The sequence below is a fragment of the Halichoerus grypus genome, chromosome 6 (genome assembly GCF_964656455.1).
Source record: "Halichoerus grypus chromosome 6, mHalGry1.hap1.1, whole genome shotgun sequence".
NCBI classification, from domain to species: Eukaryota; Metazoa; Chordata; class Mammalia; order Carnivora; family Phocidae; genus Halichoerus; species Halichoerus grypus.
Window position 1 is genome coordinate 141,634,902 of NC_135717.1, and position 1,153,433 is coordinate 142,788,334.

General features: G+C 36.4%; 6 protein-coding genes, 1 long non-coding RNA gene and 2 pseudogenes across 28 annotated transcripts in view; 4 read left to right on the forward strand and 5 right to left on the reverse strand.

The window, feature by feature from the left end:
* The first annotated feature begins 21,758 nt into the window (after positions 1-21,758).
* On the forward strand, positions 21,759-22,996 carry MYF6 (myogenic factor 6). The gene is made up of 3 exons (XM_036099027.2): positions 21,759-22,277; positions 22,569-22,659; positions 22,878-22,996. The coding sequence occupies exons 1-3, from the start codon at positions 21,759-21,761 to the stop codon at positions 22,994-22,996; spliced, it is 729 nt and encodes a 242-aa protein (XP_035954920.1).
* Positions 22,997-31,108: 8,112 nt separating this feature from the next.
* On the forward strand, positions 31,109-32,985 carry MYF5 (myogenic factor 5). The gene is made up of 3 exons (XM_036099028.2): positions 31,109-31,609; positions 32,306-32,381; positions 32,795-32,985. The coding sequence occupies exons 1-3, from the start codon at positions 31,109-31,111 to the stop codon at positions 32,983-32,985; spliced, it is 768 nt and encodes a 255-aa protein (XP_035954921.1).
* Positions 32,986-90,171: 57,186 nt separating this feature from the next.
* Positions 90,172-209,623, reverse strand: LIN7A (lin-7 cell polarity scaffold A). The gene is made up of 6 exons (XM_036099029.2): positions 209,470-209,623; positions 166,809-166,927; positions 126,364-126,435; positions 123,807-124,016; positions 96,270-96,467; positions 90,172-90,326 (listed from the first exon to the last, which is right to left on the reverse strand). The coding sequence occupies exons 1-5, from the start codon at positions 209,549-209,551 to the stop codon at positions 96,270-96,272; spliced, it is 681 nt and encodes a 226-aa protein (XP_035954922.1). The 5' UTR covers positions 209,552-209,623; the 3' UTR covers positions 90,172-90,326.
* A 107,191-nt stretch (positions 209,624-316,814) lies between these two features.
* Positions 316,815-463,704, forward strand: ACSS3 (acyl-CoA synthetase short chain family member 3). Of its 5 annotated transcripts, none has more exons than XR_013449288.1 (16): positions 316,815-317,325; positions 352,050-352,194; positions 367,046-367,234; positions 371,466-371,600; positions 375,103-375,243; positions 385,174-385,254; positions 385,335-385,430; positions 402,519-402,670; positions 416,391-416,494; positions 431,837-431,932; positions 434,643-434,706; positions 444,806-444,887; positions 447,059-447,181; positions 455,033-455,132; positions 461,068-461,167; positions 461,257-461,275. XR_013449288.1 is itself a non-coding variant. In XM_036099050.2 (16 exons), exons 1-16 carry the CDS (start codon positions 317,012-317,014, stop codon positions 462,312-462,314), a joined length of 2,067 nt encoding a protein of 688 aa, XP_035954943.1. In that variant the 5' UTR covers positions 316,822-317,011; the 3' UTR covers positions 462,315-463,704. The 5 variants fall into 5 exon arrangements, 4 of the variants coding, with proteins under 4 accessions (XP_077932493.1, XP_077932492.1, XP_077932494.1 ...); XM_036099050.2 differs by lacking the exon at positions 455,033-455,132 and adding an exon at positions 462,246-463,704 and having other exon boundaries at positions 316,822-317,325; positions 461,257-461,432; XM_078076367.1 differs by lacking the exons at positions 375,103-375,243; positions 455,033-455,132 and adding an exon at positions 462,246-463,704 and having other exon boundaries at positions 316,819-317,325; positions 461,257-461,432.
* On the reverse strand, positions 324,169-325,758 carry LOC118540034 (importin subunit alpha-1 pseudogene; annotated as a pseudogene).
* A 1,434-nt stretch (positions 463,705-465,138) lies between the features above and the next one.
* On the reverse strand, positions 465,139-936,201 carry PPFIA2 (PPFI scaffold protein A2). Of its 18 annotated transcripts, XM_078076353.1 has the most exons (34): positions 935,872-936,201; positions 935,057-935,163; positions 930,429-930,679; positions 848,456-848,509; positions 649,414-649,515; positions 641,335-641,499; positions 635,181-635,255; positions 605,604-605,720; positions 580,898-581,119; positions 570,432-570,578; positions 569,301-569,435; positions 563,748-563,834; positions 563,237-563,320; positions 562,858-562,989; positions 561,255-561,317; positions 557,082-557,173; positions 552,266-552,401; positions 550,190-550,410; positions 542,995-543,232; positions 540,757-540,786; positions 537,499-537,629; positions 535,600-535,754; positions 524,713-524,806; positions 499,832-499,913; positions 495,934-496,134; positions 487,736-487,798; positions 486,218-486,247; positions 484,472-484,665; positions 479,729-479,826; positions 474,078-474,253; positions 473,085-473,153; positions 469,830-469,989; positions 468,533-468,624; positions 465,139-466,510 (listed from the first exon to the last, which is right to left on the reverse strand). In XM_078076353.1, the coding sequence occupies exons 3-33, from the start codon at positions 930,675-930,677 to the stop codon at positions 468,566-468,568; spliced, it is 3,861 nt and encodes a 1,286-aa protein (XP_077932479.1). In that variant the 5' UTR covers positions 930,678-930,679; positions 935,057-935,163; positions 935,872-936,201; the 3' UTR covers positions 465,139-466,510; positions 468,533-468,565. The 18 variants fall into 18 exon arrangements, with proteins under 18 accessions (XP_077932479.1, XP_077932480.1, XP_077932481.1 ...); XM_078076354.1 differs by lacking the exon at positions 935,057-935,163; XM_078076355.1 differs by lacking the exon at positions 935,872-936,201 and having other exon boundaries at positions 484,472-484,647; positions 935,057-935,352.
* LOC118540035 (small ribosomal subunit protein eS10 pseudogene) lies at positions 786,412-786,905 on the reverse strand (annotated as a pseudogene).
* Positions 853,616-854,903, forward strand: LOC118540038 (microtubule-associated protein RP/EB family member 1). The gene has a single exon (XM_036099053.2). The coding sequence runs from the start codon at positions 853,661-853,663 to the stop codon at positions 854,465-854,467; it is 807 nt and encodes a 268-aa protein (XP_035954946.1). The 5' UTR covers positions 853,616-853,660; the 3' UTR covers positions 854,468-854,903.
* Positions 936,202-1,117,949: 181,748 nt separating the features above from the next.
* LOC144382152 (uncharacterized) overlaps positions 1,117,950-1,153,433 on the reverse strand; it is a 212,962-nt gene continuing 177,478 nt past the window's right edge. Inside the window, exon 4 of the long non-coding RNA XR_013448587.1 lies at positions 1,117,950-1,118,050. This is a non-coding gene — a long non-coding RNA (uncharacterized LOC144382152). The remainder of the gene's footprint in view (positions 1,118,051-1,153,433) is intronic.

Here is a 1,153,433-nt window from a genome sequence, read left to right on the forward strand (position 1 = left end):
GGTGTTGGGATAATTGGACAGCCACATGCAGAAGAATGAAACTGGACCATTTCCTTACACCACACACAAAAATAGTCTCAAAATGGTTGAAAGACTTAAATGTGAGACAGGAGTCCATCAAAATCCTAAAGGAGAACACAGGCAGCAACCTCTTCGACCTCAGCCGCAGCAACTTCTTCCTAGAAACATTGCCAAAGGCAAGGGAAGCAAGGGCAAAAATGAACTATTGGGACTTCATCAAGATAAAAAGCTTTTGCACAGCAAAAGAAACAGTCAACAAAACCAAAAGACAACTGACAGAATGGGAAAAGATATTTGCAAATGACATATCAGATAAAGGGCTAGTATCCAAAATCTATAAAGAACTTATCAAACTCAACACTCAAAGAACAAATGATCCAATCAAGAAATGGCCAGAGGATAGGAACAGACATTTTTCCAAAGAAGACATCCAAAAGGCCAAGAGACACATGAAAAAGTGCTCAACATCGCTTGGCATCAGGGAAATCCAAATCAAAACCTCAATGAGATACCACCTCACACCAGTCAGAATGGCTAAAATTAACAAGTCAGGAAAGGACAGATGTTGGCGGGGATGCAGAGAAAGGGGAACCCTCCTACACTGTTGGTAGGAATGCAAGCTGGTATAGCCACTCTGGAAAACAATATGGAGTTTCCTCAAAAAATTGAAAATAGAGTTACCATATGACTGAGCAATTGTACTACTGGGTATTTACCCCAAAGATACAAATGTAGGGATCCGAATGGGTACATGCACCTCGATGTTTATAGCGGCAATGTCCACAATAGCCAAATTATGGAAAGAGCCAAGACGTCCATTGACAGATGAATGGATAAAGAAGAAGTGGTATATATATACAAAGGAATATTATGCAGCCATCCAAAGGAATGAAATCTTGGCATTTGCAATGACGTGGATGGCACCGGAGGGTATTATGCTGAGCGAAATAAGTTAGAGAAATACATGTATCATATGATCTCACTGATACGAAGAATTCTTAATCTCAGGAAACAAACTGAGGGTTGCTGGAATGGTGGGGGTGGGAGGGATGGGGTGGCTGGGTGATAGACACTGGGGAGTGTATGTGCTATGGTGAGTGCTGTGAATTGTGTAAGACTGTTGAATCACAGACCTGTACCTCTGAAATGAATAATACATTATATGTTAAAAAAAAAGAAATTAGAAGGAAGGGAAAAATGAAGGGGGGAAAATTGGAGGAGAAGACGAACCATGAGAGACTATGGACTCTGAGAAACAAACTGAGGGTTCTAGAGGGGAGGGGGTGGGGGGATGGGTTAGCCTGGTGATGGGTATTAAAGAGGGCATGTACTGAACGGAGCACTAGGTGTTATACGAAAACAATGAATCATGGAACACTACATCCAAAACTAATGATGTAATGTATGGTGATTAACATAACATAATAATAAAAAAAAAGACACTAGTAAGAAAATGAAAGGTCAAACCACAGGCTGGAAGAATGTCACAAGAGACTTGTATCCGGAATACGTGTATATTTACAGAATAATACACATACACACACCACCGCTGCCCCCCCCACACACACACTCACACAAATGGCCAATACATGAAAAGGTGCTCAATATCATTAGTCATCAAGGAAATGCAAATTAAAATCAGAATGAGATAAATTAAAATGATTGATTAAAATTAAAATGACTGGTCATATCAAGTCATCTTGGCAAAGATTTAGAACAGTTGGAACTGGAAGTAAATGGTAGCCACTTCTGAAAAAAGTTCTGTAATTTCTTACAAAGTTAAACATAAGACCATATTACCATTTTACCCAGCATTTCTACTCCTAGGCATTTATCTAAGAGAAATTAAAATCTATTTCTCAAAAAAGACTTGTATTAATAATGTTCTTTTTTAAGATTTATTTATTTATTTCAGAGACAGACGATGCGAGTGCATAAGTGGGGGGAGGGGTGGAAAGAGAGAATCTTCAAGCAGGCTCCCCACTGAGCGCAGAGCCCTATAGGGGGCTTGATCTCAGAACCCATGAGATCATGACCTGAGCCAAAACCAAGAACTGGCCACTTAACTGACTGAGCCACTCAGGTACCCCTGTACTTCAGCTCAGGTCATAATCTCAGGGTTGTGAGATTGAGCCCCAAGTCGGGCTCTATGCTCAGCATGGAAACTGCTTGAGATTCTCTCTACCCCCTCTCAGTTCACCCTTCCCTCCACTCTCTCTCTCTCAATCTCTAAATTAAATAAATAAATAAAATCTTTAAAAAATTGTATACATGAGTGGATTTTATTTCATGTAAATTATAGTTCAATAAAGTTGATTTAAAAAATAGAAGGATAATGAAAAAATAGTCACAAAATAGTTACAATACACCATTTACAGAATTCTTAAAAATACAACAAATAGTACACATTTTTTATGCATTATTTCACATGAGAATCGTGGTTTCTTCTGACATGGGAGGAACACAGGTGCAGTGATGGATTGACATAGAATCAGGAGGATCCCCAAGGGTTTCAAATGCATTTATAAATCTTGGTTTAAAATTTGAAGCATTTTGGGCTATATGGCCACACAGATTTCACTCATTAAGTAATGAGTGAAAAAGTTTATATCATTTTTTAAAGTTCTCTTTGTGTTTGAAATAATTCCACTTTTACAAACATGAGTAAATTTTAAACTCTAAAAATTTATTAAAATGACATAAAATATTTATGTATTATTTTCACAAATCTATCAAAGTGTTCTGCTCCCCTGCTTGAATGAGCACAATATGGAAATATTTATTTACTTTGGTTATTCACCTACCACATTCCCAAAGCACTAACAGTTGGTGTTTTAAACATTAAAAATAAAACTCGACATGCTCCAAGTGCTTTCCATAGAATTCACTATGTTCTTACTCACTTAGTATTTATAACCAGGTGAATTGCCCTGGAAGATATGATGAATTCACTTGCTGGACTTCATACTGGAACACAGAGTTTCATGAGTCTAAGGACACCACATTCCTAAATTGATGCATGCTAACAGGATTAATGCCTACGCCCTGGACTATTAGAAGTGTTACGTATTTATGTTTTAAAGAATACACTTAAAATTGTGATGTGAATAATCTACATAAAATAGACTATTATAATTTTATTTATTGTAACTTAATAACCACTGTCTTTATTGAATAGTTATTATGTGCCAGGCACTCTTCTAAGGACTTTACAAATATTAATGCATTAATCTCCTGACAATTCTTGGAAGTAGGTGCTACTGTGTTTTACAAATGAGAAAGCAAAAGCAAAAAAGGTTAAATAATCTGCCCAAGGTGACACACTAAGTAAATGTAAGAGTCTAGGCTTGAAACCGGAAGTCTGATTTCAGAGGTGCAGTGTTAGCCAACCATACGCCATTTATTACCTAGAGACCATTGTATATATAATATCTTTGATCTTCCCTAATTAGACACAGAACATACACGTGAATGCTAAGTACTCCTATCTTCAAAAACAGAAGTTTCCTGATACTGTCTAAATTAGGCCACTTTACGCAAATTATTCATGCCACATGGCCAGTGATAGTGCTGGCCTTTGAATTCAGGGACCTAGCCCAGTCTTCTTTCTGTAGTTTGCTGCCTCCTCCAATATATATTTGGTCCAAACCAAATTGCATTGTTTACTTGTTTTTCCAGTTCTCTGCAACTTAATGCCAGATTTATCTCCCTAGCTCTCAGCTTTGATCATTTCACTAATCTGTTCAGTAGCCTTCATTGTCTGTTGAATTATACTCATAAAAAAAAAAATCCTTTCTGGGCACCTGGGTGGTGCAGTGGGTTAAGTGCATGACTCTTGGTTTCCGCTCAGGTCATGATCTCAGGGTCCTGAGATCGAGCCCTGCACTGGGCTCTGTGCTCTGCACAGAGACTGCTTGGGTTTCTCTCTCCTTCTCTCTGCCCCCTCCCCTCCCCACACACAATCTCTTTCTCTAAAAATAAATAAATAAATCTTTAAAAAAATCCTTTCCCACAGTATTACTCTTTTTTTCTAGACGTAAGCCTAATGAGAATACTTGCTGCCTACAAAAGCACACCCTACACATTCCTAAAACTGTGCTTTGGCGCCTACCTTTTCCTCAATAGTTCTTATCCCCTGGCATTCCCCACTTACTAGATTGTCAGCTGCTTGTGAACAAGGACTAAGTGCTCATGATTTTATTCATGTAGCATTTGCCATAACATCTTACATGCGAGAGAAAAACAGATATGTCCAGTTGAAAGTTTGCCATAGCGGAGGTAAAATAATATTGCCTCTGTGACAGCCTATTTTCCTACCAACGCACACATGCTAAAACATCTTTCCAATCAGGGAGCAAACACTGCCGGATCACAGATAAAAGCGGGAGAGCAGGGAAAACGGGCATACAACACGGTCGCTTGTTCAGGATTATCAGTGATCCCAGAATGAAACCAAGATCGTGACAGAATGCCAAAAAAAAACCCTTTTAAAACAACTGAAGTTGATGAAAAAGAATTCTGTACCTTTGAGCAACTTACTTATTCAAACGTAGTTTATCAACAGCCTTTTCCCCCCTTACATTGTAGTCACTTCAACAAACTTGGTTTCCCAGTTCACAGCAGTTTGAAAATAGCAGAGCCAATAGCTTATATTCTTAATATTGTGCACACACACACACGCATACCTTTCTATTAAAAGCACATAGGCCCTCAAAAGATAAAAATTCAGGACCATTTGAAATCCAGATATTTCAATAGCCTCTGAATAGAACAATAATACCTATTGCAACCAAGTCCTCTTTAAGAAAACATACTATTTTTTTTCTCTTTGAATTATATTTACTCTTTAAGGAGTCAGGACTAGGTTTAGCACATTTTTTAAAGACCTTATCAAAAATAATTAGACTAGGGGCACCTGGGTGGCTCAGTTGTTAAGCGTCTGCCTTTGGCTCAGGTCATGATCCCAGGGTCCTGGAATCGAGTCCCACGTCGGGCTCCCTGCTCAGCGGGAAGCCTGCTTCTCCCTCTCCCACTCCCCCTGCTTGTGTTCCCTCTCTCGCTGTGTCTCTGTCAAGTAAAGAAATAAAATCTTTTTTTAAAATAAATAAATAAATAAAATCTTAAAAAAAAATAATTAGACTAAAAAGGCAGGGTGAGGCAATTTCAGAAGAAACTTGGAACAAGATATTCCGCAGAGTGAGGCTGGTGCTGGAGATGCAGGGCCAGGTCTGGCCCCAGCTGAGCTGGTGCACTTGCACGGAGCCAGGCACCAGGTCCGAGGGGACAGTCGTGAGCAACAGGTGGCAAACCAAGCTAGCAGAACACGTGAGGGCGGACTAGTAAGAGGTAGCATGTCATAACAGGCAGGTGGAGCAGGGCTAAAAAGAGTCCAGGAACTGGTGCCATGCAGATCCCAGAAAAGGCAGAGGCAGGAAAGTGGGTCAGCAGGAAGCAGGGTCCTACATGCCAGGTGGATTTAGAGGCGACTCCTTTCCTCAGAAACAAACACAAAGTAGAGAGACCCAGGCAGGTGTCAATGACCCCTTATTTCCTGAAGAAAGATAAATGATGATAGATGATAGATAGATAGAAAATAGGTTGATTGATGATAGATAGATGATAGACAGATGATAGATAGATGATAGATTAGATATATAGATGATAGATGATAGATTAGATAGATGATAGATAGATGATAGAGATATAGACATACACACTTATACACATACTTATCTCTATCTCTATATCTCTCCTTCATAGAGCATGAGCTCTAAATAAATGGTGAATGAATGAATGCTTTAAAGTAACTAGGGTATTAGAATTTAAAGGCAAAAAAAATTATCAAAATGAGTTACAAAAATACCGCTAATATAACCAAAATAACAAAAATAACAGTAGAAGTCAAAATTGCCATTATTTGATACAAAAATATTGTACCAAAAAAAAAACCCTAGAAGATAAAAATAAGTGCCCTGAAAAACTTTATAAGTAATAATAAATTCTCTAATGCAAGTGACCCCAAAATAAATATACCAAAACTACAAATACCCAATTAGTGAATGAGAAGATATAATGAGAAAAATTAGTTCACTGATAATGTCCAAAATATTCTAAAATACCATAAGGTTAAATTTATAGGGCATTTCTGAAGAACACTATAAAATAAGGAAATCTAAAATATGATTAATTTTTTTGGTAACGGAAACCTATTATAAAGAACATGGTTCTTTTCAAATTAGATTATTTCAAATTTGTAAGAACTGTTTAAGTTTATCTGAAATAATAACTGGGAAATAGGTTAAAATTTTCTGAGTAGTAAGAGCGGTGGGAGAATTTTTCTTTCAGTTATTAAGATGTTTTCTTATCTGTAAAGTGTATTACTGATATGAGAAGCAAGTAATACCTCAGTGAAACAAGTTTTTCTAACACAGACCAAGTTATAAGGTTTTAATATGTTGCTAAGGAAAAAAGTCACAGTGCAAAAAGATATGTTATTCAGTAAATGATGAAAGGAAATTGGCTGCTAAGAAAGAAAGTATCATGTTAAATTTACCCACCTCACCATTAGCCAAAATGAATTTTGGAGCGAATAAATCTTAGTATGTGCATGGTCTTATTTCCCTTCAATGACCATAAATAACTTCACTCTTTCAGGATAATCACTCACCCAACTTCTAATGCCCAGTGGATCATACTACTTCAACATAAAACATTTACATTTTTCCCCACAATTAAAAAGAATTCAAACACGTATCTATGTCCCAGAAACAAAATCTGGAGTTTAGACTACTGGACCACTTTGAGTAATCTTAACTTCCCAGTCCAAAAAAATTAAGTAAAGTAGCATATAACAAAATCTGTTCTAATTAGGAAGGACCGAATTTCCCAGATAATTGAAGCTTATCGTGTGGAGCAAGCTACCTGGTTCCCTGTGCCAGAGTCCTCACGTCTGTGTATCAGAAGCAACTCCATTTAACCAGAAAGCTCAGCCTTTCCCCAAACTCTGGAAAGAACCTAGTCCTTATCCAGGGAAATTAACGATATATTCCTTCAATACTTCTGGGTCAGCATCAATCGAACTTTGCTGCAAATGTGCTGCAGGTCTTGTTTCCTGGTCCTAAAAATTAAGATTCTGTCTTATTTACCAGAGATACTAGTTCTAGTTTTTGGTTTTATTTGATTTTCTCAAATGATATTTATTTGATTTTCTCATTACAAAAGTAGAGAATGCTTATTATAGAATATTTTTAACACTAGAAAAATCTTTTAAAAAATGTATATCAATCAAAATTCCAGTACCTAAGTGTAACTTTTTTTTTTTTCCTAAGTGTAGCTATTATTAGCAATTTGGAGTCCTGCTTTCCATTTCATGTTGTTTTTTTCTGGTCATGGTCACAGAGAGAAATGCATTAAGATTTTATAAAAATGTTTAATAAGGTAATTGGGGTATTTATAGCATTGGCTTGAAGTATGACTGTTTTGCTTTAAAGTTCAGGCTTGAATTATATGCAGTTTACAAAAAATATGTAAAATGAATCTATCCACAAATGTGCTAAAGTCAGTCAGTTGAAAGGCAAGGCCTGTTCTACTGAGTTTTCCATTATTATGGGTTTTTTTCTAAATTTATTGGATTATTATTTTTTAAAATACGTGTTTGTAATATTAAACTCAATTTTTAAGAAATGTCCTTTTTTGCATACTGAATTCAATCTAACTATACTAAACAGAACTTATTGTCTAATTTTTAAATGACATTTCATATAATCTAGCAAAGTTGACATTATTATAATATGGAATAGTTTGTACTTCAGCTCTCATGCTTTTCATAATATAACAAAGTAGGTGATTATACACCAAGAAGAATGCCATTGTGTGAACTTTTAAAGGAAAAAAATCACAATTTAAGAGATGTTTATGGAAATTTAACTCCAACAAAGAATTCTTTATAAAAGAAACAATACATGGGGACAGGTGATTCATTCTAGCATTTTTTGCTACATGTTTGCTTTCACTTTAAATGTACAAGGTGAAGATTTGGATGTGATATTAACTCTTAGGGATATTGTGAAAAAATAGTTAATATATCTAAATAATTTTTAATTTTAAATGATAATTTGAAATGTCTCACAGTAGGTATGCAATAAATAAAAGTGTTTGTCATCACTTCCTTATTATCAGAGGGGAATTTGGATTTTTCAGTAATTGAATTATGGTTTTATTTCTTCTTGACATTGTATTCTAGAATCCATGTTTTAAAGTAGGACTTTAGTCAAGAAAAGGAGTTGTGTTATATAAAGTTACCAATGCTATTCATAATTTAAATGCTATTTATTTTTACCTAATGTAAAATCATTTAACTATATGTATTTGGGGGGATAAATACCCAAGATCTAGTCTTATTTGAAGTAAAAAAAAATTATACTGGAGATTTCATTGATCTTCCCCTTTCCCTTAGTAAATTATATTTAGAGATGGATTTTTAATTAGTTACTAGCTTTTATTTGTCTAACAGGGGTATCTATCAATTACTGGGCATCTAATAAGTGTTAGGTCCGGGGCTCTCAACCTTGACTGTGCATTAAAATCACCTGGTGTTTTCCAAACTTCCCAGATGATCTAATGTGCAGCCAATATGAAAAAGCCCTGTGCTAGACACATTGAATTCCAGCAACAACTCTATTATCATTTACAGAAATATTCTACTTTATTTGGGCTGCAGTGGGTCATGGGAATCCAAATTTTAACAAGCTCCCCTAGGGATTCTGATGCAACTGAAACGAAGACCGCTTCTTAAAATAAACCTTGAGTCCTGGTTATTTCAATAAGCACCTTATATAGTCTACTGTCTTCATTTCAAAGGCCTTTTATAACAGGGCTACCCAGTATGTAACATTAAAGACACCTTTTTTTTAAAATGAAGATTTATTGGATTAAAAAATGTTTTACAAAATTAAGTTCTTTTAAGGTAAATTAAAATACAAGTTTATTACTATAAAGCCAAGACTTTATGAAGAAGAAACGTAAAAGATATAAAGAGGGGAGTTAAGGGCTACAGTTTTCCATGCTGAGTTCCATACTGTTGTAACCACCTTCAGGTACCCAGGAAACTGAACCAGCAGGGTTCAGGAGGTGAATAGATAGCAACAAAGATCAGCTTCTGGAGAGTGTCCTGGGGAGTGGCTGGGTGTAAGGTAAACACATATCCTGAGGCTCTCACTCTAATGGGGCCAGTTAGGTGAAATAGTGACTCTTGTTGACATAGATGCCAGGAACATCAAGGGTGGCCAGGTTGTCAGGAGCTGGGTGACTAGGAACAAGAAACCCACCAATACTTTCAAAATGAACAGCCAATAAACAGTCATAGTCTCTTATAAACATAGCATGAATGCCTGAACTCAAATTCTCTAATTTAGTTGTGACAGTCAGATTTAGCAATTAATTAGTTAGACTTAGTATCTGAGGCTTAGCAGTTTCATGTACAAAAAGAGAAGTTTGGCTATAAAGTGTTGTTTTGAGTAAGGGAGCTCCTGGTCCCATAAAGTTTCTGGGAACTTCTACCAAAACAAAGGTCAGAGAACCCTTTCCAAAGAAAGTAAATGTTCATTATATCTTGTATTGATCTAGATACATGTCTTTTTGGGCAAAGCATGAATAAACAAGCAAATCTCTAGTAGAAATAAAACTAGAAATAAATCTCTAATAAGGAAAAATGTCACTTCATCTCAGAAAAGGCCATGGGGGTTTTGATAATTATCATTCTTGTGAATTCACTCAGCAAAGATGACATAGTACCTGTTCTCTACCAGGTCGTTTTCCAAGTACTGATGATTCCACAGTTCCTGCCCTAGAGAGTGGGTCATATGAACAAATAAGCATTATAGGGCAATGTGATAAGTGCTTGGTTCTGAATAATTATAGAAGCAGATATTGTAAACAATATGAGATATGTGGAAAGAGACAGTTGTGAAAAATGGGCATAGTCTGCTGATCCATACTCTACAAATAGTTTCCTTGTGAGTTCCTCACAGTCATCAACTTTGAGGCGGGAACATATGAGACAACCCAAGTGCTTGCAAGCTTCCTGTGACTGTGCTTTTTCACCAAATTTTATGCCCAAGGAAGCATACCATAAAAAATGTGCTTTACCCTAAAGCCTTTTGTGTTTATCCAGTAATGCTAAACATTTAAAATAATTGCAAATATGCCTTGATTTTCAAAACATTGGATTTTTTAGAGAGTTGATTTTGATAAAAGTCTGGTTGTCAGTTCTGAACTCAGAATTCTGATTTCACAACCCTACACTTCCTCTTCTAGGCTTTTCCTTCCATCCCCTCTCCTTACTTCCCTGCCTCTCCCCCTCTCTCCCCTCCACTCTTTCCATTATTTGCCTTTTCTCTAGATAGACTATTAAAAGCCCCAGAGCCCCTAGAAAAGTCTTACTGCCCACTTCTAAAGGTAGAGCTAAATTACTGCACCCTCAGGAAATCTCACACTAATCTTATAAGATCTTATAAGATCGTGCTTCATTTTTTCCTGTGGCTGAGGTTATTGCTAAGATAATGTATTTATAAAACTCTTTAAGTAACACACCACTGCCAAAAATAGTATTATAGTATTAGCATATGTCCAAAAGCTGATTTTAATCATCACTTTAATCTTCAAAAGATAACTTATTCCATTGAGAAGACTGGGATTTTCTTCAAAGTCGGAAAAAAAAATAAGCTTTTTGGTGAATTGAAATGGATAAGATTAAAGAAAAAAAATCTGCTATGGGAGTTTTAGAAAGCTGTATAAAATACCAAACCCTCAAAGAAGTAAAAATAAAGTTGGAAACATAAGAAGTCTAGCTATCTTAGAATCATATATAGAACATGAAAGAATTAATATCTTAAAATTACTTAGTTCTTTAAAAAAATAGCATATGTTCTTAGTGCTATTACATTATATAACATAATACAAAAATCTGAAAGACTAAACCACACCGATTTGAATAAAATGACAAAAGAATATAGAAACAATCAAATACACTTATTACACTTCTATTAGTTTTAAGCATAGCAACCACAAAAAAAAAATCGCTACCTTTTGGCAACTTCAAATACAAACATTTCTGAGAACAGCGCAACAGATTGGTAAAGAGCAAAGCAACCCTTGATTCTTGCATTCTTTCTTCGTGATGTGATGTTTCTCACTAACCTCAAACAAAAACTGACACACAAGTAAAGAGCTTGTGGTTGCATGGAAAAGACACACCATTATGCACGGTCCAACTTCATTTTAATTTTTTTTTAATTTTTAAAATTTTTAAAAGATTTTATTTATTTATTTGACAGAAAGAGCACAAGCAGAGGGAGAGAGAGTGAGAAGCAAGCTCCCTGCTGAGCAAGGAGCCCGATGTGGGACTTGATCACAGGACCCTGGGATCATGACGCGGGCCGAAGGCAGACACTTAACCAACTGAGCCACCCAGGCGCCCCCCAACTTCATTTTACTACAAAACAAATGTTATACTCAACTCCAGCCATGCCTTTTATTATTCATTATTATACCCTTTAATCCTCAAAGAGCTGGAGTTTCCCAACCGTGAGCAAAGATTAGCCAGGTTGACCTTATTTCACAAAGAGATACAACAATCATTCTCTGTTCCCTAGGATCCGTTCGTGTTTCCAGTCACGGCTATGAGGTGACCCCACTCACATAATGGGCGCATCCACACCTCCCAATCGGAGGGGGAAAAAAAAAGATTTTCTGTAAGCAGTTTATAACTCGGGATCTATTGGATCCACTCTGGTCAAGTGTGTGGAAGGAGGAAAGTTAGGAAAGGAAGTATTTGTACAGATTTACTGCCACCAGTTACTGAACCTCAGACGGTAAGTCTTGGTGGAGAGAACAAATTGATTTTTCTCTTTTCATTGTCAGAGGTCAAGCTAAAGTTTCCCTCTGTGAGACTGGGTAATGGAACAAGTAGCAAACTGCACGAATGGACTCGGGGACATACTGGAGGGCGCCGGGGTTATACTGTCCTCTGGATACAGACAGAATGTTCAACAAAAAGCCGTATCAGAAGAGTTGGTAAAACCTTAAGTCGCCGCAACAGCTGAGCGAAGAGAATGGTTCTATTGAAAGGAAATTAATGAACGAGTGTCAAAATGGCCAGTTGGTGTCAATTCCTAGAGGATTTGGAAGTGAGAAGTGGAGTTGAAGAAACCATGTTAATAGAGCCCTTGTTTGTATGAAAAGAACATCGAACTTTACCAAATATCCATCATAGGAGTCATGCTTGTCACAGTTCGCATTAGTCTGCATTGAGTAGAAAAGAATGTATTACGGGCTATGTGGGCGTCTTATTTTTTTGATCTCTGGCAGCATATGATCGTCTGTTTTCTTGGAAACAAATTTAGAAAGAAATTCTACCCTCAGCGATGTAATTCTTGGACCAAAATGTGTCCATTATTTTAGAGAGGAAAAAAAAAGACTCTTTCAAGCCCAAACTGTTATTTCTAAGTGAGTTTTAAAATATTTGGAACTAATATATTTTAAGTTTTAGCTTTTTTCTGGAGCAACCCCACTCAAAACTCAATTTTCTCTGTTCTGTCAATAAATGAATAGTAATAAAAAACATTTTTTCCTGATTACTAAATCTGACTAAAAGCATAATTAATAAATAGAAAATTTGAAGTATGTTCCCTCTCTATTTTAGGAGGACATTATGTTAAGAAGACTTCTTAATAAAGGCTTTCTTTATAAATGGCTTATGTGAAATAATCTCTTAAACCTCAATGTAATTCACATTAATAAACCAAATGTACCAAAACAAACACTATGAAGGCAAATATATAGATCTTTCTAAGTTTAATATAAAATTTTGCACAGAATAAAGGCTTATTAAGGAAGAGGTAGAAAAAGAGAATGAGAATAAAGGGAAATTTAAAAAACATTTAATGTGGGAGTTTATGGGAACTCTGAAGTTTTTGTTTAATATTTCTGTAAATCTAAGTGTTAATTAAAAAAAATTTGAAAGGATATATTTATCCTTTATTTAAAATATATAATAAATATGAAACAGAAGTGGTAAAATAAACTTGGATGTATTGCTAAATAGTTAATCATATCAATGTTTGTAACTTATTTAAGAAGTATGGTAGTAAGTGATAGATTCTCTGCAGCAGGTACCCAAACCACATGTGGATATAGGATTTGGTGTGGGACTGTACATAGATAAAATAGCAACTTCCAAAAAGAAGCAAAGAGCAAGGAATGGACAGAGGCAAATAGAAATGAGATGGTACTATTAAAATTTTAAGTTAGTAAGTTAGGTAAACAATGAAAAGTCATGAAGCAACAGCTGTTCTAGTTGAAAGCACATACATAGTTATTGTGAAAGCAGATATAATAGACATTTGCTACTGTTTCAGAATATTCAATCTTACCATAGAGTATAAGAGGAGAAAGAAGAATAGATGAAATTAAATATAAAAGCAAATGGCTTGGAAAACAAATTAGACATGGATCAAGTAGGGGTAGCCTGTGCTTGTCAACATAGGAAGGGACGGTGGGCCAGTTAAGCATCAATAACCAAATATGCCTGAGACATCAAGTATTCAGGAGGCCTTACATTGAGCATTTCTTCGGGGAATCCAGTTTGGCCCACACGGATTAAAGCCGTGGTTGCTCAGCAGATTATAGGTGAGCCATAGCTTCTGACTAGGTCCAAAGAGGATCCATGTGTTAGTTCCAGGCACCTTCCATTTGTTGCAATCTCTCGCTCTCTCTCAATTATAGTCTCTGTCACTACCGTAAGTGGGCAGACAGAAGGAGAAGAAAGGCACGACATAGCACAGTGTAATTCAGGACTTGAATAGTATGGTCTTTCCACCCTACTTTTACCCCATCCTGAGTGTGCAAAATGACTCCATCTTTTTCCCTGTGCTTCTTACTGTATATTTTTGAATAATGAAAGAGACATTGGGTTTTGAGCATTTTAACTCGAGCATCAGGTATATGACCTCAGCAACAGGCTGCCTGTACATGGCTGTGTACATGGAAAAGACAATTGCATCATTATTTCCCAATGCGACAGAACACAGATCCAAATCTCAGCCATCAGCTATCAACACTGCCTCTTTTGGTCACTCTACTAGAAAATAAGGAAGTTACCCTGCAGGCTGCCAAATAAACACTCAAAGGTCCTCTAAGTTAGTTTGCCTCTAGATTTTTTTTTTTTTTTTTCCCCACTGAGGACTATTCTTCTATTGGTCACTGTAAGGAGGCTCAGAATAAGAACTTCTTTTTGATTATATCAGTCACCAGTTTAAGAACCAGGATTGGTTTATAAGCATGTGATCTTGAGCAAGTAGATGAATTTCTCTTTGTGTTCTCCCTCTTTAAAATGAAGTAATTATATAACATGCTTAGTAAAACATTGAGAAGATATAATGAGATCATTCATTTAAAGCAGTTCAACATGGGGCCTGCCACTTTTTTTTCCCCCAGAGTTGAATAATGGCTATGACTTTACAAAATAAAATGTAAAACTACACTCTACTTTTAGAGTAGGGTCTACACTCTCAAAGTACAACTTCTTGATCATTATATTGTCAAACAGTATAAATCTCATGGCAGTTTATACTTAAATACAAGAAAAGGAAAAATTAATTCACATGGTTTAATAAAACACATATACTTTTACTGTAAAATTCCATAGCAAAGTCTTTTCCAACCACAACATCTAGCCTAGATCATGAAATCAAGGAAGATAAAACTTAACATACTTTTCATGTGACTAGTGACACATCGACCATGTCTTTTTCTGTGCTGTAAAAGCTCCAGATAATATACAATTTAAACACATTCTAACGTTTGGGGTGCTTATATCACTATCCTAAAGACTAAAATGTATTATCAGGAGGCAAAAATGTCTGAGCTTCTCAAAAAGTATGAAATGTGTGTGTATGGCTGATTAAACAACTTTTTTTTTCTAAACCGGTAGAAAAACTTTCTGGAATAAATGTGTTTGTACAGTGGTGACTATTTGTCACAGGAGGTTCTGACATTGGCATTAAAGCACCAACTATTTTGGACAATATGTCATAACCAGCCAGTTGGAGGACAGTAACAAAATACTTGGCTAACCATTCTACACTAGAGACATCTGTTTAGCTTAGCAAAGCTAGTAACACCAGACCCTACTAGAACTTGGATCATCTAAATTGCACAATTCATTTAGTTTTTAAAAGATGTAAACAACACTGAAAAATTACTCCATGTCTCTTAGACATTTTAAACAGTAGTTAGTTGTACGTAGTGTCATGAAAAAGGTCCTGTAATCTTTTAAGTACAAGAGGTAACATATACGTAATATTGTATTAGATTTATATTTTTAAAATAATGTCATACCTTTACATTATGCAATATTACACTATATGAAATTTTTGGATGTATAGAAAACAAAAAAAGCACAGTGTGATTTATGAAGGTGATATGTAGTTGGATGATTTTTTTTCTTTTCTTCAATCAAAAGTTAAATAATATAATACTGATTTGTATTGAGTTTTACTATGTGCCAGACACTGTATATTAAGTGTTTCACTGACATTGTTTTAATCTTTAAAACAACCTTAAATAAGGTGATATTATTTCCACTTTATGGACTAGTTAGTTGAGACATAGAAAAGTTATATAATTTGCCCAAGGTCGAATATTAGCAAGTGGCAGACCTGGGGCCTAGAACTTGAATCTAAAGGCAAACCCCGTATTTCTAATCACTATAAATTTCCTAAAGAAAAAAAGTCTACTTTATATATCCTGCACTCTGTTGCCTCATTTATGGATAGATATTTGTAGGCATCTATTGTCTTTTTCTGGGATGTATGGTGACCAACTCGTTCTGATTTGCATGGGATTTTCCCAGTTTTAGTGCTGAAAGTCAGGGCCCCTGGGTTCCCATCCTAAGCAAACCTACACGAGTCGGTGACCCAGCTGGTGACCCACGAGGAAGCATTATTTAACCTGGAAAGATTCTAATGGTTCCTGAATCTTGCTCCCAAATTCATAAATCTCAGTGAAAAATAATGGCAGGTACAAACTTATGAAGAAAACTTCATTTTTGTAAACACCAAGGAATGAGTGTTTCGCAGGTGGAGGAACATTCATTGTCTTTTTCCCTGGAAATTATGGCCTAGAAAATAAGAAATGAGCAGTAAGCTCTTACAGTATCTTTTGCAGTCAGTGCATGAACTGAACACAAGTTTTGTGGAAGTTGTGTTCTACTCCCAAACGGAAGGGCATCAGGGCCGGCTGAAAGCAGAGAGCACACAATGTATTTGTTAAAAGATCTGAAGAGCAGCCTGTCTGGTCCCTCTTTGGCTTGGCTTACACCCGTGCCTTAGCTGTTTTAAAAAGGCAGCTAGCTCCCTAGGAGGCCTCAAAACCAGATCCTCCCCAGCCCAGATCCCGCCTCCTTTCCCTGCATCGCCTCTCACTGCCGCCCCCTCTGGAGACTGCGCAGGACCTGCCTTTAAAGTCCTCCCTGTTCCTCTGCGTGGTCCGTGCCCCTCCCCCGCCTTCTCTCAAGTGACTCGAATGTTCTGTCAGTCTAAGTGCAAAACTATTTTTACCACAGTGTTGGGGAATCTCTGGGCACAAACTGTCTGCAGATTAGGTAAATTACAGGTGCTGGGGCTTATGTTACTCATTGAGCTGCCACAAGTTTAAAGCATTAATCTGCCTCTTCTGAATTTTCCCTTTTGGTCAGCAGACCTTTCCTTCGCGCTCTATTCTCTTGGCTCTATTTTCTAGGCCTCTCAGGGGCCTTGCTAGTTGACTCTTCTTCCACAGGCAGGCTGGACCAAGTTCCGTTCATCCTGCGTCTCTCCTTTCCCGCCCCCCTTTCTTCTGTCATTTTTTCTCTCTTCTTTCTCTTTTCACGGCTGCTTCTGTCTGGCTCTCAGTCCTACTTTCTCAGCTATAACTGAAACGGCTTTCTTTGAACCCAGCTATGCAACAATATAGCCAAATTCCTTAGATATGACCCACACAAATCACCAGTTTCTGACAAACTGACACCTGTGACCGTTTCTTCCTTGAACTTCCTCCTCCTGTGACCACCATCCCAACCCACAGGTTTACTAAAAATCTTCAGCATGCTCCCTGGAAATACCAACCCCACATTCAGGGGACTTCCATCCCCAAACCATCCTTTCTCAAGCTTCCAGTTCATGATAGACTGGTCATTATACACTAGCTTTGAACCACACTCTTTCCTCCAAGGTTCCTAGTTCCATTACTCATTTGTGTGATTTTTTTTAAATTAGCATCTGTCCCCCAGGAAACTGGAGATTTGTTGAGGGCATAAATACATGAAACACTGTTACTGGAGTCACTAGGTTCAATATTTTCACTTCCACTATACCATTAACATCAATCAATCCTTAAATTCCTCTTAAATATCTGTCTCACCAAATCTAGGTATTTCCATTAATTCACTCCAGCGATTTCAATCAGAGGCCTTATGAACTGAGTAGGGGAAGGGGGAAAAATAACATTTGTTGAGTGCGTATTCCTTATCATGGACTCAACAATTAATTATATTTCATTTTAGGCGAAGGACATGCCTGTGATGGATGTGTTACATATGCCAGTTGATCTCTTATAAAACTGAGGCTCAGAATATATAATTAAGAATGGCTAGAGGGGCGCCTGGGTGGCTCAGTCAGAAGTCACCTGCCTTCGGCTCAGGTTCTGATACCAGGGTCCTGGGATGGAGCCCTGCTCAGTGGGGAGTCTGCTTCTCCCTCACCCTCTGCCGCTACCTGCCCCATCCCCAGCTCGTGCTCTCTCTCTCAAATAAATAAATAAAATCTTAAAAAATAAAAAAAAAAGATTTAAAAAGAATGGCTAGAACTTGGATTCTGTCTCACGCCAAAGTTGTTTTTCTACTGCTTACATCACCTTCCCAAAGGCTCATAGCTGCAAACCACCATTGACTGAGTAGCGATAATCCTTTCCCTCCCACTCCTTTTCACAGAGAAGAACTGGATATAGTCAAGCTTTTGTGGAGATGATGGGAAGAAAATGCATTTGCAAATAACTAAGCATGAAGTAAGAATAACAAGGCGGTAAACTGTTTGAAAACTCTCAATTTTATCTCTAACCTAGTTTCAGATTTTGTTATGAATGAACTCTAGGCCCCTGAAGTGAATAATTGATCCTTAATATTATTATTCTCTCATTGCTAATAATTCGTCCATAATTTTTAAAAATGCATTTGCACTATTTAAAGTTTGGAGGATTTCGGTTTACACAAACCTGTTTGGACCACTTGTCAAGGTCTGTGTGTCCCAAGTTCTGCTGAGAAATAATGCAATTACAGGCATCTCATATTCTGTAAACAGTCTGAGTTCCAAGAGTTCACCAGTTAGTTGTTTGGAATCACTGCGTATTTTCCCATTACCTAATCTAGTAATGGGTGGTTATTTCCCAAGCTGGCATTTCCTTTTCCTCTCCTCCCACCTGCACCCCCAGGCCCCAAAACAACAACAAAAGAAGGGAAAGCATATTTCAACCAAGGTGAACAACAACACTAAATTTTATTGGCCTGAGTTCTAGAGAATGTTGGGAAAGGGGTTTTATAATTTAATAAGGAACAACAATTCTGTAGTAAAGTTTGAATTCACACAAAGAAATGCCACCCCTGTCTGGGAGGTTAATATTGATCAGCACCTCAAAGCTTTTTCTACTTTCTAGAATCTTTTCTTTCTACACTTTTAACTCGCTGTTTCTCCAGTGACAACACTTGAATGAGGGAAAAATAAAAAGGAACGTGCTTATTTTCACATTCTTTAGCAGGCTCATGATGTGTAGACTCTCCAGCATCTATCTGATATCTCTTAAAATCAATAATGAGTCTAAGAATGGTACCACCTTAATGTTACTTCTATTATTCAACCAACAAAATTCCCTAGAAGTGCTATTATTTTTATCTAATTTTTTTTTTTTAAAGATTTTATTTATTTATTTGACAGAGAGAGACACAGCGAGAGAGGGAACACAAGCAGGGGAGTGGGAGAGGGAGAAGCAGGCTTCCCTCCGAGCAGGGAGCCCGATGCGAGGCTCGATCCCAGGACGCTGGGATCATGACCTGAGCCGAAGGCAGACGCTTAACGACTGAGCCACCCAGGCGCCCCTCTTTTTATCTAATTTTTTGCCTACACCTAATTTCATTAGTGAAAGTACTTTTATAGAATATGCAACATTTCTGAAGTGATTACACAATTTTAAAAAATTAATCTTCATCACTACCTTTGAGTGTATGACATCTTTTGTCACTCTATCATAAGGATAAAAAAAGTGAGAATTTGAGATATTAGAGTTGATGAAGTCTTCACAAGCTAAAATGACTGTAACCTAAGCCTTCCACACCCCAAATTGAGGGCTATTTCTCACATTTTTAATCTCTTCGTTTTCACTCACCCTTCTAGATTCAAACTCTGTGAGAAAAGGGATCATTTTTTACTGTTTTATCCTTATCCCCAAGGATAAGGCACTTAGTAGGTACCCCCAAAATCCTGAATAAAAAAATTTCAGTTATTGTTATCTTAATTACCTTAGCAATAATGTGATATACTTTTACTGGTTAAAAATGACTTTTCAAATTGTCTACACATTATAAGATGCATCATGCAGTGTGGTTAAGAGCAAAGGATAATTTTCCATAATGGATGTTAGAGTATACCCTGAGTTGTTGGGGCTTCCAATCTGCTGTTTTAACTGCTGATATTAGCAACCAGCCCTGACAAAAATAGGAGAAAATGTCACAAAAGAGGTAATGGCTTCGTATTATTCTTCCCTGTGTTTCCTACTTTTCCAAAAACATAAAAATGGTTCTCAAACTTGATAGGAAATTATTCAGCTGCACAATACAAAAACATAAAAACAGGCCAAAATGTCAGAACATAACACCCAAAACCTTGTCTCAGTAAGAAAAGGCTATGAAGAATTATCTTCTGGAATGAGTGACTTGACTCAAAAATGTAGCTAGTTCCTACATTGACCATTGGTCCCTTATACTGTCTTCACTGTATTCATCTAAAAAATGAAATCATAGTGAACACAGCCTATAATTATCCCTACTTGGGGGTAGAATAGGAAGACCTTATGTTTCCATCTACTTTTTCAGGCACTGACTATAGAGGCCAAAACCAAGGTTGACTGTCATCACAAAGGCCATTTATAAGTGAGGGGTGTCCTTCCAGAGCTCTGGGAGGGAAAAGGAAAGGAAAGAGAAAGGAAAAAGAAAAGAATGCAAAAATAAAAGAGGGGGGAGAAAAACCCCTCTCCAACAGCGATGCTTTATTTCCTTCATACGAAATGGTCTTAGCCCTATACATAGCCTTATGCTTTAAGTGCTAACTAATGTTCATCAAGCAGCTGTTATAAGGCTATGTGCTTCACATGCATGACACCATTTGAGTCAACCCTCGATAAAATTCTATAAGACAACGGCTTGTACCTTGGAACAATCCAGAGCTAGTACTTGTCTATGTACACATAAATAGAAATTAACTTAGCTAGGACTTGAAGGGAGTTCTTTCGAATCTAGAGACGCTGTCCTTCATCCTTATATTGTACTGCATTCCTGACCACCATGCTGTGTGTGTTGGACCATGGCAGGCGGTGATTAAAATTTGTATTCCTTGCTTATGCCTTGGTTGCCTCCTTTCTCACCTGAATCCTATGAAACAAGTTTTTTTGGAGTCAATGTATATCAAGAATGCGAACAAACAAGACATGAGCACACTGTGCAGAGTAGGAGCCAAAACGGAGGCACCTTGGAGGGTGTGTGCAGAGAATTTTGAAATATCAAGTAGCTACAGTGTGAGTCTTGTTTCCACTAAAACTGTTTTTAAAAAGTGATTCCATGTATTGCAACCCCATGCTCTGCCCCACCCCTTACCTCATTGGTATGACTGCTCCACCATGGAGGGGTACAGAATTCAGATCTTGATTGCCACCTCCCCAAAAAAAAGATAGCCAAGGAAGGAATCTGAGCGCCCTCCAGCCACCCCTCCAGCTCCCAAATCATCTTACAGCCTTAGTAAAAGAGAGGAAAGAGATTTACCTGCTGCTATTGAGGCTGAAGCCTGACAGTCATGTATAACCTTTGAAGGACTGTAATGGTTTTAATCACAGGAATAGCATCTTTTTGACAGGCGGGACAGAGAAAAGAGCTGAACCACTCTGCAAATATTAACCAGGCTATTTTGGAGCAATGGCTATTGCCTCTGAAATCTTTCATCATGGGTCTATACTTAGAATTCAGATGAGCCTGGGGGAGGGGAATGGAGCAGTGTAAATCCCCAGTTGTTTTGACGTTGTCCGGTAAACAGGTTAGCATCTACACTGTCATAAATGGAAGCATTCGGTGCTTTATTTATATTGTAGGATTCTCTCAGAGTTATTTGTTTTAACCTGTTCTGCATACAGATTGTCTCATTGTCCTGGAGGTGACACTTCTCAGTTTTCTTTCAAACTAGCTATTCTGGAGAGCACTGTCTGTGATCACATTGGGAGACTGATGCTCCATGACAGCTAAAAGTTGGATTGAGTTTCAGGAGCTACTATATATAAAGCTGGGGCGACTTATGTCACCGCACTAATTAAATGCCATCTGGGTGGTTCCTCTGGGTTTTTGAGCCCATCACCCAGTTCAGACCAAGTCAGAGTCCAAGGAGGAGAACATGATGATGGACCTTTTTGAAACTGGCTCCTATTTCTTCTACTTGGACGGGGAAAATGTTACTCTGCAGCCATTAGAAGTGGCAGAGGGCTCTCCTTTGTACCCAGGGAGTGATGGTACCTTGTCCCCCTGCCAGGACCAAATGCCCCCGGAAGCTGGCAGCGACAGCAGCGGAGAGGAGCACGTCCTGGCGCCCCCAGGCCTGCAGCCCCCCCACTGCCCCGGCCAATGTCTGATCTGGGCTTGCAAGACCTGCAAGAGAAAATCTGCCCCCACTGACCGGCGGAAAGCTGCCACTCTGCGCGAGCGGAGGCGCCTAAAGAAAATCAACGAGGCCTTCGAGGCACTGAAGCGGCGGACTGTGGCCAACCCCAACCAGAGGCTGCCCAAGGTGGAGATTCTGCGGAGCGCCATCAGCTACATTGAGCGGCTGCAGGACCTGCTCCATCAGCTGGATCAGCAGGAAAAAATGCAGGAGCTAGGGGTGGACCCCTTCAGCTACAGACCCAAGCAAGAGAATGTAAGCCCAGATGCTGCAGGGGCAGGGGAATGCTCCGGCTGATTAGATGCTTTCCTTGGGGCCTTAACCTCCAGCTGCTCCGTCTCCCTTCCCCTTCCCCTTCCTCGCCCGCCCCTCCCGCCCCCTCTCCAGTGAACCCCCAGTGACCCGTGAACTCGGGGTGCCTGCAGTAGGCAGAAAATTCGTCCCCGGCCTGAGGAAGTAGGGGAGACACCTCCACAGAGCCTCCCCACTCCCTGCCCGGAACCGATGTTTCTTTCCTAATCTTCTGCGGCCTTGGTTTTTCTCCAGCTTGAGGGTGCGGATTTCCTGCGCACCTGCAGCTCCCAGTGGCCAAGCGTTTCGGATCATTCCAGGGGGCTCGTGATAACTGCCAAGGAAGGTAAAGTAAAAGAAAGGGCACCGGGCTGTGCTGGAGAATATCCCGGGAAGGGGCCTGGGGTGAAAGGGTAGAAAGGGCTCGGAGCGACGGCGGGGACGAGCGCGCGGGGACAGGGGTCCTCCCGCGCTGCCTAAGCGGCCTGGCGCGGGGCCCGCCCTGCCTCGTTCTTCCTTCCTCGGGGGTGCTATACTTGTGTGTTTTTCTTTTTCTGCGCTCAGGAGGGGCGAGCATCGATTCGTCAGCCTCGAGTAGCCTTCAATGCCTTTCTTCCATCGTGGACAGTATTTCCTCCGAGGAACGCAAACTGCCCTGCGGGGAAGAGGTGGTGGAGAAGTAACTCGCAGCCGGAGTTTGGGATGTTCTCCGCGCCGCGGGAGGACCCCCCTCCCTCCTTCTCCTAATCCTGTAGCTTGGGTCACATTACATTAATATTTAGGAACCCCGGCCCAGGAGTTTATGAAAGGGAAGGAGACCTGTTCACAAGGAAACGTCTCAGAAACTGTTGTGCACGCTCAGATGAAAAAGCCTTTCGGCTTTGGGCTTTTACTTTTGGAACCGCGAGTGGCTTAGCTCTAGCAGCCTGACTTTGTGTTTGTGTGGCTAGTTGTGTAACCTCTTACTTTTATTCCGGTGATCCTTTTGTGCCATGTTCAAAAGAAGTTCATTCCTGTCCGAAGCGAAGTGGGAACGTTGCATCGAAATGTTAGTGGTATTGAATGTATTTTTGTAAATATTCTTAGTACTTTCATTTTTTATGTAAACCCAAGAAATATATTTTAAATGTGGAGTGATGGATTGCATATAAAATGTGCGAGGATCCTGATATTGTAATATCAAAAAAAAATAAGTTTCTTTATGAACCAAATTGGTCCCAATTTGATTCAACTGAAAAAAAATATGTTTGGGAGCAGGTGCACATAAATAAAGAGGAGCCATATTTTAACTTAGACGCCACACAAGCGCATTTGTTTGGGTGTGTTCTTAAAGGCTGACTGAAAGGGAAGAAAATGGGTTATTTTCCTGTGTCTGAATTAAACTGTTCACTTTTCTATCTCATACAGACCTCACACTTGTGGTTAAAAGTGAAGAATATCCAGGAGGAATCTGCCCTCTTCTCCTTTATCACCATCTTTTTTATGTTTCAACTGTCCTATACCTGGAGCTCTGGGTGAGATTTACTTACCCAGAGTTAACAACTGAATTTTCAACCCAGTAGAATCTCATTGTTGCAAGAGATAGCCACACAAAAACTTGGATTTGCCTAAAAAGCTCTTCAGCTAATTTACCCCAAATTACTTTGCCTCTGACTTTCCAGGCCCCGCCCTTCACGAAGAAGCCTTCCTCTGGAGGACCCAGGGGCTGCACTGGCCTCCCAGCCAGGTCGCTAGCCCCTCCCTAGTTTTCTTGAACTAGACTGGTTAGAAGACTGGAATACCATCCAGGCCTCGTGTGGCTGGGGTTTGTTTTGCAAATAGAAAGATAAAAGAAGGGAACAATCTGTTTCTTGAGATGGGGGAAGGCTTCAAGAGAGGGAAGGGTTAAATGGCTGAGGGCAAAAGACAACAACAACGCACATGAAACCTCTTAGCTGGACCAAATAGCAAAGCCCCCAGAGAGGCTTGAAGCCCCAGGAGCTCCTCACGGCCAGGATTTTACAACGTGTGCCAGGTTTGTTTATCCTGTAACTTCAGGAAGAAACGACCACCAAGAATCACAGTGGGAAGTGAAGCGGAGGAGAGGGCCAGCCATTTTTTTTGGAATCGCTGCTTCTCACTTGCATTCTGTAAATGGCACCTTCACTTCCAACACCCCTCCCCACCCTTGACTTCTTCCTTCCTTTTCCCCACAGCTGGTCCTCAGTTTACAAATGTGAAAATCAAACCGAATCCAATATTTCCCAGCCCAACCTTGCTTCCTGACACTCCAGTCTGGACGTTCCTTTTGCACACCACAGAAGTTCCAGATACCACCCCAGACAGCGCCCCCTGCAGGCACGGAGCAGTATCGTGCCCCTTTTCTATCTCTAAGGGCCTCTTTCTGGGGGTGACAGTTACTCTGTCTTCTGAGCACCTGGATAACGCTTGTTTCTCCTAGAATGCTTATAAAGTGCAGAAAGGTTCACAGAGAAAACTGACATTGACATACAATCTCTCCCAGAGGTTTGAGAAAAGCAGGTGGGAGTGTTATGGCTGCAAACTGCTGAGTTGCTGTGGGCGCTGCCTACTTAGATTGAACCCGGGTTGCTCCTGTGTAGCCTTGGGCTATCCCAGCTCCTCCCTTCTTCCCGTTTCCTCATTTATAAAATAATGGTGAGGACGATAACGGTGCTTAACTCGGGGGTGTGAAGATTTCGGTGAGATAAAACACATAAAATCTTTAGCCAAAGCAGAGCACCGAACAAATACTCAATGTGGGCTCTCTTTATTTTTCATTAATAAATCTACATTGACCATCAAATGCTTCTCTTCCACCCAAAGCCACAGTTCCTTCAAATACTGTTTGCTGCCTGCGTTGCAGGCGCTATTTGGGAAAAGTATTGATAACAATGAAATCACTAGCAATATGAATGACTCATTCTTAGCATTTTACATATGCACTCAGAATCCTACAGCTACTTGTGTTGAGGGAAACTTGTTACTTCTTTTGAGAAAAGGTTTCTTTGGTATGAAGAGTTTCTTGCATTTGTAAGCATAGATCCAGGGTTTGGAGCCAGTAAATACCAGCGGCTTCAAGCCTGTTGGCTCAATCACCTGCACCCTGAAAGAGAAGCCTTGGCAAATAAGAAAGAACATTTATGGTCTAGAACAGTTTGGCTCTCTTTAGCAATTATTTTTCAAATGTTCTTTCTCAAGAGTGATTAGCTAGCGAACTCCAAATTAGGGCAGTAACTTAATTAAAGAAAAACTGTAGAGCATTTCAAATTATCCAATCAGAACATGTATATGAATATGAATATGTCTGGGTGGTGTGTATATCCCTTCATCATGCTTATTATGTATCTATGATTTTTTCTTGAGAATCAATATTTTCCCTAAAATGTTTGTCTATACATATACATTCTATATGTATACACATTACATATTATATATATATATAATATATATAATAAAATATAGGTATATATATGTGTGTGTGTGTGTCGCAGATTCATGCCACAACTGAAATCAAATCTCATAATTAACCAGGTGAATTCCCTTACTTTATGATTGCATATATATTTATAATGAGATCTGTGTTATAAACTATTTAGCAGCAGAATGCTTTTTATCAATTCATGGACTTTATTTGCTTGATGGATTTTATTCAGTCTTTGCAAACCAAATCTTCTCTCTCTCTCCTAGCTAGGTAACTTGAGAAATTGTTTGGAATAAGTTTGCCTATAGAGGTCTCTTTGTTAAATAGAGAAAATATCTCCCAAAGACTTCATGTGACCTCCACTGCTATGGTTGACATATTAGACTCTCCAGTGAAATCCTTGGTGTGTTTGCAATTAAAATGTTTTTATTTGATATTAATGATGATAATCTTTACTAAAGCCAAAGCCAAAACAAACAGGGCCATGCAAGCAGAAAATCAAGATATAATAACTTGGTAAAGATAAGCAATTTGGGATTTAAACTGAGCCTCTTTCCAGAGGTAGGCATGAAGTTATCATATTTAAAAAATAAGTTATTTTCCTTTTTTATATTACTATACAAATAATTTATGAAATGTCAAATGCCAGCTTTTTCAAACTAACTTTAATCATCACACCTGAATCATCGAATTCTGACCCTGAACATAATGGAAATTCACTTATGTCTAATGGGCATATATGTATATACGGGGGATGGGAACATGGTGCTGAAATTGTGTTCTCAACTACTGTTGAGACTGCCGGAGAAGTCTTGAGCTGCTAAACTGAACTCTATCCTTACTAAGACGTTTTTGATGCAAAGTTAGAATATAGCCGTTGGTGCTTTTCTCTTAGTAAGCAATGTTTTATATCATTTATTTATCTCAAAATTCTCCTCCCAGAGCACCCTACCTAGAAAAAAATGTTTTAAAAATATTTAAGTTTAAACTTTGAATATCTCATTTCCTAATCTAATGCATTAGTAAATTAGCAATAACATGGTACTTCCTCAAGGAGCCAAGCCATCAAGACATTTCTCCAACAGACCCCTCCAGTCACTCCCTTACTCTCAAAAGCAGGGTTACAAAAGATGACCCTCAGTCCTAGAGGTTTCATTCTGAAACAGAAATTTTTTGCAAGCCGAGTTCAGAGTCAGCTTGGCTTCTCAGTTCAGAATGGCTATGCCATGTGCTGAAACAAAGATAATGCTGCAAGAACTGGCTCCTTTCTCTACTCTCAAGGCTGCTCAAAATCCCTCCATAGGCCTTTGATCTCCCCTGGGAGCCTTCGAACGCAAGCAGAGGCCAATGTCTTCCTCAGCTGTCTTCTGCGCAAATTCTTCCAGCAGCTTTGACAGGTACTAATGTGTTTACTTAGGTGTGCCTGGTTCCCAGAGCTAATAGCAGTTTGAAATTGTTTAGCACATTGTGAAGTCATATATGATAAGCCAAAATCTCTAGAACAGCTCCCTTTGTCCAGGAGTTGATAAGGGTCTCAGAGAGAGGCAGAAGTGATTGAAATGGACTCATCTTTCTATGTATATTTGGTCTCTCCCACTGAGAGAAGCATAGAAAATTTGGAATAATGCAGAATTCCTAGGGTAGGCAAAATTTACTAGAAAAGGAAGCTCTGACCATCATTTCGCTGGTGGGCTCTGTCCATCAACACTAGGATTGTTGCCATAATACTTAAACTAAAATAGATTCTCAAAAAAAAAAAAAAAAAGGTTGGTGATTACTTAAAGGTCTATGCAGCTAAAACCTGCTGAGTCTAAACTGTAAGAAAATCAGACACGCATTTATTTTCCTTCAGAATGTTAAGGGAAAAAAATTTTTAATTATCTATATACTTCACGAGAACCTTGGGTGGCATTCATTTATAACACCATGCATGGCTTAATTGTCTTCCCTTCATCTGCCTACTGTAAGGCTTTCCTAGTAGTTAGTGTTGGAATGTCATTTCTACCAACGTGGTTGCACATCAAATGTGTGGGAGTTTCCTCTCCACGTGAGAAATCCACTTCTCTGAAGAAAGAGTGGAACACTTATTGTATTTTTATTCTTTTCTATGAGGAACAAAAGTCAGTCGAGTCTGATTTTAAGTAAGAGCACCCAAATAATCAGTAGATATCTCTCTCTCTCTTTTTTTTATGATTTTCAACTTTTTTCATACTGCTTTGTTCAATTTCCCCACTCAAAAAAAATTTATTTTTGTCTGTATCGCTCACCCAGTTTCTCCTCTTCTCTTACACAGTTTCCCCTCGGAAAAGAGCAGCAGAAACTCTCCTGAACTGGGGGACCCCAGCCATCTTTGAGGCACTGCTTCCTTTTCTCTTTGTATACTGTCTCCCCTTTTTTGTGTATTTGTTTGGTTTTGTTCCCCTCCCCCCGCCCCGTTTTTCTCTCTCTCTCCCCCTTCTCGCCACTGACAGCGGTTTAAAAGTTTTGTCTCGTTTTTTACTTTGGTGTTTTGCGATCCTATTTTCAGCGCTTGAGTCCCAAGGGTCCTCAACCCCGGACCTTGTTTCCCCCCCCCCCCCCCCCCAGGCAAGTCCCATTAAGCCGCCGGGCGCTTGTGTTTTCGCGGCTTCTTTCGTTCCACTCGACCGCGGCACTCTGGTAAATTTGTTTTGAGATCACCTTACCAAAGCCAGCCCTAACCTCTGAGAACTACCGTTACCGACAGAGCCTCCTGAGTGACAGCATCTTCCAGGCCCGGGGCGCAGGGAAAGGCGTCGGGCACCCGGCTTTGGCGAGTGTCCGCTCCGCAGCGCTAAGCACGCGCACTGAGCCCGAATTGACCCAGAAGAAAAAATTCACCTCTAGGAGCGCAAGCTCTAAGGAACAGGATGCCCAGTTCCAATCCTGTGTGACCTGGGGCGAATTACCTACCCCTTGAGCTTCGGTTACCGTCTTTTAAAAATGGATATAATAAGTAGTTCCCACAGAGTCGTCGAGAGCAGTAAATGAATGAACACAAGGAAGGGGTTGAGAACAGTGCTTGACAAAGAGAAAAGTCTTACTAATTGTTTACTACAAATATCCCGCACTGAGGGATCGGGTACAGAGCTCATGAGGTGCCTGGTGTAAAGAAATCAGCTGAAAGGCGAGTATAACGTATCTTCCCCTTAAACTTTGAGGGGCAAGTTGATTTGTGCCCAAATCATAAATCTGCGCCTCTCGTGTGTACTGCATAGTCGGAGAAAGTGGGGGTATTGGTGCTGACCAGAACCTGTGTGACTTGGCTGAGAATTCCTGGGTGAGATTATCTCCCCACTATTGTATTTCAGAGGTAGCAATGTGTATGCATTCCAAAGTTTCCACCGGTGTGGATGGAGTCTTCCATTACACCTGGGTCCTTTAGGAACTTGACTCTTTTATCTAGTGTAGCCCTTAGTACCCTATTCATTTCAAAGGCATCCACTTGTTAATAGTCCTAAATAAGGTGCAGATGGATTTCCCACTGGCCAGACAATTAAGCAGCCCATTGGTGTGAAAGGGAGCTTGATTTTCAAGGGGGTAGGGGGTGTGGTGGTGTCTTTGTCTTAGGGATGAATGAAGGTGGGAAAGGGGGCAGAGCCCTGCACCTAGTAGCTAACCTTAATGACTGACACTCTACCACCCCTGTTTTTCTGAACCTTCACTTTAGAGAGCGGATCTCATCCAGAAAAAGTTAGAACTTCTCTGATCCCTGCAGACTTGGGATCAGCCAGCCAGGGTTGCTTGAGGAAAATAATTTTAGGAATAAGTAATAGAAGGAAGCACCCCCCCCCCCCCCCCACCGAGCCACACCACTTACTGGGCTGGATGACTGAAGATGGTGATGAGAACACTCCCTCCTGTTTTAATTGGGCCACAAGCCCTGGTCCAAACCTCCGGACTACTTAAGTCTATGTACCTAGACCTTAAATAATGGTTTTTCCTGTACATAAACAGCACCGTCCTCTCCCATCCCCACCCCAAGAGATCTGCAAGTGGGTTAAAGGTGGAGGAGCATTGGCAAAAGCGGATTAATAGATTCATTCTTACACATAAATGGCAGCCTTCCCTTCTCTCCTTCTACCCACCAAAGTTCCAAAGACCCTGCTGCGATTGCTTTTCTGGAAGGCTTTTGTCACCAAAGTGTGTGAAGTTACTCAAGGTTTGAGTTGGAAATTTTACACGAGCCGAGAAGGATTGCTGTGCCGGCAGCTGGGATGCATCTGTAACGGTGTTAGTTTGCCTGAAAGCAGAAAATTAGCGACCCCAAAGCCCAGCTTGGCTGTTTAGTCTGTCGAAATGGCAGGGCGGAGCAGAAAGAGGAGAAAGGAAACTCGCCCCTGGAAAGAAAGGTTGCCGTATAAAACTCAGTTTCTTTGAATACAGATCGCAGAGGTGCAGTCAGTATGGATCTGTGGCTGGCTGGGGGTCTAGCAAAGGCCTGGTACAAAGGAGGAGGCGCTTGGTAAACATGTGCAGAAGGGGAAAGGAAGGGAGGACTGTTCGTGGTCATCTGGCCCTTGAGCCCACCTCCTGTTAGATGAGCAGACATGTAAAGAGAACTCAGAGTGAGCCCTGTCTTGGAAAAAAGGAACCTCCCTGCCCACCCTCCAATAATACAGAGCCTATAAAGTGACAATCTGACCAGAACAAAATAGATTTTTAAATATCTAGATTCACTAAATGATTCAAAGTGTCACTTCAAAGTTTTTAGCAACCATTATTCAATCCACTGACTGAAAAAATTCCTGAGATAATTGAAGTTCATGTAGACGAGAAACAAACACCAAAAAACAAGGTAATTCCTCGTGCCCAAGATTGGGAAGGCAGGTCGGCTTTTGGTGTTAGCTTATAGTAGGGAGTTTTATTTATTAATATTTGTTATGCATGAGCAATTCCAAAAAGTTGGATGGACTTTGTTCCTTTGTCTCTACCACTCTTTAAGTGATCCCTTCGTTTAGGTACTCTAGAGAGTGCAAGTGAACGGGTTGGGGAATGATCCCCCTGCCCCAGCAGAAATGCAGTAAAACCATTAGCGTCCAAAGGGGCTGTAAACAGCAAATTTTCTCTAGAGGGAAGGCGGAGGTTTGCCCAGACAGCCCCTGCGGGGGTTGTGGTGGGATATGCTAATAGTGCCTGGCCACTGGGGCCGGCCTCCCTCCCCCAAGAATATATAAAGAGCCCCAACCCTAGCACACCCGACCCAGGCCGCCAGGCTTTTGCCCTTGTTAATTACCGGAGAAACCGACCAGGGAGCTCCGCCCGGGATTCGCTTGCCCGCAGCGGCGCCAGGCTCCAGTCTCTCCCCTGTATCTCTCGCTGCTGTCCAGGTGCCCCACTTGCTTCACCGCAAAGAATGGAAATGATGGACGGCTGCCAGTTCTCGCCTTCTGAGTACTTCTATGAGGGCTCCTGCATCCCGTCCCCCGAGGGCGAGTTCAGGGATGAGTTTGAGCCCAGAGGGGCTGCCTTCGGGGCGCACAAACCAGAGCTGCAAGGCTCAGACGAGGACGAGCACGTGCGAGCACCTACAGGCCACCACCAGGCTGGCCACTGTCTCATGTGGGCTTGCAAAGCATGCAAGAGGAAGTCTACCACCATGGATCGGCGGAAGGCGGCCACCATGCGCGAGAGGAGACGCCTGAAGAAGGTCAACCAGGCTTTCGAGACGCTCAAGAGGTGCACCACGACCAACCCCAACCAGAGGCTGCCCAAGGTGGAGATCCTCAGGAATGCCATCCGCTACATCGAGAGCCTGCAGGAGCTGCTGAGGGAGCAAGTGGAGAACTACTATAGGCTGCCCGGACAGAGCTGCTCTGAGCCCACCAGCCCCACCTCCACCTGCTCCGACGGCATGGTAAGGGAGAGCGCTGGTCCCCCTGATCTTTTCCCAAACTTCTTACATCTCATTTAAACCGGGTGTGGCAACCAAATATTCAATGGTTATTGGTGGATAGTCGGGGGGGGGGGGGCTAGAAGAGAGGTGCCACGTGTAGAAAGATGCCAGGAAACAGCTGTTGAACAGGATTTTAGTTTGACTTCTTCCCAGGTTCCAGGTGAACATTGTAGGCGAGGGCCGTCCTATGAGGCAGGTGGCTGCAAATGATCAATAACATGTTTTCTCCACATGGCCCCTGTCCTTGCTCTGCTGAGGCCTGGCTGGGAAGAGATGTTGATGCATTCTTTTCAGAGGGTGTTTGTTCCATCGCTGCCAGGTTTTAATGTGTTTTTGCCCTGGGAAAGTATTCTCTCCCTGAATTAGTGTGGCTTCCTTCTGCTCCAATCCATTTTGCATGGTTAACCCAACGCACATTGCTGCTGAATTCCACCCCCGCCCTCTTCCCTGTGCCGCTGCTCTCCTCTTCTTCAAGCACAGAGATTGACCTCAGTGCCCTTACAATTCGGTGAGGGCCAACCCTTCCTAAATCGGGGCGATGAAGGTGATTGAGAGTGGTCAGTATACGGAGCCATTGGTCAAGCACAGCCGCACCATAGGTCGGAGCATCTTTTACCAAGACCTGAAAACAAACCTCCTTTGTGTCTTGTATTATAGCCGGAATGTAACAGTCCTGTCTGGTCCAGAAAGAGCAGCAGCTTTGACAGCATCTACTGCCCAGATGTACCAAATGGTAAGAACTGATGACTTCAGAGGAGTTTAAAAATCAGTTCAACTTCACAGTTCAGCCTGTCAAAGCAGAGTCTGCTTTTCCAGGTTGTATTGGGGAAGGGAATAGAAGGGAGGATTCTTATGGGGAGGTTTTGGTGCAGCAAAATATACACACATCTTTTGTTCAAAATACCCCTAACAGGGACACACATATGCACTGTTGCTCAAAATTTTACTAGGGGGGCTTCTCCACTCCCTACGTTCACCTCCATGAATTGCTAGATGTTTGTTGCAAATTTCTGCATCAGGCTTTCTCTGACCACCTGACCCCTGGGTGTCAAAGTTGCTGACCTGTGGTTTAAGGGGCCACATAAACAAGTCTCTCTATTTGGGATTTTTTTTTTTTTTTTAATGGTTTTCTCCTTGTGTTCTTAGTATATGTCACAGATAAAAGCTCCTTATCCAGCTTGGATTGTTTATCCAGCATAGTGGATCGAATCACCAACGCAGAGCAACCTGGATTGCCTCTCCAGGACCCGGCCTCTCTCTCCCCAGTTGCCAGCACGGATTCACAGCCTGCAACTCCAGGGGCCTCTAATTCCAGGCTCATCTATCATGTGCTATGAACTGAAAATCTAGTCTAGATGAGTTCTACGAGGAGGGCCTATTACACAGGAGGAAGGAAGCCCCAAAAGTTCAAAAGCAAGACAACTTGTATATAAAGATTTCTTTTCAGTTGTAAATTTGTAAATATTATCTTGCCACTTTATACGAAAGTGTATTTAACTAAAAAGTCACCTTTGCAATTATACTTTCTTTTCTCCTTCTCCTCCTCCTGCTCTTCCTCCTCCTTCTTCTTTACCTTCTTATTCACTTTAGATATATAGTTCCAATAATATTCTTTGTGCTAGGGGGCAATTCATTGAAGGTAGCTTGTTGCAATGCTTAACTTATATTTTTTTATAAATATTGCTTATCAAAATATTATGTCTGATGTTAGATCTTTATTTTTTTCTTTAAAACATTAGAACAGCTGGAAATCAGTTACAGGAAACTTAAATATATTTAACTTTTGTTTTTCTATTAACGCTTTGGTGATATTCTGTTCAGTAAACACATAACAATACTGCCTAATGGTATATGTTTTGATCTTTTCTTATAAGGAATGCATCTTTTTAATGTAAGCACAAAATAGTACTTTGTGGATAATTTCAAGATATAAGAAATTTTGGAAATTCCACCATAAATAAAATTGTTTAGATGAAGAAATATTTTGGTTCATGTTTTTTAAAAAGAACACCCTTAACAGAATTAGCGGTCACTGACACGAAATTTTTAACATGGGGCTGAAAATAACAAAATAGTTGGCTTTGTGGATACATTTGAATGCTTACCATCTCACGGACACATTTTAGGTCCTGTTGATGTCACAAATGAAGAGAACGTTTCTATTTTAATCAGCTTTGAAGGGAGCCTGCTAAATACAATTTTTCCCTTCTCTTAGTACTGTGCCCAATAATGTCAAATTATATGTGTGTGGAAGGGAAGGAGAAGTTATTCAGGACAAGACTACATGTTTCAATGAAAAGAAAGTACAAACTTACATCATTTTAATACCTACAGGACATTAGAAACCATGAGTTAGAGAATATTTACTTTACTTGCCTGAAAATATCTTGATACATTAATATGTTAATATTGTCAATAAAATATTTAAAAGTACTGAGCTGATTTTTTTTTGTATTGCTAAAGTGCTGGAATAAGAAAACTTACACAAACTATATATAGTGAAGTGAAACAGATTGCAATTGCCTTCCTTCTTTTCACAGCCTTTTTGATTTTATTAATCATATTGTGTGTGTGTGTGTGTGTGTGTATGATGGACATGCATTTTTTATTGTTCATCACTTTAAATCTCCTTTAGCAAGAATTGAGATAAAACATAGAACAGTTAAGTAGAAAATAGGTTTAGGTGGTCATTGAGATAATTCTCACAAGTTTACCATTGAGACACAAGATAAAAAGGAAATATTCTTGAAGCATCTAAAGTAACGCAGAAAAGATAATTGTTTCATCCTCTAATTTGTACTTTCGCTTAAAATTGCTAAGTGTTGCATTATATACAGTGATCAACTGGACTCTTTGCTAGAACTTGGCAATTATACTGTTCCCAGGAAGGTTTTCCCTTTCTTCCGATATGATTTTTCTTGTGCTTGTCCAGTTACCTGGCTTAAAAGAATGGAAGCTATTCCATAAAGGGAGGGAGAGAAGAAGGGCTGAGTTCACAGAATAACATAACCATATATCCCTGCCAGCGTCATGCCCTGACAGGGATGCTGAGTTTTAGCACACAGGTGAGTCTTCGCCCTTGGTCTGGGAGTGCGACGAGTTGAGGTGAGGAGAATTTAAGAAGGCATGATAGATATGTATGCACAGTTTCAGTAAAAATTTGAGTTATTCACCCTCACTGGACACTGTGCTAAGTATACACTCTTTTTTATACTTCTGTGGAGAGGTTGGAGATTTGTTGCTGTTCTCCAGAGAATTAGAATAAAGGGAACCATCCAAAGATTGGTTTGTTTTTTTAAAGTTCAATTCTAAGTCATATTACCATACTCTGTTCCATTTCATAAAAGCAGGCAGAGAATATTGTGTAATTTTATTCAAGTGAATAAAAATTAACTTTCTTACCAAACTCCAGTTACTTCTATAACTTGTTAATGTATTTGATATTCTCAGTGGAGATTGTAGTGCCTCCAAGGGTTTAGTTCATCTTCTGGTGGTCTGGAGTGAATCTAGGTGGTGATCGATGAGTCATTGAAGATAATACAGTCCACGCCAACTTGCTCAATCATTCTCCTTTCCAATGTACTAACATCGAAGGCTGGTGTCTCCTCAGCAGCCAGCTTGGCACAACATATCACATATACTTTTTTGACAAGGGGCCTTTGAGAATTGGCTCTCCCGTAGTCTAGACCCAGAAAGTCTCTTCTCCGAGGAAGTGGATGGGGAGGAATGAGGAGTGACCCGGGCAAAATATTCAAGCAACGACAGGAGTTGGCCATCTCTAAATCGCCTAGAGGGAACCATTGGGCCATCACCGAGCTTATATCGGACCACTCCATCTCAGCTGGTGGGAAAATGCAACCGACAGGCAAATTTCTAGGAGAAACTAGGACAATTTCCTTTTACTATCTGCAAACCTGTTGGGGAGGAGGCTTTCAGGAAATAAAGAGTCAAAAAGAGACTCCTCTCTCCTCATGCCTGAGAAACACAAGCCTACTGGGTTACACAGGAAAACTCTGGTTAGTGAGGTTATGGAAACTGGGAAGTGCTATTTGGAAGGGAGCTGTTATTACAAATCAAGGGTGTCTTGATTGTCCCTGTTTTTTGTTTTTGTTTTGTTATTCTCATTTGAAAGATGCGAGTTAGTGGCTGTATTATACCCCACAAATTCTTCCTTAAGATGGTATTCCTATGATTACTACACCCATTTTACCCATTCACTGTAACCTGGCTCTGCTTCTATTCTTATCCATGGTCAAGACAACCTTCAAATCAGTCGACTGTTCCTATTCTGGGCAAGATTATACTTACAGCCCAGATGTCACTCCTGATATTTACACCTGTATATTCTTAGCATCTCTTTAATGTCTCAATGGCACCTCCAACTAAATATGTTCTAAATTCAACTCATGATGTTTCACCTCTCTCCTGACCTCTTAACTTGGCTCCCTTTCAGTTTTGTGTCTCTCAGTGAATGGTCTCACCAGTGATAGAAACATGAAGCTTAGGATTGACTCCTGATATGTCAATCTCCCTTAACCTCTTGTCTAATTCATTACAAAATCCTATGAATTTATTCTTCTAAGTATCTATAAAACCTCTACCCTCAATCAAAACTGTGGTTATCTCTATCCAGGAGTATCATAAGATCCTCTTAACCTGTCCCTTCACCCCATATTTTCTCTGTGTCTCCCACTCCTGGAGACAACATCCAAGGTTTTCGTTGGGGACTGTCCCTTTCCTTTTCTCAGACCTTGTGGTTCAGGTGGGATTGACTCTACTATCTGACTCTAGAAGTGAGCAAGTCATTCAGGCCTGACTATGAGTATGTCCTCTTCTTTGGCCATAATGATTGTTTCATGGATGGACCTATGACCAAGTTGTTCATTAAGTGTCATTCCTGGGATATTTGCTGGATTGATAGGGGGGAAACGTTCTCTTTCTGCTAGGGTGATAATATATAATTTTCTCTCTTTTTTTTTTTTTTTTACTCTAGGTTGCCAGCTGTCATTTCATCCCCAAGAGTGGAAATTCTGCCTAAAAACAAAGCCAACATAGTAGAGAGCCAAGTTGTACCTGTGATGCCAAGAGTTATATTCCTGAAAACATCATTAAGTATCTGGATCCCAATATACCTGAATATCTGCTCTTGGCCATGCTTTACAGTTTCTGAGCCAACAAGTTATCTTTTCCCTTCAATCTCAGGGAACTCTGTTAACTGAAAGGATCTTGTATAATAACACTTCTTGATCTTTTCTGCCTATTCCAGCCAGAGCGATCATCTCAGAACGTTCATCCGATCATGTCAATCACCCCATTTCCCCTCCAGCTTATTGCACATAGGTTAACAACAGACCAAACTTAACAGGACCCTCCAGTTCAGTGTGTTTGTTTCCTAGCTACATCTCTAGCATTACCTCTTTGTAGAGGTAAAGTCAAGTCCCTGCTCTCTCCACTCCAGCCACCTTTAACAGCCACTGCATTGCCTCTTGCCAAAGGAGCTTTACACATTCCCTCTGCCTTGCTCTTCCTTCCTTCACTTCACCCAGTTGATTTCTGATCTCCTTTTAGATGTCAGCTCAGGCATAAATTTGAAGTTTTCCTTGAACTCTTTCACAGTGTCATGTCCTCTGATTCTATGATCTCAAAATACTATATACCCAAAGGGTGCCTGGGTGGCTCAGTCAGTTAAGCATCTGCCTTCCACTCAGGTCATGATCCCGGGGTCTTGGGATCAAGCCCTGCGTTGGGCTCCTTGCTCAGTGGGGAGTCTGCTTCTCCCTTTCCTTCTGCCCTCACCCCTGCTCGTGCTCTCTCTCTCTATCTCTCTCTATATATATATCTCAAATAAATAAAACCCTTAAAAAATACCGTATACCTCTCCTCTGTAGCATGTCTCATAATTGCAATCATGTATGAATTTGAGTGATTATTGACATTTGTTTTTTCTGCCATGTGAACAAGGATCTGTTCTTCTTGCTCAACCCTGTGTCCCCTGGACTGTGGTAGCATATTTTGTGTTATAAATATGAATGAATTGATACTGCTGAAGCATTTGTTGTTGTGGAATACACTCTTACGTTTCAAACTCCCTTCTTCATAGATTTCTTTAATAGTATTTTCTATTTTTCTACCGGTTCTCTTACTTTTCTCTTTTTTGTTGATTTCTTATACTGACCTCTCTAATTCTGGCCAATCTGTATACATTTATTTCTTAAGGTTCTGTTGTGTAGCCTCTTTTCTTTTGGTCTACTGTGGACTTTTCTACTTCCATAGCTTCACCTCCTACTTAGCGCCTATGGTAGAGATGTTTCTACCATTGCCTCATCCATACTTTTTCTAAGGGAAGCTTCCCCACATGCAGCATCTGATTGGCATGGATTGGCCTTTTTAGTAACTGTTAATCCGGTAGGGATGGATATCTGACCTGAGAGCAACCAATCCCATAGATTGATCAACATTTATGAAATGCATAGCTTGACTCCAATATATGCATTGAAATAAATATTTAAAAAAAAATCAGGAGTTCAGATTCAGAGAAATAGATCACTATTTAATAATGGGAACTAAACTGAAAGATCATGATGTTGATGGGGCTGGAGAGATTATGATAGGCCATGCACAGGCTGAAATAATTGAAGAATATGAACTAAGTAAACAAAAGAAACCCATCAGTAGTGGGATAGAGTGGATTCAGAGACAGAATAGAACACATCACCCACTACGTGACCACTGTTTATAGTAAATCTGGGGCCCTGGACAAGAGCTGAAGTTGATTTACTAATTTACCACTAATTTACTTATTACCTCTAATTGAGGGAACGTATGTAAGTTACTTAAATTTTCAAAAACTTGTTTTCTTATTTATAACTGTGGATTGTAATAGAATATAAATCACAGAACTTGGGAGGATTGCATGATCTAAGGCATAAAAATGCTTAGCTTAGTGCCTAATACATAACAAATACTCAGGGAATGATAATTAATAAAGGAAACCTCAATGGTTGCGACTTAGGATGCAGGCTCATAAATATCTGATGTAGGGATCTTTGGAACCATCCAGAAAGTCCTCCTGCTTTACTGCCCGTGGGCCCAAGTGATTCCCTTATTACTCTTCATGAATCCCATAAATGAGCTAGCTTGAGTGGACTTGCAACTGAAAGAATCACATTAAAACATCATCCAAATATTAATCTGCAGGTTTTTCTTCAAAAGGCTGTTAATATTTTCAGTGGCCCCTGAAACTTTGTCTCTTGATGGCAATCCCAACATGGGCCAAATTAAATGCATCTCCTCCTAGGTATCCTATTTCATTTTGTGGTATCCTTTGCATAGGTAAGCATGCCAAAAATTTTAAAATCATTTTTGATCCTTCATTTTCCCCCACAAGAGTTAACACACATGAGAGGGAATTGTAAAAATAATTGCAGTAACAGCAATGGAAATGATAGTGTATTTCCTCAATAAGTATAATTTTCCATACTGTAATTTATGAAATCAGTTTTAGTTTTATATTCTTTGCCAACATTTAATGAAATAAGATTCTTTTTTTACTCAAAAAGTTGTTTTAAACTGAACATCTTACAATCAATGGGATTTTAAGGCCAAAGAGATGTTGACGCCAAGTGAAAGTTAAGAAAGGACATTTATTAAACATTTCTTTTATACTAGAAACTGGGTTTTACATGTATTATTAATGTTGATCACTAGTAGACAAAAATAATTACCTCCACTCATGGAGCGACTACTATGTCCCTGGAACTATTTTCAGCATCTGATGTGCATAATATGTAACTAAGCATAAAAGCAGGTCAATGAAATGAGTATTACCGACTCCAGGCTCTAGCTGAGGAAGGGCTTACACGCAGAGAGGAAAGTAATATGATCAATTCATAAGTGGGGTTCTTGTAAACCGTCCAATTACAGCCCGATGCAGCAACTAGAGTTCAGTGAAAACTTGAGGCAAGGCAAGTGTTTTGAGCAAGTAACTAGAGATCTTGAAAATGGTGTTTTAGTATTCTGGTAGTTTGGAATGGGGAGAGGGTAGAGCCAGGAGGACTAATTAGGAGGATTTTATAAATGGCCCCTGCGTGAAGTGACATTGTCCTTTAGCCCCAGCACAAGCAGGGTTCTCAATGAAAGTTGTTGACTGATTGAACTGCTGAGGTTTGTCTGTATGATGCCAGACATCTGGATATAAAGAGTAAAATCCAGTCATCCAGATGTTAATGTTACATGATACGTCGCCATCAAACATTTAAAACTTTTAACTGATTGACTGCCTTTTTTACTCTTCATCCAGATGAATAGCATTGAGTTAACTCAGCTTGAGCCTGTACCAATTGCTATTTCTGATTTTTTTTTTTTTTTTTTTGCTGCGGAATGGTTAATCTGGTTGCCAGGGCTGATGAATCGCTAAAAGATGAATGATTATATGATTAAATAGCAGGCAGGTGAACATAAAATAAGTGAGACCTAGTAAATTATGAAGAAAGTGAAAGCTTCATATTATCAGAGATGTATCTTAAGTACTATTTGTGGTGGTTTCTTTTCTTTTTATTCAAAAAATTTTCTTTGGGTTGTGTGTCTCAAGCTTACAGCATTACAGTCCTCTAAGTAACTATTATTTTTGCACATCAAAGCTAACTCCTTGAAAATATTTCACAGACAATTAAATGTTAACACTTTCCTTCTGTGCACAGTTCAAATGTGATATAAAAGCGAAGCATTGTAATACCATATTCAGTTCACTAAAAGTAAATTTTATCCTCCTAAACAACTATATTGCATATAATAATGTATTCTAAAATCCCAATTTTGATAAAATCATACTACATTAATTAAGTAATGGTGGTAACATAAAATACATATACCTCTGGTTTTTGAAAAATTATCTCCAAACTAAGGAAAATGTAACTTGAAAATAAGAACATTAATTTATCATTGAAGATAATACTTTTAAAAAATTTTTTAAAGATTTTATTTGTTTATTTGAGAGAGAGACAGAGATAGTGAGTGAGGCCGAGCAGGGAGGAGAGGGAGAAGCAGGCTCCCCGCTGAGCAGGGAGCCCAATGCAGGGCTCGATTCCAGGACCCTGGGATCGTGACCTGAGTCGAAGGCAGACGCTTAACCAACTGAGCCACCCAGGCGCCCCGAAGATAATACTTTTTAATCAAATTCATTTTATGTCTAACTGCTCACCTGACTTATTGAGAAATAAAAGTTTGAATAACTGGTTATCTGAGTGTTTTGTGTGCATGATGATAAAGAGATTAGCTACTATAGGATTGGCCTTTCTTTTTTTTTTTTCTCTTTATGCACAGTGTAGATTTAATGAGATAAGCCTAGGGTTCATCACATATGTTTATACACATAAGTTTACTTGCACTTGTATCTTAATGAAAAAGGATGTTAGTTGAAGGATGCACCATACACATTGCAGTTCCAGTGAGTTAAGTGTGTGGCTATTCTCATACACTTTTTTAAAGTTTTTATTTAAATTCCATTAGTTAGCATGCAGTGTAATATTTTAAAAAAACAGACAATGTAATATTAATTTCAGGTGTATAATTTAGTGATTCAACATTCCATACAACACCCAATGCTCAGCATCCTTAATCCCCATCACCAATTTCACCCATCCCCCCACCCACCTCCCCTCTGGTCACCATCAGTTTGTTCTCTATAGTTAAGAGTCTGTTTCTTGGTTTGTCTCTCTCTTTTTTTTTCCCTATGATCATTTGTTTCTTAAATTCCACATATGAGTGAAATCATATGGTGTTTGTCTTTCTCTGACTACTTACTTCACTTAGCATAATACTCTCTAGATCTATCCACGTTGTTGCGAATGGCAAGATTTCATTTTTTATGGCTGAGTAATATTCCACTGTATATATATACATATATATATGTATATGTATATATATACACACACCACATCCTCTTTATCCATTCATCATCCATTTAACCATTCATCATCTATTCATCAATGGACATTTGGGCTCTTTCCATAATTTTTTTTGAAGAAATTACTGATTTTTAAAGTTACTTTTTGAATCACTTGATTGGCTTTACATTCTGTGGATAAGGATAATAGTAACTAGAAAGATGAAGTATCTACACAGGAAAGTGATAAAGAGAACTGAGATGATTTTCTGGGCAACTAAACCAAAACTCCACTGACTCCAGTTGTTAATACATTTTGGAAGGAACCTAAGTTGTTGGCTAAAGAATATTAAAAGCATGTGGGTTTTTTTTTTCCAACTAGGTTATGAGTCCCCTGAATCCAGAACCCCTGTTATCTAGTCTTGCTTCAGGCACATAAAAAGTATAAAATGAAGTTCATTAAATCAATTTCTATATTCTTGTATCAATTTGTATATATGAGTAGAACCTCTATTGGAGGAATTCAAACTTGTTTTCATATCTAATTGTAGATCAGAACATCCATCCTGTCTTAAATGTTATAATCTCTTTCAGAAAGACAGGATATATGATATGAATAGTCTCATACAAATTTAGAATCAATTCAACATGAAGAAATGAGTATCCACTACAAAGACATCTCTTTACAATCACAGGATTAATAACAGAGCTAGAAATAATTGCATCAGGCTGCCAACATTTGAATGGCAGAAAGAAATTTTTTATAAAGTTCCATGAAGAATTTTGAAAGTCTTTTTGGCTTTTACATTGACACATTGCCAGCTCAAAGCATCTAAAAGTCCTTCCAGAATTACATATAAACAAGAATCATTTCACCCACCTCTGGGCTGGAATGTGACAGCTGGCTAAAGTAAGCATAGCAACACCACACAACAATGTCAAACAGGATGAATGGCTTAACCAATCAAAAATAGAGCATCAGAGTAAAACTGCTCAAATTAGATTTCTGGCCAGGCCAACAAGGTTAAATTTCTGTACCGGTATAAAGTCCCTAGGGTCCTTGATGGCCACAAAAGTCATGTTAGTGCAACTAACTGAATTTAAGATGTGATTCAACAGCTCAAGAGTTTCTTAATAATACATGGGGCTTCTTTGGTTTTCTGATCCAACATAGAGAAGGTAGAAAGCGATGGGTATAGTTAAGGGAATGAGCAGCAAAAGAAAGGTGACCTTGGACAAGTCACAAGTTCCCAGCGTAAAGGTTGATCAAGCTACTTTCCCTCTCTCTGCTTTATTTTCCTCAGTCATAACACAGAATTCTTAATACTCGGCTCTGCAAGCTGTTTTTAGGATCAGTTATACACATAACATATATCAAGCTCTGAAATCAATTCCCAATACAGAGAACCCACACTATCCATGGAAAAATTATTTTTACCTATTAGTGGTCGGCAGAATTCATACAAAACGCGGGGGAGGGAATTCTGAGACATATACTCCTAAATACTAAATTATTCTTAACTTAGGGACCTGAAGAGTTGATGGCCCAAGAGAGTCTGGTTTAACTTAAGATGTTTCAGCAATAGCAATAGATTATATACCTTGTATAATATCTTTCATAGCTGGAAGATAGGTGTAGGTGGAACTAGAGAAAACACAAACACACTAATTTTTTGTTTTGTTGTTGTTGTTGTTTCTGCCTAACAATAAATATTCAATCAAAATTCCAAAATGAATTGCTTTAAACTCAGTTTGATAAACTGTAGGATTTTCAAACAAGTATTAATGTTCATAGAGGAGGTTATATAATGCTCTGGTACTAAATAAAGTTACTTAAATTAGTTACCTCAAATCATTATTCCTTTTATTTTGATTCATTTATAAGTTTGTTGTTTTTTTTAAGATTTTATTTATTTATTTGACAGAGAGAGACATAGCGAGAGAGGGAACACAAGCAGGGGGAGTGGGAGAGGGAGAAGCAGGCTTCCCGCAGAGCAGGGAGACCGATGTGGGGCTCGATCCCAGGACCCTGGGATCATGACCTGAGCAGAAGGCAGACACTTAACGACTGAGCCACCCAGGTGCCCCTCATTTATAAGTTTTAATAAAATCTTACTATATCTTCTCCATTTCATCTCCCTTCTGAACTTTGGTCATCGTTCTCTGAATTAATAACTGAAGATATAATTTTAAAATGTTCTCACAATATAAATTAAACTCTGAAATACTAATAAATATATGTGAGAATACAATACAAAAAGGCTATAAAAACTACTTTCTAATAATCCTTAGAGAAAAATATCTGAGTTACACTTTGAAATCATATACTAGCAATTGGCATAAGTGAGTTGCAAGCATATTACAATCAAAGTGCTCTTCACTTTGTCTGGGTATGTATGGTTATTTCAGCATTCATGAGAAGATAATTTTTCATTCTAACTTGAGTGTGGTAGGCAAAATATCTCTTTTAAAATCATTGTATAACAAAAGTCGGGTGGCAAGACTTACAGCTCACTGAAACTTAAATACATAGGATTCTAATTGTTAGTCTAATCCTGTCCGGAGGTTAATTCTTAAAATCGTGGCTATTAAGTTTCATGTGTTATATTTGCTAAGGCACTTGGGAACATTGGCCAAGTGTTGAGTGTCTCTGGTATGTCCATTCTAGCTTTAATTGCTGACCCATATCACTTGCTAGTAAGTTATATGGAAGACTTCTGTTTTTATGGTGGTATTTTAAAAATTACTTTATATATTAGCTCCCAGTAAATGTTCAGGCAAAAGTAATGACATTTTATAGTATGTGGCAAATTCTTTCATGTAGTACTTGTACTATATATTCCTAGATATTAATGTACAATGAATGATAGTGCATCTGGATGAGGGAACTCTGGATATAATTGTCTCATTATTTTATTCTTTTTAGTTTTTTCTAAGTTTTTGTTTTTTAAGATTTTATTTATTTATTTGACAGAGAGAGACACAGGCAGAGAGGGAACACAAGCAGGGGGAGCGGGAGAGGGAGAAGCAGGCTTCCCACTGAGCAGGGAGCCCGATGAGGGACTCGACTCCAGGACCCTGGGATCATGGCCTGAGCTGAAGGCAGACGCCTAATGACTGAGCCACCCAGGAGCCCCAGTTTTTCTAAGTTTTTTAAATAGACACTTGAATAAAGAAAACAAAACAGTGGATAGCAACTTACATACTCTTCTTATATCAACATTACCCAAAACTTAATTTCTCTTTTACATAGTTAATTGATTTTGAAAGTAGCCCTAATGTTTCACGTACTGTTTGGACATGGGTACATCTAATTCCATAAGCTTTAACCATAAGAAGGAAGGGTAGGTTGGGAGGGAAGGAAAATGTATTTGAGGGTGGGCCCTGGTATACTTACCAGACTTAGTAAAAACCCATTATACAGAATTCTGACAAAAGCCTTTGTGAAAGCCAGTTGGAGCGTATCTCCTTACTCCCCTAGTGATTACTTGGACCACCCTCAACAAATTGTTCCTCCCTACATAATATTTCTACTCAGGACATCTTTGAGAAAGATCATGTAAATTTAAAGACACAGAAAAATATTGATTTCAATTAAAGAATTTATCCCAAGTCTATTTCAGAGCTAAGAATAAGTACTAATAATTGTGACTTCAGTATCTCTGCTTCTCACTAACTAGCTTTCCAATGCAAGTATTAGCTTACTGCAGTAAATAGCTTACATTAATCCTCTTTGCATAATTTTAATTTTTATTATTTTGCAATTATAAGATACGTCTATTCTTAAATTCAAGAATCTCATCAATATTTAAATGTGGATTTATTACCCGTGTATCTATAGTTTTTGTTTTTGTTTTTGTTTTTTAGTACACAAAGCCATCTCCCACTGAAAGAGCAGATACTTAGAGTCATTTGGAGAATATTCCAGAAGTCTGAGGTAAATATTAGTCCTTATTGAAGGCTAGAAAAGAGTGACTTGTAAAGCATAATAAAAATCACAAAATAACATAAAGATACACACTTTGTGTGAATTTCTCTAATAGATTTAGAGAAAAAAATTCTTTCTAATAAAAATGATTAGACTGGCCTATAAGCTAATGATAAAGAAGAGAAGCTGAATAAATAAAATATTTTGGTAGAATCTTGCTGAAACGAATATAGGGGATTGTCAAAGAAAAAGTTGTGTGGCTTCCATGGAAAATCTGACCAGAGGAGGAAAAAGACACGGAGGCACCTGAAACACGGTTCTCCATTGTTCCTCTTTGCCTGCAAATCCCTTTCTGGGTTTTTGCTCTTGTTTTTACTATAGTGGCATATACCTTCATACTTCAAATATTCTCCCAGTGAATTATGAACCCCAAATAACTGTGAGTAATGTCCGTAATGCTTGCCTTCTAGAAGACTTAAGCTGGGCTGCATAGTTTATAGCTGATAAACTGGGAGTCAATCTTTCACTGCAATGATGTATTCACTGCACTAAGAACCATTTCCATTGTAAATTCATTCTTGAAATGTTGGACCATAAATGTCGTCAGTATCATTACCCAATCTGTTCCCAGAAGCAGTGACTGTCAGTCCGCTGCAGGTGCTAGCTTCTGAAAGCAAGGTGCTCCAAATCGAACACATTAAACCATGACTCCATTCTCAAGGGCAACTCCTTTCAAAGGCCTCTTTACTTCATGCTGCTTTGGCAAAGAGACTAATGGATGCCATTTCTGATATGCAACTGGCTTCGGGGTTTTTCTTTTGCCCTTTTGGAAGGAGGCACCCTTGAGTGCCTCTTAACACATATATCTCCCAAACGTTCCTTCCTTAGAAGAATGTGCTAGTTCAGTCGGAATCCATCCTTTATTTGTTTGCGTTTAGAATACACAGACTTAAACTATAACCTGTTGTCATGTCTTTATTGGATCATCAGTGCACAGGGAACTTGCTAGAGATTGTGCAGAGAGATACAAGAAGCAGACAACACAGGACCGGGCTTGGGCAGCTTAGATTTTGGTAGGGTGAGAAACAGTCCTGCCACGATGAGTCAGGGAACAAATAATAGGTGAAACTCATTTCAGGTATCAGTTACTTCATCATACATTTTGCAGTGTTAACTGGGGAAAAAAATGTTCTTGGGGAAATCTAAGTGACATGAAGGTTTAAATCCTTGGCATAAATTTTACTGAACAGTACGTCATTTGGAATATTAAATTGAGTCCACAATTGCTACCCAGAGTGGAAAAGACTTTTAAATGTAGTTTTCTTATTTATCTTTAGATGCTCCCTTCTTTTTAAAGTATTCAGATTAATTCAGTGGACTGTGCATCAAATCAAAAGCCCAGGAGACATCGATCTGGTGAAAAAAAAAACCTTAGGTGCTACTGCAGAGAACTGTTATTTCTTTAACGTGTCTTCTGATTTTGTATTCCAGGAAAGTACTGAAGAGGTGTTCTGCTCCTTTAGAAGTTGGTAGGAAAATGTTAAAAGCCATTCACCTGAAAGCAAAAGCCTGAATGAATAAGTCTAAGTTGGTGTTCAATCAATTCAAGTAATGAGTGGCAAACGGGAGCATCCTGATGCCTGACGTGTGTTTATGTGCCTGTAGCCAGAAGGACTTTCGGTGCCCTGTCTTCGCTTAATAACAGGTGTTATGGAAAGACATCCACTGCACTCATTCTTTAACACGCATTATTTTACAGATTATGAAATCAAGGTGAGGAAATTTATAACGTACTTGTCAGATTTTTTTTTCTGAAAGAACACCACTATTCACTACTTGGAGAATATAATTGGAAAGATATTTTATGACCCCTTCCATGATGAACAAATTATGGAGACTATTTTCAAGGGTTTATAATCACATGTGGAGAAAAAAAAACTCAAATATTTTCACCTTTGGGCTTTAACCCGACTGACAATGCTCTTCAAGCACTAACTACTGAGCTCACTGATTAATGATATTGCAGCGATGGAAAGCTCACGAGACTCTTTGATCATTCTATCAATCAAAATATTTACTGAGATGCTTTTAAGAAACTTAAATATAAATATTGAGAGGCAAGTAGATATATACATTGGAAGTTAAAAAAAAGACTGAGATGGAAATAAAATTTTGAACTTTTTAATTAGTTGGATATTCACTGAATCCATGAACATATGGGAAGGCATGTGGAATGAAGAGATGATTTAGAAAGGGTCCCTAAAGACTAACTGTATTTAAGAATCAAGGAGAGGAAGAAGAATGGGTAAAAGAAGCAGGAAACAGCACTCAGAGAAGTCTGAACAAACTAGGAAAGTGTCGTAAGGAAGCCAAGGATGTCAAATATAATACATGAGATTGTTCTTAAATGTTTCTTTTTGTCATAAGTAACAGTATTGGTTGTTCTTGGTTTGATGGGAGAGTGAAGATGGGGTTATTTATCACTAAAGATTGTGTGTTGTGTTCTGCATTGTGTCTAGATACATGATATCCCTTATAAAATGGGGGAAGGGGTGGGGGCACACAGGACTCTAAGAAAAAGAGTTGGACTTCTGGTTTCAACGCTGACATATAAAAATCTTAGAAATCACCTCCACCTCTTCTTCAAGTAGAAAGAAACGGAACAAAATGAAAGCCAACAGTTTTTCTTAGACCCAACAGAGAATTGAAGTTGCAGGGCAAATTTTCTCCCTGAAACCTAGAAAGACAGGTGAACCCAGAGAAACAGAACCAATATCAGCTGACCTGGAGCAGAAGGGCAGGAGTCATAAACTGACAGGAACATTCACATGGTACTTTTGACAAATTGCAGAGGATGAGTATGGACCAACCTGAGAGTGAGATACTCCTGGGAGCCTCAGTCTTAGAGGGGTCCCCATGCTCTCATGGGTTTTACCCCAGGAATGCCACTAGGTTTTCATTATAGAGCCAAGAACAATCACCTCCTGTCTTAGGCAGGGGATGGGGGAAAAGTTAGCATTTGGAAATACCCCCAGTACCTTCTCCATAACAAAGTTCTACCCTTGGTGAAAATAGAAGTGTGTGTGAAGGTCACAGCCCCAAGACATGGGCCAACTAAAAGATGGATGTTTAATATAGGCTATAGAACGCTTACATTCTCCTATTCCTTACCACCACATCAACAGAGCTCTAGTGCACCAAGGGTAGATTATAATGGAAAGAGCTGCAAGGCTCAGACTCTATTTAAGAAAGGATTCTTAGGGAAGCACAAAGACAACAGAAGAGGCAAAAATAAAGACACTTAGGAATTTGAGGCTTCTGTTATCTACAGCTACAGGAAACATTAAACACAGCCCAACTCCTAGCCAGGTGAACATAAAACCTCCCACCAAAAGTCTATTTACCTCAGTTCCTGTTACTTGATATATTATGCCGGGCTCTATAGGACAATTTTAAAAGGTATAACATGCATGCAGCTGAAATGGATATATGTTAACTAAACTTAATGTAGTAATCATTTCACAGTATATGTAAATCAAATCATTATGCTGTACACCTTAAACTATACAGTTCTGTTTGTCAATGATGTCTCAAAAAAACTGCAGAAAGAAAAAAGGAATATCTCTGTGATGTTCAAGTATAGGATGGATTTCTTACATAAGACACATAGCACAAAGCACAGAAAAGACGTTAAATACTTGTGCCAAAACATATAACCCAAAACATCATAAAAGAGGAAATTGGAAACTGGAATGCTCAATAAACATGTAGAAAGTTGCTCAACTTCATTTATGATCAAGGAAATGCAAACTAAAACTACAATTGACTCTCGTTTTATGTATACTGGATTGGCAAAGATTGAAAAGTCTGACAATCCCAGCTGTTGGTAAGGATATGGACTAATGCTGGTAGGAGTGTACATTGGAACAACCATTTGAAAGAATCATTTAGGATCTTATAACACACTTAGGATCTTATAGTCAGAAGAAGTTTCATTTTTAAATTTAAATTTTATATGTACTTTGGTTATAGAGAATTATGATAGTGAGCTCAATGAAAGATGATGAGTCATAAACATAGGGGTTCATGTATCCCTTTGAACTAGTATTTTGCATTTTGGGGGTAAATACCCAGTAGGGTGATTATTGGATTGTAGGGTAGTTCTATTTTTAAGTTTTTGAGGAACCTCCATACTGTTTCCCACAGTGGCTGCACTAGTTTGCATTCCCACCAACAGTACATGAGGGTTCCTTTTTCTCCACTTCCTTACTAAGACTTGTTTTTGTGTTGTTGATTTGAGCCATCTTGATAGTGTGAGGTGATATCTCATTGTAGTTTGATTTGCATTTCCCTGATGATGAGTGATGTCGAGCATTTTTTCATGTGTCAGTTGACCATCTGGATGTCTGTCCATCAGTAAATGAATGGATAAAGATAGTGTGGTATACATACAATGGAATATTATTCAGCCATAGAAAAGAATGAAATCTTGCCATTTGCAATGGCATGGTTAGAGGTAAAGAGTATAATGCTAAGTGAAATAAGTCAGTCAGAGAAAGACAAATACTATATGATTTCGCTCATTTGTGAAATTTAAGAAGCAAATGAGCAAAGGGAAAAAAGAGAGACAAACCAAGAAACAGACTCTTAACTATAGAGAACAAACTGATGGTTAGTTACCAAAGGAGAGGTGGGTGGGGGGATGGGTGAAATTGGTGATGGGGATTGTCATGATGAGCACTGGATGATGTATAGAATTATTGAATCACTATACTGTATACCTGAAACTAATATAACACTGTATGTTAACTCTACTGGGATTAAAATTAAAAAAGACAAGTCATAAAAATATATTGCACTAAGATTACATGAGCAAAATGGGTAGAAATACAAGTTGGAGAGAAAAATGGTTATGTTTTTAAGTAGAATCAAAATATGAAGTGCAGTACAAAATATCAGATATATGTAGTAAGAATAAGTATCATTTCTTTAAAAATGTTATTTCAGTTATATACGTGTGTGGACTGTGTGGGTGTGTATGTGTATAGAGTATCATGATGTAAAAATATTTTTTCATGAAAATAGCAGCAAAAATTACTCTGACTCAGATGATTCTGATGCAGTGATCTACACATTCAGAAATAATACTCTAGGAGCAGTAAGGGTGAAAGAGAAAAGGTTTAAGACTTTGGCTTACCAAACAAACGTTTTAATGTATATGCACTTGCATGAGTGGGTATGTATAAAATTATTTAAGATCTCAAATACATAATAGGGAATCAGACTTGAACTCTTCAGGAAGAGTTGGTAGCAAAGAATACAGTTTTTAGGAGCTTGTAGAGTATAAACCAGAAGAGCCTCGAACTTTAGAAATGAATTCCAAGAAAAGAAGCAAGTACATACAAAAATACCACCGTAATATGGGGTAGATAGATGGGGAGAGAAAAACCTATTAAAGCAATCAGATCCAGCCTGTACACACAGGGGGCGTGGGGCTGAGTTTGGGGGAGAATCTGATGCTATAAACAACTGATGAAAATCTATCCCTTCATGTCTTAGGTTAAGAAGTTGGCATCCCTAGAAGTAGATCCCACGATGGGGATTTATGTGTAAGTCATTTATTAAAGAAGTGTTCCCAGAAAAATCTGGCAAGAGAGTGAATGCATCAGAAGAGAGAAGAGGAAGAATCCAAGAAAGGATGGGATTTCCAACAGAGCTCCAGCATCAGCCTGATCTCTGAGGCATGAATTCTGTTTCAGAATTTGTCCTTCCTGGAGGTACAGCAATTGGGGTTTCGTATCTGAGAAGGAAATCAGTCATTGGCTAAGGGCTTTGCTGGTAATGTCCTAGGAACTGCCTGTTCTCTGAACTTGGCAAAGTGGTTCTAGCCAAGGTCAATATTTTGTGTAGAAACAAAGACGGAACCTGGAGATGGGCACAGACAAGATCCAAGGGATCTGAGGGGACCTAAACAGGGCAAACATAGTGTCTACTCTCTTTAAAATAGTTTTCTCTTAGTAGGAGATAATGCTATAGAAAGAGCCCGTTGGAGTTTATCAGAAGGGTAAAGTGGGCCATAGACAGGAAGATCTCCAGAGGTTCCTAGAACATTTAAAAATAAAATCAATCTCCTTCCCAATAAAATAATTTTTTAAAATATGAGAGCTGGAACTGAAGCTAGAGTGTTTAGGGATATATATTCTAGTTTTCTTCATTTTCTTTACTGGTATAGGAATAAAATAACTTTGATACGCTAATCATATTACATAAATATGATTTAATTAATGTGGCCTTTATAAGCTATAAGAAGGAACTGTTTAGTGTAATTCAAAGGGCAAGGGGAGGACATGGGGAGAATATATTTCTTGAGTTGAGCCTGAGCCCCTGCTAAGATGATCCTGCTGGTTTGCTGACTGAATCTCTAGCTACTAGAAAAGAAGACACCCAGGAAAAGCGTGTAAGTACAAATGTGGGATTTGTTTTCAGGTTTATGAGGTAATATTGACAAATAAAAATTGTATATATTTAAAGTGTATAACTTGATGTTTCAATATATGTGTACTTTGTGAAGTGATCACCATAATCAAGCTAATTAACATATCCATTAATCTATTACTTCCCATAGTTTTCTTTCTCCCCATCTCTTTCTTTCTTTCTTTCCTTCTTTTTCTTTCTTTCCTTTTTTCTTTCTTTTCTTCTTTCTTTCTTTCCCTCTTTCTCTCTTTTCCTTCCTTCCTTCCTCTTCTCCTCCTTCTCCTTCTTCTTATTTTGTGTGAGAATGTATTTCCATTTCTATTTCAAGTATACAAATGTTCTTTAGCTGCTGTTAGCACCAAGTAAGAGAAAGACAAGTCTAGAATTTAAGGGCTTTATAAGAATGAAGATATAAAAATGAAATACCAGTAGTTGTGATTCAATGAAGCTGTGAGTAATAGTGCATATTAGAGTAAATAACAGTTTGAAAGGTTTAAAAGCTCATTTTCTTTGGAATGGCCAAACATAATTTTAAAGTGATCAAATTTGGCCCTTCTAATCATATATCAACTAGAAATGCTTTGGGCTGAAAGTAACAGAAAACCCAACAGATAATGGATAAATAAATAAGATAACAGAGTGGTTAAAGCATAAGTTCTGGATACTGATTTTATAGATTCAAATGTTAGGTAGTAAACTTAAGCAAATTAGTTTTTTTGTGTGTCAGTATCCTCATCTAAAAAATGGGGGGAATAATAATAGTATCTACTTTATATTTAGTTCTGAGAATTAAAGTTAACATATGCAAAGTATCTGAAATATACATGTTCATAAAAGGGTACCCGAAAGGTAGTAGATAATATATAAGTAAATAAATTTTGAGGTTACGTAAGTGAGACATAAAGATGGTTTTATTGTCATGGATTTTTATTAATCCCTAGAATAATTTACCAGAGGCAATAGACATTATGTTTATTCCCTAACAACCTAAGCTTTATTTATAGGAGAGGGATAATTAATTCTGTGCCTATTCATTTTTTATGAAAGTGGAACACTACCTATTTTTCTTTATGTTTTGCACTTTGTTTTAAACAAAATTTAGATTTCTTTCCATATAAACACAGGTAGGTATCCCTTAGGTTCTTAAAAATCAGTATAGTCTTTCATTATCTGACTATGCCATCATTTATTTTACACTTCCCATACTGATGAACATATAGCTTGTTTACAAACAACACGGCAATGAATACTCTTATAGATCTTTGGATATTTATATGAACATATTTGGAAGGCAAAATTAAGCAATGAGCATTTAATGTAGCCTTACTCTGTGTAGGCCATTATGGTAAAGATTAAGAAGGATTCAGGAAGATGAGAAAAATAGTAGAGCATGTTAAAACTAGACATTTACATATATCCTGCATGATTAAGAACACTCTGTAGTTAAATCTTACTAAAATGTGTATTAAAAACTGGAACTGATTATTTTAAATTCCATTTGACTGATTCCATACAAGAAATCTACTGTCAAGTTCAGTCTGTGTTTAAAGGGTTTTTTATCAGCTTTTTAGAGCCAAGCTTTTCCATGAGAAGACGAGCAAGAATCGGTAGATGTACAATGAAAGAAGCTAAAATAATTAGAAAAAAAAATTTTGGAGGAAACAGGGACTATGCAGAGAGAAGAAAACCTCCAAAATCCTGTAAAAATATCCCGAGAGAGATTCAATTAACAAATTTTTGAGCATTTACTATGTGCCAGTCACCAGGAATTCAGTCGTAAGTAGAACAGACCAAAAACTCAGCCCTCGTGGTACTTAGAAATTATTGTATCAAGAAATAAGAAAGAGAGACACCTGGGTGGCTCAGTGGGTTAAGTGTCTGCCTTTGGCTCAGGTCGTGATCCCAGGGTCCCAGGATCGAGCCCCATGTCAGGCTCCCTGCCCAGCAGGGAGTCAGCTTCTCCCTCTCCCTCTGCCCCTCTCCCTGTTCCTTCTCTCTCTCTCAAATAAATAAATAAAAGCTTAAAAAAAAAAGAAACAAGAAAGAATCCTACAGAAAAGGAGTATTTGGAGAATAAAAAAGAGCTCATGGAAATTAAAAATATAACAACAAAATATTCAGGAGAAGGACTGAAGAATAAAGTCAAAAATACCCCTCAGGGGGCGCCTGGGTGGCTCAGTCGTTAAGCATCTCCTTCGGCTCGGCTCATGATACCAGGGTCCTGGGATCGAGCCCCACATCGGGCTCCCTGCTTGGCGGGAAGCCTGCTTCTCCCTCTCCCACTCCCCCTGCTTATGTTCCCTCTCTTGCTGTGTCTCTCTCTGTCAAATAAATAAAATCTTTAAAAAAAAAAATACCCCTCAGAAAGTATAAAAAAGAGAGCAAAGAGCAGACAAAAGACTGCACATCTTATTGGACCATGCCAAGTGATTTAACACCCAAATAATAGAAGTTCTAAAAGAAAGCAGGGAAAGGAATAATTCAAAAAATTCCCCAGAAAGAAAGAAATGGATTTGTCAGAATGAATGAATCCTTTGAATGCTTAGCACACTGAGTGAATATTGACCCAAACCAAATAATGTCAGTATGCAATTTCAGAAGATGAGGACAAAGAGAAGATTCTAAAATTTTCCGGAGAGAAGAACACAGATTTTATACACATGATCAAGATCCGAAAGCAATAAACATCTCAAGAGCAATATGGAAAAATAGAAGAGAGCAGGACAATGACTTCATAATCCTGTGTGAAAATGATTTTCCATCTAGACATTTTTCAATTAAGTGTGAAGAGAGAATAAGGACATTTTTAATAGACATGCATGGTTTCAAAAATTTACCTTCTTTAGAAAGTTACTGGAGGATGCATTTCACTAGTAGGAGGGAGTTTACAAAGAAACAAGTGAGACATAAGACCCATGAATAAACTAATGACAATTTCAAGGAGACAGTTGTTTGGCTGACCAATCAGATTGGAGCAAGATAGTATTCTCTACAGGAAACATTTTCAGAAAATTGAAGAATACCTACTGTTTTTAAGTGAATTTTAAGTGAATTGGGGATTTGTTGTGTGAATTTTTGTACACAACAAACAAAGAAAACCAAACAAACACTAATTCTATAGAAAAGAAAAGTTCTTGCCATTTGCAATGACGTGGATGGAACTGGAGGGTATTGTGCTAAGCGAAATAAGTCAATCAGAGAAACATGTATCATATGATCTCACTGATATGAGGAATTCTTAATCTCAGGAAACAAACTGAGGGTTGCTGGAGTGGGGGTGGTGGGTGGGATGGGGTGGCTGGGTGATAGACATTGGGGAGGGTATGTGCTATGGTGAGCGCCGTGAATTGTGTAAGACTGTTGAATCACAGACCTGTACTTCTGAAACAAATAATACATTATATGTTAAAAAAAAAAAAAAGAAGATAGTAGGAAGGGAAAAATGAAACGGGGGAGATCGGATGGGGAGACGAACCATGAGAGAGGATGGACTCTGAGAAACAAACTGAGGGTTCTAGAGGGGAAGGGAGTGCGGGGAGGGGTTAGCCTGGTGATGGGTATTAAAAAGGGCACGTACTGCATGGAGCACTGGGTGTTATACGCAAACAATGAATCATGGAACACTACATCAAAAACTAATGATGTAATGTATGGTGATTAACATAACATAAAATAAAATTTAAAAAAAAAAGAAAGAAAAGAAAAAGTTGTGGATGAAGGAAAAAACAACCCATATACTACCAGGCCCATCTGTGAGTAGCATTTATAGAACTCTAACACCTAAGATGGAGTAATCTGGAGTATGGATGGTATCATAGACTGGTCGGTGGATGTTCAGATGTTTGAGGTCAGTTCTCAAGTGATTTTGACCATAGAATTTCAAAAGTTTATGAGTTGATCAGATGGACTAAAAAAATATGGTTACAATATTTTGCTGCATCTCAACAAGGGGCTAACCTTGCTGCTTGCTTTGACAAATAAAATGTGGTATAAGTGATATTGTACAGGTTCTTGAAACTAGGACTCAAAAAGCCTTGCAGTTGTCACCTTCACCTCATTGGAACCCGGACACCATCATGCTACGAAGAAGCTCACCCAAGCCTCCTTGAGGAAAAGAGTACATTTTGAGAAAAACCCTGCCATTCCAGCTGCCCCAGGTGAGCACACCCCCAACCAATACACCAACTGAATGCAGAAGCCCCGTGAGAAAGCTCAAGTGAGATCAGGAGAAAAGCCATCCAACCAACCCCCAGAATCATGAAAAACAATAAACAATTGTTGTTTCAAGCTACTAAATTTTCAGCCACATTGCTATGCAGCAGCAGATAATCAGGAGAGTATATAGTATTTATTTGCTATTTCTGCTAAGACCTCTTCCCTTTCTGGCCCAATGTTAATCAACCTTACCATAAATATTTCTAAATGTTGCTTTTCCTAAGACACTAAGTATTTCCATGTTTCAAACTTGTTTTCAAACTTGTTTACTTTCCTCTCTCTTTCTAACATAAACTTAGTACCCATGATGTGATCCTGCTTATTTGTACATAAGATCTTGCCTCTGTCTTCATTTCTGGACATTACTCCATTCCATCGCTTGACTTTGCAATCCTCCAATTGTGACATTTACCTCATGACTCTTAGTCTTGAAGACACTGTTCCCCCTCTCGCTGGAATAATCTCCCCTCCTAATCAGCCTGGCAGACACTTACATAGACATACGGTAATATTGTTATTTCCCTGTAAAGTTTAAAATCTGCAATATGGGATCTCCGGTGACCAGGCCTTACTTGTTTTTACTCAGCAGACTCAAATCTCCTTCACTTCATCTCCCAGCAGAATCTGTGCTTCTGATGCCGTGGTTCCGCACTAATTGGCAAAGCCTCTGCTTTCTCCTGAGCACAAGCACAGTTGCTCTCAAAGCTTTTTGTTGTATTAATTTTGAGGCATGTGAAACCAGTGTGCTTGGGAAGGTTTTCACCTGGGCTCCATATTTGTTCAGCCGCAAAATCACCTTCAGCAAATTCCTGAGCTGACACTGCTGTTGACATATTGAGGCTTGTGTCTCAGGGTGCATGCAGTAAAGACCAGGACCTCTGCCATGTGCTCCCCAAGACATTGTCTTCCTGAAACTTTTGAAAATTCTAGATCAATCTTGTGCAGATGTGTTACAAAGCTGTTGTAGTCTTTCTTCACTACCTTTTGGCATTCCCTTATTCCTTTTAGAAAAGTTCAGTTCAGCTTTAACTGATTTACCTGATTCTTTTTTTTTTAATTTTATTTTATTATGTTCTGTTAATAACCATACATTACATCATTAGGTTTTGATGTAGTGTTCCATGATTCATTGTTTGCATATAACACCCAGTGCTCCATTCAGTACGTGCCCTCTTTAATACCCATCACCAGGCTAACCCATCCCCTCACCCCCCTCCCCTCTAGAACCCTCAGTTTGTTTCTCAGAGCCCATAGCCTTTCATGGTTCGTCTCCCCCTCTGATTCCACCCCTTCATTTTTCCCTTCCTACTATCTTTTTTTTTTTTTTTTTAGCATATAATGTATTATTTGTTTCAGAGGTACAGGTCTGTGATTCAATAGTCCTACACAATTCACAGCACTCACCATAGCACATACCCTCCCCAATGTCTATCACCCAGCCACCCCATCCCTCCCACCCCCCACCACTCCAGCAACCCTCAGATTGTTTCCTGAGATTAAGAATTCCTCATATCAGGGCGCCTGGGTGGCTCAGTCATTAAGCGTCTGCCTTCGGCTCAGGTCGTGATCTCAGGGTCCTGGGATCGAGCCCCACATCGGGCTCCCTGCTCTGCGGGGAGCCTGCTTCTCCCTCTCCCCTCCCCCTGCTTGTGTCTCTCTCTGTCAAATAAATAAATAAAATCTTTAAAAAAAAAAAAAAAGAATTCCTCATATCAGTGAGGTCATATGATACATCTCTTTCTCTGATTGACTTATTTCACTCAGCATAATACCCTCCAGTTCCATCCATGTCATTGCAAATGGCAAGATGTCATTCCTTTTGATGGCTGCATAATATTCCATTGTATATATATACCACATCTTCTTTATCCATTCATCTGTTGATGGATATCTTGGCTCTCTCCATAGTTTGGCTATTGTGGACATTGCTGCTATAAACATCGGGGTGCACATACCCCTTCAGATCCCTACATTTGTATCTTTGGGGTTAATACCCAGTAGTGCAATTGCTGGGTCGTATGGTAGCTTTATTTTCAACTTTTTGAGGAACCTCCATACTCTTTTCCAGAGTGGCTGCACCAGCTTGCATTTCCTGATTCTTACATTGCTTCCTTTCCTAGGTAGGTAGAATTAGCAATATTTGCTGGATTTGAATGTCTGTTCTTTCCTTTCTCTTCTTTGTTTTTTGGCTCAGACTTTATTTTTCTTACATATTCTTCTAGATTTTGCCTTATTGGCATCTGCCATAGAAATAGATAGTTTATGGGGCCACTTAAAAGCTTTCAATATTCAAGCAAATTGTGTCCCTCTTTTTTTAAAAATTTTTTATTGTTATGTTAATCACCATACATTACATCATTAGTTTTTGATGTAGTGTTCCATGATTCATTGTTTGTGCATAACACCCAGTGCTCCATGCAGAATGTGCCCTCTTTAATACCCATCACCAGGCTAACCCATCCCCCCACCCCCTCCCCTCTAGAACCCTCAGTTTGTTTTTCAGAGTCCATCGTCTCTCATGGTTTGTCTCCCCCTCCGATTTGTCCCCCTTCAATCTTCCCCTCCTGCTATCTTCTTCTTTTTTTTCTTAACATATATTGTATTATTTGTTTCAGAGGTACAGATCTGTGATTCAACAGTCTTGCACAATTCACAGCGCTCACCATAGTACATACCCTCCCCAATGTCTATCATCCAGCCACCCCATCCCTCCCACCCCCCCACTCCAGCAACCCTCAGTTTGTTTCCTGAGATTAAGAAATCCTCATATCAGTGAGGTCATATGATACATGTCTTTCTCTGACTTATTTAGCTCAGCATAACACCCTCCAGTTCCATCCATGTCATTGCAAATGGCAAGATCTCATTCCTTTTGATGGCTGCATAATATTCCATTGTATATATATACCACATCTTCTTTATCCATTCATCTGTCGATGGACATCTTGGCTCTTTCCACAGTTTGGCTATTGTGGACATTGCTGCTATAAACATTGGGGTGCACATACCCCTTCAGATCCCTACCTTTGAATCTTTGGGGTAAATACCCAGTAGTGCAACTGCTGGATCATACGGTAGCTCTATTTTCAACTTTTTGAGATGATATGATACTTTATGTGGAAACCCAAAAGACTCCACCCCAAAACTGTTAGAACTCATACAGGAATTCAGTAAAGTGACAGGATATAAAATCAATGCACAGAAATCAGTGGCATTCCTATACACCAACAACAAGACAGAAGAAAGAGAAATTAAGGAGTTGATCCCATTTACAATTGCACCCAAAACCATAAGATACCTAGGAATAAATCTAACCAAAGAGGCAAAGAATCTGTACTCAGAAAACTATAAAATACTCATGAAAGAAATTGAGGAAGACACAAAGAAAAGGAAAAACGTTCCATGCTCATGGATTGGAAGAACAAATATTGTGAAGATGTCAATGCTACCTAGAGCAATCTACACATTCAATGCAATCCCCATCAAAATACCATCCACTTTTTTCAAAGAAATGGAACAAATAATCCTAAAATTTGTATGGAACCAGAAAAGACCCCAAATAGCCAGAGGAATGTTGAAAAAGAAAAGCAAAGCTGGTGGCATCACAATTCCAGACTTCCAGCTCTATTACAAAGCCGTCATCATCAAGACAGTATGGTACTGGCACAAAAACAGACACATAGATCAATGGAACAGAATAGAGAGCCCAGAAATGGACCCTCAACTCTATGGTCAACTAATCTTTGACAAAGCAGGAAAGAATGTCCAATGGAAAAAAGACAGTCTCTTCAACAAATGGTGTTGGGAAAATTGGACAGCCATATGCAGAAGAATGAAACTGGACCATTTCCTTACACCACACACAAAAATAGTCTCAAAATGGTTGAAAGACCTAAATGTGAGACAGGAGTCCATCAAAATCCTAAAGGAGAACACAGGCAGCAACCTCTTCGACCTCAACCGCAGCAACTTCTTCCTAGAAACATCGCCAAAGGCAAGGGAAGCAAGGGCAAAAATGAACTATTGGGACTTCATCAAGATAAAAATCTTTTGCACAGCAAAAGAAACAGTCAACAAAACCAAAAGACAACTGACAGAATGGGAGAAGATATTTGCAAATGACATATCAGATAAAGGGCTAGTATCCAAAATCTATAAAGAACTTATCAAACTCAACACCCAAAGAACAAATGATCCAATCAAGAAATGAGCAGAAGACATGAACAGACATTTTTCCAAAGAAGACACCCAAATGGCCAAGAGACACATGAAAAAGTGCTCAACATCGCTCGGCATCAGGGAAATCCAAATCAAAACCTCAATGAGATACCATCTCACACCAGTCAGAATGGCTAAAATTAACAAGTCAGGAAATGACAGATGTTGGCAGGGATGTGGACAAAGGGGAACCCTCCTACACTGTTGGTGGGAATGCAAGCTGGTGCAACCACTCTGGAAAACAGTATGGAGGTTCCTCAAAAAATTGTGTACCTCTTAATTCCTTCCAAGTCAGATCATCTTGCCCAGGAGATATTCTTCCATCAGGCAAATTCAGATTAGGCATGGACTCGATGATGGTTCTGCCCAGTTTTCAGTAGTATGTCTCATCTTGTCTGTGCCTTTCCTTGGATTCAAAATGTCAAGAGTTCCTGGAGCATATTCCTTCAAGACACAGGCAGTATTTGCAAACCTATTGACGATTACTGTCACCCTGAACATTCACCAGATAATTCTTGAGTTCTATATTGATCTTACTGGGTTTTTTTCCAATATGTACAAATTTTCTATATTAAAACTGTTTGATATAGCTGTCCTAGTCTTCAAGGGGGCTTTCCAAGTGTGCTGACTTTGACTCTGCAGCAGTTTTAATTGAACTCTGTGGTTCAAGGTCAGTAATTTCTCAAGACTTATTCTTTTTTTTTTTTTTAAAGATTTTTTATTTATTCATTTGACAGAGATAGATACAGCGAGAGAGAGAACACAAGCAGGGGGAGTGGGAGAGGGAGAAGCAGGCCTCCTGCAGAGCGAGGAGCCTGATGCGGGGCTCCATCCCAGGACCCTGGGATCATGACCTGAGCCGAAGGCAGATGCTTAACGACTGAGCCACCCAGGCGCCCCTCAAGACTTATTCTTTAGGAGGCAGTCATTTTAACCTGCTCTTTAAGATCTTGCATCTCTTCCTCTATTGGAAGTTATTGGACCCTAGTTATCCCTTGTGAATTACTGAAATGATTCCTCTAGTTTATATATTCTCTCTAAAAGAAATGAGATCTGGAAACATCTCCTTTTCTTTTTTTAAAGACTTTTAAAAAAAAAGATTTATATATTTATTTTAGATGGGGGTGGGGGGAGGGGCAGAGGGAGAGAGAGAATCCTGAAGCAGACTCCCAACTGAGCACAGAGCCCGATTTAGGGCTCGATCTCACGACCCTGAGATCATGACCTGAGCTGAATCAAGAATCAGCCACCTAACCTACTGAGCCACCAGGCACCCCATCCTTTTCTTTTTTTGTATCTGTTTATTATGACCTTGAAGATCTAATGTCATTTTCCCCTTCATATCCCTCTGGAATATCTTCTATGGTCTCAACATTAAAGAATGCTTTCTCTTCCTCAAGTTAATTATTTGCCTTCCTTGCTTTATTTTTATTCTTCTCTTGCTTCTTTCTGAGTATATGTCTGAAGCCTAATTTTTTAAACCAATTCTTGGGCACTGTGATTCCAGGAAACATGCTGTTGCAGGTACAGACCTGTACTTTGCAAAAGGTTCATTGGGTTCTTTCTCTGTCTCCAGCAAAGAAGAAGGGATATCCTCTTTATGGGAAGGAATGACGTAATTTTATTTTTTTCATGAATCATGAAAACTAAAATTGACCACACCAATATGAATAAAATCCTACTTTGGGCCTCTACAATGTGGAGGTCAGAACAGTCGGAACTTGTGTAATGAACAAAACCACAGCCATCATGAGCCCCTGCGGGGACGGTGGTGCAGGGTATGCACGTGCAAACATGTGGACAAGGAATATGAACCAAAGATGTTAGCTCTTACTTTACCAAGAATGAAGTTTAAGACAACACAAAGAAGGATGAGATTTCAGGCAGCTGATACGGCACCGTCTGTTCGGGCCGGGCACTAATAATTTAAAGTCTGAAATTCACTAGCGGAGTCCACTTGGAACTGGGCAGCATGTGCTGTGTGAAGTCCCACCTGACAGCCTGGCTGAAAAACAGCACAAACAGCCAACATTTCTCTCCCTATTAATGTTCAAAGGAACGAATCCACATTCTGTCTCTTTTGCAGTGCCAAGTCAAAATAGAGTTTATAGTCAAGCTACAGCGGCTTGTCTTCCAGAGCCTATGCAGCAGACATCTGCCAAGGCCATTATGGCCCATTTTTGCTGAGATACAGTCAATTGCCTGAGGATAAAGCCACCTTCCACTGTGATGACCTGTCAAGGTCAAAATAACCATGTAGCCTGCACACAAAAAATCCCAAGTCTTACAGCCACTCACCTAAATCATGCCAGTTTAAAGTCAGCTCCACAACCTTAAAAGCATGTCATATAGTACAGTTTTGACTACCATCTGAGTTTAAAAAAAAAAAAACAGTTGGTTCAGTAAATCACCATCCTAATCTTAAGTCCCAGTTATATTACCAGAAGGCTAAGAGCAGAGTACAATATATTTGCTAACGGCAAGAGATTGCAAAGGAAATCCAGAGATGCCGGACCACGCATGCTTGGTTCCTTCCCTCAGCGTCTCTAAAGAGCTAAGGCATTCCTCCCTCACAAGAGGCCTAGAATTTTATTCGAGGGCCATCATACTACGTCATTAGTTCTTAACTGGGAGCCATTTTGTCCCAGTGGCAATGGCTGGAGAAATTTTTGGTCATCAAAATTCCGGGGCGTGTTACCGGCATCTAGTGGACAAAGGCCAGGGATGCTGTTAAAGAGCCTATGATGAATAAGAACGCTCCCACAACAGAGACTTCTTGGGCTCAAGATGATAGTAGTGCAAGGCTGAGAAAAAGTGCTCCATGCAGAAGTACGAAAGTTGGGAAATAATAATTCTTCCTCACACTTAGATTTATTGCCTCACTAAAATTCCACATGAGGGAGGTAGACAGGATACTCCCCAGGACAGCAGAGTGCTGGTAGAAAGGGGGAAGATACCAGAGAATAAAATGATAAATAACCTTTTCAAAATTATGTGCCTCTGTATGTGCTTGTATTTGGAATTGTTAACTGTCTACATGGCAGTATTTTAGGTGACTTCATTGTAATGTTTCCTTTTTATTTATATTTAAATGTTTCTACAATGGATAATTAGTATTTTTGTGGTGCTACATTTTAAGAAGGAAATCACTGCCTTTACTTAAGACATCCGGTCTGAGGCCAAGTCAGGGGAAAAAGAAGATATCCTATGACATGATCCTGAGCTTCCTAGACACACCAGGGAGCCTGTGTCCCCAGTTGCAATATTGCAAAGAAGTATGTTCAGATGCTGACAGTCCTGCTGGGAATAAAGAAGAACTTATTACAATTATTATTACTTATCTTTCAAGTGGCAACAGAACTCTCACTGCTCTGCGGAATATAAAGGAACAGATGACTTGGCAAATTCTTCATCACAAGTTCCCCGACGCCTGCATTCTCCTCTTTTGTGTTGCATAAAGGGGGAGACAGAGTTGCTTGACTCTTAACATATTATTAACTCTAAATCACATCTGAAATGGGAGCCCTGTGAGGAGGATTTAGATAACGATGCATCAAAGTAAAAAAGCACAGTCTAAAAATATTTGGTTTAAAATCTCATTTACAATGTGCCAAGTATTATTTTCCTTGACATGCTCTCTTGCCTGCCTTTGCAAAACCATAATCACAATAATTTCCCAATCATATTCAGTGGGGAAGAAGGTGGGGATTTCGGGACCCAGCTGGCAAATTTATAGAAACTGACGAAAGTCCAGTTCAGAGAACTCTGGAATCATACAATTCTAGAGTGAAAAGGCAGTTGTGATCATCCAAATTAACTTCCTTATTTTCAGAAACATGGAAACTGAGACTGAAAAATGGAGGTATATCATGCTGAAGGTCACATAGTATGTTAATAGAAAAGCTACATGTCTTAACTCTTGTACCAGTCCTGTCTCTACTCTGTGACACTTTCTCATCTATTGTATTATCTTTCCATCAAATATTCATTGAACATCCATTATATGTCTTCATTTACATTCATTCAAAAATGAAGCACAGAACTCTTACAGAGCTAACAGCTGGGGAAGAGGAAGGTCTTGTATATCGGTAATTATAAGAACAGAAGGTAAGTGATACACGCCCTAAAAGAGATACAGGCACCAAAAGAGAAAATAAGACAAATGAAATTCAAACTTCTCTAGAAATGAGACAGGTTACGTAAACAAGTGAAAGACGCTGTGTGTGATTAAAGGGATTAGTGAGGATCGGGGCAAACAGAGAATCCAGAGCGTTTACACTGTCAGCTCTAGCTAATTATCACCAAGAAGGAATGCAGGCTCATTTTTTTCCCCCCAAGAGACACTAAGCATCTCAATTTTTTTGTAAAATGGTCATGTTTTTAAATGATGTCAACGAAATAAAATTGTTTTAAAATCACGAATTTTGTACGTGCATGGTGGGGAAAGGGAGGAATGATCAGGAGAAGAGAGAAAAGGGATAGACCCACCGGAAAGGAGCTGACAGGTTTGGGGACGAGATGGCCATTAGACAGAATGCCAAATATTAGGCAGGTTGGCAGCTGACCTCGTGCAGTAATCTCTCTCCTTAGGATCCTGTCATGTTCCATATTGATTTCTTCGGTTTTGTTTTAGAGTAAGGTAATTCTTGAACAAGCTATTTTGTATGTGTTTTCATTATCTCAATAATAACTGGCACATTTTCTGACTCTAACAGCCTTCATAGGTACCCTGGGTCTTACCATTTGCCTTCTTCTTACAGATTGAGATGTGAAACATCTTTGCCGCTCTGTGCTACCCCCTTGAACCTTAGGTGGGCAGTGAATCTCTTTTGTGACAAGTCCATATTGAAACTGAAGAACAGATGGGAGTTGGTTAGAAATCATAAAGAACAGAGAGAAGCCAGCCGTGAATTACGATTGCCAAGAAATCCTCCAAAGTTATTCTGTATTAAGTAGCATGGAATATACTGGAAAACCCAGAATACTGAAAGGATAATGGAGTTCATTGTTTTTGCCTTTTTGCCAAAGAGTCGTAAAAGCTTTTTGATAGATTTTAAGCACCTGCTTTCCGTCTCCTGAGACAGAGTGCATGATGATTTCCTTTCAAACCTGGACTGGTCAGGATACAGGGTGGGACGTAGTTGGTCCTCAGGTCTTTCTCCCTCCCACAACAGGAGGAGCTGTTCCACTAAAATGTGACGTCTTGTGCAGTAATGGCACAGCAGAGGAGACGGAGATTCTGTCCTTTAGGGGGCTTACAAAATACAACACATGGAGGCATGAATGCTATTTCAGCCACATATTGGTATAACAGGAGAGAGAGATTGTGCTGCTCTTAAATCAGATCAAGGAAAACACAGAGACACTAGACTTTATTCATTATGGGTGATTTTCTCATTTCCATAGTTGTTCTCTTTGTTGATGGAGAAGCCATACAACCACTGGGATAAAATGTTTATTGAGTACTTACTGAGTGCACGGCATTGTCTTCTTGCTGAGATTTGTCAGATGAACAACGTAGCTCTTGACATATGCCATGCTTGACTTGGCCTTGGGAAGGCCATTTCTTCTTTCTGAAATGCAATTTCCTTCTATTCATTCTTCAGATTTCAGCTTAAAGAATCTCCTGTTCAGGAAGCCTTCCTGACCCTGCAATGCTGGATGAAGAACTCTTCCTTGTGCACTATCCTAAAGGCCTGTGCACATCTCTACCGTAGCACTGACTTCCTGTTTCCTCCTCCATACTGTAACAGAAGGCAGAGTTTTATTCAACCTTACAGCCTCAGTGTCTCTCATGGTGCTTAGGATACTGCACACGCTCAGTGAATGTTTATGGCATGAATGAAGAAATGAGTGAGTGGATGAATGAAGAAATGAATCATTGGACGGATGAATGCCTGGATGGATGAAATATGTCAGGAATATAGAGGGAGTGACTTACTTCACCTCAAGAAATCAGCAAGGACTTTACAGAAAGATAGAAATATTTGTTGGGACTTTTTAAAAAAGATTTTATTTATTCATTTGAGAGAGAGAGAGCATGAGCCGGGGGGAGAGGCAGAGGGAGAGGGAGAGGGAGAAACAGACTCCCGGCTGAGCAGGGAGCCCAATGTGGAACTCAAACCCAGGACCCAGAGACCATGACCTGAGCTGAAGGCAGACTCTTAACCATCTGAGCCACCCAGATGCTCCTTGTTGGGACTTTAAACATTATTTAATTCATTTAGTAAAGATTTCTTGAGGGTTTACTTAGTGCCATATGCTTTTTAAGGCAGTAGGAATACAGTACAGTACAAAACTGCCAAGTTTTCTGCTCCCAGAGTTTACAGAGTAAACTGGAAAGAGAGAGAAAGAAAGAAAGAAAGAAAGTGGTAAAGAAAGATAGGAAGAAAGAAAAAGAGAGAAAAAGGAAGGAAGGAAGGAAGAAAGAAGAGAGAGAAAGAACATTTTAGGTGGTGATGAGTGCTATATGAAAATAAAACAGTATTATATGAAAGGGTGTGAATAAGGGCAAAAATGAGTAAAGATTTTCCACAGCTAAGCTCAACCAAAACTCTAATTTTCTTAACTGATTCTGCTCAATTCTCAAGCTTCCTGCTTATGGGAGGTGTCAAAGCTTGTTCTAAAGGATGATTTCTTTAGTTGGGCTGGACCTTCGGTCCTTCGCTGTTTTTTCCTCTTTCCACTCTGAACTTCCTGAAATTTTCTACTACACTCTCAACAATTTCTCAACCCCTTCTTTCTGCTTATTTAAGCCTACAATCAAACTCTAAATCTCTTGGAAAACCATCTGTATCCTTTTTGCCTCCATAGCCAAATGATCCAAGGAAAATGAAAGGAAATCAATTAGAAGGTGGCGTGTTTTGTTTAGGCTTAGAAGGAAAAGAATGGATTGCAGGAGTGGGTGGTTACAGCAGGCACTGAGACAACACTCTTCCTCCCAGATGGGAGAGTCAACACTGGGAAACTGTCTTGTCTTTGGGCTTTCTGCATGGATATGTCATAAGTCTTTGGCAGCATGATGGGGCGCCTGGGTGGCTCAGTCGTTAAGCGTCTGCCTTCGGCTCAGGTCATGATCCCAGGGTCCTGGGATTGAGCCCCGCATCGGGCTCCCTGCTCCACGGGAAGCCTGCTTCTCCCTCTTCCACTCCCCCCCCCCCCCCCCCCGGCTTGTGTTCCCTCTCTCGCTGTGTCTCTCTCTGTCAAATAAATAAATGAAATCTTAAAAAAAAGTCTTTGGCAGCATGAGATGCATGGCAGTCCAAAATTCTCAGCAGAACTATGTAACTAATAATCAAGGAATTTAGATACTGGTCAACCCAGAATATATATTACAATTAAAAAATATCTAGTGGAAGCATTGACGTGTCAACAGAGTTGTCAAAATTCTCTCTTTGATTGAATGTGAGTATATTCAGTGTAGGCATCTCATGACTCATGCCCATAGGCACTGTGGCTATGTTCCATAAAAACCCCCAAATTCAATAGAAGAACTACAGATGCTTAATGAGTCAAATTCCACTCAGGCTTACTGCATAGTAAGCTGTGTTCTTCCAATGGTAATGCATGGATGTTGGGCACTGGGACCTAACAACAGGTCATCTTTGTTATCTGAAACATCACTGAGCATGAATGATAATACCCACTATTCTAGCTTCTGCATCACGAAGGCAAAAAATCCAGTTTGGTGGTAGATTTAAGATGCCTGTATTACATACAGCACTTCTCAATATTCAGCTATCCCCGCTTTTCAAAAGTTTGTGTTACAACCACTTTGCTATATTAGTCTCTGTTTTCACTAATCAAAGGAAATTTGAAAAGAATTTTCACTTCTAGGAAAAAGGAGAAAAGCAAAAACTAGTGTGGTGTGTTTGCTTTGCTGTGTGCCGTTATGGAGGCAGTGGGGGCCCGAGCAGCGAGAGCGGCTCCGCCAGGCTCTTTCTCCCGGACCTGCCCTTCGGCATCGCAGCACCAAGAGGCATCTGTGAACATCTGCGCTTTGTCTTCATTCATTTTGTTCATCCATGAGCAAGATGTGTCCTAAGGTACCAGAGGAGCCTAAGAGAGGTTAATTTTGGGGTCTGGGAATGCTTAAAATTTTTCCTATTTAAATTAGTATTATCGCTTCACTTTACGCCATTTCGCCTTATAAAAGCTTTCGTAAGAGTGCTCGACTTTTGGATAGCCAGGGGAAACCTGTAACTTGCTGCTTCCAACTTGGACTTTTTAAGCGAACAAATACAAATAGGCACCTTAAGAAAGCTGCCCTGTTCCACTAGAGCCCAATGACAAGTGCGTTCTAGTTTGTTATTTATTTATTTATTATTTATTTAGAACAGGAGCGGGAGGGGCAGAGGGAGAGAAAATTTCAAGCAGACTCCGCATGGAGCCCAAATGCCAGGTTTGATCTCACGACCCTGAGATCACGACCTGAGCCCAAACTGAGTGGTTGCTTAACCCACTGCGCCACCCAGGTGCCCCCAAAAGTGCTTTCTATTTATTGACTTATTCAACAAATATTAATGAAAACCTACCCTGTAATGTAACATTATGGTAGTTGCTGGGGGTGCAGTGGAGTTTACTTTTTAATTAGGAAAATATTAATCAAATAATTATATAGATAAAAATAAAAATACAAATGATACAGTGGTTACAAAGGTAAGACATACGGTGCTTTAAGAACAAGTGATAGGGACCTAGACAGAGTCTGGAGAGTCAAGTCTGCCCTGAGGAAGAAGTAAATGATGTGAGATCTAAGGGAGTTAACTGGGTGAATGGAGGGTAGCCGGGAGCGGGACTGGGGAAGAGAGCTCCAAAGAGAGGAAACTGCATACAAAGTCCCTGCACTGACCTGGAGTTCAATCAAAAGGGCCAGTGTGGATGGGAATGATCATTCTGAGATCAAACTGGAGCGGTGGGTTGAGGCCAGACCTCGTAGGGTGCAGTTGGCCACTTTAGATAATTTCATCTTTATTCTTAGAACAATAGGAATCTCTTAAAGAATTTGAAGCAGAAGCATGGTCAGGCATTCGAATAAATTTTTTGTTAAGTATGCCTCATCCTACATTTTAATAAAAATGAATAAAATCTTGTTTTGCTGTGCTTTAAGGGTGGTAAACAACCTTTCCCACTGAGACCATTTCCTTGTTGTGAACAGGTTTACTTCGTTTCGGATCAGCAGGGAGCACCTCACTCAAAGGAGATAAAGACCTGCTGTACCTCAAAGATGTGAATATATTTTGAGAAGTAAAAAAAAAAAAAAAAAAGGTTCTAGAATGCATTTATAAGGAACGACATAACTTACAAAAACATTATATAATCAATGATGTAATGGCTTACGTAACTTTGGGCCTAACCAATCAGAATGAGATTGATACCATTGCAAACCAATAGAATGTGAGGCACTTCCAGAGTTCCAGAGTGCCGATTTCCCCAATTAGCATACAGCCTACTGGGCCGACCGTTGGACACATTGACCCATGTATCCTAGAGAGTGTGCAGAGCTGGCTGCAAACTGTTACATGCAGTTAGGTACCCCCTACCCTTGGCAAAGACATCTGCAAATGAGACCCTGAGATAAACCTGCTGGCAAGGAGCAAAGGCCAAGCTGGTGAGAAAGACATGTGCCCTCCAGCCACACCCCACCTTGCTTACTTGCAGATAAGTTTCAGCTTCTAGAGCTTCAGGTTCTAGGGGAAATAAAAAAGTAAAAGCTTTTTTTTTTTTTTTTAATTTTTTTTTTTTTTTTTTAAGATTTTATTTATTTGTGAGAGAGAGAATGAGAGACAGAGAGCATGAGAGGGAGGAGGGTCAGAGGGAGAAGCAGACTCCCTGCCGAGCAGGGAGCCCGATGTGGGACTCGATCCTGGGACTCCAGGATCATGACCTGAGCCGAAGGCAGTCGCTTAACCAACTGAGCCACCCAGGCGCCCAAAAGTAAAAGCTTTTTAAGCTAAGTGTTTATGTACAATTTATCTTGGTATCGAAAACCACAAATGCCAAACCTGGGTCCTTGTTTTGACCTTAGCTGTATTTCCATAGACTGAAAAAGGCATGCCTTTTGAAAGCCTTTTATTACACCAGATGGAGAACTGCCCCTCTGGACACATTTTAGCTTTTTTGTTTTGTTTTGTTTCCTTCATCTGCCTGATCTACAAATGTTAGTGTGACTGAGGCATCAGCTTTTGGATGTCTTCTCTTATTCTCCTAGTGAACTCATTCCATCTCATGGCTTTAAATACACTGGTCAAATGTTGAAGGCTCTCAAATTTATATCTCTAGCCAAGATTTTTCCCTCTGAACTATAAACTCATAAATCCAGCTGTCTGATCAACCACTCTGCTTAGATGTTTAATAAGCATCTCAAACTGCACATGGGAAAAACTGGATTTTTTTGATCTCCCGCCCTCAGTAATGACAATTCATTATTACAGTTGCTCAAGCCAAAAACCTTTGACTCTTTTTATTTCATAAGCTATTATGATTTATTAAAACATTCTGGCTCTATATTCTAAATATATCAAAAGCCAAATAACCTTTTACCACTTAACTAGTCTCCCCACTTCTGCCTTGCCCCTTTCGGTCTGTTCTCAACACAGTAGTCAGATCTTGATGAAACATATATCTGATCATGTTATTCCTCCATTCAAATATTTCAGTGGTTTCTCATCTAATTTAGTACAAAAGCTGAATTCCTTAAAGTGAGCTACAAAGCTGTAGAAGAAGAGATTCCATATCGCTTCTTTAATCACACCTCTACTATTCCTCCCTGGTTCACTCTGCTCTAGCCCATGGGCCTCTTTGCTGTTTCTTGAACACATTAGTTCACTCTCACCTCAGGACTTGAATTTGCCCTTTTTGTACCTGGAATACTCTTCCTCCAAATACCCATATGGTTCACACTTTCACTTCTTCTAGGTCTTCATTCACATATCACCTTCTCAGAACCCAAAACTGTTTTCTTGACTGCCCCTTATCCTTGCACACTTCTTACACATCCTCCCCTGCTTATCTGTCTCCTGTAGTTATTATCATCCAACATAATCTATGTTTTACTTATTTATCTTATTTATTATCTGTTTCTACCCGCAGAATATCAATTCCCGAAGGGCATGGATTTTTGTCTATTTTATGTGCTCTTATTATCTCCACGGCCTAGAAAATTTCCTGACCCTTAGTTGCATTCAAAATATATGGGTCGAATATAAGAATTCATGTTCATAGCACAGTGAGAAAAATGTAGTGAATGCATCCAGTAAAGACTAGGCAGCAGGGGGAAGTACTTAATTAGATGAGCAAACAGTGTCATAAGTAAATATTTTTTTTAATTGAGGTAAAAATGACCCCACAAATAGTAAAATTTGGCAATTTGATACATTTGAAAAGTACACTATGGTGATTTGATATATGCAGACATTGTGAAATCTTAAAAGCATAGTGATGAATGAATAAAAATAAGATACAGAGTATAATCTTTCACATGGTAACATTTATACAGTTTAAAACCCCATTATGCTGAAATAACATCATATTTCTTGCAAGTATATCTACCTATAGGAATATGCAGAATGAGAGAAGTAAATAATGGTGATGGGGGTAGAGGGAGAAAATAGTAACAGATAAAACAAGAGAGGAACGTTGTATGGACTGGTGATGATACTGTGCCATGAGGTGAAAACTGTGAGTCACTCGGCTTTTGACACCCAGGGCCCCCCAAATAACCACACATGCAAATGGGAATCGCTCCTGACACAGTGTGGAGAATGGCTTGCAGGAGGCAAGAGTCCATGTAGGATGACCAGATATCAATGCAATTGTCCAGTGAGATATGGTGGTAGGTTGAACTAGCATGGCAAGAGATGGAGATAAATGTATGCATTTGAAAGGTACCGGGGAGGTAAAAATCTATAGGATCTGATGCTGAATTGGCTCTTGGGTGAGGGGAAAAATAGGGAGATTTCAAAGACAATTCCTAAGTTTCTGGTTCTGATTTTATCATTCACTGGGAAAGAGAATATTGGCATAGGAATTTCCTCATCATTTTTGGTTCGATCGTATATTTATAATTTTGACCATCTATATGAAACACAATCAGGTAGTAGTGTTCATGAAGCTAATACCACAATATTTTTCATTTGATAGATGCTTGAATTATGCTTTATGGGAGTCATGCTTCATATCTCCTGATTCATTCATTTCTTCAGATAATAAGATGAATTAAATTGAGTCCAGTAGTACTTTAGATTATGGGAATTTACTAGATTAAAAAAATAATCTTTAAAGCTTCAGGATTCAGGGCTTTGTACTTTGCAAAGCATTACTTAAACAAATTGAGGGAATGACAAATGAAGAGCATAGAGTCTGATAACATAAAATAAAAACCCATAGCAATTATTTGCAACTGGCTGAGGTCAATTTAGTTGAAGCATCTTGCAAGAGATAAACACGCGCACAAATTTAAAATGAATTTAAAAGTGAATATCTCCGAGTATTGGAATTAATCATTCTCATTCCTGTCTTTCTATTGTGCTCTGTACCTTTATGATAGCACTTATCACATTCTGTGCTGAATTATAATTACTAGTGGTACATGTCCTGGGTTTTCTACTCTTACTGGGCAAAGACGATGTCTCATCTGGTATTCTACTCAGTGCTCACACATTGCTTAATGCATAATGGCCACTCATTATATGTTTGTTGAATTTAGTTAATCTTTTATTTTATTTTTTAAAGATTTTATTTGCTTATTTTAGAGAGAGAGAAAGAGCATGAGCTGGGGGAGAGGCAGAGAGAGAATCCCAAGCAGACTCCACGCTGAACATGGAGCCCTGATGTGGGGCTCAATTTCACAACCCTGAGATCATGACCTGACCTGAGGTCAGGAGTCGGATGCTTAACCGACTGAGCCACCCAGGTGCTCTGAATTTAGTTATCTTTTAAATCTAAGTTAAATTTAAATTTATCTTTTATATTAATTATTATGTTATTGATTTTAACATTTTTTAATAGTTAAAAGAAGATCCAAACCAGTTTTCCTAAGAAAATGACTTACAAGTGTGAGTTTATATTTGACAAACTCAACTGCTGGACCCAGAAACATGTGAGGGCTATACTTACTACCTTCTGAAGCTCCATTCAAGGAATTTGCCATTTTCCTGCCTTTCTGATTCTTGTTCCCTATTCTTCTTGTTGTTATTGTTTTGACCCAATTACATATGAAGAGGTAGTGATGTGACTATTGTGTCTCAGCATCTACTGCTGATACCTGAAAAGCAAATCTTAGGCAAGAAATGATGATACAAGTCTGGGTTAACAGAAGCTTCAATTTTGTTACTCATATAAAAGAGGAAAACAGGTAAATTTGTATGTGAATTTGTCAGTGATCAGCCCAATAAATCTTCAATTTACCTTAAATCCTCTCTGTGCACTACTTTTCTCCCTCACATCATTCAACAAATATTTATTGAGTGTTTTAAGTAGTTGGGACACATCAATGAATAAAACAGACCAAAATCCCTGCCCTTGTGGAGCTTATGCTCTAGTAGAGGGAAATAGACAAAATAAAATAAGCAGTACCGAAAAATGGACAGAGTGAGAAGAGAGAGGATATATAGATATATATGTTGGGTGGTGGTAAGTACTAAGGAAAAAGAGTAGATAGAACAGGGTAAGATGGGTTCAGAGCATGGGGGGTGTGAACGGGCAATTTGCATTAGGAACTAGAGAGGTTAAGATAGGTCATGCTGTGAAATTAAGACTCGAACAAAGCTTTAAAGAATCTGCAGGAATTAGTCAAGCAGTTGTGTGGAGGAGAGTATGCTGGGACGAGAGAAGAGCTAGCTCAAAGCCTGGTGTTTTTGAGGAACAAGATCGAGGACAGTGTGATCGATAGGAGTGGGCTAATGGAGCCTTGCAGACATTGTAAGAAACTTGGGTTTTACTCTAGGTGAAGAGTCATCACAGGGCTGTGAGCGGAGGAGTTACACAATCTGACTTGTCATTTTAAAGGATCTGGCTACTGTGTTGAAAAGAGACTGGGGGTGGGGAAGTTACTACAACCATTTAGGTGAGAGATGGTGGCCCAAATCAAAATGATGGTAACGTGAGTAGTTTCCACTACAGTGGTCAGCTGCTGGATATATTTTTGAAAGTGGAGTCATCCGAATTTCCTAACATACTGGATGTGGGTTGTGAGAGAAATAGCGGATTTGGGGGTCACTCTGAACAACCGGCAGGGGAGAGCTGCCATAAATTAAGATGGGGGGCCTGAATGTGGGGGTGGGGTGGTCAGGAGTTCCGTTGGGGCTGGGCTGAGCTTGAGATGTCTATTAGTCATCTGAGATCCTCCCTTCATACTTCTTAGTTGAGAAAGAGCTTGGGGACTCTGATAAATACAGTATTTGTTGGTCTAGTCAATACTGTTTCTTTACGAATTGAGGGGTTCATTTGTCAAAAAGACTGGATGACGCATACAGGGTTCTACAGATGGAATTGTTGTCATGAACAGTTGTTCTGGTAAACTGCCATCTAGGCATTAAATCAGAGCCAAGCTCAGAATGCTCTGGCCTATTTAAGGGAAAACCGGCCATGGGTAATGATTTCAGTCACTGGAGAAGGGGCTTATAAAAAAGAACTCCCTTGTAATGAAGACATAGAACTAACACTCATTAAGAGTTTGCAACATGCCAGACACACTGTCCCATGATCTCACTTAAGGCTTAAACAGCTCCATAAGCTAGATTCTACGACTACTCTCTCTGTTTTACAAAAGAGGAAAAGAAATCACACAGAAGTTAAGGAATTTGCTAGTATGGGCAGAGCTGGGATTTAAACCCAGCCTTCTGAGTCTAAACTTTTGTGCCATTACCTTTTTCCCTCAGCTTTAAGTATTCGAGCCCTATAAAACTTCAGTTGGTGCTCAGAAGGGTAATTTGGGAAGCTGGTCACTATGTCTTTTATAGCAATTGAGGTTGTGACAACAGGTGTTGAGCAATCACGTATATAGTGGCACACAGGGAAGATGGTGGGGGTGGGGTGGGGTGGCGGGGTTGGGGGCGGGTACAGAATGAAAAGGAGTTAAGGAACTGGGAAGGGAAGATTAGGACTGCCAGGTTTCAAAGTCAAATTTTAGAACTTAATTCTAAGACTGATTATTTTTTGGAGAAGTCCTGTCTAAAATAAAAACCCCGGGGGGTGGTTTTTAAACATGAAGTGATTAAATTAAAGGCATATGGGAGGTGGATCTCTCAAATTATTCAAGAATAATTTGTGTAAACTTGCCTGTAAACAAGAATTTTTACCATGATTTTATTGATTGCATAGTTGATAGCCTGGAATTTAATTTAAAATGTGCCATTGACTAAACCAAACTCTTGGCACTTACACACTAAGTGAAATTGTGGATTTGCTTGTAGTTTTTCAGCTAGATTTTCTATGACTCAAGAGAACTCCTAGGGAAGTCTGTGTCTGCAGCTTAACTATGGTGATATCACAATGTCCCCTTTTTTAGACATGTGAAGTCACTTCAGGAAGTAAGCGGGGTACATATGTACCCCCTTCCTTTCTTTAGGACTTGCTCACTTTCAGAGAGAGGAGACACTGCTTCCTCAACTCAAACCAGCAAAATGATGGTTGATGAAACCCTTTAAAAGATACTGAGATGAAAAATGGCTGAGATGGTTTGTCTTAGCTACACCTTCTGGCATCCTTTATTTTCAAAACAAGACAACCAGTGTGTTCATCAATGCACTTTATTTCTTTGGCTTTATTTGCATTTCCTTTGCTGTAAGATTTTGACATTTTCACGTCTTAAGTGATTGAAGAGCTGTTCTTTCAAGGCCTTTGTCTGCTCCCTGGTGGTCAGATAGAAAATTGCACTTGCGAGCAGTAGACAGCCATTTGTATATTTCCAGGCCACGTGAAAAAATTGTACTTCAAATTTGCATTGGGAAGTTCATTGTCTCTCATTTTAGCAACAGATGGATGCTGCATTAGGTTACATCACTGTTTTCTTAATTTCACTGAAGGTTTTAAATGACTCTTTTATTATATAATGTCTTTTATTATATAATATCCTAACATGTCTACAAATTTCTATTTGCTTCATTTCAAGTGTACAGAGCTATAGTCTGGGGAGGTCAGTTGTTAGGAAACAAAAAAGGAGAGAAGCAAGATTAAGAGTCATTCCTGGAAGAGAGAGGAAGACTGGTGTTTCATGAGATGCTTCCCAATTGCTGGAGTGGTAAGACCAAGGCTTTCCTCTGGTTCCTTTTCTTTTTCTTTAACACACACACACACACACACACACACACACACACACACGCTGAATGGTGATTCAGTTTCCTCTAAGAATAAAGTATGGGTAATGGCTTTATGTTTAAATTAATTCCAACTTCTTCATTCAATCCCCAGGATGAATTGCTGTCTCTTTCTCTAAGGGGAAAGAGACTTGCTTCCATACTTTGAATTTGCTACTCTTCAAGTCTTTACCATCACCATCACGGAAAAGACAAAACAAAATCCTAACAACCTTAGAACCTCAATTTCATCTAGGGCCCCCTCCCCACTATTTTGTAACTAATGACAATTCTCATTGACTTTACCATGCTTCCCATGATTAGAAATAGCTCTCAAGATATACCTATTTCTTTTAAAAGTAAAAAAAAAAAAAAAAAATCCAGGTACCGCTTGCACAATAAGCCGTGGCCAGAGAAAGGTAAGCCATGACTCTCGAGTTCTTATATAGCAGCTCTGTGTTTTGTGGGAAACGGAGCATGTGTTCGACTTTCTTTGTTCATAATTTCCAGTCAAGGTATGCATGAGAATGACATCTTTATACTGTGGTGTATTTCTGTCCAATATGAAATAGGAAATGCAAATCTCTTAATGCTATGTTGAGTGTGATCCCTCTCTAAAAGTATACTTGAAATGAAAATTGTAAATCCAACAGCTTGCTTTTTTCCTGAACATACGAATTTCTGAAAATTTCTCAACATAGAACTACAACAGGCCTCGTTCCCTTGGCCTATGAAGTTTCTTTGGCAGGCTGGGAAAGCAAACTCTTGTCTGAGAGGTTTGTATGCTTCTCTCTGACCTGAACCAAGCATTCATCTAAATGGAGCAGGAACTAAGGAAGAGTACTAAGGAGATTTCGTTTTAGACCCAGGAAACACTGCATGAACATCATTGTGTTGGGTGCCTTGCACTTGGTATTCTGACCAACCAGCTAGAGACTGGAGATTCCAATGACCCCCATCATGGTTTCCATTAATTTGCTAGAGCAGCTCACAGAACTCAGAGAAACATTTTATTTACTAGATTACTGGTTTATTATAAAAGGATACAACTCAGGAACAGCAAGCAGAGGGCAAGGTGTGGGGAAAGGGCATGGAGTTTCCACACCCTCTTGGAGCACACCACTCTCCCTGAATCATCCTATGTTCACCAACCGGGAAGCTCTCTGAACATTGTCCTTTTAGGATTTTTAAGGAGGCCTCATTACATCAGCGTGGTCGATTACATCGTTGGCCATTGGTGACTGAACTCAATCTTCAGCTCCTCCTCCCTCCTGGGAGGGTACAGGGTTGGTCTGAAAGTTCCAACCTTCTAATCATGTAGTTGGCTCCACCAGCAATCAGCCCACATCCTTAGGAGACCTAGGGAATTTCTAAAGGTCACTTAATTAATATAACAAAAGACTCCTTAGTGCTCTCTTCCCAGGAAGTTCCAAGGGTTTTTACGAGCTTTGTGCCAGGAGCAGACAAAATACTTCTTATTATAAATAACAGTATCCCACAGGACTATTGCTCTGATTGGTTCAATTCTGAAGCAGATCCATTGCTGTGATTGGACTTTATTAAAATGTAAGCACTCATAAAAGGGTAAAATAAGTTTAAACTTAGAATGAGAATTATTATAAGTTCATGAATTTATTGAAAATCTCTGTACCCTATGGTATAAATGATATTGTTTGTTTTTCAATTTTTTTCAGCAATTTTTTTTTCCTTAATTCTCCCTTGCAATCTTTTTTTGGCAGTATCTTGGGCAGATTCCACAACTTTCTGTTTGCTTTTGTCTATTGAAATTAAATCTGGGTTCTATTTAAACCCGCAATCTTTATATTTGATCCAAAGTTCTTCTGCAAAGTATACATAAGCTGTGCTATTTGTAGCGGTGGAAAATTTTTACCTTCTTCCTTCTAGATTCTTTGGTTGTTCTAATAATTAAATTGACACATGACAGATTAACAGGAGAAAAACAAATTTAATTTAGTCCATATGGGAGCCCCAAACATATGAGACTCCAGGGCAAGTCAGGCAATTGAGGCTTATATATGCTATCCAGAGCTAAGGAATAAGATAGGGGCCTTCAAAGGGGAGGAGGGTAATTCACAGGGCAATAAGAAGAGCAGATGTTTAGTTTAGTAATTAGATGTTTGCCCTGCCTTACAGATAGGTCTTTTAGATAAAAACTTATCTCATAATAGCTCTCTTTCTGGGCCAGGCCCCATATCTAAATTCTTTTCGGTAATTAAGGGAAGGGTAAAAGTTTTTCTTGAGTCTGCTGGGTCTTGATTGCCTTGAGCTCAAAATAATCCTCATGCCCAAGTGGCATATTCTGGCAAAACCCCTTCCCTTTCATGTTCAAAGTGTGGTCCATGGACTCTTTCTGGCCCACGAATGGTTTACTACTGATAGTGAATAAGTGAGAATAAGCATTTAGAAGCTTGTATAACAACTTGACATTGATGTAACATCCAAGTTCATTCAAGCCCCTCATCTAAATTCTATACTTCATCACATAGACCTATTGGCACTACTGAGAACCCTCTTCTGGGTATCCTGAGGGCCACAGGGAATTGGAATGAAGCAGAGATTTGTCCCCATCTTCTTCCCAGGCACCACATTCCCTTCAAGCCTTGTGGCACAGGTCCTGAAGGAAGCTCCCTGTCTTTGGGCTCCTTGTTCATGTGTGCCCCACACCCAAGGGACACATCTCAAAGCTCTCCTAAGAACTCTCTCATTGCTCTCAGCTACAGAAGCAATGACACTGTGGGGAACGATGTATTTCCACAGTTCAGCAATTGTTCAGCGAGGGAGTGAGTTTCCAGGGATTTTTTTTTCTTATAGTTACCCTTACATCTTTATGAGAGCTTGTCTTGAAGCTCTCCTCTCTCTCTCACATGACTTGGGCTGGATGGGAGTGGAGGCAGAAATGGAAAATTTCCTCTCTAAAAAATTACATTCTCTACATCTCTCTGTCTCTTTGTCTCTCTCTCTCTCCCTCTCTCAACTGTTGCGATGTTTAGTGATTGGGTAGAGGTTGAAGTACATGGGGCCAATTCTGCTACCTCTTAGCAAGTTTAAAGCTGTCTTCAGATTCTGGTAATGTTTGGTAAATTCTGATTTCATCCTCAAGCCTTAACCATAATTCTGGCCAGTAGAAAAAAAATCATCTCAACATCCTATTACAACTGCTTCAGTAGATTGCATTCTGTTTGGGAGGAAGAGGTTGAAACCGTCTGTGATGGTTAATTTTATGTACCATCTTGAGTGGGACAGAGATGTTCAGATAGCTGATAAAATATTATTTCTGGGAGTGTCTGTCAGGATGTTTCTGGAAGGGATTAGCATATGAATTAGCAGACCAAGTAAAGATCACTGTTACCAATGCAGGTGGGTGGCACCCAGTCCATTAAGGGCCTGAATAGAACAAAAAGGCAGAGGAAGTGTGAATTTGATCTCTTGCTGGAACTGGGGCATCCGTCTTCTTCTGCCCTTGGATGCAGGCGGTGCTGGTTCTCAGGAGGCCTCAAGGCTTTCAGACTCAGACTGGATTACACCATCAGCTTTCCTGGTATTTTAGTTGGCAGATGGGAGATTGTGGGACTTCTTAGCCTCCATAGTAACATGAGTCGATTCCTATAATAAATCTCTATCTATCTACCTATCTATCATCTATCTATCATCTATCTATCTATCTATCATCTATCTATCTATCTATCTATCTATCTATCTATCTATCTATCTATCATCTCCCATTGCTTTTGTTTCTTTGGAGAACCCTAATACATCATCCTATAAGTTGTTATATTCTACATGGGCCGCTGGGAACCCAAGCAGCAATTATGCAGAGTAATCTGAATTCTGAGGACAATAGCCCAGAGTTCAGGGAATTCCTGGCCTTGGACTCAACTATGGTTACATCTAGATTTCTAATAATAAGTCACATCTAGATTTCCATACGCAGGTAGTCTATTTCTCTGAAATGAAAGATGTTGTAAAAATTAAAATGTGTCCATGTATGTTAGGCTCTTAGAACAGTGCCTGGCACACGGTAAGCTCTTAATAAATGTTAGCTGTTAACTGTAGCTTTGTCTACCCAGGATGCTTTCTCAATCTTCTTATTTTTGTGAAAGCATTGTTGCAGACTGAAAAATGGCTCAATTTTCTGTCCCTCTCTATATCCATGCCCTCTGCATTGAACTTCTCCTATCAAGAGGTAGAGGCTCTTTCCCCAATCCTTGAATCTGGGTTGGCCTTGTGACCTGTTTTAATCAATAGAATGTAGTGGAAGTGACATTGTGTCAGTCTGAGCCACGTTCTTTGTGGACTTCAACCTTCTCTTCAGTTCCTTCTTTGGTCAAGAGAACAGGCCCAAAGTAGCCTGCTGGAATGAGGAGTGCTGAGGCACCTCAGTTAGAAGACAGCCGCCCCTGGTCAGCTAAGCTGCCGAGCTGATAGGCAACTGACTGTGGACACAGGCGGAGGTCCAGCCAGCCACACCCCAGAAGAACTGTCTATCTGAGACCAGGCTAGACTGGTGGGCTTCAGAATTAAGAACTAAATGAATGATTCCTGTTTTAAGCCCAAGATTTGGGGTAGTGCTCCTCCTCCAGTCAATGGCCATCTCAATGTGATTCCACACCTGTCAAATTCCACTTAACTTTTAACAGCCATTTCAACTGACATCTCTTCTAAGATGTTTCTAATTTCTTCAGGCAATGTGTTCTCTCACCTGGAATTGAACCCTCATTTTTATATTGTGTCCCCTTTGTAGTTCTTCTCTTAGCAACTCATATTGGTTTCTCTACAGCTAATAAGTGAACACTCAGTAGACACGAGGATGCAACCCAGACCAAGGTACTCATTCCACTTTTTCCCATGTGATTTGACCCAAGAGGGCCAAGCAGGGCCATTCAGAGTCTTCTTTTACAATATAGACCTGAGGAAAAGAGTTTAGTTTCTCTTTTAGATTAAGAGCTATAAGGATATAGATCTGGTGCTACACAAGGAGAGGAACAGATAAGGGAGAGGAACTGAGTGCCGGGGAGAAAAAGGGCCATGAATAACGAGGAGAGAAAAGCATTGCTGAGGATGGGAAAAAGGGGCATGAAGGAAGTGAAAAAAGAGGTAAGAAAACTGTTAACATTGAGACCCTGGATCTGGCCTGCTTTGGGGGTGGTTAATTCACTTTTTTACTCAAGCTCTGTTGGGTTGTATTCTGATTATTTGTAACAAGAAAGAATCCTTATAATCATCTTGTGAATTGAAGGTTAATATGAACCATCGTCCCAGCACTTTATTACCTCTGAGTAGGTTGACAACATAATGTGTTGTCTAAACTGAGGCACTTCTCAGAGTTAAAGGGAGTGCTCTTAGTAGTTATTTTGAGAAAACAGGTATTAACTGAAACCATCCCTGAGTTCCCTAGAAAAACAAACTGGAACTGCAAAGCTGAGGACCAGATGCTGGGAAGTCGTGTCACAAAAAATCCAGGCATGGAGCCTCTCTGGGTTTCCTACCATGGCTGCCAGTCAGCATCCCACTTTTAGAGCCTGTTTAGATATAACACAGTTAATGGACAAGAACCCACAGGAAGTTTATTAGACAGGTAGCAATTAAACTCTTTGAAACTACGTTGTGCTCATGTAGGAGATTTCTTGGAGTTCTTTTTGTAATCATTCTAACTTAAATAATTAAAAAGAGTGCAGGTTTTAGTCTCTGTGTGGGAATTTTCCTGTACGATACTGTATTTTCTATTCTGTGGAGAGAAATAAATGAATATCATGTTTAAATTAGATGTTGAATGTGTTTGGTATACACATGCCATACTCAGATAAAACTGTGTTGGCCAGTCAAAAGAACACAATGTGTGACTAGGGCTGGAGAAATTTTTAAATTTGCATTAACTTTGATTTTCCTGTATGAGCTAAAGCAGAGACAATATATTTAGTCTCCCAGTCCCCCATTGCAGATGTAGTGGTTTGGGGGCTCAGGGAACAGGAGGGCTAATAACGAGTAGCTAGGCCTGTGTTCTAGTGAACAGCAGAAATAGTCGGGACCATTAACACAGGACTGGAGTCCAATCAGAATATGGTGTCCATCTTGTTTGTTCGGTTGCTGACTTGAAACCTAATTTTACCCTTTACCATTTTTTCCCATGTAATATGCAACCAAATAAATACATGGGAATAAACCATCAGTAAAGTCACTGTATGTGTGTGTATGTGTGTAGAGGGGGTGGTGGTGGTGGTGATATCTAAAATATTTACATCAACCTTCATATTCATCCTGAGAGCAAAAATCAGATCAGAAAAACCTAAGAAATAAGTGATAAGAATTAACACTATTATCTTTATCTTTTCTTTTCTTTTTAATAAAAATGTTCAGAAGTTAGCTTTTTTCCCTTTTAAGAGTGTCTGGTGTTGAGTTCTCAATTCAGATGAATTTCATGGGTGAGCTACTGAGATAGGCCCCAAAATAATCCAGAAGACATTCTGTGAAGTTGACAAGTGAAAGGTAATTCCTCTTAAGAAATATTAAGCACCCATTCCATATGAAATTACTAACTACAGGACAAATTAGGATGATAAAGGCACAAATAGTTGTACTGTAAGAGAAGCTAAGAAAAGAGCTGAAAATCGTACAAATACCACAGTGAAGTTTGATGATGGGGTAGATAACATCAGGCTTGGGGAAATAAGAAAAAGCTTCTTGGAAGAGGGACCATTTGAAATGAGCCTTAAAATTTGAGCAATTTTTTTCAGGCATAGATAGAGGAAGGAAAGAGGCCTCTCACAAATAATCAAAAGCTCAGGGGAAGGAAGGTTTGGGACAGTTTCCAGGAATAGGTAGTGGTCAACTTGGACCACGAGATAGAGCAGAATGACTAAAAATGCAAAGCTGTATAGTAGGGAAATACACATCTCAACCTATATCTCTTCCTAATGTTAGCATGGTAGCCTATCTCTACACACACACACACACGCACACACACGCACATGCACACACACACACACACCTCAAGCAAATACTTTGGAATTTGTGGGTCATAATCTGATGGAATCTTGATAGATATCTTTGCTATAGAACACTGCTAGTCTGTCTTTGTATTTAATTTCACCTTGAAAAAGAACTTGTAATTTTTTCAGCATCATGAAACCCATGACTTCTATTTCACAGTCCATGCACCAGATTTCAATATTATCACGTCTCATGTTCTATATTTTGCACTTGTGGATGGGAGGGCACACTACTGTCCTCCTTCCTCAACACCATACTATTGTTTTGGTTCAGACTAAGAATCTGACTTTGTGTGTGTGTTGGGGGGTGGGAGTGGGGTGATAGGGGAGCCGTCAGAGGATTTTGAGCAAAAGAATAGCTTCGGGGGGGGTTATCTAGCATTGACATATAGGGAAAATTGGGGAGGCATGTTAATTGTGAAAACATTTAAAAGCTCATGAAAGTCCTGCTAAAAAATACTAAGGTTCTATGCATGGGTAAGAATAGTAAGAATGGGTAAAGGAAGATAGTTTTAAGAGACTTTGCCAAGGTGAAATCTAAAGAACCTAAGACTAGATATAAATAGAAGTGAGAAAGATGACAATATTTGTACAGAGAATGGTAATATTTATCAGTAGAAATAAAGGGGACAAAAGGGAGGAGAGAGGTAGAGAGATGTAACCGGTTTGATTTTGGATATAAAGTATTTGAATTTCTCCATTGGTGTATTATAGGCAAAGCTAAACTTCCTAAAATGGTAATTATTTTGAAGGGGCTAATTACTTAGTACTGGGGAAGAATAATGACATAACAAAAACTTTCTTAAGAAGACTCCTTGCTGCCACCAACAGGAACCAGCACTTAAGTTGCATCATGTGCCCATTTAACTAGGAGGTGCCGAGAGAGAACACATGTATATCACACGTAGGATTCCTCTTTGTGATTGAATGAGATGGAAACAGGAGTTTGCTATTCCCACAGAAAGTGTCAGTTCTTGTTGGCCTCTGGAAATATGGTCACATCCACTTGATTATGGTTCTAACATTAGACCAATCTCAATTTCTGCCTTTCATATTGGCTTTAGAACCTACCCCTTCAATAATATGACCCCACTGTATGGTTTGGAATGAAAAAGTACAAGGAACTTGGAATCCAAATATTCAGGCACCTTAAGCATCTAAAAATATTTCTATATTCATGTTTTATTATTTTTTAAAGATTTATTTATTTATTTGAGAGAGAGAGAGTGGGGGTGGGGGGAGAGGCAGAAGGACACAGGGGGAGAATCTCAAGCAGACTCCACGCTGGGCACAGAGCCTGATGCCGTGCTCTATCTCAGGACCCTGAGATCATGACCTGAGCGGAAACCAAGAGACAGACGCTTAACCGATTGGGCCACCCAGGCACCCCTATATCCATGTTTTAAATGAACTTAAAAGTCATGTGATAATGAAGACAATACTTCCAGTCTGGTGTCTAATACTTTTACTTCCCAGCAGCATAATACCACTTTGGTCAGGTTGAACCACTGCACAGTTTTGCAGCTATTTCAGAAAAATAAAGAAAACAATTGGAAAGACACAACCACATGCAATGGTGAGAAAATAGTACTATTGCCCGATCTTTCCCTGGAAATGTGAAATATCCTTGGTTCAGCTCCACACTGTGTATTTATTAGAAGCCCTTACAACAAGGGATTTTGTTTCTTGTAGCACCAAATAGACACAGTGGCTAACATATAATTCTGAAGAGTCATTGACATATTTATCACACGTCAAAAATTTTCAGAATCTGGACTTTATCCATGTCCCTGGCTTGAAGTGTTCTTCACGAGAGTAAGCTGTAACGTAAGATTGAGTTCTCAGTCTGCTTCTGCCACTGATGTACTGTTGTTGACCTTAATACTTGACTGCTACCTTTTTGTATACTACTTTACAACTTCAAGGTATTTTTATATACAGTGACTCATTTAATGTAGTGGTGCCCCCCAAACCACAGATAATGGTTGGACACATGAACTCTTGTGTTACGCTGCAGGGGTTCAGATCCCCATTTCATCAGCTAGCTGTGCAACCTGGACAAGTCACATACCTGTGCTTCAGTTTTCTTGTCTATAGAACGAAACCTACTGGAGTTGAAGAGATTCAATGATATAGTCTATGGGAAGTACCAAGCACAGTAGAACCTAGTAAGAGCTAAGTGTTATGAGTAAATTATTACTTACCTACCTTGCTGGGATCTAACTATGGTGTGTGGCTAAATTGAGCAGTATTTTTCAGTGATGCGTTTGGAAAAGCAAGCTCACATAAAATATGAGCAGGGGGTCTGTCAAGATTTCCACGAGTTTGGGATTTTATTTCTTCTGTCGGCTGTGAAGAGGGAGCTGATATACAGTAAACTCTAGCTATAGCCAGAGTTGCGGAGATCCCCACAGTAAGCCCCAGGAGGGCACTATGTCTGTCTTGTTTGCCATGGTTATTTCTAGAACCTACTAGGTACTCATGTTCTCGGTGTACAATAAATATTTGTTAAATGAATAAATACATGGAAAAGGCTTAGTAGCTATGTGATTCATCTTTAGCTCAGGTACAGTCTAGAAATCAAATAGAAAAGAAGTGATCTTTTGAAAGCAGAAGATTTAGAGATGTGTCCCCAATTACTATGAACTCCTTAGAGAGAAGTTATCAGTAAATATTAAAGGCGATATTAATCATGTGCTTGATGTCATGACTTTTCTTCCTTTTTTAAAAATTGGAACAGAATATTTTATAAAACTCATAAATGGAGTTCTATGTTTTAATCACCCTTGCAAAATAACTCAGGGAGCTTTCATAAAGAACTAGCAAGGTTGAGCTTTCTTCGTTGTTAAAAACTCTTAATTCCCAAACACTATCCCTTATCTAAATGGCCTCAAATCCTTGAAGCTTTTCAAGTAATTGATTCCAAATTCATCTATCTGAAAAGTATTTATTTATGAAAAGAATCAATTCTGGTTCTATGAAATTCAGAAATTACAGTGCCAATTACTGTACGCTGGTGAAATTTTTCAGATTATCTGAAGGCAAAATTAATTTGTCTCTCCACCTATATCCAATCATTCATTCATTCATTCAACAAATACCAATTGAGCGGCTGTCGTGTCCCAGGCCCCACATCGGATGTCAGAGATCTGGCAGGTCCACAAAGCCGTCACAGACCTTTTACTCGTGGAGTTTATGATCCAGAGAGGGCGCGCTGGGTAGGAATGCCCCATGTTTGGGGAGATATTGCCCAACGATGGCTTCCCTAAATCTTCAGAGCATTGATTTCTACTTCACAACGCTATCGAAAGCTGGTCTTATTAACAGGCTGTCCGTATAATAAACACAAACTAGCTAAAAGATGAGAAATTCAGGCATTATTCAGACATTCACAAATATCTATAGATGTTTAAGATAATGTAGACAAAATATCCCCACGTCTTGGAGTCCTATAGGCACAGCTGAGTAAAATGAACTGATATCACATCAGTTTGATTTGTCACGGATGAGAACTGCATTTGTAAATTGATGTAATCCATCTCTAGCCAAGTTCTTCAGAGACAGCTTTGAATTCTTAAAAAGCCCCTGACAGCTAGATTTTACATTTAGATTTTAGCATTGTCTTTAAAGATAGTGGTAGTTCACAGAAGGAGAGAATTCCCTATTGATTACATGATTGAGGAAGCACAAAGGTCTGTTACTCTTTCCGAAGTCAATTATAATTTAAGCTCATTATCTCCCTGCGGATGTTCCATTTCAAATGGCAACAGAATCAAAATGGAAATGCCCCAAATGGAGAGGTTCAGGTATTCTTTTACTAAACTATGCTCCATGTACTGGCCTTCAAAATTACAGCAGCAAAGAGTTTAGCAAAAGCTGGCCACCAACCTGGCCAAGGGAAAGAACTCAAATTCACCAGGATCATGGAGGAATAGTCATACCAGATTTCCCCCCTAACTTTGAATATCTAATTTATTTATGATATTCAAGACTGACATTCACGTAAGAGCAACCTGATAAGTCCTTAATACGATTTTGGACACATCGGTGGCTCTACCGTGATCATTACTAATAAAGAACATTAGTACAAGTTGTGGTAATTTTTTTTTTTTCCCTTTCCCTCTGGCTTCAGCGAAACTTAGAGAACCACAAAAGGGCCTCTCTAAGTCTTAGGGACAGAAACTTTGGATTAAAACTTTAGGGGAAGGCTTATATTTCAATAACCAGATTTTACTAAAAAAACAAAACAAAACAAAAACTGGCCATTTGGTCATTTGTATGTAGAACCACTGTGACATGTAATCTGTCTTTAGATGCCTTAGGTGTGATGGATTGCCCCTTCACTTTGACAAAGGACTTGGCATAGATTTATTAGCATTTAACATTATGCAAATGAAGCATAACATACAAAGACATCTAGACAACACAAATGTAAGGTATCTGCTCATTTGATAGCTGCTTCCATAACACCATGACCATATTTATATTGATGTGAAAACATATGATCATTTCATATCAACCATACACTTATGGCTAAATGAAAACACACCTTAAGCTCCAAATTTATACAAGGCATTGAAATGTGTTGAAATGACCATTTTCTCATTACAAGGGTGCAATGATTTCCCTTTATGAGAATCTGTGGCATTGCCTGAATAGCTTTAATATTTCTTTGTTAAATGATAACTAAAATATATGTCTTATTAAATTTTTCTTATAAAAATGAGAACTACCTCTTTCAAACTGAGTAATACTCACACGTAGTCTCCATTCACTCCCTTTAGTCATGCTTATCTCTTTTGTAAACCTATTTTACATAACATTCAGGGTCCTCCCCCTTGCCCTCCCTCCCCCCCCACCCCCCCAGTTTTCTCCAGTAAAAAAATGATATGTTTTCAGGACGGTTGTTGAAATTGGTGTACCTCCTAGTTTCCTCGCTCTTTGTTCTCTGTTGGGTGATGTACTGTGAAGAATAGGCAGAACTTGGTATTGACAATAATACCCCTTGACAGGGCAAAATAAAATGTGCTGGGTAGTTCCGACTGGTTTTATTTTGTTTTCAAGCAATAGCTCTTGAACTGAGCTTCATCAATTTCTAATTTGGGGGACTATCTGAAATGTAAACTTTATTTATGTTGGGGAATCAATTTCTGCATTTGAGAAAAGGGAACATTCAAACATTTGCCTCAGTTTTAATGCTCTATCTAGAATGTTTCAACTGAAACATTTATTCTTTTTTCAGGTACATTTTTGTGCCTAACTTATTTAAGTGCCCAAATGATTATTCCTTCTTATTCATTCCAATGAGTAAAGTCAGACTTATGTGCTTAGATTTATCATAAGTCAAAAGTGATGATCTGTATAGGGGGCTCTTAACAGATCATTTTCCAGCAACTGATACTTTCTGAAAGATGATATCTCCTTGTCTGTTTTCCTATATGAATATGTGTAATGAATTAGGCATCTTTTCTCTCTTGAAGGAACAGCTTCTTTTCATTCACAATATTATATCCTGGTTTACATCTGCCTAATTTTAAAAGGAATAATACTTTTGGTCTTAGATTGCCAAAAATATCCAGTTTATCTTTGGGGAAACTGATCAAAACTTTGTGTAACATATATATTTGTATATATATATGAACACATATCATAATCGAGCTTTGTGAAGCCCTAAGCTTTAAAATATTGAATAAATTTCTGTAACGACATATCGGTGTAGGTAGAAAGAGTTTAGATTTCTCCAGAGTTTGTCAATCAAAAAATATAAAACTTAACCAAAAGCTAGGTCCTTTGCTAGTGTTCTCTTACCAAATTCATAACATTTGGTAAGAAAAGACCTCAGTTTGTAGCAAATACACTCTGATAATATATATTTTGTGGAATAAATATGCATAATATTCTGTTAGAATTAATAATCATAGATACAAGCAATACTCAAATTAAAAAAAAAATACCCTACTAGAGTTCTCTATCCTTGCCTCTAGCAAACCAAAAGTTGAGTGAAAATTGTCCCACTCCATTAATGCATAATTAAATTCATGGAAACAGAAAATAAAAAGCCAATTTCTTCTAGAACCTGAACAGAGTATAAATAGCATAACTTGCCTTTTTCAAGAGGGGAATGAAGGTTGAATTTGCAATTAACTGGAATTCTAATTCAGACAATTCAGCAATATGGATGTGGATGAGGTCAGGGTACCGGGCAATGCGTAGGTTTCTTTTAAGTGGTTAACAACCTTGAACTGATGCAGTTTGAACTATAGCTTAATGAGGGATTTGTTAATCTCTGGAAAAGCTATAGACCAAAAGATTCACTTCATCTTGGCCTGGTGATTTATCTGAAAGTCATGGACTTGATTCTTCTTGTACTATTTCAGTCTGCAGACTGGAAAACCTCTCCCTTTACACACTGAGAATTCCCACTGCAGTGAATGGAAGGTCTGTGTGTGTAAAGAGCACGTGAGCAGTGAGATTCAGGCCCAGAGAAAGAAGATGTTGAGTCGCCTTGGTAAAGAATTTATACACCACGTGTTCACAGCTTCTTGACAGGTATAATTATCAATGTGGTCTTTTCCTTTTACTATGTGCTGGGATTCGGAAGCACGGTTTCGAATTTGTGACTATCAGATCTTTGATCAGGTAGCTTCTCTCTAAGGACCTGAAAGAGGGGGAAAGAGTGAAGGGAAGCCAGTGATTAGTATTCATTTGTCAATGACAATATGCTAAAAATATCAAAAGAGCATGTGCTATGTGAGAACAGCAAGAATTATTTTAGGCCCTATCATTCATGCACAATATTCCACATATGAAAAAAAAATCGTTTGATGTTTGCAAAGGAAGTAATTATCAAATGGGGATGTAAAAGAAACAGTTATTCCCTAAAATGAAATACAGAACACCAGTTGGGAAACATTTCAAGTGTAAAACATTTCTTCTTCCCAGTTCCAGATGACTCTTTGTCTTCATGAAGGCAAAGGATAGTTAACTTTTACAGTGTGATTCTTAGGGTTGGGGTACAGCCGCAGAACCTCTCTCTGATAGGCAGGAAGGCCCAGCCTCCTTGCTCTGAAGCAGATTCTCAGACCCCTTTCTTCTCGCACAAGGTCAGCCTGACACCAAGTAGAACGCAGTACGCAGCTGCCCATGTGGTCAGATCCGGAGCATCAGCCTCCGTGAACACTCCCCCCAAGACCTGTCACTCTTCTCCCATTATGGAATCTTTCCTTTCAGAGAGAACAGTGGTTTCCGATCTTTGTTTTTAAAGCTGCAGATATTTTTATGCCCATGAATGCAAAGCATCATATACAAAACAGATTTTTATAAACTGTGGCAGGCCTTGCAATTGGCCTACTTTGCATCAACACCCTCCAGCTGGCATGCCTTCTGCAGATGTGCTTAAAAACCCCTGGGTGGGGGCTTCAAAGCCACGCACAAGGCCATTGTGCTTCTTTAAGCCTCACTTAAGAACATATTACACGCAAGCACTGCCTGGTACCGACGTTTTCCCTCCTACAATGCGACCACTAATCTACTACTATTGAGTGCTCACTAATCGTCACATATTTTGTTAAAAGTTCTACGTATTTTTTCCTTACTCAATCTCCATAACAGACCATTTCACTGAGTCTTCTATTGAATAACTTCCTATAGGTCCCCAAGTTAGCAAGTGACAGAGATCTAGAGACTGAATTTTTAACGAATTTATTTATTATATAGTACATGTCCCAGGGGAATGGGCCTCAGAACAACAGGTGAATTTTAGTAAATTCCAGAGGGTGGGGAGGGAGGAGGCCTGAGGGATATGCCAGGAGCTGAGAGATCACCGGGCATCCAAAATGTGGGTCGCTGAAATACCCACTGGGAAGAACCATCTGCACCAAGTGTTATTATTTCTCTCATTCCCTTGATTTGTAATTCAACAGATCAGTGATATTTTTTTTTACTTGTTTAAATAAAAGCCTTTTTTCCCATATTAGTGTAAATCTTATTGCTCAAATTGCTTTGCTAACTTTTATTTATTTATTTATTTATTTATTTATTATTATTTTTTTACTTATTTATTTGACAGAGACAGAGACAGCGAGAGCAGGAACACAAGCAGGGGGAGGGGGAGAGGGAGAAGCAGGCTTCCCGCTGAGCGGGGAGCCCGATGTGGGGCTCGATCCCAGGACCCTGGGATCATGCTTTGCTAACTTTTAAATGAGCCATTGTGATAGGCAGAATAATGGACCCTAAATCTATCCGCATCTTAATCCCTAGAATCTGTGAATACGTTAGATCCCACGTTAAAGGGAGATTAAAGTTGTAGATGGAATTAAGGTTGCTAAACAGCTGATGTTAAAACAGAGAGATGATCCCAGATTGTCCAGGTGGGACATATGATTAATATCATTAAACGTGGAAGATGGAGAGAGAAGGAGGAGCCAGGGAAGGGGGGTGTGATGAGGAAGCAGAGGTCAGAGCAATGCAGTGTGAGCACTCAGCCACCCTTGCTGGTTTTGAAAATGGAGAAAGGACCACGAGGCAAGGAATGTGGAGAGCCTCTAGAAGCTAGAAAAGGCAGAGAAATGAATTTTCTCCTTGGAGCCTCTTAAAGCCCAGAGAGACTGTACTGGACTTCAGATTTACAACATAATACATTTATGTTCTTTTGAGCCACCAAATTTGTGGTAATTTTTTTTTAAGGCAGCAGTAAGACATGAATACAGCTGAGGTGATGGAGTACTTTGAAGTATGGGGTAAATGATAAGGGGGAGTTGGATAACTCTAACTCTAACTAGCATGAGAATGAATCCCTGGAAAGCTCATGTGAAGATGTCTGTGAGGAGGGATGGGGGAGGTAAGGGCAGGTGCCATCGAAGAAAGAAGTAGAGTAGTAGCACAGCGGTGGAGAGAAAGAGGCTTTGAAGCCCGTGTTTCTGGGTTTGAGTCATGGCCCTATCACTTATGAGCTGTGAATTGTGGTATAGGTTTTTAAAAAAAATCCTACATGCCTCAGTTTCTCCCTTTAAAATGAGATTAAAAATAGTACCTACTACCCATAGGATTGTTGTGAAGATTAAGTAATTGAACATAGATGAAGCACTTAGAAGAGGTTTTTGGCATACCCTAATTGCTTAATAAATGTTATCCAGCATTAAGGTGATTATTGCTATTATTCCGGTTTTCTGCTTGGTAACTATGGGTTCCTTGGATTCAAGCTTATCAGAGCCGTCCTTTGAGGCTGGTTTCCTCAGTTCTGCAGTGGTTCCCTGGATCGGACCCGAAGGACGGCGGCTGTGGCAGTGGTCGTGGGAGGCCAGAACAGTCGGGAGCGGACAAAGGAAGGGAAACGGGGGCCTGACAGTTGGTGAGGCCACTGCTAAACTCCAGCTACTTTGTAAATCTGTGAAGATCCAGCCTGGTTTCAAATGCAGTGAATTCTCCGCCGTCAATGCAGCAATAGGTCAGAGAAATTTGACAATCTTTTAGTCTTGACTTCCTCAGAATGTTGACAACTCAGGAAGGATTCCTCTTCCTTCCTCCTTTTATTCTTTGAGAATCTGGGTGAAATATGGATGTCTATAAAATCATGATTTAAAAAATAAGATGCCTTAAGCTGAATAAATGTAATGCTCTTTGTCAAGAAAGTGGGGATAGCATAAAAATAGCCATATTCCTAACCTCTGTTTAGGTTTCTATAATTCAGTTGTACAGTGATCATCTCTATTACCTTTTAGAAAATGTAATCTACTCCTGATTATCACACATGGAAGTTAGGGGAAAAGACAATTGAGTTTTATTTCAGGCGAGTTTGAAATTAAAAGTGGGCATAAGAGATAAGTCTCCACACACCAAATTAGCTTCAAATTTCTTCCCCAAAGCAACCATAGTATGAGTTAGGAAGTGTAGCAAATCCCATTTAATCCTTAAAAATTTAATTAATTAAGAGTTGAACAAGAGCTAATGTAGGTCTCTGACTGAATTCACCATAAAATCCATGGATGACCTGACTCAGTACGACGTCGCTCGTACTTGGAATGGCCGCTACAGTGTCATCCCAAAAGGCCACGAGCGTGTGTGTAGCAAGGGCTGTCTTGGCAGGCATAAATATAAATTGCATGTTCATTTAAACAGAACTTTCCCGTACCCTCTACAAGAAAAAAAAAACTGTTTGTAAATGTCTTTTATTGAAAAATGTTAGTCTTTGGCGATGAGACAATAGGAAATTCTGAAGTGATTTAATGAAGACTGATGGAGCAGAGAAATGAAATGGAGTGCATGGCCCAGCAAATACTGATGGCCAAATTGTATCCTTCCAAAGATGACTGAATGGGTAGAATAGTGGAAGCTTTTAGTAAGACCTCAGAAGTCTGCATGGCAACATATTTCTTTCAAAACACTTTAGAATAATTTTACTGTGGGCCAATGTGGCAAATCAATTAGGAAAACGGTACAAGTTCACATTATTGAGGATGGAAGAAAAAAATGAGTTAGTGGAAAGAGTTCCATGTTCTACTAAAGAACTGTGGATTGTTATTAGACCTTTGAAGGGATTCTGACAGTACTGAGTGAGGTAAAGTACCTTTGTATTCAGAATGGATTAGAGAGGAGAAGGATGTGGGCAAAATGACTTGTCCAGATGCATCCTTATCACTCCATCCCAACCCTATCATCCTAGTCCAACCACCATATCGCTTGCCTGGACTACTCTATAACAGCCTTCTAATTAGTCTCTGCTCTCATTTTTACCTTGCAATAATCTATTTTCCTCAGAACAGCACGAGTGATCTTTTTTAATACATAAATCAGATGTCAGTCCCTTGCTTAAAACCTTTGGTGGCTTCCACTGCAATAAAATCTAACTTCCCTCAGTGATTTAAAAAGCTTTCTGTGACCTGGCCCCCATCTATCTCTCTGTCCTTCCTCATTATTTCCTAACTAACCACCCCAGCTTTCTTTCTATTCCTCAAACATCAAATGGCTCATGTCTCTCTTAGAGCTAGGCACTGGCTAGTTCCTCTTCTTCTTATGCTCATTTCTGGCTTCTCCTCAGCATTCAACCCACCTTACACGTCATCTCCTTTGAGACGTCTCCCCTGATCACCTAATAGAAGGTTGTCACCTAGCCAGTGTCTATCAGAGCACTCGATTTTAACTCTGTGAAGTACTGGTCCCAATAGGTTATTTTCATTTACCTGGATATTAACTACCTCCTCCAACCAGGATGTAAGCACCATGAGCGCAAGGACTTCACTTTGCTCAGGCTGTTTCTACCGCCCATTGAACAGTGTCGAGCCCATGGCAGTACCAAATAGATCCTTACTGTTGAATAAATGTAGTTTTTAGAGTGAATGGAAGGTGATTTTAGATGAAGTCACCCAACTATGGGATATATACAATAAAAACTCACAAGCTATGAAAGAAAGATAGACAGCTGAATTCTCAGCAGTGTCTGAGGACAAATCCTGGAGTCTTTATACTTCCCCATGTAGCTTCTCCTTTTTGTGAGTGTCACAAACCATTGAAAGTCTCATGTCATATCCAGTGTTTCTGGTTGTACAAATAGTAGTCTGATAAAACCACTGATACCCATTGTCATTTTCCCAAGAACATCTGAGCCTCCCTTCAAAATCCCATTTGCAGACATCATAGCGGAGAGGTGTGTTATGCTATTAACTGTCTCTTCCAAAGGAGAGCAAGGACAATTTATAGAACTCCAGACTATCTGATGTTGGCTAATGAAATGCCTGCAAGAGCAAAAAGGGAAATATATTCTATGTTACTTGAAAGTGTGGTTATGAGGGCTCCACGAAGCCATTGCAACTTCATATCATTCATCTAAAAAATGGGGTTTTAGGGATACTTACCTGGAAGGGTTTTTCTGAGGATAAGGAATAACATGGGAGAAGAGCCTAGCACATAGGAAGCACTTCAAAGATGGGGATTCTTACTCTTCACGTTTTTTTCCTGGCTTTTCTTAAAAAAACAAATAGCAAGACCTGACTGAGAATTTTTGTCACAGTGGAATTTAGAAAAAAGGCAAGAGCATCACATTTTCAGTGAGCACCCACAGAGAATTTCAGATTTCTCAGAGCGCGCCCACTGGCAGGTCTCCATGTCTTTCTCCATGGAGCAGTTTTCCAGTAATTTGTATCAGTATTCTAAAGGGCTCTTCCCAGGATCAGCACTATACGGTTGTTTAGTTCGTACACTGTGCAAAGGCAGCTGGCCAAGAGGGTGAGTGGGGAGGGGGGGCTGGAATCCAGCCCACACTCTTGTCATGGAGCTCTGTGCCCAGGGATCTGGGTTGCACAGAGGCTGCATTTTCCTAATGTGCCTAAAGGCATCGTATAGTCTGTACCCGGCCCTCCCAAGTACATGATTTTCCAAAATATCTTACATTTGCAGAAAAATATGGCTGAATGGCATTATAAAGTAAGCGACTGTCTTGTTTACATTTTCTGAGGTCATCGGGTTTTTTTATTTGCTTAACTGATTCGGGCGCGGGGACTGTCATAACCTAATGATTGTGTTCCAGCTGCCTCAGAAACCGTATTAAAAACCGAAACAAACTTGTAGGTGTCGGGCGGTCGTGGGTGCGGAAGAAGGCGCTCCTCACCTAGGACATGTGGTTCTGCTGTGTTTGTTGCTGCCGCTGCTGTTGTTGCTGCTGCCGGCGCCGGGCGGTCCGGAGCTTTTCGAAGCGCGCCTCCATTTCTTCCAGGACTTTTGGGGTGTATCGGACCACCAGCTTGACGCTGTCTTTGGCAGCCTTGAGCAGTTCCACAGCTTTCTCATGGTGCTCCCCTTCCACGCTCTGGAAAGACAGTGACAGCTCTTAAAGGGGAGAGCGCGCATGCTCCTCTCCCTGCGGGACCAGTCTGCCGTCAGGATCTAGTTCAAATCCCACTTTGACACTGTATGGTGACTGACGTAACACAATAAAATTAAATTAAATGTAAAAAAATAAAAAAAATAAAAAAATAAAATCCCACTTTGAAATGTTAAGAAGCTACGGCAGATGGGATGCATTGCCATCATCACTATTACTTATTGTGTTTGAGGCTGAAGTGGAGGCAGGTTAGGATGCACTAGGGTACAGAACGGATTGAGTGGGGGTTCAAGTTTGGAGGGTGAGAAGCCATCAAGACCTAAGATATCGCGCTAACGTTTAGCGTGGGATTTCTAAATTTCATCTGCAAGAGTAAATGCACTGGTCAAGGAAATTCTGAAAGAATTAAAAAAAAAAAAAAGTAATAAAGGGGAACTTTCCCTATCAGATATTAACGTTATTAAGGATCTATCATGATTAAAGCAGTGTCTTGTTGTTGTAGTAAGAGAGAGAACACAGAGTCCAGATGCAGATCCATCCTGTGTAAAACTTTGTTATGTGATAAATGTGGAATTTAGACCAAAGGGGGAGAGGACTGTTAAATAATGATGTGGAAACAAATAATAATTAAATGATAGAAAATAATGTAGAGCCCAATCTCCTAGTCTATGCTAAATATAACTGATTAAAAATTTAAATGGAAAAATAAAACCATAAAACAACTAAAATGAAGCAGAGCTGAAATGTTCATCTTGCAATGGAGAAAGAATTCTTAAGTAAAAATGCCAATGGAAAAAAAATCACAAAATCAGATTTATAAATTGTAAGTTTCTATATCTCATATACCATAAAAAGGCCAAATAACAAACAAGAAAAAATATTTTCAATATATGACAATTCGTTCACATTCTTACCATGAAGAACTCTTGAGTCTATGAAGACCTAAGCAAAATGGGCACATGAACTCAGGATGTCTAAGCTCCCTTGCAATGAAAGAAGTACAGATGAACACAAAATATTTCCTTTATAATTATAATTTAAAAATGGTGAATATGTATTTTTAAAAATATGGTGTATTTCCAAGGATGTAGGGAAATGGGACTGTCATATACTGCTAGTAACTTAACACAAACTGGCACAATTTTTCCAGAGGGCATTATTGTTATGCATTGAATAAGCCCCTTATAAAGAATAATTTATTTTCAGAGAAATTTACTAAGGATATAATCATATATGCACACATACCTATAAGGTAGGAATGATGAAGCAGAAAGCAAAAAATAAATCACTTCTTGGCTTTTGAGTTCCAAGTCTTTTAAACATCATGGAACAGATAATAGTTGGGAAACCATGTTTTTACTACAAGTAAATACAAAGAGGTCTCTTTTCCCAAACCTTCTAAAGATTCTCCAGGTTGGGATTAGGGAGAAGCAAAACAGAAGAAAGCTGTAATCAGACATTACAGGGCCCCAAGAAAAGGAGATAATCTTCCCTGTCAGCTGATCCTCAGGGCAAATGACCTAATTCATATTTTATAGGATCAAAGTGCAAAGGTCTTTTTGACTTGCTTCCTGGATGAAGCTCCCAGAAGAAAACATCTGCGTGAGGAGATAGGCTGAGAGAGTGCAAGAACACCTGAGAGTGGACGGAAGTGGCCAGGAAGGCCACCCCAAATTGGTTGAGATCACATTTTACAACCCAAGCAGAAGGGGGACTAAAAATGGATATTACATTGAGTTACAAAAAAATAAAATAAGTAAGTTGCACTTCAAGCACACTTCAGTTATATCTGGAAACTCATAATTGCTACATTATACAGATTTGGAGACAAGAGATTGTGTTCCAATTTTATCACTTGCTTCAGCAAGGTGGATGTGGTCCGAGAAAAAGAAAATGCTTTGAATTTAGCAACAAGGCAGCCATCATGGTGTGTAAGAACGCTATTTCATCACGTGTTGGAGTATCAGGCAGATACTAAGGATTTAAGAAACGACCATGATGAGCCCTGGAGGCAATTTACAGAGCCACCCCTTCACCAAGTCTGGGGTAAATCGAGAGCAAGTGGTTATAAATAGCAGCTGGGCAGAGTGAGTTTTTGCCTGTGGCTCAAGCCTAGGAAAATAGGCTTGTTCATTGATCAATTCATTCTCTTAATTATTCATTCAATCATGGACTTGGTCACTCACTCAACAGATGCTTATTTAGCATTTATTCTATGAATTCTATTCTACCAAGTTCTTTGGAAGAACATTAAAGGATAGGGGAAAACTTTGACAATTCTGTACAATATCATCCCTGTTTTCAGTGTGCTCAAAATTTCTAATTTGCCTCAAGATGAATTGTTAAGATATGAAAATCTCCTTCAAAAGGAAATCTGGGCTACTTGGTTGTTTATGCCTTTCTCTAATTTCTTTTTTAATAATAACATTTATGTGTTTATATATCTCACTAACACCGGTTCACCCGTTTTCTAGGCCAGATGATTAGTCTCCAAACTCCTTTTTGGCTTTTGTTCTGTTTGCTTTCATTTAATAGGGTTGGAAATTCTAGGCCAGACCTTTAGAGGCCCATTATCTCCGTGTAGGCATTATGCCTGCAGTTTAGAGTTGCCACGGGAGGGTTGTGGTACTAATACATGGGGCCATCAAGCTCTCACCATAGGGACAAAGAGCTGCGAGAAATATGGCTGGTGTGCCGTATCCAGCCCCACTGAACCATCAAAGTTACCCTCTCCCACCCCAAACTCTGTTGTCCCCCAGAGTTAGCAATTTATTAAAAAGCAGACTCCATGGTCTTTGAATCTAGAATTTTTGCCCTGATGCTCTTTCTCTGGTTTAGATGATGACTCAGCCTCCTTTGGGCTCACCAGAGTTAACAGGTTTAACTCTACCTTTTGCTTTGCTTTCTTCACTGGGGCACAGAACCTTCTGATGGGATCTGGGCAGAGTGTCATATGTCTGCTTCCAAAAATGCTTTGTTCAAATAATACAAGTTATATAATTGAATGGTACAAGAGAAACTAAGAGGTAACTCAGAGATTTGGGAAATGTAAGTATGTTTGTAGAATGTACTATTTCAAACACTCTTTAACTTTATTTTTCAACTGTTTTCAGAAAAATGTTTCAACTCTTGTCTTAGTGACTGATCTGGATGGCTTCTCCATGGGCTTTGCCTACTTTATGAATACTTTTGAGTGCATATGGTTGCCTCTTTAACATATAGTTTATCTTTTGAGTGCTTTTAGTCTCTCAGTTCAACTTTTTGGAAGAATAGGCTGTTTTTTCTACTTTCTTTCTTTCTTTCTTTCTTTTTTTTTTTTTAAGGTAAGAACGAAAAAGCAGATCACCTTCCCATGGAGGTCTTATTCCATGCATAAAAAGAAGCCAAACTATCTGCTCAGTTAGGGTATACGTGTTGATGTGCAAACACTTGTTAATAGGTATTCCTTGAGCCCTGAAAATGAATCACCTATCCCTACTTTTGGCTTGTTCTACTACTCACTCTTAATGAAAGTATGCCTTATTTCGAGCTAAATATTTAAAACATGTTTTGAAATGTAATAGTTTATTTGTCGACAATTGAACTGTTTCTATCAAAGCTGTACATATAAAAGCCATCCTGATTCAGAAATTGTCCTTTGTGACACCTCGCTCAGTTGGAGCGGTCACTGAAAACCTGCAGCACCAGCTTGTCACAGAGCAGGAAAATGCGGCCCTTCTGTAATTTGGAGAAACTTAGCGAGGCTTCCCATTTTAAAGCAAAATCCCCTCTTGCATTTAAAATTGGAAATTCTATATGATTAGATTTCATTCTCTTGCTTTAAGAATTGTGGTGTACCTACTGCAATTTTAGGAACTCATAAGCAAGGATTCATTTAGTAAGGACATCTGGTAAAAGTTAAGTATTATTAAGAAGGTGAGGGGTGGTAAAGAAGGCATGGGGGAATAGTAGGTACCTAGGAAACATTTAGACTAAAGAGAAGTATGGCCCTGAAATAAAAAAGACCCTAAAGAGAAATATTATCGACCCCACAGTTATGCATACTTTGGCCACGATCATTCACTGAATTGAAGTAAAAGGCACTAGGAAGAATGGACATTTCTATCCTGAAAATATGTATTTCTCCTGCTAAATCTTTTAAAAGTACACATAGAAATCAATATGAGAGAATTTAAATCATTTTTTGTCACTTCCAAATGCATAAATACAAGCTAAAAATAGTAAATTGATATAAAATCATAATCCTGTAATGTTAATATGTAAGAGAAGATATTTCATTCAGGAAGCTGGGAAAAAAATAGCTCAGTAAAAACCAGATGCGTACTGGTTTCATCAGCAATCTCATGCAGTTGTAAGCTCTAGGAAGCTTTAAAGTTAGTTAATTTGATGAAAGTTTAGTAAGTCAGTGGCTGGTAAATGAACCAACTTAACAACATGGCTACCTTCTGATCTTTCAATAGCTCTTCTATTTCCACAGGTTGGGAGATATCAAAATGGTTGCTATTTCATGGTATGCTCAATTTCCTAGTTGATTAAGAATCCTCTCTAATAAAAGAGAACTTTGGATCACACTGCAGACACTAATTTGCTCATGACTTGTGTTTTTTCCCCACTGCAATAGGGAAACTAGTTGTTAAATTTTGACCCTGGCTAGCCCTCAGATGGAAGAGATGCCCGTCCTGGGAAGGAAGCTTGTTATCTGTGCATAATTAGCTGTCAAATAGTCTATGCCCAGGTCTTCATGCAGGTCTTACTCTGTGGGGATTACTTGAACATAATCCTGACAGAGTTTGCTAATAGAAAAGTTGCTTAAACACTTTTTCAGATAACCAAGAATTGGCTATATCTCTCAGTTATTCTAGGCATATCTAGAGCCAAGTTTATGCCCTGGGCTCCTAACATGACATCAGTCATTCCTTTGGATTAAGGGCCCAATGATGTGACCAGGGAGTAAATTATATTAAGGGCATTGCGTCATAATATCTAGGTAACTCAGGAACTCAGAACATTATAGCTGTAAAGACCCTTAGAAACGATCTTAGTTATCTCCTTGTATTTAATCTTTTGTCTCGTTAAAACAGCCATCACCACTTACAGTTACAAAATGATTGTCTTGTGATGAGAACTCTTAAGATCTACTTTGTTAGCAACTTTCAAACACACAATACAGAATTATTAACTACAGTCACCAAGCTGTACATTACCTCCGTGACTTACTTATGTTATAACTGGAAATCTGTACCTTTTGGACAGAGATTGGTTTTTTGGGGTGATGTGAAAGGATAGGAACTAATGACAAGGGTAAGATCGGTCAACTCCTAGCTCTAAAGTGTATGAGTTGGCTAGTGAAGGAGCAGCATGAGGGCTACGTGAAGGGCTCGCTATTAGCGGGTTATGATTCTCACATTTGAAATGATCCAGTATAGTCAAAGACAGACCAACTCCTTTTCCACAAAGGTTACAGTGACTGATCATTTTGTTCTTATGATAGTTTTTCTTTTAGTCCATTAAGGCATTTTATTATTTTAAGAGTGCGTATGTCTATATATATATAAAAATATGCGTGTGTGTGTATACTCTAACATTTATTGAGCACTTACGAAGTGTAAAGCACTGCTAGCTACTTTCTGTGCATTATATCTAATCCTTATAACTCTATAAAAATGGGGATGGAAAGCTTAAGAAATTTATCCTAAGCCCCCAGGTAGTTAAGTGGAACAGATTAAAATGAACTGAGATCTATCTGTTTCCAGAGATTAGACTCTTACTTACCAAATCCATAGCATTAAACAAGATATTAAAGAGAAAGTAAATATCATAGGGGTGGCTATTCCCTGTTTCTGGCTTTTTTTAGACCAGTAGTTCTTAAACATGGATGTCCATAGGAATCAACTGAGGCATTTTTTAAAATATTAGAGGCCTGGCTGTATCTCAAACTTGCCATATACTCAGCGATACGTCCTAGGAATATGTGACTTTATAATACAGCCAGCCAACCAGGCGCTGATACGTAGGTCAGTGTTCGGACACAGTACTCTAGGCTATAATTAACCCAAACAGTAAATAGAGTTTCTCTACTATGTTATCCTGGGAAAGAGAGCTCGGTAGGCTAGAAAATCTTGTAATTTTGCCTTGGTGTAGCTCTAGAATCATCATTTTTGGTCACTGAGAAAACCCTATACATATTAATTGGGTATTTAATTAAGAATGGAATATCTCTGCACAAGCTGCAGGACATATTCAGAAAAAACTTGTGTGACTTTTTGATCCATTCCTTTCCTCAAATATGTTAATTTCCTGTTCTAAATGTATTCTCTTTTGCTGAAGAAAAGTGGCAAGTGTATAAAAAGTATCACATTTATCCCTTGGAAAAAATATGCTAATATTCTCCCATAGTACTCTGTTCCTGCCTAAATGCTAATATCTATTTCAGTGCACTGTAATTTATCAGTTTACAATCATTCTGCTGTCACCAGACTGTCCAAGGGCAAGACGAGTCTTATTTATCTCTGTGCCCAACATCTATGGTGTGTTCAATTAATAGTCAATGAATAAACCATCTTTCTCCCTTCCCCCTGGGCCCTCCCTCCCTCCCCCCTCACTTTATATATATATATATATACAGTTATAACACACTTTTTTCTATTAGGCTAAGGAGCCAGTACTGCTTTGGTTTGAATTTGAGCTTCTTCACTTATCAGCTCTATGAGCTCAGACAAGCTGCTTATTATCTTCAAGCTTCAATTTCTTCCTCTGTAAAAGTGGTGTCATAGAGTATCTACTTCTAAGGATCATTACGGGCATTAAACTTAATGTACACAAAGCACTGGAAAAGTGTGTGATATTTAAAGAGGGTCCAAGAAATGCTAGCTCTTTGTGATAATCTTACTGTAGGGCTTCAGATGCTTAAGGACAATAGCAACAACAAAATCTAATTTTGGAGTAAGTAGACATTTCCTTTATATTATCTAGGGGCAAAGTTTGCTAAATAAATTAACAGTGGATGGAGTTTGTTGGAAGAATGTTTCCAACTATTTAGGTAAATCAACTGCTTCTAATTACTGTCAAGTAATTTAGAAGCATCATTTCCATACATACAATTGATATGTTAATTACAAACGATCATTATTTATTCATGAAAAACTATCCTTCTCAGTCCCTCCACTGTGTCCCACTTTGTTAAGGAGAGGAACAGTGGGTAGGAGATTTGCTTGATAGTAGCATACATAATGTGAGCGAACTTGAGAGGGGAAAATCATCAACTAACCCAACCCTACAAAAGAGTGGAGAGGCTGACAGGAGAAAAGAGTGTCTATAATTACACATATTTTCATCCTGTGAGAGTAGTTATAAATATAAAAATTTCTGAACCATGAAAGCAGAGAGTGCAGAGCATTGCCAGCAGGCCCAGGGGGCAAGAAACCTAGAGGGAGCAAAAGCTTTAGAAGAAAAATCAGCACCAGAAATCACAAATCTAGCATATGGGTGATCTCAGCTCACCTTTCAGATCTGGAGGCTAAAATTGGAAGCAAATGCAGCTACTACACTTCAGTTGTAATGCTTTATAGTAACTGCTCAACTCATGATGTTCTGGCACCAAATGAAGGAAAAAAATTCCTGATGGTTGTTCGGATGAAGATTAAACACACACACAAAAACACACAAGCATGTAATAAATGCACACACACATTCAATAAACATATGTACACACACATACACGTGCACATACACACAGGAAACATACACACACATACACAGACACACACAGCCATCTTCAGGAGTACAAATGTGAGCACTAGTGATCTGGTAACAGAAGCAAGCAGCATGGGAAAATATTCCTGGGAAACGAGATCTTCCAATCAGTCTGTTAATTTTTGAGAAGTAAGTTTCAGCAAGAAGTCGAGGTTACAGCAAACCCTTCCCAGTCACGATGCACCTGATTCGTGCTGCTAAAATGCATGCTGTGTCCGCCCACGCTCTCCCAAGCCTCGACACTGTGACACCAAAGCCCTGAGGTGCAGAGACTCTTGCCGACGTTCAGAAACAGTCAGGTAGAAACTGCCGGTTTTCAACGTTTGCTTCCGGGTGTGGTTTGGCAAACGGGAGGGGTGTGGAGGCGTGATAACCACCATCCCACATACCCCCAAAAAACTGCCTCCCCCATACTCCCCACTATTATACTTCACTGAAACATGCAAATAATATCTCAGCCACTAAAATTTAGTGTGACTCCTTCATCAAATCATCAAACTGACCCTTAGTATAGCCTGTGTGACAGGGCAGAAAGTCCAGGGATTGGAGTCAAGAGGGTCGAGGCATGTGAATAGTAGACAAATCATTGATTAAGAGTGTGATCGTTAGGGGTGCCTGGGTGGCTCAGTCGGTTAAGCGGCTGCCTTCAGCTCAGGCCATGATCCGGGGGGGTCCTGGGATCGAGCCCAGCATGGGGCTCCCTGCTCAGCGGGGGAGCCTGCTTCTCCCTCTCCCTCTGCCTGCCGCTCTGCCTACTTGTGTTCTCTCTCTCTGTCAAATAAATAAATCTTTAAAAAAAAAAAAAAAGAGTGTGATCTTTAGAAAATGCTCTTCCTCTTTGTGCCTCAATTCCTAGATAGAGACAGTCTCTGGTTTTAACACTCATGTCCCAGGAAAAGCCTCAGTCCCGGGCAACCCGAGACGGTTGGTCATCCATTAAGATGCAAGAAGATGTTGCAAAGAGGACACGGTAGCACCTGGTACATGCTCTTTCTTCAGTAAATATTTGTTTGTTTTTAAAAAATCAGCAGCCCTTGGGGAGTTTGAATTTTCAGTGGACACGAGGGGAAGCGATTTTATCAAAGAAGGATGGGTCCACTGAACACCAAAGGGCAGCGTGAAGAACGGGAAGGGAAGAAGAGATCTGACTTAAGAGAAAAGTTTGAAATGGTAGGTTTCCTGGCACCTAGGTCATTATTGCTCAATTTGCAATTCTGCCCAAGACCCTAAATGCAGACCCAGCATGATCTGCTGCTTTTGCAGGATCCCAAGAATGGTGGAAGCTGGCTTAACATGTCAAACTAGTTTAGAAGGAGTACCCAGGTTCAGTTGAGCTCTTTTAAATGTTAATGAAGTAGTGTTGCATACCTCAACACTGGCTGAGATCCCTAAGGACAAATACCAAAGCCCACCCTTCAAACAGTCCCCGCTGAATTTTAGGATCAGTGGCCTGTTAATCATGATGGGGACAAGGCTAGTACTGGAAGGTTCTATGAAAGATTTTGCAAATTAGAAAAAAGGCTTAATCAAAGGAGGTATGGGGGAATCTTATTTAACTAAGCACGGTACACATTATCCTATCTTCTCTCCCTGCAATAACAACTGGGATTCTGTCAACCAGAATAGTGTTTTGTTTTTGTTTTGTTTTTTTCCCCCTTCGGCGTCTTACTCTAGTGATCTCACAGAGACCATTGTTTTCTAAGGGGTGTCTGAGAAAATAATAGGTTCCTGAAATTATTCAATCAAACCCTTCAAAGGATACACTTTATCATTTAACCTGTTTTAGAATCCTAGACGCCCAGGCAATTCATATAAAGCATAAGGGAGAAACATAAAAAAATCTAGGCAGAAGTTGTCTGAGTCCAGAGCTGTCAAATGTGTTTCCTGTGAAGTGTAAAAAGCAGCAGGGACATTTATGTTGTTGCGTACCATGAATAATAAACATTAACAATAGCTATAACATTTAATTTAATTGCAGAGACTCAACATTACAGATGCCTTCTTGCCGGAGAAGTGAACATTTAAAGGATATTTTGGGTTTAGTGTCCAATATCTCTCTGGCTCTGCATATAAATGTCTTTTCCAATTAAAAGCACACCCACAGAATATTCTTGGATTTGTCACCAGTGACTTACACTAAGATTTTTCATGTAGGTCCACAAAATAAAACATTTCAAATGCTTTAACTGGCTCTAACCTCCAACGATTCTTTTCACCCCTCCTCTCTGGTTCTTGCTGTCACTGGCCATGCAGCCAACCAAACTAGACACTTTGGGGACATCTTTCATGCTCTCCTCAACCCACATCCAATTAACCACCATACTGATTGATATTGATTCCCCATTTACCATCTCATCTCTCCTCCCTCTTATTTCTTATGATTTCTTGCCTGGATTTTAAAATATCCTCTATCTTCTCTCTTATCATCAAAACTCTTCTCCAGATTCTTGTCTGAGTCCCTTGATCTTTCCATGCTGTTGCTTAAATCCAGTGAAGAGCAGAATACCCACAGCTCTGGTAGACACTGTCCTAGAGAGCAGAGACTGGGCCACATCAATCGTTTCTCCCCAGTACCCAGCACAGGGCACAGTACTTACCCAACGTCTACTTAACCTATCTGGGGAGAGCTGGCTTCAAAGCTTTGACCCACAGATTACCAGCTGTATGATTTAGGGCAAGTTATTTCATTTCCCTGAGCTTCAGTTCCTACACCTGCAAAATGGTGTAACATTTTCTTCAGAGGTGTCATTTAAGATTTAATGAACTACCGGGCGCCTGGGTGGCTCAGTCGTTAAGCGTCTGCCTTCGGCTCAGGTCATGATCCCAGGGTCCTGGGATCGAGTCCCACATCGGGCTCCCTGCTCGGCAGGAAGCCTGCTTCTCCCTCTCCCACTCCCCCTGCTTGTGTTCCTGCTCTCGCTATTCTGTCTGTCAAATAAATAAATAAAATCTTTAAAAAAAAAAAAAAAGATTTAATGAACTACCTATGTAAAGCACCACGTACTAAACCTGGCCCACGGAATGCACCCATGCACCCAAGAAAGACAGGTTCCTCTACCCGATGAATATTTTCCCATTTTCTAGAAATAAAAATAAAAACTTGTATAACATGCAAAGTACTTCCCTCAAACAGGTGGGCCCAACCTTGTTTCCTTATATTCATTTTCAATATATTGGCAACACGTATTTCGTTTTTACCATGTATTTTCATGTTTCCATAATCTCTCAGTCTTATTCCCCCAGCCTAGAATGTCTTTCCTTCATTCTCCTGTGGTAGTAAATCTCCACCCATCATTCAAAGTCCATTCCAGATAGCACTTCTTTTCTATTAGGTCATTTTCTTGCTCCAAACACCTTACAGTGACCTATAAGGACTTTCCCTCTGCACTCCCAGCTGACCTCTTCAACTTTACCTTCTAAGACTCTCCCCCTCACTCATACCCCAAATCACACTGGAGTTCTTTTTTGTATTGTAGTGCCTCATTCATTTCTGCCAGAATTTTGGTATGACTAGCTCCCTGTCATGAAGGGCTCAAGTAAAAAAAAATGCTCAACTTTACTATTAGCTAGGGAGATACAGATTAAATCCAGAATGGGACAAAAATGATCCAATTATTTTTAAAAATTGATAATGTATTGCCAAAGATTTGGTGAAATTTATGTTCTCATACAATGCAGAAGTATAAACTGGAGGTCAATTTGGCAGTGTCCATTAAAATAAAGTATGCCCATATCTCCCTAACCTTAGCCCCATGTCAATATTCACCCTAGAAAAACAGTCACTGGTATACATGAAGATTTCCATTAAAGCCGTGTTCACAATAACAAACAAAACAGAACAAAAAGCCAAGTGGGTAACGAGCTAAATGTCCATCAAGGGGGAAATGCTTAGATTAACCATGGTACTCACACACCACAGAATACTACACAGCAGATTAAAAATGTAAGTATATACTGACAAGGCAAGATGTTCAAGACATACTTCTTAAAAAAAAAGATTTATTTGAGAGAGAGAGAATGTGAGAGCGAGTGTTGGGGGAGGGCAAGGAGGGGCAGAGGGAGAGGGAGAGAGAAACCCAAGCAGACTCCCTGCTGAGCGTGGAGCCCAATGTGGGGCTTGATCCCACGACTTGGAGATCATGACCTGAGCCAAAACTAAGAGTTGGATGCTCAACCGACTGTACCACCCAGATGCCCCCCAAGACATACTTCTGAGAAAGCAAGTCACAGAATAATAAGTACATATGAAAATATCAATGAATTTTTAAAAATTACTTATAAAAATAATAATACCTAGCATTCATTGAGTGTTTACTATTAGGTATTGTTCTAAGTGCTTTAAATTTATCAAAATAGTTACCCTTCCTAACAACCTGGTGAAGTATGTAATGTTATCATCCCAATTTTGTATGAGGAAACTGAGGCACAGTAAGTTTCCAAGGGCGCACCATTAATGGGTAACGACTCTGCCTCCCCATTTGCCTTGTAATCACCGCTCTGTATTGCCTTATGTGTTTAGGTCTAAAAACAAATAAATAAAGTTGTGTGTAACATTTAAAGTAATTAAATGTTGTGTGCGTGTATACTTGAGTGCAAAGAAAAATGTTTGCATAAATACCCACTCTCATAGCGTTTCTTCACGAGGGCAGGTGGAGGGAGGAAGGAGCTAGAATGGAATGAAGAAAGGGAAATGGTTAAAGGGATTTAAAAAAAAAAAAATTTGACTGCATTCTTTTCACACTGAATTATTTGGAAATTTTATAAGGATGTATTCATATTTTTTTGTATAATTTGTTTAAATACAATAGCCCAGTATCATCATAAGGAAAATGACAGGGAAAGTCATTCTAGAACAAACCAAAGAAGGTGGGACAAAGGGTAATTTTGTTTAAAAAGTGCTTTGAGGCACATCTTTGAAGTAAGTTGAGCAAAAATAAATTACAACTGTAATTGCCTAGGTAAATTAGGTGAAATGAAGGGATTTTAGCTGCATGACCACAGAAATTATAGATATAGAAGTGTGGTCTGTGTGAGCCACCGAGATTCCGTTTGACCAGTCATGACTGAATGTTTTTTCTGCTGGTACCGTTAATTTGCTGAAACCTGTCCAAATTTTCCTTTCTTCCACGTCCTCTCGGTTGTTTATTGGTCTGTGCTAGCATTTTAGTTATATGGCCTGGTAGATCATTCATGCTGAAGTGGGAATGCTATATATCCAGGTTTTCAGGGAGTGATGTTTGAGTGAGAAATGGTGAGGAAGGATTATGAAATACTGCAGATTTAAATTTTTGCTTTTCACCTAATGGCTCCTGAGTTCACTGCAGTGATTTCAAGCTTGATAGATGTGAGATCCCAGACACAGGAACAAATCAGTCCACCCAGGAAGTTTTTTGAAAGATGACATGAGTCGGCTTTATAATCCTACTTTTATATGATGATTATTGATCCTCTGCCCCCTGTCCCCCAAATAACAATGTGGGGCAACAAAGAAAGAAACAAGAGTTATTCCCTACACAGCAGATTCAAAATGAGATCTGTTTCTCCTCTTACTAAGCAGTAAGTTATGTCCACGCCTGGTTGCCCTGCCTCTGATTGTGGCCCTTTTCTAAACCACTTTCCACACTGCAGTCACAGTAAGCATTCTAAAATGCACATTTGATCATGTCACTCTCTTGCTTCAAATCCTTCTGAGTTGCCCTATCGCTTAGATACAGCCCGAAGTCGTCAGGCCAGTGTGCCTCATTACAATCTGGCCCCTGCTTATATTTTCAGGCTCCAAACAAAAGAACTGGCAATTTTGTCTCAGGTCCGGACTCTGTTACTGCTCCCCGTGAGGTGGCTCTTTCGTATTCCTCGCTGCCTCCACCTACCTGCAGCATCTACTTGCCTATGAGTCTCGTCTGCAGGAAGAGCCAGGTCTGGCCCTCCCACGTGCCGGTTATAAATAAATAATTGCCCATCCACGATCTCCCACAGAACCCCACACTTATGCCTATTTCTTCCCCAGACCCATAAATATGAAATCAGATTTATTTATTTATTTTTCTGTCACCAACGACTAAGACAACACCAGACCCAGTAATATTTTGCTGAATGAATGAATGAATGAATGGATGAATACCTAAATTTTACAAATTGGTTAATGTTCATCAACAACTTTGTAAGTTAGCTATGCTGTCACTTCTCTGAAAAGACAACGATTTCCTAGTTAATGGCCACGGCTGTACTTACAAACTAGTAACAAGGATCACAAACATTTTTTTCAGTTCTTACTATGTGTCAGGGACCGTGTTATGCCATTTTATTTTTTAATTTTTTTTTAAAAGATTTTATTTATTTATTTGACAGAGAGAGACACAGTGAGAAAGGGAACACAAGCAGGGGGAGTGGGAGAGGGAGAAGCAGGCTTCCCGCTGAGCAAGGAGCCCGGTGTGGGGCTCGATCCCAGGACCCCGGGATCACGACCTGAGCCAGAGGCAGACGCCTAACGACTGAGCCACCCAGGCGCCCCCGTGTTATGCCATTTTAACACCAAAACATAAAAACGAGGAAGCCACTTGTTATCATCTTCTGTGATGAGGAGAGCAGGGCTGAGAGAAGTTACTAAATTTCTCCTCAAACTCCACACATTCCACTGAATTAGTCTCTGAGAGTTCAGTCGCCCAGTGCATTCAGAGTGCTTGGCAGATGCCTGGGCTGTAAGCTCTCCAAGGAAGCCTTTCCTGTTACTTTTGTTCCTGATTTTGGGACTATGCTTGTGTTTCTGCCTGCTTCATTTCTAAGCCTAGTATCTGGGGATTTTTAAGTTGCCATTTTTAAAAAAGATTTTATTTATTTATTTATGTATTTGAGAGAGAGAGCATGAGAGCACAAGCAGGAGGGAGGGGCAGAGGGAGAAGCAGACACCCCGCCGAGCAGGGAGCCCGATGTGGGACTCAATCCCATGACCCTGGGATCATGACCTGAGCCGAAAGCAGACGTCTAACCGACTGAGCCACCCAGGCGCTCTAAGTTGCCATTAATGCAGTGGCAGATATACTGAGTAGAAGATACATTTTTTAAAAAGTTACATTTTTTTAATCAGCAAAAACTTTTAAAAATTTAAAAAAAGGGGGGGAAGGAGCTGCTGCCACAGACCTCATCTGTAGCCCCTTGTTGCTTCTCCAACATGCCAGGTGCTCTTCCGTCTTAGGGGCCTTGCACTCTTTCCCCGGGATGGAATGTTCTTCCCTACATACTCATGGGGCTGAGCCCCTCATCTCCTTTCATCCTCTCCTCAAATATCACCTCACTGATGCTCCTCTGACCACCCAGCCCCACACCCTCTCCTCCCGGTACCCTGGCACTCCCCAACCTCCTTATACTGTACTGATTTATTTTCTTTTCCCTTAATACTTGCCACCACCTAACATTATAGATGTTTATTTCTTTATTTCATTTATTGTTTATCTGCCCGACTGGAATAGAAACTCCATGAAGGGAAGAATTTCCCAATCTCTCTCTTTTTTTTTTTTCACCAGAGGATCCTGACTGCCTCAAATAGTGCCTTGCACACTATAGATGCTTAAAAAATACTTTTTTGAATGAACGAATGAATATCAAGACTATAACTGGGCGGGGCGCCTGGGTGGCTCAGTTGGTTAAGCGACTGCCTTCAGCTCAGGTCATGATCCTGGAGTCCCTGGATCGAGTCCCGCATCGGGCTCCCTGCTCGGCAGGGAGCCTGCTTCTCCCTCTGACACTCCCCCCTCTCATGTTCTCTCTCTCTCATTCTCTCTGTCTCAAATAAATAAATAAAATCTTTAAAAAAAAAAAAAAGACTATAACTGGGCAATGTTATATAACCTTGTTTGGCTACATATGTGATCTAGATACAGGGAATTTAACTATCTTTTGTCAACAGATAGCCCGATTTTTATCTCTCAAACTAAAATTTTGGTGGAATAACTGAGCAGCTAATGTATTAGAGAAAGCAGACGATGTGGTTAGATCTAGAGAGAGTAACACGACAAAGATAAAGTTTAAAGTTTGACTCAAGTCCCACATTTCTATAAATAATTGAAAGTGCATCAGAGGGAATGTTAATGACTATATTTGATTTGTTTTATTCACAGAATAATCAAATATGCCTAATAAGTTGCACATAATGAACTTCTTGATGATTTTCTTAATAAATTTATTAGAGGTCAAACAGGTTAAAAGTGATTGGGCTTCTTTGTGGAACACTCCAAATATGTGCAAAATATTATTCAATACAACTGGAGGAAATATTTTTAACATCTAGAAATATTAACACCATAAAATGATGTGTGATCTGATAACTAGCATCATACAGCTTTGTATTATCCCTCCTGCCAATTTCATTTAATAAAATAAGACCCATGTGAAATGGTGTGTGCAATGGGTTCCTGTGGGAATTAGCTCTGTCTCAATTGCTATGGCATGGGCAGTGATATTTAAAGTTGCTTCTTACATTGCTTAAGAATGAATAATAACATAATAATCATTTAAATTTTCTAAAAATTTAAACAGATCAGAGACACAAAAATAAAGAGAATTTCAGGATTAGCAACAGTCCCCCCTCCCAGCCTGGTGGTCAGCCTCATTCCAGACCCATTATAAAACTCAGAGAGCTCTCAGGGTCTCAGGTTCCCTGCAGACTTCAGTTCTAGACTTTATGGAGTGGTCAAATATGATACTGTGCCATCTAGATTCAGGCAGAAAAGTGGAGAGTTCTTAGCCTATTTCTGTTCATAACATATTGGCACAATACTTCTACCAATCACCCAAAGCTAAATCTAAGGCCAGTTATGAGTAATGTAGCCATTTCTATTTATGAAAAACTTAACTTGATGTTTCCAGGAGAATTAGATAAAAGTAAGCCCCTTTAGGGTATGATCTGTTTTGTTTAAACTGCTTCTTTCTCAGTGCCAGGCATAACGGCACCTGGTTAATAATTTTTTTTTTTTTTTTTTTTGGCAGTCTGATTGACTCCTTTAAAGTGATTTCTTAAAATACTGCCTGCTTGTAGAGAGAGATTCACTCTCGGTGAGCTGTCAGTCTCTGTCTTCGTCACCCATGGTAATTAAGGTCAATGGCAGGGTTCCTTCTCATGGATCCTATAATTCTGAGACAAGCCTTGGATGCAGTCTCCTTTCCAGAATGGTTGTCATTTGTGAAATTCCCTACATGCTATGATTCGGTAGAAGTCTATGGTTCAATACGACACACTTTGCAACTTCCTTAAACGTGGTTATACCCGATGGCTGAACTTAGAAAGGTGTGGTTCCGGCACCACGACTGCCAAGACTCCTTCCCTCCTTTTCCCGTAGCTGAGGCTCAGCAACTAACCTCTAAGTTTGGGCATCTGACATGAACCTCCCAGTAACCACACAGAGCTTATGATGTGTTATATGACTGCCTTCTGTATCAGCTTCCTCTTTCTCTGTAAATGTAATCAAGAACAAGACAAGATCAAAATCCATTGTGGAAAACTGCCCAAACTTGGCTTAACTTAGGTATACCTATAGAGCCGTGGTATATGAACAACATCCTAACTGTGCTTTAGGCTGGTGCCAGCGGTCTGTAGGCCAATATTTAATAACCTAAAAGAATATTCTTTCTCAAGCCAATTAAGCTTAAACTGAATCATTAAGCACAGCTTTTAGGCAATAGAAATTGGCTTCTCTGCTAATGGTTAAAACAATAACCTGTAATTGGGTTTGGTGAATTCCTCAAAGCCAAAATGATGCCAGATCTTGATGTAGCACAGAATTTGAAGACAAATGCTGTATTCCTTCGAGATAAACCACATAGTTCTCAGCCAACAGAAGAAGGATGATTACTTCCATTTTCTGCATTTGCAAATTAAGACTCTGTAGCAACAGGAAATACAGACAGACCCATCTGGGAGTTTGAAGAAAAAGGCTGTTGGATAATAACATACAGCAATAATGGTGCATGTTTTGTGGAAAGATAAAGTCTTCTTTTTGCCAATGCTATCATATTTATTAATTCTCTCTTTACCCTCATTGCTATTAGGCAAGGTAGATAGGACAGGTGCCCTTAAATCAGTTTTGAAGATGAAAGAACACCAAAAGATCCAATGACTTGCCAATACCAGCCAATGAATAGGATCCATCTGCCTCTGGACTTAGGATGGTCAATGGGGGACTTTTACTGTCTCTTGAAGACAAACAGAGAGCAAAGGAAATGACTTAGTCTGAGATGAGAGTTTAAATATATATGCAGGCAAAATTCTAAGATAGGAAAGGGACTCTTGCCTGTCTTAAAGGAAAGTTATTTACATTTACAGTTAACATAAATAATAGTTAATAAGAATTAATGTTAGTGGGCAGGTACTTTCACACACTTTCTCTTAATCACATCTGCCCTGCGAGAAAGGTATTGTCATTTCTGCATTATGCATGATGAATTAGAGTTTCAAAGAGTAAATGATCAGGCGCCTGGTGGCTCAGTTGGTTAAGCATCTGCCTTCAGCTCAGGTCATGATCCCAGGGTCCTGGGATCGAGTCCCACATCGGGCTCCCTGCTCGGTGGGAAGTCTGCTTCTCCCTCTACCCCTCCCCCCTGCTTGTGCTCTCTCTCTTTCTCTCTCTCGTTCCCAAATAAATAAAATCTTTAAAAAAAAAGAGTAAATGATCATATTATGGTTAGAATATCCTTACGCTCCTCAGAAACTATAAGAACTTGAATTTTAACGTCTTAATTGAGATGTTGAAAATATCAATTGTCAAGAAAGTAACAGTTTTCTAATTTCCATTAAAAGTAACATAGAAAGACAGAAAATGGTTTCTGAAGTTGCTCTCAGGTGCCAGATCTTAGTCAAGTGGTACAAGGGTATAGAAAGAAAATGTAAATAGAGAAAAAACAATACCATACTTAAACAGTGAAAAAGTATTATACATTTCATTTCATAATGAATAGCCATAGAGGGTATCAGAAATCCTTAGACTATCACCAGATTTCAGAATTGATGGACATCAAGATTCCTCTCACACTTAAAATAAAAGGAAATAAAACCTTTTTGGTAGCACCTGTAAGAGTCTGCCCCATCTGGTTCCCAACCAACTCTTGAGCTCATCTTACTTGACTCTCCATGATGCAGTCGCTCTGCTCATATTCAGCCAGTCCCACGTGGCAAGTCACGGACTTCCTTCTCTGGGTGCCCCCCCACAAGCTCTGCCCTTGCCCTCTGTCTCAGCGAGACTATCCCTACCGCTATTAAAAGTAGCTTCTCATACTCTTTTACACAGCACCTTGTTTTCTTCTCCTTTTCTCTTTCTGACACTTGTCACAGTGCTTAATTATAAGGCAGTTTTATATCTGGAAGTATAAATTTGTGTTTTTCATGTGTTTCCCCCCCCCCATACCCCTTGGCTTCCTTCAATCCACACCCAGGTTAAAAAAAAAAAAAAAAGACTCAAAAATAGCTGAAAACCTTTGGCTGTACAGCAGAAAGAAATGGCAGCATTGCTTTTCATCATCCAAAGACGAGATAGAATTGGGGCTGGGAGAAAGGCAAAGAGGAGGCCGCAGGGCTTCATTAACTGTACAGACAAAAAGTAAAAGGAGAAAAGTTCCCAGAGTGGGAGGGGAAGAACAGGAGTAAGGTGGGAAAAGATTCAGCACATGCTGGCCTGACAGTGGAAAACCAATTTTCCCCCAGCCTGTGGACAACTGGTCCTATTCCATAGTCCCGGACAAGTGTAAGCCCTCTGGATTTAGGACATTAGCACACTGTAGAAGGCTGGATAACGGCCCACAGTGGTCTTATTCCCTGGAACCTATAAATGTTGCCTGACGTGGAAAAAGGTTCTTTGCCGATTCTTAATTAAATTAAGAATCCTGAGATGAGGCGATTATCCTGCACAATCTAGGTGGGCCCTGAATGCAACCACAAGTGTCCTTATACGAGGGACGTGGAAGAAGATTTGACACAGAAGACAGAAGGCAGAGACTTGAGTGAGGTAGCCACACGTCAAGGAATGCAGGCAGCCACTAAAGCTGGAAGAAACGAGAAAAGGATTGTGCTCTAGAGAGAGCCTCTGGAGGGAGCACAGCCCTGCTCACACCTTGGTTTTGGGTCATTCAACTGATTTCAGACTTCTGGCCTCTAGAACCATGAGAGAACACTTTTCTACTGTTTAAGCCATCAGGTTCGTGATAATTCGTTGGAACAGCCATAGGAAACTAATCCACATCTGGAGTGAAAATCTCATTATCCTGGCCAGTGCAGAACTGAACTCAATCATCAGGGTGATTTCCTTTAGGTTGCGAGAAGTGATAGATAGATATATCACCGGTTACATATAGATTTATGTGTACATACTTATTATTATTATCAGTATCATTTTCTTACTCTCTGCCAGGCAGAAAGTTCCATGAGAGTTACAACCTTTTTTATTTGGTTCGCCATCTATACCCGGGGCTTAGCTCAGCAGCTGTCACATAATACTTGCTCTACAGATAACTGTTGAATGAATGAAAAAAAGTTGCTAAAATAGCAGCACAAAATGAGGAAAACAAAAACAACACATGGTAAAAATAACTCTGAGAAAGACTGCACCAGCAACTACACTGAACGGTCAAATACCCATTATCAGCAATCTAAATAGAGATTTAGGTCAGTCTGACCCCATGCGTAGGAAGGCTTTCTAGCATCTAGAGATTTGTCCTTCATTACTGACTAACCGTGAGTGTGTCCTGGCACCGATACGTTTTCAGTCAGTTTTACCAGCACAATCTCAGGGGATGCTCGAAGCTCCAGGTTAGCTGCTAATATCTGAGAAGCAATATTCGCAGTGCCCGTTGCTGCAGGCTGAGACCACAGGGCGGGAATACGGCAGCTGTAGCCCGTGAGCTATTGTTACCTTTCTATGGGGGAGGCCAGCCTCACGAGCCACCTCCCAGTGAAGGGGACCGGACCACCACCTGCTCAGCGTCGCCAGGTACCGGATGATACGGCGCCTTGCGTGTGTGTCATTCCCAAGGTGACTGGGATAAAACAACACAGTTGCATTTTTCGTGGCTCCTTCATAGCTGTGAGTGCAGTGTCACAGGAAGTCATCCAGAGAACAAAAACTTCCAGTACTTGACTGAAATTCCAGCTTGCACTCCTATTTAATTATAACCGAAACAATCCTCCACTCAGCTGCCGAGAAAGGTGAAGAATCTGGAAACGAGTCCCAGGCAGAGAGGAGATGTGAGGAGAATAGCTTTCCTCGAGGCCCCGGGGCCGAGAACGGAGCTGGGGACCCTCACGCCAGGCGCGTAGGGAAAATGAAGACTGAGGCTCTGCCTCCCTGCCTGCCCCGTCTGAGGTCTCCGCCTGCTCCCCTCTGACAGGCGAGCGGACACGGGCAGGGGCCGCGCATCAATCCGGGCTGTACCTGGCTGGTCCGGCCACGCGGTGGCCTCTGAAATTTCTGTGTCTGGCACGGAGCGGAGGGAGGGGTGAGGCAGGTATGGAACAGCTCAATACATCCAAACCAAGCTCTTCAGGCCCCTTCCGTATTCGGAGCCACCTGAATTCAAGTAAACGCATCCTTTTCCAAAACATTACTATTTTTAGGAACGGTTCTTAACTTTCGAAAGGTCAAAGTCCCTTGTGAGAATGTGAGAAAAAAAGGACAGACCCTTTTCCCACCAATAATGCACTTACGTAAACCCATAAAGGTTAAGATTCCTTGATCTTTTCTACAGATGGATAAAAATACTACTTTATTAATGGCTGAGAAATCTATTTACCTTTACATTACAATGAATAAGGCCAGACTGCCTGAGTTAGAATGTCCAGCTCTATCATTCAGTAGCTGTATGACCTTGGGGAAGTTCCTTTTTTTTTTTTTTTTTTTAAGATTTTATTTATTTGTTTGACGGAGAGAGACACAGCGAGAGGGAACACGAGCAGGGGGAGTGGGAGAGGGAGAAGCAGGCTTCCCGCAGAGCAGGGAGCCTGATGCGGGGCTTGATCCCAGGACCCTGAGATCATGACCCCAGCCGAGGGCAGTCGCTTAACCGACTGAGCCACCCAGGTGCCCGAGGGGAAGTTCCTTGATTACTTTCTTCCTCAGTTTCCCCATTTTGAAAATGAGAGTACTAATAATAGCACCTACCACAAAAGATCATTATGGGGAAATAACAAATTCATTATGGAAAGTGCTTACAATGGTGTCTGGAGTTCAACAATTCTATATGGAGCCTTGGCTACCTACAGGGACTGTTCCAAGGCTGAAGGTAAGGCAATGAACAAAAATTACTGCTCTCAGTGGGCACACATTCTGATGCGGAGCTTAAATTTTCACAGAAAAATTTAAATTAAATTAAATTAAATTAAATTAAATTTCCTAGAAATCTTATTTCATAGTAATTTTTAAAAAATCACTTTATTTTTGTTTTCTCTTTGTTCAGATAACAGGTAAATGAGATTTCCATACAGATTTCCCTTCTGGGATGCCGTAGCTCCACAGAGCTCAAATCTAAGGAATTCTAATTTTTGTGTCGTCCTCATTCCACACCCGACAGCATTTCTGCATAAGTAATTTAGACTGTGAGTACTCACCCTTAACTTGGCATAGGTATTTATAAAATGGGAAAAAAGCCAAATTCCAGGAAAACAATTTATTCTGTTCCATCCCTAAACTTTTACTCATTCATCTGTTATGCTTAAAAATCAATTAGCACTGTGCGTACACCGTATCAACAGCTTTATTTAGGATTAACTACAGAGCTGGGCAAATTTAACTGCAATCTTCCCACCAATGATGCTCTAAAAACACGCATGCATTTCAGAGGCTAATGAAGAACTCTTCTCGCGGTGCCATATTTTTAAAGTTCTTGGGCTTTTACTTTATCTTTCTGTCTTCTGCCGTCTGCCTCCCACCTGCCCTCTCTCCCATCAGTACCAGTAGGATATCATACTTCAAGTTGATTCTTTTGAACTTTCTCTGTTTAAAAAAGATTATTAGGAAATGATTATAGATTCAGATGAAGTTGAAAAGAAATAGAGAGGGAAGTCCCATGTACCCCTGACTCAGCTTCTCCCAATATTAACATCTTGTAAAAGTATTGTTTAATATTAAAAATAGAAAATTGACGTTGGCACAATCCCATGGAACTTATTCAGATTTCGTTGGGATCGACTTTTTAAATAACTAATAATTACATTTGGTAAGCATCAGTTATGATCACAATAAAGGCTGGAATTCAGTTCATGTGTGTGTATTTCAGTGTGGGTTTCTGTGTATCCATTTCTGTGGGGGCGGGGGGAAGACAAACTCTGGCCCTACCCATTTCATGCTCGACTGTTCCGAGGAACAATTGGGAGAATATCACGTAAATGCCGTTCATAAACTGTAAAGTACTAAATAAACAGAAAGTATTATATTGTAGTAGATTTCTAATCTTTCTGTTCGGGAAAAATCTCTCATTAGTAGTGTACACAGAGAGTAGATGGAGCCTACATCCTAAACAATTCCCTTCCTTCTTTAACATTTCATCGGATACAAGACTGCTCATCTCTGGATGAACTTAATTGTTCTCCACAAGGATGGAACCAGGACTGGAGCACAACGGGGTGTGAGCTGGACAGCACATTCCAGAGCTGGACCGGTCTCCTTCCATGTCTGTACACTGTATTTGTATTAATGCCCTGACACATTAACATGTTTTTGTGGGTTTTTTTCCCAACTTCCCTCATATTCCTCTTGAAATCAACTGAAATTCCCAAGCTTTTTTTTTTTTTTTTTTGCCTCTCAGGTTTTGATGTTTAGCCATTCCTCCCTGATTTTGCACATAGATAGTTGTTTTCTGGGCACAGGAGCAAGACTTCATGTAGATTCTCATTAAATCAGGCCTATTCTACCATTCTACCGAGATTTTTTTTATATGTATCTGGACTCTATCACTACATTTATTTACTGTCTCTGCCGGCTCCACATTGGCTACACCCTTTACAAATGGTCCTTTAGTCCTTTCTTAAAATTGCTGAAGACATACTTGTGCATAGAAGGGTAAAAAGGAGATCATTAAAAAGCTATAAATTCGAACTGTAACATTTTGACCTTCTGTTAATGTTAAATTTTAATTAAGCACTCAGCTCTGTTTTTACTGAGGGTTGACATAAGAAATAGCCCTACACAAAAGGCCTATGTATTTTCTAGAAAACTGTATTAGGTGATTCGATGTCTCATTTGTAAGAATCCCATGGGAAATTTCTCTGGAGCTCAGGTTTAGAAAAAAAAATTTTTTTCCTGCAATGATAGCTGAGCTGGTATGAGTTTCCTTCTGTTTTGTCTTCCAAGACACTAAGAGAGAAACGGAAAATCACTTGCTCAATTGCTGTACCTTTTCTTTATTTCTATTTATTGATTTTTCCTTCTTTCCATCATCCCACTTTATTACCTAACACGCCATGTTAATGGTTCTGTATATACATATTTTTTTTTTTTTCCAGACATTATGACATATCCTTTCTAAAAGGAGGCAGGGAATAGAAACAAACATACATAATCAAGACATCTTTTCAAATATCTTTTCAGATGTTTAAAGATTCCACGGAATAATTTCTTCACTTTTTGAGTAGGACTTTAGGAAATGTTCCCCAAAGTACTTGTACTGAAGTAGTTTAGGCTTGCTTCAGCCCTTCAGATCACTTTTTTCTAAATTTTTTTTCTCAGTTTATAATGACATGTTCTCAAAATCTTCCACAGTAATTTCCCCAAATGGTACTTTAAGGTGTAAAGAGAAATAATTTGATCATTTGCTAATCTTTTCTCTTTTTTAGCTCTTCCATTATAGGGTTATTGTTTTTTCTTTAATTAAGCACTTCTATCTGACTGAAATTTATACTGAAAAGACTTCTGGATTGGGTGTTAGAAGCCCAGGGTTCTTGCCTGGGATTAACTACTCTTTGCACGGCCAGGAGAAACTCATGAAGTTTCTCATCTATAGAATGAAAACTACCTCTTGATGAACATCTGTTCAATATTAGGCACTCTTAAAATGTATATAACTTACTTTTAAAAACTTTAAAATATGTAGTTTATAATATGTAGTTTGATTATATGGATGTGCAATATTTGAAACCCCAATTTTAGGAGCTTAAACCAGGTGGTCAGTAAGAATTATATCAGAAAGGCAGTATTCTAGAGCTTGGCCACCATAAAAGCATTTATTATACTATTTCACTGAACAAATGATGCTTTGCTTATTAGCAAAAATATGTCAGAAATGGATTCAAAATTGGTGAAACTAGTGACTCATTAACTACCATGATAAATGGAACTTAACTGGTAAAATTAAAAGTTTTAAATATACATGGAATATTAAAGACTTTTGGAGCCATTCCCCACCTTTGCATGAACAGGATGCAAAAATCTTAAGGAGGCTCATAGCCCATACCATAGGATTAGTGGCCTAAGTTTGATATTTCCAACTGCCAGTTTAATAGGATTTCTTGTTGTCTGAGACTGAATGTAAGGGTAACAAAATCCTGGCCCTGGAATGTCATTTTATCTGCCTCAAGTGAACCTTTTTCCCCACGTAATGACTGAAACATCTGAATGGACAGAGAACTAGAATTTCTCTCTCCCCCTCTGCTCCTCCCCACTGCGTGTTCTCTCTTTCTCTCTCAAATAAATAAAATCTTAAAAAAAATAAAATAAAACAGGCCTGCATGTGTAGCAGAACTTGCCTTAAGATTTACTTTTAGCAAGGCGAGCATTAACTATCATAGGGCTACTGCTAACCCTCTTCAACCTTCTTCAGTAAACACACTTACTTATCAAAGGTGTGTGTCACCAAATTATCACAGGACAGTTCTTAAAAGACACTTTGCCTCATTTTAATCTTCATCAGAGCCCTTCGTTACCATTCGCCTTATTCCGGCTAGGAAATTCAAATGTAGAGGATGTTAGCTTATAATCATATGAATATTGAGTGATAGAGCCTGATGCATCTGATTCTACTCTCCAATACCCCCTGCAGCCACCCAGATAAAGTCACATGGTCATTGCAAGGAAAAGATGAGAGATTATGAAATGCCTACAGCTGTTTCCTTGCAAATACATGGTTAAACAAAGGCTCTTTAGCTCCCTTGACAGATAGTTAAAAGTCAACCAACCACCCAGTAAATTGATTTCATTGACATTTATTGTTGCTATATGTATAGTCACAATTCCTATTAATGTATTTTTGGTTCTTTTTTGTACTTTTCATTTTTTTCAAAATCTATACTTTAGATCTTCCCAATATATTCAGATAAACTGTAGTAAATTCATACACTGAGGCATAGATTACTTTGTGACATAATTGCATGACCTAGCTCTACTGGAAAGTTGGGCTCTGAAATGATCAGTTGAAACATGCTTTGAAACAGTCATAGTTAACCTAAAGGTCGACAAGAAAGCTCATCTCAAGCATTGTTACATGGAAAGAAGTAAATGAAATGGTAATGTTAGAATTGGAATGCTGAAGTGATATAGAATATTCGTGGATTGATGATTTTGATGGCCATCAGAGATCAGCAGAGTTGAATAAGTAGTCTGGGGTTCTACAAAACTACTAGTCAGGCCAAAAATAAAAAAAAAGGAATAAACAAAATACAAGATACAAATACACAAGAATTTACCCCCTAATTACCAATATCACATTCCAGATGCATTTTATTTTGGATGTTGTGTTCTAAGCAGAGATCAACATGGTCACAAATAACCCAGATCTAGTTGATTAATTAAAATCTTAAGTTCTCAGGGAAAAGATCTTAGGTGAATACATAGGTAAACATTGGTCTATTCTTATTTAAACTTCTGAAATTTATGCTTTTCGATTATTTTTGATGTAAGTAGAAGTTAGGGGGAGAAAATGATTCATTTCAGATAAAGTTATTTCTTTAGCAAGTCCTTATCACATGAGGAGGTAATAGCATCCGAAGAATACAAGGGAATGAAAAAAAAAGTATGTCCATACTTCTACTTTAAAATGTTATATATTTTAATCTACCTTAACTTCATGCCAAAAGGAAAATATATAGGATGAATACATAACATAACCAAACTTTTTTGGGGAAAGAGGCTAATATATTTTTATTATAGCTGTACATTAAGGAATTAGCTGGGCATTATCTTTTTCCATTAAAATCATCCTTCCTCTTTAATTAAAATAAAAAATACAGGGTGAGGAGTTCTATCTTTATTTTTTAAATGTGTGTATTTTTCTATAGTAATTTGAATAAAAAGTGCCTTGGAATTATTATGTTCTTCTAAACATTAAATCCATTAGAGTATCATATGGGGGGAAAATTCTACTAGTTGGGATGATTTTGTGGGATGGTTTTCTAACTAGTTCATACTTATCATCCCCAAACAGATGAAACGAGACACAAAAACTATAAAATGACTGCTTTTTGTAGGTTTATTGTCCATCAATGCTGAGGAAGCTGTTTAGACACAAAATTCTGATTTGTTCTAGGATTTCAGCGTTGACTTTAGTAACAGCAGTGGGGGGGAATGTGCTTAGGGGAGAAAAGCTCTGGTTATTTTATGAACATACCACTCCGTTCACTGATAGCAGCTGGTCTCCCCTTTTGAGGCCTCCGTGTCTTTCAGCCACCCCTCCAGGAATGATGCGAGAGATATAAATGGGGGAATTTTGCTCCTTTCCTCCCATCACGTTAAAACCAAGGCCTTCATCAGTCTTTGGCAGTTCGACTACCCGAGGGTGGGAGTGGCCTTCACTAGCTGCAAAAGCTGCAACTGTTGCCTGAAAGAAAAGATGGTCATTTGGTAATAAAATGAGGGAAATAAGGCCCATCGTATGCTTTGCAGTGGGTAGGATCGGGCAACTCCTCTTATTTTTATAGCATTCTCCTGTGAAAAAAAGAACACAGTGGGGAGGGTGCTAGCTTCATTTAAATGTCATCTATGATTCCGTTCCTTGGCAAAGCCCTGCCTGGCTATTTCCGGCTTTCTAGAATTTATCCATTATGATACAAATTTCCCTTCTTCATAAAACTCTGTCCCAGTTACCTGAGGCAGCTGTAATTCCTCCTTTTCTTGGACTCCGAAATAGCTCTGGTCCACAGACTACATCCTTACGGTACGTATGCTCTAACTATTCCGTGTATGTGTTGACCGTGAGCACCCGAAGGGCAGAGATGATGTAATTCGATTCTTTGTATGACACACAGTCTACCCCGGTGCTTGCACATAAACGTTCATGAATATTTATCCAATGTCCTTAGAAGCACTTATATGTATAAACTCTGGCGGATACGTATATAATCTTGCCATTGCCAGACCACTGGCTTCGCAAATTTAGTTTTTAGGGTTTTTTGTTTTTTTTTTTTTTTTTGACTGAGGATACCTGAAGGAAAATAAAAGCTAAAACAAGTAATAAATTCAAACAGATGATTATTATTTCACATCAATATTTTGCATTATTATGAGAAGTCCTCTTATCTGGTAAGGATGTTTTCCCCTACATTTTACATTAATATTTCAACTCCTATGGCGTCGTGGGCAAAATGAGCAGCCTATGGTTCTATACCTACGTGTACAAAATTTCATTTAATATGGACATCGTTTTAAGATTCATATATTAATTTTTAAAAATAAGTTGAAAACACAACTTACCATTAGTTCCCACCCCTCATGGAAAGAAAAGAACAGCATTGAAGTAGTTTCTATCAAGAAAAGATTCTCTGCCTGCTTCTTATTTTCCACTTCCATTAACCTGCCTTAACCACAGTTGATTAGATGCCTACCATAAAGTGATTTACTCAACACTGTGAAAATATTGATTGCCAACTAGTGTACATTCTTTTCCACACACAACATTATCACATCAATTGAGCATTATGCTACTGTCTGCATTTAGTGAAATTTAGTGAATGATATGGAAATAATGGCTTGTTTTTAGCTACATGCATTTGCTCATGCAAACCTTGTCGTCATGCATAGATTTTAATGGCTGACATGGATGCAATGCAGACAGCCCAGAAACAACCAGAAAATATTGTGCTATTGCAACATTATGCTGCTATCCTGCTGTTCTACATGAATAAGAAATGAGAATGGTAAAACACTACATAATTCACTTTCCCCTTAATTAAACCATGTAGGGATCATTTTTCTGTGTGTGTTCCACTTCAGTACAAGCAAAGCATGATGTAATGATAATAACAACCTCCTTTTGCCTGGGTTAAAAAAAACAAAACAAAACAACTTACAAATCTACAGTGTTCAGTTACAGAATGACAACTAAAAAATCAAGAGAGAAACCAAACGAGGTGATATAACACAAAAGAATTAAATGGAAAATGCTGATTATTTTCAACAGTTCTTGTTTCTTATACATTATTAGAAAGAGAAGAGCTTTTAACAAAGCAAGTCGTTGTGCGTCTATTAGAACACTTCTGTGTTTGTAAAATGAGAACTACATAAGTGATCTTAGTTTAAAGTTTAAAACTATTATTTCCTAATGGTCTATTTTCCAGATAATTTCATGATCCCATCGTTATAAGATTTCTGTTAGTGTAAGATTTCCGTTAGATTTCTCTGCAATCTCTGGATTTGAGTCTTTAAAGAACGAATGTGGTAACTACTACAAAAGGTGACCGGCTTTCCCTTTAGGTCAATGTCACATTCTTTCAGCAAGCTACCCACTGCTCTGCTGAAGACAAGGAAGAATCCTGTGTCAGTGGGTCTCAGGTGAGTTCCCTTCATGTCTGACTCAAGTCAAATCTTTGGACTTGTGCAAATAAATCTTCATGCACTGAACAGGGAACAATTTCTTTTGGATCAGAGGCCTGTGTCAGAAAACCACGTATTATTTCATACAATGAACCAGTAGATTTGCTTGTGCCAAATGGACGTTTAGTGAGTTTAATGAAATCATTCTCCTTTCTTAAGCTACAGAAGCAGCAGAAACGTTCAATTTTCCATTAGGATTTTTACCTGGGAAGTAGTACTGGTTCTAGACTCTGGGCTGCCACTGATGTCTAAATTCTCTTACAGTGTACACACGAGAATACCTGAAACACACACGCGCACAGTCAATTACTAGGTCACTGGGGTCAAGTATATTTTCAAAGTTACTCAAGCCTTACCTTTGCTGTGGCCCTGGCACGGAATTCAGGACAGCCATTAACAGTTATCGTTTCATGCATATATTGATACACCTAGAATGTTCACAAAGAAAAGAAAGGAATGCGTAAGAACATTAGGAATATCAATTCTTTCACTGCAGAAAGGATGAAATATTTTCATTGTAAAACACAGGTTCTCGGTCACAAGGTGAAATAGGTCTGGATAAATTATCCCGGTGATTAGGACCAAAGATCCCTCCTATTTTTTTTTGGTGGGGGATGGTTGTGGCAGAGAAGGCAAACACTTTTATTATTTGGGTATCCATGTTCATCAAATATAAAAACTTGTATATTTGGTTTTATAAAAACTACTTTGTCAGTAAGATTTTTTACCATTTCATAAAGCTCTGTCTCTCAAATATGTGATAAAATTATATATATAATATATTATATATAACTTCCTGAATCTAAGTAACACTTTAATTCTTTTTTTTTAAAGATTTTATTTATTTATTCGACAGAGAGAGAGACAGAACCACCCAGGCGCCCCTAAGTAACACTTTAAAAATAGTTTTCAGGGCGCTGGGGTGACTCAGTCAGTTGAGCATCCGACTCTTGGTTTCTGCTCAGGTCGTGATAGCAGGGAGATAGAGATAGAGCTCAACACAGAGTCGCTTGTCCCTCTCCCTTTGCTCCTCCCCTCTCCCCACCCACTCTCTTTCTCTCAAATAAATAAATAAAATCTTTAAAAAATAGTTTCCTAAATTAATATTCCACAAAACTGGGATAACAATATCTTTTCCTTGCATGTTGTAAGGTATGTTACCATTCATGAGACATTCATAATTCATAAATATAGGAGATAAATGGTATTCAGGGGCAGGGATAAGTAAAGCAAGAGATTCTTAGAACTAGTAACAGAGAGCAACATATCAGCTATGGGTTCATGTTAACATTTAAATGAAATAAAAAGAATAGAAGTAAAATCTGGACTCAGAATGATATTGTACAAAGCACACAGTTTTCGCTGACTAATGGACCAAAGTTTGAGACTTGCAGTCTAACTGGGGAACTACGAGGTCCTGATTGAACCACTTTACCACTTTGACCCTCTTTTTGCCCATCTGAGAAATGGGTGAAGAATATTTATTATGTTTTTTTACTTGAAATAATACTTTCAAGACCCCTGGCACTTAATGAGCTCTCCTTAAATAACAGGTATTATTATTAATTATGATTTTAGACAAAACTATGAAAATTGTTGGAATGTAGTAGAAAAAAATGCTTTCCTTCTAACTGTCAGGGATGGGATTATAAAATCTGTATATCAGTGCAAAATAAATTGCTTCATCATAAATAAACTTAAGTATAGAGAATAACTCTTAAAGGATAGTTTGAAGACGTTATTTATTTATTTATTTATTTTTAAGTATTTTATTTATTTATTTGACAGAGAGAGAGAGAGAGCAAGAGAGGGAACACAAGCAGGGGGAGTGGGAGAGGGAGAAGCAGGCTTCCCGCTGAGCAGGGAGCCCGATATGGGGCTCGATCCCAGGACCTGGGATCATGACCTGACCCGGAGGCAGACGCTTAACGACTGAGTCACCCAGGCGCCCCTGAAGACAATATTTAGAAAAAAACTAACAAGGTTAAATATGTTAGACTTTATGCCCATTTTAAAGCTTTAAATAATAAATTGTAAAAATCAATTGTATGATGTGTAGAGGTAAAAGTCCATTTGGAATTTTGTTGGGGTATTTTTTGAGAGTGACCCATTAGCTATTCAGTAAAAGATGAAGTAGAAAATTAATATTATTTTCCACACTTAAGTAAAAAGTTACTAAAGTGAATTCAGAATGTGATTAATGCATCCATTCAACAATCGCTCTTTGAGTGTCTCAGATGGATCTCTTCCCGACATTTCTTAGCTGGCTCATCATTTCTCAAATACATTTGGTTGAATTTCCATTAATGCTGACTCATCTTTCCCAAGTGGCATGTTTAGAAGGAAAAAGACAAAGTGGCCTGGACTAGGAAGGTAGGGACACCATTCAGAATCTACCATTTAGCTTTATACTTCACTAAATAACTGGGGTATACAATTTTGGTGAGCAATCTGAATGGGAAGGGAATAGTTTTCCAGGAAAGCATTTGCGCACCCCAGGACTGGTTAATGCAAATTCTCCAGGTTACCAGCAGAGCTGCTTAACATGTTGACACGTTATTTCCTTGAAAGTGCATCACTTTGTTTTGTAGAGCTATCTCTTCCACAAATTAATTCCACTTACTTGATCTTACAGCCCATTTAAGAGCAAGATTCTCCTTACTCTGCTTCTCTTGTTAATAATCTCTCTTAAATCTGATCCCTTCATTCTATCTTTTTTTAAAAATATTTTTATTTATTTGCGAGAGAGAGCGAGAGAGAGCGGGCACGAACGGGGTGAGGGGTCAGAGGTGAGGGGCAGAGGGAGAAGCAGGCTCCCCGCTAAGCAGAGAGCTCTAGTGGGGCTCGATCCCCATCTCAGGACTCCAGGATTGTGACCTGAGCCGAAGGTAGAAGCTTAACCCACTGAACCACCCAGGTGCCCCTCCTTCGTTCTATTTTAACTCATTATATCTCTTGCTCAAAACTCTGCATCAGTGTCTTCACTGGGTCTCCCACCACCAAACACTATTGACTTTAGTTATCATTGTCAAGGACCTACCTGACCATGTCACTACTGTGCTTCTGGCTGTCTACAACTGTTAGAGTAAAGGTTGCAAAGTCAAATGCCTACAGGAGTCAAACCAGTGACAATAATGCACAACCCAGGTTTTTCTCTAATTTCATTTCCCTAGTTGTTTTCCTCCACCCTCACTGTTCCCCAAACATATACACCTTCCTAACTGCCTAGACCTTTGCTCTGTTTGGAATGCCCTTTCACCTGCCAGACTCTCATTTATCCCTGTTTAACATGATACTAAAAGACCCAATTATCATTTTCTCTGTTCCTTGTTCTTGGCCTCCTGCAAGCAGAGAAATCTCTCCCTCCCTCCTCGGTTTTGAACCATTTGAATTTGTCTGGGGTCATTCTGGTGATCTTTTCCAGGGAAAGTGCTATCTTTGCTTGCATCCAAGGATGTTTATGAGGACAATCATTAGCCAACAATTAGGATGATGAAATTGATGAAAGCAAATGCTAATTTTGTAAGTTCGTAAAATAAAGTAAATAAAAAGTTAAGAATAATTATCTTTAACATTGCAATTTGAATTGTGAATTAAAAAGTGGAGTATGCAAGAGGCCGCAGTATGTATAGATAACACACAGGTCCTGCAGACATCACGTATGCATTGTATGTTCTGGGTTGGTTACTTGATTTCACTGGGGTTCAATTTTCTCACTTGAAAAATAAGTCTTAGAGTTGTAACTAACTTCTAGGTCTGTTAAGAGGATTAAATAAGTTTACAACAGTTTGCAGCATGTAATAAGTTTATTTTAAAAACAGCTATTATTATTACTATTATTATTAATATTCAATGTTTCCCAACTTATTTGACACTGGGATCTTCTGGGAAGAATCTCCTAGGACTGGTAGTCCATGAACACATTTTACAGAGAATTGATGGAAGACTGTCGTTCTCAGCTGGGGTTGTTTTTGCACCCTAGGAGACATTTATTTGGCAATGTCTGGAGACATTCTGGGTTGTCACAAATGGGGAGGGGAATGGTGCTACTGGCATCTATTATTAGAAGACCGAGAAGCTGCTAAATACCCTACAAAGCTCAGATTAGCTCCCCATAACAAAGAACCATCTGCCAAAACGTCAATAGTCTTGAGATTGAAAAACCCAGAACTAAGAAATCATGCTATATCATTTCTTCTTATACATAATAATTAGTAGGCCATAAAAAGGCACTTGTGTAGCACTGGGTAAAAGATCTTATAAATAAATAAAAGGGTCTTGTTCAACAAATATCTTTTGGAGTAAATAATCATGATTCTGGTGAGCATTTAAAGAGGACTTGCTCTAGGCCAAGTGTAATGCTAAGCATTTGATATCTGTAAGTTCATTCGATGCTCACAGCTTATGATTCAGGGATTCTACACACAAGGAACCGGCCACAGAGACCGTAACATGCCTGTGACCACGCAGGTAACGGCAGATTTGGTGCAGAGATTCAGATGTAATTGCCTCTAAAATCTTTTCTCTTTCAACCACACAAGGCTTTCTTATTAAGACAGCATCAGACTACTATTATTTTGGCAGCATTGGGGAAACAAAAACGTGGAGATATCACCAGTATTTATTTATATTTTGAATAAAGCCGTCTAGGTTTAATATGATGCCTACCATTATACAAATGGTAGCTGCAAATGTATAATACAATTCGGAAACTAACAAATTCATCACTCCAAATGAAAGTGAAATAGCATTTTTAATTGACTTTTATGATTGTAATATACTAAGATTCAAAGAAAAGAAGTCAAATATTATTGTCACTCTTTTCTCCTGTAAAGCACCACAGATTCTTATCAGTTGGTCTTTAAACACTGGCTGACGTGGTCTAGTTAGAGAGTCAAGTCAAAACTGGGAGATATTAGTTCTATTTCCATTAGTTATGTTGCCTTATGAAAGTTACTCAGTTCATCATTTTCTGGGGACCCAATGTATCCCTACTTAGCTTACTTTTTAAAGACAATTGTACAGATATTTGTAAAACTTTGAAGGAAGTTGTTATAGAAAACTAAAATATTTTACCAGATGCCCTGAGAGAATTCTTTTTTTTTTTTTTTTAAAGATTTTATTTATTTGACAGAGAGAGACATAGCGAGAGCAGGAACACAAGCAGGGGGAGTGGGAGAGGGAGAAGCAGGCCTCCCACTGAGCAGGGAGCCCGATGCGGGGCTCGATCCCAGGACCCTGGGATCATGACCTGAGCCGAAGGCAGACGCTTAATGACTGAGCCACCCAGACGCCACTGCCCTGAGAGAATTCTTAAAGGGAAAACAGAAAATGGTTGCATGAGCTTCAACAAGGGACAGTGGGGCTTACAGCTTCCAGGATCAGTTGGGTCTCCAAATTTCTGGACAATTTCAGCTACAGCATTTCTAACCCCATTCCATTTAGGTAAGATGGGTTTAATTCCTACTGAAAGTAAAATAATTTCTAGAAACTCTTGTACAGGTTTTAGCTTACATTTTTATATTAGTAATTTACTAACTTTGAATAAGTCTCACAGATTCAATAGCGTTTTGAGTATCTGGAACTTACTCCAAGCTATTGAAAATTTACAAATATGGATCAATTCAATTAAGGTGATGGGGTTGCTGTCAGTTGATTCAGAAAGTGCGTTTAGTCATTCATTCAGCTAACAATCATTTAAGAGTTACTCTAGTCACTGGGCCAAAATATGAAGGAAAAAAAAATTAATGGCTCCTTCTAAAACTTCAAATGAACGTTAACTTTCACTGTAAATTTAAAATTTTTTAAATAAAAGATTTACTCTTACTTTATATTAACAAGCAAATAGACTACTTTTTCTGGATGGAAATTCCATCACTGAGAGAATAGCAAGTACAAATGAAGTAAAAGCTTCTCTTTTACTCCAATTTATTTACCAAGTTTATAACAGAATTACCACTTAGATATGTTAAGCTGAACAGGTAAAATTCTACTGCGATAGGATTTTTGCTTTTGAGCTTTCATTTATACACAGGTTACGTAGACCATATCAAAATATACACTTTACATTGAATCATTCTTCTTGGTCTTGAGAACTCTGATTGGTACAGAGAGGTAGGTAAGGGCTGACAAATCTATATCATGAGTTTCTCATCCTGGGTCTCTTTTCTTTGTAACTTTAAGTGACCTACTATCTATGCATCTACATAAAACCCTATCTTCAAGAGGCAGTCAAAAAGGATAAAATATGTGGCTTCATAAACCATAACCCATGATTCTTATTAAATTCTTATGATAATAGCTACTATATATCTATTATTATTATTATATTTTTATTATGTGCATTCCTAAGATGCAATTGAAACTATGCCTTTAGAATTTAGCTGCTTGGCTAGCAAATGTGGAAAACACCTTGAATTCGAAATTAGATTTTGATTGTTCTGTCTTCTGCTCTTACAGTTTTACTGTCTTTTGTACTTTGGTGTTATTTTGAAATTGCTGTGTGAGGCAGATACTGGGCAGGCTCACCTTCCCTAGCTCCCATTCTCAACCTCCTCCTCCCTGCATTGCCTCACCATAGGACCCAGTTCTGTCCGGTAAGAATTTAACTGGAAGTAGGTGAGAGGATTCTGGGAAAGTGTTGTTCTCTTGGTATAAGCGCTATCCTTTTTTCCTTCTCTACTTCTTGTCCTGAGTGTGAATATGATCAGCTGTAGTACCAGCCTACCACTGCAAGAGAAAGGCCATGAAAAAGTATAGATACCTGGTCCGATTACATGGAGCTCCTGAAACACTGTAAGCAGCTGCCTTTATCTCTCAACTTGTAATGAAGAAAAATAGTCTTATTTGTTTAAGCCACTGAAGTTGGATTTTCTGCTACTTTCAGCCAAGAGAATTCTTGATTGCTATATTATTCGAGTAAATATTATACAGAGCTGTGCTATCTTTAGAGTCCATTTTCTTTGAGACCCCTCCAATTCCAAGAGTTATATAATTTGTTCATTAAAAATTAATGCAAATTTGTTAATATCAGGGTTTCGAAACTGAGAGAGGAGGGTAGTTTAAAATGTAGTTAAAAAAAGTAGACACCAACTCTTAGGAAAACTTTGCTAAGAAAATGAAAATACAATTTGACTGGGAGAAAATGTTTGCAAAACATGTATCTGATAAATATCAGCTTCATATCCGGAATATATAAAGAACTTTCAAAAGTCAATAGTAAGAAAACAATCCAATTAAAAATTGAATAAACTCTTTGAATAGGCATGGGAAGATCTATGGGTGGCAAATATGAAAAGATACTCATCATCAAAGATACTCAATATCATTAGTCACTATGAAAATTCAAATTAAAACCATCATTAGATACATCTACACTCTTTTAACATGTCTAGATTTTTAAAAAAAATTGACAACACCTAGTATGGGCAAGAATGTTGACCAACTACACTCTTGTACATTGCTGGTGGGAATGCCAAATGGCACAGCCATTTTTGAAAACAGGATAACAGTTTTCTATAAAGTTAAACATACCCTTATCTTAAGATTCCCTTATCTACTTCTAGCTATTTGTCCAAGATAAATAAAAACACATATTCATACAAAAATGGTATGCAAATACTTATAGCAGCTCTATTCATAATCACCACAAACTGGAAACAATTAAAATAGCCTTCAACTGTGAAAGAATAATTAAATGGAAGTACATGTATACAATGGAATACTGCTTGGCAATAAAAAGGAAGAAACTACTCATACATGTGATGACGTGGATGAATCTCAAATGGGTGTTGCTTGAGTGAAAGAAGCCAAACTCCATGATTATTTCATTTATATGACACCCTGGGAAAGGCAAAATAATAGGAATAGAAAATAGATCAAAGTTGCCAGAAGCTAGAGGTGGGGACGAGTTGACTACTAGGCATGAAGAAATTTTGGGGGTGTTGGAACTCCTGTATCTTGATAATGGTGATGATCATGTGATTGTATGTGACAATTAAAACTCTTAGAATTGTACACTGAAAAGAGGAAATATTATTACTCTATGTAAATTATACTTCCATAAACCCAAATTTTAAAAAAGCAGAAAATATTTTGAGATGAAAATATTCTGAAACTTCATCATGATTTTGGAGATTAAAAACAAGGGCTTTGGTATACTAAGACCTACATATATTTAAAATGTTGAATAGAATAAAAAGACGACATTAGTTCCAATGCCTTAAAGTTTATAAATGTGGAAAGCAACATATACTTTAATGGATGGTAACACTTCTTTCAAGTACAGGATGCTCCAGAGATTTTGTAGTACCTCATTCTGAACAGGCTGGCTCCTAAAATGTTAATGGAATTACAATTAGGATTAAATACACTCCTCTATATCAGTGACTAGAAAAAAGAAATAAACCTTTCAGCAACATTGTGAAAAATGAAAATTACATTAGACCAAGGTACCTCAAGAGGGGGAAAATAAAGTGGAAAGACAAATGATCAGACTTATTAGAGCAAATTAGTGAGAAACATAGTCCAAATGGGAAAATGATATGGTCCAAATCCTACCACATTATAGTGTTCCTTAAGACTTGTTAAATGTATAGTTTTTATTTAAAAAGCAAGTAAGAATGTGCATTTTGAAAATAAGAAAAAGCCAATAAAAGTATTAAGACTGATATTTGTATCTGTATTTATAATTTTTAGTGGTTTTCTTGATTTTTCAGATTTGGAAACTCAGATAAGAGTTGAATAAAAGAAAGTTATTTGATATGGTATCTTGATTTCAAAATATTTAAATATTCTAATGATATTAAAAGCAAAGATTGATCCCTTTTCGTATCCTTTTATAATTATAGGCCACCTGGGTAGTTGGACAACATTTACAATATTAAGTCACAATATATCTATCATAATATATAAAAATATGGAAGGTTTTCTGAAAGCAGATTTTAGGCAGGGGAGGTATTTAAAATGAATTTGACTCTAAATTTAATTGCATTTAGTGGAGTGGAGTCCATGCATGCAAAAATCAAGTGCCCTGATGTGAATGTGTATACTATACTTCATACGGCTGAAATAAAATAGAGATAGAGCTTAAGTTACTGAAAATATAATCTGTTTATTTTAGGAGGTTTTATAGAAATAATTCCAGATCAACTGAAAATTGGTTCATCTATTAAGGAAGAGATATTTCAAAAATACCTAATTTTTCCCTTGAGTTTTTCTTCCATTTTGGAAAAATGGCAACCATAAATAAATGTTATATATTTAAAACTATAGCTATCTATGTATCTATCATATATAGTTTCCATATGCTTTTGTAGCTGTGAAACATTTTGTTTAAAACTGCAGTGTTAGAATTCCTATAAACGAAGGAATTTAAGGTATAAAACTTAATGTCTAGAACCTACCAACCACTGTTTGCAAAAAGAAATGAAAATGACACATGCTTGTCATAAGTCATGTCTGCTACAATTAGACCATCAAAGCTCAAATCAATCCTGTGAAAGTCCAAGAAGGATAAAATTTCCAGAGTAATGTCTTTTTCTACAGCTTTCTATAGCCATCAACTTTGATGAAAATATGCCACCCACTGGACAAGAAAAATACTGACAGGTATAAAGAAGCAAAGGACAATCTCTTATTAGGTTGAAATGATTTGCAAAAGAGGGTTCAGTCGTTAAGGCAGACATCTGATGGTATTGCTGGAGTAACCAATATGGCGACTGACATTGCTTCCAGAAATGAGCCTTGAAGTAGAAGCATTCCTCCTTGGTTCAGGGACAACTGTGCCATGCAAAATACTCTTTATGTCCTCAAACCAGGAAGGGGAAGATAAATGGACTGGGCGGTCTGTAGTCACAAAGGACACAAAATACCTTTTTTTAGGCAGTATGCCTCATAACTTCATTACTATTTTTTTCAACTATGCTGATACAGTATATAGTAAATGCCTTTGAAAGAGAGCACTTCCTTTTAGCACTGAAGAAAAAACCTCAGTTAACACTCTCCAATACAACTATCATTTTCCAGAAGCAAATTGGCTTTCCTACAGAGCCTCCTACCTCACTCGTCTCCTGCCAAGATACACTGACAACTAAATCATCAACAGGATGGCATTACCTGTAATTAAAAGCAAAAACAAACAAACAAAAAACACTGAATTGGAAGATTGAAAACAAATACGACGTTGTGGGACTAAAAACTTCTGGCCTCCCCTCCCCCACGTTAGCCTCTGCATACCTGTTTACTCTTTGTCCCAATAGCCACAGGGAAGGAAGACCTCTTGGCTCATGTGATTGGTCAGCAACCAGGAACTGTATTAGGCCATCAGCGGTACTGATTGTGTTTCTAAAAGCTCAGCCGTCCAGGAGACACGCCTTCATCCCTTTCTGTATCCATGCCCCAAGAAATCAGGCAGGAGTGGCTCGCTTGGGGCAGAGGTAGCTGATCTTGTTGTTTTATAGTCTACTTTCTTAGGCCTAACCAGACATCTCAGATTCAGACTGGAGAAAAGGGGGGTTCATTTAGGTGTCTAGGCCCAACCTTCATTATCCAATCTATATTTTACCAGGCAGAGCTACACTAGCGAGGATTTGGTTACTTCCCATGCAATTAACAAAGCAAAGCGGTAATGTGTTTCCTATTCGGTTTTGGTCCTTTCATCTAGCTTCCTTGGTTGGTAACTCCCTGAGAAGGAAGGGTGAAATGCTGAAGAGGATTTGAGCACTCCTGGAACCACACCGGCTATGAAAGCATTTTTTTTTTTTTTTTTTTTAAAGATTTTATTTATTTATTTGACAGGGAGAGACACAGCGAGAGAGGAAACACAAGCAGGGGGAGCGGGAGAGAGAGAAGCAGGCTTCCTGCGGAGCCTGGAGCCTGATGCGGGGCTTGATCCCAGGACGCTGGGATCATGACCTGAGCCGAAGGCAGACGCTTAACGACTGAGCCACCCAGGTGCCCCTGGCTATGAAAGCATCTTAACAGCACTGAAACTTCAGGTCCATCTCTCACAATCCACTTGTGTATGTCCAAGTTCAACTACCTGACTCAGACTTTCTGCTGCAATGTGATACATGCCATCTATTACTTTCTTCAAGGGACACTAAGTAGACCACAGCAGTAGAAAAGCTGGATTGAAAGGGTCCATAATTTGTGACCAATTTCGTGTCTTAGAGGATTTATGTGAAAATAGTATTACTCTACTGAAGGAAAATATAGCCTCAAATTGCAAGTGATCTCCAATGCTTAGAGTTAGATGAAGATGAAGAATATTTTGGACAAAATGATGCCTTTAAATATCTACCCATCTGCCTAGCCAAGTTACAATGGAACTAGGAATTTTTCTGAAATGCTGTTTATAGGTTAATTCTAATGAGAAGAACACGTTATGAAAGTTCTCCAGCACTCTATAGCCTGACTGATGTGGGAGGGATGAGAGGACCCTTAAGGAGGGTATTCTGGGATCACTTAACAAGGAGGATTAAACGCCCCCTCATGCCTGACAGTAAATGGCACATTTGTTTTTTAATTTGTTTTTAGTTTTGTAGGGACTCAGTAGGAAAGCCTCAAAACTATTGCTGTGTTACATAACATAGTCCTCAAATCTCTATGAATTTTGAAATTTCCAGAGGTTATTTAGATCACGTGTTATAAATGAATTAAAATGACTACACTTATACTTAATTTTCCAAAGGGAAGAGAAAATACTTTGTTCAGTTTTATAGATTTGCAATGAATTATTCTGTTATATAAAAGTACAATAATTAGTTGTGAAGCTATAAAACTGAGGAATGGCTATAATTAAAAAAAAACTGTGTCATTAACTATTAATATCTCTACTTATTTTTACGATTGGTTTATATTTCCTAGTGGGTTCTTTATACATATAACTTTCATAAAGTAAGACAAATTAAATGCTTTGTACAAATCATTTAATAACTGCAGGAAAAAAGTGAGATCATAAATAACAGCATTTCCACAGGGTCCACATGGCAGGTGGCCAAGCCACCAGGGAGAAATCTCTTTCCTTATGGTTGTCTAAAAAATAATTCCCTTAAGGCAGCTCTTCCCATCCTGTCCTTGTTACACAGCCAGAGTCCTCTGTGACAGGAAATGCCTGAGCAAAATGTTGGGAAGATGTCATATCCAATTAGTGTAACACCATTCACAGGGACTGGATTATCTCTATTTGCTTATTTGGGGTAAAATTCAAATGAGGTTTGGGGCTTAAAAATTTGTCTCGTTTTACTGATTGGATTAAGATGATGTGAAATTTCACAAAAGATCCCAAAACACTAGAATATTGCTCCTTGGGAGCAATTTTAAAGTTTAAAATTTACCAATGTACTTAAAATTTTGTGAGTATTGTAAAATTCATTTCCACTTCTTAAAATAGGTCTTTATGTGGTAAATGAACTAATCATCTTGGGTCAATTTGGTGTATATGGTCATTGTCACAGGAGTTATATGAACTAATAAGTAAACACTAAAGAAAAATTTAGCTCAGTTATTAAAAACCAACATGATTATTCAGTTGACTGAATTAAAATTATTATAGCTAATAATAAGTTTTCAGAGGTAGCAGTAAAAATACAGGATGCCCAATTAAATTGGAATTTCAGACAATGGGTAGATTTTTAGTTTAAATATGCCCCACACAATATTTGAGACATCATAAATGGACTGGGGTTGAAAAAGAGATTATTACAGTTTGGTTTTTTTTTTTAAGATTTTATTTATTTATTTGACAGAGACAGACACAGTGAGAGCAGGAACACAAGCAGGGGGAGTGGGAGAAGGAGAAGCAGGCTTCCCGCAGAGCAGGGAGCCTGATGCGGGGCTCAATCCCAGGACCCTGGGATCATGACCTGAGCTGAAGGCAGACACTTAACGACTGAGCCACCCAGGTGCCCTGAGATTATTACAGTTTGGCAGGCGAGAAATGTTGGATAAAATTCAGAGCAAAATAGTGAATACCATTAAGGAGTAGACTGAACGGAACTTGGTGTTGGTCAGCTCTGGGTGAGAAAAGATGGGAAGAGGTCCAGTTTGGAGGTGTGGGCAGGGAGGCAGGATAAGGGGTTTGTCTTTGGATGATATTGAGTTGTCTTGTGATCTCCAAGAGATGTTCAGGAGATGGCTAGATATGTAGATCTGAAGATCAGAGGAAGAATATACACTGTAAGATACAATTTGTGAGTTATCTACTTAGTTGTGGCAAATGAAGCCCTTTGTGTATGTTATCCTCTAGGAGAAATTTAGAGTGAGAAGATGGAGTCTTGAGGGGCTGGCTCTAACATTTACTTATGTAATTAATAAGTTGAGCCTTAGTCTTATATTTAACCAATGGAGCCAAGGCATCTTTTTTGAACTTAAATAACTCACATATATGCCTTTTTCCAACAAAATATATCCAGGAGAAAAAGAATACAAAGAAACACATTTTTTAAAAGTGAGTTGACAGCAAATGTAATTCATATACATTACAGAAAATTTGTACAATATAGAAATGTACAAGCAAAAAATTAAAATCACTTATAATTCCATATTAGGATACAACCACTGTTAACATTTTGGGAGATTTATTTCTAGTCTGTTTTATTTGTTCAATTTTAAAAATCAACATCAATTCAGTCACTATATGCTTTTTATAATCTGATGGTTTACTTAAAATGTTGGGAATGTTTTCCTCATGTATTAAATACTCTTTCACATTATTTCATTTTATTTTTTAAAAAAATTTATTTATTTATTTGAGAGAGAGAGACAGAGCGAGCCTGAGCAGGGGGAGGGCAGAGGTAGAGGGAGAAGCAGGCTCCCCACTGATCAGGGAAGCCAGACGTGGGGCCTGATCCCAGGACCCTGAGATCATGACCCGAGCGGAAAGCAGGCACTTAACCCACTGAGCCACCCAGGTGTCCCCTCTTTCACATTATTTTAATGGTGCCATCATATTTAACTTATAATGTGCCATAATGTATTTATGAACAAATGACACAAGAATAAAAGGCACTCTATACCCTATGTATAGATCTTATCATTGTCCATGTTCAAGAGTTTATCAATTACTATTATCACTAGAGTTTATATACTTGATACTTATTCATTCCTACCTCTTCTCTCATATGTTCAGATAGACTCAAGAAAATACAGACCCATTTACCTGTAACTAGAAGTCTGTTAAAAAATGGAAGAAATGGGATAGGGTTGCTAGAAAAGAGAAATGGACTATAATTACTTCCTGATCAATTACAGTATGTTCACTGCCAAATATACATTAGACTTGTCCTGATTTTCTTTAAATCTTAAGCATAAAAATACAGGATATAAAATTAAACTCAGCATTTTACCAATTAGATCATAGCCATTAAACACAAAAGCAGATTGTATACATGATCATTACTCATCAGAATCCTAGTGGCAAAACCATGTTAGATAGTGAGTGGGTCCTGATTGTCATAAAAAAGTGTGAATTAGAAAAAAAAATTCTATTGGTGACAGACATATGATTTTTAAACCATAAAAGTTTGTTGCTAATGCAAAAAAAAAAAAAAAAAATTGGGATCAGATCACGTGACTTACTTTTATAATCTACTAATTACTTTTGTTTTGTTTCCCTTTTTTCTATTTGATTATTTGAAAATTTAATGACATTAAAACTGGGTTACAGACAGTTGAATAAAAAGAGAAGATATTAACAAATTATTTTTAGTAATTCCCCATCTGTGCCTCCTGCCAATTTAGGTGATATAAAGAAACAAAGTTTTCTTATACTTACTACAGGAAGCAATTCTTGCTATAGATAAAATTTCTCATAACAAGTAAGAAAATTACTAAAACAGATATTTCTGAAATTAGGTTATTACCAAAAAAAGACTGTTTAATAACTAAAGCTTCAGAATAGGAGAGGTTACAGACACATGTTGAAAAATGAACAAAAAAGAATCCTGAGTTTTGGTCTGGGTCCATACGAAATTATTGCATAATCACTGATTTTTCCAAATGTTCCATGGCTCCTTCTACTATTTAGAAAACAGTTTTGAAGTGTGTGCTAATTCACCATTTAAAGACTTTGAGATAGGAGTTGTGCAGTCCTTGAAATACATCTTCAAAATAGAGAAGTAGAAGATTTGGTTCTTTTCCAAAAAAGTTATCGGATGGCAGATGTCTTAACTGTCAAAGCTCTGACCAAGTCTTTCAGCTTACACTAACTTTACTGTGAGGCACATTTTGGTGATCTCTGTGAAACTTATAAAATTAGTTTCATCATAATTTCTGAGTCTCCTGGAAAATGATAAATCATGAATCTTTATATTAAAATTATATATTTATATATATTAATTGCATTCCTAGGCCTGATCTCTCCTCTTGAATGATTATATTGAAAATGAGCACTACAACTGATTCTTGTGATTTGCAGTAGTTACGGTCTATAAAGACTCTGCAAATGCTGCATTAGGTAATACTGAGCCATTGTTCCTAGGGAAATATACGGTTAGGTTCCTACGAGCCTCTGGTCACAACATTCCCATCAACCAATCAATTCATTAACTTGTTTTATGTGTGTTTTTGTTTAAAGACACTTTATTCAATAAATATTTTTGATCATTAACATTGAACTCAAGGCCAACAGCACTACAACTTACACCGGAATGAAGTTAATCTAGTAAGAACTTTCTCCCGTAAGGAACATCACAGCCTTCTTGCACGTAGGAACACTGGCCAGAACTTCAGCACTATGCTTGGGGGCCAATCCAAATGGTGAAATCGCCAACAAAAAATACAAAAATGAGATAAGCATGACACCAAATAGACCACGAAAAGAACGCTTGTTTACGGTATAAGAGCTGAAACAAGAAGGTGGAGCGCTGCCTTGCTTATTTTCAGCCAGGAACATGAGGGTGCTCATTGGGTGACTCACATTTTTCACAACTCTGTGCATATTCGAGAATGACCACAAAATAAATTTTAGCAAATAGGTGAATTCATAAATACAGCATCCCCAAATAATGAAGATTGATTATATGAGGATAATTAATTTAAGGAGCTACAAAATGAAGAGTATCAGAACCGGCTTGCCTTTCCTGACACTGTCCCGGCTCACCATTACCAAAACACCAGACTACCCTCTGCATGAACAGGAGTTTTCCATTTCCTCTTCTCTGATGTGCTCTATTAAATTCAACTTTTGTTCAAGGCACCAGGCTTGGTTCTGCTCAGTTAATCTCATAAAGTGCATAAAACAATCACTAAGTTTTAATTTGTCATCAAAGACAACCCCTACTCTTAAACATGTGCAGGTTTGATAAAAAGAGAAAGGGAGGAAATGAAGGGGATTTTAAAACTGCTGGCTTAAGCACTCTAACAGAGTTAGAGTTCTATTTCAAGCTCATTCATTCAAGGGCTAAATAGACACACAGAAATGATTTTGTTCTCCATTTTCTTGTTAGATTCAAAAGGTGATTGAAGTAGAGGAGGTAAACATAATTAAACACACTTTGTTTATGAAGGTAGAGCCTAAAAATGTTCTAAGGCTGATCATACAAAAGGGCAATGTGTCCTCTCAAAGATAAGAGAAAGAGAGAACAAAATCACTTATCCATAGGTGCACACAAACTTAACCAAGTTGCTCCTAATGACAGAATTTATTTGGCTTGAATTACCCAGACTGTTCTGGGCCCTCCCCCTCTATTCCAAAGAGTGTTTTACTTATATGTCCTATGACCATGATGGCTCATTCACCTAAGAAGGAGAGAAAGGAGACTCAAAATAGCTCCCCTGGTGGCAAGTAAGTTTTGAAAATAAGACTATTTTGATGTGGCCCATCAGATATGGCATTTTGACATAGTTCTCTTTACACAGACAAGTAAATTTAAGATGCTGTATTTTTTTAATGACCAAGCAATGGATACAATGGGTATCTCTGGTCTTTACCTCATTCTGTATCCCATCTAGTGGTATGGGTCAGGCTTGCGGTGAGGTTGAGGAATAAGCAGTCGTGACTTCAGGGCACGCATATCTTTTCAAGATCTTGATTTCAATTCTTTTGGATAAATACTCAGAAGTGTGACTGCTAGATTATATGGTAGTTCTATTTTTAACTTTTTGAGGAAACTGCATACTGTTTTCCATAACAACTGCACCATTTTGCACTTCCACCAACCATATGTAAGGGTTCTAATTTCTCCACATCCTAACCAACACGTGTTGCCCTTTGCTTAAGCTAAATGAAATAAGCTAGTCACAGAAAGACAAATATTGCATGATTCCACTTATGTGAGGGATGTAAAATCATCAAATTAATAGAATCAAAGAGTGGCCAGATGGTTGTTAGGGGCTGGGGGAACGGAGAAATGGGAAATTACAAAACAATGGGCATAAAGTTTCAGTTAAGCAAGATAAATTCTAGAGATCTGTTGTACAACATTGTACCTATGGTCAAAATTACTGCAGTGTACACTTGACTATTTGTTAAGAGGATAGATCTCATGTTAAGTGTTCTTACAACAATAAAATAACATTTAAAAAAATGAATAGTGTAAAGACATCTCTTGTGCGTATCAACTGGAAATTCTTTTTTAAAAGCTGACGAAGCCTTGTTTTTTGGAACATATTAAAATGTTCCTTTGAGGAAAGAGCAGCAGCAAACATTCACTTAACCCCAAAATACATCTAGAGTTCAGTTTTGTGAAAATCTCAGCTGCATTTTTGCAAAATTTCACATTTTTGTTCAATGTAAAAAGATTTGTTCAATTTTACATCAACTATACCTATAAGAGGATCTGTTAAAGATTATTTACACAGGTCTTTCATTATTTTCATCTCTATAAATCCCAAGAGCCAAAGTTACATTCCTGAGTTTAAGGACATAAGACTGATAGCAACTGTATTTCTTTCTTTCTTGAAACCAAATCAGCTCACCTGGACCTAACATTCAAGATGACATGGCAAATCAATTTTAAGAGTCAATTTCGCAAGGCTTGAACCCTCCACTCTAATTACACCTGCACTGCTTTAAAATACCGCCACTCCACTTGGAACCTGCATAAGCTTTTGTAAAGTTGGCTCCATATCAGAGCCAGGAAAAAAAAAAAAAAAGTAAAAGAAAAAGAATTACTTTATTGCTGCAACAGAACACAGCAGAAATGATGTGGAGAAAATAATGGACTGTTTACACTGGCCATCTTAGGATGAAGGCATTTGAATTTCCTTGCTTTCAAAAATGATTGTTTTTATTTGCCAGGAAGTAGGCATGTGTTTTCATTAGGGATATTGTTGGAAGATCCCTACAAAGAAAAACATCTGCATCATTATCACTACTGTCAGAAGGATTCTCTGGCAGGCAAAGTAGCAAATGCCACTTGTCTCAAGCAGCAGAGATGCTAACTCATTGCATAGCCCAGACCTGAAAATGAACTAAACTTCATTTAACTTTTGGAAGTGATATGCCAGGTTTAATTATAGAATGCAAGAAGAAAGACACCAACATGCAACATTTTTTATGTGAAAATATTTCAGAAGACATTTTGTCTCTTGAAGAAAAAGTAGGTCAGTTTTATCAACATGGAAGATGATGTGAATCCGAATGCATTATTAACCTGTCCTTAGGCATGACAAAAATCTGTCTTTGTATTTCCATATCCTTCAAATTAAATCCTATAAAAAAAATCTAAGTTTCAAAAGGGGGAAGAGGGGTGCCTGGGTGGCTCAGTCGTTAAGCGTCTGCCTTCGGCTCAGGTCATGATCTCAGGGTCCTGGGATCGAGCCCCGCATTGGGCTCCCTGCTCCTCAGGAAGCCTGCTTCTCCCTCTCCCTCTCCCACTCCCCCTGCTTGTGTTCCCTCTCTCGCTATGTCTCTCTGTCAAATAAATAAATAAAATCTTTAAAAAAAAAAAAGGGGGGGAAGAAAAGCTCAGAAAGTTTAATCAGGTTGAAGTGCTTCACTACTACCTACCCTCAATCAGGTAAATGCTATCAATTCAGATTGATGCAAACAATCTCTCTCTCAGCCACTGATTATTCCTGTCACATTGCCCATTCATTTTTATTAGAGATAATTGTCAGCATAACCCAGCATTAAAGGGAAACAACCTTCTGATCTCATGCCTTTTTTTTTTTAAGATTTTATTTATTTATTTGAGAGCCACACAGAGGGAGAGAGACATGAGCGAGGTGGGCGGGGCAGAGGGAGAGGGACAAGCAGACTCCCTGCTGAGCAGGGAGCCCAAAACAGGGCTCGATCCCAGGACCCTGAGATCATGACCTGAGCTGAAGGTGGATGCTTAACCAACTGAGCCACCCAGGCGCCCTTCATGCCTGTTTCTAAATCTGTAGTGTCCTCTTCATGTTCTTACTGCTTATGTAAATGCATATTCTTGAAAAGTCTTTTATTTAAAGAAAAAGATTGGGTAGTCACTTTTCTTGTCTGTTGAGGAACTTACCTCTCTGTATTGTAAAATTAAAGAAATTCTACACTGGTATGGCCAATGAAATGCAAAGCCCATTTATCTATCAATTTACTAGGCTTGTTTTTTTAAATTGAGTGGCCTATCCTGCTATCTAATGAGACTAGAGACACCTACCTATATAGTACCGATCCAGTTTTTATGATCTTACTTGAAGACAAAGTAGGAAGTCAAGGCCCCAGTCCAACGACTGAACAGTGGAGAAGAATGGGATCCATGATAGCTAAGGGATATCAAGAGCATTTTCACAAAAACTGGAAGTTTTTTATGGAAGCCATCATGTTAGATTATGATGTGGTGTGTGATTATAAACAAGGTTAAAATTTAGGGTACCAAAAATAACCACATTTAGGCTGGGGGTGACACTGAAATTCTCAGCAAGATCCCGAGTCCACCGCACCGTGTTTTAAAAGTGTAGGAAGAGACAGAGGCTGCGGCCCTTTGACTCTTAGATAAGGAAACAACTGATGGATTATCGCTCTGTAGTCTCTACCCTGAAGAAGTAGAAAACAGGAACTTCCCCTCCTCAAGATAAGAGAAAGTATAACCTTCTGGAGAGTAGAAAATATGACTTCCTGGTTGAGTCCTACAATTATTGCCATGATTCCCGGTGAACTGTTAGGTTTGTTGCCTGGGTCTCCCCATGTGGAGTATGAGTGGATCATTTCTTAGATGGTTTCCTAAATTCAATATTATAATAATTATGGACTACACAACAAGATAAGATATCAGAGGGACTTAATCTAGGATTTACCAGGGGTTAAAAAATGATGTGCGTCTATTTGTGTGTGTGTGTGTGTGTGTGTGTGTGTGGTGTTTATGTATGTGCTGTTTATGTGTGTGGTTAGGGAGATTTGTAACAGCTGACAAAGATAATGAATCTTCCGTTCTTGAAATTATATATAACAGAAGCCAGTATTTGTTTGTTATGTGGACATTCTTCAAAGACCAAATTTAATAAAGATGGAAGGATTCTCTCACTTTTAATTATTTTACATAAATTAAACTTCAGGTTATTAAATAGATAGGAAGCTTTATCAAAGGAAATAATCAGTAAGATTACTCTATCAAGAGTAGTGGGTACTTGATTACATTTGAATATGGTTCAATTAAATTGCTAAGTAACTGACATAGAGTTCCTTTTGAAAACTATTAAAGCATTTTTGACTCTTTATTATACTCTCCTTAATATTGTTTCAGTTTTCTTATTCAGTGTAGCTACTCATACAAATAATGTTTTTAGTTTCTTTTTTCCTTTTTTTTTTTTTTTAGTTTGAATTCTGTCATTTCAGTTAGGAAGCACTTGGATGGAAATAACAAAAGATACACTTCAAAATGGCTCAAACCAGATGGTTTCCAAATGTTGCTACATAATGGAATCACCTGGGGATCCTTGAAATATACTGGTATCTGGCTCCCACCCAACACTCTGATCAGACTGCAGTGGGGTGAGAGCTGGGCATTGGGATTTTTAAAAGTTCTCCTGGTGATTCTCCTGTGCAGCAAAGTTTGGGAAATACTGGTTCAAACACTGAGAAAAGCTAGCAACAAGAAAGTTCAAGATAAGGAGAATCTAGAGAATTAGTTCAGGGACTTAACCTTTTCATCAAAGACCCAAAGACTTTACTCCTCTGGAACGCTCTGAATATCAGTTTTGTCTTGGAGCCTTGTTCTCCTTATAGCCCTCAAAAGGCCGTCACAGTTCCAAAAATCACAGCCAGACAGGATAATATCCAGTAGAAAAGAGGTAATTATCTGTTTCTATGTCTTTTCTTAATACCTATAATATATTCCTCAGAAACTTGTCGTTGGACTTCCACTCATGCCACATTAGCTATATCACGGTCACTTTCCCGCCCTGCTAAACCCATCATTCACAAGGGGATGACACCGTGGCACCTGCCTTACTTTAAGCCAGTGAGATTTACCCCCTAACTGAGGGAGTAAACTCACCCTTCCCTGAATTATTCTGGGGGAGGGATGAAGAGGTAGGAGGTGTAGGCACCTAAATAAAATCATCTTTCTGGCAGTTGGAGAGAAGTGAGGGAAGCTATTTGGTAGGAAACATGGAGTGTCTGCACTATTCCTTTCTTCCATATTCTACTCCATCACCTGGATTGGTTTCCTCTTATGTAAGACTTCTATCCATTTTTTCTTACATTTTTCTTTGGTCTATAAAAATGAAAAATCATGAAGATGGCAGGGCTCAGAGGAATATCCACTAGAAACAATCCCATTCTCCAAGCATGTTTCCTTGGTGGTATGGTCTTATTATATAGTAAATTCCCATTCTTTTCAATTTGCATTTTGTTAGTATTTGCAACCCATCCCCTTCAGACCCAGAAATGTATAAAAAACATGGCTGCTGCATGTGTTTTATATTGCCAATTTAACACATTAGTAGAATTTCAATTTTCATTTAAGTATACTTCGGATATACAGTCCACACCAAAATACTTATCCCTAAAGTGTTCCTACACTGACAACAGAGCAAAGGAAAAGCTGGAAGCAGCTAGTCTGGGCCTCCCGTAGTGAAATAATGGATGGTTACCAACTTGACTGCACCTCGGTAGCATTTCTTGCCTTTGGTAATGCTGAAGTTGCCTTCCACGAGAGTGTAATGGTAATTATGGGAGGCCATCTGCTTAGTAGCAAGGTAATCACTCACAGAGTTCTTCCAACACGTCAGTGTTTGCCTACTCAAGGATCCAGAGACATCAGCCCTGCTGGTAAGACAGGAAAGAAACTGGCAGGAATTATGCCTTTCTCCACAGCTGTGTGTTATTTGTCTTTTAGGTCAAACTTGCCAGGAACTAATTAATTCAGAAACCAGGATGTGGCTAGGATCTCACTTAACTGTCTCCTGACAAGAGAGATCAGAAATGCTACCTGCCGAACTGCTCAGCAAACTTATTGCTCAGCTTCAATTAACTAAGTAAGCATATGCAACCTACTGGATAAGATCACTAGAGGCTAGAACTTGCCTCTTGGCTGGTTTCACAAGCTGGTTTCTATCAGTTATAATCACTATCAGTTGGCAGGATTGGCTGGGCCTTGAGGAAATCCTAGAGCAGAGATGGTTCTCCCGTGTCAAAAACCAGACCCACTGCATTGCAACTGTTCTGCATTTGACACTTAAGTAAGGTCGATAAGGATGTGATATCTTATTTAAACAATGACATAATTGCCATCGAGAAGCTGCAAGGTGAAGCACAAGGTGAAGAAGCTAAGGTGAACTGAGTTTTGAATCAGGTGGAGAAAAGGCATTGGCATTTAACAATTTAAAGCAAAGTATCTTAAACTTTATTTTAAATGTCACGTAGTATGAGACAAATGAGCAAAGGCCTATGAAGCTCAACTGAAGGCTTCATGGGAATTCACTACGGTGTTTAAGATGCATGTGGTTTCTGGTCACACATAAAGAAAGCAAGCATTTCAATATGAATTCAAGGATTCCTCAGTGGGGAGAATGCTGGGGACATGTCTGTCCCTTCTACTCAATTCAAACTGCTTGGGTAGATTGTTGAGCTGGCGGGGTGTGGAGTTACTCTTGGCAGATGCACTCCATCACGGCACTGTGTCATGAGCTTGGCAAAGAGTCCAGAGGTTTGGGCTGAGAACCATGTCTGTTGGAACCCTGTATTTTTTAAAATCACATCTCAGGTGTCCTTAGAATAGACATATTCTTATTTTAAAAATTTTTGGAAATCGTTTCACTGAATAACATTTATTTTGGAAGATTCCAAGAAGTAGATGGCCATACAATACTATATGTATTGTTAGAAATGTAGACGACTATATAACCATTAAGAGCATAACTCAACTGAATTATGCCTAAGGTCGGATATATGTATTAGCCCACGGGGCACTGAGTGGGCATGAATTACATAACAGCGTTGCATGTAAACCAATCATGCAAAACTTAAAAGTAGCATTTCTCATGAACTTTGGCATTTACAGACAGGTAACCAGATGATCGAAAGGATGGGAAGCCATACTGTATAAGGAAAGTTAAAGGATATAAGAATGCTTAAATCAGGGAGAGGAAGGTTGCTGGTTGTAAGGCTCTGGGGACTTCTGCTAACTCCTAATAGGTTTGGGATCTCTTTTAGAATCTCAGTGTACAAAGTATTGCCTTTCTATTATAAATGTACAAGATGACAAAGAATATGTTATGGGAAACCCAGTCTTGTACTTAGCACAATTGGTGCCTCTGCGCATGTTAGAAAAAGCTGGCCCTTCTTCAAGACACAGCCATCTGCCAGAACATCGTAGTAATAAATATTCAAATCCAGGATGACCACATAAATGAACGATGTCCCTAAAACATGCAGTGCACAACCTTACTTGGTACCCTTGAGAAGTTCCAGAAGAATAGCTAGAGGAAGTATACGCTCCTCCTCAACAGGAAGAAAGGGCAATCCTGCCAGTCCAGGTGATCAGCCTGATACTACGAAAAAAACTCCCGGACGAGCCCTGGGCACAGAGAGGAGGAGCAGCTGCTGATGCGAGGTAAACAGAAGTGTGTGTGTGGCGGGGGGTGGGGGGGGTGCACAGCAAGAACAGAGGACTGAAGACATGTTCCAAAGATGCATTAAATTACAACTAACATCACAAACACCTACTCGGTGTCTGGTGCCATCATCTACGGCTTACTGGGAGAGACCACAAAGGAAGAGAAAGTCTGTTGTGACTAGGGAAAGTCTGTTGTGAAACAGGAGAAAACTTGCTGAGCCAGGACTCTGGCCAGACTATGTATAGCAGTCATTCCTTTCACCAGGAGCTCCTCTGGGTGCTAGCTACAAACGGAAAAATTCACCGATCTGGGGCCTAATTTACCATTGTACATGAACACTGTAAATGTGTTTGTATTCTTTTCAGCAGCAAAAAGGGATTCTAAGGAATTATTTGTATACCTTAAGAAAGGTCAATGGAAAATTCTGCTATAAATGGAAAAAGCATTCACGTAGAAATGATCTAAGCCCCGAGGCGCTAAAACTAGTAATTGCTACATTTTTAAAAGAACCAAAATCACAGTCAGAATTAAGAAATCTTCAGCTGAAAACAGTGACGGGGGGTGAGGGAGGCATCCATCTCATTCAGCTTCTTTCCCTTTTCCAGACACATTCAAGGATAAAAGCAGTGGGATGAGAGGAGGTAAAGAGAATATATCAGTGGTTACTTGATTTTTAGAGGCTCAGAGAAAGGGAAGGTAGTGGAGAAGAGTGGGAAACAGGAAATGTCCCTGAGAGTGAGCGCACAACACATAATGAATTTATTCCTAAATAACCTGCTACATTAAAATAAAATTATGTATATTGAATTGCAGTGTCTGGAACAATATCTCTAAAAAATTATTTCTATATTAGCAAAGCAAGTCAACAAGCTTAATTACAATGCATCTGCTTTTAAAGCCAACTAAATAGTTTTATATATTCAAATTAGCCATTGAGGAAAACTCTCCTTTTACTGTTTTTTTAGCTGCCAATATGTACATCAATACCAAATACACTGAAATATGTAGTTCAATAAGCATATGTTTTCCTAACAATTATAAATATTGCTTTCCTAAAAGAAAATCCATGTTTGTAAACCTCTGAACACTTGACATTGAATAAACAAAACAGCCTGACAGATGAAGTTGTAAATATTTTGCTTGTAAACTCATGTTTAATTAAGTATCCATTGTAAAACATCTTAAAAAATTAAATGTAAGTATTTGATGGTCCAAAAGTTTCTGGAATCTTACAATAAGTTAACAAATGTAAATCTTTTTATCACTGGGAATTCAATGAAAAAAATATTTTATCTCCTACAGAATGGAAATATTTTATGGAAATGGAAGTATTTTATGAAATATAATTTTATGAAATATGAAATAGGCAATATTTCTTTTTCATCCTAGTAGATCATTATAACTAACTCAACTAAAGATAGAATAAATGTTCTGAGATTTTTTTTTACACTAAGCTATAGCTTAACAGGGTCCAATTTCCAGGGTCCAATCTTCATTACATAGAAATTCAACTTAGGGAAAATTCATTTACATAGTCACATCTTCAAATGTGTGGCTATTTCAATCTGTTTTTATACTTGGCAATGCAGATATTATAAAGCCATAATTATACTAATAAGCAATTTCATTAAAAACAATTTTAATACCATGATGATTAAATCACCATTTTAAGTGGACTCTTTATTACCCAAGTTTATCCTTTCTAAGATGAAAATATGAGTATCGAGTATGATTCAGTGGCTCTATTACTTTCTGTCAGTAAGTCATGGAGATCTTAAAAATTCCTCCCTCGGCTGTAGTAATGTGCCAAAATTAATTAAGGCAAATGAACATTCTAAATGAATCCCTTCCTCTTAACTATTGTTCGAGTAATTGCCTATGCTTGACAAGGTATTTTGCATGAAATATCAACAATGTGATTTGAATCATATAATTACAAACTCTTCAACCATGGTAACTAATAAATTATTGTCCTCTCCTGGGACTATCTTCAGACATTTAAAATATTTATTATTGAGAAGTTCTATTGAAGAATTATGGTGTCTTTATAATTTTCTAAGACCTCAAATTTCTTCCAACCTTATGATTTGGCTATTTTAATTTTTATTGAAATATAATTGACACAGATCTTTGTTATGTGTGGGAAAAAGATTTTTTTTTTTTACCTTGTTGTGGAAAGTCTAATTTACTTAGCTAATGTCTAGCAATACCAATTCTCTTAATGTATAGTGGTGGTGGGCTAGTCTCTATCCTAGAGACAGAAGTAATTACTGTCCCGTCTGTGAGGAAATGGAATGATTTTCAAAGAAACTTTAATAGAACCCAGTTATAATTCACTTTCTGAAATAAGGAGTAAAAAATATCTGGTAGTTATGCAGGTGGTCATAAAACAAATTTGACAGAATATCCTTTCAGTTAGAAACTCCAGGAGTAGGATTCTTTAATTTTGCTACCCTGCCAGTAACCTTGCCCACGCTGACTCCATATGGGCTTATGTTCCACAAGTATTCTTCAGAAAGATGTGTGTGGCACTGTCATCCTTGTTATGACCACATGCCTGTATTGATATCCCCAAGTGGATAGGACCTGAAAATTATTTAGGAAATGATGTCTACAAAATCAGTGAGAGAGAAGTTATCTGTTCTACTGGATGTTCCAGAAAGACTAAGTCCCCTCTTCTTTCTTCACCTTAAATAAAGAGGGACACTATTGCATTTAACATGGAAAATACACATCTGTCCACTGTCATCAAGGTGATGCTTCTGGTTGGCTATTCAGACCTCCATGAATTCCCTGTCACTGGTGTCCCTGGTCACTGGCCCCACCCTTCCAGAAGCAAGACTGAGGAGAAGAGGTTATATCTCTGTTGGCCCCATTGCTGATCATGGGAAACAATGTGGAGAAAATGCAGTTCAAAAGGTTTCCAAGTATCAGGCTTAATAAATATTTGACATCTCTTATATAATCAACAGGTAGACGTGAGGAAAACAAAGTAGTCTGGAAGACAAGATTACCTGTAATAGATTTCTTTTCTCTAACTAGGAGAGCAGGCATTCGCCCTAATACAGCTATCTGTTGGAAATGGCTTTGCTGCCTCTAGGACTAAGTTACTAAGAAAAGGACTAAAGGCATATTTGAATAGGCACACATATTTGTGATAGATTCTGAAACACATTTGCTAAAGTTTGATCTTAAAAATACTAAATTATTCCAGTAGAGGCTGAAATTTTCTGGAAATATCATAACCCTTTCAGTGATATAATGCCAATTACACAATGATTAGTAACTAAAATTTTTCCGTTGCCTCCAGGATATTTAGATTACAAATATATGAGAGGATATAATACTAAACCACAATGCGTCGTCTTGTGTTAAATGAAGCAAAGAAAGAACTAGAAGGCAAAAATTTTAAAGAATGTTGTTGGTAGGGAAACCTGAGTGGCTCAGTCGTTGGGCGTCTGCCTTTGGCTCGGGTCATGGTCACAGGGTCCTGGGATCGAGCCCCACGTCGGGCTCCCTGCTCTGCAGGGAGCCTGCTTCTCCCTCTCCCACTCCCCCTACTTGTGTTCCCTCTCTCACTGTCTCTCTCTCTATCTGTCAAATAAATTAAAAAAAAAAAAAAAAGAGTGTTGTTGGTACACATGGAACACTGATATGAATAAGAATTATGGAAATGGGAACCATGATGCAATTTTCCCATTATTTTGGCTCATTACCGATAAGTAGTGAAATAATGTTTCGTTGTTTCCACATTTCAGAATGTTCTGAAATACTGCCCAAAGCAAGGGGAATTAGAACCAAATTAGCATTCTGGAAACTTTGCTCTGATACTAACTCAGCCACTAACTAGCTTGAAAGACAAAGTCTAACAACTACAGGACTAGGGGCTTTCTAAGGTTCCTTTTTCACGTTATACACATGACTAGATTTTATGTCAAATACAGTAGTTATACATTCACCACATGAAGACCAATGTGTTACATATTTGCACATCCATACCAATGTATACATTTATCCAAATAAATAAAAAACTTTGAAATTTTTATTTTAATTACAGGTCAGTTTTCATAGTTGGAAACAATTTTTAAAATGTAAAAAAAATTTTTTTGGTTATAATCACTGATCATCTTTGAAGGTTGGAAGCCATTTTAATGTAAGTAAGATCTTATTCTGAACTAGAGGTGCTATCAGGTTTTACCTGAGATTTGTATGAGTTCAGAGTCCCATTTGAAAATCAAGACCCATGAAAGTCAAGTATATGTTTGTCCACTAATAAAAAGGTCATCTTAATGAATTTCTTATGCATCCAACAAATATTTGTTAAATGCTCACTACTTGGCAGATACTGTGGTAGGCACTAATTTTGCTGTGATAACTGAAACATTCTCTGCCTTCAGCTGAATAAGATAAATGACTTTACTTAAAACCTTAATTAACCTTGATGAAAGGAATTGAAAGAGACCCACAAATTATGCATATGAAACTATTCTGTATGAAAACATTAAACTGTGTTATTCTCCCCCATTGGACCTCTAGTGCAAAAAAGAGAATTGGAATTATCATAATAATCTTTAGTTTATGGCACATACTCATCATTGTTCATTGATGCATGAATGGTTTGTTTTCATCAATTTCCACACACACACACACACACACAATAAGCAGTCATAAATCTCCTAATAAAACAAAAGCTAGGATTAAAACTATGCTCCTCACCCGATACTCATTACCTTGACTCTCCCAAAAGAAATAAGTAGGACATTAATGAAAGGTTAGGTAAATTAACCAATTAATCAGAAACCCAGAAACAGATACATGTGTATAGTCTGGTGTGTATTAAATATGGCAAATCACAGAGAAATTTATGAGTTATTCAATAAATAGAACAGTGAATAGTTACCCTTATAGATAAAAGACAAAATCAGATCCCTACCTCATACTACATACAAAAAAAAAAAAAAAAAAAATCAACTCTAGATGGATTAAGAACATAAATTTCAAAAATAAAATTTTTACTTTTAGTAGAAAATACAGATGAATATCTTTTAGACTTTGGGGTAGGAAATATTTCTTAAGTAAGATAGCCCCCCAAATCATTGATTATTGAAAAGATAATTAATGTGAATATTTAAAATTAAGAATTTTATTTATGAAAGACATCTTGAAGACAAGTTATAACGTAGGAGCTACATCACCAGCAAAAAATTAATAAGAAGAATATATAAAGGGCGCCTGGGTGGCTCAGTCGGTTAACCATCCGACCCTTGATCTCAGCTCAGGTCTTGATCTCAGGGTTGTGAGTTCAAGCCCTGTGTTGGGCTCCATGCTGGGCAAGAGACTACTTAAAAAAAAAAGAATATATATAAAAAATATTAAAAAAATAAACACAAATCAACAAAAAATACATGAAAAGATTTTTCACAGAAAAAAACATAATGGCCAATAATTATGAGAAGAGGTATTAAACTATGTAGTGATCAATTAAATACAAATGATGACTGCAACGAGATACTATTTTAGTATATTCAGTTAGTGTAAGTTTAAATGTCTCCCATGCCAAGTGGGAGGTAATGTGGATGACACAACTTCTATATTGCTTGTTGGGCTATAAACCAGAGCAACCAAGTTTAAAAATTGTTTGGCATTATTTCTTCAAGTTGAATATTTTTTACACCTTATGATCCAGAAATTCCAGATCTAGATATGAACCCAAAAGAAGTCTTGGTCATGTGACAAGAAATGCACGTATGTTAATAGCAGCACCTGGAAACAATTTAAATGTTCATCAATGAGACAGTGAATTAATAAATGGTAGTATATTTACACAATGGAATATCACACAACAGTCAAAATAAGTGAACTACAGTAACACAATAAAGGATGATTGAATCTTAGGGGTATGCTATTAAGTGAAAAAAGGACATCCCCAAAGATTTCAGCAGCATGATACCTTTTTATGATATTTTAAACAAATACAATTAAAATAAATATATTTGAGGGGTGCCTGGGTGGCTCAGTTGGTTGAGCATCTGCCTTCAGCTCAGGTCATGTTCTCGGGATCTAGGATGGAGCCCCTCCTTGAGCCCCGGATCAGGCTCCCTGCTCAGTGGGGAGTCTGCTTCTGTCTCTCTCCCTGCCTCGTCCCCCACCAGCTCATGCTCACTTGCTCTCTCTCTCTCTCTCTCTCAAATAAATAAATAAATAAAATCTTAAAAAATGAAATAAATATATTTGAGGAAAATACACAAGCACTCAGACTATATAAAAAACCAGGAAACGATGAATACAAGATGTCGTGGTCAGTAGTCAGCCCTAAATCTTGTATGAAAGAAAAAGGGAAGGAATGAGGGAAAGAAGGAAGGGAGGGAGGAAGTTAATGATAACCTTGCATATATTTGAATTATAAGTGATATTAATGTGCAAATCACACCCAAGGGATAATAGCAAGCAGCTTAAAAATGACAATTTGTAATTTAACATTCACTTAAGATGGCTTGTACAAATGGGCTTGTCTACACTACACATATATGGGCAATACTGAAGCAAGGAAAGCTTAAATGACTTGTTCACTGAAAAAAAAAATTGTCACCTATGGTGCCAAAAATAGAAGTTCTGATTTCCAGTCCTATGATCTCAAGAGAAGACAGGATGTTCACTTTATCTGACTGATATAAAATACAACTTCTCTGAGGACTCTATTATTTTGAACTACTATGTAAGTACATACAATTACAAGCTTCTAGAAATATGAACTGTTTATTTTATCATTTGTTACAGCAAATAGAAAGCCTGAGCTGAGTATTTGCCCAATAGTGAATGCTAACAGTCTTCAGAGTCATTATGGGCTGTTTGTGAGGGTCTGTTTAGACGTCTTTAAGATCAATGACCCATTAGTGCAATTACAGTCTCTGATGGTTCCTGCCATACAGACCCCATTCCTGCTACCAGAAAGTGACATGTTGATGTTATAAACACTCCTCACATTGTTACAAATGTGTTTTCCTGAGAAAGCTGCAGAAATATAACTTAGTTTAAAAATTGTTTCCCATGAGTTAGTCATTCTGTTTTTGCAATTTCCTGTGATAAAATTATAATTACATTCTTCGAAAAACTCAATGAGTACATTTATTTTTCTCATTATTTTTATCAGTTTAAAAATTTACATCGTATCTGTCTTCCCTACCCCAATAATACACAGCCTCACATAGTCACATATTCCTACCATCCATACATGCTCAGCCTTATATAGTTCCATGTCATTTATGTGAAGAAAAACATAGGTTACTTGCTATGTAATTACAGATTTATAGAATTGGAAGGATCTTAGAGATGGAGACCAACTAGTCAAGTACCGTATCTCAACTGATACCAGAATCCTTTATTAGGGAGTAGTCTTCATTTTCTGAGAAGTGGAGTAGAAGGATATATCATGGGCCCTTTTGAGAATCTGATAAAGTTATGGTGTTATCCCAAGAAAAATACAGCCATGTGTGTAAGTGCTCGTTCCATTTTTTGCTTTTGACACTGAGTTATTTTATTAAGATGATGTGACTCTTTTTTTTTGTAAAAATTAATGGCTGCTTCCTGGAAAAGAATTAATCAAATTAACCAAATCATATAAAAGAAGAAAATTCTGTGTCTGCTTAAAATATATTTCAGTGAGAAGCCTGTTTGATTTGGAAGAAGTCAAAGTTTGGGGTGATCTTTTACATGGAAATATTTATGTCATTTTTAGTATTCAATCAATTTTGAATCTGTTTTAATACCAGCAAGGGCTCAAAGTTGCAGCCCACATCACTTTCAAAAGCAAACAGAATTAAACTCTCTTATGGCAGAACAGGCTTGCGTCAAGACACCTGAACTTTCTTCAAGACACTTCAAGTTGAATTTAGGTCCTACCAAATCCCGTGTCCTCGAGGCAAATAAAGTTATTTTTAGAAAGGTTGGCATCAACAATGCAGCCTCTGTCAGGAAAGAAAGACGTCTGAAATCTTTTTTCAATTTAAATCATCTAAGCAGAAGTAACCTTTAAAAGAGTTTTGCAGTCTTTCCAGTTGCTATAGTTCTTTCCCATGGTTAAACTGACAAGGCTTTCTCATTTTCAACTCCCTTTCCCGTCACAGATATCCCTCCTTCGGCTCTGGAAAAGGTCACAAGTTTTCAGCTCTAATTTCTCCTTCCAAAATGGCAGACATTTCTAGCAGCAATCACAGTGAATCTGGAATCTGATGACTAGCTTCCTTCTTACAGCCATTTTAGATTTTACTACAAGAAAGTCTAGCCACAAATGAACCTCTCTTGTCAAACTGTTCTAAGATACAAGGAAAAATAAATCAGATACTTAAAAAAATGAATAAATAAAGTGAAATTTCTGACCCAAGTTCAACAAAGTGCATTAACACTTATCCTCTGGAAAGCCAAAATCAAAAACTCTTGACAGTAAAAAGCACACAGTTTGCTCTATTTCTAAATAAAACTTTAAAAAATATAGAGGTTCTAGGATATGGCTTTGAAAATATTGGACCACTTTTCACAGAGGAGGCAAGGCATCTTTTAGGATAATCGTCAGAGTCTTTGACACTAATGCATGCTGATGTTGAAAAGTAGTAAGTCTTCATAAAAAGTGAAACTCCCTATGTATTCCACATGTACACTGAGTATGAAGAATTTTCTTCCATTAGGAGTTTTGCAGAGCAAAGAAACTTTTTACCGTTGGAACTTGGTCTTTAAACTATCCCTGGGGTAACACATACACACACACACACACACACACACACACACACAGAGGGACTTCAATAGGACCATCAGCACTCACAGGATAGATAAAAATCAGAGCTTTACTGAAACAATCATAGTTTTCATCAATTGCATGCCAAGCAGGAACGGCACAGCTGCTATTTTCACCATAACTGGCTTCAAAAGATTAGCAAAATGTCAGAGTTCAGAAGTAGGTTATACCAAATGAACAGAGGCACTCTTTTAGGTTTTTATTGTTCTTGTAGTTCTGAGCAACCCACCAGCTCAAACATTTCTAGAGTACCTGATTTGATCAAGCTTTCCCCAATTATTTATGGTTCCTTTTGCTTGGAGACGTGTCAAGACACGCTGGGACAAATGTAAGTTTTGGTAAAGAAAATAAAAATCCTCTAACGTGTGATGTATTTTCAGGATGCTCAGAAATAAGCTTTATTGACTTCATGCTCTTCTTGGCAGGAAACTTATCACACAAGAAACAATCTAGCTTTTATGTCCTATCACATTTGGCAGTGCAAATAAAATCAAGGGAGATGTAAGAGCCATCAAGCTTTCTTTCTTTTGTCATCTGCCACTTGAGCTAAATTCAATATGAACAGAAAGAGATATGTGCAAACATATGTCAGACACATTTTTGTTAATTCCCATGAATGTAATACTATTCTAGATGCCATTATATAACAGATTGATAATTTTACATAATGAATCCATGCCATTCTATCCATGTTTAGGGTAAAACATTAAAAACATATTTTGCCATAAAACTTTTGCACATAAATGGAAGGGAACAAAAATAAGGCAAATAAATATAAATTCTATAATTTATATATATTTATATGTAAGTATATAAATATACATTATTAACGCATATAAACATATTTGCTTTTACTTCACCTACAACATGAAGTTTATATGTGACATTAAGTTAAAAACTCTTGTGCAAAAATGATCTGAAATATGACCATCTAACCTCTGCTATTGTTATAGGAAGCTTCTTACATTGTAAGTGAGCTCATTGCTGGTTATTGCTAGTTATCTGAAATCTGCTTTTCACCCAGTGGTCCACATTGGTTACTTCCCTTTCATTTTATCTTACCAAATAATAAATGACAAATATATTACCCACTATTTTTTTCTTTTGTGGTAAACTATCACCAAGTCCTTAACTTTTTGTAAAATGACAAGGTTTCCAGATTCCTTACTATACTGGTTTATTCTAAAACCACTCCAGATTGTCAACATCTTTCTTAAAATGTGATCTTCCTATTGAGAAAAAAATTCTTCATTTGTTTGGATGACTGATAACTACAGAACCATTATTCTCTGTATTTATAACTAATATTTCTATTAGAACACAGTAAAATGTTATTGTATTGTCACTAAAACCACTGAATTTTTCACCAGAGTAGCTACCATTTCGTAACTAGTTCCTCTTTTAGCTAGGCACGGTGTTAGTCAAGGTATTTTATCCTTTTTAATCTCATTTGATTTAACCTTCCCAAAAGCCCCATAAAATGATTATTGTCTTATTTTATGTTAAAAAAACAAGGATACACAAAACCAAGAGCATAGAAGTTAAGTAATGAGCACAAGATCATATAATTAAATGGCTAAGCAAGGATTTGAGTCCAGGTTGTCAGAATTCGTTGTCGGTGCTCTTTATGACTCCATGTTCTTGCCATTTTTCCAATACACAATGCTAAGCCATGATTCCACATTAGCCTGCCGCCCTTCATTCCTTCCTTCCCGTCTTTTTCTTCCTTTCTTGTTTGCTTCCTTCCCTCTCCTTCTCTGCTTTCTACCTTCCTTCCCTTCTACTCTCCCTTCCTCCCACTCTCTTTTCTCCTCCTATGTATCCTTACTTCACCTCATCTTGTCGGTATTGATCCATGTATGTGTTTTCTTAAGCTAATTATAAATCTGTATTCTGTCATACCACCCACCATTAGTTTTCTCATAAAGCTGATTACATTTACTGTCCACATTTTCATCCACACAGTAGATTAAGATGTACAGAACAGCACCAAAAACAAACATGTGTGTCATAATGGTATGTCCCATATGGTTGTAGCATTAGGGTACAATGTTCAATTTATTTTGTTTCATGACTAACATTGGGGCAATGAATATGTCTATTAGTCTTATGGGTTTTCTTAAATCTAGCCTATAGAAACTAACACTTCTCTTCCCATCTATTTTCCATGCCCTGACTTACCAAAACACTCTACCTAGTGATAATTTGGGAATCTACTCTTTACAATAGCATCCTCTAATTATGTAATTATTGGATGCCAGACTCTGTGCTATGTGACTTTACATGTATGATCTCTAATTACGTGAATCACTTCAAGACTGATGGCATCATTCCATTATTTAAAATTGACAAATAAAATATTAGAGAGGTCTGAAATGAGTAGCCAAGTTGGGATTTAAACATTGGTTGACTTGACTACAACACTGCTCTAACGACGTTGCTACCCACCGCCCCCCGCCCCCGCCCCATCTGACAGATGCCTCACAGTGACATTTCACACATTCCTGGTGGGAGGCACTATGATGATAATTCCTAATCTATAGATCCTTCCAGGGAAAGACTCTCACTGGAGACTAAGAGCGATTGAATAGCAGACTGTAAGCCAAGTGGCTTACAACTTTAAGTATATAAAACAAAGAAACCCCTTTATAAAGCAACAGTGTAAGACTTAGATGGGGTGGGAGGCGGTGCCAGAGGGTTAACGAGCTCCATCCTCAGGGAGAAAAAAAAATGAGAATAGGAGCAAATGGAAAATAACCTAGAAGCAAAATCTATGAACTAAGTATCTCAATTTTTAAAATTTATGAGCCACCCAATGGGCATGCGTACTTATATTGGTTATCAATTTCATATAGTTTTAAAAAGATTTGCCATAGCTTACTGAAAATAACAACATAGACTTTAGAAATTAATTTTGTTTTACAGCAGTTAAAGGGTTGTTTGGTACTGCTTATAACTTATCCAAGCTAAATTTGGCTTGATGGTTGTGTATTATCAGTCAGGATGGCTTGAATTATGTTGTGGTACCATAACCCCAATATCCTGGAGGCTTAGAGTAACAAAGGTGTATTTCTTGCTCAGGCTACATGTTTGTGAAAGCTTGGCTAAAGCCTGTATTTCTCATTTTCTCCCTCTGCAGCCCAGGCTGATTGATCATTTATCAGGTAGAACATCACTAGTCACATGGCAAAGGGGAAGGAACACAGCATATCACGTACTGATTCAAAGGCTTCACCAAGTAATGAGAGATCAGGCAGTGACCCACATCATTTCCACTCACATTTTCCTCGCCGAGCAGTTGTTATAACCACATCCTGCTTTAAGGGGTTTGGGGAAATCCAACTGTAACACGTGCTAAGAAGTAGAGGAGAACGGGAATGTTTTCCAACAATCCTACTGACTATCACAGAATGATTCCATATGGAGTTGGATTGTTTTCTTAATCTACAGTTCTACTACATGAGAGCATACCAACACACAGCATCTGGTGATTGGCCAGGGAAGACAGTTTTTGGTGACAGTCATTCGGTTCTGCATTTTTGGTTCACACGTGCATATGATAGTCATAAATGTGGGAGCAAGTCCCTGCCACAGACCGCTCTCAGCAGCACATCAAACACCAGATCAATGAGCACATCACCCTGGAAAGCAGGAAGCCTGAATGTTGTAAAACTTGGAAGATGATGATGGTAAATAAATTCATTGTTTTTTTTTTATTATTTTAGTTTCAGAAAGAATTTCTTTGAACTTTGTTGCAGAAATTGGATGTCCTCTTAAAATATGACCACTCATATACTATTGATTTCTTTCTCTGAGGCACAAAGAACAGGAAGTGTCAGGAAAAAGTTCATCTCTTGGCAATCGAGCTATTTGAATTCAATTCAAGTTCACCCTTCAATTCTCATGGGAAATTCTCTTATCAGAAGTCAACGTTTTATAATCCCTATATTTCAACCCATATATTTCCTTATATTTCAATTTATAAACTTAGGTCATGCAACCTAAATAATAGAGTGAGGAACTAAAACTTGAAGAAGCCACTTAAAATTGCAGAAATGGTCCTTACTGGGAATATCAGTACCATAAAATTTTTTTATTTCATCTCTCATTCAAAAAGTTCCGTGAACTTTTCTCTTGTCAGCTGGTACCTCTCACTACGGAAGAGCAGCATCATGTGTCAGTCCATTTATCTGCCATGTACTTCAAAATTATTTGCCCAGAATAGGTACAATTTAATTATTAATCAGGTCCTTTTAAGATCCTTCAGCATAAAACACAACATCAAGGTAAGTATTGCCAACTACTATCTGTATTCTGTGACTAAAGCTGTGTGCAGATTGGCATTCAAGTGAAACTTATTTATTAATAGATCAGTGCCTTTTTTAGTTATATACATAAATGGTCTTGCTTCAGTCCTGAGCTCAACATGATTTTGTCCATCTTTCTTAGAGATTACAGAAGAATAGTTAAGGACAGAAAACATCGAATCTCTTTTAATCATTCATTTTCAGCAAAAAACAAAATAAAATTTCATGAAACCATTCTTCCCATATAAGTGCTGCCCATAGGCTAAGAGCTGATTCAGTGGTTGCATCCAAATGTAAAGCAAAACATGGGATTGCAACAGTAACCACTGTTACACTTGTGTAAGGCAATTTTAAATATTGGCAATTGATTGTCCTTCATTTTTTTTAGCATAATTTAGGCTTTACAGTCTTGTTGACAATGACCTGTGCCTGTTTTTGCTCTGGTAAGCACAACTAAGGATGATGCCCCTGTAGTTCTTTGTCTTTTCTCTACCTGTCATGACAAATTCATAATTTTCACACTGGAAAGTATTAACTATCAAATATTCCTGAAAAATCAAAGAATTTAACCACAGAGATTCTGAGCATAATTTGAATAAGAAACCATAACTTCAAAGATTTCATGCCAGCATAATAGTCAGGACCCAAGAGACCAGGAGGGAAAGGATCCTTGACTCAAAACACTTTAATTTTCGGAGATTTGTTGTTGTACATCGTCATACTTCCCAGCTGCCCTTTTCTTTCCTGGCTTGTGGATTCACCTGTCTGGCAACATGGGTTCATATTTTACATTTGTATTGAAGAACTTTTTACTAGATGGAGATACAATACTCTTCTATGATTCAGAATTGTTGAATACATATTGCTATTTTTACCATTACTTCCCAGTTAATGTAGAGTGACATAATGAGAATAACGAGGAACATTCCAAACTTACATATGAACAATATCATAAAACTAGTGTGGAATGTGAGTCAAGATGAAGTGATGAAAACAAATTTCTGTATAACATGCATTGCCCTTAAGGACAAAACTATTATAAGGACATTGCTATGAACCTAAAATTAATCTTATGAGTCCAGATTTATAAAATGTAAGGCAGACAAATTATATCATCTGTTTCCCTCTGAAATTGCTGGACTGCCCATAGTTCAGTTATAGATTTACATGGATCACTAATGATACACACAGAACACTTTACCACAGACAGGGTTTGGAAGATATATTTATAATGCCAATACAATGTCTTAATATTTATTTTCTCTTTTACTTTTATTCTCTGTTTCCTTAGCAAACTCTTTAAAGAAAAAGGCCTGTGCATTTATTTGAACAGACATTCATACCACATTTACATCTCCAGACCCAACTTCTCCCCCAACCTCCAGACTCAGACTCTACTTGGATGTCTGAAATGCATCATCAACTTACTCTTGTCTACAACAGAGCTCTTGGACAGTCCAAATTTGGTCCATTTGCTAAGATTCCTATCTCATTATGTAATCATTCATCCAAATGTTCAAGCTGAAACCTAAAAGGCAATAGAGACTTGTATCTCTCCGCCATGTACCCAAAGCATGAACAATTCCTGTTGACTTTACTCTCAAAAAGCACACATGGAACCTGAGGACTTCCCACGACTTACACCGTTGACCCTGCAAGCTGCCATCATCTAGTCTCTCACCTGATCTCTCATTACTTGGTTCCTGCATTCTCTTGTTTCTTCTCTTGCCCACACATTTGTATTCTCTCACAGCAGGCAGAAGGAGCTTTTAAAAATCTAATCAGGTCAGGGCAAAACTCTCCGAGGGCTTTCCCCCATGCTTAGACTGAAATCCACTGTCCCAACCATGGCATGCGAGGCCTTACATGATCTGCGCTCTGGCTGCCTCGGGGAAGTCTACCTTGCTTATTTTACTGCAGACAGTCTGGCTTTTAGGATATATTCCTTCCATGGACTAAGATCATTCTTCGTTTTTGCATCTGTGGTCTCTTCTGCCTGGAAAACCATACCCCACTTATAATTGTGACATGTTCCCTTACTTCAGTTAGGTTATTTTCTTACCACCCCAGCTTAATAGAGCTTTACTCCTACTTCCCCTAACCCTGCTTTATTTATTTCCATAGTTTTGTCACCCTCTGACATTGTATTGCATATTTATTTAATCATATTCTCACTGGAATGTAAATTCCATGAAGGTAGAGACTTTGCATTGATCATATGCCATATTCCCAGTGAGTAGAGTTATATATTTGATGTGTCCTATCATTCAGTTAGTTCTGTGGAAAGTAAAAGAGATGATAGAATATCTAAAAATGAAAAATAAGCCATCAAATCTCAGAGGAGTAGCACTCTGTGAAGGAAGAAAAGAGTGTATAGGGGATCTAACCTTGATCTACAGAGTGACTACAGGAATTTAATTGAGAGTGGCCCACGGGGTTTCCACATATCTATTCCTTTCCCACTGGGCAGCTGGTGGCCGAGAACTCATACACTTTGAGAAATTTCCTTTCAGCCTTTGGTTAAATTCATAGTTTTGAACTTAGAGACACAATTATGGTTATATACTTAAGCTGTGTTCATTATAAACAAAAATTAAATATGGAACAACTTCACCTGATAAAGATTTAGCACAAGCCCAGTCTAAGTCAAATCTCAGCAAAATCTAAATTGTAACCACACTGGATAGGCTATAGTTTAAATCTGTAGTGAAAGAGGTTTTGTATGTCTCTATCTTAGTCACCTAGGTCTTTCCCATGCAGTAACTACTCATATATTAGCATTGCTGAAGTAAAAATAAGTGCATTAGCTACAGGTAGAATTGCAAGGAGGAAGGGAAGTTGATAACAAGTATTCCTTGTCAAGTGTATGTCCACCACTAGAGAACAAACTCTCCAGGTAATCACTGGGTTCAACCAGCTTTGGAGAGGATGACAGTAGATAATTCATTATTGGGGACTTCTAGCAGAGCAAATATGCTGGATTTATGGACTCTAGGTTCTCAGTAATGAATTATTACTTAGTACCTGATGGGGAAGAAATGATGGGCTTACTTAATATTATTTTATTCAAAAAACAATATAGCATATACATCCCAAATGAACTCTATTGTAACCAATTAAATTCATTAGTGGACTAGTCAATTCCACCACAAGTCAATACAAAATTCAGTCATTTCTACACACTTGTTTTACATTAGGTTTCTTGCACCCACTAGTGAGGAAAGCATTACAAAGATTTGTTAGAAGCGCATATCAGTCTGTTCAGAGATTTTCCATTATTGCACTAGACAGCAATGTTTGGATAACTATAACATTAGTCTGTAGGAGGTTACTCTTCCAGATTGATCTAAGATTCAGTTGAGTGTTCTTTTAAGAAAAGCTCAACCCTCACGAATTATGACTATTTTGAGTTGAATTTCCATATGACTTCATGCGGCCACTAAATAACTTAGACTACAAGCAAGTAAGAGTTACCTGCTGAGGCAGTGACCTCCACTGGTACCATAAGGTCAATATTCGGTTTTAAAAGAATGTATAAATCCCGACTGGATCTAATTTAAGAATTTAGCAGACTAAATCATACTTTATCATCTGTCCAAGCAGCTAAAAACAGAAAGCTTAGATGTAGCTCCAGTCTTAACTATTCAACTGTTTGTGTGGAAAATTCACGTTTTCTCTTCAGAAGACATATGGCTAAATATAAGGGATTAAAATTTTAGTGTCATACCTCTCGAATAGCAGTACAAAACTCACTCTGAAGCACTTTTTTGAGGGATTGTAGCTTGTGCACTGGTACTTCTCCAGACTCCTGTAGTTTTTCCAATAATTCAATTGCTCTGGCAACATCTGAAAAGAAAAATCAAAATAGAGAGATCTAGAGTCAACCGTATCTCATCAGCAAAGTACTATCATTCCAGTTGAATGGTGCAATGAAAAATAAGTGGTGCAAAGTCGCAACTTAAAATTCATAGCTTATTGATCTAAGCTTTTGGTAAAAAGTCATTTTAATTTGTTCTACACAATTTGTCACGAATATGCCTTCTTTGGTGGCATTTCATGTATGTTATTTCTGCCACACAAATCAGTTTGAATATTCTTTCAGGAAAGAAGAGTAGGAGACGTGTCTTTTATTGATACCTCAATAACCAAATAAGTCCTGTCAATTTTACCTCTGAGATGCTGTGTGCAGTCTGACTTTTCCTTTCCCATACTACATTTATCACATCTGCAGTTATACATTTATTAGTGTCATGATTTGATCAATGTGCATTTCTTCCACTTATTGATAAACTCTTATAGGGTAGGAACTTATCTAAGTTTGGTCACCTTTGCATCCCCAGAGTCTGGTATAATACAGTGAATAAATATTTCATGAATTTATTAATTAACTAATGGGCTCTACCCATTTAACTGCTATTCTATTATTCTAAGCCCTCATCATCATCTCTCCTCTGTTCAAATAGAGTCATTTCTTCTCCTCCAGCCTCTTCATATGGTCCATAAGGTTATCTTCCTAAAGAGTGTGATTGTGTACCTACCTACCAGCTTCTAGGACAGTACCAGGCAAAAGAATTTTCTGTAACAATTAAGTTAAATGTTCCTCCTTTATTTGACAATATTGAAGGTTAATATATCAAGAAATATTGTCTTTTATACCCATAGCTTTAAAATTCCCAGAGTGGTTTTGTACTGCCAAGAAAAAATGATATGACAAAAGGCCATTTTAAAAATACTTAAGGTGATCTCTTCTACCTGTTGTTGTAGTCAATAGCTCAGTGAAGAGTCACATAGGTATTTATGTATAAGATAGAAGGTTTTCAGTTCCTAAGTGATTAGCTCCAGAAAGCATCCCATATTTCTGCCATCAGATTATAAATTCATCCATCCATCCATTCATCCATCCATCCACTAATTTGGGTTCCTATTAGACCAGGCACTAAGTTTAACAAAAAGAATAAGACACACTTCCTTTCTGAACTCACAAATGAGAAGAAGAGAACAGCATTGCTACCTATAATAAAATCATTACCTCCTCAGAATTTAGGTGCGGTTGGCATACCTGTATGTATCTAATCAAAGAAAATAACCAGTAAGTGACTTTAATGGAGACTCTCCCTTGAAGTATTGCCAACTAATTGCCAATTGTGACCCAAAGAAGCAAAAGTCATGAAATCAAAACAACACTGACAGTTTGAAAAGTTTGTCTTTTTTGTACATAAACTGGAAGTTAATGTAGTCAATTGGACAATACCAGCCATATCCACAGTCAATAAGTTACCAAGCTAAGAATTTTATTCATTTCTAACTGTACAGAAGACTCTACCTAGATGCCCATAGGCATATGGAACTCTCAACATGTTAAAAACTGAGCTCATTAATATTTTTTTTCTTGGGGGGCATCTGGTGGCTCAGTTGTTAAGCGTCTGCCTTCGGCTCAGGTCATGGTCCCAGGGTCCTGGGATCGAGCCCCTCATTGGGCTCCCTGCTCAACAGGAAGCTTGCTTCTCCCTCTCCCACTCCCCCTGCTTGTGTTCCTGCTCTCACTATCTCTCTCTCTGTCAAATAAATAAATAAAATCTTAAAAAAATATTTTTTTTCTTGAAACTAGCTCTTCTCTTTCCATATCCCACAGTTCCATTAATAGCACCCCCATCCAGCTGCCCTCCAAGCTAGGCCATGGCACCATCTTTCACATCCACCCCCACATGCAGTTATTCAGCGACGGCTGGAGATTCTATCTCAGATATGCCTTTTGAATGGAGCCCTTTTGCTTGATTACTTCAGAAAAGCCTTTATTATTTTTCGCTCATAGTACTGGAACATCTCCCAACTGTTCTTTAAATTAGCTTTTTCTTGCTCATTCCATCCTCCACCTTGCTTCCGGAGTGACTATCCTGAATGATAAACCTCATTATTATCCTCCCCCACATAACACCTTCTCTGGCCTCCCACTGCTTCCAAAGTGAAGTTCAGACCATGTAGGGTTACACTCGAGGCCCTTAACAACCAACCTCTTCTGACTCATCTCTAAAAACTCTTCCCTGCCCATTCTTATTTTGGACATCCATAATTTTTGTTATTCTAGGATGTGGCACTGAATTCCAACCTGTATGGCTTTGCACACATCATCCCCTGTTCCTGGAACACAATTAAGTCATTCATCCAGTCATTCATCCAGTAATGCCATAGCACCATGCTATGCACAGGACACAGTGGTAAAGGACACAGCTGGTTGTTGTCACTTTCATGACATTTATAGGTTTGAGGGGTCTCAGACACGCAGTAAAGTGGGCATGTCCTATAAAAGAATCACTACAGGTTGGTGCATAGATGTATAACAAAGGCATTTATCACCATTCAGGAGGCCAGGAAGGGCCTCTTCATGGAATTAATAGCTAAGCAGAGTCTTAGGTAGGAGGTGCAGTTGGGGAAAAGGGGAAGAATGTTCCAGGCAAATCAATACAGATTGAAGTCTTGTCAAGAGAGTGTGGGGCAGAGAACTGAAAGGAGTTTGGTATGGCTCAAGTTGAAACCATGGCAAAAGTAGAGAGAAATCACATCATGGAAGGTGTCTTAAATCATGGGGTAAGACTTGGCTTAATAACATCTCCTTAGACATGTCTTTCCTGATTCTCCAAGGCAGATTAAGTTCCCATAGTTCTCTTTTCACTCGTCCACTGTAATGATTACTACTCTCTGCTATGCCTCTGTTTGCATGTATATCTCCCTCCTTTACCCTTGCAAATCTATAAACTTCTTTGGGTGTCAGGAACGATATCTTATTTGCCATTGTATCCATGGGTCAATGCAGAGTACTTGACAAATATGAGAAGTTTAATACACACTTACTGAATAAGTAATAGATTAATTAATGAAACTAACTCAGGAAAGCAGGGGTTAGAGGTTTGTGTCTAGATAGACACATAACTTCTCAAGAGACTAGATCTCCTTGGTCAAGACTGGCGTGGACCTGGTGTGGGAGAAGGAGGGAAGCCTGCATCTGTAGGCTAAAGGCCACTGTGTAAGCATACTGAGGGAAGTTCAGAAAAGCTGAAAATGACCCCAACCTGAATACTCAGGAATTCTCAACCTTGGCTGCACATTACAATTATCTGGGATACATTTGAAAATTATCAATGCCTGAGACTCCCCTGACCCCACCCGCCTCCCAAATTAAACCAGAATATTCAGAATACTGGTTCTGAACCTTGGATGTAGACTGGTATCACTTAGCGAGTTGTAAAAACCATAGATGCTTGGGTCCTGACCCCAGAGATTCTGATGTGATTGGCACAGTGTGGGGCCTGGGCATGGGGCTTCCAAAAACCCTCCAGGTGATGCTAAAGTGCAACCGAGATTGAGAACCACTGGTCTACTTGGCATGGGTATTTTTATAGCCCCTGTGTGATTCTAATGTGCAGCCAGGGTTGAAAAGCTCTGATACAGATTAATGGCTCTAAACCATGAATGTGCTTAACAATCACCTGGGGGAAGTTATTAAAACATATGTTCCTGACCTTTCACCCCCACTCTAGAGAGGTTAATTCAGAAGATGTGAAAATAAGGCCCAGGAATAGGCCTTTTAAACAAACAATTCAAGTGATTCCGAAGTTGTTGGTTCACAGACCCCATTTGTTGAGAAAGTAAATAAAATGATATTTCAGGTTCCTATTGGTCCCAGCATTCCAGGAATCCTCACATTTCCATTATTCTTTAATACCCTGTGTAACACTGAATAGGGTTTTTCCAGGAGTCCCCGAATGACTGGTAAAAGCTCACGAATGAAAGTAATTAGTGTTAAGTACCAACCCATTCTAAAACAGTGTTCCCAATAAAGGCTGTCTTTAGAATCACCTGCGGAGTTTTTAAACCAGCCTGCTACCCAACACTAATTAAATCAAAATCTCCAAGACTGGGATCCAGTCATCAGGATTTTTGTTTGTTTGTTTGTCTAAGCTTTCAGATGATTCCTATGACCATCCAAGGCTAAGAAGTATTATTCAAAAAAAAGCCATCAAGGAAACCAGTCACATCCCATTAAAAGCTGGTCCAGCCCTATTACATTACACCATAGACCTTTTCCAGTCCTTATTAAGAGGTAATTGTGAGAGGAAAGAAAACTCATGGAGAAGTGTTATGTCATTAACTTGGGTCAGAATACTAAGTCTTTGCTTCCCTTCTATCCAATGAGGAGTGTTCCCAATAGAACCAATGGTAGCTGCTGGGGGTGCCTGCAAGAAGGGAGACTCGAATCTTTCCTGGTTGTACAAACAATGGACTTGGTGGCCTGCCTGCCCTCTATGTCTATCTGATCAGAGGGAGAGAACTGGAAAGCAGAGCCCACTGGAGCCTGAGCCATCTTGCTGGAACCCACCCAAGAGAATCGAGCAGGATGAGGTCATGGCATATACAGCAGCTGGTAAAAGTCAAGAGAGGTCTAAGGACCAAAAGTCGGAGAAATCAGGTCCCACCAGCCCAGACCTGGCTAGTGCTGCAAAGAGTTGGTGAGTAATAAACTGGGTATGAGACTGGAGTTTTCAATGGAATTCTGATTCCCTTTAGCTCCGTAAAAGTACCGGAAACCTGCAAAGCCAGGATCTGGAAGGGAGCAAAAGAAGCCTCGGAGTCAGCAAAATACTTGTTCTTAAAACCACTACAATAGTGTGCATACTTTATTTATGTGTCCCCTCAAGGTTTTATTCAGAACCTCCTTGCACTTATTTCATGAAACTATTCTACCAAATTTGGTTACTAATATAGGAGTTTGGGTTTACTAGTTTAGCTCAGCCTATGAGGAATATTAGATAAGGACTGGGAAGGCTGCCAGACAAACAATGAAAACAAGAAGATCTCAGAATATTTTACTGAAACCGACTCCTCCTCTGGCCTGCCAACTCTCAGGTTCATCCCCCTACGTAGCATTTATGCCATTATCTAAGGAAATGCTGGGGTATTACCCTTCCCCCTCGCTCTTTCTCACACCCTGGATTTCGTTAATCCTCACTTCTTTATTTTAATATATATTACTAATATAATTTTTACTGAAATATAACTAACATACAGTGTGATATTGGTTTCAGGCATACAACATCCCGATTCAATAATTCTATACACTATTCAGTGCTCATTGCAATAAGTGTAGTTAACATCTGTCACCAAACAATGTTATTATAATCTTTTCTTCCAGGTATAAAATTTAGTGATTTATCACTTACATACACCCTGTGCTCATCACAAGTGCCCTCCTTGATGTCCATCATCTATTTGACCCATCCCTGCCACCCCTCACCACTTCCCCTCTGGTAACCATCAGTTTGTTAAGAGTCCGTTTCTTGGTTTGCCTCTCTTCCCCCCGCCCCCCGCCATGTTCATTTGTTTTGTTTCTTAAATTCCACATATGAGTGAAATCGTATGGTATTTGTCTTTCTCTGACTGACTTACTTCACTTAGCATAATAGTCTCGAGATCCAATCACACTGTTGTAAATGGCAAGATTTCATTCCTTTTTATGGCTGAGTAATATTCCAGTGTGTGTGTGTGTGTGTGTGTGTGTGTGTGTGTGTGTATACATATATATATCAAATCTTCTTTATCCATTCATCAGCTGATGGACATTTGGGCTCTTTCCATAATGTGGCTATTGTAGATAATGCTGCTATAAATATGGGGGTGCGTGTAGCCCTTCGAATTAGTATGTTTGTATCTTTTGGGTAATTACCCAGTAGTGCAATTGCTGAATTGTAGGGTAGTGCTATTTTTAACTTTTTGAGGAACCTCCACACTGTCTTCCAGAGTGGCTGCACCAGTTTGCATTCCCACCAACAGTTTAAGAGGGTTCCCCTTTCTCTGAATCCTCGCCAACATCTGTTGTTTCCTGTGTTGTTAATTTTAGCCATTCATTAATCCTCACTTCTAAAAGCAACAATAACAATAAACATTTAATGCCTATTAAGTAGGGGGCATTGTATGCTAAGAACTTTACATCTTTAACTCATTTTATCTTTACAACAACCTTTATGTGGTAGTAAATATCCACATATTGCAATGAGAAAATGGAAGCTTCTAGAGAGTTTTAAGTACCTCATTAACAAACAAGAGATCTGAGTGTGGAGTCCAGATCTAAGTGATTCTAAACCCTGTGCCTTTTATTTTTATTCCATTCACAGCTTTTCTTTTAGCAGCTTTTGCCTTCAACATTCAGTACTTTTATAATAGTTTTATGATCTGCAGGCTTTCCTGGTCGGAGGCTGAGCTCTTAATCTTTCCTCCCTCAATAAAGATTAACCCCTATTCCATTTGCCAGTATACCTCTCTCAGGTAGTATTGTCTGATCATCAGAATCACCCGGAGAGCTTTTAAATGGCAGGGAGGAGTGGTTTTCAGTCTTGGCTACCCACTGTTGTCACCTGGGAACAATGGAAAAAAAATAAAACCACATACCTAGATCCTACCTAAATATATTTCTGATTTCATTGTTCTGGGGTATGGCCTTGCCATCAGGATCTTCAGAACTCCCCAGTGATTACAATGTGTGGCCATACTGAGAATCACTGATGTGGAATCTCAACGTACACCCCAGGGATTTTAAATAGCAATGCTAACTTATAGTAGTAATAGCTGTTATATCTAGTATTTAGTATGGCACTGATTTAAACATTTTACTCCTTTAACAGCACTATGAGGTAGGTACTATTATTATCCCCATTCTACAGAAAAGGAAACTGTGACCAATAGAGTTAAAATTACTTCCCCAGGGAAACAGTAAGTTGTAGAGTTAAGATTTGAATTTAAGCAATATGGCTGTAGAATCTGGGTTACATTGAGATGTGACTCAGGAATCCATATTCTTAAAATCATTCCCAGCAGCTCTCCGAAGTTGTTAACAGAGATTAAACTAATCTGATCAACAAATCCTTGCTTGAGGGCTGAAAGCAGTGGTTCTCAAATTTTAGTCAACATGGGCGCCTGGGTGGCTCAGTTGGTTAAGCGACTGCCTTCGGCTCAGGTCATGGTCCTGGAGTCCCGGGATCGAGTCCCGCATCGGGCTCCCTGCTCGGCGGGGGGTCTGCTTCTCCCTCTGCCCCTCCCCCCTCTCATGTGCTCTCTCTCTCTCTCATTCTCTCTGTCTCAAATAAATAAATAAAATCTTAAAAAAAAAAAAATTTTAGTCAACATGAATATTTAACCCTGGACCATTTATTATTAAAAATTGAGATTAAAAAAAAAGATGTTGAGGGTTGAACCTTGAAATCTGCTTTTGTAATAGTCCTCTCAGATGAGGCTGATGCAGGAAGCAGATCACTGATAGATTCTTCAGGTTACTACTAATAGATAGTTTAATATGTGATCCAGAACAAGGTGAGGTCATCATCTATTCAGTGCTTATTTGCTGTTTTTATATCATTTTGTAAAACCCTCACCAATATATAAAAGAATTATTATTGTTCCACTGTGTAGTTAAAGAAAAATAACAAATAACTAAGGCTCAGAAAGGTGAATTATCTGGCTCAAGGCAATACAACTAGTAAATGATAGGGCCAGGATCCAAAACCACATGTGTTTGACTCCAGTGGCCATGCTCTTACTTATTTCTCTATCCTGCCACAGAAAAGGGATTAGAAATAAAACAATAAAGGTATGGCAAAAAAATTTTTTTAATATAGCATCATGGACCATTGTAAGCTGGGGCAAACACTCATAACACTGTCCAAAGTCCCAGGAGGTAACCCCTCAATGTGTTATGGTATAATCAGTGTGTTCGTATTGATAACATATTTTTTAAGATTTTATTTATTTATTTGAGGGAGAGAGAGTAAGGGAGAGGGAGAGAGAATCTGAAGCGGACGCCACACTGAGCACTGAGCCTGACCCGGGGCTCAATCCTACAAATCCGAGAGCATGACCTGAGCCAAAACCAAAAGTTGAGCGCTTAACCGACTGAGCTACCCAGTGCCCCTGATAACATATTTCGATTATTGAAAAAAATGATCAAATCATCAACTACCTGTTGATAGTAAGATAACCTATTTTGGAAAGATTTCCTTTAAGGTAGGTTGGACATTACAACCCAAAACAAGAAAATATTGAAACTTAAGTGGCATGAGCTTCCAGTGATCTGGAATAATCCAATTACTGTTTTCTTTTTCCTTAATGATGAATTTTTATTAACTTGACTGACATTTAGACTACAGAATCTGACCTATGACTCATCTCCATCTGGAACTTGGATGAAGATGGAGCTGGGTCATTTAAAGCATATTGTTCACTAATTCCATAAACATTTATTGGGTACTGTGGCAAACAATATGAATTATCTACTCTAAAGCCATCTAAAACCCTCATGTCCCTTGCCTTCTACTACAAAAGCTGGAAAGCAAACATACTTCTCTTTCCAGACTCTTGTCATCTGGCCAATTGTTTTAAGTGTAAAGTCACTGGGTACGCTTCTAAGAAGGCTTTTTAAATGGACAAACTGCTGGCATATGCCTTCAGCAAGTTGGTCTTTGCACCCTTCCTCTTTCCCCAGCTTGTGATCATGCAAAGAACCTTCACGTGTTAAGGAAGGTGGAGCAGGAAAAAGAAAGGAGCCCAGCCCTTGATGCCATCACTGAGCTGTTGTACTAGCCTCGAATGTGCAACCCCATGATTCCTGCCTACGAGACAAATACAGGCTTTACTGTTTGGTTTTCTGTGGCTTGGCAACCAGATGCAAGCTAACTGATACACAGGCACATAACTTTAAAGACACTCTTCTAAGTTACAGAGCTAAGGTTGATGATACTGAGTCACCTATGGTCCTTTGATTAAGATAGTCTTGGAAAGCCTCTCTGGGAAGGTGACATTTGGAGTGAAACCTGAATGTTCAGAAGGAGCCAGGCTTATGGAAATCCAAAGGAGGGGCATCCAGACAGAGAATAGCAAGGGCAAAGACCCTAAATTGAGGGGTGCAAGCGTACATGTTAGAAGAACAAGCAAAACCAGGGTCAATGCAACATGGTAAGTGAGGTGCAGAGCAATAGCAACAGTGGTGTCCTGGTAAAGAATCACCAACCAGCTCTCCACAACAAAAAGACAAAACAAAACAAGACAAAAGTCCTGATTGGTAACACTTGCTGATTTCTGTTATGTAAATACTCCTACCAAGGCCAGTTTCAAACTAACAGTATGGTATCACTGGGTTGCAAAATTCCTAAAATTGTACTATTCAGCTCCCACCAGGCAGGTAAATGGTCAGTTTAAAAGTCTAATGCTGTACAGCAGAACATATGTACCAACAAAATAAAATAAATGGTCAATAATGCCTTGCACTTCCATTGTTCTGTTTATGAAAGGAGACTCTCTCACTTTACAGGTTATGATGAGACATGATAATCAGTGTGTCCTTCTCATCCGCCAATCATCTCTGCTTTGATCACCAGCAACTCGCCATGTTCCTCAAATGCAGACTAACTGGTAAACCCGAAAAAAGAATTAGCCCAATTTAAATGTGCTCAAATTAAAAACTTCACTATGTTCTTAAAAATATCCTACTTTGTTATTTATCAAAAACAGGATGACTTTTCTTCATGGGATTTGGGATGATATTGGAGTATATAACAAAAAATAATTTGACAATGCTAGAATTTTTAAATCATGAATTTATAAAATGACAAAATCCTGGCCCAGACTCTCCTTAAAGTGTTTGCCAAACCTACCACAACCAAGGGAACAATTTACGCTACAAAATGAAAAGCTGTAGTTGCTAAGAGACTTTCTGAAATTGAAGGTACCTATCTCATTTGAAAGTGATTACTTACCCAATAAACAAATCTTTAGGTATACAAAGCTTAAGATACAGTTTTCTTTGTTAAACAATCCATTATGTGGTCAGAATGAGTAATGTTTCCCAGTTTTTCTAGGAACTATAATCAGCATTTCGTTCTTTTTCTTTTCTTCTTCCTCCACACCCACCCTCCCCCTTTTAAAATTCATCTAATTTTCCCAAGCAGCTAAAACTGAATCTTGATTTGCCTACCATTACCTGACACCTCAGGAAGTCAAAAGTTGCACATTCCTTTTTTGTTTGAGCTTTCTTTTGTCTCTATTATATTTGATGTCTTCCCTTTCCTTCTGTATTTTCACCTCACTTTTCTATTTAATCTTGCATCCGTGTCTATACATCATGACAGCCAACTATAACCTTATTCCTAATGACAGTGAAATTAGCTCAGTCCATATTTTCTTATTTCCAACCTTCATGGCATCCATGCAAATGAACAGCTGATTTGATTGTGTTTTGGGAACCTATGAGGATTAGACCTGAACAAAATGTTATCTGTCTTTCCCTGTCTGAAAGAAGCTGAACAATCTACTGTCCTCTTCTATGCTAAATACTAGAACATCTGTGTCCTACTAATCTTTGTATATGCCATTGTATCCAATACAGAATCATGACAATTGTAGGCAGTTAAAAAGTGTTTGTTGAATAGAATTGATTGTATGGAATTAAATTTTATTGTATATTTATATAGTATTTGTATTCACTGTTTGTTTTTTATTTAAGATTTTATTTACTTATTTGACAGAGAGAGACACAGCGAGAGAGGGAACGCAAGCAGGGGGAGTGGGAGAGGGAGAAGCAGGCTTCCCACGGAGCAGGGAGCCCGATGCAGGGCTCGATCCCAGGACCCTGGGATTATGACCTGAGCCGAAGGCAGATGCCCAACGACTGAGCCCCCCGGGTGCCCCTGTATTCACTAGTTAGCAGTGGTACTTGTGTCAGGCCTTACTGACAAGATTTAGATCTTACAAAATGTGAACTCTAAGAAAATAAGAACTTAAGGGACCAGACCCCATCTTTCCATAACGATCAAACTTAATCTTCCTTCCATGAATGGGAGGAGTAAGAACCAATGGGTATGACTTAAAAGTGTCTCAAAGTTCATTTTAGCACTTGTGAAAAAATTTAGAGAAGTCTTATTTTAAACTCTCTGGGGAGGTATTTTAAATTATGTTGTCCAAACGACAACATTTTGTATGCAGACAAACTGTTCCTGAAGTTTCTTAGAACATGAATATAATGAACACTTATTCATTAGCCAATTAAGTATACTGGGTATATGACTGTAGGAATACAATAAAACCACCACATACAGATGAGCAATAGGATACCTCAGCAGTGCACCCCCAGCTACCAGCCTGTCCCTCCACACTGTTATTTATTTATGCTTCATTTATGACCTCAACTGACCTTAGGTGCAGCTGGATGAAAGAACAGAACCTCCTTCACAGAGCTTTAAGTTTACCTTAAAATTAAAGTCTATGTACTTTTACCTTTCTTTCCACAACTCCTTATCTGTCTAATGATTCCTCGATGAAAATTAGTAAAATAATTATTATTTGTCATCTTAAAATACTAGACCCAAAATGATGTGGACCCTTAGGCTCTATAATATTTCCCTAGCTTAGTACAGAAAAAAGTAACCAAGCTTTTATATTGGGAGTGATTCTACCTATGCATATCGTAAAATTGGGAGGCTTTTTTTGTAATTATCATTAGTAAATCCCAATTCCCTTTTTCATAGTGCTCAGGAAATTGGAAGGGAAAAAGATTTTATCAAGAAATTGCTGGAGAGACACCCAATCAAAGTGGGTGTTTTCAGAGAGCGTGTTACAAAGAAACCTTACAAATTCAGCTTCTCATGTCCTCAAGTATCTCCTGTACTAGAAAATGGATGAATGTTTTTATCCAAACTGACACTTTGATATATTATTCCACTATCAAGTTACTTAACAATATGCTTCCTCTTTTACGTTCTTGCTACTGTATCATACTGTTGTCCAGTTTCTTAGTTACTCTGGGAATTGTGTGGTGAGGTTACTGTGGTACTATCTACATCTGTAAAAGATGTTCATAGGACAGTGTGAAGCTTGGACTTCCCAGAAATTGTTATGGTGGTGAATAGTTTATGTATTTTCTTGAGAACATGATTACTATTAAGATGATTTAAACTTCCAAGTGAAACATATGAAATAATGAGTTTCTCCTCAGTATGTTAGATTCCCTGGGGCTGCTTTCTCAGACTTTCTATTGGTGTTTCTTTTATAAACTAAATCTTGGGAATAGAGAAGGAGGGAAAGTAATTGGTTAGTAACTTAACCGCATTTGCATAGCAAACTACCAGTAACGAATGAAGTGTTATTTGGTTTAATACAGTTTTATGAAGTATTGGATAAAATTAGAGATTATCAAAAACGAACTTGAGTATTTTTTCCTAATTATAAAATAAAGTCACATCTTGTGGGTTTATAGGGTAAATCTGAATCCCAGTCCTGTGCTTTCGATGTTTTTTCTTTGTTTAAAAAATCTTTTAAAATTTTCTATTACTAATCATTTTTTCCTAAAATTAAAATGAAAAATTTCAAAGATGATTCAAAATAATTTAACCAAGTGAATAGCTTTAGATTAAAATTGGAAGTAGCTATTTTATTTCATTTTTAAGTCTTAAAATTCATTATTTTATCAAGAATTGTAATCATGGGTATATAGTGACTCCATTCTATAAAATTTTAGTTTTATAATAATCATTTACTCTGTCATCAGATCATTCTTTATATTAGATTTAATAGAATCCTTGGACCGCCTGGGTGGCTCAGTCAGTTAAGCATCTGACTCTTGATTTCAGCTCAGATGTGATGTCAGAGTCGTGTGATCAAGACCTATGAAGGGCTCTGCACTCAGCATAAAGCCTGTTTAAGATTCTCTCCTTCTCCCTCTGCCCGCTGCCACCACCACCACTCATGCTCTCTCTCTCACTTGGTCTCTCTCTAAAAAAAAAAAAAAAATCCTGACTAATATCTTATTTACTGAGTTACCAAATATTATTTTTCCATTAATTTTAACATATACTCTGGAATAGCTAAAATGCTTTAGAAGTTCCTGTTCTTTGAAGGACAGATCTCTGTAAATTCATTTGGAACTGGAAACTTAGGGTAGGTTTTAGCTTTTCTTCTCAGTTTCTTCTGCTATTGGGCTATTCCAATTTTCTATCATTTCATTGTCCTATGGTCCTAGAATGTCTATTTCATCTGATTTTCTCTTTTTAAAATTTGTACCAGTGCTCTTTTTCTCAATCAAACATGAAAACATTTCATTCATGGTATTGGTCTTTTCAAAAATCCAGCATTTGGTTTTGTGAAATATATTTTGTTTCATTATTATTTCCTTACTAATATCCTTATTACTTCCTTCTTGATAGTTTGCTTAGGTTTATGGGTGTGTTCATGACTCTGCATGTTTCCTCAGAATCCCACCGTAGTTATATCTTTCTTCTTTTGACAGAGTGGATCATTTCTTTCTTGTCTACCGTTTAATTTTGATTTCTTATTAAGTGTTCTTTTTTAAAAAAAGATTTTATCTTTTTTATTATGTTATGTTAGTCACCATACATTACATCATTAGTTTTTGATGTAGTGTTCCATGATTCATTGTTTGCATATAACACCCAGTGCTCCATGCAGAACGTGCCCTCCTTAATACCCATCACCAGGCTAACCCAGCCCCCACCCCCCTCCCCTCTAGAACCCTTAGTTTGTTTCTCAGCGTCCATAGTCTCTCATGGTTCGTCTCCCCCTCTGATTTCCCCCCCTTCATTTTTCCCTTCCTACTATCTTCTTTTTTTTTTTTTAACCCTAACCTTAACCCTAACCCTGGCTTCTCTTCAGATCGCATAAATCTTTCACCTTTTATTTATTTATCTGAAAGAGAGAGAGAAAGGGAGCAAGTGCACACGTGTGAGCACATGAGCGGGGGGGGGGGGGGCAGAAGAGGAGGGGGAGGGAGAAGGAAAGAATCCCAAGCAGATTCCCCATGGAGCACAGAGCCCAGCAAGGGGCACAATCGCACAACCCTGAGATCCTGACCTGAGCCAAAACCAAGAGTCAGTCTCTCAACCAACTGAGCCACCCAGATGCCCAAAGTAAATGTTATTTAGAGGAAAAAAAAAAGTTACCAAGGGAATGGTTTTAAAAGGACTATACTTTTATCTTGACTTTGTGATTTTGTTATATATTGATCAGAGAAAAAAGTTACTTGCATCATTTCTCATTTTGCATTTTAATAACATTTTTGGAGTCATACATGGTAAATATTCCACAGATGTTTGAAAACAATAGATAATTCATACACAAACCTATGTAATATGCATACTCAAGCTTGTTAAAATGACTTATTGAAATCTCAACTAGTCTCACATTTTTGTCTATTTGAGCTGTCAATCTCTGAGAAAGTTGTGTGAATTGCTAATTTTCCCCACTACCAGTTTTTGCCTCATACACATGTATTTCAAAACTCTGATGCTAGGTATGTAAGGGTTTAGGCTACTAATACATTCTTAGTAATTTTTCTCTAAATTAAGTATCATCCTTGTCACATTTAGTTTTGGCTTAAATTCTATTTTGACTGATATTTTAATATTATTTTGCCATATTTTTCTAATGTTTCCCTAGTATTTCCTCTTTCTAGTGTTTTCGCCTTTCTCATTATTTATTCCATAATTCAACTCTGATAGGTTCCTTACATCTTTCATCTCTTATTTTTAAACTTTTTCTCTATGATTGTCTCTTCTTCACCTCAGCCTATTATTTTCTTGATTTTTCTAATATTTATGTTTTAAAGAATGCAATCTGTTTGCTCAATGAATTCTATCTCTTCTGGGATAATTATATATAATTATATAAATATATATATATCTTCATAAAGATGGTCATTCTCAAAGAGTCAGTGATTTTTTTTTATTTAATAGGTATACTTAATGACTTAAAAACTATATGCTTCCGTAATCCAATAGGGATTCCCATCCATCTGTGAGCGGATACAGTTCCTAATAATAAAAGCCTATTTCCAGGAGTAGATATGCAAGTGGCTGAGGAATGGCCACTTCAGCAAAGGGTAATAAAGAGATGGTGTGTCCCTGGGTATGATGGCTCAGTTGCTCCAGGCCTTTGAAAATGTCTGGGGATATTGTTACGCTTTTCTCATCTTAGCTCCTACTCTGAAATTCAAATGTCTTCTTCTAGAGAGTAATGCTGGAGCTTTTAACCTAGGAACAACTGCTGTTGTTTTGAAGTCTAAAGAAGTAAGAAAAGAGAATGGATTCACCCTATCAATTCAGTTCTTTAATCGATCACCAAATGTTTGTACCAGGAATCTCTTCTGCTCTCTGTGAATTTGTGAGTTTAGGGTTCTTCCCTGGCCCTTCACTGGGAGAATTTGCCCATACCCTGCTCTCTCAGGTTCATGCTTTCGAGTTTTTAGTCTTCTCTGTTCTGCCAGAATATCACAGTGATTAGAAAGGAGACCGGAACCAGAGAGGCAGGGAAGCTGAGGGGTTTGGGCATAGGGTATTAGATGGGGGTCTCAACCTCGCTGAGTTTCCTTTACAGTAAAGCAAAGATCATAATAAAACCTACCCCAGAGTGCGCGTGCGTGTGTGTGTGTGTGTGTGTGTGTGTGTGTGTGTGTGTGTTGAGGATTAAATAATAAATGATAATGCTCAGAACTGTGCCTGGTACATAGTAAAAGCTTAATGAATGTTACTACTGATTATTATTATCATCATTTTCATTCATGAATCTGATCCTGTCTGCTTGCTATCTTCCAGGGATTCTTCAAAACTTTGTGTTTTAATAACATCCTTTATCCCCCATCACTTTTTAAAATTTATTGTTTGTTTTACATCTTGTACATCTATGATGTTTGAGGTAGGAGGGAAATAAAGTTACATATGCCTAATCTACCACCTTGATACAAATCCTCCTTTTATCATCATCCATTTACTCTAGAAATGTCTTATGATATTATGGAGAACACAAAGGACTAGGAAGTCAAGAGTCCTGGTTTGTAGTCCTGAAATTATTGCTATAATTTTGGAAATTTGCTTAATTTCTGTCAACTTCAGCATCTTTATAAAACCAATGTTTTGGACTAGTTGATCTTTTTTTAGCCTTAAAAAATAAGTGTTCTGCCTAACAGAATGGTTCATTTATCAGGAGTGCCATTAATTAATGGGACACAAAAAAAAAGAGTGGTGGGAGAGGGCAGCTTGAGTCCCAGGAAGAACAGGGCCCAATACACAATTATGCTAAGCTGGCTTCGTGCAGGAGAGTTTGAAAGGGAGAATGCTCAGAGTAGGAGGTAAGAGAAAGCCCTGCCACCAGGTAAATGAACAGTAAATATAAGACAGTAAAAGAAAATGAATTATTTAAAAGTGTTCTCCATAGACAGTTAGCCTAATTTAAATTTTTGTATGTGCCTGAAAGTAATAAATCTGAATAGAAGCAATAAACTATTCAAACAGAAGACACCATAGTGATAATCAAATCAGATCCATAAATTTAAAGATGAGGAAATCAAAACCAAGTAAGATAAAATTATTGCCCATGATATAAAGGTTGAGTACTGAGGCTCCTGGGTGGCTCAGATGGTTAAGCTCCTGGCTCTTGATTTCAGCTCAAGTCATGATCTCAGGGTGAGATCGAGCCCTGTGTCAGGCTCTAGGCTGGGTGTGGAGCCTGCTTGAGTCTCTGTCTCCTTCTCCCTCTACCCCTCCCACCTCCATGTGCATGCACTCTCTCTCTAAACAAACAAACAAACAAACAAATAAATAAAGGTTGGGTACGTCTAAGTAGTCTGAAATGTTAGTGATAAAGCCAGAACTAAAACTAAGATACTCTGAATCCCAGGGCAGATCTTTTCGACTATACTGTTCAATAGTTAAATTGTTCAGACTTGCTTTTATCCTTGAGTCTTAATTAAAAATAACTTACTGTACACATAAATGTGTACCAATTATAAGAATGAGTCCAACATTTCCTAAATCAATACTCACACATCTACTATATCGAGGTTCATTTTTTTAGTGAAATTCAGATACATTAGTAATGAGAGTTACAGTAAAAAAAAATTTTTTTTTAAGATTTTATTTATTTATTTGACAGAAAAAGACACAGCGAGAGAGGGAACACAAACGGGGAGTGGGAGAGGGAGAAGCAGGCTTCCTGCCGAGCAGGGAGCCCGATGCGGGACTCGATCCAGGGACTCCAGGATCATGACCTGAGCCGAAGGCAGTCGCTTAACCAACTGAGCCACCCAGGTGCCCATTACAGTAAAAATTTGACGCAGGAGAAAAGTTTACAAAAATAATCAAAATAAATGCTGAAGTTTTAATATGCACAATTGTACGAGGAGTAGGTCTTACCAGAACTTGGTATCTATATGCATTTATTCATACCATAGGTGGGTCAAATGTAGGTGAAGGAGGCTAATTTTACTTGATTTTTATCAAAAAGTTATCTCAGTTTTAGGAGAGTAGTATCACAGAGTTGGAAGGGACTTTGTGTTCCAAACTCTACATTTTACATATGAGGAAACTGAGGTCAAGGGACACATTATGATTTGTCCAAGGTTTTGAACAGGGAAAATTTTGGGAAGATGAGAGTTTATTATCAAATGAAAGGTAATTACTGGAGAAAGAAGACTGCCAGCATTGAGCCTAGATAAGAGATATTGTCTGAGGGAAGAGTCATTTCTACAATGTTCTGTAATTAAGACAATAATCATACAGAGTAAAGTCTACCTTTTTAAAAATCATACACAGAAATGAGGACTTTAAGAAAAAAAACATCCTAATAGGGTCTTAGTGTAGTTTTAATTTGCTTTTCCCTGAACACTAGTTGAATATCTTTTCATATGCTTACTCACCACTTATATATCTTCTTTGGTGGAGTGTCTATTCAAATCTTTTATTTTTTTAATTGGGTCATTTATTTTCTTTTATTGTTGAGTTTTAAGAGTTCTGTATATATTCTGAGTAAAAATCCTTTTATCAGAAATGTTTTGCAAATATTTTCTCTTATTCCTTGGTTTTTTAAAAATTTTCTTAAAATAAAAGTAAATTGGTTTATTTTGAAAACCAATAATTTTAAATTTGGCACTATTTTCTATTATGGCTTATGCTTTTTACAGTCAATCTAAGAAACCTTGGATTAACCCAAGGACTTAAAGATTTTCCTCTAAACTTTTTATTATTATTATTATTATTATTATTATTATTATTATTATTTAAAACATGTATTTATTTATTTAAGATGGGAGGAGGGGGAGAGAGAGAATCTCAAGCAGACTCCCCACTGACTGGGGAGCCTAACACGGGTCTCGATCTCAAGACCCTGAGACATAACCTGAGCGGAAATCAAGAGTCAAATGTTTAACCAACTGAGCCACCCAGGGGTCCCCCCTTCTATACTTTCTTTTAAAATAATATAGTTTCAGATCTTACATTTATATTTATGGCCCATTTGAGTTGATTTTTCAGCATAGTATATGGGTATCCAATTTTTATAGTACCATTTATTGAAAGGACTAACCTTTCTTCACTTAGTTTCCCAGCACACGTACTGAATATCAATTGGCTATGTATCTGTGAGCCTGCTTCTGAGCTCTATTCTATTTCATTGATCTGTATATTAATACTTACACTAATATCACACTTTCTTGATTACTATATCTTTATAGTAAGTTTTGAAATGAAGTAGTAGTATAAATCCTCCTTGTTCTTGCTTTTCAATTTTGCTACTCTATACCCTCTGCATTTTCATATAAGTTTTATAATAATTATATATAATTAGCTTGTCAGCTTTTATTTAAAAAAAAAGACTGCTGACATTTTAACTAGGATTGTGTCAAATCTATTTGGGAAAAACTAACATCTCTACAATGTTGGGTCTTCCAATACTGTAAACATAGTATGCCATTGCACTTATTTAAATCTTTAATTTCTTTCAGCAGTGTTTTGTAGTTTTTTTGTAAACAATTCTTGTACATATTTTGTCACATTTGATTCTAAATATTTCATGATTTTGATTTACATTTGATTCTATAAATATTACTGTTTTTTAAATTTTAGTTTCTAATTGCTCACTGTTATTATGTAGAAATACAATTGATATTTTAATGTTAAACTTATATTTTCTCATCTTATGAAAATCAGTTTTAGTAGCTTTTTTGGTAGATTCTGTAGGATTTTCTATATAGACAATCATGTGGTCTGTGAATAAAGACCAACCACTCCAGCTTCTACTGGCACCATGTTCAATTTTGAATTTTTATTACAGGCTCACTCTTCTTTATCTGTCATGTTCTATCTTGTCACCAAGCCTTGTTTTTGTTTTTGTTTTAGACCCTTTTCCTATACTCTTTGCCAAGTGAATGCCTATTCATGTTTCACATTTCAGGTCAAACATACCTTCCTCAGTGAAGCTTTTTCTTTTTCTTTTTTTTTTTTTTTTGCATTTTTTTATTTTATTATGTTATGTTAATCACCATACATTACATCATTAGTTTTTGATGTAGCGTTCCATGATTCATTGTTTGTGTGTAACACCCAGTGTTCCATTCAATAAGTGCCCTCTTTAATACCCATCACCAGGCTAACCCATCCCCCCACCCCCCTCCCCTCTAGAACCCTCAGTTCGTTTCTCAAAGTCCATAGTCTCTCATGGTTTGTCTCCCTCTCCGATTCACCCCCTTCATTTTTCCCTTCCTACTGTCTTCTTTTTTTTAACATATAATGTATTATTTGTTTCAGAGGTACAGGTCTGTGATTCAACAGTCTTACACAATTCACAGCACTCACCATAGCACATACCCTCCCCAATGTCCATCACCCAGCCACCCCATCCCTCCCACCCCCCACCACTCCAGCAATCCTTAGTTTGTTTCCTGAGATTAAGAATTCCTCGTATCAGTGAGATCATATGATACATGTCTTTCTCTGATTGACTTATTTCGCTCAGCATAATACCATCCAGTTTCATCCATGTTGTTACAAATGGCAAGATTTCATTCCTTTTTATGGCTGCATAATATTCCATTATATAATGGAATATATATATACATATATATATATGTATATATATAATGGAATATATATATATATATATATATATATATATATATATATATATACACATACCACATCTTCTTTATCCATTCATCTGTTGATGGACATCTTGGCTCTTTCCATAGTTTGGCTATTGTGGACATTGTTGCTATAAAGATCGGGGTGCACGTACCCCTTCGGATCACTACATTTGTACCTTTGGGGTAAATACCCAGTAGTGCAATTGCTGGGTTGTATGGTAGCTCTATTTTCAACTTTTTGAGGAACCTCCATACTGTTTTCCAGAGTGGCTGCACCAGCTTGCATTCCCACCAACAGTGTAGGAGGATTCCCCTTTCTCCGCATCCCTGCCAACATCTGTCATTTCCTGACTTGTTAATTTTAGCCATTCTAACTAGTGTGAGGTGGTATCTCATTGAGGTTTTGATTTGGATTAGGGAAGCTTTTTCTAAGACAAGTCTCTGTACTATCCCCTTCATTCAATGATTCTTTCATTAATCCAGCAAACAAAGATTAAGTGCCTACCATTAAATATCTACCATGTGCCATCATTCTTTCATAGTACCATCTACCCTTGCTTCCTAGTATTTATCATTATTGTAACTTTACATTTATCTCCATGATTCTTTGGCTACTCTCTCTTTACTGTAAATTGTAAGTATCATGGGAACAAGAACCATGATTGCTTTTTGTTTTCCTTTGATGTCCATGCCTAGCTTAAGGCCTGTAACATGACAGGTACTCATTAAATATTTATGGAATAAATAAATGAGCCAAAAGAAAATACCTGTCCAGAAGATGGAGGAAATATTTGGGGGGGGGGGGTAGGGTTGAATTGCTTGATGCCATTCAACAACACTATTCAAAAGACTATTCACTGACTCCACAATCATTTTTCAATCTCTGTATACATGAAAATGTATCAGAAACATTTTTTAAATGTAATTTTAAGGAAGTTCTAGGAGATGAAATTGGAGGTTGAGTTGTAGATTCTAAGCATGAGGAGTTAATTTTTAAATTCACAAGTAAAACATTTAATTGGGTAAAAACAGATGCTACAAGCACATATTAGATTAAATAATAATTTAACATTTTGTCAGATGAAAAAATTTAATCCCATAGACCACTAGATGTCCTTAAAATTATGCTTTTTCCTTTTCTATTTCATGAGTCATTAGGATCTAATTAACTCAAAGTAAACAGGCAAATGCAATAAACTTGAAATGACTTACTCAACAAGGTCTTGAATACAGTAAATAACTTGGTTTTGTTCCATTTGAGAGACTATTAAATAAAATAAGCTTAGCTTTGTTTTATCTTTTGAATCAGATAAGGTCCTAATCTTTAAATCTGACCACGAATTCTCATTTTTTTTTATTTTACTGCAAGACAAATTACTCATACATAAACAATTTTAATTTGAAAGGCATTGTTTTTCAAGTGGTATTAATATAAACCACTCCTGCCATAATTTACTGAGTAGTTTTATCTTAATTGTACATGCCCTTTAAACACATTTATTTTTCTGCTACATTTATGAAGGGTATCTCTAACAGAAAGAGAAAAAATAATATGTATCTCTTAGGAATCACTTTTATTTTACATGAATCTCAATGTTAACACTTATCAATGCATAGAAGCAATGCAAAAGAAAGTGGAAATTATTGTGTTGGTTTATTAAGCACTGATGGTGGGAGCTTACTATCTTTACCTGACATTTCAATAATAGAATGCCAGTTCAAATGCCAGAGAAGTTTGAAAGCAGTGACTGAGAAAAGTACATTCTTTACTTGGAAATCATTGTTTATTTAAAGGCATTATGTTCTTCTCATGTATGAGGGTAGATGATGTACTTAACACGTGACTATCACATTCAAGGAACATTTTAAATTGAATTAGGTATGAAATCCATATGGCTATTCTTATCATGAATCATAGATCTACTTTAAAAATACATTCTAACAGAAGACACGTAATATATATTTTGAAACTGAACAGGGGCGCCTGGGTGGTTCAGTCGGTTAAGCGTCTGCCTTCCCCTCCGGTCATGATCCCAGCGTCCTGGGATCAAGCCCCCGCATCGGGCTCCTTGCTCAGCAGGGAGCTGGCTTCTCCCTCTCCCTCTGCCTGCCTGTCTGCCTACTTGTGATCAATCTCTCTCTCTCTGTCAAATAAATAAATAAAATCTTTAAAAAAAAAAAGAAAAGAAACTGAACAGATCTTAAAAGTTACTCAAGCCAGTCTCCTGAAAAGTGCAAGAAACCCTTTATGTGTGTCAAACCACTATATTTGCATTTCTATTATCATAACGTATTATACAATTTGAATTGTAAAATTCAAATAAGCATTTTAGGAATCCCCAGATATGAATGTGTTATTGCATTCCAAGAACAGATAAGAGTAAAAAACATAAGGTTTTGTGGGTTTTTTTGGTGAAAAAAAATCAGGATTTATTGTTTTTATTTGCAATTAAAATGTCAAATGAAAGAATTCACATGGCAGGGAGTGAGTTGAAGAAAACACAGGTGCCTAATTCATGAGCTACAAAAGCAGTATAAAGGTGACCATCTGGGGAGAGCTGGCTGACTTAATTTTCCTATGAGCTTACCGTCTGCTCCATATTTTTCCTCCAAACTCCACATTCTGACCTTGAAAATACATTCACACGTTTTGCTACATCTATTTCCTTCTAAACATAAATGAAGGTAGACTTAATTATGTAAAGGATATGAATACAACAAAGGACAGAGTGTGTTGTAGTTTATTTAATCTCAGTTTTCTGATTTTTTAAAAGGTTTTGTTTCTGGTGATGGCACCTTGTCAGCTTTTCAGCCATTCAATAAATTCCTGCACTTTCCATGATGCACCTGCAAAGGCTGACAGGCACAGTTCTAAGAATAAATACTTCTTTGTGAACTGGTGGTTCTCAAGAAAGCCCAGAAGGTAGATCTCTGAGCATGTCAAGGGGAGGAGATGGGAACCTCGCACTGTAATCCTGATGTGATACAATGGATCACCATGAATACTCACAGGAAGGATGACAAAGCTAAACGAGTGAGGATTTCCTGACTTGTCACAAAATACTGATTGCCCAAGTATCCTGAGGATGTCAGGATTCCTGAAGGAGGCATCACACTTTTCTGCCATGGTGAATTAATATGCTGAGCAGAAAAACATTTTTTTACATTGGTTTTCTTTTTATATCCCAGTCTGAATACTGGAAATAATGTTAGTCACGCTAAAAAGAAAAAAAAAAAAAAAGTACTTACTTTCAAGTACTTGTTGCCATATCTTTTCTAAAACTAATCTTTTGCTCTATCCTGCACTTTTTTTTTTCAAAAAAAAATCTGTAGCTACCATTTCTTCAATATCCCTACTTCATGCTCTAATCATTCCCATTATTCTCAACACAATGTACTATTTGGTATCTGTGCTTCTGAAACTTCTTTCAGGGTCAAAGCCCTAACTTGTATGTGGTTGTCCCCACAGCATCTTGAAGTTCATTAAGTGCTAAGCTAAACTCATCAGCTTTATGGACCAATATGTTTCCCTTTTGGCTTTTCCCTTTCCCTATTTTCACCACCTATTAGGCAATAAGGCATGCCCATTATCATCTCCTCCTTCTTTTCCATTCCCATAATTCCTCCTCAGGTTCAGGTTTGGACATCCAGATCACAACGATAACAAACCAAAATTGTCAAACTGTTCCAAAGAATAATAGAGTTCCTTGAATGAAGAGTTCCATGATGTGCCTAGCCCATATGACTTGGAGATTCACAAAGCATGTCATAGGCTACCTTAAAGACATCTTTAAATTTGTTTAATCCGGTGCTTTGGAAACCTGGTATCTCCTCATTTGTTTTACCGTGGAACTTTTTTCAAGGGGCATCCAATGAAATCCCCCAGAGTCATGTTTGTAAAACACTGATCTTCTCCATACATTTCAATCTTGCAACCAATTTTTATATTAGTTAATAAATACACAGCTCAGATCATTTCACTTCCTGGCTTAAAATTTTCAAACATTCTCGATTATCCATCAAACAAAGCTAAGCACCCCTATCTATCTGCAACCTGTGTTTCATCTTATCTTTCATGACTTCCTTCATTTGTGTAGTTTCCCAGATATCAGGCTTAGGATCTATAGTACGACAACTGACCATCTTCAGAGCAAATACATGTGTTTCATCACATAAATGTGTACCATCCCTCAGCAATGAATCAACCTTTCACACACAACTATGGTACTCCTTAAAGACTTCATGGTTTCCTGATGCTCTCCAAACTTAAATCAAAGTCTACTTTGTTGAAGAAAAATGGATTTACTTTCTTTTTTCCATGATTTGAAAAACTCTGCTCCAGATAATTAAAGCTACCTGTGCTGAATATTTTTAGCAAATTAATTTGTCACATTGCATGGTTTTTCTGAAATAAAGGTGGTATGTGGTGCTTTGCATAATTAAGTCAGCTGGGGAATTGGGGAGTAGATATGAAATAATCATTATCTGTGATCGCTTCATTTTTTCACCCGTGTCAAAATACATATTTTTGTCCAATTTAAAAGAAAAAGCAATGTCAATTGAAAATATTTCCAAATGATAACAAATTTGGGGTTATAATTTTAACTGAAATGGTACTTGTTTAAGAAATATTTAATTGTGCTTCTGCTTTGGGTCAAGTATTGTAGTAGGCAAAAAGAAGTCAACAAGATGGACAGAACTGTTATCACAAATTACAATTCTTACCATTCTTATAGGCACAGGAGTTTTAAGTATGTTGAGTATTCTATCTCCCTCCAGCTACTCTGATTTCTCTACCCTTTGAAAGCAAAAGTTCTCCAAAAACTCCTTCATTCTGTCTCTAAAATATCTGTTCCCATCCTCTGTTGTACCTATTCCAATGAAGCCTTCACCTGCTATTCCAACAAGTTGTCAGGACCACCAATGACCTCCACACACACTAGACACGATGGTCAATTCCCAAATGACATCTTACCTCACCTGTTAGTATTTCACACAGATAATCCTTGCCATCTTCTTAAAAGACATTTACTTGGCCTCTGATCACCACTCTCTTTTGGTTTTCCTCTCTAGTTGGTGCTTCCTCATCTTCTCAACCTTTAAATGTTGGAATTGCCCAGAGCTGAGTCAACAGTCTTCATCTTTCCATCCTCCAGATGCCTTAAATACCATCTATATGTTAATAACCCCCCTATTTATATCTCCATCCTGGACTTTTCCCTTGAGTTCCAGAATTTTATACACAGTTGCCAACTCAAACTCTTCATTTGTGTGTCTAATAGATAACTCAACATGTCCAAATTTATATTCCTCCTGGAATAACCCCTTCCTTCTGCTCTTCTGTAGTCTTCCCAATCTCAGTAAATTGAGCTCACTTTTTCCAGATACTCAGGTGAGAGGCCTGATCATCATCACCTGCTTTGTTTCTCTCATACCCTGTATTCAATCTTTCATCAAATCCTGTGGGCTAAACGTTCCGAATGTATCCAGAAGTTGACCAACTATCACTGCTTTCCCTATTACTCCGCAGGTCCCAAACACCATCATCTCTGATCTGGATTTTTTAAATTACTTTCTAACTAATCTCCCTGGAGAATTTTTACCCTCTATGGTCAACATAGCAGAGAGCCCATTCAAACTAAAATCCCTCCTGTGGCTTTAATATCTTAGGAGTGAAAACCAAAACCCTTAAAATAGCAAGCCTCAGCCTCAGCCAGTCCGTGGGCACAGTGGCCTCCCTCCAGTGCTTGGCTCATCTCCACGAAATCTTCCACGCCCTCTTCCAGGAGGCGGCCAACGTGGCGTGGCCCTCAGCAGCCACAGTTGTGGGGACTGGACGCTGTGGGGCCCTCCCTTACGTGACCGCCCTAGCAGCACGGAAAGGAGCTGGGTACTGACCTTCTGCTGAGTTGGCTGGGCTGGACCCACTCAGTCCCCAGGCTGTGACCACGGGTCTGCATCTCAAGCAGAAAGGCACCACCACGGCCATGCCCAGACCTTGGGAATGGGATCTCTTAAGTGGAGCGAACCCCATCTGAGGCTGAGGAAAGGAGTTCCTAGGCCCACCAGCTTTGTGGAGGGCTGGTCCTGGGGTCCCCTAGAATCACTGGTGGACACCCAGCTCCCAGCCCGGACCCCACATCCTGAATCGGCCTGTGCTGCCCAGACCCATCTTGCTGCTGGTCCTGGGGCTGCTGCATCTTCAGCACCTGGTGCTCCTTTGAACCATCTGCGAGACCAGAAGCTGCACCATGCCCCTTTTCCCTGCACCATGCCCAGCCCACCCAGTGGTAACTGTAATAACTAAAACGACATCACTTCTAAAAAAAAAAAAAAGAAAAAAGTCCCTCTCTGACTTCATCTCCTACCCTTTCCCTCATTCACTCTGCTCTAATCACAGGGCCTTATTGCGGTCCTACAATACTTTTAGAACATTCGCCTTTAAGGCATTTACCCTTGCTCTTTCCTCTGACTGGTCGACTTTTCCCTAGTTACCCTCAGGGCCAATGCCTCATTCACTTACAGATTCTCTTTAAAAAACATCTAATGCATGAGGACCTCCCTGGTCCCCTATGTAAATGAGCCACCCCCACTTCCTTGGCTCTCTCACCCCCCTAAGCTTGCTTCCTGGTTCCTCCCACTACTTATAATTAAATGAAGTACTATGTATTTACTGGTTTACTTAGGTCTTCCCCACCCCAACCACACTGGAATATAAACTTCACAAGAGTTCAGACGGTCTGTTGTGTTTGCTACTGCATTCCTAGGGCCTAGACCAGGGGTTGGGTCATCGCAGGCACTCAAAAACTACTTGTTGAGTGAATGATTGAGTAATGTTACAAAAGGGCATTATAAGGTGCTGTGGAAGAATAAAACAGGGATCTAAACTAGGCTGAGAGAACAAGAAAAGATTTCTTGCAGAATCTGAAACCTGAACGCTGACAAATAGAGGAGTTTGCCAGGAAAAGGGGAAGAAGAGGATGGGAAGAGCTTTCCCACAAAGAGAACAGCATTGCCAAGACCTTGAGTTTATCTGTTCATTCAGCAACTATTTATTAAACACCTGCAATGTACCAGACTGTGTTCCAGGCATTTGGGACATAAGGAGTAAAAGGGAGAGGTCATACACAAATAAATATTTGGCATATGCTCAATTAATAAAATTAAGAACTTATAAAACATATTAAGAAGGTTGGACAATGGGAAATCACTGAAGAGTTTAATGCAAGGGATGACATGACCAGATTAATATCTCAGAAAATCAAAACCAAACATAAGCCTCACCCCCCCAGTTCCTGGCTTGTTTAATATTTAACCCACAATAAATTCCTTTCAGGTTCCCCAGTAATTTCTAATATAAGCCTATAACATCAGATAAAGTGAAAATGTTGCTATGTAAGTGAATACAAATGGTCTTATAAATTGAAGTTTTCACATTTTTCAGAACTTTAATATAATTGAATATCATTTTATTTAAAAAAACCTTTCAGCATTCTTTTCTTATAAAATGGTCTTATAAATTGAAGTTTTCAAATTTTTCAGAACTTTAATATAATTGAATATCATTTTATTTAAAAAAACCTTTCAGCATTCTTTTCTCATATTTTTCAATAATGTTTTTCAAATGTACCTATTAATTTTTCAGTGTCAGGTTATCTCCTTATAGTTTCCATTCTTTTAAAATACATTTTCAAAGTAATTATAAATATGCTTATTTTATAGTCTCTTTCTGATTTTTTCCACATCAAGTTGTTTTTGTTTTACAGACATACCTTCTCTATGAATTTCTGTTCCCTCTGCCGGAAACGCAGGGCTCATTCACTCACTGATTTGTTATGAATACTGACTCAGTCCAAGGTTCTAGCTCCTTCTCATATATTTCTAATGTTTAATTGTGAGCCCGCCTTTGGCAGGGATTATTTGTTCTATGAGAAACCAGTGTAGCTAGATGTTTCTTAAGAGTACTGTCTTTCATTTTACTTCTTCTGGTTTGGTCTAGCCTAGCAATCATTTAGGTAAATTTCTTGAGAGAACGTTTCCTGAACCAACTCTGTGGCAAAAATTTAGATTCCAAGCTAATTAGTGAAGTTTAAGGTATGGGTATAGAGCATATCTAACACCTCACCCCTGGTTCCTGCTTTGCCCCCAACCATGGGGCTAATTTCTAAGTCTGGAACCACTTGACATGTCTTTCATCCCCCTCCCTCAACTTCTACCACGATGTCATTCCAGCCTTCACTTCCCTTTTCATTTCTGGCACCTGGAATCACTTGCTTTCTCACTTGCAATCTAAGCTATAGATAGTTTTTTTAATTGTTAGATTTTATCTGGCACATTTTGATGCTTGTAATGGGAGAGGTTCTGTGTTAGCTCAGTCTGCCATATTACAGAGTCACTCAAATTAGTCTCTAAATTGGATTTTAATTTGAAATATGAGTAACAACATAAAGACAGTCTGCCTAACCAAATAGTTGCTCAGATGTGCAAATCAGTACCGAAAATTAACTAAGCTGTAAAAATGCTTTCAAACCCTGTCTTCCCAACTGGGAACACAATTCCTTACTCAACTAGGTTAGTAGGAATCACAGCTCACACAGATTGAGTTAACCTTGCAAAACAGTAGTAACAAAGGGTATAGACACTCCTCCAAGCAGAGAGGGGGAGTGAGCACAGGCGAATACCCACGGGCTTTTTTCCACAAACTTTTACTGGGAACTCATGAGAAAGAATGGATCAAGATGAGGACAAGAAGTAAAGACACATTACAACAGGAAGATGGTAAAAGAAAAAATCTCTACCACAAGGGGGAGGGAGGAGGCAGGAAACTTCTAGTTCCAGGATCCTATGCCAATACTATTAGAAATCTCCTACCACTAGGGAAGGCGCGGTGAACTCCTACGTAAGACCCTCCAACGATGAAGGCACAGTTTTTAGTCTGTAGACCAAAGAGAGGCAGGATCGCTGAGAAAGCCCCATCCTTGGGACTCAGGCACAGAGCCTTCCTGAGACTGAGGCTGGGCCAGGACCATAGAGAAACCCCTGTGTCCCCCACCGCCAGACTAGTATCAAGAAACAAGCAACAGCAGTCTACCCTCGGGGGAAGGCAGAGAGCAAGGAGAGAGAACCAGCTGGGACACAGGCGCACAAGCAAGACAGAAAGCTGAGGGTAAAGACCCTCAAACGGTTAAACTGAAGATAAATATAAAAGATATGTTCTCTCCTCTATTTTTCTAATGCTCTAAAAGCAGAGGTCAGCAAGCATTTTCTGTAAAGAGTCAGACAGTAAATAGTGTGGGCTTTCCAGACCAAATGGTCTGTCACAACTCCTCGACTCTGAATGCCTTCGTAGCTGAGAACCGCCATGCACAATATGTAAATGAATGATCATGGCTGTGTTCCAATCAAACTTTACTTATGGACACTGAAATTTGAATTTAATAGAATTTTCTTCTGTCAAAATATTCTTCTTTGGAGTTCTCTAACCATTTAAAAATGTAAAAAAAAAAAATAATAATCTTAGCTCACAGGCTAAATTTGGTTTGGGGGCTATAGCTTGTGACCCCTGGTTTAGTAGCAATGAATTATGGGTTTCTAGCATAGGTACAACTAGCACAAAAGATGGGAAGAAGCAATTTGAAGTGTATTGTTTGAAGGACAGCCGTGCTAAATTAAAGACATATACTGTCAACCCTAGGGCTACCACCACAAACAAAAAAAGAAAGATAATAGCAAGATAAGCAAAGGCCTACATCAATAATAGAGCAGGAAAGTATTATTTGAATATAAAACAATTGATTAGTTAGAGCTCCTTCACATTTGGAAAACATGCAATTTACAAATAGAAAATCTCCGCTTGGAAAATATCCCAGAGAAACTTTTAAGAAAAGAATAATTAAATATATTTTCTTTTAAAGCTCTGAAAATAATGGAGAGCAATGCAAGAGAAGCAGCTTTGAAAACTTGTTAGTACATGTAAAGCAGAGATTTCTAAACCCAGAGAGGGGAGAAAAGGAAAGTAAGCAGGAAATTAGGCATACCTTAATGTGTATCTATGCACAACAAATCTTGCCTGTGGCTAATTTGTTCAACTATTTAAGACAGAGGACAGCTGAGGCCAAGGTCATGTGTTGATTGACACACTGTCTTAGCTTAGATGGCTATAACCAAATACCATCGACTAGGTGGCTTAAAAAAACAGGCATTTGGGGCGCCTGGGTGGCTCAGTCGTTAAGCATCTGCCTTTAGCTCAGGTCATGATCCCAGGGTTCTGGGATCGAGCCCCGCATTGGGCTCCCTGCTCAGTGGGAAGCCTGCTTCTGCCTCTCACACTCCCCCTGCTTGTGTTCCCGCTCTCGCTGTCTCTATCTCTGTCAAATAAATAAATAAATAAACAAACAAACAAACAAACAAACAGGCATTTATTTCTCACAGTTCTGGAGGCTGGGAAGTTCACAGTGCCCCTGATTTCCTCATTCCGTCCCTTCAGCTCGCTTCCTGGCTTGCAGCCTCTGCCTTCTGCATGTGTGTACTCACCTGGTGAGAGAGTATTCTGCTCTCTTCTTAGAAGGGCATTAATCACAACATGGGGCCCCCACCTTCATGACCTCACCTGAATCTAATTACCTCCCAAAAGTCCAAATACTATCATGTTGGGGGCCGGGGCTTCAACATATAAATGGGAAGGGGAGAGACACGTTCAGTCCAGAACATATGCCCATCTTAATATTCTGCTATTCACAGTTATCATTTGAATGCCAATTTGGCAATACTGGGAACGTGTGTGACATCAGAAGAAATGAATGTCTACATGATCCAGAATACTTCATTTATCCAGAGGCATGTATCTGTCAGCCTCAACTAACTACATACAGTAGGTCTGAGAAGCTGGAGTGATGCAGAATTTCCCTTTGGGCCATCCAAGTAAGTATCTCATCATTCCTTCAGTAATGTGCGTTAAGTTTTACTGCCTTATTTATCTTCCACGATTCCTTCACAAAAATTCCCTTTTCTAGAGAACAAACACTGTATCAAAGAAGGAAAGTAAATGAATCCTATACTTTTAGGTTAAAAATTAGTAAGTTTGGGGCCTAAAGGAGTAAACTTCAGTTATCTGGAAGTTTTACTTAGGTGGAACATCTCCTCCACACTTAACGGTAGACAAATGCAGCGTTACTTGGGCCACTGAAATCTGTACGAAAACCTCAACGCACGTACTTTAATAATAATGGGTAAGCAGAGTGTGTTTAATAATAACGGGTAAGCAGAGTATGTTTAATAATAATGGGTAAGTAGAGTATGTCTTCAAGACATTGAAAGCTAATTTTGAGCACAATTTTCTCTGTGTGCCTGAAATTTGAGTTCTGCCACATTCCCAAATCCCTCTCACTAATCCCACTTAGAGGCAAAGACTGTAAGGAAAGGGGATTCGGGATGCTATCATTACTCCCTTATGAGAGCCTGTGAAAATTCTAGGTCTATAAAGAAGTTTTGGCTGTGCAGTACAGAGCACTGAAAGGTAATCTGAATGCCACAGTCATTATCTTTTAGTTCACCGGCACAGCATGGGAAGGAACAGAATATTGCTAGTACTTTCTTGTAATTCTATCTACGGGTATTCTCTCTTCAGTACTAAGAAATTAATAATAAGCACAACCATTTATTAAACACCTGCTATTTTACAATAACTGTGGTAGACCCTTAAAAATACATCCCTTAAATTAATCTTCAGCAACATTAGTATACATTCCTTTTGTAAGCATTGGACAAAGTCATCTCTCTCAGCATAACATGCATTCCTGGTGTGGCTTCCGTCTGTCTGTCTGTCTGTCTGTCTTTTGAAGACTTTGCAAGCACCTCTGCATCCTTTGTCCCTTACTAGTTCAAATTCCTCAAAGCTTGCTACGGTCCCCATCACAGACCTATGCACTTGCCCTCTGGGTAGCATAGTGATTAAGCTGAAGGCCTCAAGAATCAAGCAGCCTGAGTCTCAATCACTTTATTTAGCTTCTTTATCCCTCAATTCCCACATCTTCAAAATACTAATAGCATCTGCCTCGAAGTCTTGTTTTGAGGACTAATTGAAATGAAACAAGAAGAGATCCAAGCAAAACGCCTGGCTATATAGTAGTATATGTAAGGTAATGCAGTGTAATGTAGTAAATGCTCAATGCGTGAGCCATTGTTACAATACTTAAACTATCTTACCATAAAATATCTGCTTAATGTCTATCTTCCCTAGACTGCAAGCTCTACCTCTGGCCCTTGACTTGGTACCAGGCACAAAGCAGACTCATTCACTTTTCCTTGAATGGCTAAGAGAGGGAAGAATCGAAGGAATGAATCACCGTACAACGTGAGTGTCATTATTCCTGTATTAAGAATGAAAGAAAGAAAGTGTGGACAGAATAAGAAATATCTGAAGCTTCCACAGATAGTAAGTGGCAGAAGTGCAATTCAAATCCCCATCTGTCAAAATCTGAAGCTTGTACACTTTTCATTTATTGCACTGGGAAAAACGCATGCCCTGGGGAGAAGAGGTGGAGAATAATCAATCAGGATTGAGCACTTATATGGGCCTGGCAGTGTTTTGAGCACTTGCATATGTTTTCCCAGTTCATTTTTAGAGCAACCTCAAGACGTAGAGAGATATTATTTTCAATTTTACAGATGAAAACTAAAATACAGAGAAGGTAGGAACAGGCCAAGTTGACATAGCAAGGGAGAGGGAGGGATAGGTAGGACTTGAACCCAGCCATCTGGATCCGGAGCTCTTACCCCTGACTGGCATATACATGCCTCTCCCTGTTCTGTGATGCTTAACAATGAAATAGCACTACAAAGGAGTAAAAAAATAAAAAATAAAAAAAATAAAAGTCGCTCTTGGTTATATTTTCCCCAGTCAGCAATTTAGTACACTTTTGATAGCTGCATACAAATAAAATAAAATAAAAACAATGAACATCTACATAATCTCTAATCCCTATCTTAAACTTTTACTGAATCCTAAAGTCACTCTGTAGCTTTTCTAATCTGTTATTCAACTTTTGCCTGTACATTTCCAGTAATCCAGTAGTAAGATGTTCACTAATTCCTGGAAGGCATCCATTTGAATTTTGAGCAGAATAGATGTAGAGAATTTTTTTCCTAAGTAAAAATCTGTCATCTTGTGTCATCTGCTCACCTACCTAGTCTTAGTCCCTTCACATGCAACATGTGAAGACCAACCAGTAATTTATTCAGCACACATCTGAGCACTTACCTTTCAGGCACTGTGATAGGTAATGGGAACACAAAGATGAACATAAATAACCTAATTTTGTTAGGATGACAGCAGTGTAAAAAAAAAAAAAAAGTCAGTCTTGTATGCTAAGTACTCCAATAGAATTATGGGGAAAAAAGTGTTATTCAAGCATCAAGAAAAAAGTGATTTGGGGAGTGTGGGTTGGCAAATGAAGTATGTATACAGGAAACTTTTGGTTTTGACCTCCAGGCATCTCTAAATGCATCTTGCTTCTAGAGAATACGAAAATAAATAGTCTCTGCCTCTTAGTATAGCCTGAAGACAAGAAATATTATCTGTCTCTGCCCCTGGGAGTAGGGTGGGAGTATAGAACTTACACAACTCAAGGAAGAAATAATTATCATTGTTGAGTGGTTGCTAGGATGACCTGTTCTAAGTACTTCATACATATTAGCTCATATAAAGCCAATATTTTGTGAAGTCAGTGCTATTTTTGTCATTTGCCCTTTTACAGATAAGAAAATAGAGATTCAAAAGTGTCTGGTAACTTCAGAAGTTGCAGAGCTAGTAAATGGAAAAGCTGGGATTCAAAACGAGGGAGGCTGACTCTGGAATGCATCTTTGCCATTTAATACACCCCTATTCCAGCCCAGGACTGAGTCATGATGACAGGGCCTCTCTGAGGTTTTCAAGGTGGCTGAGTGGGGCCGGTGGGGCAAGTATTCACTGGGCAGTATGACCAAGAGCAGTAAATAGCTAGGGCTGGCTCCTTTTTCCTGGTGAATGAATGAATGAATGAATATTTTATTCATTGCCCCTAAATTTTGTCTCTTATGCTGTAACCTGCCATTCAAGCCAGGTATAATTTTAGAATACTGATATGGTTTCTTTAATCATTTGCAACCCCGCCTAGTTCTATGTCATCTATACAAATCTTCCACAACTCTCATCCAAAATATCGGTAACCACGGTGAATAGGACAGAGAACCAAACTGCCTTGGAGTAGTGTTTCAACCACTAGAAATCCAAGAGTATGATCATCCACTTCACATATTTCTACATTTTCCACAAGGCTTCTCTAAAAGTTATGATGTCATGAGTATAGTATGGTCATAGCACACACCTGAAATTTGACAAGATCTATTCTTAGTGATCTCATGTAGGCTCTGTGTGATCACCACTTTCTTTTATAAATAAGCGCCAAAATCCTACCAAAATCCCATTCTTCTATTAATATTCTTAGATTTTTCTGTCAGCAAGCAAAAACAAGTAGTTTCCTAAAACACTTTTCTCACCTTTTTGGAATCAAGGATATTTGCCTATCAGCAATTACTGCTCTTCTCCAATTTTCCTCAAAAGATCACTTTCAAGAGTCTCTCAGCTGTATTTTCCCAATTCCCTCATTATTATTAAATAGACTCAGCTGGGATTTAATGGTTTTCTCCCCCATCTAAACTGGGGGCTTAACTTGTACTGCTGTTTTGTGATTCCCTTCATTCTAGCCTTTTTTGGTTAAAGATAATTATTTCATAGGAAAAAAAAAAACAGATTTTATACTGAAATCTCATAACTATCACCACACTGGCCAAGTAAACAAAAATAGCAGAACTAGTTGGACTTGAAATAGCTACAGTGTTTCTAAGGGAAATTGCCATCAGTTTAAAGAAGGAGCTACAGTTTTCTGTCCAAGATAAATAACTATCTGAGTATAACTTATCAAATAAGTCTTAATTCAACATAATTTTTTTCAAGTAGTGTTTGGGCATATTTATTTTTTTATTAGACCAGTCTTCAAATTCAGCTAGCACATAATGTTAGTAAAAATCATAAAACAACTTGTCTACCAACTAGCCCAGAAGTAAATCATTGATGTAATCAATATGACTTTTAAAGTGTGTTCCCACTTGCCAACACAGAGTGATTTCAAATTAAATCCATTTTAACTTGCTTATCAGGACACAGCTTCATCATTCATCCATTTGTAGTTGAAAAAAAGGGGGATGAAGCAGTGTAGCTTATTTGTGTGTGTGTGTGTGTGTGTGTGTGTAGAGGAAACTCTGCTAGACCCCTCCACACACAAACACACATACGCGCACACACACACACACACACAAAACCTTTTTTTTTAAACCTTTTCAGTTGTATTTTGGCATTAGCTTGCATGGTTCAAATAACAAGTTAGAATAGCAGGTGGATGTGAACGATGAAAGTAGGCCATGATATCAACAGCAGCACGTCACACCCTCTCTTGGCCGTGGAGAGCATGCCACTTTTAGGAGTCGGCTACACATACACAGACACACAGAAGCAAAGTGATAAAGTGAGGCAGCCACCTGTTTCACATTATTATAGGTTGGAAGCTCTTTTTGTTTTAAGCACTACATGTGTCCATGAGAGGTAGTCGAGGTAAGTCAATTTCATTCATTCATTCAATCAGCAAATATTAGGAGTGTGCCGACTCTGTGCCAGACAATGGGTTGAGCTCTACCTAAACAAGTCCAGCACCTTGATCTGATGAAGGCTGTATCCTAATAGACTGATATCAAGACTAAGATAAGAATTCTCTCCAAGAGGTATTGGCTTTGCACCTGTAATAGCATCCCTAATACCCAGTATACAGCTTCCCATTTAATACTATTCATTCAATGTTTCCTTTTCCTTACTAGTCCTAGTTAAGCCCTAGTTGTGATCCCTGAGGAAGCACTCCAAAAGCAAAAACACTAATTTCATAAATGACTGGAGCACACCAAATATATCTCAGGGCTTGAATAGCTAGCGCACCAAACTAGAAGGTATACACCAGATTTATTTTTCTTTTTCTGGAAGCTCTATCATTAATGCCTTGATTTCTTTTCAATTTTAAAACTGTACATATAACTCCCATTAAATGCAAAATACCTTTTTTTAATAATCAAAAGATTTCTAAAATTTGGGTCCTTCTTATTGCAGCTTTTCATCATCAAAGAAAAAGAGAAGATGGACGTGGCGTAATTCTGAGTCCTGGAAAATGTTCTGTAACTATATACTGCGGAATGAAAGACACAAATATTGATTTGTCAAAAAAAAGTTCAATAAAAATATTTTTTTTTAATGTGTAGTGAAGCTCACAGAAAACATGAGAAATCAAGAAAGCACTTAATGTTTGTAGACGAAAACATACCTGGCTGCTGCTGTGAGAACGTTTTAGAACAAGAGCCATAAGACAGAGTCAATCCCTCTTTTCCTTCCTCCCCCACCTGACCATCAGGGCATACATGTGTGAAACAACAGAAGAACTAACTTAATTTTTGTTTTCCTTCTTCCTCAATCGCTCCTCATGTTAAAAGAAATAGCAAAGAGAGAGAGGAGGGGCAAGCCCCTTTGGACTGTGAGCAAAAGCAATTTTCAGGCAAATACAGATTTTATAAAAACTGGCAAATACAGTTGATCAGAAAACTATAGGCTGCCCAAGGCCTGAATTGGGAGATACATAAAGTAATAAGCTAAAAAAAAAGCTAAAAAAATAAAAAATAAAAAAAAATAAAGTAAGCTCTGCATGCCTTGAAAAGTGAAAGGAGAAGAAAGAAAAATTTTATTGTATCACAAATTCCATGAAAAGTGTGGCACCCATAGGATTTTCATTTGCATTCAATTTTGCACCCATGTTTTTTTTCCATAAAGTTATAATCCACAAAATAAAAGCTATTGTTTTTATATTAGAATTCTTAAAGGACTAAAAGTTTTATTTTATTAAAAGGGAAAACACAGCAATATTGAAAACAATAAGATATTGTTTAATCAATATCTTAGATTACTACTCTTATCAGAAACCAAGAAATCAAGATTTCCATTTATACTTTTGTGACTTATCCAAGTTGCATCTAACTCACAGAAATGTTAGATGACTGATACCAGTGTTTTATTTTATGTAGGCACCTAATACAGATAGATTGTAAAAGATTGATCATGTCATCAACAAAGTCTCAAATGTTTAAAATGATACAATTTTAATTACTCCTAGAAATTGTTTTATTTATCCATATTTCTCCAAGACCTGGTTTTGTGTTATTTGTTTATAAGCCTTGATTTAAAAAAAAAAAAAAAGCAATTCTGATTAAAGTTACAGAGAAGTAAAATTTTGAAGAATTTGGTTGTATTATCTTTTCTGACCTTGAGATGGAAAGTGAAGGAGAGTTGGAGCTACTGTATTTAAGTGCCTAAATCCATGAAGTCTTGAATGCAGTGAAGTATTCCTATGTCCTTTGTTATGAAAGTGTTAAGTATCATGGATTGCATCCTGCTTTGTTCTCTTGAGTTTAGCTGAAGGTCATTCCCGGTTTTAGAGATTATAATCGGGGCAAACTAACCTCTCGTGTAGGGAAGAATTGCTATACCATTTTAAATTCTGGCAGAGAAGATTCCACACTAATCTCCTTATCAGCCTCTTCTCTCTGCCACAAGGGTAAATTACAGGTACTATTTTCTACATCACTAATATAAAATATTAGATTAAAAAAGACTATATCTCATATTATGACCACTTGGGTTCAACATGTAGATTTATGCATAGTGACGTGTAAATTACAGTGCTCGGTATGTCTTTGAAAATCTAATTATATGATATTTTATCCTAGCAATAAGAAGAAAAAGCTGATCTATCTATTTTCTTGGTATACTTAAAACCAAATTTCTATCCTAGGATGCATATTTGGAGTGTTACTACTTCTTGGTAATTTTTCTTTTTGATCATTTGTTTGGTTCTAGATGTATTAACGGGATGGTAGCCAAGTTGCACACGTACAAGTTGCTTTTATGTGTATTCTTCCCTTTATCCAGAATGCTGTTCCTAAAAGTTGTATTAATACATCAGAACTCAGTTTAAATTTTGCTTTTTCATGGACCATTCCTTGACCAACACCATCTAAATAGGTCCTTCCCCATTCTTTTCCATCCTCACATCATTTTTATTGTCTTCATAGTACTTAATGTTTTCAACCAATCTAAAATCCTCATCATAATTTACATCATCTGATCCCTGGCCACCAACTTCAAACATTCACTTTCCACCACTCTTCCCTGTGCTCTCGTTTTCATGTGGACCTTCCTGGATGTTCCTAAGATGCATAGGTGACATCCTTCTCTAGAGGGCATTCCCCCAGATATCTGCAGAGTTTGCTTCCTCATTTCCTTTGGGTCTTTTCTCAAATGTCATCAACCCAGGAGGGAGGGCCTTTCTTAACTATCGCATCGACAATAGCAGCCCCTGCCCCTCTCCTTGATCCAGTATTACCTTTTCTCACTGGCACTTACAATTGTACGTGTATGCGTTCTGTGTCTCACTTGTTAGCGTGTAAACTCCATTAAACTTTATATCTTTTGCTCATTAGCCACAAAGCTGAAAATAGTGCTTTTCATAAGGCTGGCACGCAATACTTATTTGTTGAATTAATTAATCAGTCCCTTACTTATTATCTGTTTCCCCCACTACACTCTTAAGGACCAAAGCAGAAACTTTGTTTATATATATAAAATATTTGTTTATATATTATATATAAAATCTTGTGTGTATATACATATATATACACATATATATGATATATATATTCAACGAATGAATTTATTGAATGAGTGAATTATTTGTGTATATGTGTGTGCATATGTGTGTGTATGGATTAACCTCTCTCTCCCCATGGGCTCTAACTGCCACAGAGACTAGAATTATGTCTGTTTAGTTCACCACTCTGTTAGCCAGTTAGCCTTTCCACAGTAGGGTCTGGCTTATACCAGGCACTCAATGAGTAAGTGAAGAATCCAAAGGACTGGGACCAGAGTGAACAGGGGCCTGCTCTGGCCATAGCCATTGAGAGACCTGCACGGGGTTAATATGAGGTCTTAATGGCAGGTGGAAAAGAGTTTGGAATATGCACAGAGCAGTGAAAACCTTAAGTCCCTCTGTTCATCTTTTCAGGGCCCAGCCTGATCCTGGCAAAGGCTCCCTTCCCAAACAAGATCCAAGAAGCTGGTGCAGACTTCTGAGCTTATTACTTTCAGGTATCTTCTGAATTCTGGGAGGACTAAATCTTAATTTCAATCTACAGGTTTGATTTCTTTGCTTAAAACCTTTGCCCTTAAGATTCCAGATAAATCGGTTTATGGTGCCAAAGGGCATCAAACAAGAAGATTTAAATTTTAGCATAAAATCTCCCACTCACTAGTAGAGTAACCTTGAAAATACTTACAGCTTCTTCAACGTTTTTCATTTGAAAAGGAAAGATGCTAGAAAAAAAATCAAATTATGGATTTATGCATTCAGGTTTGCTGAGATGCCTTCGGGAGGCTTTGTCAAGCATTTTCTTTCCTTCTCCTTTGCCTACTTGCCCCAACCCCTCTTGGTTACTAATCACAGCTTCTGTGAGCTATGGTTACTGACAGGAATCTGTCAAGCACATAGGGGGAAAGAAAGGTTAAGAACCACTGGCCTGTGTTCTTCCTGCCATCTTTCCAGGGCCAAAATTTCGCGAATCTATGTACTGGACCTTGGTTCACGACTGAATCCCTCTCTTTTAACATTGCTTAAATTACTGCAGTCCTTAGTTCACATTAATTTTTGATCTTCTCCTGTGAGTCAGGAACTATGGCAGGCACTGAGAATACGAAAATGAATTTAGAAATGGTCTCTTCCCTCAAGGGGCACCATTCAATAAGGAGATAGATGCAACAGCATGTGAGAAATGCTTTGATGGGGCCAAATCAGTGGGTGACCTCTGGGCACATCAAAGGGCACCCAAACAACCTGGGAGAGGGCCTAATCTGGAAAATCTTCCAGTAGATGACCCAGAAACTGAGTTCTAATTTCAACTAATTGAATTATAGACTGTTAAAGTTGCACAGTGTTAAAATCATCTAATCCAAATTCCTTACAGAGCACAGAGGAAAACTGATGCCCAAAGATGCTAACCAAGCCATACAAAGTGAGTATCACAGTTATAAGCAGATAGGACCCAGATATGTATTATCGGGCTGCCTTTTTAAACAGACTTGTATTTTTTTTGTAGGAACATTTTTCAGAACCCTTTCTTTCATTGGTTTAGTGATGCAATTAATCAATTAATTAATCATGTTTTAATAAGGTAGAGGGAAAAATATTTATACACACTGACTTCATGTACAGCAATGGTGCCAATAACTCATCATCCATAAATTACAGACTTTGCAGTTAGCTGCTGGTTAATTTATTCAGTTACATCCAGTCTCATTTTGCCTCTTGAGCTACTTACTAAATGGACCTAATCACACTGGAAAGGACAGGTACAGTCTGCGAACAAGAACAAACTTTAAGAACAGATTTAGGTCTGATTGCACTTCCTCTCCACAGCTGAGTCAGGAATCTCAGGGCCAAAGTAAAATCCAAAAAGTAAAATATTTTTAGTAGTCCTAATATATAAAATTGCTCAGGTAGGCAATTTTCTTGGAGTTTGTTTTTTCTCCCAATGTAGTCGTTTTACTTGGGATATTTAAAGGCTGATTTAGTAATGGGACAATATAAGAGCTCATTACATTAAAACAGAAATTCGTGGGAAATCCATAATTTCTAATAGCTTGCCATCTGTTTGGCTCTTAGTGGCAATGGATTTATCCTGCTTAGTGTAGATGATGATACTGGGGTGAAATCATGGATTATAACCTGGATTTCTGAGCTCTTTTTTTACTGTTATTAATTTAGTAGCTTGCAAATCATTTCCCAACATAAAATTATTACTTTTTTCTTCTTCTTTTTTTTTTGTTTTTTGTTTTTATTTTTCAACTCTTACCCCAAGTAAGATTGCTATGGGCACTCCATAATATCTGTTCTGGCGCCAACAGATTGCCTTAAAGTCATCCACAATCTCTCCAAATTAAAACCCCACTGAGTTCACTGGCTTTTGCATTGTACTCGCAGCAGGATGCTCTTTTGCTTTGCCCCACAGTCCAGTTTAATCCGCTAGGAAGAATATTTTTAGAGGCACATCGGACTAAATCATCTTCGACTGAGCACACCATTTCCAAATGGCCGCCCAGGGTCCTAAATCCGGCTGCTGCGGACGGGGACGAGCAGGTGTCCTCTGCTGCGGCGTCGTGGGACGCCAGCGCCCGCATAACTAGACGTCGGAAGCCAGAAAGGAAACCTGAACACGCAGGGACAGGTATAACCTCGTACGCGCGCTCCAGAGAGGCCCCCCAGAGAAACGGAGGATTCTAGCTTTAGGCTTGGTGAGGTCCTGGGAGGAAGCAAACACTGCTTCCCCATTCAAGTCAGAGAGCAGGACGCACAGGGTCGCGGGTCAGAAGTTGAATTTCCAAAGGCAGCCTGCGCTGCGTCCCAGCGCCTTCCGCAGCCGGGACACCGCGCTGGCACCGGGCTGGGGAGAGAACGAACGAGGCTGGCTGGGGCAGGAGAAACTGAGTTGCCACCACCGGAGCGCTGCGGGCGGCGGGGGCAGAGGAGACCCCGGCCGCCTTCGGAGCACGAAGCCGGGGAGAGTCGGGCTCCGCTGCAGCGAAGGCTGCGCTCCCAGCCCGGGCACTGCTGCCCGTGCTCCGCGTTGCCCTTTCGGCCGAGGGCAGCTCCTCGCCGCTGCAGCCCGGCCGCCGTGCGCCCCGGCACAGGCCACCCCGGGGTGCGCCTCCTCCGCCCCCGGGCGGCCGCCTGAGCACCCGCAGCCCGACCGACCTTCGTCCTCCGGCGGCCGGACAAACTTCCTCCCTCCTGGGCCCCCGGGCCGCGCAGGCTGGCAGGCGGCTCCCTCGCCAGGCTTCCCCGGTCTGCGGCTGCAGGCGCCCTCGCCCGGTACGGCGAGCTTCCTCCCTGCCCCTCTCCAGCCCCGAGCCCCGGGCGCCTACCGGTCCCTGCGCCTCCGCTCCAACAAAGCCGGCGGCCCGGAGGCGACCGGGCCAGGGGCTGGGAGTGGCAGCGGGGGCACCAGAGCCCGGCGAAGGCATCCCTGGGCCGGGCGGGCGCAGCGTGCAGGGGCAGTGGGGACGTGGCGGGCAGAGAAAGGGGAAGAAAGTATCCTGCTCTCGGCGCGAACGCCTTATACGCTCGTTTTCGCTCGCCCTCGCTCGCCCTGCTGCCTCTGCCCGAGCGCGTCCGGCTGTCCCGGTGGGAGTTGGCAGGGGCAGAGGGGGAGGCAGAGGGGACGCAGTGGCCTGGCGGGCGAGCCGCTCCCTTACCTCTGTCCAGAGTGAGCGGCTGGACCACTGTCAATGTCGCCATGTCTGCCGTGGGAGCCGAAGTGACGCTCGGCTTCAGCATCAGCAACCGCTTGTAGTGAGAAAAAGAGGAGGAGATTGGGGGCGGGGGTGGAGAGGGAAGACGGAAAGGAGGAGGAGGAGGGGGGAAGGAGGGAAGGTGGTGGTGGTGGAGGAGAAGAAAGCTTGGGTGGGTTGGCAGCCAGATGGAGACGCAACTGCTCCGCGGCGGGCGGACCTTCAGATGCGGCGTGAAGCTGAGCAGGTAGCGGAGAGCGGCTGCATCGCGGGCTCCGGGCAGGAAGGCTCTGCCCTAGAACTTTGCTATCCACCCCGAGGAGCGCTGGATGGGTGCAGCCAGTGTGTTGCTCTCTTCCAACTTTCCACTCAAATAAAATGCTCAGAGTGTACGTGCGTCTCTCGGGAAGGGAGAAGATTGAAAGGGGATGGGGGGAAGGAGGGAGGGGGGAAGATGGATTTTTTTTTTTCAGATTAAGAGAAATTGTCAACCCAGTAATCCCATTCCTTAGAGAGAAAACGCTTCTAGTTCAGAAATGTCAGGATTTCATTATAGTTGCTGTTAATTTCTGTTAAAGTTTTTTTGGAATGTTGAGGTATAACAGTATAGAGGATAACTGACTTAAGGCCAGGGTTCCATCACTAGGTCTCCATTAAGGACCTGAGTGTATTGCCTAGAAAATAATTTACCTTAAATACAAACTTCTTAAAAATGGTTTTAAATTAAAAAAAAAAAATACACACAAAGAAAAATTTCTATCAGTCAGTTTGAAAAACACGTACCTAGCACTTTTGGGGTTGATTTTTAGCCAGTGGTTACTGAGAGTTGCCACTTACTGATTAATTAACATGTGTGACAGGAAATACACTAAGAGTGTTACATGCCATGTGCCATGTGCCTAAACTCCCTGACTTGGGAGTTCAGGACAGTTCCTGCCTTCATGTAGCCTGTGGTCTAGGGGGAGATGATGTTATTAAAAGGATCATTTTAGAGTCAGTTGATCAGGATTCAATGACTAGAACCTCCAAATACTGGTTGTGACCCCTTCACCCCAACAGATGGCTTTCACTATCCTGCCACTGTAGGGACTTTCATTTCCGGATCAAGAAAATAAGAAGCATATAGAAACCTTCTATAAGCAGAAGGGTGATGACTGTGGGTTCAGGATTGAAAATGACAAAGCTGCCTCCATCCCCTTCCTTATGACAAAGCAAAATTGTTTTGGCTAGCAATATACTCTTAAAGGCAGACACAGTTTTACAGCAAAATATTTGCATATAATCTATTTCATTGTCTTCCAGTTACAATGTGGGTGGTTTCTGAAGATCTTTTCCATCCCATTTTTTACATTTGAAAAAAAAGAAAAAGCAAGATTTCACTAATGATTTGAGCAAGTCAAAGATGACTGGCCATACACCAAGTAGATCCTAAAGATGTACTTAAAATAGTAGTTCAATATGCCTCTATTTTCATTTAGTGTTTAAGAAAGAACCCTGATCTTGAAATTCAAGTCTTAGTTATATGCTCTTCAGAAATCACATAATCTCTCACTGATCCCCTTTCCTCATCTGTCAAACAGAGGAATTAATAACCTTCCATTTCACTGAGATTCCGTGAAATGAGAGAATTAATTCTACCCTACAATCTGAGTTTTGTGAGGGTCTGATGATACTGTGCATGTCACTGTGCTTTGAAAACAACGTATACATTTACTTATACAACAAACATACATCCCACCTGTACTGTGTGGCAAACACTATGCTAGGTGCTGGCCACACAAAGATTGAAGAGACGGAGCCCTTTCCCTGGACAGTGGTCAGTCCAGGTTAGGAGACAAAAAATGAGCAAGCTGTGAGAATTCCATGCAGTAAGTGTTCTAAGCAGCATAGAAAGGACAGAAAGAAGCAACAATTCTGGTTGATTATCATTATTCACATCCCCTAAATCAAACAACAGAAAAAAGTTACATTGTACACAATAAACAGCAGAGTGTGTTCCGTGGATATGCACAAAATATCAAACCTCATTCAATAATTGAGGATGAAAGGAACGTACAAAATCCGTTGGTCACTAATATAGTTCTTTTAACAACATACTTTATTATGAATATGTATTTGAGCAGCTTGATTCATAAGTCTAAAAGCCATAATTGTACTTATTTCAACACAAATCCCAGATTGTGATGTCTAGGAAATTAGGTTTTCTGTCTTTTTGTTTTCTGATGTATCCCCAATACCAAACATTTTAGAGCATGTTTCTGGACTTACACCTTGAGCTCTCTAATTGAAAATTTGCTCTATCATAATCTCTCTGTGTTGACTTTGTAGAGTTTTTGTAAGGATTAAAAGAAAAAGTAAAAGAAAGCACAAATCACCATATATTCATTAGTTATTGTTCTAAGTAGTGGCAAGTTCAATGCCTTTAGCTTATGTCCATGTACGTGTAGAAAATTAATAACAAACACTGCGTATCTGTTAGAATTTGTTTTTTATGGAAGATGAATAACTTTCCACAACAGTATTTGTGGGTTCCTACTTTAGACACGCAGAGACATAAGAAAAGTTCCTTACCCTCTTCTTTAGCTTCAGGAAATGTGATCATACTTAGGTCTCATGAATAATTGCCTGGACCACTACTGTACTAACCATAGTATTCCATCACAGTCAATGTATTTGATCTATTCATATGTATTTCGCTTTGCTGATTGTGTATTTATCAAGGAATTGTTAAAACACATAATTATACTTTTATCTTAGCTATTTGGTTACACAATCACTACAATTTTTCATTAAATGATATATAATAATTTAGTTCAGTGGTAACTATATTTTCAATGGAATTCATTAATTCACTAAATACTTATTGAGCACTTAAAACATGCTAGGCTTGGTGCTAGGTTGGTTTCTCTCTCCTCTTGGAAACCCAAAAAAGTAGGTATTGTTATCCCATTTTATTTTATTTTTATTTTTTTTTTAAAGATTTTATTTATTTATTTGACAGAGAGACACGAGAGAGGGAACACAAGCAGTGGGAGTGGGAGAGGGAGAAGCAGGCTTCCCGCGGAGCAGGGAACCCGATGCGGGGCTCGATCCCAGGGCCCTGGGATCATGACCTGAGCCGAAGGCAGCCGCTTAACGACTGAGCCACCCAGGCGCCCCATATCCCATTTTATAGATAAGTAAACTGAGGCTCATAGAGGTTAAGCAACTTGCTTAAGAATAGTGGCACTCAGGCTCAAGAGCCCCTGTGCTTTCCACTAAGAAATACTATACTTCATTTTGTATTACTGAAGATTTAGGGATTCCAGCATTTTATATTATATATATTTTATATTGTATTTATAATGTGTTTGTGTATATATGTATATATATAGATAGAGCCTTTCTCTCTCTCTCTCTCTCTTTTTTTTTTTTTTGTTATGCTTGAATTATCCTCAAAGAGAGGAATGCATGGAGGAAATTTAGGTCAAAGGAGAAAAGAACTGTAATACTGGTTCCATTCTATATCCATATAGGTTAATATTAAAATAACTACTTACTTTGCAATATAAAATCTGTTCTTGCTAAAAAATTCATTCAAATCTACGTTAAGGTCTGTTTCACTTAATTGAATCTTTTTGAATTATATAACAAAATCAAGAGAAGGTTTGCATAAAGAATTAGTATACCAAGAAAATGAATGTAGCTAGATAAGTGGAATATAATAAGCACAGTGTCATATGAGGAAAATAGCACCTGCAAACTGGAATTCTTTCAACCTTAGGTGTTAGAAATTATTTTTGACTGATTTAAGATATCACGTTATCTTCCTTAATTTTCACAGCTTTGTCAAAATAACACTAGATTAAGATGAAGTGCCAACCTATACTTGGGAATATAAATGTTTGTGTTATTTTTTTAAAATAATCGTAAATAGAGAATCTTACTATATTCATTTAATCCTTAGATCTGTTTTGATAATTACTTATTTGTTCATTGAACAAATGCTTAATGTACTTACTGTATGCTAGGCAGTGTTCTAGGCCCTGGGATTTTGCAGCAAACAAGAAAAAGCCCTGTTCTCACTTGGCTTATGGTCTGCAGGAGAAAGAAAGACAATAAACAAAGTAATAAACAAACAAGAAAGAGATCAATTAGTGACTAAGTACTGTGCAAAGAATGAATGATTTGATGACTGAATTGGGTCTAGAATAATGTCAGGTTTACAAAAGACAGTGACAGAGAGAAGGGCATTCTGAGAAGCAAGAGAGCAAAGCCAAGGATGGGAGAGCACACATGGTGTGTGTTTGGGTAAAAAAAAAAAAAAAAAAGGCTGTTTAATTTGGAGTAAAAGAAAAACAAGCCAAAGGGGACCTTTGAGAGCCAGGTTGTGAAAGATAATATAATTAACAGAAATGTACTGAACATTTTCATGAGTTACTTTGTGCCCATCATAAATGAAATGTACCAACACAATCCAGGCCAGGAAAAAAATTCTGTGTTGTAGCATCTACAATAAAAATTACATCAGAATGAAATGAAGAGTTACTAATTCAGATGTTAGAAAATTAAAGATGAAATAAAAATATAAAAAGTCAATTCTAATTGTTTTTTATTTCTTTCCAAAGAAATAAAAGAGAACTTTGAGAGACAGAAATCTGATATGTGAGTAATTATTCCTCAGTGGTAGGGTCTTATTTGCATTACTTTACATTACCAGTTATCTTGCAAATCATAAGTATGATAATTAACTTTTTCTCTGATTCTGCAATGGGCAATCACACATATAATAAGTCCAAATTCTTTCTGATACTAGGGTATTTTACTTATGCCTATTTAACTCATTGAATATAAAATGATGTTTTTGTTTCATTTTGAAATGAACATTTTTCTATTTTCACAGTTGGATGTTATGATTGATCTTTTTATAATGAAATTTAAGTTCACAGCTTACAATTTTCTTTTTATGCATCCCAACCTCACATTTACACCATTGACAAAGCCTAAGAGATTTAAGAAAGGCAAGATAAAATGATTTTTAAAAGTGATACTGGACTCCTCTCTCTCTCCCAACGACTCAGGAGATATTTCCAAATATTTAAAACCCACAACCTTTAATAAAGTTTTAATAGAAAGAATTATTAGCGTAACATTTTAAAAAATTTAGTATATTCGGTTTCAAGTGGAAAATTATGTGTTTTGCCAACAAATGTTCGATATGTCCTTGCTATACGCCAGGCACTATTCTATGGCTGGAGAGACCCGGTGGTAATCATGGAAGAAGTCCCTTTCCTTACAGAGCTTAGTTTTTATGAAGGGAAACATACAAGGAAACTATAAACCAGATCATCTTAGGTAGCGTTAATGGCCACAAACAGTGGTATGCTGAAACCTGTTCACTCTGGTCACGAGACCCAATTATGTGCATGTTGTCCCGACATCACTTGCGGTGACGTCACGTTAGATTGGCCATAGTGGGAGCATTTACACCCGGCGTATGGACAAATACTATATATTGAAGTTTTCTTTTCTTTTTTTCCCTCTGGAAGGTCAGTTGTTAAACATTTACCAACACACCGCAAAATTCACAAAGCAAATAAAATAGGAAGTTGTGATGAAATATGCAGCAGAGGGGAAGGCCACTTTAGAAAGGTCAGAAAATAGGTCATATTGTACTTGATAGAAATTTTTTTTTTTTAGAAAAATTTTTTTAAATGACAAATCTACCCTGTAGTTGATGGAGTGCTGGCTAGGAGTGCAGGGCCTCGGACAGAGTTAGAAGGAGACATTCATGTTAGTTTTGAAGAGTTTATAAAATATCCGGACAAGAAATAGGAGCATCAATGAAATGGCATAGAATTAATTACAAAATGATGCATCAACAAGATTAAGTGATATTATAAATTTGTATGTGTTAAAAGTATACAGAAAGAAAAGAAAATCTGTATTCTGCGAAGGCTTCCTGGAGGCAATTTACATTCACTTTCACAAGAAACTTGGAGATATTTTCTTTCCCGCATGTAGATAATAAAACGTTATACCTTTGAGTGGGAAGATACTTCATTGCAATTTTGAGTTGAAGAATTGCTAAACAAGTGGGCCAGGATATTTTCATGAGGAACTAAAGAAAAAGGAGGAATATGATCATTATAATTAAGCATCTATGTTGTAGAGAATCTTAACCATGGTGAATAGAGAACACTGTTACCTTGATCCTTGAAAAGGACACTATGATCAAAGCTTGTTTCTTTCTTTGGGGCTTCAACTTCATTTAAAATATGGTTTAAATAGGTTTTTATTGAAAAGCACTTAAATCCTGACTTTTTAAAAAAAAATCCAGCTCAACTTACTTATTTTTCTCTAATTCTGGTGCTATGGAATCAATTAAGGATATTAGGGAGAAACATATGAAAAGGGCATCTTAGAATTCTTCTTGGATTATGAGACAGTCCAGTAATTGAGGCTAGTAACAGAATTTTTGTAGGTGAGCTGAGGGACATATATGTCAGTAATTAGCAAGTTAAAGAGCAAAATGCACCATTAGCAGGGACAGCACATTCAGAAGAGAGTTCAAAACTCTCATTTTTATCTTCCAATGCTCGAATTTAAAGCAAAAATTACAATTTTAATTTGTTTGCGTTGAAATTTCTGGGCCCAACCCAAAGCATTAAGTTTTTTTGTTTTTGTTTTTGTTCTGTAACTTAGCAGTGGGATCAAATTATGCTCTTTTAGAGTAAGTTCCTCTCTCTTAGCTTCTCTCCCTTCCCTGCCTTTCTGGTCCTGGATGAACTCTTACCCACTTGCCCATGTCGGTGGACCTTTCTGATACTTACAATATTATTTTGTCTTTTCCTGAATCTGTGGTTATAAGATAGATCTACCTCCTGAAATAGTGTCTCTGAGAAATTTCCTTTTTCAAAGATTTCTTCATTTTACTTCTTTCTGAAAGCATTTACTCACATAGTAAATCCAATTATGACTTCTATTTTGGCTTCTTGAGGCTTTAACTAGGATGAGAAAAAAATGAGGTAAATAAAGATGGTTTTAACTCTGAATATCTTCAGGTTCCTGTCACCTGGAAGTTTGCAGCGATCTGTAGTGGCAGATCAAGCCAAACAAGTATTTCTGGCAGATAAATGGAAGAGGAAAAAAATCTCTACCATTTTTATCTAGGACAAATCGGTAACCTAGTCTATTAAATATTTTATATAGTTTATATATTATCTTTTTAACAAGTATTTTTGTTTTGAAATTTTAAGTGTGAGACAATGCACATGGAAAACAACTCTCAAAAGGTATTACTCATTCACTCATTGCAAGTAATAAATGTTAATAGGGATTCTTTTTTGGTGTATTCTTCCAGAAATTATATATATATGATATATATATATATCATATATAAATGTATCTTATATATAATATTTTAATTTATATAGATATATGCACACACACATGTGTGTGCACATATTTTTTTTAAAGATCAAATAGTGGGATGCTTGGGTGGCTTAGTCAGTTAAGCGTCTGCCTTTGGCTCAGGTCATGATCCCGGGGTCCTGGGATTGAGTCCTGCATCGGGCTCCCTGCTCAGTGGGGAGCCTGCTTCTTCCTCTCCCTCTGCCTGTTGCTCCCACTGTTTGTACTCTTTCTCTGTTTTTCTCTGACAAATAAATAAATAAAATCTTTTAAAAAAATAAAGCTCAAATAGCTTTATAGTATATACTGTATTTACACCTTGATTATTTTATATAGTGATATTTTCATATCAATCCATATAGATATATATAACATTTCTTAAGTACTTCATAAAATCCTATTGGAATAGTCTCTTATTGGTGTCCTTTTAGGCTGTTTCTAGGTTTTTGTTATGTCAGAGAGTGCTACCATTGACAGTCTTTCTTGTTTAGATCATCATTAAGAATGTAAATTCCACTCAGTTATAGCCTTATACTTTTGTATAATCCAGTGCTAATGTGGCCATTTTCAATGATATGCTTCCAGATTATAATACCTATGGCCATTTTATTCCTGCTCCATTGTAAACATTCTATCATACACCAGTTGATACCTCTTATCTACAGAAATGTTATATTTAATTGAATTTCTGAAACCTCAAATGCCAAAGTGATTTTTAAAAAATAGTTGCCATAGACTGAAGACCATTATTCTGTTTGAAATATGTGGTATGATGCACCATCCAGCAATTCAATAAGTCAATGATGATTACCATAATTTTTAACGAAGAAGCTAACAGTACATATGTCTAAAGCAAGTTAAAAATTAAAGGCCTAAAAATCCACTTGTAGATATTTTTTATTGAATCTTTCATCTCCACCAAATGAAAGGAGATAAGAACACAATGAAACCACAAGGAGACGTTTAAGTACCTTATTTTTCAAATAAAATAACACCTTGATTACAAATTGGAGTAAAAATCTAAGTAAGATTTAAAATGAAAAATAATATTCTTTCATTAAATGCTGTTACTAGTTAGTATTCGAAGGAATATTTAAAAAGTTAGTGCATGTAGTGCTCTCTGCTGGTCTTACATTTATTGCAACTACAATCAGTGTCAAATGTGTATTTTTCCAGGATTACAAAAATCATCATCTCTGTCCCAAAAGACTACTAGTATTTTTATTTTAATCTCCATTTGGTTTCTACTTTAAATGTGTGTGTGTGTGCGTGTGTACATGTATGTGTGTATGTGTGTACATAAATATTCGTTCTTGAATTTCTATACTGAAGTTAGTTTTGAACTTTGCAAATGAATTGCTGCCATACATTATCACAAACAGTTATATAATAAAAGGTTAATACAAAGAAATGGATGTGGAGCTTTAATGTGACACATAATGTTTTTCGGTTCCGTTAATAAGCAGTGCCAGTATCTAAGGCACTTGTTTTCCCTGATTCCTGAAGAACACAGGGAAGGGCCTCTCAGGAGAAGGGATGGCTGTGTATATGGGCAATTCACAGTAAACAGTGACCACCACCATGGGCTCTTTCCTCTTTTCTCTCTCTACCTCTCCTTCCGGTACCACTCTGCAAATACTAAAAAAAAAAAAAAAAAAAAAAAAAAAATCAGCATATTGGTGTTTCTTTTAAAGCTTAGGAGAAAATTTTATTACAAGTGTTTATGCAAGCCATTTGTTTCAGAAGAATTTGTGTGTGTGTGTGAGAGAGAGAGAGAGAGAGAAAGAGAGGAAATACATTCATTCATTCATTCTCTGGTTTCATGTTAAGTGATTACTGTGTGCTAAGCATTGATGATAAAGCAGTTTTCAAGACCACCAATACCCTACTGGAATTATTTGTGTTTGTCAAGTTATTTCTCCATTTAAAAACCTATAAATGCTATTAAGGAAAGTACATGATGCAATGTGAGTCTATAGCCTAAACCAATCTGGGGATTCAGAAAAAAATTCTCCAAAAATGAAAGGTGTTTAGGGAGAACCTTGAGCATATTTCAATATTTCTAAGGGAGAAGTAGCTCGCAGGGATGGAAGGTTGAAGATACAGGAGAAGTAATAATAGATGGTGTATGGTTACCTAGAAGGCAGGAGAGGATAAGAGAGATCCAGAGAAAAGGTGGCAAAATAGGCCTTAGTAAGAGGAGGAGAATTTCTTCTTGGAGCCAGAAGATGAGAGACTAGACACTGTTGCAAGTAGGGTTGTAGAATCTGTGAAGAGACTGGCAAAGTTCCCCTTGGAAAGCTTCTGTGATTTCAATGATGTAGGAAACAAGCCCATGTGCTGAGATAAAAGTGGGTCTGGGAAGAGTAGAGACTATCTGAAACAACTATTGTATAGAGTTGATAAAAGTGGATCAAGGTCCAGATTTAGTCAGTCTTCGAGGGATTTTTCTACCCCTGAGTTCACTGATAATACCTGCATCATGTAAGGTCTTCTGATCTTGAATCCCTTCAATGCCAAACTGTGGATTCTGTGAATGGCTTTGTGAATTACTCTCTTTAATGTTCCTCAAAGTAGATCATAACACTCTATAGTTTAGCCATTGTTGAGTGTCCTTATTTCCCTCCTACAGAACTGAACTGATCTGGGGAAAGTCATCTTTTCCATCATGACAGTCTGACTGAAGAAACATGGCTGGAGGGAACACTCTCAACTCTGGTGAACTTCCTGGCCAGAATTTTCCAATTGGGCCATCATTTGTCTGAAGCAATACATACCAATCCTAAATTTTTTTTATTAATATTTTGTAAATTATACTAAGCCTACCAAAATATTTGTTTGAAGCTGATTTCTTTTTTCTTACAGTTATTTTTTTTTTTTTTTAAAGATTTGATTTTATTTATTTATTCATGAGAGACAGAGAGAGAGAGAGAGGCAGAGGGAGAAGCAGGCTCCCCGCTGAGCAGGGAGCCCGATGCGGGACTCGATCCCAGGACCCTGGGATCATGACCTGAGCCGAAGGCAGACGTTTAACCATCTGAGCCACCCAGGCGCCCTTCTTACAGTTATTTGATTTTACTTAGTAAATACATGTGCTGTTACTGTATCTGGTCTGTACAGAGAGAAAGCAATTTAGTTATTTTTTTAAAAGACTATTGATATATTGATAAATTGATATTGACATATATATAATTGAAAAGTTACGTCCGCTGAAATGTGTTTCCCTAGAGTCAAAACAAAATATAGTATTTTTGAGCCATAGAAGATGGTAAAGAACATCAAATCTAACCAACACTGGTAAATGAGCTCCAGAGAGATTACATCAACTGTTCAAATTTTCCTAGCCAGTGAGGAGCAGGGCTCTGACCCAAATCCAAGTGATAACAAATCCTGCACTTTTTATATTATGCTATGTTTTAATGCTAGGTTGTAAATTTAATGAACGAAAGGACAATGTTTGGTTTTCCACTATATACTCATTGCATGGCATATAAACAATGCTCTATAAACATTAGTGAATAAAAGAGTGAGTAAAAGAACCATACTTCCTAGCAGATAGACTTCATTTTAAATACAGTTTACAATGGAAATTTAGTTCAACTATATTTCTTGATTGCTTACATTACACAAGATATTTGCTCTACTATGTTCTATGGAGATTTATGACAACAGGATAAAAACAATATGGCCCCTGCCCTGCAGGAACTTACGGCCATCATAATTATCTGCAAAACAGAGTAGGATATGGTAAATGCAACGTACAAGACATATGAACAACGCATTATATGGAACATAGGAGGTTTTATAGAAGAGTTGGCATTTATGCCCGGTCTCTAAAAATAGGAGGGTTTTTTTAAATGGAGATAGAATTGGAAGACATTTTAGTTGAACCGAACAAAGCACGTAAATGTGTGGAGTCAGGAAACAATGGCATGAATGTTATTACTGAAACAGTCCACTTTACTGGAACATGGAAGACATGAACGAAGTAATACAATGTTAAGACTAGAAAGAAACTGATAGGGAAGGGGAATGGCAGGCACTGTAGGAGACTTTGAGAGTCACTCTAAGGACGTTAGAATTTATTCAGAAGGCCTTGAGAGCTTTTTGAGCAAGAAGGTGCTATATGGTTCTTCTTGAAATAGTATATTAAAATTTATTAGAGAAAAATGATTACAGGTTAGAATCCATCAACTTGAACATCACCTAATGATGCTGAAGAGAACAGATCCATTCTGAGGCTATAGATATAGGCCTTTACACCAAATTATAGCTTGATTCCTTGGTTAGATGGCACTCACCACCATGTTCTGTATTGTCCATAAGGGCAGACATGAAAAAAAATATTTCTTTTTTGAAGGCTTTTGACTTTGGCTGCAGAAGAATTTTTAGTTTACAAAGGAAAAATATGCAGTGACCTATGTTTGAAATTCAGAGGACTCAAGATTTCTTAATGCCCCACATCTTTCCTAAAATGTCACTGTAAATGCTCCCACTAACTCTCCTTTTCTGTGAGTTCCTACTAATTGTAGTAGCTTGTCTTAGTTCCAAGTAGTATGCAAAGAACAACAGTGAAATAGTGGAGGAAAAGAGAAATTTTAGTGGGGATAGGATATAAAGAAAATACAGGTATTATACCAAGGATAAGATATTCATTAGGGAAGGCTTTAGGCAATTATTGAGGAAACTTCTTCATTCCAAGAGGAGTTTTGAAATAATGATATGTTCATTCAGTCGAAATGTTTTGAAGAAAATGAACTAGGTGAGGAGAGAAGAGTAGCTATAGAGATTTAAATGATGGTGCATAAACTGAGTCATTTATATCAGTTCTGTTATAATTACTATTAACACCAATCTTTAAATTAGAGACGAAGCCTGGGAAAAAAGTAGAATATGTCCCCACTGAGCCTGTAGAAATTATATTATCAGTTTGGAGAAATCTTCCTCTCCTTACCCCAAGTCTTTATGTGGACAACACTCCTACTGTAGATTTTCAGCATCATAATGTGTTAGCACATAGTGATTGCCACTTGTATTCAGGCTAGTGGTTATAGAAGACAAAGGTTCATATGTGTGTAAGACATATTTTAAGCAAAGACATGAGATTTATTTTTCATTTTCATATAGGAGGTATATAAATGTTATAGCTCTTAAGATATAAAATATCTGCATTTGACGTCAGTGGAACTTTCATATCAGTAGATGAGATAAAATATTTAGAGAATAGGAGAGATGGTAAATGAGCAAGTTAACAGTTTTGCATTATATGCAGCTCATAATTGTAGCTCTGTGAAGAGCTCCCACTGAGTCAATGGGAAGTGTGGGTGGAGGTTAGTGCCAGGTTAATTGTTGCATTCAACATCATTCAGGAGAAAAAGTGGAGATAAAATCGCAGCATTTATATTTCTGCCCTTCAATTTTCCTTCATCTCTGTACTTGTTAGATTTTCTTCACTTGTTATTATTTACATCTCATGTCTGATTTTTTTCCCCCTCCCTTAACTCCTTGGGTTATTGAAGAAATACCTTCAATAAAGTTGACGTTCAAGACATTTTAAAAATAAAGAAAATGCCTTTCATCTATTCATTTTCAGTATAGAGTTGGAAATACAGTTCCATGGAAAATATTACCAAGTAACCTTTTGAAAAATAGGTTTTGTGAAGAAAGAGGTATTTTACTAGATGTCTCCATGGCATTCTAAAAATTGTGGTATATCACCGATGCTAAGCCTGCAGGTGATTTTAATTATCATCTGACAGGTCATTTTTCTTTTTTAGTAGTTTTCTAGTCCTCTGGGATCCACCTACTCAATGACTATAGAAATTTCTTCCATGTTAGGAAAGAGCTTTTGACTTCAAATATGCAGCTTCAATAATTTGGCTTTCATATTCTCTGAGTCCTCATCTTTCCTATGTGATTTAGATTTGGGTTATACTACAATAATGTGTTAGAGATACTGCTACCTAATTATCATCAATTTCACGTTGACATTGTCTTTAAATTTGAAACTTCAGATTACTATCAGCATTGTTTAACTCCTTTGCTAATTCAGAAAGTTAATATTTATGTAAATTAAAGAACATCTGCATTTTTCTTCTCATTTACTAATGTATTCTTTTCTTCACGCTCCCACTCTTCAAATTTTGCACTTCTATGTTCGCTTTTACCTTTATCTTTTTTAATGATATTAATATTTCCTTTCCAAATGTTTATCTTTTGAGACATTCCATTGTTCAGTTTGGAAAGCATTTACACAAATCTTGAAGAAGTGAAGGTAACAAAAAGAAACATAAAGCAAACTTTTGTGAACTATAAATTGTCATGCTTATTTAAAAAATTACTAAAAGAGGAATAGGGAACTTTTGCATCTTCACATTTCAACAGGAGCTCTGGAAAATAACATTCCATTGGGTTCCAAATTTTATTGGATAGTTTAGTGAAACACTCAAAATTTGTAGGCCTTTGTCATCACGTATATGTTTAAAACTGTCAGGGGCACCTGGGTGGTTCAGTAGGTTAAGCATCTGCCTTTGGCTCAGGTCATGATCCCAGGGTGGGGCTCCCTGTTCAGTGGGGAGTCTGCTTCTTCCTCTCTCTCTGCCCCTCTCCACAACTCGTGCATGCACTCTCTCTCTCTTTCTCTCTCAAAAAAATAAATAAAATCTTTATTTAAAAAACTGCCACTACCTTGCTTACCTCACAATTTATGTTTTATGTCAGAAAATGCCTATTTTGATAAAAAATAATCACTGAAAGTTGTCTTAATTTTTACAAAACTGAGTGTATTCTGTGGTAGAGAAGCTGATATAATTGTTCATAGGCTTATCAGTGATTTTGATTTTTCTTTTATCTATGTGGAAACCATGAGTCATACATTTATTTTCCTGGATTTCCAAACTTCAAGTTCATTATAAAATGTAAACTAATTAAATATGTTAGGATGTCTTTCTACAATTTGGCAATATCCTTATCCGAGGAGATCTGCTCAGATGGGCATTACTTTATTGCATTGAGGGAATATCAATGTGTTTCCTTCAGAATGAGACATAGGTTGAGCTTCCTCATCTTATTGGCCTGGGTTCTCTACTTCCTAAGGATTCCTTTAATCTTATTCTGGTATTATTAATGACTTACAAGTTTTTATTTGGACAGAAAAGCATTTGGGCATCAAACTGTCTAATTCTATTTGTATTATTGGAACATTTAGAAATTAAAATCCAGGAATTCTCACTAAGAAAATTTTAAATGTGGAAACATAAAAATAGAATACAGACAACTGCAATTGATTTCCTAGCTTGATAACAGATGGACTTTATTTTTAAAGATTTTAATTATTTGACAGAGAGAGAGAGAACACAAGCAGGGGGAGTGGCAGGCAGAGGGAGAGGGAGACGCAGACTTCCCAGTGAGCAGGGAGCCCAATGTGGGGCTTGTGGGGCTTGATCCCAGGACCCTGGGATCATGATCTGAGCCAAAGGCAAACGCTTAACCTACTGAGCCACTCAGGAGCCCCAAGATGGACATTTTTAAGAGCTAAACACATTATTTCCATTATCTAGCAATAAAAGAAAGTATCTTGATGACAAGCAAATGTATTTACCAAATTCAAAAGAGATTCTTTAATCCTCTTCTTTTCCCTGAATTTTATCCACTAGAGTTCTAAGCTGTAAATATCAAGACATAATTCTATGTGTCTTAAATTTTTCTATGGTTTTAGGCAAAAGACCTAGTTCCATTGATTAATATTTGGTATGTTTCTAAGAGCTAAGGCACTACTGAGAAATATGGTTGCTCCCTACTTGTTTGAAGAGCATACGCTGAGCATGTTTGGGTTATGTTTTATTTTGTTTGGTCCACATACCTAACACTTAGCACTTAATGCATTATGAATAGATGGAAAGAAGGGAGAGAGAGAGAGAGAGAGAGAGAAAGAGAGAGAGAGGAAAGGAACAAATGAATGAATAAATGGAGAGTGATTAAGGCTTGCCTGAAAAGGCAATACTAATAAAAATACATTTCAAAGTACTTATTTTATATTTTACATTTCATATACTAACTGCAACACAGCAGGCAAACTAATGGTACCTAAACAACATCTGAGCTCAAATGAATAGTAAGTTATCTGTAGCTGGCGTATCCAAGCACCCTATGAGGGAGGGCTGGTTTCTACTCACATCGCATTTGCTTCACAGGCTGGCTGTGATTTTGCAAATGACAGAGAGCTTGCTTCTTCTCAGGGTTGAGTTCTAAAGTCAGCTAGTGAGGCAAAACTTGTCCTTGAATTCCCTTATATCATCTATACAACTTGATTTGGGGTCTATACTCTTATACAGTAGTTCTTAAATGCATTAAAATTTGAGGAGTACTATGCTAAACTTGGAACAAAAGTTGAAACCTTGGGTTGTGAGTGACTCAGTGCACGGTGATGGTGATGGTGATGGTGTGGCCTGGAGTTTAAGAGTCCCTGCTTTGAAATCAGCTCACAGACTTTGAATCCTAGAGCCATCGCTTAGTGCCTGTGTGACCTTGGCTAAATGACAATATCTTTTGCTCTGTTTCCACATCTGTAAAATTTGGATTATAATTATACCTACGGAATAGGTTGTTGTGAAGATCAAAGGAGATAATCTGTGTCAACTGTTTGCAACAGTGTCTGGCATGCAGTAAGAGTGTGCACTATTCCTCCTGACTTGATAACTATAAAACTTCTAATAGAGAACAAATAATGGATGAGAATTATAAAATGTTTCTGTTTGGCTGAAGGATTTACTCCATTCTGTTTTAATAAATCAGCCTCTGCAAACCTAACGAATATAAATAAATCGTTTCCTGGGAGGAGGTAACAAAATAAAATGTCACCCGGCACACAGTAGGGAACGCTTACTGGATCTTAATCTAAATCTTGAGCGAGCAGATGACGTGTATAGTGTTCTTGGAAAAAATATGGAGCGGACCTTGACTGCCTGCATCTCTCTTTCAAGTCTGTCAGTACCTTTAGAGGTCCCTCTGAACAGGAATCAGGCTCATGCCCTTAGGCATTAAATGCCACTAAATAAGGGTTAGGTTCTAAATCCACCTTAGAAGCACCTATAATGTAACTAAGATCTGCCAGTTCACTCCTTCTACATAAAAGCTTTTCAACTTCTTGGCCAGAAAGCCTCCCACCTTATTATATCTCACCAAGTTTCAACAGCATATCCAACCCCAGCTAGAATCCCCAAAGGAATGGTTTCTTTAGGTGCTCTGTCTTAAAGCCCCGGGGCCCATTATCCACCCTGTGCGGGCACCCGCACACACCCACCTTCTGTAACTCTAGTTACTTAAACTTCTACCCCTCTGTCACCATTACCTCCATCAAGCTTTTGCCTGGGAGAGCAATCAGATATGGAGGATCCCTTGCCTCTGCCAGTATAAGGGAAGACTGTTCTCCTTTCCTGCTGGAAAGTGGTGACAGCTGTGTTTCCAGCATACCCAGTCTGAATATCTCATTCATTGAAGCAACATTTATTCAATATTGTAGCGTACCAGAGATTGCATAGTGCACTTAGGAGACTAATAGGTGGATGAGACATACTGATCTCATGACACCTGTGAGCTGGGAGGGAGGAATGAAAATTATATTAATGACAATTTGCTGTAATCTGTGCCACTGAGGCGACTCCATAGCTCTCTTTCCTTTGTAGGCTGGCAAGACCAGCGTGCATCCTGTATGACTATGCAATACTTGTCAGAATTCGGTGCTATTTGTATTTGAGCAGCAAACATAGTCATTTGAAAAAATAATCATTTTCCGCCATTCTACTTTTCATCTGGGTAAGAGAGAAGGTTCAAAAGAGTCTGACATTTTTTGTTCATTTTTCTCATTCTACCAGTTGTTGTATGATTTCGTTCGAGGTTGAATTTCATCTTTTTTTTTAATTGCAAAAGGAGGAAAACACTGTTTCATAAACACTGTACCTCTGTGCCATATTTAAGTAGAAATTATTATGTGTTCATCATCTTTCTCATGTGAACATGAACCAAGTTCCTAGGACATGAAACTGTGTTGGCTGAGATGCATTACAATTACTTATTAATATTTATTTGGACGTGTTATAATGTCACAACAATGTCACTTTTTTTCTGATGCTTTTTATTGCTTATAATGTAAAATAAGTTTCAATAATAATTGATAATAATGATAACTACAGTGATTGAGAGCTTATTTTATTCCAGGGACACACAAAATATTGACTAACATCATTTTATTTAATATTTCCTGTATCTCTCTGAAGTAGATTCTATTCTCTATTTAGGGTAAGAAAGTCAAGGAATATAACCACTCCCCTTCATGAGCTTGATTTCAAAGGCCACCTTTCTTTCTCTCTGTCCTACTCCCGCCTCTGAAAAGACTACATTTAAAGACCTACCCTGGACCATATCAGCTTTTCATCCACTGCTCAAAAGCGAATTCCCCCATCACCTCCCCAGTTTTCCTCGCTGATGGTTCTCGTATTACTATTCAAGGATGACAGTTGTTTAAATGCCAGCAGGTTAGCTGGCCAAGAGGAATTGTACTGATATGAACACGACTTGGAATAAGACTGTAACGTGGACAAAGCAGATAGAAACGCTATAATTATATAAGACAATGAGGATCAATGCTGAGATTGATTTGTAGCTACAACGTCTTTCTCGTAAAAAGAAGAACACGCTCAAAATGTTTTCTTTTAGCTTTTCTTATATATGTATGTAAGTGGCCCTCAGAACCGAGTAGCGGTTTGAATGCACCACGTACATGGAAAGGAATGTTGTTTGTTTTTCATTTAAATCTCTTTTCTGTATCCATATAAACTGTGTCCATCTCAAGCTTCCCTTGGAAAACCCTGAAAAAGCATTCTCAAAGCACAGCACCAGAGCCTTAAAAACAATTTGCATTTTACATTTGGCTATTTCAGTTACTGTGAATGGCTCCTTTTAGTTTTTGCTCTGTTTTTATGCTTTGTTCTATCATCCAAATGCCTTTGAAAAGTTTGGAAGTTTAAGAAACAGCAAAGGACCATATGCTTTAATCTCCTTAGTGAGCTCCTTTTATCTTAATAATATTTCTTGCCTGGTTTCAAAGTAACTTTTGACATATTCATGTTCTCTAACATGATAGCTTTAAGGCAATGTAAACCAGAGACATATATGTAATGTCTCCAAGATGTTTTCTGCAACCACTTCTTTGCCTGAGTCCCTGGGCCCTTTATCTCCCCTACTTTATTTTTTAATATTCTTTTAAAAAATTGTACTCTGTAACTTCATTATTGCTATGGACTGAATGTGTCTCCCCAAAATTCACCTGTTTAAATCCTAACCCCCAATGTGATGGCATTTGGATGTGCAGCCTTTGGGAGGTGATCAGGTCTTGAGGGTGGGGTTCTCATGAATGAGATTGGTGCCCTTATAAAAGAGACCCCAGAGAACTCCTTTGCCCCTTATGAGGCCATAGGCAGAAGAACCAGGAAGCAGGCCTTCATGTAATCTGCTGGTGCCTTGATCTTGAACTTCCCAGATTCCAGAAGAGTGTGAAATATATTTTGTCTATAGGATTCTGTTATAGCAGCCTAAATGGACTAAGACAATTGTGAAACTTTCCATTTATCAACATATTAAAATTTTAAAGAAAACTTTATAACTTGCATCCAAAGTTATTATCTTTCCTCTAAACACCAAACATTGAAATTTATCGTTCCATCCTTTATATTTTTTGTAACAACTTTGTGGCGTTATAATGCACATGTCATAAAATTCATCCATTTAAAGTGTACAATTAAATATATTCACACATTTGTACAGCCATCACCTCTATAAAATTTTAGAATATTTTCATCACCCCAAAAGAAAACACCACATCCAGTAGCAGTCACTCCCTATTCCCACTTCCCTCCAAGCCCCTAGCAACTACCAATCATTCCTCTCTCTAGATTTATCTATTCTGGAAATTTAGTGTAAAGGAAAGCATAAAATATGTGACCTTTAGTGTCTGGTTTTGTACACTCCATGATGTGTCAAGATTTATCCTTGTTGCAGCATGTATCAATACTTCATTCCCTTTTGTGGACAAATAATATTCCCTTATATAGATACACCATATTTTTTATCCTTTCTTCAGTTGACGGATATTTGTGTTGTTTCCACTTTTTTGCTATTATAAATAATGTTGCCATGAACATTTATGTATGACTGTTTGTGTAAACAGATTTTCATTTCTCTTGGACATAGATCTAGGAGTGGAATTGCTGGATCTTATTGTAACTCTATGTTTAAGAATTTTAGGAACTGCCAAGCTGTTTTCCAAAACGGCTGCACCACTCCACAATTCCACCAACAAAGTTGTTTGTTTAGTGACTTACTTAAACTAATTCAACCTGTGTTCTTCGTTGTGTGCAGCCAATGAAGATTCTTCTCGATTAACTTAGTGATCAGCTAATGATCAGACCGATATTTCCTTCAACCAGTGAGTAATCCAGTCTTTACTGATGGGCTCTGTATGTTAGGCTATGCCTACAATGCCCCAATCACACAGTTAAAACTCTGCCTTAGTCTTTACTTCTTTCTTGGGCAGAGCATCAATATCAGCCAAAGGTGAGAGATCAGAGCCTTCTCAAGTCTTTCCTGGGCATACGTGCAGCCTTGCATCTGAGCGTGTCCTTCTGGATTTCCAGGAATATGTTGGACCTTTTTAAATCCCCCAGTGGACATCTCATTACCCCATTTCCCTTATTAAAATTTTTGGTCAACTTCTTAGCTACAGCTGGTATTGCTGGTTACCACTAACCATTTTCCATAAATACCCTGGATATAGGACACACAGAGAAGAAATTCTGGGATGGGTCAATTAAAGGCAAACCCTGCAAAGGGAGCTGTATCTAGTTGCCGCTAGAAACGTCAAAGAGCAACATCTTCCTTGAAGAGGGGCTTTAGGAAGCTCCGAACCCACTCTGCTCCCTCTAGCGGCTCATAGATGCTGGTTGTGAGCCTGTGGGTTTTCAGTGCTACTAGGGAGCTGGAAACAGGGTGCTGGGAGTAAGGCAAGTTAAAATGCCACAGAGCTCACTGTTCTTGTTGTGATTCAGCCATTTTTCTCGAATAAAAGCTTCATAATTGTTCTAAGCCTTTGATTAATTTCCAGAGTTTTAAAAAAGTTGATTTTGACAATTATTTCCAGTGTTCTCATTGTTTTTATGGGGCACAGATTTTCAGAGATCCTTATTCTGCCATTCAGGAAGTGCCACTATGGTCATCCCTTCGTGTATGTCCCAGTGGTATCTTTAAGTCAACATCTCCAAATGAACTCATGGTATTCAACATCATCTTCCCTCTTTAATAATCTTTTGTAGTCTGTCTCAAGGAGTAGCTCCAATACCCATCAAACTGCACTAGCAGAAATCTAGAGGCTGATCTTTACACCTGTTTCTCTTTCTCTCTTTTATCTCCCAGCCCATATTCCACCTATCATCAAGTCCAGTGCATATTATTTCCTAAATGGTACTCAAATCTATCCCTTTTTTAGAATCTCCAAGGAAAGCATCATTGGCTCAGGTTCTCAGAAATGGACTCCCAGATAGTATAATAACGCTTTAACAAATGTACCTGAATCTGGGTCAGTTCCATCTCATCATCTATCCAAATATCAGACTGCATAGCACCTTTTAAGTGCAAAAATGGTTATGGCATTTTGGTTAAGATGCAATGCTTTCCTACTCTCTTAAGATAAAGGCAAACATTCTTACTATGATCTCCAAAGTTCCTTCATGGTCCACACTAACTTTCACCAGAATGTAGTAGCATATATTCTTCCCTCTACCTGGGAAATTTCCCCTCTTCTCTTGTTCTAATGAACTTTTATTTACTCTTTTCTTAAAAAAAGATTTTATTTATTTATTTGAGAGAGAGTCCGCGAGCAAGAGAGCAGAAGCAGAAGGAGCAGCAGAGGGAGAGGGAGAAGCAGGCTCCTGGCCAAGCAGAGAGCCCGACACGGGGCTTAATCCCAGGACCCCGGGATCATGACCTGAGCCAAAGGCTCAATAGACTGAGCCACCCAGGCGCCCTTTATTTACATTTTTATATCTGATCTCAAGTGTGACTCTCGGAGATTTTTCCAATTCTCTGACTATATCACATACCATTATGTACTTGTCCTTCCTATCAATTATTACAGGAGCAATTTCACATTTGTTTATGTGATTATTTAATTATTATCAGTCTTTTCTGTTGGATTATAGACTCCACAAAGACAGAGACCCTTTTTAATATTGCTTATAATTGTATCCCCAGAGTTTTCGCACAATACCTGATGTAAATTTTGTGATCAGTAAGCATTTGTCAAATAAATGAACCTTGATTAATCTATGCTGAGGCTATACTGGAATAGGCAAAATTAATTCCTGCTCTTCAGCCAAGATGTTAAACAACGTAACTATCAAGCAGTCAACAGGATTGGTCTGTCTGTTTCATCTTTGTTGTTTTACTCTTCACTGAATTATCAGTTGCTTTAAAAAACAACAACAACAAACTATGGACATCAGGCTAAAGTAAATATGTATAGAATTTATATGCTCAATTTGGAGTTAATCAGTATACCCAGATTTTGACAATTATTTTGACAATTAAGTTCCTAATAGCACATTGTATGATTTTCTATATTTACGTATCAATATAGAATACCAATAGCTAATAACTATATTAACAGATATTCTCCAATCTAGTGTCGTGGAATTGGTAAGTTAAATTGCTTTATTACCTTGACTTGTTTGAGGACTATCTGTTTTAAAAACTTATTTTCTAGGTAAAGGTGAGATAATCCTATGGGTTGTTTCTGTTATATCAGGGAAAGCCATGGAAACCATTGATTTGTGGTTAACTATATTCACGAGAGTATGTGTTCTGAAGGGAATATCATAGTCTTCTAAAAGATTACATTACTTCCTTACATTTGAATAGGTTGAAAAAGTATTTCCTGAGGATGGACTCAGGGTCTGTCCCTTCGCTTCTAGCATCAGAGGCCCAGGGTATCAATGATTCTTTATTCCAAAATGACCTGAGAGCAGCCCTTGAGAAATACCTGGTGTCTCTTCCAGAAAGTTTGCCAGTGTGGCTTCATTTGGCTTAGAGTCATCATTTTAAAACTAAGCATGTTGTCATTGATTTAAAATGCTTCAGATGACAGCTTTGGATTTTTTTTTGCTTAACTTTTTAAAGCATTCAAACTTTAGCAATCTCTAGAATGAACTGTGTCTCACTTTTGAATTTATTCCTGGCAAAAAAAAAAAAAAAATTGCCCTTGCATTATAAGCTGCACATTTGTTACCTGAAAATAGTTATTTCTTTGGGAAATATGTTTATGGATTACAGTATTTTTTTCTTTTAAATGTAGGAAAACTTGTTTTCCTTCTTATTATGCTGATTTTTTTTCCTCCAAGGTACAAATGAACTGCCATTCCATTGTACTCTCTCTAATTTCCCAGACGTTGTGCTAAATCTCTTACTGCTTTTGGGTAGTTTCCAAAATACAAGGCTTGAATTAAACATGTCCCCAGTAGCTTTTACCCTTTAACTGTATTCTTTTCTCATTTTTGTACTGCGATGACATAGAACCTCTGAATGACTTTATTATATTTCAGAGCATGACTGTTATTTCCTGCTCTTTTTGTCTTTTCTACTTGAAATAGAGTTTCTTATTTCTCTAGTATTTTTAGGATCAAAGCCCATTAGTACAAATACAAAAGCTGCAAAAATTTTCAAGTAAATACTTCAGTACTGTAAATTACTACAAGAGAATAACAATATTTGGAACTTTTTCTTCATCTTATTCTGCTTTGTTAGATACATCTGATGAAATAATTTCTATACCTAAATGTGTAAGATATGACCATCAAATACAATAACTTTTCAAGTGTTTCCTCACAAATCTTTAAATAAAATTTTTCCTTTAGAATAGTTTTAGATTTACAGAAAAAATATAAAAATAGAACAGAGAGTTCTATTTACCCCAAACCTAGTGTCCCCTATTATCATCTTATATTAGTATGATACATTGTTACAACTGATGTGACAACAATATTGATACATTGTCATTAACTGAATTCTATAGATTAATCAGATTTCCTTAGTTTTTACCTATGTCCTTTTTTGTTCCAGAATTCCATCCAGAAATGACATTTTATTCAGTAGTTTATGTCTTCTTAGCCTCCTGGTGGCTGTGACAATTTCTCAAATTTTCCCTTGTTTTTGATGACCTCAAGAATTTTGAGGAGTACTGGTCAGATACTTTTGGAATGCCCCTCAGTTGGGATTTTTCTGGTGTTTTTCTCATGCTTACACCTGGGTTATATATTTTGTAGAGGAAGACCACCGAGGCAAAGTACCATTCTCATCCCATCGTATCAAGGGTGCATACTATCCATCTGACTTAATCACTGTCGATGTTGACCTTGATCACCTGGCTTCAGTAGTGTTTGTCAGGTTTCTCTCCTACAAAGTTACTCTTTTTTCCCTTTTTCTGTTCCCACACTCTTTGAAGGAAGTCACTAGCCCAGCCGCACTTACGGAATGGACAGTTACATTACACTTCCTTGAGGGCAGAGTATCTACATAAATTATTCAAAATTCTTCTGTACTGGAGATTTTTCTATTTTTCTCTATTATTTATTTATTCAGTCAGCTATTTATATCAGTATGAACTCGTGGAGATTTATTTTAGACCTTGAGTTATAACCCAATACCATTTTTTATTCGTTTATTTATTTATTTATTTACTCAAACGTTTCAGCTTTCATCACTGGGAGTACCTTTACTTGTATGTCCATTGACATAGCCCTGTTACTGTTTATTTTGCTTTGTTTAATCACTTCTTTTTTTTGGCACTGCAAGATGCTCCAAGCTCACCCTGTATATTTCCTGCCCCAGCCATAGAATCAACCATTTTTCCAAGGAGCCCTGCTTCTTTTTACTGGAGAATGCTTTGGAAACCAAGACCGAGGCACTAGGTGTTCTGCCATATTTTTCAACCTGAAACGGACGAGACTAATATTTTTTGGTATTCCAGTATAATCTAAGCCAGAGATCGGCAAATGTTTTCTGTAAAGAGTCAGATAGTAAATATTTTAGACTTTGCAACCATATGGTCTCTGTCACAACTACTAAATTGCTTTTGAAGTGAAAAAGCAGCCATAGATAAAATGTAAACAAATGGATATGGCTGTTTTCCAATAAAGCTTTATTTACAAAAATAGGTGATAGGCTGAATTTGGCCTGCAAGTCACAGCTGGCTGGCCTCTGATATAAGCCAGATGTGTGGCATGTGCATGTGTGTGTGTGTGTGTGTGAGACAGAGAGAGAGAAAGAGAATGACAGAGAGACAGAAAGAATGAGAAAGAGAGAGAGAGAGAGGTGAATTAAAGGAATTAAATGAATTAATCCTTAGAATAAATGAGTCAGGGGTGCGCCTCGGTGGCTCAGTTGTTGAGCATCTGCCTTCGGCTCAGGTCATGATTCCGGGGTCCTGGGATGGAGCCCCACATCGGGCTCCCTGCTCAGCGGGAAACCTGCTTCTCCCTCTCCCACTCCCCCTGCTTGTGTTCCCTCTCTCACTGTGTCTCTGTCAAATAAATAAATAAAATCTTTAAAAAAAAAAAAAAAAAAAGAATAGAAGAGTCAGGGGGTAGCCTGGGTGGCTCAGTCGGCTAAGCATCTGCCTTCAGCTCAGGTCATGATTTCCGGGTCCTGGGATCGAGCCCCACATCGGGCTCCCTGCTCAGCGGGAAGCCTGCTTCTCCCTCTGCCTCTGCCGCTCCCCCTTCTTGTGCACTTGCGTGCTCGCTCGCTCTCTCCCGCTCTGCCTCTCCCCACTGCTCGTTCTCTCTTTCTCTCAAATAAATAAATAAAATCTTAGAAAAGAAGAATAAAGGAGTCAGGGATTGAGCTCAAGTGGTCTCATTATAAAGCCAGTGTTTATTTTCTTTCACCGTAATGTGTCTTCTAGTCAACAACGCTTCAAATTACTTTCTAGCAGTTCTTTGTATTTTCTTTTTTCAGCTTTCAGAAAGCAGTAGACTGTTTCATGTATAGAATTCTCAGATGTTACAAGTGGTATAACTGTAACAGTGCTGGTTCTACACGTCGTGCCTGTATATCAATCTTATTTATGGTTAGTCGCATGTTTATGGTTATAAACTCCAGATTATTAATAAAGATATCAACCTCGCCAACAAAACTGTTTGCCGAAATATGCTGTTGGCAAGAGTCTTTCAAAGTAAAGACATTTTTCGAGCTCACACGGCTAGTGTGTTATAAGGAGCCTCTTGTTTGCCAGCAAAAACAAGCAGGTGGAAGTGACAATTGAATGGCAGTCTTTTCCAGGCACTAACGGGAAGACGATGAGGAAAGGCAGAAATGACAATGTTAAGATAGAATTAAGTCCTTGAAGAAAGAGAAGAATGAGAACCAAAGAAAAATAAAAAGAGACCCTGAGGTGAGCCAGGCTGATCGCTTAGAACATTTTAAGTGCATTGATGAACCGGATACTTTCTCTCCACATCTGTTTATCCGTTTTATCTTTTCCAGATAATTCTTGAAAATTATTCCTTAGTTTTAAGCCCTCACAGTCACACATTTTTCTATGAATTTATAACTCTGGATGCTAAATCCATTGATCCAAGTTCCTCTTAGCAAGGCAGTCCAGCTACTGGAAATAAACTCCACCTGTTTCAGCTGTGAAACAAGGTTACCTGTGTGGTGTCTATTTTCCCCTTCAAACTGCTGTAAGTCACGGGTAATCGATAGAGAGCTGGAGGAAGATAATGTATTAAAGGTAAATCACACAATAGTTCTTGACACGTTTGCTTTATGTGGGACATGAGAACTCTCCTATTATTGATTACACATTTTTCTAATTGCTCAAAATTTGTTCTCCAAAATGCCAATGATCTTTCTTAGACTGGTGTCAAATGAAATAAATCTCTCCACCCATTAAGCCATTGACCAATGATAGATATAAACCCATAGCGGTGTATTTAAATGAGACACCAGTTCATATAACTATTGATCATTTGTTATATATATGCTTCTGGATCAAGGACGAAGTCTGTGGGGAAAAGGACTAGAGTAGTGCATTGGAAAATCAGGTAAGAATGTTATATTGTTAGACTTTGTGGCTCCTAGATAATGTTTCAGAGGATATTAATAATAATACTAATATTATAACTGACACTAATAATAGAAATAATATAATAAAATAATAAGAACTATGTCCATCAGTCAGAAAAACAGAAACCACTACATATTTCAAGTGCAAAGGGATTTATTTAATGCACACAGTATTAGTTATGAAGTTTTTGCCTTGAACCACTGCTGTTACCACTCTACTGGCCTCATTAGGAAAAACACTGCCCTTCCCCTTTCTTTCCATGCTTAACATGAATAACTCGCCCCAGTCATGGAACAGACCCATTGTTTACGTTCCTACCACACAGCTAAAGATGAGGAGGTATCACTTGGCTGGATTTTACTGAAGGCTGGAGCTACAGAAAGGTTATCAAAACACAGAATAAATTACAATTACAATAAAATAAGGGTACTTTTGGAGTGCACCAGTGTGGGCCCATCCTTGAAGAGTCCCAGTCCACAGGGCACCTCCAGGCCTTGCTTCCAACCTGCCTCTAAATGGCTAAGGCCAAGTTACTCTTACCACAGGGCATGTTTTTGAGTCTACTTATATCCATCAGAGTCCTGGCCCACTGCCTAAGCTCCAGTTAAAGAAGTCCCTCTCTCACCCTAATGTAAGACTGAATTTCCCAGATTTTATTTCCTTTCCCTTATTAAGAAAAAGTATCCCAAACATGGGATACAAAGGATGACTTCACGTCCTGTCCATGACATACTAGAACACAAATGGGTCTACTACAAACTTATCTGATTCTCTAAGAGGATTTAGTTTTGTTGGATTTATTATTTACTATTGATAAAGTTCCTGACTCTGTGCAGTTAGATGTAACCTTTAGAAGACTGTTAAATTGCAAATGATTTTTGCTCAGTTGAGATACAAATGATTTCTGTCTGATAGAAAAGATAACCCCAAAGGTTATGTTTTATGGTCCTGGAGGATATTAAACAGTTTTGTATTTAATTTAGCAGTGTCATTTCAGCATTTTTTTCTTTCTTGGCTTAGTCCCTCATGAATGTTTTTGACGTGAGCTTACTTTATGTTTTTATGAGTTATATTTTTAACTTGTAGAAAATTACATTTTGATGCTCTGGCTTCTTCACAAGATTAGTAAAAATAGAAATGCCCACTTCCTTCAGAGCAAGACTCACCTTCAGATTTACACCTAACATTTGTGAGACCTGGAAAACATGATAAATGTAGGTCCATATACAATAAGATTAAATATTTAAAAGTTTTGATTTGGAGTTACAGGCTATTAAATGAAACCCAGTCTTCCTTTTTACCTTGACAAGCATCCCTTCATAGTGAATACATTGAAAAATATGCACTAAGCTTTGATAATTTTTATTACTGAAGGTCAGCAATATATCAAAAATGAACAAACTTAAATATGACACATGCTTGGTTATTCTATTGAAAGGAGGAAAGTATTTGGATGAATAATAAAGCAAAACAAATAATATATTATTATATGTTTATTTCATATAACAATTTTCTAGCTTCCATGTCACCAGAATTACTCATTATATGTTATAATCAAGGTTTTCAAATAATTTGTATTCTATTGACAATAACGCCAAATTAGACTTTTGTCAAATCATCACAGGGCTTAAATAGGATTTATCTGCCTTAATAACTTCAATTTGGAAAAAAAATTGTCTGGAATTGTTTATAAATTTGTAATGCACTTTGGCATTACTCTATGTCCAAACATTATCTTGGGGATAATATTTAAAAATTTAATACTTCACGGAAGCTATTACAAAAATATTTAATTTAATTATATAATTTTGTATTACCTACACCAAATTTTTACCATTTCATAATGCAACATCTAGAACTATACACGTTTCTTTGACTTCTTTCAGTGCGAAGATAGTATAAAGAAAATTTATTTATTTTTTATTTTTATTTATTTTTTTAAAAAAACTGGTCAGGGAGGCAGAAAAATGGATTTTTTATTTTATTTTTTTATAAAGATTTTATTTATTTATTTGATAGAGATAGAGAGAGGGAGAGCACAAGCAGGGGGAGCGGCAGGCAGAGGGAGAGGAAGAAGCAGGCTCCCCGCTGAGGAAGGAGCCCGACGTGGGGCTCTATCCCAGGACCCTGGGATCATCACCTGAGCCGAAGGCAGCCGCTTAACTGACTGAGCCACCCAGGCGCCCCTATAAAGAAAATTTAAAGTAGTAATATATGCCTCAGTTTGCTCAACCCTATTCCATCAAGACCATACTTTGAATTCATAATAGCTATACAGTAGTATCTATAGACATTAATTTCAGTATTATTTGTATATGGATCTTCTCCTTTATAGTTATGCAAATATTTTCATTTCCTTAATTTCTTCATATCTTATAAAAAATTCAGTTTTGTTGCGTATTTTTTTTAAGATTTTATTTATTTATTTGACACAGAGAGACACAGCTAGAGAGGGAACACAAGCAGGGGGAGTGGGAGAGGGAGAAGCAGGCTTCTCGCTGAGCAGGGAGCCCGATGCGGGTCTCAATCCCAGGACCCTGAGATCATGACCTGAGCTGAAGGCAGATGCTTAATGACTGAGACACCCAGGTGCCCCTCTGTTGCATATTTTATATGCAGTTTTTTTCAATTAAAAAACTATTTTCTCTAAATTCTGAAATAGTGTATTTTAAGCTGTTTAAAATTGAGCATCCAACCTTAGGTTTGTTCACCTTTTTAAGTCTTTTCTAACATTATCAGTGTCAAGCAAGAGTTCATACCAAACAATTGTAGGTAGCACAAAATTAAAACTGTTTTCATTTCAGGTCAAAGACCATAATTCACTCTTTTGTTGTTGGTATTTGAAAGATTGTTTTAATATTTTAATGCCTTATCCAATTATTTACATTAATCCCAGTGGAGATTTTGGATTTATGATGCACATTTTCTGCAATTAATTTTGTGCATCACATATACAACAATTTTGAACATCACCTGTAAAAAAACTACAGATTCTAAAAATATTGATAAACATTGAAATCTCAAATTACTATCACAATCTAAAAATTTGATACTCTTTCAAAGGTCCAACTCCACATTTGTACACATCCCATGAGATTCTCAGACCTATTACAGAATTGGTCAAAGAAGATAGAAGAGTTTTTTGCTTAAGACAAATTCTTCATAATTTGGGTTTTCTGAGGGCAATGTATGAACTAAATCACTTCATTTAACAAGATAATAAATGTAATATTTTGGTGTAATTTTTGGATAACATATGGCATACAGAAGTTTTATGAATCTTTCCCAAACAGAGCAAGACCTTCAAGCATCCCCTTTTCTTAGCACTTCTAGAGTTCAGGGTCTGGTTTCACACATCACACCTAATTTGAAAGCCTTGTTGTTTTCCTTCACTTCCCTAGTGTGGCTTGTTTTAACACCATCTAGTAGACATTTTCATAGTGAGTCTGAGAGTGGTTATAGGGTGGGATTTGGCATTTATTTCACCAAATATTTCAAAGAATTTTTACATTGTTGGCCTGGTTGAAGTCACTTTTTTTGTTTGTTTTTATTTGCTTGTTTGTTTGCAGTAGTTTCAGGTGGGCTCATTCATTAGCACAAAAAGTGATTCTGGGTGTTTGGCCCTAATTCTTGAATTTAGTAGTTTCCTGAGCTTGCCCTTGACATTATTAACTTGAATCATGTATTTTATTTTATGAGTCTTTTAATTCATTTAAGTAAGATAAAATAAAACATTTTAACTACTTTTTTGAAATTTCAATGATCTCTTACTAAGAGATTTTATTAGGCAACACTGCTGCGTACCTAAGAGAAGGAATTTGAGAAGTTGGTTAACTTGTCTTTTCTCTCACCTTTCGCCATTCTTCACCTCTTAAATAATCCCTATCTTCGGAAGTACTACGGTCTGCCTCAAACTTCGACAGCAACACAGCACATAAACCTCCACACCTACTAACTAACAGCAGTTGCCTTTGTTTTGAAGACACCAACACACAGGGCAAGAGATGCCGAGCCTTTCCCGACCAAGGTTTGTGATATGTGGATCCCTGGAAGGTGCTGGGCACATCATTTAATTCTTGGTTAAAGATCAGATATGCCTTACCTCAAGTGATTGAGACTCACCTCTTTTTATTTTATGAGTAACTTCCCAAAGAAGAATATATAATCTTTATAAAGACAACTACTTTGCCATTGCAGGGCATCCTGCTTTAACCATATTCAAGGCAAAACAAAACAAAACAGAGAGAGAGATTTTGGGCAAAGGAAAGAACAAGTATTCAGAAATAGAGCTCTGATTTAAAGGATCCAAATAATTGCCCCAGTTTCCTTTAGGAACAAAGAACAGGAGGCAGAGAACTTGCTTTGTTCATGTGTAACTGAAGAGCCTAATAAGGTGTCTCCCTTCCCCAACAAAGCATCTGTGCTTTAAAGGACTATTTGAATTCTACCCTTTTCTCCCAAGTTTCTTTCCGTGGTCTCTTTTTCTAATTTTATCTGACCTCAAAATACAGGAATAATATTTTTCCAAGTTGAGATCTAAAATGATTAATAAGTAATTTTTTTCAAGACATCCATTCATCCACATAAACATACTGTATACTGCATCTATTTCATTTCAGCCACTGTTCTAGTTGCTGGGAGTAAAAATTCACAGTCGATGATTTTGGTCATTTAAAGGATACCTGCCATTGCCTGGCTTATTTATTTATCCAAGTGAAAACATTTCTGTAGGCAAGGTGCCTTGGGAGCGCAGAAGGGATCTATTAGACAGCAGACATAGCATCCGTTCCCAGTGCTATTTCTCCAGAGTAATGAGAATTAAATTCAATTCCCCATATTAATCTGCATTCATTTTATGATTGTTGATGACCTTGAACCCATGAATAACCACAATTCAACTGAGGGATTGGAGAACCCAGCTGAGACTCCTCTCCAATAATGCATTGAAGCCAAGAAAAAATAGATCACAGCCACATTTTTACAAATCCCCACAACTGTCCCCTTTGCATACAACTGCTTTTTCTGCTGGAGGGATCAATGGATTATCTGTTGTTTCTGATAACTTGTATCATTGTTCATCTCTATTTATGGGTAAAATGGTGGATTGAAAAATAGCATAATTAAGATGGAAGATAACACAATGTCTTTTAGGTATTAATGAAAAGAATATAATTTGTTAACTCTATATAGCCATTGACTTAACCACTTATAGTTGTAACACAAGTAAAAAGGTCTAGGTATATTTCTGAGTTTAGGCTCAACAGCCCCCCAAAAAATGCTGTGAATGCTGGCCCATGAGGACTTACTAGAGTGATCAAAAATAATGAACTCAAGAGGAAAAAATCAATAGCATTTATTTTGAATCATCTGAATCAGAGGATGTGGTAAATCACTGATTCCTTTTTTTGACCATATATTGAAAGTATCTCTGAAATTTTATTTGCATGAAAGCATAAAAATCTTATTAAACGTTCATGCTATAGCTCCTCAACAGCAATTAATACTAAACTTACTTATATATGTAAAGTCTGGTCGACCACTTTGTCTATACTCTGTTAGTTTTTCTAAACGACTCTTTCAAGTATCTCTCTATACCTCTTCAAGTAGCCCAAAACATGTTCACATATATTATGCCATTTATCTTCATAATAGCCCCTATGAGATATGGTGGGGGGAGGGGGGTGTATTATTATCACCTCCTTGGAAATAGGGAGGTGAGGGAACAATAGGTTAAATGAATAGAGGCAAAGCATAAATTGATTTATAGCTTCAAAGTCCTGCAAAATAAAATCATGCTTAGTTTACAATTTATTTTCAGAGATAATGGTTTCCCAGGTGTTTTAAAGACAATATTTATTGCCTTAGACTTTATCTGATAATTATAAAATGTAGTGGTTTTTCAATTACCCTAGAGGCTCATACTTTATTTCTGGAGGTATATTCCACATAAGAAGATAATGCCTGAATGATGTGTATCTAAATATTATTAAGATTTTGGTCAATAACTAACATATGAAGAAAATTCAACACTTTCCACTTATGCATGAACACTTGAGTAATTAACGTACAGATAAATGTCGAAAATGCAATTCACATTTCCTGTTATGGCTTTACTATTCTAAACATACCTGACATAATCATTCACTTTCAAATTTTTCATATTGAGAGATTTCATGAGGATGTAAACGGCTAATATATAATTTAGATCACTTTTATAACCTTGGTTCAAATAAAAATACAGGGAAGAACATTCCAATATGCTTTAGTTACAAAAAGAAACAACAAAAACCCAGATAATAAATAAGACGATCTCTAAACCTTGCCTTAATAGCCAGTCTGCGCTTGTGAGGCAACCCTTGGGGAATGGTTTAATTTATGTCCTAGCCTAAGGGGGTATGCCACAAAGGCTCTCCACCTCTGTTCCAGTATTTGACTCTTCCCTTCATCTCTTCTCAGTATTGACCTTATTTTTTCTTTGTTGATCTTACCATATAAAAAGCTTAAAAATAAGTCGGAGGCAAGATGACAGAACCCTTTGTTTACTTTCTTTCTTTGTTCTTTCTGCTCTTTCCTATATATATATATATTTTTTTTAGTGAAAGAGGTTATGTACATATACTTTGAATATGGTTACATTATAGGATTTTCCATCTCCTAAGTATAGTTTCTAGAAGGAAATTCAGTCAATAGGCACCTTTAGCCCCTTATGAGCTTGCATTTACTTCTTTTGTGGGGATGTGCACACTGCTCTTCTGTACTGATCAACCCTAACTACAGCCGTGCAGCCTCCATGTCTATATCCCAGTAAGAGCTGCAGAAGACTTGAACATAAATGAAGAGTGCTTATCGAAGGCAGAGGTTGATGCCCTGGTAAAGTGGCCCACGCAGAAATGGAGGGGCACCTGGAAGGAGGAAATACATGCATGGTATCTAGTACATTGCCTGAGTAGCACATCGAAAGCACTAAGTAAACCTTGATTACCTTTTTCTTCCTTCCTTCAGATTGTGGGCATCAGGTAAACCATTGTCCCGTGTATGGAATATCATCCTCTGCAATGAGCCTGTGTGAAAAGCTCAGAGGGAGAATTTTTAGCTCTCTGCCCATTGAAGCTTAATAACCGCCTTCCTAGATGTCAATGACTCAAATTCACTGGGTGCATCAGGTTGTGTTGACCATTTAATCCACACGCTGTTAGTTTTTCTAAGTGACTGTTTCATTTACTGTCAATGCAGAACAAAATATCTTTGGTACTCCAAGGCACTTGAACTTCTTCTCACTGACTCTTTTTAAAATCTGGTTGTGATAAGAATAATTCTCCTTTTCATATCTGTCAATAAAAACACTGTGATAAAAATGAGAGGGTTTAGTGAACATAATACTGATGGTATTTTCAAATCTGAATCGCACTGGCTTTCCACGTCTCCATGCCTGGAGCATTGCTCTGAGCCAAATGCAGAGAATCAGATGGCAGTGTGAATCACCACATTCATAAACCAATCTTGTTGTGATGGAAACTGTTTTGACTGGATTTGGACCGGGCCTGAACGTTGGAAGGGGAAATGGTGTGAGTGGCAAAACAGAGGAAGCAGAACGGGTTCTCTGGGACCAAATTGGTCATAGTTCTTCCCAAACTTCACTAATATTTTTGAGGGCAATTGTCTTTGGCTACTTTTGTTTTTTGTTTTGAACAGCACGTGGTGGAGCGTGAGCTCACCCAGAAAAGCACACTACTAGGTGTTAAGTCACACTAATAAGGTAAGGAGTCTCTCCTGACCACCTGATCTAAAGTGACCCATTCACCAGGCACTGCCTAGCCTGTCACCCTGTTTAATTTTATATGTAGCCCTGTTTTATATGTAACTCTGTTTAATTTTATGTGTAGCCCTGTTTAATTTTATATGTAGCTCTATTTGATGGCTTCTAGCTCATTTGCTTTCCTGTTTATTCTCTGGTGTCCCCATGAGGGCAGGGACCCCAGCACATGGTAAGCTGTCTGAAGTACTATTGCCATAAAGTAAAGGTTTATTCTGTGAATAAATACAGGAAGAATGGTACTGTTTTTAAGGGTTTCATCTTCAGGAAAGTAATGATTGTCGTCAGGCTTCCTTCCTTCCCACCTTTCCTTCATTCTGTGTATGTGTGCACGTGTGTGTCCCTCTTTTTTTTTTTCCTTTCTTTTCTTTTATCTTCACCCAATGTCTGATACGGGACAAGAATATTGCTAGGAATTTGTGGTTATAAAGATAAAAAGATAGGGCGTTAACAATGCCTGAGTATGTTACTCAGGTCATAGATCTCGGGTTCTTTTATGTTTGAGGATAACAATGACAAGACACATTCACATATACTCAATTTAGTTTAAGAACACGAGGCTATTTATTGTTAGCTTTCACTGAGGGCACACTGTACGAGCTTTCCTAACAGAAGGAACAGGAATTATTGTGTATCTTAACAGGCTGTGAGCCACCATTGTATTGTCATCGTCTTGCTAGCGAAGAGATGGTAGCTTCATCAGCAAGCCCCAGCAGCCAGAAAGCAAGCAAAGAGTTTGTGTGGTTCCATCACGCTGTCCCCAAAAGGAGGCCTAGTACCCCCACTTTTTAAGTAGCCAAGCAATTGAAACTCTGGTTGTTCTGTCATCACCAGAGATGCTCAGCTGACTCACTTTAGTTCTTCCCAGTCAATAACACTATTTAAATGCAAATCGACATGTACATCACCATCGCAAATTATTTTCATTTTAGGACCTAAAAACTTTTCAAATTTTGTTTGGTGACCAACTAAAGAGTCTCAGCAACAGGTAAATGCTGTCCAATAAACCATACCTAGAATATTCCCCCCATCTTTTCTGGTCATAAGCACAAATCCTATGTAAAAGAATTTACAATATTAAAGGTAGAACAACAAAAAAATGAGAAGCTATAAAAATACATAAAATTACAATGTGCTTATTTAATATGTTTGGATAATGCTTAGTAGTCAAAGCTTTCTATTGAGTCTCCTCCAAGGACAAACTTACTTAATCTTCACAACAGGCCTATGACAGAAGCATACTTTACTAACACAAATGTGCAAGAAGCAATGCCAGTAGAGATGACATTCTATCCAAGTCTTCCTGAAGAAATCAAATCAGTGGAAGGTGACTGAGATAAGGAGGTAAGACCTGAAGAATGATTAGGAGTATGCTAGTCAAATAAGCATCCCAGTCAGATGGAAAAACACAATGTTAGGGAAAGATACAGTTTGGAGGAAATGGAGGGAACTAAGACTTAATAGGTTCAAGGAATCAAAGCACAAAGTGCCTTTTGAACCATGCTAAAAAGTAGAGATTTCACAGTGTAAGTGAGGGAACCACTGAAGAATTATGAGCAAGACATGACTATATTATTTGCTCATGAAAAAAACAAAACAGGAGTGCCTGGGTGGCTCAGTTACATAAAGCCTTGAACATAGTATGCACTAAAAATACCCTTAGTGTTATGTAAAATGTATCATACAGTATCTGGCATGTAGCTTGTTCTCAGAAAGTGGTCTTTACACATGTATTTATAGATAACAACATCTTTATCAATGTATTTCTCTACATGTCTTGGTTGTAGTACCAAAATGTATTATAAAAGAAGAAATTGGACGACTGGCTGAAAACAAAATGAGCAGAAAAATAACACTCCAAGGACTCTTTTTCAAAGCTAAAAGCCGAAAACGGATACTATCTCTCCATGCGTTCCCATAAAGTCTCATAAGGAACCAGAGCCCTTCCATAACAAATTAGAGAAAGTCCCACATGTGGTGCATGAAGACACATCTGATGAAAGCAGGAAGAAAATTCAGTGAGCTGTGATATTTCAAGAGCTAGGCACTGGAGCTCATTATCCCACAGGCATTAAGGTGGTGACCTCAGCATAAAGCACCAGTAGGAAACTTTCCTTCTTTCATAGACAATCTGGATGAAGCTACAGCAATACCAAAGTGAGGGAGATGGCAGCATGAGAAAGCTTCTTATAATAGTTAATGTTTAGGGACGCCTGGGTGGCTCAGTCGGTTAAGCATCTGCCTTCGGCTCAGGTCATGATCCCGGGGTTCTGGGATCGAGCCCCACATCGGTCTTCCTGCTCAGCGGAGAGCCTGCTTCTCCCTCTTCCTCTGTCTGTTGCTCCCCCCTGCTTGTGTTCCCTCTCTCTGTGTTAAATAAATAAATAAATAAATAAATAAATCTTCAAAAAAAAAGTTAATGTTTAACATAAACTCTCTTAGGGGCACCTGGGTGGCTCAGTCAGTTAAGTGTCTGACTCTTGACTTTGGCTCAGGTCATGATCTCAGGGTCCTGAAATGGAGCCCCAGGCTGGGCTTCACACTCAGTGGGGAGTCTGCTTGAAGATGCTCTCCCTCTGCCCCTCCTCCTTCCCCCTGCTCTCAAGAGCTCTCTCTCGCTCACTCTCTTTCTCTAAAATAAATAAATAAACCTTAAAAAAATAAAATAAAAATCCCTTAAATGTCTGGATAGAATTTTGATTCCGTAGGACTTAAAAATATGTGTGTGGTAAAGCCTCCAACATAAATATATCAAGTTTCAATAAGAAAAAAACACAAAAATGACTCCAAGTAACCCAAGAAGGAAGAGATTTTTTTTTTTTTAAGATTTTATTTATTTTGACAGAGAGACAGCGAGAGAGAGAACACAAGCAGGGGGAGTGGGAGAGGGAGAAGCAGGCTTCCCGCAGAGCAGGGAGCCCGATGCGGGGCTTGATCCCAGGATGCTGGGATCATGACCTGAGCTGAGGGCAGACACTTAACGACTGAGCCACCCAGGCACCCCAAGAAGGAAGAGATTTAACACAAGGAATTCAAAACGTGGAAAACCATTGGGTATGTTGGAAGAGTAAAGATCAGGAAAAGCCTCTAACTCTCAGGTTCGCTGCTAGCTTTCTGAGACTCAAGCAACTTCAAGAAGTGTAGGGACTCGCTATGTATGTTTATAGCTGTCTCTAGCCTCAAAGCAGATAATTTGTGGGAGAATTCTCAGACACTATTGTCAAACTTCATATCTGCTGAAGCTCACTATGTATCCCACTGTCAATCCAGGAGCAATGGTTTGTATTTCTCACAGAAGGGCTTTTTATCAGTAATTCTAGGCCACAATCCAATTGGCCTAGTCAGAGAATACAATGATTCAGGAATGTTGCTAAATTGCCAACAATCAGAGATAATAATGAACAGTAACTTGTATACTGATCCAGCTTAGTGTGACAAAGACATTCATAAGATTTTTAACCTCTGTGTGTGTATATTTTATTTTGTTAAAGAAGGATGAGGTTTATTTATATAGGTATGTGTTACCATATGACACAGCAATTCCACTCCTAGGTATGTATCCAGGACAATTGAAAACATATGTCCACACAAAAACTTGAATATGAATGTTTATGGCAGCATTATTCATAATAGCCAAACTGTGGAAATAATCTACATTATCAGTCAACTGATGAATGGATAAACAAATATGGTATATCCATACAGTCCTATTTGTCCACAAAGAGGGTAAAGTATTGATACATGCTACAAGATGGATGAATCTTGAAAATATCATTGTAAGTGAATGAAACTAGATGAAACAGACTACAGGGGTGACTGGGTGGCTCAGTTGTTAAGCATCTGCCTTCAGCTCAGGTCATGATCCCGGGGTCCTGGGATCGAGCCCCACAACAGGCTCCCCGCTTGGCAGGAAGCCTGCTTCTCCCTCTCCTGTTCCCCTTGCTTCTGTTCCCTCTCTCGCTGTGTCTCTCTCTGTCAAATAAATAAAATCTTAAAAAAAAAAAAAGATGGAACAGACTACATATTATATGATTACATGTATCTGAAATGTACAGAACAAACAAATCCATAGAGACAGAAAGTAGACGGTGATTCCTAAGGACTGAGATAAAGGAGGAATGAGTAATGACTGAAACAGGGTTTCTTAGGGGGTGATGAAATATTCTAAAATTAGACAGCAGCGAATATACTAAAAACTACTGAACTGTATAAATGGCTGAATTTTATGGTATGTGAATTATATCTCAATAAAACTAATTTATAAAATAGCAGAGCTGAAATCTGAAAAACAAAACCAAAAAAACCCACCTAACAATAAAATGCATGCCACTTAACTCTTATGTGGACAGTTACTTAGAAGTATAATGTTTAAAAATATAAACCATAAAACAATGAAATGAGATTTTTTTAAATTCATAGATGTATAAAATGAGGAGGGATTTAGAGTGGTTTATGAATTAGGTCATAAATTACCAGAAGGTAAGGAGCATTTATGCTTTGTACTGTAGTTAACATGGTGCCGATCCTACTATATGGCAGATGCTTACTACATACTTTTAATGGTACTTCTCTCAATTTCCCTCCAGTATTGCAATATTAAGAACGTGTAATTCTGGGCACCTGGGTGGCTCAGTTGGTTAAGTGTCTAATACTTTAGACTCAGTAAAATTAAAGAATCTGGAAATATATTCTGATTTTTAAAAATCTGTTAGATGTATATTCCCAAAAATAAAAATAATAAAATGTGAAATTTAAAATGCCAAAAACTATTAAATAATGTAAAATTGGGAAAAATTTGGGGGGAAACATAAGTTTTTATATATATTGTATTTCAGTTGTAGCAAAGAAAACTATTTCTAAAACCAGTAATATTGTTCTAATCTATAACAGCAGCATGAAGATGACTAATTTTACTAGTAGAGAATGATATTAAATTATTCAAGAGAAGTACTTAAATTTTTTTGACAACAATGGCAACCTTGAAAATGAAAATAATTAATCAGCATGTGTGAGTTTTAAATATCTACACAAAGATGAACATTAGGCACATTTAAATTTCAAATAAAATCTATGATATTCCTGGCATTTGCACTGTAGCAAAATGTTATTTTTCTTATATACAAGTCGTAAATGCTTTTCAGCACTGGGGATGTTTTCCCTTTCATGGTTGTTAATTGAAAAAGAAGAGTAATTACAGTCGATAAAATAACTCACGAATGGATTATCCTAGCATTCTATATAATCGTTGCTTTTTTTTCCCCCTTTGCCTTATCTGTACTTATCCCTCATCTTCATTATCTCTCTAAAATTCATTTTTAAGTTCTCATTTCTATCTTATGATCCTATCTTGCTTCCTTTCACTGTTTTACATGATTACTTGTTCTTTTTACATAATACTCCTACTCTTAGATATCACTTTTATTCATCTGATTTGTTTTATACATCTGCTTATTAGATATGAAAATGTTTTCCTTTTCTCCCAATTTTCAGTTTTTCTAAAGCACTAATTCGTACAAATCGAAAACCTATAGCCAGTCTTTAAAGTTAAACCCATTAAAAAGATTACTAGTAGCAGTTTTGGGTTTTTGGTTTTGGGTTTGTTTTTGTTTTGTTTTGTTTTGTTTTCTTACCAGGGTTCTTTAAATTTTCTACCTCTCCACAGGAATCTTAATCATCTTTACAACCCATAGGTTTTTGGAATTTACTACACTTCTGACATCCTCTTTGGATCTGGTTGACAAGAATCAACAAGTATCCTAAATACCTTCGTATGACACGTAATGTGCCAGAAGTTGGCAAGTGATCTCCATGGAAATTCTGGGGCCTGCTATCTCAGTGAAGTTTCTAAAGTGCCAATGGCCTCTGTTATCTTAACATATTCCCTCCAAAGTAAAAGTTAAGCTGTTACCCCTTGTACTCCCCTATCATTGAGAACAAAAGCCCCTCTAGATTCTGCAGTTACAAGCATTGCCACTTCTCCCTCAGCCTACACCTGTGACCTCATGGACAGTTTCTTTTTTTTTCTTTTTCTTTCTTTCTTTTTTTTTTTTTAGTGAGGAGAGAGAGCTGCAAGGGGGGATGGGTGGGTGGGGGAAGGGGCAGAGGGAAAGAGAATCCCAAGCAGGCTCCATGCTCAGCGGGGGAGCCCAATGTGGGGCTCAATCCCATGACCCAAGTGCCCCATGGAGAGTTTCTTATAACCAATTTTATGAGAAAGAAAAATTTCAAGGCTGGTTTACACAGAAAAAAGAGATTTGCAGCCTGTCAGAACTACACAACTATAGCAGAACAACTCCACTCAGTTGGGGTCCTAGAAGGCTGGGAAAGAGAAATCTTCCTAGAGACAGAACCTTGAGCCGTGCATTTAGTGTTTCACTTTGCTGGTCATGGAAATGACCAGATAGATGGATATATACCAATTAATAGATGATTTTAATGGATTGACTAAATAGCGATGAATATGGAAGGAACATGACTAGAACATTGGTGACCAGGAAGTCAGAGGAGGAGGTAAATGAAAGAGCAACAGAAGAGGACATTCTAGGTCATTACTTAGTGTACGGGTATTTGTATCTCCTATATACACTGCCTCACCAAAGGGCATACACTGCAGAGGAAACTCTCGGTAATCACATAGACAAGATGATTTTGATCTGTGCATGTTAATCACTATCTTTCAAAAACCACTCCAATGTTTGCTCAATAAATGAAAAAAACAAAGTATTCAAAGTAGCACAGATGGAAGTCATCCAAAAGTTAAGCCATATGAGTGGACCTTCTCTAAGGCTAATCCAGCCAGTGAATACCATTACTGAGTACCCAGTTTGTCAAGGGCTGAGATGAAAGTTGAGTCCCCAGTACTGCACCATTCTCTACCATCAGCCAGTCACATGGTGGCAAGTGGATACATTGAATTTTTATATCTCATTAAGGGTAGCAATTTGAGCTCTGTGGAATAGACACTATGGGTATAGATTCTCCTTCCTAGTCCCATAAACTTTGCTAGCAGCATCAACCTTGGACTTCCTGTCATAGGATCCATTGTTTCTGTCATAGGAAACATTGTTTCTGACCAAGGAACTGATTTACTGTGTATAAGTGAGGTAATATACTAATACCTAGAGGATTCACGGGTTTTACCAGGTACCCAATCACCTAGAAGTATAATGAGAATACAAGAGTCTGGAACTAAGGAAGTAAGTGGGAGTGGCTCCTTTCATTCCTAATGTCCCAATTCCTGTCCTAATAACTTCAGCTCCCAGTCCTAAGGGAGGAATGCTTCTACCATAGGACACATGAAATTTCTACAAAACTGGATGATGAGATGCCAATGAACCAACAGGCAAAGAAGAGGTTCACTAAACAGTTTGGAGTGAATGGTCTTGATTATTAAGGAAAAATAAGATCTCTGCTACACAGTGGGGTGGCATGCAAAACAGAAGGGATTTTTCTAGGACATTCCTACTGCTTTCATCTGTGGGAGGAGACACTGATGGAGGCCTGTAGCAACGTTAATGCAGGTGGGACCACTAAGGTTTAGGGCAACTCACCAGGTAAAGAACTATAAGCAGTTGAAGTGCCAACTGAACACAATGGTTACAAAACAGTTACCACAAAAAGAAAGTTATTAAAATCAATTATTGGTTCCTATCTAGGTGCAGAAGTCACTATAGTGCCCAGACATAGTTTCTTACCTGATTCACTATGAATATACTTGTGTATATTTACCTATATTATTTTTTCCTTTCTTCTACTGTTTTTTTTTAAGTTAAGTGATCAGGGTGTGCATGTATGGTTTTTTTTTGTATTTTATTTATTTATGTTATGTTAGTCACCATACATTACATCATTAGTTTTTGATGTAGTGTTCCATGATTCATTGTTTGCGTATAACACCCAGTGCTCCATTCAATACGTGCCCTCCTTAATACCCATCACCAGGCTAACCCATCCCCATCCTCCTCCCCTCTAGAACCCTCAGTTTGTTTCTCAGAGTCCATAGACTCTCATGGTTCATCTCCCCCTCTAATTTCCCCCCCTTCATTTTTCCCTTCCTACTATCTTTTTTTTTTTTTTTTTTAACATATAATGTATTATTTGTTTCAGAGGTACAGGTCTGATTCATCAGTCTTACACAATTCACAGCGCTCACTGTTTTGTATAAAGCATTTTGGTGGTGGATAATTTTAAAATTTGTTGTTTAGGTTAAAGTTTATCCAAAAGTTGTCATGACCAATCTAGAAAGATAAGAAACATCACTCTGATTTGGATAAAGTAACTGGTGGAATTTGGCATCTTTCCTTTATAAGAAGAGAGTGAGCACACCTGTATTTGAATAAGAAATAATTTCAATATGTTAGATTTAAGAATTCTGCTACTTTTGTTTTTCGTTTTAAATTTAAAGATAGGTAAAAGGGTCCAAATGGTTGCTAATGGTCAAAGGAGTGACTTGCATATTACTTTTCCAAGAACAACCAGCATGCACTTTTTTTTCCTTGCTGTCCTCATATCACAGTGACTGAGAGTCTAGGAAATGCATTTCCCAGAATCCTTTGCCAGCAGCCTTCTGGTTTAGAGTCCACCAAGCAGAGGTCACAATGTTTGAAAGAAGCTTCAACACATATGATTCTTTGCAACGCCTTTGGATCCCTGGAAATTGTTCACCTGGTGCTTTGGTGATCTGAGATCATTAGTGAACATTTCCTGTGACTTCTGGAACTTTCTAATCCTCTCATGGCTGGTGATAAAAGTGAGTAATATTGAGTAGTAGTGAGTGGTTTCCACAATCCCTGCTCCTCCAGGCCTTCTTATGTATTTTTAAGTCACTAGTTCACTGCACTAAATTTCTTCCTGCTTGAAATAGCAGAGTAGTTTCTTTATTTTTCTGACTGAACCCTGACTGATATCACAGAATTGCTTAAATCAATCTTGAAAATTTGAGATTTGGCAACACTGCTTGTTCCAGCCTAAATTTTTTCAATGAAAATTTTATCAACTCTTAGCATACTGAGCAAAATCCTTAAACAGGCTTTACAGGGTAAGAAATGAAAACACTATTGATTTTGGGAGAAGAACATGCCAAATCTATGATACTCTGTAATGTAATTATATTGAACTAACATTTCTTGAATGTTTAGCTTGTGCTAGGCTCTGTTCTGAAAACTTTACATATCTTATCTCATTTAATCCTCACATCAACTCTATGAGGTAGACACTGTTAGCACTCCTATTTTAAAGATGTAAAAACAGAGGCTCAGAGAGGTAGCTGGTCTAACAGGGCATAGCTCGAAAATGGTAGAGACTGCGTTTATGTTCCAGGCTTTCTGACTCCAGAGACCTTACTCAAACATTTTAATGTGCTGCTTTGTAATGAAATAAATAAAGGTTAATCCAAAGAGGCATAGTCAATAAAAATGGTGAAAATGAATAATGTAGACGAGCATAGGTTTTATATAAATTAAAATGTTTTTAGAGGTTGCCTATGTGACATGAATGTGCTCCTTTCTCTGTCTGTCTTTCTGTGGGCCAAAACTTCCACTGCTATTCTGGTACTGACTATTGGTCAAAAAATGATGATGATGGCTATGTTAATAGCGCACACCTAGTGTGCAGGTATTGACCAGGCACTGTACCAGACACTTCACAAATGTATTTCATTCCATCCTCACCAGAATCTTATTATTGCCACATTTTACAGACTGGAAAATTGAGGCTTAGGTGAGTAAAGGATTGTCCCACGAAGGTGACAGCATAAATAGTAACCTCATCTACTTGCTTTGGAGCCTGGCTCTTAGCCATCATGTTTTGGAAGCCACCACTATGAAGGAAATACATTCATGTTCCTTGGAGAGAGCCCTGATATCTTAAAGGCATTGGAGAAATTCAAATTTAAACTTCTTTCTCTCTTCTTCTCTCTATAAATACCTCTGTGAAAATAAACTCATGCCCAGGACCTAAATTAAACTAAAGTGGCAAAGAAAATGAGAACACTAGCCTAAAAGAAAATCTATTTTCTGCTTTGCGGATAGTGGATTTTTATGAGACTCTGCTTCTCAAGGAGAATTCTGGATTTACTTCCTGCAGGTGGAAACTTTTATTCTCTAAGTTTAAAAGAAAGTGGAACTAACCAGGAGGAAGAAAGGCTGCATCCATAGAAGGCAGAGCTTTGCCGATATCTTGATGTTTGAGGCCACCAGAAGACATTTATTTCCCTTTTCATTACTCTCTTTCTCAAGTGATGTGAACACCTAATTTTGCGTTGGTGAGGGGAGGAAACCTGGATCGAAGGCCTTTGAGAACGGAGGCTCCAGAACTCCAAGAGGAAAGGAGGATTAATAAAGTATTTCAGCGGACTGACACACCATATATTGATTGCCCTGTGTTTCAGTTTGATCTTCATCAGACACATCAGCTGGAGAACAGCCCTGTACCCATCAGCCGCCAGCCTTAATATGATCCAGATTCCACGTTCATCGTAGCTCTGAAAAATACATTGCTTCTCTCAGAGGCAGTTACCTGCCAGGTGCCTCATTATGTGTTCTCACAGCACCCTATTAAACTTTGGGGCACTAACCACAGTTGTGATGTATTTGTAAAATTATTGTTTTTATAATTGTCTTCCACATCGTCCTGGAGATTATGTTATATTGTAGACTAAAGAAGTTGGCTTAGTTGTAATTATTGTTAAATTAACAATCAAAGTCTCTAGCCACAAGGTTAGAAAAAAATAATAAGGAGCACTTTTTCAGGAGATAAACTAGTGAACATAGTTTTATATTTTAGAAATTTGTTGGATATATCACTCCGCAGGAAAATAACCTCAGGTCTAGAGCAGGCTTTGCCAATAATTCTAATTCTGTCGACACATGAATATTTGGGGTAACAGCTGTCAAATCATTGGGTGAAATATAAATTTAGTTTGCAGACACTTACTGCATGTAGATTACATTATGGTTTAAGTATCGCGAATTTTAGGCTTGGAAGCAACTCCAAATATAGTCAAATACCCTAATTTTACAAGTGAACATGGTATGTGCTCAAAGTCATAGTTACTCAGTTTCAAAGCTGAATTTAAAAGGTATATTCTTATCAATATCCATACCCTTCCCAATAAACAGAAGACATTACTAAATTCCATAAATCTACATCAGCCAGCGAGTGTCCTCTGTTGTGAGCTATAGAAATGGACTCTGGTTAACTTTAGCAGAAATGGGATTTGCAGAGTAATTTCAGGAATTGTAAAATAAAAGCCCCGTGAATTAGGCGTCAGTTGGGTCAACCAAGAGGCGGACTTTGGTCAGACCTCCATCAACTTTCTGACTATAATAAACTTCTTACTGACAGACTGTAGTGGTAATGTGGGATACTGGGAGCTAACTTGGCTCAGTGTACCAATTCCCTGAAATGTTTGGGCAAGTTACATGGGTTACGAGTCACAAGTCACTTCAGGGAAGCAAACAATTAAGCCCATGTCAGCTGACTGAACTATACTGAATCAGTAGTCTCAGGGAGATGTGTTTGTATTGATACCTTCAGCCCAATTTCAAATTCTATTACTCCCTTTTTGTTGAGCACTCTCAGAATCTGTTTTCACTCATGTTCCCACACATTTACAGAGATAAATATCCAGGGTCTCCTGCGTGGCTCAGTCAATTAAGCATCTGCCTTTGGCTCAGGTCATGATCCCAGGGTCCTGGGATCGAATCCCACATCGGGCTCCTTGCTCAGCAGAGAGTCTGCTTCTCCCTCTGCTTGTGCTCGCTCGTGCTCTCGCTCTCTCTGACAAATTAAAAAATAAACTCTTAAAAAAAAAAAGAAAAGAAAGAAATATCCATGTTCTGAAATCCTTTGAGCCTGTAGGAATCATGTTGGTATATGATTCTAACTGGAAACCAAAAGACCATGAAGGATGGACCATTGGATATGAAGGAAATTGGCTGCATTTTCTATTGTAATACTCTTACGCAGGGGAATTGTGGTGTTTTAGGCAAATGAGAAAGGGTTTCTTTATCTGGCAAGAGGAGTTTAGTGGAATTGGAGAATGAGTGTATTTCAAGTCCTCCAGAATCTCATTGTGTCTTCACTTTCTCAACCAATGCCAAAACTCATGAGCCAGAAATGTGAGTCTTATGTAATTTTAAATTTTCTGGTAGCTACCTTTTAAAAAGTTAAACAGATGAAATTGTCTTTATATTCTATTTAACCCAATATACCCCATATATTATCATTTCAACATAAAAACAGTATAAAAATTAATAATGAGACATTTTACATTCTTTTTTTTCTAAGCACTATGTCTTTAATATCTAGGGTTTAGCCATATGGGGCTAGTGGTCACCATAATGGACAACACAGGCTTTATTCTCTTTCTCTTAATTACAAGAAGCCACCCCACCCTACAGCCTTGAATTCCTCATGCTTTGTGTACCTTCCTTGCCAGATTTCTACCTGTTATAATTACAGGAGATTTTCACTCCCCATCCACACTCTTTAGCCCATAACCAATCCAAAAAATCTTATTTCTCTAAGCATCTGTTGTCAAAAGTCTATTCCCAAATACCAATTTCTTCACCAGAGGTTTTGTCATAAGCTACTAATTCTGGAGAACCAAAGAAAAAAATATATTTTTCTGAATAAATAATGATTAGTTCAAAAGTGTATGGGAAAGCTGGAGAATCAGTCCCAGGAAATAAGCATACACTAAAAGTTTAGTTAAGAATCAGGGAATATAGTCAAGTCCATGTGAAGGATGCTATCCTTGGCACTTCTATGAGACTCAATACAGCTACACTAACATCTCTAATGGTACCTGCATCTTTGCAGATTCCAGGTCAAAGGTGAAGAATTTCACTGGTTCAGTATCATGACGCTCTAGGGAGTCAAGGAGACGTGGTATCTGGATATTTGAACTTTTGTATTAGAAGATAGAACTCTGATCACTTGACTCAAGGGAATTCTTCCCAAACGAGCAGGGGAGTAGGATAGTGGATGGTAGGATAATGGGCAGGAAGATCAAGAAGGCAACTGTCTACTATAAAAACACCCAGGAAATAAATACGTGGAATAAGTGCATTTTCTAGTTTATGGCAATGAATATATGGAGGGTCATAAATATGCTCAATAAAAACTAAGGACTTACTATCTTCTTCGAAGTGAGAATTCGATTATTTTTTGTGATCAAATTTACGTTGTCAGGTATTTTAAATTTCAAAAATAATATTTCTGGTTTTAACAAGTCAAAAAAAATCATAATCCTTCCTGAGGTAGCCAGTGTTAACAGTTTGGAAGGTTTGTTCTGTGCAAGGATGAAATTTTAGAGACTTCTCTGACCAAATTATTTTGAAGCGATAATGAAAAGCCTCTATCAACTCTTTATATTTTTAATTTTGATGTTGTCTGAGTCTTAACATCCCTAAGAACAGGAATCATTTTAGTTCTGAGCACAACTTTAAAAAAAAAAAAGGCATAAAAAAAATCTCTGTTATGGAATCAAGGCAGTAGTATTCAACATTTAAATAGAAAAGGGAGACAGTCACAGAACTCACCATTTACATTAATTTCAATGTCACTATATTAGGATTTAAAATGCATTTTTATTGCCATTTGTCGTGTCATCAGTTTCAAAGTTAGAAAAATGATGTATACTGTGGCCCAATCTTTCCCATGTTTCATTTTCTCTATGTAATGAAATGTGAGAATGGCAAGACAGTGAACTCTGTGGATCAAAGGACTGTGTAAAACCTCATCACAACCAACCAATAAAGCCTTTTTTTTTTTAAATTTATTTATTCATGAGAGTCAGAGAGAGAGATAGAGAGAGGCAGCGGCAGAGGGAGAAGCAGGCTCCCCGCCTAGCAGGGAGCCCGATGCGGGACTCGATCCCAGGACCCTGGGATTGTGACCTGAGCCGAAGGCAGATGCTTAACCATCTGAGCCACCCAGGCGTCCCAACCAATAAAGCCTTTTAATCAAGAATGTATACAGGACAGAGCACAGCTGAACTGTGGTCCAGGGGCTGGCAGACAGCAATGAACAACTAGGAAAATTTTAAAATGAGTTGCAATCTAATTTTGATTGACTCTAAATGGAGGCTGATACAAGGAAATTCAGGTGCTGAATGTTGTAGGGTGAGGTCTATTTTTCCTAATTTTCTCCGCTGATGCCTCCGTACACAATTCAGGTTAATCAGAAACATTCATTGATAACTAACAGAGTTCATAATTAGGACAATAATCCAGAGTCATAATGTAAAGATAAGTCTAACATTACAAACAAAAATCAGCTTTGATTTTACTCTATTTTTCTTTCCATATGTAATAATGAACACTTTAAGTGCCTACTAACGGCGCATACTGAGCACATAATATTAAGCCGTATAACTAGGTAATTAATTCAACTTCCTTATAATGATTTGAAATGCCAGTTTGGTAAATGTGTCCCGGCTGATTATATTGGAAGCAATTTGATGTAATCAGCCAGCTAAGTGATTTATCTCCACCTGGCATATGGCTACTTCCTTCATCCTGCATAGGCACTAGCGCCAAAATGAGCTTTGATTCGGGATTTGTGGCTTTGGTAGTGATACCCTTACCTACTCGGTTATAATGGAACACTTGGCTTCATTAGACATTGAAGAGCATCAGAGGAAGCAATTTTACAGGGGGTCTTTATTTACCTAGTACTACGCATACCAGAAGATAGGGGAAAAAAACAATAGAGATGGAGCTGTCTTATATTTTTCAGGCTCTTATATTGTTCTCGGCAGTGAGTGGCAAGTCCCAGTGAAGAGGACTGAACGAGGCACAGCATCTGGAAACGGAGAAGCAAACTCTCACTAGCGTATCTGATGCACTTTTCTAGCTTCTACTCTATCCCCACCCTTCATAGCAGGTACTCAGCTCATCATTTAAGATCTTCATTGTCAGTATGATTCCAGACGACTAAGAACTTCATTCTTATTTTCTATCTCAAGATTCTGCCAAATCTTATGGCTCTATACAACTGGATACTTATTATGTGGAAATACAGAAACTTATATAGACCAACTTTTGTTGGCACATCTTACCAAGAATATTATATGCCATATTGCATAATATAATAAAAGATGTTTTGCTTAAAAACATCCTCCATTACTTCCTGTAACACCCTTGACATTTTCTATATAGACATAATGTCTATTTCATTCTGGGTTTTGTTTTTTGTTTATTTAGCAGATATTTATTGAGAACTATGACATTCCAGAAACTATTCCAGTAGCAGTGATTAGAGCATTAACAAAGGCATATAATATCTCTGACATCATAAAACTTAAATTCTAGAAAGGGGAGGCAGACCGTAAACAAATAAATATGTAAAATATATCACAGGAAGATAAATGCTATGGAGTGAAATAAATCAGGGGAGGGAATATTGGAAGTGTATTTTTAAATAGGATGATTAGGGAAGGTCTTGCCAAGAAGATAACATTTGAGTTAAGACCTGAAAGAAGAGAAAGATAAAACTTTGTGTATATCACAATTAAGTTATTAGTAAGGATATTGGTCTGTGTGGCTGGTGGTGAACTACATAAAAATGCATTAATGTAGGTATCATAGAAATTATTAACACAATAACCGCAATGTTGCTAGAGTACTTTTGACAGAAGTATTTAGCTTACTCCCAGAAGTAGAATCCATTCAGCACCTTTAAACTATGAATCAAAAAACAATGGAAAGTTTGACTGAAAATTGTTAAATGAGAGTATAAAAAACCATTATGTTGTGCTCAAAATTGTATCCAAACTATAGTGTTAGAAATTAACCAAGCAGAATATAGCAACTTCTAAAGGTAATTATATATGATAGTTTGAAAAATGCATGCAATGTAATATTATGAGACAGGTTAGTCCTCATTAATATAAATCTACCACTAGAATTTTTAGAGACAATTTTGTTAGCGGGAGGAGAGACTGTACAACAGTGATGAATAATAAGCTTATATGTAGAAGGTTTACGGGTAACTTGGATAAGAGTAGATCTTGTGTATTGATCATTATTTAGAGCCCATCACTAAAAACATGAAAATTAGGAACTTCATAATACTTCTTTTTAAGAGATATTTTAAAACTTATACTAATAGATATTAACTTCCTTCCTCAATTTTTTTTCTTAAATTTAGATAGCCTTTCATTTTATATGTAAAAGCTAAAGGAGTCCAAGGCACCAGTTAGTTTGATCATATCATACATACAAATGAATCAGATCAAACTCATCAAAACAGTCACAGATTAGTTCAGTAGGTCATGTGAATAATTAATAAGTCCATAAAAAATAGACTAGTCTAGTGATTTACTTAGCTTTCTAAATATTGAAGACATTCAAATAGACAATTCACTGTTTTTCTTTAGATTCATTTTATTTTTATTATTATCCTGCAAAATACCTTATAATCCAGCTACCACTCTTGATACAATTCCCTAGATATAAATTCAATTTAGTTTCTAAAATGTTAATCACACATTCTTTGAATAGATACAGGATACCTAAACGTTAATTAACTTAAAGTTAGATTAGTTGATGAAAAAGTTTAATTTAAAATTAACTTCAGTAGTGATGAGATGCTATAAAAAGTATATTCATATATTCAATGAGCAGACACTGTGGCAGAGAGAAGATCCTTTCTGCCACAGCAGATTTATTAAATCACTATAAATATTTAACAAATTCAATCTCCAAAAAATGTATCAGTGGCTTAGTTACTTATCTTTCCATTGCTCTCCTAGAAATCATAGAAAGCATCAAGGAGAATGGATGGAAAAAAAGAAGTTACAAATTATATTTTCTGCAAAACCATGCAGGATGGAAATTATATGTACATATAGCAAAAGCATGTGAGACTTGTGGAATCAGCGAGGGAAACTGCCGGGTACAGGGTGTCAGGGATGAATGGGGAGCTCTGATTGGCAAGTACCAGACATTAATGGAAAATAATATTTCTCAGAGGGAGAGAGTCCTACACACAGTAAGAATTTAGAAACTGAATTCAAAAAAATTCCCAAAGAGGGGCGCCTGGATGGCTCAGTCATTGGGCATCTGCCTTCCGCTCAGGTCGTGATCCCAGGGTCCTGGGATTGAGCCCCACATCGGGCTCCCTGCTTGGAGGGAAGCATGCTTCTCCCTCTCCCACTCTTCCTGCTTGTGTTCCCTCTCTCGCTGTCTCTCTCTCTGTCAAATAAATAAAGGAAATCTTTAAAAAAAAAATTCCCAAAGAAATTATTTGTTCAAATAGAAAATAAAATCTGCATTAATAAAATTCTTAGATATGAAGAAAAGAAAAATGAGAACTTGTAGGATAGACAGCCAAATATATACTTAGACGTAAAGAGACATGCTTTAAAGAAGGCATTTTGTTATTAAGAAAGCAGAAGAAATTAATATAAATTATTCAAATAAAGAATACAGAAGGGACAAAAATAGTTAACAGAGAGTATTGGAATGGAAATAAATGGGATCAAGGTAGAAAACTGATAATTTGTAAAATTTTAGGACAGAAACACAATTCATAAATTTAAAAATTGTGATTTCTATTGTACTTGTTTTTGCTTTTGCACATGTGTAAAAGGTGGGAATGAGGAGGAGGTATCATAAAATAGAATATAAACTCTCTGACAAATGTAATAAAAGAAAAAATAATTTTAGACATAAAACAGGAGAAAAAGAAGAAATATGAATTAGTTTTAAGAGACTGCTTTTCATAGACCTACTAATAAATTTGAAAATATTAATGAAATAGATAATTTTCTGAAAAGTTTCCAATATTGACTCCAGAAGAAAAAATCCTGAGTAAAATAACCATGATAAAAATTAAAATTATGAAATGTATTAAAGAGCTTATTAAACTTACTAAGAATTCTTCGCTTAATGGCTTTATTGCAGATGTAACTGGTGCTATATAAACTAGCGAAGCTTAGAAAAATGGAAATAGTTTTTCTATCATCTTCAAAGTTAACATATGTACTTCTGAGATCAAAACACAGGAAAGAGCTCTCTCTCTCTTTCTCACTTAATGCAAACCTGCTTATGAATATGTAGAATAAAAAACTTTTGGAAATGATGAAAAATGGCAATAAGCTAATAACCCTCTACAACCTCATAGAGTTATTCACAGGAATTCAAGGATATATTAATATTAGGAAATATATCAATATATCATCAATGCATTATAAAAAAAATAACAACCATTACAACAGATGACCAAAATAATAGATAATAAAATTATATACCTAGAAGGTGGTGAACAAGGGGGAAAATGAGGCAAAGGTGGTATCATACAAACCAGAGGAAAAATAGTCCCAATATCAGGGTGGGTGTTGTTGGTTCTAAGAGTTGGAATATGATGAGGATAGAAAGAAAGCCCCGCATTCAGTAAAATGAAAATCACTGTGACCTTGATAAAGAGAATTTCAGTGGAATGCAGGGAGCCAAAGGGAGAATAGAGAGGAAGAACACAGTGAGGAATTACAGATAAACTTAGGGGGTTTGGCTATAAGAACAACAACATATAAATAATTAGATCATGTGGCAAACAATCCAACGTCTTTAATATCAACATGGGAATGACTAGAATTTAAAAAATTGTGTACCCAACTAGTGAGTCTATTATTTAGGAAACTCATTCATTTTTTTTTTCTTTTATTCACCAGTAACAGCTACAAAGTAGAAAGCACTGTACCAAAGGATTTCAAGAACCGAATTCTAGTCTATTCATGAGGAGTTTGTATTCTAGTTTTGGAAGTTGAGAAAATTAAGATACAGAGGGAAGGTTTAGGGTGATAATAAATTTTTCTTCTGGAAAGAAAACACACAGTAGCAGAATATTTCCCATAATTTTTTTTTTTTTTTTTGCAGGCCATAGCTTAAAGCAGATCACAACCAAAATGCATGCTAATACTTTTAAATTGCACTGTGTCTAGAAAATAAAGGTAGGGATATTTAAATATGTTACACCATGATAATGTGGAACACCTCGAAACAAAAGGCAATTATTTGGGTGCTTCAGGCAGTAATAAAATAAAACCATAAATCCTTCAAGGAAAACTGTTGGTTATTCAGAATTTCTGTTTGGATACCACAAATCTCATTGCCCTCTCTAAATAGGACCCGATTTTAGTAAAAGTTTTGGATAGTACAAGTGAGACAAAATCTTCAAATGCCGAGGAAAACAGAACTGGGCTAGCAAAACAAAAATTACAGAAGTTGGAAAATGAGTTATCAATCATTCAGATAATTGGTCCAAAACTATTTCTTATTTGTTAATTAATTACAAACGTGGATTGTAAGAAATTATTTACAAAGTACCTAACTTGTGTAAGTACCATTACATGCAATGGGAGGAATACATAAAGGAACAAGAGCAGTCTGCCTGCTTACATTTTATCCTCTAAATCTCCAGCATTTCTAGTAGTGTAGATCTCGGGGATGAATTATTTCAGTTTTGGTTTCTTTGAAAAACGTCTTTTTAAATCCTTGTCTGATTTCTTTTAGCACATTGAAGATGTCATTCCATTTTCTTCATCTTTTTTTCTAATGAAAAATTAGTCCACTTAATTCATACTACTGTCCCCCTGAATGTAATATATATTTTTGCCCTCTTGTTGCTTAAGACACTCTCTTTCTCTTTGATATTCATTTGTAGTTTAATTATGGGTTTCCTCGTGTACTTTCTTTGTATTTATCCTGTGTGAAGTTAGCTGAGCTTCTTGCTTGTCACCAAATTTTGTGAAAATTTTCTCCAAATATTTTCTGCTCTATTCTCCCTCTCTTTTCTTTCTAGAACTCTATTTGCAAATGACTTCCTGTTTATCACAGTTCAGTGAGACTCTGCTTTTTTTTGTTACAATTTTTCCCTCTGTCTTCAGATTGGATAATTTCAACTGATTTATGTTCAAGTTCACTGACACTTTCTTCTCTTGTCTCCAATCAAATGTTAATCCCATTGGACATGGTTCCTTTAAAGTCTTTGTCTGTTATTTCTAATATCTTGCTCATCTCAGGGGTTTTTCTATTGAACTCTTTAAAAAAAATTTCTTGACAATGATTTATATTTTCCTGCTTCTTTGAAATCTAATACTTTTTTTAAGATTTTATTTATTTATTTGAGAGAGAGAGACAGAGATAGAGAGAAGAAAGCATGAGCGGGGAGGAGAGGGAGAAGCCCTCTACCTCTACCCTTCCCCACTGAGCAGGGAGCCCAATGTGGGGCTCAATCCCAGGATCCTGGGTTCAAGACTTGAGCTGAAGGCAGATGCTTAACTGACTGAGCCACCCAGGCACCCCTGAAGTCTAGCACATTTTATTACATGTTAGACATTGTGGGGGGAAGTTGTAGAAACTGAATTCTGTTATCTTTTTCTGAAAATGTTTATTTTTGTTCTAACAGACAGTTAAACTCCTGGACTTTGTGGAGGTTTGGTTTAATACTTTTTTACATTTTTGTAAAATCTGAAACTTACTGCTTTAATAACTGACATTTCACTAAATTTAGCTGAGATACAGTTGGGAGCAATTCTAACGACAAGAAAACCTACTAATGAACAGAAAACCTTTTTTTTTTAAAGATTTATTTATTTATTTGTAAGAGAGAGAGTGCGAGGGGGAGGGGTAGAGGTAGAGAGAGAGAGAACCTTAAGCAAACTCCTCACTGAGCATGGAGCCCAATGTGGGGCTTGATCCCACAACCACAAGATCATGACCTGAACCAAAATCAAGAATCAGACACCTAACTGACTGAGCCACCCAGGCGCCCTTGAACTGAAAAACTTTTAAAGGGTAGATTCAAACAGAGAGTAAAGAAGAAAGAAAACAAGCCTGCTGCCTTCCCCAATGCCCATAGGATTAAATGCAATCTCCTGGGATTGAGATACATCACCCTTCCTAGTCCCACGCCAGAGGAACTTCCCAGCTTTCCCATCTCCGCTATATTCTACTAATACCCAGAAGTAGAACTTAGCTCAGTTCAAGACTCAGAGCTTTGCAAATGCTGTTTTCTACACTAAGAATACTCTTATGGCTGATCTCTTTTAAACACAGTTCACATGTTACTCATAAAACCTGTCCTAATTCTATCAGCCAAGGTTAGGTTCTGCATCCCGAGACCTTCCATATTACTTTTTTCCTGTCCCTATTACAGATTTTATCTCACCATGTCACTTCCCTAGAAGAATTCTTGAGCATTCATTCATTTGTTCAACAACAGCTACTCTGTACATAAATGTATCAGCCATGGGTCTAGGTGCTCAGGATGCAGTGATGGAAACAGCACAAATTATTTCCAGCCTCAAAGTACAGTGGATGTTGTGTCTGGATTTTATCTTGAGGAACAGTACTAGATGGTGGTTAAGGGAACAGACTTTGGAACTAGACTGCATTGTTTGAAGCCTACCTCTACCATTTATGAGATGTGTACCCTTGAAGTAGCTACTTGACTTGTCTGTGTCTTATTTTCACTATTTGTTAGCTATAGATAATACTTCATAGGTTTCTGTGAGCATAAATGAGTTAAAATGTGTAAAACATTTAGAATGGTGCCTGGTATATAAAAACTCAAGAAATATTTGATATTATTGTTTTCATCTCTCATACTTATTGTATGATGTCCAAAACATAGTAGGTACAGGCCACATACTGTTGAATGAATGAATAAATGAATAAATGAATGAATAAATATCTATGTTTCTGGATTAAAAATTATATATCATATATTGAAATTTTATATAGCTCCTCTCTTTTCTAGCTATGTTTTTTTTTTTTTTTTAAGAGAGAGAGAGAGTGTGAGCAGGGAGGTGGGAGGCAGAGGGAGAGGGAGAGAGAGAGAGAATCTTAAGCAGGCTCTGTGCTGAGCACAGAGCCCAATGGGGGGCTCGATCTCCCCACCCTGAGATCATGACCTGAACCGAAATCAAGAGTCATATGCTCAACTAACTCAGCCACCCAGGTGTCCCTCTAGCTATATTTTATAAAAGAAGTTCTGGCTAAGGGATGTTACAAGTGGATTTGTTAATGCAATAACTCCATTTGCTTCTTCCCTACTGCTACTTTCATTTGCTCATTCATTTCCTCAACAAAAATTTTTTTGTGGTCTTCTTCATTAGAAGCAAACAAAAAACTTCAACAGTCCTTTTCCTTAGGAGTTTACAAGCTAGATGGTAAAATATGTTTAATCATATACAGTGAAATGTAGTATACAATAAGCACATGAGGGAATTAAATAAATGCCACATTTGAAAGCACGCACATATTTCTTGACATACATTAACTTGAATTATAGGAAATTGCCAACATTTTAATGGTTTAACTATTTCTTTAAAAAGTTTTTGTTTGTTTGACAGAGAGAGGCAGGCAGAGGGAGAGGGAGAGGCGGGCTCCCCACTGAGCAGGGAGCCCAATGCAGGACTCGATCCCAGAACCCTGAGATCATGACCTGAGCTGAGGGCAGACGCTTAACCAACTGAGCCACCAAAGCACTCCAATGGTTTAACTATTTTAAATGGCAATCTAAAATGGCTCAAAATAATAGCAAATAATAATTTTATATATATATATATATGTATATATATATTGCATCTGTCAGAATAGTATGTCATTCAGAAGAGGAGAACATGTCCAATCAGGATGAGCCAACAAAGCTTGAGGAAAGGAAGCAATTGCAATAGATTTGAAGAAAAGATAGAGTTGGGTCAGGGGTTCAAAGCAATGATTCTCAAAATGTGGTCCCACAATTTTAGATGAGCATAGGAAGTAATGACCGAAATATAACTAACCTGAAAAAACAGTGATTAGGTATTTTTTAATAGTTATTTCACTTCATTTTCTTTATTTTTCCAATAGTATCCCACTTACGGAAATTGGAAGAGGAGAGAGAGAAAATGGCTCAAGACAGAGTATCTTTAACCAGTAAACATTCTTCTAACTAGTTAAACTTTACAGACCTGATAATTTTATAGATTGAATAGTCTTAAGTCTATGTACCATTTGGTAACATTTCTCCCAGGTAACTTCTACTTCACACAACTTCTAAAATTCCAAGTGACTAAGTTGCCTTTCAGTTCTCTATTGTGTAGCACTAAAATATTCCCTGTTAAGTCAGAAAATTTTAAATTTAATTTCTTGATCTACTTAGACATTCATTCAGTGAAATGCAACAACAGGCATTCCAAGGAGTCAGCTCTTTGTTCAAAATAAGTCATTTAACAAATAGAAGGATCTAAGGCTGCACGACATTCAATACTTAAAGCTCTGCATAAAATTAAAAACACTGTGAATTTAAAAGAGGGATTTTTAGTGAAGTTCCGTGCTTTAAAGTGTTAAGTAATTTGAACTCTAATTAAAGATGAACTGTTTGTTGGTATTTCTCACTTGAAGGCTTGGGTTTTTGCTTTTTTAAAATGGAAATTTCAAAGGATGTATGTGTTATTTATGATAACTCTGTTTAGCTAAGGGAGAGTTTTGACTATTTTTCCTATTTATTTGTAAGGCTTTAATGTTAATAGTGTTATTTCAGTATCTTTATATAACATGAAAATATGCAAAATGGCCACTCAGTTTTTGAACAAAATATCATATTGCTACTAAAACAATGTGTTTTGTCTAAAGTACTTATTCAAAAATGATTTCAATACACTAACTAATCTGAACATTATTCTCTTACAGTTATCAGTTCCATTCCTGAGACAATTACAGATAAAAATGCATATGTAAGGAGACAATGACATTTTGATACTGTGAAATCACTTCTGAACTGGGATTTCGGAGATCTTTGTTCATCACCTGGGAAATGAAGGGTGTAAATTAGATTGTCTTTATCAGCTGTAAAGTTCCATGATACTAATATTAGGCTCACAAAGAATTCCAAAACTACTGTAACAATGTAACAATGCACAATGTAACAATGGCTTAATGGAAAATGCAAAGAGTTTGCCAGAAGATAAGCTCTGTCTTGTCTTTTTCTTTCCCATAGTTTAATCTCAGTCTGTACACGTCTCCTCTATTTAGAAAAAAAATCTTTAATACACATAGAAGAGATACTTGTTTAACTGAAAGCCCTTCCAAATATAGCAGAAAGGAGACACAACTCTTCTCTACATTTAAATAACCTGTATGAATGGATTAAAAATATAGTCACTAGCTTCAATTAAATTATCTGTTTTACAGTTAATCCTACTTACAAAATAAATATATTTTTATAGAATTAAACATAGGCAAATCTGTGAAGAATCTACAGGAGGACAAATTCTTGCATATCAAATATTTAATCTTCATCCTGGGCTTCTCTTTCCATTATCCTGATATCTTTTCTCACTTGGGCAGTTCTTTTTCCCTCTCTACTAGTACTGAGACTAGTTTTCAACTGTTTCTTCCCTATAGGGCAAACAGTCAGCAGTTTAAGGATGACTCTACCCAGTGAGAAATACATAGACTTTAATACTGAGGACACAAAATGTTGAATGCCTAAGGGATGAAATCTCCATATTATGGTATATTTAAACACAACTGTCATCCATAAGACCACCAAATAGATACCGACAGGGAAAGCTGGTCATATATTTGTACTTGTGTATTCTAACAAATCTATTTCCTTGGGCACAAAATCACACTTGCATTGGCTTAAGAGAGTAAGTGGTTTACAAGTTTAAATTATGGATAATGAAGAACTGAGGTCTAGAGAGAGGCCATCAAAGGGATATTTGGCAGTAGGAACAAAGAGTATTTATTTGTAAAGCTGATCAAGCATCAACAGGAACCTACCCAGGCAGTGAGAGGGGGAAAAGCATCAAAATGCTCAAGAGGGGCAGCCACTGTTGGGTTTCAGAGTACACTTCATATCTGGTGTGTGAAACACCAGTGATGTTTCTCAAGATGTAACAGAATTCTCAGAATATTCAACTTCTACTTGTGGAAGACTGTCCTTGTCTAAGGATGCATGCCCTCCATTTGATCCCTCACTAATCCTACACCCTTCTGAGAATACTAAACAAAATGAGAAAACAAAAACACCAATCAACCAACGAACAAAATCAGGCAGACAATTTTTATTTGCCTGATTTTTAAATCATTTTATAGAATGCTGTAAAGTGAAAACCTTAGTCCTTTATACTTGATAAAAATAAATATCTCTGGTTGTTTAGACAAGAAGATGATGCAGTATTTTTACATCTAGTTTCAAGTAAGTAAAATTTTGGTACAATTAGAAGTGTTGGGAAGAGCTAAAAGCTTTTTAAGACATAATGAAGAAATAAAAGTCAAAATTCCCAAATGTCTAGTACTGCCATTTCACGAATTAATGAATTATTCTCAAAATCTTTTAAAATATTTAAATGGTAGGGGTGCCTGGGTGGCTCTGTCCTTTAAGCATCTGCTTTCAGCTCAGGTCGTGATCCAAGGGTTCTGGGATTGAGTCCTGTGTCAGCAGGAAGTCTGCTTCTCCCTCTCCCTCTGCCCCTTTCCCCTGCTCATGAGTGCTTTTGCTCTTTCTCTCTCTCTCTCTCTCTCTCTCGCACTCTCAACTAAATAAATAAAATCTTAAAAAAAAGAAAATATTTTTTACAAAATATTTCAATGGTATATGTATTTTGCATAAGTATTTTTTAACTATATTATAACAAATTCCATATTTCCCAAAATTCAGGTGTATTTGCTAAGGTCTTAGTTCCCACATATTGAAGAGCCTTCAGAATTACTTAAGAATAAACAGCCGTATAAAGGATGTAATAGTCGAAAAATATATATACTTTAGGTGCAAACTAACAAAATCCAAATGGTTAATTGACTTTTTCACATTTTTAGGATGTTTTGACATTATCAGACATGGGAAGGTCATTTTTATTTTTATTATGAAGCATATCCATGTTATGCCACATTGATGACTTATCGAGGGGATGTTTAGATGACCAATTGGTGACTAGATGGCAGTGAATGGAGTAACATGCACAAAAGAGTCTTCAATCCTTTCCAGCTTTTTACTAGCTTTCTCACTTCAGTTACTGAGACTTCATTAGCAAAAGTTATAGATTAGAAAAAAATTATTTAAAAGATACAAAATACAAACTAAAAAACTCTTGATTGTTGGTTATGGCGATTGGTTATGAGAAAGATATGGAAAATTATCCAATATTTTTCCAATGTATCTATCACTTATAGTTAGTAAACTTATTTAACAGCTTGAAAAGAACTTTTGGCAATAATTAACTTATTCTCTCATTGGTCATTTGAGCAGAGATTTGTATTCTGGAAGCCTGGACTGAGAATACTCTGCAACTAACACAGAAGGAAGACAGGATAAATGACAGGAAAAATTCCTTAAGAAAGACAATTTACCAAAAGTGACAATAAAAAATAGTGTCTGAATAGCCCTATATGTTTTGAAGAAATTGAATCTGTAACTTATAAGTCTTCACAAAATATAAAACTCCAGCCTTTACTAGTGAGTTCTTGTAAACATATAAGGGAGAAATAATATTAATCAAAAAACAAACAAAAAACTTCTTTGGCATATGAAAAGAGGGAGTATTTCCCAATGCATTTTATGCAGCCAGAATAAATCTGATACTAAAACTGGACAAGAACAATATAAGAAAGAAAAGTTACAGAACAGTATCTTTCATGGAACATAAGTAAAAGTCTTAAATAAAAATTAGCAAGTCAAATAAAGTAATATACAAAATATATGATGTGTTATCATGATGAAGAATGTTTTATTTCAGGAAAGCAGGATTGGTTTAATATTAGAAAAGTTACAAATATAATTAATCATGTGAAGAGAATAAAGAATAAAAATAATATAATCATATCAATGCATGCCGAAAAATCATCTGACAATATTAAATACTCATTAGAGATTAAAAAAAAAAGTTTCACAAACTGTAAAGGAAGGAAACTTCCTTAATTGGGTAAAGGATATTTACAAAAAAACCATAGTTAACATCATAATTAATGGTGAAATATTTAACTTTTGGGGGGGGGGTTGGGAACAAGGTAAGAATGCCACTATCACCACTTCATTAAATTTTGTACTATAGGTTCTGTCCAGTGCAAAAAGCATGAAAAAAGTATAAAATTGAGGGAGAAAAGGGAAACAATGTAATTGTGAGTATATAAAACCTAGTAATGTTTACAGATAAACTAGTAGAAATTACTATGTACATTTAGCAAGATTATTGGATTCAAAGTTAATATACAAAAATAAATTTTATTTCTATATGCTGAAAACAGGAACTAGAAAATAACACTAAAATATCATTTATAACAGCATAAAAAAGTCTAATTCCTAGGAATAAATCTTCCAATAGATGTGCTACAATGCAAACTACAAAATATAGCTGAGAGAAGTGTAAAAGTGGCTTAAATAAATAGAGAGAATACCATGTTCCTGGATTGGAAGATTTACTACTTTGTACAAGGCAGAATTGTAAAATGAGCTCTAATGATTCACACCCTTGTCTATAACCTCCTTTTGACTGTGGGCAGGGCCCTTAGCTTGCTTCTGACTCAAGGTATACAGCAAAGGTGAAGGGATTTTGCAGATATAATTAAAGTCCCTCATTAGTTGAAGTTAAGGAAAAGTGTCTTTCTCCTGGGTGGGCCTGACTGATCACATGAGCCCTTTAAAGAGGGTTTGGACAGCAACGAAGGAAGAAGTAAGAGATTCTCCTGGTCTTAAAGAAGCAAGCTGCCCAGAGTTCTACATAGTAAGGAACAAATACTTAAAGTAGGGAGAGACCCAGTACTAGGGCTAATGGAGGGAAAATCATATAACCAATGAGCTGGTGAGGACCACCATGGCAACTCACTATATTTAATTCAGAGGTCAAGGTAAATGTCATTCCCCCAGTGATCCAGGCCACAATCAACTTCCAGATTCACCCTGCACAGACACACAGAGCTCATCAGGAACATTGTGGGTGATGACTGTCCAGCTTGTGTTGAACCCCTCTGATGACCAGGCCTTGGGGTATCAGCTGCATCACCAGATCATGCCGTTCATCTTCCTGGCAGTCAATATTGTCCCCCAAGTACTTGTATTCATAATATAGGCAGCCGACACTATGTGAACTTCACCACTGGCATCTACTGGTTTAACTTCATTGACCTATAGCTTCCTGCTTCAGCAGTATCCAAGGGATTGGGGAGAAAATCTTTTTTCTTTTTCTTTTTTTTTAATTTTTTTTTATTAACATATAATGTATTATTTGTTTCAGGGGTACAGGTCTGTGATTCACCAGTCTTACACAATTCACAGTGCTCACCACAGTACCTACCCTCCCCGATGTCCATCACTCAGCCACTACATCCCTCCCACCACCCTCCACTCCAGCAACCCTCAATTTGTTTCCTGAGATTAAGAGTCTCTTATGGTTTGTCTCCCTCTCCGGTTTTGTCTTGTTTCATTTTTCCCTCCCTTCCCCTATGATCCTCTGTCTTGTTTCTCAAATTCCTCATATCAGTGAGATCATACGATACTTGTCTTTCTCTGATTGACTTATTTCGCTTAGCATAATACCCTCTAATTCCAACCACATCGTTGCAAAGGGCAAGATTTCATTTTTTGATGGCTGCATAATATTCCATTGTATACCTATACCACATCTTCTTTATCCATTCATCTGTTGATGGACATCTAGGCTCTTTTCATAGTTTGGCTATTGTGGACATTGCTGCTATAAACATTGGGGTGCATGTGCCCCTTCGGATCACTACATTTGTATTTTTGGGGTACATACCCAGCAGTGCAATTTCTGGGTTGTAGGGTAGCTCTATTTTCAACTTTTTGAGGAACCTCCATACTGTTTTCCAGAGTGGCTTCACTCAGGGAGAAAATCTTATGCTAAGCTTATAAGACCCAGGTGAAATTCATCTTTCAGTTGTTGCAGGATGCTGACACAGACCCCAGGCCAGTTTCTCACCTGTGTGAACTGTGGGGTTGAGGAGCCAGCTAGATTAGGGGTGCCTGACCGTGTACCAGGACTAACCCAAGGCGGAAAGCCAACCTTTGGTCATACCTACATTGTAGTATATTGCCCACCTGCCTTGCTCACTAAACTCACCCACGTCTAAGGGTGGTAAGGAAGGCCTGCAGGAATCTGGTTCTCCATTCCTCCTGATAATCCATCCCTCTGACCAAATGACCTTCATTTCAGCCCTCTTACCCCTCTTATTTTAGAAGGTATCTAGCTTGTCCATCTTATGCTGAGTGTTCAGTTGCTCTACCCTCCAAGCTTGACTTAACAAATGCAGATTTGAAAAATCTAAACCAGGTTTTACCAGCTAAAAGTGTTTATTTTGGGCACTCGTGCAGGCTGCCTTCTCTAGGGTTTATATTTTCTTCTTGTGGTAACTTCTGTTCCCTTCCCCCCCACTCCCCTCTTGGATTATTTAGCTGTGTCTTCATCTCTCCTCTCCTGCCCCTGCATCCCTTTCCTTCCCCTCCAATTTATTTTACATCAAGCTGGGATGTTACTGTAATTGTCACAACAAGTAGTCAAAAAAGTAATCTATGCAGCAAATAAAAAAAAAAAAAAAATGGCACAAGTACTTGGAAGAGGACCCTGAGCCACATTTCAGACCCCAGAGTGAACCAACAGTTTGACTGGAGTCAAACAGCGTTGTGAGCCTTGACCCTGGGCTGAGAACCCAGATAAACCATGCCCAGACTTCAGATTATGGAAAATGAGATAATTAATGAGTGTTGTTTAAATTCCCTAAATTTGTGGTAATTTGTTATGCAGCAATAGAAAACTCAAACACTAAAAATTTTAGAACCCATCCAAATTAGTCTATATATTAAATAAAATCTCAAATTCCCAGCAGCTTTTTTTAAGTAAAAATTAAGCTAATCCTAAAATTTATAAGAAAATGAAAGGATTTATATGAGTCAAGGAAATCCCCTGATGAAGAATAAAGCTGGATTACTTAGTTAGTAGGTATCAATACTTAGTATAAATCTACAGTAATTGTGAATGCATAATATTGGCACGAGTATAAATATAGAGATTAAGGAATCACAATAAGAAGTTCAGAGACAGATTCACACATATATTCATCAGTTTTGTGATAAGAACACCACTGGAATTTGTTATACAAGGATGGTCTTTTCAGTAAATGGTGCTGGGTCAGTTGGATATTCATAAATAAAACATTAAATTTGACCTGTAAAAACTAGTTTGAGATAGATCATAGATCTAAATATAAAAGGTAAACTAACGAAGCTTCCAGAATAAAATAGAGGATAAAATTTTCATGTGCTTGAAGTATGCAAAGATCCCTGAAACAGTTCACAAAAAGGCAAATCATAAAAGAAAAGATTGATAAATTGGTTTTTATGAAATTGAGACTATTCACAAAGGATACTGTTATGAGACTGGAAAGATAAGCCATTGTCTCATGTACATGCATCAGAGAACTTGCTTCCAGACTATCCTATTCAATATATAATCGATCAATAAAATTAAGATTAAGAAAACCAATCAATAAGAAAAATGTAATCGCAGTTTTATAAATGGGAAAAAGACAAAGGCCTACAAAAGAGAGAAGAGTCAGGTTGCCAAAAAACACGAAATGTGCAGTATCATTAGTCATCGGGAAGTGCAAATTAAAATTGTAATGAGGTGTCATTGCATAGCAACTGAAATTGTTAAAATTAAAAGACTGATAATACTAAATGTTGTCTTCTTATATAACTTTCTCTGTTAAAAGAACCTGGATGCAAGGGCTGATTCAGATCTTGATTTGAGATTGAGTTTGAATTGATAATGCAGGGTCCTATTCTTTCTTTCACTTTTTATGTTAATATTCACAATGGACATTACAGATATTAATGAGTTAGCTTCTTGAAAGAAAATCTGTGGCTCTTCATGGTAACAGAGAAAACTATGGTATTCGTCAGTATAGTGGAGTGAAGAGTCCAACACGCCAGGAAGAGAGGAAGCTCTTGGACAGCTTCAGACCAGAAAAGTCAGTTATAGTCTAAGTCATTCCTATGAAAGAATGTGAAGAGACATCTATAGACATCATGTCCAAGGAAATGATTATTGCACTTCTGAGTATGAGTCCTTAGTTATGCGGGGGTATATTTTGTTTTGATATTCTCTTTCACTTCTTTGCTTCTAGAAAGAACATTTTTAAAAAAAAAAAAGAATGAGTATAATGGCATAATGCTTCCAGACAGCAACGTCTTCTTACTGCAATATTCTGTAAGGCTTGCTACTTACATGGTCTGCCCTCACTGAGTATAAGAATCTTAACTACAATCCTGCCAAAATTCCCTATTTTGATATAACTTTATAAAACTATCGGGAAGGTTTCTTTGACTCAAATTATGAAAAATTGGATAAGAATGATTCATCTCACATACAGAGAAAACCAAGTATACTATGATGTTAAACACAATTAAATAACTATAAATAATTCATAAATTCTCCATGCTCATTACTAAAGCACTTACACAACCCTTAGACATAAAGCTAAGGAATTGTGTCTCTGCAAAGTAACTTTCCTGTTCCTTTGTCCAGCCTCTTCTGATCTCTGTATGTCCCATTTCCTCCAATCCCACTAAGCACTCAAAACATGCATCCTTTTATCAGAGACGTTAGTACAAATAGCAAAAACTAATCGATTGGTCTATTTCCCCCCCTCCCCCTGCCTTCCTCCTCCTCTTTCTTCTTCTACAACTACAAGATTCTTCATGGTAGATATAGCTGAGTGACTCATTCATGAACATTTAACCTTAGCTGGACCAATCATATTCTTTCTTCCAGGAATTTGAAGCCATGATTTAGAAATAGGTGGGCAGTCTTTGTGCATGAATATGAGGCTGTAAACTCAGGGACTGCATGGTTCCTGTGCATGGAGACTCCTGGTGCTGGAAGAGCTCTAGACTTATCACAGAGCTGGTGTGTGTGTGTGTGTGTGTGTGTGTGTGTGTGTGTGTGTGTGTTTGTGTATTAGGAGGCAACAATATAAGCATTCTTTCTTGTAAGTGACTTATTCAAACTATAAAAATAACTCCTTGAAGCATAGAATGTGATAAAAGATTTCCTCCAGAGCTCCCAATAATGTGTGCTAAAAGGACCAAAACATCTCTGGCAAGGAATGTCATCATTTAGAGGATTAAGAGAGGTAAGGCATATAAAAAATGTAACACAGCCTCTGGGAAATAATAGGCACTCAATAAATTTTAGCTGTTAGTATCATTATGAAAAGTTAGGTTTGGTGAAGTGACATGGAATCTCTTATGATAAAAAAAAAGAGGTGCAGAGAAAGGGAAGGTGAAAAAAAGAGAGATGACATGTTTATCAGAATATGTGAAAACATCTTGCAAATTCACAAGAATGTGGTCAGAATAGAAAGATAAAACTACTCAGTGGCTCAGTTCTGAAAAGGATAGTTGAATAACTTCAATAAGAGGTTTCTTCCCTTCAATTTTCAGAAATGTGCTTTTAAAAAAAAATTGCCCATTTTCTTTTAATCCCTTTAAATATTCAGCTTATATTGGTGCATTTGAAAGTGTATCATGAACACATACAGCTTGAGAACCAATGATCTAGTTTATGAATTACTCTACCATAGTTTTTTTTTTTTTTTTGCCAAATCAACCATTGCTGAATGATTAATTTAATTTATAAATATTTTTGTGAAAAAAAAAGAGAGAGGATGAGAGCAAAGAATTGTTTGAATCAAGATGTATGATTTGGCTCTCTGTATAAGCCAAACTCAGCACATAAAATAACAACAGATTAATTCAGTTATATAGAGTAAGTATCCTAGAAAAATTATAAGATACTCTATATAATCTTGCCTCCTATATTTTAGATTGTCTGCTAATGAAATCAAATGAAATGAAAATAAAGTAAAAGCATTAGAAGAATAACATTATCTAGTGTTTTTGTATTTTTTACTGTGTGTCAGAGGCTCTGCTTTGCATAGATTATTTCTTTCACTCTATAACCACCCTATATGGCAGGCTGCAGGGAACAATGATTTTGGTATTCTCCACTGCCATTTTTGTCTCTTCCTTCATTGTGAGCTTCCTATGTGGTCTATTTACTACTGAGCCTATGATCAATACATTGGCTTAAACCACTAAGAATACTCCTTCTCATTCTTCCTGCTGTAGAAACAATTTTAAAGGACTTCTAGATAGTTAAATCCCAACGAAGCTTGAAGGGTTTGCATCTGATGATTATGAGTAAGGTAGAGCTCTCTTGCTCTGGAGGGAATCATGTGAGACAGGAGGCTCAGAAGTACTACAGGCATTTGGCTACCCTGAGGTAAGCCAACATTGTCATGAAACTTTAGAAAAATGAAGCCAGAGCTGTGATCAAGGACTTCTTGAGAACTCTGAACTCTGAATTTACATAGGCCACTACATTTTGGTTATTAAAGTTTATTTTGAGTAGTTTTGTAAAACTTATGATCAAGCATCATAAATGACTCATAGGCATATTATTATATCCATTACATGCATGGAAAAATTAGATTCAGAAATGTTATATCATTGTCTAGAAAATATGTTCTAGAACTAGGATTTGGATTCTGGATGTCAGAACTCCAGAGCCACAGTCCCTCACCAGTAAGATAAATGGCCTTCCTAAATGATGGTTGAAAACATTGTAGCATTTACTATCAGTACATTCAAGAAATTTTAAAGAGTATTCTTTAATATTTCTTTATCTAATTAAAAAATTTGATGGAGAAGTATTTTTTTCATTTAATTAATCTGGCAAAGTAAAGGAAATATTGAGATAATTATTTGGATGTTTTAGAATCCAAACACTTGGGTTATTCTGTATAAAAAAAGGAATTTTGGAAGTATAAATAATTGCAATAATTGTCTCATTTTCTTTTTTTTTTTAAGATTTTGTTTATTTATTTGAGAGAGAGAGCATGAGTGGGGGGAGGAGCAGAGGGAAAGGGAGAAGCAGACTCCCCGCCAAAGAGGGAGCCCAACATAGGGCTCAATCCCAGGACCCCGAGATCATGACCTGAGCTGAAGTTAGATGCTTAATTGACTGAGCCACCCAAGCGCCCCACTGTCTCTTTTCTTAACATTAAATCATTGTTGGGACCATGACTGTCTATCTTCCATCTCTGATGTATTGAACAGTCCCTTGGGGTAGTGGAAGAGTAGGAGTTTAGGGGACTAGACATTTGGAGACCTTTGAGTTCTGATAAATCTCTGAATGGCTCAGTCGTTGAACCTCAGTGTCTTCATCTATAAAAACTGGTTAATAATATTTTCTTCACTGGCTGTTGAATAGATGAAATGCAATAGAACCATGACTAGAAAAAAAAAAAAAGAACCCTCATGAAGTAATGTCTAAATCATACAAAATATTTTTGTAAATTCTAAGGCACTATATGGCCTTGTTAGTAGTAATAGTTCATATCTTTGAATTCTCCAAGAAATTGTATTCCTTAGATACATGCTCTTAGCAATGCATTCATTCCTCCTCTACAACACCAAAGAACATGAAGAACAAATTTGTGGCTTTATCGGACGTAATTGCACATCTAATAACCCTTTGCCAAAATTCCCTGGGTACTTCTTATTGCATGGTATGTTGGATGGGATATTGATTTTTGTAGTCATAAAGTTCAAATCCTGACTCTGACACTTACTAACCATGCAAACTGATCAAGTTGCTAACTTCTCTTGGGTTATTTGCCAAAAAGAAAAAAAAAGAATGCTTAGAAAGAAAGAAAGAAAGAAAGAAAGGAGAAAGAAAGAAAGAAAGAAAGAAAGAAAGAAAGAAAGAAAGAAAGAAAGAAAGAAGAAAAAGAGAGAAAAAGAAAGAAAGAAAGAAGAAAGAAAGGAGGGAGGGAGGAAGAAAGGAAGGGAGGGAGGAAGAGAGAAAGAAAAAGAAAGAAGGAAGGAAGAAAAAAAGAAAGAAAGAAAGAAAGAAAGAAGAAGGAAAGAAAGGAGGGAGGGAGGAAGAAAGGAAGGGAGGGAGGAAGAGAGAAAGAAAAGGAAGGAAGGAAGGAAGGAAGGAAGGAAGGAAGGAAGAAAAAAGAAAGAAAGAAAGAAAGAAAGAGAAAAGAGAGAGAGAGAGATGGGTTACAAGGGATAGCATCAACCACAAAAATAATATAAATAATACATAAAGTGCTGTATATGAATTAGTCATTATATTAATGTTCATTCCCATTTGTCTCTCTTGCCTATCTCCTTCCTCATTGTTACCCAAGCACCACATCAGAATACTCTTTTATGTGTGGAGGATCAGGATCTTTCTGCTTTAATGAATGAAATTTATTCTTTTTGAAATATGAGGATTGGGAAATTTAGAGAATATTTATCTGAAAGTGCTGAATATAGTTCAAAACAAGGTTTAAAACTAAATCAAACAATATTTTCCCCTATGTTGCAGATGAGTTAATGAAATCCTTCTGAATACCACTGGAAAATATTGCTTCAAAAACTTCACCTGGCTTAAGAAATGTAAGGTACTTTGGAATTCTTTTGTTTGATTTTTACTGTAAAATATAAGACCAAATTATAATTCCATGTATTTTACTGCATGCACACACACACACACAGAAACCATACAAAAAATAATGTATCTAAATTATACAGATCCAAAATCTTTCTCTTTTTATTTATGGACATATTGGAATTTTTAATCTGAAAAGCATAAATGATTGTCTTAGTTCTCCATTTTTCATGCACTTCATAGATCAACTTTAAATTTCACTCTTTTAAATTAACTTTGCTTGCTGTCCCAACAGACTAGCACTACATAGCATATATTAAATATGTAAAAAAGGTACTTTATAATGCATTATCTTCACCAAAGTAAATTAAGGCTCTTTTTCGTAGAAAAAGAATGTCTGTGTAGAATGCTAATAAGCTAAATGTTTATTCTTATGGCATCCATTTCTATTACAAACAACAATGGTTCTTAAAAAAAAAAAAAAAAAGCAAAAAAGAGAGCCTCAGAACAATGCAATAGTCTAAAATAAAACCTGAGAAGGTGCAGAGTAATACAGTATTCGGGGTAGAGTAGTGGTAACCTCTCCCTTTGGGTATTTGTCGTTTATATATTTAGAATTAGCACAGTGTCTGTAGGAGATTAACTTATAAAAAGAAAACCAAATTGGAACTAAAGGTCTCTCTAAAGGAGATGTATATTGTGTAGGGACTATCTATCATCTTGTGCTCCCAAGATCAGCTCTAACAATGGGCCATATTAGTATGCAGTACTTGTGTTTTATTCCTTTTCCAGTTTTTGTTCTTGGAATGAGGTATCCCCATGAAACTCATTAAACCTCCTATTTCTGCAGCTGACACTCCACTCAGGCATGAATAATCTAAGGGGTAAACAGAAAGTTGATATAAATATGCAAGCATTTTTGATTAAACATAACATAATAGATAACTAAGAAACTGAAAGTGACTCATCCATACAAAAAAGAACATTTTACTACTTTTATTATGCTTAGTTATGAGAAACTTTAATCTGAGTTTTAAATGCTTGTCAAATGCATTTAGAACTCTTTAAAATTGTCAAGTGCTCATAAGATACAAGATATTATTAGTATGAATATTCAAAGCACAGGGAAGAGAAAATTCAAGTAAATAATTTGTAAATTCCTTTCCCTTGATCACCTTCAAGATAGTCTTACATATGAGGTAACAATAGGGGAAGGATACATTATTTAATACATTCTTTGGGAATATTTGCCTATTATTGAAAGAAATAAACTGGGATTCACAAATCATGCAAACTCAGAAACTAGACCATCCACTTTGAATATGTCATTGTGTAATGTATCTCAAGTAAACAAATTGAAAGAAAAAAAATAACTTTGTAAGGTGACTACTGATAGAACAATTAAGACTCAGCAGACTGGTGCAAATTACTGTTTGGTGACACTCGTGAGGAAGTAGAACTCATACTTTACTGGTGATAGAACCAATTTAACAATTCCCTTAGAATAATGATTTGGCAGTAGCTAGTGAATATGAAAACCAGCATATTCTTCACCCCGGTACCTCCACTTCTAGGGGCCACCACAGAGAAACAGGTGCTTATGTGCACAAGAATACCAGTGGCAGCATAGTTTGTATTAGTGAAAAATGGATTTCAGTGTGGTCATTGTTGTAGCAAAAATAAACTTTTGGAACCATGCCTCAAGGGATAACTAAAATCTATGGATTAAAGACTCACATGTAAAACTTTATAAAAATGTTAAAGAATGTATAAGACAATTATTTTTCTTACTGGGATGGGGTGGAGGAAAGCACAAAGACTTCACACTATAAGCCATACATAAAAATGTGTTGAGATATATACTACATTAAAATGACAAATTTAAAAAAATAAATAAAATGACAGGTTTTATTTCAAAAAGAGCCACTGAAAATTAAGAAAACAGACCTGAAACTTAAAAAAAAGAGACTTGAGATGCATATAACAAGTAGAGTATGGTTCTTCAGAATAGATCAAAGAATTATTATGAATCAATAAGAAGAAAAGAAAACAGAGAAATGTAGATAAAAACTGTGAGCAGGTAATTCAGAAAAAATTTGATAAAAATTATATTAAAATGTAAAACTTCACTAGTAATCACAGAGATAAAAATTTAAATTATATTTTGATACCATTTCATACCCCAGAGATTGGCAAAATTGGAACAGTTTGACAATAAAAAGGTAGGTAAATATATGTAGAACTGTTGAGTCTCCTAAAATATTGGTGTAAATGTAAACTGGCAAAACCATTTTTAAAAACCATTTTAGAGGACAATTTGGCAATATTTAGTGAATTTGAAGATGTACACATACTTTGATGAAGCAATTCCACATTTAGTCATATAGTTCAGTGAAACTTTAGCATCTGTGTTCCAACTTATGGGCGCAAAATAGTCATCAAAGCATTTAAAAATAAAATTGATTATTTTTTTAGTTCTATCATCTCATTTTTGGATTTTTCTAAGTTTAATTTTATGCAGTATTTTTATGTATTTATTTCTAATTTAATTTTCTTGATACTTTTTCACTCATTTTTAAATAATAGGTACAGTTTTACTATTTGTTTATTCTAAATAAATGTCTCTAAGGAAGTGAATCTTGACAACAGCCATGTGAGTGAACTTGGAAGCAGATCCTCCCCCAATCAAGCCTTCAGATACAGACACAGACCAATCCCTGATTGCAGTCTCATGAGAGTTAATGAGGCAGAAGAATCTAGATTGTACCTGGAATCTCAGGCCACAGAAAATGTCAGATAGTAAATATTTGTCAATTTAAGCTGCTAGTTTGTTATGTTGTGATAGGTAACTAATATAACTCATATGTGCAAAAAAAATGTGTGTTATATATTGCTGTATTATTTGTAGTTGCTAAAAAAATAGAGACAATGTAAATGTTCATTAATAGAATAGTAAATATGTGAAGCTCCAATTATAAAATGAAACATCATGTTATGCTAAGAAGGGATAAAGGATGTTCTTTGTGCAGTGATATGAAAAGATAATATATTATTTAAAAAAAAGAAAGCAACGTACAAACAGTGCATAACATGCTATCATTTATTTCTTCATTTAAAACATTTCTGGACAGATACACAAGAAACTAGTAACCATGGGTACCTATTTTGGGGAACTGAGGTGGGTGGAAACTGGATGACTAAAGTACAGAGGTGGGAGGAAGACAACTCTATAGTGTTTTATCCTTACTGACTTTGGAACCATATGAATGGATTAGCACAAATTGTTTAAAGGCTTAAGGGAAAAAATAGGTAAAATATTTAACAAGAATGCATTTACTTTTTAAAACAAACAAACAAAAAACCTCTGTAATGTTGAATAAGAAAAAGCAAATTGCATTCTGTGTGGTGCATATATAGTTAACTGTGGAACATGGGTTTGAACTGCACAGGTCCACTTATACATGGATTTTTTTTTTAATACAGTACATTACTGTAAATGTATTTTCCCTTCCTTATGATTTTCTTAGTGACAATTTCTTTTATCTGTCTTATTTTAAGAATATAGTATATAACACATAGAACATTTGTAATATGTGTTAATCAACTGTGTATGTTATCACTAAGGCTTCCAGTGAACTGCGAATGTTAGTAGTTAAGTTTGGGGGGGCATTAAAAGTTATACATGGATTTTCAACTGTGTAGGGGTTGGCACCTCAACCCCTGCATTGTTCAAGTGTCAACCGCATGTGTTTTAATAGCAGGCAAATCAATAATATATAATTTATTAATACTTGCTTGTGTATCAGGGCACCTGGGTGGCTCAGTCGGTTAAGCATCAGACTCTTGATTTAGACTTGGGTCATGATCTCAAGGTTGTGAGATTGAGCCCTGTGTCGGGCTCCAGGCTTGGCGGGGAGTCTGAGTGAGATTCTCTCTCTTCCTCTTTCCCTCTGCCCCTTTCCCCGCGCTCTCTCTCTCTCTCTAAAATGAATAAATAAATCTTTTAAAAATACTTGCTTATGTAGTAATAATTCAAAAATATTCATGGGAATAATAAATTCCAAATTTAGGCTAGTAGTTCTTTCTGGAAAGATAAAGAGATGAATAGGATTGGGGAAGGGAAAGTCAAGTGACTTCAAGAGTAATTTTCACATTTTTATTTCAATTTAGGTCATATAGATCGAAAAAGTTCAGAGAAGGGCAGAAATGTAGAAATAGTTTTTTGTTTTTTTTTTTTTCAGGTAAAGGAATTATTTTAGGAAAGTCCTTTTAATATATTTTATATTTTATTTTATTTTATATCTTTTTTCCCACATTATTGAAATTGATTTCTATGCCCTCTAAGTTGCCCCAAATCGTCTCTCTTTTCTTGCCAGTTTGGGGAAAAATATGGTTTGTATGTCAAATGAGAACACTTCCTTCCTCTGCTTTTACTGAAAGTCAATTTTCCAAAGTGCCAACCACCCCCAGCCCCCAGCTTCCCCAAAGCACAAGTCAAAACACCTGAACATACATTCAAGGAGGTAGCTAAGACCTAATTTTGCAACCCTCAACTAATCACTCCCCACCAACTTATAAAAGGGGTCAGAGAAGCTGTATTGAAAATGAGAGAGCCAACCCTGTAAGTGTAAAGGAGAACAAAAAAGTAGCATTGATTTACTTAAAGACTGAATGAGCATATCACAGTGATTATCCCAATATTAAAACTGTTTAGGTTTTAGACTGCTTGTTTGTGTATCCTAGGTCTTATTATTTTTATTAGTTTTATTTTTATTTATTATTTCTGAATTTGCTTTATTTAAATTCAATTAATCAACATAATGTATTACTAGTTTCAGAGGTAGAGGTCAGTGATTCCTATTTTATTTTATTTTATATCTTTTATTTTAATGATATTAACATTAACTAGGATTCTGCAAAAAATCATATGAAATTTAAAGATGGTTACAAATGGAATAGTCACTGGACCTATTTAAGAGAGTTCATGTAAAGAGACATAAAAGCTCATCTATCTTCAATATTAGGAACTATGAAAGTAAAAATGCCAGCATCATTAGGACCTATTGACTACTAATTATTTTACCAAGGCGATTTCATTTTGTATTGATATTAAACAAATCAATCTGTAACACAGCTGAAGCTCGCTTTGTAAAAACAAAGCATTATATGTTCATTGTAACAATAAAAGCAACCAAACCAAACCAAAACAAAAATTGTAATATTCCAAGGAAAGCAGAACTAATAATAGGTATATACACTCACATATTAGATGAATAATTTTTTAGCACCAACTTCATAAAATCTAAGAATTTTTCTGGAATTCAGGGCTCTTGTAGTTCAACCTATTAACCCAATATAAGAATAGTGTCTATTACACTCTGGAAGGAGTCCTAATTATGCCCTCCAGAGATATGAAGACCAAGTTCCACATTGCATAACCCTTTCAAATATTGGGAGATTGTTTAAAATACTTTCTAGATTTCCAAGCTGTACATTCATAATTCCTTCAACTGTTCTTTTCTATGGCAAGTAATCCAGGCCTCGGTAAACTAATTTTTAAATGCTTCAGTTTGTCAAATTGCTTTTAAACTTAGTCCTCAAAATTTGCTCTATGACTGCTCTAGGTGCATAATTTAAGTCAAAAAGTCAACTCCTTATTTGAATTGGGAAGGTAAATTGGGATTGGTGGAGATCATGGTGAACTATACACTGCCTACCACTGTCAAAAGGGTATATCCGGGGCTCCTGGCTGGCTCAGTTGGTAGAGCGCGTGACATTTGATTTTAGGGCCATGAATTTAAGCCCCACGTTGGGTGTGGAAATAACTTAAAAAAAAAAAAAAGAGAGACTTAGGGTAACTATTGTAACAAACAATCCTCAAATCCCAATGGTTTAATGCAATAAAGGTTTACTTATTGCTTATGTTACAGCGGAGATTAGTATGGGAACTCTGTTCCATGTAATAGTTCAAGGATTCAGACTCCCTCTATGCAGTGCCCCCATTGTCTCTTATGGCTTGAAGTCGTCCAATTGTATCCTCTGCACCAGTCTGACATACAGGCTAAGAAAGGGAGAAGTGAGTATCATATGGGCAATTTTTTCAGCAGGCATTCCTTGAAGTTACGAGTATCACTTTTAACTATATTGGATTGGTTGAACTCAGTCAAACAGTGATACCTGATTTATTGCAAAATGTAATTTAGTTATGTGCTCAGAAAAAAAGAAAAAAAGAAGAAGAAAGAAAAGGAAATGAGATTTAGTGAACACATAGCATTGTGTTTTCTAACGGGATAATAGCTACTCAGCTCAAGCCTATTAATAGCTTGTAGGCATGTTGATCCAATGTAACCAGATCTTTGAATTTTTCAAGAGCATCTAGAAATTCTATTTTCTTTTTTTAACAAGACATCTGATTTTTAAATGTTGGCAACTAAATCACTCTTTCAATGACCTTACATGAGCCAAACAAAATCTGTCTACAAACCAGATCCAGTCTGTAGGTCAACAGTGTGCAAACCTTGACTGTATTAAAATATCCTACAAGTGAGCACTGACTGGGGGTCAAAGTTGAAGATCTCGTCTACTGGGAATTGTGGGAACACAGTGTTGTAACACTAACATGCTAGTTGGAACTCACAAGAAGTGTTGGTGGGTGGTGCCACAGAAGCTAAGGGGTGGGAGGAATTTTTATAAACAACAGAGGTCAACAAGGTTACAGCCCATAAACTAGGATGAGGGCACAAAGTCACTGGATCCAGAAAATCAAAAACTAGGGCCAGCCACAAGCCTGTGGTAACACTACGCTCTCAGACCTCTTGAAACTTGAGATGCAGTTGGAAAGAGTCTGCATACAAACAGAAGTATCTATAATACAATACCACCCAGACTTTGTGGTATAGACTGACTACATGACAATTCAGAGACATAAATCATCAGACTGAGGTTTGGTAGTTAGAAAAACCTTTAAGACAGAGGGAAGATTCAAAGTCAGGTTTGAAGAGTTTAATAACGCAGAACCCGTGTATATTCACAGAATAAGTGGAAATGTGGTAAAGAAAGAATACACAGGAATTCTAAGAATCTGAATTAACTTTCAAGTTCTGCTTTAACTAGCTTCCTGAGTGGCAGAGGCTGTTAATTATCCCCTAATCACTACTGTTACTTTCTTCTCAATTTTTAGCTGGGCACATGGCTTCCTTGCCTTTAGGTTTTACCATATGTCTAAATTCTAGTGATGGATATAAGGAGAGCATGGTGTGCAACTTCCAGAAAATGCTCTTGAGAGAATCCTTTCATCCTCCTCTCCTTGCTGCTTAGAACAAATACCTAAATGCTGAAATTCCAGCAGCTAACAGGGACCAATAGGTGGCCTTGGAAAAGGTGGCCTTTACAGTATGTCCCCTAGAATGGAGCTGGGGCTGGAAACCTTGGGGCTCCTTAAAGAGAAGAGAGGGGAAAAAAAGAAGTTTCTTATTTATGCCATAGGTATCCTGTTTGTTAACTTTTTTCTTAGTTTTTGCTGTTTTTTTCTTCTAATATTTAGACATGAACATTCTACTCTATTTCCTTGAACTGGAACTTCCTTAAAGCAAGGGAGGTAAATTTATTAAATAATTCCATTGATATCTTCATACTTTAACAATCTGTATGATTCAGCGGAAAACTTTCAAAAAATCTATTTGAACAATCCATGCCACGTCACAGTTTGCATCAACACGTCTCATATAGAAATGTGAAAAATTCAGTGACTTACTCAGGTTCTTCCACATATACAGACATTTCTCTTTGAGAAAATATGTGATGGTACACACCACACCTAAAATATTATAAACTGTGTTTCAATAGCAATTAGAGTAGAAAAATATTCCAAATTTGTTCATTCATTAATATCACACTTTAAAAAAAAGGCCATCATTAATGATAGTATTAGCATTTTTATAATTAATTCTCTAAAACAAGTGATTAACTTTAGCTTCTACCAGGCCAATATTTCCCAAAGTACATTCATTTGTAATCAAATCTCCATAAGAAATCAACAAAATGAGTACAGTGGGGGTGATATCACTGTTTATCCATATTTCCTTTTGAGAAATCCACCAAACCCTTTAGAATACAAAAAAGCCCTGAGCCTTCTCAAACAAAACATTTATTTCTGTTGAGTCAGTTATTTCTACATCGTACTTGACCACAGCAAAGAGCTCGGGAAACAGTTCTAGATGGTATACTTTTCCAGAATTCTTTCTTTATATCCTGCTGCTTCTCCATTTAAGAAAGTAAACAAAGCCCCAAGGTAACAGATAAGTTAAAATCAGTTTGCTATTTCACAGCACATTCTGCAACTAAACTGTTCGTAAACCACAGCTTGAGGTTCTCGGAGGAAAACAAGAATGATCAGTGAACTCAGTTTAGACATCGCACATTTAATTTTGCCTTCTAGGCTGCGCCTCTTGTAGCAGAGTCAGCTTCAAGTCAGAAGTACCAGTGTCATATTATGAGCATCTGTCAGACACTTGACACACACCCTGGACTTTATATTCTGGGATTTTAAGAAGAGAATTTTAGTGGTTGCTTCCAGGCGTTTCCTTAAATATTCTTTTTGTTAATATCAGTAAAAATGGAAGCAAGAAACTAACAAGTGAGGAAAGGGCGATACAAAAATAAAGTTTGTACTTGGAAACAGCTCCTTTTTTTGGTACAGAATAATTTATTTTGTTCTCTTAAGTGTTTTGTCTACCAAGAGAAGAGAAATCGTCTATAGGGACTAGAAGATGCCATCTGGTGATTTTATACAATATTACTATTTAAAAAACTCTATTTTTCCCAATTGCAATACATCTAAAGACTCATTCTTTTGATATTTCAGTGACTGTGCCTAGGGAGCAGATTTTTTTTTTTTTTTTAATTTCTCTTGAGCATTCAAGAAAATGGGGTAAAAGTTATTTTCATTATTTAAAATACCTCCATAGATTTGTAATACAAAAGTAAGGAATGGAAAGAAGACTGATATGTATCAAGAATCATAAATCCATAAAGTTGGTGAGAGTCCACAATATTTTGAAACATGCCATCAAAAATGATCTTAATATATTTCCTCTGGAAATCACAATAACATCAAAAGGCTACCATAGACCATGTTACAAACACATGGATTTTGAATACATAGAAACAGAGAGCAGGTTTTCATTTTACTCAATTGCTTTACAAGTGGATGAACCAAACATCAGGTCAAATTTTTATTTTTATTTCATTTGCACTTAAAACTCTAATTACATATAATGGAATGCTAAGAAGAGTTAACAGAATGCTTTTATAGAAATATAACAATAAAAATGTAGGATTATAATTCAAAACTGCCATTCCCGGGGAAAGCCTAGAAATCAGTAAGTTGCAAGTAAAATATAAAACATTTGCTCAGAAATAATTGTCAATTTTACATTTCAAAATATATGGATGGTCATGTATAGCTGTTTTGGTAATAACTAGCATCGAGATATGTTTTTAGGTTAAAATAATAAATATATGGTACAAAAAAGAAAGAACATCTTTAGGAGATCAGACACAAGACTGACAATTTTGGGTTTTAGCCAAATTGAATTTCACTGGGATGTTACTAATTTGATTGGTGGTGACCATTTGGGTTTATTTTTGAAAACTGTACATTTTATATGAGCACAAAACATGATAATGCATGCAACTTAGACCAGAAAATACATTAAGCTATAGACCTGAGGCTTGTATTTTCAATTTTGATTTAAATCTTTACTTGCCCACAGCAATATTTCATGAAGCCCTTGAACTTATGAACTCATGCCATTCTATATAGCTAGTTTCATATGTGCAATATTTAATTACTTTTCTGAATGACCACTAATATTAATTTGTGTACATAATTCAGAATATTCTATTTTGAAATCCAGCATAACATTTCATTTCAGTCTACTGATTGAGTCCTCTAGGGAGAACAGAGACTATTAAATTTTCAAAGCTTCTTGGTGCTATTCCTGTATCTAATAGAAATAGCCAATTGGAAATAACCACTGGTTTCTCCAGGGAATCTAGCCGTACCTTATTACACAATGTCCATTTTCTGAGATATAATGTAATCATAATTAATCTCAAGCTTATTAAATTTCTCTACTGGCCTTTGGAGGTGATTATTTTTATGAAAATAAATTCTAAAAGTTTCTAAAGAAACAGTGAGGCATGGCCCATTAATATCATCATACACCTGCTGCTGTTGTGAAATCTACTGCTTCAGTAAATGAATTTTATATAATGAATTAAGTATTAAAGATCACATTTTCAACAATAAGTATTTTAAGTTACAATCCTATAAAATGAAGATAAAATTTAAAATATCCTACTAAAATAAACATGCTTCCTACTTACTTTCACACACAAAAAAATTGTAAACATAATTTAGATCGTATTTTAACAATTCAGAGTCATTTTCATGACCACCAATTTTATGCTTGGCTTTAGTATGGTTGCTTTTCTATCTCCTCTCTGGCTGTTATTTAACTATTATATAACATTTTAGTTTATCAGTGCAGGGCGGAGCACATGGGAAGTTCTTTTAAAAATGTTTATAGAATGAATGCATACATTCTCGAACAAAGCTTTCAGTTCTTCTCCTTCTAATTGATGTGGACAGAGAAATAAAATACCCAAACTTGTTGAATATGTGCATTCTTGAGTTGAGGGTCTAGCCAACAGACAAGATGCACGAATCTTAAAATACCAGGTATTTCAACGGGTCAGAACTTTCCCACTTGCTATCAGGTTCTCAGATTGTTACCGATGTTGAAATTGACAGAAGATTGACCACTGAGTAAATCAGATGTTATTATCAAATAGAAAAGGACATGTGGAAAATAATGTGTTGTACTCTTGGGCAATACAATTATGTTAGTAAATATATGCATTGCCTTGAATGGTTGTAATATTTACTCATTGGTTTAGATACTGAAGAAAAGGCACACATAAACTTTTGAATCTGTTGTCTTTCCACATGTGAGGCCAGAATCGATTCTAGATTATAGTACTCTGAGAGGCTAATGTGGTATAAATTGAAAACTCTAAGATTAGTGAACATTGTCTTGGGAACTTTCCATGTTTCTTTATATGTTCCCAAACTGTTCTCTGTGATTTTGTTCTTACTAGTATTTCCTGGGCTGAATGTATTGATACTTTGTCTCTGTTATCTCTACATTATGGAAGACTGAGATGTGTTTCTAATCCCTTTGTTTTCATGTACTTAGAATCTATTCCCAGCCCCCAGTGATGTTGACTTGATTAGGTCAGTGATAAACTAGAGAATGATGGCCAAAACAAACAAAAGAAGCAATGTTGTTAGATAATCATTTTTAGAAAATATCTGGATACTGCGAAATAGTCTTTTCATCCAGATTGCTGACTTGCTTATATATAATTTCATCAGGACAATTATTATATTTTTCATTGTGTGTTTTTTTTCTTCTCTTCCAATTTTGGTACATTTATTCTGTAATAAAGTTTTAAAGAATTGATTAATACTAAAATACTGAAAGTTGTTCTTAATTTTATCCTACAATGCTGATTGTAATAATCTTAATTTTATTTCATACTTTTCCAGAAATCTTTAGATAAAATGACAGATAACTTATAGTGAGCTTATCTATTTTGATTTTTTTAAAATGCATCTCCATGAAATTTGTCTTATAAATAGTAGTACAGGCATTCTGTGGTTCTGATGGAATCTCCAGTTCACAGGTTGTCTCGGATTTAGATGGCACTTGTCTAAAACCTGGAAAGCATACTTCTTATAGAACTTCAAGTTGGGTGTCATGGCTCCCTGTATCTGAGGATGCATTCTAGGGTTTTCACAATAACTTCACTATACAATTTTAAAAATCTGTGCTTCATTCTGTGTTTGTGAGCTGAGTAGCCATTTCCTTATTGTTGGACTGAAGTTCAACAACTAAAAACCCAAGACTGAGAAAAAAGGAGGCATCAACTTCCTACATTCTAAAAAATGCTAAAAATAATTAAGAGGCCATGATTTCTCTGAGAGCTGATTACAGATAGCTGTTACCTATCATTGCCCTACTCTCCATCCCAACCTTGTTTATCTAAGCAGAACCTCAGGGAATGGGGAGAGCTGAACATTATCCAAATTGTAAATTATTAATCTAGGGTTTTCACTTCTTTGCCTTAACAGTGGAGAAATGGTGTTTACCAAATCCAAGAGAGAAAGGCTTAAGAAGTGCTACTCCCATGGGACACCTGGGTGGCTCCATCTGTTAAGGGTCCAACTCGGGATTTCTGCTCAGGTCGTGATCTCAGGGTCCTGCGAGTGCCGGGTCAGGCTCTGTGCTCAGCATGGAGTCTGCTTGAGATTCTTCTCTCTGTCTCCCTCTGCCCCTCCCCCTGCTCATGTGCTCAATCTCTCTCTCTCTTTTTCAATAAATAAATCTTAAAAAAAAAAAAAAAGTGCCACTCCCAGAAATTAGAAGTCAACACTGGTTTCTTATTCCTCAGTTGAACATTCTCTTACACAGCATAGTTGTTGATTTATGCCTATCTGTTCAGAAGTAAGAGAATTAGATTAGGAATATAAATTAAGTTTAATTTCTTAATTTGTTAAAAATTTCCTATAGGTTTAATATGTAATTTTTCTGGATCAAGTTATTTTAATATGATGTGCAATTCTTCAAAACAATATATTCTATAAATGTCATCCAAATTAACTAAAGGTAAAATTTTATTAGAAATATAAAATAATTAGAAATGAATCTCTTAATGAGATTAAATTATTTTTAAATTTAAATTTTAAACTATTAGTTAATATATGCAAACATTAACATCACTTAATGTTAGAATGCAACAAATTTAGGATCAATTCCATTTCTATTTTTTATTGTTGTATAGAACAAAAAATATGCTTTCATAAATATGTCAATAGAAATGTCAATATTTTTTAATATAAACATCACTCAATTATTTGAATTCTATGTTATAAGTAAAAATAGCACAGTAATCTATCACCAAAAATAATTGTTAATAATCTTTTTACTCAGCTCATTTAGGTCCTCCTTCAATTTTGTCAAAAGCAAACAATTTGAAAAACACTGACTTGAAAGAAGATTGGTTACCTAGAGGTGAAAGTCACTTACTTTCTCCACTTCTGGGAAGTATTCTGAAATGGCTTTACCAAAACTGACCAAGCAACTGTTATCTGTACCTGTTACTCTAATGGCACCTAGTTTAACTGACTCATAGCTAAGACTTACGCTGTATAGTCTTCACCATGTGTCAGGCACTGTTTGTTCTAAAAACCTTTCGTATTGGGCTGAACCATGTGAAACTGAAATTATCAGTCAAAACTGGTTGGACACAGAAATTTCATACAGCTTAACCTATTAACAATTCAACCCTTATCACAACCTTATGGATAGGTCCTGCTGATACCTCATTTTAAAGATGAAAATTGAAGCATGGATGGATGAAGTCACTTGCCTAATATCTCCTGGCTAGAAAGTGGTGAAAGTGGTGAAGCCAGGATTTCAATTCAGGTCATCTTGCTTTGGTTTGTTCTCTTATCCACGAAATTAAAACTCCCCTCAATCTACTCAGAAAGGTTTGACAAATAAATGACTCTAAATTTTAATACATATTTGCCAATATAATATTTTTATAATATGTTTTTCTCTTGCTATGTGCTTTAAACAAATTGTATAAAAACTCTGGAGCATGCAGATTTAGCTAAATTTGGTTACTATGCAATTTAATTGGTTAAACCATTTCTCACTGCCAAGCCAAAAAAGCATTATCAAAAATACTTTCTGGAGTGCCTGGCTGGCTCAGTCAGTAGAGCATACGACTCTTGATCTCAGGGTTGTAAGTCTGAGCCCCACCGTTGGGGTAGAGATTTCTTAAAAATAAAATCTTAAAAAAAAAAACTTTCTGATAAGGGTCTAATATCAGATATTATAACTTTCAGAAAAACAACAAAGGTGATAAAGGGGAAATTCTAAAGAAATTACAGAAGAGAATTTCCAGAGCCGAAGAGCCAGGAATTTTAGGATTGAAAGAACCCACCAAACACCTAGTATAATAAATGGGGGGAAAATACCCAAAACCCACAGCGAGGCACTTTGAATATTTCAGTATGCCAGGGATGAAGAGAAGATCATAAAAGATTTTAAGGCAGAAAAACAGGTCTTCTTACAAAAGAATAAGAATTATACCAACCTCAAAATGTTATCAGTAACATGGATGCTAAAATCTTTTTTTTTTTTAATTTTATTTATTTGACAGAGAGAGAACAAGCGAAGGGAGAGAGAGGGAGAAGCAGGCTCCCTGCTGAGCAAGGAGCCCAATGTGGGACTCGATCCCAGGACCCTGGGATCATGACCGGGGCCGAAGGCAGCTGCTTAACTGACTGAGCCACCCAGGCGTCCCTGGATGCTAGAATCTAATGAAGTAGCATCTTCAAAATTCTGTTGGGAAATGAGTTGTTAGCCAGAATTTAATTAACAACCAAAATATCTCATCAAGCATAAGGCCCAACTAAAGCCATTTTAAAGTATTTGTGGATGCAGAAGTTACTTCTGATGACCCCTTTGTTAAGAAGGGACTTGAGAATGTGTTCTTGCAAAAGTGAAAGTAAATCAGGAAAAAGGGAACACAGAATCTAATAAACAGTGAAGCCAACCCCGAGTGGTGCTCTTCATCAGTAGAAAAGAACAAAGTTATCCCTAAATTAGCTATCTGTGATCTTTTGAAATGGCAGCCTATCCTACCCTTGTTTGTTTCATTAAATTACACCCTCTCTTGACTGTTAGTAGTCGTTTGGCACATACCAGAGACTCTTTGTGGGATGTAACATGGATTGAGGTGTATTACAGATCAGTGTACTCTAAATCTAACTTTAGGTAATAAAAATTTTAGCAAAATACAGTATGTTGGCTTAAAGCATAGCTACTGATCCTGACTCTTCATCCTCAAACAATACTTTTTAATAAAATGGTTATCATTGCATTTATTTAATGAGTCAATAATGCTTAAAATTGCAAACATAACATTACTATGTGTCAAGCAAATTGTTGCACTTGAGCTGATACACTAACAGTTGGGTAAATCATTATGTTGCAGTTTAACTACAATTATACATATCCTTAAATGAAGAAGAGACATTTCTAGATATAGCAATACCTCTTTATAATAAAACTTGGAAAGCAGAAAAATATACTTTGTGATCAGGAAAGTCTAACTTCATTTTTCTATTCAAGAAAGCATTTTAATACTCATTTTCAAAAGTATTATAAAAAACACTGAGAAATATAATATAGAATATGTCTTGTAAAATAGAGTTCTCTCAATCAAGACAAGATTAACTCATATAATTTTATAATAATTTATTTAAAAATGTAAACCAATACGTTATTTCTTATTACTTATTTTTTTAAAGATGCATGTAATACATAGCCTAGATCATAAATCATTTATATATCCAGAAATATTTCCTTGTTAAATATGTGTACATTTATGTATCAGACTCTGTTACTTGGTCACTGGGAATAACTAAATTATTCTATATGAAATCAGAATGAACTCTTATCAATTTTACTAGCCAACATGATCAAACTTTCCATGTATTTAAATAAAGAGAAATTTCTCTTGCCCCAAACTAACCAGTCTAGGAGCTAGCATATACTTTTATTTTTTTGTTAATAAAAAGTACAAAGTATAGTCATTTTATAAGATGAAATAAGAGGAGGATTGAATAATTAAAATAAGTATTTCATGATATGACTTGATAAAACAGGTTTTAACTCCTTTGTTGAATAATACATGCCAAATCTGGAAGAAATCATAAAAATTTTATCCGTGGGTTTTACCCAATGTATCTTGAAAATTTTGGTGGTCTCAAAAAATATTCCAATTATATTGAAAGGATCTACTTCATTAACCTATACTGCTTCAACTCTTCAAAGTTTTTCTTTTCACTAGTAACATGTCCCAAAGTTGAGAAGAGCTGAAAAGAACTTGTATTTATTTTTTCTTAAGATTTATTTATTTATTGAGAGAGAAAGAGCAAGAGAGAGAGAGAGAGCACCGAGCAGGGGGGAGGAGCAGAGGGAATGGGAGAGGAAGAAGCAGACTTCCCGTTGAGCAAGGAGCCCAACATGGGGCTCGATCCCAAGCCCCCAGGATCATGACCTGAGCCGAAGGCAGATGCTTAACCACTGAGCCACCCAGGAGCCCCAGAACTGCTTATATTTAAATACATGAAAAGAGTTGTTTTCAATATTTAATATTTCTTTTTTTAAAAGATTTTATTTAGGTATTTGACAGAGAAAGACAGAGAGAGAGGGAACACAAGCAGGGGGAGTGGGAGAGGGGGAAGCAGGCTTCCGATGGAGCAGGGAGCCAGAGGGGAGGCTCGATCCCAGGACCCCAGAATCATGACCTGAGCCGAAGGCAGACGCTTAACGACTGAGCCACCCAGGCGCCCCTAATATTTCTTACCTATATGTTATTTGCTTTGCTTTTGTGGAACTCCCTCAAATTGATGCATTCTTTGACAATAGTGGGAAGATGGAAGAGGTGAGGTCTTTAAACAACAATTAGCAGTACCAATCCATTCTAAGTGCCAGTTTTTCAACTTCAACAGAAATGTCTCTAAGACAGGGAAAGGCACAAGTCCTAAGGTGGTTTCTATTTCCTTGGTTATCTGTTGACACTGATATATTTTCTTACACCAATATTTTGAAGTCACTTTGATGTCCAGAGAGATTTTTGAGGTGTGTGCCTTCTTTCTGTGAAGCCAGACAGAAGAGACAGGAAAGGGAGATGGAGAGGGGGAAAGTGCCCTTAAGTCTCTTCCACAGATCACTCAAAACTAGATCAGTCTTAGGAAAGAACACATAAGAAACTGAGTACATGGGGGCGCCTGGGTGGCTCAGTTGGTTAAGGGTTGCCTTCGGCTGAGGTCATGATCCCAGCGTCCTAGGGTCCTCCCTGCTCAGCGGGGAGCCTGCTCCTCCTGCTCCCCCTGCTTGTGCTCACTCTCTTGTTCTCTCTCTCTGTCAAATTAAAAAAAGAGAAGAAAAGAAAAGAAATTGCATATGTGGAAATTGATACTCTTTCAACTATCCTTGCTCCTTTATTGCTTTTAAAGTCTTTGGGTTACAGCCGTTTGCAGACCTAGATTTAAAGACTGTTTCAAGAGCACTGCCAAGGCAGTAATTAGAGAAAACTAAAGGCTCTATTTGTATACAACCAAGTCCAGACTCTTCAATAACTGGATGAACAAACGGGCAGATAGACAGATATGCATGCATGTATACACATGGCTTAGATCATCTGATAGCTTCTTTTACCATCGTGCTTTGTAATTTCTATGTAAATTTGTGTTTATGGTTTTATTAGACCAATATATAACATAATAAGACTATGCTTAGTAGTTAATTTTTGTACTTCTCAATCTAGGGTCTATGGACCCTTAGTAATCCGCAGATATATTCTCAACAACCTGTAGGTTCTCAGGTCTGAAAAATTCTGGTTCATGGATTTAGTCATTAAGAGGTCAGGCTATCAGAGCCAATCTCATTAGGGTCAAATGCAGGAAGTCTCCCATTTATTAGCTGTAGATCCTTAAGCAAGTTACCTTCCTGCTCTGAATCTCAATTTTCTTATCTGTAAAATGAGAAATAAAATGCTCAATTCCTTTCACGTTGAATTAATTAAGGGGAACATTGCATTCACCCATAAAATCAGTCAGTCAAAAATTTTATTTCAGAGTAACAGAGACTCCTTATTGTTCTGATTTGGATTCTGGGTATAATTAAATAAAAATAATGTATAGTACTTCAGAAATAACTGCTACTTTTTTTAGCCATCATGATCAAAGTTTTCCTATGCATTTGAAGAATGAGAAACTTCATATTGCTAACAATTAATGTCTGCTAGCTAGCATACAATTTTGTTTTTTTAAATAGAAAGCAGGAAGTATATTCACTTTATAAGATGAAATAAGATGAGAATTAACTCTAATTTGAATGAGTATTTCATGATATGATTTGATAAAATGGGTTTTAACTGGTAATATGGATTTTCATTAAATCAGACTCCCTACAAGCCCAAATTACTCTTTTTCTACTGATGAAATTGTCCAGTAGAAAGATCTTAGCAGAAAATATGGAGCATGTGGGAGAAGAAAATATTACTAAGCACTAACAAAGGCATTTTAGTGTTTGGTGGGCAAAGGGAGAATATTTTGGCTCTATGGTTAAGTACTATATACTTCTAACTTAGATGCACATTTCTTATTGTAAAAATGCAGGAAACAATTGATAAATAGATTTCCTAGCAATATCCAGATCAATACTATCTTCATTTAGACCAGTTTGTACAAATTAATGATAATTTAATATATAACAAGGTTGAGCATGTTCAGTGGTATTTAAGAGAGGAAAGCATGAGATGAGTTTAGAATTTTCTTCATATCTTTTGCATTATTCAGATTAGACTATCTACTGTAACAAACTATCCTTAAATCTTGATGGTTTACCACAGTAGGGGTTTATTCCTCATTCATATCACATCTAAGTCAGGAAGTGGTAGACTCTACTTTTTTATGGTTTCTCAGGGATCTAGGCTCCTGTCATTTATCTCCACCATATTCTAAGGTCTCGGGGACCTCCAAAGGATTTTCTGCAGCTGGATAGCAGACAGGTATAAAAAAAAGATCTTGTTCAAAGGTTTAGGGACCAGGCTTGGAGAACACACATCATTCAGGCCCACGTTAGGCTAAGAACTTGGACTCTTGGCCCCACCTTATAAGGGGCTAGAATGTAGCCTAGCAGTGCGCCAAAGGAGAAGTGAACATAGATATTGGTGTCAACCAACTGGGCTTTGTCAATCTTCTATAGAAATTCAGGAGGCTTGCTTAAAATTAACAGACTCTTGCTGATATGGTAATGACATTACTTTTTACAAATGTTTCTGTTACATTCACAAACTATTTTATTTAATCATAATTGATATTAATTCATTGATTCCTAATTTCATGAGACTCTGAACAATCTTTTATACGTATTGACTTAATTCTATTGTAAAGAAATTGAGTTAATTATAACAAGAGCAATTAAATAATTGCCAGCAGGTTAAATTTGAGTGCTTTTAAATCCAATTGACTAAAACAAAATCTACAAAGATTAAGTACAGTTTTCCATAACACCCAAGTAAACAAGCAACAAGCATCTTGAGGTTAGTAATAAAAACAATGATCATAAAACTAAAATCTCATATAAGATCTTCTTGCAAACAAATTACTACAATTAGGGGTGATAAGGTATAAATTTTATGATGGCAAGATCTAACAAGAAAGGAACATTACCCAAACTTGGCTTTATATCTTAGTGTTTTCAAAGGTATCTGACTTACAAATATTCTTCAGCCTTCTAGTCTATTTATTTACTAGATGTTGAAACCTGGTCCATTGCTTTGTATGTTCGAAACACTCATAGCAAGAACTTTAAGTTTCTTATTCTCTCAAAATTCTCATTACTCAAGGTTGGGGGCAGATGTCACTTTTAATTTATTTTAATTGCTGCGGCATTAAAGACATTTGAGATTTAAATTTAAAAGAGAGAGAGAGCTCAAGTACACAAAATCTGAAATGAAAAAGGGGAAATAACAACCAGCACCATAGAAATACAAAGGATTATAAGAGAATATTATGAAAAATTATATGCCAATGAATTGGACCCCTAGAAGAAATGAATAAATTCTTAGAAACATAACTTACCAAAACTGAACCTAGAAGAAATAGAAAATTTGAACAGACTGATTACCAGCAATGAAATTGTATTCAGTAACAAATAAAATTCCCAACAAATAAAAGTCCAGGACCAGATGGCTTTACAGGTGAATTCTACCTAACATTTAAAGAGGAGTTAATACCTACTCTTCTCAAACTATTCCAAAAGATAGAAGAGAAAGGAAAACTCCCAAATTCATTCTATAAGGTCTGCATTACCCTGATGCCAAAACCAGATAAAGATACTACAAAAAAAGAGAACTACAGGCCAATATCTCTGATGAACACAGATGCAAAAATCCTCAACAAAATACTAGCAAATCAAATCCAACAATACAAACATTCACCATGATCAAGTGAGAATTATTTCTGGGATGCAAGGGTGGTTCAATATTCACATATCAATCAATGTGATATATCATATCAACAAGAGAAAAGGTAAAAACCATATGATCATATCAATAGATGCAGAAAAAACATTTGATAAAGTACACCAGCCATTCATGATAAAAACCTTTAATGAAGTAGGTTTAGAGGAAACATACCTCAACATAATAAAAGCCATCTATGAAAAACCTACAGCTAATATCATACTCAGTGGTGAAAAACTGAGAGCTTTTCCTTTGTAGTCAGGAATAAGACAAAGATATCCACTTTCACCACTTTTTTGCAACATAGTACTGGAAGTTCTAGCCACAGCGATCAGACAACAAAAAAATAAAAAGCATCCAAATAGGTAAAGAAGTAAAACTCTCACTGTTTGCAGATGACATGATACTCTACTTAGAAAACCCAAAAGATTCCATCAAAAATCTATTAGAACTGATAAATGAATTCAGTAAGGTGACAGGATATAAAATCCATATACAGAAATCCTTTGCATTTCTATCCACTAATAGTGAAGCAGCAGAAAGAGCTATGAGCAGTAAACTTTTTAAAAAGATTTTATTTATTTATTTGAGAGAAAGAAAGAGAGCATGAGTGGCGGTGGGGGGCGGGTGGAGGGTCAGAGAGAGAGGGACAAGTAGACTTCCCATTGAGCGGGGAACCTGATGCAGGGGGAAGAGGCAGAGGGGAAGAGGCGGAAGGAGAGGGAGAAGCGGACTCCCTGCTCAGCAGGGAGCCAGGCGTGAGGCTCGATTCCAGGACCCTGAGATCATGACCTGAGCTGAAGTCACTTAACCAACTGAGCCAGCCAGGTGCCCCAAGCAGTAAACTATAAACATTATAGGTAAAGCATCAACATAGTGCCCTGCCCTCCCTTCCTTCTTTTATGGGTGCTTTTTGTTTTGATTTTTTTTTTTTTTGTCTTATTCATTTATCCATTAAGTCATTTGTCAATTGGCAAGTCAGATACAGTCTCCAACAAACACTTACTAAACACCCACTATGTAACAGTGCTATCATAGATTCCATGATTCTTCTGTATGTTAGCTCCTTCCCCTCACAAGCTATTGATTATTGGGGCTCTCTGTGAAGTATAGGAGATGCTCTGACAGAGGAAGAACATAAGTAGAGGCGGCTACTGTACTTAGAAAGGCTTTCTGGAAGAAAGGACATACAAGAACAGATCCGAAGGCTGGGGAGAAATTAAGCGAGTGAATAAGAACAGAAGGATCAACTAAAATGAAACCACGTGTATAAGCAGAGGGGCTGAGAAACAGGTATAAAGAAACTGAAAGTCCAGGGGCAACCTGGGGATGTGGTAAGAGATGAGGAAAGGAAGGTAAAGGGAGGATAAATATTGGAGGGCCTTCTAAGTTAAGTTGAGGAATTTGGAGTTTATTTGGAGTGCAATAAGCAAATCAAATTATTTTCCCAATTTCTCTTCTGCCTCTGGCCCACATGGTCTTGCATCATAATCTGGCGTAAAGGCCTCTTGTGAGTTTTCCCAGTATCCAGTCATGCTTCTGTTGTCACCCCAGCTGTCACTATATCTTTGGGGCTGCACATTCTGAACATTTATACCTTTATACTCTGCTGGGTTCAGTTTCTCTTCTTGTTGCACCCACCAGTTTAGTATCAGAACAGATACTGTTTTCACACTATGGGGCTATATAAAGCTTAAATTAATGCTATAACGTTCAGCTTCTGGACCATTCCATCTGTGGGTCTTTTCTTCCAGCATCCAGGAAGATCCATTTCTCCTTTTCTCAAGGTAAGTTGATGTTGTCTAAGTAAAGTACAATGAAGAATATTACCCTCCAGGAAATAACATTGTCACACACTTATGCACACACAGATACACACACCCACACCCACACCCACCCCCCCACACACACACATACACACACATGTTTAAAACTTCAGTGACCTTGTGTGGCCCTGAAGATAAATTTCATATTACCTTATGTGGTTTAAAATGTACTAATATGACCTTATAAGTCCAGACAACATCTTTACTTAATCATTAGTAACCACTGCATATGGGTGAGGTGGCATAGGGCAGGGAGCATGCCAAGAGGCAGAAAAGTGTCTAGACAGAGGTCCCAGTAAGTGAAAATAACTAGAGATTAGGAGGAGAAAAGTGTATGTCCATCTGAATCTCTGAAAAAAAAAATAAAGCTATTTGCATACACTGTTTCTTCTGTCTTGAACACTTTTTTACCTTGTTTCTTGTTCAACCCCTGTCTATTCCTGCTTTGCTAAGCTTAAAAATCATCTCCTCCGGGCGCCTGGGTGGCTCAGTTGGTTAAGCGACTGCCTTCGGCTCAGGTCATGGTCCCGGAGTCCTGGGATCGAGTCCCACATCGGGCTCCTGGCTCAGTGGGGAGCCTGCTTCTCCCTCTGACCCTCTCCCCTCTCATGCTGTTTCTCTCTCTCTCTCTCTCTCTCTCAAATAAATAAATAAATAAAATCTTTAAAAAAAAAACAAACATCTCCTCCAAGCAGCCTTCTCTGGTTTACCTCTTGCCCCACTCTCTTCAAGACTGATCATGTGCTCCTATATTCCCACAGCACTTTCTTATAATGGATTATTTAATCTTCTCTCCTTCTTATTAAGTTCTATAATTAGAATCTTGCTCCTGTTATATTCCTATTACCCAGCAGAATGCCTTGCATATACCTGGTACATAATAAATACATGTTGAATGCATGAATGGAAATAACCATTGTTTAGTGTCAACAATGAATTAAGCATTGTTCCAAGTACTTCATATGCATTACCTCACTTACATTTCCTAGTACTATTCTCATTTTACACAGGAGGCGACTCAGTTTTGAAATAAGAGACTTGCCTCAAATCGTACAGCACAGACTGAAATCAAAGACTGTCTCAAGATTCTGAGCTCTTAACCTCTATACCATAATAATTTCTCTCTGGTTCTTCCTATAATAATTACTCCTTTGTATATTTTTGATGGCCTGGAATTTACAGCTTGTTTGGCCCACATCAAAGGTTATTGAGGTGAGTGGAAAAAATCATACAATTTTTATGGTTCTTAAGTTCCCTTTCTCCATTTTTCTTTCCTTTGGCTAAAAGTTAGCTACACATGTTTATTATCAGTGTTTCCACATGTATTTTGAATGATATATCTTCAAATTGTACACCTCAGATTTTATTCATTTACCTCTATAGAATGGATAAAAAGCCAACTGGGTTTTTTTTGTTTTTTTGTTTTGTTTTGTTTTGTTTTTAATAAAGGGAGAGGTTACAGATAAAGTTCAAGGTAGGATTTAAGTACTTGTGCTCTTTAGTTCTTAATAAATCTGTTTTGATTGCCTGACAATTAAATCATTGTTATATTTTAGTGTTATTTTTTTAAACCTATGTTCTATCTCCAAAGAGAAATTTGAAGTAGGTTGAGTCTTTCCTTTGCAAGCTTACTGACTGTCATTTTTCTAACCCAAGCTGATTAAGTTTAGGGTATTACACTAAGCAAAATAAGTCAGTCAGAGAAAGACAAATACCATATGATTTCACTCATATGTAGAATTGAAGAAACAAAACAGATGAACATAAGGGAAGGGAAGGAAAATAAGATAAGATAAAAACAGAGAGGGAGGCAAACCATAAGAGACCCTTAACTACAGGGAACAAGCTAGGGGTTGCTGGAGGGGTGGTGGGTGGGGGAATGGGGTAACTGGGTGATGGACATTAAGGAGGGCACTTGATGTCATGAGCACTGGGTGCTTTATGCAACTGATGTATCACAAATTCTAACCTGAAACTGGTAATACACTCTATGTTAACTAATTTGAATTTAAATAAAAAATAGTTTATTTTTGAAAGGTGGAGGAAGAGTATTGCCTACAAAACCCAAGTCCCCTGGATTTAGACCTTGCACACAATCTTGATCAAATTACCAAAGGTGAAATTGTGACAGTTCAGTCAAATATTCACATCATTCTCTATTTTGAATTAATTTATATTTATACTACAGTAAATGGGTTCAATGTTATTTTCTAATAATATTTGTGAGAAACAAGTCAACTTTAAGGTTATAACAACAAATAAAATTTGATTATCGTTCAATTACATGCAACATAACCAAATCCCTAGGTTATATTTATCTTTTACTGTAGAAGTCTTTGCTTTGTTGTACATAATTGTTTTGACTTTTATCGAAATTTAAGAATTTTGTTACATATCTTAATTGTAACATAATTTTAACAGCTTATATTTTTTAATTACCACATATTCATTTACAGTGTTGAGGCTCAAATTTATTTTCCCTTTATGGAGTCTCAGAGAGTGTAGTTACAAGCAGCTGCTTTAGGTAGTATGGTCAGAATCAATGGGCATTACACATATGGCAGATATTAAAGAAGTATACAGAGGCCCAAGTTAGTCACTTTTCTATTATTGCTTATCTAATCCTGAAAGCATAAGTGCTCATGTTTAAGGAAAGTTTGTGATTTTTCAATCTAAAATTCTAATTCAAATATTGATTGTGGTCTAAGAGTTATCTAAAACAGTATTGCTCAAAGGTAGAAGTAAAGATTTAGTTTAGTTCCTAAAGCATCTAATCCCAGGAAGACAAAGTTTAGGGGGTATCCGTGGGGCCCCTGCGTGGCTTAGTCGTTAAGCATCTGTCTTCAACTCAGGTCATGATCCCGGGGTCCTGGGATCGAGCCCCGCATCGGGCTCCCTGCTCCGCGGGAAGCCTGCTTCTCCCTCTCCCACTCCCCCTGCTTGTGTTCCCTCTCTCGCTGTGTCTCTCTCTGTCAAATAAATAAATAAATAAAACCTTTAAAAAAAACATAAAGGGGGCATCCACATAACTGAACTTCCGGTATACTTGCTTTTTTTTAAGACTTTTTTTTAAAGCTTTTATTTATTTATTTGAGAAAGGAGACAGAGAGTGAGAGAGAGAGAGCATGAGTGGGGTGAGGGGCAGAGGGAGAAGCAGACTCCCTGCTGAGCAGAGAGCCCAATGTGGGCCTCTTTCATGGGGGGCCTCCGGGATCATGAACTGAGCAGAAGGCAGATGTTTAACCAACCGAGCCACCCAGCTGCCCCTCTGCTATACTGGTTTACACAAGGTGGCTCCTTTGTTTTTAATGTTTTTCCATCACAGAAAACTTACATTAAAAAAAGCATGGTCTTGATAATATTGAGGACAGTTTTTGAGGAAAGGGATAAGAAATATCTTAAAGTAATAGCTCTTTTTTTTTTAATTTTATTTTATTATGTTATGTTAGTCACCATACATTACATCATTAGTTTTTGATGTAGTGTTCCATGATTCATTGTTTGCGTATAACACCCAGTGCTCCATTCAATACGTGCCCTCCTTAATACCCATCCCCAGGCTAACCCATCCCCCTACCTCCCGCCCCTCTAGAACCCTCAGTTTGTTTCTCAGAGTCCATAGTCTCTCATGGTTCATCTCCCCCTCTGATTCCCCCCCTTCATTTTTCCCTTCCTGCTATCTTCTTCTTTTTTTTTTTTTAACATATAACGTATTATTTGTTTCAGAGGTTCAGGTCTGTGATTCAACAGTCTTATGCAATTCACAGCGCTCACCATAGCACATACCCTCCCCAATGTCTATCACCCAGCCACCCCATCCCTCCCACCCCCCACCACTCCAGCAACCCTCAGTTTGTTTCCTGAGATTAAGAATTCTTCATATCAGTGAGATCATATGATACATGTCTTTCTCTGATTGACTTATTTCGTAACAGCTCTTTTATCTAAGATTAGTAGGTTAAGAACTTCCTTGGGGCACCTGGATGGCTTGGTTAAGCGTCCAACTCTTGATTTTAGTTCAGGTCATGATCTCAGGGTTGTGAGATCAAGCCCTGCGTCGGGCTCCACTCTGGGCATGGAGCCTGCTTAAGATTCTCTCTTTCCTTCTCCCTCTACCCTCCCCCCACCCCCCCCGCACCCCTCCCCCACTCTCTCTCTCTCAAAACAAGCAAACAAAAACAACAACGAAAAACACTTTCTTTAGCAGTTTGAATGTCCTGGGTCTAGAATAGCCATTGAATGTTCTCCAGGTTGTAAAACAATGACTAGTTATGACACTGAATAAGTAAGGAATATTTGGCATTATTTGGCTGTGTTAAAATTGTATTGTTTTTTAAGGGCCTAATCCACTTAACTATTCTTAGGATTAAGAAGCCCAGAATGGTGTTTGAGATGTTAAAGTTTTTTGGGTTTGTTTGCTTGTTTTGGTGGGGGAGAAGTGGGGGAAGTTTCCTTATAGCTCTCTAATATGGACCTGACAAGGGAGTTAAAAAGGCTGAGAATGACTGAAGAATTAAGTGCCTGTCTAACCAACTGGTAAAACTAGAATATAGTTTAAGAGAAAGGACTTCCTAAACCTGAGTCAATGTGGGACTCGGAAGCTCCATGACATGTAAACATGGTAAATAGAAGGGACAGTGCACCATCAGCAAACCCAAGCCACCTCTACTGTTGGATGCTTTGAAGACCTTTGGTCACAGATGTAGATTCAGGAGCTGGTGATTATGTTACCAGAATAGAAGGGTCAAAATATCACTTCTGTTTTTGACATTCATCCTATGGCTCTCCACTGAATTTAAAATAAAATCTAAGCTCCTTTCCATAGTCTATAATGTCCTTCATGATGTAGCTCCTCCTATCTCTCATACTGCATCTCTCAACTTTTGACGTGCTCCAACATCACTTGTTAACTTTCTGACTCCCATATACGCTAAGCTTGTTCCAACCACGGAAACCTTACACTTGTTGGTCCCTCTGTCTCTCTATCTAAAGTTCTCTTTCCCCAGATATTCACGTGTCAATTCTTTCCTATAATTCAAGACTTAGTTTAAATTATCACCTCCTAAGGGAAGTCACTTACTTTTACTTTGTTTTATTTTCACCACGGCCCACATCCTTATCTAAAATATTTGTTTATTGTATTATTATGTACTAGATTATTATTTACTGTATCTGCCCACTAGAAAGTAAACATCATGAGATCTAGCACAAAGTGTCTTTCTTTTTTTTTTTTTTTAAAGATTTTATTTATTTATTTGAGAGAGAGAGAATGAGAGACAGAGAGCATGAGAGGGAGGAGGGTCAGAGGGAGAAGCAGACTCCCTGCCGAGCAGGGAGCCCGATACGGGACTCGATCCCTGGACTCCAGGATCATGACCTGAGCTGAAGGCAGTTGCTTAACCAACTGAGCCACCCAGGCGCCCAAAGTGTCTTTCTTTTTGATCTCTACTATTCGTATATACCTGACATATAGTTGACATTAAGTAATAGCTCTTTGCTAAAAAGGCTACCTGAATGAATGAGTATACTTTGAACTAGTCATATTTCCAAGAGCATCAGAGGAGTTTGGAAGCCACTCAATATCTGAAAGATTTGGTGGAAGTCAGTCAAGGTACCGTCATGACTGGCAAGCTGAATCTTTCATAAATAGAAGTACGCAAAAACAGATAATTCTGGGATCAAACACCAGAAGTAAAGCTCCAAGCCCTAGGAGGCTCCTAAATTATTCCTAGATAGCACAGATGCTTCATTTAATAAGCTACTGTTTAGGTTAATGCATTTGGATATTGCATTGACTTGTGTAGAATAGCAAGCATTAGTTTTCATAGCTTCAGATTTCTGTTGCTTGTAGCTTAGCCCATTTCTTATTTGTAACGTCTCTTTTAGTATAGTAGCTTTTTATCCTATTATTGCAGTTCCAGTTTAATAAATTCTAGTGGCTATAACATAGAACTTGTATTAACTCTTGGAGTTCAATGGTTAAACATCATTAAATGCACTGAGGCAGGATTTTCTTCTTTCTTGATTTGTATGGGATCCTAAACTCTTTAACATGAGCAATTTCTAAAAGATAAGGGTATTAATCAGGTCATGTCCCCTAAAATTAATAAACATGATCTCCAAAAATACAACTTTCAGTTATTCTTTTGTCAATGATACAAAATGTTTATTTAAAAAATATATTATGAAATGTGAAGGTAAATTTGTAATTCAGTAAGACACCAACAGAACAAAGCAGAATCTGGGTTGAAACAGAGCACATCAGTTGTTCTCAAGCTTTTGTGTGCTGCAATTCTCTCCTAAGTGGCACCATCCTTGTATACACACATACACAAACCCAGACAACGTATCACTAACTGGGTCATCCATTCAACAAACTTGTGATAAGAAGTATTTGCTCTGTGCAGGGACAGTGTAAGGTATGGGGACACTGAGATTAAGCTAAGATTATACAACATATTCCTACTGGGGTCACAGTCTTCTAGGGGAGAAGAGTTGGTAAAGGTAATTACAGCAGTGTAATAAGTACTATAACAAATATAAAACAGGGCAGAGCAGAGCAAGGGCTCATCTGTTTAATGTGATCAGGGAATGCATCCAGGAGATGAAGGTGTTTGTACTAAATTCTAAAGAGGGAGTTTGAAAGGTTGCCAAACTGAAGAAAGCACTGTAGCCAGAGGAAGATTTGTGGAGATCAGAAGAAATAGAATTTTACAGAGAATTGCCAGAAGCCAGGTACAGATAGGGCCAGGTGTGCACATAAGAGGAAAGGTAGTGTATGCAAAGTGTAGAAGAGCTATTTGGCAACACAGTTGACAATTTGGAGAGTGGATACAATTCTTTCTTGTACAAGACTTTAAAATCCTCCGTCTTTGCCCGTGCTAATAGCAATCTCCAGTCATTATGACAAACCAAACGTATCCTTATTTTTGCTAGCCAGCCTCCAAGATGGTCCCCACTCATCCAGACTCTTGCTATTCACGCCCTTGGGTAGTCTCTTCCCACTTTGTACCAGAGTTTGTCCCTGTGACCAATAGCATAAAAGCAGAGGCGATAAATTGCCTTTCTTGAGATTGGGTCATAAAGGATTGTGGAGTCTGTCTTGGTATCTCTCTATCTCTGTCTCTTTTTGTCTCTTTCTCTCTCTCTCTCTCTCATAGGTGTGTGTGCACGCACACACACAGACACAGACAGACACACACACCCCTAAACCACTCACCTGGGGAAAGGCACCAGCCATGCCCTCAAAATAGCCCAATGAACTGAAGCCTTCTGCCAACAGCCACATGAGTGAGCGTGGACCAGATTCTCCTGCGCATTCAGATGACCAGAGTTCTGACCAACAACCTGACCACCACCCCATTAGAACCAGAACTACCTAGCTAAGCCATCACAATTCCTGATCCATAGAATCTCATATGAGATAATAAACATTTGCTGTTTTAAGTTGCTAAGTTAAGGGATAACTTATTAGTCACCAATAGATAAGAATACACTACTCACTTCCAAATGCCCTTCGGGTAGCAGTATAGATACCAAATGAAAATCACAGGTCTGTGTTAAAGGCTTTGAACTTTCCACTATGGGCAGTGGGGAGATATTCACAGATTCAAGGTAAGAGAGTGAAACAATTAAATTATGTTTTAGAAGGACTGTTTTTGCTGTGAACGCAGAGTTTCCCATTCCCTTCTTGAGTCCTTCTCTATTGTTTTTCACCTACTTCTGAAGGGAGTAACAAACTAGAATGGCATTTGTTGACTTGTTTTCCTCCTGGCTAGACTGGGAGCTACCTGAGAACAGAAATGAATTATTGGTCATTATAAATAATTCCTTGTGTTCCTGGAATCCTGCTGAGCACGGTGAGAGGCACTCAGTAAATACTTGCTGATTCACTGAGTGATAGGAGGTAAATGAGCCTGGAGAAAGGACATTGGGCTAGCAGGCTATTACATTAGCTCACTGCAAAAGTGTTGAAGAAATAGCCTTTAGAGATGTTAAAGAAGAAGAAAGCAGAAATTAGCCATTTTATACACACATAGATTTACAGTTAGTTTTGCAGGTGTGATGATTTATCAAACAACCTAAACCTTTGTCCTGCCTCCCTGTGTTGTCATAGCTCTTAAGCAGAGATACAAGGAAGACTCCTCCAGTCTATCCTGCTAAAATTTCTGGCAGAGCCCAATAATAGTATCTGAAGTTTTTAGCTAGAAAACAACAATCCAAGAAAAGGACAAAAAATAAAATAATAAAAAAAATAAGTTTTCTTGCTCTTTCAAATGCAATGAGTTGGTTTCTACTAAGCTGATGCAAATTTCAATGGGAATACATAATATAATGTTATAAACTATAAACTCTATATCCATATAAGTATATAGATATAAAGAAATGAATTTTATATTAGCATCAAGATATAGGAGCATCTGAATTGAACAAAAATGCAAGTGTAAGCAAATAACAAAGACATGTCCATTGAAATACTTTTTATACACAAAACATCTTCACTAGAAAATCTGAATGTACTCTGGAGCTCTTAATAAAATTTACAAAAACCTCTTTTAAAACAAATGTCTTAAGCAAGCCATAAATATTTATTTGTTCAGCTCTAAAAACAGATAGAAAATTGTACCAACAAATAAAACATAAGGTACCGCGAGAGTCATCTAAGCATTTCATCATTCAGAATAATGGTTGAAAAAGGGTGCCCACATACCTCACACATATTTCATACTTTTTAGTTTTTTTACCTATACTGTTTCCAATAAATACGTGAGACACCTGATTTCATGATCTACCTAAAGTAAGTCATTTATTTGTTCCTATATTTCCTTTAATTTTAAAACAGTACTTCAGTTGAGATCCTTGTGTTATTGTGGAAACCAAAAAATTATTGCTCACCACCTCGTTACATAAGAACAGTTCATGTTGTGGTAAACTGGCTTTAAGTTTCATATCCCAGTTTAATTTCATATACCCCCTGCACAAACACATTCACAGAAACAGAAAAAAAATGGCAGCCTAAAATAATGCTAAGTAATTGACTACACTTTATGAAAAAATATTAGTTTAAAGGATATTTCTTTCACTTTTTATCATTTATTCACTGACAGTAAGATAATTTCTAATATATTCAAGGTTTTATTACAAATATTTGAGTACCATAGAGTGGCTTTAGTAGTGGAATATGAAACAGAAACAGGGTAATTTCTTAGAAATGGTCTGTACAGAAGAAATAAAATGATCTCTCAAGGATTTTGGTGATCTAAATTAAATATTAATGATTTGTATTGAATTTTACATCACAACTGCATTATCTGAGAAAGCAATCTTTTAAGTCTTTATTTAAATTCCAGTCAATTAACATACAGTGTAATATTAGTTTCAGGTGTACATTGTAGTGATTCAACTTCCATACATCACCCTGTGCTCATCACAACAAGTGCCCTCCTTAATCCCCATCACACATCTAGCCCATCCCCCTGCTCACTTCCCCTCTGGTAACCATCAGTTCTCTATATTTAAGAGTCTCTTTCTTGGTTTGCCTCTCTCCCTTTTTCTTTTTTCCCTTTGCTCTTTCATTTTCTTTCTTAAATTCCACATATGAGTGAGATCTTACGGTATTTGTTTTTCTCTGATTTATTTCACTCAGCATAATACTATCTAGCTCCATCCATGTAGTTGCAAATGGCAAGATTTCATTCTTTTTAATGGCTGAGTAATATTCCATTGTATATATTTACCACATCTTCCTTATCCATTGATCAATCGATGGACGCTTGGGCTGTTTCCATAATTTGGCTATTGTAGATAATGTTGCTATAACATTGGGGTATGTATCTCTTTGAATGATTATTTTTGTATTCTTTGGGTAAATACCTAGTAGTACAATTGCTGGATCATAGAGTAGTTCTATTTTTTACTTTTTGAGGAACCACTGTTTTCCACAGTGGCTGCATTTCTACCAACACTGCAAGAGGGTTCCCCTTTCTCCACATCCTTGCCAACACCAGTCACTTCTTGTGTTGATTCTAGTCATTCTGACAGGTGTGAGATGATATTTCATTGTAGTTTTGATTTACATTTTCCTGATAATCAGTAATGTTGAGCATCTTTTCATGTGTTGGTTGGCCATTTTATGTCTTCTTTGGAAAAGGGTCTATTCATGTCTTCTGTCCATTTTTAAATTGGATGATTCAGTTTTGGGGGTGTTGAGTTGTATCAGCTCTTTATATATTTTGGTCACTAATCCTTTGTCAGATTTGTCATTTGCAAATATCTTCTCCCATTCTGTGGGTTGCCTTTTAGTGTTGTTGATTATTTCCTTTGCTGTGCAGAAACTTTTTATTTTGATGTAGCCCCAATAGTTTATTTTTGCTTTTGTTTTCCTTGCCTTTCCTTTCCATCTAGAAAGAAGCTGCTATGGCTGATGTCAAAGAGATTACTGCCTGTGTTCTATTCTAGAATTTGTATGGTTTCAGGTCTCACATTTAAGTCTTTAATCTGTTTTGAATTTATATTTCTTATAGGTGTAAAAACGTATTCCAGTTTCATTCTTTTGCATGTTGCTGTCCAGTTTGAAAATAAATGAAAATGAAAACATAATGGTCCAAAGTCTTTGGGATGCAGCAAAAGTGACTCTAAGCAGGAAGTTTATAGAAATGCAAGCCTATCTCAAGAAGCAAGAAAAATCTCAAATAAACAACCTAGCCTTACATGTAAAGGAGCTAGAAAAGGAACAAATAAAACACAAACCCAGTAAAAGGAAGGAAATAATAAAGATTAGAGCAGAAATAAATGATGCAGAAATTTAAAAAGCAATAGAACAGATCAGTGAAACAAGGAACTGGTTCTTTGAAAAGATCAAAAAATTACGTAAACCTCTAGCAAGACTCAAAAGGGAGAGAGAGAGAGGACGCAAATAAACAAAATTAGTAATGAAAGGGGAGACATAACAACCAGCACACAAAAATACAAACAATTGTAACAGAATATCATGAAAACCTATATGCCAAAAATTTGGACAACTAGGAAGAGATGAATGAACTCCTAGGAACATATAACCTACCAAAACTAAAGCAGAAGGAAATAGAAACTTTGAACAGACCAATTACCAGCAATGAAATTGAATCAGTAATAAAAAAAAAAAATCCCAACAAACAAAAGTTCAGGACCAGATGACTTCACAGGTGAATTCCACCAAACGTTTAAAGAAGAGTTAATACCCATTTTTCTTAAACTATTCCAAAAAAATACAAGAAGAAGGAAAACTGCCAAATTCATTCTATGAGGACAGCATTACTCTGATACTAAAACCAGATAAGACACCACAAAAAAAAAAAAAAAAAAAAAAAGAGAGAGAGAGAGAGAGAGAACTACAGGCCAATATTTCTCATGAATATAGATGGAAAAATCCTCAACAAAATATTAGCAAACCTAATCCAACAATATATTTTAAAAAGAATCATACATCACAGTCGTGTGAGATTTATTCTCAGGATGCAAGGTAGTTTAATATTTGCAAAGTAATCAATGTGATATGTCACATCAATAAGGGAAAGGATAAAAACCATATTGTCACTTCAATAGATACAGAATAAAAGTGATGAGAATGGACATCCTTGTTTTGTTCCTGACCTTAGGGGGAAAGCTCTCAATTTTTCACCATTAAGTATGATGTTGGCTGTGGGTTTTTTATATAAGTCCTTTATTATGTTGAGATATGTTCACCTCATACCTGTCAGAATGATTAAAATAAAAAACACAAAAACAACAAGTGTTAGGGATGATGTAGAGAAAAAAGAATCTATTGCACTGTTAATGGGAATGCAAATTGGTACAGCCAGTGTGGAAAACAGTAGGGAGTTTCTTCAAAAAATTAAAAATGGAACTACCTTACCATCCAGTAATCACACTAGTGGGTGTTTACCCTAAGAATACAAAAATACTAATTTGAAGGGATATATGCACCCCTATGATTATTGCATTATTTATATTATTATAATTTATAATATTATAATATTATTTATAATAGCCAAACTATGGAAGCAGCCCAAGTGTCCATCTATAGATAAATGGATAAAGAAGATATGTTATATATACACAATGGAATATTGTTCAGCCATAAAAAAGGAATGAAACCTTTCCATTTGCAACAACATGGATAGTGATAGAATAATGCTGAGCGAAGCAAGTCAGTCAGAGAAGACAAAGACCATATGATCTCACTCATATATGGAATTTAAGAAACAAAACAAATGAGCAAAGAGAAAGAGAGAGAGAGAGACAAATCAAGAAACAGACTCTAGGGAATAAACTGATGGCTACCAAGGGGAGGTCGGTGGGTGGATGGGGGAAGTAGGGGATAGGGATTAAAGAGTACACTTACTTTGATGAAAAAATAAAATAAAATAAATGAAAAAAAGAAAAAATATATATACAATTTATTGGCACACAAGAAAATAAATATTTTGTATCAAAAAGCCAGAGTTTTAGAGGGGCAAACATTGAAAAGATTGCGATTATCCTGTCCCCAAATTAGTTTAAAACACAGTTTTATTTTTTGAAGCAGTATAGAATGTACATGCATGTTTAAATTAAAATAATTTTTTCAAAATTTTCTGATTATAAACTTTTAGGTATGTCAATGAAGTTGGAGGTTTTTGAGGTGTCCTTTAGGCTTGGTTGGTTGTTCATAGGCTTTGTTGCTGTCCTAAATTAGCTTGCTTTGCTACTGCCCTGATGCTAATCAATGTATACATATTTAAACTTTGCAACAATAGTGTGAGGTAAGAATCATGAGCCTCAGAATATAGATAACTGATATTACAGTGTAGGAGAGTTAATAAATTTTCCAAATTTCTACCTAATAAGTGGCAGTACTAGTATTCAAACTGAGACTCAGTGGCTAATGATCTTAAGCTCAGTGGCCAGTCAACAGGCTTTGAGTGTCTTAATTTAAAGGCCGATCGTGCACCCTCAGGCTCTGGCCTGCATTTGACATTATTTTGCACTTCTGTACTGAGCTCCAAGAAAAATTTCTAGTCTCATTGGTCACCCTTGTTCTACTTGTCCACTCTATTTCTTGCCTTTGCTGGACTGTGCCTTCATTCACATCTGATTTGGAACTTAACATTAACGATCTATTTTGTACAATTACTTAAAATAAGACAGCGTACTGCCAAGTCCCGAGAAAATGGTTTCACCCAGCAATTCAGGGATCTAACTTTGTCTCACACAATCTTTTAATTAATGTGTGTGTTTTTAAGCCCTTGACCTTCATTCTGAACCTTCAGAGGAAACCAGGACCTCAAAATCCTGACACATGCCAGGTTTCTGAAGAGGAAATCCCTTTACTCGACCAAAAGCAGTTAAATTCAGGACCATCCCCACCCTAAAGTGACCCTGTAAGTCATATAACAATGAATCCATCTTCTTTCCATTCTCTCGTTTGGTTTCTTTTCTCCTATTTGTCCTTGTGGCTTTTTGCCACCACCATCACTGTCACTCTTTGATTCTCTTTCAGCAGGCTTCTAGGAATGGATGTGGGAATTCAATTAGTCATATTTTACTGGGAGTCTAAAATCAATCTTCCTTCCTTTCTCCCTTCCTTCCTTCTTTCCTTCCTTGTTTCTTACTCTCTCTCTCTCTCTTTCTAAATAGGAAGATGATCAGCTTGGTGCAAAAACCATGGATTTCAGCGTCAGATTCCCTACCTTATTCAAGTCATGGCACACAGAGAAAATGATATTATTCGTAGAGTATGCTGGGGTAAGGGACAGGAGCGGAGTGAACTGACCCTGAGTGAGCGCTCTACCTTGAAGCATGGCGATCAGTATCATTGGCACACAGGTATTTAAAGGTATAGGGGCTGCCGAGCTCTGAGTATCAACAAGGTCTGAATCCTGTTTTGCTTGGTAGCTGCGTGACCTCAAGCAAGTTAACCTATCTCTAAGCTCCATTTGTAAACATGGGGATTATAGTTCCCACTTCCTTGTACTTCTTTGAAAATCACAGGAACTAACATATTTGAAAGGGTAGCACCACGAATATGCAGAGTAGGTGCCAATAAACTGTCTGCTTCCCTCCTTCAAATATCCCCCAACAAACCACATCTTGCTTGCAGTGTAGGTACTCACATATTTGTTAAACAAATGACTGACGTGGACATCATTATAATACAATAGGGGATAATTTGGAGTCAAGTGATCTTAAATACCAGGAAGCAACATTAAGCAACTGGACAGAGGAAAGCAGGAGGCTAGGAGGTTAACTGGCTTTATCTCTGAGTTCAAGAGGTAGTGAATGTCTCTGGCTACTGGAAATCCTTTGATCTGAAGCCGTTGGAAGGAATAAAGTAGGCTGCCGGTGTCAGGAAAGTGTCTAGTGCCTTGTTTCTCAGTTGAAAGGGAATAGCCGAAGTGGTTATTTAAATTTTCTTTGTTTTGCATTAGATTTGTCTGTTTTTTTTTTTTTTTTTTTTTTTTAACCTTTATCTCCACATTATTCTTTTCCTGCAGAGTAATCTGATTTTACAGCTTCTCAAGTTTACAATACTTCCTCCAGTCAGGGGCATTCCACTATTTCTCACCTCAGATTTGGGAATACACATCTTTACATTTAAAACCGCAAATGCTACGGCAAACAGGATTGCATCTGAATTTCACTTGGGTGTGAAAAACAGTGAAGGAGCTTTTAGAATGTTAAACCCAGATAGTAATTTATACTGCCTTTGTCTTTTAATTTTCCCCCGCTTCCGCTTCCTCTTTTGTTTGATTCACTTTATCTTTACTTAGCTCCTCTTTTCGGCTCACCCCCGCCCCCCATCAAGGAAAGGGCCCCAGAAACTCCAAAGAAGCAAATTGGAAGGGAAGAAATGCAACAAGTCCGTTCTGCTTTCCACCTCTAGATCTGTGGGGGGAGTCCGGGCAGCTGGTGGATCCTCATCCCCGCGGGGCTGTCCTCCCCAGGAGCCGGTCGATCACTACTCACCACTTTTGCTCAACCTTCCTCCACTCCTCCTACCCTCTCAGCTGTCCTGAAATCCTGGAGCAGTCCTTGCCCTGGAGCCGCTGGTGTTTTTAATAACCAGGGACTGAGCTGAGTTAAAAAAAACAAACTAAGGAAACGAACACTGCAGGGGCCTTGCGGCAGAGCCCAGGGGTTTTGGTTTGCGCCGCAGGCCGGAGGCGATGCGCCTCCACCAGCTGGCTCTGCGCAGATGCAGCCACAGAAGCTGCGCACAACCTGTTTGTTTGAAAACTTGTTTGTTGAGAGCGAGATGGGTGCGTCGGCCTCCCCCGAGGGCCACTGGCGTGTCGGGGAAGGGAGGACGTTCTGCAGCAACAGGGGGCTTTTCGGGGGGGAGCCGCGCGGCTGGGGACGCACGCAGGGGCGGGATTTCTCCCGCTGTGGCCCCGGCCCCTACCCCCCACCCCCCCACCCCCCACTCCAGCCTGTTGCTTCCCCCGCCGCTCCAGGTCGGCTTTTCCCGGCAGCCCTAGTGTGCCTTCCAAACTCCAAGGCCCGGACTCCCCTCGGGAGCTGCCTCCGCCTCCCGCCCCCTGCCCGCCGCCTTCTGGAAGTCGGGAGAGCCCCGGCTGTCGCCTGAGGAGTGCACTCTGGGACCTCGGGCAGCACAGCCTGCGAGGGGGAGGGGGGCCCAGCTGGCGGCGATGAAGCCGTCCTGGCTGCAGTGTCGCAAAGTCACCGGCGCCGGGGGACTCGGGGGGTCCCTGCCCGGGTCCTCTCCCGCCCGGGGAGCCGGCCCGGCCCGCAGGGCGTACGTGGCCCCCGGCCCGCGGGGCGCTCTCGGGAGCCGGGGCTGCCGAGCGCTGTCGTCGGCAGGTGGTGGCGGCGAGTACAAGACCCACTTCGCGGCCTCGGTGGCCGACCCCGAGCGGTTCTGGGGCAAAGCGGCCGAGCAGATCAGCTGGTACAAGCCCTGGACCAAAACGCTGGAGAACAGATACCCGCCTTCCACGAGTTGGTGAGTGACTCCTTCGCCAAGCCAGATCTCTCATGACTTTTGGGCGACCGGGCTCAACGTCCCTTTCATGGGGAACCTGGCATTGTATTAGGAAAGAAATTCAAGACTGGAGATGTGCTCAGATCTTTCGATTTGTGTTTAATTTAAATTTTATGGTCAACTCTCCGGCCTTCTCTTGAGGGATTGGGTTACTCATTATGAGGCCAGTTTCCAATGGCCCAGAGATTTACCAGAATGGCAGGGCTGTACTTGGCACTGGGGATGTTACACGGACTAAAGCAGGGGTCTGTCTCCAGGGACAGCACTGTCTAGTATGGGAGACAGCCACGGACAAATGCAAACAGTGTGATAAACTAGGGAAGTATTACCAAGTATCCACACACTGCGGGGAGGAAGAGAATTGAGGAAAGACTTCAGTAAATCACACCTAAGTAGGGTTTGGGAGGATGGGTATTATCTTCCGCAAGATGGACAAGGATCTAATTATTAAAGACCAGGGATTGGAAAACAGGCTGAAATTTGACTGTTACTATGGTTGCAAATAATTGTGTTGGCTGGAGAGGTGGGAGAAGGGGCTGGTGAACCAGCTTGGATTAGATCCATAGCCCTGTTGTCTGTATGAAGGTACAATATGAGGTACTCCAAAATTATGCACATATAGGCCAGGTGCTGCTAGAAATCATGGTAGGAGTACATTTTTTTTTTTTTTTGTCTAGAGTTGCAATTTTAAGTAGCTATAAACATTATTTTTACATTACAACAAAACAGATACATTGTAGAATAAATGCCAGACTTGTCAGAATAGTAAGGGTGAGGCGCACAGTCTATGAAAACTCAGAGTTGTGGCTGCCTGTTCAGCTAGGTGCCTAGTAAGAATGTGGTTGCTCTCATCTGCCAGCCATTAGGGAGAGAGGTTTCCTGTAAAAGTCTGAGCAACACTGCAGTGGGGTTCCCCAAGTTCCCAAATTCCCAGCATTGAAACGGGGCAATGACACAGTCAGGTTTGCATTTGATAAATGTCTCCTTGTTGAAGTGGAGAAAGGCAAGCCAACCAGAGCCTGTTCCGTATTGTTGTCATGCCCTCTCTTCGTTGTTTGGAACAGTTTACATAGTTTTCCCTTTAGAATCTGAGCACCTTTTCTCTTCTGGTTTAATTTTTTCAGTAGAGTTTGACTAACCCTCTTTGATATGCCTGACAGTGATCCAAGCACTATGTGTATTTATATGTCTAAGTCTCTATATATACATATATATTTATATGTGTGTATATATAGTATATATATGTAGACATACACAGTACACATAGACATATAAGTACACGTACACACACACGCACACACACACACACATATATGCCAATGAGTCATGATGACTAAGAGCATGGTCTGTGGAGCCAGAATATTGAGTTTGAGTTCTGGGTCTCCCAGTTACTGGCTGTGTGTTCACAGCCGAGTTACTTAATCTCTCTGCTTCAGTGTTCTCATATATAAATGTGGAAATAGTATGAGGATTAAATGGGTAAAGAATTAAGACCATGTCTTGGATGAAATAGACTTTATAAATGTTGGAGGAAGAGTAGCTAGCTGTCTTTCCACTCTTACAGCACAGTTATGTCAGGAACAGGAAACCCTCCTTGTGTTTCTTAGATCAAAACAAAGATTATGGTCTTTCCTAAGAGTGTGTTCTCAAAGTTCTGTGTCTACATATCTGTCATAAAGTATGGTATTGAAAATGATTTATGTGACCCCCTCCTTAAAACCATGTACAGAGAAGTTAATTAAGAAGTCATGAAAAAAAAAAAAGAAGAAGTCATGGGGATAGTCTAAGAAAAAACCAACGAGGGCCAGATATAAGGCCGTGGCAGTGACAATGGAAGGGAAAGCACAGGTTTCTAGAGGGTTGGTTGGGGTTGGCAGGGGCCCAAGTGAGTGCAGAGAATGTGGAAGTCAAAGGTCCCTCAAATAGGTATTTTAGACCTGGAGATTTTTTTTTTTTTTTTAAGATTTTATTCATTTCTTTGAGAGAGAGAGAGACAGCACAAGAGGTGGGGAAGAGCAGAGGGAGAGGGAGAAGCAGACTCCCCTGCTGAGCAGGGAGCTCGTGCGGGGCTGGATCCCAGGACCCTGAGATCATGACTTCAGCTGAAGGCAGCCGCTTAACCGTCTGAGCCACCCATGCGTTCTTGACCTGGAGATTTTCTTTCTAACTTGTTTTTTCTTCTTAATCTCTAATTGTTTGCCTAAATTTTCTAAAATTGTGTGCATTAAATGTTTTTAATGAAATTTTTGCCAAAGGGTCTTTGTATTTTGAAAAATTCAATACATTTTAAATCACTGACATTTGATACTACTATACCTGAACTCTTCATCTTTGTACTCTTGGAAGGCAGCTATGCTCACCACTATACCACCAACGCAGTCTTTGTACTCTTGGAATCACGTGGCCATACCTGTTTTACAGCAGCCCAAAAGATCAAGGTGAATAAAGATATGTCTTTGAGTCTGTATTTATTTCAGCAGTGTGATTTGATCTTACTAAGCATTTTGGTTGGCAGAGCAGAGTTGGACAGGGAACTAGAGGTAGGAGACCATATAGCTAACCTTAAACTTCATCAATAAGCATTTTCAATTTCAAATAGACTCCATTACTGTGTTAGACATGTATTTGAAGATACTCCTCATGGGTTAACAATTTTTTATGAAGCTAAATTCAAGGGCAGGATGAATGTCTTTCTCTTGTTTTGTCTTTATATCCCTAGGATCTAGGGCAGAGCTGACATACGAGTTTAAAAAATGCTAGTGAAGGAGCGCCTGGGTGGCTCAGTTGGTTAAGCAACTGCCTTCGGCTCAGGTCATGATCCTGGAGTCCCTGGATCGAGTCCCGCATCGGGCTCCCTGCTCGGCAGGGAGTCTGCTTCTCCCTCTGACCCTCCCCCCTCTCATGTGCTCTCTCTCATTCTCTCTCTCTCAAATAAATAAATAAAAATCTTTAAAAAAAAAAATGCTAGTGAAGTAACAGAATACATAGATGTGATGATTTTTGCTTCTATATGTCTTTGGGAGGTAGTAAGGGGATATGAGCAAAATTTGATGTGAAAGAGACTTGCTTATTTTCTGTGTAGCTGGGATCTGGGTAATGGAGATGTGGACATCCAAATCTTTAAGTACACTGAGGAGGGGTTGCTGTAGCTTTCTTCTCCTAGACGGAGCTGACTTACATGGAATCAAGATCTCTGGTGCCCTTTGACTTCTCCATCTTCATTATAATCTTGTCTGTCTTCATGAAAGTAAACTCCCCTCAGCATCTGTAGGCCTATCAAAAGTTCCAGCACATAAATATTAATGCATATGAGCTTTCACAGTGGCATAAACTAACTATCCAAGAGTAGCTTACCGATACAGGAGTATGAACATGGAATAGAAATCTTTAAGGGTGATAGACTGAAGGGACTTTCCACTGAAGTGAATAGCCCTGTAAAATACATTTCTGGTACTGTAATCTCTGAGAGCTTTGAAAAATAAATCCCAATTACATGTAGGTGCTCTAGGAAGTTGTGAAGATCCACCTTTTCTCACAGTTTGGTGGTTAATTCACATTGTTGACACCTGGCTTTTGGGGTACTAAAGTCTCTATTTTAGAGACCTCAGTGGAAAACTGCAGTCAAGGGTGAAGCAGTTAGAATTCCGAGTAATTTCTCTAATCCTGGAACAACAAAATGGATGTTTGGGTTATTTTCTCCTCATGAATTAGACATCCTGCTGCCTAGCCTGAAACTGAAATTCAGCTGCCACCCTCTGAAGTAAAGATTAGGCAGTCCACTTTTGCATTACTCATTGTGGTTTACTCTTCTGTCTAGGTCATCAGTTTGTTCCTTTCTGTGGAAGCAATGCAAACCATTTTTTGCTTATTTTTATTTAAACAAATTCCATGATAAGACTCTCATATATTATTTGATTTAGAATTTCATATATATCAACAGCGACCATAAGCTGAAAAGGAAAGACTCCAACTAAATGCGGATTATTAGAAAATGATTTCAGCTTGGTTAACATTTCTATAATGGAAAGTGTGTAGGTTTTTCAACATGCAAGATCTCAGTTCCTTACTAGCTATGAAATAAAGGTTATTTAATTCCTCTAAGTCTTCAAATGGTCTATAAGAGTTAAAGACATCAATCATTCACTTACTGTGTGGATACTACAGAGAAAATGATGGAAGAGATAGTGAAGGAACTTACCACATAGCAGCAAGGGAGACATACATTAAAAAAATTATCACAAAGCTATTTATTTAGAGTTGCATTAGATACTATGAAATACAATGTTTAGTGGTGGATGTAACATAGTCTTCTCTAGAAGGATCATGGAAGGAGTCTTGAGGAAATGATGTTTATACTGAGATCCCAATGAGTAGAGATTAGACAAGAAAAGTGGGGAGGAACATTCCAGGCAAAGAGCACAGCATATGCAAAGGCCATGAGATACGAAGTAGCTCAGTAGATTGTAGAAACTGAAAGAAAGCTAATGTGGCTGGGGCTTAAGGAATGACAGGGAAATTATAAAGAAATGGAAGAAGAGAGCCATATGGTAAATGGTCTTGTGAGTCACGTTATGGAATTTTAGATTTTTTTATGGTACATAACATGTCACGTAATGGGATGACCAAAACATGAATTTCCTACTTTTCTTTCTGCACTTGAAAAAGATAGGTATGAGTTCAACCCCAGCTCTGCCACTGACCTTGGGGAAGCTTCAATGTCCTTATTTGTAAAATGAGAATGATGGTAGTACCAGTTTTTTAGAATTATATGGGGGTAGGGAGGAGCTTGTAAAATGCTCAGGGCTGTGTCTGACGCACAATACTAGGTATTAATGTCTTTGGAATATGGGAAAGATACTCCGTAAGCTAATGTGGTCCAGGAGGCTTTCAGAAATATGGTAGCATTTGAACTGGATCTTAAAATAGGACTTTAGAAGAAAAACACTGTTTTGTGTGGGGAGCAAACATGACAAAGGCATAGAGGTTAGAAAGAATCAAGTGTGCTTATGTATAGTAGAGCACTTGGCTTGTAGAGGTTATTTTGAGTTGCTGGTAGAGTAGTCCCCCTTACCCAAGGGGGATACATTCAAAGACTACCAGTGGATGCCTGAAACTGTGATAGTACTGAACCCTCATATACTGTTTTTTTCCTATATATACATACCTATCATAAAATTTAATTTGTAAACTAGGCACAGTAAGAGATTAACAGCAACTAATGAACTAGAACAATTATAACAATATACTCTAATAAACATTATGTAAATGTGGTCTCTTTCTCTCAAAATATCTTATTACACTGTACTCACCTTTCTTCTTCTTGTGATGGTGTGAGATGATAAAATGCCTATGTGATAAGATCAAGTGAAATGAATGACATAGGCCCTGTGACAAAATGTTAGGCCTGAGATTGACCCCAGGTAGCTGAAACAGCAGAGTGAAACCACAGTTAAGCGGGGAGTGGGGGGGGGGGGATGGCGGCACTACTCTACTCAAATTCAGAAGGTAGTTTCAGGATGGTTTCAGAAATCTTGGAATAGAAAGCAAAAGGATTTACCTTCACTTCTTAGGCTACAAATCACAATCTGACTCTAAGCCTGTAGGTAGGTTTTGTTTGAGCCAGATGCTGAGTTTTTGTTTCTTGAAGTAGTTCTCAGTATTTAAACATTGGAAGATTTCACCTGAAATCTACATTTCCACTATCAATTCAATTTTTGGTCTTCTTTTGACAAAAAAGCGGAATATCCAGCAGCTATGGGCAACACTTGGCTGGAACTGAGTAGCTGCTATCCCAAGCTAAATGAGACATCGTGACTGCCTGGAAGTGGGGTTCAGGGAAGGAAGGGAGTTATGGCAACTGCAGGAAAGTGAGTCAGATATCCAAGTTGAGGAATTGATTGTGAAATGAAACTTAATGGGCTGAAACCTGGAGGTGGCTTGATGTACGAGTATAGATTTGACTCTAAGTTGAAAAGATGTAGAGTTAAAGCCTGGTGAATGTTGAATGGGGATGGGGGGGTGGAGGGAGAGAGAGAGGAAGAGCACCATACTAAGAACTAAACTTTGAAGACAAGTAGGAAAAAAAATACCGTGTAAGAGTGGATAGACTTAGTTAAAGAAGTAGGAGAAGGAAGAGCAGGATATTTCAGTGTCATGGAGTATGAAGAAGGGAAGAGATAAAAGTAGGAACGTCAGTAGAGGTCAAAGGCTCTGGAGATGTTTTAAGGCTCTGGGTGATTGAAAGAGCAGTTTTGATTCAGAAATCCTCAGTGACTTTTCATAATGTGATGTCAGTGGAGAGACGGAGGCCACGGCCAGAGCAGCCATTACGGAGTGAGCTGATGGTAGGTAAACATTCCATGGAGGGCTTAGAGACAGGAAGGGGAGACGTAATGACAGTATGTACACGCACCTGAGCTATGAAATACTTTCCTCCCTCTCTTTACTTTTCCTTCCTCCCCTTTTAGGAGAAACCCGTGGTTAAAGGCAGAAGTGAAGAAATCTGTGACATAGGAATGAAGGGAATTTTGCTTTTTTTTTTTTTTTTTTAAAGAAAAGAGTGGAATTTAATCTTTACTTACAGGACACTGCAAGAGAGGAGATTCCACATAGAAATAAGAAACCCACTGAGAGGAGGAGCTTCATTCAGGTTGTACAGTTTGGAACTGGTCAAGTAGAGTTTCGTTGTAAAAAGTGCTACAATAACAAAACACATTTAAAAAGAGTTCTTAGTAGAGAAACAGTAAGACAGACTTCTACCAAACAGAGTACACAACAAACAACTTTCTGCCTCGGCTGTACAACCTAAAAGTTAAAGGTCCCGGGAGTACCATCCTGAACTTGGAATGTATAGCCTTCAGAGGTAGTTTCTGGCACAACATTCTGATCTTCCTCTTCCTCTACAGAGAAATATTTCTCAATTAAGTTTAATGTAGCTTTGTACACAGATTCATTTTCATGGATTTGTAGAGCTTCGATTTTGTCCAAACCTCCACATTCTTCAATCATTATACTAAGTTTCTCAGTTTCACCTAGCTTCTCAGCAGCCTGAAAGATGTTTGAAATGGTATCCAGAATAACCAGAATAATTTTGGTATCTTTTGTAGGTAAGAGGTTCATCACTGGTTCTATTATGCCACAATGAACGAGGTATACAATCTGTTCAACTGTCCCACCACTTGTATAGTTGGTCACAGCCCAGACAGCTTCCTTTTGTGTCTTAAAGTCTGCCTTAGAGAGAACACCAACGAGGAATAGGACTAATCCATGATTCACAACTTGCTGTATCTGGTCCTGCGACCAGCTGTGATGTTTGACATTGTCCACGTAGCTTCCTTCTGAATATTAGTTTTGGGGTTCGTTAGGAGGCTGGGAAAAGCAGCAAGTGCTCCTGCATCTATTACAACCTGAGTCTGTTCATCTGTCCCAGTGACAATATTTCCTATGGCTCTTAGCGCAGGAGTCACAATGGGCAATTCAGTAGCTCCTAGAAGCTTCACAAGCTGGGGCACAACTCCTGTTTTCACATCCATTTCAATCTGTTCATTTGGACCATCAGTAAGGTAGGAAATGGCCCAGCAGGTATCTGCCAATACTTCTGGATCATCATGATGCAAGAGACAGACTAAAGTAGGAAGAATCTGCTCAACAGCATCTAATGGGGGTGCAGGATTCTTGTTGCGACAAAGGTTTCTAAGTGTCCAAGTAAGGTTACATAAGTAACCACATGCTAAAGATGACATATCAGGAACTGCAAGGAGAGCCAATAGTGGGTCATCTGCACCATACTTGATAACCAAGTCTCGAAAAACTGAACCATCACCTGCAATGTTTCCTAGAGCCCATACAGCTTGTTCACTGATGAGGGCATGGGAAGATGCCAACAGAGAAATGAATGCTGGGATAGCACCTCCATCTACCACAGCCTTGGTCTGTTCTGACGTCCCAGAAGCAATGTTAGTGAGAGCCCAAGCAGATTCAAACTGAATGGGACTACAATCAGTTCTGCCCAAGAAGGACACAAATTTTGGAATCAAACCAGCCCGGATTATGTTGTCTATGGGGGGCTGTTTTTCCCTAGAAAGCAGTTTCCTAGCAGCTTGAGTAGCCTGGAGCTGGCTTTCCAAATTGTTGCTATTTATGTCTTTGACAAAGTCATCAACAGTCCAATTTACAGTGCCCTGGTTGTTGCGGTTTTCCTGTAGGGGAGAGGTTAACATCATCAGGAAATGAGCTTACGTTTCTCCTTTTCAGCATCTGATCATCCTTCTTAGCTTTCCTCAGCTCCACATTAACTTCTCTTCTGCGCCGCCTCATTTCTGTACTGTCTTTCCCCTTGTTCTTGAATCTGTTAAGGCGGGCAGCTGGTGAATTAGCATTCTCGTTGGTGGACATGATTATGAGACAAAGGGAGAAAGCTACACGGCCAGCTCAGGCTTCCACAGGAGGCGGTCCGGGGAAGGCAGGCTGCGGGTCAGCTGCCCTCAAAACGTCCACCACGGATCACCCCAAAGACAGTGTGGCTCGTGCAGCCGGCCGGCACGATTTAAATTTCCGGGATTTTGCTTATTTTGAAACCTGTTCCTCATCAGCAGGTCTCCCTGTTTTTGCAAGTTGAACTTTGTGTGGTTTCTTATCTTTTTTTGTTTAGATACTAGAAGTTCCCGGAAGAAACTCCATGGAAAAGTCTAAACAATGAAATAAAGAGCTACTCAGCCAATCTGTGTGTTCTTGTTGTATACTGTAGCAATTCTATTTCTCTAGATAGTTACACATTTGATTGCTAGTTACACATTTGATTGGGAGTTGAAAAGGGATGAAATAATTGTTGTTGATTTACTAAATTATTCTCAGGTTATCAGGCATTTGTAAATAAGTGGCTCAGAGGGTGGAAAAAGTTATTTATTTGCAACTTTTCTGTGATTTTGACTTTGTTTCCAAGGAAAACAAATAAGGAAAATATAATGTGGATTTTATGCAACCGGAAAGTAATTTAATTTCCGTATTGAATTTTGGTATTTTGGCAATCCATTGGTCAGCCACATTAAACTATTTGGGAAATTTAGTCTTTTTTTTTTTTTAACTTATTAAGATTCTGTGAATTTTCCTTCATATTTATCAGATTTTATTAAAATGATATTTAATTCTGGTTTGAAGGTAGAGGTTTACCTAAAGATGAAAAATTTGTCCGCTTTTGACAAACTCTAAATGAAATGAATTTATTCATAATATTCTGCACAGTACAGGCATATATAAATTTAAATAATCATTTTTCTATAAATACAAAAAATATTTTAAGAAGGTACATGGTCAGCATGAAAAATGGCCTGTTAGAAATACGGTCCCGCAGAATAACCTCATGGAGAAAGACCAATTTTAAAAGATGGGCCTTATTTTATATTCTGAAGGTCAGCAGCTTGATGCTGTGCCATATCTAATTTTCCCAGTCCGTCATGCTGCTGAACCTCCAGGACAGAACAGAGTGAACTACAGGAATGCCGCAATTACGTAAGCAAGGATGGATTGCCTGACAAATGGCGCAATCAATGAACAATGGAAATTCAATCAGCTGTGACCGGATCAACTACCAGGTGCATGGGAAAATCCAAACTCTTAGCACCTCCTGGAAAGTGGCTTACTTTTCCTTTGTTCGTGCCATATACTATTAAAGTGAGAAAAAAAAAAATCCAGTGGTTGAAGTTATTGCTTCTGCTGCTACTGCCTTTTTTTTTTTTTTAAAGAATTCTACTTTCATGAGCAGCAAGCAGCAACTCCTTGCTTTCCATGGTGGTGTGACATTTGCAAGAGAAATATGTAGGAGGCTGATGAATCTTTGTGACAATATATGAATCTAATAACTTCTTTAAATTACAATTTTAGAAGCACATCTGAATGTGGAACTAAAATCCTTTATCTAAACCATGGAGATAGAGAACTTACTATAAAAGAGATTAATTATATTTGCTTTTGCTGGAATTATGGCCAAATGTGGTAAAGGACAGTGCATAGAAAGGAGGAGTACTATTCTTATGATATCTAGGAAAGTCAAAGTTCAAGAATTTTGAGTTTCGGGACGCCTGGGTGGCTCAGTCGTTAAAGCATCTGCCTTGGGCTCAGGTCATGATCCTGAAGTCCCCGGATCCCTGCTAAGGGGGGAGCCTACTTCTGCTTTTCCTTCTGCACCTCCCCCCAACCCCACTCATGCTCTCTCTCTCTTGCTCACTCTCTCTCTGTCAAATAAATAAATAAAATATTTTTAAAAAAAGGATTTTGAGTTTGAAGTAGTCCAGTTGAAAGTCCTAGAATAGCTAAAATAAATAAATAAATAAAAACTTTCAAATTCTAAGTTAGGGGTAGAATTTAATTTATGACTTTTAGGTTAATAGTGAATTTTATGGATTTAAAATATAAATGTTTCTAAGTAGGAGAAAAGCAATTAAATTCTGTAGGTCTTGGAGTTAAGAGCTAACTTTAGACAATAAGAATACCTTCTCCTTAGGTTTTGATACTAGAATAAAAACATTTCCCAAGTATAATCTTTCAAGACATCTCTCCTAAATGGATGTATCAGTTAAGTAAAATAACTTTGGGAAGATTAAAAAAAAGAACGAATGCTCAGTATCTACGGTAGACATGACCAATATAGATGTTGGAAAAAAAAATTAGTAAGATAGATAGTAGTCAAAGGGACATAGGATCAGTATTATTGACTGCTAAATAACTAAGCAAAAGCATTGGAGCTTAGAAAAGTGTACTTTTATACTAATCTTTCTTTCTCTCCACAGTTCTTATTTTCATAGAGTTTTATTGATTCTCATTGAGAGTTAAATGCTTTTCTAAACCACAAATGCCCTGACTTTGCCTTCCTCCCAACGCCCCTCCTTAATCAAGGCCCGATGAAGTTTGCCAGTTACCAAGGGGAGTTTGTTAGATATCTCATTTTGGTGGGTAGGAGAATAGAAAGTCGAGGATCATTATTAATGGAGAAAACAAATTGATTCCTAGGTTAAAATTCTGGCTCCACTCTTTGAACAGTGCTTTCCCCCAAATAATTGTAAAATGGCGGAATTTATAAAATTGGTCTGCGATGGTTATTATTGTTCAGCGGTATCTGTTCTCCTCTATGTCAGGCACACAAAAGAATCGGATGTCCCCATATACGCAGAGGAATGTGGCTAGTTTTGGCTAATGCAGTGAGAGGAGGAGGGTGTGTCACTTCAGGGTGAAGCCTTTATTTGCAAGAGCTTCCATCCTAATCCTCTGGTCTGCTGTGGCCCTCGTGAGGCACATGTGGAATAGAAGTCCTCTGCATCTGTCAATGCAATAGAAATGCATTGATAACAGATCTGGGGAGTCCACTTGAACCCACAGTGAAGTTGCATGAGTAAGATATAAACATTTATTTTTGCAAGTCACAGAGTTTGCGATTGTTACTGTAGTATAATCCAGCCTATCCTTACTGATTGAGAGGGCAATCAATAGGATTATTGGAATGAATTGTGTGCTGGTATACATGGTGTCCAGCATATAGTAAAAACAGCAAGGCTTTTTTGTGTCCATGCTATGAGCCAGGTACAATACTGAGTGCTATAATTTATTTAATATTTATAACCACCCTGTGAGATAGGGTCAATTTTTATTCTGATTAAATGGGTGTGGAAATGGAGATATGGACAGTTTAAGAAACTTGCCTAAACTTATAAAACTAGTAAGTAGCAGATCTAGGATTTTTGAACCCAGGCAGTCTGAATTTAGCTTCTATACTCCATCTAAATACTACGTTACGGGGGGCACCGGGGTGGCTCAGTCAGTTAAACGCCAGACTCTTGATTTCAGCGCAGGTCATGATCTCAGGGTCCTGAGATCAAGCCCCACATCAGGCTCTGCGCTGGGCATGGAGCCTGCTTAAGATTCTCTCTCTCCCTCTCCCTCTGCCCCTCGTATGCTCCTTCCCCCCGCACGTGCGCTTTCTCTCTAATAAATACATAAATAAAAACTACATTATAGTGTTTCTATACTAAGAGTCTCAGTTAATTTTAGCTTTTCTTCCTTTTCTTATTTCTTCTCCACTGAAACCACTAAAAGTAATTTAAAACACCTGGATTTAATTCTTAGAAACATTTGGAAAATATCCATATTATATATGGAGTAGTAGATTGATACTTTTTGAAAAAAAAGAACTCTGTTTTATATGTAAATATTTCAAGTGTGTACAACGGTCCCAAAGTTGGGGAGAGGGAGGCTTTATATTAATTGTTACCTACTTTGAAAATGTTTCCTGGACGCTAGAAAACAGTATTAATCTTCTCTTTAAAAAATGTTCTGTTGGTTTTTTGGCTTAAGGAAAATCTATAATGACCACATTATTCATTGCTTGCAATATGCTTTAATATTACTTTTACTAGAACATGGTGATAAATAGCCTAATTAATTCATGTAAGTATGAATATTTGAAAATTTTCCTTTCCTCCAACCTCTCAATAAAAGAAAATACTGGACTTCTTATATGTGTATAATTATGGAACTTGTTGATTTTATTTACTGTGTTTATTACTGATTTACACAGTCATATGCAGTATTCTTTCCTGTTTTTCTTCCATTGCTTTTCCTCTTGACCCTAGGGCCTGGTGAACAAACCTTGATAAATGGCTCACATTAAGTGCAGAGATGTGTTTCTCAGGAATCCTGTTGTATACAGCTCTCTTATATATATTGACATATAATTGATCAATAATATATACCATATTTTTTGAAATTCAGCACAAGGACAATGAGTTGCGGGCTCTCTTACTTACTTGTATTATTCCATAGACGTTGCCAAACATTGGGGAACAAATGATCTAAGAATGTTAAATGCTTCCTTTGAGTGTTTTAGGGGGTGTGCCACAATAAGACTTGGGATATTCGTAAAGTCTCTAGTAGGGAACGCACATGTGGTTATTCTCTAGCTCATGCCAGAGCTATTCCTTTCTTTCATGCTGATGGATTATTTCTCAGTAATGATAATAATAATAGTAACAACTATGGCAATACAGAGGCAGGTAACTAATTACTGAACACTTATTCTAGCTCAGGCCCCGTGCTAAAAGTATATATATATTCTTCAAATCCTGCCAGCACCTTGTGAAATAGGTATAGTTACAATGCACTTTTATAGCTGTGTAAATGAAAGGACAGAGTGATGTAAGTGACTTGTCGTGTAGTGGTGGACTTAATTTTTCAACCAAGTTGGGTCACACTGTCTAGCACAATTTCTGTAATGAGTTGTAACTACACTCTTCAACTTCTATCTGGTGATCATGTGGCTATTGAGATGTCAGGACCTAGAGGATGCAAAAGAGTGAGAACTATGTTAGAATTCTAAAAAGTTTTAATCTGAGGTGTAGCTTCCCTTTTCCTCATTTGTCATCTGTGTTTCTGTGTATCTTCTGCTCTCTGATTTTAGAGGAATTGTAAATCTTCACTGGTTTCCCAGATTCCACTTTTACACATGTTCTTGACTAATTTTTTTTTTTTTCCTAAAAAGCACATCATCTTGAATCTTATTTCCCTTTAAGGTAGTTTGGCAAAGAATGCTCAATGCTCATCTCCATCCACTATACATCTACTAGATAAGCTCACACTCCGCTAATACTTCTGCCAATAATTTAACAAATCATGACTAAGTCATGGAAGGGCAGGGATCGGGTCTCAGCCACCTTTATATCCCCAATGGAATGCACATAACCTTGTGTATATCAACTGCACTGATTTTGAAACTTCACCACATGTATAGATTTATCTTTTTAATCTACCTTCTGTCTGGGTTCCCGTATAAATTGTAGGTAGATATACCTGAATTACCCCTCCTACCAGAACCCAAAATGACTCATGAATCTTCTTTCTATGAAGGCATCAAAGGGTTTGAAATTTTTTTCTGCAAATTTTTAATTTAAATTCCAGTTAGTTAACATACAGTGTAGTATTAGTTTCAGGTGTACAATTTAGTGATTCATCACTTACATACAGCACCCGTGCTCATTGCAACAAGTGCACTCCTTAATACCTATCACCTATTCCCCCACCCATCTCCCCTCCAGTAACCCTCAGTTTGTTCTCCATAGTTAAGAGTCTGTTTCTTGGTTTGCCTCTCTTCACCTCTCCGTGTTCATTTGTTTTGTTTCTTTTTCTTTTCTTTTTTTTAAAGATTTTATTTATTTATTTGACCCAGAGACATAGCTAGAGAGGGAACACAAGCAGGGGGGAGTAAGAGAGGGAGAAGCAGGCTCCCCGCTGAGCAGGGAGCCCGATGCGGGGCTCGATCACAGGACCCTGAGATCATGACCTGAGCCGAAGGCAGACGCTTAACGACTGAGCTACCCAGGCGCCCCATTTGTTTTGTTTCTTAAATTACACATAGGAGTGAAATCATATGGTATCTGTCCTTTCTCTGATTGACTTATGTCACTTAGCATAATACTCTCTAGTTCTATCCACGTCATTGCAATTGGCAAGATTTCATTCTTTTTATGGCTGAGTAATATTCCACTGTGTGTGTGTGTGTGTGTGTGTGTGTGTGTGTGTGTGTACTGATTCACTGTGTGACTATATATATATATATATATATACCACATTATTCATTTATCAGTTGATGGACATTTGGGCTCTTTCCATAATTTAGCTATTACTGATAATGCTGCTGTCAACATTGGGGTGCATATATCCCTTTGAATTAGTATTTTTGTATCATTTGGGTAAATACCTAATACTGCAGTTGCTGGGTCATAGGGTAGTTCTATTTTTAACTTTCTGAGGAACCTCTGTACTGTTTTCCAGAGTGGCTGCACCAGTTTGCATTGTTTGGGTCTAAGTTTCCTGATGAGGCAGTTGGCTCCCTTTGCTTCTCCTTAACTCATTTATCTTTAAGTTGTAGTAGAGACTATTTTAACGGCAGCATGGGTTTTCAGTCATTAAGTGAAAGACACACATACTACAAGGAAGTAAATACTTTACTTACGTGGTACAGACCAAGTCCCCATGTGAGTATGGACTGAAAAAGTTGTCTCTCTGGCACGTATCAGATTCTAAGAATTTCAGAGTTAAGAGTTAGACCAATATCATGTTACCAGATTGTCATTTATTAGTCATTTTGTAGTCAATAAGTTAACCAATAAACCAAATTTTAGTGATCAAATGAAAATCATTGGTTAAAAGTGATAAAAGATGAATACTGAATGATCTTACTTATATGTGGAATCTAAAAAAAACAAAATGAACAAAACAAAACAAAAACCCAAGTTCATAGATACAGAGAACAGACTGATGGTTGCCAAAGTGGGGATTGTAAGGGTTTGGGTGAAATGGGTGAAGGAGGTCAAAAGGTACAAACTTCTGGTTATAAAATAAATGTCATGGGGATATAATGTACAACATGGTGACTATACTTAATAATACTGTATTGCATATTTGGAAATTGCTAAGAGTAAACCTTAAAAGTCCTCATCACAAGAATAAAAAAAAATTGTAACTGTGTGGTGATGGATGATAACTAGAGTTACTGTGGTAATTATTTTGCAGTGTATACAAATGTCAAATCATTATACTGTATGCCTGAAACCTATATAATGTTATATGTCAATGCCTCAATTAAAAAAGAATAAAAAATTAAAAAGTGATAGCAATGAGATGATACAAAAATATTATTTTTCTAGGACACATTTATGATATTGCCATAATGATACTAATTTTAATATTATTATTTGAAGTAAAAGCTGATCATATCCTGGTAAGAGCTTGAATTTTAGAAAATATGACATTGCTTTTATTATTGTTTTAAAATACTGGATCCTGACTGCTCAAGATCTTCTACTGTTTACTCAACATTTCATTATTTCACCTGAATATTTCAGGAGCTGTTTGAAATGTGATTTGTAATTACAGGCTTGGTAGATCTAATTTGATAAAATTTTCTCTTATCTAGGATTAATTAAGTTATAAAAGAATTAATTTTTAAATTTATAATTGGTAAAAATTACCTTTAATTAGGAAGATTTTCTTATTAAATATCTAATTATTTCAAAGTCTATATCTGATAGAAATAATAATGCTCTTAATCAAAATCCCTTAAATCCTGGAAGATGATTTCACTCTCTGTGTGAATTTGTATGACTGCATATGCACACGTGTGTATGTGTACGTGTGTGTTAAAATGTTACAGAATGCAAAATATATTATTATAGTAATAATAACAATACTCCTAACCATAGGTTTTTTAACTTATCAAACACATACATTCTTAAAGAAGAATTTAGGGAAGATTAAGTAACTTGCTCATGTTTACCTGGCATGCAGGTGGCAGATCTGGGATGAAAAACCAGATCTGTTAGACTTTAGAGTATATCAGCTTCTCACTGTATCATAATTCCTCTCCAGTTAATCCCATCTTATTATCACAATACCAGTGTTACAGATTTAAAAAACAAGCCTGGTGCATATATACATTTATATACACACATCTATGTTTGTTGGCCTGTTATATTTATAAAGGTGGAGTTTTTTGGGCTCAGAACTTATTCATTCATTAACTCATTTGTTCCTTCATCCTTTCCTTCTTTCTCTTGTTCATTCCATAAACGTTTATCGAATGCCTTCTAAGCCAGGAACTATTCCACGTGCTGAATGAGATTCCAGATAGGGTGTCACCTTGAAGACCAACTTCATACATCCAAGGAAAAATTGTTTTTGCTTGAGATTGCTTTCATTTTCCTGTTTAAAAAGAGTAATTGCAAGTGATGGGGACTATCTAGCAATAATTTTCTGAAAATATGGGTATTAAAATTTGTTTTATTTTAGTCAGCTCTACTCTGAATTGCCTTTGATTGTTGAGGTGTGAATAACTAGAGGATACAACCTCACATTTTGATCAACAGTAGCCACTTTCTAATTAATGAATCCTTTCATAGGTAAAAGAATCAACCAGTTTTAATTTTATCTATTTGTACAGCCTCTCATTTTCTGCTAGAGGTGCTAACATAAGGAAAGTGAGGAAAAGACAAGTAACAACAAAGAGAATAAAGGAAATAGTGGGCTTAGCAGGTGCTAGATAATGAACTCTTAGAAAATTGAGTAGACTGCACTGTATTCAAGTTTCAAATTATGGAAGTGTTAATGGAAAATGTTTTATCTATGAATGTAATATGTATGTAGATTTTGAGGGATCAGCAAGGATAAAACACAGAGTTTGTGATACTGTTCTAAGATTATTTAGAGGATAAGGTTAGGGAAAAAAGGCATAATAAAATTTTTAAGTTATGCTCAATGGTATCTAGTTAGTCAGATTAGATTTATCTTTGTAGCTATGTCTACAGCATGGTTGTGTCTGTAAGGTTTTGTTTTGTTTCTTTTTGTAATTTTGTAATAATTTAATTTTGTAATAATTATAGACTCACAAGAAGTTACAAAAATAGTACAAAGAGGTTGTTTGTACCTATCCCTCAGCTTTCCCCAGTGGTAACATCTTACACAAATAGGACATTATCAAAACCAAAATTGACATCGGCACAGTGCAGTTAACTAGACTATAAACCTTATTCAGATACGCCAGTTTTGGCACACACTCATATTTTTTGTGTATGTGTTTTGCCTTTTAAAAAAATCTATATGTCTGTCAGACTGTTTGATTCTCTAGGTCTCTATTTTTGTTCTTGCTGAAAAATGGAATTATACTATCCATATTACCGATAGCTCATTTTTCCACTTGTAATAAGGTGTGATTTTTCCAGTCCTCTATTCTTCTATTCCATGATTTTTAATGTTTGCAGAATGTTTTAACATATCAGGTGAATGTAAAAATTTTTATTTCACAATCTTTCATGTGGATATTTAGGTGGTTTCTCTTTATTTGCTATTGTAAACAGGCAGATATACTTACACCTCTGGACACAGCATTCCAAAAATGTCTCTTTCTGTCTCTCTCTGCTTCTTTCTTTCTTAACTTTCTTCCTGCTGAAGAATTCTTAGATTTCTAGATCAAAGAGAAATTATACACTTTCTGATGTATATTGTCAATTTTTTTCTCTAAAAAGATTAATATTGTGCATAAAGTCTCACAACTTTCGTCCTTATGAAATATTTAGAGAATAAATAAAGATAAAAATTTATTGGACATTGAACACTGGGCTTTGTAAAATTTTAATATTGTGTCACATTTGCTTCATATTTTTTATTTTTTTTAAGCAGTAAAACAAAATTGATGCCCCCTTTGTCTCTCTCCCAATTACAGTCTTTGTAGAAACAATCTCAGAATAATTTATATGGTTCAATGGGAAGAGAAAGTTCTTCTCAGACATTCTAAAATGACTGATTGTATTCCTTCTCTTTAATAAGAGCTTGTATTAGACATCTCTCTGTGGACATGAGCTAAGTGTTGTGCAGAATGAGTTAATGAATGTGGTGTCTGCCTTCTGGGAGCCTCAGCTGTAGAGGAGAGTTTCATCAGGACATTGTGGTGTGTCATTCTGTGTGAGTTTTAGCCTTAAAGAGAAAGAAATGGGTAGCTAAGATGACGATGTAATATGAAAATAGGAAAAAGCCTTGAAGTCCTCAGGATTGAAGGATTACTTTCAATCCTTACCTATTTCTCCCCTCTCTTCACATTTCTCTTTAACCAGAGTAAAGTAACACCATGTTAACAAGTTGACTTCCTTCTCTGCACAGTTCTGGGGCTGCTTTCTCTTCTTTCTCCCTCTCCTCTTTCTTTAATTTTTTCTTCATCACTTCATCATTGTTATCAGGATCAAATGCTGAGAGGTGTCTTCTCTTCCCTCCGACAAATAATGCTTGGAATTGGAGTGTGGCGCCTCCTCTTCTGTCCCTTCTTGGTTCTCTGGATAATTTTGAGGTTTCAGGGTTACCTGCTTGGAGACCCTGTGGGCCCTGGTCTGTAGGTCTGGTTTCCTAGGAACCTGCTCTGGTTTGGAGTTTGGTTCCTTATGAGCTTATGATGACTTATTTCTGAGTTGTTTGATTGAAAATGCTCTCTTGAAAAGGGCTGACTGAGGAAGTTTCCTTTCCTTTAAAATGTACTTTTAAATTTGTATTTATTTATGATTATATTTCAATCTTAATGAATTCATGCTTTGAAATTTAAACATGTTTTGATTGGATCTTTAACATTTGCCCTTTACTATTAATTAATTATAATTTTATCTTGTTTTTTATATTAAAATTTAAAAATATTTTAATATAAATATAAAAATATTTCATATTAAAGTATTATGATATTATTTCTGTTTGCTTAAACTCTTTTTTTTCCCTGAATTTCTTCTAGAATAAAAATAAAACCAACAGGATAAAATGGTGTCTTCACTTTCAGCTTTGAATTTAACTGTCAGGCATGACTCACAACCCATGGATCTTTAAGATCGTTCATTCATGCCTTTTCTCTTCATTGACAGTGGATATAGTTCAGATAACAGGTGTTGATTTCTTGAGAGCCTTTCTTTCTATTCTTTATCCTGTTGGCTGTATTTCTCACCATTGGCAGTTCACTCCATTTGAATCTGAGGTGATCTGGCAGAGGTGCAGATGCCTGGGCTGTCCTTTCATGTTGAGCTGGGACAAGCTGTGACTAGGGCTGGGGGGGTGGGGCCAGGTTCTGTGTGTAGGTACTCACCTATAAAGGATCGGTAGGGCTAAGGGATGTCTCGCTCTTTGTCTTAGGTTTCTCTGTTAAAATAATTGTCCTATAGAGAGATGTGCTTTCCAAATACTTTTACAGAAACAATATCCCTAGTGGTTAAATTAACATAAGGTTATTATGCTGCCCCAAGTAAGCAATTACCCAATTTGGAGGGTTTCCTGGAACAGTCAGTTGATACTGCTCAAGGCCAAGTATCTGTAATTTAGATGAGATGTCCCCATGTGAATAAAGCAATATGATGCCCTCTTAAAAATGCTTAAAGCCTTCTCTGTGTGCAATAGTAGTCTTTTGAGCTAGTCACTGTTTTTTACTGAGCGTTTACCTCATGAGACTCTTTCTTATTTGTGTTAATGTGTCAGAAGAGTACTACTTCAGTTCACATTCATTCACACTCGCAGGCATTTATTTAAAAATAATTATTGAGGATTTGCTGTGTGCCATTAAGGAGCTAGCACATGGTCTCTGCCCACAGGAAACAGCTTCTAGTGAAGGTACAAGAATTACTCAAATAAGCACACAGACATGTAAAATGGGAAATTCATCCCATTTTCTTTGGAGTCAGAAAGCACTGGGTTGCAGTCTGCCGCATGTTAGTTTTGTAATTCTGGGGAGTTACTGGACCTCTCTGAGGCTCATTTCTCATCTATAACATGAGGATAATAGTGTCTTCCTCAAGGGATAGTGTGTGGATTAAATGATTTGATATATATAAATTACCAGACGCAGAACCTGGCATATGGGCGATTAACAAAATATTAGTTTCTTTTCCTACCTCAAAACTGTTCCTTTTTCTTCTTATTCCAGATCTCCCTTAAAGACAACATAAACTTGACATCCAGAGATGAAAAAAAAAACCCTCAGGTTTCTCTGATACCGTCTTTCCTCCTACTTCTAGTTCCTTTTTGATTTGGTTCTATAATAGGTCCTCTTCCCCCATATTTTCATTACTTATTTGCTCCTCTTGGCTAGTTAAGAGATCCTAACTGATTCCATTTCCTCGTTTGCCTCTCAAGTCTGACCTGAAATCCATTTCTAAGCAGGGTGTTCTCCAGCTCTAGACCTTTTAATTTGCCTGCACTTCCTTAACAAGGCATTCCAGGCTTTTAAGATAAGGCTTGCATTGGTCTTCCTTGTCTTGGCTCATGTTATGCTCCCCCCGCCAACATCTCCTATTTCAGCAGCTTTAATGCACTTGCACTTCTAAAACAGAACCTGAACTTTGCCTAATTTTTGTATCCATCTCACTGCCATTGCCATTGAAAAATAATATTTCTGTCAATTTTCAGTGCCTCCTCCCTCAGCTACCTTCACTTTTCACCTGTTTAATAAAAGCCAGTTGAAAAGTTTGTACAAGCTAAAGAGAAGCCAGAGCATCCCCCTTGTCTTTATATCCTCACTTCTCAGCCATGTTGTGTATACTCCAGGTTCTCCTCTCCTTTAGGACACTTGCATCCACTGCAGTGGCCTCAGTGCTCATCACTGTATCTGAATTGCTCTCCCAAAGAACACCAATACCTATGTGTTCCTTTTCAGTGGATTGACCTGGAGTCCTTACCTCATTTGATCTCTCTTCAGTATTTGATGCTGGGGACTACTTCTGTCTCCTCGAAATTCCCTGCAACGGCATTGTTCAATACGGTAGTTTGTAGCCACATGTGGCTATTTAAATTTGAGCTTAATTAAAATTAAGTAACATTTAAAATTTAGTTGTGCAGTGACATTAGGTATGTGGCTATTGGGCACTCGAAAGGTGGCTAGTATGATTGGAGAACAAAATTTTAAATTATATTTATTTTTAATTAATTAAATTTTAAATTTAGCCAGCTACCTGTGGCTATGCTATTCTGAAAAGACAGAAACTTTCCATCATCACAGAAATTTCTATCGTACAAGGCTTCTCTAGAGACAGGATTGGCAAAGTTTTTCTTTAAGAGGCCAAAAAGTAAATATTTTTTGGCTTTGTGGGCCAGTTAGGTTCCATTGCAAACGCTCAGTTCTGCTGTTATCAAGCAAAAGTAGCCACAGAGAGTGTGTAAACAATTGAGTGTGGCTGTGTTTCAATAAAACTTTATGTACACAAACAGATTGTGGGCCAGATTTGGCTTGTGATTATGGTTTGCAGATGCCTCTTGAGCCCTGTTTTCTTTAATATGCATTCTTTTCTTTTTTTTTTTTTAAAGATTTTATTTATTTATTCGTAAGAGACAGAGAGAGAGAAAGAGAGAGGCAGAGGGAGAAGCAGGCTCCCCGCTGAGCAGGGAGCCCGATGCGGGCCTCGATCCCAGGAGTCTGGGATCATGACCTGAGCCGAAGGCAGACGCTTAACCATCTGAGCCATCCAGGCGCCCATTTCTTTAATATGCATTCTTTTCATTCTCTTCCTCTTTTTCTCTAAAAAATCTCTTTTTTCAATCTTCCATATTTCTCACACCCCTCCCTGCCTTCCATTTCTATCACCGCAACACTATTATTACAAGAAATCTTGCAACACTCACCCTCCCCTTGTGTCCTACTTCAGCCCCTTATACCCATTGCCACAACACTGTGCTTTCATAACTTATCTAAGCCAGGTTCCCCCCCATTTGTAAATGTGTATAATAATAGTAATTGCCCGATAGGGTTATTGAAAGGAGTCAATGAAATGTGTATAAAATTGTGGTTATGGAGGATATAGAGTACATTTCACAACACAGTATAAGTGGTTGTGACTTGGAGCCTGACTGTTTGACATCCATTCCACCAGTGTGGACCTTGATTAGGCCACTTCACTTCTCTGTGCCTCCGTTTCCTCATCTATAAGAGGAGGATGATATTGGTGTATACACAGAGTCATTATGAGAATTGAATGAATTTGTGTTAACTGTTCTTAGCGTTGTCTTGGCACAGGGTAAGTGCTCTGTTGTTTTTTGTTTTGTTTTCCCAGTTTTATAGATGGAGGAAGAAAGACCTAAGCAGGGGCGCCTGGGTGGCTCAGTCGTTAAGCGTCTGCCTTCGGCTCAGGTCATGATCCCAGGATCCTGGGATCGAGCCTCGCATCGGGCTCCCTGCTCCGCGGGAAGCCTACTTCTCCCTCTCCCACTCCCCCTGCTTGTGTTCCCTCTCTCGCTGTGTCTCTCTCTGTCAAATAAATAAATAAAATCTTTAAAAAAAAAAAAAAAAAAGAAAGACCTAAGCATGTTAATTTGCCTGCAGTCCCACATCTAGTACTTGACATGCCTGGTATTTGAACTCTGGTTTTTTTGACCTCAGAGTTCAGACCCTTGAAACAACTATACTACATTCATTTCAGCATCCACCAGAGCCTAACCACATTCTTCTAGTTGGAATTAATCTCCTTTTTACTGTACTTTCATCATACTCAGTTTCTACCTCTCCAGGAAATTTGCCACATTTTGCTTCCTATTACAGTTATGTAAATCATTCTGGCTTTTAGAATGGTGGACATGGTCCCGATTATATTTTTCCCCTTTTCTTTACAGTCTCAGGTCTAGCCAACAACAAATTATTGTTAAATTTGTTGGATGAAAAAACTTCTGAAGAGAAGATCATTATTGATAGCTAACATTGGGGGTTGTAATCTGCCAAAGTCTGCCTATAAAATAATGAATTATTTCTTATCATGGTTATACATTCCTCACTATTTTAGTATAGATTTAGTGTTTTAGTATGTAGATAGCCAAATATATCCATCATCTTTGAATTGTTTTCAATATGTTATCCTTGGATTTATTTAACTTCTAAAAAAGAGCTTGAACTTTTTTTTTGAAATTGTGCCAAAATAAAGACCCAAGTAGGTGGTCATCAAGGAAGGAAATTGTAGTATGATCCAAGGAAGGGAGCTCCTATCAGAAGGTAAATTGTAAGTTGGACTTTCCAGTTAATTAATGGTGAATGTATGTCCAGTATGGAAATCAAAAGCTGGGACTACAGAGAGGGATGCAGCACTGTGACTACCAAATATGGTTGTGCTAGGGCGCCTGGGTGGCTCAGTTGGTTAAGCATCTGCCTTCGGCTCAAGTCATGATCCCAGGGTCCTGGGATTGAACACCGTGTCAGGCTCTCTGCTTAGCCGGAAGTCTGCTTCTCCCTCTCTCTCTGCCCTGCTTGTGCTCTCTCTGTCTCTTTCTCTGTCTGTCTCTCTCTCAAATAAATAAATAAAATCTTAAAAAAAAACAACACAAATATGGTTGTGCTAGGGGTAGCTTTCAACAGTTATTTCTTACAGATTGAAATATGGCAGTTTGTGAAAGAATTTTATAGGTCACACTTTTGAAAATACAGTAAGTTTTATTCTTGAAATAGGAGGGAGTGGTCGAATTGAAAGGAACATTTTAAACTTTACCAATTCCACTTTCTGTACCCAGTTAATCAAATTCACAGAGTAATTACTATCATTTTCCCTCTCTGAAAGAAGTTTTTTTTTCTTTTTCTTTTTCTTTTTAGTGTCAGAGTTTTATTTCCTTTTTATAATGTTTAAAAAGTGGTTTAACAAATACATGCCTAAATAACAAAATTTTAGCTCTCAACAAAGAGAAGTTTGGTAATCATGAGAATTGATGGGAATAGAAGAATCATGTGAACATTTGGCACTAGTTTCTTCTGGTACCTAGAGATCAAGACTATGGAACTTGTCAGGCTCCCAACCTCTTAAAAATCCTTCAGATATCTACCTACGTTCATCCACGCAGCCCAGTGTGTGGGCCAAGTACACGCTCCAATTTAACTCGTTCGATGAACAAGATCAAAGTGAAATACAGGGTGGGCTAAAGTCAAATATTAGGAAGACAGAGAGGATTCAGCATAGGCTAAGGGGAAGAAGTGAAGTCAAATTCAAACAAGATTCCCTCTGAAGAGCTGAGTCCAAGGTTTTATGCTAGATGTAAACTAGCAGGGGTTAATGAGAAAAAGGAAAGGGAAAATAGAAAATCATGCATAAAGAAATTTGGAAATAATTTCAAGAGCTTTCTTCTTTTTTTCTTGTAAAGATTTTATTTATTTACTCGAGAGAGAAAGTGCACACAGAGGGAGAGGGAGAAGCACGCTCCCCACTGAACAGGGGCCCCGACGAGGGGCTCAATCCCAGGACCCTAGGATCATGACCTGAGCCAAAGGCAGACGCCTAACTGACTGAGCCACCCAGGCGCCCCTGCCAAGAGCTTTCTTCTTAATGGAGTTCCTTCTGAAGACTCTCAGTTCCACCTCTGTGAGCTCAGACACTAATGATGGTGCATCTTGACTTCTTTTTAGGGACATCTAACATTATTATAGCGACTACATAATTAAGGCAGCTGACATTACCCTGTTTTTGGTTTGTTTGTTTGTTTGTTTTGCCCTGGAAAGTACCTGTCTGCCTCTTAAATTGTGAAATATGAAATATTTTAAAATATTTTAAAGTTTGTTTGAATTTGCTAAAATTGATGGGTCTGAGAACTTTTCTATCTGTCAGTCAGGATAGACCAGGTTGTGCTGCAAGAATAAATGACCTTCAAATACCTCTAGTTTAAAATAGCCCAGGTGTCTCTCATTCATGTAAATTTGTCTTTGGTTACCCAGGAGATTTGCTTCATGTCATCTGTACTCATTCAAAAATACAGGCTGACAGGGCAGTCACCATTTGGAATGTCATTGGTCCTTGTGGCAGAGAGAAGGAAGTGTGGAAAACACGCTGGATCTTGAGGACTTCTTGCATTACTTCTGTAGCCATGTTCATGGGCCACGGCAAGCTTCATGACCATGCCTCAATTCAAGTGCAGTTTTACAAGTGCCTGGAATGAGGGCAACCAAAAACATAGTGGACAGCAAGCAGGACTGATGAACACAGATTTATGATAGATCTCCATGTGATTGGGAAGTTCTATGTAGCCATTATTAGTATTACTATATTAACTGCTTGAGGTTGATTCTGGTGAGAAAAATAAAGAAAAAGAAGAAAAAAAAGTTTGATGATCCAAGTTTCAGTTTCTTAAAACTGAGTTTAGATGTTGTCGTAAGTATAAGAAATATTCCTTTTTACCAGAAGAAAATTGAAAAGAGATGCTTTTACTTAATTAAATTTTTTTCATCAATGGTAATTATAATGATATGGAGTTGATAATTCAGTCAAACGAAGAGCCAAGCAGTCTTCTGTTAAAATTTATATTTTTACTTAAATATATTTAAATCATCCATTTAATTCATAAATGCATGTTAGTAAAAATCAAATTACACAGAAGTATTTATTACAGAAAAATATAGACTATCCCTTTTCATACTGTCCCATCAATTTTTCTTTTGCCCAACTTTACCACTATTAATATTTACTTGTACATTGTTCTAGACTCCTTGTGCTTTTATACCGCACAGAGATAAACATACCAGCATCTTGCTTTGAATAAATTAAAAGTACTGTGTATTATATCTTTATATCAATCCAATGGGGGGAAAATAACATTTCATTATTGTTTTAATGTTCATTTTCCTGATTGTCTCATAATTTTTTGCTTATTGGCCGTTATCAATTTTTTTCCCTCAATGGATAGTGTGCTGAGGTTCTTTAACTATTGGATTTTTAATTTTTTTCATATTGATTTTTAGGTACATTTTATATATTGTTGAAGTTAAAAATATGTCTTTCCCCTTGTTATTTATGTTGAAAATATGCCTTACCCACTTCTCAGCTTTATATTGTCCTCTCTTTGGACAATATATATATATATTCATACACACATACATGAACAGCTACATACACACACATACGCTCATCTGAGTGTCCAGGTTCAGGTAACTGATTGGAGTACATCTCAGAATCCAGGTAAGGATCTTCGCTCATGTGTCAGTGAATGCATATTTTGGTTACTAGAGTCCTTCGTCCTGTGATTGAGAGCAAAGGGGATTTCCAGGTGGCAATGGTATGTAGGGTTTCTAGGCCTCCTGGAAGTCATATAGAATCTTGTCTCTGTTCTACAGGTCTTAAATATTCTAGAGGATCATCCATACAGAAACTCTCCCTATTTCAGAAAGTTAGACTGGGCTGGTGAGAGTTTGTGTGATGTGTATGTAGGTGGGGGAATATGTGTGTATGGCTTATGTCTTGATTATCCATCCAAACACCTATGGCCCATTTTTTACTCCTACCTTCCTCTGATTGTGGTGTTATTTCAGACTTGTATTGAGAGTCTTTAGGGAGCCTCTTTATTCCCTGCTTGGGGTTTATAGTTTCCCCATAAATATATTCTATGGTATGGTTGTATAATTTTTTCTACACATTGTTTTCTTTCTTTCTTTTATTTTAACTTGACAGTACATAAGATGTCATGGAAATCTTTCTGTATCAGTACACTTGAATCTACCATGTTTTTCATGACTTCTGGATTTAACAGTCATTCTGCTTCTGTTTGCTTCATGTAGTCCAAATTTTGCCCCTGCTCTGATCTGGTGGTAGCACCATTTCTAGTGGTTCCATTATTGCTATCAATTTATTTTCAGTTTTGTATTCTTTTCTGTTATTCAAGTGAGCTGTGGGGTACATTCAGATTTCTTTCAATTTTCTGCAGAAGAAATTCAGGGTTGAGATGTGGTAGAATAAAGAATATGAAGTTTTTTCCTTTCTTTCTTTAACAGAACTAAAAGCTGACTGAGTTTAAAGACAGAACTCTTCACAAGACTCTACTGACAAAACATTCAAGTAGTTGTATCTAGAAACTACATAGCCCTGGCAAAGACTCTGATATATATGCATAATACATATGGGAAGATTGGAGCATCATGAAAGAATGAGTATAGTAAGCATTAGTCACAAATTTATGCTTGTACAAAAATTGTACAAAAAACCCTGATGCTTATAAAATTGACTATGGATAAATAAACAAATATAATTGTACCACTACATCATTATATAAATATAAATATAAGTACTTAGGCATATGTATATGTATACCTATACATATATACATACATATATATACACACAGAGATAGCATACAATACATATGTGTAAATATACTATATCATATATATTACATATAGATTTTATACATACATGAATAAATTATTGGCATATGTCAGGAATCAGTATAAAAAATGAAACCAGAAGAGAGTATTATGAATTTCTTAGAGGAAGAAATTGCAAAGGAAAATGATGAGTTTATTTGACTACATACAAATTTCAAATATTTTTATGTCAGGAAACACCATGAATTGAAATTCATGAATAAATTGAGAAAATAATTTGTAACCATGTCAGATGTAAATTCATTGTTCAATATAAGGAACTTTTAAAACTTGATAAGACATTGTTCTTAATACCAGTAGTCAAACCAAAATTAAAACTATTTTTCACTTCTCAAACTGAAGAAGATTGAGAATAATCTGTATTTGGAGGAGTGTGATAAAATGGGATTTCAGGTATTGCTGATTGTAATATAAATTGATTCAATATTTCCAGAAGGAATTTAATTACTTGATGTATGTGTTTGATTGTAGGAATACTTGCCTGCAAATGTAATAAAAAACAATGTAACCAGTATTTCTCTATAAGAAACACCATTCCAAGATCATTTAAAATAATGGCAGTATTATGAAAGGCAATTTGCAACAATACAGGGTTAACATTATTATTGAATAGCCATTGAATAGAATATTATGCCATCATTAAATGTGTGTGTTTTTATTTTGTTTTTTTTTTTAATTTTTCCGGCCCTTGGGAAAGGCTCATAATGCAATCTTAAACATAGGAGCAAAATATTTACATATATAAAAAATAAAATACCCCAAAGTATATTTTCTCAGTTGTTTCTCAGTGGGCATTAGTTATTTTAATAATCTGGGGAGATAACCCATTTAAAACCTGCTCATGAAGTTAGAAGGGACAGTGAAGAGATAGCACATAGAAGGCATTCAATTGACCTTTACTGAAATGATTTGGTTTAAAATGAAATAAGAATCTGTCATAGTAGAATAATCAAATCTTTGAGCTGGGAGGCTCCTTGCAGGTCACTTGGCCCAGTCAGCCACAGTAAACCAATCTTTAAGTCTAGCCAATTTATAGTGGTATATTCATTAACTCTTACCTCCTCTGGAGCCATGCCAATTTGTTATCTCCTGCAACAGTTCTTGTTTAACACTGCTTGCGGGCCCTGCCCTTTATTTGAATTTCCTTTCTGCCTGTCCTAAAGGGTACCCTTAAAATTCTTTAAATATCTTTAAGGGTATCCTTACAAAAGAAAACCCTAGGATATTAATAAGTTAAATATGAAACTCATACATATTTTCAATTAATTGAAAAAAATCTAAAGTTCTTTGAATATTGAATGAAGTACCTACCTAATAAGGCAGGGTTGTTTTTTGATTAAATGAGCTAATACACATGAAATATTGGCCTAAAGTAAGGGATCAATAAATGTTATTTAAAAATTTCTGGGGAACTCCTGGGTGGCTCAGTAGGTTAAGCGTCTGCGTTCGGCTCAGGTGATGATCCCAGTGTCCTGGGATCGAGTCCCACATTGGGCTCCCTGCTCAGTGGGGAGCCTGCCACTCCCCCTGCTTGTGCTCGCCCCCCCCCCCGACAAATAAAATCTTTAAAAAAATAAAAAATAAAAATTTCTGGTTTCAGGACAAGATGGAGAAATGTACTTTCCTCTATTGATCCAGTTAAATACAGATAAATACCTAGGACATTATATATAAAACACACATAAGAAGACTCTGGAAGGTAGAGAGAACAAACCAAATCATCTAGAAACTTTGAGACATCAGGAATGACATGGTTATGAGTTCCTTGGGTTTACTTTTTGTCTTATATATCCTAGGCTGAGTGCTGGAGAAGCAGGCACTCAGAAACACCAATCGGTAGAGAAAAAAATAAAAGCCCCAACCAGAATCTGTCTCTGGATTTTAGACAGTAACCACCCTAACCCAGCCAAATGCTACAGAAAAAACTATGACCCCAATCCCATCCTCACCCATGAAAACCTGGTGCAGAGTCTAGACTTGTACTCTAGCCAGGCTCTAAGGTGGCAACGCAAACATTGCCACCTCCCCTGGTGGTGTCAGAGAAGGTTATATTGTGAGTCAGACCTTTCATTCTGCCTAAGGTAGAGAGGTAAAGAGGCTCTTCCATCTGGCAGTGTCAGTGGAGACCACATGGGAGAACAGTAAAAAGGTGCCTCCTCTCAGCCAGGATAGTGTCATGGAAGCCTAGTGGGATCCTGAACTTTCACCCTAATCCGGCAGTGATGAGATACCCCTCACACCCGCCAGTGTCCAAGGAGGCCATTAGGGGAACTGGGACTAACACCTGTACCTGGGAGTAATGAGGCATCCCTCTCCTCCACTGACACAGTGTTAGGGGAGGTCTGGAATATAAATAGGATCTTTAAATAAGCTCCAGAGTCTCATAATAAAATACCCACAATGTCCAGGATACAATCTCAAATCATTCGTCATTCCAAAAACCAGGAAAATCTTAACATAAGTGGGAAAACAATCAATAGATGCCAACCCTGAGATGACACAGAGATTGGAACTATCTGATAAGGCTTTTAATGCAGACATCATTAAAATGCTTCAACAGACAATTATAAACATACTCAAAATATTTTTTTTTAAGTCACCATAAAGAAATAGAAAGCTTCAGCATAGAAACACAAGATATAAAGAAAAACCAAATGGAAATCTGAGAACTGAAAAATACAATTACCAAAATAAAAACTCACCAAATTGGCTCAACAGCAGAATGGAGACCACAGAGGAAAGAATCAGTGAACTTGAAGATAGAAAATAAGTTATTTATAAATGAATTAATTAATATGATGTTAATACTGATGTGTGTCTAGATGTCTAAAGACTTGGGTTGCAGGTATGGCATTATCCAATTTCTTGCCAAATGTCCTGGGAATTATTCTTGTTAAGTCTCTGTTCTGTCAACTTTAAAATGAGATAGTAAAAACTGCCCTGGCTACTCTACCTGGATCTTAAATCCAATGTTTCTTGAACATTCACTAGTATTTTTATTCATTCATTTATCAAATATATATTGAATGCCTAATATTAGAACTGCTATAGTAGATCCTAGGACTGTAAGGAGAATATGACATTGTTTCTGCTATAAGGTAGATTACAGTATAATGAAGGAGACATATAAGTACACCAATTGTCAATACAGTGTGATAAGTACCATGGCAGACATATGTGCATAGGGCTTTGGAACTGCTCGGGGGAGGGTGGTGGTAAAGGTAAAGGATAGCCACAGAAAAAGCAGCTGACTGGACTCAGGAATTACAAATTTTGTAATTCATTGAAGCCGAAATGTGGGAAGCTGGATGGGGAGAAACAAAGCTGAGATGAATGGGCTTTGCATGCCATTGGAAGATACATAGTTTTTATTCTGAACTTCATGGAACAGTATTAAATAACTTTGAGCACTATTTGGTATGAGAACATTTACATTGAGGGAAAATATTCTTTAAAAATTTTTTTTTTAATTTGAGTATAGTTGACACACAATGTTACATTAGTTTCAGGTGTACAACATAGTGATCGAACTTCTTTATACATTATGCTGTGCTCACTGCAAGTATAGCTACCATCTGTTACTGTAAAATGCCATTATAATATCAACTCTATTCCCTATGCTATGCCTTTCATCTTCGTGACTTATTCGTTACATAACTGGAAGCCTGTATCTCCTACTTACCTTCATCCATTCCCCCACCTCCTTCCCTCTGGCAACCATCAGTTTGTTCTCTGTATTTATAGGTCTGATTCTCCTTTTTGTTTGTTTATTCATTTATTTTGTTTTTAGATTCCACATAAGAGTGAAATCATATGGAATTTGTCTTTCTCAGTCTGACTTATTGAGGAAAAACATTCTAATAGCATAGAGAGATGACTTGAGAGGATGGGCTGAGGCCTGAGGCAGGGAGATTAATTAGGAGGCAGTAATTCTAACCCAGGTTATCAATGAGAGAACTGAACATTTACGGAGATTAATGTGATGTTACATATGGCCGATTGAATGTAGAGAATGAGGGATCAAATCTGACTCTGGGGTTTCTAATTCAGGTCCCGGGGTTGCAAGGTTGTTCCTTGAAATATGGAAAACAGGAGAAGGGGAGGGTTTGCATTTGGGATGGGGCAGTGGGTTGAGGTGGGGTGAAAATGACTATAGTTTTGGACATGTTATTCTTTCCAAATAGAGATTTTGTTGGGGAGGAAAAATTTTTTACTGTACCCCTCTAGGTTCTTTTGGCTGATCTATTAATTAAATTGATGTAATGCGAAATTAACGAGAAAAACTAATTTCGAATGTATGGGAGCCTCACACAGACATGAGAGAGTCGAATAGTCAGACTATTGAGGCTTATATGGCATCCTGAGCTAAGGTGAAGGGGGTAGGGGCCTAGAGCTTCAAAGGGAAGGAAGACAATTCACAGGAAGATGGAAAGAGCAAATGTTTTTTTTGCAGAGACCATGGGACATAGAGAGGAATTGGAACAAATAAGCCCTGCCAAGCCCTCCCCCCACAGCCTACCATGCTTAGCCCATACCCTTTGTAGTTACCTTTGGTGATAGATCTTTTCCTGGACCAGGCCGTCTAACTAAATTCTTAGAAGCAGTTAAGGAGGGGGGAGGCTAAAGGTCTTCCTGAGTCTTTTGGGCCTTGATTGTCTTCTGCTCAAAATAATCCACATGTCAAAGTAGGATGTTTTAGGGATTCTCATTCTGAAACCCTTCAATGTCCAGCAGACTGTGGCTATAAGGGTCCAGAGCTCAGAAAGGAGGTCAGGACTGGAGCTAAAGATGGAAGTTGAAGCCATATGAGTATAAAGATTACCCAGGGAGTGTATGCAGAGTGAGCCAAGGGATGGATATGGAGCCTTAGGAACCTTGGTCAAAGATTTGACAGAGGAAAAAGATTCCATGAAAGGTATTGAGAAGGAATAAGTAAAGCAGTAGGAGAACAGTCAGCAGATGATAAAGTGAATTCTTCCTGTTCTTTGGTATTGAGGGGGCCCCTTTTTTTGTGCACTGTCATGAGCATAATTAATTATTGGGCACAAAGTGTGGTAGAGTAGAACTTGTAGATAAAAAAAGAGAATGATGACAAACACATTTGCTCTTCCAGCAAGCCAATATTCCAATATTCTGTTTCAGAAACAGAAACAAAATAAAAAAAAAAATAGAAATAAATATTTTTGTGAGAAAATCCTATAAAACATCTTCCCTTATTTCTGCCACAAAATGTTAAGCAAGCTACCTTTTTTTCTTGGCATATTAGCTAATTATGGCCACATTTATGCTGCGTATCCAGTAACTCTAAAAATGTCCAAATCTAACACATTCAGCAGTTGTTTCCATGTATCTGTAGGTTGTCATGGGGTCAGATGATCCAGGATGGGCATGACTGGAAACGTGGCTCCAAGACATATTATCTGACTGGGTTGGGTTCCCCGCTTTTTTTGGGCTCTACTCCCACCTGCAAATATCTGCTTTGGGTAGGAGGCTGAGGAGGCAGCTGTAATACCGGGAGGCTCTTCTGGAGGAAGTAGAGGTGAAGGTGAGTGAGCCCAGCTGTACAAGTGCTTTCAGGCCTCTACTGATTCAGCAAAGCATGCTCCCACGGATGAACCCACATGGAGGCGGGGGCAAGGGGAAGAGACAATATTTTTGAACAAACATCGAACCTATCACACTTGGCGATTAAGAATCTTTACGTTAATTACTTTTTGTGCTGTGCTGTCAGGTAGTCATATTCCGATTATTGAAGTGTGAAGGGTCATTTGACCCTGATTAAGTGATCCCTCCTCCTGCTGAGTTCTGTATGTGTAATTTCTTAATACCGCCACTAAATCTATAGCTGCTTTTAATTCACTGCCTCATTTCACACAGGGCTTTTTGAGTGAAGACCTGAAGGTGATCCTCTGCTATCTGACAAGACTTTTTCTTCTTGCATCAATGTTTTTTTTTTTTTCTTGTTATTTTGCATTGTTGCAATATTTGCTAATCTGACATTGGGACAAATAGACCACTGCTGTATTTGAATGCTTTATTCTAATCCCCTCCTCCTAAACAAGTGGCACATGCAAAGCTTTTTCTTTTGGAAAAATGAGATATATTTCCTTAAAAAGTATCTCCATCTATCTACATGATATCCGTATTTTCACAGGAAGGCATTGATCAATTAGGAGATGAAAAGCACTAAATTGCAAAGGCCTTTGAAAAAATTAATTAAAATTTTATATGCATGTCCATTCTTTATTCAGATTATGAAACACCTCAGAAATGCAAAATAAAAAAAAGCAGAACAGAGCTTATCTATTCTTTGTGCAACTGGAGGCATCATACTTAATTGATGCAAAAAAAATGTATATATAAATAGCTCTTTTAAAGAATTGAATTTTCCAGTAAGTTTGTCTTTTTACAGCAGATACCCAAACTCAGTCACACATCTACCATTTGTTCTCTCAGCCTAATGTTTGTTTGGCCTGCACTGCTCTTACATACAATTCATTTCATCCATGTAACCTAGATTATTTTGGTGCTCCATACTTCAGTTTCGTCCTAAGCAATTAAATCCACAAAGTTGTCCCCTTGAAGTGTGAGGTATATTTTTTTCTAGTGCACATCAAAATAAATACATATTTATTAAAATAAAGATGTCCCTTCTGGGGGTACGTGGGTGGCTCGGTCATTAAACGTCTGCCTTCGGCTCAGGTCATGGTCCCAGGGTCCTGGGATCGAGCCCCACGTCTGGCTCCCTGCTCAGTGTGGAGTCTGCTTCTCCTTCTACCCCTTCCCCCAACTCGTGCTCGTGCACTCCTTCTCTCTCAAGCAAATAAATAAAATCTTAAAAAAAAAGATGTCCCTTCTGTACCATCTTAAATACCTACTTTGTAGACATCATTACCTGGCATACTATGCATGGGGAAACACTTTTAAGGGCAGTGGTACCAAACTAGAAATATAGAAACTGGTTAAGCAATAATATATTTTGGAAAGAATTATTGACACTTACCTTCCAATTTTTCAGGTTTGTGGAAGGAATGCTTAACATTTGTTACAATGCCATCGATCGTCATATTGAAAATGGTCAAGGAGATAAGATTGCTATCATCTACGACAGTCCTGTTACAAACACTAAAGCAACTATTACCTACAAAGAGGTTCTGGAGCAGGTAATATCATAAATGTTCTGTATATGTTATTTGGAAATCATATAGAAATTACTTAAATAACCTGCATTCACATTGTGTAACCTTTACTTCGCTTAATTCATTGACCTACATTACTATGGTTTCCTTTTGATGCAAATTGGAAAAACTAGAGATATGTTAACTCATTTAGATAGATAGCTTTTATCCCTTATATTTGTATGTTTCAGTACTGGAAGAGACTCATTTTACAGCGAGAGCTTAGCAAGCCTCTAAGAATATGTGTAAGTCCTCTCCTGGCCTTTGCTTCCATCTACGTTGCCATCACGTCAGTCCAGCTACTTTTCAGCTCTCGCAGTAGCGAAGCAGCCTCCCAACTTCCCCACTACCAGCCTCCCCTCCTGTTGGATCGCTACCTAACATGACACCGGAGTTTCCTCCTTAAGAAACAACTAGTTAAAAACCTTTTCCTTAAAAATTGCTATTACTTAGAGAGTAAAGTCTGTACCCCAGAATGTAGAAGCCATTTGTAATGAAGCATTTCCCCAGGCTTCATTTCCAGATCTTCTTGGCCATGCACACAACCGTTCTTCATCTTGGTTGTCCCGTCATGCCCTCTGGCACTCCTCGTCCTTTACAGGTCTTTTTACACACTGTGCCTGTCCTTCATTTGCTCTTTTTTCTTGTTTGTTTGTTCTTTCCCATCTGTGTAGTTCTTGGGTGAATCACAATATTGACAGATGAAGTACAAGATTTTTTTTTTTTAACATTAGGGTAGAAATGAGGTTTCAGAAGTAATTATGAATGTATTTGGGTATTGTGGACTGTGCAACATGTATTCTAGCTCTGTGGGGGCATTTATTTACATATGATTTAAAGGGAGATAAAAGCATAGGGAAGGGTTTCTACTTTGATGGTATTGACATTTTATTTATTTATTTATTATTTATTTATTTATTTATTTAATTTAGAGAGAGAGTGGGGGGAGGGGCAAAGGGAGAGGGAGAGTGAGAGAGGGAGAGAAGTAAACTCCTCACTGAGCATGGAGTCCAACACAGGGCTCTATCTCACAACCCTGAAATCATGACCTGAGCCAAAACCAAGAGTTGGATGCTTAACCGACTGAGCTACCCAGGCGCCCGACACTATTGACATTTTAAGCCAGAGAATTCTTTGTTATGGGGTACTGTTATGTACGCTGGGTACGGTGTTTAGCAGCATTCCTGGTCTTTACCCATTAGATGCAATAGCACACCTCCCGTAGTTGTAATGACCAAAAATGTCTCCAAGCGTTGCTGAATGTCTCCTGGGTGGCAAAATGGTTTCTAGTTGAGAACTACTGGTTGAACAGAGTTGGTTTTACTAGGGTTTAGAAGCATTTGCTTTTTTTTTTTTTTTTTTTTTTTAAAGATTTTATTTATTTATTTGAGACAGAGAGAATGAGAGAGGGAGAGAGAGCACATGAGACGGGGGAGGGTCAGAGGGAGAAGCAGGCTCCCTGCCGAGCAGGGAGCCCGATGCGGGACTCGATCCAGGGACTCCAGGATCATGACCTGAGCCGAAGGCAGCCGCTTAACCAACTGAGCCACCCAGGCGCCCCTAGAAGCATTTGCTTTTAAATTAAGGCTTTTGAAAGCAAATTCTCTTCTTTTGCTTTTTTAACCTACTTAGGGTTTGTACTGGATTTTTAGAAAATTTGGTCAACTTACCTTGACTCCCTGAAATTATATCCTTTTGCATCAACAATGTTCCTGTTTAGACTTCTAAGAGATTTCAAAAAAAGCAACTGGGACAATCCAATGTCTCCATCCTGAGTTGTTGCAAACAATCAAGAGAGAAATTTAAGCCAGTTTTGCTCAAGCTGGGTATCAGCCTGGTTGTATCAGTGAATGCTGGATTCTGCTGATTTAAACATAAGAGGAATTCATGAAAAGGGAAGACTAAAGAGACAGGTTCAGAAAAATGACACACCCCAAGGGAGAAGGGGCAGAGGTAAAAATTTAAGGAGAACCCACACATTGGTAACTAGACTTGCTGACTTGAGTTAACCCCCTAGACTGACATAGTAGGAATACCTAGTTGGCCAATTTTAGGTTACATGCCTAAAGTACCAGGCAGTGGAGGAAGAAATGTCTTCTCTTCTTTTGATTTCATAGTAGGAATTGGGGTCCTAGCTCCCTCTAGGACTCATACTGGGGGAATTCCAATCCAATAGGAAGGGAGTTCAGTGTTAGGCAGCCCAAGACAGAACAAAATAAAATAATGCCACAATTATACTGTTGGGTACTTTGTATTGGTCTGTAAGTGTGAACTCTATTTTCAGAATGAATGATACAGAAACAGAGCTCACACTGGGGCTGAGGAGAGAAAGAACTCCATTAGCAAACGACCTTGTTATTCATCTGAGGCCACGTTCTATTATAAGAGATAATGTAAATTTCCTGACAACCTGCTGTACCCTGTGTTTTATTTTAGGTTTGCATTTTTGGCTTTTAGATGAGGGTTTGTCTATGATTAAAAACTTTACTCCTCTGATTTGGGCGTATTGTCACAGCTTCATTTTATTAATATTAAGGGGTGAATCTTAATTAGCATACAGATTAGGATGCTTACTTATATATTTCCAAATATTATCTATACCAATGTTGAATTTGACACATAACCATCAGAACCAGAGAGAAAGCTTTAGAGAAACATAAACTAAGGAGAGTTAAATAATTTGCTGCTTTTTGTAAATCAATTACGTAAGTATATATGGTAAACACATACACATTTTGCTTAGAAACATTTCTGCTAACTCATCTTGATTTTCCAATATTGAGTCTAGACTCTTAGACCCTTTTGAGGTTTGTGCTCGTTCATTGGTTTCAGTTTAGCCTGACATCAAAGTACTTAAAAGTCCTGTTTCTCTCACCTGCTGACAGCTTCTGATTCCCCAGGCTTTTCTTCTCTAAAGTACTAAAGGAAGACGTGTTAGGAAAGAGGGAGGCATTGTGCTCCGCTTTGATTACCTGCTCCCGGTTCCCTGTGGCCTTTATTTTATTAAGTAGAGAAGACAGAGAAAGAAAGATTTAATGGTAATGCCACTGAGAACAAACAAAGAGAAGTGGCTTTGTACTTGTTTTAATCTCCCCTGTCTCATTTCTACTGGGAGTTTCTGACTAAGTAAAACTTAATTAAGTTAGTTAGCATTTCTTATTTAATTAGGGGACAGACACATTTTAGGCTAAATTGTTTCAGTGACATGAAGGATCTGAAGATTTTACAGAATGATTCAGAAGTAGAGCTTTTCCAAAACTGTCACCTTTTATGTAGATCTGATAATTTAAACAACCCTTTATTAAGACTTTTTGGAGAGAGAGTTGAGCCAGGTTCAAGATCCATTGTTCATTCATTCAACAAATGTTTGTTTTATATGCCAAACCCTGTTGGGAACAAGGGATACGAGGTAAATGCACTCATTCCCTAATTTTAAGGAGCTAAGACCCTGCGTAACTGTAATAAAGGTTATGTTAGAGGGAAGTATATGTTCTGTAGAAACACATGGGAAGGCATGCAGCTCAGCCAACTGTTAATACAGCATAGAAAGCTTTCTGGAAGAGTCAATGCCTAAAATTAGCCCAAACGACCAGAAGTGGGAAGGGAAATCATGGGAAGGAGGGTCCTGCAGATACAAGGAATAGCTCATACAGAGATATTCAGGGAAGGGAGAATCCAGTGCCTCCCCGGTGGCTTTGGCATAAAGTACAAGCACGAGTGAGATAAGGCTCCAGTGAACCAGACTCCCAGAACTCTGAGTGCCACACTACAGATTTGTACTTTATCCTGAGAGCATGGAAAGAAAAAAACAAAAGCCACTCCTCCCTGTGACCTTTGGTTCTGCATGATCAGCTCCTGTGACTTATTCCCCAGTCCCACTGTACTACACTGCACACCCCAGCCTCAGTGCATTGCACATCCCAGCCCCACTGCACTGCACACCCCTACCCCCCTGCACTGCACACCCTGACCTCACTGTACTGCACACCTCAGCCTCACTGCACTGTACACCCCAACCTCACTGCACTGCGCACCCCGACCTCACTGCCCTGCACACCCCAACCTTACTGCACTGCACACCCCAGCCCCACTGCCCTGCACACCCCGACCTCACTGCCCTGCACACCCCAGCCCCACTGCACTGCACACCATAACCTCACTGCATTGCACATCCCAGCCCCACCGCACTGCACACCCGACCCCACTGCCCTGCACACCCCGACCTCACTGCCCTGCACACCCCAGCCCCACTTCACTGCACACCACAACCTCACTGCATTGCACATCCCAGCCTCACCGCACTGCACACCCGACCCCACTGCACTGCACACCCCAACCCCACTGCACTGCATATCTCAACCCCACTGCACTGCACAACCAACCCCTCTACACTGCACATCCCAGCCCCACTGCACTGCACACCCTGACTCCACTGCATTGCACATCTCGGCCCCACTGCACTGTACCCCAATTCCACTGCACTGCACACCCAACCCCTCTACATTGCACATCTCGACCCCACTTCACTGCATACCTCAGCCCCACTGCACTGCACACCCCAACTCCATTGCACTGCACACCCGACCCCACTGCACTGCACACCCCGACACCACTGCACTGCACACCCTGACTCCACTGCATTGCACATCTCGGCCCCACTGCACTGTACCCCGATTCCACTGCACTGCACACCCAACCCCTCTACATTGCACATCTCGACCCCACTGCACTGCATACCTCAGCTCCACTGCACTGCACACCCCAACTCCATTGCACTGCACACCCGACCCCACTGCACTGCACACCCCAACACCACTGCACTGCACATCCCAGCCCCACTGCACGGCACACCCCAGCCCCACTGCACTGCACACCCGACCGCACTGCACTGCACACCCCAGCCCCACTGCACATCCCAACCCCACTACACTGCACACCCCAACCCCACTACACTGTATACCCCAGCCCCACTACACTGCACACCCTGACCCCACTGCCTCCTGCAGTTAACTTTCAACTTGTTCCATTCCCGACTTGGAGCTTTGTACTTACCTACCTTCTGCTTGAGATAGTGTTTCTTCCAGATAGCTATGGTTCATGGTACCTGGATGTTATTTTCCATGGTAGCTGGATGAGATTTTCCCTGGCCATATTAAATACAAATGTTCCCATGTCCGCACTACTTCGGACCTCCCTTTTCTGCTTTCTTTTTAATTTTGCCATTTATTACTCAGTACGGCTGTTTTTCTTTTACTTAGCTATCTTCTTTTGTGTTGTTTCCTCTTCCAGAATGTACTTTCCTTGGGGGAAGGGGCTTTTGTTCTGTTCACAGAGTGGGGACTGGTGCGTAGTGAACATGTGTTGAATGATGAAGGAATGAATGAAGGAAATACGATTTGAAATTTCTAAATGACTCTAGCTTCCTTTATTGTAGGAACTTCTTATCTTTGAATTTTATCGGTAATATAACACGAGCTTCTTTCTAAGTAAGTTCTGACCTCTTACTACCTGTGAAGAATTGTAGCTTATTTACATTGGGCTTGGAAGTTCAAGATGAATATTTCCTCCATGAATTTTCCACACTTACAACCCAGATCTGCATTGCAGGAGAAATGGATGTGTTTATTGTGTCCTTCTCTTGGTAGCTCTTTTCAAGTTAGTGCTTCTATCAAAGCTCAGTGAAATAAAGGGGTGTGTGTGAGTTTATGTTTGTATTTGGATGCGTATGTTATATATAGTATTCATCATTTTTGGAAATTCCTACTTCGAATTTATTTTCTCTATCTCTAATTTCATTTTGAGTTTACCTCCATTTGTGTGTGGTAAGTTTGCTCTTTTTTGGTATTCAAACAATTGTGATTTTTAAAAAAAATTTAAATGTATTTTATTTTTATTTTTTTAAAGATTTTATTTATTTATTTGAGAGACAGAGAGATAGCACAAGAGAGAGCACGAGCAGGGGGTAGAGGGAGAAGCAAGCTCCCCTCTGAGCAGGGGGCCCGACGTGAGGCTCGATCCCAGGGCCCTGAGATCATGACCTGAGCTAAAGGCAGAAGCTTAACCGACTGAGCCACCCAGTTGCCCCCAGTTGTGAATTTTTATTTATTTATTTGCTAAATAAAAATGTGACCACTAAAAGGCATTTGAGAAATTTTCATGAGTATATATATATGGGAAAATTGATGAAACCCCGTGTGTGCTAAATTTTCCTGATTTAATTTGAACTGAAAGTGTCTGTTATCTCCACTGAAGGTAATTCTTTGAGATATAATTATTCTGGTGATTGTAATTATGAAGGTTGAATAATTTGGAGGAGAAAATTACTCTGAGGTCAAGGGCCATGTCCCATTAGAAGTCTTCCCTCCAACTCTGACCTTTAGGATGCTCTTTTCAAAATATGAATTCCATCGTCTCAGAAATATGTCAGGGTAAGATAATCTGATAGTTCTTTGTCTGTCACATCATCAGCATTTCCTTAAGCAAGAACCTATAACACAAAAACCAGAACATGCAGAAATTCAGTGCTGCCAATGGTGTGTTGTTGAGGGGAAGGGTTACAACAGTACATATGCTTAGTTTTCTTTCTTTAAACTTCTTAAATAAGCAATAAAAACTTCAGTTGTACTGCAGTCAGCTCTGCTAAAAGGTATATCTCTGTAAGGTGAATTACCTTCTCCACACTCGGTGAGTAGGTGAATGATGCTGGTATGAGATTGAATTTACAGTGCTTTGTGTAGGTTTTTTTCCTAGCATGCCATTTTTTAAACTTAGGATGAAATGTCATATACATTCAGATTAGTACACAGAACATAAGTATAAAGCTTGTTAGATTTTTCACAAACAGAACACACCCACATAACCAGATCAGGAGACAGAATATCCCCAGCCCCCAGAAGCACGTATTATTGCTTTGTTTTAGTCATTTCTTATTCAGCCTTTATGGGATTATTATTCAGACATCTACACACCATCCATGATGACATTTACTAGCTTTTGAACTTTGTATAAACTGAATAATAGAATGTATACTCACTGGCTTTTTTATTCAACTCTTTGTGTATGAGATTCTTTCATTTAATAGTTTTCCAAACCGGTTGTACCAATTTACATTCCCACTTGCAGTGTATGAGAATGTCAGTTGTCAACAGTTGGTATTGAGAATCTCAAGTCTTTTTTTTTTTTAATTTTTTTTAAAGATTTTATTTATTTATCACAGAGAGTGAGAAAGAGTACGAGCAGGGGGAGTGGCAGATGGAGAGGGAGAAGCAGGATCCCACTGAGCAGGGAGCCGGATGCGGGACTCAGTCCCAGGACCCTGGTATCATGACCTGAGCCGAAGGCAGATGCTTAATCGACTGAGCCACCCAGGGGCCCCGAGAATTCCAAGTCTTTTTCAGTTTGGGCCTTTGTGGTGAATGTGTGGTGATATTGTATTGTGGTTTTAGTTTGCTTTTCCCTAATGACTACAGAAATTGAGCTCCTTTTTCCTGTGTTTATTGGCCATTTGTTCCACTTTTCTATAGTGCCCATTCAAACCTTTTCCCCTTCATTTTCCTATTGGATTATTACCTTGTTAGCAAGTCCAGGAGAGACTTTCTCACAATTTAAAGAGAACACCTTATCCATATCTGAAAACCTTTTCAAAAGAAAAAAAAATGATGAAGATCTTTCAGTGTTGATGAGTCAAGTGGTTTTAAGAATCTAAAGCTAAGAAGATAATTTAAAAATTATTTAAAAATAATTAATGATACTGCTACATAACCTACACTGCTGTTTTGAGCAGTCCCTCTTTGCAAGGAAATTTGGAAGCAAATGCCCTCCAGTAGAATATCTTAGAACAGAAAGCATGAGTCCCACTGTTTAAGCCTGTAACTGATCTATGGAACATGATGCTGTCGCAGTACTTTTACCAATGTTAAAGAACTCTAGTTATGTTCATTTTTGAGTCCTAGCTCAACCTTATTTCTCCATAAGCCTTATTATTTTTGTAAACTATTTTGTATAATGCCATGTTGTAAAATATGTTTTAGCAGACACATTTGTATTTCATTTGAAATTGTAGATGAGTAGGCACCAACTACTGATTTAAATTTTTACGAAAATTGTAGCTAAAACTCTGTTTTGAATAACTTCTCAACTGAATAAATTGTAAGTTAGATTAGATTCTGAGAATACGCCATGTAAAGAAAATAAGTATTGGACCAATTTAATAGATGCTACAGGAAGGAATAAATTAAATGAGAAAGCAACATTTTAATATTTCCTAGCTTACTTTTTCCCATGTTTAGAGTCATGCATTCAAAATGAAAATGTCTAAGCATCAACTCAAAATGACAAGACAACCAATCCCCTTGAATTTTCTCAGCCAGATTTTTTGAGATTGTTTGAAGTGTAAACTCACTTCTTTTCACTTCCCTCTGTGCCAGAAGCTATTTCTCCATGATTTGAAGTCCAGGACACTTTCTCCATACATGAGTTTATTTTTGCTTTTTACATTACTTATTAGTGTATCTACTTATTAGTGTATTTCTTGACCAGAGTAATATTCCTTGAGGATTGGGGTAATATTTTATTTATGTATTTGTTTTTTTACCAACATCATGTCTAATACAGGCCTTATAGCATAAGCTCATATTATATACTGAATGGATTCATGAAAAAGAACAGTTACTCATCCATTAAAAAGTAAAGAAAAATCTAATCCTTGTCTGAGAGAAATAATTATTTCCAAAAACGTCACTTGTCTGCTCTACATTGGGGAATTTTTATTTTTTTATCTATTTATTTTATTTTAATTTTTATTTTTTTACATCTTTTTAATTTTTAAAAATTTTTATTTAATTTAGAGAGAGAGAGAGAGAGAGAGAGAGCATTAGCCCAAGGGGCAGAAGGAGAGGGAGAGAGAATCTGAAGCAGACTCGGCGCTGAACGCAGAGCCGGACAGGGGGATCTATCTCAGGACCCTGAGATCACCACCTGAGTGGAAACCAAGAGTTGGACACTTAATAAACTGCACCACCCAGGGGCCCCACAGGGAATTTTTATTTTTTAATGCAGTGAGAATCTTGTTTTAGTGCATTGCCTGACTGTGAAGGTTTATATCCTGCCTCACCTAAATCTCTGCTTAAAACATTTACCTTACTTGGCTTTCTTGGAAACCTGATATTCTGGTCCATGAATTTTTACATTTGCTTAATTAATTTATTTTTGTCATTTATTGATAGTAGATGATTCTTAGTAGATGATTTGTCTTATTTTCAGGGTGGCTAACCTCTGACCTTTTAGAAAGTTAACTCGACAACATCAATAGACCATCTGTTTTGAATTCATTTTTCTGGACTAGAATGATGATGGAGTCAATTTACTTATTTATTAAAGCATACTTTTGGGACACCCGATATATATTTGGCACCACTGTGGGCATCATAGGCTATAGTAGTGAATGATATCATCTTTCCTTATAGGGAAATTGCATTCTAATTAGGAAGATGATACATTTTGAATAAAAAGATAATACAACATAAATGAAAAGTTATACAATATAAGTGAAGAATAATATGACTCTACAGAGTGACTTGGGCTGCCATTTTAGATACGTTTGTCAGAAAAAACTACTTGTCACCAAGAAGATGACCCAGTGACACAGACCCAAATAGAGACTGAGAGAGAACCATGTGCCCATTGGAGTGAAAATCAGATCAGGCAGAGGCCCTGGAACAAGAACAAACTTGGGTCATCAAGGGGCACCAGGAAGCCAGCAATGAGAAGAAAGTGGAAGAAGGTGAGGTTGGGGAGTATCCACGAGTCAGATCCTGTAGGACCTTGTGTGCCATTGTAAAGACTATATATTTTCCTAAAAATTTATTTATTTATTTATTTGAGAGAGAGAGAGAGCAAGAGCTAGCATGAACGGTGGGAGGGAGAGGGAGAAACAGACTCCCCGCTGAGCAGGGAGTCCGACGTGGGGCTCGATCCCAGGACCCTGAGATCCTGACCTGAGCTGAAGGCAGACCCTTACCAACTGAGCCACCCGGGCACCCCAAGACTGTATTTTATTCAAAGTATGATAGGAAGCTCCATCACTTTGGATTCTCTGAAGAAGAAACTATAGTGGCCAAGATTGGAAACCAAGAGATGACAAATGGTCCAGGAGCGAAATGAATAGGCATCATGTAGCTTAAATCTCCTTAACAATAGCAACATTTGCTTGCATGTGGACAGTTAAAGGATACCATCACTTTGTGCCTTGTGGAAGCTATTCCACATTTGTGTCTTTATCTAGGATCGCTGGCTATACTTACTGGGTTTTAGAAAAGTCTGATTCAAACTTTATAGAGCAGCCACCTGTAAATTCCCTGCTTCCTCCCCATCTTTTGAGGTGTTTTTATATAGAACACCATGGGAAGGTTTCTGAATATTTTTCAAGTAGAATTTTAGGAAAAGAAGATTGCTTCCTCAGATATTATAATTGGTTTTTACATTAGTTATATTTTCTGTGATTGATTGGACCAGGGTGTGCAGTGAGACATCATTGCAGCTTGAAAATATGCTTCCTCTTGTCTTCTCTTTCATATAGTTTTCTTGGAAATGGCCCTGAAATTGCCCATAATTATTATCTTTTTACTATAATTTGGATACCAACACTATCTTTCTCATACAAACAGGATTTTCTTTAGATAGACACACTTGCTGTTTGTGAAGCAAGTGCTAATTTACTCTACAGAAAATAGTCTTTGATCAATTTCACCTAATGTTTATAGTTGTGTCATGGAATTTGATCGTGAAATTATACTAACCCACAGACTGCTTTTGAATGAAGATTTTGCAGAATGATTACATACAAAATTTATTAAATTCTTTTTTATTATTTATACTAATATGTTTTCATTTTATAATTTTAAAATTTAAAGTTTTTACTTATATCAAAAATAAGCATGTATGTTATATTTAAACCAAATTTTGTGTATACCATTTCACATAACATAAATATCTGCTGTTACATTTTCTTACTTTGTCATTACTATTTATTTATGTTCTTTTTCCCTGGACTCTTCATTTCTTTGCTTTAAGGACTATGTCTTCCTATTTTGCCTCTGCAAACTTGACTTCAGGATAGTATGCGTAGCAGATATTGTATAAGTTGAATCAATGACAGGATACTTATACATTTGAGCGGCTTTAAATTAGCTATTAATCAAAATAATGATTAATTCAAATAGTCTCTAGTGGGAAGAAGCAAATAGTGTTGTATCTAAATGAATATGTATATTCATTTTGTTTCTTCGGGCTTCCTTCACCGCTCAGTTATCCTCCTGCTAGCAGAGAGGCACGGCCTGACCATGATTTCATAGCATGTGTACTGCCCTTGACATTAGACGGAAAACCAATTTAGTGGTGTATGAGTGATAGAAAATGATTAAATTGTTGATAAATTAAAACACAATCTTAAGAAGGTGCAAAAATGAATATGGATTGGGTGAAGGACACATGATTTAACTTTTCCTTTCATTGAGAAACTATAGATTATACAAGATACATGTTAACTATTTTCTCTTTGAATAGCAATAGAAATTATAAAGTTACATTCAGATATCTATGGTAGGATAAGAAGAATATTAACACTGAATAAAAATAATATCGGATTTCCTTCTCTTTGATAATTTTTCCATCTGAAAGTCAATAAAAACAAGATGAGCTGTGAAATAGCAATAAACAAATTGCCCTTTGTATTGAAGTTTCATAGCACTTTCTTTGAGTGATTATGGATTCTCAGATGACTGGGATTTCTAGATTTTTCCTCTTCTTGTTTGCTGTTGCCTACACTTATTTTCAAAACAATTTTATTTGTGTCTGAAACAAGACTTAAGTATTCTGTTCTAAGACTCCCGTACTATCTCTAGATTTAATGTTAGTAAGAAATATTTCGTAATGAAATATCACCACATATTTTCATATTAAACCAATATCCACTTATTTTTCTTGCTTGAGCTAATATTTTGTTTTTTATATGCCTATTAGTCTCATCAGAAATGTTTTCCCATTCAACTTCATTCATATATATACATACATATATATATATATATAATTTTATATATGTGTACAATTTACAATGTAAAATTTTATTGGAGTGACATTTACCCTGGACACTACTGAAAAAGAAATTCTCTCTATTGATCATGTAAAACTTTTTTCTCTATGGCAACTCTGATGTGGTGAGCGCAGTATCACAACATTGAGAGGCTGCAAAAAGCAAGGTTAACAAGGCCAAATGGACGCCATCTAGTGGTTGTACAGACCTGGTGCAGCCTAATTTACTAATTGTCTTCAGGGAAGTGGTTCACAATTCAGATGCCTGAGCCAAGCAGCTAATATAAATAGGAGAAACGGGTGGGGAAAAAAATTCATTATCAGTATATATCACACCCTTTATGGTCATAGAACTATGGTGTAAGCATATAACATAAAATAAACAAGATGTGGAAGAATATATTTTAAACTCAGGATGGAAAGAAAAATTTATGCTCTGTGATTAATGGCTCCAGGGAATGGTGAGTTCAACCTAGTCACTGATACCAGGTTTAATTGATTGCTGTCATTCCAAAACAGAGGCCCAGTGTTGCTAGACTTTACAATTTTTCAGGAGAACCTGGAAATCTGGATTTGTATATGAAGCCTCCTAATTTTAATATGTTGGCTCATTTTTTTTTAAAGATGTGCCATGACTCCAACTTAAATACATCTTGTCATCACATTTGGTCATTTTGAGATTTTTTTTCCCCCAAAAAGTTCTTGAATTCATCAATATCATTTCTTTCAGAGGACAGAAATTTTTTTTCAGATGTTAGGCATCTTCCAGCAACATTGTGAAGTGAGACTGGAATATAAAGTTACTGAATCACTGCTAGGTTGGGTCTTGGATGAAGATCATTTTTATTCAACAATAGACACTATTCAAGATGCTGAAATTATAGCTGTAAATAGGATAAGCTCTTCTCATTGGTCTCTCCTAGCGCTGTACCTTAAATGGGATACCCAGTAATGTGATCACAGAGCATGGACACTTTCTATGGGGATGGCACCCTGAGGGTTTGGATATAATTTTCCAGTGTTTTTCTTGGTCTTGAGCTCCAAATAGAATTTAAATTGACAATTTATATTACTTTTGTATATCTTTCTCATAACTTTCTGCTGGGCAGCTTTGAGTTCTTAAAAAATAACACTAAATTACAGCGCATAGTTAGGGGAGAGCAAAACACTGAGTTGTTTGTTACTTTCTATCTTTCACCAGAGCCCTTAACTTTGACCACATCTTTCCCCATCTGCACAGAAGAAGTGAATAAAGAGAAAAGGGAAGAATGATGAGAATTCCAAGTCCTTTGAACTTGCTGAAAAAGTAGGAGAAGTAGAATGAAAGGAAAGGATCCATGAATAGCCCTGTGGCCCAATTCCTTGTCTCAGGCCTCCTCTGTTCATTATCTTGAACAGCCACATCGAAGGGCAAGCCGTAGTCCTTCCTATTGCCCATTGGGCTCTTCTGGGCCCTTTCTTTCGCTCTCTGACCTGATCTATCACCACTTTCTCCCTTGTTCTTTCTGTTCCAGCTCCCTGGTCCCCTTGCTGTTACTCCATCACATCACAGATGATCCCCCTCACACCTTTGTACTGTTCTCTCTGCTGGAAAGAGCATACCTGTGGATATCCACTTATTCTTAATGTGTACCTGTCCTTGCTGAAATGCCACTTTCTTAGTGAGGTCTACCCTCACTGTCCCATTGAGAATCCTATCCCCCTCATTCTCAACCCCCCTACTTTGTTCTACTCCCCCCTCCGCCCACAGTACTGACTACCTTTTAACATAATACATAATTGACTTATGTTTATTGTAAGTATTGACTCTGCTAAAACATAAGTCCTCTGAGGAGGGAGATCTTGGTCTTGTTTTGTTTACAGATGTATCAGAAAAGAGTGTCTGCCATATACAGGTGCTTGGTATACATTTTTTAAATGAAAGTATGTTGAACTTTGTATTCACTTAGATCTGGGTATATTTTACACAGTCTGTTTTGGTCCCCAAAACATGTGTTAAAAGTAGAAAGAAGTTTGTATGTTTGATCTCAATATAGAGGGCGGTCACTTTGTATAGATAATTAGTATAAAAGAACTATAAAGAAAAAAAATAATTGGCTTCAGGCAGCAGAAGGGACAATAAGAGGTTGAAAGACTTGTGATGGTATCCTGGTTACATCATTTACTACCTCTCTGGTCCCAGGTTAGCTATTTGTTATATTTGAGTCTCAGTTGCCGTATACTTAAAATAGGAATGATAATAACACAGTCTGTCTGACTGACCTTCTAAGTGTATGATAATGCTTTCTTTCCTGACACATACTTGTCTCTTTCAACAGTTAAGCCAACATATATCCATATTTGTCATTATTTTACTTTTCTGTTCACTGGACAAATTTCCCCTTTAGAATAAAAGCTCCACAGGGACATATCTGTGTCTTTGCTTTTCATTGTTTGTGTTCCCGACTTGAAACACAGTGTCTGGTCCATCATAGTTGCTCAGTAAATATGTTGTTGAATGGATAATTAAGCAAATTTAAGCCACAGAGTTCATATTGCATAATAATAGTAAGTTGGTTTATAGTCAATTACTCTAAGACAGGTGTCTTTTATTACTGCTACGGTCTAAGCTTACATCATCATCAAATATGTGTTACTCAGGCTTCTTTAAACCACTACCAAGATGATGATCATCTTCTTGTGTTACTGTCTTAGAAGTTTAGTGAAGTAACACAGAAAACACTTGGCTGATGTAATGATTTTTTTATAGGTCTCTAAGCTGGCCGGTGTTTTGGTCAAGCATGGTGTCAAGAAAGGTGACACCGTGGTTATCTACATGCCCATGATCCCACAAGCGATGTATACCATGCTGGCATGTGCAAGGATAGGAGCCATCCACAGTCTCATTTTTGGGGGATTTGCATCCAAAGAACTAAGCAGTCGTATTGATCATGCAAAGGTAAGTGCTTTATTTGGAGAAATCAAGTAGTATCTACATACAGTACAGCCATATTTATCTGTGAATGAACCATCCAAGAGTGATCTGTACTTATAAGATTCTCCTTTCAAATGAGATACTTAAAATTTGTGTTTTCCTTAGCATATATATATTACCCAAAAATTTACTTTGGGGTCAATCTTATGTGAAAAACATCTTGCCAGGAGCTGTGAGGACTATAAAATACAAGATTAGATGCATACCTTTCAAGTTAGCTTGGGGCGTATAAGACATACAAGGAAAATAAGTAATAACCAATTTATTCATTAACGTATTTATTAACTTCCTACTATATACCAGGTACTATCCCAAGAACTCGATAATGAGTGATCCTTACCAAATGGATGGAACACATAGTAGCTTTATAACGTACATACTTCCAGGAATGGTGGTATAAGCACAGTGGTGAAGAAGGGCTATCGGGGGGTGGATTGCATGTTTAAATGGGGTACTAGAATAACAAACTTGATAAGGCTGTTGTGAAATAATCATTGAGATATTGAATTGAAAGCATTTAACACAGTGCCTGGTATTTAGTACTTATTTAAAAAAGGTTAGCTATCATCTCCTTATGAATTTAGAGCAGGAATCAGCCAACTTTTTTCTGCTAAGTTACCAGACAGTGACTGTTTTAGGCATTGTGGGTTACAGGTGGCTACAGCAACTCCCCAGCTGTGCTCAAGCAACTTTACACACTGTGTAAGCAGAGGACATGACAGCGTCCCGAGAAAACTCGGCAGAAACATGCTGTGGGCAGGGTCTGGTTCTCACCCATTGTTCACAGACCCCTGAGTTAGAAGAAGGAAGGACTTCTTTTAGTTGGAGTGGCTGAAGCAGACTTCCTGGAGTTGAGATTTGAGTTAGATCTTGCCTAAGATTCAGCCAGTTGAAGAGAATGATGTTGTGGGATCCAAAAGGAGAGAAAAAGAATATGAGTCTTTAAAGAGATAGTAAAGGGTAAAATCCATTGGGAGGATGGGGAAGAGACAGAGGTGGCTGAAGAGGGAGAGGTGGTGAGCTTACAAAGGCAGTTTTGTCTGAACTGAGTCCTGTAGACCTTGACTCGTCAAAGTTTTTGAGCACCTGCTCAAAACATTTAAGCAATGCTAACAGGAGGCAATATGACATAGTGAGTGGGAGGGAGGCGAGAGCCTGGAATAAGATCCATTGGCAGGTGGTCTGTCTGTGAAGTAATGGGCGATGTGCAACAGAGTAATAGCAGCGGGAAGATTAAGGAAGGAAGGTAGTTACGGGAGCAACAGATGGTTGACCTTCAGAGTTTCACAAACCCGAGATGAGACCTTCCTAACAAGGGAGCTAATAGGTATTGAGGGTCCCCTGGGTGCAAGGCAGACAGTGAGGGTTTACATATCTGACTTCATCTGGTAATAGATCAGTTAGTAGAACTAAGAAGCTGGTTTGTGGACTAACTGGATAGATTATTTTCTCTCTTTTTCAAACATATTGAGTCAGTGCTTATGAAGATAAATCTAGGGAGGAAATAGTCACTTACCTGCAAACCAGTGGGCTGCTGGGGTCTCCTTTGAGGAAGCTATAGACTCCAGCGTTTTAGCTACAGAAATCCTAAATACCATTTGGATAAAAGTATGAGATGTATTATATGTATTATTTCCTTTTTAAGGAAATTATATGATGTGGGGAAATTGAGATACATAAAAATGAGGATTTATAAAATGTATAGTATATCACTGGCTAAGTTTTTATTCATCACACATGATGTAGGAAAGACATTTGGGTTTGAAGCCGATGGCCAAGAAAGAATTCTTGAGCCGTCTTTGGTGCAAAAAGGTGGTTTTATTAAAGAACAGAGACAGGACCCGTTGGCAGAAAGAGCGGCATTGGGGTCATGAGGAGTGGCCCGTGATATACTTTCAAGTTGGGAAGGGGTTAAGGATAGCATAAGCCTCCCAGGTATTTTGGAAACAAAGTTTCCAGGATCCTGAAGGGGCTAGCTGTTGTTAGGAAAAGGTCATTTGTTATGTGTAGGAAAAACTCAGTCATGAGACTCTTTAGATGTGTATAGTGGTGGATCATATACTTGGAGGATGATTGCCAACATGTATCTTGGGGGGTAGAGATAAAGTAAGTTTCCAAAGGAATTTTTATATGTTAAAGTAGACTTACAGGGTGCTGGGGGTCAGGCTAAGATTGTCTTTTGCCCTTAGCAAAGTATTAACATCGAGGCAGCTGAGTCCCTAGAGGAAGGTCACTCTGTTTCAAGGATTTGTCAATGGGCTGTAAGGTAGTAAGGAAATTTAATAATTTTTCTTCTGCCTTTGTTTCCCACATCAACACACACACACACACACACACACACACACACACACACACACACCTTTCTTAAGGAGTTTAGGCAATGAGTGTATATGCTTATAGGCATGACCATTGAACAGGTCAAATTAAAGGTGAGGAGATAGAGATATATATCTGAGATACTTGGATAGAATGAATAGTTGAAATCAGGAATGATTTTGATGTCATGATTTTCAAATAAATTGCCTCAAGGAAAAGCTTTATTTTAACAGATGAAGATGGGAAGACTGCACAGTATCCTAACAAGTCAGTCTAGACCAAATAAAATCTCCAATAAAAGGCTGTTGAATAGAAATGTAGAAGGGATTCTTTTTTTGACGGAAAGAGTCTAATTTTGACTTTATTAAATTATTCAATCTTTGATATATTCTATATATATTTTTAATTTGATATGGAACTTACTTTCATTTATTCTGAATTCTAATCTTAGGGAATGTTGTCTAGAATTATTTTTGTGAGTATTGCAGATATTAAAATGTGAACTCTATTCAAATGTCAGGCCTTTAAAAATATAATAAAAGGAAACAAGACTTATTTTTCTTTTCTTTCTTTTTTTTTCTTTTAAAAGGCAGCTTGATACAGCGTGAAGAGAAAAGTTCTGTAACCAGACAGAACTAGCCCTCTTTCTGATTCCACCACTTGTAACCTGGGGCAAGCTATGTAACTGCACTGAGCCTCAGCTCCATGAATATTAAATGATATTCAAAAAGCAGACAGTATGATATATGCATAACTTGGTATAATATAAACCTTTCCTAGATGAAATGCATTGTAACTAGAAATCAGAATTCAGGAATGGATGCACTATCTTGGATTGATTATCTGTCTCCTGAATAATTTATTATCTGCCTCCTTTGCTTTGGATTTCTTGGTGAAGAAACAATGTACTTAAAATGATAAAGACATGTTTGTTTCTGTAAATTAATGAGAATTTTGGTTCAGTTCCAAAAACATTTATTGAGAGTTTGTGGTATGGCGAGCATTGGGACCAGGCATAGAAGACACAGAGATAAATGGGATCCATATTTGGCCTTGGGGATCTTCCTGTTCAGTGTGGGGTTGAAGGAACATTTTGACTATAGGTGGACATCTGGGGCCTGCCCAGAATGGAGATTAACCCTGACTTCTTCAGTTCCCTCCAGGGACACCTTTTGGCTACACCACAGTATATCTTGAAGAAGGACTAGCAAGTTGTCAGGTAAAGAAAAGTGCCAAGTGTAACTTAATGACAGGTTCAGGCTTTGGGGGGCTTGAAACTTAAATCACTTGGGGGCCCTTTTAAGAAAAATACAACAAAATTACAAATATAGTATTTGGCAAAAATGAATGTATTTAGAATGAGAAAAGAATCATGAAAGAAAAAAATCAGAGATTCAGGTCCCTTTTTTTTTGTGGTCACATTTAAGCAGAGATGCTGACATAAAAAAATGTAGTAACCCTTCCTGCTAGCAACAGGCTGACCCTTCCCACCTAAGAAACACTACAACTTCAGCACCAACCAACCAGTATGGGCACCTCGGTAAATACGGGGCCTCTAGGATTGCATGTCACCTGTTCAGGGCAATTCTACCTGGCTTCATGAATTCTTTGGGAAATATTTTTTAAACAGCTCGTACTTACTGGCCCAAAGCATCACCGAACAGGAAGTTTGGAGCAGGTAAGTGAGATCTCTGTGGAAGTTGTTAGGTCTACAACATTTACACAGGGTTTATTGTTTTCAGGTCATTTACTCAATAGAGAACAGAATTATTGCAACACTTCTTTAAAAATGTTAAATTGCCAACCTGCACCTGAAATATTGTGCTCACCTAATTAGTATTGCTCAACTTTCTCAATTATTGTGATTTTTCTGTTGCAGCCCAAGGTGGTTGTTACAGCATCATTTGGGATTGAACCTGGAAGAAGAGTAGAATACATTCCCCTTCTAGAAGAAGCACTGAGACTGGGACAACACAAACCAGATAACGTGCTCATTTATAATCGTCCAAATATGGTAATATGAATATTGAATTTGGTGCTTGCTTATGGTGATGTGCTAAGGATGATTCTAGTTTTGACCATGTGAAAAAAACACTAGATTTATTAACTATTAAATAGACTTCCTGAATGTCACCGTTTTTGCAAAAAAAAAGCTATGAATGATGTTTTCTGTCTTTACGAAAAAACTAGCTTAAAACAAAAAGATTGAAACACATATAATAATATGTAATGTTAATGAATTGGATTCTATGAATAGTCTATTGTGGTGTCATGTATTAAATTATAATAATCACGATGATACTAACAAACACTGTTTACCATATGATTTTTGATACTCTACTAATGAATAGTTTAAAAAATCTTGCTGATAACTTATGAGCTACATAATAGCATTATTCCTATGTTATGTAAGAGGAATCCAATGAACAGAGATAAAATAACGTGCCCAGCTAGTGAATGTCAGGGTCATGATTTGAACACACGCACTCTGACCACATTCTTGATCCCTCAGCTCTCCTGCCTTGTGGAGTGGTATGATTAATTTGTATATAAAAAATTGTCTTTTGAAATTTTAGAGAAAGCATTTAGTCTGGAAATAAAACTATGTTCAGGAAAACAAAATATGAATATTCTAAACAGATAAATTATTTTGTGATCCATGAAGGAAAAAAAACAGTCTAAGACCACAATGAATACATCTTACGGTGCTTTTCCTAGTAAATTTGATCTAATGATCACCTTATTTTTACATCCATGCAAGTGTCAGCTATTTATAGTGGAACCAACTTGGGTTCCTAGCAGATTAAAATTTTTTGCAGAAGAAAAATGATAAGAGTGCAAAGAATCATGTAATTTTATGGAACTCTTGAGAGGTTATCTGCAGAAAATGCTTAAATGACAAGATATAAGAATAGAAAGCATTAAAACTATGTCATTTTGATTACCACCTAGCAATTCCCATTACCACATTAAGTTTTTGTGTAAAGTTTTAGTAGTCTGTGGTTCATGAACTGCTGCACTCATTGATTTTAATATCCTTACTGTCTCAAAGAATTTTGAGTTTCTTTCAGATGCCCTCAAGCATATTTTTAAGAAGGCTTGTTGCTGTTAAGTGAAGGAATACAGAGTCAGCAATAAAAGAGGCTTTGGGTATGAGGAGGTTGGAGGAAAGGTAGGAACACACATACACACACACACACACAAGCGTTTCTGTGAGTATGTGTGTGGCATTTGCATATACATAAACTCATGAATTTGTAAAGAACTTATGCTAGGCCCAAAGCTAAGTACTTTCATATACTTCTTATTTAATTTTCACAAACCAATGCAGTAGATGCTATTCCTGGCCCCATTTTACAGATGAAGAAACTGAGTTATGGAGAGGTCATAGCCCAAAGTCACAGCTAATAATCTTGGTGCCAAGATTTGAACTTTGGTTCAATGACTTTTAATCAATAAGATATGTGCTATTTCTTTTACTTTATAAACACACTTGAAATGGAAATGCAAGTTTCCTATTCAGATTTTTCTAATGCAAATCTCTTCTCTTTCCTCTCTATAGGTAGATATCCCTGCCTCCATCCCTCCTTCCCATAACTGGCTTTCTCTCTCTTTCCTTTTTTCTTGAGACTCTGCCCTCTATTTTGACTCATCTTTATTTTAGATGAGGGCTTTGGATAACTCTTGTCCCTTATGGTAGGCCTGCTGTTTAGTTAGTAATTAAGCCCGGTGGACTGGCTTTGCTTTCAGTTTAGAGACACAAATTATGAGGCTCAGTGGTGTGTCTCATTAACCAGGATTGCATTTTTGCCAAAGGAGGTAAAAACCTTGCTGCCATTCCTAAGCCTCAAGCAAGCAATGACAGAATCAAAAGAACATCACATCAGTCAACTCTGGTGCTCTGCCAATATGGCCTTTTAAGAATGATAACAGGACGTGTCTATAGAAGTAAATGTATATATGTAAAAGCTAATGATGATTTTTCCCTCTCTTCCTTTTGCCAAGTCTTCTTTACATATGCCTGTAAAGTATTTTCTTAGCCTGAAGAATAACCATTCTTTTAATCCTCATTTCATTCGATTTTGTGATCATTCAATTGACATTTTTCATTAGGCAGTGTGGTAATTTTTTTTTATAGGTCTGTTATTGTAATGTCAAAGGCTTGGTGATTTGAAATTAGTTGTGTTTATCTGATTCATAAAAACAAATGGAAATATACAATCTGGTTACAGTTAACTATTTTTATTTATCTCATTGGCACATTCAGGGTCTATCAGAGTGAGGCCAGAGAAGCCAGTTGGGCCTTAAACTTCACCTTTACGCAGTTCAATTCTGATTGTTATCTGTAATGTGTTTATTCACAAAGGCATTTTATTTGTGATATTAGATTGAAGTGTTATTTTGTAAATGTACTCATTTAAATATATGACCATATTTACAACCCTGATTAATATATTCAATATCCTGAAAAATGGAAATGGCCTGGCTTTTCTAAATCCCTCAGAGTCTCTGGGCTTCACTGGGGGATCACCTTGATGAAATGAATGGTTACATAGTCTCTTTAGATGGTGGATCTTACTAACTTTCACTGAGGAATGTGTAGCCTTGCCTGTACCTAAACTAATAAATTCACCAAATGTAAACTTCCTGATGTGTCATCTGGAGCTTAGTTAACATTTCAGAAAATAATCAGGCATGTACTGAATCTTAATTCTACTTAAATAGTTGTGACTCCCCATTAGAATAATTTTTCCATAAGCCACTTCCTTACTCTTTATCTCTCTGGCTCGTTTTGTTGGCAGTATTTTAAATAAAGAGGTCTACTCTCTTTTAATTGTCTCTAACTCATGACTCTATTACCATGAAGTTTACAACACAGAGCTTGGCTCAAGGAATAAAAAAGGACACAAACATTTCTACCATATTAATTATTAATTATGCTCATTAATTTTCAAAACGAATTTTTGTTCTTGAAAAAGCAAAAATTGATTTCTCCCCCATCCCTGAAAATGATTTAATATTTTCTCATTTGGAAAGACGGCCACAGTATTAGTTCTAAATTGCCCTTGTATAAAGAAAAATTTTAATGGGTTAGTTGACATTTCATTGTGAAGACTTTAGTTCCAAAATAAAAGAAGTTAGAAAAATAGAAATTGGTTTATAAAGTTAATAGTGTACATATGTTTATGGAAAACATGAACCTCTGTTAGTTAAGCTCTGACTGTTGATGAAAACATGACTGCATCACTTTGGATTTCTTAAAGATATCCTTAGATTTGAATAAAACATGTTCTTTGGTCAGTTCAAGTTGAAGCCAACATTAAACTGTCGGACTTTTTAGGAATATTTTTAACTCATGACCCTGAAAGATGTAGTCATCAATCTGATATTTAGTGCTACCCAGGCCTAGACCTTCAGTCAGCTGCTCAGATTAATATATATAGATTTAGTCAGTCTCCATTGTTCTGCTGCAACCTCCTTTGTTCAGTGCATATTCCTGTACACTTCCTGTGTAGGAGACAGTTCCTTTGGCTCCAGGTCGTGACCTCGACTGGGATGAAGAGATGGCCAAAGCACAGTCACATGACTGTGTTCCTGTTCTTTCAGAACATCCGCTGTATATTCTTTACACATCTGGAACAACGGGGCTGCCCAAGGTATTTGCTCTCGGAGGGATAAGTATCTGTAGTGGCAGAATTCTTGTGCACCAAGAACATTTGATTACTGACTGAGAATGCAGATTGTACCTAGTGGATTAGACTTGGGTACTTTATATCTTAAGGGAATGTTGTGTTTAAATCTTGAAAAATATTAATTATGTTTAATGTCAAATGCTTTGCCCCGATTTCTTCCAGAATCTTCACATATATCAGCAAGTTGCAATTGCTTTAGTAAGCTCTTAGGTGAATGGATATTTGATCAAACATCAGTTGGTTTAATACAATTTTATAAAACTGTGTTTTAAATGAAATATTTTTATTTTCTAAATTGAGGTATAACTTTTGTAGAGTATGGAATTGATTTTTGATCTAAGGGAATTTAATTCTTTGTTATAAATGCAAGTTTGAGAATTGACCTAGACAGTTTGAACAACAGGCAATTTATCCTGAGTATTGAACTATGCGATTTGCAGCACTGAAGACACTCAAGAATTTTTAAATCCGCTTACATGAAAGATGTTTTCACAAGACAAAGTTAGAAGTATCAATATTTTTGAAGGTGTCAGATAACAAATAAATATCACTTTTGCCTGTATCTCCAACTAATACTGTTTCTTCATACAACTTCATAAAGTCTTGCCATGTCATCTTCCTAGTCATTTTTATTAAGGAGTTCAATAGTCATTGAATCATAAAATTTTAGTGGGAGAAGAGACTTTCATGATCACTTGCATCCTGGAGAGCAGTGGCCTCTTTATTAATATTCGATTTCTGTAGCATCAGAGTTCTCAGAATATAATTTGTTAATATTCTTAAAATAGTGGTTCCATTTGATTAGTTTTTAAAAAGAAAAATTAAGATGTTCCATAGAAAACTCACTTGCTTGTCAAAAAAGGAAACATTTGGTAGGGAATATATTCTCTCTGAGGACAGAGACCATGTTTTATTACATTTTAGTCTACCTTCGTATCTTGTATGTAGTTGGGTACTTAATAAATTTTTGTTGAGTGCATAAATAAATAAGTAAATGCATATACATAAATATATTTATGTCATTGTAGAATCAAAATCTTTTGATTTCTGTAACAGCTTTGGTCATCTGAAAAATATTCCTTCATGGTGCTGACTGTGCCTTGTTCAAGCAGTCCAAATGATCTTCTGGGCCCAAACCATAACCCTCCACCTTTTGCAATTCTGCATTATGCACCAGCCACCTAGAGTCTAACTGAATGTTTGGCTGTAAAATAAAAGGGGATTCAGAAAGTTATAATCCTATAGAAAAGTATCAACATGAGAGGAAACCCCCGACCCTGAAAACATAGTATAACCTAACCAAATAAAAAAGAACCCTCCAAAAATCACTTTAGCTCCTGTAAGCCCGAAGGATTCTTATAAGAACATTTCTGCCACTTCAAGAGTTTAAATTACCCTGAACTTCACAGTGGCCTGGATGGGGATCTTTATGGCAGGAACAGAAGAAGAGTTTGTCAGCAACTCAAAGCTGATTCAGCCAATGTGGGAGGAACGACAGTAACATATACAGCGTCAGATTTGAAAAGTGGTGGTTCCTGGTTCCAAATACGGAAGGATCCTAGCTTTTCCAGGTTGTGTCTGGGTCAAGAACTTCTCTTCTGGAGTCCTAGATGCCCAAACTGAAGATCGTTTGAAGATTCAGTCATTCTTATTTTCTTCCTAATGTGCCATCCTAAAGATAATCTATTTCAGATTATAGATCTCTATGTTGAATTCAGGTCCATTCAATATACGTGTATTGCGTGTTCATTCTGTGCAAAAGATATGAGTGAACCACAGTCCCTTCAGTCTAGTGGTTTGAAATATACATGAATGCAGGTGGTGCAAGGAAGACTGTGATCCTTGCTCTAAAAGGACAACACTATTTTTTTCTCTCTCAGGGAAAAGATGAGATTGAATTGTATCTGAAGGATTACAGTCAATAAATTCAACAAATATGACTGAGCACCCAAATATGTGTCTGGCTGTCTTTTTAGAAGTTTGTACTCTATAGCCAGGACCCAGTCATGAAACAAAGAGCTATGGAATATGTGAAAAGTGTTATGAACAAAAATAAAGCATGGTAATGGGACCCAGTGGTGGGAAGAGTGGGAGAGCTGTTCCATCAAAGAGTGGTCAAAGAAAGCTCTTATAAGATGACATTTGAAGGATGGATAAAACTTCTTCATAGAGTGGCATCACCGAGAGCAGGTCAGTATAGGCAGAAAGGGTTAGCATAAGCAAAGGAAGTTTCCAGGATGGCTAGTGCATCTGGTACAAGTGAGGAGGAGAAATGACTAGATATATAGGCAGGGGCCAGACTCTTAAAATTTAGCCCAGAAGTTTAGATCATATTCTGTATATAAGGAATGGAGGGCACTAATGCTACTTAAGAGGGAGAGAAGAACATGAAGGAAGGTAAACCCTTGCACCATTTTGTTGGGAAGATAGACAGGTACACACGATGGAGGCAAGGAGATTCGTTTTCAGGCTTTTAGGACTCTACTTAGGATAGCACACTTAATTAAGAGGAATCAGATTTTGTTCAAAGATAGGAGTGAGGCAGAGGAAGGGTCCAAGATTTGACACTGAGAACATGGGAGAATGGTTTTTGAATATTTACTAAACATAGGAGGTGGTTTAGGGCAGGGGAAACTGCGAGTTTGGGGACACATTGAGTATGATGCATCTTTGGGACATTAACGTGGAGGTGCCTAGCCAGAAGTTGGAAGTGAAGGTCTGGGTCCAAGAAGTGCATCTGGGTTGAGTGATAGACCTTTGTGTGTCATCAGTGTAGAACTCTGGTGTTTAAGCATGGGAGTGAGGAGATTTTGCACAGTAGGGCATGCAGAAGGGCAAGAAAAAGTCATCTCTCAGTCCCTCAGAACTACTTCCTTCATCCCTCTAGTGCACTTTAGAATTTCAATTGTGTTGAAATTATACATTGTCAACAAATCTTTATGCTACTTATTTTATTCTACCTTATCCCTGCTAGTTTTTGTTTACTTATCTTCATAACATTGCATGTTTTCAGAGGTTTTAGAATATATTTCATACATCTTTGACTCCACTATGTCACTATCCTAAAAATTGGGCCATGATAAATCCTCAGAATATTTGTTAAATGATCTTTTACTTCTCCAGTTAGTTCCCAGACTCCTCTTTGTTCATAAGATTCTCATTTCACTTTGGTAGGTATAATCAGGATTAATGGGATCTGAAATTTTAATATTTGGATTCCCAGAATAGAAGTACAGGAAAGATGAGCACACATACATTTATGAAGCATTTAAGTATAAATTTCATGGCATCATATAATTTGTTCTCTCAATCTTTGATCTTCATGAGGAAAAATAATGTTGTGAGCCCATAAAAATATTCTGCTTAAAAATACTCATTTCTCATAGGCACATCTAAGACACTCATAAGGCAATCTGTTCTTTGGTTAGAAGCTGCAGATATATTTAGGGCATATTTGCATCTCTGCATCTGCCAACCCTGGATTTGTCAGGTTGCTGTATGAGAGGTTAATCTGTCAGCTGCTGTAAATAATCCAGCAACCACAATTGAGCTGCTTTGCATACATTTCTGCAGTGTTGTAGGCCTCTATCCTATTTAGTTTGGGTGCCTTTATTCAAGATACTTCAAAGTACTGCACGATGGAAGAATCCCTCATCTGGATGGGGTGTCCTTTGGGGAGAGGGAGATTTAGTGATGGTCATACGTATCTTCTTCCAGTTTGATATCATGAAGGGACAGTGATAATCACACACACTGAAGGAACAAAACAAAAGTCCAGTGCCAAAACAGAAAAGGAGAGCAGGAGAAAGGGGGAAAGAAAGCAAAGGATTGAAAGGAAACCATGAGAGGACTTCATGCTAAGAGAAAAAAGTCGGGCAGAGAAAGACAAATACCGTATGAATTCACTTATATGTGAAATCTAAAAAACGAAACAAAACAAAACAGAAACAGACCTATGGATACAGAGGACAATCTGATTGTTGCCAGAGCAGAGGGCCTGATGAGATAGGCAAAATAGGGGAAGGGGATAAAGAAGTACCATCTTCCAGTTAAGAAATAAGTAAGACACAGGGATACAATGTACAAACTATAAGGAATATAATTAATAATATATAACAACTTTGTATGATGACAGATAGTAGCTAGATTTATCATGGTGATCACTTCCTAATGTACATAAATATTGAATCACTATGTTGTACACCTGAAACTAATATAGTATTGTATGTCAAACGCACTTCAAGAAAAGAAAAGGAAGGAAGGAAGGGAGGAAGGAAGGAGGAGGGAGGGAGGGAGGGAGGGAGGGAGGGAGGGAGAGGAGGGAGGAAGGGAGGGGAGGGAGGGAGGAAGGGAGGGAGAAAGAAAGAAACAAAGAGAAAGAAAGAAAGAAGAATGGATAAAGAAGATGTGGTTCATATATACAATGGAATATTACTCAGCCATCACAAAGGATGAATACCCACCATTTGCATCAACATGGATGGAACTGGAGGGGATTATGCTAAGTGAAATAAGTTAAGCAGAGAAAGACAATTATCATACGGTTTCACTCGTATGTGGAACATAAGGAATAGAGCAGAGGACCATAGGGGAAGGGAGGGGAAACTAAATGGGAAGAAATCAGAGAGAGAGACAAACCATGAGAGACTCCGGACTCTGGGAAACAAACTGAGGGTTCCAGAAGGGAGGTGGGTGGGGGGATGGGGTAACTGGGTGATGGGTATTAAGGAGAGCACGTGTGGTGATGAGCCCTGGGTGTTATATGCAACTAAGGAATCATTGAACATTACATCAAAAACTAATGATGTACTACATGCTGGCTAACTGAACATAATAAAAAAAAGAAAAGAAAAAAACCAGAAAGAAGCAAGTGAACAAAAAAGAAAGAAAGGCATAATGAGAAGGTGGTAGGCCTTTGGTTCTGATGTGCATTTACACAATTTATGTCACCTTTATTCCTACATGTTAGATGACATTCATATTTCCTACCCTGGAACAAAACATAGGAGAAAGTCAAATAAAAAAGCAGTGAACTTTTTTTTATCTGTGGTACAATGCTTGCAGTTAAAAAGCCGAACTTGCTCTACCTTTGCCTCTTATCTCACAGTTGTTCAGATCAATAAAAAATTATATTGCTGCTAAAGTATCCTCCGTAGAGGCAGCTTCAGAGCCCCCCGAAAGCCTGCAGCAGGAGATTTTATGTTTGATGCACTATCCCAAGTGGAACCATTCCATTTCTACTAATACGAATCACTAAGTTCAACAAGTTTCAAAGCTTTCTCCTGAACAAAGAAGACTATTTAAAACAAGAATTGTATTTTTCTTACATGTGCTTATTCACTCAACTGTTCACGTATTGAATCAGTCAACAAATGGATTACATGCCTACTCCACGGCAGTTACTGTGCTGAAGATGAAGAAGCATTCTCAGAATAGGGGGGAAGATGCAGCCCTCAGTCCAGCTGGTCACTCCGAGGACGTGAGCCAGCCCGGGAGCCAAGGAAGAATCAGGAGAGACCCTTAACACAAACTGGGGTTGGGGACAACTTCAGACGAGGTGGCACTTTCATGATGTCTTTAAGTAGTTCTCTGATGAAGTAGGAGCTAACCACGTTCAGGGAAGAGGTGGGGGTAGTGGTTCATTCTAGAAAGAGGGGATATCCTCAGTAAAGCCATTATAAGGACAAGATTATTGTTGATCTGTTGGATTTTTTAAGTAATCAGAACTCAATCTTTTATTTCTCAATTCACTTGACCCCAATCATCATCTTGTGATGGATTTCTTGTATTTAGGTAAAATATTTACCCTTTCTTTTTGTTTTTTTCCTCAACTTGTCAGGCTGAATTGAAACATGCATGCACATATGCATAAGCATATATATTTACACATAGATGTGTGAATAAATACATATATCATGGATGAAAATATGCATATTTGTTTTATATAAGCTTGTTACAGAGTAGGATGACAAAGGGGCTCAACTTAGAAAGTATGAAGTTTTGTTGAGTACTCTAAACTTCTCTTACCTGAGTATTTTAAGATTTGCTTTTCAGATTTTTATAAATCAACTAAGGAAAAAAACCCACTTTTAGGATGAAGAATCCTAAACTCATAATCTTACCACACTCAGTCTTTCTTCTTCTGCTGCTAAAACCCGTATTGTTCTGTATTTTCCTTAAGTCGTGGCAACCAAAACTGCATACCACACTGGTGCTGACATGTTCTCTTTTATATCTTATGTTTTGCTTTAATGGCCCCATTTATGATATTTTGTGGTTTTCCTGGTTTTCAAAGGAAGCTCATTAAACTGGAAATCATAAAGAACCATCTGGGATGATTCTGTGGTCCTATTCATGGGTGACTAATAACCATTTAATTTTACCTGTGTGGATTGAAGTTTTAAAATGCCCACATACATTAAAAATGTATTATTATTGTTGTTTTGTTTGTTTTAAAAATCACCTTTACGTTGTCTCCTTTTGCATTTTTGAGGTAGAATTCACTTTCATGTCTTTATTTGGGGTATAGAGTGTTATTCCCACCCAGAAGTCTTTCAAGTTCTCCAGTAGACTTTAAGCGTTATGGCTAATACTACAAATACCAGAACAGTATACTGGCAGGTTACAGGGCTTTTCTGACAATACATTAGTTTATCCAGTGTTTTAATTTTTAAGGTAGATAGAGTACAAGTGCATAAGGAAAGTAATAACAGACATTCAAGAGAGTAAAATGCAGCATGCTTGGGTTTTAGGGGTAAGCACTGATATTGATTAAGTGTTTTTACCTCATACTCAAGATTTCAAATATGTTTTATTTATTTATTTATTTATTTATTTTTAAAAAGATTTTATTTATTTATTTGTCAGAGAGAGAGACTGAGGGAGAGAGAGAGGGAGAGAGCACAATCAGGGGGAGTGGCAGGCAGAGGGAGAAGCAGGGTCCCCGCTGAGCAAGGAGCCTGATGAGGGATCATGACCTGAGCCGAAGGCAGACGCTTAACTGACTGAGCCACCCAGATGTCCCTCAAATATGTTTAAAAGAGTTTTTAGTTTCTGATTTATTTTGACTATTAGAATATAATGATTTCATTTTTGAGCATGATTTATGTGTTTTCAGAGACTGAACAAAGTTTCTCTTTTGCATTTTAATTATCATTACCTGGAAAATGTGATTACAAACAAGAAACAAACAAAAAAAGCTTTATCATCTTATTTTTAGTCACATATTAATATTATAATAAAGAAATTCTCTTTTTCAACCTAATCTTTCCATTTTTATTTTACTTTCAAACTCTCTATGAAAGATCTACATGAAAGAACATGGAATTATGCAGGTTTTTTTCCTACACCATATCAAATACTCAGAAAATTCGTAATTATTACCCAAATATTTTGGAGGCAAAGACCAAATTTCAGATCTATTATCTAGATTAATGAATGGTAAAATGACACTTGACAGAAATTTTTATACTCATCCTTAAAAAAGATAAAAATAAGTGGATATCAAAGACCAATGAAAAACAGACATCACGGCTTTTCTCTATTTGCTCCATTTCAGTTGTTTTTAATGAGAATCTTTGATGGCGACCTTTAGTTGTTTGGACATTTCTGGCTTTTGAGTGGTATCAGCACAGGGAAAAATAAAAAGCAATAATTGCTAGAACTAAGGAAATATTTTTGTTAATAGGATACTAAATTATAGATACTTTATAATTTTATTTTATTTATTATTTTTAAAAGATTTTGTTTATTTATTTGACAGAGAGAGATATAGCGAGAGAGGGAACACAAGCAGGGAGAGTGGGAGAGGGAGAAGCAGGCTCCCCGTGGAGCAGGGAGCCCGATGCGGGGCTCGATCCCAGGACCCTGGGACCATGACCTGAGCCGAAGGCAGACACTCAATGACTGAGCCACCCAGGCACCCCGATACTTTATAATTTTAAATGTTTTTCATGCACGGTCTCATTTTTTAAGTCCCACTTTTTTGGCATCAAATGGATTTAAGCACTCACCATTTTCTGGGGAAAGCGGCATTGGTTAATAATCCTTTAAAGAAGGGTAAAGGATAAAGTCCCCTTGAGAGGGAAATAGAAATTTGATAGTTTATTCCTTAAATTATCTTTTTAGTTTTACAAATGAATTACTACTCATGTTTTTTTCTAGCCTTTTCTTCCTTTTTATCATTCTCAGTTGATTAGTCTTACCCTTTTTACAGTATAATCTAAAAATGTACCTAGTTATAACAATATTTTGAATTATTGATAACAATGAGCTCTAAATGCAGGGACTGGTAGATGGACAGAAAATTCTAAAACATCTTAAATGAAATCATTACTGACATTACTTAGCACTGTCTACCATAGTATATGGAGAGCATATTATCTATGAAAAAAGGCTTCACTTTTTCTTCTCTACAAAATGAATAAAAAATTTGCAAGTTGATGACTATCAAATTCCTCAAGGTACTGAATCATAAAAAAAGATCTCAGTAAAACAAAGTAATGAGTGAAGTTCATGGAAGATAGTACAGAATATACTGGGAAAATGCACGTGTGAAACCTACTGGCAGGGGACTAAGGATTTCTGATACTCCGATGGTGATCAGGAGAGCCAGCTGCATGCTAACCGTGTCATACAACGTAGAAAGTAGCTGTCAAATGCCAAGGAAGCTGCATGAGACATTTGCCAAGAGGCCAGGTGTTTCCGCTGGTAGATAAAATGTGTTCCACAGCTTGATACCTGTGTTTTATCAGTGATACCTGAGGAGAGCAGCAACTTCAGTAACTAGTGGAAAGTCAGTTTGTTTTTCATTTCTCTGATTCACGTATGCACGTTAAAGCTTCTGAGTTATGCTAGAAAGTTCCAGCTAGTAGTACGTGTATCAATTAGGGTCGTGTTTGCCTTTAGGTAAAATAATTATTTTCTGCATAGAGTAATATTAATTGCTCTACTAAAGAAAGTTTCAAAATTCATGTGAGTGAAATATAGCTTGTTTTTTTAGCAAGCATTCACTTGACCATTCTGAATATTCACATGGTTAAGCCTTTTTAAGCCAATGATGATTAATGATTATAGTGAAGCAATAAATGCAATTATTACATTTATCATCAGCTTTTATTTATGGTGACTCTTGTGCCAGTTTTCAAATATTAATCTTGTATTAAAGTTGAATATGTTCAATATCACGGATAGCTGCTAGAAACTGGTTAATGAAAGCCTTAATACTGTGATGTAGCAATCCCTACTTTTGCCCCAAATGTAATAGAAGGCAAATCTGTCAGCCTTAGATCCGGCCCAGGAGGATTGCTTTGTCAGAATTCCAGAATTCATCATTAAAGGATTGTTTAGCTTTAATACTATACTAGCATGATCCCCAGTATACCATTGTAATGAGGCTCCAGTTAGAATATGACTTTATTTCCTCTAAGCATCCTATTATTATTTAATAATATTAAGGGATAGCCATCCTTACGTTAGCCTGTGTTTGAAGAATACAATTACCTTTGACTTTTCTGTGCACTTAATTTTGAGAGTTTCCTTTTTTATTCTGGAAAAATGTCTGTAAATGTAATGTCATTAATTTATGTCACCCCTGGAAAAAAATTTTTATTACTTGTGGTTCTGTGAGGTCTTAAGTTTTCTTTAGAAAGTCAAGAATGGTCTGTGAAAATGGATTCTAGAAGTGAACTGATGTAGACAAATGTTTCTGTGTTTACGATTGAGGGAGCCAAATAAATATTGATGTAAATACAATTATATGAAAGCCAAAGTAGTATGTAGTTTATAGAATATAAAATAATTTAAACAGGGACTTTTTAAGATGGATAGTGTGAAGGCAGATAATCTTTTAACCCACTGGTTGCTGATGTTGACTTCATGTTTTCTCTCCTTTAGGGTGTTGTTAGACCCACTGGGGGATATGCTGTGATGCTAAACTGGACAATGTCTTCGATCTATGGACTTAAACCTGGAGAGGTAATCATGGCTTTAAATTCATGATACATGACATTTCCCTGGTGAACACTTACGTATTTTATTATCTTCTTATTTTTTAGGTGTGGTGGGCAGCCTCTGACTTAGGCTGGGTTGTTGGCCATTCCTATATCTGTTATGGACCTCTTCTGCATGGGAACACGACAGTCCTATATGAGGTAATAAAATGAAATTAATACCACCTAAAGATAATTTTTATTTTACTGAAACTTTTAAAGAAGTAGTTTCTAAGTGGGAACAGAAAAATTTGGATTGGGGGCAGGAGACATTTTTATATATTCTTCCAGTTAAAAATATGATTTCAAAAGAGAAAGGAATAAAGAAAAATAATAGCCAGCTTTTTAAATTGTGCTGAACAAAGCCAGTAAAAATTATATTATGAAAAACGTATACTAATCAGCTTGATGTCTATCCCTAAAGGATTTCTAGAAAGTATTATACCAAAGTTATTGCAATAGAATAAAGGTTTTGTTTTTTTTTTTAATAATCATTCCCTTTGAAGTAAACAAAATAAATCTCCACACTGAGTACCTATAATGAATTGTGGTATAGGTAACACAAATGTAACAGAGCTGAAAGTGCCACTCTAAGTATTTATATTTAGAAGTATTAAGCTGCATTTAGAGCTGAAGAATATACTGTTCTTGTGCATTTACCATCAGCCTTTTTTTATTTTTTGAGTTTATTTGAAACATGATTTTAACACCATGAAAGGGGCTCAGTTGTTTGTCTTTATCCTGGAATGATGTGCTCAAGAAGAGTGTAGATGTTTTATAAGTATTTTTATGTAAAAGATTAAATATAATAACTACATTCTAAAACCTTTCATCTCTACTCTGCTTTCTTTCATACACTGTGTAAACATCCTCTATTCTTTCTGATAACAAAACAAAGCTTTTTAGACCTTTGCCCACTTCTAGCTATCCCATCTTTATCTTCTTCTCCACTAAACTCCTTGAAAAAAGTACCAAATCCACACTGTGTGAATTTAATATTCTTCTAGTCACTCTGTATCCCACTGTGGTGCAATTTCTGTCTGCATCACTTCCTAGAATCTACCGCAGCAGAGGTCAACAGTGACTTCACAAGTCAAAAGGTCTTCAGTCTGATTTTCTTTTCACTCTCTTGGCGCATCAACCATGCTGTTTCCTGCAAGTAATTCTCTCTCCTCTTGAGGTCCATGTCCTTTTGCTGTTTTTCTGTCTGTTTCTTCTTCCTGGTATGACTTTTCCCATGACTTTTCCTGTGTCTTTCCTTACCAGGTTAATTCCTACTATACTTGAAGACTCTGCTTAGATGTTATCATCTTTTCAAAGTTTCCTCTTACAGCCTTTGGTTTTGTTTAGTGCCCTTTCCATGGTTCCACTGCCCCTTGAGCATATGTCTATCACTGATCACTGAGCTGAGCATACTGTTTTGATATTATCTGTTCATATCTAATAGACCATGAGACCCTCAAGAACAGTGCATAGCACTGTGCATAGCATACACTAAACACTCAATGAATGCTCATGAAAGTAAATTGAGCTCTACTCCTCTGTTCTCCTATCTCTCAGACAACTTGACCTCCTTTCTTCTCTTGGTTTCTCTTACTTTGGTCCTAAACATTGGGGCTTATACGGGTATTATTCCTAGCCTTCTTTTCTCATTCTGCTTATATTTTTGGGGTAATCTCCATGTAGTTGGATTTAGTAGTACTGGTTAAACCAAGGCTTCCAAGTACTCCTATTTCTGTATCAGATCTTTCTGATGAGCACCAACTTATTGTTAGCCCATCTTTGGATGTTCCATACATGGAGATGGTGAGTTCAGTTCATGTCATCTTGAGCATAAGATGTGTATGCCTAAACACCACAGAAAAATCCATGCTGTCTCTCCCCGCCCCCCAACAGCAAAAGCTGAGTTTAGACTTCACATGTATCTAGTTGTAAGGAGGAGCGGTAACCCTCCATCTTCCCATAGGGGTGTCAGAGAAGTTTGACTAGGGAGCCAAGACTTTTATCCCTGCCTAGTAGTAATGAGGACCCGTCAAACTTGCAGTGACAGTGAAGCCCATAGGGGTCTGGACTTATACCTCCTCCCATCAGTAATGAGGTGCCCCTCTCACTCCCTATTGGTGTAGTGTCAGAGAAGGCCATGCAGGGAGCAGTAACAGGACACTCTTACCTCCCCCGGCCAGGGAGTTATCAGTGGAAACCCACTGTTGGAAGTGGAACCCAACCAGTAGCAATGAGAAGCATTCTCCCAGTTGGGTATCAGTGGAGGCCAAATGAAGAATCTGGATAAAAAGTTTAATTCAAAAATTAAAAAAAATAAAAAGCCTTCAGAGAACTCTTGTCTCTTAAAAAACGTAATTTAAACCCATTTGCCTAATACACGTGATTGATAGTCATCTGCCTTTTGCCTATATTTAAAGTCTTATCTCTGGTTCCTGGCCTCTGACTCAACTTTCCACTTAAAAATCCTGTAATATGGGCACTTACATGAGCAGAACTGGAAGTGATTGAGTTGTTCCTGATAGTAAAATTCCACTTTTGTGCTGATCATGTTGCAGAGTGATCCTTTTTCTTAAGGGAGCAAGTTAAATAGCATCTCCTCTCTGGTATTTCCTTTGCTTTCCTCAGGCCGATTGAGGTGTTCTCTGTGCTTCTGTTATACCGTCTAGATTCCTCTGAACTTGTAGATTCAGTGCTATGATACTGGAAACTGAGGACAGGGGATGTTTGTCATTTCTGTGCCCCCCACCCCGTGCCTGGCACAGTGCCTTCCAGGTGGTAATTAATCAGGGGATTAATTGACAACTTGACCGTGCAGAATATAGGGAAAAAACTTGCTTGCTCTATTAATTAAAACAAAACTAAAATAAACTGAAAATGAGTTCTGACTTGTCACCAGGCCAGCAAGTGAAAAAAATATTTATTAACCTCTGCAAAATGATCATCCCATTTGTCCCCCAATTTTAGGTGTATTACCAAATTAATAATATTTTATTTTAGTCTGATTAGTGTTTTTTTTTTTATTTAGGAAGCTGAAATCTCCCATTAAAAAATTAAAAATACATTCTTTTTATGGTGAATAGATAACAGATCCTTCATGAACTTCTCACAGGATTAACTTTTCTAAAGAGAAATAAAATCATATACAGCTCAGTATGTTCAAAGTTTTATTTTCATTTTTAATGAATTATAGCATTTCAAACTGTAAGGTAGATAGTGAATTGGTGAGTGTGATGATATTTTTACATAATGATGAATTTTGATTTAATAGAAATTGATGTTCTGAAGTACTAGTTCATTATGTGCCCAAGTCATCTAGAGTTCATAAAACATATGTCTTATTGAATGTAAATGGTCATGATATTTTATGAATGAATAATGAATGAATCCTTTTTCTCAGCAAAGGTAATTTTTTTATATTCTGGAATTTAATACACATCTATAACTACATCGGCTGGAAAAACTCAAAAATGGTTATAACTAAGTTGGAAAATCAGTTTAACTTCTAGACACCCACTGAAACAATGTATGTTTCAACATGAACGCATCAAGGGGCAAATACAATTTTCGTTTCTGCCCTAGAGGACACATAGCTCTGCATTTGCAGGGTGAAAACATATTGGAAATCCTGGTTGGCTGCTTTGGCTTTAGCTTCTTGGTGATTACCAAATTTGTAACACACTTCTATTTCTTTGATTAAAACAGACAGACAACAACCAAAAAATAATCCCACAAAAATTCTCAATTCCCTAATCCCCTTGCAGTTAGAACACTCTCTTCATCTTGGAAGGCTTGCCTAATTCTATGGTCCTCTCCCGTTGGCATCTGTCACCATCATTCCATTATAACAGCTTTTGATAATTTCCCTGGCTATCTTTATTTTTCCAAACACTAATGGGCATTTTCAGTCCTAATTATTCTTGGCTTCTCAACCCTTGAAAGTTGTTGAATCCCTCTCTTCCCTTCTAAGGCACAGCCTGCTCCTGTTTTCCTGACGTTGTTCTAATGCTCGTTCCTGCTATAGGAATTTGCCCATTTGTTGTCTGAAATATATTCCTCAGCTTAAGTGTCTCTTCCTCATGGAAGCCCTCCTTGACCTCTCTCACTAGGTCAAATCTTGTCCTCATGATCTCATAAGTGCCTTAGGTTTTTCTTCCCTGGCTTGTGTCCCAGATCCAGTTTCATGTTACTTTACAGACCCCTTTGATTTGCTTATTTGCCCCTGTTTATTCTAAACTCTGAGAGGAAATAGATCATTTTAGTGTTTTCTCACCATCAATTCTCAGCTACTAGTCTTTTTTTTAAAAAAAAGTATAGGGGTGCCTGGGTGGCTCAGTTGGTTAGGCATCTGCCTTTGACTTGGGTCATGATCTCCAGGTCCTGGGATCAAGCCCTGCATCGGGCTACCTACTCAGTGGGGAGCCTGCTTCTCTCTCTCTCTCAAATAAATAACCAAAATCTTTAAAAAAATATATATATATATATACACATTAATACATATATTTCATATGTAGTCATTTATAACATAAGCATTATTTCTCTTGAATTTTGGTCCAGTGCCAGTTGAGAAATACACAAAAACCTGGAATGAGTGTGTAATAGGTAATAGGTGTCCTTAGCTTTGCTCTTGACATGTGTTTGGTTCCCAAAAATATTTGTTAAATACGTGCCTGGATGAAGATATCAGAAAAAAAAAAAACAATAACTTGATTTTGTAAGTAAAGACTTTTTTCTCACATGAAGGAATATGTAATTCTAGTTATCTTTACCAGAGAATTGCATGAACAACTTAAGTAATAGGTTATTTTTTTTTAATAAGCAAAGTTTTACTATTACTCATTGAACTGGACATATTTAAAGTATGCAATTCTAGAAGCCAGTTTAGACTGACCAGTTAAAATATGCAAACCAATTCTGAACAATTCAGTCCTCATTTTTGAGAGGAAGAAAATAAACAGTGCCTTTTCAGAAATTTACTTTATTAATGGAGCACTGATTCCAACAGACCTAACCCCAACAACATACAGACCAAGACATATTTGGTATACAGTGTGGTCAGAGGAGAAATGAAACAAACAATACTTTAATCTAGGGACTTTAAGGTAGAAACAAATTTAGCAACCTGGTATGTATGCGTAGACCCGTGTATGTGTTGATAAGTGATGGTTATACTCAGACATGCTTTTTGGCTTTTTTCTTCTGTTTTGTATTTGTCCCCTTTTACAAAAAGCCTGTTATCTGCAGAATCAAAACCCAACATTTTTTCTCAAGGTAAAGAAATCTGGCTGGGCCCTCTTTCTCCTTATCTTTGCTTGGGTACTAAAGTGCAGTGTGTACCTTGTGCACACATTTCAATTACATAATAGAGTGGAACCCAGGCTTATATAATGGCAGCAATGTGGCTAAGCAAGAAATCAACTTACTTGAAAAACATCTCCCCATTGTAGTCCTTCATGAGCCTTTTTATTTCTGAAGGTCCGTTATATTGTCTGCCCTTTCTGATTTAATTTATTTGAGTCTTCTCAGTATACCTAAAGGTTGATCAATTTTATCTTCTCAAACAATTCTTAGTTTTTACTTTTCTATTGTTTTTATTCTCTGTGTGATTTATTTCTACTCTAGTCTTTATTATTTCCTTGTTTCTGCTAACTTTGGTCTTATTTGTTCTTTATCTAGTTCCTTGAGATGTAAAGTTAGTTCATTTATTTGAGATCTTTCTCTCTTTTTTTAATGTCAGGGTTTATTGTTATAAACTTAACCTCTTAGTATCCCTTTTGCTGCATCCCGTAAGTTTTGATATGTTGTGTTTTCATTTTTATTTGTCTTGAGATACTTTTAAAATTCTTTTTGATTTCATTATTGACCCAATGGTTGTTCAAGAATGTGTTGTTTCCACATATTTATGAATTTTACTGTTTTCTTACTCTTATTGATTTGTAGTTTCATTCCATTGTGGTCAAAAAAGATCCTTGGAATGATTTCTATTTTCTCAAATTTGTTAAGACTTGTTCTGTGGCCTCACATGTGATCTATGCTGGAGAATGTTTTCAGTGCCCTTGAGAAGAGTGTATGTTTCTTTGCCATTGGGTGGAAAGACGTTGACCAAGGTGTACAAAGTTTCAGTTATTCAAGATGAATAAGTTCTGGAAATCTAATGTACAGCAACACGACTATAGTTTAAAATACTATATTGTATGCTTCAAATTTGCTAAAAGGATAGATTGCAAGTGTTCTCAACACACACGCACAAAAAAAAAGAAAAAGAAAATCTTAACTATGTGAAATGATAAGTATATTAATTAGCTTGATTGTGGTTATCATTTCACAATGTATATACATGTATCAAAACATCAAGTTGTACATTTTAAATAATTTTTATTTAAATTTTTGTTTGTCAATTATACTTTAATGAATCTGAGGAAAATATATAAAACTGTAAATAAAAATATACAAAATATACTGAAATAGGTTTTACCTTAAATAAAAAAAAAGAAAGCTCCTTACTGTTCTTTGGCTAAGTTATTACCTAGGATGGAATGTTAATTACTGGTCACCTTCAGTTTAGCTTGGCATTAAGTCATAAACTAGTTGGTGTACTTGATCTTGATATGGCAATTGTCATTTTTATGTAGTAACAGTCTCTTTGGAAGTCCTCAAGGAATGAAAGCTTGCTCTCATTTTACATTTGTTTGCCTTTCACAAATTGTACACCTTATAGCAGCAAGCCATTTCAGTAAACTCTTACATATGCTCACTAGATTAACCAGGACAGATGGCTCTCTGTCAATAATTCAACAATTAACTTTGAAGCTATGTACTATATTCCACCTTCTCAGATGATAAATTAGAGGAAGTAGAGGATTTCAGATTCTGAATTGTGATATAGGAGCATGGTCACTGGACTGGTAATATGAATATCTGTGTTATTTATTTTGCTGTACTTGTATCTACCTATATGACCTTGGGTAAATTAAGTCAACCTCTTTGGTAATCCATTTCTTCATTATTAAAACTAGAGGATTGATACATGTTCTCCCCATTTTGCACGTCTGTGAATCTTCCCCAAATCAATTATGTTTTTCCTAGAATAAATATATTATTTGGTAATATGTTTTAACTTTTAATTCTGGAATTCATTTCAATTTATTTTCCTAGAAAGTGATGCTGACTCTTCAAATGCATTTACTGAAGGTTTCATTCTAGATTAGTGAAAAATTTTCATGTTTGAGAAGAAGCACAGCAGGTTAAGACTTCCATAGAATGATTCCTGAAACTTCTACCTATTGTTTGGCCTCAGATAAGTTACTTAACTGCTCTCAACCTCAATTTTCTCATCTATAAATATCAATATTAATAGTACTTTTCTTATATATCATGAAATTGGTTAATCCATGAAAAACCCTTAGAATAGTTGCCAGGATATAATAAGCTACTGTTATTATCCAAACATATGGGTTTATTCTTTACCAGAATAAAATTCTACAATATGAACACCAACCAGTCATTCCCATGCAATCCAGCCATCGTAATGCTTGAATTTTCAGATGCTCCACGTTTCTTCCTTCGAAGTCTGTCCTCGTAACTCTGTAGCAGTCTTCAGAACACTAACGGCAGCTCCCTTTAGAGCCCATTAATTGTCTTCTAAGAGCCAGGCAGAGGAATCAGCACACACTGATGTGTCGATCCTGTTAGTATCAACTTTGAAGAGTGAGTAGCATATATGGTAAATAACCCAGTGATCTGTCCCCTCAAGGATCTGTCCTTTCAGAGTAGAACTGGTGAGTGAAATAAGAGTGGCTGTGAAGTCTTTCATGTGTGAATAAATCGGTACATTTCATGGCTCACCATTATCCAAACATATATAATCTTTCGCTTCTATTTTTTGATGGGCTTTATCATTACTAGCTTATAAGCTGTGTATATCTTTGAAGACTTCCGAATATTCAGCTTGCTAATCTCTCCAAGTGCTCTTTTCTTGAAGGAAGAGTTTAGGTACCCCTATCTATTCTTTCTTTATAGAATGATTAATGTGAAAATGAGCTCTACACTTTATTAGCATAGCAATCGTATAAAATAATGTAAATGGAATTAGTTTGAAAGTTACAAAGAAATATCACAATATATATGTATAATTGGTAAAATATGACTACATACACATATTTTAGACATCATTATTATCACTTTATATACATGGATCAAAACATTTTCCAGTTTGAAAGTCTTACGTTTGAGAATATTGGAGGATACTACTTTAATTACTTTCAAATTCTTTCTGGTTTGAACACTCTTCAAATCACCCACAGTGTATCTCCAATGCACATATCACCTACTTCTGTACTGCACTGGACCTGTTATCTCCATGAAGATATCCTATGATGTATTTTCCACACTTGGACCTTCTGAATTCTTACCCCCTCCAGGGTTTCATTTTAAAAATGTAATCGTTGCTTGCATGTATAGAGTTATCTTCTTTTTGCAAAAATTTTGCATTTCCCATGCTAACCTGTCTTCTCAAATTTGATGATCCATTTTTGTTTTTAAGGACAGAGATTTGCTTCTTTCAAGCACAGGGATCTGTTACTTCCTTTTAAGACTAGTAGCCATGACGTTGCTGACTAGTACACTCAAAGGCACACATCAGAGACTTCGCCCCCTCTTACCTAATGGAAAATGATTTCTTTCTTTCTTCTTCTTTTTTTTATCTAGTATAACAGCAATGTACTTTTATGTATGTACCGAAGGAGAAAAATGATGACACAGTTATTACTCTGATTCAGGCTATATAATTTGATCTTTTCAATCGGAAAAGATGGCAAAGCTGATGCCAGCATCTTTTAGATTTCTCACATGACTAGTTGTCCAAAGATACTTATTTCTGAGTTTATTTTTCTCTGTGTGCCTGTGTTTTATGTTGGAGCCAGCAAGTGCAGCTAGTGTCATGGCTCCATCAACAATATTTATTGGTGCCTGTTGTGAGCTCAGTATTTTCTAGGGCTTGATAGGGAAACAGAATATCAGATACACTCCTTGTCCTGAGCACACTGACAAGATAGTCAAAGAATTAAGATGAATGTAAAGGACAGAAAGGAAACAAACTAAAACACTGGCTAACTGAGAACTTTCTTATACCGTGTAGAAGATAGGAAACTTTTTTTCAGAAGTTACATTGAGCCATTGCCTATGGTAAATACTCTACATTTAATTCTTCACCTGTTTTGATGTAATTTTCTGATGATGGAACTAAATAAGGGTCAAAGAAATCAAATAAGCTGACTTAGGTTACATAGCTGGTAAATGGTCGTTTGGATTCCACCGTGGCTCGAAATCTGTCTACCAGTGTCTTAGGGGAGGTTTAGGATTAGAGTAGATCGGGAAAGCTTTGTGGATGAAGCAGTTCCAGTAATAAGAATAGCTACTGTTGATTGGGTGTTGGGTGATAGGAACTCTACTAAGCATGGTCTTAACTATTTCTATCGATACACCCATGGGATAAATATTTTGAGTCCCTACTTACAGCTATAGAAACTGAAGATCAGAGACATTAAGTAACTTTACCAGTGGTACAGGAATGACAGTTGGAATTTGAAACAAAGTTCTCTGGCTCCAAAAGCAGTGCTCTCTACCCATTATTTAGAGATGAACAATTGGGAAGTTACTGAGTAGTGCCAGCTAGTGGCCAGAACCAGTGTATCAGTGATCTTTAAGGAAAGGGCAGGATATTAGGGTGTCAGGTGGGTATCGTAAGATAGAGCTCAATAGGAGGTTGAAAATAGCTCTGCTGTCTTCAGCTAGGACAACCAACGTAATGGTGGTTACCAACTGAACTGTGGTCGTTCCTACTCCTTGTAGAGGGGAAAAGAGCATTTTTAGTCTTGGTAATGGCAATTCTAAAGCTGCTCCTCAGACATTTGTATGATATTGGGAAGATAAGTTTCGAAACTCAGAAAATCTTTCAGAATTCGAGGATGTAGAAGAGTTAATGATTTAAGTCCCTGAGGTGATTAAGATACTCAGAGGTAAAGATTACGAAAAGGAAGCTATAAAAACTGAGAAGGAAAAATCAGCGAGACAGTGGGAGGATCGGAAAGACGGTCTTGTGAAGCGGAGGGGGGTTTTCCAGAAGAGGGGGGATCAGCAGTGCCAATTGCTTCAGAAGGAGGTCTGGGAGGACAACAACTGAAGAGAGTTTTTGCAAGTCATGTGTCATTAGTCAGCAATGCCATAGGAAGGTCTGTGTGTTTGTTTTGTTTTTGAACGTGGGGGAAATACGAGCATGTTTGAAGGGGATTTTAGGTAAATTATTGGACGGTATGGAGTAGCCAGGCTTTGTACACCCCCAGGTTGAATTGCAGCGTACATACGGAATAGCCACACTTACTTCCTGGGCAGAAATCTGCTAGTGTAATAAAAGCAAGAGGCCATTTCATTTCTCTGCTTACAGCAAAGTCTAACTACTCACTCTGAGTAAAGAAAACCTGAGTTTGTCCCTCTAGTGCAGATAGCAGTGATGGCTCCTCAGCGTGGAGGACTTCAGAGGTAATCGCTCTCCTGCTTGAAGCCATGAGCTACCAGCTATCCTAGTGATAAATGCTCTCTGTGACTGCTGAGAGGGGTAAATATGTCAGAGTCCCTCGTTAGCTCAGCACTGGCTCTGCAGAATTACCAATTCCAGTGCTCTGCTTCATTTGCTTGGCATTAAAACTTTCAGAGGTAAGCATCTTTTTAGTGGAACAGATGGACTCTTATGACCTGGGTGGAAGCAATGGCTAATTCATTGGAGGGTAACCTCATCACAAGGCCCCATATGGTCGACTCTCTCAGCAATCTGGGAGAAGGCAGGGGAAGAACCAAACCAGAAGAGATAGCACTCTCTCTCTCTCTCTCTCTTTTTTTTAATTCAGCTTTGTTGAGGGATAATGGACAAAATTGTAGGATATTAAAAGTGTGTAGCATGTCATTAATTTCTTTCACCAGTGTTTTATGGTTTCCGGAGTACAGGTCTTTCACCTCTTTGGTTATGTTCATCCCTAGGTATTTTATTCTTTTTGGTGCAATTGTAAATGGAGTGGTTATCTTAATTTCTCCTTCTGCTACTTCGTTATTAATGTAGAGAAATGCCACTGATATCTGGGTATTAATTTTGTATCCTACAACTTGACTGAATTCATTTGCTACTTCTAGTAGTTTTTTGGTAGAGTCTGTATATGTATGTATAGTATCATGTCATCTGCAAATAGTGACAGTTTCACTTCTTCCTTACCAATATGGATGCCAAGCTGTTTCCCAGAGCCAGACAGAAAATCTTTGAAGAGATTCCTCTGTTGGGGAGGCTCTCATATGCCTAGAAATCTTGGTTATGGACTCCTTTTCAGAATCTGATCATATTGACTTACCTCCCTAGGAAAATGAATATATGCACATTAAAAAAATCAGAATACTCATAAACTTGACCTGAAGTCCGGTCAGAAACCCTTCATCTAAAAGATTAAGATATAATCCTTTCGAGCAGTAATACAACCAAACAAAACCCTCAAACTGAAATTTAGCTTTCAGAAGTCTGGCAAAAAAACAGGAAGAGGGGTGGCCTGGGGCTTTTCTTTTTGACTTTGGAGAAAGGATAATTGTATTCAGGGTGCTATGTCCTATAAATCATAATATATATGTACAGTCTGGAGTCTAGTTTATAGAGCAAGACATAAAGAATGAGGCAATTCTCCCCAATTATTTTCTCAGTGTATGGTCCCCTATAGTCAGATTTCGGTTATCAGTATATTTTTTATTAATACTTGGACAGGTGGGAAAAGGCTAGTGTTGAGTTCTAGGCTCATCCCCTAGGGTAATGAGGCAGGTGGTATTGCCTAGCCTCAGGTAATGCCTAGTATCTAAGGATATGAGGCAGGTGGTATTATCTAGCCTCAGGTAATGCCTAATATCTGAGGACTATGCATTGGTTCTCAGCCCTGGCTGCAGATTAGAATTACTTAGGGGACGCATGAAACATAACAATACCAGGCCCAATTTAAAGCCAACTGGATCAGACTCTCTGGGAGTAGGGAACAGACACTGGCACTTTTCAAAAGCATCCTAAGTGGGGCGCCTGGGTGGCTCAGTCAGTTAAGCGTCTGCCTTCGGCTCAGGTCATGATCCCAGGGTCTTGGGATGGAGCCCCAAGTTGGGCTCCCTGCTAAGCTGGGAGCCTGTTTCTCCCTCCCTCCCTGTCCCTTCCCTCCCCTTGCTCATGTTCTCTCTCTCAAATAAATAAATAAAATCTTTAAAATAAAATAAAGCATCCCACACAATCCTAATCTACATTTAGTGTTGACAATCATGGGATTGAGTCAAATTAGATGGTAGTATGGATAAGATAAGGGAAAAAGCAAGGTGGCCACATATCCCCACAGGTGAGGACCATGGAATTATGGGAAATCTCTAGCAAATATTCAATGAAGTGAGTTGATATAAATTTTTAGTTATCAATTGTATTTATAAGCAAGTTTTTACTCCTTTAAAGGGAGTCTGCTATAGTATCCTAAATCTGAAGGTCTTAAGGCATAGAACAGTTCTCTCACAGGGCTTTTTTTTTTTTTAATTTTATTTATTTATTTTTTTAATTTTAAAATTTTTTATTTTTTATTTATTTTATTTTTAAATATTTTTTTATATTCTGGATACAAGCCCTTAAGCGGCGGTAATGTTTTCAAGATTGGAACAAGATAATGTGAGTTATTGAGAGAGGAACTTTAGGGAAGAAAAAGCCCATTTTTCAAAGAGGTTGTACACTCATTTGGTTCATAACTTCAAAACTCACAAAAGGATAAAGAGTGCAAATCTCACTGTCCTCTGTTCCCCGCTGTTCAGTTTCTCTGACTTGGGAGCAGTCATTCTTCTGTGTCTAATAGTTCATTCTTACACAAGCAGTGCCCCCCTCCTTTATTTTCATACAAATGGCATCGTCCAAATGATAGGCACGCTATTCTGCATTTCACTTTTCTTTCACTAAATATTATACCCTGGGGAACTGCTTATGTTACCACAAGTCTCAAGTTTAGATGTTGCATGCTCAAACTTTCATCCCTCGGTAAAGACACAGGCATGTAGTAGAGATTCAACAGATGCTATTGCCAGTTTCATCCCACTTCCAAAATAAACAAGCCAGCACTGCTGCACCTGTCTGCTGAAATTAAATTCAGAACTAGTCTATAAGGGATGTTGCTGTCTTCACCTGAGAACTGCAGTACAAACATGCCTTCGGTGATATTCTCAGAAGTAGTGTTCAAAGAGACCAGATGTATTTTTAATCCTGCCACAAAAAGAGGCAGAGACCTCAGTTAACTTGGAAATTTTTATGTCAAAATCCGAGAAACTACAAGTAGCTTTGACACCAAGCCTTTGGATAAACCGAAATCATAGGATTAATAAAGCAAGTGATTTTGTTTTGCTCAAAGATCTAACTTTAGTGTTTAAGCTTGTCTTTGTCTTGGTAAGGTGCTGTCTTTCACTACTTTCCAGTGCTGTCACTGAACCTCAGTAGGGATTATGTGAGAAGCTGAGACATCACCTGGTTTTCCAACTCATAGTCTATCGTCTCTGATTCCTTAAAACTAACACATTGAATCGTAAGTGGTAGAAAATTATATGTGCAACTGAATCTTCAGGAATTTACCTGTCTTGGTTTCTATGCTTTGTACCATCACTAACCACATTATAAATATTAGCAGTTGATGTTTTATAAATCTCTGGGGTTAAAACATCATGATTTATAACAGCCAAAAGCTTAGAATCTCTGCTGTGCCATCATAGGGATTGCTCTTTGCTTTTGGTTTCTGGGCAGCAACGGACACTTTAGCCTTTAGTTTGGGCAAAGGGAATAAAAGCAAACGGCAATGACATTGATTTGAGTTTTGAAGGGTTTTTAAGTTATTGTTACCTTTTAGCCACATTACTGCTTTCGGTGTGTATGTTTGTTAAAAATCCCCACAGTTTTAGAATCTTCCTCCTTTTCAGTTGAATAGTGTTTCGCTGTTGTTCCTCACTGAATATACAAGTTCTGGAATCAGAGTCACTTTCTCCAGGCAGCTCAGTGTGGTTAGTGTGTTATTGGTTATTTTTAACAAGTATGGTAAAGGGATTATATTGCCTGCGTGTGCACGCACGTGTGTGGATGTAACAAGCTTGCGTATGTGCAGGAGGGCAGGGGAGAAGAGTGTTCAATCAAACCAATAAGCCATTGAGTCACTAAATTCTAAAATAGTGAAACATAGGGGCGCCTGGGTGGCTCAGTCGTTAAGCGTCTGCCTTCGGCTCAGGTCACGATCCCAGGGTCCTGGGATCGAGTCCCACATCGGGCTCCCTGCTCCGCGGGAAGCCTGCTTCTCCCTCTGCCGCTCCCTGCCACTCTGCCTGCTTGTGATTCCTCTCTCTCTCTCTCTCTGTGTCAAATAAATAAATGAAATCTTTAAAAAAAATAAAATAAAATAAAATAAAATAGTGAAACATAGCATCGGATAATTCTGTGGGAATGGACAATAAAATGCAAAAATCTGAACCTTTTTGAGCTCAACTAACTTACAAACGAATAAGGGGAGATTATATACATCACTTCCTTCAGTGTCCTAATAGGAATGTTATGTTATCATGATTTTTATGCTCAATAAATAGAATATTGATGAAAATGTATTTGGTGTGGGTCAGAATTGCAATACTAATTATTATATTATTTATAAAAAGATATGGTAGAGTTTTTAACTAATATTTCTAATGTTTAAGCTGTCATTATCATTAGACATAATTAATTGAAGGCATTGTAAAATACATCAAATTGTGTCCTCTATGTAGGTAATCATGGTATAGCATTTTGTTATGGCACTAATATCACCCTTTAGTGAGTATATTATCTTTGTCCCATGACACTGGAACTGTAGTGGAATTCAGTTCCAATTGGCTATAAAATATCTTTCTTCAGTGGATGTCAAACTACTTTAAAATATTATCTCAGTGCTTTTAGCTTTCGAGGAAATATTGGAAAAGTGATTTATTCTTATTTAGCGGGCAAGAAAATGGCAGCATAGACAGGGAAAGTCAATTGTATAAGGTCAGTTAATAAATCATCTTTATGTGGGTGAGATCAAGTTTCCGAAGTCACAATCTAGTACACCAGGGACTGAACAGTGCCTAAGACAGATAGAAAAAGTAAAAGTCAAATGTTTACCTCACTTGGTTCAAAAGAATATACCTGCTGGTTCATTTTAGACTGATGTGCTCAAAGCTTCAAAATTTGTGAGGCAAGTTATGTATATGAGTTGCCAGATTATGTCTGGCAGCTTTTTATACTGTATTAACATGTTGACCTGTATGAGGTGGTAATGGAATAAATTGAAATCAAGTGTTTTGGGATAGTTGTGATAATAAAAATGAATTTCTTTTTGCAATAAATACTTCGGTTTTAAAAGAGCAAGAGAAAAAGCAACAGAATATAAGAAAGAGGTTATATTTTAAAAAAAGAAAATATACTTACATTAAAGAATATTAAGGGTAATCATTAAAAAAAAAAGAAAATACAAATTAATAATGCCCTATCCAAGATCCAAGTAGATGTAGATAGCGAATCGAAATTCATGAATAGCTGTGGTCGGCCTCTTCTTATCATCTGTTCATTTATTATTCTCTATTGGGGGAGATCTCTGTTTGCTACTAGCAACTTCTTTCCTCTTTTTACCTTATCAGCATTTCCCAAGTGTGTTTTCCAGAATATAAGATCCATGAGATATGCATATAGGGGCTGTGGACAGAGAAGTTTAGGAAAGATTACATATAGTAGCTATCTTTTGGGAATTCCTAATGTTCTTTAACACTTTAAAGTCTTCAAGAAATGGTCGAAAATCAGAAACCTGTTTTCCTTTTTTTATCCCAACCCCTTCCAAAAGGATTTAACTTTGAAATATATATGTAATACGTATATATATTTTTAAACATATACATATATTAAAATTCCAGGCACCTTGCTTTAGAATCAAAAGACAAAGTAGCAGTGATGAGAATGGATTGAGGAATAAGCGGATATAGTTGGGCCAACATAGATTCTATGGAACACTTGGAATTTTTGTAGAATCACTGATTTATGTATGCTATGTTCATTTTCCATTTCAAAGAAACATCTATTAAAAAATGCTTTGGGGAGCGCCTGGGTGGCTCAATTGGTTAAGCAACTGCCTCTTGATTTTGACTCAGGTCATGATCTCTCAGCGTTGTTAGATCCAGCCCCACATCAGGCTCTGCGCTCAGCATGGAGCCTGATTGGGATTCCCCACCCCCCTGCCCCTCCTCACGGTGTGCTCTCTCTCTCTAAAAAAAATAAATAAATAAAAAATGCTTTGTGTCCTTTTGATTACATATTCTATAAAAATTGTTAGATTTTTATTCATGGATTTTCCATTGAATTTGTAAAATATCATTTTGAAGGAAAACATACATTTGGGGATATTTTACTGAAGTTTTTTTAAGTCATAGAAGTTGCTTTCCTTGGAGTGAGGCATTTAATTGAAAAAGCCATTGTTCAGAAATCACTGTGATTCCATATTTTTCTCTTTTCCCAAACACTTTGAGAATTGTTGTTGTCACTTATATTTTTTTAAGATTTTATTTATTTATTTTTAGAGAGAAAGAGTGTATGAACTGGGGGAGGGGCAGAGGGAAAGGGAAAAAGGGAACCTCCTGCAGACCGCACTGAGCAGGGAGCCCAATGTGGGGTTCCATCTCACAACCCTGGGATCATGACCTGAGCCAAAATCAGGAGTCCACCGCTTAACCGACTGAGCCATCCAGGCGCCCCTTATTGTCACTTTTAAAAGTAATTATGAAAAAGAGTGTTCAAGTTAGAAATTCACAGCAATCATATTTGTCATTTGGTCTACCACCCAAAACAAGGTATTTAATTTCTTGGCTAACGGAAGACTGTTTTATATTATTAAATTGAATGTGATATATATTTCCTGTCCTTTATCTTTTGAAACTGAAGAAAGGAACAACTGCAGTTTGAAAAGCTTTTAGGATGATGTAATGGAGCAAATGGCCTCTCTGAAGCCTGGGCATTGGGTTTGTTTTATTTATGATACAACGTGGGGATATTTTAAAACCAAGATTTGTTGAGCACCCCATTTTATTAATACTGCTGTGTTAAATGTGTAAGTATTGAACTGTCAATGAAATATGAGACCTTTTACCCAGTGACATTTTAAATGAATCTCCTTGTAGGGGAAGCCTGTGGGAACACCCGATGCTGGTGCCTATTTCCGCGTGCTCGCGGAGCATGGAGTAGCTGCCTTGTTCACAGCGCCGACTGCAATTAGAGCCATCCGTCAACAGGACCCTGGGGCAGCCTTGGGGAAGCAGTACTCTCTGACAAGGTGAACTTGGGATGCACAGGGCAAATTACATTAAAAACTGCAATCAGAATGAATAACGGAACATTATATTTTTTTTTTTGGCACTGCGATACCTCTATGGAAAGAGCCAGAAGATTCTGGATGTTATTAAGAATGACTGTTCTAAACATAGCTTTGAATTAGTTAGAATTTTAACCATACTATGAATATTTTTTTTTTTTAAAGATTTTATTTATTTATTTGACAGAGAGACACACAGCGAGAGAGAGAGGGAACACAGGCAGGGGGAGTGGGAGAGGGAGAAGCAGGCTTCCCGCCGAGCAGGGAGCCCGATGCGGGGCTCGATCCCAGCACCCTGGGATCATGACCTGAGCCGAAGGCAGACGCTTAACGACTGAGCCACCCAGGTGCCCCACTATGAATATTTTTTAATACCATATTGTGTTTATTTCAGTTCAGATCTTACCAAAATATTTCTCTTTTTTAAACCACTGTGCTCACATTTTCCTTCAAGTAAAATGCTGACTATGGCTTAAAATGCATTTATACATATATAAGAGTATCTGACTGTCTTTTGAAAATAGAATAATAGTGTAAATAGAAGGAAAATATTATTTGATTTCGTATATAGAGATCAAATGTCAAAATTATAGTCTGAGTTAGTGTGGTTGAAAGAGTGAAGGAAATTGTTTTTCTGTTGTTTGTAATAATAGGCTCTGAATAGTTTAAATATTTTTTACTGGTTTATTGACATCCATTTCAGTTTAATGATATGTATATTCGAAGATAATTATAGCAATTTGTATCTTCAAGGCAGTTTCCAGCATCAGTTCTTTTTGAACTTGTTTGAAATTGGTCCCTGCTCTCATCAACTAAAAAAAGGATTTTGTAGCTTCTTCAAGTCAAAAAATGGCTTTGAATGATTATTTTGAATTTTTTTAAGTTAAATGCCAAGTGTTAGGAATTTTATGTTGTGAAAACCCAAAGAAGGAGTCAAAATAGATATCATATACCGATTGCAGGTGGAAGCAAGAAGTTTTCAGTTTGGGCAGTCAGTGGTTTTGTTTTTGGTTCTTGTCCTTCTGTTTTTCTGTTTTATGAGAAATTAGATCTGGATTTACATAAAATTTTACTCATAATCTAAAGAATACACTCATTAAAATAAGAGTGTTCATAAAATGAACCTTCCATTACAGTATTTCTACTCACCCTCAGTTTGTCCCTTCATTTACTACATTTCAATTGTATTTTCTCCATTTCAGCCAAAAGAATAGAAAAGTAGATTTTGGTAAGAACATCTTAGGCTGTATACAGCCTCCATGACTTAGACAGTTCTGGGAAATTTTGAAGAAACCGTGATTGTGGTTCTTTGCACCGTCTCTTTCCTAACAAAGGCATTCTGATTGCAGGGTGTGACGTTGTGTGACCTGCAAGCCAAGGAAGGTCTCTTATTTGCTACATCATCTTTTCCCATTTGTACATGGGTTTTAGACGTTATCCGTTACTGTGAAGGCAGGAACCGTTTCTAATTTTATTAACATAGAAAGCATCCAGTAGTACTGAGTGCCTATTAAATCATCACTTTTTTTTTTTTCAAACTAATACTAATATGGAGTATGAGATTTTAGTGTAAGAGAAATTGCAGTAAGTTCCCCCTGATAATGCCCTTCTGTCTTTAGGCCCCTAAGTTATTCGTGATGGCGTGCACATATGTTTTTAATAGATACTTAATGACGTAGACTCTTCAGACACCCTCAATTCTTCAAATCACTACCGTTAATAAATGCAAACATTGGCTGATTACCTACTATGCTCCAGGTATAAGCAGTTTAAGTTTCTCTCATTCAGTTATCACAATAAGTAGGAATTGTGATTATCCTCATTTTACAAATGAGTAGTATTAGGACCAGAAAGTTTAAGAAACTCTTTGGAAGGAAACTAACTCAGGCAATCTGACAAGGGCCCACATTCTTCACACAGACATATTCTTCTTATGAGAGATAAGTTAAGAAACTCACTTGATCCAGAGATTTTTGTCATTCATGGGATAAAAGCAGCTTTTACCTCTTATATATTTTTAGCTTATTCAAATAATACCTTCACTGAACTTCTGTGATAGATTCTGACTTGTGAACTAAGGGGATGTTGGCCCTCAAAAATCCAACTATCTGATTTTAAAAACAAGGAAACCAGAGTCCAAAAAAGTTAAGTTTGGGTTAGAGACAGAATAAAGACCAGGACTCAAGTCTTTTCACACAACTATCCCTTTCGTTTTATATTTATGTTCAAGACATTTCATTCTTACTTAGTGAACTGACATTCACCAGGTATTATAATTGCAGGCTCATGATTGATCTGCAGAGCTTGCTTTCTCTCTTCTCTTATAGGACATTTCAAATGATGAAAATGTGTTTTTCAGATGTGTTACATATCTCATTAAAGATTGTTTTAAAATAAATTTGGAGATTTGCCAAAGATTTTGCCTCCCAAAGCAAATTTCAGAAGGTATTCTGAAATAGGGAACTAAGCAGAACTATGAATTCCTTTTATCATAGACGATTAGAAGTCAGAAGAACAAATTAGAGGTCATCTAGCGCCAACATCTCATTTCACAATTGAGAAGATGTTGTCACAGAGAGGTGAAGTGACATGCCCAGGACTACAGAGCTACCCTGCAGCAAAGCTGGGATGAAGCAGTACCGTGTGCTATAGTTAGGATTCTCGCCTTGGAGTTAGACACACTGGGTTCAAGTCTACCATTTACCGGTTGTGTGACCTCAAGAAAGTTACATAGCCCCTCTGTTCTTTTTGCTGTTTTTCTTTTTTTGCTCTCCCTCCTCCTCCTTCTTCCAGAACATAAGTATAGTAATAGTACAAGAATATAATGAAATTAAAAGGCATATTATCCATGTAAAACACTTGGAACAGTTTAACGTAGACTGTCATCGCTCTTATCATTATTATTATTTTGCTTTCTAATATACTCTCTTCTTCCTCACATCATGGTGATTTATTTTCCCATGATCTGCCAGTTTAATCTTAATCAAGTTAGAAAAATTCAGTTCTGCTACTTCCATTCAAGGTATCAAAGTCCCTAATACTCAGATGCAGCCCTTCTTTTCCAATTGCATAATAATGAGGGATAATGCAAAAAAAAAAAAAAAAAAAAGCAGAGAACCAGAGATGAGCTCAAAAATAAAGTAAACGTATCTGCGGATTGGAAATAGAATCGATCTGCAAAGTAGTAAGAGGGGCCGAAGCCAGAGGCTTGGCAGGTGCGCAAGCAGGCTTTGGCAGCGGAGTAGAGGCTCAGTATTCCCCTGGTTTGATTGTGGGGTCAGAGTCAGCTCTGTGGGGCATTCCACCTCACACATGACAGGAGATTGGTAATAATGGTGAGAGGGTGTTTTCTGGGACTGGGACTTAGCGCAAGGTTCGGTCTAGAGGTCTGAATGAGACAGAGAACAGCCCAGCAACTGGAGACTGAATGAAACCGCCCACCTGCTGTCCTAGAATAGGATCTGTGATATCCTGAGTATCACTGTGTGTCAGTAACAATTCTGGACCATCACTGCGACATTGCCTCACTGGGGGATAGCTGCATCACCCACAAACCTATTGGACAGAAAGGTGAACGTAGGAGAGGGAGCAAGAGACAAAAATAACAGCAAAGAACCCCTTTTCCTTCTACTTCAGACACTGGTATAAGAGTAGGGATCAACAAACACACTAATGAAGTTGAATAAAGGATCGCATTGCTATGGAAACCTGATTTACAGAGGAGGTAGCTTAACAGATAAGTGGAAGAAGGATAGACCCTTAAATAAATTGGTACTGAAACAACTGGCTATATATATATATATATATATATAGAAAAATTGAGTTGCCTACCATATACTCTACAGAAAAATAAATTTCAGCTGGATTCAAGGCCCTAAAATTGTAAAACAAAGAATTGGTACTTTCAGAAGAAAATGGATAAATATTTTAATATATTTTTTAGTAGGGAATGACCATTTAAAGCATAAATCACAAATCACTAAAGAAAATACTGATGAAATTTACTACACTGAAAGGAACAATCACCCACCAAAAGAATAAACAAACTTAAATGATGAATTATTCACCCAGAGAAGATATTTGCAACATATATAACCATTAAACAATTAGTGTACAGAAGATATAAAGAACTCCTACAAATCAATAAGAAAACATACAATCCAATAGACAAATGGGCAAAGGATATAGACAGTCAGTTCATGGAAAAGACGAGGGTAGTCTAAAACATTGAAAGAACTTTAATGTCACTAATAAACAGAGAAATAACATTTTCCTCCCATTGTACAGGCAAAAAGTTAAAATATCTAACAGTAATACTTGCTTGCAGATTATAAAGCAGCAGAATGGTTTTTACACTACTATGGAGAGTGTAAAGTGGAAATATCTAGTAATATCAGTTGCTCCATGCACTCAATATGCCCCATGACCAAACACGTATTAATATGGAGGGATGAGAATGAGAAACTCACAAATGCGAACAACTTGAAGGTTCTTAACAGGGTTGTTTCAAAACAAAACAAAATATAAGCAATTACATGTATAGTAAAAACATAATGGAAAATAAATTAGGTACTATGGTGTATTAATTCAACAGGATGTTTAGAAGTGGAAATCAACCAGAACTTCAGGTATTAGCATGAATAAATGTCAAAAAGCATAATGCTTTTGAGTATAAAAAGCAAGTGAAAACTGATTGTGTTTCTCTTACATATAGTAAGAAAAATTTGAAAAATTACAAAAACCATATTGTCTTGTTTATGTATATGCAAACAGGCAAAATAAATAAATAAATAAATGTATGGGAATGAAAACCTCTGAGTAGTGCTGGTTACCCCTGAGGCGGTGTGGCTAGTGGGATGGTGAAGAGAAATGAGATTTAAGTAGGGTTTGGAGAGAATTCAGTTGAGTCAATAATATTTTATTTTCTAAGTGACATAAATATGACAATGATAAAAGTAGGAATTATGCATAAAACTGGGCAGTATGGACATAATAAGTCCACTATATTATCATCTACTCTTGTCCTGTTTCTCAGGGAAGTTAAAAATCTCATAATAAAAAACTCTTCCCATTTTGTTTATGTGCTCATTTGACATGAAATCTATGAACCACTTCAGAAAATCAAGAATGTCATACTATGGATGCGTATTCATAAGTGGGAGAGGTGGGCGAGGGTATGCAAGTGTACACGCTTTGCTACTCTCTTCATTTGGTCTAACATGGCTGCCATCACCTAAACAAATAACTTTGCTACTTCACTGACCACCACTACTAAAATTTAAAAGAATAAGAAAACCTACACACAGAAACAAAATTTCTTCAAAGTTATCAATTCTTCTTTTTCAAAAGCTTTCAGAGATATCCTACATCTGACTCACTGCTCCAAATATGTGGTCCTCTGAGTCTCACAGTGACAATGACCATACGTTGGCTGTCCTTGGGTATGTGATGGATTGCGGATGAGCAATTCAGATATCCAGCTTTCGTTATTGAATCTTTTTTAAAACTTAGTTGCCAATTATCACCATGGTAGTCGAATCAGAAACATAAATAATTTAAAGCCATTATTGAAGAAGTGAAGTAAAATTTTAATAATTTATACAAGATAGAAAAATATTACATCTCTCACTTACTGTATTTTATATTTATTTATTTATTTATTTATTTAATATAAAGATTTTATTTATTTATTTGACAGAGAGAGACACAGCGAGAGAGGGAACACCTGGGTGGCTCAGTCGTTGAGCATCTGCTTTTGACTCAGGTCGTGATCCCAGGGTCCTGGGATCGAGCCCCGCATTGGGCTCCCTGCTCGGCGGGAAGCCTGCTTCTCCCTCTCCCGCTCCCCCTGCTTGTGTTCCCTCACTTACTGTATTTTAAAGCTTACTGCTTTTTCGTATTTCATTGGCCATTTGAAGATTCTGTTTTGTGAAATGTTTATCCAAATCTTTGGCACATTTTAATTTTCTTTTTCTTGTTGAGTAGGACTTTTCATATTCTTCTGATCCAAGTTCTTTATTGACTGTATGTATTACAAATAATCTTCACCTTCTGATTTCAATTTCTCTTGCATTAGTGATGACTTTTGATAAAGAGATATGCCTTTTCATCAATATTTTTTTCAATTTGTTTCTTGCTTTTTAAAATCCTACATAAGACATTTTGCCTATTCGAAGGTCAGAAGTTATTCCTCTGTGTCATTTTCTAGAAGCTTTATTGTTTTACCTTTCATATAATCTACCTGGTTTGATTTTTGTGTATGCAATGAGGTAAGGGGTCAAAGTCCATTTTTTTCCCTTATATGTATCCAGTTAATCAAGTTTCATTCATTTAAATGGCCATCTTTTCCAACTGCTCTGTATACTACTTTTGTCATAAAAGTGTCCACAAATACTTTTTTTTTTCTTGCTTCAATTCTGTTTCATTGATTGGCATAATTGCCTATATTTGTGCTGCTCTCACATTGTCTTTATCACTATAGATTTATAACACATCTTGATATGCAATAGTAGTAGTAATAGCAGTACATCATTTGTTTTTGCTTTTTAATCTTGGCCCATTGTATTTCCATACATGTTTTAGTATTAGCCTATCAGTTTACACATGCACATACACACACACACACAAAACTAGAATTTTGAGATTACTTTGAATTTATAGATTGATATGATAAAAACTGACATGTTAATATTGAGACTTCAATTCATAATCATAGTATATCTCTTAATTTATTTAGGTCTTTATCTCATTAATGTTCTTTTGTTTATTGTGTGAAAGATACATTTTTTTGATTTACTTTATTTATTTATTTATTTATTTATTTATTTTAAGATTTTATTTATTTATTTGACAGAGAGAGACACAGCGAGAGAGGGAACACAAGCAGGGGGAGTGGGAGAAGGAGAAGCAGGCTTCCCGCTGAGCAGGGAGCCCGATGTGGGGCTCGATCCCAGGACCCTGGGATCATGACCTGAGCCGAAGGCAGACGCTTAACGACTGAGCCACCCAGGCGCCCCTATTTTTTTGATTTACTTTAAGAAATTTAATTTTATATCAAAGTATACTTAACATACAGTGTTATATTAGTTTCAGGTTTACAATATAGGTGATTCAACAATTCTATACATGGGCGCCTGGGTGGCTCAGTTGGTTAAGCAACTGCCTTCGGCTCAGGTCATGATTCTGGAGTCCCGGGATCGAGTCCCACGTCGGACTTCCTGCTCAGCGGGGGGTCTGCTTCTCCCTCTGACCCTTCCCCTCTCATGCTCTCTGTCTCCCATTCTCTCTCTCAGATCAATAAATAAAATCTTTAAAAAAAAAAAAAAACAATTCTATACATTTCTCAGTGTTCATCATGATAAGTGTGCTCTTGATCCTCTTTATCTATTTCACCCAGGCCCCCATAAATTATGGATTCTATTTCATTTGATTCAAACTGCTTCTTAAATTTGTGACTTGATGGCTTTCATTATTTTTAGAAACTTTCATCCATTATCCCTTCAAATATTGCTTCTATCTAATTTTCCCTTCTTAGACATTGATACTTTAATGACACGTTAGAACTTTTTACCATATTATCTATATCTCATAGACTCTATGTTTTTGCTCCTTTATGCTTTTCAGTAGCAGTTTGATTATTCTCTTTTAACTTATATTTTGGGTTTTCAATCCTCTGTTCAGTTGTATCTAAATTTTTTTTCGGTTTCTAAGTTTGTATTTTTGTATCTTTAAGTTCAAAGATACTTATTTGATTCTTATAATTTCCAGTTCTTGGCTGATGTTATACAAATATTTCATGGACATATTCAGAATTATTGTAAAGTCTGTATCGAATTACAAGAATCTCTGATTTTCTCTGTGATTTCTTTTTTTTTTTCAATGTCTCTTTTTCCTTTGCATGTTGGTCATATAGCCTTCTATCTTAATAGACCATCATGTGTTACTTTGATACTCTGGAGTTGTTAAGGTCCCACAGAGTAATTCTTATTTTGGCACATAATTAGCATAAGGGAAAATCACTTTGATCCAGTTAGGGATTTAGCTAACTTGAAGCTAGACTTCAGTATTTGAGAAGGCAGTTCCTTTTCAGTTTATCTCTGTTGGTAGGATATAAATCTTCAGGCATTTCAACTAAAATCCTGAGTGTTTTACACACCACCCCTTTCCACTGTGGGTCTTCTGAGTTCCAGTTTTCCTTTCCCAAGAGATTGTGATGGTAGGAATTGCTGTTCATTTTCTAAGCCTCTCAGACAGTTTTTGTTCCGTTTCTTGGTTTTTCAACCACTATCTGCTTTGGCATATATACTAAAGGGAGAAGAGCAGCACGTCAATGTCAGACATCTCTGTACATTTTTTTCTTTGGGATCTTAATGCTTCCAGGGCTCATTACTTGTAGTTCTCTGATACCTTAAAGAGATGTTTCTTTTTTACATTCTGTCTGGCTTTTCTGGTTGTGCTTGAGGGAGGGATTGGTGGACAAAATGCTAGTAGGTCCTTGACAGAGTGACAAATGCATGTGTAATACTAACGCTAGTGTCTTTACATTTTAAAAGTGAATTCTAGTAGGGAGCAAATGGAGGAAAATAGAATGAAGGAAAATGGAGATAACCTCAGGGACACTGGTGGCAAAAGTAATGATGTTCGGTGAACTAGGAGTTGATGAGGCATCGCTGAAATAATCTATTTTTATTTAACTTCTTTTGGAACAAGTGAAGAGTAATTTTCACTTGTTTGGTAGTTTATGGAGCTTGAAAGAAATACTCATTTTGGTTTTCTTCTCTTCCTAATTTATTACCTGAAAATTCATCAGAATTTATCTTTAGCTTTTTATCCATTTCTATGCAGCTTCCTTTTTATTTGGAACTAAAATTAATTTGACAATATTACCTTTTTTTGTTTCTCTTGGCTTAATTTTTAGCTTCATTTGAGTCTTGAATTCTACTCAATTTTTTATGGAATTGGGGAAAGGTATACAGGCTTCATTCCCATTAATCCCCTCCACCGTTTCTTTCCTACTCTGGATATTGTATATTATAGTTTTGTTTAAGTTTTTGTATTATATGTTTGGAAGTAAATTCATCTTCCCATGTGTTACTATCATCAGAACATTATCCATATATTTATTAGTCTATCATAATCTAGGACAGCACTATCCAATAAAACTCAGTTCTGCAATGTGGTAGGTACTAGCCACATGTGACTATTGAACTCTTGACAAGGGGATAATCCTACCATGACATTGATATTTTTACTTTTTTAAAATTTCAACTAATTTAAAATTTAAATAGCCACATATAGCTAGGAGCTACCATATTTTACAGTGCAGATAGAAGACCTATGTAATTAACTTAGATAAATTTATCCTCCAGAATCCAAATTACTGCACAAGAATGGTTAATTTTAACCTTTATAAAAAACTTTTTAAAAAAGATTTTATTTATTTATTTATTTATTAAGAGATAGAGAGTGTGAGCAGGGGGAGGGGCAGTGGGAGAGAGAGAATCTCAAGCAGACTCCGAGAGCTGAGCACAGAGCCAGATGCAGGGCTCGATCCCATGACCCTGAGATCATGACCTGAGCCCCTAAGCTGAAATCAAGAATCGGTCTCTTAACTGACTGAGCCATCCAGGCACCCCTTTATAAAATGTATTTTTAAAGAAAAATTATTTAAAATTTTTTCAATATGGGGCATTTATCTCTTCCTATTAATAAAATAATGGCAAGGTCATTAATGAGAAATTTAACTGTTAAGTGATGTTACTATTCTTTTTTTTTTAAGCTATGAAATGTCTTTTAAAATACAAGACTATTTATGCTCTTAGATATGAGTTTATCTTTAAATTATCTTATAATTTATCTTTAAATTACAGATTTATACTAATTTTTTTTCTTTCAGTAATCATCCTGGTTATAAAAATATCACATCAATAGAATGGTTTTCCTTACTATGAGGAATTGGGAGTCAAATAATATTTGATTACGTATTTATTACAAGACTTAACTTTTTCATTAGTCATATTCTATTCTTAAATCCTTGTATACAGTATGTTAATGTTCATTAATGTTACACATTTGGGAGTCTATAATTGATAAAATAGTAACTTTGGGGCAGTTTAAGGAATTTTAATAAAAAAATAGATTGGTAGTTTCTAGTGTATTTAGAGAAAGGAATTATCTATACTACTTTGACATTTTTCTATATCACCAATGAGCTCACATTTTTTCCTCTGCTTTTAGTAAAGAGTAAGTGATTTTAATGGAAATGAAGGAGATTGTCTGACATGCAGAAAAATCAGATATCACTTTTACTATGCATCATGGAATATTATCTCTTTCTATATTGCTTATTAGTGCCAGCATGGACATTGCAATCATAATAACACAAATGTAATTAAAATCTAAGAAAAATAAGTGATAGATTTGTACTGCAAAACCATAATAATAAATACTAAGTTTTAAAACATATAATGTGGAAATTTGTCATCAGATAAAAACTCAATGCTAATTAATAGTTTATCATTATAACCAATTTATTAGATTAATTGTAATTTACTTGACTGGGAAAAGAAGCCAAAAAATTAATTAAAACTTGCAAAACTGCTGGTAATATCAAGATATTTATTGTTCTTTGATTAGCCAAAAATTATTTTGTGTTATGTGCTAATATTTTTAGTTGACAATATTTTACACCGTGTTTTCAAAAATATATATAACTGTAGATCTGCAGTTTCATATGTAAACTAAACACATGACCACCTGGACCATCTAAAGTTCTTTGGAATAATCTGTGATTTGATAGATGATGGAAATGTGATCTCTGATATCTATAAAACTTCCTTGTTCTTTGCCTATGCTGTTGGAATCACCCAAACCTATTTATAAATTTTAATACAAATTATTTACTTGTATAATGTTCGTAATCACCAAAGTTTTCTAATATATTAGGAATCTAACTGTTTAAAGAAGATATAATTAAAATAAATTAACATTTTTCAGCCATAAGATTATCAATAATATGGCTCTTATATTTAAAATTTTGTCTTGTTGGGGTGCCTGGGTGGCTCAGTCAGTTAAGCGTCTGCCTTCGGCTCAGGTTATGATCTCAGGGTCCTGGGATCAAGCCCCACGTTGGGCTCTCTGCTCAGCAGGGAGTCTGCTTCTTCCTTTGCCCTTCCCCCCTGCTTGTGATCTCTCTCTCTCTCTCTCTCACTCTCAAATAAATGGATAAATCTTTAAAAAAAATTTTTTGTCTTATTTTTACATAGCATCTAAAATCACAGATGTATTGACCTCATTTTAAACTTTAAAACTTTACACTAAGCTTTATGTTTTAATCTAGTTTTAATAATTTAATGTATTAATATTTGTTTCATTGTGATATATCAGTTTTGTCAGATGAGGTCATATTTGGTAACCACATTTTAATCTTTTTTAATTTTAATTTTTGTTTTAAAGATTTTATTTATTTATTTATTTGACAGAGAGAGAGAGATAGCAAGAGCAGGAACACAAGCAGGGGGAGTGGGAGAGGGAGAAGCAGGCTTCCCCCTGAGCAAGGAACCTGATGCAGGGCTCAATCCCAGGACCCTGGGATCATGACCTGAGCCGAAGGCAGACGCCCAACAACTGAGCCACCCAGGCGTCCCTTAATTTTAATTTTTTTAAAAGATTTATTTATTTATTTTAGAGAGAGAGAGAGAGAGAGAGAGCCCATGAATGGGGGGAGGGGCAGAGGGAAAGGGAAAGAGTCCCAAGCAGACTCTGTGCTAAGCCAAGGGGGCTCAATCCAACGACCCTGAGATCATGACCTGAGCCAAAATCAAGATTCGGACACTTTACTGGCTGAGCCACCCAGGCGCCCCCATTTTAATCTGAAGCAAGTTATAAATGAATACACATTTGATTACCTAAAATTTATCTCAAATTGCAACTATACATATATTTTTGTCAAAAAAAATCTGATGCATTCTTTTCTAGTCTCTCTTATTTTTCTCTTTTGGTTTTCCCATTTTCATCCTTTTTCTCTGTTTCCCTTGAGTGCTCTTAAAAATTTAAATATTACCCTAGAAGCCTTGCATACTTTGAGAGGTGACTCACCAAAATGATTGAGCCACATTTTTTAAATCATTTTTTAACAAAGACTAGTAAAGGGTTCTTTTCAGATCTGAAGTTTGAAATTATATTTCTCTGCCTTTACATTATTTTTCCTGGTATTTTCTTCCTTCATGGTCATTCCTACTTCGCTACCCGATTTCTCCTGCCTACTCTAGATTCCCCAGACAGAACTTTTGGCATGATTTGCCATTGCTTATTTTTGTACTACACCCAGTTTGTGTTATCTCTACTCGGACTCCTAGGCTATTAATTGAGTCTATGAAAGCCAAGTGGCTGCTTTTCAATTCTTTCACTTTCACGTTATTCATTAAAAATTTCCTAAAATAGTCAGAACTTTTCTCTCTTCAAGTCACTGTTCCATTGTCTATTTCCACACTCTAACAAAACAACATGCTTCCTCCTTTAGTTAGAAGAATGAGTCAAGCTGACATAAGTTTTGCCAACTCCCCACCTGTGTACTTCATCTTTCTAAGCTTCTAGAAATAAGTATCTAAAAATCCCAGGTATTTTTATTGGTGTTCAGGTCATGAAGATGAATGCTCTTAAGGAGCTCATGGTCCACTGTTTAAAATGGACAAGAAACAAATAAGTATAGAATGAGATGTATGTTTATAGCAGAGGATGGAAATGTATACTATAAGGGTAGGAATGTCTGAATCTCCATGAATTTTCATGAGATGATAAGAGAATGGTAAGAACTCTTCTGTGGCTATATTACATTGTTTAGGATAAGTAGGCAGGTTTTTATTTATTTGTTTTTTACTTTGATGACAATGAATTAACTCTTCAAACATGCATTCCTTTTTTGACAGACAGACCATGGAGACATTGGGAATGGAAGAAAACAATCATTCTCTCAATGAACCACCAATAGTGTCAACCCAATTCCATTTGTCTGTTTCATCCTTTCTGTTCTATGGCATGGTGCTCCATGTCAAATATTCATCTCTTAGTAATCTTATATTCCTTTTGATAAGAGTCTTTTGACCTAGAAGGCCGCAGTGGTATTTACTTTTAAATAACCTATTTTTCCTCTGTATGTCCTTGGACTTGGGTAAATATGTGCTTGAAATCAGAGTAATCTTTACCAAAGAAATTCACCAAAATCACAAGAACATCATATTTATGAGCTTATTTGTTGCTTTAGCTGATACTCAAGGTTATATTTTTGTATATAGACTTAAGTAGAATATAGCAATCAAACGTGGAGCTAAAATTAGCAGAGATAATGTCACGGAGGAAAAGGTTTTTCATCTTTGATCATTAGATGAATATGACAGATGTATTACAAAGATCAACTCAGTTGCTCTTCTCAAAACTCAGAAGCTGTAGCTGTGAATTCTTTTGAGGCACCTCTCTTCAGTGCTGTGATGTGCACTTCGTTACCTTTGGGTCAACACAAATAACACTTCTCACCATTCTGTAGTATGATATTATGATAATATAGCTGTTTTCCTTTGACAGAATTAACGTGGTCAGATTCTAGAATGTTTGACAGAATGAGTCTGACATTATTTATATTTATTTTCAAGGAATAATTTGAATTCACTCTCCCTCTTATATTCAGGTTCAAAACATTATTTGTGGCTGGAGAACGATGTGATGTGGAGACCCTGGAATGGTCCAAAAAGGTCTTCAGAGTACCTGTCTTAGACCACTGGTGGCAAACTGGTGAGCATTTCCAAGAATGTACATAAATATTACAGAAGTGTTCAAAAACACTGCAAGGACTGGAGGAAATTCTGAACTATGACCACCAGGCACAAACTCAGGACTTAGGTCATTCTGGTTTCAGTAGAAATAAGCTATTCTTTGGTATTCCTTCTCCCCCCCAAGACTTATTTATTTATTTATTTATTTATGAGACAGAGAGAGAGAGAGAGAGAGAGCATGAGCAGGGGGAGGGAGAGGCAGAGGGAGAAGCAGACTCCCCACTCAGCAGGGAGCCTGACGGGAGACTGGATCCCAGGACCTCTGCGATCATGACCCAAGCCAAAGGCAGACACTTAACTGACTGAGCCACCCAGGTGCCCCTGGTATTCCTTTTGTTAAAAATATCTCTGCAAATGGCATTGATGACGCCATCCTCTCGGTCCCTAGTGTAAAGTACTGAAGACCTCTTCTGCTTCTCCTCCTCTTTGCTTTGCGTATATCCAGTAAGTCACTAAATCTCAGATATTCCTTGGAAGTATCTGTTGGATTCGTACCACCTCAGTACTCCCACTGCCTTTGAGCGGTGGCAGCTGCATTGTTATCTGCCCTGATTTAGATTCTCCTCATCAGCCACCTCTGTTCTCCCTCTCTCCTGAACACCCTGCACACTGGTCCCAGAGCCCCTTTTCTAAAGCACTGTTTCTCTACTAAGATTTTCTGTGGTTCTCTGGCTCCCTTCTTATGTTCCATAAAATCAAATCTCTTCTACCTTGCATGGAAGACAAAGAAGTGTATCTTTTTCCAAAACATTTATCATTATATACGTAACTTATTTATTTACTTATTTTGTTTATTCTCTATTTTCCTCCCACTAAGTGATCCTTGGGAAACAATTCTCATGTTAAGTGGAAATTAAATAAAATTTGGTACAAATTAAAAAAAAAAAAAAACAAACAAACCTCTCTGCTGCTTCTTTTGAGGCACAGTTGTGTACATTTGTGACAGTCAGTAGATTATCGGGAACCTGTTTTCCCTGTCACGAAGTGTAGAGATTTTGTTCGGTTTTCCATCTGACCCACTGAAAGTAACTGAGCGCTATGAGAACCTTGTGGCTTTCCTCTGTACATATTTTAGTTCAATTCCACTTGGTTCAACAAATTAGATCAACCTTCTTAATGTTTTCAGAATTTTCATCTTCTGAGTAACCGGGGCAGAGTATCAAATTTGAATAAAAAAATAATAAAGTTTCTTTGCAAAAAATAAGCCTGATTTTAAAAATAATTAAAGTCTTAGAAGATCAAGTGAGTGACTAAAACAGAAGTTCAGTGTTCAGTATTTTAGAATTCTTTGATGCTGATAAATTATCCTTTTGACATTCTCTTTTTGCATATTGTCCTTTGGAAAAACATGTTTTCCATCCCCATTGTAACATAAAATATAAAATGAGTGATCAGAGTGGAATACAGTTTCCTTTAAATAAAAGGCAAATCAGAAAGAGTTTCTATTCTCTCTAGTTTTATTTGCCAAGGGAGAAATTTCTTATCAAATTCAGATTTGTAATTATTTAGGAAATAAAAAAGATAAGACAATTCAGAGAAAGAGCAGTGCCATAGTAGACATACATAAAAACAAGTGAGGAATTATTGCCTCTGAAAAGAAAAGTATTTATAGAATTGCTGCATCCTCTATTCACCAGGAAAGTTCTAATAGTTATTCTCTTAGGCAGGGAGAGAAAAATATCTTGTCACTTTTAAGATGGTTTTCTTTTCCTGGTCGAAGTGAGGGGTTGTTTCCCACACAGTGACCTCATACAAGTGTTTGCAGAAGAGTTTTGTTTTTCCCCCATTAAAGGACACTATGCCCACAGCCTACTGAAGGGAAAACAGCGCATTAATAAATAAAATCATGATTCTCTTCCTTTTTCTTAATATTGTTGTACGTAATGGCCTGTGCAGCTGTATGTAGTTTGTGCGTCCAGGCTTACAGAAAAGCTTACTGACACCTGAGAAACAAGCAGCTGAGGTCCCTGGCGGGTACTGAGTTTCACGCGAATTTGCAGTTTTTCTTTAATGTATTGTTCAGAGCAAATTAATAGCCACATTATGCCAGGGTGCTGTCACTTTAATCAGGTTTGAATGGCTGCTCAGTACTGTGGAAAACAGTAGATTTCTACTAGTCACGACTGATTCTTTCTACCCTCCCATCTGATTTTATAGAATTTGATATTGTGTCCAATTAATGTACACAAATACCTACACGTAGAGAGGTAGGCAGTAGCCGGCCAGAGAGGTCGTTTTGTACTTTATAAAAGAAATTCATCCTAGGTGATGCAGATGTCAGCTAATAACAAATCTAGTTAGAATTTTTATTCAGTTGTCTAGAGGAAATCAGTATTTTCGAAGATGTAGGTTGTGGTAACTGCAAAGTGATACTGAAGTTTAATATTTGCAGCCGTTCACCTTTCTTAAGGTGATATCATATTAATGTTGAATCACCCCGGAGTCGGGGGGAGGGAAAGGCAGATACTTTGTGGGTTATTATTAACTCTTAGGAAAAAGAAAGGAAAGTTCAGTATTTCTGGCACAGTCATGAATTTCCTAATGTTTTACATATCAAATGGATGGGGGTGCATTTCCACAAGATGTATGCCAGTAAAAACCTGATAACATTTGAAGGAATGTTAAACGTTGGCCAAAGGAATACTTCTCATTTCAAATGTCAGGTTTTCTACAAGATCTCTTTTCTTTTTTCTTTTTTATTTAGATAATATATTTTATTTGATGACTTATAGCCAAATGTAAGCATCATGATCATTTCAACATGTAATCAACATTAAACAATATTAATAAGCTGTTTTAGATTCTTTATTATTGTACTAAGTCTTCAAAATCTGGTGTGATTTGCACTTATAGTACATCTCGATTCAGTCTAGGTACATTTCTTTCTTTCTTTTTTTTAATGTTATGTTAATCACCATACATTACATCATTAGTTTTTGATGTAGTGCTCCATGATTCGTTGCTTGCGTGTAACACCCAGTGCTCCATTCAATATGTGCCCTCCTTAATACCCATCACCAGGCTAACCCATCGCCCCACCCCCCTCCCCTCTAGAACCTTCAGTTTGTTTCTCAGAGTCTATAGTCTGTCATGGTTCGTCTCCCCCTCCGATTTCCCCCCCTTCATTCTTCCCTTCCTGCTAACAAGATCTCTTTTCTTTTTATTGACTTAGAAATTGATTTTTTTTATATAATTGTACACTTTTATGAGCCTTCCCTACAATGAATAATTTATGAATTTGCTCTCTGATTACATTAATATATGTGCACAAATGAGCTGTTTCAAAATGGTGATGTATGATTTGGAATTAATTAGGGATATGTTAAGTAACTAAAATGTATGAATAAAAATTGATAAATTCCTATAACTTGAGTTATAAGAAGGTACTCTGCATGCAGTCAATCCATTTCATTACCGTGTTGTTTTCGTTACATAAGTGAAATTTGTACTAGTGACTGCAGATATCTAGTGACTAACATTCTCTTTCGGCCCCTTAATAGCAACACTCTTTAATATCTGATATGTAATATCTAAGATTCTAAATTGAGAAGTAATCTGTGGAAAATTTGAGAACCGATCAACTCCTTGTAGGAGCATTTCAATAAAGACCACCGTTCAACATGACTAAAATATTAAGTGCTTGTTTTGGGTTGCCATAGTGCAAACATTAAGTGCTTTCATAAAGAAAATTCATCTTGCTAAATTTAGACGGGGGGTTGTATCCATTTGGTTCATAAATCTGGATAAAAGACAAATTGTTGTCATTTACCCAGATGTTTTATCTTCCCAGCAACTTATCTATAAAATGACTGAAAACATCTGGATTATAGACTGAATTTTTCATTTTCTTTTGTACATAGATAGAGAAACAGAGGTGCTACAATCATAATTTAAAAAGGGGAAATTAAGGGAATAGATAATTGCCCCATTAAGATATGGTAATTCATGTGCAGAAAAAAACCAAACAAACAGCCAGAACTTCATTATCCTCAGGTGTACAATCACCAGGAAAACACTGTACTGTTATTAATCATTTTAAGCTTTTCCAGAAATCAGATACAGAGCACCTTTTAGAAAGAGAGAGCTGTCTGCACAGTGCATGGCGTCCTTTGCAGGAAGGTTTTTTGTTTTTTTGTTTTTTTGTTTTTTCTGATTGAAGATAACTATAAAGGAATGGTTTTCCTTATGAGTGAAGGACCAAGTACAAACAAACAAACAAACAAACAAAAAGCTTCCTTCAATTTCAGAGACTAATTACTAAAACCCAAAACATAGTAGACCTTATTCTTTTTTGAGGTTTTCTACCTTTCCTCTCCTCTCCTGTCCTTTCCTTGCTATTTACTGAGAAGCTATGATACTGGTTTAGAAATGATTGCAACCAAACAGCTTGGCGTCCCACTTTTTAATGTTATTTAGGTAGAAACACTATTTCTTCACATGCCATCAGTCAGTTAATTAAAGACAACGACTGTGAGGTTAGAATACTCGAGTTCCACGAAGGCTTTTATAAAGGACAACTTGGTAAAGGGTTGAGATGAAAGGAATCCATGATTCTTCCCATCTGCTGCCAGAATATTATCTGTGTGGTTCCCCTCAGAAGATACAGAGCTGCCACTGAAAGTGTTTCAAGTACCTTCTGCCCAAGTAGAGAGGAAGTAGTAGAAATGACATAAGAGCTGCCAGTTGGAGCAGCAACGGGGTGATTTTGTTGTTTGTCTGTTTACTTGTTTTGTTTCTATCACTTTAATGGGGGAGTAAGATTCTTCATAGAATTTCTTTTTTTTTTTTTTAAGATTTTTTATTTATTTATTTATTTGACAGAGAGAGAGATAGCGAGAGCAGGAACACAAGCAGAGGGAGTGGGAGAGGGAGAAGCAGGCCTCCTGCCGAGCAGGGAGCTGGATGTGGGACTTGATCCCAGGACCCTGGGATCATGACCTGAGCCGAAGGCAGACGCTTAACGACTGAGCCACCCAGGCACCCCTCTTCATAGAATTTCAAAAGCCCTAAGGAGGAATTTCAATGAGAAAACAGTAGTCACTTAAACGATTGAGACATTGGTGACAACTTAAGTTCCTGATCTTTCTTTATCTGCCTTGAGCCATCTTTGCTGAGTTCTTATGTCTTAGAGTAATCACAGTATTTCTGTCTCTGATTGAACTGCTACAGTTTTAATTGCAATTGCCAGTTCCGAAGTCACTATATTCTATTTATAGCCAAAATCCTCCTTCTTTGAGGAGTCTGATAATTCTGAATTTTATTAAAGTGGTTCCAATTCCTCCAGGAAACTTCACTCATGCCAGTTCTTAAATCAAAATCATTGATCTTAAAAGTACACAGAGCCGGGGTGCCTGGGTGGCTCAGTCGCTTAGGCGTTTGCCTTCGGCTTGGGTCGTGATCCCGGGGTCCTGGGATTGAGCCCCACATCAGAGTCCCTGCTCGGCGGGGAGCCTGCTTCTCCCTCTCCCTCTGCCTGCCGCTCCCCCTGCTTGTGTTCTCTATCTCTCTGTCAAATAAATAAATTAAAAAAATCTTTAAAAAAAAAGTACACAGAACCCTAATACCATATTATTAAAATGTGTCAAGGCTACTTGACATGATAATCCTTATTTTTGCACAATTTGGTAGGATGTACTTTCTAAGAACAGACAATTTGGACAACAGCTTTAACCACAAAAACTGGTTAGGCTGACCCAATTCAGTCCATATCCTTGGGTTTATCTGGACAAGATCCTGGGCTATATATTTTCTTTACAAAAATGAAATCCACAAAATTGAATAATTAGTTACAGTTTAAGAACAATTACCCTGAGCAGGGATCTCTGTGGGAAATGGTACAGGTTCAAATATAGTACCATCTCATTCCTCCTAGCTAGGCTAATTGTGAAACACATAGCCAACATTTGAGGATTTGATATGGAGGGTATCAAAGTTTAAGCCACTTGTTTCTCCAGATCATCCTCTTCCTTTATTACCCCTGCTTTCTCAGACATTCTACTCTTGTGCATATGTTGGTACACTTTTTGCCGAGGGATTCTAATCTGTCAGTCTATAGTCCTAAATTTAGTCCATAGTAGGGAATTTTCTTCCTCTTTGGAATTCAACACTGGAAGCTTTATGATTGTTATTTCTGCCTTTTTAAAAAATATTTTGAAACTATGTGCGAAATATGTGACTTTCTTATAACTTGAATGTACTTTGCCCCACGCAAAATCCTGTGTATTTTGCTGCAAAATGCTTTTCTAGGACTAACGCATAAGAAGCTCTATATGGGTAACATGACAGTGAGGAAAGCATCTTCTTGGTGACTTACCTTGAAGATTCTATCTTGAATTATTTACAAGCTATTCCCTGTAGCTTGGGAGCCAATAGTCACTAGCCAACGCTCCCCGGCTGCAGATCTCGGAGTGAAAGACACCTGTGTACAACTAAATGATGCCTTCCTGTGTTTGCTTTCTAACTCTTTGTTATTCCTGGCTTTTGGGTTTTACTTAATGTCCGAGTCCGAGTGGTATAGCTTTGTTAAAGTACAGGCCTGTATTTTCAAAGACAGTGCATTGCACTAAAGTCTCGAAACGCACACTGTAGAATTCAGAATGCTGCGTTGAAGTGGGCTGCACTGGCAAAGGCTTCGCCCCATGACCTGCGCTGTCCAGGGTAGACCCCATGCCACTTTCAAATAGTAGGATGCAGAGTCTTTAGTGATGTGAATGAATCACTACTGTCTGCTGCCTTTTTGCTTTTTTCAATGCAGTGGTCAAAAATAAACTCATCTCTTTTTTCTCATTCATGGGGAAGACGTTTTACATAGTTTAGCATGAGAAGTTCTGATTGGGGAAAGAACAGTCTTATGGATGCAGTGGCATCTCAGCAATGTTCAGCTAGCAATGCCGACAGTATCCATCTGCTGAGAAAAAAGTCCTGACGTCATCTTTGTTGCCTGGCAACGGCATTTTTTTTTTCTCATTTACAGCAATCTTCATTAGTTTAAGGTGGGTAATTTTTACTGATCATTTGAGAAGCAGGGACTTAGAGGTAAGCTACGTGAATTTGATTTGTGGAAGGAATAATCTCTTGTCAAATGTAAGGCAGGCTTGATGAGGCTTTTCTTTCTGAAAGTGAGTATCTGTTTACAAATTGTTAATCCATCTGAAACTGAATCTCCCAAGTCAAATAGCATCTATTGAATCAGGCATTGTCCTCTTTACAGCATGATAATGTAGAAAGAACATCAAGTTGTTGTTTTTTTTTCCAAATATGATTACATGAAGTAGTTTGGATATGTATAACTGCTTTTTAGAATATTTATTTGTACTCATTATTGTATTAGTGATAATGTTTTCACAGAAGACTGAACACTGGGAAATCAATTAATAATATAAAGTTGGTTTGGTCTTTGAAATTTCATCTATTCTAATCCTCTTACCTTTGGCAAGAATCACATTTAATCCACTCTTGAAAGGTGAAAGTCTGTTATGTTTTTGCAGATCTTTATAAGAAAAAAAGAGTTCCTAAACCCTCCATTGATAAAACTCACTGTCTGGAAATTTCTCTTTCCTGCATGTAAACCCCTATACTGTGGGTCCATTGACCCCCCCAAATAGTTCCCAGTTCCTCTTTTGCTGTCAGTTCTGGTTTCAAAAACCACAGATGACTATTCTCCTTGGAAAAGCAATGTAGGTAGTGGAAAGTGTTGTGGAATCCTAACAGGATGGCCTTTAAATCCTGGTTCAGCCATTGACCCTATAGCCATGGGCAAGTCCTTGATCTTCTGCTTGCACTTTATCTCATGGGCTTGTAGAAAGCTTTCAATGAAGTGAAATATGTCAAACAATGCAGCTGACTTCCCGGCCAATCGTAACACTCAATAAAGATTTTCCTTTTCCTTTCCTTTCTATGAATCACCCTTCACGAATATAAAGACCATCTTTAGCCTCCTGGCCTGTGGGTAATCCAGACTCAAGAAAACTTGGAACATAAGAGCTCAATTTATACATGAGAAAAAGTAATCATAGTTTAATTTCTCGGAGTCAGCCAGCTAGTTAAGATTAGAATTGGAACTCTCCTTGCTCTGTGTTGTCCAGAGTCCTCCCATCTTATGTCTTATCTTATGCCTTCATTAATTCAACATTTCTTATCTAACTCAACTGCAGGTTATTTATGAGTTTTCCCACTGTTAGAGGCAGGAAGGACGCCATAAGGGGGAAGGATAAGACCATAGCTCAAATTAATGGTCTGCTTCCAGCACAAAAAGTTAGGCTGCTTTGAATTAAGTGTTTTAAACAGTAATCATACCATCTTGTGAACACAAAGATTGAACTGATTTTCTTTCACCAATGTACATCTCACTGATCTGCTTTCTTTCTGCTACCACCATTCAAGTTATTTATAGTGCACTGTATAGATTCAGAGGTGGAGAGAATGGTTTCTTTACAAATTGCTTTTATGCCCATCATGATGCTGTGATTAATATGACTCAGCAGTACCAGGCTGCTGAATTGACTGATTTCCAGGACTTCAGCTCTCTGCATGGGCCACCAACTTCTAAATCTATATTGCTTAAATGTAGTGTTTCTAGAACCACAGTGTGTACAGAATAGCAGATTTTCAGATGCGGCAGGAGCTCTTATCGACAGAGTTGGGCTCTGTGAACCTGCCACTGTGTTCTTCTTAACCTGCACTCACATCTACTCTTCTTTCCACGTTGCCTTTCATGTCTGAGCCAAAATCCTGGGGTGGTCCTGGACCTCTCCCTCTTGCTCTTTCTCCATACCCAAACAATCACCAAGACCCTCTGACTCCGAGCATAACTCAGATTTGGTCTCATCTTCCACTTCTGCTCACTCACCCTCATCAGACCACCAGCATCTAACTGACTTCTTGCTCTGGATTGGGATCCTCAGCTTAGTGCTCCAGTTTGCAACTGAAGAGATTTTTCTACCATGCAATTCTGAGCAAATCACTTCTGCTAAAACCCCCTGTGTCTCTCCTTGTTCCTGGAATGATATCCACATTTCTTACCATGGCACAGAAGACACTTCATGATCTGCCTTTGCTCATCTCTCTCACTTTGTCTCTTGTTCTGTTCTCTCTTAGCCACCCAATTCCCCTGAGCTTTGCTATGCTGAATAACTTGCTGTCAGTCCCTTGATGGTCTACCTTCTCAACCTTTGCACATGCTGCTATTTCTGTTTGGCATGTCTTTCCACCCTTAACACTGCCTTCTCATTAAAAGAAATGCCTTTCAGAGAATTCCATAAATATGTATTGAAGGACTGACCTTTGAATATCATTCTTGGGATAAGAAAATGTTGGAACAGAATTATAATGGTAACATACAGCTTTTTCTCTTCTGAATCCTCTATTCTCCCACTCCCTGATTCATTTTAGGATTGCATTATTCTGTGATTTGCTATTTATTTTTTAAGAACCCTGATCTCAATAATGGGAACTGGAGCCTAAACCCATGCAAGAAATATGTATTTACTAGTCAGCAAACATTTCTCGAGCACAAAATGTCAGGGACTAGACTGTGTTTGGTCCTGCTCATTCAAATGATTCTCAAGCACCCAGGAAGAACCTAATTTCAACAACTGGTTAGGAGACAGTTTTCAGATAATTATATGCACTTTTTTTTTTTTTTTTTGAGAATTACACTAGTTCTTTTTTGAAAGATTTTATAATATTTTTAGTGGGGAGTGTTCCAAGTGTCTATTGCTGTGCAAAACAAACAAACAAACTTTAAAACCTAGCAGCTTAAAACAACATCCATGTATCATGGTTTCATGGGTGTGTGTTATGGGCAATGATCAGGAGGGGTTTTATGCTCCATGTACTGTTTTTTGTTTGTTTGTTTGTTTGTTTCCATGTATTGTTGATTGAGACAACTCAGACAGTAAATAATGGTGAATGGACTGGTCTGGTGGGTCCAAGATAACTTCACTCTCATGCACTGGAATGGCTGGAAGGCTGGAGTCAGTCAGGACTGTTGATGTGAATGCCTGCAAGTGGCATTTTTAGTGTGGAAGATTCAGAATAATGGGCCATTTTACATGGTGGCTCAGAGGTTCCAGAGATAGTGATCTAAAACTCTTCAGGCCTTTGCCTGGAAACAAAGAATCACTTCCACTCTTTTCTCTTAGTCAGAGTCATCAAAAAGTGGCCCAGATTCCAATAGAGAGGACATAGGTCACACCTTTCAGGAGGATGAGGCTCAAATAAATTGCAGCCATCCTTAATCTCCACCGTGGGTAAATTTCAAAGTTGTGGATGTAGCCTTCTGAATTCTTCAACATAATTTCCCCTTTGCTCGCCATTCATAAATAACTTCTGTCAATATTTTCATGTGTTTCTTACCAAGATACATATTTTTGTTCAATGCATAGTATTTACAAAAAAGAATCATATTATGCATTCTGTTTTACAGATTTTCTAAATATTTTGTGAGAATTATTTCCTATCAGACATTTTTCTATGTTGTTTGAATAGCTATGCATTAATTCTTAATAGGGAATAATCTCTATTTTTGGACAATCTTCTAAACATTAATATAAACAATACTGTGATAAATATCCTTGATGCTTAATATTTGTGAACTCCTACAAATATTCCTTTATATATATATATATTCCTTAAAGTGGTACAACTGGGTTAAAGAGTATGTACATTTTTTTTTTAAAGATTTTATTTTTTTATTTGAGAGAGAGAGAGAGCACAAGAGGGGGGAGCGGGAGACAGAGAAGCAGACTCCCCGCTGAGCAGGGAGCCCGATGCGGGACTCGATCCCGGGACTCCAGGATCATGACCTGAGCCGAAGGCAGTTGCTTAACCAACTGAGCCACCCAGGCGCCCAGTATGTACATTTTTAAGGACTTTTATAATTGCCAGATTGCCTTTGAGAAATGTTGTGTTGATCTATACACACACTAACACTTACATAACAAAAATGATTGTCTTTGGCTTATGTGGGCAATCTGTCTCTCTTGCACCCTAGTCTTTCTGCTAGTCTAGTGAATTCTCATGTTCCTCATGTTCAGGAAGCCACAGAAATCTCAATATGAGATTTCTAATACAGCATCTGTCTGTCCATGAATTTTCTCATACGCATCTCTCTCAAAACCCCAACTAAAATAAACCTGATTGCAGACAATGGATGTTGTACAAATATTTACATAAATTTTATGTGCATTGTTGTGCTTCATTAACCTTTTGTTCAAAAGCCCTCATTAGTTTGCAGGATCACTCAGACCGAAAGCTTAAGGTCTTACAAGGACTTCAAAGTAGTTTTAAATTATCTGTTTCCTCACTACCTATCTGAGCTTATTTCCTGTTAATACTTCCCGCATTTATTCTGCTTCAGTAACACCAGCTGCCTAACTATTCCTGAAATACTCTAGGAATAAGCTTACCTCAGGACCTTTGCAGTTGTGGTTCCTTTCTCGTGGATTCTTTGTCCTTAGATGTCACGTGACATAGGTCCTCACTTGTTTCAGGTCTTTACTTAAATGTTGCCTTCTCAGGGAGGCCTTTCTGGCCACCCAGTCAAAAATTGCAATTTTTCCCCATCACATCTCATTCCCTGTCTATGCTTTTTAAAATTTTTCTTAGTGCTCATCACTCTTTAACATGCCATATGGTTTATTTATGTTTTTTATTGTTTGTCTCTCCAACTAGAATGTGAGCTCCTTGACCGTAGGAATTGTGGTCACTTTTGTTTACTATTCTATCCCCAGTTCTAATGAGAGCACCTATCCTGTAATAGCTGCTCAATAAATATTTGCTAATAAGAGATATGTCCCACCAGTACCTCCATTTGTGAATATGAGAGACTGGGCTCACTCATTGTTGCAAGGATTTTTCTTCCTCTGAGACACAGTCTGGGTGATTTCTCTTCAGCCCTATGTATTCTCCCTAAGAACCTCACAACTGGTACACTTGTCTATTTCATTCTTCTCCTTGTCTGTAAGAACTATGCAAACCAGTGCAAATGGTTTAAATTTTCTAGGTTAGTCGTTAGTAGTTTTCATTTGTAAAAAGAATATTCCCTTTTCTCCCTATCTCCCTATGTAGTTGGATTAAATGCAATAATATAAACAAAAAGCACTTAGCATAGTACACAGCATAATTCATATTTGAAAAAAATGTGTATTCATTTTCATTCCTTTTCTTCTTTTAGAGTTAGCAGTTTTAAGGAAAATTCCTTTAGGTAACAGTTCACTAATGCAATGAGGTAGAGAGGCAGTAAAGTGAAGTGTCTGCATTCGCCGTTAATGCAGTATGAATATAAATGTACCAAAATAACGCATTCTTCACAAGCTTCAGTTCCCTGCCATCTTCTTCCTGGGTGTCTCTTTCTAAGATCAGGTATCTTTGGAAAGATTTCTCCAAATGAAGCATCCAATTCTTTTCTTCAGAGAGAATGTTCTAGTTTGCAGCTATTTCCCGGTCACAGGGTGACATCCGGATTTCCCATCTCCCTAGATAACTGCTAGCCGGTTAATTACAGCTTGGACAGTGTGAAGCAGATGATTTTAGAATATATTTGCAGTGGGGCTTTGGGAATCCTTAGAAGTTTGGTTAAGGCCGGCAGTATGCCTGAGGGCTTGTCCCAGACAGAAACCTATTCTGCACATGGACCAGCCTGAGAGCCGGGGTGGTTGTGATCTGTGTGCGTGAACGTGTGAGCACACGGATGTGTGAGCACACGGGCGTGCGCTTGCCGTGCAGGTGGATCAGTACATTCTTTGGGTCTCAGGATGTTCAGAGATATAAAGAGAGAAAACCAAAGTTCTCATCCCACTTTTGTCCTAACTATGGCTCCCTGTGTGGAGCCGAGGAACTGTCATTTCGCCTGAATGTATCTTTTCCATGTCACTACCAACAGTTCTTCTTCCAAACCCCCAAATGAATATCCAGCTAAAGTCAGCGAGATACCCCCATGACTTACATTGTCTACTTGTCTACTACTGGATAATCCTTTTTATTGCCATTAAAATTCAGTCAAAGTAATCATGTAGAAGAACGTGCTGTTCATATGTCTTACAATCATTAATTATAACAAAACAGCTGAGGGTTCAAGATGGTAACTATGTAGTCACTATACAAAGATGCAGGCGGTACAAACTGACCACGTCACTAACTCATGCCTGTGTCTTCGTTTAAGACGAGGTTTTATTCTCGCTTCCTCTTCCCATATCTCCTTTCTGCCAATGTTAGAGGAAGAAGAACAGAGTGCCTGCATCTTTCCTAAGAATCCACAGGGACATGAGATGCAGCAGAGTGCAGTCAGAGCTTTGTTGTGGTGGTTTTGTGTTTGTTTCTCTTTCAGACAGCAGGTCCTGAAGCCATCTTCAGGAAGGTTCGTTTGTAGGTTCTAGAGCCATCTGTTGACACATTGCTGAGAGGCTTTGTGGTGTTAAGAAATGTAGAGAGTTTGAACTTGAAATGATTGGAGTGCCTCTGGTGATAAACTAAACCTGATGAGACACACTTTGAACACGGGAGATGTGCTTTAGCAGTTGCTTCCCCCGCCCAGGGCGTGAGGGGGAACAGAAGCGTCATAAGGGGGACATTTCCCTGTGTCCTGTGTCCTAGTAGCTTCTGTGACTGTAGTCACCTTGCTCTGTCAGCACACCTTCCTTTAAGCTCCTCACTCAAACTAGACAGGGGGTTGCTTCCCGGTACCACACTGCTCTTGTCTCTGTCAGTTTGGAGGACAGCTGAGTCATTACTGAGACATTTTTAAAAAGGCAAAGGGAAAAATGTTGCTAACCTTTCCAAATATGGGGGTTTCCTTCCCTGCTTTGCTTGTGCTGTAGGGAGAGAAGACAGGGGGATTGCGTGACTGATGGAATGCCATTTTGTATAATACCTGTCCATTTTTTGTCATGGTATGAACACATTTGAAACATTTGTCATGGTATGAAGCCATTTGAAAGTTCTTTGTTAAACATCCGAAATGTCTGCTCTGGTGACTTGCTGCTTCTCCTCAGCGGTGACCATATGGCTTAGCATCTTAAGCACTGGACTGTGACTTAGGAACTGTGTTTTAATGTTCCAGAGTCCATCCTCCGTTATGGATGCCAGGTGAGCCACCATCCATAAAACGTGAATCATAAACCGAACTACTCTGGAAAGTAAAGAACAGGAATAAATTCTTCCCACCATTCTAAAGTGATATAAATGTATGATAACTTATGATAGAAGCCATAGTGGAAAGAATACATTCTGAGTCCTTAGGAAGATAGATGTTTTTTTTAATATTTTGGATTACTTTGGATCCAGCGGTTTGGCAGTTAATCCCTTGGGTATATGTACTGTATGTTTGTGTGTATAATATTAAGCCACTAGTTCCAAAACTTTTCACAGTCAGTACCTCTTACCCTGCTCCTCCACACAGGCAAATCTCATATTTGAAAGATTCTGCTAACCCCAAACTTGTGTTCACCCATAATAACAAATGCATTTGTCCATAAAAATAATCACTTTCAGCACGTACAGCTATCATATAATAGCTGCTATTGTTCTGACTATTAACAATTTGAGACAGAGAAAATGGTTTTATCATGTTTGTTCATCCGTGCAGGTTAATTGTGGCAAAGTCTTTGGTCTTGATGAAATAATCAGCATAGCATAAATGTCCTTCTTTCCTTCCTTCCTTCTTCCCTTCCTGCCTGCCTGCTTGCCCTGTCTGCCTGCCTTCTAGGAGCCCAGGGACAACAGATTGAGAGCAATTTGATAGAGCATTGTTAAGTTCAGCTGTAAATGCAAGCTCTCTAGGCAGCTGTAGTTCTTTCAAAATTAGAGTTGATATTGTTCATATATTCCCCAAAATCTTTGGGTTGCTTATTCCAGAGATTAAGCCATAAATAACAGAAATATCTTGCACGTAGCTATTATTTACCATGATAAAAATCTTTAGGTGAATTAAGAGAGAGCATCTTTTCTAAAGATCTTTGAGTTTTTATCATGTGTTGTAAAATTCTCACAGCCACATAATTCTGTATTTTTCATGCCTGTTGATTCATAACCAAGAACATTAGAGACACCTCTCTTTTCTTTAGAAGAAGCGTTACTCTATACATTATTCTCAATTTGTGTCCTTAGATTTTAAGACTGTTGGATCTGGTATCGATTACTGGATCTTTTTTTCATTTTTAAAGAATACATTTCCACTCCTCATCTATTCCTCGTGCAGTTAAAGTCTATGACAAACTTGGGGGTAGGGGGCAGGGCATACATCGAAGAAACGTCATGATCTCGAGTTTAAGTATTAAATGATAAATAATATTTATTTCTCCAGAGACTGGATCCCCAATTACAGCATCATGCATTGGATTAGGTAATTCTAAAACACCTCCTCCAGGACAAGCAGGAAAAAGTGTTCCAGGATACAATGGTGAGAAATGACCCTGATTATTTGGAATATGTAAGGTTAATAAATTTGGTATTTTTCTATGTCTAATGCCAATCAAACTGCACAGTAGGTGCTTAAAAGTATTTGACTGAATGAATACTTCGTACTATAAATAAATGCCTTAATTTTGTTATTAGTCAATTGGATCAAAAATAAGATTGTCGACTTCCAAGGACATGTTCTAAATGGCTGTCATAACCAAGAAAGTAGTATTTATAGGGTACATTAAGGATATGGCTGTGAAATTAATATGTATGGAATCCTTGCTAGGTGCAGAGTACTTTGCATACATCATTTCATTTAATGATGAATTATATTTAATTCAGAGGTATCATTACCATTCTAAAGATGAGTTAACTGGTGCCCGGAGAGATTGAATCACTTTCTTGAGGTAATACAGCTGATTGGCGCCTATAGACAACATTTTATTTTGTTTGTTTCTTTGTGTGTTTTTGCTACAAAAGTTGCAGTGTTTCCCATTATATATATGCCACCGTTTAATTTAGGAGTGATGATAAGGCTTCTGAACCTTGTTGGCTAAAGATAAGTATAAAAAGTAAAGATTCAAAATAAATAAAAAGTAAAGATTCTAAATAGAAAAATCACTTCATCCATGCTGGTGGTATGTGACGATGGGATATAATATATTTTAAGTATTTGCTCTAGATTGCTGGTAGCGGCTATAATAGTTCAGTAATTTTCCATGGGCTCCACTTGCTAGTTGCATAACATACAAGTCACCTAACTTTTCAGAAATTCGATTTCCTTATTTCTAAATGGGAATAATAATTCCACATGCTTCATAGGGGGTCATGATGTAACACAATGAAGCATTAACAGAAGCGCTTGCCAGGAACCAGACTGAACTAAGTCTTAGCTAGTCGTGTGCTGCTATTTCAGGGAATATGAATAACAGAAGTTATTTTATATGCATAAGGTCACACAATTTAGCTTAATAGATTTATGAGGAAAACCCATCTTTGGGAGACAGAAAACGGTTCCTACATATAGTTTCTATTTGCATGTAAATTATAAAATATAGAGAATATATAAAATATATATCTTCTGCCTCTCTGACATAAAAATATTGTCTTTTCTTTCTAGGACAATGATTAGTTAAGGAAACATGGATCATTTGACTTAGCCTAGCAGATGTATTTGTAAAAAGAAACTTTAGATTTTTTTTTTTAGGGCAGAAATAGATATTCTGTGAAGTCAGTGACTTTTCCAAGCATGGGAAGGTGAACCCAGCTTTAGTGAAATCCTCACTTTGAACGGTTCTGTCATCCTTGCTCCTTTTATTGGAAAAATTGCTTTGTGTTGAGCCATTTTTAGGGGCTGATGTTTGTGGGAGATGTTAAATACATTTCCCTTTTGGTATTTTTATATTGAGCTATAAGAAAGAGTTAAGCTTTGATGCCTCATGAAATTTCAGTACAGAAATTTCTCGTTGTCTGAAAGCCCTTGGCTGACAGACAGTATAGGTTAAACGTTAGAACTAAAGTATCTATAACCAAGGAAGTAGTGACTTTATGACTCATGATTTTTATGTTTTGTGGTTAGTCAGAGATTCAGAAACATAATGTAGTATTCAGTAGTATAATAAAAAAGCGGTATCCACTTGGGAAAGGAAAGAAAACCATTTTTTTGTGTGTGAAAAATATTCAATGTGATGTAACAGTTTCACATTGATTGAGTACCTTACACAAGCTTGTCACTTTTTTCTTCAGGTAATTCTTATAACAACACTGAGAAAAGAATCACTCCCACTTTTTATGTAGAGAAATTGAGGGTGTAATACTTGTACAGGGGAGCAGAGTAAATTGGCCACTGTACTGAGATTTGGGGAAGCAAACATTAGTGAGGCATGACCTCCAATCTTAATGACCTTCTAGTCTTGTGAGAGGAATATTTATACCACTACTAATTGTCAGAATAGAACTTTAAAACAAAGTGCTCTGGGAACACAAAGAAAGGAACGATTAATTTTTTTCTGGGGACAGTGTCCTTCTTTTCTCATAGCCTCGCTCAGTAGAACAACCTGGATGGATGAAGCCACATAAAGGATCAATTAGAGCTTAAAACATCATGATATATCCTCATTTCCAGCTTGCACTAGGGGTTACTGAATGTGGATTCAAGCTTCGACCTCCTAAAATCTTTCAGGATTTTAACAGAAAGCACTGGGATAATATTTGGGAATTAAATGGATCTTGAAGGCTCAGAAGTAGATATTAAGCTTTAAATCAGAAGAAGGGGTTTCCCAGGCTTAAATACCTTATTTTTATTGCTTGAAATATTTTTTGGTGTATTTTAGAACTTGATTTGTTTCCTTTAATTTTTGAAAGCTGCATATATTTTTAATGTTTTTGGTAGAATAGAAGGCCGTGTTGAAGTGGCTATAAACATGGATTATGAAATTAACAGCATGTTTGAAATGCAATGTCTTTACTTAAGGGGGGTTCTGAGGGAAAATTCATGATCTTGTTAAGAATCAAAGCATGTGCTCTTTTAATTTTTTGTGAGACATGTTAGCATAGTTATATGTTCACGGTCTCATAGAAATTAAAAGATGCCTATGAAGCTACAATTTTGGGGGTTGGATATAGGAAACATGGAAAAGTTTAAGCTTTAAGGGTATGCATTTTTATTCAAATTTATATTATTTGTTTGTTTATATTTTACTTTGCAGTTATGATTTTGGATGACAACATGCAAAAACTGAAGGCTCGATGTTTAGGAAATATTGTGGTAAAGTAAGAAAGATTTGCAATGCTACTATTTAAGAGAGCAAGAATTGGTATATAATATTAAGAAAAAAATGGAGTGGTTGTGATGATAGTCCTAGGGAGGGGGTTACAAAATAAGCTCGTGCACTGTTTGAGGATACACAGTGCCAACTCTTGTCATTAAACATGGAGGCCCCATTAAGGAGGGCATGTGATCTGATGAGCACTGGATGTTATGCAACTAATGAATCATTGAACACTACATCAAAAACTAATGATGTACTATATGTTGGCTAATTGAATTTAAATTTTAAAAATAAATAAACATGGAAGCCCCCTAAAGTAGAACAAATGTAGATATGATTTTTTTTAAAAGATCAATCTTCCATTTTAAATAATTTTTTGATGATACAAGTAATGTGTAGGTGATCAATTTAACTTAAATGCCAGAAATATAAGGAAGTCTGTAAAGATTCTATACTCCCACCCTTTAGCAATACAACATTAATTTTATAGTATATAGGACTTTTTCCTTTTGGCAAGCATTTTAGATTTTTGAAACAATTCAGCTTATTCTGTATTGCTGTTTTTCCTTAAACTTGTCTCACGAGCATTGTTCACTTTAACTCTGCCTCTAAAAATGTTTATCCCATGCTAGAACTCTTAGTCTTTTTCGAATATTTATGATTATAAATAATGCTGTATTGAACATCTTTCTTTGTGTTGTCTTCTTTTCTGATAATCACTATAGTATTGCATAATTTCTGAAAGTGTAATTACTAGGTCAAATAGTAGCATAATATAAAATCCCTGACTCAGCAAGTACAATTCCTTGCTAACATTTTTCAACCTTGTTCATTTGTAAGCAAAAGTGTCAAAATTTGAAGGGAAATATTAAAATTTGCTTTGATTAAATCCATACTTTAAAATTGTTATGCTAGTGGAAGCTTAAATGGAAGTTGATTAAGTTGGGGGGAAAACAGGATGTGACATTTTAATAATTGATACAGGTTACTTTAGTGCCTCTGATTAGCATGACATTGATATGATATGGTTTAGTAGTAGAATTTGGCAGAAGGAGCTGCTATAAATAAAGAACATTGTATGTCAGGCCTGAAAAAAGCTTTATTTTCCCATTTATTTAAAAAAATTCTTGGAAAAAAATTTTAAAAATAAAAGAATTCTTGGGGCTCCTGGGTGGCTCAGTCGGTTGAGCATCTGACTCTTGGTCTCAGCTCAGGTCTTGATCTCAGGCTTGTGAGTTCAAGCCCCTCATTGGGCTCCAAGCTGGGTGTGGAGCTTCCTTAAAAAATAAAATAAAATGAAATAATAAAAGAAAAGAATTCTTATGACTTGGCATCCTGTCTCAGGTCAGAGACCTAACCTGAGGTACGAAATTGCCTCAGGTTGGTCTCTGAACTGCAGGATACCAGGCACATACCCTCACCAGTCCCTAAACCTAACCCGAACCCAAATCTGAACCCTAGATCTGAGGGAAAAAAAAAAGGAAAATGTGGTATATTTATACAATGGACTATACTCAGCAATAAAAAAGTACGAGATCTTGGCACTTACAACAACAGGGATGGAGCTAGAAAAAATTATCTCAGGTTAATAAAACATTTAAAATTCTGTGAAAATTAAATGAAAAACAGTAACTTAAAAAAGAATGTATTTCTTCAGGTCAAAATACTTTAACCTTACAAAAAGCTAACAGAGCAGATACACTTTATGATACAATTCTCAGATTCTCATGCTATCCCTAAACATATAAGCACTATATTGCTTTTTTCAAGTTTAAATTTTAAGACATCTTGTTGGCAAGATGCAAAAATTAAATACTGAATATACCATTTATATTCATATTATTCTGAGCCAGAATGCATGTTAACATAGTGCTGGTTGAAATCTGACCTCTTGGGGGAAAATGGTAGGGATGGGGGGATGGCGTTCTAAGAAATTAGTAATCTGAACAAGATTGTTAGTGGTTGTTTAGCTTACTTAGGGAAGCACATGGTTTTTGAGAGCCTTTAAAAGCACTCTAGCAGCATACATTTTTTATATAACCTCCTAACTATAAGTGAGTCTATCTATTTCATAAAGCAACTCATGTACGATCCTAGGGGTAGTGTTTGATCTAGCAGTTTTATACCCTTCATGTGTTCTGTCATTCTAATTATTGGTGGCTTTGCCTTACTTCCATTAAAAAATAATAAAATATAGCAACAGCCCACATAAACTATATTTTTTCTTGAAGCCATTGATGTGACTTCTAGTACTTAAGAGTAACATGACTATTGCCTTAAAGCATTTTATTTAAATTGTCACCAATTCAGAATTATTTTCTTCCCTCTGCATTCCTGAACAGGGAATTTTATTGTACTGATCTGGGATTCTGAAATTTCTATGTGAATTATTTGAAGATATAACATGTTATGACATGCAGTGGAGTCTGATTCTTTCCTTGAGTTAATAGTGAAACTAGATGTTTGAAAATGTTATATATATTATTATATTCAAAAGGTAAAGTAGAAAAAACAGGAAAAAAATGTTCCCACTAAGATCTCTTCTTTAAAAAAAAATAGTTCTTGAAACCTTATTTTAGGATCTCGTTTTTATCTGGGAGAGCAAGGATTTCCTTTTGAAACCCACTTCTCCAGTGGCCTTTCCACCCTAACCCATCAACCTCAAAATTATTTGTACATCTCAGTGGCAGTATGCGAAGGATGTTTTCATGTTTAACATCTATCGATAAGACCCATAGCTGTTCTTTGTACCTTGAGGGGATACATCATTCATCCAGAATGTGAAATGGTCAATGAATGCTTTTTAAGAGCTCATAATAAATATATGTTTAATTGAATTAAGGGGAAGAAAAAAGCACAGCTTTTTGAGATAAGATTATTCTGGTTTAAAAAAAAATAGTATGTAATTTGAGAGATAATAATTTTTTCCCCGCAGACCACATTCTAAAAAAGGTCTGTGATCTGAAAGCAGGCTTCTTTCTAGAGATTGGCCACATGGGTCCCCCCAAAAAACCTCGGTGGACTGTAAAAGGGATTATATCAGATATACAAAATATCTGAGACTCTAAATTTTAAGAAATTTGAAAAATTCTTAAAATTCAAATTTGAAAAAACTTACAACAAAAGTTAATACATATTTAATTAAATATCTTTGAAATTTAACATCGTAACAACTTCATGGTCAATTTAGTCTTTTTTTTTTAAGATTTTATTATTTATTTGACAGAGAGAGACACAGCGAGAGAGGGAACACAAGCAGGGGGAGTGGGAGAGGGAGAAGCAGGCTTCCTGCTGAGCAGGGAGCCTGATGTGGGGCTCGATCCCAGGACCCCGGGACCATGACCTGAGCCGAAGGCAGACGCTTAACGACTGAGCCACCCAGGCGCCCCATCAATTTAGTCTTCATAAATTTTTCAGTTCATTTGCAAACAACGTTTAGGTCTTATTTTCTCATTCTGCACAGTTTCTGAATATATACAGTGACTGCTGAGAAATAAGAGCCAATCGTAAACTAAATGTGTGGCTTCTTGCCAAATAATTTTAAAAGCAAAATTATAACTTTTCTTCCAGAAAAATTCTAGTTTCTATGGTGTATTGTTATGTTTTATTATTTGTGCACATATATGGGATAAGGCCACTGGTAATAAGAATAATTAGGGCCCATGGAGGACTTGAAACTGAGATGGCATCAAAAGCCACCCCTGAGAGTGACCCCTGGCCAGAGATAGATGTCCACTCTCAATTATTCATACCCATGCTTTTCTTTATTATCTTGTATGGTAACTAAGTAGGAGCAGTTTGAAAGAGCAGTATTCCCTAATGTTATTTATGTTCACTAATCGTACTTGGAGTATAATTACAAGAATATGGGGAAAGTCTGCATGGGATATTTGAAATGTATGGGGCTTAAACTATATTAAAGTAAGTCAATAAAAAAATGACTCATTGTTTTAATCCCAAATTTGTTTGCTTTTGTAAGTACTGCTATAGCTGCTTCTTTCACTATAAAATCTGTTATGAATAGGATAAATAATAACATTGGAAACCATCTTTCTCTGACAGTTTCTTTAAAATCTGAAGCTATAATCATATTTCCACCGTTTTCGAGATATTAAATGTAATGATTCATTTTATCATATTAAGACGATTCACCTAAAATGAGAAATAGTGGTATGTGGAAATGTTGAACAGAAGACTCTAGCTCTGCTTCATTTTTTCCACTTCTTTGTTAATGCTTTTTAGAAATCACTGTTTTGCTCTCCTGGGGAGAGCTTTTGTAGATTCTCTGCATTCATAGGATTTGCCTTTCTAGTAGAAGAGAAACTACGCATCTTTGTGGATGTTAGCAAAATCCTTTGATTTTGAAACCTACTCCAGGCAGTTAATTTAGTGGGAAAGTTATAGTGTCTGAATTGCTATGAATACAGAATGTTCATGAATTGTGGGAGGTGTCCTGCAATTGCATCCAGAGCTCTAAAGTGCAGAAGTAAAACAGCCAGTAATTTCCAAGCAACACAGAGCAGGGCATGAAAGAACATTTTAACTGCAATTGCCTTCCTCAGTACCACACTGCTCACTGTTATTAAAGCCATAGGTCTCTGGCTACTGTAACAAGTAGGCAATAGTTGATCAAAACCAACTTGTACTGACTAATAAATCTTTCCACTGTATTCAGTTTTTTAAAAAAAGAAAAAAAATAAGTCCTCTTTTATGGGCCTGCATTTTTCTCGGACCAGATCCAGTTGTTGTTACTGGAAGTGGGGCTTGTCTGACTCTTGCTGCGTGCCGGAGGGTGGAGGTGGAGGGGTGGGGGGGTGGAGGTGGAGGGGTGGGGGGGTTGGGGTGCCCTGCAGGCAGTGGCAGGGTAGGAGGGAGCTATAGGGCAGGGTCCTGGTGGCTTCTACTCTGATGCCTGCCAATTTCTCAGCCTCCAGATATTGAACTCCTGTCCCCTAAAGGTGTTTGTTCACATCTTTATAGCTTCGCAGGAGTGATTTAGTCACTTTGCTGCTGTTTTGGGAAAGGGTCAGGACAGCTTTCTTTTCTTCAGTGTATCCTTTGAGTAAAACTAAGGATGACACATAATTGTAATCATGTTCCTTTCTAACTATCATACGCAGATTTTAGTATGATCTTTTATTAGCCTTACGACATCACTGGAAGGTAGACAGTGGGACAGATATTTTAGGCATGGGTATCTAAACATCTTTCTTAGTGACACAGCTAGAGCTCACATTTATAACCTAGTCTTTTGTCTGTCCAGAGAGAAAGAAATTATGACCTAATCAGTCTCTTTGTGGGGAGACAAAAAGTAGCCTCATATGAAAAATCTCAAGTAAAGCCTACAGACTCCATAGGAAATGCTGGGAGGGCAAAGTTGGGATCTAATCCCACAGTTCTCTAGGGAACAGGAGTTATATCTTCAATTTACTTCTGTTACCATAGGGATTCCTAACGGAACAGTAAATACAGACCATCCTGTATCTGGGAATGGAGACATAGAAGAATTTCACATTCCAGAGTGATCCGGAATGTCCTCTTCTACAGTGATGAGCATTCCCTTCTTTTCTTATCTGTTTAAGGATTTCTCAGCACTCCCATGCTTCCCCATCAGCGCGGTCGCGTGCGTGCACGCGCGCACACACACACACACACACACACACACACACACGGGATCACTTCTGTTATTTCTCTTTCCCCTTAAGATTGGTCTCTGAGGAAAGACATTCTCCGAGGGTAACTCTTGATTCACAGTTGGACAGGTTGCAACAAAACTTCCCTTTCACTCTGCTTGAAAGAGTTGGGGAAGGTATCACAGAATGGTAACATTTTATCTTGGATTTGAAGGAGGAGTACAGACGCTAACCAGCCTATGTCTCAGTATTTTCAAGTCTTCCCCTCCTTCTGCCAGTCTAATGTATGTTCATGTTATTATAACTACAGAAAACAGTTTTCTTTTTCTGTAACATCTCTGTGAGGTAGACGGTAGGGTAGATATTATCCCCAGGGCATCCATTTTACCAGAAGGAATAGGATAATTATTAGGATATTCAACAAGAAAAATGTTAATTTGGAATTCTGTTAAAAAAAAAAAATCTGCTCCAGCTCATATACACCTAACTCCTCTTTGGAGCTTATTGCTGCTCCTGTTTTATTTCATACTCCCAATTCTGGAAGCCTCTCTTCCTGCTTTTCTTTAGGACCATTATATGGCATCTTTCAAGGTTCCTTTTTTAGACTCTCTTTCCAATATTGAAATTGCAACATCTGAATTTTTAAAATGTATCAGACTTTATTAGTGAAGAACAGATAGCATTCCCTCATGTTATCCTACTAAGTACTAATTGCAATCTCCTATCTTGCTCTCCAGCCCGTTCCTCAATTAGATTTGGGGATATTGAAGTAGTTTTCTGGGACATCTCAAAAATGATCAGGAGGCACAGATGCCATTTCCAGCAGATCCACCCCTTGGCTTTTAGGTGTGGGCTTAGTTTCAGGGATAAAACTTTCCCTTCCAAGAGCTCCTGCCGGTACAGAGTCTAAGGACCTGCTATAAAACTTGCCTGACACACATCTTTATGTTATTTCATTAACTTAATGGAATAGACATCATTCATGACAGTCTTTTTCCTTATCTATATTATAAAAATACTAAGTTTCTTATAGTACCATTATGCCAGGATCTTCATGTGTCTGAGACCGGAATTTAAATCTTTATATCATTAATGTCTAACACAGTGACTGAGGAATACCAAGCATCCAACAAATATTGATTGAATGAAGAAAATAAATACATGAGTTAATGCACACATGCATGCATGCATACATGAATGAATGAATAAAACATAATTCCTCTGGTATTTTCTTCTCTAATTTCATATCTTCATTGCCCCCTCCCTGGCTACTTCTATTCACATCGTCCCCATCTTAAATCAGCCTGCTTCTCTGCCTTAAATCAATGACATATCTTTCCTTCCAGTCATCCACAAACTTTTAAAAAGTGTAGTCTAACTTCCTGCCTCCACTTACTTAGTTCCTGTTTAGTTTTTAATCACTCCTGTTACTGTCTGCTCCACACCACTGAAATGGCAATCCTGAGAATACTCAAAGTATCTTAATCACTAAGTTCCCTGACCTCTATTGAGTCACTTTCTAACAAAATCTGTGCTTTTATGACCTTGTTGAACACTCAGTCATTATTAAAATTCTACTGGAAGGGGCGCCTGGGTGGCTCAGATGGTTAAGCGTCTGCCTTCGGCTCAGGTCATGATCTCAGAGTCCTGGGATCGAGCCCCGCATCGGGCTCCCTGCTCAGCGGGAGGCCTGCTTCTCTCTCTCCCTCTACTACTCCTCCCTGCTTGTACTCTCTCACTCTCTCTGTCAAATAAATAAATAAAATCTTTAAAAAAAAAAAAAATTCTACTGGAGTGGCTCCTAAGATACTATTTTTTCCTAGTTCTCAAACATCTGATTTTCTTTTGTTTTTGTTCACTGATCTTATTTCTTTGGTCCTTAAAGAAAAATAGCATTTGGCCTTGAATTTTTCCTTCCATTTCATGCACTGTCCCTGGATCATATCCTTGGCATGTTATTCTTAATTCTCAGAGTCTATAGGTCTATACAAATTTGTGCAGACCCTTCTCATAGGAGTGAGAAATTGTATAAAAATTCCTACTGTCCCTGTTCTTCAAAAAATTTAAGCAGGTGTTTAAAATATTGTGCAACAGCTGAAAAAGCCCATGTCCTTAAAGTTCGTTAATTTTTCCCCCCTGGAGGATGGCTACCTATACTTTAATTCTCTAAGCTTTAATTAATTATAAGAATATAATCTATCTGTTACTGATTGTTGGTACCATAGTTCTCTCAGGAAGTAAGAGAAAACCCAAATTATCAGGGCATCTTCTTTTTAAGGACAGAGGTTGCAGATGTAACCAACTTCTGGGAAGTATAAAATGTTCCTTTTCTCTCTAGTAACACCCTTACCAGAAAATGCTGCACTCTCCATCCCATGTACACACACTGACTGAATCAGGTACATACTAGGCCACCGGGAAACTCAGATTGCATGCAGTACCCAAATTACTAATTCATTTGGATTATTAGTGCAAATACTTAGGTGTCTCTACTGCTGGGGGGATCAAAATTTGTATAAAATGAAAGAGAAGCTTATTGAACAGTAGGTCCTTCTATATGCATGGTTTTTAATATGGGCAATGTAAGTGTTTCAGGATTTGGATGGGCATTTCTGTATACTAGCAATCAAATGGAGCTAAGAAAAAGTTGCTTTCATTAGACGTGGCGTCCACGTTCTAATTTGCCTCAGACCCCAGCACTCTCTGATGTCCCCAAAGTTGCCTGAGTGTCAGTTGCCATTTATTATTGTAGTTACTTTTTGTTTTTCTTAGAGTATAGTTTAAAAATATCACCATGAAAAACAGAAAGGATTATATATCAGGATATATTTTGGGGGGGAAAGCAACTGAAAATTACTTATTTAATATGTGAACAGAATCCATCTCCACTGAGATTATGGTCGAGGTCTTTTATTTTACATATAGTTGGCTACACTCATGAATGTTATCACTACTGGCCCGGATTGGCTTTTGATTTCCCATCTACCATCCCTTCTTGGTGTCTTCCTCACCTCTTTATCCTCAGCATCCTGAAAAGGATGCTGAACTGAATGTGTTTTGGTGGCTGCCATATTCCTATTTTATTTCCATGTTTAATTACCAATGATTTACACTTGTTTGTAAAATATTAACAATAAAAACAAACTGATAAAGTGAAATTATATACATAGTGACTGAGGATTGACCTGGCAAAGTCAGTTACAAGGACCCAAAGGGATCATCTGCCTCAGCCTACTGACTTCGCGCAGGTTTAGTGATGAACAGCAATAGTAACAACAGCAGAATCTCTGTTGTTCTCTTTACAAATTGCTTTCATATGCATCTTATGCAATTACATGAGGTCCAGAAATGCAGATGTTGCATTTTTTCCTCCATCATAAAATAGTACAAAATGAAGACCTCGCAAGGAGAGGACCTTCCGGGAGGCTGGGGATGGTGGAGCTGGGCTGCGGATCCCACCTGTAATAGCACTTTCTGCCTGACAGAACGTGAGACTACAGTTCAGAGCCTCGGAGGCCTGATGTCGGGGTGGAAGATGCGGGACGTTGCCTCATGTGGGCAGTAGCCATGTCTACTTCGTCTTCAGTTTTCTCAGAATCAGTACTGTGAAGTCACTGCTTCACTTCGTATTTTTTATTACGTGAGCCTGGAGAGGGAAGGTTTTTGAAAATCCATAAGTTTTACAGTATCTGAATTTCCAAACTGTAAAACATCTGAAAATGTTCTTGTGTCCAGAAAACAATTGTTCATCTACCTGTATCAAGGTAGACAGATAAAGATGAAGCCCTTGCCATGTGTGTAACACCTGTTCGATACCATGGAGGAAAGCAAGAAACGTAAGAGCAAATTAGTTGGAAAGAAGGGTATATCCTATCTTATATTTTATATTCTCAAGTATCTCCATGTGTTCATCAGATGAGAAATCACATAGATTGGGATGGTCATGAGAAGGAAGAATACAAGAGGGCGTAGTGAGAGGGAGTTCCCTGATGCAGATTGATTGTGAAGATAAGATTGTTCCTGGAATGTTGACTTGGAGCATTTCATCACACAGAGATGGGCAGAGGTGGCAGTTGGGACCTTGGAACTTCAAAAAAAAAAAAAATTATTTGCCTATGGTAGAAGGATATTTGTCCTAAAAAGTAATTCAGTGATGCATTTGTGGTTCCTTTTTGCAGATGTTATGCTTCTTATTGAAACAGTGATTGCTGCTAATATCTATTTGAATGCCAGCTATATACGCCTTTTGTGCCCTTTCTAGAAACTACAGTCATCCCTCGATGATGCTGCTGTGTCATGGTCAGCTACTTCAGCCTCAATTAGACATGATCTGTCCAGTAGATTTAGGGGTTATATTTCAATGTGGGATTTGACTTGCAATTATCCATCACACTAGAAAATTATTCTAATCAATCTATCTTTATTACCACTTTGATCGTAATTCTAACTGCTCTGTTTTTATATAAGGTTGCCATTACCACCTGGGGCTTTTTCAGGACTCTGGAAGAATCAGGAAGCATTCAAACATTTATACTTTGAAAAATTTCCTGTAAGAACTTTATTATACTTTCTTTAAACCTTCCAAAGTACTTCTTTATAGTTCTTGCCTATTAAATTGAGCACTCAGTCCTGGAATCATAGATAACAATACAACTTTTAAAGTTTATCTGGACTAAGTTCTAGATCTCAGAAATAAGAATGCCCACACCACAATGATCGAAATAAGTCATTTTTATATTTATTTTTCAGTCTCTGGACATAGACATTTCTGTTTCTCTTAGCGCATTTTCCTGAATTTTAGCAGCCCTCAATATCAGGAAAGTTTTTATTAAATTAAACACTTTTGGGGGGGCTATCTCTGTTCTTTCCTGCATGGATCCCTCTGCAGACTGAGAGCACCTGATCAGAATTGTACCCTGTCACTGGGACCCCTTAATCTCTTCTACAGCTGGCCATGTGAGCAAAGTTCATTTGGATTGCCCACAGTTGTATTTTTCCATTCCCTTACCTATTTTTGACATTTGTTCCTGAATGTTCTCTTGGCTTTTTATTTTAAATTCCCATTTTAAAATACAGATACATGCTAGACATGATGTCCCTGTAGCACAAGCTGCAGTCACCGGGATGACAAAAACTGTTTTTGTCTTGTCATTTACCTGTTTCTCCACATCACCGAGATGTGTTTTGTGTTCATCACAGCACTTTACTGATAATACACATCAGGTCCCACCATCATATTGCTGCTGTCCTTTGACTTCTATTTCTTTCCGGGAGATTCTTGGTTCTCATCATGCAGTAGGTGAAAAAAAAAAAAAAAAAAAAAGATCAGAATTTCATTTAAAAACAAAAACAAGTTTCAGTGTTTAACATTTTATCTTTATTATTTGTGAGTGAAGGACAGGTAATCTAATCAAGCAGACAAATGACAAGATTTAAAATAGCTTCCTTTAGAAAGAGATCTTGGAGTTAAATGACCTCAGTAGCTGAGATGAAACAGGCCCCCGATGGATGGAGTGTGGCCAGGAAGATTTGTCAGTAGAGTTGACTCCGGGTCAGCCCAATCTATCCGCCCCATGGGCCACCGTTAAATCATCAGAGTACTGATATGATTAATTACACCTGACAATGGCAAATAAGGTGTGCCTGTGGTTTTAACATGATCACCTTTAACACTGAAAGCTCCTTCAGAGTCTCAGTTTATGGTGAAACTATGTGGAGTGACTCTCTATATATATTCTTGCCTTGTTACCCTGACTTCAAACTTCTCATCCAAGGGCTTAATCACAGCACAGAAGGGTTGAGTAACTTGCCCGTAGTTTAGAAATGATGGAGCTGAAAATGGAACTCATAACGGCCGGTTCCACGGTCCATGCTCTTTAACTGTACTCTAGGTTTTCTCTCCAGTAGAAATTGCAGTAAGAGCTGCCAATTACTGAGGGCTTATGATGGGCCAGGGTCTGCCCTCTTTAGATACACTATCTCGTTTATGCTTCACAGAAGCCTTATAGGGTATAGTCCACTACCCTGTTTAACAGATGAGCACACTGAGTCTCAGAAAGAATAAGAAGCACAAATAGTGACTCATCTGGATTGTTCCTAGAGCCCATGCTTATTAACATAAGTATCAAGATAACTGAAAAGCATTAGAAGTAGTATTCCTTTCTACTTATTCTTCTTGATTCTTCATTTCTATTGTGATTTCTGGACCAGTGAAGATGTGCTGCTACTTTGAGTTGATTAAAAATTAAATTTCACCCCTATTATTATATTTCATGGAAGCTAGAGTCTAATCCAGATTCATGTTAATAAACTAGCGCTCTATTTTGTAATTATTTATAGAGAGCTTTAAAGCTTTTAAAAATTAATATAATTAAAGGAGAAATCTATCGAAGAATTACTTTGCAATACCAAAGTATATTGGAAATATTGAACTATTACTTCTCCATTAAAAAAAAATTGAGTTCATAAACTTCACAACTCTCAAACATTTAACTTGAATATATATAAGAATGCTTAAATTTAGTCCTGGCTATCAGTGGAGCAAAGAGATTCCAGTAAGTTATCAAAATCAAAAGGAGTTTAATTCCATAGCCTAGTAATGAAAAAAGTCAAATGTATGCAGTAAATCCATTTCTATCAGATTTTATATTATACCAAACTTAAATGATTGCATTACCTAGCAATACATGCTCATTAGACATTATCGGTTCTTATTTTCAGGGATATTATGACACCATGGATGCTGGTTACATGGATGAAGAAGGCTATTTATATGTTATGTCTCGAGTTGATGACGTGATAAATGTTGCAGGTCACAGGATTTCTGCAGGTGCTATCGAAGAGGTATTGATGAATATGCATTTTCTGTTCCCGGTAGTATTTAGAGACAGAGCTGAACTGAAGTCAATAACTGAGGTTGAGTCATGTACCTGGAAAATTACCATACCCTTCATTTGATGTAGAGGCTAGGTTACTCTCGTATCTCTCTCACCTCACTTCCTCTTGTGGAAATCCTCCTATTCTCCTCACTCCCTGATCTCTGTCTGGGTGGTAGGGAGGAATTTTAAGAAGCTACACATATGTGTTATTTATAGGAGAGCTTATATACTTTTGTTTCTTGATCCTTGCTACTTGGTTGCCTCTAGCTTCTTGATTTTCTCTTGCTTAATAACCTGGTTTGCATATCGTCTTTAACTGGTGTGAGATTTAAACATTTTATTGTACTCTTAAATCCTGAGAATTTTCTTCCAATGTAAATACATTGTCACAAAGTCCCCAGAAGAGGTTTCTCTGATAATGTTTTTAATTTGTATACTTTCATAGAGTAAAATTCATTTTATTGTTGTACAGAACTATGAGTTTATATACTTGTATAGATTCTTGGTACCATCACCACAGACAGGATACAGAAAAATGTCAACACTGCCAAAGATTTCTCCCATAACATTGACCTTTGTATTCTGACCCTCCCCATCCCTGGTGACTACTGATTTTTTCTGTTTCTGTTTTTGCTTTTCTAGAATGTCATATAAATGGACTCATATAGTTATGTAACATTTTGAGACTGGGTTATTTCATTTAGGAAAATACATTTGAGATCCATCCAAGTTTTTGTGTGTATCATAATTTGTCCGTTTATATTGCTATGTAGTATTCCACTTGTGGATGTACTAACCAGTTTCTGCATCCATTCATTCACTGAAGGATATTTGGATTGTTTCTAGTTTGAAACAATTTTAAATAATTCTGTTATATACATTCATGTACAGGTTTTGGGGCAAAATTTGTTTTTATTTTTCCAGGATAAACACCTATAGTGAGTGGGCTGGGTTATGTGGTAAGTGTATGTTTAAGTTTATAAGAAACTGTCAAACTGTTTTCTCAGTGGCTGCACAATTTTACATTCTCACCAGCAGTGTTTGAGGGTTTCTGTTTCTTCCCATCTTCATCAACACTTGGTGTTATCATTATTCTTTATTTAAATCATTCTATTAGATGTGTAATGGTATCGCATTACTTTTAATTTACTTTTCCATAATTACTTAATGATGTTGGGCATCTTTTGACATGCTTATGTCTCATCCACGTATCTTCTTTTGTAAAATACCTGTTGAAATATTCTGCCCATTCTTTGAAAATTGGGTTGTTTTCTTATTCTTCAGTTTTGAGAGTCCTTTATCTGATACATGATTTGCAAATATTGTCTTCCAGTTTGTGACTAGTCTTTTTACTCTCTTAAAAGTGTCCTTGGGCGCCTGGGTGGCTCAGTTGGTTAAGTGACTGCCTTCGGCTCAGGTCATGATCCTGGAATCCCGGGATCGAGTCCCACATCGGGCTCCCTGCTCAGCGGGGAGTCTGCTTCTCTCTCTGACCCTCCCCCTTCTCATGTGCTCTCTCTCTCTCTCATTCTCTCTCTTTCAAATAAATAAATAAAATCTTTAAAAAAAAAAAAAAAAGTGTCCTTAACAGAGCAGAAGTATTTTTCATAATGATGAATTCAAATTCACTAATTTTTTTCTTTGACAGATCAAAATTTGGGCGTTATATCTTAGAACTCTTTCCTAACCCAAGGTCATAAATATTTCTCCTTTGTTTTGACCTAAGAATTTTATAGTTTCATGCTTTACATTTGCTTTATTGTTTTACATTTTATATCAGTTTATATTTATATTTTGAGTTCTCATGTGTGTGTATGGTGCAAGATGTAGGTTGAGGATTATTATTATTTTTTAATATGGATGTCGATGGTTCCAAGAATCAATTATTGCAAAGACTGCATTTCTCCTTTGCATTTCCTTTGCACCTTTGTCCAAATCAGCTGACAGTATCTGAGTGGATCTATTTCTAGAGTATCTCTTCTGTTTCATTATTCTACATGTTTATCTTTTTACCAATACTATTCTGTCTTGATACTATAGCTTCATGGAATGCCTTGAAGTTGAATAGTATCCACATTTGCTCTTCTTTTTCAGAATTGTTTTGGATGTTCTAGTTTCTTTACTTTTCCATATATATTTCAAATGAACCTTTTGTAGTTACAATGGATTTTTATTGGGACTGATTAAATCTATAGATTCTTTTGGGAAAAATTGATATCTGATCCATACTGAATCTTCTAATCCAAGAATTTTATATGTGCCTCCATTTCTTTAGGTCTTTTTTGATATGTTTCATCAACATTTTACACTTTTTAGTATACAGATTTATACTTAAGTATTTAATTTTTAAGCTATTGTAAATACAATCTTAAGTTTTAGTTTCTAAATTTTCATTGCTATTGGATGGAAATACTATTGACTTCCTTGAACTGGTAATGCATTTTTTTATAGATTCTTGAGATTTCCTATATAGAAAATCATGTTGTCTGTGAATAGAGATAGTTTTATTGCTTTCTTTTCAGTCTAAATGCCTTTTATTCCTTTTTCTTGCCTTCTTGAACTGGCTAAAACTTGCAGTATGATATGGAATAACAGTGGTGAGAACCGACACCCTTGTCTTGTTTCTGATCTTAGCGTAAAAACATTCAATACCTTACCATTAAGAATGTTGTTTCCTGTAGGTGTTTCTGTAGATAAACTTTATCAAGTTAAGATGTTCAATCTGTTCCTAATTTGATGAGATATTTTAAAAAATCTTGAATGAATGCTGAATTTTGCCAAATGCTTTTTATGCTTTTATTGATATGATCATGTGTTTTTTTAAGCCTTTTAATACATGAATTGCATTAATTAATTTTCAAATGTTCAGCCTTGCATCACTGGGATAAACCTTACTTGGTTGCAATGTATTGATTTTTTTTTTAAAGATTGTATTTATTTATTTGACAGAGACACACAGCGAGAGAGGGAACACAAGCAGCGGGAGTGAGAGAGGGAGAAGCAGGCTTCCCTCAGGGCAAGGAGCCCAGGCTCGATCCCAGGACCCTGGGATCATGACCTGAGCTGAAGGCAGACGCTTAACAACTGAGCCACCCAGGCGCCCCTGGGTGATTTTTTTTAAACATCTATAGTAATTTTCTTTGTTCTGAAGTTGGTTATGTGTGGTAATCACATAGCCATTCCATTTTTTTTTTTGAATAGCATTTGAACCATTTATTTTTTGCCATCCTTTCATTTGGATCATTATGGATCCATACAGATCCATCATCTGGATTATTATGCTTCCTATGGACTTCTTGTAGATAGCATACAGTTGGGTCTTATTTTTATTTTTATCCAATCTGACAATCTTTATCTTTTAACTGCTGTTTTTAGATCATTTACGTTTAAACAAATTATTCATATATTTATGCCTATCAGTTTATTAGTTTTCTTTTTGCCTGTTCTTCATTCCTCTCCTATACTCCATCTCTTATCTTTTAAGTCATTTCATTCTTTTTTTGTAGCTTCTGTTTCTTTACTGAAAACTTCTGTGTTTCCTTTTATTCCAAGAATGTTTGCCCATTCTTCTTGCGCCATGGCTATTGTTGAGTTTTTAAGACTCATCTTTTGTTAATTTTATACTGAATGTGCAAATGAGGTGTTATGGGTCAAAGAGAGATTTCTTGATAATTAGTGTGTCATTACCCTCTTAGGTTCTAGCCTTCGGTCGCACATAAGTGCCAGACACTTCATAGATGAGAGATGAGGAAGATAATTTTTGTCAGCTTATGAAGAGCAAGGAGACATTCATCTTCCACCCCTCATCAGAAGGTCTCCTTCCAAACATAAGGGCCTTATTCCAAATTCCAACTCTTTGATATGTAAATAAAATCTCTCCAGGAGCCAGATAGCTCTGTGTGTCTCAACTCTTAAAACTTAGAAATGTTTCCAAGTTCTGAGGCTTCATCTTTTTTTTGACATGTAAATACCTAGGAAGCTACTGAGCTAGTCTCCCCAGCACACTGTGAGTTTAACCTAGGGATCTAGTCTAGTCCAGACTTTAATAATTTTGCCTTCCCAGGGAAATTAGAAAAGTTTTATTATCCTTTCAGATCAGAGCAATTAACCTGACAAACAGCTATAGATCAAATTCTCATGGTATTTGAAAATTCTCAGGAGGCTAGAGGTTTTTATAGGAGCAATGAGGAATCCAGGAAAGTTTTATCCTTCTGCCACCATTATAATAGCTGCATTAAAATTTTTGTCTGATCATTCTAATATTTGGGTCATCTTCGCATTGGCATCTATTGATTGATGGTCTTTTTTCTTAAGAGATGTTTAGGTTTTCCTGATTCCTTTTATGTCCAGTAACTTTAGATTTTTATCCTAGATATTTTGAGTATTACATTATGAGATTCTGGATCCTGTTTAAATCATCTGGATTTGTGTTCTTGTGATTACTTATTTTAGTTAAGAACAGACCACCTGTCCTTACTCACTTTTTGTGGACTGTGGTTCCAATGTCAATTTGATTTTCAGTCTTTGCAATGCTATTTTGGTCCATCTCACTTGTGTCTCTCCTAGAGGCCAATCTGAAACTTGAGTTAAGTGTTCAGAATCTACACTGTGCTGAATCTGGTTGGATTCATGCATGCACGAATCTGGGGTAGGCTCAGGACTTCATACACAGATTTAAAATATCCCTTTCTCTCCAGCTCCTTCCTCTCCATAATCTACTCTTCACTTTCTGATTTCCAAGGATCCCCATTGCTGTTCTTTTGGGTAAAAAGTTGGGGCTTTGTGTTCCCTGTCTTCTTATCAGGGGTCAATACTGCATGTTGTACGTGCACAGCATCCCTGGGCAGAGGATGAGACTGTCTCTTTGGGAGCACTTGCTTAGTGTAGAGCAGAGCAAGTTAGGGATCTACTCAAGGACTGGATAGCTGCTCTTGGGGGGGAGGGGGCAGTGGCACAAATGGCTCTGAATCTTTCTAGGCTCCCTTAGAGTGTGTGCATGTGTTTGGGGCGGGGGTTCCTCAGGGTTTCATACCACAGGCTGTACACCAGTAGTGGAGAAGGGGAAGGACCCAGCTCTTTTGCTGGCATTCACTTGGAGCAGGGTGCTGAGAGTCAATAAGGTTGCTGCAGCTCTGTAGGAAGGAAGAAGGGCACTGCTTCTTTGTTGGTGTTCACCTGGAGCAGGGAGGTAAAATGAAAAGGGTTATTTCCCAGATCCTCTGTCCTTTCCCTGGGCCTCTATAAAGGCAGACATTTCTTAGGGCTTTTCTGTCTGCACTTATTGGCAGTTGCACCTTTTGGTCTACTCTAGCACCCAGGCCAGAATTTATAGGAGGCAAAACAAACAAAGAAACAAACCACAATGACAGCAAAACCCAAAACCTCCAAAGAAACAAACAAAAAGAGGGTTGTGTCTCAAGTTCTTATAATTTTAGTAGAGTCATCCGATCTGGTTTTTTAGCCTGAGTTTTCATTGCAATTAGTAAAAGTGATAAGATGGAACATATTTATTCCATCTTTTTCAGAACCAAACCCAGAATAACTTTTAAATGGAATAGAGCAAACTGAAGTTTAAATGAAAGACAATGTTTAAAAATAATTCAGTGGGATCAGAGTGTGCAGAATCAAAGTTTAGTTCTCCTTCCTATAATTTGAAGATGGTCACCTTTTTGAAAGTCATACTTACCTTCAGCGAAAACAAAATAGCTTAACGCTTCTTGTCATGTCGGCTTTGTGTGTGTGTGACAATGTAATATTATTTGAGTAAAAGGAAAGAACTTCTTTATATAATATTTTAGAATAAGTGGCTTTGTGGGGCGCCTGGGTGGCTCAGTTGGTTAAGCGACTGCCTTCGGCTCAGGTCATGATCCTGGAGTCCCTGGATCGAGTCCCGCATCGGGCTCCCTGCTCGGCAGGGAGCCTGCTTCTCCCTCTGACCCTCCCCCCTCTCATGTGCTCTCTCTCTCTCTCATTCTCTCTGTCTCAAATGAATAAATAAATTCTTTAAAAAAAAAAAAAACAAAAACAAAAAAAGAATAAGTGGCTTTGTGTGCTATCATAATATTATCTTATTTTTAACCTACTGTGAATTTTGTGATAACCTGAAATTGAAATTTACGCTTCATGTATTTTGGTGTGTTGGCAAAAGGTGGTTCTGGTTGCATGAACTTTTAATTTCTTGCCTGTAGGAGATTACCTCTAATATTCACCTGCATTTCTGGCAGAGTCAGCTAATCAGAATATGGAGATTACATATGCAAGGCTTTTATATCAGTCAAAGTTCTTGGTTCTCTCTCTTATTTTTAGAACAAAAAGAGAAGTATCAACCTATTTAAATATATGCTTTAATATGTTTCTACTGACATCCTTTTCACTGTATGTAATCAGAGAATGAGGCAGGCAGAAGGTAGGCAGTAAAATGACAAAATTGAAAAAAAAAAAAAGCATGCTAGAATCAATAGTTTCCAACAGGAATTTTGTCACTAGGTCTTGGAGTACTTACAGCACGTAATAGGACACATGTCAGCCTTAAAGCCTTCTTGAAGTGAACGTCTCCCTTTATATGGATTAAATGATTAACTCTATCATATATTTATGTCTAATAATGAAGTTAATACCTCAATTCATATCAGGTTTGTCTTCTTTATATTGGCATTTGTTAGAGAGTTTTGAACTAACATTCTTTACTGGATTTTTCTCACCTCCTAGCAAAATTGCTTAACATTGATAATTAATGTGTATGTTTTTACATACATATTTTTATTGGTTTTATTGATGACATAACCAACATTTATTAAAGGGCCAAACCTTACTTTATTTGTAAATGCTTTCCAGGACTCTCACTAGGATTCTCAATTGTCAATTCTGAATGTTGGATTCCACTTTGAGTTTTTGAAGTAGGATTTGAGGGTCTTAATTCACGGGACTCTCATTTGTAATAATTAAAAATAGACTGAATGTTGTTTTTATATAGTGTGAAAATCTGTGTCTTTCCAGTTTCTTAAAGTAAAATATGACAAGTGCATTACCTTACATAAGACTAAATCAAACAAATTCTATTAAAACTACTACATTAAACACATTTCAGGAAACTGTATGTTCTTTTCTGTTCTCATCATAAGAAAACAGTTCTAGAATAGCTTTTATAAATTTAAGAGCATCTTATCCTTGCAGATCTCAACACATGTAAGGGCCTTCTGTAACTATTAAGTAATAATCATATCTCTTTGAAAAGTTGATTAATGTTTGAGAGCCTGGCATCTAGCTAGACACTTGGGATACTTCAGTGGAAGTTCAAAATGTCCTTAAAAAAATTGGGTCTGAAATCTGCTCATTCAGGTCTTATGAGCCAAAATTACTAGGAGCTAATGTGGTCCTTCTTGCTTGATTCTCTTTCACTGTTGTGGTCAGGCTTTCGTGCAAAGACACCTCCAGGGAACAAATTAGGCTCCCTGGTTTCATTCTTTCACTTGTAGTTTAAGTTTCATTTTGTTAAATAATCCTACTAGTATCCTTGAGAACTGTTAAAATACGGCACTTAAATCCTAGAGCAGTGTTCATTGCAGTTTGCCCTTTGGCAGGTTATTTGAACCGAAGTTTCACTGTTTGTTTTCCAAGTTAGCTATTTTGTTTGCTATTTTTAGGAGTGATTTCTTCAGGATTGAATATATTTCCATAAAGTGTGTATTCAGCAAAGATGCCATGTAATTTCACTTCTACCCAGCATTAAATGACTACTGGTTTTAAATAGTTGTAAAATTGCTGAATATTTTCCTGAGTACAAATATGAATATGATGATAATGTGGAATCTAACAGTTTCCTAGATGACTCCAATATCAGAGGGAATGAAGAAGCAGTCTTCTTCCCACTGCAGAGGCAATCTCCTACCAAAGACTGGATCCTGCATATTACAAAGGTGCTTGATTTAAACTAATACTTCTAAAATTAAAATACTTAAAAACATAATTGAAAAATCTGTGTAATTCAACCCACTAAAGTCATAGAATCTTTCAAATCCATTAAAATATACACAAAAATGACAGTACCCCGTTCAAGCTCTATTACAAAGCTGTAATCATCAAGACAGTGTGGTACTGGCACAAAAACAGACACGTAGATCAATGGAACAGAACAGAGAACCCAGAAATTGACCTTCAACCCTACGATCAACTAATCTTCGACAAAGCAAGAAAGAATATCCAGTGGAAAAAAGACAGTCTCTTCAACAAATGGTGTTGGGAAAATTGGATAGCCACATGCAGAAGAATGAAACTGGACCATTTTCTTATACCATATACAAAAATACACTCAAAATGGATGAAAGACCTAAATGTGAGACAGGAATCCATCAAAATCCTAGAGGGGAACCCAGGCAGTAACCTCTGTGACCTTGGTCGCAGCAACTTCTGCTAGACACGTCTCCAAAGGGAAGGGAAACAAAGGCAAAAATGAACACTGGGACTTCATCAAGATAAAAAACTTCTACACAGCAAATGAAACAGTTGACAGAACCAAAAGACAACCAACAGAATGGGAGAACATATTTGCAAATGTCTATTCAGATAAAAGGCTAGTATCCAAAATCTATAAAGAACTTACCAAACTAAATACCAAAGAACTAAAAATCCAATCAAGAAATGGGCAGAAGACATGAACAGACATTTCTCTAAAGAAGACAAATGGCCAAGAGACACTTGAAAGAGTGTTCAACATCACTCGGCATCAGGGAAATACAAATCAAAACCACAATGAGATACTACCTCACACCAGTCAGAATGACTAAAATTAACAAGTCAGGAAATGACTGATGTTGGCTAGGATGCAGAGAAAGGGGAACCTTCCTACACTGTTGGTGGTAATGCAAGCTGGTTGTAGCCACTCTGGAATATAGTATGGGGGAGTCCTCAAAAAGTTGAAAATAGAGCTACCCTATGACCTAGCAATTGCACTACTAGGTATCTACCCCAAGGATACAAATGTAGTGATCTGAAGGGGCACCTACACCCCAATGTTTATAGCATCAATGTCAACAATAGACGAATTATGGAAAGAGCCCAGATGTCCTGATCAACAGATGAATGGATAAAGATGTGGTGTATATATATATATATATACGCACACACACAGTAGAATACTACTCAGCCATCAGAAAAATGAAATCTTGCCATTTGCAACGATGTGGATGGAACTAGAGGATAAACAAAATAAGTCAGTCAGAGGAAAACAATTATCATATGATCTCTCTCATATGTGGAATTTAAGAAACAAAAGCATAGGATCATAGGGGAAGGGAGGGAAAAATAAAACAAGGTGAAATCAGAGAGGGAGGCAAACCATAATCATAAACTCTTAATCATAGGAAACAAAGTAAGGGTTGCTGGAGCGGAGGGGGCTTGGGGGATGGGGTAACTGGGTGATGGACATTAAGGAGGAAAGGGGTTTAGTGAGCACTGGATGTTATAGAAGACTGTTGAATCACTGAACTCTACCTCTGAAACTAATAATACACTATATGTTAATTAATTGAATTTAAATTAAAAAAAATTTTAAAAGAGTAGAAAATGCTATCAAATTTGAGTGGGAAAGGATTTTAAATAGTAACTCTACATATAGTTTATCTATCAATCAAATTTGACAAAATAAATACATTTTCAAGATGTAAGGACAAAGAAGATTTACAGATCATCCCTACCCACTATGAATAAATGATGCTTGGAATATTACAAAATAAGAAAAAAATGCGAGAGAAATAATACCATAAGACAAGAAGCATCCCAGTATCACAAGAAAGGATTGTGTACTGCATACTGCTAGCCTGGGAAAAGACCAAAATTCAAGATTTGATGTATAGTTTCTCCTGAACACATATCGCTTTCACACCATCCTAAAGGCAAAAAGTCGTAAGTTGGAACCATTGCACACTTTTGGTGAGACAATTATCTCTCAAGTTGTATCATTTTTTCAGTTCTTAACTGTCAGTTAATCACGGATGCTTTATGGATTGTACCTGGAGGACATATATGAAAGTGGCTTTTGATATTTTTACCCCCATAGGACATTTGTTTGGCTTCTGTCCCTTAACTGTTGCCAAGACATACTTTGATGCTTTCCTTTTTAATGATTCAGTTGTTGAAATCATAATTTGGCATATAAATATTATTTGTGGAGCCAACATAGAAAGCTGTCTCCCTCCCTTTTATGGCATCATTTTAATGCTGATTAATATTTTATCCACTATAATAATGAACCTCATTTACAGATGACATAAAATTCTGGTAAATGATTATGTTGTTCACAGATTTTTAAGAGTTTGTCCACAAACTAGACAAAAAATCTGAAACTTTGATATTGTAGAAAAGTGTGTTATATATTACTTTTGAGTTTAAAATACTCAGCCCGTATGGAAAAGCAGTCAGCGTTTTCCCATCCACTTCTAAACATACTAACACTGAGGATGGAAACATGGCGAAATTAAAACAATAAGGTGAAAGAAGGGCGAACTACAAGATTTGGTGTTTGATTTAGTTAAAATTATACCAGTTAGGTGACAAAATACCTGGATGATCAATTTTTTTTAATAGTAATTTGAACAGATACATTGGCATTTTAAAAACTAAGAGAGGCTTATGGCACCAGTGAAAACTTTAATAATTTTTTTTTTTTTTTGACAATCAAAACTCTGGTTAGGCAGGTAAAATTTTTTCTGTACTCCTTAAGGGAATCCTAAATCGGAATCAGAGCAATGGGCCTACCAAATTTATATCCTATCTGCTATAGACAAAATATTCTCTTCCAAAGACTGTGACTGACTCTACTAACTACCAGTACAAATCTCTGGCAATAAATATTTGTCTCTAAGCATATGGACCTAAACCGTAAATAAAATCTTAATAAATGGGAAAGCTGTTGAAAGCACTTTGAGAGTTCAGATTGAAGCACTGGGAGAAGATGGTGGTGTATGGCCTGTATTGTTGGTGTTTTGCAGAAGCTTTTTAGTGAGGCCCAATTAATGGAAGATGAGGTGCATATCTCTATCTCAGCAATGAAGTTAATAAAATGTACAGCACAAGTCATTTAACACATACTATCCTCAGCAGTATAAGCATCAAAAACTATGTGGATGGCAACTCTTACACCTCAGTCCTTCAATGTGGATGGTAACAAGAGGATAGAGGAGATGTTGATTTCTCCGTTTCACTAGGGGCTGTGTGAGGTAGTGCACAGGCTACTAGTTCACCGAGTCTTCCAGGACCTCAGAGAAGAGACAGCTCATTTTCAACTTGGCATAATTAAAAGAAAGAAGAATTCACGGAAACTTTGGGACTTGAAAGTGGCGTGTCCTAGATTCTGTGGGTTTTTCTCCTATCTCTCTGGTTGTGCCTTTTTAGTCTAGTTTGGCAGTTCCTCCTTTTTCATGTAGCCGTTAGATGGTGGCGTTCCTTAAAGCTCTCACTCTTCTCACTGCTTTCTCCCTAACTGATCTAATCAATGTCTATAGCTTTCATTACCATCTCTGCATTTAGTGGCATTCAAATGTGCATCTCCAGATTAAGACTCCCATCAGATTCAACTCCTCGACTCAGATATCTCCAAGGTGCTTCTGTGGAACATCTCCAAGATTTAATACATGATCATTCCTTCCAAGCCTAACCTTCACTAGTATTTTCTGGCTTAGAAAATGGCACCACTATCCAATCAGCTGTTCAAGCCAAAAAGCACAGAATCATCCTTAGCTTCTCTACCTTCTTGCCCCATATCCAATTTATCATAAAATTGTGTTCATTTTACCTCTAAAGAAACTCTAGAATCTTCATACCCACTGTCATAGCCTTCCTTGGTCTACTATGGTAGCCTCATGGGCGATTTCAACAAACTGTAATACTCACCCTTAACAATCCTCTATTTGTTCTCTACAATGAACCCAAAGTAAATTTGTTTTTCAAAATACACTCTGAAGTAAAAGAAGCCAATGAAAAGACTACATACTATATGATTCCAGCATTCTGAAAAAGGACTTTGGAGACTCTGAGAAGATCAATGTTTGCCAAGGGCTAGCAGGAAGTAAGAATAAATAAGCAGAGCACAGGATATTTTTTAGGGCAGGGAAACTATTCTGTGAAATGCAATATAATGGTGGACACACGTCATAAAACCCACAGAATGTATAACACCAAGCGTGAACTCTAACGTCAACTATGGCCTAAGGTGAGAATGACGTGTTGATGTTGGTTCATCAATTCTAACAAATATACCACTCTGGTGAGGGATTTTGAGAGTGGGGGAGGCTGCGCATATATGGAAGCAGGACATATATGACAAATCTCTGTGCTTTCCACTCAATTTCGCTGTGAATCTAAAACTACTCTAAAAAATAAAGTCTATTAAAAAAAATCTTGTCTCTCCTCCTCAACTCCCGAAAATGCTTTATTGCCTTTCCAATGTTACTAAAATAAATTGGAAGTCCTTAGCACAGCCCCTCTCTACCTCTGCACCTTCATCTCTTCTTGCTCCTTTCTCAGTCTTGCTGTCTGCTCTGCCTCTACATTAATCTCTTTCAGGTTTGAATGGTTTGTGCCTTGTCCTTCCTCAGGGCTTTGCCCCGCCTCTCCATCTTGCCTAATCAGCATCTACTCATCCTGTAAACCTGAACTCATTGTCATTTCCTGAAGGCTTCTCTGAGACCGGTATTTATCCTCCTGCTTTTGCCATATATTTCCTATAAAAACCCAAGTTTTTTTGGCTACTTCTGCTATGGCTTTCATATAAAAACCAGGCTAGCTCTCCAGAGCCCTTATCACTTTTATATTTAAACATCCATAATAATAAGTACTTGTGATTGTTTATTAATATTGCCCTCATCCATTAGACTGTAAGCACCCTGAGATGGTGCTCCACCTGTTTTTGCTCACCACTGGGCCTAGTGCAGTGATCGGAACAGAGAAGGATTTAGTAACTCTTTGTTGAAAGAATGAGAAGTGCCAAACGAGCTGTTGGTATATTGCCCACTGTTTTCTCTAGCTATTAGAGATTTGCAGTCACTGAAAGACCCATCACTCTCTCAGAAGAGGATATTTTGAACAATCATTTAAAAGTACCATCATGGTAGAAATGCTTTTTTAACCCTAAGCTTCTGTATTTCATGTGGTTACTCTATGGGTTCTTGTGATTCCAGATAGATAGCTGCTTTGTTCTTTAAGATATTTAGAGCTCAGGGTAAGCAGTATGAAAATGATTCCTTGACAGGGGTGATTATCTGATGTCAGGGCTTCATGCCATGCCCAGCCTTTTCTTTCAAGTCGGAAAATCCTCTCTGGATGGGTGGTCACTCAACAAAAGAAATGCTCTGTTCATTGCTCAGTAACAGATACAGAAATAAAATCACCGTTTAGTCATGGGGCTGCCTTGGATTTCTCTGGAGAGCCCGCTTATGGTAGCCAGCACTGAAGCCAAATCACCATGAGGTCATCTGTTTTCGGATGCCCACTGCAGTTTGTTCCCATGTAGTGTCTGCTGCGTATTTGCCCCGACCTCATTAATGAGCAAGTGAGACAAAGAAACAGTTCCCTTACTTTCCAGGTAAGCAAAGCAATTTGTCTTAATTACGGTTAGCCTTTACTGAGTGACTACCATGGGGGTCCTAACAGTTTTCTCACCCCAGTTTTAATGATAGGGATTGTGAATCAGCAGTGATTTCCACACAGGTAGCTAGCTATAGGTTTTAGGTTTTCAGTTCTCTGACATGTACTTTTTTCCCAATTGAAATACATACATACATACATACGTGTGTGTGCATATATATTCTTATATATGTACACATATATTTTCTAAATGGATGCTTTTCCTTCTTACAGTCAGTCCTTTCCCATGGTACTGTGGCCGACTGCGCTGTTGTCAGCAAGGAAGATCCTTTGAAAGGTCACGTGCCCTTAGCACTCTGTGTGTTGAGAAAAGGTGAGAAATCTTTGTCCTTCCTGAGTGTTTGGGCCCTGAATGATTAACGAAGGTTAATTCAGTTCTTATCATCTGGACTTTCTCCCTAGATATAAATACAACAGAGGAACAGGTTTTGGAAGAGATTATAAACCATGTGAGACAGAGCATTGGCCCTGTGGCTGCTTTTCGAAATGCAGTGTTTGTCAAACAGTTACCCAAAACGAGGTCTGGCAAAATTCCCCGGTCGGCTCTGTCTGCCCTTGTCAACGGCAAGCCCTATAAGGTAAATTATCAAAAATGTTTTATGCCAGGTTCTGAAATGTTTCTCCCCCACTTCTTTGGCATTAACATTTTTTTCATGTTAAGGGGGAAACTGCATAGCCACTCTCTAGGAATGAGGGTTGTGGAAACACAGATTAATTAACACCATATGCTTCGAGATTATAGGTACCAGTGTGTGGAAGTACTTTTACTATTAGTAAATACGTCAGTTAAATTCCAACAACTTGTGGGAACGCAATCTTACTGAATTAAAGATACAACTTCCTTCATTGTAGTCATTAATGTCTATTACTGAATGAGAAAGCAAACAATTGAGGCTGGTTATACGTGCTTAAGCAGTTCTAACTGGTGCATATGCTAATTATGTCTCCTGTTCTGAGTGAAAATTATTTTGGCAAACATTAGGCTAATTCAAGTATATATATTCTTCGAATTTTGGTGCACTTTATATGTGCATAGATATACATGTCTTTAATCCTTAAGATCTAACAGAAAGTGAGGCAACAGTAAATAGTAGTTGTAAATACAAAAAAATATATATATATGTTTCTAGAGAGGCACATAGAAAGGCTCATTAGAGGGATTCTAGAGAAATTCCACTTAGGACCTATAGTTTTGCTAACTGAACAGTTTATTACTCTGGAAGACTATATATACATTTTAAAATATTAAATTTGGAGTCCCCTTTTTTGAACATTTCTATATGCCTTTATAAGAAAATGGAGAATGCAGTATTGCAGGTAATTGTTTAATTATAGGGAGAGGGAAAGGGGTTCAAGGAAGAGCATTCACCTGACTCGTATTTTCTTTCCAGATAACACCTACAATTGAAGACCCCAGCATTTTTGGGCACATAGAAGAAGTGCTGAAGCAGTCATCATGACTTTTTTCCCTATTTTGAGTCAATTTGAATCAATTTTCTAACTGGAGTCAAATTTTTGGAATTATTTCCCATAAATAAATATTTAAATAGAAATTACTTGCAAACTGAAATATGAATTGTAAAGCTTGGTCTAAAAAACAATACTTGAAGCCTAGTGAAAGACCTGTGCCTTCTGTTTGATTAGATCCAAAGAGCATCTTTTTCAGTTGCCTATAACATGGCCCCTTAAAGGTTGTCTAGCACTTTAAGAAAAATATATCTAATGTATGATTTTTAAAAGCTGAACCCCCCAAATATTTTAATTGAAAGAGACACATTAATATAGAGCTACTTCCTGAAATGAGGAATCTCTAGCTTTGACCCAAAACCTAAAACTCAAGTTGAAGTCCGAAAATAATTATCATTTTTCTTACAGAAATTCTGAGTATTTTCTAATATTCTTGAGATGTCCCCATGCCCCGTTATTTTAAATGAAATTGATAACATGGGAGGTCTTAGGTAATCATCTAGACAGATGATTTTCTAGATAGGGGATCTGTCTCGTCATACATTTCCTGAGGGAAGGTTGGATACCAGAGTACAGCTCTGCCTTCAGGCCATTTTTAGTCAAGGGAAATCACATGCCTGACAGATCCTAGAGGTCATTTAATCCGATCTCTTTGTCATGGAGATGAGAGCTGTTTGGAGTTCCTCCTCCTGTCTCAGGTTCTTAGACTATACACTTAATGATTCCAGCTTCCTATCAAAACAAGCAAATGACACAGAAATGGGGTAAACCGACAAGGAAAGTTCTTAAGGAAGAAATGTAAAAGTTTTTACATTATGCTAAAGACCAGGAATTTTGAAGAAACCCCAAATCCAGATTTTTATGTGAAATCTCTAATTCTTAAATAATAACTCACTAAAAAAAAATATTGTGACCTCCAAACACATCTTTCCATTTAAACTTATAGAAAAGTATTGAGAAATTAAGAGTAATTGAAAATGAGTCTTTGTTACTAAGCTTATGATAATGTGCCAGTTAGCCAGAGTAGCTTGATAGAGTTAAATATGTGATTTACATAGGATTACTTAGGATTCTACCTGATATCAGTTATCAAAGAATACATTTAAAGTAAAAAAATATACCATGCTCATTGAGTCTTTGATGGTGCTCAAAGTATTTCCCAATCTTTCAGTCCATCAGGAACACTATTTTTAAGAGTAGCTGTCCTAACGTAATAGTCTGGGCACGAAATATATTTGAGAGATAACACGTAAGAGCTTATTTACTTGTTTCATAAAAATTACTTACAACCAGTGTAAGACATTCTGAAAATGATAGCTTTTTTTTTGGACCATAGGCTGTATAAATAAATGGCTTCTCAAAGGAAAGTCCTGTTTGCTTAAATCGGCTTCTTGGTTGTTTATACCTGAAAAAATATAGTCAGCTAACTGTTCTCTTTAGTTTTTTTAGTAGCCTGAATTAAACCAACTAGATAGACATTCAACTTATAATTTGAAGCTGTCGGGTTCCTTAAAGTGTCTTTTCTCTTGGGTACATTTTACTCATAATCACAACTGTAATCTTAACAAATAATAACATTTTCAATGTTTAAAATGCATTACCTTATTTTTTCATATAAGATTCAGTTAATTTGAAATGGCACATTCTTTAGCTCAATGCATGTCATCGTTCATTTGCAAGGTGTAAACAAAGGCATGTGTGAAAGGTACATCTGTGGGATCTCTTGCACATTTGTCCTGCAATCAATTCTGAAGGGGCACATTAGCAATCAGGCTTGAGTTATTTTCCAGTTGAGTGGGACTGGAAAACGGTGCATGAGGCTGGAGAAGAAATACCGTTACTTTCATTGATGAAAAGTGGGGCAAGAAAGATACACTTGAGTTGTCAATTGCCTAAAATTTGGGAGGAAAAAGAAAAGGAATTTTCTATTTCATACTTACCATAAAGCACTTTCACTAGGTTGTACCTAAAATATTCTGGATTAAATATATCTTTAAAAATAACAATATAATGTTACTAAAAATACAGTCATATTTACATGTGCTGAAATAAAGTCTGCATGGCCTTCTTTTGATATTTCCATGTAAATTTTTACTGTAAGACATTGGAAAAATTTAAAGATGTTCTTTTAAAATCTATGGAAAAGTGTTTTCCAATTGAGTTATTTTGTTCAAGACAATACATTAAATATATAAAAATTAGACCTGCTTTACATTTCAAGAGCACTTTTATTTATATAAAATTGTATTTGAGAATAGGCTCTCATCATTACAAATGTGAAAATTCATAAAGTTAATAGATGGCCAGAAGGAAAACTACTGAGATTCTGAGTTTAAAAATCCAAATTAAATGGAGTTTAGAATCTGGCAGAAATTATATTATACGTTGAAGAGTATTTTATACTTTTTTTGAGGGAACAGGTAGATCTTTTTATCGCTCTACATTAGAGTCTATTATAAACGATTACTATTTCTTACCAGATGATCTCTAAAGGGGAGAAACTGATTATGTGATTAAATCATGTATTGAGAGTAGATACAAATCATTTGTTATTATAATATCATAGTTTCTATATTACATTTCATTTCCTTAAGTCAAGATCCCCATGATCAGATGAGCTTAGAAAGCTCTTTCCCATTGTTTCTGCTCAGGCAACATTTCTAGAAAATTTAAAATCACCTTCATAAGCAAGTTTAGGGCTCCCTCTTGTGGCAGACTCACTATTGAAGATAAATATTAGATTGAGAGTCGCTAAAAGGACAATTTGCATTATGGTTCAAGTAAATTGTTAAACATTAGGTGACTAGAAAACAAAGATTAAACAGAGAACTGGAAGTATTTTTTTTTTATTGACAATGGAAAGGGTTTCTGTTACCATTACCTTTCGACTGAATCTGTTAAACAAAAACAGACATCAAAACAAATGTAATGTACGTGCAAACATAGCAAATTAAATACAAAAAGGAAATTACTAATGACAGGTCTTGCGCTTCATAAGATCAAGCAGCAGAAAATCAGCAGTTAGATAAATGGTATTATTAAATAGGTTTTTACTTTGAAATCTCCCATATAAACAAAGAATAAACAACAGTAACACCACCAAATAAAGCCACAGGGAAGAGATTACTCTTCTATACTTTTATACACTATATATGTTAATCATTCTGTCTTTCATTTATTTCCTCTGATAAGACTGACTTCAGGGAAGTCGCAACAAGGCCATCTTGGCTAGAAGCTTATAACATTATACATGAGTCTGACTAATGCCCTGTTACATTGACAAAAGGGAAAGGTTTCTGGGTTTTGTTTTGTTTTGTTTTTCAATGGAAATGAGCCTCAGACTCCGCAGTGGTTGACATTCACTGAACAGTGCTGGCTGGCGGTTCAAGATATCTGATGAACATGTGGTTCTTAGTAAAGAAGTTTTTTTTCTTTTTTTCCTTGGTCCACAGGTAACAAGAGAAGATAATGTTTATTCCTTATAAATTTTTTTAAATAATTGCTTTTGACTCTTGTAAACAGTTTAGCTCTGTTTTGTATTGAAAAGGAGATCGAGCCATCACAGTGCTATTTCTAAAGATTTAGGACATCCCTGATTGCCTTTAAAGGACTATTTTTGGCTCCAGTTCCAGGTTAAATCATTCCTTTTTACATGATCAGAGGCAGGTTTTCAGCTTTAAGTATTGACAGACTTGAAGGAGAAACATATCGATTTGACTGTTACAATTCAAAAACTGTAAAAATGGTGGGATGGTAAAATACAAACAGTACTTGGAATTGTCAAATGTTTGCACTCGAGACTCCATGAACCATATATTTTATTTTTTTAAAAATCATATTTATATCCATTTACATAAGACACATTTAAAAAGAAATACATACACAGTAATACATAAATGCGTAGTATATTACAATAAAACATGAAAAAACAAGTGGCTCCATTTCATAAAAGCATCTGTTGTACAGAATGTAGGATGTGGATGACGCTTATTATTCAAATGACTTAAGCATTTTCTTACAATTGTAGTCAACTAATCAAACTTAATATCTGACTCCCCCCAGATCACATTTTCAGCTTAATAAGTCATTACTTGTGGTTGTGTCCTTAGAATTCAGTCTTCACAAAGGTTTTCACTGTTCGTCTTCTGAGATGGTAGTGCACTTTAGGTAGAGTAGACGGAAAAGACATCTAAAATATTTAATGCACAGCGTTAGTCTACCCACAGCTCCCAGCCTGGACAATCCCCCTCTGCCACTGTTGGTGATCTCCGTGCAGCCTGCCTACGTCTGCCCTGGGAGCCCGTGCCCAGAATGTCAGCTAGGATCTGACTGAGAGCTGTAGGTAATTAACATTTGCTCTTCGCCGATTTTGTGCAGGCCAACTTAATAAGTAACAAGATTTGCTCAAGTTTGTGGAAAGCATGGCGGTAAATAGAAACAAAGGTATTCACAGAAAATGTGAGCAATCCTTTTGAAAAATTTAGAGCTTGCTCATCAATAAATTTGGTTGAGTTGACCTTTTCCATGGAAGAGAGTCATATTCGAGTTCATATCTTTTAGAGCTCTTAAAAAGACACCTTTGTTTAACTGTGACGAAAACATAATGGTAATAAATGACATATTTTAAGGGATCTGGATCAGTGATGGGGCATCACTGATTCTTTCCTGTGATAATATACTTAGGAAAAGCTCACAGTTTCTCTTCCCAACACAAATGAAACAATAAATGATATGTTCTGAATTCTTTTAATAACAAAAGTGCTAATAGAAATTGGTTGTCCTAGATTAGGTTATTGTAAATAAATACGTTTATCCTATTTAATGGTAAAAACTGGGAAATGTGAACTAGAATGCCATGCACAAAATACAGACTGCAAATAGTTAAAGAGTAATTCTACCCATCAGTCAGGAACTAAGAAGCAAGCACTACTCAACATATTAAATAGTCATTGGTAAATTAGTGCAGTATTCAGTTCCTGGGGAAATTATCATGTAGAAGCTATTACAAACAGTATTTTGGAAAGCCTCCTATTTAGCCGAATCATTATATACTTTAGATCGTGCCTAATTAGATGCCAAATTGTATACCATAATTAAATTTTTAATATTAGGTTTTACATTCTGAAATTAAATCTCTTATCAGAAAGCTTTTTGTTTTATCAGCAGCTTCAAATACTGACCCAAATAAGGCAGCTACCAGCTCCCATATTAGGCCCCAAAGACCAACAATAAATTGCATGGAGCTTTTAGTTCAAGGCAATGAATAAACAGCACAAGATGAGCTGTTCCTCTGCCTATAACTGCTTCCTCTCCCCATCCCTGTGCATATATTGGGTTCTAAATATTGCTCTAAAAATTATTTTTCCAAAATATTAATTTATTATAAATGGTGAATATTTTGGTAAAACTCAGTTTTAGGTTAAAAAAGTTTCATGAGCACTTGACATTTATAATCCAGGAAACTACAGTCTTACTACCAAATGTGTTTCAGTCAAACTCCATTTTTATATGGACTTGAAAGTAGATTTCATCAGCTAAGTATTTCTCTAAATACAAATGCCTGCATCTTATGATGATATAATCAAGGTTTTAGTCCTATTTGCCATTCTTATAATTTCACTTTGTTCCTATGCTGTAAGCCCCAGCTACTTAAAACTCATATTTGTTTTCAACAAATATAAATCACAGCGATGAAAAACAACATGCGAAAAGTTCAAAATTGTCAGTTACCCTTTTGTTTTTAATAATAAACAACCTCTAAGTCATTTTCCTGTCTCTGCTATTTGACTCTGTGTACCTACTAGAATCAATCTCTGCTTACTTCAGCTTCCCCTACATAAAATATTCACTTAGAAGTGTGTCATTCTGAAGGTGCCGAACTGTCCTCAGTAAAATGCTATGTGCGTCCATATAAAATGCTACTCAAAAGCAGGTGACGGTGGCTGGGGCTGTGACCTGCTGATGTGTAATGAGATAGTGCCAGGCCGCCAACAGTGGGACCTTACATCAGTCAGAGCAGGCAGATGGTGATGGAAAGACCAGATTCAGAGCTACGATACTAAGACTCGTCTTCTACCCTCTAGCGATCCAAGAGGGTGATCTCCCTTCTGGACCGCTAGGCCATCCCAAAGAGTATCGTGTATATTTCCTACTCTATGTAGGTTCCACTTTGGGGTGGTTTGTCTTTTGTCAGCCGAGGAAAGCTACTCACAGCAAGTCAGTGCTGCCTCCTTTGAGTGGCTTGTCAACATGAGTATGTGCGAACAGTGGAGTTCTCTAACCTCTGCAGTCTTGATGAAGCAACTGCAAACGGAGAAAAGTGCTTTAGAGGAACTTGGATGATGGAGTACAGAATCTCAGATGAGAAAGATGATCCCCTGCGTAAAGGGATCCTGAACATATTAGTAGACCTTCTTTCTTTCAGACATAGGCCACTCACATCCCTTCCCACTAGACCAAGTTACTAATGAAAATTTATTCCAGTGTGATTCAACTGTGCTTTCGGGTTGTTGTGTAGTCCTCCTTAGATGAAGACTGTAACAAAAGCAGCTCCCCACGGTGCTTCTGTTTTTGAAGCGAAGATTGCTCCTAGAGAATTCAGGATAGTGGATTTTTTTCCCCCTCCAAGTATTAAAGAGCTTCTTCACTAATTTTAATCACATTAGATTCCTCATGAATTTTGTTAACATGTTCCATAATATTAATAAGTGAGAAGACGTGTAGATCAGAGATCACGGTTTATATTGGAACTAATTTTAAGGGCCATGAGAGCTATAACCTTGAACAGAAATAATGACTCTGGGCAATTGTCTTAATAAAGAGAGAGGGAATCTTTTTTTTTTTTTTTAATGCCTCCCAAATAGAAATAACTTTGTGACTACTATTTCAAAGTGGTCTCTCCTTCAGAATGGCTGTTTTCCTTTGTGAAGTATGTAACACAAGTCTAATGTCCACAGAAGGAAATAATACTAATTGGGAAATTACTGTTGGCTTTGTGTTTGTTTAATTCTCTTCTCATAGTTGTGCTTGTTTATTTAAGGCCTTCTGCCTTGGTCAGAGGTGAAAAGATCTGATAAGTCTGGGTTTCTAAGACAAAATATAAAACTCACAATATTCAAACACGTAGGGTGACCACAGAGTTAATTTCCATCCACTAAGGACCATTAGTCCAAATCCAACCTCTAACTAAACAAATTCTTTACTTTGAGAATAGAAGAGTAAAGAAACACAAATCATGCAGATGAGTATTGTTCTTCCTAGATGTGGACATTAGCCAAAAATTGTCCTTTTTAGGATTTTCTAAATTCTTTTTAAAAATGTGAACGAGGTGCCATGGGTTCATGCATTAGCCGTTTACAAGAGTTTGGTTTTTGATGAAAGCAAAGTAAACTTCAAGCAGAGCAAACCAACTTAAGAATTCCAGAAAGCTATGCAAGGTCAGAGAATGATACTAGCATTTGCTAAACTGGTATTTTTACTTTATAAGCAGAAATGCAAAACTACTATACCATCCGTTGTCATTTTCCTCGATTGCCCAGATGTTGTGGTTAACCTGAATCCAGCCGGTAATGTTTCTGAGGACCCAGGCATCATGCTGATTCCATGTACCTCACGGGGGGGAAACTGTCTTCTCCATGTTGACCCACGCCTGAAATTCTTGTCATCACTCTGCCAATATAGAATTATAATTTGATGTGATAACAACAAGTAAACTAGTCCAGGTACTTAAAAATGTGTGCTTAGAAACATGTAATATTAATGATTAATATTCAGTCTGTAAAGCACACATATGGAATATTGTGCTTTATTTTGAGAGTTCTATGATTCCGAAATGATAACACAGGAGATTTGCAACAGAAATGTTTTTATAAAAATGTTCCTGTGACTTCAAATCTAAAGTTTGCTCTCTATAAATGTAAACAGTTTTGAAAATCTAAAATAAAACCCCAAAAGTTTCTCTGAAAAGAATATTAGCTGTTCTTTGTTACACTGTAAGCCAACTCATTTTACTGTATGAGATGACATACTTAGTTTAAAAAGTGTTAGGCAAACTGCGTTTGACTCACAGACTTGAAGAACTACTTCTTGAATTTTACTTTTATGTAAAAAAGAGAAAGGGAAAAGCTATATTTGATATAGCCTGGATCATATGAAACACTACAGCCTATAGTCTATGTAAGAAACTCTAAATTTGTCATTCATCAGATTTCAGCTGATACTGAATTAACTTGTAGTTTACTGAAAAACCTGCGCAGCCTGGAAACCATCCTTTTAATAAATCCATGTGCTCCTTAGATGCCACTAAAAGCATAATATAATTCTGGTTGCTGTTTTACAAGTGTAATTCTATATCATAATGATATACTCTCTTTCCTCTCTGTGCATACACAAAGTATGTCCTCAGATACAATGAACTTTCTCTAAATTCGTGAGGAATGCTATGTAACCGAGTGTCTAACTAGTAGTATTCTTTATTAAACACAAATTATTCTTTGTGTCAAATTCTAAGAATATATTAATCATTCTACATAGATCTTATCTTCTTACTAAGTTTCTTATCTAGGCAATGGCTGTCCATTCCCTGAAGTTACAGCTCAGTATGTGGGGTTGACCCTACTAGCTCAGGTGATTTCACTTTGGCTCAAATTATCATTGTTATAAATGAGTAAAATTATAAGGTATTCTTCATCATAGATTGCTAATTTAATTGACATTCAGAGTCATTTTGGGAAAGAAGAAAATTTATGAAATTATATATATATATATATAGTTTTACTAGAATTCTTATTATCCAAATCTAAATTTTGTTTAGATTAGGTAGCCATTTTACACTTTAAGAGATGTCTGCTATTCCTTTTCTCAGCTGCCAGGTTCTGCATGGTCCTACGCCTCCAAATGTTTATAAATAAAGAAAAGGAACAGAATTTCACAGTTGTGGCCTCTCTGATTTCTTGAATTTTGAAAGAGTTGTTGGATAAAGATAAATATCCTTCAGTTCTACTAAACACTACATTACATTGTAGGGATATACAACTCCTATGATGCATGAGTTAAGGACTGAAAAATAAGCAAGTTGAAGATTTAAATAATGATTCCTTTTGCTCTTTTAATACAGTGTTACTGCAGAAAGTTAATAGGACCTACAAGCAACAACATCAGAGGAAAAAGTTTCCATGAGGTGAGGTTAAAAGATACCCACTTAACTGAAGTCAAAGTCTATAGAAGCACATGAGCACTTCTCAAATTCTTTTAGTGGAATCTGAATGTAATCAGCCCCAGAAACAAGTACACTCTGGTTCTGGGTAAGTTGTTTAGCTATTTTTGTTCACACTAAAAATAAATAAATAAATAAATAAATAAATAAAACCAAAAACAAACAAAAAACAGGACAAAAGAGACTACAGAGTTTGAGTAATAAAATCATGTGCCATGTTTTTAACAATAAGAAAAAGATGCAGCATATTTTAAAGGCAGATAGTCACATTCCATTTAGACCTTTCTGCTTATTTTTTACTCTCAGAAAGCAACTCATATAGGCTTGTGTCTCTACCTGGCTCCTTTGGGTCAATCCACATTTTAAAACATAGCAATAGGACAGATCTTTAATAATTTTTATTAAAATTCCTTTTGCAACTTTTAAGCAAGGAGAATAATTATGTTCAAAAGGATATAGGTATATGTAGACTATCTTTTTGATTCAACAATTAAGAATAAGGACAAAAGATTATCAAACAACTTATAAAATGAAAATCAGTTAAGTATTAACTGGGTTTTAAAAATATTAATCATTATCCTGATTGGACAGGAGGATGAATTTATAGGAAGTTAGCTGAGGTCAAGACTGTAGAGCTTATCTGTCTATAACCTCCTCTGCAAAAGAAAGCCTGGGTTTTATAAATCCAAGATCCTCTGTCCTGCCTGTTTGAGTGTGGAATAATTGCCTCATTTTAGGATTTGCTGGGTTCATTCACAAAATTATTTTAATCAGCTTTTCTCTATAGCCAAGAAACACCTGCATTTTGCAACACAGAATTATGCATCTCTGCATTTTCGACTTCATACTCAGGTTTTCTTCTTACTTCTTCCAGAAAGGCCCTGTAAAAAACTCAGAAGGACTGTTAAAGTCCACTGCATTTATCAATGCACGGTTTGCCAATGCCCCTTGTATTCCTTTATCTCAGGAGGCTACTTACATGTTTATTATTTTCCAAGTAATTTAAACATGCATATATGATGCTTGGGATTCTTACATTCCATGTGGCTTTCAAATCTTGTGACTGTCAAAATGTTTTTCATGTTTTTAAGGAAAACTCAATATTGCTATCTAAAATAATGAAAAGCTTCCCCTTTACTGAAAGCAAGTTTTCTCTTCATTTTAATATCCCAAAATTTCCTGTGAAGATATACTGATATTTAAGAAATAAGTACATTCCTTATTAAAAAGCTGAATTTATCAGGATTAGTGTTATCATTGCTTTTTTTTTAAATGTCACTCAACATAATTTTTCAGTCACAGCTCATAAAAGAGCCTGTTTCGGAATTACTTCTTTGTGTTCCTAATGGCTGATATGACAATGTTTATGAATTCATAAAGTTTTTTCTAAAACCAAATGAGTCATAACACTTAATATCTAAGAACAATACGGAAAATTTTAGATTCTATCCCGGGAACATGCATCTGATTGATTTTTGAGCACTATTCCTTGAAAGCCGTTTTACTTGTACTCTCTGAGATCCCTTGTGAATGATACAGAAGGACTTACTTCATCCAGTCGCCGTTCAGTTCCCAGAGCCAGGAGGTTATTGTATTCCCTTTCAAGAATCTGCCTTGCCTGTTGACATCAAAGTACAGTTATCATCGTCAAAGTCACATTTTATTTTAAAAAACATAGAGATTACATTCATTTGAGAAAACATTACAAATCCTATTTTATTTATGGGAGCTTAAGTTTTTAGTCCTCCATGTCTGCAAGCCATTGCAAGTTTTAGTTATAAATATAAAGCAGGGCAATTTTCTTTAGTCTGTGGACAATGGAGAGATAGCCTCGCATACATGTCTGAGGTCAAGGGGCACTGACCTCACTTTGTTACTTTAATCCAACTGAATATTTTATATAAACTTCACAATATATATAAACAGAATAAAGTTGACTGCCAAATTTTCATCACATGTATACATGATATTTATCATGTCAATGCGTGATATTCATCACATCTATTCTCAAACTTGTTCAATGATCATTATTTGGGGGAAACTTGAGATAATTAGGATTCCTATATCTTATCTCTGGATATCTGATTTCTTAGGCCTGTGATGAAGCTTGCAGGCTTTCTTTTAAGTTTTTAAGGAACTCTGATGATTTCAAATAATTATCCAGACTGGGGAATCACTGGCATCCTCATTGCTAAGTGTCTGTCTAATTCAGACATGTAAATAGAAATGAACGCCTCTCAGAGAGGCAGAGACTGAAAGCCATCTGCCAGGGATATTGTTTTGAGAAATCTGGCATTCAGGTGGAAGGTTGGACTACAGAACCTCTAAATCCCTTTTCCTGCTTAATTTTATGATTTTGTTTTGGCTAGAAATCCAGTGGCTTGAAATTAAAGCCCCAATGACACATTTCAAAGGTTGAGCTGAGCTAATAACTCTCATTAGGAATCATGAATGCACAGCCAACTTTTACTTTTTCCCTAAAAGTTTAGTTCATCGTTATATAGATTAGGACACAGTACAACTACAGCATAAAGGGGCTTGCCTGGGTGTTCTGTGTTGGAATCTGTAGTAATAAAGCTAAGCTGCTGTAGTCAAAGTTCTCATCCAGGGCTATAAGTGAGCCATGCACACCACTTTCAAGAATATTATTTGCATATTCTCGAAGTCCAATTGCTTGTATCCAGCGAATAACTCGATCATTGCTCCACACCAACACATCTAGGAAAAGAGGTGCATCATTTTAGGCTGCAGTATTTTGCATGATAAACAAACCTACTGGCTGAAATGAGCCACAGGTGTCTGGCCAAGTCAGCATTTATGCCGATTTCTTTATCCACTCGCTGATGCACCTGGCCCCCTTGTGTTGCATGTATTTACCGTTCTCATAACTCACCTATGCTACTTTTAGCCTAGAAAAAAAAGTTGTCATTTGAAGAGTGTTTGTTATCACTGAAAAGCACTTCCATCACACAGAACACGATGTCTCAAAGTGTTTCCTGTTTTCATTCTAGAGCTCTAGGGGTCTGTCTGAAGTTCAATGATTTTATCACCAGATGGGGACATTTCTCCTTTGTGTCTTGATACACAGCTCTTCAGTAAAGATGGCAAAATGAGAAGCTAATATGGTTCTTCATCATTTTTTTTTTTTTTACCACTAGTTAAATATTGAATATAGACTAGAGAGACTTTTTTTTAACCGGAAGCAATAAATCCAAGATAGATAGAACAGTGATTCCATAGTTTGCTACTTACCCCACTACTTTGTCAATTCATTATTTTTCAATCGCATACTAATGCAAAAATCAAGCACTCAGTCAAGTCACAAGTGGGGGGCAGAGAGTATTTATATATTGTTTAAGTTTTTCAAAAGCATCACTCATTTTTCCTAATGCATTCATTTATAATCACGTTAGGTTTGTGCATACCATTAAAGCAAGAGAGTGATACCTCTGCTCCACATGGGCCCGTTATGTCATGTTCTCAGTCACTGTCCTCGCGTCAACAGTAACCAATATTCTAACTATTCTTAGCACAGATTAGTTTTGCTTCTGAGGTTTGATTTTTTAGCTTTTTATAAATGAAACTGTACAATACGTACTTTTGTGTCTGTGTCTTTCACTCAATATGGGATTCATCTGTGCTATGGAAAATAGAAGTCTTGTTTATTTTCATCATTACTTAGCACCCCATTGTATGATTGCCACAACTGATCCATTCTACTGTTGATGGACATTTGGCTAGATTCCACTGTGGGTTATTAAGCATAGTGCTGCTTTGAATATCCATATATATGCTAAATAAATTCCACTCTCACAATTTAAACCCCCAATGGTAATGTATAAAAATCTGTATCTTTACCAATACTTTGTATTTTTCATATGTTTTGTTTCATTTGCTTGTTTTTAGCCATTATGGTAAATTTGTCGTTGTTATGGATTGAGTTGTGTCCTCCCAATATTCATATGTTGAAGTCCTAATCCCCCACTACCTCAGAGTGTTACCTTACTTAGAGAGAAGTTCTTTATTGAAGTAATCTAGTTAAAATAAGGTTATTAGAGTGGGCCCCAAACCAATATGATGAGTTCCTTCTGAAAAGGGGAAAGTTGGAAATAAGATATGCACACAAGGAAAACAATATGAAGATCAAGGCAGAGATCAGGGTGATGTGTTTAAAAGTCAAGAAACATCAAGATTGACAGAAAACCACCAGAAAATAGGGGAGAGGCATGGAACTGATTCTTCCTCACAGATTGACAGAAAACCACCAGAAAATAGGGGAGAGGCATGGAACTGATTCTTCCTCCCTTACAAGGAACCAACCCTGCTGACACCTTCATCCAGCCCCCAGAACTGTGAGACAATATATTTCTGTTATCTTCCAGAAAAAGTATAAAGAATACTTGGGGAAATATAGTAGCTTTTTCTATTGAAACTTTAAAATAGCCTTTATTTTTAAAGAGTATTTTTAAGTTCACAGCAAAATTGAGCAGAAAGTACAGTGTTCCCATCTAGCCCCTGCCTCCACAGATACACAGCCTTCCTGACTATAAAATCCCTCACCAGAGTGCTATATTTGTTACATTAGACAAACCTGCATTGACACAAATCCACAGTTAACATTAGGGTTCACTCTTGGTGGTGTACACTCTACAGGTTTGGACAAATGTATAATGACATGTATTCATCATTATAGCATCATACAGAATAGTTTCACTGCCCTAAAAATCCCCTGTACAACATTTATTTATCCCTCCCTCTCCAATTCAGTAGGCAACCACTGATCAATTTTTCCTGTGTCCAGAATTTTACCTCTTCCAGAATGCCATATAGTTGGAATGATATGGTATGATTCTTACAGTATAATCATACAGTACTTTTCTTTCAGTTAGCAGTATGCATTTACGGTCCCTCCATGTCTTTTCATGGTTTGGTAGTTCATTTCTTTTTAGCCATATTGAATTTTTATATACAGACCCTGATAAATTCACATATTAATTTGAATTATATGGCATATCATTAGATTACTTGGATTTTCTATATATCTTTTCCAATCCTTATTTTTTTTTTAGTTAATGAGGAACATGTGAAGAAAGACTCATAATGCCCACTTCCCACAGTCATTACTGTTTCCTGTTCCAGCCTAAGCAGAATGAATTTCTTTAGGGAGAAGGATGTTTATTGTCTCCCTCACACTTATGGGTCTTTCTTTCCCCATGTCTTCAACAAGGCAAAAGACTTTCTTAATGATCTTTACTACATACAGAAATTTTTTACTCTACAGAGAAATTCTTTACTAGATAGAGAAATTTTATAATGTATACACACACACACACACACACACACACACACACACACACACACATTCATTCACTGGGTCTCCCTGGGTCATTCCTAAAGGGTGTATTTTCCTTTGAGTTTTCATTAGCTTGTTCTATTGAGGTGTTAAATCTTGGAAAATGGAATATAAGTTGGTTAGTATTATATTTTGGTTAAATTAATCAACTGCTGTTGATAATAACAGATCGATTCGAACTACCAGTTGCACTGAACTTGCACTTCAGAAGTTGGGCAGGTACGTGTGGCTGACAGCAGCTGTTCTCCAATTGCTTTCGCTAAGTGCAATATTTTTAAAAAGTAATGCTACAACGGTTTCCTCAAAAAATAACAAAACCGTCCAGTTTTCTTTGCATGAAGTGGATCTGTAAGTAGGAAGTGCTTGTTCTTTTCTAGAGATGGGCTTATATTTTGACATTTGTATTACTGTATTTCTGCAAATATAGACAAGACATTTGCATTTACCGTATTTCCGCAAATATACCTTCATTAAAATTCCATTGCCACACCTGTAGCTCAGAGTACTCAAATTTATAAAATTATAAATAGAAAATAATCCATTTATTTATAGGGTGAAGGTAAATAAAGCACTAATCTAAACTTTATTCCTTCTGAACAGCAATATACTTTTTTTTTCATTTTGTAAATCAGATCCCTTTCTATAAATCTGTTTTCAAGAAAAATTTATGCCCTGACTTTAAAGCTTTTGTAAGGATCTTCTTGACCTCAACAATAAATGGCTAGACATCAGTGTTGACTGTTTCCTAGCAACAAATTAAATGTTAGTACATTCTTGATATTCACATGGTCCCCTCATTTCAGAAAGCTATTTATTAAGGTCAAGGTTAATTAACACTTCAGATAATAACAGAGACCCTTCGTCAGCGTCAAGAGTTATTCCTGCAAATGTCATTGGATCAGCTACAGGAAACAGGGGCTTTTTATGATCTCACTCACAGCCACCTATCATATGGAGCAGTCTGTGTACAATCATAGTAAATCACAGCAGTTTTTCTCAGGGCTATGTTCTAACCAGTAGCTGCCAAACACTAATATAATATTTGGTGTAGGGCCAAATTGGTAATTTCTCCCTCTCTTTTACATCTGCCTATATATGAAGCATTCCATGTGGTGAGACCAAGCATAATAAAATCTAATTGGAAAAACTACTTCAGAAAGAAAACTAGAAAGTGGTATCCCATGGGTAAAATCTATTTGTGCTAAAACATCTTTTGTTAGGTCAAGCATAGACTTCTTTCTAAGGTCTTTCTTTGATCAATTCGTTCCCAAATTTCAACTCAACTGAATGACAATGTACTGAAAACAACTTGCAATTTCCTGGGGCCCCAAAATAAAGTGAAATCAAACAACTCAACTTTGATAATGGAAAAACACTTTCTTGCTCCTAAGTAATGAGTCAAATGAACTGTTACAAGAAATCCATTGTGTGTCTATCTACTCTTCAATGAACCATATATAGAAAAATATATTAACCAATCACCTTCATGTGCATTCAAGCCCATTCTACTAGAACTAATGCGCTGTTCCCCAAACTGCCAAAGATAAGAGTAATTTCTGACATTGTTTATCACAAATGAAAATGATAGAAGTCTAAGATAATCCTAAGGAATAAAACAGCGTTAAACTTGAATAGGAAGGAAAGGGTAATGTAACATGCAGCACATACTATTTTCATATTTAAAGTGAGCCCCCCCAAAAAAGTGAGCCCCAAAAGAAGTGAAGATGAAAACAGAGACTCAGGCCTAACTGTGAACAATTAATGTAAAAACACCTATTGAATTTGATGAAATGCTCCCATATATCAACTCCTGGGGAAGAGTAAATGGAAACATTGCTTGTATCCAAAATCTTCTGCAAAAAATTTGGTGATATTTCCCTTAATGAGAAATTTTTTCCTTTAAAAAAATATAAATGGACATAAGTGGACTGATGATTTTTACTGAAAAAGACCCATAAATACTTATACCCAACAATTAAATTTTCTTTCACCAATAGTAATAAAAGTAAAGTGGTGTCTAATAAATATAAGATCTCACATGTTCTTTTAAACAATTCTTTCCCCTGTATATTAAGGTAGTTCTCAACATTTAGAGCATTAATGATTAAATACAATACTTTTCTAATCTGTAATAGGGAGTGTCTTTTCTTATTCAAATCAAACCTTTTTATACACACAATAGTTGCAGCAATTAGCAATGCTTCTAAATAATTTCTTTGACTTAACAATTATAGCTAAAATTATTAATGGATTAGTCTCATTTATAGAGGGGAAATCTCTGTGTAACTTCTATATAAAATCCCTATATAATTTCTGTAACTAGAGTACAAAATAAAATTTCTAAGCACTGAAATAAAATTCAAATGATATAAACCAAAGATGAACTGCTATAAATAAATTATATACCATGTTTCTCTGTTGAATATGAGAATGTTGTATTAAAAAGTTTGACGAAAATGTCTACCTGAAGGTATCTTTAGGACAAACAGAATGTATAATTAATAGGTTCAGAGGAATAAATCTTAATTTATTCATTTGTTCATGATCATTTGTTCATGATTCATTTGTTCATAAGGAGTCAATGCAATTTTTTAAAAAAATCAAGAATATGTCCTAGATGGGATATTCACCTTATAAAGTGATGATATCTTTTTTATGTTTATATTTAATGTTTCATAAAAGCAATAAAAAAGAAATAATGATGACACAATTCTAAATAGTGGCATAAATAGTTATGCTACTTAGAGACCTTGTAACATATAGAGCATTTGGGGTTCATAAAAGTGAAAACTAAAAACCCCAGAAAAAAAGGTATTTGATATGAAAGAAAGACATACTACCTTTTATTTCATGTTGGCTTGCTTCCCGTCTTCTTTCTAGTTCTTTTCTGTCATAATTCAACCTCTTTAAGCACATAATTCCATATTGTAAACTTGTTCTGTTATTTTTTTTAAAAAAAGAAGAAAACACATTGAATTTACTCAGCAGATAATAAATGTTCTTTGATTAAGCATAGTCAACACTATGCACTACTTCTTAGGGCAATGGAATAATAAATTACATTTGTAATTAAATCCTTTAGTACTGGTGGGAAACAAACTACAGTTATTTGAAGCACACCATGTTTCTAAAGAGTAAAAATATTAATTTCAAAATAAGAAAACCACAGTCTTGAAAATAACTATGGATTATGTTGTTTATCCATATGTCTTTATCTTCCATCAAGCTATTTTGGCATTATTTGCAGACAAATGAACATTTTATTCATTTGGAAAGAATTTAAAGCCACTATTGTGATGAAAGGAAGGAATTTATAAAAAATGAATACTTTCTTCTTAAGCTGATGAGAAAGAAATACAAACACATGAATAAGTTAAAGTAAGACAGAGAACCACATACCAAAATGAATAGCCACCACCTTTCAGCGATACAGAGTATGTGAAAGAAATAAGTCAGCAGATAATGAAATTCTGTGTGGAAAGGATATTGTGGGAGAGCAGAAAACTGATCAGATCCTTAAAGGTCAGGTAGCAGAGAAAGGGTTATTAAAGAAAATGGAGCACCATGAACACAGCGTTGCCAATGAAATTTTAAATGTGTGGTGATAGTGAGACATACTGTACAGAGTTGGAAATCCATGCCAGGAAGTAAGGAGGAATATGATTACATATGGAGAATGGGGTAACATTAAGGAAAGCCTCATTCAGCATAAGCGTGGAATACATCTAGGTGACAGAGAATTATTTGGATGGTTTTCACAGCAAAAAGAATTGATCATAAATGGTTTCTTGGTTTTGGTGTAAGAAGACTAACTTGGCAGGAAAACCGGAGATGGGGAAAATAGGTAAATCTAAGGATAGGGAAATCAATTAAGGGGTCAGTGCTGTGAAAATAAAGGGCACAAAAAGGACAACTGCCATGATCATAAAAAGAAAACCCAGACAGTAGAGATGTTCAGAGAGAAGAAAGAAGAAGACATGGTGATATTAGATATAAAAGATGTGAAAGAGTACAATAGGAAAAAATAATTTCTAGGCTTCAAGAGTAAAGAGCATTGTTATTAGTGATTTCTTATTTAGAAATACACAGAAATTTAGACATACACACTGGCCAGGTTATACCCAAGCATTGGATGCATTTCTAAGCCTTGCATTTTAATAAGGACAATGCTGAGTTACAATATTTCAGAATCAGAAGAAATGGGAAAAAAGTCAAAGTGTTATGGGCTGAATTATGTTCCCTCAAATTCAAATGTTCAAGCCCTAACCCTCAGTATTTCAGAATATGACTATATTTGAAGATAGGGTTTTTAAAAAGGTAATTTAAAATATAGCCCTTAAGGTGGGTACTATTCCAGTCTCACTGGTAGGTGTCCTCATAAGAGGAAATTTGGGGACGCCTGGAGGGCTCAGTCAGAGAAGCGTGTGACTCTTGATATTAGGGTTGTGAGTTTGAGCCCCACGTTCGGTGTAGAGATTTCTTAAAATAAATAAATAATAAAAAAAAAAAAGAAGAGGAAATTTGGACATGCAGAGAAACCGGGGAAGTGCATACACACAGGAAAGATCATGTAAGGACACAAAAGAAGTCAGCCATCTGCAAGCCAAGAAGAAACCAATCATGCTGACACCTTGATCTTGAACTTCTAGATTCCAGAATTGTGAGCAAATCAATTTCTGTTATTTAAGCCACCCAGTCTGTGGTATTTTGTTATGACAGCCCCAGCAAACTAATGTAGTGGAAAAACAGATAATACTGATGTAATAATAGTCATAGACATTAGGTAGCTCGAGGTTAAACCAATGGCTCTTGGCTCATTTCTGCCAAGTTTTTATACGTAATATAAAACTGTACTGCAAGGAGGATATATATTATTACACCAATGTCTATCAGATGGAAAACTGGGCCATAAAACGACAGTGGGATGCACTATGCAGTCAGTACTACCTGCTTTAAGTCAGAACTAAGTATAGCATAAAGATGAAGTTTGTGTATTTCCCTGAACCAAGAGAACCCTGTTTCAGTAATTTTTATTTAAAAAAAAAAAACGATCATTGTAATAATCATTTTTACTATAATGTAAAACAACTAAAAATCTAGTGAAGAATGGGAAACAGGCACAAATATATCATCAAAGATTCTAGTATTCGAAAATCTAATACAACCATGTAAAATTTGAGTTCAGTGAACAGGGAACTCATTGCCTAATAATGTGTATACAATAGGGTAATTGGGAGTCATACAAAGCTGTTCTTTCTATTGAAGAGAAGTCATTCACCCTACTATCTACACTTATCTGAACTAGAAAAGTACATGTTCAACAGAGCAAATACTATTCTTCCATCATGTAATAATATCAAAACATAGGAAAACGTCTAAAGTCTACTTTTATCCAAGCTAAATGTCTAATTTATTCAACTTTTCAGGGTGCCTGGGTGTCTCAGTCAGTTGGGCATCTGACTCTTGGTTTCAGCCATGGTCTCAGGGTCATGGTCTTGGGGTCATGGTCTCAGGGTCGTGGGATTGAGCCCCGCATCCAGCTCCATGCTGGGAGTCAAGCCTGCTTAAGATTCTCTCTCCCTTTCTCCCTCTGCCCCTCCCCCTAGCTTGCACGGGTGCTCACTTGCTCGCTCTGTCTCCCTCTCTCTCAAAATAAAAAAATAAATTAAAGAAATTTTTAAAAATTAATTCAACTTTTCCACCAGGCTCTTACCACTTTATCAATAACAATTTAATACCCATAAATTACAAGTTTCTTATTTTCATCTCACCATATAGTAGGACTTTATTGAGTCTGAAAATAAACACAATCTAAATATGCCCTGTAAGCCATTAACCAAAACTGAGATTTTTGTGCCAAGTATAAATCATACCTTTTTCACCTGATCTACTTTTAAATCATGGATTCCCATCCAACATTTTAATGGTTTTTAAAAACTACATCATATTTATCTCTACTAAATTTAATCCAACAGTGTCAACAACTGCATTAAGATTCAAAACATCTCCATAAGTTTAATTGAAGAGCTCCAATTATTATCTCTTTATCCTAACTTTATGTCATCAACATATTTGATTTTTTATACCATTTTCATTTCAGTCACTAATTAAATGTTGGACAGGGTGTGAACAAATAGGGTTTTGCAAGCCAAAATCATCTAGATTTATATTTATTAATTTATCATCATAATAAACTATATATGTAACCATAAAACAAACTCAACTATAGAGAACAAACTGAGGGTTGATAGAGAGAGTTGGGTGGGGGATGGGTTAAATTGGTGATGGGTATTAAGGAGGGCACTTTTTGTGATGAACACTAGGTGTTGTATGTAAGTGATGAACCATAAATTCTCCTGAAACTAATATTATGCTATATGTTAACTAACTGGAATTTAAACAAAAACTTGAGGGGCACCTGGGTGGCTCAGTCAATTAAGCGTCTACTTTCGGCTCAGGTCACGATCCCACGGTCCTGTGATTGAGCCACTCATTGGGCTCCCTGCTCAACAGGGAGTCTGCTTCTCCCACTCTGCTCCTCCCCCTTGCTTGGTGTGCTCTCTCTCTCTCAAATAAATAAATAAATAAATAAATAAATAAATAAATCTTTAAAAAATAAATAAATAAAACTTGAAGTGAACAAAAAAGAATCATAATCCAACTGACAATTTCTCACTTAACCTCCAAAGATACTAGCATGACATTTATGACATGGTATTATAACAAGCTTCTTCACCCTAGATGGTAAACAACTTGAAAAAAGAGGTTTCATTTTATTCATGTGTCCTTATGGCTGTCTCACAATCCATTCGGTATTTTTTTCTGAAAATTCATGCACAAATAAAAATATTAAAATATTTATATGAAAACAAAAAAACCACATTTTCTTCAGAGAAAAATTCCTTCTCAAATTTTTTCTAAGCTTCCCTGGTAGTCTAATGGTTAGGATTCAGCACTCTCTCAAATTTTTTCTAGTATATACCTAAATTATATAATTTATAACCATATATATATATTTATAGAGTTGAAACTGACTTAATTTTATTCTTTTTTTTTTTAAGATTTTATTTATTTATTTGACAGAGAGAGACACAGCGACAGAGGGAACACAAGCAGAGGGAGTGGGGGAGGGAGAAGCAGGCTTCCTGCGGAGCAGGGAGCCCGATGCGGGGCTCGATCCCAGGACCCTGGGATCATGACCTGAGCCGAAGGCAGACACTTAAGGACTGAGCCACCCAGGCGCCCCTGACTTAATTTTATTCTTAATAAATAATTTCCTAATATAAAAACATACACAGATACAAATCACAAACATGGAATTTCCCAAAGATACAGAAAAAAAAAAAGATTTACACTGCAGGAGAATTGTGTACATGTGTGGTTCCATAAACTTTGAGCTCATAATATGTACAAAGCTCTACATTAGATAGTCCCTGCAATTTGCTGCATGAAAATATTTGCCAAGTATATGCACACAGACGTTTTCAACAGCATAATTCTCTATCTCCTAGACATCTTTTTGTTCTAGTAATATATACATTATTTATCGTTTCATTTTAATTATTATTTGAAAAAAAACCTACCGATGGAAACTATCCACCATTTTTAAGTGGACACGGAGATCTTTTTTTGTTAGGTGATCTAACATTCTTGCATCTACCAAGCATTCCATAAAATAACTTCTGTATTGAGGTAACCCCAGGCTGGGAAGCCATTCATTTCCAATCCACTCGTGGTTCATATCTCCATAAGCCAGAGTCTGTAGAAAAACCGGACACTAGAATTGTTTTATAGCAGTCAAGTTTCTTAGCCAATAAGATGAGATGGTAATAGGAGGATATTGCATATTATGATAACTGACATTTAATTACTATGATATATGGGAAAAAAGCAGAAATAATATCTAGGCTTTAAGTATTTGATTTAATTTGATAAAATGGAACTCTGGGTTCATGTATCATGGTACCTGCTTATAGGAAATGATTGTGTTTGTTTTGTTTTCTGAAAAGAAATTACATTATATACAAATAGGCATTTTTAAATTAAAAAACAATTAATGGCATAATATAAACGCTGAGTTTAAAGATTCTTTGTATAGGTAAGTTTATTTAATTTAATTGATTTTTATCTGTCTGCTAATACTCCACCATCTCTTCTATGCTACTATTACCATTACTATGGTATAATTGCAAATCTCAACGTGAAAGTAGAGACCTTGGTAAACAAGTAGAGAAAGGAGCAACAAGTTTAGAGAGACAGAATGCTGAAGCTTTGTGTGGACACTGTTGTTATCTAGTGAAGCATGCAGCCAGTGGTCCATAAAGGTCATTGGGAACAATCAGTCTCTTTTAGAAATCAATCAGTATAGACTCTGTATTTAAGAAGCAGGGTATGGTCAAAAAACAAAGAAATAATCTAGTTATTTAATATAACAATATGAAAGAACTCATCTAACCAAGCATTGTTCATGACAGCCAAAATGAAAACTGAAGTCAACCATCACCTCTAAACCAATTGTTAAAAAGGACTATTACTATCTACTAATTTTACAGTTCTTTATGTTACAACAAATTCACAGTTGTAATTATAACATGTATTTCTAATGAAAGTCTCAGGCTCTCCCCTTCTTTTGTGTGTTCTTAAAAAGGATGAAATTCTTACCAAAATCAAAACCAAATACCACCCTAATTTACTGAATGTTTAAACATAGGTCCTAGTAATAACTACCAAGTTTTTCTTATAGTCAAAGGTTTGAATCAGATGCGTAATCACGTGCATTAATTCTTTTGGTTGTATGTCATGTGGAAATGCTGAAAAATGTGCAGCTTCCTTGCAAACACACATGCTTGTTCAAAGTACAGATGCCTATCTTATATGGCTGTCTCAATTAATGGAAGTGACTTCGGACCTGCAGTCTCATGCTGACACATGGCCTTCGACCCCAGGCCGCCCAGGCTTTCCATTATACTTTAAAGCATATGTTTCGTAAGGTTTTTTTTAACAGCCCCTTTTATATCCAACTTGAATGATTCCTGATTAAATATATTCAGGGGCAATTTCAGAGAAATTTAAGTTACAGTTCCTTCTTTTGAAAAAGAAAGAAAATTTCCCTTTGAAAGAGGCCAGGTATGAAATGATATCATTTTCTTTGCAAAATATGGTGATTTAAAAAGACATATATAGTATTAAACATAACAAATTCAAATATACATATTAGCTTAACCCTAAGCTAAGTGAAGATTTATAATATTATGACATACTACAGTTTCTTACTTTATATCCTCATAGCGTACTAAATGATATTGTTTTAGAGCATATGAATTTCCTACCTGGGCCCAGCTTCCTTCCTCAGATTCTTTCTGTGTTAGCAGCAGGGAATGATTAATAAAGCAGATGAATATAATTAATCTCAAATGAAGACAGTAAAATTATTCTAGCAGAAGCAAAATTGTTTGTTATTGAAATAGTTAATTATGACTTAAGTAGATAAATACACTGATCCTTATTAAACCCACAGTAATCAATTTAGCAGTTCAAGAGCAACCATGTAGTTTTTAGTTAATTCCAATTAAACATACACACATATGACATATGGGCTTTTCATGATGTATTTGATCTGGTCATTCCAAATCTTTTTTTAATTCTTAAAAGTATGTTGTTTTCCAAATGTAAATGTAAAAAAAAAAGCTACAATAAAAATTCCTGATTCTATATATACAAGTATACAATACACGTAAATGTATACATACATACACACACACACACACACACAATGAAAAAATCTAACATAAAGTAAATTAATGAAGTACAAAAAGTAACTGTTTCCCTCTAACAAAGCTTTGTGGTAATCAAACAGATTTCAGCAATGGTCAACAACAAACAAAAGCAAACAAGAGTAAAACCAAACCCAACAAACTGAACTAGAAATATAGTTAGAAAATGACATTGGCATTTTTATCCTTCATAAACTAGATAATCAATTTTTCACATATGGATACAACCAAAAGGACATTAAATTAAAAGAAGCTGCTAAGAATAAAATGTATGACATACCCAACTTTGTTACTTTAAATGAAAAATGAGTATATGTAATATTATATTTTTAAAAGCTGACAATTATAATCAAAGTCATTAAAAATTTCTTTAAGCCTGTGCTTTGAATATCAAATGAACAGAATATTTTTTGGAGGGGTGGAGTTTTAAGTTCTGTATTGGTAAAGTACAAGAAACTAAATGCTTGTATTAAAAATGAGTCTTCGGGGCGCCTGGGTGGCTCAGTCGGTTAAGCATCTGACTCTTGATTTTTGGCTCAGGTCATGATCTCAGTTGTATGAGACTGAGGCCCACATTGGGCTCCGTGGTCAGTAAGGAGTCTGCTTGGGATTCTCTCTCCTTCTCCTCTTCCCTCTCCCTCTATCTCTCCCCTCTTTCCCTCTCTCAAATAAATAAATAAATCTTAAAAAAGAAAAAGAAAAAAAGGAGTGTTCAATCTGAACTTTTCTATTACCAGTTTAATTGGGTTTGATAACATGTATTACCTGTGAATATGCACAATACTAAGTGATATCTGTTACTAAAAATTCCCAGGGTTGCAAAATGGATAAATAAGCATTGTAAAATTCTTGATTATTGCCTGCATATTACAAACTCATTATGACCATCTAGCTCTGTTTCATTAACAATGTCCAAGTGCAGTAAAATGAAACCTTAACGAAAAATATTAGTTTTCACGCATATCGCTATGGAAACATACCCATTACTCTGATCTGTCACACACAAAATAGCTTTTTCATCCCAATAGCAGCCAAATAACTTTTCTTCATGTTCAACAAAGCCATAAGACTAACCGTTTTTGCTGGAGCAGCCAGATTTTCCATTTCTTCATGGGTCACCCAAACGTTGCCTGAAGGCTAGTGAGGAGGCCCGGGGGGGAGCAGTGGGGTCCACGGGAGGGAAGCAGTGGTAAAGAAGAAAGGCAGCAGTACTGTAAGTTACCAGCCCCACAGCACCACGACAGTGCTCTTGCTTCTACAGCATGCACAGGACAGACAGCATTGCTGGTTTGCTCAGAGCTCCCTTTTTCTTCTACTTAAAAAGATTAAATAGAAAGAGGCATGCTGTGAAGCTCCTGTGGGATAGATTTAAAATGATGCTCCTGTGATTATTAATCAGGAAAAAGGCCAAATCATGATTTGCATTTCAAAGGTAGGGAGCTATTGGATCCAATTTTTTTTTTTTTTGTAATCATAAAGAACTGATTAAATTTGATCTGTAGGGGAATGTATTTATTCTTCTTCAGAAAACAAAGCACAGGTACTTTGTTGTACAATTACCAGTATTTCATTCACAAAGTTTTGATTCTTCAATGTCCTTGAAAAGAGAAAATTGGTGGTCAATACAAAGCAGAAAGCACTACCATCATCTGTCTGGAAACTAATATCAGTTCTTCCCAAATGATTCCTTCCTTTTATAATTCCCTATGTATGTTGTTTTCCTATATTCTTATAGAGGAAAAAGAAGTAAAATGCTATTTTTAATTTAAAGGGTATTTTTTTAACCTTACTAAATGCTGTCAGAAATTACAAAACCTAAGCTTCCCAATTTCTCAGCAGTGTCCTATACCATTATAGAGAAGAACATGATGTAAAAGGAAATTTTCCTTTTAGCAGGCACTATTCTTTTATAAAGTCGCATTTGTTTTCTAAATAAGATAACCCATGATATTTACTCTATACACTGAATAATGCACAATTTCTAAACTAAAGTCCAGTTAGTAATATACAGATCAGACATATTGTTGATGGGAACGGCTACAGGGAACCACTTCCCATTAAATTCCACCATTTCACTGAGAAATCCTTATGAACATTGCAGGGTTGTCCAAGTACGTCCATCCTATAGTTACAATGGAATTTATATCCCATACATTGCTTACAACTTGTTTTGGAAGGGGTCTAGAATTGGAAGTAGCAAAATTGATGTCCCAACATGAGCCTCCACCGTAACTCTCTCTGGCCTCTTCTACCAACACATAGTACCGTTTTAATTTTCCTTCTGCTAAAAATTATGTTATAATTTGAAAAATAACTACATATAAACTAAACTGATGAGTATAATTCAATATAAGAGAAATCTCATTTATAAGAGAATTATATATATATGAGTAATGCGTAATATAGAATAAGAATATATATATATATATAGTTGAGTAACAAAGGGGAGTTATGCCCCACATTGGGCATAGAGCTTACTTAAAAAAATCCCAGAGGACAGCCATCATATATGTAAAATTTATATGTGCAAAATTCTCATTTTCCTACCGTTTTGGAATTTAGAGTATATCTGAATTTTTCCCTATAAGATAAAACTATGTGTACTTAGGAACTATTTTGAATACCGGAGTCATCTATGTTATTAAGAGCCCCTCCCCTCTACTCCCAGCTTTTGGGAATGGTGCTCAATATAAACAGAGGCAGGGCGCCTGGGTGGCTCAGTTGGTTAAGCGACTGCCTTCAGCTCAGGTCATGATCCTGGAGTCCCAGGATCGAGTCCTGCATCGGGCTCTCTGCTTGGCAGGGAGTCTGCTTCTCCCTCTGACCCTCCCCCCTCTCATGCTTTCTCTCTCTCAAATAAATAAATAAAATCTTTTAAAAATATATATATATATATATAAACAGAGGCATATGGATGTATGAATCATTAAATCACTTGGAATATATTGCTTTTATTAACTTTGTGAAGAGTGTACTATACTAAAAAGAACTTAACATTCCTGTGTCACATACCCTTTATACCCAGAGACCACAGTGCTTCGCCTGAATGGCTGTACTGTTTGTTCAAAGGGAGCTGCTGTGATGGTTACCTGAAATTCACTTAAGCCAGTCTCGTTTTACAATGATTTTTGTAGCTTCTCTGTTAACTGTGAATCGAAATAATTAAGATCTCCCTCTTTCTGTAAGAAACTTGACCCGTATTATCTCATACTGGAATTCATACATGTATAATCCCCTTCAGAGTTTATCTTAAAGTTTATATTGGCCAGTCTATCACCATATTCTGGATTGGGCAAGATGCTTGAAGCCAGGGTTTTATCTGTAGCTCTTTACATGCAAAATAATATATACTGAGGGCAATTTTCTTAAGTACAGCTGGCAAACTTACCTAAGTTGTATGTTAGTTGTTCTCTTTTGACCTGTAGTTTTACTTGTGAAGAACACTGTCTGTTCTAGAATCTTGTAAAGTAACTCATAAAATAGCTTCTGCACAACCCAATCATTTAGACATTCGTTGAGGTTTCAACAAGTTGATTTTATAAGCAAGCCCATGCGCCATAAGTCAATTATTCAGAATTCTTTCTCCTCATCACCTGCTAAAGGTATGGAACTTTCACCTGGGTAAGTCATAAAGGGTTGCTGTAGAGCATAAGCATTCCAGTGAAGAGCATATCTTAGGGAATAGCTAGAGGGCGAGGCTTTGAGCAACCAAAGGACAGAGGATACTATGCCTGGGGTCCAAAGATAAAGAGTGTAAAAAAGTAGCTTCGAAAAGCATAAAGGACAAGGATCACATAATTTGATTGTGGTTCTCTGAGAGCCATTGAAAATGATTTACTCATTCCTTGGCAGTCTATGCTGTAGTCCCCAATTCTGAGCTGAAGAATACCTACCTATAGTCATTTTCATGTGTGTGTGTGTGTGTGTGTGTGTGTGTGTGTATGTATGTGTGTATATGTGTGTGGTTAATAGTCTGAATCTAATAGGTGATTTCTAAAATTTCAACTATCTGGAAATTTACCAAATTATAATAAAGACGCTTGAGTTCTAGCAATGCCACTTTTCAGTAACTACCCTAGGACATTTCCTAAACCTCTCTAAGTTTTAGATTCTATATCTGTTAAGTGGGTTAGGAATGTACTTCATACTAGAAAAAAATATTGAAAATTTTAAACTATAATATAATCAATTTTGATACAGTTCCGAGACTAAGATAAAGCAGGTAAGGTGTCAAGGGGACTAAACTTAAGGAAGCACTCACTTTCATGGCTGTGCAAATGCAAGGTCAGCACCTGACAGAGCATGCCTCCCTCAGTATTGTACTTGACCTGCCTCAATTGCCTCACCTTAGTCCAATCAGAGTAGAATATATAGATAGTATTATCAAATGAGAACTAGGAGGAAGATTCCTAACGGATGTTGAGGATTAAAGCACTTACCTAATTAAGTCATTCAGGAGAGAGTTACAACATAAATATTAAAATTAGTTTAAGGGATAACTCATTAAAATTAATTATGGGAAAATAATCACTTCTCTTGCTGGCAGAAATTGAAAATAAGTAAAGCAGCAAGACCTCAGAATAATCCTAAACCTTACCTACCTGGAAGTAACTTCTGTTACTTCCTAGGTCATTTTGCAGTATTATTCTACTTGATAATTGAGTTACAAAGTAAATAAACTTGACATTTACTTTTCACATTCGAAATGGCCCAGAACCACATTTCTCCCCATCTGATTTTATGTTTTTCAATATAAGAAGAGAAATATTTCTTATTATATGAAGACTAGCATTTGCACAATTGCACCTCACTTTATTATGAGGTTACTAATAATAGAAAGGGGAACCAAAGTGGACTGGAAGAGTGCTGTAAAAGAGAAGAAAACAGGTAGATGCAGGAAGCAGGAGGGTGTACTTAATAGTAGCATAAACTCTGAGGCAAACAAGGTGGTGTGACCTTAGACAAGTCACTTAACCTCTCTGTACAGCAGTTTTTCCCATCTATACAACAGATATAAAAAAAAGTACCTATCTCATAGTGTTGTTGTTGTGGGGCTTAAATAAGTTATAACATGTAAAGCACTTCAAACAGTACCTGACACTTAGGCATCCACTGATGTTGGATATTATCATAATTTCATTAGAAATTTACAACAATTTCTTTAGAAATTTTGTTAAGCAATTTCCACTCCAGTAAATCTTTTGTTTCATAAATGCTCTTTGTTTCCCATGTATATTGTGCTGACTGATGCCTATTTTATGCCTCACATTTCTGCTCGAATTTGCTGAATCCTGCGTTCCCAAACCCATTTTTTATACTGCACTATTTTTTTAATTATGCAATTTAAATAAATGTTACATAAAATGAAAATAAGTTTCACTCACATAAGAACACTGAGTTGAATTACTTGGAAAGACAGATCTAGGCAAATCTTATAACATGTCATCAATGAGATACAACTTCATCAAAGTCTGGGGAAAAGACTGTAAATGTCCAGGAGGATTCTGCACTCAAATAGCTTTTTGAGTATCCTGAAGTTATCACTTTAAAAAGAAACTCAAACTAGAAAAATTGAAGATGTTTTATGTATGAAGTTATAAAAGAAAGATAATGTAGAACTCCAGGCATTGGAATTGTACTCAAAGAAAAGTCCTAAGTGTTTTATTTAAAATTTACAAGTGCCTGAACATTTACATATTTTTATTGAAGATAAAATATTTAAAGCATGTACTTATTCTTTATGCCATTCCCTCTTTAACCAAATATTTCAATGAACTGATATCTCCATCCTTATTCTATTAGGTAAGAGACTTTCCACAGTAACAGCAGCTCAGGAAGAAGAAACAGAAAGCTGGAAAATTAGGGCTGACCCAAGAAAATAATAAATGTAAATATTAGATTTTCCTTTTGGTGGTCTGGCCCATTTCATGTAGACAGGAAAGGAGGCAGAATCAGACAGAAGTTCTGTTCAGTTTAAAAAAAAAAAAAGCCTAAGTAAACAACCTTGTATTTTTCTCTTGAAAATTTGAGAAAATAAGGAAGATACACCTGACTGAGGAACACGAACCCAAACCTGAACACACAGAAACTTTTGTATGGTCTGAACTAATTACAGTGTTCTGGGAGACACGATAACATCCCCGCGTTGGGCTCAGTGCTCCGCATGGAGCTGTTTAAGATCCTCTCTCTCCCCTCCTTCCGCCCCCAACCCCCTCTAAAAATAAAAATTAAATAAATAAATAAAATAAAATGTGAATCTTAATATATAACTTTAGGTGATGACTTTAAGATGTTTTAGTCTTCACTTTATATGGTGGATTCATTACTAGAAATTTATAAGCAAAGCAAATCATATTTAAAATGTATTAGAAATGAGTAAATACTTCCATGTGGTGGAGTAAAAGGAAGAAAAAGTTTTCAGCAGATTATTATTATAACAAATAGATACAATTTATCTTTTACGTAACTTGCATCAGTATTTGGTAAAGGGTATATATCCTCTCTGAATAAAGAATTTTTACACATTAGTAGAAAGAGGAATATTCCTGTATCCTTTAGAAAAATGGAAAATATTACTAATAGGTAATTCATTTAAATACTAAATCAATAAGCATATGAAAACATTTTAACTTTAGTAGTAATTTTAAAAATATAAATTTAAGCAATGTAACAATCAATGTTAACAAAAGGATGAAGAAAAGGCTACACAATACAATTTGGCGATTTAGATTTAAAAGTAATAAGAATATAAATGCGCTATACATAAATATTGCTATGGAAAAAGTTTATGCAACAATATAGCTATATGTGCATCCACTATGGTATTGTGAATACAATGAAAATTGTTAAATAAGCAAAATGTACAATATTAGGGATTTGGTTAAATACATTATGGTATTTCCATGAAGGAGTTATGCAGCAATTAGATATGATATTGTAATTGTATATTAATAATATGAGGAAAATGTTCATGCTATACTACTAAGTTTTAAAAGAAAAATATAAAATAATATATGATGTGAAATAATTCATCTTTATAAAAAGATAAAAGAAATAGACTGAAAAGGTGTCTTATCCAAAAGTTAATATTGAACAAAATTAGTAATTTTTAATAATTAATTAATAATATATTACCTGTCTTTGAACTGTTAGTTCCTTTTTGAAGGCTTATTCAAACCCTTTCTTTGGAATTCCATAACTTTTTGCTTCTGCCTAACATTGAGGAATTAAACTATCTCATCTCCTACTAAACCTAGTGGTGAGCAAGTCTTACTTTCTTTACCATAGCTGTCCTATGGTAGAAGGACATAGAAGTCAAGACCATATAGATTTTACAGCCTCTGCATTGGTTGGTAGAATGACGTGTACAATCACCATTCTTAAGATGAATGTTTACTGACTACTCTCTATAATTTGCCTGGCACTGAATTAAGGCCATGGAAAACTGTTAATATCCTTGGTTGGCTTTAGTGGAAGATAAATTAAGAAAAAATTTTAATTGGTTTTTATAAGTATATGGAGTGGTAACGCAGGAAGGGAAAAACCAGATTTTGGTGCATAGTGAAAGCTTTTTCAAGGAAAAACATTTACGAATCATTCGATGAAGGATGAATTGGGGAAGGATGGTGATCCTGGAGTGGGAAGAATGTTCCAGACAGAGTGAAGAGCAATTGCAAAAGCTCACAATCACCCACAAGCATGAAAGTTTAGTAAGCTGAAAGTAGTTCTGTGTCACTGGGATCCTGTCCTGGGGAGATGAAGCCTTTGAGGTGAACTGAGGCTAGATCGCTAGATCGCGAAGAGTCTCATTGTAAGTTCTCTCCACATTTGACTGTTCTTTAAACAACTGAGTATGCTCTTACTTTTAATAGTTTGTGATTTAAATTTCTTAAGTTTACTTAGATATTTTTAGAAAAATAGTACTTAATTATTCTATTTTCCATTAAGAAATGGATTTGGATGTTAAATAAAAATCATAAAATATATTCTACTTTTCCTCTTGAAATTGGGACTTCAAAGGCTCCAATTTTGCATTTTCAGTAAACACGTATGCATTTGCTCTTAGGAAAAGAGTGTTGATACAAACCAGCTGTGATGCTTCGCTCTCACTTGGAAATTAAACTCTATCAGATCTGAATTTTGTTTACAATACCTATTTTAATGGCCTACTCAGCTTTTATGTTAAACATATTCTGTATTATTTCTTAGCTTAAGTAACACGTCAGCTAGAGGATACAACATTATAGACATTTTAAAATAATGTTATACATAACGTTTGTTAAATTATATCTTTTTTCTACATCTTATTTAGAAGAAGTTAAAATGGAATTATGCAAGAAAGATAAAACCTTTTTAAATTTGACCTGGTATTTCTGGCATTAGAATCTAGTATGGTGGGAAGGAATGTAAAGATAGGTGCAATAAACATGAAGCCAATTCTTTCAGACTGTTGAAGGCCACAGAGAAAAAGTTATATTCAAGTTTAGTTTTGTGTCTGGAAACTGCAATAAAGTAATAACCACTTTTCTATCTTTTACTCACATCTCAAATTTACCTCATTCTTTCATATTTTGTTATTCTGCATAAGACATGGGACCAGAGAAATTCAGTTAACATCAGAAATCATATCCGTTACCAGCAAAAGATATATATAAATCAGGAATGGACTGAAGAATGAATATTATTTGGAGTTGTTCTTAGTATATGAATTTGTCATCTGGCATGCATTTTCTTTTAGACATTTTGTTCTTTCCTAGCATTAGGATAGGGACACAATTATCAGAAGAATAGGGATTTATAAATGAGAAGCAAAGAGAATTTGAAGGAAGGTTTTCCACTTGGTATTTATAAAATATCAAATATCTGCATAGTTGCATAATTATGAAAACTGCGTAAGAAGTAGTGAGTTCGGCATTGCATCTTCAGAAAGCACTAATGCCAACAGCTCATCTCCTGTTCTTTTTTTTTTAAAAGGGAACATCCTAAAAAAGAGTAAACTTGGGATACTGTTGCCTGGGAGAAAAACGTAGACTTTAGTTAGAAACTAGCTCAAAAGTCTATCTTGGTCACAGCCTTCAAGTCTGATCGGAATCACAGCTCCTCACTTGAAAACCTATTAAAAGTAGCAGCAAGGTTAATGAAGAGCAAGCTGAGTCTCTTTGGAATAATTCATGCTGACATTGAAATGTGTGCTGCCACAGTCTGGCTCTGTGGACTTAGAGAGACTGCTATTTGCCCAGCACTGGAGAGGGAAGGAGCATAAGCGGACTCACAGTTCGGGATGTCGGAGGAGCTGAAGGACTTGTTAGGGAAACCATCTCCTGGATTGCTAGTCGCAGCTTTAAGCGATGCAGGGGATTGCTGATCCCGATTTCTCTCTGGATCTCAGTGTCTGATAAAGCAGACATGATGGCTCCACTTTTCACGTTGGCTCGGCAGGCTGCTACGTACCAAGCAGGCATTCCCAACCAGAGCTGTTGGATAGGGAAAAAACACACACACAGATTATACTAAGAGTTAATAGTGTCTCTTATGTGCTAGGCACCATTCCAAGTACTTTACACGTATGAACTCTTTTACTGCCCAAACCCCAAAAGACAGATGCTATTATTATTTTCCCCAGATGACATAGAGGCATAAAGGCATTAAGCAATTTATTAAAAAATATCAGCTAGGCAGTGATGGAACTAAAGATTTGAAATTGGGTCTCTAGGGTGTGCAATTTAACAACTATTTTATATTATTAGGTTAAACATAATAGCTGCACATCACCAAATCCACCCCCGCCCCCTTGGATTTAAGGACAAGAACAGCCACAAGCTGCATAAGGTAAAGGCTCAATCGACTTTGTTTAATGCGTGAATTCAATTTATCAATCTCCTTTGGAATTCTGAGGGCAAAGAAGTTCTGTCGCAGAAAGAGACGGCTCTACCACCTCCAGCCATGTGATTTTGATCCAAGCCTGTATTGTAGTTAAGCCCCATTTCTCACATACCTACCTATAGCATGCGATAGTTGTGTGAACTTAAGTTGATGTTCTGCATGGACAAAGTTTTGGAGGATAAAATGATGTGCTAAAGGGAGAGACTGAAGTTACAAACATCTGGAAAACTTTAGGTAAAGAGAGTAAGAAAATGAATAATGCATCAGAACTTAGGGATTCCAATTTTTCAACTTTGCTATGATGCTCTTAAAAGACAATGGAATCGGTGAACGGTGTCTGCATACATCTTAAGCGCTGGGTGAATGCCAACTCACATGGATGGTGTTGTAGCATTTGAATTATGCACATTTGAAAAAGGAATATTCTCTCCATTTCCCCTTCCCCCCCATCATTAGCTATGAATAAGAAGCAGGGCACAGGCAAGTGAGCAGTTTAAATCTTGGTCTTTAAATGTCCAAAATAGTGATCTTTTGGACTATTTTATTTGTTGATATGAACAGATTGAGCAAAAGGAGTGAGAAGTGAGAATAAGAGAAAGAAGACAAGCTATAAATCAGCAAACGTCAATGCCCAGAGCTCTGGACCAGAAGGCTGGGCTCTAATTGCTTCACTGTCACTGGTGAGTCTGGAACTTCTCTAAACCTTGGCCTTATTTTCTTCATTTGTAAAACAAAGAGAGTCAGCTTTATTACTTCTAGGGCACTGTGGTAGGCAGGTTCTAAGATGGGTCCCAGGGATTTCCTCCTGATATTTCTGCTTTTGTGTAATCCTCTGCCTTTGAGTTTGGACTGAAACCAGTGTCTTATATCTAATGAATAGACTATTGTGGAAGTGATGGGATGCCACTTTCCAGATGAGGTTACAAAAAGAGGGTAGCTTCACTCCTGCTAGTCCTCTCTCCCTCCCTCGTCTCAGCGCTCTAGCTCTGGGGGAGTTCAGCTGCCATGTTGTGCGCAGCCCTGTTGGAGATACCCACGTGGCAAGGAACAGATGTTTCCGGCCAGCCACTGGCAAGGAACTGAATCATGACTGTGAAAACAAGAGTCAGCTTGGAAGTGGATTCTCCCCACATCAAGCCTTGAGATGCCTGCCAATCTGGCTGACCCCGTGGTTGCAGCCTCGTGAGAGACTTTGATCAGAAACCCAAGCTAGACTCCTGACCCACAGAAGCCATGAAGAAGATAAATGTTACATTTTCGGATAATTTGTTACATGGTAATAGATAACTAACCTAACTAGATATCCTTTTATTTAAAAAATTCTGTCATATGAGGAGGCTAACTTGTCTCTATAGGGGAGGCAGACAAACAAACCGAAAGCCAAATCGTTGAGTCACTGTGGCCTGGGCTGTGATTAGAGATAAAAGACAAGGGAGAGGGGCTCTAAGTAGAGCCCATCACTGAGAAGTCCGTACTATCTTCCAGCAGGTGCGGCACAAGGTATTGACCTCACCTTGACAGGCACCGTTAGATATGATGGAAGATGGGACTTCTTAGTTTATAAACTCATGTTGTGCAAAATAACTAAACATCTAAATATACCTTCACTGGACTCTAATGATTTTTCACCCCCCCCTTTCTAAGATATTTAGATTTCTATACTGAATAATATTACCCAAATGCTTGCCAATACACTGTTATGGGTATCATCCCTAATTAGACTTTCAAAAAGTTTCTGGTGTTGATAAATGGTGTGTGAAGCATCAGACTTATGTTTGCACATCATTCTTACCAGGCTGTGCACACAAGGAGTCACTAAAGGAGGTGGAAAGTTAAGAGCTCTCCGTCATTGGATCATCCCGCTCACTCATCTTATTTATTCCATTTTATAATTTGAGTCACTTTAGGAAGCACATTATGAGCAACTTCTGTGTGCTCAGGATAGGTTTAATTAGCACAAAATTTCACTGCCTGTCATTTCCTAGCTCCTTAATGTCATAAAGCTTTTTTCATCTAAGGCTTTGTTCATCACTTGCCAAAATAGCAGCTAACTCTCTGTCAAACTGCAGCTCATTTTATTGGAGCGACACTGAACAAAAAAACTGCTATCAATTTTGAAGTGTGCTTTCTTAAGCATGTTGCCTTATAATTGATTTTTAAAGTATCATAATTTTAAAAGCACATTTGGAAGAAGCAGCTCTGATCACTAATATGCTGAAAATCCCCTGACTGATATGAGAAAATAAAATAAAGCAAGACCAGGCTTCTTTCACTCGGTCTAAGAAAAAATGCAAAGTATGTCTTTATATCTATCTATATAAGACTAGTTTTTAAACTAAAATGGGTTTTCATTTTTCCTCATTGATTAATTTGTTAGCTCTGGATATGATAGGATGATGAAAGTCAGTGATTTCATCATCTCCAACCACTTAAAACAATGGGTTCCAATAGCCTCTGCCAGGCAAGAAAAGCCTATTTTCTTCTCTGCCCTGACATTGGCATCTCCCGGCAGCTGCTAGCAGCCCACATTAGAGAACCAAATGGAATAGGCAGTGAGCACTATTAATATGTGGTACGAAGGGGTCTTTTGTGATCAAATGTGTGTTTCTTCCACTGTCCCAGTCTACTCCTGCTGCCCCCCACCCTGCTCAGGTGCTGTTTTTTCTTTTTTTTTCCCCCCGGGCCCAGTGTTCTGTAGAAAATGCTGAATGTAGTTCTTGTTTCATTATAACACTCACTTCAGACCCAGAGGAGAACAAGGGGCTAAGTATTCTCTTGCTTTATTCCAAGTGGCTAAACCTAGCTGGCCTCTAGGCTTTAGAGAATTAGGTTCTAGAATTAATTTACAAGCAAAGGAATGGTTCTCTGTGCAATCAGGTGACAGTGATCTCTTGGAAAACACAGAAGTGTTGAAGATAGAGATGGCTCTTCTCTGTAACCTGCTGATGAGGAAGAACTCTGGACTGATGGATGGGGACAGATGTTTTCTTGCGACAACAGATGTGTGGCTCAATAGCTGTCTTCTCTTTCTCTGGACATGAAGATGGTGAGATTTAGAGAAACTTCCTTTTATCCCACTAGGTGCTTCCTTCTGCCCCAATCACAAGAATGTATCAGAGTAAGATCCAAACAATGCCCATAGGCCCCTGGATAAAGCAAATATTCCCTTTACAAGCTACTCCAGGCTACTCGAAAGCTGTGACTTCAGGAACCCATCCTTACCTGTATCTAGAAAAAGTATCAAACCGAAGTGATGAATTTAAGAGCTTTCTGGTTTAATTCTCTTACCTCCAGCCATGCAACCACAGTGGGCCCATCCCACTGAGCAAAAGGTAATCCCTTCCTCCGAGCTTCTTCTAGAAGTTCATGCCTGAAGTACACAGCAGAGATTATTAGTTATGTAGCATGGAAAAAGACAGTGGTGACTATTTTTAATGACAATATTTTACAATAATCCTTTACAAACTTTTTCTGAGATAATACAGAATAACAGAATTCTTTCTTCCTTTTAGTAATACATGGAAATCACCCACTGATTTTATGAGTGAAACACGGACATCTAAAAATAATTTCTCCCAACATTTATTCACAAAATTCAAACATTAAATGTTAATGGACTAAGAAGCTGAATTCTATTATCAGCAAATATCTTATCTTTTTAACAAGAAAATAGCCCACATATACATATTCAAGCATACATCATGGGATCTAAATGAGGCTTCTTCCATCTGCCTTGCTCACTTCTCCTTATGATTTCAATGATAGAGAAAATGTCTGTATATAGAGGCAGTAGATAAATTTGGTTATTTTAGTCCCATTCAAGACATGTGCTTCATTTTAGTATGCTCTCCAGGTCCAGGTAGCTATATTCTGAGTTTTTGTGTGTTTTTTTTAATCTAGTCTATGAAATTACCTCTCATTTAAAGAGAACTCAGAGGGAAATTAACTTCTATCACTAGAAAGCAATGTAAGGTGTGAAATTCAATAGTACATTCCTTTTCATTTATAATCACTCCTGCTTTTAATGAAAATGAAACACCTCAATGACAACAAATGGTTGTTTCTGATAGAAAAATGTTGTAAAGAGCCTTGACAAATGCATTATTATTCACTGTCTCTACTACTGAGCCTTATAACTGACATCCATTTACAAAACCAATTTGAGTCGTTCATTGTTGAAATAGCAAATATGTGTTGAAACTCAAATTGATATGTACCTGACCAGGACTATATTGGAAAATATATTCTCTGTTCCTTAGTATGTTTTGATCTTACACACAAATGATAAAAACGTAGTATATTATTTGCTCTTTTGAATGTGTATCTTTCACGCTTAGGAATCCATCAGTAATATCATATATGAACTCCAAAATGAAGCATTTGATTATTTCCCACCATCAAACAATCAATTGCTTATTATAATATGTTAAGATACAGTTGGCCTTTGGACAACACGGGGGCTAGGGGAACCAACCCCCCCGCACAGTAAAAAATCCGCATTGCACTTTTGACTCTCCAAAAACGTAACTACTAATAGCCTACTGTTGACTGGATGCCTTACTGACAACATAAACAGTAGACTAACTACTTTGCATGTTATATATATTTTATATTGTATTCTTATAGTAAATTTAGAGAAAAGAAAATGTTATTAAGAAAATCATAAGGAAGAGAAAATACATTATAATACTGTAGTGTATTTATCGACGAAAATTCTCATATGAGTGGGCCCGAGCAGTTCGAACCCACAGTGTTCAATGGTCAACTGTATATAACCGAAAATGCTTTTCAGTGAGAACTTCTATATTTGCAGTGGATGCTGCCAACAAATAATCAGTGTGAAAAAAGAAACAAAGAGGCAAAACAAAAACTGAAGTTAGAGCAGCTGAAGAGACATATAAATCAACTGCTGTTTCATTTGAGGGACTAGCAAGGAAAGCACAGGTCAGTTCTACCTGTCAGTTATGCAGCACCTGTGACGGGGAGGAGTGACGGGTGCCCTGAATCCAAAGTGAAAACTAGAGGGGCTTCCTCACCTGGATTGCTGCACCATCCCCCATTCCCTCGGGCTTCCCAACATTCCTTCATTGAAAAACAGACTCAAGGAGCCTAGTCTCACTGCTACTGGTATTGAGAGAAAGGGGTTGAAGGGTCAACCAACCAACCATAAGGTACTCATTGTAAGCACCTGTTGTGAGCTTAGACCTGTGTCCCATGTGAGAATACAGGCATGGCCCCAGTTTTTCACAAGATCCCCGGTTAGATAGAAAAAGCAAACACATGAACTGTCCAAAAACACAATATAGTACACAAACAGATGCTAAAACTCGGTGATGCACGTTCTGAGCAGGAGGATTTTGGAATATGGGTCAAAAGCAATGGAAACACTTGGTGAAGGATTGTGGCAACCAAGCTGGCTTTGAAGGGATTGTGGAAAGGCGTTCTAAGCAGGATAAGCAGTAAAGGTGGGGGGTCAGAGGAAGGACTCGGCATGGGATACGTGCAAGCCAGTGGAGAGCAGGCCTCCACGGAGCTGAGGAGCCTTATTCGGAGTTGTAATGTTATATCCAATAGGGCAAGAAACACTTTCAGTGATGTAGCAGCTGAGTGGCAGTAAAGGGGAAGAAACAGACATTTACAGCCGTTTTTTGCTACATTTAGTAAAAAGGCAAGTAAATAGGCGCTCAGCACCTAGGAAGCACATAACATTGTCAGAGGTGAATTATAGGAGTTGTACAAAAGCCATTTTTAAAAGCTGGAACACTTTAATTGTGAAACTTCTGACTAGTTCTCTAAAAATATTACACCACACAAGCCAGAGTGAACCTGTTCAAACTTGAGTCAGATACTGTAACTTCTCTGCTCACAACCCTCCAATCACTCCTTGTCTCCCTGAGAATAAAAGGCAAAGCGGCAGTTAGGATCTACTCTCCTACCCTCTTCAACTCTCTGATTCAGCTGCTACCTCACACAATGATGCTGCCTCTTCGCTGTTCCCTGGAAACGGCGCAGGCCTTTCAGCCTCAAGACCCTTGTACCCACTATTCTCTGTGTGGAATGCTTGTGCCCTCTGTCTCCACATGGCTCACTCCCTCACTACTTTCAATATTTACTCAAATGTCACCTTCTCTGAGTGTCTCCCCCCTCCCTCCTTCGCCCCCCACCAGACATTCTTTATCCCTGTTCCTTGATTTATTTCTCTCCACAGCACTTATCTTCGAACACAGAGTATCATTTACACCTCAGTCTATTATATCCCAATCAAATATAAGCTCAAGGAGGACCGATGTTTTCACATACTCTGTTTAGAGATAATTAGAAGCATCTAGAACAAGGTCAGGCACAGACAAGGTGCTCAATATATAGCTGTGAACGTTGAACGTCTGCCAGTGTTCGCAGTTAGGTACTTCTTGTTAGAGTAAACTGAGCCCCATAACGGATATATTTTTTTGTAGTCCAAGTATCTTTTTCTATTTTGGATTACAACACCATTCAAAGTTTCATTTCAAAAAAAAAAAAAAATCCTTAAATTCTGTTTCCTCTTGAGCCAATTTGTCAGAGTAACACCCACTCTGGCTGATCCCGAGCGTGATCTGGCATGGGATCCCTGACAGCAGTGTGGTTAAGACGCAATCCAATGTGCTCAGATAGTTCTATTTTCTGTCTTAATGGAAATTTAATTGCACAATTGTTTGTGAAATCTTTGGGCAATTTGGCCCTTGAAAAAGTTTTCTTTGTTTTTGCTTCGTTTGTTTTGCTTAAATCGCAAACTCTTGTAACCACAATAACTTTAGTAAGACTATGCTAAGATAATAAGAAAAGGGAGCTCTAGTCCACTGGATTCTGTCCTTTGGACCCCAACTGGCAGGGCTGGAGCCCATGTAAAGGCCTTTGAGCTAAAAAAGAGGGGAGAGGGCGCCTGGGTGGCTCAGTTGGTTAAGCAACTTCCTTCAGCTCAGGTCATGATCCTGGAGTCCCTGGATCGAGTCCCGCATCGGGCTCCCTGCTCGGCGGGGAGCCTGCTTCTCCCTCTGACCCTCCCCCCTCTCATGTGCTCTCTCTCTCTCATTCTGTCTCAAATAAATAAATAAAATCTTAAAAAAAAAAAAAAAAAGAGGGGAGAAACTGCCAGATAAGGGGTGGAAGGCTGGGTTTTGCAGCAGAACTGAGCGCTACATGACTTTAACTCCAGATGCGTTTTCCCTTAATCTGAGGGTAGAATCAACTGTGTAAAGAAATGCACTGAAATTCTCAAAGCAACATTACATTTAATTCTTCTCAATCTTAAAAAACTCTGCACTATACAGAATTTATAAGAGACATATTATCTGGGTGTATGGCATGAGAAAGAAGCAATGTTAAAAAACATAATACAGGCAAAACTATAATAATTGGAAATCATTGAGTTTAATACATTATGATTTTCTAACAGATAATATTAAGGGTCAACATTAATTGTATGGGGGCATGCTTCTTCTCATGAGATATTTTGGTGTCACTGACAGAGAAATAGTGACCTGAACTGTTTAGAAAATACTAAATAAAACACTGATTTGTCACAAACAGGCATTTTGAATATACTGGTGTTCTCTTTTGAACCAGTCCGTGTGTGGAAAGGTACGAATTTTTTTCTGTACTCCAGAGTCAACATTTCAAAAGGTCTAGTGACAGTTCTTCCAGAGCAAGGCTGTGATCAACTCTCCCTAGTATACGTGTGAGTCTGGAAATTGCTGTCTTTGTTTTTAGACCCGAAGAAATAGTTCTGTTTTTCTCTCTTTTTTTTTTCTCTCCAGATAATCTAATATTCAACCATTTTTTCCCAAAGGATAATTTATATATCACTATAGTTATGGGTATGCATTTTTGTTTTAAGATGTAGACTAGATTTTAGAGGATATCAGTAGCACTTCCTTTTAGAAAATCTATCTGGCTCAGGGCTGTCATCACCTGTGTGAAAACTCAAAGAAAAGTACTAATTGTACTGAAGAAGAAAAACTTCTGAATCGTTGAGTATTTTCAAGAAACACATTCTCATCTACAGTGAAGAATGCTATTAGATTCCCCCAAAGGTGTCAGACTCTCTTGAATTAGGTGTCAATGAGTTACTGTGACTGGAAAGTGACACCTCAGGAGGCCCAACAGGTGAGAAACTTGAGTGTATGAGTCATTTGCATGCCCATATATAACGGTACAGAGGGGAGCCTGTGCATGCTAGGCCTGATCTGAGGACAGGAACAAGGTTGTGGGCACCCTAAGAATAACCAGCCCCAAGGATTTCTGAGTAAACGATCAAGAGTGTCTAACAAATGTACATAAATCAAGGGCATTTGCTGGGTTTGTAGTTTCTAACTCTTTATCCACATGAATGTAAGCAAGTATGACTTTGCCTCAGTGACTCAATCCAAATGGAAATGTCTGGCTTCTCCTTTTTTGGTTTTATGTGTCTCCTCAGCTATTGTAGTTTTGACCTAATTGGTGGAGTATGCCTGCATATTTGTGAGCTGTGTTTCTATCACACTCAACAATGTCCTCTTGCCTCCCTGCCTTGTCTACCCCCCTCACTTTGGCTTGATTTTCAAGACATACAAAAATACTTCTTCTCTGAAGCCATCCTTTCCTCGCCCCTGAGGCAATATTTACTACTTCTTTTTATAAGCGCCCTAGAATACTAAGCATTCCTACCTAGAGTACCTTTAACATTTTATCGACTCAGAGATTCAGTCGGTTTTATTCTTTGCTGAACACAAAACCTGGCACATAGTAGGTCTGTAAAAAAAAAATCAGATGACTGACTACCTAACAAATTTGATGAATCCTGGGGCATGCAAAGTTCCCTGTCCTCATGTCCTCATGGTAGGGGAACACAATTCGTAAATCAACAAGTTCAAGAAAGTGTTAAACTCTGAGAAATAAAGTTCATTAATTACTCAAAAAAGTCACAGACCACAGGGCCAGTAAAGTCTCCTTTCTCATATTCTTCTCAGCATGGATGGTTCATCACTGTCAGTGAAAAGAGACTTTATTCTCAGACCACTTAGCCTACAATGCTATTTTAGGATTGCCAATTTGTGATATGACTGTGTGATGGCCGTGCCAGTCACCTTCCATTTAATGCCTGCCCATTTCCCCTTCATGTTTTCTATTTCATCTTTCTTTACTTTCTATTCTCATTGCCACCATACTTTTTTTTCCAACCCTTTAATTGGTCCCTATCTCAAGTTCTCTAACCCTTCTAATACATTGGCATAAAAAAAAATCTGCTATGCTAGCAGAATAGGTAAGAGAGTGGCCTTTAAAGTCTGATTGCTTAGGCTTGATTCTTGGTGCCTCCTCTTCCTAGCTGTGCATCCACAGACAAGTCACTTTACCTCTCTGTGCCTCAGTTTCCTCATCTGTAAAATAAAGCTGATAACAGTACCTTCCTCAGGGGATTGCAATGAAAGTGACCTGAGAAAATACATGTAATGTGATTACAACAGGGCCTCACACAAAGGAAGCAGCTAATGAATGTGAACTGTTACTTTTGTCATAGCATTGTCCTCTGAAAACCCTCCAATGGTTCCTTAAATGTTTAAAGTATAACCCTCAACCTGAATTACAAATACTAAATAGGTTTAGTCTTGATTTCCCTTTCTAATCATCTTCACTTCTAACCAGGACTGAGAACCTACTTTTGCAAATAATTTGTGCATTACTAATTCTGTCATTGTGAGTACCATTTTCCAGAGCTGAGAAGTTCTTTCCCTTCTTCAACTATCAGAATCTTACTGTTTGCCTAAATCATGACCCTTCCTTTCATTTTTGTGATAATCCCATTCCACAAGGACTCTTTATCCTTCAAAATCTGGATACTTACAGTGTCAAAAATCACTCATAGTGATTGTTGATTAGCATCACATGCGTGCATCTCCTCTCCCACCCAAGACTCTAAAGTCCTAGAGATGATGGGCGCCTGGGTGGCTCAGTTGGTTAGGCGACTGCCTTCGGCTCGGGTTGTGATCCCGGAGTCCTGGGATCGAGTCCCGTGTCGGGCTCCCGGCTCAGCGGGGAGCCTGCTTCTCCCTCTGACCCTCTCCCCTCTCATGCTGTTTCTCTGTCTCTCTCTCTTTCTCTCAAATAAATAAATAAATAAAATCTTTAAAGTCCTAGAGATGAGAGTTTGCTCTTCCACTGTCTCTTGCTTTTCTTCCCATGCTATAGCTAAGAATATCTCTTGAATGGTTGTTATATTGTAATCCACAAAACTCTCAATGTTGACAACCATCTGGGATCTTTGATGACAGAGTGAATTCTAAGTATTTTGTTTTTGTTAACATCAAACTGTGCACTACATCTTGAAAAGGAATAAGAATTTTGTTTAGCAGTTACCTATATTGGCTGTTCAGAAAGAGAAAAAATGTACTCTCTAATATTAAATAAGATATTTTGCAAATTGATTGACTACTACCAAAGCTTTTGTTCAAATTCTCATCATTTGTGGATCATGGCAATGAACTCCCAGAGTCTCTCTGTCTCTTGTTTGGTACCCCCTCCTTTCCATCCTTTTTCCAACTCCCAATGAGACCCTCCTAAACACAAAGTTTTTGTTAAGACTTGCCTACTTGAAAACCTCCCCATTGTCCTAAAAATAAAGGTCAAATATCTTAGCATGATGGAAAAAAAACCCTTAGTAATCTGGCCCTGGCTCTCTCTCTAGACTCTTGTGCTCAGTCAGTGCTGAAACACTTGCCATCCCCCGAATACCTCATTTTATTTGACCCTTTCTGTGACTCTTATCTTTTTCTTCTGACTGAAACATCCTTCTTTGCATCAGAATCGTGGCAAACTCATACTTGTCCCTCAGACACAGCTAATGCTTTATCCTTCCTGTGAAGATTCCAAGACCTCTCCCAGGCAGAATTAGATTTCTCTTCTATATAAATAGTATAACTTGTGTATACTCCAGTAATTGCACTTCTTATACCTCTCATTTACAATGTACCGTAATAGAGGTTTATCTAACGTGCTCTCTTGTCTTTAAACCACTTCTATTCTTCAGAAGTACTATATCATGGTTTGAAAGAACAAAGGTTCTGGATGTAAACAAATTAGGGTTTGGATCCCAGACAACAATAGTTAACATTCATTTATCCTATCCTAAGTGCTTTATCCTAAGTGCTTTATATGTATAATTTGTTTAATTTTCACAATGGTAAGATACATATTGATACTCATTTGCAGCTGAGGACATTGAAGAGCAAAAGTCACTTGGAGCATAGAACCAGTGGGTGGCAGAGCCAGAATTTGAGCCCCAAAAACTTGGCCACAGAGTTAACTTTCTTTTTTTTTTTTTTTTTTAAAGATTTTATTTATTTATTTGACAGAGAAAGACACAGCGAGAGAGGGAACACAAGCAGGGGGAGTGGGGGAGGGAGAAGCAGGCTTCCCGCGGAGCAGGGAGCTCGATGCGGGGCTCGATCCCAGGACCCTGGGATCATGACCTGAGCCGAAGGCAGACGCTTAACGACTGAGCCACCCAGGCGCCCCCAGAGTTAACTTTCTTAACCCTCCTATGATCCTTTAGCTAATTACACTTTGAACTTTTCATTACTGAGAAAGGAGGGTAAACTGACGATAAGAATTTGATTACATTAAAACCAATTGCATCCACTACATTGTTAGTATTAAATAAAATAATAGTCTCCCACTTTCTTTTCTTGTGGTTCGTTTATATTTAGAAGTGGTATATATTTATTTGGCCTCGTGGCTAATATGTATAGTCTTTACCCCCTTACTATCACACCTTTTAATCCTCAACATTGTAAGAGAAAAAAGGAGCTGTGCCTTTTCTCTTCTTGTTCCTCCTTAATGTCAGGTTCTGCACCTCTGTCAGAGGAAGGAGGTTGGTCTCCTTTATCTAATTGGGAAGGAAAAGCTGAATTTCTTGTAACTTGTTTCAGTTCAATTGATTTTGTGTATTTGTAATACAAAGTAATTCTCTGATTGAAAAATTTATCTTAAGGGCTTATTTATTTACTGTAGCACATGACAAGTAACTAGTTACTGATATAACCAGAAGAAATAAATATGTGGCTCAATAAGAACCAAGAATAAAATATAAGTCAAAATAATTTGACAGTTGAATCTCTTCTCAACCGTGTAGGCCAGAGAATAAATCTCCCTTACATAATACTAGCAGTAAATTTACTTACACTTCACTTCACACCATTACTAATTGTTCCATTAAAATTCAATAGTCAGAAGGATAAGTAGGAAATGATCACCTCAAATTTCAAACAGACAATAGGCTATAACTCTATTATTCAGAAATCTAGACTTGTTGATCAATTCTATGAAAATCTGCATTACATATTTGAGAAACCGTTTGAAATTCTGGTCAGCAAATATGAACAAAATATGGTGCCACCCACATTTTTTCTAACATGTGCAAGCTGAAAATGTATATTTTAACTCACGTAATTATTCTAAACAGAAATGTCAAAATCCCAATCAGCTGCTTCAGAACATTGATTGCCTAAATATACATATTTAGCTCCATAAAATTAAGAGTTTCAAATTCAACATTAACAAGGTTGACTTGATTTTAAAAGCACAGTGTACTGTGATTGTGTGTGTGTGTGCAAGTGAATGTGTGTTTGTATATCGTATTATGGCACATTTTCACATGAAGTGCACTTAAAAGTCCATTACAGATCTAAGTCGTGTTTTATTTAGATTCTAAGAACACATGCTAGGTTGTTTGGAATTGAAATAGTTTGACTACATTAAAACCAAAGCTTATTCATATTGAAACCCTTTTTCCTTCAAGCTGCTCTGAAATGGAGGGCTTAGTCTCAGGAATTTATTTGTGAGTTTGAATTAGGATTTACATAATTTCTTTCCTCACTTTATTTTGAATTTAATCAGTTTCAAAACCATTAAAAAGGTATAAACACACACACGCACACCCACACAAATGTGATGGAGCAATACAATTACTCATGCTGTTCTTGAAAACTAAAGGGACTTGTATTACTTTCTATTGAACAATTTCACTTTTGAAAGATTCTATGGTCTGTTCTCCCTAGTCACTTCCTGATAGTAAATTGGGGACTTATTGGAGGAACACTGGTAATTTTCAGGTTATTTGGATACCATTTAGACTAGATTACCTTAGTGCCTCATCTAATTTTCAGCCCTCTTTAACTCAGATTTTGAAGTTCATGGGTTTTGTGCTTCTGAGGTTATACATATTTTCTCATGCTCTTATGAGGTACGGGAAGTTGACAGTAGTATCAATAAATAAAGAGAATATGTCAGTCACTCAAGGGTATGCAACGCATGGGAAAGTTGATGCTTAAATTCTTATCTTCTGTTTGCTAATTTAATGAATGATCTTTCCACCTCAAATCTTCTGTTTTTCACTATATTTGTACTTTAACATCCTAAGCTTTCTGTTAGAGATTCTACAAGGGAAGTGATTTTGAGGTCATAAACTGTTAAGTTCCAGGAGCATGTACAAGATGACAAGAATCTGAATTTTAGAATGAAGACAATTACATCAGTTTCTTAAAGTCCATAAATGACAATGCATCATGCATTTATTCTTTTTCAGTATTTCATTCAAAAAGTGATAGGGAAATGAAGTTTTATTATTGGGATTATTTTCCTCATGAAATTTAAAAGTCTTTAGAAAACAGAAGACTGGTATTACATGATGACATGAAAACAATGTTTTAAATCTAATGTCTAGAATATTCATTATTTTTAAAAAGTAAGAGCTTACAACTTTGGCTAGCAAAGTTGAACATTACCCTAACCACAGCTCACCTTGCATTTTTAAGAACACTTACTAGAGCTTAATATCCTAGTTTATCCTTAATATCCTTAATATCATAAATTACCATAACTGAAATAAATTCTGCATTGTTAAATGATCAGTAATAGTAACTGTAACTTAAAATTAGAGTAGAAAAGTATAACAAATATAAGCGATAGTAATGAACTAAGTAATATTACAAAGTACATGACCTTGTATTGGCATATAAAATATCCATAAAGCAAATTAGGGGCACTCTCCCTAGCTTCCTGGATAATGGCATCTCATTGGAGCCATTTTATTTACCAAATATGCATGTGTGTGTGTGTATAATATATATATATATATAGCTTTAAATTTAAAAGCAATACCTCTCCCAAACTAAAGTGTTTTTAAAAGCTCACCATGCTACCAATGCAGAAGTTTATACCAATGTAAATATTTTGTAAATGTTGTACACAATTTGTTTTGCTTTGAAGCCCAATTTGTCTTAGGAATAGATAATAACATGTTTTAATTTTAGTTCAAAGAGCAGGATTGAGTTGTTTGGATTTTAAAGCTTTGAAAATTAACCAGTAGTATAGGAAATAATGGAAAAAACACACACAACCAAAGGAATCAACCAAAACCAACGATTACTTTGGAAACTAGGCATAAAAGTCCTACTGGGTAAGATCCAGCATTTAACCCTCTTCATTTAAGTACAGTTCTAGTAATGAACACAGAAGTCTGTGTCTGCAGGAGGATGCGGGTGGGGAACCAGAAAGCACTAGGGAACACACAGAAGGACCCAATCATGCAGCACTGTCCAAAGTACTGAAGTGGCCCATGACTTAAGCCTCACTGAGTGCCATACTAACTCCTAGAGAATGACTCGAGAAGAAAGGAAATGACGTCTGGAATGCCTTTGACATGTGCCTAATAGAACTGAAGAAACAGAAGTGCCTGCAAGGCCACCATCATTAATTTGAGTGTGAACATTTCTCTGAACCAATGATTCCTTTACGGTGTAGAAATGAATACACTTCACAATTTTCATTTTAGGTCAGAGGCAGTGCAGCTTGTGTTACAACTGAAAAGAGAAATACTAAAGATAAAAGAAAAAAAGGATGGTGCTGAAAATAAACATGTTCAGCAGCCGTTGTCATTCAACTTACCCAGATGTGCTTTTCATGAGATGGAGAAGGATGGATGGAAAAGAAAAGCACACAAATGTTAATGGATACATTTCAGTCCAAAGAAAGCCATGGAATAAAACAAGAGCATCATTTCAGATGTGCAAAAGCTCAGATATGAGAAAGACATGGTGTCTTTTTTTAATTTCACCATGACACACATACTCACTGCGTCCAAAAGCATGATCAGGTTGAGGGTAGCTCTAATTGTTGACTAGTAAGTCTGTCTCTTGAAAATGAGCCACTCTGAAACATGCATGACCACATTTTTCCCAGCCTCTAGTATACCCCGGGAAGAAATTAGGCACTTTATTAAAGAACATTCTTTACCTCAGGCCACTCCTGGCTTGTTTTACAAATAGAAGCAATAACTTACAAAAGAGTGCTCAGATCCTCATATGGCCTTACATGCTTACTGCTAGAGCTCAAAACAAAGTACGATGGACCCCTGCAGAGACAGCAACTTAAGAGAGCACTAGGGTGAAGGTCAGAGTATCTGTGTTCCAGTTCTCATACATGAGTTGGTTAAAATTACTAGCAGGTTCTGATTTTCAACTTCCTCACCTTAATCTGGGGCAGGAAATAATTTTACATTCCGGGTCCATAATTTTAATATGCTCACAAATGTCATAATAATAATTATTATTTTTATAAATATGCATTTGCCAGTCTTCAGAATGTGAGAAAGGATAAAAGAAGTCTATCACTCTTCTCCTCCTGCTACACTACTTCCTCTTCCTCTGTTTGATCGGGCAAAACAAATGGTGTTGGTGCCAACTGGGTCTCTCTCAACAGGAACATTTATTTGGACAGATGTTTATAAATGTTGCTCTGAGGAAAAAAGCAAACTCATTTGGTTCACCAATATTACCATAAATCATCACAAAACAGCATTGATTTAAATGTAGTTTTTGAGGTAGCCCTCTTGCTCCCTGGATATAGTAGTGGCACTGGGAAAATAACGGAATTTAAATAATTCAACAAAAAGCCATGAGAATATCATTTTAAGTTTTTCTATACAAGCATAATAGACTAATTCTTTGAAAAAATAAAACTTTTACTACAACTCATAAAATATATTAAATACAACAAAATATGAAGCAGAAATTCATATCTCAGAAATTAGGCAACTTAGTTTCCATTTTTATTGCTCAGTCATTATAAAGTAAAGGTTGTCGTGCAGTGGAACACCCTGTACGTGCCTCATCTAAACGCATTCATTCAGAGAAACCGGGTATCGTTTTATTAGATAGCCTTTTGGAGAACGCATATTCTTTGGCCTTAGCTCCGGAACAGCTGTGGGAAGCTCTTCAAATTTTCACATGAACAAAAACATAAATGTCCATACACATTGGCACCACCATGTTCTAAGAAATTTAAGGCATCTTTTTTACATCACACATGCAACAGAAAGAACATTAAAACCAAAAAAGATCACTTCTAAGGGGTTAAAATGGCTTTCCTGTCAACATACCTGTGAACTCTTTGATGAGCTCTTAAAAAAGGCAATTTCTGAGCTCTCCAGGAAAATTGCCAAAAGTATTTGGGGCCAGTTATTCCCATGGACAAAATCATCTTTTGCAGCCTGCCAGCTATCTAGGAATTGCTCTCCAATAAAACAAGTTGATTAAATCTGCACACAGTGGAATATTAATAGTCCTCACATCTTCACTTGTCATTTTCAAAAACAGAAAACTTATACTAATAAAAATACCTTAAATATAAAATTTAAGAGAAATTATGAAAATAAGGAGGAAACACATACATAAAGGAGACACTCAAAAAGTACTGCTTAAAGTTCTGATATATTTGTTATCAACTTTTGTAAGTTGTCTGATTTCTCAGTGTTTATGAACTTTCTTGTTCTCCATAGTCAGTTAATTTAAAGCAATACTGAGCAGTTATCTCACTTTATAATATTAAGTGTTTCAGCTCATGACTTAAAAAAGATGTTCTGCAAAGGACAAAAAGCTAGAGTCATAAAGAACTCTGACATATGTTGTGGGAATATACTATAAATTCATGTCAGAGGGAGTATATATTTGCAGAATTTTTTCATCTAGATAAAGTATTTAATTTTTCTTCTTTCTATATTCTTTCTTACAAGCAGTTATTTACAACAACACATAACCTCATTATTCTTTTTTCTCTTCACTCCAGATTGTCAAGGTTATGATAATAGCAAGACAGATTCTGTGAAAAATAAATGTTCTTCAGTTAAAGACCTCTGTGAGTAACAGGCAAATAACAAGTTTTAATTGATATAGAAAAAGAACAGGTTTTAAGTTACCATTTAATGAATAAGATCAAATCCAATTGTTGGCATGTTTTCCTTGGGAACATCAGCATACATCCAGACACAAGGAGACATTACCAGCTAACATGTCATAGGCCAAAATGGGTGCCTGAAACTTTTGAGCTGTCTCACTTCAATCCTCTAGATCTCTTACTGAATGAATGGGCCTTTGCCTGTTTATAAACTAGTCAACTTTGAATGTTAAAACTTCACATGATAAATAAGTCACTACATGAGCTTCATATGTGGAATGTGATTGCCTCTCGCTTCTTTAGGTTCAAGTTGGTGACTTGGAAAGATTTTAAAATCAATTATTAACACCAGATTGGGAAGTGAATGGGTAGGAACTGATGTGGAAACGTGGAATAAAGAGAGGATTTCTCTTAATAGATGAAACCTGAGAATGTTTAAATGCTGATGGCCAAAATACAGAAGAGAGCAGAATTTGAAGGTATAAGAGCAAATGCGAAGTCAGCACAACATGACTAAGAAACTGGGAAGAGATGAGCTCAGGCAAGAAGAGAGTATCCTACTTTCCTCTGATAAAACAGGAGAAGGACTAGTGTTAGTGTGTATTTGGCAGCAAATAATTCAGGGCACCCTGTTGGTTTCTTTTTTCTCTCACTCTGAGGCAGACTGTGAGCTCATGTGCAGAAGATGCAGGTTTGAGGACAGTGGAGGTCTCTAACGAAAGCTGCAGAGAGTAGAAACAAAATTGGTAAGAGAAAAATACTGCAATTATTGGGCACTGCTGAGTTCCCAAATGAAGCTGGCTCAACTTCTTCTGCTATAATGTCCTCCGGCAGCATAGAGGTGTTCAAATGCAGACGTGAAGAAAGAAAATTCATTGGTGGCTGTGAATATGACTTGTGGATACAACCAAATGAAAGAGGAGCAAAAAAGTTTAGGAATTTTTGAGTGTGTTGAAATTATGCCCATGGAATCTAAGCTAAATAGGAAGCAAGAAGAGGACAGAAAGAGGCTAGTGTGCTGGGATACAGATAAATAAATGTTCAAGCATATTTCTAGTGATCTTTATAATTGAAAGGAAATGGTTCAGAAGTTTTCAGTAAGGTTCACCATCACACTACTTCAGAAGTAACTTTTCATTAAAGTTAATATCAATTTCAAGTAGCTAAACTTTGAGATTCTTGAGACTCTTTTAGAGAGGTTAAGAAATCTTTATTCTTCTAAGAATTTTGCTGTTCATTTGCCTAGTAAATTTAAGCCAGTCAGGCCCATGGTTAAAGTTTTGATTACGTAAAATCTGAAACAAAGACATTTAATTATATTTTTGTATATACATGTGCATAAAACATACATATACACATACTTATATTTTTTATTGGAAATCTTTTGGTATAGAACTATTTTTTAAATAAAACTCTAGCAATAAGATATAGATAATCACTGCCCTTCTTAGGAACATGGAAACAAGGAAGAGAACCTTGCTTGATGGCTGGCTAATTTTAAATAACTGCTGGAAGAGACAGCATCTTCAAAGACCTTATGAAAAACCTATGCAGAGCCAATATAAGATCCTATATTTGCGGGAACAAATGGGGATAATTCTTTCCAGATTAAGATGTCAGCATTATATTTAAAAGTACCCTATTTAGTGACTTTTTTTTCTTTTAAAAAAGGAGGTTAATTATCCTTGCTGTTTGATACTGACTTTGTAAGTTTTATTGGAATAAATAGCCTAAGATTGATTCAAGCACACATTTAAATTTCTTATATAGCTTATTTATAAGTGATCATTACTATTCTTATATCAAACTTTGAGATATTATGTGTGGCTAATTATATATAAAAAAGCAAGCTTATAACACAGCTACATCTTGTGTGTTGAAACTACGTCCCCCTCCCAGTCTTAAAAAAAAAAAAAGGTGTTTGGTTTGAATATATTTGTTGCTCATGTTGAAAGATGGGATAAGGTCAGATGAGAAACTAATTATTCTCTAGAAAAAATAAGCTACCCTTTTTAGAGTATAAAGAGAGTGAGGAGTTCTTTTTTGACTTCCTATTTAAGCATCCCAAATTATATAGAATATTCAAGGTCCAGCTGACAGACAGCCACATGTTTTACATTGCAGCTTTACCCTGAGATCCCAAATAATTTAGAGGAAAGCTAAGCTCTGGAGGTCCAGCCTCTTGTATGGCCCAGGCCCTGGAAAGCTGTATTACCTCATAGGTGGAGGAAAAGAGCAGCTGCTATTTGAAGGCTTTGTGAAAATTAAAAGAGATAATGCATGTAAAATGTGTAGACCACCACCTAGAATATTGTGACTGCTCAACGTGATTATCAAACAGTTATTACATATATAATAGATAATGATTATCATTACTATACAAAGAATGAGGAGGAAAATGGAACAGGATATATGCACACAGGGAGAGAGGAGTAATTACAAATAAGTAACAGATATTAAATATATCAAGACCATAACATGCAAGATGGGAAGTAGACAGAGATAAAGCTGGTGAGATAAATAGAGACCAGATGATGCAGGGATTTATGGGCCATATAAAGGCATCTGGAATTTATCCTAAGGAAGCTAAGTAATAATTGAGGGATGGTAGGCAGGTTCAGAAACTTAATTTAGATAGATCTCTTTAGCTGAAGTGTGAAGAATGGATTACAGGAAGGCAAGAATGGAACATGGTTTTACTATGATGGTCTGAAAAAGGAAAGAAGAAAATCAATTCATTTGAGAGATTTTAAAGAGATAGTATATGGAATGATAGTAAACAGAGGTGCATAGAGGAAAAATAAGGACAAGGAAGACCAAGGGCGAAGATGAAGTCCAGTTTCCTGGTTTGGTCATCTGAGTAGAAATCACTGCCATAGTATCTGTTCTTTTCTTAGGTTTTCTTTAGAGTTCTTTCCCCGTGCAGCTTCTATTCATGCATTCAGTTATTCAGAAAATATGTTTTCAGTACTTCATATGCCAGGCACTGTGATGTTAAAAATAAATAAATAAATAAAAAAGACTGGGTTCTTCTGAGTTCTGTTCTCTGAATTATATGGAGAATCATAGAATTCCAGGGTAGGGACAATTTGAAGAGCATGTAAGTCAATCTCTTACATAATGTGAATCCCCCATATAATAATTCTGCCACATACACATACTTGGCAGGTCTTTATTCAACAGAATCATGAGGAACGACTCTCTTTCCAGGTGGTTAATTCTTTCTTCTTAGATATGTGATTGCTAACAGTTCTCACTTAGATTCAGCTCAAATTTATCTGTAACAACCTCTGACTTTTGGTCCAAGGTCTTATCATGAAGATACTGGTCATGTTCCTTGGAGTAGATGCTGGTTTGAATATATCCACTTCAAGTATATTTCCCAGAAATTAACACAATATCCAGTTATGATCTGTGCAGCGCATAGAATGTTGGCCCTATCAATTGCTTTTATGGGTATTGAAAATCATTAACTTCCTTGCCAGACATTGCTAACTTATCTTTTTTTTACAGAAACCACTATCTTAGGAGTTGCAGTTAAGATCCCCCTATACATAGACACACACCATAGCCTCCGATACACAAGTAACTGGTAAGGGTAGTCATGAAATTGGATGGAGAATTATATAAACATCCTTATTAAACTTTACCTTCTTCGATCTGGATCTCTATGTAAAGGTCTTCCTTAAATAAAATGATTTATCTAAAACCTTAACTATGCCTTCTAGCTTCATTCCTCCACAAATATGATACCCTTATTTAAATCACTTGTGAAAGAGCTGAGTCAGGCACTTTCTATGTCATCAGTTCTTTTTTTCAGATCACAATGGTCCCATCAGATATAAATCCATTTTGTTAGTTTCAACCCAGTATGTTTAGAAATACCATTTACAAAGTAAGAGAAATACCTTGCTGAACTCAATAAAGGTGTTCTTACAGCATTTTCCCTCCTCTACCTGTCTAGCTTATTCTTAAAGGACTCCATTTACTCTTGGTCATCAATAATCTCCTTTCTCATTGATCAAAAATAAGCTAATAAATGTTATACATTTATTTTGGAATCTAACAATGAGGTGACCAGTCTTCAGCTTGGAGAACAACTTTCAAATAAGAACATGAGGTGGCTTTAGGTTTGCAGCACTTTAATTTTTAAATTCTGTTCAAAAACTAGTGATTTAGAGAAGTGATCATGGCCTCTGAAATACGTGCAATAATTTGTTTTCGTGTCTGTCTACAAGCACTTTGAAAAATGGAACTGTGTAATCTGAATATCAGTTTCTAACACAGTCCTTGAGATATACTAGGCATTAAGTGAATGAATGAAAAATTATCATTTGCATATTCCATTAATCCAGGATATATTTCAATGAAGACAAATGATATGGATTTATTTAGAAAAGGAGGTCATTCCTCTAGTACATGTAACTATCTTAAGTTTTAATTTCCTATTACTAATTCTTATTTTACTCTTTCCATGTCAAAAATGTTTCTCCTGAGCAGAAAATATGGAGACTATACAGGGCTTCTGATCTACTTATTCTAATCTATTAACACTGAACTGTAAGCTCAAAACAGCAACCCTATTCATTCTGGGTTCTTTTCCTTCCCCCAAATAGATAGAATATATCTAAATATAAATATTTTTAAAAACACTCTGATTTTTCTTATCTTTTTTTTTTCCTAAAAAATTTCAATGCATTTTGGCCTTTAGTCTTTGGATATTATTATTATTATTATTATTATTACTTTTTAGGTTTAGGGAATTTTTACAATTGTCCACGGCTGGAGCTAGACAGGGTAATAGGATCGGATGGCAAGGCAAAGGAAGCTCTAGCTCAGTGCACGCAGAGAAGACATGCTTGTGAAATTTCGAGTAGGAAATTGGGACACGTTTTCCCAGAGAAATATTGAGAACTTTAGGTTTAGGTTCCGAAATATTCTACTTTATTAAATCCTTTTGAGTTGAGTCTCCAGAGTGTTCTCCTGTGGTCATATCTGTATTAAATGAACCTTCGACTATAACTGATGGATCCAAGTACAAATATCGGTTCCACACTGAGCCAATCACATGCTTTCCCCCAGGAATTGAAAATTTGGAATGGGGTGAAACAGAAAATATGAGCTCTTGAAAACACTCTAGAGAAATATTTCATAATCTCTTACTGTTGAAATTTTGGAGTTGTCCTGCTCCTGTTGTTTCTGAAATCTCTGAGATACTCTAATATCCTACCATGAATTCCCCTTTTTGCTTTGTCTAGTCAGATTCGATTCCTATAGCATGCTTACAAAATAGATTTTTGCAGAGGAAGCAAAGACATTTACCTTCCATATATATAGCAAAGACATTTACCTTCCATATATATACTTAGATGGCAAAATGTATTCAAAGCTTCTAACAGACGTCTCACAAATTAACCTCTGGAATACAACTCATTTATAAGTTTAACTTGGCACACAGACACTTAATAAATATTTATTGAATGAATGAATGTTGTGGAATTTATGTGATACCTTTCATTATGAATATTTTCAGTGATATTTATTTTACTTAGAGATATGCAAACTCTTGGCTTCCAAATGCCAAGGATTAAAATTGCAGAGTCTCAAAACACACTGAAGATTATGCACTGAGGAAGACCCTTAGGATTGCAATGGAAATAAATTAACTAAATCTATAGAGCTTCACTTTTATGTCTTTGAAGTTCTAACATAAAGATTCATTAGTAGTGATTAACTATGACTGCCATGCTCCAAGGATAAAACCGCTTCTCTGGAGGATGCTGCTGATAGCTGAGTTGGAATGTTAATTTCATTTTAATGATGTTGAAAAACTGATTTCAGATTCATATTCATTTAGCAATGATATCCACTTGGAAGAATATAGCATATCTAACATAACAATAATAACATATTACCTATATTATAACTAAAGATCAAAAATGACAAATTAGTGTATTAATATTTATATGGGATTTTTCAATTTAAGTCTCAAGATACAAAAGATCTCAGTATGCACACATTTCAATAAAAAATTATATAGTGTAAAAATGCAGGAGGAAAATTCGCAGATAAAAACTAAGATGAAGATTTCAGAATTTATATTTCTAGAGATAAGTACCCATTCACAGGGTATTCTGTCAATTTTAACATGTTTGCTGCCTATCAGGGACTGTCATGAGAGTGTTAGACCAGTGTATTACTACTGAAACAGACAACTTCATCTTTAATCTTGTAAGTCTCTAAAAATAAGCTTCTTGGAATTAAAGTTGATTCTAGAAGTGAACAATTTTTAAGTCAATACATGTAAAACAGGCCAGACTAACTAGTCTTCAGATTGCAAGTATAAAGCAGAAAAAAGAAACAAAAAATATTTGACTAGAAATACTTATGATATTTCTGAACCTCAAAGATAAAGAGAAAAATCTTAAAACTTTCAGGGAGAGAAAAGAAACCCTACATGTTATATACAAAAGAATGACAATCAATTGGTATTAGATACAACTAGAAGCAAGAAGAACAGTACCTTTAAAGTTTTGAGAGAAAATCACTTTGAACCAATAGTTTTACACTTTTGGCAATTATTAACTAATTTTATATGTAAAATATATTTCCAGATTCTCTAAAAACTCAGGGAGATTGCCATACACCCTAGCATCACATTTCTAGAAATGGTGATGGGAAATTGTCAGCTATGTATATTCCAGGAAAATAAAGGCAAGAAGTATGATGAGATATTAATACATTTAACATTGAAATGTTAAACTTTGAAAATTCTTTTAGATGCTAATGACATAAAATTTCATTTCCTTCCTTGTGAGTTCATAGTCCTTGATTCTACAGAGACACATTTACGGAATCATAATATTATAGATTCTATTTTTAGGAGAGGTGGGAATTATACTTGCACACTTTGGAAGCCTGTGACAATCCAGCTCTTTCCATGTCAGGTTAAGTTTTTCTAATTCTGGGCTTCAGTTTTGGGAAACCCCCATTTTTGCCATACTCGTAAGTCATATTCTAATAGCTCGATTGGTAATAAAGTTGACATTTTGATCTCTAATTGCCTGACTCCTTTGTCTATTATCAAATAGGTTCTAAACTTAGGTGAAGAACAATTTCTAGTTATTGGGTCCTAAAAGACCCACATCTAAACTCTAAGGAAAATTTGGGGAGTTAAAGAACATTTAGAAATTCAGCACTGCATAAGCTACATAATTGTTGAATCAATATGTTGTACACTTGAAACTAATATAACATTGTATGTTAATTATATTTCAATAAAAATATTATGCTCAGACAAAACAATAAAAAGAAATTCAGATTTTGATGGGCCAGACCATGTAAGTTTGTGACCTTGCAATAGTTTCTATCATGCCCCAGTTACCTTTTGTAGTTGTGTGGCTGGCTTTAGTTGGCCATCTTGAGCAAGTAGCTGTAGATCTTAGATTAAAACATTGGCTGGAGAGCTAAGAAGGAGGAATAAGTTCCTAAAGATCAGGGTGACAGGTATAAAAGGGGAGAGGTGAAATTCTCAGGGCTAGTTGCTCATAATGTGAATTTTAGAAATGGAGATGCCATTTAGTATGTGTTAAGTTAGAGAAGGTGCCTGGAGTCCATTGAAATCAAACAAAGGATGACGGACAAGATCTCAGAGAGCTGTGAAACTCCAGAAGGAGCCCACATCAAGAAAACTATGAGAATCACAATTTTAATGTGGAGAGAACATACTGAGAATAAGTGACTCAGTGCTTAAAGATTAGGAGAGCTGTATCATGAGGCTACAGAAAAACTGTTCAATTTTAGTGGGGAAGACCAGAAATTAATGTGAAGTACTTGAAGAATTACTAGATGAGTTTCAATTTGACACAATTATTGTAGGTATTAACTGTATACTATATAAACCTACTGGAATAATGAATGTAATTAAAGCTTTAAAGGAAAGAACAGCAAAGATAAGGCATAGTAAAAGCAAACCAGACAGAACAATAGTAGATGGGCTTCAGGCCTAGATAAGGTGGTGCTCTGATCAAATAGCACCTGCATGGTAATATCCAACTCAGGAAGGGCAAGGTCAACAAGATTTTCTTGAACAGTGGGTGCTTTAGAAGATCCACTATTGTACCAGTCCTAGGTCTAATCATAGGAAAATAACGAGAAATACAAGAAAAAACACATTCCTACATCACAAAGCGAAGTAAAAGTAGAATGAAGTAGGGACCCAGACCCAGTAAGCTGTTCTAACCTACATGTGCTTAATTTGTTGGATGGGAAATGTGCCTCAAATTAGACCTTTGTTTGGGACTGCCAACATTACAAATTTCTGAACTTTGCAAGAATTTGGAATATCTTGAGTGCTGTTCTCTGAAAGTATCTCCCACATATGGTTTTTAAAAAATGTGTCATAACTAACTTCTTGAGATAACATTTCTCTCAATTAAATTTCAATTCACAGATTGTCAACTGTAGATACCTGATATACTAGTAAAGTTGAAAAGAAGATTTTTATTTTTCTTCAGCTCTGCTTATTCCCACTGAGACTAATGAAGCTCTGATACAAACTTTGGGACAGTGAACATAGGTCTAAGCTAAGTACTTTGTCCTGGAAACATCATTTGGCTTGGTCAGTGCATAGAACATACAGCAACAACTACAGTGAGGAACATTTACAACTACAGTCATTCCAACTATGCACATAAACCGATAGTGTTCAATATTTTCAAAGAAATTGCTCCATTTTTGCTTTAGTTTATTTTTCAGTAAAATGTACCTGAATTTCTTATCCATCTTGAAAGACCAATAAACATGAAATAATTGATCTTGTCTATCTTATAAAACTCATTACACGAAGACACTTCACTCTTCGGTAATCTAGAAACCAAGGTGCAGTGTCATTCAAGTCCTGAATAAGGGTTAGCACTTATATATGTCTCATAAATACTGGTTACATATTTATACTCCTGAGGTACTTGCCATGGAATAATCAATAATAACAGAAATACTTCTGTTCTTCCATTAATCAACTCTGCCTTGCCTTGTTGGATTCATTTTAACCCAAATACCATTATCCTATAGGAAATGTACTGAGAAATGTTATCCTTTATTATATTATAGAAAGTTCTTAATATTCTTCTTAATATTAAATACAAATTTTATTTAATACATTTAAAAATTATATTTTGCCAAAACATTTTGCAAAATAGAACTCAAAAGTCAAGTATACTAAAATCTTCAAACCAAATCTAGAACTAAAATCGGTTTCTGACTATGAGGGTAGTTAGGATTTGAGAAATAATTCCATAAAATTAACATTAAGTTAATCCAACAGTGTTTAAAATTAATAATAAATTTTAAATATATTAGTCTTAAAATCACTGCATAATTGGAAATGTTTAACTTCAGTAACTGTTAAAAAAGACCTTTAACTTGGTTCCATAAACAACCAATGAAATATATTATTTGCCTCAATATCACCCTTCGCAATGTGAAAACTGGTCAAATTGCCATTATATATAAATATTTCATTATAGAAAAAATGAAAATTAACTTTTAAGTGAAATAAACCAAGTTTATTAGCCAGCCTGGGTTTTAATTACTCTTATTCCTTTAGACTTAAAATAATTTTAAATAAATAAAATTGGAAGTTCTTCAGACTTGAAATAAATTCTAAAGAATCTATCAAAAGAGATTTTTAGAAGAATTTTTTTCTCAGTAAATAGCCATAAAATTGAATAAAGCATTCCTTGATAGTAATGAATAAAATTAAGAGAGTTCGAACAGATTGTGATAATATTTAATTATATTTTTGAGTGATCAGTAATGAAAGAAGAAATATTTATTGCTACTGAATGCAACCGAGCATTTGGTTGTTTTTAAGAAATAATGCTCTCAAGGTCACTTCTTTATTTCTACACAGTGTTTCTATTAAATTTGGATACATATATATACATATATAATTTTAAAAGTAGAAAATTAATGAAATAATTAGGCTAGTGAGCTCTTCTACAACTTGCAAGTCTGTTTTCCTCATTATTAGTAAACATCTGTAAAGCAAATGAGAAGACAAAATATGAAGTCAACTGATTATCTCAAATACTATAACCATATGAGCATACCTGTTATAATAATGGTAACTAGAGCAATGAATATTATTTCATAGGAAAGAAGGTAAACATGAAAACTACAAACAAATATTTGAGAGGGAGGAGAGGTAAAGGAGTAACCAACCAACAGATTCTGGAATACAGAAATCCTTTGGCTTTTAGAGAACATGTTTTATAGGTATTATTTCATCCCTGAAAATGCTATTTTGTATTTTAAAAATATGTTATTTATAGACCCACTAGCTTTCTAACAGCTGCTGAGACTCAAAATTTGCCAATTTTGCAAGTCATTTAAATGTTCCATACTATATGTGAATGAAAAAGATACACTATCAGTTTCCTGACAGATGCAAAACAATCTGCTCTGGGTCTAAAATAAGTTTATGTTCAATCAGTCAGAGAAATTCTCCTTTTAAATACTCCAATTTAAGAGGAGGTACTTTAATTGTTGTAAGAGGAAACACAAAGTTGGATGGTATAGGTTCTCATTTTATCATACCAATTCAGTACTGGATTTAACATCAAATAGATTATTATATTACTTACGAGGCTACATTTAAATACTTTAAATATATATGAGTTTTGCCAATAAATGCATTGGCCTCTTAGAATAAACTGTTTATTTCTATTATAGGCCAAAGAGTTGTATACCTAGTTCAAACTGTAGCTCAGTAGAACCAGGAAATTCCAGCACTGAGTAGTTTTAGGGAATACTAGGACAACAGTGGCCTTGGTCTATTGTTTCCAACTACTGTCTTTTTAATTCCCCACAAATAATAAAGAGTCAGTAAAAGCTAGAAAAAGGAAGATGAAAATCTCCAAACCTACTTTTTCTTTAGTCTTCTATCCTTCTCAGCTTGAGTTCCAAGTTTGCCTAGCCCCAGGGACTCCTGAGCGGCAGCCTCAGTCTCCATAAAGCCTCCTGTGAAGAAGTAACTATTCATATTAGGTTGGATACATTGTGTCAATTTAAAAGTTAGTTGATCAACGGTTCAGTACCACATATTCTTTTTTCTTTCTCAGATCGTCTTTATATTTCCAACCCAACATGTGTAAAATGGCATGGGTACATAAATGAACATACACTGAGAGAACGAAAAGAAAAGGTACCCTATTAGCCTCCTATTCAACTGCACCCAGCAGCAACATAATACATAATAAATACATGGATAAATACAGTCTGCGAGCTTCAAGGTCCTTTTTTCTTCTTACGAAAAACAAGAGCAAATATGGGTGTAGTGCGTGAGGTTTCTTTCAACATTTCAAAAATGTGACATATTTTATATATAATGGGATAAATGATAGCCCAATGAACCCAATCAGGTGCATGTCTTCAATTCCAAGCCAAGGGAATGTAGAGGCATTTGCTGATTTCTAAAGATTTTTCATATCCTGCTTTTGGAATCATCTTTTCCTCACGTAGCTGACTCCTATATCCTTTAGTATAAGCCCTACTTCCAGAACTGCTTATGTTCTGGCAGGTTTTCTTTTGTTTTGTAAATTTTATAATGACATCTGGAAAAAATCATGTCTTCAAAAGATCTTAGTAAGAACTGCTTTTACTCAGCAGGCCATAGATTATTTAGTTTAGTGTCATTTTTATTAGCGCTGGAAAATATGCAATATACATAACCTTGCAGGGAAAGGAAGAAGAAAAAAAAGTAGTTGGGCATCAAACACAGAATTACACATTTTACAACGCAGTTATTTCATTCAGGATCCATAAACATATAATTAATTAATAAATTCTTGTTACAGTTGAAAAATGAGAACTTAATCCTGGGCTCTGTTTTCTCTCATATTTACTGTATGCAAAAAAACATGAAGCCAAGGTACATGAAAAAATGTTCACTACTTTTAAGTGGGTTAAGGTATACATATTTTTTAAGTGTAAGGGATTTAAATTCCAGTTAAGCTCAAGATTAGGTAGAAAGACTCAAGCTAATACTAACCCTTACAAACACTACACACACATGCATACACATACACACACACACAAATATCACCAATATATCAATAAATAAAATTATTAAAGCCAATTTTTACTATTCTGTCATTGTAATTTCCCAACTTCCCATTTGCAGGGCTTGACCAGGTTATGGTTTTTCTAGTGAAATGAAATATCTTATTAAAGCACCAGTGACAAATTTTGTTTTTACTGCTTTTCATAATTTATTTTAGCAAACAATCTATAATACTTGATGCTATAAATTCTGCAGCATTGGCATAAATGTTAATCTCATAGCCTAGTAACTCTCTTACTGAACTGTATAATTGTAACAAAGTCCTCTTTAATTGAAAACACAGTGACTGTTGTCTAGATCTAGTCAATAATTTTGAATCTGAGTACCAAAATTTATTTTATTATTATGCACATGTGTAATCAATACTTAAATAATTTTTATTATGAAAGAATTTCATTGTTGGTACCATTAGGAAAAGCATCCACTAGCTGAATGAAGGACTCTTGGGGGTCATTTATTTTAAATGTGAGATTTTCCACTTATGCACAGTGAGTGGGTATTTTCATTTATTTCTCTCATCAGTGTACTTGCCTTACTGTATATCCATAAATTATTATTCACAGTCTGCAAGTAACAATAAAATTGTTCTCTTGAAATGGAAATGGAAATGAATGATTCACTTAAAAGTTACAAAATTCTTGATCAGTCCAGATGGGGACATAGAGATTGATGAGGTAGACCCATTAAATAAACAAGACATTTCAACCACTGAGTGGTTGTATGAATCAGGCTTTCTATTTTTTCTGAGCAAAGAATATCTAAATTATGATTTCAATTTTTTTTCAAGAACCCATTTTAATTAGCGAAACTAACATTTTAAAATAAATGGTATCTCTGGGAGGGAAACAAAGACAGCTCTGGAAGAATATTGTGAGTCAAATCTTGACCCAGAAAAAAAAGATATTAGAATTTGTTTCTCATAAATAAAACTATAAAAATAAAAAGCATGAGGAGCTTGGAAATACTCTGAATACTTCAAAATCTAATATCCTTTGGATAGAGCATTTAATAGAGAATTACAGCTATATCCTCTTTCAAAATAACATTTATGGCCATAGTAGGTAAAATTATTTTTAAGGATCACATGTAGGACAGTACCCTTAAGCAGGAGCAAAAGTCTAATCAGGTGCATTTTTTTAGCCCAATTAAAATAATTCTGGATGAGAACCTTCTTTCATAGAACTGATCCAGCAAAGTTCAGTTTCCAGCTATTGGTAAGAATGATCTCAGCCAAACCAGCTGATGAACTCTTACTCTATGGATGATCATCTGACTCTGGAGAGTGTCTGCCTTATTCTTGTCCAGGTAGTAGTGGGTTCATATGGCTATGTGGACTTTAGGAATCTGTCTGTTTATCTATACTAACATTTTATTCACTAGTCATACAGAGCTACAAAGCACTTGAAATGTGGCTGGTCCAAATTAAGTGTTGGAAGTATAAAATACACATATGCTTTTGAAAACATAATGCAAAAGAATATAAGATATCTAATAATTTTATGTTGATTACATGTTGAAATATTCTGGTATATTGACTTAAATAAAATATTAAAACTTATCTCAATGGTCTTTTTTTTTACTTAATGTAACTACTAGAAAATTAAAAATTATATATGTGACTCACATTTGTGGCTTGAATTATATTTCTGTTGGACAGCTCTCTCTATACTGATGGTTCTAAACTGAAGACAGTACCCATCTCCAGAAGGAAATTAATATTTGCATATGTTGAGGGAGGCACATTTTCAAATGTCACAGTGACTGCAAAGGGCAACTGATACATATTGGGCAGGGAACAAGGATTCTAAATTCTTTAATGAGTAGAAAATCCTTTAGCCTATCCTTAAAATGGCAAGAGTGACCCTGATATGAAACGCTAGCCTGTGGAAGCTAGGGGTTACTCACTCTATGGGAGGTTCATTAGGAATGTGAAGAGAGGGATGCCTGAGTGGCTCAGTCAGTTAAGCGGCTGCCTTCAGCTCAGGTCATGATCCCAGGGTTCCGGGATCAAGTCCCTCATTGGGCTCCTTTCTATTACGCGGAGAGCCTGCTTCTCCTTCTGCCTGCCGCTCCTCCTGCTTGTGCTTGCTCTCTGTCTCTCTCTCCCTCTATGACAAATAAATAAAATCTTAAAAAAAAAAAAAAAAAGGAATGTGAAGAGAGCATCATTAACTCTCCACTCTCTCATGGCATGAGGCACTCAGACATTGAAGGCTTGAATTTCATGATTCAATGGATTACTCAGGTAATAAACTGCTTATCACTTGGCAGTGGCCACCCAGTAGTTGTGCATGCAAATGCCCAAGTCAAAATTCTTGCCCTCAATGAAGTTCTCTAGGGTATCACTAAGCACACTTACATTGGTGAGGTCTTTTAGTTGAAATTGTTGGACACAGGACCACTCCTAGGATGTGAGGGTCCCACTCAAATATTTTTTTCCACCTCATTTTCTACGTAAACATTTTGAGTAACCCCAAATCAGCAGGACAACAATCTAGTGGTCCAACATCATACAATAGCATTCCAGACAGTAGGAGTGAGTGATTCACTTGTCAGATCACCCTCCTACAACCAGAGTTGGGCCACTGGCCCAGAACAACCTCATGGGTGTAAGTTTCTGGGCTCCCTGAGATATCTGGTTGACCCCAAGCACAGGAAAGAGGGTCAAGGTACATTCTGAAGGGGAGAAAGAGGGACCCAAATCCACATGGTTTGCTTGGATCAGGCACCATGCCCAGATGGCACTGCCTCCCTGGTTTGTCCCAGGGTCTGAAAGGTAAAAAAAAATAATAATAATAATTAATAAAATAAAATAAAATAAAATAATCAGTGCTTTCAGTGATTAGACCCACACAGGTCCAAATCTTGGCTTCTTGGCTAAGAGTGTCCTGCCCAGATAGCATGGCCAGCCCTAGACTCTCCCAGACACCAGAAAGGGATAATAGAAAATTCCAAGGAAGGTGCTGCAAAGTGTGAGGCTTCCTAAGACCCTGGCCAAGGAATCTAAAGGACCCTCATACACTCGGATCTATGAATGGTACTGGTTGGAGCTATCTGTTCATCTGAACTATGACGGCAAACATCTCTATGTTGTTTGGCCCTTAGATTCCTTTCAACATAATTTATTTCATGTTGGCCCTTGAAGTACAAGTCTATAGGAATTTCTAGCCAAAACCCATATTGCAAGGTCTGTACCTCTCCATTTATCCAATACAGGTCCCTGTTCTTGTATTTAAAAAGGGAGCTCTAACTCCACAGAGATGAAGACTGCAATCTGTTGCCCATTGGTGGCTTCATCTTTTCTTTCATCTGACCTCTCTTTAGTATCAAACCACAGCATTCGCTTGGATTTAAACACACTCTGAGTTTATAAATGGTTACTTAATTGCTCTGTATCTGTTAGTCTGTTAGCTCTCTGAAAAATGCACCTAGATACAGGGCCTGGCTCATAAAGTGTAAAAAATGCACTCATAATGGAAGCTAAATAGTTCTTTCTTCAAAGAAAGGCCCTTTCACCATGCAGAGCATGAGTCATCTGTAATTGATACTTTGGGAATTTCTATTGTATCTGTTGGCTCCAGAGCATCTAGGCACAATCTAAATTTTTGGATAAAGGCCAGCACAAGCCACCCAAATTTCATGTGTAGAAAGGTGCTTGCTGAATATTTCTGGTGCAATATTGATGCTGTTTTTGTCATTATGAAGGTATTTTCTTCATTATGCTAATTATAGTAGGTCAGTGATTTCGGGCAACTATAATACAATCTGGCAGATGACCATAAAGGAAAGAGAACTGCAATTTAGGAGGCAAAAAATCTCTTGGAAATGTATTGCTTTTCATGTGCACTTAAGGAAATTCTCAAAAGTAGCTTCTATCTATCATCTATCATCTATCTATCTATCTATCTACCTATCTATCTATCATCTATCTATCATCTATCTATCTATTTTTATTCAGTGATACATGTATTTTATACATCCAAAATTGGTGACACTGCCTGTTCAAATTTAATATATTTTTCTGTTTTTACTGTTTTTTTTTTTTTTCCATAGCTTTGTTGCATTTGGTTTTATTGGATCAATTCTCCATTCTTGAAAATCTCTTCGTCTTGGATTTCTGTTCACCTCTCTTACAATGTCTGTCAATGGCCTCTGTTCTTTATCCTTATCATTCACTGTTAACATCAGCTAGGATGGTCATGTGTGTTCTGTTCTTTTTTTCTTTATAGTCATTATAATTGGGGTTCTCTGAAGACCTGAGAGAGCTGGTGTTTCCCAGGTAGTAAATCAAAGAATGTATTGAGATCATATGGAGAGATATTTTTGAGATAGTTTTTAGAACAACTCTATTTTTTTTTCATTTGTGTTTTCTATCCATATCAGTAATCCATAAATCGGATACCTGTGCTATTGAAATATTCATGTCAAGTGACTGGGGTTGTATTGACCAAAGACAGAGGAGTCCTAATTATGCCACCAGAGACCTTGATCCAAGGTGGCATCACTCTACTCGTTAGCACTATAATAGGAGGATTATTCAACCAGTTATAAACCCCACTGAATTTTTCCATCACCCAGGCCCCATTTTGACATCTTGTCCACAGGGATGCCACGAGTCACAGCTCACCCACTGCCTTTCCTGTTCTGTAACTGAGTAACTTTGTCAGAAAAACAAACGAGTGTCATCTGACATAGTTATTTTTAACACAGTTTAATTTGCTTTGCTTCAAAATAGGTTTTAATGCCTTCAGATAGAATTAAAAGGCAAGCCAGTCAGGATTCCAATAACCGATGTATAATCTTAGATCGTGGGGTTCAAAACCCCTATCCCTAGCTATCCTGGTAGGATAAACAATGCAGCAGGGAAAATTTTTCTGGGTCAGGAATGTGCTGAAGGTTTTGTTTTGTTTTGAATAAAAGGTTGTATGTGCTTATGTACTTCATTTTAATAAATTGGAAGTCCTTTGATGCCAACAGTTATGCTTTAGCCATTTTACTGAGGTTCTTGGTTGGTACTCTACACGTAAGAGTGGCTCAACACATGCTTATTCACTCAAAGAAGGAGGACAGAAATGATTTTGGATTATCTCTGTGTTCTTTTTTTCCCTCAAAATCTCAACCCTGTTGGGTTTCAATTCCCTCTTGTTATGCTTCTTTTCTGGGTAAAATCTTTCTCTTTAAGCAAGCAAAAGCAAAAATGAATTTTTGAATAGTTTCACTTATTCGTACTTACTGTTCACATAAGGCAAACCTTACTTTTATTAATTTTCTTTAAATTTTAGAATTACTAAGCAGAAATTATAAGAGGATTTTGTAAGTCCCCTTTTGGCCTGGACAGTTTTTCCAATCATCAGTTTATTTGGGGCTAGTGGCCTTTCTGACATTGTTCTTACATGTTTGTTTATATCTATCATTTGTTATACATACAACTTTGGTACCAAAATCGTTCAAATTATGTTTTTTAGAAAGAGGTCTCCTGTTTCAGATATACTGCTTCTTCCTTAAGTTCACATCATAATAAATACTATCCTGAGTGTGTTACTATCCTTTTGAATGGCTGGGATAACATCTATCCTTCACTGTCTTAACCAATCTTCTATGTTGGTTAAGACTAAAATTGATTCTAGAATTTTAGTAGTAGTTTGTGTGGAAGTCAGGCTGTGGTAGGTTATAAAGTGACTGACAGATGAGAATGTGAAAATAGTTAATTGTGGACAACTCATTTAAGCTTGGATATTAGAGGCAGGGGAAAGATAAGTTAACATCTAAGGAAGATGGCAGGATCAAGTGATGACTTTAAATACAGATTGGACATAAGCATGTTTAAATATTAATGGCAATATCAGAGATGCCTTGCATCTCTAGATGTATGCATCGGGAGAAATGGCTGTGGTCATTGGACTGCTATGTCTTGATAGACTACTATCACACCCTGGATCTATGTTCTACAAAGTCAGCAGAAGTTCTTACTGGTCCTGTTGTCTCTATGCCCCTCAACAAGATTATCAAACCTGTTTTTGCATCTTTTCATCTTGGGATTTGTACTATGGGAAGAGAGTAAGTGAAAATAAAAGGAGAAAGAGAAACTAAAACCAGATCCCATGTCTGCTAGAAGGAATACTTCCTCTGCTAGGATACTCTCCCCAAATTCAATTGGTACCTTCAGGTAGACTTGGCTCATATATATGTTTTACCTTTCCAGCATAGTACTTAAAAATCAAATATGAATGCTTTAAATGGAAGAACAAATGCTCATTCACTCATTTTAATCTATATCACTTCCTGTTATTTTAAACCCTGCCTATAATCTGATGCACTGAGTACATTTTAGTTTGCAAATCCTGCTCCTACATTATAGGCATTAATACTATAAATAGAACTGTCAAACCGTCTGATAAAGAGCAGAATGAATTTTCTAAAAGGTACCTGAAAATGTGAAATCTTCCATTACTACCAAGCTTTTCTCCACGCTACTTTTGAATAATCAAGGTATCCAAGGAAAACATGCTTTAAGGATTTCTGGAATAGGGGCACCTGGGTGGCTCAGTCGGTTAAGCGTTCAACTCTTGATTTTGGCTCAGGTCATGATCTCAGGGTCGTGAGATTGAGCCCCACCACACCCAGTGTGGAGCCTGCTTAAGACTCTCTCTCTCCCTCTGCCTCTCCCCCACTCCCCCTCTTGCTTGTTTTCTCTCTCTCAAATAAATAAATAGACTTCTGGAATAAAATGATTTTGTTTGGTTTCTGTTAGCTTTATTCAAATGTTTTTGGATGTGTTATTTCCTTTGTGCTTTGGGGTCTCCATGTTTATATTGTCTCTGCTAGTAACACATTTGAAAAAATGACTACTTGCATATTCAGTTTGATTCATGGTTAGGGGTTATTAATGCAGTCACACTGACTGATCCATCATATCTGAAGTTCATCTTATAACCCTAGCTTTTCAGATTGTTATACCACGCAAACAACACCCCCTTAATATTCTCCTCTTTGAATTACTAAGAATTTCTCCTTTGTTCTTCATCATTCCTGATGGAACCAAGCGAACACATTCATAGTTCTGTTTAGATAGTTTTCTTCCTCTGTACCATATTTCATTTAGAGGCCTCTAGCATAGCTACCCTCAGATTACTTTTCTTTCTTTGAGCTTATGAGCTAAACCTTTAATTATGAGTTCAAAATCTTAAGACGTGGTCCAAAACTTCAAATTTGGTTCTTTGACACCATCATCCCCCTACCGTATTACTTTCCGTGCCATCTTTCTTTTTTCTATTTCTATTCACATTGGCAGAAGAAAGAACACTGCCAGTGCCTGTGTCTAAATTTGTCAGATCAAGATATTAAAACCATAACCAGTAGAGGTCTTTCTTAGTTTCTTCTGATGCATAAATCAGCATGACCAGGTAGCCCCTGGGGTTTGAAAAGTTTTCACAGTCTTCCTCTTACAACCTGGATACACCTTCCAAGACAAAAGTAGACCTGAGTCCTTATCCCTCAACCAAAGTACCAGTGGTACCATGTACCATATTCTTTTGGTAAATATATGGTTTTTTAGAACCTATTTGTGTCTGTATTTTCTTCTTCTTTACTCCAGTCTTATTTCCAGTAAAGACTTTTTATTCTTGGCTTCTCTAGGAGCTTTGATTCACCTTCAGTACAGCTTCTACATAGTTCCAGAGGCACAGATATTTGTCACTGTCTTCCTCATCAGTAGTGCAGTCCTTAGCATGCTGCTGACTCTGGCTTTATTTATACTGTTTTACTGCATAAAACAAAATTGTTCAGAGCTCAGAATTCTTCCTGGGGTGATGCTATGATCCCCAATAACTATCGATAGTTTCCAACTTGGATGGTGTTGATCAAAAAATAATTATCATTGATTCCCTTTTCATCTGGTCTGACATAGAGACACACAGTCACTGAAAATGGGTAAGAAGGGCTAGGTTTCTAGAAGAATCTAAATTTTACCAGACTTTAAATTATATCTTGGCTTTGATTTTGAAAGAATATTGGCAAAATTTCTGATTCAGTTACTCCTCATCGAAGTTAAATACAAAATAAAAATAGAAAAAAATCCATGAGAGAAAGGCAATTAAATATATGTTAAAAGGGAAAAGTAAATTATAGATCATAAAATGAATATATATGTTGAAATAGGAATAAATAAAATGATTACTATGTTAGCAAAATAAATATCTTAAAATAACTATCTACACTATTGTGAATTACACTGTAATATATTGGAAATGGCAAATAATTTGGTAAGATTATAAATGGTTGTCAAATAAAAAAATTAAAACAATGCCTTGGCATGTATATTTTATATTTTAAAAAGAATCATCTTCTATCTTCTTTCCTTACACAATAATTTTTTTTATAGCTTAAGGAGTTCCCTCCTGAGAAATAGAAATCCAAAGAGGATTTAATTCACCTGCTGAGTAACATTTAATCACACAGCTGGTCAGACATCAGTTTCCCATGGCTTCTGATGCTTTGTGTGGGTTTTACATTATGGAAGTTGGGAAGGGCATTTTTGAATATATCACATTTGTAAATTTGCAAACATAAATATTATTCTCAGAAATTCTTTTGGTGCCAGGACAGGAAAGTAAGCCTGGGAGCTGGAGCATTACTTGTAAGTAATCATTCTTTATTTGGAAAACTGAAAAAGTGCTAAGAAATTTGTAACATTCTGTTCAGCATTTAGTGTTAGAGGTGGGAGCTAAATATTTTCCCAATAATTTAACTATAGTTCTAAGTTAAATAGGAAAAGATGGAAAAAAGAAGATGCAATCACAATAGCCAATATGATGGAAAAAGTGATTTCCCAAGAAAAAATAAATATATAGGAAGACACACACACACACACACACACACGGCAAGCATATATATCATCATTTTAGGAAATACATTTTTCATATTCTTTTTGTTTCAGACAATTATAAATATGTCTGTCCATCCATCCATCCATCACCTATCTATGTACATATGTTTATATATTTACCTAGAGTCATTTCAAATGTACTGATCTATATTTTTATTCAATTAGTGACTAACAATAACTAACTAACACAATCCCTATTGCCCTATTGCTTCCTCTGTCTCCCCACCTACATAGTGTAGAGTTTGTGGAAAGCTGTGTTAGCTTTAAACAAAGAAATCCTGTACTTTTTTGCCCTGCATATAATTCTTTATTTTGACAAAAAAAAAAATATTTTGGATTTTTTATAGGTATTTCAACTGTTTCAGCAGAAAAGCTTTTATAGATATCTGTGCCTTAAGTGGTAGTACGCTCAGTGGTTTTAAACTGATTTGAAACACCGACACTAGGATAAATTTCTCAGTTCTGCAAATTACTAAGACATTGTTTAGTCATCAATAAATAAGAATAACAGTAATAACACTTGCCTCATAGGGGCCTTGTGCCTATCACAGAGTCAGCATCAAATAAATTCTAGCTATTGTTATTCACAGAGAAATCAAAGGACTATACGTTTTACAATATTCTTCCCTTGTAAGTTTTGTCCAACATTTTTCAGCTAAATTGCATTTACAGAGCTGATTGAAAAAGAAAGTTTGTCAGGTAGAAAAAAGAAGCAATGCAAAGATGGGAAATGAAATGAAAAGCAGATGGACCCTCAGAAGTGACTGAAATGAGTGGCAGTGAAGAGTCAAACACATGCACACTTACGGAGCTGCCCAAGTCGGGCTTTTTCTTTTTTACCAAACAGACGTCCTATTGAAGACTTGATTCCCTTCTTCTTGGGGGCTTTGTGAAGAGAGTCTTGGCTGCTATTGGCACTGCCAAGCCCAAGGCTTTCTGGCTCAAGGGAGGCAGACAAACTACTGCAAAACACAAAAGAGAGCAAACTGCTCGTCCCACAAAGTACTAAGACTTGTTCCTTTAGAAAGGGACAAACGGAAGAACACTTATTTTCTCCCTTTCCTCCCACATTTGCTCTTACGCATATCGAAGTTTGGTTTTTCTCAGCCTTAGGGCCTTGAGCCTCCAAATTTTTTCTAGAAAAGATTACTTTTGTTCTAAATGTTTTCCCCCTTATTTCTGATACGATCTCAAATGAATCAATGAACACAGGTTGGCTTATTCATTGCGTGTTAAATGACCTTCCATTCTTTAGCATGTGACCCTTTCCCTATTTCCTTCTCAGAGCTTATGTTTTTTTACAGTCATAAACATAATGACCTATGATAAGACATTTAAATTTAACTAACAATGAAATTTAAGCTGCTATTCCAGCCCACATCTTTACTGGGGTTTCTTCTAGCCATCCTTCTCTCTCCCAGTTTTGGAGTCTAAATCGTTTAATTTTAAATCATCTAGGAAGGATTTAGAAGCAAATAATCATATGCTCTAGTGATCACTTTTTGTTTTTTCTTATAGTTCTCAGGTATTCTTTTAGGTACATGATACACTGAAATGAATTCCAAGCAGCTGCTTGAGGTTCCATTCCTGGTCAGTGTAACTGACACCGTATTAATAGGAGAGGTTCAATATATATTGCTATCTATTCTACAGCTGCTAATGTGACAACACCATGATGAATTACTTTACTTATTTGTCCTAATTAATGAGTTCACATTCTCTAAACTCCAAACCAATAGCTTTCACATGTTAAAATATAATTCACTCTTTTCTTGGAAGGTGAAAGCATATATTTTGAAATTGGAGTAACTTTTGTTTTCCACATTAGAAATTAAAAATAAGCAAAACAGAAAGACAAAAAATGCCTGCCAGCACAGAAAGCTCTGTTTTCAAATATAGTCGTTGTAAAACACATACTATTTAGAAGACAGATTCTTACCTAAGTTATTAATACTAAGTCATTATGTTCAGTTATATCAATTATGTTTCTTGAGACGCTGCAATTGATAAGAATGTAAAAGGCCATGTATTTAAGATGTGAATTGCATGCTTCCATTTATTTATGCCATTAATTCTCATGGAGATCTGCTTGCAATTTTGTAGGCTGACAGAAAGGACCACAGGATGAGTTACTGTGAAAAATGGGTATTTTCTCTTACCTTTTCTTTTAATATTTTGGCAAAAATATCATTTTTTTTCTTACGAACTTTCTGCCTGAGTAGCTGTTCTAGCCAGCAGCACCAGCACCTGGAGGGTGGTATACATACCTGTCTGCTGAAAGTAAATGACGTGCAATTACGGACTTTTCAGACCCTAATTACTCTTACACCTAAGCCAAATTTATAGTCTTGTCCTAGAATCCCTTTATTTTTCTGTTATTCTTCCTAATAAGTCCTTCCATTAGCCTGACTTTATTTTAATAGGAAATATCCACTAAAAATAGAAGAGTTCGTATCATCCATATTGGCTAATGAGACCACAAATATACAGTCAATTTTAAAACTAAAAATTTGATCTCAGAATGCAAATTTTTTTTCCACAAGTGATGTTGGGGAGAGGGAGCAGGGCAATACCTTAATGGAGAGCTAGAGCTCAAATAAAATCTCTCATATAAATGTTTAAGCAGTCAATTTGACAACACTGAAAGAAAGAGGAGTATTTTCCGAAGGAGAGCAGGCCTTGTGCTGTGTGTTGGGAGAGTCGTACCTTCGGGCATCATTGTGGTAGGAGGAGGGAAGGGTGTGAGTCATCCTGATGGCTCTAGGGGTAGGGGGAGGAGAAGTTTCACATTTAATTGTTGCTTTATCCTCCCGACCATCTTCTTCCACCACTGCAATCTAGAAGCGAAAACAATACATTCAGATGAACTCTTTCTAGATTTCAATGGAAATGGATGGAAATGGAGAAATCATTAAGCAAGGCTATTTGAGTAATTCTAATACAAAAACAAAATAAAAAACTTGGGGCAAATAGGTCTTACACTTATAAATTCACATTATTGAAGAGTGTGTGTCATAACTGTTTAAAAATAAAGACATTCCAGTTTGGAAAAAAAAAAAAAAAACCCTTGGATACTTTACACAAAAATATTATTTCAGAGTAAATAAACACCATAGATCAGTATCCAGGGACTATAAGAAAGCTATCCTGGAATCCATTTCAATATATCAGGAATGTAAATGTTTTATAAAAAGTTACTGAACACATATTTGAGCTAATTCACTAAAAAAAGTATGCATAGTCAGGTTATCATAACATGGATATCTTTTACATAGATTTTTGAAGTGAGAAGAGAAGGTGGCAAAAATACAACTTTACCAGATAAAGTGTATTAAATCAGGCTAATGAAATGTGTTCCAGATGTTTAAAAAAATGAGTGGCAATTTATTAGAAAAAAAAAGTCTTGCAAATTGTTTCATTTCACTACCTCTCATGGGAATGTGGACAAAGGCATACAGAAACCAGAAGATGGGGTGGAAGGGATTTCTTTAAATAATTTAGTTCAGAATCCAGAACAATTCAGGATACCATAAATTTTGTCAGAGACAGACATATAAAACTGCATGACAGTCAGACTTTTCAACAATCAAATTGATTGTAAAGAGGTATTTTTTTACAACAATCCTGCATTTTTTTCACGGCATCACTGTGCATTGAAATACATACATATAGAGGGAAAGATTGTGGAAAGCATAGTTAGAAGATACAGTTCTGGAAGTTCTGATGACAAAAAGTTAGCAATATGGCTATAGCAAAAATTTTAAAGCTGTTTATCATCTTATGTCTACATAATGCCTTGCTTTGTTTCTATGTTGAGCTATTATGCATAAGTGTGTTTATATATGATATACGATAAAGACCTCATGTATTGGAGAAACTTAATTAAATTGTTTGACTGGGCTTTTGTCATCCAAGCCTAGATTACTTGTAACAGTTCATGTAGGCATCTTTATAGGATTTCCTCTTTCCATTTCAATGAGTATAGTGCCACCGGAAGAATCTTTTTCAAGAACTACTTTCAGCATGAGGTTAACACTCTGGAAAACTCTTCCTAAACTCACCTCTCATCTAAATTCATAAAGTACATTTCCAAACTCTACCTAATATGTGTTTATGTCTTCACAGTCCCATGGTCTAGCCGTAATTGTTTTCTGTGATTATTTCTGCTAAGCCTGACCCTTCTGCTTCCAGAGTTTTTCCTCTGAAACACCTCCTAAAATGCCTTATTCTCTCCACACCACCAGTCAAATATGCCAGCTGTCCAAATACCAGCTTTTAAAAACATCATACACAAACTGTTTGTCTGAATAATGCTTGGAGCTTACACTGTATAAATAAAATAGAGGAGAAAGGGTTTGGAATCAGAGATGGATTTGAATTCTGATTTACTTGTTGAATGACACGTGCTAATTACTTACCTTCTCTAAGATTCAATTTCCTCATCAGTAAAATGGATGTGATAATACTTATCTTAAAGTGTTCTTTTGAAGGTGCAAATGGAATCACACTTGTAACTCCTTAGCCTGATACACAACGATTTCTAGTTTGTGGTCTTTCCATGACCTACTTTTTTTTACCAACCATTTCTTTACCCGCTGAATTCCCTGAGCCTGCATTCCTGTATGGGACCTTCCTTTGTGACTTTTTTTCTTATACCCACTGAACTTCTTTTACATCCATCATGTACTCAGATTTCTTTCTATATTCCTAGAATAATCCTTTTAAGTGGTAGAGGAAGTCAGAGACAAAGAACCTTATGCATGATAAATTTGACAGTTGAGAACCAACTGGTAGTATCACGGAGAAGATACTATAGGAAGATAGATGTTAACTCAAGAAAAAAAAAATTCCATCAATCTAAGCCACACAAATACAGATTTCTTTAATTTAAAAAAGACAAAAAAAACAGTTTTCTGGTTCCTGAAGTGTTTGGAAATAGTCTATCACATCTTGATGATGCTGAAAAATAGATTTATGCACTAGATAGTAGGTTGAATCTTTGAAATCTTTCCCATCCGATATCCCATGAGTCTGAGCTCTGCTGTTCTCAATTATCTAACAAGATGTCATTTTGTGAATCAGCACTAGAGTCAATTTTGTTTCTCATTTCCAATACTTATTCTATTTATGTCACACCAAAGAGGAAGGCCGCAGATTAATTATATTTTTATAAGTTCTATATTCTTGATGCTCTGGCATCTGGTGCCATGCTGACCCAGGACAGAATGTTCCTCTCAGGGCTGGCTAATTCCTAGAGATAGCAAACTACTTCCCTGGAGTGTGCCTTTCATGTGCACATCAATCAATCTAGACCAGCCGCCAAATCATACTCTCTATCTGGCTCTTACACTTCAGGAGGCAATATTCCTCTGCCTTAATTATCCCAGGCCAAGAATCGGACAACTAGAGATGGCCCCAATACCTAGAACCCACCGACATGATTAAAACTAGCCAATCCTAAGCCTGCTTACCCTGCCTTGCCTTTCCAACAGAAACCACAATAAAGCTCCTACTCATCCTTTCTCCTAGCTCTTTCTGCTTCAGGACCTCCTCTGGTATTTCCTTTTGCCTCTGCATAGCAGGGCATGCCCTTCCTCTGGGGAAGTGTGAGTAACAAACTCTCTTTTCATTGACAGTGGTCTCCTGATCTGTTGGTCTCACATACCTGAATAACAGTAAAACCTACATTTAAAAACAAGCAGCATTATTCTAGCATTGACAATAAACAATCTAATTCTAGGATATTTAGACCACATAATCTAACCATTACCCTAAAAAGCATAAACAATTTTATTTTGAGGCATTTGTTCTTATAATCATATTTACACAATTGAATAACACTTAAATACTTTTAATATTTCTTTTTATGTTACTAAAATGGTTCAACTAATGGGAATATAATTTTAAAGCTTTCACAGAAAAACAATATTCAACTAGCAATCATATAAAAGATATTTACAGTACCTTTCTCCGATGTTTCCTTAGATCACTTGGCTGTGATTGGCAATAATAAAAACAACATAAAACAGAACTAATTAATGAGTACCATTTGACCATGTTACAAGTTTAAACAGTATTCTATAACTTGACTGTCTTGTTTTTTCATTCCATTGTTTTCTAAATAAATGTCTTTAACCATCACAGAAGGACTCCTCTTTAGAGTGACTTCAGAGAGGAACCTTCTTAGATGGAATTGGTAGGGGGCATGTCCACATGATGGGGTCAAACGTATATGTATGAGATCTGAGACATGGAACCATAGGGAATAGGAAGCACATATGGAGTGATCTAGCCAGAAATAAATATGGGACTATATCCTCCCAAGAAAACATAAATGGAGCATGAGCAGGGGGGAGGGGCAGAGGGAGAAGCAGACTCCCTGCTGAGCAGCAGCCGAGCCTGACTAGGGAGGGGCTAGAGCCCAGGACAAGATCTGAGCTCAAGACCTGAGCCAAAGGCAGCCACTTAACTGAGTGAGCCACCCAGGCGCCCCTATTTTAAAAATATTTTTAATATCAATATTCTGAGCACAGAATAGAGGACTCAGTGGTTTAAGAAGGTAAGTAAGAAGGTAAAAGTTTCCTTTTTTAAAAAATTTTGCCATTTTTCTTTTATGTTGACTTTATTGTATGGAAGTTCATAATCATAAAGAGTTTGAATGTGAAAAATGCTGCCACACCATAAAAATAGTTTTCTGTTTCAATTCTCAATTGTAAAATTAAAGAAAGAGACATTTAACTTACATACATAACAAATTTTGTAAAAATAAAATTAAAAAAAATTATAAGGTAGTTTTTGCCTAGAGGTGAGAGCATTTTATATATATAGATATAGATATAATTTCTTTATAAATATGTGCGTATGTGCATTAATATAAATCAATTCCAATGGAAATAATTTTTACAATTTATTAGCTACAATACATATTACTGCAACATATTTATTAAAGATGTCATTTAGAAAATGAATTAAAATTTTTTCTTCAGATATTTTACACACATACATACACACACAGAGATAGATACTGTGACACTTTTTATAGAAGCTTCACAGCCTTCTGACTATATTTAGAAACACTGTATACACTTCATATTCTTCTGTAGTATCATTAATTTCTCCTCCATTTGTTATATTTGTGCTAGTTTTATACTGTATAAAACTATTATTTCACCTATTTTTTAAATTAATTTCTATCCCCAAACTCATTTTTAATTAGAATTTTATTATTTTAATAGTAAAGTTTTAATATTCATTACAAAAACAGAATTTTACCTCCAAAAACAGTTCAGAATATTTAAATCTTCATTACTGTCATTTAAACGTTATTTCCAGGTAATCACACACACACACAGAAGGGACAGAATTGCACATGCTTTTGTGCCAGCAAATTTGAAGAAAAAATCCAGCTCCACTTACTGTGTTGAACATGAGCAATTTACTCATGCTCTCAAACCCCAGTTACCTCTGCTCTCTGTTGAGGTGATGCCCTCAGACTTGCAGATGTTATCATGAGATTTAAGTGGCTAACCATCATAGCACTCAGTAGTCATTCCCATCATTTCTTCCAGAGGTTTCTCTATATTATTTTTAGCAAAGGCATTTTGATTTTCTCTCAATTATATTCAGGGTACCTCCTAACTTAGGTTTCTAACTATTAATCCCAAATATAAAAATAAATGAAACAAAGAATTAAAGAATAAAGAAGGGTAAAAATGTTGACATGAAATTCTAAAACAAAATTGGGAAATTGTTGCTCTTATTTTTGATGGATCTTCTTATTAAAATTATATTATCTATATTATAAAATGTTAACATTCTTTGTTGTTTTATTGAAGCAATTATAATAATATTTTTTTTTGTGATTTATTGCATTAAAAATAAAATACCCAGTCCCAATTTACTTCATCAAGATATTACCTGTAAAAATTTACTTAATGGTTTAAGTCAGTCAGATAGCTGCTGTGATATTTAGATTGCTGCTCTTCTACTTACCTATTATGTGACCTTGGAAAATTACACCTGTGTAGGTTACATTTGCTTGCCTCATAATGGGATTAATAGTTGCACCTACCGCATAGGGATGTTGTGAAAAAAGAAAAATGATAAAAACCAAAGAAGGTCCTTAGAATAAACACCCAGTAAGTATCAGCTCATGCACCATTAATCCTAATGGGGACAATGTTCTCGTGCATATCATCATACCAGTGTCATGACTCCCATCCGATCCATTTCCCTGGCAGGACTCCGAGGGGTGAGCTTTGGCGTTGAGTGTCCACTCGGGGGAGATGAACTGGCCAGTGAAGAAGCTGTAACGGAGGCAGTGATGGAGGTACCTGGGTGGACTCTTGCTAAATTCAGGCCTTCCAGGCTCACACTAGCCACTCTGTTCTCAATTTCTTCAGCACGTAACTCCGTGGATTCTTTTTCTTCCTGAATTAGCCTGAAAGATACAATTTAATTTGGATCCATTATATGCTGCTAAGATGGTAACTGGAATTCACATAAATAAATAAATAGCTCTGTGAACATTTTATATCAAATCTAATGTTTTCTTTTCTCTAAGGCTATGATATAACTTTCAAAAATTCCAGAGGCTTTCTGGCTGATTATTAGAAAATCCTTCTTTTCAAGTGATATATAACTCCTCCCCACTTTCAGTCTAACCCTCTTTCTATACTACACCTGCTAAAACTTTTTTTTTTTCACCTGCTAAACCTTTTAAAACCTTGCCTGCCTAGAAAATTTCTGCCACTAATCCTTTTTTTTTTTTCCTGCCACTCATCCTAATCTTACATTTGACCTGAGGTGCCAGTAAATGAGACTTTTAGAAACTCAGATCCCAACAAAGATACTGAATCTTAACTCCCACCTGATGAAACAGTACAACTGACAGAATCTTCAATGAATGGTCATTTATAATTATCATTTGGTCAAATAAAACCCTGAGATTTTTTTTAACAATACCTACTTAGCCAAGTCAACTTCAAAAAAGCACCAGGCAATGTTAATAATATGGAGATGATCTATTTATAGGCAGATAGACACATACATACATAATAAAAGAAACTGTTTTAACTGTTGCTAAAATGCTTTTGAGAAGACAAAGCACTATTACTCATTTTTTCTTTAAGGAGAAGCTTCAAGAATATGTAGAAAGAAAGAAAGAAAAGAAAGAAAGAAAGGAAGGAAGGAAGGAAGGAAGGAAAGGAAGGAAGGAAGGAAGGAAGGAAGGAAGGAAGGAAAGAAAGAAAGAAAGAAAGAAAGAAAGAAAGAAAGAAAGAAAGAAAAAGAAAGAAAGCAAGCAAAGAAAGAAAAGAAAGAAAGAAAAAGAAAGAAGAAAGAAAAACAAAAGAAAGAAAGACACAAAATAGATTCCCTTTGAAATGTCCTAATGTGTTGGGGAGAGAGTCCCATATAAATCATACAAAAGGATGAAATAATAAATAAGACCACAAAAGTAAGGCACTCAAAACAGTAGCTAACTATAGATGCACAGATTAACTAACAAACAGGACAGTGGCAAATGAAGTAATTTGATCCCTTCCTTTAAGGGAGAATAAGTAAACTGAGGAAACCAGAAAAGAGGAATTTTTTTTTAATGGTTAGAATAGTTTGTGGAAGAAGAAAAATCTTAACCAGAAATAAATTCTAGTTAGTGTTAGCAGTTTTTACGAGGACGTTGTCACTGTTTTTATGAAGATGCTTATTTCTTTTTTATAATAAGTTTTTAAATTTTAATTCTAGTATAGTTTAACATACAGTGTTATATTAGTTTCAGGTGTACAATATAGTGATTCAACACTTCCATGCATATTCAGTGCTCATCATGATAAGTGTACTCTTTAATCCCCATCACTTATTTCACCCACCCTCCCACCCTCTCCCCTCTGGTAACCATCAGTTTGTTCTCTATAGTTAAGAGTCTGTTTCTTGGTTTGCCTCCCTTTTTTCCCTTTGCCCATTTGTTTTGTTTCTTAAATTCCACATATGAGTGAGATCGTATGGTATTTGGCTTTCTCTGACTTACTTCACTTAGCATTATACTCTCTAGCTCCATCCATGTTGTTGCGAATGGCAAGATTTCGTTCTTCCTCTTTTTTTTTTTTCTTTTTTTTTGAGAGAGAGAAAAAGAGAGCACACACAGATGCACACATGTGAGTGAGGGGAGGTGAGGGGCAGAGGGAGAGGGGGATTTTTTTTATGTTGTACACCTGCAACATGTGCATTTCTTTTTTTTAAAATTTTTTATTTAAATTCAATTTAATTAACATATACTGTATTATTAGTTTCAGAGGTAGAATTTAGTGATTCATCAGTTGCATATAACACCCAGTGCTCATTAGTTCAAGTGCCCTCCTTAATGCCCATCACCCAGTTACCCCATCCCCCCACCCACCTCTTCTCCAGCAAGAGAATCTTAAGCAGGCTCCATGCAGAGCCTGAGGCAGGGCTCAGTCTCACAACCCTAAGATCATGACCTGAGCCGAAATCAAGAGTCAGATACTTAGCCAACTGAGCCACTCAGGTGCCCCAAGTTTTCATTCTATTTTAGGGCTGAATAATTTTCCATTGTATGTATATACCACTTCTTTATCCATTTATCTATTGATGGACACTTGGGCTGCTTCCATAGTCTGGTTTCTGTAAATAATGCTGCAATAAACATAGGGTTGCATGAATCCCTTTGAATTAGTGTTTTGGTATTTTTTGAGTAAATACCTAGTAGTGTGATTACTGGATCTTAGGGCAGTTCTATATTTTTTTTTTTTTTAAAGATTTTACTTACTTGTCAGAGAGAGAGAGAGCCCACAAGCAAGGGGAGCAGCAGGCAAAGGGAGAAGCAGGCTCCCTGCTGAGCAAGGAGCCCAATGTGGGACTCGATTCCAGGACCCTGGGATCATGACCTGAGCCAAAGGCAGACGCTTAACCGATTGAGCCACCCAGGTGTCTCGGGTAGTTCTCTTTTTAACTTTTTGAGGAACCTCTGTACTGTTTTCCAGAGTGGCTGCACCAGTTTGCATTCCCACCAGCAGTGTAAGAGGATTCTCCTTTCTCCACATCCTCACCAACACCTGCTATTTCTTGTGTTTTTGATTTTAGCCATTCTGACAGTTGTGAAGTAGTATCTCATTGTGCTTTTGATTTGCATTTCCCTGAATATTAGTGATGTTGAGCATCTTTTCATGTGTCTGTTGGCCATCTGTATGTCTTCTTTGGAAAAATGTCTGTTCATGTCTTTTACCCATTTTAATTAGATTATTTATTTTTGGGGTGTTGAGTTGTATAAATTTTTTATGTATTTTGAATATTAACCCTTTATTGGATATGTCATTTGCAAATATCTTCTCCCATTCCGTAGGTTACCTTCTAGCTTTGTTGATCGTTTCCTTAACTGTGCAGAAGCTTTTTATTTTGATGTAGTCCCAATAGTTCATTTTTGCTTTTGCTTCCCTTGTCTCAGGAGACATATCTAGAAAAATGTTGCTATGGCTGATGTCAGAAATTACTGCCTATGCTCTCTTCTAGGATTTTCAGAGTTTCATGTCTCACATTTAGATCTTTAATCCATTTTGAATTTGTTTGTGTATAGTATAAGAAAGTGGTCAAGTTTCATTCTTTTGCATGTAGCTGTCCAGTTTTCTCAACACTATTTGTTGAAGAGACTGTTTTTTTCCCATTGTATATTCTTTCCTCCTCTAAGATTAATTGACCATATATTTGTGAGTTTATTTCTGTGTTTTCTATGATGTTCCATTGATCTATGTGTCTATTTTTATGCCAATACCATACTGTTATACTAAAGGTTTGTAATATAACTTGAAGTCTGGAATTGTGATATGTCCAGTTTTTACTTTTTCAAGATTGCTTTGGCTATTCAGGGTCTATTGTGGTTCCACACAAATTTTAGGATTGTTCTAGTTTTGTGAAAAATATTATTGATATTTTGATAGGGATTGCTTTAAATTTGTAGATTGCTTTGGGTATAGACATTTTTTGGGTATAGACATTTTAACAATATTTGTTCTTCTAATCCATGAACATGGAATGTCTTTGCATTTTTTTGTGTTGTTTTTTATTTCTTTCATCAACATCTAATAGTTTTCAGAGTAGAGGTCTTTCACCTCCTTGGTTAAGTTTATGCCAACATATTTCATTATTTTTTTAGTGCATTTGTAAATGGGATTGCTTCATTATTAGTGTATAGAAATGCAACAGATTTCTGTACATTGATTTTGTATCCTGCCACCTTAATGAATTCATTTATTAGTTCTAGTAGTCTTCTGGTGGAGTCTTTAGGGTTTTTTTATATACAGTATCATGTCATCTGTAATTAGTGAAAATATTAGTTCTTCCTTACCAATCTGGACATTTTTTTCTTTCTTTTTGTTGTCTAATTGCTATGGCTAGGACTTCCAGTACTATGTTGAGTAACAGTGGTGAGAGTGGACATCCTTGTCTTTTTCCTGACCTTAAGGGAAAAGCTCTGTTTTTCATCACTGAGTATGATACTTTTGTGGGTTTTTCATGTAAAGTCTTTATTATGTTGAGATATTTTCCCTCTAAATCTACTTTGTTGAGGGTTTTTATCATGAATGGATATTGTACTTTGTCAAATGCTTTTTCTTCATCTATTGAAATGATCATATGGTTTTTATCCTTTTTCTTATTGATGTGATATATCACATTGATGGATTTGTGAATATTTAACCACCCTTGCATTCTGGGACTAAATCCCACTTGATTGCAGTGAATGATTTTTTTAATGTATTGTTGGATTTGGTTTGCTACTATTTTGCTGAGAATTTTTGCATCTATGTTCATCAGAGATATTGGCCTATAGTTCTCTTTTATTTTTGTGATGTCTTTATCTGGTTTTGGTATCAGGGTGATACTGGCCTCATAGAATGGATTTGAAAGTTTTCCTTTATCTTATATTTTTTGGAATAGTTTGAAATGAATTGGTATTACCTCTTCTTCAAATGTTCAAATTTTCTATTTCTTCTTGCTTCAGGTTATACATTTCTAGGAATTTATCCATTTCTTCAAGTTTGTCCAATTTGTTGGCATATAATTTTTCATAATATTCTCTTACAATTGTTTGTATTTCTTTGGTGTTGCTTATTATTTCGTCTCTTTCATTTGTGATTTGTTTATATGGGTCTTTATTTTATTTTATGAGTCTAGCTAGATGTTTATCAATTTTGTTGATCTTAATGAACCAACTCCTGGTTTCATTTATCTCTTCTTTAGTTTTTGTTTGTTCATTTATTTTTAGTTTCTATATAATTTATTTCTGCTCTAACCTTTATTATTTCCTTCCTTCTGCTGGTTTTGCGTTTGTTTGTTATTTTTCTAGCTCCTTTAGGTGTAAAGTTAAATTGGTTATTTGAGATTTTTCTTGCTTCTAGCCTGCATTGTTATAAACTTTCCTCTTAGAACCACTTTGGCTGCATCCCAAAGATTATGGACCATTGCATTTTCATTTTGATTTGTTTCCATGTAATTTTTAATTTCTCTTTGATTTTTCCATTGACTCATTTTTAAGTTTCAACCCATTCTTTAATCCTCTCCACACCACATTTTAGGTATATGGTGTCACATTTTACATCCTTTTATTTTGTGAATCCCTTGACTAATTTTTACAGATATATTCTTTACCTTTAGTTTTGGAATTTGTTCTTCCAGTCTTCAGATCATTTTCTGGGTTATATTCACTTATGTGAGTGTTGTAGTTGTATCCACAGGATGAGATGAGCTTAGAGTCCTCCTAATCCACCATCTTCCCCTGCTGTCCAAGATGCCTATTTCTTTTGAATGTTGCTATATACTTGAATTATATGTAGTTCTTAATTTCTTAAAAACTAGCAACTATATTAAATACATTATTAGGGTCAGCAAGGAAACATATAAAAGGGTATCAACTTAATTAGTCTAGACCAAGATTATAACTGGGCTTTACTACCCTAAGGTAACAAAGTTGAGGTCCTAGAGGGACATGGGTTGTTATTGAGGGTGTGTGTATATATTTTCGATGAAAACAAATATCACAGATACATACTCGATTTCAAATCTACTCAGTGTGTTAAATCATTAGCTCTGTAGCATCAAAAAATGTCATTCAGTTTGAATTTATGTTCTATATTATTTTTTCTATTTATACTAATCAAATATTTATGAAACACTTTCTATTTATCAAGAAAAGTGCTAATACCTGGATATAAAAGACAGTGAGCAAAACAAGATATATTTCTTGTTCTTATATAATTTACAATCTAATGAAGGTAAGAAAGACAGTAAAATGAACTGAAGGACAGAAGAAGGGATGGTGGTAAGAGTAAAGAGGGTGAAATGTTATGGGACAATGGTGTGGAATGAGGAGAATGTTCTAGAAGAAAGGAACAGCAACCACAAAGGAGAGAGCAAGGAAGATTCAAAGAACTGGAAGTCATGTATAATGGAACATGGAATCAGGTAGGTGAGAATGTTGAGGAAGGTGGGGCACTGTAGACAATATAGAGTATTTTGTTCTTTATCTTAAGAGCAACTGAAGGGTTTGAAAAAGGGTTACTTTACCTAAGCACATTGGGTTTTTAAAAAGTCTTCTCTGGTTGCAGTGCTACTTTGGATTAGATGGGAACCCATACACCGTGAGGAAACCAGAAAGAATTATTGTCATCTACATGAGAACCTATTACAATGTGCAATAGGCTGATGATAGAAGAGAACTGGATAGATGTGAATTGTATTAGGAGGTAACACACTTAGCTAGAGCCAGAAAAACAAACAAACAAAACCCATTGTTTGAAATATTAAAAAACTGTTCATCCATTGAGAAAAAACAAGTTAAGAGTAGTTTCCCGATGTTTGAAAGACTGTAAATCCACCTGACACAGTTAGGTTCTTTACTGGGGTTAGTCAAGTTAATGATAAGTAAAGACTACTAACATCATTGGGATTTGAGACAGTATATATTAAGTTAAAAATTGAAATTATCAACATTTCTCAATGTTTGAATTGATAACTTGTACAACTTCAACTCTATAATGTAATCTACTCTTTGGAAACCATCTATTATCCACTGTGGTGATAGTGCATTTTTTTCATATCTACTATGAAATAATTCAGTCCTAGTTAATTTCACTCTGATGTCTAAATAGTTTTAAGGAGCTGGCTGCATATTAATTGCATACTATTTAGTACCTTTATGGCAGTGTTAAATGTACCTTAAGAATGTACCTTATTACCACAAATATCATTTAAACAGTAAATTTAAATGTAAAAAGTGCTTTAAAATTCAAAGGTTCCCAGATGATGCCTGTGCTTCTGGTTTAATTATCTCATTTTTAGTATCAAAGTCTTCTAATCCTTTAAAACAATCAGTGATAATTGAACTCACCTGATTTCTTTGTTGATGGCATCCAATTGTTCCTGAAGCATCATGGCTAGAGTCTGGGCATCAGAATGACCGCTTGGAGAGAGAAGATCCATTGAGCTAAAAATAGTTTCTCTGTCATCATCATCAATATCAGACATTTCTGTGTCACTTTCAAAAGGGTGGCTGCTTAGCACTCCAATTTGCTGAGTTCTATTCCACTCATGATCCCCAAGAGACTTCACCTGTGTGGTAAATGAGTAATTACCATATGTATCATATTGCTCATTATTAAAGCACTATTCTGAAAAATATCAACAAAAAGCACCCATGCTTTATAGTTTACCTAGCAAAAGCAGAACTGATTATTACCATTTTAATGCATTGTTTCAATAAAATATTTCCTTGACATCTTAAGTAACGGCAGATATTAATCGTCAGCATAAATACCAAGATTTTAATAGGAATAATGATGATAAACTTATGCATGATTTCTAGTTCAACCCCAATTCAAGTTAACAATCACTTTAAAGCATCTATGTTTGAAACATTTTTCCTTCTTTCCAAATATAACAATCTCTATTCACTTGTACTGGAGCATTTCCATCTCTTATACTAGTCTTACTTACACTTTCTTATTATAGACTGAGACTGCAAATATTATCACACTAGTTATATAATAATTCTCTCCCCAACATTCATTTACATAGATTCTAACAAAGTATAATTAAAATAATATTGAAAAGTGATTTAATTTCATCTCTACTTCTCTGATCACTTAAATGCTTCATTGATTTTTTAAGCCCAAGGCACACTAATTTACATGACTATGGTTTTTATTTGATATAATAAATCCCTCATGTGAATGAAAATCTTTTTTTGTAAGTAATCTCTACGCCCCATGTGGGGCTCCAACTCATGACCCTGAGATCAAGAGTTGCATGCTCTACTGACTAAGCCAGCCAGGTGCCCCCAAAGATAATATATCTATCGGTGTTTTTCGCTGTTATCTGAGGGTAGGAGAGGAAGGGAAGTAAGAGAGAGGGGACCTAGAGTTTTCTGCATTTTAAAAAATTGTTTTTCATTTTTGTGATGATGTAAAATGATTTTCTGGTGGTGGGGGGGAACCACATGTAAATACCACAGTATTTATTTAAGATTTGAGGACCTGAATTAGCATTTGTGTTATAAATTTTTTTGGTACCAAGTAGCACTAATTTATTTGTCATATACAAATGAGAAAAGAACTAAGATGGACTTGATTTATTCTTCATTTGTTCACTTCTTATTCATTCATTTAACAGATATTGAATGCCTACTATGAAGGATTAATTTATACATGACACAGGTACCAATTAAAAACCATAGGGTATCAAGGACCTGTATACAAGTAAGGACAATTAGGTTATGTAGTATTCAACACATGAAAGTGGTTGCGGAGAACAACTTATACTTAGGGCACAAAGGAACTATAGTACTTCTCTATAAAATGCCACTCTACACTTACAATATACATGGCTTATATGTAGTGAATGAATGAAGATTGGCACTGCAGTTTATCATGAAGAGTTCTCTATAAACACTTTCAATAGTCTATGTACATTTTCCTCAAAGTTTTATTAAAATAGCAATTATAATTAAAATATTTAATTAATCCTAATTAACAATATGAATACCATTGCATAAGTGCCCAAACAAACCAAGAGTCCATTTGTTTGGCAATACAGCATAAGGGATAAAAAAGCATGGAATTCGAAACCACACAAATAAAGGTTCAAGTTTTGACTCTATCACTTTGCTGGCTGTATAATGTTGAACACTTAAAATTTCTGAGCTTCAATCTTTTTATGTCTGAAGTTAGCATAAAAATAGAACCAAATTCAAAGGGTTATGTGGATACACACAAGGGGAATGCTTAGTTCAACTTCTGGTACATAGCAGTGGTTTTGCATTAGTTATAGTTTTAAAAATATGTCATATGTCATGCTTGAAACTAAAAATGCTAGCAGTTGGAATTCTCTCAGTATTAAAATTCTATTCAAGGTGGAGTAAGATATTTACTTAGAATCATCAAAGACTTGAAATAAAAAAAAAATTAACCTTTGGCTCATCTCTTCGCACACCCATGCGGCCTCTCCTGGGTCTTCTTATTACTTTAGTTGTTCTGTAATCAGACTGGCTGTCCACTAGGGATCCAACAGAATACCGCAACTCAGCTGAGGTGTCTAGATGAGTTCTGGAAAAAGGAAAAATACGAAACATGACCAATCGCAGAAGTTAAACTTCCCAGCAAATCACTATCAACTGCTTAATTGTCAATAAAGAATAAAGCATAAACCCTCAAGAAAAAAGAAAAATTCAAGGAAGAAAACTGATGAATTGTCATGATTCTTTGAGGTCTCTTCTGAGGCTTATGTCAAAAATTCCAGTCTCAGGTTCATTCCCGAAAGTGAAGTGAATTTTCTGTTTAGAATAGAAAAAATCTGTTTGTTCATTAATTATCATTTTCAATTGTGGTAGTAAAATTAAACATGTTAAGATGGACAACCAAGATCCATTGGCTTAAATTCTGGCAATTCTTTTTTGTTGAAGTATTTAGTGTACATATCAACATATGTTATTTATTGCTGTATCCCTTTATTTTTTTAACAAAATAGGATATACCACCAGATAATTTTTCAGCTTTTGTTAAGACACTGTTTCAAAAAGATAAAGAAAAATCTTTTGATAAGCACATTTGATTCTGAAATCTGCTTAGAGATGAAATAGTTGGAAAATTCCAATAGAAAAATATTATCACACTGGTTTTCAATAAACATGATAATAAAGTACACTGTAATCAAAGTGTAATAAAGGTTTCTCCAGACACATTATTTATATAGAGATTTACAACAAATTCAGTTTATTGCTATAATCATGATGAGAACAGTGACAGCGTGCTGTCCTATAAAATGCTCTATCATCAGTATGAAATATACTTAATGCTGTATTTTCTCTTGAACTGGAGGTCCTGATGATCTACTATGCTCTTTCTATTAGTTCTCTTTGTGGAAAAAGAAAAGGGAAAAACCAAGCATTTCCAAACGATAGGCAAGATTAGAAAAGGTTAGGTAAGTTCTAGGTTTTGCAACAGTAGAAGACACTGACCTAACTGATGCAAATCCTGGTTTTGTCAAATAGAACTTTAAAGCAAATGGACTAAGAAATCATCCCCCAAGTAGAGGACAGCTGTTCGTTTTTATAGCGGTGAGCTTCAAATTTAATCAAGCAAACTGGTTTTATTATGGATTAGTCATATATAAAAACTAATGAACCAGGTTATACTCATAAATAGGACTTCTCTCAGCCTCTATAACAGGGTCTGTGTTTCATGAAGACAAAGGTCAGATTTTAATCACCACTGTATGCTTAAGGAGGTATTCCTAGCATATAATAAACACTTGATAAATATCTGGTAAGATAATGAATGAATGAAATTAATTATTATACAGTCTAAACTGTCTACCTCAGAATATTCTAAGTACATTTTTTCTGTCACTGCCTGGGTAATATCTCTATGGTCATCAGAGTGGAGATTCTAAAATTATAACTCATCATTCTAGGAGTATTGTTTTCTTGTTGTTTTATCTCTCAACTCCAAGACATTTATAAAAACATGAACCAAAACACAGATCTGCTCCTATTGATGCACTGCTTAAACTCTTCAATGGCCTTACAATGCCCTTGACAATCTAGAACCCTCCTTCTTATTCCAGCTTCACTTCTAGTTACTATCTGCCTCTCCTCTCTCCAGCCATACAGACTTCCTTTCAATTTCTCGAACAACTCACACTTTCCTCTAATCCTAAGCCTTTGAACATACTGCTGTTTCTGCTGGAAATAGTCGTCACACGTTTATGTGGTTAACATTTTTAAAGTCTCAGATTAAAATTCCCATTGTCTTATATTATTGTAGCCCCTCTATTGTAATTGTCCTCACAGTATCCCTGTATTTCCCATTTGAAACATGTATTCTTCATCACCATTACCGCTATATCTCCAATGCAGTTTCTTGCAAGTAGAAAGTGCATAATTGATCTTGAAAGAACAAAAGGCCTGAACCAATGCAACTTTAGAAGAGCCCATTGCTTATACTTCATCTAAAGCAGTTACCGCTCACCTCTCTTCTTTTATTCAACTCCATGAGCTACTTTACTAACAGAAATCAGAGTCAATATTTCCATACATTTCAACTTTTAAATAATTTTTGGTGTACAATATTTTGAGTCACTTGGAGGTCTAAGTTACAATATAGTCACCGGTTCCTTTAGACATGAACCCGTGCAGTTTTCCCACCTGAATCTCCTGTAACTCTTGCATATAATCTCACCAAAGAACTTCCATAGATAAATCAAGTCTGAATTTTCTTAGAGAACATCTTTTACCCATCTCTAAGATTCCTGAAATGTCTTCCATTGTCCTTTCTAATGACCCAGATCCTACCTTTCTTCAGAGTTGAGCTAAATCAGACCTTCTCCAGCCATTTATTATTCTCAGATGAGATACTAGTAGAGGATATTAGTTACTGATATTCACCAACTTTAGCTCATCTCTTCCTCCCTCTCTGCCTGTATGATCAATGAAATTCTCATGCATCTTCTGTTTTCTTTATAATTTCTTTTTAAATTGTGCACTCAGAAGCATGGATGTTTGATAAATAATTGCCGTTCAATAAATATCGTTATCTTATAACATATTGTAATTCCATCCCATCAGTTTATAATTGCTGTTCAATAAATATTGTTATCTTATACCATATTATAATTCCATCCCATCAGTTTATCTATCAATAATTCCTATAATACTTTATACTTATGATTTACTGTTTACAAAACCCCCTTTTGATCACATGTCGCAAAGTAAGCTTGTGAGATAGTCATAAAATTATTATTTTATATACAATTCATGTAAAATACATATGAAATTTGAACTTATTAAGGAAAATAGGCTTTCCAAAATCGAACAGCTAGTAATAGCTTGTCTTAGACCTAGGGATGTCAGTCTTCTTATTCTTGGTCTAGCTTTGTTTCTACTACAAGCTGTTGTATCAGAGAAGAATTGTTCTATATGTACTTCCCAAGCTTCCACGATGATCCTTCGTTTTGGATAAGTTCCCGTTATTAGGCTGTCCATGATGACTCACTGCAGTGATGAAATTTTAGACAATACTTCTACAACTCTGTTTTTTTCCCCAATGATATGTATGTATATATTTAATTCCAGTATAATTAATGTACAGTGTCATATTAGTTTCAGATGTATAATATAGTGATTCAACAATTTTATACATTACTCAATACTCATCACAATAAGTGTACTCTTAATCCTCTTTACCTATTTCACCCATCCCCCTACCGCCTTTCCCTCTGGTAACCACCAGTTTGTTCTTTATAGTTAAGAGTCTGGTTTTTTGTTTGTCTCTCTCCTCACACCCCAGGACCCCCCCCTTTTTAAAATACAACTCTGTACTTCTGAGACCAAAGGTCAAAAAGCCAACAAAATGGCCATTTGGCTCTATTAAAAATATTAAACTTGTTGACTGGATGATGCTCATTCTATGTATTCACTCTGTTGATATTTTTTATAAGCTCTTGCCCTTCATCAACACCATCATTGTCATCATCACCACCTTGTGAATATATATCACTGAATTAAAAATAGCTTCAGTTCAGATACATAAATCATAACAAAGCATTTAGACAAATAAACAAGATTTTCTAAATTAAAGACCTACATTTTTAAAAGTTCTTTGGGTGTTTTTGTGCCTGCAGAACTGTGTTTCTTATATTAAACTGAAGGTAGAAATACTCAAAATGCTGAATTTTATTTTTATTAATACTTTACATTGAAGAGAATATAAGCACCTTGATATTTATTAATACTTACATTATTACTTTTATTAATACTTACATTAAAGGGGATATAAGCACCTTTTGAATTTTTTTAACTTGGATTTTTCCTCGGAGTATCTGAAAAATGCTTTAGTAGATATTCATTCATTCAGTGATATCTATTGTGAGTATAATATACCAATGTTTGTTTGTTTATTTGTTTGTTTTAGGTGCTGAGATTATAGTAACCAAAACAAACAAAAATTCCAGCCTCTGTGGAGCTAACATTCTTAGGATAAGTATAAGACCAAGAAAAATGAACTTCTAAAAGTCTGTGGTGGTCAAAAGTTTCAGATAGCCGATATGATTGTGTTGTTAAATAAATAATCAAATAAGTAAATCCTTGTAGGGTTTCTTATTAACCTTAAATAAAAGGCCCTAGCACAAAAGAAAATTATATGTGAATTATCAAGATTGATCTATCTATCTAGAGAGTAAATAATCATATCATTGCTTCTTTCTTTCAAGATGAGGTATTGAGTCAAAGTAGATGAGTATGGCTAAACATATTTGTTTTTAAAACATGTATAATTTCTCCTTCACTCTGTATCTGCAATTAATTTAACAAAAGAGGTAGGTGCTAAGGGACCATAATTAATGATATTTCTTCAGTCACATTAAGTATTGAAAACATTTCTGCATGTAGAGAAAAGAGGTGTTGCTGCTTCCTAGAATGAGATGTAATCTCCTTATATACAGTTCCATTTCTTCATTGAACACTCTTTTTATGTATTTATAGCTATGTAATTAAATGCAGAATACAAAAGGTAATAATTTAAATTTTTATTGCATATTTGCAGGACAGATTACTAAATTAGAGAATGATTTTTGAATATAGAAACAGTAAATCAGTCAGGAGTGAACATAGGGCAATGCCTGCTGAGCAATAAGAGGTACTTATTTATTTTATTTGAGGCAATATGAAATCATAAAAAGTTCATATTGATTTTTGGTGAGCTATAGATAAGATTTTAATTTACTATTACCTTGATATTGTGGGTTCAATTAAAGAGCCAGTTCTCATTTTCAATTGGTCAAGTTCAGATCTCAGCTTTTCAATTTCTTCTGCTAATCTTTCCTAAAAATCAAAGAAGTTTTACTCAGAAGCTATGTAAATGCCAATAATACCAACATTCAATTATGACAAACCAAGCTACCAAGCTTAATGGCTTTTTAAAAATGGAAAACTGATGGATATAGTTTTATTAAAGATAATAATCTTGACAGTAAAATACGCCTAATTTTTCCCTTGTAATGAAATGTGAATAGCAGAAATCAATAAAAATTATCTATATTGTCTGGCATTCATTAATCCTAAATTTTTGCAAACATATGGGAATCCTAAGATTATGACTAGTTATGTATACATCACTTCAAAATGCAGAGTCATAATCATAGCCAGTTAAAAAATAAAGAAAAGGTCTTATTTATGCAGTAAGTGAAGGACTTTGATTATTCTATAAGTGTTGTAGTACAGATGGATGAAGAGAAAGAAAAATGGATTAAAAAGATGGGGAAAAAATGATTACCTATTTTAGGTTAAAATTATCAGTTTGATATTGGTAGCATTATTTGTGCATCTGAAAATTTTCTCAGATTGGTATTATACTTTCAGTCTGTAGATTTTTTAAGATAAGGGTTGTCTTATAGCCCTTAATTAAATGCTTATGTAAGCATTTAATTTTGTTTTCATGATTATAACTTTTATAATGTTATAAAAGTTTAAATGTATCCTTCTGGATTTTCTATTGCTGTTTTATTTCCTGTCCCACCAGCCAATGCTTGACATTTTACTTGAATCATACTTCATTTCTCACTATACATTTTTGTCGGTGTGGCTTTCCCAATATTTCTCTCATTTGCCCTTTTTATTCTTAGCACCATCATTCTACTTAATACATTTTTTACTTTTTTCCTGCATTATTTCACCAGCTTCCAGAGAAGTGGTGCTGTCTCCAATCTCTTCTCTACACAATCTTCTGCTAGTTGTATCATTTTATTTTTTTAATTAAAAATTATTTATTTTAGAGAGAGAGAGAACGAGCATGAGCACGAGGGGGAGAGGGAGAGAGAATCTCAAGCAGACTGTGAGCTAAGTGTGGAGCCTGATGTGGGGCCTGATCTCAGGACCTTGAGATCATGACCTGAGCTAAAACCAAGAGTCAGACGCTTAACTGACTGCGCCACCTAGGTGCCCGTAGTTGTATCATTTTAAAAAATACATATGATCAAATAAATTATTTGCCTAAAATATTCGATGGTTTCTTATTGCATTTATTAATTCTTTTGTTTGTTATTTCCACAAATATGCATAGAGCACCTCTGTTGTGCTACACACTATGATAAAGTAGCAAAATAAAAAATTCCCTGCCCTCACATAATTTATAATCTAGTAAAAAAGATAATAAACAGAGTCTACAGGATGTTGGTAGGAAACAGAAAATAAAAGGGTCATGGAAGGGCTCTCAAATAAAGTGTTATTTGAGCAAAGACCTAAAGGAAGGGAGTTTAAAAAAATGGGAATGTCTTAGGAAAAGGCATAGCAGGGGTTGCAAATGTCCCTTATTGGGAGGGGAGTATATTTGTTGAAGGAGTAGGCAAGGAGGTCACTGTGGCAGAAATGGACAGGTTAAAGAGAAAGACAGATAGGGAATAGATTTAGAAAAGTGTGGTTGCAGGACTTGGGAAGGGTAGTCCTGAAAGCCTGGTCAACCATTTTGAAGTCTTTAGTTTTTATTCTGAGTGAGATAGCAAATGACTAGAGGATTTTTGAGTAGAGAGGTGACATGATCATTCTAAGAGCAGTGAAATGGACCGTTGAATAAGATTGGGAGGGAGGGAAGAATAAAATTATTACTGTTCTTCCAAAAACATAGGCAAGAGAATTGTGGCCTGGATAATAATGGTGTTAGAGAGAATGGCTGGATTTTGGTTATATCTTGATGACAGAACTAACAAATTTGCTATTGGACTGAATGTGGGGTGGGAGATAAAGAAAGGGGTCAAGAATGACTCCAAGGTTAACCTGAGTAAGAGAAGGAGTTGTGATTTACTGAGAAAATGAGAAGATGGCTGCTGGTGGTAGTTTAGACTGGTGGTGCTGGCGTTTGGGGTGGAGGGATTGACTTGTAATGTTTGAGGTGCGAAAGTGTCCAAATAAAGATACTGAGTTGGCTCTTGAATGCATGAACTCTCTCAGCAGAGAGGACCCAGTAGGTGATCTAAATTTGGAAATGCTCAATTTATAGATGGTATTTAAATCCATGAGATCAAATGAGACTGAACTCAGGGACTGAATATGGAGAAGAAATTCAAAAACCAGTCCTAGGAATTTCATATTTTAGAGATCAACATGATGAAGAGAAACAATAAGAAGAGGTTGAATATACAGGAGATTTTGCTAATGATGGACAGTCAGTTACAGATAATTGAGTCAAAATCTGAGTAGTAGTTAGATTAGGAAATATGTTCAGCTGTATGGGATGATATTCAGAAATGAGGTATGACCTGGGATTTGCCTCCTCTAGTTACTAGTATGAACAAGGGTGCAAAGCATGGAATGTTTAGTTCTGCTGCTTGCTTAGGCAGATTGTTGAAGCTACAAGGCTTGGGTAGGTGGTGGGGGAGTGGGTTCTGGGGATCTTGCCAGGAGCACACAGAGCTTTGGATAACATAACATTACATAACAGGATCAAGTCCAAAATCCACAATCTGGTCACAACCTAGTTCTTTAAACACATACCAGTCACAGCAAACTTCTGGTGATTCAGCAAATCAACCATCTTTGTTTTCTTTGTGCTATCACATAGGCTCTGTCCTCTGCCCTACCCTTCTCTATTTGATAAGATCTTATATGCCTTCAAGAGCCTGATGAAATGGCATCTCCCCTGTGTAGACTTTCTTAACAACTTCAGAAAGAATTAGATGCTATCTTCTAGGCACCATATTGTATTGCTATAGCAGATCTCTCTTGCAGGAGATCTTATATACTCTGACTGTGGGACCAAACAGCTTTAAATTAACATCATAATATTTAACATTCAGTGGGGCTAAATGTACAATTGCCTTTTTTTTTTAATTTTTATTCTCTCATCTTTTCCAATACTTTCCCTATGCCATACTATTGCCAGATTTTCCCTCTGTCCCTCCCTCCCTTCCCTCCTTTGCTCCCTCTCTCTCTCCTTTTTCTTTTGTTCAACACACATGTATAGGTCACTTCTTAAATTAGTGATTTTATATTATATTATATGCTTATGCTAAACAAAATGAAATCCGACAAAATTGCTCACAGGAATTTACAGGCTAATGAAGGAGGAAAAGACATATTAGCAATTACAGCTTTTAACGTTTCATAATTTAGTCCTTACCTGCCTCTTCTACCATATATCCTACAATAGGAGTAACTGATTCTAGCCAAAATTGTTATGCCCATTATTATTTAAGATATCAGACTCCCTACCTCACCCTCTCCCCACAAAAAGCACCTGCAATCATGCCACATGCACTGTATTTGAAAAGCTTGCGACATAGTCCTACCATTCCTTAAAGTTTTGTCAACTCACACCTTCCTGAAGCCTTCTTTATAGCAGCAATGTATTGTGATCTCTCCCACCTGTGGCTCTTACTGTCTATTTCACTCATTTGACACTTGGCATCTGCAACTCGCTGTTTTGTCAAAGGTGTGTTCTCTCTCCTCAATTACATTTTTCAGCTACTTTGGAATTAGGATCACGTTTGCAAATACACAGCATAATTTATTATGCATAATAGATATTTAATGCATTTCTACCAAAATGATAACCTCAAACTAAACACAAATTAGTGCATACATTTTTATTCCATTTGTATAAAGCACAAAAAGTCAAAAGCATTTTTTTTTTTCTGTTAGAAGTCAAGACAGTGATTATCATTTAGGATAAAAGTAGTAATTGTATGTTAACAAGAGGGGGCTACCATACTGTTGATTTTTAATGTGTTTTGTTTGTAAAAATTCATCAAGCTCTTTCTATAGATGCACACTTTTCTGTATGTATAATATAAAAGTTAAAATTTTTTAAAAAGATAACATCCTAAACTTATTTCTTATCAAATTTATTTCACAACAAAACATTCATCAGTGTAAAATAGAAAAATGGATAAAATGTAAGTTTCCATTATACCTTATCATGTAAAGATTCTTCCAGATTCTTTCTGAAAGTTTCTGATTCTTGAATTAAAACATTCTAAAGAAAATAAAAAAATAAAGAATTAACAAAACAAAATAATTAAATATGTAGATTAATTTTTTATTGCTCAAGAATCTTCTTTGATTCCTTCTCTTTGATTCCTTCCTTGGTGCATCTATTTCTTGGTTTCCGTGGAAACCAAATTTAAATAGAATCTTTAAACATGATACCTTAACATTTAGAAAAATACATAATTTAAATGGGAAATGTTATTTTGTAACACTTGGATTGACGAATGGAATAAATATTATCTTTTAAGCTATTTATGTTTTCCTCTTTCAGTCTTTTAAAATTTGAAATAATAAAGTTACTCTTAAAATGAGAAAAAGTGAGTAACAGTGAAATATTAGCCAAAGGTGTTATAGATAAAGAATTCAGATGAACTCATTTTTATTACCTGAAGAAAAAAATAAATTATCAGGTCATATTTTTGAAAAGTTTAATTTCTGGACTTCTATTTCAAATACAGAATAATTAATTTCTAATAGTGGTTAAATTATTAGAGAAATAAAAATGAAATTTTAACTATTTACAAAACTGTTACATCTCATGACATATGAAAATAAGTTGTATCATAGGTATTTTTTTTTAATTTTGTCATGAACATATTACTGTTGTAAAAGCTGTACACGTTTTTATATTTACTACAAAGCATGATTTAAAATAATGTATTCTTTTCTAATTTAATTTTAGTAAAACTAAACTAAGTGTGTAGCAATTGGCAAAGTGGCCATGTGTTTGGAATTGAATGGGAAGAAGGCCCACCTTATCACTTTGTAATGGGTAAATTAATCAACCTACTTTAACAATTTCACGCAAACATTTTTCCTATTTTGTATGATCAGGGGAAAATGTCTAGCTTGAGTAGTGATTGGTATTCAATCTAAATTTCCAAAATGATTTGTCTACCTGGGTTTTACCCCCTACCTTTGTTTATACTCTGGAATTGGCAACCAGCTCACATAACTCGTGCTGGTCTGGTGGCTGCCAACTATCAATGAGACATATAAAATTGTGAATGATAGTGCACACTGTAAAGAAGCACTTTTTTTTTTTTGGAAACAATGCAGCTGAAATTATTGCATTCCTAAACTCTGTACTGGGATTAACACTAGTTCTACTGGTAATATAAATTTACTCACATTCTGGCTTTTAGAGTAGTAGTAGATTTAGTTACTTGAAACATTTGAATAGTTCAATGCAAGGAGACTTCCCACATACCCCAAAATATTGATTTTTGTCTTATCACTCTTTTTTGCACACCAGGTGAAGGATAACTAAAATATTTTCATTACAAAACACATTTTAATGCATTTATCTATACGATCATGCTAATCAGCAATTGTTATTCATTTAAAAAATTTATCTTACACATGTTTACAGAACTACTTGTTCACTTCTAAGAATAAACCATATATACCAAAGGAAAATACATGGATCGTCTGATCAGGGCAGTAAATGCAGCAGGGTATAAAACAACCATGATCATGAGCACATTGCTAAATATTCATGCGATTCTTCTCTCCTGTCATTTTACCTTCTCTTCTAGAGCAGCCATTCTCTCCTTTAAATGTAGCTGTAAGCGCTCATTGGATTCAGTCAGAAGTCTGTCCACAGTATCAGATAATCTTTTGTTGTGCTCCTCATTCATTTTCTCTCTTTGCCTAGCCTTACATTCAAGACAAAATAAATAAACTTGACATAAAAATCATTTACCCAAGTATTTTATATTTTTCTGGCTTTAAAACTGATTTCATTTTATGTCTGGTGTGATTAAATTGGCAGAAACTTTTCTCCTTTTAGATGCAGAGAGCATATTCATGACATTTTAAATAGAACCCATAATCAAGAAAGACAGTCATTTCTTACATGCCCATAAGCTGATGATCGAGGGGAGTAGTACTTAATATACATACTCTTTGAAGTTCTTGATTTTTCTCTTCAAGTTGACCTTCTAGATGTCTCATACGTTCTTCAATGTTTCCATGTCTCTCTTCGGCCTGTTGAGAAATATGAAAAATGTACCTGACATGTAAGATTTGGTTAACACTTTTCCTCTAAATAAATTGAAATAAAATGTAAAGCAAGCTACTACCAACCGCAAATGTAATTTTCAAAAAATAAACTTTCTTTAAACAGGCAGCTGAACAGCATTGCTTGAAATGTGTCAGCTACAAAGGCCTGTTACATCCAAGCATCAGCAAAACATTGGACTTATTTATGAGCAATGAAATCAGCCAAATGTAACATGCAGACTGTGCGTGGTTTGAACACAAACCTGCCATTGTCCAATCTTAAGCTCCTGAAGCACTGAACTGCACAGATGGTTGATTATCAATAAATAAAAGTAACATAATTTTTATAAATGAAAAGAAAAACTTAGATGGATTCTATTTAGCAATAGAAAGTAAAGTCCAGTAGGACTACCTTCCTACGTATGGAGATCATTTCTTGTAGTTTAGCTTCCATAACATATTGATAATCATCAGATGAGGTAGAAGAGGTTGGATCAGACTAACAAGTCAAGGAAAAGGAGAGGGACAAAATTGAAAAATCAGAACTAAAGACACTGACACTGAACAGAACATAGCACAGAATGCTTAAAAGAAAAATGTGACAGCAAATTTAATACTCTAATAGACGGAATTTTATATGAAAAGAACTACACTGATATCTGGTGAACACGATGCAGTCAATGGTAATAAATGAAAAACAATGAAATGCCCAAATAAAAAGCTACCAACCTAAGGTATGGAAGGTTAGTGATGGTTGGCAATGAAAGACGACTACAGACTGAATTAAAGCAACTCTGAAAGAGTCATGTAAAAATTGGAATTATGGGAAACCAAACACTAGAATACGTCTCTGTTAGATTGTGAAAAGTTTTGTATTTTGGCTTGTTTATCCCATTACTTAAGAATAATGGAAACAATGTATCTCAGTGTTGAAGTGTATGCTAAGGCAATGACCCAGGTGAAATAAATTTGGAAGAAAATTTATTACAAACCTAACACTGTAGAAATCAAGAAAAAGCTAAGCCAGGGGAAATCATTATTATGGGTGTTCTCCAGCTCAAGCAGGATTGAGTTTCCTCAGCAACAGTGACAAACTTACAAAATGACTTCTGGCCTCTGAACACACAGTGTGACTCTAGGTCTAGAACCTTAGCACCTGTTCTCAGATATAGCCTTAATTTGAAATTTTAAATGAAAGTGATTAAAAGTCCTCAAATTACCAAGACGACAATATATACTGTGAGGACAAGAGAACTTACTTAGGAACTCTCCTGAATGACACTAGGAACCACTCCCAAACTGTTTCTGTGTTATTTGTTGCTATGGAAACAAAACAGTGCCCTAAAGTGAGCAGGCAGCACGGTGCCCGGGTGAGCTAATATTTGCCCCGCGCCAGGGTTAGTTACATGTCTTGGAGGTGATTGTCAGGTTACCAAAGACACAGAGTGTTAACACATGTGACACTGCTGATAGCCGAATTGTATTAGTATGTTATGCACAGATTACATGTAAAATTAAAGCAACATTTTAATCATAATTACAAGTTATGTAATTATAACATCAAAATTATCCTATGTCAGATCTAGAAGATTGAACTCCAGAGCATATTCTATTATATAAGTTTATTCTAAAACAGTGAAACTTACTTTATGCAAATATAGGACTATATACAAATATGTCATGCAGTACCTGAAAAGAAGTAGTAGCCTATTCATGTATTGGCTCATATGCATATGTACTGTTCTATGCAACAAATTCCAACTAATCTACAAAATAAACTTTTATCATTTAACTGGTGTGCTTATACAAATTACAACTCAACATTTACATTTTGTAAGATTTTCCTTTTGATATTCTTGTTTCATAAATGGGAAAGTAATGAAGAAATAACAAATAACCAATTTCTCTTCCCGAATTTCCAAGCAAAAGAAACACAGAAAGCTACCATAGTTCCCAAATGCCATAAAATGATTTTCTAATATCACTTAAAACCTAGAATACAAATAAGAATACAGTAAATGGGACAAAATGTTGTTGAAATTAAATAATCTAAATTCATTAAGGTATCTGTAATCTTTCAAAAGTACATTTAACAGGCAATTGGTGGTACAAAAATTAATCAGGTGACTGATTCAACATAGTCAAGGCATGAACATTTCCATTTCCAAAACTGTCTCTTCAAAAGTTTTCATCCTAACTATTGAAAACATACCAAACATTGTGAAAATTCACTTCAGAGATTGAACAAGAAATCTGTCAAGTTTAAATTACTTTATTACTGTTGATATTTTTATTGGTACTAAAAATGAATGAAATACCTTATGGAATTCAAGATGAATTATGTCCTTGCTGAGGGAATATGCATTTTAATTAAAGAAGTAAACATCATAAATAAAAAAACTGGGAGCCCAAAGTCTTTATTGGTTAATTTTGTGTATACTTGCCAAAGCCAAATTATAACTTTTATCCATAGCCATTTATCAATACTTCTGACTTTCTAAGCCTTAAATGAGCTTTACCTACCTATCTACACACACACACAAACACACACATACACAAAACATAATCTTATCAACCAAAGAATAAATTCAGACATCATTTCTATACAAAAACTGGTATCAATTTTCAACTACTATCGATTTATGTTCATCTTAGCTTTGTGAAGACTGCAGTTTAAGTAATTAATGTAAATACAAGAACAATCTGCTATTTTTTGTATTCCTTGATGGGATATAGAGTTTATCTTGATTTCACTCTTTAATGTGACACAGGAATATTTCAAATGAGCTAAAGTTTTAGAGGAAAATACATATAGAAATGGCTTTGAGAAAAGCATGAGTATATTTAGAAATGGAAAAGAAATAAAAGTTAAAGAGGGGAGGACCAAAGAGAAGAAAAAAGAATAGGTAGCAGATAATAAAAGCAGAAAAAAATATATAGGCCAAATAAAATGTCTGAAAATTATTTAGGATGTCATTCATAATATAGGAGAGGGAAGCTTAGCTTCAAGCTAAGCAGAATCTTTTTACTTTAGTGTCAAAAATATTAAGAAGTAGAAAAAAATTATGATGATCAATAATAGTGATATATTGAAAATGAACTAACAATGAAAAAATAAATAAGTAAAGCAGGTTCTAGAGACAGTCCCTAAAGGTCTGTGAACTGAGGAGAAGAAAAAGTGCAAGATCATTACAGCCATAAAACTTGGGAAAACAAATGAAAGAGTAACATTTCAATAAAAATATTATAAGCAGAGGGAGTGTGTTGAGGATGAAACCATCACTGACAAATGTGAATTAAATATGTCCATAATCTAGAAACTCTGTAGTTGAAATAATGGTGTTTATATTACATAGAGTCAGCCTGAAGAGAAAGTGGTAAGAAAGAGAAGCAGAGTGAAGGATAAAACTCTACTGAAAAAGGAGAAAATCAAAAGGATTCAGATGAAGTGAAATTTTAGCAACATATTATTAGGTAGAAGTAAACTGAGGAAATTATTTTGGGCACATGAATGAATATGTGAATCAAAAATAAATAAATAAATGAATAAATAAATAAGAGCCCCAGAGAAAAATGGAGGGCAGAAAAGTTAAGGCACATATTTCAAGTTATCTCTTTTTGTTTTTTTTTATGTTATGTTAATCACCATACATTACACCATTAGTTTTTGATGTAGTGTTCCATGACTCATTGTTATATTCTAAATTAAGGAATCTTAGGAATGTATAATTTGAAGCCTCGTAAGTCAAGTATTAATGTTTTATTTTTTATTTTTTATTTTTTTTAAAGATTTTATTTATTTATTTGACAGAGAGACACAGCGAGAGAGGGAACACAAGCAGGGGGAGTGGGAGAGAGAGAAGCAGGCTTCCCACCGAGCAGAGAGCCCGATGCAGGGCTCGTTCCCAGGACCCTGGGATCATGACCTGAGCCGAAGGCAGACGCTTAAGGACTGAGCCACCCAGGCGCCCCAAGTATTAATGTTTTAAAGTATGTTTCATCCTCAGTCCATCAGAGGTTAGTTTGGAGCAATTATTTGGTGAATTTTAAATTGTGTTACTTTGAGAGAGATTCCAGATTTTCTTGTATTTTAGTCTGGATAATACTGATGATTATTTTACACTAAAATTTTACAAGAGCTATTTTTATTATTAGCCACTCACCAAGCCCCTGAAAATAGTTCAATAACTCTTTATAGAAGTTCATGTTCCTCAAATGAAAAGCCTAAGTGTGTGTACATCCATACATGAGTAATTTAAAATGTGCTTTCAAAAAAATAGAATACTACTACTATATTTGCACATTTTTATATAATTTAGAGACTATTTCTCAAATTAAATGATAAATTTATCTTCATCTTAGAAATCACACATTTCTCAAATTGCCAGAAGGGTTTATGGTATGTCTATGACTACAGAAGGATACAGATTGTAACATTACCCTAATCACACTGTTTTATTCAGCTAGTTATTCCAATACTCTGTAGACAACCAACTATTCCAATACTTCCTAAGCCCTGCTCTACTTTGCAAATGTTTGCCTTTTCACTACCTGATTAATTACCCTATTTTAACCAGGAGGCATCAGTCTACTGTTCCTCTTTTTTTTTTTTAAAGGTTTTATTTATTTATCTGAGAGAGAGAATGGGAGACAGAGAGCATGAGAGGGGGAGGGTCAGAGGGAGAAGCAGACTCCCTGCTGAGCAGGGAGCCCGATGTGGGACTTGATCCTGGGACTCCAGGATCATGACCTGAGCCGAAGGCAGTTGCTTAACCAACTGAGCCACCCAGGCGCCCCTACTGTTCCTCTTTAATCATTTACTTTTTCAGGAAAGTAAACATGTGTGCCTGCTTTTATATTGCTAATATCAATTGTATTGGATAATCCCGAATGCCAGAATTTGTAACTTGCAGTTCACATATCCATCTTACCCATAGTGGGACGGAGAACTTAGCACATAGCAAAGAGTGCATGAATATCTAAAATGTGTGAAAATTTGGGGGCGCCTGGGTAGCTCAGTCAGTTAAGCGGCCAACTCTTGGTTTTGGCTCAGATCATGATCTCATGGTCCTGAGATTGAGCCCCATGTCAGGCTCTGTGCTAAACTGAACATGGAGCCTAGGATTCGCTCTCTTCTCCCTGTGCCCCTTACCCCTGCTCTCTCTCTCTCAAATAAATGACAATTTTTAAAATGTCTGTACATTTTTGAACTGATATTAAAAGTAAAACATGCTTTTAGTGAGCAAATCTAAACTTGCATTGTAGTGATAATAGACATACACTTGGAAGCAATGTCCGTTTCCACTTGACTGTGAAAGGTTAGAATAGTCATTTTAACACTATAATGGTGGCAAAATTCTAAAATACGCAGACAATTGCAGACTCAAACAGCCATAACATGGCAGATAATTTTGAACATCCCTCAGATTATTTTTGAATTTAATTGGTTCAGGAGAAATTGTAACTATTAAAATCACCTTCTGACTAATGACTTTAGAATTTAGACTTCTACAAATCTAACCTCCAATTTCTAACAAATTTTTTCATACTATAGTCAGAATGCAATCAACTGCTTATGATATTTCCTACATTTTTAATACCAATTTATATTAAGCCTATTAAATTACCATGGCTTATCTACATACATATTAAATATCATCATTATTTATTTATATTTGGTGATTATTCTAATGTGCAAATATTATCATGGAAAATTAACTATAACGATGTGAAATTTTGTATTTACTACTGTTTAAATAGGCAGAGGTATCATCACATTCATATGTGTATCATTCATGGCAGCGTTAAATAAGATATAATATGAAACATTCACCTAACCAACAAAACCAATATGGTAGATTAAATAAACTTAAATTTCATAAAACCTAAAGAAAATCTATAGATTCCATCTGGCTTACTAGTCATTTCTGTAAGTATATCTAGGTTGACTGTCTTATCGCAGTACCTTTGTCAAGGCTGCAATTCTCTGAGCCAGTTCAGCCTCTACTTCAGGTAAGGTCTCAGCTTTTCTCATAGTCTGCTGCAACTTTTGCTCAGCCAGCTCAAGACGCTCTTGTAACTGTCTGTTCTTCTCTTCCATCTGAAATGGGATGGAAAAAGAGACGCTTATAGAGTCACTGTGAGGATAACAAACACCAGCCCCTCGGGGCTTTGGGTTTCAGCCATTATTCTAGACTTAAAATCTGCCACTACTACCATACCTGGGCTATGCAAAGAGGTGACTATATTCGTATTTTCCTATCTTACTTAATCACATTCCTCAATAAAATTTAGCACATTAAAAAATAGAAAAGCTCTTACCAATGGCAGCAAAGAGAAAAAAAAAAGTTACTAGTGAGTATAAACCTGGACAAATGGATTATAATTCAATACGAAGACTTCAGATGTACCATGATAGCATAACATTGAAAATTACAGTATTAACCAGAGTGGGAGAGGGAATGTAGTAGAATGGTTAAGGGTCCAGGCTCTAGAGATAGGTTTGACAAAACTTTTTTCTCTGAAAGACCAGAAAATAAATATTTTAGGCTTTGTGTATTATTTAGTCTCTGTTCCAACTACTCAATTCTACCATTGCAGCACAAAAACAGTCACAGACTGTTAAATAAATGGGTATGGTTTATCTGTAAAACAGAGCCATAGTTTCGGCACATGGGCCATAGTTTGTCCACTCCTGCTCTAGAGTCAAATAGACTTAGGCCTCCGTTAATAACTGGCAATTACCAGATGTGTGACCTTGAAAAAGGTTTCATATCTCTGAACCTTAGTGCCTCAGTATAATTGTGCTTACTTCACAGGTGATGGTTAGATTTAAGTGAGGTAATACATGTTAACTGTTTAGCAGTTTCTGGCTCATGTCTAGATCCAAAGTAAATATTAAAAGTAATTATTTTTATTATTATTAAGACAAATTTATAAATTATATGTTGAAAATCACATCTGTCTAGTCAGTTCTATTCTAAATTTTAGATAATGGTTGATTGCCAAGAAATACCATATTTTATTTACTCCATGTTTTGTGAGAATGATTAGAACACACACGGACAAGAACAAAACCAAGATAGAGATACTCAACCTGCCGTAGGATGGCCTCTTTATTTGCTAACTCATTTTCTAGTTTATCATTCATGTCATGTATGGAGGTAGATTCTCTCTGAGCACTGAGGTAACGCTTCTCAAGGGTTGTGATTCTTTCTTCCATATCTTCCTTCTGTGCCATGGCCTACAATTAAAATAAATTAATTAAAATCAGATTTTCAGATAATGTACTGTCTTGTTATTTAAATAAAATAGTAAAATTTAAAAGCTATTGTTTTTTTGAAGTAATACTCATTCCTTTCTTTTCAAGGAAGGTATGCAAGATTTCTTGTGAATTTTCCCAATACCATCAGAATTCTTACATCTTGGGTTAACGAAGTTTCTCTCTCTGAGAATGCAATGGAGTACATGAAACTACCGGTTGTAGAACTGTCATTCTTAGAAAAGAAGTGACAGCTAAATTAGCTTGTTATATAGTAAAGATAAGTACAATTATGGGTAGAGTTGTAAACCATAAAGGTGAAATGGTGGCTACTGTTCCAAACTGCAAAGCAATCTTTAAGGTTAACCAATATCATCAGTATTTTCATCTTCAGATATAAGTAAAAGTAACTCAACAGTTAAAAAAAGAGGCCAAAAAATGAATAAATTTGAGTCATATTCACAAATGGATCGACCAGCTGACTTTGGAACTTAACCGTTTTCCTTGTCATATATATTCCAATTAAAAAAAGAATTTAAAGAACTCAATGAACACAAATCTCTAGGGAAAAATAAACTATCAGTGCAAATGGAGAAAACCTTGGCATTAATGATATTCTAAACAATAATTTTTAAACCATCTAAATTCAAAGATAATATGGAGATAATCTTATCTTCTAACAGCTTACATGAAAATTTATTAGAAGGTGGATAACCTACTTTTTAAAAAAGATATTAATTTTTTTTTTTTTTAGTACATCCCAGAAAGAGCACCTACACTAAACAGAAAACAAAATGTTTGTCAGGAATCTGACCAAATACACAAAGCAGCAGGTAAGATTCCTGAGAGAAAAGAAAGACTCCCAATGGAACATAAATAGATCCCCTTCAAAGTACACATATTTCACAGGAGTGTGTACATATATATGTAATATATTAAAAGAAATTTGGTTTCTATCCCAAGAAGTTATGCAGAAATAATAAATCAATCTCTCATCTGAGATTTGGGAAGTGCAGAGGCTGCAGCCACGTTACTAAGCAGGTGTGCACCCCGCTCCCGCACACACTTCCCCTCTGTACACGATACACTTGCTGGGAGGGTGCTGAGGCGGGCGCTTCTCTCTGCCCCAGCCCCTAGCCCCAGCAGATCCAGTGTTTGTAGAAGAGCGAGCCAGGAAAGGCAGGTCTCTGTGGGGCCCCCAGAGCCCAGGAGCTGGCAGCAGGCAGGTGGCCAAAGCCCAAGGCCACCTGCCTGGAAGGGGACCTTGGCCCTGGGGTAAAAGGGAATTGCTTGGGACCCCCAGGAATGGTGTGGCCACATTCCCAGTTTTCAGCAGCAATCCTCATTCTGGGGTCTCCCCAAGGTCCACAAGCTCTTTGTAGTTTGGCCAGTCTGGACTTCTCGTAGGGTCAAATGGCTTTTAGGAAGAGGGCACAGAGTTTCCAGAGCCACGAGGGCTTGGCCATGTGAACCTGTGTGTTTGCACACACGCACATACAACCATGCGTGCTTTAAGAGAGGTTGACAAGTTGCAAACGAGTGTTCTGCCGTGACGCGCGCAAATAGTGTCTACTCTGTGGTCAGAAGTGCGCTTCATAGAAAAACTGAGAGTTTTTCCCCGAAGGTCAGGAACATGACAGGGATGCCCACTCTCACCACTTTTGTTCAACATAGTACTAGAAGTTTGAGCCTCAGCAATCAGACAACAAAAAGAAATAAAAGGCATTCAAACTGGCAAAGAAGAAGTCAAACTCTCACTCTTCCCAGATGACATACTTTATGTGGAAAACCCAAAAGACTTCACCCCAAAATTGCTAGCACTCATACAGCAATTCAGCAACATGGCAGGATATAAAATCAATGCAGAGAAATCAGTGGCATTTCTATACAGTAATAATGAGACAGAAGAAAGAGAAATTAAGGAATTGATGCCATTTACAATTGCACCAAAAACTATAAGATACGTAGGAATAAACCTATCCAAAGAGGCAAAGGATCTGTACTCTAAAAACTACAAAACACTTATTAAAGAAATTGAGGAAGAGGCAAAAAAATGGAAAAACATTCCATGCTAGTGATCTGAAGGGGCACCTGCACCCCAATGTCCACAATAGCCAAACTATGGAAAGAGCCCAGATGTCCATCGACAGATGAATGGATAAAGAAGATGTTGTGTATATATACAATGGAATATTACTCAGCCACCAGAAAGGATGAAATCTTACCATTTACATCGACATGGACAGAACTGGAGGGTATTATGCTGAGCGAAATAAGTCAATCAGAGAAAGACAATTATCATATAGTTTCATGCATATGAGGAATATAAGAAACAGTGCAGAGGATCATAGGGGAAGGGAGGGGGAAAAATGGAATGGGAAGAAATCAGAAAGGAAGACAAACCATGAGAGATTCTTTTAACTATGGGAAAGAAACTGAGGGTTGTTGGAGGGGAGGTGGGAAGGGAGATGAGGTAACTGGGTGACGGGCATTAAGGAGGGCACGTGATGTGATGAGCACTGGGTGTTATATGCAACTGAGGAATTACTGCATTCTACATCTGAAACTAATGATGTTCTATGTGTTGGCTAATTGAATTTAAATTTAAAAAAAAAAAAAAAAAAGGTGAGTTTCATGGGCCTGATGTGGTTTCCTGATAATGTGGGGAGCTTCTTTGCATAAGGAGCCTAAAATTGATGTGATGGTGGTGGCTTCCATGTATTACTATCCAAATTTCTTTGATCAGTCTTCCTAATCAGTTCTTTTGGTCCTCTCCTTTAGGACCCAGAGCCAGTCCTGCCATATGCACAGAGCAGATAAATTTTCTTCCATTCTTCCAAAAGAAATAGAAGCCCTTAAATGGATAATCCCTCAATGTCTCGGTCTTCCCTCACCACCAACTGGAAATAACCACATGCACAAATCATTAACTTCTAGCTCTCAGTTTAGAACAGGTGTTCCACCCTCTCTCAAAGTTTAATCATTATCTGTGCTCAACATTTTACGCCTTTTCTGCTTTTAGGATCTTGATCACCTTTTTTGTCTTGGATTTTCAAAATGATAGTAGAAGTAAATCCCACAACTACAGCAGAAACAATGAGCAGGCTTATAGATAAGGCTGTACAGACCAGAGGTGGATGGTAGAAGAAAAAGGAATGATTCAAAGAAAATAAGAAAAAGAATGATAAATTATCTGCTTGACCACTGACCATAACTGAATTGAAATCATAGAATTTACTAATCTGGTAGAGTGGGTAGAAAGACACGCCATAGTTTTAAAAACAAGTAAGCAAATTAATGTATCAAGTAATTAATAAAATCTTAGAAAAACAAAAAGCTGTACAACAGTAGGAAATACTATCATGGGAAACCACCACTTGGATCAGTTGTGAGAATTATTTACATAGCCATAATAATGGTGATACTAAATGTGATTTTGAGGTAATTGTAGTGGAAGGATGGGTGGAAGAGAAAGGAAGAGAGAGAATAAAAGAGCTAAAATCCTCATATAATAGCATGGCACAGATTAAGTTTAAATAAGAGAGAAAATAGCACAAGTAACAGCTAAAGGATTGCAGTTAAGACCCTCAGGCAAGTAAGATGGGAAGTGGGTGGGCACTCTCTATGTACGTGTGTGTTTGTGTGTACGTATTTAGATTTGTACCCTCTTACATTATTTCACTTTGAGAAATTGTATATATAGAAAAATTAAAAGCAATTAAAAAACAATATTTCTACCATGAAACCCACCACGCTTGCCTGCCCTGCCTACCCACAAATCAGATTTTCTTCTTAGAATCATCCTTCAAATCTTCACCCTAACTCCCCACTTAATAGCCTAACCTGCTATTGGTCTTTTTCCTGCTTCCACATTCTCTAACCTGCTGACCAAGAGAAAATACGAAATGCCAGTCTGATCATACTGCTTCTTGGCTTGAATACCTTTATATGTTTAACCCCCCCAACCTCCTCCCCCCATCTTCAGTGAAAGTCTGAGCTACAAAGCCTGGAAAACAAATAGCTTCCTGACCTAACACTTCTATCTCTATGTACTGGGATGAATAGCATACCCCCCGCCCCCCTAAAAAAAATTCATGTCCACCCAGAACCGGTGAATGTGACCTTATTTACAAATAGGGTTTTACAGACGTAATCAAGTTAAGATGGTATTATATAAGATAGGGTGGACCTTAAATCCAGTGACTGGTGTTCTTACAAGGAGAGGCAGATTTGGAGACACACAGACATACAGAGGAAAAAGGCAATGTTAAGAGAGAAGCAGACTGTAGTTACACTGCTATCAGCCAGGAACAGAAGGATTGCCAGCAAGCAGCGGAGGCTAGAAGAGGCAAAGAAGCATTCTTCGCTAGAGTCTTTAGAGGGCATATGGCCCTGCTGACACCTTGACTTCAGACTTGGAGCTTCCAGAACCATGAAAAAATAAATTACTGTTGTTTTGAGCCACCCAGTTTGTGGTAATTTGTTACAGGAGCCCTAAGAAACTAATGCACTCTGTGACTTCATTTCCGCCTGGAATGCATTTTTATTACCTTCTTCTGGGTCTACTGACCTTCAAGACCCAACTAAAGATTACTTGGTTATTATATTAATATTAAAGATCAGATCAATTAATCCATCAATTTGGCAAAAATTACCCAGACTATTTTTTTCAACATTATCTACACATCTCTAGATTTTAGCCAACACAAACAAAAGCTACTATTTAAAAAGCTTTTATTTTAGGGCGCCTGGGTGGCTCAGTTGGTTAAGCGACTGCCTTCGGCTCAGGTCATGATCCTGGAGTCCCGGGATCGAGTCCCGCATCGGGCTCCCTGCTCAGCAGGGAGTCTGCTTCTCCCTCTGACCCTCCCCCCTCTCATGTGCTCTCTCTCTCTCTCAAATAAATAAATAAAATCTTTAAAAAAAAAAAATAAATAAAAAAAAATAAAAAGCTTTTATTTTAAATTTTGACTTCTTCAATTCTATAATATTATTTTTTAGCCTAATGAGGATAGAGTTTATCATCTTAGAGGATTCTTTCAGAGTACTGTATTCTGTTAATTTCATTTTCATAAAGAATTCTGGGAACATTATGTCGATTTTGTAGCCCAAAAAGAAAATCCTGAATCTAGCCTACATATATAAACTTATAACTAAATTATAATAGCAATAAATTCAGTTAAAGACATATACAGGTTTCCTGAGAACATGAGCATTGGAGTAGCACATACTAGCTCCAAGTCCCAGTTTTTGCTATTCATTAACTCAGTTACCATGGAAAAATGTTGATTACATTTTCTATAACTCACCTTTTTTCTTTTGTCTGTTTTTTTTTTTGGTTTGTTTGCTTCTTTGTTTTGTTTTCTGGTTTTGGATGGGATATTAATCTCTACCACACAACATTGTTGTGATACAAAATTTTAAGTGCCTTGTGTGGTCTTATGCATAATACACACTCCATAAATAATAGCTGCTTTTTTATTATTAATTACTGTTGTGCCTCTAATTAGCTGATCTGACTCTATGGCATATATTGCATGCAGAAGTCATTGTATAGACTTTGCTACTGCATTTTTGATTCAGTGATTCATGTGGGAGATTCAATTTTTAACTGCAAGCTGTGTTGCCAAAAATAAATTTTGAATTTACAAGTCTGAGAAATATCTTTTCCCTGCATGTCACTTGGAAATTCTAAAAAAGGAAGCTTTTTCTAGTCTCTAAAAACTGCTGCCTAAAAAGAGAAAAACAGCGTAAAGATTCAATTATCTTTTGACCTGAAGTTTGTGTACAAAATGGATTTTATTGTATCAAATAATATAACTCTATAGTAATGTAGATCTAGTAAACTAAAAAATATAACTCCATGTTTCAGATCATAGAAAAGACAAAATTGATATGTATTCATTTAATCACTAAGGAATTTTTTAAGAACTCTTAACAGGAAGGTGGAAAGATAAGCTGGTTTAATTCACAAAACAATATATAATTTAAAAACACCATAGAAAATTCTAATTCTTTGCATACCTATATATTTAATAAAATGTTATTATCCAATACCCAATTAGTAGCTATCTTGATAAAAAAGTGGAGAGCTAGGGGCGCCTGGGTGGCTCAGTTGGTTAAGCGTCTGCTTTTGGCTCAGGTCATGATCCTAGGGTCCTGGGATCAAGCCCCATGTTGGGCTCCCAGCTCAGTGGGAAGCCTGCTTCTCTTTCTCTCTCTCTCTGCAGCTCCCCCTGCTTGTGCTCTTTCTCTCTCTCTGTCAAATAAATAAATAAAATCTTAAAAAAAAAAAAAGCGGAGAGCTAAGCCTGCTATAAGATTATCTACGTTTTCTAATATGTGGACTATGCTTAGCGTTAATCCAGCCCCCTACTCTTATAGGTCACAGTCAATTTAAGGAGCAAATAAGACAAAACTTCAAACAAAAGTAAATTTTAAATAGATTTATTTCTTGACAAAGAATAATGACAAAAATATACTCTAAAGCCATTAATGAAATATACTTACACAATTCATTTTAGATATATTAGGCTGTCCTCACATGCAAAGCAAAATGCACTCAGTTTTTAATTATATCGTCAGTTTTTCTTATTCCCTATTTTTCCTTAATTAATTGAACAAATATGCATCGCTTATATAATGCATACATACTGTGTTAGCAATGCTATAGGGGTAGCCAAGAAGAATCACTTTTCTAGTTTCCTACTAAAAAACTTGCAATCTAGTAGACCTTGTGTGCCCAACGCCCACGAGTACCTTATCAGTCAGGAAAACAAAAGCAGAGGCTGAAGTTTTGAGCGTTGTGATACCTTTTTAAAGTACATGATTTTCACATCTTACTGGAAAGAAAGAGCAAAAGATTGATTATTTGGGCAGTTAATAGTGCAGCTGCATTTTTTTATACTAGTGTTATCACTGATGAATGATTGATTCTATTTCGTTGATTTTGGAAGCTGCTCATAGTGGAAGAAGCACAGGTTTTGAAGCTGGGCTGATCCTGTGTCTTCCTGGTGCAGGGGGTGGGGCAGGGGGAGAGGGGTTGGAAGAAGTGGGGTGCTGGGGAAGGCAGTGCATGTGCCTTTGACAAGTCACTTTATCTCACTTGAGAAAAATTGGGATAATGACAAGTACCTTCTGGATAGGACCAATGTAATAAATTAGAGAAATTAAATGCAATGCACCCATAATAGTTTTCATGGTTGATCCTCAAGAAATTCCTAGCAGTAAGCCAGGGCCTTGTGGTCTGTGACCTGAACCTTTTTGGAAATGTTCTATTTGGCCTTCACAGTGTCCTTAACACACACACACATACCACACATGATATATCCAGAAAGGCAGGCAGAGTATAGGTACCTTGTCCAGGTCTCATTAACTCTACCACTTCCTATGTTGCATGTTTGCTGCCTAATGTGTTATACATTTATATTGCCGGCCTGGCTCTTGAAACATTTGTTTGCAACCTCCCTTTAGAGGTGAATGATGAAAGATATTCTTTTCTCATGAATCTCTTCTAAAATATAACTACATAAAAATTCTTAGAGCTGATAAGATTTGTTGTATTTTAAAAGAATTCCATGTGATAGCAGAACTCCTTACCAACTAGAGAAGGTTCCTCATAAAAGAAACCTGGCACCAGATGATCGATATTTTCCATCTGACTTAGCTCTTTGTCACCTACATCCAAAGACTATGAGAATTAAGGGGTTATTTTTACATAAACAATAAGAAAGGGGAACTGGAGATACTGGGCTCTACCTGTGACACTGGATTAGGTAAACATGAAGAGAGGAGGTAGGAGAGGAGTGCTAGATGAAAGGAAAACAGCTAAATCTCTGGGACTAAGACAATGAAGAAATTACAAAGAGCAAGAGGTCAAGAAATAACGTTGATGCTTTACTAGCCAGAAATCTTAGTGTTTCCAAACAGGGATATAGAAGAGTGGCAAACCTTCAGCTATTTTATAAATTCTCTGACTTTGGGTTGTGGGAAGAAGTGAAAATGAGAGACGTATCTTTGAACGATCAATTCATATAAAGGTGTAGAGAGCACAGTATCATCATTTGTGTGGTAGTAAAGCCGTCTCGCACTTCATGGATCATCTATCTTTTTCTGAGACAGTAGATATTGTTTTAGTACACATTCTAATCTCATCTGTGCCTTTTGATATTTACACCAAACACTTATAAATATCCATTCTCTCAACAAAGAGTTTTTGAATGCCTATTATTATATGCCTAGTAGTTGTGTAGGTGATTAGAATAAAACAGTGAACAAAACAAGACAAAACAAAAATTCCCAGCCCTTATGAATCTTTATGTACAGTGGAGAGGGGGTATATGACAAACAAGTAAATCAGTATAGTACATATTGTGTCAGATGGCAGTAAGGGCTGTGAGATAAAACAAAGAAAATGAAAGAAGAGGGAGAGCGTATATGTGCAAATAACAAGGTTAGGGAACACTTCACTGAGAAGAAAACATTTGTGCAAAAGGAAGAGGGAAAAGAAAATGCAACAGAATAGGTGTGGCTAGTTTAAGAGGCCATCTTAACTGAACAGAATGGGCTAAAATGAAGGAGTAGGAGGTGATTTCGAAGAGGTCAGGAAGGTGGTAGTGGAGATCGTACATGGCTTGTAGGCCACTGCAAGGACTTGGATTTTACTGTAAGTAGGGTACATAGCCATTGAAGCAGGAAATTAACTTGAGCTGACTTACATTGTAAAAAGTCACTCAGGCTGCCATGTTGAGTATAGACTGAAGTGGGTCAACAGCAGGAGGAGGACCAGCCAGGAGACTATTGTAATAATCCAGTGAGAGATGATGGTTGTGTGGAATAAGGAACAGCCATGAATACTTCGAGAAGAGGTCACATTATTGATATCCTGAAGTTGGAAGTAATAGATTTATGGCTGAATCAAATGAAGTGTGAGTGAAACAGAGGTACCAAGGACAGCTCCAAGGTTTTTTGATCTGAGTAAGGATAATGGCCTTGGGGACAGCTGGGATGTGTAAGACTACAAGAAAGTCTGGTTTCTTGGGGGTGGGAGGATAATAGGAAAACAGTCCTGAATATGTTAATTTTGAGAATATGTTAATTTTCCAGGCATCTGGCAATCAGGATATAGGATATGCTGGAGATATAAATTGAGAGTCATAAGGCCGTGGGTGGTTTTTGGAGCCACGAGACTGCATGAACTTAGCAGGCGAGTGAAGGTAGACTGAGAAGGGAAGGCACCACAAGTCTAGGGAAAGTAGAACCAATGAAGGAGCCTGAGATGAGGGTAGAAAGTAAAGATGGATGAAAATCAGAGGAGTATAGGGTGCTTTTAGCCGAGTGAAGAATTACTATGGGGAGTGATGATTGGATCCAGTGCAGGATTCAACAACATGGAAGTTAGCAATGACTTGGTAAGAACAGTTTTGATGGGATGTTAGAGGCAAAGAATGTAAAATGGGCTCAAGAGGGAATGGGAAGAAAAGAAATGAATATATGCAGTAGAGTTAACTTCAATAACAACTAGTTAATTATATACGAAAAATATTTAAAAAGATAAAAAAGATGTAATTTAAAAGAATATGTAAAAATGAAAAAGGTGAAAGGTTGCCAAATAAAATTTCCACAAATACAGATAATTTTCTTTTTAATTAATAGAGCAAAAAGTGAGATCCTAAGTATTTCACCTTAGCTGGTAAGATGATTAGGTGATGTTACAAATAAAACATCTCCTTGTATCTTTTTGCAGTAACTTTGAAGTACTTCAATGGCTATGTACCCTACTTACAGTAAAATCCAAGTCCTTGCAGTGGCCTACAAGCCATGTACGATGAAGTGACGTTATGTCTAGGAAGAACCAAAGATATAGAGAAAGAAATGTTCCCACATTCACATAGATACACTCGCACTCACAGACACAACACCAAAATAAAAGGGGGAAAATATAAAGTAGCGAGTTTGAGTATTCCTATATGCTAATTGCCTATATGGCAATTCATTATTCATACCCATGTCTAAAGTTACTTAAAATTAGCAGCTTAAAAATGTTAAAAATTCATTACAAACTACAGAAAGTTTTTACCCTGTCTGTAACTTGATACCAAATTTTCTTTGCATACCTATTTAAAGGTTGATGAAGTAAACTCTTTTTTGCCTTCGTGGACACGTTTTGTAACTAATACAATGCATCCCAAACCATGGTCTTCTGCGATGTAAACATTATATGCCATTAGAGGAGATTTGGAGAAAGCTTCTCAGAAGCAGCGTTCGGAAAGCAAAGACGGAAAGTGTTGTGAATCACTTACCTCCCTAATGTCCCTTTGATACTTAGTGTTCATTTCTTCAGTTTTAACGAGATCCTTTCTTGCTGTCTCTGCTTCCTGTTCCACCTCCCCCACTCGGGAAGAAAGGGCTGCTAAACGTTCTTTCATTTGAGCCATTTCATAGTTTTGCTTTTCAAGCAATTCTTGTAGTTCGACTATGTGACTAGTTTCATCAGTTGAGTCTATAGAACCATTGGACAAACGCTGCAGGAAATGAAAAAGAAATGGCACTTAGGATATTGTTCATCTTCAATTTAAAATTCATGAACTTAAATGAAACTGATAGAGCTTTCACAGTGAGAAATAAGAACTCTAACTAGTTTTGAAGAAAAACTAAGTTTTTAGGAAAACTCTTTAACGGACATTAAATATAAAGGTAGATCAGTAATTTTCAAATAGCTTAACAGATGCATTTGAACTGGAAGCTGTAAATATATATATACATATTAACTTCGCACAAAACACTGGTGTATCCTAAACGTTTAATAAATGGCAGCTATTATTTTATCAATTATATTCAAAATTTATTATAAACAATATTATACTTATATAAACAGTATATTATTACTAACTAATACGAAAGAAGGCAGAAACTGTAATATTTTCTATTTTTATTCAAGATCCTGTGTGCATTTGCCAAGTTTTATTTTCAATGACACTCAGAAAAAGAACTTACACACATTTTTCTTTTAAAGAAGGTTATTCCCGGTATGAATCTGACCTAGCTGGAACAAAGGTGTAATGTAAAAAAAGCCTTGATTTCTATATTGCTAAGAACATAGAAGTCCTGAGTGCACACAACCCACAGGAAGGAGGCTTAAGAGGATTAAATACTTTGAGACTGATTTCCCCCCTTGCTGCCTAGAAACAGGGTGACCCATGTGTTCAGAAGCATGTCCTACAGCCCAGCTGCATTGGAGAAGCTTTGTGGTGAAGACAGTGCAACCACTGGGGACAAACAGCACTAAAAGAAAAAGAGAAATGAAGGCGGGGAAATCGTGGGGGAGACGAACCATGAGAGACTATGGACTCTGAGAAACAAACTGAGGGTTCTAGAGGGGAGGGGGATGGGGGATGGGTTAGCCTGGTGATGGGTATTAAAGAGGGCACATACTGCATGGAGCACTGGGTGTTATACGCAAACAATGAATCATGGAACACTACATCAAAAACTAATGATGTAATGTATGGTGACTAACATAACATAATAAAATTTAAAAAAAGAAAGAAAAAGGGCACAACTAAGTCGAAATAAGAAAATGATGATGCACTTTGCTTTAATCTAGATGCAAATAACGAATGCCAAATTAAAAAAAGATAAACATAAAAAAAGAAATAAGTTGAGAGAAAGCAAAGAATACAGTTAATTTTGCTATAGTGCTTGTTTGGAAAACATGCATCTGTTTTAATACAACAGATACAAGAAACAATTTGAATATTATATAAATTTTGTGTTTTCTTTTTTTTAATACATTGAAGTATAGTTGACAAGCGATGTTACGTTAGTTTCAGGTGTACAACGTAATGATTGGACAGCTCTATATGTTATACTATGCTCTAAATTTTGTGTTTTCTTATGCACTATTCATTCCTGAGAATCAGTGACTAACCACAGAAACCTATAACTAACTGAACTGAGCTTTGTAGGAATACACAAAATAGACACATGCACGTTCCTCAAACATCTAACATCACCTCAGTTTACCACATGCTTTGAGTCAAACCACCCCCAACTGTGTTATAATTTTCTGTCTGATTTCAAATACCCCTCCTTCCACCACTTCATATAATGCACAAACCCTGAGACACATCCAACACCCAAACTTCAGGTCTTTTTCCAAGTAAAGAGTCATATTTATAGTATTTATGCAATTCTTGACTATTTAACCTATAAAACTGTGCTAAATTTTTAATTAGTTTTCTATCTCTTTGTTTTACGCCATTGATAAAATTGTGACACAAACTCCTATTCTTCCGCAAGCCCTGTGTTTTTTTATTGTGCAATTTTGCCTAGCTCATAACTTTCAGGAATGCAAATGACACATTAGAGCAAAACTGACTGACTGCAGGAGAAAAGAGGGAGAACAGAAAGCACCATAAAAGCAGTGAGAAAGAGAAAATAGAAAGGGAATGCAGACAAATGGCAAGGAGTGTTTAAAAAGTTCAATAACCAACACATGGAGAAACAGCCTGGAAAATCTAAATTAAAATAGCAGAAAAGATGGAGTTAGTCTTAAGATGGTATCTAAAGATGCCAGATCTACAGACCTAATATCTTGAAGATATTGCTGAACGCTTATATTGCAGACACTGAACATCTAATTATCTAGCAAAACAAGTAAGAGGTGTTGCAAATACGTAGGAACATCGGAGATGCTGCTGAGATCCAGATACTCCTTCGGCGGCTCCCATTGCTGAGATGGCTGCTTGCTGAGGGATCAGAAGAACTCTTTCCAAAGTTATGCCCGCCCCCGAGGCATGCAATGTCACATACAAAGTAGAGGAACTGTGAAGCTAAAGAAAAACCAACTTTCTAGACAGTTTTTATGGGCATAAATTGCAAAAACCTCGATAGGGACCTTTATACAGGACACAACTATCTGTGCATTGAACTGAGAAAAGCCAGTTTATAATCCTTAGGCAGTAATTGAGCCGGTTAAGCGTCTGCCTTTGGCTGAGGTCATGATCCCGGGGTCCTGGGATTGGGGTTCTGTGATCGGGGTCCTGGGATCGAGCCCCACATGGGGCTCCCTACAGGGAGCCTGCTTCTCCCTCTGCCGCTTTCTCTCTCTCAAATAAATAAATAAGATCTTTAAAAAAAAAAAAAGAAAAAAAGAAGGCTAAAGCCAATTGCCAGTCAATTATGTCCAAATTTGGTATTACTGAGGCATGATATGACAGGGTTGGGTTTTTTTTTTTCATAATAGCAAATATCTTTGAACTCTCTCTACTACTCACAAGTAACGAGGCAAGAGTAAGCTTTAATAGAACTTCTAACTCCTTACATTGAGGACTTTCTCTAGTCATCTTAAAAAAGACGATTTTTAGAAACTATAAAAATCACTAGAAAACAAATTTTTGCTTTTAGAAAATATTTTATACAACTGGAAAAAAAATACACTTAGGATTCTAGAGCCCTAAAGAACTTGAGAGAAAGTGAAACTCAGGTAATCACACAGAGCGGATTTGAATTAAAAGGCAGAACTTCGAATTCCCAGTTTAGTTCATCTAACCTTTACCATATTGCCTTTACTCGGAACATGTAAATCAACAGCATACACTTATACATGCTATATGGTATAGACAAGTACCAGGAATGTAGTGTGTGTGTGTGTATATAGAATATACTGTATACACACACACCACACATTCGACAAATATTTGTTCAGTCAACTGAATCATGTTAATTTTCTAATTAGAAAAAATGATTATTCCAATTCTGTGCACCTGAGGTCCATTAAAATCTTGTTTAAAAATTGCATATTTTTAACAGGCTCAAGGCAAGAAAAATTTAATTAAATATAAACAGTAATCAGGCAATTAAAACACTTAAAATGTTAACCTTTTTAATTCCTTTAGCAACAGATGTATACTACAACATCTTTATACTACTTTGACTACCCATGGGAAAATTTTTGAAACCTCAGTTTTTTTCTGAAGTGTTTATAAATCATTTATGCTTAAAGATGTGTAACATTTCACCTATTCAAACCTCCTTAAATATGTTTTGTGGTGAGCTTAATATATATTTCATAATTACAGAGTAAAAAGGTCATATAAAAACTATGATTTGTATCTTAGAGAAATAATACAACTTTTGTTTCAAATCATTGTTATGTAGACTTATCTTTAAAATAAATTGTGGGATTTGAACTGAAGTGACAAATTATTGAATTAAAAGAAAACTCAGTGGTTATTTTAAATAGCTTTATTGAGATACAATTTGTATCCATAAAATTCATCCATTTAAAGTATAAATGTCAATAATGTTTGCTATACCTAAAGAGGTGTACTATCAACATAATCTAACTTGGAGAACATTTTCATCACCCCAAATAGAAACCCCTTACCCATTAGCAATCATTTGCAGCTGACCCCCACCTCGAGCCCCCACTTAACTACTTCCTGCCACAATAAACCTGCCCATTTGGTACCTTTCACATAAATTGAATCAGAATAGATAGCCTTTTGTGACTGGCTTTATTCTCTGAGCATAATGTTTTTGAGACTCATTCACGCTGTAGCTATTATCAGATTTTTTTATTGCTGAATAGTGTTCCACCATGTGGATATACTACCTGTTATTTATATATTCATCTGGTAACAGACATTTAGACTGTTTTCACCTTTTGGCTACTGCGAATAATGCTGTTATGAACATTTGGGTACAAGTCTTTGTGTGGATGTATGTTTTATATTCTCTTGGGTGGATTCCTAGGAGTAAAATAGCTGGATCATATGGTAATTCTACGTTAACATTTTGAAGTACTATTTCCCAAAATTGCTGCACCACTCTACATTCCCACTCACAATGATGTGACTTCAAATTTCTCATATTCTCACCCAAACCTGTTAGTGCTTTTCTAAAATTAAAAAAAAAATTTTTTAATTAAATTCAATTAGCCAACATATATTAGTTTCAGATGTAGCGTTCAATAACTCATCAGTTGCGTATAACACCCAGTGCTCCTCACATCACATGACCTCCTTAATTACAGCTACTCCAGTGTGTATGTATCTTGTGGTATCTCCTTGTGATTTTGATGTGCACTTCCTAATAGCTAATGATGTGGAGCATCTGTTCATGTGCCTATTGGCTTTTATATATCTTCTTTGGGGAAATGTCTATTCAAATTCTTAACTCATTTACTAATTTAGTTATTTGTCTTTTTATTAATGAGTTATAAAAACTCCATATAAATATATATTTTGGATACAAGTCCTTTATCAGTTATATGACTTGCCAATAGTTCTTCTCAGTCTATGGATTACCTTTTCACTTTCTTGATGGTGCTGTTTGAAATGCAAATGTTTTTATTTTTAATGAAGTCCAATGTATCATTTTTCCCCTTATGCCTTGCACTTTTGGTGTTGTATCAAGAAATTATTTCCTAACACAAGGTTATGAAGACTTTCAATGTCTTATTTTAAACTGTAGAAGACTATACTTAAATTATTAATTTTCAAATGCAATAAAAGCTCAAGTGTTAGAATTTTAAGTGTATCTATACATTCACTTAAAAAATATGTATTGAGGGTGCCTGGGTGGCTCAGTTGGTTGGGCGACTGCCTTCGGCTCAGGTCATGATCCTGGAGTCCCGGGATCAAGTCCCGCATCGGGCTCCCTGCTCGGCGGGGAGTCTGCTTCTCCCTCTGACCCTCCCCCCTCTCATGCTCTCTCTCTATCTCATTCTCTCTCAAATAAATGAGTAAAATCTTAAAAAAAAAAAAAGAAGTATTTAAACGTGCTGATACATTTCTGCCTCAAGAAAAGTCTCATCATGCAGAGAAGTAACACAAATAAGCAACTATTAGGCAATGCAATGAGTTATCATAAAGTTAGGTTTTGCCTACATATTTATGATATGGGGGCAGAGAGAAGATACTATTTGTGATACTCTTTGAATTTTATCTTTATTTTCTTTCAAAGATTTTATTTATTTATTTATTTGAGAGAGAGAGAGAAAAAACTAGCAAGGGGGAGGGGCAGAGGGAGAAGCAGACTCCCACTAAGCAGGGAATAGGCTATAGCAAAAAGATGGAAGTGGGCAGACCAAAAAAAAAAAGTAAAAGTCAAGGTCTTGCGATGATCTCAAAAACCCATATCAGGGACACCTGGATGGCTCCGTTGGTTAAGTGTCTGCCTTCAGCTCAGGTCATGATCCTGGGGTCCTGGGATCAAGTCCCCTATCAGGCTCCTTGCTCAGCAGGGAGCCTGCTTCTCCCTCTGCCTGCTGCTCCCCCTGCTTGTGCTCTCTCTCTCTGACAAATAAATAAAGTCTTTTAAAAAAAAAACCCGTATTATCTCAAGAACCCACATCATCTGCCCATCTATGCCCACTCCCATCTTTTTGCTATAGTCTATTCCATTCTAGCTATACTGGTCCCCTTGAAAATCCTAAACCCACTTGTGTCTCCCAACCTTTGATTTTTCTGTTTCCTCTACCAGATAAACATGTGGCACGTTTTTTTTGGGGGGTCTTGGATCAATGTTTTCTTTGCCTAATCAATTCCCCTAGTATAAGCTTAACCCAAATACTGCATGTGACATCTAATACTGAACATTACCTTGTGACATATCTGAATTGGACCCATTTCCATGACCTCTTTGTGTGTCAAGCAACATCTGTGTATCCAATCCTCTTTGACAACTCTGAACCCTTAGAAGATGCAGTAGGCCAAGATCTATGGGCTCCTACTTCTGGTGATTGGCATTGGTATCATCTTTGCCATTCTCCATACTAATCCTCACCTGGGATTTGTAGCTGGATTTTCCTGTTCAACACATGATGTCTGGGTCATCTACTCCCACTTGAATTACTGTAACAACCTTCTAACTGGTCTCTTTGTTTCTAACCTTGTCCTCTTACTTTCCTTTTTAAAAGAGCCAAAATGATCCATGGTAATCTTGTTACATGGTAGTCAGACCAAGTCATTCCTCTGCTCAGAACACTCCAATCCTTTTCCATCCCACCCAGTACAAAAGCAAAAATATTATAACAAGCAATAACCACAGCCTCCCACTTTCTACTCTCTTGCCCTCCCCTCTAAGCCCTGCCCTCCCTGACCTCTCTCCTACTATTCTCCCACTTGCTCTCTTGCTTTAGCCACATGGGCAACCTCGCTGCTCTTCTAATAAGTCAATCACTCCTCCACATTGCAGCCTTGGCTTTAGTTTTTGCTACTGACTGAAACATTCTTCACTAGTATTCCACACGGCTAACAACCTCAACTATTTCAATGAAGCCAGCCCTGAACACTTTGTTTAAAAAGGGCAAACTGTTCCTACCTCCATGTCTCCCCAAGACTCCTGATTTTTTTGTGTTTCTCTACCTTACCTTTTCTTCAGTATCACCTTATGACATACTAGATGATTTGCTTAGCTATATTTATTGTTTATTATCTGCTAACCTTCTCCAACTTGCTAGATCATAAGCTTCAGCAGGGAAAAAGCCTTTATATGTTTTCTTTTTGTGTATCACAAGTACCTAGAATGATGCCTGACACATGATGGTTATGAGATAAACTTTTGTTAACCGAATAAATGTTTTGATTACTTGTGTCTCTAGTGACTTAGAACAGCATATTCTACAAAAAAAATGTATTTGTTAAATGAATGAATGAGTGAATGAATGAAAGTTTCCATTAATGAGTAAGATGAGTTTTAGGAAAAACAGTAAGGATTCAAAAAGAAATAAAATATGGAGACAATATTTCCAGCCATCATTGCACAAAGTTTATGAAAAAAATGTTTTCATAAAAAGTATATATAAAATAGAACTGAGTCCTTTATGCCCTATTTTAAAGCATAATATAGATGAATTATCTTTATGGTAGAAAAATCTGATGTAAACTAAGGAAACCATTATTATAAATGCATATTAAGATAAAAAAAATGGTAGAAATATACAGTCTACAAGTAAGACCAAATGAAGTGTATGAAGTCCCAGAAGTCTTACCATGTCATAGTCCTACTGCTTCTAAAGATAATCCTGAGATAAAGCCAGGAGTTTAAACATGTTCTTCCATTTTCTATCAAGTAAATACTGGAAATATGGTTCTCTTTGTATTTGATAATCTTCAATAAAATGACCTCACCATTAATATTTTTTCCATCTTACTTCTAGCTTTAGTATTTATTTAAAAAATACTGTAACATGTTTTTAAAAAAATAGTAGTCTAGTTAAATTACTAATGTGCACATTTTTATTCTGCATTTTATGATGCTTTAACGGTTACTGCTGATCTTGAGCATATTTTAGTGGTTACACATTGCCCTTCTACTCCATCAAAGAACAGCAGTTTCTGAAACATAACAGTGAATAATTTTCACATTTCTTTTAAGTGGTAAGATAATGCTTGTTGAATGTACAGAACAGAGGGCATTTAAAGTGCTATATTAGTATAACTTAATAATTAAGTTCCCCTTGGATGGCTATTTCTTGACAAGGTATTCCAGAGGATTTAGGAGCTATGTTAATGATAAGATTTTAGAGGTAGATGGACACTGCCTATGCAGAATGAATACTTGGTTGACCTCCCCCTGCCCTAAGAAGCTATTATATTTGACAGCTGATAATTTTCCCTCAGATTCATTGAGATATATTTGATATATAACATTGTGTAAGCATAAGCATATCATGTACAACATGATAATTCAATACATGTATATATTGTGAAGTGATCACCACAATAAGGTAGTTAACACACATCCATTACCTCACATAATTACCATTTCTTTTTTGTAGTGACAACATTTAAGATCTACTCTCTTAGCAAATTTCAAATATACAATACAATATTCTTAACTATAGTCACTACGGCAGATGATAACTTAAACGTTACTATGAACATAATTCCACACTTGATTTGTACATTTTGACACCTCCTTTCCCATGTTTTTCATATCTAAACCATAAGTGCTTGATTCTCTCATAAGGAATTTCAAGTAGATCTCTTTTTCTCTTACGCATTTTACTTCTTGTGGTTTATTAATCTCTCTAGGGAAAACAAGAAAAGGTGAGGCCAAAGAGTAGAAAGTAGGAATTTATCTTACCATTAATTAAATCCAGATGTTAAAGGCACATATACACTTAAAACTTACCAGCATTTAAGGGGTCACACCAAGCCCTTCCATTCCATTTTTAAAAACAGTTCTATGAATATTATGGTTAGAGATAAATTATTGGTTGATCAAAAAAGTTACACTAAGATTTGCAATCATAACATAAGTAATCTAGCTTTAATAATTCTGTGGAGGATTAGAGAGAATCTATAAAATGGCAAAGTCTTATAAAATATATTTCATTCTGTGAGAAGAGAAATGTAGTACTATTGAAATATAGAACCAAAAATAAAGAAATAACACAAATCAGACAGGGAAAACATTCATAAGCATAAAAATAGTAAGAAAAAAAAGAACTAGAGTTGATAGTTCATTGGAAATTTCCTATGTGAGTCAGCAATGTTAGGGTGAAAAAGGTAACAGAATAAAGACCTAATCAATCAGGGATTCCACAGACCAATAGTGAAGTCTCTTTGTGAACTCTATGAGTAAATCCTAGACCAAGCATGGATTCAGGGAGGGACTCTGGAAGACTTCAGCCAATCTGATGCCCTAGCAAATATTTTTCCTTTCATTCTAAGAGATCATTATACTCCTCATTTTACTTCAAATTCTCAAATTTGGATTTGCCTCCAAATCCTCAAATAAGACTGTATCTTCCATTAGAATAATGACAACTAATAATAATAGCTATCATTTATTGGATACTTACCTACCCAAGACATATAGCTGGTAAGATTTCTGGCTCCAAGCATGGGTTTGTAATAATTACGCCAATTCACAAACATTTGTTAAGTTCTGACTATGTACTAGGCACTGTTCCAAGTGCATGATGTGCATAAACTCTTTAATCCCTATAGCACACTATTTTAACAGAAAAGGAAATTGAAGCAAGGAACATAGGTATTTTGCTTAAGGTCACACTACTAAAAAGTAATGAGGTTCAAACAGGAACCCAAGTATTCCACTGTCACATACCATTCTTTCTTTTGTTCATTCTCTCTCTCTTTCTCTCTCTCTGCTTACTTTTGTTCATTCACTGTTTCATTTATCAATTTATTCAATCTCTACTTATATTTCATTTATCCATTCACTCAAGCACTAAAACTCTACTGTTTAGCCTCTACCGTATGCCAGACACTAGGTTGGGTGGCTCAGAATATGAAGATTCCTACCCGAAAGTAACAAAATATAGGAAAAAAGAGTAAACCAAAGCAAGCAACCAGACCATTAACAAAATACATAAGGACCAAAAAATATTTAAACACTGAGGAGTCCAAAGGCTTCAAGGCTATGATTTTGGACATTTTGGGCCTGCCTAGACTGTTTATGTTAATTTCCATATTGCTTTTTAGCTCTCAGAAATCAGACCCGACCTCATATTTCAAATCTTGTCCTACAAATAACCACATTTTGTCTTTGTTCTGAAATTCTCCAGCACGGAATTCACAGCTATTATTTCTAATTCTATATTGACTCTTTAAATCTGTTTCATCATATATAAATCATCTATTTACAAACCTTGCAAGTCTAGAACCTAGAACAAAGCAGACATAATATCTGTACTCCATATCAGTTATTCTCAACCATGACTACACATTATAATCCTTGGGAGAGTTGAATAAAAATATAAAGTAGATTCCACGCCAAATGTGATAAACATAAAGCTCCTAGAAGAAAACATAGGCAGTAATTTCCCTGATACTGGCTGTAGAAACATTTTTTGGGATAATGTCTCTTCAGACAAGGGAGACAAAAGCAAAATTAAACTATTGAGACTACATCAAACTAAAAGGCTTTTGTATAGTGAAGAAAACTATAAACAACCAAAAGGAAACCTATGAATGGGAGAAGATATTTGCAAATGATATATCTGATAAGGGGTTAATATCCAAAATACATAAAGAACTTATATAACTCAACACTAAGAACACAATCCAATTAAAAAATGGGCAGAGAACCTGAATAGACGTTTTTCCAAAGAAGACATACAGATGGTCACCAGACACTTGGTACGATGCGCAACATCACTAACCATCAGAGAAATGCAACTCAAAACCATAATGAGATATCACTTTACATCTGTCAGAATGGTTAAAAACAAACAAACAAACACAAGAAATAACAAGTGTTGGTGAGAATGTGGAAAAGAAGGAACCCTCATGCACTATTGGTGGGAACATGAATTGGTGCAGCCACTGTGGAAAACAGTAAGGAAGTTTCTCAAAAAATTAAAAATAGACTTACCATATAACCCACTAATTCTACTACTGGGTATTTACTCAAAAAAATAAAAAATAAAAACACTAATCCAAAAAGATATATGTACCCTTTGTTTATTGTAGCATTATTTACAATAGCAAAATAGATGAATGAATAAAGAAGATGTGGTATAGGGGCACCTGGTGGCTCAGCCAGTTAAACACCTGACTCTTGATTTCTGCTCGGGTGATGATCTCAAGGTCATGAGATCAAGCCCTGTGCCAGGCTCCATGCTGGGCATGGAGCCAGCTTAGGATTCTCTCTCTCCCTATCCCTCTGACCCTCTCTACCCCCTGACCCACCCCACCTTCCACGCTCTAAAGAAAAAAAAAGATGTGATACACACACACACACACAATGGGATGAATAAAGAAGATGTGATATATATATACACGAACACACACACATATAATGGGATACAACTTAGGCATAAAAAAAGAATGAGATCTTCCCATTAGCAACAACATGGATGAACCTATAGGGTATAATGCTAAGTGAAATAAGTCAGGCAGAGAAAGACAAATACCATATGATTTCATTCATATGTGGAATTTAAGGAACAAATGAACAAAGAAAGAAAAAAAAAGACACAAAAAGCAGACTCTTAAATACAGAGGACAAACTGGTGGTTGCCAGAGAGTAGGTGGGTGGCGGGGAGGGGTGAAATAGATAAAGGAGATCAAGACTGAGGAGCATTGAGTAATGTATAAAATTGTCGAGTCATTATATTATACATCTGAAACTAATATAACACTATATATTAATTGTATTTCAATAAAAAACGGTTCCCACTGTAAACCATATCCAAGAGTGGGCTCCAGATATATAATTGTTTTTAAATCTCCCTAAGTAATTATATGTTTAGTTGAGGTTAAGAACCACAGATCAGTATTATCCTGGTACTTTACTAATTACTGTATCCAATTTAGTCATCAAACCTGAAAAATTGTCTGGCATAAAGAGGGAAAGAATTTAAAGTAATAAAATAATCAAATGACTGGTGAAATGATTATAATAAAAGATATGATAATAGATCCAAGAAATTAGTATTCTTTATCCTAGTATCAACTAATTATTTAAAATATATTTAATGTTTTAAATGGAAAGACAACTATTTCTTATTTTTGAAAAATGGAAAGAGGGGCGCCTGGGTGGCTCACTCATTAAGTGTCTGCCTTCAGCTCAGGTCATGATCCCAGGGTCCTGGGATCAAGCCCCACATCGGGCTCCCTGCTGAGCGGGAAAGCCTGCTTCTCTCTCTCCCACTCCCCCTGCTTGTGTTCCCTCTCTCACTGCGTCTTTCTCTGTCAAATAAATAAAATCTTAAAAAAAAAAAGAAAGAATTGAAAGATGGAAAGAAATAAACCTCTATAATAGAGTTGGCCAAATATTGCCCTACTTGGTAATTTCTAGACCAGATGATTTCTTATAGTTACTTCCCCATTAATGACTTTATTAACCAACATTGAGATTTGCAAAGTCATTATGACACAGTAAATACCTAAAATTTTATTTGATTAAAATATCTAGCTGATGAGCCTTCACTTGTCAGTTCTTTAATGTGATTAATCGTGTTTCATTAATAAGTATAAAATATATTTATTATTTTCTCAGACATTCTAGACCATTTTTAATTTCCACCAAATTTGAAAGCAAGAATATTTTAATCTGAGGAATATCTGTTACTCTGAAGTTCTAATATTCTCATAATCTTTAAACTAGAATACAATTCATTCACTCCATCTGGTGTATGTGGCTTGATAGAAATATTCTTCATTTTGTAGTGTCTTGAATCTAGATGAAACATGAGGAATTTCTATTCAATAGTCCCATGACTGATATTAATAACACTCAGAATATAAGAAGTAGCTATTTCCCATATTATGATATGATTCATCTATAAAATTCTTAAATGACCTAAATAGTTAGAAGATATAAGGAGATAAGTGTATAGTGCGCATTTTTTGTTTTTTGTTTTTCATTTTGCTTATAACTGAAAATCTTGAATTCTTTCTTTGTTTAGCTATAGAATAAAGAAGTAACATTGGAGAGGATCTTTTTTCTTCCAGGAAGAATCACTCAGCCCCCTCCTTTTAGATATGTAAATATAAGGCAAATAGGCACCCCTGCCCTAGAAGAAGAAAAAAAAATTTTTTCTTAAAGATTTTATTTATTTATTTGACACAGAGAGACACAGCAAAGAGGGAACACAAGCAGGGGGAGAGGGAGAGGAAGAAGCAGGTTTCCCGCGGAGCAGGGAGCCGGATGTGGGGCTCGATCCCAGGACCTCAGGATCATGACCTGAGCCGAAGGCAGACACTTAATGACTGAGCCACCCAGGCGCCCCTAGAAGAAGAAAATTTAATGAAACCTTGACAAACTGTCTCTTCCAGTGTCTCTTGATATGAGAGGATAGCAGAAGGGTAATTTGCATAATTACCAGGAAACCTCAGGGGAGAAAGGACAAACAAGACTGCTTTCCTTTCAGTTTTGAAGTTCAGTGTTATTCTCAATTATCCTACAAACTAAGACAATTGACTGGATCAGAAAGGTTTCTAAGAACTCATGAGAAGAACCTACCATGTGGGAAGTGAGAGTATGCACAGGGACCTGAGTCCAATGCCCAATATCAGTCATGGTTCTAGCTCCATGTGTTGCTGAGTCTGGAAGACCTTCCTGGCTCAGTCATCTTGATAAGTTTGGGAACCTAGGTGTGAAACTAAGCCTCAAAGTGGTGTCACTTGAAGAAGGAGGAATCCTCCCTGAAGGAGCACACTGCCATGGGATGTCACTACTGCTGGTGGAACTTCAAACCAGGCCAATGACTGGTATGGAATGATTTCGTTTAGCCTGTATGTCATTGGGCTATTGCAATGGTATATGGATAGCATTTGATTTTGAGGGGCCACCTATTTTTAAAAGTGATACTTTGAAAACTCAAAAGAGGCAATGGCAATTAAAAAAAATGGTTGCTCACTTGTTACCTTATGACATTTTCTAGTTCTTTTTCACAAAATGTTAAAAACAAACAAACAAAAACCAAAACAAAAAACAAACTGGTGCTTTTGACCTGATTAAGTTTTGGTGGTTCTTGGATAATTCAGGCAGAGCAAGAATGGTCCTAAGAGAGTGCTACCAGATTTTATATAATATAAAGTCAAGTATGCCACTTGGGCCCATGCTACTCTATAGTGTATTGAGGTCTTGAACATTGTATTGAACATTGAAGTCTTGGGCAATACATAAGAAGTAAAGAAATAAAATCATGCTATGTTGAAAATAGACTGTAGAGGGTATATTGGAGAAGCAGAGAGAGTGGCCAGGAAATAATTACAATAACCCAGGAGAGAGATGGTTGATAGTGGTTCAGAGTGTAGTGATTAAATGGAGATGGTGAGAAGTGGTCAGATCCTAGATATATTTTGAAGGTAGGGCAAATCTAATTTCTTTACAATTTGATATGGGGTGTGAGACATAGGGAGGACTTGAAGACAACTTGATATTCTTCACCTTGAGCAACCATTATCTGAGATGGGGAAGATGCAGACAATTTGTTTGGGTCTAGGAGATACAAGAGGTAAGTTTTTGACATTTTAAATGTGCAATATCTTTTAGATGTACAAGTGGAGATGTTCAATAGGCTGTTGGATAAATGTGTTTGGTTGTACAGACTGAAGCAGAAGTAAAGGTTTGTAAATCATTAGCTTATGGATACTAGTTAAGACTATGAGACTGATGGCAATCATTGAGAGAAGAAATGGAAGACTGAGACCTGGGTTACTCCAACATTAAGAAGTCAGGAAGAAGGGGCGTCTGGGTGGCTAAGTCTGTTAAGCATCCGCCTTTGGCTCAGGTCATGATCCCAGGGTCCTGGGATCGAGTCCCACATACGGCTTCCTGCTCGGTGTGGAGCCTGCTTCTCCCTCACCCTTTGCCTGCCACTCCCCCTGCTTGTGCTCTCTCTGTCAAATAAATAAATACATAAAATCTTTTAAAAAAAAGAAGTCAGGAAGAAGAATATGGTCCAAGAAAGGAAGGAGACTGAGACAGAGCCACTGGTGAAGTAAGAGAAAAACAGAGTGTGGTTTCCTATAATGTAAGTAAATTAAAAAAGTGGGGGGGAATCAAGGAAGAAAGAGTGATCTACTAAGGCATTAACTACAACAAAGGTTGAGAATTGGCCATTGTATTTACCAATATAAAATTTACCAATATCAAATTACCAAGTGATGATGGTAACAGGAGGGTTTCTGTGGAGTGGTGGGACAAAGACCTTATTGGAATAGATTTATAAAAGCTGCAAAAAAAGCAACTGGGGAAAGTGAGTAGACAACCTCTTTGAAGAGCTTTGTGGCAAAAGGGAGCCAAAAATAGAGCAATAGCTGATGGTAGAAGTAAGGTCAAGAGAGAATTTTTTTTCTTTTAGTTGGAAGAATTTTGTATGTTATAGGAATGGGATAAAGAAAAAAAAATGATGACAAGGACAGCACAATAAGCATGGCTGGGGGAGTATAACTGACTAGATGATTGCTGGAGACATCAGCACAGGAGACAACAGTTGTCTTTGTCTAAGGTTTACTTTTGAATTTTTTTTTAAAGATTTTATTTATTTATTCGACACAGAGAGACACAGCGAGAGAGGGAACACAAGCAGGGGGAGTGGGAGAGGGAGAAGCAGGCTTCCTGCTGAGCAGGGAGCCCCATGTGGGGCTCGATCCCAGGTCCCTGGGATCATGACCTGAGCCGAAGGCAGACGCTTAACAACCGAGCCACCCAGGCGCCCCTAGTTTTGAATTTTTTAAAGATTTATGCTCAGTCTAACAAGCCCTTTCATCCTCTTAGACACATGGACAATTTAAGACTTTGCTTAAAGCAAATACTCTTATATTTTGAAATCCATGAAATCAGGTAGTTGATACGCTGCCTTTCTTCACCCATGTTCACTTTTAATATTTGTATACTTATACTATATGTCGGCTCCTCCTGTTTACAAGCTGTGGGACTTTGAGTCAGTAACCTTTGCTCTACAAACCTCACAGGGTTATTACAGGGAGCAAATAAAACAACTGTGTAAAAGCACTTTGGGAAAGCTGTAAAGGGCTTCATACCAGTTATTTATCTTGTTCATATTGGTGTGTAGCCTTTGTTAATAAGATCTCCACACAGGCTTGAAGAAGGGTTTGCCTATCTTTAAAAGGCCAGAGCCAGCATTAAGGAATATTCTTCAGAATACTCATCCTGGCATATGGAATTTCCCTGCAGATAAAGGGGATTTCTGGTCATACAAGTTTAGGAAAAGCTGAATACTGCTCCTCTTGGAGCTTGACAATATTAAGAAAAAAATCTAGGGGCACCTGGGTGGCTCAGTCGTTAAGCGTCTGCCTTCGGCTCAGGTCATGATCCCAGGGTCCTGGGGTCGAGCCCCGCATCAGGCTCCCTGCTCAGCGGGAAGCCTGCTTCTCCCTCTCCCACTCCCCCTGCTTCTGTTCCCTCTCTGGCTGTCTTTCTCTCTGTCAAATAAATAAAACCTTAAAAAAAAAAAGAAAAAAATCTAATGAATACTACAGTTAAGATGTTAGTTCAAAAATGTATAGCACAACATTTCCTAATATTCTTGTCCTAGAAATTCTCTTTCTGGGGGAGTGGATTCTGTAAAACACACATTAAATTCCTGGCAAACTAGTGCTTCATGAGAAATGATAAGATGGATAAACTCTACAAAAGTGAAAAATAAAGGTAGGTCAATTGCAGAGCATCTAAATAATAGCCTTAAAAATTTTCCTGGATTCACTCAGCAGATCAGACGAAACAATACACAGGGAAGGAAAAGTATTTGTTCTTTTCTACATCACTTTAAGGGAGCAAATACTTGGTATAAAATAAACACTCAAATTATGCCAATAGGATGGAGATAAATGAACACACTTTCTGTCAAATTCTGTGAATCAGTCTTTTAAAGTCTTAAGATATCCTACTTCAGCAAAGGTGTGTTCTTTCTTCTGCCCTCATATCTGGGCTGATAATATAAATGATACTGAATCTGCTCTCAAAGACAGGTAAGTCAATTCCCCTTTCTCTTCCCATCTAGTTAGGCCATAGTTAAAGCATAAAAACCCAGGCACTGCATTCAGAGAGACATTTATTTTGAGGTTAATGAGTTCCCACACAACATTAGAAGATTTTTATTTCTCATTTTCACGACTGCATATAGAAGATGGCTGACTTTTGGTCACAAGCTTTTTCTTCAACTCAGCTCCTATAAAAATGATATGGTATAACTTCATGTGCATATGAATGAAGCATGGGGCATCCTAAACTTGCCTCTTCTGGGCCCTTTCAAAGCCAGTCATAGACCTCTAAGCCACTCCAGCCATATGTGTCAAGGGCTATACTTGGACCTTCTCTTTCCTGAGAGGCATGCCACCCCTAAGATGGCGAATTCATAAATCCCATCCCTTTGCTTGGTTTCATTGCTTGAAAATTCAAATGAAGAATAAAAGAGAAGTATACACAGTTCCTATGAGGAATTAGATTACAATATATGGGATCAATGCACAGAAGAAAATATTCTGTTAGGGCTATTCAGATGTAAACAAATCCAAATGATAATTATCTTTGATACAGAGAAGAAATCGGGCCTTAATCAATAATGCATAAAATAAGCCACCATTGACAAAGACTAAATTTCTGGAAGAACAGTTGCTGGCAGTAGTTGACATGTAGTGAGGAAGGCATATAAAAATGGCCAAAATGCAGTGAATACACTGAAGACCCATCCCCATGGGTAACTACTTTCAACTAGAACTTAGCAGAGGACTCTAAAAGAATGGCATTTGTGCCAGATAATGTTTATTAGTATTTTTAAATAGATATATGATATATTCATAAGCCAAACACTTAAGTAGAGCTATCAGCTTTGTGTGAGATTATGCAGAATCTTCATATTATGATATTTCAAATTAGACCATAATAGTGTGATGAAATAAAATCCTTTTGTCATCATTGAGGATCATTTTGCTCATATATTAACTTTTCCTAAGTGCCCATTTTTGTCATTGGCGGTTCATTTAAAATACAGCATTGTATTGCTAGAAATCCATAAAACCCTTAATTTTGGTAAAGGCACATGCCATATTTCATTTTTTATAACATTTCAGCTCAATGTCCTTCATGACCAAAGTTCTACAAAGCAAACATTACACGCTTAGTTCCTAGATTTTCTGAACTGAGGATTATTTTTGCCACTGATTCTTCATTTTGTTTTGTGAATTTTTTGGCCATAGTTTTTCTGCCTATCTGAACTAAGGAACTGAAAAAATGTGAATAAAAATCCATTTCTGATTTTGTATTTATTCAGCTTTTACATTTACATATTACTGTTGCTTAAGTTGTTATGTTACATTTTAATTTAAGAACAGTCATGAACTAATGTCAGATTCTAAGAGAAGAGAATAACAAGAACAACAGTTTTGAAAAGTGAACAAGCAGCTTGGTTCATTCAAAGCACATAGGTTCAAAGTGAGGATGACAAGCGAAGGAAGCTTGAGGGGGGAGCAGAGAGCCACCAGCCTAGAAAGGGCCTCACATGTCAAAAGGTGCCTCACACTTTGTATGGTCACTGACAAATCAGCCTACTCCTTCACCCTTAGTTCTGTGAAGAACTAAAGTAATGTTTCAGTCACTGATGAATAAGAAATATCAAGATGTATTGCACATGGTAAAACGTAACTATTGCTTTGTGAGACTTCTGTTTCAGTTTTACACATACATGCCATCAGATGTAATACATATATTGCTGAGTAAAAGGTTGAAATTAAATTGTATTTCTTACAGTGGGTAGCAGACAGGTAGGTATCTAGTATCTGGGGGGGGGGGGTGTCCAGGCCAAAACAATGAAGAGAGGTCCATATACCATAAATCTAAATATTTAACGATTATAAATCAAGCCAGCAAACTGTCAAGTAAAAATATAACCTATTACATCCCTTGAAAAGATACATTCACATTGACTTTTAGGCCAGATTCTAAATAATAATTCTCAGTCTCCTTGAAGTTCTACGGCAGGACTTAGCCAGCTATGGCCCCTGGACTGTAGTCTGCTCCCCTTCTCCTCCTAGTCTCAGCTCCTTCCAGAATACTGAACTGGTTTTGCCTGAATAGATACCTCAGCCAGCACTTTCAAACTTTGTGGAACCCCAGCAAACAGACATCCCTTGACCACACTCCTTCAGTCTAGGAATGGGTGCATTAGAGTGCAGATAGACTACAGACATTGCTCCTGGGAAGAAGTCAATAAAGGCCCTGGAGGCAGGTGAAGGTCTGTCTGATCAGAGTGTCTGGGCTTCCAGGTACCCGGCATAGGGTCAAGAAGGGGTGGTGGTGTGGCTCACAGGTGTGCAGTTTCCCCTGGTCTCCTGAACTTCTCATCCAGTAGAAGGGCAAGAGGGCCACAGCAAGGCCCACCAAATCACAGCCCTCTCTTGCCTAGGGTTAAGAGTCATACTTGCCGTGATCAAAAATTTGGAATGCCATGGCCTTAGAGGATCTGTTCAGAATAAAAAAAACAAAACAAAACAAAACAGTAATAACTGGGAGAAGTTGTGGGAAAAATTAAAAAAAAAATTAAAAGCACACTCTTGAAGAGAATGAAATAATCAATTCTAAAAAACAAATGACTATATATAATAATAAAAGAAGAAAAGATCAGAAAAACTAAGATTGGCTTAGAATGAATTTTTTAAAAAATCAACAGTAACACCTATAGAAATCATCCAGGCATGTGAGAAGGAATATGAGGGCATAATATTGTCTGGAGGTGAGAAGACCAGGGTTGTGGTCCTGCTCTGGACAAATAAGTCATTTAATTGTTCTAAGTCTCAATTTCATTATCGGTAAAATTAAGAAAAGAAACATCTCTATCAACTTCAGAAGTCTGATGTGTGAAAAAATGACGGATATAAAATTGCAGTGCAAATGATTTTTTTTAAAAGATATCTAATCAAGATGCTCCCAAGTTAACACACTTCTATATCTTCCCATTGCTTTGAGAATAAAATTAGACTCCTTACCACAGCCTACGAGAACTTACATGATCTGACCCTGTTCACTGCTCCATCCTGTCTCCTGCTGCCCTCTCCCCTGACCACTAGGCTTCAGTGACCCTGTCATCCTTCCTTCCCAAGAAGGTGCCAGAGAAGCTCTTTCCCACCCTTGGTGCATTTGCACTTAGTGTTTCCTTTGCCTCAAAAATTCTTAAGTTCTTCCATGTGGTTGAATCCGTGTCCTCTTTCAGGTTTCAGTCCAAACCCCACCTCCTAAAAAAGCCCTTCCTTGCCATGTCTATTTAACATACTTCACACCTGCCCCTTGATCACATTCACTCCCTCTTATATGCACTTATTGCCTGTGCCTTCATCTGCCTTGTTCATTACTACCTCCCAACCACCTAGACCAGGACCTATATCCTAGCACCTTCAATAAGGTTGCCACTAAATATTTACTGAAAAATGCATGGCCATGAAAACATAGTACTAATAAATATAACCATCACTATTTATTGCTTGTAATCAAGTTTTGTTATTTATAGTCAGTGTCTCTACTCTTTACAACAAAGCTGTAAGTTGGGTATGACTATTTACTGGTAACTGATACTCAGAGAGGTTAAAGTGCAAGGTCACCCAGCTAGTAATTGGCAGAGACGGAATTTGAATTCAGGTGTCCTGACATCAAACAAATCACTATTCCATGCTGCCTCTCTGACACCTCCCATCACAATTAATTGATCTCTCCTTTAAACAATATCATTTTTGACACTACTTATTTATCATGTTTTACAATATTAATTGAGGCATGCTGATTTTTCACTCTAGTTTCTCAGGAAATTTATTACAACAATGTCTTCTGAATCTCCACCAGTGTCTACCATCCCACTTGTCCACATCACTTAGCAAATATTTGCAGCTGCAAAAAATAATTGGAAGTACAGAATATATGAGTCAGGAGCATTATTATTTCCTTTACAAGAGCAGTGTGTTTATTGCAAAAATTTCACAAATTAATTCGCCTCTAGAAATTAATAGGAAGAAAGGTATTGAGCCCAGTTCTGAACTTTTAATGAGGTGAAATTTAGTGTCCTGAAAATTTTTTATTATCTGATGAGTATTTATGTTCTTCTGAACTACTGATTAAATTTATGTCCCACAGAAACATTTAAACTAGTTTCAGTTAAGCTTACTTTTTCTTTTAATTTTTTGTTTTTAAAATGTTGATAATAATTACACAGCTTTTCTATGAGTAATAAGGCCCATTTCAGAGTGTGCTTTTTTGAGACTATTTTTATCAACTATTTTGTCAACAGAATTCTCAAGCCACCAACATAAAACATCTGTTGGCTAATAACCCACCCTGACTATGTAATTTAAGTAGCTTTACTACCCTAAGCAAAGGGTAACCCTTGTGACTAGGATTTACAAGTCACTTTCTGGCAGTTCCAGAGCATCTAACAATAGTTTTGTGTATTTCTCTCCAACCACCACTTTGCAATTTATGCATTAATACTACAGTCATACTTCACTGATAATCTTCATTGCATAGACACTCCCAAATATAATATTTCTTTTTGTTGGGATATCCTTTTAAACAATTCTCAATAAAAAATTAAGTGGTAGGATTTAAATTACAATCCTATAACACTTGTTATTCAATGGTATTGAAATACTTTAAATAATCATGCAACACAGAATAATTTTGAAAAGTAAAGATGCTTTATAATATGTATGTGTGTAAGATAGGAGTATTTATATAAGGATGATAAATATAATGATTAGGATATCATTTCATATTCTATCCATAAATGTCAGCAGTTAGAATATTGTGGGGATCTGATATACAGCATGGTGACTATTATCAGCAGTATTGTATTATATACTTGAAAGTTGCCGAGTGTGAATCTAAAATATTCTTAGCACACGCGCACACATACACACAAAAGGTAATTAGGTGAAGTAATCAATGTGTTAATTAACCTTACTGTGGTAATTTCTTCACAATATAGACATATGCTAAATCATCATGTGGTATACCTTAAACTTAACAATGTTATATGTCAATTATATCTCAATAAAACTGGAAAAAAAGAAATGGCAGGCAAAGAAGTGTGACATGAATGAATAAATAAATACATGAAAATAAAACTGATGGTAGCCAGAGGTAAGGGGATTGGGAAATGGATGAAATAGATGAAGAAGATTAAGAGGTACAATCTTCCAGTTATAAAATCAATAAGATGCGGAGATGTGATATACAACATAGGGAATATAGTCAGTAATATTGTATAAATTTTGTATGGAGACAGATGGTCACTATACTTATTATGGTGATCATTTTGTAAGGTATAGAAATATCATCAAATCACTGTGTTGTACACCTGAAACTAATGTAACATTGTATATCAATTATACCTCAATAAAGAAAAAACAAAAAACCCCTCAAACTTTCAAAATACTTTCCTGACTGACATCTCAGGAGTAATACGAATTGAAACAGGTCGCTTATTTTAAATTAGAAAAAAATATATATGCATGATATATATTTTAGGTTTACACTCAGAGGATAGGGGCATGCTATTTTAAACAATACTAGTGTATCATTATTTCAAAGCATTTGGAAATCACTCTTCTTACAATTCTGGGAAATTGGAAAAAAAAGAATACCAATAATTACAATGTTTAAAAATCTTTAGTTACATCCATAAGGAAGAGTAAGTTAGCAATGGCACGGAATTTCTCTTCTATACTGGCTGAAATGCCTTCCCCAAGAACTAAAAGGCAAAGAAAGTTAGAGACAAGTACTTTACATCACCAACTACACAGAATCCCTAGAATCTGTGGAGTCCAATAGAGACAAACATCTATTATACATAGGTCCTCATCCTGATAATAGAACCAGTTTCTGAAAGTTAATCTGACATGAATTGTCTTACATTCTAGAATGCCTGGACATTTAGGGGTTATATGTTAAAAGAAACAACATTTAAAAAAAATAAATATGTGCGTGAGTACTCTCTTCTCTCCTGAAAGTACTAGACGAACACTTTAAATATCGAATGGTTTGTTAGGGAATCGACAAGATCTCAAGTTCTTTCTGCCTTTCAAATACATATTTCTTTAATTCTTATCTGGATTAGCATAAATACAGCATTGTTAAAAAAACACAATATTTTGTAGACTTCTAAGAAAAAGACTTCAGGACCACAAAGTCCATTATTATACCCAAACAAGTATGATTCTATAATTCTCTGAGAAAAGGTATAGCACTGTATTACTGATGACATAATTAAAATGAAACAGTAATAGAAAATTACATATTAGTTTCCTAAACTGAGTTTTGAGTGCAAACAGCTTATTCTAAAGAGCTCAGTGGTTTGTTTACTGAATTAATGTCACTTTACTTATCTGAAGGGATGAGAAATAATTTTATTCAAGTTTGAAATACAGCTCATGAAAACTAGCTGTCAGACTGTAGTTTATTTTTAATACTCAGCTTGAGATTTCTATAAAATACATGGATAAAGGCTAAAACAGTGAAACCTTAAATTAAGAGCTATTTGCCTCTCAGCTACCAGAATTGATGACAGTCTCAGGAGATTAGTCTGGTTGACTTGGCCTCCTTTGCTTTCATACTTGAAGGAGGAAACATAAGAAGCCCCTCCAGTTGTTTCAACTGGAAAAGTAAGGAAGTGTTCAGTTTATTTTCAGGTAAGAAGTCTGGTGCTATTGCTTCGTGGTCCAGTCACTTGCTTCTTGATCTCTATGTTCTAAAACCTCTTGACATTGACAATGACACCAATTTAGCTACCTAATTCATGCAGTCTTGATGCTTAAAGAGTTCAACCATCTGAAGATGTAACTGGTCATGGCAAATATCTCCGCAGATTGTCTAAGCCTTGGGCACAAGGTATGCAAAGCCTATGTCATCTTTATCTGATTCCAGACCTACCAGCAACTGACCTTCCTTTTGTGCTGGAAACAAATGGTTTAGCCCAGAAAAGGGCCGAACAGACTGCTGGTGTTCTTAGCCTGGGTAGAAGACCCAACCAAAGGAAAATCATTCCCTTCTAAAAACCAGTAAAAGTCCCAAGACTTCGGATATCCTTTTATGAAATTTCTCATTAACAGGAGTACTGTTAGGACCTTCTTAAACACATGGAATATAGCAAACCAAACAGGAGATTACCAAAAAATTTTTGCAGTGATAAGCCACAGATGAGTTGCCAATTGTACATAATACCATTTATAAATCAAAATTATTGTTATTATACTTAAAAAGTCCTGGATATATATTATAGATATACCTATCTGTGCAAATATATTTATTCAATTAGATATATAATTGAATTATTTCAGAGGATCAAGTTAATAGCAAGTATTGAGAAATTCAAATATGTATCTATGCATACACACATACATATTATTTTTAAGAAAATCAAATTAAAAGCAATAAATGAAAAGTCATCATGAACTTTTGACCAACAAATCAAAAAATAATAAAGAATGTTTATCACATGGACTTCATATTTCATATTTTATCAAATGATATAGCAAATGAATATTTCCATGTAGGGCCATGTCGTATGTGTCATACCTTTTCATGGACTTTCTGACCAGGTTCCATCCCTTCAAGATGTTCTGATTCTGTGGACCCCTCACTTGATGCCATTTTTCTTTGTATATGAACATTTTGTTCACGCAAGGCAACAATCTGCAAAATAAAAGCACTATGCCTTAAAAATCTAAACTAGAGCGTAAAGTATAGAAAAATTGAATTTACTCAAATGTGGTTAAGAACTAATGAATACAAACAAATAATCAGAAAATAAACATTAATATAACTCATGTTATTACTTAAAAATATTTTTAACATTTAGGTTAGCATTTTGAATAATAATTACATGAATATGAAATTTACTGAAGAAAATATTCTCTAGTTAAAAATGTATCTATATAGTTGGAAATGTGTCTAAATTAATGCCATAATCCATGTGTTATTAATTCAGAAATTACTTTTAAAATTAATTTATGAAATGTGATAAAATTCATAGGGGTCTATATTTTTAAAGTATAAAAGAAAGATAAATGAAAACATTGCAGGCTGAAGGCTAGTTACGAGCACATTCATTCACCCTAAGAGGTAGGATACCTGTAATTTTAAAATAAGCAAATAACATAAACTAGAATTAATTTTGTGGCACTATCATGAGTACTTAGAATGAAATTAGTTTCATTATCATTATTTTTTTTCATTATCATTATTTTAGTGACCATTATCTTAGTGCTGCTAGTTCAACTATAGTTAATTTGTGGAAGACTTCTCAAAAAGCAATTAATTCTTGAAAATTTTCAGCTCAACTTTACAGACATAATATTTTCAACAAGAAAGATTCTCAGATAGTTGTAGTTTAAGTAATCTTAGTAATAAACAGAGGAAAAAATAGCATTCTAACATTTTTAAATGGTGTTTTAAAATATAGTTGCTATTTACACATATTTTTTGAAAGTATTTTACATTAATACCATAACTTATTTATTTCCTGGCAAATCTTATTATATTTATCAACTCAGATATTGAGTCAGTATCGGTTCTTGGGGAAATCAATGCCCTTAGTATTTAATACACAATAAATAGTCAATCACATATGAGACCAGTATGTCACATAGACCAATAATCACCAGATAAACATAAAATGTCAAGAAGTTGGGTGGTTGTCCCCATCCCTGCCACTGCTTCAATGCCCAGATGCACAATGCTGTGTTCATGAGATCAGGTATCTTGTATATAACCTCCAGCATTTGGACATACAGCATATCCTTTTGTAAGGGCCTATCACCAAATAATGAAGAACAACTCTGTAAATGCTCTTCTTTTTGAACTGCAATCAGCAAACAACTGGTTCCCTTGCTCCCACTCTTGCCCATCTACAAGCTATCATCCACAAAGAAGCCAGATTCACCTTTGAAACTTAAGTTACATTGTGTCACTCCTTGCCTTCCAAAGAACCTCAATGTTTTCCCAATTTATTTGCATAAATTTAAACTTCTTAACAAAGTCTAGAATATCCTATATGATCCCTTCAGTCACAACGGCTTCCTTTCTGTCTCTCACATACACTGGGCTCTTTTTCACCCAGATTTTAGGAACTTAATCTTCTTACCTGAAACATTCTATCCCAGCTCAGACCACAGTTAACCTAATCCCAGCTTTCAAAATTCAGCTGAAATACCATTCCTCAGAGAAAACATACCTTGCCATCATCAACCACTTGTTACAGTTTCCCTGTTTATTACTGTGTGTATTTCATTGATTAAAATCTAATATTATTTTCCTTTATTTGCTTAATCACTTTGCTTATTTATTTAGCTATCAGAAGTCCTAATAATATTTCAGGGGAAAACAATTTTCAAAGGAATTCCTTATTGAAAACAACATTTTCATATGAAGCAGCACATCATGTTATGTGCAAGGTTTATTTTATTCAATAAAAATGTGTTGATTTAAATAATGAATGGATAGGGGTAAACAAAGAATGTAAGCCTAATTCATTCAGAAGTAACAAAAGATAATGATTTAGAGTGTGTGGGAACCTTCAGAGACATTTCTCTGATGTTAGCACAGAAATGGATTATATCAAAGGAACAATAAGAATAAAATAGTCCCTTGGCATATCATTTTTATATTAATTCTTAATATCTTGTCTCTTGATTAAAGGAATAATATTATATTATCATCATTACATAATGAAATTTTATTACAAATTTTTAAAAATTCAAGCATTGTATAATGACATTCCACTATGATAACATCTATGACTTAACAAATATGTTGACAAAGTTAATAATAAATTTTAAAATTCTATGCATTTTCTTCCATTATTTAATCTACTTAGAAGTGAAGAGAGAGCTTTAAACAAAACAAAACAAAACATTTAAACACCAAATTTAACTCTGTTTTCAGAATAATTTCTATTGGTTTAGTAATTCAGATAAATTTTAAACATGGCCTAGTGCCTAAAATAAAGCAGGCCCTCTATAAAGGTTTACTGAATGACTCAGTGAATTAATACCCTAAATAATAATAATAATAATAAATAATAAAAAGTCAAAACACCAAATTCATATGGAAAACACTGTATGCAAATATAATTGTGCTGCTATGTTAAAAAAATGACAAACTTCAAGTGTTTTACAAAGTATACATATGACAGTTCTAAGAAAGACACGACAACCAACATACAAATTCTACTTTTTTTGTTGTTGTTTTTAATTAAGCCCAAAAATTAGGTTTTTGAAACAGGAGAATAGATGTAGAATCCTGTATATTCCTTATCACTGTTAAATGATTTTATTCTGTTCTATTTTTGCCCAATAACAAATTATCCTGAGGAGTTATGAAAGCAAAGCTTCAGCATATGTTTTAATTCTAGGCGTTAATAATCTCAATTCTTTCTTTCACAGGGGAAAAAGTGAGAGGTTCTCTCCTGAGAATGCAATGTTGGGGGTTGGGCCTCTTTAATGTGTTCAAAGGGCAGAGAAGTTCACCTAGAAATCACAGGGTCTCTAGGTAGCAGAGGCCTCTTTAGGAAATTCTCCCAACTGGCTTAAGAAGCAAACGCAGGAGATGGCTGAGAGCTAGCTTGTAAGCACAAGCAGAATGAAAAGAAGCTGATGGACCCCAAATATTCTTTGGGCTCTCACTGGCAGGGAATGCTGTCGAAGGGAGGGGACAGTGACTTGTCTAGTATACCAAAGTAGTCCTGGATCCCTCATTGCTAAAGAGCATGACCTACTACAAATGAGATGGCATGGCAGGTAGGAGGAATCACTTCTGGGGAGTCTCTGTGGCTTACCCAGTTGTTACATAACTCCAAGAAAGTACTGGAAACTCACCATATGCCAAGCACTGTGCTAAACTATTTTCATCTACAAATAGTTTTTATGATCCACACTTAACAAGTGATTAAATGGAGATAAACAGAGTGTGATGAGAACTAAGTAGGAATCAAATAAAAGTTAACTCCTATCTTGATACTTTCTACTTTCTGTCAAATTCCCTCACATGGCTTAGGTCAGGGGAAGTTCACAGTGGATGGGGATGGGGACAAAGCATTTCCTTTCCAAGTATTTCTACCTTCCCACCCTGGAATCCTTTGTATATCATTAAGGTATGGACCCCTCCCTGGAGAGATTCACATCCAGGCAAAATTGTGCCTACATTTTCAGTTTATCAATCCACTGAAGGCCCATAGAACTCTGGTCAAGGGGAACTGCCCACAGTCATTTTAATTGATCAACCATGATTTATCAACTGTTTGTTGACATTTCTTTTTAAATGCCCAGTATCCCTTCAATATTACTTTTGTAAACAACATCCTACATTTTCACTGCGGAATTTTCCTTCCCTACTCTAGAGACTGTCAGTCAGGGGGTCAGAGCTTAGGGCAAATGGATGGATACATGATCCAAGCCAGGGAAATCAGAATACTCCTTGAGATGTTTGTGGCAGAGATATGGGGGAAGATTCATTTTCTACTATGGGGGTTAAGCTGGTAGGATATGATCAGGATGGCTGTTTACCATCAGTTCTAGCTCATGGAGAAAAGCACATGAAAAAGATAGAGCCCTGATGAATCACATCTGCTCCTAATTCTAACCATTCTTAAATCATCTCTACCCCTGGCCTTTCATTAATATGAGCCCCAAATTTCTCATTTTTGCTCAAACTTGCTTTTCTGTCACTTATAACTAAAAGTGTCCTTGAAAATATAACCAGGGACATGGAAGGTAACACAGAGCATGGAATTTCTAAATGGAGATTTTGAAAAATAGCTAAGAATTTACCCGTTGGGGACAATGGGAGAAAACTGTTCAGGTGGATAGAAGAACAGGAACTCTTTGTGTTCCTAGTACTATCGGTTGTTTAATATTACTGTGGCAAACACTATCTGGATGAAGATAGAAGAACGACAGGAGACTAAAAAAACTGAAGTACCTCAACTAAAACTCTGGCATCTGTGTGCTTTTTGCTCTCTGGCTTATTGCTTCTCCTCAACCCTTATTTGTGTTTCCTGATTGCTCACCTAGCTTCTGAGAGCCTGACCCATTGTGTCTAGACATTTCCAAACCCATGATATTTCCAAGCCTATCTTCCAAGTTTTGTTCTTGCCTTTGCCTCTGTCAGATTATTTTTGGCTCCTGGATGGGGGCTGGTGACCAGAAGGACCAAGCCATGATTAGAAGCTTGCAATTTTCAACTCTACCCCGATTCTCCAGAAAGGGGAGAGGGCTTGGAGTTAATGACTGATCATGCCTAAGTGGTGAAACTTCCATAAAGATCCCAAAGTATGGGGGTCAGGGAATTTTCAGGTTGGTGAATATAACATATCCATGTGCTGGGAGAGTGACATACCCCAACTCCACAGGGACAGAAACTCCTGGGCTTGGGACCCTCCCAGACCTTGCCCTGTTTCTCTTCATCTGGATGTTCATCTGTATCCTTTAATAAACTGGTAAATGTAACTGTTTTCCTGAGTTCTTTGAGCTGCTCTAGCAAATTAGTAGAATCCAAAGAGGGGGTTATGGGAACCTCTGATTTACAGCGAATCAGTCAGGAACACAGGTGACAACTTTTATTTACAACTGACATCTGAGCTGGGTGGGGGGATAGGGTAATTGGGTGATGGGCATTAAGGAGGGCACATGACCTGATGAGCACTGGGTGTTATACGCAACTAATGAATCATTGAACATCACATCAAAAACTAATGATGTATTATATGTTGGCTAACTGAATTTAAATTAAAAAAAGTAAAAATAAAATTGACATCTGAAGTGGAAGGGAGTAGACACGTGGGACTGAGCCTTTAACATGTGGGATCTGACACTATCTCCAGGAAGTGTCAGAATTAAGCTAAATTGTAGGACACCCAGTGGTGTCTCAGAGAATGTTTTGTGGAAGAACGCTCCCCTCCCACCCATGCACACACACATCTGGAGTCAGAAGTGCTGTAAGTGTGGTAGTTATGTGAGAGTAAAGGAGAACCACAGGAGGTAGACTGGGGTTTTCCTCTACACCCCTTCCTCCTTCTTGACTGGTTCTGAATCACCTTTTGGGTCTTTGCTTATATGTTACCCACTCTAAGATGGGTTCTGGGACCATCTTCCTCCCAGGGATTAAAGTTATATAATTCCTTAGCATCTCCAATAACTCATGTTATACAAATTATCACTCTTTATCACAATTAGCTGTTATTTTCTGACTGCCCATTTTGCCACTGAGTGCCTCGAGACCAGAAACTCTGATTATTTATTCCCAGTTCTTAAGACACTGGTTAACAAGTAGGAGGCACTCTAGAAACACTTACTGAATGTTGCATGAAAACACACTATATGAATGGAAAAGACTGATAGGGAGTTGGAAAAATTGGATGGAAAAGTTCTTGAAAATTTATACATGGAGAAGAAAATTAGTCATTCATGTGGAAGACTGTGTGAGCTTGAAATCTTTCCAATGTTCATACATGATTCAAGATTAGCAAGGAGCCCTGAGACTGGAAGAACTCATTGAGAAAATAAAGGAAGAATGAGAAGTACTGACCTAGTGTTATAGGATATTCACAGCTCGAATGTAAGGAGGCAGACAGGGCAGAAGGCACAGGCAACTATAAAGGAGGATAGGAATGGGATCATGGGAGTCCAGCTTAATGAAAGTTAACCAGACCTTTGTGTCTCATCGTGTCTTAAAATATTACAAAATATTTACAAGTATATTGCAGCCTAGGTAATATGATTTGGATGTACTGAAGTACATGCTGTGTTTATATGCTTTAAATTTAAAATAGATTGACATTAGATGGAAAAATGGAATTCCAAGGGTATGTAGAAATTCATTTCAGCCAACAGAATTCTTAAAGTGAAAAAAGAAAAGCAATGTAATTTAACTTAATTTTCACTTGGTTTTTCTCTTCTTTATTTTTTGAAAATATTAATCTACAGGACATTCCAAAGTTCGACAAGGAAGGCCAAAAAACAAGAAAAAAGAAATTTAAGAATTAAGTTTCTAATTAAGAACTATTAGCAATAATAATAGCTGTTATATGTTGGATATATATTACATGCCACAAATTGCAAAGCAATTTACAAACTTTTACTATAATCTCTTTTAATCCTCCCAATAGCATTATAAATTGGGTATTATTTTGATTTTACAAATGAAGAACCTAGTACAGAGGGAATACATAATATACTTAAGGTCACAGAGAAAAAGACGTGACAGAGACAGGTTTCCAATCAGGTTTGATACCGTCAAAACTTGTTGTTTAAGTATTATGTTATAATGCCTTTTGAAAATTACTGAAGTGATTCACTGCATACACAATCCAAACATTTATCTAGGTCAAGACTACAGTTCTGTGGTCTGATAGCAGGGGCATTTACCTGTAATGATTTGGCAAAACAATTTAGATAGTTAGAAAATATCTTCAATTATTCCCAGGAATAAAAATCATGCTGTTTACATTTTTATCATTTTTATTTATAACTCTTATGTGGCACAGGCATTTCAATTTACTTTGAAAATTACCCAACTACTGTTTTAAAATAAATCATGTCTACTCTTCATCCTAATTCTCCAGGGACTGTCATTCTGATATTTGTGAATTCATAGTTGCCTTCACCTACTTAACAACTTCCAGACAGTGCCCATGTCTAATTAACAAAGATTCTTTTCATCTATTTTTACCCCAAACTCAATTAACAATTCCAAGAGTGAGACTTACAGAAGTCTCACTACACTAACACATAATTTGCTTCTACACGTATACTTATTCTAATTTAGCTGAATTCCGTGCTTAGATTCCACTGACGTTGCAACATGAAAAAGCAAAGTAACTAGTAGAACAGTAGAGATTTATGATTTACGTTTAAGCAACCCTCCAGCTGCAATAGTTTGGATTTGTGTTTTTATATGGATTTGTGTTAATTGGGAAACTATAAAGATTGAGATACTTATTCAAACAGAATTTAGGACCCCAAGCCAACAGCTATTTCACTTTCCAGCGCTAGGTCTTGGCCATTGATCTGTAAGCACCACTGAAGCATACTAAAACCCATGGAAAAAAACTTGATAGCGTCTAATGCAGTTTGATCAGCTCACATGTAATATTCATTTTCAGTGTCTTTCAGTGAAAGACTGAAAACTTGTGAAACTGAGCAGATTCAATGAATGATCGAATTGTTTTGAGAAAAGAATCAGAGGTTTGCACTGTGAGATTTCGCCTCTTGTCAAGTTTAGAAAATGGTTATTTAGTCAATGATTTAATGTATGAATCCATTTATCCTAGTGAATGACCAAATAGCTTGGAGGCAGAAAACAGATTCACTTGTGGTGGTTTCGAATTTTTACCACTATACTACCTCTATTCAGTCGACAAATATTTATTGAATAAATGAGAACACTATATACCTTTATTTTTAATCTGCTACACCTTGGCTGACCAGCCTTCCCAATTCCCATTAGATGAACTGACTGGGTACTCAAATTTAAATGCACATCACCAGTAAGTTTCTGGAGATTCTTTGATGGAAAACACAGTACATGAACAGGACATGAATTTTGGCTATTTCCAAATTTTACTTATGAACTGATTTTGCTTATACCTAAAAACATAAGAATTCCTTGTGTAGTTTTTAATGGTGAAAAAAATCCTTTTAATAATGATATTAGAGGGGCACCTGGGTGGCTCACTCAGTTGATTTTGGCTCAGGTCAAGATCTCAAGGTTGTGGGATTGAGCCCCTTATCCGGGTCTGCGCTCAGCATGGAGTCTGCTTGAGATTCTCTCTCCCTCTCCTTTTGCCCCTCCCCCCCAATCACATGCTCGCTCTCTCTCTAAAATAATAAATAAAATCTTTAAAAAACTCAGTAACATTAAAATTTTTAAAGCCCATTTTTAAAAGAATAACTGGCATGCAAAACTCTTATTGTTAGTTTTAAGTTAAAGACAATGGTTGCAATAACAATAGGATTTCGAATATTTGCCTAGGTAGATTTGTTTTTGCATGGAATACTTATGGTATTCATTTTCATTGTTAACTATGATATTCAATAATATTAATTTCAATAGCTATATTTTTAATACAGTTATTGATATTTAATTCTACTATAAATTATAATTCTCTATGAAACTATCTCTATTCTGTTCATCTAATTGGTATTTCAGTCATTCTATTTTTTGATACTTGGTCACTCTTTATTTTAACTTATTTCCATTATTCAAATATTTCCCTAATATTTAAAATGATAATAAGGTCAAATGCTAGCATTTTCATTAGGGGCATATAAATGACTGCAGGAAATACAAAACAACTTAAAATGGAGAGAATTAGTGGACACTGTTGAGGCACAGGACTGCCGCTGTAGCAGGTTAGCAGCTAAGAGGGGCATAAAATAGAAGAACAGTAATAAAAATGACCAAGGAAGCTGCTAATGTAGTAAAGTACAAGAATTAATCAAGAGAATAAAAGTAAAAACAAAGTCCTAAAGAGTTTTCCAAAAGTATCAATAATAGGAAAACATATTCTGAACAAATTATATTTATCACTGCAGGAAAGCAAGCCTCAATTTAAAATATAAATAAGCAAAAAAAAAAATGAGGGGTGAAGAATATTCAGAGGTAAACAAATGACGCTGAGAAGTGTATACCATGTGTAAGCAATTGCAACAATTCAGCATTGAGTGCTGAGAATGTTGGCAGTAGTTTAGTTAAAAGTTTTGAATGTCATGAAAAAAAAATACCCTGCAAGATGGGCAAGGAGTTGCTAATAACTCCTCCCCCTCCCTGAAGACAGCAGAAGCCTATTTAAAAAATACACTGTTAAATTCATTAAACAAGGAGGCCATTAGACTGAGGTGGCTCTAAAACCATGGCACGCTCCATGAGCAAACTGAAATGTGACCCTATAAAATGCCACAAGCTTAAGGAACTGAAATGCCAAGGACAGCCAATCACAAACAGCCCACTAGGCTTTACAAGAGCCAATCAAATAATATCCTTTCTTTGAGCTGGCACTCTCTCTACACAGTCTGTCTCTGCCCCCCCCCCCCACCATCCTGTCAAGGGGGGGCTTCTAACCATTTCCGGTTTGATCCTGCTGATTAATTTGAATGGATTTTTGTGTAAAGAAACTTTCAGAATTTTTAATATGCTTCAGTTTATCTTTTAACACATCTCACAGTGAAAAAAACGAATAGGAGTTGCTAAAGGCATTGCTTATCATAAAGGACATGTTGGCATAAAACAGAGGTTTCCTTCAAAGATACTTCCCACAATCACTAGGCCCCTTACCTTCCCTAAAGTCAGAAGCAAAAAAACATGTTAATTTGACATGTCCTTCAGCGAAGGCAGGAGGACAACTGAATGCAGTAATTATCTCACACCCTTCAAGTGAAAAAACAAAAACAAAAACAAAAACAAAAATGAGGAGACCAAGTCATGCTGAGAAGAGAGTCACAGCAATGTAAGGATCCAATGGGTCCAGACATGATTAGTTTACAGAGTAGCCAGTAAGCTCTGTGAACAAGAGTCTGTCTTTAAAAGTCTCAGTAAATGCTTATTTTTAATGAACTATGTTAAGACATGAATAAAAGTTTCTACTTTAGTTATGTTATATATACTGAGAAATATTAAAATGCTTTGAGCAAATATTGATTATTAAATTAATAAAGGTAAATCTACCTAATACTGATCATGTTTCTGTCATCTGTTTATTCAAGAGTGAATCATATGCTGTCGGGAATTTTTGGATGTTTTAGAATGAAATTTCCACTTTAATAATCCAAAAACACTGTATTTCCATCGACAAATATTTGAATCTTTTAAAATGTCACATTAAAATTAATGTCTCTGATCTGAGTAGTAACCAAGCCCCCACCCTGCTTAGCTTCTGAGATCAGACAAAAGATTCAGCACATTCTGGGGGATGAAGTGAGGGGGGGAGGAATGGGGAGTTGTTGCTCAGTGAACATAAAGTGTCAGTAATGCAAGATGAATACATTCTAGAGACTGCTTACAACACAGGTGCCCTTAGTTAACAACATGGTATTGTGCACTTTAACATATGCTGAGAAGACAGATCTCTCATTAAGTACTTTTACCACAGAAACAAAAACAAAAACAAAATACACCAATAAAAGAACATAAGAACATTTTTGGAGGTGATGGATAAGCTTAGTACCTTGATTGTGGTGATGGTATTAACGAGTGTATACATAAGTCTGAACTCATCAAAATGTATACATTAAATAGGTGCAATTTTTGTATATCAATTATACCTCAATAACACTTAAAAAGGAGAGATAGCCTATAAAGATATAAAAAATAATAAATAAAAGTAACCTTCTTGAAGATGAACTGTACTCCCTTTCAGCACCATTAGATCTGATCTCCTCAGTCAGGCATGGCTAACACTGTGAATCCACTCTTGAGCTTTTGCTGTCCCCCCCCCCCCCTTTTTTTCCCAATCAGGGCAAAAGTGACAAAATTATAGGCTGTGTCCTGGAACAATTCTTTTCAGCTCTGATATGGTAAGGGAAAAAGTCTTAAGGAAATGAAAAGCATTTCAAAGTGCTTAAAAAGCACTGGAGAAAATGCAGAAGACAGAAACAATATCCATTAGTCATTCTTGAATATAAAAAAGGAAGCCAGGGCAATACAAAGAGTTTATCCATTTAGTTCTTCCTGAGAAATAACAAAAGAAGCATACTAAACCCATTATTCTGAAGAATTCCTTTTAAAGTAACCTATTTGCTTGGGTTCTAATGGTAATAATCATGTGCTACCTTCCTTTGCACCCATTCCAATTTTATTTTTATGTGATTTTCAAATGTGTATATATTAGAAAATGTCAGAATGGAAAGGGACCAGAACTTATGTGGTCTTTATACTTTATTTCCATGGATAAAGAAAATAACATTTACAGAGAATGAATGATAAACCTTTTTCTGGCCCCCCACAAACTTCACATAATTAGTCCCACTGTGGGACACACACTCCATCTCTCTGGACCTCAGTTCAATCATCTTTAAAAGGAGCTCGACAGTATCATGGCTAAAAAAAAATCAGTATCAACATCAAAAATATTTACTGAAAGATACTTGGTGCCAATCACAGTTTTAGGCACTTTATATTATTTAAACCTCACAATAACCTTAGAAGTTCATAATGAGGTTTGAGCTAATTGAGGCAAAGAGGATACAGGGAATTGCCTATAGTCACAGAGCTAGCAAATGGCAGAACCACTTAGGGAGAAAGTAAATTCCCCTGCAGGGAAGTTACAGCTCCTGTTTGTAGTGTGTTGCTTCTTTCCTTTCTTGTCCTCACCCTTCTTTTCTCAACCAGGGCAGAGTGTATTTACAGCACCCAATTAAGTATTCCACAGAGAAGAGGGTTTTAAACTTGCCACATTCCTCCCACTTGTCCATACTAACTTCTAACTACTCCCTAGTATCCACTTTTCACGGAATATCAGGTATTCTTTGTTTGGATCCTTCTTATTTCTATTGTGCTTCTTATCTCACTGTTTTGTAATCTCCCATTTATGGGTTCTGAGTCTGATGTTCATGCTATATTTAGGTCCAGGTTCTTGTTAACAGTTCAAAATCACATGCATCAAAATCTCCTATGATGCTTGTTAAAAATGTGGACTCCCATTTTAAAGAATCTGAATTTGAATCTACTTCCAGGTGATCATGATACACCCTTCAGTTTGAGGACCAGTGCATATAGTCTTCAATTCAGGGCTTTTCTCTTATCTATTTGCAGGTAGAGGTAGCAGCCCAGTGAAAAGCCACAGCCAGTAACAGTGAGCCTCCAGGACAGGCCCTATGTAATCACCTAGTACAGGGTCATCAACTACAGCCCTCAGGTAGCCCATTTTTGTCAGGCCTGCAAGCTAAAAATGGTTTATACATGTTTGAATGGTTGAAAAAAATCAAAAGAAAGATAATACTTTGTGACACATAGAAATTATAAGAAATTCAATTTCCAGGGTTCCTAAATCCATTTTTATTGGAACATGGCCAAGCTCATTTGTTTACATGATTGTCTATGATAGTTTTCACTCTACAATAGTAAAGTAGTTGTGACAGAGACCATCTGGGCCACAGAGCCTAAAATATTTACTAGATGGCTCTTTAAAGAAGAGTTTGCTGATCCCTGATGTAGTAGCTCATGCCTATCTCTTTTTTAAATAACAGTATAGAGTATATAGTCAATGATATTGTAATAGAGATGTATGGGGACAGACGGCAGCTACACTTGTGAGCATAGCATGACGTGTAAACTCGTGAAATCACTATGTTGTACACTTGAAACTCATGTAACATTCTGTGTCAACTATACTCAAATAACAAATAAAATAAACAATTTCAAAACTGTTCAAGTAAACTCAGTGAAACTCAGAACTGTAACTCCATTTCCTGAGTTTTAGACTTAACGTTCTTTATTCACTTTCACACATTGTTTCTAATGTCAGTTAAATCAGTAGAAACATAGGCTAAATTATCCCTGAGATTGAAATTACTGAATGAAGTAAATATGTTTTTTTTGTATGCTCTTTGGTACTCTCTGGTCAAAATAGGAATGTTTTAGATGACATGATGACTGATTAATGATATTACAAAAGTAAGAACTGAGAGAACAAAGAAAAATCTTAAAAATAATTGTGGACTTTATTTACAATACTCTCTATCCATAGTCCTGTGTAATTTTTTCACAGAATCTAAAAGCATTTTTAGATTTATGTGTTTCTAATACAAGCCCTTTGAGGCAGGGGCAACTTCTGACTTGGTTACTGGTATGTCCTCAAGGCCCAAAACAGTACTTGGTACCTGTCCAGGGGATAAGACAAAGTGCTGATTAAGAGCATGAGAATGAAGTAGAATTCTGATTCTGCTATGTTCTGTCAGTATAAACTTAAACAAGTTATTTCCTTTCTCTGAGCTTCAGTTTCCTTTTCTGTAAATAATGTTTGTAATACCAGCCTCAGAGATTACTAATATGAAGATTAAAACTAGTTAAAATTCATAAAACACTTAGAAGAGGGCCTCTGTGGGTATTCTATAATTATTAGTTGTAATTGTTGTTTTAATAAATGTTTGTTGAGTGAATGTTGTTTCTGCTAAATATAAGTAAGATCTTAAATTATTATCCTTGTATACATTTTTGGTTAATCATTTTTCATGCTCTTCAAGTTTTGTTATTTTGATTTTGCTACTTTTTCTATTTACTTACTGCTAGTATGGGAATGCTACCGATATTTGGGTACATATTTTTATATGACTTTATTCAATTTACTAATGAATCCCAAGCATTCTTTATATGCCACATGTTCTAGATGCTCCTTGTTGCACATTAATATCCATTCCCCCATTCTTTAGCCATAGAACTCCTGCATGTGGCCACCTGACCAGAGCATGCACTTGTTGGTCTCTTACAGCTCAAAGTGATTGTGATACCAAGTTTTGTTCAATGGGATGTAAGCAAAAATCATGTGTGCTGCTTCCTTATTGTGCCCCTAAAGTTTATCTTTATATACATTTTGATCTCCTTCCACATCCTGCTGGCTAGAAGTGGTGGCAACTGTGGCAGGCACTTCAACCCAAAGATAGAAGTCACAATGTGCGTGTCAGTTGAGCCAATAAAAGTTGTGATAAACTCTCAGTAAGAAAGGATAAAAGCAACTTGCACAAATGGATGTTATAATTTAGAACCAGCTGTATATTTTAGAAGCACTATATTGAGTTTACACACAGATAAAATTACTTTGGTTGTTATAGAAAGTATGTCTAAGATCGTGCACTCTCCTTGTGATGAGAGTAATTCTGACACAAATGGAAGGAGATTCTTTAAATATCAAGGGAGCATGGCCCTCAGAAGTAAATTTAATAACTACTAGGGTTTCTCCCATTATGGTCAGAAGTGTGCAAAGATAGCAGAGCACCATGTTGAACTGGGGGCTTTGCTATGAAGTGGTCATGATGGACAGATGGACCTTAATATTCTACCACAAATACCCAGAAGGCAATGTGACTCAGGGTTGGATGTTAGTTCAGTCATGCATGCAAATCAGAGTGCATATTAGAACTGGGTTATTGTCTGAAAGACTAGAGCTAGGAAATAGGACCTTAGCGCAAGTTGATTAAACATTTATCTCATCAGTGTCCTCTTATAGCAAATCAGGACTTAGTCCTACGCCCATAAATACTCCCACATTGAGCCTGTATGTGTCATCCTTTGAACCTTTGTTTGATACCTGAAATAGTATTTTCAGCATGTTAGTTTCATTTGTAAAGAAAATTTTCTGGTGAACTTAATCATACTTTCCAAATCATATCCCTGGAGTTCTAACTAGCTTTAGGAAGAATGGTTCTAAGCATTTGCACAGCATTTTAATCATCCTTTCATGGGACAAGTTCTATGTGTCTCTCAAATTATTCTCATTAGAGTAGTAAGAGTCATTACCATTTTGATTATCAACAGGATATTTATCATTTATTGAGTAGCTCTTAATTGTGCTACATTTTTTTACTTTGTGTTATTTCGTTATTACAATAGGCTTATAGGTAGCTATTGATCCATTCATATTTTACTAATAGACATTCACCATTTTAAAAATGTGAACTGACTTAGGGGCCCTGGGTGGCTCAGTCGGTTAAACGTCTGACTCTTGATTTTAGCTCAAATCATGATCTCAGGGTCGTGCGACTGAGCCCCACATCGAGCTCCATGCTGAGCATGGAGCCTTTGAGATCCTCTCTCCCTCTCCCTCTGCCCCTCCACTTGCACATACTCTCTCTCTCAAAATAAAAGAATAAATAAATAGATAAATAAATAAACAAATAAAATGTTGACTGACTTATGTCAAATCACTTAGCTTATAAGTGGCAGGATAGGAAGTCAAACCTATGTCTGTCTGCTTCAAAGCCCATGATTTTTCTCTACTATATACTCACTCTAGTTCTCAACTTAGGTTAACATCAGAATCAGTTATAACAGTATTTCTTTTATTTTTTAAGTGAAGATAGCCAGGTCTCATGCTAACAATGGGTAAGAATTTCTAGATACATTTGCATTTTTCAAATGCTTTACAGGTAATGTTGGCTGAGAACTATTCCACTATGGTGTATTTCCTCTCCATTTATTTGTCCTTTTTGGTGACAGAATCCTAAATATCAGAAAGAATTGATTTTTAAAAAAAAGGATACCGGAGCTTCAGTGGACTGCTCTTCTTCTAAAATTAAAATATTAATGGGGCACCCAGGTGGCTCAGTCAGTTAAGAGGCTGCTTTCAGCTCAGGTCATGATCCCAGGATCCTGGGATCGAGCCCCGTGTTGGGCTCCCTACTCAGTGGGGAGTCTGCTTCTCCCTCTTTCTCTGCTGCTCCCCCTGCTTGTGCTCTCTCTCCAACTCTCTCTCTCAAATAAATAAATAAAATCTTTAAAAATAAATAAGTAAAATAAAATATTAACTTATTTTCTTCTCCCAGCTGTTTTATTCAGCATACAAAAACATACAGAAGCATTAGTGCGGGTACAAATCCATCCAATCACTTGGATAGATAATAGTTATATTTCTGAGAATCAGTGGGGAATAACCAAACCTTATGAAGAGTTTTGAAAAATAAGGATTTAAAGAAATTAACAGACCCAAGAAAAGGGCAGTGGCTCAATAATTTACTAGTTGTATATTTCAGGTGAGTTACTTCAAGTTTCAGAACCTATTTTCCACATCTTTAAAATGGTGACAATACTTCCTGCCTTGTAAGGTGTTGAGGCAATAACAGGATCTCAATAAATTCTCACTAACAGTGAACTGCTATTAACAATAGCAATTATCATGATGTGGGGATCCATAAACCTAAGGAGAGGAGAGGTAAGCGATTGAATCTGCCTAAAAGAGAGTGGAAAAGCACCATCCTAGTGTTTCAGCCAGCCTAATGCCTCACAAAGTAGGTGCTCCCAAAATATTTCTAATGACACTATAATCTATTTTGCAATTTTGTTATTAAAAGGCTATATTTTTCCCTTTTTTGCTCTCTCATGCTTTTTCTGATTTTATAAAACTTTCTCAACACATATTCTGATCCTACTTATAAGTTATTATCCTTCTTATCTCCCACTGGCAGTGTTTTCTGGGTGAAAAATAATATATTTGCTTTATCAACATGTTATTAAATAAGGAGATATTATCAGCACTTACTGTTTGTAAAAATCTTCAGTTAGGATAATTTAGTGCTGTATAGTAAAGATTTTGGCCTTGCCCTCAGCTTTTAGGAGGTCATCTGTGCCATGCCTTATAGGAATGCCTTGTTTAGAATAAGGTCTGGCCACATTGGTTCCTAGGATGGGAGATACAATAGTTGGGGGCTGTTCATGCCAGAAAGACCAGTCATATTATTTCAGAGGTTTTGCATCTTGACTTGGAGGCTGATATGAGCCATATGGATAATCAATCAATCGTGTTTATGTAAGGAAATCCTAATAAAAACTCTGGGCATCAAAGCTTTGGTGAGTTTCTTTGGTTGGCAGTGCTCTGTGCATATTGTTATGCACTGATCCTAGGAAGGTAATACATCCTGAGAACAATGGAAGCTTAGTCTTTGGAGCCCTCCTAGACTCTGCTCTGTGTGTTTCTTTCCTTGGCCAATTTTGATCTGTATCCTTTCCCTGTAATAAGCCATACTGTGAGTATAACAACTTTCAGTGAGTTCTGTGAGTCTTTCTAGTAAATTATTGAATCTGGGAGTAGGTTTTCAAACCCCTTGAACTTGTAGTTGGTGTCTGAAGTGAGGCTACTCTTGTGGGGGACTGTGCCTTCAAACTTTGCAGTTTGGCTAAGTGTTGTTCTAAATGTTTGTATCCCCTCAAAATTCATATGCAGAAATCCTAACTCCTAGTGTCATGGTATTAGGAGGTGAGGCCTTTAAGGGTGATGAGTTCATGAGGGCACAGTCCTTATGATTGAGGTTAGTGCCATTATAAAAGAGAACCCAGAGCACTCCCTTGCCCATTCAGCCATGTGAGTACAGAGTGAAAAGACACCATCTTTGAATCAGGAGTAAGCTTTCACCAGGCACCAAATTTGCTAGCACCTTGACTTTGGACTACTTGGCATCCAGAACTGTGAGAAATGAGTACTTGTTGTTTAAGCCACCCAGTCTATGTTATAGCAGCCCAAATAGACCGAGACAAACAACATATAGTAAACATTAGCTTATCAAATTTGTGATGTTTTCTGCTATCAAGTTTTTAAAAAGTAAAATCATGAGCAGTCAAATTACTAATTACAAAAAAGAGAGAATAAAGAAATGAAAGCAATTCATGCATCCTTTTTGTCCATCCATTTCTTTTTAGTGTCTCAAAAGTTCACCTATTTGAAACTTCCAAATTTCTCAACACTTAAGATACTTTGTTCTTCCCTGACAAAAATGAAATGGGAATAAAGAAGTGCTGAACTTCTTTAATATAATCTGAGGTCTCATATTTTCTACACTGAAGAAACAGGGACCAACAGAATGCTCTCATTTTATTTACTTTGGAACACTAGTCAGAGTCAAGAAAAACCAAGAAAAAACACTTAGAGGCAAAGTTTAAAATCCAATAATCTTATTTAGCCAAATGACTGCAAATATCTAGATGTTTTATTCTTTTCTATAGAGTTAAATGTTTAGTTTCAATCCAATATTTGACAGTTTAAAAGTTGGTTGTTTTAACTAGTTGATTTAATATGTGTTTTATTGATTTAGTTAACACCTATTTTTAGCTGTCAATATAAGGAAGCTATGAATCTTGAAATCATCCATAGGAATATAACAAATATGAAGATGTCATGATGAATTTAAGTAACTGGTAGAAGGCAAACTGTTTATTTAGAAACACAGTTTTCATATATAAAGAAATCTTGTTATTAAGAGAAAGGCCAGGCAGCTTAGTGGCTACCACTGAACACTCAAATTGCGAGTCAGATATCCTGGCTCTGGATTCCTGCTGCTTTTTTCATAAGTTAATTATGATGATTAACTGAAAAATGTGTGTGTGTTTCTGGGGGGGATATATAGTGCTTAGCATAGTGTCAGGCACACAATAATCTCTCAAAAAACTCTAGACTGCTATTATTTTTACCAACTGCATAAAAAAGTGAATTGCAAAGTAATTTATAAAATGCATGTTGTGCTACAGAATCATCCTATGAATAAATGTTTATTTATCTAAGAAAGGAGATTTAGTCTTGGGTATAAAATAAACTACTATTATTTTGTTTGTCATCAAGTTCAAGTTGTCAACAGAAAAGATTTTTCTGCTACTCAACCAATAACTAGTTGATATTGGCCTTTTTGAGCCTTGTAAAAGCAATACGAGTTTAGTATTTCAAATTTACCAAGTACTTCCTTGTATAAAATCTCATCCAAATATCATGCCTTCTTTGAAAGACAGGCTGATCCAAAATTTATTAGTATTCCATTTCACAGATAAGAAAACTGAGGTGCAGAGAGAGTAAATAAATTGCCGGGGGTTACAGAATTAGAAAGTGATTAGTCTAAGACTCAACTGGGATCTTTAACTTGAAGTTAAATATTTTTTCACCTTTTTCCCTTATCTCTCACTAAATTTCAGTGTTCCATTTTAATTTTTTAAAAGTTAAGTAATCTTTCTCAAATTGTTAGCTTTAAAATTAATAAGAATGCTTTAGTAAACCTATGAGTAAAATAAAATGGGTCAATTTATTATACTTATGATCAAAGTAATATCAAGCGTGATCTTGCTATTAATAGTAAGAGAAAAAAAAACAAAACAGTTCGTAATCTCCATATGTAAATAAAACAGCCAAGCCTGCTATCACAAGAAAAACAAATCCTATGCTTTCATCAGGGAACCGATTCTAACCAGAACAGGAAAAAGAGTCAAAAAGATTGGCAAACAGACTTCAAATGTCTCATGCACAACAGGAGACAACTTTAACCTATATTTTAAACAATTGCTTCACACGGCCTTGGAAATAGTAGAAAGAGTGGGAGTAGCAAACAGCAATTTCTTTAGCTTTTTTCATTGTTGCCTTTTAACATATGTTGTCATAAGACATCTGATTTCCTTTGATTTGGAAAGATTCTTTGTGTTGGAACAGTACAATTATCAACAGCAAAGAAGACATTTTCCATTGATGATAATAGTGTGGGCAATTTACAGTATCTACACTTATCTTTACAATACAGTGTCATCATAAAGGATAATCGAGAGGTATAATAAGCAACTGTAGGCCTTTGTGAATAGCTACCAGTTTGACAATGTCAAAGCTTTGAGCTTTACCAATATAAAACAAAAAAAGGACATTGTTCAACTATTATTAAACTTTTCCATGAAATAAAATCAATTAAGAACTATACACTTTTCTAACCCAAAATGATACAATTCCAGCAGGAAGTATAGGTTTCCAATAAATGGGTCTATCAGAAGGTCATAAAGTTTGCAGGCAAGCTAAAAATGTCACATCAGAGAGTTTTACATTGGGATGTAAGTTGGGAGCTACAAGACGTCACTACCTTATGCAAACACCGTTGTCATTAAACAAATAATATTTTCAGGTAAGTTTAGCCATGGCAACTTGCTTCAAATGCTAATAAAACACAGAAAAACTTGTATTTGAATTTCTGTTAGAATGTTAATTCAAAGTCGGTCATGAAATTTATGAAAATAGTTTCATACATTTACTAATGATGAAAATAAGCTAATTAGCTGAATTAGGCTGTTGTGTACATAAACGTACAGTAAATTAGAAAGCTGTTTTAAGATTAATCATTTTTATAAAGGCAGGGATAGACTTTTCATCTCATGGAACTGGGAAAGAGAATTAAAAGGATCAAAAAATGAGTAACTGGTAGAGTCTATGAAGATAAATAATGATCAATTTTAGGATCTGAGATAATTTAACTCAAGAACTTTTGCAGCAGTCTCTTTTTTCTACATCTGGAGATTTCCATTCACAGAAATGGCAGCTTTAATTTGAAGAGGAAAATGACTTGGTCATTTCATTAAATCTGCAAATAAATGATCACGTAACTTCAGATGAGTATTGCTATCCATTCCCCAAAAGCAAGTATCTTTACTAAGTCCCGCTTAACAGCTTTCCCACTTTCCACATTTTTCTGGATCATCTTCAGCTACTAAATTTCTCTCAAACTATTTAAGTATAGTTGAGTTGCTCATGGATTTCAGAAACTTCCTGATTTTTACCCTTGTCAAGTTTTAGAAAAACATTTCACCTCTGGATTGATTCAAAGTGGCCAAAGTCATCTGAAACAACTTTAATTTCATATTCATATTTCTTCCTTTCAAATTATGATGAATAACAGAACCTCATAGATTTAGATAAGGAAATATCCTGGCAGAATCCACGTTGTTTCAGTTGGTAAATGGAAACTGGCAATTTTTAGTTTGCTGGGGGATCTCAATGAGAACCTCCTGTGAGTCCATCGTCTCACAATAAAATTTCCTCGCTTAGTCTTATTGGCTCCTTGCCATATTCTAATTGCCTTATTTTCAGTTTCCTTAAGCTCATAAAAAGTACCTCTGCTCCCACCTCCCTTAGCCAAGAACCCATACTTCCTTGGGAGGAATATTTCCCTCCAAATCAAACTTTTGGTTCATCTCTTCACTACACGTTCCATTCTCCTTTCTCCATTTTTCAGAGAAAAGAGTTCTACTATCTGCAATTGATCTTGAAACTATGCCCATCCTCTACTGTGGTTGCCCATCAAAAATTGCTTCTCCTTCATTTCTTCCTTGGCTGAAAGCATTTTCAATAGCTTATCTCTCAATATGGCCTACTTTTTCAACTTTTAACCACCTTTCTCCTTCTTGGCCGAACTTCTCAAAAGATTATTACTCATCATCTCCATTTCTAAACTTCCAATTGACTCATTCTTTTCATCATAGCTATTCTCCTCCTATTATATTTTATTGAAACTGTCTTTGTAAATGTTTCCAGTGACCTAATTGTAAATCTGATCATCTCATATTAGACATAATCTTTTATGTTTTCATGAAACACTTGACACTGTTGTCCACCTCCAATCTCCACACTTAAAACTCTCTCTCTCTATCTCTATCTCTTTTTTTGCTTCATTAACTCTTGACCCAGTTGATTTTTACATCTCTCATTCCTCCTTCCCAGACTTTTATTTGCTTTTTAGGGTAGGTTCCACCTTTGCCTGTATCTGTTCACATTTTTCATGTTTCCATTAATTTCCATGGATTCCACAAAGCACTGGTTCTAATTCCAACTCAAGAAATCAGTATGATGATTTAATGGTGTCATGTATTTAATGTAATGGCCAAAGTTCACAGTCCTATAAGTCCCCCAAACATGAGCTTTCTACCTCTAGCTCCTCTCACCATTCTGATCCAATATTCTTCTAAATGCAAATGATATTTGATTTGCCCATGCGCGTTCTTTAATTTTTCCTTAGGAAATGAGACTTAAAGGATAAGGCTGGTTATAGATGAAATAAAATGAAATGCTAATTTCCTTAAGAAAATTCTAATTGAAAGTTGGTAAATTCACTGCTTGGAATAAACAAACACAGAATGAAAGCAACATAAAAAAATATAGAGATCAGCCTACAATTCAATGTACCAGTTCTTTTTATGTATAATGCAATCATGTAGAAAAGCTTTTAAAATAAGTACCCCTGTTTATTCAGTGAAAATTAGTCTGTCAATTGAGTTTTTACTGTAACTTCTAAATAATCCATTTTTCTCATTTAATTAAATAATTTTAAAAGGATGCGGGCTTCTGCTAAAGGAGAACACATTGTTAGGAAGTAATCTATTTATTCTTCCTTGCACTTCCCTTTATTGTACGTGTGTGTGTGTGCGCGCACACGTGGTTTTCCAATTTTAAGCAGTAACAAAAATATTCTGCAAGAAATAAAGACTTCATTGTATTTTCCATGTCTAAGTAACCTGAACTCATTTTTTTAGGACAATGGCCTGGAAAATGTATTCAACATTAACAATACAATCTACCTCTGTGGGGCTATTCAAAGAGGTATAAAATGACAGCAAATTTTATACATATGTGTGTATATATATATATATATATATGTATTTATAATGCTGTTTTGATTCTTTCATTTATATTATTTCCCATTACTAAAAGAACAGAAGAAATGCCAGACATGGTAATACCTCTGTTCTACACAGTTCGGTATTTTCTGACTCTAGTCCCTTCTTTCTTTCAAAAAATCATAGTGATTTTTAAAAATCTGAACTATAAACATAGTACTTTGGTTATCATATACATTTTTTACCTTTAACTTCTGGAGGTACCACTGGTCTGCAAAATTGAAAATGTGATCATTTCTCTCTCCTTAAAAACTCTTTTTTGGCTCACTGTTGCCCACAGGAGGAAGCCCAAGCTTCCCCAACTCTGCTCTGCCTACTTCTGCAGCCTAGTCCTCATCCCTCCTCCTGCCTGTTTCCCTTCTTTTCCTCCAAGTCCATCTGGTAAGCTCTTTAAAATCACCCTTCAAATTGTAGGTAATTTTTTTCTCTAGAAAGGTTTTGAAATTTATTGAGATACAACTGACAAATAATATTGTGTAAGTTTAAGGTACGCAATGCAGTGATTTGATATATGTACATATTTTTGAATGTTTACCACAATAAAGTTAGTTAATACATCCATCACTCCACAAATTACCATTTTTTAGTTGTTGGTAGTGAAAACATTTAATATCTACTGTCTTAACAAATTTTAAAGTATACAATACACTATCATTAACTATTGTTACCATTCTGTACATCAGATCCCCTAATCTTATTCCTTATAACTGAAAGTTTCCATCATTTGACAAGCCTCTCCCCGTTTCTCCCCTACCTCCAGACTGGGCAACCACCAATCTACTCTATTTCTATGAGTTCAACATTTTTAGATTCTACATATAAGTATAGTCATACAGTATTTCTTTGTCTGACTTACTTCACTTAGTGTAACACCTCAAAATTCATATATGCTGTTGCAAATGACAAAATTTCTCTATGAGAATGCTTATAACACCATCTGCTTTTCCTCCTTTATGCCCATATAATTAATTACTCTCTTTTATAATATTAAAAAACCTTATACTACTTACTTTTATTTTCATATTAGTCATATGTATTATAATTAATTTCTTATTGTGGTAAACTGTATGTAATGTAAAATTTACCATTTTAACCAATTTTAAGTGTAGGGTTTAGTATGTTTACATTACTGTGCAACCATCACCAGTATCCACCTTGAGAACTTTTTTCATATTCCCAAACTGAAACTCCATACCCATGAAATAACAACTTCCCACTATAATTACTTTCAACATATCTATTTCCTATATTTGAGAGAATTCTGATTCATTAAATATCTGAGTTTTATTAATATATTTATACCTAGTATTTAACTCAATGCCTGGCAAACAGAAGATGGCCAATAAATGTTTGTTCAACTGAGGTGTCATGATCAAAATCACACATCAGCCAATTACATCAGCCAGCCATGTGAATTATGTCAACTTTCCAGCTCTGCTCCACTCTAACCTAACACTTTACAAAAGGAAGAAAAAGAAGCACATACTTTCAGTAGTTTTCACTTTACTAAAACAAAACAAAACAAAAATAAACCAAAACAGAACCTTTGATGCTTCTTCATTTCATAAAGTACGAATTCCACACTTTGATCGTGGCATTCAGGGCCCTCTGAAATCTGAGTCCTCCCCACCTCCCACTTGCACATCTTTTCACACCCAAATCCTTATAGACACAACACCATCTTTAACTCTTGAAACAGCCAATTTCAGGGTTTTGTTTTTGTTTTTTACCATACTGTCTGCTCAGCCTGAAATGTTTTCCCTCAGTTTTAAAACCAAATCATAGCCTTCCTTCAAGGGTGATCCTTCTCTGATCCTTTAGTTGACAATAAATACCCTTCTCCTCTCTGCATTTTGGGCCTCTATTTTTCATTTACTTAGTTTTGCACTAAGTTATATCTTACTTACATTTATATATTGATTTTCATCACTTGAGGGCAAATTACATGAAAATTTGCATAATGTTCCATTTATCATTTTGTTTTTTCCTATTCCTCCTGTCAGAGACTCAGAACTTTCTGCACTTGGTGGTTACTTAATGATTATATTTGGAAAGAACAAACATCTTGTCCATTTAATCCATATAATCAATGCATTGTTGTTTATTGAGCATGCCTAAGGTTATTCAAACTTTAATACTAAGGAAATAGTGAAGAAACCATGTGAAAACACTGGTTAGAACAAGCTCTACAGTAAAATTTGACAAATATATGTTAATCATGAGGTTCATATCACTGTAGTGAATACAATAAATAAAAATGAACAAGATGTAGTCCATTTTCTCAGGGAACTAACAACCTAGGCTTAGACAGATACATAATTAACTCCAGTAGTTGTTGAACAGTCATAATAGATGCTGAAGCAATGAGCTTTAGCAATTTAAACTACGGAGTGATGACTATTGGCAAGAAATCATAAAATATTTCATTAAAAAGGTAATGTCTGAACTTGATGTAAATGGGGAAATATGATTTCAGTGGGTGGATTAGGGTTGTGGAAGCATTCCAAGAGAGACATTAGCATAAGTAAGATACAGGAAACATGCTGGCTGATTTCAAAAACAATGAATATAATTATGTTAACAAGACCTTAGAATGACTCAGGGCAGTAGGGGTAGTAGGAGTTAAGAGCTAGATTTGTAGGTTAGGACCACTGAAGAGGTTCTTGATATATGATTATATTATTAACATGTGTTAATACAGTACATTATAGCATTATGTTATTAATATACTAATATGGTATTTATTGCATATAAGTGTATATTACATATTGGAATATGTTATGAGGAACGATCACTATGATTAGAACTTTACTTAGCAGGTTTAACCTTGGAGAATTACATAGCAGAAAGGGATAGGAAACAAGAATAAATGAAAACCTATTGTAATATTCCAAGTGAGAATTAATGAACACCTAAACTACAGTGGTTTTAATGTATATGCAAAGAGAAGAGAGTAAATGGATGGGGGGTTGATTACAGATACATTTAAATGTAGAGACTGGAACTGCCTGAGTACAGAGAGTTAAGACAAACTCAGAGATAAGAACATTTTGTAGTCGGAGAGAATGGCACCTTAGGAGAAATGACCTCTCTGGGCTCATCTATAAAATAATAATAGTACCAATCTTCCAGGATTATTCTGCTGATACATACATATTTAGCACAGTGCCTCAGAATTTAAAGCACTCAGTAAATATTACTTATTGTTATTTCTAAGTGATCAAAAGAATCATCTAGTCATGGAAAATGTTATCTAACTCTAAAAGATCTTTATCATTTTGTTTATGATATAATGAAGAGTTATTAAAAACACAAATACGACAGAAATACATAGTACATATACTTACAAGCAGCAGAGACAACTAATAATGACAGTTTGGTATTTATACTCAAAATTTTTTCTAGTCCTACAATAATGTATTAGAATTACTTGTATTTGTACAACATCGGGATCATTCTATGCAACTTCTTTCTTTTTGTAAAATAATGTTTTGGAGCTCTTTCCAAATTAGAACATATAGTCACCTCATATTCTTTTGAATAAGGCTACTTATTTCACTGCATTAATGGGCCATAGGAAATCTAAGGGGACACTTGGAAAAACTAGGTGGAGTTCCAGGCCCACCAGCACATATGGTGCCTTTGTGTAAATTAGAAAATTTGCTCCCTGTAGGTGATGACAGACATACAGGTGCATATCTTAATTTGCAAACCCTGAGGAAGATTTCAATCTCTCTGCTTTGCCCCCTGCTGGATACCTGTGGCAGAGAACAATCTCTACAACCATTAGCAAAGCTGTGTGGAAATGCCAAAACCAATGTTTACAACCTTTTGTGAGGCTCAGAAAAAAGCATGAACTTTGAGCTACAGATTTTGTCTTTTTTCCCCTCACAGAAGTCATGGTTGTAGCCTTGGATGTAAGAGAAATAGATGAGGCCTCCATGGGAGAGTTTCTATAAAGGAGAGGTATTAAAGGGTGTTAATTCCAAAACATGTATGAGAATGGGACAAGATGAGAGAGAGAGAGAGAGAGAGAGACAGAGATAGGGACAGATACATAGACACAGACAGAGAATAATGATATATAGATGACAGAATAAACTCTATTAAAATAATATAATGATGCTAGAATAAACTCTATTTTATCATCTTCTAAGACTCTACATATGCATATATATGTATGAATATATCTATGTATCACTTGCAGTCTAAACCCCTGCTCTCCGATTTCTCTTTTCTGAATTTTGGAACTGAAATAATTCAGGAATATATTTGGATAAATTCCTTGCTATCTGAAGAGTTATTACCACTACCAGAAACTTGCGAATCAAACAGATTCGGACACTACAGTATCCTCACTTGCCAAGCTTGCTATATGAACTCAGGAAATGCACAGATTTGAATTGTAAGGGACACTTGTAAGCACATTTTAATTTTAATTTAAAATCTGAAGGATCAAATGAAATTTTCCCCAAACCCTTCCTCATTTAGCCATCTGCAGAATTTTGTTCTAGTACCTGACTGTTTTTGTCTATATTACATATTTTTGTTTGGTTCTTAAGACTGTGTTCTTAAATAGTTTTTTTCTATTAAAAAATTGCCCTTTATTTTCTAAAATACTTTCTTCAATTACTTCCTCTAATAATCAAATGTTATCTAGTTCCCCTTTCTGAAGCTGATAATAGTGTAAATTTTTCTAAACTTTTTTGGTCAGATTTCTAAATGTATCTTATCATCAATACATGATGCCTGGTTTATAGAGGTTTCTTGTACCAACTGTTATTCTAAGAAGTCAAACTGCAGGTGTCTTCTGATTTCTCTCTCTCTCTCTTTTTTATTTTCATAATGAAATACAAGTTTCATTATGAAGTAAAAGTTGGCTTTTCCCCATGCACTCTCTCTTAAAATCATTAATTATTTATAAACAATTTATTGTTAGAAAACTAAGGGAACTTCCGTACCCCCTTCCCGATCCTTGGACATGTGACTTCCTAAATAGGGATTCTGGTGAAGCCACCTGGAAGTTAATAAAAATCAAGGGAAAAAAAACCATATTGGAGTTAATAATGAGCACACAATTACTTTCCTCTTATGCAAATGATGTAAAACAAAACAAAAAGCATTCAGAAGGGCTGTAATTGTAGAATAATGTTAATGATTTAAAATATACACAAAAATCAAATGGACCATGCTGCCTACAATAAAATTTGAGGCTAAAATATTTAAATAACTGTCAAAGGTCTCTCCTCCACTTTGGTTCTCTCAAGGATCGTTCTTCCATTTTACATCTAATGGAGCTATTCCGTCGCCATGTCTGGAGCAAATTTAGAGAGCCTTACTTGAACTTGAGGAATATTTTTACTTCAGGGTACATAACTTTGCCAAGAGGTCTCACCACCCCTTTGTCTCTGACAAACAGAAGCTTTATCACCACACGGTAAGCAAGGCTTTTCCAGTAGTAGTTGCCAAAGCTTTTGTTTTTTTACTCTTATCAATAAAATATTTTGAGGGATGTACCCAAAATAAATGTACTTTTAAACATACATGAAAATCAAAATTAACAATGGTAAAACACAAAATAAATAAACATTTAATATCTTCTTTCTGGACATTCCAGGAATGCATATACTTACTTCATTGGTAAAACCTATTCTTTCTCATAAAAAGACGGAGTTCTTCTTGTCATTATCTATTATTTCAGAGGTTCTTTTCTTCTATGATGACTAAGATGTACCAAACTCTTATTTCCCTTTGTTCCCTTTGCTTTATTTATTTATTTATTTATTTATTTATTTATTTAAAGCCATCCAGTTTGCTAAGCTGATCTGGTCACCAAAAAGCTTTGTCTACATATATTTAAACTGTTGTGCCACCGTTTATGTTTTTGACACTGAGAGCACTTAGTTCACATGGAACTCATTCTCCCTGCATTTAAAAGTCCATTTTTTTCTAACATTTAAATTGTTAACCTAGAACAAAGGTAAACTTTAAACTTGTTTAATTGATCTAGCTTATTTTAAAGAGCAAGGTAATTTATACTAGTCGAGATTTTTTATCATGGTTTAAAAATGTGTATTTGTGTGTGCAATGTAAATGCAAATATTATTTTAAGAAGAATGGCTTGATAATATTTATAATTAAGGACATTAGCCTCCCACATCTTTAACTATTTAAAACTAAGAAGATTTTGTAGGATTATTTTAGTATGTCTACTACTAGCAATACCAATATTTACATCACTGGAATAAATTTCTGGAGAAAAAGGTAGCCTTATAAGTAAATGTTAGAGAGAGAAAATGAGATGGGGCTATTTTGGTGGCCTACACAGGTTATTTTTCATATATTTTATATATTTTAATGTACTTTTTATCTATCTATCTGTCTATCTATCTATCATCTATCTATCTATCTATCTATATATCTCATCTAATGACCCAAGTTCATTTGTGTACTAATAACCAAAGTTAGCAAATTTTTCTAAAGAAAAAAACAACTCTTTAAATGTCAGAGATGGTTATAATACTTTAGTCATGAATGAGAGCAAGATAAGTGGATTCAATGATGCCACTAAACATGGGCATGATGCTCTTAGAAGATAAGAACAATAAGAACCTTAAGGGAAGTATATTTATATCTCCAAGGAGTTAACTTCATTTGTGACATTTTCTAAGTTTAACAGATATTTGACATGTTTTCCAATTTTGGAGCTGTGTTTTACTTTTTGAAAGGACTGGTATTCTGACTGCAGTCTTTCTAAGCCCCTTTGTCGCTAGTTCTTGGTAATTTTCTTTTCATCTCTTAGTGACAGATCTGAATCACCAGAAATCAGAAAACATGACTCTGGCAACTAGTTTCAACAGACCTTGTTCAGTGGCATATACAGAATGTAATTTATTTTTTGTGACAGTTTTAATAAAAGTGACGTGAAACACAAGGGCTATAATGTTAGTGATATTGCACCTCAAAAGAGGAGAAAGTTTGGTATGTTACCTCCTGATTAGCAGCAGCTAGTTCTTCTTCCAGTGCAGAGACTCTTTCTAAAGAAACCCTCAGTCGCTCCCTTACCTAGAAGAAAAACCAAAATATGTGCAGTAATGTACATCCCATACATGTCAAACTGTGCTGAATCCATCAATACCATTATCAGAGACAGTCACATTTGGCAAATTATTAGTCTTTATAGCCCTCAGTGCTCATAAATACTATGAATACATTGTCACCTTATAGCATCACTATATCAAGGGATTTCCTCATAAGCAAGTCGTTTTAGTGTTCCAATGACAGAATTTCCAATGGGGTTGGAGATAAACCTGCTTGATCTTAAGTAAGTGGAGCCAAAGTTCAAAAGTATATTATGAATTCATCTGAAAAACAGACTCACTGATTAAGTATGACATAGGTAAAAAATTTTCTACTTTTAAAAAAATAATACATGAGCTTCATTTGGTATGAATAACTTCATAAAGGATTCTTAGAACCTGAAAAATGTGTCCATTGCACATACATTTTATATTAATTAAAAGTCTATATTGTTACTGAGGGATTGGCAAGTACTTGATTACTCTGCAATTCCTAACTTGCTTCCAGATACCAAAGGTTAAGCCAATACATCCTATAGAACCAAAGACTCTGCACGTTTAGTTTGAAGATAATTATGATTTGAAGATAATTGTGATTTGCAAATGTTTCATACATGAAACTCAAAGTAGTTTTTTAATTCTTGCTTTCTTAGAACTTCTAAAATTGATTTAGTTATTATATGTTCAGATCTTTAGATATGCTCTATATTACATATATTTAAAAAGGTATTTTTTTATCATGTAAAAAATTGAAGAAATTCAGAGAAAGAGATTTGCCTGAATTAAAATGAATGTCTACAGTGGCTTAATTCTCCTTAGAAAAGAATCAACAAAATTTATACCTTCAACTTGAGATGCAATTCATGGTGAATTTTTGATTATGAGTTAACATACATTTTTTTTTTTTTTTTGCATGGGAATGTTACAGTATTTGTGAAGTTAACATGTATTTTAATATATAATTATATTTTTATAAACTAATTTTATTAATGCATTGATAGTACAGTTTAATGAATCACATTTTCCTTTTTTTAAAAAAAATAAGATTTAACTGAGAACGTAATATATAGGTTAAGTAATATAGTTTAAAAAATTAATTATTAATACATAATATAGGTTAAATATATAAACTGTATTTTAAAAACTTACATAACAATTTAATGTTGAATTATAACATTATTTTCCAATTAGTAAACAGACAAAAAACACTAATATCCTATTAATCTAGAATCTAATTAGAAATTTTTAAAAATCTCAATCATATTTTTGTGCTGTATAATGATAACTGATACATATTCAGGTGGCTGGGTGCACTTAACTCCTGAAATACATCTTGAATGAGAAAGAATAACGATCTGAGAGGAGTTTAATATTATTTTTACTTAATTATGCTGAAATTCTCTGAAAATTAGTAATATATACATAAATTGATATTTGATTTCAAAGATAATTAGAACCTTTCCTGATATTTAGGCATGCTAGATGGACGTCCAGGTGCCAGTGCTGTTAGACAAATAATTGTTCATTAAAATGCATAAAACTAATGCTGATTAATAACTGAACAAGAGCCACTTGAAAGGAAATCTTTGATGATTTGACCTGGGGAATACCTTTTTATGAGCAGCTTGGATAGATGCAAAAGAAGCAAATATCCTGAAGGCTGCAAATAAGGAGGATTGCTGATATGTGGAAAACAGATATCAACAAAAATCTTAGTAGATGTGGTTGATATTTAATAGGGATGATTGTAAAGTTTTATGCCCACTTCCTAAAATACCAACTATAAAATGTGGGTGTTTTGAGTGAGAAAGGTCTAAGGATCCTGGTGGATGAGAACAGCAATATGAAACAGTCTAAATGTAACTTAACGATCTCACTATATGCAACATCGATCTGATCACATTTAGATTGCTGTGAAGAGGTGAAGGTGTCCTATTTTAAGATATACCGATACATTGGAATGTTTCTAAAAGAGTCCTTCAAATCATATAAAGGATGGCTGAAACCAGGCTATCTTGTAGGTTAAAATATCTTCCTGACTTTCTTTGCTAAACTAATAATCACAGAAAATGTTCTAAACTGGTTTCTATTTACCACAAGTTAAGCATTTTTTATTCTCATTATATTGAACCTCCAAGAAGTAAAAATCATTAAGCTTATAAAACAATTTGAAAACAGAATCACCCCTCAATAAATTTAGAATGGTATCTACAGCTTAAGATCCTATTACCCGCAGAGTAATGAATCCAAAGCTGTCTTTGAGAAAATAAAAACAATTTCTGAATATATTTTGAATTAGCTGCAAATGTAAAAATTGGTGCTGTAATTATCAATATAGTATGATATGAATTCTTTAGTCACATTTATATGAGGATAAATTATTCTCTGTATTTAAGTCATCTTGCATTAATCTCTGCTAAACTGATAAGAAAAAAAAAAGAAAGTAAGATCCAAAGGAGTAACTTTTCCAGGGTATAAAGAATCTTAATATCTCACCTTGTCTACATAGCTAAAACTGCATTAACAGGAAAAAAAATTATCTTTCACAAGCCTTTTAGCTTTTTGCTTTGCTCTGCTAAGCACAGCACCAGCAGAATGCCATAATTATCTTTATTTTCCTTGTTAGATTTGGTGCTCTTGTGGAACCATCTAGACATGATTGATATGCCATGACAAATTATAATTTTAATTTTTTTTCCTAAATGTAAGTGCACAGTTGATAGCCTTAGCTCTCTACTTAACATTTTCTGATTTTTTACTATTTAGCCACATTCAATTAATCCATTGTCTGTGTAGTCTTTAAGTTCATATATATCGGTTGTTTATTTATGGAGCTATTGTGTAAACTCCAAAATATTTATGTACACCTAGAATTTTTTATTTCTAATTTCATCTGTTACATCAGTTTTCTTCATAATGGCATATTTCTTCAAAATAACTCAAGAATTTCTTCCCCAAAAGATGTTTCAAGGCTACTTACATTTTAAATCCCTGAGGATTTAAAATAAAATAAGTCCCTAAAAATAACAAATGTGTCTCGGGATAAAGAGGAACTCTGGTGGAAGAAGCATACATTCCAAATTAAAAGTAAGGTATGGCAGGGTTTCATTTTGGAATTAGCATTCTTATAACAGAAAACATTATAAAGAAATCTCCTTAGACCAGAAGTTCAAATCCAGTTTTGGTACTGTGATAGCAGATCATAGAAATATATGCGGAGTGCATACATATTTACTGTTTTTTTTTTGCTTATATTCCCCAAGCATAGCCAGTATGTCTTTTAAAGAAAAAAAAAATCAATGATGTCTGAATGATTGCAAAACACATGTATATCTCTCATTTCCTGCAGCCCACGAAATTGGTAAACATATTGGAGAGTGATGTCAAAATTACTGTTGGTCTTAGCTAATTGTGAAAATTTGATCCTACAACTCAGTGGATATATAAATAAGGACATTAATAATGAAGACTGCCAGTCATTGTAATTGTTCACAGCTATGTTCAATTTTTTATACTTTATTTAGTTCCTCATGTGTAACTTTACCCTCTGTGGTAAAGTTGGTAGTGTCTTGTCCTCAAGACATGGTTAATTGCATCTTCTTCTGATCATCTCTATATATTACAACATAATATCCATACTACTTAAATTAGGATGTTGTAGTTTGTGTCTCCACCCTCCCTATCCTTTTGAGTAGCTGTGAGCTATTCTTAGGGAAATTGCCTATGAAGGCACAGATTAATCCCTCAATAACTAAATAAAAGGCTATTTAAAACAAGCCTGTGGATCAACAGTGATACCAATATCTTTACTTAGCTTGAAAGTTTTATCAAATACTGAAATTTACATATTAATAGTAATATTCATTAACATTTAATGAACACTTGCCATATGCTAAGTACTGGCTAAGAGTTTTGCATGTCAGATCCCATTAATCCTCATGACAATTCTATGAGGTACATACTATGACTCTCTTCATTCAAAATAAGAGGAAACAGATGCATAGAGAAGTTAAGTCACTTGTCCGTATCTGTCCAACTCCAGAATCCAAGCTCATAACACTTTTCCTTTAGACTGTCAGCAATACTTAGCTGATAATCAGTTCAGTTGCCCCTGGATTCATCAATGTCCATGGCACTTCCGGTGAGTTAGTAAATACTATTATAGCTCCTAGGGCCATGGTATAAACGCTTCATTTAGTTATGCTAAGCTCACTGAACATCTACATAGTAAATTATTTCTAAATTTTAAGTTGTACAACTATTTTCTTCTTAAATGTACTCATACCCATCAGGTTATTTGTCTTCAATATTCTTTATTGCCTTACATCCATTCTTTCATAACAGCATCCCTCAAGTGATGTGGGAATGATTACAGGGAACATCTAAAATCACACATTCTCAAGCACTTTCATTCAAGCCATTCAAAACTATTACACTTTCTCTGGACAGGCCATGCTCTTCTTACATCTCTGGGTTATCTTACATATTGATCTTGGTGCGCAGAGTATCTTTATGACTCTGCTTTTAAAACTCCTACACATTCTTTAATATTCAGACCAAATGTCCTCCCCTCTGTGAAGATATTCTTGAATTTTTCATCACTTTCTCAAGTAGAATTAGTCACAACTTTTTCTGTTACTTCATATTGCATTGTACATATTGTTTCTTAACATTACCTATTATTGACATGAATCTCTAGTGCTATGATCTCTTCAGTTGTAAGGAGAATGTCTTGTCTATTTTTGTGTGGCCAAATATCTGTCTTATATATAATAGATATTCCATAAATATAGTCTTCCAAATTCTTAACAATGTACTTTTGTAATAAGAAAGGGAATATGAAACTAAACGTTAAATATGATTATTTGATATTACATTTATCAAGGATCTTTAAATAATATCAATTTTTGTTTTATTCAAAATTATTCATAAACTACTTCCCTCTCACAGCTAAAATGAAAAATAAACTATAATTTCTTAATAATCTAGAAGATAGAATTATAGTTATCCTTTTGCACATACTTCACATAATCCCCTGCTCTAAGAACATCTGAAAGACCAATGATAAAAGTATCTATGTACATAAACATTAACTAGAGCACAAGTGTCTGCATGCTCAAAACCTAGATATAACTGGATAATAATCCCTTATTTGGATTTTAATACTCAGAACTTCTCAGGTACTTTCTAATGAAGTGCCCCAATTCCCACTCCACAAAATCCTAAAGCTTTATTAATTTTAAAAAGTTAATTCTTTAACATTTCACAAAATTAAAATCATGTCATAAGCCTTACTAATCTCCAAAGGATATTATCATCATATTGGCTTATTTATGTCAGTAAAAGTTATTTGAGTAACAGCTAAGAGAAGCTTACTGCTACTTTTAAAAAGACCTAAGGCAGTTTTTTCCACTAATACCTTATGCTGTTAGATGTAGAGACTCTTCAAAATGTATATTCAGAAGATACTAGATATTAGAGATCTAAAAAAAATGTATGCTTCTAATATAAATCTCCAAAGGTTAGAGTACATCCAATTTACACCTCAAGATATGTTAAGTTGTCAGTTAGCAGTCTCCTGGGTTGGCGTCTATAGACATTGCACTTCAAAGAGGGGCTGGGAGAAGAGAAAAAGAGAGGAAGAGAGAGGGAGACTGAATGACAATATTAAATTTCAAATGGCCATCTGGACTAGGACCATAATGCAACACAATACAAGTATAACTTGATAAGCCATAGATTCAGTGGCAATAAAAACAACATGGTTATGAGTATTACCCATATACACACAATAATCCAGTTGCATTTTAAAAAAATGATATCCCTATGATCCAGATGTGTTTCTCTGTACTGATGTACATCAGGAGTGAGCTGAGTCATTAGATGAAGACAAGGAGCTTGATGCTGATGACAAAAGCACTGTTAAGCTGGAAAGCTTTTGTCAGTACTAAAACTTTTTTTTAAATTAGTAGATAAAGTTTATTTCATTTTATTTTCTTACATTTCAGCTTGATTGAGGTATAATTGACACATACAATTGTAAGAATCCTTTATCAATACTATACCTTTTCATCCAAGGCCTTGTGGTGCTCAAACAAAGATTTCAGTGCCTTGAGAACCTCAACCTCACTGGAGACTCCTGAGGGGGACTGGGCTTGCCGTTTCACCACTGTCATTCTTAGTGACCTTTCATGTCGGGACACGAGGCATTCCAAGTGCTCCAGTAACAGCTATTGGGTTTAACAGAAAATGCAATTATCCTAAATGTAATTATCTTATGAACACAAGTTACTAATACTCATGACTCCTCCTGTAAAAGATTGCAGGTTTGCATAGAATCTAATGACAGCCTCAGATTTTATCACAGGTAGCAGCAAAGAAGCACAAACCTGAGTCTAAACCAGGGTTCCTAAATTACATTAAAGTAAGTCCCACTTCTAGTGTATAACAAATTGCTCATTTAAGAAATATCATGTAAATTCTTATGCATTTTTTAAAACAATTTAATAATTTCAGCATGAATTCAATAGAAACAATACAAAATAGGCGTGATCAAATAGAATAATTATTAAAGAACATGGTACAATTCTTAACACAATTATGATTGTGTTAAGAAAAAAGTATTAAAAGTCAAAACCAGTTTAATTTACATTTGGTGTTGCAATGAAGGTAATGAGCATAACATAATCATCATGTTGCTTTGAATGTGATTATAGTGATAATCACATTTGTGTAGTGATTATAGTGATAGTTATAATCACATGTTGCTCTAACGATTATAGGGAAAATAATGATTTTATTCACAATTAATTCTTAATAGAAATAGAAATAGAAATAATAGAAAAAATATATGCAACCAACTGGGATACAGTAACCGAGATTTGCAATAATCACTTGGGGAAAGGAGGTTAAAGTGCATGCTTTTTAAACTGTCTACTCTGGAACCTACATTCACCCAGAGTAGCCTCTGGAGCCATGACAGAAGTCTGGACAAAGTCCAGTGAACAGTGTTTCAGTCTGTTCTAACATTTCCCAAAGAAATTTTACTTTTCAATGTTTTGTGAATTGGGGCTTCACCTTCGTTTCATTTAATAAAGGGAGTTCTGCTGCTAAAAACAAAGTTACATAAAAAAAAACCCCAAACCTGCTGGTTTAACTTCTCAGTTATTGAGATTTTGCCAGGGAACAACAATACATGAGCAGGAAGTTTTGTAGGAGAGATTTTCAGAAGGATAGTGAAAAGCATAGGCTAACAAATGGTGTCTATGTAAAATAAGGCAGAAATTACTCAAACAAAAAAGGGAAAAGCAAATATAAGATACTGGGATGGAAAGAAGGAAAGAAAAAAAAATTGCAGGCTTTTTCCTAAAGCTTACATTTCCTAAAGTAGGGGAAATTTTTGGTTTTCAGTTATTGTTAGATTCAGTGTCACATATTAGTGTCACCTTTCTTAGTCCTTAATAAATTAATTTCTTTCCATTCACCATCACTAATTATGGTTCAAAGTGTCAGAAAACTTTGCCATGCATTGGTACAAAAGAACACAAACATCTGAGATCCGAAATGTATATAGATCAGTAGGTAGGGATCACATTTAAGGGTCAAAATAATATTAATAGTTCTTCAGTATGATGATGACACAATATTTTCAAAGAGCTTTCCTTTTATTTATCAATCTGATTATATTCCTGGTGTTCTACTCTCTTGACTTCTACAGATACATGCATGCATTGGTTAAATCCAAGCTGTTTTACACAGGCTATGGGATTTTGTGTGAACTTAACCCTGAAATAGAGTTATGGGAGCTGAAAAGAGGAGAGACTTCCTTTTCGAGAGGGTGATGTTCAAATTGAGAAAGAGCTGGCCAGATGAGGGGCCAGATGAAGGACTCCAGGCAGAGGGTACAGCACAGGCAAAGGCTTGGCTTCTAAGGAAACCGAAGGAGGCTGGTAGGGTCAGAGCGAAGTTTGTCAGAGAAAGACCAACACCAGATAAGCAGGGTTAAGTTCGTACAAAGCCCCAATAACCTATGTGAAACAGTTTGCTCCCAGTCGACCTTTCAGAGTCCAGATATTCTCTTCTCCCCTGCAAATGGTGTGCTAAACCTGGCTCATACCAGCTTGCTAGAGAGGACCGTTAATTCTCAGGATTTTTGTGAGCCAGTGGTTAAAACACAGTAATTGTTAAAGCTTAAATTATGCAAGCTTATAATTAAATAAAAAATATTTTTTAAAGATAATAAACACTCAGAATGTATTACTTCCTGATTATATTACTAAATTCCAAGGTTTTTTTTTTTTTTTTTTAGACTTTATTTATTTATTTGACAGAGAGACACACAGTGAGAGAGGGAACACAAGTAGGGGGAGTGGGAGAGGGAGAAGCAGGTTCCCCGTGGAGCAGGGAGCCCGATGTGGGGCTCGATCCCAGGACCTGAGCCGAAGGCAGACGCTTAACGACTGAGCCACCCAGGTGCCCCAAATTCCAAGTTTTTAGTAAGGTTCCTAAATATCCCTTGCTCCTTGGGTTGTTTACTTCTACTGTATTTGAATGGTAGAAATACTATAGACTGTTTCCAAATCTTTCATCGTTTCCCACCTCTGCATTCAGTGACATCATGTTGGTAGCTTGGAATCAGCTACAGTGGGAGTATTTACACCATGGGAATTCCAAACACTATATAGATTAGTATTTTTAAAAAATTTTTTTTCTGGTTAAAAAAAATCATTTACCAGCACATCAGTGTCACTAGACATCAGAGCTGGGAGCGCAAATGTTATGCCCTTTCTGTATCCCTGACTCATAGAATCTGTGAGTACAGTGAAATGTTGTTTGTGACATTAAATTTTGGGGTGGTTTGTTGTGAAGCAATAGCTAATCAGAAGATCTTCTCTAAAAGCATCTATAACTATTATACCATGTCAATAGTACTGAGAAAAAAGAATACCAAATTTCCTGGATATTATCCCTGAACTAGGACTAATTCTGTGGTACCCACTGCTGCAGAGGTTTTTGATAATCTCATAGACAAAAGTGATTCACCTTTTGGATATTAGCCCATTTCTCTGGCCACCACCACATTTGCTCAGTGGGCAGAAAAAGTGCCCATGGTTTCAGGGATAGAAGTTACTCACTGACCTTGCAAAATGGGCTTCTCACCATTAAGGTTGCTAGGGTTACCACCACAGCTGAATGGCCAAGTGATTAGCTGTAGCCATCAATTTTGAACCCATTTCATGATATAATATACCTAGAGACCAGCTAGTTACCTTGAAGCAAGTAGATTACATTAAATCCCTTCCATCAAGGAGGGGGCGGCTGCCTTGTCTTAATGTAATAAATGTTTTTTCTGAATATGGATTTGCCTTCTCTAATGGCTCTGCTTCTACTAGCAATACTATCTTATCAGATTTTTGCTTACAGTCTTTTTCTTTTAAAAGATTTTATTTATTTATTTGACAGAGGGAGACACAGAAGAGAGGGAACACAAGCAGGGGGAGTTGGAGAGGGAGAAGCAGGCTTCCCACTGAGCAGGGAGCCTGATGGGGGGCTCGATCCCAGGACCCTGGGATCATGACCTGAGCCGAAGGCAGACGCTTAACGACTGAGCCATCCAGGCGCCCCCTGCTTACAGTCTTATTATCATATACAACATTACTTCTGACCAAAAAAAGAAAAATAAAAAAAAAACACGCATTTTATAGTGAAAGGAGTAATGCAATTGACTGATGTTCCCAGTCCTGGTTTCACCATGCTATCACGTCATTCAGAAGCAGGTGATCCTATAAAATGGTTAAATGGCCCAAGGAAGAGTCTATCTTAATTATTGCTTGGAGATAACACATGGCTAGGTTGGGGTGCTATCATCCTGAAATTAGTATATACTTAGAGTTAGTGATGAATATATTGGTCCATATACAGAGGTCCAGGAATGAAGGTTTAGAATTGGAATTTATAATTAGCAATAGGACTTATTGACCACTTGGAGAAGAGAGGATCTTTATTTTTTTTGTTATATCATATACATAATGTATATTAAATTATTTTCCCCTTTTACTCTTGTATACTGGGTATTTGATTCTGATTAACATTTAAAGTAGTCCATACATTACAGAATATTAAGATACGACTGAGATTTAATAAGAGCAAGAAGAACCCTGGTCCTGTGGCTGGATGCATGCACCTTCCTTTTTGAGAAAAGGTGATTTTGTTTTTGTCTAAGAGGTATAGTTGTATTGTTGGGTAGTTACATGTCAGTATTGCTGCTGTTTAGAGTTTTAATATGGAAAAGAGTATAATAAAAGTTAGGTTATTGTGGAGACTTGGTATTTGTGGTTGCCCAAAATCTTTTGTACATACCCTCCATCTTTGATAATTACCTGAATGCTGAACGTCATCTTCCCAATATTGGAAACAAAAAAACACTTCACAGGCATGTTTAACCACTAGGTGGCAGACAAGTGACTTAAGAGTCAGCCAACCAGAGCCACCCACACAGGACAGATTCTGAAGGGAGCCAAACGAGTAACCAGGCTAGGCTTGGGGGTCCATTTTGTTGGCACAGGGAGTAGTAAAGGCTGCATGTTTCTGGGACTAGGAATGTAAGGAAAACTCACCAAAGCTAAGAAATATGGTTCTAGACATTGTGCATGGAAGCTAGGTTTGGAGATTTCTTATATTCCTTAATTAATGTCTTCTTGATTCAAACAGTTAAGGTGTACTGTTTTATGCAATTAGGATATAATAAAACCAAATAATGTGTTCTTATTAATATAAAACAGACTTCTTAGGGGCTTAACAATTTAACTTATCCTCAATACTCCTTAATACTTAGGAAATTATTCTATAGAATATATGTTTAATACTCATGTATCGAATTGAAGTAAGATAAATGTAAGTTACCTAGCCTGGAGAATGTGGGCCAAAATGTTCAAAACTAGCATGTACCCATGACTTCTAAGCTTATAAATTAAAATAAACGAAAAATGAAGAGGAACTCACAGAGATAACACTAACAAGCTACTAATTGTATACCTTTGCTAGGAGCTACACTTTTATCTAATATTTAATAAATATTGCAGAAGGCACTCTTTTTGGTGTACTCACAGGATTGCAGGGACTACGTAAATGACCACTAATCCTATGTTGGGATTCATTTTAAATGACCACAGCCTGTATATATACAAACATATCATAGTGTATATGCATACGTACATACTGCATCATTGGAAATTTTTGAAATAAATTTCTAATATTATACAACTTCTTATTAGATTTGAATTCAACATAACCTCGGCTGCTGCAATAAAGCTTTTTTTTTAGATTTTATTTATTTATTTGAGTGAGAGAGAGCGAGTGAGAGAGAGAGCATGAGAAGGGGGAGGGTCAAAGAGAAAAGCAGACTCCTGGCTAAGCAGGGAGCCCGATGCGGGGCTCAATCCTGGGACTCTGGGATCATGAAGAAGATATGTCTGATTTTTAGCCCTGGATATTTTTTGGGTGGTGGGGAGGGTAACAGGTGGTTATGTAATTCAGGAAGTTGTTATATAATTGATACTTTGCACAAAGAAGTTTTCCTAGTTCCGTTTCTCTATTTTCCCTAATCAACAACAAAAATCCTCATACCACTGCTTTAAGGAGGGTGGAAAAAATGTTTTCCAGCTTTACTCATGCTTTCAAAGTAACCATTATTCATGTTTAAAATCGATGGCTTCAATTTTTGTTACCCTAATGGAATTTAATATTTGTATTTTTCTCACTTTGACCCCTGAAGAGGTATTGCAAGTATAGCTTGCCTTACTGCCTCTATCCCCCAAGGTTCCTCTGCAGGTGCAACAGCCACAGGTACTTCTGGGCCTGATGGAGTGTGATATGATGAAGACTGTATGGATGCTGCTGCCAAATCTCCGAGTTCTCTGAAATTAGTCACAATCAGGAAGGAATGATACACTCCATACTGCAATGGTTTACTTTTAGGGCAAAGTCTTCTCTAAGCTGTTGTAAATCTTGGGAATTTTTCCATGGATCTAACTTTAAAAAAAAAAAAAAAAGATCTATTTATTTATTTGAGAGAGAGCACACACGAGTTGGAGGAACAGGCAGAGGAAGAAGGAGAGAGAGAATCTCAGGCCGACTCCCAGCTGAGTGTGGAGCCCAGTGCGGAGCTCGATCACACGACCCCAAGATCATGACTTGAGCCGAAATCAAGAGTTGGATGCTTAACTGACTGAGCCACCCCGGGGCCCCTCCATGGATCTAACTTGAGTAATTGTGCTAATGGCCTCATGGCTGAGGGCACAGGCCTGGAGTTAGACTGCCTCAGCTTTCAAATCCCTTTTCTCTTCTATTTATTCACTGCATAATTTCCAGCAAGTTATCTACCTTTTTCTGAGCAGTTACCTCATCTGTAAAATGGGGATAATTATAACATGTCTCTCATGGGGCATTAGGAAGGAGTAAAGGGCTGTAGAAAAAAAAAAAAGTTGTCTAAAGGAGAAATACACAGCTAAAAGAAGAGTTTCTGGTGCATTTTAAATATGAGAATTTGTTGAAAGTCTACCAAGAAGTTTACATTTCCTTCCATGTTCACCTTCCGGATCCTACTTTTACATTTGGCTGCACTGTGCTACATCGGGGAATGTAGCTTAAACCACTGAAATGGAAAATAGTGAAATAGGGCAGAACAAATCTCATGGCAGAAATAAACTTTAAGTTTGCATGAAAAAATTGTAAGTTAGAAATCAAGGGTGGGGAAAAAATATCAACAGAGAGAAAGACACCTGGTAACATGATCTAAACTGTCCTCTTTATGTTCTATTTGAGGCAGTCATCAAAGTCTCAGTGAAAACCAAATCCTTGTGTGTATACTGTGTGAATTCTCTTTACCATAAAAATAAGACCCTGATGAATAAGGAGATAAATTGAGTTTGATCATATAACCAGTATGGATACGTGGTACTCCTCATTAAAGGCACAAGCTCACTGTTTATGGAGCTATTATTTTTATAGTATTCTCTAAGACCAAGCATCAAATGAATACACTATTAACAATACCTCACTTTCTCATTTTTTAGCATTGATCTGCCAGAGTTTTAATACTGAAAATATTTTTCACCTACTTCATGTTGAAATTGAACTATATATCCACACAAAAGTGTTTTCTCCTCTGCATTCTTTTAATAGAGAAACTCTTCTCTAGTAATAGGTATAGGTAATCTGGTGATTTATATATTTTATGAAATTCGGTGACTATTTCTTCCGAACAAGAAAATATAGCACCTTTGATCAAATTCTGGACTTCAGTGTTACAGGGCATGAGACTGAAAGAGACATGGGTTTCCAAGAGCAGAAGATAGAAGAGTCCATCAAAATCATGACATCAGAACTGGAAGTCTCCTCAATCATCTTCCAAAATAGAGAAGCTATGCCTCTTTTAATTAGGAGAGTTCTGCGCCAGTGGTTTTATACATTTTAATGAGGTGAGGACCAATGCCAAGCCACTCCCTCACATCACCCCATAATGGAAACTCATATTCCCCTCAAGCCTCTCTTTCTCTGCCCACCTCCAGCCTCTGAGTATTGGTCCCCTACTCCAATACAACAGTTTGAAAGTTTGAGGCTATCGAAATCCAGTCCTTCTTTTTAAAATCAGAGAAAGCAAAGGCCAGAAGGAATAAAAACATTTTCTGAGGCAACATGGTGATTTGGAAGTTGAGACTGTAATTTAGGTTTCTGGCCTTCCTGTTTTGAGTTTTATAGAATAGTCTCTGTTACTTGAAGTAACAGACTATGAGTTGGTGTCTGCTTAACGTCTTCCTCAAGTTTTTATTTTATTTCTATTTATTTATTATTTTAAAGATTTTATTTATTTATTTGACAGAGAGAGACACAGCGAGAGAGGGAACACAAGCAGGGGGAGTGGGAGAGGGAGAAGCAGGCTTCCTGCGGAGCAGGGAGCCTGATGCGGGGCTCGATCCCAGGACCCTGGGATCATGACCTGAGCCGAAGGCAGACGCCTAACGACTGAGCCACCCAGGCGCCCCTTCCTCAAGTTTTTAAGTGTTTATATTCTTATGAGTATACAAGAGATAAGGCACTGAACTGTATATGGAATTGATTCCAAGCAGAGGCGGTTTTATACTTACTCTTGTGTTGTTTCTTTCAGCTTTAAGTTCAGAAATTTCTTCTTCCTTTTCTAGAAGTTGCTCCCTACAGGCATTTAATTCTTTTGTCAGTGCAGCAAATTCCTGAAAAGGGAATAAAAATATTTGAAGACATATTTCAGATATTAAAAAAATGTTTCCCACAGGAATAAAAAAAATCAAAATATAAACTTGAATGTGAAAAATGGGAATAATGACTTCAATGACTGGCCTATATGTATATATATTGCTGTTATTAAATTAATTGGATTCCAATGTTCAGAAAATGCTAAACCATGATATTTAGCATTTACATTTTATTGTAATATGCTGCTTCAGTGAGTGAATATAAGATGTTTCAAAATATATCAGATACAGCACATTGAAATTAACAGTAGTATGATAATATATTAGTAATATAGAATGATTTAAATTTGGCTAATTTTGTGAACAACTCCAAAAATCTTACACTTCCATTCCTACTCAGACTGAGTATACTAAATCATCAAAAACCAAACACAAAACAAAACAAAACCACTACCAAAAGCAACCACAAAAAATCCTACTACATGTGTATTCAGAGATTAAGAAATTCATTTATATGTTAACACGATGAAGAAAGCAAATGTACCTCTTACAAAATAATAAATATCTAAGAGTTAAGAACATCATCCTGCAAATTATTAATTTATGCATTGTTCAGTCCTTCCCTCTGAAACATAAGCTCCATGTGAACTGGGACTTTGTCTGACTTCACTGCTACACTCTCAATGTCTAATACATAGCGGGTGCTCAATAGTATTTATTTTCAATAAGTGAAAATGGATCATGTTGTTAGAAAAAAATATTGAGGGTTCTGGAGTAATCCTCTCTCCATGTGACAAGTGACAATTTAGAGGATTCTTCAATGGCCTCCCCAAAATAGGATCAGAAATTGTATGATCTGGGTATTCTTACCATGAAGCAGAGACTTTCAACACAGTAAAGATTACATAAAAAGAAAATCAAGAAACTTAATTCAATTATTCGGCTACTCTAGCTTATAAGCAAATACTACTTTAAAATGATTTTGAAAAACAGTAAACAGGCCCATGCTATCATTATGATTATCATTAAATCATTTAAAGTGATTCCCAGTAATAAAACTGATGCTTGTCAAATATTTAAATATTTGGGAAACAGGCTGAAAAGGCACTGTCAGAAGATGAAAAATAAAGATGAAAATCAGGGAGACAGTTATGGTTAACCTAACCTCTATAAAGGGAAATATAGTCAAAAGTAAATGTGCTATGGTGAGCGCTGTGAATTGTGTAAGACTCTTGAATCACAGACCTGTACCTCTGAAACAAATAATACATTATTTGTTAAAAAAAAAAAAAAAAAGAAGAAGAAGATAGCAGGAGGGGAAAAATGAAGGGGGGGAAATCGGAAGGGGAGACGAACCATGACAGACTATGGACTCTGAGAAACAAACTGAGGGTTCTAGAGGGGAGGGGGGTCGGGGGGATGGGTTAGCCTGGGGATGGGTATTAAAGAGGGCACGTTCTGCATGGAGCACTGGGTGTTATACGCAAACAATGAATCATGGAACACTATATCTAAAACTAATGATGTAATGTATGGTGATTAGCATAACATAATAAAAAAAACAAAAACAACAACAACAACAAAAGTAAACGAATATGATGATTATGCAAAGCTGGGAAAGGTTTAGGGTTTATATTTTTGTTTGCTTCAAACCACTTATTTTGCTCAGTTTCTTTCTGAGTGGCTTTAGCCCAAGTGGGTACTTCAAAGACCTCAGAGTAGACTGAGAGCTTAGAATCAAGATGAAAGAGTTCATTGTTACATTTAGGCTGGCATTACAGATAAATGTTTTCTCCCCTGATTGCTGCCTGCTTAAATGTTGTTGAGCGGGTGCCTGGGTGGCTCAGATGGTTAAGCGTCTGCCTTCGGATCAGGTCATGATCCCAGGGTCCTGGGATTGAGTCCCGCATCGGGCTCCCTGCTACTTGGGAGCCTGCTTCTCCCTCTGCCTCTCTTTCTCTCTTTCTCTGTCTCTCATGAATAAATAAATAAAAATTTTAAATTAAAAAAAAATGTTGAGCATATTATTTTAGTGGAGAATGGAAATAAGCAACAAGTAGAAAACAATAAACATTTCCATAAAAAAACAAAACTTTATAAAAACAGCATAATTTTGATGGAGAAAAGAAGAAAGTGATGATGCTACATTATATATTGTTAACATGTAGGCATTTAGATGTAATCTTATCCTTACGAAGATTATTAGACAAAATATAAATCAAATCTATATTTAACATCAGACCACTTTTAAAAAACTTAAATCTAGGTCTACCTTTCTAGAGATTTAGCTTACTATCTACAGAAAGATAAAATGTCAGAAGGAAATGTTTCTGAATTTTAACATGAGGTATTTCCAGGTGGTAAAATAATAGGTGAGCTTTGGTTTGGTTTGGTTTGGTTTGATTTTGCTTCCTCCTATGTATTTTTAATAATCAAAACTCTCTACAATGGAGAAATATGCTTTTTATGCTTAGAAAACAGAGAAAATACAAATCTATAAGTGCATAGAAGCAATCATATATTCAAAACCAAGCACAGAAATTGGTCATGATGTTATTGGTGCTAGATGACTTTGGATTTTTTATTTATTATTGTGGAACTGAATCTGAGCAAGCTATTTGGTGTCTCCATGTATTAAGATTAATTTTAAATTTCTTAACTTCCTAGAAAATTTCAAGCAGTACTCTGATGTTCCTTATCTCATCTTGCTCTCTAAATAACCAGTGGGGGAGTCTCATTCTGATTTGACAGCTGAGGAAACTGAAATACTAAGACCCAAGTCCAAGTTCATGAAGTGCACAACCCACACAAAGTGAGTTAGACTGTGAACACAGTTTTCCAGAACACTTGTCTAGTAGTGCTTTTCCCCTATTCCATCTGACCCTAGCTGTTTGTCAGGTTTATATGATTCAGATTTGGGAGTGCATTTAGCTGTATTTTTTCCCCTTACCTGAAGAATTAGATAACCATTACTTACAAGTACCTGTATTATCCTTCTTCATTAGTCCAAAGGGAGTATGGGGGACCTAAGAGGCCCAAGGCAAAGTATACCTTCCATGCAGAGCAGCATGAATTAGACAAGCACATTCCATGTATCCGGGACTGCAGTAGAGGCAGATATCTCATTGAGAGCTAATCATCACATGTTCTTACACTTTTCCTCTGACATTTCTCTCTTCTGTATCTACTATATATCTTTTATGAGATGATAATAACACCAAATATAATTAACATTGATTCAGCCCTTACAATATGCCAGGTACTCTGCCAGGCAATTTATATTGATTATCTCATTAATCATAATAAAACTCTGTAACAAAATACTAGAATATCACTAAATAAAACTATACACTCTTATGTAATCCAGCAAACCCACTCCTCGGCATTTACCCAAAGGAGTTGAAAAAATATGTCTACACAAAAACATGCACATGGATGTCTATAATGGCTTTATTCACAATTGCCAAAACTTGAAAGCAACCAAGATACCTTTCAATAGGTGAATGGATAAACTCTGGTACAACCAGACAGTAGAATATTATTCAATGCTAAAAAGAAATGAGCTATCAAGACAGAAAAAGACATGGAGGAAACTTAAATACATACTACTAAGCGAAAGAAGCCATTCTGGAAAGGCTATATACTATATAACTCCAAGTATGTGACAGAGGCAAAACTGTAGAGATCAGTGAATGACAGGGGTTAAGTTGGGGGAGAGGGATGAACAGGTGGAGCACAGAGGAGTTTTAGGGCAGTGAGACTACTCTATGTGGAGTAATGTTGGATACACGTCATTATATATTTGTCTAAACCCACAGAATGTACGACACCAAGAGTGGAATAATTACCAAGAGTAATGTAAACTGTGGACTTTAGGTGGTAATGATGTGTCAATGCAGGTTCATCAATTGTAATGGACGTACCACTTTGATGGGGGAGTTGATAATAGGGGAGGCTGCGCATGTGTGGGGGCAGAGGGTGTATGGGAAATCTCTGTACCTTCCCCTCAAGTTTGCTAGAAACCTAAAACTGCTCTAAGAATATAAAGTCTTAGAAACAAGTCTCACTGAGGCCTAGAGAAGTTAAGAAATTTGCCCAATGTTAGACAGTCAATGGTACAGGTGATGACAATTTGCTGTTTTTCCCTCCTGATCATAGGCTTTCCGTTTCTAATCGGTCCTTCGTTCAGTCATTGTAAACGTTATATCTCTCAAGCTCACAAAACTTTTCAGAGCTTCCTACTTTCAACACACCAAATGTAAACAGATTTTAACTTTTATAGTTCACACTGTCTAAAACATGGCCCTTTCATAATTAATTCACTCTATTTCTCATTGAACAATAGTAATTATCCTTTTGAGCAGGAGTCACTTTGCTCTGCCCTGAGCATTTTATATAAATTACTTAATCCCTTCCCTATTTCTCAGATGAGGATGCTGAAGCTTATCATGGATGAGTAACTTGTGCAAGGTCACACAGCTAAAAATAATCCACCCTGATTCCAACACTCTAATTTCTGCAACACTACCCCCTTTTGGCTGAAAATGAAAAATCGTCAAATTTCTTAATAGTACCAATTGAGGGCGCCTGGGTGGCTCAGTTGGTTAAGCGACTGCCTTCGGCTCAGGTCATGATCCTGGAGTCCCAGGATCGAGTCCCGCATCAGGCTCCCTGCTCGGCGGGGAGTCTGCTTCTCCCTCTGACCCTCCTCCCTCTCATGCTCTCTGTCTCTCGTTCTCTCTCTCTCAAATAAATAAATAAAATCTTTAAAAAAAAAAAAAAATAGTACCAATTGATACAAATTTATCCCTCTTATCCATCCATCCACACAACACTTATTGGGCACCTACTACATTTCAGACCCACTGCTAGGTGCTGAAGATCTAGAGATAGCATAGTTGCTGCACTTGATCTCACAGACCTTTCAGAAATCACATTTAAGGCACATTAGGGATTTTCGTCACTCAAAATCCGTCACTAAAGTGACACACACTTAACTTTTTAATGTTAGTCTACCTGCTTAGAGACATGGTTGATTTACAGGTGACTCTCACCCTGTAAAGCCTCCTTCTTAGAAGGTCTGTCTTCTGTATCTACCAAAGATTTTTCTTTCCTGCTTCAATTTCCACCTTTCCATTTCCTCATCTCTCTTCTTTTTTCTTTCTTTCTTTTACATACTATCTCTTATATCTGTAATACTCTTCCACAACCTCTCTGCCTAACTAATTTATTTATTTATTTTTAAAGGGTTTATTTATTTATTTATTTATTTAGAGAGAGAGAGAGAGTGAGCAGGGGGAGGGGCAGAGGGAGAAGGAAAGAGAGAATCTTAATTAAACCCTGAGCAGAGCCTGAGCCTGACGCAGGATTTGATGGCAAGACCCCGAGAGATCATGACCTGAGCTGAGATCAAGAATCAGATGTTTAACTGACTGAGCCACTCAGGAGCCCCCTAATTTATTTTTATGTTACCAGTTTGCCTTGTTAATGCTCTACAGTACCTTGTCCAAAATCTATTAATGCATTTACTGAATTGGTTTTAAAATAATTGAATTATGTGTTCATCTCCTTCAAGTAACAGTAAGATCCTTTAATGCAAGGTTATTATCTTCTTTATTTCTATATCCTCAGGATTTAGCATAGTTCCTGACAAATTATAGACAATGAATCTTTGTTGTAACAATAAATGAATGGTTCACTTTCCCTAAACTTTTTTACTTTAATACTAAAACAATATTTAAAAGGTATAATTTGGTAGTTATTTCTTTTTCTGAGTGAGATCTTTAGAATTTGTTCCACCTAGAATATGTCTGATATCCTTTTTACTTTGTAGAAGTTGTTTTTGTCTACATTTGAAATACTATACTATGCTATATTATACATAGCAATGGCATTATCGTCTGCTATATTTTGTTGCATGTATATAAAGTGATACTATTATTCCCAATAATTCATGCATTCAGATTTATCGTTTGTTCCTTGGCCATATTATATTGTCTTGTTCATTCTCAGAGGAAAAAAAATACTATTTTATGTTATTTCTCTAGTCTATTGTTTCCCAAACTATAGTCTACAGAACTGTATTTCTATAAGAGTCTCAGAAAAAAAATCCATATTTGGGATTTTTGGGAATGAATTTGGGAAATGATGTATGTTATATATTATGCTCTTGGGACTATACTATAGACATCAGAATATTAGAGATTCTGAGGAAAGTTGGGTTTGTGGCCAAGAATTGGGAACAACCTGGGTTTCCATCTATAGAAAATGGGTGAATTAAATATAGTAAATGCACATGATGGAATATTGTGCAAAGGGCAGAATGAATAGGCTAGATCTTTTCACAGCAACATGGAAAGATTTCAAAAGTATAATTTTGAGTGAAAAAGGTAAGAAAGAGAACACAATGTGTAATATAGAGTATTTTCAGAAGCTGAAGACAGCAAAGATAAAGAAAACTTCATTCATACTCCACCATTTCTGAATTCAAAGGAGTCTGTAGGAAGAGGTGAGTTTGCTTTGAGTCACTGACACAGGATAGTAGATCCGTTACCAACCACAAGCCATATTCAGCAACTTTTCAGACCAATCATTTTGTTTCCTAACAACAGTCCGCCAAAATTCCTACTTTTTCCCAGGACCAAAATGACTTTCCCTACTCTACTTTTTTCTTGGAATTTTAAAGAGTGGTCAAGACACAAAGAGCCATGTAAGTACCCTCAGGCCAAAGAGAATATACTGTTCTTTCTTAACATGGACTCATGTACCTAACACACACACACACACACACACACACACACACACACACACATTCCTATGGGCACTCCCTGTGTATTGACATTATTCTAAGTGCTAAGGAGATGACAATAAAGAAAGCAAGTTAAAGTTTTTGTTCTCAATATGTTCATACACATTCAGGCATTCACCATTCAAGCAACTTTTATTCAAGAGTGAATCATTTCTTTTTTTTTTTCTAAAGATTTTATTTATTTGACAGAGAGAGCACAAGCAGAGGGAGAGAGAGGGAGAAGCAGGCTCCCTGCTGAGCAAGGAGCCCGATGTGGGACTTGATCCCAGGACCCTGGGATCATAACCCAGGCCGAAGGCAGCTGCTTAACCGACTGAGCTACCCAGGCGTCCCAAGAGTGAATCATTTCTAGCTATATCACCATCAAAACTAAATCAATTCACCATGTAGATTAGTTCCTTTAAAATATAAAGCAAAAATAAACTATTGGGACTACATCAAAATAAAAAAAACTTCTGCACTGCTAAAGAAACAACCAACAAAACTAAAAGACAACCTACCAAATGGGAGAAGATATTTGCAAATGACATATCCAATAAAGGGTGAATGTCCAAAATATATAAAGAACTTATACAACTCAACACCCAATAAACAAATAATCCAATTTAAAAATGGGCAGAAGACATGAATAGACATTTCTCCAAAGAAGACATACAGATGGCCAGCAGACACATGAAAAAGTGCTCAACATCACTCAGCATCAGGGAAATACAAATCAAACCCACAATGAGATATCACCTCACACTTGTCAGAATGGCTAAATTTAAAAAATTCAAGAAACAACAACTGTTGGTAAGGATGTGGAGAAAAAAGGAACCCTTTTGTGCACTGTTGGTGTGAATGCAAACTGATATGGCCACTGTGGAAGACAGTATAGAGGTTCCTCAAAAACTTAAAAATAGAACTACCCTAGGATCCTGTATCACACTACCAGGTATTCACCCTAAGAATACAAAAGCACTAATTTGAAGGGACATATGCACCCCCATGGTTATTGCAGCATTATTTACAATAGCCAAACTATGGAAGCAGCCCAAGTGTTCATCAACAGATGAATGGATAAAGAAGGTGTGGTCTGAGTATACAATGGAACCTTATTCAGCCATAAAAAAGAATGAAATCTTGCCATTTGCAACAATATGGATGGAGCTAGATATAATGCTAAGCAAAATAAGCCAATTACAGAAAGCCAAATACCATATGATTTCACTCATATGTGGAATTTAAGAAACAAAACAGTGAACAAAGGGAAAAAAAAAAGAGAAACCAACCAAGAAACAGACTCTTAACTATAGAGAACAAATTGAGGGGTACCAGAGGGAGGGTTGGGGGGGGAGATAGGCGAAACAGATGAAGGGGATTAAGAGTACACTTATCCTGATGAGCACTGAGTAATATATGCAACTGTTGAATCACTATATTGCACACTTGAAACTAATACCGCACTGTATATTAACTACACCGTAATTTAAATAAATAAATATAGCCAAGCAGAAAACATATTTTTTCTATTTTATATATATATATATAAAATATATAGAAAATATTCTATATAGAGAGAAATTTTTTTTGTTAGTATCTTAAAAAAATTGAAAGTATCATTTCTTACACCAAACACAAGTCATCTAATTTCTGTGCACCCCTAATTCTAATTTACAAGTCTTATAAAAAAAACTTGATTAAAAGAGATTAACTAACTCTATGGGCACCTGGGTGGCTTCCTCTGTTGTGTTTGACTCTTGGTTTTGCCTCAGGTCATGATCTCATGGGTCCTGGGTTGGAGTCCTGTGCAGGGCTCTGGACTCAGCGGGGAGTCTGCTTAAGATCACCATACATTACATCATTAGTTTTTGATGTAGTGTTCCATGATTCATTGTTTGCATATAACACCCAGTGCTCCATTCAGTACGTGCCCTCTTTAATACCCATCACCAGGCTAACCCATCCCCGCATCCCCTCCCCTCTAGAACCCTCAGTTTGTTTCTCAGAGTCCATAGTCTCTCATGGTTCATCTCCCCTTCTGATTTCCCCCCCTTCATTTTTCCCTTCCTGCTATCTTCTTTTTCTTTTTTTAACATATAATGTATTATTTGTTTCAGAGGTACAAATCTGTGATTCAACAGTCTTACACAATTCACAGCACTCACCATAGCACATACCCTCCCCAATGTCTATCACCCAGCCACCCCATCCCTCCCACCCCTCACCACTCCAGCAACCCTCAGTTTGTTTCCTGAGATTAAGAATTCCTCATATCAGTGAGATCATATGATACATGTCTTTTTCTGATTGACTTATTTCGCTCAGCATAATACCCTCCAGTTCCATCCACGTTGTTGCAAATGGCAAGATTTCATTTTTTTCTGATGGCTGCATAATATTCCATTGTATATATATACACCACATCTTCTTTATCCATTCATCTGTCGATGGACATCTTGGCTCTTTCCATAGTTTGGCTATTGTGGACATTGCTGCTATAAACATTGGGGTGCACGTACCCCTTCAGATCCCTACATTTGTATCTTTGGGGTAAATACCCAGTACTGCAATTGCTGGGTCATATGGCAGCTCTATTTTCAACTTTCTGAGGAACCTCCATACTGTTTTCCAGAGGGGCTGCACCAGCTTGCATTCCCACCAACAGTGTAGGAGGGTTCCCCTTTCTCCGCATCCCCGCCAACATCTCTCATTTCCTGACTTGTTAATTTTAGCCATTCTGACTGGTGTGAGGTGGTATCTCAAGGGAAAAACGAAGGGGGGGGAAATCGGAGGGGGAGACAAACCATGAGAGACTATGGACTCTGAGAAAGAAACTGGAGTTCTAGAGGGGAGGGGGGTGGGGAGATGGGTTAGCCCGGTGATGGGTATTAAAGAGGGCACGTACTGAATGGAGCACTGGGTGTTACATGCAAACAACGAATCATGGAACACTACATCAAAAACTAATGATGTAATGTATGGTGATTAACATAACATAATAATAATAAAAAAAAAGATCCTCTCCCTCTGCCCCTCTCTCCACTTGTGCGTGCAAGCGTGCATGCTCTCTCTCTCTAAAATAAATAAATAAATCTAAAAAAAAAGAGATTAACTAACTCTAGCAAAGCCCATACTGGTCCCCATCTCCCCCAGGTCTGTCAGATCCCCAGAGCAGAGGTAACCTGCCTTTGTGTCTTAAAAGTGGTTTTGCCTGGGCCTTGCTGGCATCAGAGCTAAGGATGAACTTAAGTAATTCAAGTGTCTGAGTTGCTACTATTTCAAATAATAGCCCTTGGGTCAGTGAGTTGTTCTCAATTGGTTTCATTCAAGAAGCTTCTCTTGTTTTGGTTCCTGCATGTGTTAAAAGTGAAAGCTACAAGGGCAAGATACAAATTCCCTCAGTTTCTGCACCTAATTACAATCTATAGGAGTGACTTGGACAGGAGGAGAGTGTTCAGATTCAGAGTTTCCTCTGGCTATCATTTCTCTTCCCTTCACCTCATGCCTCTTTTTTACCTGGTAAATCACCACAGCCTACTAGGCTGTCCATCTTCAGACAGATGCAGAACATTCTACTTTTATACATGCTCATCTTGAGATGCATTTTCTGATGTTTAATATTAAACATAGGACTGAAATAGACCGTAAACTTCTCTGACTCATTTCAGGATGGTGTGCTGACTTGAGGGGGTTTATTTGGAAAAAGAAAAAGGACATATTTTCTCATTAACTAAATGTTTGAAAGGCCTTGATTTAATAGGTGAATCCTCACCTCAGAAAAGCAGGTCAGGAGAAGCTGCATGACAAGAGGGAAATTCAACCTTTTAATTTCAAGTCACTGACACCAGGCAGCAGTCTCCAGAGTAATCTCTGACAATCCATTCATCATAATTACAATTTTAACACTCTTTACCTTCCAATTAAACCTGCATTCTCTAATCTTGCGGGCCACTTTATTAATTATGGTGATGGCCTTATTTCTGCAGTATATCTGAGTATATACTGGCTGAAAAATCATAAGTGCAAACCAGTCTTAGAGAGAAGAGAAAAAATAAAGGATGAGCTGGAATTCAGCTTCACTAAGCACCACCAACAACCTCACCAACCACAAAAAAAGCATCTTTTAAGTTTATTCTCCAACCATCTAACATTTGTGCAAATCAAAAATAGCTCTGAGGAAAGCATATGGCATGGAAGCATGCTGACTTGACCATCCAGCATTTAAATTAGACAAAATTAACGACTTCAAAATGTTTTTATAATGACTTCCTTAGGCTGTACCCCCAATTTACCACATTTTGGTGTCTCCTCTTTTGAAAATTGAAAATTCTTCTAGCATTTCTATTTGTAATCTTCAGTGGAAAGCTTTGGATTTTAAATCAACATTTCTTTGGTTATAACTGCACATAAATTTACATGTATAATGATACATATCTCCTTTCCTACACCATAGGACATATTTTCTAGAACAAATTAATAGCAGAAATATTACATTGAAGAGATGAAGACAAAAAACAAAAAGTCTTAATATAGTCCTTAAATTTTATATATATATAAATATATATATATATACACACACACACAAATCTCAGAATATCAGTTATAAATTAACAAGAGTGTAGAAATTCAGTTTGAAAATAAAAAAGCATGTGTTTTATAGAAATTAATACCCCATCTCTCTCTCTCTGTGAGTATATATCTATACATTCATTTTTATTATTATTATTATTGCCATATCATGTTATATAATCAAATGCAGTGTTAATGACCTCTGGTCTCATAATTGCCTCCTAGACTTGCATGAGCTCAGGAAAAGCTGTCATCCAAAATTACTGTGTGAAACAGCCACGTCTCATGGTCAGCCCTGGGCTAGATAGCTTGGAGGGAGAATCGCCTGCATAGCTAATACAATTTGACAGGCACAACTGGACTCTCAGGGTTTGCACAGAAATTGTTGAGTAAGCCTGCCCAATTTAAAAGGAAAATGAGATTTAAACTCTATGCAAATAACATTTTGTGCCCCCTTGATTTTTTATGTATCCATATTCCAACAAGAGAACTATGTTGCCTTTTCCTTAAAACTGCATAATAGAAAATTATGTTAATGTATTACAGTGACCTGAGAGATGTGAGTCTGTTTAAAATCAAACATGCTACAAGAACCATTTTATGTAGATGGAGACATAGGTACTGGGTAACTTTTGTTTTCAAAAATCTTCCAATCAAGGAAACTGCATCATCCAAAAAGTGGGTGTTTGTTGAAATCAAAGATAGGTGCTGCTGTCAGGCAGGCTCAGGCTGTCTAACCATGAAGCCATGTTCCTGCCATGCCTCATCTATTACATTCCCACTGAAATGTTCCTATCTTATATCTTTGCTCTGCTCTGCTTTCTAGTCTTTAATTTGTCCATCTGTGTATAGCGCTGCCCCAGGTAACAGATGCTCTTTAAAAGCAGGTGTTAGAAATGATTCAGCTTTGTTGTTGAATACTGGAGGACAGGCAGTGCTATCATAGATTGGTTGGGGACTTTTTCGAGGGAAGTATATTTTTCAGTACCCCAAAATTGACTACTCTGTCTACATTATGACTTCTGTGGGCCTTAGGTACTTTTGCCTTTGTGGGCCCCTTCGTTCATAAAAAGTATTAAAAATTATATTTTATGATTCTGTTGATATAAAGATTAATATAATCCAGACTGGATAATACTCACTTTTTTCTTTTAATTTTTAAAGTAATTGGAACATTTGCATGGGCCCCTAAGGATACTGTGAGCCCAAAGCAGTGCTTTCACTGTGTCTAATGGGTAAACTGGTCTTATACTCTGCCTACTCATAGAAGTTATATATGGCTTAGTCCAAACAGTACCAGTTTCAGAGTGAAACAGACCTAGGTTCATATCTAGGCCAATAGCAGTGAACTTTTTAAGCCACAATTGTCTATCTAGGCAATGTAGGTAGCAGTCCCTTCTTATTTGATTGGTGTAAAAATGAGATCATTAGTCCATATGATCCAGCAAATGTGCTCCTTCATATTTACCCAAAGGAACTGAAAAATTATGTCTACAAAAATCCCTGCATATGGATATTTATACCAGCTTCATTCACAATTGCCAAAACTTGGAAGCAACCAAGATGTCCTTCAAGAGGTGAATGGATATATAAATTGTGGTACATCCAGACAATGGAATATTACTCAGTGCTAAAAAGAATGAGCTATCAAGCCATGAAATGACATAGAGGAACCTGAAATACACATTACTAAGTGAAAGAAGCCATTCTGAATAGGCTACATAGTGCATGATTCCAATTATACGATATTCTGGTAAAGTTAAAACTACGGAGACAGTAAAAAACAAAACAAAACAAAACAAAACAAAAAAAGAGCAGTTGCCAGGGTTTGAGTCAGAGAGAGCTAGGATGAATAGCGTATAGAGAATTTTTTAGGTATAAAAATACCCAGTATTATACTATAATATTAGATACATGTTATTATACATTTTTTGAAATCTATAGAATGTACAACACCAAGAGTGAACTGTAATATAAGCTATGGACTTGGATGATACTGATGTGTCAATGTAGATTCATCAATTGTAGAAAATGTACCATCTAATAAGGGATGTTGACAATGGGGGAGTCTCTGCATGTTGATAACGGAGGAGTCTATGCAAATCTATGTACCTCCCTCTCAATTTTGCTGTGAACCCAAAACTGCTCTACAAAAATAAAATCTTAAAGTAAAATAATAATAATAATAATAAAAAGAATGAGATCATTTGTACAAATGTAACTAGCATAGATCCTGGTTACAACAGATGTCCAATAGATTATAGACACTCTGTAATTTTTGAGCTATCTGTAGTTATTCTACATATAATTTTGTTTTCTTCTAAGACCCAGTTTTCTATATTAGGATAGTATATTTCATTAGGTGCTTTAGGAAATCATGCAGTTTTTTCCCCCCCATTCATGGCAACTGAAGTGCAACTTGAGAGTCACATAACCAACTTAAATAAATCAGTTAAACAAATTTCATTGAGATCCCTGCTCCACCCCCACACTCGCGCGTGCACGTGCACACACACACACACACACACGCATACTTCTTCGAGAAGATCCTAATAATAAATCAGGGACAGCAGGACTGCTCTCAAGAAGTGGAGATCCCTAGTGGAGCAGCATGATAAAAATGATTGACATTAATGTGACAGAGTTAAAACACCCAGCACATTTTTATAAGAGAAAATGGCTTGTTGTACCCATTTGCTCCTTTGCACAGAGTATATTCTTACTCTTCCATTAATTTGGATGATATTACCTAAAACACATCAAGTAACACACTCTGTTCTCTTAAGCATCATATTAATGTCTATAAAGACAGCAATGATGAAGACATTTTCTGGTTGTCACAAAACTGTTCTTAGGAGCCCTGTACAATGCATGTGACATCATCTGCTGTAATTCCCTCCACACCTCTGTGACTGAATCTATTGCCACTTCCCTGGGGCTTACACAACACTGGAGATGTTGTCTGGAGTCCAAAGTGAAATTACAGGATAAAACACATCGGAGGAGTTTTCAGTGAACCCTTGTGTTGGTTGCTCTGAGATGCTGTTTGAGGGCAGCCCAGTTGCCTACAAGTCTGGCCAGAGCCCAGGGTTACAGCTTGAAGCCTTTTATAGATTTCCTGACTCAGGTGAGTAGGATGGGCTATGTTGAGTTAAGATCCCTCCCTCTTGGGTGCTGGCTCTAAATTTGAGTAGCTTTCCAAATCCTAACTTTGAGTAGCTTCTCTAACTCCCAAATCCTGCCGTCCCTTTGCATATTATTACTGAAATGACAAAGACAGACAAACTCAATGGCCTAGAAACAAAACTGAAGACACAGTCCAGGCATCCTTTCCGTTTAACCTGCTCCAGCTCCCCCCTGTACTTTTCCCCAAATAGGAAAAGCCCTTAGGCCTGGTCTTACTGTATCAGATATATGAAAAAAGAGAGAGGAAGAACACCAGAAAGAAACCCTCACACAGGAACCAAGCCTTTTAGTTCTCTAACCCAATTAATGAGCTTGTCCTGGAGCTTGACTCATTCTTACGGAAAGAGAGGGAACGAATCCTTTATTCCTACCAATGTCCAAAAGATACTTTTTGCTCATTTGATTCTTGAACATAATTTGGAAATTTATTTATAAATTTATTTTAAAATTTATTTATAAATTTATTTTTAATTTAAAACTCAACATTCTAAGCACGTTAGTAAAATCACCTGGCCCAGGAAGCCTTGTAGCTAAAGCATGTCAAGGCTGAGTCATTGCCAACCGACAACTCTGTTGGCAAGAAAAGCCAATTTTCAACAGCTCTGCCGGTGTAAAGCAGGAGGCATGTTTGACAAGCTGCTGCGTATTAATTTAAAAGGCTTTAGCATCTGGTTAGGTAACACCTGCTGTGGCGAACACTCCCAGGCACACAAGATAGCATTCAGGCTGAATATTTAAATCTCCTACATAGCCCAACAAAGCTCTAACTCTAAACAAAACAAAACTAAATCATGTCTCTAATCAACAGAGTTATAATTATATAGCCAAAAATATTTGGGCTATGACATTGTTTGCTATTCATAGAGTTAAAATGCTCTGGTGGGTGCCCTAGAAGTTATAAAGGATATTAAAACATATTGTCCTGCCATGGAAAATTCTACTGTGTGCAGCATTTAGAAGAGGAACGCAGCTCAGAGAGTAACACCCTGTGTTCTATTATGTTGTATTAATATAAAAATAAAGCAGAATTTGTCAGTGAGAAAGGGGAAGGAATGGCACCAAATAACAGAGAAAAACAACAGGAAAGAAAAAGCTGGCGGGGGTCTTCCAAGCACTCTCTCTCTGAAAGGAAGTCTCAAGGATCACAGTCATGTGAGAATAGGGGTAGAGACAAGTATATGTGTGTTCTGGAACTGTCAGGACACACCATCATAACATGGTGCCATTAAATATTCAAATAATATAACACGTTCTGAGCCCATGGATACCAAGAAATATTCTTAGAATAATTGAATTTTCTGTGTCGTTTACTGTAGAGAAGAGACCTGCCCTTGTCAGCTCAGTTTGGATACCAGGTCTGCTTGACAATTCTATTTCTCACCATAAATTAAAAGTTGACATTTTGATCATTTCTTTATTGGCTTCATAAAATTTTATTGAATGCCTCATATGTAGGAGCTCCTGTACTTTTTTCAGACATTATAATGTGTACAATGGTGAAGCAGACATGGTAAATAAAGGTAGCTGGAGCAATCACAAAACACTGTGATCGGTGCTGTCATGGGGCTATATCCTCGCTGCTCAGCATTCAACTAACCCTGCAGGAAGTATGTGTATGGAGGGAGCATCTAAGACTACATGTGAGAAATGACTAAGAATTAGGCAGGCAAGGGGTATGTTGAGTAAAATATTTTCCAGATCAAGGAAACAGCATGAACAACTTCCTAAAGTCAAAGCAAGCAAACAAACAAAACACTTAAGTACACTCAAACGGTAACACTCTTAGAAAAAAAACCATAGGGGTAAACCATAATCTTGGATTATGCAGTGGTTTCTTAGATATGACACTAAAAGCTCAAGCAACACAAGAAAAATAGATAAAATGGACGCCATCTGCTATGGCCTGAATTGTGTTCCCCAAAATTCGTATGTTTAAGCCCAGATCCCCAATGTGATGGTATTCAGATGAGGTCATGGGGGTGAGGCTCTCAGGATGGGATTTCTGCCCTTTTTAGAAGAGGAAGAGACACAAGAGCTCTCTATGATGTGAGGACACAGTCAGAAAACAGCTGTGTGCAAGTCAGGAAGAGAGCTTGCCCACGCTGACACGCTGGACTCAGATTTCCAGCCTCCAGAACTGTGAGAACATACATTAGGGTGAGCCATCCAGCCTGTGGCAGCCCAAGCTGACACCATCAAAATTTTGACACCATAAAAACTAATAATTCTTGCACTTCAAATGAAATCATCCAGAAAGTGAAAAGACAACCCACAGAATGAGAGAATTTTTGCAAATCATATATGTTATAATAAGAACTTGTTTCTGGAATATATAGATGACTGTTACAACTCAATAATAAAAAGACAAATAACCCAATTAAAGAATGAGCAAAAAGTCTGAAGAGACAGTTCTCCAAAGATATACAAATGGCCAGTGAGCAAATGAAAAGATATCTGACATCATACAAATTAAATACAAATTAAAACCACCATGGGATACCACTTCACACCCACTAGGATGGCTATAATCAAAAATATAAATAATAACAAGGGTTGGCAAGAATGTGGAGAAGCCTCATACACTGCTAGTTGAAATGTAAAATGGGGGCGCCTGGGTGGCTCAGTCGTTGGGCGTCTGCCTTCGGCTCAGGTCATGGTTCCAGGGTCCTGGGATCGAGTCCAACATCGGGCTCCCTGCTCAGCAGGAAGCCTGCTTCTCCCTCTCCTACTCCCCCTGCTTGTGTTCCCTCTCTCGCTGTGTCTCTCTCTGTCAAATAAATAAATAAAATCTTTAAAAAAAAAAAAGAAATGTAAAATGGTACAGCTGCTTTGAAGAAACAGTATGGCAGTGTCTCAAATGGTAAAACATAGTTATCCTATGATTCAGCAATTTCACTACTAGGAATATACTTAAGAAAGTGCAAAACATATGTCCACATGGAAACATATACATGGATGATCATAGCGGCATTATTCATTATAGCTAAAAAGTAGAAACACCCAAACATCCAACAATTGAAGAATGGATGAAAAAAATGTAATATATATGTAAAATGGAATATTATGCAGAAATAAACAAAATCCTGATACATGCTATCACATGGATAAACCTCGAAAATATTATGCTAAGTGAAAGAAGCCAGCCCCAGGGGACCATGTTTATTGTATAATTCGATTACTAGGAAATGTCCAAAATAGGCAAATATATATAAACAGAAAATAAATTAGTAGTTGCTAGAGGTAGGGGAAGTGAGGAGATTGGAGGAGGTGATAGTTAAGAGATGTGCGATTTCTTTTGCAGGTAATGGAAATGTTCTAAAATTGATTGTGGTGATCGATGCTTAACTCTGTGAATCTAATAAAAAGCCAATGAATTGCACTTTAAGTGGGTTAACTATAATGCATACCACCTTTTATTGTGCTTCCCTTTATTGCCCTTAGCAGATAATTGCGTTTTTTACAAATTGAAGGCTTGCAGTAACCTTGAGTGCAGCAAGTCTGTCAGCACCATTTTACCACAGCATTTGCTCACTTTGTGTCTCTGTGTCACATTTGTAATTCTCCCAATATTTCAAACTTTTTAATTATTAGTATATTTGTTATGGTGATCTCTGATCAGTTATTATGACCCCCTGAAAGCTCAGATGACAGCATTTTTTAGCCATAAAGTATTTTTATTTATTTATTTATTTTTTAAAGATTTTATTTATTTATTTGACATGACATAGGAAGAGAGGGAACACAAGCAGGGGGAGTGGGAGAGGGAGAAGCAGGCTTCCCGCCGAGCAGGGAGCCCAATGTGGGGCTCGATCCCAGGACCCTGGGATCATGACCTGAGCTGAAGGCAGACGTTTAACGACTGAGCCACCCTGGTGCTCCATAAAGTATTTTTTAAATTAAGGTATGTACACTGTTTTCTTCAGACATAATGCTATTGCACACTTAATAGATTACAGTATATGCACAGGGAAACCAAAAGAATCATTTGACTCACTTTATTGTGATAGTCACTTTATTGCAGTGGTCTGGAGCCAAACCCACAGTATCTCCAAGATATGCATGTAAATGGTATGTGAATGATGTTTCAATAAAACATCTAAAAAAATAGCAGTTCAGTACAGCTGCAGTGGAGTATAAGCTATGCTATTTGTTTTGGTCTTTGATGAAGGGAATGGGAGCCATGGAAGGGATTTAAGCAGGTAAATGACATTATTAACTTCCTCTTCCTTCATATGAGTTTAGCTACTGCTCAAAGACATTGAAAAAAAAAGAAAAACAAATTTCTGGACTTGCCCAGCAAAGGACTAGATTCTGGACCTTGCTAAATTTATTAAGGTAACAACACCCTGGCATACTCTTTTTTAGTAAAAAGGAGTCTTCTTGTGGACACCTAATTCATTCAATTTCAATAACATTTGTTTATTGTTTGCTACTGGAAATTTTTTCATTCCTATCCTTTTGATCATCTTGGTGTACCTTCCCTAGCAATAATAATAAAAACAACACTTTACATAAGACATATGCCATTGTTCCTTCTTCTCCCAGGGACTTCCTCTAACATCTGAATCTTTCTGGTCAGTAGAAGCAAGAAGAATCTCAGAATACTGCTTTCTTGAGAAGCGCTTTGTAAGACACATTTTTCAAGAAGAATATATATGGAAAACCACTCATCTATATTAACCTTTTCAACTACTCATAAGAAATCTTTGGCAAAGACTTAGCCAGGTGCACCTGAATGGCTCGGTCAGTTAAGCATCTGATTCTTGATTTCGGCTCAGGTCATGATCTCCGGATCGTAAGACTGAGCCCCCCCATCAGGCTCCACTCTGATCATGGAGCCTGTTTAAGATTCTCTCTCTCCCTCTTCCTCTGCCCCTCTCACGCCCCACCTCCTGTGCCTGTTCTCTCTCTCTCAAACAAACAAACAAACAAAAAGACTTAACTAAAGTTGGGAAAAACTCTTGACTTATCTGTATTGTAAAGATATTTACTCATTTACGAAATAAGCCCCATCAATATTGAATTGCTACATAAACACACAGTGCATAAAATTGCATATAGAAAGTGAAATGTATAATCACCTACATAATAGATCGATTTTTACTATCTGGCACCAGCTTTCTATAGCTGCATCAAATAAACCACTTATGTATTGACACTCTATCCTCCCTTGCCTGAGACAACCTGAAATAATCACCTGTTTCTTGAAGCAACCTCATAATATTCCTCTTGCTGCAACTTTACACAGCAGCTATTTACTACCCCAGACCTGGTACCCAAGATGAATCCTATTTGCCATTCTGTTCTGGAATTGTGTTTTTGTTTTTTTTTTTTTACATCTTCTTCAAAAAATAAAGTGTTTCAAATAGTCCAAGTTAGAAACTTCTCCTATAGAAAGTTCTTCAACTGCAGAACCACGACTTGGATTATCATTTGTTTACATGCATAAATTATGCAGAGACATCACCATGGAAAAGCTATTTCCCTTGAAATGAGGGTCCATAATACCCCTTACTTGTTTTGGTTTTTTTTTCCTTAAGCTAATGTTTCTTGAAAGAATGAAAAACATCTAGGAGTCAAAGTATATATTCAGATGTTCTTTCTTCCTAATTTTATCTTTTGGTGTTAAACAAGTTTATTTAATAATATACTTCAAGAGGAACAGCATATTCTATGAGTGAGAATTTTACACAGGAAAAGTAAGAGAAGGTTATAACTCTCAGGGAAGAAAACATTTTCAACCCATCCTTCATGTTGAGTTTTTACATTTTCTTCTTCTTTTTTTTTTAGATTTTATTTACTTATTTGAGAAAGAACACAAGGAAGCGAGAGAGAGCATGAGTAGGGGGGAGAGGCAGAGGGAGAGGGAGAAACCGACTTCCCGCTGAGAAGGAAGCCCAACTTGGGGCTCCATCCCAGGACCCTAAGATCATGACCTGAGCCGAAGGCAGACGCTTAACCAATTGAGCCATCCAGGCGTCCCTACATTTTCTTTTAAACAACCTTACACTTGTAAATATATACTAGCACCCAGTCCCATTCTGTAGTAACTTAATTGCTCTGAAATACAGCTAGTGTCTTCTGATTGTGTTCTTTAGAAACCCTGTATCCTTCACAAGAAGTAAAAATCTAATTAGTGTTCCTCTGCTCCCAATACATTAAAGAAGGGTTAGCCTTCTAATTAGCTATAAGTTTGTTAATTTTGCTCTATTACTTTGAATAGATCACTCTTAGAATCATTTGTGGTGAAGTCAATGGTACATACAGAAGGGGGACCCTGATGGAAGATCTTGACAGACATTGAAATGTGAATTGTTCAGAACACAATGATACATAAAACATAGAAATAAAATAATCTTTTAAAATTAATGAGAATTTTAGGAGAGTTAACTCTCATTTTAAATTATTCATGCCACTCTTCCTTCGACTTTCATTAACCTACGGTAGTAAATCTTCAGATCCCAATAAGACAGAAAACTAGAAGCTTTAATTCTAATCCAATATAAAAATCTCTGCGTCTAGATGGTAAACTGTGAGAGCCAGAACTGAGACTTTTTTGCCTCTGCTACACTGCCAGCTCCTTGTGCTGGGCCTGTCATAGGAACTGCATTTGTTAAATAAAAACAATATTAAACTGTTCATATTTAGTAATAACAACATTAATGCAAGTTAATAAGCCTTTTAAAGAAAAAACTAGTAAAATCTTGCTTCTCATAAAGCTATTGATGAATAAATTTTAAAATATGGCAAACTAGTTTCATTCTTTTCAAAGTGTTATTCTTTTTTTTTTTTTTTTTTAAGATTTTATTTATCTGACAGAGAGAGAGAACAAGCAGGGGGAGCAGCAGAGGGAGAGGGAGAAGCAGGCTCTCCACTGAGCAGGGAGCCCGATGCAGGGCTCGATCCCAGGACCCTGGGATCATGACCTGAGCCGAAGGCAGACGCCCAACCGACTGAGCCACCCAGGCGTCCCTTGAAGTGTTATTCTTTAAATATTTTACACTTATTTTATATTATGTGCATTGTAATTCTAATATTCAATATCTTTTTTTTTTTTAAAGACTTTATTTATTTATTTGACAGAGAGAGACACAGCGAGAGGGAACACAAGCAGGGGGAGTGGGAGAGGGAGAAGCAGTCTTCCTGCCAGGCAGGGAGCCCGGGATCATGACCTGAGCCGAAGGCAGACGCTTAATGACTGAGCCACCCAGGCGCCCCATAATATTCAATATCCTTGAGAACAGAATTTGCTATTTATTGTTTCTTCTTTTTTTTTTTTTTTAAAGATTTTATTTATTTATTTGACAGAGAGATAGCGAGAGCAGGAACACAAGCAGGGGGAGTGGGAGAGGGAGAAGTGGGCTTCCCGCTGAGCAGGGAGCCCGATGTGGGACTCGATCCCAGGACCCTGGGATCATGACCTGTGCCGAAGGCAGACGCTTAACGACTGAGCCACCCAGGCGCCCCTATTTATTGTTTCTTCTGATTCTAGCACAAGGCAACTTAGTTCTTCTCATGATTTAAAATAGTGATTGCAAGCCCATATTTGGTTTATCTGATCTGTAGGAATTCTGTAAGGTCTGGCTGAAAGACCTTCCTTCAGGAGAATGTACTTTTCCTTCTGCTAAGCACTATGAAGCAGAGAGTACTTTAAGTTTAAATAATTAATAAAAATATGAACTCCCACCCTTTTCAAGGGCAACATCCTGTTAATCACTGCTGTTGTTGTTGTTTTTTCTAAACCTAGTTTCCTAACTCAGGTTTATACTGATAGTCTTCCTGACATCTTTTTGCAGATTTCTTCTAGGCTACCCTGTCTCTGAGGGTGTGGCCCTTTACTGGTTCTGGATTGATGTAGGGGTTTTAGTCCCAACTCTGTTTCTTCCTCCTCTGCTCCCAATTTATCCCATTGGCGTTAAACCCAAGTTTCTAGTTCTTTGGATCAGCAAAGGTCTTCAGGTTGCTCCAGTCTTCAGAAAACACTATACTGGTATTTAAATGGCCTATTTGGTGCATTTTATGTAGGCTTTTGTACTGGGAAGCTTTCAGACTTTCATATTTGCCACATTGGCAGAAAGTAGAAATCAAATATGGATAATATATTTACAGATATTTTTATGAAATGATAAATCCAAATCACCATTTATTCAACATTTTTAAAAAATGACTGTCACATGTCAAAATTCTGCTGGCATCACAAAGATGGATAAAATAGGTTCTGGCTCTTAAATTCTGCTTACAGTCTAAGGATGTAACAGACTTGTTCCAGATATACTGTGATATATAGTATATTGTGATAAAAATGGAAAGTTATTCTATAAAAGTGGAGATAGAATTTTTCTTTAATTCAACTATGTATTATAAAAACTTACATAGAACCTGCACTCATCATTGCTGGAGGGATTGCAAAATGGTGCAGTCACTTTGGAAAACAGTTTGGTACTTCCTCAAAATGTTAAACATAGAGTTACCATATAACCCAGAAATTCCATTCTTACTTATATACCCAAGAAGTATAAAAACACATGTCTATACAAAAAAGTTACATATGATTGTCCATAGCGGCATTATTCATAATTGCCAAAAAATGAAAACAACTGAAATGTCCATCAACTAATGAATGGATAAACAAACTTTTATCCATTGAATGACAGATCTATACAATGGAATATTATTTACCAATAAAAAGAAATGAAGTATACTGAAATATACTACAACATGGATGAATCTTAAAAATATGGTAAGTGAAATAAGTCAGTCACAAAAGACCACCTGTTGTGTGATTCCAATTAAGTGAAATGTCCAGAATATGCAAGTAGTAGACCAGGAAAATAATTTAGTAGTTGGCAGCGGCTTGGAGAAGGGCGAACGGAGAATGATCACTAATCAATACCAGTTTTTTTGGGGGAAGTGTTATTAAAATGTTCTAAAATTATATAGTCATGAAGGTTGTATAATTCTGTGAATATGCTAAAGAACAATGAATTGTATACTTTAAAAGGGCAAATTTTCTGGTATGTAAATTATATCTTAGCAAAGTTGTTATAAAAATTATAAGAGAAAAAAAGTTATATAAAGTATTTAAAAATCAAAATGGAAAAGGACTTTCATAGAAGATAGTTTTCCAAGTTCTGAAGTCTAGTATTTTCAGTTCTATAGGATACAGATTTCAAGTCGAATTAAATTCCTTGTTGCACACTTGGGAATTTATAACATTATAAATGCAATCATTTCAAAGTACTTCATAGCATCATCTCCTGCATTTTTTTTGGGAGGGGGGTTTGACGAACATATAAAAGTAAATTAGTTCTTGCCCTTGTGAAGAAAATTGAAATATCTCTAGGGGAGGAATCACTTTTAAAATGCCCTACTATTTAATTTGCGGTACTATATTCTTAAAGGACACTAAAGAAGAAATGTGGGACTGCCTGGGTAAAGGTCATTTCCTTATTAATAATTGCATTATATTCTAGTAATTTTAGTTTCTAAATAAGCCCAAATAAAAGGCCTGAAATATCATCAGGTTAAAAGTCAAAAGCTCCTGAGATAGGTATAATGGATAAATTTTAAATATTAGTCCACACGGTTTTAAGCCCAGTTCTATACCAGACATGTTTAAAGAATGTGTTGTTTCAAGTGACGCTGATTATCTGGTGGGGAAAACAAAGCAGATGAATAGGTACGGGACAGGGCCTCATGGTAAAAACATGTGCAAAGTACTACAGAAACATTCCAGAGGAAGTAGGATTAATGGTGAATATGGGGCCAAGAAAGGCTTTCAGATATTGTTTTCATATGGTCCAATATATTCCAACACTCACAGGCTTTATTTGGTGTCATGCTTCCATATTATTCAAATGCATATATTCTAACTTAATTATACTTCAATAAGTTGAAATAACAGCAACATTCCTTATGCTACCTTGAAAATAACCATTAGAACTGAGAGTACACATTTCATAGTAGGTCAGACCCTTACTTTAGCAAAATTGCATTAGACCATAGTGGATCCTCTCAGCTTTTAAATCTCCATTATAGGTATCTGTTTGGGTATCATTTAATGTTTTTCTCTATTAAATATCTCCCACTAAAATAGAAATAGCATTGCTAATTTTAAGTGCTAATAATTTTATTATGGGATTAAGCTTTAATAATTACCTAATGCTTGAAAATTCCATTTAAAATGTCACTATTTCAATTTTTTTTTTTTTTTTTTAAGTTTAGGTTTGTTTTGCTTGGGTGAAACTTGCTGCAATGGATTGAAGTGGTTGAGACTACTGGCCAAAGTGCTTCATTTATAGCCACGAGTTTTGTTTTCAGAAAGTAGTTAATGTATTAAACCGATTCAAATTTTATCCATTATAACTATGGTAATTGAATCAACAGTGAATTAGTTATCTTTCAACATCAAGATCTCCTGGAGAAAAATAGTTACCTTTCAATACGAAGCTCTTACTGGATAAAATTGAACCTTTGGAAAGGACATTTCCTCTTTTGATTTCACATTTCACTTATTCATTGCACGTAATATACTGTCATACATTCTCAGGATTAGAAATTAATTTTTAAACACAATGTAACTCATAAGATCATTAATAATAACAGCAAATATATTTTTCACTATATTTCAAGTGCTGTCTTAGGCACCTTGTATGTGCTGACTCAATATTCACAATATCATATGGTGTTGCTACTATGATTATCTCATTTTTGCATGTGGGGAAATGAGGCACAGAGAATTTAAGTAATTTTCCCAATGTCTGATATGTTTTAATGTCTTATATGGAGAAGTTAGTACTTGAACTTAGTCACTTGGTGTTAAAGTTTTTAAGCACCACACTGCATGCCACTCTCATTTATTATAACATGAACAGTATAACACAATCTAATATACAAGGCAGAGAACTTTAGGATGTGAGCTCAGAGAAAGGGTAAATAACCATGGTAGTTCTAGAAGTGATATTATCAATGCCTTTTTCAGGCACAAATTGCTTTAGGATAAAAATCTATTTACTATAAGCATATGCCAATATTTTTAAACTGCATAACTCTGTTCAATAAATATACACAATATTTTCAAACTTGGTTGCTCAATTGTCAAATCAGCTAGTGATTACTTCTTAAAACTAATAGGCATGCCATGTTTAATTTACATAACTCATACTGGCAATAATAGGAAATTAACTATACATCTTCAGCTTAGAAGAGTCATACTCATATCCACTCCTGGCTGATAGTAATCATTGTAATAGTAATAGATAACATTTTTAGCCCATCTAAATATATTACTTTTACATAACTATCAACTTCAATCTGTTGACGAGGGAATGCAGAGAAACTAAAAGAAAAATATGTGATCTTTTAGTGAAATATTAATTTTTATTTTTAAATAAACTGAAAACATATGCCAGTCACCTCATGTCCTTCTTATTTTTTTAAACATTTTTTAAAGTAATCTCTACACCCAACTTGGGCCTTGAACTCATGACCCTGAGATCAAGAGTCACAAGCTCTATGGACTGAGCCAGCCAGGCAGCCCCACCTCATGTCCTTCTTATACTCAAATAATGAATCATGTGAAATCCTGGGAATCTCTTTTTAAAATTTCTTTAAAAATGTATATATATACACACATTATTCTATTCAATGGATATTCCTGTTTTGTAAAACAATGTGATTGCTGCTTTTAAGGATGAAAAACATCTGAATATGCACCTCACAGTGTTCAGTTTGACACATCTGGAACATCAACTGGCCACGAATGGACTTAAATAGAATGTCTGTTAGGGGTGAGTTTGTCATTGGCCTGTTTACATGAGGGAGAAAGGGGACTTCTGGGAAGGTAAAGAAGCAAAGTGGTTAAAATTTTCAGCTCTGGAAGCAGCTGTCTGTGTTAGAATCCTGGTACCATCCTTCAGTACTTGTATATCCTCGGGAAATTTACTTTATCTTTTTGTGTCTTACTTATTACATATCTGTAAAATAGGGATAAATCACAGAACCAAACACACAGTCTCAATAGGTTTCTGTGAGACAAGTGCAAGTCCTTGCTAAGTGTTAACTATTATTATTGGAATGAACTCACAGCTTATGTCTTTAAGGACAGGAAACTCATGTCACAGGTGATTCTAGCAGTAAGCTCATGTCCTGAAACCCCACCTATCCTTAGGGACTGACATTGTCACGTTGATCATCAGCTTCCATGGCTGGTATTTCACATCCACGCTCTCAGATCCACCCTCAGAATTTTATCCTAGTCAATTCCAGTTATTTCTGTTATGGAAAGAGAAAAAACAGTAACATTGGGCCTAATATCATGATAAAGACAGCTATTTGATGGCCAGCCTGATGTTTCAAGGATCTGGACAGAACTGGACAGAAAGAGTAATTAATATAAATGGCCATAGAAGGCAGATGATAAAAATTATATTATACAAATAGTTTGTAATGTGTGTGAGGGTAATGAGTCTCAAAATCTGATTTCATTATTAACATCTGCACTTCCATTTAATTTTTTTTAAATTCAAGTTTTTATTTAAATTAACATAGTTAATTCAACTTAGTTAACATATATGGTAAAATTGGTTTCAGGTGTAGAATTTAGTGATTTATCACTTACATATAACATCCAGTGCTCATCACAGGTGCCCTCCTTAATAACCATCACCCATTCCATTTAAATTTTCATATTTAAATTAGTGATTTAAAAGACATGTAACATAGTTAAATACTTTATGAAAACATTAATCATTGCTAAGAATTCCAGCATTTATCCAAGAAAAGTTCCTATCTATCTATCCCTGTCATTTTATTATTGCAGGTTTTAAAAAAATATTTTCATTTGGAGAATAGGGTCAGACACATACAGAAGGTATGATCACAATGAAGCCAGAATCCATTCCAGGTTTTACTAGCCAATGCATAAAACGTGTAATATACACTGCTTTGTCATACACTTCCTCCCATCACCCCTACTTAACAATTTTCATCACCTTTCATTTTGCCATTTTAGAATTTATTTTTTAATTGAGGCATAATTGACATTAGTTTCAGATGTACAACATAATAATTCAGTAACTATATATTATGAAATAAACACTGCAATAAGTCTAGTCTGCTGTCTTAGCAACTTTCAAAAATGCAATCCAGTATTGCTAACTATAGTATCCACGCTGTACATCCCCATGACTTACTTATTCTATAACTGGAAGTTGGTACCTTTTGAGCCCCTTCACCCATTCTCCCACTCTCTACCCGATCTCTGGCAACTACCACCAATCTCTTTTCTGCATGTGTGAGCTTTTTTTTTTTTTTTAGTTATTATTATTCCATATTTGATTTAATTTAGATTCCACATTTAAATGAAATCATAAGGTATTTGCCTTTGTCTGTCTGATTTATTTCACTTAGCATAATGCCCTCAAGGTCCATCTCTGTTATCACAAATGGCAAGATTTCCTTTTTTATGGCTGAATAATATTCCAGTATATAAACACACATACATACACCACATTTTCTTTATCCATTCATCCATCAATGACGATTTGTTTCCATATCTTGGCTATTATAAATAATACTGAGTGAAAACAGTAGGTGTATGTGTCTTTTTGCAGGGCTGGTTCTTAAAGACTATGTGCCATACCTCCCTGCTCCATCATAACTGGAGATTTCACCAAAGTTACCACCAACACACACGTACAAACAAATAAAAGGGACAGAAACAAATAACACAAAGATTTTTCCCTGTCTTTCTGTCATAATATCCAATTGATTATCATGTTTTGTCATTCTACTTTTTTGCTATCTCTTGTATGCATCCACCCTCTCCTTCTCCACTACTATTGTCTTAGTTAACATCAAGATTATTTTTTGCCCAGACACCTATCAACTCTTCCTGCATCTAGTGCATTTTCTCTCCACATCAGCACCAAAGTGATCTTTCGAAAACACAATTATCATCCTGTGACTCCTCTGCTTAAAATCTATGTGTAATCTGACTCCTGATAGTGTTTGAGTTTGGCCACTAAAAAGCCCATGACCTTACAGCATCTACCGAAGGCACTGGATCTCCCTTATTTTGTACCACCTGTTCCCTCTGCTTCATGCTGATCTTGCTTGCCCTGTCTACCTGAATGACTCCTCTTCATTCTCTGAGACTTAGATGGCATATCCTTTATTCTAAGAAGCCTGTCTTCAACAAAAAAGAATTTAAAAATCTGTCCTGAGGTTTCCCATAGACTAGGAGATCTATTTATGGTGCTGGAATGGTGTGCACAGATGTCTAACTCCCACACGAGACCACACGACTCCGCAAGGCAGAAACTGTGGTCTTTTTATTGTAACCTTCCCACATGAGGTGTTTGAGAAGAGCAGGATTCTAATATGTTTGAATGAATGATAAATAATGGAATAGAGGTAAACTGAGCACACTACAATGATTTTAAGTTCATAGAGGTCAGCCACATAAACAAGACCCTATTTTATTTTTACAAATTAGTTAGACCAGATCACCAATGTTCAGTTTTTCTTGATCAGATATGCTGTTTACCATTCTCAACATTTTTTAATTTGGTAACACTGAGAGTTACAAAAATGATAAACTGTACTAATGGGCATTGTTAATTACTCAGGTAGTTCATGAATTTTCAGGTATTCAAAGTGTCAAAGTATTAGAGAAAGCTCAAAAACGGTTCTCTAGTAGCTCAGTATTCTAGCAATAACATATAAAGATATTATTACTAGATCAAAATATTTATAACATAAAGTATTTTACCAAATATTCTGGGGGTAACAGGAAAGTTCAAGATATTTTTTCCATGTTCAAGGACATTATTTCTGATTTTCTGTTTATTTGAATGTTTGCATGTGTATATGTTTCAAAGCACCACTTTAAAGCAATCAAAATAACAGAAATGTTATTAGACAGTTTTGATTGTGGATCAGGTGGTCAAAAAGATACTTAAAAAAGAGTCTTTTTCTTAATTTTGTTAAATAATTACTACACCCCACTATCACACAATCCTGAAAAAATAATCCACAAACTTGTCTTTGATAAAAGTTTAATTTTCACAAAATTTCAAATAACTCAATTGTTAGATGCTCCCCATAAAGCTTTTTGTGTGAAATAATATTTCTATTGAATATAATCTTACTTAAGGTGTTACAGTATTTAAGCTGTATATGAACTGAAAAAGTACTGTATTCTTTGAAACTTGCCTATGCATCATATTTAACAATTCAAAACATTGCACAAGTGGAGGTTGACAACAATGTCCTTCTAACTCTTGCTGCATAGCTTCCTATTGATATGCTCCCTACTTTTCAAGATCCATTTTGTATTCCACCAGTATAGAGAAGTCTACTCAGATATTCCGCCAGTTAGAAATAAATTATCTCTCTCTCCCTTTTTCTTTCTCTCTCTCTTCTTATCTATCATCTATCTATCTATTTCATACCTTCCCTTTTTTTAACTTATTATCATAGTCTTCTTTTGTGTATATGTCCACGTTCTCCATGATAAGCTCTTCCTCATTATGAGACCTAACATTTTTCTTGGTATCATGAATAAACAGCTTCACAGTTTAAAGCACATGGTAGATCCTTAATAAATTCATATTGAATAAACTAATTATATAGTTTGGAACTATAAAACTCAAACTTACAACATCTGCTGTTTCACAGATGGGTTCCCTGGGAATTTTAGGAGCTATAAGGTCACCCTTTGGAAAATTCTGATTTTATTATTGTTGTTGATAATTCATTTTGGGGCATGTTGCTTTGTAGGATATTTCTGGAAATGCAATCCACTGAAAATTGCAAATGCAAACAGTAGAAACTCAACATAAACATAAACACCTGCTTCAGTGGAAGGGCATTACTGCCAAGTAGAGAGAAATGCATCCAGGCCATTAGCATCATTCTTTTCCATGGTTGTCTCTATCACCATTTTGCCATTACTAATGTTTCTAAATGAGGAACGTAGTATTTCTTCTAAGCTAGATGTTTATGTTTGAGAACATGTAAAAGTAAAAGTACTAAATACAATTAGAGGTTTACTGAAGTTTGCATATTTAAATCCTATTCTGGGTGTCAGATTTATATTCATCAGATAAAAGCAAATGCTGTTAAGTAGCTTTGACTTTGACTTTGCAGGAGAAAAGGCAACAACAAAATCTTCTGCAGTTTCGTAAGGCTTCCAAACCATCACATTCTCTGTTAGAGCACCTTCCACTTCCTACCTTTCCAACGTACCTTTTTCCCTCAGTCTTACCAGTCTTTTCCTGCTTTGTTCTCATTTTATCCCGCCGCTCATGGCATGTAGACATTGGCTTATATATGTTCCACTGATTCTCCTCATGTTTAACATTCTCAACTCATTCAACTTTCTTCAAAGCATAATTCCTCTACTAAATATCTTTCAAATAAGGAAATGACACCCTAATTTGTCAACTGTAAGCCATTATCTGATTTCATTTCTTCTAGGCTTCTGACTTAATTTCTGGCCTCATCTCTAGCCATTTCCTACTTGAACATAATGCTACTTTCATCCATTCCCTTATTACACCAAACTCTCGCCTGCAAATGGACTTTGCATTTGCTCTTCATTATGCCTGGAATGCTCTCCCCTCCTCAGTGCCATCTTCTAAGAGAGGTCTTCCTTTTTACCCACTCTAAGCTAGACTTTTGCAACCCTTTCTTACAAGTTACTATCTCTCTCCATTCTACTATGCTTCAGGAAAATTACTTTCTGCTATTTTCCCAGAATTCAGCATTACTTTTTTTTTTTCTTTAGGCTTCATCCTCACTCTACTGAAATAATGGCCAATCCAGGTTCTCTTACTTTCAGTCTTTCTTATGTTTAATTAATCTTACAGCCAGAACATCATCTATCCAACACTTTGTTTAGCATTTCATTCCCGTATTCCCCCTCAAAATATGTCACCTCATATTTGATAAATATCCTATACCTTGAGGATAAAGTGAAATTTTCTCAGCCCTTTGTTCAAGGTCACCACGTACTAGCCTCTACCTTAGCCTATGTATAAGTTATAGCTTCTCCTCTTTTAACTGGGAAGCTCTGCTCAGGAAGAAAAGCATGTTTACACACATTCCTGCCTGTTCAGTGTAGTTTCACATCATTTCTCTTGCTTGGATCACCCTGTTATTCACCTTTCTACATTTCTAAATCCTATGTTCTTTATTTAAAGCCTAGCTCATGTCCTACTACTTCAATGAATACTTCTCCAACTGTCCCAGAATGTAATGATCAATTCATTTTTCTTCATAATTACTCAAACCTAAGCAGAAAGAGTTTCGTGTTTAAAATTATCTTACAAATTGTTTTAGGAAAAGAAGTAACATGTAGGTATTATGCTACTTATGTTTGATACACTAAAATCTGCAAAAAAAAAAAAAAGCCAGAATATCTCTCAATAATTTTTTTTCAAAAATTCATTACATTTACTCATGGATTCATTCAGTCAAAAATATTGATGGACTTCCTAGAAAAGGCCTGGGCACTCTGCCAGAAAATGGAAATATAGTAGCAGACTGTATTCAGTCAAACCAGACAAAAATCCTTGCCCTTAGAGAGCTTGCAAGGGATGGTGGTGGGGATCCTTGCAGGGATAGTGGATGGGGTTGGGAAGACAGACAATAAAGAAGATAAATAGGCAATAGGGAGAATATTAGATGGTGGTGGTGCTAAAGAGTAAAACAAAACAGGGAATGGTGGAGGTGCAATTTAGATAGGGAAAGAAGAGAGCACTCAGGGATAATGTGACATTTGAGCAAAAGGGTAAAGATGATGACGGAGTAAGACATGTGGATACCTAAGAGGTAGAATATCATATCATATCTAATATGATAAAAGGGCAAGTACAAAGGACAGAGTATTCTGAGCAGAGTGAACAAGACAGCAAAGCAAAGGAGACCAGTTCCCAGAGATAACTTGGGACTCTATAGGCCATTGTAAGGACTTAGCTTTTGGGAAGGAATTGGAAGATTCTGAGCAGGGAAGTGATATGATCCAATTTCAGTGTTGATGCAATCCTTTGGGCAGCTGCTTGTGAGAGAGATTGAAGTAGGGCAAGAGAGGAATACAATGCGAGGGCAATTGCAAGAATCCAGAGAGAGGTAATGATGACTTGAACCGGAATGTTAGCCATGGAAGTGACTGAAGTAACTAGATTAAGTAGCCAGTATATAAAAAATATACTGTGAATATAAAGCCAACAGGATATGTTGAAAAAATTATCTGTGGGTGTGAGGTAAAGAGATGAGTCAATGAATTCTGGCCAAAGCAACTAGAAGAACAGAATAAAGATGTGGAAAATTTTGAGAAGAGTAGGTGTGAAGCAAGGGGTAGGAAGTCAGTAGCTCAGTTTTTGATATGTTAATTTGAGATGCCATTTAGAAAACTAAGATGTATTTTTTTTTTTTTTTTAAATCTGAAGTTTAGGTCCAAGCTGGAGACATTAATTTGGGAGTCATTATTTATAAAATGGTATTTAAGTCTATAATCCAGCCAAAAATTACCAAGGTATATAATACATTAAAAAAAAGAAGAGGTCCAAAGAACGAGTCAGTGTACTCTTCAATATCTAAATATTGGGAAGATAAGGAGGGAGATAATAAAAGAAACTGAGTGAGAGTGGCCAGAGAGGGAGGAGAAAAAACATAGAATGTTCTTGCTGGAAGGCTGGAACATGGTGCAAGAAGAGAGCAATCAGCTCTGCCAAATACCCTTGAAGACTAAAATTTAATCCCTGGATTTGGTAACATGGAAATCTCTGATGTTCTTGACTTTATCAGTTTTGCTGGAGAGATAGGGCAAGAGCCTGAGAGAATTTGAGGAGAGAAGATAGAGACAATAAGCATTCACAATTTTCCGAGTCATTTTGCTGTAAAGAAAATGAGAGAAATTGGGGTGAGGAGTGTAGGTAGAACCCTAAGTGGAGTCAAAAGGGTTTTTTAAAATGGCATTCACATTGGAAAAGAACCAACTTTTGCATGTTGATAGAAGGGACAAGGAGAAAGAAAGGAAGGTTATTGAAAATGTCTTTATGTAGGCAAGAGGGGAGCTGAAGAAGGGATCAGCATTTGCGAGGAGCAGGATCAGGCTTCTCATAGTAACAACAAAGATAGAACACAGGATAACGCGTTAAGTAGATGAGATGTCATGATGGGAACATCAGTTTTGTCAGAGGAAGAAGCAGAGCGAACAACGGATAACAAGAATGGGAAAGGCACTGCTGCAAATATGAGAGAAAGTCATGGTGTGAAAATATCTAGGACACCGGTCTTCAAACATATTTGTTCAATTATCCCCTATGAAATTTAGGGAATGTACCTCCTCCCACATCTTTAAAGTGATATACAAAATGTGTTACTCTATGTTTAATTGGAAACAAACTATGCCATTTCTAATATACTGTAGTGATATATGTGTATAATTGGCATATTAAAATAAAACTATTACATCGTTCTTTTAAATACATCAAATTAAAATTGCAATTTTAAATCACCATTATTAACCAAACAACAAAAAAATTCTTCTCTAAGACTGAAATTTTGCATTTTTCTTCTACCTAAATTGTATTTCCATTTCATTTCTCATCACTTGGAATGTATTTCTAAGCTTAGAGTCACTCGTTAATCACCTAACTGCCTGCAATAAATATATTTAAATATGTAAAAATGTGTAATAAGGCTCAATTTTTAAATGTGAGTAATATCATAAGGTAAAAATGTGTAATATCATAAGGCTCAATTTTTAAATTTTCCTTTGGTTTGAATTCTCATAAACTATTATTAGTCAAAGTTATTAGCCAAATTGTTATTAGTCAAAATTATTGACTAATTATTAGTCAAAATATTATTCAAAGAAAAACAGTACACATATATTAGAAAGTTTGATTTTTATAAGTTATAGGAAGTAAATTTTATTGGCAATGCATAGCATAATGAAAAGTTAGGGAGGAATGTTGTAAGTTGATTAAACAATACTTCACAGATGCCAATGCTGTTTTGTTTTATTGTTTGGTGTCTCAGGAGTTTTTATAACTTATCCTTCCTTTCTCCTTTCATCTTTCTTTTATAGTATATAGAGGGAGATAGGCTTTTTTGAAATGGGATATGAGAAAGGAGAATCAGCTTGATTCTTCAATAGGCAAATCAATCTTTGGAAATGGAGTGCATGGAAGATCCAATTATGGATCCATGTGATCCTTGATTAAATTCTGGACTGACTAAAAGAGGTATAAATAATAAGAGTACTTTGGGGAGAATGGGAGAAGATTGACTATGGACTGTTAGATAATACTATTGTGTGAAATTCTTGGGTGCGATAATAGTATTGTATTATAATAGGAGAAAGTCTTCACTGTTACAAGAGACATTCTAAGTCTTTAGGGGTGAGGCACCATGCTGCCTGCTACTTACTTGCAAATGTTCCAGATAAAAAGTTGGAGAAGGAAATACAAGAAGCAAATGTGGCAAAATAATCATAAATCAATGTGAAGGGAAAAAATGGTATCAATAAATTTTGACTCTATATATTTTGTTAGCTTTAACACATATGATCAGAGTCCAGGGTTTCTAGCAGCCACCCCTCTGGGATGGTATGAGATAATTCAACATTCAGAAATAAAACAGAAGGGATATTCTGAGTATATGTGTATTATGGATATTGATGCTATGTTTATGTGAGTAAGACTAGAAGGATTGGTTAGTAAGATAGAAAAGGCGGCAGCTTTGAGTTATAAAAAATAAATCTGAGGGGCGCCTGGGTGGCTCAGTCGTTAAGCGTCTGCCTTCGGCTCAGGTCATGATCCCAGGGTCCTGGGATCGCGCCCCACATCGGGCTCCCTGCTCCACGGGAAGCCTGCTTCTCCCTCTCCCACTCCCCCTGCTTGTGTTCCCTCTCCCACTGTGTCTCTCTCTGTCAAATAAATAAAATCTTTTAAAAAAAATAAAATAAAATAAATCTGAGAAAGTAGGTATCTTATGCAATGTACCACATCTTGCTCTTCCTGACTATCACATGCCTCCAAGCAAATAGGGCTGACTTAATAGACTTTAAAGTGGCTTTAGCTACACTGGAGCACCATCTCCTAGGAGAGCGGGGTTACAGTTTTTTTGAAAAAAATTCAACAATCACTAACAAAAATTTGTCATAATTAATAGTCCTGAATCATAAAGGTCAAAATATATGTCCTAACCCATGCTTAGTTCCTCATGCGTATGAGCTGTTTGGCAGCAGTCCCACTTCCCTAGAGACAACCAAATGCTTTATTCACCAATGACAGTTGTGACTAGAGAAATAAGCCTCTTAGAGATTGTTCTTTGTGATTAATAAATCACAGAAGCAACAGCACTGAGGTCACATTTTAAGGTCATTTCATTATTATTTACTTGTTAGCTCAACAATATTGAAAATTAAGGATTAAAAAATGAGATGCTTTTGAATTCCTGGATGAAACTAGTGACTTAATATCTTTTCTTCCCAAGATTATTTGTAAATTAATTTTCTTTTTATTAGAACATGGGGTTTCCTTTATGCTTTTAGTATATAAGTTACATTAGAAAACATAATAGGGATGAACTATAAAAAGAACCTTTCCTCTTTCCTCATGACATTTTTGCATCTAAATAAGTCCCCATATCTCTTAGGTCTTTTTTGGATACTTTTAAGCACTACCTTAAGTTCTAGTTCTGAAGAGTTTCCTTCACTTTACATGGGCAGGGCTCCATTTCTTTTTTCCATATTTTTCCCTTTCCCTGGTTCTTCACTAAAACTGGTTGGGAAAGAGACAGATGAGAAGGACACCTTATCCCAAATGATAAAATGAACAAAAACTCTAACAGCCCTCATTCTCACAAATTTACATAAAGTTGACATGGCTCAAGAGAGCACACTGTGGTATGTGCCTTAGAATTTTCTTTTAATTTAGTTTGAAACAATTTTAAATCTACAGAAGAGTTACAAAGATAGCAGAGTTCCCATATACCCTTTACCCAGCTTCAACTACTGTTAACATCTTACATAACCATGAACATTTATCAAAGCTAAGAAATGAACAGTGGTACAAACTATAAACTACTCAGATTTCTTAAATTTTTCCACTAATATTTTTATTCTGTTCCAGAATCCAATCCAAGACACCAAGATGCCATGTTAAAGTCATCAGGTCTTCTTAGTCTACTTTGACCTGTGACAGTTTCTCAGTGTTTCTGTGTCTTCTATGACCTTGACCTTTTTGAGGAATACTGGTCACATATTTTGTAGAATGAGTCTCAATTTGGGTTTATCTGATATTTTCTCATGATTACACTGAAGTTATTGATTTTTTTTTTGTAAAAATATCACAAACATGGTGTGCCCTTCTTGCTACATCCTCTCAGGGGGTCCGGTCATAGAGATTTAAAAATGCACGCTTCCTTTTGGGAAAGTGAGATAAAGAAAAACATTGTGCATCAAGCAATGGAAGAAGGAAATTGTTATGATACTCCTTCTCTGCTGACATTTTTGGCCTGCTGGTCATAAGCCAATACTATAAGCTAGCAGGTATAATGCTGTAAGAACTTCAGTACTTCTGCTACATTAATCTTTGTAGACTCTGCCACCCCTGCAGTGAACTCATGGGATATCCTCTCCCTGCTAGGACATACATCCTATCTCTGTACAGTACAATGCCTCTGTAATGCCTCTTCGAAGGGTGCACCATTCCACATCTGCTCTCCAAGTTCTATTATCAACCACAATAACAACTAGAGGGAGTCAGTGACTACTTTTTTCTTTTGTTCCAGCTACAGAAATTGCTGATAAACTCAAAAAAAGGTCTATAACTCTCATTTTCTCTTTCCTTTTATCTCTTCTCTTTGATTCTACATCTGAGCAGAGAGGCACAGTCAAAAGCAATGCCCCAGGGGAGGCCACCCTCTCCTCAGTTAATTCTCTCCTTGGAGGTAGAGGCTCAGCTAATAATAATTATATTGTTGAGGAATAGAGAAAGGGGGAGAAGGGAGGATGAGTCATCATGTATGTACCATGCTGAGAACTTCCATTAGATCCCATTTATATTTGAGAAGCCTCTGAGGTGAATATTATTTTCCCTATTTTACAGATGAGGAGAGTAGAGTTCAGTGGGATTAAAAAATTCTTCAAAGTCAGCCAGGTAGTAAAGGGTAAAGACCAAAGATCTCTCTGCCTCCCTCACCTGAAGGTATAAATGATGTACACCCTCTCAGTCTGTGGTTGAAAGGCACACATCTTCCTGATATCACCAATCAAATGCAATCTTGATCCCATTCTCTTGGAGGGTAGATGCCCCAATAATTGCCCTGAGACAATTGGTAGTGGCTATTTCTGTGCTTCCGAGCCCTTTTGAAAGGCAGAAATGATGTGAACAATAACACCTGCAGCAAACAAGGGTTTCACAAAGTTCTTATTTAATACAACTCAATTGTACACAGAAAGAACCCTGTTAAAGTTCTGAGGTTTTTGTCTCCCTCAAAGGGCTTAATGCTTCTCCTTTCACATGGCCAGTCCTACTCTAATACAAATGAGTAGTTAGAGATCATGTAATCTAAAGTGCAAATAAAAATTATATTTTTTGTGTGTTTCTGATGGCTCCCCGAGTTCCACTCCACAATGAATAACAATAAGAATTTCTTATATGAAATGTGGCAAAATGAGAAACTAAACACAAAGATTCTTACTCTTTGTAAGAATTTTACTCTTGGCTTTAACATTATTTGTCTGCAAAGATCTTGAACTTACAGAACAATTTCTTCATGCCCAAGACGTTAGGGCTCCCCATTAAAAATGGAAAGTCCAGTTGATCACAGAACTCTAATGGAAGCATGGACAGTCCAGTGCTTCCTAAGAACTTTTCATTTCATGTGAGATTCTGTGTCTGCGTCCCTGATGACTCTCCATGCCTAAGTGGCTACTATATAATCTCTCCAGAACACTACTCTTCCAATATTCTGCATTGCTATTTCCAACCTTTACCAGGAACCCTGACCAAAGGACATGATCCTCCTGCACTGACTTATTTCAGCCAACACAACTCTGACCAGTTCCTCAAAGCAGGGAGCCATCTGCGGTTGTCATGAGAGATGCTGACAAATATTCCGGGTCTTCTTTCCTTTTGGGCACATAGCAACACACACTTCCCTTTCCCCTGAAGTTAGCTGCAGCCATGTGCAAAATCCCAGTTTTTCCCTTTGCTGGTTAAGTGATCTGGACAAGATAATTAACACCCCTGCTTCTAAGTTTCCTCCTCTAATACGAGGAAAACATACTTACAAAGCACCTAGAATGGATACTTGCAGGATTTTCTTTTCATTTTCCTCCTCTCATTACTTCAAACTCATTTACCTTCTTTCCATTCTGCTCTCAGGGTATATAACCTACAGGAAGCTTTAGGGAACACAGACTGACATGTGTAACAGTTGATTCTCACCAGTTGTTCTTTTCCATCGTAGCGGAAAATGGTGGGCAAAGATTATTTCATACAAAGATTTGCATTTTCAGTTCTTAGTACAGTTCCAGAATATAGCATACACAAAATAATATTAAATGACTAATAATGAATGAATTAGTGAATGAATGATGACCTCTACCTGAACATTTTTCAAAATCCAGCTTATTTTCTCCCTTACCTACCTATGTAACGTCTTTCTTGATTCCTTCAGATATCTTTAGATATTTCTTCCTCACAATTACATTGAACCGCCTATCTGCATACAATATCAATCTATTTTATAACATGTAACATTGTGAAATGTGTATTTATTGTCATAACCTGTAAACTCTTAAACTTAGACAAAAAAAAAAGCAACAGAGTAACTGTCACCATTAACTGGGTCACTGCACGCTTGGCTCTCTGCTAAGCACTTCATATAATTATTTAAGCTTCCATCAGCCCTATGAAGCAGAAATTGAGATCACCATTTACACCTGAAGAAACTGAGGTTTAAAGGGATTAAATTACTTATTCAATGTCACAAAGCTAGCAAGTATTAGAATTGGAATTCTAGTTTCTCTGGCCCAAAGCTTGACCTCATAACCACTGCAGTACACACCCTCCCTGTCCTATGCAACCCTGTACCACCCATCCCTACTAAGCCCCTGTTTGTAGTAAAATGCTTGGAACACTATGAGTATTCCATAAATGTCGTTGAGTTAAATAATTTCCATGACCTTTTATTAATTTTGAGTTCATTTGCACATTTTATCCAAATCGTTAGCCACTTCATATTAGAAAGCTTCCAGACCAAAAAGCACATTCTACACTGATAGACAACACTACTTTTGGCACCCAGCATCCAATATCTTATCAGTCTAGCAATAGGCCTCCAGTGATGCACAATAGGAACTGTCCAATTTCCATTTCTAAAATACGTAAGTTATTTGTTCTTAGAATATAATTTAAATTAACATAATCAGATTTTATCTTTCTTGGGTATTATATTAAATAGCATTTAGGATGTCAAGTGGTCATTCATTCATTTGTACTAACAATGTGCATATCCTGACCTGCTATATGACCCATATCTTTGAGCCGTGAGCTTTTCTGAGTTTTAGCTGTTACTTTGACCCTGATTTCTCAACTGCTATTTCTGTTTGTCCATGGACGTGATTCTTTTAGTCTTGACCTCTGCTCCTCATAATCAGATGAACTCAGATAAAGCTGCCTCAGGGAGGAGGTCAAAACCATTGCCAATAATAGCAGTTGCCCTACTTTGGTCTAATCTCAACACAGTAGCCAAGATATCCTGTTTACACCAAAGTCAGACCAGCACTACCACCCTTTACTCACAATTCTCAAGTGGCTTCTTACCTGACTCACTTACCTCACAATTCTCAAGCGGCTTCTTACCTGATTCACTTACCTCACAATTCTCAAGTGGCTTCTTACCTCACTCACTCACTCACTCACTCAAGTCCAAGTCATAGCTATTGCCTACAATGTCCTACACTACCTGTACCCCTCTCCTCTGATTTCACCACTGAATATTTTCATCCTAATCCATTTGTAGTGGAATCATCCTCCCTCTGCTCAAACATGCCAGAAATACTTCCACCTCAGGGCCTTTGCACTTGCCATTTCCTTTGCCTTTTCCCAGATTGTTTCTTGTTTGTTTCAATCAAACCTTTATTCAAATGTCTCCTTCTCATCAAGGCATTATCTGACCACCTTACTTAAATTTGCAACATTCTTTTTGCTTTATTTTCAACCAGGATATTTATTGCTATCTAACATTCTATATATTTGCTTAAATGGGTTTGTTTATTGTCTCCCCCTGAACACTGTGTAGGCTCCATGACACAGACACATGTCTCTATTTTGAGCATTGCTAGATTATGGAGCCTAAAGAAGTACCTGGCACTAAAGAGGTTCTTAAAACGTATTTATTAAGTGACTGAATAAATAAATGAGTAGATACACTACTATCGACTTTTGCAAATGTTTGAGGCATGGATTATTATTACTAAATAATACTAGCCAGTTTACAGAAGAAGCTAATGTTATGTGGTCATATTTTGTTAAATCTTTACATTTATTGTTAGAAGTTTATTATTAATATTTTTATTTTTAAATAAAAATTCTAAAAGTATATACTAAAGGCAGTGGTATTTCCAAGGTGAAGATGGGCTCTTAAGTATAAATAGTGCTCCTAATACTGCTATTGTCAATATGATCCTAAGGTAGATCAAAGAACAAGAAACTGAAAGCCAAAGATGCATAGAGCTAGAGACACTAATGTGGCTTTGAAGAGGAACAGATCTGAGCTCTGGTATTGAGAGGAAGTTACATAATGAGAAACATTTTCTCTCGAAAAAATAGGATGTGCATTTTTGGAGCATTTTTTTGTTTTGTTTTGTTTGCCAGTAGAAGACCATATTTTCATGGAAGTCATGCCCTGACCTAATTAATAATTTTAATAAAGGAGATCAAGTGAGCTTTTCTTCTCATTATGAGCAAACCTTTCAATCTTTCTTTTTTAGACTCACTCTTACAGAATCTGATTTAAATTAACCTAAATTTACTTTTTATCATTTATCTAAAGAATATTGAGGATATAGTGAAACTAGGCCACCATTTGTTAACCAATACAGCTTAAAATGTTCACTTTACTTGGAACATCTCCTCTAGAAGAAACCATAGCCTTCATCAAAAGCCATTTGCCCACAGAAATTTTAAGAGAGAAAGAGAAAGTGAGACAGAGAGACAGAGAATTTCATTTCACTTGAGATGAAACATAAGATCTTCAATTATTTAGAAACCCTGTGTGTGGGTTTTGTTCTCCAGACTAAACATTCTTTCCTCCCATAAGAAACATTTCTCTTTGATTAGTCCTTTTCTCTCATTCTTTCCCTCTCACAGCCACTGCCATGACCCACTTCTAGCAAGGACTATGGTAATAGCCTTCTAACTAGTTTCCTGTTTTTCAGAATCTTCACTTTGCAAACAGTCCTTCAAAGTCCCAAAAATATCCCTGAAACTCAGATCTGCTCTTTCACTGTCAAAAAAAAAAAAAAAAAAAAAAAAAAAAGCAAACCAGACAAATTCCCATTATTCAAAGATCAAGTTTAGAATGGCATACACAGTTTTCTACAACCTGACTCCGATCAAATTTTCTGGTGCAACTCTGGCTAGCCAAGTCTAGATACATGGGACTACTCACTCTTCTGTTGTTTTGTAAAATAAATAAATAAATAAATAAATAAGCTTTACTAAATGAAGGAATAACACAAAAAAGATGAAATTTTTTGTCATTTATGCAGTTTTTGAAAACCTTATAAAGTATGAACTGAAAACTACAGTCTTTGTACAGAAACTAATTTTCCTGGGTCCCTGGTAAACTGAGTAGATTGCTCATTTCTCCCTATTTATAAATCCTACATTTTTTAAGTACACCTTACAGCCTAAATAGTCATGCAAATGGCTATGCATAAATACACAAAAAAAGTTATTTTAAGCAGAATATACAATGTATAGAAAACTGGGGCAGACTGCTAATTAATGCTGGGTTTAAAACTCATTAAAAAGAAAATCTTTTGGATTATTTTAGTTTATGAAAAAGATACAAACAAGGCAATTTGAGCAAAATAATACTATATATGAAGTAATATGATTAGAGCATGATATTCTGGAAACAGATTACAATTGGTTGTGAGATATTTTTATATGCAATTTCATAGTAAATAATAAACTAATTATAAATAAATTAGTTATTTCCCAAGTACTTAAAACTTTTAATCCTCTTTCTCATAAATTTTTGAGGCTCAGAGGCAGGTGGACTATGGAAAGGAAGGGAAGAAAGAGCAAACCATTAAAATCTAAAAAGAAGGTGCACCTGAATGTATTGAGAGTGATAGTAGAGTAGCTATTATGATTTATCATTGTAAAGAGATAGAGGGGCGCCCGGGTGGCTCAGTCGGTTGGGCGTCTGCCTTCGGCTCAGGTCATGATCCCGGCGTCCTGGGATCGAGCCCCGCATCAGGCTCTGTGCTCAGCGGAGAGCCTGCTTCTCCCTCTCCCACTGCCCGCCTGTCTGCCTGCTTATGCTCTCTCTCTCCCTCTGTCGAATAGATAAATAAAATCTTTAAAGAAAAAAAAAAAGAGAGAGAGAAAATCTTGGCAATTACTCAAAAGGCCAGGCTCTGGCATTCTGTTCTCTTTAGCCAAGTGTTTTTCCAATGACGGTTTTTATTCAGTGTCTTTGTTGAGCTCTGGTTCCCTATGCAAGTGGGTGTGATCTATACCCAGATCTACAGTGCTGGCCAGCAGCTGGAACATGTTTTCTGGCCTCTGGCTACACTGTCACAACAATGCACATGGAGGTTTAATGCTGTCCCCCTTCTTTCCCCACCACCACCTGCTCTGTCCCACACAGTGAGGGGACTCAGACACAGGTATACATGTGTACACTGTGGCCCATAGGTCCAAGCTCCTTCGCCACAAGCAGCCCCCTTTTGGCTCACTTGTGCTAGGGATGCACATGTCAGAGATGAGGTCTCCAGACAAAGGAAGAGGTCCATTCAGGCCTTGGAAGCAGAGCCAGGTTACTGGGTTAGGGAATTTCAGAGTTTCTGGTACATAGAGATGGTCTAAGAGGGGTAACAGGGGATCTACTTGGGTATATCCTCTTGGCCTCAAGAACATCTGATCTGGTGGGAGGAATGAGCACAGAACGCAGAGCAGAAGTACCTTGATCCCGTCAGGTCTCTGACGGGGAGTAAGCATGGAATACCAGTAAGTAGCATCGCAGCTGTCAGGAGCATGAGAATGCTGCAGGCTGGTGCAAGGGGCCAGGCTGAGGAAACTGGAGGTCAGATACTCAGTGAAACTGGGCTTAGAAAATATTCTTTGTGCTTACTTTTCAACAGAGTCCCTGTTATAGATGGAATGTTTATGTCCCCCCCCAAATTTGTATGTTCAATATATCTTCAGTGTAATGGTATTTGCAGGTGGGGTCTTTGGGAGGTGATTAGTTCATGAGGGTAAAATCCTCATAGATTAGACTAGTGACCTTATAAAAGAGACCCCAGAGAGCTCCCTTCTCATTTCTACCATGTGAGGGCATAGAAAGAAGACCTTCATCTCTGAAGCAAAAAGTGGGTCCTTACCAGACACTGAATCTGCTGGTGCTTGATCTTGGACTTCTCAGCCTCCAGAACTGAGAGACATAAATTTCTGGTGTTTATAAGCCACCCAGTCTATGGTATTTTTGTTATAGCAGTCTGAAAGGACTAAAACCCACATACTTTTATTACTTTTATTCTTTGTTCATGCATCTCTCTCTCTTAGAATGCTTCTTCTTTCTTTCTTTTTTTTTTTTAAAGAGATTTATTTATTTATTTTAGAGAGACAGAGAGAGAGCACAAGTGGGAGGGGCAGAGGGAGCGGGAGAGAAATCCTCAAGCAGACTCACTCCCCTGAGTGCGGAGCCGTACATGGGGATTTGATCCCATGGCCCATGAGATCATGACCTGAGCCGAAATCACCAGTCAGATGCTTAACTGACTGAGCCACCCAGGTGCTCTAGAATGTTTCTTCTTTCTTGTCTTCCTGTCAAATTTCCAAGGTTCTCTAAAGCCCAGGTCACATGTCCACTCTGCATGGAACATTCCCCAATACAAATTCAGCAGACTTTCCTTAATTTCAGATAGGACTCTGCATATAACTCTAACTTAACATTGCCACACAGCATTACATTTGTTTATGTGTATTTTATCTATTAGAATATAATAAGTTCATTGAGCACACGGATTGTGCCTCATCCTTTTTGAACTCCAAACCAAACACAGCATGTGATCTATGCTAAGGAATTATTACTTGATGAATTGAATTAAACACAAGATATATCAGGTTTTCTATTCCTATACTATCTTGAAACTCATGTTTACCAATGTCTTTTGTGATAAATGTGACAAAATATTCAGATATTCTATAACAGGAAGGTTTAGAACAGATACATTATTTTCATTGATAGAGATTACCAGTCAGCAAACTTTTTACATACCTCTTTCCTGACACTCAACTCTACTTTTGCAACACAAAAGCAGCATAGATAAATTGTAAACAAACGAGTGTTCCAATAAAACTTTCTTTAAAAGACAAGTGACCCGCTAGATGTTGCCCTTATCTGGAATAGTCTTTCTCAACCAGGATTACATAAGAGAATAAGCCTCAAGCATCATTTATATGCTGAATTAAAGAAGAATTAACTTCTTTTACATCTAGACTAGTAGTAGTTATGTAGCATCTTTGAAGAATTGAGATAGTTACTCAAACTGTTTTCTTTTTTTCTGTGGTTCAGGTGAGCAACCATGGCTGACAGAAAGGCTTATCTAGACACTATACTGGTGGAGAGAGTCCACTATATATATTCCACTATATTCATGGATAGGCCTAAGACTATGTTACATTTTCAGCATGCAATATCATTGATTCAAATCGATCTTCTTTTCAAACAAATCCCCTTAAATCTTTTCCACTTGAGTTTTTTTTATTATGCCTGAACTGAAAACTGCATGTTATCATTGTCAATTATTTTCTTGTGGGTTTTAGCAAGAAAGCACCCCTCCTTTTTTTTACATAGATTGTTAACCAGGTAGTATATTCTTCAATCTATATTTTATGAACTTGAAACTAGATATATATAGCTAAAATCCAGGCTGAAATTCTTATTTAAACATCTGGGGAATATTTTAATTGAATTTTATATGTACCACTGAAGTAACTTTTGGTATTCAATACTCCATTAAAATTGTTTAGATATTACCAAGGCCAAGAAACCTGAAATCACCCTTGATTCCTGTCTTTCATTTCATTCAGTCTATTAAGAGATTCCATTGGCTCTCCTTTTCAAAGCATATCCATTTCTTCCCCAGCAACCATGTTGGTTCAAGTTGTCCTTATCTGTCCTCTGGATTACTGCAGTATCCTCATAACTAATTTCTGTTTCTATCTTGTTTCTTTCCATCTCTTCTCAACATAGCTGCTGGAGAGATCCTTTTAAAACAGACGTAAGACACACAAGTGTTTCCTTTGCTCAAAACCCAAGGCATAATCAACTTTAGATGGATAATAATCTGTGAAAGGGTGGAGGGACCTGTCAATCTCTCACAGACTGTGACAGGTTTCAGACTAGCACAGAGCACACCTGGCATTTGAGGCTCTGTTATATGACCAGAGGTTCCTTAATTTATATCTATATGCTGATGATTTTATTCATGTTAGTAGTTTAAAAAATAATAATACCATAGAGCCTTTACTCCTACTTCTGAAATAAGTCCTAAGACCCTTAGCTCTGGATTCTAGTCCTTTCTATTAAACTTTACTACGGTATGGCATTAACTTTATTATCTGTGTATATTTGCTTTTCATCTTTGAAATAAAATTCATAATACAAATTCTATGTCTCTTGAATCATCTACAAGTAACAAATGAGAAAATGTTTATGGCAGGAATGTTTTAAAATTTAAAGAATTACAAATAACAAGAGCTTATTTTATAGGCATTTAAAAGTATAGAAACAATACCACTTCATTGGGGTCCAAAGCAAAGTAGAACCATTTGTCCATGAATTCCCGGCGAGGTATTTGGATGTGAGGATGGTAGAAATCTGAGTAGTCCCCTCCACAAGGGCTCATAGACTTCAGATATTATATAGGACTTAGAAAATGGTAAGGGAATAAAGGCTTTTAACCCTAGCCTTCCTGTTGATTAGGACGGACCTTCGAATTATATTACTAAGGTATCTTATCCATCCTCCTCTTCTCCCACCTGTGGTCTGAGATCATGTATCAGGGTCAAATACGAGGTTTAGGGCTGAGATGAACAAGATTTTATTTGTAGGGATATGAATAAAGTCCTCTGTGTCCCAAGGATCTTAGGACTCTTAATAGCTCCCTCCTCTTCACCACGTCCTCTTGCTTCAGGGAATACTCCCAAGCCTTGCAGTCTGAATCTGCCCACTCCACCCAGCCCCTTCTTAGGACCCTTCATTTCAATGTTAGCTCTTGATTCCAAACTTTCTCTTTAAACTTAAAATTGTATAAAGTCTTCCTGTGCGAAATGCAGTCTGTGGTTTCTCTCTGCTCCAAGCTCAAAGCTGTGGATCGCCTCTAGTTACTCCCACAATCAAATGTGGCTTTTATGGACTCAGTCAGGTCAGAGTTCTGAAAGCCTAGCTTGAACAAGAGAGGAAGTCAGACACCACTTTTAGAGAAAATATTCTCTCTTTTCCCTGATAACAAAGGACTCAAGATGGTTTCTGTGAGAACTCAACCTTGTCTTTCTTCATCAGAAGTAATGTGAACATTTTTAGAAGTTCAGAACCATTATATTCTGTTAGATGTTAAAGCAGAGTACAAGAGGAAAAAAGAAAGACACATATTCCACAAATAAAGTGCAAACTGACTATTCCAATCACCTAACTGCCTATGCCTTATAGTTTGGTTTCTTCAACTGGCAGATTCCAAAAGTTATCCTCACACATAATTCTAAATCTCAGTTGAATCTCCAAAAATTGAGTATTTTTCAAACAGCTGTTCTATACATTTCCTTAATAACAGATACACAAATAAGCAAACAAGGCAACTGCATGTGTGTGTGTGTGTGTGTGTGTGTATAACTTCCTAAAGAAATATACATTTCTCTTGAGCTCCAGGTAATGTGAACTTCGAACTTCTCTACATGTTAGTTTTTCCAATTATTACAGACAAATTCAAATTTGTTTTTACATTTGTATTTGATGCTTGTGTAACTTTTAAACCTTCAGCACAGCAGCATGAAATCATTGACCAATGAACTGAATTTTAAAACAAAAATATATATCTAGCATCTATTAATCACTTATTGGGTACCAGATACTACTCAAAACTCTGTAGATTTTATGTCTTTAATGCTAAAGGCAACACCTGAAATTTATTTCATGGTTATATCCACTTTAGTGATAACAAAGAAGGTACAGAAAATCGTAAATGTGTGTGGCAGAGCAGGGATTTAAACACAGAATATAACTCCAGAGTCTTTGCTCATAACTATTTCTGTTTTTTTTTTTTAATTAATGTCATGAGGTACTAATTTTGTGCAGTCATCATAAAAGAAAGCCTTCAAAGAAATTGTTATTGCAAACAAAATATTCATGACTAGAAATAATAAAAAGAAGGCCAGGTCTGAAAACATAACCACCCCCACAAAACTGATTCAGCTTCAGCCAGGGAAGCTGATGTGCCTATTAAAATATTCTAATTAGCTGTCTTTTATTTATTTATTTTTTGTTTCCCAACTTTATCTCTTCCATAATCTTCAAGTAGAAGTAGACATGTAATTGTTAAACTCACAACAATAACTTACTAGAAAAAGGAAAAGCCGCATACTGTTAAGATTTTCATTGCAAAATAAATGACAGCTTTTCTAAAAATAGTCATTGTTAGCAATAAAAAATTTTGAAAAATTTTCAAGCAAAACAACAGAAGTTGAAAACTCTTTGCATTCAAAAAAATTTCTGAAAAATGCTAGGTCAACCTTGTGACCATTTTTGACCCATCTTTGCACATTTTCCAACACTATGCCAAGAGAGAACACTTACATTAAAACAAACAAACAAAAAAACATTAGAAAAATTCCTCTCACAGTTACTGGGCGCTTGCTGGTGGGAGTGTTAATCATTACAGTCTTTTGCAAAGTTATTTGTTAAGCAACTAATACCTGCTCCAGGAAATCATTATGAGGAAATAATCAGAAATGATGATCAAGATTTATATACAATGATATTCATAATTAAAACTGATTAAAATATAATTTAAAATCATGGAAATTTAGAAGGCATAGGAAAATATTCCTGAATAATATTGTTTTATAAAGCACTAGGCAAGTGTGAGCAGGTATGTGTGTATAATTTGATTTCCAAAACATAAAAATACACCCAAAGCTTCATTAGGCTCTCCTTTATACCGGAGGGTTCATTAGGGAAAAAACTGTGTTGTTCACTTTCATGTCTCCAGCACCTAGTTCAATATCAGGAACATAATTAATGCTCAGTGCAAAACAACAACAACAACAACAACAACAACAAAAACCCAGAAAATTAACAAATGAATTAATATTTATTGTTGGATTCCTGATAAGGAGTTCTTTAATGACCAATCATTTCCAACTCCTAAGTTGACTGTCCTTGATAGATCAAGCACATCTATACAAGCAGATATTCTCAATTCAAAGGAAGGGTCGTTTGCATCCCCCTTTTAATTTTGCAAAATCAGGCAGCAGAGTATTTTTATTTGTTCATTTAAAAAGAGATAATAGCCTAGTAACTACCTCATAGTGTTCTTGTGCAGCTTAAATGGCACAAAGGCATGAAAAGTATTTAACACACAAGCATATAGCACTAAATAAGTAAGAGCTACAGTTACCATAGTAAACTGAATCCCTTAGGATCTATTGAGATGCACTATGAAATTTTTGTTTTCTTTGCCTGCTTTTAGTTCTTTTTTCTGTAGTGTCCATCAATGTCAGCATGTTAGCTAACAATGTGTCTAATACTTCAGAGATGTTGCCTTATTATTCCTTACTTAAAATCCCATAATGGCTCCCCAATGTCTTCATAACAAAATATAAATGCCTCAAACTGACACAAAAGACGTTTGATGGCCTGGTACATTTCTACCTCTCCTGTTCCATCTCTCTCTGGTGTCTTGTATGCCCTCAGCCAAACTAAATTACTTACATTCCCTGAACTCTCTACTTTAGACTGCATATTCTTTATCCTAGTTTGCAATACAATTTTGCCTTGATCTAAGTTCTAATCTTCCCTTAAAATTCACCACAACTGTCACCTTCCTCAGGAAACTTTCTCTGTCCTCCCTCTTCCAGCGGGACCTGGGGTTCCCCTTTACACATGCCTACGTAACTCTGATGTCATCACAGCTTTCCTTGACTGACTTCCCCTTAGACTGGCACCTGTTCAAGGTCAGCTTCTGTGTCTTAGTCATTTTTCTGGTGCCCAGCACAAAGCATGGCCCAATGCAGAAGCTCAATACATAGTTATGGGGTGAATAAATTATCTAGCATAGTGTTTTCAGATGGATTAGTATGGATACAGGAGTGAAGCTGGTGAAATCATTTTATTGATGTGCTACATTGAATTAGTTAGAAATTACAGTACTCAGGTTCGAAATCCAAAATGGCTTAAAGTTTCAAAGAACATTTTAATTATTTAGGGCAGATTTACCAAAGAGGCCAATTAAGCATAAAAGCACATTTAAAATGGACCTCATTTTCCAAGGTTACCTTGCAAATTAGAAGTGAACCACTTTATGTTCATAGGCATTTCATAGGCACACCTTTTTTTCTAATATAGTGCTTTATTGTTATGGGCTTTGATCATCTGCTTTTTTCTTCATCATTAGCATATGTGTGATCTTGTGTTTGATGAAGGCATTTCATATTTCAAATACAACTAAGACTCCTTTTCTAAAATAATCTAATAGCTAATGGGAATGCTTTGATACTATGTTTTCTAACAAAATAAAAAATATATATTTGACACTATGTTTACCTTAGTCCTTAATGTCTTCAAAGTAGAGACTTGGGGAAAAAAAGAGAATACAGGAAACAAAAAGTCAGTGGTATGGTTTATTTCTTGTTGGAGTATGTGAGTCATGCTACTGGTATTTAGGTAGACACATAAAATCCAGTGTGCAGTTACTGACAAACAGTGTCAGTGTCTACCAATGAAAAATAAGGCTTGGGTAGATTAAACTGAAACCAATAAAAATTTACAAAGAAATTTTTAAAAACTAAGCCAAATTTCTTTTGTAAAGCTGAATAAAAGGCAGAAAAGAGGGACTACCAAGTGACACAAAAGGTCAATAAACATAGAGATAAATATCCCACTTGCCTAGAAATACAACCTTCCTCATTTATAAAAGGAAGCTAGTGTTTCCTTATAGTGTCATAGATGTCAAATATAAGGTCATAAATGTTATAGATGTCATTATAAGGTGACAGGCAGAGTAGGTACACATTCAACTAGGGAAATATAAAGTATATATATCTTTGGAAAGTAACTTACTCATATTTATTAAAATAAAAAATGCAGGTACTCTGTAACCTAATCCTGCTTCTAAGAATTTATCCTACCATATTTTCAAAATTACTTAAAGTGTACATAAATGTATGTTCACTATACCGCATTTTGTGTCAGCAAAAAAACAGCAACAACTTGATGCCCATTAAACTATGTATGAGGACATACATTATTATACATTCACACGGTGGAATACTATACACTCATCAAAAGAAATACATATTTTATTTTAACACTTTTAGAAATAAATTTTTAAAAGAGTATCTTCACCTACTCAAAGTTAGGATCTTTTTGGAGTTATGCATTCTCTTATAATTTAATACACATATAAGGAAATACTCCATTGAGACTGTGCAATTAAAAAAAAAGATTTAGGGCGCCTGGGTGGCTCAGTTGGTTAAGCGACTGCCTTCGGCTCAGGTCATGATCCTGGAGTCCCGGGATCGAGTCCCACATCGGGCTCCCTGCTCAGCAGGGAGTCTGCTTCTCCCTCTGACCCTCTTCCCTCTTGTGCTCTCTATCTCTCATTTTCGCTCTCTCAAATAAATAAATAAAATCTTTAAAAAAAAAAAGATTTATATTATTTTACTTTGAACAAGACGAAACCAGAGAGGGAGACAAACCGTAAGAGATTCTTAACCATAGGAAACAAATTGAGGATTGCAGAAGGGGAGGTGGGTGAGGGGATGGGGTAACTGGGTAATGTAATGAGCAGTGGATATTATATAAGACTGATGAATCACTGAACTCTACCTTTGAAACTAATAATACACTATATGTTAATTAATTGAATTTAAATTAAAAAAATAATAACAAAATTGAAAAGTACAGCATAGGGAATATAATCAATAATACTATAATAACACCGTCTGGTGACAAAGGGTAACTATACTTACTGTGGTATTTTGTAATGTACATAATTGTGGAATCATTATATTGTACACCTAAAAGCAACATAACAATGTATGCTAACCATACTTCAATAAAAAAATGCAGGAAAAAAAAAAGACTTAGGGAGGTACCATAGTATTCTGAACAACTAAATGACACATTTATGACAAAACTGGACATTCAAAATAATTACTTATATACAATAATAAATTTGATTTCTATTTCTCAAAGTAAATACACTAAACTATCCTACATGATTTAGCCTTTTTCTTTGCTTCAATCCACTGTCTTTTCCTTTATAACAGATTGTAGAAATAAATTAACTCATTCATTATTCTATGACATTTCACTATTTAAGCTGTCACTTACGCTTTTATTTTAAAGAAGAATCACTTGTAGATGCTTAGTGCCTTTCTTCTTATGCACTTTTTTTTTTTTTTTTTTGCTGCTTTCCTTCAGAGTTTTTCCCTGCTATTTGCTTTAATCTGTAAGATCATGTATGGGAAAACTAAAATGAATTTAATGAGAGAGAAAATATAACATGCTCCTATTACTGACACCTCATGAATTCTGCAATACTTGTTTACATTTAAGTATTTTAAAATCACTATAAAAATGAGCTGACAATTAAAATTATACTTTATTTGTAATCAACAATATTTGGCACCTAAAAAATAGCAGATGATGCTAACTCAACAGTGATGGAACCTACAATAAGGCTCCCCCCCTCTTTCCTATTAGCTTGATGTTCTGAATGGTTGGCAAAACGTATATTAAAAGGAACCTTACACTTAGGATAAAACCCACTATTTCTCAAAAATCTTGAGGATTAATCAGTATGTATATAATCATATTCTGATTAATACAAATAATACACAAATCCAAATGCATAATATTGATATTGATCAACATACTGTGCTTACATAATTAAACAAATAAAAATATATATTGCAAAAAATTCCAAATATCATGTCACAATTATTTCGGTTTCATTATCCATTTCTCTGATTTCTGACTCATGTTTCAATTTGACTACTCTTTCATGTTTACTTTGATATTCAGTCCTGGATTCTAAAGACTATCATTGGCTTTTTCCATCAACTCGGATTCTTATATTCAAACTTCTTAGTGCCCATCATCTGGATGTTTCAAAGTCACCTCCAATCCCATGCCCTCAAAATTTACTTTCCCTGTATCTTCTCTTTATGAATATGGTTCTATATACACATGGATGCTTTTCTGCCTGACTTCCTTCTTTCAAAACAGAAATCTGGGAGTCATTCTAAACTCCCCTTTTTCTCATTACTACACATCTACTAAATCATCAAAACTTACAAATTCTATCACAGATATATTTCTGGGATCTCATTCCCTCTCTCCTTTTCCATAGTCCTCATCATCTCTTACCAAAACTCTTACCAAAGTTTCCACCATATCAGCATCACACACCTGGAAGGAGCTTAAATTCCCAGCACACACATTTTCTGTTCCTCATGGTTGAAACAGTTCTTACAATATTATATTTTTCCATAAGATTATGAGTATCAAGAAAAAGATGCTTTCTAGATTTTAATTCTTACGTAGCTTTTCTATTTTGGGAAAACAGCGTAGAAGAGTGGAAAAATGTATTGAATGTGTTTCAAATAGATCAGTTCTACAATTTCAGAATCCAAAAACTGCCTTTATGCTTATTTAAACTTGGCCAAATTATGCAAATACCCAGAGACACAGTCTACTTATTGGCAAAATGAGGATGATATTTCCTGATACGTGTCCATTTCTTGTGAGATTAAGTTAGTAGATTAGTTATACAATCTTCCAGTCTCCATTTATCAACTCTACTATACACTTACCTTACCTTACATGTACCAGACATTTATATTTTTATTTGGTTGTTGTTATGGGTTAAATTGTGCTTTCTCACAAAGGTGCTAAAGTCCTAACCCCCAGTACCTGTGAATGTGACCTTATTTGGAAATAAGATCTTTGATGTCCACATTAATATGAGGTCATCTGGTTGGGTCCTAATTCAATATGATTGTCTCCTTATAAATCAAGGAAATTTGGACAGAGAGACAGACACTTACAGAGGGAAGACCATGTGAAGACACAGAAAGAACACCATCTACAAGCCAAGGATCCACAAGGCAACCACCAGCTAGGTGAGAGGTATGGAACAAATTCTACCTAGCAGCTCTCAGAAGGAATTAACCCTGCCAATGGCTTGATTTCAGATTTTGAGCATTCAGAACTGTGAGACAATAAATTTCTGTTGTTTAAGCCACTCAGTTTATAATACTTTGTTACAGCAATCTCAGTAAACTAGTGAAGTTGTTTTACTGTATTTTATACAAATGTGTCCATGCTTTTGAACTATTTTAGAAGGTTAATTATGAAAAGACATGCACCTGGGCTAGGTAGATCATTTGTCATACTGGTAAAGAACCATAGATAACTAGATAATTAATGAAAAATAATGATAATGCCAGACATGAAATTCTATCAAACCTACATGAAAACATGTTGAATAAATAGCCCTTAAATTCTACAGAGCCAAAAGGAAGGTTTCATGATCAAAAGAGGAAGCTACATGAAGTCATTAATGTAACATTTTTCCTTAACTCCTCCCTGTATGTCTACCATATGGAATTCTATGTAGCTCTCTCTGACTAACTGTTCTGTATTGCTCAAGGCTCTATTAGAGAGATGAGAAGCCACTTTAGTTGTGGGGGGATTTGTCACAGCATAGTAAATGACTGACTCACTGGGAGGGCTGGAGAAATAGACTTTAGGTTAAACATTACTAACCAACCTTAAAGACATCCCACAGAACCAGGATCCAGGGGAATTGCTATCTCTTCCCCCAGTCAGGAAGTCTCTGGCACCACTGCAGCGAGCAGAAAAAACAACAAAAGCAGTAGCTGCTCCAGAACCACAGCATATCTGCTACAACCTGCACCAGTGAGATGTGCCACATGCCCTGCCGCTCAGCACCCACAGAGCACCTGTCAAGATGCTGAGACTGCTGCTGATTCTGCATCAGAAGCCCCACGTGCCTCTCTAGTGTGCTTGTCAGCCAATGGAGCAGAAATTATAGAACAAGAGCTTTCTGAGAGGGCATGAGATTAAACCTATATCACATCTGAAGCTCTGACTGCAAGAGAATCTTGAAAATGGAGCTTGTAGTTTGCCATGTTCTGCTGTTCCTCAAGCCCCATTAGAACAAGGGTGGGATGGTGTTGAGCACCAATCCACCACAGCCACCAGATAAACTAGCAACATTGGTGTGCTATGGAAGCACCTTAGATGCCCAATGAAATGCCTAGCATAGGAGTCCTTACTCTTCATTGCCTCTTCCAGACTACTTCCTTCCTGAAAACTCCTTGTTTTGAAGCCCAAACTCTCAGATTACACTGCCTGCTACCTTTCTTTTTTGAAGTAATTTTTACATGTAATTTAATTATATTTAATTACTCATTTCTTAAAGATTTTAACACCTGGCTCACTGCCACTTTGTTTTTTCCAGTCAGAATTCCCAATGGTTCAATATCTACGGAGAAGAATCTTGACCTTCTTGTTTTTCAATGATTCAATCCTCAATCATATCTCAGCCACCTTCTTTCAAGGTTATGCTCTGTCCCACTAATAACAATAACTATACCGAAATTCCCATAATTTCAATTATAAACATCTCATTTTATATAAACCATCTTCTACTGTCTCACATATCCAAAACTCAGCAATTCTTCAAGGCTAGAAAGAGCATGCTCACTGCATATCATCTCTCTTTTTTTTTTTTTCAAAGTGAATGCATATCATCTCTTTATACTTTCTGATGCCCTCACATGCCTAGCTGCCCGTCTTAATACCACAACTCATCATTATAATCATCATTAAAATCTTGTACACTGTCACCTTTTCAATCATCTCCTTCTCTTCCCTAACATTCTCTAAACCACTTTTCCTGCCTTATAGCTTTCTGTGACATCTATCTATCTATCTATCTATCTATCTATTTATCTATCTATCTATCCATCTGCCTCTTTTCCTATTCAGGTATAATTTCCATGAGATCATAGACTCTGTTCTTTACTGCTGTTGCCTCAGAATGTAAGATAAAGTAAGAACTCAATAAATATTTACCAAGTAAATCAACAACATAATTATCTAGTAATAATTCCTTAATTTAACTAGAACACTATACACGTTCAAATATTTTCTTGAACAAGTGAGTTATACAGAATTGAAATTCTAAGATGAAGCAAACCCTTAAAATTTTATTTGGTCTACCCATTAAAGGTAAGTGGAAAAGTCTATTATAAAGTCAATGACATACAAAAATACAAAGGCAATATTTTTGCTATATATTGTGAAATTTGAATATATATCTTTGAAAATTTTCCTTTTCTATTTCCTCTTATAAAATTTCCCAGCTTCTTCATGGTAATTACTTGAAATAAAGCAACAATACAATTTGCAAAGATTAAAAATATATGAGATAACTTATTGAATGAATTCTTAAATTGGTCAATTAAAATAACTATAAGTTATATTAATATTGTACTGAAATTCTTATTCTCTTCTAATTGATTCTACTCTTCAATCTGTTTTTAAGGAAGGAAATTAAATAGCTTGAAAATATTTAAAGATTCACTTTAACAATGCCTTTCAGCAGCTCCCAAGTTATTAATTACATCAGGTAAATCAACCATGACAATCTATTAATAGGAAATGGAGAAGAAAATTAAATTAGTAAAAACTATTAAACTGATTAGCTAATTATAGAGACCCATATTACATAAGCTTGCAATAGGAGAGCCTATATCCATAAACTTACATGCATGTTACTTTGATTGTTTACAGCAATGTTGTTTTCATTACTATAATGAACCATCCAAAGATCTACAGTATGTCAAATCGCATGAAATAGTATACTTCAAGAAATGTTTCAAGTCCTTGCGTTAATTAACATGCTCCTAAAATCTACACAGTTTAAGAGGTAGGAGCATATCACACAAATGCGATGTAGAGCTTATCATAATAATACTCGTAATGAATCAGTTTTCAAATGGAATTATCTGTGTTTATGTATTTGTAACTCCAAACAGTATGCAAGAAACAATGCAAAAGACAATTGTTACTTCCTTCCCTTTTTCCTTTCTTTCCTTCCTTCACCTTTTTTGGTCATCTACTCTGTGCCAGCCACTTTGACAGGTTTGACTGAATAACACGTAACAAAACACACAAATTAACTGAGATCTGAAGGACAGAAAGCAGTCAGTCAAGAGAAAAGCTGTGAGGGAGGGGGTCAGAGTGGTGACTGTCTTTCCTGAGAGCATCCACAAAACTTTCCACTGGTGGGAAAAGCAGTGTATATTCTAAGAGCAGCGTGCTGGGAACAGAGTGGGTGACAGTAAGTGTGTTAAGAGAAGAGAGAGAGTAGGTAGGCAGGGTTGATACCATGCAGCGCCTGGCAGCCAAGGAGGGAGACTGGATTCTACTGGAAGTGTGATGAGAAGCCATTTTCTGGGAGGGAGGGAAGGTGGAGGAGTGCCAAATTATCAACGTATTATAAAAGAAACTTCTTTTTATAGGCTACCCAATTTTGTATATAATGTTAGAGAATCACATAAATCCAAAAATTACAGTACATTAAAAAAAGGAGTGGTGCTAAATATTCATAAAAGAATTTGTAACTAAATGATTAGCGGTAATGGAAAACAATGTGTTCCTGACACTTCTTAGAAATTTCAGGAGTCACATGAAAGAAAGTGTGGTCTAATGATCACTAACAAAAGATCAAAGTGAGTTTCCAGCCTTCTGCATGCCCTAGATAACAGCCACTAATAAATGCTGCTTATACAGTAACTCTGGTGAGTGGTAATTTGAAATATTAATCATGGAATTGAGTGGATGGAGGTTTATTCTGATCTTTACAAATCACTAATTCTTTGGATAAGAGCCAGTACTTGCAAGCACCTGCAATTTATGAGCCACAATAGTAAATGTGGTCTATATATGCAGTGAGTGCTTAATAAGACTATTTTCTTAATTGAAGTATAATTTTGAATAGCAGTAGGTCATCCAAATTGAGGGATTTTGAAATGTTAATAGACTTTTGTTAAAATCACTGCACATTTTTATATATAATCTATGTTATTATATTATGAAGATGTTAAATTATATCCAGACTGCTTGATTCTATATTATCAAATTTACATCATAGATTGTTATGTAAAGACAAGAGGAAGGATCGACATTTGCAACTGTTCTTATTCCAACCAAGCATAATCAGATAATACACTTATCTAAGAGAAGAAATTAGGAAGAATAAAGGAAAATATTTAAAATAGCTATTCTCACCTATTTGTTCCATAATAGCTTTTTGAAAATATTAAATCTGTAGATTTAAAAGAAGAAAAAAATATAAGAAATGTGAACTGGACTGAAAGCACTCATTATTTAAGATATTTAAAGCTAGCTATTTAATTGCTTCGAAATAATTTGTTGCAGGCTCTATTTTTCTCTTGCTTCCACTGCCTACACCTTCCCAGGGAATGAATAAGTACTCTCATATGTACACAAATACCCTCTTTTTAGAAATACACATTGCCCATCTAGTGTGGATTTTATATATATATATATATATATATATATATATATATATATATATATATATGCAAAATTTAATGTAACTCTACATGTCTTCTGGGTTCAGAAAGATATGATACATTAAAAGAGAGTATTCTATCTATCTAAAGATCGGCTCTATGAAAAAATGTTTTCAAAATTCTTATACAGAATGCTTTAGACATAGAAAAATTTGAATCAATCAGTACTACATCTCTTTAGAACTATTTCTGAATAAGAAGTTACACAAGCTTTTTGCCCACAGGCTCCTGCTGGTTCAGTACTATAATTCACCCTACCTATTGTTGCAAGACTTACCTTTATAAAGGTTACATCACTTCTTCATTTCACTCCACTATGTTTCCCTCCTATCCAAATTTTTCCTCAGAAGCCCTTTCCATAATGTATCATTCTCTTATTTACTTGCATTCTTCATAGAATGCTTTCCCATTTGCCTGTTTTGACTGAAATGGAGCTTTATTTGGAATGCATTGCTCTCCCAGGCTCTTATCCATGGATACAATACCTCTTATTAGTTAAGGTGATGGTCACTTCTGCAACAGAGAAACCCTTCCATCTCAATAGAAGTTTTTCTAATCAGTGGCCTGGGAAACTTGGCTCCACCCACTCACTCCAGGACCCAGGCAGATGGAGGTTGTATGGTCTTTAACATGTTGCTTCTAGTTTGAGGACAGTGGATGGGGAAAAAAGGGGAAAGGTTAGAAAATATTATTGCCAACTTTGTGTTCCCTTCCCAGTTTCAAGAAACATTAAGTAAAGGAACTGAATTATTTTGAAATAGTTTTGGTTGCTGAACTGGGTTCTTTGGATGGCAAAGTCTCTCTGGGACTGAACCAAGTAAGTTACAGATTTATTCTTGTCTCATAGTCACATTTATACAAGTTGCTAAATGAATTTGACTCATTACTCACTAGACTGTAAGTTCTTGGTGGCAGGGAAAGCATAACATTTACCTGCATATCCTTATCATCTAAGAGGTGCTTTGCACAAAGTACCATTTTGTAAATATTGATGGATGAATGAATGGGTGGATGCATAGACAAAAGTGAAAATGCCTGTGATCATTCTCCACTGTCTACAGAGGAAATTCTAAACTCTTTATGACATATTATGATATGGCCATACATAGTCAAAGCTAAAGCCATTTTTTTCTTATAAACATTTTGGTTGAATATTGGACCTATTTCTCTATTCCACATTTAATCACTTTAGAACTCCATATACACTTCTGCTCATTTTAGTTCAGTACCTACATGCCCTTTCCTCTCTTATCTAAAAATATCTTGGGGCACCTGGGTGTCCTAGTTGGTTAAGCATCTTTCTCTTGATTTCAGCTCAGGTTGTGATCTCAGGGTTGTGAGATCAAGCACTGCCTCGGGTTCCATGCTTAGCAGAGTCTGCTTAAGACTATCTCTCCCTCTCTCTCTGTGCTTTGTGTGCTTCTCTCTCTCTCTCTCAAATAAATAAATAAATTCTAAAAAAATAAAATAAAATAAAAATAAAAATGTCTTATTTTCCATAACCAAACTCACATTTTACCCATTGTTACCCATTGTTGGAAGTCTTCCTTAAGCCTCTGCTCCTTTAGATAGATTATACTTGGCTCCTATGGTGAATGGACCCTAGGGCCAGGGTCATGACACTGATTTTTTTTCCCTCTGTTGTTCATTTTCTATACATTCCTTCTCTTTTTTTCTTTTTAAATATTTTATTTATTTATTTGAGAGCAAATGAGAGAGAGCATGAATGGGGTGGGGGATAGAGGGAGAGGGAGAAGTATAGACTCCCCGCTAAGCAGGGAGCCCAACACCCGCTTGATCCCAGGACCCCAGGATCGTGACCCAAGTGGAAATCAAGAGTCAAACACTTAACCCACTGAGCCACTCAGGCACCCATATATATCCCTTCTCTTGAGTGCAGACAGGACCTGTGACTTGCTCCTAGTCAACAGATTATGGCAAAGTTAAAGAGATTTTGCATATGTAATTAATGTTCCAAATTCACTGATTTTGAGTTAATCAAAAGTATTATTATTTTGGGTGGGGTTGGTCTTTTCAGGTGGAAAGTCTTAAAAGAGGGACTGGCCCCCGTTGAGATGAAAGACTCTTCTGTTGACCTTGAAGGGGAATGTAGCCAGCTGGTCTCTAAGAGTTGAGGGCCTCCTCACTGCAGTCATGAGGGCCTGAATTCTGCCAACAACCTATGAGCTTGAAAGAGTACCCCAAGCCCCAAATGAGTACTGAGATCTGAGTGATTGAAGCCTTAATTATGGGCTTGTGAGAATGAGCAGAAAACCCAGCTAAATCATGCCCAGATTCCAAAACCAGGATGACTGTGATATAATAAATGTGTATTATTTTAAAATGCTATACTTGTGGTAATTTATTATTCAGCACTAGAAAAGTAATACAGATATTTTATATATGTTCTCCCAGCAGTGTGTATTAACTCAGTTACAACACTTAACATGCTATATCTCTGGCTCATTCACATCTTTTTTTCCTGTGAGACTCTGAGTTCCTTGAAGGCAGGAACCACCTCTAATCTATAAAATTCAGTGAATCAGTAAATATTTTTGTTGGTTTGATTAATATACTTACATAATAAAACTCCCATACATTTCCCTCTACTCTTGTCTAAGAAATCCAATCATTGGTAAAAGAAATAAAGTAAAAATATCAGGAAATTATTATAAACATCTAGGTCAGTAGTGGTATTGCTGGCTCCTTTTATCCTAAGTATCAAGATTTTAGAACAATTATTTACACCTCCTACATGTATCCCAGGCAGTCTGAAAAAAGCCAATTAATCTCCTAACTTCAGAGAATCTTTTTGATTTGAGATAGTCAGCATTTTTATTTTCTTGTCCTCAGACACTGTCCTAGTGACGTACCCTCTGAATATTTTACTTGGAATTCTGGAATCACAAAGTGTTCTGTCTCCTCCTAGATGTGAATAAGGAGGTATGTGACCCTGGTTGCTAATGGAAGCCAATTTTGTGGCTGTGTTTTGCTTATCTGATGATGGGAAAATATCTCTGGAGGGCAGAACAGAGAAACAAAAGAAATTGTGTTCTTGATGACACTAGTTAAAGTATTGTACCACCAAATGCTGAATCCTGCCTTATTTGGGGATTTTCAGTTACCAGTAAATCACGCCATAGTTTAAAACCAGTTTTAGTTGGGCTTCTGTTGCTTTAACGTAAAATTTGAACTGATAGTTTCTAAAGCTATATTCTCAAGGAATTATTAGGATTTAGTATAAAATAAACATTAATCATTCAATTAGTTGTTTGTAAAAAATTATTAAGTAACTGAATTGATAATTTTGACATTTTGTTAATACTTTCCTCATATGATAATGTAAACCAAAAATAATACATTTCTTAATATTGAGTTACAAAGATAAAAATAACAAATATCAAATATTTTAAAATATTTAACACATTTGATTTCTTAATGATATTTAACTACTCATACCTTGATGGTTCTGATCTAGTCTACATATGATTTATTTGTTTTAATTGATAGATATATTTACTCATATTTTGGAATTCCTGTAACAGAATGGTACTTATGCTTCTAGATGGGAGTGTGACCTAATGGTTAAAATAAAGGATTTCTCTCTATGAGAATTTAAATTAGATTTTGATCAGAAGAACTAAGGCTATGGCATAATAGCACAACTGGTGGGAAATTCAGTTAATTCTATAAAATAGTGATGACAAGAAGGATTAATTTTGGGAAAAATCCTTGCCAATTATATGATCAAGATGCTTGTGTCTTGATGTATTTTTTTGAACCATAACATTTTCTTTGCCTGTAGGAATTGGGCTAATCAATCTTATTTTAATAGATGTCAGCACTATATGGGTAAACTAAGAAAACAGACCAAGAAACTACATTTGGGCATCTGATGGATTTTTTCTTTTCTCTTTCCACTGGACCATTTCCATCAACACACAAACATGCAATTTCAACCATCCGGAAAGCATATCATTAATCCTCTCATCTCCTACATGCTACCATCCCATTTTTTTCTGCTTCTTTTTAGAATAAGACTCTTTGAAAAACTTGTCTCTACTCATGGTATTTGCTTCTACTCTTTCTATTCTCTCTCAAACTCTCCTAACTCATCTTGAAAAGGTTCACAATGACCCTTCCCAGCCCCTCTCAAATATCTGCATAGTCCCTTTCTCACCTTCTTTGAGCTGTTGTCCAGATATAATCTCAGATAAACCTTCCCTAATACTTCCAGTGTCCCCATGCTTTACTTTTCTCTTTAGTGCTTAGTGTTCATCTGATATACATATTATATTATATTATATTATATTATATTATATTATATTATATTATAATCACCATTCACTCCCATTAGAATGCAAGTTCCACAAAGGAGGGTCTTTATTTTATTCACTTCAGTATCCCAGTTCCTAGAATAGTGCCTGGCCCTTAGTAGATACTCAATAATTTTTGTTGAACGAATGACAGAGCACCGTTTATCCAGTGAGCAAAAATTAGGGCAGCCGCCATCAGTAGACAGAGGCTGTCAGGGCACAGTCTTAAAGCAGACAGTTTGATTAAAAGACATCAAGAACTAGAGAGTGACATAGGTAATAGGAATTCAGAGATTCACCAAGAAGACTAGGTAAAATGCACAGGACTCCACCTTCTAGAACGTAATTAGATATAAAGCAACAGCTTTCTACTGAAGAAAATATCCATACATATTTCATATGTTCTAGAGGGAGCATTTGTTTTGAAAAAAGCTGATTTTAAGTAGAAGTAGGCAAACTTCTAGTTATGAGGTGAATTAAAAGAAGTTCCTGACAATGGGAAGGAATTTGCATTCCATTAAAATTACAGAGTACTTATGTTTTCAGCCTTAAGCTATAGTGCCTTATAATTGTTTCTGCCTACAAAATGTAATTTAAGTTCACCAATTTGTAAATAAGTAAATAAACAGAAATATTACACCGGCAACACAATCTACAAAAAGTGTTATTAAAAGTATTTCCACAGCAACATCAGAATAATTACCTCTATAATCAGCAGCAGAGGAAATATGCTAAAGCCAAGCTTTATTTTTCTCAAAATCGTGGGACTACAGTGCTCACCCACACAACAGCATGAACAACAGAAAATTATATTTCATGTTTAAAAGTCATTGTACACTCTACAATTGAAGTAAACCAATGAGTATGAAAATATATATTTTATAATAGTAACTATGAAAGAGACACTGTGATATTTTTCAGTACCAGTAAAATGTATTATATTCTAACTTTGGATTATTTTTCTAAAATTAAAATACTGCAGCTAGAGTTCCAATTTTAGAAGAAAAAATGCAAAAAATCAAATATCCTAATTTATATCTCATTAATGAAACTTACTTTCTTCTCAATGCTAAGAAGAGCTCACCTGGAACTAAGAAAGGAATGGATTATCAAAGTCAATGTGTCAGAAGAGGAAAATATCAAACTGACAGCCAAAACGAGAATCATTTTTATTTTAATGGGTCACATTAAACTAAGAAATACCACCAAAGTAAACACTTTGCTATATTAAATAAAAATTTAAATCCAATATATAAAAATGAGGTAATTATAGATTTCTCTAGCCAATCAAAAAAGATATCTGAGCCTAATGCTAATATTTCATTTACCTTTCCAGCATCAAGTGATGAGGCAATATCACATTTTTTGACTTAATATTTTTCTGCTGTTTCGATATACTATTAACCTTTGTATTTAATATTGCATAATTCTAGAATCATGAGTATTACGTTAAAAAAACAAAACAAAAGTTTGCAGGGAAGGGAGAAAAAAAAGATAGGAGAAAGTCAGATGGGAGAATTAAAACCCAATCCAATAGTCCACCATGAGAATAACCTCCAAGGAGAACATAAGCTTTATATTTCTGTTCTAAACACTAAGAATACACTGGTGAGCAAGGCTATTTCTTGTTTTGTGTTATTTGATTTAGAACTATGATTTTAAATAAAAATCATATTAAGTTTGCAGTATTGAAATATTTAAGGGAAATTAGTCTCGAATCTATTTTTTATTAAGGTTTGAGAGTAATTTAAGCAATTTAAAATGATGTTATCTGTCAAACCATTTAAGCCATTAAAAGGAAAATCAAATTTATTAACTATATGATGCAGACCAAAACACAGAAAAAGATATTAATTAAGTTCATAAATGGCAAAGTCTAGATTTAACAAAAGCCTTATAAATGTTAAGACTTGCTAAAATTATGAGTAGAAAAGTATGATTTCTCATTTATAAATGAGAAAATTAAGTTTAGGACTTATAACTTTAAACCACCGAATATTAATTCTGAAAACCACAGTCATCACCAAATAAATATTTTCTATGTATTAAAATAGACCTCATGGTTGTATGTAAAGAGTGGGAATGGAGAGCAAAAATAAATAAGTAAATAAACATATGAATGCACATAATATATACTAAACTATAATAAATATATAATGTATAAAATAAAATGAAATAATTCAAATATCTGGGGTCAGAGCACCTAGGCAGGCTTGAGTGTAACACTTCAGGCTATAAAGGCCAGAGTGAGGATTTGAAGGGATTTTTCCCTCCAAAATCCTACACTGGGGGGCACTGGAAAGTTTTAACTGTGAAGGCATGAGATTGGATATGCATTTTTCAGTGATCGCTTTGGTTGCTATGGTAGGGAGACAAAAATGGAAGCACAGGGGCCAGTTAAGACTATGTTATATTTCAGTTAAGAGTTGATAGTGCTTTACATTGAAAGTAAATTAGGATGTTTGGATGCATGAAATCAGGTAAAGCTGATAGAATTTGCTGATTTCCATTGGGAATTGGTGGATGGGAGACATAGAAGAAAAAGGAAGACATTAAAAATGAATGCTAGAATTTCAGGTTGAGAATCTGAAAAGATGGTGGTGTTATTTATTGAGCCTAAAGAGAAACAGGTTTTGAAGGTGGAAAATCAAGACGTCTCTTTTGAGGATGTCTGAGGTATCTATGAGACATCCCAATGAAGATGGGACGTAGGCAGCTGGATGTACATGGTAGGGCTCTGTGGATATCAGGGCAGGAGAAACACATCTGGAAACCTACCTGTGTATCTGGTTCCATGTTTTGTACTAATATACTTCAAATTCATTTATATCAATTTCATGGTAAGCCTAGAGCATAACTATCAACAGATAATTTTGATTTACCACAGGAATATTTTTTTTAAGATTTTTTATTTTATTATGTTATGTTAATCACCATACATTACATCATTAGTTTTTGATGTAGTGTTCCACGATTCATTGTTTGCATATAACACCCTGTGCTCCATTCAATACGTGCCCTCTTGAATACCCATCACCAGGCTAACCCGTCCCCCCAACCCCCTCCCCTCTAGAACCCTCAGTTTGTTTCTCAGAGTCCATAGTCTCTCATGGTTCGTCTCCCCCTCCGATTCCCCTGCCTTCATTCTTCCCCTCCTGCTATCTTTTTTTTTTTTTTTTTAACATATAATGTATTATTTGATTCAGAGGTACAGATCTGTGATTCAACAGTCTTGGCACAATTCACAGCGCTTACAATAGCACATACCCTCCCCAATGTCCATCACCCAGCCACCCCATCCCTCCCACCCTCCACCACTCCAGCAACCCTCAGTTTGTTTCCTGAGATTAAGAATTCCTCATATCAGTGAGGTCATATGATACATGTCTTTCTCTGTTTGACTTATTTCGCTCAGCATAATACCCTCCAGTTCCATCCACGTCGTTGCAAATGGCAAGATTTCATTCTTTTTGATGGCTGTATAATATTTCATTGTGTATATATACCACATCTTCTTTAGCCATTCATCTGTCGATGGACATCTTGGCTCTTCCACAGTTTGGCTATTGTGGACATTGCTGCTATAAACATCAGGGTGCACGTACCCCTTCGGATCCCTACATTTTTATCTTTGGGGTAAATACCCAGTAGTACCGCAGGAATATTTTTGATAAAAAACTGATGTTACTAACACTAAAATGTCAATATTTTTCTATAATATTAGTGTTATAATGTTGAGGACTTATTAGAGATCATTTATTACTCTTCATTTTATGGGTGAGAAATATAAGGTGCAAAAAGTTATAAATTATTTTGGTCAAAGATACAAAAATAATTTCAAAGAAATAACTTGGATTATTTTCCTAACATATCATTCGCCTTTCTCAATGTAAGTTTTCCAGTTTTCTTATATCCAGTGAATGGAAGCCATGCCAGAAAATCAAACTGGCATAAATAGTATAGTATTTATTCATTAAAAAATACCTACTGATTAATTAGTTACAATGTGCCTGGAATTTGACTAGGCAGTGCATATTCAGAGGTGAAAGATACCTTCAGAAAACCATACTTCAGCAGAAGAGACAGGTAATTAAATAACAACACTGGAGAAGAAATATGATGATAGTGTAAGTAAAGTGTATCATGAAGTCTCAGAAAAGGGAAACAAAATGCCACATCAAAGGATCATAGAAGACTTAATTAATGTTTGCATAGAGTTTTGAGTAATGGAGAGTTCTCTAGGCTATGAATGGATCAGTTTTAATCAAACTGCAGAACAAAAAAAAGACAAACTAATGATGAAGAAGAAGATAATAATAACTGGCAACCAGCAAGTGGTTAGGATGACTGACATTGGCACGTGATGATATGGCATTATATGATATAGAAAGGAAGCAGGCCTATATTCCCAGGCTATGCGAAGGAAAAACTTTTCCTAATGCTACTGGGGAGGTTTTGAAGACTTTTTTTTTCCGCAAAAAAGAACAACACAGGAGAGTACACTGAAATGGAGTGAGACTATAGACAAGAAGATTGAATTTAGGGGTTATAATAATAAGAGAATTGGTAACAATGGAATTTGAAAATCAGAAAGAAATTCATAGATCAATTCTCAAGTTTGTGAAATCACTTCTGGAAATAACTGAGAATTCACTAAGTAGATATTAGTCAAGAAAATAAATGTAATGGTGGCACCTGGGTGGCTCAGTAGGTTAAGTGTTTTGCCTTTGGCTCAGGTCATGATGCCAGGGTCCTGGGACAGAGCCCCGGACCGGGATCTCTGCTCAGCAGGGAGTCTACTTCTCCTTCTTCCTCTGCCCCTGCTCCTGTGCTCTCTCCCACTCACTCTCTCTCTCAAATAAATAAAATCTTAAAAAAGAAAAGGAAAGGAAAGGAAAGAAAAGGAAAGAAAGAAAAGAAAAGAAAAGAAAAGAAAAGAAAAAAAAGAAAAGAAAACAAAAGGAGATGGACACATTTTCTGATAACTGAGCTGCTTAGTTTCCTAAAAGGTCGGCACTGTCTTTAATGCAATCCTGTCCCTCCAACTACAACCTTTGGCCACAGTTAATTCGATCAAAAGTTGAAATAAAAGCAGCCATGATATTTGCTTAGAGAAACTTATGATTTTGGTGGTCTGACTTTAAGAGATGTGCTAATGCAATCCAGTGAGAGATGTAGAGATTGTTACTAGTGAGCTTTAAATTTTCCAGCTAGAAGATGATGTACCCTTAGGTTCTGGGGTCGATATTTGCAAGCTTCTGCAAACTTAGGACTAAGCCAATCACTAGAGAAAGGAAGAGAGAACAGACATAAAAAAGGAGAATGAGATAAGAATCATGTAGTCCCTGAGAGACTGTCAGAGCAGCTTAACTCCCAAAGTCCTGCCAGTTCTCATGAAGTCAAGTAGTCTTTCCTTCCCATGGTTGGGTTTTGTGAGGCTCTTCAAACATTCATAATCAATATCCCCTGTTCTTGATATGTTCACATGTATGTGTATACTGATTGCACCCAAAGGAACACTGGGTGGAAAATGCAATAAATCAATAAACAAACAAATAAGATACTATGCAGTTAGGAATTTCTTTTACTTATTAAGTTATTTAGCTTCTCTATGAATACCTAGGTACCAGAAGCATACCTCTTTTGGATAGTTATTCCATTTTCAGAATTTTAGGTATCCATTATTAGTAAGTTCCTGATATTATGATGGAATCTATCTTGATCTTCATTTTAATTACTGAAGCAAGAACTACACCTATTGTTTGTTTACCCCCAACCCTAACCTCCTTCTCTTAAGCAGAGTGGCTAGAAATGTTTTTAAATAGTTATTTGCCCCCTTCTCTCAACATATTAACTAAAGTAGCTTCTCACCAATGAAAGCACAAGCCCTTTTATCTCAACCAAGAATTTGTCTCCATTTATCAAATGTCACTTAAGAGTATGTTTCTTATATATCTGGTTTTTAGCCAAAATTTAGCTGACATTCCAACTTCAAATTACAACATTAGTATGAAATGCTGTGAAGGGGTACTTAACTTTCTGAACAAAGTAAGGTTCAGTTTCATATCCAATGTCACTTGGCTGAAGAAAGAGATTAATAAAGTGCAGTGTGTAACCATGATGAAAGGGGCACTGGTTAAAATGTTCAAAATGCTTATAGGTATTCAGATATGGTACTGTTATAAACAAGGCTGCAATATTTTAGTACAAAAGGATACTGTATAAATTTTCTCCTAAGATCATTTATGATTCTAGGGTCTATCAAATTTATGTATAGAGAATATGTATATATTCTTTAAATGTTGTATGTCTTCAATACTCTTTTTATCCTATTATTTAGGCCCAGGTTATTTAAAAAAACAGTGCCACTGAACAGACCTCAAGATCTATAGCAAATAAATTCTGGTAGATTATACTCAGCTGAAGACTTTCCATAGTGATTTGCCACTACTTATGAGCTTTTAAAACTTGTAAGTTTTCAGGGTGGGAATAAAATTGGGTGCAAAAATTCCTCCTGATTAGAAATATTCCTAGAGTGATAAACGTGTGAAATATGAATTAGAGCTTATCAATGGTATGGCGAAGATCCTCTTCAGTTATAATCATTTCTAAATTCAAATTTCCTTGCTTTAGCCATTGTCCTATCCTAGTGACCTTGCATACTAACACCCTATTTGTCTTTCATTTATCACTCCCTTGCTGGGCTTTTTACCAAGTTGAAAAATGGATGTAATGAAGGGGGCTGTGTTTTGAAATACTGTCATTACATTTTCTCTTCTTGGAAATTAAATTGTTTTCTTGTTAATTTTCATTCTTTTGGAATTCTTTTTTTTTTTTTAAGATTTTATTTATTTATTTTACAGAGAGAGAGAGAACAAGCAGGGGGAGCAGCAGAGGGAGAGAGAGAAGCAGGTGCCCCGCTGAGTAGGGAGCCTGACACAGGGCTCTATCCCAGGACCCTGGGATCATGACCTGAGCCAAAGCCAGATGCTTAACCAACTGAGCCACCCAGGCGCCCCTCTCTTGGAATTCTTTAGAGAAGGCTATAAAGGACCTCAAAGACTAACAACTCATTACTGAACTTTAAGTTTCAAACTTAAGTCAAGAATTCATTGGAAAAATATCTATTCATATCTTCTGTCCATTTTTTTTTTTTTTTTTTAAAGATTTTTTATTTATTTATTTGAGACAGAGAGAATGAGAGAGAGAGAGCACATGAGAGGGGGGAGGGTCAGAGGGAGAAGCAGGCTCCTTGCTGAGCAGGGAGCCCGATGCGGGACTCGATCCAGGGACTCCAGGATCATGACCTGAGCCGAAGGCAGTCGCTTAACCAACTGAGCCACCCAGGCGCCCCTTCTGTCCATTTTTTAATTGGATTATTTATTTTTGGGGTGTTGAGTTTCATAAGTTCTTTATGTATTTTGGAATACTAACCCTTTATCAGATATGTCACTTGCAAACATCTTCTCTCTTTCTTTAGGTTGTCTTTTAGTTTTGTTGTTTCCTTCGCTATGAAGAAGCTTTTTATTTTGACGAAGTCCCAATAGTTTACGTTTACTTTTTTTTTTTTTTTAAAGATTTTGTTTATTTATTTATTTGACAGAGCGAAACAGCATGAGAGGGGATAGGGTCAGAGGGAGAAGCAGGCTCCCCGCTGAGCCGGGAGCCCAACGTGGGACTCGATCCCAGGACTCCGGGATCATGACCTGAGCCGAAGGCAGTTGCTTAACCAACTGAGCCACCCAGGTGCCCTTCAGTTTACGTTTACTTTTGTTTCCCTTGACTCAGGAGACATATCTAGTAAGAAGTTGTTACAGCCAAGTTCAAAGAGGTTACTGCCTGTGTTCTCTTCTAGGATTTTAATGGTTTCCTGTGTTACATTTAGGTCTTTAATCAATTTTGAATTTATTTTTGTGTACGGTGTAAGAAATTGGTCCAGTTTCATTCTTTTGCATGTTTCTGTCCAGTTTTCCCAACCCTATTTGTTGACGAGACTGTCTTTTTCCCATTGGATATTCTTTCCTACTTTGTCAAAGATTAATTGACCATATAATTTGGGTTCTATTCTGTTCCATTGATCTATGTGTGTTTTTGTGTTGGTATCATACTGTTTTGATCACTACAGCTTCATAATATAACTTGAAGTCTGGAATTGTGACGCTTCCAACTTTGCTTTTCTTTTTAAAGATTGCTTTGACTAATTGGGATCTTTTATGGTTCCATACAAATTTTAGGATTGTTTATTCTAACTGTTGGTGGGAATGCAAACTGGTGTAGCCACTCTGGAAAACAGTATGGAGTTTCCTCAAAAAGTTAAAAATAGAACTAGCCTACCATCCAGCAATTGCACTATTAGATATTTACCCAAGGTACACAAAAATACCAATTCAAAGGGATACATGCACCCTGATGTTTATAGCAGTATTATCTACAATAGCCAAATTATGGAAACAGCCCAACTGTTCATCGACTGATGAATGGATAAAGAACAAGTGGTGTGTGTGTGTGTGTGTGCGCGTGCGTGTGTGTGTGTGTGTGTGTGTATATATATATGTATATATATATGAAATGGAATATTACTTAGTCATGAAAAAGAATGAAATCTTACCTTTTTTAAGGATGTGGATGGAGCTACAGAGTATTATGTTAAGTGCAATAAGTCAGTCAGAGAAAGACAAATACCATATGATTTCACTCATATGTGGAATTTAAGAAACAAAACAAACAAGCATAGGGGGGATAAAAGGGAGAGAGGGGCAAACCAAGAAACAGACTCTTAATTATAGACAACAAACTGATGGTTACCAGAGGGGAGGTGTGTGAGGGGATGAGGTAAATAGGTGATGGGGATGAAGGAGGGACTTGTGATGAGCACCAGCTATTGTATGTAAGCGTCGAATCACTAAATCATACACCTGAAGCTAATATTACACTGTATGTTAACTAACTGGAATTTAAATAAAAACTTAAAAACTTGTAGGAAATAAATTTTTATGCACACAAAAAAAAACTCATAAAACTTTTACTCAAAAGCTTTTCTAGAATCAACCAAAGTAGAATTTATGTCTGTCAAGAACCAAACCTGAGATAACAGACCATGAAGTCAGAAGAAAGTCCAGATAAAGTAACTGACATACAAGCAGATTTAGGTAGATTGAATCAATTCAGGCTGATTGAAGAAACTGTTCTTCTTCTTCTTTTTTTTTTTTTTTTTAAAGATTTTCTTTATTCATTTTGACAGAGAGAGAGACAGCGAGAGAGGGAACACAAGCAGGGGGAGTGGGAGAGGGAGAAGCAGGCTTCCCGCGGAGCAGGGAGCCCAAAGCAGGGCTCGATCCCAGGACTCTGGGATCATGACCTGAGCTGAAGGCAGACGCTTAACAACTGAGCCACCCAGGCGCCCCAAGAAACTGATCTTGAGAAGTTTCCCACTTTCCTCTGTATAGTCCTCAAGAGCCTCAACACCCTCAGAGAAGTCCCAGTTTTATCAGGTGCTGTGACTACCATAATACAACAAGGTAATGGCTGAAGAAGTTGTCTAGATGAAAACACATGAGAGCATGCTCAGCAGATCTGGCAGATCTGACACAACCCCGACAGCAGAATAAAATACATAGTTAAACTCTTCAGGGCAATGGGCACCAAAGGATTTACAGAAGTTCTATGAGTGCTGGTGAATTTCAAGAGGCCTGACTTCAGGATAAGAGGATCCCAGAGTTTGGGAACTCTTGACTCCAGGCAAAGGCCAGGTCTATACTCATGGGCACTGGGTTCTAGAACAATATGTGGAAGATCAGATCGCCAACTTCAGTGGACACCAGGTAATGATGTCCAATTTCCTGGAAGGCAAAATTTCACTGTAACTGATTCTATGAGATCATGGTGAGACACCTAAAATAAAGAAAATCTAACTCAAAACTACAAAAACACCTAAGCTTCCCTTTCTATCTATGCAGATGTTATGTGGGCAAGGAGGGAAAGAAGAAAATTCATGAGCATGGACAGATTCTCACCCCCCCCCCCGCCCCCGCCACCACCACCAAAAAAAAGGAAAAAAAATACCCCACAACTGAGTAACTCTGTAAACATTAGACTATTTTAAACTAAAGGAGAACTGAGGTTTCTTTTATGATGCTATCAACATTTCTTCATATGAGGAAAAAAAGCTTCAAGAATAAGAAGATATTCATTATAGAAAATAAGGAATTTTGTAGGACTTTTATTTTCTTTCACATTTAGGCATTGTATGAAAATTTCAGTTCTATTATATGACTTATAACTTCAAAAACTTACTCATGCTGTCTTTGTTGTAGCTGAGTACAAATCTACCTTTTATATGTGACACTAGAATAAAATACAAGGTAACCACTAGGAAAAATGCATTTCACTAAATCAGGCAAGTCATAAAAGATGAGCAAAGCCAGATTTTCAAATCTGTTCCTCAAATTCATCTTCACACATCATCACAGCTAAGTCTTCAGTGAAAATATGGGTGTCATAAATATAGTCAGCATCTTAGCATGCATAAAATACACTATAAGAATCAATTATCAAAGCACTTAATATTCATCAAAAGTCACAACAAAGCAGACAACTATTATTTACTTCCATATCAGATTGGTTTAAGATAAACATGAAACAAGATAAATGTATTGTTGTTCTGAACTATCAACACAGTAATCCTTACTAGCTCAGAATAATTTCCACATTTTAATCTACACATTTTACATACTCATGAATATTTAATATTTAACATAAACTGTAATTTTCATCTAAGACTTTTATTGTGCTTTACAAATAAAGCTTTTAATTATATTTTCCAAACTACTCAAGTACCATACTAAAAACTATCAACCACCTTATTTTAGACACCAGCTAAAGATGTCTTGTTTTCCCCACAATGACTTTACTACAGAAAATCAAAAATAGAAACTTTCTCTTAAAGTTCCAAATTTTTTTTTATTGAGAAGAATAAAATTATTCAATTTCTTAAGGAATAAAAAGATATGAATGACAAATTAGCTACTGTAGATTACCAAATTAGTACTATATATTGCATAATATATATTAAATGTGAAAATTAAACATTTTTTAAAAATCATGAATGATTCCCTGCCTGTGCCTGACAAGTTTATGATTTTACATCAGTAAATATTAATCTATCAGGCACATACTGTTTGTACCACATAGCCCTAAAACATAATTAGACAGTATAAGGAAAACGAATCAAAACTAAATATCTTCCAATAAAGCACTTAAATACACATGTATTTTATAGATGACACAAAAAATTTAACCAGAAACAGTGACAGGGTAAAAGAATAATTATTTAATGTGATATAAGGTTAAAAAACTCTGCTGGGACAATTATGTAGTAGATGAAATCCAGTATTAAGCATTTGATTCATTTTTCCCATTTTTTTCATAAATTCTCCCCACTGGCAATCCAGACCCAGCCCCCAAACCCCTTACTCCCTAACTAATAGGAAAAAAAGAGAGAAATAAAGGAAGGAAAAGAGGTAAGGGAGGGAAAGAGAGAAAAATACAGTGTTGCCTGAACTAGAGCCAAAGACATCCATCCAAGAAGACATGAGCTCTTTCTCACTTCTGTGCCTTTGCCCATGCAATGTCCCCTCGTTGGATTCCCTCTCCGGCTCTCCACCAACATTGTGTAAATAATTTACTCATCTAATCCAGATCCCTGAGATGCCTCTCCACACCTCCTGGTAAACTTAGGATGCTCTTATTCTACCACTAACACACCTCTAGTAGAGTGCAGATCACAAAGTATTTTGAGAATCCCTTCTTCCCATTAGCCTGGAGAGAGTTCTTTATTTCACCAGTGTCTTCCAGGGCCTGGCACAATGCCTGGCCTGTGCAGATATTCACCAGAACAAGACCCTTGAGCTTTGAGGAACAAGGGAGCTGCCTAGCTATGAGGGATCTCAAGGCATGACATTTCCTTACTGAGTTTTCCTTAGATTAGTATCTTTCCTACAATCTTGTATGGTTGAGCATTTGATTTGGGTAGCATGCTGAGAGTGGATCCATGTCTTAAACTTAGACTTATGTCAACCATATTCATAATTTGATACAAGCACAAGCTCCAACAAGTGAATAATAGGCATCACAGCATAGTGGTTCAGGTTACAACCCCTCGATCATATTTTATTAAATCAAATGTTGTCATCCCCACTAGCTGCTAGTGTTAGAAAGTTACTATATCCAATAAGTCTGTTTCCTCATTTCTAAAATAAGCATAATAATAGCTCAAAAGTTGGTTTTGAATATTAAAAAAAGATAAGGTAGGATAAATACATAGCACAATCACTGCATGTTCACCATAAACAGCAAATGTTGATATTATCATGACAATAACAAAGGCAAAGAAGATGAAGTTGTAGATCTTGATGATTAATTAATTCCTTTATTAAACATATTCTTATTGAGTGTCAGTCAGTATTCTAGATATTTGGATATATCCGTGTACAAAACATTATGGAGTTTATATTCTGGTAGGGATGGAGATAAATGTAAAAATTCAATAAATACATATATATTTTATATAACATATTTTATATAATAAGAACGAAGATGATAAGTGCTTTGGTGAAAATAATAGAGAAAGTACAGGGAGACTGAAAATGCTGAGGATGAGGAGAGAGAAGAGGAGTTTAAATTTTAAATTGGGAAGTCCCTGTCAGTCTCATTAAAAAGATGCTATTTGAACAAAGACTTGGAGGAGGTGAGCATGCAGATTTCAGGCATAAAATCATTTGGTATAGTTAACAGCAAATGCAAAGTTCTTAAAGTATAAAGCCCTGACTTATTTTGTGGAACAAGATGGGGGCCAGTATAGCCTGAGTGGGGTGAACTAGGAGAAGATAGTATGAGGTGAAGCCAGAGCATGAATTTCGTTCTGTAGGTCATTTTATGAATTTAGGATTTTATTTGGAAGGATATGAGAAGGCTTTGGAGAGTTCTGAGCACAAAAATAACAAGAACTGACAGTTTTTTTTTTTTTTTTTTAGAGATTTTTTATTTATTTATTTGAGAGAGACAGAATGAGAGAGAGCAAGCACATGAGAGGGGGGAGGGTCAGAGGGAGAAGCAGACTCCCTGCCGAGCAGGGAGCCCGATGCGGGACTCGATCCAGGGACTCCAGGATCATGACCTGAGCCGAAGGCAGTCGCTTAACCAACTGAGCCACCCAGGCGCCCAAGAACTGACAGTTTTAACATCACTCTGACTTCTGTGATAAGGATAGACCGTAAAGAGACAAGAGTAGAAGCAAGGTTTATGGTGTATGGTTAGACAATCCTGTAATAATCCAGAAGAGAGGTGACTGCTCAGAGCAGGTGGTAGCAACATAAATGGTAAGATCTGGTCAGATTTCTGGATATGTGAGATCACCAAGTGGCCAAGAACTGGGCTCTGAGGTACTCCAGTACTAAGAGGTCTGGGAAGGAGAAATACCAGCAAAGGAAATTGAGAAGGAAGAATCAGTTAAGTAGGAGAAAAACTTAGTATGATTTTTCCCCCAACTAGCATCAACAGCATCACAGGGGAAAGGCAATTCTTTGGTCTACTCATGCTGTAAGGAATCAGTAGCTTCAGGATGGTGCCAACAATTCATGTTTTTGTAACTCTTTCAGATCATTCTAAGCATGTTTAAGCCTTAGAGGTACAGTTGGATTTGTGGTAAAATGGAAGAACTTGCACTGATTCTCTTAAATGTTAGTAAACTATGATTGAGCCTGTGTGAAGAACCAGACACTCCACTAGATACAGTATCAAACAGACATTCAGTGAGCTCATGCTCTAAGATGTTACTACACTCAGATTAATGCTTTTACATACTTTTATATTTCTTATTTTCTCATTTTACATTTCCTTTCAGGAATGATTGCTTGGAGCAGATTTTATCCTCCCAAGTTGATTTCACTAACTTCAATTCCTTTCCATTAAATCTGATTAAAGCAACAAAAATGTAACTAAGGTTTTTACCCATCTAGGGATAATTAGTATTCCAAAAGAGAGCTTGTTTACCCAAATGAATTCTCTCAGTGGAGAGAAAGAGAGAGAGGGAAGGAGAGATGTTTGTATTAATTGCCTATTTCAGGCAGATTCTATACTTCTCACCAACTCCCACTCTTGCCTTCACCAAAGCAAACAAACCAAATAAAATGACAAATAGCAAGGGAATAAACATAACTCAGGGAGTAGATACATGACAGATCTTTGAAATTTTCTTTTAATATTTAAGGAAGGTAAAAAGATTTAACATAAGAGTTAGCAGTTAAGAATGGAAACAACTGTGCTTGATATTAGCCCAACAACAAATTCGGGGAAAGTGATTTAATCTCTCAGAACCTCCTCATGTTCAACATTAAATATGTATACAACTAGAAAAACTTCCCTGTAAACTCACCATGAGGGCTCTCATATGTGACAGTACCTTGTCACTCCAAGAACTAAGCAAAGATTAAGTTCCTATTAAAATAGATAGAAGAGAGGCTCCTGGGTGGCTCAGTCGGTTAAGCATCTGACTCTTGATTTCAGCTCAGGTCATGATCTCAGGGTTGTGGGATCGAGCCCCCATCAGGTTCCATGCTCAGCATAGAGTCTGCTTGAGATTCTCTCCCTCTCCCTTTGCCCCTCCCCCGGGTCTCTCTCTCAAATTAATAAATAAAATTTCTTTAAAAATAGATGGAAGAAATGATCTCTCATTAAAGGAAGAAACTTTGGTACGGGGGAACTTATCAACTATTTCATTCTAAACAAATAAAGGTATTTAACTAGGGCTTTAAAAATATTTTTAGGGGCGCCTGGGTGGCTCAGTCGGTTAAGCGTCTGCCTTCGGCTCAGGTCATGATCCCGGGGTCCTGGGATCGAGCCCCGTGTCGGGCTCCCTGCTCCGCGGGAAGCCTGCTTCTCCTCTCCCACTCCCCCTGCTTGTGTTCCCTCTCTCGCTGTGTCTCTCTCTGTCAAATAAATAAATAAAATCTTTTAAAAAATAAAAAATAAAAAAAATAAAAATAAAAATATTTTTAAGGGCAAATTGTATATCTATATATTCTTTTGTGTTTATTGACAAAAATAAGGAGTATTCAAAATAAAAATTTACACAGTCAAATAATTATGTTATATTCATATATTATTACAATTTAGAATTCTAAGGTATTTTGGTACATTTCAATAAAAATAACATATAGAAAAGTACAGAAATAATATGACATATAAACTGTACCTATCAAGATTTTAGAGATCTTTCATATTTCCACATTAACTTAGGATCTCTCTTTACCAAAAAAAAAAAAAAAATCACATGTCACAGATACAATTAAAGCCTGTACCTCCTCATCTAGTCCTTTTTTATTTCTTTCTCCAGGGATATGCACTACCTTGAAGTTGGAGTATAGTATTACCATATAGATTCTTGCATATTATACATATATATTCATAAAAATATAGTATCATTCTGTGTTGAAACATTTGTATAAATAACTTGGTTTTTTATTTAACATTAAGTTTTTTTAAACTTATCAGTATGGATATATGTAACTGTAGTTCATTTGTTTTAATTGCTGCATAGTCTTCTTTTATAAAAACAAAACAGTTCATTCTTTTACAGAGAATCAGGTCATTTCCACTTTTTCTTTCCTTACATTACAAACAATTCTTTGGCAGGCATTTTCTTTTTTTTAATGAGTGCTATTCAAATGAATTCAGCTGTAGGAAATTGTGCATGGCATAGTCAAATCTGACAACCCTGTCCATGAACCCCTCCTTAACAACTGTCCCTACTAATGCAAGACAATTTTGTGCAAAATTAATGTTTCTATAAGAAGTTCCCATTAGAACAATTGTCTTTTGTGGTGGGAAATCCAGTGCTAAAGGAAAATCATAAACTCCAAGAAGAAATATACAACAAAGTAATTTTGTTTTGGCGCATCCCCGTGTGATCTTTATATTATCTATGATAATGTGGAAGAGGCTTTATTTTCTTTGTGAAAAATAAAATAGACTTGTGGAAAAATTGTCATCTATCAACAAATAGTTCCCTTTTTTATATTAATCAGATAGACTAGTCTTTAAACAAAAGACTAAGAGTTTGAGTGTTTCAGGTATCTGTGATCAGGCCTCTGAGATAAAAAGACACTTTTTCTTGAGTTGACTTGCTCTGGGCTATCAGTTAACAATTTGACACCACTATAGATGTATGATGGGATTGAACTATTAAGTAAATGGATGGCTTCACATGTGTCCTTATCAGGGACAGGTAGAGGGAGTTTTGAGACAGAAGAGGAGAAGGCAACGAGACCACAGAAACAGAGATCAAACTGATGTAGCCAGAAGCCAAGGAATGCCTACAACCACCAAAAGCCCCAAGAAACACAACTGGGTTCTTCTCTAGAGGCTTGGAAGGCAGAGTGGTTTTGCCAATGCTCAGTTTTAGACTCTAGGTTCTAGACTGTGAAAGAATGTATTTCTGGTTGTTTTTTGTTTGTTTGTTTTTGTGCTACCAGGCTTGTGGTATTTTGTGACAACAGCCACAGGCAACTAATACAGATCTATCTACCTTATCTATCTATCTATCTATCTATCTATCTATCTATCTATCTATCTATTTATCTATCTATCTATCTATCTATCTATCATTTGTCTCTCTCTCTATATATACACACACACGAATTAGTATGTGCATATAATTAATTGTTCTGTCAAGGGGGACAGCCTAGAAGTAATGATACCTCAGTAGCAAATGGAATACTGACCAGACTCAATTTTATCTGAAAACATTTTGGAAAGCCTCACTACCAATGACTCAAGTTACCAGTAGAGCATACTTCTGCCACATCCACAGAGATCCTACATAATAAATTAAAACATCTAACAAATTCATTATGTCTGGACATCCCTGAACATTTACATATTAAAATATTTACTATGCATTAACCTTCTTTTATGCTTCTTTTACACTTCAGTTAGAGAATTATGTTGACCTTTTAAAAAAATATATATATATATATTTAGATGAATTATGTTTCTGGTGAATGTCACTTTAGGAAGTAAAAACGAGCACTGCATTAGAAAGTACTGGATTTATTACGAGACTGGGCTGTAGGGTTGGGGAGGTTTGAACACCACTGGTCCAGGAAGCTCCTGATCCTTTTTTCCTTCTTCTCCAGTATGGGAAGAGTTAGAGCAGGTTGTGACTTCTCAATTCCCAATCATGCCCTAAGCCTGGCAATGAGAAGTGTGGCAGATGTTGGGGGTGGGTGTGCTGGAAGAGAAGAGGAAATAATATTTTCCAGCACCTAGATTTTGGTGTTGGCAGCAAAATTATTTGTCCATGACAATCTGCATTTATCTTTTATAGAAACTGTGTTCACTTTATGGAATTATGCTCACTTTAACTATAAACCTAAGTTGTATAAGTTTCGTTTGTATTCTTATTTTATTACAAAAAAATCTTACTGATCAATTACACATCTTGAGTGATATGAAATCCAGGTATCAACAGTCTACCTTTGAGTCTTAGGTTAAAACAAAATTCTATACTCTTCACTTTATGGTAACCATTAACTTGTTGATTAACTTGTAAATGGATCAGTGACATATTTAATTGGAGCGGCAACAGAGAATTAGAGAAAGAACAAAGAAAATTGTGGATTTGAGCTCAATTCCACAATGATTTTCTATGTGGTTCTTTGACAACCTCTGTGAATTCCATATGGCTATTATTTTAATCAGAAAAAATAAGAATAATAACTGATCTCTAATTATAACAACAATAGCAAGTACCTAGGAAAAATTTAATAAGGAAATGAGACAAAGCTCTACTGTGTTTTTCTCACAAAGGACTATTTTTACTTAATAAGGTAAGAAGGGAATTAGAATATTTCCTTTCCTTTAAACAATGACAATATTAATTCATGATTCCTGTAGCCACAGTTAGGAATTATGAGGGTAGTCATTAAACTAATGTTACAACAGATACTATGATTTTCTACAAAGACACTATGGGTGCTTATTATAGAGCTATAATACTAAATTTGCAGAGGAAATATTTGTGTTATTTCAAAGCTTTAATTAGTAAGTTTAGTTGGTAAGCAAAAATATAACAAAGCTTAGCTTCCCACAAGAGAAATAAATAGTAGAAATCATGTCTTTGAGCCATAGCTTGCCTCCACACAAGTAGAGAATCATACTGTCCCATCTGTCCTAACCCAACCATATCCTTTAGAAACACATGCGTCCTGGAAAGACCATTGGCATATACATTATTATTGCCTTTACTTATATATAGCTCTAGTTTTGCCTCTATCTTCCTAGAAACATCTGTCCTTTAATGATGTTGAATGAGAGTTACATGTTTTATCAGAAGATACCAGTGATTCTCATTCATAAGTGGAAATAATATTTGAATTGACAAGTGGAGAGTTAATGTATATTCTAAGAAAAAAAATCTACTTTTAAGATATCTAATGATGTATATTAGAAACACTATAGGAATTGATAGAAATTTTAGCTTCTATAAAAATATGACTTCAATGTCAACTGAGGTGTCCTTCATTTTGAAATTTAAATAATACTGATTGCTACATCCATATCATATCCTATGGGAAGTCCAATGCTCCCCCACCTTGATATTTTTAAAAATACAGGAGTGCTCATTCTCACAACAATCTCATCACTCCAAAGTTCTTGTCTTAGTGAATTCTTGAATATGGCCCTTTTCCCTAAATATTCTCAAAACATCATTCACATAAGGCATTTGCGTGTTTAATAGACAATATATACAATAATCTCAAAATAGATCATAGTAATGCATAATAGCATCAGGATAAATAATAGCAATCTGAGTATAAGGCATTCTGATTCTAAAAAGTTTTTTTGAATCACTATTTCTCCACATCACTGAGAAATTGTTGCTGTCCAGCTGACCATTTTCCTGTTGGGGTCCCTATTATTTTCTCTCCACATTTGCAGAGCCCAATTAATTTATTATGTAAAGCAATTTATTTGTTTCTGTGTTCTCCCAAAGCAGCCCCAGACCATTTTATCTTAATAAGAAACCAAGCTCATTAAGGTACATTCCAAAGCAAAGACAGTTTTCTTCCTAAGAAAAGTTTGTGAATTTTGTGGCAAAAAAAAAAATAATAATTTAGTCCAAATTTTTTATCTTTAATCTCAAGTAAATTGACCAATTAATTAACAATAGACACAGGAGATGCAGAATAAATGATAAAATTGTTCCTCTTTCAAAATGCAGTCTAGTTAGGAAGATAGACAAGCGAAAAGATTACAGGCAATGCACTAAGTATTATAATGGAGCTGTATGAGATGTTTAAGAACAGGGAAAATCCAGAGATCATAGAGCTCATGGCCTGAGGCTGAATTCACATAGAAGGAAACATCGGATCTGAGCTAAGTCTTCATGGGTGCCTAAGAATTTGGTAGGCACTTGGGAAGTTAAGGCACTCCAGACCCAGGGAAGAGCACTGGTAAAAGCATGGAGGAATTTTATTTGGGAAAAGAGTAAAGAGCTATCTTTACAGGCTATACACAGAATGATGCAATGCAATTAGCCAGCAGGTTAGGGGATTGATATGTTTTGAAGGTCGTTGAGCAGGCTGTGGAAGTAAACAGTACTTAGAGGATTTTGGACAGGCACAAGTTTCCTGTTAAGAATTTGGTTTCGGGCACCTGGGTGGCTCAGTTGGTTAAGCGACTGCCTTCGGCTCAGGTCATGATCCTGGGGTCCTCGGATCGAGTCCCACATCGGGCCCCTTGCTCTGCGGGGAGCCTGCTTCTCCCTCTGCCTGCCACTTCCCTGCTTGTGCACGCTCTCTCTCTCTCTCTGTCAAATGAATAAATAAAATCTCAAAAAAAAAAAAAATAATAATTTCGTTTCAAGAGACCCAGGATTCTGGCTGAGGAAGCTCTGCAGAGCAGCGTTAGAGTATTTAATGATGGTTTTTAACTTGGCATTTGAGTTGAGCTGATCTTGGTGTGCATATGGGACATCTGGGAGTAGAAATAAAGTCAAGATGTCTTTGCTGTGTTATCAGTATAAAAGAGGGAACAAAGGCAAATTGTGAATAAAAATATAAAGAAAGAACATATAAGTGAAAAGACCAGTGGACTAGGAACTGAACCCTGGGAATATCAATATTTAATAGCTAAGGAGAGGAAGAATCTTGTGTTAGGAAGATGTTTGAGAAGGAAATCAGAAGAATCAGATGATTGAGCTGTCTTATAATCCCAATGAGAGAATTTAAGAAGAAAGGGGTTATCAACAGAAATAAATAATGCAGGGAGATCAAATAAATAAATTGAAAAATACTCATTGAATTTGGCAAATAGGACAGAAAACATGGCAAAAGCAATTTAATTTGCATGGTTATGGTGAACACAGATAATAGTGAGTAGAAAAATGATCAGGCTACAAATACAGTCAAAATTTGGTGGCAGTGTTAACACATCAAGGCCAAGACAAACAAGACTTATCATTTAGCAGATGCTCAATTAAAGATTGTTGGGTAAGTGCAGATGCTCAATTAAAGATTGTTGGGTAAGTGAATGAAGAGATGAATGACTATGAAATCGCAGGTTTACCCATATCCAAAATGGAATATTGATTGTGTACTTTATTATTGGGTGCTGCATTATTATATTTAATTACCTTTATTACATTAAAATACTATGATATGCACCAGACAATGTTTTGTTATAAGAAAGTAACCTTTCTTTTTTGGAGGATTATGTTTTTATAGTTACTTAAAAATTTTTTTATTATTGAAGTACAGTTGATATACAATGTTATATTAGTTTCAAGTGTACAACATAGTGATTCAACAATTCTCTACAGTACTCATTGCCCACCACAATAAGTGTAGCCACCATTTGTCACCATACCACGTTATTACAATATACTGACTATATTCCCTATGCTGTACTTTTCATCTCAGTGATTTATTTATTTTATAACTGGAAGTTTATACCTCTTAATCTCCTTCATCTATTTCACCCATTCCCCCACCCATCTCCCCTCTGGTAACCACCATTTTGTTCTCTATATTTATGAGCTTGTTTCTGTTTTTTGTTTGTTTGTTTATTTGTTTTGTTTTTTACAATAGCCAAGATATGGAAGCAACCCAAGTGTCCATCAATAGATGAATGGATAAAGATAAGGTAAACATATATACAATGAAATATTACTCAGCCACAAAACAAAATCAAATCTTACCATTTGTGACAAAATGAATGGACCTAGAGGGTTTTATGCTAAGTGAAATAAGTCAAACAGAGAAAGACAAATACCATATGATTTCACCTATATGTGGAACTTATTTTTGTATTATAAAATTTACTCCTCAGAGTAACTTTGTGAATTTCTTATGTTAAAAATAGTTTTTTAAATTATATATATGAATATCTTTTCAAATAAATGGATTCATGTAATTTTTGCCATATCCTTCATTATAGCCTCAGTTTTACCCCTTCAAAACTTTTCTCAAAAAAAAAAATAAGATCAGGGCACTTGGGTGGCTCAGTCATTAAGCGTCTGCCTTCGGCTCAGGTCATGATCCCAGGGTCCTGGGATTGAGCCCTGCATCAGGGTCCCTGCTCCGCGGGAAGCCTGCTTCTCCCTCTCCCACTCCCCCTGCTTGTATTCCCTCTCTCACTGTGTCTCTCTCTGTCAAATAAACAAATAAAATCTAAAAAAAATAAAATAAAAAATAAAAATAAGATCATACTCTGTAACTGTACTTTGTAATAAAAATGATCTGATTAATTAATTCAGTTCCTCTCTTCCTTAGAATGCTCTTTTCTTTATGACCACACTGAGGTCTGGATGAATACGCTAAGGACAAATATTCTAAGAAATAATTTTGGTATAGCCAATTTAATGTTAAAGAATTGAAATATATGTGCTATCATTACTATAATAAAATAATGCCATACAACAAAAATTATAATTGAAACTTAAAATAATTAAATAGTAAAACTGCTTAAAAGATTAGTCAGTATCTCAAAAATTATAGACTGGAGAAGGAACAATCTCATATACAAGCATGGAATTCTATACTGGAGACAGAAAATGGGAAAGAAAACCTTCTAGTCAAGGAAATGCTTCACATATTACATTGTGTATCAGATCTCTGAATGCTCTTCGGAAATGTTATCTTACCCTGTCCCTATCATGAGGTGGACTAGACTCCATTTCTCTACCCTCTTGAATCTTGGCAGGCCCTGAGAGTATTCTAACCCATAGAATGTGGCAGAAATAATAGTGTAGCTCCAAGCATAGCCTATACAACCCAACAGAACCCTAACAACTTCTGCCTCCTGCTTCTTACAGCCCTGAGCCTAGTCTTCACACAAGAAGTGCAGGTACCACTGGACTCTGTTAACTGGAAAGCTGCAGAGGAGCACTGAGCTGCTAGACATGTGAGTGAAGAAGCCATCTTTGCTGACCATCCCAGTTGAGACATGATTCCAGCCCCAACTGCTTTCCAACTACAACTGCATGAGAGACTCCAAACAAGAATCATCTAGCCAACTCGCAGATCATGAGAAATAGTGATAAATTGTTGTTTTAAGCCACTATGTTTTGAAGTTTTTGTTTACCAACAGTGGATAACTGAAATATAGTGTGTTTTGACAGTGATGAGGGTAGGTGGCAAGAGATAGAGCTGGATAAATAGCTGAGAATCAGATTAAGAATGGCCTTCATGGCATTTTTAAGATTTTGGTTTTATCTTAAGGGAAGTGATAAAACAAAACAAAAAAATGATTCAAAATATATTTTTGTTTTGCTAGAAATTGATCTGATACAATTTACATGTTAGATATTGCAACTTAAACTGAAAGAGGCTACCACTAGAATCAGGAGACCAAGTAAAAGAGTGCTTCACTAACTGAAATAGAAATAATGAGCCCAAAATAAAATGGCAACAGTGAGGAAGGTTGGATACAAGTGGTGTGAAGATCTGTATAGGAGAAAAAATTTCATGGGACGTGATCGGTTGGATGGGAGATATAATTTTGGGTATTCAAATAGTCAAAAATGACAGCAAATTAAATTTTATTAAAGCAATGTGGGACATATTTCCAGGACAGTGGGGTTTTTCCTAGAAAAAAGATTGAGATGTGTCTGGATGTCTGAGACAACTGGAACGAGGAACCCAATGTCCCCAGATCTCTTTCCACTTTTCTTCTCTCCCAAATTTTCTTTCTTTTCTTTCTCTGTACAATGGTTTCTTCCAATTTTCTCATGGAAGAAATTTTGGATTTGATGATGGAAATTGGATGGAGGAAAATATGGCCTCCAAATCAGCTAAGGTTTACATTTAATATCCTAAATCCAATAGAAAACCTACTTTGTCTTTCTCAGATCCAGGAACAAATTGTTTCAGAAATATCTAGGAAAATATTTGAGAAATAATTGATTTCTTAATGCTCATATTCTCATAAGTGGCAAAGGGGGGTTTTGTCTGAGGTATGGTGAATAGTCTTATAGAAGAAAATGATTATGTCCAAGTGAAAATGCAATATAGATCAAGTGGAAGTTATTAGTCCTTGTATTTGAAATAGAAATGTTTCCTGAACCAAAAAGCTATGCACTTTTTTTCAGCACAATAAGTGAAGGCTGTATGAAATGTATCCCAGGGTTTTTCTCATTCAGTACCATGTGAGTTCATTCCACTCTCAGTGAGAAGGCTGGGTGGATATTCTAATGACTAAGACTCTTCCCCTTTCTTTCAAGGTAGATGTTCTTTGGGGAATAGGATTGCAGGGTATGGTTTGTGAGCAAAACTTAAGAAAGTTCTTTGGCTTTAGAAGAGTATTGCCCAAAGAGTATTCTTCTAAATACTTCAAACACAGGGTTTTGTGGTCATGTGAATTTTAGAAGTGCTACATTCTATGTTTGCCTCTTAAGCATTCACTATATAGCTTAGAAGATTGAAAGGTCTGAAAAATTCTGTCTCTCAATATATATCCATAGTTTTGTCTAATGTATTTGACAATTTTTAAAAATAATGTTTCTAATAACCTGTATTACATGTTGTGGAAAATGCATTTAAGATAATATTGATTTAAAAATCTATTTCCATGATTTCAAACTGGAAGTTATTTAAACTATAATTCTAATTTAGAGTATATGGTGTATAATATATAACATAATAATGTGCATAAAATCATCACCACATACATTATTTGCTGAATAAAATCTTATTAAATATGATAGCTATAATTAAGGAATAGCATTGGCATTAATTATTTTCCTATTTTTCCCCAAAGGGGTTATGCCTCATTAATCTGAGATCCTTTGAACTGGCAATCTACAAATTTTAGTAGGCATAATTTTCAGACAATGACTTTCATTAGGAGAAAATAGTTATTTAGTCATTGGTTTCTGTTATTTAATCTTTTCACTGATATTTTGAATGGCAAAACACAAAACATTACAATTAATTTCATAAAAGAAAGAAAAAGATTAGAGCACAAATTAGTTAGTATATTGATAGAGTTGAGATATTTTTCAAAATAAATAATAGCATTTTAATTGAATATGAGAAGAAAATATCCAGAATCCCAACTCATGTCTGCAGAACAAAAGCTTAAAGATTAGGGGCACCTGGCTGGCTCAGTCAGTAGAGCATGTGAGTCTTGATCTTGGGGTTGTAAATTTGAGCCCTACACTGGGTGTAGAGATTACTTAAAAATAAAATCTAAATAAAACCAAAAGCTTAAAGATTACAGATGTACATGCTACAGTTATACTTCTGTGTTTAAATATGGCCCTTATTAAACATAATAGGACAAAAAATCAGTGGCTTCAGTACCTTGCTGCTCATCAGAATAATTCAAACAGTTCTGTAGCAACAGGGACTCCTACAGTTTAACACAAAGTAAACTGAGTAAGAAGTTGTTGGAAATTCTTATTGGAACCGAGAAATCTTTATGTTCAAAAGCACCTCAGGAGACTCTGATACCACTACACTAGTCCATGACTAGCCATGATATGTGAAAATCACTAGACTGGGTGTTTGTTCCTAGGTCACTTGCCAACTATTTCCAAATACTCTAGATAACGTACATTATATTTACACACTTTTGGGTTATCATTACTAATTCATCATAATGAAAACTTACTATTAGACCAAATACTTTGAGATGATGATAGTCCAATAATTATATATTAATAAATGTGTGGTAGTTATTTTATCAAAATTAACCCAATGAAATGCAAGGTGGTGCAGCCACTCTGGAAAACAGTATGGAGGTTCCTCAAAAAGTTGAAAATAGAGCTACCATACGATCCAGCAATTACACTGCTGGGTATTTACCCCAAAGATACAAATGTAGGGATCTGAAGGGGTACGTGCACCCTGATGTTCATAGCAGCAATGTCCACAATAGCCAAACTATGGAAAGAGCCAAGATGTCCATCAACAGATGAATGGATAAAGAAGATGTGGTATATATGTACAATGGAATATTATGCAGCCATCAAAAGGAATGAAATCTTGCCTTGCAACGACGTGGATGGAACTGGAGGGTATTATGCTGAGTGAAATAAGTCAATCAGAGAAAGACATGTATCATATGACCTCACTGATATGAGGAATTCTTAATCTCAGGAAACAAACTGAGGGTTGCTGGAGTGGTGGGGAGTGGGAGGGATGGGGTGGCTGGGTGACAGACATTGGGGAGGGTATGTGCTATGGTGAGCGCTGTGAATTGTGTAAGACTGTTGAATCACAGACCTGTACCTCTGAAACAAATAATACATTATATGTTAAAAAAAAAAAAAAAGAAGATAGCAGGAGGGGAAGAATGAAGGGGGGGAAATCGGAGGGGGAGAGGAACCATGAGAGACTATGGACTCTGAAAAACAAACTGAGGGTTCTAGAGGGGAGGGGGGTGGGAGGATGGGTTGGCCTGGTGTTGGGTATTAAGGAGGGCACGTTCTGCATGGAGCACTGGGTGTTATACACAAACAATGAATCACGGAACACTACATCAAAAACTAATGATGTAATGTATGGTGATTAACATAACATAGTAATAATAAAAAAAATCAACCCAATGAATAAACAAGAGTCTATGGCTATCAAATGAATAACACATCTTATCATGAATAACAGAATGGGCTCACTGAGATTCTAACATTTTAAACTAGTTTCTTGTTAAACTTGATTGACTTTGGTTTGATGATCACTTGTGGAATATTTCTTACCATTTTCCATGTGTATTAAAAGATGCAAAATTCTGAACTTTTTTTTTTTTTTTTTACAAACTAAATGTAAAATGTGTTGATTGGACTTAATAGGTGATCCTATGAGTGAAAGCTTATTGCTGAAGGTGAGATTAAGTAAGCAATGAAGTGGGACCAGAAGTGGATTCATTTGAGCTACCTTTGATGAATGCTTTGCTAGGTTGTTTTGGTTCAATTTATCTACACTAACTTTTGTGGCTGATAAGACATCAAGCAAAAGCTTATCAGTGACAACAAATTTAAGGGAGAAATTCCACAGATCGCATGAAACCTAGGAACTACTCACTGTTGGGGTCCTTATTACTGAAATTCATGATAGATCTAAGAGAAGCTAAAATACAAGTTACATCAGGATGGTACTTCTGGCACTTCTCGACTTATTTGTATTTTTTTATTTATTAGAAAGAATATAGCAGAGCAGCTCTTAATTTCTTAAAATGCTGAAAACAATTTTTTTATATTTATATTGATGTTATAAGAAAAAAAAGAAAAAAGGGGCACCTGGGTGGATCAGTCAGTTAAGCATCTGCCTTTGGCTCAGGTCATGATCCCAGGGTCCTAGGATGGAGTCCTGCATCAGGCTCCCTGCTCAGTGGGGAGCCTGATTCTCCCCCTCCCCCTTGCTCACGCTCTCTTTCCCACTATCTACCCCCCCAAATAAATAAATAAATACAATCTTTAATAAGAAAAAAGAAAAGGGGTTAAATAAGAAGTGGTTTATCAGGTCTCTGATTCCAAAACCTACACACACACACACACACACACACACACACACACCCATACACAAACTGGTAGCCTTTTTCACAGAATGAAGTTAAGATTATCTAACCAATTCAATGTAAATCCTACCAATCATTCTTGCAATTTTGGTTACTCTGATTGGTATAGTTTCCATCCCTATTCACATTCAGATATGAGTCACTGTAAAACCAATTCAACTTACCAATAAATTGTGGTTACAGAGACTGCTAGAGAATTTATGAGATACTGGATTTGTGATCAAGAGGAATATAATTATATTCATTTATGGAAGCCTTTTTTATCCCCTTCCCAAGTTGAAAAGTCATTCTAAAATGCTTTTATATTGTATGTCATTCCTTATCTATAGCTGTACATTACTTAGAGTGATTACTAGATTCATATTTGTCTGCCAACTGGACTAAAAGCTCCATGAGTGGAGGGATTAGATCTACTTTCATTCATCATGATATTCTCAAATCAACATAATTTCCTGCACCAGATAAACTCTCAAAATCCCCAATCTCAAAATCTTAAAAGAATATTTAAAATCCTTTCTGTTACAGACATACAATGTCAAACCCACTCTATTTAGAATTCTTGCATATTTTCCTTTCTGCTCACCAGAGTAAAGAAGGATCTTTAAAACTGATCAACCTTACAAAGTTATATGATTAGAGTTAATGTTTTCTTATTCAAAATCTTGTAATAAAGGTTATCAATTGTTCTGGATAGCAGCCTTATTTTAGCAATTCCCATCAGCTATCATTAAAGTTAGTCTTTGCCTAGGTGAATAGCTATAATAATTCCCTTTTTCTATTATTTAAGCTAATTCCTGAAAATACAAAGTCTAGGTCATTACTCAGACTTAAATACTTTCAGACCATAACTGAGCCTTCTCAAATTAAATAGCATTTAGCTCATTAAATGGGTAATTTACTTAAGAGTATTAATGGTCTGAGAGAATTAATGTTTATGCAAAAATGTACTTACAAACTCTCTGGCCATAAATTATTTCTCTAATATCATCTGAGACCCAGGAAAGGTGTCTGTAGGAAGGCTATGGCCTAATTTGTATGAACAAATTATTAATGCTCTAAGTCGCACACATTGAGATCTGACTAATGTACTATGTTTCTCAAGAGCCAAGTGAATAGGAAAAGGCATCAGCAAGTTCCTTGAAGGATGGTGAGTTTCCAGTTACAAGTCATATGCTTGGGAATCAGTGGCCCTAGGTCATAATTTTAAAATTACATCATAATTTACTTCTAATTTCATTTATTTGATCCACATAATATGGTTGGGTGTGCAATATGATATTTTCTTTTACTTCATTAGAGATGAAACATTTTAGTGACAGTATTAAAAAATATGTTGAGAGAGGCAAACCAAGAAACAGACTCTTAACTATGTTGAACAAACTGATGGTTACCAGAGGGAGGTGGGGGGATGGATTAAATAGGTGATGGGGATTAAGGAGGGCACTTGTTGTGATGAGCACTGGGTGTTGTATGGAAGTGCTGAGTCACTATATTGTACACCTCACACTAATATTACACTGTATGTTAACTAACTGGAATTTAAATAAAAACTTAAAAAATGTTAAAGTGTTTCATGTATGTTTTTAAGAATTCTACATAGCTAATAGAAACAAAATATATAATATATACCCTGTTTTTTCTATCTTATTAGCCAAAAGGTGACACAGAAATTTTCTGTTCTCATTCTTTAAAATCTGAGAGATAGGAATATAGAATTGTACCTGGGTCAAATTTCATAGCAGCCATTAACACAGCTCTCCCTTAATTGAAAAAATGATTGTATTAATATGTTCATAATTCAATTTTGTTAAGTCATTAATATATAGAAGTGTAATACCACAACACTTTGATTTATTTTGAAAGATAAAATAAATGGTCTCTATTTTAAAGACTGTTTAAGGGGTAAGGAAATATATTTATTTAATTATCTGACACATCATATCTATCTAGATTTGAAAATGGCATTGTAAAAATTATATTGCACACTGAATTGATGCTATTTGACATATTATGCAGATAAGCAATATTTTAATATAAAATCCACAGTGTATTTTTCAAGTAGTCATAACAGAATGTTATAAATTTTAAAAATATATATATATCAAGGATGTACGTTATAGAATGGAGAAAAAAGCCGTAGTAGCTAACATACTCTTGCTGACAAGAAATGTATATATTTTGGTAAACTAAAGAGATTGTTAAATCAGAGCCACAGGATGGCACAACTATCAGGTCCTCCCAAGGTGATCTTGCCTGAAAAAACGACATGCTTAAAAAATAGTAGTGCTTAAAAAATAATTATGTGCTTATAATTAGTAATGCTCAAAAAGTTTCTGAGATATTATCTTGTTATTCTGAAGATATCCCATTTACACACATACCACCTTAGCAGATGGGAGTCTACCAGGTTTATCAAATAAAGCTTCTTGGGATCCCCAGATTGTGGCTCATTTCTCAAAGAATATACATATGATTAACTCCGCTTGTATGTAAGAAATATTATTGTATGATACCTGATTCTTTTCATGACTAAATTAAAATATAGAAAGAATTACATTCATGGTTTTCCAAATGTTCTCTATGCTTCTCAATTTGTGGAGCTTGGACCTTACACCAGTATTTAGAAGAAATGGAGGATTGGTGTGTAGTTACTATGATCTACTATATTTACTTACATTAATGCAAATATATTTTCATATAAATTATAATTTCACATGAGTTCACTGAGAATAGTTAGGAAATCCAGATAAGCAAAACACAAATAAATCGCTGCTAACTGCACCACCCAGAGAGAGAGAGCATTCTCACACATCTGCCTGAAACAGCATGGTGCTGGTATATGGGTGGTAGTGGAGACAAACCCACCTTAGTGAGATCACACAGCTACAGACTCATGTACATCAATGAGGCCAGGACAGTTAAAGAAGCCAGGACCACTAATGAAGATCACCGTCACTCAAAGGGTTTGTTAGGGGGACCCTTGAGACATTTCTGGTGACTTGTCAAATACTTGAAGTTGTGGCCAGCCCTGTGCTAACTTATTTAAAGTCCTGTAATGGCAAGTGTGGGAAGAGTCCTTTCTGCACTAGAAAAAGCATGAAACTTGTTTTTATAAGTTTTTGAATTACAACAGAGGGCTATTTGGATAGCTTAAACTCTTTTCTTAAATCCACTCCAGAGTTGATGGTCCTGAAAATTAAAAAAAAAAAAAAAAAAAAAAGTTGAATCTTTTTTAAATGTTGTACTTTGTGCAATAGCTGAAACTATTTTAAAACAGAGAAAATGCCATCCTTCATTTCTTTAAAAGAGTCAAGATTGCTGCGGGATGTCCTAACTGGTACAAAACTCAGGTAAACAACCAACTACATTTCAAAAATAAGTGTTAAACAGCCTTGTTCCAATGTTTAAAAAAGGAATGTGGGTGTGGTGGCAGCAGTGTGTGTGTGTGTACACATTTTAAATAGTGAGGAAATTAGAGGGCAAGAAAAGATGATGTAAGATTGGATTTCCATGGAGTTGTGGTGTGTTATAAAACTGTCCAAAGTTTTATTCATTTGGAAGGAAAATACTTATTTTATTTTTTTTTATTTTTTTATTTTTTTAAAGATTTTATTTATTTATTTGACAGAGAGAGACACAGTGAGAGAGGGAACACAAGCAGGGGGAGTGGGAGAGGGAGAAGCAGGCTTCCCGCAGAGCAGGGAGCCCGATGCGGGGCTCGATCCCAGGATCCTGAGATCATGACCTGAGCCGAAGGCAGACGCTTAACGACTGAGCCACCCAGGTGCCCCGGAAAATACTTTTTTTATCCCAAAGTTAAATTAGTATTTTCCTGTTGTACAATGAAAATCATGACTTCAACCTAAGGGAACTTTATACATATATTAAAAATTATACTCAAGATACCATTGTAGACTTTTTCTCTTAGGTCACAGTAATTCTAGACTTAAGAATGGGTTCAAGTGCTACTGTATCTAAAAGTTCACACAAACATCAAAAGAAAAACATCTTCACACTTGGGTGGGATGTTGCAAACCTCTAAAATTGCAAAGTAATGATATTTCTTAAATGATTTTTACATTTCATTTCTTTCTCCTATCCAGTGTTTATTCTATGATGCTAAGTTCTTTTGCAGTCTTCTGGCTCATTTTTCCCCCAGACCAATGTTGACACACATCTGCTCAAATTAATTATCATCCTACTTCAGTAGACTCATTTGGCCTGAATAAAAAGTTCAAATGTTAATTTATGAGTGGACCTATGTGGCCTCCTCCACTGAAAATATAGCACATGCTATCATGCTTCACACTAACCGAGGCAGAAGAGCTGTGCATCTTCTTTCTTGTTCTTGTCTTTTTAACTGACATTTATTGGCCTGTGCCTGGGCCTTGGGGAATATGGGTACCAGAGACTGGGATGCAAAAAACGTGAAATATGGTTGAAATAGCAGAGATACCAGAGATAGTATGGATAAGAAGTTTAAATCATTGTGAAGTACTGGCATCTCTTTTTTAAAAGACAAACCTCTATGTAGTATGTATGTATGTGTGTGAGAGAGACAGAGGCAGAGAGAGAGAGACAGAGGCAGAGATAGAGGCAGAGACAGAGAGAGAGAGAGGAGGTAGGGAGAGACAGACAGGAAAAGAAAGAAAAAGAAAATCCTTTAGCATTGGACACAGAATTATATGTGAAAAGCAATAGGTAATCACATATTAGTTATAAGTATTGAAATGTTCTCACCATTTGACTATTCCTAAAAAATATTAGCGGAGGATCATATATGTTTTGAAAAGAACTAGGAGATTTATCAGGATGTCTTCCTTCTTTGTTAAATAAAAACTGATTGACTTATTTAATAAATGTCCATAAATATCTATTAAGAGCCTACTCTTTGTCAGGCAGAAAGTGGGCTCTCTCCCTCACAGAAGGCTTTTTCAGATCTTAAATATATAGCTCTAAATATCTTAACTTAGCTCAAATGTGCCAACAATTTGCCTGTACTATTCTTCAGCATCATGTAACCTTATACTCGTAGGCAAGAGAAAGCATAGGACAGGAAAAGAGGTCACAGGACCCAAGTCCAAGCTTCAGCTCCCAGTGCCTCACATTTGAACATTATGGGCATGATTTCTTGGTGAATGTAGAAGCTTAAATTCAGAAAATTTAACAGAATGCATCTATCTGAAAACTGCTGATAAATTTAATCTACTGATACTTCTGTTTAGGGAAGAAGAGACATCAGCTAACCACTTTTTATGCAAAAGACATTCTGCACAAATTATAATAAAGGAGTTATTCTAAATGAGAAGTTAATCGCTTATTTCTGTATATATTTTAGTGCAGTAGTTTACTTAATTCACTAATAATTTAAAAGTGTAATAACATGCCAAAATTATTCCTATGATTCATTTAGAATGAGAGCATCTATTTCTATTGTGGCTTCCACAGGAGAAAAGACAGGCAGAGACTGTATATTATATGAGATGACAAAGCAAAATGCATGAACATAATATGTTGACTCCTGTGTCCCACTTTTCCCTTATGATATTGGACAATTTAATCTCACTAGTTTGAGGCATAACATTTCAATCAGGATATAAGCTAATAATTCATAAAATAGTTTTAGGTGCCTTTTATGTGACAGGCAACTATGATTGAATAAGCAAGAATAAATTAGACACAGTTCATGCTCCAAAAATTCTACAATCTCTTTGGTGAAGCAACTAGAAATAACAAATTAATGAGATCAGTGCCAAGATTGAGATGTGCATACAGTAATATGGGAGTACCAAGAAAAGCCCTTACTTGACTCTGGCTATGGTAGAAAAGCTCTTGTCCAGGGGCTTACTCAGCCACCATCCCACTCCCTGTCCTTCCTTTGAACCAACTAAGGCCAAGCTCTGGACTGAAGAAATTCTGGACTTCCTCAGGAAAAGTTTTCTCTGAACCTCATCCCTTCACTCATGGCTCTTAACTAATTTTTGTATTTATATTTCTTTGAATATCTGATAAATATTTGCTTCTCCTTTATTTTTTTTAAAGATTTTATTTATTTATTTGACAGAGAAAGATAGCGAGAACAGGAACACAAGAAGGGGGAGTGGGAGAGGGAGAAGCAGGCTTCCCATCAGGCAGGGAGCCCGATGCGGGGCTCGATCCCAGGATCCTAGGATCATGACCTGAGCCGAAGGCAGACGCTTAATGACTGAGCCACCCAGGCACCCCCGCTTCTCTTGTAGACAGGAGGCTCTAAGACAGCTGCACTGTTTCTGCTTTTTCTCACCATAAAATCAGTAGCTACTCAATAAAAACACTTGTTGGATTCATAAATAAAGAGGTGAAATCTGAAGGAGTTTTAGTGAAGGTCGATGAATTCAGCAAAAACACACAATAAGAAACAGGTTTTAATGTGGAGGGCAGCTAACTAAGCAAAGTATGAGGTAGACAACAGCAAGAAATGATGCCAAAAACATCCCCAGGGGCCAGCCTTTAGGGTTTTTAAAACTCTGTTAGGAAGAACAGCAGTCTTCTTTTAGCAAAATTAGGAGCCATTGTGGGTTTTGAAGCTGAGAAGTGTGAAAGGGAATGTTTTGTTTTGCAGACAGACAGTACTGGCAGCTTCTAAAAGATCAGTTTCAGGAAGATGAAGTTGCCTCCAGACATGAGAGCATGAAAGATGGAAAAGACGGCTCTTAAGGAAAAAAATCATTCTAAATGCTGTAACCCAACGATCACTACTGTTAATATTTGGTGTTGAGTAGATTATGAGGACTCCTACTGAGCATTCTAAGAGTTGCCAAATTGACAAATATCCTGTATCAAAGAAATTGCCACAGAAAACAGGTTAATTATATATGAAAATGACATCTTCGGACAACTGACAATTTTACTAAACTCATACTTTAGTAAGACTTTGTTTTTTCATTTTTTTTTTAAAGATCTTATTTATTTATTTGACAGAGAGAGACACAGCGAGAGAGGGAACACAAGCAGAAGGAGTGGGAGAGGGAGAAGCAGGCTTCCTGCAGAGCGGGGAGCCCGATGCGGGGCTCCATCCCAGGACCCTGGGATCATGACCTGAGCCGAAGGCAGACGCTTAACGACTGAGCCACCCAGGCGCCCCCTTTAGTAAGACTTTGATAGGAGGTTTACTTAGGGTATGAGTATGCCGCAAGCAGAGGTATGACTTAATAAAGTGGTTCAGGAGAAAACCATGGGTGTGTTAGAGACATTCCTGAAGGTACTTCAGGGGTTCCTAAATCTATGTAGATGAAAGGTTAGTCTTCTCTTGATGAATAATTTTTATGTTCTCTGGAGCACTGACTGAGATAGTCTAAGGAATCTCTTTGTGTCCATTACAATAGAGTTCTGATGGAATTAGTAACAGATGCAAACTACCAAGTTCTGTTTTCTTTGTAAAAACCATCACTTTCTGGAGCGCCTGGGTGACTCAGCTCAACTCTTGATTTTGGCTCAGGTCATGATCTCAGGGTCATGAGATCCAGCCCTATGCCGGCCTCTGTGCTCAGTGTGGAGTCGGCCTGTCCCTCTCCCTCTGCTCCTCCCCCTGGTCGTGCACACTCTCTCTCTTTCAAAATAAATAAATAAATCTTAAAAAAAACCACATACCACTTTCCAAAGCTTCTCCACTTTTTTTTCAAAGAAAGTTTTATTATGAAACATCATGAAACATAACCCATTCCATTCATTGTTTGATTAATGTCAAGTCAAAATTTCTGCCTTTAGATATTCATATACATCATCAAAGAGAAAGTCTGTATCTAGTGAGCACCTAAAATACGTCAATCATTGTACAGATGACATCTAATTTCATGTTTGCCTTAACCCTTTTGAGGTAGATACTAGAAAATTACATATGGAGTTCAAGGAAAGGAGAGCATGTATGGGGGATATTCAGGGATGATTCATGAAAAGGTAGAGGAAGAAGATGTAGAATTCAGATCAGTGGGGTGACGTGAGAGGGAACCAGGAGTTTGGGGGTAAAGAAAAGTAACCCACAGGGTTTGGAATAGGTCCTCACTGTGTTGGGAAGTGTAAAATCACCAGTCTGATAGAAATAAAGTTCCATGTGGGGACTTTTCAACAATTAAAAACAAATAAATAGGGCCAACCAATTTAAAAGATATCTATTCTTCTGATCACATATACAAATTAAAAAGCAATAACTTTGCTAATAATAACTGTTATGATAATAATTCAGAAACTGTAGGTATAATTCAGAATTAAGGTTCTGGAAATATTGGCATCTTTTGTAGAAACTAGCTGTTATACATCTAGAATTAAGAAGACATAGAAAACATGCACACATTTTAATAGCAACAATTATCCAATTTAAAGCCTCTGCTATCAGTATCATTCTTAATACTTAAAAGTTAAGATAGATACTTAGAAAAGCTCTTAAGGAAGAAGGCTCCTAAAAATCCAGAAAGCATTCTAGTGTGAGTTTAATTGAAAATTATAGTATGCTGCACAGGAAAACTCTACTTGAACCCTGGGATAATTCTGTTTTCTTCCAGGTTTTTATTTAAATTCCAGTTAGTTAACATATTAATGTTAATATTAGTTACAGGTATAGGATTTAGTGATTCATCACTTCCATACAATACCTAGCGCTCATCACATGTGCCCTCCTTAATCCAAATCATCCATTTAGCCCTCTGCCCCGGCCCACCTCCCCTCGAGCAGCCCTCAGTTTGTTCTCCACAGTTAAGAGTCTGTTTTCTGGTTTGCCTCTTTCTCCCCCACCATGTTCATCTGTTACATTTCTTAAGTTCCACATATGAGTGAAATCATATGGTAATTTTCTTTCTCTGACTGACATACTTCGCTTACCTTAATACTCTCTAGGTCCATTCATGTCATTGCAAATGGTAAGATTTCATTTTTTATGGCTGAATATTATTCTAGCGTGTGTGTGTGTGTGTGTGTGTGTGTGTGTGTGTACACCACATTTTCTTTATCCACTCATCAGTCAATGGACATTTGTGCTCTTTCTCTAACCTGGCTACTGTTGATAATGCTGCTATGAACATTGGAGTGCATGTGTCCCTTTGAGTAAGTATTTTTTTAAAGATTTATTTATTTATTTTCGAGAGAGTGAGCAAGCAGAGGGAGGGGCAGAAGGAGAGGGAGAGAGAGAATCCTGAAGCAGACTCCCCACTGAGTGTGGAGTTTGACAAGGTGCTGGATCCCAGGACCCTGAAATCATGACCTAAACCAAAATCAAGAGTCGGTGCTCCATGGCCTGAGCCACCCAGGGGCCCCCCAAATCAATATTTTTGTATTCTTTGGGTAAATACCTAGTAGTGCAATTCCTGAATTGTAGGGTAGTTCTATTTTTAACTTTTTGAGGAACCGCCATACTGTTTTCCAGAGTGGCTGCACCAGTTTGCGTTAACCCTGGAGAATTTTAGATCCTTTGTACTTTGAATGTAGACACATTAAGCTGAAAGTATTTTCAGAAGAAATGTACTCAGATAAGCAAGTAATTTGTTAAAATAGAAATAACCTATTGTTTGTAAGTTAAACATCAAAAAACTAATTCTTCAAAGAAAAATGTAACAGGGTTTTTCAAGTGTAAAATTTCTGTTTTCTCTCCTTTTTAATAGGATGTGTAGTATACTAACCAATATGGCATTATTTATGGTAGAATTTATTTCATAATTTTAAAAGTTTATAAATGTCAAACCTATATAAATATTTCACTATCTCACCTACATCAAATCCCACCATATTTTATTTCATTTTAATCGACCTACAAATAAGGAACATATTTACAGCAACCAGAGTTAACAAACAACTTGAATTTACTTGACTAAGAAGGATAAATTATAAGAATAATGAGTGTCTCACAAAATTCAAGGATGGGAAAAGAACCAGGTCTCAGGAATTAAGAAAAGAAAGAATACTTGAATGGCCACAGACTCACTCTTCTTATCTGTACCCCTTTCTTACTCGTCTTGGTTCTTTTCTCTGTTACCACTCTGAAGTTCTTTTTCTCCCTTAGGCCCCTTAGTTTAAAAAAAAGGGGGGGACTTCATACCGCTCCCAAACTTTATGTGTACAAGTATAAAGCTTCCTCTTCTGTTTCTCCTAAAATTCCCTAGAAGGATCTCATTGGCAAGTTTAGATAAGGTGGTCACTACTTGACCTAAAGTAACTGAGTTAGGGGAGAGAGTGTTAGAGGGATGGATGCGTGGATCTCAGAGAAAGAAACATCTGAATTTCACTGCAAAAAAAGTCAGATGTTACCCTGATCTTTAACGACTGCAGCACCCATACATTCAGCCATTTGGGTGCTTCTACTTGAGGTTTATAATCTGAGACTTGTGATAAACAGCAAATATGGACAGAGCCCATTCATTCCACCAAAGTGCGAACAGTAATATCCAGCATCCAGTGACAGCCTTTTGTTTCCAGTGAATTCTGGCCAGGCTTTCTTTTAACTGTAACAAATACTCCGTGTTCACATTTTTTACTAGTGACAGAAAACAGAGATAGCATCAAAGATAAAAATCATTTAATAAGTTAATATTGACACAACTTCTTTAATTCTAAAGTTTTCTTATCTCTTAAGAGGATGGGCCTGCATGTTTTTCAGACCTAGCTTTGTAGCAACTGTCTGGTGCCAAGCACTGCAGAAAAACAAATATAACTTGGGGGACATGAAGTGAAAATTTTAAAAACCCAGTAGAACACAAAAATTGAATGAATCTAAAAGTGGTAAGTTACTAAGAAGAATAAAGTATGCTAATATAAACCAAGGGTTAATTGCATAGATGTTCTCTGATCATAAAATTATAATAAGTAAAAAAATGATTAAGCCAGCATATAAAATAAAAATAATTCAGAGAATGCCAGTGCATTATTTTATTGCAATAAAAACAATAACTTGTTTTTATTATACAGGTAATTAAAGGTGATATACTATTAGGAAAAAAAAAAAAACATTGAAAACTTATGTGTAGTTAGAACTAAAGGTAATAGCCGAATAAGGTTCACTGAGGAATATTTCAACAGTGTATAGCCATTTTTTAAGAGAGTGACTATGCAATACCCACTTGCCCTAGAGAATTCCAATATGGTAGTATCGAGATTCCTTCGGGTTATTACACAAGAAGAGATTATTTTTGCAAGTCATTATGTATGACAATGGACAATGAACACTGTCTTCACAGAGAAGTCAGAGCCTCCATTTTTAGTCTTTTTAATTTGGAATAAATTTCTTCATTTTGCCCTCTTTTACATGCATTCATTTTCTTTTTATTTTTTTAAATAATTTTTAAAAGATTTATTTATTTATTTGAGAGAGAGAACACGTGAGTTGGGGAAGGGGTAGAGAGAGAGAATCTTCAAGCAGTCTCCCCGCTGAGCATGGAGCCCGGACATGGGGCTCCATCCCATGACCCATGAGCTCATGATCTGAGACGAAACCAAGAGTCAGACGCTCAACTGACTGAGCCACTCAGGCGCCCCTCATTTTCTTTTTAAATTATCTTTTCCAAAGAACTCAACCATCTATTCCTTTCCAAAAATATCAATTTTTTTATGCATTACTTTTACCTTCTCCCTCCTCTGATATGTCACTCCACTACTTACCCTGGGTACCCTTCTCCTCTGGCATCTCCATTGGATCCTTCAGCATGGCCTTCAAACATTATATACTAGTAACATATTTAAAGATTTAAAAACAGTGCCTTTCATATATGTACAACCTTTATTCTTCTGCCTTAGATTTCTCCTTTACATGACTATGCTTCTTAAGTAGTCTAACTTCACTGCTTCCATTTGGTTTTAATTTGTTCAGTGCAATCTATCTTTACTTTTAATGGATTGAATCCAATGGTCCTTTTAGTCCACTTCTAATAACCTGTCTAATATTTGACACAATTTATAACTCCTTTCTTTCAAACTGTCTTCCCTCTTGGCTTCTATAATGACACACCGTTCAGTCACCATTCATTAATTTGTTCACTTAACAGATATTAAATCAGTATCATTTGGCAGCTTTCATTGCAGGTGCTGAAGTATAAACTTTGGTAAGTAAGATATGGTCTCTGAACTTTTTGAGAGAAAAAAGTTCACATTTAATTGTTATAAAATGTGATAAAGGCTATAGTAGAATATTTACATTGCAGAATGGTATCATGGACGAGGTCTCATTTTAAAAACCTTTAATACAATCACTGTTCCTATTCAAGTATATAAAATCAAACAAAAATTATATAAATCTCTTCATTTTAATGGAAATAAACAAACAGAAATAGCTTCTAAAGAATTCTGTGTGAATGACATAAAACATTACTCATTTTGTAAAACAGACTTAAGCATGAAAAACAACTATTCTAAATGATATTAGTTCTGATTATCATTATAGATTGAAAACATTCATTTTCATTAAGTACTTAGGAAAATAATTATTAATCAAATGGCACTTCAAAGGTGGTGTAATTGAACTGAGAAAACTTACAGAACTATACACTTTTAAAGCTGAAAGGCACTCAGAGACTACTTGGTCCAAAGTCATTGTTTTATAAAGAAGGAACTGACTCTGGAAGACACTTCTTACAAATCACACATATGCAGAGGGCATAAGAGCATCAGAACCCATGATGCTCCATTCCAAATGATCTTTCACCAAACAGGGAAACTGAGCACAAAAGTAAGACTATATGGTGACATGCACAACCCCTTTCTGAAAATATTTATAATAGTTCAAAGAAAAACATTTTAATGAATATATGAGTATTACATGTTTTTCCCACTCCCTCATTTACTCCAATTATAAAATGATAGGTCAACTCCAGAACACAGTTTTAAACTCCCAGGAATCCTCGATAGATGGTACTTAATATAGTTGAGACTATTTGCCCTAAGAAACAAGAATAAGAAAATCAGATTCCTAGAAATATCTTCCATATCTAATAAAAAATTACAAGCTGTGTCTCCAAAAATGTCATAGATAATGCAACAATTATCTCCTTTATCTGTCATCTGATCACTTCATTCTAGCACAAATCTACAATTATTCATCTCCTTTTGAAAAAATTAGTTGCCAAAGGCAGACCTGAAACTGATATTCTCAAACCTGTCACATATACATATTTACAGGGAAATCACATCTTCTCTGTGGGGAGGATTTGGTTTTAAACGTCAGCTCATAAGGAAAAAAAACAATGTACTCCACACCCTTCTACACAATTCCTCCGGGAGACATCACACTGGAGACAAACATACTATGTCCCCCTAAGTCCACTCCAGGAAGTTTTCCTCCCCGGTTAGAGCGTATCACTCCTAGAGGGGGAAAGCACCAGATGGATGACCTGCCCTGCCATAAGGGCTTTGTTTTTTGAAAAGTACAAAGTGTACTCTTTAATGTATGAGAAGTATCTTTAAAAAATGAGATTAATTCAGCATCATGAGGTGCTCACACCGTGGGACACAGGAGCAACTTCAGAAATTGTTCAGGTTTCTCATCTCACATTCACTTGGAGAGAATATGCTCATTGCATGTAGTCCTCTGTAATTTTCAAATGATTATTTGTCTTCCCCTTTTATGATGTTGCAGTACACGAATAGTTGAATTTATATAAGATACATATGTAAGTGATGCCACTCCACTTAATACATACTCATTTTCATATCTGAGACATATCTGTATATACACTGATATATAAATATACATATATAGTATGCATATATGTATACCAGTATTCAACTATATATATATATATATATATATATATATATGTAGTATAAGAAATGTTTTGATGATATAAAAGTTTCTCAGAAATCTACTGAATTCTGTTAAAATATTCTAACAACAAAATTCTATTCTAAAAATTTCTAACACAATTTCTAAAATATGTAAACTGTTGTATAATAAAAAAATATATCTGGTTTTTGTCTAGGTTTCTTTTTTTAAAAAATATTTTATTTATTTATTTATTTGACAGAGAGAGACACAGCGAGAGAGGGAACACAAGCAGGGGGAGTGGGAGAGGGAGAAGCAGGTTTCCCGCCGAGCAGGGAACCCGATGCGGGGCTCGATTCCAGGAACCCGGGATCATGACCTGAGCCGAAGGCAGATGCCTAACGACTGAGCCACCCAGGCGCCCCTTTGTCCAGGTTTCTAAGAGGGAGCTTCTAAACCCTTGGAATGTCCCCAGTGATGAGTGTCTTGATTACTCATGGTGGGTCCCTTAGACTACACCTGAGTTTATGCTAATGAAGTGACTCATGGTAGTCCCTCAGATAGTTTCAGGATAGGGTCTGGGCAAGAAAGATCAACCATGTGATCAGAGGATTGAGGCTTTCAGCCAAGTGGTATCAACATGACTTCCTGACCTCCATCGGATGAGGGGAGGGGACTGGGGACTGAATTCAGTCATTTGGCCAATGATTCAATTAACCATACCTGAATACCCAAAGACTGATGAGTTTCCCTATTTGTGATACAAAACAATGTGCCAGGAGGATACTACATTCTGAGAACATGGAAGCTTTACATTTGGGCCCCTCCCAGATCTCATCCTATGTGTCTCTATATTGGGCAGGTCCTGATTTGTATCCTTTATAATGAAACTTTGATTGTAAGTATAGCATCTTCCTCAGTTCTTTGAATTGTCCTAGTGAATTACCAAACCTGACAGGGTAGTGGGGACCCTCAAATTTATAGCCGGTTGGTTAGAAGTGTGGGTGGCTTGGGAAGCCTGGAGCTTGCAACCAGTGTCTAAATGGTAGGGAGTCTTGTGGAGGACTATACCTCAATCTGTGAAGTCTGTGCTGACTCTGGATAGTCGTGTCAGAACCACACTGCAGTGACCACGCCATAAATGTGACTAACACTATGTTTGAAGTTAGAGTGACTGGTATGTTTGTTTAATATGTGATTCATCTAATCTTCCTCAAGAAGCTACATGCACTGAGCAGTAGATAAAAAATGAACTTAATCCAGTCTGATAATTTGAACAGTTCCTTTAGATAAAGCTCTGATTCCCCAGAGTGTGTCCTGGCTACAATCTGAGATGACAGCTCGGGGTGACGGTACTTACATAAACTCACAAAAATGGACAAGAGTCAGGAGCCACAAAGGATGCTGTCCTCTACCTCCTCTATCCCTTCTCTGTCTGCTGGTGGTTCTCCCTTATAATCACAGACTATCTGCGGTTAATGTTACTGCAGCCTCTGTTGGAGCCCGGTCACCATTGCCAGTCGGATGCTCCACTGAGCTTCCTTGTGTGGGTGGTCTACCTCCCACCTTCACTGCTGGGTCAAACTGCTTTTTTCCCAGGGCTAGTCCGACTGCAAACCCCCAAATACTCAAATTAACTGCCTCCAGAGGCATGTCCTCTCAGGAAGATTTGATCTGAGAACGCACAGGTCATTTCATCCTACAGGGAAAATAGGCATGCCTGGGGAACCAAGTTCCCTTATACCCATAGTTGAGTGAGTCTCATCTCAGGGTAAAGAACAGGAATCCATTATGGCCAAATCTTCCTTCTGCCTTATATGCCTCTCTTTTATCTTATATACCTCTAGATCTTTAACCTGTTCAATATGTGTCCCTCCTTCCTCTCATTTCCCCTCTTGCTAGAAAGTGTCAGGCTTTACCCCATTCTCTACATCACTACTCAGGGCCAGAGGTCAGAAGCTACAAATGAAATTTTGGCTTAATGGGGAAATTAAAACAAAGCAGTTTATTTTTTTTTCAAAATACTAGCCTTTGTGGGTTTTTTGTTTCTTTTTAGATTTATTTTTTTTTATTTGAGAGAGAGAAAGAACATAGTGCGGAGGGGCAGCAGGAGAGGGTAGAGTGCGAATCTCAAGCAGACGCCCTGCTGAGCGTGGAGCCCAATACAGGGCTCCATCTAATGACCCTGAGATCATGACCTCAGCTGAAACCACGAGTCAGATGCTCAACCGACTGAACCACCCCAGCGCCCCTATTCTTTGCTAAATAAGGACATAAACTCATAATTATTTATTTAAAATAATAAAATATATTTATGTGGCCAAAATAGAAAACCACTGTTTAAGTAAAACTAAATTAGGTATTTTTGTACTTTCTCAAAATGATACTCAAATTCAATTGCTAAAAAACAAACCAATATTTTAACTACTTAATTTAGTCATCAAGATGCATTCATCTTGAACCATGCTTTTTTAAATGACATTGCTGAAAATGTACCCACATGGTATGATGATTTATATACTTCAGTTTTTCAGATTTCTTCAGGATAGAGCCACATGATACAAGCTCACAACAATTTTATTTAGACCAAACAAATGCACTGGGGATAATAGTGTTGTTACATTTTTTAACTTTAACAAATAAAAGATATTAATAAAAGATATTTTATCTTTAATAAAAAAAACTTTGTACCATATTTATTAGCTCTGTTGTACAATTGAGGAATGAAATATTTTAAGATAAGCATTATATGTAACTTTTATCTTCCCTAGCAAAAAAGGAATATCCATTTACTCTAGAACAAGTTGTGCAAATAAGCAAAAACAAAATAAAATCACCTAAAATCTTAGAAGACTGACAAAAATCCTTTGATATTTTATAATACATAAAATCCTAATGTTCAGGAAAAGAAACTGGTTGTGATACTTTTCGAAATATACTTCCAGAATTTTTAAAATTCATTCACTTAAAAGCATTTAAACAAAAGGATCATACTCTACATGGACCATTGTGTCCTATATTTTTGATTTAACACCAAATGATAAACATAAAAGTAGAATATTAGACAAGTTTGGAACATTTTTATTGTGGAATTAAAGAGGAATTAAATAACACCGATAGCCTCCACTAGCCCTTGATGAGTAAAAGAATTGTGCAAACAGCTTCATATATGCTATTTTATTTAATAACACAAAACCAATGAAAAGAGTGCTGTCATTAGTCCTTTTATTGATTTTTTTAATAGGTGAGAAGTGGTTAAGTCAACTACCCAAGGTTACAGAGCTATTAATATGTATCTCCGATCACTCTGGCTCCAGTCAATAATTAAATGATCATTAATATACACTACATTTGTTAAAGTCCAACTCTTCCCTTTAAACACATTCAAAATATATGTCTTTAATTCTTGAAGATAAAAATAGTTGAAAGGTCTAAAACAGTATTTTTTTAATGTAATTTAAAAATGCTCTTCTGATAAAACCTCTAGCAAATGTGTTTTTTTAAAGTAAAGTCTTATCTTTTTCCCACATTGTTACTATAATAGAGATCAAATTAATTTTTTTTTGGCCTTGGAGTTTAAGATTTGCTGTTTCTAGTAAGAAATATCAAAATTGTCATTTGGTCCATGGTATATTTACATAGGAAAAAATACATTTATTTGAACTGTGTAAAAGGAGATTTTAAAAGTATCCATGTTACTAATACATACAACAACTTGGATGACTCTCAAAAGGTATTAGGTTGAATGAAAGCAGGTAGTCTCCAGAGGTTATATTATGTATGATTCCATTTATATGACGCATGAAAAGATAAAAGTAAACTAGAGTAATGGAGAACAGATCAAATTGCCAGAGGCTAGTTAGGGGCAGAGGGGAGTATAAAGTGGTGATAGCAGGAGGGAATTTTGGGAGTGATGGAACTATTGTGTGTTTGGATTGTGGTTACATGACTCTCCATATATATGTTACAATTCATAGAACTGTATACCAAAAGAAGTCAGTTTTACTCTAAGTTAATTTAAGAGTTTAATAAAAGAAGAGTTTTCTTACAATTATAACAGTAAAAAAAGGACAATGCACAATAAGGCTGTTTTTCTAGAAATGTCTATTTTTCACTGTTAAATAATAAGTGTGAATTATTAACATTATATATAAAGAAAATACATAAAGAAAAATTAATAAAAATTCATCACCTAAGTGTAAAAGTACCTACACAACATATAATAGGAACTCATATTACTTAGCTGGTATCATAAGAAGGCAATGAGTTTGATTAATTAATTATTCAAGTTAATAATAAGTTTAATTAAATGTCATGCTATATTCAGATTTTTAGATTGTGTTGCAGATTGGTAGGAAGGAACAGCACGGAGATATGTGCTGTAAGTTCCCAATTTACATGGTGAGGGTCACAGACCTTAAGAAAAGAGGGGCTACCACACAAAGCAGCAGCATATCTTGGCCTATCTTTTTCTTATCCACTGTCACCCTACAGGGTAGGTGCACAACTGCCTTCACATTCTCTGTACTAGTGAGAAAATAGCCAGTTCCTTGCTACTGACAACACATAAGTGTGTTATCCTTAGAGTTTATATCACCATCTGGAATGCTAACAATCTACGCATGTCCATTTAAAAGATGTCTACAGACAACCATTCTGATTAGACATTAGCAAAACTGGACCCTTAAAGGAGAAATGGCAGAGTCAACACTTAGGTTCCCCAGGTGGTCTCTATTTCTAGGTCTTTCTGATAAACTTGAATCCCCACATTCCTCTCTCTGCCTCTGATTTCAGAGCTTTCACCTGGTGATTCTAATCTTGTGTTTGGTCTGACAACCATAATCACAACTCTTTCTTCACTGCTAAGAATGTATAACCCTCTTAAGGAAGACAGAAAAAGAGCAGCATGGTTTCAATCACTGATGATAGGAGCTTCAAAACTGTTAATTAAAATGCTCCTGTAGAATAGCAATTAAATACCATCCTTAACTATATTATATTATCTTTGAAATATCTGTGGGTGTTAAAGAAGCTTTGGTTGACCCCAATATCTCAAAATGGTCAATATTTCTACCTTAAAAGTACTCTAATATCATAACAAAAGAAAAAAATTCCATCTGTACACTGTTCTAAGCTGTAAACATTCTCAGTAGGAACTGTACCTCTGACTTCCACTCTCTCATTAGAGCTTCACTTAATATGTCGGATCTGTGATCATGATTTTGGCCTGCAAGTAGACAGATGGTACTCAATTGCACATTTAATGTTACATTTTTCTAATATCACAATACAGAAATAGTTATCATGGGCTGCATATCCATTTTCTGTAGACACCCAGGAAAAATAACCCACATTTTCTCTTTTATCATCTACTTCTGTTCAGCCATAAGGTTCCATGCCACGCCTTACCATCTGTTGATGAATTGCTTTCTAATATATTTTTGTTTTAATCAGAGGATTAATGGAGAATTCTGGATAACATAATATTCTGTGTAATAGCGATGGATCAGTTTTTAAGGAGCTTTATATATCTAAGACTAACACTAAATGAACCATTTATTGACTTTCTTCTTGATGTTTCACTAGCCCTATCAGAATTTTGAAATTCCTTGTATTAAAAAAAAAAAAAAAAGGCTTACAGGAATACTATTAAATAAAAAATGGTCAGAATTAGAGCAGGTGATTCTTATTTCTATGCCATTGTGTTCAGCTTCCCAGGCACAAAAGTTTGCATCCTTGCATTAGGACTAAATGAATGCAATGATAACACAGTGCACAACCCATCAATTACCTTTTTAGCGATATGATCCCTAGAATACCATTTGACTTTCCAGTTCCCATGAACAAAGTATGTGTAAGTGCATTTCTACCTGCAGTTACCATGGTGTCCTTATAGACTTTTTGTTTTTCTTCAAAAAAACCTCCACTCTTCTGAGAGGGCTTGCATTCAAATGAGTCACATGTCCATTTATAGAAACAAAGTCTTAATTTAATTCATCCTTTTATGTTTTACACTGCATCTCACATTTACCAAGCTTAATTGTTTGCTGTGGTAAGGCTTTGTGTTACCTGAGTTGGATGATAAGCAAACAAAAAGATTTTGATATTTTTTCCTATTTTCATGAGATTGTATTAAAAGTAATTTGAATGCTAACTAACTGATGTTTCTTTTGGTTCTGAAAACTGGCAGAATATTCTATCATGAAGCCAAGTCATACATACATACATATATATAATTATAGTTATTTATTTATTTATATAAAAATACACCATGAGAGCACTGATTTTAAAATTGTTACATTTCTTTTATCTTGTGACATACACAATTTATGTAATTTATGAGCATATACTCAATAATTACTTTTTAAAATCCCCATCTCCACAATAGAAATAGTGCTTAAAAGTAAAGACAAATGTAATTAAGATAACTGGAAACTGTGAATTTCATCACAGCGTGATGGGGACAGTGAATTTCATGAACCAAAACAGTATTTCTCACATCACTCCTTTCACCAATTAAGTCTTATGATAAAGTAGATGGTTACAAATCCTTTACTACTGCTGGACATACAACCAGCACAAACACAGGTCTGAAACATAATCATTATTCACAGGATTTCATGAGAAATTTAAAGTCCCACTTAAGCTTATCAATCACAGCTCATATATATTGACCTTGTGATCATTCCTTATTGAGCAGATATTTATGAAATATTGACTTTGTGGTCAGTGCTATGATAGGCTTCAGTGAATAAAAGTGAGCACAAATATACATAGGCCCTGCTGTCTGGAGTCTCCATTGAAAAAGAAAGAAGGCCAATATACATAAATGTAAAATTATATACTCAGGGCACCTAAGTGGTTCAGTTGGTTAAGCATCTGACTCTTGGTTTGGGTTCAGGGTCATGAGATCAAGCCCTGTGTTGGGCTCCATACTCAGTGGGGATTCTGTTAGACTTGCAAGTCTGCTTGAGATTCTCTCTCCCTTTGCTCCCCCCTCCAACTCTCTCTCTCTCAAAATAAAGAAATCTTTAAACAAAAATTAAAAAAAATAAATGTATAATTATATACTGAGATAGCTAGTATGAAAGAAAAAATATGGTGCTATAAACCTATAAAACGGAGAAATTTGACCTTACCTAATGGGTCAGCAAAGGCTGTTATATTAATTAGGATAAAGTTCATTTGCATATAAAAATCACAAAATAAAAATGACAGAAACAAGAAAGAAGTTTACTGCTCTCTCATATAAAAGACTACTGAATATGTGTGGTCCAAGGCTATTCATGGAAAGTCCAAGTAGCCAGAAGCCTCCCCTCCTTTTTTGGTTTTTGCCAATTTAAGTATGTGTTTCTACCTCATCATCAAAGATGGTTGCTTGAGCTCCAGCAATCAGTTCTGCATTCCAATTAGCAGGAAGGAGTAAAGTGGGGAACGGTGACTTCCATCTCTTTTAAAGAGCTTCCTAGAAGTTTCACACAACCTGTTCCCTTACATTAGTGGGTGAAAACCTAGTCATACAGCCATATCTAGCTATAAGAGGGGATGGTATAGCCATGCTAAATGTCCCTACTTAAGAATTAGGAGTCTTTTAATAAAAAAGAAGAAAGAAATAGATATTTGGGAGGTAAGCAGCAGTATTTGCCATAGCATGCCTGAGAAAATGACTTTAGATCCGAGGTTTGAAAGGTGAATAGTGGTTACCCAGGATGGCGGGAGGAAGGGGGGAGTGAAGGGCATTCCAGGCAGAGGCACAACCCACATGGCTGTGCCAGCCTCCCTTGCAGTGGGATGTAGACCACTGGTATCCAGTAGTCTTTTATGTGGGAAAAGAAAGAACTTCTCTCTTGTTTTAGTAGTGCTGTTTTGAGATTTTTAAAGATTTACTTATTTATTTGAGGGGGGCACATGAGCAGGGGGAGAGGGGTGTAGGGAGAGGGAGAGAGAATCTCAAGCAGACTTGCACTGAGCACGGAGACCAACGCAGGGCTCAATCTAAAGACCCTGAGATTGCTCCCTGAGCCAAAACCAAGAGTCAGACGATCAACTGACTGCATCACCCAGGCACCCCTGTTTTGAGATTTTTAAAATATGCAATTCAAATATAGTCAATGGTATTGTAATAGCTTCTATGGTGAAAGACAGTAGCTACACTTGTGGTGAGCATAGCATAATATACAGAGTTGTCAAATCACTATCTTGTACACCTGAAACTAATGATGTAATATTGTCAACTATATTTCAATTAAAAAAAAAAAAAGGTCCTTTCCCATGCGCAGTATTAGTAAGTAGACATGACCTTCAATCATATGCTTTTTTTACCAAGAAAAAGCCGTTGGCAAATACCAGAGAGTATACATATATTCATTTAACTACTATAAAATGAGATTAGATCATATGAGCTGTCAAAAGAATGCAAGAAGAGAAGTTAGGTTACCTGATAACAAGCAACTTGTAAGTGTATTGTGTTAACATCTTAGAAGAGACTTTCAGGAAGAAAAGCCCATAAAATGTTTAATGTGAAAGATATTGATGCTGTTAAGATTGATGTATTCATGAAGTAAAAGCATTGAGGTAAAGTGGGGAGCAAAGATATATTAGGTGGAGAAAGAGCAAGTCAGTTTGGCTAGGAAGGCTATATCAGGAATAATGAAATATATATGGACAGAATACATAGCATGAACTTTCTTAGAGAAGACAAAGTTGTCTTTTGATCTTGGTAGTTGTGTTAGTTACTGATCATTGCATAACAAATCCCAAAATTCGGTAGCTTAAAACAACAGCGATTATTTATTATTTCTCATTGTTTTCATGAGTCAGGAATTTGGGAATGGCTCAGTTGCGTAGTTCTACCTGGGAGCCTCTCATGAGGTTGCAGTCAAGAGGTTGATTGGGGCAACAATCATCTGAAGTCTTGAGTACTACTAGAGGATCCACTTCCAAAATGTTTCACTCACATGATTGGCAAATTAGTGTTAGCTATTGGCTGGGGGGTCCTTAGCTACTCTCCATGTGAGCATTTCCACAGGGCTGCTGGAGCACCCTCACAGCATGGCAGCTGGCTTGTGAGCAATTCCAAGAGAGCGAAGTAGAAGCTGCAATGCCTCCTGATCTCATTTCAGAAGGCACCCACTGTCACCTGAACCTTGTATTATTCACACAGTGCCAGTTCTAATTTAATGAAGGAGAGGTCTATACAAAGACATGAATTACAGGTGGTGAGAATCACTGGAGGTAATCATGGAAGTTAGAAAACAATCCAGTATTTTAATATTAGTATTATCATTATCATCAATTTTTATTATAAAAAGGCCTACCATAGTGGTGCCTGGGTGGCTCAGTCAGTTAAACATCTGACTCTTGATTTCGGCTCAGGTCATGATCTTAGGATTGTGAGACAAGCCCCGCATCGGGCTCGGTGCTCAGTGTGGAGCCTGCTTAAGAGTCTCTCTCTCCCTCTCCCTCTGCTCTTCCACCACAACCCCCTCCCCGCCCCTACACCTCTCTCTCTCAAAACAAAACAAACAAAACAAAACAACAACAACAAAAAACCAAAAAACCTACCACGTACTTCGGAGTTTATTCGTCTCTAATCTTCATAATATCCCTTTACATCATTTCTTATCTTTATAAAATTCTCGTGAGATAGGTTTAATTATTTTCATTTTATAGTGAAAGGACTAAAATCCAGAGTAATTAAATAATGGGCCCAAAGTCACATAGGCAGTAAGTGGCAGGATATATGTTGATCTGATTTCAAATCTTAATACTCCTTCAAACATATATGATGCTTCTCAAAAAATATTGTCAGCTCTGGACTGATCCTGCTAGATTAAAAATGTCTGCATAGTGACCACTGTCCTTAAAATAGCACAAAGTACAGGAGACGGGAGACATTAATCAACATTAATAATCCAGGTACTTAAAAGCATTTTTTCTACACTAGGTAAAATATATTTAATAACTGCTTATTTTACAAAATTCGAGTAAGATTGCCAATTTTCTTCTCATTGAAGTTAAATTCAAAAAAATCTGGAGACAAGAAATTAGTGTATTTACAACTAATCATATAGTTAACCTTCTTCGTGAAGGTTTTAACATCACAATTTTCTTATGAACTTGGGATTTTGAAGATGCAAACATAACTTGGCATAAGGGCAGATATTTTATGAAAGCTAAGTGACACTCTGTAGGCCTTAATATTGAGTATTAGCTGAAGGCATATAGATAATGACTAAACACACAAGGAGGGATTATTTTTGATAACAGAATTGTGTAGTCCAGGAAGAGCAACCACCTAACACTCCTCTTCTAATGAACACTTACTGTTTTAATCAAGCTCTAATTTGAAATCAGAATTTTAAAAAAGGAACTGATTCTTTACTGCAGTGAATAATTCAGAGATTTTGTTTGATTTTACAACAATTTCTAGGTGACAGATAAATCATTAATTAATAACAAATGAATATTTATTGACATGGCAATATATTAAGTCTGAATTTGGAAATTCCATGACAAACATATGCCCTAAAGGAAGAATAAGCTAAAGTTCATCATTCCTGAGCACTGGTCCTCAATTTAATCAGGTTCTCTTAGCAGTAGTTTGGAATCCTTGCAATTCATACATCACTCGGTTAAAAACTGCCCATGAAAGAAATAACTAAATGACTTCATTACAACAAATCAAAAGCATGTCTTTCTAAAATAGAACAATTACAGTTGACCCTCGAACAACGGGTTTGAAGTGCACAGGTCCATTTTTATGCAGATTTTTTCATAGTATGGTAGAGTAAATGTTTTTTCTCTTCCTTGTGATTTTCCTAATAACATTTTCTTTTCTCTAGTTTACTTTATTGTAAGATACAGTATATAATACACAGAACACATAAAATATATGTTAATCGACTTACTGGTAAGGCTTTCAGTCCACAGCAGGCTATCAGCAGTTAAGTTTTGAGGGAACTGAAAGCTATGCACAAATTTTCTACTGTGCAAGGGGTCAGTGCCTCAACTCCCACATTGTTCAAGGATCAACTGTCTTGAAAACCAAAGCAAGGCCTTGTGGATATTTCACCCATTCATCAGTTGTCCTTCAAATAGAAAGCACCTTTCATAGCGCTAAAAATTCTCCATTTCCTGTCCACTGTTTCCCAATTCGTGACATTTCTGCACAGACATCACTTGGAATTCTATTTAAAATGAAAATTCTTTGGCCCTTACCAGATTTTCTGAATCATCTCTGGGGGTGGCACTTGGTAGCCTGCATTTTGGATAATTATGTATTCTGAAACTTGAGAATCCCTATAACAACTCAAAGGATCTTTTACTCTGATCCACAAGAGAGGTGGGGTAATATAAACTGTAGTCAATAACATAATATCTGAAAGCCCAATTTCAATTCCCAGAAAGAATTTGCATTGACAATAGGAAGTAATTATATTCTTGAGAAACAAAGTATTTCTTTCAAATACTTGATGCTTTGACAATAATATTAATAAAAAGAACACTGTACATACACCCGTTTTACATTTGTTCATATTGAGCCCCATGGTTAGCACCTCAACCGACCCTAATAATATTTTAAAATTTATTCTTTTAAAATCCATACAAAAATAAATTATTCCTTAATTATAACTTTCCTCCACCAAATAAACAAAGAAAACATCCACAATCATACACATACACACCCACACATGCTCACATGCACATGAAAGATAATGAGGCTAATCAACTATCTTCTGTCAGATAATTCATATTTTATAGTCACAGTGTCAACTTTAACCACCATCTTCTCAACATAAAATGTGATACAAAATACATTTTATGATCTTTGGAATAATCACAGGTATCCTTTATATATTTAGACATTTATTGAGGACTCAAAATTCATTCACCTAACGAATATATATTATGTCCTTAAGGAACTCATAGTATAATGGGGAAATGGATATGGATCCCTAAATTAGATTTGTGCCATTTATTGTGATAGAGATAAGCACAACATTTTATGATATCTTAACAAGGAGAGGGGTGAGCCTACCTGGGGAATGTGACATATTCATAAAAGATACATATTGCATTGAACTCTAAAGAATGAGTGAGATTTGGGGGCAAAAAAAGGTAGAAAATGGAGAAAGGATGATACAGGAAGTTCTGGGAATAGTGAGGAATATCCAGATGGAAAGGACAGTTTCTTATGTCTTAAAGGAAGTCTAAAATCTGTTGAGCACCACAGTCTGTCGATGGGGTACCTTACTGCAGTAAGTGGGAGAGCTCTGGGACAGAGACTGGGCAAGCCAGGCAAAAGGCAAGGTATGATTCACTGAAGTCCAGTTTGGGCCAACCAAACCTCCTCTCCCTTGAATTTAAATCCCGAATATAGGGAGGTAGGTTGAGTTAACCTATCTGGTGATGACACTGCAAAGAGACTACCCTTTAGTTCATTCTAGTATAGGGATGTAGAAAGCTTCTCTGATTCTTCCATGTCTTCTCTCACATCTCCAGGACAACTTCCTTGCCCATGTGATTTAAACTACATCCTCCAACACTCCCTATCCCCTTTCTGTACTTGATACTTCTCCTTAGCGTTTATCACCATCTAACGTACTACACAGCGTCCTATTTATTTTACTACGTCTTTCATCCCACTAAAATATAATCTTATTTGACTTGCTCACTCTTTATCCAGTGCCTGGAACAGAACCTGGCACACAGTAGGCTGCATGAGTCAATAAAATCCTGATTCTTCTCTCTTTCCTTCAGCGTTTCCCATATCATTCTAACACACTTTTCTTTTGATAAATGAACCCGGGATCTGTTTCTGTTGCTTGCAAAAGAGGCTTAACTGTGTTTTTTAAATGTATAGACTGCTTTCAAATGTGGTTTCTCATATCAACCCTGAGAAACGTATTAACTATCCTCATTGCTTAAAATGAGGAAATTGAATCACAGTAAAATTCACTCACTTTTGCCTTTTCACATTTTTCAAGTTGCAGATACAAAACACAAATCTGCTTCTTCTGCTACTTGCATTTTGTATCCAGCCTGCTCTTGATAATCCCCAATATAGAGAGTTCCCAGAGTTATCTTTGCTGACTGCCCACTGCACTATTTTATCACTGCAATAGATGTAGACTCATTTTCTATATGCAATTGAAACCGCTCTGGTTTTCACTCAGACTCACATATTTCTGCAGTTTTCTCACCACATATTGTGAACAATTAGAATGTATTCAAATCAAAAGAATCTTTCTTTTGAGTGGAAGAGATGGGGTCCCTCTTCCTTATTCTTTACCCCAGGCTGCATATTGTCCACAATTTTCTCTATCTGTCTTTTCTTCTCAAGATCTATTTTTCATGGAATAAGTTATTTGGCAGGATTCTATATTACAGATTTCTCTATTTTTTGAAAATGTGGTACCCTAACTGGCTATATTAAATGAAATGAAACTAATGTAATGTGAAAAGTAAGGATAATTTTCTAAATGTAATCTAGTCTGTGGCAGACTCTTCTACCTTTGTTTAGCTTACAGTATGACTGTCCTCTATCATTATCTACAATGTCTGATTTGCTCATATTCCCCTAAATACATGTTTTGTACTGTGATTTAATCTTTTTATTAAAGGCAAAACATTAAAATAAATTTGAGAATTACCTAATAGTGCAAAATATATTAACTTTGTTCATTCATAATATTTTATGAGGTTAAAAAATCTTCAGACCTATTAAAGAAGATCTATTCATTCCACATATATTTTTTTGGAGAACTTACTATGTAGCAGGCTTGGTGAAATATTCTGGAACTGTATGTTAAATAAAATATATTTTCTTGGAATTTGTGTCTGTAGTATGATATTATAGAAGCATTGATCAAAGCATAATTTTTCTTTGAATTTCTTTTATTTCCTTTTTAAAAAAGTAAACTATAATTTTAATTAAAAATATTACTTCCTATGTTCATTATCTGAAGACTCAACTGTGTTCAGTCAGTTTGACATTAATCCCATAGCACTTAGGATTCCCTACTTCCTTGATATTTGCCATATCTGCCAATATTTCTTCTGATTGTAATTTCCATTTAGGGAGACTAACACAAAAATTCACTTATTAATACTGCTACAAACTTATGCTTCCAATCCCAGCTTGACTCTCATTGCTGTTTGACAGCTGTTATCCCCAACACAGCCATTATTTCCAACCTTTCCTATTGCCCTAAAGCATATTACCTACTTAGCCCATCCACTTTAGGTAAAACCATTAGGATGAGGCCATTGGATATGAACTGCCTCCACTTTCTTCCTCTCTTTCAAGCTTTTTGTTCTATCTCCTTACCCATCCTCATTTTTTCTTCCTTAGAAAATGAAGCATCTTCCTTTCAAGGCTGTTTGAGCTTTTCCTTTAACCTCACATTTCTTGATTTCTTAGCTTTCTCTGTCCTCTATCAATAAACATGTTCAGCATCAAAGAAAATATGCAGTTTCTTTCTTGTAATGCAATTTTTAAAGTAAGAAGAGTAAATATCGGACGTTTAAGATTTAGTAAAACAAACCAGTCATTGCTCTTTTCAGAATGCCATGCTAGTTCAGGATCCAAGTTGTTCATACAAACCTCATAGCTAAAAAAGTATTTTCTCTTTGTGATCACCAGCACCAAAAGGTACTGAATGATTGTGTCTACATGTGCACCATCCAGCATGGGCACAGGAGCAGCATAACTAAAGATATGGAGGCCTGGGGTCCACAGCACGTTTTGGAACTACAAGAAGGTATAAGACACAAAAAAATCTGGTCAAAGTCTAAGACTCTGGGGAAAGACAGAGTAGTCTGTCTAGGATGGTCCCACAGATCATGGACCTTTGGCCAGTCACAGACATGGCTGGCATACATAAATTGAAAAAATGATTTTTTTCACCTATATTTGTGTAATAGAGTTATTTTAAAATTCCTTACTAACTTCTAAAGCAATGTTCTTTGTTGAAGTCTTTCTCAATGACACATTTGGAATTAACTGACTCTTAGGACAAAGTCACTGTATTTTGAGAGATTCTCTATGATAATATTTATTTTGATCTGCTACGTCCTGAAACAATTGCTCCTGAAAATAATGACCACTTCCAAAGTAAGTTGTTAATAAGTGAAAAGAATGAGTGAAAGAAATGTGTATGCAACTATTTGAACTGCATTATATTATTGTTAAAACATTTGGTTCTTTATGCATTAAATATTTTAACATCTAAACAAAATGGTATTAAAACAAATAACATAAACAATGACAATGTATAATTCTTCAAATATAATAAATTTATACTATTTTATAATAACATATGATAACATCTTCTAGGATTTCAAACAAGGTTTCCTCTTTTAGCTTCTTTGTAAAATGAATCAAAATACACCTGTGGCTTCCTATAGGCCTATCGTAACTTCAAAGATGGATCATCCTAGAAAGAGCAGATTAATGCTGTACTAAATAAGAAAAACAAAAATTCAGGATAAAAGGAAATTATACTATGTAACAGTGTAAAATTACACTGTAGTTCAGAACTGTCACTTTTACACAGATTTTATCTGGTAGAGAACAACTAATTAAATATAATGCTGTTTTCTATGAGTCTTCTGTATTTTTTTCAACAACATAATTGAAATTGTGAATATTTAAGCTATAGGAACTAGGTTACCTTCATTTATTTTTAATGACATTGTTCAATTTTCCATTTAACTTTGCCAACTCTGCTTTGTGATAGAACATATCATTTTGTGAAATTCTTTAAAAACATTGTACACTTTTTAGTCTTGTTAAAATGCCTAATTATTTTTGAGATGCTCAGCAGTTCGCAGACAGTTCTGCTGCCAATAATAGCATTGAATCTTCATGGCTCCCAGTAACATAACTACTTTAGATCTTTAAATGTTGTACAGAGCCTCCAATATACAAAGTGAGATACTCTCTTTTAATTTTTAGATATTTCATATTTTACACTAAATTAGCCAGTTTCATAAACTGAGGATTTTAAATCTGCATTTGCATGTGTGCAAAACTTTAGATGATAATAAGTCATAATGAAGATATAAGGTAAACTTTGAAGTAAATTTACAAAACACATTTTGAAAATACAAAAAATGTATTTATAAAAGGAACCCAAGTATATTTTCAAAAGGATACATAGTATCAATGCTCCAAAAGCTTACATTCTATAAACACAAAAATATTTTATATAAATTTAAGATCTTGGAAAGTTAATGAAATATTTTGATAAGCTCCCTTAAGTATTTAAAGTAGTAAATTTGCTCTCTTAAGTGGTAAAGGTGCTCTCTTAGCATTAGGTTTTTCTAAATTTAAAATAAGCCAAAAGGAAAAAGATCATTTGTAAAATAAATTATACTATTATTTGGAAAGGTTTGTTAATAATTAAAACAATAATAGCTAATCTTGATTGTGGGCCATCTTTATCAGAAGGAAATACTTTACACATGATTTCATAAATAATCCACCTACCAATCATGAGTTATTCTTATTCTTTTACAATAGTCAAGGGAAGGGAAAATACAGAAATGATTCTACTTGCTTATAGTCACACTCCCATAAATGGTGGAACTTGGTTTTGAATCCTGTGTTTAATTCCAAAGGACATGATCTTAGCTATTATGCAATTTTATTGCTACCAATATGGTAACAGTGGAAAAGTTAACCATGAACTATAATTAAAAGTAGATTTGGAGGTAAAATTATTTAATAGAAATTTACAAGTCATAATAATACTATCTATATGTACCTTTAAAGTCAAAGCATTTTTGTCTGTCTACTTTAGGGAACCAAATAATGTACTACTGTGACTTTTGGATAACTTTCCTTGAGGTAACTCTAAGATTTTTAAGTGCAGAAATTAGGTGTTTTGTTCACCATTATAAAGTCTGGCATAATGGGGATTTTCAACAAGGTGTGTTAAATGATTTCATGAATTAATAGATAAGAATTAATTTTGGGCAGTCTCCAACTTAAACATGAATTCATTCATTCATTCAAAATATAAAGACAATCTCTGTTTGACAGACATTAGGCTACGTGTCAATAAACAAATATAAGTAGTTAAGTAAAATACATCTTAGGCTCTCCAGGAGTTCACACACCAGTCTTCGAGATAAGTGAAAAACTACATGCAGTATAATAAACGGTACAACAGACATACATTAATCACTCTATGGAAGTGTAAGAAGAGGAGGATTTAACTCAAATTAAGGTTCAGGGATAACATTCACGGAGGGGGTTGGAAGGGAATGTTAGCTACCAAAATGCATTTACAAAAGAAAGCAAACACAAAAAGAGGCAGGAACATCTAACTTGGATTAGGTTCAGGGGTGATATTCAAGGAGGGGTGATAAGGAAAAAGCTTCCAAAACATGTTTACGAAATAAACAAAGCACGTGTAACTCGAATTGATGATACTTCTGGGTAGGTGAATGTGTCCAAGGATTTTGTGTCCTGCCCCATCTGCCCCATTCTCCTCATTCTTTGCCAAGGTCATTTCATCCATTTCCATAGCTTTCCCTCCTCTGTAAGCAGATGCCTCCCACATTTATGTCTACTTCTCAGACCTCTCTCCTGAGAGCCAAACGTGTGTTTCCAACTGGTCTATTCAATCTGTCCAATACTGAAATAAACATACTGTTTTTCAAAGTTGTTCCTCCTCCATTTCCCTCTCTCCCTCATTAGAAACTTTGGAGGTAATCTTGCCTTGTCCTCTTTTGTGTCCTATATTTGGTAAGTTAATAAAGTCTTTTGAATGTTATCTCTTAATAGCTTTTCTCTCATGCTTAACTTCTCTTGGCTCATCCTTGCCACTTCCAGTGTGGTCCACAGACCCCGTCTCTACTGCTTCTGATGTTGCAGCTGCTGGTGGTTATGGAGCCCTAACTACCTGACACTGTACTTGGTGCATGAAATGCTTATCTCAGGAACATCTTTGATCATTTTCCTACTTTCAATTGCCCTCCCCTCCAGACGGTACCTGAAAAATGTAGCTATTTTAGCTAGATATAAGTGAAATATATTTGTGGACCTCAGCCTGGGAATCTTACAAGCACTTATGTGTTCCTATGAGGAGGTCATTCTATACAGGGTATCAGTAATGCCTATATGATGAGGAGCAAGACATTCTTCCTTTCAATTTGCAAATCAATTCAATATCTATTTGCTAATCATGGCTGTATGCCAGGCACTCTGCTTGGTGCTAGTGATTTAACAGTGAAAAGAAGGACACAGTGCCTGTGCTTACAGAACATAAAGTCCACCAGATTTCCATTAAGCAGAAACCTCTGCAGGTGGAAGAGTTATGATTTCCTACACGAAGCTCCAAGGGCTATTCATTGATTCCCTTGGTTGGTGTCACTGATGTAACGAGCATTCTTAAACTAACACAAGTATATATATATTTAGGAGAGCTTTCCCCTCAATTTCTCTTTTTGTCTTCAGTGCAATTCCAAGATATAACTTTATTGACAATTTGGTTACTATAAAAATGAGGATGTTGTGTCAGTAAAGATAAAATGAGGAGGTGTAACCAAATGAAAGCCTTAAGTTAAAAAACCCAATGAGGCAATAGTACAATGTTCTGAAGTGGTGGAGCACATTCCTATATGTTTATAAATCAACAGATCATTGAGGTTGGAAAATATGTAGCTTGGAATACTTTTGCTAATATATTTAATCATCAACACTATAAGCAGCAGAAAATAGGAGAAAGAGCATGGAGTTTTGGGTTCCATAATCTTGAATTCAGACAGAAACTTCATTATTTACGCTCTGCATTATTAACCACCATTTGAAAACCTTTTGTGAGCACCAGTTTGTTAGTCTGACTACCAGTTTTTTTGTTTGTTTTTATCTGTAATGCAGGGAAATCATAACAATTAATCTGAATTTTTTTGAAAGCTACTGAGTTGTTCTCTCTGCTTTAGTCCTATCACCAAGCCAAGGCACAATCCAATATTCTAACTACACAGCAAATCCAAACCTGTCAATCCTCGCTGAAAATCTCTAGATACCAAGTCCAAGATCCTTGAGGATGACATTCAAATTTATCTTTAATTCTGGAGTTTGCACACGTCACTTTTAACCATTTCTTATCTTCAGTTTATGTTCCAGTTATACTAAGCTCTGCCTTTCCCACACACCAGTCCTTTGAATGGACTGGTCCACCTGCTTGGACCACCTCTTATGTATCTTTACCACTCATAATCATGCCTACATACAACTGGATGACAGAGAAAATGCTTAATTCTCTCATTTAGCTGGGGACTTCTGCCTGCATTACACTGGAGCCACAGGGTCTTTCTTTTCTCCATGGCGCTAATTTGCCTTCATTTCTTTTTTATTTTTTAAACATATAACATGTGCCGAGAATTCTGCTAGATGCTTTCAATGCATTTCAAAATTATCAATAGTAAGAAGTTATAATGTGCTCCAAATAATAGAAAAATAACAGTGGACTCCTAGGTAGTACCAAAAGGATAGAATATTTTAAAGATCTGGTTCTTTGCTAAAAAGCCAGAACTACCTCAACTTCATTTGATAACAAAGATATGGTGTCCCACACTACACACCGGTAATATTCTTTTGAGTGAAATTCTTCATGCAATTGAAATTTTCAGCTTGCCTTTTAGCGTTCTATATATTTCAGGTGCTAATCCTATCTGCTGAATGGGAAATACAGATACTACTCAAATTTTAAATCTCTCTTGATAAAATATGAAAAACTCTAAGTAATAAGGAATGCAAAAGAGATATAAAGAAAAAATCTCAAAGAGATTTTGTCTAGCTGCCATAAAAACATATTTTAAAAATAATAAAATTAAAGTTTTTCCTTGATGACTCATGTACCCATTATCGATTTTGAAGAATCCAACAGTAGTACACAAAAGCTTAGTATTAAATTGGCTTTTATATATCTTTAGATATTTTCTTTAATAATACGTAGTTATGCCTCACCAACTGCCTAGTTTAAAAAAAAAAGAATTTGTTGCTGATTGTTTTAAATTTTCATATTTTAATCATTTACCTAATATATTCCCCCAGCTTATTAAACAGAGATGTTGGCAGTATCCATGATGTGCTAGGGACACAGATTGATAAAGTGTTCTTCGGGATTAAAACAAAGCATGGTAAGTGCTTCAGCAATGGTACGGACAGGCAAAGGAGCAAAGGGAAGGCACTTAATACAGCCTGCAGAAATGTGGTGAATGAGTAAAGGATCACAGGGGAGATGGCATTTGAGAGGAGTGTTCAAGTAAAATAAAAAAAAATGACCAATGTACAGGTTGAGTGAAGAGACAAAGACAGCAGAAGCATACAGACAACATTCTGGGAAAGCAAAGCAAGTAAAGCAGTATGTTACATGTGCTCCAGACCATGAAGAGCTTTTTATGCCAAGCGGGAGGGATGAACTTTATCCTTTAAGGACAGGGGATACCTGAAGTATTTTAAACATAAAAATAGTGATTATTATGTTGCCGTATTTTGTTTTCTGTGGGTCCCAGGAGCAACAGAGTCAGCCACTCATACTGTCCTGGCAGTTAATGTTATTAATGCTAGGATTAAATGGCAAAGAAATGTATTCTAAACAGAAATAACTCCTCTGCGGACTCAACAGATAAAGTTGCTCCCATCAGAAGTAAATTCCTTTGGTTGGAGGAAGTAGTTTGCAACCTTTATTTTGTTCTGTTTTTGATAATACCACGCCATTTGTTATTATTGTTCATAAAACTTGCATAGAGCTCCAATGAATAAAACTGGTTAATATAGAATCAAGAAACATTAAGAACCTCAGGGTGTATTCTTCTTCCCTACTGCCTCTAGCAACTACTGACAAACTCTCGTGAAACCTTAGGGCTGTGCAGATATAGTTTGAAAACCACTAGATGAAGATAGTTAATCTCTGGGAAATGAGGGGTAGTGTGTTGGACACCAATACTCTGGGAGGTTCACCCATTAAGCCGTGATTAGCCAATCTAGAGATTTAATAAAGTATATAGATGGCTTTAGTTGCAAAAATACAAGTGAAATCATGTTGGGGCATCATTTTTCTGGACATAAAATTAAGAAGAATTTACTGCATTCATATGTATAGTATATGTATATCCATTTAATTTGTTTTAAAGAATATTTCCCATTTATACACATTTGAGTGCCACAAATTGGCCATTCTGATGCATACAAACATGATAATCAATTTTTTCTCCTATAGTAGCATTCAATCTCAGTTTTTGTCTAGGCAACTACATTCTAGAACTTGATTTTTGGTGATAAATAATTCACTAAACATATAGTGCAGATTGAGTTTTGGCATCATCCAGGATCCAGGCACCTCTGAATAATAAAAAAAAAAAAAAACCAGATACACGTATATGCATAGGAAGATAGAAATGAGATCTCACATATAAGGAAATTAACTTAAGTGTTAGATAGTCTATACAAAAACCATATTTGCATGTGTATGTACAAGTATGAATATATTTGACTAAATTAAACTGTAATGAAAAAGAAAATCTTGTAATTAAAATATCCTTCAGCTTATTTGTTGCCTTGTTACCTTTGAACTATCCAGGTCAAATACATTTTAAATCTTATTCTTAAAATTTGGTAATGTACAATTTCAGCAAAAATGACAGGATAGTTTGAACATTTAATGAGAAGATGGAACTGAAACTCAATATTATTCATGCTAAGCTATCTTAAATGTTTTTGCATATGTTAACTTTCGTGCTAAAATAATTTTAAGAAAGTAAGCATTAAAATCTCAACTCCTTGATGCAGAATCATTTCTGAAATGCATTTATGTCATTCCATAATGAGAACCACTTTTGAAAATTTAACTGATCATTTTCAAAGACACATTTTTTTGAGAAATGGTCTGTTACTTCTACAGCATCTCATTTCTTATAACAGTATTTCAACCAAAGAAAATATATTGCCTTAAAGTAGGTTAATGCATATAAAGAAGAAAAAATAATCATGTTCAATTCGGCCCTTTGAAAATAAAAGCCAAGAGTCAACTTTTATAAATCTTTACCTTCCATGCTTTAAAAACTATCTTTTTTTCTTCCTTCTCTTCTACCACAAACAGAAATAAACAATAGCAACAAAAAGTTAAACATGTGCTGCCTATTATCATAAATGTCAGGATCAAATATCACCTAATGAATTCAAAATGTGGAATAGAGTTCATATTTGTCAACATTTCTATTTTATCCAAATTCCTAGAGTTCTTACACGAATCGTTATAACATCAAGAACAAAAAAAGTGAGTGTTTAAAAATCATTCCAGTGTGTTTTCAAAGAAAATCACCTGCTAAGAAAGGTGTCAGCAAGATCTTTACTGAAGGAATTGTAAAAAGCCTGTGTCATGACTGAGCATATGGAATTTACTGACCCTTAAACTTTAAGAGACTGAACTAGAATACCTAATGTCAAAAGCTGGCCCAAAGAGCCAGACTACAGGATATTGTGAAGAGTGTTTATATCTCAGTGTACGGAGGAGGAAAAAAAAAAAAAAAAAAGTAATAATTCTGTAGAACAGCCCCAGGGCACTTGCATTTTGAGTCACTGCTACAATAAGCAGATCGCCACTGGGAAGTGAATATATTCTGTAACAGCACAGACTTGCACTATCAGTGGACATCAGTGTAAAGCAGGAGAGGCAACAGGATTAAAAATAGAAGTATAAAAAAAAGGGAGAGAGATGGAGTAATTATATTTGCTGCTTATAGTTTGCAAAGGCAAAAGATGTTAATAAATCAGATGTGTATTTATTCAGAGCCCTCTTTTAAAAGAATTCTGACTACCTCTACTGTATTAATTCTCTAGGTCTTTATATATATATTTTTTCAGAACATTATAACTATATAGCTATAATAATTAAATGCTAGGCTGTTTATTTTTACATATAGTAAAATACACGGAGAGAAGAGGTTCATTTTCCCTTTTCATGTAATGATGATATGACTGAATTACAAAGTCAACCTTAGTACTAAAAGATGCAGTTTGAGGATAAAATAAGGAAGGATCTGATTTAGTTTAACCGTTTTCTAGATTGATGACTGATTTATTCACAGGCAACTGAAATACATTTAGTAGGTAACAGCTTTGTAACTCACATTTATATTTATGTTATAAATCATTTTGACTTTTTGCTAACACAGAAAATCTTCCATCTTCTTGAGTTTCTACTTTATCTCAAATTGTAAAGCATACTAAACATGGTATTTAAGCCTCTTAGGTTAGTGATTACTTGTATATTGCACGTGTAACAAAATTAAATAACAGAAATTCTGTTAAGCTATGTATATGAAATATAAAATGTTTTTCTAAGCCCAGAGGAGACAGTTTTCAAAGTTCCATTATATGTCCCTTAGTTCTATTCTCTCTGTGATATATAAGAGAAGTAACTCTGTAATGTTCACCATATGATCGCCATAAATAACAGTATCAGGACACACATCTCATAAACCCTCAAGGATGATACAGTAGCAAATTTTAAATTCCCTGTGAAAATTAAGTGTTCATTATTATTTTGCTTGAATTCACAGAGAATCCTAATGCCATCTTATTTCCATATTTTAAAAAAATAGATTAAACTGATATGCACATTATCCATTTCTTACATCCTCTTTAACACTTTCACACTTTGCAGTTTTCCTTTGCTTATATTTGCCTTTATTAAAAGTTTGACTATACATTAACTTCCTAAGTAGCGAAGCCATTTAAAACACACTTACTTGAAAAGTGTAAAACCGGGTCCCATTAGGAGGATGCACTTTAGGGGAGCCAGAAACGGTGTTCATATCCGAGAAAATCATTTCTGATCACAGAGACAATATAATCCACAAGGAGCTACAGATGCAGAGCAGAGAGCTTAGCGTACAGATAAATCCGTGCATGCATTGAGGGAGGCTAGAGGGTAAAATGAAATCTGCCCCATCCTTCATAGATACACAGCGATAGCATTTTGAATCTTTCTCCTGCGTTTGAAATCTAAGCTAAAAGATTATCAGCCACCGACCTTTTGTGCAGCTAGTTCTTTAAAACATACAATGTTTTTTTAAAAAAAAAAAAATTAAAACACAGAAGGGAAAAAGCAAGAACCAACAATAAATGGAGCTTGTGAAGAATCTGGCAGTGCTGTGGACCTGCCCATCTGTTCTCAGTGATAATCACCTCCCTCTACCACAGTCTAGCAGAGTGATTATGCTAAATATCCTGGTTAACCAATAACATACAGTTTCATTTCAGGGAAGCGTGCACAGTGTAATTCAGAGGACCTCTTCTGACTAACCTGAAGCATGTTTCATATGCTGTTTAAAGCCGTATTTAGTAACAAATTCTTGTTCTATCACTCTTATTTCTGTATGTTTCCAAATCTCTTTGTTACTCGCAGTCTTTTCAACAAGATTTTAGACTTCTGTACAAATCCTTCTCTTTTACAGTGAAGAGTTCTTTTTACATTTATAAATCAAAGCATATTATAGCTGGCTAGAACATTGAGGCTCAAGGCATACAATTCAGTAAAGCTATATAATACTAGGAATATTATCAAATAAAATGCATTAAATATTTCTACTTTTCTGAACTCTCAAAGAACATCACAATATGGACATATTCATTACTCTCCCTCCCCCATTTTAACTCAAAAATTCAGTAAGTTTCATAATTAATGGCTAAAGAAGTCCAATACATTTGTTTAAAAAAAAATCAAAACTTTATCTCTCATATATAGAAAGAAGAAATAAAAAAATCTTTTAGCTACATGAAGATTTTTAACTCAATATCCAAAAACATTAACTGCAAAGATCTAGACTACATTGCAAATCATGTCCATTTTTTATGTCTTTTAACACAAAGTATTCAGTCTGTATAAAAGATCATATTCAGATGACTTTACACTTTTTAGAGGTAAAAATAAATGCTCCATTTACACATGGTTCAAAGGTGGAGACTTCAGAACAGAGATGAGAATGAGCCAAAAGCAGTGTCTTTGTGAATGTATCTAAGATGGCATAGTTATACATAATTAAGAACCAGGAACCACCTGCTTTGAACCTGAAGACTATAAAAAGAGTATGATGGTGATGGGCTCTCAAAACTTAATTATTCATTTATATCTTTATTCTCCAATTATGATTCAGATTTATAATATCAATGAGGAGGAAGCAGAAAAATCATTCTCCGTTCCTTAGATAGGGGTCCCACATTCTGGTAAATTCAGCAAGTTGGTAGTCACTTACCCAGCAAACTGCTAAATAATCCAGAAGATAATTTTTAAACAAATGTTTAATTTGAGAATAATTTTAAATTTATGGAAAAGTTGTAGAACTAGTACAAGAGTTCCCATATATCCCTCACCCTATCTCCCTAATTGTTAACATCTTACATTACTATGGTGCATTTGTCAAAACTAAATAACTGTTATTGGCACATTATTATCAAATAAACTCCAGACTTCATTTGGGTTTCACTAGTCTTTCCGTTAATGTCTCTTTTCTGTTCTAGGTTCCAATCCAGGTTATCATGTTTGTTTAGTTTCCATGTCTCCCCAGTTTCCTCTGGTCTGTGACACCTTCTCAGCTTTTCCTAGTTTTTCATGATCTTGATAGTCTTTAGAAGACCATCAAGTACTGGCCAATATCCCCTAGGCTATCCTGCTCTGATGCCTATATTAATTTTATTTGATGTTCCCCTCACGATTAGACTAGGGCCATGGGCTATTTAGGGAAGAACACCACAGAGGTAAAATGTCCTTCTCATCATATACTAATGAAGTGACCTCATCACATCATTATAGGAGTACACGATATCCACATATCACTAGTAATATTAACCATCACTTGGCAAGGTGGCATTTGCCAGGTTTCTCTACTGTGAAGTTACTATTTTTTTCCTTTCCATACTCTATTCTTTGGAAGTTGGCCACTAAGTCTAGTACATCCTCAAAGAAGTGATAGAAAGTGGTGAAATTAAGCTTTACTTCCCAGAGGAGGGTAGTGTTTATATGTATTAAGTAGAATTCTTCTGCGGAGAAGATTTGCCTCATCCATAATTATTTTTTCAATAATTTAATTTTATCAGTATGGACCCATGTATATTTATTTTATACTTATAATTTATTTTGATGCTCAAATTGTCCCAGCTTTGGCCACAGAGAGCTCCTTCAGACTGGCTCCTATTTCCCTTTGATGTGCTCCCATCCATTTGTTTTTTGAGCACTCAAATGACTATTTTTTTCTCCTGTATGAGTCACCTATTTGCTAAAACTATTAGTCATCTTAACTATAACTCTACCACTGCAATTTAAGTTGAAAAGTCATGTTTTCTTTTTTTAATGATTATTTAATCAGCCATATTACTATATTTTTCAAAATAACCTCTTTTTCCCCTTCTGGTTTTTTAGTGGTAAAACATGGTATTCATTATTCTCAAATTAAATAAAATAAGTATATAGGCATACTATGTTGGTAATCAGTGATCTATGTAAAAAATTTTGATTTTTCTCACTCAAAAATATATGTTGGGATCATATTTCTTCCTATGGTTAGTGGGGCCATGTAAGTTGTGCTCCTCAAAGAGCTGCTAGTAGAAATAATGCCTCAAAAACAACTGTGAAGGTTCTTGGGAATCCAGGTTTTAAAGGAATTTTTTTTTTTTTTGCCAAATAGATTATTATGGTGTAAAAAATCTCCATGTGTTTTATACTTATCTGTTGATTGGTTCTGATATAATATAGACCAGATGATTCACTAGATTTCTTATTATTTTTTAGAGGGGCCAATAAATCAAATATTTCTGATATAATACTACATATTCCTGGTATAATCTCATATATTTGCTGAATTTGCATCAACCAACAAACTATTTTAGCAAGGAATTCTGAAGCTTTTGGCTAAGAAGAGTACAAGTTTTTCTTTTCCATAGTTTTTGTGTGGGGAGGGGAAAGAAGGCAGTGTGAATTAATGTTGAAAAAAGCTGGAAGCAGAAACAGTATTAATATATAATTATTTTAAATACAGTGCTTTACTCTAAATGTGGAAATTGTCAAAATATAAATTCCTTCCCAAATTTTTGTTTTCTAAGTGGGCTATTTATGATAATGACAGTGTATCATTGTTCTGAGGGTTTATTTGAAGACAACTCAACTTTCTTTCTCTGCCTGGCAGCAGTAGTGAAGGTGGTGTCCATGTCCGAAAATTGAAAGGATACAGAATCTTGCCTTGTCCATTGTGGTTGTAGAAGTCTGGTACTGTTTCTAATGTAGGAATAATTCTAAAAGATCCAGTCTCTGTCCTCAAGGAACTTTAAATTTGGTGGGAAGGACATCAACTAGTAAGAGGTTGTTAACCACCAAGACAACTGAAATGCAGTTTAATGAGTGCTAATGACTGACTTAACGTAAAGGAGATTGCGTTCATCTGAAAAGCACCCAACTCGAGGGATATATCAAAGTGACCCTAGGAAGAGCAGGAGGTTGAAGGCTTTCTGAAAAGAAGAATCAAAGCATGAAAAGATACAAGATGTTTTGGGAAATATGGCTGAAAACATTTCAGGGCATATGAGGTAACTGTGTTAGATGTGTTTTTTTCATATACAAACGTTTTCTCAAGTGAAATTACTAAAGAGACTTAATATGGTTAACACCCTATTTCTATGAAATCAAGTAAAGTTAGAACATTCTTGTCTCAAAAAATACATGAAATGTAGAGACATATTTTCATACTTTTGGTTAGTATATTTTGACATCTTTCTTAAGTTTTCCAAATAGCTTTCCAAGATTTTTTGGCTTGTCAAGAAACTTCATTCTTAGTTTGATTGAGTTCAATTTATAATAAGATTATTTTAAGTATTAACTTGAAAGTAAAAGTATACAGTACAGTATTACTATGTGAAACAAAATTTAATGTGCTTATGGTAGCAGTCATTAGATTCTGGGCAATGTCTACCGACCATATAAAGGGTAAATAATACGTCCATTTCAATTACTACACCCAGACCACCCCCCAAAATCTCTCAAGGTATATCTTTTCTCAGGAGAGGTAAATTAAGAATATGAACTCTAGAAGGTTTAATTCCAGCTATCTCAACCACTTGAATTTTTACAGAAAGAAACTGAAGATGAAAAAGTAAAAGGATAACTCAATTACACTTTTTTAAAAATGGGTAAAATAAAATCCTGAAGCCAGACACTTGTTAATAGACTTACAGAGAAGATTCCCAGCAGTCATCTAATATACACCTCGGCCTCTGAGAATAGTTACTCCTAAGCCTTCTGAAATGTATGTTATCAACTTGGTTTTATAAAAAGTTCAAAAAAATACTTTAGAGCCTACTATTTCATATACTGTCAGGAAGATTCAGCTCACACATTTTTTATAGCCCCTCAATATAACTTTTTAAACAAATAACTGTTAGATATATTCTGCTTCAAGACAAGCAATTCAATACATCTTTTCTTTTGTTCATTTATGGGTATTCGATAAGAAGCTCAAAAATTTGCTAGAGTGATAAGAACTTGGAGAATTAAGGAAATAAACTGAAAGGGCTGTTCATTTGCTCTTAGTTCCTGATAAATGCTCAGAGGGAAAAATGCCATACTGGACAAAGAATAGGAAGGAAAGAGAGAGAGAAAGGGAGGGAGGAGGGAAGAGAGGAGGAGGAGGAGGAGGAAGAGGACAAGGAGGAGAGATATCACTACAATTTACACCATCACACTATAGGATAACAAAGAATTTTCTAGCCAAGTGTTCAGTTAGAAGTCATGCCAGATGGAGTGAAATTTGGAGTCCAGATGGGCAATACATCCTAGTGATCCATATGGATGGCATGTGGAAGCTAGTTAGGTACATATTGCCAGCTAGATTATCTATCTTATCTATCTATCTACTAAATATATATTCATATTTATGCACCTCAAACTATATCTGCTTCCTTCTCTTCATATTATGACTTCTACAAGATTCAGCAAAGATGATCCTATGTAGAAAGCCAACACTCTAAGTTTACTTTTATACCCCGCCTCTGAGTTTCCTTCCTGACAGTCACAGCTGGTTGTACACAAGTTTGTAGGTTTTGTTCACTCATTCATTTATTCACTCATTTATTCAACAAATTTTTACTGAGGAGCAATGAAGTACCAGGCACCTGTTACAGTTAGAATAGAGATGAAGGGCAGGTGAAGTGAGAGGAAACACTGCATTTGTAGCAAGCCAATGAGATACTCCATCCAACAGGTATAATCAGTTCTAGCTGTGAGAGCTTTCATTGGAGGATCCCAATTAGAAAACAACAACAAACAAAACAGAACTTCTAATGCCTCAAAGACTTTCTTCCGAGTTCAGGAGATATTTCTTAGCTACCTAACCATTCACTGAGGGTGTCTCAAATAAAGACAATATTTAGAATCCTTTGTGTTCCCTTGAGATTTGTAGTCATTCAGACTAAAGAAATAAATACAAATCAAGCATACTGAAATTTACAAGCTTCCATTTGTAACAAGATAAAAATATTAAATTTGCCTTTAATCCACATCTTGATGATAGTGCGCTCGTTTTTAAAAACATAATCTCATAAAATCTTATATAGAGATACAGATATAGATATAGATATAGGCATGCATGTGATGTGTGTATATTCCTATGTGTATGGATGTTTTTGTATGTGCATGTACTTGTACATATGTATATGTATGTATACATATATATGTATGTATAATGCACAAACACACCTACATACATACTGTCTTCAAAACTCAAATTAGAAAATTTTAAAATGGTATCTTCTTTCCATACTATTTCTTCTTTGCACTTTGGTTTCTCTTTGCTTGAATGGCATTTTTCACAAATATTTACATGTATTATAATAGCCCATAAACATCTTCATGCTTAAATTAAAAATATTAAATTGGGGGCGCCTGGGTGGCTCAGTCATTAAGCGTCTGCCTTCGGCTCAGGTCATGATCCCAGGGTCCTGGGACTGAGCCCTGCGTCGGGCTCTCTGCTCGGTGGGAAGCCTGCTTCTCCCTCTCCCACTCCCCCTGCTTGTGTTCCCTCTCTCGCTGTGTCTCTCTGTCAAATAAATAAGGAAAATCTTAAAAAAAAAAAAAAATATTAAATTGTATGAAATTCAGGCTTGAGTTTTGTTTTGGTCCTTTAACAGAAAAAAATATTGATGGATTGGAACTTTATAATTCTATGACACAATAATTTTACTGTATTTTGTTAAATTTATCTCATGTTCTAAAATACATGTCATTAGCCTGTTTTTACAAAAACCACATTAAAGTTCTATGGCAGGACATTATTTCTTCATCTAGCACTATAAATACCAAATGCCCACATAGTTTAAGGTTTTATAATACCTGAAGGGGTTTCTGAGATCTGACTTTTATAAACATAAATACAGTGAGTTGAGAAACACTGGGTCCATTCTATGGCATGAGAACTACATATAGACTATTACATATTGAACTTAAACGTGGTTATGCCCTACATGCCCTATTTTATAGTACAGTTTCGATATTAAGTTTCACTTTTCCCTAGAAATTGGCAAAATTCTTAGCGACTTGTGGCCACTATTTCCACTCTGGATAAATTATATTTTCTACTTTATTTACTGTCCGGTTTCCATATATGTCCTCTGTTACTATATACCATAATTATTGCATCAGGATAAAAAAAAATTCTTGGTCACTGATACAAAATTTTGATTTTATTTTTTAAATCAGGAAGCATAGTTTCTAAAGTTTGAGATGAAATAAGAGTCCTTAATATGCAAAAGTTGTCTTATATAGAATTTCTTGTCTATCGCTAACAAGAACCAGCACAAGGCAAGGCATAGGGTCGGCATCCAATAAATATTTGGGAAATGCTTGAAACAAATCTTCCTCTGGCTGTTTTGCTTCTGTCTTTTTATGAGTCATATCTTAATAGTAATTATCTCGTTTTGACTTACTGACTAGTCCTGAGAACTCAAAAATGCTTATTCTAATTCCCAGATTCTTACAGTTAATATGTGGTACACCGAACATTCAAAGTTTGGGCTGATTGTACTGCTTGGTACATAATAGTCAAGTTGTTGGTGAAGGGACATCTGGGTGACTCAGTCAGTTAAGCATCTGACTCCTGATTTCGGTTCAGGTCATGATCTCAGGGTCATGGGATTGAGCCCCACGTCGGGCTCCATGCTCAGCATGAAGTCTGCTTGTCCCTCTCCCTCTGCTCCTCCCCCTGTTCACACTCTCTCTCTCTCTCTCAAATAAATAAATAAAATTTTTAAAAAATAGTCAAGTTGTTGGTGAATAAATGAACAAAAAAAGAGAATGTATAAATCCAGATATTCTAACTACCAACCCATATTGTTTGATTAAATAATGCTGCCTAGTAGTTTAGTAAATAGATTTTTTTAAAAAAAAAGCAATTTCGAAAATAGATTGAAAAAATAACTTTGCAAACTGACATGCATCCACCCATTCAAATGTACATACAGATAAAATCATCTCCATCACACATTCACAGAGTATTAGGAGAAATACCACAATAAAGAAAAAGAAGAAAGGTATGTTCTAACAAACAAAACAGATGTTCTAATGCTCTTCATATAGTTCACTTTATGTTAAATACTTTGTTTATACCATCTCAGAAGATACAGGTTTAACTGGTAGGATAACAGGAAGAGAAGAATCATGATAGTGACCAACGCTGTGCAAGAGCTTTTAGGATAATGTTATCATAGCTATCTTGGAATAATAGAATATTAAAAAAATTTTTTTTTAATTTATATGGAGGGATACTCCACTCACAATCCCATGTTTAAGATTAGAAAGATTACAAGATTACAGAAACAAAGGCAATATTAGTGAAAACAGTGAAATAGACTGAAGCAATCTTTAGACTATCATTTCTTATTCTTTACATTCTCTACTGCCTCAGTTGCCATGGTAGCAAGTACTTTATTTTCCCTTTAATTTTACTTTTTCCAAGAATTTCATTTGAAAGACAAAGCCAATCACTATCCTGTTTTATTTTCATTAAGAGCAGTAACAATGGCTCAATAGTTGCTATTTATTGAATGATATTACAGGGAAGACAGAGTTGCCTTTTATAAAACCCTCTGAAAGAGGTATTTATTCCTCAGTTATATATAAGGAAACAAAGTCTTAGAGAAATATAACTTGTCTAAAATCACACTTAGACAAATGGGAAAGTCATATCATTTGAAACCAGGTCTAGCTGATTACAAAACTCCCCCATAAATCAAAATTACATCTTGGTACTGTTTTATCTGCCACTGATTTTAATTCAGGACAGAATATGAAAAAGGAATTGATAAATTCCTAATTGATTTCATATGTCAAAGAATTCTGCGGTGACTGGCTATCTGATGAACTATTTTAATTTTATGGAAGTATTCAGATTTTCCTGATGAATCAGATGTGGGTTGTGAAAGGCAAAAAGGAATCCAGAACAACTACAAGGTCTTTGGCCTGAGCAGTGAAAGGATGAAATTGCGACTAAATGAGATGAAGGCTGTGAAAGAAGCAGGTTTGGGAAAAATTCAATCACTCAATTTTGCCCATGTTGAGTTTGAGGTTTCTATTAGTCATCTAAATAGAGATGTCACGTTGGCAGTTGAATATACAAATCTGGAGACCACATTAGCATGCAGACCAAAAACCAAAAAACTGGAATGAAGTCATCAGGAAGTGAATGCAAATAGACAAGAGAAATGGTCCAAACCCAAGCTTTAGTACACTCCAACAATAAGAATCCTGAGCCAGCAAAGGAGAATGAGTAGGAACAAACCAGTGAAGTGGGATGGTGGGGAGACCAAGAGAGGGATGTGTCCTGGAAGTCCAGAGATTGACATGAATCAAGTAGGCAAGATGATCATCTGTATCAAATGCTGCTGAGAGATCAATTAAAACAAGGACTGAGCACTGGCCACTAGATTTAGCAATGTGGAGGTTGGCTTTAACAGGTGGTTGGGAGAAAAGCCTATTTTTTTGTTTCTGGCTATGGATTTATTCAATACAAGAACAATCTCCTCCAACTTTACCGAGGTGGCTGATCACATCTATGACCAAATCCTCCTCTAAACTGGAATTCAGGTACTGACACAGCCCGAGCCTCAGTTTTCTTGTTGGCACCAGGGGGCACAGTGCTTGGTCTGTAGGTGTCTCTGTCAGCTTCCCCTTGTGTGATTCTTGCAGGTTGCTCTCCCTCCAGACCTCTTGTAGCCTGCGAGTGTCAAGATGGCTGTGGTGCAGAGTGGCAGGCACAATCTCAGATGGCACATGGAGGTAATCACGGAGATCCTGGATACCTTCATTGGTAAGCTCCCAGTAGACATGTCTCCAGGCAAACTGTTCCTTCATGTAGCCTCGTGATTTGAGAGACTGCGTGAACTTCGTGATGTGAAGATTGGGCACATTCTTGTCTGCCAGGTCAGGGTTTTTAGGCATGTGGACGTCCTTCTTGGCCACCATCATTCCCTCCTTGAAAAGGAGTTCATAAATGGCAATATGGTTCTTCTTGGGCATCAACATCTTGGTGGCTGCTATGTCCATGGCTGGGGCTGGAAAGGAAGGGGCATGCACGGCACACGAAAAGCCTCATTGATGTAAATTTACGATGAAATGGGAGGAGAGGAATTGGAGACAGTGTGTTTATACAATACTTTTAAAGCATATTGTTGTAAAAGGAACCAAAGAAATGGGACAGTAGCTGACAAGGAAAGGAGGGAGAGAAATGAGAACAGTTGTGCTTAAGGGAGAAGGTCTAGTTTAAGGTGAAAAATTATGATGTAGGATGGAAAGGGATGAATTTCTGGAGCAGTGTCCTTCAGCTGGTGAAAGGAGATAGAATCTATGAAGGAAGAGACTCACTTTAGAGAGAAAAGAACACCATCTTTGATAACAGGTGGGAAGGCAGAGCATGTGGATTCCCTTGCTGGTAATTATAGTGGTGGGAGTTTGTGTAAGTGCTCAGGAACTTAGGAAGCTGAGACATCAGCTGACAGTCAGGTTAGGGGAGGGAGTATTGAATGTTTAAAGTGAAGAAATGGTATGAAACTGCCATGGAAAAGAGAGAGAATATTAAAATACACCTATACTAAAGAACATAGCTTAGATATGCAAACAAATCAGTTGATTTTAACTCCTTCAGTTAAAGGGATGAATCTGGCTATGAATTGGTGGGTTGCTAGAAGCTAGAGTTTTTACAGCATGACAGAAAGCAGTTTAGAATGCATGCTCTCTGGAGGAGGCAGTTCCACAGATTGATAACAGAAGGGATAGAAGAGATGAGTCACACATGCCCAGTTCATTCTATCAAACTAGTCTATGAAGGAAGCCATTTCTTCCTCGTGGAGTACAAGTTAGGCTAGAAGTATTCCTCTAACGGGAGTCCTGCCACCTGGAGCGGAAGGGAATATATTCCCTGGAACATGACTTCCCTTTCTCCCATTCTCATGTTCTCTCATTTTCACTGTATTTTTTCTTGGACATCATGAAAATAAGTATCATTTGACCAAGTTTTGTCCCCAGTCTATCAGCCAACTCCTATTTTCACTCTCTCCATACCTAACCAAGAATCAATGATCTATTGTACCTTTCATTCCCTTGCCAATACCTTCACCTCATTTTCTTTTTTTGTTTGTTTTTGCCACCCAGGTGCCCCTTCACCCCATTTTCTTAATATACTTTTGTTTGACCCATTCAGTAAATAGTTGTATTAATCCAGTTGTCCAGCTTCTCTGCTACAAACTGAGCTGATGTGTGTTGCTGGAGCACATCAGACAATCGATGCCCCAGCAAACTTGCCACCCTCAACCTCAACAGTGCCCTCTATACTGCCTGGGCCCCCATCACCCCCATGTTCTTTTCACAGCAGTCCAATAAACCTTTCTCCAGTCTGGTGAGGCCTCTCTTCACTGCTTACACACTCACTTGCAGCAGATTAATAGTTGGTCATTTTATACCCAAGTTCCTTTCCTTATAATCTCACATGTGTTTGTTCCTCTCATCTCTTTTTCTCTCATGTCAAAGTCTGAGACTGATGCCTCCACTTGAATTTTGTGACAAGGAGAAAAGGAAGCTTACTGGCAAATTTAAGTCTATGGGGATTTTCCTAGGCATCACGAGCAGTGTCTTGCAATCTCTTTTCTGAGAGTCTCTTTTGTGGGTGTTCCTTAATTGTCCCTGTACAGCATCCACACATTCACTGGCCTCTCCAAACTTAGGTTTCTATAGACTATCTTCTAACATCACTTAAAATCCTAGCTGGTTAGAGATAGAGAAGACACTAGCAATCATCTAGTACAGTAGAATATTCTGCACTTTAGAATCCCCTATGGTGCTTTAAAAAATACCAATGTTTGGGCCTCACCACTAGTGATTTTTTATTTAATTAGTTTAAGGATGCCGAAGTAGTATTTTTCTAAATCTCCCCAGGATTTTTTTTTCAATGTGCAAACAGGATTAAGGGATAGCTGATATAGTGGGATTCTTTCTTTTTTTTTTTTTTATAGTCAAACTGAACATAAGAAAGATAAAAATGTCCTGCTTTTCTTGGTCATACCATGAATCATTCTGAGCTAACTAGGACAGAGCTTCCCAGCCAGTGTGTTGCAAATAGATCACAGGTGCACTGAAACAGCAGTCTCTCAGCTTCAGGGTGACTTGTCAGATCCTGGGGCTTCCACAGTGCCTGAAGTACTCAATACCAGGCTTGAGCATCCTCCTCTGTCTACATTCATGTAATGTAAAAATATTATGATTTCCTATTTGTGCTATAATGTGAACAAGATCAAGAAACACTGATCTGGTGGTATGCTTATCCTCAAAGCCACAGGTTAATATTTCTTCTTTGAGAAGTCTATCTTTTCACCTTTTCTGCATTAAATTCCATTTTTAATGTTTCTTCTCTCTTCTAAGGCCAGGTGTTGTGACCAGTTATGTGTTATCAGTATATTCTTCAGTCCAATAACTAAATAAGGAGTGAACAGTTTAAACACCACCTAGGAAATAACCTTGGCAAAACTTCATTTTAAATGAATGTGAATATTAGTGAATTATTAAAAGTTATTATTATGTCCCGAATCACAACTTCCTAGTTGGAATTGTAGATATCTAAATGACTATGGTCAAGTCACAATTTTTCAGCTTGTTGATTACAAGGCCATGCAGACACAGAATTAAGAGGTTATTATGTCATGATAAGTTATGGGCATACATTAATTTCTTCAATTTATCTGCCTTGTACTTGACATTCACCACACATAAATAAATGAAAGGAACATAAATATTAACATTTCATAACAAAGACAGAAATTCTTATTATAAATGCTTTGCTTTAATATAAAAAGGACCATGATCAGTAACATGATTAAGGTGCTTTGGACAGCATTATACACATTAGCAGCCCCAGTCATGCAAAATAAATATTAATTTGATTGAACTGATCAGATGCAAGGAACTGGGTAGTTCTTTGAATTTTGACTGTATTATTAAAGCACCAACTCAGTCCATGGGATCTAGCATCAAACAGATCCAAGTTCAAATCTCCATGCTTCTTTCCTATTGAATAAAGCTTTGACTAAGCTTCCCTGAGCCTCAGTTTTCTGAAAAGTGGAGATTAAAATAGGTTTTAACTCAATGGGGTTTGATAAAAATTAAGTGAAATAATGTATTTAGAGCATTTACTGTCATTGGCACCTTGTCAGTACTCAGAATCCAAACCTACTTTCCAAATTTCTTTATTCTACCCAAAGATTGTGTTGCATTTATCCCTTGCCCAAATGTTTTCTTTTGCCTGAAATTTTCTTTTTACTCATATTCAAGATCTAACTCCAGAGCCCCCTCATCTAGGAAGTCTTACCAGTCCAGAATCTTTCTGCCGTCATACAATTAGTCTGTACTTCAGCTGTGGCCCTTACTAAGGTCTGCAATAGGTGAGTTATTAGCACATTGGTGTGTTTGTCCACACAACTGGTAGCTTCTGGAGAATGTGGATGGTTCTCCACACAACAGTCTATAAGATCTGTAAATATGTGAATCAGGCCATTCCATTCTCTAACTCTCAACCCTCCAGAAGCTTCCTATCACACTTAGGAGAAAATACAAAGTCTTTTCCATGGCTTATAAAGCCATACAATTATTGATCCTGGCCCTCTGTCCTCACTTCATGCCACTACACCCCTATATACTGTTCACTGCCACACGATCTTGCAGTCCCCCAAATATAATGTCAATTGGCACAGTGAAGATCTACTGAGTATCAGCTGTGAGTTGGATGCTATTCTAGGCATTTAGGATACACTGGTGAACACAACAGACACTCTTCTTTGTAGAGCTTTCATTGCAGTGGGAAGAAGTGCAGAAACTACCAACACAAGAGGTAAATTCTATTGTATGTCAGAAGGGGATAAGTGCAATGGGAAGAAGGAGAGCAGTAGAGGGGGACAGGAACTAGAGCAAGGAAAGGATTATTTAGTTGTGATTTCAAATCCCATATTTAGCATGTTCTCTTCTTGGTATTTGCAACTGCTGTTCCTTTTTCCTGGCTCTCTCCCCAGCCTACCCAATATTCATATGGTTCCCTCCATCAGTTACTTAAGGGTTTACCTAAATGTTAGCACTTCTGGAGGTTCTTATCTGAAGAGAATGTAAAAAGTATGCCCCTGCTCTTACACTGCAACATTTTATTCCCTTAGTCAGCTTTATTTCCTCCACTGCACTATATGTGAAAAATGGTATTTATTCATTTTATAAGGGAATATTTTTTTTGTTTTATTAACTGTTGCATTCATTCCCGGTGCTCAGGACAAGGCTTGGCATAAAGTTGTTAATAACTAGTTATTGAATTAATGAATGTAGGTAATAATTAGCTTCAGCTAATGGTTATTAAATATAAAAGGTAGAGCCAAGAAAACTAAAATTTAATCAACAATATATTATTTCTCAATAACTTGGAGGAATCTTCATATTTTAAAATTCCACTTTTGATACCCACAGCACTGCAAGATATTAAAGAAATCTGTTCTTTCCTTCTTGGGAATGTCAAAAAAATATTTCTATTATAAGAAATTTGAGTAAGAGCTTCATTATTTTTGCAATTCAAATGTTAAAATGTTTTTTGGGGCAACTTTAGTGTTTCTCTCAATGGAATAAAAGGCAAATGCATTGTAAAATCCATATTTTAATTACTTAGTCATTAAAGCTTAATATTCACAATACAAAATGTAATTTTCATTATGGCCACTAACAAAACAAAGCTAACCATTTAAAAAGAAAACGGCTTAGCAGTAAAGATAACTTGATTAGAGAAATGGAAAAAGAAAGACTTTTTTATCAAAAGAGGATAAAACAGAAACATATCAAAGGTTAAATATCTCACAACCAGATCTATAACTTATATCTCAAAGGAAAAAAATTACTTATGAGAGCTCTAAACAATAAAAGCTTATATGGTTCAAATTTGTATTCTGGATCCAAAATGGATGCAGTAATGGGTCTAAACTACTGAATAGTTTTTATAATCTATAAGTTTTAATGTACCAACTTTTGTACTTTGATAATTAGACCACAACTAAAACCTAGAAATGTAAAGATATAAACAATATCCGAAGTTTCACACAAGAGCAAGAAAGACATAATCTGGGGTGCCTGGGTGGCTCAGCTGTTAAACGTCTGCTTTCGGCATGGGTCATGATCCCAGGGTCCTGGGATTGAGCCCCACATTGGGTTCCCTGCTCTGCGGGAAGCCTGCTTCTCCCTCTGCCACTCCCCCTGCTTGTGTTCCCTCTCTCACTGTGTCTCTCTCTGTCAAATAAATAAATAAAATCTTAAAAAAAAAAAAAAGACATAATCTGAGGCAGAGAATAGCCAATAAGCTTTATGAACTATTATGCTTATTATTGATTTTTAAACTATTTTCTGTTTGGTGATGTAATACCTTTTATTATCTTAAAATTATCCATAAAAAGCTGCATTCATGACACCTTAGGGAAGGATGCCTCCATGCGTGAGTTAAGCAGGTTCAAGCAGAGGACAGATTCTGGTAGCAGTGGAACCAACTGTATCTAAGGTAATTGGAATTGAGCCTACAGCATGAATCAAAAGCAACAAGTCTGGTGCAAATGGCAGGCAAATTTAAAATCCCCTTTTACATCTTCAGAAATGGTAAGGGCACCAAGATACCCATAGTAAAGTAGGTATATCATTTAGAGATTAAAGGAAAGAACTTAAGGAAAGGTCATTGATTTATTTAAAAATATATATGTGTGTGTGTGTGTGTGTGTGTGTGTGTGTACTGAATTCTTACAGCTGTTTGAACTGCTGAGGATTCTACTGTGAACAAAACAGAAAAAAAATAGTCTTTTCCTCATGGAGCTTATCTTCTAGTGGAGTAAACAGAACTGAATTTTTTAAATTTTTAAAGAAGGCCTCCATGAGAAAGTAACATTTGAACAGAAATAGACTTGAGGTGAGGAAGGAGCCATGGCGGTTATCAACGGAAGAGGGTACTGGGTAGAACAAAGAAATACAAAGGTGGCAAGGTGGTAGCATGCTCAGAGTGTGACTAAAGAACAAGGAGGGCGGTGTCCTCAAGCTGGGTACATGAGCATGGGAGCTCTAGATGATGAAGTCAGAGTGAGAACAGGAAGCCAGATTATGGTGGATATTATAGGGCATTAACTAGGCATTGGCTTTTATTCTGAGTAAGACAGGGAAGCAAGGTGGAGAGGCTCTGGAAGGCCTTGAGGGGAAGAGAGATATGATTAAGTGGCTGACTAACATTTTAAAAGAATTATTCTGGCTTCTGGGTTAAGAATAAAGCATAGGTAAATACCCAGTAGTGGAATTACTGAATCATAGGGTAGCTCTATTTTTATTTTTTTGAGGAACCTCCATACTGTTTTCCACAGTATCTGCATCAGTTTTCATTCCCACCAACAGTGCATCAGGGTTCCTTCTTCTCCACATCCTCGCCAACACTTGTTTCTTATGTTTTTTATTCTAGCCATCATGACAGGTGTGAAGTGATATTTCATTATGGTTTTGATTTGCATTTTCCTGATGATGAGTGATGTTGAGCATCTTTTCATTATTTACAATAGCCAAGATATGAAAAAAAGAAAAACTCAGTGTCCATTGATAAATGAATGGATAAAGAAGATGTGATATATATATACAATGAATACTACTCAAACATAAAAAAGTATGAAATCTTGCCATTTGCAACAACATGAGTGGATCTAGAGGGTATTATACTAAGTGAAATAAGTCAGTCAAAGAAAGAGAAATACCACATGATTTCACTCATATGTAAAATTTAAGAAACAAAGCAAAAAAAGAAAGAAAAAAAGAGACAAACAAAAAACCAGACTCTTCAATATAAAGAACAAACTGGTGGTTGCCAGAGGAGAGGTGGGTAGTGAATGGGTGAAACAGATCAAGGGGATTAAGAGTACACTAATCAGGATGAACACTGAGTAATGTATAGAATTACTGGATCACTATATTGTACAACTGAAAATTATATTGGAATTTAAAAAATAAATAAATAAAAATTAAAGGACAAAAACGAATGAGGCCTGGGGAGGGGAGGTTAGAGTGGTACAAGGGAAATGAGCTAATGGTGGCTCAGACAAAGGTAGAAAGGGTGAAGGCGATGAGACATGGCTGGACTCTAAAACTATTTTGAAGGTAGATTCGGAAGTGATAAAAATAAGAGACAAGCATAACCCCAAGAATTTTACCTACACAAATGGAAGGACAGAGTTATCATAAACCGAGATAGGAAAGACTATGGTTGAATCAGGTTTGGAAGGAAGATCCAAAACTCAATTTTCAACATGTTGAGTTTTAGATACCTATTAGACATTCACATGGAGGTTTCAAGTAGGTGGTTGGAGATATGAGCTTGGATTACAGTGGAAAATCCTGGCAAGAATTATAAATTTGGGAGTCTTCAGTGTATAGACTTAGGGGAGTAAATATTGGGAGAGAAGACAAGTCTAATCACTGAACTCTCCAGTACCCCAATATTAGAGTCCAGGGAAATGAAGAAGGACCACAAAAATAAGCTAAAAGGAGGGCCAGTAAGCATTACACTAGGATTGGTGTTTCACCATTGGAACAGCCCACTCGGGCTCCTGCCTGAAGCAAGAGGTTCCTATCTAGAGACAGCAGCCTCTTTGTCCAAGCTGAGAACTTGGATAGCAAACCAGGTAGACTGAAAAAGGAGGTGGAATTTTCCTGATCAACCAGATCTCCCAAATCCACTTTGGTGACCAATGAAGTCAGTGGATGATATTCATGATGATGATGTTCAGTCACATGATTATTTTCCCATTCTGACTTCAATGGAAGGTTAGGATGGAATTATAATAATAAACAACATCTGCCTGTAATTTGATATAGGGCTCAATGCCAATACCCTTAATAATCTGGGAGCGCTAGATGTCAATGGTAAGGGGTACGGTATAGATTCTTTGAGTAAAATGTTGATATAATCCAGTGATATAATTTTCTTTTGTTCTAAACAGAATGTATTTTATTTTATTTAGTTAAGTTTTTAATTTTACTTCCAGTATAATTAACATACAGTGTTATATTAGTTTCGGGTATACAATATAGTGATTCAACAATTCAATACATTACTCAGTGCTCATCATGATTAAGTGTATTCTTTAATTCCATCACCTATTTCACCCATCCCCCCACCCTCCTCCTCTCTGGTAACCATAAGCAGAATATATTTTAAATGAAATTATATGTGGGAGCTCAAGATATAAGACATATAAAAGTGAAATTTCTTTGTTTGAATCAGAGGTAACAGAATCAGAATCCTTGTTTAGAGTTGGCTGAAGTTACCCTGAGGGATTCTGACACAGTCCTAGGGCCTTGGTAAACATGGCTTAAAAACACAGCTTAAACCAAAAAACTTAAAAATAAACCAGTTCAGAATTAAAAATAATTGGCATTTGCAGCAGTCAAGGAAAGTCTGGGGAAAATGGACCTCAATAAAATGTGTCCAGGTTGTCAATGCATTGTTTTCCCCCAACCTAGATTATGATATGCAAAATCTCCAAAACTACCGATACCATATTGAGGATTACCCGGGCTATCTGGCAATAATATTAAATAAATTATAATTCAAATTAAGTGAGAAAGTTTATAGTCTAGAAGAAAATTAAACTTGATATAAATAAGAATACACACATTCAGTGAGGTTTATCCAGTTCGGGAACACATTAACTCTTAAGTTAAGGGGGTAAAAAAGATGCATTTAAAAATTAAAAAAAAAAGAAAAGAAAAGAAAAACAAGATAGTGATCATGCTCTTCCAAACCACCTCGGGAAAGACAAAAGTTACAACGAAGAGCAGGCATGATAATGAACTTACAGTTGCAATATCAATCTATTTTAATCAAATAGAAGATAAGCCTTCCTGCCAGCACTAAGTGGAAGTGTGAATAGGAAAGCAATCTTGTGGGGCCCCTCAAGAGGAATATTCCAGCTTATTTAGAGATGTGAGACTTTCAGGAGATATTCAAAATAGTGAAAACAGAGATGCTCAAAATGTACAGCACTAACTTAAAGGAGTAGATAAAAAGGAGTAAGTGTCATGAGCAATGCAAACTCATATTTATAAATGTTCATTAAAATAATGAGTATCTTAGGCAATTTTAGTGACCTCAAATGATATGTCATTAACTTCATCCATCTACTGTACAGAACTGGGACATTAATTTTTCTGTCGAAGGCCAAAAGATGTTTACAAATGTGAGCAGTTAAGTGATCTGCAAAGATGTCAGAGTAACTTACATATGCAATGGAAGACTCCCACTACAATCTGTTTCCAGACTGCATATGCAGTGTATCCACAATTGCCTCCTATGGGCATGTGGGTACAGTTTCTAAAACCAGACATTCAAAAGAAGAACAAATGTCCTGATGATCTAGATATGTATCTGGATCTTTTCTTACACGAATTTGATACAAAAAACCTGACATAATATGAAACTAACTCATTTTTTCCTTGTACTGGAACTATGTACATTATGTAATGGCAAGGAATTTTGTTCTGCTTATTGTTGTAACCTCGGTGCTTAGAACAGAGCCTCACATTAAGTCACAACTCAATGAATATTTGTTGAATGAATGAACGCCATAACATACACAAGCTGGAGTGACAACACCATTCTCTGGAAGTCTGTGAAAAAGCCCACTTTAAACAAGCTACTCTGCATAACAGAATTATAGATTTGCAAGGGTAGGAGGCCCTAAAATGTATATTCACTTTTTACTCCCAAATTAGACAATACACTGCATTTTTGGTGACAGTAGAAACATAACAACACCTGGGAATCAAAACAAATTGCAGAAGCTAAGGAACTGATTTGTCTAATTTTACCTAAGCCAATAATCATCAGAAGTGATTAGGGAAGGAGGAAAGCCTTAAAACATGGTTGGGTGGCATTAGGTTTTTCCACTCAGATTAGAAGTAGGCCAAAGCAGACTAAATCAAATAAAAACAAAACAAAAGTATTCAAGCAAAAAAGAACCATGGGGTAGTTAAAATTCAATCTGTAGGTCACCCAAAAGGGAAACAAATATACAACTTTGAATTTTTAAAAAGCCTGTGTGTGTGTGTGTGTGTGTGTGTGTGTGTGTGTGTAAAATGGGAGAAAAGGAAAACCTTGCATCCTAAATAACTCCATTTATTATAGTTGCAACCAATCATTGTGTGAATTGCTCTGCTATAATTATTCATTCAAAATTAATATAAATATAATAATTATTCATTCTTATGTTCAAACAGTGGTATAATTTCTCCTTCTCATACAGTCCCGATCTTTCTGTCTATATTTTTACTAGAAGGCTTATATCTATATTTCTTACATGAGAATTATCTGTATATTCATCTCCTTCAATTCACCATCAGTTCTCTTTTTTTTTTTTTTTTCACCATCAGTTCTCTTGAAGAGCATAGATAATGGCTTATTCACCTTTAGCTCTAAGATATTGATGGTTGGATCATAAAATGTGATAGAAAAATCTACATTTTTGTTTCTTTATCTATAAATTGAGACTATAAGTCTTATGCGGGTAAAGACCCTTACTCCTAACTATATCTTCTATGCTAAGAAAGTGTTAAAACAATATTTATTTAATGGTTAATTAGAAAAACTCCTAATTGGAATAGTTATGATTGTGAAGAACCATAGACATGAGGATAGAGAGCATGTGTTACTGTGATACATGTTAGTTAAAAGCACTTTTACAAAGATATTTAAACAATTAAAATTTAAGTTAGATAAATCAGGACACCAGGAATTTTTTTGTGGAAATGAAATTATTATGTGTTAGCTAAAGATACCATGTTTTTGAGTTTGGAGTCTATTTTGAATAGAGAAGTGTTAACCACATCATTTTCCACCTAAGATGCGATGAAAGTAAGACTGTGATATTGGGGTTAAAAAAGGCAAATTTTACTTAGTACTCTTTTATGTCCTGTAAACAAGGCAGCTACATTTGGGGGCATTACTCAAATAGCTGCATAAAAAAGAAAACACACACATACACCACAGAGAAACAGTTTTCACTATGTTCTTGATCAGAACATTATGCCACCAATCCTTTATAGTGAAACACTTGTCATATTATTTTGTACTAATTGGTTCACAATTAATATATCTTCTCCTTATCAAGGGAGAAGATTCCATGTGAAATGGTGAATAGGAAAGAACAGGTGAAATGAAAGAGACAGGTGGTTTGGAAAAAATGGATCTTTCTATCGATAAGCACTAAACATCAAAATACAGTCTTCCTAGGGTAGTGACAATCATATGACAATCATAATCAAACTTGCAAATCCAGAAAAATATAGAGTAGAGACATGCTCATTACTTTCCTTATACCCCATTTCTTAATTATTAATTTCTTAGGTTCAGAGCCAGGCCAAATACTATAATCTATACACTGCTTTAGCATTTGTCTCAGGTCACAATTTTATCTACAATACTTAATTATGATAAGGGTGATGACAAAATGTCTTAAGGAATTTCCTCTACAAATTTTACCATAGACAGCAACCAGAATTAAGACAACGACATAGTCCTTTACTAGTTCTAGGCTTTCTCAGAATTTTGATAGAGGTAACAACTTCTAAGTTACAGGTTATATAAATGGAAAAACCTTTCAATATGTTAAATATGATATCAATTGCAAAAGTGAAGGAAGTCAGGCCATAATGCAATTAACTATGCTATTAAAAAACATTTCAGAATAACTTAATCTGTTAAAATGTTAATAATTGGGCAAATTTCATATAGAATGAAATTAAGCCAATTTGTTAAAGCATAGAGGTAATAGTGCTATGAGGTAATGCTATGATATAATAAAATAATCAGTTTTATTCTCTGAAGTGGTACTAGAATTCATAAATGCTCACCATCATCTTGCAAAGAGCTGTCCTGAGCCACAGGAGGACTTACTTAGCTAAAAAATATGGTTGTTTAAATAAAAATTTATGACAGTATGGGATATGTCACTATCACTAAAATAAATAAAACTGCATATTTCAGTTTCCTAAGGAAAAAAAACCCTACATATTATATATACACAATATATGTATGAATATATATACATATATATATGTATATATATAATTATGTTCTACATAAAGAGTGGGAGGCTTCTGGGATATCAGAAATGCATCTGTTCAGCTCATGAGAACTGTGTATAACCTGCAGAGAAAATTGGACTTAGATTAGTGCCTAACTGCTAAATTTGTACACTTACACACTTTAATCCAGGTCATGGTTGGGGCCTAACCTTATCACTCTTAATATTTCTGATATGTCAAAGTTGTCTCTAATACATTCAATTTGCATGGACATGTCCTAAGCACTGGGAAAAAAGCTGTGAATGGGTAATTCAAAGCTTACATTTACATCCCAAAACATGAAATCTAGTGAGAAAAATCATGCTTGACTTCAGATACAGTGCTCAGATTCATTATTAAAATTTGCAGTCTCTTTGAATGGCATTCCAAGGAGGCAGGAAAACTCAGTGTGATAGGAAAGATCTGGAGGCTGTGTGTCAAAACCCAACACGGGTGTCATCAATACACTGTGTCATGACATGATCTTCCTTAGTTTCTTTGCCAGGCTTAGCAAAAATCTCTCTGTTAGGAAGGAAGGAAGGAAGGAAGGAAGGCAGGCAAGGAGGGAGGGAAGGAGGGAGGGAGGGAGGGGAGAAAAAAGAAACAAGCCTGAAAAGAAGCTTGAAAAAGCTTTAGAAATTTGGCCAAAGTTGAATAACATAGTGGTAACATCTGAGAGCGAGCCTTGTATCACCCTCGGTGCCTGGTTGAGACACAGCTTATGCACAGACCACAAGAACGGGCAGCAGATGGGTAGAGCAGGGCTTAGGGTAGAATGCAGATGAGTAAGAGCATATGCGTAGAAAAGTGGCTTCTACTTCTCAGTTATGCTTTGGTGCCTCTCAGATACCAAATCAAAACTTCTCCATCTCCAATCCTGGCAAATTGTATCCCTCTTTCTTGCTTTTTACTTTATTTTTCCATTCTTTGCATCCTTTCTCCTTCTGCCTCTTCTTTCTATTTGGCGCTATGAATACTCAGGCAATTTGTTAATCGCTAGTATTCTGGTAGTTTAGTGGATTTTCATTAGGAACTTTCACAAGAGCAAAACAAGCAAACAAACCACAACAACAAAACACACACACACTGGACTTGGACTCAGAAGGCATGAGTTGAATTCCATACATAATGGCTATTATGTGTTCCTGGGCAAGATACTTAACTTTTAAAGTCATGGTTTCTAAGGCTGTAAATTAGCTGTAATAACACGTACCTGAGAAAGTTGTATTTAGACATCTTCTTTGAAAATAACTAACATTATAGGTACTTCAGAAAAAAGATTTGTTGATTTCATTTATATGTTATTTCTATTATTCTGCAGGCATTTCTCTAAGCATTATTGCTATTTCCTGATTTTTCCCTCTCTTCTATTTTTACACCCCATAATTCTATTTGCACTATAGCTTCAGTGTCTATGACAGAAATATGATGCAAAAGTCATAGAAAGAGGAAGAAACCATTCTCACTAGCAATCCTTATCAGATTTCATTAAAAAACCCAATCCCAGAGCCTTACTTAGTTGACAGAAATTCTAGTTTCCAGAGTAGAATATGTAAAGTTAGTTTCAGTTACTCCTTTTCTAAGTTTGCTCATTCACTCATGCTGCTATCATTTATACCAAGTTTGTGAATGTAATTTACATATCCTACCTATTACAGGAACATTAAAGGTAGTGGAGAGGATGCCTCTTAGGTCAAAAAGAACTTTAAAACTACCTGAAAGAATTATTTTCAAGCTTTTTCCATTGCACATCAAAGGGATATTTTCTACTAATGTAGTGTGTTTCAACTTATGAAATCTCAAAGTAAATCTTTACATAGTCTGAGATACCACCAAAAGTATAATTCTGTAACAAATATGTTATTATTACATCTTTATTAAACCCCAGAATTATATAATCTTAAAAATTAAGGGATGTAACCAAATAAACACAATGTTGGATATAAATAGAAATTCTCTTTTGAGCTGTTTGAGTCACTCTGCAGTATGTCTGGTAGAATGGGCAGAGTACTGCACATAATAATGAAATTAATAAAACTGGAATTGTGTGCTGAACATTATGTTCTTGGCAGGAATTAAGGTGATGCTATCATAAAGAACACCTGCTTCCAGAAATTCAATTGGAAGACTCTATTGCATTATTTTCCTAAGAACAAGAGTGAATGTACATTTTAGATGAGATGTATTATTTTGGGGATTGTTGGGGTGGGAAGTTGTGTGGGCAGAGATTTTTGAAGAACTCAGTATGCCAAAACCATTCTTTATTCTCTAAACACTTTTTCCTCTTTGATCCTGTGAAGAGTAATCATTCTTATGCAACATTACTTTGAGTCACAGGGATATAGATAAGATTAATAATCAATCTACTTCTACTTATCAAAATAGCTTTAAATCCATAAGGGGACCCCCCCCTTATTTCCCCCTAAGTCTCATGAGATGTGCTTCAAAGCAGTGATTAGGCAAAAGTCATCAAAATCCAAGACAGTCTTTACAAATGACAGTTATTTTGATCATTGCCACTCTCCTAGGACCGAACTGATAGTTCAATACAATTGTTCTTCTAAGATATCATTACCACAAGAATGTAATCTTATTCCGGTGTCACACATAGGATGCATCCACATAGGATGCATCCACAGCATAACTATAAACATCACAACCTAAAGGAAAATGTAGAGCTTATTTCGTCTTGATTAAAATTAAATACTATGTAGTTAAAATGGAACCCCTTTACATAGCTTGACAATGATGCTAAATTTGTGATCAGAGGTACCTAACGACATCCCCTTAATAAATGCAGCTTTCCTTGCAATTTCAATTATTTTCATAGATTGCCCTCTTGTGGCCATATATGATGCTACTAACAACAAAATGAAAATAATATATGTATTTTCTTTTTCTCTAGGAAATGATTTGAGGGTTTATTAATATATTAGAATTCACTTTATAATATTTCAAGATGAAATATCCATGAATATTCTTCAATGTGAATTGTAAGCAAATCTTGATTTCTGAAAATTCAATACTGGCTGCAATAAAATTATTCAAGAAATACAATAAAAAAGTAAATGGAAGTTTGATATGGTTATTTATTAATTTTAAATAATTAATTAAAGGGAGAGGGAAGGGGCAGAGGGAGAGGTAGAAGCAGACTCTCCACTGAGGAGGGAGCCCATCAAGAGGCTCCATCTCATGACCCCAAGATCATGACCTGAATCGAAGGCAGATGCTTAACTGACTGAGCCACCCCGACACCCCTCTAGTGCTATCCTTAATATAATTTTCAAGAGAAAGAAATTTTAGGATATAATACTAATATCTAAGATCATTATTAGAAAAGTACTAATATTAGAAAAGGATTTCTTGCGGTGACTGGGTGGCTCAGTCGTTAAGCATCTGCCTTCGGCTCAGGTCATGATCCCGGGGTCCTGGGATCGAGCCCCGCATCGGGCTCCCTGCTCCGCGGGAAGCCTGCTTCTCCCCCTCCCACACTCCGTGCTTGTGTTCCCTCTCTCGCTGTGTCTCTCTCTGTCAAATAAATAAAAATCTTTAAAAAAAAAAAAAAAAAAGGATTTCTTTTTGGTTACCTAACATATTTAATAAACTGAGCACTTTTATTTTCAAAGACAGCTTAAGAAATCATACAAATACAATCAGACAATGAAGCTGTTAAAAGTGTATTGATCCTGAGCTGGCTATTTAAGCTTTCTAAGCCTCAGTTTCCTTATTTGTAAAAGAAGTTTGAGCCAGTGATCTTGATTAACATCCATTTTAGCTGTGTCCTACATCTCATTAGCAAGAGCTCGCTAGCAACAAACAGTTCTGTTGTTTTTTTAATCTGATTTCTAGAATGCAAGTCAAAATATCTATTAATGCCTTTTTTTTTTTTTTTTTTTTTGAAGCTGCCTTCTGGTCACATTTGCAAGCTTTAGAGGTAGTTCTTTTTAGAGCAAAAGGACACAGTGACACATGATATTTATAGTCTCGTGTTGTTTTCAGTGCTGGAATAGCAAGGAGTGGCTCAGAGCAATAAAGGGGAGGAAAAGGGCCACAGGCAGAGAGATGCTAAGCAGGCTTCCCTGGGTTAAACTAAATTAGTTGACCTTTCTACCTCTTCCAGAAGGGATATATGCCAAAAAGAAAGGTAAAGCAAGCTCTGTGGTCACCACCACATAAGAAATGGACACGAACGGAATCATATAAGCTTTGTAAATGTTTATGTAACCTAGATCTGAGTGTGTGTGTGTGTGTGTGTAGAGAGAGATTGATCAATTGATTGATTTTATAATGTACCAATTACTTTAATACAATGTATATTACATTTAATGAACTCTGATAGTTTGATTTAACTAGACAGCAACTTAAAATCTAGGAGTCATTTAAAATATTTATTTTTAGATGAAAATCTTTTAAGATTAAAATTAACCAGGTGCACCTGGGTGGCTCAGTTGGTTAAGCGTGGGACTCTTGATTTCGGCTCAGGTCATGATTTCAGTGTCCTGAGATTGAGCCTGGCAGGCTCCCTACTCATCAGGGAGTCTGCTCTCCCCCTCTCCCTCTGCCCCCACCCCCACATGCATGCTCTCTCTCTCTCTCTCTCTCAGAATAAAAATAAAGCTTTAAAAAAATAACTGCTTAATCTCTACTACATTTATTCAACAAATCAATGATTAGACTTTGTAACAGTTGGAAGCTGGAAACTCTCTTGGTTTTTGTTTGTTGTTTTGGGAAAGTTGTGTTGTTGCTGTTGTTGTTTTGCCTGGACTTTCCATCTATAAATATCATCTATCTCACTCATACTCTCTATACGGTCTCTCTCTCATACAGTAAGAGGTCTAATTAATTTAGACAAGGAATGTTTGTAAAGAGTACATAGTAGCTCATAGAACCACCAAAAAAACCTGAGGCAGCTGGCTCGGAAAGAAAAAAAAAAAAAAGACCAGAGGCTTTGGAGTAACTGGGACCACACCAAACATTAAATTTCACCCCAAGACCCATCAAATGAACATACTATGGTATACTGAGTGAAATAAGCCAGACAGGGAAAGACAAATGCTGTATGATCTCATTTGTAGGTGGAATCTACTTAAAAACCAATTCGTGGATACAGAGAACAGATTGGTGGTTGCCAGAGGTAGGAACTGAGGGCTGGTAGAAATGGGTGAAGGTGGTTAAAAGGTACAAACTTTCAGTTATAAATAAATGTGTTCTGGGGATGTAATGTACATGGTGACTATAGTTAATGATACTGTATTGTACATATGAAAGTTGCTAACAGAGTAGATCTTAAAAATTCTCACTACAAGAAAAAAATATAACTATGTGAAGTGTAGGCATGAACTAAACTTATTGTGGTAATCATTTCACACATACACATATATCAAATTGTTATGTTGTACACCTTAAACTTACACAGAGCCAGGTGGTGGGGGGTAGGGAGTACATGGTGAGAAATTCTCTAAGCATATGAAAGAGTGTCAGGTGCTAGGAAACCCAAAGAAAGTACATGTATCTCCTCTTATCATAGTTTCATATTATCATTATTCTTTAGACTGCATCATCATCAGATTGTTTTTGGAAACCTGATGTTCTAGTCCTGATGACTTTCTGATCCATTATCTCCATTCTTTCCTAGATCACTACCTCCAAAAGCTCAAGGCAATATCATAAAATTTTTGTTTTAGCCATCAAAGATCAAAGCCAATTCCTACTATAGCTAAAATTATTTCAGACATACCATGATTTAAAAAAAAAATATTTTCTATATAATTGCATCTTTTCTACATAATGTTTTCATTAAAAAAGAAAAATCCTGCTGCTAGACTCCGTCACATTCTTACATAAACATTCCTATGGAAGGGCTATAGAACTTTTTTTAATTTGATCTGTACAATTAGACATCGATTTCAATGCTACTAGTAATGTTTACATTAAAATACACATTTCTAGTTATTAAAATGAATATAAAATTGGATTATACTACTGAATTTGTCAGTTTTTTCTGATGGAAAAAAATGTTGATTTAAGAGTCAGGATAAATTCTGGACACTGCATTCACAATAAAGTTCTTATTGAATGAATGTCTGGTCTTGTGAAAATGATTCTCCCTGAGCCCAGTTCCTTTGACTAAACTTCAATCTCACCTAACTGAAAGGTCTAATGGTAAAAATGAAGGGAAAACAACTGGCAATGTTGTATAAAATTATAAAGTTGCTTATGAAAACAGAGGCTAAGGCAAAATTTGAAATTTAGTTTTTCATTCTTTTTCAACATTTTTTTTCTGGTGATAAATACAGAAGATCAAACTCATGAATTGTTGAACCTTAAATTTGGAGGATACCATCTCAACTGAGTTAAAACATAATTACCACAAAGTCTACTATTTATTTAGTGTTTATGTTTCTGTAAATGCTTTCATCCCAATTTTGCTTTACAATAACTCCAAAATAGTTAAGCAGTGTAAAAGTGTGTTCAAGAACAAATGGACATAATTTCCAGTTCTGGCTCTGACCTGGTCTAATTACAATTTCCAAATAACCTTCTTCATGTGTAAAATTGTAGTCATCATAGTACTTACTGTATGGATTAGTAACAAGCTTCAGTGGCATGACATATAATACCTTATTGACCTGGCACATTATCTAGCACAGGAAAGCTACTCAGGTCATCTTAGTTCTTAGTATCAGGAATGTTAAGTATGACAAGTCAAATATGTATTGAGGGTATAATATTTGTGTCCATTATTAGGGATACATACTATTTTTATTCCATATATTTCTACTGCTATAAACCATTAAATGTACAAATAATAGGTATTTTAAAGATTTTATTTATTTGAGAGGAAAGTGAGAGAGCACAAGCAGGGGGAGCGGCAGGCAGAGGGAGAAGCAGGCTCTCTGCTGAGCAGGTAGCCCCATGCAGGACTCCATCCCAGGACCCTGGGATCATGACCTGAGCTGAAGGCAGACACTTAACCGACTGAGCCACCCAGGCACCCTAAAACATATTTCTCTTTTATTCTCCTAGAAATATCTTTTATACATGTGTCTTTACATGTTTTCCATGCAACACAATGTGGTGAACATATTTTTTTTTCACTGAAATAACACTATCCTTCTTCACAATATATGGCTAGCATTCTTATAATCATCTTCTGTAATGTGTTTTTACATAGTGCTAAAGTAGATTTCTTACCACAATACAACTCTCTAAAGTAGTCATTAACACAAAATACGGAAGTGGGAAATTGGTTCATATTTTCTAATTCCAAGTAATTTGTATACCATGAAACGTCCTAAAATATGACAGTCACAAAACCATTTGTCAATATCACAGGCAAGGGGCAGTTAAGACATAAACCCCCAGATGTCAGGCACAAAGAGCCATCAGCACGTGGACATTAACCCGATAGTAGACAGATGTGTGACCAAAGCCCTGATTGGCAGGAATTAGCATATTCTGATTGCTTAAGAAAGTTCCACAAAAGACCTCATAAAAACCCCTAAACTTAGAAACTCCAGGGGCAACCCACTCAGGTCCCCCTCCCACTCTGGAAGCTTTATACTCTTGCTCAATAAATTTTGCTTTGCTGCAGACCACTCTTTGTCTGGTCTACCTCTTCATTCTTCGAAGTGGGGCGACCAAGAGCCAGGGCACCAAGGGAACAAAAATCTTGTAACAATTTCTCTTAAAGATCTTAAATCATTTGAAAATCACATAATGAATCCCACTATATATATGTATGTGTATAAATATATATGTCTATGTATATAAATAATGAGAGAACAGAAGACTAGCTGAGGACAAAGCAGAAGCTGACACCCCACAATTCCCCGCCATGGGATAGATGTGACATTCCTCAGGCACTCCTGGCTGCCCTAAAGCTAAGGAAAGGAAAAACAAATAGTTAACTTATAGAGATCACAATCCTGCAAGACAGGAGTCTCCCTCAGTTTACAAATGTCTTAGCAATCTACAAGAGCAAAGCATTTCTATAACCTACTTCCAGAAAGAAATGTAGATAGAATTAAATGTCCTTATAACCTGCAGCCCATCACAGATACTTGAAGCGGGCTCCTCCAGGAAGCTCCCAACTGTCTTCATGTTAATTCCTTGCTAGAGGGAAAAATAACCTTGACAAAGGCAAGGCCTCTGGTATCCTGTGAGTCTTCTTTAACGTATGAAAATCCTTTTGACACCTCCCTTTTCCTTACCTCCCCCAACCCCATAGTAAATAACCAGCCACCCCTCACAACCCGAGGCAGCAGCTCTTTCTGCCCACAGGTCCTGTCCCCGTGCTTTAATAAACCACCATTTTGCACCAAAGACATCTCAAGAATTCTTTCTTGGTGTTGGCTCCAGACCTCACCTATATTCCAAAACCCCATCATATATACACACACAAAATCATCTATCTGGAAGTGTTCGGGTGTATACTCCACTAAAATTCTTAGAAATACAAAGGGAGTGGGGCACCTGGGGGGCTCAGTCACCAACTCTTGATTTCGGCTCGGATCATGATCTCAGGGTCCACGCGCTGGGCGTGCTTAATATTAATATTAATATTCTTCCCCTCTCCCACTGTTGATCCACCCTCCAACCCCCAACTTGCTCTCTCTCTTAAAAAAAGAGCAAACAAGGCAATAAAATAATATAGTTTGATGGAAACACTGCACTGGGCTGGACAGCTTTGTTAATTCATTCTTGCTCTCTTTGTGTTTCCCATTTCCCTTGTTTTACCATTAGCTTTCTTTAACTAGTGATAGAAATTACATAAATTCACATTTTCAGCTGCTCTTGTAATAAGAAAGGAAGTCTGCAAGCTGCAAATGCAGTCCTTTTTAACCTCTGAGCCAAAGAAAAGTAAGCCTGGATGTGTGTGAAGGGTCGCATTTTTATAGGCAGAGGCTATGGCCTGTGTCCTGAGGGCTTCAATAGCCCTTGGTTGCTCTGAACTGCTCTTTTCTGGCCCCAGCCATGGGCTCTGGCCAACTGATAGGTCTCTCTTCAAGTTGTTGGCACTCTGATTTTCAATAGCACAGGAGACCTAACTGGACTCTCAGTTTCTGCCCGACTAGGAAATGTAATAGTCTCTCACACTGTGCAAAGCACTCTGTAAGTACTACATTTACTCGGTCTCTCACGCTTACTATTCATGGCAACTCTTTTGAGGTAGTTATGATATTAATGAGAAAAACTGAGTCTTGCAGAGATGAAAAAAAATTGATCACTTTCACATATCTAGTAAATGATGAGTGTGGTAACTGTTGGACTCCAAAAACAAAGTGTTGCTATTTATATTATAATGCTCTTCTGCCTTAATTGGACTATAGGAAAAGAAAACACTTTCCAATATACTCTTGAAGCACATCTGTGATTTCTCTTTCTTGTGCAAAATATAAAAGAATAACCTGTAGAAAGGCTTGGGATAATTAGAAAGAAAAAAGTTTATTTTTGCTTAGGAAATTTTTAATAAACCAGACACGAGTCATGTGCTCGGTCCTGTGTTAGATACTGGAGATTTAAGTGATTAATTTCTCATTGTCACCACTTTTATTTCTGACAACCTTGTGGAGAAGCAGATCTGCAAACAATTCTAATAAAATGTTGATGTGGGAAACAAAGGCAGAAAGGAACTGTAGATAAAATTAAATGTCCTTATAACCTTCAGCCCATTGACAAATACTTGAGGGCAGAGTATAAAGTTCCTCCAGGAAGCTCCCAACTGTCTTCATCTTAATGCCTTGCTAGAGGGAAAAACAACCTTGGTTTGACAACAGCAAGGACTCAGGTTTCCTGAGTCTTCTTTAACATATGCAAATCCTTTTGAAACTTCCCTGAACCTTTACTTCCCCCCAGCCCAAAGTATACAATCAGTTGCTCCTCACAATCCCGGTGCAGCAACTCTTTCTGCCCACGGGTCCTGTCCCTGGGCTTTAATAAAACCACCATTTTGAACCAAAGACGTCTGAAGAATTCTTTCTTGGTCGTCGGCTCCAGACCTCACCTACATTCAAAAAACTAATCAGTGTAACACAAGATATTCTGGAGATCACCTGGGAACTCAGATAAGAAAACTAGTGCTGTAATCGTGGTTAGGTTGTTGTTGCCGCTGCTTTTTATTTTTTCTTTGCTCGTCTTTTTTTTTTTTTTTTTGGCAGGACAGCAAAACAAACAAAAACAAAACAAAGCAAAACAAAACTGGAGATTTCCCAGAGGAAGTGGCTTTTAAATTAGTTCTTGAAAACTAAAAAGCAGCTTGCTAGTAGAGACAGGTACAGTACATATAGGAATAAAACATTCTCGGTGAGAGGAATTTTATGAGCAAAGGAAAAAAATCTTAATAAACTAAGGTTCAAACATTTATACAGATAAAAACTGTATGATTAAACATATGAAGATAATGAGACTAAATAGAAACCATCAAACAAGATGAAGAGTATCAAAGTAGCCATAATTCCTCATTAAGACAGTAATTGTAATTTTTGGGGGGAGGGCTGAGGGGGTATTAGAGAGACTCTTTATATTTTTATTAGGAACTCAGGAATATACGCCAAAAATGAGAAGACCAGGTACTTAAAACACTACAAAGCTGGGAGGTAAAAAATCTATTTAAGGGTACTCTGTGTGATCAGCTGGTTTCCACTTTGGAATGGCTTGAAACATAAGGAAAATGTTACCATTTTTTTTCCAGTACAGCAGTTTTGTGCCCTGCCACACCAAATATGTATTCCAAATAAAAGTTGAAGCTCCTTTCATTTCTAGAAATGTCTCTAAACTTTACAGTAGAAGGTTTTGTTCTCATGGCTGCTCTGTATAAATTGTTGCTTCGAAGGTTGGCATCTTTTTGTAGGTTACAATATGAATTTTATAGCTAAGGGTTTATAATTGTGGAAAAGGCAAGAAGTCTCCATTCTTTCTTTGAATGTTCCTGCTGCAACAACGAAACCCATTTTTCATAAAACCAGAAGTCATTCTGTAAGCTTTTTGGTGGGATGAAAAAAGTATTTTTGTTTTGTATTCTTTAGAGTAAACAGCATATTTCTGGTCTTCAGATGAATTGGTGAAGTGGCCCAATCCAATTATAACTTTGTTTTTCCCCAGAGTTAAGAAGGCTGTTAATAACTTCCTGAAATTAAGTCATTTTCTTGTCTTACACATTAATTCTCTGCGGTTAAAACCAATCCTTCTCCCAGAGGATTTTACATTGCCCTCTTGTGGTGAAAAGTGGAGTATTTTTCCTTGAAGGAACAGGCTGCACATAAAATTTTCAGACACATTACTTGTCATCATAATTGCTTTTGAGAACCACATTAGACAGTGTAGTAATTTTTGTTTCAACCATTAAGGAGAATTTGAAAATTTAAGAGGAGAAGGAAAGTCTATATTTCTGCCCCTTCCATGTTTTTTCTTCTTTCCTGATGTTCCAAGTGGCCTACTGTTACTCTTTCTATTTAGAGAACTGCCTTTAGACATTCTTTTTGAATAGGTGTGGATGTCAAATTCTCTTATTTTGCTCTCATCTGAGAATGTCCTGATTGTCCTCTACATTTTTAAGGGTTACTTTCACTAGATAAGGATAACATTCTGTGTTCACATTTCTTTTATTCAGCACTTAAAAAATACTGTATCACTTTCTTCTGAGTCAAGGTTTATGAAATTCTACTCTCATTTATACTGGTTTTCTCTAACAGATAATGTATCATTTCTGTCTGGTTGCTTTCTAGATTTTTCTTTGTCCTTTTTTTCAGAAATTTGGCATGATGTGTCCTGGTGTAGATGTTTGAAACTATCCTATTTGGGATTTACTCAAAAATGACAATTTTTTATTTCTTAGAATATTTTTCAGCTCACCTTCTTTCTCCTTTCCTTCTTAGACTCTACGGACATGAACAGATAATTCGTTTTAGTTCTACCAGTCTGTGAGACAGTTTGTTTTTCAGTTTGTTTACTCTGTTTTTCAGGGCAAATAATCCCTATCTTTTTTTTTTCTTCAAATTCAGTGATTTTTTCCTCTGTCTTCTTTATTCTGTTGTTGAGCCGAGCCACTGAATTTTTATTTTTGGTATTATACTTTTTGGTTTAAAATTTCCATTGGGGGGATGCTTGAGTGGCTCAGTTGGTTAAGCAGCTGCCTTCAGCTCAGGTCATGATCCCAGGGTCCTGAGATCTAGTCCTGCATCAGGCTCCCTGCTCAGAGGGGAGCCTGCTTCTCCCTCTGCCTGCCACTCCCCCTGCTTGTGCTCTCTCTCTCTCTTTCTGACAAATAAATAAATAAAATATTTAAAAAATAAAAATAAAACTTCCTTTGGTTCCCTTTATATCTTCCATCACTTTACCGATACTTGCTTTTCCTTAGCTGAGACTTTATTTTTTATTTGTTTCAAGCATGTTTGTCGTTACTCACTGAAGCAATTTTATGAAGCCTGCTTTAAAATCCTCATCACCAAATAAATAAATAAAATCTTAAAAAAAAAAAGAAGGGGGGAACGCCTGGGTGGCTCAGTCAATTAAGCATCTTCCTCCAGCTTAGGTCATGAGTCATGATCCCAGAGTCCTGGGATCGAGTCCTGCATCAGGCTCCTTGCTCAGGGGGGAGCCTGCTTCTCCTTCTCCCTTTGCTGCTCCCCCTGCTTGTCCTCTCTTTCTCTCTGACAAATAAATAAATAAAATATTTTAAAAATAAAATAAAATCCTCATCACATCATTCTAACCATTGTGCTATCTGAGGATTAACATCTGTTGAAACCTGGACATGTGGGTATTATGTTATGATTCCTGGATCTTATTTAACTATTATGTTTTAGCACATGTCCACCGACTATTCCAGTGCTTGCATGAGGGAGGTGCTGCCTCATCACTTCCAGGTAAGGGTAAAAGTCCAGGTCATCCACCTATTCCTATCTCCATTCTTAATGGCTAAAAAAAATCACAGGAAATTCATTCAGCAACCTGCTTTTTCAGCTTTTCAGTCTCCTCACCTCCAGTGCTTCATGTCTGACACACATGCAGATGGCTAGACCTTGATCTTGTCCTCACCATCTGTGACAATGTGATCTAACGCTCAGCTTCCGGATTCCACCCGTTTGACTAGTATCTCCTGTGCTCCAACTTACTTCCTCTGGTATCCCATTGCAGCTTTGCTGTCATCAGATTTACATATATCAGAAAAATGCTGTGTCAAATTTATAGAATAATTTGAGGGAGTGAAGCAGCGTATAAGGAATCTAATGAAGAGGCTGTTGCAGAGGTCCAATAGTGAGGCAGCAGTGATTTAGACCAGGCCTGTGGCCACAAAGAGAAAAGAAATGTTTGGTTTGAGATGTATTGTGAAGATGAAATTGATGGAAGTTGGCAATGAAAGAGTTGTTCAGAAAAAAGAAGGATTCAAAAGAATGATATCTAAGTTTTGAACTGGAGTATCTGAGTTGGTAGAAGAACCACTTAGTAAAATATAGAATACAGGAGAAGAAAAAAAAAGAGGGTAAGACTGGATTGGTACTTGAGGTGCTTATGTGATATTCAAGTTATAAAGTGGATCTAGAGCTCAGGAAAAACCTCAGTAATAAATAAAAGAAGTATCTATATGATAAGATAAATTTATCCTTACAGTGATAGGTAATTTTTTTTTTTTTAAGTTTTGTATCTTTTATTTATTTATTTATTTATTTTTTAAGATTTTATTTATTTATTCATGAGAGACAGAGAGAGAGAGAGAGAAGCAGAGGGAGAAACAGGCTCCCAAGGAGCAGGGAGCCCGATGTGGGACTCGATCCCAGGACCCTGGGATCATGACCTGAGCCGAAGGCAGACGCTTAACCATCTGAGCCACCCAGGCGCCCACAGTGATAGGTAATTTTTACAGCTATACTTGAAGTCACAAGTTTAGATGATATTATGGAGAGAGAGAAGTGGTATGTTGAGGATGGATCTTGAAGCAATGTTTGCTTCACTGATTATATCCACATAAGATCAATGCAGGATGATAATAATTTTATAAATTTGAAGTCTCTCTATAAGAATTTCTTAGAGCTCCATACATAATACAAGAAAATGGAGACAGCAATCCTAGCTTTTCCTTTTTTGTCTTAAATTTTCTTTTTCGCTTCTATATATTTAGGAGTCTCTTTCCTATATTTCTTCTCAAGTTTCTTGTCACTTTTCTCTCCTTTGAGGGAAGTACTTATTATTAAGGGATTTGTCAAAGCCCTTAGTGTGTCAAATATGAAAGCCAACAATTTGTTCATCATTCACTGTGTCTCACAGAAAAAATAAATAAAATAAAATAAAACAAAACTACAAGAGCAATAACAACTACCAGATGAGTAGTGTAGGAGTATGTTTGACTGGTATTGATTTATCCCACATTTTTTCTCTTAAAACATGTTCCTCTGGATCAAATTTCCAAATACCACCTACAACAAAAACAACACTCGGCATAACTCATAAAAGAAAATAGAAAGTACAATAGAACATTCACTCCTAAGCCTTAAAATATCCCCAAAATATCAAAATACCACCTACAGCCTAGAAAAATAAACTATAACCACCCACATTCCCTCCCACCTCCAGCATGACTCATACACACACATTCTCCCCTTAACCACATTTACAAAGAATGTCTACTCAGTTGAAAAAATTAGTTTTCCTAAAGTCAGCAATAAAATATATTATGCAGTCACAATAGGTTCTACCAATGCTGAAATGTCTTATTTTATTTTATTTTGGGGGGATTTAAACTAAGAAAGTTAAAACAAGAACATCCTTTACATAATATATTCTAATTAAATGTCTACTGAATAAGACTGAAAAATGATATAATATCTCACTGAAGAGTTCACATTAAGATTATAATACTAAATTATACAATGGAGACCAAAATTGTTGATCTGGACAATGCTCTGCCCTGTGGTGAGCCATTAATAAAATAAATACAAGGTTGCTTTTGAAGAAACCAGATGGTTCCATGTTTTCCTATATCAGATACAGTTAGTTATTACCACTTGTAACTGGTAGTGCTAAATTTATACTTAACTATCAGGAAGAACTATTAGGTGTTTTTGTTTTATTTTGTTTTGTTTAATTTGAGTTTGGGGAAGCTTCACTATGATTGATGATACTCAAATGTGAACATGATTATATATAAGTATATATGATTAGATATGTTTAAATTTAATATTTATCACATATGAAATATAAAATTTTGGAATCTTATTATATTATGAATCTTGCATTTCTTTTTATTCAATTAAAATATTTCTTGAGCTGTTATTATTCACCTACAAATATAGGCTGAGATCATTAAGCATGGAAAGCAGGGGATATATGAGTAAGATTCTTTGCAGAGGAATAAGATCTAACAGTTGGTGATGATGTAAACAACTAAAAACAGAATGAGCAAAAATTTAGAGCCAGGAAGCAAACAACAACAAAAATACCATCCTATCTTACATATATACGATCCAACAGGCCAAACTAATCATAATCTAATCTTCTAAATCCCTAAATATTTAGTTTTGGCTGCGTGCTCTTTTCCTTGCACAGATTTTTGCTCCAGATTTCCTGCATTCCTTGGTGTCAAGTGTCATCTCTATATGGGTATCTCTATCTCTGATTTCCATCTAAAGCTCCAGTTTAAAATGCTCAGTGCCCCAGCAAACATTTCCATTGACGATGCAGTCAAAGCTTGTCCCAAACAGAATTATCTTCAACTGAGTTTTCCTCCTGAGATGTGTTTTTGTTGTAATCAGGATACTATTTGTAATACTACCAAGAAAATATGAATTCCATAATTATTAAATTAATGACAGTTTTAAGCCTTTACTATATCAAGCATACAATCATGTACTTCACTTGAATGATTTCATTTACTCCTTCCCATCACCTGAGGTAGCTATTATCATATCCAGCTTTCTACAAATGAAGGAACAGATGAGAACTTAAAGAAATTAAATGACATGCCTAAGGCCAGATTTTAGTGAAGGGAATTGGTGGTAAAATTGAAAGGACTTTTAATCCAGGCAAACCTTACTACAAATCTTTAACCACATAAGCTTTGTTGCTTCTCATTAATTGAGTCACTTAGTTCAAATAATTTAACTTGACTTTTCTACCTTCTTCATTTCTTTGTCTGATTCCAAGTCCCATTGATTATTATCTCACAGTGTATACCATTTTTGTTTCCATGGCTACAATTCTGGTTGTGGTAAGTTACCAAAGTGACCACAATTCTTTGCAGATCTACCCACTAACAAGAGGAGTGAAGTTACCTACTCCTTGAATCTGGGCTGGCTTATAATTTACTGCGGAACATAGAATGCTCTAGAAATGAAGTTATGTGAGTTCTAAATCAATGCCTCAAGAGACTTTTCATGTTTCTGCCTTCCTTCTTGAGACTTCTGCCACTGCTACCTATTAAACACACCTGGCCCAGCAGGAGGATGAGAGAATACACCAACCAGATGAGCCATACCAGCTAAGCCATCTTAAACCAGCCAGCCTCCTTGATATGACAACTGATGAGCCATACCAGCTAAGCCATCTTAAACCAGCCAGCCTCCTTGATCTGACAACTGACTACAGTCATATGAACAGGTCCAGCCAAGCTCACCTGAACATAGCTCACATCAGCAGAACTGGCTTATAGAGCCTACCCCAAAATGCCACCCTATAGAACTGTAGGTTAAATAAATGGTTACTGTCTTAAATCATTGAGTGTCAGGGAGTTTGGTATGCAACAAAATGTAACCTATTCACTTATGAAAACTCTGCTCTAATCAAACTGGCCTACTTACTATTTATTCTCCCACTTTTTTTTTTTTTAAGATTTATTTATTTTTGAGAGAGCACACAAGCACGAGCAGGGGGAGGGGCAGAGGGAGAAGCAGACTCCCCGCTGAGCAGGGAGCCTGACACATGACTTGATCCCAGGAACCCGGGTTTATGACCTGAGCTGAAGGCAGACACTTAACCGACTGAGCCACCCAGGTGCCCTATCTCCCCACTTTTATACTCGTATACCGTATTTCACACTACTTTCATATTATTTTCTTGTAATGGTGTCTTACTGATTAAATTCACTGGCATATTTTACCTTCTGATTACATTATTGCAGTTACTCTAGGCTTGCTATTTCAAATACATACATAACACAATTTTATCACAAACCTGTTATAATAAGACTAACATAAAAATTGCTTACATAACTGAGTTAAAGAAGTACCAAAAAAAAAGGTAGGAAAGTAGAAGATTAGCTCTAGTTACAGAACAATTTCTATACAGAATTATGTAAGATTTTATATAGGTTATTTTATTTTTCTGGCCTTAGTTTTCACTTCTGTACAATAGTTATAATCCTCTGATCCTTCTATTTGAGCCAAGATTTTCCTGAGGACATAATGATAATATTAATAGAAACTGCAAACATGGTGGCGCCTGGGTGGCTCAGTCATTAAGCGTCTGTCTTTGGCTCAGGTCATGATCCCAGGGTCCTGGGATTGAGCCCCGCATCAGGCTCCCTGCTCAGTGGGAAGCCTGCTTCTCCCTCTCCCACTCCCCCTGCTTGTGTTCCCTCTCTTGCTGTCTCTCTCTCTGTCAAATAAATAAATAAAATCTTAAAAAAAAAAAAAGAAACTGCAAACATATACTTCTATGTGCCAGACTCTGTACTAAGGATTTTATATACATTCATTCATTTAATTCTTACAACATACATATCCAAATTATTTAAAATATCTTATAAAAATATAATATGCTATCATTCAAATACTCTATTCAGATTGGCTTAAAAAGCAAAAGAATTATTATTTGAAATTTACTCAAAATAATGTCACATGTCATCTCTCTGAAGGATAGGTTTCCAATAAATATACTATAAAGAAGACTTCTGAAAACTGAAACATAAACATCAAAGACCCCTAAACCACTAAAATACTTTCAAAGACTCTTGTCCTACAGCTTCTATAAATTACCCTATGTAATGACTTTTGGAAATCATGCATAATAAGTGTATGCAATCTGGTTCTTCAGAGTCATGCTTTGTTAGATGCAATAAATTATGAATGAAAATAGTTACAAACAGATTTATTTGAATTACATTTGATTATAAGACTAGAGAGAGAAATATTGCTACAGCCCAATAAGCTTGGTGGGCATGATCATCTAAGTCAAGGCTCCTGGAGAAAAGATGAGTACATACAAGTTGGATGATGTGGTGAGATAGTTTCTTAACAGAACAAATAACTGTATTGGGAATCACCTGAATGTAGGTTACCAGAAGCAAGACTCAAGTCTAATTGACCCTTTCTAATTCACTGTTGTTATTGTATATGAAGACTCAAAAATATATTTATAAATAAATTATATTTATCACTCAAAATGAAAGAAATAAGAACCAAAGAACAGAATCAGGATTCATAAAGATTCCAACAAACTGCAAGAATCAAAGCCAGATTGCTTAAACTCATTAGAAATATTTGCCCAACTCCACACAAGTTACAACAGGGCAAAACCTGGCTTAACAAAATTCCATGTTTAAACAATAACAATTAAACAATAAACAAAAAGCCCCACATTTTATTCTTCTGCAATTTCAACATGGAAGAATGATTATGACTTGATATCAAAAAGTAGTAAAGTAATTTGAAGTTCTTTTTTTTTTTTTTAAGATTTTATCTATTTGACAGAGAGCAAGAGAGAAAGCACAAACAGGCAGAGCAGAAGGAGAGAGAGAGCAGAGAGCCCAATGTGGGGCTCAATCCCAGGACCCTGGGATCATGACCCGAGCCAAAGCCAGATACCTAACCGACTGAGCCACCCAGGCACCCCAGTAATTTGAAGTTCTAAAGCATAAGACCAGTGTTTGAGTTTGTAAGATGAGGAAACATATTTATATTTGTGGGGAGAACTACTTTCTAGTTCTGGGTTACTCTTTTTAAGAAGAATATCAATACACTTTAGTCCAATCTTTGAAAGTAAGCTGAAATGAAACAATGCCAAATGTAGAACTTTTAAAAGAACCAGCAATACTTTAATCCATAAAAATGTTGTTTTTACAAATTAAGTTACATGAAAAAATAGATGCACTATTTGCTGTTAAAAAAGAAATAAGAACAAAGCACCATAGAAAGATTCTAGAAAAATAGTAACTATTTTTAGGCAGACAATAGTGTATTATATATTATGTACTGTTTTATTATAACAAAATTCACTTATGTTAAATAATCTATATTCTCAGCAGAGGTCAATGAAGCATTACTATATTCTAATTTCTGCTAACTGATCAAAACCAGTCAGGCAAACAGCAATGATGTTTCCATGAACATACCTATCTCACCATTGATACCTAATGAACACACTAAATACACTCCCTCAATTTTGGTTTTCTTATTTTTAAAGTAAGGGTTTTTTGGATTAGATCATCTTAATAGTTCCTTATAACAATCTTTATCATTTTATGCTAAAAATCAGTTCTAGAAGAACATTTATATAAGAGGAATCATTAGCAATTAATGATAAAATTAAAATATTGATTCATAGAATATGAAAAAAAACTGACATGATCACACAATAAAAATTTTCTAATTCTTTCTTGCTATCTTTTAATCTTCCTTAGGAAAAAGTATGATGTTTTCTTTTCACACTAATAATTTAGTGTAGTATAAATTACAGGTATTTTTAAAATGAGTTATTATTCCTTTACTATTCCTGTCTTCCATTTCATATAAATATATATTCCCACAAGGTGGTGCTCTTTATTTAAAAATTCCAACAGAAAGCAGTTTTGTTTTTTATTCGCATGGTGCTCAAAGACATGATACAGGCTTCAGCATATTATGAACGGTGAAATGAGCCGTGAAACTGCATGCGTTATTTAAAATTTATGTTTATTGATCATCCCACTTCACTTATTGGATTAAAGTTAGACTTTTACTTAAAAAATGCTAAATGTACAAATAAGTTTTAGTAGCAATTCAGTTACTGAAAATTTAGCGGTCTTAAAAATTCAAGGTTAAAATCTGAATAGGAAAATGCAGTCTATTCAGAAGCAAAAACGTGGAAGGAAAGAAGGAAGAAGAAAAGTTTGTCTGGAACAGATGTTCTTCTCTGGAAAGAGAAGAAAACTAGAATATAGCATGGAAACACTATCTGGAAAGCCTTTAATACTAAGCTAATACAGAGGATTCACATACTAAGCCATTATATTAACTTGAATTCAGCTAGTGGGGAAGGAGAGAGGAAAGCCAGAGAGAGAGAGAGAGATGTAGAAAGAAGAAGAAAATAAGTTGAATAATAATAGTGATTTTATTCACCATTTCTTTCAAGGATTATATTTCCTAAGTATGAGATAGGAAGTTTGAATCTGTTATTTCTTCAGCGTCCTCAATTCCCTCAATTCTTTTAGAGTACTACATCTCACCTTCCTGAGGCCCATTTTAGTGTTCAAAATGTTATATTATTTGTTCATATCACTCCTCAGGGAAAGCCAAAGAGTATATCTAGTAATCAACCAAAGGAAGAATAATATATTTCAATACTGGAATAAAATTAATTGTATGAGGAGTTCTATTTCCACTTAGAATAAAGAAAGTATTAAGAGAACATTGCTCCCATGCTAACAATGAAGAATAACCAGGTGATCTGAAAACCATAATAATTTTTTTTTCTTTAACAATCAGAAAGATGAGGATACAAGGCATCCAGATGAACCAAATTTCCAAGGTTGATAAGCCCCTCTAAGGACAAACAGGATACACAAACTGTTTAATTATTGGCAGGACATGGGAGACAAAAGCAACCATAAAAGGAAGTGAGAAGAAGTAAACTCACATTTTAACAAATTCTTAAAAGCCTAGTCTGTGCTCTCATGAGACATCAGAATCCTGGGAGCTACATGCACAAGGGGAGTCTGCACCTGTCGACTACCTGCTCTTTAACAAGATGAGCTCAGCTGCTGCTTGGGGACAGGCATGAAAAAAGAAAAAGATATTTGCCACTGGGAGAAGAGCAAGAACCCTTCTAATATCCAACAGCTGATCTTGTTTTAATTTTAAAAAAAATGCATCTGTCTACAGGAGATAGAAAGTCCCTTCCATTAGTCCCAGGCAAAGGTTGGCTGCCACTAGGGAAGGGATGGGAAGCCTTCTCACCTCTTGCTCCCAGTCGAAAGGCAACTGCCACTAGGAGAAGTACAGAAATCCATCCCCTCTAACATGCACTAACAGTAAGAAAAAGCCATTTGCCACTGGGGGAAAAGCAAGTAGCCTACTCAATCCAAGGAATGTGCAATGATATAAAGAAGAGATCTATTGTAGAGAAGGCAAGAAAATGACTTGTGGAAACACCTACTAAATCAAGGCAGTCAGCTACCTTCGAGGAGGAATAGAAAAATTCCCACTCAGGAAGGGGCAGGAAAATGGAGAAAGACCCAGTTCTCAGTCTTGGTGCTCAGAGCCAGCTTAAGACCAAGACTTGAGGAGAACTGTGAAGGCCCAGGTCCCCCTTCCATGGCTCCTACCATGAGCCTTGCAGTGAGTAACAAGCAAATGCAATCTTTTGCTAGGGAAGATGTAAGAATGCAGAGCTTTCTCTCCACACCCCCTTGTAGGATAGGCACATAGTGTTTTCCAGAGGTTGAGGGTAGAACAGGAACACTTCAACAAACCATCTGGCATTCCAAAACTCATATAAAATACAATATAGGTACAGTTCAAAATTAGGGGACTTAAGCCTTTGTTGCAATGAAACAAATCAAGTTTGACTACTAACTACTGACTCAGCCCCCACATTAATGGCTTGATAAAGAGGGGAAACAATTTATGGACATAAATATTGCTTACCTCAGTTTATTTTTATTTTCACACAATGTCTGTTATTCAATCAATAATTAATTGCAAGGCATACAAAAAGGAAAAAAAAAAAAGTTTGACAGAACCAGACACAGAAATCCAAGTTGTTCAAACAATGGAACTTTTCAGCTAGAAACTTTAAAATAACTATGATTGATATATTGGGAAATTCAATTTCTAAAAAGTGGATATTATGTACAAAATAGGAAATTTCAGCATAAACACAGAAACCATAAATAAAAGAATCCAATGGAAATGCCAGAAATTAAAAGCATGGTATCAGAGATTAAAAATTTGATTGATGGGGGTGCCTGGGTGGCTCAGTTGGTTAAGCATTTGACTTCGGCTCAGGTCATGATCTCAGGGTCCTGGGACAGAACCCCACATCGGGGCTTCGGGGCTCCCCACTCAGCAGGGAGTCTGCTTCTCCCTTTCCCTCTGCCCCTCCCCCTGCTCATGCACTCTCTGTCCCTCTCAAGTAAGTAAATAAAATCTTTAAAAAATTTGATTAATGGGCTTGGTAGCAAAGTAGATACAGTAGAGGATCAATGAACTTGAAAATAAGTAAATAGAAGTTATCCACACTGAAACATGTAGAGAAAAAACAATGGAAAAACAAGTTGAACTTTCAAAACCCACAAGACAGTATCCAACAGTCTAAAATACATGTAAAATTTCCAAAACAATTGGGAACAAAAACTATATATTCAAGAAGTTCAGAGAATTCCAGGAGAGAGAAATAAGAAGAAAAACACAAATAGGCAATCATAGTAAAAATACTAAAAATCAAAGATAAAGAGAAAATCTTGAAGGCATCCTCAGGAGAAAAAAGACACTATATATGTATATATAGGAAAAAATAATTACAAATTAAAGGATACTTCTTGTCAGAAACTATGAATGCTTGTAGACAATGAAGCAAACATCTCTACTGAAAGGCAAAAAATCTCGATCTAGAATCCTATAACTGGTGACAATATATTTATTCAGGATTATATAAAAAGTATAATACTTCATATTATAATATAGTAGTAAGGTTAGTTCAACAATTAAAATTAATTCATACAATTCACTAGAAAAGGACACATTTTTTTCAATCAACAGAAAGAAAGATAATTAAATAAAATACAAATCAAATTCATTAAAATGGTCCCTAAAAACTAGGAACTTCTTTAATTTGAAATGAAAAAAGTTCTAAAAATTAAACAAAATAAAACAGAAAAGAAAACCCTAGAGCTGATATCCTTCTTAATAACAAAACAATGATGCTACTCCTCCTAACAACAGGAATAAAAAAAGGATGTCCAGCCTTACTATTTCTTTTCAACATTATTTGGAGGATCCTAACCAGATAAAGTCTGTCTTTATTGTCACAAAATATGATCATCTACATAGAGAGCAACTAGAACTAATAAGTATGTAGAGCAAGATAGTAGAATATAAGGTCACTATATAAAAATAAATTGTAAGTTTATATATCTTCAATGAAAATTGGAAATGAAAATGTTAAACCAATTTCTGAGATAATATTTTTAAAAAAATAAATAAATGGAGGGACATTCCATACTCATGGATTGTAAGATTCAATGCTGGTAAGATATCAATTCTCCCAAAATTGATCTACAGATTTAATGCAATCTCAATAAAACTGTGGCAGGTTGTTTTACTGTTGCTTGTCTTGTCTGTAGAACTTGACAAGTTGATTCCAAAATTTACATGGAAATGTGAAAACCTACAATAGTCAAAATAAGAACAAAAGTGTAAATCTTTCAAGGGTTAGTATAAAACCACAGTAAATAAGACTCTGTGGTATTGGGAAAAGACAAACTTGTAAATCAATGGAAAAGAAGAGGGAGTCCAAAACAGAGCAAAATAGATATGGTGAATTTGTTGTGGTAAAGGTTTGATCATAATTTCGTGAAGAAATGATAGTCTTTTCAACCACTGAAACTGAAACAAATGAATATCAGAGGAGAAAAATTGAACATTGACACATGATCCGCAAAAACTAACCATTCATGGAACACAGACTTAAAAGTCAGAGCTAAAGCTATAAAACTTCTATATAAACTATAGGAAAAAATCTTTATTACCTTTATTAAGGCAAAAATTTCTTAGGACCCAAAAACATAAATCATAAAAGAAAAAAAAGATAAACTGGACTACATCAAAATTAAAATTATCTTCTTTTGCAAGATACTGTTGGAGTAAATGAAAAGACAAGCAACAGATTGTAAAATATTTATAAAATATGTATCTAATAATGGACTTATTTCCTCACTATGTAAAGAACTCTGAAAATTTTACAGGAAAAAAAATCTTTTAATGGGTATATAGCCATTAAGTATAATGGCCAAAAAGCATTAGACAGCATGCTCAATATCATTACTTCTCAAGAAATGAAAACTAAAACTCTAACAAGATACCATGATATATTCGTTAGAGTAACAAAAATAAAAAGGACTGACGATACCAAGTGTTGGTGAGAAGGTTGGAACAATTAGAAATCTCATACCTTGTGTTGATGATGCAAAATGATAAGCTACTTTGGGAAACAGCTTCCTAGTTTCTTATAAAATTAAGGATCACTTATTAGACAATCTAGAAATCCCACTTGTAGGTATCTTTTCAAGAGAAATTAATATGTTTTTGAATATTCATAGCAGGTTTCTTCACAATAGCCGGAAACTAGAAATGTCCCTAATATCTATCAATTGACAACTGGATAAACAAATTGTGGTATAACTGTACAGTGGGATACTACTTAGTAGAATATACTAGTGATACAGGCAAAACTATATAATAATTTCAAAATTGTTATGCTAAGTGAAAGTAGCCACACTGTATGATTCCAATTATATGAAATTCCAAAAATATCAAAATTATCCTCACAGACAGCAGATCAATGTCTGCCATGGTGTGAGTGTCAGTGAGGGTTGTGACTACAAAGGGACAGTGGGAAAATTTTAGGGTAACAGGAATGTTCTCAATCTTAATTGTGGTGGTGATTAAAAACTAATCAAACTGTATACTTTGAAAATGTGAATTTTACTCCCTAAATATTATACCTAAATAATTTTAATAAATATATTGGATGAGTTGATCAGTGTGTTGTCAGTCTTTACATGGCTTCTTCCTAAGGGATTTTCAAAAATAATTTTCTTTTCTTTCTTTCTTTTTCTTTCTTTCTTTCTTTTTCTTTCTTTCTTTCTTTTTTTCTTCTTCTTCTTTTTTTTTTGTCTTCTGGCTCTTAGCACTCCCAATGCATGAGAAGCAAATCCACCTAAGTATGGGCTTATAACCTATACTCAACAGGAATTAGTAAAAAGTCTTGAACAGGAGAATGAAATCAAATATATAATTTGGGAAGATAAAACTAGATTTGGTAATCAAGAACAATTGGTAAGGAGAGGGTAGGGAACAAGTTTAAAAACCCCTGTAATATTCCTTAAATAAGTTTTTTTTTTTCTCTTTAATTTTAAGTGGAAGACTAGAGATCAAAAGAGACTTTAGGTCTAGAGCCAGAGATTTTAGATTTAGCTGCCTATAGTGGAAGCTAACCACTATAAAAATGTACGTATGTACAGAGAGAAGCATATGACTAAGGACTGAATTTTAGGGCATGTTCACTTGGTTGCAGTGGAAGAAAGAAAAGGAGTCTTTCAAGGCAGGGACAGAGCAGTATCAGATGCTGCAGAGAGAGCAAGGGAAATGAAGAATGAAATTAGGTCAGTGGATTCAATTACTACAGCTCCAAATATAATTTTCAAACATTGTTATAGTTTGGGAATAGAAATAATTTCACAGAAAATGAAGGACAGCATGTGGCTGAGAAATTATAGCAGGAGGCATAATGTTGTAGTTTGAATCTGGTTGTATAGAAGAGATATAGATCCAAACCAGAGAGAACAGTATCATCCTATAGAACGGTTTTAAGCACAGGGACTATTAGAGAAAGCGGGGTCAGTGGAAAGGAAGAGATTGCTGGAGGAAAAAGGACTGTCTGAAGGTTAAAGATCCCCAAGGTGCTAAAAGAGTAAGGAGAGTGATACTATTGGTGAAAACCATTAGATGGGGAAAATGTAATCTATTAAGATGGGTGCCTGGGTGGCTCAGTCGTTAAGCGTCTGCCTTCAGCTCAGGTCATGATCCCAGGGTCCTGGGATCGAGTCCCACATCGGGCTCCCTGCTCGGCGGGAAGCCTGCTTCTCCCTCTCCCACTCCCCCTGCTTGTGTTCCTGCTCTCGCTATCTCTCTCTCTGTCAAATAAATAAATAAAATCTTAAAAAAAAAAAAAAAGATGGAAAGTAGAGAAGATTTATTCTTGCTGCAGGGGAAGTCTGTAACATTTTGTCAAAAAACCTTACTGAAAAAGAGTTCAAGGCCAATGTATCAGTATTACATGTACATGGCCAGAATTTTAAAATGCTGCTGTTATTTCTTCTTTCTTTTCATTACTACTTCCCTGTTTCTTCTACTTGGTTCTTCCTGTCAAGACCAGCTTCCAAGGTGAGTCAAAATTGTATTATTTTAATGCCGTTATGATTGAAGGCTACAAGAGACTCAGAATTTTAATTAGTTACTAAAGAATTATCACAAGTCCTCACATAACAGTCATTTGTGAAATGCAGGTTTAATTTTACAGATGAGAAACTGATGCTCTGTGATAATGTGTAGCTTGAGAAAAATCAAAGTGCTTATTAAAGTGATAAACTTGGGATTAAGCCCTAAGGTCCTTTATTACGACTCATATAACCACAGTATATAATAAATATTTTCTTTTGTTCTTTCCCTCAGTGAAACTAGAATCTATTGCTGCCTTCTGAATGATAGCATTCCCTTGTGATTAATTCTAAAGAGGAGTTTCCACAGTGCAGTTCTGATCGCCCTCCCCCACCCCCCGCCAAAAAGCCAGTTCCATTTCTGCCAAGGTAGGACCATGGGCAATTTTGATTTTTTGTTTGTTTGTTTGTTTTTGCCTTTCTGAGTCTTGATTCCCCTATTTTTTTTTTTTAATTTATTTATTTGACAGAGAGAGAGATAGTGAGAGAGGGAACACAAGCCGGGGGAGTGGGAGAGGGAGAAGCAGGCTTCCCGTGGAGCAGGGAGCCCGATGCGGGCCTCGATCCCAGGACCCCGGGATCATGACCTGAGCCGAAGGCAGACGCTTAACGACTGAGCCACCCAGGCGCCCTCCCTTATTTTTAAGTAAAGGTATACTTCTAGACACTTTGTAAGGTCCATTTTAGTTCTATATCCCTATGAGTCTAAAACTAGACTAACTGCCCAGCCATATGTATGAGCAAACCTTTTTCTCAAGATGTTAGGCAAAAAGTCCTGAACTCCAAATCATTTGACTCATAAATCCCTCCTTTATATAAAAATAAATGTTGTATCTACTCTACTATAGTGAGGCACTAGAACTTGGCTCCCCACTTACATTTCTCTTCCTCTTTAACATAACACTCATAAGTTTTCGACCAGGAAGCTCTTATTTAATGTCCATACTTTTCCTCTAATTTGCTTCAGTATTGGCTTGGACTACTCTCTCCTCTCTTTCTACACTCTTTCCCTACACAATCTTAACTTTATTTCCATGCCTTTAAATATTATTTACATACTCTCATCCCTGAAACTTAAATCTCAATCCATATAAACAACTCAGACCTGTCAAGCTAAATCACATTGTCCTCCTCCCCCCCACCCCCGACAAATTTTTCTCTTCTTTGTGCTCCTTGTTTTGGTAAATGCCACAATCATCTCTCTAGTAGCTCAGCCCAAAACTTAAAAAGGCATTTTTAATTTTTTGCAACACATACACCCAATCCATCAGCAAGTCATCAATTGCAACTTCAAAATACACCTCAGCCCAGTTCACTTCTCTGTCACCACAAATTTCAGACTCCCATCATCTCTTCCCTGGTCTCCTACCGTCGTGCTTCCTGCTTCAATTCTTGTCTTACTCCACTCATTTTTTAAGAGCATCCAACATAATATTTTTAACACATAAACGTGACCATGTAATTCCCTCACATAAAACTCTCCTATGACTTCCCATAGCACTTGAAAAAAACCCAAACTCCTATAAGAAAGACCCAACATGATCTGGCTGCCGGGAAAGTTTAATTTAACATCACTTTCCTGTAGCTCACTAAATTTCAGTCGTTTAAGTCCTGTGCACCTTGTCTTAGTTTCCTAAGGGTGCTATAATAAATTACCACAACTTGTTAGCCTAAAATAATAGATATTTATTCTTTTTTTAGTTCTGGATGCCAGGAGTCTGAAATCAAGTTGTTGGGCAGTTTGGGGTTTTGTTTTTTTGGGTTTTTTTGTATATACTCTGAGGGAGAATCTGTTCCGTGATTCTCTCCAGCTTCTGGTGGTTATCAGGAATCCTTGGCATTCACTGGTATGTAGCTGCATGACTGCAATCTGTCTCCAGTTTCACATGATGTTATCCTCAGTGTGCTTCTCAGTGTCCTCTCATCTTCTTATAAAGATACTCGTCATTGGATTTAGAGCCCATCTTAAATCCAGGATGATTTGATCTTAAGATCTGTTTTTTAAATAAAGTCACATTCTAAGGTTCTGGGTAGACATGAATTTCGGGGGACACTATTTAACCCACTACACTCTTCGTATTATTTCATCTGCCCAGATCATTCAGCATCTACCTCTTTAGATGGTTCATCTTTTTTAGAGTTAATTTCTCAGAGAGAACTTCCTTGACTTTATCTTTCATTCTTTCTTTTTTTAAATTTTATTTATTTATTTATTTATTTGAGAGAGAGAAAGAGAGCAAGCGAGCACGAGTGGGGTGGGAGGGGTTGGGCAGAGGGAGAAGCAGACTCTCCGCTAAGCAGGGAGCCTGATGCAGGACTCGATCCCAGGACCCTGGGATCATGACCTGAGCCAAAGACAGACAGTTAACAGACTGAACTACCCAGGCACCCTTATCTTTCATTCTTAATAACAGCTCCCTATTGCTGCCTTCACAACACTAGCCAAATATGTATAATTTCAGTGGTATATTTTACTTTATATAACAAACACATATATAACACACAGATGCATACTAAATATAAATACATTCTGAACATAAATATATAAATATAAAAAACATATAGTAACATGTTTGTGTGCATGTGCACACTCTGTGATCAGTTAAGAACATGAGAACTTTTTTTATTAACATATAATGTATTATTTATTTCAGGGGTACAGGTCTATGATTCATCAGCCTTACACAATTCACAGTGCTCACCATAGCACATATCCTCCCTAATGTCCATCACCCAGCCACCCCCTCCCTCCCACCCCCTCCACTCCAGCGACCCTCAGTTTGTTTCCTGAGATTAAGAGTCTCTTATGGTTTGTCTCCCTCTCTGGTTTCATCTTGTTTCATTTTTCCCTCCCTTGCCCTATGATCCTCTGCCTTGTTTCTCAAATTCCACATATCAGTGAGATCATATGATAGTTATCTTTCTCTGGTTGACTTATTTTGCTTAGCATAATACCCTCTAGTTCCATCCACATCGTTGCAAATGGCAAGATTTCATTTTTTGATGGTGGCATAATATTCCATTGTGTGTGTGTGTGTGTGTGTGTGTGTGTGTGTGTACATCTTCTTTATCCATTCATCTGTTGATGGACATCTAGGCTCTTTCCATAGTTTGGCTATTGTGGACATTGCTGCTATAAACATTGGGTGCACATGCCCCTTTGGATCACTACATTTGTATCTTTGGGGTAAATACCCAGTAGTGCAATTGCTGGGTCATAAGGTAGCTCTATTTTCAACTTTTTGAGGAACGTCCATACTGTTTTCCAGAGTGCCTGCACCATCTTGCATTCCCACCAACAGTATAGGAGGGTTCCCCTTAAGAACATGAGAACATTTCTTAATCTAACTTTATCATGGTATATACTCAAATAAAGCTAGAAAGAAACGAGTGCAATATTTAAGGAATTAAAAATAATTTTTTAAAAATCACCTGAAGAATAAAGAGTATAAGGAAGAAGGAAAAGCAAATGAGCAGAAACAATTGTTAAGTCTAAAAAGGTGTCAAAGGGGGGTTGCCTGGCTGGCTGACTCAGTAGAGTATGTGATTCTTAATCTTGGGTCATGACTTTGAGCTCCATATTGGGTGTAGAGATTACTTAAAAAAATAAAATTAAAATTAAAAAAAATAAACAGGTGTCAAAGATAAACTATGAGAAAATAATGAGAAGTCAAAGGGAAGATGCAAGGCAATAACACTTTGTATTACATGAGTTGTTCAGAAAAAAACTAAAGTTCTAAAAAATTAGACTTTCCACTGTGTATATATATCACATCTTCTTTATCCATTCATCCTTCAATGGACATCTGGGCTCTTTCCATATTTTGGTTATTGTGGAGATATATATATATATATATATATATATATATATGAGATATATATATATATATATAATTATATATATATAATACACACATATACATGCAGTGGAATATTAGCCATAAAAAAGAATGAAATTTTGCCATTTGCAATGACATGGATGGAACTAGAGGCTATTATACTAAGTGAAATAAGTCAGAGAAAGACAAATACCATATGATTTCACTCATGTGTGGAATTTAAGAAACAAAACAGATGAACATAGGGGAAGGGAAGGAAAAATAAGATAAAAACAGAGAGCAAGACAAATCATAAGAGACTCTTAACTACAGGAAACAAACTGAGAGTTGCTGGAGGGGAGGTGGTTGGGAATAAGGGGTAACTGGGTGATGGTCATTAAGGAGGGCACTTGATATAATGAGCACCGAATGTTATATGCAAATGATGAATCACTAAATTCTACCCCTGAAACTAATAATACACTCTATGTTAACTAAATTGAATTTAAATAAAAATTTTTTAAAAATCAGACTTTCCAGTCTATTAATTTCAGTTTAAGTACTATAGAGTCCTCTGATAGGATCAGCACAAAATAACTAATTTTTTTTACTTCCAAAAATATGAGCTTTCCATAGACAATAGCAACATAAGGGAAAAGGAAGGAAAGTCAGCTTCTCAGTCATTCCTATTAAATCCAACCTTGACAGGAGATAATAAGAGTTAGATGTGTGGCTATAGATACCCTGATTGATATATATATATCTAAATAAAACCTTCATACACTTTAGCAAAACCTCCATTTTTTATAGTTACACTTTGGCAATACATTTGAATTCTTGTCACATCTTCAACATTAATATAAATGAAACTTCCTTTCAGGTATTTGCAACAATCTTTCTTACTATAATATATTGAAAATGGAATTCCTTCATGTCCAAATAAATATTTAAAATTGTTTGAATAGCATCAAAATATGTGAACTTAAGTTAATGTCTTGATGATTTTAGAATTACATTTCTTAAGGGCAAGAACATGGCATTCTTCCTGTCTTCCTTATGGCATCCAACTTCATCTAGTTTAGATTAGCAAATCAAGACTGCCATATAATCGAAAGAGCTGATTAGTGGCCCCGAAGAAATTGATTCATAACTAGAACTTTAAAGGGGAAAGGAAGGAAGGGAGTCTTACTGTACGATATCAACTGTATTCTTTTATTTTCTTAAAGATTTTTATTTATTTATTCATGAGAGACAGAGAGAGGCAGAGGCAGACAGAGAGGGGGCACCCCACGGAGCAGGGAGCCCGATGTGGGACTCGATCCCAGGATGCTGGGATCACGACCTGAGCCAAAGGCAGATGCTTAACAGACTGAGCCACCCAGGTGCCCCTCAACTGTACTCTTTTGCTTAATACTAGTGATGTCCTCTAAAAACAGTACCAGGTAAAGGCTATTTTATACTTGAACTTTTTTTTTTTTTTTGGCTGAGAGATTAAGTTCCAATACTAACAAACATAAAATAAACAAAACATAATTACAAGTAACAAGTTCCAGATATTTATAAATATTTTAAAAGAATACTAATATAAACTCTTCTCTAATTATTGCTAGTGATGTATGCATTTTGGTGATTTGTTTACAGGATTAAAGTTTTGCAGAGAGTAGCAAAACAAAGAAGATATTACTTTTCAAATCTTCATTCTGGAGCAGCTTATCTATTTACCTAATGAGTATAATGCTATTTTTTGTACTTTTTTGTTTATCAGTTTTAAGTATGCATAAATATACTCATTTTTGCAAAATTTTTCATATTCCTAATTATCTGGAAAGCATAATATTTTACATAGCTTACTCATAATAATCCATCTTCTTCCCACTTAAAAAAATCAAACCAGTCACATTTCCTTGAAAATTTTCATTTCATTCATTTCAGTATTAGCCAAAAAATACATGTGTGATTTAGCTATTAAAGGGGAGCAATTGTATTAAATGAATCTTGAAAATTGGACACAACTCCAGCTGTTAAATATGGAAAGGTCTGGAAGAGCTATTATATTTGGTTAAATAATAAGGAAATACAGGGGCGCCTGGGTGGCTCAGTCGTTAAGCGTCTGCCTTCGGCTCAGGTCATGATCCCAGGGTCCTGGGATCGAGCCCCGCATCGGGCTCCCTGCTTGGCGGGAAGCCTGCTTCTCCCTCTGCCACTCCCCCTGCTTGTGTTCCCTCTCTCGCTGTGTCTCTCTCTTCAAATAAATAAATAAAATCTTTAAAAAAAAAAAAAATAAGGAAATACAGAAGGAAGGATATGAGGAAAAATATTTATTATTAAATAGAAATAAATTCAGATATAAATTTTGATAAGTGTAAAGTACTTTGTGTGTACTTCTGATGTGTAAGTACTTGGTAAGCATGATCTCTGTATAGTGCATGCATATGGTGAGCTGCCAATATTTTATTTTTAAAGATTTTATTTATTCATATTTTTTTTTTTGAGAGAGAGAGGGAGAGAGAACAAGCAGGGGGTGGGGCAGAGGGGTAGGGAGGGGGATAAGCAGACTCCACACTGATTGTGGAGCCCAACATGGGTCTCGATCTCAGGACCCTTAGATCATGACCCTGGAATCATGACCTGAGCTGCAATCAAGAGTTGGATGCTTAACCAGCTGTGCCACGCAGGTGCCCCTAGAGCTGCCAATATTTTAAAGGGAGTCATATTTATGAGTGCACATGGATAGGGAAAAGAGTTGAGTTCCTAGTGAATATTAGTTGCTGAATAAATATTTGAATAAAATAATGACAGAGTAATTAATGAATAAGAAAGTTCACTTCTATTCTTAGAATGTTGAAATTTTATCATAAAAATCATTATATAATTAATATTTAATGATATTAACATTATATGATATTAAATCATATAATTATATAATATAGGAATATATCATTATAAGTAAGTACTCAATTTTTATCTACATTTTGTCTATACCTATGTATATGATTATATTATTTTTTCCTATTCATTAACATGGTGAATTACATTCATTGAATTGTGAAAGTTAAAATAACCTTACATTTCTGGAACAAACCCAACTAGTTTCTGATGTCATGTCTTTATGTATTGATTCATGTAATTAGCTAACATTTTAGGTTAAATTTTTCAGGCTTTGCTTTAAGATTTTTCCCTCTGGCCTCATGTTGTAGACAGACCCTAGGATGGTCTCACGTTCATCCCTTCTCTAATCCTCTCCCTTTGAGCATGGGCAAGGTCTAACTAAACAGAATATGGCAAAGGTAAAAGGATGTCATTCCAATCACTGCATATGTATGTGTATACATGTGTATACATGCACATGCAGTGTGTGTGTGTTTGTGTATTTATATACATGTGTATATATTTGTATATATGTATATATAAGCATATATACCAATAATTATGTGAACTTGGAAAGGGAGCCTCACTCCATATCAAAATGCAGCCTAGCCCACACCTTGGTCACAGCCAGTTAAACCCTGACCAGAAGACCCAGCTTGGCTATTCCCAAACTCCTGACCCACAGAAACTGAGATAATAAGTGTGTTGCTTTAAGCCTCTAAAGTTGTAGTAATCTGTTACATAGCAATAGAAAACTAAGAAAACTCATAAAACAACTTGGGAAGTTTGTTTTTTTTTTTTTAATGTCTTTAAAAGCTTTTAATAATTGGTATAATTCCTTCATGAATGGATTCTACAATCTATTAATGAAGCCATCTGCTCCTGCAGTTTTCTTTGCGAGATTTTTATTTGAAGATTTCTTTCATATAATAAAAGTATTACTTGTATTTCTTATTTCTTGTGTTAAATTGGCCACGGTGTATTTGCCTAGGAATTTCTTCATTTCATCTACAACTTAAAATTCATAAGCATAAATTGTGTTAAAAATCCTTTCACTATATTTAATTCATTTGCACCTTCTCATTTATTTTACCAACCCATCAGAGAGTTATCAGTTATCAGTTAATAATTTTTTCAAATCAACTTTAGCTTTGTTTATACTCTTCTAAATATTTCTACTCTGTTTTATTAGTTTCTGCTACTTGCTTCATTATTTTTTATTCTTAAGTTTTATTTGCTTCTTTTCTCTTAGCTTCAAAATGAATAATTACATCATTAATTTTTAGCCTTTATTTTTTCTAATATATATAAATGTTGTAGATTTCTCTCTGAGGCTTTAATTGCCTCCTATATGTTTCAATATGTAGTATTCAATATCACTGAATTTAAAAATTTTTAATTTTCAAATTCTCTGACCAGTGAATTATGTAGAAGTATTTGTCCTACTTTTCAAAACCTTGAGTATTTTCTATTTATCAATTTTAAAATTTCATCTTTTTACTAATTTCTAGCTAAATTCTGCTATTTTAAGAAAATATTCAGCCTGATGCAATTCTTTAGAATGTGTTGAGTCTTCCTGTATGACATATATTTGCTTAATTTGTAGAAATCAAGTACAGAGCTCTCTATATATCACTAGGTCATATTTGTTTTTCCTATTGCTCAACTTGTCATTATTTTTACAAATTTTATGTTCTTGTTCACTTAAGGTACTAAGAAAAGTATTAAAATGTTCCACCATGACCGAAGTTTTTTTTTAAAACTTTTTATTTCTGTTAATTTTTGTTTTCTATATTTTAAGTGTATGTTATTAGGTGCATAAAAATTAAATTTTTTTTATCTTCCTGGTATATCAATTTTTATGTTGAAGTATTTCTCTTTTTACACTTAGTAATTTTTTTCTTAAAGACTATTTTCTGATATTATATAGCTGCATAGGCATTTTTTTTAGTTAGTATTATACAGTATATCTTTTCTATCATTTTATTTTCAACCTTTCTTTATTCTTAAATTTAAAATTTCTTTTATAAACAACCATATTTTTTAAAAAGTGATTCAGGCAATCTTTATCTCAAATTTACCATTTTCCCACTTAAATTTAATGCAATTACTTAAATACCTTTATTTAAAAGTTAGAATAATGATGTTGGTTGTAATGTAAAATTATAGTTAAGTTCTTGCTCTTTTAGAGAATGGTGAAGTAAATGAAATGAAATCCAGTGCTTCTAAATAGGCATAGCAGGAAGATTGTTTTTTTAAAGTTTGAAGAGAGAGCTGTCTACAGAGGGATAAAATAGTCATTCATGTGGATTACCAGTTTTAATCTGTAGTAAAAGAAAGGGAGAGTAGAGAGAATAACCAGGATTTTCCACAAAACTTCTCACCATACTCCAGTAAAAATATAAATTATTTCTATGAGTAAAATATAAGAATATCTGCAGAATTTGTCATGTAGCCAGAACATGATTTAGAAGTTTTCAAAAAACCTTGGTGAACTCTTTTGGTCAAATGATTCAATTTCTGGTATTTTAACTTCCCACTTTCCCATAACACTTATAATTTTCTAAATATACTTCAACAGTTTCAAATATCTTTTTGAAAAATAATTTAATCTTGGAAAATAAAATCATAAAATCTTTAGGATATATTCTTAGTATACAGTGTTCTTAAACCAACACAGACTTTAACTGAAAGTAAGAATTCTGCAGAATCTCAACTTTAATTTATTATGAATATATAATCAGATTCCTTTTTAAAGTGCCTGCCATCGTTATAATTAACATTAAGTGAAAAAAAGAATATGCATGCAATTTCAAGCATTTACATTTTGCTGGTTCATGTTTCCCTGACTGTATGCATTTGAAAAAGAATATCTAGTTATAGCGGAGTGGCTAGAGCAATTTGTTTTCCCTACAGGTAAGTGTTCCTTCACACAGAGCACAAGTTCCTTGGGTAGGGCTAGAAGGCAAGCAAGCCTTAATGTTGCCTCCTATCCTCTGGAGGCCAATGTGGGAAAAGGGGAGGATCCTAGCCAAAAACTTTTGAGGTTTCTTACCCAGCCAAACTTTAATGAATACCACAAGTGGAAAGGGGGTAAATTCTTAGAAAACTTTTCTAGCTCCTTTTCATGTTGCCAAAGGATATAGAGCATCACCTTATTGGGATCCTTGGAAAAGCAAAGGCAGCAGCCCTGGAGCTGAGCATGTCCTGTCACCTGAGGCTCTGCTGGAATTGCCCATCAGACCCTTCCTCTTAGAGGGCAGCTGGGGGGCAATCATAACTACTTTCTGGAATGGCCAGGCAAGCATCGTCCAGTAGACTAATCTCACTGAGGGTGAACGAGTGTTTAGTTGTTAAGCTACAGAGGCACATGGAGGTTATTTGGGGCTTCCTAGAAAAAAATGATGCATAGATACTTTTGAAAAGGATATCTAAAAACCAGTTTTAATTTCAATAACTTTAGCAATTAAAGCTGATGTACGTAAACAAGTTGCAGCAGCCAGCTTTATCAGTTGCTAAAGCCATATATAGAATTGAACTACTTTTAGGTAAAAGGAAAAGAAAGACCCTTGATTTCCTTCCATCTAGAATAAAAGTTTTAAAATTTAATGCAAATTAGCTCTTTAAGAACTGGCTCAACATTTACCTTTCAAAACAATCTTCCAAAAAAATAAGAATTAAATGCCCAAAAACACACTTACTGTGATTATTGCCTATAACACAAAATCATGTATCTCTATACCCCTTTTTATACTTATTAATCATGTTTTAAAAAGAAACAATTGCTAACTAGAGTGCAAAAATCTACTGCACTGAGTTGATATTTTCTTCTACGGTGCATAGAATAGCACTAAGTTCACAATAGGCATTACAAATACGCTTTCTAAATAAACCTTTATTTTTACTTTATATTTTTCACATTTTAATGAGCAATTATATGTACAAAGCTGTATTAATCCATCTGTCTTTTCAGATAAACATTCTAAATTATAAGCATCTTTGAACAAGAATAAAAATAGTTCCACTTTATTGTGTTAGATAAGAAAGATCTAATTAGAAACCAGCCTGTTGTTTAGTCAAGAACTCAAGAGACTAAAAAAATCCATTCTGTTTTTTGAAGGAGGAAATATATATATAAATATATATGAGTATATATGTTATATATGTTTTATATATATTATACATGTTTACATATGTTACCTATAAATACATATACACATATATTACAAATAAACACATTTATGTATAATAAAAATAAACAATAGAGAAAAGAATAAGAAAAGAAGGCAGGCACAAAAGAACAAAATATAAATGCGGTTGAAATTATATTACTCTTGGACAAAGTTATGACATGTATTTTGGGGAGCAAAGATAAGTAAATTAATTCACATTGAACTTTATGTGATCAGAAAACATAATATATCAATATACATTTCAATGTTTTATGTTATTATTAACAAAAATAACGTATCTTTGCAATAATGTAAGTTCCTAATTGATTTTACTTATCTTGTTTTTTTTCATTCACATATTAGTTTCCCCTCAAAATTTTTTCAAGTACTTCTTTTTTTATTTTTTTTAAAGATTTTTTTATTTATTTGACAGAGAGAGACACAGCGAGAGAGGGAACACAAGCAGGGGGAGTGGGAGAAGGAGAAGCAGGCTTCCCGCCGAGCAGGGAGCCCAATGCGGGGCTCGATCCCAGGACGCTGGGATCATGACCTGAGCCGAAGGCAGACACTTAACGACTGAGCCACCCAGACGCCCCTAAAGTACTTTTTTTCTTATAATTACAAATCAACAGTAAATAACAAGACTATTTCCAACAAGGAGTTGTTTCATTACTCTGAGCTTCTCAAATAATAATTATACTGGAAAAATCATTTCTAAAATGTTTCTTATCACATTAATCATTAGTGAAACAATATGCCAAAAGATCTCATAAATGTTTCCCACATTCAGTATTATTTTAAACCTAACTTTCAGATGTTAGCCTATAATTCATGTCTTTTCTCACTTTCACGCTTAACATAAACTTTTGCATGTAGGAAACCACATTCAAATGTCCCATCTAATTAAGTAGTTTGTGTTGAAATATAAATGATTAAATAGTTCTAATCAGTAATACATTAATGAGTAAGAAATAACATAACATGGGAATTACGGTACCATATATGCTAACCATCCCATTACTCTCATGATAAAATTCCTGCATATGAACGATCTTTCAGTATTTTGGCTACATATTCATGCCATCAATATTTTAACTGACCATTCTGACAAGTTAAAAATAGTAATTAATTGGTTAGAGTGAAGTTGATTCCTTTCTTTCCTATTCCCTATCCACCCTGGTATATACCCACCTTCTATGGAGAACGTCCTTTGTGATTCATCAAATTATTGGGTCAAATTGATTTAAAATTAATTTACATAGACTATTGCTTTTCCTTCTCCAGTTAAAATATAGCATACAATCTAAGTCAGTCCTTTGCAATGATCCCACAATATTTAATGAAGACTTTCATTTATATAACAATTATAGTGATGAACCCTAACAGAGGATTTGCACATACAATGTATTATCTGAAGTATTCTGTGTAGTAACTCATTATATATAACCACCTTGTGAAAAAGATTTTATTTTTACCTTTATCATACAGTTTAGGAAACTGAGGCACAATGAAGTAAATAACTTGGTCAAGATTACATACATACTTAGGAAGGGGCAGAGCCTAAAATCAAATTGAGGCCACTTTCCAGAGCCAACACTCTAAATCACTATATCTTATGTTATTTTCCATGGATTACAAAACAATTCAAATTTGGATTTACATAAAATGTAATGTGTATACTACATTGTATATATATTTAAATTTTGTTTATTTTTTGTAAATTAAAGTCTGAGTGACATCTATATGTATACTTGGTATGAATTATTACAGAAACTTTCCTACCAGTTAACCTTTCTCATCTTTGTGGGACACACAAAATGTTAACCCTTCTAAGTCACCAAGTCTCTCTAGCACATTTATCGTAGTGTTCTATGTTCACTCTTCTCTATCCTACTTTCCAGTCTTATCTTCCCCTCAAACTTTTACTGTGCCTTCTGAAACCCCTATTTTACAGTAAACAGTCTTTCCTGTGTATTTTATCACTTTGTTGAAGGAGACCACCATCACTTTATCTTAACTGAAATGAATTTATGTAACTTCATGGGTAGCACCAACATGATTGTGTTCATAATTTCTTAGCTTGCTTCAGATGGTAAAGTTGGCACCTTTCTTGAGAGCCATTAGAATTTCCAATCCATTACTCCTCCAGTCTCAAGCAAAACAATCTCTACTTTGAGACCCACACCATTTCATTATTTCTCCCCCGCTTTACCATTCCTTGTCATTAATAACTATAAATGATATTCTCTTTCCACAATATAAATGACTTTATTTAATTAGCTGAATTCAATTTAAACAAGTAACTGTATACAAGTAACAGATCTAAATAAATACCAACTTCATTTTTCACCCAGCCTTGCCATTAAATATGCTTTGTCATATATCACCTCCCCATGTCTGACTGCTTGAGCTTGAGCACATTCATAGCTTTCTGGTCACTTAGAGTTATAAGAATAAGTTTTATTTTGGATTTTAAGACTATTTCAGGTTAAGAAATTCTAATAAAGCCCTGTATCAAAACTTTAGTTTCTTATTCAACTCAAAGTTTCCCTGATCATTCCGACTTAGGACTGAGGAACTTGTATTGGGAAGAGGGAAATGATTCATTTTTTTTCACCTGTCTTCTGTCTTCTTCATAGGACTTCCTTCTAGATTAGGGCAGGGATATGAAAAGGGATTACAGAAAAAAAAATAGGCCAAGTCTTATATGACTGGTGACTTAGATAGGAAGCAAATATCTAATTCATTGATTATGCATGTCCCCATATTCCAAGAGATACACAGTAATTTCTCCCTTACATCTATTCCATGGAAGCACCTGCTGATTTAGCTGCTGAATAAATATCCAAACATGGAGATACGATTGGCTCCTTCTTTGAGTCATTGCTTTGGGTTCACCTTCATTTGATTTAGAAGAGGCACACCCTTCTCCCTTTCAAAGGGTAAAAACCTGTAGTAATCCCTACAGTTGAAATTCTGCTGATGCCTTTGTGGTCATCTCTTAGGCTCAAGGTGATGATTCACAGTGGCAGGACTGATATTACTGTAATTATTACTCAGTAAGTCTTTGGTGAGTATGTCTAGCACTTCTCCATAGAATGTGGGGATACTTATCACCAATTGTACTATGGTTCGGGGCTTTCAGTAATATCTTGAATCAACAATGGAAGTTTCATTTTTATCTTTTATACTCTGCCTTTTTTTTTTTTTTGCCTCCCTTATTTACTGAAGTTTCCAATACCTGGTTCACAGTTTCACCCTCTGAAGACCCTTTAGCATTATCATTCTTGTTTCATTAATTTGTGCATTAAATACTTACTGAAGGCCCACTATGTCAAAAGCACTGCATGCAGCTGTAAGCCAGACAGAAAAATCATCCTCTCAAGGGGCTTATGTATAGTGATATTAAGCAAGGTAAGTAAATGAGATATACAGTATCCAAAATATATCCTTCTGGGTTTATATTGCTGTTATTTTTCCCAGTGGTCAATATTTGAATTTATCCATGAGTCCTACTTCTTTCCCTACCATAAGGTTCTATTAATACTGCTTTTGTAAGGTTTTTACTCTCTGCTATTTTAATTCTTACTACCATTACCATAGTCTCAGGACACTGGTATAATCTCATTACAGAATTACTGTAACATTCTTAATCTCTTTCTCCATCAGTATTCTAGTTATCATTTTAAGCACACAAATGTAATCATATAAATCATGTGCTTAAACTGTATTGTTCTCATTCATTCAAAAGAGGCAAAGACCCTTACCATACAGAGTTTTATATTCTAGTAGAAGAACACAAACAATAAACACATAGGGGCAAGAAAAGAATATTGGGTGCTCCTGGATGACCTCTCTGTTAAAACAGCATTTTAACAGAAACCTAAAGAAAATGAGGGAGTAAGCCATGGGGATATATCAGGAGAGAACATGCCAAGCAGAAGGAATAATAATAGCAAGTGCTTGCCTGGGTAAAGGGTAGCAAATTTTTAGTACAACTGAAATGGAATGAGATATGGAAAAATAAAAAAGGTAGAGGAGTTCCTAGAGGTACAATAATGAGAGAAGTCATGAAGGGTCTTAGAAACTACTCCATTGGCTTTGGGAATTTTATTCTGATGGGAAGCTGACAATGATGTAAGCCTAGATGTGACATGATCTGACTTTAAGAAACTTAACCTGCTTGTTTCACTGAGCATGTACATGTGAGAAAGGATGGTAGCTTTGACCAGGCTGGTAGTTTTGTAGGGTTACCAAGAATTGGTTGGATTCTAGATAAATTATGAAGGTAGAACCTATAAAATGACTCTGGGTCTTGATTTTTTGAAACAGTAGCCATGAACTGATATGGGGGAAAACTGCAAGAAATTTGTAAAATGACAGTGAAGATCAGAAGCTCAGTTTGTTAACTTGTTATGCTTTAAATTCCTTTTTTGAATATATAAGTGGGTATGTTGGATACACAAGTCTAAAGTTCAGGGAAGTGATCCAGCCTACAGATGCAGTTATTAGAGTCTAGATGGCATTTAAACTGTAAAACAGGTTGGGATTATCAAGGGAATGAATGTAGCAGGAACGATTGCCGGACCCACAGAAATGATCCAACCAAAATTGGTCTCTCAGTTTCTTGGCGTCATCAGTTCCAGTGCACTTCATTCCCTCTGTACTTCACCCATTCCCACAACCTCAATCTGGATCTTATTAGCACCTAGAAGTGTTTTGGTCCTGAAATGCTTAAATCAAGCATCTTACTCTCTCACCATAATCTTCTATCCTTCTTCCTATACCCACTGCACCTGTTTTTCAAGTTTATTGAGAACTCTGAATCCTCTGTTTTATCAATCCTTTCCTATCTTCACTACAATTCTTATTCAGCTTAGACTCTGGGATTTTTGCTAATATTCTCAATTCTCATATCCTATATTGGCTATTATTCCCTCCCACTTCTTTATTTATTTATTATGAGCTCTCTTATCTTCTCACTTGGAATGTAATTTTTGGAGATGACATCATCAAGTCCAAAGGCTTCAGTTACTAACTATCCTACATGTCCAAATCGATGGCTATAAATGAGATCTCACCTCATTGATTCCAAAATCACTCATATATTCCCAGTTTGGTCAGTTCAACTTAATGTGTCCAAAACTGAACTCATCATCCCCACTCCAAAAGTGCTCTATCTCATGAGATTCTTGTCTCTATGTATGGAACTTTCATCCACTCAATTGCCAAACCAGAAAGTTCAAAAGTCAGCCTTGACTTCTCAGTAAGTCTCATTCTCTTCCCTCTAAACAATCCCTTATTCTTGAGTATTCACTATGTCCTTATAAAAGCCTTCTAAAGGAGAGAGTTGATTAAATGATCTCCTGTTTAAAGATTTTAATGGTTCCTCATTCTTAGTATAGAGAACAAATTCCTTCCATGAAATTTCTCATGTTCTTGCCCTGGCCTAACCTAGCCTTCTCTCTTTACCACTACCTCCCACACTCCAGCTTGTTTCATACTCTAGCCACAGTAAGTTATTTTCTCATTTTTTGACCTATGCACACACTGTTTCCTCTGCTTAAAATGCCCCGCTCTCCTCAGTTGGCAAACTTCAACTTATCCTATAATTATCAAGTTAGACAGTATTTCCTTCTATTCACCTTCTTTGATTCTCTAGCCCCTTTCATTCCCAACAATTGGATTACATGGATTCTCTTTCTTATTTTCATCTCATACTGTGTCTACCTTACATTGTAATTATTTTTACCAACCTGTCTACTCCACTATATTGCAAGATTCTGAAATGAGAAACTGTGTATTTTGTATCGCTGTATTTCCAAAACCTAAACAATGTCTAGCACATAATGTACACTCAAATATACACTGAATTTTAAATAAACAAATAGAAGAATGTAAGTATGTAATACAGCAATATAAAGTCTAGGTTGAAAGAAATTATATTAGATCACAATGCAGATTTGCATTTTTTTATTCCCTTATCTTTTATAGCAAGTAAGTAGAACATTGCCATTTTTTGAATAATCAAATTAAAATTGGTTTTGAAGACATTCAAATTTTAAGACCATTTACAATTTGAAAAATATATAATCTGGTCTAAACAGCAGCCTCAGGAAAATAAACTTGTTTCAAATTCTGTAGGGTGTTTACCCAAATTGCTAAGAATCATCAAGAAGACATTAAAATGAGAACAGAAAGTACAAAAATATGGAATGTACAACTCTGCTTCCTCAATGGGGAAAAAATTAATAGAGCTAGAGAATGTTCAGGGCAGTGTACATAACAAACCCAAGGATGTGGATTAGAGGAGTATTCACTTATTCACCACACTTTAGAAATAAAGAGAACCATTAGCATTTGGATAAAGGAAACAGAACAATTAAAAGCACTAAGTTCTGTAAGAAGCAAATTTATAGATCTTATTACTTCAAGGTAACAAACAGAAAGAAAACCAGGGAAGAAGCTGCATAATGCCAGTGGCATTATTGCTGTCAGTTCTGGATGAGGCAAATGAGGTAGACTTCACTCAAACACTGACAACAGCACTCTGAAACAGCAGGACACTTCCACATTGAACCAATGCGTATGTTACACTGAAATATGTTCAGAAATGTGTTTCATGTGGTCTAGAGTTTGTCCCACACTACTCTGTTAAATCCTGTCCGTGCTGACTCTTAAAAAGAATCAGAAATGATAAGAAAAAACTAATTAATACTCAGACATTTCTTAAACCAAATTACAAAGAAAAACCTTCCTGTGTATTTTAGTCTGCATGGGTCTACTGTCATTAAACTTAAGTTCTGTGGCCAAGCTGAGCTACTAAATTCCAGTGATAGATTTAGAACTAGCCCACAGTCTGGGACAAATCCTGGCTCCTAACGGGTTGGCCAATACCTCTGTGTCTCTGGCTCATGGGCTCAAGACTTGACAGACTTACAAACCCACAGCTCTCCAGATACCAAGTGCAGTTAATACATCTCACTAGGAGTGTTTATGCTTTGTGCCCCAGTCTTCAGTATCCAAAATCCCTTGGCTATCTGAAGCTATGTTGTTTAGACCTTATCCTGGCCTTCCTAAATGTTGGCTGAAAACTGATCCTGGGACACTCCTGATACCTTGAGGTTACCAGTTTTTTACATTTTAATATTATTATTTAAAATTTAAAACACCATGAATGGATGTTGTACTTAGACAGATGCTTTATCTGCATCTATTGAAATGATCATATGGTTCTCATCCTTTCTTTTATTAATGTGTATCACGATTGATTTGCAAATATTGAACCACCCTTGCAACTCAGGAATAAATCTCACTTGATTGTGGTGAATGATTTTTTTAATGTATTCTTGGATTCTGTTTGCTAGTATTTTATTGAGAATTTTTGCATCCATGTTCATCAGGGATTTTGGCCTGTAGTTCTTTTTCAGTGGAGTTTTTATCTGGTTTTGGTATCAGGGTAATGTTACCTCATAGAATGAGTTTGGAAGTTTTCCTTCTATTTTTATTTTTTGGAATAGTTTGAGAATAGGTATTAATTCTTCTTTATATGTTTAGAATTTTCCTGGGAAGCCATCTGGACCTGGACTTTTGTTTATTGGTAGATTTTTGATTACTGATTCAATTTCATTGCTGCTTACTGGTCTGTTCAAGTTTTCTATTTCTTCCTTTTCAGTTTTGGTAGTTTATATGTTTCTAGGAATTTATCCATTTCTTCTGGGTTGTCCAATTTGTTGACATTTAGTTTTTCATAATATTTTCTTATGACTATGGTATTTCTATGGTATTGGTTATTTCTCCTCTCTCATTTGTGATTATCTTTATTTGGTTCCTTTTTCTTTTTAGTAAGTCGGACTAGAGGTTTATCAATTTTATTAATATTTTCAAAGAACCAGTTCCTAGTTTCATTGATCTGTTCTATTTTTTTAGTTTCTATATCATTTATTTCTGCTCTAATCTTTATTATTTCCTTCCTTCTTCTAGCTTTAGGCTTCATTTGTTGTTTCTTTTCTAGCTTCTTTAGGTGTAATGTTAAATTGTTTGAGATATTTCTTGCTTATTAAATTAGACCTGTATTGCCATATACTTCCTGATGTTTATAGCAGCATTATCTACAATAGCCAAATTATGGAAACAGTCCAAGTGTCCATCTACTGCTGAATGGATAAAGATGTGGGATACACACACACACACACAAACACACACACACACACACACACACACAGAGGAATATTACTCAGCCATAAAGAATAATGAAATCTTGCCATTTGTAATGACATGGATGGAGCTAGAAAGTATTATGCTAAGCAAAATAAGTCAGTCAGAGAAAGACAGATACCATATGATTTCACTCATATGTGGAATTTAAGAAACAAAACAAATGAGCAAAGGGAAAAAGAAAGAGAGGCAAACCAAGAAACAGACTCTTAACTATAGAAAACAAACTGATGGTTACCAGGGGGGAGGTGGGTGGGGGGATGGATTAAATAGGTGATGGGGGTTAAGAAGTGTACTTGTTATAAGCATCAGTATTGTATGGAAGTGTGGAATCATTATATTATACACTTGAAACTAATATAACACTGTATGTTAACTAATTGGAATTTAAATAAAAACAAGAAAAAAAACAAAACACTATGGCAAATGGTATATAAAAAAGCACTAATTTAACTTAATATTTTTACCCTTTAGATTTTAATTCTTTTCTTTCACTTTATTTTTATATGTAAATATATGCTTTACACTGGAGGTTAACTTGTGATCCAGTTTTTCTGAATGAAAAACATGCTAAATGTAGACTATGTCTGATATAATTTTTCAAAGGCAGTTGTAAGGCAATATTAAACTGATAATATTTTTCTAAATGACAGAAGAGTTTTTTTCTAAGATGACTATGATTTAGAAAAATCTATAAATTCTATCTACTGAACCAATTAATTTTCAGTTTCTGAATTAAGAAAAAATCCTTCTTGTAATCCTTTTCAGATGAAGAAAGCCATCATAAAACTTGAAATTGCCCCTGAAAATCATGAACGAATGATTCTCCCATTCACGATTAGTACTGAAAATGAGACTACTTGAGTTTTCAAAAAAACTAGCTAATATTTATTGTTAAAAATATTAACGTAAATTATATTCTTGGAGTTCCTCAAATTTATTCTTACCAGGTATACAAATGTATCTATAATGACATTTGCAAATGTATACAACTTCTTGTACATTTAAAATAATATAAACTTCACTTTTTTCTCATGCTTCAAAAATAATATATGTGTACCCACAGAAAAAAAAATGCATTTTTTAAATATACCATTTACATCCCTGAGATTTCTGTTATACCGGTAAAGAAATTATTTCACAGCTATGCATCATTGTGGTGGCATTGTGAGATATGCCATTCCTTCAGCACCTTATATATTCTGTATAATGAGGGGGAAAATATAGGACCTTGAATTTCTTACCAATAAAAATTTCATCATAGAACGGTTTTAGTAATATACTGTAAACACTTATACAGAAGACCTAATTGTAGAAATGGACAATAGTATTTAGATGATCTATCATAAAGATATTTTTTTTTAAAGAAAAGAAAAATTATAAACAACTTCAAATGGATTTAGATTATAATTAATGTAATCTACTTTCAGTTTTCTAACTTGGGGGCAACAACAATAGCTTCATTCAAAGTCTTATTCTTAAATATCTGAAGTAACACTAGATCCTATTACCATTTCACTGCTACTTAGACTGCTTTATATAAGCTTTATATGGGACTAAGAAATGATTTTATTATATAGTTTCTCAAGTAATATGCTCTAGATAGCTCTTTAACAATGGGGAGTACTAAATTTATGTGTACTGTTAACCCTTAATTAGATTGCCTAAACTCGTGTACTCTGCAATTCGCATGATGTTTCCCACTCTACGAAAAGGTAAAAAATAAGCACAGTATGGATTTTAGAAAATGTAAGCAGCAGTATAAAATATCCAACATCATGGTAGGGCATGGCCAAGAGAGAATCTCTATTTCACAGTATTATAAACTACACACACACACACGCTTCACTTTTAGCTACTGGGAATGAAGTTGATGAAGCTTGCCTTCTGTACACCATCTTTCCTTTCTGTGATCTTTTTTTCCTTTCAAGAAGCTTCTTTCAACAACTAGATTTTTATACCCACTCAATCTTCCATATTTGGAAAATGTTTTCTTGAAAGGATATGATTAACTTATTTTAACATAGAAATCATGAATAAGGGGCGCCTGGGTGGCTCAGTTGGTTAAGCGACTGCCTTCGGCTCAGGTCATGATCCTGGAGTCCCTGGATCGAGTCCCGCATCGGGCTCCCTGCTCGGCGGGGAGTCTGCTTCTCCCTCTGACCCTCCCCCCTCTCATGTGCTCTCTCTCATTCTCTCTCTCTCTCAAATAAATAAATAAAATCTTTAAAAAAAAAAAAAAAGAAATCATGAATAAGATTTTTATCACCCTTGCAGAAGAGAGGTATTTAATTTTTTTTTAGTTTATTTATTTATTTTTATTAACATATAATTATTATTTGTTTCAGGGGTACAGGTCTGTGATTCATCAGTCTTACACTATTCACAGTGCTCATCATTGCACATACCCTCCCCAATGTCCATCACTCAGCCACCCCATCCCTCCCAACCCCCACCACTCCAGCAACCCTCAGTTTGTTTCCTGAGATTAAGAGTCTCTCATGGCTCCCTCTCTGGTTTCGTCTTGTTTCATTTTTCCCTCCCTTCCCCTATGATCCTCTGTTTTGTTTCTCAAATTCCTCATATCAGTGAGTTAATTTTTTATTTGAACCAGGGACAAATCCTTTTAAAATCAATTGATCTCTAACTGTAGAATTCTTTTAGGAATCAGTGGACAGGTGAGGGTGGGATTTTGAAGGAAACGGATTTACTCTTCTAATAAAAGTTGAGTGCTATGTACAAACACCATGCCAGGCAGGAGAGTAAAATTATATCACATAAACAGTCACCTACACTACTTAAATATAAGACTGGCTGTAAATCCTGTCACAATATGCTGGCTGGTTGACTTACATTTCATCTTGCCTTAAGCTGTAATGTAATAGGTTCAGGGACTAAATATAAGCAGCTATCTGAAGACAATACATTTTTTCCCACATAAATTTAGACAATGAAAATAAAAGGAAGGGAAAGGACTAAAATATGTTGTTTAGCCTACTTTAGGAGCAATTTGATGATTAGACAACATCATGAGATATAGGAAGGAGACAGGAGAGAAAGAGGTGCCACTGAAAGTTATCTTCTTGACATCTCACTGATGTTTTAATGTGATTATGAACTTCACCTAGATACCTCGGTGAAGTATAACTAAAATTGATAACACTGGGTTCTGTATGTTCAGCATTAAACCTCACAGTGCTAAGTGAAAAGCAAACAGTAATAAAAATTTATGCATTGACTCTCTGTTGAAATAGATCGAATCATATTACTTTAGATATATACCATGAACTCATGTTTGTACTTCAAACATGAAATCACATGTTATCTTAATCAATATTTTCTGAAAGCAGGTATCACAGAAAGAACTAAGATGTTCCAATACTAGACTGTCAATCTCTTCTTATTGCTTAATAACAATAATCCTTTAAAATTTTAGAACACTTCTCTAATTTTCCAGAAGCTCCCTGGATAAAGTAGAAAAGAAATAGCAATATCAAGAATCAATACTGTTGATAAAATGGGCCAATAAAATTTTTCTCAGTAACTAGAAAATATATTGCAACCCAAATCATACATTCATATCTAGAATGGTAAACCCTCGAGTTCCAAAAGTTTTGGTGTAGCCCATAGGACATAAAGTATTTACATATTCTAATGAAGATTTTATTCTTATTTTTAGAGTCAATACATAGAGATGAATTTTATGAGATATTAAAACTTTTTAAAACACCAAACAATATCTCAAATCAAGTTCATATTTGTATTAATTACTATATATTAGTGTGTGTGTGTGTATATATATACATATCACACACTATTGAAATAGCTATATATTTCAAAAAGATAGCTATATGAAAATTGTATACAAGTAATTGTTTGATGATCTGGTGTGTACATAATTCAATTTGTCAATAGTTAAATTTAATGAAGAATCTAACTTACCGGCGGATCAGCCCCTTTAGAACCAGTCAGCCCTCCTGTTAGGGATTCGATATCCTGAAAAGGGGAGAGGTGTTGATTGTAAAATGCCACTCAACAGCATGGAGAATTTCCCAGTCCCATAGTGTCATACTTTCTTTAGCTACAAAGTTAGGGCACATAGCTACATTTGTTTTCTTTGTTTTATTTTCAGACAATCTTGCACACTGTAACACTATACAAATAGCCTGTATCTAAAAATCTAGATATTTTCTCTAATTCTGTGGAAACCGGAAAAAGAATAAAATGTAAACAGACTCATCTTGAAATATGCAAAAAAAAAAAAAAAAATCACTCTAGGTAGGAAGGCAGTTTTGTTCTCTAAGGAGTCAAGTGAGGACATAACAGAAAAAAGAAATTTTAGTAAAACTGCAATTTAACATATTATTTGCAAGAATATAAATCCCTTGGAAAATGCTTGCCCTATAAAAATTTTAATTATCTGTAGTCCACTCTATTACTGAACTTAAAAGATAAAAATATAAACAGATACGGATAGATTAGCTATTCTTTTACAAGGTTTGATTTCTAATCTTCAGTCAGTAACTACAGAAGATAATGCCTGAATAATGATAATTGTCAAAAGTATCATACACGGAGAAATGGGTGATGCTGTGACAAACTAGAGAGCATATGCCCAATTTACAGGTACACATGAGCTTAGCCAAAACTGTCTGCTCAATGGCTGCTGGAGGAGTTTGGGGCTACATTGAAGAGTTACACTTCTTGACAAAAAGTTTCTTTCTTGTGACCCCAGTCACTTATCTGTTTGTATCTTTTTGAAAGGATAGGGATGAGGAACCTGGGAAATACAGTTGCAGTAAGAAATCAAAGATGGAAGATCACTGAGTCAAGATTGAAGGAAGAGAAAATTAAATGCCTATGATCAGAGTAACAGCCAATACCTTTATATCATTAAGAAGATTTATGCTACAAATTCATTTGGGACTTAATCACATCATTATTTCCCTGGTATCTCAAAAATAGGGAATCTTAACAAAAAACATGGGGCTGAAATGAGCATGTGGAGGCAACATAAAAAGCAGGAAAGGGGAGAAGGAAGGAATGATGTCATGAAAGTTTCCATCAGAAGAAGCTGACTTTGAGCAAGAACTCAATGGGTGATGAATTTCTGTATGCATATTTTATCAAGGGCCATAAATGATAAGGCAACCACAAGGAATACTTGCCAAGAAAATTGTTGTCTTCACTGGAACAAACATATTGTACATAATGTTTTTCCCTATTCAGCATCCCTTTGAAGAACTTCCTCTCCCTCACTCTAGCTCCAAAATAGGCTTATAAAAATTGCTTCAAATGAGACAGAAGTCTTATGGAAAATTAAGGTAATATGGATTTGGGAAGATATAATGGTAGGGTCCAAGTCCTTGATTCTATCATTTCAGTAACATTTGAAACGAGATGTTCTCCCCACCTGCAACTTTAAGATAAGTTTCTGGCTCTCAAAATGGCAAGATCCTAATCAATACGACTGCATTGTTGTTAAGTCTATTTGTAAAAGGCTCTCCCTCTCCATCTCGTTGAAATTCTTTATTTTAGCACCATGCACACCATAAACAATCAAATCACCTGAATTATTTGATCTAACGTGTTCTTTAACATTCCTATTAAATCATCTAAGTAACCTTATGTCCTTATATAATAAAACTAAAGTGGGAAACATATTTATAAGCTGACAAGCATTTTTTAATCCAAAGATAAAGTATAATTTTTAAACCTGTTTTAGAATTTCATGGAATGAACTGACAACATTAGGTAGTAAAGTGGCTAAAATATTAGATCAACAGAAAATAAAGCATAATCACTGCACTGTTTGAAAATATACCTGTTATGACCATGACAAAAAACAAAGTTCTATTCATATGAAAAGTGATTTCCAAGCACATTTAAAATGAAAGAAAATGATGTTAAGTACATTTTAAATTAATACATGCCTTTCTAAATATAAAAACATATAAAGTACATTAAAGAGAAACACTTCTGATGTCATTATTAGAAAGATAACGTAGAAACTGATTCAGATTAAAAGCACTTTAGCCATTTACTTAATGCACTTTTTAAAGTTATACCATGAAGATTTCTTACTATCATAGCTATGAAGATTTATTGCTATCTTAGGTAAACTGAATCAATTCTCAGATTCCTAAAATTTTAAGCCTTTCATGACAGTTATCGTCTTGAGAAAAATAAAGCAAAAGTAGAATTTAGAAGATGAATGCAAAAGGCACTGATATTCATGATTTTTAACATGTTGAATTAAAGCAAACTAGGAACTCATGGCTCTAAACAGAGTACAGATATATATTCTTATTCTGATTATTCATTTAAATGAGAAATGATTTTTTGAGCTTATACGCTATTTTGAGTATAAGTTGAAAAAAAGTGTCCTACTTGGACGGATGCCCAAATTAAACACGGCGTATCTATCACTTGATGCAAAAATAAACTTTTCAGGTGTGAATAATGAGCATAAGTGCGCATGAATGCATTTATGTTGTAAAATTAATAGGTGAAATAAATAAATCTTTTGAGGAACACTGCACATAACTAAAAGTGAGTCAATTTTTTGATGGTTGTTGAATATTTTGTCTGCCAAATATAACTGAAATCCTTAACAAATCCATCTATCTTGTTATTTAGATATCTTTTTATATAGATAACAACAAAAATACATCAAAAAGTAAAAACACTGATCTCCTAAAAAGTTTGTTGGCTGACTATTATAATAATGTTTGACTAAACATTAAAAACAAACTGATTTTTTTAAACTAGTTACAGAATTTAACTATATTATGTACCATGTTCATTTAGATTTAATAGCTTCATTTAGATCTAATAGTTAATTTAGATCTAATATAATATCTACTATTTCAACACTGACCATGTAAATGCCTTATAAACATTAACATTACAGCCTTATAGAGTACCTATTTCTTTTCTCACTTAAGAAGTTAAAAAGTTTACATAACTTACCCAATGTCATATAGCTATTAGAAGTGGTATTACAAAACATATTTGTATACTGCAAACTTGTGTTTTTTAATACCAGTTGTAGGGGAATAGCTTTACCATGGCAATCTGGTTACCTTGAACATACCCACATGGACCATATAGGCAGAGCTAAACAGTAGGTTGGCCTACGTCTTGGTGGAATGCTCTGTCAGCCTCCTGAGAACAGAACAAGGTAGGCAGTCATATAAAGAGCTTCCATACAGCTGCTTCTCATTCGCCTCTCTGACACCAGTGAGGCATGGAACTTTCCACCTTACTCTTCCCCACGCTAGATCCATCTGCAGGCAGTAAAACTGCTGACCCTGCATGTGCAGGATCCTGACAATGAGTCCCTCCTTAAATTTTGTCCCTTAGGCACCTTATTTTAGAGTCCTATAAGAACAGAATTGTCATTTGTATAATCCTAGGAGTGAGTGACTCCTCAAATTTTGTGCCCTAAGCACCCTACTTGTCTCACCTAATCCTAACCTTCCTAGGAATATGGAGAGCTGACACCATGGTGACTCTGTTTACGCTGTGTATGTAATACACTCTTTGTATCCATTTGACTCATTGTTTCCCAGTTGAATTTATAAAAGTATGCCAAGCCAACCTAGTACCTGCCCACATGCTGCTACTCAGGTATTATCGCTGCTTACCACCAGTATTACATAGCCTCCATTATATGTGTTGCCATCATCTACACAGAACAAAATAAAATAGGATCCTTTTTTTTCTAAGACTTTATTCATTTATTTGAGAAAGAGAGTGAAAGACAGCACAAGCAGTGGGAGAGGGAGAAAGAGAAGAAGCAGACTCCCCGCTGAGCAGGGAGCCCCATGTGGGGCTCCATCCCAGGACCCAAGGATCATGACCTGAGCCAAAGGCAGACACTTAACTGACTGAGCCACCCAGGAGCCCCTAAACTAGGATCCTTAACCATATAAACAACTTTCTTTCTTTCTTTTTTTTAAGATTTTATTTATTTGACAGAGAGAGACACAGTGAGAGAGGGAACACAAGCAGGGGGAATGAGAGAGGGAGAAGCAGGCTTCCCCGCGGAGCAGGGAGCCCGATGCGGGGCTCTATCCCAGGACCCTGGGATCATGACCTGAGCCGAAGGCAGATGCTTAACAACTGAGCCACCCAGGTGCCCCAACAGCTTTATTTCTTAAAAAAAAAATTTCAGGTAATGGAAGTTTCACTTATTCTTCAAGGTGTCAAATAGCTAAGTGAGGTTATTAGCCAGTCCTTGACACAAGCTGTGTGAAGGCAGCCTCTTCTAATGTAGGAAAGCTCAGTCCTTGGTAAGCCAAGGCTGCTCATGAATCAGAAGTCTCAAGTCTTGGGAAGGTTGAGCTGCAGGTGCAGCGATTAGTGTCAGAGCTCTAAGTAGAGTGAGATTTGAGGGCAGCCTGGACCTTGGGTACCACATTAGGAGAGGTTTAAAATAAACTCCACATTGTGCACTGATGCTGTTGGCTGCCCAGCTGTGCCCCCTACCCATGATCCCCTGTTCCAAGAGTTGACATAATTTTTCCCTTGACGGACACTTTCAATAATGGAGCTTAGGGATTAATCATGTGGTTCTCAATGTAAGTCATAAAATTTGATGTTTAAGTCTTGCTTCCCCTGCATGGAGGTGGGAGAAAAAAGAGGATATTGGGATTGAAATCTCCCTCAGGGCTGTTGCTGTATCCTTATTTTTATACCTAAAGAGTAGGATCAGCCAGTTATGGTCAAGGAAAAGATGTTAAAATAGCTTGGGTATCAAATACCTTAAAATGAAGAAAAATAAAATTCTAAATAGTCCACTGAGTCTAACATTGCACATGCCATAAGACCCAGAACATCTTGAAACCTAAATAGTTACATTTAAAGTTAAGATCAAGTTTCAAGTGTGATACTTCCAAAAAGTCACTTTATATTATAAAAATACTTAAAACATTATAATATTGTTATTAGCTACTGATATTTTAAAATTTGGTTTATACATATTTAAAGCTTGGGAATATTTTAGAAATGCTTTTGGGGAAAGTGATTCAATTTCAATATAGAGTACATTTTAGTGCATTAAAATAATCTATCAAAAATGTATCAGTACAGGGAACCGAAGCCGGGCACAGGCCGTGGACGCGGTCCCGCCGAGAGCCGAAGATGGCAGTGAACGTATATTCAACATCAGTCACCAGTGATAACCTAAGTCGACATGACATGCTGGCCTGGATCAATGAGTCTCTGCAGCTGAATCTGACGAAGATCGAACAGTTGTGCTCAGGGGCTGCCTACTGTCAGTTTATGGACATGCTGTTCCCTGGCTCCATTGCCTTGAAGAAAGTGAAATTCCAGGCTAAGCTAGAACATGAATACATCCAGAACTTCAAAATACTACAAGCAGGTTTTAAGAGAATGGGTGTTGACAAAATAATTCCTGTGGACAAATTAGTAAAAGGAAAGTTTCAGGACAATTTTGAATTTGTTCAGTGGTTCAAGAAGTTTTTTGATGCAAACTATGATGGAAAAGACTATGACCCCGTAGCTGCCAGACAAGGTCAAGAAACTGCAGTGGCTCCCTCCCTTGTTGCTCCAGCTCTGAACAAACCGAAGAAACCTCTCAGCTCTAGCAGTGCAGCTCCACAGAGGCCCATTGCAACACACAGAACTACTGCAACCCCTAAGGCTGGCCCGGGTGTCGTGCGAAAGAATCCTGGTGTGGGCAACGGGGATGACGAAGCAGCTGAATTGATGCAGCAGGTCAACGTATTGAAACTTACCGTCGAAGACTTGGAGAAAGAAAGAGATTTCTACTTTGGAAAGCTAAGGAACATTGAATTGATTTGCCAGGAGAACGAGGGGGAAAACAACCCAGTATTGCAGAGGATCGTGGACATTCTGTATGCCACAGATGAAGGCGTTGTGATACCTGATGAAGGGGGCCCACAGGAGGAACAAGAAGAGTATTAATGGCCTGGACCAGCAGAGCAACATCCGAATTCTTCACTCCAAATCATGTGCTTAACTGTAAAATACCCCCTTTTATTATTCTTAGAGGACTCACTGGTTTCTTTTCATGAGCAAACAGTACCTCTTCTTAAAGTGCACTTTGCAGAAGTTTCACCCCTTTTCCAATGAGTTTGAGTTAGGAGCTTTTACCCTGTAGCAGAGCAGTATTAACATCTAGTTGGGTCACCTAGGGAACAAAGAGGCTGACCATGGGGCTCACCGTGTGGACGCTGGTAACACTGATTGCTGGAGAAGGTGTTTTTATGTGATACTCTGAGGTGGAAACCTCAGTAGAGAAATGTAAAGACTGATTTGAATTTTAAGCTAATGTGAAATCTTGGCAGAGAACGTTTTAATAAATAAATGCCTTAAGAGTAAAAAAAAAAAAAAAAAAAAAATGTATCAGTACAGTGAAATCAATAAGAAATAGATTTCAACCATTTTTACTGAATGATTATATTTAAAATTTGCTCCAACGTATTTAAAAACATTTGATGAGGTATTTTATGTTTGTAGAGAAGTTTACAAAATTCATATATTCAAAATACTAAAATTAAGCATTTTTTCCCATCCTTTTACAGAAAAATTCCTCAAAATGTCCCTCATCCCCCATTCTCTCTTCATGCAGCTTTTGTTCCCACTTTACCACTGCAATCTTATCAAGTTGCCAATGATATCCAATTGGCTGAATCAATTGTCAATGTTCCATCATCATTTTCCTTGATCTCTAAGGTACATTCAACAAAGTTGGCCGCTCCATTTTCCTTCCAATACATTTTCTCGTAGTTTCCATTTAGTTTCACCCTTTATATGATTTTATTTGGTAGCATGGCTTTAAATGTCATGTATGCTGATGAATTCTGAAATTTTATCTTCAACTTCAACTTATCCTCTGAGATCCACATTGCCTACTCCGATCTCCAATTGGATGTATTATAGCCATCTAAAATTTCACAATGCAAAATCAAACTTGATTTCCATCTCAACCCTTCCCACAAATTAAGTTCCTGTCCCAGTACTCTCCATCTTGACATCACCATTCACCCAACTTCTCAGATCCAAATGCATCAGCAAATCCTGCCAATTCTGTTTTTAAAATATGGCTTGAATTTGACTATTCCTTATCACATACATTCCTACCGTCCTAATCCCTTGGACCATATAAATGAAATTTCCCCCTTGGACTAAAGAAATAGCCTAACTGTTGTCCTCTATCTGTCCTCCCTCCCCTTCCCCCATATCTTCTCCACACAGCAGTTGGAACTATCCATTCAAAATATAAGTTAGGTCAGATTCTTCCCCAGATCCAAACCCCCTGGTTTCCCATTAATCTTAGAATAAAACACAAACTTATTACCATGTCCTGCAATGCCTTGTAGTGATTTGGCTTTGGCCATCTCTCTGATACCATCCTTTTTCCATTATCCCACTCTCTCATGCCACCCAGTCACATTGATCCCATTGCCGTTCCAGAAACAGTCCAAATATGACTCCTACCGCATGGTTGTCTTTCACATGTTTTTCATACTGCTTAGAATGCTCAATCCCTAGATATCCCCACTCCCTCAGATCTCAATTTAAGTATCAAAATCTCAGACAGACTTTCCCTAACTGTCTAAATCAGTGAAAGTTCCACCCAGAAACAAATGGCAAACTCAAAAACATCATAAAAGAGCATTTAATAAAAGGATATTTTATAAAGGTATGAATGGTTCAGTGGATCCAAGGGAATGGCGATGCACCGGGACTAGTAACAGCTGGAAGTCTTAACCAATCCTAAGTCCAGAGAAGTAAGATAAAAGAACAATGTTGTCAAGAGTCCCACAAAAGATGAACACCTTTCATCACCTTCTAGAACAGCTTGCCACACAGTAGGAGCTCAATAAATACTTTTTGAATGGATGAATGACTCAATAAAGCACATAATACCTTTTTTATACATAAAAAAGCTGAGGCTCAGAGTATATAAATGAAGAATTTCTCATTTTTTATATAAATATATCGCTTTGAAAGATGGCTCAAGGCAAAAGTGTTTGCACAACCCATCTTTATAGAATGCCTGAATGAAAAAACTAATGAATGATTTTCCCAAGACCAAACAGCTGGTAAATTCCAGAAAGAAGCTTTGAATCCCAAGTGTTATAACCCCAAGCACCATGTACATTTTTTCCATTATACATCACCGATGAGACATCCCCCTAAAGGAAAAGGCACTCAATTCTGTATTATCTTAAGACAATAAATTTCTATATTCCCAGGGTTTCTAGTTCATAAGAAGGAAAATATACAAAATGAAATAATAAATAGTTCACATACATTGAATTACAAGTCAATAATGTTTTTATGTAACGTCTCATAGTGTGTAGGTTCACAGCACTGGGAAAGAGTAATAGAAGAAATTTCCTCAAAAAAATCATTCAGTTTTTCACACAATGCTTAATGGAAACAATCTTCCATCACAGAACAGCATCTCCTTGAGGCAAGCATCCAAATAATGAAACTGAGTTTGTTAATGAGGCATATTTCTCCTTTACTAGACTTAAGCTGTTAGTGTTTCCTTGGCAACTTTACAGGGCAAATTTCCTGGGAGGCAGAGAAGAAGCAGGGAACACACACAACCAATTTTATATATCTTCTTTCCTATGGAAGCCAGAAAGAGCCCTATTTAGTCATTCTTTAAATTTAAAAAAAAAAAAAAAAGGAAAATATCTACATTTTTTACTGTGAGCACAGTCCAGCCCGAATCTCAGTTTTCCATGAGCCATACAATGAATTCTTTCATAAAGCAATGACTGACTGAGGCACTGTGCTGAGCATGAACAGCATGATGATGAATAAATCAAGGTCACTTTCAAAGAGTTCACAGTCTAGTGGGCAGTCAGAATGACAAAGACAATTTAGTCAGTAGATGTATATTGTACACATAATAAGCACAAGGTATCATACAGAATCAGGTGTATGGAATCTAGAGGCGGTGACATGTTCTCTGACTTCAAGGATCTTTTCAGTCTAAGAGTATGTCAATCTAAGAGTAAAAGTAGATCTTTCCATCTAGCAACATGAGGAAGAATTCTGAGAAACAAATTGCTAAAATGCTAAAATTATACTATATAGGTGTTACAGAAGTAGAGTATATAGGGTGACAGTAAGTTTGAGTATTTCATGTTGCCAGAATTGTTTATGGTTTTGAATGCATGCTGGGTAAGTTTGTCCTGAGACCTTGACTGGGTAACAATATAATTAACATTTATTGAGCATTGACTATACCAGACACAGTATAAAGAGCTCTATTGCCTTATTAAAGAGCATCCTAGTTCTTTTGAATGTTATTTCCATCATTTTTAAGATGGAAAAGAGTCTTGAGGAGTTTAAATGACTTGACAAAAATCATACAGCTAATAAGTGTTCAAATCTAGATAGGCTGACTCCAAAGGAAATGATTTCTAACAATTATGCTCTCTTAAATAAATGGAGGTTGGGGAAAAATGGGGACAACTTGGTATGACACATAGTGACTTGGGAGAAAACATATTTATTCAATATTTGTAGAAAGAATGAATGGCATTGCAAGCAGAGTTTTCCTGAAGTGAAGTGGATCGTCTCTGGTGGGAAAAAGAATATCCTTGTTCGACCTACAGGTATGAGAGTGAATGCCACTGAATTTAGCAAAAAAGTACAATTCCAAAGACTTTTGCCATATATTTTTAATGTCAAAATACTGTCCTCAAACTCACACCTAAACAGGAAATCTAATATGTTCCAAAGACATAATTGTGCCAGTATTGCATGGAACAGGGTTTTCTGAAGAAAGTACCGAAGAGTTTCAAGGTTCTGCCTTTTCCATGGAGTGCCTTCTTTGAAACGCTTTCCTTTATGAATTTTTTTGTGTGTTGCTTTTTTCTTGTCTATTCCCTTCTTTATGGCTGAGGTGATAAAGGGAATCTTTTGCTGAATCCTGACTCAGTCTCTGTCAGATCCTCTTTGCCAACTCTTACACACTGATGTATCCTTGTTATCTCAAACTCAGTATGTCCAAATCAGATATCATCTCCTTTCCTCCTCTCCCATTACTATGGCCAGCTGCCTCCCATCCAATTTCTTCCTCTAGCGCTTATCTTGTTGGTACTTCCAATAAACAGGCAGTTGCCCAACCTGGGATTTCTGGAGGTAAATAAGGTCTTCCCTCACACTGGTATCTGTATACCAAGCCAGTTAATTTTTCCTTCTAAACTATCTGCTCAACTCAATCTATTACCTACTTTTAATAGCTACTGCATTCACTACCTTAGTTCAAAACCTCATTTATCTCCCCCACCCCCCAACCATGCTGGCTTTCTCCAAAACAGTGTGTTTTTTGAGTTGTTTTTTTCCACTCTCACACTCATATAATCTTTTCTCCTGAGCAGTAGTTCTCAAAGGGTGGTCTGGGGACCAGTAACATCAGTGTCACCTGGGAATTTAGAAATTCATTTTCTTTGGGCACCTGTGGTTAAGTGTCTGACTCTTGATTTAGGCTCAGGTCATTGGATCTCAGGGTCATGAGATTGGACCCCACCTCGGGCTCCATGCTGGGCATGGAGCCTGCTTAAGATTCTCTCTCCCTCTCCCTCTGCCCCTCCCCCACCCCCATATGTGCATGCTCCCTCTCTAAAAAAAAAAGAAAAAGAAATGCATTTTCTTATGTTTTACTGCGGTCTTGCCGAATCAGAAACTCTGTGTTTGAACAAGCCCCCAAGTGAGTCTAATGCAAACTAAAATTTGGGAGACACTACTCTAGAATGATGTGTTTCAAATACAGATATGTATAGGTTACTCCCATACCCAAAATTCTTAATAAGTCCCCATTCTTCTTAGGAAAAAAAATATGAAGCGTATTTATCCATGACGTCTTTCATTACATCATTCTGGACTACTTTTTTCATTTTCCTTTCACCACTTCCTCAAAAGAATCCTTACACTCTTACCATAATGAACTCTGCACTTCTTTTTTTGTGTCAAGTGTTTTGTTTTTTTTTTTTAACTTCTATGCTTCTGCACCACAGATCCTTCTGCCTAGAAAGTCACCTCCCTCCTCTGGATATATTTTACCTTTGAGATCCACTGCAGGCATCACCTCCTCTCAGGAGACTTTCCTGAGTCCCTCAAGCTAGAGTGTTAGTTCTCCTGTTAGTCCCAGCATCTTGCACTTAACTCTATCACAACTTTACTACACCATTTTATAATTGTCATTTTACTCATGTGAAAAAAAAATTGAAGGTTAAATCAACTCAATACTGTACTTATTATTATCTTTGTGTCCTCAGAAGTTACCACAAAGAGCAACCAATAAATGTTAAAGGAAGTTGAAAAATTTATGTTGAATTTAGCTTCCTATGAATTTCTCCTGCAAAGAAAGGATAAGCTGATTGGCTGACATCAGTGCCTGGGACAACTTTGAAATGTGCATTATCCTATATTAATAGATTTTCATCCTCATTATATATTTGTTTCATTACTGTAAAGAATGAAACAAAAACCATTATTAATGGTTATTGAGAAGCTGGTTATCTTTGAGTTTACTGCAGAAATTAACTTCTGGATGGCAAGACTGATGATCAGATATTTTTGTTAACACGACAGAGGCACCATCCCAAGAGACTCTGCCTGAAAGATGGTCAATAGCCCTTCAATTCTACCTCAAGCCTGCAAAATGCAACACACATGGAAGAAGAAATACCTTAGTGATCAAGAAAACAGGTTCAAGCCTATGTTCACTACTTACTAGCTGTGTGAACTTGGGCCAACTGCCTGATCTTCCTCATGTAAAATAAGTCAATCTATGTCCTAGTACTATCTTAGGAGGACCTTGTAAAACTAATTATGAGAGTTCATGGAAAGTTACTTAATGATAACTGATAGTAAATTGCCAATTATTATTAGTTATTACTATACATGAAATGACGCATAGGCACAGATTAGATTATAAATGAGTAAAACAAAGATAGGTTATTGACACAGATTACATAATGATGATGTTGAAATAGATATGAATTAGAATACATGTGGATAAGACCTAGATATGGATTAATTCTATTTATAAACCTCCATTAAATTTCTAGAATGTATGTTCCCTGAAAGGCAAAAGATCCTAAATTTTATATTTTACCTCCTCAACCCACCCTACAATTTTTCATGCATTTTTATGTTTTTGGTTATTATAAATTTTTCACAGTATTTTTAAATATATAATTTTTATTTTTGAGCAATCCTTTTGCTAGAATTATTTACTGAATAAAATCCATACCATGAACCTATACACAATTTATTCCTCTTTCAGTGTGTGTTATCTGACATCACATATTTATGCACCATGGTGGGCAGCTTTCAGCCTGTTCAAAATGTGCAGTAGCAACTGAGAGAAAAGATCCAACATTTAAAAGAGGATATCAATGTTATAATCCAAGACACATAATTTACGGCAGATTTATCTATAAGCCGTTGTTGGTTAAGAGTCAGAGACTCAATTACTGTGATCTTAGTTTACAATTAAACCTCCATTTAGGGGCGCCTGGGTGGCTCAGTCAATTAAGCGTCTGCCTTCAGCTCAGGTCATGATCCCAGGGTCCTGGGACTGAGCCCCACATTGGGCTCCCTGCTCGGCAGGGAGCCTGCTTCTCCCTCTCCCTCTGCCTGCTGCTCCCCCTGCTTGTGCACTCTCTCTCTGTGTCAAAAAAAAAGACCTCCACTTATACTTAATCTTCCCCTGACACAAAACACAAGTAAATTAGCTAGGGAAAAAAATACAATATCTTACCCTTTTAAAGTATCAGGTTTTATTTTTAACTCAGTAAATAATAGCCTAAAATATTTATGGGGTCAAAAAAAATAACTGGAGATTGTCCTATCTGAGGTGATTTTTTTCTATCTGAGGTGATTTTTTTTTTAGAGGAAAAAATAAAATACATCTGTCCTTCCAACTATTATCTGCAATTCTACTGACTACACCAAAGTACCTCAAAGCCATTTATCATTTTGAATTATAAATAACTGTAAGGAAGAATTGCTTGTGAACTGAAAACAAAAACAGAGCAAATAATTTATTAAAAATATATATGCATATCAAATAGATATTTCTAATAAATATTTATCTTACGAGATTCTAGGTATTAAGCCAATTAACACTAATAATTTTTAAGGTAATCATGAGAAGTTGGCAAGAGAGCAGATAAAATATTTTTCAAATACATTAAGTTTACAGTTTCAGAAAAGTCTGGCATGGGATTTTCAGCTAAATATTATGTATCTCGTGCTCATAACTTAATTTTGGAAGTAAGAGGCATGGAGGATCAGATAGATGGGGGAGAGATGAGAACTTGAAAAAACAGGAATCAGTAGCACTATCTAAAATCAGATATGCAAACTTTTCAGAACAAAGTCGAATCTGAATCTAAAGGATATGCAGACAAATTCCTTTTCTGCATTGCTATTTACTTTGGGGAAAAAATTCATTTACCAAGTTCCAAATCACAAGAAGTAAATTTCAAATTCATTTCCTATTTCTTCTGCTTTTGAAATGATGAATGATGATTAGAATGGTAACCAGAAATAGCAACAGGACATATGATTTCTCTATTTTTCTTCTGGGCAGCTCCATTTCAATTGATGCTACCAAAATTCTGATATGAATCAACGTTTACAATATCAGTATCACATTCTCAAAATACTATTAAATGAAAGGAAATGAAGCTGACTGAAATGAGAGCATAAAAGGCACTGATGCTATGTTACTAAATTAACTGAGATTATAACATAATGCAAGAGTCTTCTAACCTGGAGACTTAGAGTCCATGACAGAATGGTCTATAGTCAGTATCTGCTCTATAGACAGTCTTGTTTTCTTCTATTCATTTGATCAGATTCCAAAAAACAAAACAAAACAAAACAAAAAACTCAAAGCCAAGCTTCAAATTTATAATATGCTTTGATTTACTATAATTAATTTAGAATATTTTATATTCAGATCTTTCTTTTCCTTCATATTTCTGGAACCTATTTTTCATTATTAATTATTCTTTCCAAATGTAACAGAGCATTCATCTGAGCCACACAGCCAGTTAAGAATTCCAAAGTGCATAGAATGCAAAGTCTCTTGAGATTAGTGCAGTAACAAAGTACGCATATTTCTCTTGCTTAAAGCCACCCAGACAGAAAATGCAGACAGTACTCATTTTGCATGGCACAGTGTTAACTGAAACTGGTGAATATAAGAACCACATCCTGACGTGGCTCTGTGGTAACTCAGCTACCATGTAAAGCAAGGACACAGCTCTCTGGTTCTGACATGCACTGGTTTCAGTTAATACAATACCTGTAGACTGAGGACAGCCTGTAGCTACATTTTAATGGTAGATCAGTCTTTATTTCTTTGCCTCCAGCATCCCCCAAACTGGATTGTGAATCCTGAATGCATAATGCAGTAGCTGTATATAACCCAATATTAAAATTGGAAACCTTCTCGGGGCGCCTGAGTGGCTCAGTCGTTAAGCATCTGCCTTTGGCTCAGGTCATGATCCCAGGGTCCTGGGATCGAGCCCCGCATCAGGCTCCCTGCTTGGCGGGAAGCCTGCTTCTCCCTCTCCCACTCCCCTGCTTGTGTTCCTGCTCTCGCTATGTCTCTGTCAAATAAATAAATAAAACATTTAAAAAAATAAATAAATAAAAATAAAAAATAAAATTGGAAACCTTCTCAATTTTAGCTTGGCCCAAAGGCCAAGAACAATGTTATGGGGACAAGTATCCCCACATCCTCAACCAAGGAGCTACACCAGGTCATGCTAAAATACTGTAAAAAAAAAAAAAAAAAAAAATTCTGCCGAAAGTGATGGGCACCTTCTCTTAATGGGGACATTATTGGTATACCGGGTAGGAAAAATCTTCCTATACATATTCTAGGAACATTTAACATGGAATCTATCCTGCTAAATTTTTAAGTACATAATGCAGTAGTATTAACGTATAGGCACATGTTGCACAAGTCCCTAGAACTTATTTATTTTGTATAACTGAAACTTTATAACTGTTGATTAGCAACTCCCCATCTCCCCCTCTCCACAGCCCCTGGAAACCACTACTCTCTGCTTCTATGACTTTATTGTAGATACCTCATATAAGTGGAATCATGTAGAATTTGTCCTGTGACTGGCTTATTTCACTGTGCATAATGTCCTCAAGCTTCATCCATATTGTTGCATTTGGTAGGATTTCCTTCTTTTAAAAAGCTGTATAACATTCCATTGTGCATATATATACATATATGTGTAGTATATGTGTGTATGTGCACATGTGTAAACATGTCATATATTCTTTTTTTTAAGATTTATTTATTTGAGAGAGAGAGAGCACATGCGGTAGGGAGGGGCAGAGGGAGAGGGAGAGAGAGTCTCAAGCAGACTCCCCGCTAGCGCAGAGCCCCATGCAGTGCTTGATGTCACGACCCTGAGATCATGACCCGAGCTGAAACCAAGTCTGATGCTTAACCAACTGTGTCACCCAGATGCCCTTTATGTCATATTTTCTATATCCCTTTATCTATTTAAGATTTTTCCATATCTGAACTACTGTGAATAGTGCTACACTGAACATGGGATCTTTTCAAGATCCTAATTTTAATTCTTCTGGATAAATAACCAGAAGTGAGACTGCTGGATCATACGGTAGTTCTGCTTTTAATTTTTTGAGGAACCTCCGTACTGTTTTCCATAGTAACTGCACCATTTTGCATTCCCACCAATAGTGTACAAGGCTTCCAATTTTTCCACATCTTATCAACATTTGTTATCTTCTTCATTTATAGTGCAGTATCTTTGCTTCAGGATGTCCAGCAACTTCAGACATGGGCACCAAAGCCTATCCCTGTTTCTAACTCCCTAACACCAAAACACACACACACACACACACACATGCACACACACACACACACAAAATCCCAAAGACCATATTTGGCCTACCCAGGAGGAAGTACATCCTGAAAGGTAGTTGACCCAAGAGGACTTCCTAGAAGGGTTAAGCAACCTATCCTGTGAATAGATAAGTGAAATTTCAGCAAGTAAGAAGTATATTAATTCCTTATTGCTACTGTAACAAATTAGTACAATTTAGTGACTTAAAAGAACACACATTTATTTTCTTACAATTCTGGAGGTCAGAGGTCTAAAAATCAAGGTGTTGGCAGGGCTGTGTTTCTTCTGGAGACTTCAGGGGAGAAATATTTCCTTGCCTTTTCCAAAGTCGAGAGGCCATCTGCATTCCTTGCCCCCTTTCCAACTTCAAAGAGCATCACTCCAATCTCTGGTTCACATCTTCTTTTTCTGACTCTAACTCTCTTGCCTCCCTCTTATAAGGCCCTTTATGATTACGTTGACCTCATCCAAATAATTCAGAACAGTCTCCTCATCTCAAGATCCTAAACATACCTGAACAGTCCCTTTTACCATATAAGGTAACATATTCACAGGTTTTGGAAATTAAGATGTGGACATCTTTGGGGGATTGTTATTTACCCTACCATAATGAGATATTAAAAATATAAGCCAGAGTAGGCTTGGTCTGAATCATAGGAACTGTAAGGATAGCTCAGATTCAAAACACTTTCTTGACCAGCCCAGCCAGGAGTGACCTCTTCATCCACTGAACTTCCATTATATTTATATTCATGTATTAATTGTCATATATTCTACCACTTCTTTCCATATAAATTTCAACTCCCTTAGCAGAGACTGATCTATACCTCTCTGTGTTCTATAAGCTCTTGATAAATATGTCAAATCAAAAACCCCCAAGCAACAGTAGGATGCTGAGAGTAGGCAGCTCTGTACAGTGGAAGAGGCTTCTTAAGGCCTCTAACAAAAAGGATTCCCTTTGAGGTCCTATTATACGTTATTCTTCTATTCTAAGGCATTGAACCCTAAGGCATAATTAAAAGAAAACTCATTATTGGAATTAGTCACTAACACAAAATGAATCATTTCAACATGTTCTAACCCATCTTAAGCACCTACAGTACAAACTCATTGGGGGGAAGTACATTAAGTTACTCATTCTTTTATTGTCCACATTGCATTTGCTAAATGTCTTACGCACAAAATAAGATTACTTCAACAATAGCTCAAAGCAAACTTTAATCAGTTGTGGGGAAGAGACAAGTCATTTTAGACCAGAAGAGAGAATTCCATAAGGAAGAAAGTTATCAAAAAGGGAAAGAGAAGAAAAAGATACATTTTCCTTCTTTTACAATATTGTTTAATATGTCTTTGAAAATGTGGTAGGAAGACTCTAAAATGGCTCTCAATGATTTCATGTTCTGGAATTCTTGCCCTGTGTAATCCCCTCCCCTTGAATGTGAGCTAGACCTAGTGAAAGTACGGTAAAAGTAATGGAATGTCACTTCTGAGATTAGGTTTTGAAAAAATTGTGACAACTCTCTTTCTCTCTCAGAATCCTCTAGAGGAAGTTGCCACATTGTGAGCATCCCTATGGGGAGGTCCATGTGACGAGAAACAAAGATCTCATGCCAACAACCAGCTGGGAAGTGAAGCTTGCCAGGCTGTGTAGGTGAATTTAGAAGCGGTTCCTCCCTTACTGGAGCCTGAAATATCTGCAGGCCTGGCTAATGCTTTGATTCCAGCTTTAGGAAAGACCTTGGGTCTGAGGACCCTGCTAAACGGCACCAAACCCCTACCCATAGACGCTGTGAGGTAATAAATGCTGTTGTTTTAAGCCAGTAAGTTTTGAGGTTTACAAAACCATGTAACTGTTTACACAGGAATAGATAGCTAATACAGCAACTAAACTCAAAACTCATACATTTTTAATCTATCATTCAATTTTGTATATCCACCATATAAGGGCTCATTATAAAATAAAAATATTTCACAGGATTAAGCTTTTTATACCAATAAATCCATAGAAAGTTATTTTTCTTCTTTTATGCATCTGTACAACTCTAACTTTATTTCTAAAAGCAAAGCAATGTTTGTTAAAAAACACTAAGTGGTCAACTGATTGCCTGCATTATTGATAATTACGAGTAAGAATCATAAAAAAAGTATGCATAACTCACAATATGCCTTCTTCCCTATACATTTCCATTGTTTTGGCCATTTCTGAATACTTAAGGATCCTTAAATTTCTAAGAAAAGCATTTTTTGTGGTGATGACTACAAGGTTGAGTTTTGATAACTCAAACCCTTATAAATATCAGTTACAATGTGAAATCTTATTAAAAAAAAAGCAGTATCTTTTCAATTATGTATGAACGACTTAGTCGAATTGACACAGCAGAATGTTTTAAAAGCACTGTGATTTTTAGCTACTGAATATACCATCATAGCAGATGACTCATACTTTATTTTTAACCTGAGATATTTTACAACAGAGATTAAAAATACTCCTCATTCAATGTCTGACCACATAATAAAAATATGAACATATCCATCCAATTCATTTCTACCTAGTGCTTTAGTAATAAATAAGGCAGTTTAAAAACATCCTTTTGAGGAAGCACTATAAAGTATAGAAGATATTAAAATTCCATGTAGAGAATTCCCCTTTATATGAGCATTTACAAATGATCTAGCCTCACTCTGCACACACACACACACACACACACCCCAGTCAAAAATTTTTTTAAATGTTTTCCTAAAAAACCTTCTCTTTCTGCTCTAATGATCACCACTATACATCAACTGATTTCAGCTTCTTCTAAATGGTTTTGCATTTTATATTCCCAACTCTAGTTTCCTTAGGCAACTCCTTGACCTCATTCCTAATTCCCAGAGCTGTTACATAATTGTCTGAACAAGCAGGGTCCCCCAACATGAGAGACAAATTTATCCAGAATTTTGCAATCAGAAAATAGACTAAGAAGCTAATTTAATTTCAACATATGGTGGTTCTATGTCATGTGGTTTGGTGTTAGTGTTAAATGTGGGGCTGGATAGTGTAGTCAGGGATATGAGCTTTAGAGCCAGAATACCTGGGTTTGAATCTGATCGGATGAGTAACCTTGGGTTAGTTATTTAACATTCCTGTGTTTTTGTGTCTCTCATATAAAACTTATATAATAATAGTACCTGTCTCACATGGTCATTGGGAGGGTAAATGACTGCACATAGCAAATGAAAATAAGGGTTAGCTGGTAGGAGCATAAGTAGCAAAAGTAGCTTGAGTAGTAGTTGTTGCAATATTGTTTTCATGTGTTTTGTTTTAAATTTTGAACTCATACTGATAGAGTAAAACAGTCTGGCCCTTCAATTTTACCAGGTATGTGGCCTACAGGCTCTCCCTCTCATCCAATCATGAGGGTGTGGTGACAATTACATCAGGAGACACTGTGGCTGAATGAAGAGTAAGGAAAAAAAGACTGATATATTTCAGTATTTATATATTTAAGCCTTGAATATTTGACTTACAAAATCATGAAACAACCAGGCTTCTCTTATGAAGCAGAGACATAAGCCAAGGTTAATGGATCTCACAATCTTTGTACAGGTTTAATGAGACCTCTAATTAAGCAGGTCTCTTCAAGCCTTCTATACCACGGCTTCAGCAAAACTCTTTGTTCATAACACATATCACTGTATGTTCATTTCTTCAAAGTTTACTTTTGAATGAGCAATTTCTCAAGCCATATCATGAATCCTTTCTCAGAAAAGGTTAATTAAAAATGTTTTGGACACTTTTTTGAAAATAGGCAATATAAAGTTACCTATTAAAATAGAATCCAGTTAGTCTTGACCTATTTGATCTCTTGCTATGTTTTTCTTCACTGGAGGAAAAGACATTCTTTTATCCTTAAACTGCATATACTTAAAAGGAAATAAAGTTCTACCTTTTGAATTTGATTTTTTTCCTTTGAGAAGCAAGATACTTTTTGCATGTGAAAGTAAAAGATTTTAATCTTAAATCTGGGCTAACTGTGAATCTAGAATAATTTTTGTTGTTGTTGAAATGAATCACAGACAGATAATACTTAATGAGAAAAGGGGCAAGCTTACATAGAAAATGTAGATTGTCCCTTGAATTTCTAAATTTTATTTAATGAATATGTTTTAATTGTGTGATGAATTAAATATAGAAAGGAAGACAATTTTTTTCTCTCATTTGGGAGGTCTTATCAGAAAGTGACATTCAAAGTAAGATAATTTCTCAGTAAATCATTTTTAAAGCTTTAAGGCTATTCTGAGTCACTAAATATTATGCCATATGGTATGTTACAAAAAGTTATGCTAAAATATTTAAAAACTGATTTACAAAATACCATTATTTACGCTAGTTACAATTCTTTTCCCTTGCAACAACTCTCAGCTCAGACTAGGGAGATATATTTAATTGGTTTGGGGAAGGAAAGGAAAGAAAAGCAGAGAAATTAAATAAGTTGTATTTATAATTATGAAGAGCTTTAAGGCCACTTCAACTGAAAAATCTATACATAATTATATCACACTATTGAATTTAGATTTACGTTATTCAGAAGAGGATAATTTCCACTTTTAGGTAATAACATTAACCTAGAAACTGCAAGAGAACATGGAAATGACAAAATGAAAATCAGTCAATAGAAAAACTTACAAAATGTTACAAATGCTCTCTCATTGTCTCCCTTACTATTCAGCACATTTTCTCATGGCTTTGTTTTGTTCACTGCTCAATTTACAGGTGTGCGGATAAGTGTCTACATATGATAGGCACTCAAATATAATTGAATGACTGGATGAATACACTATTTTAATTCAAACCAGGCTAGAATGATCAATCAAGGTAATCTTTGAAGTTATTTTTTAAACAAATTTATATATGGTGTTTGGAATTTGACACACAGAATACTATAACCAATATGATAAGAATAATCCTATTCAGATAAATTTGTTTAGCGACATTTTTAAATAAGCCATATTTTTATATATATGTATACACACATATTTCCATATATACATATATATTTATACATACATATATACACAAATACTTTTACATAAGCCTACATATACACACAGACATATATACACAGACATATATAAATACTTTCATACACACACACACACAGTTAGTGGAAACAGACTCATTCCTTTTCTACTTTAGAGTAGTGGCTTTGAGTAGACTGGATATAAGCTAACTGTTGCATGTTCCATGAAAATTATATATTATAATAAATGCATTTGAACACAAGGGACTTTATTATAAATATTGGTAAAGCTAAGATATTTGCTATCCATGAGTAACTTTGAAAACAGACTTATTTCTTCTAACTCAGAAAAGCCTTTAGATCAGATATTCTACTATCAAAGGATATATAGAATCAGATAATACATCTACTATAAAACAACAGAAAGACTTCAGAAATAAAATATTATGGGATTCAAGAAATTAGAAGAAATCACTAAAGATGATATATAGAGTATAAACCTTTTTAAATGGGCAGATTATCTATCCATATCCTCAAACATTAATAAAAAGATAAAACAGGATCCATTTGATTTGTATTTGTTTGTTTCAATAGAAGTTTAAACATTTGATAGGGTTAAGCAGCCCCTACTCTGGTATACATTATAAAAAACATTTTAAAATAAATATAATAATACATAAAAATTATTTTAATTTTTAATGATTTTCAGATTGTGTAAACACTACTTTTTTAAAGAGATATTTCCTTCTTGTTTTAAAGATTTTCCCCAACATTTATCATAAATATTTTATGTATCAAAAATTGTGTAGTGGTGAAATTACTTTGTTCATAGTAGTCATGTAAGCACTTGTCCAGAGTATCTACACTTAAAAATTATGATAAAATCCCTAAAACAAAAGTTAGCTTCTCCCCTGATCATTATAAGTATAGATTTAAGTGTAATCAAAATGAAAGAAGAAACAAATTATTGGATTCTAAGATGATTCCATAAAGATAAAGTTTACCTGTAGTGTATTTTGTCACCATAAATTGTCTTACAACACTGAACAATATTAATTATTGTATCTTTTAAAAAAGATTTACTAATTTTATGGGGGAGGAGCAGAGAGAGAGTCCCAAGCAGACTCAGAGCTGAGCACAGAGTCCGACACGGGGCTCTATAGCACCACCCTGAGATCACGACCTGAGCTGAAACCAAGAGTCAGGCGCTCAATCAACTGACCCACCCAGGCACCCCAATTATTGTATCTTAATATACATTTCTTAGCCCTGAATCATCCTTCAGGTATCTCCCTGTCTCTCCTTCCTTTTTAGTCCATCTTCTAGAAGAAGCAGTATACCTTTCCCTCTCTATATCTTCCTCTATCTTTCAATTCCAAACCTGTTTCTGCTTCCTCAATTCTATTTTTTTTTTAAGATTTTATTTATTTATTTGACAGAGAGACACAGCGAGAGAGGGAACACAAGCAGGGGGAGTGGGAGAAGGAGAAGCAGGCTTCCCGCCGAGCAGGGACCCTGATGCGGGGCTCGATCCCAGGACCCTGGGATCATGACCTGAGCCGAAGGCAGATGCTTAACAACTGAGCCACCCAGGTGCCCCCCTCAATTCTATTGAATCTTATCTTGCCAAAGGCACAATGATATTTATGTATAGTTAAATAAAATTCTTTTTTTTTTTTTTTTTTTTTTATTTTTTTTTTTTTAAAGATTTTATTTATTTTCTTGACAGAGAGAGACATAGCGAGAGCAGGAACACAAGCAGGGGGAGTGGGAGAGGGAGAAGCAGGCTTCCTGCAGAGCGGGGAGCCCGATGTGGGACTCGATCCCAGGACCCTGGGATCATGACCTGAGCCGAAGGCAGACGCTTAACGACTGAGCCACCCAGGCGCCCGTTAAATAAAATTCTTATTGGATGTCCACCATAACATGGTTGAATCTTCACATCTTGAAATTTTAAACCAGGAAACTTGCTTCCATGAAAATACTAAACTTTCTCCTAGTTCTAACCCCATGACCACTCCTTCTCAGATTCTTTAATGCATGCCTCTTTATCTGAAACTGGTATCCCTTAAAGTTAAATCCTTGACCCATTTGTCTTCTTACTCTGTGATTTCCCTGGAGGATCTCATCCATTTATAGGGTAATAACTACTGTGTGGACTGATGATTCCTGAATCCTTATCTGTCTTGTTGCTTATTGTCACTGAGAAATCCCAAATATAATGTATCCAACCTGAAGTATTCATCTTTTCTTCTCAACTGACCCTCATACCTCCATTAATAATACTACCATTCATTACCCAAATCAGACTTTGTAGAATCCCTGGATGATTCCTTTCTCCATTACATCACCCAGGCCTTCTAATTTTACCTCTTAAGTAAGTCTCAAATCTTATGCACATCTGGAAAGATGATAAAAATGCAGATTCCACACCTCATCCACAAGTTTCTGATTCAGTGGATTTAGGAATGAAAAATTCTGCATTTCTAGCAAAGGATGTTTGTTTTTGTAGTATGGACAAGATCTGAGCAGGTGTACAGGCTGTATATAGGCTATTGATCAGGAATATCAATAAATTCACCAAAGAATAAAATAGGGAACTAATAATGGTATCAGGCATGTGGGCATCCTCTTTGTTGTGCAGTCAGTCCTGTAACATTTGGTAATACACTGCTTTGAAAAATAGTGGGGTGGGGCAGGGATGTACAAACTTAAAGGTCCCATTATTTTCATCTATCTAGTCTTTTCTTAGGCTAGATGAGTCAGAAACATATCTTTTTTCTGCTTTTTTTTTTTCAAGTTTTTTTTGTTATATTTTATACTTAAAGAAGATTATATCTTTTATTAAAAACAAGACAACAGGCCCAAAATGGAGTTGTTTATGTTAAACCCCATGTCACCAAACCAAGACTTCTCCCAGAAATGGAATCTTACTTAAACCAATCAGGAATCTCCTGATCAGCACTAGTTAGGTAATCTTCAAGATAAACCCCTATTATCCCCTAAAGGGAAAGTAACTTTGAAATAATGAACTCCCTTTTTTGCCTAGTATAACTTCTTTGTTCTCACTCCCTTCTACCTATAAAAGTCTTTAATTTTGTATAGCTCCTCAGAGCTCCTTCCTACCTGCTAGATTGGATGCTATCCAATTTGAATCAATGTTTGCTCAAGTAAATTCTTAAAAAAAATTTTAAAGAGTTTTAATTTATTTTTAGAGAAAGAGAGAAAGAGAGGGAGAGAGAGATTCTGGAGCAAACTCTGCACTGAGCCCGGAGCCCAACCCAGGGCTAGATCTCACCACACAAAGATCACGACCTGAGCCGAAATCAGGAGTCTGACACTTAACTGACTGAGCCACCCACGTGCCCCAACTCTTAAAATTTTTAATATGCCTCAGTTTATCTCGTAACAGTTCTTAATGTCAAAACAAGGAAGCAAAGAAGACCCGCTGCCCCTCCCTCCCCACCCCTGGAGCAAGGAGCAACCAGATATGGATGGGTACCTGTTGAGCACCTCAAGCTCTCTGCTTTCTCACTGCCTCAGGGGATCGTGAGTCCTTCTCACGTCCTCTACCGCTTTGCATTGTGAACTTTCAGACTTTGAGAATTTTTTTTTTTCTGGACTGGGTCCTGAAACCGACTGGAACTAGATTGGGTCTGATTTAGAAACCAGACTGAGTTCTGGGTCAGACTGGGTCCTACACAGAAACTGGACCAGGTCTAGGTTCAGGCAGGGACTGGCTTAAAAACTGGACTGGGTTCAGGATGGATGAAGAAACCGGACCACATCCAGGATTGGACCACTTCCGGCTTTGAAACCAGAGCAGGTCCAGGGTCAAAGTGGGTCCCACTCAGAAACCAGACCTGGTCTGGAGTCGTTCTGGGTCTGACAGGAACCAGAGTAGGTCCAGAATCATTCTTGGTCCAATTTAATCTGCACGGGTTCCAGTATGAGGCTTCAGGTGAATAAAATTTTATTTTAAGGCTGAACAAGCCGGTTAAATTTACCAAGAATAATCTTGAATTACAGTGGCCACAGTGGAGAACTTTTAATCTAGATAAGCTATCCATTTATGAGCTGCCCTAGAGAAAAAGGGGTCTCAGACTAAAACTCATGGGCCCCTGGGTGGCTCAGTTGGTTAAGCGTCTGCCTTGGGCTGGAGTCATGATCCCAGGGTCCTGGGATCAAGTCCCGTGTGGGACTCCCTGCGTAGTGGGGAGCCTGCTTCTCCCTCTGCCTGCCACTCCCCTTGCTTGTGCTCTCTCTCTATGTCAAATAAATAAATAAAATCTTAAAAACAAAACAAAACAAAACAAAAAACTCACCACCAAGGGTAGAGGGAAACTATTTTTCCTACTCTACAGTTTCTCACACTAGAGTGAGACCCACTCCCAGAGCCTGCAGACTATATCCTGGGAAAACTGGCAGAAGCTGGCAAAGGGTAAGAATTCTTATCAAAGTCAGCTCTCCTAGATGGCTATTGAGACAGGAAGTTAAAGTTTTATGTTGTCTTTTCCTTTCCAAATTCAGATTGGCAGGCAGGCAGGCAGGCATGCATGCATAAATAAATAAGCAAGAAAGCAAACAAATAAATAAATATTAGGTCTTTAAATTGTAACTCCTGAATTTGCTTTCAGATATCCATTGATTGTGGCTCCTTTTTCTTCCCCAGACAGCTCCTGGCCCCTTGTTTGACTGGATTTGTGTCCTGAGAACTTTTTTGGCAACTGTCAGTTTGGGGACCCCAAAAATATAGTTGGACAAAAATGTGGGTTCTTTTCCATTTGCATCTAGCATCCTATTGACTGTTGCCACTTTCAGGAGAGTTGTCTGGGTCTTTCTTTCTTTTGGTTATCTTTGGGCTTGTATCTTGGGAGAGTGGTATCTTTTGCACCCTCTCTGGGAATACCTCTTATGTTTAAGGTGTTGTTCAATGCTGCCAGTGAAGTCCCTAAGTATGGGCCAAAAAAATGGATGTTCTTTCTTTGCCATAAATGCTAATTCTGACCTTGCTACATAAAATTATTTGGTTTTCTGAGGCTATTCTCTGGACACCACAGTTAACTCATTTGGAAAGCAAAGTAAACCTCTCTAACCACAGGAGTAACAACAAAGATTACACTTGATATTTAAATGAAAATATTTTGAAAACTTACAATTGTTAATCAAAGTTCTAGTCATTGTCTATTGCTTTCAAATTTAAAAAAGTTAAAATTCCTGTTTTATGCTTTTTAAAGATGTTTTCTTCTGCTAAATATAAAATTTGTCATAGCTTGTGGAAAAATAAATGATGAGCTTATAAGAATAAAACATGGAACGTGAAAACTTTCTCTGCCCAGAGGGTTTTTTTTTTTTTTTTCCTTTTGACACTTTCCAAAGCATATGGTTCTGGAACATGTGTTTCAAAACAATTTTATGTCACCATGTAAAAGATAACTAGTTTCACTTCTGGCATTGTGCATTATGTTTGAATTTACATTTCAACTTCATTCAGTGTTCAGAATGATATAAAAAGCAAGTGACGGCTAAAATTTACCACAGAAATATTTCGGAGAACAATTACCAATAAAGACAACAGAGAAGGGAGAAAGAAAAAAGAAAGAAAGAAAGAAAGAAAGGAAGAAAGAAAGAGGGAAAATAGAAAGAAAGAGGGAAAATAGAAAGAAAGAGAGAAAGAGGGAGAGGGAGGGAGGAAGAGAGGGAGGAAGGAAGAGGAAACATGAAATCTAAATAAATTAGTTGGATATAAAAATTGAGTGACAAATAATTTGCATGGAAATGAACTTTACTGAGAATGCTCAAAGTATGAACTTCCTATATTGTATGACCTCTAGAAATCAATAAAATGTCATCTACAAGTTGTTCCCAAATTGGGATGAAGAAAACTCTGAAAGATAAAGCAGAGACAAACTATGGAGAATTGGCTAAACTCATCAAAAAATTTTGAGCAAGTAAAAATGTCCAAGATTTTGAGATTGATAGCCCGGATTCTGGGGTAATACTGCCTGCCCCTGTACTTCCGAGCAGGGTGGCAAAGTACTCAGCCCCTCTGAATCCCATTTCCCTCGTCTGTGAGAAGAAGACCCCTGTGGGACCGCTGCACAGGGCTGCGGGAAGGCTAAATGAAATGCTCCAAGTAAAATGGTTGGCACAGTGCCTGGCATTCAGTCATCATCCAGCAGAGGTCATCTCTTACCAAGTGTGGCTGTGTGGCTGGTAGCTGTTGCTATTACTACCGCTTAAAGGTGTTAGTGGAGACACAGTGCCCTCCTTGCAGGGCGTGGCTCGAACTGATCCATGCATTTTGAGGGGATTCAGAAGGACACCATCCCGAAGGAGCCACGTGATTCTGGGACTCCGTTAAGATATCCATTCCAGGTGTCCCAGGAAGCACGATTTAGGGGCTTTAGAGGCCAGGCTCTGTGTCAGACTATCTGGGTTCAAATCCTGGCTCTAAAACCTCTGATCTTAACTTACTTAACTTCTTTATCTATAAAATGAGGATAAAAATAACAGAGGACTAAATGTTGTCGTGAAATGTAAGCGGCACATTGCTCATGAAGCACTTAAACAGTTCTCAATAAGTATCAGTCACTACCTCATATTCTACCACTCTCATTCTTTTTTGGGGGTGGGGGGGAGAGCTAACGTGGTTCTCCATTAAAACTAAATAGAGGCTTACTACTTCTGCTTCGCTTCATCAGTCACATAACTGTTCTGATAAAGCTTGAACTGCACTCTTTTTTCTGATTTTGGTTAACCTCATCAGAATAAGCTGTAGTTTTTATGTGAAGGTAAAAAGAATAAAAAAGAAAGTGGCTAGAAGCTTAGATTAACCAGACTTGGATAAGTAAGGAAAGAAAGAGAAAGAACAGCAGACTGGAAACTTGAGAAAAGTGAGAGAAAACGTGGGATGTAAGCAGGCATTTCCTATCACTTGCTTCTAGCAGCTGGTTGCTGGATAGGAATAAGAAAAATAGGGCAACTGGCAAACACCCGAAGTGTAGCTTCTTTTTCTGAGACCCACCCCCACCACAAATGGCACTGCGACTACTCTTGTCTAGTGCGATACTCTAGCCCAGATTTTGCAAGTTGATGTAATTCTGCACTCACACACCTTCAGTATGCAAATGCGCTAGAGCTTGTCGCAGTCTAAATATATCTTTTCTCGGTCCATTTTCCTTCCCAGCTACTACTCTCTTTCTTACCATTGACAACCAAAATTTTAACGTCTCCACTAGTTCCCTTCGCTGTATTGCCCAGGCAACTCCAAACTGCCTTCAAATACCACCACTCCTGGAAAGCCAATCTTGTTGACATCACCAAATTACTTAAATACATTTTACTACATGTCAGTGGCATTTCCTGGAGTTGTTCACATCCTTTTTCAAAACACCGAGGTTTACAGAACACACTAAAAATCTTGGGTTTTATCCAAAGTGCCACAGGAAGCCACAAAAAGATTTTTTAGGGGAGGGCAAGGCTCCAAAGACACTACACTCTGAGTTTTAATCCTACTTCCCTGGTGTATCCTTCTCAAACAAAACTCTAAATGCCAGTGGTTATGGACTAAATGTTTGCATCTCCCCCATGTTCATATGTTGAAGCCCTACCCCCCCAGTGTGATAGTATTAGGAGGAGGGACTTTGGGGGACAAGATTAGGTTTCGATCAGGTCATGAGGGTGAAGTTCCCATGATAGGATTAGTGCCTTTATAAAAAGGAGACACCAGAGTTCTATTTCCTCCAGGCGAGGATATAGGAAAAAGGCAGCTGTCTGAAAGTCAGGAAGAGGGTCTTCACCAAGCCAAAATCTGCCGGCACCATGATCTTGGACTTCCCAGATTCCAGAACTGTAAAGTAAACAGCATGTCCCTGTGCCACAATAAAAGCACCTATTTGCTTTTATTATAATATTATTATTAAACATTATATTTTGCACAAAAAAATAATATAAAATAATACAAAATAATTAATATTATTATTATATTTTTGAAACAATAAAAAAACTAAAAATAAAAACAAAAATAAACCACTCTGCCTGTGGTAGTTCTATGGCAGCCTGAGCTCAGACAGGTATCCCACAGGTACCCCCAGGGTTCCGTTTAAAGACATCATCTTTTTCTCTACACTTTTTCCCCAGGGTTTTTCATCCAGTTCCATAACTCTAAACGCTACCTACATGTGTCAATGAATTCCAGACTTGTGCATTTCACCCCCAAAGTTTCCTCTGAGCTTCAGGTTTTTGAAACAATATGCCTATTTGACATTTTATTGGACACGTCCCCAGACATCTCAAACTTAAGTCTAATTTTTTCCCTTTTTTGTTATTTTAAGTTTTTATTTTAATTTCACTTAGTTAACATACAGTGTTGTATTAATTTCAGGTGTACAAAGCAGTGATTCAAACTTCCAAACATCACCCTGTGCTCATCACAAGTGTAATTCTTAAGTCTCATCACCTATTCACCCATCCCCACCCCCCCTCTTCTCTGGTAACCATTAGTTTGTGCTCTATAATTAAGTCTGTTTCTTAAAAGAAAAAAAAAAAAAAGTCTGTTTCTTGATTTCTCTCTCTCTCTCTCTCTCTCTGTCTCCCTATCTCTCTTATTTTTTCCTGTTGCTTGTTTTTTTTTTTTTTCTTAAATTCCACATATGAGTGAAATTGTATGGTATTTGTCTTTCTCTGATGGACTCATTGTGCTTAGCATTATACTCTCTAGCTCTACCCATGTCATTGCAAATGGCAAGATTTCATTCTTTTTGTGGCTGAATAATATTCCATTGTATATATATTACCACCTTTTCTTCATCCATTCATCAATCAATGAACACTTGTGCTCCTTCCATATCTTGGCTACTGTAAATAATGTTGGTATATACATAGGGATGCATTGATCCCTTTGGATTAGTGTTCTTGTATTTTTTGGGTTAATACCCAGTAGTGTGATTGCTAGATCATAGGGTAGCTCTATTTTTAACTTTCTGAGGAAACTCTGTACTGTTTTCCAGAGTGGCTGTACCAGTTTGCATTCCCACCAACAGTGCATGAGGGTTCCATTTTCTTTTTTTTTTTTTTTTTTTTTTTTAAAGATTTTATTTATTTATTTGACAGAGAGAGACATAGCGAGAGAGGGAACACAAGCAGGGGGAGTGGGAGAGGGAGAAGCAGGCTTCCTGCCAAGCCGGGAGCCCGATGTGGGACTCGATCCCGGGACTCCAGGATCATGACCTGAGCCGAAGGCAGTCGCTTAACCAACTGAGCCACCCAGGCACCCCGAGGGTTCCATTTTCTTCACATCCTCACCAACACTTGTCATTTCTTGTGTTGTTGATTTTAGCCATTCTGACAAGCACGAGGTGATATCTCATTGTAGTTTTGATTTACATTTCCTTGATGATGAGTGATTATGAGCATCTGTTCATGTGTCTATTAGCCATCTGTATGTCTTTTTTGGAGAAATGTCTGTTCATGACTTCCACCCATTTTTAATTGGTTTATTTGTTTTTTGGGTGTTGAGTTTGATAAGTTCTTTATAGATTTTGGATACTAACCCTTTATCATATTTGTCATTTGCAAATATCTTCTCCCATTCCATAGGTTGCCTTTTAGTTTTATTGATTGTTTCCTTTGCTGTGCAGAAGCTTCTTATTTTGATGTAGTCCCAATAGCTTATTTTTGCTTATTTTGTTCTACGATTTTTATGGTTTCAGGTCTCACATTTAGGTCTTCCATCCATTTTGAATTTATTTTTGTGTATGGTATAAGAAAGTGGTCCAGTTTCATTCTTTTGCATGTAGCTGTCCAGGTTTCTCAACACTGTGGAAGAGACTGTCTTTTTACCATTGGATATTCTTTCATGCTTTGTCAAAGATTAATTTACCATATAATTGTGGGTGCATTTCGGGGTTTTCTTTTCTGTTCTCTTGATCTATGTGTCTATTTTTGTGGCTGTACCATACTGTTTTGATTACCATAGCTTTGTAATATAACTTGAAGTCCAGTATGGTGAAGCCTCCCACTGTGCTTTTCTTTTTCAAGGTTGCTTTGGCTGTTCAGGGTCTTTGTGGTTCCATACAAATTTTAAGACTGTTTGTTCTAGCTCTGTGAAAAATGCTGTTGATATTTTGATAGGGATTGCATTAAATGTGTAGATTTTGGTATAGACATGTTAACAGTATTTGTTCTTCCAATACATGAGCATAGAATATCTTTCCATTTCTTTCATCTGTGTCATAGTTTTCAGAGTATAGGTTTTTCACCTGTTTGGTTAAGTTTATTCCTAAGTATGTTATTATTTTTGGTTCAATTGTAAATGGAATTGTTTTCTTAAATTCTCTTCCTACTACTTCATTATTGGTGCATAGAAATGTAACAGATTTCTGTACATTAATTTTGTATCCTGAGAATTTATTGAATTCACTTATCAGTTCCAGCAGTTTTTTGGTGGAGACTTTTGGGTTTTCTATATAGCATTGTGTCTTTTGCAAATAGTGGAAGTTTTTCTTCTTCCTTACCAATTTGGACTCCTTTTATTTCTTTTGTTGTCTGATTTCTGTGGCTAGGACTTCCAGTAATATGTTGAATAAAAGTACTGAGAGTGGACATCCTTGTCTTGTTCCTGACCTTAGGGGAAAAGCTCTCAGTTTTTTACCACTGAGTATGATGTTTGCTTTGGGTTTTTCATATATGGCCTTTATTATGTATGGTCCCTCTAAACCTACTTTGTTGAGGGTTTTCATCATGAATGGATGTTGTATTTTGTCAAATGCTTTTTCTGCATCCATTGAAATGACCATATGGTTCTTATCCTATCTCTTATTGATGTGATGCATCACATTGATTGACTTGTGAATACTGAACCACCCTTGCAACCCAGGAATAAATCTCACTTAATTGTGGTGAATGATTTTTTTAATGTATTATTTGATTCTATTTGCTATTATTTTGTAGAGAATTTTTACATCCGTGTTCATCAAGGATATTGGCCTATAGTTCTCTTTTTTTAGTGGTGTCTTTATCTGGTTTTGGGATCAGGGTAAAGTTTGCCTCATAGAATGAATTTGGAAGTTTATCTTCCTTTTCTATGTTTGAGAAAAATAGGTATTAACTCTTCTTTAAATGTTTGGTAGAATTTGCCTGTGAAGCCATCTGGTCCTAGACTTTTGTTTATTGGAAGTTTTTGATTACTGATTTAATTTTATTGCTGGTAATTGGTCTGTTCAAATTTTCCTTTTCTTCCTGATTCAGTTTTGGTATTTATATGTTTCTAGGAATTTATCCAGTCGTTCAGGTTGTCAAATTTGTTAGCATATAGTTTTTCATAATATTCTTTTATGATGTTTGTATTTCTATGGCGTTGGTTGTTATTTCTCCTCCCTCATTTGTGATTTTATTTATTTGAATCCTATCTCCTTTTTCCTTGATAAGTCTGGCTAGAGGTTTATCAATTTTATTGACTTTTTCCAAAAGAACCAGCTCCTAGTTTCATTGATCTATCTGGCTTTAGGTTTCCTTAGTTGTTCTTCTAGCTCCTTTAGGTGTAAGGATAGGTTGTTATTTGAGATTTTTCTTCCTTCTTGAGGTAGGCCTGTATTCCCATAAACTTCCCTCTTAGAACTGCTTTTCTTGCATCCTAGAGATTGTGGACCATTATATTTTCACTTTCATTTGTTTCCAAATACTTTTTAATTTCTTCTTTTATTTCCTGGTTCACCCATTCATTGTTTAGTAGTAGGTTATTTGACCTCCATGTATTTGTAGTCTTTCTGGATTTTTTCTTGTGGTTGACTTCTAGTTCATAGTGTTGTGGTCAGAAAAGATGCATGGTATGATTTTGATCTTCTTGAATTTGTTGAGGCTTGTTTTGTGGGCTAATATGTGATTTATTTTGGATAATGTCCATGTGCACTTGAAAAGAATGTGTATTCTGCTGTTTTAGGATAGAATTTTCTGAATATGTTTGTTAAATCTATCTGGCCCAGTGTGTCATTCAAAGGCATTGTTTCCTTATTGAATTTTGGTTTAGATGATCCGTCCATAGATGTAAATTGGGTGTTGAAGTCCCCTACTATTATTGTATTATTTTCAATTATTTTCTCTATGTTTGTTATTAACTGTTTTATGTATTTGGGTGCTCCTATGTTGGGTGTATAAATATTTACAATTGTTATATCTTCTTGTTGGATTTTTCCCTTTATTATCATATAGTGTCCTTCTTTGTCTCTTGTTACAATCTTTGTTTTAAAGGCTATTTTGTCCAACATAAGTATTGCTACTCAAGCTTTCTTTTGACATCCATTTGCTTGATAGATGTTTCTCCATCCCCTCACTTTCAATCTGCAGGTGTCTTTAGGTTTAAATGAGTCTCTTGTAGGCAGCATATAGATGGGTCTTGTTTTTTGTTTTGTTTTGTTTTGTTTTTATTCACTTTGTCATCGTAAGTCTTTTGATTGGAGTGTTTAATCCATTTACCTTCAAAGTAATCATTGATAGATATGTGTTGATTGTCATTTTATTATGTTTTGTGGTTGTTTCTGAAGATTTTCTCTGATCCTTTCTTGTCTTTCTCTTTTTCATGGTTTGCAGATTTTCATTAGTGATATATTTCAATTTCTTTCTCTTTATTCTTTTCATGTTTAGAACTGGTTTTTGATAAATGGTTACCATTAGGTTTGTATATAACCTCTTCTGCATATAGCAGTCTATACTAAGTTGATGGTCTTTTAAGTTTGAACCCATTCTTTATTCCTCTCCTCCCATGTTTTAGGTATATGACATTATATTTTATATTCTTTTTTTGTGAGTTCCTTGATGGATTTTTTTACAGAAATACTCATTTTTACTGCTTTTATGTTTCCTACCTCTATGCTGTCACTTTTTGTCTCTCCTTTCCACTCAAAGAGTCCCCTTTAATATTTCTTGAAGGTCTGTTTTAGTAGTCATGAACTCCTTTAGTTTTTGTTCATCTGGGAAACTTCTTTATCTCTCCTTTTATTCTGAATGATAACCTTGCTCGACAGAGTATTCTTGGCTACAGATTTTTCCCACTCAGCACTTTGAATATATCATGCCACTGCCTTCTGGCTTGCAAAATTTTGGTTGAAAATCTCCTTCTAGCTTTATGGGTTTTCTCTTGTAAGTTACTGACTTCTTTGGTCTTGCTGCTTTGAAAATTTTTTCTTTATCACTATATTTTGCAAATTTAATTACAATATGTCTTGGTGTGGGCTTGCTTTTGTTGCTTTTGATGGTAGTTCTCTGTGCCTCCTGGATCTGGATATCTGTTTCCTTCCCCAAATTTGGGAAGTTTTCATCCTTTAATTTTTCAAATAACTTTTCTGCCCCCTTTCTTCTCTCTTCTTCTTCTGGGACTCCTATAATGCAAATGTTATTATGTTTGATAGAGTCACTGATTTCCCTAAATCTATCCTCATTTTGCATGATTCTCTTCTCTCTCTTTTGTTCAGCTTGATTACTTTCCATTACTCTGTCTTCCAGATCACTAATTCATTCCTCTGCTTCTTCCAGCCTGTTGTTCATTCCATCAGGTATGTTTCTCATTTCATTTACTGAGAATTTTTAGCTCTGCTATGTTATACCTTATCTCTGTGTTAAGGGTCTCATTCATGTCCTCCACTCTTTTCTCAAGTCCAATAAGTATCCTTATGATCATTGTTTTAAATTCCCTATCAGTCTTGTTACTTATACCTGTTTCACTTAGGTCTTGGTCTTTCATTTGGGATAATTCCTCTCTCTCCTCATTTTGTCTGCCTCTCTGTGTCTGTTTCTGTATATTAAGAAAGTTAACTGTGTCTTCTTGAAAGTAGTGACTTGATGAAGAAGAGGTCTTGGAGTGCCCTGCAGTGCAGCGTCTCTTATTCACCAGAACCTGGCATTTCAGGAGAGAATCCCACGTGTGTTGCTTATACCCTGTTGTGTGTCTATGCCACTTTTCCTTTCAGTACAGTTGTCTGCACTGACACTGTTCCTATTTTGAGCTATGCTTGCTTTCTGTGGTGTTAGTGGGACCCACGCAAGCCAGCTTTGAGGGGTGTGCCTGCTGGGGAACTTGTGAGTGGGGCAGCGGTGATAGCAAAATTTGCACTGGCCACTAGTTCTTTGCTGGATCACCCGAAACACTGTGGTGGCTGGGAACTGTGCCCCAGGGTGGCTAGGGGTGGGAGCCTGAATGCACTGCATGATGTTGGCTGGGTGCAGTTGAGCCCAGTGCCTGAGGATGGCTGGAGATACAAGGCTGGGTGTGGCAAGTTGGATGGGCATGGTGTGCAGTGACAGCTGTGCCTGGAGGCTTGGAGTATGCGAGTCCTCATGAAAACTTGTGGGCATGGCACCCTGCTATCAGATTGGGTAGCAAGTGTCTGTGTAGCTCTGCGTCCCACAGGTGTCTCTGTGCTTATGTTGGGAGGCAGGGGAGGAAAATGGCTCCTGCCAGGTCCCGTGTTTTGGGAAAAGTCCCCCAACATGGTCTGAAATTAGTATGAACAGATTTCTCCCTGGGGTTGTGTACACTGCCATTTTTATGTTGCCTCTCTGCACAGGTTACTGTCTCTTTAAGGGTGGAGACATATCACTAGCTCTCCCTACTTGTCCAGTGCTAAGTCAGCTGACTTTCAAAACTCCAGGCTCCAAGTCCCACTGGTTTTACAAACTCGTAGAACTCAGCCACTCTAGTTTTCAAAGCTAAACGTTATGGGGGTTAGTTTTCCCTGTGTGAGCTCCCTGGGGTTCTTGAGGGCCTGTTTCTCTGCCCACTCCATGTGCGAAGATGCCTCCCTCCTGCAGGCAGCCTCCCCTTGACTTTCTGATCTTCCTAACCTTTCAGATGCAGCTTCTTCTCTATATTTAGTTGTGGAGTTTGTTCTGCCAGACTTTAGATCACTCTCCAGTTTATTGACTTGAATATAGATAATATCTAGTTGTAAACATGGAATGGGGTGAGCTCAGGGTCTTCCTACTCTGCCATCCTTTATCCATTCCTAAAAACTATTTTTAACAGCCCTCTAATTGTGTTTTCTTTTGGTCCAGCTTAAAATAAAAAAAAAAAAATTTTAAATCCTAACATCCACAATTTGCGAAGCAGAAAAACTGTTAGTCATCCTTGATCCTTCACCCTTCCTCAATCCTCAGCTACAATCTCTTGATAAATCTTCTGCAAACCAGTGTACAATATGTCAACTTCTCCTCATCACCACTGCAACAACTCTGGCCCAAGCCACCATCTTCTATCATAAGAACGCCTACAATGTGCCCCTAATCCTTATCCATCTGCCCTCTTGCTCTCCTCCACTAGATGCTGAATAATCTGTTCAGTATGAATCATGTCCTTCATTACTCAAAATCTTTTGCGTAAAACCCCAATCCTTATCATAGCCTACAAATCTCTGCTTAATCCTATCCCTTGCCTCCCCCTCCACCTATATCCCATGCCACTCCCACTGGCTCACTGGGTCCTAGCTGCAATGCCCAGCTTTTAAATCCCAATAAGCACTGTGCTCTTACACCAGCTCTTTCCTCTCCCAGGAATGTTCGCTCTCCTACTCTTCACACAGCAATGATTTATTAATCACTCAAGCCTCAGTTTAAAGTCCCTTGCTCATGGAGACCCTATCCACTTCATCTATGTGTATTCCCTTGTTATTCTCTGCTTCTCGACTTTTTGTTCCTTCATTGAATTAAGAACAATTATTTTATATGTATTTGCTTATTTATTTGTCGTTATACTGTAGAATACTCAATGGTAGGATCTTGTCCCTTGTGTTCATTAATGGATGCTCATTATCTAATACATTTGCTGAATTTGTAGCACTCAATATGCTGAATGAATAAACACAAGTATGAAATACGTATTCAACGTACACTTAAATAATTAAGTAGGATTTTAAATTATACAAATATAAAAAAGTTTAACTATATTGCTATACAGTAACCCTTCCATATTACATGTAATTGTTATATAGGAATATTGTGTATTTATCAACAAGTTTTTATTGAACCCTGTACCTACTCTATGCCCAGAATACCGTTTGGTGTTATGGAGAGAGTTGAATAAAAATAAAAATAGTCGGAGTGCCTGGTCAGTTAAAGCATCTGCTTTTGGCTCAGGTCATGATCCCAGGGTCCTGGGATCGGATCAAGCCCTGTTTGGGCTCCCTACTCAGTGGAGAGTCTGTTTCTCCCTCTTCCTCTACCCCTCCTCCCACTTATGCTCATGCTCTCTCTTTCTTTCTCTCAAATAAATAAATAAAGTCTTCAATAAATAAATAAGTAGATAAATAAAAATAGTCATTACTCTCTAAAAACATTTATAGTCTTGAGGAGCTAAGATTTAAATACACAAAGCAACAGGAAAAGGATACATGAAATGATTTCATGATGTGTCAAATAGCTGTAAAATATTTAATAAAACTTACAATAACAAATGGGTCTCTTTGATGAGAACAACCTTGAACATCCATGGCCCTCCAAAAAGTGAGCACCAATGAGATGAGATGAAATTAAGGACAAGAGTAGATCTCACTAAGTAGCAGAATCAAATTACATATATGTGTGCACATACAAGCTTCATGTGCCTTGGGAAATTTTAATAACCACAGATAACTTATAAGAAAAAATCAGAATTGTGGTGAGTAATACTTTGGGATAGCAATTTAAATATAATATATAAACATTTATTAAAGACCGATCTTGTGTCAATCCTCTAGCTGGAGTCAGGTTGGCAAAAATGAATAAAATATAGTACCTATTCACAGAGTGTCTATAATCCAAATGGAGGGAGAGGGAAGGAAGATAATGAGCTAAACATCAAATCAATATACGTTGCAACAAGTGGTATAGAAGACATAACACAATGCTATCGAGGCCCCACTATTGAGAAGTCAACTAATTCTACCTGGTGGATTCTAAGATGGATTTACAAAAGGTATACCTTTGGTGCCAGGCATCAAGTGTAAGTAAAGTTTTGGCTTCCCATAAATTGAGAGAAGCTTATTCCAGATAGAAGGAATGAATTACCTGTTCAAAGTCATAGGCCTGAGGGAAAATGGGGTGTCTGTGGAATATGGAGTGCAGGAGCCGTCCAGGTAAAGAGCTGAGAACATCTCAGTGAATTAATACAAGTTCTTGCGGCATAGAAGACTGTTCACTCAGAGCCAAAACATCCCACTAAAAATTAAAAAGGCAAAAATCTAAAGCAAAGTGATACAGTTGGTTGTTTTGTCATGATACAAAACTAATCTGTCATTTAGTTTTCGTCCACTATAACCGTCCCTGCTAATTGAAACACAGCTTCTCTTGTGGAGAAACTACAGTCTACAGGGACTCTTTTAAGTCATAGATCAATGCATGTTCTCAAACCTCTTTGACTAAACTTGGAGCCGTGAGCTCAACTGAGCACTTGAAACATGGCTACTGCCACATGTTGAAATGATAACATTTTGGATACACTGATAAAATAAAATATATTATTAATATTATTTCACCTATTTTGTCTGTTTTTAAATATGACTTCTAGAAAATGTTAAACTACATGCACAGCTATTTCTAAAGGACTGTGCTGTTCTAAAGGGTTTATAAAACAGGTTGATACTATTCTCCAGGAATGGATAACACCAATTTAGATTAGAGATTATTATTCAACACTGAGCACATAAAATCCTCTTTAACTAATATGTGCTTCAAATGAAAACTATAAAAATTTAGCATTATATAACACAATAGTAATCTCATACATATGGAAAAGCATTATTTTTTTAATGTAGTTTTACTTAGGGGAGCTATATTTTATAATTTAAATTAAACCTAAAAACCTCTAAGATGTTGTCTTGTGCTAGTGGGAAATTTCATAAACACCTTTATTTTTTTTTTGAAAGATTTTATTTATTAGACAGAGAGAGACACAGCAAGAGAGGGAACACAAGCAGGGGGAGTGGGAGAGGGAGAAGCAGGCCTCCCGCAGAGCAGGGAGCCCAATGCTGAGGACCCTGCGATCATGACCTGAGCCGAAGGCAGACCCTTAACAACTGAGCCACCCAGGCGCCCCACTTTTTTTTTTAATGAGGCTATTTTTGTGTTATTTTTGTTATTTCCACAACCCTAGAAAATTAACATACAAAAATACTTAATTTTTCTGATCCATGTATACTACCCTTCCTTTGAATCTATTGATTTTGAATAGCACTTTGTACATGTTAAAGCTAAAGATAAAATAAACATTAGGTAGAAATGTATAGCAATTATATATTTATGTGATTATCTTTATTTTTTTCATTTTAAAGAAACATAAAAGTACAGAATATGATAACATAATTTAAGAGTTAAATTAAAAATGGTTTAAGATGGTCAATATCCATTTGTTAAAACTAGAGATTTTGAGACGAATTCATCAATTACTGTAAAATTAAGGAAAATACATTTAGAAAGTACTTGTAAGTCAATGACCCTCATATAAAAAGTTTCCTAAAGTTATTTTGATAAAATTATTACTTGTACAAAAATTATGAGTAATAAATATTTAGCTGAGTTAACATAAAGCAACAGTGACATTCAATAACATTAAACTAATTACATAGTTCTACCAATTTCTGTGAAGTGCCTTAAAATAAAACGGATTGTTACTATCTACCCTGTTTAGGGAATCTCTGTTAATATAAGAGACTCAGTTTACAGCTTTCTTCGAATGATTAGGAATAACACAGCTGTTAAAATGCATGAGATTACACTGTAATAGCATTCTTTACCTAATAACAAATCAGGCCACAAATACTAATAAACATAATCACCAGGCCCTTAATGGAAGATTTCTGCTAATTTTGAAAGCTTTACAATTAGCTGTGATTCAATGAACCTGATTCACTGTTAAATTAAAGTGTTAGGGAAAGGGAAGGCAGAACACTCTTGTTTTAGGAAGGCAATGCTAAGTACTCTAGCTGAATTTTTACTTTTCAAGGCAAGGTAACTTTAAAAATAAAATTATTTCATTATTTTTTTGTAACTGTAAAATTTAGTTAGTCCTGCTTAATTCATACATTTGCACTAAAATTAAAATACACTTTGTTTTTTTTAAGACTCCAATTTTTTTCTCACACTCTGTCATTGGTCCCTCCATCACTTAGGGCTTCTTTCTGCTCCAGCCCCGCAACCCTATTCCCATCTAAGAGTCCTTGTCCTTGCTGTTCTCCCTCTTCCTAGAAGGCTATATTCCCCAAGGCTCTCAAAACAAGCTCTTTCTTTTCATTTAAGTCTCAGTTCAAATGTTACTTACTTCAAAGACATCTTTCCAGAGTTCCCTGTTTAAGTTATCATTTCTCCTGACGCAGAAATTATTCCTTACCTTTCCTCGGAATGACCATCAACTCTGAGTGCATCTTGTTAATGTGTATGCTTAGTTGTTCACAGTTAAACTTCCCTCTGTAGGACATTCCACAGCAACTAAAACCTTACTTGGTTTTGCCACTGCCATTAACAAACTACCATTAACAAGTTGATGTTATACATACAAACACACAAACCAGACACACACACACATCCACATGTGTATTAAACAAAATTAATGTCATATTCCCCCTGATATTTGGTAGCCAGTTTTTTTAGTAAAAATCTATGATGAGAGCATATCTCTGCAACATATTTTTTTTAAAGGTTACGGGGCATTCCACCATTTGAATATACTAGACATTGTTATCAAATTCCCTATTGTTGAATACTTAGATTAGTACCTTTTTTTACTATTATAAACATTTGATTTACATCCTTGTACATAGATATTTGAACACACGCCTGATTATTTCCGCCAGATAAATCCCCCTAAATTAAATTAAGTAAATGAAAATACACATTTTAAATTCTGACTCACATTGCTATACTCTCCTCCAAAAATGTTTTATCAGTTTCTAATTATATCAACATTGTGTAAAAGTGACTACTATTTCTCCATATTCTTGGCAATACTGAAATTATCAATACTTGCCAATTCATATATTAAGAGTATTTAATATATGGACTCAAATAATTTGTAAATACTTTTTTGCATTTTTATACATATTTTATCTTTTTTTGTATGGTTAGCTGTTTTGTAGTCAAATCAGTTTTCCCTTCAGTATTTTTATATCAAGTTTAATTTTTATACCAATTTTTTATATCAAGATTTATAGTATCAACTTTTAAAAGGACCTACTTTATCCCAAGACTATGAAAATTACATACACACACAATGTCCATATATTATAATATATATCACACATGTATACTATATGTTGGTCTCACTGTCATCTTTAATATTCAGCAAAAATCTAAAAATAATATCAGAGAAATCACTTCATAGGTTTGAATGTGTTGAGGCTGGTATCAATGTGCCATTGTAATAGTTTGATAAAAGTACTTAATATTTTCTATTGATTGCAAAGAAAACCTCCCCAATAATATTGTTCCTGCATTGGACAAAAATGCTTATTTGCAAATGTGTCTTTCCCAACTGACTTTACTTTCAGTTTATAAGGATGTGCATTCAAAGCAAGGCTGCCTAAACTTCTAAATAGACTTAGAAACTTACAGTAAGAGTTTATTTATAAGTATCAGTTATAGAGAGTATGTGTCTAGCTTGCATTTCGGTACCACATATTTTTAGTTATGACTAATGAACAGCCCACTCTCAAATATATTCTGAAGGTAGGTAGAGTTTGAAACATCGTGATTTAACAGGTGGCTTACTGGGTGAGTCAGCCCCTTCACTCTGGTTCTAACAATAACACAAAAGGATTTTTTAGTGGGGCATCACTGTTCTTTTTTTTTTTTTTTGACATAAACCACAAAAAGAGACTAGATTATACTTCCAATTGTGCTGTCTTTAACTTGGATCATGGACCTGCCATCCTGTATATGCCTAAACTTCCTTAAATGTCTGATATTTTTAACCACATCTCTAAGAGATGGTGTGGCTAGAGTCCCACTAAGTAAGTAAAGTTTGATTGTATCATAAGCTCCATATTCTCAAGGCAAGGGCTGGAGTCTATTTCTGGAAGTATGAAATACCATGATTTCACTCTTGCTTAATAATAAGTCAAATTTACACCTATGTGATACCTGTTCATGATTAATATTTCTATGATTCCCTTTAATATTTAGTACAAATTTACTAGAAAATACAATAATAATAGAACTGTTTTGAGGGCTGATGGTATGCTAAGAGCTTTAAGTGTATTGATTCAGTTAACCTTCATAGCAAAATTATGAGGTTAGTACTATTTGTATTCCTATTTGACAGACAAGAATATTGACACAGCAGAAAATTATAATTCTTGCCCAAGATCACATATCTAGGAGTAGTAGAGCTAAGACAAAAGCAGGGCAGATGGCTTCTGCCTCCCACTCTCGAAGAGTATACTCTCTAGGGCTTCATATAACTTAAAGTTTTTCTCCAGCTACCACAGTCTGAAGTTTAACAAGGTCATAATGAAAGTTATAGAGACAGCATTTCCTTGATTCATTAATGCCAATTTCTGCAGTTCTACAGCAACCCAATTTCAATTACTCCTAACAAGTTCTGGAAATCCTAATGTGTTAGCGATATATCATGGGCTTGCCAATGTACTTATTCCATAGCATATTCTGCATGTCATTATCATAACATTTTCTGCTGTCTAATTTAACTCCTGGGTCAGTTTGATTCATTTATTCTTCAAAATTTATTTAATGTCTACTATGTGTCTATTACTATTGCAGCCATTGGAAAAATAGCTGAGAACAAAATAAAATTGCTGCTTTAATGAAGTTTATATTCTAGATAAGGGTGATATAAGTGATAAATAATTAGTCAATTAGCAATAAGTACTGTGAAAGAAAAAGTCAAAGATGGGAAAAGTCATTTTATATAGGATGGTGGATAGTCCTCAATAATAAGGAATTTGAGTAAAGATCTAAATGAAATGAAGTGATCCATCTATACCTCTGGGAGAAGACCATTCTAAGAAGAATTGCCTCATCAGTGTGGAGAGAAAAAAACAGAGGGGAGAGTAGTATGGATTAAAGAGACACAGGGGGCAGATGAAATGGGAAATATGTATGTAAGTATGTGTGTGTACATACATATATACATAAATGCATACATTTATGTATTGAAAGAAGAGCCAAGACGATTAAGTGCTGGTTTGGATGTGTGTGAAAGAAAAAGAATATTAAATATAGAATGACTTCAAATTTTTGGCCTAAGCAACTGGAAGAATGCAATTTATTACAAAAATGTGGAAGGCAGTTGGATGAGCAATTTTTTTGAAGGGTTGGGTGTGGAAATCAAGTGTTCAAGTTATAAATATGTTAAATTTCAGATTCCTATTCAATGTCAAAATGGAACTACTGAATAACCAGTTGCAGATATGAGTCCCCCTTGAGGAAGAGTTACTAGCTTTAGATGAAATCTGGGAGTTGTCACATTATGCATCATACTTAATACCATGAGACTGGCTGAGCTCACCCTCAGAGTCAATGTAGAAAGAGAAGACAAAGGACCAACATTAGTGCACGGTGACATTTTGAGACGAGGAATATGAGAAAGAAATTATATTGTCTGAATAAAAAAAGTAACTAGAATATAGACTATGAAGGAATAGAGAGGGTCTGAATAGCCCTCAGATAATATTCTATAAGAACACTATGTTTTACAACTATACCTTTCATAAAAGATACACTGTAAAATTTATGGAGATATTGTGTTTGGATAAGGGAAGATGCTTTGGCTTTAACAATTAACCAAGAGGAATATAAAGAGGTATATAGACAAATTGATATTATTTGATGAAATAATGGCAATGAACAAGAATATACATGTTAATTCTTGGTATGAAATCAGGCCAAGAACACAGGCCAACACTTATGATTTCCAAAAGGTAATGGTGGAGGATTTGTTATGAACATCCATAAATGGTCAATGGAAGTTAATGAAGAGGAAAGTCTGTTTACAAATTTCCACATATTATTGGTATTATTCATATTATTAATCTGAGTATTATTCATATTATTAATTTGTCCAGCAATGGAAGTTCAAATATTAAAGATATAAAAGTATTCCTTGGCCTAAATCTCATAAAATTCCACAAGAACCCTGGTACATATATGCAGATAATTTCCTAATGTTAACAGAAGACCATAGAAATACAATATTTATATGGGGTCCAGTCCTGGGAACAATTTCTATAAATTTATAAGACTGAGAATTCTTTATTTTCATTAACCTATCCCCCTTTTACTAATGGTAAAAGAATTTAATTATGTTATAGCTGAATATACTACATGTTAAAAGCTATATACTAACTGATGAATTTGGTACACATTTTTAAAATCATGCTTGTATCCTAAGTTTAACACAGAGAACACTTTTTAAAAAGGGGGGATATAATAAGGAAGACTACATTTTCTCAGATGATTTCATGTTCAAGCCTCAGGTAAGCTACTGGGTATGAGTAGATTGGGAGATAATCAAATATGATGTGCTTTCTCTCAGCTTTTTTTCTTTTTTACCATAACATTAAGGTGAGGCCATGACATTAATAAGAGGAATGTAACATTTGCTGTTAGACTTTATGAACATAATCTTCATTGCTAGGGTAAATAATGAGAAACACATTTGTAATTTAAGTATAGTGCTTTGCAAGCTGGATGTACAAAATTTAGGCAAGGAAAACTAAATTGTATAAAACAAATGAACAATTACTGACAAAATATATAATTCACATGAACTTAAGCTAATGGCCTATATACCTCTGATCTCATTTTACTTTTATTTTTTACTATTTAAAAATAATTTTAAGGCTATAAACTTCCGGTTATAAAAAATAAGTCAAATCATGGGAAGGCAATGTACAGCATGGTGACTATATTTAATAAAACTGTATTGTATATTTGAAAGTTGCTAAGAGAATAGATCTTAAAAGTTCTCATTGCAGGAAAAAAATTTTGTAATTATGTATGGTGATGGATGTTAACTAGACTTCTTGTGGTGATCATTTTACAATATACACAAATAATGAATTATTACATTGTATACCTGAAACTAATATAATAATATAATGCTATATATCAGTCATAGCTGTATAAAAATAATTTAGAACAAACTTTAGTGTATTATTATCAACACAACAGCTTATTACATATGATTGACCCTGGTATATAGACAAATTTTAATTTTTTTCAGCCTTATTGAGATACAATTGACAAATAGCATTGTATAAGTTTAAGGTGCAAATGTGATGACTGATATACAAATATATTGTGAAATAATTACCACAATAAGGTTAGCTTAGCTAAGACATCAATTACCTCACAGTTACCTTTATTTTTCTCTTTTCTTTTTCTTTCTCTCTTTTTTCTTTTTCTCTTTCTTTCTTTCTTTCTTTCTTTCTTTCTTTTCTCTCTTTCTCTTTCTCTCTCTCTCTTCTTCCTTCCTTCCTTCTTTCCTTCCTTCCTTCTCTTTGTTTTGTGGCTAAAACACTTAAGATCTACTATCTTAGCAACATTCAAGTATACAATACAGTATGAGTAACTGTGGTCCCTATAATGTAAATTATATCCCCATAACTTATTCTTTTTATAACTGAAAGTTTGTACCCTTTAATCAACATCTCTCATTTCCCCCACCCACAATGCCTGGAAACCACCCATCTATTCTATTTCTAAGTCTGGCTTTTGTTGATTCCACATATAAGTGATACCATAAGTATTTGTCTTTTTCTGTCTGACTAATTTCACTCAGCATAATGCCCTCAAGGGTCATCCATACTGTCACAAATGACAGGATTTCCTTCTTTTTCGTGGCTGAATAATATCCCATTCTATATATAAAACCACATGTTCTTTATCCATTTATCCATCAACACTTAGGCTGTTTCCATATCTTGAGTATTGTGAATAATTCTGCAATTAACATGAAAGTGCAGAAATCTCTTTGAGATAGTAGTTTCAATTCCTTTGGGTTTATACCCAGAAGTGGGATTGCTAGATCACACGGTGGTTCTATTTCTAATTTTCTGAGGAACCTTCATACAGTTATCCACAAAGTTTGTATCAATTTATATTCCCATTAAAAATGCACAAGGTTTCCCTTTCCTCCACATCCTTGCCAACACCTGCTATCTCTTATCTTTTTGATAATAACTATTCTAACAAGTATAAGGTAATATCTCACTCTGGTTTTTACTTGCATTGCCCTGATAATTAGTGGTGTTAAGCACCTTTCCATGTTTCCATGTTACAAACTGTTGACAGTTTGTAAGTCTTTTTTAGAAGAATGACTATTTAGTTCTTTTGCCTATTTTAAATCAGATTTCTTTTTGGTTTTGTTTTTTTGCTATGTCGTCATCTGAACTTCTTATATTTTGGATATTAACCCCTTACCAGATTATATGATAACCATTCCATAAGTTGTGCTTTCATTTTAGTGATTCGTTCCTTTGCTATGAAGAAGCTTTTTAGATTGATGCAGTCTCCCTTGTCTATTTTTTATTTTTGTTGCTTGTACTTTGGTGTCATATCCAAAAACTCATTGCCAAGACCAATGTCAAGGAGATTCTTCCCTATGTTTTCTTCTAAGAGTTTTACAGTTTCAGGTTTTACACTTAAGTCTTTAATCTCTTTCACGTTGATTTTTATGAGTGGTATGAGATAAGGGTCTAATTTCATTCTTCTGCATATGAATATCCAGTTTTTTCAACCACATTTATTAAAGAGACTATCCATTCTCTATTAATTATTTGTGGATCCCTTGTCAAATACTAGTTGACCATATATGTGTGGATTTATTTCTAGGCTCTCAGTTCTGTTCCACTGGGATATGTGTCTGTTTTTAGGCCCAGTACCACACTGTTTTGATTACCATAGCTTTGTAACATAGTTCGAAATCAGAAAGCCTGATGCCTCCAACATTGTTTTCTTTCTCAAGACTGCTTTGGCTGTTTCAGGATATGGCTTAACTGGTAAATTCTACCAAGCATTTAAAGAAAAATTAAAGCCAATCCTTCTCAAACTCTTCCAGAAAATTAAAGAGGAGGGGACACTCTTAAGCTCATTTTATAAGGCAAGAATTACCCTGATATTGGGCGCCTGGGTGGCTCAGTTGGTTAAGCGACTGCCTTCGGCTCAGGTCATGATCCTGGAGACCCAGGATCGAGTCCCGCATCGGGCTCCCTGCTCAGCAGGGAGTCTGCTTCTCCCTCTGACCCTCCCCCCTCTCATGTGCTCTCTCTCTCTCAAATAAATAAATAAAATCTTTAAAAAAAAAAAAAAAAAGAATTACCCTGATATCAAAGCCACATAAGAACACTATAAGAAAACTACAGGGTAACATCTCTGATAAATACAAATGCAAAAATTCTCAATAACATTCAAGTAAACAGGGGCGCCTGGGTGGCTCAGTCATTAAGCGTCTGCCTTCGGCTCGGGTCATGATCCCAGGGTCCTGGGATCGAGCCCCTCATCAGGTTCCCCACTTGGTGGGAAGCCTGCTTCTCCCTCTCCCACTCCCCCTGCTTGTGTTCCCTCTCTCGCTGTGTCTCTGTCAAATAAATAAATAAAATCTTTAAAAAAAAAATTCTAGTAAACAAAATTCTACAGCACATTAAAAGGATCATATTCAGTGACCAAGTGAGATTTATCCTTGGGATGCAAGGGTGGTTCAACATATATAAATCAATCAATGTGATATACCATATTAATAGTTTAAAGATAAAAATCATAGAATCATCTCAATAGATGCAGAAAAAGCATTTGACAAAATTCAACATCCTTTCATGAGAAATACTCCCAATAAACTGGATACAGAAGAAACATACCTTGGCACAAAGAAGTGCATATATGACAAACCCACAGCTCACATACTCAATAGTGAAATGTTGAAAGCTTTTCTCTAAGGTCAGGAATAAGAAGACTGCCCATTCTCACCCCTCCTATTCAATACAGTACTGGAAATTCTAGGCAGAGCAATTAGGCAGGAAAAACAAATAAAAGGCATCCGAAATAGGAAAGGAAGAAGTAATATTGTCTCTGTCAATGACATGATCATGTATATAGAAAATCCTAAAGACATCAACAAACTATTAGAACTAAGAAACAAATTCAGTAAAGTTGCAGGATACAAAATCAACATACAGAAATCAATTGTGTTTCTATATACTAAAAATGAACTACCTGAAAATAAAATAATCCCATGAACAATGGCATCAAAAACAAACAAACAAAAATACTTAGAAATAAATTTAACCAGGGAGTTGAAAGATCTCTATACTAAAAACTTTAAGACACTGATTAATAAGTTGAAATAAATGGAATGATATCCTGTGTTCATGGATCAGTAGAATTAATACTGTTAGAATGTCCATATTCTCTAAGATGATCTACAGATTCAATGTACTTTCTATCAAAATTCCAGTGGCATTTTTCACAGAAATAGAAAAAAACAAACCTAAAATTTGTATGGAACCACAAATTTCAAATTTTAATTCATAGTTCAGAGACATTTTAGGTAGAACTTGAGTAAATTTCTTTAATAAATTTTCTTTAATAAATCCTTACTAGATTTGTTGAGTAAATCAAAGTAATAATATTTAACATTGATATAGTAAAAAAAATTGATTCTAATATTGATTGTCATGGCTTCAACTAGTCATAATGGCTAACTGTTCACTTTTACCTCTCAGTTTATATTTCTCTATGTATCATCTAGAATAACAAGTTTTATAAATATTAAAATGTGGGCGCCTGAGTGGCTCAGTCGTTAAGCATCTGCCTTCGGCTCATGTCATGATCCCAGGGTCCTGGGATCAAGCCCCGCATCAGGCTCCCTGCTCTGCGGGAAGCCTGCTTCTCCTTCTCCCACTCCCTCTGCTTGTGTTCCCTCTTTCGCTGTGTCTCTCTCTGTCAAATAAATAAAATCTTTAAAAAAAATAATAAAATAAATAAATATTAAAATGTAATCTAAGTATCTTACACAAAATAAGGTTTCTTCTCAAATGTGAATTTAAACTATATAATTAAATGTTACTGATTTTATCCACACTCTTGTCTCTTGTCTTAATATCTATGCCAATAAAGAGCTGGACCAGCAAAACATCTCACTAAACTGACATTTATATGGCCAAAGAAGAGCATAAAGTTAATTAGCCTATAGGAAATAAGTTCATCCTTTTCAACTCATTAGCACTATGATCTAACTGCTGAGATAGTTAAATCATAAAGCAGTTCATAAAACTGCCAAAACATTCATTTTTAATATCAAGTGTAATCCACAGTTATTGTTTAAGATTCTATTTCTCACCTAACAGGTCTTCAGCTGGATAATAAACTACCTCTTAGTTAGAAATCATCCACACACACACACACACACACAAGCTGTCTCCTCTCTATACTATTTGTGGGGGAAAAAACCAAAAGACCTGTTATCTAAGAAATGCAAGTTAGAGATAGTGATAAAATTAGTTTCATCTGGAATAAAAGACTGTGGGACTTCTACCTAATAAGTACTAAAAACTTCTTAGAAGAAAATTGCCACAAGTGGAAATCTTTTGTTGTGTTTTCATGTATTCTTTTTTTTTTTTTCTTGTTTCTACTAGTAAGACTTGTGCCAGGAATGTTTTACTGGGTAAGACAGCAAATATACTCAGAGAGAGTTGTGAATGCTTTGGATGACTAAGAAAAGGTTACCAGCTAGACATGTAGCAGCTGGTAACCAGGAAAAAAATGAAGTTTCCAACAGGAAAGAATAAAGTGTGTTTCTTGAATGAAAGAGGTCAGAAAATAATTATAAGGAAAAGTATGGTGTCACATGCCTTGTTGGACTAAAGACATTTCATGACTAAAGTGATAATGAAAGTGTTTATAAGAATCCAAGAGGTCATGAGACACCACGAGAGTCTACATCTAAAGAAAATGATCAGCAAACATTTTCCTGCAGTGGGCCAGAGAGTAAAATTTAGGCTTTGTGGGCAGTATAGTCTCCTTTGCAATTCCTAAAAGTTCTTCCTCTGTAGCATGAAAATAGCCGTAGATAATACATGAATAACTGATCATGGCTCTATTCCAATACAACTTTATTCACGGACACTGAAATTAGAATTTCATACAGTTTCCATGTGTCATGAAATCCTATTATTCTTTAAGTCTTTTTTCAACCATTTAAAAATGTAAAAAACATTCTTATCTTATGGGCAATACCAAAAAGGGCTGGATTTGACCCACAAGTCATAGTTTGGCCTAAATCATCACACAGAACTTCAAAAAATCCAATGTTGGTTGAGAATAATAATAAAGATATATGTTAACGAAACCCATTTTAATTGAACATTAAGATATTTGCAAGTGGAGAAGGTAAAGCTGGGAGGCTTTCACTTGTTTGTTTGTTTGCCTGTCTTTACCCAATACAGAATGAGTGCTCAAATCACCTAAAATAATTAGGGACTTCAAGACTAAGACAGTCATTCTAAATCACTTAAGTATTTATAAATGCCAGGCTAGGTGCTGAGAATGTGTCAGTGAATAAAGGAGACAAATTGTCTAACCTCAGGCAGCTTACATTCCAAAGTAGTATATCGGGTCAAGTTCCATAGAAACAGAGGCTGAGAAAGAGGGGAATGGAGGAGGCAAGATTCAGTAAAAATTAAGCAAGAGATAGTCTTAGCTGGGGACTGGCTTCACAGTAATCCAATGGGGAAAATTTGCAGTAGGAATGCACCACAACTGGCTGCACCTTGAGGGAAGCGGGTGGACTTTTTGTACTCTTATCTTCAGGTGGGCATGGCCTCATTGGAGAGGCCGCTCCTGTTTGGCCTGAGGGCAAATCTGTCTGGACAAGGAGACAAGAGTATCTGGGAGTTGTTAGCAGGCGGGATCTGGCCAGGGAACTAACAGTATCCACTACAAGGGGGAGATGAAAATGTTAAACATATTAACATTTAATATGCCAGGTCATGACATGAAAGAGGGGGACAGAGAATGATGTGGGTAGAAGGATTGCTCTTTTAGATAGAGTGATCAAGGAAGTCCTCTAGGATTAATATAAAATTTGAGAAGAGATCTGACGAAATTAAGAGTGTTGGTCATGTAGTTATCTGAACAAAGGAAGACTTTAACTCATGATAGAACTAGCCTTGTAATGTCCTAGGAAGAGTGAGAAGGTAGATGTGGCTGAAGTGGTTAAGGATGGGTGTGAGGTAGGTAGGAATTGAGCCAGAGAGGAAAGAGGCAGTGGCAGATTATGTAGAGAGCCTTGTAGATCACTGTAGGGTGTTGAGCTCTTACACTGAGAAAACAAGATATCTCTTTAGAACCAGAAGTTCTCTCAAAAGCCATCTGGTCTAACTCCCAAATTTTAGAGAATTTCTACAGTGAAAAAATCTCATTGAATCTAAAAGACAAGGATGGAGTTCTAAAATGTATGGGAAGCAACTTCCCATTTAATACATTTGAAGGAAATTCTGCTGTAAATATTTGAACAGTTTCTGTATATTAGGTTTCATTTGTTTCAGTCCTGAATCTTAATGTTATCCCATCAATGGCAAAACTGTGAGAGGATGAGAGCTAGCTGGCTGACGTACAGAGAATGCATGCTCACGGTCCGGCATTAGCTTGGCATTTATGCTAGCTGTAATTCCATCACCTTGGGGAAGAGAAATGGTGACATGGTTTCAAGAAAGTGAGCCATATTTTCCTTACATGCAATGGTCAGCTACTTCCAGGATGACTATAGCTCCATAAATTGTCAGTTCTACTAGGTCCAATGCAAAGTATTTTATGTTCCAGTTGATGAATGGATACCAGCAAACCATCCTTGAACGATAATCAGTAAGTAGTTATAAAGCAATCTGAAAATGGCACTGCACATGAATACCCAATAACACTAATGATAGCCTGTTGCTTCTATTAGTTTGAAAGAAATATTCCATTTCATATTAGTATTGGCCTTCATAGAAATGTTTATTAGTTGCTTCAGCCCTTTGTTGTTGTTGTTGTTTAACGTAAAGTAACTACATCCAGTAACTCTATTAAATCAAAATACTTTTATAATCTCCAATGCAAAGCCATACTCTGTTTTCTTAAAGTATAATTTCTAAAGTTTCTGGCTTTGCCTTAAAATTGTCAATCTCCTACATACAAATTTCTGATCGTAATACTGCTTCTTGATCATTTGCCATTAAAAACTTCTTAGTGTGATGATTAGTCCTTACTGAGGAGATGTCCTTGAAATAGAAGTCTAATTTTCATCTCTATGTCATGCTTCTTTTTTTTATTTTTATTTTTTCTTTTTAATTTTATTTTATGTTATGTTAATCACCATACATTACATCATTAGTTTTTGATGTAGTGTTCCATGATACATTGTTTCTGTATAACACCCAGTGCTCCATTCAATATGTGCCCTCTTTAATACCCATCACCAGGCTAACCCATTCCCTCACCCCCTTCCCCTCTAGAACTGAGAGCTTTCCCCCTAAGGTCAGAAACACGGCAGGGATATCCACTATCACCACTGCTATTCAATAGAGTACCAGAAGTCCTAGCCACAGCAATAAGAAAACAAAAAGAAAGAAAAGGCATCCGAATCAGCAAAGAAGAAGTCAAACTCCCACTCTTTGCAGATGATATGATACTTTATGTGGAAAACCCAAAAGACTCCACCCCAAAACTGCTAGAACTCATACAGGAATTCAGTAAATTGGCAGGATATAAAATCAATGCACAGAAATCAGTGGCATTCCTATACACCAACAACAAGACAGAAGAAAGAGAAATTAAGGAGTCAATCCCATTTACAATTGCACCCCAAACCATAAGATACCTAGGAATAAATCTAACCAAAGAGGCAAAGAATCTGTACTCAGAAAACTATAAAATACTCATGAAAGAAATTGAGGAAGACACAAAGAAATGGAAAAACGTTCCATGCTCATGGATTGGAAGAACAAATATTGTGAAGATGTCAATGCTACCTAGAGCAATCTACACATTTAAGGCAATCCCTATCAAAATACCATCAACTTTTTTCAGTGAAATGGAACAAATAATCCTAAAATTTGTATGGAACCAGAAAAGATCCCGAATAGCCAGAGGAATGTTGAAAAAGAAAAGCAAAGCTGGTAGCACCACAATTCTGGACTTCAGTCTCTATTACAAAGCTGTAATCATCAGGACAGTATGGTACTGGCACAAAAACAGACACATAGATCAATGGAACAGAATAGAGAGCCCAGAAATGGACCCTCAACTCTATGGTCAACTAATCTTCGACAAAGCAGAAAAGAATGTCCAATGGAAAAAAGACAGTCTCTTCAACAAATGGTGCTGGGAAAATTGGACAGCCACATGCAGAAGAATGAAACTGGACCATTTCCTTACACCACACACAAAAATAGACTCAAAATGGTCGAAAGACCTAAATGTGAGACAGGAGTCCATCAAAATCCTAAAGGAGAACACAGGCAGCAACCTCTTCGACCTCAGCCGCAGCAACTTCTTCCTAGAAACATCGCCAAAGGCAAGGGAAGCAAGGGCAAAAATGAACTATTGGGACTTCATCAAGATAAAAAGCTTTTGCACAGCTAAGGAAACAGTCAACAAAACCAAAAGACAACCGACAGAATGGGAGAAGATATTTACAAATGACATATCAGATAAAGGACTAGTATCCAAAACCTATAAAGAACTTATCAAACTCAACACCCAAAGAACAAATAATCCAATCAAGAAATGGGCAGAAGACATGAACAGACATTTTTCCAAAGAAGACATCCAAATGGCCAACAGACACACGAAAAAGTGCTCAATATCACTCGGCATCAGGGAAATCCAAATCAAAACCTCAGTGAGATACAACCTCACACCAGTCAGAATGGCTAAAATTAACAAGTCAGGAAATGACAGATGTTGGCGGGGATGCGGAGAAAGGGGAACCCTCCTACACTGTTGGTGGGAATGCAAGCTGCTGCAGCCACTCTGGAAAACAGTATGGAGGTTCCTCAAAAAGTTGAAAATAGAGCTACCCTATGACCCAGCAATTGCACTACTGGGTATTTACAACAAAGATACAAATGTACTGATCTAAAGGGGTACATGCACCCTGATGTTTATAGCAGCAATGTCCACAATAGCCAAACTATGGATAGAGCCAAGATGTCCATCGACAGATGAATGGATAAAGAGGATGTGGTATATATATACAATGGAATATTATGCAGCCATCAAAAGGAATGAAATCTTGCCATTTGCAACGACGTGGATAGAACTGCAGGGTATTATGCTGAGCGAAATGAGTCAATCAGAGAAAGACATGTATCATATGATCTCACTGATATGAGGAATTCTTAATCTCAGGAAACAAACTGAGGGTTGCTGGAGTGGTGGGGAATGGGAGGGATGGGGTGGCTGGGTGACAGACATTGGGGAGGGTATGTGCTATGGTGAGCACTGTGAATTGTGTAAGACTGTTGAATTACAGACCTGTACCTCTGAAACAAATAATACATTATATGTTAAAAAAAAAAAAGAAGAAGATAGTAGGAAGGGAAAAATGAAGGGGGGGAAATTGGAGGGGGAGACAAAGCATGAGAGACTATGGGCTCTGAGAAATGCTTCTTTTTTTTTTTTTAAATATGCTGAGATACTGATGACATTAAAGAGAAATTTATGTCAAACTGATCCATTTGGAGGAGTTAAAGTTTTTAATTAAACATCTTTATCTTAGGTTAAGTAAAACAATATTTAAAACAGCATTTAACCATAGCTCTTAAAAGGATAAATGAATAAAAATTCAATTCTTTCCTGCAATTATATATACTTTCATATTCTGTTGGGACAAAGTCATTGCAAAATAATGTATATGTCCTCTGACTTTTAAAATAGTGTATTTCTGGGGCAACTGGGTGGCTCAGTCAGTTAAGTGTCCGACTCTTAAAAAAAAAAAAAAAGTGTCTGACTCTTGATTTGGGTTCGAGTCAAGATCTCAAGGTTGGGAGATCGAGCCCCGCATCAGGCTGGTGCTGGGCTTGCAGCCTGCTTAAGATTCTTTCCTTCTCCCTCTCCCCTTCCTCCCCTGCTCTCTCTCCCTCTAAAAAAAATAAATAATAAATGAACAAAACAGTGTATTTCTGATGCATAACACTTAGCTTAATTTATTTAAATATTTTTGCTTTAAATATATAGAATATTGGGGTGTGAAAGAGCATTTATTTCCTTTGCTTACACTTTAAGAGTGATGTCTGTTTTACTAACAAATTTATCCCTTCTAATATATTTAGAATTGGTAAACCTCAAGAATACTTAATGCAATGTAAACATAGTCAGACATTCTCCACTTTAAGAGGTCAAATACAAGTCCTGTGAAGTAACCTGTGATATAATTGGAGAGGAAGCATGGCCTACATATGCCCAAGTCTTAAATTTCAAATAGAATTAAACCCCTAATTGTTTCTTACTTCTGTGCAGACAGTTGCTCTCAACAGGATTCTTTAATTAGGAAGATAAATAGTTCTAGAAAAAGCTCTAACTGATTATAAAATATGTTTTTTGGAGGAAAAATTGGTTGAAATTACTGGCACTAAATACATTTGTGTCTGCATGTCAAATGCATATACTAACTTAATTCTTGGGTAGCCAAGAGCTACACACGTGTAAGTGGAACTAAAATGGGTGGAATTTAAGACTCCAGCAGGAATGTCATCTATCAGTTTCCCTGCACAGCATTTATCCTGGCTTTCTCTTAATGAGACTTCAGCTTCTTTGGAACACTACCCCTTCTCCATCACACACACTAGGACCACTGATGAAAGTATTGCCCCCTTGTAGCCAAGGTGTAAGCTTATCACTCAACTTGGGCTGCTTCAATTCTTTTACCTGAGAATGTGAATTTTGAACAGAGTCAGAAAAGCTGAAAAGAACTGGAGGGGATTCAACTCAAATGCAAACACCTTGTTGGTTGTCCCTTCCTTCTTGCTCATCTCCCTGTATTTTCTTTGGTCCCTAGTATTTCTGAGACCTAACTATTGGGTTTCCTTTCTGAGACTGCACTGCTTTGTATACAACTTATAAATTCTTTTTTTCACTTTAGTTAGTTAGAATCAACTTCCATTACTTAAAAGATCTCTGACCAATCAAAGCTCCTAGAAGTGATAAAATGTTACATACACAGAAGAATAATGAAATGTTTCTGTGTGGTAGTAATAACAAATAAATTAGAATTGGCACATAAAATGTCCCATAAATCTCAAATTGGAAAGTACAACAAGCAGGTGATTATAAAATAGATAAATGGTCATACCTTAGCAAGACAAAAATATTGACAGTTCATATTGCTTAGCTGCAGCTATTACAAATGACAGTACTACAATAAAGGGGGAAAGTGTAAGAGCACTAGTAAAATGGGGAAACAGGTGTAGATAAGGCCAAGTCTGGAGGTTCTTTCATGTTGACCCCAGAGATTTTCCTAGAAAACTTCCCCTGATTAATTTGGTTTAACCATGGTCTGCTCTCCAGGGCTATACATTTTGCTTTGTAAATATTCTAAACTCTTTCGTATTCCTCAGTGCATTTTTAAGCTCCAGCTGGGCAGGGCTTATGATTACTATGCTTTCTATATCTGGTAGAGTGAATTGTGCAGAATATTTATTCCATTAACACATGTTGACTTCATTCCACTTAATAAGCACGTGCACACACACACACACACACACACACACTTAAAGCAATCTGAGCTTTAAGACTGTCCCCAGTGATTAGGTAGCTGTAATTAGGAGTCTCACAAAGCATATCCCCCCAGTTTTGCCATTAGAAAAATATTTTACTACAACTATTGTCTAAAAGCAACTCTACCCTTTTCTTCATAATCTCATGATATAGCACCCATACTATATCATCCACATTTTTACATAAATTTCATATACTTAAGGATAACACAGCTTAACTATAGAAGCTCTAATACTCTTCCATGGCAATCTCTTTAAATTCTTTATCACAAAATTTATGTCTATTTAAAACCCAAGTTCTTTATACAATTACAGAAGAGATTTTAGCACAATAGTCGAATAAAGCATCCTACAAAGAATTTGTCATGCCTAAAAAGAAATGCACACAACAAATTATGTTCATTAGAGAGCTATGAACATTACAATTCAATACCAGAAGGAAGAAAAAAACTACTACTCAGTCACAAATGTTCTGAATATCCTAATAATCAAAATGAAGAGAACACAATCACTTTCATCATTCACGTTCTCAGCTCCCATGAGTACAATTGTGATAGCCCTACTGAAATGTGTCTAAAGGTCCAGTTGCTCCTCAGTTTAAAATCATTGTTTCCATGAATAAATACAGATCTAGTCACAAGATTATCCAAGTTTTAAGAGAAACTAGAATTGCAGATATAAAAATTTCCCAAATTTAAAACTTGGAAATTAATTCATAGTTGGTAGGTTAAAAAAAATGTTAACTCTGAGATCAGACTGCCTGAGCTTATGCCTTGGCTTTATCATTTACTGGTGTTTTACCTTGAACATGACAGTAAGTCTCCCTACACCTCATCTGGAAACCAAAACATACAGTTGACACTTGAACAACCATGTGGTTTACTTAAATGCAGATTTTTTTTCAATAAATATGCACACAGCACTGTAAATGTATTTCCTCTTTCTTATGGGTTTACTAATAACATTTTTTCTCTAGCTTACTTTATTATAAGATTACAGTGTATAATACATGTAACATACAAAATACATGTTAGTTGATTGTTTATATTATCAGTAGGGCTTCTCGTCAACAGTAGGCTATTACTAAAGTTTTTGGGGAGTCAAAAGTTATACACAGATTTTTGACTGCATGGGGATTGGTGCCCCAACCCCTATGTTGTTTGAGTCACCTGTAATTATCAACTTCAAAGGGGTTTTGTAAGGATTTAAATGGGATAACTGAGTGTTTGATGTATTATAAGGGCTTAATAAATATTAGCTATTTTTACTTTTTAAAACAATGTGTTGCAAAACCAGAAAGTATCTGTAGTGATAGGTGTAGGTCACTAGCTTAGATCTGTGATTCATAATTGTTCCTACTGTCCAGAAGGGAAAATGCAGCAGGTTTTCAGAGAAAAGGTCTTCTATAGCATTTATCTCTACAATAATATTGTTTTAATGCAAAACTTCACATAGATGATGCAATATAGAGAGAGTAGGTATAACCCAGATGAGTTTTGCGATGTGACACACTCCTCACACTCTTCCTCAACTCCCATCTTCCAGGCAAATTTAATCTTAACCAAAAGTGGTTGAAACCTTGCAATAATCTTAGAATACACTATACAATAATAAGAACTTGATGTCATGGATATCAACCTGCCTTTGAGATAGATTTTTCTCTAAACCATGTTTACTGTCCATCAAGTCATTATTAATGAGGATTCTCTTAATATTCCAAATCTAAATTGGCTAAAGCTGTATTAACCTTTTTAATGTATTTATGTGATAAAAGGTAACAAAGCTTCTGTGATTTCCTTCAAAAATTTATAAAAAATAATTCCTCATTTATCAACAAAGTATTATCTAACATCACAGAACCCCATGAGAGAAAGAGCAACTGTCTCACTTCCTATATTAAACTTCAGCTTCCCATTGCAAAATCCCTTGAGAAACAGTGGTTATTTTCTTCTGTTTGCCTTCCCAAATGCAAATCAGGAAACCAATTCAGACAAATTCCAGTTTCTACACAGGAAGGTTTTTATTATCCCAAATTCAGGTCTTAATATTGACTTTCCAGATTGCCTCATTCCAACCCTCCTAAGGAAGATTCCTGTTCTGAGAAACCTGCCCACTTGATGCTTATCTAAGCTGGTCTTGCTGCTTTGCCAAGATGTGATTTATTTTCAAATTTCTCTTCTGAGAGTTTACAGGTGCAGTGCAATAAGCATAAGGGAAACTAATTACCTCTTCAATTTGTCAGGTTTCTGATATACATGAATTACACATCAGTTGGCAATATATAACAGCAAACAACAGAACCCGGCCTGAGGATATAACCTTCTATCATCTGTGGCTAGCTTCAATTAAAAGTTTAGTTGCACATATGTACAGGTTAAAGCATGTAGGCAAACATGTTCAGGAAAACAAAGGTTACGAATACCTTGTGCCTTTTCTTCGCTGCCTCATATTTCACTGCTCCACTAACTCCATGCATCCCCTTTGAAACCTATAATTAACATCTCAAAATACCAACTAGTTCATAGCACCCTTTCTGCTTGCAGTTGAATATAAAACATAAAGAGGAAATGTTGGTTGGTCTACAGAAAATGCAACTGCAAGACTGCACAAGCTGCCTCATAGGTTTTAGTGATAATTAAATGAGATGATTTGTGACACACCTACATTTAGTTTTAAATATGTAAAACTAAAAAAAGTACTAAGTAGAAAGCTAATATATTTTTAAGTGTCACAAAAATAATGACTAACAGGAATCACTCTGTAGAAAACTGTCCATATTGATGTACCTGGGGGATCAATGAAATATAATCTTAACTATCATTATCGTCACCTATTCTGTCGTTGGTATTCCAATTCTAGTACATTCCCCAGGTATCCAAGAAAATAATTACTTTTCTTTATAAAAAAAAAAATCATGTCATCGCTCAGTAGAATACAATTCCCTGTACACACTGAAAAGCTTCCAGTTGAGTGCATTAAGTTCTTGCAAAAACATCTATTATAATGCAAATTTTGAAATATAAAGACACTCTAGAATTTCTGTCTATAAAGCAAGCTCATTGAGAAAATTCTGCATACTACAATGGGATAATTTTCCCCCACTTAAGGTGCTTTATATCTGAAAGCACAAATTAGAGGGTAAAATTAAGAGACATTTCTCCTTCAAGACTGAAAATGAGATAAATTATAAATGATATTTGCTGTTAATTTTAACTAAATTGTCAACTAAAATGTCTGAGATTGAAGCACATTTTAGGCAATTTCAAACTATTATTCCTTTGCTTATTTTAAATAATGGAGCTATCTGCAAATAAAAGAAAAATGCAATGGAAAATATCACTGTTTCATATGAGAGTATTTCCAGTCATCTTTTGCCTTGGTTTCAACTGTTTATCTTAAGTTTGAATAATCTTAAAAATAATATTAAAAGATTTATAGAATGTCCTCTTTTAAAAGGTTGTTGTTAATAGTGATCGTTAATTATTCTACTTATTATAAGTTTCAGAATGACATTAGTTATGTTATGCCTGGCTGATAACCTGAAAGCTCTATAATTATAAGGAAAGACAAAATGTTATTAAATTGCCTATATAATTAATTCAGGTTTTTCTCAGTTCATGTGAGAGCAAGTGAACAAAAATTAAATAACAATTTAGAAGAACTTAATAACAAATAAGATAGGTCTACACGATATATACATTGAATTCTACACCTTAAAAAACAATGGAGTTTTATTCCCAAATTCCCTTAGTTCATAAATTTTCCCATATTAGAACACAAAAAAATCAGTAATTTGAAAGATGGCAGTAGTAGAGACCACATTTTCTGATCACAATGCACTATAGATAGAAATACTAATTAGAAAATAATCTAAAAATATCATCTGAAAATCAAAATTATGTAATCAATCATTTAATTTTGTAAAGTTACAGAATATTTTAGGGGCACCTGGGTGGCTCAGTCAGTTAAGCAACTAACTTCGGCTCAGGTAATGATCTCAGGGTCCTGGGATAGAGCCCCCTGTTGGGCTCCCTGCTCAGCGGGGAGTCTGCTTCTCCCTCTCCTTCTGCCCCTCCCCCCCACTCATGTGTGCTCTCCTCTCTCAAATATATAATATTAAGACCTGAATTTGGGATAATATCAAATACCCTACAGAATATTTTAAATACTATATATCTGAATCTAATGGAGAGAAACCAAACAGTTCTTAGGAGGGGGGAAAGACTTAATACTCATATTAATGAAGAAGAAACACAGAAAATATGTGAATTAAACACCCAATTCATACTTAGAAAAAGAATAACAAAAACCTACAAAAATAAAACATTTTAAAATGATAAATGAATACGAAAAAATCATACAGCTGATAAGCCAAATAACAGTTCATTGAAAAGAAACAAAGAGATAACCTTTTGAATATTCTAGTCAAGTAAAAACAAAGAGAAGAAAGCATACACACAAAGCAAAAAAAGAAAATATAATAATAGGTAAATAATAGATGCTATAATAAACCTTAAGGGGTTGTTAATAGTTTCCAGCAATCATACTCTATATTGTATTTCATTTTTTCTTTCACACTCTTAGAAAACTATCTCATATCTTTTATCCTCAAACGTCTAACTTCCTTCCTGTATTCACTCTCAACTGATGCCCTGCTCCCTACTGCACTGAGAAAATTGAAGCAACCGGCAGAAAACTTCCACAGACTTCCTAATCCTGTCTGCCCACTTACAAGCACCTCTACTGACATATATCTCATTTACTATCATAGAAAAAAATAGGTAGGGGCACCTAGGTGGCTCAGTCGTTAAGCATCTGCCTTAGGCTCAGGTCATGATCCCAGGGTCCTGGGATTGAGCCCCGCGTCAGGCTCCCTGCTCAGCGGGGAACCTGCTTCTCCCTCTGCCTCTCCCCCTGTTCCTGCTCTCTCTCTGTCAAATAAATAAATAACATCTTAAAAAAAAAAAAAGAAAAAATATGTAAATGGCACCTACTAAAGCCATTCCCACTATCTTCCCTTTCCACCTCCTTAAAGACTTAACTCCAGGAAGTCCCCCCACCTTTATACATCATAAATTTATGCAGATTATTCTCATCAGCATCCATCAGTGTAAAAACATCCTGTTACTCTATCTTGAAAGAAAAGAAAAAACATGTATTTCTTTTGATTCCATTTTCCCCAACATCTGTTTATATCTTCCTATTTATAGCAAAATCCTTGAAATATCTCCTTATACTTGAAATCTCTATTTCTACTCAATTCATTTTCTCTTAAACTCATTGAAACTGACTTTTGCCCATCCCACTTTACCAAAAATTTGCAGGAAAGTTACAATATGTTACATAATGTACAGTGTTAGACATAGCAAAGTTGAATTAAATATAGGCTTTGCTTCTGAAAAGCTTCTAACAATCAAGAGAATAAATAGATGCCATTTTTTTTTAAAGCACAGTGAAATTGTTCAGTGCTCAAAGGGTACTCTTTTTATTTATTTATTTGAGAGAGAGTGTGTGCATGCAATTGGGGGGGGCAAGAGAGAGAGAGAATCTAAAGCAGACTCCCCACTGAGTACAGAGCCCCACATGGGGCTTGATCTCACAACCCCGAGATCATGACCTGAGCCAAAAACGAGAGTCAGACCCTTAACAGACTGAGTCACCCAAGCGCCCCAGCACTTAACAGGCTACTCTTTAATGATAACAAAAAAGAGCCAACAATCTTTGCTGAAGCCATCACATCTCTGGGGCTCCTGCCATCCTGGTATTGCTACTCTGATTACAACTACCGCCACTTCATACACCAACGTCACTGGCATCAACAAAGTTCAGTTGAAGCTCGGTCTTTGCCTTCAGAAGTCTGTCTTTGGAGGCTGCTCTGGTGGCCTGGTGCTGGCTGCTCAAGAAATGCTTTCTTCTCTTTCATCTCCCTTTCTTCTTTTCTGATCCTAGCAGTTAAAAGAAGGCTATCTTTGGCCCGTCTGGAAGGACTAAGACTGGAACTGTAACTTTCCAGAGTCCCTTTCCATTTTTCCACATGACAATGTGAAATACTTAAATCTGAAGGTTCAGTCGTTTTTTGCTGATTTTTCTTGGCTATGGATATGAACCTCACTAACTCTTCGAAAACAAAGACTGCAAGGCACAGAGAGGTTCAAGACACTGACGTAACTTGAAATCAAAACTTCAAATTTCACAGGCAATGCTTTTCTTTGTACATCAAGGCCTACACTCTTCTAGAGTTCGGTGTCTCAAGTTTGACAAAAGGGCTTTGTTTTGCCAGTATCGTATCTGAAAAACACCTTAGCCTTTCCTTTTAGGACGTATCAGTTAGTTTAAAAATAAGTAAGTTTGAAATGGTATTAAAAGTTGTCTATCAGTATAGGAGTATATCCACGTAGAGTGGTGCTCACCGCGAGAGCTCAGAAATTAGACTATCGTGCTTACAGCTGGAACTCTAGCACACACTACCTTTGCAGCCTGGGAAGGTGACTTAACCCTGTTCTATGTTAATTTCCTTAGCTGTAAAAGGGATAAAATTACAGTACCTGTAGTCCATATTGTGGTGGTTCAAAGAAAGTTAGTTATATAATATATATGACACATTTACATAGATACACCTTGGAACTGTATCTGGAACATAAACTCTCAGAGGCTATCATTTCTGTTTCTGATTCTAGTCACTACTCTGAAGAGTTAGTGGTACAGGGGGGCATGAAGAGCAGTTCCAAAAACTTTTAGAAAAGAAATTACAGTGAGAAGATGAAAGCCCATTATTTTACCTATTTTATCACAGTATGATATATAGTATGAAATAGGTGGATATCACATGAAATTTGACCTTATATAAAGTCAATAGACACTGTAATACATGTTAAGTGTTCAGAAAATATAGCACTACTCAAATACCTTTCTTAGAAAGTTTACTTAAGGTTACATTCCATCAGGCCAATGGATGAAAGCAAAATGAAAAATATAAAAATGGATAAATGAATACGGGAATAATACAAACATTCAAATACATTAAACAAAAGTGGCATTTAAATAGTTGCTGAACACTTAACTGCAACCCTGAATGCAATTATAGACAACATCTTGAGTAAAAATAATGCATACAGGTTTCTAACAATAAATATTTACTTATGTTAACACAGATGGGCAAGTTCAGTATAGGAAAAGAGCAAGAATAGAGTACAATAAATGTAATTAATCAAAAGACAGCTTAAAGCAATTTTATAGTTTGGGCAAAAATAAAATTATTTTCCTAAATAAAGAAATACAATGATTTTTTTTTCCCAAAAAACTATCTTTGACTCTAAAATCTTATGTGCTGTAAGGGAAGTTGCATTTTAAAGGTATAATGATACAGAGTTTTAGTTATGAAAGATGAATAAATTCTAGAGATTTGCTGTACAACATTGTGCCTATAGTTAATAATACTGTACTCTGCAGTTTAAAAAAATTTAAGAGGGGGTGGACCTGGGTGGCTCAGTTGATTAACTGTCCAACTCTTGATCTCAGCTCAGGTCTCAATCTCATGATTGTGAGTTCAGGCCCCACACTGGGTTTCCATTGTGGAGCCCACTTAAAAAAAAAAAAAAACTTAAGAGGGTAAAGTTAAGTGCCCTTACTTACCACAAAAAAATAAGATGAAATGAAATGAAATGAAATCAGAGAAACTTTAATTTAAATCCTGCTTTTGACACTTATCAGTAATGTGAGAGTAAGAAACATACTTTTCTGAGATTTTATTTTACTATGTATAAAACAGAATTAAAGAGATTGATTTCAGGACTCTTATGAGAATAAAATAAAATATTTGAAAGTGGCAACTAATGTAATACTTGGAAATATAATACATGATCAACAAATGCTTATTCTCTTGCCCCATTACATTATGTTGACCCTTGCTTTCATGCATTATCCACATACTCCTATCATTTTCATACGTCTATCACATATCATCTTTAATATTGGTTTAATCATTGGTCACCTCAATCAATTTTTATGTAGTCATCTTTAATCCTGTGACCTTGCTGAATTGGTTTATTGGTTCTAATAGTGTTTGTGTTGTTGTTTTGCTTTGCTTTTAGTGAATATGGAAGCATTTTAAGAAAGGAGTGGCAAAGTCAGATTTGCGTTTTAAATAGATAATTTTGCAGCTGTGAGGATGATGTATTTGAAGGAGGAAATGCTGGAAGAAAGGAGATTATTTTTCAACACTGTTGAAACAGTTACTGACATCCAGAAGCCTACCAGGAATATATAACAGGACTAGGAGTATACTAGAAAATGAATTAAGAAAGATAATTGCTTAATTTTTCCGCAGAAATAAGCATATTTATTTTAAGAAAATTGCTTTCAGGTCTCTTTTCAATTAATTACATTTATTGTACTCATTACAGCTCATGGACTTCTGCTTCTGGTAATGTCAGACCATGCAATTTGGACTAGCTCTCTTGATAAGGAAAACGAAAAACATCGGATTATATATATATATATATATATAATTCACTTATGACCTAATATAGCAAGAAAGTAGTGAAGAATTGGGATCAGGAGAAAAGTTAGGTCTTGGACATTTAGGTCTGATAATTTTCCCTAGTTTTATTTTTTATTTTTTTTCCTAGTTTTAAAGGGACTAGCTTAGCACATTTGACAGCTTCATAGGGCTAGAGGGGCAGGAGTTGGAGTCAAGTTCTGATAAGATAAAGTGGCTCTAGGGAATCCTCTTCATTTGAATTTGAGACTCTGAAAGGCTATACTCTAGAAGGAATATCCCTGGATGATGGATCACCCCAGGAATTATTTGAATAAAGGTAAATGAGGATTGCTGTTTTCCTAGACACCTGGCCAGAATAAATACATATTCCCTCTGGAAGAAGATAATATAGTTCTAGAACTAAAGTGACTTCTACTAACAATTTTACAAATCAAATGTCTGCCCCATAGTAAAAAATAACCATAAACATGAGATGACAAGACAATAAGAACAAATGATAATATAAATAGTAAACAACAGAAACAGACCATAGGAGTCCCAGATATTGAAGTTATCTAAAAGACTTAAAATAACTATGCTTATAGTGTTCAAGGTGATAAAAGATTGTAAAATTTCACAGGAAACTGGAATTTAAAAACAAAACAAATGAAATTGTAAAATCAGAAAGGACAATAAACACGACAGAGAACCAAATAAATAGATTCAACATCAAATTAGATACAGTAGAGAAAATTAGTGACCCAAAAGGTGGGTACAAAAAAATTCATAATAAATCATAGATAAAGGAATAGAAAATACAGAAATGAGTGTAAGAGGCATAAAAGATAAAATGAGAAGAATAAACATATGGAAAGTGGAATTCTAGAATTAGAGTAAAAATGGAATGTAACTGAATTTAAAAAAGAGTAAAAATGTTCCCAAACTAATAGAGGGCATTAAGTTACAATGTCAATAATCCCTATGAGCCCAGAAGAGAAAAGAATAAAACATACATTGTAAGGACACGATATTAAAACTTCTTTAAAAAGAATTCTTTAAGGCACCCAAAAAGAAAAACAGAAGACAATTTACCCTCAAAGAGGCAATAATTAAATTCACAACTGCCTTTTCAATGGCAAGAATGATGGTCAGAATAAAATGACATGTTAAAAATGCCAAAGGAAAATAACCGCTAATTTAAAATTCTATATCCAGTGAAAACATCCTTTAGGAATAAAGGTAAAATAAAGACATGTTCAGAAAGTCCTAAGCTGAGAAATTACTCATCTGTACTAAATTACATCCTCTATACTAAAGGAAATTTTGAAGGCTGTTCTTCAGAAAGAAGAAAGATAATCAAATGGAAGATTCAAGATCCAGAAAGAGGAATTAGTAACATAAATGGTAAATGTGTGAATAAATCTAAAGAAATATTGCCTGTATAAATCTACAAAATAATATCTTTTGCATCACACACATGGTATTAGAAGGCAGGAAAATACACGTTAACATTACACTTCAGCATACTGAGTTTGCACATCACAATTTATATATTAACTGTTAAAAGAATAGCAAAACAAGTGCCTGGGTGGCTCAGTCAGTTAAGCGTCTGCCTTCAACTCAGGTCGTGATCCCAGGGTCCTGGGATAGGGTCCTGGGATAGAGTCCCGCATCGGGCAGGGAGTCTGCTTCTCCCTCTCCCTCGGCCCCTCCCCCCTGCTCGTGCCCACCCACACTGTCTCTCTCTCTCTCTCAAATAAATAAACAAAATCTTAAAAAAAAAAAAAGGAATAGCAAAACAGTATAAAATTGACAGGATAATGGAGGGGGAAATTGAATAATAAAAAAATGTATTCAATCAATTCAAAAGGAAGCATGAAGGGTTAATAAATGGAACACAAAAAGACGAGGAAAATAGCCCTTACTAAGACATTATATTAAGCACAGTCAAGTAATCACAGTAAATATAAAGAGACCAAATAATTAAAACAGAAAGCTGTCAGACTGCACACAAATAAAACTGAAGAACCATTTGCTATCTGTGCATAATACACATAGAAACACAGACACACTGAAAGTAAAAGGACAGATAAATGTGTACAGTACAGACTAACAAAAAAGAAATCCTCTGTCATATAATTAAAATCAGACAGCACAATTTATGAGAAAATGCCTGTCTAGGAATAAAAGCAATCACTTCATGATGATAAAGGTTCAATTGGCCAGGAAAATAAAACAATGATGTAGAATTTATGAGAAAATGCCTGTCTAGGAATAAAAGCAGTCACTTCATGATGATAAAGTTTCAACTGGCCAGGAAAACAAAATAATGATATGGTAGAAAGCAACTAGTAACAGTCTCAAAACATATGTAAAAATTAATAGAACTGCAAGGAGAAATAGAAAATCTATAATCATAGTGGGAGACATTAAAATTTGTAATTATACCAACATAGAAATTTAGACTTGGAGCTGTAAAAATGAAGTTACATTTTTAGAAGAAAAATTAAATTTACCTAACAACGTTATTTAAAAAAGTGATTTCAGAGATCTAATCTTTTCTACTAAAAAGATATTAATTGATAAATTTCTTCTAACTCAAGCAATGTCAACTGCCATGGATTGTTTTGTGCAGATTGTATATAGTTCATAGGACCATATTCTGATGACAGAATAGATCAGGCAATTAATTAACAGAATTTTTAAAATGACATTTTGTATAAATATTATTAAATAATGCTTCTCATATACAAAATTAATAAAGATAAAATAATCTTGCTATTATTTGGAACTGATTTATCTCCTTTATCTTAGAAATAGATCATTAGGTAAGATTTTATCATGAAAAATTTTAAATTAACACCCAATTTTTTTTAAAACTCATCACTTAATGATCTTTTGTAAGTCACTAAAGCATAAATGCACATTCTAAATTCTCACATAAATATATAATAAATTTTGAGCCAAAATATTACATATTTTATTTGAAGCAGATTACCCTAAAAGTAGGCATAAAAGGAGAATCATAAGTAAGAATAATCCAGGAAAATTAGTTTAATATAAAACAATGTGGTGCCAAATTCTAATCACATCCATTTTTGAACAATTTCCTCTAATTAACATCAAGATTAACGTGGGCTTGCCGGCAGAGTAATGTTTCAAAGCAGAAATCTTCATCTTATGTTGAATACTGTAAGAACTGTCAATCCTTACACCAGCCTTTGCAGGCAATCTGAGATCTCTTGAACTTCTCCTGGGAGGGAGAGTCTAGAGGAATATTTACCTTTTTCCCATAGCACCTATCCCAAGTTCCAGTATCAAGGATCTCACTTCTTGGGAGGCAAAAAAGTATTTAAAATTTTCATTTTGGGAGAAATGTGTCCAAATTCAAGGCCCAAGGAAGACATTCTGTCACATTTGGGGGAAATTAGTAGATCTGTATTTTAAAAAAAAAAAAAAAAATTAGAGTCACAAACTCAGTTGCAATGCAAAGAATGATTTAAAATTCAAGCACTATGTTCCTTTGATCTACTAATCTTCACTAAGAATTATTCACATAATCTTGACTGTTAAGTAACCAGACAACAAATTTTAGGTGCCTCCAAAGGTCTATGATATATAAGTTAATAGAGAGCTACTATTTTGTAAACTAATTAAGTAGCAGAAATCAATGCAAAGATGTATAATATAATTAGATAGAGTGTGATAGTCATGCTTGTAAAGCATTCTACAACTATACTTCTAAACTCTTTCTCTTTTCCAAACTAGAACATTGTGATGGCTGCTATCTGCCTTGAGCCATAAGGTCCTGAGGAGAAAGATCCAGAAAAAGTAAACAGTGTAAATTTCAATGTCTCTGTTATTGAATCTAAAATTTTTCTTCAAAGATTAATAAAAACAAATTAATCATATGCATGCTAGTATTAAGTACATCAAATTAGATTATAAAATTTAGTGGAATACTCAAGTTAGAAATTCATATTGAGAATACTAATGGCTGTTTTTCTGTTGATATCATTCCTTCTGAGAGAACGAGAATAAGAGCAAGCAAAAAAAAAAAAAAAAAAAGGAAAGAAAGGAAAAGACTCAATAATTAAAAGGTAAACTGTTCAAAAAGAAAAACTAACCAAAATATTCTACTTTTATTTTTGTCCTTCCATGAAATGAAAGTCAGATATAGATTTCAAAGAGTGGGAGTAGTATCATAGCATCTCATAGTTATCCATGCCACTTCTTTCATGAAAGCTGGCTTAATTTAGGAGATAAACTCTTTAATAAAAGAACATGAAAGTGTGAAAAGAAATGGAATTTGAAGTAAAAAAAAAAAAAACTTGGACTACTATCTTTTACTCATACCTTCAAAGCAAGCCATTTACATTCTGATCTCTCTTGCTCTGATTTATAAAATACTAAAAATGCCACAATCTCTTGACATAAACCCACTTCATTCTAGAAGGACCTTTGAGGTGTAATATCCACACCAGACTCATATATACTATGACTTTAGTGTTATCAACATCTTAGCTATAATGCTCTATAAATTGGATTTGTTTTCTTATTCTATCAATATATTTAATATATGTTGTCTAATTTTTTTATTGCTATATGAGACTTACCAAATAAGCACAAAGTAGATACCAAAGAGAACATGTTCAACAAGCAAAAGAATGACTTTTGTTTTCATTTCATTATTTAGTACTTTTGAACAAGAGGGCATGCCAGATACTGCTGTGGGCAGAAAATGCAGCTGTAAACCATTAGAAAAGAATCCCCTGGCTTCATGGAACAGAGACTAGTGGAGAGAGAAATACACAATAAACAAGGCAAAATAATAAAGTATACACTGTGTTGGATGGTTATGAGTGCTATGGAGAAAAAGCAGAAAAGAGGGATTGGAAATATTAAGAGGGAGCTATTTTAACTTTGAATACATTGATCAGGCATGGCCACACTGAGGGGATGGTATCTGAGAAAATCCCTGAAGAGTTGAGAGAGCCAGTCACATGGTTGTTTGGGGGACAACTTTCCAGCCCTAGGGAATAGCCAGTACAAAGTCCCTAAGGCAGTTGAATGCCTGACATGTTGAACAGCAAAGGACACCAGGATTGTGGGCGTAGAGTGGATGAGGTAGAAAACTGCAGGAGATGATATCAGACAGAAAAAGGGAAGGGGGCAGCTGTTTGACCTTTAGGCCAATTTAAAGACCTGGGCTTTTACACTGAGGAGGGGAGGATCTCAGATATTTGAGCAGATGTGAAACAAAATTTGACTTACCTTTTATCAGAATCAGGATCTTTCTTGTTGCTATTTTGGCAACAGGCTGATGAGGTACAAGGACATAAGCAAGGAGCCAGTTAGGAAAATCCTGTCTAATCCAGATAAGAGATGGTGACTCTGACTAGGATGGAGCTGTAGAGGTGATTATTGGGGTTCAAGTCTACATATATTTTGAAGATAAAATGGAGAGACTTTACTGCGAGGTGGAATAGGGAATGTGTGAAAGAAATAAAACACAGGTTTCGGCCTAAGTCAACAGAAGATTGACGTGGCTACTAATTGAGATGCAGAAGAGTGAGTGAAGATCATGAACTCAATTTGGGACATGTTAAATTTCTGCATTTGACATTAGGAGTCTGAAGGTCACGGGAAATGTCTGGATTAGAAATGTTAATTCCAGAGTCATCAACATTTAGATGATATGGAGAGCCAGGAGATAGAAGAGATCATCAATTGTGTCAGCCCAGATGGAAAGAGAAAAGATACAGGTACCGAGTCCTGGAATCATCAAGCATTAATGGGTCTGGAGGATTAGGAGTGTCTGACAACAAACACTGAGGAGTGACCAGTGAGGTAGGAGGAAAAGTAGGCAAGTGTGCTGCCCTGGAGCCAAATGAAGAAAGTGTTTCAGAAAAGTGGGTAATAACTGCTGATTAACAGGAATGAGACTGAGAATTGACCAATGCATTTAGCAATGTGGAGATTATAGATAATGTTCACAAAGCAGAGTAGATGGAAGTTTAGGGGGTAAATGCCTAGCTGGAATGGATTCAAGAGAAAATGAAGAAAATGTGGAGAGAAATGAGAAATAACGAGTGTATATAATTTTTTTAAGTTTTGCTGTAAAGGGAAAGAAATGGGGTGGTGACTTCGTAAGGTGAGGTTGTTAACAGAATTTTTTTAAGATGGGAGAAATATAAGAACACTTAATATTGTTGGTTATAACCCACTAAAGATGGATACACTGATGATGTAGGAAAAGAAGGGGAAAAGTTTTGTTCTGAAATAGCAAGAGGGGATGATTTCTGGACACACGAGAGGGAACTGCCTTTTTTCCAGGAACATGGAAAGTTCATTACATTAGAGGATAAAAGGCAATGGAATAACTAGAGATAATCCTCAGTTACAAGGAATTTACAAATACACATGATATTTACTGGATTATAGGCCTTACCTTCTTATTACCACAATATATTCCTAGGAACCATAATTAGCCAAGGTCTTAAAATAAAGCATAGATATCAGCAACACTACACTCTAAGCATAGAACCTGACACAGAGTAGGCCCTAAAATATTTGTTGTATAAGTCGTAACTGTTGATTAAATGGTTATGATTAAATCAATAAAGCTAAAGTGTACGCCCTTTGTTATCATTTGAAATTAGCAAAAGTATTCAACATATTAGAGAGAACTAGAATTACCCTTTCACATGTAAGTAAACAGAAGTCTCAAAAGTTCAATGGTTTTCCTGTGTCATGGGGTTTAGCAAAGTTAAAACTGAAATCCAGGTACTATTATTTCTTGTTAAATACTTTTCCATGCAACCCATACTTTCTTGCTTATAAAAAGTATCTGATGGGCTATAAAGTATGCTCAATACATTAAAAGGTAAAGTTATGATACTATAAAGATTTGAGATCCTTAAATAATTGTGTTTATATAATTATATGAGCTCTAATAATCTCTTCATATTTCACTCATAATAATGTTGTTTGCCTTATTAAAACTTAGGAGTAGTCATGAGAAATACTTTCAATGGCCCATGTCTCATAAAGGAAGTTTCCAGAGAAGTTTAATACTTCTTTATATCCAATGAGCATAATGAAATGAAGGAGATGGCTCAGAGTAAAACAAAAGTAAGCCATGAATAAAATCCTGGTGAGTACCACTTACCAACTGTGTGGTGTTGAACAAGTTACTTAACCTCTCTGTGCCTCGGTTGTATCATCTGTAAAATGGGAATAATAATAACGACCTCATTGGAATGTTGTGAGGATTAACTGAGATGATACATCTAACCAGTTTAATGAAAGAGCTGGATTCAGAAATCAATATTGTTTATTATGTCTCCTGATACCCTCAGGTGAAGAAATGAACCCCAAATAGAATTTCAGGCAGGTGTCTTAGCTTTTCTGTTCATGCTTAGAAAATAAACTATCGGTCCTTTTGTTTGGGAATTAAATAGTCTAACAATTTCATAGTTCTAGTTCCATACAGGAACAGCCCCAAGCTTCTATCCCACCTAAAGCTCACCCCTTTCACTCAGTTCAGGCTTATTTCAAGCTTTGAAGTCTGCAATGGAGGATGTGAACACGGTGGTCTCCCTTTATGCTGACATCCTATACTCATAGCAACAGTTCCTGACTCTTCCAGAGTCAGAGCCTGGGAAACTAAAACTGGAATGTAAGATCACGGTGGAATGTGGTTGACGCAGTTGTCATCTATGGTCAGGGCTTTCTGAATGGCATATACACAATCAATGACCCTTCTGGGGTAGGGTCAGGACTTTCTCAAAGAACCCTTTTCCTCAGTTTTACTTGATTCACTCTCAGTTTCTTATTTGGAATCAATCCTCCAATTTGTCTCTCATTATTCACCACCTGGGGACCTGGGCTTCAAAAAATTACCAACTTTTTTTTTTTTTTTTTTACATTGGAGGACTTGAAGCTTGCCTACCATGCGACCCTTTAATCTACTACAGAGGCAGGCGCATCTCTAGCCACAGCTGTGTCTTTTAGACATCAGACTCTATATCCTTCAGCTTCTGGAGGAAATACATCAAGCTCTCTTAAGTGTTTTCCCTGAAGCTCATCTCACTTGGCTCAACTGAATGGTAATCACCCCAGCCTTCATACATGGAATGGTTACCACCTCAACCTCTGTAGAGTCTTAGAAATGGAGCTTGAACTAACGTAGGACTTATTAGTTGGATTATGTCTTAGCACTTTCTGTGAATAAAGTCTTACACCTCACTTAATTAGCCTCCCTTTAAACAGAAAGACAGAAAGCCTCCCATTTGAATATCTGGATGCTTAAATAAAGCACTGCTTGGCATAGTGGGAGTGTTCAGAAATATTAGCTATGGCTATTATTCATCATATCTTTATTATTTAAGATTTAAGGAGGGGATCGATGAGGAGCTGCTCACAGAAAAAGAAATGGGGAGGAAAAAGTCAAAAAAAATTAAAAAACCAAGACAGTGTGGTGTCATATAAGTTAAGAGAGTAAGGTGTTTGGCTTTTTTTGTTTTGTTTTGCTCTTTGAGAAGGGAGCAATCACTGTGTCAAACTTTGCAGTGAATTTTAATAAAACAGACCTACTGCATTCATCAACTGCCTACTGGTGACATCATTTTGAGCAAGGAGTCTGAGGGAAAGCCAGACTTCAGTTGCTCAAAAGTGAATAGAAAATGAAGAAAGTGAGACAGTGAGAACAAACAAGTTGGGAAATAAAACGTCAGGAAAAGAAAAGATAGACTGGTGGCTAAGCAGAGACACAGTGTTAAGTGACTCTTTTGTTGGTCTTGTACTTTTCCTTTTAAGAAATAAATTTGAATATGTTACCAAAAAAGGCAGTTGATAGAGCAAGAACAATTGAAGATAGTAGATACAGAGAAAAAATAATAATCAAAGGGACATGAGAACAAGGCATCAAAGATTTAGAGGAAGGTATTAGCCTTAACCAGAAAGGGCAATGCGTAAGATTGGAGAACAGAAGTAAATGAAGATGAGTATGAGAGTAAATAAGTGTATGGGAGTATGCGGGAAAAGAATCAGTATTGAAGGACAACATAACGAGTAGCTAGAAAAGGAATGATTATAAAGAATTTAGGACATGGGAATTACAAGATGAAATAATTAATAGTATTGCTTGGCACCGGAGATGCCAAGGGGCATGAAGAATGAAAGAGAATCACTAGATTTGCAAAGTATGTATCCACTGGTAGCATACACGAGTGTATTTTTAAGAGAACGGTGATGATAAAAGCTTGATTATAAAGGTTAAAAAAGAGATATAAATAAAGTGATATAAATCATGAGACACAAAGGCTGCTAGTGAACACCATTTCATTTGGCCAGGGGAAAATAACTAATTGGAGGAAAGAAGCATACCTCCTACCTGTGAAATGCACCTATTGATGCTGTTATTATTACTATAGATATTATCATCATTATCCTTAGCCAACCTTAACTGCACAATTTTACTGGGTAATAATGAACACTAGCACAAATTGAAAGCACTAAAAATCCTTACTCTCTACAATCTTTACCAAATTTTGCAAGTCCCTTTATTTACCTTTAAAAAAAAAAAAAAATTCTTAACTACACTCTGCTAAATGGTTTCCCCAAATTTTCCACTTCCTCAATGGCCAGTCTCACATGTCCCTTGATTAAGTCAAACAACATCCCTTCGTTGCTGAGAAGATAACATCTGGATCGAGCTCTTTCCTTTTCAATGAAACTTAATGCCACTGCACTAAGCATTTTATCCCTTCTCCCATCAAAGATGTTGCATCTTTTGCTCCCTCTTATTATAGTTATTCTCTTTTCTTAATAGGTGCATTTCACATTTATTGAGCATGTACTATCTGTGAGGCACTGAATTGATCATTTGACACATTCCAGCTCATTTATTTCTCGTAATGATCCTATGAGACTGGTTCTATCATTGTTTGAATTAACTACTTTGACCAAAGTCATTGAGCTAGTAAGTTACAAGCCAGAAAAGATATTTAGGTAGTCTGCCTCCAAAATAAAAGTGATTCTCTTTTAAGTGATGAAGGTGTCACTTAAATACTTTGTGTTTTTTTTTTTTTTTTTTTTTTTTTCAAAGATTTTATTTATTTGACAGAGAGAGACACAGCCAGAGAGGGAACACAAGCAGGGGGAGTGGGAGAGGGAGAAGCAGGCTTCCCGCGGAGCAGAGAGCCCGATGTGGGGCTCGATCCCAGCACCCCGGGATCATGACCTGAGCCGAAGGCAGACGCTTAACGACTGAGCCACCCAGGCGCCCTACTTTGTGTTTTAAAATGTCAAAATATAAACATATTCCTGCTCTCCAAAAGTAGCCTCTTTCAACTTAATTCCTTTTCGGGGTATACTACTAGCATACCCCCATTTATGGAAAATGCCTCCTGACATTTTTAAATGTTCAGGGTTTCTGAAGCATATACACACACCTCCTTTCAACCACTCCCAAGAGAAGGTATCATCCCTCCTTCCAATTAAGGAAATAGAGTTTCAGAGAAGTCAAGTTACTTACCAATGGTCCCTCAGCTAATAAGTGAAACTCCAATTCAAATTCAGATCTTCTGATTCAACTTCAAAGTCTTGGCCATTCAGTTCATTACCAGTCCTTGTCCATCCTTTCTCCTCAATATTCTTTCCATTTCTATTGTCTTTCTTAGATTCAAGGCTCACAATCCTATTTCAAGTTCCCACAACCCTCTAGAACTATTACATTATCATGATACGCTCGCTAATAAAATAATGGCCCAAGTGACTCTTTTAGCTTATATTTGTGGTAGACCAATTGCAGTGGTGGTCCTTGTGCTTCAACCCTCCCTATAATTTTGCCATGTAATTTCATATTGCTTTCCACTCTGTCTCTAGGATTGACCATGAAGTATTACCAAAAGAAGACTCAAGCAGAAACTTAAAAAGAACTTGCTTATTTCTGCTTTGCTCTTACTCTTCTTCCATGACTATGAGAACCTGCCAGTGCTGGCCTATTGCAGGATTACACACATGGATAGAGCTAAGTGGCCCCGGTTGGTCCAGCCAAGGTCATCCTGGATCAAACAATAGCCAGTTAACATACAGCTAACTGGACCAACCTTCAGCTAACCAATGGCATAAGTGAGCTAGCCAAGATCAACCAATCCAAGTCAAGATCAGCTGAATTCCATAAACCCAAAATTTTGCATGAGATTTTACAGCACAGTTTTGTGTTGTTACATAACATAATTTTATTTTTTTAAGTTTTTATTAAAATTTCAGCTAGTTAACATAGTGTTATATTAGTTTCAGGTGTACAATATAGTGATTCAACACTTTCATACAATACCCAGTGCTCATCAAAGTGTACACCTTAATCCCCATCACTTATTTAAACCCATCCCCCCACCCACCTCCCTTCTAGTAACTATCAATTTGTTCATTACAGTTAAGAATCTGTTTCTTGCTTTGCCTCTTTCTCTCTTTTTTCCCCTTTGTTCTTTTGTTTTGTTTCTTAAATTCGAAATATGAGTGAAATCATATAGTATTTGTCTTTCTACATAGCATAATTTTAGTGATAGCTAGCTGATGAGTATGTTATATAATCCATCTTAAATCAAAATGGCAGAATAATACTCTTCCATTATTACCTCATCACCAGTTCACTCAAAATTCTACTGATCATTCTATATACAAACTCCTATTGTTAGCTGTCACCATATATATGAATAGGTCATATTCCTCCACTGCCACTATATAAAATTTCATTCCTACCCTACAACTCTTCGACAAAAATATCTGTCAGTTATTCTCCTTATTTGATTCTGATTTAGGATAGAAAGAATATCCTTGAATTCTTTCCAACATTTTTTTAATTATTTTATTTATTTATCTGACATAGAGAGAGAGAGAGCATAAGCAGGGGGAGCAGCAGAGGGAGAGGGAGATCATGACCTGAGCTAAAGGCAGATGCTTAACCTACTGAGCCACCCAGGAGCCCCTCCAAAATTTTTTGAAAATACCTCTTTAATATCACTTTCCCATGAAACTTTCTGTATTTAATCATATGTCAATATTATAGCTCAAAATTTTTTCAGTACTTCTATAAGCTTCTAGTACTATATTAATTTGGATCCATTTATATATTTTTTCTAAGCAACTCTATTTCCTAAATTCTCTGGGAGCCAAATTATGTTCCTTTTATTCCCTATCCCCTTTACAAATATATATAACAATTTAATAATACACAGAAGACCCTCAATATATGCTAAATAAAGTGCTAAAAAGAATTGTAAACTTTTATAAATAATGATTTTTAAAAATGGAAAACTCACTTCTTCTCTCCCCTTTCCTTTAAATATTCTTACTAAGTATATTAGTAACTGACAAATATCTGTCCTGTTTTCAAAAAATTTAATACTATTTGATCAATATTCCTAGTAAATTATTTGAAGGCTCATTGACATAATATATAGAAATTAATTTATCTTTTGGCATTCTGAATAAACAGACACAAGTCTTTTCATATTTAATGCATTACAAATTAATTAGTTTTTAATATTTTATTTATTTATTTGACAGAGAGAGAGATAGCGAGAACAGGAACACAAGCAGGGGGAGTGGGAGAGGGAGAATCAGGCTTCCTGCCGAGCAGGGAGCCCGATGCGGGGCTCGATCCCAGGACCCCGGGATCATGACCTGAGCCGAAGGCAGACGCTTAACGACTGAGCCACCCAGGCACCCCAATAAATTAATTAGTTTTTACTTATGTTACTTTCTTTAATCATCACAAACTACCCTGTGAGGTGTTAGTATTAACTGATTTTTGTAGTATGGAAATCTGAAGTCCTGACGCAAGTTGATATATGAAAGAGTCACAATACAAACTAGATCTTCCTATTTCAAGTTTATTGCTCCTTCTCCAACCAAATGAATGCATTCTGTTCTGGTTTTACTTTAAAAGCCCTCACTACGGACCTGGTACTCCACTGGTTCAGGGCATTGTAGATGATTATGATACTTTCCTATTCTTAAGGAGCATATAGTCTAGGTTGGGAAACAGGCATATAAGCAGATAATTTGATGATAAAATGGGAACTTATAAGGCTAAGAAACACAGAGGAAATGTACCTGGGGGTTCAGAGAAGGCTTCCTGGAAGAGATAAATTCTTGGTTAAGATGAGAAGTGAGGCAAAGACATTGAGGAAGAACATTACGGGTATATAGATGAATATGCATGAAGAAGATATTGGAAAAGCACGAAGTTTCATGGGCTGGAAAAGCATGAAGTTTGTGTATTATTCAAACAATGGCATGACACCTTAGCTAAAGTGGAAATGTTAGGAGATGGAAAAAGAAAGAAGTTTGGGACCAGGTGCAAAAAAAAAAAAAAAAAAACAGAAAAGAATAGAGATTTGAGAGTTATTCAAGAGATTAAAAACAATATGGCCCAGTGATGATTGAATTTAGGACTTTCAGTATCTGGGTGAGGAGACTGAGCACCATATTTGGGTAGGAAATGGGAGGCAGAGGATGACTGAGTTTGAGGCACATTGAATCTGAGGTTCTATGGAACATTAAGATGCATCTGTGCATAAGAAAGGTAAAAATTGAGTGTGTAGCTTAGAAACATCAGGCCTGGAGATATGGAATTATTAGTACTCTTTAAACACCCAGTCACATATGAAAAACTAAACACTATGGCTACAAAATACTTTACATGGTTAGGATTGTTAAAATCATTGCTACATTTGTTCACAAAGCAATGTTGAGAGAGAAAGTGACTAAAGCAAAGCACTAAATCACCAACACCTAAAAGTATTGTATAAAACATAATATGTCACAAAGTTTGACCCTGCTTTGAATTCTATCCCATGTTTGTTACAATAATTTTCATTTTTATGTTATTGTAGTAGTTTTCAATTTTACATGCTTTATTATTTTTTTTTACTGCAAAGAAAATTTATTTTACATATTGCTAGCCGTGAATTTTTGTCGTTAGTTCACACATAAATCTGCCTAGTGCCACTATCCAAATGGCAGGACCAGTTTATGTCCACACTTCACTCTGTATTTACAAAGAGAATTTGCACGACTTACATAAATGTAAACTCTCAGTGAAGGTTTAACAATGGAGATGCAATCTAACATCCATAATATCTGATGTTTTACAGACAGCAATGTTTTATGCCTCAAAACTCATATATATAGTTATTTTCTCCTTCCAGCTAAATATCCAATGCTAATGCCACAAAACAGCATAGGCACACTGCTTACAAAATAGTCAAAAAGATTCAAAGATACCAATTAAAGAAGAATATCCCTCTACTGCTTGCAGAAAACCTACAGCCCTTAAGGTACAGATTAGATTATTAAAAGCTTGCTTTAAAAATATGACAGGACCATCACTGTCTTTAAGGACCTGTGGATTGCTAGTGTTACTCAAATATTTATAACAGTAAAATGCAAATTAACATTGAAAAAAGTGTCAAAGTATTTGTAAAAGACTTTGGAACTATGTCCATCTAAATGTACAGGTTCATAATCTGTAACCTATAATTCCAAAACCCATATACTTTGAAAACTGATATTTCATTTTTAAGTGTGTTGCTAACTTGATTGGTGCAAAACTAGACCTGTAGTAGCATGAGAGATTTATGGTCTTTATTTTTCCCATGCAATGGGAATATTCATAGAATTCTCTTCAGATACGAAAATGTATAATTATGAGGTGCTTCCCAGAATCCATCTGGAGAAGTGTTCCATAATATACATCATACACATACAAAAAAATCAAGAAAATTCTGAACTCTAAAATACAACTGACCCCAGGGGTTTTGAATAAGAGATTACAGACCAGTATAATTAAAATTCAAAACTTAAAATTTTAGATTTTACTATAATCAAGATATTCAATACAACAGAATTGCTAGAATTTATTTATTATTGTACCTTTAAGAAAAGATTTATCTGCACAATATAGTATGTATGAAAGCATTTCCAGTTTTCTCCTCTTTTCCCCAAATATATTTTGTTCACTCTTCCTTTTACAGATAGAGAAATAACTTAAACACTTAAATTATTCTTAGAATCAGTTTGATAGTGTTAGGATCCAAACTGACAGAATCAGGCTTGGATAAGATATACAAAGATAATGCAGGAGGGATATATGCATAGTCCTACACATAGGACCAAGGAATCAACTTCCAACAAGAGTTTAGGGAAAATGGGAACGCATGCAGCATTTATGCAACTCAATTATAAACCTCAGGTGACTATTGTCCCAGGGCATACTGAAAGTATGTTGAACTTGCCCCCACGTATAATGTAATCCTAGGCTTCTTTAATAAAACACTTTATCCAGAAAGAAAAATGATTGCTCATTCTATGCTTGTCACAGAAGATAACGAATAGTGTGAGGAGTCCAGGAGCCAATTTAACACTATTAAGCAACTCATATAATCTTAAAGGAGAGTAAGCATGATGGTGATCTTTCAAAAATCACCTTATGAAGAACAGTTGCAAAGACTGAAATGTCAACCTTGAAAAATATAATAATTGGTGAAGATGTGATAGCTGTCTTTTGAAATGAATCAACTCTTTGTGTATTTAAACAAACCAGTTAGAGTTACTGAAAATACTATTGCATCTTAACACAAGATAAGCTGACTGAAAATGAAAACGACTGGAACAGGGGTTCTTCATATAGGGTTACAGGGTTTCTTGATAGGGATGTGATAAAGGACTCTAGGTGATCCTTTCCATTCTGAGAGTCTTCAATATCTCAACATCACACTTCAAGTTAATAGTACAGCTGGGTTTAGAATTTCATCAATTTTTATTATATAATTTTTAATATTCATGAAAAGATATTTGCCACAAGACATAACTTCATGGAGAGAGGTCAACTCTTCAACATTTTTATACTGTCCTTAAAGCAGAGGGCCAATCAAATTTGTATTCAAAAGAAAAATATAGTGATTATTACAAATCTTATTCATGTTCTATAATATTTCTCATATCTAAAACAAACACAAGTGTTCTGTTCTTAAATAAGAAAATTGAGTCTCAAAATTAACTTCGTATATAAATAAGCTTGAAATCCTTAAAATGATATATTTTCCTATAAAATAAGATGCTTGACAAGCATATATTTCAAAAGACCTAACAATTTTAAGTTTGTGAGAATAAGGCTGAACTTTTGCCTTTTCTCTATTTTCCTCAATATTTTTTAAAGAAACTGGTTGAAATGTTTTTTGAGAAGAGAGGATAATACACGGATAATTCCAAGAATTTTTGAGCAGGTGTTAGGCATTTTTAAAGAAAGACAAATAAAATATAAATGGACAGCAGACTTCCAAACTACAATCACTTCCAAAGACAGACCACACAGCTAAAAATGGAAAATACATATTTCCAAATGTCATAATACTGTTTAAAGAGCAAGAAAGAAAAAACTAACTATTCCCACGTTCGGGCAATTGAATGCTGATCAACAGCTGACAGGCCCATCAAAACATACATATAAAATTTTCAAAAAAAAAGAGAGACCAGACAGGAACTCAGCCTTCACACTCACCATCACCAAAATACCACAAATTTGAGGTAAGATTTTTATGTGAACTAATAATCTATTTTTATATTTTTCTCACCAAAACATGCATATCATATAATTTAAAGGAAAAGATAATTATAAGAATAGAAATAAAGCAAAGCTTATTTAAGTCTTGTCACTTTTGCAATTGCAATAGGAAGGACAAATACTACCAGGAAGCATACCTGTGGCAGGGCTGAATTGAGCTGTCGCTGGAGCGAATCTCGGTCATAGATGACATCCTGCAGTCTTTGCTGGGCAAGTGAAAGGCTTTCTTGGGTCTCCCGAAGGGTGTCTAGAAGACGGTCCCTTTCATCTAGCATATTCACCATCAGCTGCTCAAAATGGGAGTCTGAGTCCGAGCCACTGCTTTGGGACCCCCTTTGGCTCATTGGGGTGTCCTCGTTAATCGTGGGCATCACTTCACACATCATTGCTTAAAGGAAGTAAAGGGGAGGGAAGTCTTAGTAAAGAAACCAACTGACTCTCAACTCACCAAACTCTGCAGCTCATTAACCTAATTGTCTCTTCTTTTCCCCTACCCACTGCCCCAACTCCAACCACACTAAATATTTTGAACTCAATGAAATATGATTCATTGACTTCCTCCAATCTATATCCTTTCCCATTTATTGATAATGTATAAAGCTCCTACCTACAAAATACAGGTTGTTTTCACCTACTTCTCAAAGATTTGGTGTTTTTTGGGGTGCCTAGGTGGCTCAGTCGTTAAGCGTCTGGCTTCAGCTCGGGTCATGATCCCAGCATCCTGGGATCGAGCCCCGCATCGGGCTCCCTGCTCAGCGGGAAGCCTGCTTCTCCCTCTCCCACTCCCCCTGCTTGTGTTCCCTCTCTCTCTGTCTCTCTCTCTGTCAAATGAATAAATAAAATCTTAAAAAAAAAAAGATTTGGGGTTTTTTTTCATGATTTATTCCTCCAATTCAATTTATAGTAGTATATTATTCAACTTACTAGTTGATCACCTTTCTAGCCTGTAAGTTTACAAATCTCTTACAGCAAATACCACCATCTTACCCTTACTTGCTTTATTGTTAAAAGCAAGCACAGTGTCTGGCACTTCATGGGTAGGAAGTAAATGATTTTTGAATGACTTAAATAATTGAATTAATGTTCACTCTTGCATTTAGGGAATCTACAAATAATTAAGTATTCATTTTATATAATAATCAGTTTTTACTTTTTTCAGATTTTATCAACAGGTTTTTTTCATACCAACTGGTTTAAAGTTTCTTGACTTTACAACTCCCATTTTATTACTTTTATGTGCTAAGTTAAGGTAATCTACACAGAGTAAAGCAATATTGACTAAATTAAATGTAAGCTCTATGAAATAGACTGAGGTTGTTTAGGTTATTATAATTGCCCTTAATATTCTTTTGTTTCCTGTGAACTGCATTGTCAGTTTTCCATCCAAACAATACAAACTAACACTCTCAAATACTCCCCAAAACAGAGACCGTAAATTACATTAGCTAATGTAGTTACTTCACATCTCAGCTGTTAATCACAAGCTTCCAGTCATGAAACAAATGAACTATTCAGAATATTTTTTAAATCATTTATTAATTTGACTTATAATAGACAACAGACTTCAAGATGCAACACTGATCTACTGTATGACATTTTAAAAATCAGAAATTATCTCATTTTTTCTTTTATCTTTTATCTGATGTTCAAAAAAGAATCAAACCCATCTCAATTTCAGCTGTTGTACTGAGGCCAGAAGCTATTAATTAGAGGGCTTGGTTTTGCAGAAGGCTGATGTGGAAAAATGCTGGTTTGGCTGTTGATCCTAGAGCATTCTTTGGTTTTATAATGCAAGGTCAATTCATTTTTCTGCCTATATATTCCTGTCCCTAGGGAAAATATTTCTGGTGATATAGTCAAATAAAATGTCAAGACTTAATAGCTCAATAGTTAATTACTTTTATGTGATTCTTCAAATAAATTGGGTTATTGAAGAGATAAATTCAATTATCTGAATGATTTGGTCAGGGCCCACTGAAAACTAGGAGAAACTTTTTAAAAGATAAAAGGAAAGTATTTTCTTACTGATATCCTATGTAAAAAAAATTACAGGGGAGTATGAATTTTAGGATAATTTAAGATAATACTTTGAATTATTGCTCATCACTCAAAACACTGGGCTACCTGAAGGCAAATATTTGACTTGTTAAATCACTCTAAAATAGGTAACAGAATAGATACGTAAGATGTATTTAAACGCACATGTGAGTGCACACGCATGCGTGTACACACACACACACACACACACACACACTCATGCATTGTTACTGTCGCTAACCACTTAATGGATGAAAAGATAGTATTTTTTTGTTTTGCTCAGTTTGAATATTATTTAAACATTATCACAAAGCTGGAAAAAAGAGACTCTTTTCTAACTGCTATACATTTTCTTTACATTAATTGAAAAGGAATTGGAAAAAAAAACTGTTCTAACACATTTGAATATTAAATACAATTAGTTCACATGCCATGCATGAAAATCCACACAATGAACAGCTGTGTCATTCTGAGAAATCATTACCAGAAGCCAATGTGTTTCTTTTTGACATTTAAGGTTAAAACAAAATACTGGGAGAGGAAATGATTGCACTGTGACAATTTGTGCCAAAACACTTGCAAGGCTTACATTTTAGGGTTACTTAAACATTCCTAAATCTGTATTTTAAACCATCTCCTTCTTGGAAAAAAGCCATTAGCACATCTTCACTCTGAATTACTTATAAAAAAGTTTAAATTCCAAGGAAAAGCATAACTGCAGTGATTACCTCCGCTACAATTTCCTTCTGAATACACGACCCTAATTCTAACAAAGGCTTGTTGCCACCATGAAATATTAGACATTCACAGACTTTAGGCTCTTATATCAGTATAAAAGCTGGTGTCTGAATTAGTCAGTCCAAAGATGCTGTGATGAGAAGCAGCTTAGGGACTTAGGTTCTTAGTCTGTTAATTCTACACTCAACTTGATTCGATTCCATTCCTGCAGCATTGGAACCAGAACAAGTCACATCACCTCTCAAAACTTCAGTTTTCTCTTCTGTAAGTAGCATAAGAATCCATGATTTTTTTTTTTAACAAGCCCATTGTAAGTCTCCAATAGAATACTTGACTGAGATCACACAGTAAAATTTAAAGGACAATTACAAATACAAGTATTTATTTATTTTATAAGGTGACCAACATTCACCTTTGCAGAAAGAATATTGTGCCTTTACGATTCATTCTGATTCCATGCCTAAAGTTTTAATTCCGGTGGGTACTCTGAACTCTTCAAATCCAACTGGGAAAAATCAAGCTATGCTACAGTTACTTAGGAAATAAAATGAATTCGTCTGCTTTTTCTCCACCAACAGTCAACCCAAATGAGTAAATCTAAAGTCTTCTCATCAAAACTAGGAGAAAAAAAATTTTCTACAAAAAATAAAGGTCACTTTCATGAACTAGCTTTGTTCTTGCAATAGGACTCGGATTCTAATATAAATTACAAAATACTTGTATAATCCTAAAAATACAGTCTAACCTATTTCTTAAATGCATATTTAGATATTAAAATCAATTAAAAATCTATCTTCAATGTTCAACACCCTCTTATAGAATGGACAACATCTGAAACAACTTCCAGAGGCTATTTACCCTCTAGTGTACTTCATCCTCATATGCCACTTTTAACTTTCACAATCATTTTCAGTATTAAAAATTGTATTGTATCACATAATTCCTGAAAAACCAGGAAGGACGACCTAACAGCTCACTTTGATATTTGCCTTTTCAGCACCCTTCCCCAAAGTCAGTTGGATATATGAATTGTTATCCTTTTCTAAATGTTGATGCCTTTTTCATTAAATTACTGAAGGTTTTAAGACCTAGTTAGAGATATTTATTTTGTTGTGAAAAGAAAAAATAAAATATTGGTTTAATTATCCCAGTGATTAAATTTAGCTTGAAGAATTTGATACCAGGAAAACCAACTCCTTTACTCTTAGTACATAACCTTGACTGTCTTCCAAATCTCTCAGATTTCAAAATAAAAGTTTTGAATGCCCCCTGGAGTCATTGCCCAAGGGCTTTCGAGATCCAGTGTGTTTCTTAGCAATATATGCCTCTCAAGCAGTACCTATTCAGATATGATGGTGTTACAAAAGGCTTTCTTTCTGTCAATGAATCACTTCATAGAAGCAGATCACTGGGATTTAGACCCTCCTACACGCAAAGATGCGATTATTCTCGGTAGTTAGTTTCCTCTTCAAAGATTTAGTCTTAAGAACCAACCCAGCTCCACCTCAGTTAACCCACAAGGAGTAATTCGGTGAGAGAAATCCTAGCCATTGTCTGATTACATTACATGAATATTCCTCCTCCTATTTAACTCTTTGAAATCTTCCCTGTCCTCAGGAAATATTATCACCTCTAATAGAAGCATTTTGCACTTTCTTTACCGATGGCCAAGAGCCAGCTCTAGCCACACGGCTGGACAGTTATCGCTCAGCCACACCCCCCCCCACCACCACCACCCTGAAGTTGACTTAATAATTTCCACACTAAAATTCTTTATCTCTCGCCCAACAAGAGAGAGCCAAGTGGGAGGAGGTGGAGAAATAGAAGAAGGGAGAGGATGGGGGTGGAAAGCAAAAGGTATGGAACAGTAATTGGCAAGGAGGAATTTGCATCTCATCTTCCCTGGGGGCGGGGTGGGGCCGGGGAGGTAGGGGGTGGTAAAAAAATAAAGCGGAAGGGAAACCTTGTAACTCAAACACAGTTTCTGTACCTAATGTCTGTAATTTCGGGTCCTGCCTCTTCAATTGATCAATGACAACCGCAGTCTCAGGCTTGACGAGAGGGGAAGCTCACGCCCGGCACTCCTGGACCATTTCCCTAGCAACCGGAGGAGAAAGGCAGCTTAGACACTCGCGTGCCCCGGCGCCCTCCCGGAACGTGCCCCGGCTGGGTGGCGTGGCAGCAAGCCGGCATCTTCCCGCGGCTCCGTCAGCAGCCCAAAGGAGAAGCGTCCATCGGAAAAATGGCATATTACAAATTTTGCTTTGGGAAGCAGAGCTCGGTTCAGACCATTGTCAAAGGGAGGAGAGGGGGAGGCGGCTCTTAAAGCAGTAGCGGCCCCTTTGCCGGAGCAGCCTCGACTCCGCGCGTGCAGCTGGAGACCCGGGGCGGGGAGCCGGGAGCTGGGGACTGGGTTTGACTTACAGAAACTTAACCAAGCCACACCGCTCCCCCTCCGCGTCCAGGCCACCCGGAAGGTGTCCCTCCAAACGTGAGCTTTGGGGAAAGGCGTGAGGAGTACCTGGAAGCGAAGTTCTCCACCCAGTCCCCCTCCCGGAGCCCCTCCGGAGTTTAAGGCGAACGTCGCGAGTTGGAAAGCTAAGGGAAAGCGAGTCCCCAGGGTTGCGGGAAGCACGACGGGTCCTCTCCTGGCCCCCGGACTATTTCTGCGCTAGGGTGTCTCACTGAACTCAAAAGAGGCGCCTCTTCTCCGGAAAGGCAAGCAGTCGGCCCCCCACACCCAGTTTCTCCTCCCAGCCTCTTTGCAAGCCTCGTCGCTTGCATCAGTCGGCCGGAGGAACCAACCTGCTGGGAGCCGGTGCGGCTGCTACAGCATCTTCTCTCCTCACTTGCCTCGTGCTGTGGCTGCTGGGCTCCTCCTCCTCGGTCTCTCCCCCCTCCTCTCCTTGGCAGCCGCCACCTCCTCTTCCTCTGGAACAAGGGCTTCCCCTGGAAGCTGCTGCAGTGGTTTCCACCGGCCCTTAAATAAATTCTGAAGTAATCACGTCTTTGCTCTCCTCCTCACGCACACGCGCTCGCGGATACACACGACTCCCTCAAAGCCGCTCCCGGGCTGCCGGCGCTGGCGCTGCTCCCAGTGCCCCCGGAGAAGCCAAGGGCTGGGGATGGGCAGGTGTGGGCAGGGGATACGCTCTTCCTCGTCCGGGCTTCCCCCGCACAATGGTCTGTACAGGGAAGCGTGTGACGGCCCACGCTGGGGAAAGGCGAATGAATGCGCTTGGGCACCTTCTGGCTCTCTGGCCTTCCGTGCTTGTCATTTCTTTAAGCGGCTTCCTGCTCCCAGGACCAGGGCATGGTAGTCACCGCTGACCTGAGTCAAGCTAGGGTGTGGTGGCATCTGTCACTTCTCACTACCTCTCCAGCTCCTCTCCGTTCACTGCTTTGGCGATAAGGAGTGTGTGTTTAGTACTCCCTGCCCTAGTAAATTTCAGCTTTGGGCGAAGTCTGGTTTCTAGAACGCGTTCCAGTTCTCCCTATACCTACACATCCCTTTACCTATTCTTTCCTTTTGCCGCTACTCTCCATTGATACAAACCCATCCAACCAGGTATAGGGAGAAAGCAGGAGACAAAACCAGTACCTAAACAAAAAGGAAATGTTTCAGTGATTGAAATTAGCATATCCTAGTTTTAGCGAACAGGAAGAGGGCATGGAGGAGGGAACTGGGAGAAGGGTTAAACATTGGGTTTAATATGGGAGTTAATGCAAGTATTTTGGAGAGGTAGTGCAAGAAATCCAAAAGGTATATTTCATTTTTGGTTAACACAAAGAGTCCAAAGCTAACTAAAGAAGTAGTATTCAAATGCCAGCTCACTTAAATTAAGTACAATATTCAGGAAACAGAATCTTTTCTTCTAGAGTAGCATTTACTTCAGTTAGCAACCCCACAGTGGAATGTGAGGCCATGCTCATGTATTTCCTCCTTCTCTTCTAGACTGTTATTCAAATTCTGCATCACAACACAATCCTATAAGAATTAAGTATAAGAACAATTAGATGATTCACTAGATGTCTACTGGAGCACTAGTTCTCAAACATAGGGTGCATACAGATCACCAATGGATCTTGTTAAATTGTAGATTCTGATTCACTAGAACTGGGGTAAACCATGAGATTTTGTACCTCTAACAACTCCCAGATAGGACCACACTTTGAGTAGGGTCTAAACCACTCTATCAACCTACCATTTGATGTGGCTTAACTACTCTTAACTACAGAAAACTCATTAACTCAAGAGATAGCCCAGTCCATTTTCAGATAGAAATAATTTAATAATAGCTTTTACATATTAATCAGAATCAGTCCTCTTTTAACTATCACTCCCTGGAATTGCCCAGAAAACATAAAATGTCCTTTATACATTAGAAAACTTCCTATGTTTAAAGACAGTTAATATGTCTCTCTGTAGAAGAATTCCTTCCTTACTAAACCTTGGTTCTAATTTCCTTAGTAATCAACATTTGCCAAGTACAGCTTCAGATGTTGTTACCATTTCCAAGAAGAGTGTTAATTTGCCTGACTCCCATTCACACATCAAATAAAAGTTTTAATTCTAAGTATAATCCCCACATGTGGCTGACACACAGTTAAAGGATACTTGGTAGTTGATATCACAGAAAGGAAGATTTTGATAATGGAAGGCAGGAAATAGTCATGAGTAAAAATATTTTAGTAAGAAGGGATAGTCTTCATGGTTACTCTCAGCTTAGAAACTGTACATTCTCCTTTTCTCACCACTAACATCACTACAAGAAAATAACATATTCTATCAAAACTGAGGGACTTTTTTTTTTTAAGATTTTATTTATTCATTTGACAGAGAGAGAGAGAGCAAGAGAGGGAACACAAGCAGGGGTGAGTGGGAGAGGGAGAAGCAGGCCTCCCGCTGAGCAGGGAGCCTGATGAGGGACTCGATTCCAGGACTCTGGGATCATAACCAGAGCCGAAGGCAGACGCTCAACGACTGAGCCACCCAGGTGCCCCTGAGGGACATTTTTAAGCAGCAATTTTGCAGAAGGCATTACATCAACTAATTCACATGTGTAAAGAGGACTCACCCCCTACACCAGTTCTTCTAGTTTAATAGTCCTCAAATTTAACATGTAAGAGAATCTCCAGAAGGTTTGTTATAACACAGATTTCTGAAATCCATCCCAAGAGTTTCAGATTCAGTAGGTCTGTGGTGTTACCAGAGAAATTCCATTTCTAATAAGTTCCCATGAAATGGCATACTGCTAGATCAGGAATCCCACTTTGAGAACCATTGCTTAAATAAATCCAAAGAAATTTGGGAAACAGAGTACGTACAGATCCAGAAAAACAACTAATGTTATTCATTCAAGGCAAAAAGTCTCTCAAACAAATATAAAACCAATTAATATGCTAAGTTATCCTCTGTTCCTACTGGTTTTTAATAGCCAAGGACAAATGATTAAGATGAGATATGCTTTCCTCCTAGTCAAATAGGTTTAGGATGAGGTAGTGAAAATTACCTCTTTCATTAGTCTTAGTGCCTTATATCAATGAAAGGATTTAGTCCATAGAGGTATACACTCTTCTAACCACACTTACTAATGCTCCTTCTGCACATTTTATTTCAAATATTATCTTTTACCTATATACTGTCTTAAGTGCAGGGTGTCATACAACTATTCTTTAGTAATAATAAAAAGTGCTTGTTTTATTAAAATCAAGGATGGTTTTGTTTGTAAAGATTAAGTTACTGAGATCAAGCACAAAAGAAGCATGGGCCATGACAACAACAAAGATTTAGTAAGTGACAGTAATTTGTCTTTTAAGTGCAAGGATAATATGGATGCAAAAAGAAAGCAAACAATATTAGTTTCAATAGATTTTTTGATCTCAGTATCACCTCATTTCAACTATATAGTTACTCATTATGAAAATATTTTGCCTATATTCACAATAGTTTTACATTGTTAAAACAATTAAATGACATTTTCTGCGCTTATGGTTACTGTTGAATTTAAATTTCAAGATGGATTTGGATAGAAAATAGAAGTAACTCCCATCACACACTTCATCTATAGTTTTGTGCAAATGTGAATCTTATTTTATTTCAGTAAAGAAGAAGGCCACTCAATACCATTACATTGTATTATTTAGAATAAGCAACAAAACAACCCCAAATACATAATGACTCAAACAAAATTGAAAGTTTCACTTTCTCAATATTCCAGAGTGAGAATTGATCAGTGGTCTACTTTCTTTCACACAGTAATTTAAGCACCTTTCTTATCTGGGCCCTGCTATCTCCTTGGGTTTTCTATCCAGATAGCAAAAGGAAAAAGGGTGGAGGAACCATACCCACTTCAAAAATCCTTGGTCCAGAGGTAACACATACTTTTTTTAAATTCCACTGCTGAGAACAACTCACATGGCAATATCCAATTACAAGAGAAGCTGGGAAAGTAGTCTAGCCTTCAGGCTGGAAGAAGAATAAAGAGGCTTTTGGTAAAAACCTATCAGTTTCTCCCACATATTGTTTGTGAAAGTGATAATGGAAATAAAAGGTATGTAGAAAATATGCTATGTTTAAGTTTTCTGTTATGCATACTTTAAAAAATAGATGGAATGCAATTAATTGAAACCAATTGTCGGGGTGCCTGGGTGGTCAGTCGTTAAGCATCTGCCTTTGGCTCAGGTCATGATCCCAGGGTCCTGGGCTAGAGGCTCATATCGGGCTCCCTGCTTCTCCCTCTCCCACTCCCCCTGCTTGTGTTCCCTCTCTCGCTGTGTCTCTCTCTGTCAAAAAATAAATAAAAAATCTTAAAAAAAAAAAAAAGAAATCAATTGTCATAGAATTAACATCCAATTCAATCACAAATAGTAAGTATTGTTTATTATGTAGGTCTCATGTTTCTTGTTACGTTAACACTACACATTACTCTTCTTACCTGTCCCAAATGCAAACTACAGAATACAAGAGCTGTACTGAGCACATCGTTGCTGACTCGTGTACCTCCACACAAATGTATAAGCGCCAATTGTCAGAAGATAAATTGTTGTGAAAAGACTACATTAATCAGTCTTTATGCATTTACATGGGATTACTGTAAAATGTACCAATTTAACAAATAGTCACTGAGATTTCAGCTCATAACTAAGAATATCTTAGTGTTCGAGAAGAGCAAAAACTGTTCGTTATTGTCTGAAGTCAAAATGTGATAAGAGAAGACAAGTTCCAGAGAATTTCATTTTGCATCACTCTGCTATCTGACATCAAATCTAAGAGCAATAAATTAAAATAGTAATGACTTCAGAAATACTTTTCTCCTTTTAAAAGAAAAAATAACATTTTGTAGGAAAAAGTCTTTTATGTTCCTCGTTAGACCACTATGAGGTAAAATATCAAGAGCAAAGAAACATCCTAAATATATTCAGCAGTTGTTTTCACCTAGAGAAGAGATTGATTCTAACATAAAGCCTCATAATAAAGGTTTTCATTTTTGCCTCTGCTCAAATTCAGGGAGCCTCACTCTATCATTTAAGAACCATAGAATTTTATGCTGGTGATGCTAATCTAACTCCAATCTTTTTTTTATTTATTTAAATTCAATTAGCCAACATATAGTACATCATTAGTTTCAGATGTAGAGTTCAATAATTCATCAGTTGTGTATAACACCCAGTGCTCATCTAACTCCAATCTTACAAGTGAGTAAGATAAAACTCATTAGTATTAAGTCCTGGGTTTTCCAACTCAAGCACCTGAAGAAGCTAGGCATGTACTGCTTGACTTGCAGTATCTACTTTTTAACTTCTCCTGCCAAATATAAATCCTTCAGAATTTAACTCAAACTTATTTCTGATTACCTAATTACCTTGTTTATTGACATCAGTAATACCAGTCTAATTCTTTGAATCAGTTGGTAACATAAATAAACTGGATGAAGTAAGCTCAGTGATTACTCTGTTCTTTGGGTGAGAAATCCTTGGGAAATAAATCACCAACATGAAAGCTTTTCCTTAATGTTTCATTCAAAGACATGTGCAAGCAGTCATAGATAGTAAATTAAACAATGAAAATAACTGACATGGGTAATCCTGATTTGGGATATAGTTTTAAAGATTCACATAGTAATGAAGAATACAAATGTATGGTTTAGAAAGACTGTGTACAAAAAACAGCATCTTTAATATTAAATTAATAAGAAAAATTTAATAACAAGAAGTCCTAGAGAGTTTAAGTCTGTATAAAACTCTCTTCAAAATGGCAGTTATATATGGTGTCTTCAGCAGTTTGGCTCTTGTCTTCTGCTCAGTCTGAAATGGGGTAGAATCATGTTCAGATCTCATGAATGTGGAGGGGTGAGATATGGAAGGGAGGTCAAGACCAGGTGGAGAAATGGCAAGTGTTCTGGCATATGCTAATGAGTAAAAAATCATTCCAAAATTAGTAACTTAAAACAACAATCATTTTCTTAGTTATCATGGTATCAGTGGGTCAAGAATTTGGGACATTCTTGTCTACGTAGTTCTGGCTTAGAATCTCTCATGTGGTTGAAATGTGACAGTGGCTAGACCTGGAAGAGTAGAACCATGAAAACAGCTGGGGCTGACCTGGGAGATATCTCTTGCTCTCTATTTCTCCCCCACCCCCACCCCCACTCCCATTTTGTGGTCTTATGGCTTCTACATGTGATATTGCTAAATGGGATAGTTTGGGGTTCCTCACAGCATGGCAGCCTAAGGGCAATCAGATATCACCGCAGAAGTCAAAAGCAAGTAGTGAACAAGGCAGAAGCGGAAGCTGCTTCTCTTTTTATGACCTAGCTTTGAAAGTCAAATAGCGTCACTTCCACCATATTTTATTACCAGATACCAGTCACAAGCCCACTTGATTTCAAGGGAAAGAAACATAGACCCTCACCTCATAATGAGTTAAATTTATAGAGGGGAACCATAATCTGGACTCCTGGCAAGCTGGAATTATGACCTTTTGATTAGTCTTGAAATTATGCAAGTGTGCATTTTAATTTATTTTAGTAATCATTTACCATAGTAAATATTTGTTACAGTATACATCTGTGTTTTATTTTCCCAATCAATTTTAGAGTTTTGGGATTATAAGATGAGTCTTTGGGTTTCTGATACTATATATTTGTAAACCAAGTTTTTATTCATAACTCTAGGTGTCCAGGCATCATCTAGTAACCAGTTGCGTAAGGAGTCAGGAGTCACACAATCTGATAAGAGAGAAATTGGAGGTGATATGGGAACACAGAAAGAACCATCTAATCTATTTATGGGAGATCAGAGACGAGGAAAAGAAGGGTTTACTAAGTAAATCATGAATGGATGGTGTGAAAGTGTAACAGCAATCGCAAATAACCAGAGGCAGATAAACTACAGTTTGCATATGGAACAGGGCCAATTTAGTTACTATGCGAGGTTGAGGGAGACTGAGAGAAGAGAATGAAAATTCAAGCAGCGACCATGACCATGAAAGAACGTGTAAATCTTGTTTAAGAGTTTATATTTATCCTGAGGGAGCCGAGGAAAGTTTAAAATCAAGAAAAGTGGGGCACCTGGGTGGCTCAGTTGGTTAAGCGTCTGACTACATTTCAGCTCAGGTCAGCCCCGTGTGGGCTCCCTGCTGGGCATGGAGACTGCTGCAGATTCTCTCTCTCTCCCTCTCCCTCTGCCCCTACCCCACACTGCTCATGCTCATGTGCACTCTCAATCTCAAAAAAAAAAAAAAAATCAAGAAAAGGTAGAACATATTTTGGAAGAAACAGGATAAAAAATTGGGAAAGAAGAAAGAAACTTATTTTAGGTTAAGATATGAAGATTAAATTACTCTTCAGTGAGATATGAAACAGGAGAATATTTAGGTTAAAACAAAATGAATTTAGTTTCGGTCATGTTGACATTTACTATCTGACTGTGAGCCATCCTATTAGAGATATTCAAAATACATTGGAAAAGCTAATCTATCAAATGAGAAATCTGGACTGGTGATAAATGTTTGGAAAATATTAGTGGTATTTGAAACCATGGAAGTGAACAACATTGATGATGAAAAGTGTACAGTCAGATAAAATGAGGACTGAATTCCAGAATCTCACTGAATGCTAACATTTACAAAACGGTTCTAACAAGAAATAGGCATACAAGCAGGAGAAATTAGTAGGGTGTATGTTATGGACACAAGTTAAAAAAAAAAAAAAAAAAGAACATTGCAAGAAGTAGGGAGTAGTGACCAGTGTTAGATATTCCTGAAAAATCAAGTAAGATTAAAAAATGGAAAATGACCTGTGTATTTAGCAACAAGATATTACTAGAATATTGAATAAGGGAAGTTTCACTTAAGTGATAGTTTTTGAAGACAAATCACAGTGGCTTAAGGAGATTACAGGTTGAAATAGTGTCTGTCCAAGGAATATAGCCGTTGATGGTGGGAAAGAGATGCAACAAGCTGAAAAGAGAACATAAGAGTTCTTGTCTTGGCAGTCAGAGCTCTATGTGGTCCTAAGCAGGCTTTAGAAATTTCTAGAATCCCCTGAAATTACATGCAAAATTTGTATGTATATACACAAGTGCATTTTTTAGATGAATATTGATAGTATGAGATTCTTAAAGGGAGTCAGAGATCAAAATATTAGTAACCAGAGCTGTATGTAATACATTAGATACTCATTAGTGTTATACACTCTATGTGTAATTTCTATAACTTGCAGAGACCTAAATTTATATATGATCATAATATATTACTGTGACTAGTTTTTTCTGGGACAGGAAAACAAATCTAATTACTTTATTATAATGCATATTGTTATATATTTTATTATTTGTTATTACAATATTCCCTGAAAAAGATTATAAACCCCCACCTGTTGCAATGCTCATCGCACCGCCTTCTATAGAAGGAGTTATGTATCCCTTCTGTATTGACATAGGCCTGGTCATGTTATTTGACTGTGTTCATGGAAGAAGTGGCCAAGCCAGAACCTAACAGAAATTTCATCACAGTTTTGCCTCGGGTCTTTTCCCTCTGCCACAGATCCAGGATAGATGCTATTCCTTTAGCCTCATGTATTAATATACTCTTCAAAATCATATCTTTGGCTAATGTGTTCACATATCAATATTCTTTGGATATTATTGCCATTTTCAGGTTTTTCTCCTTTTCCATTCTATATAACCAGTGCAAAGGAAGGACCGCATCAAGAATTTTTTTTATTCATAGAACGAGTATATGTTGAGTGAAGACAGAATATTACTCAATATGAACCAGACAAAACAAAACGAAACAAAACAAACCTGGCCCCACTCCCTGAGGCCCTAAGGAAGAAATAAGACAAAATCACAATAGGCTTTAGTATAAAAAAAGTCAAGGTATAATCCACTGAAATTTTATGCATATCAAAGCAGTAAGGTTCTCAAAGAAGGTAGATATTAATTTGGTTTTAAATGTTTTTATGAGTTACATTAGGAGGTAAGGGTATGAGTAAAGAGCTTGAACAATTACACAGAATTTATTTTGGGGTTGGGGGAAATGGAGAAAGAGTTATGATAAGAAGGATGATCTGACTAGAGAGATGTTCTTGGATAGTGGTAAGACATCTAAATTGTTGGATTATTAATTTGCTAAAATAAGTGACACTAAAACTTTAGTGAAAGAATCAAAAGACATTTGGAGTAAAGACCAGAAACAACGTTACACTGATTATATATGGAAATAAGTAACAGCGGAACAAGGAGTTAAATGGGAAATGCAAGATGATGTTTCATACTTGGTTGGGAATGATGCATACAGGGCTTGGAGGAGCAGGGTTAATCCAAGTAGCTAGAAACATATTTTTATACTCAGATAGTTTCTTCCCTGCTCTAATTCATTCCTAATTTATGAATTTCATTTCTTTCATTCTATATATGTCTTATTAAACATCTTGATGTGCTAATGTCAAGGAAGTGGCGGTGAATTTTAAAACAAACAAATCTATACTCATGGAGTTCACATTCTAGTATTCAACTATTTCAAAATATTTATTACAGACCTTCTTTTTATCACATAATTCATCAGTACTATGTGACCCCAGTTATAAATATCAATTATTGTACAGCACCTTGCAAAAACCATGGACCCCTCGTCTTTGTGTGTGTGTGTGTGTGTGTGTGTGTGTGTGTGTGTGTGTATCTGTATAGAAAAAGAAACTTTGACCCAGAAGCATGTCCTAAATATCCTACTTTTAAAATGCACTTTATTTCTATATCTGTTTCTATTAAGGTACAGGGAAGCTTATATATAAAATGCACTTCTTTACAAAACTGTTCTTTATTTCCTCATTATATTTGTTTATTATCATGTGTGGCTTTTATGACTATTATGATGTTTCCACATTTTAATAAAGTTGACAAGAAAACAATTTGGCATAATAATTTAGAAATAAAAAAGCACAAAAGTATATATCTGATAAGGGGTTAACATCCAAAATATATAAAGAACTTATACAAGTCAACACACAAAAAACAAATAATCCAGTTTAAAAATGGGCTGAGTGGTGGTGCCTGGGTGGCTCGGTTGTTAAGCGTCTGCCTTCGTCTCAGGTCGTGATCCCAGGGTCCTGGGATCAAGCCTCAAGCCCCGCATCGGGCTCCCTGCTCAGCAGGAGGCCTGCTTCCCCTCCTCCACTCCCCCCCGCTTGTGTCTCTTTCTGTCAAATAAATAAATAAAATCTTTAAAAAATTAAATAAATAAAAATGGCCTGAGGAAATGAATAGACATTTTTCCAAAGAAGGCTTACAGACACATGAAAAGATGCTCAACGTCACTAATCATCAGGGAAATGCAAGTCAATATTACAATGAAATATCACCTCACACATGTCAGGATAACTAAAATCAAAAACAGAAGAAACAAGTGTTTGACGAGGATGTAGGGGAGAAGGAACCCCCATGCACTGTTGGTGAGAATGCAAATTGGTGCAGCCATTGTGAAAACCAGTACCGGGTTTCCTCAAAAAATTAAAAATAGAATTACCATATTATCCAGTAATCACACTACTGGGTATTTACCAAAAAATACAAAAACACTAATTCAAAAAGATATATGCATCCCCATGTTTATTGCAGCATTATTTACAATAGCCAAAATATGGAAGCAGCCCAAGTGCCCATCCATAGATGAATGGATAAAGAAGATGTGGTACATATACACAATGGGATATTAGCCACAAAAAAGAATGAAATCTTGCCATTTGCAACAACATGGATGGACCCAAAGGGTATAACACTAAGCGAAATAAGTCAGAGAAAGACAAATATCGTAAGATTTTAGTCACATGTGGAATTTAAGAAACAAAACAAACAATAGAATAAACAGACTTAAATACAGGAACAAACTGGTGGTTGCCAGAGGGAAGGTGGGTAGGGGGAAGGATAAGTAGATAAAGGGGATAAAAAACAACATAAAATTGTATTAATGATTTCTGAACCCTTCTGAACCTAAGGGCAATCAATTTTAAAGATATACCAAAGAATATAATTCTCTTTAAATTAATTTCTGTCCAACTGGGTTTTAGTGTCCTATTTAGAAACTCAAAAAAAAAAAAAAAAAAAAAAAAAGAGCAAAGTCAAAGGAAACAGGTAAAAAAATATTCTTTGTTCTCTAAAAATATAAATGCGTTAATTTGTTAAATACTTTAAATGTTATAAATAATAACTACATGAAATTTCCTAAGCAAATTATCAGGAACAAATCTCATAATCTCTTATTTCAAACCTCTGTTTCCTTATGAAATAGAATTTTATACTAAGATACTTATTAAACACCTTAAAAAGAACCTTGCAATTAAAACTTAAGCATTATTAATCGGAAACTTTTGGACTGATTTTTCATTTCATTTTGAAGTTACTAAGGGCAAAAATAAATCTTCTTAGAGTACTTTTAAATTTTTTTAAGTTTACTTAAAGTTTTAAGTTAAAGTTTTTAAGATTAATTGAATATACCTATATGGCAGATTCTGCTTTAGTGACAGCATTTGATGTATCTTTCCATTTATTAACAATTGAGTGTAGCACATTCAATTTGAAATGAATTGGCCTTGAAACTGTCAAAATTAGATACCAATCTATGCCTTAGTCTGGTGATTACAATGAATTTCTTGAACACCTATTATGTACTTCTTAATGCAACTTCCTGAGCTCTGCTATTTCACCATTTCACTATGAGATATTTAAAAAGTTTAAAAAAATGATATCATGTATGGTGAGCAAATAAACATGAGGACATAGTGATATCAAGATATCTTGTATGTTTCTCCTTTGCTTCAAAATCAGTGTAGCCAAAAGCACGTTTATTTCTTGGCTTTTTATCCCTACCTCTTCTCAGTTTCTCTTTGTTTTGAATGACGCATCCAACCTTCCAGTAACTAAGGTTCATAATTTTGAAATCTCCATTTAATTAATTCTAAATTTTGGCCTGGTATCTAGTATGATACTAAGATTTGTTGCATTTTAACCACAAAATATTTCTGTTTTTCTTTTTTTCTTTCTTTCATTGTGATGCAATCTCCTTCATGCCATATTATTGTAGAAGTCATTTAACTGACCTTCTTTAATAATCTTGAAGGTGTTCAGCACATGGAGGAGGAAGTCAGACTATAAAGGATCTTAGGGCAAGCAGTAGGCAGGGGGATGTACCAGCGAGGTACAGTGGTAAATTATACACCAATATTTCAGTGGACAGAGCATCTGAATCAACATGTCCTCACATAGTAGGGGAGACACCAGCAGTCAAGGAGAAGCAAGTGAGATGTCTGGCAGCATGTGAGGGTTGCTCAGATACTGACTGAAGCACAATTCCAGCCCACAGGAGGTTGCAAGAGGAAGGCAGGACACTTTCCCTAAGTAAGGAAATAAAATGTAGCACTGAAAACATCCTCTGAGCAGACTGCCTAGTTTCAAATCCTATCATATGCCTGTCGACCTTAGGCAAATTATTTAAACTTCCTGTATTTCCCATTTCATTATGTGAAAAATAAGGATAAAATAGTATCTACATCATAGGATTAAAGAAGAACATTTATATACAGAGCTAAATAAATGCCAGCTATTATTAGCACCAGTAATTCGAGACCTGAGAAACCAGGCAAAACCTAGTATTTGCAGCTGAGATAAAAATTAGAGGTCACGGTAGAGCAAATTTGTACAAGCAGATAAAAGTCAGGGATGGTCTTGATAGATAAACATACTTTGTTCTACCCTCTCAAGTCTGAAGCTTCAAGTAGAAAATACATAACTAAATTATATAGAATTTATGTTAACATTTAAGGCACCAGCATACCATTTAGTTTATTAATGATTTTATAAAATGCTTTCTAATACAGTTATCTTCACTGACTCATTATCAGAATATAAACATATGGCTAGGTTGGATTGTTAAAGTATGAGAATCCTTCATATCTTCATTTGGGGAAAAATGCAATTAAATTATCCTTTTTTGGACTTCAGCTTGTATTCCTAAATCACATGGTATGGAGTTAAAACAATGTATGAGAAGGCAGTGCTAGACATCGTTTCCTCAAATAATACTGATTCTCTGACAAGACTATATAAGAGCTCTTTTAAAAAAGCATAAAAATAAAAAGACATGGCAAAATATTATTAATATGACTATTTTAGGATTGTATATGTTTTTGATCTACAGAAAATATCCCTGTTTAAAATAATAAATTATTAATACAGCCAACAAATATTTATTATGTCAGATACAACAGATAAACATTGAATACGGCATACTTTCTTTAAGCAATTACTATAATAATTATTCAATTCAGATGAGCAAGTTATCAAAACAAGCAATATCTACTTAAACTGATCGAAGGTATTATTTTTACTTAAAAGAAGGTAAGTATGTGCTTACATAGCGCTCTAATAATGCAAAGAGTGGCTCACAAATTGAGCTTACTCAAGAAAAAAAAGATTTTTTATATTGACTAAAATGTGTAAAGATACATTGTTCACATGAATAATTTTTCATAACTGCTTTACTGTATATCAAACTCAGTTTTGTTTATTTATTTATCACTCTTGCTTCACCAAGATGTCATTTATTTCATTTTAATGTCAATATTATAAGTTTCAGGCTAACTTCTGATATCACCAAGGATAGCAGTTATGAGAAAATATTTTAATCTCCAAGTACTGGGATTTTGCATTCCCTTAGAAGGGATCATTTTCTTTTTCTTTTTTTTTTTTTTTTTTTTAAGAGAGGCTACCAGTTTCAAAATCTTAAATAAAATATGGGCTCCTAAAAATAATTACCTCACAGTTACTATTTTTATGGTAAAATGTGACGAAATTTCTGAACAGAAAGCATATTACAGGAAATTCTTGTAAGTACTCTAAGATAATTTGTATATTTGGGTTCATATTATCAAAAACAATATTAAAATTGTATTGGGATTAAAACTGTGAGTTCGTTTTTCTAATATGGGAAAATACAATTTAACTTTTCCATTTTACTGCAAGAATAAACAATACGCCTGTCAGTGTTTAAGAATATCATTATATCCTATTATGTTTCTTGCCATAAACACTACATTTTAAGAATTTAAATGTGTCGGTGGCGCCTGGGTGGCTCAGTCGTTAAGCGTCTGCCTTTAGTTCCGGTCATGATCCCAGGGTCCTGGGATCGAGCCCCGCATCGGGCTCCCTGCTCGGTGGGAAGCCTGCTTCTCCCTCTCCCACTCCCCCTGCTTGTGTTCCCTCTCTCGCTGTGTCTCTCTCTGTCAAATAAATAAATAAAATCTTTAAAAAAAAAAAAGAATTTAAATGTGTCATTTATGTTCTGGTTCATTTTAGAAAAGACATTACATTACATTTACATCAAACGGTCCAATTTTAACAAATAAATTATAATATTTCATATGAATATACTCTAAATATAAACTCAAACTGTGCATAAAGGATTATGCACATTTAAAATTAGCTAAATAATTGAAGATATGACTAATAAAATAGGTACTGCCATAAAATGAGTATACAAAGAATGATATCTTTCATTTATCAATTACCAACTTCATAAAATGTTTTGTACCCAGTCACTGCATATTTACACATTTGCTGTTTTATTTTATTTTATTTTATTTATTTATTTATTTTTAAAGATTTTATTTATTCATTCGAGACACAGAGATAGAAAGAGCATGAGCAGGGGGAGAGGCAGAGGGAGAGGGAGAAGCAGGCTCCCCGCTGAGCCAGGAGCCGGACGTGGGGCTCGATCCCAGGACCCTGGGATCATGACCCGAGCCGAAGGCAGACGCTTAACGACTGAGCCACCCAGGCGCCCCACATTTGCTGTTTTAATACAATATCTTTCTATTTATCTATTCCTATATCTATCTATCCATCATCTATCTATCATCTATGTCTATTATTTGCATTTATATGGATAGGAGACATTATTTCCTACATGCATATTTATATTAGGCATTTTGATTTAAATCTTGCTTTATATTATCTTACAAACCCACGTTACTTGAAGTTTCTTTAGTAATATTGTATGTATTTATTTTCTCATCTTCTCCTGTAATAATGTACTTACCATGTAAATTGAAGGCTACCTCTCTGCCTAAAAGTCCTTTAAATGATTTAATTAATTCTGTTTCCATGACCAAAAATATGTTTAACTTACTGAAGTGGGAAAACTGTTCAAGACTCTAGGGTTGCAATGATATTATCTACTTGAAAAACTAGAAAAACCTATACTTGTGAAGGAAGGGCACATTTTATTTTTTATTTTTTTATTTTTTAAAGATTTTTTATTTATTTATTTGAGAGAGAGAATGAGACAGAGAGAGAGAGCACGAGCAGGGGGAGGGTCAGAGGGAGAAGCAGACTCCCCGCTGAGCAGGGAGCCCGATGCGGGACTTGATCCCGGGACTCCAGGATCATGACCTGAGCTGAAGGCAGTCGCTTAACCAACTGAGCCACCCAGGCGCCCCAGGAAGGGCACATTTTAGAAAGAACTAACTGCATTGGTCAATCTGGCTGAGATTAATAAAACTCCACTGGCTTGATAGACCACATATGTTTATGGGTCAGGCACCATGGGGACATCAGCAAGAGTGATCTAATATTCTCTTTCTTTGTCACTTATCTATTAAAGAACAAAAGAAGTATATGGACAGACAAGGTGTTTTAGTTTAGACCAATTTACAATGATTATTTGGTGATCACTTAGACAGTGGGTGTTAGATGAAGTAGTTTGTCCTTTAGAAATTAGATAAAGATATTGAAGATAACCTTCAGATGGCGACCTTTGTTCCGTGACAACTCTGGCTAATTATAAGTCCTGGTTTCAAGGTTAATGTTGTTATATCCATTATGTTGTCAATTTTCTAACATAAATCAATTCTTAAATATCACCTTAGTGCAAATTTTTCACATCAGGAGCCATTCTGGCCATGCACTTCACAATTTAATTATTGTGAAAAGAAAACGTATTAAAATGTAGTCACGTTAAATGATGCCTTTAAACTGAGTGCAACCACTACGCTTTCATTTAGCTCTTTGAAAATAAGGAGTAAAATCACTTTAGAAAATTTTAACTTAAGGATGCAAAAAAAAAAAGACAAAATAAAACAAATCATTTTTATCTTTGTATCATAGATTGAAAAATTGTTCTATATATTTATCTAGATAGTATATATAATATTTTGTGGAAAACAGAAGACAATAGAACAAATATATTGCCTTTCTTCAAAGAATTTCCAGTATGATCAGATAAAATGGTCAGTAGAAGTAAGGAGTAAGTATGATGGGTGGGACTTGAAATATGCCAGGACAATTCTAATTCCTTCATGTACAAATAATTTATTCACATGTAGGAAACTTAAGAATAATATATGATTTTCCATAGTAAGGCTAATTTTTGCCTGCAACAATATATGACACCACTCCATGATCCCACTGTGAACTAAAAAGGAAAAAAAAAAAAAAAAGAACCCATCCTTAATAATAATATTAATACAAATAATAATAAAGCCTTTCCTGTAAAGGAAATAAGGTCATAAGTATTAAATCACTTTTTTGTTGTTTAGAATCAAAGCTAGAACTAAAATAAAATATTCATTCTTATAAGCTACATCTCTGATTAGTTAGGAAACATCTTCCAATACTAGACAATAAAACATAAATAGGTAAAGTCCATAATAGCTCCAAATAAGTCATGGAAATTAAAAATGGAACTCTGAGTTCTAGTTTGAGGAGTTATTTACCTAAGTGGGTCATTAGATCATCATTATGATATTTCAGTTTAAAGAATGTATGCAAGTTGTAAAAAAATCTGCCAAAACCTAACTAGGAACTCTGATAGAGCATTTGAAGAGATAAGGTAGGAGGTTTTTGTGTATTTGAACATAATTTGATGAAGCTAAGGAAAAAATTACAGAAAAATGGTATCTTCTTCGGTGTCCCTCAGTGTTTGGCTGACCGGTCAAAGGAAAGCTAATTAATTATCTGTGAAGGTTTTGCTCTGGGAGCTTTTAAATTTAAGCTTCACATTATAACTATTAATTTAATCAATTATGTCACAGATCTATTCTTCAATATAAATGATATATAATTTAACTTCACCATCACATCACTTTGTTCAATATCATTTACCAAAGGAGCTAATGTTTCTTGTTATCTTACACCTTCTTTATTAGAACATTTATTGTCTTCCAATTACAAGAAAGGAAAAAACATGTGAAGCTGGTATATGCCTTGAAGTTTCCCTGCCACTGAGTGAATTAAAAGCATAGTCTGTCATTTGCATCAACATTTTCCCCACTGATTTGCCCTCCTTATTTTCTTTGTACACTGCAACCTGACAATGAAAATATCTACAATAGATAAGTAAATCACAAGTCCATTGATCATAGTTATCCATTTTATATGACATTTCAGGGACCATATTATTTGAACAATAAATTTACCAGAAAGGAATTCAAGCAAAATGATCTCTGCCCTCAAATAGCAACTGTAATCACAACATTTAAGCATCAGTGTTGACAGTTTGCCTGAATGTTTCATCACTCTCCTCATTCTTCACAATAAATTGTAGCTTAAATTAGAGTTATTGTTTTGTCATAGGAATCCATATTACCTTCTGGAAATTAAAATATGTATTTAAATCCATACTCACATAAAACTCAGCTACCTTCCTTTTGTATTATATTCTGTCATTTTATGTTCAAATTATTCAGATATCAAAAAGTCCTGCTGTTTTGCCTCTCTCCAGTAGAATAGGGAACTAACAATAGAAATGTTCAATGATGATACCATGGTTACATTAGAAGGAGTTCTGCATTAGTCAGAGATTCTATTAATTTATGTGATGTCCATCATTTGAGGCATATTTCAGTATTTTAAGGCAGCTTCTACTCTTGAGGGAGATACAATAAGAGAAAGAGTTTTAAAAGATCAACTCCTTATATTGAATAATACTGGAGGCTCCTAAAAAACTAGAAATGAACAAAGTATACCCTTTCCTTTAACACATGCGAAATAGCATTTCTCAAACAAAAATCATCATCATATAAGTTTGGTGATAGCACAAAAGCAAAAATACCTCTCGCATAAGTAGAGATATCCTTCCTCATATCCATAAGCAAGCAAACACTATTTTCTCTAAAATATCATAACTACACATTTTCAAAACATAAGGTATATTTAGTGATTTTGTTTGATGGAACAAGTTTCCAACTTTTGACTATTGTTCATTAGCTACAAGAAAAAGTTATATTTTTTAAATTAGGAAACACAAGCACAAATGATCTTAAATGCATGTGTTGATTTTTGTCATACATGTAGAAATGAAGAGGATGTTACAACTTAATGTGCTATATATGTACACATTTATAGACAGATACTTACATCTATATGTATACAGGTAGTCAGTACACAGATATACACATAGATAGATACACATACACTAACATAATTTATTTTTAATTCCTACATCTGTAATTTTTAAAATAATGGCTTGATATGTAGTCTTCCTTGACATAGCCTGTGAACATACAAATATTCATATGATGTGTATATATACCATAAATATATATACAGTATATATAATATATATTTATTAAATATATATTTACACAAATAGCATAAACAATAACCATCATAAGTAATATTTATTTGATAAGTGCACATAAAATATTGTGTTCTAAAGCCACTCTTCCTAAATTCAAATCCAAGCTAAATTTCTTGTTTGATAAACCAACCTTTAATATTTAACCTCTCCATTTCCTCATCATTAAAATTAGGAAATTAAGATGACAATCATAACACAAACATTTATATAATATTTTCTATGGGGGCGCCTGGGTGGCTCAGTCAGTTAAGCATCTGACTTTGGCTCAGGTCATGATTTCAGGGTCCTGGGATCGAGCCCCATGTGAGCCTTCACGCTCAACGGAGAGTCGGCTTCTCCCTCTGCCCCTCCCCCTCATGCTCTCTTTCCCACTCTCTCTTTCAAATAAATAAATAAAATCTTTAAAAAAATTATATTTGCTATGTTCCAGATACTATTTTATATGTGTGTGTGTGTGTGTGTGTGTGTGTGTGTGTGTGCGCGCGCGCGCACGTGCACGCACATATGTGTAATGGTCTCTGCTCATAAGCAATTGAAAAGACTAAAATAGGGTGGCCTAGAATACATGGTGCATTGTAAGAAATCCGTTCATGTTGCCTTTCATTACTAATGACCAGTCTTTTGGGTCATTATATCACAGTCATGTTCTCAATTAGTTTTCATGATAGCCCAATGTAGCAGAGAGTGTCTGCTTTATTCAGAGATGGGAAAATTAAGGCTTAAAGAAGTTAAACAATTTTCCCAGAGCCACTCTAGTCAGTGGTATAGCTGGGACTCAGGCCCAGACTCCAGATTCTCTAAGTTCAACTGCTGTGATTTACTGCCTGCCTGACATACTCAGCTTGCTTTTGTTATACCAAACAATATATATTACCTAGAGTCCCAGCTGGCTACCTAAAATAATTTTAGGAGAGATTAATAATGGGACTCTCTATAAAGTTATGGTTGAGGCGAAGGAAAACCACAAGGATGGAACAGTATCTGGAAGCCAGTAACGTGGGGGAGGGGTAAGTAACAGGAGGGCATCTTCCCATTTCTCTAGACTTAGAACAACCCCCAAAATACAGAGACAAGAGAGGACTAGGTAGACAGGATTGCCTTCTAGGAACCACCAGCTCACTCTAACCTTAATTACCCAGCAGGAAGTGGGAATGGCAGAAAACTCTCACTGTTGTTCCTCTCCCATCCTGACTGGAAACCAGAAGTCAAGGAAGCTATTGGTGACATTTCTGCAAGTCTAGGTGGCACAGACTTAGTGGAGAGAGTAAGGAGTGTATGTGGAGGGACACGTTGACAAAATCCAGAACATTCTCTGAGTGCCCGGGTGGCTCAGTTGGTTAAGCGTCTGCCTTCGGCTTAGGTCGTGATCCCAGGGTCCTGGGATGGAGTCCCAAGTCAGGCTCCATGCTCAGCAGGGCGTCTGCTTCTCTGCCTCTCCCCTGGCTCATGCTCTCTCTCTCTCTTTCTCTCGCTCACTCTCTCTAATAAATAAATAAAATCTTTTTTTTTTTTTTTTAAAGATTTTATTTATCTGACAGAGAGAGACACAGCGAGAGAGGGAACACAAGCAGGGGGAGTGGGAGAGGGAGAAGCAGGCTTCCCGCGGAGCAGGGAGCCCGATGTGGGGCTGGATCCCAGGACTCCGGGATCATGACCTGTGCCGAAGGCAGACGCTTAACGACTGAGCCACCCAGGCGCCCCAAATAAATAAAATCTTTAAAAAAATTTTTTAAAAATCCAAAACATTCTCAAAAAAAAAAAAAAAATCCAAAACATTCTCTTTATAGCACATCCTTTTAAAGCCTTGAAGAATATTAGTTGTATTTCAAAACCTTAATTTTTTTAAGCAGCCATTATGAATGGTCACTAAGTTGTTTTCAGTTTAGACTACTATAGACAATTAACTATCTTTATACAGATATGCTCCCACATTTATAGAAGTATGATAACATTTCTATAAGTGGAACTTCTAGTTTTCAAATAAATCATTTCAATATTCATTTCCTTATTGGTTAACAGAAGTGTTAAGTCCTATTAATAACAACTGCTTGAGTTTCTATTTTACATAACAGGAGTCAACACTTCAACACTGATGTTTATCAACTATTTACAGTCTTACAAATCTGGCAGTGCTTTTATGAATATATCCACATGATCATAAATTTATTGACCCTTTGTGTGTGATTTTCTTCTATTTATTCATTATTGATATAACTCTTCATAGACTTTTTCAATTTTATTTTCTTTTTTAATTACATACACATATAATTTATTTTAATTTTTACAAAAATGAGATCATGCTACATTGATGTTCCACAATTTTGTTTTATTTCCAAAGTAATCCATCCTGTTCTTCTCTCTATATTAGGTTACAGAGATTTCCCTTGTCCTTTTTATATGCTGAATAATATTTCATTTTATGAGCGTACCAAAATATATTCAATCACATTATTTCTTGATAGAATATGGGAAAACTTTTTTTTTAATTACAAATAACCCTGTAATAATCATCCCTACATATGTCTCTGCAACGTTACGGTGTTTTTATTTTCTAAGGGACTATTAATCTTTTCTCTAATTATGAATTTTTTCATATATTAAGGAAACCGATTCTCATCTATTTCATATAATGCATATATTTTTATCTGCTCATTATCTTTGGACCTTTTTGACATAGAGTTTTCTGAGCTACTATGCAAACCAATCCACCAACCTATTACTTTAAGGTTTTTGTATTTGATGTCATGCTTATAAACAACATACCCATCCTTTCGGGTGGTTCTTTTCAGAGCCTCGGGTAGTTTCTTCCATAGTCATGCACTGTTTAATATTCTCTTGAATACTCAAGGGGAATCCACTGCAGATCTTTCTCTGTGCAGAAGTGTCTCTTTTCAGGTATTCTGATCTGCAGGACTCTGTGCATCTTGGTTTCCCCAGATCTCAGCTCCAACTCCTTAACTCAGGGAGCATGCCAATCTCTACCTAGGTACCGCTTCCCTGTGCCACATAGCATGAAAGCTCTCTCAAGGCAAAAAGCTGGGGAAGGGCTCACTGCATCTGTGCCACACCTTTTAGGGATCACTGTTCCTCCTTGCTTGATGTCCAATGTTTTAAATACTGTTGTTTTATAGATTTTGCTCATTATTTTTTTAGTTGTTTTTAGATGGTAGAGTAAACTGAGTCTCTGTCACTTCACCTTGGTCAACTCCACACATAGGTTTTTGACTTTTATTATTATTTCCTAGAGATTCAGCAATTTTGATATTTATTTCCTCTCTAAGGAAACAGATCCCAACTACCAATCTTGTTCGTTATTTTGTATATCTCTCTTTAAATGATTATATTTTGTATATTTTATTTATATTATTATATCTTTTAATACACACATGCACATACAATCTGGTCCAAGAATATGCCCTGTACAATTTCTAGCATACCAGTATTTTGAAGTTTACTGAGAACTTTTCATGGCTCAACTACAGTGGCTGATGCCTCCATTTTGTTTTACTTATTCCAGAAAAATGTGTGGAAGTCAACAGCATGATTTTAGAATCTGTTTTATGAAGACATGTTCTAGAGCTACTGCTTTGAATAGATTTCTGAGTACCTTAGAGCCCTCCAAGCTGCTTCTTTCCCCTGCTCCTGTCATAGTTGCATAGTCTGGAAGTTTCTACTCTAGTTCCCTGGTTTTCTCTCAATTCCCTTTATGGGGTTGGAGTTCTGCACCTGGAACTGTTCTCGCCGCTGATGACAAGCACTGCCTAGTTCTTCCAGTTGCTACCCTCCAGGGAGTGGATTCTGCTCCCTGACACCAACCACTTTTCATGTGCTGCATGGGGGTAGGTGACCTCTAGGAACCAGGAAATGACTTTTGCCTGACATGAACCCACAGCCTAAGCACTGCTGTGGGTTAGGAGTTCCTGTTGACTGGCTCTGTCCTTTGGATGTCATCACCATTCCCAGTCACTTCCTGCTCACAAGCAGCCTTCATTTCTCATCCCCATTTTAGGATAGATGCCCTCCTCTACACAGATTAATTTCCCTGCATTTCTCATACCCAAATTCACCTGAGATAGGACATTTCCCTTAATATGATATAGAGTGGCAGAATTAATTATTACACCTCTCATGCCATACTGAAATAGCTTTTTAAGTTATTTTCCCCCTTTATCATTACATAGTATGACTGTAGTCAACAGTAATAAATAAAAAGTGCTTTAAGAAAAGCTGTTTCCATAAATTATGGGAAAAATTTTATTTAATTCTATGCTAAGTCACTGAAAGAATCATTTTGTAATTAGGATTTTTAAAACCAAATTAAATTCATTTGACTTAAGAAGTGATGAGCTACAATTCATATTTTATATAACACCTAGTCCATAATAAGAATAATTAAAATATCAAATTAGTTAATTAACATTTTTGTTAATTAAATAATCAATATGTAGAATATACTACTTCAGTTCAAAATGGTTTGGGACCAGGATGTATGGTTATATCATAATCAAACTTTATGGCAAATGAAAATAAAATTTCACAGTTTCATAAAACCCATCTTATATATTTCCTCTCCTAATATCACAAGTTTTAAGAAAAAAAAATCACTCTAATTACTAGAATAGGAAAATATTAGTAAGGACATTTTTGTATAGGGATTTACAGTTTACAAAGAACTTTCACTAATTACTATAATAAAAAAGAAAGATTAAAACTAGGCAAAACTTATGCTCCTTTATTTTTATTTATTTTTTTTTCAAAATTTTATTTAAATTAAAGTTAGTTCACATATAGTGTAGTATTAGTTTCAGGGATAGAATTTAGTGATTCATCAGTTGCATATAACACCCAGTGCTCATGAGATCAAGTGCCCTCCTTAATGCCCATCACCCAAATACCGCATCTCCCCACCCACCTCCTTTCCCTATACTTAAGAGTCTCTTATGTCAAAGACAGAGAGGGAGGCAAACAATAATAAAAAAAGATGCTCCTTTACTTTATATCACTCTACCTTTCCTTGGAATTATTTTTAATGATTAAACTGAAATTACATATTAAATATTTTTTTAGTTAACTAAAGATATGTTTAATTTTGAAAACTATCTCTTATTCTCAATATGTATTCACATATGGTGTCTGTCACATGCTTTCCTTCCCTGCATGACAACAATATTAGTTTCTGACTCACGTTGTATGTTTTCAGCACTACAAATAAAAATCAGTTAAATTATTATTATTGACTGACTCTGATGGCAAGTGAAAATTGTTTTATTAAAAATATTTGAGGGGTACCTGGCTGGCTCAGTTGGTGGGGCATTCGATTCTTGATCTCAGAACCATGAGTTTGAGCCCCACGTTGGTCATAGAACTTACTTAATAACAACAAAAATATTTGAATACATCAGATGAAATAAGTAACATTAAATAGAATATATTATTAATAGTCATAGTATTGTTAAAATGCTATAGAGGATAGGATGGCTACGTCTATGAAATTTGTTCTCTTACGAATATGTAGAAAATTGTTATCTTATTCAATTTTACTTGCAGCAGTGAAATACAAACAGATAATGGTGTTTGTATTGTTACACAATGAGAAGTCACATTCCTATAATAGAATATAGGGTTTCTCATTTTTAGGTTTTTACTAAGAGTCATGAAGAAACTTTTTTTAAAATCAGGCATAGCATATAAACAGATATTGATTTCTTTCCAGTAGTGACATAAATAATGGAAGGATGGAATGACACAGCCAAATGTAGGCAAGAAACTAAACCTTTATTGAGTTACATTGTTATGTGAGAAGTGCAGTAATGACTGAATTGAACCAAAGTTTTTAAACAAATGAATTCTTTAATCATATCTCTATATAGTAGTTTCACTGGTTTTCAACTCTTTAAAAAAACTTGTTTTTCAACCCTAGAAGGGTTTCAGAAATTCTCATTCCAGAAACTGTAAAAACTATTATGAAGAATTTTAGTTTCCATAAAAACATTTGGAGCCAAATTTTATTGAGATTCAGGATGATAAATGAAAGCTTATTATTCTGAGCCAGAATTATTTTTATCTGAACACTTTAATAGCATTCTTGTTATAGGTTCCGTGAATATTTTGCATTTCTAAGGATGATCACTCAATTTCCACTTGAAAATTCTGACCTAATTATCACAGCATTTCATAAAACTTAAAACCCATTACTGTTATGATCAACCTTCTTAATATTTTCTCACTTATTAAATGCATTTTATAATGAAGCTCATTTCAAACTACTGAAAGCTGGTCTTCATAACTTATTAGTTTATCCACTCTTAAAAAGTCTATTTTCTTTTTTGAGGGAGAGAGAGAGAAAGCATGGGGGTGCAGAGAGAGAATCTTAAGAAAGCTTCACGGCCATTGTGGAGCCTGACAGGGAGCTTGATCTAAAGACCCTGAGATCATGACCCTGAGACCATGACCTGAGCTGAAATCAAGTCAGATGCTTAACCAACTGAGCCACCTAGCCACCCCTCTTCAAAAAAAGTGTATTTTTATATTATTTCCATTGGTTCTAATACATCTTAGGTTTATTTCACACAAGCACAAATGAACTTTTTATAGAGTATTCAAAATTTATTTAAATTGGTTTCAAATATATGCCTGTCTCTAGAGCTCTTTCCATGTTTTGTTTTGTTCATCTTTTCTCTCTCTCTTTATTATCAACCTCTCTCCTTCTCTTGGCTCCTTATCATTACAAATATATAAACTTACTCAAGTCTCATCCATCTTTTAAATCCCTCCTAGGACCCATCCACTCTACTAGTTACTACTCTAGATCTCTTTCTATTTTCAACCATTCTCCTTGACATACTCACTTGTAATCTCTCTATCTCATTAGTCCCCACTCATTCCACACCCATACCAATATTCTCTAATTAAGGTCAACTTTGAGCTCCATGTTGTTAAGCCAAAAGAGTACTCGACAGGCTTTATCTCCTCTGAGCTTGAGAAATGGTAGCCAATGTCAACAAACCCTGTTTACCAGAACTCTCTCTTCCTTGACTTTCTTAAAACCATATTCCCTGATTTTACTTCTGAGCAGAATGATGATATTTCTTGATTTCCTCAGGAGAGCCTTAGATTATGCTTGCTGTTATGCTGTCACATCCAGTTTTATATTTGTCCACAATTTTTTTTATTTTTTGATAAAATTTAACTATTAATTAACTCTTGCATTAAGTATGGCAAGATGTGTTGATAAGCTGCTACTTTGAAATTTCTAGCTTCAGCTATGATCTTGTCTAGCATAGGCAATACAAGGAATTCTCATTTTAATATTATTTTACACATTGTTATTATGATATTGCCATATTAAAATATCCTTGGATATAGTCTCATAGGGACTTAAATTAAATTTATGCTCACAACATATTTGAACAGAGGAAAAGATAGAGATAGCATGATGATTAATTATTATTTCTGTGCCCTCCCCAAATAGATGTTTAAATTCTTCGAAAATATAGTATTAACTGAATCCTCGGAATCATTGTTTTGAAATACACAGTCCTTTATGGCACTTAAAAAAATTCATCCTCAATTTTTTTTTATCCGAACTTTCTATCTATACTGATGTTTTTCTTTCTCTTTCACACACACACATACACACAGACACACACACATGCACACACACAGTAAAGGCTCTCCTATTTCGTTTGCTTTTGGCTTATTATGCTTCACCACTGATTTCCTATAGTTGAAGAGCTGAATCATCCACTCAGGGCACATACTTTTAAAAAATATTCATTTCCTTGTCAGGAACAATGATAGATAGATTGTGACTTGCACAACTCATATTTATTAGAGTTGATGATGAGAAATACGTGTTTGCCGACTTAGGCATTTGTCCTTGAGCACACTGTGTTGTAAGAGTCACTTTTAATATAAAGAGAATACTTGTTATCCTCAATATCTGAGTTTAGAGTTCTGGAAACTCCATCCTCTTTCTCTAAAGACTTATATAACCATATTAATACTAAACTGATACATCCAAGAAGCTGGACTGGGATATAGGGGAAAATGTTATTGGTTTTCTATTGCCCAGAATCTTCCAGACTCTATCTCAAACACTTCATTTTGGTTCCTTAAACAAAATCTAGATTCTCCATACTTCTATTTCCTTTCCTTGCCAAGAGACATAAATATTCAGGCCAAACTTCTTATATTTCTATTCATCTAGTATCACTAAAGTGATTTGAAAATAAGGATATTTTTAAGCTTTTTAAAAATTTAATTCACAGAAAGTCCTTCAACGATGTAAATATTATGCAACTCCAGAAAAAAAGAAATATATTTTTAAGAATATATTTAGAAATTTAGGGAAGGTGACCAATAAAAACTACTGAAAATATATGGATTATACTTTGACGACTATAAAGTACTAAGCAAACATAGAATAACACAGTTATTATTATTATTCTATTGGACCCTAGAATTCTTATCTTTTCTCTGTGTAGGTGGCCAAGAATGAAGGGAGGACTAGGAACTTGGGAGAGAGCAGATCCTGAGGTACTCTCTGTGGCTATTACATATCCCTGTGAAACAGTCTTGATAAAGCCCTGTGTGCTCTCCCTCAGCTCTGTAGCTAAGCTACATGCAATTGCCACAGCTTCTTTGGCCCTGTTTTATTAAATTCAACACTAGCACCAGGGTGTGAAGTTGCTAGGGAAATAATTTGTAAAGATACTTCTTCATAACCCCAATTGGTTTTCTCTGGATTAATAAGTAGTTCAATGCAATTTAATTCATTTCAAATCAATGACGCTACCAGTCTATCTGTGGAAGAAATTATGCTTATCTCTGTTTAACATTTGGTGAACGAATTACCTATTTGTGCTGCTTGCTCCCCTCAGTCCTTAAATGCTTTTAATTCCAATGTGAACAGAATTATCTGTCTATACAGTTCCAGCCTTTAACATGCTGTTAAATTTCTGCAATAGCTTCCTAACCTCCCGTGGCCACTTCTGGTGTCTTGCATCAACGATGCCACGAGCACCTGCCTAAAACAGTGATCCCACCGTGGTGCTTTTGGCTCAGAAAAGGCCACTAGCTATGAATGTCACAGGATTTTTCACTTCAGGCTTCTAAAATTCTCTAATAATGATTATCCTGTTCAATCATTTGACAAAATCATATTCCTTATTCTAATACTGATTTTGTGAGTGTGTGTGTGTCATGTTATCTCCAATTCTATTCCAAGCTGCTTACAGAGAGAAAACTTCGATTTTCATTTTTTACTTCTAGCTATCATTTAAATCATGCCTGTTCTGTTCTGCGAACATTATATCTTTCCTATCTCTAATTACACAGCACTTCCTGCGAGGTATTGTTATCACTTGCATTAGGGAAACTAAGTAACAGAGAGATGTGGACTTTTCTAAGTCTGCACTCCTGAATAAGGAACAAAACCACAATTCAAATTCAGCCCTCTGTCTTCACACCACAACATGCTGCCTTCCAGTGACTTGTGTTCATTTTTTGGTGACATTTGGTCTCAAGAAAACAAAACTATCAACAAGAAGAGACATGCTGGATGAAAGAAAACCACAGAGACTGCTGTTACCTTCTCTGTTTGCTTGATTATTAGAACCAGGTAGGAGAAGCAGAGTGAAGAATCACAAAGCAGATGGCAGGAGAAACATTCAGCAGGGCTGGGCACACTGCACATTGCTCTTGTATGACACATTTTCCAAGACTCAGTAAAATGTACAGAAATAGTATTAGTAATAAGCCTGCTTTCTTTAGACACCAATTTGTAAGGTAATTGAGGAGGAAAAAAGCACAAAGAGAATTGGCACCTGATCATTAACATTCTCTCCAGGCTAATAAAAGAAGCAAAAGAATCTTTAGGCCACCTTTCTTGAGTGTTAAAACTCACACAGAGTAACTTTTCCAATAGGAAATACCATGGGCTGCTGGGAATTTTCAGCGGTCTTTCCTTATAGGCAGGTAGAAGGCAGTACACATACATTACAGAACTTTCCTGAAATTCTAGGTCCATACTAGACAGAGGAAACACTCAGTAAATATTTCCTACATGTCTGTTGAACACCTTGCCTGATTTCATGTGTAGTCCATTAGAAAAAAATCCCTTCATCCCACTGGCCAGAGAGTAGAAATCTTTTTTGTTCTGGAAGCTTGTAGACATGAAGTCCTTAATTTCAAAAGGGAGTCTTTTAGTATTCAGTTTCTGTGCTACCTCATCAGCCCTTGACAGACAAAGACAAAAATTATTTTTTTCGTAGAAGATACCACACAAAATGAGTTATCTGTCATTTTATAAAATGTCGGAATTAGCAACATCTACAGTTCATGACTTTGAAAATCTCTGTTGAAAGTCTAAACAAAGTATACCATCAGGCTCTAGTTTTGTCATTCAGGTTCCTTGTAGAAATCTTCTTATCCCTTTTCCACCTACAAGAGCATTGGCATTCCTTCCCATTCGATCGGTTCTCATGGTTAATAGTTTTAACAGTGTGGAGGGCCTTCATGAATGCACATGTTACATGAATTTTACATGCATACAAAATTGTAGAAGTCTTAAAATTCTTTTGATGGAAATTTTATGTGACCAGTCTTTCTTTTGTAGGAAGGAAGGCAGGAGTTACCTGTCAGGGATAGTAGTTCAGTGAATTTAATACTATAGATGAGAAAACATTATAGAATTAACTGGAATAGGAAAGATTAGTGGTAATATAATAATATTACATTATAATAAATATAGTTTTTAAATATAATAATACCCTCTGAGGGTGCAGCTTTCATTTTTTTCAGAAAGAAATATTAATATAAGAGCAGGCAATTATTATTATTACTATTCATTCTTGCTACTATTCTCTATTGCTGGACACAATGAAACCACATTTCCCCCCAAATTATGTAAATAAGAGGAAAAAAACAAAGACATGGCCAAAATATATCAAATAAGACAAAGCCTACTTTAAAAAAACAAGATGGTGAGTGACAATCTATATTACCAATGTTAATTTGATTAACCATGTAAATATAATGTAGTAGAAAAAGAGGCTAATTTTCAAAGAAAAGCCTAATTCAGATATATTCTGGTGTAATTCTCGCATGTCCACAATTTAGAGAACTGTAGTAGATTGGAAATATGATATAATTGTATTTGTTGTAATAAATACGTTGATATAGGACTACAAATCACTTTTTCTTTTTTTTTTTTGAAACTTATTAACAACTTTATTTTTTATTTAAATTCAGTTAATTAACATATAGTGTATTATTAGTTTCAGGGTATAGTTCTGTCATTCATCAGTCTTATATAACACCCAGTGCTCATTACATCATGTGCCCTCCTCAGTATCCATCACCCAGTTATCCCATCCTCCCACTCACCTCCCCTCCAGTAACTCTCAGTTTTTTCCTATGATTAAGAGTCTCTTATGGTGTTTCTCCCTCTCTGATTTCATCTTGTTTTACTTTTTAATCCTATTCCCCTATGCTCCTCTGTTGTGTTTCTTAAATTCCACATATGAGTGAAATCATATGATAATTGTCTTTCTCTGATTGACTTATTTCATTTAGCATAATACCCTCTAGTTCCATCCACTGTCATTGCAAATGGCAAGATTTCATTTCTTTTGATGGCTGAGTAATATTCCATTATACAGATATATATATATATACCTCATCTTCTTTATCCATTCATCTGTCGATGCACATCCAGGCTCTTTCCATAGTTTGGCTATTGTGAACATTGTTGCTATAAACTCCGGGGTGCAGGTGCCCCTTTGGATCACTACATTTGTATCTTTGGGGTAAATACCTAGTAGTGCAATTGCTGGATTGTAGGGTAGCTCTATTTTCAACTTTTTGAGGAACCTCCATACTGGTTTCTAGAATGACTGCACGAGCTTGCATTCCCACCAACAGCATAAGAGGATTCCCCTTTCTCTGCATCCCTGCCAACATCTTTTGTTTCCTGACTTGTTAATTTTAGCCATTCTGACTGGTGTGCAGTGGTATCTCATTGAGGTTTTGATTTGTATTTCCCTGATGCCAAGTGATGTTGAGCACTTTTTCATGTATCTGTTGGCCATTTGTATGTCTTCTTTGGAGAAATGTCTGTTCATGTCTTCTGCCCACTTCTTGATTGGATTATTTGTTCTTTGGGTGTTGAGTTTGGTAAGTTCTTTATAGATTTTGGATACTAGCCCTTTATCTGATGAGACATTTGCAAATATCTTTTCCCATTCTGTCAGTTGTCTTTTGGTTTTGTCAACTGTTTCCCTTGCTGTGATATGATATTCTATGTGGAAAACCCAAAAGACTCCACCCCAAAATTGCTAAAACTCATATAGGAATTCAGCAAAGTGGCAGGATATAAAATCAATGCACAGAAATCAGTTGCATAGTTCTATACACTAACAATGAGACAGAAGAAAGAAAAATTAAGGAGTCTATCCCATTTACAATTGCACCAAAAGCCATAAGATACCTAGGAATAAACTTAACCAAAGAGGAAAACTATCTGTACTCTGAAAAGTATAAAACACTCATGAAAGAAATTGAGAAAGATGCAAAGAAATGGAAAAACATTACATGTCATTGATTGGAAGAACAAATATTGTTAAAATGTCTGTTACCTAGAGCAATCTATACATTCAAAGCAATCCCTATCAAAATAACATCAACTTTTTTACAGAGTTGGAACAAATAACCCTAAAATTTGTATGGAATCAGAAAGGACCCCAAAGAGCCAAGGGAATGTTGAAATAGAAAACCAAAGCAGTTGGCATCACAATACCGGACTTCAAGCTCTATTACAAATCTGTAATCATCAAGACAGTATGGTACTGGCACAAAAACAGACACATAGATCAGTGGAACAGAATAGAGAACCCAGAAATGGACCATCAGCTCTATGGTCAACTAACCTTCAACAAGGCAGGAAAGAATATCCAATGGAAAAAAGACAGTCTCTTCAACAAATAGTGTTGGGAAAACTGGACAGCCACATGCAGAAGAATGAAACTGGACCATTTCCTTACACCAAACACAAAAATAGACTCAAAATGGTCGAAAGACCTAAATGTGAGACAGGAATCCATCAAAATCCTTGACGAGAACACAGGCAGCAACCTCGTCGGCCTCAACCACAGCAACTTCTTTCTAGACATATCTCCAAAGGCAAAGGAAGGAGAAGCAAAAATGAACTTATTGGGGCTTCATCAAGATAAAAAGCTTTTGTGCAAATCACTTTTTCTATTGCTGATTGCAAACACAACTGAAAACATAGCATTAATCACACTGTGCAGATGTAAATTAGAGCTGCAAGTAACCCAAGTGAAATGAAGCCCCAGTGATCAGCATCTCATTCTCTTGTGCCTATCCTGAATCATCCTAAGAAATTTTTGTACACCCTACCTCAAAATGGATACAATTCTAGAAAGCAACAGTGTGCAATGTAGATTTTATTGAAAATGGAGATTCATTGCAACCACATACCAGAACTTAAGAATATTCATAACCACCTTCTATTCCCTTTCCCTTTGCTAGCTCTCTTTCCACACAGGCCTCTCCAGGCTCCAGGGCTACACCTTCCTCTCAACTCCTGTAATCTGCTCACAGGGTCTCCTTATTTCACTAGTTTCTTCTTAAGCAGAATTCACTTATCTCTCAACCTCCCAAGTTTGGCAAATTGCATCATTCCTATTACCCAGCTCAGCAAGCAACATTTTGGGGGCTTGAAATATTAAATACTTTTTTTCCCTGTCACAGATAATGTGTTCTATTCACAAGTAAAATAGATATCTGAAGATAAATGATATTTAAGGATGGAAACATGAGAGCAAAAAAATATTATAGGACAAATTTATAGGAATTTATGGGGACAAGTTGGGGTAAACAGGCCACCAAAAAAAAGGGGAGGGATACTGATGAATGAGACAGAATGGGTCTTAAAGAAATTTTTATTAAGTTCTGCCACATGGTAGCAATATCTCTATTTGCAATACATTTTAATTAAAATTTATTTATCAAAAGACACTACGCAAAGCCAAGCTTCAGAGAGATGACATTTGTAATATTTGTGTCTAAAGGGAAATTTCATTTGAAATATTTTAAACTCAAAATATCCAACAAGACACAGATGATCCTTTTAAAGAAAACAAATGACTCGAACTAACTCTTCACAAAAGAGGAAATCCAAATGGCCCTAAATATCCAAAGAGGTGTTGCACATCCTTAATCATCAGAGAAAAGCAAATTGAAAACCAGCAATGAAATACTACTCCTTGCCATAAGAAATAGCTGACAATGCCAAGTGTTGGTGAGGACAAGGAGCAACTGGAACTCTCATACACTGCTGCGGGGGCATTAACTGGTACAGTCTCCTTGGAAAACCACTTGATAGTATCTAACAAAACTAACTATAATCATCTCCTCAGTTCCACTCTCAGTTATATAGACAGAAATGCACACAGAAATGTGTGGTATGAGCACAATGCTAAATAAATAACATCTTCATAACAACTCTAAACTGGAAACAACTCAAATAACCATCAGCAGTAATAAGTAAATAGTGTTACATTCTTAAAATGGGATATTGTGCAGCAATGAAAAAAAAAATCAGTGCTACACACAACACGGATAAATCTCAAATGCATCAATTTGGGCAAAAGGATCCAGGCAAAAAAATCATATACTATAAGATCTAAAGATCTAAAGATCTAGAAAGATCAGATACTATATAATTTCACTTATGTAAAATGCAAGAAGGGCAAAAAAACTAGCGTACAGGTGACGCAAATCAGAATAGCGGTCATCTGCGGGGACAGCACTGGGAGCAGGCACGACGGAGCCTTCTCAAGGTGGGAGGTCTCTAATATATTCCGATATAGGAGTGGTTACATAGATGTATTTATTTCAATGCTTAATCCAGCAGTAGTTATGATTTGTGTACTTTGATGTATGGTTTGATTTAAAAGTTAAAAAAAATAAATTCAGGGACATTTTGAATTTCCTTCCAGTCTTGTCATTCCCACAAAAGTAAATATAAACTGAATGCCACTTTAATTTTCCTGTGTTCAAGATATGGATGCTTCAATTCATTCACTTGTTGCCATTGGCTGTGTTTATCTATGCAGTAGCATCCATTTGAAATTATACATAATTAGAAGGGAGAGAACAGACTGCCTATCAAATTTGCAAAGATTAAAGGATGATGGTTTTGGTGAAAGTGCATGAATCAGGCACTCTTCCTCATGCTAGAAGGAAGGCCTGGAACAACCTTTTGGGAGGCAATCTCATCTCATGTGTTTAAAAAAAAAAATCTTAAAAATATTACATACCCTTTGACCCAGTGTGCTACTTCCTACTATTCTGTCTAGAGGCAATAAAAATTGACAAAGATTAATGCACAGATATATTCATTGTGGCATTACTTTTAATAGTAAGATATTAGAAACAACATACATGTTGAATGTTTGGAAAATGATTAAAAGAATATTGGCACATCCATCTGCTTTTGGGAGACTGGGTAGGCATAGATTTTAAATACTGATTCTCTCTCTTCTTTGTGTCTTGACTGTGTTTTTAAGTTATCTTAGACTTCATTTCCTCAAATGCAGAATGGGGTTGATAATACCTTTCTGAGGGAATTGTGGTCACAGTAAATATGACGATATATCTAAAGTGCCCTGCACATATGGGACACTGAAATGTGGTACTTAAGAAAAGTTATCCAAATAAATGTTTGTGTGAATCAAATTATATGCATTGGCCTGAATATTTTTGAGGAAAATTTATACATAAAATTCAGGTATTATACTGTTTGCTCCCTCGTGGCCTTGATTCTGGCATGCTTGGGCAGGGTGCTTTGCTCCTTCTTCATACCTGACCTGAATTTGGAGCCGGATTCTGTAAACGGAGCTTCATTCAGTAAATAAGACGCCTTTCCCAAAGTAGAAACAAACTTACACACAAGCGGTAGGGCCTGGGGATGTTGCCCTCAGGGAAGCTTTCAGAATTGCAAAAGCCTCTTTCTCACCAAGCACTGTGTGAGTGAATTGATTCCATAGGCCACCCACTGGGGGATTTTTCCCCCCTGGTTCAAGAGACCTAGGCAGCGCTGTTGGCGTGAAACAGTGTCATAACAGGGTGGAAGACACTTACAGGGACACGACAGCAGTTTCCTCTACCCACGTATAAACACATACAGACTGAAAAGACAAGACCCTCAGATGTGATAAGGTAGTGGATTTAAAGCAATTCTTCATAAGTAATATTCAAATTGACTGAGCTTCCAGGGGCTCAGCACGGCTCTTCATACTTCCATTCATGAGCTCATGCAGTAGTTACAGCACTCCTGGGAGTTGGCTCTATTATTAAAACCATTTTAGAAAGGAGGAAACGACACTGAGATGATAAATGACTTATCTAGGGTCATACACCTAATATTTGTCTGAGCTGGGGACCCAGATCTAGGGAGTCTGATTTCAGATTCTGAGCTCTTCATCAACATGTAACTCTCACTCATTGATAACTTCACTAATAATATTCAAAAACATTTAAAGGCCACTTTTGAAAGTTGTCTAGGCATAGGTTCTGTACTAAGTACTCTATAAAACTTATCTCCTTCAGTATTCACATAATAAACCCTGATATACATGCGTTGTATTTTCCAGCACAATTTATGACTAACGGACACCAAAGCCTGAGTTTGCAAACCATTTGGCTACACTTCCTTCCACTGGAGCCACAGAAAAGTCAAGGGCATACCTCTAGTGAGTATAGATTTTTTTTGGTAAAGAAAAGAAAATTAAGGATAAATATGAATTCATGCCTACACATTGAATTGATAGAAACTAGATTTTTGTTACCTGGAATCCTAACCACTATTTATACAATGACTAAAGATTTTTGCATACTTTCCCAATTACACAGATTTAAGAATAAGGTACCATATAGAATGTATAATTTTATGGGATATAAAAAGCTTATTTACTCCTAAATATCTCCTTTGATTACCTCTTGCTCATATGATATTGCCATCAGAATTATTTATGTGAGGTAAGGCAATGTAGCTCCCCCAAGAATCTTATTAAAATGCAAATGTATTACCTGATGTATTAATTTCCTATGGCTGCTATAACAAGATACCACAAATTTGATGGCTTAAAATAACACACATTTATCCTCTTACAATTCTGGAGGTCAACAGTCTTAAATCAGTTTCATTGGGTCAAAATCAAGGTGTAGGCAATGCTGTGCTCCCTCCAGAGGCTCTAAGAAAGAAGCCATTTCCTTGACTTTTCCAGCTTCTAGAGCTGCATTCCTTGGCCCATGGCCCCTTCTTTTATCTCCAAAACCAGCAGTGTACTTTATTCCTTCAGTGGTCACATGGCTTTATTTGTGTCAAATCTCCCTTTGCCTCTCAATTTGGGATTTCATTTAGAGCCCACCTGGCCAATCTAGTATGATTTCTCCACCTCAAGATCCCTAACTAATTGCATCTGCAAAGTCCATTTTGCTGCACAAGGTTACAAAGGTCCCAAAGATTAATTGGTTATATTTGGGGGCCACTGTTCAACCTACCATACCTGAGAAATGTCATTATTTTCAGTAACAGCAGAAAGTAAAATATGAGTCTAAAAGAATGAGAGGCAAAATAAATGTATATTATTTATTAGTTATAACAGGTGATAAATCTAATAAGGGTTTCAGGTTTACTAAGTACAAGTTTGGTGGAGGCGGAGGGGGGTGGTGGTGGTAGCTATGAACTGCTATTCTATCCCTAAGACTACCTTTTGAATTTGAAAAGCTTACCTTTAAATATTTACCTTGTGGAAAATTGGAACCCTCATACACTGCTTGTAGAATGTAAAATGTTACAGCAGCTTTGGAAAACAGTCTGGCAGTTCCCCAAAAGGTTAAATATAGAGTTGTCATATGACCCAATAATTCTAGTGCTAGGTATACGCCTTGGGAAACTAAAATATGTCCACACAAAAACATGTACACAAATGCACATAGCATCTAATTTATAATAGACAAGGGTGAATACAAGTCAAATGTCAATCAATTGATGAATGGATAAATAAATATAAATATTCCATTCAATGGAATATTATGTGGCAATACTGAAATGAAGTACTGATAAATGTTACAACATGGATGAACCTTGAAAACATTATAATAAGTGAAAGAAGCCGGTCACAAAGATCACATATTGCATGATTCCATTTATAGTAAATGTCCAGAATAGGCAAATCTATGGAGATAGAAAGTTGATTCATAGTTGCCCAGCACTGGAAGGGGAAGTATTTGGTGGGGGGGGCGGTGAGGGGAGAGGTGAAGAAAGACTGCTAACAGGTACAGAGTTTCTTTGGGGGTGAGGAACATACTCCAAAATTGACTGTGGTGATAGCTGTATGACTGTATATATACTAGAAATGACCAAATTGTACATCCATAAATGGGTGAATCATGTAAGTTGTGTGAATTATATCTCAATAAAGCTCTTATAAAAAAAAATGTTTGCTTTGACTTTCATTTATATCAAAGCCCAGAACGTCAGCTAATACTAGAAATGGTCAGAATAAGAATCACTTAAATTTTGGAATCAAGAGTCATTAGATATTTCCTATTCCAACCGCAGTTTATATATCATAAATGACAAAATAGTCACTGTCTTTTCCCAGGCCACATTACTAGATGATAAAACTGTTGTTTAGAACCTAGGACTATTCCCTCCCATCTTACATGATTAGTAGACACTTAGTTCCAACAACCTTGCTTTGCATACACTTTAGGAAGAAGGGCTCCCTGATCCTGATGATACCTGGTAAGGCTCTACTCTGATGTAGTTTTTTTTTTCTTTTTTTTAAATTGCTTCAATCCATTTCATTCAGGTCTTGACTCAGCCATCATTTACTCAGGGGCAGGCTCCGAATACCCAATTAAGTAGTTTAATATATGGTATATTTATTTATGTATTGTCCATCTTTCTTACCAGAATGTAAGCTCCATGGGGCAGGGGATTTTTTGTTGTTACTGTTGTAATCTGATTTAAGTAGATTTTATCATGTACCACTTTTAAGCTCAATAACTTTAGTTTTATATTTGTGCATTATAGCAGCTACCAGAGAGGTAGCATTACCCTCCTCCACAGCCTTCCTTCTCTTTCCACAGTTTTACTGCTAGATCAGAATGAAAGTTATCTCAGACCAATTCTGTTACATGTCAGACATTAGTAAATCTACAGTCATTAGCAAGCAGGCACAGAGCAATTCACACAAACTATTCTATACATCAAACATCCCAGTTCTCTGTCTTTTCAGGGTTTCCAACCACACTTTGTACAAGAGGCAGAAAAAACAGTCTTCTGTTACACTTAAGATCATCCTCAGGCACCAGCCATCACCCTGCCTTAGGCTAACTGTGGGTTGCGAGAGGCAGGATTTCTTGGAGTGCTATGCTCCATTGTGCAAAAGCAGGAAGTTATTTCTAAAACATGTTTACCAATGGGCATTTCTTGAATATTATTAGATTTTCTATGGAGAGTCCAAATGTAGTATTCCTAATATTACAGAGCCACTACTTTTCATTAATATGAACCCATTTCTGATGTCCAGTATGCCAATTAGAAAACCATTAGTTGTTCGACATACTGAAGCCCTTAGTGTGGCCACTGCTGGAGTGTAGGGCCTCTGAAACAAAGAGGATGGACTACCCCAGACTGTGCATTCTTGATTACAGTAGCTAATGGCCCCTAGTTACTGGCCCTTAAGCCAAATTTGCATAATGATATCATCCTCGCTAGGCAGAACTATTTAAGTGTGGTTCAAACATCTTAACATCTCTTTTATTTGCTACTATATTCTCATCACCTACAACTGTGCCTTAGCATAGTATAGATGTTCTATAAATATTTCCTGAATAAATAATTTCTGCCTATGTGTGTAAAAGTTCTCTAAACTATCCATCATAAGTCATATTTTAGGATATTTATTTTCTTATGAGAAGTTGGTTTCAGGCTTTTTCTGCCACAGAAATTATATGAATTACATATATCCTCCTCATTTATATGAATTCATTTCCTCATGTATTAAACATATACCACTTGTCATTCTATATTAAAGTATTTAACAAAAACTCAAGATAATGCCATCTGACTTATACTCAAACTTCTCAAAATGCCATATAGTATATAATCAGATCTGTTATAATACCTTAAACTGCAGCTATGATAAAGAACTTTACCTCAAGAAAAAAGCTAAATATGATGTTCCCCTGAATCAAGTTCATTCTTATTCATGAGTTTTGCCTTATTCTTTTTCTTTTTGTATTCCTTTCGATGTGCTGACCAAAGAATTTTTTCACTGGGACTCAAGTAGAATTTCAATTGAAAATCAATTGCTTTTGTTTCCTGAGGAAAAATTAATATTGCACACCATGGCTTTTTATTATAATGGAAAATATTGTCATCTTACTATGGTTTTGACTAAGAATTATTGTCTCAATCATGAAGAAACTTTATCATGATAGATCAAAATTAGTGTTTAATTATACTGCATGCTGCATAGTATGTAAAATTGTAGTCGATAGTTAATGTACATATTACCAAAAATCATAAATATTTACTATAACTAAACTTTTATCATTATACCGTAATTTACAATTATGAATGGAGATAGGTAATGATATTTTCAAAGCTCCTTTAAATTTGAATTTATGCCAAAAGATAGCTTCATGTGAGTGTGGCAGATGCTGGTTGTTGGCTCACGCATGACTCACTAGAAACCTCTCTGCCTTCCTCTACTCTAAAGGCTGGGAAACAAAATACTCATTAATTACTCCATTGTCCTTTATAACCTCCCTATACAGTTGGGCAGGAGATAGAATTTTGGCAGCAGAATGTAGAAGGACAACCCAGACTTTACATCCTGAACAAAATGTCAAAAATTTTTGAAAATAAGACTTTTGCCTTTGACCTTCCCCTTTCTCCTTCCTCCTCTGTAAAATGTAAAGATGATCACAAGCCCAGAAACTTTCTTAATGCCAAAGAATGAAAGGGTATATGTTAAGGACAGAAGAGAAGGATGATAGAAGAAGCCTGGTTCTCTGAAGACACACTTGAATAGCCTTGTTAGTCTTGAGTAGCCTACCACAGAAAACTGTGATAAATGAAGGATGTTGTGATACTTTTACTTTTAGGCATAAAAACGACAGAATCTTTCTATGAGATAAATTTGGACTCTATGTTACCATTTGGTAGTATAAGCTACATAATTGTAACTTATTTTTGTTAAGTATGTATCAAGAATAAAATAAATCAGAGGTGTAATTTGAGAGTTATGTTGTAAGTTATGACAGAGTGCTCACCTCCTATTGTTTTTATTCATATGCATAAAAGTTTCAATATTCTGGGGCACCAGGGTGGCTCAGTTGGTTAAGCTTCCAACTCTTGATTTCAGCTCAGGTCATGATCTCAGGGTCCTGAGATCTAGCCTCGTGTCAGGCTCCGTGCTGGGCTCCTGCTTAAGGTTCTCTCTCTCCCTCTCCCTCTGCCCCTCCCCCTTGTTCATTCTCTCTCTCTCAAAATAAATAAATAAACAAAAATTTAAAAATTAAAAAGAAAAATTTCAATATTCTTATGTAGGTACCACTTCTGGAATTTTGGTCATAAAAGTTCTTTTCTCCCAGGAAAATAATATCCATAGTTTCAAGGGTACTGACAAGGGATAGGGCAGAATTTCCAATTTTTTTAGTTAAAAACATCAATTTTCTATACTTCTGAGGTGTTTCATAATGTTTACATCATTCTTCTGTGTTGCATTCTGAAAGCAAATATTGTGAACAAGGTAAGGGAAAAAGAAAAACTGCTGAAAGATACAAGTTTGTGTATTATGATTAGTATTTTGCAAATAGTGACCCAAAATGTATTTTAGTTTCCCCTTTACATCATGTTTGATTTTTCCACTTCCCACCTCCAGAGCCAAGCCAGGAAGTTTATAGTTCCTGAGAAGGAAAGGGTAGAGACCTTGTTCTCTTTAGCAAGACACTGGACATGAAGAACCAGCGATACGGAAAAAAAAAAAAAATATATTACCTGACTGTTTCAGCTCCCATTCAACGTTTTTAGGGGCAGTAAAAAAGGACACAGACATAGCAAAGAGGAGATGCTTCTTCCCCCTGTGACAGTTAGGGTTTATGGTTTTTTGTTTTTAGTAGAAGGAAGTTGGGACAGGGAGGAGGGGGAGAAGCCAGACTTTCATTGTCCCATGGAATTGTGGAAGCAGGAAAGAGAGAAGAAAGGGCAATTGGTAAAATTGGTGTGAATTTTCCTTTCTAGGCTTTGACACAGAAGAGTCAGATAAATGAGGGAAAGAATCTGTCTGGTCCCATATCCTTTTAGATTCTGAATCCCAAGTGTATCTTTTCCCTCATCAATCTTGGGGTACCCATATCAGAGTAAATGGTTATATGACATATTTAGGAAATGAAGTTAGAGTTTGACTCCCTAAAGTTCTTGCATGAATTGAGGTGAGACAAAGAAGGTAGTTGAGAGTACTGGCTACTGAGCTTTCCAAGAGTGGCTGGCAGGTCACAACAACCACCCAAATGGGGATCACAGAAAGTGCTGAGAGGAGGGGCCCCTGGGTGGCTTTGTCAGTTAAGCATCTGCCTTCGGCTCACGTCATGAGCCCAGGGCCCTGGGATCAAGTCCCACATCAGGCTCCCTGCTCAGTGGGGAGTCTGCTTCTCTCTCTACCCCCCTGCTTGTGCTCTCTCTCACAAGCAGTGTCTCAGAGACACTGTCTGTACATTTTACACATTTGATAAATGGTAGAATGTTTTCACAGATTAGCTTGTAGCTCCATATATTTTATACATTTTAGACCTTTTTTTTTCTCTGTCGCTAACATATACTTCTGGTCTCAGATGCCATAAAACATGATCATATGATATTAAATACTCTTGTCCTGTATCATCATGTAATGAAGTAGGGTGAGTTATGACAGTAAGCAGTAGAATTGGTTCTGGGAAGCCATTCCTGCACTGGGATGCTAGCAGTACAGAACTCTACATGGGGGTAGGGTAACCTTCAAAAATATACCACACTTTACACAAACTAAACATAGTCCTAACTTAAATTCTTTTGTCTTCAATGGAACCCCAAAGAGCAGCAGCCAGTCTCCTTTCACTCAAGATAAGGAAAAGTGCAATGGAAGTATTGTTGGAGTAGAAAAACACTGGTCTTAACTAATTAGAATTAATTAGTAATTCGTTATTATATTAATTCTAATTAGAATTAGAATTAAATGTATAACTCTTGATTAAAGAGAGAAAGATGGTGGCAAAGTAGGAGAACCCTAGGCTCACCTAATCCCATGAGTACAAAGGATCCTAAATACCCCCAGAAATTGTCCTGAAGACTGGCAGAACAAACTTCACAACTAAAGGTAGAGAAGAGCCACATCAAAGAAGATAGGAAGTGTGGAAACATGGTTTGGAGAGGAATGGATCATGGCTGCTGCAGTAGGGAGGGAGCCATGGTGGTGGGGAAGGCTGAGAGTCAGACCAGCACACCGGGGAGCACATGGGGAAGATAATTCCCCATAATGATTGGCTTGGAAAATGAGAGTGGCTGAGTTTTGGAGCTCTTACAACTAGTGGGGCTAAAAGCCTGGAGTTTTAAAGGTTAGTGTTCTTGGCTCAGGGGGAGCCCAGAGGCATTGATGCTGTTCTTGGAGAGAAGGCAGGGCAAACAGCCCTTGGGCATATAGTGTGGAAACAGTGATCTAAGTAGCACCTAGGGCACATATTGTGGAGGTTAGCTGCTCATCTTGGAGCATGTTCAAAGGATGCAGCATTCATTGAGAACTCAGAATAAAAGAACTAGCAAGCACCATTTCCCTCCTTTACTCCTCAGCATAAGCTCAAGGCCACCTGCAGGAAGCAGCACAGCATCTACACTCACTACTTAATTTGCTTACACCAAGTCCTACCCCCTCATGTTTCAGTGGAACTGCCCTTCCCAGACACACTTGCCCCATTCCCAGCACAGCAGGCCCTCTCCCCCAGAAGACTTGCCCAAATCCCTTCCAACACTGTATCTCCAGACCCAGGAGTTTTGCAGGGCCTCAGTTCCAGCAGCCATGGCAACAGGTCTGATTTCACAAGCAGATCAGAGCACACCTAGTTAAAATGCTATATTCAGGCCAGGGACCAAACACTACCCACAACAGGCAAAGAGAGCCTCTGCAGGCAAGTGGCCTGAAGGATAAAGCAGCCAGGACACAACAACAGAGTGCATGCAACACACATTTAGAAACACTCCCTAAAGTGCCAGGCCCTGGGGAAGAGGGGACACTACACAGCAGGGCACTACAGGACATCTTTTTCAAAAGGCCATTACACTCAAAACAGTAGATGGAGCTGACTTTCCTAGAAGAAGCAGGCACAGAGACTTAGACAAAATGAGAAGACAGAGGAATTTATCCCAAATGAAAGATCAGGACAAGGCCATAGCCAGAAATCTAAGTGAAACAGATATAAGTATCATGCCTGATAGAGAATTTAAAGTAATGATCATAAGGATACTCACTGGACTTGAGAAAAGATAAGACATCAATGAGACCCTTAATAAAGATAAGAAATAACATAGGAGAGATAAAGCGCTCAATAAATGAAAGGAGAAACATGCATGATGGAATGAATTGCAGGCTGGAAGAAGCAGAGGAATGAATTAATGACCTAAAAGACAGAGTAATGGAAAGTAATCAAGCTGAACAAAAGAGAGAAAAAAGAAAGCATTATACAAAACTAGAATAGATTTATGGAACTCAGTGACTCCATCAAATGTAGTAACATTCACATTATAGGAGTCCCAGAAGAAGAAGAGAGAGAAAAGGCAGAAATTTATTTGAAGAGATAATAGCTGTAAAGTTCCCTAATCTGGGGAAGGAAACAGATATCTGGATCTAGGAGGCACAGAGAACCCCCAACAAAATCAACAAAAACAGATCTATAGCTAGACATACAATTAAAATAGCAAAATAAAAATGGCAACATATAGTGATAAAAAAAATTTAAAAACAGCAAGACAGGGACACTTGGGTGGCTCAGTCAGTTAAGCATCTGCCTTCAGCTCAGGTCATGATCCCAGGTTCCTGGGATCAAGTCCTGCATCAGGGTCCTTGCTCAGCAGGGAGCCTGCTTCTCCCTCTGCCTGCTGCTCTCCCTGCTTGTGCTCTCTCTCTCTCTCTGACAAATAAAAAAATTAATTAAAAAAATTTTTTTAAAAACTCAGCAAGACAGAAGAAGATAGTTCCATATGGGAGGAACCCCCCCCCCCATAAGGCTAGCAGGGAATTTTTCAGCAGAAACTTTCAAAGCCAGAAGAGAGTGGCATGATATATTCAAAGTGCTGAATGGGAAAAATCTGCAACCAAGAATACTCTATCCTGCAAGGTGATCATTCCAAATAGGAGAGAGAAAGAGTTTCCCAAACAAACAAAAACTAAAGGAGTTCATGACCACTAAAACAGCTCTTAATCAGATGAATGGATAAAGAAGATGTGGTTCATATATACAATGGAATATTACTCAGTCATCAGAAAGGATGAATACCTACCATTTACATTGACATAGATGAATCTGGAGGGTATGACGTTAAGTGAAATAAGTCTACAAAAGAAAGACAATTATCATACAGTTTCACTCATATATGGAATACAAGAAATAGCACAGAGGATCTAGAGGAAGGGTGGGAAAACTGAATGGGAGGAAATCAGAGACAGACCCAAACCATGAGAAACTCTTGACTCTGGGAAACAAACTGAGGGTTGTGGAAAGGGAGGTGGGTGGGGGGATTGGGTAACTGGGTGATGAGCTTTAAGGAGGGCACATGATGTCTGAGCACTGAGTGTTATACACAACTAATGAATTATTGAACACTACACCAAAAACTAATGCTGTACTCTATGTTGGTTAATTGAATTTAAATTTTAAAAAAAGAAGAAGAAAAAAAAACAACTCTTCAAGAAATATTAAAGGGCTCTTTGAGTGGAAAGAAGAGACCAAAAGTGGCAGTATAAAGGTAGGAAAAACAAAAGCAGTAAAAACGACTATCAGTGAAGGCAATTGCAAGATAAAAAGATGTAGAGTGTAACAACATATACCGAAAACATGGGGAGGAGAGATGTATAAAAAAATGTATACACCCAACATAGAGCATCCAAATACATAAAACAGTTAATAACAAAAATAGACAAAATAATTGATTATAATACAATAACAGTATGGGACTTAAACACCCCATTTATTTCAATGGACAGATCATCTAAACTGAAAATCAATAAGGAAACAATGGCATTGAATGACACACTGGAACAGATGAATTTAACAGACATATTCAGAAAATTCCATCCTAAAACAACAGAATACACATTCTTTTCAAGTGCAGATGGAACATTTTCCAGAATAGATCACATATGAGCCCACAAAACAATCCTCAACAAATTCAAGAAGATCGAAGTCATCTCATGTATCTTTTCTGACCAAAACATTATAAGACTAAAAGTCATCCACAAGAAAAAATTTGGAAAGACCACAAATACATGGGGGTCAAATAACCTACTAGACAGTGGATGGGTCAACCTACAAATAAGAGAAGAATTTAAAAAAATACATGGAAATAAATGAAAAAGAAAATACAATGGTCCACAACCTTTGGGATGCAGCAAAAATGATTCTAAGAGGTAAATTTACAGCAATACAGATCTATCTCAAGAAGGAAGAAAACTCTCAAATAAACAACCTAATCTTACACCTAAAGAAGCTAGAAGAATAACAAACAAAACCGAAAACCAGCAGAAGGAAGGAAATAATAAAGGTTAGAGCAGAAATACATGATATAGAAACAAACAAACAAACAAAAAACAATAGAACAGATCAATGAAACTAGGAGCTGGCTCTCTGAAAGAAATCAATAAAATTGATAAACTTCTAGGCAGACTTATCAAAAAAGGGAGAAAGGACTAAAAAAAAAACTATAAAATCACAAATGAGAGAGGTGAAGTTACAACCAATATCACAGAAATATAATTATAAGAGAATATTATGAAAAACTGCATGCGAAAAAATTGGCCAATCTAGGAGAAATGGATAAATTCCTAGAAACATATAAACTACCAAAATTGAAATGGGAAGAACAGAAAATTTGAACAGACCAATGACCAGAAAAGAAATTGATTGAGCATTCAAAAAACTCCCGAAAAACAAAAGTTCAGGACCAGATGGCTTCACGAGTGAATTCTATCAAACATTTAAAGAAGAGTTAATAGCTATTCTTCTCAAACTATTCCAAAAAAATAGAAAAGGAAGGAAAACTTCCAAATTCATTCTATAAGGCCAGCATTACCCTGAAACCAAAATCAGATAAAGACACCACTAAAAAAGAGAAATACATATCAAAATCTCTGATGAATAGAGATGCAAAAAATCCTCAACAAAATACTAGCAAACCAAATCCAACAAACATAGAAAAAAATCATTTACCACAATCAAGTGGAATTTATTCCTGGGTTGCAAGGGTGGTTCAATATTCACAAATCAATCAATGTGATATATCACACCAAAAAGAGAAAGGATAAAAATCATATGATCACTCCAATAGGCTTAGAAAAAGCATTTCACAAAGTACAATGTCCATTCATGATAAAAACTCAACAAAGTAGGTTTAGAGGGAACATACTTCAACATAGTAAATGCCATATATGGAAAAATCCAAAGCAAACATCATACTCAGTGGTGAAAAACAGCTTTTCCCCTAAGGTCAGGAACAAGACAAAGATGTCCACTCTCACCTCTCTTATTCAACAGAGCAGTTCCTACCCACAGAAGTCAGACAACTAAAAGAAATAAAAGGCATCCAAATTGGTAAGGAAGAAGTAAAACTTTCACTTTTTGCAGATGACATGATACTTACTATATATGGAAGACCCAAAAGACTCCACCAAAAAAAAAATGGCTAGAAAAGAAACAAATTCAGTAAATTCTCGGAATACAAAATCAATGTATAGAAATCTGTTACATTTCTATGCACCAATAATGAAGCAGCAGGAAGAGAAATTAAGAAAACAATCCTTTTTACAATTGAACCAAAAACAATAAAATACCTAGGAATAAACCTAACCAAAGAAATGAAAGACCTATACTCTGAAAACTATAAAACACTGAAGAAAAGAATTGAAGACAACACAAGGAATTGGAAAGACATTCCATGCTCAATCATTAAAAGTACAAATATTGTTAAAATGTTTATACTACCCATAGCAATCTACAGATTTAATGCAATCTCTATCAAACTACCAATGGCATTTTACACAGAACTAGAAAAACAATCCTAAAATTTGTATGGAACTACAAAAGACCCAAAATAGCCAAAGCAATCTTGAAAAAGGAAAGCAAAGCTGGAGGTATCACAATTCCAGACTTCAAGTTATATTACAATGCTGGTAGTAATCAAAACAGTATGGCACTAACACAAAAAATAGACACACAGATCAATGGTACAGAAGAGAAAATCCAGAAATACACCCACAATTATATGTTCAATTAATCTTCCACAAAGCAGGAAAGAATATCCAATGGGGAAAAGAAAGTCTCTTCAACAAATTGTGTTGAGAAAACAGGACACCTACATGCAAAAGAATGAAACTGGACCACTTTCTTACACCATACACAAAAATAAATTCAAAATGGATTAAAGACCTAAATGGGAGACCTGAAACCATCAAAATCCTAGAAGAGATCACAGGTATTACCTTCTTTGACATCAGCCGTAGCTACTTCTTTCTAGATATGTCTCCTGAGGCAAGAGAAAGAAAAACAAAAGTAAACTATTGGGACTTCATTCAAATAAAAAGCTTCTGCATAGTAAAGGAAATAATCCACAAAACTGAAAAGCAACCTACAGAATGGGAGAAGGTATTTGCAAATGACATATCCAATAAAGGGTTAGTATCCAAAATATATAAAGAACTTATCAAACTCAACACCCAAAAAACAAATAATCCAATTAAAAAATGGGCAAAGACATGAACAGACATTTCTCTAAAGAAAACATACAAATGGCCAACAGACATATGAAAAGATGCTCACCATCAGTTATCATCAGGGAAATGCTAATCAAAACTACAATGCAATATCACCTCACACCTGTCAGAATGGCTAAAATCATCAGCACAAGAAATGACAAGTGTTGGCGAGGATGTGGAGAAAAAGGAAACCTCTTGCACTGTTGGTGGGAATGCAAACTAGAGTAGCCACTCTGAAAATAGTATGGAGGTTCCTCAAAAAGTTAAAAATAGAACTACCTTATGATCCAGCAATTGCACTACTAGATATTTACCCCTAAAATACAAAAACACTAAGTCAAAGGGATACATACACCCCTATGTTTATAGCAGCATTATTTATTAAAGTCAAGATATGGAAGCAGCCCAAGTATCCATTCATTGATGAATGGATAAAGAAGATATTACACACACACACACACACACACACACACACACACACACAATGGAATATTACTCAGCCATCAAAAGAATGAAATCTTTCCATTTACAATGACATAGATGGAACTAGACAGTATAATACTAAGTGAAATAAGTCTGAGAAAACAAATACCATATGATTTCACTTACACATGGAATTTAAGAAACAAAGCAAATGAGCAAAGGGAAAAAAAAGAGAGAGAGAGACAAACCAAGAAATTTACTCTTAACTTTAGAGAACAAACTGATGGTTACCAAAGGGGAGATGGGTGAGCGGATGGGTTAAATAGGTGATGAGGATTAAGGAGTGCACTTGTCGTGATGCAACACGTGCAACAATTCTATACATTACTAAGTAGAGAATTGTTGAATCACTATATCATACACCTGAAACTAATATAACACTGTATGTTAACTAACTGGAATTCAAATAAAAACTTGGGAAAAAAATCCAGTATTCTTAAAATTCTTATAAAAATCAACCATGTTAAAACATTACAAATGCTTCAGAGTACATACATATTCTTCTGAATGGAAGACTGAATATATGATAGACTGAGCATTTTTTTTCCCATAGTGTATCAGTCTCTTGATTAAATTATCTTAATGGAGGAGGGTTAAAGTTGGATAGAAGTAAAATATAAAAATTTCCCCACTGAACAGTAGGGGCAGCCTTTGTAAGAAAACCAGATATGTTACAGAAAAAAAGATCTACATTTTTAATCTACATTCCAACTTTAATGTGAACAATTTTTCACATTAAATATGTAAATATTTGAATAAACTGCCTGCCCTTCATTTTATCTCTATTGAAATAGTCCTCTTTCTTTAAGATCTGGCATAATTGCACCTCTACTTTGAAGTCTTCCCTGATCACCAGAGAGATTTGAACTCACCCAATCATGAATTCCAATGGTAATTGCTTTGTACTTATCTTTTTTCCTGATACTAATTACTTGCCACCCTATATTTTAGTTATTGGTTTGTATGCATTACCTCTAGGGTGATGATTATATGATTTATTGACCTAACATGACCACCTTGAGAATAAAAGGGGCATCTAACAATTAAGCAGGGACACAGGTATAAACTCAGACTGCCCTGAGTAAACTGTGAAGGATGGTTATTTTTATCTCCTGTATTTGAATAAAAGCTTTTGAAGCACATGGATTAGAGCTTTGTTTTTGTTCCTTTAGGGTATTTAGTAATGTTCATTAAAATCAAAATAGAGGAGCTTAATAGAATTTGTTAGATGATTGCTTTACTTGTTAATTTTGGAAACTTCCTTTCGTTCAGTTCTAAATAGTTCATCTTTTTGGTTTATAGACAATCAAATCATTACATGGACACAGTTCATATAAACAAGAATTTCATAGACTCTAAAATAAAAATTGTTCAGTAGCTGGTTCAATAAATACACACATACACACTTGCAAATATGAGGTAAGTAGACATATTGCTATGAAGAAAAGTCAGTCTGTATCATGGAACATAATATTTCCTTTTTTTAAATTTAAATTTAAATTTTTAAATTTAAATTCAATTAATTAATATATAGTGTATTATTAGTTTCAGAGGTAGAGTTTAGTGGTTCATCAGTTGCATATAACACCCAGTGCTCATTACATCAAGTGCCCTCCTTAATGTCCATCACCCAAATACCCACCCAATGCCCCCACCCAGCTCCCCTCCAGCAACCCTGTTTGTTTCCTATAGTCAAGACATAACATTTACCTTTTAATTTAATGGGCCACAGGCCAAATTTGGAAGATTTGAATCTCAAAAAAGGATTAAACTAACAAAATTAATTAGACTAAAGGAGATTGAGGAAAATCAGTGTTTTATCACATTCCAGAAATTCGTGATTATTAATTTTAATATCTGGATCATTCATCATTCTAATTGATATAGTTACCTAGAATATATTTCATATTTTTGTCATTAAAAACAATGGCAACATTTTTCTATATTTTATATCTATAAAAGATTATATAAAAGAAATTCAAAGATTGTCAACAATCTCACATTTAATATATTTTCCCATTGTTTTGAATTCAGCTCAGATTTTGAATAAGATTGTGACACAAACTCTTGGATGTTTGTGTGATATGTCTGGTAGTTTTTTTTTTTTAAACTAGGTTTTCATTCATTCAATAAATATTGATAATTTATTTTAATTCTTTAAAAGTAGGTCATTCAATGTGCTATAATCTGGGGACAAAACACTGAAGATGATATATTTGATCAGAAAGGAACATCATCTCAATTATATTTTAAAAGTATTTGAATTGGAATCTAGTCCTATATTTGGGGATGTAAAATGTATAAGCAGAAGTATTAGTCTAAAAAATAACATACTAAACTAAATACGTTAAGACACTTTAGGTGTATACATGATTTTTACCTGCGTATCATCAGAAAACAAGTCAAATATAGATGAGAATTTACTTAAGTTTCTTTCCCATCAGTAGAATAGTATGTAAATTACCACACAGGCTTTTGATTTTGAAAACAAACTTGGTTTTTGGTAGAATGATGTTACACTCTATTACAGCTGACCTTATCAGGTCAGATTGTATTCATATTTTTTCTAAGCTAGTAATTAATTTCAAAGCTTTCAAGATTCAGATTACTTTTTTGGCCAAAGTTATTCCTTTGGTTAGTTCTGAATATCATGCTATAGGGAATATGACTAACATGGATACATAATCTTAAAATTAGGCTCATATAAACAAAAATATATCATAGTTAATGTAGAAGTCAAGGTCCCAGGAGGACACAGATAATATATTAAATTTAGACAAAAAGAGGAGGGTTAATTAAAGAGATTATTTTAAAAGTTAGTAGTGTGATGGTGTGGCTGGGTGGCTCAGTTGTTAAGCGTCTGCCTTCAACTCAGATCATGATCCCGGGGTCCCGAGACCAAGCCCCGCATTGGGCTCCCTACTCAGCGGGAGGCCTGCTTATCCCTCTCCCACTCCCCTTGCTTGTGTTCCCTTTTTCATTGTCTCTCTCTGTCAAATAAATAAATAAAATCTTTAAAAAAAAAGTTAGTAGTGTGACAACTTTTGTTTAAGGAATTCCATAGGGAAAGGATTGGTGCTCCAAATACCCAATGTATCTGTCTTCCTTCCCTCTGATCATCGGCTGGGATTCTTCATTGGTCAAATTCAAATGGAAGAGGATAAGAGAACCTGCTGCAATAGTCACTACAGGTACACTTTCCAGGAAGGAGAGCATGGTGGAGAGTGAATCTAAAAGGACAAATAGAAGATATATGTCAAACTTAATCCTTTTGTTTCTCAGCACACACTGTTGTCTTTGGCCTGGGTGACAGGTGTATTCCAAATACAGGAGACTCATAAAGTTGCACACAAAATCATTTAATCATACTTCTATCTGAAACCTAAAATATTAACCACAACCATTGTTCATATAAAAAAGTGTGAGAAAAATGAGGGAGGAAAAAATGTTAAAAGTATAAAATATGGCTGTTAAATTTCCACTTCTTTGGTCAAAAGACGTAGGTTGGTGATCATAACTGCCTGAATCCATAATACATTTCATATTCTCCTTACCCTCTGCCAAAGCTTTTATGAACAAGGTTCTTTAGTGTGGTCATCTAAACTATCTTTCCTATAGAACCTGACACCTTGCTTTGCCACAGCGTTCCACCGGTCATGGCTATTAATAAGTACAAAGAAGTAACAAGAGGCACCACAGTGAACCTCCTGGATTTGGATAATAGACCTCTTTTTGTCCATTGTTCTAATACCTACTTAATAAGGGAATCAATAACCTCGATAAGTTCTCTTCTTGTTGATGAAGAGGCATGAGAAGACCAAAGTGGCCAGGAGTAGATTTAGCCTCTAATTCATTGGAATCATGACTATTACTTATTTTGAATAAACAATCCTGCCTTGGGCACTAGAATTCTCAAAGCCACCAAGTTAAAGGTTGCAGTGACAAGAAGAAAAATTTGTCAAAGGGTTGCTAACTGTAATAATGAGAGGGACCACCTTCACTGTTATCTCTTGGATACCAGATCTATGCATTCTAAGCATATACAAGCTGCTGGTTGGAAGTACATATCACATCCTGTAAGCCGACCATGTCCTATCTTAGCCCTTGATGATATGTCCAAGTAATCCTTAAATTCCATTAGACTACTTCTGTTACCAGTTACTCTTATATTCTCAACAGGGGTGCTATCACCCCTAAGTGGTGGAAAATGGGTTTTGAGTGTGAAAAAATCTGGGATATTGTAATAGTAGTTAATGTAAGGGGTGGAAGGTAATTAGGAAAATAATGTCTAAAAATATTCCTTAGGGGATTGATAATGAAAAAATGTTGAAAAACAATGATTTACTGTATCATTTAGAATCCTAGAATTCATTTCAAAGACTATTTACAAAGGTATGGGGAGGGTGTTGAAAAACCACAAAAGAGAGAGCGATATCCTGGGGCCAGTATCAGTGAGGGCAGGTATTACCACCTGTATGCCAGAAAAGAAAAAAAAAAAAAAAAAAGAAGTGCAGTTAAGAGAACTTGGAAGCAAATAATCATATTCAAATGACCAATTTGAGAAGAACTGGGACCTTTGATCGACGAAAACAACCAGTTCAAAATACTTTAGGAAAGACTTCAGGGTAAAAGATTCCCCAACATTATTTTCCTACCTTTTTCTGATCTCCTGCCAGTTCCCAAATTGCTGATCCTAACTGGAAGCTTTAGGGAAAGGGAACTCACTGATATAGTCTATCCAGGTCAGCCTCCTAAGTCAGAGAGCGGAGTAGAAAAAGGTGGTGGGGTAAACAGATGCTAGTTTTAACACAATAACATTTAAGAGTAACCAAAAAAAGGAAGATTATATTCTAAAATTTGCCTGATGCTTTGTTGTAAGGGAAAACATGGAATAACCATTATCTTTGAGATATATGTCTAACTAAAATCTTTTTGCATAAATCTCAATCTAAATTAAGATGGGAAGCAAATGAAAATATACTGAGACAATGGTATGATAATGCATAAAACTCATAATTTCTAACACAGGTGTTATAGAGTTATTATTACCTTGAATTCAAGGTGACCATTATCATTTTTATATAGGAAATTCTATACAGAAGTCTGTACAGAAAGTCTATAAAGAAGATTCTAATTTTATCTAAAAATAAGCAAAGCTATTGTGTTTTTTAGCCTAGATGTAGAATATCAAATATTAATCAACACTAAGAAAAGAAATTCATTTCCAAAATACCATCTCTATACAGTCTGACACTTGGCCGTCATACACGCCTCAGTTTGCTCCACATGTCTGTCCACAGTTACAGCAGGTGGACCAGGCAATACCAGGAGGCACTGAAAGTGGATCGCCAGGGTTTCACATGCATTACTTTCTGTCCTTACCATGTAATACTGATCTCCAGCCTTCAGCTGATCAGGGTCATCACCTGATTGTTCTCCAGGAGTGGCCTCACACTAGGGGGCTCAGTGTTGACTTCTATTACTGAAAGTTGTACATTCAGAGACAGGAGAGGCTAGATACACATTGGTAAGAGACTTCGTGAAATTGAGCCCATAAATAGCCTCCATCTCTGCCACTTCGGCTACTTTGTGTGTGTGTGTGTGTGTGTGTGTGTGTGTGTGTGTGTGTGTATTATCTTAATTCTGGGACAGTCACTGAAGAAAGCTGGCTAAGTCATTTTGTCTACTTCATTGTGCAGTGCTTCTTCCATGATGGTATAAATGCAAAAATACTCACTTTGTGCCCTGTGCCATATATCCATTCACATAACTCTACCAAGGACCTTGTCTCAGATCTCTCAGTCTCTTTCCATACAGGCCCCTGACCGGTTGCCCTGGCCAATGGTCACTAATATGGATCTCTATACATTCTTAATTCAGGTAATTTTTTGTTCACTGTGTCACATTGGCATTATGTCCACTATATAATGGTTTAGTAGGTGTTTGATGGGATTTCTCTTTAGTCCGAATTTCTTTGACTTTAGTATGAGAAAGCATGGGAGAAATGACACTGTCCTGAGATAAAACTGTAAATTAATATTGTCCATCTCATGTGAATGCAAACTGTTTCTGACTTCTTTTAGAATTGAAATAGAAAAAAATCCATTTGTGAAATAAATGACCATATATCATTTGCTTGAGGTACTATTAATCTATTCTAACGTGACATCATGCCTGACATAGCAGGTGATATTGAGGCTATTACTTGGTAGAGCTGCAATAGGTCTATAGGAATTAATTCTCTAGTGTCTGCAGGGGTTACAATGATGAAGTAAATGGATATATGTTAGGGACCCACTACCTCTGTATCTTTTGGGTCTTTTAGTGGTTGCGCTAATCTTCATCATATATCTTAGGAAAAGATACTATTTTCTTGGATGCATGTTGGGGTGGAGGAGTCATTTCATTTGGTTTTCCCCATTACATTAACTTTTACTCCATAGACCAGGGACTCAATGTGGAGTCACTCCTACTGCCAGGTATACCAATTCCATTTATGTATTCAGGATTCAAGAAAATGACCACCAAATGAGTGTGCAGACCCAGTGGATTCAAAAGTCAGCCAGGCTTTCACCAAAACTTCATTTTTTTTTTTTTTTACCGAACCCCTATAGGTTTCCATATGAACAGGGGAGAGAGGAGAGCATGACAATGCTTTGTGTCTCCAGGTATTGATAACAACTCATATTCTGTTCTCAACTGTCCTTGAAATGTTTGTGTAAAAAGAAAGAGAGAAGGGGCTGGGAAGGGTGGAAAAGTTGTCAGACCATGAAGTTAAGTTAAGGAGGTGAATGTCGGATGGAGTCTAAGGTAGGTTCAGCAAAGCCATTTGTGAGCCTTGAACCAAAGTTGGCCAAAAGAGTCCTGTGTCTCCTAGGAGGGATTTGCCTTAGTATTCCTATCACATTTAGTCACTGGAAGGGGTTAAGAGGGCAGGCTGTGGAAGGTGTGTCCTCAGTGCAAATATGGAAATGGATTTCAAGGAGCACCATCTTGTGCCTAAAGCCTACAGAGATTAACCTTCCTATCGTAGATCTGCTGGGTACATTCTCATGCCTATCACATTACCATAATGTGGAGAGGATAGAACAATTAGTGGGATGAAAATGGGATTACAAATAGAACTAAACTGGGGCAGCCCCAGAAATATGTCTTATTTCTTCAAATTCCTTTGTTTTAAACTCATGTGTTAAGACAGGACTTAGAGGTGGCACTTATTTGAGAGACCAAGGAAGAACAGGATAGGGAACTGGGTGAAGCAGCATAAAGTGAGGAGTTTAGTCCTTTTTTTTTTTTTTTTTTTAAGATTTTATTTATTTATTTGACAGAGAGAGACACAGCGAGAGAGGGAATACAAGCAGGGGGAATGGGAGAGGGAGAAGCAGGCTTCCCGTGGAGCAGAGAGCCCAATGCGGGGCTCGATCCCAGGACCCTGGGATCATGACCTGAGCCGAAGGCAGATGCTTAACGACTGAGCTACCCAGGTGCCCCGAGGAGTTTAGTTCTACTCTACTCTAAGCCTTAGGCAGAACTGTCTGTTTGATCATCTCTGTTCACTCTATTCTCCATCCCTACCCCCATCCCCACAGCCCATTTAGTGTAAAATGTGAGACCAGAACCAGAGTGTGTCCTTAAAACTGATTTTTTTTTTTTATGTTTTTGAGATCATGATTCTCATTGATCTTCTGCTTAAAAGATGTTTCTTCTACATTCTTAAAAACTAAAACATTTAGGGGCCTTGGGTGGTTCAGTAGTTTGGGCGTCTGCCTTCGGCTTAGGTCATGATCCTGGGTTCCTGGGATCAAGCCCCATATCGGGGGCTCAGCGGGGAGTCTGCTTGTCCTTCTCCCTCTGTTATTCTCTCTCTCTCTCTGTGTCAAATAAATAAATAAAAAAAAAAAAAAAAAAAAAAAAACTAAAACATTTGGTGGCAGGCACACCTGAAGAGATTTCATAGCTTTCATAGTTCTCAATCTAACATATGCATTTCTCTGCTCCCTTTTATAGCAAAAAAACAAACAAAACAAAAACAAATCAAAAAGTTAGGAAAAATATGCAATGGAAAAAAGACAGTCTCTTCAATAAATGGTGGTGGGAAAATTGGACAGCCACATGCAGAAAAATGAAACTCGACCATTCTCTAACACCATACACAAAGATAAACTCAAAATGGATGAAAGGCCTCAATGTGAGACAGGAATCCATCAAAATCCTAGAGGAGAACATTGGCAGTAACCTCTTTGACATCGACCACAGCAACTTCTTTTAAGATTCATCTCCAAAGGCTAGTGAAACAAAAGCAAAAATGAACTTTTGGGACTTCATCAAGATAAAAAGCTTCTGCACAGCAAAGGAAATAGTCAACAAAACAAAGAGGCAACCCACAGAATGGGAGAAGATATTTGCAAATGACACTACAGATAAAGGGCTGGTATCCAAGATCTATAAAGAACTTCTCAAACTCAACACCCAAAAAACAAATAATCAAGTCAAAAAATGGGCAGAAGACATGAACAGACACTTCTTCAAAGAAGACATACAAATGGCTAACAGACACATGAAAAAATGTTCATCATCATTAGCCATCAGGGAAATTCAAATCAAAACCAATTGAGATATCTCCTTATACCAGTTAGAATGGCAAAAATTGACAAGGCAAGAAACAACAAATGTTGGAGAGGTTGTGGAGAAAGGAGAACCCTCTTACACTGTTGGTGGGAATGCAAGTTGGTACAGCCACTTCGGAAAACAGTGTGGAGGTGCCTCAAAAAATTAAAAATAGAGCTACCCTTTGACCCAGCAATTGCACTACTGGGTATTTATCCCAAAGACACAGATGCAGTGAAAAGAAGGACCATATGCACCCTAATGTTCATAGCAGCAATGTCTGCAATAGGCCAACTGTGGAAAGAGCTGAGATGCCCTTCAACAGATGAATGGATAAAGAAGATGTGGTCAATATATACAAAGGAATATTACTCAGCCATCAGAAAGGATGAATACCCAACTTTTACATCAGCATGGATGGGACTGGAGATTATGCTAAGTGAAATAAGTCAAGCAGAGGAAGTCAATTAACATATGGTTTCACTTATTTGTGGAACATAAAGAATATGAGGACATTAGGAAGAGGAAGGGAAAAATGAAGGGGGGGAATCGGAAGGAGAGCTGAACCATGAGAGACTATGGACTCTGAGAAACAAACTGACAGTTTTAGAGGGGAGGGCGGTGGGGGAATGGGTTAGCCCAGTGACAGGTATTAAGGAGGGCACATACTGCATGGAGCACTGGGTGTTATATGAAAACAATGAATCGTGGATCACTACATCAAAAACTAATGATGTATTGTATGGTGACTAACATAACATAATAAAATAAAATTTTAAAAAAAGTTATGTTTACTTAAGTTACTTTCTCATTCTCTCTTCAAGCCAAGAACTGGGCTCCCAGCAACAGCAAAACTTCTATTTCAAAGTCACCAGTTGCTTAATCTCATGGTCAATTCTCATTGCTCATCTTACTTCATCTCTCAGCCATATTTACAGTTGATCACTTCTACCTTGATTCATTATACTCACTTGTCTTCCAGCATACCATACATCCTTGGTTTCTTCCTTTCATAGTGGATATCTTTCAGTTTCTTGTGCTGACTCTCAGTTCTCAGGATTTGGGTCACTTTCTTCTGTGTCTAGTCTTCTCTTGCAGATCTCATTCATAATGTGTATCTACAGCAATGACTCCAAATGTAAATCTCATGCTTAGTTCTCTTTCTTGAACTCCATTCTCATAGATTCGGTTGTATTCTCAACATCTCCATATGAATGTGTAATGGATATTTCAAAATTAGCATGGCTTTCACCATCTCTGTATTGAACCTCCTACACCCCTCATCCTGCATTACTCCTTTGTCAGTTAAAGGCAATTTGTTTTTCTAGTTACTCATGTAATAAAAGAGTTATCCCTGACATCTCTCTTTCTCTCACACTCCACATCCAATCCATACATATCTACTTCAGTATATATATAGATAGATAGATATACATATACATATACATATACATATATAGATGCTGATCACTACCAACCACTACTATCTCTTGCCTATATTATTGCAATGGCCTTATAATATGCCTACTTGCACTCCTGCCCCCTTAAAATTTATTCTCAACACAACAGCAAGAGGGATTCTTTAAAAATGTAACAGATCAAGCCCCTTCTTGTAAGAAATCCTCTGATAAATGTCTACTTATAACATGAAAATTAAATGCTAGCATTTTTAATTTGCCTTCAAAGCCCAACATGAACCTGTTACCTACCTCTATGTTTTCATTTCCTTCTACTCTTCTTCTCACTCACTTTTCTCAAGACACACTGGCCTTCTTGTTTTTCGAACACATGCATGTCTTACCTCAGGGCCTTTGCACTGCCTTTTTCCCTCTGCTTAGAATACACTTCACCTCAATATCAATCTTCATGGTTTACTACATTTTCTCCTTCAACAATATCCTTAAATGCTTTCTTTTCAAAGAGGTCCTCCCAGACCATCATTTTAAAAACTGCAACCCCCACTGAGGCGTTCAGTTTCCCCTTTCCTTACTTATTTTTTTCTATAGTACTTATTACTTTACAGTATACTATATATTTACTTGTTTTCTTTTTTGTCTCTGTCTCTTCACAGTATAATGTAGAATCCATAGTTGCAGAAATGTTTTTTTAAATTTTGTTCACTGCTATATCTCTAGTTTGTGAAATAGAACCTGTCATATAAGACATATTTAACCAATAGTTACTAAATGAATGAGTTTACATTTGTTTTCTAATACCATATTGCTGCTTCAAAAAAGAGTCAATGGGTTGGCCATGCTCTTACATATTTACTAGAAAAATTTCTTGCATATCAAATAAGGAAGCAGTCATTTTATAATGCTATGAAAGCAAAAATAATATCCAAGTCACATCACTTTAATAGTATTCTCCTAGTTCCATGAAAAACTACTTTAGGGGCGCCTGGGTGGCTCAGTCGTTAAGCGTCTGCCTTCGGCTCAGGTCATGATCCCAGGGTCCTGGGATCGAGCCCCGCATCAGGCTCCCTGCTCCGCGGGAAGCCTGCTTCTCCCTCTCCCACTCCCCCTGCTTGTGTTCCCTCTCTCAATGTGTCTCTCTCTGTCAAATAAATAAATAAAATCTTTAAAAAAAAAAAAAAAAAAAAAAACTACTTTAAATCACCCATTCTAGTAAGAAGTGAAATTCATAGCTAAAGAAATTCATTCTTATTTGGTTTCTATCTCAGTGAAAGTAATGCTGATTTCTTTTTCTTGTTACATAAATTTTGTCATTAATTAGCAGAAAGAAGTTGTGTGCCTGTGAAGTACACATAGGGAAAAGATGCAGATAAAGAAGCAGGGAGAGCATAGAATCTGAGTAGTCCAACATTCAGAAGTTTGAAAAACAGAGGTTCAACAAAGGTGAGGAGGAATAATCAGTGAAGTAGGAGGAAACCAGCAAAATCCGGTATTATTGAAATACGCAAGAGACAGTATTTCCAGGAGGTCAAATATGTCAAATGATGCTGACTTGTCAAATGTAACCTTTTTCTCAGGCAAAGGAAAAACAAAGCCCATTGTTCACACCTGACCTTTAATCGAAGATATGTGTTGGAAAGGCAAGACAATTTCTCAAGGCCCTCATATGTACCTGCTGAATAAATTAGAATTGAAGGTCACACAAGGATTTTGGACCCAAGTCTTGGTACATGATATAAAATTTGGCTAAGTGCATATTATGTCACTTGGCATATGTGTCTTAGCTTGCTCTTCATATAGATAAAATGATCACAAAGCAACAATGTTGACAGGCAGATTGTTCTGGCTGACAACTCAGGTAGCATAAAAGAAGAGAAAAAAGATGTTCAACAAAAGTAGATTGCACTTGGAGTCAAGTAATGATAATTCTGTAAAATTCTTAGAAGCAAAGACAGGTATCTTAGAGACAAAATTACAACTGATCGCAATGGCATGCTTTTAATTCTTATAGTAATTTGGTAAAGAAGACGTAATGATAGGTAGGACTACATACCTAATAATTATACAAGCACCTATTTTTGTAAAGAACTTTAAAGAGAAATAATTAACTGAATTACCAATTTAAAGTGTACAGTTCAATGGTTTTTAACATATCCACAGAGGTGTCCAAGAGTTAACCACCATCAACTCCAGAACATTGTACCCATTAGCAGTCATTCTGTTCTTGTCCAAACCCTCTCCTAATCCTAGATGAATGAGATGGCCTTCCCTTCAGCTTGACTAAGCTTTATATTTCTTTTTCTGACTATAGACCCTTGACCCCCCTTTCCTTAGAGCATTTACCTTAGAAACTTATAATTCTTTCTCTTCTCTTTGGGGAAATAGATAAATCTTCTCCCAGACTCTTAGCAGTTTCATAATCTAGTAATGTTTTTCACAAGCTTCTGGGAGTCATTCTTTTGAAATATAATCATCAAAAGAGAGAGTGGCACTATCTTCCAGTCTCTGTGGGAGGGTAGGAATCCAACTACATTAGCAAACTTAGATGGCCTAATCACACTGAACTACCTCACCCTAATATCCTCTAGGACTTTTCCTTTAGCTCACACCAGCACTTAATCTTCTCACTTTTGTTTCAGAGAAGTGAAGTTCAATCTTTCTCTGTTGCAGTAGTCTTTTTTTTTCTTTCTTTTCAAATTTTTATTTAAATTCTAGTTAGTTAACATACAGTGTAATATAGGTTTCAGAAGTAGAATTTAGTGATTCATCACTTACATACAACACCCAGTGCTCATCATCACAAGTGCCCTTCTTAATGCCCATCGTCCATCTAGCCCATCCCCAACCCACTTCCCTCCATCAACCCTCAGTTTGTTCTTTAACATTAAGAGTCTCTTATGGTTTGCTTCTCTCTCTCTCTCTTTGTCCTTCCCATATATTCATCTGTTTTGTTTCCTAAATTCCACATGAGTGAAACCATATGCTATTTCTCTTTCTCTGAATGACTTACTTTGCTTAACATGATACACTCTAGCTACATTCACATCTTTGTAAAAGGCCAGATTTAATTCCTTTCGAAGGCTGAGTAATATTCCATTGGATATTTATACCACTTCTTCTTTATCCATTCATCAGTCAATGGACATTTAGGCTCTTTTCATAGTTTGGCTATTGTTGATAATGCTGCTATAAACATCAGGGTGCATATACCCCCTTCAAATCTGTATTTTTGTATCTTTTGGCTAAATACCTAGTAGTGCAATTGCTGGGTCATAGGATAGTTCTATTTTTAGCTTTTTGAGGAACCTCCATACTGTTCTCCAGAGTGGCTACACCAGTTTGCATTCCCACCAGAAGTGCAAGAGGGTTCCCCTTTCTCCACATCCTTGCCAACACCTGTTGCTTCTTTTGTCCTTAATTTTAGCCATTTTGACAGGTGTGAGGTGGTATCTCATCATGGTTTTGATTATTATTTCCCTGATGATGAGTGATGTTGAGCATCTTTTCATGTGTCTGTTAGCCATCTGGATATCTTCTTTGGAAAAGTGTCTATTCATGTCTTCTGCCCATTTCTTAACTGGATTTTTTTATTTTTTGGGTGTGGAGTTTGATAAGTTCTTTATAGATGTTGGATACTGACCCTTTATCAGATATGTCCTTTGCAAATATCTCCTCCCATTCTGACTTTTAGTTTTGTTGATTGTTTCCTTCGCTGTGCAGAAGCTTTATATTTTGATGAAGTCCCAATAGTTCAGTTTTGCTTTTTGTTTCCCTTGCCTCAGGTAAGAAGTTGCTATGGCTGAGGTCAAAGAGGTTGCTGCCTGTGTTCTCCTCTAGGATTTTGATGGTTTTCTGTTTCACATTTAGGTCTTTCATCCATCTTGAATTTATTTTGTAAATGGTGTAACAAAGTGGTCCAATTTCATTCTTCTGCATGTTGCTGCCCAGTTTTCCCAAGATAATTAGTTGAAAAGGCTGTCTTTTTTCCATTGGGTATTCTTTGCTGCTTTGTCAAAGATTAGTTGACCAGATAGTTGAGGATCCATTTCTGTTCCACTGATCTGTGTCTGTTTTTGTGCCAGTACCATACTATCTTGATGACCACAGCTTTGTAATATAGCTTGAAGTCCAGAATCATGATGCTTCCAGCTTTGCTTTTCTTTTTCAGGATTGCTTTGGCTATTCAGGATCTTTTGCAGTTCCATACGAATCTTAGGATTGTTTGTTCTCACTCTGTGAAAAATGCTGGTGGTATTTTGATAGGGATTGCTATAAATGTGTAGATTGCTTTGGGTTATATACATATTTTAGCAATGTTTGTTCTTCCAATCCATGAGTATGGAATATTTTTCCATTTCTTTGTGTCATCTTCCATTTCTTTCATAAGTGTTCCATAGTGTTTTCAGAGTACAGATCTTTTACCTCTTTGGTTAGGTTTATTCCTAGGTATCTTACTGTTTTTGGTGCAGTTGCAAATGGGATCAATTCCTTGATTTGTTTTTCTGCTGCTTCATTATTGGTGTGTAGAAATGCAACAGATTTCTGTACATTGATTTTTATATCCTGCAACTTTGCTGAATTCATGTATCAGTTTTAGCAATTTTTTGATGGAGTCTTTTGGGTTTTCTGCATAGAGTGTCATGTCATCTGCAAATATTGAAAGTTTGACTTCTTCCTTTCTGATCTGGATGCCTTTATTTCTTTTGTTGTTTGATTGCTGAGGCTAAGACTTCCAGTATGATGTTAAATAGTAATGGTGAGAGTGGACAACCCTGTCTTGTTCCTGACTGTAGAGGAAAACTGTCAGTTTTTCCCCATTGAGGATGATATTAGCTGTGGGTCTTTCATATATGGCCTTTATGATGTTGAGGTATGTTTCATCTATACCCACTTTGTTGAGGGGTTTTTTATAAAGAATGGATTCTATATTTTCTCAAGTGCTTTTTCTGCTCTCTTGAGAGAATCACATGGTTCTTACCCTTTCTTTTATTAATGTAGTGTATCACATTGATTGATTGATTTGTGAATATTGAACCACCCCTAAACGTAGGAATAAATCCCACTTGATCATGGTGAATAATTCTTTTAATATACTGTTGGATTCAATTTGCTAGTAGCTTGCTGAGAATTTTTGTGTCCATGTTCATCAGGGATATTGGCCTACAATTCTTCTTTTTAGTGAGGTCTTTGTCTGGTTTTGGAATCAAGGTAATACTGGCCTCATGGAACGAGTTTGGAAGTTTTCTTTCCATTTCTATTTTTTGGAACAGTTTGGGAAGAATAGGTATTAATAGAGTTCCCCTGGGAAGCCACTTGGCTCTGGACTTTTGTTTGTTGAAAGATTTTTGATTACTAATTCAATTTCTTTGCTTGTTATGGGTCTGTTCAAATTTTCTATTTCTTCCTGTTTCAATTTTGGCACTTTGTATGTTTCCAGGAATTTGTTCATTTCTTCCAGATTGCCCAGTTTGTTGGCATATAATTTTTCATGATATTCTCTTATAATTGTTTGTATTTATGTGGTGTTGGTTGTGATCTCTCCTCTTTCATTTGTGATTTTAACTATTTTGGTCTTTTTTCTTTTTTAATAAGTCTCGCTAGGGGTTTATCAGTTTTATTACTTATTTCGAAGAACCAGCTCTTAGTTTTGTTGATCTGTTTTACTGGTTTTTGTTTTGTTTTGTTTCTATATTGTTTATTTCTGCTCTATTTTTATTATTTCCCTTCTTCTCCTGCCTTTAGGCTTTATTTGCTGTTCCTTTTCTAGCTCCTTTAGGCATAAGGTTAGGTTGTCTATATGAGACATTTTTTTTTCTTGAGGTAGGCTTGTATTACAATATACTTCCCCCTTAGGACTGCCTTTGCTGCATCCCACAGGCTTTGGAGTGCCATGTGTTCATTTTCATTTGCTTCCATGAATTTTTTTTTATTTCTTCTTTAATTTCCTAGTTAGCCCATTCATTCTTCAGTAGGATGTTCTTTAACCTCCATGCATTTGTGGTCTTTCCAAATTTTTTCCTGTGGTTGACTTCAAGTTTCATAATGTTGTGGCCTGAAAATATGCATGGTATAATCTTAATCTTTTTGTACTTGTTGAGGGCTGATTTGTGATGGAGTATGTGATCTATTCTAGAGAATGTTCCATGTGCACTCCAAAAGAATGTGAATTCTGCTGCTTTAGGATGAAATGTTTTGAATATATCTGTTAAGTCGTTGGTCCAGTCAGTCATTCAAAGCCATTGTTTCCTTGTTGATTTTCTGCTTTGATGATCTGTAAGTGAGGTATTAAAGTCCCCTACTATTATTGTATTATTATCAATGAGTTTCTTTATGTTTTTTATTAATTGATTTATATATTTGGGTGCTCCCAAGTTGGAGGCATAAATATTTACAATTGTTAGATCTTCTTGATGAATGGACCCCTTAATTATGATATAGTGCCCTTCTTCAACTCTTGTTACTGTCTTTGGTTTAAAATCCAGTTTGTCTGATATAAGTATGGTTATTCTGGCTCTCTTTTGATGTCCATTAGCATAATAAATTGTCTCCATCCCTCACTTTCAATCTGCAGGTGTCTTTAGGTCTAAAATGAGTATTTTGAAGGCAGCGTATAGATGGGTCCTGTTTTTGTTTTTGTTTTTTTTTTAATCCATTTTGATACCCTGTCTTTTGGTTGAAGTATTTAGTACATTTACATTCAGAGTGATTATTGGTAAATATGAATTTAGTACCATTGTGTTACTTGTAAAGTTGGTGTCTCTGGTGATGTTCTCTGTTCCTTTCTAGTCTTTGTTGCTTTTGGTCTTTTATTTACCCACTCAAGGAGTCCCCTTTAATATTTTTGCAGGGCTGGTGTAGTGGTCCTGAACTCCTTTAGTTTCTGTTTGTCTGGAAACTCTTTTTCTCTCCTATTCTGAATGACAGCAATGATGGACAAAATATTCTTGGCTGCATATTTTTCCCATTCAGCAAGTTGAATATATCCTGCCACTCTCTTCTGGCCTGCTATATTTCTGTGGACAGATCTGCTGTGAACCTGATTTGTCTTCCTTTGTAGGTTACGGACTTTTCTTCCCCTGTTGCTTTCAGGATTCTTTGTCTGTGTCTTTTGTGAATTTCACTATGATATGTTTTGGTGATGGCCAGCTTTTGTTAAATTTAATGGGAGTTCTCTCTGCTTCTTGGATTTCAGTGTCTGTTTCCTTCTCCAGATTAGGGAAATTTTCAGCTATAATTTGTTCAACTAAACCTTCTGCCCCCTTTCTCTCTCTTCTTCTTTTGAGATTCCTATGATACAAATGTTATTACACTTTAAGGAGTCACTGAGTTCCCTACATTCATGATTCAAACCTTTCTTTTCCTCTTCTTTGCAGTTCATTATTTTCCTTAATTTTATCTTCTATATCACTTATTCATTCCTCTGGTTCATCCATCTCCTTTGTCATTGCATCCAGTAGATTTTTCATCTCGGTTATACCTTTTTTATTTTGGACTGACTAGTTTTTAGTTATTTAATCTCTGCAGTAAGGGATTCTCTAGTGTCTTCTGTGCCTTTCTCAAGCTCAGCTAGTATCTTTATGACTGTTATTTTAATTTGGGTTCAGGCATCTTAATTATATCTGTATTGATTAAATATCTGGCCATTACTTTTTCCTGTTCTTTCTTTTGGGTGAATTCCTCTGTCTTGTCATGCTGTCTAGGTCACTGTTTTTTGTGTGTGTGATTGTTAGGAAAGGCTGTTATAGTCCTGCTCCTGAGAGAAATGGCTATATTAAGAAGAGGTCCTATACTGTCTTGGGTGCTTCAGGAGGTGTTTCAGAGTGTACACTTTGGATGCTCCTTCCCTAAGGTCAGTCCTCTGCCGAGTTTCTCCTTGCCTGCAGTGGAGGGTGTTTGGGCCTTGTCCACTGTGTGGCAAGTTTAAACTAGGTGTGTTTGGGTCTGCTTGTTAAAAGAAGCTAGATCGTATTTCCCCTAGAGCTGAAGCTTTGCAGCACTCTATGATCAGTAGACTTGGTGTGTGTGAGGGGTTTGTGTTGGTCTTCTGGGGAAGGGCCTGCTGCACTGAGTCTCAGGTGGGGACTTGCCCTAGTGGAGATATGCCTGCAGGGCACAGGCAGGTGGGACTCGGTGTAAGAGGCTCCAGCCTCCACTTGGGGGTGCTGTGTTGCTCAATGAAGTCTGACCTTGCTGGTGTGCAGGGGAAAATGGCATAAGCTTGCTCTCTCATCACGTCAGCAGGGAGTTCGTGCCTGCTACTCTTCAGGAAGCCCTCACAGAAGAGCAAACAATCTCCCCTCTTGTGTCTCAGGCCTCCATCAGATCTCTGCTTTCACCCTATCTGTGTCTGATCTGTCTGCCAGCCAGGTGGCACAGTACTGTGTTTTATCTCAGGCGCAGCTTGGTTTTAAAACTCTAAGTTTTAGGGATCTGGAGGGTGTGGACTCAGGCTCATCTTCTTGGGGAAGTCTTGTCATGTTATAGCAGGTGCTCGTTTGTCCCAGAAAAGCAGTCACATAGCCACATAGTGGTTTGGAGTTTATGCTAAAGCACAACAAAAAGCCAAGGTTTGCTGCCCTCAGCAGTTGTCTCTATTCCTATGCTAGTGAACAGGGCAGCTCAGTGGTGCCTGCCAGGTCTTTTGTCCCCAGAAAGGCCATGCCACCTCTCCCAAATGCACTCCAAGAAGGGGAAGTGTTTCTCCCTGCCCTATTGCAGTAGTTTTGAATAAAGTCTTCCTTGGCTGTTTAATTTATCTGGTACAATTTTCCTTTGGCATAGGCAACCACCAATAGGAAACCACTAATCTATTTTCTATCTCTATATATTTGCCTATTCTGGACATTTCATATTAAGGTAATCATATATGGTCTTTTGTGACTGACTGATGTCTTTCATTTAGCATAATGCTCTCAAGTTCCATCCATGCTGTAGCATGTATCAGAACTTCATTTCTTTTTACTGTTGAATAATATTTCATTTTGTGGATTGTACTATATTTTGTTTATCCATTCAGCATTGGATAGACATTTGGGTTGTTTCTACTGTTTGGTATTACAATTAAGGCTGCTCTAAGAATTCATCTACAGGTTTTTGTGTGGGCATATTTTCATTTGTTTGGATACATACCTAGGAGTTAAATTGCTGGGTTATATAGTAACTCCATGTGCAATATTTTGAGGAATTTCCAATGTATGAAGGTCCAAATTTCACCATATCCCTGCCAACACTTGTTATTATCTATTTTATAGCAGCAATTCTGGGGGGGAGATGATACCCCATCCTGGTTTTGATTTGCATTTCCTAATGAGTAATGAAATTGAGCATCTTTTAATGTGCCTATAATCTTTGGAGAGATATCTGTTTGAATTCTTTACATGAATCTAAATTTAAGATGATCTTGTCTTGATTTTTCAGATTTTGAGGAGATTTTCAAAGGGATCTTTCACTTGTCACTGTAAGTACTGTTAGAGTGTAGCAAAAACAAACAAATCATTTAATGGGGGTCATTAGGAAATTGAAACGATATTTCTTTATTAGTGGTGGCGTTTACTTTTGGATCTCAGCCATTGTTGATTTATACAAAATATTAAACCACGAACCATGTCTTCAAAGCTTGAGATTTTTCCCTAAAATATACATAGACTTGAAATACAGATGTGTAATTTCTTGGTTATTTAACACTATATGTTTAATTTTTCTTCTTATAATTCCAAGTATGTCTCACTCTAGGGAAAAAAAAAACCAGAATAAAAATACCTATATTTCCAAAACAAATAAGTTAGGGTAAGATCATATATAAATTATAAAGTTTTTTTTTTTTTTTTGCTAAAAAATAAGAAATAAATGATTAAAGGATTCTTTTAAAGCATTCATCCACTGGATTTAATTACCTGACTAATTAATATTGAGTTTATACAAAATATTTGTGAAACGTAAATGGAAAAAAATCCTGTATCTCTATATCATATTCAAATAACAACATATGCAGAAATAAATACAAGTCAAGTCTCCCAGTATCATTAAATCAGTCTGACTAAAAGTGCATTACTGTTTCCTCTGTGGTATGGAGGAAATGGCACTAGAATTGGAAACAGAAGAATTAACTTTATGGCCTAGGTATGCAGCATAATAGGCATGAACTTAGGCAAGAGAGAAGAAAATACTTGGTAAATTCTGAAGTCTTATGCAAACATAAGGTGTTAATAGTTCTAAATCTGACAGTGAAAAGGAATATAAAGAACAGAAGACAGCAGGGTAACTCATCTGAGGGTTACATAATAGGATATATTATATAGGTTGTATAACAGGATATATGTACAATTGACCTTTGAACACTGTTGACCCCCCTGAACAATCAAAAATCTGGTATAAACTTTGACTCTTTAAAAATTTATTTATTTTATTTTAGGGAGAGAGAGAGAGAGTGTGTGAGTGGCAGAGGGACAGAAGGAGGAGAGAATCTCAAGCAGACTCCCCACTGAGCTTAAAGCCTAACGTGGGGCTTGATCTCAAGACACTGAGATCATGACTTGAGCTGAAATCAAGAGTCAGACACTCAACCAACTGAGCCATCCAGGCACCCCAAACTTTGGCTCTTTGAAAACTTAACTATAATAGCCTATTTTTGACTGGAAGCCTTACCAACAGCATAAACAGTCAGTTAACACAGTATATATATACCAGTATACCTAGACTGGTTTTGAAAAAAATGTCTGTGAGAGAACATATATTGAAAAGATTTTTAAAAATACAATGGCTTGTGGTAATACCTACAACATGACAACTTGCACACTTGCTTCTAGAGAGAATTCTATAATAAGCAAATTTATGATAACAAAACTAACATTAACTTTCAAACCCTCTCAACAGCTATCCTGCTAAGTTTCTCTGGTCAAAATGCTCTCTTAGTCTATAAATTATTTCAAAATTTCTCCTTTTTACATCCTATCCTCTGTTGCTCTCCCTGTCAGCAAATGGTCTCCCTTGTTATTTCACAGAAGAAAAGGATTCAACTTCCTCCCACTTATCTTGCAAACCATATATCTGTACTCATTCTCTCCTTTGCCTTTCCCCTTTCAAAAGAGTTGTCCCTCATCTTATCCAAGCCCAATCCTTCTATTTGTGCTTCTATTTTAGACCCTCTAACTTCTCAGGAACCTCAACTCATATCATTGGTTATTATTTCTCTTTCCTTTATATCCAGGTTTTCCCTTTCAACTGTTTGCATTTAAACATGAGCAAGCCTGTTATCCAACAAACAACAAGCACAAGACCTTCCTACACCATACAACCTTATCTAGCTAAAAACTCATTTCCTTCCTGCTTCTGTTAAAGATATGGAAGAGTTTTGAAAAATTTAAAAATATTTTTCTAACTCTTAAAAGCTACATAAAAGACCTTTTCAAATTGTATTAAAAGAAAAATAATTGCAATCTAATTCACAATATTTTCCTAAAACATTCAACTGCTGAACTATACATTTCTAGATAATTATTTATAATTTTATTTTAGCTCAATGACATTTGCTTAAATATGAAGGTGATATATTGTGAATTTCCTATCCTTGCATATCATTTGATGAGTCTAGATATTCTGAATATTTCCAATGACACATTACAAAATCCGTAATAGTCTATGATAAAAATTGCATTTCACTGGAACTTTCTCTAGTTTTACTAAGAAAAAAAATTCCTCCTAATGAAAGTGCAACAAAGTTATATTGTAATAGTGTAAAAACTCCTTGCTTACCCTGATAAAGATTTACAAACTAATTAAAATATGAACTGGACTTTGTCTAACCCAATAGCGTTCTCAAACAAAATCCAAGGGACCCTGAATAGAAAAAAAAAAAAAAAATGAAATGAAATTTTATAGAACTTAAAACTAAAAGATTACAAAGTTTACTACAAAGCTACAGTAATTAATACAGTGTGATACTGAAATAAAGATATTCAAATAAACCAATGACTAGAATAGGAAGTCAAGAAACAGATTTACATAAATAAATATTCCAATGCCAGTCAGTGGAGAATGGGTGGCATTTTCAATAATTGGTATTAGAAAATTAAATACAAATAGGAAAAAATATATTTCTACTCTTATGTTTATCATAATAAAGAAGAAATTCAATTCCGACTATTGATGCAAATGAGAAAGGTAAAACAATAATACTTATAAAGGGAACAGAGTGGTATATCTTCATGACCTTAGATTAGGCAAAAAATTTTTTCTTTCCTTCTTTCTTTCTTCCTTCCTTCCTTCCTTAGGCCTTGAACTCAGGACTCTGAGATTAAGACCTGAGCTGAGATCAGGAGTCAGACACTTAACTGACTGAGTGATTTCTTAAGCAGAGCACACAAAAGAAATTCACTAAAAATTACTAACTGTACAACATTAAATTAAGAACATCTATTCATCAAAAATTATCAAGAGAATTAATAAGTAAGACATACTAGAAGAAAACATTCACAATAAACACAACTGACAAAGGACTCATCCAGAATATATAAAGAACTCTTGTTAAACAATAATAAAAAGATAACTCAATTTAAAAAAAACGGTCAAAAGTCTGACTAAACGCTTCACAAAATAATGTTATTGTAATGGTCAATAAGCATATGAGAAGTTTCATATTATTTATTATCAAAGAAATTAAAATTAAAACCATAAAGCAGTGACTTAAATTAAGAGAATATTCCAAAGTTAGAACAGAGATGGAGCAAGGAAAAGCTTCATACACTGCCAGTGGCAGTGTACATTAGTACGGCCACTTTAGCAGGCTTTTCTAGGTAGTATTTATGAAAGCTAAACCTACCACTTATACTAGACCTCTACACTTAGACAATCCTAAAAATGCATAGGTATACCAAATAACTTGCACATAGCAGCTTTATTTATAATACTCAAGTATTTGAAAAAAAAAAAGGGCAAAAAAACCATAGAATGGATATTTAGATTGTATATGGGCATACATAGAGGAATACTATACAGCAACAAAAAGGAACAAATTCGTGATAACAACAAGAGCACAAATGGATCTCACATACATAATTTTGATTGGAAGAAGCCATACATGCTAAATGATGATGTAGGAAAGACAACATTAGGGTTTGAAGCCAATGGCCAAGAAAGAATTCTTGAGACGTCTTTGGTGCAAAAAGGTGATTTTATTAAAGCATGGGGACAGGATCCGTGGGCAGAAAGAGCTGCACTGGGGTCCTGAAGAGTGGCCCATTATATACTTTCAAGTTGGGAGGGGGTTAGGGAAAGCATAAGTCTCTAAGGAATTTTGGAAGCAAGGTTTCCAGGACCCTGAGAGGGCTAGCTATTTATTACCATCTAATAAAACCTTAGTCATGAGACCCTTCAGATGTATATCAGTGGGCCATATGCTTGGGGGATGATTGCCAACACATATCTTGGGGAGTTTAGAGATAAAGGAAGTTTCCAAAGGAATTTTTATATGTTAAAGTAGACTTACAGGATCCTGGGGGTTGGGGTTCAGGCTCGGATTACCTTCTGCCCTTATGAAAGTATTAACATCAAGGCAGTTGAGTCCCTAGAGGAAGGTCACTCTGCCTGTTTCAAGGACTTGTCAATGGGCTGTAGGTAGTAAGGAAATTTAATAATTTTCTGTCTGCCTTTGTTTCCCCACATCCAATGTATTCAATTTATTTTAGCTTCAAGGATAGGTGAAACAAATCTATCACAATAGATATCAGAATATTAGTTATATCTGAAGAAAGATACCTTGGGATGGAGCACAGATTAGGGGAATATTCTGGAGTTGAATACCTTGATCTGGGTAGTGGTTAGATAGGTATATTCATGTGTAAAAATCATATGTTAATATTCCTCCAGCCATACACTTAAAATTAATGCAATTAACTATATAGATGTGGACTTCAATTTTAAAATAAACGCACACACGCACACACACACACACACACACACAATCAAATAGGTAAGATCAAATGCTTTGAAAATGTAGAGAAGAAAGCCATTACTTTCAGCTATAGAAACTCAGGTGAGATCACTGAAAAGATGCCCCACTAAATATCCCCTCCTACTAAATGCTTCATGCCTAAGACTGAGTATAAGCAAATCTGAAAAACAGTCTGGTTAAATTTTTTATACGGATACATAATGACTCCCTTCTATTTTCTTCATGCTTTGTGAGGCTTTGCTGACAAGATCATGAATCTTTTTAAATTAATATCCTGACATGATGAATTACTTTTGAAAATGGAAAAAAAAATTTTAAGGAAAATGTTTCTCTCTTCATAATAATTGATAATTTTATCCCATAACACTAGTATTCTTAAATTGTTATGTCCTTTTTCCTTCAAATGAGGCACATAGTTGTTAACCTGGATGTGGTTTTCAAATAGGAATTTAGCACAGAGCTTGTCTCTTCAGGTACTTATGCTTCTCAGGATGCCTACCATCCTCCCATCTATCCCCATATTATTGATATCTCTTGAAAAATGCTTATATTAGTTTATTTTGGTGCATATTTAATTTTGTGTTGCTAATAGATTCCTAATTAAATGATAAAAATGAATGAATTAAACATATTTCACATAATACTTGATGTTAAAATTATAGTCTATGTACAAAAATGAAAATAAAGTATAAAAGATGATTTATTAACTTGATAAAGCTGAAGGGGAGCAAAATATACCACCCCAAAATATGCCTCTTTGGCACATTGATTTTTTTAATGGCTATTTTTAAGAAACATCAGGCACAAGGGAAGCTCTGAAAAGTGAATAAAAGTTACCATTTTGTAAGACACATTTACATTTTAGAAGGGAAATCTTCATTTGTAAGGGGATCTCCTTTGCATACTAGGAAGAAGAGTATATATCTAATTCTTTAGAAACTGTTATCAAAAAAGGCAAAGACTTAAATTTGCATTATAATCTTTCTTTTATTTACTGCGTTTTTCCTGGTAACCTACCATAACTGTCCTTCTCATCCACAAGCACCCCTTCAGCACACACACATGTTCTTTTGTCTTTAGCTGAAAATGATATTTAAGTTGTTTGCTTTGGCCATTTTAGAGAGTTACTCAGTTTTCCAGGGTCTTTCCCATTTATACAGGAGGTATACGTGTTATTAAACTTCTGTTTTTCTCCCGTTACTCTATCTTTTATTAATTTAATTATTAGATCAGTCAGCCAAAGACCCTAGAAGGGAAGAAGGGAAAACTTTTCTGCCCCTATAAAGCTTATAGTTATTTTTCAAAGTAAAGCTGTGTAAGAAAAACTTTAGCACCACGAATGTCAATTATCAAGTGAAATGCATTGAATTTCTTAGATATATATAAAATCTATATCTTCTATCTCATATAAAATGTATGGCTTAATAAATCTCTTCTTCTTTGAGACAATCAAAGCAAAAAATTTTGCATAATAAAACAATTTAAGAAAATAATTAAAATCATGAATACAATTTAAAGGATAATTATTCCTTTCTTCTAAACCATTTGTTCTACTTGGTCATGATGTACATGAGATGAAATGAAGAGTAAGCAATAAATTTGTAGTTTGCAAGTTACTGCAAAATTGATAAAATCCATTTGAATACTAAAAATACTCTGAGTTTAGCAAAAATTATTAATCAACTGGAATATAATTTATCTTCAGCTTTGTGAGCCAACATAAGAATCCACATATCAAAAATACCATTCAGGATTAAAGTAGTACCATTTAAAAATAATTTTTCTTACTCTTTGTCCTATTTGTCTCCTTACCTTTTCAAACTGTTTTCTTTCACAGTCAAAAATTTAAAATATGATATTAATATAGTATTACTTCCTAAATTTAACATTCTCATCCTTTGGTGTGAGCAGTGGTTTTTAAAAATCTAAGCTTTGAAACAGTCATTGTCTACTACTACTGCATTCATATTCCCTGTCCCCTAGGTCTACGGTCCCTGCCTATAAGTAACTCTTGTTCCCCAATACTGAAAATCTGCTTGTTTCTTCTTTGATGCTCTTCTATATGCTGGTATTGATGAATGTAGCTTTCATAAGAAGTGGAGAAGTGATTGAAGATTTTCTGCTTAAAATGAGAAAGGAGGCAGGGAAGAAGATCTATAACCAAAATGAGGGGAAAATAGCAAACTGAACCTTTATATTGTCCTTCAACTTGCTATTTTTCCCTCAATCAATGCTATCTATTCCTTCCAAGATTATTTTTTTTTAATTTTTTTATTGTTATGTTAATCCCCATACATTACATCATTAGTTTTAGATATAGTGTTCCATGATTCATTGTTTGTCCAAGATTATTTTTAAATGCAAATATGATCATGTCACTTTATGTGAATTGGCAATGTCTTTCCTTTGATCCTTGGATTGAATTTGAAATCCTCAACATAGCATCCATCATTTAGTTCATGCCTATCAAAACCCAGGTTCTATTGGCTATAGTGTTGGGGAGGAAAAAAAATTCTCTATTCTTTTAAGCTTCTTCTGGCTGGTCTAAGAACTAAATTGACATGAGGCAGATTAACAAGAAAAAATCAAATTTAATTTCACATGTACTGGAAACCCACATACATGAGAGGTTCCAAGACAAAAAGTTAAAGTGAGGTATATACGTGCTATCCTAAGCTAAGGAATAAGACAGGGACCTGGGGCTTCAAAAGGAAGGAGGACAATTCACAAGGCAGTAAGAAGAGCAGACGTTGGGTAATTACATGTTTGTCTTGCCATACAGATGGATCACTCAGGTAAAATTTATCTCTGGTAATAACTTGGATTCTGGAAAAGATCCCCAATTTAGACTGTTACAGTAGTAATGGAGGAGCAAAACATTCACATGAGCCTGCAGAGTCTCAACTGGCTTCAACTCAAAATAATCCACATGCCAATGTGGCACATTTTGGGGAGACTTGTTCTGAACTCCTTTAATCCTTTTTCAGAAATAAAGTTTCAGCTGATTACTCGAGTGAAGCAATCTAATTGGAACAAAATTCCAATACTAATTGGAACAAAATGGATGCTGCACATATTCCAAGCAATGCCAAAAAAAGAGCTTTGGAATGGAATATTGGCCTAACTCTCTTCTCCTGCAAGCTTTAACTATGATTAATCCTGCAGGGCTTCCAAAATAAGAGCATATTTAGCATAGGAAGGGTATTATGGCTATGCAAACCTTTCATAAATAAATGCTAAAAAAATAAGGAAACTCCTTAAACTAATTTTATACAAAATATATTTAAAGGAACTAAGTCCTTGATATTCTTTGCCATAAGATATTCCATTTTAACTCATAATTTATTTGAATAAAAAGCTGAGTAAATACATATGAATATATATGTTTACTATATAATATTTATTAAATATATGTATAAATATTTAATAAAAAATAATTGCTTCTCAGGTCACATTTCCTTGCTGGTAGAGATGAACTATTCAAGACACAAGAGCTAAACATAGAACTAAATGACAGCTCAATGATATCTGTTCATGTCACTTATCAGTAAATATCAATGACTTAAGCCCAATTCCTTCAAAATCCATTCAAGATTAAACAATCTTTTTTTTTCTTCTTAGATATAGTCTGAAAGGTACCTCTAGCTATTCTACTGTGACTAAAATTTTTCTAATCTTTCAGTGCTGGTGATATAGACATGTTTCCAACATGTCCCAAAATGTATCTCATAGACTACAAGTTTTCTAAGGATTTTAAGAGGTGTTTTCTTAAAAAAAAAAAAAAAAGTTCAAATACAGTTGGAAAATTATGGGTTAAAAAACATTAACTAGGTTTTTCTACTGCAGGACTTCTTAGATATTTAATAGTCTAATATGCATTAAGATTCAACAATGGTAAAATAAAGTATGCTGCAATTCTTAAAAGTATTTAATAAGTGCATATTTAAAGAAAAAGAGATAATTACTTACAAAATTTTGAAAGGGCTGGCAGAAGCATGTTGATGGGTAATCTGCTTATAGTATTCTAACTTACATTACCAAAACTAAACATAGTTTCTCCTACTAATAACTTGTTTATTATCTGACTAGAATGATCGTATAACATTTTTTTGTTTTCATTAAAATAACCTAAGAAATTGAAAGCATCCTTTGCTTTAACTGCTATGATTTGGAAGATCTCAAATGTTATTTCCTTTGTAACCCTCTCACCATGCAAGTAATTATGTAGTCCATCCTCTCTCATATTGCCATTTTATTTTCTTCATAACATATGTAGGCTCCCATCTGCCTCCTCCCTCTAGAATTGTTGTCTACTTCATCGCTATAGTCCCAATTCCTAAGTAGTGTTTAACACATACAATTAATATTGGTTAAATGAATGAACAGATTCATTAGGGCTTTATGGCTTGTAGCACTTTAATTAATTAACTAATTAATTATTTTAAAGATTTTACTATTTATTTGATAGAGAGAGGCACAGCGAGAGAGGGAACACAAACTGGAGGAGTGGGAGAGGGAGAAGCAGGCTTCCCGCCGAGTAGGGAGCCCAATGTGGGGCTCAATCCCAGGACCCTGGGATCATGACCTGAGCCGAAGGCAGACACTTAACAGTTGAGCCACCCAGGCACCCTGGCTCATAGCAATTTAAACGAAAGAAAAACATTTTAGAATTACATACATAAAAGTAGTCTAAATCAGGATTAAAAGTCACATGCCCTTCTAAAGGGCAATATCGACCCAGTTAAAGTTTTGCCAAAATTTTAGTAAAAGATATCAAACCCATAGGTATAGCATCAAAAGTTGTGCAGGTTGTTGTGTGGGAACTTGATGTTCCTCAAGTGGGATGGCTTCACTCTCCTTTAAACAGTTCACCATTCCCCTCAAAGTGAGAACCCTCCATGTCAATTAACACTGAAAACTATGAAGTAACTGAATAATGTTGTATTTGCCATTTTTGGAACCCCTTGAGAATTAAAATATAAAACACATTAAAATATAAACCCATTGACTTCGGAGCACTTCACTTCCCAGAAAGAAGCTTGAAACTTGGATATTTCCAACGTACTTAGCTAAATAATTATTGCCTCAAAAGATTTTTACTTATTTAGTAAGGAGAAAAAAAGCTAAAAGTACAAAAAAATTAATTATAAAGGTTTATAACAATACTTCACAAAAAATCTTTGAATAGGAGTCTTTTATTTTGCAATGCTTTTATGAAAAGCATTTTGAATGCTATACAAAACAATAATGCAATGTTAAATTATACTTGCCACAATAATATTTTAAGCTATATTTTCAAATATGGGAAATTTTAAAATTCAGAATGTTGAATTATGTTATTTCTTTTTCAATATTGTCATTTGTCCATTAAATAAAATGGATTTTAAAGGAGAATCATTTCAGTTTTAAATTATTTTTTGTATTACTTTTGTGCATTTAGTCATGTGCTTGAAATTGGATTTTGTCACTATTTGAAAAAGAAGTTTAGCAATGACAAGGAATGTTATATTTTCTGCTTATGCCCCATCTTGACCTGTACTCAACTTGAATTACATTAAAAGCAAATTTCAAATTGCATATATATTTTGTTAATAGTAAAAAAAATGTGTCCTTTCATTTGGGAAATGGAAAGCACACTTGACAAAATATTTTCTTCGCTTCAAGACTGATAAAGTGGGACATGTTACCATTAATGTGATCATTTATTTTGTTCTTCAAATTGGGACAATTCTGAGAGGGCAAGTGGCCTTAAAATTAAGTCACAAAATTTTAAATATTTATATATTGGCTTACAAAATTGTTTTATTATTTGTGGTGGTTGTATAAAATGGTTACAATCATAGCTATAATCATATGACCTTATGACCCAGTAGTTCTACTTATATACTGAACAAAAATGCATACATATGTTTTCAAAAACAATACTAACATAGTCATAATAGCACTATTTCTAATAGCCGAAACTGAAAGCTACCAAGATGGCCATCAAAATTAGAATGTGTAAATAAATTTTGGTATTCACATAATGGAAATGTACAGAGCAATGAGAGTGAATTAACTACAAGCATACATACGGGTGACTCTCAAAACATTATATTGAGATAAAGAGCCAGATAATATAACTACATGCTATATGAGTCTATTTCTTTAAAGTTCCAAAACTGGCAAAACAAATCTATGACTTCATTGTGAGTAGAGGGGGCCATAGAAGGTCTTATGTGGTTCCGGTAAATTTTTTTTTTTCTATCTGTTTCCTGGTTACATCAGTGAGTTCAATCAGTGAAACTCTATGGAGTTGTATGCATATTATTTGTGCTCTTGTACACATATACTTCAACTAATAGTTTTTAAAACTCACTAATAAATTCCATAAGCAAAAGAATTATTTTTGGTAAGTATTCATAATCTTCAATGAGTTTCAAAAATGGATCTTATTCTAATGTCATATCTGCTACTTTTCTGAAGAATAAATGTTCTCACTATTTTTGTTTTTCATAAATTTGTCTGCAATTGTCTTCAAAATTGCATTTGTGGTTAATAAATTTAAAATGGTTGACTTATTTGATTGAACCTCTTCTGAAGATCATAATCTTATTTGAGAAAATAATCTCTCTATAGACACTGAGGTAACAGAAACCCAGTAAAGATTTTGGTCAACGGAGGGTATTCTCACTTCTACTTTTTTTAAAGATTTTATTTATTTATTTGACAGAGAGAGACACAGCGAGAGAGGGAACACAACCAGGAGGAGTGGGAGAGGCAGAAGCAGGCTTCCTGCTGAGCAGGGAGCCCGATGCGGAGCTTGATCCCAGGACCCTGGGATCACGACCTGAGCCAAAGGCAGATGCTTAATGACTGAGCCACCCAGGTACCCCGTTCTATTTTTTTTCATATTGAAATGGATACCTATTTCAACCCACACAATTTCAAATGTACCTGTATTTTTGCTTTCACTCAGAGAAACTTTTTATTACATTGCATAAGGAAACTAGATAATAAATTCCATATTTACTTTTTAAAATTTCATAAAATTTAGATGCTGCAAAATCATAGGGCCTCTCAAGTTATTTCAATTTTGGCATAGAATATAAATTTATTCAATTAAGCATAAGAGTTCCTTCAAAAGAGTCTTAAGACAAATCAATATGTAATAACAATTACTCCATTTCAAAACTACATCTCATATATGTGTTCCCATCATTTAATTTGCTCACTTCCTCTTTGCTTTAGTAGATAGCAAATGATCTCCTATTTTCAAGTATCATTTGCAGTAATTGTAACCTACTAAAAGCTCTAAAAGCTGAAGATTGTTAGTGCATCATTTATTGGTTATAGGTTTCCAAATGATTTTGGCCAAATGCAAACAAATTTAGAACACTAATCCATAAAATAAGTTTAATATTATTTTAAGACACTTGGATTATTTTAAAAAGTTCATCAAAGGCTCAATAGTTTAAAAACCCAATTGGTAATGAGCAGCAAAGATAGAAGTCACATATTGTTATTGTCAACTAATCTTCGACAAAGGAGCAAAGAATATCCAGTGGAAAAAAGACAGTCTCTTTAACAAATGGTATTGGGAAAACTGGACCTCAACATGCAGAAAAATGAAAATGGACCACTTTCTTACACTACACACGAAAATAAATTTAAGATGGATGAAAGACCTAAATGTGAGACAGGAAACCATCATAATCCTAGAGGAGAACACAGGCAGCAACCTCTTTGGTCTCAGCCATAGCAACTTCTTACCTGAGGCAAGGGAAACAAAAAGCAAAACTGAACTATTGGGACTTCATCAAAATATAAAGCTTCTGCACAGCGAAGGAAACAATCAACAAAACTAAAAGCCTGTGGAATGGGAGAAGATACTTGCAAAGGACATATCTGATAAAGGGTTAATATCCAAAATCTATAAAGAACTTATCAAACTCCACACCTAAAAAACAGATAATCTAGTTAAGAAATGGACAGAAGGGACACCTGGGTGGCTCAGTTGGTTAAGCTTCTGCCTTCAGCTCGGGTCATGATCTCAAGATCCTGGGATCGAGTCCCCCGCCCGGCTCCCTGCTCGGTGGGGAGTCTGCTTCTCCCTCTGCCTCTGACCCTCCTCCCTGCTTGTGCTCTCTCTCTGTGTCTCAAATAAATAAATAAAATCTTTAAAAAAAAAGAAAAGAAATGGGCAGAAGACATGAATAGACACTTTTCCAAAGAAGATATCCAGATGGCTAATAGACACATGAAAAGATGCTCAACGTCACTCATCATCAGGGAAATAATAATCAAAACCATGATGAGATACCACCTCACACCTGTCAAAATGGCTAAAATTAAGAACAAAAGAAGCAACAGATGTTGGCAAGGATGTGGAAAAAGGGGAACCCTCCTGCACTCCTGGTGGGAATATAAACTGGTGTAGCCACTCTGGAGAACAGTATGGAGGTTCCTCAAAAAGCTAAAAATAGAACTACCCTATGACCCAGCAATTGCACTACTAGGTATTTAGCCAAAAGATACAAAAATACAGATTTGAAGGGGTACATGCACCCCCGTGTTTATGGCAGCATTAACAACAGTAGCTAAACTATGGAAAAAGCCCAAATATCTATCAACTGATGAATGCATAAGAAGAAGTGGTATATTTACCCAATGAGAATATTACTCAGCCATCAGAAGGAATGAAATATTGCCATTTGCAACAACATGGATGGAGCTAGAGTGTATTATGCTAAGCGAAATAAGTCAGTCAGAGAAAGACAAATAGCATATGGTTTCACTCATGTGTCAAATTTAAGAAACAAAATGGATGAACATATGGGAAGGGGGAAAAAGAGAGGGAAACAAACCATAAGAGACTCTTAATGATAGAGAACAAACTGAGGGGTTGATGGAGGGAGGTGGTTGGGGGATGGGCTAGATGAGGATGGGTATTAAAGAGGGCACTTGTGATGAGTGGGCGTAGTATGTAAGTGATGAATCACTAAATTCTACTCCTGAAACCAATACTGCACTGTATGTTAAATAACTAGAGTTTAAATAAAAACTTGAAAAGGAAAAAAAAATCAAATATTGTTATGCTAAAGTAATTTTTTGGTATTTAGTATCAGCTTCATTGTAAAATATTTTAGTTCAATTACTTAAAAGTATATACTAAAAAAATTCTTGCAATTATTGACAATCCTATTTTGATTGGTGGAATATCACTGTTTGTTTCTACACAATTATAAATTTGTATGAGCACCATAATCAAAATCAAATCACATTACTATTCCAAGAGTTCTGAATTTGATAAGAAAACAGGTTTTCCATGACATTGTGCTCCATCGAAATTTGTATTTAAATTTTCACCACAAAACCACTAATTTTATGTTCAACATTCAATTTCTTAACTAAATTTACAGTAGCATTCATAATAATGTCAGATATTTCACCTTATATAGAATGAAGTTCTAAAAGCTTTACTTCAATTTCATGAAATGAATGAAAACAGTAAATTAAGTCAACTGATTTTCTCTCTGGTATTATTGACCAAAAAGTCATTGTTGATGTAAAACATTACCTTTTACCTGTTTCTAAAGTTCTTCTTCTTCTAATGAACCCGCACATTAAAAGTGACTGTTTTGTTTTTTGTACATGTGAAAGAAACCTTAGAAAAAAAATTAGTGAAATTATTTTAGAAGAATAGCTATTTGCTCTAAATAAAAAGCCATGGTTTAGAGAGAGCTCCATAAATACATCTTCTACAGTTCCATGAGTTAATTACCCATCTTCTGGAACAACATCTTCTTAAAATGAGTACTTACATTTGAAGTAAATGCTGATGCCTTTTCAGCAGATTTGGGACTTTTTATTTTCATGGGCCATTGATATCACCATAAGCCCCATGACAGATGTTAAATGTAAGCAAACATTTTGAGCAAGTTACATGTTCATCAGTTTTCTTGTGAAATGGGTCTTTGGTATCTAATATCTTATTAAACAAGCAATTATATTTTTTGACTTGTCGGAATGTAAAAATATTAACAAACATAAAATAAATGCATATATTAATAGTTATGTATTTATGTCAAACAATAAATGGCAAAACCACTGAGCAAGAACATTCAGAATCTCTTTACTTTCTAAAACAGGAGGCTCAGCCTCTGTTTCTTGCTCATATTTCCTACACCTAACCTAGAATTTTCTGTTGTTGCTGCTGCTTCTATGTAGCCCCTGTATCATACAGGTTGTGAAATGGGCCATGACACAACAGACTGTCTCGTCAGTGTCCAGCAGGGGCCTAGAAGATTCTTTTTCTTATTCTTTCCCGCTGCCCGCAAAGAGAAGCATTCGTTATTTTGTGCTTGGAAAGAGAAGGGGAAAAGACACAAATTGTTACTGGAAACGATGAAGTGTTTGGGGCACCTGGGTGGCACAGTTGGTTAAGCCTCCGACTCTTGGTTTCCACACAGGTTGTGATCTTGGGGTCTTGGCACCGAGCCCTGCCTGGAGCTTTGTGTTGGGCTCTGCACTCAACGTGGAGTCTGCTTGAGACTCTGTCTTCCTCTTTCTCTCCACCTCTTCCCCTCTGTGTGCGTGCTCTCTCTCTCTCAAATAAATTTAAAAAAATAATAAATTTTTTTTTAAAAATGAAGACGTGTTTAACAGGTAGACATGGGAGTGAAGAAACTTCAAATGGAGAGAATGGCTGTAGCAAAAATGTACAACCTATTTTACTGTTGGTAAGTAAACCAACTTTCTCTGTAGCAGTAATACAAAAGCTTAAGCTGTAGTCAAATCCCTTAAGGAATACCAATGCTTTCCACACCAATAAAATCTTCAGTACATTTTCTTGATACATTCCAATACGTGGCATCATGCTGCTGGTGGTAAAAAATGATTTTATATATGTGTTAATGTTAAAAATTAAATAGTGAGATAAGTATTGCCTTCAATCTCTCTAATTCAGAAAGAAAATCTCACTTTGTTGTCTATTTGTCTTAAACACCTTTCTAGACTTATTAATATGTTTTTTAGGTAATATTTATCTGGCAAAATTTTAATAATTATTAAATAAATTTAAGGATTAAAAATTAAAATAATAAAACTAAAATTGTTTTAGTTTTATAATTATTAACTTTTACATTTGATTTGTGGAAATTGATTTTTTTATTTAAAGTCATGATGTAAAGTTTAATTTTAAATCTCTTTAAGTCAAAAAAGGAAAGTTGATTTAAATACAATATTTAGCAAATAATGCAGTTTGCAAAATGGTAAAAATTTCAAAGGATATATGTAAGTGCTTAAATTTGAGGATATATGTTAAATATTTGGAAGCAATCTTTAAAGAAAATTCTAAATTCACCAAAATAGTGAACGTATATTTTAATGTGTCAAAATAAATTTAGACTTAGATTTGTCTTTTATTTTTTTTTTAATATTTTATTTATTTATTTGATAGAGAGAGACAGATAGTGACAGAGATAGCAAGAGAGAGCACAAGCAGGGGGAGAGGCAAAGGGAGAGGGAGAAGCAGGCTCCCCATGGAGCAGGGAGCCTGATGTAGGGCTCCATCCCAGGACCCTGGGATCATGAGCTGAGCTGAAGGCAGACCCTTAACCAACTGAGCCACCCAGGCACCTCTTAGATTTGTCTTTTATAAAGACTTTTCCTGATGTCCTATATAGAAGGCAACATTTATTTCATTCCAAGTTTTATCTCTTTATCTTTTCAACATGCAATCAACCTGGAAAATTTTAAAGTGGTTCATCTATTTTTTTTCTTAAATATTTCCCACAAATTCTACAAGTGTGATATGATCTTGTCTGTTATCTGATCTCTCCCTTCCAAAAGAACATATTTAACACGTTCCCCTATTTGGATCTACATTCAAAATATTCTACAGAAATTGGAGGGGAAATGTAATATAAAATATTTTTATGCAATATCCACTAAGTTAACCACTACATCTGGTTATCAGAGCACTTTTAACTACAATGTGTTTTTATTACTATCTGCGTAATAAATTGGGTTCCTTTGGGTTGGAAAAATATTTCTATTGTTTTTTGAAAGTAAACAACATAAAAATATGGCTATTACTCATTTACTTCAGACTCTGATGCATTTAAAAATCAGCTTAAACACTCTGCAGCAGCCATTCCCCATATATCACACAATATTAACAGCTTATACAGAAAGAACTTTTTCAAATGACACCAAAAGAAAAAAAAACCTCAGTTATATTTTACATCACATGCATCAATTCCTTGGTTACATTAGAGTTTGTGTTTATAGTTTAACTTGCTGCATTGTAATTTATTTCTGAAAATTTGCCAAGACACTGAACTCAGCCTTTATTTCTATTCCTTTCTTACATCAATTCCTATATCATGCCTTATGTTTCTAAATTAAGTCCAACATTAACCTGTAATCAGACATTCACATAAGATGTACTGAACATTAATTGTAAGTTGAAGTGATCTCAGAGCCACAAAAAAAATATTAGTGTTACAAAAATGGAAAAAGGCAGAGTCTCTGCTATGAAGTATAAAAGCTAGTTGGGAAACACAAAATATAAACATGGAAAAAATCTAAGGGAATTTAAGAAGTAATTTGCAATTTGATATAAATTAATTAAAGTAGTAGTTGGCAATTAAGAAAAACGAAATGAAAGGGCAGCACATTGTCAATGAAAGTCCTAAATGTACCATTTATTAGCTGGGTAATCTTAAGCAGGTTTCCTAAAAATTCAATAACTCACTTTCCTTATCCGTAAAATGTCTGTCATATTAACACATACTAGGCAGGTACGCTGGCTGTTCAGCTCTCTCCCCTTCTATGTTCATCGGGTTTTGCTGGGAAATGTTTGCCCATCTACAGACTCCATTTCTCAGTTCCCATTGCGACCAGGTATGGCTATGTGACTAGTTCTTACTGATGGAATCTGAACAAAAGTAAAGTTGGTCTCTTCTGAGCCAAGATTATTAAGCAGGATATTTTTCCACCATACTTTCTTTCTCCTTCCACTAGCTGAGAGCAGATGAATCACTGCATGGAGAGCAGCTGCCCACCTACGGGCAGTATTATCCTTTGACTATTCAACTGAGCTTTTGGGTTTGAGCCTTTGGTAAAGTAGTTTACCCTACTCTGACTAATAAAACTGACCTAGGGTTGTAATGAGGAACAATTTAACATATCGTCTCACACACAGTCGATGCTCAGTAAATGTTACCAGTAATGCTTTTACCATGAAATATCTTTTGACATTTGCCTAGTTGCCTTGTCAATCAGTTCTTCCTATAAGAAAGCTGAAAAAAATGTCAATCAACTTGAGAAAATTTAAACACTAAACCCTATTTTAAGGCTGTATTTTTAGTATGCCATTTGAGCCATGAAGCGTTCCATATTATCTGAAGAAAGTAAGTTATTCTGTCATACTGGATCTCCAGGGTTTTGTACAGTAAATGCCTGCATCTTTTATATTTATTATTGTAATTATTTGATCAATGAACAAATGAATGATCCAAACTGATAATCATCTCTACAACTAGACTGTAGTAACTTGATATGTTGGCTTCAGGTTATGCACTAAAAATAACTGGATAGAGGTTCAGCAATTTTTTTCAGTCTTTAATGTTGAAGAGAGTTTATATCTTAAATAACCCACTGATTTTTATAAGGTGGTAAATACTACATTTTTCTGGTTGCTTTTCAATTGAATCTAATTCTTCAGTAATCCATTCAGTAAACAACAAGTTATTGATTTTGTTGGATGTATAAATCCAATCTCATGTAGAACTTACTATTTGACAACCTATATCACACATGTTATTTCTTAGGAGTCTCACTGCTTTGGCTGTTATTTTATCAGTCACTTTCAGAATATCTGACACCAGTTTTTGTTGTAACACCATCTTATGACATATGGTCATCTTCCAACTCTTCGCGATCATATAGGATTTCTGTCATTCACAAATCAGGTATTTTCCCACTGGTTCAGAGTATTTCACAACTAATTAAATGGTAAATGATCTCCACTTTTTGCTTTATTCTATAGAAAGTATTATAAATCCAAGCCAGAGAAACTGATTGTGAATTCAGCTTACGGATCTATTTTTGCACAGTAATGCACAATCTAAGTACAGCATATTTGCCACTCTGACACTTTTTATAAATTAAAAAAATTAAATTGAAATATTTAATACACTAGTGAAAGAAAATAGTCTGAGGAAATATAGACTAAAAATAAGCATTGAAAATCTTTTGTCCTAAGACAAAATTTGGGAGTAAAGGAATTTACTGTGTTCTCTATCAATGATCAAGATAGTTCTGTAGATTTCACCCCCCCAAAAAAACCCTATGTACAGAAGAACACATCTAGAACTAGATAACTAATGACTACGAAAAGACAAATATAAATCAACAATGTTTTCCAAAATCCTTTTGCAATTTATTTATAAATGAAGAAAAGGCTATAATACCTTTAGCATTCTGAAATAAATAATGAACCTTCACACAGACATATTCAAGAGTGAGGATCTCCTGACCAATTATGTTTCTACTACCAAGGACATTTCCAGTGAACCTTAAGTAAACTGCTTCGAATTTAATAATTGAAATCTCTATGTATAAACTGAAAGACATAAAATTGTGTTTCCCTTAAAGTAAAACAAGAGTTGTATTTCTTAAATATTGCTTAATATCTTGAAGGTCACAAAGACAGGAATCCCCAAAACCTTTTTCATCATAAAACACAATGTTTCTAAACATATGAGTAGTACAGCCCTTGGTGTTGGTTGGGGATATAATACATGCACTTACATTTCAGTTGTGTCTATTACATCTGAAACATTTCAGTTGTGTCTATTATATCTGAAACAGATTCACCTAACGTAAATAAATTCCACTCTAAAACTAGAGGCCCAAAGCACAACGCCTCTAATCAAACACATGATCTGTCTTCTGGTTCTCGCACTCTTCAAAATCCGATTCCCTCCCCACATGAAAAGAAAACTGTAGTCCTATATTCCTAACCAAGTAATATATCAATGTTATCTTTTTTTCCAAAGAACCTTGTTCAGCATAACCTGTTCCTAGTGAAGTCGAATGCCAGAAAAATCTGCGTATAAGGGAAGCAATCATTTTAAAGGACTACAGGTAGTCTGGGTAGTTTGGCTCCCATTTACAAATTAAAACCAGGGAACCTGGAAACATCAGGTGAAAACTGAATACAGCTAAATAGTAAAAGATACCTATGATGGGACAGTACTTCTGGGTCTACTAAATGCTGTTATTCTACCTAATTGGGCAATGTTTACTGATCTATCCTTTCCATCAGAACTGGATGATAGCTAACATTTATTTCACACATATCAGATGCCAAGCACCTTACTAAATACATTACATACACTAAATCATTTAATCCTTCCAGCAACCTATGCAAGTAGATACTATCATTGTCCTTTCTTACTATTTAATAAATAATGCTACCAAAGTTAATATTGCCCATCCTTACAGTTAGCACATAACTTGCTGTCTATTTTGGAATACTTTGAGAGTGAAGGTATGTTTGTCTTACCCATATTTTATAATGGATTTAAGAAAACAGAAGTACGCTATATATGTTATTGTTTTTCTAGCACTTAAAAACCAGTATAATTCTAAATTTTTATTTTACTAGTTCCAAATACTTGAGACTGATTGTATGGCATCTAAGTAGCAATACTAAACAATGTTCAGCGATGTTTGTTTTATATTTCACATAAGCGGAAAAAAAAACTTGGCAAGAGGAGCTAGATAGGAAAAATACAGAGAATCTTATGTTCTCTTTAGATATACAGAAATGTCAAGCTTTTAAGTAAAATTCCTTAAGTCATTTCTTTAAAAGGGGTAATTGTAAAACAAATTAGAGGACTGTATGTAAACCTAAATCCATTTGTAAAGGTTAATTGTTCATCTCAGAAATGTCAACATAAAACAATTACAAGGTACCATCCATTCATTTAGCACATTTGTTCAGGACACACTCGAAAGCTAATAGTTTAGACTTAGTCTAAATGCTGCATGATACATAGTTTCAGTTAGAGAAATGATTTAACTGACATTTATTGACTACCTACTATGTGCCAGGTGGGTAGGGATGGCAAGAAGAAAACAGTCAAATTCTACTTAGGGATGTGTATGTGGAAAGAGAGGAAAAGGCTAACAATGTAAATAATCATAAATAAGCACAATTTAGCAGATATTAATAATTGCTATAAAATATATTACTGAAATAGTGACTGGAGGATAGCAGGGTACTTTTGATTGAATTATTAAGGAATTTCTTTCTCAGGAGTAAACACTTCAGCTGAGATTTTAATTATAGGAAGAAATTGACCATGAGAAGATTGAGGAAGTACTTGATGCCAGAGAAAAAAGCAGATTCAGAAGCCTGAGATGTGAACAAGGTTGGCAGGTGGAGAGAAAGGAGAATCCAGTGGGCTAGAGCTTGGGCACACCAGAAGAGCAGGGTGTCAGGTAAGGTTGGGGAAGTCAGCACTAGCCAGAGCACCAGTCCTTTAGACCCTGGTACTTGTGGGTTCAATAAAACGCGTCTAGAGTCTTAATGAGTCGGTAATATGATTTGGGATACATTTTAGACACATCACTTTGGCTGAAGTGCAAAGAGATTATAGGAGGGCAGAATGGAAACACTGCGACCAAATGAGTTGTCTTCTAGGTAGCCAAACGGTGGCTACAGTCTGAGACAGAGCTTTGGAAGAAGGAAGAGGCAGACTGATTTGGAATATATTTTGAACCAGAACAAGAAAGAGTTACTGACAAGACTTTCTGGTAAAGAAATCACAGATCCTTTTTTTTTTCTGCCATAAAGTTTTGGCTAAATTAATGAGCTCAGTTTTTGTTGTTTTGTTTTGTTTTTTGCCTGTCAATTCTGGGAGTCAATTTCAGGTGCTCAGAGAACTCTCTAAAATTGTATGCAAAATAATTGAATGCATTTATTTATATATATACAATTTTGAGGGGAAGTGAGTTCATTACCTCCATCAGGTAATCAGAGATCTGTGACCCAAAGCAAGAGAAGAAACTATTTTAACTTACCTACAAGATACTTTTAGTGATGTCTTCTGGAATATTGGGATCTTAAATATTCACGGCTTTAGATTGTGGCTGCCATACTCTATGCAGAGATAAAGAATCGCTTTTAGGGGCCCCTGGGTGGCTCAGTTGATTAAGCTTCTGCCTTTGGCTCAAGTCATGATCTCAGGGTCCAGGATCGAGTCTTGCATCAGGCTCCCCACTTCTCCCTCTTCCTCTGCCCCTCCCCCTGCTTGTGCTCTCTCTCTCTTTCTTTCCCCTCTCCCTCAAAAAATAAATTAAATCTTAAAAAAAAAGAATTTCTTAGTTTTTCTTGAAAACATTTCTTAAACCAAATATGCAATCTACATATTAATTCCACAATGTAAATAGTGGATTTAATAATGAGCCCATTTGACGTTAGTATCATAGAGGTAAAAAAGTCTTGGGTTCTGGAATCAGAAAGACTATTGAAATCTAAGATCTGTCACTTACTAACTGTGTGACCTTGGGCAAGTGAATATATTTCAGTTACCTTACATTTAACATAGGGATAATGATAGCATAATCCTTCTCTTGGGTATTATTTTAGGGATTAAATGTGATATTTAATGTAACAGAAAAGCAAGTTAGAGATTAAGTATTCAACAAGTCAGCTATTAATATAAAATAAAGTCAGAGAATTACTGAGAAACTACTCAGTAATCGCAAAACAATGTCTTTAAGTAATATCTGGTGACCGTGAATACAGAGCTTTTTGAGCCTTATTCCTGGGTCTCTGCATTAAGGCCCTCTGACGTCTTCCTCACTTCAGTGAACATGCATACCAATAAATTAGGCCACTGTAAAAATGCACACTTGACCTGCTTGCCAGTGAACTACAGCTTTTTTCAGTTGGGAGAATGTTTGTTCCCTCCCATTAACTGTTTTTCAGTTAAATTAAAACTGAAAACATAATTATTTCAGTTTATTTTCCAGATTGCTGAAAGTGATGACTTCATTTATTATTAAGAGCTGCAGCTGGTAACATCCCAGGGCATGCAAATTCGTTAACTCAGTATGATTTTGTTTTCTTCTCTTTTTTCTAGTGGACTTACAGCTTTCTTATCGATCCAAAATGGAATTACATTTAATACAAGAAAAAAACAGCAGGTTGTTTATCAATATCAAATGGATTATGCACTGCAAAGATATAGAAGGTTTTGAGCTGATAGAATAAGAACTCTTAGCATATTACAACATGATTGTTATATATTTAATTTAAACATGAGAAAATACTTCTTTTTTAATGTGATAAATGATTGTAATGCTGACTTGCTTACCTGTGTCATCTGAATTAATCAAATTATAATAATGACCAAGGCCAATTTTGGCTCACATCTCTAGGAAAGAACAACAAACAAACCTATATTTTTTATTAGATTTGATTTATTTATTTGAGAGAGAGGATGCACACAAACAGGGGAGGGGCAGAGGGAGAGGGACAAGCAGACTCCCAGTTGAGCAGGAAGCCCCATGTGGGGCTTGATCCCAGGACCCTGGGATCATGACCTGAGCCAAAGGCAGATGCCTGACTGAGCCACCCAGGTGCCACAAATCTATTTTATTTTTGATAAGCTATTGGAATCAACTCCTGTGTGAAATGTAAGATTGTTTTATTAAAATTGAAATATGGATCCATTTTAAATTAACTAGTGGTCTAAAATCAAGATGGAAATTCTTGCATAAAATTAACATGCTTAATAAAATCATAAACCATATCCTCATTAGAAATTTTACTAAATCTTGATGATATTTATACTGTTATCACAAGAGACAATTATTTCATGTTCATTTTATCTAGTCCTTTTACAGAGTAAAGAGCCAGGGAAATTGGTAAATTTTCTATCCCCTATGGAAAGAAGAAATATTTCCTAGCCAAAAAACTTGGCTTTTCCCATTTATCATCTACCCTTTGATTATAAAATAATTATAACTGCTATTATACAATTTGCAGCATAATATTATTCATGTATTGCTAAGTATATTTGGAAATGCAAACTCCTGCTATTCTCATGGGACTGTTATGAATATTAGATGTATATTTCATAAGTGTCTCCTAGTAAGAAAAAAATATGACTAATAATGAAGACTAAAATGCTAGGCTTTTTCCTAGACCATGCCAATTTTATTTGGTCTGGATTCCATTTTTCATTGGTTTTCTAGTGCACATATTCATGATAGTATTATTTTTAAAAATCTTATTTTCAGAAAGTGTCGTAGCTAAACAGCATATTACCTTCATCATCACCACCACATTTACTTTATTATGTCTCTAAAGTAAAATAAAATTCAGAAACAAAGATACTGCTGAATTTTAAAATGCACATCAATATTTTAAAAGCAAGAAAACAAACATTTCCATTTGGAAAGCCAAATGAAAGTTCTTAGTGGCCAAAATATCCCAACTGAAATTTAACAAAATTTCAAAGAAACCGATTTTGATTTTTAAATATATTTCATTATGTTGCTTGCTATTTTCATTTTAATTTACTGATGTAGTTGATTAGTCATTCTTCATTCTACTTTTTCTAAGTTTTTTTCAAAAACTAGAAAATCTGTTGTCATTAAAATTAAACTACCTTTGCATTTGACTTAAAAACTTAAAAGTTTAAAGACAGTTAAGGAGGGCACATGATGTAATGAGTACTGGGTATTATATGCAAGGGGTGAATAACTGAACTCTACATCTGAAACTAATGATACACTATATATTAACTAACTGAATTAAAATAAGTTGAAAAAAACAAAGACAGTTAATTGCTGAATCCAATTCTCTTACTGTGTTATCTACATGCTGAGAACAAATTTCCACTTTTGAAATTGCATGAATAGAATGCTGTTTTGGTCTTTTTATATTTTGGATCACACCTGGAGATTTGTTGATTCTATATGACAGACATAACCTGACTCAAGTAGGTAACTGAGCATTCTTCTGTAAGACCTGAGACACCCAAGACAGGGAAGTAGAAGATAATTTCTGAACATCCTGAGGCCTTCCACTGAGAAGACGAAAGGACAGTTGAAGCACAAGCAATGAGAACATAGACAATTTCTTCCCAAATTCAAAATATTCTTTTTTTTTTTCCTTTTTGGAACTTAAGTGGGAAGAATTAGATAAATAGCTTATTATAATAGCTTATAGTTCATGAAACATTATTCACATTGGTTCATGTATGCCCTTCTTTCTGTCTTATTTTCTTCATAAGAACAAGATGTTCATAAACAGCACAGTAAAAACTACATTAATCCAATGAATATTTATTATGGATTCTTCCTCTGATCCAATCTGCAATCTGAGTATTATATCATTGTAATACGAAGATTTTTGGATTTGCATTTTTCACTCAATGTTGTTACTAAAATTCATTGCATATTTTCCTGTACTTGACTATTTCCTGTGCTATTTCTATTCTCGACTATTTTAGATCCCTCATATAAGTGGAATCATGCAGTATTTGCCCTTCTCTGACTGGCTTATTTCACTTAGCATAATATCCTCCAGGCTCATCTATGTTGTCACAAATAGCAAGATTCCCTTCATTTTTTGGATGAAAGGCCTAAATGTGAGACAGGAAACCATCAAAATCCTAGAGGAGAACACAGGCAGCAACCTCTTCGACATTGGCTATAGCAACTTCTTACTAGATATGTCTCCTGAGGCAAGGGAAACAAAAGCAAAAATAAATTATTGGGACTACATCAAGATAAAAAGCTTCTGCACAGCAAAGGAAACAATTTACAAAACTAAAAGGCAACCTATGGAATGGAAGAAGATATTTGCAAATGACATATATGATAAAGGGTTAGTATCCAAAATCTATAAAGACCTTATCAAACTCAACACCCAAAAAACAAATAATCCAATCAAGAAATGGGCAGAAGACATGAATAGACATTTTTTCAAAGAAGACTTACATATGGCTAACAGACACATGAAAAGATGCTCAACATCACTCATCACCAGAGAAATGCAAATCAAAGCTATGATGAGGTATCACCTCACACCTGTCAGAATGGCTAAAATGAACAACCCTGGAAACAACAGATGTTGGCGAGGATGCGGAGAAAGGGGAACCCTCTTGCACTGTCAGTAGAACTGGTGCAGTTCTATTACACAAACAGTACGGAGGTTCCTTAAAAAGTTGAAAATAGAGTAACCCTACAACCCAGCAGCAACTGCACTACTAGGTATATATATATATATATATATATATATATATATATATATATATATCTCCAATGGAATACTACCCATCAAAAAGAATGAAATCTTGCCATTTGCAATGACATGGATGGAGCTAGAATGTATTATGCTAAATGAAACAAGTCAGTCAGAGAAAGACAAATACCATATGATTTCACTCATATGTGGAATTTAAGAAACAAAACAAATGAACATGGGGGGGAGGGACAAAAAACAAACAAAAAGAAGGCAAACCAGGAAAGAGACTCTTAACTACAGAGAACAACCTAAGAGTTAGTGGAGGGGAGGTGGGTGGGGAAATGGGTTAAATGGGTGATGGGTATTAAGGAGTGCACTTGTGATGAGTACTGGGTGTTTTATGTAAGTGATGAATCATTAAATTCTACACCTGAAACTAAGATTACACTATATGTTAACTAACTGGAATTTAAATAAAAACTTAAAAAAAAGACTCCCTTCGTTTTTGACACTGAATAATATTCCATTGTGTGTATATAACACATTTTCTCTTTTTTTCTTATGTATTCTTTTATTTATTCATTAATCTATGTAGTCATTCATTTATTTTTTTAATGAGATATAATTGACATATAACATTGTATTGTTTTAGATAAATAGCACATTTGCTTTATCCAATCATCTATTGATGAACATTTGGTTTATTTCCATATCTTAGTTATTGTAAACACTGCTGCAATAAACATGGGAATGCATATATGTCTTTGAGATCTTGATTTCAATTCTTTTGGATATATACGCAGAGGCGGTACTGCTGAATTATGTGGTAGCTCTATTGTAATTTTTTGAGGAACCTCTATACTATTTCCACAGTGACTGCACCATTTCACAGCCCCATCAACAGGACACAAAGGTTTCAATTTCTTCACAATGTCACTGACACTTGTTATCTTTTGTATTTTTTTTTCATAATAGTTATTCTAACATGTGTGAGGAGATATCTCAATGTAGTTTTAATTTTCATGTCCCTGATGATTAGTGATATTGAGAACTTTTTCATATACCTATTGGCCATTCAGATGTTTTCATTGGAGAAACGTCTATTCACGTCCTTTGCCAATTTTTAATATTGGGTTTTGTGTTTGTTTTTGCTATCAAGTTGTAGGAGTTCCTTATATATTTTGGATTGTATATACTGCATAGTACAAGTGTGCTGAAGTTTCTTTTGGGTATATGTACCTTGAAGTGGAATTACTTGAAAGCATGTGAGTGTTCAATGTCACAGTAAAATGTCAAATTAATTTCTGGAATGGTTTATTCATTAAGCAAGTATTTATTTAAAAAATATTGTGCCAAGCATCATTTTGTATCCATGGAATATATCAATGAATGAAAGCAAAGAACAGCCTTCATGGGGTTTATGTTTAGGAGGAGAAAACAGACAATACATAAAGTAAATTACAAAATATGTTAGAAGGTGATAAGCATTATGGGAAAAAGAAAAAGTACAATAGGTTTAGGAGAATTGGGAAATTGTTGTGCAGGGGCAGGTTGCAAATAAATTCCATTGAAAATTAATTTGAACAAGAATTAAACGAGGTGAGGAAGTTAACCACACATATATCTAGTGGAAGAACATGTCAAGTAGAGAGAAGTGCAAAATGTGTTGTGTAAGAATGCCATTGTAGGGACGCCTGGGTGGCTCAGTTGGTTAAGCGTCTGCCTTCGGCTCAGGTCATGATCCCGGGGTCCTGGGATTGGGCCCCACAGGGCTCAGTGGGGAGTCTGCTTCTCCCTCTCCTTCTGCCCCTCCCTCTGCCCTTTCCTTTGCCCCTCCCTCCACCCGCTCAGGCTCTCTCTCTGGGTCTCACACTCTCATTCTCTCTCTCTCATAAATAAATAAAATCTTAAAAAAAAAAAAAAAAAAAGAATGCCATTGTGGCTGAAGGAATGACTAAGTAGGAGATGAAATCAGAAAGACAATGGAATATGTGATGGTACAGATCAGTCAGGAAATTGTAGGCCATCATAAGGACTTTGGGTTTTATTCTGAATGAAATGTATTTTGAGCAGATAAAAGACATGATCTGAGTAATGTTTTAAAGGGACCATTCCTGATGTTGTGTTGAGAATATACCACAGAGAAGCAAGGATAGAAACAGGGAGATCAGTAAGAAGACCTTACAATAATCCAAGTGAGAATTAATGGTAGTTTGAATCAAGGTTGTAGCACAGAGTTTTGTAAGTGATTAGATTTTACAATATTTGAAAGTTAGACACAAGAGGATTTTCTAAAAGAATGCATGTGGTGTATAAAGATAAATAGAAGTCAAAGATACCCCATGACTTTTGGTATGAGCAACAAGAGTTTGAGTTGTCATCACCTGAAATGACAAGTCTAGCAAGAAAACGGTTTGTGGAAGAAAGATCAGGGGCATACTTTTGGATGTGTTCATCCAAGTTTAAAATGTCTATTTGGCATTCAAGTAAAGGTGTCAGATACGCAGCTTTATATTCATATCTGTAATTTGAGAGAGGTCTTAGCTGGAAATATAAATCTGGGGAAAAGTTGGAGTCTCCTGGATAAGACTATAAGGAAGTGAATGTAGATAGATAAGAAAATAGAACCAAGGTCTGAGTCCTGGGACATTAACACTAAAAGGTCAAGGAGAAGATGACGGAGAAATAAAAAGAAAGAAAGAAAGAAAGAAAAATAAAGAGTGATTAGGGAGGAAAGAAAAATATTTTCCCAAAGAATAAGAAAACACTAATTTGAAAAGACATATGTACCCCTACGTTTATTTTTTTATTTTTTTTAAAGATTTTATTTATTTATTTGACAGAGAGGACACAGCGAGAGCAGGAACACAAGCAGGGGGAGCGGGAGAGGGAGAAGCAGGCCCCCTGCTGAGCAGGGAGCCCAATGTGGGGCTCAATTCCAGGACCCTGGGATCATGACCTGAGCCGAAGGCAGATGCTTAACGACTGAGCCACCCAGGTGCCCCTACCCCTACATTTATTGCCACATTATTTACAACAGCCAAATTATGGAAGTAGTCCAAGTGCCCATCAATACAGGAAAGAAAATGTGATATATAGATATAGATTATCTAGATATATCTATACAGATGCCAGACTGTATGGGTTATCAAGTGGCACAAGAGGTCACATCCCAGTTCTGAAAAAGCTGGAGGCTGGGGCCAGGTGGCGTGGGGTACGGGGTGGGAGGCTTCAGGGGGACAGAGGTATTTGTAGTGGCTGCTGTACCCTGGGAGAGACGGTCCATTCAGGGAACAAGAGCAGGAATTGCATTTTAACTCATGTGCTAGTACTTTTAAAGCTCTTTCCTGTGGATTTTTAATGCCCAAGGAGGTTTTAAGACACATGGTCTGATCTTGATGTTTTCAGGACACTAGGCCACAGAGTTGAATTCGTTCATTCATTCAACAAATAATATTGAGGGCCTGTTATGTTCTAAGTACTATCCTAAGAGTTTGGAATGAATTGGCAAATACTACAGACAGAATTAGATAGATATATATACAGATAGATAGATAGATAGAAATACATTATATAATGTGATCTATCTATCTATATAATGGAATATTAGCTATAAAAAGAATAAAACTTGTCATTTGCAACAACATGGATGGATTTAGAGGATATAATGTTAAGTGAAATAAGTCCGTCAGAGAAAAACAAATACTAGATGATTTCACTCATAAGTGGAATTTAAGAAACAAAACAAACAAATAAAGGAAAAAGATACAAACAAACAAAAGAAACTCTTAAATATGGAGAACACACTGATGGTCACCACAGGGGAGGTGGGTGGGGGATGGGTGAAATAAGTGAAGGGGATTAAGAGTACACTTATGATGAGCACTTAGTGATGTATAGAATTGAATCACCATATTGTACACCTAAAACTAATATAACACCATATGTTAATTATACTGGAATTAAAGTAAATTTTTTTAAAAGGTGGGGAAAGAAAAAAATATCAAAAGTATAGTGTCCAGAAAACTAGTGACAAGAATATATGAAAAAGTACACTGTGATTAACTTTGTCAAATGCTGTTGGGAGGTCACATAAAATGAGAACAGAATTGACCATTAGGGTTTAGCAGCATACAAGTCATCAGTGACCTACATAAGAACAATTTCACTAGAGCAGAGGAAGTAAAGGCCTACGTGAATGACATGAGGGAAGAAACACCAGTGTACAATCCCACCAACAATAGATGAGATCCTATAACCCTTACTCGAGTTGTAACCATCCTCAACTCTTCTATTAACTCATCATCCACATTTAGGGAGCAAGTTCTTTTTGGTGACTAATTTTTAGATCTCTTCCCTACATTCTATTTTCACTCATTTGTCTTCTCTTACTTATATTATTAAAATTGCCTCCTCCATGATCTTCTCACCTCTCCTCTCTCTGTAATCACCACAAAACCACTATGCCATTTCCAAAACAAATCTGTTAATAGATTCTTTAGCCCTCTACATACCACAGATATACAATTTTAAATGGAGATCTTTGTCCCCCTTATTCAACTTGCTTAAGATTGAGCAACTTTAAGTTCTGTGGAAAGTCGCCAGCGGCCTTAAAAAAAATAGATAATGAGGACATTTGTAGGAATAAGTTGTGGAAGTTTCAGACTTTGACAAAAGAGAATAAGAAAAATTGCTTAACAAATTACAGAGGATTGAAAAGTTCCTGAGACTTCTCAAAAATGAGAACAATGCACAATTCCTGTCATGGCAAGATGTCAAAAACTATCAGTCAGTACTTTTGATTTAATAGGGCAAGGAGAGGATGCTAATGATGGTGGGGACAGAGTGGTCCACGAACTGAGGTAATTGCATATCTGTGGGAGGAGTCTGAAGGTGTTTTTGAGGAAAGATTAATATTGATAAGCCCTCTTTTCTGTATTTTGCCCCATCTAGATTAAACATACCTTAACAGCAGTCAATACACATTTGGCTTTTATTAAACCACTGAATCTAAATATACTCAATTCTGAAATTTCAGAATCTCTTAATGTATTCAATTGTCATGACCTTGAGTAATTACTACTAGGATAAGCATGGACATTTGAAAATACTACTCTTCTATTTAAACACCTTCTGTGGCCCTCATGATTATAAGATAAAGTCATTACTCTTTTAATGAAATGAAAATCCTTTATATCTAGTGGCTTCTCTTCCTTGTTAGCTACTATCCTCACTAGTTTCTACCTGGGGTCCATCAGGAAGCAGATAGTACACTCACACTGGGTAATTATAGGGAATTAAAAAAAAGTCATGTCAAATACATATTAGGTATTATAGTCAACATAATTCAGTGGAATAATTGCTAGAAATCAGCATCATAAAAACCCTGATAAAAGTCCCTGGTTGGCTTATGACGTTTTTTATGTTTAATAAAAAACTGCCTAATTGAGACACAAATCTAGTTCAGGGCAAGACATATAACCAATTCAAATGCAGTGATCATAGCTGATAAAGCACAAGGCAAATTAAAGATGAATAACAATTAACAAAAGTGTCTAGATATAAATTATGCTCAAAACATCAGCGAACATAACCATACTTCTGTTCTTGGCAAAATTTCTCCTCCCTAATTTTATTGAATAATTGGTTCTGTAGGAAGAATATCAGCTAATTATTTGTGGACATACATTTGTTTTGTTTTCAATGAGAAAAGAAGTGGGACAGGGACTATTTTGCCACCAAAGTTTGGCTTTGTAAAACCTGGGCCCTATAATTTGGTATCAGCTGGTAAAAAGAGTTCCTGACTGAGCTGGAGGGTATGTGATTAGAAAGGAAACAATGCATTTATGGTAACTAACACGTTTTCATTCATATTATTGCTCTAAATAGACCTTCGAGGTCAGGAAGGCAGAGCATGTTATGATCCTTGCTTGACAGCTGAGGAGTCAGAGGCTTAAAGTATTTGCAACAAGTGGCCCACAACTATGAAGAGGAGAGCTAGAATATGAATCGAAGTCCCCTAAAATCAGACTCCAGGAGTCTTTCATGAAATCCAATTTAATCCAATCAAGCAGCCAAGAGTACATTGATGGATGTTCATTCAAAGTTGAAGAAAAGGAGTTCTATCCTTTAGGAACTTTTAATCTACTTTGAGAAAAGAAATGTGATAACATGATTCAGAAGCCCATTCTGAGACTTATAAAAATTTTTTTAAATATAAAGCACTATGTATAGAAACAATGGAAAACCACTGTGATAGGGATTGCATGAGTAAACAGTGTCTGGTTAAACCCTTTCTAAACTGTTTTCCTCTGATTTCTTATGAAGCTTTTCCCCAAATACTTTATAAAACACTGATTAAAACATTCTGCATTTTGTAAGCACTTCCTCAGATATGTTAAAGTCATACAAATGCATAAACGAAATGGTTATTATATGGATCTAGAGAAGGAGCACATACTACTTGGTGTCAGTACTTAATTGCAAATTACATGAAATTCACAAATATCTCAATGGTGCAATAAAATTATCTTTGATATTTTAAGCCTTAAATATGGTTATGTTCTTCAGGACATTTATGGCTTAAATGTACAGTACTATGCCTTAAATATATATGCACTCAAGGTGTGCAAATATTTTAAAAACTAAGATACTCAGTTAAGGAAATCATAATCATTTTGTCCCTCCTGTACTTTTCAATAAATCACTTTATTGAGCAAAAGCTGATTATTTGGTATACTATAGTATTCTTTGGAAAAAGCATGATTACATATTTCTATCTTTTTCTAATGGTTATCAAAATTTCAGGGTTGCTAAGGGTATACATACATTATCTCATTTATTACATACAATTGTTAACTACTTTCTCCATTTTACAGTTAGGAAACTGGGGTTTAAAGAAGTTAAGTAATATGCCCTATATATAGTGGATATGGGATGGAAATTCAAAATTTTCTAATTCTAGCAATCCGATTTTTATGCTCTGTATTTCATCACCTCATAATATCAGAATGATTACCTTTAAACATTGCAAAAATATATAATTTTTGAGAAAAGAGTTTTTCTTTCCCTAGAATGTTAGAACTAACATGAATTAATTGATGATGCACAAAATATTTTTTTTCTTGCCATCTGTTTCTTGGATCATTTTTGGCTAATAGATAGAGATCATTTTATTTCATTTGACTATTTTAAAAACAATAATAACTGTCCAGTCTTAGCTTATTCATTTTTATATAAATGCATAGCAATTGTTTTATGTTTACTAGGATTTATCTTTTGATCATACCTTCTAACTCTATCTTCTCCAAGAAAATACATGCTATCCAACATGTATTGCTGAAAGAAATGAGGAAAATAGTTAATTCAGCAAATGTATGTTTAAAATTTTTGTTTCTAAAGGTGCCTGAGTGGCTCAGTCGTTAAGCATCTGCCTTCGGCTCAGGTCATGATCCCAGGGTCCTGGGATCGAGCCCCGCATCGGGCTCCCTGCTCCGCAGGAAGCCTCTTCTCCCTCTCCCATTCCTCCTGCTTGTGTTCCCTCTCTCGCTGTGTCTCTGTCAAATAAATAAAATCTTTAAAAATAAATAAATAAATAAAATAAAATAAATTTGTTTCTATTCCAAATTATCATATAAAATATTTTACATAGATATTTTTTCTTTTATTATGTTATGTTAATCACCATACATTACATCATTAGTTTTTGATGTAGTGTTCCATGATTCATTGTTTGCGTATAACACCCAGTGCTCCATGCAATACGTGCCCTCTTTAATACCCATCACCAGGCTAACCCATCCCCTCACCCTCCTCCCCTCTAGAACCCTCAGTTTATTTCTCAGAGTCCATAATCTCTCATGGTTCGTCTCCCCTCCGATTTCCCCCCTTCATTTCTCCCTTCCTACTATCTTCTTTTTTTTTTAACATATAATGTATTATTTATTTCAGAGGTACAGGTCTGTGATTCAACAGTCTTACACAATTCACAGTGCTCACCATAGCTACATAGATATTTAATATGAAAGGCATACATCTGTGCCATTACCCCATAAAAAATTCTAGGAATCCTCTAGATAAATGACTAACCCTGAAAGACATTAAGATGTGAGGAGGATTGTCAGCTGAATTTTTCAAATCCTTCAAACATTAAGATAAAACATTTTAAAGGAAGAAAAATACAATTTTTCTTACTATTCTAATAAATATACAAGAGTTAAAACAAAACAATATGATGGGAATTCTTAAATGTACATTATGAATCATCTCAGCACTAATGACAAAGGATCTCAGAATCTTTTTGCATCTTTTTATCGATGAAACCAATTACTTTGCTTTGCCATGCATGGACTGCTGCTTTAAAAAAAAAAAAAAAAAAAAGCAGGACTTTTTAACTCTTCCTTGACTTCAAAGTTGTACCTTCAGTGAAAGTACTCTTCTGTAAATTTCCATGGCAGGGTAGGCTTAAATAAATCTTATGACACTTGAAAAGGGTAGGCAAAATAATGGAAGCAAGGTTTATAGGCACTGTGCTAGAATATTTAAAATCACTTCCTTATGTACAGTAGGCATTATTTCCCCCTTTTTGTAAGATGAGGAAACTAAGTCCAGACAAAGACCAACTAGAAACATACCAGTTATGCTGCTTCCTCCAAAAGAAGAAAGAGCATCATGGTGTCCATTAGTACTAAGTACCCCTTGTAATTTTTGTAATTTGCTTTCAGGCCTTGTATATGTCCTGGAAGTCTTTGGCTGGCACTCTTCTTAACTTTCAAACTTGGATTCTTGGCCACGGCTCCTGACTTTACTCCTTGTAATACCCTAGTGCTCTCCACTGTTATCAGGTAAATAAGGACATGGTTATGTATTAATTATACTGTACTCAGTTTCAAAACATATCAGGAGGGTGCCTGGGTGGCTCAGTTGGTTAAGCGACTGCCTTCGGCTCAGGTCATGATCCTGGAGTCCCTGGATCGAGTCCCACATCGGGCTTCCTGCTCGGCAGGGAGTCTGCTTCTCCCTCTGACCCTCCCCCCTCCCATGTGCTCTCTCTCTCATTCTCTGTCTCTCAAATAAATAAATAAAATCTTTAAAAAAAAAAAAAAAAAAAAAAAAAAAACATATCAGGAAGTCTGAGATTCTATATCACATTCATTATATTGTGCAAACCATTTTAAAAAAAATATTTAAACTATTTTGCAGTTGGCATTTTGTCTCCAACATCAGTAAGTCTGCAATACGCAAGTATTCCTGCAGGGATGTGACAAGAGCCCCATAGTTCCAGGATGCATTACTCCCTTATGTCACTCACTGTTCCCCTCACTTAACTACCTTTATGATTCAGTGGCTGGCATACTTTCATAAGAACAACAACAATAAAATAATTTTACTGGATCATTTGAACTTAACAGATGATCTGATCAGTGAAGAGAAATTGTCTCCTCTTCTGTACAAGGTACATTTAACATTTGTTTCCATCTACCTCATCAGCTTTAAAAAGATATCTGTTTTCTCCATTTTTCTAGACCCATTTTCTGCAGTTTCTCACACATGAAACATCCAAATAGTTGTTAATACAATTCAATTTAATATCAGTAACTAACGGTCAGGATATTTTGAAAATGATTTACCATCTTTAAAGATGCTTTTATGTTATTTAGAATAAATAGTGACAATTTTATTAGTTACTATAGCAACCTGAAATTCTATTTAAAAATGTGACATTCCATTTCCTCCGAAGGCATTTTAATTAAAACATACTCAAGTGTTTACTGAAATGAATATCTAATCACACCATCATAGCAGGAGAGCATATGATATAGCTGTATCTGATAATATAAGGAGCACATATCACTGAAAATGAATTGAATTTGGGAAAAATGTGTTTTTTTTAGCTGCTTAATATTTTTGCCAATTATGCTTACTTCTACCACCACTCCCTATAATTTAATACTCCTACACTCTTGACTTACTGAATCTATTGAAGTTGCTTTTACTTGAATACCCGGTACTGTTTCATATTTCTTCTCCCTCATCCTTAGTCTTACAAGTCCACAAGTAAACAAACATCTTTTCATCTAAAAGATTCAACTCAGATATTCTTCTTTAAGGTTTTACACCATTTTCCTTCTTAGGAAGAATTGCCCACTCCTCTAAGCACCCCTGGTGTTTTCTATATAGGCCACTACTATGTTTTATATGTGTTTAATTCGGTTTCCTCTTCACTGAGTTGGTATGTCTCAAGGGCAGAGCTGCATTTGTTTTCTTGCATTTAGTTCTAGCACTCAAAATAACGGGCTCTCAATAATAGAATTAATGCCTAATGTATACATGCATGCAAGAATGAATGAGAACAAATCACAGAAGGTAATAATTTATAAAGACACATATTTGAAAGATCTCATGAAAAGATAAGAATGAATGTTATATATCTATACAGAAACTGTGTGTGTGTGTGTGTGTGTGTGTGCTTAGAGATCTTGAAAGGGTTCATTAAAGTATTAGTAGTGATGGGTGCCTGGGTGGGTCGGTAGGTTAAGTGGCTGCCTTTGGCTCAGGTCGTGATCTCAGGGTCCTGGGATCAAGCCCTGCAATCGAGTCCCACATCGGGCTCCCTGCTCAGTAGGGAGTCTGCTTCTCCCTCTCCCTCTGCCCATCCTCCCAGCTCATGTTCTGTCTCTCAAATAAATAAATAAAATCTTTAAAAAAAAAATAAAGTATTAGTAATGGTTACATCAGGGTGTAATGTGTTATGTCTTTTTTTTCTTATTTTAATTTTTGAAATTTATTTGAATTTCTAAGTTAATCATATAAATGTACTTAAGATTCTATTCCCTACATGAAAATATATTAGCAAATATTCATATTAAATGAAAACATATTAGTAAAATGCACATAAATACTGGGATTGTATGATTCAAAATGAGAACTATATTTTCCTAGGTGAAGGGATTACAGCTGTTATTTTTCTTCTTTTTAAAATATATATTTTGTAAATAGTTATTCAAGCATAAGATTTTTTCACAATGGAAAAAAAAGATAAACTTTAAAATTAACAAAAGAAAAAAAAACAGAAATAAAATGACTTGCCATGTTTGAAAAGTCTCTAACTGGTGACTTCCAAGATTTTTAAAAAGCGCAAAGTATAATGTCAGATTAAACAGGAAGTATAGCACACCAATATTCCAAATGATTTTATAGATTCTAACAATAAAGACTAGCAGATAATGATGACAAACATCTATATATAGTTAACGTGACTTCTGTTTCACACATAAGTGACTGTATTGATAAACCATTCTCACTACAGTCCAACTATATTCTAAAAAGAACACTTTCCTTGAGGCATAGTTGGTTTCACAAGAGTAAGAGGTCTCTAATTATTCTCCTCATAATGGAAAAAAAAAGTGTGATCTGGTGCTGGAACAGTACATGCCCCCAGTAAAATGGGCTGCTCTGAGGGTTTTCCAACAATAACGCTGTTGTGAGGATATTCAGTCTTAGATGGCATGAAGTGGGAAAGCAGAGTTTGTGATTTGCCCACTGATAATGGTCATCAGGAGGCTGAAATAATCTCAGTTTGTATGCTAGAAAATGCAGAATTAAATCTTCTCTGGAAGAAAGGTTTCCCAATTTGTGTTGTGTTAGATTTTCAATAGATAAGATGAAGAAATGTAGTTAACCAGTGATCAATAAATGTGAAGGAGGTCATGCCACATAAGTCAGTCAGATGAAACAATCAGTGAAGAGATTTAAACATTCACATATGAAGACATGGAATTACAGATATTAGGGTAGTTGCATATGAACTATTTTAAACATTTGGTCTGCATCACATATATGAGCAACAAAACAATCAGAAATAAACTTCCAGGAATAACCATAGATGATTTTGAAATAAAAGGAAGTATTAGTAGATAAGAAAGAGACAAAAAGAGAATTCATAAACTGGAATATATATATCCCCAGAAATGATTAAAATGCATCATAGAGTTAAAGAGATGAAAATATTTTTAAAATATTGAGAAGTATGTAAGGCAGAATGAGAAATCTAGTGAGCATCTGATTGGGATCTCAGAAGCAGAGGAAAAAAAGTGAAAGTAAAAAAAAATCTAAAGCATATATCCACATATACTAATCAAAGCATTTAAAAAGATAATGGTTGTGAGTTTTCTGAACCAAAACAAAAATAACAATATACCTATCCAGAAAGTACATTTTATCCCAAGCAAGAAACTCTAACTTATAAAAGAATAACAGTAAAAATCAAAGAAGTTTTCTCAAGATTAAAAATGTAAGCCAGAAGGCAGTGAAATGAGATTTTCAAAGTGTACAGAGAAAATTAATGTCAATATAGAAATATATAAACAGCAACACTAATTTTAAAAATATGAAGTTAGGGTGACTATACATAAAGCGAAAGTTAAAAATAGGAAAATAAAAAAGCATATTAAATATAAAATAAATGACCTAAACAAGAACAAAAATTTTACTTATTAAAATGAATGTAACTTGGTTAAATTCTCTATTAAAAGACAAAGCCTCACAAGTAAATTTTTTGGTTTGCTTTTGTTTTTCGTTTTAATACTCAATAATTTATGAATATGAGATAATTCCTTAACCTGATTTAGTACATAAAAATATTCTCTCCCTCAGGGCACCTGGGTGGCTCAGTGGTTAAATGTCTGCCTTCAGCTCAGGTCATGATAATGGGGTCTTGGGATTGAGCCCCACGTCCTCAGGCACTCTGCTTGGCTGTGAGTCTACTTCTCCCTCTCCCTCTGCCCCTCCCCACTGCTCGTGCTCTCTCTCTCTCTCAAGTGAACAAATAAAATATCTTAAAAAAAAAAAAAAACTCTCCCTCTATACCATCTGTTATTAAGATCAAATCATGAGGCACCATCCCTTCCTATGTATGTAACTGATATTTATGCAAATTAGGTTACTATTACCTATTTTGCTACCTTTAGTTTTAGAAAATGACTTCAGGACCATAATACCCACTTTACCCTTCCCGCAATCTCCATTTATTTCTGGAGGTCACCAATGTGCGTTTTATATATTCTCAAAGACATTCTCTCAACTTCTACTCATTTCCACCTAGATGTGAAGCCCTCATACACATTAACGATGTGTCAGTTCTCATGGTGTCAGAAGACAGTATGATCTTCACAGAAATTGAAATAAAATTGACTACTCAAGATCACACTTTATCTCCTAAACCCTGAGACAGCACTATATATTCCTTGTATTTTCCAAGTCCCTTTGAAAATGTTTCCCTTCACTTTTTAATTATGGTACTCTTTCTAGAGATTTCAAAACTAGCAAATGGAAGCAAGTTTGAGCATAATCCATCTTGTATTTTCCTTTTCCCCACCTAATCTATCACGGCCTCCAGGTACTTCACACAAAATTCTCCTCTCTCTCCCCCACACTAAATAGTTTCTGGTTTCTAACCATATATCACTTAAGAACAAGAACATTAGTTTTACACACTAATAATGTTGAATATTTTCAGCAGCTTGTATGTCAGAAGAACTGCCTGGGTGATCAGAACACCCAGCTCATATGACATATGTGGTATATACGTGCTGAGTCACATAACAGCAATACTGATAGCATTAGCAAAGTTATGTTTCATCTTATGGCAGCTTGAGCAGGTTGAAATGTCTTGCTCTGCATAGTTTTCTTCTCTCATTGTGATGGTTCAGTAACTATCCTCCACTGTGCTGTCAAAAATGAGAACTCAGAAGTTTTTGATACTGATGGTAAAGTGATTTACAGTCCTAGTAAAAAATGTTACAGTTTGATAGTATTTGCAGAAGTCGAAGCCTTTACTAGTTGAGACAGTTTTATAGTTTTTTATTTTCTGTAGAAACAAAAGTCTAACACTCAAAATGGCCATGGGCCCTTTTTTCAATGCCACTCCAATGTGTGACAATTTTTTCGATTCCTAGTGTCATGGAGGATGATAAAGTTATATAATGTCTGGACATTAGCTGTCATAAAAAGTGTGACATGGACTATTGCCATCGTAACATTGATTTGTGTCATAAGCAATTGTGGGAAGTAGGCATTTAAGATTCAAATATCACCCTAAAGAAAGAAGAAGAGTAGAGGAACAATACATTCACATTGTTATATTTTCTAGGACAATTTTCTCATATCTCTTTGGGCTAAAACCATATCTCTTGTTACAAAGGCAAAAAACAGAATATTACTCAGCCATAAAAAGGAATGAAATCTTGCCATTTGCAACAATGTGGATGGAGCTAGAGAGTATTACAATAAGTGAAATGAGTCAGAGAAAGACAAATACCATATGATTTCACTCATATGTGGAACTTAAACAAAACAAGTGAACATAGGGGGAAAAAAGAGAGAGGCAAACCATAAAACAGACTCTTGACTATAGAGAACAAACTGAGGGTTGCTGGAGGGGAGGTGGGGGGGCTGGGTTAAATGGGTGACGGGCATTAAGGAGTGCACTTGTAGCCATGAGCACTGGGTATTGTATGTAAGTGATGAATCATTAAATTCTACTCCTGAAACAAATATTACACTGTATATTAACTAACTGGAATTTAAATAAGAACTTGAAACTACAATATATAAAGAACCCTTAGCAATCAGTTAAAAAAAAGTCACATATTCCAGTAGAAAATGGGTAAAAAGCACAGGAAGAACATATGTCCTATGAATATAAAAATATTTGTGTATCACTAGTAATTAGGGAATTGCATATTTAAATCCTGAGGATATACTATTTCATACCTATCAGACTGGTAAATTTTGTTTGACTATGTCAAGTATTGGTGAGGTTATAGATCAAATAACATTCTAATATTATGGTATAATCTCTGTGGAGAAAAATTTGAAAATATCTATTCATTTTAAGATATAAATAATCAATGCCCCAGCAATTTTACCACTGGGAATTTATTCTATAGAAACTCTTGTTCATTTGCAAAAGAAGACAGGTTTGTACTAGAACATAAGCTTCAGGAGAATGGGGAATTCATTTTCCTCTTGTATCCTTGATGATTAATAAACATTTATTGAATGAATGAAATAAAACCAGATACCAACTAAATGTCCACCAACAGGATAATGGATTCATCTTAGTATAGTCATTGTAAAAATCTATACATAAGGGAAAATAAATGAACTAGAGTTACATGAATCAACATGATGGGCCCTAAAGGTATGATATCGAGTAAAAAACAATTGCAGAAAGATACATACAGCATAAAAAGAAAATACTAAATGTTAAAATAGTACTATCCATTATTTAGAGATGGAAACATAGTACAAGTATAAAGACATTTATGGATCTGGTTTTCTCTGAAGTTTAAGAGTGGAGGGGGAGAGGAGGGGAGGAGAACATAATGAACTTCCAAGGTTTTTTAATGCTTTATATTTTATTCTGGGTGATGAGTACCTGAATATTCGTATTATTTTATAAACCTTTTCATAAATCTAACATAGTTCTTAAAAATAATTTTTAAAATAGCAGTGAAGTATTCTGGAAACAAGGAGGACAGGTTATGGGAAAATTGAGCTATGTTACTTGTTTGGTCCAAGATAAAATGCAAAAACAGAGGGCTTTTCTTTTCTTTGTTTCTTTTTTTTTGCTATGACCTCTGTCCCTGAGAATAACTGCTAATGGAAATCAACTTCATAAGAATGGAATCTGAGTTTGGGAAACTAAACAGTATTTTAATCACAAAGGATCTTGAATGCCAAGTTAAGGAGGTTAGATCCCTTTCTGAAAACAGTGCATATTTTCTAGCAAGGAGATAATGTGCTCAAATGAGCTTTTCAGGATGATGTGTTGAGCAGCAGTGTGTAGAATACACAGGGAAAACTATATGGAGACCATTAAGGTAGTCTAAATGTTATTTTATGAAAATCTACCAAAAAATAAGATTTTATGACCAATCATGAGGGAAACAGAAAAGCTAAGAATGAGTTGAAGTTTTTGCATCAAATTAAACTAGGGACAAAAGATAGCATTCCCTGGGTAGGGAACAGCCTGAGAGAATTCACAATGTCATTTAAAAAAATGAGTTAGTTATATGTGTTGAGTTTGAATTTACCTAACTTACAGAGAGCAAAACAGATCTAGGTATGAATCATTAAAGGAGTACCACAAAGAACCACTGTACCTACCTCTTTATTTCTCTTTTAGTTAATGGCTGAAAATATTAACTTATTATGTGAGAAGAATCAATCTATAGGCTTTGTATTCTTAAGTTTGTTAGGGCTGCCTTAGCATAGTACCACAAACTGGGTGGTTTAAACAACAGAAATGAATTGTCTCAGAGTTCTGGTAGCTAGACATCTGAGATCAAAATGCCATAGGTTTGGTTCTTTCTAAGAGCTGTGAGGGAAAGTCTGTTCCATGCCTCTCTCCCAGCTTCTGGTGTTTGTTGGCAATCGTTGGCAGGCCTTAGCTGGTAGGTCTCTGCCTTCATCTTTACATAATGGTCTTCCTGTGGGCATGTTTCTCTGTGTCCACATTTCCCCATTTTATAAGGACACTAGTCATATTTGGTTAGGGCCCCACTTTATTCCAGTATAACATCATTGAACTAATTACATCTGCAATGACCCTCTATCTAAATAAGGTAATATTCTGAAGTACTGGAGGTTAGAACTTAAACATATGAATATTTGAGGGACACACCTCAAGCCAGAACAGGTAGGCATTATTTTTAATCCTAATTTTTACATATGAGTCAACTGAGGAAGAGAAGGGTTAAGTCAATTCCAAAGGCCACCCAGGTTGAAAGTGATGTAGTCAAAATGTGCATTCAAGCACTCTGGCTTCATATGCCTCTCTCGAATTTAGAGGTTAGAGTGATTTAAAAAAACAGCCTTTGGTGTATACCAGACATACTAAGAATGTTTCACTTCGGGAAGAATGATAAATTTGGCTTTAAGAAGTATAAACAAAGCATGGGAACAGTAGGTACCAAGGGATAAGAACGAAGAGATGGATACAAATCAGAAATCTGGCTCTCTGGCAGACTAACACTGCCAATAGCCAGCCCTTTCCTTGGATCCTTTGCCTTTTCCCCAGGCCTTCCTTGAATCTACTAGTTTCTTCAGAAGTCATTAAAGTCAATGGGAAGATTGCAGATGAGGACATGAGAAATAGCACAAGTCTTAAGAAAATTTGAGATGTTGCAAGGTGGTCTTTGTCTAACTCAGTTTGTTTTAACGATAAAATCTTCACCTTACAGACCAAAATGTAGGTAATTCTAAAGGTCTATTCTAAAGGTCTACCCTGATCTCATGCTCCTGTTGCTAATCATTTCAGATATATCCAAATATTTGTATTCTAGATAATGCTGTGAGGAGCATCCTTGCTGCTATATCATATTTTCTATTCCACATTATTTTCTTAGAATAAACTCCTAGACATGAAATTGCTTAAACTATATATAACTTCCAAGACTCTTGGTATATATTTCCCAATTGTCCTCAGTCTTCCTAGGACAATACCTCAGTATAAAACACTTTGCCATCTGTCCCAATACCCTTTAGCATCCTTATCTCTGTCATCAAAGTTATTTTTCCATTATGTGAGTTTACCTGTGGCTCCCTGAACCTGCCACGTGCTTTCATATATCCCTTCACTATGTGATAAAATCATAGTGTCTTCCTAAGTCCAATTCACTGTTATTGCTTTGGGGGGAAACTCTCTGATTCTCATAGCAGTACTAACCTAACCTTCCTCTGTGCTTCCTTTGCAGTTGCTTGGGATCATTACTGCACTTACCACATTGTACTAGTTAGCTGTTTTTCTGCCTGGCTAAGTTGCTAGCCCCTTATGAACAGAACTATGTCTTTTCTCTTTATGGCCTCAGCAAGGACTAGTGTAAGTAACATATGATCAGATTTTGGTAAATATTTTTGACTGAGTAAAAGGAGCATATATTCTATTTTCCCAAGAAGGACCTAAATTCTCTGCCCCAGTTTTTGTTATCCCCTAGGCAGCAAACCATTCTGATAACTGCTGACTCTAGTAAATCTCAATTCCAAATTACTGGAGACAAATTCAAAAAGTTGAATAGATTTCAAGAAAGAGCCGTGTGTGGGTGGGGGTGGGGGGGTTAAATATGGATTTAATTCATATTTTATTAATGGCTGTATAAATGGTTTCATTATAATTTTAATCATGTTTACTCTTAGGGCAATGTCAAAAATAGACTAATTACATGTATCTTGAAAAGAAAACAACAGATTTCAAACTTGTTATTCATGAAAAGGATGGGAATTAAAAAGCACTTCTGAGATCAAACTACTATAGAATATTAAACATATATATTGGTCTCTTTCTTTAAAAGACATGTATATTTAAGCACATATTTTAGAAATCTGCCACTGACTCAAATGTTCAAAGGCCAATGTGAGCAGCTTTTTAATCTGAGGGTATTTGTATTCATCACAGGTCAAGGAATTTTTACACATTAACTTCAAAAGCAACTTTGTTGCTTTCTGTGGACTGTCCATTTTAACTTTCTTCTCAGCCTGATCACGCTGACTTTCATAGATGTTTGGTGCCCATTGCTTCTGAGTGCATCCCCATGAACACTTACATATATCCTTTATATCCCCTTAGCTGGGAACTTTACTCCCTGCATGGGCATTGACAATCCAATCTTTGTTAATGTGAGATTGAAATTACCAATGTCTCCCATGATACACACCTGCCACCTGCTCTCTGCCTGGAAATTTTGTAGAGTTCCATAAACCAAAAAATGTCTTTATTTATAGGAATTTGATAGCATAGCAGGTATGCTGGGAAATCATTTTCTGACAGCAAGATTTTGGACATAACCTAAAGAAGTGATCATAAATTCAAATTTTATAAAAGAGTATGCCAAGTAGGATACATGAGCAATGCAGATCTTGAGTGTGAAAGCCCCATCGAGGGGGTCCTGCAACTTCTCCATTCCAGAAGATTTTTGCCATGCAGGATAGAAAGAATGAAGCTCAGAGTCCCACATTTCAGTTTGTTATGAAATCAAATATTTTCAAATTGTTGTTAAGTAATTCAATGTTTTATAAACTTGAGTGGGCAAAGGAAAACATGCCTCCAGGCAAGACGTGACAAGTGGGCATCCAGTTTGCAACCTCTGTGGCATAAATTGTGTCAAAAATTCTGCTTCTGGGAATACAGGCTGTAATTCCTAATCCAATGTGCCGTCAGAGTTTAGAAAAGTTCCAAGTGAAGCATTCAAGTTAGGAATCTGATCTAGTCCCAAATCTGATGATTCGTAGCTATGTGGAGATAGGAAGGAATCTGCCATAAGACTCTTTTGGAAATGTTTAAAGTTTGTTTTGGAAATGAAAAATTCCAAGAAAAGGGGGTTTTTGCTATGGAATTTTTTTAAAAGATTTTTTATTTATTTAACAGAGAGAGAGAGAGAGCATATAAGCAGGGGGAGCGGCACTCAGAGGGAGAGGAAGAAGCAGGTTCCCCGCTGAGCAAGGAGCCTGACTGGGGTTCAATCCCAGGACCCTGGGATCAGGAAATGAGCCAAAGGCAGATGCTTAACCTACTGAGCCACACAGGTGCCTCTGCTGTGGAAATTTTAACATTACAGATGAGAAACATTGATGAAAAATCAATGAGGCATATTCATCATGATCTAAATTGTTAATTCTCCCAGCCCATTCTTAACTTACAGCTTATATTCACCTTTCCCAAATTATGTGGCTATACTTTAATTGGAAAAGAGAAAAATGAATGTGTTATGAAATATTCTTATGAGTTCACACCAGTTCAATCATCAGTGACATTCTTAACACTATAGTATAGTCCTTACAAATTAACCTTTCTCTTTCAATGTTTTTAAATACCAGTTTTCTATTATAATAACGAATAATTACAAAATATATGAATATATGAAAATAAAGAAATTAATCAAATAAATTATTATTGTTTCCACCCATATTTTCTTGCCAATCTTAGCCCTTTATTTGTCCAAAATAAATTAAGGATCATTGATGTTAAGTTACACTGTTAGTTTCCTCAGGTTTTCCATTATATATCTTCTACTGGGTACATTGTGATAACTTACATTTCTCTAGAAAATTATCCATTACATAAAGTATTTCTAATTCATGAAAATGCTATTGGATATCCTAATCTCTTACAACTTAAAAAATATTTTATATGATTATATTTTTTTCTAATTCTAAATTTTGTGCATCTGTGTTTTCTCTAATACACATATTTCTTCATTCACTATTCTGAGTATATTTAAAGCCTAGATTTTATAATTTGCTTAATAATAACAATAAATAAAATTATTTATTTTATCATTTTTTTAACATTATTTTGTATACTAATTAATTACTGTGGGCAATTCAGATAGTGCAAAAGTAATGGTAGGTCAAATTACAGGTGCTTAGTATGAATGAAGGCAGTGCCACCGAACTGTACTACCAATGACTGCATTCTGCCATGTACTTGCAAAAAAAAGTCAGTTTCACTTAAAACTAAAACAGGAAAAATTATTAATTTTATTAAATGTTGACTTCCTAATGTTCTGTGTGATAAGGTGGGAAGTACGCATAAAGCACTTTTGCTCCATACTTAAACTGTGCTTGAATAAAAAAAAGGAACTTGTGCAATTGTTTGAGTTGAGACCTGAAACTAGCTGCCTTTTTCATGAAGCAACATTTTTACTTGAAAGAACAACTGGTAGATAAACCATGGTTAATCAGACTTGTGTAATTGGCAGACATTTACTTGAAAATGAACAGAGAGAGCCTGTCATTTCAAGAAAACAACTGACAGTATTTGTTGCCAAAGATTAAATTTGATCCTCTAAGTAAAACTCAAAACTTTGGAAAACTGCTATTTTAGATGTCATGGTCAAGAAGGTCCCCTTGCAAGAGTGACACTTGAGCAGATACTCGAATGAAGCAAAACAAGTTGTTACTCTCTAGGAGGAAAGCTTTCCAGCCATACGAGGGGCTCAAGTAAGTGCATTTAGAATATGTATTCTCAGTTGTAGAAAATATAAATTCTACATATCTCTTGAAGATCAGCAGCACATCCGTGCATGTTTGTTGTACCTTTTTGATATGATGAAAACTATTTTCTCTTTTGCATTTATTATGGCCACCCCAAATTCTGTATTGATGGGTCTCAGAATAGCTGTTAAGTTAGGTGGTCATTACATCAGCACTGGGTCTGCTTCCTCTTGGTTACTAAGCATTCATTTCTGTTCTGCTGTTGCTATACTCAGGACCTGTCACCAGGTGATGAGCTATTATCTGATCTCAAACTGCTTGTACTTCTCACCAATTAAGCCATGTATAAATCATCTTTAACTATGGGATCAAATACATCATACACTTGCAGAATTCTCCTTTCACATCTTCTGTTGTTGCAATATAAATGGATGTGAATAATGGAAGGATGATGGACTAGCAAATTACAAAATTCCTACTAAATGCCAAGGATTCAGTAGATACTTTACATATCTTATCCCATCTATTTATATTAACAACTCACGAAGTATTATTAGCTCCATTTTGCAAATGAGAAATTGAGATAGACTAAAATTAAGGAATGTGTACAAGCCAATTTAGACTGTGGTAGATAGAAAAATAATATGAATCCAGATTGACTCTAAATCCTATCCTCTTTCTAGCTTGCTTTCTTCATAAAACTTGCTTTCTTCTAAAGAAAATAATCTGCTTATACTATCTCCAGGCTTAAAATTTTTAGATGTCTTTTCTACTGTCTTTGGGATGAAAACTAAACTTCCCAACATGTTTTCCATACACCTTAAGAATCGAGCCCCCACCCGTCCCTGATGGGTTAGTGCTCCCCCTTCATGTGCCACATTCCCAAATATGAAGCATATCGCTCTTCCTCTAATGTGCCACAGTCTCACTCATGTCTTGGCCTTTATTATCAATTGAATGCGTTGAGTTATAAAAACCAAGAAGTCCTAATGGAGCGTTTCAAAGGTAATGTTTCCCTCAAGTCTTAGTTTTAAAGTCCAAACAGCTCTTATTAATAGAAAAGAGAATCAAGCAACCTTTGTAAGAACAACTCATGCTTCAATCCTCTCACAAGACAGACACAAAATATTTGATTATAATTACTAATTCTATATTATTTGTCTAGGGTAGTGCTGTTCAGTAGAATATTCCATAGTGACATGCATGTTCTACACCTGCACTGTGAAGTAGACTAACCACATATGGATTTTGGACACTTGAAGTGTAGCTAGTGGGATCAAGAAAAGGAATTTTGAATAGCATTTAGTTTTCATTAACTTAAATTTAAAGAGTCATATGTGGTTAATCACTTTCACATTGCACAGTGCAGGTCTAAGGAAGTATAAGACGTTTTTTTAAAGAACATTGAAGAGAGGCAGCAGGATAAGTAAAAAAAAAATAAAAAAATACAGTTTATTCCTTACCCCCGTGCTTCTATTCTAGTCACTGAAAGCTCATGTTCTCTCTTTATTTGACCTTTTATAACCCCCAGTGAAAAGCAAGCTATATTGAGTTTAGAGCAGCTTATGTTAGCAAAGTTAATTACTATTTCAAATAAATAATGATGTAGAAAAGAGACCTTTTTTTTTCTGAAAAAATTTCTAAGATTTTCAGATTGGGGGAAAATCTGGTTAAGCTGGGATATAATTTAAAACAAAGCACTGTAAAAAAATTTTAAAAATTAAAAAAATTTAAACACACACTATGCTTTACAAAATCATGAGTGTGATGGTTAATTTTATGTATCAACTTGGAGAGTGTTATGGGTGAAATTAACCTTTAAATCTGTAAACTGTGAGTAATCACATTACCTTCCATAGTGTGGGTGGGTCTTATCCAATCAGTTGGAGGTCTGAATAGAACAAAAACTTGACCTCCCTGAGCAGAAGGGAATTCCTCAGCAGACTGCCTTTGGACTTCATCTGCACCTTGCCTTTCCTGGGTCTCTGACTATTGGCCTTTAGACTGTAACTGCACCATTGGCTGTCCCTTGTCTCGAGCCTACCAGCCCACACTGTAGCTTTGGACTTGTCAGTCTCCATAATTGTGTGAGCCAATTCCTTATGTAAACTTATGTAAATCCCTGTCTTGATAGATAGATGATGATAGATAGATAGATGATAGATAGACAGACAGACATATGCATCCTATTGGAGCTGTTTCTCTGGAGAACCCTGACTAATACAATGGACATTTAACACTTAAAATTTTCATTTAACACTTAGAATTTTCTTCTTCAATATTACCCTTCATTATTTTCCTATCACCTATGTGATTATAGGCTTTCACTAGAGAAGTTAACAAAAACAAAAACAAAATTATGGAAAAAAGAATAAGTTTTTAACCTCATGAAAAGATGTTCAAGAAAGGAAATATAAATCACAGTACACTCAACAATGGATAATATTTACATAGTCATAAGATAAACATTGATTACTGGTTTAACTAAAAGTTATGATTTCCATATTGAGTGGAAGACAGGGAACAGCAAGAACACAAGGAAACTAAATCTTTATTTGCCATAAAAGTAAGTCAAGAGATATTGTACAAAGACACAAATTAAGAAATAATGGCATTAACATATTACCTAAAAATATGTAGTTAAATATCACAAGAGACAACTGAAGGAGTAAGAAGTGTTTGTCACTGGGGATTAGCAGTAGAGAGTGTGATTTTCAGTATTATGTGTTTTAAACTGTATGTCAATATTACTTTGATAAATACTTTTTCTATGAAAACAAAATGAGGGGCAGGTAATCAACGGAGAGAAAAATGCAACAGTCTATGAATCTAGTAAAAATCCCTGGAATGAAATGTTACAATATGCTTGATGCAATAATTATCTCCAAACCTAATTTTATTATAATTGCTGAATATATGTGTAAAGAGTAGTATCTACGTAGAAATGAAATCAAATGAGTCACTTAGTTTGTACTCTCAAGCCCCAGACTCTTCAAGCTGGAAAGCACCATAGAGATCATCTATTCATTTCTCATTGCTCTTTCCAGTCCATCTACATTCCCTTATATCACAAAGAGGAGGAGGCATGGAGATATTATAGCTCAGAGAAGGGATTTGCCACAGCTTCTGTCTTGCTGACCTGCCTGCAATTTGTCAGATGGGACTAGCCAAAGTAGGGAATCTTAATTCCACGAGGAAAATCAAATGATTTGATTAATAAAGTATTCTTAAAGTAAAAACAAAGGTTTGATCTATTAATGACATTTTAAGCTCACTATTTTAAATATCAATAAATTTGAATTCTCTTCATTTTAAAATCTTCCATAAATTTTCATTGAACTTAGACTTTTAGGTCTAAACAAATGTAGCTAGATTACACGAATTAAGATGAACAGGCACACCAGTTAACATAACATTTTTTACTTTACCCTAGAGTAGGAAATGTTCAGAATTGGATTCTCTTGAGCATGATGAGGCATTTCCTTATCCTAAGTGATCTGTGACAGACTGTGCTTCTGGCCATTTTTATCATTAGACTAGGGAAATAATAGTCTTTCTTTCCCAGAAGCATTTGTGTGTGTGTATATGTGTGTGTATGTGTGTGTATGTGTGTGTGTGTTGTGATATTATGGGTACTCATTTGTCTTTCTTTTTAGTTGTAATCAGATATACTAGTTTTATGATGACATTAGAGATATACTAATAGATATTCTTGTAGGGTCTTAAGCTTATTTCTCTTGCCTTTCTCTAGGGAAATCCTACTTCCTGCACTACACAACTATAGAGGAACACCACGCAGATCCTCAACACAATTGTGCAATGTGGATATGGGTCTGCCCACATCCTCAAACAGCATTTGGGTGGAAATTGGATGGAGATTGGTTAAGGACACTCTCTACTCTGGAGCTGAGGAATCAGTGACAGTTAGAAAAGATGAGTGCCAAGGCATTACTAGGTCTAAGATATAAGGATGAAGAGAACAAAGTCCCAAGTAGGGCGGAGATATTTAAAAAGATATGCTGTTATTTAAGATGCAAATCAACCTAGAAGATTAGATGAATAAAATATGATTTTTGACAATTTCTATATATAGAAAATACTGAAATTTCCAAAGAAATATCTTATTCATTATCTCATCTTATCTCAAAACATCAATGAATCTTTTGAGGGGAGATATTGTCACTGATCCAAAAGGCTTGGAAGGGATAAAAAATTGACAACAGCTGGTTGGGTTGTATGTGCCAGGAGTGATGAGATGCCTGACAAATTGCTTAAATATAAATCTGGAAGACAAATGTTGTAAGTTGACACAAAAAATTTGAATTAAAAAATTATGGAAAGTAGAAGAATATGAAGTTTTCTGCCTTTCGTGGTCACAGTGGATCTGAGTGATAGAAATATAGATCCCTCATGGATTTATTAGATATGTTCCAAAGGACATTTGGCTTTTAACAATACTAGATTTATTAGGTATCATGTACTTGTACTATTGATAAAGTACATTACTAAATTACTAAAACTAAAATTACTAATTATGTAGTGTAACATTATAATTATGGTATGAAGTACATCACATCATGTGGCTATAGAAATAAAAAGTCTTAATTTTCTTTTTGAGTTTATATCTTCACCAAACACTGTGGTCCTACCTCTTTAAAATTTTAAATTTTTGGCAATGAGGAGCTTATAGGACTTCTTGTAGACATACTTCTCATCCCAGTAATTCTGTATCAGCTCATTAAAGATCTTCTGGGATCTCATGCGGTGTCATAGAGACTACATTACGCTCTGGTGTGAGCTTAAGAGGAATTCTAAACAGAAGCCTGCAATGTTGATTTCTTCATCAGCAGAGAATTTTAAAAAGTCATTAATGGCATCATGTAGATTACCTTCCTAGAGAAATTTATGCACGAACATTAATTAGAAGAGCATAGAATTTTAAAACTCAGCTTTAAGTTCATTGTTAAACATCCCATAGCTTTATATCTGGCCAATTGGTTGTTGTGGCTATTGTCTGAATTAAGTAGAAGTGAGCCACTTTACTATAGCAGTGGGAAACTCAGGGACCTGACAGGTAATCACTGGTTATTTTTAGAATCCTTGTTCTATGATTTATCTTCTTCTTGCTTGCATTGTAAATTGGGCTGTATTTGAACTACACTATTGTACACAGAGGAGTCACCCAGTTGACATAAAACAAGGTAAATATATTTCTGCTACTGCAGCAGTTTTGGAGGGTACACTTGCATTTTTACAAAATGACAATAAATTAATCATGAAGACCAACATCTTGAAGTTATTACTATGCTACTTTCTAGTTATTGATAAAATATTTTAACCTGAGGAAAAGCAGATTTAGTAAAATGTTATATTATGTGCTATATATGCTAAACTGCTAGACTATATACAAAATGCTGTATGAAATTCTATTAAGATGTGAACAAGGGGCGCCTGGGTGGCTCAGTGGATTAAGCATCTGCCTTTGGCTTGGGTCATGATCTCGGGGTCCTGGGCCATGCGTTGGGCTCCCTGCTCAGTGGGGAGCCTGCTTCTCCCTCTCCCTCTGCCCCTCCCCCTCCCCACTCGTGTTTGCTCTCTCTCTCTCAAATAAATAAATAAATAAATAAATAAAATCTTAAAAAAAGATGCCAACAATGAGACTAAGTCTAATAATAATAATAATTATCACTAATTGAGAAGTTACAATGCACTCAGAAACACATTGTGTTTTACACACTCAATTTTCCTAAAAGATAATTTTCTGAACACTAAATATATATAATTTTTGGTCTTACTCTTGAATGCCTACTTGATCAGTCAGGATACCTACAGAAATAGATGGCACACTTAAATGGGTAGGTGAGGAGATTTTGGTGAAGGGCAGATTACAAAGGTTTAGGAAGGGTTGAAGAAACCAAAAGCCTTAACTGGACAGACACAGCCACAACTGGAGTGCTGCAAGGGAAATAAATATCCAACCTAAATACCTTTCTCCTCTGATCCTCTGAAAGTGTTTCCCAATTGGCAAACTACTGAGTGTAAACCGAAGGGCAAGAGTCCAGATATACAATACGTAGAGGCCAGCCTCCCATAGCATAGAACAGGCAAGAAGAAAGCTTGGAGTAGATCTGCTGCAGCAAATGGAGAATATGTAGCACTGTGTTTCTGGTATTCTCTTAGGCTCAGTGATATTACCTGTAAACACAGGAAAATACCTGTGAACAAGGAGCTTACATTCCAATTGACAGTGCATAAAACAAATAAAATAAAATAAGTAAACTATATCTATGTATCAAGATGATGAGGACTATGGAGACAAATAAGGTACCAAAAGAACAGAGCAAAGAATAGGAAGTATATTGGGGAGAGGGGCCTAAATTTTAAATAGGGTAATCAGGGAAGGTCTTACTCAGGAAGTGATATCTGAGCAAAGACCTGGAAGAAGAGGCTACATGGCAACCTAGGGAGAAAACATTTCTTTTTTTCTTTTTTTTTTTTTTTTTAAGATTTTATTTATTTATTTGACACAGAGAGAATGAGCACAAGCAGAGGGAGCAGGAGAGGGAGAAACATATTCCCTGCTGAGTAGGGAACCTGATGCAGGGCTCAATCCCAGGACCCCAGGATCATGACCTGAGCCAAAGGCAGACACTTAACTGACTGAGTCACCCAGGCGCCCCAGGAGAAAACATTTCAAGCAGAGGGATGAGCAAGCATAAATCTCTAAGTGGGAATATGATAGTATGTTAGCGAAGTGGTGCAGGAGTAAAAGCAAGCCAGTGTGGCTGCTGAGAAGCATTAAGGGGGAGTATGGAGTGAAATAAGGCTGGCAAAATAGTAGAAGCCTTGAAGGTCATATAAAGAAATTCTGTTTTATTCTCAAAGCAAAGAGTAGTCCTTGAAAAGTTGAAAGAGGGGGTTGATGTGATTTCCAGATTTACATTCCAGAAAGATCGCTCCAGCTGCAGTAAGGAGAAGTGATAGAGGTGTGTTGGTCAGGAAGGTGAGGAAAGGGCAGGAAGAAATATATAGGTGGTCAAGGCTGTTGCAGTCATGTAGACATCAAATAATGGCCCCTTGGATAAAGGTGTTGACATGACAGATGGATAGAATCAAAAGAGTTCAAAAGATATTTAAGAAGTAAAAGCAACAAGTCATGGTAAAGCACTGGATATGGAGGGTTGTGTGGAAGAGGGAGGTGAGCTGGGTGCTGCCTTTCACAAGACAGCTACCATTGGCAAAGGATCATGTTCAGCTTCAGATGTGCTGAGGTTTTTTCCAGACACCCAGGAAAAGATGCCAGGTAAACTGTTATTTGCTTCGGAACTTAGAGAATAGGCCTACATCAGATATACAAATTTGTGACTCATTTAGCCACCATCCTTCATATGGCAACACACACACACACACACACACACACACACACACACACACCCCACATGGAGGGTGGGGCACAGAAGTAATTGAGTTTAGAGTGTGTATGGAGTGAGTAGAGAGTGGTATAGGACCAAGATTTGCTTGAATAGCTTCAAATGTGGTAGCGGATAGAGAAGAAAAAGCTTGAAAAGGAAGGGGGGGGAGGCATACATGCCTAAAGGCCTAAAATGTACATTAAGTATGATTTAAAAATGCATGGCCTCATACTAGAATGAACTCTAATTAATGTTCTAATTATTAACCTAAACATGAGTAGCTACAAAACTACAACTAATATAAGGCTACATCCATAGACTAGTTCAAATATTAATGTTCAGTTTCTCCTCATTGAGGTATAGACTGGATCTCAATATTTTCAGAAAATTATCTCTTTTCTTCACTTCTACAACTTTTCATTATAATCCTTGGTTGATTTTTGTTCCCGCCCCCCCAGACATTTCCATATATCTGTTCTGGAACCTAATTAGCCATTCTTTTGTTTTGTAAAACTACTATATTGTACACCTGAAACCGATATCAGACTCTATGTTCACTAACTGGAATTTAAATAAAAACTTAAAAACAAAACACTTATTCCAAATGTCTTCAAATCCAGCATTTTGGTTATATCTAAGAAAAGATAACCTTAGATTTTGTCCTTTCTTTGTTCAAAAATATTACTCATTTTTCTCTTCCTACCTTTTCCAAGGGATCTCACAGACCTATTCTCCTTTAAATATTCTACTGACAAATTCCCCTGTGTACTTTCACCCAGGCTTTAAAAAAACAAGACAGCTCAAGAAGCAGTAAGTATAAAATTTTAAGCCAAGAGAGACTAGAGCCTTTTGGAACATAAATTGCATATCACTCAGAAAAGAAAGAAGAGAACAATTTACTGGTAGATTTCCTTCACTGAATTGCCTCAAATAATTTTTTTGTCATGCAGTGGTTGCTTATGCTTTGATTTACAATTTATGGTTATGCCAACCCTCCCACAAGGGAACTCTGGTATATAGAGTTCCTTTCTACTTAATGGAAAGGTTTATTACTTTTTTTTCAACAGTTGGGCTGCTCCTTGTCCCTCATCATCGATGACAGCATATTGGCTGCTTATTAACCTTGGGATAAAGAGTCTTCAAATCCCTTTGCCTGTTATATGGAAGCCTTAGTTTTATAGAAGCATAATTCTTTGAGGGAAAACAAAATGTACAATGAACCAAATGCTCTAGAGATTAAACATAAGATTAACTTTGAAATAGTAATATCTTACTTGTCCCTAAATGCCTTGAGAGCACAAAGTATAGAGTGCTTTATTGTTTTACGAAATCTTCATTTCAAATCCAATAATTCGAATATTCATATAGTTGACCAAGATGGCCTTTCCTTAATATTCCCTTCAGCTTGACTAAACTGTAGGCAAGTTTATTCCTATCTATAGTCCCCTGACCTCCCTTCTTAGAACATTTACTTTAGAAAACTTGCAATTGTAAATTCTTTCTCTGATCCTTTGAGGTGCAAATCTTCTAAGATCAAGAAATGTCTTTCTCAAGGACCTGGAAGTCATTGCTTTGAAACGTAATCATCAAGAATGATAGTATCCCTTTTTCCCAGTTTCTGTGGAAGAATGGGAATCTAACTTCTATAAATGCCATCAGCAAACACAGATGCCTAAGTCATAGACTGAACCCCCTCCCTACAGTGTCCTTCAATACCTTTCCACCCTTCCATCTTTGTTTTGGTGGAATGGAGTTCATTCTTTTTCTTCTATTAAGTGATCTCTCTCTTCTATTGCAATAGTCTTGAATAAAGTTGTCCTTGTCTGTTTAACTGGTCTGGCACAATTTCTCTTTCTATGAGAATTATGCATATATTTGGCTCAAATGGATGGTGATTCAACCCTGACTTGTAGCTTTCATTCACTCAGTTAAGCAGCGCAGATACAAAATTAAATGAGACTGTGATGCTCAACATTTCTTGAATGAATTCATTGGTTCTCACCATCTCGGTATAGTTTTGAAATTAAAATACATTGCATGACCTTGGTCCATATCGTTTTTCCAAATGTAGTTTCCAACCCACGTCTTTTCTTTAAGTTCTTGTATTTAAATTCTTGCCACATCCATGATCTAGTTTTAAAAATTATTCAATGTCCTTTTCTCGTGGATACCTTGATTATAGAACTCAATAAATTATCATTTAAATTAAAAATTAAGTCATTTTAACCTCTGGTGGTTTGTCTTTAAAATGCTATAACTATTAAAAATGGAGGTAAAAATGTTATTAAAAAGTTTAGCAAATAAAAGAGAAAGCACAACACGTTGGGGAAAAGGACACAGTTTAGTGTACTCTTAAATACAAATATAGTGATCAAATACTCTAAAAATGTAACATAATAGTAATTCCACTTAAGGCAATGGATAATTCTTTCAACTTTATTGAGGCATAATTGACATAAAATTGTAAGATATGTAAAGTGTACATCATGATTTGATTGATGTGCACATTGATATGTGAGATGACGCATGTGTTATTCACCCCATCTCTATAAGTAACACATACATTATCTCACATATTTATCTTTGTGTTGTGCATGTGAATATTTAAGTTCTATTCTTTAAGCAATTTTCAATTATATAATATAATGTTACCAACTATAGTCACCATGTTATATATTAGATCCTCAGAACTTGTTCATCTTATAACTGAAGGTTTGTATCCTTTCACCAACCTTTCCCTCTTTCGTCCCAACCTCTAGTCCCTGGCAACCACTTTTCTACTCTGTTTCTCTGAGTTTGACTTTTTATTTACTTTCCACATATAAGTGACATGCTGTCATATTAGTCTTTCTCTATCTAGCTTATTTCACTTAGCATAATGCCCTCAAGTTTCATCCATGCTGTCCTGTTATTCACAATAGCCAAAATACGGAACCAATAGCTGATTTATGAATTATACAAACAGAAATTTGACAGATACCGTGTGTATTATGAAAGCTCTGAAGACCTTGTAAAATTTCACCTTATATTACCTGAATTTATTCCAAATCAGCACCAGATCTTTAGCAATATAAACATTTAGGTTAATATTTTCTCCATTGCTCCTCCTTGCCTTCCCCAACCACCAACCATTCTCGGCCCTGCTCTGTGCTCTTGCAGTCTGACCTCTGTGGACTGCAGACTCTTTTGTCTCTGACAGCTGGACCATAGGGAAGGAAGACACCAGCAGGGGTGAGAAGATGGTGCATTTCCTGCAGGGGCCTTTTCTCCACTGCTCTGCCTCCTCTCATAGACCCCTCCCAGGGCCAGTTCTCACAGGTTTTAGCAGCACTGTTCCATTTCCTGCAGCCTCAGGTGACACGGGCTCCATCCCTTGGTCCCATTCACCCTGAACTCACCTCTATAATAATAGTTCAGGCATTAAACTTTCATCAGTTAACTTCTTTGAGGATGCCATCTGTTTCCTGCCTGATAATAGTATGTATCATATTGAGGCTACATATGAACTGAGTTCAAGTTCCTATCCTGGACAATTAGGGAGGGAGGGAATTAACATTACATTTTGAAATAAGGCCTACTGGGTGCCTGGGTCTGCCTTTGGCTCAGGTCATGATTTAGGGGTCCTGGGATTGAGTCCTGTGTCAGGCTCCCAGCTCAGCGGAGAGACTGCTTCTCCCTCTCCTGTCCCTCTCCCTGTTTGTGCTTTCTCTCTTACTTTCTCTCTCAAATAAATAAATAAAATCTTTAAAAAATAAAATAAGACCTACTTTAATCCTTTCTCTTCAAAGGCAGTAAAATATAACTTCACAGGTCACTGCATGTTCTCTTTATAAATTTGCATTAATAAAATTTCCAATGTATGCAATAGTAGGGTAAAATAAACTCTTATGACTCCCATCACCCTGTTTCAAATATCATGAATATTTTGCTATACTTGCTTCAGTCTCTTTTCCTTGCCTTTTTGGGGGGGCACGGGGGGTAGGAGTAGGGGTAGGGCTAAAGCATTTTAATACTAATCCCAGACAGCATATAATTTCTATTTCAATATACATCAAAGGCAAAGAAAATGAAAACCATAATACCATTATCACTATGCATAATTAACAAAATTAGCAATATTTTTTTTATCAGCTAAAATGGCCTTGTCTCAAAAATCTTTTTACATTTCCTTTGTTTGAATGAGAATCCAATCCAAAAGGTCCATTTTTGTATTTGGTTATTGTATTTCCTCTCAATCTCTCTCTTTCTCCATCCCGCCCTCCTTCCCTCTCTTTATTATTTTTTAGTATAGACAAGTCTCTCCTCTTCTTATTCTATTTTTCACGTCATTGCTTTTTTGAAGAAATTATATCAGTAATCCTATAGATGACCCACAGTCTAGATTTGGCTGATTAGTTCTTGTGATGTTTCACTATATATTCTATTAGACTGGATATACGTTCTTAAAGTCTTAATTCAGGTACTTTTTCTTTCTTTTTCACAAGAGCATTCTATAGGTAATGCTCTGCACTTTATCTTGTATCACTTTGGAGGCCCACAAGGATTGTCCTGCTTCAGCAGTACTAGTTGATATGTGCTTTCAGACAGTAACATCCTGATTCCTTCATTGCAAAGTTCTCCATTAGTTTCATCTAATGGTTTTGGCATCCATAACTGACTATTACCTAAATCAGTTCTTCTGTATGTGGTAGCAAAACTGTGATTTTCTAATTATGTCATTCCTTCTGCATTTATTAGCTGTAAATATTCTCTATAAAAGAACTTTTCTCTGACAACCATTAGTATCTTTTTGTTACCATAAATTATAGTTTATGTTGAAAAGGTAGAATAGTTGTAAAATTCTTTCTTTTTAAATTATCAATTATTAGGGTTATTGGTATGCTATTTATTTCCAGTGACATGCACTGAATTTTGTTTCCTTCTCCTCCCTTTTTTTTTCTAAGTGCTATGAGGGCCCCTGGGTGGTGCAGTTAGTTAAACCTCCGACTCTTGGTTTCCCCTTAAGTCATGATCTCAGGGTCTTGAGACCAAGCCCCATGTCAGGGTCTGTGCTCAGTGCAGAGTCTGCTAAAGTTTCTCTCTCTCTCCCTCTGCCCCTTCCAGCACTCTCTCTCTCTCTCTCACAATTAAACAAATAAATCTTTAAAAAAATAAAGTGCTACGATAAACTCATGGCCTTTATTTATTTTTTTAAGATTTTATTTATTTGTCAGAGAGAGAGAGAGAGAGCACAAGCAGGGGGAGCAGCAGGCAGAGGGAGAAGCAGGCTCCCTGCCAAGCAAGAAGCCCAATGCAGGACTTGATCCCAGGACCCTGGGATCATGACCTGAGCTGAAGGCAGATGTTTAACGGACTGAGCCACCCAGGCATCCCATCTCATGCCCTTTAATGCTCATTATGTTTTTTTTAAAATTTATTTTTTAAATCTAAATTCAATTAATTAACATATAATGTATTATTTGTTTCAGGGGTACAGGTCTGTGATTTATCAGTCTTATATAATATCCAGTGCTCATTATAGCACATACCCTCCCCAATGTCTATCACCCAGTTACCCCAGGCAGCCACCCCACTCCAGCAAACCTCAGTTTGTTTCCTAAGATTAAGAGTCTCTTAGGGTTTGTCTCCCTCTCTAGTTTCATCTTGTTTCATTTTTTTCTCTCTTCCCCTATGATCCTATGCCTTGTTTCTTAAATTCCATCTATCAATGAAATCATGATAATTGTCTTTCTCTGATTGACTTATTTCACTTAGCAAAATACCCTCTAGTTCCATCCACGTTGTTGCAAATGACAAAATTTCATTTTTTATTATGTTTTAATCAAAATCAGGGGTTTTTTTTGAGACTCACACTGTCCCATCTTTAGTCAGAGACAGTACCTGTGAAGTTTTTATATCACCTTATTAGTTTTTTATAGCTTATTTTTTAGCACAACATGTTGTCCTAGGGTCCTCCCATACATTTTCTGACCCACACTTGAAATCAGCCATGTTTTCAAGGAAACCTCCTTTCTTTTGGTGAGAAATGATATTACAGATCGATACTTAGAGTTAGAAGAGTTCAATACTACTATGCTGTCATTGCCTCTAGGACTTTTTAATTGATAGAGCTGGAGAATACATAAATTTTTTTAAAGAAAAATTAAAGTGATCATACTGCTATTTCCCATGAACTGTAAAATTATAGGGCTTTTCCTTAGCTTCTTTGCTTTAATTCCTGCATCATTTTACTTTATGCTGAAAATCTTTGTTACCAACAAATAATATAAGTTACAAAAGGTAACATTTATTTACTTTCTCCTACAATACTCAAATCATGTTTATAATTTTAAGGACCAATTCTATACATACCTTTCAGGAAAAGAGAGTTCTTAGGAGAAAAAAAAAAAAAAAAAAAACCTGATTCTATTTTGGATAATAACTTATCTACAGAACTTGCACTTCAGCTATGATGGAATGATTGGTAGTAGACCTATCCTCTATCATAAATAAGTATAAAACTAGACAAAATCCATGAGCATGGTCTTACTGAACTAAGCATCACAGATTGGAGTTAAGGCTGCTGACATGGCTGCTGATTGCAAGGCTGATGATGATTTAGAGATCTGTATGGGGGTTTCTTTGGCTGGGTTGCAAAGGCAAAGGGCAAGACCTAGAGCTGCATGGCTGAATGTTGATACCAGAGGTCACATCATGATATTCCATCTTGGCCAGAGGGAAGAAAATTCCCTTGGAAGACCATCACTCAAGTGTGACCCCTGAAAGCCCAGACCTTAAGAGTAGGGACCATACATAGAATTAGACCACATGTTAGGAGTAAAAATAAAACTGGAATAAACTGCCCAAATAAAGAAAAACAATGGAATCAAAGGGATCCACCTAACTGTCTGCCAGAAAAGCGGAATACTCTCCTTTTAAAAAAACTAACACAGAGACGCCTGGGTGGCTCAGTCCATTAAACGTCTGCCTTCAGCTCAAGTCATGATCCCAGGGTCCACTGATCGAGTCCTGCATCGGGCTCTTTGCTCGGCGGGGAGCCTGCTTCTCCCTCTGCCTGCAGCTGCCCCTGCTTGTGTGCCCTCTCTCTCTCTCTGACAAATAAATAGAATCTTTAAAAAAACAAAAATACAGAAATTAAAAAGTTAACATAATCCACTCTTTTTAATTATGTACCATCCATAATATTCAACATAAAGTAATTTATCTAAATATTTCTAATTGTTATAACTTGTGTTTTTAAAAAACAACAGTCTACCTCTTCTTTCATATATCCCTACGCATTGTATAATAACACTTTTTTGGAACACTTCCCTTTTGAGCAAGCATAAGCTTTTAACATTTTCAAAGACGGGTTCTGTCTTTGTTACTTGTTTTCATTGTTAAAAGGATAAGAGGGGTGGAGTTATATATAATATTAGGATTCTTCTTTGTATTTTTGTTTTGGCTTCCAATGAATTTATGCTACATTCTACTAACTTTATATATGACAGAGTCTGTTTTGATGATTTATGTAGTTTTGATCTTTTGACTCAGATTTATTATTATTAATAATGATTAGGCAAAGAAGAATAGAAGTTTATTTTCTCCAATTTATAAAGATTTCTCAAGTATTCTTTAATCTCCCATATATGACTAGCACAAAATATTTATCCCCTAACATTGTAGAAGAAAAGGCAGAGAAGCGGGGCGCCTGAGTGGCTCAGTCGTTAAGCGTTTGCCTTCAGCTCAGGTCATGATCCTGGGGTCCTGGGATCGAGCCCCGCATCGGGCTCCCTGCTCGGCGGGAAGCCTGCTTCTCCCTCCCCCACTCCCCCTGCTTGTGCTCCCTCTCTCGCTGTGTGTCCCTCTGTCAAATAAGCAAATAAAATCTTAAAAAAAAAAAAAAGAAAGAAAAGGCAGAGAAGCTTAATATGTTATGTACTTAACAGGAAGAAAAAGAAAACATCAATCACTCACAGTCAATAATTTTTGTTAAAGTTAAGCTGTTGATTTATAAGTGATCATGTCTATTAATAGAATGGCAAAATATGCAACTGACTTTCTTATTGTAGACAAATAAAAAAGAATTACTGATATTCAGCACCATTGGCGTACTTTCTGACACTGCACTGGTTTTAAAATGCAATATACAGCACCTGAAATTCAAAATTTTGTAAAGATAGTGCTAAGTTTTTGACATTAAACATAAGTGCATTGTCAATTTCAAAAAGTACAAGGAATTATTGGGCATCAGAATTATACAGGAATGGAGGAATTAGCAAACTAAGACAAATTCAGAACTGTAAAACAAAGGAGAAGCTGCTGAGGAAGAAGTACAAGGTGTCTGGAAGCGGCGGTCAGCCCAGGTCATGGTGATTAGGAGCATGTTCTCCATGATGGAGGCCAGCTGTGCCAGCAGATGCTCCAGGAAGAGAACCTTCCCAAGGTGCTGGGCAGCAGAAAACTCCTCTAGGGTGAATTCCTGAACTTCTGTCCTGTTTCTTGTATCCCCCATTATTGACTTTTCTATTTCTTCAATGGACTCTCTGAGCTATTTTATAGAGTAACATGACTGAAGGATGAAGAACTTTATTTTATTAAACATAGAAAACAGTGTAGGTAAATGGGTAAAGGGGAACAGGAGGTAGAGGCTTCCAGTTATAGAACGACTATGTCACAGGGATGAAAGGTAGAGCCCAGGGAATGTAGTCAACGATACTGTAATAGTGTGGTATGGTGACAGATGGTAGTTACACTTGTGGTGAGTGCAGCATAACATATAGAGTTGTTGAATCACTATATTGTACACCCGAAACTAATGTAACATTGTGTGTCAACTATAATTTTAAAACATTGCTTAAGAAATAGAAAAAATTAATAAAAAATAAAAGTCAAAAAAATATATATTAGCTTCTGGGGCGCCTGGGTGGCTCAGTCGTTAGGCGTCTGCCTTCAGCTCAGGTCATGATCCCAGGGTCCTGGGATCGAGCCCCGCATCGGGCTCCCTGCTCAGCGGGAAGCCTGCTTCTCCCTCTCCCACTCCCCCTGCTTGTGTTCCCTCTCTCGCTGTGTCTCTCTCTGTCAAATAAATAAATAAAATCTTTAAAAAAAAATATATATATATATATATATATTAGCTTCTAAAAGCGCACACTCTCTTAGGGTTGGTCTGTTAAGTACTACCAGAATACCATGTGGTCTTACGTCCTTGAAAACTAAAAATAAAACAAGTTTATAATAATTGCCTCAAGCCATTATCATAAAATTCGCAGCGCAGGAAAGATTTTAAAAACATAGTAGTATTAATTTTTCATTCAAATGAAATGAGATTTCTTGCATGTGGTTTTCAATTATTTAGGCAATAATGAGTTATGGAAAAAAACATGGAATCTAGTCAGCCAGATTTCCATCCTAAATTCTGACTTTGTCACTGGCCACAGTGTGTTATTTAAACAAATAGTTAAATCACCCTGTTTCTCAGTTTACTTACCTATAAAATAATCACAGAAATGCCTTTATTTTAGGAGTTTTATGAGGTTATAATGTGATAACATAAGTAAAATTTCTTGAGAGTGCCTGGAATTTAATATATATTCTCTAAGTGTTGGTATCCTTCCCATTCTTTTTTATTCCTCGCTCGTGAAATAAGAAAAGTTAAAAAAATCAGACTTTTTCAGAATTTTCAGAGAATAGAAACTTGAGAGAGATATTCAGGTCTTATTACAAACCTTTTCATTCTCCCACTAATAAACCTCAATCTACTACACTATAGTCATATTCTCTGTTTCACCTTCCATTATAAGAAATGAACAACTTACATTTCTATCAATACCACTTAGGCCTTGCATCCATGTGCTTTTTCATTGTCTAGAGTTTTGCTCCCCAAATTTCCCTTTCCCTCCCTCTCTTATATTTCCCTTTTATCCTGGATTATCTTTCTTAACATATAATCATGCTGTGTTTTCTTTCTGTCTTAAGAAACAAAAACAAATTTCGCTTGCCTCACATGTCTGTTCCATTTTTTTTTTTTTTCCTGTAAGCAGAACTAAAAAAATTGCTATACTTGCTATACTCTAATTCCAGACCTTACCCCTAATTCGGGAATTGTTTTTCTCTGATACCTTCAGATATCCGGCATCACATAAATTATTTGTTTTTATTCCAATGTGGTTGTTAAAAGGTTTTCTAAAAGTAAACTAAAATTTGTCTTCTCAATCCATATTAATTTCTCCTTCAAAAGATAGTTCTAGTTGAAAAGTTCTCAAAGCTTTGATGACAGTCATTATGTCTGCTTTTATGAATTTCTTCTCTAGGCTAAACAGCTTCACTCCTTTTCAAATATTTTTCATACAAAATATAGCCTCCAAAATTGTTCTTATCCTAACATTACTTTTCTACATCCAATAACATTTGTCAAGGCCTCTAAAAAAATTTTTGTATTTTAGCTAAACCAATTTAAGAAAAAATATATTTTAAATTCAATTAAAAGGGGCACCTGGATGGCTCAGTAGTTTAAGTGTCTGCCTTCAGCTCAGGTCATGATCCTAGGGTCCTGGGATCCAACCCCGCATCAGTCTCCCTGTTCAGTGGGGAGCCTGTTTCTTCCTCTCTCTCTGCCTGCAGCTCCCTCTGCTTAGGCTCTCTCTCTCTGTCAAATACATAAATAAAAATCTTAAAAATAAATAAATAAATTCAATTAAAAATTAAGCTTTTTATGATCACCTCTTAAAATAAGAATAAATTACATAGTATTGTCATTTTTTAAAATGTTAGGCTAAGCCTAAAGTAGGAAAAAAATCCTACTCAAAATTTTGATGAGTAGAATTCATCTTACCTATACCCTCCAAAACTAACTTTGAAGTGTGTAATGAAGATCAGATAAGCACTGAAGAATGTTCTAGATTTTTCAAAGAAAGGAAAATAGGGGTGCCTGACTGGTTCAGTTGGGGGCACATGCAACTCTTGATCTTGAGGTCACAAGTTTAAGCTCCATGTTGGGTGTAGAGATTATTTAAATAAATAAAACTTTTTTAAAAAAGAAAGGAAAACAGAAATATGAAATCAATACAATGGTTTTATACTTATCAAATTACTTTCATGTAAAATTTTACCCAAAGGGTTGCTCAAAACCAATCATTAGGGCGCCTGGGTGGCTCAGTTGGTTAAGCGACTGCCTTCGGCTCAGGTCATGATCCTGGAGTCCCTGGATCGAGTCCCGCATCGGGCTCCCTGCTCGGCAGGGAGTCTGCTTCTCCCTCTGACCCTCCCCCCTCTCATGTGCTTGCTCTCTCATTCTCTCTCTCTCAAATAAATAAATAAATAAATCTTAAAAAAAAAAATCATAAAATACACATTATTAATCTTTTAAAAAAATAGTTTATTATAAACTAAATGAAGTAATGGGATAAGAAGACAACTAAACATTGTTCATCATGTCCATCAGAATTTACTTGCGGGATGAATCAGTCCAATTGCCAGATTGACCAATGGGTCAAAGACAGTAGATACAGAAAAATTTCTGGGAGGTGTTAGGAATTCAAATAGGCCTAATTCCTTTGAAATAATAAATATATCTTTCCTAGCCAGTAACTTCAGATGGCTTTCGTACTTCCAGATGATCTAAGGATTTGATGAAAGAGATGAATTGCTTTTTTTTTTAATCATTCCCTTTGTATCTCATTGAATCTTTCTACTCAAAATATAGTTGACCCGAAAACCAAAGCTGGTGGCATCACAATCCCAGACTTCAAGCTCCATTACAGAGCTATAATCATCAAGACAGAACGTTACTGGCACAAAAACAGATCAATGGAACAGAATAGAGAGCCCAGAAGTGGACCCTCAAATCTATGGTCAACTAATCTTCGACAAAGGAGGAAAGAATGTCCAATGGAAAAAAGACAGTCTCTACAACAAATGGTGTTGGGAAAATTGTACAGCCACATGCAGAAGAATGAAACTGGACCATTTTCTTACACCATACACAAAAATAGACTCAAAATGGATGAAAGATCTAAATGTGAGACAGGCATCCACCAAAATCCTAGAGAAGAACACAGGCAACAACCTTTGTGACCTCAGCAGCAGCAACTTCTTGCTAGACACATCTCCAAAAGCAAGGGAAGCAAGGGCAAAAATGAACTATTGGGACTTCATCAAGATAAAAAGCTTTTGCACAGCAAAAGAAACAGTTGACAAAAACAAAAGACAACTGACAGAATGGGAGAAGATACTTGCAAATGTCTCATCAGATAAAGGGCCAGTATCCAAAATCTATAAAGAATTTATCAAACTCAACACCCAAAGGACAAACAATCCAATCAAGAAATGGGCAGAAGACATGAACAGATACTTTTTCAAAGAAGACATATAAATGGCCAACAGAAACATGAAAAAGTGCTCAACATCACTTGGCATCAGGGAAACCCAAATCAAAACCAAATGAGATACCACTTCACACCAGTCAGAATGGCTAAAATTAACAAGTCAGAAAAGGACAGATGTTGGCAAGGATGCAGAGAAAGGGGAACAGTCCTACACTGTTGGTGGGAATGCAAGCTGGTGCAGACACTCTGGAAAACAGTATGGAGGTTCCTCAAGAAGCTAAAAATAGAGCTACCCTATGACCCAGCAATTGCACTACTAGGTATTTACCCCAAAGATACAAATGTAGTGATCCGATGGAGCACATGCACCCCAGCGTTTATAGCAGCAATGTTCACAATAGCCAAACTACGGAAAGATCTCAGATGTCCATTGACAGATGAATGGATAAAGAAGATGTGGGGGGTGCCTGGGTGGTTCAGTCAGTTAACTGTCTGCCTTTGCCTCAGATCATGATCCCAGGATCTGGGATCGAGCCCTGCATCGGGCTCCCTGCTCAGCGGGAAGCCTGCTTCTCCTTCTCCCTCTGCCTGCTGCTTGCCCTGCTTGTGCTCTCTCTCTGTCAAATAAATAAATAAAATCTGTAAAAAAAAAAAAAGAAGTTGTGGTATATATATATACAATAGAATATTACTTGGCCACCAAAAAATGAAATCTTGCCATTTGCAACAATGTGGATGGAACTAGAGGGTATTATGCTAAATGAAATAAGTCAATCAGAGAAAGTCAATTATCATATGATCTCACTCATATGTGGAATGTAAGAAACACAACAGAACATCATGGGGGAAAGGAGGGAAAAATAAAACAAGATGAAATCAGAGAGGGAAACAAACTGAGGGTTGCCAGAGGTTGAGGGGAGCGGGAGGATGGGGTAGCTGGGTGATGGACATTAAGGGGTCACATGATGTAATGAGCACTGGGTATTATATAAGACTGATGAATCACTGAACTCTACCTCTGAAACTAATAATACATTATATGTTAATTAATTGAATTTATATTAAAAAATACAGTTGACCCTTCAACAACATGGGTTTGAACTGTGCAGGTTTACTTATATACAGATTTTTAAGTAAATATAATAGAGTACTGTAAATGTATTTTCCTTATGATTTTAATAACATTTTCTTTTCTCCAGCTTATTTTACTGTAAGGATAAAGTATATAATACATATAACAGACAAAATATGTGTTGATTGACTATGTTATCAGTAAGGTCTCCAGTCAACAGTAGGCTATTAGTCATAAAGTTGTGGGGGAAATAAAAGTTATATGCAAATTTTTTAACTGTAGAGGCAGTCAGCACCCCTAACCCCCACATTGTTCAAGGGTCAACTGTATGATTGTATAGTGGTAAATTTATGACTTCCATAGCAAAACATAAAAAGTTTATAGATTTGAAATCATATTTACTTTTACTTTCTGAATCAGATGTCTATTTTTATATATGTATATATTAGATGTATGTTATATATATACTTATGGATATAATATATAAAAGAGAAACCAGAAAATAAGCCAACATATTTAAAAAGGTGGAAATAACTTTTAAAATCCAAATCCCACCCTAGGTTTAGTGTAATATGGAATGATAATCACATATAATTTATTCCAATTTTCTTTAAAAAGTATCAAATGCATAGCTTTTGATTTAAATTAAAATACACTATTTCTTAAATAGGGTTAGCTAAAAAACATATATATGACTAACATATAGTTTTATTTTTTTATTTTATTATGTTATGTTAATCACCATACATTACATCATTAGTTTTTGATGTAGTGTTCTGTGACTCATTATTTGCGTATAACACCCAGTGCTCCATTCAGTACGTGCCCTCTTTAATACCCATCACCAGGGTAACCCATCCCCCCATTTCCCTCCCCTCTAGAACCCTCAGTTTGTTTCTCAGAGTCCCAATACAGTAGAAAAATATCTTTTTTTTAGTATCTTTAAAATGATACAATTTATGACTAACATATAGTTTTAAATTGTATCACTTTAAAGATATTATTCCCCCCCAAAAATGATATTATTCTACTGTAGTGGGACTCCCATTAGTTATATAGAGAAGACTGTTGACCAGCAGAGTAACATTAGTTTTCCTCTTTTTGTTCCCCCAGCTTCATTTATGATCTTATCTTTACCTTTGGTGTTCTGAATTTTCACTCTGATGTGTCTGCAAATGTGTTGCTTTATTTTTACCCTAATTGAGTTTTTGAAATCTGAGCTAGTCTTTTATCAATTCAGTAAAATTCTTAGCTAATATCTTAGAGACTCTATTTGTTTCTTATACCTGGGAATTTCCTTTGCAATTTAGTGGCTCAGATTTGAAACAGCCAGTGATTTAACGGCTTGCATTTGCAAGCCACTATGAGCTGGCTCCAGCAAACTACTAATAGACTTTTAGGTGGGCAGTATTTTTCTCTCTATATTCAAGCTAATTATTATGCTCTCTTTTGACTTTTGATTTTAAGAAGAAAAGTCTACTGGTAAAAAATGACCACTCATCTGTACCTGATCTGATTTTTCCTTTGGCTGGTTTTAAGATCTTTTTCTAGTGCTTTCCATTTTTACTATAATGTGCCAAGGGGTGGCTTTATTTTTTGTTTATTTTCCTCAGGAACCCTTTGCGCTTCTTGAACATGAGGATTTATATCTTTTATCAACACTAGAAAATTTTAAACCTTTATACCTTCAGATATTATTGCTTTGCATTTCATTTAGTTTCTATTTATGTAATTCCTATTTGATATATACTGAATCCTCCCTCTATATTAAATTTCAGATTTTCTCTCTTTAATTCTCATGGCTGCATTTTAGGCATTTTCCTTCAATCTGTTTTTCGTTTTACTAATTCTATCTTACGTTGTGACTAAGTGGCTATTTAACTTGTTCCCAGCTGATATCTCATTATCACTTCCCCACCAAGTGCAGCTCGTTCCCTTGTATGAAATTTGAAACCGCTGTCTCTGGTGGTAGGCTAGTTACCCAGACTTTGTTAACCAATCAGCATGTTCTGTCTTTCTTGCTCATAGTGGTTGGTTCAGGATTAGTATTATCATCCAAGTGTAAGAAATAAAACTAAAATCAGAATGCTTGATATGCAATTTTTTTCTTTATTTGCATTGGGCTTGCTAGAATGAGGCTTATGAAGTCCTGAGCAGTGAAGGAGATAAATGGTGAAAATGTTGCTAATCCAAAGGAAAGCAGAGGTGACACATAAAGAATGGGAATCCAAAAGTTTATCATTTTATTTGGACCTCTGAGTTCAGCAGCATCTAAAGTTAACATTGCCCCCAGATTTTCATTTTATATGTGCTAGAGACTGCTTCAATTGGATTTCTGCATCTTGAATATGAGTCATCTCTAGTAAAATAGCATAATAGTTAGTCCCAGTCTTCTCTCATCTTTCTCTGTCTGGCCAGTGGTAGGAAGTATAAATTTGAATGTAAAAGAAAGAAATAATTTAACTGTTCCATGATGAACACTGTGATGCCTACCTAGCTCAGACACTTCTGGACTAAAGGATTAATTAGCCCGCTCCTGGACATTCTCTTTATAGACAATCCTCAGCTTTCAGCCTGCATCAGTTAAAGTTCAACCAAAGGAACAGAACCAGTAGGAGATAGATATGAGATATTTATAAGGAATAGACTTACGCAATTATAGGGACTGGCAAGGTAAGGCTGAAATCTGTAGGGCAGGCTAACAGGAAGGGCAGGCTGGACCTTCTGGGCACCAGCTGAAGCTGCTGTTCACAGGTAGAATTTTTTCTTTCTCAAGGAAGTCATATTTCTTCTCTTAAGGCCTCTTAACTTACCAGGCCCAACTAGATTATCAGGGATAATCTCCCTCACTTAAAGTCAACTGAAATTACCTTCACAGGAGCATCTATATTAGTGTCTGATTGCAGAACTGGGGACTATAACCTGGTCAAGGTGATACAGAAAATACACTATCATGGAATGTTCTTTGTCTTTCTCTGGCTGACTTATTTTGCTTAGCATAATACCTTCCAGCTCCATCCACATCCTTGCAAATGGCAAGATTTTATTCTTTTTATGGCTGAGTAATATTCCATTGTATTTTAAACTAAGGGAAGACTATTGAATGAATTTTTTTTGCCACATTAGAAATGACCAATATCATATATCAATATTCCCCAAATTAGCTTGTGATGCTTTGTTTCAATTCATTTAAATTCTGGTCTGCCGGAGTGGAAATAACTGGGGATTTAATGACACCATTTCATTCAATTCTTTTAGTGTCTTTATTATGAATATAATAGCTTTATTATTGTATTTCTATTATTCCTACTTGAATGGAGGAAGAAGAAAATTATTATAACTTAAAAAATAACAGCACACATATTGCTTCATTCTAGAAGTGGCAGTGCATGAATATTGTTACAATAATGTTGATGAAATGACAGACATGTTTACTTCCTAAAAAAAAAATGCCAAAAAAGAATTCTGTGGAAATGACAACCTTTAGGTAGATGCATTTACCTCTCTGGGCCATAATCACTGTTAAATTGAACAGTGTTCAATTTTGAGGAGGGCGTATTTACACCACAATAATTGGCAAATGCTACAAATCAAGGCTTTTCTCCAAAGAGCTTGCTGTTCATATGTACTAGCACACATTCTAATACCCTCCCAATTACTCAAAGACCTTTTTCTAGCAATTTTTCTCTTTGTCTTTATGATCCAATTTTAATCAAATAAAAAATTTTAAAGAAAAATGAAAGAGGGCTAAGTTAACCAAGTTTGTATTAATCTCTTCAAGATAGTAAGTCATTTTTCACATATGTAGTGATTACATAACAAAATCATCACATGTGTTCAGACATTAGCATTTCAAGTCAAGGATAAGGTTGTTTTTGCTAAGGAAATTGTAACTTATAGGGAAAGCACACCATATCATTTATTTGGAGAATCAGAACCAGAAAAACATGACCCAATTTTTATTTGTTTCCTTGTTTGTTTATCCTAGCATGTAAAGAGTTTGTTTATGACAAGCGTACATGATGTGAACACTTGTTCATTATGGAAGCAAAGTACACTGTTAATTCTTCTTCCACACACATCTTTACTGTGTTCAAAACCCTCCAATAGCTACTGTTTTCCTTCAGAGGAAAAGTCTTAAAATGGCCACATTGAATGTAGCCTTTACAAGGAGATGGATTTTGCTTTGTCTACTGCTACTTAATCAGTCTGTAGAACACAGTAGGTGTTTCTAAAATATATTTGGTCAAAAGGTCAAAATTTAGACTCAGATTACCAAAGATTTTTGGGGGATGATGTGCGTCCCTTGCCATTTTCTTCTTTGATCATAGATTTTCTGTGGACGTTGACCAAACAGTAATCATAGTTGCACAATGGTTACAGAGACTTAAATGTGTTTTCAGTCAACCTGAGGAATTTGCGTTAATCAAAGAATATGTTGTCAAAGAAAAACTGATCCTTTTAATAACTGGAAAATTAAACCATTTCTTGGAGGAAAATCTAAATGAAATTAATACACATTAAAATAGATTAAGGTAAATATAGATAAAAAATTTAAAGAAGCTTATACCTGGAATACGTATCTTAGATAACCAGAGTAGTAGAAAATGAGCAAAGATTAATATTTATCAAGTACTTATGAGTTGCCTGATATTTTGCTAAGTAATTTGATTGCACTGTCTCATTTTTTCCCCTCGTAATAACTCTATGATATAAGTGATTTTATTATTTCATATAAGAGATAAGCTAACTGAAATAGGCTAACTGGAGGCTTTAATTTTTTGAGAAACCTCCATACTAGTTTCCATAGTGGCTGCACCAGTTTACATTTGCACCAACAGTGTAGAAGACTTTCAATTTCTCTACAATCTTCCCAACACTTGTTTTCTTTTCTTTCTTTCCTTTTTTTTTTTGATAATAGCCATCCTAATAGGTGTGAGATGATATCTCATTGTAATTTTGATTTGCATTTCCCTGATGATTAATGATGTTCAGCACCTTTTTACGTACCTGTTGACCATTTGTATGTTTTCGTTGGAGAAATGTGTGTCTGGATGCAACTTCACCAAGAAAATTAAACCTCCTGGTATAATTTTTGCATCTATGTATTTATTTTATCTCTCTCTCTCCCAAAGTACATCTAAAGGTTAATGATAGTTATCCCTGGGTAATAGAATGATGGGTAACATTTTCTTCTTTATATGAGCCTATATTAAAAATATCATATGCAGTGAATATGTTTTATATTCTTTACACAAAACACCAAAAGACAGTAAATATTGTGACTAGTTCAAAATTTTAATACATAAGACATGAGACAGTTGGCCAACTGCTAAGAAAATCTAACAAACAGATACACTTGAACCACAAACTTAAGCAACTAAATAATAACCTCATATAAAAATAACATGCTAAACTGATTAGAGAAAAATCCAGTGATGATCTAAGCAAACTTTACATAAGACTTGTGTGAAAGACACTGAATATGTCACACAGCATCTTGTGGAAAATTAATTTGACTGTCAAAAAAAACTCCTCCTTGAGAGTATGCAAGGGAAATTCCAACAGATTTTTACAGCAATATTGATAGATGGTGTTAAGTAACTCTGTAGAAGCAAACCATGCATATAAAATAACTTGTGCTGTAGAAAATCAGTAACAATTTTCTCAATCTATATATACTCAATTACCTTTTAAAGATGCTTGTTAAAGAATGTAGAAACAAAAGCCATGAATAATTTGTCCAAGCACTATAAGAATAAATTTTGAGGATTCCTTTTACTGACCCCTTGTAATATTCCAATAAATAGCGGACAAAACAAGAATTACCCATTTTTAATGATTCTGCACAACCTAGTGTATCTCAATATTATATAGTAAAAATGATAAAATTGGATTAAAAATGCTATACAACTCTTATGATATCCAGAACAAAAAAGAAGATCCTTACAATTTAAACAAAACTAAATTCATCAAAATAAAAAATTTACCAGACTATATTTTGGATAATGCAATACAATCAAGTTCTATCACTCTGCCTGAAGAAGACAACTCGTGATTTTTGAACACAATATCTACCCAGAAAATACTTATGAAGATGTGAGAAACTCCTAATGGATAAAAATTTTATACGAACAAATGTCATAAAAGCAAAGAGATACTAGTGATCTCAAGAACTCATTTCTAAATTTAGAAGGTAAAAATCCAAATAAAAACTTGGGTTAGTATTCTATAATAAGACTTACATTTATTTATCCTCTTCCCTCTCTTCACCCTGATGGTCCCAGCCTTACTCTTGAGCTATACAGAAATATTGGTGAATTGGGGAGAACAGAAATTTTATAAGTAAGTTATTTGACTTTAACCTCTCTAACCTGTATTTCATTACCTCTCTTCAAAAAACACTTTGATATCCAAGAAGTGCTATATTAGAAAGAATACATAGTATGGATCAGAAATAGGCTGGTAAACTCATTTCTCTACCTGCTGGCTATAAGAGCTTGGACAAGTTTCTCACTGAATAACTTTCAATTTCTTTGTCTGCAAAACTGAGTTAATAATAGCTACTTTTAAGAGTTGAAATGAAGATGTATATCCATCCATGTCTATCTTTAGATCTGTGTGTGTGTGTGTGTGTGTGTCTGTCTGTCTGTCTGTCTGTCTCTATCTCGGTCTCCATCTGTCTATTTGTATGCAAACACTGTATCAGGCCCTATCTATATATTTTGATATTTGTAGATAGTGCCTGAAACATAGTAGATACTCACCATCAGTCATCTACTCCTCTCCCATGTTCTAATTCCACATTTATTTAAGCCCTTTTCTTCTTTTAAGACCCAGATAAAATCTTTCATTTTCCACTTGAATTTTGCTGACATTCCCACATCATACTAATTTGAGCTCACTTGCCAATTAGCCTTCACTTTTTAACACTGTTTGTCATTTGTTCTGTTGGGTATATAAATAACTGCTCTCTGAACTCCCTTCTAAGCATCTTGAAGAAAAGCATTATGCATTTTTAAATGCATATACCTCAGTCAATTGCAGGGGTTGGATATTTAATAATTAAGAACTAATATAAAGAAAATGTTATTCATTTGTACCAAAGAATCTATATAGAGCTTGAACCAAGACCTATATGGTGTTCTGACCAAGGTTGTGTCTTCCTATATTTACTTTCTCACTTGACCCACTATTTATTCAAATGAAATTAGTTAACATTTACTGAGCTTCTGTGGTGAGCCAAACCCTTTGCATTTATCATCTTACTTAATCATCACAGAAATCCTATGAGCTATTAATTATTATTCCTGCTTTGCAGATAGATAAATAAAAACTCACAGAGGTTAACAAAACTTCTTCAGGTGCTCATAATACTAAAACCTGAATTAGACCCAAGTCTGCCTGACTTCAAAGTCACGGTTCTTCCCAGCATACTACAATGTCCACTCATACTTAGGTAATTCAAGTCTGTTTCTCCTCCAAGTCTCTCACCACTGAGATTTGCACAGACTTATTTTCACAGGTGTGCAGCTCTGTATCAAGTACACACACACACACACACACACTCACATACATTCTCCAAAAGATAACCATTTGTTCTAAAACATGATAAAGTAATAAGAAGAAAAATATTTACCTAACGACCCCCAGAGTTTACATGGAATTAGTACTCTAATACTATTGCAAATTATTTGTACCATAGTCTTAGATTCTCATTCTTGTTTGAATTAGTGTTTCCTTGGTCTTGCTGAGAATAAGAAACTAATTAACTGCTAAGCCTCATCCTTCTTCAACAATAAACAAATAATAGAAATTTCTAGTCAAAACTGAAATGAGTGTACTGGTTCAAAATCTTAGTTTCTGACATACTGTCAGGTGAGTGTGTGTGTTGAGGGGGGTGGTTCATGAACTCCTGGCAACCATTGATCTTCCTACTGTTTCCATAGTTTTTCTTCTTCCAGAATGTCATATAATTGGAATTATAAAGTATATAATATATTTAAACTGTATTATTTCACTTAAGAAAATACATCTGAAGTTTTTTCATGTCTTTTCCTGGCTTCATAGATCACTTATAAAATCATTTAATAATATCCCGTTGTATGGATGTACCACAGATTGTTTATCCATTCACCTATTGAAGGACATCTTGGTTGTTTCCACTTTGATAATTATGATAAAACTGCCAAAGACATTCATGTCCTAGTTTTTGTGTAGATATAAGTTTTCAACTCCTTTGGATAAATAAGTAAAAGTAGGATTGCTGAATCACATGGTAAGACTATTTTACCTTTGTAAGAAACCATCAAACTGTCTTCCAAAGTGGATGTGCCATTTTGCATTCCCACCAGCAGTGAATGAGAGTTCCTGTTGCTCCGTATCATCACTAGTATTTGGAGTTAACAGTGTTTTGGATTTTAGCTATTCTGATAGATGTGGTAAAATGCAGTCTTTGTTGTTATATATAACAATCTATTTTACTCAAAGTGTTTCTCAATGTTATCTCCACTGTTTACATTCTAAAAATAGTTGTCTCTGTTATCATTTTAGGTCCTTGAGTTTCTGGAGTATCTAGTCTTTTTAATTCTTGTTTGTACATTCAGGAAATTCTTTTTTGAGTTCATCTTTCTCTGAAATTCCTGGGCAAACGTAATCAACAACAACCAACATACACATTGGCATTCTCTTTCCCAACTTTTTCCCTAAAACTAAGAGATCATTTGTACATGATCTGTCCCTCAAAGTTAGCTCAGGAGACAGATTTACCAAATATTTTGCTACACTACAACATGGATTATTACAATATAACATGGATTGCCTTCTACCCATCCCCCTGTTCCTAAGCCAATGCCATATATTACTTTTTAATTTTCATGGGAATCTCTTACTTCTGATTGTTAGCTCCTATATTAGTGAAAATAAGCTAGTTTTTTTTTTTTTACAAAGGCCTACATCAGAATGTTTTAAAGCAAAAGTTTATTTTTCACTCATTAAATATTGTTTTTTTTAATTGCAAGTTTCTTTCTTTATCTCAATTTTTTTTCTCTAAGAAAGGTAAAAGCAAATGTATTAATCAAGGTTTTCCAGAGAAATAAAACCAATAGGACAGATTGCTAGCTAGCCAGATAGATAGATGACAGATAGCTAGATAGCTAGACAGAAGAGCTGGCTCATTGGCTCATGCTGTTACGGAGGCCAAGAAGTCCCACAGTCAGCTGTCCACAAGCTGGAGAACCAGGAAAGCCAGTATTGTAATTCCATTTGAATCTAAAGGGCTCAGAACCAGTGGAGCCAAGAGTGTAATTCTCAGTCCAAACCACAAACCCGAGAACCGGGAGCTCAGATACCTGCAGGTAGAAAAATTCACCCTTTTTCTGCCTTTTTGTTTTATTCAATCATCAACAGAATGGATGATGCCAGCCTGCATGGGTAAAGGCAGATCTTTACTCAGTATTACTGATTCAAATGCTAATCTCTTCTGAAAACACTTTAACATATACATGGAAAAATAATGTTTTACAAGCTCTTTGGACATTCCTTAGTACAGTCAAGTTGACACAAAATTAACCATCATAACAAATTATTCCTGACAGGTGCCCTACAAAAACTATGTTACCTAGGCTAACTTTGGTTTGGGCTCTAAGCAGGGAGGTCAACTGCAATTAAAGTAACAAAGTTACAGTTCCTTTTATCTACTTCCTTATATACTAAAGTATCTCCAGTCCTTTGTAATCTGAAAAGAGATTTCTAAGGGATTGTCCTTCCTTCCTTCCTCCTTCCTTCCTTCCTTCCTCCTTCCTTCCTCCCTCCCTCCTTCCTTCCTTCCTTCCTTCCGTTCTCTCTCTCTCTCTGTGCCTCTCTTTTTTATTCATCAGAAAGGACCTATCAAACAGAAACAGTGTGCCATGGTGGTTTAGAAAAAACAAGAGATAAAACCAGACAATACGAAAAAAAATCAGGACAGGGCAACCTATTAGACATAAAATAAAATAAAGCCCATTGAGTTGCTTCTGCCTGTCCTAAATTAACTTTCCAAGAGCATTAGGGAATAGGAATTGTCCTCTGCCTATTTTATAGGTGTAGAAAGCAAACAACTAACAATTTTAAAACATGTGTAAGCATGTTTTTTCTTTAAAAGAAAACTGAAGGTTTTGATCAAATAGCCACATTTGAATAGTTGCAATGTAATAAAGCGAAACCAAGTTTAGTTTTCAAACCCAAGATACATTGCTTTAATAGCCATGCTTAGTTTAAAACTTGCAGCTGTTAAATCCATGATAACTTACTTTAATAATGTTGGTTGTTCCAAAATAAGAAAATTGTATCAAACTACTTCAATTAATTCACTTGTAAATGAAAATTAGATGTAAATATTTAAACATATTCCCAATTATAATTCTTTATTCACATAGGACGCCATTTGGAGAATTTAAGAGAACATTAAGTATCTATTATCTGATTTTCTTTTTTCTGTGTCGTGTATGAAGCAGCATCCATATTGTTCCCTTCCCTGCAGAACAGTGAGGTTTTGATAAAAAATAATTCTTCTTCCCTAACATTTATCCTTTCTCTTGTACTCTGGATTCAGACCTCTCCCAGCTTGCATAAGTTATCCACCCATTCATACATGTATCCATCCATTCATAGATTCTGAAACACTGCACTGAGATCCTACTATGTACTGAGTACTATGCTAGGCATCAAGGATACAATGATCCCAGAAAATACGCTGGAGAAAACAGGAGAAACCTGACATACAGGAAACCTGGTAATCAGCTCCTGTTCTCCATCCAGCTCCCATTCTCAAACTGGAGCAAATCAAAGCTCTTATTTTCTGAAAGGAAGGGAGTGTATGGGAGGGGTTGGAGTCAGACAGGAAATTTTTTTTTTTTTCTGCAGGTATTGGAAGAGATTTTTGTTATCAGTATTTTTCAGCCCCAATTTCCCAAAGACAAAATAACTAGGAATATTCCTGGAATTTCTTACAATCATCTTCATGTATATTTAAACCAGAGCAGAGAGCAGCTATCAAGTGATGACAAACACCAGCCAGGACAAATTGGATTTGGATCTTGCAGACGACCCCGTGGAACTCAGGATGCATAGCTGTGTAGACACAGACTTCATTTCATTAATCTTGCAATAGTGACCCCCCATACTAGGTTATTTAATTTTGGGATCCTATTTACAATGTTATGATGGGGTAATTTACCAGAGAGACCCTTTTTATCATTGTGACATGATGCAAAGAAGGACTAAGGAATAAATACACATGCTGATAGTTTTCAGCTTTGGTGGCAAGGAATTGATGAAAGTTTCTATCTATTGACTTCTATTTCCTTTGTGATTTAGGAAGCAAGCTTATCTGATGAGAATGGGGAGGCAAATATAAATAATAAAATATACTCAAGTTTTTAACAACTTAAGGAAAAAAAGCAAACATGTTCCCAGTCTGTATGCTTCCCCCCTCAACCCTCCCCTAACAGATACTTCCTTTCCCTCGGCTGCTGAGACCCTTTTGACACCTCTACTTCCTGATATGTCCATGGCTGTATTTTTATTTAATTGGTTTTACTTGTTTGCTCCAACTCAGCCTGCCACATGGGGTTTCCACAACTCTCAGTTCTAAAGTTTAGTTTCTTAGAAACAAGAATCTGATGGGCCAGGTTGGCTCAACTGGACCCATCTGAAACATTGGACTGTGGCCAAGAGTCACAGCCATGCGATCCTGGTGGCCATTCCTGCATATAGAGACTATGTTTGGAAAAAGGGAAAATTGTAATAGATAGCCAAATAACATGTATCTATGATACACTAAACCCGGCCCACGGCCTCTGTGTCCCTGGTATTCATTTTCAGAAAGTTTCTTCTTGGTCTCCCTGTTGGGCTCTTTTTCCTCCACCTTAAAACCTTGGTGTTTGTCAGGATTCTCTTCACAGCCCTCTTCCCTTCTCACTCTAGACCCCACCCTTGGGTGATTTCATCCTTTCCCAAGGATACAATTAACAGTTATGGGGTGGTGACCCTGAAATCTATACCTCTTTTACAGGTCTCACTCCTAAGTGGCAGGCTGGTAAAACACCACTATGAACAGAGCTGAGCTATGGAAAGAGAGAAAAATCTTGATGACATCAGAAGTGTCAAAACCCTAGATTGAGCTGGGCTGAATCACATCCATTTCTTTGATATTTTGCAATAAGAATTCTTCTTACTTAAGCCAGATTGAGCTGGTTTCTGTTACATCCCAAAGCTTATTTGACTGATCCAGGGATTTTTTTTTTTCCATCTGGTTTCTTCCTCAGTGTTTCCTCTGTTTGTTCACAGTTCTTTTCTTGGTCATCTCGTTCCTTTTCTCCCAAGGTCAGGATAATAGCAACCCCACAAACATTCTCATGTTCCTCCAGAAATATTCATACTATTTCCATTGTCATCAATCTCCTTTCCCAAGTCAACACACACACATGCATGCACACACACGGAAACAAACTTAGAATGCTAGTTATCATTTAGCTCTTAGCTAATAAACAGTTAATTTGAGAATGTGTAGCTATCAAAGTTAATCCAAGGAATATTCTCCATTTTCACTAGAAAAGGAGGTAAGGTTTCAGCATGACTGATAGTGAAACAAGAACTCAAGAAACCTGAGAACTAGTTCTCAGAAATTATTTTAGAGAAATAGAAAATATTTCTGCCTTTTTATTTCTTTTCTAATAAAAAATTATAATATCTATTCCTCATAGTGTTGTTACAAAAGTCTAATTCATAAGAACCGTGAAATGCTTTGATAAATGGGAAACTGTCCTTTGATAATGAGCTTTTAAAAGAGGTAGATATAGATGAGAAAGTGAAAAAAAATTAAGTGATATTAAGTGAATGAGATCTTAAAAAATACCTATGTAAGTACTTAGATATATGCCATTATTATCCTGATATATACAAGAATAGTTATTATATTTTTGTTTATCCAGACCATTATTTTGTTAATATAACTTCACAAGTTCTTTTCATATATTTACAAATACAGCAAACTATATGGAATTCATATACATTACAGCACCTTGATATGTGTACAAAGGATTCAATTTAAAGGGAAAAGGACATCACATCAATTAGAGGAAGGATGAAAACCATATGATCATTTCAGTAGATGCAGAAAAAGCATTTGACAAAGTACAGCATTCACTGATAATAAAAACTCTCAACAAAGTAGGTCTAGAAGGAACAGACCTCAACATAATAAAGGCCTATATGAAAAACCCACAACTAACATCATACTCAATAGGGAAAAACTGAGAGCATTTCCCCTAAGGTCAGGAACAAGACAAGGATGTTCACTTTCACTACTTTTATCCAACACAGTACTGGAAGTCTTAGCCACAGAAATCAGACAACAAAAAGAAATAAAAGGCATTCAAATTGGTAAGAAAGGGGTAAAACTTTCATTATTTACAGATGACATGATACTATACATAGGTAACCCAAAGACTCCACCCAAAAACTACTAGAACTGATAAATGAATTCAATAAAGTCATAGGATACAAAATTGATGTAAAGAAATCTATTGCATTTCTATATACTAATAATGCAGAAAGCAGCAGGAAAAGAAATTAAGAAAAACAATCCCATTTAAACTGAGCCAAAAGTAATAAAATACCTAGAAATAAACTTAACCCAAGAGTGAAGGACCTATACTCTGAAAACTTTAAAACATTGATGAAAGAAATTGAAGATGACACAAAGAAATGGAAAGACGTTCCATGCTCGTGGATTGGAAGAACAAATATTGTTAACATGTCCACACTACCCAAAGTAATCTACAGATTTAATGCAATCCCTATCAAAATACCAACAGCATTTTTCACAGAACTAGAACAAACAATTCTAAAATTTGTATGGAACCACAAAAAACACTGAATAGCCAAAGCAATCTTCAAAAAGAAAAACAAAACTGGAGGTATCACAGTTTCAGACTTCAAGTTACATTACAAAGCTATAGTAATCAAAACAGTATGTATGGTACTGGCACAAAAATAGACACATAGATGAATGGAACAGAACAGAAAATCCAGAAATAAACCTACGATGTTATGGTCAATTAATCTTCAGTAAAGGAAGCAAGAATATGCAATGGCAAAAAAGATAGTCTCCTCAACAAATGATTGGGAAAACTGGACAGCTACATGCAAAAAGATGAAACTGGATCACTTTTTTACACTATCCAATAAAATAAATTCAAAATTGATTAAGGATCCAAATGTGAATAAGTCAATCAGAGAAAGACAAGTATCATATGATCTCACTGATATGAGGAATTCTTAATCTCAAGAAACAAACTGAGGGTTTGCTGGAGTGGTGGGGGTGGGAGGGATGGGGTGGCTGGGTGATAGACATTGCGGAGGGTATATGCTATGGTGAGCACTAATGAAGGGGGGGAAATAGGAGGGGGAGATGAACTGAACCATGGGAGACTATGGACTCTGAGAAACAAACTGAGGGTTTTAGAGGGGAGGGGGGTGGGGGGGATGGGTTAGCCCAGTGATGGGTATTAAGGAGGTCATGTATTGCATGGAGCACTGGGTGTTATATGCAAACAATGAATCATGGAACACTACATAAAAAAATTAATTAATTAATTAATTTTAAAAAATGTGAACCTGAAACCACAAAAATCCTTGAAGAGAGGACAGGCAGTAATTTCTCTGACATTGGCTGTAGCAATCTTTCTAGATATGTCTCCTGAGGCAAGGGAAACAAAAGCAAAAATAAACTACTGGGATACATCAAAATAAAAAGCACTTGTCATGATGAGTGCTGGATAATATATGAAATTGTTGAATCACTATATTGTATACCTGAAACCAATATAACACTAGAATTAAAATTTAACAAAAAAAGCAAGCACTAAAAAAAAAAGCTGCACAGCAAAGGAAACAATCAATAACATTAAAAGACAACTTACTGAATGGGAGAAGGTATTTGCAAATGACATATTGAATTAAGAGTTAGTATCCAAAATATATAGAGAATATATACAACTCAACACCAAAAAACTCCCAAATAATCCAATTAAAAATGGGCAGAAGTGAATAAACATTTCTCCAAGGAAGACATCGAGATGGCCAACAGGCACATGAAAGATGCTCAACATCACTCATAATCAGGGAAATGCAAATCAAAATCACAATGAGATATCACTTACATCTGTCAGAATGGCTAAAATAAAAAAAAAAATTGAAGAAATAACAAGTGTTGGTGAGGATGTGGAGAAAAAGGAACACTTGTGCACTCTTGGTACAAATGCAAACTGGTTCAGCCACTTTCACACTGTGGAAGACAGTGTAGAGGATCCTCAAAAAATTAAAAATAGAACTACCCTACCATCCAGTAATCTCATTACTGGACATTTACTCAAAGAATACAAAAACACAGGGTGCCTGTGTAGCTCAGTCAGTTGAGCTTCAGACCCTCGATTTTGGCTAAGGTCATGACCTTTTGGTCATGAGATCAAGCCCCACATTGGGCTCTGAGCTCAGCGGGGAGAATGCTTCCCTTCTTCCTCTCCCTCTGCCCCTCCCCCTGCTCATGCACACTGTCTCTCTCTTAAGTAAATAAATAAACAAATAAAATACAAAAACACTAATTTGAAGGGACATATGCACCCCTATATTTATTGCAGCATTACGTACAATAGCCAAACTATGGAAGCAGCCCAAGTGTCCATGGGTAGATGAATCAATAAAGAAGATGTGGTATATATATTATTCATCCATAAAAAGGAAAGAAATCTTGCCATTTGCAACAACATGGATGGATCTAGAGAGTATAATGCTAAGTGAAATAAGACAGAGAAAGACAAATACCATAGGATTTCATTCATATGTGGAATTTAAGAAACAAAAAGTCAACAAAGGAAAAAATGAAAAACCAACCAAAACACAGACTCATAACTATATAGAACAAACAGATGGTTACCAGAGGGGCAAGGGGTGGGGGGAGGGTAAATTGGTGAGGGGGATGAAGAGTACATTTATCTTGATGAGCACTGAGTAATATATGGAACTGTTGAATCACTATATTGTACTCCTGAAACTAATATAACACTGTATGTTAACTACACTGGAATTAAAATAAAATTTAAAAAATAAAGGGAAAAGGAACTCAACCATTATTTAATGCCATACAGACATATTTGTATCTTGATTGCATGAATATTGATCTAGCCAGACATGCAACATTGAACTGATCACAAGTGTACCCGTGTTTCTGTATAGTAGATTTAAATAAAAGACTGAGTGCAACATAATAAGATGTTGTAAGCAGATCCACAGCAATACTTTAGAATACTCCTAAGCAATTCCTAGGGTGTCAAGTAAAAATTAATTTCAATACAAATTAAATATAGATAATACATTTTACTTCTAACATATATCTTGCTTATAGCACATATCCCAAAATAACTTGAATAAGACTTACATTCTTCATAGCAATATTAGTTAAATATTAATTTCTTTTTTGTTTATGTAAAATATTGTTTAAAAAGAGAGCTTATGATATTAGGACTGGATAATAATCGTCTTGCATCTCTAAGCAAATCCTTAAAACCAATTCCCTTAAGCAAAAGATCTCACTTCTTATTAAATGTATAGCTACCTCTAAAACAATTTGTTATAAATAAGCATTCAAAAGGATAACACTAAAAGAACAAGTAGCATAAAAAATATATAGCGGTGTAGTAGAAAGAATAGCAGGGGAAGAGAATGAAGTCTTAGTATCTAGTTTAGTTCTTGTATTAGATAGATGTGTGACCTTGTCCTAGTCCCCTCCCTTCCTTGGGCCTCAGTTTTCTCACCTGAATAAAGAGAATGTTGATTTTTATAAAGAAGACTCTTATTCATCTTAACTTGCATCTTAAGTATGTCAGTTATTATTTAGTGCAGTAAGGAGAGAAATTAATAGACACATAATGGAAACATCTTAAGTAACATTACACAGGAAAATAAAGGGTAAACTTTTTCCAAAAAGAAGCCCATGCATCATCTGAAATTATCAAATGTATTTATGGAAGGGTTAGCTCCAGTTTACTCTTAAGAAATTTGAAAATGGGGCACCTGGGTGGCTCAGATGGTTAAGCGTCTGCCTTCTGCTCAGGTCATGATCCCAGGGTCCTGGGATCGAGTCCCACATCGGGCTCCCTGCTCAGCAGGAAGCCTGCTTCTCCCACTTGCCCTGCTTGTGTTCCTTCTCTCGCTTTGTCTCTCTCTGTCAAATAAATAAATAAAATCTTTAAAAAAAAAAAAAGAAAAAGAAATTTGAAAATGTGGGGGCGCCTGGGTGGCTCAGTCGTTAAGCGTCTGCCTTCAGCTCGGGTCATGATCCCAGGGTCCTGGGATCGAGCCCTGCATCGGGCTCCCTGCTCAGCGGGGAGTCTGCTTCTCCCTCTCCCTCTCCCCCTGCTTGTGTTACCTCTCTCGCTGTGTCTCTGTCAAATAAATAAATAAAAATTAAAAATAAAATAAAATAAAGAAATTTGAAAATGTGGTTTGTAGATTATTTGTGATGTTCTGCTGTATCTTTCTTTGCTTTACTAAATTATGTGTCTCTTTTGTTACTCTTCTTCTAAATAGTTAAGAACTTGGAAAATTGGGCTATAGTTGGGAAATAAGGAAAAGCACTAGTTGACCTAAAATTGTTTAAAATGTATTTGTGTTCCAATTTAAGAAAGACAGTAAATCAAAGAAGAGTAAGTAAAAAGTTGCCTGGAGCTATTTTAACTTATACACCAATAGCACACACAAGATTCACATGATGCTTTGAATAACTATCATTTTTCTCTTCCTATTGAAAAGCAAATGCAGCAGGGTCCACTTAAACACTAGTCATGTCAAATTGATGCTGGATTTCTCTTCTTTCCTTAAGGCAGTTATACAAACACAGTATCATTATTACTATGGGAGAAGCTGAAACTAGCTCTGTGCTCAAGATGCTAAAATAAGGGGCGCCTGGGTGGCTCAGTCGTTAAGCGTCTGCCTTCGGCTCAGGTCATGATCCCAGGGTCCTGGGATCGAGCCCCGCATCGGGCTCCCTGCTCAGCGGGAAGCCTGCTTCTCCCTCTCCCACTCCCCCTGCCTGTGTTCCCTCTCTCGCTGTGTGTCTCTCTGTCAAATAAATAAATAAAATCTTTAAAAAAAAAAAAAAAAAGATGCTAAAATAATTTAGTCATTACCAAATGTTATAGTTTAGCATTATACTAACACTGCTTTACTTGGACTAGTCTGTCTTTTGAGATTATTAAGAAATAAAACATAAGCCACCTGCTCAATCAACAAAAGCAATCAAAGAGAAATGAAGTCAGGCTTCAGTGCAAATAAATGTTAGGACAATAGTCATCTGGGGATAGAGTAACACTAAGCTCACTACTGAGAATTATTTTAAGAAAAAAGAAAGCCAATTTAGTCCATTTAGTGGGGGAAAAAACTCTAATGAGACTTTAATGAGGGAAGAAAATACACATCCCCAGGCTTAAGTGGGGTACTCTGTGAAACTCCTGGCAGTGAATTTTAAAGCTACCCTTCCTTCACACCTGCTACTTTTATTCATTCACATAATAATTATAAAGCATCCATTATATACCAGACACTTGCTGGTCATATGGAGGAGAAAGATGAGTACCTGTCTGTAGGATGATAATTGCTATAACAGGGTTTGGATAGTATGCTAGGAGACAAGAAGAGTAGCATTTGGCCAATGCTGGAACATCAAGGAGGATGTCCCAGAAGAGGAAATTACTGCCCTAAGTCTTAAAGAATATAGGAGTTAGACCAGGTGAAGAAGTGGAATCAGGCTTTACCAGGGAAAAGGATATCTTTCAGGAAATCATGATCGATTCAGAAAACTTCTGGAAGATCAACTACATGTACAGGAAGTGAGAGATGAAGTTAGAGACAAGAGTCAGATCATGGAGAGCCTTGCAGGTTAAGCCAAAAAGCTTAAATTTTATTTTGAATACTGTGTGGAGGCATTGGTGGAATATGAGGAAGCAGAGTAACAAGATTGGTTTTTTAAAAAAAAAAACAACAAAAAACAAAAAACAAAACCTTTGTATGCAGAGTTTCATCTTTTATTCATATATTCAACAAATATTTGTGGAGCATCTACTGTGATCAATGTACTGTATCAGAAAAAGAAAATGCTACTATAAATCAGAAAGTCAGGGTCTCTGCCCTTCACGGAGATTATAATTCCGCAATAGAGACTAATAGCCAATTGCTTATTACTCAAGAGGTTATTTCAATATACATGGCAAGAAATAAAAGGGGCTCACAATTCAGGCAATAGCAATTAAGGGAGAAAAGAAGGAATACAAGATAGGAATAGAAGTAATAGGATTTGGTTTCCTGGTGACCTAAACACAGGTAACATTTCTAATAATAACTATATAGCTGATAAAAAGTTCTCTATTGACTGGCTGTCCTTTCCTAGGCACTGAAACAAGCACTGTATTTTATTCAATGCTCATGAAAACTCTGCAAAGTATATATTATTTGTCAATTTTATCAGAAAATCAGGATGTATAGATTTCAAAAATGACTTCAGTACTTTGCAGCTCTTTCTCTCAGGAAATGGAGCCTATTTTCCCACAAGACTTGATATTCTGGCTTGCTTTCACCCACACAACACAGCATGAGTGACATTCTACCAGTTCAGGGCCTAGGCTTCTGTCCTGTGAGCCCTCCTTCTTCCATATACCCATAACTCAAAGCAAACATAAAAGAAAACAAAACCAATGAACAAAGCTGGGGATGGGATCCAACCACATACAAGCTTTCCTAAATTTAGTGGCGGGGTGGGGGGGGGGGGGAGAGGGGGAGGCTTATTTTCAGATTTTTCAAAAAAGATCCTATTCTTTGCACAAGTTTCAAATTTCATATCTTTTATTTTGGGGCATGTCACTTCCTACTTTACCACCATGGCATTCTATTTCTTCAGGCAAACTCAGAGACCATTTTGATCAGGAGCAAATGTTCATTATGTGAATAAACCAAGATATACTAGCACCTATTAGGACTCTCCTCTGTCAAGTTCTTGTGGTTCAAGATTCTCTCACTGGCAGTAAATTTCTGATGGTTTTTCATAGACATTTTAAAATACAATTTTCTGGTCATGCAATTATTTACTATAATAACTGTGGAGCAAGAATCATGCCATAGAGCCATTCACAAAAAATATATCAGAACTACAATGGAAACTGAAGAAAATATATTCTAACTCCCTCCTTTCACAGATGAGAAACCTGAGATTCAGAAATATTGTCACCAGTCCAAGGTCATACATTTCATTAGATATAGAGAGGTGGAATCAAATACAGGTCTTCCAAAACTCTGTCCAATGGCATCTCAATTTTAAAAAGCACTGTTTCTGGGGTACCTGCCTAGCTTGGTTGGGGGATGATGCAGCTCTTGATCTCAGGCTTGGGAGTTCAAGCCCCACATTGGGTGCAGAGACTACCTAAATAAATAAATAAACTTTAAAAAAATAAACACTGCTTCCATTCAATGATTCGTTAATGGAGGCAAAACTAAGACACTTTTGTCTCCCTAGGAAAGATTCAAGTCCTACAACATTAAAGTACAACTAAAAGAAAGGAATCTAAACAACTAAAGCACAAGAGAACATGGGGGAGAAAACATAATAAAACAGTCTTCCCTTAAGCTACATTTTCAACACTTTTCTTGAAAAGCAAAAATCAATTTTTATAGAGTTCACTTGAGAGGTAAAATTCAGTGGAGACTATCTTTAAACAAAATTAAATATTCAAGAGTGCAGTTAAAACACACTTTAAAGAATTTAAAAAAATAAATGCTGTAGAGCAATAATTAGTGCCTAAAAAGGAATCACTACAGAAATAAAATGATTGTGATTATTATCTTTCCCAAGGTAATATAAGCTCCAATAATCATTTTATGTTTAAAAAAATAGTAACAAACGTTTGAAGTTTAAATAACTCCTATTTCAACTGAATTTTAATATATACAATTGAACTATCTAAAAATATGATGAATTAGGCTTTTTCTAAAATTCTCAAAATAGTGCATGTGATTATGTTATTTATTCCCACAATGAGAATTTTGGTAATTTTACAATTATCAGATGAAAGGTTTCAATGACTTGTTTGAAGGTTACATAGGAGACCTGACATAAATGTAAAAACAGAAGAAATCTGGTGATTCTGTAGATATACTGTGGAATGCCTGCCCAGCCAGCCCTTCTCTGAGAAACATCCTCAGATCTAGACTCTGTTGAAGGGGTGGGCTACCCTCTTATGCCTGTGACCTCACTGCAAGCACAATTGATGAGAATAAAAGTGGGCATATATTCCAAAATAACCTAATCTTAGTCTCTCTCTCAGAAATTTGTTTAGTTCTTGGCTTTGTTTGTAAAGTTATAAGGTGTTGTTCAGTTGGTGTTTGAACCAGTGGCACAGAAACCCACACTCACCATGAGTTTCAAGAGTCATGAAGCCAATGTGCAGCATACAGCCTCAGACAAATAGCTCAAGTAAGAGAGAACTCAAATCTAAGAAAGAAAGAGGACAAGAGAATGGGACAGAGGTTGCTTATTAACCTTCCAATATATATGAAATCAGCTGTGTTTCCTACAACTGTGTTCCTTGAGATTCTTCTGGTTCCTCAGTGCTTTGTAAGACATCTTATCTCTTAGGGTCATGCAGACATAATAAATTAGGTTCCTAGTTTGGAACCAATTGAGAAACAATTTTAGAAGCATAGCAGATTTCAAACAACTTTAGTGATAAAAGCTAAGTCTGTTAATAACTCACCCTAAATTTGTCAGATTACCTACCCAGTCAAAACCTTAAAAGGAATAATACAGGTCTCACCCACAAGGGCCTGTACCTGAAAAAAATCACACCATAGAGGCAGAGATAATACAGCTCTCTGTACTCAGGCAAATTTCAAAATGAGAGCAGAAAGAAGCAGGGGAGCTACACACATTCAGTATATATTCAAATTCACCAAACAAGATAAGGCATGTCCACTTGTCTGTGATATTAGTTCTCATCCCAGATATTCTTATTTAATTAGTTTGGGTACTACCAGACATTGAGACTTTTTAAAGCTCCCCAGGTTATACTAATGTTCAGTCCATCTTGAGAACCTCCTTTCTAAGGAAGACTTGCTAGAGAAAGGAGTGGTCTTGGTTGACCTCCTAAGCTTTGTGCACTCTTAGCTATTAGAATGATCATTTGACTTATGGTCAACCTAGATTGTGATTGTGTCTCCCATGTGAGCATATCCATATTTTTGTCAGAACTCTCCTGCTTCCATACTCAAGAGACTCCAGCCAAAATACCAATGACTTCTTTCTGGACTACATTTAATCCTCTGATGGGTGATGTATATCCCACAGAAAGCTGTGCAATGCATCAAAAAGCTATTTTAATTTATCAATTAAATTAACTTCAAGGGTTGCTCAATCCAAAATTGTATACTCTTCTATTTTCCACCCCAAATTATGTTAATTCGTGTTCATTATAGCTCATCAAAGTTACTGCAATAAGATTAAATGACCAAGATATACCAATGATAAAATAGCAGCTAAGGTATGCTCCATATTTGTTTTTGTTTTTTTTTTTAAGATTTTATTTATTTATTTGAGAGAGAGAATGAGATAGAGAGAGCATGAGAGGGGGGAGGGTCAGAAGGAGAAGCAGACTCCCTGCTGAGCAGGGAGCCCAATGCGGGACTCGATCCCGGGACTCCAGGATCATGACCTGAGCCGAAGGCAGTCGCTTAACCAACTGAGCCACCCAGGCGCCTGGTATGCTCCATATTTGAATACAAATCTCTTCCATAATTATTTCACAAAAAGATATGAAAAAATCCAAAGAACTTTATGTTTAAAATCAAAATATCTTATTCAGATGAAAGAATTTAAAATTCTCCCCAATTTCTTATTCCATTTACTCTCTGCAAGAAGAAGTCTTGATGCTTACAGCTATAGTGTCAGTTTTCATCTGTTGGAAAAGCTTTAAATCCCAGAGCACCTACAAAGTTGAACCTAAAGTCAAAAACTGTAATGTGCCTCATTAAAAAAAAATCAAAGCATTAGCAGGACATTATTATTATTATCATAGCACTAGACCATTTCTAACAAACTTGGAAAACTGCATTTTTAAATCATTTATTAATGGTTTCTTAAGGACTTAGAATATACATCTTAACTCATTAGAGTCTACTTCAGATTTATACCAACTTAACTTTCCATAAAATATAGAAACTTTATTCCTATGTAGCTCCATTTCCTCCCTATATTTTTGTGCTATTACTGACATTTATACTACATCTATTTTAAAAACTGAACAATATATGGTTATAGTCATGACTTTATATAATCTTCTATCTTTTAAAGAAGCTAAAAAAAATAAAAGCATGTATATATGTATAATTTGTTATATGCACTTTATAATTTATTTTTTCTGGTTCTCTTTACTTCTTCTATCTAGTGTCATCTCTGTACTCCAACATAGCTTTGTTCCTGTCCACCTTCTTGGTGCCATTATTGTCAAATATGCTACATTTCCAGATGTTATATACACAATAATATCATCATGTACATGTCAGGTTACACAATTGCTTTTTAAATCAGTCAAAAGAAGAAAGATAAAGAACTATGCAATTATGCTGTATTTTCTAATTACCTACGTAATTACCTTTACTGGCACTCTTTTTTCTTGTGGCTTTGAATTACTCTCTCTGTCAGTTGCTTTCAGTTGTAAGAACTTCTTTTAATATTTCTTTCTTTAATATTTCATCTTAGTTTATCTTGGAATGTCTTTATCTCATCCATTTATCTCACACATTTTTGAAAGATAATTTTGCTAGATATAAGATTTTTTAACAGTTTTTGTTTTTAGCACTTTGAATGTGTCATCCATCCCAGTGCCTTCTGAACTCTATAGTTTGATGTTATGGTTCTTTTTCTCCTTTCAAGATTTTCTCTTTATCTTTCAACATTTTGACTATGATTGGTATGGTTGTTTTGCTCTTTGTGTTTATCTTATAGTTTGTTGAGGTTCTTGGTTCTGTGCATGAATGTTTTTCATCAAATTTGGGAAGTTTTCAGCCTTCATTTCCTTGATTATTTATTCTCTCCCTTGCTTTTGTTTCCTTCTGGTAGTCCTTTTATATGTATACTGGTGTATTTAATGGTATTACACATTTCTCTGAGACTCTGCTAATGTTTCTTCATTCTTTATTCTGTTTCAGATTGTATAATCTCTATTGATCTATCTTCAAGTTCATTGATTTTCTTCATTTATCAGCTCAAGTCTACTGTTGAAACCATTCTAGTGAATTTCTTATTTCAGTTATTTTACCTTTCTTTCACAGAATGTTAACTTTGTTCTTTTTAATAATTTCTATCTCATCATTGATATTCAATATTTTATGAGATGATCATCACACCTTTTAATTCTTCAAGTATGGTATCCTTTAGTTCTTTGGACATATTTGCAGTAGCTGCTTTAAAGCCTTCGTCTGCTAAGTCTACCATCTGGAGCACTTCAAATATCTACTCTACTGCCAGTTTTTTCCCTACATATGAATCATAGGAAAAACTTTCTCATTTGTTGTCATGTATCATTATTTTTGTTGAAACTTGGACATTTTCAAACATATATGGTACGAATTCTGGGTACTGGTAAATGAAGCTAGCTGTTGTAACTTTCTTGGTCATTGGCTTATTTGTTTAGAGACTTGGCTGAAATGATTCTATAATGTGTATTTTTCCTGCAGTGTGCAGCCTCTGATGTTGTCACTCATATTTTTCCTCCCTTATTGTTGTTTTTTAATCTTGGTCACTCTTAGGTCGGCATAAACCACTTATTGGTCAAAGGTTACACAGAAGCCTTCTTAGACAGTTAGATTTTTACCCTTTACTATTGGACATGTGTGTGTAGTTTGGAGACTATCACAGTTCAGGGATTTTATATTTTTCCCCATGTTCAGGCAGAAATAGTACCTTGGAGGTTCTTTCTGATCATTCCTGAGAGAATGCAGCCTTTGGCATTCATATAGTTTTTGAGGCTGCCAGGGATGACTATAAGATTGTTTTAAAACTTGGCTTCTTAAGAAGTCACCTCTGGGGGCATCCGGGTGGCTCAACCAGTTAAGTGTCCAATTCTTGGTTTCAGCTCAGGTCATGATTTCATGGGTTGTGGGATTGAGCCCTGTGTCAGGTTTTGCGCTCAGCAGAGAGTCTGCTTGAAAGATTCTCTCCTTCTGCTCCTCCCCCACCCCACCGCCCACTTGCTCTCTCTTTCTCTCCCTTTTGCTCTCTCTCTCAAATAAAGAAATCTTAAAAAAAAAAAAAAAAAAAGAAGTCACCTCTGGTCAGAGTAGCTTATTGTTATGCCAATGTCCAGTTAGAGGTTGTGTTTAAGCCCCTTTGCTGTGAAGCGTCAGACATTGCTTATCTGTTTGAGGTTTGGGTAGTGCTTTCAAGTCTATCCCACATCTTGCTCTGACTGTTCCTGAGCAAGTTCAGCCTAGAAATATATGTACACTGGCTTTCCAAATCCTAGAGTTGGTTCTCTTTACTAAGCTTCTGGCTACTCTGTCATTTTATTTGTATGAGAGCTACTCACATCTTAGCCTTGAGGCTTATGATAATGTGTTTTTTCTACTATCACAACCTTGAAAGAAGGACTATTCTTTTTATAATAAGGAAATTGTTTCCTTTTATTTATTTACTTATAATATCTACTCCTTCATTGTGAATGAAATGACACATTGAAGCTCAGCTATCTAAAGCTACATTCAGAATTTAGTAATTAATAATTCCAGAGCAGGTTGGTGGAAGGTTCTCTTGACTGTGAGGCAGTCTATCTAGCATGGTATGCCTGGCAAGAACAATTTTAATCTAAAACAAAACTTGGGTTCTATAGCACCAGGTGGAATTCAACTCTCTTTGTGGATAAAAGGCTAGGCCTTGGCTTATATATTTAGCTAAGAAAGACAACTTAAGCAGCTGAAAAAGTATTTCTTACTTTAATATCTAAAGGTCTATTTAGGAATGATTCCCTGTGGTCGGCAGACTTGGTAAGAATAAGATATCCCTTCCTCCTGCCTCAAGATTTCCAGCCCCTGCTGTACAAACCTTCTCCTACTTATTCAAACACTAATGTGTTACTATGAATGGACTTAGCAGATGTAATTAAAATCCCTAATCAACTGGCTTTAAATTGGGGATATTATCTTGGTGAGTTTGATCTAATCAAGCAAGTCTTTTAAAATAAAGTGAAGTGGCAGGATTTCCTTTCCTTTATTTTTTTTTAAAGGCTAAATGATATTCCATTGTATGTATATACCAGATTTTCTTTATCTATTCATCTGCTGACAGACATTTAGGTTGTTTCCATATGTTGGCTATTGTGAATAATGATGCAGTGAGCATAAGAATGCAGATGTCTCTTCAAGACATTGATTTCAATTTTTTTAGACATACATACAGAAATGGGATTGCTGGATCATATAAGAATACTATTTTTAATTTTTTGAGGAACTTTCACATGGTTTCCATAGTGTCTGAACCATTTTACATTTCCACTAATAGTCTGTATTTCAATTTCGCCACAAATATACCAACATTTGTTATCTTTTTATTTCTTTGTTTGTTTTATAATAACCTAGATCCTAACAGATGTGAAGTGTTATCTCACTAGAGTTTTGATTTGCATTTCCCTGAAGATTAGTAAGGTTGAGCACCTTTTCATATACATATTGGCCATCTGTATGTGTTATCGGGAAAAATGTCTATCAAGTCCTTTCCTGATTTTTTAATTGGTTGTGTTTTATTTGTTTTTTGTTTGTTTTGTTTGTTTGTTTTGCTAGTGAGTTGTAGGAGTTTCCTATATGTTTTTAACTCCTTATCAGATATATGGTGTGCAAATATTTTCTCCCTTTCTAGGTTGTTTTTCCTTCTGTTGACTGTTTTCTTTGCAGTGCAGAAGCTTATTAGTTTAATGTAGTCTCATGTGTCTATTTTTGCTTTTGTTGTCTTTGCTTTTGATGTCATATCCAAGAAATCACTGCCTAGACGAATAACATGGAATCTTTTCTCCTGTTTTCTTCTAGGAGTTTTACAGTTTCAGATCTTATGTTTAAGTCTTTAATCTTTCAACCATTTTGAAATGGTTTAGTGTGTGGTAAAAGGGTCCAATTTCATTCTTTTTCATGTGGATATCCAGTTTTCTCAACACCATTCAACAAAGTGGATGAACCTCAAGGACATTACGCTAAGTGAAATAAGGCAGTCACAGAAGGAAAAATATGGCATGGTGTCACTTACATAAGTATCTAAAATAGTCAAACTCAGAGAAACAGAGAATAGAATTTGTAGGGACTGGAGGGAGTGAGAAATAGGGAGTTGATGTTCAACAGATGTAAAGTTTTAGCTACTCAAGATGAATAAGTTATAAAGATATGCTATACAACATTATGCCTGTAGTTAACAATAACATATTATGTCCTCAAAATTTGTCAAGAGGGTAGCACTCACGTTAAATGTTCTTACCACAATGATAGATGATAGATAGATAGATGATAGATAGATGATTGATAGATAGATAGAAAGAATAAGGTCAAGTGTGAGAGACATTCTCCTATTGGCCTAGAAGAAAATGGAAGCTGCCACGAGTTCGATAGCTGCAAAGACATGAATTCTGCGAACAAACTGAATGAGTTTGGAAGAGGTTCTCAAACTTCAGATAAGAATGCTGCCCCAGCTAACACTTTGACTGCAACCATGTGAGACTTGAGCAGAAAATCTACCCGATTCCTGACCATGGAAACTGTGAAAGAGTAAATTTGTATTGTTTTAAGCTACTAAGGTTGTGGAAATGTGTTACACAGCCACAGAAAACTAATCCATTCTTTTTCTCTATAACTGAATCTTTGCCTCTGCGGTGCCTGATCGCTAAGGGCAGTACTGTCTACCTGCATTTGCTAATGCTGCTGCTCTAGTCCTGATGATTTAAAAATAGCCACTTGCCTGAATAAAAGTCGCTCATCTAAATGAAAATTGCCACAAGCTTGCGAATAAAGCCTTCACGAAGTGTGATAACCTGGCAACTTCCTAAACTCATGTGGCCAGCCTTTACAAGAGGCAAAGTTCAAAGCAATCTCCCCAGGCTATCTGGTAAAAAGTCAACCACAAAACAGGACACACTAACTCAAGAAACACATAGGCTGCTGAATATAATTAAGGTCAAACTGTACCAAAGCTCCCACTTGCTAACCTAAGGCTTAAAACCACCATCAAGCCCAATCAGAAGATTTCCAGACTTTGAGAAATATACACATTTTGGGCCTAATAATACAATAAAACAACAACAAACAAACAAACAAAAAACTGATCTGTACAATTCCTAAAGACTGAGTTTTCAGTTTTAAAACACACTTCATGTGTGTGAATGTACATATACGTGTGTGTGTGTGTGTGTGTGTGTGTAACTCAGTAAATTCATTTAGAAGGAAATAACTGCTGTATGTATAATTGGGCAACAATTTCTAATCTTGAGATCAGATACCTTATTAACCATTCCAGCAGAGTATCCATTAGATTTTAAATTGACCTCTGAAGAAACCCATTTTACTCAGCTTACATATAAAAAATAATTTGGCAGATGATTTCTTTGAACATCCCTGTAATATAAAAATGTACAGTTTGTTTCAAAGAAATAGTCCAACTTTTGTATACAAAGAATGCTATCTATACATTATCAAACTTCAGAAAAATTAAAATATATGAAACATTTAAACTTCTCTTTCTAACCCTCTTTAGAAATTTGTGATATCTTCCCTTCCTTGATAATCCTGACATTATTAATTGGAGCACAAGCTAAGCTGCTATAACAAAGAAATCCCAAAATACAGAAACTTAAAGAAAATAGATGTTTATTATCTCTTTCATAAATCCTTATGTCTCCAGAGGTAAAGAGCCTGAGATCAGAAGGTACTTGTATAGTCCTGAACACATGACTTCCATCTTCAGGTCCACAGGTGCTGTTCTTATCAAGTACTCGTGGCCTGCCACAGCAGGGAATAAGAAGAAGGCAAGTGAGCACAAGTACATTTCTTTTTATGGGTACTACTACAAATAGCATTATTTCTAATTATGCCCTATTGTCCAGAACTTAGTCACATGAGTACACCAACTGCAAAGAAAGTGGGAATGTAGCCTATAGAACTTGGGAGCTTTAATATTAAAGAATAAGATAAGGCGGTGCCTGGTGGCTCAGTTGGTTAAGCGCCTAATTCTTGATTTTGGCTTAAATCATGATCTCAGGGTCATGAGACTGAGTGCTGCATCAGGCTCTCCTGCTCAGCAGGGAGTCTGCTTGAGATTCTCTCCCTGTCCCTCTGCCCCTACCTCTGCTCGCTCACTCTCTCTCTAAAATAAATAAATCTTTAAAAAAAAAAAGGATATTGTTGGACTTCTGGTATTTGTCCTTAGTTCTTTACCACATCATATCACACAATAACCTATTGTGTTTACCTTCTCCTATTTTCAATGACTATATTCCAAAATTACTTTTCATTCCTTTCTCACACCAAATTCAATTTACCATTACTTTAATGGTCAGGTCTAGTGTAAGTATTAGAAAATATTTTGATTAAGTTCAATTATAAAATGGGAAGATTTAATATTATATTATACTTTCCAGGATATTTTCATTTTAAACAAGATGATACCCATTATCTTTATTTTATTAGAGGATACTGAAGATTCTAAGACCAAACTTTGATCAAAACAAAGTTTGATAATGTATGGACAAGATTTTTGTATACAAAAATTGGGGGCAGTAATTAGGAAGATATGAATCAACCATAAGGGAATTGAGTCCAGCTTCCCAAATCCATTCTTCCCATTACATGAACAAGAACAGCACTTCTATGAATGGACAGATTCTATTTATCATGAGTCTTGTTATTTCCCTGTCTTTAGCAGTCTGGGACTGCATGTTCTTTTAGCATAAAACATCCCGTCTTGGAGATTAGCATCTACTCTCTGTGAGTAATAGAGTTAAGGGCAAAAAACATAATTGCTACATAAAAAGCATTATATAAAAAGTAATTGCTTTGGACTGTTAGGAACACATTAGTGTTTTTCCAACAATGCAGTTCCACTTCAAGGATATAAACTTAATATTCTGATACTGAAAATACAACAATGAATCCACCAAGGTATAAATGTAGAGAATTATTTATATATTCATTCCTTTGACTTACATGCAAATGAAGTTTATCCAACCTGGAGCTTACTTCTACAACAACCTTTACCCTGAGTTATTCTTAAATAACCTAAAAATGAAGTGACTGGGTAGCAGCAATTACTATGTAACTAAGAAAAAATTTAATACTGTAAATGGCTGCACTAATCATGACCTCATCACCAAGAAGGACTCCCTTAGCTCAGCGTGGTCTTCCATAGTATCATGACACATTTGTGTATCATGATTTGTTGTGAGGTAAGTAACAAATTATTTGCTAATATTAAAAAAGTGCTAGAATCTGCAAGCCATTTATTATTTTAAAAATACACAGATCTCTAGCATACACATACACAAAACACTCAGCATCATGAGTCATTAAAGAAATGCAAGTTAACCACAATGATATACCACTACACCTATTAGAATGGCTAATGTTAAAATAATTGACTATAATACTGATGAAGATGTAGAGGAACTGGAGTCAGAATGTAAAATAGTATAACTACTATGGAAAAGAGTTTAGCAATTTCTTAAAAGGTTAAACAGATACCTACCATATGATCCAATCATTCCTAGGTATTTATCCAAAGTAATGGAAAGCACATGTCCATATAAGTTATATACATAAATGTTCACAGTAGCTTTATTTTGTAATGGTCAAATACTTGAAACAAATAAATGTCCACCAGCAGGAAAATGGATTAAGAAACCTAGCAATAGGTGCTCGGGGCTCAGACCTTTGGAGATCACTCCCCTCTGAGCCCGCCGGCATTAAATAAACCTCCTATTCTCTAAGATCTCTGGGTGCCGCTTGGTTCTTCTGTCAGACAATCCAATCCAGGTTCCATAACAAGATCAATGGAAGACAACTGATACTTCCCATAGAAGCACATCACCTAGGGTACTTGTTAAAAATGTAATGAATGGCTGCCTGAGGTGGGGGACAATCATTTCAATATCATCACAGGATTACTGGCAGCCTTGTATCCCTGATTGCAGAAGGCTCCACAGAGTGTGGAGCCCAACATGCAGCTTGAACTCACAACCCTGAGATCAAGAGTCAGCTGCTTAACTAACTAAGCCACCCAGGCACCCCCGGACTAATCTAATCTGGGGAGGTCTCTTCTGATTTGTTTAGTGTATATTTCTGGGGTCATTGTTACTCTGTTAGCATTTTGTTCTCTCATTCATCTATTCTCCTCTGGACAAAATGACAAGACGGAAAAACTCACCTCAAAAAAAAAGAACAAGAGGCAGTACCGACTGCCATGGACCTAATCAATATGGACATTAGTAATATGTCGGAACTGGAGTTCAGAATGACGATTTTAAAGATACTAGCTGGGCTCGCAAAAAGCATGGAAGATAGTAGACAAAGCCTTTCTGGAGAAATAAAAGAACTAAAATCTAACCAAGTCAAAATCAAAAAGGTTATTAATGAGGTGCAATAAAAAATGGAGGCTCTAACTGCTAGGATAAATGAGGCAGAAGAATTAGTGATATAGAAGACCAAATGATGGAGAATAAAGAAGCTGAGAAAAAGAGAGAGAAACAACTACTGGATCATGAGGGCAGAATTCAAGAGATAAGCGATACCATAACACAAAACAATATTAGAATAATTGGGATCCCAAAAAAGAAGAAAGAGAGAGAGGGGCAGAAGGTATATTGGAGCAAATTATGGCAGAGAACTATGCTAATTTGGGGAAGGAAAGAGGCATCAAAATCCAGGAGGCACAGAGAACCCCCCTCAAAATCAACAAAAATAGGTCAATACCGCATAATCTAATAGTAAAACTTAACAAGTCTCAGAGACAAAGAGAAAATCCTGAAAGCAGCTTTGGACAAGAGGTCTGTAACCTACGATGGTAGAAACATTAGATTGGCAACACACCTATCCACAGAGACCTGGCAGGCCAGAAAGGACTGGCATGATATATTCAGAGCACTAAACGAGAAAAATATGCAGACAAGAATACTATATCCAGCTAGGCTGTCATTGAAAATAGAAGGAGAGATCAAAAGCTTCCAGGACAAACAAAAACTAAAAGAATTTGCAAACACCAAACCAGCCCTACAAGATATACAGAAAGGGGTCCTCTAAGCAAAGAGAGAGCCTGAAAGTAACATAGACCAGAAAGGAATAGAGACAATATACAGTAACAGTCACCTTATAGGCAATACAATGGCACTAAATTCATATCTTTCAATAGTTACCCTGAATGTAAATGGGTTAAATGCCCCAATCAAAAGACACAGGCTATCAGACTGGATAAAAAAACAAGACCTATCGATATGCTGCCTGCAAGAGACTCATTTTAGACCCAAAGACAACCCCAGATTGAAAGTGAGGGAGTGGAAAACCATTTACCATGTTAATGGACATCAAAAGAAAGCTGGGGTGGCAATCCTTATATCAGGCAAATTAGATTTTAAACCAAAGACTACAATAAGAGATGAGGAAGGACACTATATCCTACTTAAAGGGTCTATCCAACAAGAAGATCTAACAATTGTAAATATCTATGCCCCTAACATGGGAGCAGCCAATTCTATAAGCCAATTAATAACAAAATCAAAGAAACACATCGAAAAAATACAATAATAGTAGGGGACTTTAACACCCCCCCTCACTGAAATGGACAGATCATCTAAGCAAAAGATCAACAAGGAAATAAAGACTTTAAATGACACACTGGACCAAATGGACTTCACAGATATATTCAGAACATTCCATCCCAAAGCAACAGAATACACATTCTTCTCTAGTGCCCATGGAACATTCTCCAGAATAGATCACATCCTAGGTCACAAATCAGGTCTCAACTGGTACCAAAAGATTGGGATCATTCCCTGCATATTTTCAGAGCACAATGCTTTGAAACTAGAACTCAATCACAAGAGGAAAGTCAGAAAGAACTCAAACACATGGAGGCTAAAGGGGATCCTACTAAAGAATGAATGGGTCAACTAGGAAATTAAAGAAGAATTAAAAAAAATTCATGGAAACCAATGAAAATGAAAACACAACTGTTCAAAATCTTTGGGATGCAGCAAAGGTGCTCCTAAGAGGAAAGTATATAGCAATACAAGCCTTTCTCAAGAAACAAGAAAGGTCTCAAATACACAACCTAACCCTACACCTAAAGGAGCTAGATAAAGAACAACAAATAAAGCCTAAGCCCAGCAGGAGAAGAGAAATAATAAAGATCAGAGCAGAAATCAATGAAACAGAAACCAACAGAACAGTAGAACAGATCAACAAAACTAGGAGCTCGTTCTTTGAAAGAATTAATAAGATTGATAAGACCCTGGCCAGACCTATCAAAAAGAAAAGAGAAAAGACCCAAATAAATAAAATCATGAATGAAAGAGGAGAGATCACAACCAACACCAAAGAAATACAAACAATTATAAGAACATACTATGAGCAAATATATGCCCCCAAATTAGATAATCTGAAAGAAATGGATGCATTCCCAGAGATGTATCAACTACCAAAACTGAACCAGGAAGAAATAGAAAACGTGAACAGACCTATACCCACTAAGGAAATTGAAGCAGTAATCAAAAATCTCCCAACAAACAAGAGCCCAGGGCCAGATGGCTTCCCAGGGGAATTCTACCAAACATTTAAAGAAGAATTAATACCTATTCTTCTGAAACTCTTCCAAAAAATAGAAATGGAAGGAAAACTTCCAAACTCATTGTATGAGGCCAGTATAACCTTGATCCCAAAATCAGACAAAGACCCCATCAAAAAGGAGAATTACAGATCAATATCCCTGATGAACATGGATGCAAAAATTCTCACCAAAATACTAGCCAATAGGATCCAACAGTACATTAAAAGGATTATTCACCACGACCAAGTGGGATTTATTCCTGGGCTGCAAGCTTGGTTCAACATCCGCAAATCAATGTGATTCAATACATTAATAAAAGAAAGTACAAGAGCTATATGATCCTCTCAATAGATGCAGAAAAAGCATTTGACACAGTATAGCATCCTTTCTTGATTAAAACTCTTCAGAGTGTAGGGATAGAGGGTACATACCTCAATATCATAAAAGCCATCTATGAAAAACCCACAGCGAATATCATTCTCAATGGGGAAAAACTGAGAGTTTTCACCCTAAGGTCAGGAACACGACAGGGATGTCCACTATCACCACTGCTATTCAACATAGTACTAGAAGTCCTAGCCACAGCAATCAGACAACAAAAAGAAAGAAAAGGCATCCAAATCGGCAAGGAAGAAGTCAAACTCTCACTCTCTGCAGATGATATGATACTTTATGTGGAAAACCCAAAAGACTCCACCCCAAAACTGCTAGAATTCATACAGGAATTCAGTAAAGTGGTAGGATATAAAATCAATGAATAGAAATCAGTTGCATTTCTTTTTTTTTTTTTTTTTTTGATTTTATTTATTTGCTAGAGAGAAAGACAGCCAGAGAGGGAACACAAGCAGGGGGAGTGGGAGAGGGAGAAGCAGGCTTCCCGCTGAGCGGGGAGCCCGATGCGGGGCTCGATCCCAGGACCCTGGGACCATGACCTGAGCCGAAGGCAGACGCTTAACGACTGAGCCACCCAGGCGCCCAAATCAGTTGCATTTCTATACACCAACAACAAGACAGAAGAAAGAGAAATTAAGGAGTCGATCCCATTTACAATTGCACCCAAAACTATAAGATACCTAGGAATAAATCTAACCAAAGAGGCAAAGAATCTGTACTCAGAAAACCATAAAATACTCATGAAAGAAATTGAGGAAGACACAAAGAAATGGAAAAATGTTCCATGCTCATGGATTGGAAGAACAAATATTGTGAAGATGTCAATGCTACCTAGAGCAATCTACACATTTAATGCAATTCCTACCAAAATACCATCAACTTTTTTCAAAGAAATAGAACAAATAATCCTAAAATTTGTATGGAACCAGAAAAGACCCTGAATAGCCAGAGGAATGTTGAAAAAGAAAAGCAAAGCTGGCAGCATCACAATTCCGGACTTCAAGCTCTATTACAAAGCTGTAATCATCAAGACAGTATGGTACTGGCACAAAAACAGACACATAGATCAATGGAACAGAATAGAGAGCCCAGAAATGGACCCTCAACTCTATGGTCAAGTAATATTCAACAAAGCAGGAAAGAATGTCCAATGGACAAAAGACAGTCTCTTCAACAAATGGTGTTGGGAAAATTGGACAGCCACATGCAGAAGAATGAAATTGGACCATTTCCTTACACCACACACAAAAATAGACTCAACATGGTAGAAAGACCTAAATGTGAGACAGGAGTCCATCAAAATCCTAAAGGAGAACACAGGCAGCAACCTCTTGGACCTCAGCCGCAGCAACTTCTTCCTAGAAACATCGCCAAAGGCAAGGGAAGCAAGGGTAAAAATGAACTATTGGGACTTCATCAAGATTCAGCAAAAGAAACAGTCAACAAAACCAAAAGACAACCGACAGAATGGGAGAAGATATTTGCAAATGACATATCAGATAAAGGGCTAGTATCCAAAATTTATAAAGAACTTATCAAACTCAACACCCAAAGAACAAATAATCCAATCAAGAAATGGGCAGAAGACATGAACAGACACTTTTCCAGGGAAGACATCCAAATGGCCAACAAACAGCTGAAAAACTGTTCAACATCGCTTGGTATCAGGGAAATCCAAATCCAAACCTCAATGAGATACCACCTCACACCAGTCAGAATGGCTAAAATTAACAAGTCAGGAAACGACAGATGTTGGCGGGTATGTGGAGAAAGGGGAACCCTCCTACACTGTTGGTGGGAATGCAAGCTGGTGCAGCCACTCTGGAAAACAGTATGGAGGTTCCTCAAAAAGTTGAAAATAGAGCTACCATGCGACCCAGCAATTGCACTACTGGGTATTTACCCCAAAGATACAAATGTAGTGATCTGAAGGGGTACGTGCACCCCAATGTTTATAGCAGCAATGTCCACAATAGCCAAACTATGGAAAGAGCCAAGATGTCCATCGACAGATGAATGGATAAAGAAGAAGTGGTATATATATACAATGGAATATTATGCAGCATTCAAAAGGAATGAAATCTTGCCATTTGCAACGATGTGGATGGAACTGGAGGGTATGATGCTGAGCGAAATAAGTCAATCAGAGAAAGACATGTATTATATGACCTCACTGATATGAGGAATTCTTAATCTCAGGAAACAAACTGAGGGTTGCTGGAGTTTTGGGGGATGGGAGGGATGGGGTGGCTGGGTGATAGACATTGGAGAGGGTATGTGCTATGGTTTGCACTGTGAATTGTGTAAGACTGTTGAATCACAGACTTGTACCTCTGAAACAAATAATACATTATATGTAAAAAGAAAAAAAAGAAGAAGATAGTAGGAAGGGGAAAATGAAGGGGGGGAAATCGGAGGGGGAGATGAACCATGAGAGACTATGGACTCTGAGAAACAAACTGAGGGTTCTAGAGGGGAGGGAGTGTGGGGATGCGTTAGCCTGGTGATGGGTATTAAAGAGGGCATGTACTGAATGGAGCAGTGGTTGTTATACGCAAACAATGAATCATGGAATACTATATCAAAAACTAATGATGTAATGTATGGTAATTAACATAACATACTAAAATTAAAAAAAAAAACAGTGAGAAAAAAAACCTCAATGAGATACCACCTCACACCAGTCAGAAAGGCTAAAATTAACAAGTCAGGAAATGACAGATGTTGGCAAGGATGCGGAGAAAGGGGAACCCTCCTACACTGTTGGTGGGAATGCAAGCTGCTGCAGCCACTCTGGGAAACAGTATGGAGGTTCCTCAAAAAGTTGAAAATAGAGCTACCATACGACCCAGCAATTGCACTACTGGGTATTTACCCCAAAGATACAAATGTAGGGATCCGAAGGAGTATGTGCACCCCAATGTTTATAGCAGCAATGTCCACAATAGCCAAACTATGGAAAGAGCCAAGATGTCCATCAACAGATGAATGGATAAAGAAGATTTGGTATACATATACAATGGAATAATATGCAGCGATCAAAAACACGAAATCTTGCCATTTGCAATGACGTGGATGGAACTAGAGGGTATTATGCTAAGCGAAATAAGTCAATCAGAGAAAGACATGTATCATATGATCTCACTGATATAAGGAATTCTTAATCTCAGGAAACAAACTGAGGGTTGCTGGAGTGGTGGGGGGTGGGAGGAATGGGGTGGCTGTGTGATAGACACTGGGGAGGGTATGTGCTATGGTGAGCGCTGTGAATTGTGTAGGACTGATGAATCACAGACTTGTACCTCTGAAACAAATAATACATTATATGTTAAAAAAAAAAAAGAAGAAGAAGAAGATAGTAGGAAGGGGAAAATGAAGGGGGGAAATCGGAGGGGGAGATGAACCATGAGAGACTATGGACTCTGAGAAACAAACTGAGGGTTCTAGAGGGGAGGGGGGTGTGGGGATGGGTTAGCCTGGTGATGGGTATTAAAGAGGGCACATATTGAATGGAGCACTGGGTGTTATATGCAAACAATGAATCATGGAACACTACATCAAAAACTAATGATGTAATGTATGGTGATTAACATAACATAATAAAATAAAATGTAAAAAAATTTAAAAAATTAAAAAAAAGAAACCTAGCAATAAAAAGTAATGACTTATTTATACCTACAACAGGATGGATGTACAAAATACCTACTCAGTACAAAAAGCCACATCCTCACTTCCCCCCAAAGAGTATCTGCTCATTCCCTGATTTCATTTGTTTAAAATTTTAGAAAATTCAAACTTATCTCTAGTGATAGTAACCAGACCAATATTAGCTCAAGGATAGAAATATATGGTGAAGAAGAAGAAGGGAGGAATTACAGAGAAGCACAAGGAAATCATTAGAATTGTTAGATATATTCATCATATTGTGATCATTTTTCAGATGTATACATATGTCAACACATTAAATCATACACCTTATATATGTGCAGTTTATTGTATATAACTGAATTCAATTCAGGTATATCACCTGAATAAAGATGTTAAATAAATGAACAAGAGCAGATTCAATAGGTTCAATGAATTTTAAAACATGACAGAGAAGGGGTGAAAGTTACCACTTGGACATGGAATAGCTCATAATCACACGTGCTTCTTTAAGTATGTGTTATAAACGTGACTGTCATCTGTCATTTGTGTCTCAGTGGGAAAAAACTGGAACCTCTGTTTAAGGCTATGTTTGGACTTGAGACCATAGGATAAAACATGGTCCCTGTGCTATAAGACTCTCAAAAGGAATTGCAGGTGATGCAACTTTCCTCATTCTATATTTCAATTAAATTGTGAATTCCTGAAGGAAGACGGTGTTCTAGACTCATAAAATATTAGATAAGAAAGCAATTTACGTTCATGTAGTCAAGCCTATTTTCAGAAGATGGAAATGAACTAGCACATTAGCACACAGAAATATATTGTTATAGTTGAGACTAAAATCTACCTCTTCAACTCCCTGCCCAGAGTTTTCTCCATTACATCATTACATCATTTCCCTTTTACTGAACACTGTACCCTGAGTATTGCCAGTCATTGATAAATTTGCTTACTAACTGATGATCCTAATTTTGTCAATTAGGAAAAGAGTCCCTTCACAGTTAATTATATTCAGAAGGTTGAGGGAAAAATAGTTCACAAGAATAAGAAATGGTGGAAAAATCTGAATCTTCCTGTTTATTCCTCTTTTTCCTCTTTCTTTAAGGTTAGCTATATTTACAAATAAGTGTTCTAAGACTATTAATAACCAATTCTCTACAAACAATAAAAAAATTAATTGGGACTGTGGTGGGAAAAATCCAGAAAGAACCGCTAAAATGTCAATTTATGAATTAAGACTATTAGTAAAGATTAAATCAGTCTGGTGAACAATCAGTGGGAGACCTTTGAGAAACCCCATGCTATTTATAGTAAAGGCTCTGAAGACTCACTGTTCATTTATATTAGGTAACAAAATTACTACTGCAACAGAAGCACTTTGTAGGATCTATGGCACTTGGCAGGAAAAGAGAATTGATTCCAAGCCAAGGAAATGACAGCACAGTATAGCTGCTGCTGACTTGAAAGAATTAAAAAAAGAAGAAGAATGGATAATAATAGATGCATATGGGCAGTGAGGAGAAATGCAATCAGCTCAGATTAATTATAAGCCCAATACATGTGCAAGAGACAAATTTTGAAGGAGACCAAGATAAAAGCGGATAGGCATTTAAGGTGGCTGTAGGGAGTTGATACATCCAGGCAAAAAAGAACTCTACATTCACATCAGCTAGGACAAAAAACCTGTCACAAAAGGAATGTCATGAATGACTCTGTAAGCAGGAAGAAGTAATCACAGGCCCTGGCACATGGAGACACATTTTATCTGCCCAAGGGAGTTATTCATAGTTCTCCTTGTCATTATGTGATGTTCATTTTTCTTAGGTCAGTTTGGGAAATACATCACAGTGAGCAGGAGCACTGATGACTTATTAAGAAAACAAATGCTGGAAAATATTAATAAAAACATAGGCTACAAACTTTAATTTCTAATTAAATCACACTATCATATCCCAAGGTCACACATTCAACAAATTCACCCTTATAGATCATAGTCCATAATTACATATGGGAAGAAGACAAAACCAACGAAAATTCCTTGTCCAAAACAGATATCACAAAATCTATGAACTTTGATCACATAAGAGGTATTTCCAGTATTCCCTCATTTATAGTATGACTCTTGATTCAGATTTGAGTTCAGTAAGAGTGTGTTCTCCAACAGCAGATATATAACAGCAAGTTCAGGGAGGAGGGCTGTTATAAATAGGTTAACAGCAGGAAAATGTATGTAAAACCATATGAGCTAAGTGGAATCCATAAATTATAAGAATAGACAAAATAATAAATTTTAATAATCAGAGGTCAAGTAATGTATAAACATACATTTCTACACTTCAGTCCATCACGATGTCAACACATTCTATGATAGAAGATGATTTATGTTCAGAATGATGACTCCTAATCATTGGAAGAATGAAAAATCATATTTAGTACACTATACAACAAAGATATAAAAGTGAAAAGTATAATATAGAAATGCCTCCATGCAAAATTATTAAAATGAAATAATTATTGCCTTGAGTATAGAAATTATTGGGAAAATTCCCTTATGTGAAACACTTTATTAGTCATGAGACATTTTCTAGAGAGACCACAGTAAACTCACCGGCAAAAGAAAGAAATAGGTATTTGTCATATCTGTTTTGCTTGGAAGTGAGAGAAATCCAACTAAAATGATTAAAGAATTTTTCAACTCATGACCTGAAAACCTAGTGGTATATGTCTGTGTTCAAATATAGTGGATAGACGTACATAAAGTTGCCAGGAATCTACTGTTCTTAATTTCTTGACTCAATTTCTTTTTGCGTGTGTTTTTTTAACTTTTGATTTCAAAATAGTCTTAGACACACAAAAAATTTGGAAGAATATTACAGAGTTCACATATACTCATCATTCAGTTTCCCCTAATGTTAACAATTTAGGTAGACATAATACAATTTCAAAACCAGGAAATTAGCATTGGTACAATATTATCAATTAAACTACAGACCTTCTTTAAATTTCAGCAGATTTTTTCCCCTAAAATCTATTTTTCTGTTCCAAGTTCTAATCCAGGCTGCCATATTGTATTAGCTGTTCTGTTTCTTCAGTCACTTCCTATTTGTGACTATTCCACAGTCTTCCCTTGGCTTTCATTATCTTGAAACTTCTGATGAGTAGTGGTCACTTATTTTGTGGATGTGCCTCAATCTGAATTTGTCTGACATCTCTTCTTGACTGATAACTAGGTTAAGTGTATGCACTTTTGGCAAGAATACCACAAAATATTGATTTTTTTTTCCTCTTTCAGAGTATAATATTGAGGGAACATAAAGCCAATACATCTTATTTCTGATGTTGACCTTAATTGCTTGGTTAAATTTTCTCTGCCAGACTTCTTCATTGTAAAGTTAACATTTCTCCCTTTATAATTGATAAATAACTTGGAGGAGACATTTTGAGGCTATGCTAATATCCTGTTTCTCCTCAAACTTTCACCCAGTGATTTTAGCATTCATCAGTGGACATTGTTTGAAACAATTATTCTGTGATGTTTGCCTTGGCGCTGTTTCTTTTTCATTAGCTTCAGTCCCAAAGGGATGCTAATAAAGAACAGTGACTACAAGTAGCTCTAGTCTTAAATCCAACCAGCTCAGCAATCCCAATGAAAAGAGCACACCTCTTTCCCCATTCGCAACAGAACGCCTAGTGCTACTGTTTCCTTTGTTTCAGTCATGTATTAATTGCTGAGTTGATTACAACAGGGATAGAGAAAGGGAAGGCCACTGTCATAGATGAGGCATGGCTTACGTTCTCACTTCTGGAGCTGGAGGATGGGTTGTCCCACCGTAGCCACATGAACTGAGTGAGAACGGAGGAGAGGCAATCTCCCAAGGAAAAAAATATGAAGTTCTTATCCAATGAGACAATAGACATTGCACAGGCTAAATCAACAGATATCCACTACACTAAGACATAACGAATTATTCCTGGTGTGTTTTGAGATCTAAGTTTGAGAAAAACAATTGTTAAACCTATCAATACTTAAAAATACAAGCAATACAATCATTTACCTTATTTATCACAATGTGGAAGACTGCAAGTTCTTGGTTATTTGTTGCAGTGTTTCCCAGCCTTTACAGTTGCTATAATTTAAGATTTCCTTCTCCTCTGTCCTCGATATAAACAGAAAAAATAACCATAATTGCTTCTACAATTAAAATAGAGCACTTGATATAGTACATGACACAGAGACATAGACAACTGCTCCAAAATATTGTCGTTGTTATTATGATAATTACTATTATTAAAATATTCCACTTGACACATATTTATGGAAAGCTTGTTATATATAAGATACTACCAGATTATAGGAATTCAGTGACGAATAAGAAAAGGTTCTGATTTTAGGGGGCACAGAGACTACTGCGGAGGATAAAATATGTGCAAAACTCTAATGCCTCAGGCAGAATGTAACAAGTTTTTGTAATAGATGCATAAGTGCTATGCATATAATACATATTTATGTGTTTTATATATTAAGTACCTACTTAATCTCTTCTTCAGGCAACACAAAAACAGAAAACGAAGAACCACATTTTCATCCAGCCTTTTCTTAAAAGATTAGGCTCTCCATATACACTTAACCTTTTGGACGTAAATTGGATGTCACACTAACCAGCAACTGAACAGAGTGAAGAACAATTGACTTCATTATTATTAATGTCTTAGTTAAAAAGACTTAAAATAAAGATCACAACAAATAATTTAGTCAGAATGTTATTTTTCAACATTTAATACTATAGTTTCTTTATGCACAACAATAGACCTTTTCTCTGCATTTTTTTTCTGTCCATGAAAAAAATCAGATTACTGGATTTCTTTTTCACAAAAGGCTTTGTAATTTGGAAGTTGCTTTTGAATTAAATGACCAGAATGTTGCTAAGCAACAGTGCAAATATGAAGACATGTCTAAAATATGAGCATATGAAGTCTCTGGCAATATGTCTGACATTTTTGTATATTCAGTCCATATTATTTTCAAAATAGATATTTTCAGTGTTCTCTTTCAAAAATGAATTATACATATGTGTGTGTGTATTCAAAAAAAGTGGATGGATTGAATGTGAAATAGAAAGCAAAATCTCAACCCAATTGAGTTAATTTTAAATAATTTTTCAGTTCTGAATTGGCCCTGTTAGCCTGCCAAGACACAGAATTTTTCTAAATACTTTTGTGTTTTTTGTTGTAACTCTTGAAGCACTTCGGAAACAGACAACCATTCAGATGTTCTGGATCAATGCACTCTGCTCTGGAAATAGAGCATTTTACAGATATTATTTCTGGGAAAATACCAAGACAAGAAGGTATTACCTGACTTGATAACATGTATTCCAATTGAGAAATTATTACACAATTAATATAATTTTATTATGAGAGTACAACATTAAAAATCCAGCAAATTTATTACTTAATTTTAAATGTAGGTTTTCACTAATACTACAAAGGCCAAGAATACTTGTCACTATTTTTTAAGATTTTGTTTATTTAGGAGGGAGCAGGGAGCCTGATGCAGGACTCTAACCCAGGACCCTGGGATCATGACCTGAGCCAAAGGCAGACACTTAACTGACTGAGCCACGCAGGTGCCCCTATACTTGTCACTTCTTAACCAAAAAGAGAAAAAACTTACTTTCCATATAAAGTTACAAGTGGTAAGTTTGGTCCTTTGAAGCCAGAGGAAGAGGCCCTTAAATTATTTTCCTATGAAAATTCTGCTTTACTTTTACAGAGATTGCTTTACCATAGGATGAGCTCCATAACTAAGGAAGCTATTGTTCTGTGAGGCTTTGTTGCCCACCAATCTCAGGACGCCCCCTCCAGTCCTAACTACAGAATGGCAAGCCCTCAGATATTACAAGTGAACCATTTTTGCCTCATTTGTTAAGAATATTTCATTCAAAAAAATGATTCGGACAAGGCCAAAACAAGAACTTCCATTAGAAAGGAAATGCCTTTGACTAATTATCCTGCTAAGCTACTTTCTGTAGAGGTTAAATCCTATGGAGGCTAGTAGCAGAAAAAAAAACAAGACAGGATTTTTTTTTTCTTGTAAGATTAAGTGTATGGAGACAAAGAAAGAATTGCCAGAGTGAGTCAGAGATGGTGTGTAGCAGGAACATCTGTAAGAAGTATCCAGTAGAAACTATTTACTTTCTAATTATTTCCGTTGCTTCAATGTACAGCCTCTCTTCTCTTAACTCCAGCACCTTGTCATCATATGCATCCCAATCAGTATTTAATGGAACTACCTTAGTCATGAGTGATTTTTTGTAGAATATTTTTCTTGACACGTTGTGAATAGGAATAAATTACTTCTGAGTTGTTTGGGGGTAAAACCGCATGTACAAAAGCATAAGCCCAAAGGCAGAAGAACCATAATCACAGAAGATCCAGTAAATTCACACAATGTTAGAGAAAGGGCTTAGGTTCCCACAGGCTATGTTTGGAGGTTTGAACCTGTATTAAGTTAGTTCACAAGAACAGGAGACTCCATCGAGAAGATACCTGGCTTATTGATATAATAATATAAATGAGTTTGTTGTCTTCGGCTATTTCATCTGCTGAGTTTGTTGAATTGCCATTCTAGAAAATTATGTCTAACAAATATAAGTTGTCACATATAAAACTCAGGCAGTATTATGTTTGCTGCAGGAGTGTTTTATGCTTCCTGCATCTTCGAGATGTGGATCACTGCTGTTCAAATCAAATAAAACCAATCAGAACTCTAATTTCATAATTACATAATTCTCTAATTATATTAAGGTCACATATACATTGCATTTTACAGCACCAATCTCGGTACTAGTTAAGAGGGGACTTTATATAAAATATAAACCAATTGAAGCAGTGTTCAGTGACTAAAAATAAAATAATATTAGACCCATGGCAAAAAAAAAATCAATAAACAAGAAAAAATAGGACACTAATTTACATTATTCAAAAAGACAAAGCAGCCCACTTTTGAATAGAACAGCTTATCCTACTCATACATTTCCTAACACTGGGTATTCCTTTGCTTTTACTCTTTCCAGACCCAGGTATTTCCTCATCCAGAAAGCAACATGATATAGCAAAGATTAGTTTTAATCATAAAGTTTTTGCCACTGGAATCACACTCCAAATTGAAGACAAATTATAAGGAGGAATAATTAACTGAAATGTCTTGTCAGAGTACTAAGGGAGTACTCACACCTTCGTAGATTACGCATCATTAGCTATGTAGTCTAGCAACCAAATCATGTGAGGAAAGATGTGGCAATTTTTAGTATTCCAGCAAATATGACTAATTATGAGGTAGACTTTTTAAATTTAATTTAGAAGTAAATTTACCACCACATCACAGGGTATATTTTTTTAAATGAGTTTAGTGCAAACTGTATTCATAAAGTAATATCTTCTACTTGGCTTAATTCTGCAAATTCTACTTGGCTTAATTCTGCAATTTACTGTGACTCTTGGAAACATCTTCAAATACAATGTGTTCTGAGGTAACTGTAACAAAAGAGTTATGTGTATTTAATTTTATAGAGAGCTGTAAAGTTGCTCCAGTGATACTGTCCTTGAGTTTGATGATATGAAAAATAATGCATGTTCTTACTTGGACATATTTATTGGATATAGCTAAAGGTCTTGGGAATAAACTTTTGTATGGCTATATTAAATCTATTTAGGGAAGGAAAAGACATTTCCCCATGAGGTTCAGCAATTTAATACAGAACAGTAGTTTAGCAGAAACCCTAGAATGTGCATAGTGTAAAACAAAGAACTGGATGATGTAGGGAGAAATATAAGGGTTATACCCAACAATGCACACCTAGGCACACATACACTTGCACACACACACACTACACACTTAATATAGTACATGACAGTGCAAAAATAATAGTGATAACTTAAAAGATCAAAATATCTTTGGTAAGTGATGAACAAAAGAATTTCATCACTGAGAATTATGTATTACTTTATAAATATCCTCTCACATTAGAATGCATTATAGAAATGGTCTATAATATATAACTTAAAAGAATAATAATATAAAACAATTAGAAAATTTTACCCAGGTCCATTTCTGTAGGCCACAAATTTGGTTTGAACTAGATATGCTGCACGAACTGGGTTTCCTTTGTTTGCTTTTAATGTTTGTACTTCCAGCTTGCTATACACAGAATGACAATGCTCATCCTTGCTTACCCTATTAGTAAGATTTATCTTTACAATGTGTATCAACTGAATAAAATGACAGATACTCTGGGCAGTATTTCCTCTCGTTATGCTATTCTTCTTGACTGTGCAGATGCTAGTGGGATTAAAGCAGATACACAGGCCTCAAAAGCTGCATCGAAAGATGTAACAAATATTTGACCTTGACACCTTCAGTGAAGCTCTGACAAAGAGCCCGTTATTCTATAATCTCCTTAAGGGTGGAATTAACACCTGTGTTTTGCATTGTTTTATCCCCACTACATACTAAAATAAGTACATAGTAGGTGCAAAATAACATTTGCTGAATTGTTTAGGAATTTGTCTACAGATAAAAAGATGTCAACTCCAAAGAAGTAGAAAATCATTTTCCTATATATCTATTTTGAGATTTAAAAAATATCAGATTCACATTTATTCATACTGAATGTTTAATAAATGAACCATGAAAGATATTCAAGACAATTCCACCTTCTAATTTTGGCAATCTCAACAAAACGCCTTTGGAACTGAAGGCAAAAGACACCTTCTTGCAGAAATACCTTATCAATTGAGTTTCCCACTCTTTACTAGAAGTTCTAATGGCTGAGATATTATATTAACCACCTCTTCCCTAGAACTGTTAACCTATTCAGGTACTCAATAAGAATTTGAGTGGCAAATGCTTTTTATTAGAATTTTATACTTCATTCATATTTAAGACAATTCCAATTTCTCCAGAGTTGTCTGACTAATGAATAATAAGGGAATATGTGTGGAAGCCTTGAAAATGTTCCACTGTCTCAGATCTGCTGACAAGAGTATAATGGACTCACAAACCCAGATGCTGCTTCTCTAAATTTCCATCCTCTTTGTAACCTATTATTCTGCTCAGCTGCAATAACACAATACTGATGACTGAGTGGCTTAAACAACATAAATTTATTTACTCACAATTCTGGACACTGGAAGTCCAAGATCAAGGTGCCAACATGGTTGGTTTCTCGTGAGGCCTCACTGGTGGACTTGCACATGTCACCTACTTGCTGTGTCCTCACATGGTCTTTTTTTCTGGGTATGCATGGAGAGAGAAAGAGAGTGAGTGAGCTCTGATGTCCTCTGCTCATAAGGACTGCAGTTCTATTGGATTAGGGTCCCACTCTGATGAACTCACTTAACCTTATTTACCTCTTTATAGGCCCTATCTCCAAATACAATCACAATGAGGAATAAGGCTTTAACAACATATAAATTTTGGGTATACACAATTCAGTCCATAACAGCACAAGACCCCCCAGTGTGCACTATGCCTCAAGAGACCAACTGGTCACATGGAAGACCAACTACCTGGGCTCTTTCCATGCTGATATGGGCTGTGGTTCATCCTCACGGGAATAGACACCTGTTCAGGGTATGGGTTTTTTCCTGCCTTCTGAGACTCAGTTACCAACCACTATCCTGAGGCTTATAGAATGCCTGATCTACAGACATTGAATCCCTACACCATAGCATCCAATCAGCAGACCCCACTTTACAGCAAGGAGGTATGGGTGTGGGCCCAGGACTATGGGATTCACTAGTTGTATCAGACATCTCATCATTTAGAAATAGCCAGCCTTATAGAACAATAGAATAGCCTTCTAAAGGTACAGCTGAAGCTCTAGCTTTGAGGCAATATTCAGAAAAGATGGGATGATATCCTTCCTGTTATTATGTGTGTATGAGATCAGAAAACTTTATTATGATGCTGTGTCCCCAGTGGGAAGATTACATGGCTCTGGGAACTCAGGGTGGAAGCACTGAGAGTCCTTACCATCACTCCTCAAAACCTAGTGGAGAATTTTCATTCTTGTCTAAATCATCTCTGGGATCTCTAGTGTTGGATGTTGTGGTCCATAAAAGGGGCATATCCTTGCCAGGGGACACAGCTAGGGTCTCACTGAACTACAAGTTAAGTCTGCTATCAGACAATTTTGGATTTCTTATATTTAGAACCCAGCAGGTAAGAAAAGAAATCACTATGGTGGCAGAGATACTTAACCATGGTCATCAGGAGGAAATAGGATGCTTTTATACAATGGAGGCAGGGAGGAACACATATGGAACCTAAATTATTCATTTGGTGCCTCAGGTATTCCCTGACCCCACTGTAACTGTGAAGAAGCACATACAGTGACTTTTGTCTGAGGAGGGTATAATTATCAAGAGCTCAGACTCCTCAGAAATGCAGGTTTGAGTCACGCAATTAGGCACACCCCTAAGACCTGATGAGGTGATAGCTAAAGACGAGGAGTATTTAGAATGGTTGGTAGAGAAGAGAGAAGATCAGATGTGGCCTCTAGATCAACAGCATGGATATGTTCATACTACTAACCTCCCCCTTTTATATTTCTCCACAGGTTGAGAGACCCACAAGTACCATGAGAATCTGCTCCTGGAATGTGCATGGGGAAAGAGATGTATACTGCATAATGGGTAGATCTTGGTGACCTTGATAATGAGCCACACAGAACATAATTGATGGACAGCCCGCTGGCTACGTCTCTGATCTGCCATTGCACTGAAACTTTTAGAATTGCCCTATAGCTTGAAATTCTTCATATCCAATTCTTTTTACTCCTTGTGCTCCTTTACTAGGATCAGACCTGCATCATGATGTGAAGATTCTTTCAGTCCTCTCTGGCTCTCTCCCCTTATCCCAGCACAGGCATTTCCCTCAATAAATCTCTTGCATGTCTAGTCCCATCTTGGCAGCCATGTCTAAGGAGATCTGAAACAACACATAAGGATATGTAGACACAAAATATCTAATTATAAAGGGAAGACATCATAACAGACTGGAAGAAAAGGAGTAAGTATTGATAATTTAGAGATTATGGGGGATTTTTATATTTCTATAAATACATTTTTACTTTTTACAAAATTATCTAGGGTGAGCAAATATTTTTGTAATCAAAAAAAGCAAACAAAATTGAAATGCTCAGAGAAGGATTGAATGGCATATTTGAAGGCAGTATGGGCAGGAGGCTCCTGGGTAGAGGGGAAGGAAGATCCTAGGAGACAACTTCACAGCCAAGGACTTCACAATCTGCCAAGACTGTGATCCAGACAAACAGCAAGTAGAGCAGTGTCCAGTGGCTCTTCTGCTGAGAGCAAAAGAAAATGTTCTTCCCTCTCCCTTCTGAAAGCCACAAAAGCCATTGATCAGATTACCTGGATTCAAAGCCTAAGTCCACACTATCTCTGAGCTCTTCGCCCCAGTCTCCTCATTTGTAAAATGGAACTGATCATAGCACTGCCACAGAAGTTAGTTTTAGGATTAAATGAGATAATCCATCAGTTTGCTTAGAAAAGTGCCTAGCATATGATATGAACTCAATTAATATTATTTTTTCTGCATGGTTTTTCACAACTATCTCTCATGTACTTTTAATAAAATATGAGGTCAAGTCATAAAATAGTTTTATCATCAGATTTGTAGTAAAACAGGAATAAAGACTAAATAATATGGAGTTTGGAAGGCAATTTCATTCTAATGCTTTTCTGATTTATATGACCATATTGTGCAACTCTGGGTTTCAGGGTTTTGATTGTTTTTTTTTTTTTTTTTTTCAAAGATTTTATTTATTTATTTGTCAGAGAGAAAGAGAGAGCACAAGCAGGGGGAGCGGCAGGCAGTGGGAGAAGCAGGCTCCCCACAGAGCAATGAGCCTGATGCAGGACTCGATCCCAGGACTCCGGGATTATGACCTGAGCTGAAGGCAGACGCTTAACCGACTGCATCATCCAGGCATCCCAATTTCAGGGTTTTGAAACTAACTTTAAAATAATACAGACAAGCAAAATATATATAACTTTCAATTAAGAGGTTCAAGTAGAAAGTACACAGTGTTTTCAAACGAAATCATTGAGATTTGCCAAACTGAAAAGTAAATCTTACAGAATGCCTTATTGGCCATACATTTGAGCCTTCTAAAACTAATGGATATATTTCACAGATACCAATTTTTGCATAGAAAACAAAACAAAACACTGTCCCTGAGTGAAGAAAACACTCAACATTCCCAGTCCTCCTCCACCAGCTTCTGGAGAGTAGGGGAAGAAGACATTCCCAGGAAGTCTGTCCACCAACTTGGTAAAGCACGACTGAGGTTAATACCCAACATTGTTTGCATTAGCTGTTGTACTTCATTTTTATTACATTCATTAAAATAATAAGAAAAAATGTTGATTGAGAACCTACTGGGCACCAGGTTCTGTCACAAAAACAGGAGATAAGGCATTCAACATGACAAACTGGTTTACTCCCTCAATGAGCTTACATTCAACCAATGGAAACCAAACAGTACATAAGTAAACTAATAAATAAACAAACTAATTAATATAATCTATATAAAATAAGGAAAAGAATGATGTGATGATATGATTGGGTGGGGACATAGGGAAGTAGTCTCTTATAGACATTATAGACTATTGTTCATAAAAGGCCTCTCTCTTAGGAGGTGTACTGAAGCCAAATTTGAATAAAGAGAAAGAGTCAGACATTTGAAGACTCTAGGGGAAATTTTCATGAAAAAGGAGGAGGAAGTGCAAACGCTTGAGAGGGAACTAATATTGCTTATTAAAAGAATAAAAGGAAAATTGGGCCCTGAGAATGAAAGGAAAAATGGCAGGAGATGAAGACAGAGGAGCTAGTCAGACATCAGCCTGGGGGAGAATTATATCATGATACAAAGTTTGGATTCATTTTGAATTCAGTGGGAAGCTTTTGGAGGGTCCTAGGCAATAGAGATGCAGTATCCACCATTTTAAAAAAGTGCATTTCCCCATGACAATTTAACCTGGAAGCAGTCTGATTAAATATAAGTTCCATGAATGGTATTTTAAATTCTAATACATGAAATAGCAAGAATAAACTCAGCCACATTGCAATGAAACAACATAAGAGTATTCAGAGAAAAAATTGGTGAAATCAACAATCATTGTATTACATGCAAAAAAAAAAACTAATTGTAAAGACGATGTCAGCTAAAGTAGATGTCTGAGTTTCTTATGAGAAGTGATTGATCTAAGAAAGAGTTTAAGCCTCAGAAGTTTAATGAAAACTTGACCTGCTCGTGTTGTTGTTCTCTTTACCCCTATCTGTATGGAAGAACAGTAAATTGTTCTCTACTTCAGAAATGTCTAGGTTTGGAAGGTCAAATTATTTCTTCGGAAGTCACATCTCACGGGACTATTCTGAGTCTGGTAAGAAGCAGAGATTGAAGAATGTCAGCATCGGAGGCCAAACTTTACAAGTTTTCTGCTGGTAGACACAACCTAATTCCAGTCCATGCATTTGTACTTCAATGTGCTTTCAATAAATATCACCATGTGGTCAGAAACAACTCTAAAATTAATCCCATCTGTGGTAATATGTCTTTGAATTGGACAGGATAAAGGCTATCATAAAATTTTACCTGATATTTGAGTATCAGATGTGACCATTCAATGTAATTAGGAACTTGTTAGTTGGAGGAGTGTTGATGTATGTGTAATTTATTTATATCTTTTGGTCCATAAAGTAGTTTTAAGAAGATATACGATGAAAGACATATGCCATATAGCTAGGTAAGATTAAATTCTAAAATGAGAAGAAAAATGAGACAAAGAGAAAAAGGATGGGGAAATAAAATGGAGTCAGCATGAGCTTAACACAAAATAAATACCATTAACCTTTTTGGGGGTTCACAGATTGGCTCCAAGCTTTCCAGTAGAATGGCATTTATTCAGTTACATTCTCGGAAACTTTAGATAAAAACAAGTAGTTTCTCAAGGAAAGCTATAACTTTCTCGTTCTGAGATCAAAGCAAAATGTATCTTGTGGACTCTCATAAAAGACCCTCTTTAATGACTGAATGATATCCTCAATAACATTCTTAAAGTAAATGTAAGCTTCGTGGCATTGTTTTTATAAGGAAATGAATGAGTAAGTCTTCCATATCTACACATGCAACAACAACATTTCTTATTTCTTATTTTAAACTGCTTTTAGCATTGAGAATAAACAAATAGCTTAGATTGGGGCTGCAAGAGATTGAAAATAATGTCCATGAACAGGCCCCAACCTCTCTAAATGCTCTTTGCTCAGATGGACACTTAAGCAAAGAAAGGTGGGATGGTGTAATCATATTTATTGAATCTGACTAATTCTAAGGGAGGAATGGTTGGATGTGAGAGGTGTGCAGAAGAAAAAATTTACCTCCCTAAATTTCTATTATTGGTGGATGAGAAAGTCATGGCTCTGAAACAGCATAGAAAAATGCCCTAAGGGTGCTTGGGACCAAGCACATTTCTCTTATAGAAGAGGTTCTGAATCAGAAAAAAACAAAACAGAAACGAAAACATAAATTTTCATATATATTTTCTGGGTCAAAGACGCCTTTAAGATTCAGATGAAACCATGTACCTCTCACTAGGAAAAAGCGCTCACATTCTAATGTAGCAAACAGCTTTCAGCCCATCCAAATTTTAGAAAAATTTTGATGTATTCTATAGCAAGGGGAAAACATTCCCAGGAATTTTATTTTCTTTGTTTGTCAATCTTCAAAATAAGAAGTGAACTGCCAAGTTACAGATGCATACATATGGAACATGTTTTGTCTAAAGATAAGAGTGTGAAAGTGTGAAAGTGTCTACTAGTTTGAATTAAAATGGCGACAAAGGTGACAATAGGTCTGGGAAGGATATTGGCAAGGGCTAAAGGAAACTCCAAAAAGTATATTACGGGTAACAAGTAGAGAAGGACTGGAAGCATCCTTGGCAGCGACCATGACATTGGCACAGCACAAGGGGGCAGAATTTGCCTCGACAGGGTATCTTAAGCTTTTGTCTTTGCCATGCCAGAAATTCAAGTACTAGGAGGCACAGGGAAGAAAGGGTAGGTGATAGTGTTATCCCATCTTACATTTGAGAATGCAGAATGAGCTGGCTGGCATATGTAACAGAGAGGAAGGTGAGAAGAATGGTTGAGATAGTTAAATGGAGGGGCATAAACTCAAGTCTTTAAGCTAAAATCAACTTGTTGATGCTAGCCCAAAAGGTTTCTTAAAATTAGTTTTCAGTATATAAAATTCATATATCATATAAATGTCTACATTTCTGTCTTCTCAAAAACAAAACAAACCAAATCCAGAAGATCTGGCAATGCTAGACTCCAATTTTTGGATGCAACAGTCATTCCCTCACAGCACCAAACACTGTCGTTTTTCCAACACTGAGACCAAATGATCTTCAAGCTTGAGCAGTGTTTCTTTCCAGTAGCCAGTCTGCCTACTTTGTTCATTTATATTACCTGACTCATCCCTATAGTTATTTGAGTTTGTAACCTACTCCTCTCTACCCCCTGAACTAATGTTATATTTTATTCACCTAATATGGCAGCATAAGGATGCACCTTGCAGACCTCCAGTTCTAAGGAGCCTAACTGACCAAAGGCATTGGCCGCTACACTCTGAACCCACCACCACATTTTTCACCAAGGCCATACTTCTCACTGACTGCTCCCTGAATACACATGGATCCTAAGGTAGGCTCCAAGACTCTCTGATAATTTTGCTGAAACTTTTAAGATTGCAGGGCAGACTAGGATGCTTCCATCCAAACTTTCTTTAGTGAGGGTCAAACTTGCCTCCCACCCCAGGTTTCTCCAGCTCCCTCACGTTTTCTGTCATAGAGGCATCTTTTCTAATAAAATCCTTGCCTAATTAAGCCCATCTTAATATTTACTTCTTGTTAGATCTAGACTAATAGAAGTGATAGCAGAAGTAATCTGAGAAAGTAGGCAGTAAGATGTGGATTTGGGACTGGCTTACCACTGCCCCATAGGTAAAGAAACTGTCATTCTGGTTGATAAATGAGGCACAGATAGTCCCTGGTACAAAGTGGTGATGTAATTGCTGACTTGAAAAAAATAAAAGGGAATAAGAAATCAGTCCCAATGGAAAGGAGTGTCATGGCAGGTGACACGATGCAGGCATTGAAAAATTTAACAGGGTTGGGGGATGCTTACAAAGATAGTGGGGTTGATTGGCTACTGCTATATTGTATGACCTGCAGAAAGATAATGAGAGACTTTAGGCTATTAACAAGCAGTTAATGGCCAAGTTCTAGAGCCATAGGTCCTCTATGATAGAGGACCTTATCACCTGCACTAGAAGGACAGACACAGTCAAGCATCAATTTGAAGATTGTTGGAGATACAAAGCTCCAGAGATATTTGAATGCTCAATTAAGACAAGTATGTTTTATTATAAAGTTCAGGGCTGGGTAAAAAAACCTGAGATGCTAGAATATGGTTCAGGATCATGTGAATGGAGATGCCTGACCCGCTCAGATTCTCTGTCTAGCAGAGAGGTGGCCCATGCTTCTCTGGTAAGAGCCAGCACTTCACTGTCCCAAAATATGCTGCAGGAATCTCTCTGTCATGAAGCACCAAGTGTCCTTCCACCTTCTCTCCTGGCCACCAAGCTGATAACTAGAGTTAAGCCCAATAGAATCCCGCTGGGGATGTGCTCTGTCTAAGGGCAGATAAACACTATATACAATAAGGAATTGTAAGAATTAGCTGGCATTTATCAGCAGGAGCCTGAAAAGCCCTCCTTGGATTTGATTTTAAGTGTGTTTGGTCAAGAGTGCCAGAATGTAAGACTGAATAAGCAAGAATTCATTGACTTGAAGAGATAGGGCATTTTCTTGGGACATGGATTAATTGCCAAGGACACCATTAGATGGAGGAAAGTTGTTGGTGGAGTGATTCTTAGAAGCCGGGGGAAAAAAATGATAGCCAACACTAAGTGAAGTAGAAATGTCTGAGTTACCCTGGCAGATGACAGAGAAAGGAGTTAAGAGTCTAAGAGAAGTGGGAATGCTGGAATAGATATATCATGTAAGGACAAAAGACTCACCAAATAATTATGATTCACGAGAAGATCCAGAGAATATACAATTCAGAGAATATACAATCATCAAATCCTTCAGGAATATGTGATGATAGGGGTACCATCCTTGGGGATCTTCTCTATAGTCCAGGGAAGTAGCTGCTGGTGTTAACATTCTTGGGATAATAGGGGGCCTCAAAATAATAGATGTTATAGATAGTACATAACTGCCAGAAACTAAGAGACAGTAATTACTGTAACCACCAGTAAGGTCAAAGGAGCAGACAAGGGGATTGCTCTGCAGAAAGTTATGTAGATGATTAATAGACCATGATGTCTGTAGAAGAAAAACAGATGAGCAGTTAACAAAGGTGAAAAAAAAAAGTGCAAGCTGAACAAGAATGGAAAAGCAGGAGGATGAGTCACAATAAAAATTACAATTCCTTGCTCAGTTTCCAGACCTGAGCCCATTTTCACATCTGGAGCCAGGTAATTGAAGAGGTGTTTGAATCTCTGGGAAAAATAACCTGGCAACACCATGGCAAGTGTATAACATGGTTACTCTCAAAGAGACTTACATATGACCATTTACTCAGATAACTGTAGCCTAGTTAAAGGGAAATAACCAAACTTTTCTTTTTTTTTTTTTTTTTTTAAGATTTTATTTATTTATTTGACAGAGAGAGACAGTGAGAGAGGGAACACAAGCAGGCAGAGTGGGAGAGGGAGAAGCAGGCTCCCCACTGAGCAGAGAGCCCGATGCGGGGCTCGATCCCAGGACTCTGGGATCATGACCTGAGCCGAAGGCAGACGCTTAACGACTGAGCCACCCAGGCGCCCCAATAACCAAACTTTTCAATGACTATTAGACAAAGGTTCTGAAATGACTTTGACACCCAAAAACTCATGGTTTTATTACAGTTCTTTTTGGCAGAGTGGGAGTCTATAGGAAACAGGTAATGAATGGAGTCCTGGCTAAATTCTAACACGCTATGTGCCCATTGCACCCAGAAACCCAACTCAGTGTTTGTTTTCCCAGTCCTCGAGGGAATATGTAGAATTAGTGTAGAGTCCATAAGAGTCCCTAGTCTGGAATAAGAGCAATAATATTAGGAAAGGCCAAAGGGAAACCTCTGAAACTGTGCACCCTCCAATCATCCACTTCCAGCCAAGATAGAAAATTAAAATCAACATCATGTCCCAGGGGTTACAGCAGAGATAAGTGCTGTCATTAAAGACTAAAGATGAAGGGTGGTGCTCCATATTATATCTTAATTTAACTCAGAGTCTAGCCCCTGAAGAAATGGAATAGATACTGAGAATGGTTATAGACTATTTCCAATCTAATAAAGCAATAGCTCTGATAACAGCAGCTGTTCTATTCATGGTGTCATTGTTGGAACAGATTATTAAAGCCACAAGTATATGACTGGTGGTTGTTAATTCAGTGAGTGTGTTTTTACTATTCTAACTAGAAAAGAGGATAAGAAATCACTGCCATTCTTATGGAATGGACAATTTTCACTTGTATATTTGCCTCAGGGCTGTGTTAACTATGTTACCCATGGTCATAAATAGTCTGAGGAGACCTGTATCACCTAGACATTCCACAGAGCATCTCACTCATCCCTTACATTGATGAACATCATGTTGATTGAACAGGATGAGCAAAAGGCAGTTAGAGTTCTAGAGGCAGTGGTAAGACACATGTGTTCCATAGTATGGGAAATAAATACTAGAAAGTTTCAGAAACCAGACACTCCAATAAAATTTTCAGTAATCCAGTTGTCAGAGGTATGCTGTGTTTTTCCACAAACTAAAATACAAACTGCTGCATTTTGAATTTCTTATAGAATGAATGAAGCATATAGCTGTAAACCGCTTTATGTTCTGGGGCCAACACGTTCCACAGCTGGGGATTTTGCTCTGGCCCATATAGTGGATGAAACATCAGGCTACCCACACCGAGTAGGGCCTGGAGCATAAAGGGATGCTGTAGTAGGTCCAGGCCTTGGTGCAGTCAGCTCTGCTGCTTGCATTACGTGATCTGGCAGTTGGAGATGTCAGTGATGAGAAAGGATAAGATGTGGAGAAAAAGATGTAAGCCACTGGGACCCTGAAGCAATACCATGTATCCAGAGGAGATAATCATATGCTTTTGGGGAAATAAGCCTTAGGACCTGATAGAAAGGAAATGTTTGACTGAGGGGACTCCAAGTGAACGTGTGTCCAGAACCAGTCATGGTGAGTTGGCTTCTTTCAGACCTGCTGTGCCATAAAGTTAAACATGCCTAGAAGAAGTCCATCAAAAACTGAAAATAAAATACCTGGGATCAAGCCCAAGCTGGTCTAGAGTGGTCATAGTGACAGATATGGAGAGTACATAAATGGACACCAAAATTATGGACTCCGCTTCTCAAGGCAAATTTACCTACTAATGCCTCTGAGTGTCTAACTTGTCAACAACAGACATCAACACTGAGCTCTCAAAATGGCATTATTCCCTATGAAGGCAAACCAGTCAGTGAGTGTCAAATTGGCTTTAGCAGCCTCCTTCCATCCTAGAAGGACCAGTTTGTCCCCTCAGAAGGAGATACTTATTGTGTGTTGGGTTTGCTTTCCTTTCCTGCAGAGACTCAGCCAACACCACTATCAAGGCGCTTACAGAATATCTAGTTCATAGGCATGTAATCCCACACAGCATAGCTTCTGGCCAGGGCAGTCACTTCATAGTAAAGGAGTTATGAGAGTGAGCCCATGACCATAAATTACACTGGTCAAATCTTTTTTTTTTTTTTTTTTTTTTTTAATTTTTTTATTGTTATGTTAATCCCCATACATTACATCATTAGTTTTAGATTTAGTGTTCCATGATTCATTGTTTGTGCATAACACCCAGTGCTCCATGCAGAACGTGCCCTCCTCAATACCCATCACCAGGCTAACCCATCCTCCCAACCCCCTCCCCTCTAGAACCCTCAGTTTGTTTTTCAGAGTCCATCGTCTCTCATGGTTCTTCTCCCCCTCCGATTTCCCCCCCTTCATTCTTCCCCTCCTGCTACATTCTTCTTCTTCTTTTTTTCTTTCTTAACATATATTGCATTATTTGTTTCAGAGGTACAGATCTGAGATTCAACAGTCCTGCACAATTCACAGCGCTTACCAGAACACATACCCTCCCCAGTGTCCATCACCCAGTCACCCCATCCCTCCCACCCCACCCCCCACTCCAGCAACCCTCAGTTTGTTTCCTGAGATTAAGAATTCCTCATATCAGTGAGGTCATATGATACATGTCTTTCTCTGTTTGACTTATTTCGCTCAGCATAATACCCTCCAGTTCCTTCCACGTCGTTGCAAACGGCAAGATCTTATTCCTTTTGATGGCTGCATAATATTCCATTGTATATATATACCACATCTTCTTTATCCATTCATCTGTTGATGGACATCTTGGCTCTTTCCACAGTTTGGCTATTGTGGACATTGCTGCTATAAACATCGGGGTGCACGTAGCCTTTCGGGTCCCTACTTTTGTATCTTTGGGGTAAATACCCAGTAGTGCAATTGCTGGATCATATGGTAGCTCTATTTTCAACTTTTTGAGGAACCTCCATACTGTTTTCCAGAGTGGCTGCACCAGCTTGCATTCCCACCAACAGTGTAGGAGGGTTCCCCTTTCTCCGCATCCCCGCCAACATCTGTCATTTCCTGACTTGTTAATTTTAGCCATTCTGACTGGTGTGAGGTGGTATCTCATTGAGGTTTTGATTTGGATTTCCCTGATGCCGAGCGATATTGAACACTTTTTCATGTGTCTGTTGGCCATTTGGATGTCTTCTTTGGAAAAATGTCTGTTCATGTCTTCTGCCCATTTCTTGATTGGATTCTTTGTTCTTTGGGTGTTGAGTTTGATGAGTTCTTTATAGATTTTGGATACTAGCCCTTTATCTGATATGTCATTTGCAAATATCTTCTCCCATTCTGTCAGTTGTCTTTTGGTTTTGTTGACTGTTTCCTTTGCTTTGCAAAAGCTTTTTATCTTGATGAAGTCCCAATAGTTCATTTTTGCCCTTGCTTCCCTTGCCTTTGGCGATGTTTCTAGGAAGAAGTTGCTGCGGCTGAGGTCGAAGAGGTTGCTGCCTGTGTTCTCCTTTAGGATTTTGATGGACTCCTGTCTCACATTGAGGTCTTTCAACCATTTGGAGTCTATTTTTGTGTGTGGTGTAAGGAAATGGTCCAGTTTCATTCTTCTGCATGTGGCTGTCCAATTTTCCCAACACCATTTGTTGAAGAGACTGTCTTTTTTCCATTGGACATTCTTTCCTGCTTTGTCAAAGATTAGTTGACCATAGAGTTGAGGGTCCATTTCTGGGCTCTCTATTCTGTTCCATTGATCTATGTGTCTGTTTTTGTGCCAGTACCATACTGTCTTGATGATGACAGCTCTGTAGTAGAGCTGGAAGTCTGGAATTGTGATGCCGCCAGCTTTGCTTTTCTTTTTCAACATTCCTCTGGCTATGCGGGGTCTTTTCTGGTTCCATACAAATTTTAGGATTATTTGTTCCATTTCTTTGAAGAAAGTGGATGGTATTTTGATGGGGATTGCATTGAATGTGTAGATTGCTCTAGGTAGGATTGACATCTTCACAAAATATTTGTTCTTCCAATCCATGAGCATGGAATGTTTTTCCATTTCTTTGTGTCTTCCTCAATTTCTTTCATGAGTATTTTATAGTTTTCTGAGTACAGATCCTTTGCCTCTTTGGTTAGATTTATTCCTAGGTATCTTATGGTTTTGGGTGCAATTGTAAATGGGATCGACTCCTTAGTTTCTCTTTCTTCTGACTTGTTGTTGGTGTATAGGAATGCCACTGACTTCTGTGCATTGATTTTATATCCTGCCACTTGACTGAATTCCTGTATGAGTTCTAGCAGTTTTGGGGTGGAGTCTTTGGGATTTTCCACATAAAGTATCATATCATCTGCAAAGAGTGAGAGTTTGACTTCTTCCTTGCCAATTTGGATGCCTTTGATTTCTTTTTGTTGTCTGATTGCTGTGGCTAGGACTTCCAATACTATGTTGAATAGCAGTGGTGATAGTGGACATCCCTGCCGCGTTCCTGACCTTAGGGGGAAAGCTCTCAGTTTTTCCCCATTGAGAATGATATTCGCTGTAGGTTTTTCATAGATGGCTTTTATGATATTGAGGTATGTACCCTCTATCCCTATACTCTGAAGAGTTTTGATCAAGAAAGGATGCTGTACTTTGTCAAATGCTTTTTCTGCATCTATTGAGAGGATCATGTGATTCTTGTTTTTTCTTTTGTTAATGTATTGTATCACGTTGATTGATTTGCGGATGTTGAACCAACCTTGCAGTCCAGGGATAAATCCGACTTGGTCGTGGTGAATAATCCTTTTAATGTACTGTTGGATCCTATTGGCTAGTATTTTGGTGAGAATTTTTGCATCCATGTTCATCAGGGATATTGGTCTGTAATTCTCCTTTTTGATGGGGTCTTTGTCTGGTTTTGGGATCAAGGTAATGCTGGCCTCATAAAATGAGTTTGGAAGTTTTCCTTCCATTTCTATTTTTTGGAACAGTTTCAGAAGGATAGGTATTAATTCTTCTTGAAATGTTTGGTAGAATTCCCCTGGGAAGCCATCTGGCCCTGGGCTTTTGTGTTTTGGGAGATTTTTGATGACTGCTTCTATTTCCTTAGTGGTTATAGGTCTGTTCAGGTGTTCTATTTCTTCCTGGTTCAGTTTTGGTAGTTGATACATCTCTAGGAATGCATCCATTACTTCCAGGTTATCTAATTTGTTGGCATAGAGTTGCTCATAATATGTTCTTATAATTGTTTGTATTTCTTTGGTGTTGGTTGTGATTTCTCCTCTTTCATTCATGATTTTGTTGATTTGGGTCATTTCTCTTTTCTTTTTGATCAGTCTGGCCAGGGGCTTATCAATCTTGTTAATTCTTTCAAAGAACCAGCTCCTAGTTTCGTTGATCTGTTCTACTGTTCTTTTGGTTTCTATTTCATTGATTTCTGCTCTGATCTTTATTATTTCTCTTCTCCTGCTGGGTTTAGGCTTTATTTGCTGTTCTTTCTCCAGCTCCTTTAGGTGTAGGGTTAGGTTGTGTACTTGAGACCTTTCTTGTTTCTTGAGAAAGGCTTGTATTGCTATATACTTTCCTCTTAGGACTGCCTTTGCTGTATCCCAAAGATTTTGAATAGTTGTGTTTTCATTTTCATTGGTTTCCATGAATTTTTTTAATTCTTCTTTAATTTCCTGGTTGACCCATTCATTCTTCAGTAGGATGCTCTTTAGCCTCCATGTATTTGAGTTCTTTCCGACTTTCCTCCTGTGATTGAGTTCTAGTTTCAAAGCATTGTGGTCTGAAAATAGGCAGGGGATGATCCCAATCTTCTGGTACCGGTTGAGACCTGATTTATGACCTAGGATGTGATCTATTCTGGAGAATGTTCCATGGGCACTAGAGAAGAATGTGTATTCCGTTGCTTTGGGATGGAATGTTCTGAATATGTCTGTGAAGTCCATTTGGTCCAGTGTGTCATTTAAAGTCTTTATTTCCTTGTTGATCTTTTGCTTAGACGATCTGTCCATTTCAGTGAGGGGGGTGTTAAAGTCCCCCACTATTATTGTATTGTTGTCGATGTGTTTCTTTGCTTTTGTTATTAATTGCCTTATATAATTGGCTGCTCCCATGTTAGGGGCATAGATATTTACAATTGTTAGATCTTCTTGTTGGATAGACCCTTTAAGTAGGATATAGTGTCCTTCCTCATCTCTTATTACAGTCTTTGGTTTAAAATCTAATTTGTCTGATATAAGGATTGCCACCCCAGCTTTCTTTTGGTGTCCATTAGCATGGTAAATGGTTTTCCACCCCCTCACTTTCAATCTGGGGGTGTCTTTGGGTCTAAAATGAGTCTCTTGCAGACAGCATATCGATGGGTCTTGATTTTTAATCCAATCTGATAGCCTGTGTCTTTTGATTGGGGCATTTAGCCCATTTACATTCAGGGTAACTATTGAAAGATAGGAGTTCAGTGCCATTGTATTGCCTGTAAAGTGACTATTACTGTATATTGTTTGTGTTCCTTTCTGGTCTATGTTGCTTTTAGGCTCTCTCTTTGCTTAGAGGACCCCTTTCAATATTTGTTGTAGGGCTGGTTTTGTGTTTGCAAATTCCTTTAGTTTTTGTTTGTCCTGGAAGCTTTTTATCTCTCCTTCAATTTTCAATGACAGCCTAGCTGGATATAGTATTCTTGGCTGCATATTTTTCTCATTTAGTGCTCTGAATATGTCCTGCCAGTCCTTTCTGGCCTGCCAGGTCTCTGTGGATAAGTCTGTTGCCAATCTAATGTTTCTACCATTGTAGGTTACATATCTCTTCTCCCGAGCTGCTTTCAGGATTTTCTCTTTGTCTCTGAGACTCGTAAGTTTTACTATTAGATGTCGGGGTGTTGACCTATTTTTATTGATTTTGAGAGGGGTTCTCTGTGCTTCCTGGATTTTGATGCCTGTTTCCTTCCCCAAATTAGGGAAGTTCTCTGCTATAATTTGCTCCATTATACCTTCTGCACCTCTCTCTCTTTCTTCTTCTTCTGGGATCCCAATTATTCTAATGTTGTTTCGTCTTATGGTATCGTTTATCTCTCGAATTCTGCCCTCGTGATCCAGTAGTTGTTTATCTCTCTTTTTCTCAGCTTCTTTATTTTCCATCATTTGGTCTTCTATCTCACTGATTCTTTCTTCTGCCTCATTTATCCTAGCAGTTAGCGCCCCCATATTTGATTGCACCTCATTAATAGCCTTTTTGATTTCTACTTGGTTCGATTTTAGTTCTTTTACTTCTCCAGAAAGGGTTTCTCTAATAACTTCCATGTTTTTTTCAAGCCCAGCTAGTATCTTTAAAGTGATGATTCTGAACTCTAGATCTGACATCGTACTAATGTCCGTATTGAGTAGGTCCCTGGCAGTCGGTACTACCTCTTGTTCTTTTTGTTGAGGTGATTTTTTCCGTCTTGTCATTTTGTGCAGAGGAGAATAGATTAATGAGAGAACAAAATGCTAGCAGGGTAACAACGTCCCCAGAAAATATACTCTAAACAAATCAGAAAAGACCTGAAGCAGTGGGAAAAGAAAGGGAAAGAGAGAAAAAAGAAAAGGAAAGAAAAAAAGAAAAAAGAAAAAGATAAAGATAAAAACAAACAAAAGCAGAACAAAACAAAACAAAACAAAAACAGAATGTGATCAAATATGATCAGGCTGGATTATAGATCAGTGCCACACACTAGATTTTGGGTGTATTTTGGTCTGTTAAAAGAAAGTCCCTCCCAAAATTTTAAAGAAAGAAAAACTTATATATGTACAAAAATAAGGGTTGATATGATGAAGGGATGGAATATGACTGTAAAGATGGAAATTATAAAAAATTTTTAAAAAGGATTTGATAAGTTGTTTGAAAAAAGAAAGAAGAGGATTAAAAAAAAAAAGAAAGAAAGAAAAAAGGGAGAGAATGTGATCAGGCAGGGGAGTAGAAAAAAACCATACACTAGAGATTTAGAGTATATTTTGATCTGTTAGAAGAAACTATCTCAAGATTTTAAAGAGAGAACAACTTATATATATATGCCAAAAATACGGGTAACTACTATGAAGGGATAGAATATGACTTTAAAAATGAGAAATAAAAATGTTTTTTTTTAAAAAAAGGGATTGATAAGATGTTGGTTGAAAAAGGGAAAAAGAAAAATTCAAAAAAAGAGAAAAAAGGAAAAAAGAAAAAAAGACAGTTAAAAAAAATAATTAACTTTGAAAGACTAAAGAATCATGGTAAAAAAGCCATGAATTCTATGTGCAGTGTTCCCCTAGCGCTGGAGTTCTGCCGTTCTCATTGATCGGTAAACTTGGTCTTGGCTGGCTGTTCTCGCTGATCTTCTGGGGGAGGGGCCTGTTGCCGTGGTTCCCAAATGTCTTTGCCGGAGGCAAAATTGCCCCGCCCTTGCCGGTCCGGGCTAAGTAATCTGCTCCGGTTTGCTCTCCGGAGCTTTTGTTTCCTGCGAGCTTTCCATATAGCTTTGGAGGCGGAGAGTGAAAATGGCGGCCTCCCAGTCTCCGCCCCGGCGGAGCCGAGAACTCGGGGTCCCGCTCCTCAGCGAGCCCCCAGAGAAAAGCCGTCAGTCACTCCCGTCTCCCCGGTCTCCGGCCACACTCCGCGCTCACCCGGCCTGTGACCGCGCCTTTCTATCCGGCACCCGACCCCGGGTGGAGTCTCCAAACCCAGCAGATCCCCGCTGTGCGCTCCCGCGCCGCTCGTCCCGGGGGAAGAAGGTGAGTCTCCCCGGATCTGCCGCTTGTTGGGTCCCTGCTGGAGGAGCAGTGGCCCGACTGTGCCGCGGACCACAGTTTATGACAACCCCGAGCTGAGAGCCCGCGCCTGGGCTCCGTCTCTGCAGCCGGCTTCCCTGCTCCGATACCTGGGAGCTCTGCCGCACTCAGGCACCCCCGGTCTTTCTGTGACTCCGAGGGTCCTGAGACCACACTGTCCCGCGAGGGTTCCACCCCCCACTTCGCCACCAGAGTGACGTCCCTCAGCGGAGCAGACTTCTAAAAGTTCCGATTTTGTGCTCCGTGGCGCTATCACTTGCCAGAAGCGGCCGACGGAGGCCCCTCCCCCGCCGTCTATCCTCCCGAATATCGCCTCGGATTCACTTCTCCGCACGTCCTACCTTCCAGAAAGTGGTCGCTTTTCTGTTCAGAGAGTTGTTGCTCTTCTTTTCTTTGATCTCCTGTTGAGTTTGTAGGTGTTCAGAATGGTTTGATCCCTATCCAGCTGAATTCCTGAGAGGAGACGAAATCCAGGTCTCCTACTCCTCCGCCATCTTGCTCCGCCCTCCTACACTGGTCAAATCTTGAACCTCACCATCCAGAAGTAGCTAAGCTCATACAGTGCTACAACAGTCTTCTAAATTGTAACTGAAAGAAGCACTCTGAAAAGACAATGCATTTTCTTCAGGATACCATAGTCATTAAATCATAGACCAGGGCATAGGGCTGTATCCTCAATAGGAAAGATACACAGGGCCTTCCAGGAAGCTGGAGTTATCCCACTTATTATCCCTTCCAAAGACACGCTGGAGAATTTTGTGCTTCCTGGCCCCATCACTCTGAGCTTGTCAGTGCTGGAAGCCTCAGTGCCCAAAGGAGTCCCACTCTAGTCAGGAGATACCACAAGGGGCCTATTGAATTATAAGTTGCAGCCGCTGTCAGAGCTTTAGACTTCCTCTCTCAAGGAATCAGCGGCAAAAAGAGGAGTTCGCCATCCTCCCTGGGATACTGACTCCCATCAGAAGTGGGTAGAGCTGCTTTTACACAGTGAGGACAGGGAAGAATATGTGTGAAAATCAAGTGATCCACCTGGGGGCCTTCTGGTGCTCAGTGTGTCACGGTTACTGTGAACAGACACATAGAGCAAACCTAACCTGAAAAGGGTGTGATTACAAGGGCTCAAAATCTCCACTGACTCAAAGAAAAGCAACATATGGTAATGGCCTATATCATAGTGGAACTGATCTCTAGTCACACCTGATCCCTTTAATCCTCTGACCTTATTCTGATCTCGCACTTAGTAAGCATTTGCCCTGTACCTGAGTTGCTCTTTCCTAGGAAATTGACACAAGTGTTTTCTCACCTCTTTTTGTCTTTGTTCAAATATCACCTTCTTAGTAGGAGTTCTGTGACTGCCCTATTTAAAACTTCACCATTGCTTCTCAGTTATCTATACCCTATTCTGGCTTTATTTCTCTCTCGGGCACTTACCATCACCTAAAATACATAATTCGCTTTTTCTTTGTGTATTCAGTATCGCCTCTCAACTCAAATGTAAGCTTTAAAAAGATTGGGACTTTTGTCTGTTCATACACTGCTGTATTTCCATCCACTAGAACAGGAGCTGGTGCACTCTAGTTCTTATTGAAGGAGGTGACAAATGGTTATCGTTATAGGCAGCAACTGTTACAGCGTGAAGCGACATAGGTGAAAGCTGGATTGCAGTGGTGTTATAGTGTAAGTGGACACTGATAAAACAGGATCATCATCATCATCATATTATCCCAACAACTGACATCTACTTAATGCTTATTATCTGCTAGATCCTTCACAATCTGTTTTACATGCATTAGCTTATTTAATCTCCCACACTCTATGACATGGGTTTCAGTGTTATTCCCATTTTCTGTAGGGCTTAGAAAGGTTAAGTATCTTAATCAAGATAGAGATAATTAGCAGAGGTGTTATTCAAACTGTATCTGACACTAATGCTTTAATTCCTAACCTGAACTCCCTGGTGAACTCAGAAATCACAGAGAACAGTTTCAGAACTTTGTAGTATACCCAAGAAGTAGAAAAGGACAAAGAACTATTAAAGCAATAACAAATGCAAACATTTCTTTTTTTAAAAGTATGATTTCATAAGAACGTGGATAATATTTTTAGAGAAATCAGAAAAAAGTCAATTTTAATGGAAGCTTAGTTAAAAGATCTTACAATATCAGAGCAGAATCATCACAAAGACAGGGAATAGCAATATTCTAAGTCCAGTAAGGAAAAACAGATTTTATGGAGGCATAGGTAATAATATGTGTTTTAGAACCCTAGATCACTAGCTTTAGCCCATACTATTTAAACACACACACACACACATTCATGCACCAAATGGCAGTTTATTATGCTTTTTCGAATCTGTCTTTTGAGGTTTAATTGAGACCCAGGTGCAGGATATCATAGAAAAGTCTGTTATCTCATAAGCATACAGCTAAACAGTTACTTTAAAACATTTACTTTTAAAACATTCAAATTCCAAGGACGTTGTGTTGCTTGAATGAAAAGTAGGTGAAAACTCTACAGAAAAGTAGAAAATCATAAAAGAACCACAGATATGGAAAGCCCTTAGGTCAAGGCTAAGAAAAAATAGTAGATATATGGATTTGTGTACAGACCAATCTGTTACTACGAAAGGAGAGGACATATTTCCTTTGAAAATTCTCATTGCATTTGTTGTTTTTATCTATCTTTTCACATTTGTTGAAAGCAATCTTCACCACATGAGAATTAAAAGAAACATTTACTGTGCTTTGATGTGCACATAGAATTTACTATAACTGCTAGCTTATATGTTTATCTCTATACACATACACACACACACGTTAATTAATTAAAAACCTTTTAGGTACTAGATATTGTTAGGGTTTGCTGCAAGCATAAACAAGAATTTTTCCTTGCCCTGAAAGGCAGGTAGCAGAAATATACACATACACTGAAAATTGCAATACAACGTGAGAAGTGCTATGGGTATAGGTGGAACCATGGTCCTGGATGAAAAACAGCTGATTTGAAAGGAAAGATTCACAGATTATGTAAATTTTCAGGAGTGAGGGATATTAAAAGATAAGTGTTGGTCATGAAAAATTTGAGGAACTAAAGAGGCTCAGTGAAACAGGTGTTCAATGTGACCAGTGCCCCAGGTTGCGGCAGTGAGGTGAGGGGCAGAGATGGTATTAGAAAGTGAAGTGTTTGCATCAAGTAACAAAGGGAAGACAAAGCACATTTTATTTTTTTTAAGATTTTATTTATTTATTTAACAGAGAGAGACATAGCGAGAGAGGGAACACAAGCAGAGGGAGGGGAGAGGAAGAAGCAGGCTTCCCGCTGAGCAGGGAGCCCAATGTGGGGCTCGATCCCAGGATCCTGGGATCATGACCTGAGCCGAAGGCAGACGCTTAACGACTGAGCCCCCCAGGCACCCCGCAAAGCACATTTTAAACAGGAAAACAATGTAATCAGTTTGATTATATAGAAGACCAGTACATGGTATTCAGAGCGTACTTGAATTATTAGAGATGGAAAGCTGAGACAGTACATATTATAGACTAGACAAAATGAAGATATGGTAAACCAATTGTGAAAACTAGTCTAAACCAAGGTGTGACCTGTTTGGGTTGGTATAAATGCAGTGAAATTAGGCAAATGATATGCATAGGGTTCATAAACACATTTATTGCCTGATACTCTTCTTTCTTTACCCGTATGAAAGAAATGTTAATAGCACAATTCCCTCAGGTATTTAAGTTTGTGAGATCTGGTCTAAATTCAGGAGTAGCAGAAGAGTTGCCAAGAAAGAATCAGAAGTCTTTCCTTTACTGTCTCAGGTAAAGCTGATTTTCCAACAGGTTGTTTGTGATGCTCTCACCATTAATAATAACACATTAATGCTTTTCATAGTTTGGATAAAAATTTTGAGCAATATTAGAATTACGAATGTCTGTGACTAGAAGTCCATTTTTAATCATAAGGGTTTCTATGAAAACTGCTAGTCACAGTGTTATGTGTTGAAGATTATCAATATTTCATTATATACCACACATTTTCTTTGTGGGTTCATTATTGATGTCTCCCTCCTACACAAACTAGCATTTAACGTGTAAGTCACATTCTCTGGCCAACAATTACTAGAAGAAGCACAGAGAAATGTATCACAATCAATGAACCAATTTCAGGTCAGGCAGTGAAATCCAAATATGAGAAATCAAGTTCACAGTTGGAAGAAAACAATGGAAAGCCTGATGCAAGTTCATTTTATGGTAACTACAGTGAGAAACAGCTAAGAACTATGGTGGTCATCATTAAAGGCACAAAATTTCATTCATCATGCACACGTTTTTAGAGATACTGATCTGATGTAAAAATTCCACAGCATATTTTGAAACCAAAACCTTCCCCCAAATACCTTATCCGATCCATTCAAGACACGGAGTGAAATGAAGTAAATGCTATAATTTTGTGTGTGATCTCTAAACTGACAAAACAATTACCCAGTTATTTTCTGTGAGACCTTCTGTAATTGCAAATGCCAAAAAAACTATTTTGCTTTTTGCTCTTTTTTGATCTTGTATTGGAAGAGAAAATTGACCTATATTTCCATTAATATTTCTGCCTTTACCAAATACTTACTTTGACAGTATCGATGAGCAAATTAAGGTGTTTCAGAAAAAGTTGTCTTTTCGCCAAACACAAGATGAAAAGAGTATTTCAATCTAAATTAAATTGCTAAGTGTACACCTTATTTGTTCTAATTGCAAAACCCCTATGTGAGGAAGATACAAAAATATATAATTTGGAAGAAAAGTATGAGGTAACTAGGAGCTAAGACAATTTAGCGTACAGTGTAACTAGATCTGTGGCATAATTAAATGCTTTTGCAAGGGGGTTTAATGAGACTGACTTCTTACAATTAAAAAACATGTGTAATTATTCAGCGGGTCATTGCTATACAACCAGTCCTTACAATTTGTTCATAAACTTTGATTATATAGCGGTTCTTTTTTCTAGTCACTGAATAACTAATTAAATCCTTCCTTCACTTTATATAGATATGACCTAAAATAACAGACATCTAGCATATTAAGGCTTCAAAGCGTTGTTATTTTACAATTAAAGAAGCTGACATGTGGTCTGCTGAATATTAATACTTAATATTTATTGAAAGCTTTCTCTATGGCCGGCTCTTCACATGTCCTATCTCATGTAAGCCTCATATCAACCTCTGATTCAACACCATTATTATCCCTACTTTACATGGGAGAAAATTGAAGTTACAGAACTGAAATAACTTACAAAAGGCACCAAAACTTAAAAACAGTACAGTTTGGGGCACCTGGGTGGCTCTGTTGGTTAAGTGCCTGCCTTTGGCTCAGGTCATGATCTCAGGGTCCTGGGATCAGCCCACATTGGGCTCCCTGCTTAACAGGGAGTCTGCTTCTCCCTCTCCCTCTGCCCCCACCACCACACCCCCGCTCATGCACTTGTGCTCTCTCTCTCTTTCTCTCTCTCAAATAAATAAAATCTTTTCTTAAAATATGGCACAGTTAACATTTGAATATTTGAATATATAGTTTAACTAAAAAGTCTAAATTCTTAAATGCTATATCATACTACCTCCCAGCTCACAATGAAAATTGCAACAAAAAGAATTCAGTAACATGAGGAAAGTATGAAAATGCTATTTGAAATCCTTGTCACAAAAAAATTTCAACTCATCAACATGTACTACTGAAAAGACTTATGAATGACAGTTTTTATTTAAAATTAACATTCACTCATTTTTTAGTAACCCTATGAGCTAATTAACTAATTGGAAGTTATGATTTTTATTCATGGATCTGTCTTATGCCTCATAGCAAATTCATTTTATAAAGAGGAAAGCAATCCATTTCAAGTTTTATTCTTTTTATGCCATGTTCATCTAACAAAGGTTGTTTATGTCTTTTTAAAAATTTAACTTACATAGTTACACAAATGCAAGATACAAAAATTTTATAAAGGAAGCAATATCTACCAAAGACATGCAATTAGTTTTGAATAATTAAGGCCCAAGGAGCAGGATGGTGCACACCGCAAGTATATACTTTCTGCAGAGCCCTTTCCTGCTGGATCCCACTCAAAGCTTCTGGGTTACTCAGTGAGTGGGTCAGAGTGGCATACTGAAATGTGGCCTCTATTACCAACAAAATCCAGACAGGCTCTGCAGGTGCTGTGCCTCCTTATTCATGGGTGAATTGTGCAAGGTATAGATGTGCTTTTTTCTTTAAGAGAGGACCTGACATGCTGCAAACTTCTCAGCCTCTAGAATCAACACACATGTGGCAGGCTTCTAAGTTTCATGGAGTTTATCTCTCATTCTCCGGGACTCGTATGTTACTAAACACTTGGGTACCCCTACTTCTTACTTACCAGATCCAGTGAATCTAGGGATGGAGAGAAAATAAAGTCAGCACACCCTATAGGACTATTCTCATGGAAACAAAATAAAAATATGAGACTATTTGAAAGGGGGAATGTCATGGTACTTTTACTATAACAGAAAAATCAGCAATTGATTTGATATCTTACTTTAATTGGTTTTCTAAACAAACCAGGATGAATATTGTCCGGTTGTCAGAAAAACAACTTCAATATTGGTGCACTGGCTCAAATGAAATATTCTGCTTTCTTTATAGACAATGGAAATCAATAGAAATGCCTGTAGCTAATTTGTGTCTTGTAGACCAATGGTTGGTTGAAAAGAACCACTGAATGGTACCACTGATGAGTGGATTATGATTTGGGCTACATTTATATTTTAATGTCAGGTAATTTTTACATGTCTGACAGTGTTCCCTAATAAGTTTTCCCCACTATTCCCCTAAGGTAATATATAGCACAAATTAGTAGAATTTGATGGAAACTAATTCAATACAGGAAATGAATCATTTTTTCTTTTTCTTTGCTGTTTGGAGTTTTCTTCATTCAAACTGATATGCAGCCTAAGTTTGCCAGACTAATATTTCATAGTGCTGTTTTGATTCTTCAAAAACAGGTGTGGTTGCAACTACATTTCCATTATATATTATGCCTAACAATAAGAACTTATATTATAACTCATAAATTTGACTCAAAAACAATTTCAAAAAGGTGCTCTAAAATATTTAATATGACATAAATACATAGTCACCAATGGTGATTATTTTTGAAGAGGAAATTCACTATAGCTATTTTACTTCAGTTTAAAAGTCTTATGACTTCACTTCTCACCTTGTCTGCTTCTCCAGGAAAGAAAAAACTCAGGATCACAAATAAAATCATAAATGATTGTTGAAGAAGGCTGATGATGCTTATAATGAGTGGAGTCATAAGGATTTTTTAGAAGACTGACCATATATGTGTGTTCTATACATGGTTTTCCTGATAGATATAAAAATGTAATAACCAATGCAAAAGAAAAAATCATAGTTCAATTAAGTTAGTTCTCTTATTATAAACTTGATTTTAAAAACAATTTTTAAAAGGTGCTCAAAATATTTTAAATATGACACCATTATTTACATAAATATATAGGAAATAACTTACAATTGTATAAAGTGTAACCTCATAAAATCCAGGACTCTTAAAACATTTTCCAGGTAAATAAATATACCTTTAGTAACTAGTAAAAGGATTACTATATGCGTGGTATCATTTTTGTAAATTAAACGTTGTAAAAAACACATCCAAAATATGTAAAATAACCATAAAAAGTCAGGCAAAACATTCAAATAAACTTTGCAATAAAATACCATTAATATTTTGCAACAAGAGTTGCTCATTCTGTTATTTTCTTTCAACTTCCACTTTGAGTTTGGGAGCTAGCAGGACTCTATTTTGAGCTGGCCAAAGATATCTTTGAATTATATATAGAATAAGCAGGCATATGACTTAAATGAGATATTTCCTTCCTATAGAATAATATAGAATAATGTGTGCCATTTATAGTACTTCTTAAGATCAACTTCAGTTTCATATTTAACAATATTCTGAAATCTGGAACACATTATAGCATTATGTCCTTTTCTATAAAGGACATGTGAGGACAGAAATAACAGTTGGAATAAAATCTGTTTACAGTGTCTTGGCAAATAAATTGTTTGAAGAGATCATTTTTATTGGGTTAATTTGCATCTTCAGGTTTGCCAATTATTTTTTAAGATAGTAATTAGTTTTTCAACATGAAATCAAGGTATACAAATATATTTTTCATAAGAAAACTGTATACAACTTAAGAAAAATAATTAGAAGCTAAAATATGTAAATGTGTGGCTCAGTCTGGGACATATCATATTCCACTATGAAAGGAATTAACTTGAGACAGTTAATTTTTCTTCAACTTTATTGACAACTGTATTTCCCAACTATAATCAACAAATAAAATTGTATATATTTAAATTGTTCAATGTGATTATTTGATACACATATACATTGTGAAATGATTACCATAATCAAAATCATTAACACATGTATCACTTCACGTAGTTATTTTGCGTGTGTAAGGGTAAGAACATTCAGCAAATTTCAAGTATTACAATGTACTATTATTAATTATAGTCACCATGTTGTACATTAGATCTCAAAACTAATTCATCTTATAACTAAAAATTTGTACCCTCTGACCAATATCTACCTATACCCCCCCACCCTGGTAACCACCATTCTATTCTTTCTTTCTCTGAGTTCATTTTTTTTCTAGATTCTACATGTAAGTGATACCATACAGTATTTGTCTTTTTGTGTCTTATTTATTTCATTTAGCATAACACCCTCCAAGTTCATCCATGTTGTCACAGGTGGCATGATTTCCTTCTTTATTATGGCTGAATAATATTCCATTGTGCAAACATATTACATTTTCTTTATCCATAGTCAACAGATGCTTAGGTTGTTTCCATATCTTGGCTATTGTGAATAATCCTGCAATGAATATGGGAGTACAGATATCTCTTCAAGATAGTGATTTTGTTTCCTTTGGATAGATAACCAGAAGTGGGTTGTTGGATCATGTGATAGTTCTATCTTTAATTTTTTGAGGAAACTCCATAATGTTTTCCATAACAGCTATACCAATTTACATTCCCACCAACAGTGCACAAGTGTTCCCTTTTCTCTATATTCTCCCCAGCACCAGTTGCCTCCTGTCTTTTTGAAAATAACCATCCTAACAGGTGTGCAGTGATATTTCACTTTGGTTTTGAGTTGCATTTCCCTGATGATTAGTGATGTTGAGCACCTCTTCATGTACTTATTGGCCATCTGCAGATCTTTGGGAAAATGGCATTGGAGCTAATGGGGAAAGAAATATTTTCAGACTTAAGAAATAATAATAATAGGGCACCTGGGTGGCTCAGATGGTTAAGCGTCTGCCTTCGGCTCAGGTCATGATCCCAGGGTCCTGGGATCAAGCCCCGCATTGGGCTCCCTGCTCGGTGGAGAGCCTCTTCTCCCTCTGCCTCTGCCTGTCACTCTGCCTACTTGTGCTCTATCTCTCTGTCAAATAAATAAAATCTAAAAAAAAAAAAAAGAAATAATAATAATACATTTGTATAGTGACTCGGTAACAAGTAAAAAAGAAACAAACATATTGGAGAGAGGGCATTTCTGGAACAATGATACTGAGTAGGTGACAGAGATGGGATTTTGAGCATAAGCGGAGGTGTTATCTTTAAATAAAAACAGTATGAACTGATATCTGGCAACAAGTAGGAAGACTGGAGTATGAATGTGCTAATACTGGTAGCTGGTTAGATGTAGTCATGCATTTCTGTAAAAGTTTGCTGATGATTGCTACAATTTTCTCAGTGAAATAGGAAGTAAGGTGAGGATAAAGAGATATAATAAGAGTTTGAGAAGGAAAGAAAAGAAATAGTCATTTAGAAGAGAGGAAATATGAAATGATTAGGGATACAGAATATGACTGCTGGGCAAAATGAAGATTTATTTGTGATTCGAAATCCTGAATTTAAAGTGAGTCAAATTAGCATAGTTGGGATTTTTTCCTAGCCTTATGTTGCACAGGTGGAGCTTGGTATAGGAGAAGAATTTAATTAAACAAGATTTGTGTTTTGCTCAGGAGGTAAAATAAAGCAAGGATAACATAAAGAAAAGCCTCTAGAGAGTATATATAAGAAATTAAAATCAGAAATCAGAAATTTAAGCTGAGTGGAAGAAAAAGACATGAGGGGGTGCTGGTCAGATTGAAGAAGACTAGGGCTCTGGGTCTTGAGGTAAAATAAGAAAGAAGAGGAGGATGTGGTCTAGAGAGTGGGATACATAAAACTGAAATTTGGAGTGGTTGTAATTGTAAAGGACAAGTCTCTAGGGTATTTCCAGGGAAATGTATGGCTGAGACAGGATGGAGGACAATATCATGGAGAAGAAAAGGTCAAAGCCAGAGAGTGTAGGGTGGTGGAAAGACTGCCTACATGAATATTTTTAAATGCTTAAAATTAAGTCACAAGGGAGTGACTGCAAAAGAGGAGATAAATTCTTGAGAAACGATTTTATTTATAATAAATTTATAATAAATTCATTTATAATATATATTCTAATGAAGAAAATGGTTGATATAAAATTTGTGTTCCCCAATAATCATCTTAATTTAAACCTTTGTTGTTGAATGAAAAGCTGATTTAGTTACAATATTTCTGGATCTTATCTTTAAATGGTATTAAACATAATTATTTGATTTGTGGAATCAGCCCCCAAAAGAATATATTATATTTATAGAGCCAGGGTGGCCAACTGAAATGAAACAGAAATTTCTCCATGCTACAAATGGAGGGAGAGGAAAATTTCTTTTCCTAGTGAGATCAGAGCAACTTCTCAAAAGATTGAGAGATCTTTTATTACAAGCAGTAATGTGAGTAGGTGTCAGGGGCATCAACCTAGGCAAGATGCTTTTTAATTTTAAGAGTCCAATCTATGGTCAGTGGTGGCTCCCCTTAATGCTCGTTGCTAAGGTCATATGAGAATATGACAACTCAGACAAAATCAGAGAAGATATGAATGTGATTTGAAAGAGAAAAGTGATAACGTGGAAAACGAGGTACGACTTCTCCTAGGAGTAGGAAAAAAGGATGAGAATTGTGGGGAATGCAATGTAATGACATAACAATATATGACAATGGGAATAACAAAACTAATGTGCTCCAGTAAGCTATCTCAATAGAAATTTTAGCAAATTATAAATCACTCAAGATCCATAGGGATATATTCAGAAGAGAAAAATAATGTGTTAGCACAGGCAAATCTGGCTAAATTACGCTGCAGTATCAATCCCCAAATCTTAGTGCATTAACACAATAAAGGTTTATTTCTCCCTCACACTACATGTCCAAAGCAGATCAGCAATGAGGCTGTTCAAGGAGGGCACTCAAGGTCCCAGGCTAATAGTCTCAATCTGATACTCACATGATAACACCCGGGAGTTATACATATTATATCTGCTCACAATTTGTCAGTCAACAAATGCAGAGAAACGGAATATTTGTCACTAGCCCTGATGGCCACAAAAAAATTATAAGAAAATAAACCAGCTAAATAAACAACAAAATAACAACAAATAAACAGCAATTTTTTTCCAAAAAAAAATATGCATGCATAAAAAGGGAGAAAGGGGAAGACTCAATTCAACTAAGCAGTTAAAATCTCCAGTTTCTAACAAATCTGTAACATTGTCTTATGACTTGCACCCTTTAAAAAAAATCTAGAAATTGGTACCAAGTCAGTCTATCCCTCTAGCTCACCATTCTCAAGGGAAGAAAATTGTCCCATGCATAAAATTGAATGTAAAATGCAATATAGAGGATCTTCCCAGTCAAGCAAAAAGGATTAAATAAGGCTTCTAGGCCAATATTCTTAGAATAATTTTAGGAACATCTCCCTTACCCTGCAGTAACCCTCCTTTTTTTTCTCTTATTCTCTCGAATGACTCTCAATTCTTTATTAGATATAGTTTGATGGTTTCATAATATGAGATATAAAACAAAATAAATATCTAAGTACATTGATAAGAACTGGATGTGATTTCAGAAAGAAGCTGAGATCTTCCTCCAAAACTTTCAAAATCTTAGTTGTTTTTCCTTCCAGCAACACTATTTATCTTCTGCTCTGTGAGGACCAATGGAAACTGTATATGGAAGTGTTTTGGTCATGCACAGCTGCACTCAGACACTGTTAGCAGAATGTTGCTATTGAGGAAGATAATATGGGTCAACATCTCCACACTGATGAAGACTTTTTTTGTAAAATCAAGATGACTTCTTTTAAAGAAAGGCTTGGTCCTAGAAGAGTTAACATATCACTGAAGGATTCTTTGTTTTGATGGAAGTGACAGGGAAGGTAGGAAAGAAGCCAAGAAGAGCCCAATAACTATCCAACTGTCACACAGCTGAGAAGTCCAATGCTGAGAGAGACAGGGAGTCAATTTCCAAATGGATCACGTAAGACCAGAAGTTTGATGCCATAACCTCAGATACATCAGATGAACCCAGCACACTCTGTGTGATTGTCAAGACAGTCTCAGAGAAACTGCATTTCTGAGAGTTCTTTGGAAAGAGTTGGGAATGACAGAAATTTAGGTTGAGGAGAGTAATTGAGAGAAAGTCTATTATGATGGACAAAAAAAAAAAAAAGACTTCTCTGTCATTTATGTTTGGAATACACAGAATGGAAAATAAAGGGTATATTGTGTCATATCTATGCATATGTATTTTCTTTAAAAGCTATATGATGTATTTAAAGATAATATTTCCAAATTAAGGACAAAGAAGTAGTTCTTATTAAATATGGATAGCTTTCATAGCAGAATACTTAGGAACATAGGAACATGAGTGGATCCAAACTCAGCCTTTGCTATTAATATGCTGTGTGAATTTTCACAGGTTACTTATTTTTCTGTGATTCGGTTTCTTCATCTACAAAATGGGATAAAGTTAGTAGGCTTTTGTTGAATGATTAAATAAGTTAATACGGGTAAATCACTTAGAAGAGGGTCTGTCCATAGTTTGGCTATTGTGGACATTGCTGCTATAAACATCGGGAGCCAAAATGTCCACCGACAGATGAATGGATAAAGAAGAAGTGGTATATATATATACAATGGAATATTATGCAGCAATCAAAAGGAATGAAATCTTGCCATTTGCAACGACGTGGATAGAACTGGAGGGTATTACGCTGAGCGAAATAAGTCAATCAGAGAAAGACATATATCATATTACCTCACTGATATGAGGAATTCTTAATCTCAGGAAACAAACTGAGGGTTGTTGGAGTAGTGGGGTGTGGGAGGGATGGGGTGGCTGGATGATAGACATTGGGGAGGGTATGTGCTATGGTGAGCGCTGTGAATTGTGTAAGACTGTTGAATCACAGACCTGTACCTCTGAAACAAATAATACATTATATGTTAAAAAAAGAAGAAGATAGTAGGAAGGGGAAAATGAAGGGCGGGGAATCGGAGGGGGAGACGAACCATGAAAGACTATGGACTCTGAGAAACAAACCAAGGGTTTTAGAGGGGAGGGCGGTGGGGGGATGGGTTAGCCTGGTGATGGGTATTAAAGAAGGCACGTATTGAATGGAGCACTGGGTGTTATAGGCAAATGAATGATGGATGAATCATGAATCATTCCAATGAATTATGGAACACTACATCAAAAACTAATGATGTAATGTATGGTGATTAACATAACATAATAAAATAAAAAAAAAGAAGAGGGTCTGGTATATAGTGAGCATTCAATTAACTTTCATTACTGTTATTATTCAAGTTAATAATATCTTATTTGAATAATATGTCCTCTAGGAATCTGGCAAAGTACTGAAATAATTTGTAGGTTAATGTTGAGTTATTCTCAGTAAACTGCCTCTAGGGAGAAATAGCTACTGACAGTAAAATATTTTAAATATATCCATTGGAAATATGTCCACTTGTACTACTTATGTGAATACCTATATATAGTATATTAATTAAAAATATTTCTCAAGGTATGCCCCTATTTTGCTTTAAAAATATATATTTAGGTGGGGCACCTGGGTGGCTCAGTTGGTTGAGTGCCCAAAACCTGTCTTCATTTCAGGTCATGATCTCAGGGTCCTGAGATCAAGCCCTGTGTAGGACTCCACATTCAGTGAAGAGAATCTCCTTGAGATTCTCTCTCCCTCTCCCTCTGCCCCTCCCCCCACTCGCACTCTCACTCTCAATCTAAAATCAATCAATCAATAAATAAACAATATCTATGTATGTATGTATGTATCTATCTATCTATTTACCTATTTATGGGTGGCTGGGTGGCTCAGTCCATTAAACATCTGACTCTTGATTTTAGCTCAGGTCATGATCTCTGGGTCATGAGATTGAGCTTTGTATGGGGCTCCATGCTGAGCATGGAGCCTACTTCAGATTCTCTCTCTCTCCTTCTGCCCCTCTCCCCTGCTCATGCTCACTCTCTCTCTCTCTCTCAAATAAATGAATAAATAAATAAATACTTAAATATGTGTATTTATTTATACTTGCAAACATGTAGACTATTATTTCAGGAAAGCTACAAAAATCTGTTCATGATGATTACCTCTGAGGAAGGAGATGTGGCTATGTAATGGAAAGATATTTAATTTTTATTGTATTATCCTTTGTGCTAGGATTTTTAAATCTAACAGCATTTCAGTAAAAAGTACATAAAAATATCTCCTTTCCCCATACAAAACAATTTATTTTGCCTCATCACATGTATATTCTGTTTCAGTGAAATATTTTTCTTTTGCTACGATAGGCACAGTGCTCAGAAATCAGAAGGCCCGTGTTGAATTATGCATGAATGTTAAGGGAGATTTTTAACTCTGGCATTAGCAGAACTTCCTACCAGGGTAGGGCAGGAAAATACCCTGTTCATTGATGACCTGCCAGAGCAAGATTAACACAAGGGCACCTTGCCAAAAGTAGTATTCTCTATTCCAGATTATTTTAAAGTATGTAGTCTTCTGAACCAGAAAGCTATATTGGGATCCCATTACCATTTTTATCTTTGACAACAATGAGTCAAAGAATATTTGGTACAAATACAATTGACATATCACAAAGTTATAATGGAAGATTGTGGTTCAAGAAGACAAGGGATTCCTAAATGAAGAGTATAGTTTTATTCTGAAGAGAAAGGAAACAAACAAACAAAAAAAATTGCAGAATTTTCCCAGTACAATTTCTAGGAAAGTTGTGAAATAACCTTCTTTTTATAAAGTGTGGAAACTGTTGACTATGTATATTAAAGGAACACACATTTCCTTCTTTTATTTTTAACTCCTTGCAACAACTTTTATATAATTTTAAACTTGTCATGCAAAGTTTCTTCAAGGATAGCTATTTTAAGTCATTAGAGTTAGCACTAATATTGAGGGATATTTTTACTTTTACCTGTAGCCTATAAAAAGTAACTGAACAGACATAAATTACTATTTTAATAAATTCATTAGCTGAAATATTTTGCAGAACCTGTGTGCAGAATTGATTGCATTGCCTCTTTCAGAAAAATCAGGCCATGTTTATTCATTAAAAACATAATGAAATTATTGCAGTAATTTTATAATTATGCCAATGCCAGGAAAAACATTGTTTTCTAATCATATAGATTAGGTGGGTGGCTCAGTCAGTTAAGCGTCTGCCTTTGGCTCAGGTCATGATCTCAAGGTTCTGGGATCGAGCCCCACATAGGGCTCCCTGCTCAACAGGGAGTCGGCTTCTCCCTCTCCCTCTGCCCCTCCTCCCCGCTCGTGTTCTCTCTCTCTGTCTCTATCAAATAAATAAATAAAGTCTTTAAAAAGAAAGAAAAGTTAACAGTCTAATTCATATTTTTCTATACTTGTAAGAAAATGAAATTTATTTTAAAACAAACTACTTTTTAGTAAGTACAACATAATGGTTGAGCTGTAATTAACTTTTTGGTTTTTTTAAAGACTTTATTTTTTTAGGGAAGTTTTAGGTTTACAGCAAAATTCAGAGGAAGGTACAAGGATTTCCTATTTACATGCATAGGCTCCCCATTAGCAACATCCACTACAAGGGCAGAACATTTTCTACAACTGGTAAACCTATACTGACACAACCTTTTACCCAATTCCATAGTTTGCCTTACGGCTCACTCTTGATTTTGCAGAATCTCAGGGTCTCGACAAATGTATAATGTCATATATCTATCATTACAGTATTACATAGAGTATTTTCACAGTCCTAGTGTAGTAACACTTTACTCTGAAAAGTTTGGTCATGAATAACTCACATCTGACAACACTATTTGAAATGCAAATTCCAAACTATTATTTACTTAATCAGTATCTTTCCTCTAACACAGTAATGATGAAATAATTAATAATATCAAATGAACTAGTTAAATGTTAAAATCTCCAAACAATTGCTTCTGGACAAAAGTTATTGGCGTTAAACAAGAAACCCCATAGCACTGAGCAATCTAATCCCAAATTTAACTCAGACTTTAGGCAGAAAATTACTCTTCCTTCCAAAAGAGGTAACCCTTTAATCACTAGGGTCTGCATAATACTAATCACTGAGAAGAAAATAATCATTAGTGCACTTATAAAAAAGATGCTAATCTATGTATTGTGCCGCCATTAAGATAACAAGTAATGCAGGCCATTACTATTTTTGTATAGACAACTGGAGGCATGTTGTACTTCTATAAAGTCTGTGAACTTAAACTTAGATCTTTTACTGCAACAAAAATAGATAAGGTGTTAACTATAGGGAAATACCTCCACCATGGCACCCTGGTTACCTTGCACATATCCATACAGGCAGAGGTTTGAATCACATCTTATCTGAGTCTTGGCAGGATGCCTTATGATTCTCTTGGAATAGGGGAGGATGGGCAGCCTGTACGGAGCTGTTATGAGGCCCCGTCCTATACTCACTCTTTTTTTTTCCCCTCAGAGGCTGTCATGAAACAGTTTTTCATAGTCTCTGGGGTCTGATGAGTTATGGAAATTTCTAGCCCATCCTCCACAGAATAGTGTCAGAATATAAAGCTAGTTAGCTGCAGTCTGTATTTGGTTCCTCAGCAATGAGCGGTATGTCCAACAGATCTCATTGCAATCTCCAGTCCTTTTCATTTCAGTATCATCCTTTTTTGGTGTCTGGAATAAAAATAGGGAACTGGCACCTTTAGCTTAAAATTCTTGTCATTGTCTATATAAGTAACAAACTGTCTAAATCTATAAGTGGCTCATTGTATCCTCGCCAGCACAATCGGTCAGGCCTTGGGCTTGGCCTTGCCAATCTGTGTGCTTGCTTCACAATAACAGAAGCTCCACATTGAGTAGGTTACATTAAGGTCAGAACATGAGATGCCATGAGGCATATAGAGGGAGTCCAGAACTGACACAACAAAATGGTAAAAGTATTTTAGATGGAGATCCATTAGTTGTCTTATAATTTATTCCAGTTGATTATAACCATCATTTTTTTAAAAAGATTTATTTATTTATTTTAAAGAGAGAGAATGCACAAGTGGAGGGAGGGGCAGAGGGAGAGGGAGAAAATCTCAAGCAGACTCCCCGCTGAGCTCAGACCCCCATGCAGGGCTCAATCTCACAACCCTGAGATGATGATCTGATCTGAAATCAAGAGATGGACGTTTAAGTGACTAAGCCACCCAGGTGCCCCTATAGCCATCATTTTTAAATACTGAAATAGAAACAAAAAGAGAGAAAAATGAAAATAGAATAATATAATTACAGAAAAAAATCAGAGTTCATAGAATTTAATAATAAGTAGCATATAAAAACACTGTTTTGTGACACTTATATTTCAGTTATTTATGTGAGTATTCTCTGTATCAGTTAATTATGGCCACAATAATTCTGCACTTTAAAAAAAAGAAAAAGAGAAAACGCAATCTCAGCAGTATACAGTAAAATTTTATTTAGCTCATAAGTTGGTGGGTGGGCTAGAGTTTGTCAATTCTAGTCTAGGCTTCACTGAATGCCTCTGCTGGTCTCAACTGGGCTCATTCACTGAACAGGATGGGGGTTGATGGATCTGTGGTCAACTTGGCTCAGGTCGGCTCTGCTCCATGATCTGTCATCTT

What these genes read in the sequence shown, in the direction of transcription:
- MYF6 (XM_036099027.2), top strand. Translation starts at nt 21,759, where the DNA reads ATGATGATGGACCTTTTTGAAACTGGCTCCTATTTCTTCTACTTGGAC. An exon ending in ACAGACCCAAGCAAGAGAAT is followed by an intron (nt 22,278 to 22,568) that starts GTAAGCCCAGAT and finishes GTTTTTCTCCAG; the next exon opens with CTTGAGGGTGCGGATTTCCT. An exon ending in CGTGATAACTGCCAAGGAAG is followed by an intron (nt 22,660 to 22,877) that starts GTAAAGTAAAAG and finishes TTCTGCGCTCAG; the next exon opens with GAGGGGCGAGCATCGATTCG.
- MYF5 (XM_036099028.2), top strand. Translation starts at nt 31,109, where the DNA reads ATGGAAATGATGGACGGCTGCCAGTTCTCGCCTTCTGAGTACTTCTAT. An exon ending in CCACCTGCTCCGACGGCATG is followed by an intron (nt 31,610 to 32,305) that starts GTAAGGGAGAGC and finishes CTTGTATTATAG; the next exon opens with CCGGAATGTAACAGTCCTGT. An exon ending in CTGCCCAGATGTACCAAATG is followed by an intron (nt 32,382 to 32,794) that starts GTAAGAACTGAT and finishes TTGTGTTCTTAG; the next exon opens with TATATGTCACAGATAAAAGC.
- LIN7A (XM_036099029.2), bottom strand. Translation starts at nt 209,551, where the DNA reads ATGCTGAAGCCGAGCGTCACTTCGGCTCCCACGGCAGACATGGCGACA. An exon ending in GTGCCAGGGCCACAGCAAAG is followed by an intron (nt 124,017 to 126,363) that starts GTAAGGCTTGAG and finishes CTTTTCTTTCAG; the next exon opens with GCAACAGTTGCAGCTTTTGC. An exon ending in TGCTATCAGTGAACGGAGTG is followed by an intron (nt 96,468 to 123,806) that starts GTATGTTCATAA and finishes CTGTCTTTCCAG; the next exon opens with AGCGTGGAAGGGGAGCACCA.
- ACSS3 (XM_036099050.2), top strand. Translation starts at nt 317,012, where the DNA reads ATGAAGCCGTCCTGGCTGCAGTGTCGCAAAGTCACCGGCGCCGGGGGA. An exon ending in ACACGACAGTCCTATATGAG is followed by an intron (nt 385,431 to 402,518) that starts GTAATAAAATGA and finishes ATCTCCTTGTAG; the next exon opens with GGGAAGCCTGTGGGAACACC. An exon ending in CTGCAGGTGCTATCGAAGAG is followed by an intron (nt 447,182 to 461,067) that starts GTATTGATGAAT and finishes TCCTTCTTACAG; the next exon opens with TCAGTCCTTTCCCATGGTAC.
- LOC118540038 (XM_036099053.2), top strand. Translation starts at nt 853,661, where the DNA reads ATGGCAGTGAACGTATATTCAACATCAGTCACCAGTGATAACCTAAGT.
- PPFIA2 (XM_078076354.1), bottom strand. Translation starts at nt 930,677, where the DNA reads ATGATGTGTGAAGTGATGCCCACGATTAACGAGGACACCCCAATGAGC. An exon ending in TAGCTGCTGCTAATCAGGAG is followed by an intron (nt 605,721 to 635,180) that starts GTAACATACCAA and finishes TTTATTTTGCAG; the next exon opens with ATTGTTGCCTTGCGTGAACA. An exon ending in TGGCTGCTCCAGCAAAAACG is followed by an intron (nt 486,248 to 487,735) that starts GTTAGTCTTATG and finishes CTGCTAACACAG; the next exon opens with AAAGAATCTGAGGAAGGAAG.